Raw genomic sequence first — 922,500 nt, 5'->3', positions numbered from 1 at the left:
TGCTAAGATGTCCCTCAGTGTGTACCCGAACAGGCGCCGGACTGTGGCGACTAGGGGATTTTCACAATAACCTCATTGCTGTGCTAATGTAAACCTACTTGAGCCACCAATAAATAAACTTTTTAAAAAAACTTTTAATCCCAACTCGTGGCGCATAAAGAAAGATGTGATAGCGGCATCAGTTTAACGGGAGAACTTTACTGTGACGTAGTGCACTTTAACTGAGTCATAGAATCCGACAGCACAGAAGGTGGCCATTCAGCCCGTCAGGTCTGTGCCGACCACACTCCCCCGGGCCTATCCCCGTAACCCCATACATTTACCTCAGCTAGCCCCTCTGATGCCAAGGGGCAATTTAGGGGCACCTAGCCTGCGCATCTTGAGAATGGGAGGAAACCGGAGCAGACACGGGGAGAACGTGCAGACTCCACACACGCAGTGACTGGAGGCTGGGAATCGAACCCGGGTCCTTGGCGCTGTGAGGCAGCAGTGCTAACCACTGTGCCACCCTGCCGCGCAATGTTAGGCGGGTGGGTGCAGGCCCTTCCAGATGTGGCTGATGCTGGGCAAGGCGTTTGAGATTTTGACGGCTTAGGAACCTGTCGAGGGAGAAACTGTTGCTGAAAGTAACTTGTGCAAAATTGGTGTGTGGTGACCCAAGTTTATTCCTTTTTAATCTGCCGTGTGACAAATAAGCTGCATAAATAGTTTGGTTTAGGCCAGATCGCAGTGAATGGAGTCATTTATAGCTTAATCTACATTCCAGTGCGTTGCTTTTTTTTTTGTTGTCCCCCCCCTCCTCCCCCCAACACACACAGCCGTGTTTAGTGGTTGCTTTTAGTTATTTTTGCGATTAAGTGCCCAACAGGACCCATATGATACCTATTAAAGAATATTGTGATCACACAGAGTACCAATATTCCCCATTCTGTTTACCACAAGAAGTGCTCCATTATACTCTCGTCAATCAGGCAGTCGTATTCCTTGACAGTAATGATACAAAATGAGCACTACACTTGTCTGTCGACAACAGAACCAAACTCAGCGACTGACAAACGCGCTAAGCTGTCACAGAGCGCCGTTTTCCTTCCGGTGGACGGTAACGACACTGATAGACAAGTCATCCTGAGCACAAACACGTCTCGAGAGCCCGGGAGGAGTGAGGGGCTTTGACTTAGCTCTTGGTTTGCAGGCTGACGTTCCTTGGAGTGGGATGGCAGGTCTCTTAACTGACTCGAGAACAGCTTCTTCCCTGCTGCCGTCAGACTTTTGAATGGACTAACCCCACATTGAAGTTGATCTTTCTCTACACCCTCGCTATGACTGTGACACTACATTCTGCACTCTGTCTCCTTTTTCATAGAATCATAGAACCCTACAGTGCAGAAGGAGGCCCTTCGGCCCATCGAGTCTGCACCGAACACAATCCCACCCAGGCCCTACCCCCATATCCCTATGTATTATATCCACTAATCCCTCTAACCTACGCATCCTTGGACACCTAAGGGGCAATTTCTTAGCGTAGCCAATCAACCTAATCCTCACATCTTTGGACTGTGGGAGGAAACCGGAGTACCCGGAGGAAACCCACGCAGACATGAGGAGAATGTGCAAACTCCACACAGACAGTGACCCGAGCCGGGAATCGAACCCAGGTCCCTGGAGCTGTGGAGCAGCAGTGCTAACCACTGTGCTACCGTGCCACCCTTTTCCTTCTGAACAGTAGGCTTCATATCACACGCAGGAAACAATACTTTTTACTATCTCAATACATAGAACATAGAAAAACTACAGCACAAACAGGCCCTTCGGCCCACAAGTTGCACCAAACCTGTCCCTACCTACTAGGCTTACCTATAACCTTCTATCTTACTAAGTCCCATGTACTTATCCAAAAGTCTCTTAAAAAGACTCAAAGATGTGACTAAAACAGCACGGTGGCACAGCGGTTAGTATCGCTACCACACAGCAGTACCCAGGTTCGATTCCCAGTTTGGGTCACTGCCTGTGTGGAATCTGCACATTCTCCCCGTGCCTGCATGGGTTCCCTTCAGTTTCCTCCCACAGCCTGAAAGACGTGCTGTGAGGTACGTTGGCCGTGTTAAATTCTCCCTCCGTGTGCCTGAACAGAATGAGGCAACAAGGGGATTTTTTGCAGTAACTTCATTGCAGTATTAATGTAAGCCTACTTGTCACCCTAATAAATAAACTTTAAAATATTGGAGAGACTAAATCCGTTCGGACTATATTCATTGGAGTTTAGAAGATTGAAAGAGGATCTTATGGAAACTTATAAAATTCTAACAGGGCTTAGAAAGGGTAGATTCAGAAAGAATGTTCCCCGATGGTGGGAGAGTCCAGAACCAGGGGTCATGGTTTGAGAATAAGGGGCAAACCTTTTAGAACTGAGGTGAGGAGAAATTTCTTCACCCAGAGGGTGGTGAATGTGTGGAATTCACAACCACAGAATGGAGTTGAGGCCAAAACACTGTGTGAAGAAATTAGATATAATCTTAGGGCTGAAGGGATCAGGATGTTGAATTTGAAGATTGACCAAGATCAAAATGAATGACGGAGCAGATTTGAAGGGCTGAATGGCCTACTGCTTCTAGTTTCTATACCTGCTGTGAGTTTTTTGCAGTTTGTGACAATATTAAAACTCATCTGTTTAAATTTAATCTCTTTGGAACTCTTCCTACAGTGTTTTATTCTGCTTGTAAAGCAAGGAGGATGTTGAAGAATTTGAAGTTATGTTGATTTGCCCATTTTAATTGGTAACTGGGGTGACTTGCTCCTGAGCTCCACAGTGCTCCATGGCACAGTGATTAACACTGCTTCCTTGCAGCGCCAGGGATCCGGGTTTGATTCCTAGCCTGGGTCACTGTCTGTGGGGAACATAAGAACGTAAGAAATAGAACATAGAACATTACAGCGCGGAACAGGCCCTTCGGCCCACAATGTTGCGCCGACCAGTCTTATTTTTAAAAAAAACATTGACCCACTAATCTAAACCAATCCCTTTTCGTCCATAAACCTATCCACCAATCTCTTAAACGCCCCCAAACTAGGCGCATTTACAACTGCAGCAGGCAGGGCATTCCAGTCCCTCACCACCCTCTGGGTAAAGAACCTGCCCCTGACATCCGTCCTATAACTACCCCCCCTTAATTTAAAGCCATGCCCCCTCGTGCTAGCTTTCTCCATCCGAGGAAACAGGCTATCACCATCCACCCTATCTAAACCTCTAATCATCTTATATGTTTCTATAAGATCCCCTCTTAGCCGCCTTCTTTCCAGTGAAAACAACCCCAAATCCCTCAGCCTCTCCTCATAGGACCTCCCCTGCATACCAGGCAACATCCTGGTAAACCTCCTCTGCACCCTCTCCAAAGCCTCCACATCCTTCCTGTAATGTGGGGACCAGAACTGCACACAGTACTCCAAGTGCGGCTGCACCAGAGTTGTGTACAGTTGCAACATGACGCTGCGACTCCTAAATTCAATCCCCCTACCAATAAACGCCAAGACACCGTACGCCTTCTTAACAACCTTATCTACTTGATTCCCAACTTTCAGGGATCTATGTACAGGAGCAGGAGTAGGCCATCTAGCCCTTCGAGCCTGCCCCGCCATTCAATAAGATCATGGCTGATCTGTCGTGGCTCAGTTCCACATTCCCGCCCTCTCCCCATAACCCTTAATCCCCTCTCTTATCAAAAACCCATCAACCCGCTTCTTAAAAATATTGAGCAAGGGAATTTGCACGTTCTCCCTGTGGCTGGATGGGGTTCCTCCCACACTGCAAAGATGTGTAGCATTGGCCATGCTAAATTGACCCTAGTGTCCCGAGATGTTCTGGCTCGATGAATTAGCCATGGGAAATGTGTGGGGTTATGGGATGGGGCAGTGGGGAGGGTCTGGGTGGGATGCCCTTTTTGGAGTGTTGGTGCGGATTCGATGGGCCGAATGGCCTCTTTCTGCACTGTGGGGATTCGATGCATACAATGGCAGCACTTCATGGTGTTGAATTCCAAGCACTGCAATGTTTGAAGCTGGCGATGTTTCTGCCTTTGTTGCTCTTTTCCCCTCTTTCTGCCCCCGCTCCCCAGGTTGGAAGCTGCTGACTTGTGGTGAGGTATTTCTCCAAAAGATTGTCAGTTCTGCGACAGCTGGTACAAGTGACTGTCAGCTTGTGGGACAAATTTCAGTTGGGAGCCACAAGCTCTCTCCTGTCTTGCCAGTGGACTCACTGGATTGTCAATCGGCCTTTTTTTTTAAAAGAAAGCCTAGACCCCGTGAGTAAGCTCCCCCAAAACTCTGTTCGCACCAAGTCCCATTTACCCATAGACCAGATCCTGGTCAAGCATTACCTCAAGTTAAAATTCTCATCCTTATTTTCTAATCTCTCCAAGGCCTCAAGCTACTTTTGTAATCTCCTCCAACCCCGAGGTATCTCACTCCTCTAATAGAAACTAGAAGCAGGCTATTCAGCCCTTCAAGCCTGCTCTATCATTCATAACATCCTGGCAGATCCTCAATCCCAATGCCATATTCCTGCTTTTGCCCCATACCCCTTGATGAAATCTTTCAAAAACTATCTTTCTTGAATATACTCAGTGACCTAATCTCCACAGATTTGATTTTGATTTGATTTATTATTGTCCCATGTATTAGCATACAGTGAAGAGTATTGTTTCTTGCGTGCTATACAGACAAAGCACACCGTTCGTAGGGAAAGAAACGAGAGTGCAGAATGCAGTGTTACAGTCATAGCTAGGGTGTAGAGAAAGATCAACTTAATGCAAGGTAGGTCCATTCAAAAGTCTGACGGCAACAGGGAAGAAACTGTTCTTGAGTTGGTTGGTATGTGACCTCAAACTTTTGTATCTGTATCCAGACAGAAGAAGGTGGAAGAGAGAATTTCCAAGGTGCGTGGGGTCCTTAATTATGCTGGCTGTTTTACCGAGGCAGCAGGAAGTGTAGACAGAGTCAGTGGATGGGAGGCTGGTTTGTGTGATGGATTGGGCTACATTCACGACTTTTTGTAGTTCCTTTTCTTCTTGGACAGAGCAGGAGCCCATACCAAGCTGTGATACAACCAGAAAGAATGCTTTCTATGGTGCATCTGTAAAAGTTGGTGAGTGTCGTAGCGGACATGCCAAATTTCCTTAGTCTTCTGAGAAAGTTGAGGTGTTGGTGGGCTTTCTTAACTATAGCGTCGGCAGAGGGGAGACCAGGACAGGGTGTTGGTGATCTGGACACCTGAAAACTTGAAGCTCTCCAAGTGGCAGAGAATTCCATGGGTTCGCCACCCTCTAAGAGAAGACGTTTCTCCTCAACTCAGTAATAAATAATCTTCCCTGTGTGATGAGACTGTGTCCTCTGGTTCTAGAGAGCTCAGAAGAGATTTACAAGAATGTTGCCTGGACTGAGTTATAGAGAGAGATTGGACAGGCTGGGACTTTTTCCTTTGGCACGCAGGAGACTGAGAGGTGGTCTTATAGAGGGTGTTACAGACCATGAGAGGCATGGATAGGGTAAATGCACTCAGTCTTTCTCCCAGGGCTGGGGAATCGAGAGGGCATAGGTTTAAGCTAAGAGGGGAAAGAATTAATGGGAACCTGAGGAGCAACGTTTTCTACACAGAGGGTGGTATGTGTGTGGAGTGAGCTGCCGGAGGAAGTGGTGGAGGAAGGGACATTGACAACATTTAAAAGGCACTTGGACTGATGTATGGATAGGAAAGATTTAGAGAGAAATGGGCCAAATGCAGGCAAATGGGGTTAGCTTGGATGGGTATTTTGGTTGGCATGGAACAGTTTGGGCTGAGTGGCCTGTCTCCATGCCCTAGATTCTATGATTCCCAACCAGGGAAAGCAACATTTTCCCTGTTTACACAGCCCTTCAGATGCGGACTCACCAACACCCTACATGACTGTAGCAAAATATTCCTACTCTTACATTCCGTTCCCCTTGCACTGAACTATTTTCCTTCCTAATTACTCACTGTACCTGCAAATGAACTTTGTGGTTCATGCACCAGGACACCCAGATCCCTCTCCAGGGGAAAGCTGAGCAATCTCTCTCCGTTTAAATAATATGAGTTCTGAAGAGGGGTCATAGGGACACGAAACGATGGGTGAGATTTTCCACTCCTGTTTGAACTTTGGCCTCTTGAGCATTTCCAATATTATTTGTTCCCCAATAGTATCCGTGTCCTTGGTCACTGAGGACCCGTGCTCAGGAACGCTCTTCCCCTTGCTCCCTCTCTTTGCGCTTTTGATCACACTCTTGTCTTTTTCCTAGACAAGTGTTACGCCACCTTCCCTAATATCACATTAATAGCTCGGTGATTAAATTTGTTTTATAATTTTCCACTGAAGTGTCTTGGGACGTTAAAGGTGCTACACAGATGCAAGTTGTGATTGTTGTTGCTCGATGCTTGCCTGCACAGACTGGGTTTTTGACCCTTGGGCCTTTTCTAGTCTTTGTGACAAGGTTTCACACTTGCGCTGAATCACTGGGAGAAGCAGCGATGTGAAAAGTGTTACTTTATAAAACTTGGGAGGTGGCAAGATTCTCCTTATGGATATTGTGTCTGTTTGATTGGCTGGCTTTCCTGAGGCCTTTTAAAGGTAGGACTTAGGCAGGTAAATGAAGGGGAAGCACAGATCAGCCATGATCTAATTGGGTTAGCAGAGCAGGCTGAGGGGATGAATGGCCTGCTGTTTCTTGAAATGAAAAATGTGCGCAGGGTTATGAGGAGGGCCCGAGAGAATGGCACTGTGTGGCTTGTTTGAAGAATTGAATCACAATCTCTGTAGTGCAGAAGAACGCCATTCAGCCCATCGAGTCTGCATCGACGACAATCCCACCCAGGCCCTAACCCCGTAATCCCACCTATTTACCTTGCTAATCTCCCCGACAGTAAGGGCCAATTTAAATGCACCTAACCAGCATGTTTTTTGGACTGTGGGAGGAAACAGGAGGAAACCCACGCAGACACAGGGAGAATGTGCAGACTCCGCGCAGACAGTGACCCAAGCCAGGAATCGAACGTGGATCCCTAGTGCTGTGCGAACCACCGTGCCGCCCAAATTGGTGCCAGCATGATGGGCCAAATGGCCTCCTCCTGCCCTATAACAGTTCCACAAAGTGTAGATCATGTATAGATGTGTAACCTCGCTAATGTGCTTGTCCTGGTGGCTCTGACTTACCTCGGGAACTGATGCCGCTTTTATTAAATTACAACGGTGAAATCGCGGTGAGCCAAGCTTTGGGTGACACCGAAGTTCTGATTATGCTGAAGCCGTTATCCATTTCTGCAGGCAGAATAGCAAATCCCACATGGTGATGCCCGCGATGAGCTGATATTCCATGTTAGTAACTCGCCAGCCACACTTGACAAGTGACCGTGCCGACCTGTTAGAATGGAGTCTTGCCTCAGAAGAGTCTAAAATGATGACGGACTGAGCAAGCCACTATTTGACATCTGGATATCCCACCATGCAAGACCTCCTGTGTCGATCCAAATCTGTGAGGAATTTAAAAGTGTTGCCGATTTTGGGAAGGAAGTGAAGTTGGTACAACAGGTGAAATACTGGCGTGAGGGAAGAAGTGGACGTTGCTTAAAGTTTATTTATTAGTAGGCTTACATTAACACTGCAATGAAGTTACAGTGAAAATCCCCTAGTCGCCACACTCCGGCGCCCGTTTGGGTACACTGAGGGAGAATTTAGCATGGCCAAGACACCTAACTGGCATGTCTTTCAGACTGAGAGAGGAAACAGGAACACCCGGAGGAAACCCACGCAGACACGGGGAGAATGTGCAGACTCCACACAGACATGGTGCCACTTTTACAGATGCATCATAGAAAGCATTCTTTCTGGTTGTATCACAGCTTGGTACGGGCTCCTGCTCTGCCCAAGACCGCCAGGAACTACAAAACGTCATGAATGTAGCCCAATCCATCATGCAAACCAGCCTCCCATCCATTGACTCTGTCTACACTTCCTGCTGCCTCGGAAAAGCAGCCAGCATGATCAAGGAACTCATGCACCCCGGACATTCTCTCTTCCACCTTCTTCCTTCAGGAAAAAGATATAGAAGTCTGAGGTCACGTACCAACTGGCTGGAGAACCGCTTCTTCCCTGCTGCCGTCAGACTTTTGAACAGACTTAACTTGCATTACGTTGATCTTTCTCCATACCCTATCTATGACTGTAACACCACATTCTGCACACTCTCTTTCTCAATGAATGGTATGTTTGTTTGTGTCATGCACAAGAAACAATACTTTTCACTGTATGTTAATACACATGACAATAATAAATCAAATCAAATGGGGCGAAAATGCAGACTCTGCACAGACAATGACCCAAGTTGTGAATGGAATCCAGGTTCGTGGTGCTGTGAGGCAGCAGTGCTAACCACTGCGCTGCCCTTGATGAAGGAGTTACAGTGAAGGAATATTATCTCAGTGCTTAACTGTGCTGCACAGTATTATAGAATCGCAAGTTGTTGATGTGTTGTACGTGGATTTCCAGTGGGTGCTTGATAAAGTCCCAAATAATAGACTGGTCAGCAGTAATGAAGTCTCTGGAATAAAGTTGAAAGTTTATTTATTAGTGTCGCAAGTAACATAGAAACATAGAAGATAGGAGGAGACCATTTGGCCCTTCGAGCCTGCTCCGCCATTCATCACGATCATTGCTGATTGTCCAACTCAATAGCCTAATCCTGCTTTCTCCCCATAACCTTTGATCCCATTTGCCCCAAGTGCTAGATCCAGCTGCCTCTTGAATACATTCAATGTTTTGACATCCAACTACTTCCTGTGGTAATGAATTCCACAGGCTCACCACACTTTGGGTGAAGAAGTGTCTCCTCATCACCGTCCTAAATGGTCTACCCTGAATCCTCAGACTGTGACCCCTGATCCTGGACTCCCCCACCATTGGGAATCTCCTCCCTGCGTCTACCCTGTCTAGTCCTGTTAGAATTTTATAAGTCTCTATGAGATCCCCCTCATTCATCTGAACTCCAGTGAAAACAATCCTAACCTAGTCAATCTCTCCTCACACATCAGCCTCACCATCCCTGGAATCAGCCTGGTAAACCTTTGTTCTACTCCCTCGAGAGCAAGAACATCTTTCCTCAGAAAAGGAGACTAAAACTGCTCACAATATTCTAGGTGGGGCCTCACCAAGGCCCTGTATAATTGTAACAACACATTCCTGCTCCTGTAACTGAAACCTCCCACAATGAAGGCCAACATGCCATTTGCCTTCTTTACCGCCTGCTGCATGCTTACCTTCAGTGACTGGTGCACAAGGGCACCGAGGTCCCGCTGCACACTCCCCTCTCCCAATTTACAGCCATTCAGGCAGTAATCTGCCGCCTTGTTTTTGCTTCCAAGTTGAATAATCTCACATTTGTAAGTAGGCTGACATTTCCACATTGCAGTGTTAATCCCCCAGTTGTGCCACACCGGCGCCTGTTTGGGTACACTGAGGGAGAACTTAGCATGGCCCATTCACCTAACCAGCACTTCTTTCAGACTGTGGGAGGAAACTGGAGCACTCAGTCATGCATTGGGACGCAGTGAAAAGTATTAATACTTGTGCGTTATACAGACAAAACATACTGTTCGTAGAGTACACAGAGGAGAAGGAAAGGAGAAGGTGCAGAATGTACTGTTACAGTCACAGCTAGGGTGTAGAGAAAGATCAACTTCATGCGAAGTAGTTCCATTCAAAAGTCTTGACAGCAGCAGGGAAGAAACTGTTCTTGAGTCAGTTGGTACATGTCCTCAGACTTTTGTATCATTTTCCTGATGGAAGAAAGCAGAAGAGAGAATGTCCAGAGTACATGGGGTCCTTGATTACGCTGGCTGCTTTTCGCGAGGCTGCGGGAAGTATTGACAGTCAGGGAAGCTGGTTTGCGTGATGGATTGGGCTACATTTAAGATCTTTGTAGCTTCTTGCAGTCTTGGTCAGAGCAGGAGCCATACCAAGCTGTGATACAACCAGAAAGAATACTTTCTATGGTGCATCTGTAAAAGTTGATGAGAGTCGTAGCGGACGTTTCTTAGCAAAGGGGTCACGGAGAAAAGCAAATAAATCTCTTCCAGCGGATCCACAGGAAGGTAATTAGCATTTTGGTTTATTTCCGGGGAGTGTGGAATCATGTTGAACTTGTACAGAACCCTGGAAAAGTTACACCTGGAAGTACTTTGTGTAATTCTGGGCCCCTTACAATTAAAATAGGAAGAGGAACCTCTGGGAAAAGTGTCAAATAAAATTAACAATCATGGCACCAAAACCTGAGATTACAGCAATCCGGTTCATGCTTAATAGGTTGAAGCTTTTATCCTTTGGTAAAGAGAAGACTTTGGGGGTGACACTCTGGAGGTCAGAGCCGGTAGAGACACGATGGGTCAAATGGCCTCCTACATGTACCAATTCTGTGATCATTCCCATGGTCACTTGTGGGCGATTCCAAAATGCGAGGTTCAGAAGTTCTAGGTTGACACTAGCACAAGGAACTACAAATGAAACCCAGTCCATCACACAAACCATCCTCCCATCCCTTGACTCTGTCCTCACTTCCCATTGCCTCGGCAAAGCAGCCAGCATAATGAAGGACCCCATGCACCCTGGGCGTTCTGCTCCAACTTCCTCCATCGGAAAAAGATACAAAAATCCGAGGACACGTACCAACCGACTCAAGAACAGCTTCTTCCCTGCTGCCATCAGACTTTTGAATGGATCTACTTCACATGAAGTTGATCTTTCTCTATACCCTATCTGTGACTGTAACACTACATTCTGCACTCTCTCCTTTCCTTCCTTATGATATGTTTTGTCTGTATAGCGCACAAGAAACAATACTTTTCACTGTCTACTAATACATGTGAGAATATAAATCAAATCAAATTAAAGGCAGCATGGTGACTCAGTGGTTAGCATTGCTGCCTCTTAGTGCCAGGGAGCCGGGTTCGATTCCCAGCTTGGGTCGCTGTCTGTGTGGAGCACAGCCTCAAAATAAGGGGGGGGTCAGTTTAGAACAGAGTTGAGGAGGAACTTCTTCTCTCAGAGGGTAGTGAATCTCTGGAATTCTTTGCCCATTGAAGTGGTGGAGGCTACCTCGTTGAATATGTTTAAGTCACAGGTAGATTTCTGATCGATAAGGGAATTAAGTGTTATGGGGAGAAAGCGGGTAAGTGGAACTGATCCACTATCAGATCAGCCATGATCTTACTGAATGGCGGGGCAGGCTCGAAGGGCTAGATGGCCTACTCCTGCTCCTATTTCTTATGTTCTTATGAGTTTGCACGTTCTCCTTGTGTCTGTGTGGGTTTCTTCTTACAGTTGTGCGGGGTTAGGTGGATTGGCCATGCTAAGTTGCCCCTTAATGTCAGGAGGACTAGCTAAAGTAAATGCATAGGGTTATGTGGCTGGGTGGTCGATGCAGCCTCGATGGGCCGAATGGCCGCCTTGTGCACTGTAGGATTCTATGAAATGAGGGTAAATTCCCTTAACCCAGAATGTGGAACTTGCTGCCGTAGGAGAGTAATGATGCCGGTGCGTTCTAAAGGAACCAGGGAGATGACAGGAGGGGAAAGTGGGTGGAGAGGTGGGCAGAAAGAGTAGGAGAACTCTGTGGAATAGCCTGAATGCTGAGTCATTGGCCCAAATGGCTAGCATCTATTGGATTCTAAAAGATCGTAATTTTGCTGGTTCTACCTGGTACTGCCTGGACGGGAGGGTGAGACCTTCCCCAGAGTGTGGTCAGAGTATTGCCTGCTATTGGGGCATGTGTGGAGGTCTCGCTGCGTCTGTACCGTGCTCGCTGACATCCAGAATTGTGAGAATGTTTGTTTTTAAGACCTGCGAAATTTGTGTCTTTCTCTTGCTCTTTGGGCTTCACTTTTGAAATGGCCAATTTATAAACTTTTGCTCTCTTTGTGCCGCCTTTTGGGCTGAAACCGAGAGTTCTGAATGTCACAGCTGTGCTGCCCGCAGCTCCTTTTTGAAAGAGTGAGGTGGAATATTTGAATGAATCACACGCCTGGGGTCACACCAGTTACAAAGGGAGGGGGGGGGGGTGCGGTTCCTTTCCTTCTGGAGAACAGAACCGTGCACTTCCACTAATGCGATAACCTCGCCCCAGCCCTAAGCTATCGTTAATGCTTTTACCATTGTGCTGTTGTTGGACAGTGTGCAGTCCTGGGCGTCTGGGTCCAAAACTGATCGCTCCACCAAGGTGAAGTAACCTCCTTCCAGGGTGAGGAGCGACCGACAGTGGGGCGGCAGTGAACTGGAGGCGGTTTCTGGGGATCGGGCTTGGGGGGGGGGGGGAAACCATTGTTCCTGGGGTACTTTTCAGACTTTGGCAAGTGACTATTCTTCTTTGCTGTTGGGGTATTCTGGTGTGGACTGCCAGTCGATTTAAACGTGCTGTGCCAAATAACAATTAGTCAACATTTTCACACATTAAAACAGCACAAATTCAGAGATCTGTGGGTGGCACAGCGGTTAGCACTGCTGCTTCACAGCTCCAGGGTCCTGGGTTCGATTCCCAGCTCGGGGTCACTGTCTGTGTGGAGTTTGCACATTCTCCTCGTGTCTGCGTGGGTTTCCTCCGGGTGCTCTGGTTTCCTCCCACAGTCCAAAGATGTGCGGGTTAGGTTGATTGGCCATGCTAAGAAATTGCCCCTTAGTGTCTAGGGATGTGTAAGTTAGAGGGATTAGTGGATATAATATGTAGGGACATGCGGGTAGGGCCTGGGTGGGATTGTGGTCGGTGCAGACTCGATGGGCTGAAGGGCCTGTTTCTGCACTCTGATTCTTTCTTCTTCAACGGCACTCCCAGATCCCTTCCCGATTCCATTTGTTAAACAAAAAAGTTGTGTTACTACTGGCAGACATCTCTGTTACGGTGCAGTTAATGAAATGCTTTCTGAAGTGTATTCACTGTTCTAATGTAGGAAGCCTGATCATCAATTAGCTTTTCCCACTGAGGCTAGGGGAGAAAAATACCCAGAGGGCATGGATTAAGGGTGAAAGGAGAAAAGTTTAAAGGGAATATTGTGGGGGGGCTTCTTCACGCAGAGAGTGGTGGGAGTGTGGAGCAAGCTGCCGGATAAAGTGGTAAATGCGGGGTCACTTTTAACATTGAAGAAAAACTTGGACGGGTTCATGGATGAGAGGGGTGTGGAGGGATATGGTCCAAATGCAGGTCAGTGGGACTAGGCAGAAAAATGGTTCGGCACAGACAAGACGGGCCAAAAGGCCTGTTTCTGAGCTGTAATTTTCTCTGGTTTTCTAGTGCTTACCAGAATATTTATACACCTGCACCCCACTGTGGTAAACACCGATGTTCCGTTTTTGTGCTGTTGATTGGTGGACAATCCTTTGAAACGGGGCCCTGGGATCTTTCTAGTTAAGTAGGAGGATTTTGTTTAAAGTTTATTTATTAGTGTCACAATTCAGCTTACATTAGCACTGCAAGGAAGTTACTGTGAAAATCCCCTAGTTGCCACACTCCGGCGCCTGTTCAAGTACACTGAGGCGGCGCAGTGGTTAGCAGCGCTGCCTCTCAGCGCCAGGGACCCGGGTTCGATTCCCGACTTGGGTCGTTGTCTGCGCGCAAACTGCATATTCTCCCCATGTCGTCTGCGTGGGTTTCCTCTGGATGCTCTGGTTTCCTCCCACGTTCTAAAAGACGTGCGGGTTAGGTAGATTAGTCATGCAAAATTGCCCCTTTTTAGTGTAGGAGGGGATAGCGGTGTAAATATCATAGAATCCTGTAGTGCAGAACGAGGCCATTCAGCCCATTCAGTCTGCACCAACCACAATCCCACCCAGGCCTAACCCCATGCATTTACCCCAGCTAGTCCCCTAGACACTTAGGGGCACTTTAGCATGGCCAACATAACCCATACATCTTTGGCATGTGGGAGGAAACTGGAACACCTGAAGGAAACCCATGCAGACACGGGGAGAATGTGCAAACTCCACACAGACTGTGACCTAAGTCAGGAATCGAACCCGGGCCCTTGGCATTGAGAGACAGCAGTGCTAACCACTGTCACCCAAATATATGGGTTATGGGGATATGGCCTGGGGCGAGATGGTCGTCGGTGCAGGCTTGATGGGCCGAATAGACTCCTTCTGCACTGTAGGGATTCTAATGAGGGAGAATGCACCTAACCCGCACGTCATTTGGGCTGTGGGAGGAAACCGGAACACCCGGAGGAAACCCGTGCAGACTTGGGGAGAATGTGCAATCTCCACACAGGCAGTGACCCGAGCTGGGATTTGAACCCTCTGGGTCCCTGGCGCTGTGAGGCAGCAGTGCTATAACCGCTGTGCCACCTTGCCACCCATAGAAAGATTAAAAAATTCTAACCTGATTGAACTGGGTAGTTTGTTCTGGATGGTGGGGGAGTCCAGAACGAAGGGCCTGAGGATAAGAGACAGAGGTAAGGCACAACGTCTTCACCCAGAGGGTGGTGAATGTGTAGAATTTGCTGCCACAGAATGTAGTTGAGGCCAAAATGTTGCGTGATTTCAAGAAGAAATTAGATATAGCTCTTGGGGCTAAAAGGATCAAGAGATATGGGGGAAAGGGACGGGTGGTTCAGGATATTGAATTTAATGATTTTAGTTCTGATCAAAATGAATGGTGGAGCAGGTTCGAGGGGCCGAATGGCCTCCTCCTCTTTTCTATGTTAAGCGTCTCGCTCAGTAATCCTCCACTGCACCTCCCAAAAATGGAGCTTCCCGTTGGAGAGCCCACCCTGACGATTGTCCTGGGGTGAGATTTTAATCCTGAATCTCGTGATTGAGAGGAGAATGTACCCCCAACTGAGTCCTAACTGAATGCAGGCCTATATAATTCCCAGATTGGATAAAATCAAACAACCAATTAAACTAAATCAAATAAACTGAGGGGCAAATGAGACTTCCTGAAAGGGATACTGCCTGAAACACAAAACAAATCACAAATGCAACTTAAAATATCTTGCCAGCCTCTGCTCTGGCTTCCCCGCTAGCTAGCTCACTCCTCCATCCATGTTCCCTATACCATGAGATCTTTTTTGCTGTAACCTTTTGGCATTTGTTCATAGGATGTGGGCATCGCTGGCTGGGCTAGCGTTTATTGCCCATTGCCATTTCAGAGGGCATTTAAAAGTCAACAGGTTTAAGGTAAGAAGGGAGAGATACAAAAGGGTCCAGAGGGGCAATTTTTTCTCAGAGAAGGTGGCGAGTGTCTGGAGCAAGTTGCCAGAAGTGGTTGTAGAGACAATTTTGGCTTTTACATAAGAACATAAGAAATAGGAGCAGGAGTAGGCCATCTAGCCCTTCGAGCCTGCCCCGCCATTCAATAAGATCATGGCTGATCTGTCATGGCTCAGTTCCACTTTCCTGCTCTCTCCCCATAACCCTTAATCCCCTCTCTTATCAAGAACCCATCAACCCGCTTCTTAAAAATATTTAGCGAGGCAGCCTCCACCACTTCAACGGGCAGAGAATTCCAGAGATTCACCACCCTTTGAGTGAAGAAGTTCCTCCTGAACTCCGTTCTAAACCGCCCCCCCTTTATCTTGAGGCTGTGCCCCCTAGTCCTACTGTCTTTTTTGAGCGGGAAGAGTCTCTCCACCTCTATCCTATCCATCCCATTCATCATCTTATACGTCTCAATGAGATCTCCCCTCATTCTTCTAAACTCTAACGAGTACAAGCCTAGTTTATTCAGCCTCTCCTCATAGCTCAATCCCCTCAATTCCGGTATCAGCCTAGTAAACCTCCTCTGCACTCCCTCCAGGGCCAAAATATCCTTGCGCAGGTGCGGCGCCCAAAACTGCACACAGTACTCCAGCTGCGGCCTCACCAATGCCCTATACAGCTGCAGCAAGACCTCCCTACTTTTATATTCAATCCCCCTCGCTATGAAGGCCAGCATCCCATTCGCCTTCCTGACCACCTGCTGCACCTGCAAGCTGGGTTTTTGCGACTCATGCACAAGGACCCCGAGGTCCCTCTGCACCCTCGCCTGCTGCAGTTTTTCGCCACGTAAGTAATAGTCCTTCCTACCATTCTTCCTACCAAAGTGGACCACCTCACACTTGCCAACATTAAATTCCATTTGCCATTTCCTGGCCCATTCGCCCAGCCTATCTAGATCCTTCTGCAGACTCTCCACACCCTCCGCACAATTTGCCTTTCCCCCAATCTTGGTGTCATCAGCAAATTTCGACACCCTGCACTCGGTTCCCTCCTCCAGATCATCTATATAAATGGTAAATAGCTGAGGCCCCAGCACCGACCCCTGGGGCACCCCACTAGTCACCAACCGCCAATATGAATAGCACCCATTGACCCCCACTCTCTGCCTCCTATTTGACAACCAATCCTCTATTCACGCTAACACCCTACCCCCAACTCCATGTCCCCTGACCTTCTGCAATAACCTCTTGTGAGGTACCTTGTCAAACTTTTGTCAAAATGCTTTTTAAAAAGCATTTATTTAGTTACATGCGCTAGATGGGTATAGAGGGATATGGACCAAATGTGGGTAATTGGGACTAGCTTAGGGGTTTAAAAAAAAGGACAGCGTGGATACGTTGGGCCAAAGAGCTTGTTTCCATGCTGTAAATCTCAATGACTCTACAACAGCATTGCTGTGGATCTAGAGTTAAATGTAGGGCCAGCAGATTTCCTTCCCTAAAGAATATTGGTGAACCAATCAATCAGATTTTTGCCCAAATCCAAATTTGAGATCTCCTGCCATGATGGGATTCGAACCTGGGTCCCTGAAGCATTACCCTGAGTCTCTGGCTTATAATTCCAGTGACAATACCACTATGCCACGACCTTCCCGTGCCAAATGTATTCTGGGAGTCTAAGTACATTGCATCCACAGGTTACCCTTTATCCACATTGCTTGCTATTTCCTCAAAGAGCCCGAATAAATTAGTCAAACATAATTTCCCTTTCACAAAACCATGTTGACTCTGCCTGATTGCTTTGAGATTTTCTAATCGCCTTACTATAACCTCCTTACTAACAGAATCCAGCCTTTTCCATGTTGCAGATGTTAAACTAACTGGCCTGCGGTTTCCTGCTTTGACTCCTTTTTTGAACAGAGGAGTTATTTTTTGAGCGGCACTGTGGTTAGCACTGCTACCTTGTAGTGCTGGGGACCCGGGTTCGATTCCCACCTTGGGTCACTATCTGTGTGGAGTCTGCACCTTCTCCCCGTGTCCGTGTGGATTTTCTCCAGGTGCTCCGATTTCTTCCCACAATCTGAAAGGCGCTTTGGTAAGGTGCATTGGCCATGGTAAATTCTCCCTCATGTCCCTGAACAGAGTGTGGCGACTGGAGGATTTTCACAGCCACTTTATTGCAGTGTTAATGTCAGCCTACTTGTGACGCTAAGAAATAAACTCGAGAAACGTTTGCTGTTTTCCAATCTGATGGGACTTTCTCCAGAATCCAGGGAATTTTGGAAAATTACAATCGACTATCTCAGCAGCTATTTTGTTTTCGACCCTGAAGTGAAGTCCAGCAGGACCTGGGGACTTGTCAACATTTAGTTCAAATAATTTTCCTGGGGGTGCCCTTTTCCCCCATTGTAATTCCTTCAAGATCTTCCCTTCCTTTTGGTTTACAACAATTTCTGTAATGTTCTTTGTGCCGTCTACAGTGAACACAAAATACCTGTTCAATCCCTCTGCCATGCCCTTATTTTCCATGATTGTTGTATAACAAGATCAGAAACAGCTACTTTACTGGGTTTAGAATACATTTGCACTCACTAGGCCAGGCTCTGCATAACGATGAGGTATTAATTGAGTGTCTAACTGGGTCAGTTTAACAGATTTGCATTAAGAAGTGTGACGCGGTGTTTAAACTAGAAACTTAACTACACATCGTGGCAAAAATAGTTATTTTACACCCTTAATGTCACGCAAGTCCGCAGGAGATGTGTCTGAGGGGAATTGGCATTTAGTCACTGGGCTACATACCATTCTGTACCCATCAAAGGAACATTGTCTTCTTATAACATAAGCAAAATACTTCAGATACTTATTGTCAGTTTAAAAACCCATCTGGTTCACTAATTAAAACTTTAAAAAAAAAGTTTATTAGTGTCACAGGCAGGCTTACATTAACACTGCAGTGAAGTTACTGTGACAATTCCCCATTCCAGCTCCTGTTTGGGTACACTGAGAGAGAATTTAGCATGGCCAGTGCACCCAACCAGCACATCTTTTGGACTTATGGGAGGAAACCAACGCAGACACGGGGAGAACGTGCAGACTCCGCACAGGCAGTGACCCAAACTGGGAATCAAACCCGGGTCCCTAGCGCTGTGAGGCAGTAGTGCTAACCACTGTGCCAACCTTCAGGGAAGGAAATCTTCCAGAGCCACGGCAATGTACTTGGCACTTCCCTCTGCAAAAGCCCAGCAAACTGTTCAGTTGGAGGGCAATAATTGTGCTTTGCCAGCAAAACTTGCACCTCAAGAATAAATCCAAAAAACGCACGGTAATACGCCGAAGGAATTGTTACCATTCTGAGACTGGAAGCTCTGGCCCAATATCGGGCAGGAGTAGACCATACTGCCCCTACTCCCCCGTTCAATGTTTCTTTAAATTTATTTGTGGGATGGGGGTGACACTGATTCGGACAGCGTTTATTGCCCATCCCTTGGGAAGGTGTTGGTGAGCTGCCTTCTTGAAATGCTGCTGTCCCAGAGATGTAGGTGCACCCACCCACTGTGCTGTTAGGAAGGGAGTTCCAGGATTTTGACAATGAAGAGACGGCGATATATTTCCAAGTCAGGACGGTGAGCGGCTTGGAGGGGAACTTGCAGGTGGTGGTGTTCCCAGGTGTCGGCTGCCCTTGTCCTTCTAGATGGAAGCGGTCGTGGGTTTGGAAGGCTCTGTCTAAGGAACCTTGGTGAGTTCCTGCAAAGAACATAAGAACATAAGAAATAGGAGCAGGAGTAGGCCATCTAGCCCCTCGAGCCTGCCCTGCCATTCAATAAGATCATTGCTGATCTGTCGTGTCTCAGTTCCACATTCCCGCCCTCTCCCCATAACCCTTAATCCCCTCGCTTATCAAAAACCCATCAACCCGCGTCTTAAAAATATTTAGCGAGGTAGCCTCCACCACTTCAACGGGCAGAGAATTCCAGAGATTCACCACCCTTTGAGTGAAGAAGTTCTTCCTCAACTCCGTTCTAAACCGCCCCCCCTTTATCTTGAGGCTGTGCCCTCTAGTCCTAAGCATCTTGTAGATGGTACACACGGATGCTACTGAGCTTTGGCAATAGAGGGATTGACTAAAAACTAAGAGCAGGAGTAGGCTATTCAGCCCTTTGAGCCTATTCTACCATTCATTTTCATCATGCCCATCATCAAATACAATATTTCAATAACCGGGCGGCACGGTAGCACAGTGGGTTAGCACTGCTGCTTCACAGCTCCAGGGTCCTGGCTTCGATTCCCAGCTTGGGTCACTGTCTGTGTGGAGTTTGCACATTCTCCTCGTGTCTGCGTGAGTTTCCTCCGGGTGCTCCGGTTTCCTCCCACAGTCCAAAGATGTGCGGGTTAGGTTGATTGGCCATGCTAAGAAATTGCCCCTTAGTGTCCAGGGATGTGTAGGTTAGAGGGATCAGTGGGTATAATATGTAGAGATATGGGAGTAGAGCCTGGGTGGGATTGTGTTCAGTGCAGACTCGATGGGTCGAAGGGCCTCTTTCTGCACTGTAGGGTTCTATGATTCTAATATCCTGATTTTTTTTTTCCCCCATATCCCTTGATCCCTTTAGCCCCGAGAGCTATATCTAATTTCTTGAAATCAGACAACGCTTTGACCTCAGCTGTGTTCTGTGGTAATGAGTTCAAATGTTTGTGGAAGAAATAGCAATGAAGTGGGCTGCTTTGTCCTGGATGGTGTCGAGCTTCTTGAGTATTGTTGGAGCTGCACCCATCCAGACAAGTGGGGAGTATTCCTGACTTGCGTCTTGTAGATGTTGGATAGGCTTTGGGGGTTCGGGAAGTGAGTTACTCGCCGCAGTATTCCTAGCCTCTGACCTGCACTTTGTTTTTATGGCTAGTCCAGTTGAATTTCTGGCAAAGGTTACCACCCCCCAGGATGTTAATAGTGGGAAGGAGGGATGGGGAAGTTGGGAGAGCTCAGCGATGCGAATGCCAATACAATCTTGGGCTTCAATTCCATTTTCCTGCCAGTTCCCCATACCCCTTAATCCTCCCCCAAGAAATCCGCAATCAGTCTACTTCGGTCATGAATACATTCAACAGTGGAGTGCCCATGAGGGAATTCTAAAACCTCTGGGTACCCTGGTTTCCTCCCACAGTCCAAAGATGTGCGGGTTAGGTTGATTGGTCATGCTACGAAATTGCCCTTCAGTGTCCAGGGATGCGTAGGTTAGAGGGATTAGTGGGTATAATATGTAGGGATATGGGGGTAGGGCCTGGGTGGGATTGTGTTTGGTGCAGACTCGATGGGCTGAAGGGCCTCTTTCTGCACTGTAGGGTTCTAAGATTAACTTTCTTTTGTGTTAATTTTCTCCCATAGAACCATAGAAAATTTACAGCACAGAAACAGGCCTTTTGGCCCTTCTTGTCTGTGCCGAACCATTTTTTTACCTAGTCCCACTGACCTGCACTTGGACCATATCCCTCCACACTCCTCTCATCCATGAACCCGTCCAAGTTTTTCTTCAATGTTAAAAGTGACCCCGCACTTTATCCGTCAGCTCGTTCCACACTCCCACCATTCTCTGTATGAAGAAGCCCCCCTAATATTTCCTTTAAACTTTTCTCCTTTCACCCTTAATCCATGCCCTCTGGTTTTTTTTCCCGAGCCTCAGTGGAAAAAGCCTGCTTGCATTCACTTTATCTATACCCATCATAATCTTATACACCTCTATCAAATCTCCCCTCATTCTTCTACGCTCCAGGGAATAAAGTCCTAACCTAACAGCCAAAGGGTCTATTTCCCGTGCTGTGTTGTTCTTTGTTCTCTTTGTTCTTTATTCTATTCAATCTCCTTTCAGTCCTAAATGATTGTCCCCTTATCCTTGATTCCCTGACCCTCGGAGAGGACACCTCCCATCCTAGTCGAGGTAAAACCAAGCACCCCTTCCCATAGCTGGTTTCTTAGTTATTTGGAGTTGGACATTGTTGAGCATAATGGATGAGGTTCCACGTGTCCCACAACCGACCTTTTATATTTTATTAAAAAGGGTTTTATACTCGGGTGGATTTCACAAGCTCTGGAGGAAATGAAATACACCTCTCTGGTTGCGTGGTGAGCACTGTAAACTTGCAATAACCCCGAGCTCATGTTACTCTGCAACAAGGCGCTGGAGAAGGCAGCCCCCTGCATACCTGGAATACCTAGCAGAGACGTGTATGCAGCCAAACCTGAGGGACTGGGTTTGTTGCTGCAGCGCCGGTGCCACATTTTACTCCAGAAACACTTGCTGCCCTTCAATAATTGGGCCCTTCTGATAAGCTGTCACACGACTGTGCCACTCTGAAGTGGCATAGCTTTGAGCTGCCTGTTAACATTCCTGCACTGTTACGTCCTTGAGTCAACAGTGACGCCTTTCCTGGGCCAGGAATGCACATTGGGTGCAGTTTGTCGGTATTTCTGGCAGGTTCTTTTTTTTTTTGTTTTGCTCCTCTTAACCCTAACGTGCCCCCTGCCGCATTTCATAGCAGTGTGGAAAGAGGCCGTTCGACCCATCGAGTCTGCACCGACCACAATCCCACCCAGGCCCTATCCCCCGTAACCCCACATATTTACTCTGCTGGTTCCCCTGTCACCAAGGGGCAATCTAGCCTGGCCAATCCACCTAACCCGCACATCGAATCATACAATCCTACAGTGCGGAAGGAGGCCATTTGGCCCATCGAGTCTGCACTGAACACAATCACATCCAGGCCCTATCCCCATAACCCCATGCATTTACCCTAGCTAGTTCCCCTGACACGGGGCAATTTAGCACGGTCAATCCACCTAACCCGCACATCTTTTGGACTGTGGGAGGAAACCGGAGCACCCGAAGGAAACCCACGCAGACATGAGGAGAATGTGCGAACTCCGCACAGACAGTGACCTGAGGCTATTTAAAGTGAGCTCTTGTAAGAAGAGCTATGTTTGGAGTGAGTCAGTGTGATGTATTGTCAAGCTTGAAGAGGTGCTGAATGTGTTGGAATGAGAGGAATTATGCAGTTACCCGCTTTGTACTGTTGAAGGCGCTATTCCCATTCTCCCAACTGGGCGTTCTACGTGGTTTAATTTATTCATTTATGGGACGTGGGCATCGCTTGCTGGCGTGCATTTATTGCCCATCCCTAGTTGCCCGAGGGCAGTTGAGAGTCAACCACATTGTTGTGTGTTGCAGCGTTCTTTAGAGACAAGTTATTGCCAAGGCCAATACAAAGACTCACGAAAGCCAGTGTCTGGTTAAAGACATTTATTAATCAACGATCGATGGGAGAATGAGCATTGGGCAGTCCATTGCCTTACTACAAGAGAAGAGCATTCCAACACCACTCTGAGGTTACAATGATTGGACAGATCAATTATACAAGTTTACATTTCCCCCATTCCGTTGGTTGTGAACCAGTCATTTTTAATACAAACCAATCGCTGTCTTATACTTTAGCCATTTGTGTTTTACCCTTTGACCTCAGGATTTCATTGGTCTGTAGAATCTGGATGCTGCCTCCCCCTATTGCCTAGCACCCCTTGACGCCCGGCTATAAAGGTCAACATTAATGTTCCCATCGGCTCTTGCTTACATCAGTGGCCGTACCAGACAGGTGTGCATCCTTAGACCTGCCTTATCTGGATAGTGTAAGGAGCTCTCAGAACCTTATTGCTGGTAACTTCCATAGCTTAAAAATTGCACATTCTGTAGTTTCACTCTTCTAAATGTGGTTTGTCTCACTGTGCCTCATACCATTAGGCTTTGCAGTAACCTGCTTTTGGCTGAAGCTTCTGTGATCCTGGGTGATAAGAGGATCTAGTTTTTAAAAAATTATTAATGGCTAGTCCAGGCCAATGATCAAGGGGGAAAAAAATCCAATTGATTTCCTTCACTTTGACACCTATGCAATGGGAACTAGCTGTTTAAATATATAACAAGGGATACAAGTACAGAGTATCAGCTTTTTAAAATGGTGATTTGCATAATGTGAAAACCAGCCTGTAATTCAGTACTTACTGAACATGGAGTTATGCAAATTGGCTTCCTTTTACACTGTGCTTTTTCTCCCCCCAGCTGTTTGTGTGGAAAGGGATCGTGAAAGTGCATTCCCCGTGATGAGAGCAATCCGGCCTAGTTTCTCAGGCTTCTGCCTGGCCCTCTGCCATCTAACTGTAATCAGCCTCCTGTGAGGTGTAACTCCTTCCACTCAACATTGTCTTTCTCACTATCCCCTCGGTGGATGTTTGTTTCTTGACACTTAGAATTGCGGACTGATTTCCCATTCCTTTCTCATCTTCAAAGGGTTTTTTACCTGGGCTCACCGTGGTGTCTGGACTGACCCGGTCTCCTTGCCCGCTGCACCAAAGGTGTGAGGGAAAGGGTTTGAGTGAATCTGTTTAAATCGGGAGCCCATAACATTGGTCTTCCCATTCTACAACAGCACCTCTTTGCATTTATATAGCGCCTTCCAACAAAGCGGATTGTCCCATTGCGCTCCGCAGCTGCGACATTGAACTTGGAAGGGTTTAAACGAGAACTTTCAAATCAAGGTGCTGCTTAACTGGGGGTCAGTGTGGATCAGCGAGCGCAGGGGAAGCGATAGGTGAACAGGTCATGGCAATTACACCGAAAGATGTGCAGGTTAGATTGATTGGTCATGATAAATTGCTCCTTAGTGTTCTGGGATGTGTAGGTTGGAGGGATTAGTGGGGTAAATGTGAGGGCTTACAGGCACAGGGTCTGGTTGGGATTAGTGGGGTAAATGTGAGGGGTTACAGGGAGAGGGTCTGGTTGGGATTGTTGTCAGTGCAGATTTGAAGGGCTGAATGGCCTCCTGCACTGTAGGGATGCTATGATTCTATGAATTGATTCTTTGAAGAACTGGCTCAGCTTTGACTGCCAGAGTAATCGAATGCAAATAATTGCCAATGTGTTTCGTCTTTTCCCCCCTCTGCGAATGATGATTTAGTTTTAAAGTATATTTATTAGTGTCACAAGTAGGCTTATATTAACACTGCAATGAAGTTACTGTGAAAAATCCCTTGTCGCCATGCTTGTTTGGGTACACTGAGGGCGAATTTAGCATGGCCAATGCACCCAACTGGCACATCTTTTGGACTGTGGGAGGAAGCAGGAGCACCTGAAGGAAACCCACACAGACATGGTAAGAATGTGTAAACTCCATAGAGACAATGACCCAAACTGGGAATTGAACCCATGTCCCTGGCATTGTGAGGCAGCAGTGCCAACCACTGTGCCACTGATGGTAATAGGTTTTGGACATTATAGATGTTAATACCTCTTTGCCAGGGTGCTGTGGAGGGTACAATACCATGGGCACAAAGGGTATCAGGTGTTGCTCTGACATGGATGTTCCTGTTGTTGCCTCCATTGCCAATGGTGAGTTGGCAGCATGGTGGCAGCAGGCTGGCTTTCTGCATTGAGCACTGGCTCACGGCTATAATAAAGGCTGTGGATTAACTGACCTCTGACCTTACTAATTATGTCACTCAGTCTTACAGGAGAGCCAGCAGCTTTAGTGCAGTGTATTCCACTACGGAGTGTATTGGCATTTGATGAGTGGAGCAGGATGGGAGATCTGTTACTGGATACAGAGCACCGTACTGTGTGAAAGGTGGTCTTAGTGTGGCTCAGAACGAGAATTTCACACTGAAATCTTCCATTTACACAAACTACATTTGTCTCCACTACCTAATGCTTTAAACAGCTCTGATGGGAGGAATTTGGCAGCACACCAGATGAAGGAAGAGTTTCTGAAATAGGTCAGTGACCTTAAAACACAAACGCTCTTTCCGTTTGATGCTGCAGACCGGCTATTTTCTTGTTTTAATGCTAAATCTGGACTTGATTTCATTGAATCGTAGAATCCCTACAGTGCAGAAGGAGGCCATTTGGCCCATCGAGTCTGTACTAATCACATCCCACCCAGGTCCTATTCCCATAATCCCACACATTTACTCTGCTAACCCACCGTGACACTGGAGTCAATTTAGCATGGCCAATCAACCTAATCCACACACCTTTGGACTGTGGGAGGAAACCGGAGCACCTGGAGGAAACCCACTCAGACACGGGGAGAATGTGCAGTCTCCACACAGGCAGTGACCCGAGGCCCGAATTGAACCCGGGTCCCTAGCACTGTGAGGCAGCAGTGCTAACCACTGTGTCGCCGTACCGCCTGCCGTGATTTGGAAATTTCTGCAGTAAATCCTGTAACTCCATTGTTAAGGGTGGTGGGAAATGTGGAGTAGACATGCCAGCATCCACAGACATTATTGTCTTGGGGAAGAGCCGTGGGTGATTGCAGGTTGGGTCTGACCTGAGACAAGGGAGCTGAGGGGTTTTTTTTGAGGGGGGAAAGAGTGCAGACCACAGTCTGATCTGCTATATCTTCTAGCATGATGAACTGGCTCAAAGGGCCAAGTGGCCTCCCCCACAGAATCCTTACAGTGCAGAATGAGGCCATCCAGCCCATCGAATCTGCACTGACTCTCTCCAAAAGAGCAACTTCCCTCAGGATCATTAGGACATTACAGCAACCCATCTTCAGCTGCTTCACCAATGACCTTCCCTCCATCGTAAGGTCAGAAGTGGTGATGTGCAATCCTTGGCGAACAATGTTTAGACCATTCGCAACTCCTCAGATACTGAGGCTGTCCATGTTCAAATGCAACAAGATCTGGACAATATTCAGGCTTGGGCTGACAAGTGGCAAATAACATTTGCGACACGCAAATGCCAGGCAATGACCATCATCAATAAGAGACACTCTAACCACCGCCGCTTGACATTTAATGGTGTAACCATCACTGCATCCCCCATCGTCAACATCCTTGGGGTTACCATTACCAAAAACTCAACTGGATTCACCACATAAACACCGTCCAAGGACAAAGCAGCCCGCTTGATTTGCACCATATCTGCAAACATCCACTCCCTCGATCAGCAGCGCTCAGTAATAGCAGTCTGTACCATCTACAAAATGCACTGCAGCAATTCACCAAAGATCCTTAGACAGCACCTTCCAAACTCACCACCACTTCCATCTATGAAGGACAAGGACAGCAGATACATGGGAACACCCCCACCTGCAAGTCCCCCTCCAAACCACTCACTGTCCCGACTTGGAAATATATCGGCTGTTCCTTCACTGCCACTGGGGCAGAATCCTGGAATTCCGTCCTTAACAGCACTGTACCTACACCTTGGGGACCGCAATGGTTCAAGGAGGCAGCTCACTAACACCACAGTGAGTACGTTTAGTGATGGGTAATGAAATGGTGGTCTGGCCAGCGAAGGCCAGTCCCTGTTGGGATTGTTAATTGCCTTCTGAAACAGCCTACTGGGGCACCCAGTTCAGGGTCATTGGGAAGGGTAGCTGCTGCTGCTGGTCTTGCCAGGGTCGTCCACATCCCCTGATTAGAATTAAACTCTCAGCTGACTCCGAAAGCTCATGATACCAGATAAACCTGTTGGACTCTAACCTGGTGCTCTGAGACTTCTCACTGTGCTCATCCCAGTCCAACGCCGGCATCTCCACATCAGAATTAAACTAAACGGACTGCTGTTTACAGAGCATCTTCCAGCAGCGCAGGAAATCTCAACACCTGGGAGACACTCTGCGTTTTGGATTTCAGAAATGTGGCAGCTAATTTGTGTATTGCAAGTTCCTCCGACTGTGAGTGTGATAATGAGTTTCAGGAATGTTGATTCAGGTGATTCAATATTGACCGGGACTCTGGCAGCAACAGGACAGATCAAACTGCAGCCAGTGCAGCTCCTGACACTGAAATACATTCGCTATTCCCCTGCCTTCCCCCATCCTCATTCCCACTGCTGCCCTCGGCATCACATTCCATCCTCCGCTGCTGCCCCAGGCACTCACTCCCCCATCCCTCCCAACCTACAGTGCAGCGCTCCCTCAGCACTGTAGCGTCGGCACCGTGCTGGTGTATACAGTGCTGAGGGAGTGTAACGCTGTCAGCACCGTGCCGGTGCGTACAGTGTTGAGGGAGTGCCGCACTGTCAGTACCGCGCCAGTGGATGGAGTGCTGCACTGTCAGTACCGCGACGGTATGTATGGTCCTGAAGGAATGCTGCACTGTCAGTACTGCACCAGTGGGTGGAGTACTGTACCATCAGCACTGCAACAGTACGTACGGTGCTGAGGGAGTGCTGCGCTGTCAGCAGTACACCAGTATGTACAGCGATGAGGGAGTGCTGCACTGTCAGCACCGTGCTGGTGGGTACAGTGCTGAGGGAGTGCTGCACTGTGCCGGTGGGTACGGTCCTGAGGGAGTGCTGCACTGTCAGCACTGTGCCGATGGGTACGGTCCTGAGGGAGTGCTACGCTGTCAGCACTGTGCCGGTGGGTATGGTCCTGAGGGAGTGCTGCACTGTCGGCACTGTGCCGGTGGGTACGGTCCTGAGGGAGTGCTGCACTGTCGGCACCGTGCCGGTGGGTACAGTGCTGAGGGAGTGCTGCACTGTCGGCACTGTGCCGGTGGGTACGGTCCTGAGGGAGTGCTGCACTGTCAGCACCGTGCTGGTGGGTACGGTCCTGAGGGAGTGCTGCACTGTCGGCACTGTGCCGATGGGTACGGTCCTGAGGGAGTGCTACACTGTCAGCACTGTGCCGGTGGGTACGGTCCTGAGGGAGTGCTGCACTGTCGGCACCGTGCCGGTGGGTACAGTGCTGAGGGAGTGCTGCACTGTCGGCACCGTGCTGGTGGGTACAGTGCTGAGGGAGTGCTGCACTGTCGGCACTGTGCCGGTGGGTACGGTCCTGAGGGAGTGCTGCACTGTCGGCACCGTGCTGGTGGGTACAGTGCTGAGGGAGTGCTGCACTGTCGGCACCGTGCTGGTGGGTACAGTGCTGAGGGAGTGCTGCACTGTTGGCACCGTGCCGGTGGGTACAGTGCTGAGGGAGTGCTGCACTGTTGGCACCGTGCCGGTGGGTACAGTGCTGAGGGAGTGCTGCACTGTCGGCACCGTGCCGGTGGGTACAGTGCTGAGGGAGTGCTGCACTGTCGGCACCGTGCTGGTGGGTACAGTGCTGAGGGAGTGCTGCACTGTCGGCACCGTGCTGATGGGTACGGTCCTGAGGGAGTGCTGCACTGTCGGCACTGTGCCGGTGGGTACGGTCCTGAGGGAGTGCTGCACTGTCAGCACCGTGCTGGTGGGTACAGTGCTGAGGGAGTGCTGCACTGTCGGCACTGTGCCGGTGGGTACGGTCCTGAGGGAGTGCTGCACTGTCAGCACCGTGCCGGTGGGTATGGTCCTGAGGGAGTGCTGCACTGTCAGCACCGTGCCGGTGGGTATGGTCCTGAGGGAGTGCTGCACTGTCGGCACTGTGCCGGTGGGTACGGTCCTGAGGGAGTGCTGCACTGTCGGCACCGTGCCGGTGGGTACGGTCCTGAGGGAGTGCTGCACTGTCGGCACTGTGCCGGTGGGTACGGTCCTGAGGGAGTGCTGCACTGTCGGCACCGTGCCGGTGGGTATGGTCCTGAGGGAGTGCTGCACTGTCAGCACCGTGCCGGTGGGTATGGTCCTGAGGGAGTGCTGCACTGTCGGCACTGTGCCGGTGGGTACGGTCCTGAGGGAGTGCTGCACTGTCAGCACCGTGCCGGTGGGTATGGTCCTGAGGGAGTGCTGCACTGTCGGCACTGTGCCGGTGGGTACGGTCCTGAGGGAGTGCTGCACTGTCAGCACCGTGCCAGTGGGTATGGTCCTGAGGGAGTGCTGCACTGTCGGCACTGTGCCGGTGGGTACGGTCCTGAGGGAGTGCTGCACTGTCAGCACCGTGCCGGTGGGTATGGTCCTGAGGGAGTGCTGCACTGTCGGCACTGTGCCGGTGGGTACGGTCCTGAGGGAGTGCTGCACTGTCAGCACCGTGCCAGTGGGTATGGTCCTGAGGGAGTGCTGCACTGTCAGCACCGTGCTGGTGGGTACAGTGCTGAGGGAGTGCTGCACTGTCAGCACCGTGCCAGTGGGTATGGTCCTGAGGGAGTGCTGCACTGTCAGCACCGTGCTGGTGGGTACAGTGCTGAGGGAGTGCTGCACTGTCGGCACCGTGCCGGTGGGTACAGTGCTGAGGGAGTGCTGCACTGTCAGCACCGTGCCAGTGGGTATGGTCCTGAGGGAGTGCTGCACTGTCAGCACCGTGCTGGTGGGTACAGTGCTGAGGGAGTGCTGCACTGTCGGCACCGTGCCGGTGGGTATGGTCCTGAGGGAGTGCTGCACTGGCTGGGAAAGAACCCATGGTATTATTCACAGCAGTGTGGGGGAGTATGCCTGGGTGCTCCTGGGCAACATTTATCCCTCAGGCAACATTACTCACTATCTGCTCATTATCACATGGGAGCTTCCTGTGAGCCAATGGGCAGCTGCGCTTCCTACATGACAGCAGTGAATCCTCTTTGAAAGGATTTGATTGGTTGTGAGGCATTTGGTGACCCCCTGCGGTTGTGGAAAGTACCGTGTAAATGGAAGCCCTGCCTTTCCTCCGGAGCCACCCTTGTGGAGATGGGGGAGGGGGGATGGTGCTGGGCTGGGGACAAGGGCTGGGTGAGAGGGGATGTGGGGGGCGGGGTTGGTGGGTTGGGGGGGGTGCACATACCATCAGTGTAAGGTTGCAGTGTTGCCTGGAGACCGGTGTTATCTGTACGGCTCCATGGCTGCCTGTTATCTGAATCTAGCTGCTGTAAGTGGAGTATAAACAGGCCTGGACAGCTACATGCTGTGGTGCCCAGCTGTGCCAGAGGTTCTTCAGCTCCCCGCTGAGCGTAACCTGAAGAGAGACATGTCTCCCTCATTTAATTCAGAAATGTGGCTTTTCCTCGGAGCTCCTGGCCGGTATAAATGTGAGCGGGTTCCTTTTCAACCCCTGGCCTGGTAAAGACTCAGTGTCTGTTGGCTGTGAGACCATGCAGATCCTCTGGCCATGGGCTGTGATCCTCGATCCAGTGCAGGCCGGGGACTGGATTGGTGAATTGTGACCTCAGAAAGTAGATGGCACGAGGTAATATCCTCATGGTGCCACTAAATATGCCTCCTCACCACCCCTCCGCCTCTTCTGCCTCCTCGCCCCCCCGCCTCTTCTGCCTCCTTGCCTCTTCTGCCTCCTCGCCCCTCCCTCTGCCTCTTCTGCCTCCTAGCCGGAAAGCTGGGTCCCCTGGCGCTATGAGGCAGCAGTGCTGACCACTGTGCCACCATGTCTAGCTGTACTTATCCTGGTTGAGACAGGAACAACAACAGCCTGCATTGATGTAACCCCTTGAATGTGCTGAAAGATCCCATGGGGGCGCCTTGTCGACTTTGATCACACACAATTCGGCATCAGGAGATATTAGGGCAAAAGCTCGGTCAAAGGGGTGTTTGAAAGGCGGGGTGGGGGAGGGATTTCCAAAGCTGGGGGCTCGGGCAGCTGAGAGATCATTTGGGGGAACAGTGAAAATGGAGATCTGAATTGTGGAGTGCTGTGATCTGCGAATGTGTTTGGGCTGGAGAGATCGGGGTGGTGAACCCTGGGGTGGGAGCCGAGAACGGCCATGAGAGTTTTAAAAGCAGTTGCTGCAGTGCTGTGGGCCAGTGTGGGCTAGTAGGCACGGTGCCAATGAGTGAGTGGGACCTGGGCTGGGTTAGGATGTGCACACTGGAATTTACGGAGAATGCAAGATTGATTGATTGTTTCGTTTGTTTTTTTTCTTGGTAAACAGTGTCGCTGGCAAGTCCAGCTTTTTATTAATGTATTCATTAATTTAATTAAGTTCCACTAGTTGCAGTGGTTGGATTTGAACCCAGGATGCTAACCTGGGTCTCCGGTTTGCTAGTCTCCTCACCACCAACCTCCTCACCACCAACCTCCCCCCCCCCCCTCCCCCCCAACCACCACCCCTTTGCCCCAAGTTCAGGAATTCCTACCCTCCCATATCTCCCCTTAAAACCTTTCTAATTTGATTTATTATTGTCACATGTATTGGCATACAGTGAAAAGCATTGTTTCTTACACGCTATACAGACAAGGCATACTGTTCATAGAGAAGGAAAGGAGAGAGTGTGCAGAATGTAGTGTTACAGTCATAGCTAGGGTGCAGAGAAAGATCAGCTTAATGTAAGTCCATTCAAAAGTCTGACAGCAGCAGGGAAGAAGCTACTCTTGAGTCAGTGATACGTGACCTCCAGACTTTTGTATCTTTTTCCCAACGGAAGAAAGTGGAAAAGAGAATGTCTGGGGTGTGTGGTGTCCTTGATTATGCTGGCTGCTTTTCTGAGGCAGCTGGAAGTGTAGACAGAGTCAATGGATGAGAGGCTGGGTGGTGTGATGGACTGGGCTTAGCTCATGACCCTTTGTAGTTTCTTGCGGTCTTGGACATAGCAAAAGCCATACATCCAGAAAGAATGCTTTCTATGGTGCATCTGTAAAAGTTGGTGAGAGTCGTAGCTGACATGCCAAATTTCCTTAGTCTTCTGAGAAAGTAGAGGCGTTGATGGGCTTTCTTAACTATAGTGTTGGCATGGAGAGACCAGGACCGGGTTTTGGTGATCTCGACCATTTCTACTCTGTCCCCATTGATGTAGACAGGGGCATGCCGTCCAGTGTACAATATGTGATAACTTTTGGTCATCTTCCCTGATATATGGTACGGTGTCCAGTTTTATTTCTGTGGTGACTTACGGAGAGGAGGCAGGGTTGGGGGGGTGGGTGGGGGGGAGGTGGAAATTGAATTCGAGGTGTTGTGTTCACACAAAAACAAGACTCTGATATTGCTGGAAACCGGAAATAAAAAGCTCATCAGGCCGGCAACATTTGTGCAGAGAGAAACAAGAGTTGCCCTTTAATCAGAATGATGCATGTATATGAGTATCGCTGAAAAAAGACACATGCTGTTGAAGTTTTTCATCTTCAACTCATCAGAACAGATTTGCAAGAATATCAGGTCCTCAAAGAGAACAATAATTTATACTGCATGAGAAAATTATGCTGATAGGTATACACTTGCCAATCAATCAGCACTGTCTTATTGAGCTGTACAAGTTGTTTGTTCCCTTTTGTCTGTGTAGCATTTGCGCATTCTCCCAGTGTCAGCATGAGTTTCCTCCGGTTGCTCTTGTTTCCTCCCAAGAGTCTAAATATATGCAGGTTTGGTGGATTGGCCACACTAAATTGCCTCTTAGTGTCTCAAGATGTGCTGGTTAGGGGGATTACTCATGTTAAATTGTCCTTTAGTGTATCAAGATGTGTAGGTTAGGGGGACTAGCGGAGTGAATATGTGGGGTTAATGGGGATATAGCCTGGGTAAGATGCTCTTTTGGTGAGTTGGTGCTGACTCAATGGTTTGAATGGCCTCCTTCTGCCGTTTAGGGATTCTTGATTTGGTGTTCTTACAATTACATAGAAACATGGAAGATAGGAGCAAGAGGAGGCCATTTGGCCCCTCATGTCTGCTCTACCAATCAGCATGATCACAGCTGATCATCCATCTCAATAGCCTAATCCTGCTTTCTTCCTATAACTTTGATCTTGTTCACCCCAAGTGCTATATCCAGCTAATTCTTGAATACATTCAATATTTTGGCATCAGCTACTTGCTGTGGTAATGAACTCCACAGGCTCACAACTTTGGGTGAAGAAATGTCTCCTCACCTCCATTCTAAACGATCTAAGATGGCATTTATGTCCTGATGAGTCGAGATGAAAAGCTTTGACAGCACATGCTTTTTTGTTTTCAGCAATGCTTTCTGTCCCACCAGATGATTATTCATACCGGTGTGTGTTTTACTTTGGAACTCAGCAAACGGTCTTGTAACCAATCGAGAACTCTGCGAGAAGAAGACCTATCGCTGCCTCCTCAGGAAAGCTGTGGAGATTGGCGTGTTTGTGTGAGTGGTGGGGAGGGAGAGGGGGTCTGGAGGGCAGGTGGGAGTGAAAGTGGCTGCAACAGTGTTGCCCACGTCCCAGATTAACCATGTTTCTCTCGATGGTGGCTTAGCAGCAGTTGTCAGCGAGAGCTTTCATGAAAGAATACTTATGTCCTGGAGGACGTCTGTTACTGTACTCCGTCCTGCCAGTGTGGATGAGATCACTTGATGAATTGTGTGGCATTAATGGTTGGTGATGATGGCACTGTGTGATTATTGTGCCCTTTGGAACAGGGCAGGAAAGCAGCACTGTGCTCTCACTTTCATTAATGTGCCTAAGAGCTTCTCTCTCGCGCACGCACGCACGCACACACACACACACACACACACACACGCGCGCGCACACACACGCTGCCAAATGTCACGCCGCGCACTACCCTTTCTGAATGAGAACAATGCCAAACGATGAAAAGCCACAGCAAAGTGCTGTTCCCTTCCACAGCGCAGCTTGTTTTGCTTGACCCATTGCTGCCTGACAGCGCCAGGGACCCCGGGTTCGATTCCGGCCTTGGATCACCTGTCTGCGCAGAGTTTGCACATTCTCCCCATGTCTGCGTGGGTTTCCTCTGGTTTCCAAAATGGGCCAGTTAGGTGGATTGGCCGTGCTAAATTGCCCCTTGGTGTCCCAAGATGTGTTGGTTAGGTGGATTAGCGGGATAACTGAGTAGGGATACGGGGATTGGGCGGGGCTGAGTCAGGTTAAGATGCTGTGTTGGAGAGTCAGCGTGGACTCGATCGGCTGAATGGCTTCCTTCTGCTCTGTAGGGATTCTATGAAAAGTATTGAGGTGAGCACTTGAAACATCATAAAATACAAGGCTACGGCCTTAAGGCTGGAAAATGGGATTGGAATAGATTGGTGTTTGATAACTGGTGCAGACAGGATGGGCTGAAGGGTGTTGTGCTGTAAAACTCTGACTATAAAGCAACAATTGTATAATCTCCAGAATCCATTATTCTCTGCCTTAAAATATCTGTCTGTGGAGAGACGGTGAGGAACTGCAAACAGTTTTATCTGAAGTACTTTTATGGAAGGGTTTCTCTCGTCATGAAGAAACCAGAAGCAGGAGTAGGCCATTCGGCCCTTTTAAGCCTGCTCCGCCTTTCATTTAGATCATGGCTGATCATCGAATTCAGTATCCTGATTCCCACCCCCTTGATCCCTTTAGCCCCAAGAGCTATATCTAATTTCTTCTTGAAATCGCACAACGTTTTGGCCTCAACTACTTTCTGTGGTTGTGAATTCCACACATTCACCACCCTCTGGGTGAAGAAATTTCTCCTCACCTCAGTTCTAAAAGGTTTACCCCTTATCCTCAAACTATGACCACTAGATCTGGACTCCCCCCACCATTGGAGAACATTCTTTCTGAATCTACCCTGTCTAACCCTGTTAGAATTTTATAAGTTTCTATGAGATCCCCTCTCACTCTTCTAAACTCCAGTGAATATAATCCTAACTGATTTCATCTCTCCTCATATGACAGATGTGTCGTTTCAGGAATCAGCCTGGTAAACCTTTGCTGTACTCCCTGTATAGCAAGGACATCCTTCCTCAGATAAGGACACCAAAACTGAACACAATGTTCCAAGCGTGGCCTCACCAACACCCTTTATAGTTTCAGCAAAGCTATCCCTATATTTAAACTCAAATCCTCTCACTATGAAGGCCAATGTACCTTCTATAATGCCTGCTGTACCTGTGCTTACTTTCGGCGACTGATGCAGGAGGACTCCAAGGTCTCATTGAGTATCCACTTCGCTCAATTTGCACCCATTCAAGTGATAATCTGTTGTTTTATTGTTACCAAAGTGGATAACCTCACATTTATCCACATTGTAACTGCACCTGCCATGCTCGTGCCCACTCAGCCTGTCCAAATCACACTGAACCATCTCTGCGTCCTCCTCACCCTCCCACCCAACTTTGTATCATTTGCAAATTTGGAGATAATATGTCATGAAGAAACACTTGGCTTGAAGTCAGCCGAAGCAAAAAACCCGCAAATGCTGGAAACCTGAAATAAAATTGGAAAATGCTGGCAATGCTCAGCATAAGAACATAAGAAATAGGAGCAGGAGTAGGCCATCTAGCCCTTCGAGCCTGCCCCGCCATTCAATAAGATCATGGCTGATCTGTCGTGGCTCAGTTCCACATTCCCGCCCTTTCCCCATAACCCTTAATCCCCTCTCTCATCAAAAACCCATCAACCTGCGTCTTAAAAATATTTAGCGAGGCAGCCTCCACCGCTTCAACGGGCAGAGAATTCCAGAGATTGACCACCCTTTGAGTGAAGAAGTTCCTCCTCAACTCCGTTCTAAACCGCCCCCCCCTTTATCTTGAGGCTATGCCCCCTAGTCCTACTATCCTTTCTGAGCGGGAAGAGTCTCTCCACCTCTATCCTATTCATCCCATTCATCATCTTATACGTCTCAATGAGATCTCCCCTCATTCTTCTAAACTCTAACGAGACGTTATCTATGGAGAGTTGATGTTTTAGGTTGGTGAGCTTTGGTCAAGATGGAACACCTTCAGGGCATTGTAAGTTTGAACCAGTTGGTCAGTAGCACAGCACTTGTTGAAAAGAAAAGTGTACGGCTGAAGCTTTTTGTCCTGTACTCATCAGGACAAACACAAGAATACCAAATTTCAAACCATCACAACAATTTACTCTGCAAGAGCAGGTGCTGATTGGTCAGCAAGTTGACCCTGGCCGAAGTGTTGCCGTGGAAATAACAGCAAGGGGACAATAGGCTCCTGATTAATTCAAAAAAGGGTCAGATTCATGTGAACGTTTCTAGCAAGTATAAATTTTGATTTGATTTTGATTTATTGTCTCATGTATTAGTACATAGTGAAAAGTATTGTTTCTTGCATGCTCTGCAGACAAAGCATGCTGTTCATGGGAAATGGTAAGAAGTCTCACAACACCAGGTTAAAGTCATACAAGTTTATTTGGAATCACGAGCTTTCGGAGCACTGCTCCTTCATCCTCCACTCAGCTGATGAAGGAGCAGCGCTCCAAAAGCTCGTGATTCCAAATAACCTGTTGGACTTTAACCCGGTGTTGTGAGACTTCTTACTGTGCTTACCCCAGTCCAACGCCAGCATCTCCACATCATGGCATACATAGAGAAGGAAAGGAGAGAGTGCAGAATGTAGGGTTACAGTCATAGCTAGGATATAGACAAAGGTCAACTTAATGTGAGGTAGATCCATTTGAAAGTCTGATGGCAGTGGGGAAAAAGCTGTACTTGAGTCAGTTGGTAAGGGATCTCAGACTTTTGTATCTTCTTCCGGATGGAAGAAGGTGAGGAGAGAATGTCCGAGGGTGTACAGTCCTTAATTATGTGGGCTGCATAATTAAGAGATGAATTTTAAATCTCTCGTATGTTTAAAAAATTCTTTCGTGGGATGTGGATATCACTGGCAAGGCAAACATTTAACTGACTATCAGAAATAGGAACAGGAGTAGGCCATTCAGCCCTTTCAGCTGAGAATGGCTGATCTGACACTCACTAAGTCTGCTCTTCTGCCTTCTCTCCGTAACCTTGATTCCCCTCCTGATTAAAAACCAATCGATCTCAGCCTTGAAACTGTCCAAGGCCTCAGCCTCCGCAGCTTCCTGGAGTGAAGAATTCCAAAGATTCACTACTCTGTGAGCAAAATAATTCTTCCTCAAATCCATCTGAAATCAGCCCCGTCTTATTCTGCGACCCTGTTCCCATACATCCCCCGTGAGAGGGAACATCCTCCCAACATGTATCCCTGAGGGTCCCATCCCAACTTGTCAACGTTGCAACTCTAATTTGTATGCTGTTTGCCGTCTTGACAAATTTTAATTCTTGGAATTTCGCAAAATGCAAACAAGAGCTTTGAATTCTTAGAATAGAATCCCCACAGTGCAGAAGGAGGCCATTCGGCCCATTGAGTGCACTGACTACAATCCCACCCAGGCCCTATTCCGATAACCCCACATATTTATCCTCCTAATGTCCCGACATTAAGGGCCAATTTAGCATCAGCCAATCGACCTAACTTTCACATCTTTGGACTGTGGGAGGAGACTGGAGGACCTGGAAGAAACCCACGCAGACATGGGGAGAATGTGTAATTTCCACACAGACAGTGACCCGAGGCTGGAATTGAACCTGGGTCCCTGGTGCTGTGAGGCAGCAGTGCTGGCCACTGTGCCACCGTGCCGTCCAAAGTTGAGTATCTCAAGTTATGGAGACGAAGCCACTCTGGTGTTTTCATTTGGAGCTTTTGATTTGATTTATTATTGTCACGTGTTAGTATACAGTGAAAAGTATTGTTTCTTGCACGCTATATAGACAAAGCATACCATTCATAGAAAAGGAGAGAGTGCAGAATGGTTTCTTTCCCAAAACATTTTTAAAATCTCGACAAATACAGGTAGAAGATGGGAATAGAGAGATATGGTCCCTGGAAGGGTAGGGGGTTTTAGTTCGGTCGGGCAACACGGTCGATGCAGGCTTGGAGGGTCGAAGGGCCTGTTCCTGTGCTGTAATTTTATTTGTTCTTTAATTCCCCTGGAAGATGCTAAACAGTAAAAGCTAGCAAGACAGGACTGTGAACGCAAATACGATTGAGCTTTCGGGGTCAGAGAGAACCAGGGATTGATGGGAGGGTGGGGTGGGGGTGCAGCGTATAGTGGACTCTATGCTTCACTTGGAGCTGAGGGCCTATGAGATACAGCCTATTTGTACTCACGAGGTAGCTTGCTCTTTGTGAGATTTTGATTTGATTTATTATTGTCACATGAATTTGTGAATGTGTTGAACAGCCTACTCCTGTTCCTATTTCTTATAAGTTAAGTGTTGACCTGGCCAGTGACATTCACTGCACAGTGGTTAGCACTGCTGCTTCACAGCTGCAGGGACCTGGGCTCGATTCCTGGTTCAGCTCACTGTCTGTGTGGAGTCTGCACATTCTCTCTGTGTCTGCGTGGGTTTCCTCCAGGTGCTCTGGTTTCCTCCCACAGATGTGCGAGTTAGGTTCATTGGCCATGTTAAAAGTTGCCCTTAGTGTCCTGAGATGCATAGGTTAGAGGGATTAGTGGATAAAGGTGTAGGGATAGGGCCTGGGGGGGGGATTGTGATTGGTGCAGACACAATGGGCCGAATGGCCTCTTTCTGTACTGTAGGGTTTCTATTCTATGATCTATATATTAGTATACAGTGAAAAGTATTGTTCCTTGCGTGCTATACAGACAAAACATACTGTTCATAGAGAAGGAGAGGAGAGGGTGCAGAATGTAGTGTTACAGTCATAGTTAGGGTGTAGAGAAAGATCAACTTAATATGAGATAGGTCCCTTCAGAAGTCTGACAGCAGCAGGGAAGAAGCTGTTCTTGAGTCAGTTGGTACGTGCAAGTGGACGTCCCCCACCCCCAGTTCTATCTGTTATACCAGTGACCATGACAAAAGCAAAAGGTTTTTCATGTTGTTCCTCTAACACCAGGAAAAGGTGCTTCATGATGTTTAAAGTTTATTTATTAGTGTCACAAATAGGCTTACATTAACACTGCAATGAAGTTACTGTGAAAATCCCCTAGTCGCCACACTCCGGCACCTGTACACTGAGGGAGAATTTAGCACCTAACCAGCACGTCTTTCGGACTGTGGGAGGAAACCGGAGCACCCGGGGCAAATTTTAAAGGAGGTGTACGAGGCAGATTTCTTACTCAGAGTGGTGGGTGCCTGGAACTCGTTGCCAGGGAGGTAGTAGAAGTGGATACGGTAGTGACTTTTTAAGGGCTGTCTTGACAAGTACATGAATGAGATGGGAATAGAGGGATAGGGGCTTTTAGTTAAGTCAGGCTGATGGTCGGTGCAGGCTTGGAGGGCCGAAAGGCCTGTTCCTGTGCTGTAATTTTCTTTGTACTTTTGTTCGTTGTTCACTCGGAGGAAACCCACACAGACACGGGGAGAACGTCAAAATTTTACGTAGAGAGCAACCCAAGCTGGCAATTGAGCCTGGGTCCCTGGCACTGTGAGACAGCAGTGCTAACCACTGTGCCATTGTGCTGACTTAGTCTCTATTTATATGACAGACTTGCCATTCCAGATCGGGGAATGCCAGTCGCAAACCAAGAGCTAATCGAAGCCTCTCATTCTTCCTGGGCTTTAGAGACATTTGTTTGTGCTCAGGACAGCTTGCCTATCAGTGATTCTCAGTACAGTGTTGCATTGAGGTAGTCTCTTTAAGAAGCCTATCTCAACTCCTTTTATGACCAATGACGAGCTTGTTGAAGCGTAATAATGTTGGGAATGCAGCAACTGATTTGTATTCTGTATACTCCCGCAAACAGCAAGATGAAAATGAGGCAGATAATCTGTTTTTGTCATGTTGATTTGAGGGATAAATATTGGTCAGAACACTGGGGGCAGCGCTGATGCTCTTTGAAGTAGTTTCACGAAAGTTGCTGCCTAAGGAACCTTGGTGAGTTGCTGCAGTGCATCTTGTAGACGGTGCACTGGGCTGCTACTGTTCATCAGTGTCGTAGAATCGCCACAGGAGGCCGTTCAGCCCATCGAGTCTGCATCAACCACAATTCCATCCAGGCCCCATCCTACAACCCCACACATTTACCCTGCTAATCCCCCCCTGACGCTAGGGTCAATTTAGTGTGGCCAGTCAACCTAACCCGCGCATCTTTGGACTGTGGGAGGAAACCCATGCAGACATGGGGAGAACGTGCAGACTCCGCACAGACAGTGACCCAAGCTGGGAATCGAACCCAGCTCCCTGGCTCTTTGAGGTGGCAGTGCTAACCACTGTGCCACCACATGGTGGGTGGGGTGGGGTGGTGGGGTTAATGTTTGTGAAAGGGGTAGAAATTGAGCACGCTGCTTTGCCCTGGATGGTATCAAACTTCTTGACTGTTGTCAGAGCTGCACCTATCCAGGCATGTGAAGAATGTTCAATCACATCCTGACTTGTGGTTTGTAGATGGAGAACAGGCTTTGGGGAGTCAGGAAGTGCATTATTCCCCGCAGTATTCCCAGTCTCTGACCTGCTCTGGTAGCCACAGTATTTATATGGCTAGTACAGTTCAGTTTTTGACTCTGATAACTCAAAACATTGGCTCTGTTCTCTCTCTTTCTGCACAGATGCTGTCAGACCTGCTGAGTTTCTCCAGCATTTGCTGTTTTATTTTCAGCTTGTGGGCAGTAGTAAAGTTTAAAGTTTATTTATTAGTCATAAATAAGGCTTATATTAACACTGCAATGAAGATTACTGTAAAATTCCCCTAGTCACCACACTCCAGTGCCTGTTTGGGTCAGTGCATTTAACCAGCATGTCTTTCACGCTGTGGGGGGAAAGCGGAGCACCCGGAGGAAACCCACGCAGACACAAGGAGAATGTGCAGACTTTACTCAGACAGTGACCCAAGCCAGGAATCGAACTTGGATCCCTGGCGCTTTGAGGCAGCAATGCTAACCACTGTGCCACCATGCTACCCCAGTAATCCCCAGGATGTGGCTAGTGGGGGAGGGGTATTCAGTGATGGTAATGCCATTGAATGTCAAACGTGGGGAGAGACCTTGTCGGGAATGTGCCGAGGCAAAGAGGCGTGTTGGAGGGAGCGCCCGAATCTTGAAGCAGCGCGCCTTCCATCAAACACCACCTGCCTGGCCGATCGCACAGGGGATTTTATCCGCCACCTCGGAGGGCACCGGACTGGAGTGGAAGCAAGTCCTGCTGTGTCCACGGGGGGAGGAACGCTGGCAGGTTTACAGACTGGAATCATTAGCCTGAAAGCACACATCTTGCTGCCAGTGGGGCGGCAGGTCTGACGATTTCTGTTGTTGTTGGTGTGGCGGTGGGGGGGTGGGGTGCGCTGGGTAGGGTATCAAGTTACCGCACAGCCTGTCGTTGTCCTGTGCAGCTGCAGTTGGCTTCATGTTTGCAAGTGTTGCCCCTCTCCCCTGTGACTTCCTGAGCGATTTAATTGGGATGCGCTGTGAAACCACAGTGCAAGCCCGTGCAACGTCCCACATTAAACCCAGTGCCTTGTTTTCTTTGAACTGCGTCTCGCCTCTGTCTCCATCTCTGCGGAGCAGCCTGTCACTTTCTCCAATATCTGAGTGTTTGGGGGGAGGGGGCAGTGAGGCCACAGCTGGCTTTGAAAATGAGGTTAAGAATTTGAAATCTCCCCCAATTCTGGGCGTTTCTGCTTGTGGCTGACTTTCATTGCACTGCTGTTGCAGGTTAAAGTCAAGTTTATTTATTTAGAGTCACAAGTAGGCTTATGTTAACACTGCAATGAAGTTACTGTGAAAATCCCTTAGCAGCCACATTCCAGCGCCTGTTCGGGTGCACTGAGGGAGAATTGAGCATGGCCAATCAACCTAAACAGCCTGTCTCGGACTGTGGGAGGAAACCGGAGCACCCGGAGGACTGCGGAAATATTAATCACTGTGCCACCGTGCAAGGTTGTGCCTTCTGCTGCCTCCACCCACAGCTCCGGAGTTCCCTCCCGAATCTGCTGTTCTTTTAATACTTACATGAAATGTATTGAAATGATTTGATTTTGATTATTGTCGCATGTATTAGTATACAATGAAAAGTATTGTTTCTTGTGCGCTACACAGACATAGCATACCGTTCATAGAGTACGGACCGAGTAAGGGCAGAAGGTTTTATTTTAGTTTGGTTAGGGCATCATGATCGGCACAGGTTAGGAGGGCCGAAGGGCCTGTTCCTGTGCTGTACTTTTTTTTGTAGATGGGGGAGAAGGAAAGGAGAGAATGCAGAATATAGTGCTGCAGTCATAGCTAGGGTGTAGAGAAAGGTCAACTTAATATAAGGTAGGTCCTTTCAAAAGTCTGCCAGCAGCAGGGAAGAAGCTGTTCCTGATTTGGTCAGTACGTGACCCCAGACACGGTCTTTTCCCCGACGGAAGAAGGTGAAGAGAGAATGTCCAGGGTGCGTGGGGTCCTTGATTATGCTGGCTGCTTTTCCGAGGCAGCGGGAAGTGTAGACAGAGTCAATGGATGGGAAGCTGGTTTGCATGATGGATTGGGCTACACTCACGAACCTTTGTAGTTTCTTGCCATCTTGGGCAGTGCAGGAGCCATACCAAGTTGTGGTGCAACCAGGAAGAATGCTTTCTATGGTGCACCTGTAAAAGTTGGTGAGAGTTGTAGCTGACATGCCGAATTTCCTTCGTCTCTGAGAACGTAGAGATGTTGTGGGTTTTCTTGACTGTAGTGTCGACGTGGGGGGGACCAGGATAGGTTGTTGGTGATCTGGACATCTAAAAACTTGAAGGTTTTGAACATTTCCACTTCATCCCCCTTGATGTAGACAGGGGCATGTCCTGTACATACTTAATCAAAATTTCAGTCTCTTCACCTAATATAATGCCTTGGAATTCCTTTGTGTGAAATCTTGCTTGCTAATGCTCTTGTAGCATAGAAGCAGAGTTTCCCTACAGTGCAGAAGGAGGCCATTCAGCCCGTCACGTCTGTACTGACTCTCAAAGCAATTTATCCCGGTCCATCTCCATAACTCCCTGCATTTCCTAATCCTCCTAAAAACACATCTTTGGCCACTAAGGGGCAATTTAGCATGGCCAACCCACCTCAAACCTGCACACCTTTGGACTGTGGGAGGAAACCGGAGCACCCGGAGGAAACCCACGCAGGCACGGGGAGAACATGCAAACTCCACACAGACAGTGACCTGAGGCTGGAGTTGAACCTAGACCCCTGGTGCTGTGGGGCACAGTAAAAAGTCTGACAACACCAGGTTTCAGTCCAACCGATTTATTTGATAATAGACTCACAAGCTTTCGGGGTTAGCCCCTTCGTCAGGTGAATGGAGAGTTCTGGCCTCAGACAGAGCACATAAAGCACAGACTGCTGTGGGGCAGCAGTGCTAACCACTGTGCCACCGTGCCGTATGATGAGCTTTGGGACATTTTCACCTGGTTAGTGGTGCTATATGGGTTGGTCACACTGTGTTTGAGGGAGGTTACGTCTTGCTGGGGCGGGAGGGTGTAATGTTGAGACTTTCTTCGCTTGTACCCTGGCACGTGAGGGTGGGGAGGGGGCTCCCCAGATAACCTGCTGTGCTCTTTACGTAACATAGCATTAATCTGCATTAGAATTTGTTTGTTCTAAATCGATGAATCAATTGTTTAAGCTCACTGGAGGCTCTTTGCCCTCCTCCACCATCTGGCACTACCCTCTCTCTCTCTTTGTCTCTCTTGAACCTTAGTCAATCTGTACCTTAACAGAAGACCTACAGAGCGAGTGCGTGCTTTCATTTAGAGTTTCCAGTGTATTTTCCTGAGTTTTCCTAATTGTGAATAAAACTGTTTTATCCGGAGCTGCACTTGCAGAAGCGTTGCCCATTTTAACGGTGGAGATTTTGCTTTCTTCACTATGCCTTTCACACTGAGTGTCAGTGCTGGCTTGTACTGTCTGAACGCATCACTGCTGGCCAACGCCACACAGCCACATGTGGCTAATTGGGCATCCAGATGTGGCTAATTGCATTTCTGATTAGTACTGAAAAAAATGAGCCTTGGACTCTTGTGGAGCATATGCTCAGTCCCAGGAGTCGTTTGCTTGACATGTGTGTGCAAACTTTAACTCAGTGCATTTGTTAGTTAGAATAGTCACTTGGAAAGCTGTATGGCGTGTGTGAGCATACGAGTGTATTCAGTGGGTATAGCAGCACAGTGCTAATGTTATTGGACTCGAAGCCCAGAGGCCTGGACAGTTGTATATGAATTAGGAACAGGAGCAGACCACTCAGCCCTCGGGGACTATCCCCATCGATGGGAGACATGAGATCAAATCCCAGCAGAGCAGCTGCTACTTGAATAAAATCTGGAATAAAGTAAAAACTTAGTAAACAGCGGTACGATGGCACAGTGGTTAGCATTGCTGCTCCACAGCGCCAGGGACCCGGGTTCGATTCTGGCCTCGGGTCACTGCCTGTGTAGAGTTTGCACATTCTCCCTGTGTCTGTGTGAGTTTCCTCCCACACTCCAAAGATGTGCAGCTGGAGCTGTCCTTTAGTGTCTCAAGATGTGTAGATAGGGGGATTAGCAGGATAAATGTTTGGGGTTACAGGGTTAGGGCCTGGGCTCTTTTTCGAAGAGTCAGTGCAGACTCGATGGGCTCTTTCAGCACTGTCATGGTTCTATGATTTGATCAGGAAGGTGAGATGGAGCTGCCATATTGTTATACAAACCCGTTTAGCGTTCTCATGTCCTTGTTCGATCTTCCCCTTGCTCCTATGCTTGTTCAATAAAAACCAAGATTATTTGCTATCAATACCGAGATAGTACTATTAATGGGGCATGAGAAATTAACAGATGAGAGAGGGAATTGAGTTACTGGCATTTATTTCATAAAATCCCTACAGTCCAGAAGGAGGCCATTTGGCCTATCGAGCCTGTACCGACCACAATCCCACCCATTCCCATAACCTGCTAATCCCATGACATTAGGATCAATTTAGCATGACCAATCCATCTAACCTGCATATCTTTGGACTTGGGAGAAAACTGAGCACCTGGAGAAACCCACGGGGGGAATATGCAGACTCCACACAGGCAGTGACCTGAGTTGGGAATGGAACCCGGGTCCTTGGTGTTGTTGGGCACTGTGCTGCCCTTGGACATGCCTCCGGGTTTATATTATTTCATACGAATGGAGAATTTCACAGCCTGCAGGCTATTCAGCCCATCTTTCATCTGTTACCTCTCAAAAGGCTGTCCAATCAGCCTTGTTGATGGCATACATTCTCTGGATACTTTTGGACTAAGTGTACTTGTGCTTGGTGCATGAAATTATCTAAATCAGCATTGAAGCATACTGAGCGACTAGTGGAAGTGAATGTGAGGTTGTATTTAATTCATGCACTGTGCACTTTTTAAAAGCTATTTAAAATAAGTTTCTGAACCTAAGTAGGCCATTCAGCTCCTCGAGCCTGCTCAACCATTCAGTAAGATCGTGGCTGATCTGATTGTGGTCTCAACTCCGCAGGGGTGGCACAGTGGATAACACTGCTGCCTCACAGTGCCCAGGTTCGATTCCTGACTTGGGTCACTGTCTGTGCAGAGGCTGCACATTCTCCCTGTGTCTGCGTGGGTTTCCTCCGGGTGTTCCAGTTTCCTCCCACAGTCCAAAGATGTGATGGTTAGGTGCATTGGCCATGCTAAATTCTCCCTCTGTACCCAAACAGGCGCCGGAATGTGGCAACTAGGGGATTTTCACAGTAACTTCATTGTAATGTTAATGTAAGCCTACTTGTGACACTAATAAATAAACTTTAAAAATGGCCTTTGACCTTCTCATTAGTCAAGAATCTATCTATCTGTCCCTTTAAAAATATCCATTGACCCTGCCTCCATCACTCTGAGGAAGAGAGATTCAAAGACTCGCACCGTTCAGAGAGAAAAAAATCTTCTCATCTCCATCCTCGATGGGAACCCCCTTATTTTTAAACTGTGTCCCCTGGTTTTAATCTCTCCCAGAAGGGGGATTATCTTTCTCAGCGTCCACCCTGTCAAGTGCCCTCAGGGTCTTGCGTGCTTCAATAAGGTGGTGCCTGACAAACATTTAACTTGTGTTGTGTTAGTCAAGAGGATCGGAGGATCCAGTTACGTGAAAACATTAGAAAGAACAGTAACAGAAACTTTGGATTGAAAATCACAATAGGCCTGGTAGTTACCAAGGCAGCACAGGTTAAAGGTCATCCTCTTGAGCTGTGCAGACGGAAATATAAAATGGCCGCCCTGTTACTGTTCCCCTAAGTATGCAACTTTGAGCACCACAGTGGCTATAAAACACTTCGGGACACCCTTTGAGGTCCTGATAGACTTATATTCATATAGTTCTATCTTTTCTTTAGATATGCTTCCACGAAGAGTAAACAAAGGGCCATGCCCCTTGTCTCTGAGTCAAAAAGCGCTGTGTTCGTGAAGACGTCCCAATACTAAGGGAGCGCCAGATTCTCCAAAGGTGTTGGATTCGGCTGCAGAATAACATTTAAAACAAAGATTGTTGGCAGTGACAAAGTTTTACTCATTCGTGGGACATGGGCAGCACTGCCTGGCCAGCATTTAATGTCCATCCCTAGTTGCCAATTTCAGAGGGCAGTTGAGAGTCAACCATCTTTTTTATTCATTCGTGGGACATGGGCATCGCTGGCTGGCCAGTATTTATTACCCATTCCTGGTTGTCCTTGTTCAGTGGTCAGTTGAGAGTCAACCACATTGCTGTAGCTCTGGAGTCGCAGGTAGTCCAGACCGGATAAGGACGGCAGATTTCCTTCCCTAAAGGACATTAGTGAACCAGATGGGTTTTTCCGACAATGGCTTCATGGTCGTGTGAATTATATAACTTAGGTACCTGGCTTTTTACCTAATTTGTGTTTTGTAACCCGGGTTTGACACCTTGCCTTGAACACGGGCTGCAGAAACCCACGCTTCATTAAGAGACTACTGAAGGCAACTATCGTGCGCAACCTCTTCATACAGTTAAAGCTTTGCGGGGAAGGTGTGAAACAGAAAGTGCCTGCCTTCGCTTGCTATTGAGCTGTTGAGCCATCACCTCTGACTGTGACAGGCTAATCGTTTTCCAGATAAATTACCAAGGCAGGAGATTTGCATTGACCATGTTTTGTTTATGTAGTGGGACTTTGATTATCTACACTTCCCATGTCTGCACACTTGATTATCCACTGGAATGTTCCTGGGATTTAGGCTTTGGGATTGAGCTGAATGAATCGGTGGGGGTGGAGGATGTAGTCTGGAATTGTATTTAAAAAAAAGTCACAGTTAGTTAATTTGAAAAGTGATTTGGGGTTTCTGAGCCTTCTAGCGAGTAGTCTTATTCTTCTTTTTGGAGGTATTGTGACCAGGAGACTAGTGATGTTAGTTACACACCAGAATTATAGGGAGTGGGATAGCTTGATCTTGGGATTGGACATGGCTCGGCACAACATTGAGGGCCGAAGGGCCTGTACTGTTCTATGGATGTGTCCTTCTGGCTCGATGGATGTGATCCTATCCCTCACTTCCCGGTTGCTAAGCACCAAGAGCTGGAGCAGGCTATTCTGCTCCTCGAATCTTCTCCATTCAACATGATAGTAACTGTGCCTAACTGTCCCATCCCATATCCCTTTAATTCCCTTGGTGCCATAGATTCCCGGAGTGCAGAAAGAGGCCATTGAGCCCATCGAGTCTGCAGCATCCCACGCAGGTCCTTTACTCTGCCTTATCCCCATGCGTTTACAACGGCCAATCCACCTAACCTAATCTACCTATTCTTAGAACACTAATGGGCAATTTAGCATGGCCAGTCCACCTAACCTGCACATCCTTGGACACCTAAGGGGCAATTTGGCATAGCCAATCTACCTAACCTGCATGGCATGTATCAAAGTATCAACATCGAACCTAAAAAAATGCTCAAGAACTGAGCATCTGGAGTCCCTAGGGTACTGAAATCCAAAGATTCATGATCCTTTAGAGTGAAGAAGTTTCTCCTCATCTCAGCCCTGAATGGCTGTAACCACCACACCGCACCCCCCCCCTCGACCCCACCACCATTCTGAGGCTGTGACCCAGTGTACTACACTCCAAAGCCAAGCGAAACATTTTTTCGTATCTCCCCTGTCAGGACCCTCAGGAATTTTTATGTTTTAATCGCCTCTTATTCCCTCTCGGGAATGTCAGCCGAGTTTACTCATTCTCTCCGCATGAACCCCCAGTCAACCAAACAGAAAACTGCGTGCGCGCTTCTCCAGGTGTGACCTCGCCAATGCTGTGTGTAATATAGGAGACAAATTCCATGCTGTTGGATTCCAATCCCCTTGTAAGAAAAGCTCCTCTGGACTGAGTTTTGCTGAGCTAGCCTGTCTAGAACGAGGCTAGCAATTGTAGAAGGAAGAAGCTAGCTTCCCGTGCAGCCCACGAGATTAACTGTGACAGGAAGATTCTGAATTTCCTGCTTTCTTTTCCACAAGGAACTCCCAGGTTTCCTTCACTCTTGCTTGAACCTGCACTCAAGGAAACCAGGGCGAGGGCAGCACGGTGGTTAGCACTGCTGTCTCACAGCGCCAGGGATCCGAGCCCAATTCTAGCGTTGGGTCACTGTGCAGAATCTGCACGTTCTCCCCGTGTCTGTGTGGGTTTCCTTTGGGTGCTCCGATTTCCTCCCACAGTCTGAAAGACATGCTGGTTAGGTACATTGACCGTGCTAAATTCTCCCTTAGTGTACCTGGGCAGGTGCCGGAGTATGGCGACTCGGGGATTTTCACAGTAACTTCATTGCAGTGTTAATGTAAGCCTACTTGTGACTAATAAATAAATAAATCAGAATTAGTGGCTGCCAGGGATGGTAAGCCAGATTTCTAAGGCTATACTTAATCATGGCTCCCTTTGCTATTTTCTTATTTGTTAATGTGGGAGTTTATCAGGGGCACAGTGGTTAGCACTGCTGCCTCAGCGCCAGGGACCTGGGTTCAATTCCCAACTTGGGTCACTGTGGAATTTACACATTCTCCCTGTGTCTGCATGGGTTTCCTTTGGGTGCTCTGGTTTCCTCGCACAGTGCAAAGAGGGTTAGATTGATTTTGGCCATGTTAAATTGCCCCTTGGCGTCCAAAGATATGCAAGTTAGGTGGATTGACCATGCTAAATTGCCTCTTGGTGTCTAAAGATGTGCCATTTGGGTGGATTGGCCATGCTAACTTGTCCCTAGGTGTCCAAAGATGTGTAGGCTAGGGGGAATAGCAAGGTAAATACATTGGGTTACAGGGATAGAGCCTGGGTAAGATGCTGTTACCCTCTTCAGAGTATTGGTGTGAACTCGATGGGCTGAATGGCCTCCTTTGGCATTGGAGGATTTCTATGGAGCGTGTGTGCCACTATGCATTGGTGTTGGATGGAATACCAGTCAAGCGGGCAGCTTTGTTTTGGTGGCATTGAGTTTCTCGAGTGTTGTTGGAGTTGCGCACAGTTGGTGAAACATAACATAAGAAATAGGAGCAGGAGTAGGCCATCCAGCCCTTCGAGCCTGCCCCGCCATTCAATAAGATCATGGCTGATCTGTTGTGTTTCAGTTCCACTTTCCTGCCCTCTCCCCATAACCCTTAATCCCCTCGCTTATCAAAAACCCATCAACCCGCGTCTTAAAAATATTTAGCGAGGCAGCCTCCACCACTTCAACGGGCAGAGAATTCCAGAGATTCACCACCCTTTGAGTGAAGAAGTTCCTCCTCAACTCCGTTCTAAATCCCACCCCCCCACCCCCCCCCCTTTATCTTGAGACTGTGCCCCCTAGTCCTACTGTCCTTTCTGAGCGGGAAGAGCCTCTCCACCTCTATCCTATCCATCCCACTCATCATCTTATACGTCTCAATGAGATCTCCCCTCATTCTTCTAAACTCTAACGAGTACAAGCCTAGTTTATTCAGCCTCTCCTCATAGCTCAACCCCCTCAACTCCGGTATCAGCCTAGTAAACCTCCTCTGCACTCCCTCCAAGGCCAAAATATCCTTGTGTAAGTACGGCGACCAAAACTGCACACACTACTCCAGCTGCGGCCTCACCAATGCCCTATACAGCCGCAGCAAGACCTCCCTACTTTTATATTCAATCCCCCTCGCTATGAAGGCCAGCATCCCATTTGCCTTCCTGACCACCTGCTGCGCCTGCAGGCTGGGTTTTTGCGACTCATGCACAAGGACCCCGAGGTCCTGCTGCAGTTTTTCGCCCCGTAAGTAATAGTCCTTCCTACCATTATTCCTACCAAAGTGGACCACCTCGCACTTGCCAACATTAAATTCCATTTGCCATTTCCTGGCCCATTCGCCCAGCCTATCTAGATCCTTCTGCAGACTCTCCACACCCTCCACGCAATTTGCCGTTCCACCAATCTTGGTGTCATCAGCAAATTTCGACACCATACACTCGGTTCCCTCCTCCAGATCATCTATATGAATGGTAAATAGCTGAGGCCCCAGCACCGACCCCTGGGGCACTCCACTAGTCACCAACCGCCAATCCGAATAGCACCCATTAACCCCACTCTCTGCCTCCTATTTGACAACCAATCCTCTATCCACGCTAACACCCTACCCCCAACTCCATGCCCCCTGACCTTCTGCAATAACCTCTTGTGAGGTACCTTGTCAAATGCCTTCTGAAAATCAAGAAAGACCACATCCACCGGCTCTCCTCTATCCACCGCCCTAGACACATCCTCATAGAACTCCAATAAATTTGTCAGGCACGACTTCCCCTTAACGAAACCATGCTGCGTCTGCTCTATCAAGCAATTCCCCTCAAGATGCCTCGCTATTTCCTCCATGATCACGGATTCTAACATTTTACCTATAACAGACGTTAAACTAACCGGCCTATAATTCCCCGCCTTTTGCCTGGCACCCTTCTTAAACAATGGTGTAACATTAGCCGCTTTCCAATCATCCGGCAACAGTGTTTTTTGAATTTTGGAGGCACTCTGGATTGAGCAATGCATCCTGCCGCTTCTTGGTCCAGTGACCCTGGAGAAAGCATTCTTGGACCATTAGAGATAAACCCCCCCACCTCCTGCTTGATGTCTCCCAGATTCGGAGTTAGTTAGAATGATGCGCTCCATATAAATAATGTATTGGCGACTGCTCTCTTGCAGGGTTGCACGTGTGGCTTTTAAATCAAATTAATATTTTACCAGTGGAGCCCAAAGATCACTGGAAAACATTTGCTTGCCTGTTGCGTAACACGGCACCCTGCTGCAATGCTCACGTGCCGTGAAGCACAAACTACCCGAGGATATCTCTGTGCTGTTTGGAAATTTGAGACCTTTAATTGAAAATGGATTTTTATCAGTTTGTGCACTGCCAGCAGCTTTCCAGTGAACGGCCTCTCGCCTCCCTCTGTTTGTACAGCCATGGCCTAACATGGCGGAGGGAATTCATCTACATCAGAATGAGTTGTAGGAACAGGGGAATTAGGAGCAGAAGTAGGCAAATTCAGCCCTTTGAGCCTGCTGCGCCGTTCCATCAGATCAGGGCAGCACGGTGGCCCAGTGGGTTAGCACTGCTGCCTCTCAGCGCTAGGGCCGTGAGTTCAATTCTGGACTGTCTCTGTGGAGTTTGCGCGTTCTCTCTGTGTCTGCGTGGGTTTCCTCCAGGTGCTCCGGTTTTCTCCCACAGTCTAGAGATGTGCGGGTTAGGTCATGATGAATTGCCCCTTGGTGTCAGGGGCACTAGCTAGGGTAAATATGTGGGGTTATGTGGATGGGGCCTGAGCGGGATTGTGGTCGGCGCAGGCTTGATGGGTCAAATAGCCTCCTGCACCGTAGGGACTGTATGGCTGATCTCTCCCTAGTCTCAAATCCACCTCCTCACTGTTTCCCCACATCCCCCTTATCCCTTTTTTTAAGTTAGAAATATATCTATATCCTCTTGAAACCACTCAATGATTCAGATTCCACCGTGCTTAAGGGACAGCGAGTTCCAAAAATTCATCACCCTCCTGAGTAGTTCCTCCTCATCTACATTTTAAATCTCACAACCTATACCTGTGATTTCTTTGTTTGAGATTGAGAATTGAGATTATCAATCCCTTTTGAAATTTGTATATACCTCGATCAGATCCCCCCCCCCCCCATCCTACTAAACTCCAGCAAGGACCAGCAACACTGTTTAATCTCTCCTCAAACGTCCAATCTCTTCATTCCCGGAATCAGTCTGGTGAACGTCCTCGAAATTGGCCTTCAAACTTGGGAGTGTCGCGTTGAAAACTGTGGGGTTCAGCGGTACCTCAGGTTAGACTGCAAACTGTACCACTCCACAGGGATGTCACAGCCCGAGGCCCCTTGTCAAGACTCTCGCCTTCCTGCCTTGGAAATATATCGCCGTTCCTTCACTGTCGCTGGGTCAAAATCCTGGAACTCCTGCCCTGACAGCACTGTGGGTATACTTGCACCACATGGACTGCAGCGGTTCGATTCCCAGCTTGGATCACTGTCTGTGTGGGTTTCCTCTGGGTGCTGCGGTTTCCTCCCACAATCCAAAGTTGGCAGGAATTCTTTCAATCTACTTTGGGCCAATCCCCTTGGGACAACCAGCACTGGTCCCTCCACACCGACGCTATAGTTCAGCGAGCCCACCAATGTCTCTACTTCCTCAGCGTCTGATAGAGACAGGTTCAAGTGAAGCATTAGAGCAGCACAGTGGTTAGCACTGCTGCCTCACAGCACCAGAGACCCGGGTTCAATTCCCGGCTTGGGTCGCTGTGTGGAGTCTGTATGTTCTCCCCGTGTCTGCGTGGGTTTCCTCCCACAATCTGAAAGACTTGCTGGTTAGGTGCTGGCCATGCTAAATTCTCCCTCAGTGTACCCGAACAGGCGCTGGAGTGTGGTGACTAATGGGATTTTCACAGTAACTTCATTGCAGTGTTAATGTGCTCCCCTGTGTCTGCATGGGTTTCCTCCCACAGTCCAAAGATGCATAGTTTAGGAGGATTAGCTGTCCTAAATTGCCCTTGGTGTTTGGGGGAACCAGTAGAATAAATGTGTGATTACGGGGATAGGGCCTGGGTGGGATTGTTGTCGGTGCAGGCTCGATAGGCTGAATGACCTCCTTCTGCACTGTAGGATTCTATGATATTTGATGAGGGTGGGACACTCGTTGTTCCTTCCTTGTGGGTGTGCATTTGGTTTTGCCTTGGCCAGTGTTCTAGGTTGGTCAGATTTATTGCTATTTGTCGTGCTGAGTGGGATTTTCAGCTATTGTGCTATTTATTAAAAGAAATTACTACTCAATTATGATTAAGATATCATGAGATAAATTATAGTGCCCTGGAATTGCAAGACCTTTCTGGATTTCTGACAGCAATGTAGCACATGAACTACAAACCCAATACAAACACGAGGCACTGTTAATGAAGCTGTAATAACTAGCACATACCTGATGTAGAACTAGAAGAAAATTACAGCACAGAAACAGGCCCTTCGGCCCTCCAAGCCTGCAGTGACCATGCTGCCGGACTTAACTAAAATCCCCTGCCCTTCTGGGGACCATATCCCTCTATTCCCATCCTATTCATGTATTTGTCAAGACGCCCCTTAAAAGTCACTATTGTATCTGCTTCCACTACCTCCCCCAGCAATGAGTTCCAGGCATCCCCACTACGTGTTTAAAAAAAATCTGCCTCGTACATCTCCTTTAAACCTTGCCCCTCGCACTTTAAACCTGTGCCCCCTAGTAGGACTCTTCCACCCTGGGAAAATGTTTCTGACTATCCACTCTGGCCATGTCTCTCATAATCTTGTAGACTTCTATCAGATTTCCCCCCAACTTCCATCACTCCAGGGAAAACAAACCAAGTTTCTCCAACCTCTCCTATAGCTAATGCCCCCCATACCAGGCAGCATCCTGGTAAATCTTTTCTGTACCCTCTCCAAAACCTCCAAATCCTACTGCTAGTGTGGCAACCAGAATTGAACATTATATTCCAAGTGCGGCCTCACTAAGGTTCTATAAAGCTGCAATGTGACTTGTCAATTTTTGAACTCAGTGCCCCAGCCGATGAAGGCAAGCATGCTGTCTGCCTTGTTGACTATCTTCTCCACCTGCATTGCCACTTTCAGTGATCTGTGTACCTGTACACCCAGATCCCTTTGCCTATCAATACTCTTTAAGGGTTCTGCCATTTACTGTATATACTATGTACGGTTGGTAACTTGACTTGGTTCCAACTGAGGCTGCATCAGCTAACACAGTTCACTGGAGCAAGTTCATTTTCTTCCAACGTATTCAGATTTCAACTGTAAGCATCTCCACGGCAACTTGAAATTTGATTTTTGTTTTGATTTATTATTGTCACATGTATTAACATACAGTGAAAAGTATTGTTTCTTGCGCACTATACAAAGCATACCATTCATAGAGAAGGAAATAAGAGAGGTCTGAATGTAGCGTTACAGTCATAGCTAGGGTGTAGAGAAAGATCAACTTAATGCAAGGTAAGTCCATTCAAAAGTCTGGCAGCAGCAGGGAAGAAGCTGTTCTTGAGTTGGTTGGTATGTGAGCTCAGACTTTTGTATCTTTTTCCCGACGGAAGAAGGTGGATGAGAGAATGTCCCGGTGTGTGGGGTCCTTAATTATGCTGGCTGCTTTGCTGAGGCAGTGGGAAGTGTAGACAGAGTCAGTAGATGGAAGGCTGGTTTGTGTGATGGATTGGGCTACATTCACAACCTTTTGTAGTTTCTTTTGGTCTTGGGCAGAGCAGGAGCCATGCCAAACTGTGATACAACCAGAAAAAATGCTTTCTATCGTGCGTCTGTAAAAGTTGGTGAGAGTCATAGCGGAAATAACGAAGTTCCTTAGTCTTCTGAGAAAGTAGAAGCCTTGGTGGGCTTTCTTAACTATAGTGTTGGCATGGGGAGACCAGGATAGGTTGTTGGTGATCTGGACACCTAAAAACCTGAAGTTTTTGACCCTTTCTACTTTGTCCTCATTGATGTAGACAGGGGCATGTTCTCCTTTATGCTTCCTGAAGTCGATGACAATCTCCTTCATTTGTTGATATTGAGAGAGAGATTATCGTTGCCGCACCAGTTCACCAGATTCTCTATCTCATTCCTGTGCTCTGTCTTGTCATTGTATGAGATCTGACCCACTAGGGTGGTGTCGTCAGCAAACTTGAAAATCGAATTGGAGGGGAATTTGGCTGCACAGTCATAGGTGTATAAGGAGTATAGTAGGGCTGAGAACACAGTCATGTGGGGCACCGATGTTGAGGATGATCATGGAGGAGGTGTTGTTGCCTATCCATACAGATTGTGGTCTGTGAGTTAAAAAATTCAGGCTCCAGTCGCAGAGGGAGGTGCCAAGGCCTAGGCCACGGAGTTTGGGGATGAGTTTCGTGGGAATAATAGTGTTGAAGGCTGAGCTGTAGTCAATAAATGGGAATCGGATATAAATGTTGCTAAAGAACTGGAAAACTTTATGTAAGTTAACTTCGTAGCAGTTTCATAGAATCCCTAATGGTGCATTGGCCCATCAATCCCATCTAGATGCTATCCCCGTAACCCCACGTAATTACCCTGCCGATCCCCCTGACATTAAGGGGCAATTTAGCATGGCCAATCAACCTAACCAGCGCAGCTTCGGAGTGTGGGAGGAAACCCACACAGACACGGGGAGAATGCGCAAACTCTACACAGACAGTGACCCAAGCTGGGAATCGAACCCAGGTCCCTGGCGCTGTGAGGCAACAGTGCTAACCACTGTGCCACCATGGCACTCTAAGTGGTGGTGGTGAGGGGGGAGAGAGGAGGAACCAATGAGTTAATCTGTCACGTGTTCTAACCATTTACCCCAGCAGCTGCTTTTGCTTTCAAAGCAAGGATGGATAAATTTTTGAACAGTAAAGAAATTAAGGGTTATGGTGAGCGGGCAGGGAAGTGGAGCTGAGACCACGGAAAGATCAGCCATGATCTTATTGAATGGCGGAGCAGGCTCGAGGGGCCAGATGGCCTACTCCTGCTCCTAGTTCTTAAGTTTATGACGAGGCACTGCTGGATGAGTCTGAGTGAGAAGGGATGATGACAACAGAGTGCTGTTCCTCACGCTTGGGGGGAGAAATCCTGAATTGAAGGATGTTTGGGTCCAGTCAGAACCTCTTGGTGCCAGTGTTTGCAGAAGCTGCTTAGTAAGGCAAGAAGGCCACAAATCAGCTTGAAATGTAGATCTTGCGAGCGTGGCAATAAAACAGAGATTCCAAACGGATAGTAAAGATAACAGCCTGCTCACCCCCCTGGTAAGAGGATAGATTTATTTATCCAAGTGTGAAATGTGAGGAATCGAGCTTTATTTATCTACCCTTCAGTGAGAAGCACAGAACTGTTTATTATTGTAAGATCTGTAGCAAAGAAAATATTTCACTGTCTCCTAAGAATGTTTCTTTCTGATGGGAGATTTGTACTCACCCCGCCCTGGCATCCACACTCCAGTTCACGCTGAGATTAGCCTTACCTTTACAACCCGGTGATCTATCTACTTCTCATTACGGTGCTACCTTGTTTTGTTAGTGTTCCTCCTGCTCTAATAGTCAGGGGGTAAAGAGTATCTGCATAAATCTTTTCTTTAAATGATCATAAGGGGCGACACAGTGGCACAATGGTTAGCACTGCTGCCTCACAGCGCCAGGGACCCGGGTTCGATTCCTGGCTCGGGTCACTGTCTGAGTGGAGTCTGTACATTCTCCCCGTGTCTGCGTGGGTTTCCTGTAGGTGCTCCAGTTTCCTCCCACTGTCGAAAGATGTGCGCGTTAGGTTGATTGGTCTTGCTGAATTGGCCGTAGTGTCAGGAGGATTAGTAGCGTAAATACATGGGGTTATAAGGATGGGGACTGGATAGGATTGGGGTCGGTACAGGTTTGATGGGCCAAATGGCAGTATTGGGATTCTGTGGTCATTGCTGTCAATAGGTGTGTGCAGTGCTCTAGTTATTAATAATATTGTGTTTACGTTTCTGCTGCTATATTGGCCTCCACATAGGGGCAATGCCACCGTTCGAAGTGGAAAGGGGGAATTGAGAGGTGGAAGTTGATTTGAACTTTAATTGCAGCTGTCACCTACGTAACTGCAGAATCCCTACAGTGCAGAAAGAGGTCATTCAACCCATCAGGTCTGCACCAGCTCTCTGAAAGGACATCCCACCCAAGCCCTTCTCTCGACCCCACCCCGCAACCCTCCGTGTTCACCCAACCAACACATCTTGGGACACTAAGAGGCAATTTAGCATGGCCATTCCACTTAGCCTATACATCTTTGAATATTAATGGCAATTTGGTATGGCCGGCCTACCTAGCCTACACTTCAGGGCAGCACAGTGGTTAACACTGCTGCCTCACAGTGCCAGGGACCCGGGTTTGACCCCCTGTCTGTATGGAGTTTGCACGTTTTCCCCAATTTTCCTCCCACAGTCCAAAGATGTGCAGGTTAGGTGGATTGGCCTTGGTAAATTGCCCCTTAGTGTCAGGGGGTCTAGCTAAGGTAAATGCATGGGGTTATGGGGATAGGGCCTGGATGGGATTGTGGTCGGTGCAGACTCGATGGGCCGAATGGGATTCAATGATTTTTGGACATTAATGGTGAATTTAGCATGGCCAATGCACCCACCTGCACATCTTCAGATTATGGGGGGAAATCGGAGCACCTGAAGAAAACCCACGCAGACACGGGGAGAATGTGCAGACTCTGCTTGGACAGTGACCCGAGCCAGGAATTGAATCCAGGTCCCTGTTGCTGTGAGGCAGCAGTGCTAACCACTGCGCCACCATGCCTCCTACATGAAAGACCTTTCATTGCTTTTGACTTGTTTCAGTCCTCACACTGGCGAGATGTGCAGAGCTATCGACATGTGTCACTTGTGTGTGTGTGTGTGTGTGTGTGTGTGTGTGTTGCCAATCCAGACGTTAGCAAAGGGAAAGAATTAGACACTGGGGTGGGATTTTCAGGATCTTCTCACCAGCCGGACCTTGCAGTCCTGCCAAAGGCAACCCCTTCCTGTGGCTTGTTCCCCAGCCATGATGTGGGGGTACAGTAGGGAGATCATGCAGATGCTACGACAACGGATGGATGAACATCGCTCGACAATCACCAGGCAAGACTGTTCCCTTCCTGTTGGAGAACACTTCTGTGGTCATGGGCATTCAGTCTCTGATCTTCGGGTAAACGTTCTCCAAGGCGGCCTTCACGACGCATGACAGTGCAAAGTCGCTGAGCAGAGACTGATGGCCAAGTTCTGCACACGTGAGGACGGTCTCAATCGGGATCTTGGGTTCATGTCACACTTTTGTAACCCCCATGACTAGCCTAAACTTGCAAAATCTCACTGACTGTCCTGTCTGGAGACAATACACATTTATGCTTAATGCTATCTCCACTCAAATTGTCTGCGCCTTTAAGACTGTAATAGCAGGTTAGCTGTAAAGACTCGCATTCTAATCAGTATTCTGTAAACTATGTGTGCCTTTATATGCCCTGTTTGTGACCAGAATCTTCCACTCTCCTGACGAGGGAGTAGCATTCCGAGGGCTAGTGGCGTTTGCTGTCAGGTAAACTTGTTGGACTTTGGCCTGGTGTTGTGAGACTTCTTACTGTTGTTCCCCAGCAGCAGGGCTGGCAAGCCCTATAGACTTCAGTGGGACTGGAAGATTCCAGTGGCCAAGGGCAAGCTGCCACTGGAAAATGATCTGCAAGGGATGGGCTGGAAAATCAATGCATAGACATATATTTCAGAAAAACCATTCTTTATTCCAGCTGAAGTGTCAAGCCAGTTGGCATGCTGTTAATTCAAGCCTACTTGTGACACTAATAAATAAACTTCAACTTAAAACTGGGTCATTTTTCATCTGGAGCAGAGTTAGAATAATGTTTAGAATTATTCATTCCTTCACAGCAATATTTACATTTCTCTTTCACGTGATTAAAGCGTGCTGCCTCCTGGAGGATGAGGCACTGAGAGCCTTCTGTCCTGAGGAGTTTATGGCTGGATGGTTGCGAATTCCTGTCTCCGGAATACAAAGTGACAATCGGGCCAAAGCACTGCACTGGTTGTGGATCTGTGGAACTCAGTGCCCCAGAGTGCAGTGGAGGCAGAATCAATCACCAGATTCAAGGAAGGGATGGATATGTTTCTGATTCAGAACAGGATAAAGGGCTACGGGGAGCAGAACCGAAAGTGGAGTTGAGATCAGGATGAGATCAACCATGATCAGGTTCAATGACGGAGTGGTTCGATGGGCTAAACTGCCCACTCCTGGCCCTAATTCCTGTTAGTGTTCAGATTGACTCTATAGCTAACTCAGGGCAGGATCTCACTTGTAAAGTTTAAAGTTTATTTCTTAGTGTCACAAGTAAGGCTTACATTAACACTGCAATGAAGTTACTGTGAAAATCCCCTAGTTGCCACACTCCGGCACCTGTTCGGGTACACTGAGGGAGAATTTAGCAAGGCCAATGCAGTTAACCAGTACGTCTCTCAGACTGTGGGAGGAAACCGGAGCACCTGGAGCGAACCCACGCAGACATGGGGAGAATGTGCTGATTCCACACACTGACCCGAACCGGGAATTGAACCTGGGTCTCGGCGCTGTGAGGTAGCAGTGCTAATTGCTGTGTCACCATGCTGCCCATGAGAGCAGGTTTGATGGCCTATTCATCCTCTACCTTCTGATCTCCTGAAGCAAAAATTGGGGGACTACCTCAGCCTAGTGTGTATCTCAGAGTCCCTCCAGTGCAGAAGGAGGCCATTCGGCCCATCGAGTCTGCACTGACAACAATCTTACCCAGGCCCTATCTACATATTAACCCTGTTAGTCCCTTTGACACTAAGGGGCAACTTAGCATGGCCAATCCACCTAAATCACACATATTTGGACTGTGGGAGGAAACCGGAGCACCCAGAGGAAACCCACACAGACACAGGGAGAATGTGCAGACTCCATACAAACAGTGACCTGAGGCTGGAATTGAGCCCAGGTCCTTGGCACTGTGAGGCAACAGTGCTAACCACTGTTACCCACCACCTCAGTCTGGCTTCATTATTTGGCCACCTCGCCTTCCGATAATATTAAAGCTAAAGAGAACATTTCCATGTTTGCGCGTGCTTTCTCCAAGTCACTAAAGCACAGAGTTGATCACAGTGCTCCTATTATGACTGGGTTGTGTGTGAGAGTCACTAACGAGAAGCAATATGGTCTGCCTCACTGCGAGTTGCAGTGTCTGAGACTAACATCTGGAATTTAGCTATGATTGTGGATCCTGGTGGGTCTTTTGGTCTCCCTGGGTGATGAGATGTGTAAATATAAACTTTTCACCTTTCCAAGTCTGTCCAACCGGTTCCTCAGTGGGAGAAGGAAATCACTGTTCCTAACAGGAAGGATTCTATCGTCAAAGCCCGTTTTCCTGTTGGATTTAAAGAGGTGGCAATGATTTTGCCCACATTGCTCTGGCCCATTAGTCCCAAAGGAGAGGCAGCCAGGGAGAACGCAGGCAAGAAATTGAAACCTTGAGACACTAACTGGCGGCACAACGATTAGCACTGCTGCCTCTCAGCACCAGGGACCCAGGTTCAATTCCTGGCTTGGGTGGCTCGGCTTATCGATCCCACTCAGACCCTACCCCCTCCCCCATATTTACCCTGCAAATCCCCCTGACATTAAGGGGCGATTTGGCATAGCCAGTCCACCCAACCAGCACATCTTTGGACTGTGGGAGGAAACCGAAGCACCTGGAGTAAACCTGCGCAGACACAGGGAGACTGTGCAAACTCCACACAGACAGCGACCCGAGGTGGGAGTTGAACCCGGGTCCCTGGTGCTGCGAGGCAGCGGTGCTAACCATGTTGGTTGGTGTTCCCCAGCACCTTTTTGCCTTTGCCCTTCGAGGTGGTCGAGGTTACGAGCTGGGAAGGTGTTTTTCGAAGGGGATCTGAAGAAGTGTCGGACAGTTTCCGTAAAATCAAAGCAGATGACGCTGGGAGCACCCAGCGGGGCCCAGCAGCTCCAGTTTGACCCCACACAGTTGGTGACCCTGTGGCATTGTTGGAATGTACTCTCCTAGCTGTTTGTGGGATGGTGCTGTGTGGGAATTTGCCAAGTTTTCTGTACTAGTTCCTCTTCCTTTTTGTTTAGAAGCTCCCCGGACATGTTAAAATGTCCCAGGATTACTCCAGAGTCATCCAGACTCAACGTTGGCTCTATTCTCTCTCAATGTGGAGATGCTGGCGTTGGTTTGGGGTAAACACAATATGAAGTCTCACAGCACCAAGTTAAAGTCCAACTGATTTATTTGGTAGCAAAAGCCACTAGCTTTCGGAGCGCTGCCCCTTCATCAGGTGAGTGGGAGTTCTATTCACAAACAGGGCATATAAAGACACAAACTCAAATTACAAAATAATGATTGGAATGTGAGTCTTTACAGCTAATCAAGTCTTAAGGGTACAGACAATGTGAGTGGGGAGAGCGTTAAGCACAGGTTAAAGAGATTAATGCTTTCTCCACTCGCACTGTTTGTATCTTTAAGACTTGATTAGCTGTAAAGACTCACATTCCAATCATTACTTTGTAAATTGAGTTTGTATCTTTATATGCCCTGTTTGTGAACAGAACTCCCACTCACCTGATGAAGGGGCAGCACCCCGAAAGCTAGTGGCGTTTGCTACCAAATAAACCAGTTGGACTTTAACCTGGTGTTGTGAAACTTCTTACTCTATTCTTTCTCTACAGATGCTGACGGAGCTGCGGAGATTTTCCAGCACTTTCTGTTTTTTTTATTTCAGATTCCAGCATCCGCAGTACTTTTATTTTTTTCACTCAGTGGTTTCTTTTGGATCATTTTAAACTTGCACATCTACCTTCACAAACATTAGCATTGAAGACGCTTGTTCAAGCTAATTCTTGTGACCTATGAACTTGAGACTTGGACGGCATGGTGGCACCATAGTTAGCACTGCTGCCTTACAGCGCCAGGGATCCAGGTTCGATTCCCAGCTTGGTTCACTGTCTGTACAGAGTCTGCACATTCTCCCTGTGTTGGTGTGGGTTTCCTCAGGTTTCTTCCCTCAGATGTGTGGGGGTTTGGTTGATTAGCCATGCTAAATTGTCCCTTAGTGTCAGGGTGTTAGTAGGGTTGATATATGGGGTTACAGGAATAGGGCCTGGCTGGGATTGTGGTCGCTGCAGACCCGATGGGCTGAATGGCCTCCTTCTGGTTTCTATGAGACTTTTTCACTGTTGCGATTGCCGTCTGATTTTTGTCACTCCTTCCTTTGCCTCCTCCTTACAGGATGCACAGAATGATTAGTTACCTAGAATATTCTCAAAGCGCGAGTGCCTGGTTCTTGTGAGTCAGCATTTCATTTTGGTGATGCTTGTAAATTGGTTTAGAATTGATTGCCACAATTCAATTTCAATGGACTGTTGTGGGCCAGAAGAGATGTCATTTTATTACGCTCTCTCATCCGGCTCGCTGGTCCCTACCTACTGCACTCACAAGGATGGTCAAACCCAGTGTTGGCTTGTCATTGAAATACATCCTCAGTACTCCACAGGCCTTCCTTCACCAAGGTGCTACAATGATCAAGTGACAAGGTGGCATCAAATCCCACCGAGAAGAAAGGCTTCAACATAGAAAATAGGAGTAGGCCGTTCAGCCCTCCGAGTCTATTCCACCCATTCACCATGATCATGGATGACCCTCTATCTCATCCCTATATTCCTGCACTCTCCCCAAAACCCTTGACATCTTTTAAAGTCTAGAAATCTCTCTATTTCCTCCTTGAACATATTCAGTGATTTGACCTCCATGGCTTTCTGTGGCAGAGAATTCCATAGGCTCACCACAGAAATTAGAAGCAGGAGTAGGCCATTTGGCCCTTCGAGCCTGCTCCCCATTCATTATGATCATGGCTGATCATCGAATTCAATATCCTGATCTCCACCCCCATCCTTCCCCCCAATCACTTGATCCTTTTAGCCCCTAGAGCTATATCTAAAATGGGCAGCATGATGGCACAGTGGTTAGCAATGCTGCCTCACAGAGCCAGAAACCTGGGTTCGATTCCCGACTTGGGTCACTGTCTGTGTGGAGTCTGCATGTTCTCCCCATGCCTGCATGGGTTTCCTGTGGTTGCTCCGCTTTCCTCCCACAGTCCAATGATGTGCGGGTTAGGTGCATTGGCCATGCTAAATTGCCCCTCAGTGTCCCAGGATGTGAAGTTTAGAGGGATTAGCGGGGTAAATATGTGGGGTTACAGGAATAAGGCCTGGGTGGGATTGTTGTCAGTGCAGACTCGATGGGCTAAATGGCCGCCTTCTGCACTGTAAGGGTTTCTATTATTCTAATTTCTTCTTGAAATCACAATATTTTGGCCACTACTGCATTCTGTGGTAGTGAATTCCCACGTTTACCATCATCTGGGTGAAAACATTTCTCCTCATCTCAGTGCTAAATGTCCTACCCCATATCCTGAGACTGAGTTCCTTGTTCTAGAACCTGTCACCCTGCCCACCCCCACAACCAGAGGAAACAACATCGCTGCATCCAGTCTGCCCAGTCCTTTCAGAGTCTTATACGTTTGAATGGTGAATTCATAGAAATCATGGAATCCCTACAGTGCAGAAGGAGGCCATTTGGCCCATTGAGTCTGCACCGACCACAATCCCACCCAGGCCCTATCCTTGTTGCCCCATGTATCTACCCTGCTAATCTCCCTGACAAGGGTCAATTTAACATGGCCAATCAACCTGACTGGCACATCTTTGGACTGTGGGAGGAATCCGGAACACCCGGAGGAAACCCACGCAGACATGGGGAGAACATGCAGACTCCGCACAGACGGTGACCCAAGCTGGGAATCGAACCCAGGTCCCTGGTGCTGTGAGGCAGCAGCACTAGCCACTGTGCCACCGTACCGCTCGCAGAATTCACATACAGCTTTTCATGACACTCGGCGTGTGTGCCTGTACCCGGTGTGAGGGGCAGGGGTGTGATCTGTGTGCCCTATGCAAGAGGTGGGGGAGTGTGCGTGCCCTATTGCGGGGGACAGTGTGGTTTTGTGCCCTGTGTGGCACTGGGAGGGGGAGTGCTGCATGCTTTAGGCCAGGAAGTGGGGGAGGGTGAGGAGGAGAAGAAGGGGGGGGAGGTGTTCGCTCTGCCATTTTCAGGCTGTCTCGCCAGCTGCCGGTGTTCTAAACCCATGCCAAGTTGGCCTGACACGGTGACACTTCCTCGGCAGCTCACCCCCTTCTCTATCCAGCTGCTGCGCAAAATAAGACGAGGTGGTGACACGGTGGGCAGCACAGGGCGGGGAGTGGGGGGGGGGGGGGGGACAGGAGACAAAGGAAATACATGGGTATGGAATAAGTTATGCCACCCTGGATTGGCAGAGTGCTGAGTTAACCTTTTTTCTTTCTCTTACAGCTCTGCTACTACCACTTTCTCTCTTCCTCTTTCCTCTCCTCCCTCTCTCTCTCCCCCCTCTACTCCCTCTCTCCTTCCTCCTCTCTTTTTCTCCCTGCCTCTGCTACACTTCTCTCTCCAATGATCCCCTTCCCACCCCTGAGCTTGGATTTCCCCCTTGCCCTCGTTCCCTGCTGTCACTGAGTGTAAATGTGCAATATCCGACTCCGCATCCATCACAGTATACACTTCGCGGCGTGCGTCGCGTTCTCTGCCAGCTCCTATAAATAGCATCGTGTGTAAGTAAAGAGTATGGGTTTTTTTTTGAATAGGAGAAGGGTGGGTGGCGTCAGGAGAGGGAAAGCCCCTTTTGGTGTCCAATTGGCCGACTGCCAAGTGATTAAGTGTTAGAGCAGATGAGAGAGAGAGTGTGTGGCTGCTTCGACAATGAATGCTAACTGCTGTTAGAGAGCAAAAAAAAATAAATGAATAATTTGAAAAGGCATTTATCATTCTTTTACCCAATTAAACATATCAAAGACTTCAGTGCGGTAGTTTGGCACAGTGTCCCGCAGTTGAAATTAGGCCCTCTGATTCGCCGAGCCGACGGTAACACGAAATATTTCCCTTTTTTGTTGTTATTTTCACGCAAACACCAGAAATTTTTTTTTTCTCTCTCTGCAAAAGCCGACCGTTGATCCGCCGGGCGGTTTTATCCGTGACAGTAATTTAGTCGCGCCACTTACCTGCCCGGATTAAAATCGACTCCGGCGTGTTTGCCGCCGAGGAATTCTCGTCCGAGGGTCGGGGGAAATCAAACTCCTTCCGGGGGAAGAGGCAGAAGGGGAAAAATGTTCTCGATCTTTTACAGGTGCCGGAAACCTCCAGTGTGTTCTGATTTTTTATTTTTTTTTAAAAAAAAGAGATGTCGAAGATCTTGTCAGTGATTGGAAAGCGGGAGGACGGTTTTCATTTTGTGGTCTGTTCTCGCGGTGTGGATACCGTTGGCAAGGTGGCCATTTTGTTTCCCGTCACCTGGTTACCATGGGAAAGGTGGTGGATGTTGTCCGTCTTGATTTAGCGCCAGGGACCCGGCTTCGATTCCTGCCTTGAGTCGCCGAGTTCGTCCGCCCTCCCCGTGTCTGCGTGGGTTTCCTCCGGGTGCTCTGGTTTCCTCCCGCAGTGCAAAGATGTACGGGTTAGGTGCCATTGGCCGTGCTAAGTTCTCCCTCAGTGTAGCCGAACAAGCGTCGGAGTGTGACAACTAGGGAATTTTCATACTACATTGCAGTGTTAATGTAAGCCTATTTGTGACACTATATAGGCTTGTACTCATTAGAGTTTAGAAGAATGAGGGGAGATCTCATTGAGACGTATAAGATGATGAATGGGATGGATAGGATAGAGGTGGAGAGACTCTTCCCGCTCAAAAAAGACAGTAGGACTAGGGGGCACAGCCTCAAGATAAAGGGGAGGCGGTTTAGAACGGAGTTGAGGAGGAACTTCTTCACTCAAAGGGTGGTGAATCTCTGGAATTCTCTGCCCGTTGAAGTGGTGGAGGCTGCCTCGCTAAATATTTTTAAGAAGCGGGTTGATGGGTTCTTGATAAGAGAGGGGATTAAGGGTTATGGGGAGAGGGCGGGAAAGTGGAACTGAGCCACGACAGATCAGCCATGATCTTATTGAATGGCGGGGCAGGCTCGAAGGGCTAGATGGCCTACTCCTGCTCCTATTTCTTATGTTCTTATATATACAAACTTTAAGCTTTAGAATTCCTTGCTGGGTCACTTTGCAGAGGGAGAGCATTAGAGGATTGGTGGGGCGGGGGGGGGGAAGGTAATGGTGCAGTGATATTGTCACTGGACTATTAATCCACAGACTCAGGGTAATACTCATGCCAGATGGTGAAATTTGAATTCAATAAAAATCTAGGATTAAAAAAGTGTCTGCTGATGACCATGAAACCATTGTCAATTGTCATTAAAAACCCATCTGGTTTAGGGAAGGAAATCTGCCATCCTTATCCAGTCTGGCCTACATGTGACTCCAGAGCCATGTGGTTGACTCTCAACTAGCCTCTGAAATGGAGGGCAATAAATGCTGGCCAGCCAACGATGCCCGTGTCACATGAACAAGTGGGGTGTGATCATTAGCCATTACGAGTCTGCTGGGGGGATTGGAGTTACACAGGGTGATGAGGTGAGAAGACAGAGGGGTCTGGAGAGAATAGACGGGAAGAAATTTTTTCCACTCATTGACGGATAAAGAGCCAGTGCATGCTGACTTATAGTGATTGGCAGAAGAACTGATCCTGACCTGGCAATCCAAAGATTGGGCATGCTAAATTGTCCCTTAGTGCCCAGGGTGTGTAGGTTAATGAGGTAAATAACAGGTTATTGGGATAGGGCCTGAGTGGGATTGTTGTTGGTACAGACTCAGTAGGCTGAATGTCCTCCTTCTGTACTGTAGGGGTTCTATGATTCTATGGTTTTGCTTTTGCTAAGGCAGTGAGTAGTTGGGATCGACCAAGTGCTATCTGACTGCGTGGAGGAGGCATATTCAATTGTGAGTTTCAGAAGGGCACTGATCTCTTTTTCACAAGTTCACAGGATGTGGGCATTGCTACCAAGGCCAGCAGTTATTGCCCTTGTGAAGGTGGTGGTGAGCCAATAATTTGAACCGCTGCAGTCCCTGAAGTGTAGGTACCCCCAATATGCTGTTGGGGAGGGAGATCCAGGATTTTGACCCAACAACTGTGAAGGAACAGCGATATATTTCCAAGATATTTGGCATGTCAGCTACGACTTTCACCAACTTTTACAGATGCACCATAGAAAGCATTCTTTCTGGTTGTATCACAGCTTGGTATGGCTCCTGCTCTGCCCAAGACCGCAAGAAACTACAAAGGGTCGTGAACAAAGCCCAGTCCATCACACAAACCATCCTCACACCCATTGATACTGTCTACATTTCCTGCTGCCTCGGAAAAGCAGCCAACATAATTAAGGGCCCCATGTATCCCGGACATTCTCTCTCCCATCTTCTTCCGTCTGGAACAAGATACAAAAGTCTGAGGTCATGTTCCAGTCGACTCACGAACAACTCCTTCCCTGCTGTCATCAGACTTTTGAATGCACATACCTTATCTTAAGCTGATCTTTGTCTACGCCCTAGTTATGACTGTAACATTATATTCTGCACTCCCTCCTTTCCTTCTCTATGTACGGTATGTTGTCTGTAAAGCATGCAAGAAACAATATTTTTCGCTGTATACTAATACATGTGACAATAATAAATCAGATCAAAAGTCAGGATGGTGAGTTACTCGGAGGGGAGCCTCCAATTGGTGGTGTTCCTATGTGTCTGCTGCCCTTGTCCCTCAATCTGGATGGCCATAAAACATTAGATAGGGGTCGTGGGTGGAGAGGGGGACTGGTGGTGTTGAGATGGCGGCGCGGGCTCGTTGGGCCGAAGGGCCTGTTTCCCGGGCTGATTTTGTTCTTTGCTGAAGGAGGCTTGATGAATTGCTGCAAGGCATCTTGTAGATGATGCAGTTTGCTGCCGTTTTGTGTTGGTGATGGAGAGAGTGAATGTTTAAGACAGTGGATGTGGTGCCAATTGATTTTTGTCGTGGATGGTGTCGAGCTGCTTGAGTGTTGTTGGAGCTGCACCCATCCAGTCAAATGCGGAGTATTCCATCACGCTCCTGATTTGTGCCTTGTAGATGGTGGATAGGCTTTGGGGAATCAGGAGGTGAGTTACTCGCCGCAGAATTCCCAGCCTCTGACTTAATCCCCTAGCCACAGTACTTAAATGGCTAGTCCATTTCAGTTTCTGGTGAATGCTAGCCACCGTGACGTCAATAGTGAGGGATTTAGCAATGGTAATGTCACTGAATGTCAAGGAGCGATGGTTAGAACCTCTGGTTGGATATGGTCGTTGCCTGGTACTTGTGTGGGTATAAATGTTACTTGCCATTCATCAATCCAAGTCTGGATATTGTCCAGGTCTTGCTGCAGTTGGACATGAACTGCTTCAGTATCTGAGGAGTCGCGAATGGCGCTGAACATTGTGCAATCATTGGCAAACATCTCCACTTCTGACCTTTTGATGGAAGGGAAGGTCATTGATGAGGCAGCTGAAGCTGGTTACTGTAATGGCGTAACTATGTTACGGGTTGTGGGCTTTAAAAAGAAAGACAAAGCTGAGGTTTCCACAGGTAAATTCAAACAACAGGTTTATTCTGGAACTTCTTGTTCGTACGGAATACAAACTGAAACAGTAACCTTTGCAACACCCTAATCACATCACCATCAAATCATGCGACCTGCTCTTAATCAATCATGCAATGACTAAAACAATTGGGCATAAGACACTACCAAAGAACTCTGTCAGGCTCAAAGGGCCGAATGGCCTACTCCTGTGCCCTGGGACTATTGGGGTTGACCTCCAAAAACCACAACTATCTTCCTTTGTGCTGGTTATGATAATCTGAAGAGAGAGAATTTGATTTGATTTATTATTGTCACGTGTTAGTATACAGTGAGAAGTATTGTTTCTTGGGTGCTGTACAAAGTATACCATTCATAGAGAAGGAACATAGAACATTACAGCGCAGTACAGGCCCTTCAGCCCTTGATGTTGTGCCGACCAGTGGAACCTAAACTATTCCAATGTTATCCATATGCCTATCCTCTGACCATTTGAACTCCCTTAAAGTTGGTGAGTCCACAACTGCTGCAGGCAGGGCATTCCAAGCCCTTACTACCCTCTGAGTAAAGAACCTACCTCTGACATCCGTCCTATAATTACCACCCCTTAATTTAAAGCTATGTCCCCTCGTGTTAGCCATCGCCATCCGAGGAAAAAGGCTCTCACTCTCCAGCCTATCTGATCATCTTGTATGCCTCAATTAGGTCACCTCTTAACCTTCTTCTTTCTAACAAAAATAACCTCAAGTCCCTCAGCCTTTCCTTTCCCCATAAGAAAGGAGAGAGTGCAGAATGTAGTGTTCCAATCATAGCTAGGGTGTAGAGAAAGATCAACTTAATGTGAGGTAGGTCCATTCAAAAGTCAGATGATAACAGGGAAGAAACTGTTCTTGAGTTGGTTGGTACATGGCCTCAGACTTTAGCATCTTTTTCCTGACAGAAGAAGATGGAAGAGAGAATGTCTGGAGTGCTTGAGGTTCTTAATGATGCTTTGCCAGTGCAGCAGGAAATGCAGACAGTGTCAGTGGATGGGAGGCTGGTTTGCGTGATGGATTGGGCTTCATTCATGATCCCTTGTAGTTTCTTGGGGCTTTGGACAGAGCAGGAGCTATACCAAGCTGGCTGCTGTGGTGGGATTTGAGCCTATGTCTTCAGAGCAGTCTGGGCCTCTGGGTTGCTACTCCAGTAAGAAGTCTCACAACACCAGGTTAAAGTCCAACCAAATTATTTGACAGTAAACTCATAAGCTTTCGGGGTTTGCCCCATCGTCAGGTGAGTAGAGAACTCTCCACTCACCTGATGAAGGGGCAAATCCCGAAAGCTTGTGAGTTTACTATCAAATAAATTGGTTGGACTTTAACCTGGTGTTGTGAGACTTCTTACTGTGTTTACCCTAGTCCAATACCGGCATCTGTACATTAATGCTACTCCAGTGACGTTCCCACTGCACAACCTTCTCCACTAGTCACCAACCGCCAATCCGAATAGCACCCATTGACCCCCACTCTCAAATAGGAGGCAGAGAGTGGGGGTCAATGGGTGCTATTCGGATTGGCAGTTGGTGACTAGTGGAGTGCCCCAGGGGTCGGTGCTGGGGCCTCAGCTATTTACCATTTATATAGATGATCTGGAGGTGGGAACCGAGTGTAGGGTGTTGAAATTTGCTGATGACACCAAGATTGGGGGAACGGCAAATTGTGCGGAGGGTGTGGAGAGTCTGCAGAAGGATCTAGATAGGCTGGGCGAATGGGCCAGGAAATGGCAAATGGAATTTAATGTTGGCAAGTGTGAGGTGGTCCACTTTGGTAGGAATAATGGTAGGAAGGACTATTACTTATGTGGCGAAGAACTGCAGCAGGCGACGGTGCAGAGGGACCTCGGGGTCCTTGTGCATGAGTCGCAAAAACCCAGCTTGCAGGTGCAGCAGGTGGTCAGGAAGGCGAATGGGATGCTGGCCTTCATAGCGAGGGGGATTGAATATAAAAGTAGGGAGGTCTTGCTGCAGCTGTATAGGGCATTGGTGAGGCCGCAGCTGGAGTACTGTGTGCAGTTTTGGGCGTCGCACCTGCGCAAAGATATTTTGGCCTTGGAGGGAGTGCAGAGGAGGTTTACTAGGCTGATACCGGAGTTGAGGGGGTTGAGCTATGAGGAGAGGCTGAATAAACTAGGCTTGTACTCGTTAGAGTTTAGAAGAATGAGGGGAGATCTCATTGAGACGTATAAGATGATGAATGGGATGGATAGGATAGAGGTGGAGAGACTCTTCCCGCTCAAAAAAGACAGTAGGACTAGGGGGCACAGCCTCAAGATAAAGGGGGGGCGGTTTAGAACGGAGTTGAGGAGGAACTTCTTCACTCAAAGGGTGGTGAATCTCTGGAATTCTCTGCCCGTTGAAGTGGTGGAGGCTGCCTCGCTAAATGTTTTTAAGAAGCGGGTTGATGGGTTTTTGATGGGCAGGGGGATTAAGGGTTATGGGGAGAGGGCGGGAAAGTGGAACTGAGCCACGACAGATCAGCCATGATCTTATTGAATGGTGGGGCAGGCTCGAAGGGCTGGATGGCCAACTCCTGCTCCTATTTCTTATGTTCTTATGTTCTGTCCTGGTTGGTTCAGTGCTGCTGGATCCATTTTAACAATTTCTCGCTGATTCCGTCGTAGAAAAATGAATTTGATTTATTATTGTCGTGTTTATTTATTAGTCACAAGTAAGGCTTACATTAACACTGTAACACTTCAGAGGAGCAGTGGGTGGTGAGTGTCTGAAAGGACCTGCCAGAGGTAGTAGTAGAGGCGGGTACAATTTTTGTCTTTTAAAAAGCATTTAGAGAGTTACATGAGTAAGATGGGTATAGAGGGATATGGGCCAACTGGGACTAGCTTGGCGTTTGAAAAAAGGACAGCATGGGTAAGTTGGGCCGAAGGGCCTGTTGTAAACCTGTAAGACTTGATAACCCCCGAGCTTGGGAGTGGGCTCAGAGCTGCGGCTGACAGGGTCAGGGCAGCAGGAGCTTCACTACTGGTGCAGCTGGACGTTGTCCTGAGGATTGTCTGCATTTGTTGTTACTGCACCCTCCCACCCACTTGAATTTAGCTTCTTTAGTGAATTTAATCCTAACTGATTTAGTCTGTCCTCATGTGACAGACCTGCCACCCCAGGAATCAGCCTGGGAGAACTGCAATAATTCATCGTTCACCCTTGAGATATAGTCCATGAAATCTGCATTTTACACATTCCTTATCCACTGTAAATTAGTCAAACCTTTAACCTGGAGACTCCCCTCTCCTCGGTCCAAAGTACATTTCCCCTCAGGGAGAGTGATGGCCTAGTGGTAATATCGCTAGACTATTAATCCAGAAACTCAGCTAATGTTCTGGGGACCCGGATTCGAATGAAATCAATTTTAAAAATATCTGGAATTAAGTCTCTACTGACGACCATTAAGCCATTGTCGATTATCCGAAAAACCCATCTGATTCACTAATGTCCTTTAGGGAAGGAAATCTGCTGACCTTACCTGGTCTGGCCTACATGTGACTCTAGAGCCACAGCAGTGTGGTTGACTCACAGTTGCCCTAGGGACGGGCAAAAAATACTGGCCAGCCAGCGACACCCATGTCCCATGAATGAATTAAAATCAAGTGCAGGATTACCTTCAGATGAAAGATTGGGCCTACAGCTAAGATTCTGAGGGGAGGGTGGGAGCTTGATGGGACACATAGACTTCAATTCTGGCCTTGGGTCATTGTCTGTGCAGAGTCTGCACATTCTCCCCGTGTCTGCGTGGGTTTCCTCCCACACTCTGAACCATGTGCTGGTTAGGTGCATCGGCCATGCTAAATTCTCCCTTGGTGTATCCAAATAGGCGCCAAAGTGTGGCAACCAGGGGATTTTCATAGTAACTTCATTGCAGTGTTAATGTAAGCCTACTTGTGACACTGATAAATAAACTTAAACAAAGCACATTGTCCACAGCATACATAGGGGAGAAGGAAGGTAGAGAGTGCAGAATGTAGTGTTACAGTCAAAGCTAGGGTGTAGAGAAAGATCAACATAATATCAGGTAGTTCCATTCAAAAGCCTGACAGCAGCAGGGAAGAAGCTGTTCATGAGTCAGTAGGTACGTGACCTCTAACTTTTGTATTTTTTTTCCTGATGAAAGAAGATGGAAGAGAGAATGTCTGGGTTACGTGGGGTCCTTAATTATCTGGCTGCTTTTAAGAACATAAGAAATAGGAGCAGGAGTAGGCCATCTAGCCCCTCGAGCCTGCCCCGCCATTCGATAAGATCACGGCTGATCTGAAGAGGATCAGTTCCACTTTCCTGCTCTCTCCCTATAACCCTTAATTCCCCTATCTACCTGTGACTTAAATATATGCAGCGAGGTAGCCTCCAGCACTTCAACGGGCAGAGAATTCCAGAGATTCACCACTCTTGAGTGAAGAAGTTCCTCCTCAACTCTGATCTAAACTGCCCCCCCCTTATCTTGAGGCTGTGTCCTCTAGTCCTGCTATCCTTTCTAAGCGGGAAGAATCTCTCTACCTCTACCCTATCCATCCCCTTCATTATCTTATACGTCTCTATAAGATCCCCCCTCATCCTTCTAAACTCCAACGAGTACAGACCCAGTCTCTTTAGTCTCTCTTCATAGGCCAACCCCCTCATCTCCGGTATCAGCCTAATGAATCTCCTCTGCACTCCCTCCAAGGCCAATATATCCTTCCACAAGTGTGGCGACCAAAACTGCACACAGTACTCCAGCTGCGGCCTCACCAGTGCCCTGTACAGTTGCAGCAAGACCTCCCTACTTTTATATTCTATCCCCCTCGAGGGGGATATCCCCTTTTCCGAGGCAGTGGGAAGTGTGCACAGAGTCAGTGAATGGGAGGTTAGTTTGCGTGATGGATTGGGCTACATTCCCATCTTTTTGTAGTTCCTTGCGGTCTTGGGCAGAGCAGGAGCCATACCAAGCTGTGGTATACCCAGAAAGAATGCTTTCTATGATGCATCTGTAAAAGTTGGTGAAAGTCGTGGCTGACGTGCCAAATTTTCTTAGTCTTCTGAGAAAGTAGAGGCGTTGGTGGGCTTTCTTAACTATAGTGTTGGCATGGAGGGACCAGGACAGGTTGTTGGTGATCTGGACACCTAAAAGCTTGAAGCTCTCGATCCTTTCTACTTCATCCCTGTTGATGTAGACAGGGGCATGTCCTGTGGCTATTTAACCAAACTTTCAGTCTCCTCACCCAATATAATGTATTTGCATTCCTTTGTGTGAAATTCTGTTTGCTAATGCTCTTGTACCAAGGAACCAAAGAATCCTGACTGTGCAGGAGGTTGGTGAGAGTTATAGCAGACGTGCTGAATTGGCTGAAACCGGGAGGGTGATGCAATCTTCGGGTCGAGAGGAAACGGGCGCGGCAGACCGAGGGAGGGATGGACTGAGGTGGTGTGTAAATAGGCGGTGGGAGTGAGGAGGTGGAATTGTGCCGAGGATGTGCCCTCTGGAGTTAGCACTAGCGAGTTGAAGCGAGGCATGATGAGCACTTGGATAGTGTACACATTTGGTACTAGCCTCCTGTGGTTTTAATGTTTTCCATCTAGTCATTGTAACTGGATTATAGTAAAACTAATTGTTTGTTAGTCGACAACACGAGGTGTTTGTATTGCATTTGACTGTTTTGTATTTACTCAGTGTGTTGGCAGATTGTGGAGACTAATTAGCAGCTTGTTTGCAGAAGGCAGTGGTGAGTTAGAGTTTGTGGCATCTGATAGTCTGCCTCGCGCCGTCTGCTGGAACCACCAGTGAGTGAACACCACGTTAAATTCCATCTCGGTAAAGCCCACCAGATGGGAGAGTGAAATTTTTTATTTATTAGTGTCATAATACGGCTTATGTTAACACTGCAATGAAGTTACTGTGAAAATCCCCTAGTTGCCATACTCCGGTGCCTGTTCGGGTACACTGAGAGAGCATTTAGCATGGCCAGTCCACCTAACCAGCGTGTCTTTCGGACTGTGGGAGGAAACCAGAGCACCTGGAGGAAACCCACACAGATACAGGGAGAATATGCAGACTTCACACAGACAGTGACCTGAGCCGCCCAGGTCCTTGGTGCTGTGAGGCAGCAGTGCTAACCACTGTGCCGCTGCATAAAAGATGCAACAAAGAGCTGAGATTGAACGCCACTGTGAAAGATTTTGAATATGCAGCTTATGCTGGTTGCATCAAATTTAGGTAAGACATACGTGCAGGTCTAGTGGCATCTGTTTCTGCAAGAGTGACCCAAACTGGGGATCCAACCCTGATGCTGTGAGGCAGCGGTGCTAACTATTGTGCCACCTTGCTACCCCTAGCTAGAGTGACTCCCACACTCTACTATAGGGATGGTCTGAGGTGTGTTGCTGTGAATGTGACAGCATTGGACACGCTGACCAGGCCTCCTGCACTCGCCATCCTGATTCTGGATGTTTTTCAGAGTTCAAAGTGCTTGTATCTACACAATATGGACATCACAGTTAGCTGGAGTTTGGTGCTTGCTTTTGCAGCCTTGTGCTTGCAGGGGTTGTGCACCACTAGCCTCCTGATGCTGCATCTTTTGATTCGTTGCGTGGATACAATGACTCGGCCAAGCTGTGAGATTGCTGCTGTTCTGGCAGCGACAGAGAAAGTCCAGCCCTTGGCTAAACCAGTTCATTAACTGCCCATCCGTGTATATATAATACTGAGAAGCCTCTCTAAATCAGTGCTACTGGAGAAAGCAGCATCTCTGTGATAGAAGGGAATGACCCACTGACGGGTTCAATGGTCCGTGTCTCACATTTGAAGGAATGGACGTCTAAATGCTTTTTCACTGGTTTGGGTTGATGGAATGTTTGTATTCTTGTCTGTCTTGAATTGCAAAGAGTGCTATTTTTAAAACACCAAATGAATATTGGACCATGTCGGGGTAATCAACATTTTCTAATCAAATAGTTTGAATTTGATTTGATTTATTATTGTCACGTGTATTAACATAACAGTGAAAAATATTGTTTCTTGCATGCTATATAGACAAAATAACCTGTTCATAAAGAAGGAAAGGAGAGAATGCTGAACATAGTGTTACAGTCATAGCTAGGGTGTAGAGAAAGATCAACTTAGTGCGAGGTAGGCCCATTCAAATGTCTGATGGCAGCAGGGAAGAAGCTGTTCTTGAGTTCTTGTGAGAGGCAGTGGGATCATTGACCACATTGTCCATTTTGATTTTTAGTGACTATTCAGGGACAGTTTGACAAATACATGAATAGGATGGGAACAGAGGGATATAGAGGGAAGAATAGGGGGTTTTAGATCAGACAGATGGTCGATGCAGGCTTGGGCCGAAAGGCCTGTTCCTGTGCTATAATTTTCTTTGTTCTTGAGTCAGTTGGTACATAACCTCAAACTTTTGTATCTTTTTCCCGGCGGAAGAAGGTGGAAAGGAGACTGTCTGGGATGCTTGGGGTCGTTAATTATGCTGGCTGCTTTTCCGAAGTAGCAGGAAGTGTAGTCAGAGTCAGTGGATGGGAGGCTGGTTTGTGTGATGGATTGGGCTGCGATCACACCTTTTGTAGTTTCTTGCAGTCTTGGTCACAGCTGGAGCCGCACCAAGCTGTGATCCAGCACAGAAGGAAGCCATTCAGCTCATCATGGCCTTCTACCACAGGAACTCGGTTAGTCACATTCCCCAACCTTTTCCCTTTAGCCCAACTATTGCTGTCTGCTTAGATGATGATCCCTTTTGAAAACAGCAATTGTATCTGCCTCCAGCACCCCAGGCAGTAGCTCACTCCAGGTTGCAATCATTTGCTGTGCAAAGGGCATGTTCCTCATGCCCTCCTGCTCCCTCAGCCAGTTACTACAGATTGGGATGGTCTGCCTCTCAACACTTCACCAGTGGAAACCATCTTTCCCCCATCTACTCTGTCTGGGCTGCTAATTAGCATAATGTTGAATTTCCTACCACAGAAAGTGGTACTTACCTTGCACAAAGTTGATCTTTCTCTACACCCTAGCTATGACTATAACACAACATTCTGCACCCTCTCTTTTCCTTCTCTATGAACGGTATGCTTTGTCCGTATAGCGTGCAAGAAACAATACTTTTCACCGTATCCCAATGTGTGACAATAATAAATAAATCAAATCAAGTTTAGTTTATGTTATTAGTGTCACAGGTAGGCTTACATTAACACTGCAATGAAGTTACTGTGAAAATCCCTTACTCCCCACACTCTGGTCCCTATTCGGGTATACTGAGGGAGAATTTAGCATGGTCAATGTGCCTAACCAGCATGTCTTTTGGACTGTGGGAGGAAACTGAAGCACCTGGAGGAAACCCAGGCAGACATGGAGAGAACGTGCAGACTCCACAGAGACAGTGACCCAAGTGGGGAATCGAACCTGGGTCCCTGGCACTGTGAGGCAGTAGTGCTAACCACTGTACCACTGTGCTGTCCAGCCATCAAATGTGAAAGTTCAGAAGGAGACTGTTTGGCCTGGTGAGTCTGCACTGATTTTGCAACAGAGCATCTTACCAAGGCCCAATCCCCATAACCCCATAAAAATAGTTGAGGCCAAAATGTTGTATGATTTCAGGAAGAAATTAGATACAGCTGTGGGGGTTAAAGGGATCAAGGGATATGAAAGGAAGGCGAGGGGGATCAGGATATTGCATTTGATGATCAGCCCTGATCAAAATGAATGGTGGAGCAGGCTCGATGGGCCAAATGGCCTACTCCTGCTTCTAGTTTCTATACTGAAATTCTTCATTAATATTCATTGCTAAATTAAACATTGAGACCATTCAAAGTCATGGGTTTTTTAATCCATTTTGCCAAGATGATGATGGCTTGGTACTGTCTACCACCTATTGGTCACTCATCACAGGAGATTGCAGAGCCTCCAAAAAAAATTCAGGCTCATCTTAACTCAGGTCACGGTGTTGTGAACTCACTTCAACCAGTGATCCCAGCTTCTCTAATAACAGAAACATACCTCCTGAAGGCCTGTGTGTGGCAAGAGGTGATATCCGGCTGTGAAGGCTGGACCATCGGGAAGAATGACGAGGCTCCAATGAAAGGACTCAAGACAGACGTTACGTGTGTCAGAGGTGGCCAAGTTGGCAAATGAGTGTCTTCAAGAAAGCTGATGTAAAGAGGAGCTTGTGAAGATCATAGAATCCCAACAGTACAGAAGGAGGCTGTTTGGCCCATCGAGTCTGCACCCTGTCCCTGTAATCCCACATGTTTACCCCGCTAATTTCCCTAATCTACACATCTTGAAACACTAAGGGGCAATTTGCCATGGCAAATCCACATAGCCCGCACATCTTTAGGCCGAACTAGTCCCATTTGGGTGGAGAAATGGCAGATGGAATTTAATCTGAACAAATGCGAGATGATGCATTTTGATAGATCCAATTCAGGTGGAAGTTATAAAATAAATGGCAGAACTATCAGGAGCATAGACACAGAGAGATCTGGGAGTATAAGTCCACAGATCCTTAACAATGGCAGCACAGATGGAAAAGGTGGTGATGAAAGTATAATGGCATGTTTGCCTTCATTGGACGAGGCATCGAGTATGGGGTGGCACAGTGGTTAGCACTGCATGGGTTTCCTCTGGGTGCTCCGGTTTCCTCCCATATCCTGAAAGACGTGCTGGTTAGGGTGCATTGACCCGAACAGGTGCCAGACTGTGGTAACTAGGGGAATTTCACAGTAACTTCATTGCAGTGTTAATGTAACTTGTGACTAATAATTTTTTAAGAAAAAAGTTGGCAAGTTATGTTACAGATACTGCAAGGCTAAACCTCTGGAAAAAAGTGCACAGGGATGACCCAAGATGGGTAACGCCAGAAGGTGGACTGGGCCCCTCGCTGGGACGGGTCGTGGGGGAGACGGGGCGGTGGGAAAATGATTGTCCTGAGTGTGGCTAACCCTCGGAATGAGGACAGATGAAAGGCAGACCGATTTCTAAGCATTGATTGAAATGGTTTGTGCTGTGTGGTATTGGTGCTCTGTGTAATACTGGCCAGAGGTAGGAGCACTGCAAAGTTGGTAAGTGAGCAAAATTCCCCGTCACTTTGTCAACCTTTAATAACTCCCTTCTGCCAACTGACGGGCAAATTGATACTTCATATTAGCTTTGTGCCCATCTTCACCGAGACCTGGGAACTGTCGGAGATGAAGCAGAAGAGAATGGAAGAGAGTTGTTGCGAGACTCGTAACGGTTTACATCGCGGCCCCTGCGATCCTGTTTGGCCGCTGGGTTCGAACGTAGCCTCTTAAAGTGAGCTGATCCTGAGTCATTCGGAACTCGGCGTTCCTTTCGAGAAGAGGGACCTCCCGGAGGAAGGCTATTGTGGATGAATCCTTTGTCCTGCTCAGAGAGAGCCTCATTTTATATGGGCCGCAAGTTGCTTTCTCTTTGCCTCTCCCTCCCCCCACAACCCCGACTGTGGAGGAGGGGAAGAAAAATTCTCCCAGTGAACGCAAACGGTGAACGAGCCCATCACAACCGGCAATACTTTCTGTCAGCGACACTCATACTTTTAAACTCCCGGGTGTATGTTAATCTAGCTGAGGAGAGAGAGATTGCCAGACTGTAGGCCACTCTGCCACTTTGTCTCACAAGAATACGGTCAGGCCTCAATTAACTGAGTTGCCCCGTGAGACAGTTTTGGGGGGGTCAGTTATGCGAATCCCCTTGACATTTGTGTTTGTCTGGGACATCTGTGCAAATGGCTGCTTGTCGCTTGGGCCAGTCCCACAGTCCTTTTTATGCTAATTGAATACATTTGCATTCCTCCTTTTCTTTCTTCTCTGTCTATCTTGCTCCTCCTCAGGTCCTTGTCATTTTTACTCCATTGGGACATTGTTCCGTGCAAATCCCAAGTCTCTGAGGTAGTTTGAGATGGTAGCTGCCTCTCTGAAAGAAAGCATACATTAAGCTGATCTTTCTCTACACTCTAGCTGTGACTGTAACATTACATTCTGCACCCTCTCCTTTCCTTCTATCTTATGTACTCTATGCGTAGGTTTCCTCCGGATGCTCCAGTTTCCTCCCACAGTCCAAAGATGTGTGGGTTAGATGGATTGGCCGTGCTAAATTGGCCTTTAGTGCCAGGGAGACTAGCTAGGTAAATGCATGAGGTTATAGAATAGGTGGGATTGTGGTCAGTGCTGTCTCGATGGCCTCCTGCACTGTATGATTCTATGAATGCCATGCTTTGTTTTAAGTTTATTTATTAGTGTCACAAGTAGGTTTATATTAACACTGCAGTGGAGTTACTGTGAAAATCGTCTGGTCATTTACACTCCTGTTCAGTACACGGAGAATTTAGCATGGCCAATACGCCTAACCAGCACGTCTTTCAGACTGTGGGAGGAAACCGGAGCACCTGGAGGGAACCCATGCAGACATGGGGAGAACGTGCAAACTCCGCACAGACAGTGACCCAAGCTAGGTCCCTGGCGCTATGAGGCAGCAGTGCTAACCACTGTACCACCCCAGATTTCCCTACAAAAAAATCTGGGTGGCATCTTGCCCATTGCGATGTTTCACCACATTGAAGAGGCAACGGAAATGCAAGTTACTTGATTGACCGAAACGGAACATTCCACGTTCCGGGGCTAAAGGGGAACTGAATTCCCACCAATCCCTTTTGAGAACAGAATCAATGGCCTTCTGCTTAAAAGTGAAAAACAAGCTGAAATCCAGTGCGAGTGAATGTGTGAAAACTCAAGAGTTTGCCCTCTGTCATCAACCAGATTCTGGAGGTGGACTGGGAAAATATTTGCAGATGCCACACAGATTTTTAAAATACTCTTCATTTCACCGTGAACTCGTGGAATAACGAATTCCAGCGAGGAATGAGGAATGTTCTTTTTAAACTAACTTGTGTCTGCACTCATCTTGCGACGGGACTCCAAATTCCATTTCCCGGTCTCCTTTTCACGTCGCTGCTTTTAATATTCCCTTTTTATTGATCTCTTCGCAAAGAGTGGATTTAGACTGCCACGTCCCTCTGCCTGAGCGGGAGTGAGTTTTCTAACTTTCTTTCGTCCCTCTTTTAAATCATGTACCCTCCCCCCCCCCCACCCCCACCCCCATCCTCTTGTTACTAAGGAGCGAAAGGCGTTCGCTAGCGAGGAGGCTATTGATACAGAGTCTCCTCGTCTTCTTTCCCAGGCTGACATTTCCATGGAAGCTGTAGCCCCTCCCCAGCATTGTGGCCCATTCAATGCACACCATCTGCCCCTCCACTCTCCATTGTTCGTCAGCCCCCTTGGAAAAAAACAGTTCACCATCTGAGGTGGGTTGAGGGGGGAGGGGGGCGCTTTCTGAAGTGCCTTTTGCTCACAAGTAAATGACTGCCATGTCCATACGGATACGTTTAATAAAATTGTGACAGCGGCCAGCGTCCCCACCTGCCGTGAGAGATGGAGCATCATGGGATCTCTCTCTTGACCGATCGCAGACTGTTATTTTGCCAGTCACGAGGTGATCAAGGCAGCATATAGCATGCTTGCCTTCATCGGTCGGGGCACAGAGTATAAAAATAGGCAAACATTGAAACAGGAGTAGGCTGTTGGGCCCTTCGAACCTGCTCCGCCATTCATTTTGATCATGGCTGATCATCAAATTCAATATCCTGACTCCCCACCTTCTTCCCATTTCCCTTGATCCCTTTAGCCCCAAGAGCTATATCTAATTTCTTCTTGAAATCACACAATGTTTTGGCCTTAACTACTTTCTATGGTAGTGAATTCCACACATTCACCACCCTCTGGGTGAAGAGATATAAGAACATAAGAACTGGGAGCAGGAGTAGGCCATCTGGCCCCTCGAGCCTGCTCTGCCATTCAATAAGATCGTGGCTCTTCTTTCCGTGGACTTAGGATTTAGACTTTACCTCCAATTTCTCTGTACCTCCATTCTAAAAGGTTTACCCCTTATGCTCAAGCTATGACCTCTAGTTCTGGACTCCCCCACCATTGGGAACATTCTTTCTGAATCTATCCTGTCTAACCCTGTTAGAATTTTATAAGTTTCTGTGAGATCCCCTCTCACTCTTCTAAACTGCAGTGAATATAATCCTAACTGACTTAGTCTGTCCTCACATGACAGACCTGCCATCCCAGGAATCAGCCTGATAAACCTTCGCTGTACTCCCTCTATAACAAAGACATCCTTCCTTAGATAAGCACACTAAAACTGCACACAATACTCCAGGTGTGGCCTCACCAACGCCCTATACAATTGCAGCAAAACGTCCCTAACATGTCAATTCTAACAGGGTTAGGTAGGGTAGACTCAGAATGTTCCTGATAGTGGGGGAGTCCAAAACTAGGGCATCATAATTTGAAGATAAGGGGTAAACCTTTTGGAACTGAGTGGCGAGAAATTTCTTCACCCAGAGGGTGGTGAATGTGTGAAGTTCATGACCACAGAAAATAGTTGAGGCCAAAAGGTTGCGTGATTTCAAGAAGGAATTAGATATAGCTCTTGGGGCTAAAGGGACCAAGGGATATGGGGGAAGAGGAATCAGGATATTGAATTTCATAATCAACCATGATCAGAATGAATGGCGGAACAGGCCCAAAGGGCCGAATGGCCTACTGCTGCTTCTTGTTTCTATGTAGCAGTTGTAAAGAACATGTAGTTCGGCCACATTTGGAATACTGCGGTGTGTTCTGGTCGTGTGGAGGCTTTGGAGAGGAAGTGGTAGAAGCAGATACTATAGCAATGTTTAGGAGGCATCTTGACAGATACATGAATAGGTGGGGAATAGAGGGATACGGACTGCGTAGAGGCAAAAGATCTTTAGTTTAGCAAGGCACATGTGTCAGCACAGGCTTGGTGGGCTGAAGGGCCTGTTCTTTGTTCTTGGAGGAGTATTTGTATTTTGCAGCTCTTTGTGAAACTCTTTTGGTCTCCTCGCTCGTGGGATGTTGCACAAATCGGTGTTAGCGGAATCGTGCTGCTTTCGTGCGCTCCTTCAGATTACAGTTCAGTGCAAAGTTTGCATCAATCTTGCTAGAGTTTCTGGTGTGGGGATGGAAGGGAATATTCCAGACTGAAACTAGCTCAAGGGCAACACAGGAACAGACAGGCCATCTCTAGAAGTCTCCAGCATCTCCACGCTCTCTGATCCTGACCTCCTGCCTGTCTTCTGTTTTGATTCACTCCACCGTTGTCAAACATGCCTCTGGCTACCCAGGCCCCACACCCTGGAATGGTTTGATTTACTATTGCCACATGTATTAGTGCACAGTGAAAAGTATTTTTTCTTGTGATATACAGACAAAGCATACCGTTCATAGAGAAGGAAAGGAGAGGGTGCAGAATGTAGTATTACAGTCATAGCTAGGACGTAGAGAAAGATCAACTTAGTGTGAGTTAGGTCCTTTCAAAAGTCTGACAGCAGCTGGGAAGAAGCTGTTCTTGAGTCCATTGGTACGTGACCTCAGACTTTTGTATCTTTTTCCCGAAGGAAGAAGGTGGAAGAGGGAATGTCTGGGGTGCGTGAGGTCCTTAATTATGTTGGCTGTTTCTCCGAGGCAGCGGGAAGTGTAGACAGAGTCAGTGGATGGGAGGCTGGTTTGCATGATGGATTGGGCTATGTTCACAACCTTTTTGTATCTTTTTCCTGACAGAAGAAAGTGGAAGAGTGTATCTCTCTCTCTCTCTCTCTCTCCTTTCCCACTCCTTTTGCGTCTCTCTCCATCCTGTGTGCATATGCCTTTCCTTTCCTACTCTTTACCCCCCCCTCTCCCTCTGCCCTATCTGTGTGTACCTCTTTTTTTCCCTCTTTTTCTCTCTCTCTCTCTCTCTGTGCACACCTTGTCTACCTTCCTGTGGTAACTTCGGTGTCAGAATATGGTGCTAGCTAGCTCAGAGGTGAGCACGGGGTGGGGGGAGGGGGAGGCACCAGGGTGCAGATGGAAATGGTGGCGTAAATAAAAAAAAGTTGCTGAAGAGTAAACTGTGTTACAGCAAAATGACTTTAAGGGGATGAACTGCAGTGAGGACTTACTGGACTGTATCTAATCCTGACAAGCAGGGGCTGGAGCTTGGGTTTAAACACCTTAGCCAGGAGTTGGCACCTCTGGCAGTGCAGCACTCCCTCAATCCCACTTTGAAGTCTAGATAAAAAGAGAGGCTGCAAATACTATAAAAACCAAATGCAGAAGAGGCATTTTGATTTGATTTATTATTTCGCATGTACACAGTGAAAAGTATTGTTTTTTGCACGCTATACAGACAAAGCATACCGTTTGTTGAGAAGGAAAGGAGAGGGTGCAGAATGTAGTGTTACAGTGATAGCTAGGGTGTAGAGAAAGATCAACTTAGTGCAAGGTAATTCCATTCAAAAGTCTGACAGCAGCAGGGAAAAAGCTGTACTTGAATCGATTGGTACGTGACCTCAGACTTTTGTATCTTTTCCCAAAGGAAGAAGGTGGAAGAGGGAATGTCTGGGATGCATGGGGTCCTTAATTATGCTGGCTGCTTTGCCAAGGCAGCAGGAAGTGTAGACAGAGTCAGTGGATGGGAGAGTGGTGTTCATTCACGATCTTTTCACAATAACTTCCTTGCAGTGTTACTTGTGGCACTATTAAATATACTTTAAACATTAGGTTTACCAGGATGCTGCCTGGGTTAGAGGGTATGAGCTATAAGCAGAGGCTGGACGAACTAGGGTTGTTTTCTCTGGAGCGGCAGAGGCTGAAGGGAGACCTGATAGAAGTCTAAAATTATGAGAGGCGTTGATTGGATTGACGGTCAGAATCTTTTTCCTGAGTTGACATGCCTAATACTAGGGGCCACTTAAAGTGAGAGGGGGAAAGTTCAAAGGAGATGTGAGGAGCAAGTTTTTTACACAGGGAGTGGTAAGAGTCTGGAACATGCTGCCACAGGTGATGGTGGAAGCAGATACAATTGGAGTGTTTAAGGGGCTTTTAGATAAGCACATGGATATGCAAGGAATAGAAGGACCCAGGCCAAGGGCAGGCAGAAGGGCCTGTTCCTGTGCTGTACTGTTCTATGTTCAATGTTAGAAACAAAAGTAGCACCTGAGTGAGGGAAGCACCTCATTCATCAGAATGTTGGCACGTTGAATGCCTTTCCCACATCACTTTAGAAAGAGAATGACTTTCTCTGAATGCTTAAATTGTATTTCAAGTTACCCGACAGGAATATAGGGCAGCATGGTGGCGCAGTGGTTAGCACTGCTGCCTCACAGCGTCAGGGACCAGGTTCGATTCCCAGCTTGGGTCACTATCTGTGTGGAATCTGCACATTCTCCCCATGTCTGCTTGGGTTTCCTTCGGATGCTCCGATTTCCTCCCTCAGCGCAAAGAAGTGTGGGTTAGGTGGATTGGCCATGGTAAAATTACCCGTTAGCCCCCATGACACTATCAGGATAAATACAGGGATAGGGGGCTGGGTGAGATTGTGGTCAGTGTAGGCCCGATGGGCTGAATGGCCTCCTGCACTGTAGGGATTCTCTGATTCTATGAAAACGTTGCATCCTGATTCCTCTTGAAAACAACTAATTGGAGAAATTCTGCTTCTAAAAAGGACAGGAAACCTTGAGGGGAAAAAATGTGTTGAAGGGAAAGCTGATCTGTGGGGTTCTGGGAGTATCTCACCTTTGTGTTTTGTGCAAGGTTCTTAAAGACAAGGAGGAGTTTACGGCTCGATTTGCACTAATGTTCTGGCTGTGAGGCAAATGTGAAGCAGTGAATGGAATTTCCTCCTCTTTGGTGGCAGGGAGCTGTGGAGGGAATGGGTTAACTGAGGTCAAAGTTCAGATGCCAAACCCAGGGGTCTCCCAACAGGTCAAGCGGTGTGGTCCGGTTGTGAGGCAGGGTAGTGTTGCTTTGGATGCAGGAGGTGGGGGGGAGGGGGAGTCTTTGCTACGCTGTAAAGCACACTTTGCCAAGTGTGTAGCTCTCTAGCAGCCCCCAGTGGCCACACCTCAGTACTGTGACACAGCATTGTTGACCTATTGCCTTGTGCTCAGGACGAAGAGGGACACATGGCGAGCTTAACTCGAGAGTTCGCTTCCTCCTGAGCTCGGACGTTTTATGTCAGTTGGTAACAAAGTGCAAGCGAGTCACAAGGGCGGCACGGTGGCACTGTGGTTACACTGCTGCCTCACAGTGCCAGGATTCAATTCCAGCCTCCGGTGGCTGTCTGTTGCATGTTCCCCCCGTGTCGGCGAGCGTTTCCTCCGTGTGCTCTGGTTTCCTCCCACAGTCCAAAAGACGTGCGGGTTAGGTGCATTGGCCATGCTGAATTGTCCCTTAGTGTCAGGGGAATTTGCAGGGTAAATACATGGTGATAGGTCCTGGGAGAGACTGTTGTTGGTGCAGGTTCGATGGGCTAAATGGCCTCTTTCTGCACTGTGGGGATACAACGGTAATGATTCTATGATTTCTGAAGAAAGGATTGTTGCTTTTGAAGAAGTGAAGCCTCATACGGGGTTAAGGCAATAATCGGCCAGCTGTTGAATGCCAGAGCAAGCTCGATGGGCCGAATGGTCTACTCTTGCCCCTGTTTCTTAGGATTGTAAATTTATCATCTGTCACCTTTTTTTACTGTGTCATTAAATTTGTTTTGAAAAGTTTCTTGTTTGTTTTATTGAACAAGTTAGGCGCGTCCAAAAACAAAGGTAGTTTAAAAATGTTGAAGGAGTTGGGTTGATAAGTTGTAATAACTGCATTGTGGCTGACTTGTTACCATGAAATGTGAAGCCTGCATGTGTGCTTCAACATTTAGCAGCGTTTTCACACAATTAGAAAAAGCACTGACCAAGTGATGATAGAGATCGTGATCTTTTGCTTCCACTAAATCCAGTGTTTGTGTCTATGGTGCACTACTGCACAAGTGATAGACTAAAGACTGTGATGAGGTTACTGATGAGTTTTGGTACTCGGGCCTTGAACATCCTCCCAAAGGTTCGTTTTCCATTTGGGATAAGCAAAGCTTGACCAGAACTGTACACAGTATTCCAAATACACACAGAGATATTCACAGTGCCTCTGAAGTGTCCTCCCTGGAATGTTGGCCATTTGATAACAGGACCAGGCAGGGGAATTGGATTCAAGATAACTGGCAGAAAGTGTAAAGGGGACATGGGTTTCCCTCCTAGTCACTCACCATCCTGACTTGGAAATATATCGCTGTTCTTTTTTTGCAGTCGCTGGGTCAAAATTTACATAAATGCGAGTTGATGCACTTTGGTGGATTGAACCAGGGCAGGACTTAGTCAGTTAATGGTAGGGCATTGGGAAGCGTTATAGAACAAAGAGATCTAGGGGTACAGGTTCATAGCTCCTTGAAAGTGGAGTCACAGGTGGACAGAGTGGTGAAGAAGGCATTCAGAATACTTGATTTCATTGGTCAGAACATTGAATATAGAAGTTGGAATGTCTTGTTGAAGTCAGACAAGACATTGGTAAGGCCACACTTGGAATACTGTGTGCAATTCTGGTCACCCTATTACAGAAAGGTTATTACTAAATTAGGAAGAGTGCAGAAAAGATTTGCTTGGATGCTATTAGGACTTGATAATGGTTTGAGTTAAAAGGAGAGGCTAGATAGACTGGGACTTTTTTCCCTGAGCGTAGGAGGCTGAGGGATGATATTATAGAGGTCTATAAAATAATGAGGGGCATAGATCAGCTAGGTGTTCAATGCCTTTTCCCAAAGGTAAGGGAGTGTAAAACTAGACGATGTAGGTTTAAGGTGAGAATGGAGAGATACAAAAGGGTCCAGAGGGGTAGTTTTTTTTTCACACACAGGATGGCGAGTATCTGGAACGAGCTGCCAGAGGTAGTAGTAGAGGTGGGTACAATTTTGTCTTTTAAGCAGCATTTGGACAGTTATATGGGTAAAATGGGCAAATGTGGGCAATTGGGACTAGCTTAATGATAATAACACTGGGTAGCATGGACAAATTGGGCCGAAGGGCCTGTTAACATGCTGTAAATCTTTGAATAAAAAATCCTGGAACTCCCTCCCTAACAGCATGGTGGGTGTACCCACATCACATGGACTGCAGTGATTCAAGAAGGCAGCTCACCACCACCTTCACATGGACTACTAGGTATAAATGGTGGCCTAGCCAGCGCTGCCCACATCTGGTGAACAAATTAAAAACCAAGTTATTTGTCTGTAAAGCACTATTTAAATGCAAACCCCATTTTGCCTAAAACACAACATTGAGCAAGTTTTCAAAAGATAACTCCATCTGTTTGGGGCAGTTTGGAATGTTTTGAGAATTGCTGTAAGATTTTAAAGTGGGTGCTTTTTAATAAAACATTTCAAATCACATAAACCAATTAAATAAACACTGAGAGCAACAAGGAACAAATACCGAAAGGCCCAGGATGAAGTATGTGTTTGTGTAAGAGAGGAAGCCTGGTGAGAGAGAGTGTGTGTGAGAGGGGAGGGGAGGCCTGGTGAGGGTTGGGGGGGGCATGGTGTGGGGAGGGGAGGTCTGATGAGAGTGTGGGAGGGCTGGGCAGGTGAGGGTGTTGTGAGTGGAGGGAGGTAGAAAAGGGGGCTGCAGAGGGGGAAGGCCTGTTGTGGGGGAGGGGGGTGTGCTGGTGTGGGGAGGATGTCTGGTGTGGCTGGTGTCTGAGGGTCTGTGTATGTGTGCGGGGGAGGCCTGGTGTGTGGGGGTGGGGTAGGTAGGTGAGGGTGTGTGTGTGGGGGTAGGGCAAGGTGGGTGAGGGTGGGTAGTTGGGGGGTGGCGTGTGTGTGTGGAGGGTGGGGGAGGGGGTGGCGTGTGTGTGTGGAGGGTAGGGGAGGGGATGTGTGTGTGTCATGGTGGGTGGGGGGATTGGGGGGGTGGTGTGTGTGGGGAGGGTGGGGGAGGCAGTGTGTGTGTAGGGGGTGTGTGGGGAGGGTGGGGGAGGCAGTGTGTGTGTAGGGGGTGTGTGTGGGGGTGTGTGTAGAGGGTGGGGGAGGGGGTGAGTGTGTGTGTTGTGGGGGATTGGGGGGGGCGTGTGTGTTGTGGGGGATTGGGGGGGCGTGTGTGTTGTGGGGGATTGGGGGGGCGTGTGTGTTGTGGGGGATTGGGGGGGCGTGTGTGTTGTGGGGGATTGGGGGGGTGTGTGTGTTGTGGGGGATTGGGGGGGCGTGTGTGTTGTGGGGGATTGGGGGGGCGTGTGGTGTGTGTGTAGTGGTGGGTGGGGGTGTTTGAAGCAGGGTGCGATATATGGGTTGTAGCTGATGTTTTCGGTCAGATTTTTCCGGAGCCTTTCCCACAGGAGGCATTCCAGATGCAAACACTCAAACCCGGTGCAGGAATAGACCCTGCTCCTCTGACGTGGAGATGCCGGCGTTGGACTGGGGTGGACACAATAAGAAATCTCACAACACCAGGTTAAAATCCAACAGGTTTATTTGTAGCAAACGCCATCAGCTTTCGGAACTGGCTGCTGCTTCGTCAGGTGGAACAGCCAGTTAGGAAAAATAGTGGCGTTTGCTACAAATAAACCTGTTGGACTTTAACCTCGTGTTGTGAGACGACTTCTTCCTCTGACGTAGAGGTAGTCAGCTGGAGCCTTGAAAAGCTTTGCAAGAACCCAGTATAACAGCAGCTCCCTCACTCTCTGCCCACTGACAGCTATCAGCACCTAAACAGCATTGATTTGCTTTGAAAGCTCTTGTCCAATTTGGAATGTCACGTGGTATAATTTATCTGACGGAACTTCTGCTTTTTTTGAAAAAAGAAGTTCCGCTCGGAGTGGAATTCCAAGTTACTGATTAGATTTGTTGACTGACGTGTGCCAGAAAATTACATAAAAGCTGTCCTTCGGGAAGGAAGCAGAGTTAGGGCGCGGACCCGTGTCTCCCAGGGCCAGGGGAAGGACTTCCAGCAAAGTCTCAAAGCTAAGGGCTGTTCCCGAGGCAGGTATAGCGTCAGGCCAGGTACACCAACGCTGTTTACACACCTCGGAAGTTTGTACCTTCTCCCTGTGTCTGCATGGGTTTCCTCTGGGCACTCCAGTTTCCTTCCACACTCCAAAGATGTGCGGGTTAGGTGGATTGGCTGTACTAAATTGCCCCTTTAGTGTCAGGAGGATTAGTAGGATAAATATCTCGAGTTCAGGCCCTACTCAAGGCTGGCACTGCCTCAGTGCCTCACCATCTGAGCCGCAGATGCCACCTTTTCTGCCCCCCTCAACTGCTCCTGAAGGACGAACTTTGATCACTTTTCCAAAGTCAGGAGTTCGTCCCAGTGCCCTGGCTGACATTTATCCGTCGACTGATGTCTAAAGATGTGCGGGTTAGGTTAATTGGCCATGCCAAATTAACTTTAGTGCCAGGGACAATAGCATTGTAAATATGTGGGGTTACAGGAGTAGGGCCTGGGTGGGTTGTGGTCAGTGCAGACTCAATGGGCCGAACGGCCTCCTGCACTGTAAGGATTCTATACGATACTAACTGATATCAACAAGTTATCCGGTCAGTATTGAGTGGCTGTCTTCTGGAACCTCGCTGTGTTTCCAGTTAGCTCCTGTGTTTTGTGCATAGCAAGAGTGGCTACACTTGTGAGAAATACTTAATTGGCTGTAAAGCCCTTTTAATATGTTCGACAGTCGTGAAAACGCTACACAAATGCAGGTCTTTTTGTCTTGGAACACAGCTGCACTGTGACTCATAGAATCATAGATCCCTACACTGCAGAAGGAAGCCATTCGGCCCATCGAGTCTGCAGTGACAATAATCCCACACAGGCCCTATTTCCGTAACCTCACACGTTTATCCTAGCCAATCCCCTCTAACCCGCACGTGCTTCGCACTGTGGGAGGAAACTGGAGGAAACCCACGCAGACATGGGGAGAACGTGCAGACTCCACACAGACAGGGAATTGTATGTGGTACGTGCTGAGAGGCAGCAGTGCTAACCACTGTGCCACCATGCTGCCCTCGTTGGAATGAATGCTTTGAATTACTTTGAAAATTATGAGGCATTTCATAGAAACCCTACAGTACAGAAAGAGGCCATTGAATCCGCACCGCCCACAATCCCACCCACCTCCTACCCCCATATCCCTACATATTTACCTGCTAATCCCTCTAACCTATGCATCTCAGGACACCAAGGGCAATTTTTAGCATAGCCAAACAACCTAACCCGCGCATCTTTGGACTGTGGGAGGAAACTGGAGCACCCGGAGGAAACCCACGCAGACGCAAGGAGGATGTACAAACTCCACACAGACAGTGACCCAAGCCGGGAATCGAACCAGGTCCCCGAAGCTGTGAAGCAGTAGTGCTGACCACTGTGCCACCATTTATAGGGTCGATGGGAGAAATCTATTCCCCATGGCAGACGTGTCTAAGATTTGAGGGAATAAGTGGGGAGTAAGCTGTTTCGAGGGAATGTGAGGGAAAGTCTTTTTTTTAAACCTAGAGGGTGGTGGGAATATAGAATGTTCTGCCTGAGAGGGTGGTGGAGGTGGGCACTCTCACAACATCTGGGAGAGACCTTATATCACCAAGGCAGAGTAGGCTATGGAACAACTGCTGATTAGTGGGATTAGTGTACGTAGGTACTTTTGATTTGATTTATTAATGTCACATGTATTGGTATGCAGGGAAAGGTATTATTTCTTGCATGCCGTACAGACATTAATACTGTACATAGAGAAGGAAAGGAGAGAGTGCAGAATGTAGTGTACAGTCATAGCAAGGGTGAGAGAAAGATCGACTTAATGCGAGGTAGGTCCGTTCGAAAATCTGATGGCAACAGGGAAGAAGCTGTTCTTGATTCAGTTGGTACATGACCTCAGACTTTTGTATCTTTTTCCTGACGGAAGAAGGTGGAAGGAAGAATGTCCGGGGTGCGTGGGGTTTTTGATTATGCTGGCTGCTTTTGTAGACAGTAAGAAGTCTCTCAACACCAAATTAAAGTCCAACAAGTTTATTTGATAGTAAACCCACTAGCTTTCGGAATGCTGTTCCTTTGTCAGGTGAGTGGAGAGTTCTGATCACAAACAAGGCATTTAAAGGCACACACAGTTTACAGAATACTGATTAGAATGCGAGTTTTTACAGCAATTCAAGTCTTAAAGGTGCAGACAATGTGAGTGAAGATAGCATTAAGCATAGGTTAAAGAGATGTGTATTGTCTCCAGTAAGCGAGATGCTGCAAGTTCAGGCAAGTCATGGGGGTTACAGGTAGTGTGACATGAACCCAAGATCCCGGTTGAGGCCGTCCTTGTGTGCGGAACTTGGCTATCAGTCTCAGAGTCAATGGATAGGAGGCTGGTTTGAGTGAAGTCAGCAATCCAATCGGACGTCCTTATTAACCGACATTAATGAACAAATCCAGATTTCGGTGTGCTTTACGATTCTTAATTAGCCACGAATCACACTTGCGTTTGGACAGCTTTGAGATGACTGAGAGCCCAATAGCCAGCCTACAGGCTCCTTGTAAACAGTGACCCGCCTGAGGTGGTTCTCACTGCTCGGGCAATCGTGGCGGCCTCTGAAATTGCAGATAAAAAGAGGTGAACTGCTGAACGAGCCTCAGCCAGAATTTAATTAGCGCCGGAGTGATTCCCCATCCCCCTGCCTGTGGTCAGGCTGCTGAAGGTGCCCCTCGGTGGGACTTGCTTTCTCTGCCTGTGCGCGTTGCTTCGCCGCGCCGGCAATGTTGATTTATTTACGGACTCATGACGAAGTCTTGCGGAAAACCCGACTTGCTGTCCAGGCCCGGGTGACTGAGGCTGCCAAGAACAACACTTGTCAGAGCGGGCAGTGTGTGGGAGCAGGGTGCCAGTTAGCTTTGGCCTGTGTGGGTTGGCACGCGTTCAGGTAAACAAAGAGGGGCCTCTGTCTTGTAGCCAAAAGTGGTGGCAGCGAGAGGAGGCTGTCTGTGTTTATCCAGGCTTGCTCGGTGCAGTTAGCAGAGGGGCCCTGAGGAGTTTAATCATCTAGTTAATGAGGCTTCTGTATCGCGAGTCAGCAGCCCCGAGGAGGGAATGAAATAATATTTAGTGTGGAAGGTGTTGCAGCGAGCATTCCTCCGCTCAGTGCGTGCCTGACGAAGGGCAGTTTAATTAAATTGCTGTGGCGTCCAAGCACGTTTTGTGTTGCTGATAGTCTCTGCTTTGAGGCCTTTCTGAGTGTGCTGGAGTGGATTCTACACATGGCTGCAGTCCTCCCTCACCCCAGCTTTCCAATATCCCCATCATCACTGATAAAACATTCCGAATCACGGGATTTTCACAGTAACTTCATCGCAGTGTTAATGTAAGCTGACACTAATAAATAAACTTACTTATGACAGCGCAGGTGGAGGCCATTTGGCCCATTGCTATGGTTCCTGCTCTGCCCAAGACTGTAGGGTTATATAGAAACCCTACAGTGCAGAAAGAGGCTGTTTGGCCCATTGAGTCTGCACCCACAACAATCCCACCCAAGCCCTATCCCTACATATTTTACCCGCTAATCCCTCTAACCTACACATCCCGGGACAGTAAGAGGCAATTTTAGCTTGAATCAGCCTAACCCACGCATCTTTGGACTGTGGAAGGAAACCGGAGCACCCGGAGGAAACCCACACAGACACGGGGGAGAATGTGCAGATTCCACACAGACAGTGAGCCGAACCGGGAATCGAACCCAGGTCCCTGGAGCTGTGAAGCAGCAGTGCTAACCACTGTGCTACCGTGCCGCCCAGTGTTGTCAACATAGCCTAGTCCATCACGCAAACCAGCTTCCCATCCACTGACTCTGTCTACACTTCCCTGCATGGGGTCCAGAGCCAATGGTAAGGACTCTCGGGGTAACTGCTTCCCGGCTAGATACCACTGTGCCCACCACCTCTGCCGGGTCTGTGCTACCGGTGGGACAGAACATACCCTGAAATGGTGATGGTGGTATCTGCGACATAGCCACACTCACAAAATTGTACCTTTATAATCAATGTCTGTCGAAACTTTATTAGTCGCAAGTAGGCTCACATTAACATTGCAGTGAAGTTACTGTGAAAATCCCTTAGTCACCACACTCCGGCGCCTGTTTGGGTACGCTGAGGGAGAATTTAGCACGGCCGATATACCTAACCAGCATGTCTTTCAGACTGTGGGAGGAAACCCATGCAGACATGGGGAGAATGTGCAGACTCTACACAGTGACCCAAGCCGGGAATCGAACCCGGGTCCCTGGTGCGGTAAGGCAGCAGTGCTAACCATTGTGCCTCCATGCCACCCACAGTCTTGATTAGTCTCACCTGATTTTGACACAAGCCCCCAGATGTTCGTGCAGAGGACTTTGAAGGGTTGAGTGGGCTGGGTTTGCCATCTTGTTTCCGGTTCCTAACTTGACGCTGGGTGATTTGCCCAGTGTCTTTCCTTTTTGAAGGCTTCCTCGTGGTTTGCTATGACTGAGTGTCTTGCTCAACCGTTTCAGAGGGCAATTGAATCGACCACATTGCTGTGGCTCTGGAGTCAGTGCATGTAGGCTGGACTAATTAAGAATGGCGGATTCCTTTCCCTAAAGGGGCATTAGTGAATCAGGTGGGAGGGGTTTTATTCACCTTGGGACATGGGCACCGCCGGCTGGTCAGCATTTATTGCCCATCCCTAATTGCCCGAGGGAAGTTGAGAGTCAACCACATTGCTGTGGCTCTGGATTCACATGTAGGTCAGACCGGGTAAGGACAGCAGATTCCCTTCCCTAAAGGACATTAGTGAACCAGATGGGTTTTTTCCGACAATCGACAATGGTTTCATGGTAAACAGTAGATTCTTGATTCCAGATTTCTTTTAAATTAAATTCAAATTCCACCATCTGCAATGGTGGGATTCGAAGCCGGGCCCCCCAGAACATTAGCTGAGATTCTGGATTAAAAGTCCTGTGATAATACTGCTGGCCATTGCTTCCCCAATCCACAATAGTTTCATAGTCGCTGTTACTGAAATGAGCTCGTTTAATTCCGGAATTTGTAACTGAATTTAAATTCCACCAGTTGCTGTGGTGGGAATTGAACCCGTGTCCCCAGAACATTAGCCTGGGGTTATTAGTCAGGTGACCATTACCACTATACCATTGCCCCCCCCACCCCGTCTCCCCGCCACCTCGTTGCATTCTCTTTCTTGCAACAATGACTGTACTTCCGTAAAGAAATAGCAATGAATTGGCTGCAAAGTGCATGGGAGCGCTGAGAAAGAGTGCTGTGCATAATAGACAAGCCTTTCTAACAACACTCTTGTGCTCAGAATGCCGAGGGGAATGAAAGCGTCAGCCGTGGTGCCAGTGGAGATTGAAAAGACCATGGGGCGACTCTGGGGTGTGAAAGGCAGCTCTGTATGAGCTAATCTGTGCCCAGAAAAGCAGGCGCAATGAAGCATTGGCAGGGAGGTTTTACTAGTGCTGATAGAAGGCACTTCAGGTGGGATTTAGCGATGCTACCTGCTGTATATTTTTGAGTGAGTTGCTGCTTCAGTAACGGTGCTGTGTAGGAATGTATCGGAGCCGGTTAAAGTGGCAGCGGTTTTTGACCACGTTACAACATCTTTGTAACGTGGTCTTACCGCTGACATCAAGGCACTTGCTACAACCCCAATGCTTGGAGCAGTCAGTACCACGTTTCAGCATAGGGGAAGCGGGCTTCAGTGGGAATGGAGTGACACACCGCCAAGCTTGCCAAGGCGTTGTATGATTTGGATGGAATTTGCAGACTGACGTAATTGTTGGCAGGGCCCCCAGTCACCAGGATAAAGGGCATCGCTGCTCCCAGAATGAATGGCCCTGCTAATCAGCGCTGCTCGTGACCGGGTACCCCTCCTGCATTCCCCTTTCACAACCTCACATGCCTGAAAATATTTTAAAGCCAGTGGATTACCTTCATAGAAACATAGGAGTAGGAGGAGGCCATTCGGGCCTGCTCTGCCATTCATCATGATCGTGGCTGATCGTCCAACTCAATAGCTTAATCCTGCTTTCTCCCCATAACCTTTGATCCCATTCGCCCCAAGTGCTATATCCAGCCGCCTCTTGAATACATTCAGTGTTTTGGCATCACCTACTTCATGCATCGACCCATTCACTGTTGTAATGTAGGAAAGGCAGCAGCCAATTTGTGCATAGCAAGCTCCCACAAGCAGCACTAGGATTATAGAATATGTCCAGGGTGTGTGGGGTCCTTGATGATACTGGCTGCATTTCTGAGGCAGTGGGAAGTGTAGACAGAGTCAATGGATGTGATGTTTTTGTGACGGATTGGGGTACATTCACAATCCTTTGTAGTATCTTGTGCTCTTGTGAGGTGCCTGGTAATGGTTAAAATGTAATGAATACCTGAGAATGGACCTTCCTCTCTTTCTTTGGAAGGTAGGGTGATGGTGGCAGAGTGGTAACATCACTGGACTAGCATTGCAGAGGCCCAGGCTAATGCTCTGGGGACATGGGTTCAAACCAAATTTAAATTTGATTAATGAAATCTGGAATTGACAAGCTGGTGATGGTGACTTTGAAGCTATCGTCGGTTTATTATCCAAAATCCATCTGGATGGGTTTGGGGCAGCAGGGTGGCACAGTGGTTAGTACTGCTGTCTCACAGCGCCAGGGACCCACATTCAATTCCGACTTCAAGTCACTGTCTGTGTGGAGTTGGCACATTCTCCCCGTGTCTGCATGGGTTTCCTCCAGGTATTCCGGTTTCCCGGCTTGGGTCACTGTCTGTGCGGAGTTTGCACGTTCTCCCCATGTCCGCGTGGGTTTCCTCCCACAGTCCGCAAGACATGCCGGTTAGGTGGACTGGCCATGCTAAATTGACCCTTAGCATTGGGGGATTTGCAGAGTAAATACATGGGGCTCTGGGGATAGGGCCTGGGTGGGATTGTTAGCAGTGCACACTCGATGGGCCGCATGGCTTCCTTCTGCACTGTAGGAATTCGGCATATTTCAGGATGCTCTTTAGAGAAGGAAATCTGCTGTCTTTCCCCAGTCTTACTCCAGACCCCCAACAATGTTGACTCTTAACTGCCCTCTGAAATGGTCTCGCAAGCCACTCAGTTCAAGGGCATCAAATGCTGGCCTTGCCAGTAATGCCCACATCCCATGGCAGAACAGGTGGAATACTGTTGGCACATATGCAATGTGTGCGACAACTGATTTCAGTTGCATCTTCTGAAAGCCCATCTTACTGAGTACCCACCAGGGGTTAGATTGTTGGCCAGTGAAGGAGTGAGGATTATGAGAGGACGGACAGAGAAGTGGACCTGAGATTGCAAGTGGATTGGCAACAATCTTGTTGAATGATGGAGCAAGCTTGATGGACCAAATGGACTATTGGTCCTGCCCCTCTATACCTGAGCAGGCAGGTGGGGCCTTGTTTCACATCTCGTGACTGAAAGAAACTACAAAAGGTTGTGAATGTAGCCCAATGCATCACGCAAACCAGCCTCCCATCCATTAATTCTGTCTACACTTCCTGCTGCCTCGGCAAAGCAGCCAACAAAATTAAGGACCCCACGCTCCCTGGACTTTCTCCCTTCCACCTCCTTCCATCAGGAAAAAGGTACAAAAGTCTAAGGTCACGTAACAACCAACTCAAGAACAGCTTCTTCCCTGCTGCCATCAGGTTTCAGACAGTGCAGTGCTCCCTCAGCACGGCACCTCCCACAGTGCGGCGCTCCCTCGGCCCGGCATCTCCCACAGTGCGGCGCTCCCTCGGCCCGGCACCTCCCACAGTGCGGCGCTCCCTCGGCCCGGCATCTCCCACAGTGCGGCGCTCCCTCGGCCCGGCACCTCCCACAGTGCGGCGCTCCCTCGGCCCGGCACCTCCCACAGTGCGGCGCTCCCTCGGCCCGGCACCTCCCACAGTGCGGCGCTCCCTCGGCCCGGCACCTCCCACAGTGCGGCGCTCCCTCGGCCCGGCACCTCCCACAGTGCGGCGCTCCCTCGGCCCGGCACCTCCCACAGTGCGGCGCTCCCTCGGCCCGGCACCTCCCACAGTGCGGCGCTCCCTCGGCCCGGCACCTCCCACAGTGCGGCGCTCCCTCGGCCCGGCACCTCCCACAGTGCGGCGCTCCCTCGGCCCGGCACCTCCCACAGTGCGGCGCTCCCTCGGCCCGGCACCTCCCACAGTGCGGCGCTCCCTCGGCCCGGCACCTCCCACAGTGCGGCGCTCCCTCGGCCCGGCACCTCCCACAGTGCGGCGCTCCCTCGGCCCGGCACCTCCCACAGTGCGGCGCTCCCTCGGCCCGGCACCTCCCACAGTGCGGCGCTCCCTCGGCCCGGCACCTCCCACAGTGCGGCGCTCCCTCGGCCCGGCACCTCCCACAGTGCGGCGCTCCCTCGGCCCGGCACCTCCCACAGTGCGGCGCTCCCTCGGCCCGGCACCTCCCACAGTGCGGCGCTCCCTCGGCCCGGCACCTCCCACAGTGCGGCGCTCCCTCGGCCCGGCACCTCCCACAGTGCGGCGCTCCCTCGGCCCGGCACCTCCCACAGTGCGGCGCTCCCTCGGCCCGGCACCTCCCACAGTGCGGCGCTCCCTCGGCCCGGCACCTCCCACAGTGCGGCGCTCCCTCGGCCCGGCACCTCCCACAGTGCGGCGCTCCCTCGGCCCGGCACCTCCCACAGTGCGGCGCTCCCTCGGCCCGGCACCTCCCACAGTGCGGCGCTCCCTCGGCCCGGCACCTCCCACAGTGCGGCGCTCCCTAAATACACCACTAAAGTGTGTCGGTCTTTGTACTCGAGCCCCAGAGTTGCATTTCTGTAGGAGCTCTGTAAATAGTCTATTGGGTTGATGTTAATCAGGTGTGTGAGGTGGCCTGCCTTCTCTCTGTCTCTCGCTGGCTAATGGCAGCACAGTTACTGCTCTTGCTCTGATTGTGTGAGTTGGTTCCTTACAGGGTTGGACCTCGCCCTGTGTCACTCTGTCCAACACCGTGTGCACTCTTCATCAACCCAGGCCCTGCCGTGCCCACACCTCATTACTCAATGTGACTCGGAGGTTGAAACTTGTCATGTTGAAGCAGCTGGGATGTTGCGCCCTGAAAAATGGCTGCCAGCTGCTGTGGGGTTGCTTTGCTGTTGTTGGGGTGTGAAAGATACAGTCTGGAGCTGCTCAGGTACTCGTAGGGATGTGGGGCAGGAGCAAGTACTTGGCACTGCGGTCTGGTACTTAGTGAGAGGCACACTCACTTTCAACTCAGACCCCTCCCTCCCTCAGCCCTCCCTGCCTCATTCCCCCCTTCCCTCCCTGCCCCTGGCCCTCGCGCCTCCCTGCCCCTCGCCCTCGCGCCCTCCCTCCTCCCCAAGGCAAATCATCATCAGCGACCCACTGAACCCCACAACAGAATAAAATCATGTTCTCTCCAGACATGGAATTAGGATAGTGCACTGGTTAGCACTGCTGCCTCACAGCGCCAGGGACCCAGGTTCAATTCCCGACTTGGGTCACTGTGTGGAGTTTGCACATTCTCCCTGTGTCTGCGTGGGTTTCCTCCAGATGCTCCAGTTTCCTCCCACAGTCCAAAAGACATGCTGCTTAGGTGCAGTGGCCGTGCTGAATTCTCCCTCAGTGTACCCGAACAGGCGCCGGAGTGTGGCAACTCGGGGATTTTCACAGTAACTTTGTTGCAGTGTTAATGTAAGCCTACCTATGACACGAATAAACATTTCAGGTTTGAGGGCTGGAGTGGGTTTTTGTTTTAATAGGAAGTGGGCAGCATTGTTGATTGCCTTTGCGAACAGTGAGGTGTTTGATTAGTTGTACCATTCCACCCCGTGATGTCACCACGAGCGATGGAGATCAGAATCAAATCCCAAAAGGAAATGCAAGCCGCTTGATCAAACTAAGTCACCAAAACCTCGACACAAAGTTACCATGAGCCTCAAACTAGGCCCCTATTCCCCTCAATCTCCAACTCCAATCAGACTTGTCACAGCAGTTATACGCACAGCCTTCCTCATTCGGGGTTTAATTCTTCACTAATGCAGTCAGGAAGGAAAACGGAAGTTTTTCTAGCTCAAGGTTCCCCTCCTCTCTCTCTAACAGAAACAAAAGACGGGTTTTGCTAACGCTGTGTCTCCAACCAATGACGTCTTAGTCTGCTGCGAATGCGCGGTTAGGCATCGGTGGCCATCGTATGAGGTCACTTTGTGTTTAGCAGGAGCCGCAGTGATTGCTCTATTCTTAAAATCGTAGAATCCTATAGTGCAGAAGGAGGCCATTTGGCCCATCTAGTCTGCACCAACCACAATCCCACCCAGCCCCTATTTCCATAACCCCATGCATTACCCTAGCTAGTCCTCCAATTTAGCATGGCCAATCCACCGAGCCTGCAGTTCATTGGATTGTGGGAGGGAACCTGTGAAGACACGAGGAGAATGTGTCACAGACAGTGACCCAAGCCGGGAATCGAACCCTGGCGCTGTGAGGCAGCAGTACTAACTACCGTCCGCCATGTTGTGTTTCTAGTTTTTTTGACCCTGGCACAATATATATCATACACATATACCTGTACACACCTATTTTCACCTCTCTAACAATGGCACAGTGGTTAGCACTGCTGCCTCACAGCTCCAGGTACCCGGGTTCGATTCCGATCTTGGGTCACTGTCTGTGTGGAGTCTGCCATTGTGTAGCCCACCTGTCATGCTCCTGTGAGGCACCTTGTTAAAGGCTGTATAAAATGTGTAAGTTGTTGGTTGCAGGATGTCGAGCTTCTGGCACTGAGTGGTGTCTTTTTGCCCCCCTCTGGTATCTAGCATTCTGCTCGGTCTGAATGAAGTCCTGGATACACAGCTAATGGCCAGCAGCACTGCTTTTAGAAGCTGTGTCTGTGTAGTTTATTTTGAAAGAATGAGTAAGTAACATTGCCCCTCGTGCAACATCACAGGGTATCTTGCCGATACTCTGTGTCTCCAGTAACTGTCTCAGCATCACCAGTGTTGATGACTCCGAGGGATTGAAGCAACCTTGACACACGCACTGATCCCCACTAATCCCACAGTTGACTTGATTTATTATTGTCATATGTATTAGTATACAGTGAAAAGTATTGTTTTTTGGGTGCTATGTAGGCAAAGCATACCGTTCATAGAGTGCATCGGAGAGAAGGAATGGAGAGCATGCAGATTGTAGTGTCACAGTCATAGTTAGGGTGTAGAGAAAGATCAACTTAATGCGAGGTAGGTCCATTCAAAAGCCTGACAGCAGCGGGGAAGAAGCTGTTCTTGAGTCAGTTGGTACGTGACCTCAGACTTTTGTATCATTTTCCTGATGGAAGAAGGTGGAAGAGAGAATATCTGGGATGCGTGGGGTCCTTGATTATGCTGGCTGCTTTGCCGAAGCAGCAGGAAGTGTAGACAGAGTCAATGGGTGGGAGACTAGTTTCCATGATGGACTGGGCTACATTCACGAACCTTTGTAGTTTATTGCAGTCTTGGGCAGAACAGGAGCCATACCAAGCTGTGATACAACCAGAAAGAATGCTTTCTATGGTGCATCTGTAAAATTTGGTGAGAGTCATAGCTGACATGCCAAATTTCCTTAGTCTTCTGAGAAAGTAGAGGTGTTGGTGGGCTTTCTTAACTATAGTGTTGGCATGGAGGGACCAGGCCAGGTTGTTGGTGACCTGGACACCTAAAAACTTGAAGCTCTCGATCATTTCCACTTCATCCCTGTGATGTAGACAGGGGCATGGCAGTTGGCTTTACACGCGATAACTACTGCTCTTTTAAGGAGGGGGGGGGATGGCTGTCGGGAGGAGGTTTGAGTTGGCCCTCACGTGTTACTCTGAGAATCTGTGACAGGGAAGAGGAATTCCTTGAGAGCTTTGACCAGGTGCCCTCCCCTCAGCTCGCTCCACAAGCTGAAGGAACGCAGCAGGTTGGTGGCATGTCTCGTGTCAGGAGGTTTCTGGGTTCAGACCTTAGTTCAGGTACAAGAGCACGTAATCCCAGTGCAGTACTGAGGGAATGATGTATTGTTGCAGGTCCCATCTTCCTCTCGGGCCTTGCTGTCACCCAAAGCGAGGAAGAAAGAAGTTGCATTTATATAGCGCCTTTCATATGCACAGAATGTCCAAAGCACCTGACGGCTAACAGTTATTTTTTGAAATGTTGCGCACAGCACAACAAACAAGCAGCACAGTGCTGCCTCACAGCTCTGGGGACCCAGGTTCAATTCCGGCCTCGGGTCACTGCCTGCATGGAGTCTGCAAGCCCCCCCTCCCCCCGGCAGTCTGTATGGGTTTCCTCCAGGTGTTCTGGTTTCCTCCACGCTCCCAAAGGTGTGTGGGTTAGGTTGATTGGCCATGCTAAATTGCGCCTTTAGTGTCCCAAGATGTATTGTTCGGAGAGGGTAAATGTTTGGGATTATAGGGATGGGGTGCGGGGTGGACCTGGGTGAAATGCTCTGTTGGAGAGTTGGTGCTGACTCGATGGGCAGAATGGCCTCCTTCTGCATTGTCACGACTCTGTGATTCTAATTGCCTGTGACAACGCCGGTATTTCCAACATTTTTCTTTGATTCTCAGCATCACATCCAAGAAATTATTGTTTTGAAATGTTAAGTATAAGTAGCTGTCAGTTGGGTAGATGAAGGAAGTTGTAATTTAGAATCGATATTTGCAATGCTGCTGCAAGTGGTAAACAGAAGATATCTTACTTCAGCATTAACTTCAAGTCTACACAGAGTTTCATAGAATCCCTACAGTACAGAAGGAGGCCATTCAGTCCATTGAGCCTGCACTGATGGCCATTCCCACCCAAGCCCTATTCCCGTAACCACCCTGCTAATCTCTCTGACACTAAGGGTTGAACTAGAATGGTCAATCAACTGAACCTGCACATCTTTGGAGTGTGGGAGAAAACTGGAGCACCCGGAGGAAACCCACGCAGACATGGGGAGAATGTGCAAACGCCACACAGACAGTGACCCAAGGCTGGAATTGAACCCGGGTCCCTGGCACGGTGAGGCTGCAGTGCTAATCACTGTGCCACCTAAAGGCAACAACGGTTTATATTGCAGGATACAACACAGGGAAGAACTCCCTTGATGTCTCCTCTCATGCAACACAAATTGTCGTTCCCTTTGAGATCTGATATTCTTGTGACTCTGGCCTGATGAGTACAATTCAGAAAGCTTCGGTAACATCTTTTTAAGAAAGCTTTTCTTTTAAAACTTGAAATCTTTGTATGCTTGGCATTCAATGCAAGGGAGTTACTTTAGTTACAGAAGAATTGGTTACTTCAGAAAATCCAACCGCTGATTTGGGGTTATAGTCGCTACAGATGGAAGATGGCCTTTCATCCATTTGAGTCCATGCCAGCTCACTACAGAATAGTCAGTCCCATTCCCCTCGCTCCATCTGTCGGGGCTATGGCACCCCGCCCCCCACCATTGTGTCTCTGGTCCCCAACGCCTTAAATCTGTCCCTTGTTCTTGTATCTTCACATAAAGGGAGCACCTTTTCCTTGTTCACCTCATCTGAACTAGAATCCCTACAGTGCATAAGGAAGCCATTCAGCCCATCGAGTTTGCACTGATTCTCTGAGACCCCACCTACTTACCCTGCTAATCCACCTAACCTGCATACTTCAGGAGAATTTAGCATGACCAATGCACCTAAACCCGCACATCTTTGTGGAGTGTGGGAAGAAACCGGAGCAGCTGGAGGAAGCCCACCCAGACACAAGGAGAGCGTGCAGCCTTCACTTGCATCCCTCTTTCTCTCCCCCGTCAGTTTCCCTCGCTGCAGCTTCTCCAGCCCAACCTCTTTGCTAGAATATTCTCTATCATTGAAACCGTCCTGGTAAATCTCCTCTGTACCCTCTCCAAGGAAGTTACACTGAGTGGAGATTCGATTGTATTCTTACAGAGCACTTTTTTTTTTACAGTGACGATTTTCTTAGGTTCACAATCTGGCAGTTACTTTTGAAGTGAAGTGACTGTTTAAAATAACAAGTGTTAGGGTCCCAGAAGAGAACCCTGAGGTACATTTGGGGATTTTCACAGTAACTTCATTGCAGTGTCAATGCAAGTCTTGTGACACACTAATTAATCTAATATAATGCAGCCAGGCTGGACCCCAGCAATTTTTCTGTTTGGTACAAATGTGAGGAAAGGATCCTTTGGCATAGTGGTTAGCACTGCTGCCCCACAGCGCCAGCGACCCAGGTTCAATTCCGGCCTCAGGTCACTGTCTGTGTGGAGTTTGCACATTCTCCCCATGTCTGTGTGGGTTTCTTCCCACAGTCCAAAGATCTGCGGGTTTAGTTGATTGGCCATGCTCAATTGCCCCCTGAGTATCAGCGGGACTAGCAGGGTAAATCTGTGGAGTTACGGGAATAGGGCCTGGGTAGGATTGTGGTTGGTACATAGTCGATGAGCTGATTGGCGGCCTCCTGTACCATGGGATTCTATGAAAATAATTCCACTGATAAATTAGGGATATTTTGTCACAATAAGCTTTATTCGTATTACAGTTTAAGTGTGACTCTGATAAAATGAAGCAGTTTAACTCTTAACATTTGAACAATCTTTAAACATGAAAAGAAACAACTGTAATTTCTAACAACATAGTTGCAGTTCCAAATAAACAACATTCTTCTTGTCCTTAAAATCCACTTTAAATATAGTTAGCAATCACAAATATACTTACTGTAATGAGTGTAGGCAACTTTAGGGTTTTCAGAGAGATGTGAAGCTTTCAAAAGCCTGCAAAATCCTCCCCAGAGAAACTTCAGCCAAACTCCAAAAGCCTGTTTCTTTCTCTGCTGCTGATCCAGGACTATACATAACCCATATCACATGACCCTGTCAATCACACTAATCTGAAATCCCAAGAGAATTTAAAGTAAACAAAAATCCATTAACTCTACTTAACATTGCAAGTGGCAATGCTGATATGAGTAATTATCCTGCTCTGCCAGCATCTGAGCTATATTCCTTCTACACATACTGACCACCTGTAGAAAAGAACTGAACTTTAAAACATTCACCATGAAACATAAAACGATACAATATATGAAGTGGTTAGTGCTGAATTGCAAAGCTGGTGGGCTTGCAGATTGTTAATGGCTTACCTGAGCAAATGGGTGACACTGACCACTGGTGATGTTCGGTGATGGTATTCCTTTTTAATACCATTATACATCTGCATGCTGCAGATAACACACGTACTCGGGATGAGTACAGTGTTGTGAGTTCCATCAGTTTGTGTTGGAGTTGACCTCCAGGCAGGCAAGTATCCAGCTCAGTCCCCACGTCATTTTTGAATAGAATCTCTACAGTGCAGAAGGAGACCATTCTGCCCATCATTGTCTGCACCCGACCAGAATTCCATCCAAGCCCTATCCCCATAACTCCACATAGTTACCCTGCTATTCCCCTGACACTAAGGGGCAATTTGGCTTGGCGAATCAACCCAACCCCCATATCTTTCAGACTGTGGGAGGAAACCCATGCAGACCCGGGGAAGAACATGCAAACTCCGCACAGACAGTGACCGGAGGTTGGAATTGAACCCGGGTCCCTGCCGCCGTGAGGCAGCTGTGCTAACCACCGTGCCGCCCCTTAAAACCCCTCCTGCCTTCACTGTTATCTGCTGCCGTGATTCCTGCCTGGGCCGTACTCTGTACAGATTGGAATCAAAATGTTAATTCACTGAGAGCAAAGCAGCCAGGCTATCAATTAATGATCTTTAAGAGGTGCCTGTGCAGTAATTGCTTTTGTGAAGATGTCAATTGATTTATTCCATCCTGAGGATTAACCCTGGGAGAAACGGTAACTCTCCCCCACCCCTCACCCCCACCCCTGTTCACTCATGTCCATTGTGTTGAGTTTTTACTGCGAGTGATTTTTTTTTATCTGTTGGAGAGGTACGGTTATATTGCCTGCGCCCACAATGCACACTTCACCAGCAAGACTCCTGTCTGTTCTCACCTTTTTACAGATGCTAATCTGCCTTTTGTTCCTTTAATGTGCCGTCGGTGTAGCGCTTTATTTATTCACCAGTCTAATTGGTGAATGTCTTCACTAGGGCCTGCAGTCTCTTTTGTTGCCCAGTATAAAACCCCATTGGTATTTTGTTCACGAGTGCAAAGGCAGCAGTCGGAAACTTGAGTTCTTAACTCGAGCTGCACAAAGTGGGTGCTCGGAGCAGCAGAGTTCTGGTGACAGACTTGAGATTTGACTATCTCAGCTTGGAACTTTCTGCATTTTACTCCAGTAAAGTCAATAAAGTTTATTTATTGGTCACAAGTAGGCTTACATTAACGCTGCAATGAGGTTATTGTGAAAATCCCCTAGTCGTCATACTACGGCGCCTGTTCCGGTACACTGAGGGAGAATTTAGCACGGCCAGTGCTCCTAACCAGTGCAGTCTTTTGGACTGTTGGAGGAAACCCACGCAGACGCAGGGAGAGTCCACACACACTGACCCAAGCCAGGAATCGAACCCAGGTCCCTAGCGTTGTGAGGCAGCAGTGCTAACCACTGTGCCACCCTGGTCAGTCTGATCATCTAGTTCAAGAAGGCAACTCGCCACCAGCCCCTGGAAAGCAATTGATTTGATTTGATTTACTATTGTCACATGTATTGGGATACAGTGAAAAGTATTGTTTTGTGCGCACTATACAGACAAAGCATACCATTCATAGAGTACATAGGGGAGAAGGAACGGAGAGGGTGCAGAATGTGGCATCACATAAGAACATAAGAACATAAGAAATAGGAGCAGGAGTAGGCCATCCAGCCCCTCGAGCCTGCCCCGCCACTCAATAAGATCATGGCTGATCTGTCGCTGCTCAGTTCCACTTTCCCGCCCTCTCCCCATAACCCTTAATCCCCTCTCCTATCAAAAACCCATCAACCCGCGTCTTAAAAATATTTAGCGAGGCAGCCTCCACCACTTCAACGGGCAGAGAATTCCAGAGATTCACCACCCTTTGAGTGAAGAAGTTCCTCCTCAACTCCGTTCTAAACCGCCCCCCTTTTATCTTGAGGCTGTGCCCCCTAGTCCTATTGTCTTTTTTGAGCGGGAAGAGTCTTTCCACCTCTATCCTATCCATCCCATTCATCATCTTATACGTCTCAATGAGATCTCCTCTCATTCTTCTAAACTCTAACGAGTACAAGCCCAGTTTATTCAGCCTCTCCTCATAGCTCAACCCCCTCAACTCCGGTATCAGCTTAGTAAACCTCCTCTGCACTCCCTCCAAGGCCAAAATATCTTTGCGCAGGTGCGGCGCCCAAAAATGCACACAGTACTCCAGTTGCGGCCTCACCAATGCCCTATACAGCTGCAGCAAGACCTCCCTACTTTTATATTCAATCCCCCTCGCTATGAAGGCCAGCATCCCATTCGCCTTCCTGACCACCTGCTGCACCTGCAAGCTGGGTTTTTGCGACTCATGCACAAGGACCCCGAGGTCCCTCTGCACCGTCGCCTGCTGCAGTTTTTCGCCTCGTAAGTAATAGTCCTTCCTACCATTTTTCCTACCAAAGTGGACCACCTCACACTTGCCAACATTAAATTCCATTTGCCATTTCCTGGCCCATTCGCCCAGCCTATCTAGATCCTTCTGCAGACTCTCAACACCCTCCGCACAATTTGCCGTTCCCCCAATCTTGGTGTCATCAGCAAATTTCGACACTCTACACTCGGTTCCCTCCTCCAGATCATCTATATAAATGGTAAAAAGCTGAGGCCCCAGCACCGACCCCTGGGGCACTCCACTAGTCACCATCCGCCAATCCGAATAGCACCCGTTGACCCCCACTCTCTGCCTCCTATTTGACAACCAATCCTCTATCCACGCTAACACCCTACCCCCAACTCCATGTCCCTCGACCTTCTGCAATAACCCCTTGTGAGGCACTTTGTCAAACGCCTTCTGAAAATCTAGAAAGACCACATCCACCGGCTCTCCTCTATCCACCGCCCTAGACACATCCTCATAGAACTTCAGTAAATTTGTCAGACACGACTTCCCTTTAATGAAACCGTGCTGCGTCTGCTCTATCAAGCAATTCCCTTCAAGATGCTTTGCAATTTCCTCCTTAATGACAGATTCTAACATTTTACCTACCACAGACGTTAAACTAACCGGCCTATAATTCCCCGCCTTTTGCCTGGCACCCTTCTTAAACAACGGCGTAACATTAGCCGTTTTCCAATCATCCGGCACTTCCCCGGAATCCAGCGACGTTTGGAAAATAACCACCAAGGCATCCACTATCACCTCCGCCATTTCTTTCAGAACCCTCGGATGCATTCCATCCGGTCCTGGGGACTTGTCCACAATCAGCCCCTCCAGTCTGTCGAGCACCGCCTTTCTAGTAACAGTAATGTCATTAAGACCCTCCAGTCCTACCACCTTTCCATCGCTAACACCCGGCAAATTATTCATGTCCTCCTCCGTGAAGACAGAAACAAAAAAGTTATTCAAGACCTTAGCCATATCACAGTCATAGCTAGGGTGTAGAGAAAGAACAACTTAATATAAGTTAGGTCCATCAAAAGTCTGATGGCAGCGGGAAGAAGCTGTTCTTGAGTCAGTTGGTACGTGATTCAGACTTTTGTATCTTTCCCCCGACGGAAGAAGGTGGAAGAGAGAATGTCCGGGGCGTGTGGGGTCCTTGATTATGTTGGCTGCTTTCCCAAGCAGCGGGAAGGGTAGACAGGGTCAATGGATGGGAGGCTGGTTTGCGTGATGGATTGGGCTACATTCACGACCCTTTGTAATTTTTCACGGTCTTGGGCAGAGCAGGAGTCATACCAAGCTGTGATACAACCAGAAAGAATGCTTTCTATGGTGCATCTATGGTGCGAGTTATAGCTGACATGTCAAATTTCCTTAGCCTCCTCAGGAAGTAGAGTTAGTGGGCTTTCTTAACTATAGTGTCAGCATTGGGGGGCAGGTTGTTGGTGATCTGGACACCTAAAAACTTGAAGTTCTCGACCATTCGTACTTCTGTAGGGGATGAGCAATAAATGCAGGTCTAGCCAGAGATGCCCGAATCCTGTGAATAAAAGTCTCAAGTTCATTTATTAGTGCCACAAGTAGGCTTATATTAACACTGCAATGAAGTTACAGTGAAAATCCCCAAGTCACCATACCCCAGTGCCTGTTTGTGTGCACTTAGGGAGAATTTAGCATGGCCAATGCATCTAACCAGCACATCTTTCAGAAGAGGGGTGGCATGGTGGCTCAGTGGCTAGCACTGCTGCCTCACAGTGCCAGGCACTGATGTTCGATTCCCAGCTTGAGTCGTTGTATGTGAGGAGCCTGCATGTTCTCCTGTGTCTGTGTTTCCACCCACAGTCTGAAAGAGGTACTGGTTAGGTGTACTGGCCATGCCAAATTCTCCCTCAGTACTTGAACAGGCACCGGAGTGTGACGATCAGGGGATTTTCACAGTAACTTCATTGCAGTGTTAATGTAAGCCTACTTGTGACACAAATAAATAGACTTTAAACCTTAAATTGAAATCAATAAAGTCAAGCTGCTATTGTTTCAATAGGGGATGTTGGTTATGCCTCCTGCTTAAGTTACATTCAGTTGTTTAAGTTTGTTAGTGTTTCAGGTGATCTCCCTTTTGGTGGTGTTGCCATCCCAGGTTTGACTCCCTGTTGGGTGAGCTTCCTTCTGTGCCTCTCTTGGCATTCTTCAACAGGTTCAGAGAAGCACTTGGCGTCTTTTTGAATTTGTACCAACTCTGCAATCTTTAATTTCGGACTCAACAGTACCTTTCTGCTAACATCCATTATAACTCAGTGTTGCACTTTTGCGTCCTTGTAGAGTTACCAGATGTCGGTACAGGTTGTGTTAGAGGTTGCTCAATGTCCTTTAGGATGACGTGGTGCAGAGAGAGGGGGAGAATCAAGCAAGATCACTGGCCGTACCCAATAGCACTTACAGAATACCGAGAGCTCTAGATAGAGTGGATGTGTACACGATGTTTCCACACGTGGGAGAGACTAGAACTCGAGGGCACAACCTCAAGAGTGAAGGGACACTCCTTTAAAACCGAGAGGAGAGGAAATTCTTCAACCAGAGGGTGGTGAATCTGTGGAACTCATTGCCAAAGAGGGCTGTGGAAGCCAGGTCATTAAGTGTCTTTAAGATAGAGATAGATAGGTTCTTGATTAATAAGGGGATCAAAGGTTATGGGGAGAAGGCAGGAGAATGGGGATGAGAAAAATATCAGACATGATTGAATACTGGAGCAGACTTGAGGGGCTGAATGGCCTAATTGTGCTCCTATGGTTTTATGGATGAGGACTCAAGATTGGGCATGGCCATTGGTTGAGATTACAATGAATTACCAATGGCAGCACGTACACAATGTAAGAACTCAGAGCGAGTCGGCCACTCGGCCCATTGAGCTGCTTCACCATTCAGTGAGACCAAGACTGGACTGCTACATAACTCCACTCGCCTGGCCTCTCCCCACATCCCTCGATTTTCTTCATCCTGAGGTTTGTCAACATTGTTCTTCAATATAGTTGACAGCTGAGCATTCAGAGCCCTCCAGTGGAGAGTCCTACAGATTCACAACCCTCTGGGTGAAGAAATTTCTTCTCCTTTGGCTTTATAAATGGCCAACCCTTCATCCTTAGTCCAGCAGTCACTACCGTTCCTGAGACATAGAATCCCTACAGTGCAAAAGGAGGCCATTTGGCCCATCGAGTCTGCACTGATTCTCCAATAGAGCATCTTACCCAGCCCCACCCCATCCCTGTCACCCCACATATTTAGCCTTGCCTACCCATTTTTTGGACACTTAAGGGGCAATTCAGCACGGCTAATCCACCTAACCTGCAGAGAAGCAGTGACAGGAAAACATTATTCTCCCTGATTTAAACCATAACTAAATTCATTTTGTGAAGTTTTACTCTCAGTTTGAAAGATGGTTACTTTGTGAAACCATTTATGCGGAGAAGTGCACATCTGTCTGGCATCCTGCAATATAACCAATGACCCAAGCAGATTTTCTGATCGTTATTCCATTGCTGTGTGTGAGAGCTTGCTGTGTGTAAATCGGCTGTCACAGTTAAGATTTAAAGTTTATTTATTAGTGCCTCAAGTAGGCTTACAATAACACTGCAATGAAGTTACTGTGAAAATCCCCTTGTCGCCTGTTCGGGCACACTGAGGGAGAATTGAGCAGGCCAGTGCACTAACCAGCACGTCTTTTGGACTGTGGGAGGAAACCGGAGCACTGAGAGGAAACCCATGCAGACATGGGGAGAATGTGCAGACTCCACACAGACAGCGAGCCAAGCCTGGAATCGAAACCGTGTCCCTGTGGCTGTGAGGCAGCAGTGCTAACCACTGTGCCACCATGCTGCCCCATGTGCAGGTTGGGTGGATTGGCCAAGCTAAATTGCCCCTTAGTGCCAGGGGGACTAGCTGGATAAAAAACCGGGGCCTGGTTGGGATTGTTGTCTGTGCAGGTGTGATGGGCTGAATGGCCTCCTTTTGCAGTGTCGGGATTCTACGGTTCTGTGATAACTGCAGACACTGGAAACCTGGAAGGGAAATAAAGTGCTAGAGGCAGGGAAAGAGATTAACATCTCTAGTCGATGGCCTTTCATCAGAACTTAACAGAACCTATCATAACTCAACTCAGCAGCTTCCCAATAGCAAGCTTAGTCTTGTGAACTAAATAAAACCAGACAGAGAATGTGTGGAAAACAACCACAGTGATGAAGGGGGGAAAGAAATATCAGGGAAAGAAATCAGAAGGGTAAGAGTGTGTGACGTGTGTACATATCGAATCTTGGATATGGTCAGAGGCTGTCAGTTTAGCAATCCCTGTGCAGTGCTGCTATTGGGGAGGGCAGATCGATCATTCCTGCCTTATGGAGCCAAGCGTTTGACCTGATTTTTGTATTGGTGATGCTGGAGAGCAGGGGCTGCATTTTAATGACCATTGGGGTGAAAGATCAGTGAATTGAATACATTGGTTTAAAGTGGCTCTCGCTCCGTATCACTGGCCAGCTCCTGAACCTCTCCAGGCCCCATTCCATTAGTGTGCTTGTTAACCTGGAGTATTGACATTTGCTTAGGGGCTTGGTGGTGGTGAGGGAGGAAATGGGGGGGTGTGGGTGCGGTGTGTGTTGTGTGCGTGGGGGTGTGTGTGCGCGTGCGCACGTTGGGGGTGTGTGTGCGCGTGCGCACGTTGGGGGTGTGTGTGCGCGTGTGCGCGTTGGGGGGTGTGTGCGCGCTGGGGGGTGTGTTGGGTTGTGTGTGTGTGTGCGCGTGCGCACGTTGGGGGGTGTGTTGGGGTGCGTGCGCGCGTTGTGGGGGGTGTGCGCGCTGGGGGGTGTGTGCGCGCTGGGGGGTGTGTTGGGTTGTGTGTGTGTGTGTGTGCGCGCGTGCACACGTTGGGGGGTGTGTTGGGGTGCGTGCGTGCGTTGTGGGGGGTGTGCGCGCTGGGGGGTGTGTGCGCGCTGGGGGGTGTGTTGGGTTGTGTGTGTGTGTGTGTGCGCGCGTGCACACGTTGGGGGGTGTGTTGGGGTGCGTGCGTGCGTTGTGGGGGGTGTGCGCGCTGGGGGGTGTGTTGGGTTGTGTGTGCGTGCGCGCGCTGCGGGGTGGGTGCGTGCACGCGCTGCGGGGTGGGTGCGTGCACGCGCTGCGGGGTGGGTGTGTTGGGAGTGTGTGTTGGTGTGTGTGTGTGTGCATGCGTGTTGGGCTGTCGGGGGGAATAGGAGCTGGGGAGGGATGTTGAAGTTCGTAGTTAAACAGCAATCGTGCTGTCAGTACCAGGGTGGATATTGCAGCTTTCAGTTAGCGTAGGTGGGTACTGGCATTCAGAGAACGTGCAGACTCCAGTCAGTGACCTAAGCCGGGAATCGAACCCAGGTGCCTGGCGCTGCGAGGCAGCAATGCTATCCCGCTGTGCCCCCAGTTATTCCTGTAGAACAGTATGAGAGCTCCACGGCAGTGTTCCCCAACCCTCTCATTGTTACTTTTAAGCAATGTGGTCATTTCCAAAAAGGTTCACAACAGGGAATTGACAGAAGCAGCCTCAAAAATTAACCATTTATCCAACCAAGCTGGAGAGTTCCCCAGCGACTTATGAGAGCCACTGTGTAAAAGCCAGTTTATTTTTGTGTTCCTCTCTCTTCCTTTCCCCTTCTTGATCCTCCCTTTCCCCTTCTTGATCCTCCCTTTCCCCTTCTTGATCCTCCCTTTCCCCTTCTTGATCCTCCCTTTCCCCTTCTTGATCCTCCCTTTCCCCTTCTTGATTCTCCCTTTCCCCTTCTTGATTCTCCCTTTCCCCTTCTTGATTCTCCCTTTCCCCTTCTTGATTCTCCCTTTCCCCTTCTTGATCCTCCCTTTCCCCTTCTTGATCCTCCCTTTCCCCTTCTTGATCCTCCCTTTCCCCTTCTTGATTCTCCCTTTCCCCTTCTTGATTCTCCCTTTCCCCTTCTTGATTCTCCCTTTCCCCTCCTTTATTCTCCCTTTTCTTTCCTCTCTCCTGTCGGAAGGTTTTAGCATCTTGACTCCTCGTGGTGACGTGTGTGCTTTTCCAGGCAGTGTAACAGGAGCTCAGCATTCCTTGGGAAAGTGAGGGAAGGCCATTTAGTCATCTTTTACAAGCTGTCAGTTTATACAGAGGTTGCACGGTCCTTCAAGATTAGCAGCTTTCGTTTGACGAAGTTTGCTTTGCGACCTTATAAACACAGGCTTTGAAAAGGGAGCACCAACATACTTGGATCGTTTGTGTTTGACAAGATGTCCTTGGTGCTCTGTGGTTATTTTCCCGCTGGCAGCTTGGAGCTGACAGGCAGTGGGGTAGAGGCCGGCTTTTATGCACTTATCACCCGATCTCCGAATTCAAAAACCATTTTGGTGAGCTCCCCATTATAGCACAGCACGGTGGCACAGTGGTTAGCACTGCTGCCTCACGGTACCAGGGACCCGGATTCAATTCCGGCTTCGATTCTGGTCTCGGGTCACTGTCTGTGTGGAATGTGCACGTTCTCCCCGTGTCCGCGTGGGTTCCTCCAGGTGTTCCGGTTTCCTCCCACTCTCCAAAGATGTGATGGTTAGGGGATTGGCCATGCTAAATTCCCCTAGTGTCCCAAGATATGTAGGTTAGGGGGATTGGTCATGCTAAATTGCCCCTCAGTGTCCAAAGATACATTGCTTGGGGGAATTAGTGGGTAAATTGTGTGGGGTGTATGGGCAGGTGGTGGACCTGGGTAAAAATGCTCTATGCAGACCCGAAAGGCGGAATAGCCCTCTGCGCTGCAGGGAATTCTATGACTCCCGTAAGACGCAGAATTATGGAATTCTGAGACAAGTAGGTCGGAAAATTATCTGCGAGTTATTACTTACCTGGCTCCAGCTAGGATGGCAAGGAGAAACTGTAATTAGCCACTGTGGTGGGCTAATAAAGGGAAGATTACAAACCATATGTGCATCTGAACATGTGAATTCAGGCCATTCAGCCCTTCGAGCTTGCTGTGCCATTTGATCAGATCATAGCTGATCTGATTGCAATCTCAACTCTACTTTCCAGGTCTACTCCCAATAAACTTTGACGCCCTTGTCATTCAAGAATGTACCTTTAACTCAGCTTTATAAATTTTCAGTGACCCTGCCTGCACCACTCTATGGGGGCCTTTGCTCCAGAGACTCAGTGCCGTTGGAGAAAGAGTTTCTCCTCACCGCCATCTTGAATGGGAGACGCCTTGCTTTTTAAACATTTTAAACATTTTGCTTTTTAAACCTCATTCCAGTGTTTCCCACAAGGGGAAATCTCCTCTCAGCATCCACCTGTCAAGTCCCCTCAGGATCTTATAGGTTTCAGTAAGATCACCTCTTAATCTTTGAAGCCCAATGGATACAAGCCCTGCTGTCTCTTCGCAAGACAACCCCTTGTATCAGTCTTGTGAACCCTCTAGTTGGTAACTATCTAAAATTAAGGTGTTGCCTCACTTCCTTATCAAAAACTTCCTTATCAAAAAATCCCTTCCCTTCCTTATCAAAAACTTTCTTCCCTTCGTTATCAAAAAATCAGAAAATGCTGGAAAATCTCAGCAGGTTTGACATTACCTGTGGAGAGAGAATAGAACCAACGTTTCAAGTCTGGATGACCGTTTGCCAGAGCTTCCTAATGTCTGACCAGTGTGCCTTGTGTTTTGGTGAGTGTATGATGGTAACAAGCTCCAATATGCTCTTCCCTTCCCCCATCCCCTGACACCCTCCAATCGGGTGGCACAGTGGTTAGTACTACAGCCTCACAGCACCAGGAACCCGGATTCGATTCCTGGATTGGGTCACTGTCTCTGAAGAGTTGCATGTTCTCCCCGTATCTGCGTGGGTTTCCTCCGGGTGCTCTGATTTCCTCCCACAGTCTGAAAGACTTGTTGGTTAGGTGTATTGGCCATGCTAAATTCTCCCTCAGTGTACCCGAAGGGGGCCGGAGCGTGGCGACTGGGGGATTTTCACAGTAACTTCATTGCAGTGTTAATGGAAGCCTAATTGTGACAATAATAAATAAACTTTTAAGATGCCAAATGTAAAAAAAGACTTGCATTTATATAGTGAGCACTGGATTTCTCAAAGTGCTTTTGAATTTTAGTGACTGTTCTAATGTAGGAAATGCAGCAGCCAGTTTGTGTACAGCAAGTTCCCACTGTCATTGCTCAGTTGGGTATCAGTGACCATCCCGGCAAACCCGGGCTGCCCCTTGTACTATTCCCCCGCCCCCATGCCTCATTGCATTAACTGTCTCCATTTATTTTGACGGCGTTCTCCGATTTAGTGACATGTTGATTTAAAACTCTGACCAAACGGCAGTGTAACCTGCTCCTCTCGCCACCCGCTGAGTGGCAAAGATGAGGGAATGGGGTAAAGGGGTATTAGAGTTCCACTTTAACACTCACCCACAGAGCCGCTACTTTGAGTGGCACAGTGGTTAGCACTGCTGCCTCACAGCACCAGGGACGCAGGTTCAATTCCTTGGGTTACTGTCTGTGCGGAATCTGCACATTCTGCCCGTGTCTGCGTGAGTTTCCTCCGGGTGTTCTGGTTTCCTCCCAAAGATGTGTGGATTAGGTGGATTGGCCATGCTAAATTGCCCCTTAGTGTCACGGGGACTAGCTAGGGTAAATGCCTAGGGTTATGGGGCTAGAGCCTGGGTGGGATTGTGGTCAGTGCAGACACAATGGGCTGAATGACCTCTTTCTGTACTGTAGGATTCTATGATTCAGTCCTTTGAGGAAGGTGAATGTGAGGAAGGTTACAGTAATAGTGTTGGCAGCCCTGTTTATTATAGTAATGAGCCACTTAGCAGATCAGGACTGGGCTCGAAGCTCAATCCCTTTGAAGTTTGGCCAATGATGTTGCTATTAATAAATTTCCAGCATTTGATGCAGTTCTTCCGCCATCATTCTCCCGTTGCACTGAACTGAAAAAGCGGCTGCCGCTGAATGTGTTTCAGGTTGTAGAATAGAATTATTGGGTTTGATTTATTATTGTCACATGTATTAGTATACAGTAATAAATATTATTTCTTGCATGCTGTACAGACAAAGCATACCGTTCATAGAGGAGGAAAGGAGAGGGTACAGAATCTTTTTTATTTATTCGTGGGACATGGGCATTGCTGGCACGGCCACCATTTATTGCCCATCTCTAGTTGCCCAAGGGCAGTTAAGAGTCAGCCACATTGCTGTGGCTCTGGAGTCACATGTAGACCAGCCCAGGTAAGGATGGCAGATTTCCTTCCCTGAAGGACATTAGTGAACCAGATGGGCTTTTCTGATGATTGACAATGATTTCATGGTCATCAGTAGATTCTTAATTCCAGATTTTTTTCTTTATTGAATTCAAATTCCACCATCTGTCGTGGCGGGATTCGAACTTGGGTCCACAGGACATTAGCTGAGTTTCCTGATTAATAGTCTAGCGATAATACCACTAGGCCATCGCCTCCCCAACGTAATGTCACAGTCATAGCTAAGGTGTAGAGAAAGACCAACATAATGGGAGGTAGGTCCATTCAAAAGTCTGATGGCAGTAGGGAAGAAGCTGTTCCTGAGTCGGTTGGTATGTGACCTCAGACTTTTGTATTTTTCTTCAATGGAAGAAGTTGGAAGGGAGTATGTCTGGGCTGTGTAGGGTCCTTGATTATTCTGGCTGCTTTTCTGAGGCAGTGGAAAGTATAGACTGAGTCAATGGATGGGAGGCTGGTTTGCGTAATGGACTGGGCTTCGTTTACGACCCTTTGTAGTTCCTTGTGGTCTTGGTCAGAGCTGGAGCCCATACCAAGCTGTGGTACATCCAGAAAGAATGCTTCCTATGGTGCATCCGTAAAAGTTGGTGAGAGTCATAGTGGACGTACCAAATTTACTTGGCTTCCTGAGAAAGTAGAGGCATTATAATTATGGTTGCATTGTAATCATGGGATGGTTACAGTGCAAAAGGAGACCGTCGCATCTGCTGTGTCATTGACAGCTCCACTCCCACCACCACCACCACCGCCACCAACACTACTGTTTCAACCGTTTCCCTGTAACACCGGCAACATTTCTCTCTCTGAATAAATATCCATTCCCTTCTGCAAACTATGATATCGCCAACAACCTGTCCTGGCCCCTCCTTGTTGGCACTATAGTTAAGAAAGCCTACCAATGCCTCTACTTTCTCAAAAGACTAAGGAAATTTGGTATGTCCGCTATGATTCTCAGAAACTTTTATACATGCATCATAGTAAGTACTCTGTCCCATTATTATCACAGCTTGGTATGGCTCCTGCTCTGTCCATAACTGTAAAATACTACAAAAGGTCATGAATGTAACCCAATCCATCACACAAACCAGCCTCCCATCCATTGACTCTGTCTACACTTCCCAGTGCCTCGGCAAAGCAGCCAGCATAATTAAGGACCTCACACACCCTGGATATTCTCTCTTCCACTTCCTTCTGTCGGGAAATAGATATAAAATTCTAAGGACCCGGACCAACAACTCAAGAACAGCTTCTTCCCTGCTGCTATCAGACTTTTGGATAGACCTAACTCACATTAAGTTGATCTTTCTCTAAACCCTAGCTTTGGTTCTCTGGGTGCTCCAGTTTCCTCCCACAGTTCAAAGATGTTCAAATTAGGTTGATTGGCTATTGTATATTGACTCTTAGTGTCCCAGGATATGTAGGTTAGAGGGATTTGCTGGGTAAATATGTGGGATCACAGGAATAGGGCCTGGGTATGATGCTCAGTTGGAGAATTGGTACAGATTTGATGGGCCAAATGGTCTCCTGCACTGCAGGGATCCTGTTAGGATTCTATGATAAACTATCTTTCTTTTTGATTCTTTCATGGAATGTAGGGGTTGCTGGTAAGTCCAGCCTTTGTTGCCCTTTCTAACTACCCTTGACCTGAGTGGCTTACTCAGCCATTTCAGAGTCAACCATGTTGCTGTGGCTCTGAGGCCAGACTGGGTAAGGACGGCAGATTTCCTTCCCTGAAGGGCATTGAGCTGAGATCTCAAATCCGTCCTTCGTGAACCCTGTTTCATGATCACCGTTACTGAGACTAGCTTTTTATCATTCCAGTTTACAAACTGGATGATGGATTAAATTTAAATTTGTGGATTTATTAAATGGTGGAAAGACTTGTGTCCCCACAGTAGTAACCTGGGATTGTTAGTCTAGTGATATTACCACAACACCACTCTCTCTCTCTCTCTCTCTTTCCCTTTTAATTGAGCTTTTAGCCAAGCGTTATAAAAGGCCTTTCACACCATGTTGACTCAGAGTCTGGAGAATCTCTTAATTACAAGCCGGAGGGAATGTTTGGGGAAGTGTGTGCAACAAGTGGAAGCGAGTCACCAATAAACGGAATAAGGAATTCAGGAGAGGTTTGCTTCTCCGGAGAGTGGGGAGAATGTGGAGCCCGTTCATAGCGAGGGGGATTGAATATAAAAGTAGGGAGGTCTTGCTGCAGCTGTATAGGGCATTGGTGAGGCCGCAGCTGGAGTACTGTGTGCAGTTTTGGGCGCCGCACCTGCGCAAGGATATTTTGGCCCTGGAGGGAGTGCAGAGGAGGTTTACTAGGCTGATACCGGAGTTGAGGGGATTGAGCTATGAGGAGAGGCTGAATAAACTAGGCTTGTACTCGTTAGAGTTTAGAAGAATGAGGGGAGATCTCATTGAGACGTATAAGATGATGAATGGGATGGATAGGATAGAGGTGGAGAGACTCTTCCCGCTCAAAAAAGACAGTAGGACTAGGGGGCACAGCCTCAAGATAAAGGGGGGCGGTTTAGAACGGAGTTGAGGAGGAACTTCTTCACTCAAAGGGTGGTGAATCTCTGGAATTCTCTGCCCGTTGAAGTGGTGGAGGCTGCCTCGCTAAATATTTTTAAGAAGCGGGTTGATGGGTTTTTGATAAGAGAGGGGATTAAGGGTTATGGGGAGAGGGCGGGAAAGTGGAACTGAGCTACAACAGATCAGCCATGATCTTATTGAATGGCGGGGCAGGCTCGAAGGGCTAGATGGCCTACTCCTGCTCCTATTTCTTATGTTCTTATGTTCTTATGTTATCAATGGGAGAGGTCGAGGTGAATAGTGGAGGTGTATTGACAGGGATGTTAGATAAACCCAGGAGGGGAAAGGAAGCGGCAGGATAGGCCCTTTGAAGGGAGGAGCTATCAGGACAGCCTTGATGGACCGACTGACCTACTCCTGATCAGTGACTACAAAGTCATTCTGCACATGTGTAATTTCAAGAAGGTATTAGTAAGGAAATTTATTAGTGTGTAGATGGTCGGGGAGTCCAGAACCAGGGGTCACAGTCTGAGGATTCGGGGTGGACCATTTAGGGTGGAGATGAGGAGACATTTCTTCACCCAGAGTGGTGAGCCTGTGGAATTCATTACCACAGGAAGTAGCTGATGCCAAAACATTGAAAGTATTCAAGAGGTAGCTGGATATAGCACTTGGGGCGAGTGGGATCAAACGTTATGGGGAGAAAGCAGGATTAGGCTATTGAGTTGGACAATTAGCCAGGATCGTAATGAATGGTGGAGCAGGCTCGAAGGTCCGAATGGCCTCCTCCTAAGCTCCTCCTATGTTTCTATGGTACAAGTAGGTTTGCATTAACACTGCAATGAAGTTACAGTGAAAATCCCCTAGCCACCACACTCCAGCGCCTGTCCAGGTACATTGAGGGACAATTTAGCACGGCCAGTGCACCTAGCCAGCACCTCTTTCAGACTGAGAGGGAACTGGAGCACCCGGGGGAAACCCATGCAGACACGGGGAGAACATGCAAACTCCGTACAGACAGTGACCCAAGTCGGGAATCGAACCTGGGTCCCTGGTGTTGTGAGGCAGCAGTGCTAACCACTGTGCCACCGTGCTGCCCACAATGAAATAAAGCTCTTAGGGTTAAAGGGATTAAGGGATACGGGAGGAAGGGGGGGATCAGGACACTGAATTTGATGATCAGCCATGATTAAAATGAATGGCGGAGAAGGCTTGAAGGGCTGAATGGCCTACTCATCCTTTTTTATGTTTCTGTAACTGGGCTGAAGAACTGGGAGTTGCCTTGAGTGACTAGCTACTGACATTGACCGGAGAAGCATATTAGGGTGCATGGTTTTAAATGTGATAGCACGGGCCAGGTGGCTGTTCTCTGTGAATTTTATTAGAAAAGCATGGATATTAATGACACAATAAAGAAAGAGAAATAGAACAAGGCTCGGTATATATAGAACTAGCGGACACAGTTTAAAAATAAGGGATGGTTAAGGAGGAGATTTTTTTCTGAGTGTCATGAATCTTAGGAGTTCCAGGTTATTGAATCAGAATCATACAGCCAGAAGAGACCCTTCAGCCCATCGAGTCCACACAGGCACATTGGAAACACCTGAACTCCCACCTCATCCCATCTGCCAGCACATGGCCCGTAACCCTGAATGTTATCATGTTCCAAGTACTTATCCAAATACTTTACAAAGGGTGTGAGGCGTCCAGCCTCCACCACCCTCCCAGACAGCACATTCCAGACCCTCACCATCCTCTGGGTAAAAAGGTTTTTCCTCATATCCCCCCCTAAACGTCCTGCCCCTCACCTTGAACCCATGTCCCTGTGTGACTGACCCTTCAACTAAGGTGAACAGCTGCTCCTTATCCACTCTGTCCATGCCCCTCATAACCTTGTACACCTCGATCAAGTCGCCCTCAGTCTTCTCTGCTCCAGAGAAAGCAATCCAAGTCTATCCAACCTCTCTTCATAATTTAAATGCTCCATCCCGGGCAACATCCTGGTGAATCTCCTCTGCACCCCCTCCAGTGCAATCACATCCTTCCGATAATGTGACGACCAGAACTGCACCCAGCACTCTAACTGTGGCCTCACCAAAGTTCTACACAACTCCAACATTACTTGTCTGCTTTTGTAATCTGTGCCTCGATTGATGAAGGCAAGTGTCCCATATGCCTTTTTCACCATCCCACTAACATGCCCTTCCACTTTCAGAGATCTGTAGACAAGCACACCAAGGTCCCTTTGTTCCACAGAACTTCCTTGTGCCCTACTGTTCATTTGAGTATTTCCTTGCCAAATTACTCCTTCCAATTATGCCGGGCTTGTCATTTACCTGCCCATTTTACCATTCCATCAATATCTTCCTGTAGCCCAAGACGTTCCACCTCACTGTTAACCACCAGCCAATCTTTACGTCATCCACAAACTTACTAATCCTACCCCGCCCCCCACATAGTCATCAATGTCATTTAAATAAATGATAAATAATAGGGGGGCTAATACAGACCCTTGTGGTACACCACTGGACACTAGCTTCCAGTCATTAAAGCAGCCTTCTGCCATCACCCTCTGTCTCCTACAACTGAGCCAATTTTGAATTCACTTTATCAAATTACCCTGTATCCCATGTGAATTTACCTTCTTTACAAGTCTCCCATGTGGGACCTTGCCAAAGGCTTTGCTGAAATCCATATAAGCTGCATCGACTGCACTACCCTCATCTACACACCTGGTCACCCCTTCAAAAAATTCTATCAAATTTGTTGCGCCGAGCTATGTCCAAACCCAAGATCAAGCTATCCCACTCCCTATCATTCTGGTAAATGATGAGTGGAGGTAGATACTCCCATTCAGAAGTTTCTCCAATAGTTTCCCTACCACTGTCATGAGACTCGCTGGTCTGTAGTTCCGTGAAACCTTCTTAAATAGCTGTTCCCCACTCGTCTAGCACCACCCCCCTTGGCAAGTTATCAGTGGAGGCGATTTTAATGGATATTTTTAAGACGGGGATATGCTGATTCTTTAAGGGAATCAATGGGGGATAGACTGGAATGTGCCACAGTGTAATTGAATGGTGGAACAAGCTCGAGGGGCTGAATGGCCTCCTCCTGGTCTTGTTTGCCAGTATTGAAACTGTTAGAAACGCAATGGAGGGAGGGACAGAGCTGTGCGAGCGGGTGGGGAGTTTTGTCACAGATGTTTGCGATCCTTATTGTAACTTCATGGCCAAGCCCTGCTCCTCGCACCCTCCACTAGCCTCACACTCATAAAGTTATTTGGAGGTCAGGAGGGGGGGGGGGGGGTGGATGGGAAAACAAAACAAAGCCCAAAAAAATGTTGACTTTTACAGAAGCAAAGCACCGGAAATAAAAAAAAAACAAAAATGCTGACAGCGCTCAGCAGGTCAGGCAGCATCTGCGGAGAGGGCAGCAAGAGTTCATGTTTAGGGTCAAAGGTTACTGAGCTGAAGTATTAACCCCTGTGTGCTCCCCCTCATAGAATCATAGATCCCTGCAGTGCAGAAAGAGGCCCTTCGGCCCATCGAGTCTGCACCGAACACAATGCCAGCCAGGCCCTACCCCTATTTATTTTACCCACTGATCCCTCTAACCTACGCATTCCTGGACACTAAGGGGCAATTTCTTAGCATGGCCAATCAACCTAACCCGCACATATTTGGACTGTGGGAGGAAACCGGAGTACCCGGAGGAAACCCACGCAGACACGTGGAGAATGTGCAAACTCCACACAGACAGTGACCCCGAGCCGGGAATCGAACCCAGGACCCTGGAGCTGTGAAGCAGCAGTGCTAACCACTGTGCCACCATGCCGCTCACGCTCACCCTCTCATTCTCCCTCTCGCGTGCGCTCCCCTACCCTCCACCCACACAGTTGCTGCTGCCTTACACCACCCCCGCACCACCACCACCACCACCACCACCCCCCCTCCCTGCGCGCGCACGCACGCAGGCGCACACACACACACACACACACACACCTGTTTGTTTGTCAGTGTGAGTGTGCCCTCCTTGCTGTCACTAACGCTCCTGTTGCGTGACCTCCCACAGGACCCGGCCATGGAGAAGCAGAGACCAGAGAGTGCGCTTACTACAATGCAAACTGGGAGCTGGAGAAGACCAACAAGAGCGGTGTGGAGGAGTGCGAGGGCGAGAAGGACAAGCGTCTGCACTGCTACGCCTCCTGGCGCAACAACTCGGGCTCCATCGAGCTGGTCAAGAAAGGGTGCTGGTTGGATGATTTTAACTGCTACGACAGGTGAGATCTGAAGATACAGGGATCAGGTGCAAGCTCCCATACAACTGGCAACAAACAGCAACAACCTGCATTCACATAGCGCTTCTAATGCAGTGCCTCCCAAACATATTCTAGGTGTGAACCCATTTTACCGCCCCACACTCTGTGCCCACACAGAGAGAGCGTGGGATGTATGAAGGGTGGGGAAGGAGGGTCCCCCCAGCTGCTGAGTCAGAGTGAGTGAGTGAGATTCAGCATGGTGCTGGGAATTGTCTAAACTGTGGGGTTTTTTTTGTAAACCAAGCTTTTCACAGCCTCACAGCAAGAAGCATGATCTCTGTTAGTCCGGGGCCACGAGGCCAGTGTGAGGCCAGCAGTAGATGGAGTGATTTCACTCCATGTTGCTGCTTTGTGCGCAGAAACCAGGGTTAGGAGTGTGGATATCTCAGAGGCTTGAGATGGAGGAGATTATGGCGATAGGGAGGGGGGGGGAAGGCCATGGGGGGCTGGAGGAGATTGCAGAGATAGGAAGGGGCTAGGGGGGTGCGTGGAATGGAGGAGATGGCAGAGATAGGGATGGGGCAAAGCCATGGAGGGGTGGAGGAGATTGCAGAGATAGGGAGGGGGTGAGGTCATGGGGGGATGGAGGAGATTGCAGAGATAGGGAGGGGGTGAGGTCATGGGGGGATGGAGGAGATTGCAGAGATAGGGAGGGGGTGAGGTCATGGGGGGGATGGAGGAGATTGCAGAGATAGGGAGGGGGTGAGGTCATGGGGAGATGGAGGAGATTGCAGAGATAGGGAGGGGGTGAGGTCATGGGGGGATGGAGGAGATTGCAGAGATAGGGAGGAGGTGAGGCCATGGGTGGATGGAGGAGATTGCAGAGATAGGGAGGGGGGAAGGCCATGGGGGGTGCCGGAGGAGGTTACAGCAATAGGGAGGGGATGAGTCCATGGAGGGATGAAGTGGTGACAGCAATAGGGAGGGAAGGAAAAAAAGCACCTCCTCGTCCCGCTGCCTGAAGCAGCAGCTGCTTGATAACAGAGGGATGTCTTGAAATGAACAGAAAGTTTAATTTGCCCAGCGCATGCACAACTACTGGTGGGGGCCGGGGGGGTGGATTTATAGCGAGATAACTCAAGTTGAATGGAGACACAGGAATTGGACTCCTGAAGGGTTAACTTCCACTGAATCCAGGTTCACTCCTGAGTGCGTACTCATTGTGCAGAGTAATTAAACTATTCATCAGAATTCCCGCTCCAATGTGCTACAACATATATAACAGAGTTAATTGTCTAAGGAACCTTGCAGTGATCTGTGGTGTTTTTTTGATATGTTACTGACCGCAGTACCAGGTTCCACACCATCGGGGAGGGTGAGGTGAAGGGTCAGTGCAGTGTGTGACTGATGCATTCTCTCGTTCTGTTTGTTCTCCCCTTTAGAGTGGAGTGTATTGCCACCGAGGAGAACCCTCAGGTATTTTTCTGCTGCTGTGAGGGCAACTACTGTAACGACAGGTTTTTCCATTTCCCAGAGTCTGTGCCAGAAGGTGAGTGTGTGTGCCTGTGTGTGTGCCTGTGTGTGTGTGTGTGTGTGTGTGTGTGTGTGTGTGTGTGTGTGTGTGTGTGTGTGCGCCTGTGTGGTGTCTGGTTGTGTGTGTGTCTGTGTGTAAGTGTTTGTGTGTGGTGTCTGTGTGTGTCTGTGTTGTGTGTGTTGTCTGGTTGGGTGTGTGTCTGTGTGTGTCTGTGTCTGTGTGTGTCTGTGTTGTGTGTGTCTGTTGTCTGGTTGGGTGTGTGTCTGTGTGTGTTGGCAGACGTGTGTGTCGTGGGCAGATGTGAGAGTTGGTGGGCGTTTGTGTCAGTGTGTGTGAGTGTGGGTCGGTGCACACCTGTGTGGAACGTGCCTCTCCACTCGTGCATGCGTTGCACGCGCCTATCTCCTCATAATAGCCAGGAGAAATAAACACATCTCTTCCTCGACTCCTGTTTTCCTGTGCAGTGGTGTTTGAACCTCCGCCTCCAACTCCTTCACTGCTGAACATTCTGGTGTATGCGCTGCTTCCCATCACTGGCCTTTCAATGATCATCCTGCTGGCCTTTTGGATGTACCGCCATCGTAAACCTCCGTACGGTCACGTGGACATGAACGAGGTTAGTGACCCTCCCAGTGCCATCCGACCTGTCAGCAGCAAGACACCCTCTCACAGCCTCTCTCGCCTGCATGCACTCAATCACTCTCTTTCGCTCTCTTGCCTGTGTGCGCTCACTCACTCTTTCCCTCTCTCACCTGCGTGCACTCTCTCTCCCTCTCTCGCCTGCATGCGCTCACTCTTTCTCTTTCCCTCTTTCGCCTGCGTGCGCTCATTCTCTCTCTTTCCCTCTCTCACCTGTGTGCTCTCACTATCTCTTTCTCTTTCCATGGATAGGTTTATGGACGAAAAGGGATTGGTTTAGGTTAGAGGGTCATTGTTTTTTAACTGGTCGGCGCAACATCGTGGGCCGAAGGGCCTGTTCTGTGCTGTAGTGTTCTATGTTCTCTCTCTCACCTGCGTGCGCTCGCTCTCTCTCTTTCCCTCTCTCACCTGTGTGCTCTCACTCTCTCTTTCCCTCTCTCGCCTGCATGCGCTCACTCTCTCTTTCCCTCTCTCACCTGCATGCACTCTCTCTCTTTCTCTCTCTCACCTGTGTGCTCTCACTATCTCTTTCTCTCTCTCTCACCTGCATGCACTCGTTCTCTCTCTTTCCCTCTCTCACCTGTGTGCTCTCACTATCTCTTTCCCTCTCACCTGCGTGCGCTCACTCTCTTTCCCTCTCTCGCCTGCGTGCGCTCACTCTTTCCCTCTCTCGCCTGCGTGCGCTCACTCTTTCCCTCTCTCGCCTGCGTGCGCTCACTCTTTCCCTCTCTCGCCTGCGTGCGCTCACTCTTTCCCTCTCTCGCCTGCGTGCGCTCACTCTTTCCCTCTCTCGCCTGCGTGCGCTCACTCTTTCCCTCTCTCGCCTGCGTGCGCTCACTCTTTCCCTCTCTCGCCTGCGTGCGCTCACTCTTTCCCTCTCTCGCCTGCGTGCGCTCACTCTTTCCCTCTCTCGCCTGCGTGCGCTCACTCTTTCCCTCTCTCGCCTGCGTGCGCTCACTCTTTCCCTCTCTCGCCTGCGTGCGCTCACTCTTTCCCTCTCTCGCCTGCGTGCGCTCACTCTTTCCCTCTCTCGCCTGCGTGCGCTCACTCTTTCCCTCTCTCGCCTGCGTGCGCTCACTCTTTCCCTCTCTCGCCTGCGTGCGCTCACTCTTTCCCTCTCTCGCCTGCGTGCGCTCACTCTTTCCCTCTCTCGCCTGCGTGCGCTCACTCTTTCCCTCTCTCGCCTGCGTGCGCTCACTCTTTCCCTCTCTCGCCTGCGTGCGCTCACTCTTTCCCTCTCTCGCCTGCGTGCGCTCACTCTTTCCCTCTCTCGCCTGCGTGCGCTCACTCTTTCCCTCTCTCGCCTGCGTGCGCTCACTCTTTCCCTCTCTCGCCTGCGTGCGCTCACTCTTTCCCTCTCTCGCCTGCGTGCGCTCACTCTTTCCCTCTCTCGCCTGCGTGCGCTCACTCTTTCCCTCTCTCGCCTGCGTGCGCTCACTCTTTCCCTCTCTCGCCTGCGTGCGCTCACTCTTTCCCTCTCTCGCCTGCGTGCGCTCACTCTTTCCCTCTCTCGCCTGCGTGCGCTCACTCTTTCCCTCTCTCGCCTGCGTGCGCTCACTCTTTCCCTCTCTCGCCTGCGTGCGCTCACTCTTTCCCTCTCTCGCCTGCGTGCGCTCACTCTTTCCCTCTCTCGCCTGCGTGCGCTCACTCTTTCCCTCTCTCGCCTGCGTGCGCTCACTCTTTCCCTCTCTCGCCTGCGTGCGCTCACTCTTTCCCTCTCTCGCCTGCGTGCGCTCACTCTTTCCCTCTCTCGCCTGCGTGCGCTCACTCTTTCCCTCTCTCGCCTGCGTGCGCTCACTCTTTCCCTCTCTCGCCTGCGTGCGCTCACTCTTTCCCTCTCTCGCCTGCGTGCGCTCACTCTTTCCCTCTCTCGCCTGCGTGCGCTCACTCTCCCTCTCGTCTGCCTGCGCTCTCCCTCTCTCGTCCACTCTCTCTCTCTCTGTCACATCTGCGCGTTCACTGTCTCGTGCGCGCGTTCGCTCACTCTCTCTCATCTGCGTGTTTGCGCTCTCCCTCCTGTCTATTTGCACGTTCTCTGCCCGCTTCCTTTCCTTATTCCTCCTGGCTGATATCTCTTTCTGTGTATCTGCCTGTCTATATTCAATGGTGGATCTTGGGCAAGGAGCAGTGAAGAAGGTCATTCTAAAGAGTCTGAATTGCTTGCGAGATTTGGGAGCGCGGTGCAGAAATCTTTGAAGGTGCAGTCAAACTGGATATAAAAACAGCTGGGCTTTCGGGCTTTGAACGTAGAGGGGTTGAATTTGTTTAAGATGTTGGAAAGGCCAAATCTGATGTGACATGTGAAGCTCTGATCATCAATGCAGGAAGGAAGCTCAAACCATAGAGAGGAGCAGGGAAACGCAGCTGGAATTGGAGTAGAATCCAGAGGTGGTGAAATGCTCCAAAATGAGAGGGATTTTTCCTGGGATAAAAATCAGACCTTTACAATATTATGAAACGGTGTTCAGATAGGGCAAAAGGTGGAAGATTATTTTATACTGGTTGTCGGAAAGCCGGGGTTAGATTCCGGCTCTTTCCTCCCAGAAAATGTTTGCTGTGCTGTAGCGGCTGTGATACAGCATTGTTTAAAAATAAATTGAAAACTTATTTCCAGAGATGTGCTGTTTAGGTTGATTGGCTGTGCTAAATTGACCCTAGTTTCGGGGGAATTAGCAGGGTAAATATGTGAAATTACAGGGGCAGGGTGGGATTGTAGTCAGTGCAAGCTCGATGGGTTGAATGGCCTCCTTCTGTACTGTAGGGATTCTGTGAACAGGACGGGGGTGGTTTGGTGTGCAAGGGCAGCCAGTGTCATTAGATTTAACAACTCCAATGAAAGAGGCATCACTGTCGGGCAAGTTGAGTCATAGAGGTTTATAGCATGGAAACAGGCCCTTCAGCCCAATTTATCCATGCCACCCTTTTTTTAATCAATGGGCTAGTCCCAATTGCCTGCATTTAGCCCATATCCCTCTATACCCATCTTACCCACACAACTATCTAAATGCTTTTTAAAAGACAAAATTGTACCCACCTCTACTACTACCTCTGGCAGCTTGTTCCAGACACTCACCACCCTCTGCGTGAAAAAATTGTCCCTCTGAACCCTTTTGTATCTCTCCCCTCTCACCTTAAACCTATGCTCTCCAGTTTTAGATACCTTTTGCGTTTGGGAAAGGATATTGACTATCTAGCTGATCTGTGCCCCTCATTATTTTATAGACCTTTATAAAATCACCCCTCAGTCTCTACTCTCCAGAGAAAACAGTCCCAGTCTATCCAGCCTCTCCTTATAACTCAAACCATCAAGTCCCGGTGGCACCCTAGTAAATCTTTTCTGCACTCTTTCTAGTTTAATAATATCCTTCCTGTAATAGAGTGGAATGACAACTTCCTCAATGTAAAATAGAATTTGTTAGAATCATAGAATCAAAGAAGTCCTACAGTGCAGAAGGAGGCCATTTGGCCCATCAAGCCTGCACCGACCACATTCCCATCCAAGCCTTATCCCCATAACCCCATGCATTTATCCTAGTTAGCCCCCCAGACACTAAGGGACAATTTAGCATGGTCAATCAACCTAACCTGCACAGTTTTGGACTGTGGGAGAAAACCGGAGCACCCAGAGGAAACCCACGCAGACACTGGAAGAAGGTGCAGACTCCATACAGACAGTGACCCAAGCCAGGAATTGAACCCAGGTCCCTGACGCTCTGAGACAGCAGTGCTAACCATTGTATAGGTGGGTCAGTCAGCATCTAAAGAAAGAAGATCTGTTGGGATGTGCACCCTGTGATAGAACCAAGCTTCTTCATGAATGCTTAGTCCTATAACTGCTTTCCTTCCCTGCCTCTTTCTTCATCTTTTCTCTTTCTCTCTTAGTCCTGCAGATACCCGCTTCCACCTGTTTTCTGTCTCCAGCCCTCCCTGCTGTCTGTTCCCTAAATTTGTGATCTGTTAGAAACTCTCTGGTGTGTCATAATTTTAAGTTTCTTCTTGGAGTGTGTGCACCCGTGACCAGCCTCACGGTTAATTGTCATTTGTCCAGGACACGAGCCTGCCGTCTCCGTCACCCCTGGAAGGCCTGAAGCCTCTCCAGTTACTTGAGATCAAAGCCAGAGGGAGGTTCGGCTGTGTGTGGAAGGCCCGGCTAATGAATGACTACGTGGCCGTAAAAATCTTCCCTGTTCAGGTAGGAGATGACAGCATTTCGAGTTTGGCAAATCTTTCACACTGTGCTTTCCCTTTCATCGCGTAAGTTATAAAGTCAAAGGCTGTCACCATAGCCATCCACCCCCTTTAACTAATCAGTGTAGCTCAGTTGACTGGACGGCTGGTTAGGGGTGCAGAGCGATGCCAACAGTGTGGGTTCAATTCCCGGACCGGCTGAGGTTATTCACGAAGGCCGCTCCTTCTCAACTGGCCCCTTGCCTGAGGTGTGGTGATCCTCAGGTTAAGTCACCACCAGCTGGCTCTCCCCCTCAAAGGGTGGAACTGCCTATAGTCGTCTGGGACTATGACAACTTTACCTTTAACTTAATTGACCACCAGGTAAGTTATACTGAGATGATTTGGAGTCGGGGACCAAGTGTAGTGTGTCAAAGTTCGCGGGTGACACTAAGATGGTTGGTAGAGCAAAGTTTGCAGAGGATGCTGAAAGACTGCAAAGGGATATAGATAATCTGAGTGAATGGGTGAGGATCTGGAGTACCATGGTGGTAAATGTGAGATCATCCATTTTGGTAGGAACAACAGCAAAATGGACTGTTATTTAAATGGTAAAAAATTGCAGCATGCTGCTGTGCAGAGGTGTCCTTGTGCAGGAATCTCAAGAACATAAGAACATAAGAAATAGGAGCAGGAGTAGGCCATCTAGACTTTCGAGCCTGCCCCGCCATTCAATAAGATCATGGCTGATCTGTTGTGGCTCAGTTCCACATTCCCGCCCTCTCCCCATAACTCTTAATCCCCTCGCTTATCAAAAACCCATCAACCCGCGTCTTAAAAATATTTAGCGAGGCAGCCTCCACCACCTCAACGGGCAGAGAATTCCAGAGATTCACCACCCTTTGAGTGAAGAAGTTCCTCCTCAACTCCGTTCTAAACCGCCCCCCCTTTATCTTGAGGCTGTGCCCTCTAGTCCTACTGTCCTTCCTGAGCGGGAAGAGTCTCTCTACCTCTATCCTATCCATCCCATTCATCATCTTATACGTCTCAATGAGATCTCCCCTCATTCTTCTAAACTCTAACGGGTACAAGCCTAGTTTATTCAGCCTCTCCTCATAGCTCAACCCCCTCAACTCCGGCATCAGCCCAGTAAACCTCCTCTGCACTCCCTCCAAGGCCAAAATATCCTTGCGTAAGTACGGCGACCAAAACTGCACACACTACTCCAGCTGCGGCCTCACCAATGCCCTATACAGCCGCAGCAAGACCTCCCTACTTTTATATTCAATCCCCCTCGCTATGAAGGCCAGCATCCCATTTGCCTTCCTGACCACCTGCTGCACCTGCAGGCTGGGTTTTTGCGACTCATGCACAAGGACCCCGAGGTCCCTCTGCACCGTTGCCTGCTGCAGTTTTTCGCCACGTAAGTAATAGTCCTTCCTACCATTATTCCTACCAAAGTGGACCACCTCACACTTGCCAACATTAAATTCCATTTGCCAGTTCCTGGCCCATTCGCCCAGCCTATCTAGATCCTTCTGCAGACTCTCCACACCCTCCGCGCAATTTGCCGTTCCACCAATCTTGGTGTCATCAGCAAATTTTGACACCATACACTTGGTTCCCTCCTCCAGATCATCTATATAAATGGTAAATAGCTGAGGCCCCAGCACCGGCCCCTGGGGCACTCCACTAGTCACCAACCACCAATCCGCATAGCACCCATTAACCCCCACTCTCTGCCTCCTATTTGACAACCAATCCTCTATCCACGCTAACACCCTACCCCCAACTCCATGCCCCCTGACCTTCTGCAATAACCTCTTGTGAGGTACTTTGTCAAACGCCTTCTGAAAATCCAGAAAGACCACATCCACCGGCTCTCCTCTATCCACCGCCCTAGACACATCCTCATAGAACTCCAATAAATTTGTCAGACACGACTTCCCCTTAACGAAACCGTGCTGCGTCTGCTCTATCAAGCAATTCCCCTCAAGATGCCTCGCTATTTCCTGTTTGACGGATTCTAACATTTTACCTATAACAGACGTTAAACTAACCGGCCTATAATTCCCTGCTTTTTGCCTGCCACCCTTCTTAAACAACGGCGTAACATTAGCCGTTTTCCAATCTTCAGGCACTTCCCCGGAATCCAGCAACGGAATCTCAAGGAGTTGGTTTGCAGGTAATTAAGAAGGCAAATGGATTTTGTCCTTCATTGCTAGAGGGATGGAGTTTAAAAACAGCGAGGTTATGTTGCAGCTGTATAAGGTGCTGGTGAGGCCACACCTGGAGAACTGTGTATAGTTTTGGTCTCCTTACTTGAGAAAGGATATACTGGCACTGGAGGGGATGCAGAGGAGATTCACTAGGTTGATTCTGGAGTTGAGAGGGTTGGCTTATGAGGAGAGACTGAGTAGACTGGGGCTATACTCATTGGAATTCAGAAGAATGATGGAAGATCTTATAGAAACATATCGGAATATGAAGGAAATAGATAAGATAGAAGCAGGGAAGTTGTTTCCACTGGCAGGTCAAACTAGAATTAGGGGGCATGGCCTCAAAATAAGGGGGAGCAGATTTAGGACTGAGTTGAGGAGGGACTTCTTCACACAAAGGGTTGTGAATCTGTGGAATTCCCTGCCCAGTGAAGCAGGTGAGGCTACCTCATTGAATGTTTTTAAAGCAAGGATAGATAAATTTTTGAACAGTAAAGGAATTAAGGGTTATGGTGAGGGGGTGGGTAAGTGGAGCTGAGTCCACGTAAAGATCAGCCATGATCTTATTGAATGGCGGGGCAGGCTCGAGGGGCCAGATGGCCTACTCCTGCTCCTAGTTCTTTGCTCTTATACAGTTCAAAACCCCTTGTCAGAACCCACTTGAATACAATTGAACTTTCATTTCTGCTTCTTTTTATTCATTTGTGGGACATGGGCACCGCTGGCTGGCCAGCATTTATTGCCCATTTCTAGTTGCCCTCGGAGGGCAGTCGAGAGTCACAGGAACAGAGGAATTAAGAGCAAAGTAGGCAAGCTCAGCCCTTCGAGCCTTCTCCGCCATTCGATCTGATCTCTCCCTGGTCTCAAATCCACCTTCTCACCTGCTCCCTATATTCCTCCATCCTTTTTTAAAAAAAATCAAAATATATCTATCTCCTTCTTGAAACCATTCGATGATTCAGACTCCACTGCACTGTGGGGCAGCGAGTTCCACAAATTCACCACCCTCTGTGAGAAGTAATTCCTCCTCATCTCAGTGTTATATCCACTGCCTCTCAACCTATACCTCTTAAGTCAACCACATTGCTGTGGCTCTGGAGTCACATGTAGCCCAGACCAAGTAAAAACGGCAGATTTCCTTCCCTAAAGAGCATTAATGAACCAGATGGGTTTTTCAGACAATGGTTTCATGATCGTTAGTAGATTCATAATTCCAGAATTTTTTATTGAATTCAAATTCCACCATCTGTCAAGATGGGATTCGAGCATGGGTCTCCAGAACGTGAGCAGAGTTTCTGGATTAACAGTCTAACGATAATGCCACGAGGCCATCATTTCCCCATCGTCAAGTTATCTTTTGTCTTGATTATTCCAACACTGTCCTAGCTGCTGTCCCACATTCTCCGCTCTGGGGCACGGTGGTTAGCACTGTTGCCTCACAGGGTCAGGGACCCGGGTTCGATTCCCAACTTGGGTCACTATCTGTGTGGAGTCTGCATGTTCTCCCCGTGTCTGTGTGGGGTTTCTTCCGGGTACTGTGGTTTCCTCCCATAGTCTGAAAGTTAGGTGCGTTGGCCATGCTAAATTCTCCCTCAGTGTGCCCGCACAGGTGCTGGAGTGTGGCGACCAGGGGATTTTCACAGTAACTTCATTGCTGTATTAATGTAAGCTGACTTGTGACACTAATAAATAAACTTAACTGTAAACTTGAGGCAACTCTGCAGCCTGCGTCTTCACTTGCAATAAGACCCATTCCCCTGTCATTAATGTTCTGACTGATTGTATTGGCTCTCAGACAGTCAGAATTCTAAATTTTGGAATTCTCACCCTTGTTTTCCCGTCCCTCCTGTCACATGTTGCTTTCCCCCTCCATCCACTCAACGAGGCACGCAGTCCACCAGGAAGTTCAGGAATCACAGGTCTTCCCAAGCACGAGGACCTGGATAACATATTCCAGCGCTGCTTGAGGTCACACTGGCTCTTTTGCATCCTGCAATTGTGCAGCATTGACCGCCACAAAGCAGCAAAAGCCTAATAGTGTCCTCAAGCAACAAACCATTCCGTGAAAACCCAACGAGGCCATGAGAGAAAATGCTAGAAAATCTCAGCAGGCTTGGCACCATCTGTACGGAGAGAAAAGAGCTGATGTTTTGAGTCCGGATGACCCTTTATCAAAGAGGAGACCACGTTCTGTCTCCGATCTCTCGTGAAGCTCACTCGGAAACTCTGAACGTTATTGGTGCAAATTATAGAATCCCTACTGTGCAGAAGGAGGCCATTCAGCCCATCGAGTCTGCACCGACCACAACTCACCCAGGCCCTATCCCTGTAACCCCATGTATTTACCCTGCTCGTCCCCCTAACACCTAAGAGACAATTTAGCCCTCTCAGGTTTGCACCAAGTTGCAACTGTTTGGCCAGGTTTTTTTTATTCATTCGTTGGACGTGGGCGTCACTGGCCGGCCAGCATTTATTGCCCATCCCTAGTTGCCCGAAGGCAGTTGAGAATCAACCAGGTTGCTGTGGCTGTGGAGTCGCATGTAGGCCAGACCGGGTAAGGATGACAGATTTCCTTCCCTAAAGGATATCAGTGAACCAGGTGGGTTTTTCCAACAGTCGTTTCATGGTCATTAGTAGATTCTTAATTCCAGATATTTTTAATTGAATTCAAATATAAATATAAAATATAAAATATCAAATATAAAAGTAGGGAGGTCTTGCTGCAGCTGTATAGGGCATTGGTGAGGCCGCAGCTGGAGTACTGTGTGCAGTGTTGGTCGCTGTACTTACGCAAGGATATTTTGGCCTTGGAGGGAGTGCAGAGGAGGTTTACTAGGCTGATACCGGAGTTGAGGGGGTTGAGCTATGAGGAGAGGCTGAATAAACTAGGCTTGTACTCGTTAGAGTTTAGAAGAATGAGGGGAGATCTCATTGAGACGTATAAGATGATGAATGGGATGGATAGGATAGAGGTGGAGAGACTCTTCCCGCTCAAAAAAGACAGTAGGACTAGGGGGCACAGCCTCAAGATAAAGGGGAGGTGGTTTAGAACGGAGTTGAGGAGGAACTTCTTCACTCAAAGGGTGGTGAATATCTGGAATTCTCTGCCTGTTGAAGTGGTGGAGGCTGCCTCGCTAAATATTTTTAAGAAGCGGGTTGATGGGTTTTTGATAAGAGAGGGGATTAAGGGTTATGGGGAGAGGGCGGGAAAGTGGAACTGAGCCACGACAGATCAGCCATGATCTTATTGAATGGCGGGGCAGGCTCGAGGGGCCAGATGGCCTACTCCTGCTCCTATTTCTTATGTTCTTAAATTCCACCATCTACCATGGTGGGATTCAAATCCTGGTCCCCAGAACATTAGCCGAGTTTCTGGATTAATAGTCTAGCAATAATACCACTAGGCCATCGCCTCCCCTAATGCCAGAAGAGCAACCATGCACTGTGGAACTGCATCTCTGAAATAAAATGGACGTATCCGAAAGAGGAGGGGGCAGTGTGTATAGGAAAAAGACGCAGTTATTCGGGAAAGATGACAGACCCTGTGTCTTGTGTTCCCAGCTTGGTTGAGTACCAATAAAATTCCTATCACGAGAACGCTTTCATAGAATATAAAAGCAGGGAGGTCTTGCTGCAACTGTACAGGGTGCTGGTGAGGCCGCAGCTGGAGTACTGTGTGCAGTTTTGGTCGCCGCACCTGCGCAAGGATATTTTGGCCTTGGAGGGAGTGCAGAGGAGGTTCACTAGGCTGATACCGGCGATGAGGGGGTTCGACTATGAAGAGAGACTAAGTAGACTCGGTCTGTACTCGGAGTTTAGAAGGATGAGGGGGGATCTTATAGAGACGTATAAGATAATGAAAGGGATGGATAGGGTAGAGGTAGAGAGATTCTTCCCGCTTAGAAAGGACAGCAGGACTAGAGGACACAGCCTCAAGATAAAGGGGGGGCAGTTTAGAACGGAGTTGAGGAGGAACTTCTTCACTCAAAGGGTGGTGAATCTCTGGAATTTTGTGCCCGTTGAAGTGGTGGAGGCTGCCTCGCTAAATATATTTAAGATGCGGGTAGATAGGTTTTTGACAGACAAGGGAATTAAGGGTTATGGGGAGAAAGCGGGAAAGTGGAGCTGATCCACTTCAGATCAGCCATGATCTTATTGAATGGCGGGGCAACTCGAAGGGCTAGATGGCCTACTCCTGCTCCTATTTCTTATGTTCTTATGAGCGGAAGCCATGTTAATGTTTACTCTTCATGTTAACGTATGGCGGTGAATCAGTCCGATGTACAGACTGATTGTGAGTAAGGATCTCCTGTTCACCAGAGCAGCAAAGCAGTTGGCCCAAGAACGCCTGTGCTTCTGGTGTAACCGGTACCTCATTGGTTCTGATGCATTTCTGATGCGGCCCCAGGGTTGTGGTTCTGAAGCACTTTGGGGCATCCCGGAGTTGTGTAAGGCGCTACATAAATGCAGATTCTTTCTTTCAAAAGTGGCTGCCTCTCTTGCTGTAAGAAATTGCACAAACCAGCCTCCCATCCATTGACTCTGTGTACATTTCCCAATGCCTTGGAAAAGCAGTCAAGGACCCCACGTGCCCTGGACATACTCCCTTATATCTTCTTCTGTTGGGAAAATGATACAAAAGTCTGAGCTCACGTACCAACCAACTCGAGAACTGCTACTTCCCTGCTGCTGTCAGACTTTTGAATGGACTTACCTCGCATTAAGTTGATCTTTCTCTACCCCCTAGCTATGACTGTAACACTACATTCTGCATTCTCTCGTTTCCTTCTCTATGAACAGTATGTTTTGTCTGTATAGCGCACAAGAAACAATACTTTTCACTGTATGTTAATACATGTGACAATAATAAATCAAATCAAAGAATTCAGATTAGCACAGGGATTAGCAATTTGATATTCCTACTGGCCATTCAGTTGATAAATACAGAAAGGAAGATTCTTTCAGAGAGAGGAGGATTTAGTGGATTTTGTAACCAGCTTGTGTGGATTACTGGGTGGGAGGGTTTAAAATTTACCAACACGCTGTTGACTTTCCAGAAGGGTTGCTGTTCCAGCTGACCAGTGGATGGTTGTTGATTAAAAAGTGAAAATTGGGCTGAGTGGGCAGATTAATTTGGTCCGGAGTATTGTGAATGCGATTGAATTCCACTCAAATTGCTGAGAGATGGACAAATGGTGCCAGGTTCCGACATAACACCAATAAAGCAGTCAATCTCTAAACCTCCACACGGCTGCAAATTTAACAGATTGTTCAGCAGTTTGACAAATCCCGGAAAAAAAAATCCCAAAAAACCAAATGCTGTTTATACTGAACAAAGAAAATTACAGCACGGGAACAGGCCCTTTGGCCCTCCAAGCCCGCACCAACCATGCTGCTCGACTTAACTAAAACCGTACGCGCTTACAAGGTCCATATCCTTCCATTCCCTTTCCGTTCATTTACTCATACCTGCTCCCACCACGTTCCCAGGCAGCAAATTCCAGACATTCACCAAAAAAAACTTGCCTCACACATCTCCTCTAAACTTTTCCCCACGCACCTTAAACCTATGTCCCCAGTACCAAACTAGTACTGAAGTTTTTTTAAAGTTCATTTATTAGTGTCGTAAGTAGGCTGACATTAACACTGCAATGAAGCTACTGTGAAATTCCCGTAGTTGCCACACTGGATACACTGAGGGAGAATTTAACATGGGCAATGCATCTAACCAGCATGTCTTTTGGACTGTGGGTGGAAACTAGAGCACCTGGAGGAAACCCAGGCAGACACGAGGAGAACATGCAGACTTGACACAAACAGTGACCCAAGTTGGGAATCGAACCCGGGTCCCTGGCACTGTGAGGCAGCAGTGCTAACCACTGTATCACCCAGGATTTTTGGAGGGTCCTTTCCACTGTTCTGGTTCGACTGAGCTTCTTCAGGTTTCCTTTTCTCAGTGGTTAGGGGAACACTATGTACTTCAGCTCAGAAAGGTGTCCAGTGGAAGTAAATTAAATGTGATTTGCTTGATTGGAATTCAGTTCTGTATTACTAAGTACAATACTGCTGCTATCTACGAAAGCTCTGAAGCTTTAAGCCCCTGATTGATTTGGGTAAGCCACAATTTAGCAAACAAATGATACTGAAACTTGGGCTGTGTTGTCTTAATAACACAGCAGCTTTGTCCACATATTTCAGAGAGGATATACATGTATTGGAGGCAGTACAGCGAGGGGTCATTAAATTTGTCCCTGGGATGAGAAGTTTGTCCCATAATGGGGAGCTGGGTAAATTGCTCTTCAATTCGCTGGAATTTAGAGAAGTGAGAGGTGATTTCATTGAAGCCTATAAAGTTCTGAGGGGGTTGGATAGGATAATTGATTGAGAAATTGCTTCCTCTGATCATAGGAATAGAGATGGTTTACTGCAATTGTATAGGGTGTTGGTGAGGCCACACCTGGAATATTGGTGTCCTTACCTGAGGAGGGATGGCCTTGCAATAGAGGGAGTACAGCAAAGGTTTACCAGGCTAATTTCTGGGATGGCAGGTCTGTCATATGAGGAGAGACTAAGTTGGTTAGGATTATATTCACTGGAGTTTAGAAGAGTGAGAGAGGATCTCACAGAAACTTATAAAATTCTAACAGGGTTAGACAGGGTAGATTCAGAAAGAATCTTCCCGATGGTGGGGGAGTCCAGAACTAGGGGGTCATAGTTTGAGGATAAGGGGTAAACCTTTTAGAACCAAGATGAGGAGAAATTTCTTCACCAGAAGGTGGTGAATGTGTGGAATTCATTACCACAGAAAGTAATTGAAGCCAAAATGTTGCCTGATTTCAAGAAGAAATTAGATATAAATCTTGGGGCTAAAGGGATCAAGGATATTGGGGGGTGAGGTGGGGGGAGGGATCAGGATATTGAATTTGTTGATCGGCCATGATCAAAATGAATGGCGGAGCCGGCTCGAAGGGCTGAATGGCCTACTCCTGCTTCTAGTTTCAATATTTCTATGTCGAGGAAGGTGTGGTCAGGGAAATCTGCCTCTGCTGCAGGGGTCCAGCACCAAGAGAGGTAATGTTTAAGCTACAAGAGCCCGGTGGTTAGCACTGCTGCCTCTCAGTGCCATCGAGCCAGGCTCGATTCCGGCCTTGGGTGACTGTGTGGAGTTTGCGTGGAGTTTCCTCCGACTGCTCCGGTTTCCTCCCACACTGCAAAGATTTGCAGGTTAGGTGGATTGGCCATGCTAAATTGCCCTTTGGTGTCTCAAAAAATTGTGTAGGTTAGAGGGATTAGCCGTGGGAAATGTGCAGGGTTACGGGGATAGGGCGGGAGGTTAGGCCTGGGTATGATGCTCTGTTGTAGAGCTGGCGTAGATTCAGTGGGCCGAATGGCTGCCTCCTGCACTGTCGGGATTCTATGATGCTTTGTGGCGGGAATAGATTACTGACTAGTTTTATGTTCTGCGAAGCACTTATTGTTTTCTGTGCTTTATTTTGAAAGGACAAGCTATCCTGGCAGAATGAACGGGACATTTACACCACTCCCGGAATGAAACATGAGAACGTGCTTCGCTACATCGGATCGGAAAAGCGCGGATCCAACCTCGAGATGGAGCTCTGGCTCATCTCCTCCTTTCATGAGCGGGTAGGGGCATTGCGGGCATCAGACTGGGCGTGCTTCACCTCACCACCTCAGTGTCTGGCAGCACCTCGATTTTTAACGTTCTCATCCCAGTTTCCAAATGCCCTCCGGCCTTGCAGCTTCCCAGGATATCTGTGTTCCTTCCAACCTGGCCTCTTAGGCATAGAACAACATAGAAAAGTACAGCACAGGAACAGGCCCTTCGGCCCTCCAAGCCTGTGCCAATCATGCCTGCCTGAACTAAAACCGTACGCACTTACAGAGTCTATATCCTTCCATTGCCATCCTATTCTTGCATTTGTCTAGTTGCCCCTTAAATGTGCTATTGTACCTGCTCCCAACGCTTCCCCAGGCAGCGTGATCCAGACATTCACCCACATTCTGTGTAAAATAAAACTTGCCTCACACATCTCTAAACTTTTCCTGGGTTAAGTTAATTGGCCATGCTAAATTGACCCTAGTGTCGGGGCATTAGCAGGGTAAATATGTGGGCTTACGGGAATAGGGCTTGGGTGGGATTGTGGTCGGCGCAGATGCGATAGGCCGAATGGCCCCCTTCTGTACTGTGTGGATTCTATGATTCGTCTATAAAGCTGCAACTTGACTTGCCAATTGTGCCAAAAATAAATTCCCAAATAATTCAAAATTCAGGTAATTAGACTAAAACTAGTCTTCATTTATGGCTCTGTGGTTGGCACCTGATGAATTTTGGGCCACCCGTGTATGTGCCAGCTGGCAAAGAGTGGCACGTGCGCAGTTTAGATCTCTTTACGCTGGTCAGGCCCATCTGCACGACCAACGGGACTTCGAGATGAAGACAACAGGCCCTGTGCGCCCCCATGAAGAGCGAAAACTCAACAAAAATAAAGGGTGCACGAACCCTGGGCGAAAGTGAGGCAGACAGGGGGGAAGTTTAAAAATGAAGTTCCCAGTAAGGGAAGAAGCCAGTTGTGCCAAACAGGGAGCAGCCTCCGATCAGAGAAAGTGCCGGAAGGAGCAAACCTGAAGTGAAGTGGGCTCGGGGGGGAATGTCTTCGGCTAGAGGGCAGTTCAGAGAAACTAGGGGGTGCGCTTCGAGCTGTTTTTATAGTGTGGAGGTGTGCCCGTAACATGTAAACGCTTGGGAACCACTGGTCTAATGTATGGTGCTGCTGTCACTCTCACTATTGGGTATGTTATTAGTGTGTAGTCCTCTGCATTTATCGCCACTCCATTAAGACTTGCCGGGTGTCAGAGCCCTTGGGCCAAGTAAGTGCCATTTTACAGCTCTCCGATAGCCCTGATTGACGGTGTTGCGCTGAGGAGGCCCCAGCCTGACATCTTGTGCTTTGGACTCATCAGTATCACCGGGAAGGTATCGGTGAAGCAGAATGCTCAAAAGAGGGCACCCTGGACTTCAGATCTCTGAATGCAATTTGCAAATAACTTACAAATGGCTAATTTGCTCAAAACTCCTAATTAGACTTCATAATTTTGCGCACTCCAGTCAGTTCCCCCTCTTTCAGCCTTCTCTGCTCTGAGAACAAGTCCAGCCTAAGCAGTCTCTCTTCATAGTGAATCCCCTCTGCACCCTCTCTAGTATAATTCCCACCCCTCCTACAGTGTGGTGACCAGAACTGCACGTGCTGCGGTAACTGCGACTGAATGAACTTTTTGTGCAGCTCCATCGTCATCTCCCTACTCAATGCCTCAGTTAATAAAGGCAAGTTGGGGTGTCATGGTGGCGCAGTGGTTAGCGCCGCTGCCCCACAGTGCCAGGGACCCGGGTTCGATTCCCAGCTTGGGTCACTGTCACAGAATCCTACAGTGCAGAAGGAGGCCATTCAGCCCATCGGGTCTGCACTGACCACAATCCAATCCAGGCCCTATCCCCATGCATTTACCCCAGCTCGTCCCCCTGACACTAAGCGGCAATTTAGCACGGCCAATCCACCTAACCCGCACATCTGTGCGGGGTGTCTGCCTGTGTGGAGTTTGCGCGTTCTCCCTGTGTCTGCGTGGGCTTCCTCCAGGTGCTCCGGTTTCCTCCCACGCTCCAAAGATGTGCAGGTTAGGTGGATTGGCTAGACTAAATTGCGCCTTGTCCAAGATATATAGGTTCGGGGGATTAGCGGGGTAAATACTTGGGGTTACGGGGAACAGGTCTGGGTGGGATTGCCCCTTAGTGTCGGGGGGGTTATGTGGGGTTATAGGGATAGGGCATGGGTGGGATTGTTGTCGGTGCAGAGTTGATGGACCGAATGGCTGCCTTCTGCACTCCAGGGATTCTGTGAAGTATCCCGTGTGCCTTCTTAACCACCTTATCTACCTGTCCTGTTGCCTTCAGGGATCTATGAACATGCATCCTCAAGTCCCTCTGTACTTCCTAGCGTCCCACTGTTCATTGTGTATTCCCTTGCCAGAATGCATCACCTCACACTTTTCAGGGTTAAATTCCATTGGCCACTGTTCTGCCAATCTGACTAGCCCATCTATCTCGTCCTGTAATCTAAAGCTTTTCTCCTCACCCTTTACCACACCTGCAAGTTTCATGTCATGAGCTCATCAATTTGAACCTGGTTGATCATCTGAAAGTGGTGATTGCTAAAACCGGAGGTGTGCAGTTCACCTCGGGCAGCTGTGGGATTGGAGGAGGTTACCGGTATGGCGAATTGGGGCGATTTGAAAATGGGAGTGAAAATGTACAAATTGGTAGGTGTGAATCAAGGATCAACAAGGTCATCTATGTGCGGATCCACAAGAGATGGGTGAGATCCTAAATGAATATTTCTCATCAGTATTTACTGTTGAGAAAAGCATGGATGTTAGGGAACTTGGGGAATTAAATAGTGATGTCTTGAGGAGTGTACATATAACAGAGAAGGAGGTGCTGGAAGTCTTAAAGCGCGTCAAGGTAGATAAATCCCCGGGACCTGATGAAGTGTATCCCAGGACATTGTGGGAAGCTAGGTAGGAAATTGAGGGTCCCCTAACAGAGATATTTGAATCATCAATAGTCACGGGTGAGGTGCCTGAAGATTGGAGAGTGGCAAATGTTGTGCCTTTGTTTGAAAACGGCTGCAGGGAAAGCCTGGGAACTACAGGCCAGTGAGCCTGCACTGACAGAAATCCCACCCAGGCCCTATCCCTGTACCCCATATATTTACCTAACACTAAGGGGCAATTTAACATGGTCAATCCACCTAACCCAAACATCTTTGGACTGTGGGTGAAAACTGGAGCACCCACAGGAAACTGCACACAGTAGCCGGGAATCGAACCCAGCTCCCTGGTGCTGTGAGGCAGCAGTCCTAGCCACTGTGCCACCATGCTGCCCTTCTAGACTTGCTCTCTCCTCTTCTGCCATCTGCTGCCAACTATCTACTGATAACAAAAGTCATCAAACTACAACCAGAACTGCTACCTCACAGCGCCAGGAAGCCAGGTTCAATTCCACCCTTCTGTCACTATCTGTAGGGAGTTTGCACATTCTCCCCGTGTCTGCGTGGGTTTCCTCCGGGTGCTCTGGTTTCCTCCCACAGTCCGAAAGACGTGCTGGGTAGGTGGATTGGCTATGCTAAGTTCTCCCTCAGTGTACCCAAACAGGAGCCGGAGTGTGGCCACCAGGGGATTTTCACAGTCACTTCATTGCAGTGTTAATGTAAGCCTACTCGTGTCACCAATAAGTAAACTTAAAAACCTGAATCCTCTGACCTTGTCTTTTCTTTCAAACACAGGGCTCACTATCTGACTATCTGAAGGGGAATGTGATCAGCTGGAATGAACTCGGTCACATTGCGGAGACCATGTCTTGTGGATTGGCTTTTCTTCATGAAGACATTCCCCGGTGTAAAGGAGAAGGGCCAAAGCCAGCCATTGCCCACAGGTACTGAGTGAGGGACAGGTTGCCATTTTAACAATCCAGTTGTGGGCAGTGCTGCGAGTGAGTTCAACAAAAAGAAAGAGTCGCTTTTGCGTCTTCAAGTGCTTGAAGTACCTCTGAAGAGTAGTCATTGTTTTAATATGGGAACGCAGCAGCTAAATAGCACCCAGCCAGATCTCTCAAACAGTGACATGTTAAAGACCAAATCATTATGTTTTTATAGTGATATTAATTTAGGGATATTTCTGCCCAAAAGCCCTGTTCATCATTGAATTGGAATATTGTGTGCAGTTCTGCTCACCTCACTATAAGAAGTATGTGGAAGCATTGGAGAGAGTGCAGAGGAGATTTACCAGGATGCTGCCTGGTTTGGAGGGTTGGTCTTATGAGGAAAGATTGAGGGAGCTGGGGCTTTTCTCTGTAGAGCGGAGGAGGATGAGAGGCAACTTAATAGAAGTTTATAAGATGATGAGGAGGATAGATAGAGTGGACATTCAGAGACTATTTCCTTGGGTGGATGTAGCTGCTACTAAGGACATAACTATAAGGTTCATGGTAGAAACTATAGGAGGCATGTCCAAGGTAGATTCTTCACTCAGAGTGGTTGGGGTGTGGAATGGACTGCCTGCTGTGATAGTGGAGTCGGACACTTTAGGAACTTTCAGGCGGTTATTGTATAGGTACATGGAGCACACCAGAATGATAGGGCGTGGGATAGTGTAATCTTGGGTTTGGACATAGCTCAGCACAACACTGAGGGCTGAAGGGCCTGTACTGTGCTGTAATGTTCTACGTTTCTATGAATAGTGTCATGGGATCTTTTGTATTGAGGGAGGTGATGGCCTTGTGGTATTATCATTCGACGATTAATCCAGAAACTCAGCTAATGTTCTGGGGACCCGAGTTCAAATCCCGCCACGGCAGATGGAATTTGAATTCAATAGAATTATGAATCTGCTGATGACCATGAAACCATTGTCGTAAAAACCTATCTGGTTCACTAATGTCCTTCAGGGAAGGAAATCTGCTGTCCTTGCCTGGTCTGATCGACATGACTCCAGAGTCGCAGCAATATGATTGACCCTCAACTGTCTTGGGCAACTACAGATGGGCAATAAATGCTGGATTCTGTTCTAGCCCCCATCAACATAGAATTATAGAAAGAGGCCATCTCACCCATCGAGTCTGCACTGACCACAATCCCACCCAGGTCCTAACCTCATACCCCTACACATTTACCTGCTAATCCCTCTAATCTACACATCTCAGAACACTAAGGGGCAATTTAGCATGGCCACTCAACCTAACCCACAATCTTTGGGCTGTGGGAGGAAACCCACGCAGACACAAGGAGAATGTGCAAACTCCACACAGACAGTGACCCAGGCCGGGAATCAAACTCAGGTCCCTGGAGCTGTGAAGCAGCAGTGCTAACCACTATGCTACCGTGCCACAAATGTTCACCCTTCAGGAAACCAACAGAACTTTCAAAACAACAGGGAGAGAGGGAAAACACCTCTTCTTAGCTTGCTGTCCCTTCTAAAACTTAAAACCCAAACTTGCAGCTCCAAAGTGAAAGTGCAAATGAAAATCCCTGTCATTTGACCTGCCCACCTTCACCTGCCCACAGTTTTTTTTCCCCTCCCAGCAATAACATCATCTAAAGCTGTGAGTGTGACTATTTTAAAAAGCTCTTAAAGGTACACTAACATCACAGTGGTCATATAGCCATTCGGTTTGAACATGGCTGTTTCGTGTACATTTAGCTCCTTTGCTCCACACCTCCCCTCATGATCTTACCAATCAAGCTCCAATTGACCCCATCACGTTTCGGGGGAAATAATTCCAGATTTTTATCACCCTTGAGAATGCTGCCGAACTGATTGGATCAGTTGGTGATGAAGACAGATTTTGTGCAGCTGAGGATGATGGGAAGGCTGTGGTAGTCGGCAGGATGGTCAGTGACTGAAAGGGCGGGAGAATGATTCTTGATCTGCAAGCTCTTGGAACAGCTCGGGACACAGAGAGTCCTGGCTTAGCAGGGCTCTGGTCTGAGCCAATACCTTCACTTGCCGGAGCCTTCCTTCAGCAGCTTCACATCTGTTTGTTTCAAAGTTTGCCTTCCTGGCTGTCGTCTTCCAGCTGTCTCTGGTTGGCGACCTCCCACCCCTGCCTCCATTAGTCAGTGTCAGCCAGGGAGATTTGTCTCATCAGCTGGTCTTTGAAGCAGTTGTGAGGTGCACCTCAATCTCATTTACCCGAGGACAGTTACATTCGATAGTATGGTACTGACGACACAGGAACAGGCCCAGTTGGCCCAACTAGCCTATGCCACTGTCTATGCCCCACAAGAACCTGACCAAACTATCCTTCCACCCCTTTCTTCAACCCATATTTATTTAGCTTCCCCTTAAATACATCCAAACTATTCATCTTAACCAGTTGGAAAGATCCAGTTAGAGACCATTAATGTTTAATGAGAAATCTGGCAACTGAATTTTAACCACTGTCTTTAAACAAAAACAAACTTTATTGAGAATAAAAGACTGAAAAAAGACCTCAGCACTGTTAATTTAATAATGTGGTTTGTAAATACGTACACGTGTTATGCAATCAGCTTTACTTGTGTACTTTATAGGTGTAGTCCAAAAAAAGTTATATTCTTCAAAAAGTTATATTCCAAATAAATAATATTCTCAAAATTATAGTCCAAGTTATATTTTCAAAAATTTATATTCTGTTATATTGGCGGCATGGTAGCACAGTGGTTAGCACTGCTGCTTCACAGCTCCAGGGTCCTGGGTTCAATTCCCGGCTCGGGTCACTCTCTGTGTGGAGTTAGCACATTCTCCTCGTGTCTGTGTGGGTTTTCTCCGGGTACCCCGGTTTCCTCCCACAGTCCAAAGATGTGCGGGTTAGGTTGATTGGCCATGCTAAGAAATTGCCACTTAGTGTCCAGGGAAGTGTAGGTTAGAAGGATTAGTGGGTATAATATGTAGGGATATGGGGCTAGGGCCTGGGTGGGATTGTGTTTGGTGCAGACTCGATGGGCCGAAGGGCCTCTTTCTGCACTGTAGGGTTCTATGAAATAAATGATGTCCCAAATGAATTGTATTTTCAAATAAGTTATTTTCCAAATGAATCGTATTCTCAAATAAGATATATTACAAATAAATTGTATTACAAATAAGTTGCATTCCAAGTAAATTGTATTCTCAAAAATGTTATTTTCCAAATAAATTATATTCTAAATAAATTACGTCCCAAATAAATGGTATTCTCAAATAAATGGTATTCTCAAATAAATGGTATTCTCAAATAAATGGTATTCTCAAAAAAGTTGTATTCCAAATAAGTTGTACTCGCAGAAAATGTCATTATCAAAAAAAGTTATATTCTTTAAAAAAAAGCTGATATCCTAAAACACGTGAACCGAGAGCTAGATATTCTCAACACAGTGCTTGTGGATATCTCCATTCTTTTAATGGTAAGACACTCGTGAAGGTCATCTAAGTGAACTATTTTAAAATGCACAGTTTGTCTTAAGAAAAAACTCAGATGGTAAATCATTCTGTGAGAATCGGATGCGTAGGAACGTGAAACTGAGGAACTTTGAAGGAAGGGCTTTACGCCCAGTGACTGTGAGCAATTGAACTGTTGGAGGGGTGGGGGGCAGACCTGGCGTCTCCGATTTCACAGGGAGTTTGTTTTGCTGCATCAGTCTATTTTCTGCAAGACTCTCTTTCATGTTTCAGCTTGGCAGGAGGTTGGCAACAGGTTAAGATATCAGGTAACCTGTCGCAAACTGACACTGTGATCTAATAGTAACCTGTCACAGTCCTGAGATTTCCGACAGAGCTAGTTTGAAACACAAACCCTACAGTGCAGAAGGAGGACGTTCAATCCATCGAGTCTGCGCCGACCGCAATCCCACCCAGGCCCTATCTCTGAAACTCCACGTATTTACTCTGCTAATCCCTCTAACATACACATCCCGGGACACTAAGGTTGTATGAGGAATGGTTGACGACTCTGGGTCTGTACTCGTTGGAGTTTAGAAGGATGAGGGGGGGGATCTTATTGAAATTTACAGGACACTGTGAGGCCTGGATAGAGTGGACGTGGAGAGGATGTTTTCACCAAAAGGAAAAACTAGAACCAGAGGGCACAACCTCAGGCTAAAGGGACAATCCTTTAAAACAGAGATGAGAGGAATTTCTTCAGCCAGAGAGTGGTGAATCTGTGGAACTCTTTGTCGCAGAGGAGGCCAGGTCATTGAGTGTCTTTAAGACAGAGCTTGATTAATAAGAGGATCAGGGGTTATGGGGAAAAGGCAGGAGAATGGGGATGAGAAAAATATCAGCCATGATTGAATGGCAGAGCAGACTCGATGGGCCGAGTGGCCTAATTTTGCTCTGCCTTGTGGTCTTATGATCTAATTTAGCATGGCCAATCAACCTAACTTGGAACATCTTTTGGACTTGGGAAGAAACCAGAGCACCCGGAGGAAACCCACACAGACACAGGGAGAACATGCAGACTCCACAATGACCTGAGCTGGGAATCAAACTCAGGTCCCTGGAGCTGAGAGGCAGCAGTGCCAACTACAGTGTCACAGTTTGGAGGAAAGAAATTGTCAAGTAATTTGTACAAACTCCAGTATAGAAAATCAACATATTCTTGATGGGCTGATTGGCCTCCTGCTGTGGTGCAATGACTCTGAGTGGGATTTTCCAGCTGCTGCGATGTCCCACCTCCAGAACTGAAAGCAGGTGCCGAGGGCCACGCAGGCAGGTGCTGAGACCCTGAGCGACATTGTAACAGCAGCCAATTAAGAGGCAGTTGCCACTGGGACTACAGCCCAGCTGAGGACAGCGACACGTCTGCCAGACCCAGTCGGTGGGCCGACAGCTCAGCAGCGCCACCATTGGAAGTGGTCATTGCTGGCAGTGCAGGAAGAAGGGCCTCCATATTGAGGCCCTCTCAGAAGCCAGGCAGGTTTGACCTTCTGTACAGTGCTGTGGCCTAGCAGGCAGGCCCCAGCGATTGAAGAGGTACCGTGAGAGACAGTATGGGAACGGTGTCCTCTCGGGGTCATGGGGAGGCCATTGAAGAATTCCGCCCCCTCTCTCAGACTTACTGAGACACCACCCAAGGTTTACCTGGCAGTGCCCACACAAGGCCTGTCCCGACAGTGGCTAAAATATCAGCAGTGCCAGGACGTTACTGGTGATTGTCCAAATAATTGATTTAATTGGCCGCATACCTCCAATAGGGAGGGGGCTACGCCACTGGGATTTCTTTCGTTGGGTTGGGAATATCCTGTGATGTCGGAAAGATTCCTCCCAGCCTCTCTCCAAGAGGCTGAATAAATGCATCCGACAATTCTATGGCTTTCTTCTTGTTCATTCATGGGACATGGGTGTTGCTGACTGGCCAACATTTATTGCCCATCCCTAGTTGCTCGAGGACATTTGAGAGTCAACCACATTGCTGTGGCTCTGGGGTCACATGTAGGCCAGACCAGGTAAGGACGGCAGATTTCCTTCCCTAAAGGACATTAATGAACCAGATGGGTTTTCCTGACAACCAACAATGGTTTCACGGTCATCTGTAGATTCTTGATTCCAGATGTATTTATTTTTTTTAAATTCAAATTCCACTATCTGCTGTGGCGGGATTTGAACCCTGATTCCCCAGAACATTAGCTGGGTTTTTGGATTAATAGTCTAGCGATAATACCACTAGGCCGTCGCCTCCCCCTGAGCTGCATCCCACTAAAGAAGAACAGACTTCAACTATCGAATGCCTTCAGTGCTGGGGGGGTGGAGTGTGCTGGCTTTTAAATTTTTCTCCCCCCTTCTCCTTACCTTTCCCCCTCTCCCTTTTCTCAGTGACTGGTATTTTTTTCCCCTCCAATTCTGGATGTTTTCTGTCAGCAATGACTGGTTATCAGGGCCACTGCCACTTGTCTGACTGATATGACAGTTCTGTTTTTGTGACACTCGGTTGGGCTGGAGAAGGAATATTACACTTTTTGTCCAGTCCCAGAGCGTTGGGGAAGCCCAATTTGAGGATGATGTAACGAGGTGAGCTGGTGCATCTCGGAAAGAAATCATTTTGAGATCCCTAGCCTTTTACAGAACCACAGAATCCTACGATGCAGAAGGAGGCCATTCAGCCCATCGAGTCTGCACCAACAACAATCCCACCCAGGCCCTATACCTATAACTAACCCCATGCAGTTACCCTGCTAATCCCCCTGACAAAATATCAGCACCCCTGAGGGATGATCTTACAGAGGTCTATAAAATAATGAGGGCCATAGATCAGCTAGATAGTCAGTATCTTTTCCCAAAGATAGGGGAGTCTAAAACTAGAGGGCATAGGTTTAAGGTGAGAGGGGAGAGATACAAAAGGGTCCAGAGGGACAATTTTTCCACACAGAGGGTGGTGAGTGTCTGGAACAAGCTGCAAGAGGTAGTAGTAGAGGCGGGTACAATTTTGTCTTTTAAATAGCATTTAGACAGTTACATTGGTAAAATGGGTATAGAGGGATATGGGCTAAATGCGGGCAATTGGGATTAGCTTACAGGTTTTAAAAAATAAAAGGGCGGCATGGACAAATTCGGCGGAAGAGCCTGTTTCCATGCTGTAAACCTCTATGACTCTATGACATTAAGTGGCAATTTTAGCATGGTCAATTCCCCCCAGGGTGGCAAAGGGCAGGGACCCGAGTTCGATTCCTGGCTTGGGTCACTGTCTGTGTGGAGTTTGCATGTTCTCCCTATGTCTGCGTGGGTTTCCTCCGGGTGTTCCTGTTTTCCCCCCCCACTGTCCGAAAGATGTGCTGGTTAGGCACATCGACCATGCTAAATTCTCCCTCAGTGTACTCGAACAGACCCCGGAGTGTGGTATTTAGGGGATTTTCACAGTCACTTCATTGCAGTGTTAATATAAGCCTACTTGTGACACTAATAAAAAAACTTAGAGAAAATTTAATCTACAGATCTTTGGAATGTATATTTAGGGTCACTTTGTAAATTAGTAAAGTTGTTTTATTGTGGCTGGTACATTTGCGGGATTGCATTTTGCAATTTTTTTCCATATTTGTGCAAAAGCATGCAAAATGTTTTTGCTCGTTACATAAGGCAATAGATAAAAAGCAAGTTTTTTTTTGGACTGTGTAATGCCGCCTCCTGGAGATATTTTACTGTCATTGCAGGTGGCATCATGATCCTAAATTGCATTGGTGTTCAGTGGGGAGGTGGGGGGCTCTCTCCCTAAAACAACAGTCCCCTTGGATGTACACGCAGGTGGGACAGCCAACCCTGTCTTGGTTGTTAACACTACGTATCAACCTGTGGGCAGCATGGTGGCGTAGTGGTTAGCACTGCTGTCTCGCTGCGCCAGGGACCTGGGTTCAATTCCAGCCTCAGGCCGCTGTCTGTGTGGAGTTTGCACATTCTCCCCATGTCTGCGCGAGTTTCCTCCCAGAGCTACAGTTTCTTCCGACAGTCCGAAAGACTTGCTGGTTACTTTTGTGCAGGGGAAGGGATGGCGTAGTGGTATTGTCGCTAGGCTACTAATCCAGAAACTCAGCTAATGTTCCGGGGACCTGGGTTCAAATCCCATCACGGCAGATGGTGGAATGAGAATTTAATTTAAAAAACCTGGAATTAAGAATCTACTGATGACCATGAAACTATTGTCAGTTGTCAGAAAAACCCATCTGGTTCACTAATGTCCTTTAGTGAAGGAAATCTGCCGTCCTTACCCAGTCTGGCCTACATGTGACTCCAGAGGCACAGCAACTGCCCTCCAAGGCCAATTGGAGATGGACAATAAATGCTGGCCAGCCAGTGACGCCCATGTCCCACAAATGAATTAAAAAAAAGGTTGATTGGCCATACTAAATCGATCCGAGTGTCAGGGGGATTAGTGGGATAAATATGTGGGTTGCGAGGGCCTGGGTGGGATCGTCGTTGGTGCAGGCTTGATGGGCCAAATGGCCTCCTTCTGCACTGTAGGGATTCTGTGATTCTGCAGAGCTCTCCCTCTTGAGGTGCAGTCTGCACAAGACCTAACACAAATAATGCAAAATTAAGGAAGTATAAAACCAACGAACTGATACAATACCAAGAACTAATAATACAGACGGTCATTTACAAAAATAGAGTCCAAAATAAATAGCAATAGATTCCATTGTAAGTTATCTTGCAATATTCCAGGGGCTTCACCGTCCAGGGCTTTTGCCTTCAGGGTTACACCTCCCGGGATTGTAAATAGTTCATTAAATACCCCCGAGATCTGAGGTGCTAGGCGGTGTTCAGTGGGTAGAATTTGCCACTTCTAAGCCAGAAGGTTGAAGGTTCGATGCCTGCTTCATTGACTGGGGCACGTAATAAAGCTGGGCCTTGTGTGTTGACAGAATTTGCAGTAATGACTCACTGACAGGAGTGTGCTTGCGGGTGAGCTGGTAAACTGAAGCTCGATTTTCTTCGCGGCTGCAGTAGAGGCAGAGGTGATAAGAAGATCCCGTGGCACTATTTGAGGAGAGAGGGAGTTTCCCATGGTATCCCCTCAGGATAATAGAATCCCTACAGCGCAGAAGGAGGCCGTTCGGCCCATTGAGTTTGAACCGACCATAATCCCGCCTAGGCCCTATCCCCATAACCCCATGCATTTACCCTAGCTAGTTCCCCTGACGCTAAGGGGCAATTTAGCATGGCCAATCCACCCAACTCGCACATCTTTGGCGTGTGGGAGAAAACCAGAGCACCTGGTGGAAACCCACGCAGACAGAGAGAATGTGCAGACTCCACACAGACAGTCACCCAAGCTGGGAATTGAGCTCGGGTCCCTGGCACTGTGAGGGAGCAGTGCTAACTACTCTGCCACCCTATCAGTACAACTATTTTCAGTTGAGTTTGAGGAACGCTCGTGCATCTGTTGATTTGCCGCACTTGAGCCCAGAATCATGCTGACCTGTTTCTGACCTGCCGATACCCCCTTGGTGTCCAATGATTGGCAATGCCGTTCAAAAGCACTGCTTTAGCACCCCGGAAAAGACTCTGCGCTGTTCAGGGGCAGCCGTGGGCGATGTTTCTCCCTCAGCCAACATCACAAATCAGCTTGTCGGGTCATGATTATGTTACTGTTTGTGGGAGCTTGCTGTGCACCAAATTGGCTACTGCATTTCTTTGGTTTGATTTTTTTATTGTCACATGTATTAATATACAGTGAAAAGTATTGTTTCTTGCGCGCTATACAGGCAAAGCATTCCATTCATAGAGAAGGAAAGGAGAGAGTGCAGAATGTAGTCTTACAGTCATAACTAGGGTGTAGAGACAGATCAACTTAATGCAAGGTAGGTCCATTCAAAAGTCTGATGGCAGCAGGGAAGAACTGTTCTTGAGTCATTGATAAGACATTGGTATGGCCACATTTGGAATACTGTTTACAATTCTGCTCACCCTGTTATAGAAAGGATATTATTAAACCAGAAAGAGTGAAGAAAAGATTTGCTAGGGTGCTACTGGGACTCGATGGATTGAGTTATAAAGAGAGGCTGGATAGACTGGAACTTTTTTCTCTGGAGCGTAGGAGGCAGAGGGGTGATCTTATAGAGGTCTATAAAATAATGAGGGGCACAGATCAGCTAGATAGTCAATATCTTTCCCCAAAGAAAGGGGAGTCTAAAACTAGAGGGCCTAGGTTTAAGGTGAGAGGGGAGAGATACAAAAGTGTCCAGAGGGGCAATTTTTTTCACACAGAGGGTGGTGAGTGTCTGGAACGAGTTGCCAGAGGTAGTAGTAGAGGCAGGGACAATTTTGTCTTTTAAAAAGCAGTTAGATAGTTACATAGGTAAGATGGGTTTAGAGGGATATGGGCCAACAGCAGACAATTGGGATTTGCTTTAAAAAGGATGGCATGGACAAGTTGGACCGAAAGGCCTGTTTCCATGTTGTCAACCTCTGACTCTATTGAGTCGGTTGGTATGTCTTAGATTACAACAGCGACTGCATTTAATTGGCTTAAAGAGGCATTGTTAGTCGTGATGGGCACTAAATAAATGCAGTCTTCTTTACTGAATGGGAGGGGGCGGGCCTGGGGGACCAAATGGCCTCCCCCGATCCCCTCCCTCCCTCTATCTCAGGTTCCTGTATCGATGCTGCCGATTCATGTTGTGTGTGTTGTTGCGAGGAATGTGGAGCATTGCCTCTAACCCTGTCCCTTCCCCTCTCTTGTCTGCAGGGATTTTAAAAGCAAGAACGTGCTACTGAAGCTGGATCTGTCGGCGTGCATTGCCGATTTTGGGCTGGCTGTCAGGTTTGAACCCGGAAAACCGCCTGGGGACACACACGGACAGGTAAAGCCAACGCTGGGAGGGAGGCGCACCGAAAAGCACAGCCAGCCACCCTATTATAGGGCCAAGCAGCGTGCCCCTCGAGTCTTAGAAAACCCTGTACAATTATAACAAGACTTCTTGTAGTTCATTTGGAGATGCATTATGTAGTTACAATGGTCAATGGTGATATTCTTATTCATTCAAACTTTCTAAACATGGGACAGCACAGTGGCACAGTGGTTAGCGCTGCTGCCTCACAGCGCCAGGGACCCGGGTTCAATTCCTAGCTTTGGGTCATTGTCTGTGTGGCGTTTGCACATTCTCCCCATGTCTGCGTGGGTTTCGTCCGGGTGCTCCGGTTTCCTCCCACAGTCTGAAAGACGGCCTGGTTAGGTGCATTGACCTGAACAGGCGTCGTACTGTGGCGACTGGAGGAGTTTCACAGTAACTTCATTGCAGTGTTAATGTAAGCCTTACTTGTGACGCTAGCAGATAAACTTTAAAAACCTTAATTTAGAGAAAAAGCAGTTACTAACTAATTGTGTAGCCGATCGTAAGGACAGAAAGACAAAGAAATTAAGGCATTATGTCCTGGCGTGCAGTAATACCCTTCGAGTAACCATACAAAGATAGACAGACAGCGAATCATTGGGTGGGGGATTGCCCATTGCAATCAAACTCTTTAAATCTGAATAATTTCCCTCTTGTCCTTTGTGTCTCTGTTGACTCTGGCCGAATATCATTTTCCATCTACCATATGGTGGTCGCGCTAACTCCTCCCCCTCGCACCAAACTCATCATGTTGATGGTGGGTGATGGAATAGATGTATTGTTCCGGGCCCCCATTGTGAGGCTGGTGAATAGGTGCAGTGTCATTGTGATTAATACCTCGGCTGCTATATAATGGGAATCCAGGCGTCCCTGTAGTGCAGTGAGAAAGGCGCCTGTCTGTGCTCTGGAAGCAGTGATGAACACCCTTCGATCGGGCTACACAATCTCATCCATCTGCTTGGGAAAGATGAAAACACAAACTGTGGCTCTGAAAGGATGCCAGCCAGTCAGCCATGATGTATGTTGGAGGAGATGGGGGGGGGGGGTGGTGTAGGTGCCTGCCAGTGCCAGCAGCCCACTAACATGGTCTGTGTGGAAACGGCGATGGCGGGGTGGGAGGTTGCAGCGCTCCGTGCTTTACACAGCGAGGTGCTGCCCTGACTGATAGCCACTGACTGCAGCTTTTTACGAAGCGAGCCACTTCGCAGCTGATTCTGAAACCACATCCATTTTCTATCGGGTGGTTTTTGGTTGGAGCTGCAGAGTTGAAGCAATGTTGCAGGCTCTGCCTCTCTGTTCAGCGGCGTAGCAGAGGTTCCCGTGCAGTTTGCCTGAACGCTTTGCTGACAGCACTGCTGCTTCATGTGAAACAGGTGTGACGAGACCTGCATATAAATCTGATCTAAATTCGACACGTCCATCGTAAACTGCATGTTAAAGTTTATTTATTAGTCAGAAGTAAGGTTTACATTAACACTGCAGTGAAGTTACTGTGAAATTCCCCTAGTTCCCATGTTCAGGCGTTAAAGGAATCTTTCACCAGGGTGTTCAATCTAAGCTCCTTCTTGCCTTCTTTATGCACTAGTTTATGTTGCACTTAACAGTGGCACGGTGGCACAGTGGTTAGCACTGCTGTCTCACAGCGCCAGGGACCTGGGTTCAATTCCCAATTCAGGTCACTGTGCTGAGTCTGCATGTTCTCCCCATATCTGCGTGGGTTTCCTCTGGATGCTCTGGTTTTCTCCCACAGTCCAAAAGACGTGCTGGTTAGGTGCATTGGCCATGCTAAATACTCCCTCAGTGTACCTGAACAGGCGCCGCAGTGTGGCAAACAAGGGATTTCCACAGTAACTTAATTCCAGTTTTAGTGTAAGCCTACTTGTAACACGAATAAATAAACTTTAACTTTCAAAAGGTCAGAACCATCCAAAGTTAGTGATTTAAATTGACGGGGCGAGTTAGAGCTTCTGGACAATTGCTGGATAAACCTTTACAGGGGAACCTCTGAGAGGGATTCCCCAGTGTACCTTTGGGATGTATCCCCTCCTCCTAGTGTACATAAGAACATAAGAAATAGGAGCAGGACTAGGCCATCCAGCCCTTCGAGCCTGCCCCGCCATTCAATAAGATCATGGCTGATCTGTCGTGGCTCAGTTCCACTTTCCCGCCCTCTCCCCATAACCCTTAATCCCCCTGCCCATCAAAAACCCATCAACCCGCGTCTTAAAAATATTTAGCGAGGCAGCCTCCACCACTTCAACGGGCAGAGAATTCCAGAGATTCACCACCCTTTGAGTGAAGAAGTTCCTCCTCAACTCCGTTCTAAACTGTCCCCCCTTTATCTTGAGGCTGTGCCCTCTAGTCCTACTGTCTTTTTTGAGCGGGAAGAGTCTCTCCACCTCTATCCTATCCATCCCATTCATCATCTTATACGTCTCAATGAGATCTCCCCTCATTCTTCTAAACTCTAGCGAGTACAAGCCTAGTTTATTCAGCCTCTCCTCATAGCTCAACCCCCTCAACTCCGGTATCAGCCTAGTAAACCTCCTCTGCACTCCCTCCAGGGCCAAAATATCTTTGCGCAGGTGCGGCGCCCAAAACTGCACACAGTACTCCAGCTGCGGCCTCACCAATGCCCTATACAGCTGCAGCAAGACCTCCCTACTTTTATATTCAATCCCCCTCGCTATGAAGGCCAGCATCCCATTCGCCTTCCTGACCACCTGCTGCACCTGCAAGCTGGGTTTTTGCGACTCATGCACAAGGACGCTCAGGTCCCTCTGCACCGTCGCCTGCTGCAGTTTTTCGCCACGTAAGTAATAGTCCTTCCTACCATTCTTCCTACCAAAGTGGACCACCTCACACTTGGCAACATTAAATTCCATTTGCCATTTCCTGGCCCATTCGCCCAGCCTATCTAGATCCTTCTGCAGACTCTCCACACCCTCCGCACAATTTGCCGTTCCCCCAATCTTGGTGTCATCAGCAAATTTCGACACCTTACACTCGGTTCCCTCCTCCAGATCATCTGTATAAATGGTAAATAGCAGCACGCCATGATAGCAGAGAGCTGTGCGGTAAGTCAGAGAGTTTGGTGAGTGGAGAGGAAGACAGGTTTATAAGGCGCAGTGTTAGTTTGAGGCAGGGAGAGAACCACTGATAGAGGAGCTTGGAAGATATGCAGCTTCTGAGTAACTTTGCGGGGACACCCATCATTCATCGAGTCATTGAGGTTTACAGCATGGAAACAAGTCCTATGGCCCAACTTGTCCATGCCAGCCCATTTTACCACTAAGCTAGTCCCAATTGCCTGTGTTTGGTCCATATCCCTCTATACCCATCTTACTCACGTAACTGCCCAAATGCTTATAAAAAGACAAAATTGTGCTCGCCTCTACTGCCTGTAAATGAATATTTTTCATCAGTATTTACTGTTGAGAAAAACATGGATGTTAGGGAACTTGGGGAAATAAATAGTGATGTCTTGAGGAGTGTACATATTACAGAGAAGGAGGTGCTGGAAGTCTTAAAGCGCGTCAAGGTAGATAAATCCCTGAGACCTGATGAAGTGTATCCCAGGACATTGTGGAAGGCTAGGTAGGAAATTGCGGGTCCCCTAACAGAGATATTTGAATCATCGATAGTCACGGGTGAGGTGTCTGGAGATTGGAGAGAGGCAAATGTTGTGCCTCTTTTTAAAAAGGGCTGTAGGGAAAAGCCTGGGAACTACAGGCCAGTGAGCCTCACATCTGTGGTGGGTAAGTTGTTGGAAGGTATTTTGAGAGACAGGATCTACAGGCATTTAGAGACACAAGGACTGATTAGGGACAGTCAGCATGGCTTTGTGAGTGCAAAATCACGTCTCACAAAATTGGTTGAGCTGTTTTTCCCAGGGCTGAAATGGTCGCTACGAGAGGACACAGGTTTAAGGTGCTGGGGAGCAGGTACAGTGGAGATGTCAGGGGTAAGTTTTTCACTCAGAGGGTGGTGAGTGAGTGGAATCGGCTGCCGTCGATGGAGGCAAACTAGTAGGGGTCTTTTAAGAGACTTCTGGATGAGTACATGGGATTTAATGGGATTGAGGATTATAGATAGGCCTGGTAGGTAGGGATATGATCAGTGCAATTTGTGGGCCGAAGGGCCTGTTTGTGTTGTAGTTTTCTATGTTCTATGTTTGAAGGGGTAACCAAGAAGGTAGAGGAGGGCAGTGCAGCTGATATTGTCTACATGGACTTTAGCAAGGCCTTTGTCAAGGTACCGCATGGTAGGTTGTTGCATAAAATTAAATCACACAGGATTCAGGGTGAGGTATCTAAATGGATACAAAATTGACTTCTTAACAGAATAGGTGGTTGTAGAGAGTTGTTTTTCAAACTGGAGGCCTGTGACCAGCGGTGTGCCTCGGGGATCAGTGCTGGGCCCACTGTTATTTGTCATTTATATTAATGATTTGGATGAGAATATAGGGGGCATGGTTAGTAAGTTTGCAGATGACACCAAGCCTGGTGGCACAGTCTTTTAAAAAGCATTTGGATAGTTACACGGATACGATGGGTATAGAGGGATATGGGCCAAATGTGGGTAATTGGGATTAGTTTAGGGGTTTTAAAAAAAAAGGGTGGCATGGACAAGTTGGGCTGAAGGGCCTGTTTCCATGCTGTAAACCTCTATGACTCTGTACAAAAGGGTCCGGACAGCAATTTTTTCACTGAGGGTGATGAATGTCTGGAATGAGCTATAATAGGGTACCCTGCTAATCTTCAGGGGAACAAAATGAGCGAGTTTTCAACTCTGCTGACTATCGTCTTCGTTGAATTAGAGTCAGAGAGTACTACAGCATGGAAACAGGCCCTTCGGCCCAACCAAGCCATGTTGACCCTGGTGTCCTCCCAGAGATTTACAAGGATGTTGCCAGTCATGGAACAGGAAAGATTAGATGAGTTGGAGAAGTTTGTTTTGGAACAGAGGAGGCTGAGGGAAGTGGTCGAAAGATGTGCGGATTAAGTTGATTGGCCATGCTAAATTGACTCTAGTAGTATCAGTGGGATTGGCAGGGTAAAGATGTGGGGTTATGGGAGTAGGTGGGTGGGATTGTGCAGACTTGGTGGGCCGAATGGCCTCCTTCTGCATTATAGGGATCCAAGATTCATTTGAGGTGTGTAAAACGATGAGGGGCTCAGGTAGAGTGGATAAGAAAGGCTGATTTCCCTTAGCGGAGAGCATAGGTAGAAAGAAATTGGTGGGCGGGATTAAAGGGAGCCAAAAGAGAAAACGCTGGAAAATCTCAGTAGGTCTGGCAGCATCTGTAAGGAGAGAAAAGAGTCCAGATGACTTCTTATCAGCACTTTGTCAAAGGGTCGTCTGGACTCGAAACATCAGCTCTTTCCTCTATTTACAGATGCCCTGCTGAGATTTTCCAGCATTTTCTCTGTTGGTTTCAGATTCCAGCATCTGCAGTAAATTGCTTTTATCCAGGGAGTAAAGGGAAGTTGGATAAGCATTTTCACCCAGAAAGCGATGGGAGACTGGAACTCACTGCCTGAAAGAGTGATAGAGGCAGAGAACGCTTCTCACTGCGCGGTGCGCGTCTCGCTGAGCGGTGCGCGTCTCGCTGAGCGGTGCGCGTCTCACTGAGCGGTGCGCGTCTCGCTGAGCGGTGCGCGTCTCACTGAGCGGTGCGCGTCTCGCTGAGCGGTGCACGTGTCACTGAGCGGTGCGGTTCTCAATGAGCGGTGCGTGTCTCACTGAGCGGTGCGCGTCTCGCTGAGCGGTGCGCGTCTCGCTGAGCGGTGCACGTGTCACTGAGCGGTGCGCGTCTCACTGAGCGGTGCGCGTCTCACTGAGCGGTGCACGTGTCACTGAGCGGTGCGGTTCTCAATGAGCGGTGCGCGTCTCGCTGAGCGGTGCGCGTCTCACTGAGCGGTGCACGTGTCACTGAGCGGTGCGGTTCTCAATGAGCGGTGCGTGTCTCACTGAGCGGTGCGCGTCTCGCTGAGCGGTGCACGTGTCACTGAGCGGTGCGCGTCTCACTGAGCGGTGCGCGTCTCACTGAGCGGTGCACGTGTCACTGAGCGGTGCGGTTCTCAATGAGCGGTGCGCGTCTCACTGAGCGGTGCGCGTCTCACTGAGCGGTGCGCGTCTCACTGAGCGGTGCGCGTCTCACTGAGCGGTGCGCGTCTCGCTGAGCGGTGCGCGTCTCGCTGAGCGGTGCGCGTCTCGCTGAGCGGTGCACGTGTCACTGAGCGGTGCGGTTCTCAATGAGCGGTGCGCGTCTCGCTGAGCGGTGCGCGTCTCGCTGAGCGGTGCGCGTCTCGCTGAGCGGTGCGCGTCTCGCTGAGCGGTGCACGTCTCGCTGAGCGGTGCGGTTCTCACTGAGCGGTGCGCGTCTCACTGAGCGGTGCGCGTCTCGCTGAGCGGTGCGCGTCTCGCTGAGCGGTGCGGTTCTCGCTGAGCGGTGCGCGTCTCGCTGAGCGGTGCGCGTCTCGCTGAGCGGTGCGCGTCTCACTGAGCGGTGCGCTTCTCACTGAGCGGTGCGGTTCTCACTGAGCGGTGCGGTTCTCACTGAGCGGTGCACGTGTCACTGAGCGGTGCGGTTCTCACTGAGCGGTGCGCGTCTCACTGAGCGGTGCGGTTCTCACTGAGCGGTGCGCTTGTCACTGAGCGGTGCGGTTCTCACTGAGCGGTGCGCGTCTCGCTGAGCGGTGCGCTTGTCGCTGAGCGGTGCGCTTGTCGCTGAGCGGTGCGCTTGTCGCTGAGCGGTGCGCTTGTCGCTGAGCGGTGCGCGTCTCGCTGAGCGGTGCGCGTCTCGCTGAGCGGTGCGCTTGTCACTGAGCGGTGCGCGTCTCGCTGAGCGGTGCGCGTCTCACTGAGCGGTGCGCGTCTCACTGAGCGGTGCGCTTGTCGCTGAGCGGTGCGCTTGTCGCTGAGCGGTGCGCTTCTCACTGAGCGGTGCGCTTGTCACTGAGCGGTGCGCGTCTCGCTGAGCGGTGCGCTTGTCACTGAGCGGTGCGCTTGTCACTGAGCTGTGCGCGTCTCACTGAGCGGTGCGCATCTCACTGAGCGGTGCGCTTGTCACTGAGCAGTGCGCGTCTCACTGAGCGGTGCGCTTGTCACTGAGCGGTGCGCTTGTCACTGAGCGGTGCGCGTCTCACTGAGCGGTGCGCGTCTCACTGAGCGGTGCGCGTCTCACTGAGCGGTGCGCGTCTCACTGAGCGGTGCGCTTGTCACTGAGCTGTGCGCTTGTCGCTGAGCGGTGCGGTTCTCACTGAGCGGTGCGGTTCTCACTGAGCGGTGCGGTTCTCACTGAGCGGTGCGGTTCTCACTGAGCGGTGCGCTTGTCGCTGAGCGGTGCGGTTCTCACTGAGCGGTGCGCTTGTCACTGAGCGGTGCGCTTGTCACTGAGCGGTGCGCTTGTCACTGAGCGGTGCGGTTCTCACTGAGCGGTGCGCTTGTCACTGAGCGGTGCGCTTGTCACTGAGCGGTGCGCTTGTCACTGAGCGGTGCGCTTGTCACTGAGCGGTGCGCGTCTCACTGAGCGGTGCGCGTCTCACTGAGCGGTGCGGTTCTCACTGAGCGGTGCGCTTGTGCTGATGTAAGAACTGGATGGTGGGATTCAGCTGATTAATTCTTTTCCAACTACCTCAGGCTTGATGGGTAGAATGGCCTCCATCTGTACCATAAAATGTCTGTGTTCCCAAAATTGTCTAGATAAGCAATGTTTACAGTTTAGCAGTGTCACAAGTAGGCTGACATTAACACTGCAGTGAAGTTACTGTGAAAATCCCCTAGTCGCCACACTGCGGTGCCTGTTTGGGTACAATGAGGGAGAATTTAGCATGGCCAGTGCACCTAACCAGCACATCTTTCAGACTGTGGGAGGAAGCCGGAGCACCCGGAGGAAACCCATGCAGACACGGGGAGAACGTGCAGACTCCACAAAGACAGTGAACCAAGCCGGGAATCGAACCTGGGTTCCCGGCGCTGAGGGGCAGCTGTGCTAACCACTGTGCCACGATGTATTCAATGGTAGTTTGGACAAGAAGCTCGAGGAGTGTTTGGGAATGGTGGAGCTGCCCCAGCCACTGGTCATACCATCAGCTTTGGCACTGTTGTAGTGGCGCTGGGTGATACACTGGCACAAGGCAATCCACCAGCCACTTTGTAGAAAGGGAGTTTTGTGGCACCTTCACAAAGAGCGCACCTTGTTCAAGCAGGAAACGTTCTTTCTCTGCAGGTGGGGACGCGACGATACATGGCCCCCGAAGTCCTGGAGGGAGCAATTAACTTCCAGCGTGATGCCTTCCTCAGGATAGACATGTACGCCATGGGGCTGGTGCTGTGGGAGTTGATCATGAGGTGTACTGCAGCTGATGGCAAGTGTTATTTCATTACAACTATGTCCAGCCTTCAACTTATCTACTCACTTGACCTACCCAGGTTGGTAGTGCTCTCTCTTCTGAGTTGCAGAGGTCAATGGTTCAAGGCTCCCTCCAGAAACTTGAGCACGTGGACACCCCCAGTGCGGTACAGAGGGAGTGCTGCCCTGTCAGCGATGCCACCTTACCAAGGAGATGTTAAAACCAGGTCCCACCTGCCCCCTCAGGTTGACAGTAATGATTCTACAGCTCTGCTTTGAAAATGAGGGTGCCGACCCACCTTTATCCTTTAACGACAGTCGTTATCTGGCCATTATAACATTGCTGTTTGCGGGAGCTTGCTTTGCATAAATTGCCTGCATTCCAACAAAGACCATGTTTCCAATTAACTGTGCAGCTCTCTGGAATCTCCTGGGTTGGTGCTATATAAACGCAGTTCTGAACTCCAAAGAGCATGCCTCATTTACTCAAACAAGCCTGGCGTTGCACGAGGGGGTTTTAGTGAACCTTCACTGCACAGACCCCAATGCAAATCTACCCTGCCTTAAACAAAACTGCACCCAGTAATCCAGGTGCAATCCCTTCAAATCCCTCGACAATGGGAGTGAAGCCTCTTTATTCTTGCACTTTTATCCACTTACATAAAGACCAAGATGCCGTTTGCCCTCCTATGTAACCTGCACGCTAACTTCCCCCTCCCTCTTGTACGAGTATGCACAAACCTCTTCAAATATGAACGTTTACAAGTTTCACACTTTTTAAAGAAAGGACTCTGATTTTAGAGCCATAGAGGTTTACAGCATGGAAACAAGCCCTTTGGCCCAACTTGTCCATGCCACCCTTTACTGTTTACTACAAAGCTAGTCCCAATTGCTTACATTTGGCCCATATCCCTCTATACCCATCTTACCCATGTAACTGTCTAAATGCTTTTAAAATAAAAAATTTCACCTGTCTCTACTACTACCTCTGGCAGCTTGTTCCAGACACTCTGTGGAAAAAATTGCCCCCTGGACCCTTTTGTATCTCTCCCCTCTAACTATGCCCTCTTGTTTTAGACTCCTCTGGGAAAAGATCTTGACTATCTAACTGATCTGTGCCCCTCATTATTTTACAGACCTCTATAAGATCACCCCTCAGCCTCCTATGCGCCAGAGAAAACAGTCCCAGTCTATCCAGTCTCTCTTTATAACTCAATCCATCAAGTCCCAGTAGCATCCTAGTAAATCTTTTCTGCACTTTTTCTAGTTAAATACTATCCTTTCTATAATAGGGTGACCAGAATTGCCCACAGTATTCCAAGTGTGGCCTAACCAATGTCTTGTACAACTTCAACAAGATGTCCCAACTCCAGTATTCAATGTTCTGACCCATGAAACCAAGCATGCCGAATGCCTTCTTCACCACTCTTATGAGAGGCAAAGTGAATATTATGTAACTGAGAAGATCACTGTACTACTCAAGGCGAAGTCATGTTTCTTGCCCCTCTCTGTCTGTCCAGGGCCTGTTGACGAGTACATTTTGCCATTTGAGGAGGAGATTGGCCAACACCCGACACTGGAGGATCTGCAAGACGTGGTCGTCCACAAAAAGTTGAGGCCTGTCCTGAAAGAATGCTGGTATAAGCATCCGGTACGTATCGACAGCCCTTTGCTGCTTGATTGAATGGGATAATGGGGACAAGTGACCAAAAATGGGCCTGAAGTGCGAGGTGTTGAGGACTGTCCCTACAGAGGAGAGGTTGGTGCGGGAGGAAAGCTCGGGGCCTAAGCAGCCCTGAACTGGGGAGAGAAGGAAATCAGGGCGATGCAGAGTGCAGAATGTTTGGGTAACAGCCAGTAAATATCAAGGGGAGTCTAAATGTACAGCGTTAGATGTATGGGGCAGATTTTTCACACAGTGTGTGGTGGGTGCCTGGAACTCGTTGCCGGGGAAGGTAGTGGAAGCAGATAGTGACAAAATACATGAATAGGATGGGAATAGAGGGGTATGGTCCCCGGAAGGGTGGGGGGCTTTAGTTAAATTGGTCAGCATGGTTGGTGCAGGCTTGGAGGGCTGAAGGGCCTGTTCCTGTGCTGTAAATTTCTTTGTTCTTTAAAATTTGAGGGCGTAGGTTTAAGGTGAGAGGGGAGAGATACAGTAGGGTCCAGAGGGGCGGTTTTTTCACAGAGGGTGAATCAATCAAGAATCAAAGAACCCTACACTGCAGAAAAAGGCCCTTCGGCCCATCGAGTCTACACCAACCACAATCCCACCCAGGCCCTATCCCCATATCCCTACATATTATGCCCACTCATCCCGCTAACCTACACATCCCCGGACACTAAGGGGCAATTTCTTAGCATGGCCAATCAACCTAACCTGCACATCTTTGGCTGTGGGAGGAAACCGGAGCACCCGGAGGAAACCCACGCAGACACGAGGAGAATGTGCAAGGGTGGTGAGTGTCTGGAACAAGCTGCCTCGAGGCAGTGGTAGAGGCAGGTACAATTCTGGCCTTCCAAAAAGAATTTATACAGTTACACGGGTAAGATTGGTGTAGAGGGATATGGGCCAAACGCAGGCAATTGGGACTAGCTTAGTGGTTAAAAACTGGGCAGCATAGACAAATTGGGCTGAAGGGTCTGTGTCCATGCTGGAAACCTTGATCAGAATTTGGGATGCAGCTGTATGTTGGTGGGAAAATCCCACGTGCGGTGTCTGAGCGGGAGGAGAAGTGGGTTGAATGGTGATTTGAAAATTGGATCGCTACTTCAAGGGGGGGTTGGTAAAGGGGGATTGGGACTGACTGATCTTTCAACAGAGCTGGCAGTGGCAGGCCGGGCCTCTAATTCCTGACTTTTAACTTTCCCCGCAGGGTTTGGCGCTGTTTTGCGAGACGATCGAGGAATGCTGGGACCACGACGCCGAGGCCCGTCTCTCGGCGGGCTGTGTGGTCGAGCGCATCTCCCAGATCCGCAGACTTATCAATGGCACTACCTCTGACTGCCTGGTAACCATGGTCACTGCTGTCACAAACGTGGACCTGCCAGCCAAAGAGTCCAGCATCTGAGTGTCATTTTTGGAGAGAGAAAAAAAGAAACAATATATTGAGAAAACAAATCTGTGTCTTTACCCAGACTCGGTGGAAATCGAACCCACCAAAGCAACACAGCTGCTATTTTAACCTGACATTTTTTTTTTGTTGTTGTTGTTCTTACGGATTTGGAACAATTTACCAGCACATTTACTCTACTGTAATCAATGAACATCTCAGCATTGAAGCATTCAGGTGCCGACCAGTGAATGCAGCAAAAAAAAACCCCCCACAAAACAGGTGCAGGTACCTCAGACTCGAGCCCGTTATAACCGTGTGTGAGTTCCCTCTTCTCCACTCATTTTTGTGTAGCTGTCTTTGTCTTTCTCGGCAGCGTTGTCTGTGACGGGCTCCTTTTTTTTTCCCCCCGGAAACAGAAAACGCAGATACGAAACCTTGTCATCACCCTGCAAAAACTTTAACAAAAATGAAAACCTCCCCCGTTTCCCCCCCCCCCCCCAAACACACAAAAAGCGGGGGAGGGATGGGGAATTTAACAAGAGAAAAAAGTAAGATGCTGCAATTATAGGAGGAAACTTTTTAGACTGTTACACACGATTCACCTTCCTCAAGGGAACTACATTTTGACAGTGAGTGCTTAACGGTAAACATGTCTTTCGCGGATTGAACGGGTGTCACAGAACATGCACACGCAACACGCACACACAACGCAACACACACACACACACACGCGCGCGCGGAGGGAGGGAGAGAGAATTTGGCACGATCTCTTCAAGGGTTGGGTTTTTTTTCCCCGATGGGAAGAGAACGACGGAGGGAGGAGTTAACAAACTTTTAGCAGCATTTGGACAAAAACAAAAAAAAAATAACGTAGCTATGAAAGTATTTCTCAGGTAAATTGTTGGGGGGGGGTGGGGTAGGGTGCGGGGAGGGTTGTTTATTTGAGGCGGGGGTTGGTGGTGGGGGGGGGGGGGGTGCGGGGTGGTGGGTCATCATCCACAACCACACAAGATACAAAAGAAATTCTTTATTTTGTCTTAAAAAGGGGCGCGTATTTATGGCTGCGTGGGCGAATGCCGTAAGCAGTTTAGTGAGTGAATGGTCCCTCAACGCTGCTCTCTCGACAGGAGTTTTTAATTTTTGCATTGTGCTCGGCAAAGCGCAGCAGCGTCGGTGGGGGTGGGGGTGGGATGTTGTGGGTCGGGGGCGGGGGGTGTTAAGAAAATACAAACACATAAATACATGGCTTCCGAGGTTTTAACAAAAGAAAACGAAACAGATTTCACGACCATAGACCACCTCAAAAACCAGAAATACCTCAGATTTTTTCTACCTGTATGATTTTATTATGTATTTGTTAGTTGTGTTGGATGTAGTGCTATTTTAATGTAAGTTGGCTTCTATGACAAGGGAGTTTAATGAGTTCCAAATTCTTAGGAAGTGCTACCTGTTACCTTGCGGGCATCGTTGTAAATAACTGTATGCAGTTGTCAGATCTTGGCTATGATAAGGTACTTGGGCATTATCTGTCTCAGTTTATGTGCTAGCCTCTCCGCTTATTTCTTCCCACACTTCGATTTCATTTTTGTAACCCTGTGAGCTCTTGTGAATATGTCACTCTCGTGGTGGGACTTGTTGCCTCCCTTCTTTTTAAAAAAAGAAACAAATGGCTAGCGGCTAAATCTCACTGTGCAGCCTTCCAAACACAAAGGCGTGATTCTCCGGTCCCGCCGCGGTGAGATTCTCCGGTCCCGCCGCGGTGAGATTCTCCGGTCCCGCCGCGGTGAGATTCTCCGGTCCCGCCGCGGTGAGATTCTCCGGTCCCGCCGCGGTGAGATTCTCCGGTCCCGCCGCGGTGAGATTCTCCGGTCCCGCCGGCAGCCCTGCTCGCAGGTTTCCTGCCGGTGTGAGGTGATGTCTGTGGGAATTCCCATTGACAGTGGTGGGGCCAGAGAATCCCATCGCTGGCAAACAACACGCCACCTCTCGCCAGTGGAAAACAGCCGCTGGGAGGCTGGAGAATCCAGCCCAAAATATTTCTTTCCGAAAGCCCTTTAAGTCTCTCTCCTTTCCTTTTAATTTGTGCTCCCCCAGCCCCCAGGTGCCATATTGTTAACTAACAGGGCGATTAGCCAACGTGAGACTAGTGTGAGTTTTACTTTTTAAAAATTGGGTTCATGATCTCGTTGTGCTAAATAATGTTCACAAAAATGCCAACACTAGCTGTTCTCTTTTCTTTTTGCAAAACTGTTTCTCTGCTGAGGGGGGGGGGCCAGCACTGTTGAAACGATGGCGAAAACTGCAGCAAATGTTTCCCGTTCTATGCATGTATTTTCAGGTTCATCTTTTGCACAGTTTGCTTTCGAAAAACAAAAACCAGTTTGAAAATTGGCCTGTGCGGTTTGTAAATGTAGCCCCGGCGTTTGAACCAGGTTTAAAATCGGGAACACTTTCCTCCGCCTTTTCTCTGGCGGTGCGTCGATTGTGGCAGACAGGAGGTTGAACTCGACATTAAGTATTACGTTGCTGGTGTTTGCACCTCGCGTCCCTGACTGCTGTGTAGCTCAAAAGATTGTGTCGTCTCTTGTCTTTGTGTGCCAGGTAGTTTGGCCATCTCCAGATGTTCCCCCTGGCTTCTTGTGAAAGCCTTGCTCCTCTCTTTGGCGGGTACAGTTTGTGCTGCCCTCCTTCACCTGTTAACGCAGTGGGGCAAGTATTGTGGGCTGGGTTAGCTCAGCCCAGTGTGCTAGGATCAGTCTGGGGAGGCGACTTTCGTGTTCTGGTGCCTTTTGCGTCTCAGAAACCACCTGTCCGTTCTTATAGTTCCCAGCTTCCAGAGGCCATTGGCTCCAATGCGTTTCACCTTCCCCGCCGATGGCAAACTTGATCTGTTCTGTCCGATGATCACATTTCGTAGCAACACTGGGCCTTGTATTGGAAAACGTGATGTTCGATTTGTGCAGAGTCTTGCCGCAAGTTGTTGAGCTGATTCACTTGAGCCTATGTAAGAGTTTCTCTTAATTAAGTGCGACCACATTTCCCTGGAAGAGGGTGCGTTTTCAGTACACGAGGAAGTGCGCCCCTGAAGCGGGCTGGAGAATACAACACTGTATTCGTTTCCGTGAACGTGGTAGGATGATTTCAAATAGAAAAGAAGAAATAATCTTGCCTAAGAAAGATGCTAAAAAGATCTCAGAAGGAAATGCCTAGTACCAATGGCTTGCCTCGAACGTCCCTCGTAAGTCTGGGAGATTTGCAAACTTTTGCTGTTTTGTTCTTTCAAATTTTGTTTCCACTACAATTCAGCGAGCTCAATTTTCTGAAGTCGATTTTGTTTGGTTTTGGCATTCTGTGGGAGGCACAGTGGTTGGCACAGCTGCCTCACAGTGCCAGGAACCTGGGATAGATTCCTGGCTTGGGTCGCTGTTTGTGTGGAGTTTGCACATTCTCTCCATGTCTGCGTGGGTTTCCTGCACGTGCCCCGGTTTCCTCCCACAGTCCAAAGATGTGCTGGTGAGAGTGCATTGGGCATGCTAAATTCTCCCTCAGTGTACCCGAACAGGGACCTGAGTGTGGCAAGTAGGGGATTTTCACAGTAAAACTTCATTGCAGTGTTAATGTAAGCCCATTTGTGACACCAATAAATAAACTTTAAACAGCCAACTCTTCAAGGTGTGTCTCCAGACCAGTTGTTGGGTGGACCATCCAGACATTTGGACCTTGTGTGCCTTCTGCATGGCTTTGTGGGAATCTCTTTGGATTGAATGTTTTGGCAAAAGTTAGCAATCATGAGAAGGCTGGGATTTCTCTAATAGGTAAGTGCTATATTGCTGACAGGCTCAGTTGCTATATTGCCACACAGGCATTTCACTGGCTGTTTGCCATTGATGTGGAGTTGCCGGCGTTGGACTGGGTTGGGCACAGTATGTAGTCTCACAACACCAGGTTAACGTCCAACAGGTTTATTTGGTAGCACAAGCTTTCAGAGCGCTGCCCCTTCATCAGGTGAGATGAAGGAGCAGTGCTCCAAAAGCTCGTGCTACCAAATAAACTTGTTGGACGTTAACCTGGTGTTGTGACACTACTTACATTGGCTGTTTGAGAAATGGAGCCAGATCTGACGTAACTTGGAGAGTTGTGTTGGGGGGGCAGGGGGGGGCGGCGGCGGGTTGGCTGCGTAGCCTCGCTGAGGGAGGCCTCCTCGCGGGAAACCTGCGTTGTGTCTGTAAAACGAAAAGCCTCCCACTGGCGAGGAGGCGCTAGAGTCGGAACGTTCTGCCAAGCGGCCAACACCACACTGCTTCGCCAGCCAACTTCTGGTCCACATTAGCCATTGGCGTGATCACCAAGACAGCATTGTGTAAATCACTCAGGGCTTTTTGGGAGGCAGACGGGCAGGAGAGAGTGGGGGGAGTGAACCTGGCTAACTCTTGTAGGAGAAGCATTTGACCTCTTTGTGCAGAAGCTCTGCTGAGTTAAGTCCCACTTGTGCTTCCTTCTGTCTACAAACAAAAACAGGTGCTGCATCATCGTCCAAAGCTCATGTGATATTGAAATGGCGTTTACTTGCAAACCGCGCCTTTCAGAAATGTCACAAAAACCATACTCAGAATCAACGTTTTTACAACATATTTCTCAAACTCTCTGTGTTGTCCATTGGAATGTACCCACCGTATGATCCACGCCATCACAAGCCTCAGAGGATGTTCTGTTCATTTTTAATTATAGCTCTGTCCCTTTTCCGACATGAGGTGGTCCAACGGTTGCCTGGCATCTTGCTGGCTGGAGCTCCATTCTAGATTATTCTGTTCTTTTAAAAGATCTCCGCCTTTTAGTGCAACGCGGGCTCGTCAAAGACTGGCGAGGAAAAACTTGTTAGTCGTGTCTTGGGACCTCCTGGAGGGAATGGAAACAAGGCTTTTTTTAACCAGTCTGTCTGGAGCTTGTGGACATCTTGTGCTCTGTTGTCCTATTCTCTGTCACTGTATGGTACTGTAAATATTCATGGTCTTGTTTTTGCTATATTTAAAAGTAGAGAGAACCCAAGTGGCACGTGACAAGGTTTGGAGAGCCATACAATGGGCTGAAGCCTGTGTGGTTTCCTTTCTTTGTTGTTGTTGTAGGCCCCAAGCCTAAATTTAGGCCCAGGCCAGCAATAGCTGAGGAGCACACGGTCCACGGTTAACCTTGGGTAGGGGAATCGGAGGGGGTCTGAGTCATAAACTAGACACTATCGCGTTAAAGTTAACCCAGGTTGGGTTCTGTAATCTCAAATTCTCACCTCTGTGCTTGGGTTGCTGACGGAGAGTTGTGGCATTAACTCAACTCCTCCCAGTAACCCGGAATCACTAATAGTATTAACTCATGGAATACCTGCAAGGTGTTTGATTTAATGTCACTCGCTGTTTGAAGTTGAAGTAAATCAATTTTGTTCTAGTCTGATCTTGTAACGACAATTTTAATAAGGACCTCGGGAGCTAACGCCCAGAGCAGGCCAAGAAATGGGGCTGGAGTTTTTTATATTTTAACGTGTCAGTTCCTGTTGATCTCCTTTTGAGAAGGACTATGCTCCTTTTCAATTGGGGCGGGGAAGGGTTCAGCATTACGGAGCTGGAAGGACAAATTCTAGAGCATGTTCAGTGGCCTACTGGCTGCTTTGCCCACCCCCCTCCCTCTCCAAGTACCTGGTTAGCGTCTGCAGATTCTACCAAATCAATTCTAGGAAGTTCTAAGGCAGATTTGGACATGAAACCACAAGACTCACGCTTCCACCTTTTATCAAGTTGATTGTGGAGGAGAGGGCCAGAGCCACTCTGTAACAGTGCAGGAGGACAGGGTGTGTGTGTGTCTGTCCATTCAGCTGTGTTAGCCTAACCATCAACACGGAGCTGCCCGAGATGTCACTCCCCAGAACTGCCACTAGAGCCAGGGATCCATTCCGGCGCTTCTCTCCCAGTGGACTTTCCAAATCAAGGAGGGTGGGGGGAGATGCTAAAGGTCCGGGCAAGTGCCGAAGGTGTGAGGTGGTTGCTAATTTTGCTAGGGTTTTGGGGGCAACTAAGGCCCCTGGCCTAGTTTTGGGTGGTCACAAAAGCCCTTTAATTTATTCAGTTTGGATACAGAACGTACCAGTAAAACGAACAATAAGTGAATGTATATTAGAAAATGCGGGTGATTTCTCTTTCAGAGCTGAGGGTGAGTTGGAAGATCTGTTCTAATCGTAGACCTTACACATTCATCTCATAAGCTAAAAATTCCAGTTGGGCTGACAGCTCCCATCTCCAACTGGGCCAAAAGGTCCCAAAATATTTGAACTTCAGAGACTGCAGGTTTCAACACTCATTGGAGCCAATTTAATTGCCTTTAGTTTCATCAGGCCACGACCAGTATCTTAATCTGCTTTTGGAAAAAGAATGCGCATTATTGACCAGTGGTTGTATTAGACGGTCACGGGGCTAAGGTAGCTGCCCGCAGATAATGCTTCTCAGCTGGGCTTAGGTTTCACGAACAGCACAGGCCTCGTTGCCCATGGCCACTGCCCCGGGTCAGTGTTTGGGGCACGTATTCGCGCTGTCGGCACAGTGAAGCTGGTTTGTCTTGCGCCCCTCTTTCTGCTTTCAGAGCCCACGGCTGCGCGCCAACCTCAGGCGAGGGCTCGTTTCACAAGAACTGTCATCTAACTGTGCAACCACGACCCGAGGGGGTTGCATTAGTATTTTGAGCTGATCGAGCGAGCCCAGGGCAGGGGGGCTGATGCTAGTTGGTCACCACCCCCACTGGGTCATTACGCAGGTCCTATCCATTAGCACATCGTAGATGTTTAGATCCAAGTGGTGTGGCCTCTCTCGCAGAGTACGTTACACGAAGTGTTTGGGACTGATCTCTGCTCGGACTATAACCTTGAAAGAAAACACTCGCGACTGGGGTAATTTTAAGTTAGCATTCTGCGCATGCCAACACTTGGAAAGGTGAAGAGTGGGTCAGCAATTGTGCCTTTCCCTTATCTTGTGTGGCAAACAACTGCTGTGTGTCTTAGCTTGTGCTCTGTCTGAGCTGAAACCCAAGTATTTTGTTTCTTAAATTTAGTTTCTTTCCTTCTCCTCGTTGGCCAGCCATTATTAGATCTTTTTTTCGTTTTGTCTGGGTGTAGATCCAGGTAGTTCAGGAACCAATTACCTCAAACCTCATTAAACAGTGTTGCTAAGCTGGAACTCCTTAATACCGCAGATATAAAACAAAACAAGAACCTCTCTGGATATTCGCACGCGAAAGAGAAAAAAAAAACACTCCCCAGGGATTGAAAAATCTTTTCTCACCGGTCCAGCATCAAAAAAAAGACAAAGTACCAAAGAGCTTTGTGAAGCTCTGAAATGGCATTGTGTCGAAAGTGTTTTATTTTGAAGGCAATGATGGCAAAAAAATTTGTTTTCCTCCGACATATCGTTTCCGCTGGGTTTTTTTTTTGGAGGGGGGGATTGTTGTAGCCTTGTCTTATTGGTTAGAAAACGAACTCTGGGGAAACCACACAGCAGTAGGCTTGGGGTGGTCCTGTGGCATGGTGGTGAGCCCTGCTGCCTCTCAGCGCCAGGGACCTGGGTTCGATTCCCGGCTTGGGTCACTGTCTGTGCAGAGTCTGCGTGTTCTCCCCGTGTCTGCGTGGGTTTCCTCTGGCTGCTCCGGTTTCCTCCCACAGTCCAAAGATGTGCAGGTTAGGTTGATTGACTGTGCTAAAATTCTCTCAATATACCCGAACAGGTGCCAGAGTGTAACGACTAGGGGATTTTCACAGTGACTTCATTGCAGTGTTAATGTAAACCTACTTGTGACTTCGCTTTTAAAAAAAAAGTCTTATCTCTGCGGCACATTTAAACATAAAGTTAAAGTTTATTTATGGTCACAAGTGGGCTTACCTTCACACTGCAATGAATTTACTGTGAAAATCCCTTAGTTGTCACACTCCGGTGCCTGTTCGGGTACACTGAGGGAGAATTTAGCATGGCCAATGCACCTAACCATGTTTTTCAGACTGTGGGAGGAAACAAGAGCATCTGGAGGAAACCTATGCAGACACTGGGAGAATGTGCAGGCTCCACACAGTGACCCAAGTGTGATGACTAGGGGATTCCCTCATTGCAGTTTTAATGTAAGCCTACTTGTGACACAAATAAATAAACTTTAAAAACGTCAGTGGAGAGCTTAAGTCAGCCAGGACTGAGGCAAAAGGGCAGCATCCTGCGCTGACATAGCATCAGAAACCGATAACAGGAACATCGGCCTGAGGTATCACTCCTTTAGGCAAAAACACCACTGCAGAGTTTGGTCAGTCAGGCTCCAGTCTGAGAAACCCACAGAGTAGCTGAGCGAGAATTAGAGAATTATCTCTCGTTCCAGACCAACTCAACCCCCAGTTACTGGAGAAGGAACCCGGGATGGATCTTGAGGAATATCTCGGGCGAATCTCGGGTTGGGAAAATAATTGGTGCCACTTATTTCTGTGGGAGATGAGGGGGGTGGGGTGGCTGTATTCGCAAAGCATGTCGCCCAGTTTTGTCCGGTGGAGCCCAGTCATTGTCACTGGGATTTAAATTCGTCCGTGCGGGTTTTGTGAGGCAACTGAGTTGAAGTCATGATGACCCCCTCTGGACGGAACTCTGCGGGGGGAACTTGGACATTAGGCCCATGGGTAAATTAGCAGATCCGTTACGCAGTGATGCCAAAGGCAGAAAGTTTGTTTGAAGTGTGGCCCTTGTCGTTTGGAGTGGTGAGCAATGGAATTGCTGAGATCCAATTAGAGTATGATGAAACTATTGGGGTTCTGTAACTCCGAGACCAGCCCATCAGGACAGGATGTCACAGTGACTGTCTGCTGTATCTTGGAATAGTGATTGATTCTTCCTGCATTGCTGGGACCAGGAACAGCCTGCTCTCATTGTCAGAAAAACTTCTTCCCATGTTCCAGACTGTGACACTTCTTTAACATGTTAAATGTTTGGGAACTCACGTTTGTTTTTAAATTGATTGTATGTGCACGTGTGCTTGTGGCATGTGTGTGAATGTGGGAATGGGTGGCATGCATGTACATGTGTGCATGTGGGTACGTGAGATGTGAGTGTGCACACGTTCACATGGTGAGTGCATGCGTGTGGTGTGCGTCCTGTGGTGTGTGCCTGTGCATTTGTGCACGCACGCATTTATGGTGTGGCTGTATGAGTGCAGGTTTGCGGTGTGTGTGGGGGGGGGGGGGGGGGGGGGCGGTGTATGCATGTGTGTGAGTGCCTGTGATGTGCCCATTTGCAGTTTGTATGAGTGGCGTGCATGTATGTGCACATGCGTTTGCGTGATATACACGTTTGTATGGTGTGTGCCTGTGAGCGTGTTTACAGCATATGTGGTACATGTGTGCCTGTGTGTTTGCAGCGTGGGTGTGTGTGCACATTTGCAGTGTGTGTGTGCGCCGCTTGTGATGTTTGTAGCATGAGTGTGTTAAGAGATTCTGCTAGTGATTGAATGCAGTGGTACATGATTTGCTTCTTTTGAGCTGAATTAATCACGGCTGTCACCCCACAAGACTAAGTCGCCCAGTCCTTTTAGTGTCATTGTGCTTTTTATCTGTCTAGTGGCAGATATCAAATTCAGACAAACTCTGCTGTCAGTCCCCAGTCCGGGCTGCCTCGGAGCCCGTGTGCCACTGTAATGTCTGGATGGGGCCCAGCTGACCTCTGACCCTGGGCTTACCAGTAAAAGCCCAGGTTCTCTCCCTTAACTCGGTCAACCTAATTGGTGTTCAATAGGTCTTTTCCTTGCTACCCAAATGATGCTGCCTCATCTCACTGCCAGCACACAAAAAAATCTAAATTTAGTTTACAGTTTAAAAAAAAAGTTGGACTGAAGATTTTTGGAAAGTTTTAAATTTGCTATATCACCATTGTTAAGTTTCTGGAAACAAAAAGCAACAGAAGAAAACATGCCTATTGAATCATTCCCCATCCTTGCTGTCACTTGACCATGTCTTTTGAAAGAGTGCAGGGTGGCAGTGGTTAGCAGTGCTGCCTCACAGCGCCAGCGACCCGGGTTCAATTCCGGCCTCAGGTCACTGGCTGTGTGGCGTCTGCACGTTCTCCCCGTGTCTGCAGGGGTTTCCTCCCACAGTCCAAAGAAATGTGCAGGTTGGGTCAATTGGCAATGCTAAATTGACCCCAGTGTCAGGGGGATTAGCAGGCTAAATGTGGGTTACGGGAATAGGGGCTGGGTGGGGTTGTAGTCGGTATAGACTCGATGGGCTGAATGGCCTCCTCCTGTCCTGTTGGGATTCTACAAATCTGGAGGCAGCTTTGCCGCAAGCTTGACTGACGGATTTTACCTGCTGTGTGGTTTGCCAAGAGAGTGTCTCTGAAGTTGCTACCTGGAGAACCTTTCAGTATTTTGAGCAAGTGTCAACAGAGAGACGAAGGGTAAATGATTAGAAGTTTATGTTCAGCCAGTGTTCTGGGATAAAGCCTGAGTTGGCCTTGAGGGTTCTGTGCGGTAAGAACTCGACTGTTACATATAGTATTAGCTGTTCCAATTGGGGCAGGACTGATGCCAATAATCTTCTGTCTTTTTGGCCTTGGATTGCCTTGCAAAACAGACTTTTGAATGCTGTGATGTACAACTCTTTGGTATTTTTTGACTTATTCACTGGTGAACCTCTTCGAACCATTGCCACAATTCCACACAATGCCATTGTCAAAAATCGCTCAAGGAATAAGAACACCGTGGAGCTTTTTATTATTTTTGTTTTTGCATTTTAAAATTTGTTTTTGATTTTACGATATTTAAGTCTTGTTTTTAAGTAATTATTTATTTACCAGAGCAATGGTAAGATGACGGATGAACTTGGATTTTAAGTAAAAGAGAGTATATCGAAAGGAAAATGACTTGGGATGAAGGATTTAAGAAGTTGTCTTGCGATCTGAAGGAGGAATTTATTGCAACGCTCTTGAGGACTGATGCTGGGAGAGATTTTGGAAGGATTCTTGATCTTTGGGCCAAACTTCTAAAGTACTGTTTCTTTTACCAGGATGTGAGCTGTATAAAAAGAAATGTGTAGGTTATAATTGACTATTGTAGTTGAAATTGTAGGACAGTGATAGCTTGTACTACTGATTTAACAGAAATTATACTTTTAACAAAAAGAGAAAAAAACGACCTGTATAAAAAGATACAGAGGGTTAGGCTATTTGATGTAACCCCTTTGAATTGGAAAGGAAAATAAGTTGATTTTTTTTTTAAAGAAAACTATTAAATGCCCTGAAACTGTCCATCCATTGAATTGCAGTTCTGAAAGGACTACATTATAGGCAGAAGACTTAACTATCATTGTAACATATTTCATACAATTTGCAGTGATCTTTGTTCTTTATACTGTGGTAATTTTAGAAATGAGTATCAGAACTTTTGACTAGATGCTATGTTGGGGTGTTGCTGTTCCAGTTTCTGGACCGGGTGCCAGAATAAACCAATATGAATGTAGTATTACCCCCCACCCCCCCATCCTCTTCCCCCCACCCCCCACCCCCATGTAAAGCAGCAACACCACAATAGTAGGAACAGCTAGAAAGGATTATTTCAACTTTATCTTTTTGTATATGAAAATAAACAATAAAAAAAATTGAAATTGGGGACTTCTTAATGTTTTTTTTTCCACCGGATGGAAGTATCTGTTCGTAGAATCCTGACAGTGCAGAAGAAGGAGACCATTCAGCCCATCGAGCCTGCGCCGACAACAAGCCTGTCCTATCCCCATAACCCCATGTGTTTACCCTGTTAATCTCCCTGACACCGAGAGGCAGTTTAGCACAGTCAGTCAACCTAACCAGCACATCTTTGGGAGCATGGGAGGAAACCAGGGCACCCGGAGGATACCCACGCAGACGCTTTGAGAATGTGCAAACTCCACACAGACGTTGACCCGAGGCTGGAATTGCTGTTGCTGATTGGTGTTTTGAAATGGTTGAATGACTTCCTTGGGTTATATTCCCACACATGGGAAAGGCAGCATGGTAGTCGTGTTAGTGGGCTAGTATTCTGGAGCAATGCTCCAGAGATGCCGACTACTGAGCAGAGTGAGCCATTCAGCCCCTCGCATCTGCTCCACCTTCCAACAAAGTCATGGCTGATCTGATTGTAGTCTCAACTCCACATTCCTCCTATCACCGATATCCTCCAATACCATCCCCCCCCCCCATAACTACATAAACACATTGGCTACAAAAGCAGATCAGAGGCTAGAAATACTGCGGCGAGTAACTCACCACCTGACTCCCCAAAGCCTATCCAACTCCTACAAGGCACAAATCAGGAGCTGCTGGGTGCAGCTCCAGCAACACTCAAGAAGCTTGCTCCCCCAGAAAAAAGCAGCCCACTTGATTGGCACTGCATGCTCAAACATCCATTCCCTCCACCACCGACACTCAGTAGCAGTAGTGTGTACTATCTACTTGATGCACTGCAACAATTCACCAGAGAGCCTTAGACAGCACTTTCCAAACCCATGACCACTTCCATCTAGAAGGACAAGGACAGCAGATACACGGGAACACAACCACCTGCAAGTTCCCCCTCCAAGCCACTCACCATCCTGACTTGGAAAATAATCACCGTTCCTTCGCAGTCTCTGGGTCAAAATCCTGGAAGTCCTTCCCTAACAGCATTGTGGGTCAAACCACAGCACGTGGACTACAGTGATTCAAGAAGGCAGCTCACCGCCACTTTCTCAAGGGCAACTAGGGATGGGCAATAAATGCAACGCCCATATCCCATGACTGAATGAAGAAAAGACTCCCTTGTTTGTTAATCTACCTAATGCAGCCTTAAAAATATCCAATGACCCTGCCCCACCGTTCTCTGGAAAATTGAACTCCAAAGATTCACGAGAGAAGAAAATCTTACAGTCTATATCTACAATGAGAGATCCCTTATTTTTAAACTGTGTCCTCGCGTTTTGGTCTCTCCCACAAGGGGGAACATCCTTTCAGCATTCACCTTGTCAAGTCTCCTCAGGGTCATCATGGAAACCCTACAGTGCAGAAGGAGGCCATTCAATCCATCGGGTCTGCACTGACAACAATCCCACCTCAATCCAATCCCCGTAACCTCATGTATTCAACCCACCAATCCCTCTAACCTACATAGCCCAGGAAACTAGGGGCAATTTAGCGTAGCCAACACATCTTTGGACTGTGGGAGGCACCCGGAGGAAATCCACGCAGACACGGAGAACATGCAAACTCCACACAGTGACTCAAGCAGGGAATCGAACCCAGTCCTTGGAGCTGTGAAAAAGCAGTGCTAAACACTGTGCCACCATGATGGATCTTGAATGTCTCAATGAGGTCATCTGTCGAATCTTCAAATTTAGCCCAAGCTGTCCAACATTTCCTGATAAGATAACCCCCCCCCCCCCAACTTTTTCCATCCCAGTTATCATTCACACGAACCTTCTTGGAACTGCTTCCTAATACATTTATATCCCAGGGGCTGGGGTTCAAATCCCTCGATGGCAGTTGCTGGAATTTGAATTCAATAAAAAGTATCTGGAATTAAGAGTCTACTGATGACTATGAAACTATTGTTGATTGTCGGAAAAACCCATCTGGTTCATTAGTATCCTATAGGGAAGGAAATCTGCTTTCCTTACCCGGTCTGGCCTACATGTAACTCCAGAGCCATTGGTTGAGCAATGAGGTTGAGTCTCAGCTGCCCTCTGAAATAGCCTAGCAAGCCACTCAGTTCAAGGGCAACTAGGGATGGGCAATAAATGCTGGCGAGCCAGTGACAACCATGTCCCACCAATGAGAAAAAAACTCCAAATCCAAAGAGTTTGCCAGATATGGTCTCAGCAATGCCCTGTACAACTCTAGCAAAACATCTCTATTTCTATACTCCATTCCCCCTACAAAAAAATGACATTCCATTTCCCTTCCTGACCACTTTCTGTACCGTAAGAAGTCTCACAACACTAGGATAAAGTCCAACAGGTTTGTTTGGAATCAGAAGCTTTCGGAGCGCTACTCCTTCATTAGGTGAGCGGAGAGGTAGGTTCGGTGGTGGGATATATAGAGATATGTAGACAAAGATACAATTGCAAGATAATTACAGATTGGAATGTGAAGAATGGTTGGAATGTGAGTCTTTAGATATAAACAGTGTGTGTGGAGAGAGATAATCACAGGTGAATTGTAGGACAGTTAGTAGGATTTTGCAAACCCTGGCAGTATCTATACCTGCGTGCTACCTTTTTGTGATTTGTGTACCAGGATACCCAGATCCCTCTGTACTTCAAAGTTCTGCAATCTCCATTTCAGTAATATACTGCTTTTCTATTCTTAAATAGATATTTTGCCACATTCTACTCTGTCTGCCAAAATTTTTACCCCCATTTAATCTTTCTGTGTCTCTTTGTAGACTCATTTTGTCCTCTTTACAACTCATTTTCTGATTTGTTTGTGTGTCATCAGTAGATTTGTTCCACATTATTATCTAAATTATAAATAGTTGAGATCCCACCACTGATCCCTGTGGCACTCCACTCATCACATCTTACCAGTTGGAAAGAAACCCATTTATTCTTTCTCTTTGCTTCCCATTAGCTAACCAATCATCCACCAACCCCCACCCTGTGAATAAGTTAGTCCCTACGCCATTCTGCATAGTAACCTTCGCTAAATGTCTTAAGGTTTTTAAAAATTTATTATTGTCACAAGTAGGTTTACATTGCAAGGAAGTTACTGTGAAAATCCCCTAAACTCCACACTCCGGCACCTAATCGAGTAACTTTGAGGGAGAATTTAGCATGGCCAATGCACCTAACCAGCAGGGTATATTGGCACAGTGGTTAGTGCTGCTGCCTCACAGCGCCAGGGACCTGGGTTTGATTCCTAGCTTGGGTTACTGTCTGTGTGGAGTCTGCACATTCTCCTCGTGTCTGCATGGGTTTCCTCCGGGTGCTCTGGTTTCCTCCCACAGACCGAAAGACATACTGGTTGTGTGCATTGGTCATGCTAAATTCTCCCTCAGTGTTACCCGAATAGGCACCTGAGCATGGCAATTTGGGGATTCTCATAGTAACTTCATTGCAGTGTTAATGTAAGCCTAATTGTGACTAATAAATTAACTTTAAACTTTAATCTTATGGCGAGAAAACTGGGGCACCTGGAGGAAACATACGCAGGAACGGGGAGAACGTGTAAACTCTGCACAGACAGTGACCCAAGGCCAGGAATCGAACCTGGTTCCCTGGCGCTGTGAGGCAGCAATGCTAACCACTGTGCCACCTTCTGGAAATTTAACTACACCACATCCAAAGATTTTCCTTTATCTACGTGCTTTTTACTTGCTCAGTATACTCCAATAAATTAATCAACCATGATTTCCTTTTCACAAAACCATGTTGACTCTACCTGATTGTATTGAGTTTTCCTTGCGTAAGTACGGCGCCCAAAACTGCACACTGTACTCCAGCTGCGGCCTCACCAATGCCCTATACAGCCGCAGCAAGACCTCCCTACTTTTATATTCAATCCCCCTCGCTATGAAGGGCAGCATCCCATTCGCCTTCCTGACCACCTGCTGCACCTGCAAGCTGGGTTTTTGCGACTCACGCACAAGGACCCCGAGGTCCCTCTGCACCGTCGCCTGCTGCAGTTTTTCGCCACGTAAGTAATAGTCCTTCCTACCATTCTTCCTACCAAAGTGGACCACCTCACACTTGCCAACATTAAATTCCATTTGCCATTTCCTGGCCCATTCGCCCAGCCTATCTAGATCCTTCTGCAGACTCTCCACACCCTCCGCGCAATTTGCCATTCCACCAATCTTGGTGTCATCAGCAAATTTCGACACCATACACTCAGTTCCCTCCTCCAGATCATCGATATAAATGGTAAATAGCTGAGGCCCCAGCACCGACCCCTGGGGCACTCCACTAGTCACCAACCGCCAATCCGAATAGCACCCATTAACCCCCACTCTCTGCCTCCTATTTGACAACCAATCCTCTATCCACGCTAACACCCTACCCCCAACTCCATGCCCCTTTACCTTCTGCAATAACCTCTTGTGAGGTACCTTGTCAAACACCTTCTGAAAATCAAGAAAGACCACATCCACCGGCTCTCCTCTATCCACCAACTGGTGAAGGAAGAACCTAGAGCCAGCCTCTACTTGGAACATATTTATTTACAGAGTGGGCCATCGCAGGTATATATCACCTAATTCAACTCTACTCGTGTTGTTAAGTATCTCCTTGTACTCCCTTCCTGAGGAGGTGATCCCCTCGTGGTATTATCACTAGACTATTAATCCAGAAACTCGGCTAATTTTCTGTGGACCTGGGTTCGAATAACATGGGTAAGATTGGTATAGAGGTACAACAGGTAATTGGACTAGCTTAATGCTAAAAACTGGGCAGCATGGACGAGTTGGGCCAAAGGGCCTTGTTTCCATGCTGTAAACCTCTTAAGACTCTAATTAAACAAAAATAAGAGGGGGGGGGCGACCTCTCCTGGTGGGGCACTGTAACTAAATTAAAACGTCAAAGGAAATTTAACTAAACCAAAATATAAGATAAAAGCAAGCTACTGTGGATGCTGGAATTGGAAACCAAAAGGGAAAATGCTGGAAAATCTCAGCAGGTCTGGCAGCATCTGTAAGGAGGGAAAAGAGCTGACGTTTCGGGTCCAGATGACCCTGTGTCAAAGGGTTTAGCTTTGATAAAGGGTTATCTGGACTCGAAACGTCAGCTCGTTTCTCTCCTTACAGATGCTGCCAGACCTGCCGAGATTTTCCAGCATTTTCTCTCATGGAGATCAAAATATAATTTCTGGGGATGGTGATGCACCCCAGCCCTTGTGGTGCCTGTTGGTCACAGAAGCACCCCTTTATAAGTGTTCAATGAACCATCGATTCATTGGCCTCTATCTGCATGTGTAATCAGGAAGCCGATGGCCTAATGTTGTTATCGTTAGACTATCAATCCAGAAACTCAGCTAACGTTCTGGGGACCCAGGTTCAAATCCCACCCCAGCAGATAGTGGAATTTGAATTCAATAAAAATCTGGAATTAAAAGTCTAATGACTATGAGACCATTGCTATAAAAATGCATCAGGTTCACTAATGTTCTTTTAGAGAAAGAAATCTGCTGTCCTTACCTGGCCTGGCCTACATGTGACTCCAGAGCCACAGCAATGTGGTTGACTCTTTAAAATTTACTTATTAGTGTCACAACTAGGCTTACGTTAACACTGCAATGAAGTTACTGTGAAAATCTCCGAGTTGCCATACTCTAGTGCCTGTTCGGGCACGCTGAGGGAGAATTTAGTGCACCTAACCAGCTGGTCTTTCGGACCATGGGAGGAAACCGGAGCACCCGGAGGAAACCCATGCAGACACGGGGAGAGTGTGCAATCTCCACACAGTGACCCAAGCCAGGTATCGAACCCAGATTCCCTGGTGCTGTGAGGCTGCGGTGCTAACCACTGTGCTGTCCCCAGGGATGGGTAATAAATGCTGGCCCACCCACACGCCATGAACAAGCGGGGAAAAGAAAACAAAAGATTGTATAAAAATTATTGAAACTGTGGAAAGTATAAAAATGATTCAGTCAGATGACACAGGAGCTGAGAGGTTATACTAATCAGGAAACATCAAACGGACTGCGGCTCATTTCTCTAGATCAGAGAAGGTTGGGAGGTGACCTGATTAACGTTTACAAGCTCATGAAAAGGTTTGATAGGAGAGAGATGGAATGATGTTCTCACTTGCAGCGGAGACCAAAGCTAGGGTTATAAATAAAAGGTAATAAATCCAACAGGGAATTCAGCTCCTTCATCCAGAAAATAGTTAATGTGTTGACCTGTAGCTTGCTACAGGCAGCAGTTGGGACAAATATCAGTGAGGCAGTTAAGGGAAAAGTCAATGAAGAGGGGGGGAAAAGGGAATAGAAGGAAATGTTAATGGGGCTAATTGAAGAGATGTAGGAGGAGACTCAGCGCGATAGCACAGTGGTTAGCACTGCTGTCTCACAGTGCCAGGATTCGGGTTCCAATCCCGGCTCAGGTCACTGTCCGCGTGGAATTTGCACATTCTCCCCATATCTGCATGGGTTTTGTCCCACATTTTGAAAGATGTGCTGGTTAGATGCATTGACCGGAGTGTGGTGACTAGTGGAATTTCACAATAACTTCATTGCAGTGTTAATGTAAGCCTTACTTGTGACTAATAAATAAACTTTACTTTAGATTTGTGTGAAATATAAATATTGCATTGTCATATAGTGCATTTCACTGATTTATTATTGTCACATGTATTAGTATACAGTGAAAAGTATTGTTTCTTGCACGCTATACAGACAAAACATACTGTTCATAGAGCACGTAGGAGAGACGGAAAGGAGAGGGTTCGGAATATAGTGTTACAGTCATAGTTAGGTTGTAGAAAAAGATCAACTTAATATGACAGGTCCATTCAAAAGTCTAAAAGGGAAGGAGCTGTTTTTGAGTTGGCTGAAATGTATTCTCAGACTTCTGTATCTTTTTCCCGACAGAAGAATGTAGAAGAGAGAATGTCCGGGGTGCGTGGAGTCCTGGCTGCTTTTTTGAGGCAGCAAGAAGTGTAGACAGTGTCAATTGATGGGAGGCTGGTTTGCGTGATGAACTGGGCTTCATTCATGACTCTTTGTAGTTCCTTGTGGTCTTGGGCAGAGCAGGAGCCCATACCAAGCTGTGATACATCCAGAAAGGGTGCTTTGTATGGTGCATCTGTAAAAGTTGGTGAGAGTCGTAGCGGACACGCCAAATGTCCTTGGTCTACTGAGAAAGTAGAGGCTTTGGAAGGCTTTCTTAACTATGATGTGGAGATGCTGGTGTTGGACTGGGGTAAGCACAATAAGAAGTCTCACAACACCAGGTTAAAGTCCAACAGGTTTATTTGGCAGCACAAGCTTGAGACTTATTACTTTCTTAACTATAGCGTAGGGGTGGGGGGATCAGGACAGATTGTTGGTGATTTAAACACCTAGAAACTTGAAGCTCTCGACTACTTCTACTTCAGTGAGAAGTCTCACAACACCAGGTTAAAGTCCAACAGATTTATTTGGTAGCATGGGCTTTCAGTGCGCTGCTTCTTCGTCAGGTGAGTGGGAGTTGGGTTCACAACAGGCCACAGGGCTCGGATGGTGATGGCTAACACGAGGGGACATAGCTTTAAATTGAGGGGTGATAATTATAGGACGGATGTCAGAGGTAGGTTCTTTTCTCAGAGGGTAGTAAGGGCGTGGAATGCCCTGCCTGCAGCACTGGTGGACTCGCCAACTTTAAGTGCGTTCAAATGGTCATTGGATAGACACATGGATGATATTGGAATAGTTTAGGTTAGAGGGTCATTAGATTGGTTCCACTGGTCGGTGCAACATCAAGGGCCGAAGGGCCTGTACTGCGCTGTAATGTTCTATGTTCATATACACACAAACTCAATTGCAAGATAATGGTTGGAATGCAAGTCTTAACAGGTAATCAAGTCTTTACAGGTACAGACAATGTGAAAGGAGAGAGGGTTAAGTACTGGTTAAAAAGATGTGAATTGTCTCAAGCCAGGACAGTTAGAGATATTACAAGCCCAGGCACGTCATGGGGGGGGGGGGCGCGGGGGGCGGTTACAGATACTGTAACATGAACCCAAGATCCTGGTTGAGGCTATCTTCATGTGTGCGGAACTTGGCTACCAGTTTCCACTTGGTGATTCTGCAGAAGATCTGCACACACGAGGACAGCCTCAACTGGGACCTTGGGTTCATGTCACACTATCTGTAAACCCCCCATGAATGCCTGGGCTTGCAACATTTCACTAACTGTCCTAGTTTGAGACAATTCACATCTCTTTAACCAGTGCTTAACCCTTTCTTCACTTGCATTGTCTGTCCCTGTAAAGACTTGATTACCTGTTAAGACTCGCATTCCAACCATTATCTTGTACTTGAGTCTGTGTCTATAGATGTCGTGCTTGTGAACCCAACTCTCCACTCACCTGATGAAGGGGCAGTGCTCCGAAAGCTTGTGCTACCAAATAAATCAGTTGGACTTTAACCTCATGTTGTGAGACTTCTAACTGTGCCCACCCCAGTCCAATGCTGGCAACTCCACATAATCAGGGACCTAGGTTTGATTCCCGGCTTGGGTCACTGTCTGTGTGGAGTTTGCACATTCTCCTTGTGTCTGCGTGGGTTTCCTCCCACAGTCCAAAGATGTGCAGGTTAGATTGATTGGCCATGCTAAAACTGCCCCTTAGTGTCCTGAGATGCATACGTTAGAGGAATTAGCAGGTAAATATGTAGGAATATGGGATTGTGGTCGGTGTAGACTCGATGGGCCAAATGGCCTCTTTCTGCACTGTAGGGTTTCTATGATTCTTTGATCACTTCTACTTCGTCCACATTGATGTAGACAGGGGCATGGAGTGCATTGGAGGGAGGGTCTGCTGAGGAGCAGTGGAGGATCTTTAAGGAGATCTTTCTTGGTGCTCAGCAGAAATTTATTCCGATGGTCAAAAAGGACCGTAGGAGGAGAGGTAATAAGCCGTGGATAACGAAGGAGGTGAAGGAAAGTGTCAAATTAAAAGCGGAGGCGTTTAGAGTAGCTAAGAGTAGTAGGCGAGAAGAGGATTGGGAGAGGTTTAAATGTCAACAAAGATTGACAAAGAAGTTGATAAAGGAGCGTAGGAGAAACTATGAAGCTGGGCTAGCGCTTAATATAAAAAAGGATAGCAAGAGTTTTTATAAATATATAAAAAGGAAGAGGCTGGCTAGGGTGAACGTTGGTCCTTTAGAGGATGAGAAAGGGGACCTAGTGGTAGGGGATGGGGATATGGCTAAGGTATTGAATAACTTTTTTGTTTCTGTCTTCACGGAGGAGGACGTGAATAATTTGCCTGGTGTTAGCGATGGAAAGGTGGTAGGACTGGAGGGTCTTAATGACATTACTGTTACTAGAGAGGCGGTGCTCGACAGACTGGAGGGGCTGATTGTGGACAAGTCCCCAGGACCGGATGGAATGCATCCGAGGGTTCTGAAAGAAATGGCGGAGGTTATAGTGGATGCATTGGTGGTTATTTTCCAGACGTCGCTGGATTCCGGGGAAGTGCCGGAGGATTGGAAAACGGCTAATGTTACGCCGTTGTTTAAGAAGGGTGCCAGGCAAAAGGCAGGGAATTATAGGCCGGTTAGTTTAACGTCTGTGGTAGGTAAAATGTTAGAATCCGTCATTAAGGAGGAAATTGCGAGGCATCTTGAAGGCAATTGCTTGATAGAGCAGACGCAGCACGGTTTCATTAAAGGGAAGTCGTGTCTGACAAATTTACTGGAGTTCTATGAGGATGTGTCTAGGGCGGTCGATAGAGGAGAGCCGGTGGATGTGGTCTTTCTGGATTTTCAGAAGGCGTTTGACAAAGTACCTCACAAGAGGTTATTGCAGAAGGTCAGGGGACTTGGAGTTGGGGGTAGGGTGTTAGCGTGGATAGAGGATTGGTTGTCAATTAGGAGGCAGAGAGTGGGGGCCAATGGGTGCTATTCGGATTGGCGGATGGTGACTAGTGGAGTGCCCCAGGGGTCGGTGCTGGGGCCTCAGCTTTTTACCATTTATATTGATGATCTGGAGGAGGGAACCGAGTGTAGGGTGTCGAAATTTGCGGATGACACCAAGATTGGGGGAACGGCAAATTGTGCGGAGGGTGTGGAGAGTCTGCAGAAGGATCTAGATAGGCTGGGCGAATGGGCCAGGAAATGGCAAATGGAATTTAATGTTGGCAAGTGTGAGGTGGTCCACTTTGGTAGGAAGAATGGTAGGAAGGACTATTACTTACGGGGCGAAAAACTGCAGCAGGCGACGGTGCAGAGGGACCTCGGGGTCCTTGTGCATGAGTTGCAAAAACCCAGCTTGCAGGTGCAGCAGGTGGTCAGGAAGGCGAATGGGATGCTGGCCTTCATAGCGAAGGGGATTGAATATAAAAGTAGGGAGGTCTTGCTGCAGCTGTATAGGGCATTGGTGAGGCCGCAGCTGGAGTACTGTGTGCAGTTTTGGGCGCCGCACCTGCGCAAAGATATTTTGGCCTTGGAGGGAGTGCAGAGGAGGTTTACTAAGCTGATACCGGAGTTGAGGGGGTTGAGCTATGAGGAGAGGCTGAATAAACTAGGCTTGTACTCGTTGGAGTTTAGAAGAATGAGGGGAGATCTCATTGAGACGTATAAGATGATGAATGGGATGGATAGGATAGAGGTGGAGAGACTCTTCCCGCTCAAAAAAGACACTAGGACTAGGGGGCACAGCCTCAAGATAAAGGGGGGGCGTTTTAGAACGGAGTTGAGGAGGAACGTCTTCACTCAAAGGGTGGTGAATCTCTGGAATTCTCTACCCGTTGAAGTGGTGGAGGCTGCCTCGCTAAATATTTTTAAGACGCGGGTTGATGGGTTTTTGATAAGAGAGGGGATTAAGGGTTATGGGGAGAGGGCCGGAAAGTGGAACTGAGCCATGACAGATCAGGCATGATCTTATTGAATGGCGGGGCAGGCTCGAAGGGCCAGATGGCCTACTCCTGCTCCTATTTCTTATGTTCTCCTCCACACTTCCTGAAGTTGATGACAGTCTCCTTCATCTAACACTGAGAGAGAGATTATTGTCATTGCAGCAGTTCACCAGACGCTGTCTCAATGTCCTGGGGAGGGACTGTCAATACTATCTGAGCCACATTGACACATTCTCTGCATCAGCTGAGAGGACAGGGAAGCATCAGCTTCCTCAAAGGAGCCAAGATACCAGTTAAACTATAAACCACTGTGTAAATCATAGAAACCCTACAGTGCAGAAAGAGGCCCATCGAGTCTGCACTGACCACAATCCTGCCCAGGTCCTACCCCCATAACCCTACATATTTACCCACTAATCCCTCTAAACTACACACCTCAGGATATTAAGGGGCAATTTTGGCGTGGCCAATCAACCTAATCTGCACATCTTTGGACTGTGGGAAGAAACTGGAGCACCCGGAGGAAACCCACGCAGACACGAGGAGAATGTGCAAACTCCACACAGACAGTGACCTGAGCCGGGAATCGAACCCGGGTCTCTGGCGCTGTGAGGGGTCAGTGCTAATCACTGTGCCACCATGCCAGAGTTATTATGGAATCGTACAGCGCAGGAAAGACCCTTCAGCCCATCGACTGCCCAACTGCCAAAGTCAATCGTCTTTGCCCAGCTGAAGGGAGACACCGGAACAAGGGCAGGTCAAAGGAATTACTTCAAATATATCCTCAAGGTTTGTAATCTCGATAGTAGTGAAGATGCTGCTGAGGATTTCCAATAAAGCTCTCAGCTCATGTTGGGAGTTCACTGCATAAGCGCTGTTCATTCCTCCAGAGGCTGGGGGCGCACTAGAAGGAGGCAGCGCTCTCGAGGGCGGGTTTCGTTGCTCGGCTTGCGCAATCCGCTACGGCTATAGCGGTCCTCCCCCCGCTAGGGGGGACTGCGTTTGGAGGAGGAGGCGGCTGAAAGCAATGGGTGGGGGGGGTCTAGTCCTCCCACCGTCAGGTGGCACTGTGCTTGGAGAGGCGGCGGTCGAATGCAAGGGCAGGAGCTGCAGTCCGCCCACCGCCAGGTGGCACTGTGCTTGGAGGGTGAGGCGGCTGGGCGCAATATTGGGTGTAATCCTCCCACCGCTAGGAAGAGGAGGCGCCTGGGTGCAATGGATGGGAGGTCCTGTCCTCCCACCGTTAGGGGACACTGCGTTTGGAAGAGGAAGCGGCTGAGTGCAGGGGTAGGAGGTGCCGTCCTCCCACCCCTAGGTGGCGCATCACTGGGAGGCGTGACTGAGTGCCGGGGCCGTTGGTTGCCGGGCTACAATGGCGGGGAGACGCGGCCTGTGGACGTTGAGAGGCCTGAGGAAGCCTGGAGGAGGCGGCTTCGGTCGCAGCTTCGGCTCGGGCTTCGTGGCCGGGTCGCTGCTGGGCTCAGCCGGCTGTGCCTTGGCCTTGCACTGGTGGCAGGAGCAGGAGGAGCGGCAGCAAGGTGCGGGAGGAGCGCCCAGGCCCGGGGGAGAGACACTACCGACACAAACAGAACCAACCCAGGCACTGACAGACCAGACACAACATAGACACAGACTGATTAAACCCAGACAGTGACCGGCCCGGGCACGGAGTGACGGGTGCAATCCAGTACTGCTAAGAGTGGTCTTTTTTACCTTTAAACTTGGTGCTATTGGTTACAGCATTATGTTAGAACATTCTGGGCTTATGTTCCAGTCTGTAAACTTGGGACATTTAAAAAAAAATCTTGGCTAACTTGAGACAGTGCTGCCTTTTTGATGGGATAATAAACTGTCCCCTCAGGTGCTCATTGAAGACCCCATGGCACTATGAAGATTGCCGAAAGTGTGAATCCTGGTTTGCTGGCCAATATTTATCTTTCAATCAACACGCATTATTTACTGATTATAATATTGAAGGCACTGTTGCTAAATTTGCAGATGATACAAAGATATGTACAGCGACAGGTAGTATTGAGGAAGCAAGGGGGCGGTTCCTGGTTTGGAGAGCGGACAAAGAAGTGGTAGATGGGATACAATGTGGAAAAGTGTGAGGTTATGCACTTTGGAAGGAGGATTGGAGGCACAGACTATTTTCTAAGTGGGAAAATGCTTAGGAAATCAGAAACACAAAGGCAAGTGCCATGTTAGTATTCATGTCAAGAGGGCTAGAATACAAGAGCAGGGATGTACTTCTGCAGTTGTATAAGGTTCAGGTCAGACCTCATTTGGAGTATTGTGAGCAGTTTTGGTTCCCATGTCTAAGGAAGGATGTGCTGGCCTTGGAAAGGGTGCAGAGGAGGTTCACAGGAATGATCCCTGGAATGAAGAGCTTGTCATTATGAGGAACGGTTGAGGACTCTGGGTCTGTACTCTTTGGAATTTAGAAGGACGAAGAAGGATTTTATTGAAAATTATAGGATACTGCGAGGCTTGGGTCGAGTGGATGTGGAGAAGATGTTCCCACTCGTTGGAAAAACTAGAACCAGAGGGCACAACCTCAGGCTAAAGGGACGATCCTCTAAAATAGAGATGAGGAGGAATTTTCTTAGCCGGAGAGTGGTGAACCTGTGGAACTCTTTGCCACAAGAAGCTGTGGAGGCCAGGTCATTGAGTGTCTTTAAGATAGAGATAGATAGGTTCTTGATTAATAAGGGCATCGAAGGTTATGGGAAAAAGACAGAAAAATGGGAGTGAGAAAAAAATCAGCCATGATTGAATGGTGGAGCAGATTCGATGGGCCGAGTGGCCTAATTCTGCTCTTATGTCTTATGGTCTTATGTTGTGGGAGCTTGCTGTGTGTAAATTGGCTGCTGCGTTTCTTGTGTTAGAATTGTAGTGTCAATTTGGATGATCCTGAGGTTATGGAAAGTTCTCTCTCTCTCTCACACACGCATACACACACACACGTATTTTTTTTTTAACTTCAATCCAGACACTAACAACAACTGCTCACATTTACAAAGCACCCTTCAAGAAGACGTTAGATAAACAACTGAAGGAGGAGACAATTAAAGGATTTGTTGATGGTTTAGGTGAAGAGAGTTGGAGGGGACTGGCATAGTTCTGTTGGAAGTCTGACAACACCAGGATTTAGTCCAACCTATTTATTTGATAATATACTCACAAGCTTTCGGGGTTAGTCCCTTCGTCAGGTGAATGGAGAGTTCTGGCCTCAGACAGAGCATATAAAGCACAGACAGTTTAGAGATTACTGATTAGAATGCGAATCCTTACACCTAACCTGCTGTTCAAGACCTGAAGTGGCTGATAATGTGAGTGGAAGCAGGTTAGGTGTAAGGATTCGCATTCTAATCAGTAATCTCTAAACTGTCTGTGCTTTATATGCTCTGTCTGAGGCCAGAACTCTCCATTCACCTGACGAAGGGACTAACCCCGAAAGCTTGTGAGTATATTATCAAATAAATAGGTTGGACTAAAACCTATTTTAGGTTTTAGGTGTTGTCAGACTTTTTACTGTGTTTACGCCAGTCCAACGCCGGCATACCCACATCATAGTTCTGTTGGGCAGAATGGCCTGTTCCTGTGGTCTTAATACTTAGTAAGAAAATCCACTTCACAGGAGTAGTTTACAACAAAAAAGCCACGTAATGAGCCCTGGGACGTTCTGAGGTTGTGAAAAATGCTATATAAATGCAAATTCTTTCTTCAACTGTAAACAAATCCTATTAATCCAGCTTCGGAATGATTGTGTGGGAAGTAAGATCTCAGGGCATGCATTACAGATACCAAATTGCAAGCCATATCCATTGATGCTGCTGCCAGATTGATAGACCTGTTTTCCATACCTATCCCCTTTTGTCTCATCTGAGAGAGCACAGTCTGAGACAGTGCTACCTCAAAGAATATGTATGGCTCCCACACAGGAGCTGTCTGTGTGGAGTTTGCACATACTCCCTATGTCTGCGTGGGTTTCCTCTGGGTGCGCTGGTTTCCTCCCGCAGTCCAAAGATGTGCAAGTTAGGTTGATTGGCTATGCTAAATTGACCCTTAGTATCAGAGGAACTAGGAGGGTAAATACATGGGTTGTTGGGGATCGGGTCTGGGTGGGATTGTTGTTGATGCAGGGTTGATGGGCCAATTGGCTTCCTTCTGCATTGTAGGGATTCTAAGCACCCACCCATCCTGACTCATAACTATTGCTTTGTGGTTGCTGGGTCAAAAATGTGGAACTCCAACCCAACGGCATGACAGGTGTGCCTGAACCATATGGAGATGGTTCACCACCACTATCTCAAAGGCAGTTAGGAATGGAAAATAATTGCTGGCCTAGCCAACAATACCCATATCCTCTGAATGAAGCAATGTTAGATTTAGCACTTGGCTGAATTTTTTTGCAGTTAATGCGGCTGAAGGTGGGTTCATTCCACATCACAAATGTGGGCATCTTCACACTCCGGTCACACTGTGCTCTGTGCTGATACATAATTCGAAAAAGCTGTGTTATTAGTGCAAACAGTTCAGTATCAATACTGTATGACTGACACTGTCTCGTTTCCTTCCTGCGGGTGTCTCAGCAGTGCTAAAACCGCTGTAGCTGTTTTTCGATGAACCTGTGTCAAAAAGAATGTTGGGTGTTAATGCCTGCCTTGTTTCATTGCTCACAATTGATTGTACTTCTCTCCTTAGAGCACCCAAAGGACAGCCAACTGGAAAAATATGGTGTACCTGTGATTGGAACGGAGATTCACCATTGCACCAATCACATATCATCATACGATCAGGCCAAGAGGACTCCCAGATGGGTTCTTGAGCATATTACACAGGAAAAAGTGCAAGGTACAAACTGTAAAACCAAACCTCTTCACATCCTTGGTATGGTTTTTGATTTTATTTGATTTATTACTGTCACATGCATTTGTATACAGTAGAAAGTATTGTTTCTTGCACTATACAACATGCTGTATATAGAGAAGGAAAGGAGACGGTGCAGAATGTAGTGTTACAGTCATTGCTAGGGTGTAGAGAAAGGTCAACTTAATGCGAGGTCAGTTCATTCAGAAGTCAGAGTTATAGAGGTTTACAGCATGGAACCAGGCCCTTTGGCCCAACTTGTCCATGCCGCCCCTTTTTTTTAATCCTTAAGCTAGTCCCAATTGCCCGTGTTTGACCCATATCCCTGTATACCCATCTTACCCATGTAACTGTCTAAACGCTTTTTAAAAAACAAAATTGTACCTGCATCTACGACTACCTCTGGCAGCTAGTTCCAGGCACTCATCAACCTCTGTGTGAAACAGTTGCTCCTGTGGACCCTTTTATATCCCACCCCTCTCACCTTGAACTCACTAAAACTCACCCTCGAGTTTTAGACTCCCCTACCTTTGGGAAAAGATATTGACGAGCTGATTTACGCCTTTCATTGTTTTATAAATCTCTGCAAGATCACCCCTAAGCCTCCTACACCCCAGAGAAAAAAGTCCTAGTCTATCCAGCCTCTCCTTATAACTCATACCATCAAGTCCTGGTAGCATCCTAGTAAATCTTTTCTGCACTCTTTCCAGATTAATAATATCCTTTCTATAATAAGGTGACCAGAACTGTACACAGTATTCCAAGTGTGACCTTACCAATGTACAACTTCAACGAGATGCCCCAACTCCTGTGTTCAATATTCTGACCAATGAAACCAAGCATGCTGAATGTCTTCTTCACCACTCTGTCCACCTGTGATTCCACTTTCAAGGAGCTATGAACCTGTACCCCTAGATGTCTTTGTTCTCTATCTCTCCCCAGCACCTACCATTAACTGAATAAGTCCTGCCCTGCTTCGAGCGACCAAAATGCATCACTTTATCTAAATTAAACTCCATCTGTCATTCGTCAGTCCACTGGCCCAATTGATCAAGATCCCTTTGTAATCCTAGATAGCCTTCTTCACTGTCCACAATGCCAGCAATCTTGGTATCATCTGCAAACTTACTAACCATGCTTCTATATTCTTATCCGAATCATTAATATAAATGAAAATAACAGTGGACCCAGGACTGATCCCTGAAGCACACCGCTGGTTACAGGCCCCCTGTTTGAAATACAACTCTCTACAACCACTCTCTGTCTTCTGTAAGAAGCCAATTTTGTATCCATTTGGCTACTTCACCCTGGATCCCGCGAGATTTAACCTTATGCAACAACCTATCATGTGTGGTATCTTCTCAAAGGCTTTGCTAAAGACCATGTAGGCAACATCAACTGCACTGCCCTCATCTACTTTCTTGGTTACTCTTTCAAAAAACTCAATCAAATTTGTGAGACATGATTTTCCACTCACAAAGTCATGCTGACTGTCCCTAATCAGTCCTTGTGTCTCTTAATGCCTGTAGATCCTGTCTCTCAAAATACCTTCCAACAACTTACTCACTACAGATGTGAGGCTCACTGGCCTGTAGTTCCCAGGCTTTTCCCTACAGCCCTTTTTAAACAAAGGCACAACATTTGCCACTCTCCAATCTTCAGGCACCTCACCCGTGACTATCAATGATTCAAATATCTCGGCTAGAGGACCTGCAGTTTCCTCCCTAGACTCCCATAATGTCCTGGGATAACTTCATCGGGATTTATCTACCTTGATGCACTTTGACTTCCAGCACCACCTCCTCTGTAATATGTACACTCCTCAAGATATCACTATTTATTTCCCCAAGTTCCCTATCAATGTTTTCTCAACAGTAAATATTGATGAGAAATATTCATTTAGGATCTCACCCATCTCTCGTGGATCTGCACACAGATGACCTTGTTGATCCTTAAGAGGCCCTACTCTCTCCCTTGTTACTCTTTTGTTACTCTTTATGTATTTGTAGAAGCTCTTTGGATTCTCCTTTACCTTATCTGCCAAAACAATCTCGTGTCCCCTTTTTGTCCTCCTGATTCCTCTCTTAACTCCAATCCTACATTCCCTATACTCTTCAAGAGATCCACTTGATCCCAGCTGCCTATGCATGTCATATGCCTCCTTCTTCTTGATCAGGGCCTCAGTATCCCAAGTCATCCAGGGTTCCCTACTTCTAACAGCCTTGCTGTTCACTCTAAGAGGAATATGCTTAGCTTGCACCCTGGTTTACTCACTTTTGGAAGCCTCCCACTTACCAGATGTCCCTTTGCGTTCCCACAGACTCCCTCAGTTAAGTGTTGAAAGTTCTGATACCATTAAAATTGGCCTTGCCCCAATTTAAAATTTTAACTTATGGGCCAGTCCTAGCATTTTCCATAGCAATCTTAAAACTAATGGAACTATGGTCCCTCACTAACATTTTGTCACCTGCCCTTATTTCCCAAGAGGAGGTCAAATTTTGCCCCCTCTCTAGTCAGGCCATCCCCATACTGAATGAGAAATTGCTCCTGAATATACTCAAGCTGATGGGACAAAGTACAGGAATGGGATAGGGAATCTGGTGAACTGATGCAGCAACAATAATCTCTCCCTCAATGTCAACAAAACAAAGGAAATTGTCATTGACTTCAGGAAGTGTAAAGGAGAACATGCCTCTGTCTACATCAATGGAGACGAAGTAGAAAGGATCGAGAGCTTCAAGTTTTTAGGTGTCCAGATCACCAACAACCTGTCCTGCTTTAAGAAAGTCCACCAACGCCTCTACTTTCTCAGAACACTTAAGAAAATTTCGCGTGTCAGCTACGACTCTCACCAACTTTTACAGGTGCACCATAGAAGGCATTCTTTCTGGTTGCATCACAGCTTGGTAGGGCTTCTGCAGTGCCCAGGGCTGCAAGGAACTACAAAAGGTTGTAAATGTAGCCCAGTCCATCTCACAAACCAGCCTCCCATCCATTGACTTTGTCTACACTTCCTGTTGCCTCAATAAAGCAGCCAGCATAATTAAGGACCCCATGCATTCTCTCTTCCACCTTCGTTCGGGAAAAAGGTACATATGTCTGAGGTCATGTCCCAACTGACTGAAGAACATCATCTTCCCTGCTGTTATCCCACAAGATTTGCTTAGGCGCAGTCACTGCTACCAGAAGGTGGACCTCTGGAAGACACCTTCCCTTTTCGAGTGAAGGTAAGCGGCCAGGTGACAGCAGCAGAGTGGTGACACTGATTGGCTGTTGAAGGTAGTATTTGCATAGGTGCAGTCACTGCTACCAGAAGGTCGTTTGTGGAGGAGCTGTTGTAAAGGGACAGTTAAACCCCAAACACTGCTTTTGTGCTTCCCTACCTACTTCCTCTAACAAAAAAAAGTCACTGTAGTTTTGGACAGATCTGCAAAAATGTTTTCATTCCGCATTGTTTTGCTACTCGAAGCCCTGTACACTGTAATAGATTACTTGAGATTTTTATGAATAAAGTATATTTTTGGAAAAAAAAAATCTGTTCTTATCAATTTAATATCTGATAGTTCCCCGATCTGGGGACCAAATATTAACCTGATTTTTGGAACGGGGCGCTGGAAAAAAAAAGTCACTGGGAGGACCACAAACAAGGGAAGGGTGAGTTGAGATTCTTTTATCCTTTTACCTGTATAAGGACAGTATGAAAGTTAGGGCAGTGGTATGCTTCTCCTGCCAGATGTGGGCAATTAGGGAGCAATCTAATCTCCCTGACAACTTTGTCTGCAGGAACTTTTACTGCCAGTAAAACTTTGATTTGATTTGTTATTGTCACGTACTGGGATACAGTGAAAAGTATAATTTCTTGTGCATTTTACAGACAAAGCATACCATTCATAAAGAAGGGAAGCAAAGAATGCAGAATATAATGTTACAATCATAGTTAGGATGTAGAACAAGAGTAAAAGATAGAATTAGAAGACATGCTGGGCACAGCTTGCAAGAAGTCACCATGTTTTAACACCATCTTGATTAAAAAAAAGTGTGTTTTGAAATAGGGACGGCAGATCGGAAACGCTGCAAGTTTAAGCCGGATCCTAGCATTCCAGCACTCTTCAGCGCCATGAACGAAGACTACCTGGGCAGCGGGTGGAGTAGAGGGCACATGGCTCCAGCAGGAGACAACAAGTTCTCACTGGTATAGAGCAAAATGACTTGATATGTGTGTGTATGTCTCTGTCACTGTGTGTGCAAGGTGCCAATGAAATCCATCCAAAGTTTCCGTGACACCGGAGGGCACACTTCTCCACAGGCGGCTGTAGGCTGCACTTTGAACGTGGGATCTATTTACAGGCACCTTTCAGGAAAGGTGCCCATATCTGGACAGCCCATGGCATTGTCTTGCAGCTAGCTATAGGTGGGAGACATCTGATAGCCTGGCTGGGGGGGTTGATATTGACCTAAAGACAGCTGAAACCAAACTTGGAAATGTGGAGCAAGGTGAAAAAAACAGCCATTGACTTTAACATCAGCGATAACTCAGTGGGTCGCACTTTCACCTCTGCATAAGGAAGTCATAGGTTCAAGTCTCACTCCAGCACTTTGCATAGTCTAGTGTATTGCTAAGGGAGTGCTGAAGTATTGTAGGTGCCATCTTTCAGATCAGACACAAATTGAGCCTCTGTCTGTCCTTTCAGGGGCAAATAAATGATCCCCCAGCACTATTGCGAAAAGTTGAGTGTTCTTTGTCCTGGCCAATATTTATCCCTCAACTGGTATCACTTAAAAAAAAATCACCTTATCTGCCCAGTATTACATTGGTTTTTTTAAATTCATTTGTGGGACATGGGCATCACTGGCTGGCCAGTGTTTATTGCCTATCCTTAGTTGCCTTGAGAGGGCAGTTGAGGGTCAACTACATTGCTGTAGCCCTGGAGTCACATGTGAGTCAGACCAAGTAAGGATGGCAGCACACAACGTGAGCTGCTTTTCCGTAGAACATCCTTGGGAATGTGACCAGCTTCCATTCTGTGTACACACCCAAGCTATTAAAGTGGTTTTTGCTTGCTAAGTACTCGAATACTGGGCATATTTGTTTCATTGGTGACTTTATCTTTCCATTTAATACTGATGTTTATATTCTAAATAGCAGAAATGAAGTGTTTGAACCTTTGTTCTTGGTGTTTGTAGATCACTCAGACCTTTGCTGCCATACAGCAGCGTGCTGAGGATACAGGCCTTCTAGATAAGCCTCTCGGTCATCCGGGTCAGTTAGTCGGTGGCTCCCTTTCCAATGTGTGTGCTAAGCTGTTCGTGAAAGGATGGGTTGTCTGTCATCGTAGATCCAAGCTAGCAGAATCTGCAGTCTGCTTTCAGTGGTGTGGTGCTGAACGTGATTCCAGGTGGAGACACAACACACTGCTCCATAATGACACTGATGGTGAGGTGAACATGACACAGGAATAGGTCAGATGACCAGGAACCTTGGAGCAAGCCTTCTGTCTGAGCGATTAGTGCAGCATCACTGTCATACAGAAGAAACATAAGCACACAGGTACAGCAGGCTGTAAAGAAAGCAAATGGAATGTTGGCCTTAGTTGCGAGAGGATTTGAGCATTGAGATAGGATGTTTTGCTGCAATTGTGTAGGTTGTTGGGGAGGCCACACCTAGACCATTAGACATAGGAGCAGAATTAGACTCCGCAATTCAGTCATGGTTGATAGTTTTCTCATCCCCATTTCTTCCCTTTTCCCCATAACCCTGATCCCCTTATTAATCAAGAACCTATCTATCTCTGTCTTAAGACACTCAATGACCCGGCCTCCACAGCCTTCTGCGGCTAAGAGTTCCACAGATTACCTGGAGTACTGTGTGCACTTTTTGGTGTCCTTATCTGAGGAAAGATATCCTTGCTACAGAGGAAGTACAACGAAGGTTTACCAGGTTGATTCCTGGGATGGCAGATCTATCACATAAGGAGAGACAAAGTTGGTTAGGATTATATTCTCTGGAATTTAGAAAAGTGAGAGGGGATCTCATAGAAACTTATAAAATTCTAATAGGGTTAGACAGGGTAGATTCAGAAAGAATGTTCCCAATGATGAGGGAGCCCATAGTTAGGGATCGTAGTTTGAGGATAAGGGGTAAACCTTTTACAACTGAGGTGAGGAGAAATTTCTTCACCCAGAAAGTGGTGATTGTGTGGAATTCATTACCACAGAATGTAGTTGAGGCCAAAATGTCTGATTTCAAGAAGAAATTAGATCTAGCTCGTAACCTGGTGTTGTGAGACTTCTTAATGTGTCCACCCCATTCTTGACATCAGTGTTCTGTTGAGGGCGATATGAGGCTGTCATGTCAATGATCTGTCAGAAGATGGCGATGTTGGACAGTAAACCACCATTTGTAGTAAATATGTGAAAGGCTATACTACCCTGACAGGCAGGCATGCTTTACAGCTTTCTTTCTGAAACACTACACCACAGAGGGAAGTGAAATGGCCTGAGGAATTCATTGTTGTCCCTTCGTTAGGATTACACTGCCTGTTTAAAATTCTCAAACACGTTTTCAAATCGCTCTACAGCCTCGCCGCCCCCCACTTCCCCCTCCTCACCTCTGTAATCTCCACCAATCCTGTGATTCTGCGAGGTATTTGCTTATCTCTAATACTGGCCTCGAGCATCTCGGATTTTAGAACAAAGAACAACACAGCACGGGAAACAGGCCCTTCGGCCCAACGAGCCCGCGCCGCCGTCCCATTGTCTCAGTGACCTATTCATGATTTTAGTCTACGCCTAATGTGCGAGGATCAGGGAGGTCCAATATAGGGACAATTTGTTACCCAATCACTCAGCCTAAAAGCGCATCTTTGGGATGTGGGAGGAAACCGGAGCACCCGGAGGAAACCCACGCAACCACGGGGAGAACGCGCAAACTCCCACAGACACAGGCCCAAATCCATGTGTCCGCACAGCAACAGAGATAGTCTCTGAGCTGTCATGTTGCCCTCGAGATGGTCCAGTTTAAGCACACTAACGACATGAAGCAATAGGCAACTCCCGAAGCAACATCCAAGAGCAGCCCACTACAACCTGCCGCATGCATGCCCCTTGCTGGTCAACAAGGTGGACTTAAATGCCTGTGGAGACAAAAAATTCATTATTAAACAGGCAAAGACTGTAACATCCCTGAGGCAAAAACGGAATCCCAAGCCTACAATGTTTAGTAAGGCCTGCTATATCCCCCTATATGTAGACCGCTCATGTGGCTGTCTAAGTGACTCTTAAACAACCCTAGCGTGCCTGCTTCCACCACCTTACTCGGCAGTGCATTCCACACCCCCACTACCCTTTGCGTGAAAAACTGCCCTCTAATATTTGTCTTATACCTAGCCCCCCTCACCCTAAGCCCGTGACCCCTCGTTCTATCCATTTCTAATAGCGGAAAAAGCTTACCACCATTTACTCTATCTATCCCCTTCATAATCTTATAAACCTCTATTAGATCCCCCCTCAGCCGACGTCTCTCAAGGGAAAACAGCCCAAGTTTGTTCAATCTTTCCTCGTAAGACAGCCCTTCCATACCAGGCAGCATCCTGGTAAATCTCCTCTGCACTCTCTCCAGGATCTCTACATCCTTCCGGTAGTACGGCGACCAGAACTGGACGCAGTACTCCAAGTGAGGCCTAACCAACGTTCTATATTTTAATTGCTCCATTGCCTCTCAGTTGCTTTTAATGAATTTATTGGATTTCTATGAGGATGTGACTAGCACGGTAGACAGAGGGGAACCGGTGGATGTGGTGTTTTTAGATTTCCAAAAGGCATTTGGTAAGGTGCCTCACAAAAGGTTGCTGCACGGAGTTTGGGGTAAGGTGTTAGCGTGGATAGAGGATTGGTTGTCTAATAGGAAGCAGAGAGTTGGAATCAGTGGGTGCTATTCTGATTGGCAGTTGGTGACTAGTGGAGTGCCACAGGGATCGGTGCTGGGGCCTCAACTGTTTACCATATACATAGACGATCTGGAGGAGGGAGCTGAGTGTAGGGTAATTTGCTGATGACACGAAGATGAGTGGAAAAGCAAATTGCCTGGTGGGTGTGGAAAGTCTGCAGAGAGATCTGGATAGGCTGAGCAAATGGGCGAGGACCTGGCAGATGGAGTATAATGTTAGCAAGTGCGAGGTTATCCACTTTGGTAGAAATAATAGTAGGAGGGATTATTATTTAAAAGGCGAAAAGCTGCAGCATGCTATGGTGCAGAGGGACCTGGGGGTCCTTGTGCACGAATCGCAAAAACCCAGTCTGCAGGTGCAGCAGGTGATCAAGAAGGCGAATGGAATGTTGGCCTTTATAGCGAGGGGGATAGAATATAAAAGTAGGGAGGTCTTGCTGCAACTGTACAGGGTACTGGTGAGGCCGCTGCTGGAGTACTGTGTGCAGTTTTGGTCGCCGCACTTGCGGAAGGATATATTGCCCTTGGAGGGAGTACAGAGGAGGTTCACTAGGCTGATACCGGAGATGAGGGGGTTAGCCTATGAAGAGAGACGAAATAGACTGGGTCTGTACTCGTTAGAGTTTAGAAGGATGAGGGGGGATCTTATAGAGGTGTATAAGATAATGAAGGGGGTAGATAGGGTAGAGGTAGAGAGATTCTTCCCACTTAGAAAGGATAGCAGGACTAGAGGGCACAGCCTCAAGATAAGGGGGGTGCAGTTTAGATTGGAGTTGAGGAGGAACTTCTTCACTCAAAAGGGTGGTGAATCTCTGGAATTCTCCGCCCGTTGAAGTGGTGGAGGCTGCCTCGCTAAATATATTTAAGTCACGGGTAGATAGGTTTCTGATAGATAGGGGAATTAAGGATTATGGGGAGAAAGCGGGAAAGTGGAGCTGATCCACTTCAGATCAGCCATGATCTTCTTGAATGGTGGGGCAGGCTCGAAGGGCTAGATGGCCTACTCCTGCTCCCTTTTCTTATGTTCTTTTTCCCCGAAGCTGGAATACTCTCCAAAATCCCCACCATCTCCTTTATTTAATTCTTTCATGGGGCACGAACATCACTGGCAAGGCCACCATTTGTTGCCCATCCATAATTGCCCTTCAGCTGAGGGGCTGGCTCGGCCCCTCAGAGGGCAGTTAAGAGTCAACTGGCTTATTGTGGATTTGGGGTCACATGTAGACCAGACTGGGTAAGCACAGCAGATTTCCTTCCCTAAAGGACGCCAGTTTAAAGTTTATTTATTAGTGTCACAAGTAGGCTTACATTAACAGAAGTTACTGTGAAAATCCCCTAGTTGCTACACTCCAGTGCTTGTTCGGATACATTAAGAGAGAATTTAGCATGGCCAATGCACCTAACCAGCACGTCTTTCAGACTGTCGGAGGAAACCCACGCAGACATGGGTTATACTAACAGCACCGACCGGCCTCAGCACCAGGGACCTGGGTTAGATTCCCGACGCGGGCCACTGTGCAGAGTTTGCATGTTCTTCCCCATGTCTGCATGGTTTTCTCCGGGTGCTCTGGTTTCACCTCTTAGTCCAAAAGACTAGCTAATTAGGCGCATTGGCCATGCTAAATTCTCCCTCAGTGTACCCGAACTGACGCCAGAGTGTGGTGACTAGGGGATTTTCATAGTAACTTCATTGCAGTGTTAATGTAAACCTATCTGTGACATTAATAAATAAGATAAAAATAAATGAATGAGAGAGAATTTAGCATGGCTGATGCACTTAACCAACATGTCTTTCGGACTGTGGGAGGAAACTGGAGCACCCGGAGGAAACCCAAGCAAACACAGGGAGAATGTGCAAACTCCTCACAGACAGTGACCCAAGCTGGGAATTGAACCTGGGCTCCTGGTGCTGTGAGGCACAGTGCTAACTGCTGTGCCACCCATGGCTAGTAGCTAACATTACAAGATGAAGAATAGTCAAGAATAATCTTACATTAAAATTCATTAAGTTAGTCTGATCAACTCATATACCTTTCAAATAAATTTGCAAAAGCTTTGCCTACCTATTCCATGTAAGTTGATTGCAATCCTATGATTTTGTTCTACAGCAAGCCATGGCTGAAACATTCTATCTATCCAACATTGTTCCCCAGAATTATGAAAACAATGCTGGCTTCTGGAACAGGTGAGAGCTCAGATTTTCTGAATATAATCCCAATGCTGGTACCTTAATAAATTTCAGAGCAAATGGCTGCCAGTTTCTAAGACAGCCAGCTTTTACTTCCCAGCTCCTGGTGTTTGATTGTAGAATCATAAAATCCCTACAGTGCCAAAGGAGGCCAAACGTAACCCACACATCTTTGTAGTGTGGGAGGAAACTGGAGTGCCTGGAGGAAACCCATGCATATATGGGGAGAATATGAAAACTCCACACAACAGTGACCTGAGCCTGAATCGAACCTGGGTCCTTGGCAATGAGGCAGCAATGCTAACCACTGTGCCACTGTTCTGATATTTGCAGGCTTGTGATAGCAGTCCTGTTGGCCTCCTTTCTGCACCTTGGCACAGTGGGGTCCAGGCTTTGACTGTCAGCAGCCTCATTGACCCAGGAGGCTATCGTAATGGAGCCTGATGCTGTCCTCACCAAGGCTCTCACGTCCTGCTACTTTGGCAGGTGTCAGAAACCTTGTCTGCTGTCCACTGCTGTATCTCGAGCCGCGAAAGCTAATTGTGGCATCCCAACCTCACTGTGGATCTTGGTCCATAACTTGGCCCAGATGGTGACTGACTCCAGTGTCTTTGTGGTCAGTATGTCTCAGGGTTATGTTGTCTTTTGTATCTCCCTGCGTAGCTGTTGGTAGAGTGTAAAATCCCAATCTTTGTGACTGACAGTATAACGTGTTGGTTAATAGCCATTTTCAATATAAATGCACAGCACAGTGGTTAGCGCTGCTGCCTCACAGCACCAGGGACCCAGGTTCAATTCCCGGCTTGGGTCATTGTCTGTGTGAAGTTTGCACATTCTCCCTGTGTCTGCATGGGTTTCCTTCAGGTGCTTCAGTTTCCTCCCACAGTCCGAAAAACATGCTGGTTAGGTGCATTGGCTGTGCTAACTTCTCCCTCGGTTTACTCGAACAGGCACCAGAGTGTGGTGACTAGGAGATTTTCACAGTAACTTCATTACACTGTTAATGTAAGCCTACTTATGACACTCATAAATAAGTTTTAACTTTAAAATGTAAGCCTTTGAATGACTAATGGCTTGTTGGTAAGACCCCAGCGCATGGGATTAAAGGACGAATAACAGTATGACTCTGAAACTGGCTAAAGGGCAAAAAAGCAGCGTAGTGGTAAATGGCTGTTGTTTTTGACGGGTGGTGATAGGGTGCGGGGGTGGGGAGGTGCGGTATACTTTGTCATAGGTCAGTACAATAACCATTGCTCTGTCTGGCATATAGTAATGGCCTGGATTTGGCTATACATGACATCATTTCAGAGTTTGTAACTGAAACTACCACAGTATGATGGGCAGTATGGAGGCACAGTGGTTAGCAATGCTGCCTCTTAGTGCCAGGGTTCCGGATTCAGTTCTGGCCTTGGGTGACAATCTGCGACGGTTTCCTCTGGATGCTCCTGTTTCCCCCCACACTCCAAAGATATGCAGATTGGATTGATTGGCCGTGCTAAATTGCCGCTTAGTGTCCAGGGCCTAGCAGGGTAAATACTTGGGTTACAGGAATAGGGTCTGGGTGTAATTGCTGTCAGTGCAGGCATGATGGGCCAAATGGCCTCTTTATGCACTGTAGGGATTCTATGATGGGCTGAATGGTTTCCTGTGCTGTCTCTTTCTCTGAACTCTGTACCTGTGTGAGTCACTGAATGCGGGAATACCCTTAACAGAATCTGTATACTGAGCATTGGATAGTTATTTGGATGTGGTGTGAAGTTAATGAAATGATGGTTTAGTGGCAGTTTCAGATGTAATTATTCTATCTGTGTTCTTTGGACTGTATGGAGTATGCACTTCCCTATGAACTCTCATAGAGTCATAGAAGAGGCCTTTTGGCCCATGGAGTCTGTACTGATGCATGAAAGGTCCTGACCAGCAAATGTATAATTCACAATCTATTTAGTGCACTTTCTAGCACTGTGGAATAGACTCACTATATCTACAAGCATGAACAGTTCATGGTTTGAGAATACTTTCTCATTGTGTGAGAATACTAGTTTAAAACTCAATTATGGGGTGTGATTTATTGGTGTCACTGACATTCAGGAATGAATGATGAGTGTAAAGAAACAAATGAATGTAACTTTGAGCTCTTGCCTGTGGTGGAGTAGCAATAATCCAGTGACCCAGGGTAATGTTCTGGGGACGTGGAATCAATTCCCACCACGGCAGATTTGCATTCAAATAAAATCTGGAATTAAAAGTCTACCGATGACCATGAAGCCATTGTCGATTGTTGTAAAAACTCACCTGGTTCTGGGAAAGAAATGTGCTGTCCTTACCCGGTCTGGCCTACATATGACTGCAGAGCATCAGCGATGTGGTTATCTCTCAAATGGCCAAGCGAGGCACTCAATTCAAGGGCAGCTAGAGATGGACGATAAATACTGGCCAAGCCAGCAGCGCCCACGTCCCATGAATGAATAAAAACAAAAGATAAATAAGATAAGTTTGAGATCCTGCTAGCTGAATCCAAGAATGAATAATAGGAAAAATCTAATGAAGGTAAGTTTGAAATGTTGCGGGCTGGGTAGAAAGTCTCCTCAAAGCACTTCACCACAACTTAGCAAAACTGAGTACAAAATTCTGAGTGCATTGCCACATGATAGTCATTCCGCCATTTGGAGGCATCGAGCTTCAGCAGGGCTGTTTGCCTTTTTGTGGTCCATTCACAGGACTCAGTTACGTGCGGTGCGTATTCTTATGCCTGATCTCCAGGTTGTCACTTGCGTGGCCAACGTTGGAGTGAAGGAAATAATTGGAACCATGAACTCAGACATGGCATTTGCGTTGTGTTGTTTTTTGGCAGATTGGAAATGTACTGCCGTGAACTGACCCAGAGGTACGAAAACGTTTGGGTGGTTTCTGGGCCCTTGACTCTACCCACATCAGGAGCAGACGGGAAGAAAACGGTTACCTATCAGGTGAGATCGGGGTGGATACTAGATGTCTGTGCGTAACAGGCTTGTGAGTGTTTGCCTCCCATTTGGAAGGCAAATGGGTGAAGAAGAGAACATCAGCGTTAGAGAGAAACAGTTACAGGAAGGGAGAAATGCAAAGAGGCTAGCAGATCCCTGAGCATTGATTCAATTAGATCGAATCTACAGACACTCCTAAACTGCTCGACGTTGTCAGAGGAATTGAATTAAAATACATTAAAGTCACAGCCATTGATGTATTATCTTCTACTGTCCTCAGACCATTCTTTTTGCTTTTGTTCGTTTGTTATTGCCTCAAAGAATACGCTGAAGCTAATCGAGCAGGCTAGAAATCTGTGCCAGCAGCAGCTACCTGGATGCCCTATCATTTCATTCCTAATTACAAATTCTAAAATTTCCTCATCCACACATGTTGCGCTAACTGCTATGTAATTATCCACTTAACTATGTCTATTTGACAAAGGAGTTCTGCAGCAGGAAGTCTCCAGTCATCTGACATGTGAGCCCTACCAATTGCTGCTTTCAGAATGTAACTCGCTGGGCATTTTGTCTTTCATTAGCTTAAATTTAATTTCATCTTCATCCATTGATAATTTTGCTGACTTAATTTAACTTTCAAATTCACCTTCTCGAATCCATCTGTTTAGTTAAGATCATACATCTAATATTTTTGTCATTTTTAAAATCATTATCTACAAATTAATGATCTTAGAATCATAGAATGGTGACAATACATTTGGCTGGCCGTGTGCCTGCAGTCCTCTGTTAAGTGCTATTCAGCTGGTCCCACTGTCTTTTCCCCATAGCCCCATAATTTTTTTCTCTTCATATTTATTCAACTTCCCTTTGAAAGACATGATTGAATCTGTCACCACCACCTTCTTGGACAGAGAAACAGAAAGTATGGAGATATTCAGCAGTTCTGGCAGCAGTTGTGGAATGAGAGAAACAGTGTTAATGTTCCAAGTTGAATATGATTTCTTCAGGATTCTGCAGAAGAATAGTATTCGACACAAAACATTAGCTCTTTCTCTCACCCAACCTCCTGACCATTTTCAGCCCTATATTTTGTTACCCTCTCAGGTAATCTTGTCCTCTCAAACTTTTAGCAACAGTGGTTAGTACTGCTGCCTCACAGTGCCAGGGACCCGGGTTCGATTCCCGGCTTGGGTCACTGTCTGTGCGGAGTCTGCATGTTCTCCCCGTGTCTGCATAGAGTTCCTCCACCTGCTCTGGTTTCCTCCCACAGTCCGAAAGATGTATTGGTTAGGTGCAGTGCCCATGCCAGATTCTCCCTCTGTACCTGAACAGGTGCCATAGTATGGCGACTAGAGGATTTTCACAGTAACTTCATTGCGGTGTTAATGTAAGCCAACATGTGACTAATAAATAAACTAAAAATCAGGCGTGGCTCAGTATGAAATGTGTTATCAAGCTCCTTTGAAGCACTTTGGGTTGTTATTTGACATTAAGTGGCTATATCAATCCAGGTTTTTGAAGGCGATAATACCCAAGTTCTGAATCCTGTGCTACTTCTGTTTAACATGAAGGCAGCAATGGTAGTTGTTATTGACATTGAAGGAGATTGCTGGATATATTTACAATCTGATACATCCGGTCAATGTTAGTTTTGTGGGATAATGAAAGATTGACAATAACTGGGAAGGTAAGCAGTGCCATCTATACAACAGTGATACTTTACATTGATGTTTAGCACACACAATGTACACAGCAATCACTGTGACAATATTTGAAAATCAATATTATATCAGTGAGGTTTCAAATTAATTGTATCGTAGGAGTGTGAGTGATGCTGTGTCCAGGATGCTCCTAGTAATTGGGAGCCTGAATTCTGTTTTCCTAATGTACATATGAGTTGTGAAATCTGTGACTGGGGAAGGGTGTTTAAGGGATTTGAGACCAAGGTGGTTAAATGGAGTTAAGGTCAGTATTAGCATAATCTGATTGACATAGCAAACACAATGGGCTGAATGGGTCAACTCCTGTTCCCAAGTCAGTGTCAAGGCCTTTTTTAAAGGTCTCAGTTCCAGATGAATGCTGTGAATATGCTTGTGTTTCTTTCTGATTGTGAGACCAGAAAACACTGATGACATTTTCAGTGAATCTGCCTACTGAGGTTGCTGGGAGAAGCTGATTATACTTCTACGCTCTTTATTTATTTATTAGTGTCACAAGTAGCCTTCCATTAACACTGCGGTGAAGTTACTGCGAAAAGCCCCTAGTCGCCACACTCCGGCACCTGTTCGGGTACACTGAGGGAGAATTTAGCACGACCAGTGAATCTAACCAGCACGTCTTTCAGAATGCGGAAGGCACCCAGAGGAAACCCACACAGACACAGGGAGAAGGTGCAAACTCCACACAGTCAGTGACCCAAGCCGGGAATCAAACTTACAAGAGGAGAGGCTATACTCGATCTGGTATTGGGTAATGAACCTGGACAGGTGTCAGATCTCTCGGTGGGAGATCATTTTGGGGATAGTGATCATAACTGTATCTCCTTTACGCTAGCATTGAAAAGGTCAGGCGAGCTAGGAAGGTGTTTATCTGGAGTAAGGGGAAATACGAAGCCATCAGGCAGGAAATTAGAGATGTAAATTGGAAGGAGGTATTCTTGGGGAAATGTACTGAAGTAAGGTGGCAGATTTTCAAGGAATGTTTGGCTGGAGCTCTGCACGACAACGTTCTGATGAGACAGGGAGGTTATGGTAGGTTACAGGAACCGTGGTGCACGGAAGTTGTAAAGAATGTAGTCAAAAAGAAAAGAAAAGCGTACAAAAGTTTCAGGGAGCTAGGTAATGTTAGGGATCTAGAGGGGTATATGGCTTGTAGGATGGAACTTAAGAAGGAAATTAGGAGAGCAGAAGGGTCATGAGAAGGCCTTGGCAGGTAAGATTAAGGAAAACCCTAAGGCGTTCTACAAATATGTGAAGAGTAAAAGGATGAGATGTGAAGGAATAGGACCTATAAAAGGTGACGGTGGGAAAGTTTGTATAGAACCAGTAGAAATAGCAGAGGTGCTCAATGAATACTTTACTTTGATATTCACGACGGAAAAAGATCTTGGTGGTTGTAGTGCAGGCTTGCGGCGGGCTGTAAAGCTTGAGTGTGTGGACATTAACAAAGAGGATGTGTTGGAGCTTTTGAATAGCATCAAGATAGATAAGCCTTTAGCGTGGATAGAGGATTGGCTGTCAAATAGGAGGCAGAGAGTGGGGGTCAATGGGTGCTATTCGGTTTGGCGGTTGGTGACTAGTGGAGTGCCCCAGGGGTCGGTGCTGGGGCCTCAGCTACTTACCATTTATATAGATGATCTGGAGGAGGGAACCGAGTGTAGGGTGTCGAAATTTGCTGATGACACCAAGATTGGTGGAATGGCAAATTGCGCGGAGGGTGTGGAGGGTCTGCGGAAGGATCTAGATAGGCTGGGCGAATGGGCCAGGAACTGGCAAATGGAATTTAATGTTGGCAAGTGCGAGGTGGTCCACTTTGGTAGGAATGACTATTACTTACGTGGCGAAAAACTGCAGCAGGCGACGGTGCAGAGGGACCTCGGGGTCCTTGTGCATGAGTCGCAAAAACCCAGCCTGCAGGTGCAGCAGGTGGTCAGGAAAGCTAATGGGATGCTGGCCTTCATAGCGAGGGGGATTGAATATAAAAGTAGGGAGGTCTTGCTGCAGCTGTATAGGGCACTGGTGAGGCCGCAGCTGGAGTACTGTGCAGTTTTGGTCGCCGCACTTACGCAAGGATATTTTGGCCTTGGAGGGAGTGCAGAGGAGGTTTACTAGGCTGATTCCGGAGTTGAGGGGGTTGAGCTATGAGGAGAGGCTGAATAAACTAGGCTTGTACTCGTTAGAGTTTAGAAGAATGAGGGGAGATCTCATTGAGACATATAAGGTGATGAATGGGATGGATAGGATAGAGGTGGAGAGACTCTTCCCGCTCAGGACAGTAGGACTAGGGGGCACAGCCTCAAGATAAAGGGGGGGCGGTTTAGAACGGAGTTGAGGAGGAACGTCTTCACTCAAAGGGTGGTGAATCTCTGGAATTCTCTGCCCGTTGAAGTGGTGGAGGCTGCCTCGCTAAATATTTTTAAGACGCGGGTTGATGGGTTTTTGATAAGCGAGGGTATTAAGGGTTATGGGGAGAGAGCGGGAAAGTGGAACTGAGCCATGACAGATCAGCCATGATCTTATTGAATGGCGGGGCAGGCTCGAAGGGCTAGATGGCCTACTCCTGCTCCTATTTCTTATGTTCTTATGTAAGTCGTCGGGACCGGATGGGATGTACCCCAGGTTACTGTGGGAGGCGAGGGAAGAGATTGCAGAGCCTCTGGCGATGATCTTTGCTTCATCGATGGAGACAGGAGAGGTTCCGGAGGATTGCGGATGTGGTTCCTATATTCAAGGAAGGGAATAGAGGTAGCCCAGGAAATTATCGACCGGTGAGTATAACCTCAGTGGTTGGTACATTGATGGAAAAGTTCCTGAGAGACAGGATTTATGAACATTTAGAGAAGTATAGTACGATCAAAAGTAGTTAGCACGGCTTTGTTAAAGGCAGATCGTGTCTTACGAGCCTGGTTGAGTTTTTTGAAAATGTGACTAAACACATTGACGAAGGAAGAGCGGTGGATGTGATTTATATGGACTTCAGCAAGGCATTTGATAAGGTCCCCTATGCAAGACTTATTGAGAAAGTGAGGAAGCATGGGATCCAAGGGGACGTTGCTTTGTGAATCCAGAACTGGCTTGCCTGCAGAAGGCAAAGAGTGGTTGCAGATGGGTCTTTTTCTGCATGGAGGTCGGTTACCTGTGGAGTGCCCCAGGGATCTGTTCTGGGACCTTTGCAGTTTGTGATTTTTATAAATGACCTGGATGAGGAAGTGGAGGGTTGGATTGGTAAGTTTGCCGATGACACGAACGTCAGAGGTGTTGTGAATAGTTTGGAGGGATGTCAGAAGTTGCAGCGTGACATAGATAGGATGCAAGACTGGGCAGAGAAGTGGCAGGTGGATTTCAACTCGGATAAACGTGTGGTTGTTTATTTTGGCAGGTCAAATGGGATGAAGGAATATAATATTCAGGGTAAGACTCTTAGCAGTGTGGAAGGTCAGAAGGAGCTTGGGGTCCAGGTTCATAGGACTCTCAAATTGGCTTTGCAGGTAGAGGATGTGGTTAAGAAGGTGTATGGTGTACTGGCCTTCGTCAATCGAGGAATTGAGTTTAAGAGTCGGGAGATAATGCTGCAGCTGTATAAGACCCTGGTCAGACCCCACTTGGAGTACTGTGCTCAGTTCTGGTCGCCTTATTACAGGAAGGATGTGGAAGCCATTGAAAGGGTGCAGAAGAGATTTACAAGGATGTTGCCTGGATTGGGTGGCATGCTTTATGAGGATAGGTTGAGAGAGCGCGATCTTTTCTCCTCAGAGAGACAAAGGATGAGAGGGGACCTGATATAGGTGTATAAGATGATGAGAGGTGTTGATCAGGTGGACTCTCAGAGGCTTTTCCCTAGGACTGAAATGGCTGCCACAAGAGGACACAGGTTTAAGGTGTTGGGGAGTAGGTACAGAGGAGATGCCAGGAGTAAGTTTTTCCACTCGGAGGGTGTTGGGTGAGTGGAATCGGCTGCTGTTGGTGGTGGTGGAGGCAAATTTGATAGGGTCTTTTAAGAGACTTCTGGATGAGTACATGGGACTTAATAGGATTGAGGGTTATAGGTAAGCCTAGTAGGTAGATGAGATTGGCGCAACTTATGGGCTGAAGGGCCTGTTTGTGCTGTAGTTTTTCAGTGTTTCTATGATTCAAACACAGGTCCCTGGTGCTTGGGGCAGCAGAGCTGACCACTGTGCCATCATCCAAATCATCTCATACCAACTTGTACTCTTCATGCTACCTGGTTCAGCCTGGCTTCCTGAGTTAATGTTACAAAGTGAGGCTGTTCAAAACATAGTGTTTGGAACAACCAATTGAAAAGAAAAATAATCCTACCCAGATGGATTCTAAATGGTTACCAGTCCGCTATTATCAGAGCGGACTAAAGATGTGAGAGCATTTTGCATTGTGAGCTATCGACTGCCAGCCAGCCCTTGCTGCTTCTTATTTGTTGTCACTCTCCCTAGACAGTTTCGCATTAACGTTAATAATTGAATCAATAGGAATTAGCAATCTGGGTGAATGCCGGCAAGTTTTACCATGAAGCCTAGTGGCAGCAGCCATGTTTTACATTGACACAGTCTGAAAGACATGCTGGTTAGGTGCCTTGGCCATGCTAAATTCTCCCTCAGTGTACCTGAACAGGCACCGGCGTATGGCGTAACTTCATTGCAGTGTTAATGTAGGCCTACTTGTGACACTAAAAAATAAATAAACTTTAAACTTGAAACATTCTGGCCAATTAGAGTTGGCCACTGTTCACTGCAGGTTTTGTAGACTTGAACAAATAAAATTTGGAATTAGCTTGCTTTATCCTAACCCAGTTCTGCTGATTTTAGGATTTACCCTCCGATACTAAGAGTCGTCCTGACTTTCCTTTTAGCTTGGCTTGGCACTTTGCTCAATCTCAGACTGTCATTCCTTTGCATTTGTTCACTTATTCACCTTCTCTTTGTTTCTGTTGTGTTCTCATCCATTGTTTGTTATTATTTTCTTTATTTGTAGTAATCGCTGCTCCCTTTGTGTCTAAAGACAGCGCTAAGGATCCAGCACAGTTTGGGCCTTTAGATCACTAGTCCAATGACATCACCATGTCACCTAAATACAGCCATTTGATACGATGTGATTGCCATTTACAAAACAATCATTACATTCTTTTATTTGTTGGTAGTGAATCCAGAAGCCCTTTAAGGCTTGGATTTGTGTCACCTTCACTTGTTGGAACCTTGGCTTCAGGTGATGTGGGACTGAGACCAGGGACAGAGACAATAATGGGTCATGGATAACTAAATAATTTAAGATAACATTACAGGTGGTTCACATTTGGTCACAGTAAATTTGAAGAAAATAGGCTGAAATTTTCCAGCCATTCTCACCGGCAGGATCTTCCAGTCCAGCCGACAGAGAAGCCCCGCCGCATAGAACAGGAAACCCCATTGACAGTGGCAGGATCCCACTGCTGGTCAATAATGGGCAGCGGGAGATGTGGAAAATCCTGCCCATCATCTCAGTTTTGAGTTATATCGGCACCATAAAGAAGGCAAACTAATCATTTAGACTTAATTAATGATAGGAAACAATATTGGCACGAATAAACTTGCAATGGTTCCCTTGTTTTAGCTACAGAAATTAATCATGTTAGTGTTTTACATTTACTTTCTAAACATCTTAACTGTGTGTATTCCTGTTGCAACGTTGCTTTGTGTTTTGAACTAAGTAACATTTTTGGTATGTGGCGTTGAAGGAAACCATACAACCACATAAGCCCTGCAGTGCAGGAAGAGGCCATTCAGCCCATTGAGTCTGCACTAACTGTCCAAAAGAGCATCTTACCCAAAGCCACCACCCTCCCAGACATCTACCATGGCTAATCCACTTAACCTACACAATTTTAGTATGGCCAATCCACCTAACTTGCACATCTTTGGAGTGTGGGAGGTAACCAGAGCACCTGGAGGAAACCCACCCAGGTATGGGGAGAATGTGCAGATTCCATACAGACAGTTATCTGAGGCCGGAATTAGACCTGGGTCCCTGGCACTGCGAGGCAGCAACACTATCCGCTGTATCAAATTTGACAGCTCAGCAATTATTAATGCTGTAGTTGGTTTCTGTACCAGCAAAGCCAGACTCATCTGGAGGCTACCTGCTGTCATCTCCTGTTACGTAGTGTGAGTTGATATAAATTGAAATGCCATTTAACTGAATAATTAGACTGATGTAAAGACAAAATTACCAGCCATAAGCCTCCCCTCAATGCAGCGTAAGTAATCTGATTATCAAATCTATCTAGCTGTCATTAGGATCAGCTCAAATTGCACATGTAATAGCATCAGAAAGCAGTGTGCCTTGTCGCTGTCTAACTCACTCTGCTTCCTACTTGAAGTAAGAAATAGAAGTTTTCCTCTGGACAATTAAATAGTGATTGATGATTCTATGAACATAAGAATTAGGAGCAGGAGTAGGCCACTTGCCCCCTCAAGTCTGTTCCCCCATTCAATAAGATAATTGATCTCATTGTAACCTCAGGCTCACATTGCTGCCTACTCCTGAAAACCTTTCATCTCTTTGTTAATCAAGAATCTATCTAGCTCTGTCTTAACAATATTCAAAGAGTCTGCTTCCATTGCCTTTTGAGGAAGAAAGTTCCAGAGACTCTTGATCCTCTGAGAGAAAACAATTTTCCTACTCTCTGTCTTAAATGAGCACCCCCTTATTTTTAAACAGTGATCCTGGTTTCAGGATCTTAAAGGTTTCGATCAAGTCACCTCTTATTTTTCTAAACTCTAGTTCGTGCAAAACTAACCTGTCCAACTATTCCTGGTATTAGTCTAGTAACCATCTCTGAACTGCTTCTAAAGAAGGACAGATAGCATCGTTTAGCACAGACTGTCCAGCCACACTAATGAAGGGAAAACCTCTTCCTGCTCTGAATGTAGCATCATTTGATGATGCTACATCAGTTATTAATTTTAAAACAAATGGATTTTTTTTAATTAACCCTAGGTACTAAGAATGTGAGGCAACAAAAGGTATATGGAGTTAGATCAGCTACAATGTCATTGAATGGTGACATGGATTAAAGGAGTTAAATGCCCTACTCCTGTTTCTAATGTGAACATTAGACTGACCCGTTATGACACTGACTGGCAAGTCTCATCCCAGAAATTGGACACAGGACAGGACGTTCTCACTCATAAGCAAATGCACATAGAAACTAGTTTATGGGGGTTGGGAATTGAATGGTGGCTTCGTGGACCAGGTAGTAAGGGTTTACGGACCATACTTTGGCAACCTTCCTGTTTTAGATTCTCGCTTTTAAACTCCAGTTTTATAGCTATGATTCCATCCCTCCCCTTGGCAACAGTCTCAGATTACGCCAATCTCTTTGCAATCTTGGTGTCATCTGAGCTGAGCTTCTGACCTCATATTGACACCATCCCTCAGGCTGCCTACTTCTGTCTCTAACGTGGACCAACCTTATCCATCTAGGCTCATCCACTGTTGAAACCCTCATTCACACCTTATTACCCCCTGATGCGCACCTTATTACCCCCTGATGCGCACCTTATTACCCCCTGATGCGCACCTTATTACCCCCTGATGCGCACCTTATTACCCCCTGATGCGCACCTTCCTGCAGCTCGGCCATGACTTTCTCCAACCTGTACAAAGTTCTGGCATTCCGCACTTTCTGTCCGACAGTGTACCGAGTGAACTCCACAAAGTTCAGCAGCTTGCAGGTGTCTGCCTCACAGAGGTCGTGGCACTGTCTGCTTTTGTCCAAGGCCGGGAAGAAAGTGATTCCCGACATCTTCTCCAGGTCCTGGAGCTCCACTTGATATTCGGACAGCTGGTGGTCAAAGCCAATCGGCTTTGACGTCATTATTCCTGCGCACTGTTAGCTGATCTCCCTTGTAAACGTGAGGTCATTCAAACCTTTGCTGTTCATGTCTTGCACCAAATCCTGTTGCTGTATCACCCTGCTGCTCGTTGACCTTCACTCGCTCCCATTCAAAAAGCATCTCAAGTTTAAAATCCTAATCCTTGTTCGCAGATCTGTGCATGGCCTAGCTGCTCCCTAGCTCTCGAATCTCTTCCGGCTCCACAAGCCTCTGAGATTTCTGTGCTGCTCTAATTCCGGCCTCTTGTGAGTGTCTAGTTTAAATTGCTCCATCATTGATGGCTGTGCTTTCGTTTGTGTATACCTCAAGCTCTGGAATACCTTTCTAAACCTCTGCCTCTTTACCAAACGTTTTGTTTTTAAGATGCTCCTTAAAACCTAAAGTTTTGGTCATTTTTGAAGACTTCTTTCATGCAATGTGGCTGTTGCTGGCTAGGCCATCATTTGTTACTCATCTTCAATTGCTCTTGCAAAGATGGTGGTGATCCTAAAACTAGGAGCAGCAGTAGGCCATTCAGCCCCTTAAGCCTCCTCTGCCATTCAATACAATAATGGCAGATCTCAACTCAGTCTGATCTCCATCTTCCTCCCCTTCATCCCACTACTAAATAAGAACCTATCCATTTCCAGTGTCCACTGCACTCTGAAGTAGGAATTCCACAGATTCAATGCCCTTTGTGTGAAGCAATTCCTCCTCGTTTCTGTTTTCAACCCTCCACCCCTTTGCCTCAAACTTGAGTCTCGCACAATATTTCTTTCAGACTTTGGTTTTCACCAATTCAAAGTCATGGTTATGATGTTACTGTTTAAATGCTGTAGGTTGTGAGGTAAATTTTGTCTGGGACACTAGGAAGGATTTCTATGACCTTTGGATCAGTGCACTCGAGAGGGCAGAGACAGCCTTGATGTCATGTTTCACCCAAACAATAGTACCTGCTAAAGTGCACTGCTCACTCAGTTGTGTACTGAAGTCTCAGTGGGATTTGAACTTGCAACTCTTTGATTCGGGAGAAGGCTATCTCTGAGCTATTAAGTGGGTTCCTAAATGCGACATCAATGTGGATTGAAGTAAACAGGACAATGTACCACCCCAAGCAAAAACCACAGCCAGCATATCTAAATAAAAGCAAATTACTGTAGATGCTGGAACTTGAAACCAAAAGAGAAAATGCTGGAAAATCTTAGCAGGTCTGGCAGCATCTATAAGGAGAGAAAAGAGGTGATGTTTCGAATCCACATGACCTTTTGACAAAGCATTGATAAAGGGTCATCTTGACTCGAAATGTCAGCTCTTTTCTGTCCTGACAGATGCTGCCAGACCTGTTGAGATTTTCCAGCATTTTCTCTTTTGGTTTCAGCATGTCTAAAAGCCTTGGGGATGTCCCAGTTCAGCTGTCTGCACTGAGGTATGGTCTGTACCTTGTTACAAAGGATTGAAAATGGGGCAAATTAAAATAAAGAAATAATATTCCCTTTGTCTTTTTGTCCATGACATCTTTGTCCATTTCTTCCTTGCCTCCACCTATTGCTGGCCCTCTTCTGAGCCCCCATTGCTCTGCTCCACTCCACTCCCCAAACCTCCACCACAGTATAAATCTCATCCAGTTTCCAGTTCTCTTTAGCTCTAACATAGACTTGAGAAACTTTAGCTCTGTTCTCTGTCTACAAATGCTGTCAGGCCTGCTGAGATTTTCCAGCATTTGTTAAAGAAATTACTTGATGTCAAGTAATGAAAGGCAACAGTTTGATCAGCAGGGGAAAAAGAAGTGATTACCTTCTACAATGGCTTAACTGCTAACTTTACCTGTGATTTCTCTGTTATAGTTTTCCAGTATTTGGGTTTCCCTTTTATTTGTGGTGTCAGATTTTCCAACGATTGCTCAGATTTGGTCATTGTGTCTCGTGTTTCCCTCTGCATCCAGGTGATAGGGCAGAATGAAGTTGCTGTACCGACACATCTATACAAAGTCATTCTTGCTCAGAAGAGCAGTGCGCTGTCTGGATTGATGGCTTTGGGGGCTTTTGTTGTGCCCAACAGCCCGATTGGCTTTGACCACCAGCTGTCCGAATATCAAGTGGAGCTCCAGGACCTGGAGAAGATGTCGGGAATCACTTTCTTCCCGGCCTTGGACAAAAGCAGACAGTGCCACAACCTCTGTGAGGCAGACACCTGCAAGCTGCTGAACTTTGTGGAGTTCACTCGGTACACTGCCGGACAGAAAGTGCGGAATGCCAGAACTTTGCACAGGTTGGAGAAAGTCATGGCCGAGCTGCGGGAAAGTGGGATTGAGCCCGATGAGTACCTGCAGAGTCTGTATCAGCAGAGAAAGCAAGAAGTGGAAGTGAAGGCAGCAGGTGACAGCAAAGCAGCCAAGGGTGGTTAAAGCTTGTCACAATCCTTGGTGTATGCTGATACGAGATGCATTATGTTATACAGTATTCACCCTGCTTACATATTCATGTACATTACGTGCAGTTACGTATTGACATAAAGTACATGTGGGTATGTACTGATGTGTGTTATACACGGATCTCAGGTGCACACAAATATGTACTGAAATGATCTTCAGATATGCACTGTCACAGCAGATCTGACTGCTGACTGACTTTAATGTATACAAAATTATACAATGAAAAGACACAGATATATACTGATAAGGTACACGTAAATATGTACCAACATAAAATCTGTGTTAGATATTGGGGTGGCACAGTGGTTAGCACTGCTGCCTCACAACTCAGGGACCTGGGTTCAATTCCCAGCTTGGGTCACTGTCTATGCAAAGCCTGCATGTTCTCCCCCTGTCTGCGTAGGTTTCCTCATGGTGCTTGGGTTTCCTCCCACAATCTGAAAGATGTGTTGGTTAGGTGCATTGGCCATGCTAAATTCTCTCTCAGTATACCCGAACAGGCGCTGGAGTGTGGCAACTAGGGGATTTTCACAGTAACTTCATTGCAGTGTTAATGTAAGCCTATTTGTGACTAATACATTAACTTTTTAAATTTGGGCAGCGCGGAGTATTGTGTACAGTTTATGTGGATACAAATGATGAGGGATTTGTACCAGTACCTGCTAATATGTGATTAAGTACAATTTTAGTTCTGCATTGACATTAGATGTAGCTAGCTGCGGATTGACAACGTAAATCTTGTTTTGAATTTTATTTTTTACAGTTGTCTATTTTAGGCCACATGCATTTTTTAAAATATTCTCTTTGTTTCTCTGGACTATGTTCTGTTCCCTAGGTTATTAATGCTCTCCAAGCTAGAATTCCCATTCTCAACTGGGTGAAAACTGATTTTGGGTGAATATGCGTCTCAGTATTTCACAGTGCAGTACAGCAGCAAAGTGTGCTGCATCCTGCACAGACAAATCTTTTAAATCAAACAGCTTAACTTGCTATATTGCTATGTTGCACTAAGTATTCCCATAAGATTAAAAACTACGGTAATTCCAGGTTTCCTTGACACACCTCCCCACCAACACTGGACTAATGTCCAATTTGTCTACTGTTGTATTCGTGTCTTTTTAAAAGAAGTTTTTATTCAATTGTGGGATATGGGTGTCGCTGGCTGGCCAGCATTTATTCCCATCGCCAGCTGCCCTCGTTCAGAAAGCAGTTGAGAGTCAACCAGATTGCTGTGGCTCTGGAGTCACATGTAGGCTAGACCAGGTAAGCACGTCTGCGTTCCTTCCCTTCGGTACATTAGTGAACCGGTTGGCTTTTGCTATCACTATACAGCAGAGGAACAGGCCCGCCAAGCCTGTGCAAATTATGGTCAAACCCCATTGGAGTATTGTGAGCAGTTTTGGGCCCCATATTTAAGGAAGGATGCGCTGGCCTTGGAAAGGGTCCAGAGGAGGTTCACAAGAATAATCCCTGGAATGAAGAGCTTGTCGTATGAGGAACGGTATTGCAGGAATCTTTGCTTTGTACAATCTCCACAAGGATGGCACAGTGGTTAACACTGCTGCCTGCCAGTGCAAGGGACCTGGGTTCGATTCCAGCCTCAGATCACTGTCTGTGCAGAGTTTGCACATTCTCCCTGTGTCTGCATGGGATTCGTCCGGTCCCGTTTCCTCCTGCAGTCCAAAGATGTGTGGGTTAGATTGATTGGCCATGGCAAATTGACCCTGGTGTTGGGATAAGCAGAGTAAATAAGTGGGTTTATAGGAATAGGGCCTGGGTGGGGTTGTGGTCGGTGCAGACTCAATGGGCTGAATGGCCTCCTTTGCACTGTAGGATTTCTGTTCCATCAAAATACGGCTTTTGAGAATGAAAATGTCAAACATTTGCTAAACCAGTGTATGATGCTGCCTTTAAGTTCAGAAGGATCTTTGTACAAGGCTGTGCATTTCAGCTAGGAGGGCTTTTAGTTGACTTATTGTTTGAGAGATGCATCATTTGATGATCCGGACTTCTGAGTTTCTCCTTTATCGCTGATATGAGCCTGCAAGAAGAGCAAGATCTAAAATTGCCAATGTTGGATTCCTCATGACATTGGATACGAGTAATCAGGCTTAATTTTTAATCCCCTGGCTCCAGAATCTTTGGGCTGGTCCTGCGCTCGAATGAGCAACCTGTCTACATTGTACAACAGATGGTTGACAGAGGAGGACCTGTGAGCATTTCTTTCAGAGAAGCAATGCCCATTTAATACTCTACTGTGTGCGCATTGCTTATTGTATGTTGGTCATCACTTGGGTTACGCACCAGGAAGGTTGATTCAGGAATACGTGTAACCTGCCACTAGATTGTCACTGATGAGGAGCAAGCTCCTGTGCACTTCCAGTACCGCATCTGCAGACATGGCAACAAGTTCAAAAATGTTCTTAAACCACCTCCATTAAATTTGCAAAGCTTTAAGCTGCTTTCAGGGTTCGTGGTGTGATACTGATAGCCAAGTTCCGCACGTATAAGGATGGCCTCAACCGGGATCTTGGGTTCATGTCACACTACGTGTAACCCCCCCATCATTTGGCCTGGGGTTGCAAAATTCTATTAACTGTCCTGGCTTGACACATTCACAGCTCTTTAACCTGTGATTATTCCCCTCTCCACTTGCATTGTCTGTACCTGTAAAAACTTGATTTCCTGTAAAGACTCACATTCCAACCATTATCTTGCAACTGTGCCTTTGTCTATATATGCCATGTTTGTGAATCCACCTCTCCAGACACTTGATGAAGGAGCAGTGCTCCGAGAGCTCATGATTCCAAATAAATCTGTTGGATTTTAACCTGGTGTTGTGAGACTTATTACTGTGCCTGTCCCAGTCCAACACCGGCATCTCCACTTCAGGATCAAAAATAGCCCGGGTTTTGGGTTCGACTGATAAGTACATCGTCCGATGTCCCATGGAGCCTTCACAACTATGAAAGTTCCAGGAACAGAATCAGAAAATGCTGGAAAATCTCAGCCAATCTGACAGCATCTATGGGGACAGAATAGAGCCAATGTTTTGCGTCTGGATGATCCTTCGTCAGAGCTGAGAGCAAAGGGAATCAATGGAGTAGTTTTATACTGTGAGTGTGGGTGTTGGAATGGGACAAAGGGAATGTAAATGAGGACACAGAGGCAGAGAAGGTGCTAAAAGTGCCCATTAAGTGATCAGATGTGTGAACCTTGGAAGTATAGATGGTGAAGGGACTACCTGGGGATTATGGCAATTGCCCTGAAAGGGTGTGGTGGGGAAGGGGGCAAGAAGGAGAGCTGGAGATTTTCCAACACTTCCTGTTTGTGATTCAGATTCCAGCATCTGCAGTATTTTGCATCTATCTAAGAAAGTTCCAGGTTTTGGTACAGATTTACCAGAAGTTATATCACTGGACTAATAGTCCTCATAATGAGTTTATTTCCCACAACAGGCATTTGACATTTGAATTCAGTTTAAAGATATTTGGGATTAATTTGTTTGGTATCGGTGTAAAAAAAAGACTGATACTTCAGTGTGTTGTTGAAAATAAAAAATGTTTACTGACATCCTTCAGAGAAGGAAACCTGCCATCATTGCCCAGTTTATGGACGGCACAGTGATTGGCACTGTTGCCTCACAGTGCCAGGGACCTGGCTTCGATTCCCAGCTGTGTGGAGTTTGATGTGGCGATGATGAGGTTGGTCTAGGGTGGGTACAGTAAGAAGTCTCACAACACAAGGCTAAAGTCCATCAGGATAGCGTTATTTGATAGCACAAGCTTTCAGAGCGCTCCTCCTTCATCAGGTGAGTCATCAGTTCTCCAAAAGCTCATGCTACCAAATAAACTGGTGTTGACTTCTTACTGTGTGGAGTTTGCACTTTCTCCCTGTGTCTGTATGGGTTTCCTCCGGGTGCTCCTGTTTCGTCCCACAGTCTGAAAGGTATGCTGGTTAGGTGCATTGGCCGTGCTAAGTTCTCCCTTAGTGTACCCGAATGCGCACCAGAGTGTGGCAAATGGGGATTTTCACAGTAACTTCATTGCAGTGTTAATTAATGTAAGCCTACCTGTGACACTAATAAATAAACTTAAAACATATGTGACTCCAGTCAAGTCACACATCTATCAGGGCAACTAGAAGTTGGCAAAAGGAAAGCCTAGCCAGCAGTGTCCACTTTGCAAGAATGTTTTAGAAAAGGTTCCATCCTTTGGTCATGCCAAATTTGCTGATCACAACTGAGGATTTAGCTTTAACACCCTGAGCTAGGGAGTAAACATCAACTCAAGACTGCTTCACAACACTATCCACTGGTACCTACGGTGAAATATGTCCAAAGTTTCCTCAAGGCCAGAAACAGGCTGCCTTCTGAAGCCTCCCTCAGCCGAAATAGCCTCCAGTTTCTGCTGAGTAAGCTTATTCTTCTATGACCCCTGAAGAATGACCCAAGCAACTCGAAGATTGGAGACACCAATTCATCTACGCTCTGAAGGAACGCAGGACAAGGCTGAGAGAAATTTGTTTAAATGGCCAATTGTTGGTATACAGAACACACCACCAGAGGCTGTTAGGAGCAGAACTCTTGATAGTTTTCACAAGGGAAGTGGATAAGCATTTAAAAAATAAAAGCTAAGATGGCATGGGGAAAGAAGATGTGGATAGCTTTTTTGGAGTGAGTACGGTTTCAGAGCTGAGTAGCATACTACACGGGGTTCTCTGGAGGCTAGGTATCGCCAAAGCCAGTGTCTGGTTAAAGACATTTATTAACCAACGGTTGATGGGAGAATGAGCATTGGGCAGTCCAATGCCTTACTACAAGAGAAGACCTTGAGCATTCCAACACCACTCTGAGGTTACAATGATCGGACAGATCAATTATACATTTCTCAAGTTTAGATTACATTCCCACCTTCTGTTGGTTGTGAACAAGTCATTTTCAACACAAATCAATCACTGTTAATACCTGTCATATACTTTAACCAATTGCATTTTACCCTTTGGCCTCATGGGATTTCATTGGTCCATAGAGTACATTTGCTTCCTCGCTCTATTGCTTAGCAACCTCTTGGTACAAAGGTCAAAGTTAATGTTCCCACCAACTCTTCCTTATGTCAGTGGCTGGGCCAGACAGATGTACGTTCTTACATTCTGAAAATAGCTACCTTGTCTGGACAGTGTGAACAACTCTTTTCATAAAGAAAACCTACCTTATCTGGACAGTATAAACTACCCTCTCCATGAAGGGACTGAGAAGACCTTACTGCTCATAACTGTTGTTGATAAGAACTTGTACATTGTGTAGTTTCATTGTCCTAAAGAGTGTGGTCCATCTCAATATGCCTCTTATCCCAATAGGCTTTTCAATAACCTTTTGGCTAAAGGGTACAGGTTTCTTTAGCATACAGCTAAAATACATTTTTAAAGATCCAAAATACATGTTTTGGCTCAGTGGTTAGCACTGCTGCCTCACTCACCCAGGGACCCAGGTTCAATTCCTGGTTTGGGTCACTGTGCAGAGTCTGCACGTTCTCCCTGTGTCTGTGTGGGTTTCCTCCCGCAGTCCAAGAGATGTGCTGGTTAGGTGAATTGACCATGCTAAATTCTCCCTCAGTGTACCCGGACAGGTGCCAGAGTGCGGTGACTAGGGGATTTTCACAGTAACTTCATTGCAGTATTAATGTAAGCCGACTTGTGACTAATAAATAAATGAACTTAAATCAGAAATACTTGTTCAAATCTCATATTTCATTAAATCTCTTACTGTGTTTACATGTGTCTTCACGTAGACTCTGTTAGCTTGTAAGTTGATCCAAGGTCATTTCACTTATTGTTAGTGTCTTATTAGTGACTTCAATCCCTGATTATTTGAAATTTCTCTAACCTATTATGAATTTTCCCAACATATGCCTTAAGTGTCTAAGGGGTGAAGATATACGGCATCCATGTATTTTGGCCATCTTATGTCACTGTCGCACTTGGTACGAGAACCTGTCTAGTAGAAAATAGCAACAAACTAACATTCTTCTTGAACTATATAAAGAATGATGGATAGTTGTCCATGAGCTTAAGGTACAGTGCTGGTGTTCCTTGTTTGTGGTGTGACATTCCTGTCCTATTGAAGTTTCTAGACTACCCTGATGACATTACAAGCCCTGTGACTATTCACAGCCAGCTGAAGCCTTGTGTCTATCACTTCAAGCATTCATTCCCTGGGAAGCCAACGCCACATTCTACTGCCACCCATGGCCCTGGCCAGACCTTGAGATTTTGTGACCTCAGCATTGTAGGCATTATCGAGGACGAGGGGGGTTCCCCTCAGGCTGGTGTTAAAGCAGGTGTTTTGAAGGTCGGAAGCAATCCCTCCAACACATTGTTCATTTTTCACCCACATAGCAGGTGAATCCTGACAACCCCATATCTATCCCTTGATCTAAAACATCCTCTGCTGTTGAATATCGGGATTGGCTACTTTGCAGGAATCCTTTTTTAGGCCTACAAGACCATAAGACACAGGAACAGAATTAGGCCATTCGGCCCATCAAGTCTGGTCTGCCATTCAATCATGGCTGATATTTTTCTCATCCCCATTCTCCTGCTTTTTCCCCATAACCCCTGATCCCCTTGTTAATCAAGAACCTATCTATCTCTGTCTTAAATACACTCAATGACCTGGCCTCCACAGCCTTCTGCGGCAAAGAGTTCCACAGATCCATCACTTCCTGGCTGAAGAAATTCCTCCTCATCTCTGTTTTAAAGGATCGTCCCTTCAGCTTGAGGTTGTGCCCTCTGGTTCTAGTTTTTCCTACTAGTGGAAACATCCTCTCCATGGTCCACTGTATCCAGGTCTCGCAGTATCCTGTAAGTTTCAATAAGATCCCCCGTCATCCTTTGAAACTCCAATAAGGCCCCATTTCACTCAGTCCTTGATGAAAATAATGAAAATAGGGCAGCATGAAGGCACAATGGTTAGCACTGCTGCCTCACAGCGCCAGGGACCGGGTTCGATTCCTGGCTTGGGTCACTGTCTGTGTGGAGTCTGCACATTCTCCCTGTGTCTGTGTGGGTTTCCTCTGGGTGCTCCGGTTTCCTCCCACAGTCTGAACGATGTGCTGGTTAGGTGCGTTGACCATCATAAATTCTCCCTGACGTTAAGGGGCAATTGAGCATCTGTATTTGTATTCTGTGTTTGATTTGGAAGATCAGCAGTGGAAGCAGTAGGTCTCACTCCTGGTGATAAACAAATGCAAACATGTCACCTGATCTGGAGCAGACAGATATCACAATAATGTCAGAGGTGTGACCACAAGAATCCCAACACTCCATGAGACATAGAAGCAGAATTAGGCCATTCGGCCCATTGAGTCTGCTCTGCCATTCAATCATGGCTGATATTTTTCTCACCTCCATTCTCCTGCCTTTTCCCCATAACCCCTGATCCCCTTATTAAACAATAACCTATCCATCTCCATCACAAGTGAATGCTGTTTTTTTGCCCTAATCTCACTGACCTCAGTTAGGTGTGAAGTAAATGTTCCCTTGCCGCAGATGTAGTGGTACAACATGTACAACTTGCATTCAGTGGGTGGCACAGTGGTTAGCATTGCTGCCTCACAGGGACTCGTGTTCAATTCCAGCTTCGGTAACGGTGTGGAGTTTGCGCATTCTCCCCATGTCTGCGTGGGTTTCGTCTGGGTGTTCTGGTTTCCTGTCACGATCCAAAAGGTGTGCTGATTAGGGTGCATTGGCTGTACTAAACCCTCCCTCAGTGCACCTGAACAGGCACCACAGTGTGGCAAGTAGGAGATTTTCACAGCAACTTCATTGCAGTGTTAATGTAAGCTGACTTGTGACACTAATAAATAAACATTTTAAAGTGATGATTTCTTACAGCATAAAGTTACAGATCTGTGCATTTGAAAGGGTTAAACTGTTACAGCTTAAAGCGATTAATCTGAAATGAGAAGCTAGTAATTTCTTAAGTGCCTACCTCACCTGGAGTTGGACATTGGAGGAGGAGTCAGACATAAGAAATAGGAGTAGGAGTAGGCCATCTAGCCCTTTGAGCCTGCCCCGCCATTCAATAAGATCATGGCTGATCTGTTGTGGCTCAGTTCCACATTCCCGCCCTCTCCCCATAACCCTTAATCCCCTCTCTTATCAAAAACCCATCAACCCGCGTCTTAAAAATATTTAGCGAGGCAGCCTCCACCACTTCAACGGGCAGAGAATTCCAGAGATTCACCACCCTTTGAGTGAAGAAGTTCTTCCTCAACTCCGTTCTAAACCGCCTCCCCTTTATCTTGAGGCTGTGCCCCCTAGTCCTACTGTCCTTTCTGCTAATCATCAGGAGCTAGACGGACATCCGGAGAAACCAAGGCGGAGTCGGAATTGGGGTAGAGGAAGTCATTCACAGGGGTGAGTCGGACATCAGTGAGGTTTCAGAGACCAGATAAGATACTCCAAGCTACACTATCAAGTTAGCCTAGATCGCAACATTTTTTTGATTTTGGCTTTAGGATGAGTATAATGTGTTTTGCTCCAGATATGATTCGATTAGCCCATGAGAAAGTTTTTATTGGAAACGTTTTACTTCACAGTTAAAGTATAACAAAAAGAATTAACATATATTTTACCAATTGAAATACATAAGGTATAATTCTTAACAGTTTGCTACCTCCATAGTTTCAATGTAAGCAATATCCTCAAAGACATAAATCACTCTTCAGAATAAATTAGCAGAAAAAAATAGGCTCAGGTGGGTGCTAGATTTTCTGCCTTTTAATACTTATGGATAGACTAATTCCCATGCTGCAGCCTTGAGGGAAAGGAACTTATTTTCTGGCAGATCCCAGTCTCTAAATCCAGAAGTGAGATACTTCTGTCTAACAATTCCAAGCAGCAACTGACTTGATTTCTCAGTGCAAGCCTTATCTTGCCCAATCATATGATTTTTCCTGTCAATCAACCTAATCAAGCCCTACTCTGAAAAACCCTGGAGGAAAACACGAAAGTAACAAGCCTGCATTAGTCCAGATTAAAACAAATATTCTAGCAATTAGGACTAGTTATGCTTCTGCTGTATCAACAGGGGCTGCTGGTTACAGACTAAGCAGCACCGATGAATGGAATTTGCCTGCTACAAAAATTCCTGTCCAGAAACATGACACAAATGCATTTCTTAAAGGCACAGAATCGTCATGTGGGGGGGAGGTGGTGGTTGGACATGGCAGGGGTTTTGGGTGTCTTTCTTATTGGGCCAGTGGAGGGTCAGGTCTACTCGGGTTGGGTCGGTGGGGGGAGCCAGACCGGGGAGGGGGTGGTGGACCCTGCACGGGTGGGCATACCATAGGGGATAGATGCTTAGTTGTGCATGCATGTGTATGTGTGTGTGTATCATGGCACTCGTACAGCTCAGCTGTAATGATTATGTCAAAACAATCAGCCCCAACTCTTGGCTCTGGTCACATTGTAAAGGGAAATTTCTATTAGGACCTTGATAGAAGTCCTCACTGCCAACCCAAAAGATCTCCCTTCAGGAGGGCTTGAGTGCCAGGGTGGTTCGTAACTCTGACGTCTGGAGAAAGTAATTGGGAAAACTGAGTTGAGGAAAGCCAATGCAAATGGTATCCCCTGACTGGCACAGTGGTTAGCACTGCTGCCTCACAACGCCAGGGGCCCAGGTTCGATTCCCCGCTTGGGTCACTGACTGTGCGGAATCTGCATGTTCTCCCCGTGTCTGCATGGGTTTCCTCCGGGTGCTCCGGTTTCCTCCCACAGTCCGAAAGACATGCTGGTTAGGTGGATTGGCCATGCTAAATTCTCCCTCAGTGAACCCGAACAGGCACCGGAGTGTGGCAACTAGGGGATTTTCACAGTCACTTCATTGCGGTGTTGATGTAAGCCTACTTGTGACGCTAATAAATTTAGCGTTTAAGAAGTGGGCTCAGCATGGCTTCATTATGACCAGCATGCTCTGAGGCCAGAGGGATGAGTGATAAAACAAAATGAACATAGAACATAGAACATTACAGCGCAGTACAGGCTCTTCGGCCCTCGATGTTGCGCCGACCAGTGGAACCAATCTAATGACCCTCTAACCTAAACTGTTCCAATGTTATCCATATGCCGATCCAATGACCATTTGAACGCCCTTAAAGTTGGCGAGTCCACAACTGCTGCAGGCGGGGCATCCCACACCCTTACTACCCTCTGAGAAAAGAACCTACCTCTGACATCCGTCTTATAATTACTACCCCTTAATTTAAAGCTATGTCCCCTCGTGTTAGCCATCACCATCCGAGGTAAAAGGCTCTCACTGTCCACCCTATCTAACCCTCTGATCATCTTGTATGCCTCAAAATGGAGGCAGGTAAGGACGACAGCAGAATCAGTGACTGCAGCTACTGTTTGGAGATGTAGGGGAGGTGGCAGGGTGAACTGAAACGATCGAACTCGCTGCGTTCCTCGCGATGCAAGTGTCCGATCCCTGGGCTGTGCGGCTACGCGATGTAGAGACGCCGGCGTTGGACTGGGGTAAAGACAGTAAGAAGTCTCACACGCCTGACGAAAGGAACAGCGTTTCCGAAAGCTTGTGGGATGACTATCAAATAGACTGGTTGGACTTTAACCTGGTGTTGTGAGACTTCTTACTGTGCTGCTGCACCCAGCAGAGACACACTGTGAATCATGGACATGTTCCTCCGATTGTGTTCCGTCTCTGGGCTGCGGTCAAATTTTATCCCAGAAACACTTATCCTCGTTTTGAATCTCTCAAAGCCCGAAAGCTGTCTGGCTGCGGGGCACCAGGGAAATATCTATTACGTTGGCAAGGGCAGTGACTGCACAAGCACTGACTGGAAAGCTTCACTCACATTGATGCATTCCTTGCACATATTGACTGCCCTGTTCCCACAGAGAGACAACCGTCTCATCTCCCGAACATCGAGCAGCTCACGCGAGGCTGTAATTAATCACCTCCTGGTTATAATTTCAAACTGTAACCAGATAATCATTACAGTGATTACAAACCAGCCCTGATAATTGCCCAACCCGGGTATCATGCATAGTAGGGAGTATTAAACAAAGCCTGACAAAGCTCTCCAAGTCCCTCTTCAAACAGTAATTAAATAGGAAAAAAACATTCATCATCTGCTTTAACACAAGCTGATTAGATTTCAATAACATGCTGTTATATCTCAGCAACATCAGACTCACGAGTTCATATATTTCACCGCACCCAGTGCTTGGGACACAGCGACAAGTGTGATTTGCATCAATTTAAATCTGAGTTTTAATTCAGGACAACGGGTGGGAATTTCAGAGGAAACTATCCGGGCATGTTCCTGCTCCCTACCCCCCACCCCCCCCACACAGGCTGTACTTCCCGTGGCGCTCCCTGGCAGGATCCCCTAGATCCCCAGTGTTCGATTCCCAGCTTGGGTTACTGCCTGTGTGGAGTCTGTACATTCTCCCCGGATCTGTGTGGGTTTCCCCTCACAGTCCGAAAGACGTGCTGGTTAGGTGCATTGGCCGTGCTGGATTCTCCCTCAGTGTACCCAAACAGGTGCCAGAGCGTGGCGACTAGGGGATTTTCACAGTAACTTCATTGCAGCTTTAAAGTTTATTTATTTATTTATTAGTAAACTTACACTGCAATGAGGTTACTGCGAAATTCCCCTAGCCACTAACTCCGGCACCTGTTCGGGTCAATATACCTAACCAGCATGTATTTCAGACTGTGGGAGGAAACCAGAGCGCTGGAGGAAACCCACGCAGATATGGGGAGAATGTGTAGACTCCGCACAGACGGTGACCCAAGCTGGGAATCGAACCGTGTCCCTGTGAGGCAGCAGTGCTAACCACTGTGCCACCGTGCCACCATAATGTAAGCCTACTTGTGACACTAACAAAATAAACATTTAAAAATAAAGGTTTGGGTCACCTATTCTTCAGTACCTGAAACATTTACACTGGGTTAGCTCAGGAATGCATGTTTTATTTACTGACGCTCATCGGTGTATCAAACAATTAGCGACCATTAATGATTGGTCCTGGATACCACTTGAAAATGGACGCAAACCACAGACCCAATTGATAACCTAATCAAATTGTTCACTAATAGACTCTTGAGAATGGAAGTCACTAATAATCTATCTTATTAATTGTTGGTTCCATCTCTAACAACCCTCCTAACAAGGTGAGCAATCAGTTTCCGATGCAGGCCAGGTCAGTATGAATAATGCTTTGTGGATTAATTTAACATTCAGCGTACCTAGTGCAAACTCTAGCACGTTCTCAGTTCAGCCTTTGGATTTTTTTGGAGCTCTGTTGGAACCAGTTCTGGAACAGAGGCCTCAAACACCAGGATCTCTCTAGCTCCGAACTGCCCATCAAACAGGTACTTATAATTGTTATAAATTGGAGGTTGATTCCCCCCCTCTGAAAACTAACATGGAAACACCCAAAGAGGAATACCTCGATCTATAATCTGTAAAAAGTGTGTGAAGTGGTGTGACCTGCGCTTCAGCACCTTCTAATGGCTAAATACAAAATAAATCCCCGGCACACTCGAAAATCACCATGTAACAATTTATTTATCTAATTAACAGTGAGCAAATTTACTAAACTATTAACAAACCAAATAAATCCTTTTGAACTATTTACTATTCTCGAATAAAACAAGATTCTAATGAAATGCTGTTCCCGCTCATTATCAAAAATACAAGTTAGTCACTCTCTAAATTACAGCCAGGTTTTGTGTCTTGTGGAATATTCTGGGCTTTCTCTGTTGATCCTTCTGTCTGGAACTTCTTGCTTCTTGGTACGTTTGCTATTTAGATGGTGCTTTCTCTAAGGCATAGATGAAAATATGAAAGCCAGCGATTCTTTCTCTCTTGAAAGCTGTTATCTCTGGCTGGTAACTGTTGCTCTCCCTTCTTTGTTCCACTGCCTCCATGATGACATATCAATATTTCCCACAATGGGATTGGTCCTAGGTTGTCAAAACCATCAGATTTAAATTTAATAGGTTTTTGGTATCTAAGTCTGTGATTCAAACAGATTGGCTAAAAAGCCTGTTATCTTGGTAAAAACTGCTGCTTGGCCTTTTGATATAAATGTTTCAGTTTGGGCTCTCTGAGTACTTGCATTATTTTAACTCTCTAAGCACAGAAAAAGCATCAGGCAATGCCACCTAGTATTTTACAATTTTACCACTCTTACAAGGACCAAATTCCAAGATCCTACCTCCCAACCTACAATGACTCTACCCAATTTAGCAACATAATATAGGCACAAGTTACAGGGTAACCAATGTTGAGGCAGTAGAATGAGTGCTTTGCAAGATTATCAGTGTGATGAATGTATCTATAGGTTTGTTCTGTCTAGCCAGATGCCAACCCTGACCCTGGTATTGAGGATAGTATGCCCTGCTTCACTGTTAATGGGATGTGGGCATCTCTGGCTGGGCCAGCATTTGTTGCCCATCCCTATTTGCCCTTGAAGGGGCAGTTAAGAGTCAACCACATTGCTGTGGTTCTAGAGTCACATGTAGGCCAGACCACGTAATGAGGGCAGATTTCCTTCACCAAGCACACTGGTTAGCAATGCTACCTCATAGCCCCAGGGACCCGGATTTGGTTATGGACTTGGGTGACTGTGTGGAGTTTGCATGTTCTTCCTGTGTCTGTGTAGGTTTCCCCCGACTTCCTCCCACAGTCCAAAGATGTGGAGGTTCAGTGGGTTGGCCAAGCTCAATTGCCCCTTAGTGTCCTTAGATGTGTAGGTTAGGTGGATTGGTCATGTTAAGTGCTCAGGGGCTACAGGGATAGGGTGGAGGTAAGACAATCTTGGAGAGTTGGTGCAGACTTGATGGGCTGAACGGCCTCCCTCGACACTGTAGGGAATTTGTGGGATTCTATAATTCTGAAGGACATTCGTGAACCAGATGGGTTTTTACAACAATGGAGAATGGTTCCATGGTCATCATTAGACTAATAATTCTAGATTTTTATTGAATTCGAATCTGACCATCAACCCGGATCCCAGATCATTGCTCTGGATCTCTGGATTACCAGCCCGGTAGAACAGTGTCATGGGATGGAGAGAAGTGATTGTGGTTCAAGGATGTGGCATGATGGTGCATGATGCTCCCTCTGGGAGGTTTCACAGGACTTTTTTCCCTGGTTTGACAATACAACTTTCTTTTAAAGAAGAGAATCTGGCTGCTGCCAAAGGCTAGTAACACAGACAGTGACCCAAGCCGGGAATCGAACCCAGATCCCAGGTGCTGTGAGGCAGCAGTGCTAACCACTGTGCTACCGTGCTGGACCAAAACATTTAGCACCTACAACCCTTCAGGCAAACCTCACCCAGGGTGTGGTTAGCAACCTGGAACTTGTTGCTGCATGCAGTGGCTGAAGGGACTAAATATATATATCTGAAGGGAAGCGAGTTAAGTGCAAGGGCAGTGCGATCAAACAAACTTTAGTACCTGAGCCTCAGCGGGCGATTTGTGGACTGGAGGGGGATAAGGGAGGGTCATAAGCTTGGTCAGAAGAGGAACCGCATTGAAGGAGGCAAGAGGTGGGAGCAGTTCTAGAGTTTGACAGGAGAGGGTGCTGTTGGCTAACAGTTGTGAGGAGAACATTGTGCGTGCGGCCTCTGGGAGTGGCTGAACCTCTGTTCCTCATGGTATGTACACCAGCGCTGAGCTGCGGGCAGAAACAAAGCCTCAGATAAGCTTACAAAACAAATTCTACCCACTCGTTATTGCTCAACACTCATGGCGATCTCAGCACGTTCTGCCGTTTGTGCGTACGGTACTCACGAGCACACTTTGAGAGTGCTTCAGTGGCTGTAGAATGCGTTTGGACGCGTGACCCACGGCTACGCATCGACTCGGGTGAAACACACTTTGGTGCTGCGAGAATCTCGGTACCACGAGAGTGAAGTGTGGAGTGGGGACGGTGGTGGGGAGCTGGAGTGTTCCGTCATGTACCAGCTGTAGGGTAGTCCTGGGGCAAGGAGGAGGAGGAGGGTATGACTGGGGAGGTGGTGGCGCAGTGGTACTGTCACTGGGTCAGTAATCCAGTAGAATCAGGGTCATACTCCGGGGACCCTGGTTCGAATCCCGCCACAGCGGATTGTGAAATTTGAATTCAATAAAAATCTGGAATTAAAAGTCTATGATTGTCGAAAAACCCCACCTGGTTCACTGATGCCCTCTAGGGAAGGAAATCTGCCGTCCTTACCCGGTCTGGCCTACATGTGATTCCAGAGCCACAGCAACGTGGCTGAATTGCAACTGCCCTCAGGAATCGCAGAATCTCGACGACGCAGAAGGAGACCATTCAGCCCATCGAGCCTGCACAGAGTTTCTTGCCTGTCAACCCTTTCCCCCACCCTATCCCTGTAACCCCACATATTTACCTCGCTAACTCCCCAAACTTACACACCCTGGGGCAACAAGGGGCAACATAGCGTGGCCAATCCACTTAACCCACATGTCTTTGGGCAGTGGGAGGAAACTGGAGCACCTGAAGGAAACCCACGCAGACATGGGGAGAATGTGCAAACTCCGCACAGACAGTGACCCGAGGCCGGAATTGAACCCGGGTCCCTGGCGCTGTGAGGCAGTAATGCTAACCCACTGTGCCGCCCAATATTGAATTCCACTCGCTGTTTGTACTTGCGATGATCCCCCCATTATCCGCAGCCCCCTATATCCCGTCAATCTTAAGCTTGTGCGCCTCTGAAGCCATTCCTTAGTTCAGACAGTTCCATTCCTTCCCTGTGTCCAGGTCTCCGAAAAACTCCTCTAATTCAAACCCCCTCAGCCGTTACCCTCTCAGCTGCCAGCCTTCAGGTGGAATTCCATCCGGAAACCTGATTTAAGGAGTTGCTTGTTTAAGACAGAGATGAGGGGAATACGTTCCCCTCGGAGGGCGGTGAGTTTCTGGAACTTTCTCCCCCGAAAGGCAGCGGAAGCAGAGCCTGTGAGTCTTGCTACGGCAGAGTGAGATCGATTCCTGATCAACTAGGGGGCGAGGCCAGAATGTGAGCCTGAGGTCACTATCAGATCAGAGGGCACAGCCTCAAGATAAAGGGGGGGGGCTGCGGTTTAGATCAGAGTTGAGGAGGAACTTCTTCACTCAAAGGGTGGTGAATCTCTGGAATTCTCTGCCCGTTGAAGTGGTGGAGGCTACCTCGCTCAATATTTTTAAGACGCGGGTTGATGGGTTTTTGATAAGAGAGGGGATTAAGGGTTATGGGGAGAGGGCGGGAAAGTGGAACTGAGCCACGACAGATCAGCCATGATCTTATTGAATGGCGGGGCAGGCTCAAAGGGCTGGATGGCCTACTCCTGCTCCTATTTCTTATGTTCATCCCTGTAACCCCATGTATTTACCCTGCTAATTCCCCCCACACTAAGGGGCAATTTTAGCACGTCCAATCAACCTAACCCGCACATCTTTCAGACTGTGGGAGGAAACTGGAGCACCCGGGGGAAACCCACGCAGACACGGGGATGCAAACTCCACACAGTCACCCCAGGCTGAGATTGAACATGGCTCCCTGGCGCCGTGAGGCAGCAGTGCTCATCTCTGTGCCACCATATTGGCATGGTGACACAATGGTTAGCACTGCTGCCTCATAGCGCTAGGGACCCGGGTTCAATTCCCGGCTTGGGTCACTGCCTGTGTGGAATCTGCATGTTCTCCCTGTCTCTGAGTGGGTTTCCTCCGGGTGTTCCTGTTTACGCCCACAGTCTGAAAGACGTGCGGGTTAGGGTGCATTAGTCGTGCTAAACTCTCCCTCAGTGTACCCGAACAGGCACGAGGGGATTTTCACAGTAACTTCACTGCAGTGTTAATGTAAGCCGACTTGTAACACTAATACATAAACATATATATACCATTGAGAGAAGAAAGATTTTATCAGTCAGTGGGTGTTGGGGAGGGTTTTGGGAGGGAGGAGGGGAAGAGTGTCTCCCAGCTTTGTAGCTGTTCCTTTGAATGTATCCTGGGACTGAGGGAGGGCTGTGTGACCTGTGCCCATGTTTGGGAGCAGCATTCTAGTCTTCAGGATGAGTTAAAAATTCTCATGGGAAATATTTGGGCATCGGAGAAGATAAATTTCTTGGAAACGGGTTTGAGTAAATGAAAATGTTGAAGGTTGGCTTTACTTTTAGAAGGTCACTGAGACATTGGAGAGAGAGAGAGGGAGAGAGGTCAAGAAAAGTAAGGACCTTTCTGGGAGAGCGAGTGCTCCAAATCTATCGAGCGGGACTGACTGAATTCGATCTTTCTGGAGACACACAAAGATGGAGGTGATCCAGGTTGCTATGGTGCAGAGCATCATGGGATATAATGGTTAGATGGTAAGTGTTCAGCAAGGCCAGGGAAAAAGCACTTTCTTGATTTGATTTATTGTTGTCACATGCAATAACATGCCGTGAAAAGTATTGCTTTTTGCGTGCTATCCAGACAAAGCGTACCTCGTGTCTGACAAATTTACTGGAGTTCTATGAGGATGTGTCTAGGGCAGTGGATAGAGGAGAGCCAGTGGATGTGGTCTTTCTGGATTTTCAGAAGGCGTTTGACAAGGTACCTCACAAGAGGTTATTGCAGAAGGTCAGGGGACATGGAGTTGGGGGTAGGGTGTTAGCGTGGATAAAGGATTGGTTGTCAAATAGGAGGCAGAGAGTGGGGGTCAATGGGTGCTATTCGGATTGGCGGTTGGTGACTAGTGGGGTGCCCCAGGGGTCGGTGCTGGGGCCTCAGCTATTTACCATTTATATAGATGATCTGGAGGAGGGAACCGAGTGCAGGGTGTCGAAATTTGCTGATGACACCAAGATTGGGGGAAAGGCAAATTGTGCGGAGGGTGTGGAGAGTCTGCAGAAGGATCTAGATAGGCTGGGCGAATGGGCCAGGAAATGGCAAATGGAATTTAATGTTGGCAAGTGTGAGGTGGTCCACTTTGGTAGGAAGAATGGTAGGAAGGACTATTACTTACGTGGCGAAAAACTGCAGCAGGCGACGGTGCAGAGGGACCTCGGGGTCCTTGTGCATGAGTCGCAAAAACCCAGCTTGCAGGTGCAGCAGGTGGTCAGGAAGGCGAATGGGATGCTGGCCTTCATAGCGAGGGGGATTGAATATAAAAGTAGGGAGGTCTTGCTGCAGCTGTATAGGGCATTGGTGAGGCCGCAGCTGGAGTACTGTGTGCAGTTTTGGGCGCCGCATCTGCGCAAGGATATTTTGGCCTTGGAGGGAGTGCAGAGGAGGTTTACTAGGCTGATACCGGAGTTGAGGGGATTGAGCTATGAGGAGAGGCCGAATAAACTAGGCTTGTACTCGTTAGAGTTTAGAAGAATGAGGGGAGATCTCATTGAGACGTATAAGATGATGAATGGGATGGATAGGATAGAGGTGGAGAGACTCTTCCCGCTCAAAAAAGACAGTAGGACTAGGGGGCACAGCCTCAAGATAAAGGGGAGGCAGTTTAGAACGGAGTTGAGGAGGAACTTCTTCACTCAAAGGGTGGTGAATCTGTGGAATTCTCTGCCCGTTGAAGTGGTGGAGGCTGCCTCGCTAAATATTTTTAAGAAGCGGGTTGATGGGTTCTTGATAAGAGAGGGGATTAAGGGTTATGGGGAGAGGGCGGGAAAGTGGAACTGAGCCACGACAGATCAGCCATGATCTTATTGAATGGCGGGGCAGGCTCGAAGGGCTAGATGGCCTACTCCTGCTCCTATTTCTTATGTTCTTATGTTCATAGAGAAGGAAAGGAGAGAGTGCAGAATGTAGTGTTACAGTCATAGCTAGGGTGTAGAGAAAGATCAACTTAATATCATTTCACTCCAAAGATGTGCAGGCCAGGTGGATTGGCCATGCTAAATTGTCCCTCAGTGTCAGTGAGGAGTTGCATGGTAAATACATGGAGTTGCGGAGATGGGGCCTGGGTGGGATTGTTGTCAGTACAGACTTGATGGGCCTCCTTCAGTATTTCACTGATTCTATGATCTATGATTTCAGAGTCTGATGGCAGCAGGGAAGAAGCTGTTCTTGAGTCAGTTGGTACGTGACCACCGACTTTTGTATCTTTTTCCCCGACGGAAGAAGGTGGAAGAGGGAATGTCCAGGGTCCGTGGGGTCCTCGATAATGCTGGCTGCTTTTCTGAGGCAGCGGGAAGTGTAGACAGAGTCAATGGATGGGAGGCTGGTTTGCCGTGATGGACTGGGCTATGTTCACAAACCTTTGTAGTACCTTGTGATCTTGGGCAGAGCAGGAGCCCATACCAAGCTGTGATACAACCCAGGAAGAATGCTTTCTATGGTGCGGCTGTAAAAGTTGGTGAGAGTTGGAGCTGACACGCCGAATTTCCTTAGTCTCCTGAGAAAGTAACGTAGAAAGCACATTGTGGGCGTACCTACACTGCAGGGACTGTGGCGATTCAAGATGGCGGCTCATCACCGCCCTCTGTAGAACAATTAGAGATGGACAACAAGTGCTGGCCTAGCCAGAGACGCCCACATCCTGTGGAAGAAGAATAAAGAAAACCCAGGATGTTGGGAGTGGGAAGGGAGGGAGCAGAGGGGGAGAAGAAACGGTTGGGGGGGGGGGCAGAGGGGAACGGGGGAATGAGAAAATCGTAAAGAAAACGAAGGTTCCGTTGCTCCCAACAGCAGTGAATAGTTTTGTGGCGAAGGATAGCTTTCACTTGTCAGGAACACTTTGTACTGGTCTTGGGATCTTTACAACCAGTTGAAAATGTTCACTAGCTGTTCCGAAGGAGTCAGCCAAAATAATACATTGCACAGAAAGAGTAACTGAGAATAGAGTGGCCACTCGGCCCAACTGCTCCACACTGGTCCTTGTTCCCCACACTAACTTCCCTCTAACCGAGTTAAAAACTAATCTAATCCCACCCCCTTTACAGATATTGTGGATAAAGTCACAGAACGTCCTGGGCAGGATTTAGAATGGGACAGCGTGATCTCTGCAAGTCCCCAGCAGAGGGGGCTCTGTGCTCAGTGATACAAACCCGTTGTGTGCAGATTTGATTTGACTTATTATTGTCACGTGTATTAACATACAGTTAAAAAGTATTGCTTCTTGTGTGCTATACAGACCAAGCATACAGTTCATAGACTACACGGGGGAGAAGGAAAGGAGAGGGTGCAGAATGTAGTGTTACAGTCATAGCTAGGGGAGGGAGAAAGATCAGCTTAATGCGAGGTAGGTCCATTCAAAAGTCTAATGGCAGCAGGGAAGAAGCTGTTCTTGAGTCGGTGACCGCAGACTTTTATATCTTTTTCTCGAAGGAAGGAGGTGGAAGAGAGAATGTCCGGGGTGCGTGGGGTCCTTAATTTTGCTGGCTGTTTTTCCGAGGCAGTGGGAAGTGTAGACAGGGTCAATGGGTGGGAGGCTGGTTTGCCGTGATGGATTGGGCTACATTCACAACCTTTTGTAGTTCCTTGCGGTCTTGGTGAGAGCAGGAGCCCATACCAAGCTGCGATACAACCAGAAAGAAAGCTTTGAAAAGTGGCTTTTAAAACAGGATTAATAGTCCAGGGACCTGAATCTTAAATCTACCTCACATGTGGGGTACCTCAGGAGATATCAGGGCAGGGGACAAACAACAAGCTGGGGCCAAAGAGGGGACAGAATATAATCTCAGCCACTGCTAGTGCACTAAGATTGAGTACTCCCGACCCACTTCAGAGTCAATGTCGGGCAAAACACCTATACGAACATAAAATACTGCTGATTCCAGAAATCTGAATTGCTGGAAGTACTCAGGAGATGTGGCAGCATCAGTGGAAGGAAACATAGTCAACTGCCGGGCATCCCCAATACCCCATGCGGTGGGTTTTCTGTGATGGAGGTCATCATTGACTACCGCTGGGATCTTCCAGTCCCGCTGAATTCAATAGCCATGTGCAGGGCCCGCCTGTCCTGCTGCCAGGGTAACCCACGTCGGGGAGGGGGGGGTGGGGGGGGAGCGGGGTGAGGTGGGAGGGATGGTCAACTTTGGCAGGACTGGAAGACTCTGTTGGTGGGAGGGCCTGGAAAATCCCGTCCAAATTTGTGTGACCTTTCATGGGAACGCGGTGAACACGTGGATGCAGTGCCGTTTTAACTATGTCAAGTGGCCAGACTGTCAGGAACGGTTCCCAGGGGATGTTGTCGAGTTCTAGGCACGAGATAGTCAGTATGGACGTGATGGGCCAAATGGCCTCCTTCTGCATCGTGACAATTCTGTGAATGTATTCCCAGAATTTGTAACCAGGGCAGGTGAACTGATTAGAACGAAATTGTTCGAACAACAACATAGCAGCGAGTTAATTAACGAGCTTAAGGAAAAACTTAAGATTAACACTGCTGGCTCACAGCACCAGGGAGCCCGGTTCGATTCTGACCTTGGGAACTATTTGTGCGGAGTTCTCTCCGTGTCTGTGTGGGTTTCCTCCCCAAGCGCGAAAGATGTGCGCGATAGGTGGATTGGCCGTGGCTAAATTCTCCTTAGAGTCCCAAGATGTGTAGGTTGGGGGGGGGATTAGCGGGGTAATTATGTGGTGATAGCAGGGATAGGGGAGGGGGGTGGTCCTGGGCAAGACGTTTTTTTTCCAGAGTTGGTACAGACTCGATGGGCCGAGTGGCCTCCTTCCGCACTGTAGGGATTCAGTGATGATCCTAAGAACAAATATTTGCAGTGACGTGCCGTGCGCCTCTGGGGGATCTACCTAGCAGTGCAAAGCAACCAAGCTTCAGACTGACAGGGGCCACAGCTGTGATTCACACCCAGGGGAGACAGAGAGAGAGAGAGAGAGAGAGAAAAGCTCAGGGGACCCAACCAGAATTATTTAATCGTGGTCCACACCGCGTCACCATAGCAACCTCACGCGGTTAGCAACGATACCCCTGGGCCTCACTGGCAGTATGTCCAAGAGACCTCCCGAGGCTTTATTTCCTTAAAAAAAAAACAAAAAAAAAACCTCAGACGGCTCCCCACAAATGCAGCAAAGTGACGGTTGAAGGTGGGGCGGTGCGCGGAAAGCTGTTTCTTGACCCCGTCGATCCACGTGCCCCTTTTATAATCTCCCAGCCCACCGCAGTCTCAAGGGGCAGAGGGATTCTTGACCCCGGTAGGAAGGAACGTCCCTCATTGTGAAATTCTCTGCGACCTTCCCCGGTGCTGGATGGGGAAAATAAACAAGACTTGTTGTGCTTGGTTTTAATTCCTCCGGTGTGGCTCTCTGTGTCTCTCCCTGGGGGCAGGGGGCCTTTAATGAAGCAGGTAGATCGTCCTGTTTACCCAGCAAAATACCCTGGCCGCTGCCAACTAGGAGGGCAGAGCCGCATCGAGCTGCATTGACCTGACAGCACAGGGAGAGCACATTCCGCTCAGTGGGGTTCTCGCCGGCACTTCTCACCTTTCCAGACTGGCGACATCTAACCCCTCCGCCTCTCCCTCCCTTCCTCATAAGAGCACATTGCCGCGAATCTGAAACCAAAAGAGAAAATGCTGGAAAATCTCAGCAGGCCTGGCAGCATCTGTAAGGAGAGAGAGAAGAGCTGACGTTTTGAGTCCAGATGAACCCTTTGTCAAAGCTGGTCACCTGGACTCGAAATGTCAGGGATCCGGGTTCGATGACCGGCTTCGGGTCACTGCCTGTGTGTGCATTCTCCCAGTACCTGCGTGGGTTTCCTCTGGATGCTCTGCTTTCCACCCACAGTCCAAAGATGTGTGAGTTGAAGTTTACTTGTTGGTTTAAGTAAGTGGGCTTACATTGACGCTGCAATGAAGTTACTGTGAAAATCCCCTTGCTGCCACACTCCGGCGCCTGTTCGGGTACGCTAGAGGGAGAATTTAGCACGGCCGATGCGCCTAATCAGCACGCTGTTCGGACTGGGGGAGGAAACCCACGCAGACACGGGGAGAATGTGCAGACTCCGCACAGACAGTGACCCAAGGTGGGGATTGAACCTGGGCCCCTGGCGCTCTGAGGCAGCAATGCTAACCACCGTGCCATCAATGATTACAAGAAGATGATTACAATTTCCATGAGTGCAATGGGATGTGGAGTGGGTATGCGGCGGAATGCTAGGCGTGCCGTGTGTAAGTCAATCTATCGGGGGGTGCCAGGAGGGGGGATCCATACTTACAGGAGGGTTCACCCACCCACACCGTCAGAAACGATACGATGGCCGTACAGCCCGAGAGGAGCTGTTCCGGAAAGGTCTACAGCTGCTTCGCTGTAATGTGCCACAGTGCCGTCTGAGAGCAACCCTGACACCCCCCAGTCACAGCTGCTGCTGTACGTCCAGCACAGGGCCCGAGTAACGCCTGTCTGTCAGAGGAGTGTGAGGGGCAGGGCAGGGCCAGGGGCAAGGGCAGGGGGGGCGAGCAGGGCCGGGGGGCAGGGCCGGAGGGGGGACAGGGCTGGCGGGGGGCAGGGCCGGGGGGCAGGGCCGGGGGGCAGGGCCTAGGGGCAGGGCTGGGAGGCAGGGCCGGGAGGCAGGGGCAGGGCCGGGGGGACAGGGCCGGGGGGACAGGGCTGGGGGGACAGGGCTGGGGGGACAGGGCTGGGGGGACAGGGCCGGGGGGACAGGGCCGGGGGGCAGGGGCAGGGCCGGGGGGACAGGGCCGGGAGGCAGGGCCTAGGGGCAGGGCCTAGGGGCAGGGGCAGGGCCGGGGGGACAGGAGCCGGGGAGGGCGGGGGGAGGAGAATAAAACTGGACTGGAATGAAATCATTCAGCACAAGACCTCATGAATCACCCGTGCCGAAAGGAAAACAATTGTACACCTGCCTTCAGTGATCACTGCACGTCAGCGAGTCAGACTGAAGACAAAACACTTGTGGCAAAGTCTGAGCTTTTTCGATTTGTTGCTTTGGGACACGTTCCTCCCCAAAGCTGAATAAACAGCCAGAGCCTGTGCCAGTGCCAGAGCCAGAACCTGTGCCAATGCCAATGTCAGAGCCAAAGCCAGTTTCAGCGCCAGAGCCAGAGCCAATGTCAGAGCCAAAGGCAGAGCCAGTGACAGAGCCTGAGCCAGAACTAGCATCAGTCAGTGACAGAGCCAGTGTCAGAGCCAGTGACAGAGCCAGTGCAAGGTTTAATGTCAGTGCCAGAACCAGAGCCAGTGTCAGAGCCAGAGCTGGTGCCAGGGTCAAGGCCAGGGTCAGTACCGATGACTGAACCAGTTCCAGTCAGCATCAACCTGCTGCCGGAACCAAGAAAGTGCAGAGGGCCGTTCAGCCCCTCACAACCGGTCCAGCATTGCATTAGCTCAGGCCTAAGTCTGGGGGGAATACATGCCTCACTACTCCACTCACTCACCACATCCTCCCTCCTCACTCCAACTCCAGTCCCTCCCCGTTCCCTCACTCCAATTTCAGATGATCCTTCCCCTACGCTAACACAGGGCCTCTGTACTCTGCACCCTCGGCCTACCTCCTCCATACCCCGGACGTTTTCTCTTCACGTGATTGTGGATTGACTGAAAGGGAACAACTTGGCATCCTGATGTTGCTGAGACTCCCTCCTGGGCCAGAACCCCAAACAGCAGAACCCCCCCACCGCCCAGTCCGGCCCAGCCCGGCCCGGCCCAGCCCAGCCCGGCCCAGCCCAGCCCGGCCCAGCCCAGTCCGGCCCAGCCCAGTCCGGCCCAGCCCAGCCCGGCCCAGCCCAGTCCGGCCCAGCCCAGCCCAGCCCGGCCCAGCCCAGCCCGGCCCGGCCCAGCCCAGTCCGGCCCAGCCCAGCCCGGCCCAGCCCAGCCCAGTCCGGCCCAGCCCAGCCCGGCCCAGCCCAGCCCAGTCCGGCCCAGCCCAGTCCGGCCCAGCCCGGCCCAGCCTGCCTCACAAACCGGCCACACGGGCAGACAGATTGGGGCCACTGGCCTATCCCCCACCACCTGCCATCCGTGAAAAGTTAAAAGCTTTACCAGCTAATCCTCTTCACAAACAAAGCCCCAGTGAAGATTCCAAAAGCTTACAGACCAATTCTTAGTTTTACCAGAAGAATTGGACGGCGTAGATTGGAAATCTTTTAGAATTGGGATTGTGAAATGTTTTTTTCTGACTGAACTGGGTTGATTTTATCTCACCGTGTTGCTCTCTCTCCTCACCCCCTCTGCCATAAGCCTTTGGAGGCAGAAATCCCTTCACCAGAATCCTTGTTTTACAATTCCAGCGGTGGTACAGAGTGCTATCAGTCAGAGCCAGAGCCAGTGTCAGTGCCAGAGCCAGAGCCAGTGTCAATGTCAGAGCCAGTGTCAGTGCCAGAGCCAGAGCCAGAGCCAGAGCCAGTGTCAATGCCAGAGCCAGTATCAATGCCAGAGCCAGAGCCAGTATCAGTGCCAGAGCCAGAGCCAAAGCTAGTGTCAGTGCCAGAGCCAGAGCCAGAGCTAGTGTCAGTGCCCGAACCAGAGCCAGAGCCAGAGCCAGAGCCAGAGCCAGTATCAGTGCCAGAGCCAGAGCCAGAGCTAGTGTCAGTGCCAGAGCCAGAGCTAGTGTCAGTGCCCGAACCAGAGCCAGAGCCAGAGCCAGAGCCAGAGCCAGAGCCAGAGCCAGTATCAGTGCCAGAGCGAGAGGAACTGACACTCCCAGTTAAATACAAGGAAAAGACTCCCTGATTGCCTCATCAATTGACTCCTTCATCTGGGAGCTCATACTCGAATAGGCCAACCTCAATGACCTGATTGAAGTCATTACACCCTCATTCCCCCTTCTTTTATGTTGCCTCCCCGATACAGGTGTTACCACTGGATTGGTGATCCAGGGGAATGTTCAGGAACCCTAGTTCAAATCCAGATGATCTTATTTGAATTCAATTTTTTAGAAATATGGAATAACAATATTAACGATCTTCGTGAGATGATTGTTAATTATTTAAATTTATTTATTAGTGTTATAAATAGGCTTATATTGCACTGCAGTGAAGTGTCCAAAGATGTGTGGGGAAAGATGGATTGAGCATTCTGAGTTGCCCCTGAGTGTCAGGGGGATGAGCAGGATAAATATTTGGGGTTCCAGGGATAGGGGAAAGTGGGCTTGTTATCGGTGTAGGCTTGCACTGGAGGGATTCTATTCTATGGAAGTTACTATGAAAATCCCCCAGCCTCCATAGTCCGGCGCCTGTTTGGGTACACTGAGGGAGAATTTAGCACGGCCAACACACCTAACCAGCACGTTTCTCGGACTGTGGGAGGAAACCGGAGCACCCGGAGGAAACTCACGCAGACAAGGGGAGAACGTGCAGACTCCGCACAGAGAGTGACCCAAGCTGGGAATCGAACCCAGGTCCCTAGTACTGTGAGGCAGCCGTGCTAACCACTGTGCTGCCCTGTCGTAAAAACCCATCTAGTTCGTTAATGTCCTTTAGGGAAGGAAATCTGTCGTGCTTACCCGGCCTGGCCTACATGTGACTCCAGACCCACAGCAGTGTGGTTGACTCTTAAATAGCTGAGCAAGCTATTCAGTTCAAGGGCAATTAGGATTGGGCAACAGTTCAGGAATGAACACAAAAAAATGAGATAATGATGAGAAAATCTGTTTTCTTGTGGTGTTAGTGAGGGGTAAGTAATAGCCAGGACACTAGGAATAACCTCCCTGTCCTTCTTCAGATTGTTTCATATGACCATAAGAAATGGGAACAGAAGTAGGCCATTCAGCCCTTCAAGCCTGCTCTGCTATCCAATGAGATTTTCTACATCAACACAATATTCCTGCATTATCCCCACATTCCATCATGTTTTTAATAAAATCATAGAAACATAGAAACTAGAAGCAGGAGGAGGCCATTTGGCCCTTCGAACCTGCTCCGACATTCATTTTGATCATGGCTGACCATCGAATTCAATATCCTGACCCCACTTTCCCCAATATCCTTTGATCTCTTCAGTCCCAAGAGCTGGATCTAATTTCTTCTTGAAATCACACAACGTTTTGGCCCCAGCTACATTCTGTGGTAGTGAATTCCACACATTCACCACCCTCTGGGTGAAGACATTTCTCCTCACCTCAATCCTAAAATCTTCAAACTATGACCCTTAGTTCTGGACACCCCCACCATGAGGAACATTCTTTCTGTGGATACCTGTCGACTAAGCCATTCAGGACTGAAATGAGGAAGAACTTCTTCACTCGGAGAGTTGTGAGCCAGTGGAATTCTCTATCACAGAAAGCTGTTAGGATCAGTTGGTTAGATATGTTCAAGGGCTGGGTGTAGCCCTTGGGCCAAAGGGATCAAGGGATATGGAGAGAAAGTGAGAGCGGAATACTAAAAGTGCATGATCAGCCATGCTCACACTGAATGGTAGAGCAGGCACTCCGGGGCCCCACAAGGCTGTGTCCTCAGCTTCCTACTATACTCCTTATACACTATGACTGTGCAGCCAAATCCCCCTCCAATTCAAAGCTCAAAGCTCAAAGAACAAAAACAGCCCGGGAAACAGGCCCTTTGGCCCAACGAGCCCGCTTTGCCATTTTAACATTACCAGTCCCCCCCTCCACCCATGACCCTTATCTATTGTTTTATGGCCATCCACATTGAGGGAAACTAATTTAGGGACAATTTATTCCTGCCAATCAGCCTAACAGCACATCTTTGGGGTGTGGGAGGAAACCGGAGCACCCGGAGAAAACCCACGCAAGCACGGGGGGAATGCGCAAACTCCCGCAGACACCGGCCCAAATCCATGTGTCTGCACAGCAGCGCTCCGAAAGCTAGTGGCATTTCTTACCCAATAAACCTGTTGGACTTTAACCCAGTGTTGTGAGACTTCTTACCATAGCTGATGCGCAGAGAGACTCTTGTCGGTAAGTCTGAGGACTGGCCATTAGATGGCAGGCTTGCCATTTGGTCGCAGTCTTCAAACATTTGCCGTGTCCTCAGAATGACATGTCACTGGGTGTTAATCTACCACTGCTTAATATAGATTATAACTGAAGGCCGTGTTTCTATGTGGTCAGTAACATTTCTGACCTATCTGATATTCCGGAAATGGACAAAGAATGGATGCATTCCCGCCAGGCACTTGTCTCAAAGTGTCAACGCGGTGACACATGATGCAGCTTCGTTTTTGCAGCCTGATAATTAATGAGCTCCTTGTGCCTGTCCACCATCTATAAATCGGGATTGTGATGGAATACTCTCCACTTTCCCGGCTGAGGGCACCTCCCGCAGCACTCAGGAAGCGTGGCACCATCCAGGGCAAAGCAGCCGATTGGCACCCCTGCCCTTCACCTTCAACCATCACTGACGTCCAGTCACCGTGTGCACGCTATAAGGTGCACTGCAACAAGGCGCCTTCGACAACACTTTCCAAACCTGTGACCTCTTACCACCAAGAAGGACACGGTGTAGCGATGCCGGCGCTGGACTGGGGTGGACACAGTAAGGAGTTAGAGAGTTACATGGGTAAGATGGGTACAGAGGGACATGGGTCAAATGCGGGCAGTTGGGACTAGCTTACTGGTTATAAAAAAGGGCAGTACGGACAAGTTGGGCCAAAGGGCCTGTTTCATAGAATCCTACAATGCAGAAGGAGGCCGTTTGGCCCATCGAGCCTGCACCGAACACAACCCCACCCAGCCCCTATCCCCATAACATGACATATTTACCCTAGCACTGACACTAAGGGGCATGGCCAATCTACCTAACCTGCACATCTTTGGACTGTGGGAGAAAACTGGAGCGCCTGGAGGAAACCCACGCAGACACAGGGAGAATGTGCAGACTCCACAAAGACAGTGACCCGAGCCGGGAATCGAACCCGGGTCGCTGCTGCTGTGAGGCAGCAGTGTGAGCCACTGTCCTCCTGTGCTGCCTCTGTAAACCTCTAGTCTCACAGAGGGACAAGGGCAGCAAACGCACGGAAACAGTTCTGCCTGCGAGTCACTCACCATCCTGATTTGGAGTTCCTTCACTGTCGCTGGGTCAAAATCCCTCCCTGACTGCATTGTGGATGTATCTACACCACACGGGCTGCAGCGGCTGGAACCAGGCTGATTAAGGACAATAAACGCTAACCTTGTCAGCAATGCTCTTGTCCAATGAATAAATTTTAAAAATCCATCATATCTACGTTAAAAAAGAAATACTTGCATTTCTATAACAGGTTTCGTCATCATCAGATGCCTCCAAGTGCTTTACAAGGAATACTTTTGAAGTATTGTTACTGTTATAATAGGATGTATCACAGCTGGGTATGGGCTCCTGCTCTGACCAAGACCGCAAGACACTGCAAAGGATTGTGAATATAGCCCAATCCATCACACAAACCAGCCTCCCATCCATTGACTCTGTGTACACTTCCCGCTGCCTCGGCAAAGCAGCCAGCATAATTAAGGAACTCACGCACCCCGGACATTCTCTCTCCCGCCTCTTCCGTCAGGAAATAGATAGAAAAGTCTGAGAACGTCTACCAACTGGCACGAGAAGCTTCTTCCCTACTGCCATCAGAATTTTGAATGGACCTACATTATATTAAGTTGATCTTTCTGTTTGCATTCTTCACACATTTGCTATGTCCTCAGAATGACATGTCACTGGGTGTTAATCTACTGCTTAATATAGATTATAATGATGTGATCAGTAACATTTCTGACTTATCTGATATTCCGGAAATGGACAAATGTAACTACAACATTACATTCTGCACCCTCTCTTTTCCATCCCACCTATCTATGAACAGTATGTTTTGTTTGCATAACACGCAAAAAAACAATGCTTTTTTTTGGTCTATTTTTATTAGTGTCACAAGTTGGCTGACATTAACACTGCAATGAAGTTACTGTTAAAATCCCCTAACTGCCACACTTCGGCGCCTGTTCGGGTACACTGAGGGAAAATTTAGCATGGCCAATGCATGCAACCAGTAGTCCAAAGACGTGCGGGTTAGATGCATTGGTTATGTTAAATTGCCCCTTAGTGTCCCGGGATGCATAGATTAGAGGGATTGGTCGGGTGGAAGTGTAGGGTTACGGGGATAGGGCCTGGGTGGGATTGTTGTTGGTATAGACCCGATGGGCCGAATGGCCTCCATATGCACTGTAGGGATTCTCAGTTTCTATGGTCTTTCGGGCTGTGGGAGGAAACCGGATCATCCAGAGGAAACCCATGCAGACACAGGGAGAATGTGCAGACTCCACACAGACACTGACTCAAGCCGGGAATCGAACCCAGGTCCCTGGCACTGTGAGGCAGCAGTGCTAAGCACCATACCACCTCTACTAAACCACCGTGCCGCTCTATATCCTTTTCATTGTACCCAATTCGCGTGACAATAATACATTAAAAAAACATGGAAGCCAATTTGTGCACAGCAAGCTCCCACAACTACCAACGAGATCATTCCCAGGTAATCTCGTTGACTGATTTTCACTGAGGGATAAATATTGGCCAGGATACTGGCGAGAATTGCCCTGCCCTTCTTCCAAATGTAACTACAGGATGTTACACATCCACCTGAGAGGGCTCAGGTTTAATATCTCGCACCTCTGACAGTGCAGGGCTCCCTCAGAGTGTCAGCCCTACAAAAGATGCTCAGGTCTCAGGGGGCAAGATTTGAACACATGAGCTTCTCATCCATTGGTGAAAGTGCTCCCCCTCCCCAACCTCCTACCTCCTCCCCTTGTATCATCTTTCCTCGTTCTTCCCACCCCAGTGAATCACCTGTCCTGATACCCCCCTCCTCTCCCCCCCAACCCTCTTATTGTTTCATGCCAGCTTTTATTGATACCACGATTGCGAAGCTCCTTGGGGCTTTATTATTACATTCAAGGTGCAGGTTGTCAAACTCTCTGAGAAAAGCAATGCCTTCTATTCTGGGGAAAGCAGAGATAAGTCATCTGTGCAGCACAGCTGCTGAGCTCAAACTTGTTGGCTGCAACTGAAGCATGGAATTTATTAAATTAGCTATCCAAGGCAGAGATTTCCCCGACTAATGGCTTTCCTGTGATGATTCAGGGAATTTGGATTTGGTTTGGCTTGATTTACAGTTGTCACGTGTGTTAACATACAGTGAAAAGTATTTTTTATTGCGCACTATACAGACAAAGCATACCGTTCATAGAGAAGGAAAGGTGCAGAATGTAGTGTTACAGTTATAGCTAGGGTGTAGAGAAAGATCAACTTAATGCAATATAAGTCCATTCAAGAGTCTGACAGCAGCAGGGAAGAAGCTGTTCTTGAGCCGGTTGGTACGTGACCTCAGACTTTTGTCTCTTTTTCTCGACAGAAGAAGGTGGAAGGGAGAATGTCCGGGGTGAACTGAGCACTGTTCATGATAATGAAAGGAATAATAAGTGAATTGAGAGCGCTTCATGAGATTACGAGCAATTTATTCTCCCAGAGGGTGGTGATTGTGTGGGATTCACTACCACAGAAAGTGGCTGAGGCCAAAACAATGTGTGATTTGAAGGAGGAAATAGATATAGTTTTTGGGACTAAAGAGATCAGGGGATACTGTGGGGAGGGGGGTGCAGGGTGCAGGGAGATGGCATCAGGCTATTGAGTTGAATGATGGTAATGAATGGCGGAGCAGGCTCGAAGGGCCAAATGGCCTCCTCCTGCTCCTGTTGTCTATGTTTCCGATATGAATCATACATGGGCCCGTTTTCTTCCCTATCAGATTATAATTTGGCATTTTTAGGAATTTAGGACCAGGAGAAGGCCATTCAGCCCTTCAAATCTGTTCTACCATTCCATTGGCTCATGTCTGTTCTGCACCTTCACTCCACTTACCCACCCGTGCGAGCCTCACATCCCAGAACTTTGATGACACGACTGGACCAGCACGTCCAGATGGTGCAGAACAAAGAACAGTACAGCACAGGAAACAGGCCCTTCGGCCCTCCAAGCCTGTGCCGCTCATTGGTCCAACTAGACCATTTGTTTGTATCCCTCCATTCCCAGCCTGCTCATGTGACTATCCAGGTAAGGTCTTAAATGATGCCAGCATGTCTGCCTCCACCTCCCTACTTGGCAGCGCATTCCAGACCTCCACCACCCTCTGTGTAAAATACGTCCCTCTGATATCTGAGTTAAACCTCGCCCCCCTCACCTTGAACCTGTGACCCCTCGTGATCGTCACCTCTGACCTGGGAAAAAGCTTCCCACTGTTCACCCTATCTATACCCTTCATAATTTTATACACCTCTATTAGGTCTCCCCTCATTCTCTGTCTTTCCAGGGAGAGCAACCCCAGTTTACACAATCTCTCCTCATAGATAAGACCCTCCATACCAGGCAACATCCTGGTAAACCTCCTCTGCACTCTCTCTAAAGCCTCCTTGTCCTTCTGGAAGTGCGGCAAACAGAACTGGACGCAGTACTCCAAATGTGGCCTAACCAGCGTTCTATACAGCTGCAACATCAGACTCTAGCTCTTATACTCTATACCCCGTCCTATAAAGGCAAGCATACCATATGCCTTCTTCACCACCTTCTCCACCTGTGCTGCCACCTTCAGGGATTTGTGGACTTGCACACCCAGGTCCCTCTGTGTTTCTATACTCTTGATGGTTCTGCCATTTATTGTATAACTTCCCCCAACATTAGTTCTTCCAAAATGCATCACTTTGCATTTATCTGGATTAAATTCCATCTGCCATTCCTCTGCCCAATTTTCCAGCTTATCTATATATAGAAATGTTTTATCTATAGAAGGAGGACATTTAACTCACTGAGTCCATGATAGTATCTGGAGAGCAATCCAACTAATCTCAATTCCCCAGTCTGTCCCTGGAGCCCTGTCCAAGTGCCCAGCCAATTTCCTTTTGAAATCACCCACTTTGGTAGGAAGAATAGCGGTGTGAAACATTTTGTAAATGGGGAGAGACTTCGGAAATCTGAAGCACCAACGGACTTGTGAGTCCTGGTTCTCTTAAGGTTACCGTGCAGGTTCAGTTGGCAGTTAGGAAGGCAAATGCAATGTTGGCATTCATATCGAGAGGGCTGGAATACAAGAGCAGGGATGTACTTCTGAGGCTGGATAAGGATCTGGTCAGAGCCCATTTGGAATATTGTGAGCAGTTTTGGGCCCCGTATCTGAGGGAGGATGTGCCGGCCTTGGAAGGGGTGCAGAGAAGGTTCGCAAGAATGACCTCAGGAATGAAGGATTTGTCACACGAGGAGTGGTTGAGGAGTCTGTGTCTGTACTTGCTGGAGTTTAGCAGGATATGGGGAGGAACAAAGTAAAACTTACAGAATACAGCGAGGCCTAAATAGAGGGGACATGCAGAGGATGTTTCCAGTAGTAGAAGAAACTAGTACTCAGGGGCAGAACCTCAGAGTGAAAGGATGCTCCTTTAAAATTGAGATGAGGAATTTCTTCAGCCAGAGGGTGGTGAATGTATGGAACTCATTGCTACAGAGGGCTGTGGAGGCCGGGTCATTGAGTGTCTTTAAGACAGAGATAGGTAGGTTCTTGATCAATAAGGGGATCAATGGTTACCTGGAGAAGGCAGGAGAATGGAGATGAGAATCATATCAGCCATGAATGGCCTAATTCTGTTCCTATATCTTATGGTCTTCTGGCCGCGTCGTATTTGCTTCCATCTGCCTCATGGGCAGTGAGGTCCAGGTCATTACTATGTGCCATGTGCAAAGAATCTTCCCAGTGTAGTGGGTAAAATGGACAATGAAAGTGAAATTCATGGGCTGGGATTTCCTCCCACCCTGCTGCGTGTTTTGTGGCAGTGGGAGGCAGTACGCTGTTCACTGGCAGCGAGATCTCACAGCCATTGTCAACGGGGTTCCCCATTGAACACACCCCTCGCCGCCAGGAAACGCACGGGGAGGGCGCACCCTCAGCAGGACTGTAAGATCCCCCCAGGGTGAACTGCAACAAGGTCTTGCAGCACCAATCTGTGCATACACAGGCTGGAAACTGGTGACCAAAGCAGCCAGGGACCATCGAGAATCCTGGCAGACTCCTGTCTGATCTTCCCACAAGGCAGCGAATCCCAATCCAGGAGATCACATGGACTTTGCACTCGCTACAAAAATTCCTCCCGTCTAAATGACGCGATCTGAATCACGGGATCCTACGGTGCAGAAAGAAGCCATTCATCCCATCGAGCCTGTGCCAACCACAATCCCACCCAGGCCCTACCCCTGCAGCTCCACCCATTTACCCTGCTAATCCCCCTGACACTAAGGGGCAATTTGGCATGGCCAATCCAACTAACCTGCTCATATTCGAACTGTGGGAAGAAACTGGAGCACCCGGAGGAAACCCATGGGGAGAATGTGCAGACTCCACACAGACAGTGACCCAAGTTGGGAATTGAACCCAGGTCATTGGCGCTGTGAGGCAGCAGTGCTGAGCACTGTGCCCCCGTGCCTCCCTTCATCCTCCCGAGACCCTCTTCCAGCCGACCCTGGGGGTGAACACCCACTGTGTCAGCTAGCAATGTATTCCAGAATCACAGGCTGGGATTCAGAAAGCCACAAGGAGTGTGAGCTGTGGGGCAGAATTCACAGGAACCGCCTTCACTGAACCTGTCAATGGGGTTGACCAGTTTAAAAGGCATCTCGAGATGCCATTTAAACTGGGCAAGGACTTGGCACCATTTCCAATTGTCATTCCAGCTTGCCCCTAACAAAGAAAATCTTCCTACGGAATCATGAAATCTTTATAGTGCAAAAAGAGGCCATTCAGCCCATTGAGTCTGCACCGATAAGAACCCCACCCAGGCCCGATCCCCTCATATTTACCCTGCTGGACCCCTGACATTAAGGGGCACTTTTGCATGGCCTATCAACCATAAAAATTAGGGCAGCATGGTTAGGTTGGGCTGAAGGGCCAACTCTATGACTCTAAGCTCACCAGCATATCTTTGGACTGTGGGAGGAAACCCAGGCAGACACGGGGAGAACGTGCAAACTCCACACAGACAGTGACCCGAGGCCGGAATTGAATCCAGGTCCCCGGCACTGTGAGGCAGCAGTGCTAACCACCGCGCCACCGTGCCACAGAGGGTAGCAGAGGAAGTGTGCAGCGCTTGGTTGGTGGAGGGTGTGGGGGGGAAGGGGGTTGGCGGGGACAGAAAGAAACAAAAGAGAATAGATCATGCAGGATTTTCTCCAAATTCACAAGGCGGCACAGTAGCACGGTAGTCAGCACTGCTGCCTCACAATGCCAAGGACCCGGGCTCAATTCCAGCCTTGGGTGACTGTGTGGAGTTCGTACATTCTCCCCGTGTCTGCATGGGTTTCCTCCGGGTGCCCACAATCCAGAGATGCGTGGGTTAGGTGGATTGGCTGTGCTAAATTGCCCCTTAGTGTCAGGCGGACTAACTAAGGTAAATGCATGAGGCTCTGGGGATAGGGGCTGGGATGGATGGTGGTCGCTGCAGACTCAATGGGCTGAATGGCCTCCTTCTGCTCTGTAGGGATTCTATGATTCTGTTTAGCTGCATTCATAAGCCAAGTGTTCTGGTATTGTGGAATCTATCGAAGGTACAGGAGTTACTTCAAGTGGTCCTCACAAGGCTTTGCTATGTCTCTGCACTCCAACACAATCTGCGTAACTTTCTATTTGCGTGGCTTACCTCGCTTTGCTTTTTAATTCGGCTCATATTTTATCAGGAGCCAGCTGTGACCAGAGGATAATACATCTTTTACAATATCGTAAACTCAACTTTATAAGCCTGTTAGCTGCATTGGCCTCTTCACATATAAGTGATGGTGGAAGCATTTGACACCATCCCACCATCACTCAGTTCTGTTTGCAGACTTATAGCTCCATAACCTTTATTTGACTCCACTGAAATGTCTTTGGCTCCTCAGTAAAGCTCCTCACAGGAACGGTGATTGCTGCCATTTATGAGTTTGGGCCTTTCAACAACACCGTGTGATCAGATCATTCCAAGCAGGTGGGACTCATTGCCCTGGGTTGGCAGGGTATCTCAGTGAGGGTAAATCCTGGGATTAAACATTCAGCCCTGGGCTACATACTAATGTCTTCACCAAAGTAAAATTTCTTTATTAGTCACAAATAAGGCTCACCTTAACACTGCAATGAAATTACGGTGAAATTCCTCTAATCGCCACACTCCGGTGCCTGTTTGGGTACACTGAAGGAGAATTTTGCACGGCCAATGCATCTAACCAGCCCGACTTTTAGACTGTGGGAGGCAACTGGAGCACCTGAAGGAAACCCACGCAGACACGGGGAGAACGTGCAGTCTCCACACAGACAGTGACCCAAGCCGGGAATCGAACCCAGGTCCCTGGCGCTGTGAGGCAGCAGTGCTAACCACTGTGCCACTCCCACCAGCTGACAGTGTGGGCAAACATACAGTGCCAATGGGCTGGATGGCGATGTACAGAAGGGCAACTGAGCAGAACCCGAAGCCCAAACTCACAACCTGTATTCTTTCAACGGGTACACGAGAGGCACATTTTGCAGCACTAACCCGCGGAGGTATCACCTTCTCAAACATTAGCAGTCCCGTGAGCCTGCTCCACCACTCACCAAGATCATGGCTGGTCTGCTCGTAACCTCGATCCCATGCTCCACACACACAGGAATACGCTCATGTAATCCCAATCCTGGGTGGAATATGGGATTGTGTGAGAATGGGAAGCTTTCCTGCTGGCACTGGGAGAGTCCATTAGGGCCGATTTACTCACTCATACATCCCAACAAACCCGCCAGCCAGCCAGCGTCATTCATTTATTTATTACTGTCACAAATAGGCTTACATTAACACTGCAATGAAATTCCTGTGAAAATCCCCTAGTCGCCACAGTCCGGCACCTGTTCGGGTACACTGAGGGAGAATTTAGCACGGCCAGTGCACCCTAACCAGGACATCTTTCAGACTGTGGGAGGAAACTGGAGCACCCGGATGAAACCCATGCAGACACGGGGAGAATGTGCAAACTCCACACAGACAGTGACCGAAGCCAGGAATCGAACGCGGGCCCCGAGCGGTGTGAGGCAGCAGTGCTGACCACTGTGCCAGTCAGAAGATACCCTTTACACTGGCTTTCCTCAACCCAATTACTTTCTCACAGTGCTAACCACTGTGCCACCATCCCTCCTCAGCTGTTCAGAGCTCGGAGTGCCCATCTCAGCACTCGGAGACAGACCTTCATCCCCATAAAAAAAATTAAATGGTGATTTCCCCCTCCCCCAGTGACCAGGGGAGCACCAACCACGCCCCAGCAAAGAGCGACATAAGAACATAAGAACATAAGAAATAGGAGCAGGAGTAGGCCATCTAGCCCTTCGAGCCTGCCCCGCCATTCAATAAGATCATGGCTGATCTGTCGTGGCTCAGTTCCACTTTCCCGCCCTCTCCCCATAACCCTTAATCCCTTCTCTTATCAAAAACCCATCAACCCGCTTCTTAAAAATATTTAGCGAGGCAGCCTCCACCACTTCAACGGGCAGAGAATTCCAGAGATTCACCACCCTTTGAGTGAAGAAGTTCCTCCTCAACTCCGTTCTAAACCGCCTCCCCTTTATCTTGAGGCTGTGCCCCCTAGTCCTACTGTCTTTTTTGAGCGGGAAGAGTCTCTCCACCTCTATCCTATCCATCCCATTCATCATCTTATACGTCTCAATGAGATCTCCCCTCATTCTTCTAAACTCTAACGAGTACAAGCCTAGTTTATTCAGCCTCTCCTCATAGCTCAATCCCCTCAACTCCGGTATCAGCCTAGTAAACCTCCTCTGCACTCCCTCCAGGGCCAAAATATCCTTGCGCAGGTGCGGCGCCCAAAACTGCACACAGTACTCCAGCTGCGGCCTCACCAATGCCCTATACAGCTGCAGCAAGACCTCCCTACTTTTATATTCAATCCCCCTCGCTATGAAGGCCAGCATCCCATTCGCCTTCCTGACCACCTGCTGCACCTGCAAGCTGGGTTTTTCCTCCCCCTCCGACTCTGGTTACCCCTACCCCGCACCTCACATGCATGAGGGTGACCTACATCAAACCCCACTTAGACCCACTGCCCTTACACCCAACTCGGGAGCTGGGGCGTTGGGCAGTTGGCAGTGATGGCTGTGGGGGGGGGGGGGGCAGCTGGGAGGGGCTGTCGGGGGGATAGTCGGGCTAGTGGGCAGTCAGGGGGCTTGGGTAATCGGAGGGGTTGGCAGTGGAATGGGGGGGAGCAGTTGGGCGTGGGCAGTGGGATGGGGCAGTCGGAGATGGGTGGTTGGGGAGGGCAGTTGGGGGGTGGGCACTCGGAGGAAAGGTGGAGTGGGAACATCTTTGGACTGCAGGAGGAAACCAAAGCACCCAGAGAAAACCCACGCAGATATTGGGAGAATGTGCAGACCCAAGGCCAGTTTAGAACCTGGATGAGCATGCAGACCCTGTGCGGATCAGCTGGCGGGGTATTCACAGACCATTGAATACCAAAACATTGAATGTATTCAAGAGGCAGCTGGATATAGCAGTTGGGATGAGTGGGATCAAAGGTTATGGGGAGAAAGCAGGATTAGGCTATTGAGTTGGATGATCAGCCATGATCTTAATGAATGGTGGAGCAGGCTTGAAGGGCCAAATGGCCTCCTCCTGCTCCTATCTTCTATATTTCTATGTTTCCACACATTTCAACATCTCTTTACGACAATCTGAGGTTCCTACCTGCTTCAAGAAGACAACCATCACCCCTGAACTAAAGAAAAACCGAGCAGCGTGCCGTAACGACTACCGGCTGGTGGCTATAACACCCATCATTATAAAGTGCTTCGAAAGGTTAGTCATGGCACAAATCACTTCCAGCCTCCTGGACTAACGAGATCCACTGCAGTTTGCCTACTGCTGCAACAGGTCCACAGCAGACGCCATCTCCCTGGCCCTGCACTCAACCCTGGAACACCTACATAACAAGGACACCTATGTCAGACTCTTATTTATTGACTACAGCTCAGCCTTCAACACCATTATTCCCACAAAACTCATTTCCAAACTCCATGGCCTGGGTCTCGGCACCTCCTCTGCAACTGGACTCTAGACTCCCCGGTGCCACACAAGGCTGTGTTCTCAGCCCCTTACTATACTCCTTATACACCCATGACTGTGTGGACAAATTCCCCTCCAACTCGATTTTCAAGTTTGCTGATAACACCATCATGGGTCTCAAACAATGATGAGATGCAGTACAGGAAAGAGAGAGAATACCTGGTGAACTGGTGCAGCAACGATAATCTCTCTCTCAATGTCAATAAAACAGTCATCAAATTCAGGAAGCATAAAGGAGAATATGCCCTGTCTACAGCAATGGGGATGAAATGGAAATAATCGAGAGCTTTAACTTTCTAGGTGTCCAGATCACCAACAACCTGTCCTGGTCCCTCCATGCTGACACTATAGTTAAGAAAGCCCACCAACACCTTTACTTTCTCAGAAGACTAAGGAAATTTGGCATGTCCTCTAAGACTCTTACCAACTTTTACAGATGCATCATAAAAAGCATTCTTTCTGGTGGTATCACAGCTTGGTGTGACTCCTGCTCTGCCCAAGATTACAAGGAACTACAAAGGGTCATGAATGTAGCCCAATCCATTAAGTAAACCAGCCTCCCATCCATTGACTGTGTCTACACTTCTTGCTGTCTTGGAAAAGAAGCCAGCATAATCCAGGACCCCATGTACCCCGGACATACTGGCTGGAATTTTACCACCACCCACTACGGTAATTGGTATGGGCGAGGGGTGGAGCATGGAAAGATCCGTTGACCTTGGGCAGGATTTTACAGTTTTGGGAGGAGTGAGATCATAAAGTCTTGCCTGAGCTCTTCCACTTTTTTCCGTTAGGAGAAGGATACAAAAGGTCACGTACCAACCGACTCAAGGAGAGCTTCTTCCCTGCTGCCATCAGACCTTTGAATGGACTTACCTCGCATTAAGTTGATCTTTCTCTACACCCTAGCTATGACTGTAACATTACATTCTGCACCCTCTCCATTTATGAACAGTATGTTTTGCCTGTATAGTGCGCAAGAAACAATACAAAGAACAAAGAACAACACAGCACGGGAAACAGGCCCTTCGGCCCAACGAGCCCACGCCGCCATCTTAACAATGTATTTTTCCTACACCTCCCTTGACCCGTGTGTATGCGTATGGTACCCCCATTGGAAACCAGATTCAGGGGAGAATAATTTAGGGACAATTTGTTACACCAATCAGCCTGAGAGCACATCTTTGGGGTGTGGGAGGAAACCGGAGCACCCGGAGGAAACCCACGCAACCACAGGGAGAATGCGCAAACTCCCACAGACACCGGCCCAAATCCATGTATCTGCACAGCTAGCAGTGATAGTCACTGAGCTGTTGTGGTGCCCATCTGCTGGTCCAGTTTTAAGCACACACAAACGACGCGAAGCACTAGGCCACTCTTTCTACTATACACTAACCATGAGATGGCGATGCTGGCGTTGGACTGGGGTGGGCACAGTAAGCACTCTTACAACACCAGGTTAAAGTCCAACAGGTTTATTTGGAATCAAACTTTCAGAGCGCTCCCCCTTCATCGGGTGAGTTGAGGTTCACAAATGGCGTATATCGACAAATATGTGGGCAAATGCCATGGTTGTGAACCTCAACTCACCTGATGAAGGCACAGTGCTCCTAAAGCTCATGATTCCAAATAAACCTGTTGGACTTTAACCTGGTGTTGTGAGACTTCTTACTGTATACTACTACATGTGACAATAATAAATCAAATCAAATCAAATGAACCCGGGTCTCTGGCGGTGTAAGGCAGCAGTGCTAACCACTGGACCATTTTTGAATAGCTCATAACAATTTCCTTTCCCCTCCCTCCTGCATGACGGTGGAGGGGGGGGAGCCATACAGTGCAGCGCATAGCATGTAGGAAGCTGTGGTGCATCTCAACAAGTTCTAACACAAGGAATAAAGATTGAAGCTGAGGCAGGAGGGAGCTCAAACATCACACTTTTATTGAAGAACACACATGTTGTCAAACTCTAAATATTGTTTCCAGAAACACAAACAAGAAATCAAATTAAATCCCAGGAATGGGAAGAAGGGAAAGTTTTGGGAAGCTAGGATCACAGCAATTGGTTACTCACGAAGGAACGAGTTGAATATTTGACTGACATTACTTGTTAATCTCGAACGGTTCTTCTTTGCTCTGTGTGAACCCATTCAGGAGAGTTGGGCCTGAGGTAATTTGCTTAAAACGCCCCCCCAACCCCGGTCCCTTCTTAGAAAACTCCAATCCTTCACTCAGCAACATCTTAAAATGCCCAGTAACCAACTTCACCAATATTCAAAGGGGAAATGGCCCAGTTAAGGTCAACTTCATCAGGGGATGTTCGCAAGACTCCTCATAAACATTCTTCTCCAACAGCACTGGGGGTGGGGAGGGGTGCTGGGCCTAGTGAGGGAAGGGGTTTAACAAAAATTGAACATTCGCTAAGGAACTGACAGCATTGGATCATTGGCTTGGGTTACATCTAGTCCAATTAGTTGGTGGCACGCTTGCCTCAGGGCCAGAAGGTCATGGGTTCACACCCCATTCCAGAGACCTACACACACGAGCGATGCTGACCCCACAGTGGGGGAAGTCATGGAATCATAGAATCTCTACAGTGCAGAAGGAGGCCATTTGGTCCATCAAGTCTGCACCGACCGGAACCCCACATCGCCCTATTCGCATAACCCCACATATTTACCCTGCTAATCCCCCTGACACTATGTTTAATTTAGCATGGCCAATCAACCTAACTCGCATATCTTTGGACTATGGGAGGAAACCGGAGCAACCGGAGGAAACCCACGCAGACACGGGGAGAACATGCAAACTCCACACAGACAGTGACCTGGAATTGAACCTGGGTCCCTGGCGCTGTGAGGTGCGGTGCTTAACCACTGCGCTGCTGTGCTGCACTGTCTGAGGTGACATCTTCCAGACTGGATGCGAACGCAAGCCCTGTTTGCCTTCTCAAAGGTCGTGCGAGATTTCCCCCCCACCCCTCCCCCCCCCCATGGCCATGTGAGTGCAGAACATCCTCCTCAGTGTTCCAGTTAATAGTTACCCCCCCCACACCGAACAACATCACTTCGAGAAACAAGAAGGCCATCCTCGCACAGAGCTTGCTGCGCTCAAACTGGCTGTTGCGTGACTACACCTCAGGTGCGAGAGCACTTTTGGGGACATCCTGAGGATGGGAAAGGTGCTACAAAAATGCACGTCCTTTGTTTCTGCTCTGAGTGGCTTTGATCTACGGGCAATCTGATCCCCTCCTAGACGGGTCAATACAAATGACCCCGACCACCCCCTTCGCCCCGTGCCCCACGTCCCCTCGCCTACCCTCAGGGCAGCCGGCTTGGCGAGAGGCTGCCACAGAGCCAGCTGGCTGGGAAACCGTGGTCTGGGTCACTCTGCCAAGCTGAAGGAACGGGCTCAATCCTGTCGGAGGTAAAGAAGACAGGACCTCTCAAAATTTGACACATTCCTAAACGTGCTGGAAGATCCACCCAGATAGTACGTAGGGATTGCATAATAATGAATGAAACAGAAGGCGAGTGAGGCAATCGAACGAGTCTCTTCCAGGGCAGAGGAATGGGACAAAGAACCAAGAGACCAAGTTCTTGTTCTGTGACCCTTCTGGCCACAATGAATCACACTGTAGAATTCCTCAAAGCAGCATGTCAGTAAGTCTGCACTTCCCAACAAGCCAGTTGTTTCCAATCCACAGACAAAACAAAGAAGCACTCTTATGGAATAACTTAAAAATACTCGCATAACTACCGTTCTACCCTAGCGATACAAGTCAAATGTACTTTCCAAATATCTTTTTTGGTTAACTCTTCTTCAATGTAGCAGTCAGTGGGTGGAAGGGCCTTCCCACCCATCCTTGTATTTTCCCTCCCGTGTCATTCACTCTCTCCCGTCTTTCTTTCTCGCACCCCCACCATCCCCCCTGCCGCCAGTACACTGCCCCCCCTCACTCTGAACAGACCCCCCTCACTCTGAACAGAGCCCCCCTCACTCTGAACAGACCCCCCCACACTCTGAACAGACCCCCCCTCACTCTGAACTGATCCCCCCACTCTGAACTGACCCTCCTCACTCTGAACTGATCCCCCCCTCACTCTGAACTGATCCCCCCACTCTGAACTGACCCTCCTCACTCTGAACTGATCCCCCCACTCTGAATTGACCCCCCCTCACTCTGAACAGGCCCCCCCTCATTCTGAACTGACCCCCCCACACTCTGAACAGACCCCCCCTCACTCTGAACTGACCCCCCCACACTCTGAACAGACCCCCCCTCACTCTGAACAGACCCCCCCCTCACTCTGAACAGACCCCCCCCTCACTCTGAACAGACCCCCCCTCATTCTGAACAGAACCCCCCTCATTCTGAACTGATCCCCCCTCACTCTGAACAGACCCCCCCTCACTCTGAACAGACCCCCCCTCATTCTGAACTGACCCCCCCTCACTCTGAACAGAACCCCCCTCACTCTGAACAGACCCCCCACACTCTGAACTGACCCCCCCTCACTCTGAACAGACCCCCCCTCACTCTGAACAGATACCCTACCTCACTCTGAACTGACCCCCCTCACTCTGAACAGACCCCCCCTCACTCTGAACAGATACCCTACCTCACTCTGAACTGACCCCCCTCACTCTGAACAGACCCCCCCTCACTCTGAACAGACCCCCCCTCACTCTGAACTGACCCCCCCTCACTCTGAACAGACCCCCCCTCACTCTGAACAGACCCCCCTCACTCTGAACAGACCCCCCCTCACTCTGAACTGACCCCCCTCACTCTGAACAGACCCCCCCTCACTCTGAACAGATACCCTACCTCACTCTGAACTGACCCCCCTCACTCTGAACAGACCCCCCCTCACTCTGAACAGACCCCCCCTCACTCTGAACAGACCCACCCCTCACTCTGAACAGACACACCCCCCCCCTCACTCTGAACAGACACACCCCTCACTCTGAACAGACCCACCCCTCACTCTGAACAGACACACCCCCCCCCCCCACTCTGAACAGGCCCTCCTCACTCTGAACAGACCCCCCCTCACTCTGAACAGACACACCCCCCCCCACTCTGAACAGACCCCCCCCTCACTCTGAACAGACACACCCCCCCCCTCACTCTGAACAGATACCCTACCTCACTCTGAACAGACCCCCCCTCACTCTGAACAGACCCCCCCTCACTCTGAACAGACCCCCCCCTCACTCTGAACAGACCCCCCCTCACTCTGAACATTCCTCGGAAGGGTGGAATGAGGTCCGTGCTGTTATTACAACCGGAATTCACGACCCACCAATGTTGCCAGCGCGAATGGAGAATTTGGCGCTCAGCCGCTGGGCCGGAGGATCGTGGCTGCCTGCGAGCCCGGGGGATCCCAGCCCATGTCACCCTGCCTCCCTGCCTCACTCCCCTAGCTGGGGAGCCCCTGCCCTCGGCGGGGGGGCACAGCCGAGCCTTTGGCCTACGTGCTGCTCATGTGCGAAAACCCCAAATGGCCCGTGGTCCTTGGCGCAGGCGACACTGGGCACTGCTGCGAACGGCTTTGGTCGCTCGGGCCGAGACATGACGTACATCCAGGCAGCCCGGTGAACCAAGTTGGCGATTCAGTGGGCGACCTGAGGTGACTGGCGGCAGGAGGTTCACGGGTCCGCAGTTACATTAGATAATTACATGCTTGAATAGAAAAATATTAGATATAATAGTAAATTTATGAAAGACCCATAACATGTGAAATAAGTGTTACATTTTCCTACTGAAGTCGTGATAATTGTTAATGCGAGATCATATATAACCAGGAAGAGACACACCATTATAATGAACTTTCAAATAAATGCATACAATCAATCAGTATCGCATAATTGTGATTAATGATAATCCCGTAGCTTGATTTTTTTTGCTCCCAGCCTCCTATAGTATCAGTATTGTCAATGTTACTGGCACAGCTTTCTGCAGTCTCTTTAGTATAAAGCTTGAAGCTATAGCTGTCAGAACCACTGTCTAAGGTACAGTCATGTCGTGTGCTCTGAACCATTGCTGAAAAAGTGAAGCAAAAACAAGTCTTTTTCAGTTTCTTATCGTCTGAATCTAAAGGATTGACTTTGCATTTATTTTTTCTCGGTGTAAAGAAGACATCCTAAAAGTTCGTTTTTTTTTACACTAAGGACTCTCTATCTTTGTCAAGACCTCTCTTCGAGTCCAGTTGCCCGTCCGTTTCCAGGCCAACGAGTCTCACTTCGATACTTTCGCTCGCTGTCCCGGTGACGGTGTTGTAAGACGGAGGGGATGACAAGGAGGACATTGTCTCTGATCTCTCCAACTGGGGACCAAAATGCTCGTTGATCACCGTGGCGATGAGGCCTTCTTTCTCCGGGGCCTCTTCCACCACAATGTTTGTGTCACTGGCGCGGTGGCGATACATGAAGGAGGCGTGCTTCAAGGACCGGCGCAGCAAGTGCCTCCTGAAGGCCCGCTGGATGATGACGACGGATACGTCCTCCTGTTTCCGCCTCAGGGTGGTTGTGATGGGTTCGTAGGAGATCTTAGAGGGGTTGGCCGCCATGAACTTCTCCTCCATCTGCAGCTTGAGTGCGTCCATCTCCCCTGACTCCCCCAGCACCCGTTTGGTGAAGGCAAAGAGGATGTCTAAGCAGTGAATCCTGTCCCCGCTCACCATGGGCAGGTCCATCGCGATCAGCTTGATTTTGTTGGGCTTTGCTACGCGGAGGGGCTCCTTCAGAGCGTCCGCAAAGTCCGAGAGGGCCGAGTACTCGATGAACTGCGTTGCCTGGGGGTCAAACTTCTCCCACACCTCATAGAACATCTCAAAGTCGTCCTCGCTGAGAGGCTCCGAGCTTTCCTCGGTGGCCACGCTGAAGTTCTCCAGGATGATGGCGATGTACATGTTGACCACGATCAGAAACGAGATGATGATGTAACTGACAAAGAAGGCAATCCCCAGCGACTGGTTGCCGCAGTTCCCTTTGAAATTGGTGCCGGGATTTTCCTTCTTGGGGTCGCAGTCCGGGCTGTTGGAGTTGAGGATGGGACTGAGCAGGCCGTCCCAACCAGCCGAGGTGGTGATCTGGAACAGGCAGATCATGCTGTTGCCAAACGTCTGGAAGTTGAACATATCATCGATGCCATCTTCCTGCTTCACGTAGGCAAAGTTCGCCATCCCAAAAATGGCGTAGATAAACATGACCAGGAGCAAGAGGAGGCCAATGTTGAACAGGGCAGGAAGCGACATCATCAGGGCAAAGAGCAATGTCCTTATTCCCTTTGCCCCTCTTATCAGACGCAGTATCCTCCCAATGCGAGCTAGCCGAATGACTCGGAAGAGGGTGGGTGATACAAAGTATTTTTCAATGACGTCAGACAGCACAATGCCTGTAGAGGGAAAGGAAAATCCGAGTGTAAATACACAAATATCTTTAACGAGGTTATAGGACCTTAAGACATAGGAACAGAACTAGGCCATTCGGTCCATCGAGTCTGCTCCGCTATTTAATCATGGCTGATATTTCTCTCATCCCCATTCTCCTGCCTTTTCCCCATAACCCCTGATTAATCACGAACCTATCTATCTCTGTCCTATAGACACTCAATGACCTGGCCTCCATAGCCTTTTGCAGCAAAGAGTTCCACAGATTCACCACTCTCTGGTTGAAGAAATTCCTCCTCATCTCTGTCTTAAAGGATCGCCCCCCTTTAGCCTGAGGTTGTGCTAGTTTTTAGTACGAGTGGAAACATCCTCTCCACGTCCACTCTATCCTGACCTCTCAGTAGCCTGTGAGTTTCAATAAGATCCTCCATCATCCTTCTAAACTCCAACGAGTACAGACTCAGAGTCCTCAATTAAAGACAACATCTAACATTGAGAGTACTTACAAAGCACTCCAAGGCAATTCACAGGATTTTTAAAAATTCATTCATGGGATATGGGCATCGCTGTCTGGCCAACATTTATTGCCCATCCCTAGTTTCCATTGAAAATCAACCATATTGCTGTGGCTCTGGAGTCACATGTAGGCCAGACTGGGTAAGGGCAGCAGATTCCCTTCCTTAAAGGACATTAGTGAACCTGATGGATATATTGTGAGGTTGGCCAGGACCAATACTTTTCTCGATCTAGCTTCATGACTGAAGCTTGGGTGCCTAATTTCAAAATTTGCAGTGATGCGAGGAGAAGGCACTGGCATTATTTCTTTATGCAAGTACAGTCATTGTTGCGAAAAAGCGAATGCAACGAGGTGGTGGGGAGATGGAGGGGGGAGGCGGTATAGTGATAATGGGCACCTGATTAGTAATCCCTGGCTAATCCTCTGGGGACATGGGTTCAATTCCCATCATTGGAAGCTGATGGAATTTAAATTCAGTCACGAAATCTGGAATTAAACAAGCTCATTTCAATAACGGTGACCATGAAACCATTGCAGCCTGGGGAGGCAATGGCCTAGTGGTATTATGGCTGGACTATTGATCCAGAATCTCTGCTCATGTTCTGGGGACTGAGGTTCGAATCCCATCACGGTAGCTAGTGGAATTTGAATTCAATGAAAAGTATCTGGAGTTAAGAATCTACTGACGACCATGAAACCAATTGTTGGAAAAACCCATCTGCTTCACTAATATCCTTTAGGGAAGGAAATCTGCTGTCCTTAGCCAGTCTGGCCTACATGTGGCTACAGAGTCACAACAATGTGGTTGACTTGCAACTAGGGACGGGCAATAAATGCCGGCCAGTCAGGGATGTTCGTGTCCCATGAATGAATTAGATAAAAAGGACAGTGATAGATTCAAAACACCATAAAAAGACTGATGGAGAGAACAGGCTGGTGGCCTGAAATTTAATGTGGAGTTTTTTTTATTCATTCATGGGACATGGACATTGCTGGATGCTCAGCATTTATTGCTCATTTCTAGTTACCCTTGAACTAAGTGGCTTGCTGGGCCATTTCAGAGAGCAGTTGAGACCGCACAGACAGTGACCCAAGCTGGAATTGAACCCGGGTCCCTGACTCTGTGAGGCAGCAGCGCTAACCCTCAAATCAGACAAGCAAAGGGATTTTATGGCCTCCCTCGACCTGAGGCTGGAAAATCCCCTCTGAAGTCAGCGGATTCCCACTGTCCGCCCCTTGCCTGCTCCAATTCCTGTGGGGTGGGAGAATTCCAGTGAAGACTCGCCACTGAGTGAGATATTTGGACAGATGCTTGGTCAAAGAGCAGCTACTTACAGGATGAAAAGTGGCAGAAAGGAGGAGTGGTTTCGGTGGCATTAATGTCATCGGACTGTGCCAGAATCCGAATGACAACAGCCAACATCAAATGGGCCGAATGGCCTAATTCTATCCTATAATCTGACGGGCTTCTGGAATTCCAGAGGCCTGAGACAAGGCAGTGGAAACCAACGCTGGGGAAATTGGCATGAGCAAGACAAAGACCCCAAACTGTGCGTGTTTCCTCCATTTGAGTGTTTGCGATGAAGGAGAACCTCATCTCATCGACCTGGGCCGGACTCAAAGCAAACCCAGCTCTCAGAAGTATAATTAAAGTCGATTTCTCCAGAACCAAGTTCTACGTTGTCCAATATCTGTCATAGTCTCAGTTCCTGTATAATGAGGGACAGTTCCTGTATAATCAGACAGAGAGAGATATATTCATAAGTTCCAGTTATGATTTTTATTTGGTTTGTGATGGGATCAAAACAAGATGTCCTCAGATGTCAAAGCCCTTCATCTCAGTGGAATGCTCTGTACCTGTGGCCAGCACCCAGTGATTGTGTTTTTAAACTCTCTCCTCCGCACGATCCCTTTTATCTGCCAGTGTTTCGTTCCCCGGCGCTAAAAGGGTTCGGTGCCTTCAGCGTGCGATTGTTCTCCGTTGCTGCTTTGCTGTGAAGTTATGTTTGAAGTTTTGCCAAGAATGCTTTTTTTTTTATCTGACCAGTGTTAATCGTGATGATTTTCAGGTGCCCCTTGGTCCCTAAGTACGACACAGACAGGGGGAACCTTTCAAATTTACGGGGTCTGAAAGGCAGGCTTAATGTGTTTTTCTAAAAAAATAATTTAGATGGTGCAGAGATCAAGCAGCAATTAATCTTCTGCTAGCTAACATTCCTATTTGCCTGATCCAATCCATTAAACTGTGCGTGACACATCTCAGTGCCTGTGCTAACTCGGCTATATAGTTGTTTTTGATGAATCCTGTCTTTGTAAACCACCACTAAAATAGTAGTCCAAATGCTCCCTCACTGCTTGGTGGGGAGGGGTGTGTGTGCGTGTGTGTGTGTGTGTGTGTGTGTAGTGGTGGTGGTGGGGTTTGGAAATGGGCCTTAGATAGCACTAAGCAAGTTCGGAGAGAAATCCAATATAAAGTTTAACGTTTGTTTATTAGAACGTAGAAAACTACAGCACAAAACAGCCCCTTCGGCCCACAAGTTGCGCTGATCATATCCCTACCTACTAGGCCTATCTAAGTCACAAGTATTCTTACATTCGCACTGCAATGAAGTCACTGTGAAAATCCCCTAGTCGCCACACTCTGACGCCTGTTCGGGTACACTGAGGAAGAACTTAGCACGGCCAATGCACCCTAACCAGCACCTCTTTCACACTGTGGAAGGAAACCGGAGCACCCGGCGGAAATGCACGCAGATACGGGGAGAAGGTGTAAATACAGTGACCCAAGCCAGGAATTGGAACCAGGTCCCTGGCACAGTGAGGGGGCAGTGCTAACCACTGTGCCACTGTGCCGCCCCCGTGAGCCTGACACTTGGATCAGCCATGATCTAACATGCTAGTCAACGAGATGCAATGGGCAGAATGGTCTCCTCCAGTTCCTACATCCCTCACTGATGTAAATTGATCTCAAAGAACAAAGAAAAGTACAGCAACAGGCCTTTCCACCCTCCAAGCCTGTGCCGATCATGATGCCTAAAACTGTATTCACTTACGGAGTCCACATTCTACTATTCCCATTCTATTCATGTATTCATCTAATTGCCTCTTAAATGTCACTATCGTACCCGTTCCCACCACCTCCCCGGGCAGCGTGTTCCAAACATTCACCACCCTCTGTGTAAAAAAACTTGCCTCGCACATCTCCTCTAAACTTTTCCCCATGCACCTTAACTCTTTGTCCCCTAGTACTTGACTTTTCTACCCTGGGAAAGAGCTTCTGACTATCCACTCTGTCCATGCCACTCAGAATCTTGTAAACCTCTACCAGGTCGCTCCTCAACCTCCATCATTCCAGTGAGAACAAACTGAGTTTCTCTAACCTCTCCTCATAGATAATACCCTCCAGACCAGGCAACATCCTGGTAAACCTCTTCTGTACCCTCTCCAAAGCATCCACATCCTTCTGGTGGTGTGGCAACCTGAATAATACACAATATTCTAAATGAGGCCTAGCTGTACAACTGCAGCAAGACCTGACAATTTTTAAACTCAACGCCCTGACTGATGAAAGCGAGCATGCCGTATGCTTTCTTGACTACTTTTCCATCTATGTTGCCATTTCCAGTGATTGGTGGATGTGTACACCCAGATTTCTCTGCCTATCAATACTCCTAACAGTACTTCCATTTACTGTATAATTCCTACATGCATTGGACCTCCCAAAATCCACTACTTCACATTTATCCAGATTAAAATCCATTTGCCGTTTCTCCGCCCAAATCTCTAACCGGTCTATATTTTGCCGTATCCTCTGACAATTCTCTTCACTATCCGCAACTCCAGCAATTTTTGTGTCGTCTGTGAACTTACTAATCAGACTAGCTGCATTTTCCTCCAAATCATTCATATATATTACGAACAACAAAGCACTGATCTCTGTGCCAAAGCACTAGTTTACAGCCTTCCACTCAGGAAAGCACCCTTCTACTGCTATCCTCTGTCTTCTACGGCCAAGCCAGTTTTGCATCCATCTTGCCAACTCTCCTCTGATTCCGTGTGATGTCATCTTTCATACCAGTCTATCATGAATTACCTTGCCAAAGGCTTTAGTGAGGTCCCTATATACAACATCCACTGCCTTTCCCTCATCTAACATCTTCGTCACTTACTCACAGGTTTTAAGTCGGTCCGCCTTGTGTCCAACAAGGGGCATACACGCGATGGGTCGTACTTGGGCTGCTCTTGGTTGTTTGAGATTGGCCTAGTGCCTCATGTCGTTAGTGTGTGCCTAAACTGGACCAGATACTGGGCAAGACGACAGCTCAGTGACTATCACTGATTGCTGTGCAGACACATGGATTTGGGCCGGTGTCTGTGGGAGTTTGCACATTCTCCCCGTGCTTGCATGGGTTTTCTCCGGGTGCTCCGGTTTCCTCCCACACCCCAAAGATGTGCTGTTAGGCTGATTGGCAGGAATAAATTGTCCCTAAATCAGTTTCCCTCAATCTGGATGGCCATAAAACATTAGACAGGGGTCATGGGTGGAGGGGGGGACTGGTGGTGTTGAGATGGCGGCGCGGACTCATTGGGCCGAAGGGCCTGTTTCCCGGGCTGTTTTTGTTCTTTGTTCTTGAAAAATTCAATCAAGTTAGTGAGGCACAGCCTTCCCTTCACAAAACCATGCTGTCTATCATTATTAAGCCCATTTGTTTCCATGAGTAAATCCTGTCCCTAAGAAGCAATAATTTCCCTATCACTGACAATAAGGTTCTTCGGCCTTTAATTTCCTGGATTATCCCTGCTGCCCTTCTTAAACAATGGAACAACATTGGTTATTTTCCAATCCTCTGGAATTTCACCTATAGCCAATGAAGATACAAAGATTTCTGTCAAAGCCCCAGCAATTTCCACTCTTGCCTCCCTCAGTTTTCTGGGGTAGATCGCATCAGGCTTTGGGGACTTATCTACTTTAATGCTTTTTAAGATGCCTTATACCTCCTCCTTTTTGATATTGACATGGCCCAGAGTATCTACACACCCTACCCTAGGATCCTCATCCATCAAGTCCCTCTCTTTGGTGAATATTGATGCAAAGTATTCATTTAGTATCTTGCCCATTTCTTCTGGTTCCATACATAGGTTCCCTCCACTATCCTTTAGTGGACCAACTCTTACCCTGGCTCCCCTCTTGTTCTTTACATATGTATAAAATGCCCTAGTATTTTCTGTAATCATGTTTGCCAAAGGCTTTTCAAGACTCCTTTTAGCCCTCCTAACTCCTTCCTTAAGTTCCCTCTTAAGTTCTTTATATTCTTCAAGGGCTTCATCTCATAAGTTTTGAAGAAGCAGGTCAAATTTAAACAGCTTCATCTTGAGTGTAATTAAATGTTGGAAGCTGTCCCACAAGCACAGATCAGTGGAGAAAGCTTCATAACTGCTTTATGACCCACTTAGCTGTTTTTCTTTCTTTTATCTTTGAGTAGTTGAGTGTGCAGACAGGCACTTAAAGACATTTCGGTTTTATATAATAGAATAATATGAAAATAAACAGAGGGATGGGGGAAAGCTAAAGAGAAAACGCAGCATGGGACAATCAATATGTGAAAGTGGAAGATATGTTAACGGGATTGCTGGTTTGAAAGGAGAGGTATGTTCTGTACATGATGTCTGTCCCACAAAACAGCTGGATACCTGTGAGCTTTAGGTAGATGTGAGGTATAAGATACAATGGACCAATAAAGCTTCTCTCCTCTTCACCTTCTCTGAGAAGATCATAGAATCCCTACAGTGCAGAAGGGAGCCATTCGGCCCATCAAGCCTGCACCGACCACAATCCCACCCTGTAACAGCACATATTTACCCTGCTAATCTCCCTGTCACTAAGGGTCAATTTAGCATGGCCAATCAACCTAACTTGCTCATCTTTGGAGTGTGGGAGAATTCATTGCCACAGAAGGCTGTGGAGGCCAAGTCATTGAGGGTATTTAAGACAGAGATAGATAGGTTCACGATTGGTAAGGGGATCAAAGGTTATGGCGAAAAGGCGGGAGAATGGAGTTAAGAAACTTATCAACCTGGAACTGGCTGCCAGGGAAGGTAGTGGAGGCAAATACGATAGTGATTTTTAAGGGGTGTCTGGACAAATACATGAATAGGATGGGAATAGAGGGATATGGTCCCCGGAAGCACAGGGGGTTTTAGTTCAGTCAGGCAACATGGTCGGTGCAAGCTCGAAGGGCTGAAGGGCCTGTTCCTGTGCTGTAATTTTCTTTGTTCTTTGTTCTCTTTAGCCATGATTGAATGGCGGAGAAGATTTGATGGGCCGAATGGCCTAATTCTGCTCCTTTTTTTAAGATGTTAGGAGAAGACGTTTCCTCTCCTAGGAGAATCTAGAACTATTTGGAGCACCTGAGGGAAACCCCATGCAGACACGGGGAGAATGTGCAGACTCCGCACAGACATTGACCCAAGCCAGGAATCGAACCCTGCTGCTATTACGTCAGGAAGATAACCATAGCCAGGGCATTGTTGGACACTAACATGACAGATGTTATCCGTATGGAATTCCAGTCGGTATTTGATTAGGTTCTGAATCTGAGGTTTTTAGCAAAACTGGGAGTGTATGGGCGTGGGGGTAACTGAGTTATGAAGTAGGCGCTGGATAAGGGGTGGACCTTTTTATTTGTTTCAGCCTCGTTAACCTGTGTTCACAACAGACTGAACACTGGGATGAATCCTGGTGAAGCGGCTGGTTTGTGGCTCTGTTGTGACAATGTTGTTGCTTCTGTTTGACCTTCTGACTGTGCGCGTGCGCTAACACTCAGTACAACGAGAGTAGGAATGGTGAAGGAGTGCACCGGAATGAGGTGTAGCCATTGCCAGTTGTTCAGCTGAGAAAAGGGGAGCGAATTTACATGGAAACATAGAAACTAGAAGCAGGAGTAGGCCATTTGGCCCTTCGAGCCTGCTCCACCATTCATTCTGATCATCAAATTCAATATCCTGAACTCCCACCCTCCCATATCCCTCGATCCCCAAAGCCCCAAGAGCTAGATCTAATTTCTTCTTGAAATCAGACATTTTGGCCTCAACTCCATTCTGTGGGAGTGAATTCCACACATTCACCACCCTCTGGGTGAAGAAATTTCTCCTCACCTCAGTTCTAATTGATTTACACCTTACCCTCAAACTACGACAGTGAGTAAATTTGAGGAGTTAAGACAGATTTTTAATTGGTAATGGGTTGAAGGGTTATGGGGAGAAGGCAGGAAAATGGGGATGAGCCATGATCGGATGGTAGAGTGGACTCGATGGGCCGAATGGACTAATTCTGCTCTTATAGCTTATAAACCTATGAACATATGAACCCCTAGTTCTGGATTCTCCCACCATTGGGAACATCCTTTCTGAATCTACCCTGTTAGAATTTTATTTATTTGTTTAAAGGAATAATAAAGAGGAATGGCTAATTGTAAATAATTAGTTTAAAATGTTTGGCAATGTCGCAGCTACGTGCCCTTCCAATTCATTTCATCATGGCCCATTGAAAAGCCCATGATGAGAATGCTGGGAAATGTTCCTGCTCGAGATACAGGGAGAGAGTGACCACAGGTTCCTATCTCTCGCTCAGAGTGGGGAACCGGGAGCCCCGATCACACTTACCAATAATAGACAGGATCACCACCACAAAATCAAAGATGTTCCAACCAATCGTGAAGAAGTACTGGCGCAGGGCGATGATCTTGAGAGTGGATTCAGCTGTGAAGAGTACGATGAAGACCATGTTGATAATTAAGAGTATCCTTTTCGTTTTAGCGTCCATGTCATCGGTCTCCACCATCATCGTCACCATGTTGAGGCAAATCAGGATCATGATGAAAATGTCAAAGGCTTGCTTTGTAACCAGGTCAAAGATTAGTCCTTGAAATTTATTCTGGAAAGAGGAGGGGAAAGAAACAAGAGATGAAGCCTGGTCTCAAATTCTGTTTTCATGGAATCCCTTCAAGTGCAGAAGAAGGGCCATTCGGCCCATCAAGTCTGCTGCAACTCTCCGACAGAGCATCTCACTCAGGCCTATAACCCTACGTCTTTAGCATGGCCAATCCCCCTAACCTGCACATCTTGGTACACTAAGGGACAATTTAGCATGGCCAAATCCCCTAACCTGCACATCTTGGTACACTAAGGGACAATTTAGCATGGCCAATTCCCCTAACCCGCACATCTTGGTACACTAAGGGGCAATTTAGCATGCCCAATCTCCCTAACCTGCACATCTTGGTACACTAAGGGGCAATTTAGCATGGCCAAATCCCCTAACCTGCACATTTTGGTACACTGAGGGGCAATTTAGCATTGCCAATTCCCCTAACCTGCACATCTTGGTACACTAAGGGGCAATTTAGCGTGCCCAATCCACCTAACCTGCACATTTTGGTACACTGAGGGGCAATTTAGCATAGCCAGCCCCCTAAACTTTGACAAAGGGTCATCTGGACTCAAAATATCAGCTCTTTTCTCTCCTTACAGATGCTGCCAGACCTGCTGAGATTTTCCAGCATTTTCTCTTTTGGCAACTAACCTGCGCACCTTTGGAGTGTAGGAGGAAACTGGAGCACCCGGAGGAAACCCCACACAGACATGGGAAGAACATGCAAACTCCACACAGACAGGCACCCAAGACCCGAATTGAACCCTGGTCCCTGACGCTGTGAGGCAGCAGTGCTAACCACTGTGCCACGGTTCAGCACGTTTTGACAAAGAGGAAGGTGTATTGCAAAAACGTTTCCTCCAGTATTTCTTCCCATCCCCTCCCCTCCTGGACATAAGCCTCAGTCGGTGTATGGTGACCAGTTGTGGGCAGCACACTTTAGAAAGGGTGTGAAGGCCCTGGAGATAACACAGACGTAGTTTGCAAGGGTGAAACCAGTGTGATGAACGAGTTCAAAAAGGGACGGCACGATGGTTTGTACTGATGCCTCCCCTCACAGCGCCAGGGATCCGGTTTCAGTTCTGGCTTGGGTCACTGTGCAGAGTTTGCACATTCTCCCCGTGTCTGTGCGGGTTTCCTCTGGATGCTCTGGCTCCCTCCCACAGTCCAAAGATGTGTGGGTTAGGTTGATTGGCCATGCTAAATTGACCTTAGTGTCAGAGGGAGGAGCAGGGTAAATATTTGAGAATTATTATGGGAATAAGGCTTGGGTGAGATTGTGGTCAGTGCTGACTCAGTGGGCCGAATGGCCTCCTTCTGCGCTGTGTGAATTCTCTGACTCTATGAAAAGTGGAGTGACTCCCCCTCTCCATCTCAATATTATCGGTTATTTGATCTCAACTCCTGCAACAGGACATCACTTCAGGGTGGGAGAGGAATTTGGAGAGGGACAGGAAGGATCAGTTATTATGCTCCACAGGAATACCAAAAGGGGAGGTAGTGGCGTAACGGTATTGTCACTGGACTAGTAATCCAAAGTCCCAGGATACTGCTCCAGGAACCCGGGATCGAAACCCAGCACGTTTGAATGTGAAATTTGAATTCAGTAATAATCTGGAATCTACTGATGACCATGAAACCATTGTCGATTGTAGTAAAAACCCATCTGGTTCCTAATGTCTTCTAGGGAAGGAAATCTGCCATCCTTACCCGGTCTGGCCCACATTTAATTCCAGACCCGCAGCAATGTGGTTGATTGTTAAATGGGCCAAAAGTGCTGGGCCAGCCAGTTTCACCCCCATCCCACAAGTGAATTTGGATGGGGATAAGAAATAGTAAGAGACAGTCACTGTTGAGAGCAGTTGATACACCCCCCCACCCCATTAACATTTGCTACACTATACAACAGAGTAAAAAGAAAAAATGGGGAGAGATACTGAAATGATTGAGGATGATTTTACTGCTTGATGGATTGTTGGGAATTATTATGGGAATAGGTGGATTGGCCATGCTAAATTGTCCCTTAGTCTAAGGGGAACTAGCTAGGGTAAATACTTTGTTGGCTCAATCACCTACTATTACCTTGGTTAGTTTATGGAGATACCGCCACAAAGTTTATTTGTTAGTGTCACAACTAGACTTACTGTGGAAATCCCCCAGTCGCCACACTCCGGCGCCTGTTCGGGTACACTGAGGGAGAATTTAGCATGGTCAATGCACCCAACCATCACGTCTTTTGGACTGTGGGAGGAAACCGGAGCACCCGGGAGAAACCCACACAGACCAGGGGAGACTCCACACAGACAATGACCCAAGCTGGGAATCGAACCCAGGTCTCTGGCACTATGAGGCAGAAGCGCTAACCACTGTGCCACCGTGCCGCCCTATTATGGCACCTTTACTCCTGTGTTCTTACCAAAGGCCTCGGGATAGGTTTCTGAGGCTTCTTCGAACCCAGTTTCTTCATAGCATTGTAGTATTTCTTCTGTTCCTCCGTCATGAAGATATCCTGACCTCCGAGGTATAAGAGAAATGGCACCGTTATTTTTTTAAACAAAGTAGTGCCAAAATACGACCACAAGTTTTCAATTTCACCGTCTGCGGCACAAACTCAAATATTACATCCCGATTAACAATAAAACTGTTCAAAATTTACATTGCACCCCAACATTACTAGTTACACAGATATACTATATGACAGTTACTCAACATTGTTCGTGATAAATGGAAGAGAATTTAAGTTCTAAGAATTGCAACAGAACAGTTACTTAGTCAGATGATGAGCGAAAACGAAATAAAATTTAAAGTTTATTTATTATTGTCACAAGTAGACTTACATTAACACTGCAGTGAAGTTACTGTGAAAATCCCCTAGTCGCCACACTCGGGTACACTGAGGGAGGATTCAGCATGCCCAGTGCACATAACCAGCACATCTTTCGTACCAGAGCACCCGGAGGAAACCCAGGCAGACACGGGGAGAACATGCAGACTCCTCACAGAGACCCAAGCTGGGAATCGAACCCGGGTCCCTAGCACTGTGAGGCAGCAGTGCTAACTGCAATGTCAGCGTGCCGCCCTATTGACGCACATCATTCTGCACCTGGGTGTGAAGAGGTTTAAGCAGGAGGATAGTTTTTGCCAAGCTCGAGACATCCCGCCACCCAAACATTAATGAGCTTTGGAAGTGGTTTGATACTTATCTTTCTCTTCTGTTGGTTGAAGTTATCGATGATGACACCAATGAAGAGATTCAGGGTGAAGAAGGAGCCGAATATGATGAAGATAACGAAATACACATACATGTAGGTATTGATCTCATAATCAGGCTGATCCCCAATCTGGAAAGCAAAAAAAAAATCATAAACGTGTTCCAATGAAGCTAAACACAAGCTCGAGGAACGGAGCCACATCTCTTTATTTAAATTCCACACTTTACAGCCTCCGCGATGCAACACTGAATTATACTTCAGATCAGAAACACCGCTCCCATTTTCCCAGAAAGGAACTGCTCTTTCTATTTATGTCTCCTCTAACTCCATGTCGTGACACTTTCCCTGTTCCATTTCCACTTCCCCCCACCCGGCCTTGCACCGTCATCCGCTACGACTCTCACAGATGCGCCGTAGAAAGCATTCTTTCTGGATGTATCACAGCTCCTGCTCTGCCCAAGACCGCAAGGAACTACAAAAGGATGTGAATGTAGCCCAATCCATCATGCAAACCAGCCTCCCACCCATTGACCCTGTCTACACTTCCTGCTGCCTCAGCAAAGCAGCCAGCATCATTAAGGATGCATGGACCCAGGACATTCTCTCTTCCACCTTCTTCCATCAAGAAAAAGATACAAAAGTCTGAGACAACATAGCAACCAACTCAAGAACAGCTTCTTCCCTGCTGCCATTAGACTTTTGAATGAACCTACCTTGCATTAAGTTGATCTTTCTCTATACCCTCACTATAATTGTATCACTACATTCTGCACTCCTTTCATTCTCTATGAACGGTATGTTTTGTCTGTATAGCGTGCAAGAAACAATACTTTTTACTGTATACTAATACATGTGACAATAATAAATCAAATCAAATCCCTTTTGCCACTGAATCCTCCTGCCTCCACCCTGTCACACAGCCCAATCCCGTTTTGCCCTTTTCTCCTGTGGAAGAAGTGATGTGGATTCCCGGTGTATCCAGTCAGGGGGATGTCAGCTTCCGAGCTTCAGCAAGGTGGCTGCTGCTGGGGCAGGCAAGAGGCCTCGAGGCCCAGACAGGCAAGCGCTAAAAAACTCAGAGGGCCAAGGGTCAAATGGGAAAATCCCCTTTTGGGGCCAGAGGAACTCCTTTCCCACCCATTGTCAAGGAGCTGGTAAAATACCGGCCTGTCTCTCTGTCTGTCTGCCTGCTCCACCAAAACCTTTCGTAACTTTAAAGAATTCCATGAATGAACCCAGTACACTTCCGTATAACTGATTGCAAGGTGATTGAGATGTTTCTCAGCAATACAATCAGCTCCTTATAGAAGCAACGAGCCTACAAGGGTGATGGTGTCTCGGGGATTTGTAATATTCTTTAAACGCTTGGCTGGATTGCTCTGAAAGCATAAAGTGAATGGCAACAAAATGGCCTGACGCCCCTGTATTAGCGCTTCCGGACTCATTGGGTGAGATTCTCTGGCCTCCTTTCAGCCTGTTTCTCAGTGGTGGGAAGTAACATAGAACATAGGGGTAGAATTAGGCCATTCAGCCCTCCCAGCCTGTACCACCATTCAAGATGATCATGGCTGATCATGCACTTTCAGTATCCCACTCCTGCTTTCTCTCCGTACTCCTTGATCCCTTTAGCCACAAGGGCCACATCCAGTTCCCTCTTGAACATCACTAACAAACCGGTCCCGACAACTTTCTGTGGTAGAGAATTCCACAGGTTCACATAGAGTGAAGAAGTTATTCCTCATCTCAGTCCTGAATGGTTTGCCCCTTATTCTTAGACTGTGACCCCCTAGTTCTGCACTTCCCCAACATTGGGAACATTCTTCCCACATTTAGCCTGTCCAGTCCCATCAGGATTTAATATGTTTCCAATGAGGTCCCCTCTCCTTCTCCTAAATTCCAGTGAGTACAAGCCCAGTCGATCCAGTCTCTCTTCATACGGTGAACTGGTGGTGGGATCTTCTGATCCTGCCACTGTAAATGAGAATTCCCATTGGAGCCATTCCACCAGGAAGCCCATGTCTGGGGGTCTGGACTGGAAAAACCCGCCGGCATGAAGGGCCAGGGAATTCCAGCCATTGTGAGAGAGTCAAGGCCATATGCTGATAAATGGGGGTTAAGGTAGGCATTGCTTGCATGTCAATACAGTCTCGATGGGCCAAAGGGCCTCTTCTATACTGTATGATTTTACGTCCCTACATTGGCGACAGAACGACACAGGATCTCATGAAGGCCAATATTGTCACCGCAGTACTGAGAGAGTGAAACCTTGGTTACCTGCTCAAGTAACTAAACTTTCCAATGCACCCACCCAGTTAAGACTTTGTATGGGGCTGGGAAGGGTAGATAAGGACAACTCTCCCCCCTCCATTCTTAAACCACACCTACAGAATCTGAAACTGGAATCTAATAACGAGAAGATATTATTTTCTTACATTCCGTGAATCCACAGCAGCATACATTATGTTCATCCAACCTTTGAATGTCGCCTGGAAAAGAAACAGAAAAAAACATTTGAAGTGTCCACTTCCTGCTGCAGATTGACATGAACTGTTTCATTATTTGAGGATGTGTTTTAGTTTATTTATCAGTGCCACAAGTAGGCTTGCATTAACAATGCAATGAAGTTACTGTGAAAATACCCTAGTCGCCGCTAGGAAGTTCACTGAGGGAGAACTTAGCATGGCCAATGCACCTAGCCAACATGTCTTTCAGCACCCGGAGAAAACCCATGCAGACACGGGGAGAATGTGCAGTCTTTGCATAATAGTGATCCAAGCCTGGAATCGAACCCGGGTTCCTGGCACTGTGAGGAAGCAGTGCTAACCACTGTGTCATAGTGCTGCTGAACATTGTGCATCATTAATTAACATCTCCTCTTCTGACTTCCTGCTGGAGGGAAGGTCATTGAAGAAGCAGCTGATGACGTTTGGGCCTAGGACATGACCCTGGGGAACTCCTACAGTGATGCCCTGGGACTGAGGTGACTCACTTCCAACAACCATAATCTTCCCTTGTGCCAGGCATGATGCCAACCAGTGGAGCACTTTTCTCCTCAATTCCCATTGAATCCAGTTTTCCTGGGGCACCTTGATGCCACACTTGGTCAAATGCCTTGATGTCAAGGGCAGTCACTCTCACCTCACCTCTGGAGTCCTGCTCTTTTGTCTATTTCTGAATGAAGATTTGGAGCGGAATAGCCCTGACAGAACCCACATTGAGCACTGATGAGTAGACAATATAAATAGCACTTAACTGAACAGCCAATGACACCTTACATTACTGATTGAGAGTAGAAGATTGTTGTGCTGGTGACCAGTCAGATTGCATTTATCTTGCCTTTTATGGGCAGGGCATACCTGGCCAATTTTCCACATTGGCAGAGAGATCATTCATCATAGAATCCAACAGTGCAGAAGAAGGCCATTCAGCCCATCAAGTCTGCACTGACCACAATCCCACCCATTATCCCAAGCCGGCCTAGTGGTTAGCACTGATGCATCACTGCGCCAGGGACCCGGGTTTGATTCCCGTCTTGCGTCACTGCCTGTGCAGAGCCTGCACGTTCTCCCCGTGCCTGCGTGGGTTTCCTGCGGGTGCCCTGGTTTCTTCCCACAGTCTGAAAGATGTGCTGGCTAGGTGCGTTGGCCATGCGAGATTCCCCCTCAATGTACCTGAACAGGCGCCGGATTGTGGCAACTAGGGGATTTTCACAGTAGCTTCATTGCAGTGTTCATGTAAGCTTTACTTGTGACACTAAGAAATAAACTTTTACACTCGTACATCTCAACCAAGAGAACTCTGATTAGCTCCAATTTCCTGATTCGAAACCACAAAAACCACTGAACATGATTGACAATTGAAAAGCCTTTTAGTGATTCAGTTTATCTCTCAAAGCAGAATTAAAGGTGCACTGGTATAAGGAGGTTAGAGCGGAAATTACTATTCAGAGGTCACCTGAGGGCCGGCTTTACTTTCTAAGGCTTAGAATGAAAGCTCGTTTGCTCTCGTCTCATCAGTCAATGGGCTAACATTATAATTGCCCCTTAAAGTACTGGGGTGAGGTGGGGAGAAGGAGGAAAAGAATAATCCTTCTAATTGGCAGTGGCCCTCAATCAGGAGGCATTTCACCGGCGCTCATGAGATTGGACACATTTAGTTGTTGGGAGATTTCAGTGTTGCTAAGACAGACAGATGCTGGACTCCTGATCCCCTCATCTGTTTCCTTGCGTGTCTCATTATTGTTCCTTTTGCTCTGAAGCTATCATCCCTTTCCCCTTTTAATCTCTCCTGCTTTCCACCCCATCACATGCTTGCTTATGAACTGATGCACCAGGAGTTCCAATAAGCTCGCTGACCTGACCTGCTCCCCCTTCTCTTTATTCCAGACGGTCTGATCTGCTGGTTTTAGCTCAATCCTGATTTTAAGGCCGTACATTTTGTCATTACTTCAGAGTGCTTGGATTTTACGATAGAAGTAGAATCCCTACAGTGCAGAAGGAGGCCATTCAGCCCATCGAGCATGTTCTGACAACAATCCCACCCGGGTTCTATCCTTGTAACCCCACATAATCCCATCTGACACTAAGGGGCAATCCCAACCAGATCTGTTCCCAGTAACCCCAAGTATTTATCCCACTAATCCCTCTAACCTACACATCCAGGGGCACCAAGGGGCAATTTAGCCTGGCCGATCCACCTAACCCACACATCCTTGGAGCGTGGGAGGAGATCGGAGCACCCGGAGGATACCCACGCAGACACGGGGAGAACTTGGAAATGCCGCATGGACAGCCATCCAAGGGTGGAATTGAACCTGGGTCCCTGGCGCTATGAAGTAGCAGTGCTCTGAGGTAGCTGTGTTTTAAGGAAGACCTGTGCTCTGTCAGCACTCTCTAGAAAGGAATCGCTTCAAACAATGCATAATGTTGGTGCCACAAATGCATGGTTACAGCACACAGGGAGTCTATTCTGCCCTGTAAGACCAGAAGATATAGAAGCAGAATTAGGCCATTCGGCCCATCGAGTCTGCTTTCAGTATTCAATCATGGCTGATACGATTCTCATCCCCAGTCTCCTGCCTTCTCCCTGTAACCCTTGATCTCCTTATTGATCAAGAACCTGCCTTTCTCTGTCTTAAAGACACTCAATGACCTGGCCTCCACAGCCCGCTGTGAGAAAGAGTTCCACAGATTCACCGCCCTCTGGCTGAAGAAATACCTCCTCATCTTGGTTTTAAAGGAGTGTCCCTTCACTCTGAGGTTGTGCCCTCGAGTTCTAGTCTCCCCCATTGATGGAGACATCCTCTCCACATGGCACTCTATCCAGGCCATGTCTATACATCCATGTTGTCCCTCCAATTCAGCAACTCAGCTCCCTATCCCATCATTTCTCTGCAAATCTTGTCTCTTTAGCCAACTGTTCCTCGTCCCCTTTCGAAAGCTAGATTTGAACCTATCCTCATCACCCTCTCAGGCAGGTCATCCAACATTCTGACCACTCGCTGCATAAAACTAAATCTTCTTCACCTCGCCTCTGGTTGTTACAATGTCCTCCAGTTCGCCTCTGCTAATTTCTCCCCATCAACTCTACCCTGATGCCTCATGATTTCAGAAGCATCTTTCCATTCTCACAGCCTTCCCTTCCCCAGGGACCTTTGCCAAGTTACCTGGTCACTGAAGATGTACGAGGCAGGTTTTTTTTACATGGAGGGTGGTGGGTGACCGGAACTCGCTGTCGGGGAGGTAATGGAAGCAGATACAATAGTGACTTTGAAGGGGTGTCTTGACAAATACATGGATAGGATGGGAATAGAGGGGTACGGTCCCTGGAAGGGTAGAGGGTTTTACTCAGTCAGGCAGCAAGGTCAGTGCAGGCTTAGAGGGCCGAAGGGCCTGTTCCTGTGCTGTAATTTTCTTTGTTGTTTGTTCTTTGTTCTTTGAAGATCCCCCATCCCTGGACACAAGCCAACAGACCTCTGTGGCAGCACAGGAGCACTGTAAGTGAATCAGGTGGCCAATGTTTTTGAAGTGCATTGTATCCTTTACAAAAGACCAGAATATGGATCATAATTGTATCACTGTGGAGTTTAGCCCCAACTCCCACACAACAGAAATTTTGAGCATAAGCAAATAAGTCGCCTAATTCTGAGGGAGAAACTCAATATTCTTTACATTACAGAGAATTCATGCTAAAATCTCTTCAAATCTGTCAATGATTTCTGGCCTTCTCACACACGTGTGTGTGTGTGTGTGTGTGTGTGTGTGTGTGTGTGTGTGTGTGTGTGTGTGTGTGTGTGTGTGTGTGTGTGTGTGTGTGTGTGTGTGTGTGTGTCTGTGTGTGTGTGTGTGTGTGTGCAAGTGAACACAAGGTTAATGGGTGAACAGCAGTCTGCGCAAGCTGGGATGTGAATAGCAGACTTTAGGGTGAACTCAACTCGATTGAGGGTAAAACCGAAATGTTCTAAAATAATTAAAAATAATGTATCTGTGTGTGTGTGTGTGTGTGTATATGAGTGTGTGCGCATGTGTGTGTGTGTACGTGTGTGTGTGCGTGTCTGTGCGCGAGTGTGCATGTGTGTATATGTGTGAGTGAGTGTGTGTGTATGTGTGTGCCTGTGTGCGTGTGTATGTGTATGTATGCGTGTGTGTGCGCGCGTGTGTGTGTATATGCGTGTGTGTGCGCGCGTGAGTGTGCATGTGTGTATCTGTGTGTGTATGCATGTGTGTGTGTGTGTGTGTGTGTGTGTGTGTGCGTGTGTGTGGTCCCAGCAGAGGAGTGTTTATAAAGAAATTACTTTCCTCCAGTGATTCAGTGAATGTTTCCCCGGACTGGCTCTCATTCTGAAACCTCACAAGAAGGAAGCATCTATCCTGTATTCAGCTCAGGCACATTGGCGCAGTGGTTAACTCTGCTGCCTCACAGTGCCAGGGATCCAGGTTCGAATCCCCGTTTGGGTCACTGTTTGTGCGGACTCTACATGTCCTCCCCGTGTCTGCTTGGGTTTCCTCCGGGTGCTCCAGTTTCCTCCCACAGTCTGAAAGACGTGCTGGTTGGGGTGCATTGGGCATGTTAAGCTCTCCCTCAGTGTACCCAAACAGGCGCTGGAGTGTGGTAACTACGGGATTTCCGCAACAGTTTCATTACAGTGTTAATTGACCATGGCTGACTGGCCACGCTAATTTGACCCTTAGTGTCAGGGGGCTGAGCAGGGTAAATATGTGGGGTTGTGGGGATAGGGCCTGGGTCGGTGCAGGCTTGATGGGCCAAATGGCCTCCTTCTGCACGGTGGGGATTGTATGATTAATGTAAGCCTACTTGCGACACTAATAAACAAACTTTAGCAGACTGACATGGTCGAGTGAACACGAGGTTAATGGGTGAACAGCACTCTGCGCAAGCTGGGATATGAATAGCAGAGTTTAGGATGAACTCGACTCGATCGAGGGTAAAACCGAAACGTTCTAAAATAATTAAAAATAATGTCCATTTCAATTTGTAAGGATTAGTGGTGGAGTGGGCGCTTGGCTGTGTTGCATCCAAACAAAGGTCCCTGCATTAGAACAACAAAAGGAAATCCTATCAGAGCGCAGCATTTCTGTTTGTTCATGGCTCAATGGTGTTAATTTTAGCCTGCCTGTTACACCTGGGTGGTTGAACATTTCAAATGCAAATTAAGTGCTGCTGATTCTGTGCATTGCTGATTGGAACGGGGTGGGGGGGGTGGTGTGGGGGTGGGGGGGGAAGGGTGCTGGTGTGGAGCTGAAAGGGCAGTTACTCAGAGACACACGAAACTAACGAATCAAGGCAGCAGCGGCTCGGTGAGGCGAGGAGGGAGGTACCAGTGAATGCCCCACTGCTGGCTGATCGTGTGAAAAATAATCGACACCCACCAGCTAATTTGATCCCAGATACCGGAGGCACGCATGGGCAACAAACAAAGAACAGCGCAGTACAGGGATAGGCCCTTCGGCCCTCCCAGCCTGCACCGATCACGCTATCCTATCCAGACCAACCGCCTGTATCTCTCTATTCCCTGTCTGTTCACGTGTCTATCCGGATAAGTCGGAAATGTCGCTAATGTATCTGCCTCAACCACTTCATTTGGCAGTGCGTTCCAGGCCCCCACCATCCTCTGTGGAAAAAATTTCCCCCTCCACACCTTCACTGAACCTTTCCCCCCTTTTATTTTGAACCTGTGCCCTCTTGTAATTGTCATTCCTGCCCTGGTAAAAAGCTTCCAACTCTCCACCCCATCCATACTCGTAATCTTATAAACTTCTATCGGGTTGCCCCTCAGCCTCCTTCCTTCCAGGGGGAACAATCCCAATTTATTCCACCTCTCCTCGGAGCTAATACACTGATTCCAGTTCTGCCTTCATTGTGGTTTGGTTAGTGCTGTGCATGTAAATGTGATACAGGGCCATTCAGCCCACTTATGCCTCTGCTGTCACTTTGAAAATGTATTACACCACATCCGTATTCTAAACCTAAATGCAACGAGAAAAATCTCGACCTTGTGGCTCAGGTCAAGGGTGAGATTCTCTGGCCTCCCAGCCGTGTGTTTCCCTCCGGCGGGAGATGGTGTGTTGTTCGCGAGCAGCGGGATTCTCTGGTGGGAATTCCCATTGATGTCAGCCCACGCTGGTGGGGAACCCGTGGGTGGGAGTGTGCTGCCGGCAGGACCACCAGTGTGAACGGCTAGAGAATTCCGGACCAAGTGTCAGACCAAGTCCAATATCAGGTGCAATGTCTTTTCCTATCTGCTTGAGATCTTAGAACATAGAACATTACAGCACAGTACAGGCCCTTCGGCCCTCGATGTTGTGCCGAGCTATGTCCGAACCCAAGATCGAGCTATCCCACTCCCTATCATTCTGGTGTGCTCCATGTGCCTATCCAATAACTGCTTGAAAGTTCCTAAAGTGTCCGACTCCACTATCACAGCAGCCAGTCCATTCCACACCCCAACCACTCTCTGAGTAGAGAATCTACCTCGGACATCCCTCCTAAATCTCCCACCATGAACCTTATAGTTATGCCCCCGAGTAACAGCTACATCCACTTGTATCTCTCTTGTGGGGATCACAAATTGTGAAGTTAGTAAAGTAAAAGTAAAATTTATTTATTCATCACAAGTAGGCTGACATTAACACTGCAGTGAAGTTATTGTGAAAATCCCCTAGTCGCCACACTCCGGCATCTGTTCAGGTACACTGAGGGAGAATTTAGCACAGCCAATGCACTTAACCCCGACATCTTTTGGGCTGGGGGAGGAAACCAGAGCACCCAGAGGAAACCCATGCAGACATGGTGAGAACATGCAGACATCACACAGACAGTGACCTGAGCCAGGAATCGAACCCGGGTCCCTGGTGCTGAGAGGCAGCAGTGCTAACTACTGTGCCACTGCGCTGCCTGTGAATTGGATTGAATTTGAACTTGGATTGGAGAAAGCATGGAGATGGCTTAAGGGCTTACCCTGTCCACTCTCCACACTGGGCTTTGTAACATTGAGGAAGGAGTAAAATTAAAATTAAAGTTAAAATGTCATGTGGCTATGTCTTGTTTGCACTCTCTGGGCAAATACTTGTGCACCTTAGCTGCTGCTCTGAAGGCTGCAGGTGACAGCAAGCGAATGGAAAGCTTCTTAAGGCAAATTGAAACAATGCCTGTCCATTTTGTCGTGCGGTGTAACATATTCGGGTCAATCTGTCGACAGGTTTGTGCATTTTATCATCATCGAGAAAGGCATGCAAGTCATCCCATGGGGTAGTTATCATCTGACAGGGGCCAGACCCCATCCCATCCGTTCCCACTGTGAGGACGTGGTCAAGGCTTCCTGTCTGGAATGTCTCTGTTGTATCCAGAGGCTTCTGCAGAGTTATCCTGCACATTTGAGCAAACGCAGAGGTAAATACCAAACATATTGATACCCTTTAGCCGCCCGTAGATACGGCAAAGTGATGCCCACACTCAGCAGCAAGCTGGCATTGGCAGTTTTAAGTTTATTTATTAGCGTCACAAGTAAGTTGACATTAACACTGCAATGAAGATTCTTAGGGACAGGATGTACTCACAGCTGGAAGAGGACAGTCTTATTAGCGAAAGGCAGCATGGTTTTGTGAAGAGGAGGTTGCGTCTTGCAAACTTGATTGAGTTCTTTGAAGAAGTGACGAGAAAACCCAACCAGGGCAGGGCAGTGGATGTTATATACATGGACTTCAGTCAAGCTTTCGATAAGGCTGATACAGGAGGTGAACTCATATGGGACCCAGGTTGAGCTGGTAAGATGGCTTGGGCATAGAAAACAGACAGTAGCAATGGAAGGATACTTTTCTAACAGGAGGTCTGTGACACAGAGTGTTCCACAAGGATCAGTGCCGGGGCCTCTGTTGTTTCTTTAGGGGAAAACGTAGGTGCTAATCCCTCTGACACTAAAGGGCAATTTAGCACGGCCAATCAACCTAACCCACACATCTTTCAACTGCGGGAAGAAACTGGAGCACCTGGAGGAAACCCGCTCAGACCCGGGGAGAACATGCAGACTCCACACAGACAGTGGCCCATGCTGGGAATTGAACACGGGTCCCTGGCGCTGTGAGGAAGCAGTGCTAACCGCCGTGACACCGTGCTGGCCAATATTGTTGAACAAACTCAAACCCTTGTGATCTGATGCCAAAGAATGAGGAACATGGAATAATGTTTCAAGTTTGTGGGCGTACAGAAGGAGGCTATTTGGCCCAACATGTCATTACTGGCTCCCTATAGAGCAATCCAAGCTTGAGGATATGCACTTCTGGATAAATTCATGAGGGAAATCAATCAACAAAGAAAGGAAAGAAAGAAAGAAAATTACAGAACAGGAACAGGTCCTGTGGCCCTCCAAGCCTGCACCAACCATGCTGCCAGACTGAACTAAAACCGCTACCCTTCCGGGGATAATATCCCTCTATTCCCATCCTGTTCATGTATTTATCAAGACCCCCTTAAAAATCACTATCGTATTTGCCTCCACTACCTTCCCCAGCAGCGAGTTCCAGGCATCCACCACCCTCTGTGTAAAAAACCTCCTTCGTACATCTCCTTTAAACCTTACCCCGCGTACCTTAAACCTATGTGCCTCGTAATTGACCCTTCAACCCTGGGAAAAACTTCTCATGATATCCCAGACTGTGAGCTACTGGAAGACAAATTTCCAACCACCATTTTATTGAGTACTATGAAAAATTGTTGCTAGGCTAATATGTCAAATTGTAATCAAATGCTTTTTGATGTAATGTTCTTATACATTCTTTCCTTCTGGTGTCCAGGGCTAGCGGGCCAGAGCGGTTGGGAGGGGCTGACAGAGTGGGAGAAACCAGATAGTTCTTTTAAAGAGCCGAATGGGAAAAAGAGACAAAATCGCCTCCTTCTGTGTTTTATGATTTTATGGACAGCGCCTATACCAAGTAAACCCTGGGGGAGAGGTGGAATGGGGAAGTTGGGGACAAACGGGCGAAGAGTACCATAACGTCATCAAGACTTTTTTCTCAGCACTTACCACCTGCAACAGGGCAAGGTAGCCCATACCGACATTATCGAAGTTAACCTTTTCGTTGTGCCACCGGAAGTCAGTATTATTGAGTAATTCGCAGTCGCTCTTGTTGTTGACTATGCTGACAGGTAAGGACTCTCCGCTGGTCATATTCTTACACTTGTAGAATTTGCCTGCGAAGAGGTTGACCCCCATGATGCTAAAAATGAGCCAGAAGATGAGACAGACGAATAAAACATTCATGATGGATGGGATGGCACCAACGAGTGCGTTGACCACCACCTAAACCAGATCAATTGGGAAAAAAGATTAGAAGTCTGGAGACTAACAGCGTGCAGAGTGTACGGCACTGCATCCAATTACTAAGTCCCCCTTTGTCATCTGGCAGTGGGTCAAACCCTTTTAGAGTTTTCTCAGCTTCTCCTCTCTCCTCCAAAGAAATGAGAGAGGAAGAGGGAATTGTTGAGAGACAGGGCTTGCAGGGTAGGGAGACCCCAGGATCCTGTTTCATCCCATTGGCATTTATCCCGAGTGTAGCCTGGTGTCCGATCACACTGGTTCTCAAACCAGCAGTCGGACGTGCCGCCACTGTCTCAAAGGCAGTGTTAGTCCAAGACTCAGGAATTGGGCTCCATAAAGTATCACAGTTCCTGTTGTCCCACAGGCCGGCGGAACCAGTGCAGGACGATTCCATGTCTAATCTCTGACTGGGGCATTTCACGGACTGGTCCTCAAGCCCAGAATAACTGGAACTGAGCGCCTCTGATCCAGAGGACAAGCATTAGGCTTCCGCAAGAGGTTTTATCCATTGGATATCCCAAATGCTCCCAAAGTAAACTCCTATGGACCGAGCAGCGACATTGCTTCTGTACATTTCGGAAGCAGCCACCCAATTTTGTTGATTGCGTTTTTTTTAGTTCCCCAAATGTCCTATCTGCCAGCACAGAGGGGTACAATGTAATAAGAGAGCGGGCGACGGTGGACAGTAGCGTTATAGACCATAACGGTTCAGCTCAGGCAACCGAACCCATACAACTACGCGAGGGTGGATTTTTACATGCTCATTAACTGTTAGACAACGTGCAGTGAGGACGTTCCACAGCAGGCACATGCATTCACATATTGTTATTGCGTTTCCTCGATTCTTCACTGGAGAACAATCACTGGTTGAAAATCCAATTTAAAAGCTTTATGTCAAAAAAAAAAGACAAGGTTATCCAGGCATGGGGGGGAATGTCAGGGTGGTCAGCATCTGTTAACTGGGTATTTATTTTGGCATCTCAATCTCTGGCCGGCATTTTCCCGATTCCGGGGTGGGAGAGGATCGCAGAACGGAATTCTCCGTTGGCCTCGGGCGGGATTTTACGAGCCTCACCCAAACGAGGTCATTAAATCCTGACAATAACACGTCTCCTATCATTCAGTTGGGTGTTTTCAGATGTCCAACTTTCACTGGCAGTAACTGCAACGTGAAATATTAGAAACTGCATTTTCTATCATCCAGATCTTCCTTGTATTGAGGTAGCAAACAGTTTTAAGTTTATTCATTTGTCACAAATAGGCTTACGTTAACACTGCAATGAAGTTACTGTGAAAATCCCCCAGTTGCCACATTCTGGCACCTGTTTGGGTATAATGGGGGGGGAATTTAGCACGGCCAATTTGCCAAAACCAGCATGTCTTCTACACTGTAGGAAGAAACTGGAGCATCCGGCGGAAACCCATGCAGACTTGAGGAGGATGTACAAACTCCGCACAGACGGTGACCCAAACCGGGAATCAGGTCCCTGGCACCGTGAGGCAGCACCGCTAACCACTGTGCCACCGTGCCACCCTAGAATGGGATCTCAAAATTGCATAGCCCAGTTTCCAAGTGACCACCTCCTGAAACACTCCCACATGCGAGCCATTGCGTAAAAACACTACCATAAAAATCTACTATAAAAGTGAAGGCAATAACACACGACATACAGCACACACCCGTGTAAATGCTGACACTGGTACACGTACTGCACACCATCACACAGAAACTGCATGCCATCTTCTAACATCTACGGCTCATCGGGCTGAGACTGCACTGTGTGATCTTAGTAATGGAAGGAGGGGGCGGTTAACACGCTTATGTATGCGATTCCTCCGCCATCCAAATTAACCCATGCCTTTGTTACTAATATCAGACAGCGCAGTTCTAACCACCAGATGGCTTCTGTGCTGACCTGAGATGCCAGTCTATTGACTCCATCTCATCATCATTCCCAGATTGCCATCTCCTTCGCTCTGTTGTCCGTGCAGTCCGACTAGTTCACAACACACACACACACACACGTACAGAACTACGCAGTACCAGATGTGCAAACTGTCAGCTTTCAGCAACGGTGCGGCGTTATGTATCAATACACTATTGAGATGCACAGATTTGTATTCAGGTAATGACACCCAACCCATTTATAAGTCACATAGTATGAAGAAATGATGGCATTTGTAATAGTGTGTTATCATCTGCCTTCCACCAAGTCTGGCACAAGTATGTAACGTGAGGAAGCAGTTCTCCTTTGACTGTATTAAATTTCCGTGTAACCTGGCAGATCTCATTCATCCCTCCTCTCTCAACAGCTGACGAAATGCCCTTTCGGTTCCTTGCAATAAGTTACCCCTTCTCTTCATTCGCACAGAGCATGTACAACTTGCTTCAGAGTGTCACGGGAATGTGTTTTGCAATCTGCACGATTTGCTGCTATTGATCCCCCCCCCGGTGCCTGGGCCAGCCTCTGTTGTTTGTTATTTGCTACACTCCTGGCTACAGAAACCCTCTCTCCTCCACACAGCCAGTGGATGAAAATTTCAACAAAATCCCCACGGAGCCTGGACGAAATTTGCAGGGGACTACACCAACCAGTAAAATTAGGCCAGATGTGGTCGTCATTTTTGAAGATGGCCGTTGCTTGGAGGGGGCAAGGAAAATAAAGACATTTTCCTCTTAAAGTACCCATCTGTTTGGTCTCTAATTTGTACCTGGCCGTGTCAGTTTGCAGGGATTCAAGTTGTGTGTATTTTTTTTTACGTACGGTCAGGATTTAGTTTAATCTTGCCCTTGCTTTCTTTTAACTTGTCTGTTTCTTAAAAAAAAATAGATAGTCAGGCATTATCACAACATGCCTGGTTTGTACTTGGAAAATTCTGGCCATTATACTTTGTTAACTGTAAATGGGCTCATTGGGTCCAAAGGATTTGTCCTCACTTCCGAAAAATTAACAGGATGGATTTCCTGCTCCAGGGGCTGTTGGATCATCTGGATATAGGTTACCATCCCTCCAGAAAATGGCCTTGGAGTCTCGAGGAATTGGAGATAATCTCCAGGACACCCAAGTGATAAATCAGAGGGCAATAAGAAATTACAGTTTATAAATCTTTTATCTTTGATCGTAAGACCATAAGATATAGGAGCTGAATGAGGCCATTCAGCCCATCGAGTCCACTCCGCCATGCAATCATGCCTGATATTTTTCTCATCCCCATTCTCCTGTCTTTTCCCTGATCCCATTATTAATCAAGATCTATCTCTGTTTTAAAGACACCCAATGACCTGGCCTCCACAGCCTTCTGTGGCAAAGAGTTCCACGGATTCACCACTCTCTGGCTGAAGAAATTCCTCCTCAGCTCTGTTCTAATGGATCATTCCTTTAGCCTGAGGTTCTACCCTCTAGTTCTAGTTTTTCCTACTAGACGGAATATCCTCTCCATGTTCACTCTATCCAGGCTTTGCAGTATCCTGTAAGTTTCAATAAGATCCCCCCCTCATCCTTCTAAACTCCAACGAGTACAGACCCAGAGTCCTCAACCATTCCCCATTCCCGGGATCATTCTTGTGAACCTCCTCTGGACCCTTCGCAAGGCCAGCACATCCTTCCTTAGATAAAGGGCCCAAGACTGATAAAGTTATAATAGCATTGTGGGGAAAGAAAGGTGTTTCACTGACTGGCAGGAATTACCAATTGGCCGATATTTACTTTCACACTGGCTGTCAGAAGGCCAAGTGCCAGGAGCTTGGGTAAGTCAGCAGACCGATGGCGGGAGCGTGGGGGTGGTGCAGTTGGAGGTCACGTGGCGACTACTCCAGCTATTTGTGTTACAGGGAGCACGAAGAAAATAAGGTGGGGCATGTTCACCCGGGGATCTGCTAAACTTTCCTTCGATCTACTTTACCCCTCGGCCAGTGTGAGGTGGGAGACGGGGTTCCCATTGACTGCGTCTGTGAGTGGATATTCCAGATGTGGACGAGAGTATCAAGGAACCAGTGTTACCAGCCTCTCTATGTCTTGAGTAAGAAATATGGCTTCATTTACAAATCCATGCACAACTCAATAACATGCAACATCAGCCATTTTACCATTAGAGCCTCCATGGTAAAGAATGGACTCGGTGTCAGAGGCAGGCCATCAGGTTCAAAGCATCTAGATCAACGTGTCCTGTTCAATTCCTGTTTCCTTCCCTCCCTCCCCCAGCCCAGGATACACCCCGGGGCTTCGCAAGGACAAACATTTATTGAACGCTTTCTTTGCAAACATTCTGATCACAATAGCCTGCAATGCAGAATGATATGGTGGCCAATTGGGGAAGGTTCACTTTGCTGAATGTTTGCTTGGTTGTCAGAATTGTTCATGGGGTTGCCAACTTCCAGGACATTTTTTATATTCGTTCACGGGATGTGGACATTGCTGGCTGGGTCAGCATTTATTGCCCATGCCTAATTGCCCTTGAACCGAATGGCGTGCTAGGCCATTTCAGAGGGCAGTTGAGAGTCAACCACATTTCTGTGGCTCTGGAGTCACATTTAGGTCAGGAGGGAAGATTTCCTTCCCTAAAGGACATTGGTGAACCAGATGGATTTTTCTGACAATCGACAATGATTTCATGGTCATCAGTAGACGCTTAACTCCAGATTTTTTGTTGAATTCAAATTTCACCATCTGCCGTGGTGGGATTCGAACCCGGGTCCTCAGAGGTTCATCCTGGATTTCTGTTTTACTAGTCCAGTGACAATACCACTATGCCACTGCCTCTCCTGGAGTCTTCAGGAATCAAAGATTAATTAATCTCCTGGGAATTCCAGGAGCAAAATTCGTAGGGACATTGGAGAGAAAATGGTTTCTTTCTTTGCTTTGAATACTTGCCATTTAGCAGTTTTGAGTATCTTGGGAACGGCTGTTTGGTCGATATGCCAGTGCTTTCCATTGACATGACAAAATGGGACACCACAAAGAGGGAGGTGTCAGAGGACCACTGGCGGGGGAGGTGGAGGGGGTATGGTCGAGGCCAGGTGACCATGCGAGGGGAACTCTGGGAATGTTGGCAACCCTAATAAACAAGCCCAAACTAAGATGGCTGCCAGTTACCCATAATGCTTTGATCATCCAACCTGCCAGTGGACACAACAAGATGACTTATTATATATCCCATTTCAAGATGGCATCCAAAACCAAACCAGAACCATTAATTTTATCAAAATGTTCGAAGAAGGAAGAGAATATCAGCAAGATTCCAGAATTACCTGGCACTTGGTGCATTCAATGGGTATATAGTAAGTTGCTTTAACCTTTGATCAGAAATGCAGCATGCTTGATATTCTGGAATATCGCATGCGCTAAACGTGCTATAGAGTATGTTTTTCACTGAGGGAAGCGGGGGGGGCGGGATTGTTCTGACAAAATGGAAGACAATCTCAAGGTGTTAAAAACACGTGAAGACTTTCTCCTCACAATTTCTGGAGCACAATTGTGTGTGTGTGTGTGTGTTCTTTTTTCCTGTTTCTGAAAATGCTTTTCAGAAAGTTCAACAAAGAAAATAACCAAATGGACTGGTGTGGTGGTTCAGGTTTGCAATCCTGTTCGATTTGCACGCTCCAGAATTTACCTCTTCACAACTGACCTCAGTCCGGAAGTGCCGTGGATACCCGATGCTAGTTACTCCTTTCCGGTTATATAGAATACACGGCAGAGCAACAGGCCATTCGACCTGACCAGCCCACACTGAAGTTTACACTGCCCATGAATTAGCCCCTTTATCCTCTGTCTCAACTCTGGGATTATAATAGATAGGTGTTCGATGGCCGGTGCAGACACGGTGGGTGGAAGGGACTGTTTCTGTGCTGTAAAACTCGAGGGGTCCGCCTTTCAGCTTATCTTTCTAGTCCCTTTCTCTCTTGTGCGCTTGCAGAGTGAGGAGGCTTCTTGCAATCTGTGTCCCCCTACTTCTAATTCTATCTTTTACTCTCGTTCTTTGCTTCTAAAACTTCAATGCAACTCAACAACATATTCTGCACCCTCTCCTCTCCTTCTCCTCTATGTACTCACTGAACGATATATTTTTATCTATAACCTCTTGCAAGAAAGCAATACTTTTCACTGTATCCCAATATGTGTGACAATAATGAATGAATCATTCAGTTTCTTTCTGGAAGCATTGAAGCTACTTGTCTCAACCAGTTGCTTTGGTATTGAGTGCCACATTCTCACCATTTGCTCCCTCTTATTTTCCCATTGGATTTATTAGCAAGTATCTTGCATTCATGGACCCAAATGGAAACATTCACCAACAACACCCCCCCACCAATCTATTCATAATATTAAATTGTGTGATAAATGAATCATATTAAGATCCTCTTTTTGTTCTCTAGTAAGAACTACCCAAAAATGGTGCCCAATACCTTTCATATTTCAACATGACTTTAGCCAACTTTCTGCTTGCACTGGCTATTGTGTTACAAAAGGCAAAGAATAGCAGGTTAGCTGTAAAGACTTGCATTCTAATCAGTATTCTGTAAACTGTGTGTGTCTTTCTATGCCCTTCTCTGATCAGAACCTTCCACACACTTGACGAAGGGACACCGTATCCGAAAGCTTGTGAGATTATTATCAAATAAACTGGTTGGACTCTAACCTGGTGTTGTGAGACTTCTTACTGCGTCAAAGGATCAAACCCAGGGCATGGTCCAGTAACGCTGGGGTTAACCAACTGTGCAATAGAGTTGGGTCATGTCTCCCTTCACATCTTGGTGCTTTTAAACCCAAAGTTTAAATTTTAAACTTCAAGTTTTAAAGTTTTTTTTCAAAGTTTATCTAATAGTGTCACAAGTAGGCTTACATTAACACTGCAATGAAGTTAGTGTGAAAATCCCCTAGTCGCCACACTCCAGCGCCTGTTGGGGTACACTGAGGGAGAATTTAGCATGGCCAATGCACCTAACCAGCACCTCTTTTGGACTGCGGGAGGAAAGCGGACCTCATTCCTGTAATCCCATATATTTACCCTGCTAATCCCCCTGACACTAATGGACAATTTATCATGGCCAATCCACCGAACCCGCACATCTTTGCAGTGTGGGAGGAAACCGGAAGATTCTTGAAGTAACACGAATCTCTCCGTTTGAGGCTAAACATTTCAGTGAGAGAGAACTGGTCAGAAAGCATCTGCAGGTATCGTATCAAAATAAATAAATCTTGCGATGTTTCATCTATTAAGCAGCTGTGTTAACCGGTGGATGCGATTTTCCACACAGTGGCTAGAGAAATGCCTGTCCACATTTGAGATAATGGGACAAAATCAGGCATTAACTGGCAATTCTTTCAAGAGGCTGAATAGATGTTGCAGTTTGGAATTTGATAGTCAGAGCCATTACAGAGCAGCAAGTTCAAACATCCATCACGGTCAATGCTGTGAAAAGCTATTCTTAGGCTATGGTGACTACACTTGCCTCTTTAAATGATGCAGTAGATTCTGACTCACATTGCCACCCAATGATCATTGGTGGAAAATTAGAACATAGAACTATACAGCACAGAAACAGGCCCTTCGGCCCATGATGTTGTACTGAACATGGCGCCAAATTAAACTAATCCCTTCCGTCTGCCCTTGGTCCATATCCCTCAATTCCTTGCATGTTCATGCGCTTATTTAAATGCCCCTGGTGTATTTGCCTCCACCACCATCCCTGGCAGTGTGTTCCTGACACCTACCACTCTCTATGTAAAAAACCTTAAATCTCCTTTGAACTTTCACATTCTCACCTTAAGTCCCCCTTAGTATTAGACATTTCAACTCTGGGAAAAAAAAGTTCTGTCAACCCCATCAATGCCTCATAATTTTATAGACTTCTACCAGGTATCCCCTCAGTCTCCACTGCTCCAGAGAAAACGACCCTAGTTTGTCCAGCCTCTCCTTACAAGTCATATCCTCTAATCCAGGCAGCATCCTGGTAAACCTCTTCTACGCCCTCTCCAAAGCCTCCATATCCTTCCTGCAATGTGGCGACCAGAATTGAACACAATACTCTTAAGTGCAACCTAACCAAAGTCTTATAAAGTTGCAATGTGACATCCTGATTCTTGCACTCAATGCCCCGACCAATAAAGGCAAGCATGCCATACGCCTTCTTTACCACCCTATCTACTTGTGTGACCACTTTCAGGGAGCTACCGACTTGAACCCCAAGGTCCCTTATGTAGATCTGTATTTGCAGAGATATGGTGAAAAAGAATGGGGAGTGGTGCGGGGGTGGGTGGGGGGGGGGGGGGTGTAGGATTAATTGGATGGCTCTTTTCATAGAGCAAGCAAGGGCATGATGGGCCAAATGGCCTCTTTCTGTGCAATAGAGTTGTGACCAGCACTGTGCACCGTGGGATTCTCTGCCTCTGAAAGGGTGAAGCCTCACAACACCAGGTTAAAGTCCAACAGGCTTATTTGGTAGCAAACACCACTAGCTTTTGGGGCTCTGCCCCTTCGTCAGGTGAGTGGGGAGTTCTGATCACAAACAGGGCATATAAAGACACACACCTGAAAGCTAGTGGCGTTTGCGACCAAATAAACGTGTTGGTCTTTAACCTGGTGTTGTGAGACTTCTTATTGTGTTTACCCCAGTCCAACGCTGGCATCTCCACATCTGAAAGGGTGACCAGGTCCCTCGTGTGGGAAAGTAGCTGAGTATGGGTCAGGTCACTCAATCCTAGCACTCAGTGTAGCAGCAGTATTGTGGATAAATGCTCATTCTGATACTGAGCCCCAACAAATTCCATTGTTGTGCAGGGAGATGTGACAGCAATATCCTTGGTGGGTTTGTAAACCCACCGCCTTTACAAACAAAGTGTCCACCACTCACTCGATGCAGCTGCAAACATGGTATCTTTCGCCAGCTTGGAAGACCAGAAAGTGTAAACATAGACATGCAGGGGTTACCTGTCCGTCATCCTCCAGGAGAATGCCCAGCTTTGTAAAGGCAGAGGCAGGCAAACAGGGCCTCCACTGGACTGCCCCATTAGTCCTAAGGTGCACAGTCTATTCATCCATGGGATGTGGGTGTCACAGGCTGAGTCAGTATTTATTGTCCTTCCAGGGCATTTAAGAGTCAACCAGATTGCTGTAGGCCAGACCAGGTAAGGATGGCAGATTTCCATCCCTAAAGGGCATTAGTGAACCAAATGGGTTTTTACGACAATCATAATGGTCGCCTTTTAATTTTAAGCGCCTACCATCTCTTTTTGTGTCTTGGTGTCAATTATTGGTGGCAAACGCGGTAAGTTTTAATGCATTAAAGGCAAGTTTGTTGTCAGGGTTGCTGGCTCATGATCAAGCGGCAGCTGGATATAGTATTTAGGGTGAATGGGATGAAAGGTTATGGGGAGAAAGCAGGATTAGGCTATTGAGTTGGATGATCAGCCATGATCGTAATGTATGGTGGAGCAGGTTCCAAGAGCCAAATGGCCTCCTCCCGCTCCTATCTTCTATGTTTGTATGGGACCAGGAAGCACCCTCTTCCTAACCTAGTACTCACAATTGTACAATCACTACTAACTACTGACATTGGCTATACCAACTCTGTTTGCAGTCTAACCTGGCCCTTATCTGCTTTGCCTGCCTCAACTACCCAGGTGATAACATTAAATAAAATCCCCACAGTGCAGAAGGAGGCATTCAGCCCATCGAGTCTGCACTGACCACAATCTCATCCATCCCCGTAACCCCACGTATTTAAAGTTTATTTGTTAGTGTCACAAGTAGACTTACATTAACACTGCAATGAAGTTACTGTGAAATTTCCCTAGTCGCCACACTCTGGCACCTGTGTAGGTACACTGAGGGAAAAACTTAGCACGGCCAATGCATCTAACCAGTATGTTTTTCGGACTGCGGGAGGAAACCGGAGCACCCAGAGGAAACCCAAGCAGACACGGGGAGAATGTGCAGACTCCGCACAGACGGTGAACCAAGTCGAGAATTGAACCCGGGTCCCTGGCACTGCGAGGCAGCAGTGCTAACCACTGTGCCACCGCGCCACCCTCATCCTCCTGACACTGAGGAACAATTTAGCGCAGCCAATTAACTTAACCCGCACATTTCTGAAGCTATCGGAAGCCACTTCTTGGCACAGTGGTTAGCACTGCTGCCTCACAGCACCAGGGACCCGGATTTGTCTCCTGGCTCGGGACACTGTCTGTGCGGAATCTGCATGTTCTCCCCGTGTCTGCATGGGTTTCCTGCAGATGCTCCGGTTTCCTCCCACAGTCTGAAAGACGAGCTGGTAAGTTGTATGTTGGCCATGCTAAATTCTCCTCGGTGTACCCGAACAGGCGCTGGAGCATGGCGACTGGGGGGGGGGGGGGGTGTTTTCATTGCAACGTAAGCCTTACTTGCGACGAATAAATAAACTGGGGAGTCAATCTACAGAAAAACGTAGGCCTGAAGCTATCAACGTGGGAAAACTTTAACCTGTCCACATTTTGAAATATCACCAGCCATTCCTGAGAAGGTCAGCGAGGTAGCATGGTTCAGTGCGAGGAACAAAATGAGTTTGAGGTGTGCCAGATTGAGTTTGCAGAAGACAGCTAGTGAGGGATGACAGATTTCCTATAATCGGCAATGATAGAAAGTTCCAATGAGGTGAAGTGGAAAACCCGCCCGGTTAATGTCAAATTCAATTCAGCTTTGAGCTCTCTGCAACAGAGGAACAAGGATTAAGCTTAAACGCCAACACAAAAACCTGCTGTCTAATGGCGACGTTAGCTTTAAGCTGGGTGTTTCTTAGGGATCCAGGTACAAACTTATCCCCTCCCTCATTCCCAAATCTCAGCAGGATTATTTGGAGGGAGATCCATAATAAACACCCGCCTTTTTGTTACTGGCTGCCCAATACCATCACCCAGCAACAGAAAGGTCATTCTAAATCAATAGACAGACGGGGAGTTGGCGTGGGGGGGAAGGGGGAGGGTTATGTCAGAAACACCCTACCGCTACGAGGATATTGGGTTCTGGCATGAGGTGACCAAACCAGGCCCACTAAAGGGTTAAGCGACTCGACATACAATTGCATCCATTTTGTCGGAGGATGAATAATATGTAGGGGCACGGTTTTGCCCACCATGCAGCAACCACATGACACTGGGCCTTTCCATCTTACCCTCATCCCTTCAAATCGTGACAAGGCTCTTAATGGTCTCAAAGCTCTGAGTGTCCGAAGGGATTTTATTGCGGCTAGTTCAGCGTATCCCAAGGCATTAGCCGTTAGGCTGACTACAGAGACCTACGTAGAAACACAAAAAAAGACGAGAAGCCATTCCGTTATCAAACATCCTACCAGTCCGATAGGAGTGGAGAGCGGCTGTGTCCGCCTGTTGGGATGGCCACTTCCCACCTGAAAAGAAAGTTGGATTGGTTCCTGCTGAGAGAAAAGCATCAAGGTTTTTTTCCTCAAGTCTGGGTCAGTTGTTTGACTACCTGCAGAGAGAAAGTGCTGTTTTAACAATGGCGCCAATGAAATCCCAACCAAAGGTCTATACATGTTGTTCCAACTGGGTGAGAGCTTGAAACCTCTGATAATATGCAAATTCTTTTAATACTCTTTGAATTCTTCTCAAGGACAGCTAGGGATGTACATTTAATACTGGCCAGCCAGCGTCACCCAAATGAACATATTTCTTTTGATAGGCTAGATTTGGAGACTCAAGGCAAGATTCCCGGGCCTCCTCCCAGCATTTCTCTCATCAGTGTGTCGCCCCCGGAGGCAGGATCTTCTGGTCCCGCTGCTGTCGATGGGATTTCACATTACGCCACCCTGGAAAGTCACGGCAGGGGATAATGTGCCGGCAAGACCACAGAATCCCATCGGCGTGGATGGCCGGAGAATTCCAGCCTCTGTTCCCCTCTCTCCCTGTTCCCGAAGGAAGGTTCAGTAAAGAAAGGTCACAGGTTTAAGATAAATGGCAAAAAGAATGAGAGGGGAGATGAGTGCCACCATGTAGAGGGGTTCAGGTGAATCCAGACTCAGGGATCCTGGTGGAGCGGGAATGGGTTGAGGCGGGGGTCACGGGCAGATCTAAGTGGTCAGGGGGTGTGGATTAAATTGGGGGGGTGACTTTGGAGGTGGGGTGCGGCGGGGCAAAAGATGGGTGATTGGGTGCCTCTAATGGGCACAGGGGCACCTCCTTGCCTGACACTAGCCCATGCCGCCAAAGCTGCCAGGCTTCTCACATGATGTGGGTCTACTATACCTAGAGGTAAGGCACCCCTAGCAGCGGCAAGATAAGGTCCGTAATTGGCCATGCATTAGCTGGTTAGAGGCATCAGTAGGCCCAAAGGTGGACAGGGCACCCAATGCCTCCAGCTCCTTGTGACTGAGGCAATGTCTTGGCCTCATTGAGTAGCCCACTAAAACCTGGGACAGGTGGATTAATATTGAAAAGTCCTTCTGGCAAACCAAAATCAAAATCAAATTGAACTGTGTCAACATAAAGCAAGCTGCAAATCCATTAACTGGATATAAAAACACTCCTCTCCAGTAACTGGAAATTGCATTTGATAGATGCATCTATATAGAGTCGGGCCTAATTCAGTTACCACTTTTCAAAGGTCCTTTAGATCCTTACAGTGCAACATGTATCAGACAGAGGTTAGGACTCCATCTGGCTTTGAGCATGCGTGAAGCGACATATCTGAGCGGAAATATTCCCCCAAAAACTGTACAGATGAGAGGAAGACCACGTGAGTGCAGATGTGAATGTTTCTGTGCCTTCCACCAAGTGTTAGTATTTGTGCAGGCATTGCTGTTAGCATGGTGCCATAGCTACATAGACAGTTGCCCTTACCCTCATGCCTTCAAATCTGGACAAGGCTCGAAGTGGCCTCAGTGCCCTCAGCGTCCTGAGAGATTTCATGGCAACAAACTGGTCGTAACCAAGAGTCTTTGTCAAAAGGCAAAGAACAGAAATCTGTGCAGATTGAACGGAACGGAATTGAATGGTTATCTAGGTACAGCTCTTTCAAACTGTTAGGAAAAGGTGGAGTTATAATCAAGGACACATTGCAGCATTTAACAATCATCAGAGCTTCTGGGTTCATCGCTAAAGTAAAAACTATCTGTGCCTTGTGGATGGAGCCCTTCAAAAAACATACATTGGGTCACCTACCACGAAATGTTAAGGCCAGGTCATCTCAGTTAGTTGCCCACTTGTTCCTTACTTTGTCAAGAGCCACTTTACCAAATGGGCGCAGACACAAAGGCCTGATTTCCCCAATATGGTCTTGGTTCTCAAGCCATTCCTTCTCCCCTTTGAAAATCCGTTGCCTCCAGTGCCAGCCGGAGCTGGAATTCAGCCTCGTCCCAACTTGCTCTCCTCCGAGAGAAAGGAAGGACGTGGGGATGGGGCGTACCCTAGTGTTCGGATGTCAGAAGGGTTGAAGTGAAGGTCTCGTTGTTCGGGGTAACTCCTGACTCACCCTGACCCGGACCCTGTGATTTGGGATTGTTCCTTACTGTGGCCTCTTGATCGAGTCGTCACCGTGGTTCCGACCCTTGACAAAAAGTTGATAAGCGACACAGGCCAATCTCGACTGCCTAACTCCATCCTGAACCCAGTGATGACAATATTCCTTTCGCAGGGTAAGGAAACCTTGCATTGATGTATTTCGGGACATTCCAAAGTGCTTTACAGCCAATCAGTTGTTTCAGAAATATAGCTATTGTAACCGGAAACGTGGCTGCAAATTTGTGAACAGCAATGTGCCACAAACAGCCGTGAGATCCTGGGTGGAAAAGGCCCGTTTTTATTGACATTGGTTGAGGACACCAGGGAGAATATTCTGCATTTTCAAGGAGCGTTTCCATATCCACTTGGCAGGAAGAGAATGAAAGGGCCTGGATTTAATGACTTAATCAAGAGGGAGCATATCCAACCTCTCCCTCGACATCAGCCTAAATTCGATGGTCAAATCCATGGAACGGGGCTTAAAATGTGCAGACTTTATTGGCAACACACAAGTTGCATTGGCACTGAGCTTTTGGTCAAATGGTTTCCATTTTCATGTCCAGCTCAGCTGTGGTCAAACGAGATTTCTGTCTCCCTCTCAGGTTTCTGTTCCAACCAGGATACAGGTCATGATAGAGCCTCAAAATAAATCAAACACAGAATCGTAGAATCCCTACAGTGCAGAAGGAGGCCATTCAGCCCATCGAGTCTGCGTCGATCACAATCCCACCCAGGCCCTATCCCAGTAGCCCCACATATTTACCCTGTTAATGCCCTGACACTAGGGGCAATTTAGCATGGCCAACCCACCTAACCTGCACACCTTTGGAAGGAAACCGGAGCACCAGGAGGAAATCTACGTAGACACGGGGAGCACGTGCAAACTCCACAGATAGTGACCCGAGGCTGGAATTGAACCTGGGCCCCTAGTGCTGTGAGGCAGCAGTGTTAGCCACCGTGCCGCAATGCTGCCCTTGGATTTGTAAATGATAGAATCCTGCAGTGCAGAAGGAGGCCACTCAGCCCATCGACTCTGCACTGACCACAATCCCACCCAGACCCCATCCCCATAACCCCAAGCATTTACCCTAGCTAGTCCCCTTAACACTAAGGGTCAAATTAGCATGGCCAATCCACCTAATGCGCACATCTTCAGACTGTGGCAGGAAGCCGGAGCACCCGGAGGAAACCCACGCAGACATGGAGAGAATGTGCAAACTCCGCACAGACCAGTGACCCGGGGCTGGAATTGAACCCAGGACCCTGGCACCGTGAGGCAGCAGTGCTAACCACTGTGCCAGCGTGCTGCCCTTGGATTTATTGAACGAGACAACACTTTTAAGCAAAACTCAAAGTAAATTTGAAGTGTTTCCTTTGGTGTTTTTGGGTGGGATGGTTCTTTTGGGGTTGGATTCCTAACCCTGGCTGGCGGGATTAGCTGGCATATCGTCACTGGGTGAATTACTCGGGTGCCCGGTTAGGCTGCTAGGTGGAGCACTTGACCGCGATTGTCCACCCTCCTCAGTCGCTGCAGGCTGAACAACAGGTCTTCTGGGAGTGCCGCCTTTCCATTGTTGTCACAGTTAGTCACAGGTTTGTTGGATTCTGTAACTTAGCAACAGCAGTCGTCTGGGAATCAGAGATAATAACCTGAGCAGCGCGGTTTAAGAAGGCTCTGCTGATAGTGATGGGGAGAGCGGGGTGGCAGGGTGGGGTTGCTGGAGGAAACTCACTCACTCGGAAGGAAGAGCGTGCGCTGGGAGATGGAAAATGACCAGACAGAGGGACCAGGCCGAAGCCTGCTGGGTATAACATAGGTACAAGGGAGGGGCTGAGGCCAAAATTAAATCAAACCACTCAGGTCAGAGTTCAAATCATGCCAATTTACTCCTTCTAAAAAGGTTAAAGGTCAACACTGAGGCACAACTCATGCAGGCATGTCAAAACTTTACCCAGAACTCCATCATGCATTGGCAGTAATGTCAAAATGTGTACAATATTGGTGTGTATCTTCATTAAACTTGTAGTTGAGGCACAGTAGCGATGTGGTAACAGTCTTTATCAACTATTCTCAGTCAATTTAACTTTCACCCAACAGTCTGTTATCACAGAGGTTGCTGGGATACCATTTGCACAGAGCATTCGGCTAACTGGAGGCCGTCCATAATGCCCCATTCATGCTGGCCAATGACAACCACATCAACCTTTCCCAGACTGCTGGCAAGGGACCCTGGTTCGATTCCCGGCTCAGGTCACTGTCTGTGGGGAGTCTGCGTGTTCTCCGTGCGTCTGCGTGAGTTTCCTCCGGTTCCTCCCACAGCCCAAAGACACGTGGGTTAGATTGATTGGCCATGATAAATTGCCCCTTAGTATCCCAGGATGTGTGGATTAGGGGGATTAGCAGGGTTACGGGATAGGTGCTGGGAGGGATTGTTGTCGGTGCAGGCCGAATGGCCTCTTTCTGCACTGTTGGGATTCTATGTTTCTATGAATGACTGTGAGGTCTGGATGATCCATGTGTCGTTTTGTACCATGTCCATCTTAGTTGCTTTCTGATGCTTTGCAGCCTCACTTGGGGAGAATTTTCTCGAGGTTATGCTCGTTTGGTTACACTTCCATTTTCAGGTTTTAGTTTTATATGGTGAGGGTTTGTGACACAGTGGGTAGCATTCCTGTCTCTGAGCCAGAAGCTGAGGGTTCGAGTCCCACCCCAGGACTGGATGGCCAAGGAAGGTGCGTTCATAATGTGGTCAAACGGGTTGAGTGTCAAAAGTCTCAAGGCCAATAATAGGCAGTACAAGAGGGAGAGATTGCTAGTCAACCATGCAATGGGAAGAAAGTGGGGGCTCTCTCAAGAGCACAACCTGTGTGTAGAGATGTCTGTTGCCACAGCAACCAAGACAATTTGGAAGCCCACTTGGTTGGATGGCGGGTGTGAACAATATTGGTGGCCCCCTTACCATGTTAGAAATGCAGGACCCTTTAAGAGTGAATTGAAAACAAGTGATGCTCACTGAAGTTTGGACTTAGCAGTGAGGTTTTTCCTTAGTTGAGTTTCTCTTCTGGATGGGGCGGAACTCCAGAAGGAAAACCAATGTACGTACTAAGCTATAGCGGCCGGAATTCTCTGATCTCGCACACCTCGCCGCTGCTGCCAGCGAGAATGGAGAATGTGGCGCTCAGCCAAATCTCCATTCACGGCAGCGGGACTGGAGAATCCCAGCCACAGCCAGTTCGGAGAATTCATAGAATCATGGAAAAATCATAGAATCGCTACAGGGCAGAAGAGACCATTCAGCCCATCGAGTCTGCATTGACTCTCTGACAGAATATCTTACCCAGGTCTCTCCCCTGCCCTATCCCCATGACCCTGCTCACTTACAATGGCTAAACAATCTAACCTGCACATTTAGGGACACTAAGGGCAATTTTTACCATGGCCAATCCACCTGACACATCACTGGAGTATGGGAAGGGGGCAGAAGAGCATTCTGGGAGAAGTCGACGGTAACCATGATGGTACAGTGGGTAGCAGAAGAACCCCTTCAGTGGTAAACAGGAGGAAGATCATCCAGCAGAGACCGCAGAGGACCATCCTGGGAGAGGTTGACTCAAAAATTACAAACATTGAGAGAAGCAGAGACAAGATGGACAATCAGAGGCTTTTTCCCAGTGTGGAAGTGTCAATTACAAGGGGGCACCGGTTCAAGGTGAGGGGGGAAAGTTTAAGGGAAATGAGCGGGGTGAAGTTTTTCATGTAGGGAGTGGTGGGTGCCTGGAACCCACTGCCAGAGGGGGTGGTGGAAGCAGGCACATTAGCAACATTTAAGAGACACTTGGATGGGTACATGAATAGGGAGGGAATAGAGCGATATGGACCAAGTAAGGACAGAAGATTTTTTTGTGTGGTTTAGTTGGGGCATCATGATCAGCACAGGCTTGGAGGGCCGAAGGGCCTGTTCCTGGGCTGTACTTTTCTCTGTTCTTTGAAACCAGAGCTCCCGGAGGAAAACCACGTCACAATAAAAACAGTTGTGAATCTCGGCATGTCTCCTGCTGCCTATCTGGGTAAATGGATATCCACTTGTTTAACAGCCAGAGGAGAGGTCTCAATTGCCGTTCTGGCTGTGACGGGCACAGGAACTGTCTCCTTGAGGATTGCAATGCTGTGGACCTGCCTTGGGGTTGGGAACTGAAGGCAAAGAGGCCTACCTCTCCGGGATCTGGCACTCTGCTATTCCCTGCTGTCAGGCGCCAATGCCTAAGTGTTGCTAGTTTACCCAGCGCAGACAAAGCCGACCCAGCCTAAAGTTTAAAGTTTATTTATTAGTACCACAAGTCGGCTTACATTAACACTGCAATGAAGTTGCTGTGAAAATCCCCTAGTCGCCACACTCCAGTGCCTGTTTGGGTACACTGAGGGAGAATTTAGCATGGCCAATGCACCCTAACCGGCACGTCTTTTAGACTGTGGGAGGAAACTGGCGCACCCAAAGGAAACCCACACAGACACGGGGAGAATGTGCAGACTCCGTACAGACTGTAACCCAAGCCGGGAATCGAACCTGGGCACTGTGAGACCCACTTCTTATGGCAATAACTCTTTGCGGACAGACAGCATCACGGGATTTACAGTACAGTGAGCTGTCCTTGCGCTAATAAGGAAAAAGTGCCATCCTAATAATCAGGCCCATCTGTACATTGTATTCTGTACCTCACACCTCGGTGCGTTAAAATCAAGAGTTAATTATAGCCCCACTTCAGCGCTGTTCACAGCGATACAACCCTCTGTCTCTGCCTCTTGCCAATCTATCATATGGTTGTCTTGGGATCATGGAATTTGGTGAGAGCAGACATATGTAATCGCTGAGATGGAAAGGCGAGGAAATTCTGTCCGTTCAAAGCATTCCCTTTGGTGTCAACAACAGTTCTAAAAATATTTGTTTATGAAAGCGGACCTTGAAATCATCTCCCCTGGCATTTTGTACATGTGTCGCACTCACGTGGACTTCCCTGATTGGTGAAACTGCGAGGAAAGCGCAGAGCTCTGGGAAAAGAGGGATTAATTGGACATCTCCGTCCAATTATGGGGACAGTGGACCGAATATCCTCCTTCCGGGACCATGGAAGAGAATCCCTACTGAGCAGCAAGAGGCCTTTTGGCCCATCGAGCCTGCACCAACATCCCTATCCACCAAGCAAACCAGCCTCCCATCCATTGACTCTGTCTACACTTCCCGCTGTCTCAGCAAAGCAGCCAGCATAATCACGCATCCCGGACATTCTCTCTTCCACCTTCTTCCATCAGGAAAAAGATACAAAAGTCTGAAACCTCATCAACAGCCCCAAGAACAGCTTCTTCCCTGCTGCCATCAGACTTTTGAATGGGCCTACCTCACATTAAGCTGATCTTTCTCCACACCCTAGCTATGACTGTAACACTACATCCTGCACTATCTTATTTCCTTCTCTGTGAAGGGTACGCTTTGTCTGTACAGTGCGCAAAAGACAATACTTTTCACTGTACGTTAATACATATGACAATAATAAATCAAATCAAATCAAATCAAAATCCCTCCCTTCCTCCATATCCCCATAACCCTACACATTCACCTTGGCTAATCCCCCTAACCTACACATTGTTGGACACTAAATGGCAATTTAGCATGGCCAACTCAAGCCAGGAATTGAACCTGGGTCCCTGGCACTTTGAGACAGCAGTGCTAACCACCGGCATTGCTCCGGCAAATAAGGAAGTTCTAGATTACTGGCAAAATGCTGCAGATGCTGGAATCTGGAACAAAAACAGAAAATGCTGGAAAATCTCAGCAGCTCTGACAGCATCTGTGGAGAGAATATCTTTGGACTGTGTGATCCAGTTCTGATGAAGGGTCATCCTGACTTAAAACATTGGCTCTATTCTCTCTCGATGTGGAGATGCCGGCGTTGGACTGGGGTAAACACAGTAAAAAGTCTGACAACACCAGGTTTTAGTCCAACCAATTTATTTGATAGTAAACTCACTAGCTTTCGAGGGGATTCCTTCTTCTTCAGGTGAATGGAGACAGCATCCACAGATGCTGTCAGACCTGCTGAGATTTTCCAGCATTTTCTGTTTTTGTTCCAGATTCCAGCATCCGCAGTATTTTGCCGTTATTCTAGAACTTCCTTGTTTGCTGGAGCAATCCTGGTGGTTAGCACTGCTGTCTCAAAGCGCCAGGGACCCAGGTTCAGTTCCCGGCTTGGGTCACTGTCCGTGTGGAGTTTGCACGTTCTCCCCATGTCTGTGTGGGTTTCCTCCGGATGCTCTGGTTTCCTCCCACAGTTAGAAGATGTGTGTGTTAGGTGGATTGGCCATGCTAAATTACTCCTTAGTGTCCCAGGATGTGTAAGTTAGATGAATTAGCCAGCAGCAAAGCGGGGAGGGTTACGGAATTAGGGAAGGGTGTTTCGGTGGCACAGTGATTAGCACTGCAGCCTCACAGTGACCTGGGTTCAATTCCTGGCTTGGGTCACTATTTGTGTGGAGTTTGCACGTTCTCCTTGTGTCTGGGTGAGTTCCCTCCGGGTGATCCCGTTCCTTCCTACGACCTGAAAGACGCGCTGGTTGGGTGCATTGACCCGCCAGACTGCGGCGACTAGGGGAATTTCACAGTAACTTCATTGCAGTGTTAATATAAACCTGATTTGTGACTAACAAATAAACTTCAAAGTGTTTGGGCTGAGTTAGGGTCGTCTTTCGGAGGTTCGGTACAGACTCGATGGGCCGAATGTGCATCTCATCAAGTTCACAAAACAAAAGGGGAGAATATTGAAAGTCAAGTTGCCAGAACTATAGTGAGGGAAACAGCCAGAATAAATGTTTTGTCACTGGCATACATCACTGAATTGAGATGGTTCAGGTTAATCTTCTGAGTGTCGAATGTCTTTCAGAATTTTTATCTTTGTTAATCACCAAAAAATGATTGTTACTCCACTTTTGTTTTGTCGCTATACCTCAGACCATAGCCGAATGCTCTGTGCACCGTCCATACCCACTTGGTACAAACCCATAGCTTCAGATAGAAAATCAAAGAACGCAGCGCTTCCAGTTGAACGTGGTCTTTGAATATAATCTGATATAATTAAATAACAACGCTCCCGGAAGAGCCTTAATAAAAACAACTGTCAAACAACAATGGTACTTGGAGCAGCAGATCTGACAATTAAAGGGCTACGGCGGATATATCTGCTACAGTTACGTCAAACGCACTGGGGCCCATTCTCCCACATACTTACAGCCACAATCAGGAAATCCAGCCAGCACCAGGCATTGGTGAAATACTTCTTGAAACTGTACGCCACCCACTTGAGAAGCATCTCCAGAACGAACACGTAGGTGAACACCTTGTCCAGGTATTCCAGCACGACTTTTATCACCGGCCTTGTGTCGATATTAACGTCTTCAAACGTCTGCAGAGCACAAACAGCCAGCCAGCAATCAAACGGAGCATTGAGATTGGGCGGGGGGGAGCAGTGAGTTCATAAGTTCATAAGATGTAGGAGCAGAATTAGGCCACTCGGCCCATCGAATCCACCCCGCCATTTGATCATGGCTGATATGCTCCTCATTCCCGATTTCCTGCCTTCTCCCCATGACCCTTCAACCCATTACCAATTAAAAATCTGTCTAACTCCTCCTTAAAGTTACTCACCGTCCCAGCATCCATCGCACTTTGGGGCAGCGAATTTCACAGATTCACAACCTTTTGGAAGAAGCAGTTTCTCTTCAACTCTGTTTTAAATTTGCTGTCCCTTATCCTAAGACTATGACCTCTCGTCCCAGAATATCCCACAAGAGGAAGCATCCGCTCCACGTCTACTCTATCCATACTTTTTATCATCTTGTATACCTCAATCTGATCTTCCCTCATTCTTCTAAATTCCAGAGAGTAAACGCCTGAACTCGGTGTTGGGGGAAGAGCTGGGAGGGTTGGGGGGAGGGGAAGGGGGTAGGGGAGGGGGGATGTGTGGGGTGGTGGTGTTGGTGGGGGTAAAGGAGAAAGGCCAATAGAGCAGGACATCAGCACCCTGAATAACACATCACACGGGGAGTTGAGATTGAGCGCTGTGGCACTGTGCCCTGAGAGATTGTTAATGTTTGTGAATCCACATGCAGACACCGTATGGAGAGTGTACAGCACCGTAATATGCCACCCAGTTTCTCCATGAGCCTCCTCCTGCCTTCCTTCAAACTCACTCCATCACTCAAACCAGCCTCCCATCCACTGACTCTGTCTACACTTCCCGCTGCCTCAGCAAAGCAGCCAGTATAATTCAGGACCCCACGCACCCCGGACATTCTCTCTCCCACCTTCTTCCCTTGGGGAAAAGATACAAAAGTCTGAGGTCACGTACCAACCAACTCAAGAACAGCTTCTTCCCTGCTGCTGTCAGATTTTTGAATGGACCTATCTCCTATTAAGCTGACCTTTCCCTACATCCTAGCTATGTCCGTGACACTACATTCTGCACTCTCTCCTTTCCTTTTCAATGAACGGTATGCTTTGTCTGTATAGCACGCAAGAAGCAATACTTATCTCTGCATACTAATACATGTTGGCTTAGATAAGATAGATACTCAACATCTTTTCCCAAAGGTAGGGGAGTCTAATATTAGAGGGCATAGGTTTAAGGTGAGAGAGGAGAGACACAAAAGGGTCCAGAGGGAAAATCATTTCACTCAAAGGGTGGTGAGTGTTTGGAACAAGCTGCCAGAGGTAGTAGTTGAGGTGGGTACAATTTTGTCTTTTCAAAGGCAATTAGAGAATTACATGGGTAAGATGGGTATAGAGGGATATAGGCCAAACACAGGGCCAGTTTAGCGATAAAAATTGGGTGGCATGGAAAAGTTGGGCCAAAGGACCTGTTTCCAAGCTCTAAATTCTTCTATTCCTCTCTCCTTCATGAACCTATCTGCATTTCTTATAAATACATCTACACTCTTCATCCTGATTACTATTGTGGTAACTAGTTCCATATTCTCACCACTCTCTCAGCAAAGAAGTTTCTCCCAAATTCTTCTGTCTATGGTCTCTTGTCCCTGTATCACCCGCAAGTGGGAACATCTCTGCACCCATCACATCGCATCTCTTCATCATTTGAAGAGGGCGGCACGGTGGCACAGTGGTTAGCCTCACAGCACCAGGTGCCCGGATTCGATTCCCGGCTTGGATCACCGTCAGTGTGGAGTCTACACATTCTCCCCGTGTCTGCGTGGGTTTCCTCCGGGTGCTCTGGTTTCCTCCCACAGTCTGAAAGATGTGCTGATTAGGTGCAATGGCCACGCTAAATTCTCCCTCAGTGTAATCAAACAGGCTCCGGAGTATGGCAACTATGGGATTTTCACTGTAACATTATTGCAGTGTTAATGTAAGCCTACTTTCGACTAATAAATAAACTTATTAATTTCCAAAATCTCTGTCAGGTTGCCACCCATTCCCCGCCCACTGCCTCTCCTCCTCCCTCTCAATCCACCCTTCCCATCCCTAGAGAAAAGAACCCCAGACTGTTCGATCATTACTGACAGTCCCTGGTTGTGATTATCAAGTTGGTCAGTGACAGTATAGAGAGGTCCACTGTGCCTTGTTTGCATTGGATTACTGGCGTTAGTATCAACTGGTTCCCTCCCCCTGCTGGACAAACCCCTCCCCCCATGGAAAATTTCATGTCAACACAAACATTCAAGGGATATGTTATTGCAAGCCTCTGTCCCTGTCTCCTCAGCTCTGCTGGAAGGGATTGAGCCTTCCTTAGACACAAGCCAGAGAAAGTTCTCCATCCATAAACCGAGAATAAAATCAATCAGGATGTTACAACTTTTTGATACCATTCACTATCAGAGAATTATCAACTATTATGGCACAGAAGGAGGCCATTCGACCCATCAATTATGGGGCTGGCTCTTTCATGCAAGCATAGGAGAAGGCCACTTGGCCCTTCAAGCCTGCTCTGCTATTCAATAAGATCATGGCGAATCTGACTGTAACCTCCCATCTACCCCTAGTAACCTTTCACCCCCTTATTTATCAAGAATCTATCTCTCTCTGCCTTGAAAACATTCAAAGGCTCTGCTTCACTATCTTTTGAGAAAGAGAATTCCAAAGAATCACGGCCCTCAGAGAAAAAAAAGTCTTGATTTCATGGGATTGAGGGTTATAGATAGGCCTGGTAGGTATGGATATGATCAGTGCAACTTGTGGGCTGAAGGGCCTGTTTGTGCTGTAGAGTTCTATGTTCTATATGTTCTATGTTCTATATTTGGTTTGATTTATTGTTATCACATGTATTAGTATCCAGTGAAAATTGTTGTTCCTTGCACGCTATACAGACAAAGCATACCCTTCACAGAGAAGGAGAGGAGAGGGTGCAGAATGTAGTGTTACAGTCATAGCTAGGGTGTAGAGAAAGATCAACTTAATGTGAGGTAGGTCCATTTAAAAGTCTGATGGCAGCAGGCAGGGAAGAAGGTGTTCTTGAGCCTCCCCTATAATACGTTTTGATGAGGAATGTGCCCCTTGCAACTCACCAGAGCTCCGCTACTCAGCAGAATCATGAAGATGATGAAAGTCTCAAACCAGTTGTGTTCCACGATCTTGTAGCAGGTTTTCCTCAGGTTCCACCAAACCTTCCCGTACCCGCTGGTGATATCCACCTGGCAGCAGGCAAAGCGGCGAACACAAGCTGTAGGGAAGAGTAGCCAGATCAGGAGTGCAGAGCACTGACTGGTCCTCACATTGCCGCACTGCGGTGTAGGGTGCACCTAATGGGTGGGATTTTCTGTGCACCCTCCTATCCTGGCAACATGTTTTCCGACAGCTCGCCATTGGCTGCCGACTGGATCTTCCAGTCCTGTCGATGTCTACGGTGTTTTGTATGACCTGCCTGCTCTGCCCCTGGGGAACCTGCTTGGGGAGGGGGTGATGTTTAGTGAGGGGGAGGGGGTGGAGTCACCTTCGCACCTAACCAGCATGTCTTTCAGACTGTGGGAGGACACCGGAGGAAACCTACGCAGACACGGGGAGAATGTACAAAGTCTGCACAGTGACCCAAACTGGGAATTGAACCTGGGTCCCTGATGCTCCGGTTTCCTCCCACAGTGCAAAGATGTGCGGGTTGGGTTGATTGGCCATGCTGAATTGACCCTTAGTATCAGGGGGATTAACAGAGTAAATATGTGGTGTTACAGGGATAGGGCCTGGTTGCTGCTGGTGCAGACCCGATGGGCCAAATGGCCTCCTTCTATATTGTAGGGATTCTATGATTATATAAATCCAAGGGTGGCACTGTGGTTAGCACTGCTGCCCCACAGCGCCAGGGACCTTTGTTCAATTCCTGCCTTTGGTCACTGTCTGTGTGGAGTCTGCACATCATCTGAGTCCAAAGAATCGGTGGATTCGCATGGTAAGTTTGTGGGGATATGGGGTGAGCCTGATTATGAATCGGTGCAGACTCGATGGGCCGAATGACCTCCATCAGGCTTCTATGACCCTCTGATAGAAGCTCAGAGGCCTTCATCTCCACTGACAACAGCCGCTGGGACTTTAATATTCGTGTGAAAGATTCCTTAGGGTATGCAGACCCTGACTGGCAGCATTGCCCAGTTTCTGAATTTCAATTCTGTTCAGGGCTTACACGTAACCGACTCACTCATCAATCCCACAAGCCCCTCTGGACAGGGGTGGCACCTACCTTCTGTGAAGCAGTCGTCTGGTTCCACAGCCTCCTCCGTCTGCTCCGAGACATGCTCATCGTCATCTCCTTTGCTCCTTAAGTCCACAGTACTGGCTTCAGAGCAACTGGTGAGGTCGTCCATCTTCTACAGAGAGGGGAAAAGCACACATCACACTGAGCGGATCCATCGGCAAGGACTTTGGTTAGGCTGCAGTTAGAGAATGGCATTCAGTTCTGGTCACCTCATTACAGGGAGGATGCGGAGAGGGTGCAGAAGAGGTTTACCACAATGCTGCCAGCATTAGCGGGTGTGAGCTATAAGGAGAGGCTGGACAAACTGGGGTTGTTTTATCTGGAGTGGCGGAGGTTGAGGGGAGACCTGATAGTGGGCAGCAGTGTTTCACAAGCGCAGGGGATTTTCACTGTAACTTCACTGCAGTGTTAATGTAAGCCTGCTTGTGACACTAATAAATACAGTTAAAGTTTTCAAGACAGGTCCAACTTTTCAATCTTTTCCCGGTATGTAAACTCAGCTATTTCTGGTACCTTCCTCATAAATCATCTCTGCATCCTCTCCAATGCAGCTTGTTATAACATTGTGACCAGAACTGCACTAAGTGTGTTCTAACCAAGGTTTGATACAGGTTTAACATAATTCTCCCTTAATAGGAATAAAGCCAGCACTTGTTTTGTTTTTTTTATGACTTTACTAATGTGTGACATAGCTTTTAATGATTGTTTTCCATCCAGACTGTATAAGGGAAAGCGATGGCCTAGTGGTATTATCGCTAGACTATTAATTCAGAAACTCAGCTAATGTTCTGGGGACCCAGTGTTCGAATCCCACCACGACAGATGATGGAGTTTAAATTCAATAAAAAAATCTGGAATTAAGAATCTAATGATGACCATGAAACCATTGTCGATTGTCAGGAAAAACCCATCTGGTTCACTTTAGGGAAGGAAATCTGCCGTCCTTACCCAGTCTGGCCTACGTGTGACTCCAGAGCCACAGCAATTTAGTTGACTCTCAAATGCTTTCTGAATAAAGGCAAATAGGGATGGGCAATAAATGCCGGCAGCCAGCAATGCCCAAGTCTCTTGAATGAATAAAAAAAAATACATGCTGTTCCATTAGCATGGGGCAGAATGGTGGCACAGTGGTTCGCACTGCTGCCTCACAGTGCCAAGGACCTGGGCTCAATTCCCAGCCTGGGTCATTGTCTGTGTGGAGTTTGCACATTCTCCCCGTGTCTGTGTGGGTTCCCTCCAGTTTCCTCCCACAGTCCAAAGGTGTGCGGGTTAGGTTGACTGGCTATACTAAATTGTTCCTTAGCGTCAGGGGGATTAGCAGGGATGTGGGATTACGGAGGTAAGGCCTGGGTGGGACTTTGGTCAGTGCTAATTCGATGGGCTGAATGGCCTCCTTCTGCACTGTAGGGATTCTATGATTCTATGAATTAGGGACCCCGGACCACTCTCTTCACCTTCAATATGAAAACTCACCATTGAAACCTTTCAGATTCAGATAATGCAGCAAATTTCCAGATCATCCCTCAATCATCACACCAGCATCATTCTATCCCGGTCTGATGCTCTCTACACTCAACAAGCTTCCTCGTCAGATCAAGTTATGGATCAGCTCAATGGGTGCTGGTCCCTTTTAACCTCCAGCTGTATTCTAGCTAACTCTTTGTGGTCAATAAAAATGAACACAACATCACCTTCACGATCTGAAAGTTTGTTCTACATACTGACCACTATAATAAGATAAAATCTTCCAATCCTTGGAGGGCTAGTGTGAGGTTTATCTATTTTATACCTGATGCGGAGACACATGCGTTGGACTGGGGTGGGCTCAGTAAGAAGTCTCACAACTCCAGGTTAAAGTCCATCAGGTTTATTTGGTATCTCGAGCTTTTGGAGCGCTGCTCCTTCATTCTCACTCACCTGATTGAAGAGCGGCGCTCCAAAAGCTCGTGATTCCAAATAAACCTGATGGACTTTAACCTGGTGTTGTGAGACGTCTTACTGTTTGAGGGAGTAAGCTTTGTGTAAGTTGGTTGCCAAGTTACAGTCATGGTTACACTTTGAAAGTCCTTCATTGGCTTGGAGATGTGTTGTGGGGGGGGAGGTGGGTGGATTCTCCGGCCTCCCAGCTGCATCTTTCCTGGGCAGCGGGAGATGGCGTGCTGTTTGCTGGCAGCGGGATTCTCCGATCCTGTCGCTGTCAATGGGATTGATGTCACCCCACACCAGCGGGAAGGGGTATGCTGCCAGCGGGACTGGAGAATCCCGCCGGAGTGAAAGCCTGGAGAATTCCCCCCACCCCACCCACCCCCGTGGTCTGGGAAAGCTCGATATAATTGGAAGATTTAAAAGCTTGACTGTAAAGCACTTTGGATTGTCCTGAAGTTGTTAAACGCGCTTTAATAGATGCAAGTTTCTCTTTCTTTCTCTTCACTGAAGGGAGCCCTTCTCCTTAAACAAGTGACTGAATGAGATAATCAATTACTGACAACACTCAACATCTCATCTGTCAATGGAACTGGGGGAAGGATCGTGTGTGCGGAGGGTATGGCAGTCTCAGAAGCAGACAACAGGGGCACAAGTGCAGTGATTAGAGCGCTTCAGAACCTATTAACCATTAACTTCTCTCCCCACCATCCTCCGTTCATTCTCTTTACAGAAAAGTGCTGATTGGAGCTCACATGGGCAGTTAATTTTAACCAGTTGTCTATCATGTGACAGGTAACAATGCGACTGTTAAAAACCGAGTCCAGTATTTCCTTCGGGGGCACAGGTTCAAGGCGAGAGGGGGAAAGTGCGGGGTGAGGTTTTCCACACAGAGAGTGGTGGGTGCCTGGAACGTGCTGTCAGAGGTGGCGGTGGAAGCAGGCACATTGGCAACATTTAAGAAGCATCTGGATGGCTTCATGAATAGGGAGGGAATAGAGGGATACGGATTGAGTAAGGGCAGAAATGTTTTTTAGTTTACTTAGGGCACCATGATTGGCACAGGCTTGGAGAGCTGAAGGGCCTGTTCCTGTGCTGTACTTTTGCTTGTTCTTTGTCCTCAGTCCAGAAGCAGCAATGGACTCAGCCATTTTGTCTGACTCTTGCCAACACTCAAATCTCGCTCACCTCCTTATCCATTCCAGTCCCTGGCTAATCCCTGGGCACAGGCGCCTGACACATCGGCCCTCGGCATCTGTGTCCTGCCCTCGCCTGCCAGTTCCTGCTGTTCCCAGACCGTATAGGCAGAATTTTCCCATCCCACCTGCCTTGGGAATGGTCCATGAAAAGATCTGTTGACCTTGGATGGGATTTCATGGCTTTGGGGTGAATATGGCCTAAAAATCCCTCTCCCTATTTGTCTGCTGTGAGGTTGCACAGTGCTCCCTCCCTCCTCAAGGTGCAGTCCCAACAATGGCCTCTGCTCCTGGTGGCGCTGCTGAGGCTGGCGAGTGGCTGGTTCTTTTGGGGGGACAGCCATTGTTCCGAGCAAGGACTTAATTGGCTGCTCCCGGCGAAATGTGGCCCCAAATCCCACTGTCCATGGTCTAGTTTTCCAAAATGTTGCCCTTATTTTACGAACACTCCAACTTACCTGAGTAACATTCCTCAGGCAAATGAATTGGAATGCACCTTGTGAAGAATTACTGCTGGATCTCCACTTCCCTTTTGCAACACTATCCTTCACTTTATTTTTATTAATTCGTGGGACATGACCATCTCATTTATTGCTCTTGGAAGGCACCTAAGCGTCAACTGCATTGCTGTGGCTCTGGAGTCACATGTCGGCCAGACCAGGTAAGGATGGCAGATTTCCTTCCCTAAAGTTAGTGAGCCAGATGGCTTTGTCCAACAATTGACAATGGTTTCATGGTCACCAGTAGATTCTTAATTCCAGATTTTTAAAAATTGAATTCAAATTTCACCATCTGCCGTGGTGGGATTTGAACCCGGGTCCCCAGAACATTAGCTGAGTTTCTAGATTAATAGTCTAGCAATAATACCACTAGGCCATTGCCTCCCCATGAGCCATGTCTTGTGGGCCATGTGCTCTCTGAAAACCAGCAGCTCCCTCACTGTGGCCAAAACCTTCAGATTTCTGTATCTAATTTCCACCACCCTTCTGAATCACCTCACATTTCCTCCTTATTCTGCTCAGGAGTTATTTCTTCACTGTGTGAACATTTCTAAGATGCTCCTTTATATTGGGAGCTCTATCTCTGCTACACAAGTTGTCATTCCGAGGAAATGGCAAATGGAATTTAATGTTGGCAAGTGTGAGGTGGTCCACTTTGGTAGGAATAATGGTAGGAAGGACTATTACTTACGTGGCGAAAAACTGCAGCAGGCGACGGTGCAGAGGGACCTCGGGGTCCTTGTGCATGAGTCGCAAAAACCCAGCCTGCAGGTGCAGCAGGTGGTCAGGAAGGCTAATGGGATGCTGGCCTTCATAGCGAGGGGGATTGAATATAAAAGTAGGGAGGCCTTGCTGCAGCTGTATAGGGCATTGGTGAGGCCGCAGCTGGAGTACTGTGTGCAGTTTTGGTCGCCGTACTTACACAAGGATATTTTGGCCTTGGAGGGAGTGCAGAGGAGGTTTACTAGGCTGATACCGGAGTTGAGGGGGTTGAGCTATGAGGAGAGGCTGAATAAACTAGGCTTGTACTCGTTAGAGTTTAGAAGAATGAGGGGAGATCTTATTGAGACATATAAGATGATGAATGGGATGGATAGGATAGAGGTGGAGAGACTCTTCCCGCTCAGAAAGGACAGTAGGACTAGGGGGCACAGCCTCAAGATAAAGGGGGGGCGGTTTAGAATGGAGTTGAGGAGGAACTTCTTCACTCAAAGGGTGGTGAATCTCTGGAATTCTCTGCCCGTTGAAGTGGTGGAGGCTACCTCGCTAAATATTTTTAAGACGCGGGTTAATGGGTTTTTGATAGGCAAGGGGATTAAGGGTTATGGGGAGAGGGCGGGAATGTAGAACTGAGACACAACAGATCAGCCATGATCTTATTGAATGGCGGGGCAGGCTCGAAGGGCTAGATGGCCTACTCCTGCTCCTATTTCTTATGTTCTTATGATTAGCTTACAAAAGCAGGAAAGTCATGTTGGAGTTGTAGAGAACTTTGGTGAGGCCACAGCTAGAGTATTGTGTGCAGCTCTGGATGCCACATTATCGGAGGGATGTGAACACATTGGAGGCGATGCAGAGGAGATTCCCCAGGATGCTGCCTGGGATGGAACATTCATGAAGAGAGGTTGGGTAGGCTTGGGTTGTTTTCAGAGAAGACTGAGGGACGACCTGATTGAGGGTGTACAAGATTGTGCGGGGCATGGACAGAGTGGATAAGGAGCAGCTGTTCCCCTTAACTTAAGAGTCAGTCACGAGGGGACATAAGTTTAAAGTGAGGGGCAGGAGGTTTAGGGGGATGTGAGGAAAAGCTTTTTTACCCAGAGGGTGGTGATGGTCTGGAACGCGTTGCCTGGGAGGGTGATAGAGACGGGGGTTGCCTCACATCCTTTGAAAAGTGGATAAAAGCAAATTACTGCGGATGCTGGAATCTGAAACCAAAAGAGAAAATGCTGGAGAGTGGTGCAAGTGAAAGGCTGCTTAACCTGGAAAGGATGTTTCGAATCTTGGATGGTAAGCATGGAAGAGATAAAAGGGCAGGTATTAGACCTTCTACGATTGGATGGGAAAGCGCCAGGGGCGACGGGAGAGATATAAAGGAGGAGTGGACTGAGTTCTCCCAGAGGGAATGGTCTCTGCGGAATGCTGACAGAGGGAGTGAAGGGAAGGTGTGTTTGGCTTCACACTGGAGGTGGTGAAAATGGTGAAGGATTATGCTCTGCATGCGGAGGCATTTTCTCTTTTGGTCCCTTTAAAAAGTACTCGGATGAGCGATTTTAAAAAAAGTTTTAACGTTTTATTTATTAGTCACAAGTGGGCTTACATTAACATTGCAATGAAGTGACTGAAAATCCCCTAGGCATGTCATAATATGTGGCCAAGTGCTGGTAGATAGGATGAGGTGGGATTTTGGGTGTTTCTTGGGTACTCGATGCTCTATACGATTCTACTCAATGATCGGGACACTTCAAGGCTGATGAAAAGCACAAGGAAGGGGGAGAATTCTCTGGAAGACCGAGAGGCATTAAGGCTGTGATTACAGGTAGTCTATTTCACAGGAAGAGTAACCTTCCCTCGTGGGGAGGCTGGTAACGGTGAGGACATATTTCTCCGCCGTGGTAAGGGAGAACTGAAATAGACTGTTGTCCAAGGCTGCTCGCGTCGTGTCGATTAAATACTTTAAAAGCACGATTGGATAAATATGTGTGGCTCCAAGTGGGATTTGCGCAGGAAAAGTTGCGAAGATCAGGTTCTGGGCAGTCATCAGGAAGTATTTTGTTACACAGAGGGCACTCAGCAGCTGGAGCTTGTTGCTATGACAGCTGATTGAGGAGAGAGTGGGGGAGAGATTTAGAGAACAGTCAGGTGCTGTAACGAAAGACAGTTGTGGTTGGTATTCTCGAAAGGAGAGAACAAATGGGTGGACTGGATCTGCGCTTTGCTATATACAGGCACAGATGATTAAATACTCTGTGGAATGCGATAGCCAGTGTGGGTGCCAAGGCCATGCAACACAACAGGATAGGAGTGAGCAGCAGAGTGCGTGGAGTTTAAGGTTTCTCAATCGAGAATTGCTGCCTCGGGGGGAGTCAGGGAGAAATTCCACATTCTTCTGGTTTGTGGTTGGTAACTCCCTCGCTTTAGGATGCTGAGCGGGCCAGATGGGGTCACTGAGGGCAGATACTGTGTGCCCGTAGCTCCCTGTGCGTCTCTGTCACTCTTTCTGGCATTGTGTGGATAAAACGCGTGTGTCTGCGTGTGATTATTGTGACCACGTGTCTCCCGACCTGAGCTGTCTGATTGTCTGCGTGGGAGCACATCTTCTTGTAGGTTTAAAATGCGAGAGGCGAGGTTTAAAGGAGATGCGCCAGGCAAGTTTTTTTTTACGCAGACGGTGGCGAGTGCCTGGAACTCGCTGCCGGGGGAGGTAGTGGAAGCAGGTACAATAGTGGCTTTTGACAAATACATGACGAGGATGGGAACAACATGGTCTCCGGAAGAATCATAGAATCGCAACAGTGCAGAAAGAGGCCATTCGGCCCATTGAGTCTGCACCAACCATAATCCCAGCCAGGCCCTATTCCCGTAATCCCACATATTTACTCCGCTAATCCCCCTGACACTAGGGTCAATTTAGCATGGCCAGCCAACCTAACCTGCACATCTTCGGACTGTGGGAGGAAACCGGAGGAAACCCATGTAGACACAAGGAGAACGTGCAAATTCCACACAGGCAGTGACCCGAGGCTGGAATTGAACACGGGTCCCTGGCGCTGTGAGGCAGCAGAGCTAACCAGTGTGCCGTGTTAGGGGGTGTTAGTTCAGATGGATAGCAAGGTCAGTGCAGGCCCGGAGGGTCAAAGGGCCTGTTTCTGTGCTGTAATTTTCTTTGTTCTTATATGTGAATAATAGGGGAGTGGGATAGCTCGATCTTGATTTTGGACAAAGCTTGGCACAACATCGAGGGCTGAAGGGCCTGTACTGTGCTGTACTATTCTATATTCTATGAATCTTTGACATTCACGGGACTGTGTGTGGGTGCACACGATCATGGTTGTCTCTGTGCAAATGGTAAATATGTGTTTGATTACGTCTGTTTGTAGACTTTATGTTTCTGAGACTATCATGGAGAAGGTTATGAAAACAGAGAGGGAGATGTTGTCAAAAAGCTGGCAACACTCAGGGTGGATAAATCTCCTCGTCTGATGGCTTGCATTCCAGGAAGTGGGGGTGGTAACAGTAGAAGGGAGCTTCCCACGGTCTTTCCTGGATACTGGGGGAGGTGCTAGGGGATTGGGGCGTGGCAAATTGGGCACTCTGTTCAAGAAAGAATGTAAGAACAAGTACAGATCAGTTAGCTTAACATCAATAGAAGGGGGAATAATGGCAACAGGTACTTGGAGAGGTCTGAGACAATTAAGTTCAGTCCATACAGATTAATCAATGGCAGATCATGTCTGACTAATTGAATTTTGTTTATGATGCAACAGAGAAAGGAATGAAGGTGGGTATTGTCCAGAAAAATTTTAAGAAGTTCCCCTCCAAGCCTTTCGACTTGGAAATATGCCACCCTTACATCACTGTTGCTGGGTTAAATTCCTGAGACTCCCTCCCTAACAGCACTGAGGGTGTACCTACATCACGTGAACTGCACTGATCCAAGAAGGCAGCTCCCCACCACCTTCTCGAGGGGAAAATTTGGGATGGTCGATAAGTGCTGGCCTAGCCAGTTGACTCCCATTAAAAATGAATTTTTTAAAAAAAAATTTAAAAAGAAAGCATTTAAAAAGTTACCACACAAAAGGCTGGTTAATAAAATTGAGGCTACGGGAGGGTCAGTATCCTGGGATTAACACCCAGAAAGTTGTGGTTTCTGCCCACTGCTAATCTGGTCTTGCGTATAAGCAATCTCGACTGTGTGGGTGGATAAATGTTGCAGAGAACAGAATGACAGACAGGACATTATAGCAAGCAAGCGGAAGAATTCTTCTTACAAAAGCCAGTGGCCAGTTAGGATTATGAGACAATTTTAGAAATGTCAGTCTAGAAAAATACTTTGTACTGCTACATTGCTTTAAGAAATATCTAATCATCAGAAAAGCGTTCTAAGTTTTTGGAGATTGTATCCACCTTCACTCTAAGTGTGAGGATAGAGTGGCCACAACTGATGCAATTGCCATGGTAACATCTTGGGGTTTTTCCATTAAACTCTTGCTGTAATCGCACTTATTCGTCATCCTCCGGTGGAAAATGAATGAGTGCGCACTGGCCTCTTGCACCAATCCCAATTTTTCACTCAGACTGAATCATAGAATCCCTACAATGCAGAAGGAAGCCATTCGGCCCATTGAGACTACACCGACTACCATCCCACCCAGGCCCTACCCCCATAATCCTATGGATTTACCCTAGCTAGTCCCCCTGACATTAAGGGGCAATTTAGCATGGCCGATCCACCTAACCCTTTGGCCTTTATAGCGAGGGGGATAGAATATAAAAGCAAGGAGGTCTTGCTGCAACTGTACAGGGCACTGGTGAGGCCACAACTCGAGTATTGTGTGCAGTTTTGGTCACTGCATTTGCGAAAGGATATTTTGGCCTTGGAGGGAGTACAAAGAAGGTGCACTAGGCTGATACCGGAGATGAGGGGGTTAGCCTATGAGGAGAGATTGAATAGACTGGGTCTGTACTCGTTGGAGTTTAGAAGGATGAGGGGGGATCTTATAGACACATATAAGATAATGAAAGGGATGGATAGGGTAGAGGTAGAGAGATTCTTCCCGCTTAGAAAGGATAGCAGGACTAGAGGGCACAGCCTCAAGATAAGGGGGGGACAGTTTAGAACGGAGTTGAGGAGGAACTTCTTCACTCAAAGCGTGGTGAATCTCTGGAATTCTCTGCCAGTTGATGTGGTGGAGGCTACCTCGCTAAATATATTTAAGTCACAGGTAGATAGATTTCTGATAGGCAAGGGAATTAAGGGTTATGGGGAGAAAGCAGGAAAGTGGAACTGATCCACTTCAGATCAGCCATGATCTTATTGAATGGTGGGGCAGACTCGAAGGGCTAGATGGCCTACTCGTGCTCCTATTTCTTATGTTTCTTATATAACCCACACATCTTTGGATTGTGGAAGGAAATGGGAGCACCCGGAGGAAACCCACGCAGACATGGAGAGAATATGCAAACTCCACACAGAGAAGGTAGTTGGTGCATTATTGAGATCTGGGTGTGCAGGTCCACAGTTCCCCAAACGCAGGTGGCCAAGATGATTAAGAAGGCATATGGCATGCTTGCCTTCATCGGTCAGGGCACTGAGTACAGGAGTTGGGAAGTCATGTTGCAGCCATCTAAAACCTTGGTTACAACGTATTTGGAGTACTGCGTGCAGTTCTGGTCACCACACTACCGGAAGAATGTGGAAGCTTTGGAGAGAGTGCAAAGAAGGTTAACCAGGATGCTGCCTGGTCTCGAGGGTGTTGGCTATGAGAAGGGTTGAATAAACTAGGATTGTTTCCACTGGAAAGACGGAGGCTGAGGAGGGACCTGATAGAGGTCTACACATTGAGAGGCATATTCAGGGTGGATAGTCAGAGGTTTTTTCCCGGGGTGGAAGTGTCAATTAAAAGGGGGCACAGGTTCAAGGCGAGAGGGGGAAAGTTTGAGGGAGATGTGTGGGAGGTAGTTTTTCTCACAGAGAGTGGTGGGTACCTGGAACGCGCTGCCAGAGCGGGTGGTGGAAGCAGGTACATTAGCAACATTTAAGAGGCATCTGGATGGGTACATGAATAGGGAGGGAATAGAGGGATACAGACTAAGGGAGAAGGTTTCTTTTGAGTTTAGCTGGGGCATCATGATCGGTACAGGCTTGGAGGGCTGAAGGGCCTGTTCCTGTGCTGTACTTTTCTCTGTTCTTTGTTCAATCAATGTAACTTGCTGCAGAAACTCAACACTTGCAATTTCTTTCCCTTTACTGACTGTGAAAGTCTGCTGTTTATGTCACTAACCTCACCAGTGGACAGAATTACAATATTATTATGGGATGGGTGACGTTGCCGGCTGGGCCAGTGTTTATTGCCCATCCCTAGTTGCCCCATGAGAAGGTGGTGGTGAGCTGTCTTCTTGAACTGCTGCAGTCAGTGCTGTGAAGGTGCTCACACAGTGCTGTCCGAGGCACTCTGACCCAGCGACAGTGAAAGAACAGTGAGGACTGTGGGGGCTGGGTCACTAGGTACTCAAGGGCTGAGATAGATGGATTTTTAATCAGTAATGGAATTTAGGGTTATGGGGATAACGCGGGAAAGTGGAGTTGAGGATTATCAAATCAGACCAGTCAACATAGAATAGAATCCTTACAGTGTAGAAGTAGGCCATTCAGCCCATCGAGTCTGCATCAACAGAACATCCTACCCAGACCCTAATCCTGAATCCCCATGCCTTTACCCCATTAATCCCCTTAACCTGCACATCCTGGGACATTAATAGGCAAGTTACCATGACCAATCCACCTAACCAGCTTGTCTTCGGTACTGTGGGAGAAACCGGAGCACCCGGAGGACACCCACGCAGACACTGGAGAATGTGTACACTCCACATGGAAGGTCACCCAAGGCCGGAATTGAACCTGGGTCCCTGGCGCTGTGAGGCAGTAATGCTAACCACTGTGCCACTGTCATGGTCTCATTGAATGGCAGAGCAGGCTTGATGGGCTGAATGGCCCACTCCTGTTTCTGGTCTCATATGTTTTCAAGTAAGGGCGATGTGTTGTCTGGAGGGGGTAGTGGTGTTCCCATGCAACTGGTGTCTTAAACCTTCAAGATGGCAGTGGTTGTGGAAGATGCTGTTGGAGGATCCTTGGTGAGTTGCTGTGATGGTACACACTGCTGCCACTGTGGAGGAAGGAGTGAGTATTCTAGATGGTCTGTCGTCATGAAGCTGGTCTATAACTCGCTCTGCATTGGTGGCTGCAAGATACTACTGGGGTGGGGGCAGGGGAGGGGGGGAGGGGAGAAGTTGTGTTGGTGGTTCTCAGATTACCTTAGCTGTCACCGGTACAATCACCATTTTCTCCTTCTTTTCGAACACATCATACAGTCTAGCAACAACAAAACCTGAATTTTCCAGCCCTTCCCTCGAGTGGGATCTTCCAGACCCACTGTAAGTGAATCCCCATGGCAGGTTTCCCGACTGCAGGGCGAGCGAGCCATGACTAAGTGATATGGACTTTGGCGGGATTGGAAAATCCCGCTGGCAGCCAATGGCATGCCACCTTCACTACTGGAAGACATGCCACGGGGAGACTGGAAAATCCCATCCAATATTTACATAGCACCTTTAGCATAGTAAAATATCCCCAGAAGCAGTTTGAAAATTTGACCTAGAAGGAGATATTAGGAATATGAGGCAAGGTGACCATTAGCTTGGTCTCAGGGATAGGTTTTAAGGAGTATCTTAAACAAAAAGAGAGAGGTGGAAAGGTTTGCGGGGGAAATTCCAGAACTGCTCGGGGTCCAGGCAAGTGAAGGCATATCTGCCTTCACTTGCCTGGAGTGTAGAGAGGGAAATTTGGGGCATGCCCATGGGACCAGAATCAGACTAGCTCAGAGATCTTGGCAGGTTGTTGGAGTGGAGAGGGTTGCAGTTTGTGATGGTGGTGTTGGGGAGGCATGGAAGTGATTGCAAATAAGGATAAGCCTTATTAAATGCAATAACCCCAACTGGGACCCAGCCTCCTTTCATTTGTACTCTTCTATCAAAGTTGGTTAGCTCGGTTGATTGGACGGCTGGATTGAATATAAAAGTAGGGAGGTCTTGCTGCGGCTGTATAGGGCACTGGTGAGGCCGCAGCTGGAGTACTGTGTGCAGTTTTGGGCGCCGCACCTGCGCAAAGATATTTTGGCCTTGGAGGGAGTGCAGAGGAGGTTTACTAGGCTGATACCGGAGTTGAGGGGGTTGAGCTATGAGGAGAGGCTGAATAAACTGGGCTTGTACTCGTTAGAGTTTAGAAGAATGAGGGGAGATCTCATTGAGACATATAAGATGATGAATGGGATGGATAGGATAGAGGTGGAGAGACTCTTCCCGCTCAAAAAAGACAGTAGGACTAGGGGGCACAGCCTCAAGATAAAGGGGGGGGCGTTTTAGAACGGAGTTGAGGAGGAACTTCTTCACTCAAAGGGTGGTGAATCTCTGGAATTCTCTACCCGTTGAAGTGGTGGAGGCTGCCTCGCTAAATATTTTCAAGAAGCGGGTTGATGGGCTTTTGATAAGAGAGGGGATTAAGGGTTATGGGGAGAGGGCCGGAATGTGGAACTGAGCCACGACAGATCAGCCATGATCTTATTGAATGGCGGGGCAGGCTCGAAGGGCCAGATGGCCTACTCCTGCTCCTATTTCTTATGTTCTTATGTTCTTATGATGCAAAGTGATGCCAAAGGTGTGGGTTCAATTCCCAGACTGGCTGAGGTTATTCATGAAGGCCCCACCTTCTCAACCTTGCCCCTTGCCTGGGGTGTGGTAACCCTCTGGTTAAACCGGCACCAGTCAGCCTATGGTCATCTGGCGACTTTACCTTTATTCTTTTTTTACTTTCTGTTTATCGAGTCAAGGTTCTTTTTTAAAATTATTTTCTCGACCTCCAAACCTTTGCAAGCATTTGGCCCCCCCCCCGTTCCTGAATCCCCTTTAAATATTTACAATTTAATTAAGATTCCTGTCCTCATTCTTCCTACCAACTCTGACGAAGGGTCATCCAGACTCGAAACATTGGCTCTATTCTCTCTCCACAGATGGTGGGCAGCATGGTGGCACAATGGTTAGCACTGCTGCCTCACAGCGCCAGGTACCTGGGTTCAGTTCTGGCCTTGGGTGATTATCTACATGGAGTTTGCACGTTCTCTGTGTGGGTTTCCTCCCACAGTCCAAAGATGTGTGGGTGAGGTTGATTGGCCATGATAAATTGCCCCTTAGCGTGAGTAGATTAGGACTCTCAGTGTGTGGGGTTACAGAAGTGGGACTTGGATGGGATTGTTGTCGGTGCAGACTCGATGGGTCAAAAGGCCTCCTTCTGCACTGTTGATTCTATGCTGAAGTTTATTTATTATTTGCTTGTCACAATAAGGCTTACATTAACACTGCAATGAAGTTACTATGAAGTTCCCCTAGTTGCCACACTCCAGCGCCTGTTTGCGTCAATGCACCTAACCAACGCATCTTTCAGACTGTGGGAGGAAACTGGAGCACCCAGACACGGGGAGAATGTGTGTACTCCACACAGACAGTGACCCAAGCTGGGAATCGAACCTTGGAGCTGTGAGGCAGCAGTGCTAACCACTGTGCCACCTCTGACCGTGCTGTCAGACCGGCTGAGATTTTCCAGCATTTTCCGTTTTTGTTTCAGCATCTGCAGAATATTGCTCTTGTGATTTTGTCCTCATCTGCGTGAGATTGCATGTGTCATGCGTCTGCCCATCACGCTACCTCCAGCAATAGGTGAAAGCCTTGGGATGACGGAACAGGTTGGTCTCTTTACTTGGGCTATCTGCTTATTTCCTCCTGGTAGTCAGTGAACAGGAGACAGAGTATCACTGAGACCTCACAGAAAACTGCTGGTCTGGGGCATTAGACAGGGTAAAAAGTCTGACAACACCAGGTTTTAGTCCAACCTATTTATTTGATAATATACTCGCAAGCTTTCGGGGTTAGCCCCTTCGTCAGGTGAATTCACCTGACGAAGGGGCTAACCCGAAAGCTTGCGAGTATATTATCAAATAAATAGGTTGGACTAAAACCTGGTGTTGTCAGACTTTTTACTGTGTTTATGCCAGTCCAACGCCGGCATACCCACATCATGACTACTATCGGCATTAGACAGGAACAAGGTAGAGAGCAGAAACACTGAGGGCAAATTACCTGCACAACAGAAGTTGAAAGTAAACTATTTTCTCCGAAAGCAAGGAGTGCAGACAAGACAAATTTGTCTGTAAGCGCTGGGCAGACAATTAGGCTACACTGTAATTAAAATGTTCGGTGGCATTTTTCACCAGATACTTATCCCACTCATTGACAAAGATTGAATCGAACCACGTTGACCTTTGTATGAGAATTATATTTAGCATAAATACTGTTCAGCAAGGAGAACAAACCCAGTAATCTCGAGAGTGAAATCTTAAGCAGCTAAATGACGTCTCTTTTCATTTCACAGATTTGGGAACCCTGCTGTAGAGAGAGATGCACAACTTGGAAACAGGGCTGTGTGTAACACTACGCAGCTAATAACGTGACTCACAGCAACTCCCCACAGAAGGGGAGGTGGGTGGCCTGGTGGTGTTGTCATTGCACCACAGCCTCGGGAAATGCTCGGGAGGCCTAGGATCAAATCCCACCACGGGAGATGATGAAATATAAACTTTGGAATGAAAAGTCTAATCTCTTGTCTCATAAAAGGCAGTTACATAAGATAACTATTGAGGGAATATGGGCCAAACGTGGGCAATTGGGACTAGCTTAGTCGTCCAAAATAAAAAGGGCAGCATTGCCAAGTTGGCTGAAGGGGTTGTTTCCATGCTGTAAACCTCTGTGACTCTATGATGACAATGAGACTGTTATTGTAAAAATCCATCAGATTCACTAATGCTGTTTAGGGAAGGAAATCTTCTGCCTTCACTGGGGCATGTGACTCCAGACCACTGAAACATAGAAACTAGAAGCAGGAGTAGGCCCTTCGAGCCTGCTCCACCAGTCATTTTGATCATCGAATTCTATACCCTGATCCTGCCTCTCACCCATATCCCTTCAGCCCCAAGAGCGATATCTAATTTCTTCTTGAAATCACACAATGTTTTGGCCTCAACTACATTCTGTGATAGGGGATTCCACACATTCACCACCCTCTGATGTGCTGGTTCAGTGCATTGGCCATGCTGAATTCCCCCTTAACGGGCGCCGGTGTGTGGCACCTCGGGGATTTTCACAGTAGCTTCACTGCAGTGTTAAGGTAAGCCTACTTGTGACACGAATAAATAAACTTTAAACTCCCTAGGCGAAGAAATGGCCAATCTTCTCAAGGATAATTAGAGATGGGCAATAAATACTGGCCCAACCAACAATGCCCGCATCCAACGAACAAAAACAAAATGATATGAATGGCCATTTCATTTGTATAACGCGATGGAATCTCAATGTGTATTTTGAGACCCAGCCAGCATTTTTTGAAAAATTGCACTTCCAATAAAACACTGGTCGAGTTATCACTCTCGCTCACTTACACAATGGAGTGTAAGATACAGATGTGAACAGCTGACATGGCAAACTTTACCCTCTCATCTTTGCTCTTAAGTTACACTGCGTTTCCGTTAGCCTGAGGTTCCTTTGTGGATTGTTACCCTTTGAATCAATCACCCTTTGAAGGAACTCTCAGGAGACCCAGGTAGAATCATAGAATCCCTACACTGTAGACGGAGGCATCCGGCCCATCGTGCCTGCACCAACAACATTCCCATCCCCATAACCCCACGTATTTACCCTGCTAATCCCCCAGTCTACACTTCCCGCTGCCTCGGAAAAGCACTCAGCCTAACCAAGGACCCTACGCACCCCGGACAGTCTCTCTTCTACCTTCTTCTGTTAGGAAAAAGATACAAAAGTCTGAGGTCACATACCAACGACTCAAGAGCAGCTTCTTCCCTGCTGCCATCAGACTTTTGAATAGACTTACCTGTCTGTTACTAGGGGGCATAACTATAAGGTTCATGGTGGGAGATATAGGAGGGATGTCCGAGGTAGATTCTGCACTCAGAGGTTAGGGTGTGGAATAGACTGCCTGCTGTGATGATGGGGTCAGACACTTCAGGAACTTTCAAACGGTTATTGGATAGGCACATGGAGCACACCAGAATTAAAGGGAGGGGATAGCTTGATCTTGGGATTGAAAATAACTCGGCACAACACTGTGGGCCGAAGGGCCTGTACTGTGCTGTAATGTTCTATGTTTCTATATTACCTCTCATTAAGTTGATCTTTCTCTACACCCTAGCTATGACTGTAACACTACATTCTGCACTCTCTCCTTTCCTTCTCTATGAACGGCATGCCTTGCCTGTGTAGCGTGCAAGAAACAATACTTTTCGCTGCGTACGAATACATGTGACAATAATAAATCAAATCAAACCTGACACTAAGGGGCAATTTACCATGGTCAATCAAGATAAGCTGTACATCTTTGGAGTGTGGGAGGAAACCGGAGCATCCGGAGGAAACCCACGCAGACATGGGGAGAATGTGCAGACGCTGCACAGTCACCCGAGGCCGGAATTGAACCCGGTCCTTGGAGCTGTGAGGCAGCAGTGCTAACCACTGTGCCGCCGTGTCATTGGGTAATGTCAGTGGCAGTGTCAAGTGCTTGGAGCATTTTGAACAGCTTTTGTTTGTGATATGAAATCCTCACGTTTGGAAGTCAGTGCTGCAAGTCAGGGAGGCGACAATCTGACTTCATGGACACAGATATCTGACCAGCAAACGTTAAATGAGGGAAGATGATGAGGAGTCAAGGGGAGGGCAGGGGCAGGAAGGTGGCACATTACCACCGAAAGCCTCTTTTCATTTTGTGCGTCGCTTCGGCACAACTCATTGCTGCCAGGGTAGCTGCATTCACACTGTTCAATGAGTCACATTATCAAGCACAGCCTCTGCCAAGAAAAGCCCTTACGCTGAGCCAAAGGAGGTGCTGGCTCTTCCCAGGGTTATCAAAGGGAGAAAACCTTCCCTTTTACGGTTGCCCACCAGCCTCAGTGACGCGACATCAAGCGTTTGCTGGCGAGTGAGGCCATGTTACTAAAAATACGATGCTTTGTGCTTGTTTTTCATTTCAACTTTTGATCCCAGCGCTCGTGACTCAATCTTCACTAACATTCAGCCCCCGTCCTTATCACGGAACGCCTTGCCTCCTGACCCCGCTGAATGCCCAGGCATCCCACAAAAGCCTCTTTTGTTCTTTGAGAAAACCTTTTGCATTGAAATGAAGGTGACCGCATTCTTCTTCATTTTCCTTTACCTTAGAGATGATGGGTCTGCACTTCCCTTTTACGTAAAGCACAGAGCCAGTGTGATGAAGGGTTTAAGAAAGAGTTACTCATCTGTGTGGGACAACTACTTATCTACCACAAAGATGAAGAAGATTTCCTGTGATTTCTTTCTTTTTCTGTTAAGTGCTGTTACAAAACTCAAACTTACAGTTAATCACTACTTTTGGACTTATGTGTCATTTCTCACCCATTTATATCTTGGCCAAGTCCTGCACTAAAAATGTAAGAGATAGGAGCAAGAGTAGAGCATTGAGTCTATTCCATCGTTCAGTACCGTCATGGCTGATCTTGGGCCATCTTTCCGTCCCCTTCCCCATATCCCATGATTCCCTGAGAGGTGCCTGTCTCAGTCTTCAATGTAATCAGTGATGGAGCAGCCACAATCCTCTGAGGTGGAACATTCCAGAGATTCACCACCCAACCAGGGGAAACAATGATAAAATTCTCCGGATGCTGGAAACTCTGACAAAAGGTCCATCCAGACTGGAAACGTTGGCTGTATTCTCTCTCCGCAGATAGTGTCAGAGCTGCTCAGATTTTCCAGCATTTTTTGCTGTTCTTGCGTCTTAAGTTTTATTTACGTGGGGAAACAGTGAGCGGGATATTCCGGCCTCGCTCGCTCCAAAGCCGGAAAATCCCGCCCGAGGTCAACGGACCTGTCCATGGTTCACCCCTCACCCGCTACGATCCCCATGGTGGGTGGAACAAGAAAATTTGCTCCAATGTCTCAGTCAGGCCCCTTCAGAAGCTTGAATATTTCAATTAGATTGCCTCTCGTTCTTCCAAACTCCAGAGAATATAGACCAGTTTACTCAGCCTCTCAGCATAGGACAAGCCTTTAACCCAGGGACCAATAGACTGAACCTTCACTGTACCATCTCCATCACTTGCATATCCTTCCTTAAATATGGAGACCAAAAATATGGAGTCTAAAGATGTGCGGATTAGGTTGATGGGCCATGATAAATCGAGTGTCAGGAGGGTTAGCAGGGTAAATATATGGGGTTATAGGAATAGGTCCTGGGTGAGATTGTGTTCAGTGCAGACTCAATGGACTGAATTGCCTCCTTCTATACTGTGGGGATTCTATGAAAACTACACACAATATTGCAGGTGAGGTCTTGCAAAAGCCTTGTACAATTGTAGCAAGACTTTGTTCCACAGTGACACAGTGGTTAGCACTGCTGCCTCATAGCGTCAGGGACCCAGTTTCGATTCTGGCTTCGGGTCACTGTCTGTGTGGGATTCGAATTTAATTAAAAAATATCTGTAATTGGGAAGCCACTGATGACCATGAAACCATTGTCGGAAAAACCCATTTGGTTCGCTAATGCCCTTCAGGGAAGGAAACATAAGAACATAAGAACATAAGAAATAGGAGCAGGAGTAGGCCATCTGGCCCTTCGAGCCTGCCCCGCCATTCAATAAGATCATGGCTGATCTGTCGTGGCTCAGTTCCACATTCCCGCCCTCTCCCCATAACCCTTAATCCCCTCTCTTATCAAAAACCCATCAACCCGCGTCTTAAAAATATTTAGCGAGGCAGCCTCCACCACTTCAACGGGCAGAGAATTCCAGAGATTCACCATCCTTTGAGTGAAGAAGTTCCTCCTCAACTCCGTTCTAAACAGCCCCCCCTTTATCTTGAGGCTGTGCCCTCTAGTCCTACTATCCTTTCTGAGCGGGAAGAGCCTCTCCACCTCTATCCTATCCATCCCATTCATCATCTTATACGTCTCAATGAGATCTCCCCTCATTCTTCTAAACTCTAACGAGTACAAGCCTAGTTTATTCAGCCTCTGGTCCTGGGTGAGATTGTGTTCAGTGCAGACTCAATGGACTGAATTGCCTCCTTCTATACTGTGGGGATTCTATGAAAACTACACACAATACTGCAGGTGAGGACTCGCAAAAGCCTTGTACAATTGTAGCATGACTTTGTTCCACAGTGACACAGTGGTTAGCACTGCTGCCTCACCGTGTCAGGGACCCAGTTTCGATTCTGGCCTCAGGTCACTGTCTGTGTGGGATTTGAATTTAATTAAAAAATATCTGTAATTGGGAAGCCACTGATGACCATGAAACCATTGTCGGAAAAACCCATTTGGTTCGCTAATGCCCTTCAGGGAAGGAAATCTGCCATCCTTACCTGGTCTGGCCGACACGTGACTCCAGGGCCACAGCAATGTGATTGATTCTCAACTGCCCTCAGGCAAGTAGGGATGGGCAATAAATGCTGGCAATGCCCATGTCCCACGAATCAATAAAAAAGATCTTTCTAAAATCCACATGGTGAGCTGAATAGCCTCCTTCCGTGCCCTGTGATTGTATAACTCAGCTGCCACTGAGTTCAGGAAGTGGTGTCTAAGAGACAGCATTGTCCAACTTGAGATTCACGTTGCACGAACACGAACACCAAGGCAAGTGGGTCACCCGCTGAGCCACAGCCGACACTAATATGTGAATGACACAGCAATCGCCTATCACCTCTGTTTTGTTCGCTCTTTTCAGCGTCTCTGCTGAATTCCCAACAAAAGACTCATTAAAAAACAAACTCAAAACATTGGGATAAAGTTGGGCCAGTGCTGGGTAAAGAAAAGGTCAGGCCAGAGTGGTGCTTTGAAAAAAAAAACACAATATCTTACATAACTCGTTTCTTATCTGAACAGCCGGACAAATCACTGCGCTGAGCGGCCTGAGAGAAAAAAACAAATCATTTTCCATAGGAGAGAAAGCGGTTCGAGCAGCCGTTTACCAGCCGCCAGGCCTCTTCCACCTGCTCTCGCTCTCATTCATGTGAAGTGGAGCAGATGAAAGCATCTGTCACACCTTCAGTATCACACCTGCCGTGCGGCCCGAGTCTGTGTAAAGCGTCAGGTTGGACAATGCTGCCTCTTAGGCATCGCTTCCTGAACTCAGTGGCAGCTCTTTGCTAGAGAATCACACACTCATGGGGCACAGGAGGAGGCCGTTCAGCCCATCATGTCTGCACTGGGTCCTTGAAAGAACTATTCAATTAATCTGAGCACCCTGCACTTCCTTCTGTGTGGAGTTTGCGCGTTCTCCCCATGTTTGCGTGGGTTTCCTTTGGGTGCTCCTACGGTCTGAAAGATGTGCGGGTTAGGTGGATTGGCCGTGATAAATTGACCCTTGGTGTCAGGGGGATTAGCAAGGTAAATGCATAATGTTATGGGGAGAGGGCTTGGGTGGGACTGTGGTTGTCACAGACTCGATGGGCTGAATGGTCTCCTTCTGCACTGCTGAATTCTATGATTCATAATCAAGGAACCCCCACACACCCTGGACATTCTCTCTTTCACTTTCTCCCGCCGGGAATACGATACAAAAGTCTGAGATCACTTACCAACCGACTCAAGAACAGCTTCTCCCCTGCTGCCATCAGGCATTTGAATAGACCTACCCGATATTCCGCTGATCTTTCTCTAGCTATGACTGTAACACTGCATTCTGCATCCTAGTCTTTCCCTCTCCCCACGGTACTCTATGAACGGTATGCTTTATCTGTATAGCACGCAAGAGACAATACTTCTCACTGTATCCTATTACACGTGACAATAATAAATCAAATCAAATCAAATCGTAGAATGTGCAGTGCAGAAGGAGGCTATTCAGCCCATTGAGCCTATATCAACAACAAGGCCACCCTGGCCCCATCCCCGTAACCCCACGTATTTACCCTACTAATTCTGTTGATGTTAAGGAATAATTTAGCGCGGCGAATGAACCTAACCCGCACATCTTTTATTTATCAAGTATTTATTGAAGGTCATTTTGAATGTTATTATTGAATTCTCTCGGGCTGTGCGTTCTATACCATAACAACACCATAATTTTTCTGCATCTTTTCTCTGTTACTTCAATCCATGTGGCCTGATTATTGACACTGGAGGTAGTCTCTCCTCATTCAGTCTATTAAATCTCTCCAACGTTTTAAACCCCTCTATTCCATCACCTATGCCTTCAGGTAGCATTCACAATTATTTGAGGGTTGCCCACCCGCAGATTAAGTCATGGTTTTACATTGGAGTGGGGTGAGGAGGAAGGCCCCAAAGATTACCACAGCTGGCAGGAGAACATCGAATCCCATACAGGGTTGGGATAATTCTGAACCACACTCCTGCCATGTGGTCAATCGGGCAAACTGGAACCTCCATGCTCACCATGCTCCATTTGCCTCTTAACCCTCTCTGTTCTAAGAGGATGACTTGAGTACCTCAATATAACTGCAGTCATTTCTCTCTGGTGCCACTTTTGTAAACCTCCTCTGTAGCCTCTCCTTCCCAGAGTGGGGTTGAATTTAATGGTTGCAGCTGGAGAGCTCCAATAAGATTTAGTGACCCCCATCTCCACCTGACATTCAATGCATTGCCATCGCTGAATCCCATCTGGTTCACCAATGTCCTTTAGGGAAGGAAATCTGCTGTCCTTACCTGGTCTGATCTACATTGACTCCAGAGCCACAATAATGTGGTTGACTCTCAACTGCCCTCCTAGGGCAAGTAGGAATGGGCAATAAATGCTGGCAAGGCAGCGACACCCATGCCCCATGAATGAACTAAAAAAAGGTCCCTCACTATCAACATCCTGGGGGACCACCATTGATCAGGGATTAAACTGGGACTATCCAAATCAATACTGTGGCTTCTAGAGCAGGTCAGACGTTGGGGATCCTGAAGCAAGTAACTCACCTCAAATTCTGTCCCCATCTACAAGACTCAAGTCAGAAGTGTGAGGGAGTACTCCCCATTTGCCTGGATGAGTGCAGCTCCAACAACACTCAAGAAGCTCAGTAATACCCAGGACAAAGCAGCCCACTTGATAGGTTCCCCATCCACCATTTTAGCATTCGCTCCCTCCACTACTGATGCACAGTGGCGGCCGTGTGTACCATCTACAAGACGCACTTAAAGCTCAACAAGGCTCCTTCGACAGCACCTTCCAAACCCATGACCACTGCGACCCAGAAGTACAGTAGCAGCAGATACCTGAGAATACCAATCTCTGGAAGATTCCCTCCAAATCACTCACCATCCTGACTTGGAAATATATCGCTGTTCCTTCACTGCCACTGTATCAAAACCCTGGAACTCCCTCCCTAACGGCACTGTGGGTGCACCTACACCTCAGAAACTGCAGTGGCTCAAGAAGGCAGCTCACCACCACCTTCTGAAGGGCAATTAGGGATGAGTAATAATGGCTGGCCGATGCCTACGTCCCATGACTGAATAAAAGAAATAGAGAGATTCCGACAGTCCTTAACGGACTCACCTTGTCCAAAGATGTGGGGGTTAGGTTGATTGGCTATACTAAATTGTCCCTTAGTGTCAGGGGATGATCAGAGTGGACCTGTGGGGTTTTGGGGATAGGGCCTGGGTGGGATTGCTGTCGCTACAGGTTCGATGGGCCAGATGCCCTCCTTCTGCACCGTAGGGATTCTATGATTCTAACCATTTGAGACTGTAGTTTACATTTTTGTTTATTCACTTGTGAGACATGGACGTCGCTGGCTTTATTGCACATCCCTAGTTGGGCAATAAAAACCAAGATAAACCAATAAAGGGGGTAGCGAGTGTTGTGATGATTAATTCAGTCAAAACACCATGGCGCAGTCCAATTAATAACAAGGTCAATTACTTTCCAATGCCACGCAAATTGATAATAATCTCCCTTTAAAAATTAATCTCCACTTACACAAATGTTTAGATTGAGTGTAGGAGCGACTAACAATATATAATGTGTCATAGCTGTTTGTAATGTTGGCACCATTGTGCCTCCCTCATTGTCAAACACAGCTGCACACCTCCGTACAGCTGCTGGGGTGTGCCAATATTTGCCTGATGGTTACAGCCTGTCCTCCGTACAACGTTGATGCCTTTTGAAACTATTGTCTCCCCAGTCAACAAGCTGCTTGTCAGCTTCCGGTCCGTTTCTGGCATTGATCAGTCAGCTGTGGACTCTCCTTCCTGTTTCCTGGATGTTCGGATCAGCGATGGGAGCATGGGAAGGTAGATTGAAGGGGATATTGGGGCAGGAGAGTGCAGGGGCAGATTTGACTATTGCAGGCCTGATCTGCAATTAATATCCCATCTTAAACTGGCTTCTTTAATGAGAGTTAGGCAGTTGTAGTTTTTTGTATACTCATTCGTGGGACACGGGTTGTCGCTGGCTGGGCCAGCATTTATTGCCCATCCCTAGTTGCCCCTTGAGAAGGTGGTGGTGAGCTGCCTTCTTGAATCGCTGCGTCCACATGCTGTGTGTTGACCCTCAATGTTGTTAGGGAGGGAATCCTAGGATTTTGACACGCAACTGTGAACGAACAGTGATATGTTTCCAAGTCAGGATGGTGAGTTGCTTGGAGGGGAACTTGAAGGTGCTGGTGTTCCCATGTATCTGCCTTTGCCCTTCTAGATGGAAGTGGTCGTGGAAGGTGCTGTCTAAGGCTCTCTGGTGAATTGCTGCAGTGCATCTTGTAGATAGTACACACTGCTGCTACTGAGCGTCGGTGGTGGAGGGAGTGGATGTTTGTGGATGTGGTGCATGGATAGGAAAGGTTTAGAGGGATATGGGCTAAACACAGGCAAATGGGACTAATTCAGTTTTGGAAACTTGGTCGGCATGGATGAGTTGGGCTGAAGGGCCTGAGTCCGTGCCACGTACCTCTGTGCCGAGCTCTGCAGGAACTCACCAAGACTCCTTGGACAGCGTCTTCCAAACTTTTTACCACTCAGAAGGACAAGGGCAGTAGATACCTGGAAACACCACTACCTGGAGGTTCCCCTTCACATCACTCACCATCCTGACTTGGAAATATATCACCGTTCCTTTCACTGGGCCAAAATCCACGAATTAACAGCACTACGGGCGTACCTACACCACATGATGTGGAGATGCCAATGTTGGACTGGGGTGTAGGAGCTGAGGGGTCACATGATGCCAGGGTACAATCCGATAGGTTTATTTGAAATCACAAGCTTTGGGAGCGCCGCTCCTTCGTCAGGTGAAGTGGAGTGAGGCAGCATCCGAAGGCCTGTGATTTCAAATAAACCTGTTGGATGCGGTGTTGTGTGACCTTTGACCTTCTACACCATAAGGACTGCAGCGGTTTAAGAAGGCAGCTCACCACCACTGTCTAGTCAAGGACAGTTAGGGGATGGGTAAGAAATGCAGGCCTAGCCTGCAAGGCCCATGTCCCATGAAAGAATAAGTAAGTAAAAACTATAGTCAAACTCTGAACTTGTTGTGAGGGGATTTGAACTCATGTACTCTGGATTATTAGTGCAACCCTCAGTGATGTGATGTAACATAGGGGGTAGGAATTGTTAATTAGCACAAAAGTGAAGGCCTATTTAATTCACTTGCTGTGATTCTGATGGTTGTGGAAAGATGATAAAAGGTTTTGATCAATCAAAACAATGAATCTCTACAAATTAACAACCCTGACATGATAATCCTAGAATCCCTACAGTGCGGAAGGAGGCCATTCAGTCCATCACGTCTGTACCCATCCAGGCCCTATCCCTGTAACCCCACATATTTACACTGCTAATTCCCCTGACATTAGGGTCAATTTATTATGGCCAATCAACCTAACCCCACACGTATTTGGAGTGTGAGAGGAAACCTGAGCACCCGGAGGAAACCCACGCAGACACAGGGAGAACATGCACACTCTGCACAGACAGTGACCCGAGCCGGGAATCGAACCCGGCTCCCTGCCGCTGTGAGGCAGCAGTGCTAACCGCCGTGCCGTACAATGAGATGAAGCGAAACCACCCTGCTTCCCCCAAGAGGTGAAGAGTTTCCGGGACCATCAGCCCAAAGTCACCTTTCGCCTCCCCCGCAGCTGAAGAAACCAAGAATCCTCAGCGAGGATTTTCTTACCTCTTCACTCATGGCTACTTCCGTAAAGGTGCTCTGTTCCTCCTCTTCACAGAGCTCCAACTCTGGCTCGATAACTGCGATGGGAACATTCTCAGACAGTTTGGAGTTTTTGGTTGTGGACTCATTGTTAGGGCCCTTGGCCGTCCTGTTATTCTCAATGTCGCTGGCCGTGCCGTTCCCGTCCTTGTTCTCCGCCTCTTTTGCCGCCTCGGTGTCGGTGTGATTGCAGACATAGATCGGAAGCTCCACCATGTTCTTCCCCTCCGTCGAGGCGTCGGTGTCCCTGCAGAAGCTCAGGAAGAATTCCACAATGGACTTCTTCACAAACCTGATGAAACGATGGATCCTGGCAAAGGCTATCTGGAGATTGTTCATCTCCCCATCTTCATCAGGGGAGCTGAAGTTGTCCGCACTGAAGGAACTCAACAGCAAGGCCAGGAAGAGGTTGAGTACCTGGGGGGGAAATAAATGAGTGGATGTTATTTGCATTTCCTCTTACTCTCATTCCATTATTGGAAAGCCGCTGGAGAGATCACAAGGAATTTTCAGGACAATGACCATTGAACTATTGATAGTCCCAATGACCTCCCTCCACCCCCTACTTCATCACACTCTCCGGCCCTGATTTTACTGGCACACTGACCCCGAGGCTCGCAAAACGGCATCCCCTGTTGGCCTCGGGTGCTATCTCATGAGCCTTGGGAGTGGGTGCCGGTAAAATTCCTGCCTGCATATCCTTCTGTTCCCCTTCACGCATTTATCCAGCTTCCCTTTAAATGCACTCCACCATTCAGCTCAACTGCACCTTGTGGTAGCAAGCCTTTCCCACGTCCTCACCATTCTTTGGGTCAACATATTTTTCCTGAATCCTTAGGGTGGCACAGTGGCTAGCACAGCTTCTTCACAGTGCCAGGGGCCCAGGTTCGATTTCTGGCTTGAGTCGCTGTCTGTGCGGAGTCCGCACGTCTCTCCCCGTGTCTGCATGGGTTTCCTCCTGCACTCCAAAGATGTGCGGGTTCGGTGAACTGGCCGTGCTAAATTATTCCTAGTGTCAGGGGGATTAGCAGGGTAAATATGAGGGATTACGGGAATAGGGCCTGGGTAGGATTGTGATTGGTACGGACTCAATGGGCCAAATGGCCTCCTTCTGCACTGTAGGGATTCTTAATGGATTTATTAGAGATCACCTTATATTTATTTATTAATGGTTGTCATATATTTGTTTATGAGTGGCTATCTAATATTTATAGTTGGGACATGCCATTGAGCCAATGTTATCTCTAATATCTTTGGATTCTGAAGGAAATTCACTGGGCTGAGTTTAGTGTATGTAGCGTGGCTCTCAGTGGTGGCACTGGAAGTGTTTGCCCTTGCTACATGTTGGCACATCAGCCCCACACTCCTGATCTAGGCACCCAGTGCAGAGGGGTTTGATTTGATTTATTATTGTCACAATTATTAGCATACAGTGAAAGATATTTTTTTTGTGCGCTATACAGACAGAACAGGGACGGTGGGGGTCCTCCTCGTGAACCTTGGCTTGGCCAAACTATAAATAGGTCCAGACAGCAGGGGACTGAATGGGTCATCTGACCTGACTGTCTATCCCTCCAACCACAGCTATATTTGCAGCTGGGTGTTCCTGGTGAGAGAGCATGCGGTGTCCGAGGGCAATATTAAGGCCTTCCATGCCTGTTGGACACCGCAGGGGCTGGAGTGTATTATTGATCCCTTCTCATCACATTTTGCTTTGATGTTTTAAATTTCCTTTACATTTTCTTTGCTTTGGGTGGTTTTGCCCACCCTTTTTTTTAAGGGGTCGCTCTCCTTGCTTTCTCCCTTAGTTTGTTTGCGTTAGTTTAATCACTTTACCCAAAGGAAAGACTCCTATAACAGTCAATAAAGCACAGCTGACCACAACTTAACCCAATGGCACAAGGAACAGCTTCAGTGATCATATATCTCAGGTTTTATTTTCATTTAGAACTCTATCAAGACCACACCTGGAATACTGTGTACAGTTCTGGTCACCCTGTTGTAGAACGGATATTATTCAATTAGGAAGAGTGCAAAAAAGATTTACTAGGATGCTACCGGGACTTGATGGTTTAAGTTATAAGGAGAGACTGGATAGACTGGGACTTTTTTTCTCTGGAGCGTAGGAGGCTGAGGGGTGATCTTATAGAGGTCTATAAAATAATTAGGGGTACAGATAAGGGAGATAATCTGAAATGAGAGGGCATATGTTTAAGTTGTGAGGAGAGAGATACAAAAGGGTCCAGAGGAGCCATTATTTCACACAGAGGGTGGTGAGTGTCTGGAATGAGAGGCCAGACGCAGTAGTAGAGGTGAGTACAATTTTGTCTTTTAAGAAGTGTTTAAACAGTTGCATGGGTAAAATGGCTATAGAGGGATATTGGCCAAATGTGGGCAATTGGGACTAGTTTAGTGGTTAGAGGGCGGCATGGACAAGTTGGGCCGAAGGGCCTGTATCTATGCTGTAAACCTTTTACGACTCTATGCGGCTGCTTCCCTGCTCGATTTCTGGGTTTTGCATTTTCTCTGAGGGCGGGGTTGGGGATGGGGATGGGTGGGGGGGGCTGGGGTTAGGGTGAGTGCAGTGGAGGGAAAGTGTGGAGCAGGAGGGAAGCCCAATGCTGATTAGCCATGTCAAAGTGAAGGGCATCGACCAGAGGCTAATCCGTCAGTCAGTTCCCGCAAAGAAGCTGAGGCTTCTCAACAGTAACCACAGCAACGGAGAAACGCCAGGGAAAAGGATTTCCGCACAAAATTGTTCAGGGGATAAATGCCAATGAATAAATTTCTGGGCTGCATGTCAACTGGCGTAATAGGTGGGAGATTCCTTATCAGGGGAGTTTCCATCCGCTCTTCTTTAGATAAGTTACTGGAACGTGAGTGCTGGGGCTGGAGAGAGTTTGGAAGTCAATATGTGATGACTTCACCGAGGCCCATGAGGTAGGCCTCTTGGGGTATCGGCTCCCTGAAAGATATAGCTGATTGAGACCATAATTGCCTGCCCAATCACGGAGCCTCAGTTGTATGTAAATATTGAGGGTTACCAACGCTCCGGATTCTGACTTTGTACCTAAAGCACTCTTAGGAGTGGAGATAAGTTTGTAACTAAAGGGTATCTGCTGAAGGGACACCGGCCTCTGAGGAGTCATTTCACAATACACCAGTAAAACGGATGTGGAGGTTTTGGAGAGGGTACAGAAAAGATTTACTAGGATGTTGCCTGTTATGGAGGGCATCAACTGTGAGGAGAGGTTGGAGAGACTTGGCTTGTTCTCACTGGAATGATGGAGGTTGAGGGGGCGACCTGATAGAAGCCAACAAGATTATGAGGGGCATGGATAGAGTGGATAGTCAGGAGCTTTAGTCCAGGGTGGAAGGGTCAATTACTAGGGAGCACAGGTTTAAGGTGCGAGGGGCAAAGAAAATTACAGCATAGGAACAGGCCCTTCGGCCCTCCAAGCCTGCATCGACCATACTGCCCGACTGAACTAAAATCCTTCCAGGGACCATATCCCCTCTATTCCCATCCTATTCATACATTTGTCAAGACGCCCCTTCAAAGTTACTATTGTATCTGCTTCCACAACCTTCCCTGGCAGCAAGTTCCAGGCACCCACTACCCTCTGTGTAAAAAACTTGCCTCGTACATCTCCTTTAAACATTGCTTTAAACTTACGCCCCCTAGTAATTGACTCTTCCGCCCTGGGAAAAAGCTTCTGACTATCCACTCTGTCCATACATAATCTTGTAGGCTTCTATCAGATCGCCCCTCAACCTCTGTCATTCCAGTGAGAATAAGCCAAGTTTCTCCAACCTCTCCTCATAGCTAATGCCCTCCATACCAGGCAACATCGTGGTAAATCTTTTCTGTACCCTCTCCAAAGCCTCAACATCCCTCTGGGAGTGTGGCGATCGGAATTGAACACTATATTCCAAGTGTGGCCTAACTAAGGTTCAAAAGTTGTTGTAAGAGTCTCTGGACATAGCCGTGAATGCGAGGAGCTAACCTGAACCAATAAACTCTTTGCAGTTACATAGCATCTTTAACCTGGTTAAACCATCTCAACGCACCTCACAGGAGCATTGACGAAACCAAATTTGACACCAAGCCACGTCAGGAGATATTAGGATAGGGAAGTAGAAACTGGGGCAAAGTGCTAAGCTTGAGGTGCCGTTCAGAGGAGATTGAGAGGCATTGGGGCTCAAAAAGGGAATTCCGGAGCTTAGGGCCTAGTGAGGAAGCAGTGGCATAGTAGTATTGTCACTGGACTGGTGTTCTAGAGGTCTAGTGTCCCTGCTTTGAGGACTCAGGTTCAAATCTCATCATGGCAGATGGTGAAATCTGAATTCAATAAATAATCTGGAATTAAAAGTCTAACGATGACCATGAAACCATTGTCGATTGGTGTAAAAACCTATCTGACCCTTTAGGGAAACAAATCTGCCATCCCTACCTGGTCTGGCCTATATGAGACTCAAGAGCCATGACAATGTGGTTGAGTCTCAAATGCCCTCTGAAATGGTCCAGCAAACCACACATGTCAGGAGCAACTAGGGATGGGCAATTAATGCTGGCCCAGCCAGCGACATGCATATCCCGTGAACAAATAAGAGAACATTGCTGAAGGCAAGGCCACCCGGTGATGGAGTAATATAAATCAGGGAAGCTGAAGAGGCCTGAATTGGAGGAGAGCAGATATCTCAGTGAATGGTAGGGGTGGAGATGATTGCAGAGCTAGAGAGGGCAAATTTGAGAGGTGGGATTTGAACACAAGTACTTCATAACAATATCACTGCACAAAGAAGAGATGATGGCCTAGTGGTATTATCACTAGACTATGAATCCAGAAACACAGCTAATGTTCTGGGGACCCAGGTTCGAATCCCACCACAGCAGGTGAATTTTAAATTCAATAAATATCTGGAATTAAGAATCTAATGAAACCATTGTCGATTGTTGGGAAAACCCATCTGGTTCACTGATGTTCTTTAGGGAAGGAAATCTGCCGTCCTTACCCAGTCTGGCCTACATGTGACTCCAGAGCCACAGCAATATGGTTGACTCTCAACTGCCCTCGGGTGACTAGGGATGGGCAATAAATGCTGGCTGTGCCGGCAATGCCCATTTCCCACGAGTGAGGGGAAGAAAGTGGTGTGGAGCGATTGAAGCGTGTGGAAATGTGTGTGCGGGAATCCCCACACGTGCTCAGTGACACTGGTCTCATTCCATCGGGAAGTGGTCGCTCGGGGGTTTCCTTTCGCAACGACAGGAATAGAACCTGCCATTCTACAAGGAGGGCTCACTTGAAATCGACAATGAAAAGAAAGTATCAACGGGCCTTCCTGCGTTAATTTATCACTTGGTTGCTACGGAAACAGATTGCTCCATGTCGGTGTGAGCGAGTGGTCAGAGATTCGTTTCGTTTTCACTTGTGGTGGCACTAACGTAATTCGCCCAAGGCATGGTTCGTGTTGGTCTGGATACAGGCTGTGTTGAATTTTTGGAATATTCAGGTGATTTGTACAATGAATATACAGGATTATTCATGACGTATCTGATCCTAACTACCCCCCCCCTCTCCACTGTCAACATATAGAGCGAAGAGCCCAGCCAGAGTGTATGAGAACACAGGACTCACTGTAGGGAACACCTCAGGAGCCAAGTCGGTGAGTTAAGGACATGACTTTGGAATCCTCTAACCCGGGGGCCGTGGATGTTCAGACTTCAACATTTAACAACTGGAATAGGCCAATTCGGGCCTGCTTTTCCATTCTATGAGATAGAAACAGAGAAACCTAGAAATTCGAAGCAGGAGTAGGCCATTCGGCCCTCCGAGTCTGCTCCACCATTCATCTCGATCATGGCTGATCATCAAATTCAGTACCCTGATCCCCCCTTCCCCCACCCTCCCCACCCATATCCCTTGATCACTTCAGCCCCAAGAGCTATAGTTAAGAAAGACCATCAACGGCCCTACTTTCTCAGAAGGCTAAGGAAATTTGGCATGTCTGCTACGACTCTCACAACTTTTACAGATGCATTCTTTCTGGTTGTATCACAGCTTGGAATGGCTCCTGTTCTGCTCAAGACTGCAAGAAACTACAAAGGGTCAAGAATGCAGCCCAATCCATCACGCAAACTAGCATCCCATCCATTGACTCTGTCTACACTTCCCACTGCCTCAGAAAAGCAGCCAGCATAATTCGGGACTCAACTCATCCTGGACACTCTCTCTTCCACCTTTTTCTGTCAGGTAAAAGATACACAAGTCTGAGGTCAGGGGGACTAGCTAGGGTAAATGCATAGGACTATGGGGATAGGGCCTGGGTGGAATGAACATAAGAACATAAGAAAAGGGAGCAGGAGTAGGCCATCTAGCCCTTCGAGCCTGCCCCGCCATTCAATAAGATCATGGCTGATCTGAAGTGGATCAGTTCCACTTTCCTGCTTTCTCCCCATAACCCTTAATTCCCCTGTCTATCAGAAACCTATCCACCCGTGACTTAAATATATCCAGCGAGGCAGCCTCCACCACTTCAACGGGCAGAGAATTCCAGAGATTCACCACCCTTTGAGTGAAGAAGTTCCTCCTCAACTCACTAGTGATCAGTGCAGATTCGATAGGTGGAATGGCCTCCTTCTGCACTGTAGGATTCTATGATTCATAATTAAGGATCTCACGCACACCAGACATTCTCTCTTCCACCTTCTTCTGTCGGGGAAAAAGACACAAAAGTCTGAGGTCACGTACCAAGTGACTCAAGAGCAGCTTCTTCCCTGCTGCTGTCAGACTTTTGAATGGATTAAGTTGACCTTTCGCTACACCCTAGCTATGACTGTAACACTATCTTCTCCTTTCCTTCTCCCCTATGTACTCTATGAATGGTATGCTTTGTTGGTATAGCGCACCGGAAACAATACTTCTCACTGTCCACTAATACGTAAGAAAATACTAAATCAAATCAAATCAAAGAGCGAAGCTGTTCCATTCCCTGACACTGGCATCTTGTATTTCAGTGACAGAAAGCAACCTCATCTCAAAGCACAATCTTGAACAATCCTGTCTTCACATAGAAGCTTTGGGATCTGCCAACAATTCAATTTATGCAATGACCTCCCCTTTCGGAGGCCCAGAATCTAAAATGTTTCTCCCGTGACAGCTATTGTTTCTCTGAGTGTTGCTCTAATTGCAAACATTCAGTCACACTTAAGTCATAAAAATAGTCAACATTCCAATTTTTTTAAAGGACGATTTGCGACCGATGACAACACTCCTTCCCGCCGCGGGTGTGATAAGACGATCGGTCTGGGGGAACAGTCCGTTATGTGGAATGGCTGGCGAGGGCTCAGACTGAGGACTGAGTGATGCCAGCTCGATGGGACTGAGACCTATAGTTAGAACAGCAAGGAGAGTTTCAGACAGCTGCTCGGGCCCTTGTGTTAGTGAGTTGGTGCATCAATCTCAATCAATAAAAACAATGTCATTGAAATCTGGAAAGACAGGGAGTATTTCAGTCTGCACTGGGGAGACAATGCTTTCGTGGATGAGTGATCCAGAGGGCCAGGGGCTAAGAATGTTCTGGAACTTCCCCAAATCAGCAGCACAGGCGGGCACAGCATTCAGGGCAGGCGGCGATGGTTTAAGTGCGGGGCCAGTATTTTCTTGTTAAACATTGGGGTTTACGTGTCGGTCAGGATTCCAGGAAGGCGCAGTGTCCGGGACACTGGAGTGATTAGCCAGACATCCTTGCTGCTATAATGGGAGGAAGCCTCTGGCATTGGCATTCTGGAAGGATGGATGAGGTCAATTGGGATGAATGGCCTTTTCCATCTGTTCCGACCTCGTGTCGGGAGGTGGCAGGAAGTCAAAGTTCACCAGTTGGTCAGTTCTGATGAATAGAGACACGCACGCACGCGCACACACACGCACACATGCACACACACAGGCACACACACGCACACACACACGCACGCGCACACACACACACACACACACAAAAAACACCATCCCCTCTTTTCGTTCTCAGACCCAGCCTGAACAGCTGGAACTGTCCAACATTAAGCAGTTTATCCCAGTTCCCTCTTTCACATTGAAAATTCGGTCTGCACCCTTGTTTCTCAATTCTTCCGCCTCTGCACCCTTCCCTTCCCTTCCCTTTGTAGCCTCCTCCAGTCCTACAATCTTCCGAGGGATCTTCAGTCCTCTAACTGTAGTCTCTAACTCAGCCTGGATTTTCATCACTCCATGATTGGTGGCCATTCCTTAGATCCTCAGCTTGAAATTCCTTCCCTAAACCTCTTCACCCATTCACCTCTCCCTCCTGAGATTGACCAAGCTATTGGTCACCTTCTCTAATGTCTCTTTATTTGGTTTGATGCCAAATTTATTCCAGATGGTGTGGGAGCTGTCCCCAGCATACCCTCTAACTCCAGTTCAATGCTCTTTAAAGTTTAAAGTTTATTTATTGGTGTCACAAGTAATGAAGTTACTGTGAAAATCCCCTAGTCGCCACCCTCCAGCGCCTGTTCAGGTACGCTGAGGGAGAATTTAGCATGGCCAGTACACCTAATAAGCTTGTCTTTCCGACTGTGGGAGCACCCAGAGGAAACCCACGCAGACAAGGGGAGAAAGTCCGCACAGACAGAAATCAAACCTGGGTCCCAGGCGCCATGAGGCAGCAGCACTAACCACTGTGCCACCGCACAGCCCGAGAATGAGATCTCAAAATTGCATAGCCCAGTTCCTAACTGATCACTTTCCGAAACACTCCCACACGCGAGCCATTGCTAACAACTGTGCCACCCCTAACTGTACCCTAACTCTTCCCTCACAGTATCACTCACACTGTAACAGTATATTCTGTCCTCTCTCTTTTCTTTCTCTAAGTACGGTATGCTTTGTCTATATAGCGTGCAAGAAACAATACTTTTCAGTTTATCCCAATACATGTGACAATAATAAATCACATCAATTCAATTCTATTTTGCTTTTCTAAAGCACTGTGATGTTTTATGACACTGGGGTGAAATACAAGTCATTGTTTGCAAAGGATTGAACGCAGTTTATTCCTGCCTTTATTAGAAGCTACTTTTCAACAGCCTGTAACAAAACTCGACAGGGATTCTTCTTTCTGTGGGTTTTCCATCCGGAGGCCACACAGGCTACAGGAAGTTGTTTTGCAGTTGAACAAAGTGCAGATGCACATGGTCAAATCCTCCCTCTTCTCAGCCCATTGGGACAACCTGTGAGTTGTAAGTTACTAATCAAAATATTGAGGGGTCAGAAACTGATTGCCAGCCCATTAAAACTGCACAGGTTAGGATCCCACACCCAGGGTGTGGGTGGCACGGTGACACAGTGGTTAGCCCTGCTGCCTCACAGTGCCAGGAACCCGGGTTCGATTCCCAGCTTGGGTCACTGTCTGTGCGGAGACTGTGTGTTCTCCCCACGTCTGCATGGATTTCCTCCGGGTGCTCCAGTTTCATCCCACACTCTGAAAGATATGCTGGTTAGGTGCATTGGCCGTGCTAAATTCTCCCTCAGTGTACCTGAAAAGGTGCCGGAGTGTGGCGAGTAGAGGATTTTCACAGTAACTTTATTGCAGTGTTAATGGAAGCCTACTTGTGACACTAATAAATGAACTTTAACTGTAGGTGCCAGGAGCTGCCCCATTGCGATTTGTACCTGCCCGCAACAGGCAGTACAGACGCCTGCTGAAAATTAACAGGTTTTTTTTCCTCTCTTTGATCTTTCGTGGGATGCAGGCATCGTTGGCAAGGTCAGCATTGAGTTCCCACCCCAGTTGGCCTTGAACTGAGTGGCTGTGTCGGTGTACTTCTATCCCCTGATTTCATCATTTTGTCACTGTGATGTGGAGATGCTGGTGTTGGACTGGGGTGGGCTCAGTAAGAAGTTTCACAACACCAGGTAAAAGTCCAACAGGTTTATTTGGAATCATGAGCTTTCGGAGCGCTGCTCCTTCATCAGGGTGAGGTGAGGCACTTGTCTGGCTCTGAAAGCTCCTGATTCCAAATAAATCCATTGGATTTTAACCTGGTGTCACGAGACTTCTCGCTGTATCATTTTGTAATGTGTTCAATGTGGGAAGAATTAACAGTTAAAATGAAATTGGTATTCAAAGCAGGGTTAACAGGGTTAAAATATCAGGACATATTCTCGAGAGAGTGACGGGTTAAGATGTTAATTTGATTTGATTTATAGAAACATAGAAGAGTACGGCACAGTACAGGCCCTTCGGCCCTCAATGTTGTGCCGAGCTATGTCCAAACCCAAGATCAAGCTATCCCACTCCCTCTCATTCTGGTGTGCTCCGTGTGCCTATCCAATAACCGCCTGAAAGTTCCTAAAGTGTCCGACTTCACTATTGCAGCAGGCAGTGCGTTCCACACCCCAACCACTCTCTGAGTGCAGAATCTACCTCGGACATCCCTCCTATATCTCCCACCATGAACCTTATAGTTATGCCCCCTAGTAACAGCTACATCCACCCGAGGAAATAGTCTCTGAAAGTCAAATTTATTATTGTCACATGTATTAGTGTACAGTGAAAAGTATTGTTTCTTGCGCGCTACACAGACAAAGCATACTGTTCATAGAGAAGGAAAGGAGAGGGTGCAGAATGTAGTGTTACAGTTATAGCCAGGCTGTAGAGAAAGATCAACTTAGTGTGAGTTAGGTCCATTCAAAAGTCAGCAATTCAGTTAACTGCGTTGTTCCAATGATTAAAGGAGTTGATCAAGTGTATTTCCTCTGAAAAGAATCCAGAACTAAAGGGGAGGGGCAACCATTAAACGGTGGTAGTTCTGGATGATATCAAGAAGCATTTCTTCACACAAAGGCTAGTGGCAATCTGGAACTTCCCCTCCACAATGTGGGAGGCTGAGGAACAGAACACTTCCAATCTGAGACTGGTAGACTTCTGTTAGGCAAGGAATAGATGGTGTCAATGGCTAGCCCATCCCTAATTGCCCCTTGAAGAGGTGGTGTTGAGCTGCCTTCTTGAACTGCTGCAGTCCATGTGGTGAAGGCACACCCACAGTGCTGTTACGGAGGGAGTTACAGGATGTTGATCCAGCCACAGTGAGAGAACGGTGATATATTTCAAAGTCAGGGTGGTGGGTTTTCATAGAACCCTTACAATGCAGAAGGAGGCCATTCAGCCCATCGAGTCTGCACCGACTCACCAACATCTTCACCAAGTCTGCCCTGTGCCCTATCCCTGTAACCCATCCATTTACCCTGCCAAACCCCCAATCCTGCACCAACAACAATCCCACCCAGATCCTACCCCGTTAACCTTATGTACCTTTGGTCCCCCTGACACAAGGGGCAATTTAGCATGGTCAATTAACCTAACCTGCACATCTTTGGGCTGTGGGAGAAAACCGGGGCACCCGGAGGAAAGTCACGCAGACGTGGGGAGAATGCGCAGACTCCACACAGATAGTAACCTGAGGCCGGAATCGAACCTGGGTCCCTGGTGCTGTGAGGCAGCAGTGCTAACCACCGTGCCACCCCATAATTTGTTTGATTGATAGGTTGAGGGAGCTCGGTCTTTTCTCCCTGGAGAGGCGAAGGATGAGAGGTGACCTGATAGAGGTTTATAAAATGTTGAGAGGTATAGATCGGGTGGATTCTCGGAGGCTATTTCCCAGGGCTGAAATGGTTGCTACGAGAGGACACAGGTTTAAGGTGCTGGGGAGCGAGTACAGAAGAGATGTTAGGGGTAAGTTTTTCACTCAGAGGGTGGTGAGTGAGTGGAATTGGCTGCTGTCAGTGGTGGCGGAGGTGAACTCATTGGGGTCTTTTAAGAGACTTCTGGATGAGTACATGGGATTTAATGGGATTGAGGGTTATAGATAGGCCTGGGAGGTATGGATATGATCAACGCAACTTGTGGGCCGAAGGGCCTGTTTGTGCTGTAGTGTTCTATGTTCTATGATTTGGAGGGGAATGTCCAGGTGGTGGTTAAGTTACAGATCGGCTAGAGGCTTGAGGGCCTATTCCTATTCCCATCCCCGTGGAACGGCCTGGACTTGAACTTGAAATTTAATTTGGAGCCCCCTCCCCCCAGGTTAGATCAAGGTTAAAAGGAATCCGCAATGCTTACTGACAGCAAGAAAAGTGACGCTCTGTTATGAAACAAGCACAAAAGGGATCAATGTCAGGAGATGAGCTCAAATGATGGAAAAATGTTGTGACTTCTCGAACACTCGATTTCCGGGATTTGCAAATAGTTTTGTTTGACTGTCAGTCCACAAGATTCTCCAAATGGAGTGGGTGAAATTCAAGATCTGTCCTGGATCTGAGCCAAGCTTCTCCTCTGCCATATATTGAATGGAACAAGGGATTGCGAGCATAGCTGTACAGAGAGAAACCGCAACTGTCCCCTGTGTGGTGTATCAGCTGTGCCAACAATCTGTTAACATGCATCAGCATCATGCAGTTGTACTAAGATTATAATTGTACCATAATCAATGGGCAAATATTTCGACATCCTCGCGGGCTGGAATGTGTCATTGAAACCACGGGTCAGGCCAACTGGTGACCTTCAGTTACTTTGATGTCTTGCAATCACTCCTGCATCTGCAAGAATGGTCTTTGGTGGTCACTGCCTGTAAATCAGGAATTCCAGCTACCAAATCCTAACTCCGTTTGCCTATCACTCCAATCATTTCGGATCCGCATTGACTCCAGTTCAGCAACATCTCGATTTGAAAGTTCTCACTCCTTGTTTTCAAATCCTTCCACAGCCTCGACCCTTTCCCATCGCTGTACCTTGCTCCAACCCTACCACCGTCCGAGCTATCTCCCTTATTCCGATTCCCATCACTCCACCATTGGTTGGCATTCCTTCAGCTGCCTGAGTCCATTGTTTTGGAATTCACTCTCTGCCTTGCCACCTTTCTCTCCTTTTAGGCGCTCCTTGAAATGTAATGATGTGTCCTAGATTTTGGTCACCAGTCCTAGAAACATAGAAATGTAAAAAATAGGAGCAGGAGGAGGCCATTTGGCCCTTCAAGCCTGCTCTGCCATTCATTATGATCATGGCTGATCATCTAACTCAACAGCCCGATCCCGCCTTCCCCCCATTCCCTTGGATCCCTTTTTCTCAAGTGCTATATCTAACTGCTTCTTGAAAACATACAATGTTTTTGCCTCAACTACTTTCCGTGGTAATGAATTCCACAGGCTGACCACTCTCTGGGTGGAGAAATTTCTCCTTGTCTCTGTCCTGAAAGGTCTACTATATATCCTCGGGCTGTGAGGTTCTGAACACCCCAACCATCAGGAACATCCTTCGTGTATCTCTCTTGTCTAATCTGGTTAGAATATTATAGGTTTCTACGAGAATCCACCCTCCCCGCCCTCATTCTTCTGAACTCCAGCGACTACAATCCTAACCAACTCAATCTCTCCTCATACGCCAGTCCCGCCATCCCAGGAATCAGGCTGGGCCAATGCCAAACTTTTTTTGATAATGCTGTGAGTGATATGCCTTGTGATGCTTCAGTGCATTAAAGTTGCTATATAAATGCAGGCCCTGGTCCCTCTACTCTCCTGGTCTCTGAGCCATCTCGCACTTCCTGGGTCTGCTTAACCCCAGCATATCACTTCACCCATCACAATGGACAATTCTGATAGCCCACCTTCCTCCCTTGAAGCCTAAGGGATGTCTCCAAGAACATACTCGGAGCACAGCCAGGGAGGATCCTTATGGCTTCTCCTGGCAGTGGGATTTTCCAGTCCTGCTAAAGTCAATGAACCCGTGAAGGCCAACACATCGTAGCTGCCATTCAAATCCGCTCCCCTTCCCTTCAGAGGTCTGTTGAATCTCTCCAATCAGGCTCTACCTCTGCCATGCTCAAAGCCATGTTGTCATCCTTTGTGATAATGAACCTAGTTGTTGTTTGTCCCCCCTGAGCTTTCGACAGCCTTGGAAATCATCAACCTCATCATCCTTCTCCAGAAAACTCCTCAGAGGCACTGCCTGACTTGCTTCCATTCTTACATTCTCACCATCACCAGCCATGGTTTCACTCCACAGTCCTGCACAGTCACATCCACAATCTTTATCCCTTCCTTTCCTTCTTTATGTGTTCACCTATTATCTGCGGATAAAGAAGTTAACCTCCCTGTGTGCACACGCTATGTGGAGATGCCGGTGTTGGACTGGGGTAAGCACAGTATGAAGTCTCACAACACCAGGCGAAGGAACAGTGTTCTGAAAGCTTGTGGCGTTTACTATCAAATGAACCTGTTGGACTTTAACCTGGTGTTGTGAGAATTCTTACTGCGCTCACTGTACCCATCTCTGTCACTTCTCCCTCTCGATCTCTCCACTGATTAGAATAATGGGTGATTTGCCTTTGACTGGCATAGGTGTGATGGGCTGAAGGGCCTTTTTCTGTACTGTATATCTTTATGGCTTTAGGGGAGGGGATGGCCCAGTGGTATTGCCATGGCAGGATTCGAACCTTCTCTTCAGAGAAAAGAAGAGAAGGGTAGGGGGAGATTTGATATGGGCGTTGAAAGAAAGGTAATTTTCATTTGAGGAGGCGAACATTAGCTGAGTTTCTGGATCAATAGTCTAGCGATAGTACCATGAAGGCCATCGCCTCCCCAAGAAAATTACCTTTCTTTCAACGCCCATATCAAATCTCCCCCTCCCCTTCTCTTCTCTGAAGAGAACATTCCTGGTATCTCAATCTGAAAGATCTTATTCCTGGTTCGGTATCTCTGCATCCCCCCTAAAGTGTAGTGCCAAGAATTGAATAACGAAGCAGTGTTAAAGGTTTAGCATAACTTCCTTGCACTCTCTGCCCCTATTTATAAAGTCAAGGCTCCTGTGTGGCATTTTAAAAGCCTGCCAACTTCAAAGACTGTCCGTTCTTGCACTCCTTTTGAAATCACCCCATTTATTTTAAATTGCCTCGCCTCATTCTCCCGACCAAAATGTATCACTTCACAATTCCCCTGATGTCAGTTTCATCATCCACGTGTCTGCCCAATTCACCATGTAAAGCTCCGCCGAGATCTGCTACCTTCCTCTTCACCCTTTACAATATTTACCAGTCAGCTTTGAGTCTGGGAGTTGTGCCCTGTATATTCGAGTCCAACTCATTACCTGTCCATCTGAAGGAGTAGTTCATAAGATATAGGAGCAGAATTAGGCCATTCGGCCTATCCAGTCCGCTCCTCCATTCGATCGTGGCTGACATGCTCCTCATCCCCATTTTCCCGCCTTCAACCCATTACCAATTAAAAATCTGTCTAACTCCTCTTTAAAGTTACTCACTGTCCCAGCATACACTGCACTTTGGGGAAATGAATTCCACAGATTCACAACCCTTTGGGAGAAGTAGTTTCTCCTCAGCTCTGTTTTAAATTTATCCTCAGACTATGCCCTAGAATGCCCCACCAGCAGAAGATCCCATTGCACGTCCATCTTATCCATACCTTTTATCATCTTGTATACCTCAGTTTGATCTCCTCTCATTCTTCAAAGTTCCAGAGAATATCAGTCTAAACTGTTCAATCTCTCTTCATATGACAAACCCCTCATCTCTGGAATCAATCTAATGAACCTCCTCCGAACTGTCTGTTAATCCCCTGACACTAGGTTCAATTTTTAGCATGGCCAATCCACCTAACCCACACATCTTCGGAGTGTGGGAGGAAACCGGAGCACCTGGAGGAAACCCACACAGACATTGGGAGAACGTGCAAAGTCCACACAGACAGTGACCCAGCTGGGAATTGAACCCAGGTCCCTGGTGCTGTGAGGCATTAGTGCTAACCATTGAGCCACTGTACCACCCCATTTTTGGAGCGTGGGAGGGAGCCTGAGCATACAGAGGAAACCCACACAAACACAGGGAGAATGTGCAAACTCCACACAGTTCCAGATTCCCACCACCCTCTGGGTGAAAGGTTTTTCCTCGTATCCCCTTGAAATCTCCTGCAATTTACCTTAAGTCAATGCTCCCTGGTTATTGATAGAATCATAGCATCGCAATAGTGCAGAAGGAAGCCACTCAGCCCATCGAGTCTGCACCAACACAGCATTTAGGTGTCCAGATCCTGTCCTGCTCCCTCCACACTGACGCTATAGCTAAAGAAAGCCCACCAAAACCTTTACTTCCTCAGGAGACTAAGAAAATTTGGCATGTCAGCTACAACTCTCACCTAACCGCACCATAGAAAGCACTCTTTCTGGTTGTATCACAGCTTGGTTCTATTCAAGAACACAGGAGACTATAAAGGGTCGTGAATGAAGCCCAATCCATCACGCAAACCAGCCTCCCATCCATTGGCTCTGTCTACACTTCCCGCTGCCTCGGCAAAGCAGCCAGCACAATTAAGGACCCCACACACCCCAGACATTCTCTCTTCCGCCTTCCTCCTTCAGGAAAAAGATACAAAAATCTGAGTTCATGTACCAACCGACTCAAGAGCAGCTTTTTCCCTGCTGCCATCAGACTTTTGAATGGACTCGCCCTTGCATTAAGTTGATCTTTCCCTACGCCCTAGCTATGACTGTAACACTACATTCTTCACTCTCTCCTTTCCTACTCTACGAGTGGTATGCTTTGTCTGTACAGCTAATACATAGGCTAATGTCTGTACATATACATGTGACAATAATAAATCAAATCAAATAATTTCCTCCTCTGAAAGTTATTCAGAGTCATCAAATGTTGTTAAAGTTGCAGACAAAACCGAGAGATTGATTTCCAGCAAGTGATCCTCATCGCAGCGAGGTAGCCTACGTGCGAAGCCTCCAGTTATGTTTGCTTTTTGTTGTTGCCTCTGTCTCAGTCAAGCCTGGTCCACTTCCCCTGCTCACAATCCATTCATTTCACAGCTGTCAAAGCTTTGGGACAGGAGGTGCCAAGGCAGCACCTGACAACACTCCAGTGGCACCCTTCCCAGTGGAGAGAACGTTCTTTCGTGTTGCTGTCAATCACCTGGTGTGACGGCGGAACAGGAACTTGCTTCCTGGCCAGATCTGTTCCAGCTTTGGTGATGTTATTTCGTCCTGGCGGCCTCAATTCCTATTTGGGAATGAGCAGGAGAATTCTAGCTGCCCGACGCAATGTTTAATCCATTAATCAAACTATCTTTTTTTATGTTAATTCTTTGTGGTCACATAATGACCTGTATTGTGTCAAGGATTTTTTTTAAAAATAGCATGGGCTCCCAGATAATGCCAGATCTCTTCTGTAGAATCTTAGAATCCCAAAAGTGCAGAAGAAGGCCATTTGGAACATTGAGCCTGCACCGACAGCAATCCCACCCACGCCCTGTTCCTGTAACCCTATGTAATTACCCTGCTAATCCCCCTGATGCTAATGGGCAGTTTAGCATGGCCAATCCACCTAACCTGCACATCTTTGGAGTGTGGGAGGAAACCAGAGCACCTGGAAGAAAGTCAGGCAGACACAGGGAGAACATGCAAGCTCCACACAAAAGCATAGAAGCATAGAAGGTAGGAGCAGGAGGAGGCCATTTGGTTCTTCGAGCCTGCTCTGCATTTCATTATGATCATGGCTGATCGTCCAACTCGGTGACCTGAGGTCGGAATCGAACCTGGGTCCCTGGCACTGTGAGGCAACAATACTAATCACTGTGCCGCCCCTCTTGTTTACAGCACTGAAGGACAATGTCCTGTTTTTAGACCACAACAAAAGCTTTAGGGCACGATCTTACCAGCTGTTCACGCCACTCTCCCGCTGCAGTGAGGTCGGACCAAATCTCCGTTCACTGCAGCAGCATGGGAAAATCCCACCAGGCCGCAAATGACCATAATATTCCGGCCACAGGCTTTCCAGGAGAAATAATGGTCAGTTGATACTATCACTGGACCAATCGTCCGGAGGCCCAGAAGGTTTTCTTTTTGGTTTAGTTAAGGCACATGACCAGCACAGGCTTGGAAGGCTGAAGGGTCTGTTCCCGTGCTGTACTTTTCTTTGTTCTTTGAACACTGTGGGGAAATGGCAGCTGGAAGAATTTGAATTCAATCAGATTTTAAAGTCAACTGCTCAATCAAACCCTTGGAATCACAAACTTGGCTTCAATATTGGTAGCCATGAAGCTATCATCATAGAACTATAGAACCACAGAACATTACAGCTCAGAAACAGCCTTTTGGCCCTTCTTGTCTGTGCCGAACCATTTTTCTGCCTAGTCCCACTGACCTGCACCTGGACCATATCCCTCCACACCCCTCTCATCCATGTACCTGTCCAAGTTTTTCTTATATGTTAAAAGTGAGCCCGCATTCACCACTTCATCTGGCAGCTCATTCCACACTCCCACCACTCTGTATGAGTAATATTCCCTTTAAACTTTTCCCCCTTCACCCTTAACCCATGCCCTCTGTTTTTTTTGTCCCTTAGCCTCAGTGGAAAAAGCCTGCTTGCATTCACTCCATCTATACCATCATAGTTTTATACGCCTCTATCAAATCTCCCCTCATTCTTCTACGATCTAGGGAATAAAGTCCTAACCTACTCAACCTTTCTCTGTATCTCAGTTTCTCAAGTCCTGGCAACATCCTTGCAAACATTCTCTGCACTCTTTCAACCTTATTAATATCCTTCCTGTAGCTAGGTGACCAAAACTGCACACAATACTCTAAATTCAGCCTCACCAATGTCTTATACAACCTCATCATAACATTCCAACTCTTATGCTCAATACTTTGATGTATAAAGGCCAATGTGCCAAAAGCATTCTTTACGACCCTATCTACCTGTGACGCCACTTTTAGGGAATTATGTACCTGTATCGACTATTGAAAAAACCCATCTGATTCACGAAGGGGATTTTAACTTCATTGCAGTGTTCATAGAATACAATTCTATGGAGGCTATTCAATCCATTGAGTCTGGACTGACCTCAATTCCATATCAGGCACTATTCCCATGACCACACATAATTCTCTGCTAATCCCCTGGCACTAAGGGGCAATTTAGCACAGCCAATCCACCAAACCCTCACATCTTTGGACTGTGGGAGGAAACTGGAGTACCCGGAGGAAACCCACACAGACACGGGGAGAACGTGAAGACTCCACACAGACAGTGACCCAAGGCCGGAATTGAACCCGGGTCCCTGGTGCTGTGAGGCAGCAGTGCCACTGTGCCAGCCCCATTGTAAGCCTTAATGTAAGCCTAATTGTGACACTAATAAATAAATAAACTAATGTCCTTTAAGAAACCTGCCGCCTTACCCAGTCTGGCCTACATGTGACTCCAGAGCCACGGCAGTGTGGTTGATCTTAACTCTCTAAGTTCAATCAACCTAACCTGCAAATCTTTGGACTGTGGGAGGAAACTGGAGCATCCGGAGGAAACCCATGCATACAGGGGGAGAATGTGCAAACTCCACACAGACAGGGACCCAAGCTCTGTGGAGTCTGCACATTCTCCCCGTGTCTGCGTGGGTTTCCTCCGGGCGCTGCGGTTTCCTCTCATAATCTGAGAGGTGTGCTGGTTAGGTGCATTGACCCGAACAGGCGTGGCAACTAGGGGAATTTCACAGTAACTTCATTGCAGTGTTAATGTAAGCCTTGTGACTCATAAGTAAGCTTTAACTTTAACTGCCCCTGCCAAGCGTGCTGCTCAGTTTGAGGACAATTAAAGATGGGCAACAAATGCTGGCCCAGCCAGCGATGCCCACATCCCGTGAACCAATAAAAAAGGAAAGATCTGCATTTCCAGCTTGTTACATCACAAAGCGTTACATGTACAATTAATTACTTAGCTGTCAAATCCAAATGAAACACAAATTTTGTGCTATTGGGGATTTGTTAGACAAGGAGCCCCGATCTCTTCAAGAAAGTCCCAGTTTAAACAAGAAAACAAGAAGCCTGTATTTATATAGCGCCTTTCAAGACCTCACCGTGCCCCACAGTGCTTGCCAGCCAGGGGAAGGCCAGTGAGTTGGATTTTCGACCATGATCATAATAAATAGCGGCACAGGCTTAAAGGGCCGAATGGCCTTCTCCTGCTCCCACCTTCTTCCTATGTTTCTAATTAATGGTTTTTGCAGTCACAGTTGCAATGTGGGAAGCATGTCAGCCAATCTGCGCACAGCAAGCTGCCACAAACAGCAATGTGAATAATAATCAGATAAGTTACAAGAGGTTGGCTGTGGAGAAATAGAAGCCTACACCCGCAGGGGGGAATTTCCCTCTTTTTTCTTGAAATAAGCCCATTTAAAACCATCTGAGAGAGCAGACAAAGGGAGGGGGGGGGGAATGGAGAGGAGGGACTCAGGTTAACTTTTAATCTGAAAGGTGGCACCTCTGACAGTGCAGCACTCCCTTGGACTTTGGTATTGCGCTCAAGCTTCAGGGGTGAGTCTTGAACTCCATAGCCTTCCTGAAGTGGGAGCGCTATGGACCAAGCCAGCGCTGTCAGTTCAGCTGTGTAGAATCATACAACCCCTACAAGTGCAGAAGGAGGCCATTTGGGCCATTGAGTCTGCACTGGCATAAATGCCAGCCTGACCCTACCCCTCCAACCCCACGTATTTACCCTGCTACTATCCCTGACACTGGGGTCAATTTACCATGGCCAATCAACCTAATGCGCATCATCTTTGGATAGCAGGAGGAAATCGGAGGATGCTTCCTGTACCTCTCTGCGTGTATTATCTACTGGGAATGAAGGCGAGCAAACTCCTCTTTTCGCTTTCAATATAAAACTGAGGGGTCTTTAACATTCCAGTTAAAGGGAAAAGAACAGGACCTAGGTTTAACACCCTCCCTCGAGGAGAACAGTACAGCTCTCCCTCAGAATTGTATGGTCGTGTCAGCCCCGATTGCACACTCTAATCCAGGAACCTGCAAGTAGGTGACTCAGAGATTTAAGTGCTCCTGACTGAGTAGCCCCAACACCCCTCAGCCTGCTTTTTTTTGATGTGCATGTGGTGATTTTCTCTTTGTTAAACCATTTGAAAATGTCACTTCTCCCTGCCTGAAACACTTCTGCAGTGATTGGTGCAAGGTTAAATATAGGGCTCTGTAATGAGGGCAGCTGTCATCGCGAGCCATATATGTGGCTACAGAACTATTTAGTTTGACATCTCTCACTGTAGTAATTATCCGTGGCGGCCACCACCTCACCAACCTCGCAAACAAGGCTCAAACTGTGTTAAAGTGCTTTCTCCCTATAAATAAAACCTTTTAGAAAAAATATGCTTTGCCTAAAAATAGCCCGCGTTCGAATCGCTGCGGTATTACCAATCAACAAATTCTTACGGCTGTCATAGTTGTCAGTCAACTTCATATCTCTATCCACAAACATTCAGTCCCACCACCACCGGTGTCAGCTGCGTGCACCATCTCCGAGATGCGGCAACTCACCGAGGCTCCTTAGGAGACACTTTCCAAATTCACCGCCGGCACCATCCAGAAGGCCAAGGGCAGCAGATACTTGGGAAGACCACTGCTTGGGGCGGCACGCTGGCACAGCACCACCAGGGACCTGGGTTTAATTCCGGTCTCGGGTCACTGTCTCTGTGGAGATTGCACATTCTCCCCGTCCCTGCGTGGGTTTCCTCCGGGTGCTCCTGTTCCCTCCCACAGTCCAAAGACATACGGGTTAGGTTGATTGGCCATGCTGAATTGACCCTAGTATCAGGGGGGCCAGCAGGGTAAATACGTAGGGTTACGGAAATAGGGCCTGGTTAGGATTGCGGTCGATGCAGAGTCAATGGGCCGAACGACCTTCTTCTGCACTGTAGGAATTCTGTGATTCTATGAATAGTCCAGGCCACTGGATTGCTATTCCAGTAATATAACCCCAATTCTACCATTCTTGGTAAATAAGCACCAGTACAGATTGGTTGGGCCGAATGGCCTGTTTCTGAGCTGTCTGTTCTTTGCAGTGTAGTGAAATATATTGCTCCACTACTTAAATGCCAGTCAGACCGGCTGCCAAAATCGTCTTTGGAGAAGTGAAATGAAGGCCATATCTAATGGTTCGGTAAGTGTTAAAGACCTGAAGAGCAGGGAGCTCGCCTACGAAATCATCCAAAAAGAACACATTAACCGGTGCTTTATCTCACTGTGCAAATATCTACCTCACTGAACTTTAAAACTAATTAATCTGAGCTGCCACTAACATAAGGTGTTTCGCTGTTTTTTCACCCTTTCTCACAAATTACACTGGTGGTTAGATTTTGCCTCTCACTGCGTTCCTGTTGTACGCAATCTAATTGCAATTAGCACGGCCTGATACGGAATAAGGAATAAGTGCCGATACCAATTAACATCAGAACTCGATCCCAATGTCTCCATTCAATATTGAGGACTGAGGGAACTGAACACTGTTGCCAGTAGGTCCCCTGGTTAAACCATTGGCAATAGAATCCCTACAGTATAGGAGGAGGCCACTTGGTCTATCGAGCCTGCACTGACAACAATCCCACCAATGCCCAATCTCTGTAACCCCATATATTTACCCTGCTAGTCCCTCTGATACGAAGAAGCAATTTAGCACGGCCAATCCATCTAACCAGACTGTGGGAGGAAACCAGAGTACCTGAGGGAACCCGATATGGGAAGAACATACAAACTCAACACAGACATGACCCCAGGGCTGGATTCATAGAATCATAGCTTTAAATTAAGGGGTGGTAGTTATAGGACGGATGTCAGGGGTAGGTTCTTTACCCAGAGGGTGGTGAGGGATTGGAATGCCCTGCCTGCTGCAGTTGTAAATGCGCCTAGTTTGGGGGCGTTTAAGAGATCCGTGGATAGGTTTATGGATGGTAAGGGTTTGGTTTAGGTTAGAGGGTCATTGCTTTTTAACTGGTCGGTGCAACATCGTGGGCCGAAGGGCCTGTTCTGCGCTGTAATGTTCTATAGAATTCCTACAATGCAGAAGGAGGCCATTTGGCCCATTGAGCCTGCAGCGACCACAATTCCACGCAGGTCCTATCCCCCTAACCTGCAAATCCGAAGGGGCAATTTAGCATGGCCAATCAACCTAACCCACACGTCTTTGGAGCGTGGGAGGAAACCGGAGCACCTGGATGAAACCCACGCTGACACAGGGAGAATGTGCAAACTCTACACAGACAGTCACCCAGGGCCGGAATTGAACCTGTGTCCCCAGCACTGTGCGGCAACAGTGCTGACCACTGTGACACGGTGTCGCAAACAACTGCTGCTTGCAAATTGAGGATTTCCCTTCATTGGGAATGAATCAGAAGAAAATATCTGCTGTTTATGAGCCTAAAAGTAAGAACAGCACCCCCCCCAACCCCCTAAAATCAAGCTACCTAGCTCTGTCTGAAAAATATTCAACGAGCTCCCTCCCACCCACCAACGAATTAAACAAAAAACCCTGTCATAATTCTTTAGACCAGGTCAGGTCACCTCCATAGCCTGTCCCATGAAGCATTTTAAAGTGTAATTGCTGTATGGTAGAGAGAATGGGGATAAGTGGACTGTAGTCACTGAGCGCTCACAAAGGAGTCAAGGGTCAATCATCTCCTAGTGTGCTATAGATCTCTGTGATTCCACAGCTCCAATGGATGAGTGGGCTTGAGGTCAGCTGGGCGGGGGGGAGGGGGGGGGGGGGAGGGGGGGGGGTGGTGGTGGAATTGATTTAATGATTAGCTAGTGCTCCAGTTTGACAGTGTCATGACAGGTTTATAGTGGGGCTATGTGCTGGTCGATCAGAAAGACATGCAGACTATTGTAGATCCTGGCTAGTTTGACAGGGCAGCGCGGTGGTTAGCACTGCTGCCTCACAGCGCCAGGGACCCGGGTTCGATTCCCAGCTTGAGTCACTGTGTGGAGTGTGCACGTTCTCCCTGTGTCTGCGTGGGTTTCCTCCGGTTTCCCCCCACAGTCTGAAACATGCGCTGGTTAGGTGCATTGGCCGTGCGAAATTCTCCCTCAGTGTACCCGAACAGGCGTCGGAGTGTAGTGACAAGGGGATTTTCACAGTAACTTCATTGCAGTTAATGTCAGCTGACTGGTGACATTAATAAATAAATAAATCAAGCAGGGAATCCCTGAGATAGTTAACTCGGAGGGTGGTTAGAATGCAACCTGCTTGCACAGGGGGTGCTTGATGCAAATAGCACAGATGTATTAAGCAAATAAGCTTATGTAGATAAAGGAATAGAAAGCTATGTTAATAGGATGAGTGAACACAGGGAAGGAGCCTAACATGAAGCCTAACACCTAACAGAGTTGGATTAAGTGGGTTGCTCCTGTGCTATAATTTCAAGGTGATTTGATTTAAAGGTAAACTATTGCCAGAATTTTACCACCTCACCTGCCCAAGGCTCGTAAGCTCCCACCTGAGGCTAACAAAGAATGCCGTTCTGCGAACTTCGCCCACCCCGGAAATTCCGGCAATATGTTTGAGGGTGTGGGCTGGATTGTGGGAACAGTTGGTCATGCAGAGCCCCAGTAGAATAGCTCGAGAAAAACCCAGAAACATAGCTTGGGGTTACCAGAAACTCAACTGGATTCACTACATAAACACAATTGTTACAAAAGCAAGCCAGAGGCTAGGAATATTGTGGTGAGTAACTCACCTCCTGACTCCCCAAAGCCTTATCCACCATCTACAAGGCACAAGTCAGGAGTGTGATGGAATACTCCCCACTTGCCTGAGTGGGTGCAGCTCCAACAACACTCAAGCTCAACACCATCCAGGACAAAGCAGCCCACTTGATTTGCACCATATCTACAAACATTCAATCTCTCCACCACCGATGCTCAGTAGCTCCATGTACAAGATGCACTGCAGCAATTCACTAAAGATCCTTAGATCGCACCTTCCAAACACACGACCACTTCCATCTAGAAGGACAAGGACAGCAGGTACATGGGGAAACCCCCACCTGCAAGTCCCCCTCCAAGCCACTCACCGTCCCGACTTGGAAATATATCACTGTTCCATCACAATTACTGGGTCAAAATCCTGGAATTCCCTCCCTAACGGCATTGTGTGTCAACCCACAGCACGTGGACTGCAGCGATTCAAGAAGGCGGCTCCCCGCCACCTTCTCAAGGGCAACTAGGGGTGGACAATAAATGCTGGCCCAGCCGGCGACACCCATGTCCCACGAATGAATGAAAAAAAAACTTTGAGACTTACCACAAGGTTTCCGATCACCATGACCAGCATGAAGACAAGGATGCACAAGGGCTGCCCAGCCACCTCCATACAATCCCACATGGTTTCGATCCACTCGCCGCACAGAACCCGGAACACGATGAGGAAGGAATGGAAGAAGTCGGACATGTGCCAGCGTGGGAGCTGGCATTTGGGGGAGATTTTGCAAACAGACTTGCTGTAGCTTTTGCCAAACAGTTGCATCCCGACCACGGCAAAGATGAAGACAATGATGGCCAGGACAAGGGTCAGGTTGCCCAAAGCGCCCATCGAGTTACCGATGATCTTAATGAGTGTGTTGAGTGTGGGCCACGACTTTGCCAGTTTGAAAACTCTAAGCTGTGAAGTAAGATTGGGCAAAAAAAAAAATTACATCAGACAACAGACATTCAGGGAGTAATAAATAAGACCCAATAAATGAGTGAACAGGAAGGAAAGTTTAATGAATGTCTCCCAATGAATTGAAACTCAACAAGTCAACTGAGGCACATTATCTTCAAATCTGATTCTGCAGATAAACACATTAGGTTTTATTCATTGGATTGGGTAGTCCGAAGGGAAACACAGGGAATAAGGACTGGAGCACCCTCTGAAATAGCCTTGCAAGTCACTCAATTTAAGGACAATTAAGGGATTGGCAACAAATGCTGACCCGCCTGTGGGGGAAGGGAAGGGGAGGGGAGGGGGAGGGGGTGGGGGGTGGGGGGTGGGGGGAGGGTGGTGTGTAACATTCTGGCCCAGGCTGGGGAAGCTTCAGTTGTTCTCCTTGGAGTGAAGGAGTTGTGAGAGGTCTGTGTGGACTTTGCACATTCTCCCTGTGTCAGCGTGGGTTTCCTCTGGGTGAGCCAGTTTTTCTCCCACAGGGCACAGATGTGCAGGTAGGTTCATTGGCTGTGCTAAATTGTCCCTTAGTGTCCCAGGAAGCATAGGGTAGAGGGATTCTAGGGATAAATTTGTGGGATTACGGGGATAGGGCCTGGGTGGGATTGTTGTCGGTGCAGACTCAATGGGCTGAATGGCCTCCTTCTGCACTGCAGTGATTCTATGATTCAGGATCCGACAGAGGTGTACAAGATTTACAAACGAGGGACACAGAGAGACTGAATTTTTAAGAACGAGGGAATGCCAGTGAAAGGATTGCCCAGAAATATTGGAGGGATGTGAGGAAGAGCCTTTTATAACTCAGCAATAATCTGGAACTTGTTGCTGAGGAGGGTGGTGGAAGCAGAGGTGATCAAAGACTTCAAAAGTGAGTTGGATGGGCACTTGCAGGGCTAACTGGGATGCATGGCTGATCTGAATCTGTGCTGTGATGATTCCATATCTCAATCTCAACCGTGCCCTTTGCCTCCATAAGAATTCCTTTTTGTTCCCTCATTTGTTCCACCTTTTACATTTACTATTTACTATCTACATAACTGCACTGGTCTTTTGGGTGTGACATTAGTTCTAGATTCTCCCACAAGAGGAAACATCCTCTTCATATCCATCTTGTCAAGACCCCTCACAATCCCTCCCTCTTTGAATAATGGAGTTACAATTGCTATCTTCCAATCTAATGGGACCTACTTCAAAGCTTGGTGCTTTGAAAAATTAAAACCAGTGCATTGATGACCTCATTAATCGCTTATTTCAAGACCCCACGATGAAGCCCATCAGGTCCCAGCACTTGTCAGCCCACAGACTACCGCGAGGCCTGGATAGATTGGACGTGGAGAGGATGTTTCCATTAGTGAGACAGACTAGAAGGTACAGCCTCAGGGTGAAGGAACCCTCCTTTAAAATTGAGATAAAGAGGAATTTCTTCAGCCAGAGAGTGGTGAATCTGTGGAACTCTTTGCCACAGAGGGCTGTGGAGGCCAGGTCATTGAGTGTCTTTAGGACAGAGATAGATAGGTTCTTGATCAATAAGGGGATCAAGGGTTACAGGGAGAAGGCAGGAGAATGGGGATAAGAATCATATCAGTCATGATTGAATGATGGAGCAGAAGCAAGGGGCTAACTGGTCTAATTCTGCTCCTGCATCTTGTGGTCTTTTCCATTTTTTTCTCATTGTTGCTGGGCCATCTGCTAGAAATCCTTTTATTGATACTTCAATGGTTTAAACGGGGTTTTGTTTATTTTTACTCTGGGATCTTTTATGCCTTGCACTGTGAGGGGGAAGACTGACTGACAAATCAAAGTCAAGTGGTTCTGCCCCAGGTAAACATCTAAAGATTCATTTTCAGTTTTGGTTTAGAAGCGGGTGGACACCTGATTGAAAATAAGTGTTTCCCTCTCTTTCTCTCTCTCTTGCATTGGAAATTCTGCTGTTAGCTGGAAGTAAAGTTCCTGGCCTTCTTGGAGTGGAAACTCTGCTACTGGTGGTTGGCTCAATTAGAGTCTTTCCCTTCCTGGTGTTTTGGAAGCTGTTCTGACTTCAAGCTGTTCTGGGTGTCTCTCCAGAGGGCTTTCAAAACTGAGAAGTCAGAGTCTCAATTCTCCAACCAAAGGACTGTTCCAGCATCACTTGAACATTTATATTTGCCATGTTAACCCTGTGACAACTGTTTTGTTTGATTGGTACATTTCTTATATTCATTAAGGATTACATTATATGATGATTGTTTTTTTCTTGTTTGTAATTGGTAAAAGTTTTTGCTAATGCTCTTTTTATACATGTTAACTGTATACTTAAATAAATAGTGTTTGATAAAAGCTCATTTGAATTGTACCTGAGGTGACACACATCATGCTCACTTTAGCTAAATTCAAAGTGCAAAACTTATGATGCAGGCGGACTTCATAAACCACTTTGGAATTTCTGACCTGAATTCTAACATGGGTTTCCTTTCGTGCTATTCACTAATCGATTCTCAAGCACTCTCTTTATCTTGTTTATCCTTCTGTTCATCTGTCCTCCATGAATATCAATGTTCCTAAGGATGGCACGGTGGCACAGCTGCCTCACAGCGCTAGAGACCTGGGTTCAGTTCCCAGCTTGGGTCACCGTCCATGCGGAGAGTGCATGTTCTCACCGTGTCTGCACGGGTGTTCCTGTTTCCTCCCCAGTCCGAAAGATGTGCTGGGTAGATGCATTGGCCGTGCTAAATCCTCCCTCAGTGTACCCGAACAGGTGCCGGAGTGTGGCGAGAAGGGGATTTTCACACTGACTTCATTATGGTGTTAATTTCAGCCTACTTGTGACACTAATAGATAAACTAAAGCTTCTCTATCACTGGGTTAAAATTCTGGTACAGCACTGTGGGTGCACCTACACCATGCAGACCTCAGTGGTTCAAGGAAGTATCTCACCATCACTTTCTCAAGAGGGATGAGGGATGGACAATAATTGCTGCTTAGTTAGCAACACCCCTATCCCCAGAATAAATTAGTTTTTAAATGGTTCAAACATTGAGGGATAATATGTTAATATTAATTATTAGTTAGGCTTGGATATTCAAGGCTCAGATTGTGAGAGAAGTTATGGAGATGATTATTAAAATAATATTATTCCTCTATTGAAATGCTGTGAAAGCCTCGATGGCCATGAGCAGGTTCAAAGGGAACCCGCCTATTGATATGTTAGTTCCTATTTACAGCTGTTTAATGGTGTATTCCATAAACATAACAGGCAATGTTAAAAGGTGATGGAAACGTAGCCTTATATTACACAAATTGTACAAGACATTGGTAAGACCACACTTGGAATACAGTTCTGGTCGGTGCTGGGGCCTCAGCTATTTACCATTTATATAGATGATCTGGAGGAGGGAACCGAGTGTATGGTGTCAAAATTTGCTGATGACACCAAGATTGGTGGAACGGCAAATTGCGCGGAGGGTGTGGAGAGTCTGCAGAAGGATCTAGATAGGCTGGGCGAATGGGCCAGGAACTGGCAAATGGAATTTAATGTTGGCAAGTGCGAGGTGGTCCACTTTGGTAGGAATAATGGTAGGAAGGACTATTACTTACGTGGCGAAAAACTGTAGCGTGCGACGGTGCAGAGGGACCTCGGGGTCCTTGTGCATGAGTCGCAAAAACCCAGCCTGCAGGTGCAGCAGGTGGTCAGGAAGGCGAATGGGATGCTGGCCTTCATAGCGAGGGGGATTGAATATAAAAGTAGGGAGGTCTTGCTGCGGCTGTATAGGGCATTGGTGAGGCCGCAGCTGGAGTACTGTGTGCAGTTTTGGTCGCCGCATTTACGCAAGGATATTTTGGCCTTGGAGGGAGTGCAGAGGAGGTTTACTAGGCTGATACCGGAGTTGAGGGGGTTGAGCTATGAGGAGAGGCTGAATAAACTAGGCTTGTACTCATTAGAGTTTAGAAGAATGAGGGGAGATCTCATTGAGACGTATAAGATGATGAATGGGATGGATAGGATAGAGGTGGAGAGACTCTTCCCGCTCAGAAAGGGCAGTAGGACTAGGGGGCACAGCCTCAAGATAAAGGGGGGGCGGTTTAGAATGGAGTTGAGGAGGAACTTCTTCACTCAAAGGGTGGTGAATCTCTGGAATTCTCTGCCCGTTGAAGTGGTGGAGGCTGCCTCGCTAAATATTTTTAAGACGCGGGTTGATGGGTTTTTGATAAGAGAGGGGATTAAGGGTTATGGGGAGAGGGCGGGAATGTGGAACTGAGCCACGACAGATCAGCCATGATCTTATTGAATGGCGGGGCAGGCTCGAGGGGCTAGATGGCCTACTCCTGCTCCTATTTCTTATGTTTTTATGTCACCCTATTATAGAAAGGATAATATTAAACTAGAAAGAGTGCAGAAAAGGTTTACTAGGATGCTACCGGGACTTGATGGTTAGAGTTAGAAGGAGAGGCTGGATAGACTGGGTCATTTTCCCCTTTAGTGTAGGAGGCTTCAGTGTGACCTTATAGAGGTCTATAAAATAATGAGGAGCATAGATCAGCTAGACTGTCAGTATCTTTTCCAAAAGGTAGGAAAATCTAAAACTAGAGGGCGTAGGCTTGTGAGAGGGGAGAGATACAAAAGAGGGGCAATTTTTTCACACAGAGGGCGGTAAGTGTCTGGAATGAGCTACCAGAGGTAATAGTAGAGGCAGGTACAATTTTGTCTTTTAAAAAGCATTTAGAGAATTACATGGGTACAATGGGTACAGACGGATGTGGGCCAAACGTGGGCAATTGGGATTAGCTTAGGAGTTTAAAAAAAAGGGTGGTATGGACAAGTTGGGCCGAAGGGCCTGTTTCCTGTCAACCTCTATGATGCTATTATTATAATTGCATGAGGTCTTTGGGCCTCTAAAGTGTGCTGCGGATGTGAACTTGAGTGGCTAACACTGGTTAGTACATTTCCCTAAATACTGGGGAAAGACTGAGGTGTGGGCGGTGTTTCCTTTAAGATGAATTAGACATCTGGAGAAAGCATAGCTCCTGGCCCTAGCCCACCCCTCATCCATCTCCATTGGTCCTTGCAAATTGGCAGCAGGGTTAAGTATTGACAATCTTTTAAAATGGGGGAGTCACTGACTCAGGCGTCATTTGTTGCGTATTCCTACTTGCCTTCGAGAAAGGGGTGGTCAGCTGCCATTTTGAACCGCTGCAGTCTGTGTCGTGTAGGTCCTCCCCAGAAACAGGGGCCACTCAGCTCCTCGAATCAGTTCTACCAGACTGTTGAGGTCAGCTGACCTCAACCCCTTTAATTTGCCTTTATTTCATACTCCTTGGTACCCTTATCCAATGTGGGGGAAAGATTGCCCTTCTGTATGTGGGGTCTCGATAAGCATTGGGGTGGTTCTTAGTGTCCATGAGGGTCTCAGTATCCTTGGGGCGAGAGATTCCCATATCCATTTAGGGTCTCGATGTCCATGAGGGATGTGGGGGGCACATTGTTTCTCATGTCTGTGGGGGGTCTTGATGTCTGTGGGTGTGTAAGATTGGGCAGCAGGGGAGAGGAGAGGTTGTTCCCCAAGTCTGTGGGGATTTTTTATTTAAATGGGAGTTTGGGCGGTCTACTCTCAGGATTCCCAGCTGGTTTCCTAGGCCCGGCCCCTCCAGCTGGCTGTGTGAATCTCTGCTCCCCACTGAAATTGTACACAGTGTTGTTCAACATGGTGAGAAAATCCAACTGTGCAGCCTATGAGCTTCACACCAGGTTTCCTTGCCTGTGCCAACACACTGTACAATTTTGGAAGGTTTCCACTTCTGATATTTCAATAAGATCACCTCGCAATCTTCTGAACTCAATAAAAGTTATCTGGAATTAAGAATCCACTGATGACCATGAAACAACTGTCAATCGTTGGAAAAACCCATCTGGTTCACTAATGTCCTTTAGGGAAGGAAATCTGCCATCCTTACCTGGTCTGGCCTACATGTGACTCCAGAGCCTCAGCAATGTAGTTAACTCTTAACTGCCCTTGGGTAATGGGGGATGGGCAATAAATGCTGGCCAGCTCATGTCCCCCGAATGAATAAAAAAAAAGATAGTGTAAGCGGTGAGACGTGTGCTGGGGGTTAACGTAATCACTCAGGTGAACGGTTAAGAGTAGAAAGGAGGAGGACAATACCAGTCTGAAGGAACGCAACACTGACAGGCCGTCCACCCTGGCTAGGCCCAGCTCGATCAAGCTCAGGCAGACAATGATGCTGTCGAATATGTTCCAGCCCTGCTGGAAGTAGTGGTACGGGTCCAAGGCAATGATTTTTAAAACCATCTCGGCTGTGAAAATGGCTGTGAAGACCTGTGGAAGGCAGGAAGTTGTGTCAGAGCAGCGACAGGAAACCGCCCCCAGGCCCCATCCCCCCAGCTCCCCCCACCCAACACACTCGCTCGCCTTTCCTCCGGGGACAATTCCCAGCCCGACGTAACACTATTCTTAGATGGAAGGCAGGAGGTGCCATCCACGCACAACGTACTGCCTGCTGCTAAGCATCCACAGCTGGAGAAATTCCCACTTGTCTGTTGGAGGAGCCTCACGCCGCCTCCCTGCGTTTGATAACAATTATCTCCCCGCGCTGGGGAATGAAAACGTACCAAAGCTGAGCAGCCAGACTAAATATTTAATCACTCAAGCTGTGGTCACCCTGTCAATCGACTGTTTTCCAACGCCGCGAAGGATTAACTCTCCCGCCGCCGGGGCAAATGCTGCCGTTCGATCTGTGCTCAGCGGCGCCACCGAGGAGAGCAGGCCGGCGGTGTAAATACATCCCCCGGGACTGCAGAGGAGCCAGGCTACAGCTGAGTAATGCAGCTGGTGGTGGTGCAGGGAGCGGTGATGGAGCATTAGCAGCAGGGACACAGCGTTGTCTCTCAGTGGCACCTCCGTCCGCCCTCTGTTCAATCTCTTGACCAGGCGCTGAGTGCCTTTGATTGAGGTAACCCATCCCCCATCGTCATAGAGTCGTAGAGGTTTACAGCATGGAAACAGGCTCTTCGGCACAACCTGTCCATGCCGCTCTTTTTAAAGCCCTAACTAATCCCAATTGCCCACGTTTGGCCCATATCCCTCTATACCCATCTTACCCACGTAACTGTCTAAACACTTTTTAAAAGATAAAATTGTACCCGCCTCTACTACTACCTCTGGCAGCTTGTTCCAGACACTCACCACCCTCTGCATGTAAAAAGTGCCCCTCTGGATCCTTTTGTATCTCTCCCTTCTCACCTTAAGCCTTTAGTTTTAGACTGTTGTTGAGTTCACAAGCAATCCACATGGTTCACCAGTTGTGCTCGCTGCATAGCTCACCGACAGCTGGGTTAGGGCCAGTGGCAGCAGGATGAGGTGTTTCAGTGATCATTATTAGCCACGTAAGGGCTTTCATGTGTGTGGTTGTGTGTGTGTGTATGCGTGATTACGTGATTGAGTGCGTATGTGTGTGATTATGTGTGTGTGTGATTTGTACGTTTATGTGTGATTGTGTATATATGATTGCGTATGCATGTGTGATTGTGTGTGTCAGTATGTGCGCACGTGTGCATGAGTGATTGTGTGTATGTGTGTGTGTGTGTGTGTGTGTGTGTGTGTGCACATTGGTGGAGGGAGAGTTGCCCATGCATTCTCCAGCCCAGAACTTAATTTTGGTGCAATCATAGAATCCTACAGTGCAGAATGAGGCCATTTGGCCCATCGGGTCTACACTGACTACAATCTTACCCAGGCCCTATTCCCGTAATCCCATGTATTTACCCCGCTAATTCCCCTGATACTAGGGTCAATTTAGCAGGGCCGATCAACCTAACCCGCACATCTTTGGAGAATGGGAGGAAACCAGAGCACCCGGAGGAAACCCGCGCAGACACGGGGATAACATTGCAGACTCTGAACAGACATTGACCCGAGGCTGGAATTGAACCCGGATCCATGGTGCTGTGAGGCAGCAGTGCTAACCACTCTGCCACCGTGCTGTCCAGTGGGATTCAGAAACACCTCACCCTGCCTAATTACATACCACTCCCCCCAACCGCACCCCCACCCCCCACCCCACCCCACTCCAAGGTTACCATCAGCAAGAGCATCATCCTTATAAAATCACACACAATGACATACATGTACACAACCAAACACACACACACACACACACACACACAAACAATCACACACATGCTCACAATCACACACATGCACACAATTACACAATGACATGCATACACACAATCATACACACAGAACAGGCACAACAAACACACATGTACAAATGGACACGCATACACGGAAATTGAAAATCGTGGTTCTGAGCCACATTCTAAAGCAATGAGCCTCCAGCGCAGTGTCGAGAGAGTGTTCCAGAGTATAGCACGCGGGCATCAATGGTGGAGCAAAGGAAATACGGGGGAGCGGGGTGTGCAGAGTGGGGGGGAGAGGGGGTGGGATGCGGAAGTGACCAAAATTGCAGAGTTTAAACGAAAGTGAATGAAAAATGCTGAAAGTTCGCCCCCGCAGGCAACCCCATCATATAACCCAGCTAAGCAAAGAGCCACTGCAAACGAGTGGCCTGTACAGAGATGTCAACTCACACATGTGGTGGTGCTTGTTACTCTTATCTCAGTATGCTACACATTTTCGGGCCGGAGATTAGATTGCTTCAATAGCTTCGCGGCTAAGACCACTCACTTCACACAGAGACAGCTGAGTGTCTGTGTCCCAGTGCCTGACAGCTGTTGAAAGGAGGCTGATACTATTGAGAGCTCAGGCAGACTAAGCTGGCCTATTATTATTATTGCAGCAGCAATACACACAGCGAGACAAAGTCTCACACTTGATGTACCTTTGAGGAATGATTCTCTCTCTCTCTCTCTCAGAGGGTGGTTACTCTGTGGAATTCTCCTCCCAGAGCGCAGTGGACTGGGTCTTTGAATATCTGCAAGGTTGAGTTCGAATCTTCATTAACAGAGGAGTGGGGCGAAGATGGGAAACTGGGGTTGAGATCACGTTCAGATCAGCCATGTACTCATTGAATGGTGCAGCAGACTCGATGGGCCGAATGGCCCACTCCTGCTCCTCAATCCTATGTTGCTGGTGGACAGGGTTAGACTGTGGATGTGGCTGTACACAGCAGTTCATAGAATCCCCTCAGTACAGAAGGAGGCCATTCAGCCCATTGTGTCTGCACCGACTCAGAATCATACCCAGGCCCACATCCCCTGCTATCCCGAACCCTTGAGAAGGCGGTGAGCTGCCTTTTTGAGCAGCTGCAGTCCATGTGGTGTACGTGTACCCACAGTGCGGTTAGGGAGTAACAGTAAGGGGCAATTTAGCATGGCTAATCCACCTAACCAGGACTGTGGGAGGAAACCGGAGCGCTCAGAGGAAACCCACACAGATACGGGGAGGACGTGCAGATTCCGCACAGATAGTAACCCAAGCCGAGAATCGAACCCAGATCCTTGGGGCTGTGAAGCCACAGTGCGAACCACTGTGCCACCGTGCCACATATAAACACATATACATACTCCGACTACAAGAACGAGCCAAAGATTGGGATTACTGCAGCAACAGAACTCACCACTGGACTCCCTAAAGCCTGTCCACCATCTACAACACTTCCCTGGATGAGTGCAGCTCCAACAACACTCAAGAAGCTTGACACCATCCAGGGCAAAGTAACCCACTTGACTGGCACCACATCCAAGACTTGTAACATTCACATCCTCCAGTAACGCACAGTAGCAGCTGTGTGTGCCACCTACAAGATGCACTGCAGTAACTCACCAAGGCTCCTTCTACAGCGCCTTCCAGACCCACGATCACTAACACCTAGAAGGACAAGGGCAGCAGATATCTGGGAAGGCCACCACCTGGAGGTTCCACTCCAAGCCTCTCACCATCCTGTCTTTGAAATATATCACCGTTCCTTCACTGTGGCTGGATTAAAATCCTGGAACTCCCTCCCTAACACTGTGGTGTACCTACACCACATGGACTGCAGCGGCTCAAGAAGGCAGCTCACCACCACCTTCTGAGGGCAATTAGGGATGGGCAATAAATGCTGGTCTAGCCAGCAACGCCCACGTCCCATAAATGATGAAAAACAAGTTAGACAAAGTAAGGGTAGAAGTTAACAATCATAGAATCCCTGCAGTGCAGAAAGAGGCCATTGAGTCTGCATCAACCACAAACCAACCCAAGCCCTATCCCCACTCCAGGCATTTACCACAGCTAGACCTCCTCAGACTAAGGGGCAATTTAGCATGGCCAACGCACCTAACCCGCACATCTTTGGACTGTGGGGGGAAACTAGAGCACCCAGAGGAAACCCACACAGACATGGGGAGAGCATGCGAACTCCACACAGACAGTGACCCAAGGCGGGAATTGAACCCGGGTCCCTGGCGCTGTGAGGCAGGAGTGCTATCCACTGTGCCATGGTGCCGCCCCTTGGCTGATGTGTAAGATAAACATTGGCGTGGAGCTGTTGGGCTGAATGCTCTGTTTCAGTGTGGATATACTAGGCAATGTTATTGCAAGTAATTTTCTGCTGTCATGCAGAAGGCACTGTGGAGCGAGCATCATTTTCCCCATGGCCTATACTAAAGGCTGATCTCCATTCCCATTTCCCCCTCTCCAAAAGCAGGGAAGAATCTGAACAGAAAAGTTGTCAACACTTGAACAAACTGAGTGCGTCCGAGATATGAAACTCTCACAATCTTTTCAGTTCAAAGGGTTGAAATAGTTCAATTCTCCAGTGTACAGAGCAGCTGCTGAGTGTAGATGGTCACCCCAGTTGATGAGATTACAAGTATGAATCGCAACATCTCAAACCAATGTCCACAGCAGTCCAAACTCCCGCTAATCCCCTATATGTTTATGGAGATATATCTCTATACACATACCGCAACAAAACACCTATACATACAAACACACATATCAATAAAATCACACAAATAACTACACATTCATTCTGAAGCACTGTCACACATAAATGCACCCCCACATAGACACACATAGAACATAGAACATAGAACACTACAGCACAAACAGGCCCTTCGGCCCACGAGTTGCGCCGATCACATCAACACCTATCTATAACCCCCAATCCCATAAAACCCCATATACTCATCCAGAAGTCTTTTAAAAGACCCCAGCGAGTTCACCTCCACCACCACTGACGGCAGCCGATTCCATTCACTCACCACCCTCTGAGTGAAAAACTTACCCCTAACATCACTTCTGTACTTTCCTCCCCGCACCTTAAACCTGTGTCCTCTCGTAGCGACCATTTCAACCCGGGGAAATAGCCTCTGAGAATCCACCCGATCTATTCCTCTCAACATTTTATAAACCTCTATCAGGTCGCCTCTCAACCTACGTCTCTCCAGGGAAAAGAGACCCAGTTCCCTCAACCTAACATGATGCACCTCACACAAAATGCAGCCCTCCACATTAAAGTTTATTTATTTATTTGTCACAAGTTGTCAGTAACACGGCAATGAAGTTACTGTGAAAATCCCTTAGTCGCCACGCTCCGGCTCCTGTTTGGGTACACTGAGGGAGAATTTAGCATGGCCAATGCACCTAACCAGCGCGTCTTTCGGACTGTGGGGGGAAGCCGGAGCGCCCAGAGAAAACTCGTGCAGACTCGGGGAGAACGTGCAAGACTCGGCACAGACAGTGACCCAAGCCGGGAATCAAAGCCTGGTCCCTGGCGCTGTGAGGCAGCAGTGCTAACCACTGTGCCACCATGCCGCCCCACACACACACACACAAACACATGCACACATAGAAAAACACATACAACACACGCCCACCCACAAACATATTCACAGACACGTGCAGACATGCACACACATGTACATATGCATAGATGTACACACACACACACACACACACATACACACACACAGCCATACATAAACAGATACACACTCAAACAGGCATATAAACGTAGGTGCAGAATAATGCATCACAGAATTAAAAGTTACATTCTCAAAGTTACTCTAGGGTTTAACTTCATTTAAAACACAATCTGCTTCTTACCAAGTTCCCCACATAGAGCATATTTTCAAATTCTTTGGACATTGGTCGGTGCTCCATTGCCATGAAGAGGGTGTTCAGTACAATACAGATGGTGATCGCTAGGTCCAGGAAAGGATCCATCACAATATATTTCAATATTTTCTTCATTTTTATCCACAAAGAGCAGCAGTTCCAGATGAGAAATGTTTGGGTAAATTGATACCAGCAGCGGGAATATTTCAGGCGAGATTCTTCAAGTTCTAGGGGTGAAAGCAGACAGGAGGGTGAGCGTGAGGAGTTCAATTAAAACATAATCGTGGAACTCTCACCCTGGTTACAGTCCCTAAAAACATCGTGGTGTTTAGAGGTTGTGAAAGGCGCAACAGAAATGCAAGAGCTTGCTTGCTGTCTTACAAAGAAACTAGAAGCTGGAGTAGGCCATTTGGCCCTTCGAGCCTGCTCCAGCATTCATTATGATCATGGCTGATCATCAAATTTAATATCCTGATCCCCTCCTTGTCTTCCCATATCCCTTGATCCCTTTAGCCCCAAGAGCTATATCTAATTTCTTCTTGAAATCACACCTTGTAACCCAAACTGTGACATTCTGCACAACATCAAAGCCAATACTCAAGCAATTTGTTTTATTCATTCGTGGGCGATGGGCATCGCTGGCTGACCAGCACTTACTGCCCGTCCCCAGTTGCCTGAGGCTCTGGAGTCACATGTAAACCAGACCGGGTAAGGATGGTAGACGGGTGAACCAGATGGGTTTTCTGACGATTGACAATGGTTTTATGGTCATCAGTAGATTCTTAACTCCAGATTTCTTTTTATTAAATTCAAATTCCACCGTCTGCTGTGGTGGGATTTGAACCTGGGTCCCCAGCTGTGTTTCTGGATTAATAGTCCAGTGATAACATCACAAGGCTATCGTTTCTTTTATACATTTAATCATAGAATCCTTACAGTACAGAAGGAGGCCATTCGGCCCATTGAGTCTGTACTGACCTCATTCCACCCAGACCCTATTCCTGTAACCCCACACATTTACCCTGCTAATCCGCCTGACACTAGCGTCAATTTAGTATGGCCAATCCATTTGATTTGATTTGATTTATTATTGTATTAATATATAAGTGAAAAACATTGCTTCTTGCACGCTATACAGACAAAGCATACCATTCATAGAGAAGGAAACAAGAGAGAGTGCAGAATGTAGTGTTATAGTCATAGCTAGGGTGCAGAGAAAGATCAACTTAATGCAAGGTAGGTGCTTTCAAAAGTCTGATGGCAGCAGGGAAGAAGCTGTTCTTGAGACGGTTGGTACGTGACCTCAGACTTTTGTATTCATTTCCAATGGAGGAAGGTGGAAGAGAGAACGTTGGGGGTGCGTCGGATCCACAATTGGGTGAGTGGAATCGGCTGCCATCGGTGGTGGTGGAGGCAAATTCGTTAGGGTCTTTTAAGAGACTTCTGGATAAGTACATGGGACTTAATAGGATTGATGGCTATAGGTAAGTCCAGTAGGTAGAGATAAGATCGGTGCAACTTGTGGGCCGAAGGGCCTGTTTGTGCTGTAGTTTTTCTATGTGCTATGCTGGCTGCTTTTCCAAGGCAGCGGAAAGTGTGGGCTGAGTCAATGGATGGGAGGCTGGTTTCCACCTAACCTGCACGTCTTTCAGACTGTGGGAGGAAACTGGAGCACCTGGAGGCAGCCCACGCAGACATGGGGAGAATGTGCAAACTGCACACAGACAGGAGGCAGGAATCAAACGCAAGTCCCCAGCCCTGGGGGCAACAGTGCTAACCAACGTGCTACCCCAAAGCATATGGGGGTCGCTGGTTAGGGCCAGCATTAATTGCCCATCCTGAATTGCCCTGATGAGTGAACAGACAAATACTTAAAGGGACAGAAAATTGCAGTGATGATGAGGAAGAGCTGGGGAGTGAGACTAGTTAGATTGTGTTCCTAATGACCTAGTGCAGAGTCCATGGGCTCCTCCTGTGCTATTCTGTTTCCCACATTACAACAGCAACTGCTTAACTGACAGTTAAGATTGAGAATTCTTGACTTTATGACAGTTTCACAGCAGGTAATGAATACTGTTCGCAACAAGCATCAGGAAAACCCACATTGGTCCCACTTTTCCAATCTGATGGCCCTATTCCAATGGGGAATCTTCTACCAACAGGTTTACACTGAATGAGCGTTGCTTATCCTTTGGAAGACGCTTGCAGTAGGACCACGGTTAGGCAGAAAATCCTGAAAACACAGCTCCAGCAGTCCTGAGAGGGAGAGAGAGTGAGAGAGACAGACAGACAGTAGGAGAGAGAGGGGGATAGAGAGAGAGGGAGGTAAGGCAGAGGAAGAGAGAAGCAGAAGGAGACAGTAGAAAAAGGAAGAATGAAAGACAGGGTGGGAGAAAGGGGGAGAGAAAGAGAGAGAGGGAAGAGGGAGAGAGAGGAGGGGGAAACGGGGGCACAGGGGAGAGAGAGAGAGAGAAAGCAGAGGGGGAGAGGGGGACAGAGAGAGAGGGAAAGAGCAGATGAAGAGAGAGAGGGGGAAACAGGGAGAGAAAGAGAGGGAGACCCAGAGAGAGAGAGGAGTGAGAAAGGGAGAGGAGAGGGAGAGAGAAGGGGAGAGAGGGAGAGAGAAGGGGGAGAGAGGGAGAGAGAGAAGGGAGAGAGAGAAAAGGGAGAGATGGGGAGAGAAGGAGAGGAGTGAGAGAGGGAGGAGTGGGAGAAAGAGAGGAGAGGAAGAGAGAGAACATGGAGACAGGGAGAGAGCGGGAGAGAGGAGTGGGAGAGAGAGAAGAGAGGGGGAAAGAAAACAGGGAGAAAAGGGGGAGAGAGAAAGAGATAGAGAGTGAGAGAGGAGGGGGAGAGAGAAGGGGGAGACAAGGAGAGAGAGCCTTGATTTCTCTCTCCTTTCCTTCTCCCCTCTGTACTCTATGAACAGTATGCTTTGTCAGTATAGTGCACAAGAAACAATACTTTTCACTATATCCCAATACACGTGACAATAATAAATCAAATCAAACTTATCTAGATGCTTTTCTCATCGCCTGACCAAATAAGTCCCCTTTAAATCTAGCAGCATGTACTCCACACACTTGGCCATGTGTTTAATGGGGAACATCATGGGGTTACCCATGGCCATGAACGGACACCGTCACAGGCTTTGTCAGCCCAGTGCTGTTACTATTGGTTTTGCTGCTGGGGTTACACACGAGGCAACCTGTAAAGCGCACACCACTGTGTATCCTCACTGCATCGGTTCCTGAAATGTGAGCTGTACGTTACAGCAATGTCTTTATTTGCCAATAGCTCAGCTTAAAGGAGGCAGCTGAGGGAACATGAAAGCAAGGAATGATTGTATACAACTGAGTTAGAATGATTATCGTGTTTACACTTAAACATGCTGGAAGGACATTAGTTGGGGTTTAATTTAGCTTCAGATCACAGCTTCAACTCAACAAAAGAAATGCTTCAAAGCACAAGAGGGTTGTATTTGCTAATTTAGTTACAAAGCCGGTTTTCAATGACATTTGTTTGGTACTCTGTGACACTGAAGTACGTGGCACGCACATTGCAGAAACAGGCCATTCAGCCCAACTAGTCCTAAGGAAATACAACATCTCAGCGATGACTTTCACCAACCTTTACAGATGCACCATAGAAAGCATTCTTTCTGGTTGTATCACAGCTTGGTATGGGCTCCTGCTCTGCTCAAGGCCACAAGGAACTACAAAAGATCTTGAATGCAGCCCAGTCCATTACTTAAACCAGCCTCCCATCCATTGACCCTGTCTACACTTCTCGCTGCCTCATAAAGCAGCCAACATAATCAAGAACTCCACAAACCATGGACATTCTCTCTTCCATCTTCTTCCATCGGGAAAAAGATACAAAAATCTGAGATCGCGTACCAACCGACTCAAGAACAGCTTCTTCCTTGCTGCTGTTAGGCTTTTGAATGGACTTATCTTGCATTAAGTTGATCATTCTCTACACCCTATGATGTAACACTACATTCTTCATTCTTTCTTTCTCTTCTCTATGAACAGTATGTTTTGTCTGTATAGCACGCAAGAAACAACACTTTTCACTGCATAGCAATACATGTGACAATAATAAATAAATCAAATCAAAACCAAATCCACAGCAATGTTCAACACAAACCTCCTCCCACCTAATTATATTGTTAATCTAGAGTATTTAGGAATGTGAACTCGTGTCAGAAAGTTGCAGATCAGTTATTATCTCGTTCCGCAGTGGAACAGGCTCGGGTTCATCCTCAAAATGACTCGATGGCAGAAATGGGAAGTACGGTGGCACAGTGGTTAGCACTGTTGTTTCACAGCGCCAGGGACCCGGGTTCGATTCCAGTCTTAGGTCACTCTCTGTGTGGAGTTTGCATGTTCTCCCCATGTCTGCATGGGTGCTCCGGTTTCCTCCCACAGTCCAAAGATGTGTGAGTTAGGTGGATTGGCTGTGGTAAATTGCCCCCTCGTGTCTAGGGGATTAAGAGGGTAAATGCGTGGTGTTATGGGGATAGGGCATTGGTGGGACTGTTGTCGGTGCAGGCTCGATGGACCCAGTGACCTGTGTCTGCACTGTAAGGATTCTATGATTCTTAACACTGACCAATTGATGCCATTCATTCACGTAAACTGCATCAAAATGTAAAGAAGACAGTGGATGATGGAATCCATATCATGCTTTCTTCTCTTCCGATTAGTTCTCCTGTTTTTTTTAAAACTCGAGAGACATGGAACCATTGAAGGTGATAGAAATGAGGAGAGTCCGTTGTGCCTGCATAAGCTCTTCATTACAGTCACCCAGAATATTTTTCTCCCATCAGAGAGGCTGACGGTGGCATAGCGGTTAGCACTGCTGCCTCACACTGCCAGGGACCCGGGTTCGATTCCCGGCTTGGGTCCCTGTCTTGTGGAGTTTGCACATTCTCCCCATGGCTGCGTGGGTTTCCTCTGGGTGTTCTGGTTTCCTTCTACAATTAGGTGATATACTGTACCCAAACAGGCGCCAGGGTGTGGTGACTAGGGGATTTTCACAGTAACTTTATTGCAGTGTGAATGTAAGCCAGTGACTAGCGGTGTGCCTCAGGGGTCAGTGTTGGGACCACAACTTTTCACAATATACATTAATGATTTGGAGGAAGGAACTGAAGGCACTGTGGCTAAGTTTGCAGATGATACGAAGATATGTAGATGGACAGGTAGTATTGAGGAAGCGGGGGGTTGGCGGTGCTGCAGAAGGACTTGGACGGGTTAAGAGAGTGGGCAAAGAAGTGGAATACAATGGAAAAGTGTAAGGTTTTGCACTTTGGAAGGAGGAATGGAGGCATAGACTATTTTCTAAATGGGTAAATGCTTCGGAAATCAGAAACACAGAGGGACTTGGGAGTCATTGTTCAAGATTCTCTTAAGGTTAATGTGCAGGCTCAGTTGGCAGTTAGGAAGGCAAATGCAATGTTAGCATTCATGTTGAGAGGGCTGGAATACAAGAGCGGGGATGTACTTCTGAAGCTGTATAAGGCTCTGGTGAGACCCCTTTTGGAGCAGTTTTGGGCCCCATATCCAAGGAAGAATATGCTGGACTTGGAAAGGGTCCAGAGGAGGTGATCCTTGAAATGAAAAGCTTGTCATATGAGGTATGGTTGAGGACTCTGGGTCTGTATTCATTGGAGTTTAGAAGGATGAAGGGGGGGGGCGCGGGGCAGATCTTATTGAAACTTACAGGATACTGCAAGGCCTAGATAGAGTGGACATGGAGAGGATGTTTCCACTAGTAGGAAAAACTAGAACCAGAGGGCACAACCTCAGGCTAAAAGGGATGATCCTTTAAAACAGAGATGAGGAGGAATTTCTTCAGCCAGAGAGTGGTGAATCTGTGGAACTCTTTGCCACAGAGCACTGTGGTGGCCAGGTCATTGAGTGTATTTAAGACAGAGATAGATAGGTTCTTGATTAATAAGGGGATCAGGGGTTATGGAGAAAAGGAAGGTTAATGTAAAATTGTACTGACTGGGTTCCAAACAAGGACACTTGAGTCTCTTTCCCCACTTGGAGATTACTCCCTGGACAGGTACCCACTTTTCAACATCTGCATCAACATTGTGGCTGACAGACTTCCATTATAATACAGGTCAAAGCGGCTTTCAAAATCTTCATCTTCAAACAAAGACCATATGATATAGGAGCAGAATTAGGCCATTCAGCCCATCGAGTCTGCTCCACCATTCAATCATGGCTGATGTGTTTCTCAACCCCATTCTCCTGCCTTTTTCCTGATCCCCTTATTAATCAAGAACCTATCTATTTCTGTCTTAAAGACTCTCAATGGCCTGGCTTCTACAGCCTTCTGTGACAAAGAGTTCCACAGATTCACCATTCTCTAGCTGTAGAAATTCCTCCTCACCTTGGTTCTAAAGGGTCGCCCCTTTACTCTGAGGCTGTGCCCTCAGATCCCAGTCTCGCCTACTAAAGGAAACATCTTCTCCATGTCCATTCTATCCAGGCCTTTCAGTATTCTGTAAGTTTCAATGAGATCCCCCTCTCCTCCTTCTAAACTCCATCGAGTTCAGACCCAGACTCCTCAAATGTTCCTCATACGTCAAGCTTTTCATTCCCAAGATCGTTCTTGTGAACCTCGTCTGGACTATCTCCAGGGTCAGCTCATCCTTCCTTAGATATAGGGCCAAATATTGCTCACAATACTCCAAATGTGATCTGACCAGAGCCTTATACATCCTCAGCAGTACATCCTCACTTTTGTACTCTAGTCCTCTACAAAATGAATGCGAACATTGCACATTCCTTCCTAACTTTTGTTTTATTCATTCATGGGGCATGACACATCGCTGGCTGGCCAACATTTATTGCCCATCCCTAGTTGCCCGAGGGGAGTTGAGAGTCAGCCACATTGCTGCGGCTCTGGAGTCACATGTTGGCCAGACCGGGTAAGGACGGCAGATTTCCTTCGCTAAAGTTAGTGAACCAGGTGGGTTTTTCCAACAATCAACGATGGTTTCATGGTCATCAGTAGACACTTAATTCCAGATATTTTCTTTATTGAATTCAAATTCCACCATCTGCTGTGGCAGGATTTGAACCTGGTTCCTCAGAGCAATACTCCGGATTGCTGGGTCTAGCAATAATACCACTAGGCCATTGCCTCCCCAAGTCAACCTGAAAGTTAACCTTAAGAGAATTCTGAACCAGGATTCCTTGATTATATTTGAAATTCTTTCTCTGTTTCTGCCTTATCTGTTTCCTGATTGTTCCTCTGTGCACTGTTTCTCTCTTGTTCGTTATAAGCAGGGAATTCCCTTCCTTGCATCCTTTCTCCTCCTCCTCCTCCTCACTGTGTCAATATTTCATCATCTCCGACCTTTAACTCATTCTGTCATTGGAAATCTAAACCGTTTAATGTCTTACATACAAAGGACAGTAGAAGTTTGGAACTTTCTTCCACAAAGGACAATTAATGTTCGATCAAATGTAAATGTTAAAGTTGAGATTGACAGCTTCTTCTTATCCAAGTGTGAAATGATATAGGGCAAAAGCAGGTCAGCTTAGAGTTAGGTTGCAGATCAGCCATACTCTCACTGAATGGCAACAGAACTTGTTGGACTGGGACTAAGTGGCCAACTCCCAAATTCTTACCTACCCTTTCCACGGTGCATTCCACTCCACCTCACCTCTCGAATTTCTACCTCCTGCTGTCAAGAGATCTTAAAAAACCCAATGGATTCAGGTTCTTCCCTTTTCGAGATTGGTGGAGCTTGGGCTATGAACCTTGGACCCATGCCCAGTTCATGGGTGAAGATAAGGGTTATAAAAGAGAATAGAAGCCCGACAGTGCAGAAGGAGGCCATTCAGCCATTGAGACTGCACTGACCACAATCCCATCCAGGCTCTATCCCCATAACACCAAGTATTTACCCTGCTAATCCCCCTGACACCAAGGGGCAATTTAGCATGGCCAATGCATCTAACATGCTCAGCTTTGAACTGTGGGAGGAAACTGGAGCACCTGGAGGAAACCCACGCAGACTCAGGGAGAATGTGCAAACTCCGCACAGACAGTGACTCAAGCTGGGAATTGAATCTGGGTCCCTGGCGCTGTGAGGCAGCAGTGCTAACCACTGTGCCACCATGCCATAAGAACATAAGAACATAAGAAATAGGAGCAGGAGTAGGCCATCTAGCCCTTCGAGCCTGCCCCGCCATTCAATAAGATCATGGCTGATCTGTCGTGGCTCAGTTCCACATTCCTGCCCTCTCCCCATAACCCTTAATCCCCTCGCTTATCAAAAACTCATCAACCCGCGTCTTAAAAATATTTAGCGAGGTAGCCTCCACCACTTCAACGGGCAGAGAATTCCAGAGATTCACCACCCTTTGAGTGAAGAAGTTCCTCCTCAACTCCGTTCTAAACCACCCCCCTCTTTATCTTGAGGCTGTGCCCCCTAGTCCTACTGTCCTTTCTGAGCGGGAAGAGTCTCTCCACCTCTATCCTATCCATCCCATTCATCATCTTATACATCTCAATGAGATCTCCCCTCATTCTTCTAAACTCTAACGAGTACAAGCCTAGTTTATTCAGCCTCTCCTCATAGCTCAACCCCCTCAACTCCGGTATCAGCCTAGTAAACCTCCTCTGCACTCCCTCCAAGGCCAAAATATCCTTGCGTAAGTACGGCGACCAAAACTGCACACAGTACTCCAGCTGCGGCCTCACGAATGCCCTACACAGCCGCAGCAAGACCTCCCTACTTTTATATTCAATCCCCCTCGCTATGAAGGCCAGCATCCCATTCGCCTTCCTGACCACCTGCTGCACCTGCAAGCTGGGTTTTTGCGACTCATGCACAAGGACCCCGAGGTCCCTCTGCACTGTCGCCTGCTGCAGTTTGTCGCCACGTAAGTAATAGTCCTTCCTACCATTATTCCTACCAAAGTGGACCACCTCGCACTTGCCAACATTAAATTCCATTTGCCAGTTCCTGACCTATTCGCCCAGCCTATCTAGATCCTTCTGTAGACTCTCCACACCCTCTGCGCAATTTGCCGTTCCACCAATCTTGGTGTCATCAGCAAATTTCGACACCACACACTCGGTTCCCTCCTCCAGATCATCTATATAAATGGTAAATAGCTGAGGCCCCAGCACCGACCCCTGGGGCACTCCACTAGTCACCAACTGCCAATCCGAATAGCACCCATTGACCCCCACTCTCTGCCTCCTATTTGACAACCAATCCTCTATCCACGCTAACACCCTACCCCCAACTCCATGCCCCCTGACCTTCTGCAATAACCTCTTGTGAGGTACCTTGTCAAACGCCTTCTGAAAATCATCTCAGCTAAGAGAGAAAAAGCTACACTCATAGCACCCGTTGATTCTCTGGAGCAGATCCGAGGGGGTGAATTGTCCTCGGAATTTCTGCCAAAATGCTGGTGGAAATTTGGGCATGAACTCAGGGGGAGCCCTGAGACAAGTCCTGCCACCCCACCCTCCCACTATTTCAAAGTTAATTCCAATCCTTTGCATGAAGAACTCCCTGATGACAATATGAAATTTCCTGTGCACCAGTTAGAATATTTGCTTCCTGCTAATCTAGATTTACTTTTTCAGGAGAGAAAAGGGGCAAATGGGAGATAAAGACCAAGGGTCCATTAGACCCTGTGATTTCTTTCTGATAAATGAAGTGTTGAGTAATAATGTCATGACATGTGTTCCAATTAGACCTTTCAATATGCACTTAACATGCGTGCAGTTAAGGTACAAGGGGGAAAGTTCAAAGGAGTGTGAGGGACAAGTTTTTAGGTATCTGGAACACGCTGCCATGGGTGATGGTGCAGTCAGATACGATAGGGGTGTTTAAGGGGCTTTTAGATAAGAGCACACCATGGTGGCACAGTGGTTTAGCACTGCTGCCTCACAGCGCCAGTGATCCAGGTTCAATTCCCGGCTTGGGTCATTGTCTGTGCGGAGTTTGCACATTCTCCCAGTGTCTGCGTGGGTTTCCTCCGGGTGCTCTGGTTCCCTCCCATAGTCTGAAAGATGTGTAGGTTAGGTTGATTGGGCATGATAAATTGACCCTTAGTGTCAGGGGGGTTAGCAGGGTAAATTGGGGTGATGGGAATAGGGACTAGGTGGGATTGAGGTCGGTACAGTCTTGATGGACCAGATGGCTTCCTTCTGTACCATAGGGATTCTATGGTTCTATGAATATACAAGGAACAGAGGGATATGAACCAAGAGCAGGCAGAAGAGATTAGTTTAAGTTGGCGTCATGGGCTAAAGGGCTTGTTCCTGTACTGTGCTGTTCTATATCTCTGTAGATGCTCTTTGTAAATCGCCCATCTTTTATTCAATGTTTACTGTGTTCCATGCAGAAACCCAGCTCCAGTTGCGGGCTATGGCGCAGAGAGTGTCAGTAGATCCCAATATAGCTTGTACTTTGTTATCTCCCAAACTTTGTGCAAATCCTTTCAAAGCTGCTAACTCCTGGAGGTGTTTGCTTGACACCCAGACCCCTTAGTGGCAGCTGAACCGTTCAGTAATGATACATGGACCAGGATAAGCCTGAACGAAAGAACAAGTGGCAGCTCACTGTATCTTTAAAGGCCAGGCAAATACTTTCAGGACCATTAACTCTATTGACCTAAAAATTAATCAAATCTGTTGGACTGGCAGCAATGTCGCGAGCAGCGCTTGCTGGCAAGGCTTTGCTAAATTTTCAAATATATATAGTCGTGAATGAGTATCAGGAGCTGCCAATCAATCCCATCAGAACAAACTAACTCCACTGTCGTGGTGCAGAGTTCAGCAGTTTGACACTCCTCACTGGCTTATCAACACTTCTACTTGCTCAAAAGACTAAGGAAATTTGGCATGTCTCACCAATTTTTACCGATGCACCATAGAAAGCATTCTTTCTGGTTGTATCACAGCTTGGGATGGGCTCCTGCTCTGCCCAAGACCGCAAGAAACTACAAAAAGCCGTGAATGTAGCCCAATCCATCACACAAACCAGCCTCCCATGTATTGACTCTGTCTACACTTCCCGCTGCCTCGGCAAAGCAGCCAGCATAATCAAGGACTCCAGGCATCCTGGACATTCTCTCTCTCACCCTGTTCCGTCGGGAAAAAGGTACAAAAGCCTGAGGTCACGTAGCAACCGACTCAAGAACAGCTCCTTCCCTGCTGCCATCAGACTTTTGAATGGACCTACCTCGCATTAAGTTGATCTTTCTCTACACCCTAGCTATGACTGTAACACTACATTCTGCAGTCTCTTCTTTCCTCCTCTATGAATGGTATGTTTGTCTGTATAGGAAACAATACTTTTCACTGTATGTTAATACACATGACAATCATAAATCAAATCAAATCATCTGAATTGCCAGGCAAAAGCACCCTGAGTTCTCATCCAGTGCCTGCACTATTCCCACACCATTCAAAGGCACCCAGCTTCTTTTCAATAAGCTCTGCATCAGCACAGAACTGTAGCTAGATGGCTGTAGAGTCTAAAGAGAGAACTGCACCCACCCTTTCTTTAAAGTAAACACAGTTGTGAATAAGTTAGACACTGCTCTGATACATTTTTGCTGATTATCAATCAGTATCTTTTTAACTGTTTATGGCACCCAGTGTACTTCTCTGCCTTACTTTACACTTAATATTGGTGAATTATTCTGTGTGCAGTTCCAAAGGCTGACATGTATACCCTGACACCCCAGTCACTCTCCAGCAGGCTGTCTGAGCATGTGAGGGGTGATTCCAGTCGAGCCTAATGGTGCACAGAACCTCACCCACCTTCCAGGCACAGGTATGTTTCTGCTCCAGATAAGGACAAAGGCATGGATCATTTCAGCTGGAAATGATACACTCAGATTTTAGCACAAGGAAATCAGATTCAGATTTAGCTGTTCTGTAACCCCACGCAGGAACATGAGGTCTTCAACAAGGTTGGACTCTGAAATAGATGTGCTAATTTGAATTGAGACAATCTGTATTCTGACATATTGTACTGAGCTAATGCATACTATGCCAAACTGGGCCGAGTTGATCTAAGCTGTCAATCTGAATGGGGTCAGCCTGGACTGCGTCAGCCTGGACTGCGTCAGCCTGGACTGCGTCAGCCTGGACTGCGTCAGCCTGGACTGCGACAGTCTGAACTGCGACAGTCCGAACTGAGTCAAACTGAACTGCGACAGTCTGAACCGCGACAGTCTGAACTGCGACAGTCTGAACTGAATCAATCTGAACCGTGACAGTTTGAACTGTGACAGTCTGAATTGCGACAGTTTGAACTGCGACAGTCTGAACTGCGATAGTGAACTATGACAGTCTGAATAGCGTCAGTCTGAACTGCGTCAATCTGAACTGCGACAGTCTGAACTGCGACAGTGAACTACGACAGTCTGAACTGCGACAGTCTGAACTGCGACAGTCTGAACTGCGACAGTCTGAACTGCGACAGTGAACTACGACAGTCTGAACAGCGTCAGTCTGAACTGCGTCAATCTGAACTGCGTCAGTCTGAGCTGCATCAGTCTGAGCTGCATCAGTCTGAGCTGCATCAGTCTGAATTGTCTGGATTGATTCAATCTGAGTTCTGAAGCAGAACAGTGATTGAGTTTAGTGCCTGTCAGATTGCAAACTGAAGCAAAACTCAGAGCCTCTCATTATTCATTTCCTCCTAGCCTGAATTGAGTACGAGACAGGCGGAGTTGTATTTTTGCCATGAAACTGTTTGTAATTAGCAGCAAATAAAGGAACAGATTGAGTCCTTCCGCAGTAACACCACAGACCACCAGGGGGGCACAGGAGGAGGTGCACAATGTGTACATGGCTTGGCCATGGTGTACAAAGCCTAGTGCAGTGCACTGTGGGACCAATGCTGTAGCTTGAACTTGGGGTGGAATGTCTTCTCCATTGGGAAACTTAGCACATGGGAAGAGGACGTAAGTGTCATATCCTTTGTAAACCATCCTTCTAATTCCCCCTGGGTCTTGGGGAGTGCTTTGTGGTTGTGACTCTGGTCCTCTGTGTGAATCTTACCTTCCATGGTGTTGGTAAGTACACTGGCTGCGCTGACTGCCCGCTCTCTTTGATGTATCTCCTCCAGGTAGCCCAGAGAGGCTCGATGATCTGTCAGCAAATGTTTCTTACCGATTTCGGTCTCCGACTGGGAAGACTGCGCAGGGGGAGGAAAGAACAGAGTTAAGCCCGGAGGATAATATCACACAAAAACTTCCCTCTTTAACCCATGGGGAGGAGGATACTGCACAACTGCCTTTTTCCTGGAATAACTCCTCCATCGTCGATGCCATTAACCTTTCAGTCAATCATCAACTGGGAAGAATGTTTGCCCACATACATTGCTTATTAAACATCTCCAAACATGCTGTGCTTCTTTATGTTTGAGTATTTTAAGAATGTGGCGATGAGTCTCAGCATTCTGACAGGAATGTTCCCTTCATCATAGAATCCCTCCAGTGCAGAAGGAGGCCATTCAGCCCATCGAACCTGCACCCGACCACAATCCCACCCAGGTCCTAGCCCCATAATATCACGCACTCACCCTGGCTAGTCCCCCTGACACCAAAGGGCACGGGAATCCTAAGAGAGGGACAGAAAACTGGGGGGTCCACGCAAAGATTTCAGTTGACCTTGGAGAGAAATTTCCAGTCACGGCGCATCCCATCCAGAAAGAGGAAAGTTACACTCAATCGTTATAAAATACAGGTTTGGTCCAAGTTATATACATTCAAATTTAAGGACTCAGAGAGGGAGCAGAGGGAAACACATTACATGTGGTGCCAGAGATTAACTGATTGAGTTATGTGGAAACAGATGCCATTCCTCTCCCGAGAGCAGAGATTTAATCGGGTTCTTCCAAACTCACAAAGAGTTTCTCCTTATTTAGTTTATCAAAGCTGTTTATTGGCAGAGGGAAGCTTCAATCGGGGGGTTGGTGAGCGGACAGCAGAGCTTTAAGACAATTGGTAAAGCCACCAGAGATGGAATGATTTATTTTTCAACAGCACGTCCTGTGAGGGTGGAGGGAACAGATGGTTAGCACTGCTGCCTCACAGCACCAGGGACCCGGGTTCGATTCCCAGCTTGGGTCACTGTCCATGTGGAGTTCTCCCCGTGTCTGCATGCGTTTCCTCTGGGTGCTCCGGTTTCCTCCCACAGTCCAAAAGATGTGCATAGAAATCATAGACATCCTACAGCACAGAAAGAGGTCATCTGGCCCATCAGTTTGCACCCACCACAATCCCACCCAGGCCCTACTCCCCCATATCCCTACACATTTACCCGCTAATCCCTTTAATCTACACATCTCAGGACGCTAAGAGATAATTTTAGCGTGGCCAATCAACCTAACCCGCATATCTTTGGTCTATGGGAGGAAACCGGAGCACCCGGAGGAAACCCATGCAGACACGAGGAGAATGTGCAAACTCCACACAGACAGTAACCTGAGCTGGGAATCGAACCCAGGTCCCTGGAGCTGTGAAGCAACAGTGCTAACCACTGTGCTACCGTGCCGCCCCTAACGGCCATGCTAAGTTCTCCCTCAGTGTACCTGTACAGACACCGGAATGTGGCAACTGGGGGATTTTCAAGTAACTTCATAGATAAATTTTTGAACAATAAAGGAATTAAAGGAGAGCAGGCGGGTAAGTGGAGTTGAGTCCCCGAAATGATCAAGCATGGCCTTATTGAACAGCAGAGCAAGCTTGAGGGGCCAGATGGCCTACTCCTGGCGCTAGCTCTTACGTTTTTAATTGCAGCGTTAATATAAGCCTACTTGTGACTAATAAATAGACTTTACATTAACACTGCAATGAAGCTACTGTGAAAATCCCCTAGCCACCACACTCCAGCGCCTGCTTGGGTACGCTGAAATGAGCATGGCTAATGCAAATAACCAGTACATCTTTCAGGCTGTGGGAGGAAACCAGATCACAAAGTGTGAGAGTTAGGTTGATTGGCCATGCTAAATTGACTGTTGTGTCAGGGTGATTTGCAGGGTAAATATGCGGGGTTATGAGAATAGGGCCTGGTTGGGATTGTGGTCAGTGCAGACTCGATGGGCGAATGGCCTCCTTCTGCACTGTAGGGATTCTATGTCAGCACTGCGACTGCCTCACCCCATGGTGCAGCAAATCAAGTCAAACTCAGCAAACACAGCAGCACAGTGGTTAGCACTGCTGCCTCGCAACAGCACAATGAATAGCACTGCTGCCTCACAGCACCAGGGACCTGGGTTCGATTCCCGGCCTGGGTCACTGTCTGTGAGGAGCTTGCACAGTCTCCACACGTCTGCACGGGTTTCCTCCAGATGCTCCGGTTTCCTCCCGCGCCCCAAAGATGTGCGGGTTAGGTGGAGTAGCCATGTTAAATTGTCCCATAGCGTCAGGGGGATTAGCTGGGTAAATGCACGGTATTATGGGGATAGGACCTGGGTGGGATGGTGCAGACTTAATGGGCTGAATGGCCTCCTTCTGCACTGTAGGATTCTACGATTCTAACTGTTGCCCGAGTTGGCTGGGCAGGACACCAGATCAGAAGCATGTCTAAATCTCCTCTTGCTCCATTAAACGCACCAAGTTGGGAAGAATTAGTATATTTGCTGTTGAACTGGTCAGTCCCACGAGGGTGGAATACTGCTTGTATCTGGTATCACAGACATTCTTAATGAGCTGTTTAAGCAATGAATCAATATCCCTTTCTGCAGCCTGGAGTCGGAGAGCGAGTATTCCCACTGGTGGCTGGGCTTGGCTTAATGTCTGCACCGAAATCATGGAATTCTGAAGCACTGGGAAGGATGGCGCCAGGAAAAAGCAGGTTGATGCTCAGTATCCCCTTAAATCAATTACTGACTGAGCAAATAAAATGGAATTAGTCACTGCCAAATATACGTCCCTGGTAACAATGGGTACAGTGCAGTATGCAGTGGGCTGAATGGTCTCCTCATTCTATGACCTCCCGAGCTGTGCCCTGCAATGCAAGATGGGTTCTATCTTAAATAGAATCCCTACAGTACGAAGGAGACCATTCGGCCCACCGAGCCCCCACTGACAACATTCCAATCCAGGTCCTATCCCTGTAATTCCTGCTAATCCCCCCGATACAAAGAGTTAACATAGCCAATGCAAACCCGGGGGGTTTCCCAGATGTGTGGGTTAGGTGGATTAGCCATTCTGAATTGCCTCTTAGTGTCAGGGGGGCTAGCTAGGGCAATACTTAGGGCAAATGCATAGAGTTATGAGGATAGGGCTTGGGTGGCTTTGTGGTTGGCGCAGACTCAATGGGATGAATGGCCTCCTTCTGCACTGTATGATTCTGTGTATGAACCAGCACGTCTTTCAGACTGTGGGAGGAAACCAGATCACCTGGAGGAAACGCACACAGGGAGAACATGCAGACTCTGCACAGACAGTGACCCAAGCCGGGAATTGAACCCAGGTCCCTGGTGCTGTAAGGCAGCAGTGCTAACCACTCTGCCACCGTAGGCTACACCAGCCTGAACATTGCTACAGCATTAACTAAAATGTTGTCCGTATGCTGATGATATGAGAAGCAACAAATATTGTGAAGGGTTTTATTTTACTTCATTACTTTCCAGGTTTGTGGAGTTTTTGCACCAACTGTTCCTTGGCACAGCGGTTACCCTGGGTCTCTGGATTAATAGTCCAGTGATAATACTGTGACACCCTCACCTCCCCTGTGGTAATGGCATCATTTTGCAAGGATGATACCAGACTTACGATATGGTCATCGGGACAGATTGAGCAGAAGATAGCTCTTTCCTCTCGGAAATAGTGAGGAGTGACGTGACAAAGGGTTTCACAGAATCCTTACAGCGCTGAAGGAGGCCATTTGGCTCATTGGATCTGCACCGACTCTCTGACAGAGCATCTTAACCAGGCCCACCCTCTGCCCAATCCCCACAGCTCTACATGTTTACCCAGGGTGGCACGGTGACACAGTGTTTAGCACTGCTGCCTCACAGCGCCAGGGACCCAGGTTCGATTCCCGGCTCGGGTCACTGTCTGTGCGGAGTCTGCACGTTCCCCCCCCAACAGGGCCACGTTAAATTCTCCCTCAATGTACCTGAATAGGCACCGGAGTGTGACAACGAGTAACTTCATTGCAGTGTTAATGTAAGCCGACTTGTGACACTAATACATAAACTTTAAACTCCATCGGAAGATTAAACTAGTGGGGGATTCCCAGATTGTGCTCAGCTTGTGTTTGGGCCAAGAGACTGTTGTCTTCCCTTAATCGGAATTTTTCCACACTCTAAAAAAAAAGGTCGGATTTCCTTATCTGCCGCAAGCTCTACGGAGAATACAGAATGTTTCCAACACTCATGCAGACTAATTTGTTTTTATGTTACTGAAGCAACCCCTTGTCACAGAGCGTGGGGAGTGGTGGTGGTGGGTGGGGGGGGGGGGGGGATGGTGTGTAGGGGAGGGGGGTGGTAGGATGCAGTTTTTAGCTTCCTAATTCCCAGGCAGCAAGTTGTCAATCTCACCCAGAGTGGAGACGGGATTTCCTACTTGGGAGAATGTTTGTCTAGCCCAGACGAACGGGATATTTTAAACGGAACTAATTAGGATTAGTGCACTACTGAAGAGTCGATCTATGATAATCCTGGGATACAGAAAGACAGAGTCATAGAAACATAGGAACTAGGAGCAGGAGTAGGCCATTCAGCCCGTCAAACCTGCTCCGCCATTCATTTTGATCAGGGCTGATCATCTAAATCCAATATCCCAATTCCCTTGGCCCCAAATACTAATTTCTTAATGAAATCAGATAATGTTTTGGCCTCAACTGCATTCTGTGGGTGTGAACTCCACACGCTCACCACCCTCTGGGTGAAGAAATTTCTCCTCACCCTCAGTTTTAAAAGGTTTACCCTTTATCCTCAAACTAAACTCCCAGTTCTGGACTCCCCCACCATTGGGAACATCCTCCCTGAATCTACCCTGTCTAAACCCTGTTAGAATTTTCTAAGTTTCTATGAGACCCCCTCTCACTCTTCTAAACTCTAATTAATATAATCCTGACCGACTTAGTCTCTCCTCATATGACAGGCCATCTCAAGCAAAACCAGGCCATTCTGCCCATTGATGGCAATTCCAGCTCTTTGAAGGAGTGTTCCAATTAATTCCACTCTCTTGCTCTTTCCCTGAATGCAAAATTCCCTTTCCAAGTACTTATCCAATTCCTCTTTGGAAGTTACTATTGAATATTCTTCCAGCGACATTTTAGACAACATGTTCCAGAGCATAATTACTCATTGTGTAGGAAATAATTCTCCTTTATTTGCACCCAACATCACACCCCCAGCCATCTGGCAATGATCTGAAATGAATCTATTGTGAATGCACTTGCTATCTCCAGATTTGACCTGTCCAATGTTATTCCTGGGCACTCTCCATAAACACGAGCTCATAGAAGAACATAAGAATGTAAGAACTAGGAGCAGGAGTAGGCCATCTAGCCCCTCGAGCCTGCCCCGCCATTCAATAAGATCATGGCTGATCTGATAGTGGTTCAGTTCCACTTACCCGCCTGCTCCCGATAACCCTTAATTCCCTTATTGATCAAAAATCTATCTATCTGTGACTTAAACACACGTAGTGAGGTAGCCTCCACTGCTTCAATGGGCAGAGAATTCCCCTCAGCCTTCTCAACTCCAACGAGTGCAGGCCCAGTCCACTCAATCTCTCCTCATATGCTAACCCCCTCATCTCTGGCATCTCCCCCTCATCTCGTCCAAACCTCTGCTGACCTGATCCTGATTGGCAGCAACTCCGATTCACCCATCACCACTCTGACCCATGACGGTCCAAAGATGTGTGGGTTAGGTTGGTTGGCCACAGTAAATTGCCCCTCAGTGTCGGGGGGGCAGGCAGGGTGGATAAGTGGGGTTATGGGGATAGGTTGGTGAGATTGTGGTTGGTGCAGACTTGATGGGCAGAGTGTCCTCCTTCTGCACTGCAGGACTTCTATAATAAGTCTACAAGGTTCTGGGGGGCATGGACGGAGTGGATAGTCAGAAGCTTTTCCCCAGGGTGGAAGAGTCAATTACTAGAGGGCATTTAAGATGTGAGGGACAAGGTTTAAAGGAGATGTACGAGGCAAGTTTTTTACACAGAGGGTGGTGGGTACCTGGAACTCACTGCCGGAGGAGGTTGCGGAAGCGGATATAATAGTGACTTTGAAAGGGCGTCTTGTACATGAACAATATGGGAGTAAAGGGATACGATCCCCAGAAGGGTAGGGGGTTTAAGTTTAGATGGGCAGCATGGTCGGTGTAGGTTTGGAGGGCAGGAGGGCCTGTTTCTGTGCTGAAATCTTCTTAGTTCTAATACACTGTTTCCCCCACCTCCATCCCCCACTCTGTCCAGCAATGCTTTAATTTTAAAATTCCCATTCCTCTTTTCAGTTCCTTCCGTTACTTCGCCCCTCTCGATCTCATGTATTAATCTGTGTCTGATTGCAGGTGTGGAGAAGGAGAATGTGGACGGCCCAAGGGGATAAATATCCTATTCCTGTCTGTGTTGCCACACTACAAGAATTACTGCATTTGCATCAGCACTTCAGGAGCTGGCAAGCACTTTGAGACGTCCTGTGGTTTTAAAGATCACTTTTTAAAAGCAGATCTTTCTTTTCCATTGATCATTATTTATCCTTGGGACATGACAGGGTGGACCCTCGCTTCACACGAGCTGGACTGCTTCCCGTTGCAGGAGCCAGGGAATTATCTGAACTGCAGGTGGCGCCCTTTAGCTTCGCTGGGTTCGGAAGTGGGGCAGGGAGATGCAGATAGGGTAGACAGGGCGGATAGGGTAGACAGGGCGGATAGGGTAGACAGGGCGGATAGGGTAGACAGGGCGGATAGGGTAGACAGGGTGAATAGGGTAGACAGGGTGAATAGGGTAGACAGGGCGGATAGGGTAGACAGGGTGAATAGGGTAGACAGGGCGGATAGGGTAGACAGGGTGAATAGGGTAGACAGGGCGGATAGGGTAGACGGGGCGGATAGGGTAGACGGGGCGGATAGGGTAGACAGGGTGAATAGGGTAGACAGGGCGGATAGGGTAGACAGGGTGAATAGGGTAGACAGGGCGGATAGGGTAGACGGGGCGGATAGGGTAGACGGGGCGGATAGGGTAGACAGGGTGAATAGGGTAGACAGGGCGGATAGGGTAGACGGGGCGAATAGGGTAGACGGGGCGGATAGGGTAGACGGGGCGGATAGGGTAGACAGGGCGGATAGGGTAGACCGGGCCGATAGGGTAGACAGGGCAGATAGGGTAGACCGGGCAGATAGGGAAGACAGGGCGGATAGGGTAGACAGGGCGGATAGGGTAGACAGGATGGATAGGGTAGACAGGGCGGATAGGGTAGACAGGGCAGTTAGGGTAGACAGGACGGATAGGGTAGACAGGGCGGATAGGGTAGACAGGGCGGATAGGGTAGACAGGACGGATAGGGTAGACAGGTGGACAGGAAGGAACTCTTTCCATCAGTAGAGGGGTCAATAACCAAGGGGACAGAGATTTAAGGTGAGTGGTAGAGGCTAAGAGGGGAGTTGAGGAGAAACTTTTTCCACCCAGAAGGTGGTGGTGGGAGTCTCAAATTCACTATGTGAAAGGGTTCTGAGTCACAACTCTCATAACATCCAAGTAGTATTTAGATATCCTCTTCTGCTGCCATAACCTCCGGGGCTAAGGGCCAAGAGCTGGAAAATGTAGTCAGATCTTTGTTGACTGGTGTGGACACGATGGGCTGAATGGCCTTCTTCTGTGCTGTAAGCATCTATGAATCTAGACAAGCCTTGGCATCCAGGCCCACTCCAACCTTTATAAATAACGTTTGATTCCATTGCCCACATTCTGGAACAAAAGCTTGTGGGTGCTAGTCTTAAGCAGGGCTGGTCACATTATCCAAACCTTACACCACTAGTGACTCTTCCCCTTTTCATAGGGAATTCATTTCAATCTCATTGTGCTTGGAATGCATCCTGGGCCTGGTTTTCTTTCATTTTAAGTCTCACCACATAGCTGTTAGGTTTCCACCTGAGTGCCAATGTGCATTGATTTTAAACACAAATACAACTTGTTTCCTTTTCATCTTTCTTCATGCATGACCTGTGGTGGTTTTTCTTGTATCAACCTTCCATTACCTAGCAACCCGTTCATCTTTTGGACACCGGATCAGTCCAACAGCCTCAAACTTCCCGACACCGCACCCGCCTACCCCCGAATCTGTCCCAGACAGTGGAATATTCTACAGATGGCATCATGAAGTAATATTCCACCAGTGCTGCATTACCTAGACAACCAGTCCCAAATCCTGCACCTCCCAGCCCATCTATTTTCAGGGCTATTTAGTGTGTGAAGAAGTTTTATGGATTTTTAAAAGAAAAACGAAATAGGCTTGTTAAAAATTAGTTGGCTTCTATGACGTCCAAATAAATGTGTCATTTATGGGTGGCATGGTGGCACAGTGGTGAACACTGCTGTCTCACAGCGCCAGGGAATGAATGGCTGATCACATTAGGCACGCCAAAAAGAAAGGCAGCATAAATCAGAGTGAACTGGCAACCTAATTATCTCAAGAAGTCTCTTTGTCAATTTTGCTTCTGCACAAGGAGGGTGGTGAGTGTCTGGAATGAGCTGCCGGGGTGGTGGTAGAGACTGGTACAATTTTGTCTTTTGGATGGTTATATGAGTAGGATGGGTTCGGAAGGATGTGGGCTGGATGTGGGCAGTTGGGACTAGTTTAATGGTAAAGTCTGGGTGGCATGGACGGGTTGGGCCGGGGAGTTGTTTCCATGCTGTAAACCTCAATGACTCCATCTATGACTCTATGAACTGGGTTTGACTACAGCCTTGAGTGTCTGTATGGAGTCTGCACATTCTCCCCGTGTCTGTACGGCTTTTCTCTGGATACTCCAGTTTCCTACCGCAGTCTGAAAGATGTGCTGGTTATGCTAAATTCTTCCTCGGTGTACCTGAACAGGTGCTGGAGTGTGGCAACTAGGCAATTTTCACAGTAACTTCACTGCAGTGTTAATGCAAGCCTACTTGTGACACTAGTAAATAAACTTTTTAATGTGATGATTTCTTACAGCATAAAGTTACAGATCTGTGTATTTGGAAGGGGTAAATTGTTACAGCTTGAAGTGATTAATTTGAAATGAGAAGTTAGTCATTTCTGAAGTGCCTGTCTCGCCCGATGTTGCTGACTCAGGCCGGGTGAAAATCAAACTGTGAAGCTTGCTCAGCAGTAAAGTGTAGTGAGGGAGAACATGTCTCCTTTATATAGCTGCCAGAAAGCAGGTGGGTTTAGAGATCCCATTAAAAGTAACAGGCCAGGGAGAAGGTAAGTGTCTAAGATTAGCGAATAGGATGTGGGGTGGAGGGTTCAGACATCAGAGAGTGAGGGGGTGGGGAGGGAGCGGGAGGAGGGGGGGTGATGTGTGATCCTGACATCAGCAGTGCAATCCCATGTGCATTAACTTTATGTAGTGATCTATTATTCTGAAAGTCTAAATAAACTACATCCACTGGTTCTCCCTGCTCAACTCTACCAGTTACAACCTCAAAGAATTCCAGTAGATTGGTCAAGCACGATTTCTCTTTTGTAAATCAATGCTGACTTTGTTTGATTATTCCGCAGTCTTCCAAACATTGTTATGAAATCCTTGATAACAGACTCTAACAAATTCCCCAGTCCTGATGTTAAGCTCACTGGTTTATAGTTCACTGTTTTCACACCACCTCCCTTTTTGAATAGCGGGCTTACATTAATTACCCTCCAATCTCATTACAGGAAGGGTGTGGAAGCTATTGAAAGGGTGCAGAGGAGATTTACAAGGATGTTGCCTGGATTGGGTGGCATGCCTTATGAGGATAGGTTTAGGGAGCAAGGTCTCTTCTCCCTGGAGAGACGAAGGATGAGAGGTGACCTGATAGAGGTTTATAAAATGTTGAGAGGAATAGATAGGGTGGATTCTCGGAGGCTATTTCCCAGGGCTGAAATGGTTGCTACGAGAGGACACAGGTTTAAGGTGCTGGGGAGTAGGTACAGAGGTGATGTCAGGGGAAAGTTTTTCACTCAGAGGGTGGTGGGTGAGTGGAATCAGCTGTCGGTGGTGGTGGAGGCGAACTCGTTGGGGTCTTTTAAGAGACTTCTGGATGAGTACGTGGGATTTAATGGGATTGAGAGTTATAGATAGGCCTGGTAGGTATGGATATGATCAGTGCAACTTGTGGGCCGAAGGGCCTGTTTGTGCTGTAGTGTTCTATGTTCTACCTGTAGGAATCAGTCCAGTGTCCAAAGAATTTTGGGAAATAACCACCAATGGATCTATTATTTCCAGGACCACTTTGTTTAAGTACTCTGGGATGAAGATTTCAAACTCCAGTGAATGGATAGGTCACACCAATGTCCCATCAGCCCCTCATCCCAGGAACCAGCACACCCTCAGGGGCAAATATGTCCTTCTCAGGGAAGGAAATGAAAAATGCACCCAATACCCTACGTGTAGCTCCACCAATGGTTGGACTAAGACATCTTAACTCTTAGCATCCAATCTCCTTGTAACTATGCCATTTTCCTTCCTGACTGATTGCTGTTCTCAAGCTAAATGAAAATGGTTTCAAGCGATGTCTTACATTGTCCTCCATGATCGGCTTGCCCACCGTCACTTGCGGGAGAAGGAGGCTGCTTGGTGAGATGGGGGTTCCCCCAACCACACTCACCACGCCATTCTGGTCCACGGTACTGTGCAACTTCTTCCGCTTACTGAGTGGCACGTTAGCTGTGCCCAGCACCGACCGGTGGCTCCCGTGGCTCTGGTTGCTGTTGGTTCTGTACAGCTGAGGAAGGCACAAGGAGTCCCTGGCACTCTCGGTTTCGTCAAAGACGCTGACCTCGTCATCCGAGAATATGTTCTCCATGGCTGCGTCCGCGGAGTGAGTCCGGAAGCGGAATATGCTGTTCCGTCGGAGCGGATGGCGGTTCGAAAGTATTGGCGTCATGAGGGGCTGTGGAAAGAATCCAAATTGGTTAAAGGTTCACACGGATAGCAACACACTAAACTGATAGATGGCGGAGAAATGGGCAGGTGGAAGGGGTCGCATGGTGCCACAGATCAGAGCGCCTTGGAGGGCGAGGTTGGTGGACTTCCCATTTCCCCAAGTGGCACAGTGGTATCATAGAATCATAGAATTCCTGCAGAAGGAGGCCATTCAGCCCATTGAATCAGCACCCATCCCCGTAACCCTACATATTAATCCTGCTAATCCTCCTGACACAAACAGGCAATTTGTCATGGCCAATCCACCTAACCAGCACATCTATCACTGAACCAGGAATCCCGCCACAGCAGATGGTGAAATTTGAATTCAATAAACATCTGAAGTTCAGGCCGCGAGTCTCCCAAAAGTGCTGATTTGGCAGCAAAACCGTTCTAGCTTGTGCCAGTTCCGACAGTTCAGTTTCTCACCTGAACCTCTGCACTCTGTGCACACAAGAGGTCCTTGTCGTGAATCTCATTAAAAATCCCGCTGACCCTCCCTGGGGTCAGACCCCCCCTGGGAGGCAGCCCCACTCGGCAGACCACGCTCCTGCACCCCACCCCCCCCCCCCCCCCCAGCTCACCCCAATCACTGCCCTCCCTCCAATCCAGACTGATCCCAATACAGAGTGGCAGCAAGAACCCCACCCTCACCGACAGTTCCTGCCCACAATAGCCCCCGCCCCCTTGGCACTGCCCAATGCCTGATGGGCGGTGCCAAGGTGCTCCCTGGGCATGGGCACTTTGCCCACGGGCAGTGCCAGGGCCACTGGCTGGCACTGCCAGGGTGCCTATGCCCATCGCCTGACCCCCTGGGGGGGGGCCCCGATTATCCCCCTTTGTTTTTGGCAGGGAGCTGGCCTGAACCCCACGAAATGAAGTACTCCCAGCGATCTGATTTTCATATTTAAAATAGATTAAAAAAAGATTTAAATTACTTACCTGCCTTCCTGCTGGTTTCCAGCCTGGTCTGACTGGTGAGTGCTCGCCGGCTCTGGGAGATGTGCGTGCATTCCCCCTGCATGCACAAATCCCTGCTGAAGGCCGCAGAACCCCACCTCCCAGCCAGGCCCACCAGAAAAATGGCAGGCGTGGATGGGAGAATCGCGGCCTAACTATCTAATTGTCGGAAAAACCCATCTGGTTCACTATTGTCCTTTAGGGAAGGAAATCTACTATCCTTACCCGGTCTGGCCTCCATTTTGCTCCAGAACCACAGCAATGTGGGGGTTGGCTCTCAACTGCCCCCTGAAAAGGCTGCTCAGTTCAAGAATTCCAAACTCTAGCTACCCTCCAAGGGAGAATTAGTGGAGGTAGGGATCTTGGGGATTTCTGGGGCTGAAGAAGATTACAGAGATAAGGAGGGGCAATTGAGGGCACGGAAGGATTTGGGAACAGGGCTGAGAATTTTAAGATCAACATATTGCCTGACCCAGTGTAGGTCAGTGTGCGCAGTGCAGATCGGGGTTTCAGGCACAGCAGATGAACTGAGACAGGATCAAAGGCGGAATGTGTGGTCTAACTGATGATAAGTGTATGAGATTGGAAGCTACTCTGAGGTTGGGAGTAGGACTGAAGCCTACTCTCGTCTGAAGCAAATGCCTTTGTGCCGGTGTACCGGGCTCTCCAGTTACCGAGGACGGCGATGTTTTTTGGAGCCTCCTTCTACACGTAACATTTTTCATTCATGGGATTTGATTTGACTTGATTTATTATTGTCACATGTATTGGGATACAGTGAAAAGTGCCTGCTATTAGACAAAACATACCATTCATAGAGTACATAGGGGCAAAGGAAAGGAGAGAGTGCAAAGTGTAGTGTTACGGTCATAGCTAGGGTGTAGAGAAAGATCAGCTTAATGTATGATGGGCACAGCATTTATTGCCCTCTAAATGCCTTGTCCTTTGTACGGACATGCTGGGTATTTCAGAGGGCATTTAGGAGTTAACCACATTGCTGTGGATCTGGTCTGAAGTGGCATGTAGGCCAGATCAGGTAAGATAGCAGACAACTAGGTGGGTTTTTAGGACAATGATTTCTTGGTCATTTCTTTTTAATTCCAGGTTTTTATTGAATCCAAGTTTCACCAAATGCTATGGATTCTAACCCAGGGTCTCCATATCATTGCCCTGGATTTCTAGTTCAGTGACAACACTACAACACCATTGCTTCCCCTAGATTAATTCATGTAGAACTTGATGCAGCTCTACTGCAGAACATCGATGCATTTGGGGTTGCTCCTGGCATGCCCTCCTGCACTCTTCACTGAACTAGGGTTGATCCCCTGGCTTGATAGTAATCATAGAATCCCTGCAGTGTAGAAGAGGCCATTCAGCCCATCAGATCTGCATCGGCTTTCTGATCAAGAATCTTCCCAAGCACCTCTCCCTGGCCCTGTAACACATTTACCCTGGCTAATCCATGCAACCTTATACATCTTGGGACACGTAGGGGCAATTTAGCATGGCCAATCAACTTAGCCTGCATATCGTAGCACTGTGGGAGGAAACTGGAGCACCCAGAGGAAACCCACAGAGACATGGGAAGAATGTGCAAACTCCACACAGACAGTGATCCGAGGCCGGAATTGAACCTGCGTCCCTGGTGCTGTGAGGCAGCAACACTAACCACTGTGCTACCCTCATGGTAAAGTGAGGGATATGCCAGGCCGTGAGGTTACAGATTGTGCTGGAGTACGATTCTGCCCCTGCTGAATTGGCTCACAGCATCTCATGGATGTCCAGTTTTGGATTACTCGATCGGTTTGAAATCTATCACAGTGGCAGTGTCACACAATACAATGGAGGGTATCCTCAATTTGAAGAAGGGATTTTGTCTCGATACAGTCTGTGTGGCTATCACTCCTGCTGATACTGTCACGGACAGATGCGGCAGGCAGGTTGGTGAGGATAAGGTTAAGTAGGCTTTTCCCTTTTGCTGGTTCTCTCAACACCGACTGCAGTCCCAGTCTACCAGTTGTATCCTTTAGGGTTCGACCAACTCAGTCACGTCAACCAGGAAAGAAACATATTAAACAAGATCAAGGATGTCATTCCACGTGAGTGGATCAGTAAGTTTCCTTCTCTAGTCAGGATTGTGTAGCGGGCAATGGATAAATTACCTTCCGTGGTAAGCCGCTTTCTGATGCCGAGCGCAGTTCCTTTTCCTCATCTAACCCCTCTTCCAATTTTTCCAGCTCTTTTCCATTCCTGGCTCTGTGGCTCCTTTCCTTGGCGCTCCTGGCACTTGAATGCGATCTCTCAGAGGAACTTCTCGACAAGGTCTCATTGCCCAACCTGGCCAATTGCTGTGAAAATGCAGTCAGTAGATGATTGAGATGAAAGAGCGTGTTCCATTCATTGGCCTTGACCCTTTTTCTTTGAGAATAGTATTGGTGTTACCCACTGTAAAGCACACTTCTAAAATTTATTTTATTCGTCATAGAGTCATAGAGGTTTACAGCATGGAAACAGGCCCTTCGGCCCAACTTGTCCACACCACCCAGTTTTTAATCGCTAAGCTAGTCCCAATTGGCTGCATTTGGCCCACATCCCTCTATACCCATCTGAACCATAGTAAGAAGTCTCACAACACCAGGTTAAAGTCCAACAGGTTTATTTGGAGGTTTCTGAGCACTGCCCCTTCATCAGGTGAGTGAGCAGTGTCCCTTCATCACTCCTTCAAGTGGCTAGCAGCAGCGCTAACCACTTGCTCATGGCACGCTAACCACGCCACGAGCAAGTATTTCGACCACGTGGTCTAATCTCTTTTTATGTGGTCTAATGTTAAATTTGGTTTGATAATGTTCCGGTAAAGATTTGGCCGTTAGTACCAGGCGCTATGTGAATGCAACGTGCTGTCGACAGATACCTGTTCGGCCTGTTCCTGCTGCTTCCGCAGCTGCTCCATCATCTGCTGAAACTCTTTCTCTTTCTGAGCGTTTTCTGCAATGGTGGCTTGGTTCTGCTCATCGTACGCCATGGCGACAACAGCCAGGATCAGGTTGACGAGATAGAAGGATCCCAGGAAGATGACAACTACAAAGAAGAGCATGTACGCCTTTCCGGCGGTCCGCAGGATCTGCATGGTGGAAAGGAAGGGCAAAATGAAAGGCAAGGTCACAAAAGTGAAAACGGCAAGGAGAAAGGAGAGGTGAAGTTTGCTGGATTCATTAGAGGTGGATGTCGCCGGCAAGGCCAGCGTCGTGGGCTACACAATGACACAGTGGTTAGCACAGCTGCCTCACAGCGCCAGGGACCCGGGTTCAACTCCCGGCTCGGGTCACTGCCTGTGCGGGGTCTGCACGTTCTCCTCGTGTCTTCGTGGGTTTCCTCCGAATGCTCCGCTTTCCTCCCACACTCTGAAAGCCGTGCTAAATTATCTCTCAGTGTACCCGAACAGGAGTTTGGCAACTAGGGAATTTTCACGGTAGCTCCATTGCAGTATTAGTGTAGGCCTACGTGTGACACTAATAAATACATTTTAACCACCCTTTGAACTGAATGAGCAATTTCAGAGTCATCCATATTCCTGTGGAGTCACATGTTGGCCAGACCAGGTTAGGACAGCAAATTTTCTTCCCTGTAGGACATTAGTGAACCAGATGGGTTCATGACCATCATTAGGCCTTTAAATGATTTATTGAATTCAATTTTCCACCACCTGCGGTGGTTGGATTTGAACCCAAGTTTCTGGATTACTGGTCCAGTGACAAGATCACTATGCCATCTCCTCCCCTAAATCTGTCAGCTTGTTTCGGGATAGAGTCACCAATTTTGGTTAGACCCAGTCCTCAAGTGTTCATCGCACAACATCCTGCCTCTTCCCCACCTCCTGTCACCTGACATATTCACACTCCCAGTACACACCAACTAGAAAGGAAACAGGTTCCCGAACTGGACTGTCAATCAGAAAGACTTCTCATCTTGCTTCCACTAGTTTCTTTCTAAATAACAAATAAAATCAAGTGTTCGAAGAAAATGAGAATGGTTCAAGCCTCACCCGAGAGGCAAGACTGGTCGACATTCCAATATAATGCACAGGGAGTGTTATACTCTTGGAGATACTGGGCGTGATCTTACATGCTTAGCATGTCATGAATAAGTCTAGGAGATTATCGCCCTGGCTCACTGGCCTTAACCACCTTGCCAGTCAAGGTCCTCCCTGGCAAGAATGATGGATGGTCTTGTTGGAGGGGAGTGCAGGATTAGAGACCATTGAAGTTGTGTCCCACCCCCACCCCCATATCCGCAGCAACCCCCCCCCCCCCGAAGCAGGTGGTCAGGGGAACAGCTAGGCCAAGCGGTTCCATGAGGCAGTGCCCACCTGGCACCTTGGCACTGCCCACTGGACACCATAACTGTGCCGGGGGGATCCCTGCCAGGGTAGGAAGGAAGGAGGAGAATTCTGCCAGGGTGGAAAGGAAGGGGAGAACTTTACCGGGATAATCCTCTGGGGACCCAGCTTTGAATCCCACCACGGCAGATGGTGATATTTGAATTCAATGAAATATTGTGCGGAGGGTGTGGAGAGTCTGCAGAAGGATCTAGATAGGCTGGGCGAATGGGCCAGGAAATGGCAAATGGAATTTAATGTTGGCAAGTGTGAGGTGGTCCACTTTGGTAGGAAGAATGGTAGGAAGGACTATTACTTACGTGGCGAAAAACTGCAGCAGGCGTCGGTGCAGAGGGACCTCGGGGTCCTTGTGCATGAGTCGCAAAAACCCAGCTTGCAGGTGCAGCAGGTGGTCAGGAAGGCGAATGGGATGCTGGCCTTCATAGCGAGGGGGATTGAATATAAAAGTAGGGAGGTCTTGCTGCAGCTGTATAGGGCATTGGTGAGGCCGCAGCTGGAGTACTGTGTGCAGTTTTGGGCGCCGCACCTGCGCAAGGATATTTTGGCCCTGGAGGGAGTGCAGAGGAGGTTTACTAGGCTGATACCGGAGTTGAGGGGATTGAGCTATGAGGAGAGGCTGAATAAACTAGGCTTGTACTCGTTAGAGTTTAGAAGAATGAGGGGAGATCTCATTGAGACGTATAAGATGATGAATGGGATGGATAGGATAGAGGTGGAGAGACTCTTCCCGCTCAAAAAAGACAGTAGGACTAGGGGGCACAGCCTCAAGATAAAGGGGAGGCGGTTTAGAACGGAGTTGAGGAGGAACTTCTTCACTCAAAGGGTGGTGAATCTCTGGAATTCTCTGCCCGTTGAAGTGGTGGAGGCTGCCTCGCTAAATGTTTTTAAGACGCGGGTTGATGGGTTCTTGATAAGAGAGGGGATTAAGGGTTATGGGGAGAGGGCGGGAAAGTGGAACTGAGCCACAACAGATCAGCCATGATCTTATTGAATGGCGGGGCAGGCTCGAAGGGCTAGATGGCCTACTCCTGCTCCTATTTCTTATGTTCTTATGTTCTTATGTAAAAACCCACCAAGTTTACAAATGTCTTTTAGGGAAGGGAATCTGTTGTCCTTACGTGGTCTGGCCTACATGCGACTCCAGATACATGGCAATGTGGTTGGCCCTTAAATGCCCTCTGAAGTGGCTAAGGGCAATTAATGGATCAGCCAGCGATGCCCAGGTCTCCTGAACAAATATCAAAAAGAACTCTCAGCCCAACTTGAGCCAAACTGTGGAACGAAGTATGTTGCCACGCCACCCTCTCTGAAGAAGTAGAAATGATAGACTGATACAGGATTAAAATTATGTCCTCAGAAAGCAGTCAATTAAGCTACACATACCAGGGTTGCTGTGTAAAGCTTGTCTTCTGTGATTTGCTGCACTGATTGGTACTAACCTGGTGATACAGATTCTCCCAGTAGTCCTGTGTCATTAGGCGAAAGAGTGAGAGGAAGGCCCAGCCAAAGTTATCAAAACTTGTGTAGTTGTAATCAGGGTTCCTTCCAGCCTTCAGACACACAAACATAGGAGGGCACCTTCTGCGAAAGAGGGGGAAAAGAAACACATATACTCAGAAAAGCAATTTCCCTGGACTTTCCACCGAAAAAAACAAGCAAGTTTAAGCGGGAACAATGACACAAAGTTGGTTAAAGGAGTGGACCCTAGTGCAGTGGTGGAGGGAGTGAACATTTAAGGTGTTGGATGGGATGCCAATGAAGTGGGCTGCTTTGCCCTGGATGGTGTCGAGCTTCTTGAGTGTCGTTGGAGCTGCACCCATCCAGGCAAGTGGAGAGGATTCTATCACACTCCTGATTTGCAGATGGTGGACTGACTTACGTGGATGAGAAAGGTACCAGGAAAATATCAGCTTTCTTTCACATGAGGCTAACAATAAGACTGGGGAAGAGACAGAGCGATTTGAAAAAGAAAATGAGTTGTAGTTGAATGCATTGATGGTGAGTAAACCCGAGGGATCCGTTCTGGATGCAGTGTGATCCCATTGCAATTTAGATTTAGATTTACTTATTAGTATCTCATGTAGGCTTACATTAACACTGCAATGAAGTTACTGTGAAAATCCTCTAGTTGCTACGCCTGGGTACACTCGGGGGAATTTAGCATGGCCAATTGCATTCAACCAGCACGTCTTTCAGACTGTGGGAAGAAACCAGAGCACCCGGAGTAAACCCACGCAGACACAGGGAGAATGTGCAGACTCCGCACTGACAGTGACCCAAGCTGGGAATCGAACCCGGGTCCCTGGTGCTGTGAGGCAGCAGTGTTAACCACTGGGCCACCGTGCCACTGAACTTAGAGAGGGACAGTTATAACGAGTGGTTATGGGAAGGCAGTAAGATCCATTGAGTCCAGGAACATGAAGAAGCCTCTTTACACACTCAAACTTCAACATCTGCATGTCACAGTGAGAAGAAATGTATCTTTCAAACAACATCATAAGGATAGATAGTCTGATCATCTCCCTGCATCTGATTGCTGTCTCTGTGGGTTTACGGTGTGATAATTGGCTGTGACAGTTCTTACGTTACAACAGTAACCACACTTCAAAGTGATTTTCCACTTGACAGGGCTGTGGGATGTCCTGAGGTTGTGAACAGTGCTATGTAATTACTTTTCTTTAACTGGAAATTGTTGCTTGATTTTGCAATCTAACAGAATATCCTCATGCAGGATGGCACGGTGGCACAGTAATTAGCACTGTTTCCTCACAGCGCCAGGGACAGGGATTCAACTCCAGTCTCGGGTGACTGTGCGGAGCCTGCATGTTCTCCCCATGTCTGTGTGGGTTTCCTCTGGGAGCTCCGGTTCCCTCCCACACTCCAAAGATGTGAGGGTTAGGTGCATTGGCCATGCTAAATTGACCCTATATGTTAGGGAGACTTGCTAGGGTAAACAGGTAGGGTTATGGGGTGGGATTCATTAGAGTTTAGAAGGCTGGGGGGGGGGGGCGTATCTTATAGAGACTTACAAGATAATGAAGAAGCTAGATGGAGTAGAGGTAGAGAGATTCTTCCCGTTTAGAAAGGATAGCAGAACTAGAGGGCACAGCCTCAAAATAAGGGGGGGGGTTGCAGTTTAGAACGGAGTTGAGGAGGAAATTCTTCACTCAAAGGGTGGTGAATCTCTGGAATTCTCTGCCAGTTGAAGTGGTGGAGGCTGCCTCGCTGAATATATTTAAGTCACGGGTAGATAGGTTTCTGATAGACAAGGGAATTAAGGGTTATGGGGAGAAAGAGGGAAAGTGGAACTGATCCACTTCAGATCAGCCATGATCTTATTGAATGGCGGGGCAGGCTGGAAGGGCTAGATGGCCTACTCCTGCTCCTATTTCTTATGTTCTCATGTCCTTATTATGATTGTAGTCAGTGCAGACTCGATGGGCTGAGTGGCCTCCTTCTGCACAGTAGGGATTCTATGATGAAGTCGTTGCGCCCCATGATCTCCTTAACCCTGTTCCGTTTTCTTTGATGTGGATGTGCCGGCGTTGGACTGGGGTAAACACAGTAAAAAGTCTGACAACACCAGGTTTAAGTCCAACCGATTTATTTGATAGTAAACGCACAAGCTTTCGGGTTTGTCCCTTCGTCAGGAGAATGGAGAGTTCTGGCCTCAGACAGTAAACTGTCTGTGCTTTATCTGCTCTGTCTGAGGCCAGAGCTCTCCATTCACCTGACGAAGAGGGAAACCTGAAAGCTTGTGCGTTTACTATCAAATAAATCGGTTGGACTAAAACCTGGTGTTGTCAGACTTTTTACTGTGTTTTTTTTGCTCAGAATGTACACTCTGAGAACCTGTTTCATCCAGAGCCCATCCAGAGCTAATTTGTACTCTGATACCAGTAACTGCTTCCTCCTGGTGGAATTGTGAGTAGTCTTGGAAGGGGCACAGTGCTGGTTCAACCAGGTAAAAGGGTCAATTTATGGGGTTAAGTTGGGGTTAAGGGGTGATCACGCTGAGGGATTTGAACTGATAAAGGGATTCAACTGGCATTTCTCCCAGTGGGGAACCCCAGAACGAGAGGGCTGCAAATCACAAGCTTTGACTCGGGCCTTTAGAGGCTCTTTTTCCACACACAAGTAATTTTGAGAGTCTCCCCCACCACAACCACCAAAGGCTGTGGAGAGCTTTCAAGGCTGAGGGTGACAGATTTTTATTGGCATCAATGGAAGTTGGAGCTAAGGCAGCTTTAAAGTTTATTTATTGGTGCCACAAGCGGGCTTACATTAACACTGCAATGAAGTCACTGTGAAAATTCCCTAGTCGCCACACTCCGGCGTCTGTTCGGACACATTGAGGGAGAATTTAGCACGGCCAATGCACCTAACCAGCACATCTTTCAGACTGTGGGAGGAAACCGGAGCACCCGGAGGAAACCCATGCAGACACGAGGAGAATGTGCAGACTCGCACAGACAGTGAGCCAAGCCATGAATCGAGCCCGGGTTCCTGGCGCTGTGAGGTAGCAGCGCTTACCACTGGTAAATAGAGTTGAAATTCAAATCAGCTACGATCTAACTGAACGGCTGAGCAGGCTTACAATCAACTACTGCATTTAACAGATGGTTTCTATCCCAACTCCTTAAAAAGCAGCGAAAGTACCTGAGCAAAAATCAAAACTCCAGTAACTGAAAATCCTTTTCAACACAAAAAAAAAGCAAACTGAGGTGGCCCCGATAAGAATCTGTTTACTTTCTTCCATCTTTAAGCAGCTTAAAAGAATTGCAGGGATGAAAGTAGCTGCCATCACCATAGCAACGTTAGCTAAGGTGGCTGCTGTTTTGAAAATTGCTTGTGAACTCAACCCTTTCCCCGATCAGATAAACAGGTAGGTGACTTTCAGGAGAAAGGACTCCTACCGGGTGGAGGGAGGTAGAGAGAGGAGGGAGAGAGCAATACAGAATAATGAAAGGGCTGCAGCCAGAACCAATGCCTCAGTCAGTGTTTGGGATAAAGTCACATCAGCGAATTTTCTCCGTTTGATGTCTCGGTGCAGTGCTGGCCTTGCTTTATGACCACTCATGGCCAAGCAACAGGACTCAATGGGATTGTGAACCCATAGAAACAGGCCATCTAGAACAACTGGAGAACCTCGGGACAAGTCTGCATGTTGTCTTACCCATAAACGGATGAACATAACGTCTTGTTCGACTCACCCAGTGTCTGAGTTGTTTCCACAGAGTAAGGCATCCTTTTTACCCTCGACGTAATAGTGGTTTGCTAAATGTCAAGAAGATTAAGAGTGGTATTAGTCAACAATACTATTTGTGAGCAGAAAGTGTCAAATAAACCTTTGGTTTGTTTGTTGGCCTCATATTAGGGCTGATAACACACGGTGACGTACACACATACACACTCTCCCCAGAAATGGTGCTCAGGATTCTCTGGCCGTTCATGCCCAGCGGAATTCCCTGTTCCCGCCAGCAGCGCGCCCCGCCCACTGGTTCCTGGTGATGCGGGGTGCCTTCAGTGGGAATCTCCACCGGAGAGCAGTGAGGCCAGAGGATTCCACCGCCCGTGAACGGCACCTTACCTTTTGTCACTGAGAGATATGCGGCTGGAAGGGGAGAGAATCCCACTCATAAGAACATAAGAAATAGGAGCAGGAGTAGGCCATCTAGCCCTTCGAGCCTGCCCCGCCATTCAATAAGATCATGGCTGATCTGAAGTGGATCAGTTCCACGTTCCCGCTTTCTCCCCATAACCCTTAATCCCCTTGTCTATCAGAAACCTATCTACCTGTGACTTAAATTTATTCAGCGAGGCAGCCTCCACCACTTCAACGGGCAGAGAATTCCAGAGATTCACCACCCTTTGAGTGAAGAAGTTCCTCCTCAACTCCGATCTAAACTGCCCCCCCCCCCCTTATCTTGAGGCTGTGCCCTCTAGTCCTGCTATCCTTTCTAAACAGGAAGAATTTCTCTACTCTACCTTATCCTTCTCCTTCATTATCTTATACGTCTCTATCAGATCCCCCTCATTCTTCTAAACTCCAGTCTATTTAATCTCTCTTCATAGACCATCCCCTTCATCTCCAGTATCAGCCAAGTGAACCTCCTAATCACTCATTAACCACTCATTATCATAACCTCCTAACCACTCATTATCAGATAGGATGTGACACTGAGCCACACAAGCTTAATCAGATAGGTAAAAGTTTTACTGAGCATCTTAGAAAGAACAGAAGGGGATGAAGAGAAGGTGGAGGGTGGAAATTCCAGAGCTGTACAGCCCAGGCAACTGAAGGTTGTAGCCAGTCTGTGATTCCACTGTCATTCCCAGATCTTTTACAATCTACTCGATCGCAGACACTGCCCCACCTATTGAAGCTCCTGTGGGCAAATGCGGCCCTCAGGTCACCAAAAACACTCAAGCAGAGTTTCTCCAACCTGCTGCTTGGGGAGGTAGTGGAAGAGGATCTGATAGTAAATTTTAAGGGGCGTCTTGACAAATGGATGGGAATAGAGGGATATGGTCCCCGGAAGGGTAGGAGGTTCTAGTTCAGTCGGGCAGCATGGTCGGTCCAGGCTTGGAGGGCTACAGGCCCTGTTCCTGTGCTGTTATTTTGTTCTATCTCCAAATGAGACAATTATTCACCCCCTTACCCCAAAAGTATGTTGGTAAAAGGAGCTTGCCGATCCCTCACGGGCTAGAATTGAAGTGTTTCTACTAACCCGGACTTGGGGCATTCATTATTCCACTGTAGCAAATGAAAGGCGAACAGGAACTTGCTGGAATTGTAAAGACCCGCTGGTTCGCTAGCAGCAGCCTGTCCAACTCTTCCTTGCCCAGTCTGCATGTTACACCAGTCCCACCTCATGTAGTTAAATATCCACAGGATAGGCAGTAAACACTGCCCTGACAAGGGGCAAACCGTCAAAACACATCCGCCAAGTTGAGCTCCCTGGGTGTTAGAAGGCATCTGAATTTGCCTACTTCTGCTCCTAACTCTGACTTGCTATGTAACTTCAAATCTTTCCCACAATAGCTTCCCGGGTATTCGAGGAATTTCACTAACTTGCTACATAACTACAAGAGGGCCTAACGTGTGCTGTTTAACCTCAGTCCTATCCTCAGTTTTCCTTTCTCAGTCAGAACGATGTCTTTACAGGTTCAGTGTGCGTTGAACTGATACTCAACCACCTGTACTCTCCCCCCCAACATCTCAATAATGATAGGCTATCGCTGGAGGACTGGTTACGAAGGCCATAAGCAATGTGCCCTTGAACACAAAGGTTCTTATTAAGGAAAATCCTGATGGGATTGACAGTATTTGACAATATTGGGACAATCACAATATTGTGATATCTTTCCACATGAAGCATGTAAGACATGATCAGCTCTGGAAACAGATTAGAGGCATTTTGATAAAGCTCCAATTTAATCCATAATCCATTTGATTTATTATCCAGCTTTACTGATGGATGAGTTCGCATCATCTGCTGCCAGTCCAAATGGATCAGTGCATTTCATTTTATATTCTTATTAAAGTAGCATTCTGCAATTATTCAGCTGAAATCAATGGTGTTTGGCAAGGTGAACTGCTCCTCGCAAATTAAGAAGAAATCAGTGTGATGTAATTTGCTTTTTAATGATCTGTACATGGGAAGTTAGTTGCCTTGTTAGGATTTCCATATTTCCATTATTGATCTTGCTGGCCCTGAATCAACTACCTTTTTCCTTCACACGCGTACATTCACGAGTAGGCTTACATTAACACTGCAGTGAAGCTACTGTGAAAATCCCCGAGTCAACACACTCCGGCACCTGTTGGGGTACACTGAGGGAGAATTTAGCAGGGCCAATGCACCTAACCAGCACATTTTTCTGACTGTGGGAGGAAACCAGAGCAAACAGACAGAGGGGGGAACAGGCAGACTCTGCACATAGTGACCCAAGCCGGGAATCGAACCCGGGTCCTTGTCACTCTGAGTCAGGAGTGCTAACCACTGTGCCCCCAATCCTTTTGCTGAAAGGCTAGATGGAAATAACACAACAACTTCCAGCTAAGAGAGAAATAAGCTAAATGTTTCTGCAAACAAATCTCCTTTTTTCATTTTTGTTCACTTTTTACCCCTCTGGCCACTTCCACCCTTACATGTTGACTCATTTTCAAGCTACAATTTGATGGGTGATGATAATCTGGTTAAATGATCAAATCCTGTGTAGCAAGTTAAGACACCAATTACTGATGCCACTCATCATAGGAGGCCTATCAGAGTCAGCAACTCACCTGGAGTGGTCAGGAGATTAATCTTTCCTTCCTTGAGTAGCCTCAAGAAATTTTGTTTTTTATTCATTCAAGGAATGACAATTTATTGCCCATCCCTAATTGCTCTTGAGGGGCAGTGAAGAATCCATCACATTGCTGTGGCTCTGGAGGCACATGTAGGCCAGACCAGGTAAAGACAGCATACTTTCTTCCCTAAAGGACATTAGGGAACCAGGTGGGTTTTTTCTGCCAAAGATTTCATGGACATCAGTAGACTCTTAATTCCAGATTTTTACTGAAGTCAAATTTTACTATCTGTTGTAGTGGGATTCGAACCTCTGTCCCTGGAGCATTACCCTGGGTGTCTGGATTACTAGTCCAGTCTAGGAGGCTTCAGCGTGACATTATAGAGGTCTATAAAATAATGAGGAACATAGGTCGGCTAAACTATCAATATCTTTTCGCAAAGGTAGGGTAGTCTAAAACTAGAGGGCATAGATTTCAGGTGAGAAGGGAGAGATACAAAAGCTTCCAGAGGGGCAATTTTTTCACACAGAGTGTGTTGACTTCTGGAACAAGCTGCCAGAGATAGTAGTAGAAGCGGGTACAATTTTGTCTTTTAAAAAGCGTTTCGACAGTTACATGGGTAAGATGGGTATAGAGGGATATGGGCCAAATGCGGGCAATTGGGACTAGCTTAGTGGTTAAAGACAAATGGGCGGCATGGACAAGTTGGGCCAAAGGGCCTGTTTCCATGCTGTAAACCTCAATGACTCTATGACTACCTGCAAGTTCCCCTCCAAGCCACTCACTATCCTGACTTGGAGATATATCGCTGTTCCTTTGCAGTCACTGGATCAAGGTCCTGGATTTCCCTCCCTGGCCGCATTGTGGATCAACCCAAGCATGTGGACTGCAGTGATTCAAGAAGGCAGCTCACCACCTCCTTCTCAAGGGGCAACTAGGGATGGGCAATAAATGCTGGCCAGCCAGCGACGCCCATGTCCCATGATTGAATAAAAAATAATGCTCACTTAAGTGAGCCTCTCCAATTCTGTTTACGTATTTATTGTCACAAGTAGGCTTGCATTAACACTGCAATGAAGTTACTGTGAAAATTCCCTAGTCGCCACACTCGGATACAACTAGGGAGAATTTAGCATGGCCAATGCACTTAACCCCACATCTTTCGGGCTGTGGGAGGAAACTGGAGCACCCGGAGGAAACCCACGCAGACACGGGGAGGACGTACAGACTACACAGAGACAGTGACCCAAGGCAGGAATTGAACCCAGGACCCTGTGAGGCAGCAGTGCTAACCACTGTGCTGCCCCGAGATCTGACTCTAACAACATTCTTGCAACTCTCCTCTCAACTCCCTCCACAATCAATGGCTTTTTGAACGCACACAGGCCAACACTAAATAATCAGAAAACATCTAAGGGACAAGTAAATAAATCTACGATGGTCCATTAGAAGGACAAGTTCAATGGGCAGATGGCCTTTGCTTGTACTGTGATTCCTTGCACTCTTGTACTAGGAACAAGCATATGCATTTGAAAGATAAGGGGGGAGGGAACAGAGGGAAACAGAGTACAGAAAACATATGCCATTTATTGCAGCTTTATTACCTGCTGGTTGCTGCAAGAAAATCCTCTGCAAATATGAAATTTAATTTCAGTCAGGCATCCTGTTTGCTTTAGCAATATCAACATTTGGATGAAGTAACTGAGTAATCCATATGCTGTGAGCCCATTAGGAAGAGGTGGGCGAGGGGATGGGAGAGATAATCAGAATGTGGGAAATTCTTTTCTGCGCATTTATGGCAAGCATTGATCAGGAGTAATTCTGATGGCCTCAGTATTTAGCTTTACCTACTTGTAAACCCAGATACCCGTGACGTCCCCCAGTCGCTATGGTTTTACTTGCGTGGAGAGGACGGCACAGTGATTAGCACTGCAGCCTCACATTGCCAGGGACCTGGGCTCGATTTCTGGCTTGGGTCACTGTCTGCACGTTCTCTCCAGGTACTCCGGTTTCCTCCCACAGTCCAAAGATGTGCAGTTTAAGTGGATTGGCCATGCTAAGTTGCCCTCAGTGTCCCAAGATGTGTAGGTTAGATGGGATTTGCAGTGGTAAATGTGTGGAGTTACAGGGATAGAGTGGAGGAGTAAGATACTCTGTCAGAGAGTCAGTGCAGGCTCGATGGGCCGAAGGGCCTCTTTTGCACTGTCGGGACTCTATGAATTGGTGGATTTAGAGCTTAACAGGGGATTCCAGAGTCGACAATGGAAATTTCTGTTTAACAACTTGAGGGAAATTTGGCAAAACTCTCTCATCAACGCTACAGCTGGTAAGGGCCACAGTTCTGATATTCTGTGCCTATGTAATAGATTTTATGGGGATGATGCTGAGGCTTTTACAATGTGACATTTAAATGCCTTTGACAGAGCAGACGTCCAAAAGTGCTCCCCACAGGAGTGTTGTTAGGCGTAATTTCTGGAATTAAGTGTGTTGGTTTGGGCGTGGAGTTTGGAAACTATCATGTGACAATCATCTGGCAGAATTTTGATATCTGGAATTAAGAATCTACTGATGACTATTGTCGATTGTTGGAAAAGCCCACCTAGTTCACTCATGTCCTTTAGGGAAGGAAATCTGCCGTCTTTACCCAGTCTGGCCTACATGTGACTCCAGAGCCACAGCGATGTGGTTGACTCTCAACTGCCCTCAGGCATCTAGGGATGGGCAATAAATGCTGGCCAGCCAACGATGCCCGTCTCCCACGAATGAATAAATAAAAATTGACACTGAGTCATGTAAGGTAATATCAGAAATGGGTGATTAAAAAGTTGGGTTCAAGGGATAGGTTTTTGAGGAGTGCTTTAAAGGAGATAGGAGAGGTGGTGAGGCAGAGAGGGGGAGGCGTGAATTATGGAGTTTAGGGTTTACGTAGCTGAAGGTATGGAGGAATGCAGAGATCTCAGATGGTTGCAGAACTGGAGATCACAGAGGACAGGAAGGGACAGGTCAACAGAGACATTTGAAAACAACAATGAGAATTTTAAGTCTCCACCCACCCTGTATGAGACCCACCAATAGTGCACAATCTTACAGAAGTTACTCCATGAAAGCAACACAAATCATTTCAGAGCCATGATATCATTAGCACACCAGAAATCTATATTAACTGACTTGAAGGGCTGAATGGCCTACTGCTGCTTCTATTTTCTATGTTTAGTCCTGCTCAATATGAGAGGAACCGCAGGTTCAGACACTTGTGCCAGAATTTTACTGTCCCGGGAATCGGGTTGGACCATGGAAAGGTCTGCTGATCCCGGGTGGGATTTTCCGGTTTTGGGATGAGCGAGGTTGTAAAATCTCCCGCTGGGTGGCGTGAAGCTACTATTTGTACACCTCTAAGTCAGAATCCAGTCTAAAAGTGGAGTAGGCAGCTGAGGACTTGGAAGCAACAGCTCTGGACTGCAAACTGGAGGACGGCAGTAGTTTGAGAGGACAGAGGGAGTAGAAAGAACTTTTTCCTCAAATAATGATCCAGTATTTACAACAGCCTCGCAACGGGGGAAGGCAGTGCTGGAGCATAAGGAGCTGCGCACTATCTGAGGAAAATGGGATAGAGAGGAGGATGAGTAGCTGGAAGTTTATTGGTCTGGTAAACATGGGTAAGGCATAGTGCTAAATGGATTTAATTTAATTTTTCTCGGTAAGGAAGGATAAAAATTGTAGTTAGGTTCATGCTGAATGGTGTATGAATGTGTGGGGGTGTGTTTGGTTTGAACTGTCCTATTGTACTCAGAGGAGGCTATGGTGTGGGAAGTAAAGTAAAGTTTATTTCTTAGTTACAAGTAAGGCATATTACACCACTGTAATAAAGTTACTGTGAAATTCCCCTAGTCACACATCCCAGCACCTGTTGGAGACAGTACACCAAACCAGCATGTCTTTCAGACTGTGGGAGGAAACTGGACCACTCAGAGGAAACCCATGGGGAGAACGTGCAAACTCCACACAGACACCGACCCAAGCCAAGAATCGAACCTGGGTCCCTAGTGCTGTAAAGCAGCAGTGCTAACCACTATGCCACTGTGCCACCTGTAAATTAGCTATCAGGAGCATGTGAGCATTACTTAGAAACTAAAGCAGAAAGGCTTTTGAGTTTAGTCTCAGCTGAATTTGTTTGCAGTTGGAGATAACACACTGGTTGAGTGAACATCTCTCAATTCTGCCAGGAAAAGACTCTGTGGACAGGAGAAAGGAGGTTGCAAAAAGGCAGATTTCCCAAAAGAACCAAATACAGTCCAGATGTCCAAAGAAATAGGACAGAAAGAATGTCTCAGGAAGACTGAAGTTAAGAGAACAGCGATCAAGGTATTGTTCAGAACAATTCAAGAGAGAAGCAGATAAAGTGCTATGAGTCATAGTTATAGAGGTTTACAGCATGGAAACAGGCCCTTCAGCCCAACTTGTCCATACCACTCTTTTTTTAACCCCTAAGCGAGTCTTAACCTCTAAGCTAGTCAAAGAGTGAATGAGACTGCTGCAGTTAATAGGTTTAAAGTGGAAAAGCTGACTCCAGAGGTAAATCAAAAGTTTGATGCCAACGTCATATCATTTTGGAATCGATCATTAAAGCAATTGTGGGTAATTGGTGCAACAGATAAGACAAAGAAATCCTGAATGGGGAATTATAAAACCTGGATGCCGGATTCCTTGTTAAAAGTGGAGTTAAAAGTTTTGTTTGAAAGACTACTTTGGAAAACCTGGACTGGATTTTGGAATGCAAACCACTGATGGAATGCAATGGTGTGAAAGAAGATTTTTAGTGTGCGTTTATTTGGGAATGGAGTTTGGAAACTTTCATGTGACAAACATCTTGTGGGATTTTGAAGAACAATTCACAGACATTCATTTGGGTTCAGAGTGGAGAGTGTATCTGACCACAGCCAACTCGTGTTTCTAAAGGGACTTTGTGTTACAAAGACAATTGTAGCTTAAGATATACTTTGTAATCCATATTAGCCTTAAATTCTGTGTGTGTTTGTGAAGCTGAGAGGGAGTAAAGGAGTATTGTGTCATAATCCAACTTTTCAAGTGGAATAACTCTTCATCTTGCTGTTAAAACTAATTAGTGATGACTCAACTATTCCACATTTTTTAAAAAGGAAGTACATATTATGGGTTCCAACCTCATCAGCAGATGGGATTCTCCAGTCCCGCTGCAGTGTGGAGATTTGGCTGAGCGTCAAATTCTTCATTCTCACTGGCAGCGAGGTTGTGCAAGGCTGGAGAATTCCAGCCATGGCCTTTTGAGCCAAGGCCACATTCTGGGATCTTTCCCGCCCAGTTGTAACACCAACTGGGATCATAACACAGAAATGCCGGAGGATTTTTGAGTATAGATTAAGCAGTACACGATCTCAGGCTTACCTTCATCATTAATGAATTCTTCAAACGTACAATTCCAGGGCCAGGTCAAATTCCCTGTTTCGTTCAGCATGACATTGTCAACTATTCGCCAATCGCGTACACATTTCTGACGCAAGTTCCCCATGAATAGCTGAAGACCAATGAGGGCAAAGACACTTAAGCAGAACACAGTCAGAATCATGACGTCTGCTAGCTTCTTCACGGATTGTATCAATGCACCTACAATGGTTTTTAGGCCTGCAAAGAAATATTGGAACAATTAGCTTGTTAGGGACAGAACACTGTCAATGCCATGATATCAGGACATTTGCTAAAGGTAAATAATGATGCAGTGCTTCCATTGTTTGATCATCCAGAGCTTAAACTTTGAGAAAGACGTGACTGAACAATGTCTGTTTGATTTATGATAAATTTAGCGTTACTGAAACTGGACATTTAGCCCAAGTGGTCCACATTCAAAAACCTCCTCCAACTCTAACCCTATCAACCTCAACCCTATTCCTTTTTCCCTCATATGTTTATGTAGATTGTCCTTAACTGCATCGATGTCATTGCCTCATCCAATTCATGGGGTAGCGCATTCCACATTCCCAATACTGGGAATCCATATCGATTGTATAACTGTAGAAACTAGAAGCAGGAGTAGGCCATTTGGCCCTTCGAGCCTGCTCCACCATTCATTTTGATCATGGCTGATTATCAAATTCAATATCCTGACTCCCCTCCCTTCCCCGCTTAACCCTTGATCACTTTAGCCCCACAAGCTTTATCTAATTTTTTCTTGAAATAAAGAAATAGAAACTGGATTCTCTCTAAAGATGTTCATTAGGGGCAGGAAAGTGGCACAATGTTGGCACTGCTGATTCACAGCGCCCGTATCCAGGGTTCGATTCCTGGCTTGGGTCACTGTCTGTGTGGAGTCTGCACATTCTCCCCGTGTCTGCGTGGGTTTCCTCCGGGCGCTGCCATTTTCTTCCACAGTCCAAAGATGTGGGGGTTAGGTGGATTAGCCATGCTAAACTGCCCTTTAGTGTCAGGGGGATTAGCAGGGGTTATGGGGGGTTATGGGGATGGGACCTGGGTGGGATAGTTGCCGGTGCAGACTCAATGGGCTGAATGGCCTCCTTCTGCACTGTAAGGATTCTATGATTAATCTCTTAAAACCTTTACTGGAGTCAGAATCAAGTAAGCGATTGAATCCTTGGCTGGAATTTTACCGTTCCGCCCGTGACGGGAATCGGAGCGGGTGAGGGGCGGACTAGGGAAAGATCCTTTGATCCTGGGCGGGATTTTATGGTTTTGGGACGAGTGAGGTTGTAAAATCCCACCACTTGTTCCATCAACATTACCCATAAGATTCTAATGGTGGTCTTTGGTATGATTTATCCTTTTCCAGGTAATAGGACTAAGGAGGGTAATTTGGGAACCAAGGCCTTCCATTGCATTGTTCCATGGTTATTTTTGGCAAAGTGCTGCCATGGTTTCTCTTTGCCTTCTGCAGTGTGTCTGACCAGGAAACTGTCCCACTCTTACTGCCTACCATCAGCTACTTTGGAAAGATTGTCAGGCTGATAATCAACTGTCTGGCCATATTATGAACATCTGTTCTGTAACCATCCAGTTCTGGAGTGGAACTTGAACCCCGGAGGTAGGGACCGCTACTACGACTGCAACACGGGTCCTTCCCCTGTGGGTTATGCAGGCAGCATGGTTAGCACAGTGGTTAGCACCGCTGCTTCATAGCTCCAGGGACCTGGGTTCGATTCCCAGCTTGGGTCACTGTCTGTGTGGAGTTTGCACGTCCTCCTCGTGCCTGCGTGGGTTTCCTCCGGGTGCTCTGGTTTCCTCCCACAGTCCAAAGATGTGCGAGTTAGGTTGATTGGCCATGATAAGTTAACCCTTAGTGTCTTGAGATGCGTAGGTTAGAGGGATTAGTGGGTAAATATGTAGGAATATAGAGGTAGGGCCTGGGGGGGATTGTGGTCGGTGCAGACCCGATGGGCTGAATGGCCTCTTCCTGTACTGTAGGGATTCTATTCTATTATATTATACAGGAGTAAAACAATGGTTTGATATTCAATTATACACCAAGGATGCAGCTCGGTGATGTTCAACTAATATTTAGGTGGATTGGCCATACTAAATTGCCCTTTCATGTCCAAAGATATTTCGGTTATGGGATTAGCGGGGTAAATAGGTTGGGTTACGAGCGTAGGGTGGGCCTGGGTAAGGTGTTCTGTTGGAAAGTCAGTGCAGACTTGATGGTCCACATAGCCTTGTTCTGCACTGTAGGGATTCTAGGAAATCTCCACATGCCAGTCTCACAATGACAAGGAAATGTTCTATCAACAATCAATAAAAATGTATCCACCATTAATAGCAGCACACAGCTATGTTTTATATTACTTTACAATTACTTATGGTCTAATCTGTCTGCCGTTCCTTAGTCTAACTACTGAGTTGGCTCAGATCCTTTGGCAAGCTGCCAAATTCCCCCGCACTCAGGAGAGTGGACGTTTACCTGGAAGATAAGTATTACCTCCAAGAAATGGAGGAAGGAAGTTCTTGTGATAGGGGAGGAGGATGGTACAGTCCGTACAGAACCTCCTGGATAGTGTTTGAGAACTCTGGGTCTGTACTTGATGGAGTTGAGAAGGATGAGGGGAATCTGATTGAAACTTACAGAATACTGAAAGGCTTGGATAAAGCGGGCTTGGGGGAGGTGTTTCCATTAGTGGGAGATACAAAGATCCAAGGGCACAGCCCCAGAGTAAAGGGACGAACCTTTAGATCCAAGACGAGGAAGAATTTCTTCATCTGGAGGGTAGTGAATCTTTGGAATTCATTGCCACAAAAGGCTGTGAGGGCCAGGCCATTGAGTGTATTTAAGACAGAGGTAGGTAGGTTAGTGATTGGTAAGGGGATCAAAGGTTACAGGGAAAAGGCAGGAGAATGGGGTTGAGAAATTTATTAGCCATGATTGAATGGCAGAGCAGACATGATGGGCTGAATGGTTTAATTCTGCTCCTGTATCTTACAACTTTATTAAGGATAAATTCTATATCTGTGCAAAGGAAAACTAGATTCGGGTGCTGAAGTGTTACCCATAAGTGGTGATTGTCCCTTTAAGGACGATACAGCAGAGTAAGGATCACCTGGCTTGGGTGGCCAATCAGGGCTCAGGCAGCACGGTAGCACAGTGGTTAGCACTGCTGTTTCACAGCTCCAGGGACCTGGGTTCGATTCCCGGCTCGGGTCATTGTAAGGTGCCAATAGGGAAGCGATGGCCGAGTGGCATTATTGCTAGAATAATTCAGAAACTCAACTAATGCTCTGGGGACCTGGGTTCGAATCCCACCACCCACAGATGGTGGAATTTGAATGCAATAAAAAATATCCAGAATTAAGGATCTACTGATGACCATGAAACTGTTGTCGATTATTGGAAAAACCTATCTGGTTCATAGAAATCATAGAAACCCTACAGTACAGAAAGAGGCCATTCGGCCCATCGAGTCTGCACCGACCGCAATCCTACCCAGACCCTATCCCCATATCCCTACATATTTACCCACTAATCCCTCTAACCTACACATCTCAGAACATTAAGGGGAATTTAGCACGGCCAATCAATCTAACCCGCACATCTTTGGACTGTAGGAGGAAACTGGAGCACCTGGAGGAAACCCACGCAGACACGAGGAGAATGTGCAAACTCCACACAGACAGTGACCCAAGCCGGGAATTGAACCCCGGTCCCTGGAGCTGTGAAACAGCAGTGCCCACTACTGTGTTACCATGCTGCCCATTAAATGTTGCCCACTAAAGGTTCACTAATGTCCTTTCGGGAAGGAAATCTGCCATCCTTACCTGGTCTGGACAACATGTGATTCCAGAGCCACAGCAATGTGGCTGATCCCTTGCTGAACTAGGGATGGGCAATAAATGCTGACCAGCCAGCGATGCCCATGTTCCACAAATGAATAAAAAAAAGTGTTAAGGTAACCTGCGATCATGTCAGTTCCTATAGAAATGCAAATTCCTTCCTGAAGCAGGATTTCCTTACTCCGTTCCCCTGCCAGGTAATGATTAAAACCCAGGGCTAAGAATTTACCTTATTCAGAGAAAACAGTTGTAAAGGTAGGTGTGGACCCATTAAAAACCGAAGCAGGACAGGAACAGGAAGTCTGGCCAGAGGCTCGGATAAATTACCCTTTGCTTGGAAGGTGGGAACTGTTGCTCTTCAGGGGTTGATACTGGAGTCTTCATTTTATCTCATATATATCAATAACTTGAATGAATGGACGGAGAGTTGTACATCCAAGTTTGCGTTTGACATTAAAATAAGAGGCACAGAGAGTTGTTTGGGAGAAAAGGGATTTTACAATAGGGCATAGATGTTGCAATTGAGATGTCTGAATGCCACCCAGACCCCATCCCCAGTCACAATCCCACCCAGGCCCTATCCCCACAACCCCATGGATTTATCTTAGTTAGTCCCCTGACACTAAGGGGCAATTTAGTGCAGCCAATCCACCTAACCCGCCATCTTTGGACTGTGGGAGGAAACCAGAGCAGCCAAAGGAAACTCCCTCAGACATGGGGAGAATATGCAAACTCCACACAGAAAGGAATTGAACCTCGGTTCCTGGCGCTGTGAGGCAGCAGTGCTAACCATCGTGCCACTGTGCGCAGCGTCTGAGAAAGACAAATAAATGAGAATACTTTCCTAACAGCGAGAGGCTATTAACTGATAAGGAGCACAGGGATTTAGGTATTCTTGTCTATAATCACTAAAAGCTGGTGCAGAGTTCCAAAAAGTTATCAAAAAGACGAATGAAGTGTTGGCCTTTCTCATGAGGGGGTTAAACAACAAAGAAAAAAGAAAATTACAGCATAGAAACAGGACCTTCAGCCCTCCAAGCCTGCACCAACCATGCTGCCCTACCCTTCCAGGGCCCATATCCCTCTACTCCCATCCTATTCATGTATTTGTCAGACGCTCCTCAAAAGTTGCTATCGTAGCCACTTCCACTACCTCCCCCAGCAACGAGTTCCAGGCACCCACCATCCTCTGTGTAAAAACATTGCCTTGTACATCTCTTCTGAACTTTGCCCCACGCACCTTAAACCCATGCCCCCTGACTCTTCCACCCTGGGAAAAAGCTTCTGACTATCCACTCTGTCCATGCCCCTCATAATCTTGTAGGCTTCTATCGGGTCGCTCGTCAACCTCTGTCGTTCCAGTGAGAACAAACCAAGAGGTTGGAATACAAAAATGAGAAACAATGCGACAGTTGTACAGAATCGTGTTCAGATGCTAAAAACAGCTAGATGTTCAGTCGAGAATATCCTAATCAAGGTGACTAAAATATTTAGGGTAGATACAGAGAATGCATTTCCTCTGGTGGGAAATCCAGAACAAGGCTAATCTTAAAAATATAGCATCATAATTTAGACTTAAGCAGGCGAGGGGTGGAATCGGGAAGTGCTTTTTCACACAAAATATAGAGGAAATCTGGAACTCTTAAAAGGTTGCAAATACGGGGGTGGGGAGGGGGGGGTTAACTGATATTTTCACACCTAAAATCGAGTCAAGGGACATGAAACAAAGGCGGGGACGTTGAGCTAAGGTACAGGTCAGCTGCGATCTAACTGAGAGGGGAAATCTGCTCAGCAGGTGTAATAATCATATAGCATTTCCAACGCTGAATGCGGGAGTTGGATGGCCCTGAAGGTGGAAGGCACAAGAAGGAGAATTCAATCAGTGAGGCGCAACACCACAGAAATCTTCCCATTACTGTACGGGGTGAGGTGATGCCAGTCCCGATACTGGGCAATGCTCCATAGCAATACCTTTCTGCCCCTGTCATAGTGATACGACATATGGATATTTATGGATATGATCGGCGCAACTTGTGGGCCGAAGGGCCTGTTTGTGCTGTAGAGTTCTATGTTCTATAGTGCTGTGAGGCAACTTAGATACAAGTTGCAGGTTCAGAAACTGCTGCTGCAATTTGTTGATAGACAATAATTATGATGCTACTGGCCCTCACATCTCTCCCACATCATCTATCAGTACAAATTGAGAGATGAGCTGCCATTAATTTGTCTCGTGACTGGTTAGAGCGATTATTTATAAATTAAATCAGTGAGCACAAATTATTGATATATTCCAACAAGTCAGGAGGTCAACCTTCATTGTAGAGTTCAGCTATTGAGATGTGACTCAGGCTGATAAGACCTTCTGATCTCGAGCCAACAGTGCTACTGATGGAGAGAGGCAGCTGTGGTTATAGGCTGTTGTGCAAACCTAACTCTTAGAAATCATAGAATCCCTACAGTGCAGAAAGAGGCCATTCGGCCAACTGAATCTGCACCAGCAACAATCCTACCCCAAGCACTATTCCCACAAGCCAAAAATTTACCCTGCTAATCCCTCTAACCTATGCATGCCGGGACACTATGGACAATTTAGCATGGCCAATCAACCTAACCCGCACATCTTTGGACTGTGGGAGGAAACCCCCGCAGACACAGGGAGAATGTGCAAACTCCACACAGACAGTGACCCAAACTGGGAATCGAACCCAGGTCCCTGGAGCTGTGAAGGCAGCAGTGCTAACCACTGTGCTACCCTGCTGCCCACATTTTTGCACTTAATTTTCAAATCAAAAGATATGAGTTTTGGAAACAATCCATTCTGAATAAATCAGTGTTGTCCAGTGTGTACTGCACTCTCATTCTGACTTTCATTAGACTGAGTGTATTTACCTCAGTTGGTTTGCCAGCTATTAAACTGAGTGATAAGAATATAAGAACATAAGAAATAGGAGCAGGAGTAGGCCAACTAGCCCTTCGAGCCTGCCCCGCCATTCAATAAGATCATGGCTGATCTGTCGTGGCTCAGTTCCACATTCCCGCCCTCTCCCCATAACCCTTAATCCCCTCTCTTATCAAAAACCCATCAACCCGCGTCTTAAAAATATTTAGCGAGGCAGCCTCCACCACTTCAACGGGCAGAGAATTCCAGAGATTCACCACCCTTTGAGTGAAGAAGTTCCTCCTCAACTCCGTTCTAAACCGCCCCCCCTTTATCTTGAGGCTGTGCCCCCTAGTCCTACTGTCCTTTCTGAGCGGGAAGAGTCTCTCCACCTCTATCCTATCCATCTCATTCATCATCTTATACGTCTCAATGAGATCTCCCCTCATTCTTCTAAACTCTAACGAGTACAAGCCTAATTTATTCAGCCTCTCCTCATAGCTCAACCCCCTCAACTCCAGCATCAGCCTAGTAAACCTCCTCTGCACTCCCTCCAAGGCCAAAATATCCTTGCGTAAGTACGGCGCCCAAAACTGCACACACTACTCCAGCTGCGGCCTCACCAATGCCCTATACAGCCGCAGCAAGACCTCCCTACTTTTATATTCAATCCCCCTCGCTATGAAGGCCAGCATCCCATTCGCCTTCCTGACCACCTGCTGCACCTGCAAGCTGGGTTTTTGCGACTCATGCACAAGGACCCCGAGGTCCCTCTGCACCGTCGCCTGCTGCAGTTTTTCACCACGTAAGTAATAATCCTTCCTACCATTATTCCTACCAAAGTGGACCACCTTGCACTTGCCAACATTAAATTCTATTTGCCATTTCCTGGCCCATTCGCCCAGCCTATCTAGAACCTTCTGTAGACTCTCCCCACCCTCTGCACAATTTGCCGTTCCAGCAATCTTGGTGTTGTCAGCAAATTTCGACACCCTACACTCGGTTATCATCTTCAGCAAAAATAATGAATGTCAATATATCAATGTCAATTGCATCCTTTGGCAATTGCAATGTTAAACCCCTTGGAAGACTGTGTACAGTTCTGGTCACCCTATTATAGAAAGGATATTATTAAACTAGAAAGCCTGCAGAAAAGATTTGCTAGGATGTACTGGAACTTGATGGATTGAGTTATAAGGAAAGACTGGATAGGCTGGGATTTTCTTTCCTGGAGAGTAGGATGAACTTATAGAGGTCTATAAAATAATGAGGGGCATAGATGAGCTAGATGGTGAACATCTTATCCCAAAGATAGGGGAGTCTAAAACGATAGGGTATAGGTTTAAGATGAGAGGGGAGAGATACAAAAGTGTCCAGAGGGGCAATTTTTTCACAGAGGGTGGTGAGCGTCTGGAACAGGCTGCCAGAGATAGTAGTAGAGGTGGGTACAATTTTGTCTTTTAAAAAGCATTTAGACAGTTACATGGATACGACGGATATAGAGGGATAAGGGCCAAACGCGGGCAATTGGGGTTAGCTTCGGGGTTTAAAAAAAATGGCAGCGTGGACAAGTTGGGCCGAAGGGCCTGTTTCCACACTGTAACCCTCTATGATAGTATGTTAATTTTTGCTGAATGATTGTTTCTGAAAGCTATCCACCGCTGAGGTTGAACTGATTGACCTGTCACAGCTGAGTTGACCATTACACCCCTTTTTTGAACAAAGATATAACATTTCTAATACGCCACTGTATGTTTGTGTGCATATGAAATAAAGTCAGAACACCGCACTAAATTGTGACGTATGAATAACGAACGGGTCCCGGAGTCACGCAGCCCAGAAAAGGCCCTTCGGCCCATCGAGTCTGCACCAACAACAACTACCACTAAAGATGCGCTAAAATTTCCTGCGGTTGGACGTTACAATATTTCGAGTCCTCCCTGTGCTGTTTAAGGGAAAACAGTGGAGGCTGTCACCAACTTATTGTAATTGAGTTGATGCCATTGCTGGGTGGATTGGCCGTGCCAAATTTCCCCTTGGTGCCAGGGGGACTAGCCGGGGGAAATGCATGGGGTTATGGGGATAGGGCCTGGGTAGGATTGTGGTCGGTGCAGACTCGATGGGCCGAATGGCCTCCTTCTGCGCTGTAGGGATTCTATGGATCCTGTGATAGCGTCAGGGGCTAGTGCCCCTGACACTAAGGGGAAATTTGGCACGGCCAATCCACCTAACCCTTCGGACTGTGGGAGGAAACCGGAGCACCCAGAAGGAACCCACACAGACACGGGGAGAATGTGCAGACTCCACACAGACGGTGACCCGAGCCGGGAATCAAACACTGGCGCTGTGAGGCGGCAGTGCTAACCACTGTGCCACCACACTGCTGGCATATACCGCTGATATGACACTGGCATACAAAGGTTTAAAGTGTCCAGGGCAGCGGAGTTAAGTTCAAGTAACTTTATATATTTTTTTAATGAAGTGGCGAGGCTGTGCGAGCACAGGTTTATGTAAGGGTGAGAGACTCTGGGGCTGGATGTTGCTCTTTTCTAAAAAGGAATGAAAGCTTCTGTTTCTTATCGCTGTGAGTGATCAACCCACCAAATCCTGCCATTGAGAACTGTAAATCTGTAAGGTTTTGGTTTACAGGTTATTAATTCCAGACAAAAGCAGACAGTGACCTGTTTTGCTTTAATAGAAAAGCATTTTCGCCCCACGGGTAATTGCGAATGAGTCGGTGTATTTACAGCAATGGGAAGACACGTGTGGGTGAGGGGGCAGGACAGCAAGCAATTCACACTTGAGCACTATATACGTACATAGATATGAATGGGAATTACCAAGTTAATGACGAGTAAAAGCGGACAAGGTTAGTTCTTTAATAACAACAGAAAATGCTGCAAATTTTCACCAATTGGGAAACATTTGCAGAGAGGGAACATAAGAACATAAGAAATAGGAGCAGGAGTAGGCCATCTAGCCCTTCGAGCCTGCCCCGCCATTCAATAAGATCATGGCTGATCTGTTGTGGCTCAGTTCCACTTTCCCGCCCTCTCCCCATAACCCTTAATCCCCTCTCTTATCAAAAACCCATCAACCCGCTTCTTAAAAATATTTAGCGAGGCAGCCTCCACCACTTCAACGGGCAGAGAATTCCAGAGATTCACCACCCTTTGAGTGAAGAAGTTCCTCCTCAACTCCGTTCTAAACCGCCTCCCCTTTATCTTGAGGCTGTGCCCCCTAGTCCTACTGTCCTTTCTGAGCGGGAAGAGCCTCTCCACCTCTATCCTATCCATCCCATTCATCATCTTATATGTCTCAATGAGATCTCCCCTCATTCTTCTAAACTCTAACGAGTACAAGCCTAGTTTATTCAGCCTCTCCTCATAGCTCAACCCCCTCAACTCCGGTATCAGCCTAGTAAACCTCCTCTGCACTCCCTCCAAGGGCCAAAATATCCTTGCGCAGGTGCGGCGACCAAAACTGCACACAGTATGTCCGGAGCTTCATCACCCTGCTCACCACGGGGGAATCGGACAACACGAGGCATGGATGATGGGAAGGTCCGTTGGCCCCAGGCGGTTTGTGGACGAACGAGGCTGTAAAATCCCACCCGACATTTCAGCTTTTAATTGGAATCGAGGGAAGATAGAACTGTAATGGGTTACGGGCAAGGGGAGGGGACGGGGGTGGTGGAAGAACAAAAGGGAAGGTCTGTGCTGGGGTGGAGGGCAGTGGAGGTTAAAATGACAAAAGATTTCACGTCACAATACGAGGTGTTGCTCCCCGAGCTAGCATTGAGCTTCATTAGAAGCAGGCCGAAGACAAGGAAGGTCAGGGTGGGAGCAAAGTGGAGGATTAGAATGACGAGCAAAGGGAAGCTCGGGGTCACGCTTGCGGACATGCTTGAATGGAGGTGTTCCACAAACGGTCACCCTTGTGTGGGGCAATCGCGAACACGTGGTCGCAGGTATAGGTTGAGTGGATTTAAAACTGGGATGAGGAGGAACTTCTTCTCACGGAGGGAGGTGAATCTGTGGAACTTGCTGCCCCAGAACGCGGTGGAAACTGAATTGTTGAAGGGTCTCAAGAAGGACTTGGATACATTTCCAGTAAAAAGGGATATGGGAATGTGGGGGACAGGTAGGGAGATGGATTTGAGACCAGGGAGTGATCAGCCATGATCTGATGGAATGGCAGAGCAGGCTCGGAGGGTTGAACTGCCTCCGTTGCCTCCTAGTTCCTATCTCCCTAAGTATAGTCAGTTCAAAGCAATACAAATATGTCACTGCTTCAGAAGGAAGAGGAGTTTGGGATCTTTGATGGTGAGCAGGGAAAAAGGCGAAAGGACAGATACTGCGTCTCCTGGGCCTGCGCGGAAAGAGTCTATCAGGGTCTTGGAGTGACTGTGAAGAACAAAGTGAGGGACCAGACGCTTTGTAATGCTGAACGGGGAAAGGGAAGATGGCTTTGGTGGTGGAATTATGTTGGAGGAGGTGGAAAGACTCACAGAATTGTAAAGCACAGAGAAAACCCTTTGGCCCTTTGTGTCTCTATTGACAATGACTACCACTAAAGGAGGGTGAGTGTGTGTGAGAGAGGAGGGTGAGTGTGTGTGAGAGAGGAGGGTGAGTGTGTGTGAGAGAGGAGGGTGAGTGTGTGCGAGAGAGGAGGGTGAGTGTGTGTGAGAGAGGAGGGTGAGTGTGTGTGAGAGAGGAGGGTGAGTGTGTGTGAGAGAGGAGGGTGAGTGTGTGTGAGAGAGGAGGGTGAGTGTGTGTGAGAGAGGAGGGTGAGTGTGTGAGAGAGAGGAGGGTGAGTGTGTGAGAGAGAGGAGGGTGAGTGTGTGAGAGAGAGGAGGGTGAGTGTGTGAGAGAGAGGAGGGTGAGTGTGTGTGAGTGAGGAGGGTGAGTGTGTGTGAGAGAGGAGGGTGAGTGTGTGTGAGAGAGGAGGGTGAGTGTGTGAGAGAGAGGAGGGTGAGTGTGTGAGAGAGAGGAGGGTGAGTGTGTGCGAGAGAGGAGGGTGAGTGTGTGAGAGAGAGGAGGGTGAGTGTGTGAGAGAGGAGGGTGAGTGTGTGCGAGAGAGGAGGGTGAGTGTGTGAGAGAGGAGGGTGAGTGTGTGAGAGAGAGGAGGGTGAGTGTGTGAGAGAGGAGGGTGAGTGTGTGCGAGAGAGGAGGGTGAGTGTGTGCGAGAGAGGAGGGTGAGTGTGTGAGAGAGGAGGGTGAGTGTGTGAGAGAGAGGAGGGTGAGTGTGTGAGAGAGAGGAGGGTGAGTGTGTGCGAGAGAGGAGGGTGAGTGTGTGCGAGAGAGGAGGGTGAGTGTGTGCGAGAGAGGAGGGTGAGTGTGTGCGAGAGAGGAGGGTGAGTGTGTGAGAGAGAGGAGGGTGAGTGTGTGTGAGAGAGGAGGGTGAGTGTGTGTGAGAGAGGAGGGTGAGTGTGTGTGAGAGAGGAGGGTGAGTGTGTGTGAGAGAGGAGGGTGAGTGTGTGAGAGAGAGGAGGGTGAGTGTGTGAGAGAGAGGAGGGTGAGTGTGTGAGAGAGAGGAGGGTGAGTGTGTGAGAGAGAGGAGGGTGAGTGTGTGTGAGAGAGGAGGGTGAGTGTGTGAGAGAGAGGAGGGTGAGTGTGTGTGAGAGAGGAGGGTGAGTGTGTGAGAGAGAGGAGGGTGAGTGTGTGTGAGAGAGGAGGGTGAGTGTGTGTGAGAGAGGAGGGTGAGTGTGTGTGAGAGAGGAGGGTGAGTGTGTGAGAGAGAGGAGGGTGAGTGTGTGTGAGAGAGGAGGGTGAGTGTGTGTGAGAGAGAGGAGGGTGAGTGTGTGTGAGAGAGGAGGGTGAGTGTGTGTGAGAGAGGAGGGTGAGTGTGTGTGAGAGAGGAGGGTGAGTGTGTGTGAGAGAGGAGGGTGAGTGTGTGAGAGAGAGGAGGGTGAGTGTGTGTGAGAGAGGAGGGTGAGTGTGTGTGAGAGAGGAGGGTGAGTGTGTCAGAGAGGAGGGTGAGTGTGTCAGAGAGGAGGGTGAGTGTGTCAGAGAGAGGAGGGTGAGTGTGTGAGAGAGGAGGGTGAGTGTGTGTGAGAGAGGAGGATGACTGTGTGTGAGAGGAGGGTGAGTGTGTGTGAGAGAGGAGGGTGAGTGTGTGTGAGAGAGGAGGGTGTGTGTGAGAGAGGAGGGTGAGTGTGTGAGAGAGGAGGGTGAGTGTGTGAGAGAGGAGGGTGAGTGTGTGAGAAAGGAGGGTTAGTGTGTGTGTGAGAGGACAGTGAGTGTGTGAGAGAGGAGGGTGAGTGGGTGAGTGTGTGAGAGAGGAGGGTGTGAGAGAGGAGGGTGAGTGTGTGTGAGTGAGGAGGGTGACTGTGTGTGAGAGGAGGGTGAGTGTGTGCGAGAGAGGAGGGTGAGTGTGTGCGAGAGAGGAGGGTGAGTGTGTGCGAGAGAGGAGGGTGAGTGTGTGCGAGAGAGGAGGGTGAGTGTGTGCGAGAGAGGAGGGTGAGTGTGTGCGAGAGAGGAGGGTGAGTGTGTGCGAGAGAGGAGGGTGAGTGTGTGCGAGAGAGGAGGGTGAGTGTGTGCGAGAGAGGAGGGTGAGTGTGTGCGAGAGAGGAGGGTGAGTGTGTGCGAGAGAGGAGGGTGAGTGTGTGCGAGAGAGGAGGGTGAGTGTGTGTGAGAGAGGAGGGTGAGTGTGTGCGAGAGAGGAGGGTGAGTGTGTGCGAGAGAGGAGGGTGAGTGTGTGAGAGAGAGGAGGGTGAGTGTGTGTGAGAGAGGAGGGTGAGTGTGTGTGAGAGAGGAGGGTGAGTGTGTGTGAGAGAGGAGGGTGAGTGTGTCAGAGAGGAGGGTGAGTGTGTCAGAGAGGAGGGTGAGTGTGTCAGAGAGAGGAGGGTGAGTGTGTGTGAGAGAGGAGGGTGAGTGTGTGAGAGAGGAGGGTGAGTGTGTGTGAGAGAGGAGGGTGAGTGTGTGAGAGAGGAGGGTGAGTGTGTGTGAGAGAGGAGGGTGAGTGTGTGAGAGAGAGGAGGGTGAGTGTGTGAGAGAGGAGGGTGAGTGTGTGTGAGAGAGGAGGGTGAGTGTGTGAGAGAGGAGGGTGTGAGAGAGGAGGGTGAGTGTGTGTGAGTGAGGAGGGTGACTGTGTGTGAGAGGAGGGTGAGTGTGTGTGAGAGGAGGGTGAGTGTGTGTGAGAGAGGAGGGTGAGTGTGTGAGTGAGAGAGGAGGGTGAGTGTGTGAGTGAGAGTGGAGGGTGAGTGTGTGAGAGAGAGGAGGGTGAGTGTGTGTGAGAGAGGAGGGTGAGTGTGTGAGAGATAGGAGGGTGAGTGTGTGAGAGAGGAGGGTGAGTGTGTGAGAGAGGAGGGTGAGTGTGTGTGAGAGAGGAGGGTGAGTGTGTGAGTGAGAGAGGAGGGTGAGTGTGTGAGTGAGAGAGGAGGGTGAGTGTGTGAGTGAGAGAGGAGGGTGAGTGTGTGAGAGAGAGGAGGGTGAGTGTGTGTGAGAGAGGAGGGTGAGTGTGTGAGAGAGGAGGGTGAGTGTGTGAGAGAGGAGGGTGAGTGTGTGTGAGAGAGGAGGGTGAGTGTGTGAGAGAGAGGAGGGTGAGTGTGTGAGAGAGGAGGGTGAGTGTGTGAGAGAGGAGGGTGAGTGTGTGTGAGAGAGGAGGGTGAGTGTGTGAGAGAGGAGAGTGAATATTTGAGAGGGAGGAAGGGGTGTGTGTGAAAGGGGGGAGAGTGAGTTTGAAAGAGATGTTTGTGTGTGTGAGAGAGAGTAAGACAGAGAGAGATGGAAACGTGTGTGTGGGCGTTGTGCATCATTCCAGCATTGAGGAATCAACTCATTTGTGTGCTCAAACAACTAGGCCCATCGTGTCTAACTCTGTGGTGCATTGGAATATTCTTCAAGCACTTGCATAGTCCTCAAAAACCACTTAAAACCACAGGAAATTTTCAGTGACTGAGAATTAAGATGTGGATCCTTAACGAGATATTCAGCTCAGTATTGGAGGGGTCCAATCCATTTGTTTCTAACATTTGGAACATGCTCAGTCTTACTGAGTTATGTTACCGTCATCATAAACACCGGTTATTTCCTTATCATGGTAATAAACTCCGGACTAGACAAAGGAAAACGGCATTAAAAATGACAACAATCCTGTTTTGTTGTTGAGTAATCCGAGATTAGCAACATAAAATCATTAACAGCCTGAGAGAAAATCACTTCAATCCATTGCTTCATAAGTTTATGTTGAAACTATTATTCCAACAAGATGTCTTATTGCCCTCCACGTGCAATGATAGTTCTGACCATTTTAGATTTGCCAGCCTGGGTGTTTGATACCTCGCCTGGAAGGACAACGAGTTTTCAGCATTTGAAAGGACTTTAAATGTTCAACAAATTCAACCACGGCTCTGTGACAGGCAAATGGTACACGCTGGCAATCAGAGCATCCTCAACATCTGTGGCAGGAGCAGCAATGAGGAGACAGTCACGGACACCACCGATATAGAACATAGAACAGTACAGCACAAACAGGCCCTTCGGCCCACAAGTTGCGCTGATCATATCCATCCTACCAGGCCATAGAACTATCTATAACTCCCAATCCCATTAAATCCCATGTACTCATCCAGAAGTCTTTTCAAAGACCCCAGCGAGTTCGCCTCTACCACCGCTGATGGCAGCCGATTCCATTCACCCACCACCCTCTGAGTGAAAAACCTACCCCTAACATCTCCTCTGTACCGGCTCCCCAGCACCTTAAACCTGTGTCCTCTCGTAGCGACCATTTCAGCCCTGGGAAATAGCCTCCGAGAATCCACCCTATCTATTCCTCTCAACATTTTATAAACCTCTATCAGGTCGTCTCTCATCCTACATCTCTCCAGGGAGAAGAGACCGAGCTCCCTCAACCTATCTTCATAAGGCATGCCTCCCAATCCAGGCAACATCCTTGTAAATCTCCTCTGCACCCTCTCAATAGCTTCCACATCCTTCCTGTAGTGAGGCGACCAGAACTGCGCACAGTACTCCAATTGGGAGTACTGTGCGCAGTTCATACTTCACAGCTAACTCTGCAGAGATTCTTACCTGGGATGACCGAGATAGTTTTCAATGCTCTCAGTACCCTGAAAGTTCGAAGAGCTGAAACGTTGCCGAGGTGTATGAACTCTGTTACGTACCTGCAGAATCAGACCACAGTTATTTTAACTGGCTTCACAATTCACAACATTTTATTTCACCTTTTTTCCCCCCACACCAGTTTTACAGAGTATTTTCAGCACAAAAGCAGGTCATTCAGTCCAACAGATCAACGCTCTCCTTCTAACCCTCTTTATCCAACAACATAAAGTCATAGAATCCCTACCGTGCAGAAGGAGGCCATTCAGCCCATCAAGTCTGCACCAACTACAATCCCACTCAGGCCTATTCCCATAATCCCACATAACTCTTGCTAACCCTCTGACTTAGGGTTAATTGAGTATGGCCAATCAACCTAACCCGCACATCTTTGGCCTGTGGGAGGGAACACTCAGAGGAAACCCACGCAGACACAGGGAGAATGTGCAAACTCCACACAGATAGTGACCGAGGCCAGAATTGAACCCGGGTCCCTGGCTCTGTGAGGCAATAGTGCTAACCACTGTGCCACCGTGCCACCCCATGGTGCGTATTAGTGGGGATGGATCTGTCACTGTATAACACTGGGCTACAGTACTGGTGGGGATGGGTCTGCCACTGTATAACACGGCTACAGTACTGGAGGGGGCAGATCTGTTACTGTATAATACTGGGGTCTGTCACTGTATAACACTGGGGTACAGCACTGGTGGTGATGGATCTGCCACTGTATAACATGGGTACAGACCTGGAGGGGACAGGTCTGTTACTGTATAACACTGGGGTACAGTATTGCTGGTGATGTGTCTGTCACTGTATAACATCATCATATTCTGTCTCTTGATGCGTTTATCTAATTTCCCCTGAAATGCCAATATACCTCAACTGCTCCGTGTGGTTGGGAGTTCCACATTCTAACCAGTTCCCGATTAAATAAGTTTCTCCTGACTTTCCTCTTGGATTTATTAGTATCTATCTTATATCGATGGTTCTTGGTTCTCGTCTCACCCACGAGTGGAATGTCAGTCTTTCAAAGATGGTAATCCAGATGCCTACACTAATACTCTGGGAACACAGGTTCAAATCCCACCACGGCAGCTGGTGGAACTTAAATCTAATTCCCAAAATTTGGAATTGAAAGCTCGTCTCAGTAATGGTCACCACGGCAACAATTGCCAATTGTTGTAAAAACCCATCTAGTTAACTAATGTCCTTCAGGGAAGGAAATCTGCAGTTCTTACTTGGTCTGGTCTATGTGTGACTCCAGGCTCTCAGAAATTGGTTGCCACTTAATTGCCCTCTGAAATAGCCTCGTGAGCTACTCAGTTCAAGAGCAATTAGGGATGGGCAACAAATGACAGCATTGCCAGTTCTGCCCACGTCCCACAGAACTATTAATTCACCAAATGGCCAAACTAGACATTGGGCATCTTGGCATAGCTGAACACAGGAGTGCACTGTGGAAAAGGTCGTCCACTGACATCTTCCAGAATTATGTACAGTGATTGACAAAGCTGATAACTTGTTCAGTGATTGGAAAGGTTTAAACACCAGGAGATAGTAGTTACACAACCAGGGGTTAAGAATAAGAATTCAGGAACATGTTTTCACCAAGCAAGCCATAGAGTATCAGGGCAAGTTGTTCTTTTAAATAATGCAAATGAATCCAAGAGATAATTAGACCCACTTCTGGAAAGAGTTGGAATTGTGTGAATATTAAGGTTAACAGATAAGATTGAGCTATCAAAATTGGGTCAGGCTTGTTGGGCTTAATGATCTGTCACATTATTGAAGCTTCACGTCCTTTAAGAATCTGACAATTGTTAACAGAGTGTATATCTGTTATATGTTTAAGTGGTTGCAGGTTGCTTTAAGTGCTGATTACATGATTTGATGGTGATGTCATTAGGATATTGCAGAGGCTGCTGTTTTACTTTCAGCTACAGGGAAAATGCTCCTAGAATAAATCTGTTGTTGTTAGTTTGGATTGACATGTGCAAGCCACATCTTTTCTTGTTAAAATCTACAGTCCCTAACATAGTTAGAACATTGTAATGTCCCGACTAAAACTATGAAAATGAATCATTATGGTCAATACCTGTTAAAGTGAGAGATGGATGCTAAAACTTTATTGCAGCCCAAAAGAATGTTTTAAGGTCTGAAGCCTGTTGTGATTTATGCAAACAGACCTAGTTATATTGACCTATGTTGCAATTCATAGCGAGAGGATTTGAGTATTGGGTTAGGGATGTTTTGCTGCAATTGCATAGGGCGTTGGCGAGGCCACATTTGGAGCGTTGTGTGCAGTTTTGATGTCTTTATCTGAGGAAGGATATCCTTGCTACAGAGTACACCGAATGTTTACCAGGCTGATTCCTGGGATGGCAGGTCTGTCATATGAGGAGAGACTAAGTCAGTTAGGATCATATTTATTGGAGTTTAGAAGAATGAGAGGGGATCTCATTGAAACATATAAAATTCTAACAGGGTTAGACAGGGTAGATTCAGAAAGAATGTTCCCAATGGTGGGGGAGTCCAGAACTAGGGGTCATAGTTTGAGGATAAGGGGTAAACCTTTTAGAACTGAGGTGAGGAGAAATTTCTTCACCCAGAGGGTGGTGAAAGTATGGAATTCGCTATCACAAAATGTCGTTGAAGCCAAAATGTTGTCTGATATTAAAAAGAAATTAGATTAGATCTTGGGGCTAAAGGGATACGGGGGATTAGAACATTGAATTTAATGAACAGCCATGGTCAAAATGAATGGCAGAGCAGGCTCGAAAGGTCAAATGGCCTGCTCCTGCTTGTAGTTTCTACGTTTTTATAACAAATATTATGCATTAATGGGAAAAAAATAATGGAGTGCCTTAGTATAGGAAAGCACAATGAAAACAATGCAAAATCCCCAATCAGCTTTGACTAGCAAGGATTACCCTTTGTGCCACTGTGGATGACATGGTGGCACAGTGGTTAGCACTTCTGCCTCACAGCGCTAAGGATCCAGGTTCAATTCTGGCCTTGGGTGGTTCACCGTGTGGAGCTTTCATATTTTCCCCAGGTCAGCTCCGGTTTCCTCCAACACTCCAAAGATGTGGAGGTTAGGTGGATTGGCCATGCTAAATTGCCCCTTAATGTTCCAAGATGAGTAGGTTAGGTGGATTAGTTTTGAGAAGTAAATGGGGTTATGGAGAGATGGCAGGGAGAGGGCCTGAGTAAGTTACTATATCAGTGCAGACTCGATGGGCCAAATGGCCTCTTCTGTTCTATCGGGATTCTGTGATATTCTATAAACAATATCCTATCTATTTTGTACACCACAAACCATTTCAAAATTCCAACATCTCTCCATAGGTTAAAATCATAAATGATCTGCATTCTTCTCCGATTTTGCAGAAAGGTTTTTGACAGAGCTGGAGTGGTTTGCATGATCCTTACACCATCTCAATACTGGAATGACTCTGTTAGATCATGATTTCAAACAGCAACAAAGTTTTAACACTCTAGTGGATTATCAGTGAAGAAACACACCAACATGATTGAAAATGGCAGAGCGAAAAACTTGTTTTCGGAGGAGGGGTGACACAAGCTCAAAAATTACGCAAGAAAGACCAACAAGATGGAATAACAGACAGAGGGCATTGTTATATCATTAAATGCACCAGTTAATGAAACACATTCGAATGAGGGCTTAGAACACAGTACAAACAGGAAGAGTAAATTAATGGTCTTGACATATCGCCAGCTTGACTTCACACTTACGCCATTAAAACAACACTGAAATCCAACCAGTTCCATGGATCTCGAAGGAAGGTGAATCCATCAAGGCAGAATCCTCTTGCCAATATTTTTATCACTGATTCAAAAGTGTAAATTCCAGTGAAAGTGTACCTGGTGAAGTATTTGGAAATGAACAGCATTAGCGGGCGCTGTGAAGGGATCGCGGTGCGGTCACAACAGGCGCCACCTCGCATGGGACCCCAGGATGCAAGATGGCAAAGAGTGAGGCGGAGAAGCAGGTGAGATTGTCAGCCCTTACAATGGTTGCAAGCTTCAATACATATTCCCGATGAATTGGTGACCATCAGGTCAGGGATGAACAACATTTGACAAGTCATTTCATACCAACGAGAGTATCTCTTCTGGCAAGTCAATGAAAAGGAATGAGAATATGAAGCATTCAGTGTCACCCTAACTGACATTCGAGTGATTGTACACCATACCTCTCAACCATCTAAGATGAGGCCTACTTTCCAATCATTCTCATTATCCTTAGATTTTGGTTCAGAAATTGATACACACAATATTACAATTAAAAAAAATCCAATCTGTACATCAGAAATAGGAAATAGGAGCAGGAGTAGGCCATCTAGCCCTTCGAGCCTGCCCCGCCATTCAATAAGATCATGGCTGATCTGTCGTGGCTCAGTTCCACATTCCCGCCCTCTCCCCATAACCCTTAATCCCCTCGCTTATCAAAAACCCATCAACCCGCGTCTTAAAAATATTTAGCGAGGCAGCCTCCACCACTTCAACGGGCAGAGAATTCCAGAGATTCACCAGCCTTTGAGTGAAGATGTTCCTCCTCAACTCCGTTCTAAACCGCCCCCCCTTTATCTTGAGGCTGTGCCCCCTAGTCCTAGTGTCTTTTTTGAGCGGGAAGAGTCTCTCCACCTCTATCCTATCCATCCCATTCATCATCTTATACGTCTCAATGAGATCTCCCCTCATTCTTCTAAACTCTAACGAGTACAAGCCCAGTTTATTCAGCCTCTCCTCATAGCTCAACCCCCTCAACTCTGGTATCAGCCTAGTAAACCTCCTCTGCACAAATCTAATGCCCCATGTAATCTAACATGCCCCAGATAAAAACACTGGAGCTTTGATGAACATGCAGAGATGATTATACCCTATAAGCCCCTCCATTTTTAATAGATCAACCTCATTTCCATGAATAGCCACAGTGCCACAGTGGTTAGCACGACTGCCTCACAGTGCCAGCGATCTGGGTTCAATTCCAGGCTTGGGTCACTATCTGTGTGGAATTTGCATGTTCTCCCCATGTCTGCTTGGGTTTCCTCTACCGGTTTCTTCTCACGGTCCGAAAGATGCGCTGGCTAGGTGCATTGGCCATGCTAATTTCTCTCTGTGTACCTGTTCAGGTGCCAGTGTGTGGCAACTAGGGGATTTCACAGTAACTTCATCAATGTGAGCCTTACTTGTGACTAATAAATAAACTTTATTTTCCTAAGGGTCACCCTTTACTGATTAAGTCTTGGGCTCTTTCTTATTCAGCTTAACAAGTCAGAGTTCTTGCAAGAAAATCATAATCATTGTCTCAGGCACCTTCATAAGGGCGGAGAGCTAAGTCTGTCTATCTCAAAAGGTGAATCAAAATTACCTAGATGGGGGGAGTTTGGGTCAAGCCTCCAGGGAGGCTTTGGCCTAGTTAAGTCGAGCAGCATGGTCGGTGTAGGCTTGAAGGGCTGAAGGGCCTGTTCCTGTGCTGTAATTTTCTTTGTTCATTGTTATTTGTGCTGATGACTATGAAACCATTGTTGATTGTTGGAAAAACCCATCTGGTTCACTAATGTTCTTTAGGGAACCTGGTCTGGCCTACATGTGACTCCAGAGCCAATGACAATGCGGTTGACACTCAATCGCCCTCCAAGGGCAACTAAAGATGGGCAATAAATGCTGGCCAGCCAGCTACACCATGTCCAGCAAATGAATAAAAAAAAATCTTGAATTGGCTCCCCTTGGATGCCTCTGATCGTATCTCCATTCTTTGCTAGCCTGTGTGTACCAAATTCTGAATGTCTGAAGCTGAGAGGTATGTACGAGGATTTGTATCAGGATGGGAAATGACTCCCAGGGTTCATTTCATGCTAAAATATCAATGAACCCCCGCTTTTTGGAGAAAAATCATTTTTCAGCAGCCCTTTGGTTGCGAGTAATTACATAATTCTTCATTAAAGGAAGAAATGATGATTTGCAACGTTTGAACTTTCAGTGTTAGATCCAAAAGCCATTTTAATAATACAATAATCACCATGTTGTTCTTATCAAAGTGGAATTTATAGAGATTCTCGAGCTGTCACGCTAATCAAGTGGCAATTAAAATGAACAACAACTGTGTGACGTTGCATTATATTTACCGAAAGCTTCTGTCCCACCTGTAACTATGAAAATTGAAGCACTTCTTGTTTTATTCCTTTAATGAAAAGTCAGGAAGAGAGCAAACCATCTCTGATAATGAAGTAAAACTTTGGTTGCATCATGATTTCGATTGGATGCAGCATGAACGGATGTGGGTAGCAAATCATGAATCGGTTAGACTTAAAAATATTAACTTACTTGCTAACTGGGGCTCACGGGGCAAGAGAGACCTGGCAAAGCAGTTAATCGGGACAGATAAGGGCACAGTTCAAAGGTCAACATTTGTTTCAGGAATTTGGGCAGTAGCAAAAGAGTAAAGGTTCAATCACAGAAAGCATTGCAATAAGACATCCGAAAGCAGTGCGGTTTGATACTCACTCAACATTCTTTGTCCATGGGTCAGGGTCGGACATGGTCATGAATACACAATTGGTCAAAATAGTGCACATAATGAACATATTGAACAATGTGAAGTAAGAGTTAAGGAGATATTTTGGGACAAGCTGACTGTTTTTCAACACATTATGCTTTTAAATCAAAAAGTCGAGAGATTCATTATAATTTTTCACCGACTTAATTGGCTAATTAGCGAGCGTTTTTCCATCCGGAGAGCTAAGGCTTGAGGAGTCGTATCATTAATTTTGGATCTCTCCCATCAGTTGGACATCCATCCCATTGGTATGTGACGCTATGGCCTCCCCCCCACACCTCCCACTGCTCTCTCTCCACCTCCCATGTCACTGAGAAACAGTCATAGTTTTAACAGCAGTCATATGGAATTGAAGGCAGACATGGAGCAGCACGGTGGCATAATGGTTAGCACTGCTGCCTCACGGCACCAGGGACCCAGGTTCAGTTCCGGCCTTGGGTCACTGTCTGTGTGGAGTCTGCATGTTCTCCCTGTGTCTGCATGGGTTTTCTCCAGGTGCTCCGGTTTCCTCCCACAGTCCTGAAAGACATGCAGGTTAGGTGGATTGGCCTGGCTTAATTGCCCCTTAGTGTAAGTTAGGAGGATTGGCCATGATAAATAACTGGGAATAGAGATAGGGTGGGAATGAGGGGCAAGTTAAAACACTCTGACAGAGAGTCAGTGCATGGGCTGAAAGGCCTCTTCTGCACTGTAGGGATTCTATGAACTGTCCTCGAATAATATCAACCAACAAGGGGGATTTTAAATGATGATAAAAACCAACTCCATGGATATTTATGAATATATCCTGGGGTAAATAATACGGGGGCCTCACAATATGAAGCTTCTCTTGGCAGGAATATTAAGTTTAGGGAATGAATTGTAGTGATTACTATATCCTGTGTACCAGGGAGACACGAATGCTGCAATTTTCCACTCCCACCTCTCACAGAAGTGATTGGAAATTCACAAACGCATTCATAAACGACTGTTCCTCAGAATGTCAAAATCAGAATGTGACTGAGATCAGAGTGTGATGAAGATCAGACCACACGTCAGCTCCTGACCTCTTGCTGTTCCACTGGTTTAGCAATTCCGAATGTCACCTCAAAGCGCTGCGCCTGTTCCCTGGCTCTCAGAGACACCATTGATTTGATTAGCGTCCTCTTTAGGTGACATGGAAACTCATGACAGCGACAATGTGAAATGTGATGCAGGGAAGTCATGAAGATATCAAACCTGGCATCAAGCCCACCCACAGACTGCAGCAGAACTGCTGCAAAGGCCTCTTTAAACCCAGAGGAGATGCTGGTTAACAGGTCACCTAGAGCTGGCCTCTCTCCTCTCTCCCCATTCCCTCTCTTTCTCCCTATTCCCCACTGTCCTCTCTCCCCATTCCCACTCATCCATCTCTCCCTTTTCCCACTGTCCTCTCTCCCCATTCCCATTGTCCTTTCCATCCCCATTTCCACTCACCTCTCTCTCCCCATTCCCACTGTCCTCTCTCCCCCGATTCCCACTGTCCTCTCTCCCCATTCCCACTCATCCATCTCTCCCTTTTCCCACTGTCCTCTCTCCCCCGATTCCCATTGTCCTCTCTCCCCATTCCCACTCATCCATCTCTCCCTTTTCCCACTGTCCTCTCTCTCCCCATTCCCACTGTCCTCTCTCCCCCCATTCCCACTGTCCTCTCTTCCCATTCCTACTGTCTTCTCTCCCCATTCCTATTATCCTCTCTCCGAATTCCCACTCAACTCTCTCCCTACTCCCATTATCCTATCTCTCCCCATTCCCACTGTCCCATCTTCCCATTCCCACTTTCTTCTCTCTCCCCATTCCCACTGTCCCCTCTCCCCATTCCCACTCCTCTCTCTTTCCCCATTCCCACTCTCCTCTCTCTCCCCATTCCCACTCTCCTCTCTCTCCCCATTCCCACTATCCCCTCCCCCACCATTTCCTCTGACCTCTGTCCCCATTCCCACTATCCTCTCTCCCCCTATTCCCGCTGCCCTCTCTCCTCATTCCCAATGACCTCTCTCCCCATTCCCAATGACCTACCTCACACCATTCAGTAATTAATGGAAGCAATTACTCAAAAATCCAAACCCTTCTGAAACCCGTTTGAAATTTTGAACACTAACTTCTGAGTTCTTTAAGTACTTTGTTGCCAGTGAACTTGGAACTGGCTTTCTAAGGAATAAGCATGCAATCCTATTCATCGTCTGATGGAGGCTTTCTTTGCTGCCTGAACTGCAGCATTTAATGATCCTGAACGACTCTATCTCTTTACCCCATTGAGCATCTTGCCATGTAGTTTATCACCAGCTAATTGTCAATTTATACTGCACCTAGGCCAGACCATTAACATGTCTCTTTCTCCAATCCATCTGACATATCTCCACCAGAACACTGTGGGTGCAAGAGAGTGGGTTTTAATGGATTAGCCTCATTTGCTTCAACATTAACTTGGTAAAAAGGATATGAATGTACTAAAATTTTAATAGCTATCCTTCTAACAGTGTGAAAAGGAGTAAGTAGGTACAACGCAGGTGTGGCACTAAAACGGAAGATGGTCTTCCCTCTGTTGATTACTATAAAGGTCTGAAAGACATAGACATAAGTAAATGACAGTATAATTAGCACAGTACATACAGAATTCAACACAACAGTAAGTTCTGCAAACTTAACTGGCTATCTCATGGTGTGATAGTCAGTGACAGCATGTCACTGGAAAACTGTGTGACATTGATATCATGTGATGCCGTGTAGCATTGTGACATTGTGCTGTTACTGAGTGGAACTGTCTTCATGGAATTATAGAACCGTTAAAGCACAGAGAGAGAGAGGGGCCTATTAGCCCATCAAATCTGTGCTGGCTCACGGCAAGAATAATTTATATTAACGTTATATTCAGCTTACCAAAAAACCTCAGGAAATCAGAGCCGTGCTAAGCGCACAAGGGCAGATTATTCCAAGTTTTCAGACTGCGTTGTGTCTGGAGTCACGATTCTAATTCAAAACCAAGTCACGTATAGCACCAAGAAAATAGAAGTTGACCTGATAGAAGTCTACAAGTTTATGAAGGAGCATGGACAGAGTGGATAGTCAGAAGCTTTATCCCTGGGTGGAAGAGTCAATTACTATGGGGCACAGATTTAAGATGTGAGGGGCAAGGTTTAAAGGAGATGTACGAGGCAGGGTTTTTACACACAGAGTACAGGGTGCCTGGAACTCACTGCCGGGGAGGTAATGGAAGCAGATACAGTAGTGACTTTTAAGGGGCATCTTGACAAATACATGAATAGGATGGGAATGGAGGAATGTGGTCCCTGGATGAGTAGGGGGTTTTAGTTCAGCATGTCAACGAGGAATAGAGGGATATAAACAGTTGGTCTAGATAGGACAATGTGATCAGCGTAGGCCTGAGGGGCCAAAGGGTCTATTCCTGCATTGCAATCTTCTTTGTTCTTTGTTCAATGTAACACTCATTGTTATGTCCCACAGTGTGCCTACACTCAAACCCCAGGACAGCACAGTTTATCTACCTGTCTCCAACAGAATTTGATACTCTTTCTGGGTTCCAATTTGTACCAATACTTTTGGGCAATTTTGTGATGTTGCTTTTGCTGTTAAGGGAAAAACTCATTCCTCATCACACATCATTTACAGGCACCAGTGAAAGAAGCCCTTCACTCTATCACTCTGAGTGGGCTAGGCATTTTACTGGGGTAGTAATCCAGAGTTTTGGGCTAATGATACAAAGCGTGTGAATTTAAATTGCACCATGACAGCTTGAGAAATTGAACTCACTGTAAAGAGGTCTGAAGATAGGAAGTTAGTATCAGTGCACAGGAAGCTGTCGGAATGTCATCAATAAACCCAACTATTTTATCAAGCCTGCCACCCTTACCAATACCAGCCTTTAAGTAATTCCAGTCACATGGTTGGCACTTAAATGCCCTCTGAGGTATCTGACTCTGCTGCATCAAAATGGGGCTAATACCACCTTCTCTGGTCAACTAAGGATGGGCAATAAATGCTGGCATCACCTGTACCACGCAACATTCCACGAATGAATTAAAAAAAACACTAATTCCAGAGATGAGGAAGCAGGGAGATACATCCTATTAAATCTGGAACACAAATATCCTATTAAATCCAGAATTCAAACATCCTATCAAATCTGAAACACATATCCTATTAAATCTACAATCCATACATCCAATTAAATCTGGAATCCATATATCCGATTAAATCTGGAATCCATATATCTGAATAAATCTGGAATCCATATATCCGATTAAATCTAGAATCCACACATCCAATTAAATCTAGAATCCATACATCCTATTAAATCTGGAATCCATACATCCTATTAAATCTGGAATCCATATATCCTATTAAATCTGGAATCCACACATCCAATTAAATCTAGAATCCATACATCCAATTAAATCTGGAATCCATACATCCAATTAAATCTGGAATCCATATATCCTATTAAATCTGGAATCCACACATCCAATTAAATCTGGAATCCATACATCCAATTAAATCTGGAATCCATATATCCTATTAAATCTGGAATCCACACATCCAATTAAATCTAGAATCCATACATCCAATTAAATCTAGAATCCATACATCCTATTAAATCTGGAATCCATATATCCTATTAAATCTGGAATCCACACATCCAATTAAATCTGGAATCCATACATCCAATTAAATCTAGAATCCATACATCCTATTAAATCTGGAATCCATATATCCGATTAAATCTGGAATCCATACATCCAATTAAATCTGGAATCCATACATCCAATTAAATCTGGAATCCATATATCCGATTAAATCTGGAATCCATATATCCGATTAAATCTGGAATCCATATATCCTATCAAATTTGGAATATATAAATACTATTAAATCTGAAAACCATATATTCTATCAAACCTGGAACACATATCTACTATTAAATTTGGAACACATATATCCTGTTAAATCTGGAACCCGTATATCTTATTAGATCCAGAATCCATATACCCTTTTAAATCCAGATCCATTTATCTCATTGAATCCAGGTTCCATTTATCCAACTGAACCCAGATTCTAAATCTGTTTTATTTTGTGGGTGAAGGAAGGAGCTGGATTGAGCAGACGTAGTGTCACTTGCTGTTTCTGGGTGTGTGGAACAATAATTCCATCACTTGAGAACAATGAGAGGAAGGCATTTTCCACTGCAGTCTTTGAAAAGGGGTTGATGTGTGATAGGACAGGACTTTACAAGATCTCACCAAAGTATGTTTCTTATCAATTTGGGTGAGAGCAGTAAAGCATTTTGAAATACTTGGCAGCGCAAAGAGCCATTGATTCAGAGAGGGAGGGAGAGAATAGTCTTTCTGAGCCTGTGGCTGAGAAGTGTCAGTCATGTATAGGGAAAGGGATGTTACGCTGCTATTGTATAGGGCGTTAGTGAGTGACACTAGGAGTAGTGTGTGCAGTTTTGGTGTCCTTATCTGAGGAAGGATGTCCTTGCTATAGAGGGAGTACAGCGAAGGTTTACCAGGCCGATCCTTGAGATGGCAGGTCTGTCAAATGAGGAGAGAGTAAGTCAGATAGGATTATATTCACTGGAGGTTAGAAGAGTGAGAGGGAATCTCACAGAAACTTATAAAATTCTAGCAGGGTTAGAGAGGGTAGATTCAGAAAGAATGTTCCTGATGGTGGGGGAGTCCAGAACTAGGGTTCAGAGTTTGAGAACCTTTTAGAACTGAGGTGAGAAATTTTTTCACCAGAGGGTGGTCAACATGTGGAATTTGCTACCACAGAAAGTAGTTTTGGCCTCAGCTACTCTCTGTGATGGTAAATTCCACATGTTCACCAGCCTCTGGGTAAAGAAATTTCTCCTCACTTCAGTTCTAAAAGGTTTACCCCTTATCCTCAAACTATGGACTAACCAGGTCATACATTACTGATGTTCACCACATTGTTTTTGTGGGCTCCGGCTGGTGACACTGCAAATCTATGCAGAGTGGAGATGGTCGGTTGGATCATTTCCCTGTCAATCACACCTGAAGACCACATTGCTGCATGTAACTGGAATTGATTAGAAGTACATTATCTGCATTATATAACTGTCCCCTACCCACTGCATTTTTCTAGATAAATGCTCCATACGTATTGTGCAACTATCTTCCACTCACTGTTTTCCGGAGAAATAATCAGTTAGTATTATGTTACCATCGTCCGCTCACTGCATTCTGATGCAGACCTTCTTGTGCTTTGTTGATGGTGGTTAATTGAACCTCTGTTTCATTGGACTCTAGTTATTGAGTAAATGAACTCTGCCGTAACACTGGCTGGGATTTTATAGTCCTGCCCACTATGGGACTGGAAACTCCTGCCCAAAGTCAATGGGACTTTTACTGGACTAATGAATTTCCCACCCTGCCCGGGACAACTCCCTTGGTGGGTGTATTGGAAAATCCAATCCATGGACTCTACTTGCTGTAAAATAGACTTTGGGGGGTACTTTCCAGTCCCGCCACCATCAGAACTATAGCAGGCGAGATGTGGAACATTCAAAGGTCTGTTGATCTTGGGTGGGATTTTCTGGTCTTAGGGCAAGCAGCTGGAAAATCCTGCCCTCTATTTGCTTAAGTCCCTTTGGCTATGTAACGACTTTAATCAGGCAATTGAGGGTGGCCTATTAGAATTTGAACTCCCTGATTAAGGGCCAGTCCCATGCCTCTGATCTGCGGGCACATTGTGTGGAGGGGGTGTGGGGAAGGAGGAGGACTTCCTCATGAACCACTCCTGGGCTTGGCAAAGTGTGCCATCTACAGGTCCAGGCAGCGGGCAATTGAGGGTGTCGTCCAACCCTACTGTCTGTCTCTCTACCGCAGCTACATTCGTGGCTGGGTGTCCCTGGAAAGGGAGCATGCGGTGTCCAAGGGCACTGTTGATGCCTTCCATGCCTGCTGAGCACCTCAGGGATGGGGGTGCATTATTGACCCCTTTAATCACATTTTAATTTGATGTTTTAAGTTTCCTTTCCACTTTGTCTTTCGTTTCGGGCAGTTCCCCCTCCTTTTAGGGAGCCGTCCCTTCTTGAGTTGTCCCTAAGTTAATTTGATTTTGTTAATTTGGTTGGGGAAAGGTAAAAATAGAGTTCCCTGATTAAGGGCCAGATTGATGGGCCCAGCAGGGAGCCTCTTGTTTTGTAGTTAACCAGGAGTTCCTCTGGGACTCCAAGTGTAGACCGTTAACTGAAAGCATTCTGTTGTCAGACTCGTGAATAAAGGGATATTGGTGAAGGGACTTCTGCCTCTGGGGATTTATTACAGGATGACACAGTGGGCCAAATTCTCCCATCCCTCCCGTCATGGGAATCGTAGCAGGTAGGATACGGACCATGTAAAGCTTTGTTGATCTTGGGTGGGATTTTCGTGCCTTGGGGCGAGCACGGCCCGAAAACTCCACTCTGTGTTGTTAACACTTTTTGTGATCAAGAAGGCGAATGGGATGCTGGCCTTTATAGCGAGGGGGATAGAATATAAAAGCAGGGAGGTCTTGCTGGAACTGTACTGGGCACTGGTGAGGCTGCAACTGGAGTACTGTGTGCAGTTTTGGTCGCCGCACTTGCGGAAGGATATTTTGGCCTTGGAGGGAGCGCAGAGGAGGTTCACTAGGCTGATACCGGAGATGAAGGGGTTGGACTATGAAGAGAGACTAAATAGACTGGGTCTGTACTCATTGGAATTTAGAAGGATGAGGGGAGATCTTATAGAGACATATAAGATAATGAAGGGGATGGATAGGGTAGAGTAGAGAGATTCTTCCCGCTTAGAAAGGATAGCAGGACTAGAGGACACAGCCTCAAGATAAAGGGGGGGCAGTTTAGAACGGAGTTGAGGAGGAACTTCTTCACTCAAAGGGTGGTGAATCTCTGGAATTTTGTGCCCGTTGAAGTGGTGAAGGCTGCCTCGCTAAATATATTTAAGTCACGGGTAGATAGGTTTTTGACAGACAAGGGAATTAAGGGTTATGGGGAGAAAGCGGGAAAGTGGAGCTGATCCACTTCAGATCAGCCATGATCTTATTGAATGGCGGGGCAGGCTCGAAGGGCTAGATGGCCTACTCCTGCTTCTATTTCTTATGTTCTTATGTTTTGCTTTCCAGTGCTTACCTTCTTGTTATTGTAGAAGGAATCGAGATCCTCCAATGGCTGTCCAATGAGCTGTGATGGCACATCGCCGTAAATGAGCGGCAACTGTTTCCCTGCTTCCAGGTCACTGTGAGGTGTGGGTTTTTCCTCCTCACTTTCTTCCTTGTGAGCTTTCCTAGCGCTAACTGCCTGTTCCTCAGCGATCCGCCTCTCAATAGCAGCCAGGGATTCGCGAGTGAACCGACGTAAGCAGTGGGGTCCTGACGGTACAAACAGGAGTGCCATATTTTCATCCTGTAACTCCTCGACTAGTCTTTACTCCCGAGTAGTGGAAATGATTAACTGCATCAAACAAAAGCAGGAGAGAGAGTGTCAGTAAATAGGTAACACACGGCCATCCGACAACAAACACAAGTCCAATTCGAGAACCGGATCGTTGGCCGCATTAAGTTTGCACCATCCTTAGGTAAAACTTTGCCCCCAAGTTGGCAGAGGGTGGGTGCACAAATTAGTTGGCATGCCAGTTTGCCAGCACGGCCTACGGACCAAATGCTGGAAAACGGGATGAGAATAGATAGGTGATTGATGGCTGGCACAGGCATAATGGGCTGAAGGGCCTCTCCCTGTGCTGTAGAATTCTATGACCATCTCACCCTGGGATGGGATCGGGTGGAAGGATGCAAGTGACAACTGATGTAAACTGACAGACCATTGAGAGCCAATGACGTGAGTCTGACAGGGACTTTGCCCTGTAGCTCCACCACCCCCCACCCCCCCCCAACACCACTGGAAACAGGATGGGTCACTGGGAACCTGACTTTCTCACCTCTCCGGCTCCGGCTATGGTCACAGGCCCAGCCTGCAAAGTGGGTTTCCCCTTCGCAGTGGCAGCCCGACTGCTGCGGCTATTTTTAAACTGGATTGCTTTAAAAGTTGCTGCTGAGAGAGGGTGCCTCAGTGTGGAGGAAGCCTTCCTCACCCTCTGACTGGAATAGGCAGGAGGCAGCTCCTCACCCAGCTGGAGGGGCTCCTATTCGCCATCCAGTTTCGGGGGGGGGGGGGGGGGGCCTGCACGCCGTCTGTAAATGGGCAGCAAACACAATCCACCCCCCCCCCCTGCCCTCTCCCCTGCCCTCTCCCCCCACTCTAGCTGCTTCATGGCCAATTCAGGGAAAATCAGTGCTGGGACATTGAGGGTTTGTGGCTCGGCGGGTTAGCGTCCCTGCCAGAAGCGCTGGGTTCGAGCCCCACCCCAGGACCTGATGGCTAAGGATGGTGCATTCGTAACACCGCCAAACAGATTAAATAAAAACCTTCAATGGCAATGACCTGTTCGGGGGGGGGGGGGCGGGAAAGAAATCGCTATGGCAACAGGTAAAAGTCTGCCTTGTGCACCACTGGGTTCGAAACAGTGCTTCCCATACAGTACAGGTGTAGGACCTCCACCAGACCCTCGACCAGGGAGGGTCTGTAACCCAAGATACATCTCTCACACGCTCACTCACACTCCACCCATCAATCCATTCCTTTAAAATGTACAAAGCACCTTCTCATATTTGCCTGTTTGAAAAGAAAACACTCAAGCTTCACTGATAATGTCCTCCTTTGACATCCACCATCAATAATAACCCAGTTTGTCTTAAAAATGCCAAGAGATTCTGAATCAACCAGCTGGCCTGAGCCATATCTTAAATCTGGCCAACCACCTTGAATTTGCTACCGCAGCACAGCGCTGTTTGTCCAAGTTAAAAACCTTGTTCACTTTGCCCTTATCTGGAGCTTTCATTGCTCTGAAGGCCCACTTATTCTTGCCCTCAGCTTTTCTTTCATTCAGAGAGAGTGACGCTGGTCAAAAAACAGGAAGGTGCCGGACACGCTGTGTAATGATCTCCCCGTGTAAACGGTGCGTTGCCTTTCTCAGCTGTAACCCCACCTCAAACAAATCGGTGGAAGCCAGCCAAGCCAAACGGTTATCCCTGAAGACCTTGTGATTATTTTTTGCTGAGGCAGAGGTGCTTTTGGCGGGGGGGGAGGGGGAAGGGGTGGGAAGGAGGGTGTTTGGGTCATTGGAGGGGGGAGGGTTGGAAAGGGAGGGGGGGATTTCGTATTGTTGCGTGTCAGGCTGTTCTTCCCCCAGTGCTGTCAACTGATGCACCGACAATAATCTCTCCCTCAATGTCAACAAAATGAAAGAGATTGCCATCGACTTCAGGAAGTGTACTGGAGGACATACCCCCAAAGTGGAAATGATTGACAGCCTCAAGTTTCTAGGTGTCAGATCACCAATAAACTGTCCTGGTCCTCCCCGCCATGCCGACGTTATAGTTAGGAAAGCCCACCAATGCCTCTACTTTCTCAAGAGGCTAAGGAAATTTGGCATGCCAAATTTCATATTGTTGCGTGTCAGGCTGTCCCTCGCCCAATGCTGTCAACTGATGCACCAGCAATAATCTCTCCCTCAATGTCAACAAAAGGGAGGAGATTGAAGGAAATTGTCATCGACTTTAGGAAGCGTACTGGAGGACATACCCCCATAGTGGAAATGGGTGAGAGCCTCAAGTTTCTACGGGTCCAGATCACCAACAACCTGTCCTGGTCCCCCCAATGCCGACACTATAGATAAGAAAGCCCACCAATGCCTCTACTTTCTCAGGAGGCTAAGGAAATTTGGTATGTCAGTTCTGACTCTCACCAACCTTTATAGATGCACTGCAGAAAGCATTCTTTCTGGTTGCATCACAGCTTGGTATGGCTTCTGCTCTGTCCAAGACCTCAAAAATCTACAAAGGGTCATGAACGAAGCCTAGTCCATCTCTCAAACCAGCCTCCCATCCATTGATTGTGTCTACACTTCCCGATGTCTCGGCAAGGCAGCCAATATAATTAAGTATCCCACGCACCCCGGACATTCTCTCTTCCATCTTCGGGAAAATGATACAAAAGTCTGAGGTCACGTACCAACTGACTCAAGAACAGCTTCTTCCCTGCTGCTGTCAGACTTTTGAATGGACCTACCTCGCATTAAGTGGATCTTTCTTCACACCCTAGCTACAACTGTAACACTACATTCTGCACTCCCTCCCTTCCTTCTCCATGAACGGTATGCTTTGTCTGTGTAGTGTGCAAGAAACAATACTTTTCACTGTATTCTAATACCTGTGACAATAATAAATCAAATCAAGATCAAAGCGAGTTTCCTGGAACAGGGTGAGCCCCCATGGGAATGAGCGATCTGCTCCATGAAGGATTTGGGGCAAGGCGGTGTGTGCGGGGCATCAGCTATTTAAGGCCCTATGCAGAGGCCAGCTTCAGAATCAGTCAGCATTGTCCTGACTTCTGGTCAGCTCCCCGCTGTTGCTAACAGCAATGCAGAGGTGACCTCCCGGAGGGTCAACACTGCATCTTCTCACTGGCTCAGAGAATGAGCCACAAGTATGAATAGCTGAATGCATAGTCAAAGAAGTTATTGTGGAGAGGGTCTCTCCTGTAAAGTGGTGGCCCTCACAACCGTGCACCTTCTTGAACTTCAAATTTGCAGTAGGTTTCTCGAGAGGCAGCCTCACATTCACCTATCTTTTGTAGCAGCCACGCACCCCTCCCTTCCCCCGACACCATGTGTCCCCTGCCTACCCTACTGAGGCAGGAGATTTTTGACCAACATGCTGGTCTGAAAGACGTGCTGGTTAGATTCATTGGCCAAGCTAAATTCTTCCTCTGTGTACCCAAACAGGCGCCAGAGTGTGGTAATTAGGGAATTTTCAAAGCAACTTCATTGCAGTGTTAATGTATTAGTAATAATAAAATAAGCTTTACAAACTCTGCCTGGATACCTTTTGCCTTATCCTGCAGGCCTCTTTGGGAACCCCACCTGCCCACCACCCTTAATGGGATGGCAAATGTGGAAGAGGCAAATTAGGAGGCCACCTCATGTAAAGTTACCTTGGCAACAAGTGCAGGCCCAGGAGCTACGTGTGGTCCTGATGCCTGTGAGAAAATTCCACCTTTATCTTTTCAACCATGACTTCCAGTTACAGAATATCCAACATTTCAAACAGCACCGCAGGAAGTCTTACAGAGGGTGATGAGGAGGATTAAAAAGAAACAGAAAGAAAGGTGTTGGCTAGGTTTTGAAAGGAGGGATTGAGGCAGCTTGCTATGGCTTCTGCTTTGCCCAAGATGACAAGAAACTACAAAGAGTCGTGAATGTTGCCCAATCCATCATGCAAACCAGCCTCCCATCCATTGACTCTGTCTACACTTCCTGCTGCCTCGGCAAAACAGCCAGCATAATTAAGGACCTCATGCACCTCGACATTCTCTCTTCCCTCAGGAAAATGATACAAAAACTTGAGGGCGCATATCAATGGACTCAAGAACAGCTTCTTCCCTGATGCTGTCAGGCTTTTGATTGGACCTACCTCGCATTAAGTTGATCTTTCTCTACACCCTAGCTATGACTGTAACACTGCATTCTGCACCCTCTCCTTTCCTTCTCTATGAATGGTATACTATAGTGCATAAGAAATAATTCTTTTCACTGTATATCAACACATGTGACAAGAATAAATCAAATCAAACCAAAGCAAAGTGTGCTTTGGGGACACTTCCTAAGTTTTGTGACTGAAAGGTCAGTCTCACTGGACTGAGTGTGGACCAGCAGCATTAAGGAGGTGAAGAGAGCCATAATGGCGAGAGAAGATCCTTGAGGTATCATGGTGCATTTATATAGCACCTCTCACAACCTCAGGACATCTCCTGCAACCAATGAAGTACATTGGAAGTGTAGCCACTGCTCAATACAGGAAATGCGGCAGCCAGTGTTAGCACAGCAGGATCCCGCAAACCTTAACGCGGTAATGACCAGATAACCTGTAATTGGTTGAGTGTTAGATATTGGCTGAGACGCCAGGGAGAAGGGCACAGCTTTTCTTTGATATCACATATAGGGTGGAGTTTTTCCAAAAAGAAAGTAAGGGTAGGATTCTCTGGCTCTGCGCGTTCCCAAGACCGGAAATTTCCACCCTGGCTCGCCGGACCTTTGAATGGTCCGCTGGACTTTTCCGTTCTGTCCGCTATGATTCCGGCAGCGGGCGAGATGAGGGAATTTCAGCGGCGAGAATACCCGAATGATCCGCGCCCGTCTCTCAGGCATTTTCCAGGCTGCGATCGGAGTGCTGTTTCGCAATGGAGCTCTGATCTCAGGCCGCACTGGGAAAGCCCCTCCCCCCCCCCCCCACCCCCCCAGAACTCCACGTCCGCAGCCTGTTCCCCATCCCCTCCCTGACACCAGACCCAAGCATCGGGGCCCTCCCCTCATGCCCCCACCCCCATCGTGACCCCCAACATCATTCACCCCTGCATAAACCCTCGCCCAAACCACCTGCCCCCCCACCCCCACCCGCTACCCCCCCCCCACCCCCTCCACCACCCCCCCCCCCCCCCCCCCCCAGCCGCATGACCAGCCCTGCATTGCATTCTCCTCATTGCCCCCACTCAGCCCCCACCCCCCTGGCCCCTGGTATTCTGACAGTGCCCAACTAGCACAGCTTGGCTGCCTGGCTAGAATTGCCAGGTGGGCAAAGCTCGATGGCCACCATCAGGCCCTGCCCAACACCCCCCCCCCGCCCCCCCACCCCAGACTACCCAAGGGTTTCATCACCCCCCCACCCCAAAGTGTGGCCACCATGCCTGCTCTCTGCCGGAGGAGACCAGGAATGATACTCGCCACCCTTGCGCCGAATCGGAATGTCGGAATGTTCCATCTGGCGGGGGTCGAACGGGCAACGCAGCTACTTTAATGGCGCTAACTGACCTCACGCCCTCTCCGGCACGATCTGGGGGGTGTGCGCCTTGGCAAGGTCACCGGGATGACGGCAAACTATTCACCCCAGGCGCGAAGCTGATTTTTTTAGGCCCCTTTGCCATTTTCCGAGATTGGTACGATCTGCGCCGGGCATGGTGAGTCGGAAAATCGCCCCCACGATCTGTCAGATCCACCTGACAGGACGGGGGAGGCCTTCATTTCAAGTCTCATCCAAAAAAAACGGCACCTCCAAAGAAAGTAGGATCAGGAGCAGGCCATTCGGCCCTTCGAACCTGCTCCGCCATTCATTTTGATCATGGCTGATCATCAAATTCAATATCCTGATCACCCCTCCCTCCCGCCAAGCATATCCCTTGATCCCTTTGGCTCCAAGAGCTATATCTAATTTCTTCTTGATGTGGAGATGCCAGCATTGGACTGGGCACAGTAAGAAGTCCCACAACACCACAGGTTTATTTGGAGTTGCGAGCTTTCGGAGTGCTGCTCCTTCATCAGGTGAGTGGGACTTCTTAATATCTCCTTGAAAGTGTCGCATTCCACAGAGCAGCATTCCCTAAGCAGTGCGCTGTGAACATTTACCAAGAGAATCAAGTGTCTGGAGTGGGAAGCCAGGCCTGTACATCTCTGACCCACCAACAGATAGTGGCAGGGCAAAGAGTGCAGAGGATGCTGAAAGTCTGCAAAGGGATATAGATAGTGTAAGTGAGTGGGTGAGGGTCTGGCGGATAGAGTACGATGTTGGTAAATGTGAGATCATCCACTTTGGTAGGAATAACAGCAAAATGCACTATTATTTAAAGGGTAAAATATTGCAGCATGCTGCTGTGCAGAGGGACCTGGGTGTCCTTGTGCAGGAATCTCAAGGAGTTGGTTTGCAAGTACAGCAGGTAATTAAAGAGGCAAATGGAATTTTGTCCTTCATTGCTAGAGGGATGGAGTTTAAAAACAGCGAGGTTATGTTGCAGCTGTATAAGGTGCTGGTGAGGCCACACCTGGTGTACTGGGTACAGTTTTGGTCTCCTTACTTGAGAAAGGATATACTGGCACTGGAGGGGGTGCAGAGGAGATTCACGAGGTTGATTCCAGAGTTGAGAGGGTTGGCTTATGAGGAGAGACTGAGTAGGCTGAGGCTATACTCATTGGAATTCAGAAAAATGAGGGGAGATCTTATAGAAACATATAAGATTATGAAGAGAATAGATAAGATAGAAGAAGGGAAATTCTTTCCACTGGCGGGTGAAACTAGAATTAGGGGGAATAGCCTCAAAATAAGGGGGAGCAGATTTAGGACTGAGTTGAGGAGGAACTTCTTCACACAAAGGGTTGTGAATCTGTGGAATTCCCTGCCCAGTGAAGCAGGTGAGGCTCCCTCATTGAATGTTTTTAAGGCAAGGATAGATAAATTTTTGAACAGTAAAGAAATTAAGGGTTATGGTGAGGGGGTGGGTAAGTGGAGCTGAGTCCACAAAAAGATCAGCCATGATCTTATTGAACGGCGGAGCAGGCTCGAGAGGCCAAATGGCCTACTCCTGCTCTGAGTTCTTATGTTCTTATGATCAATCCTTGCACCTAATGGGCAAGATTTCCAGACCTTCAGCTCTGGGATTGGAAATTCCTGTCTGAGGTCAACGAATCTTTCAATTGTCCGTCAAATTGTCCATTTTACCCATCGCAATTCCCATGACAGGCAGAACCAAAACATTTCTCTCAATATCTTCTTTAATTGAAAAATATATGAAAAAAATTCATGAAATCAAAAAAAAAAATCAAATTGTTATATTGTGGTGTGAGATTGGCACGTTTCCTGCTGGCATTGGCAGTGAGATCTGGAATGCCATCTTGGGCCACTTGGAAATTTCCCCCACTTCCACCCCCATGTGAAAATCATGTGTCTCACACGGCCCACCACACAAGGATCAGCAGGGCAATCCAGCCCTCCGCAGCGCCCTCACTCTCACGCAAGCCAGGTAGATGGCAGCGAGGAAACCAGCTCCGGGACTTTCAGAGCGGGGCGCTAAAGCAATGCCATGGAGGAGAGGTGGGCTATGATCTACACGCAGACTGGCAAGGCCACCTCCACCAAGTCACCAGTGCAGCCTGGGAGGAGGTGGCAGCTGTAGTCAGTGCCAGCAGCCTGATGAAGTGTGGGGCAGGGGGGGGGGGGAGAGGGGGAAGGGGGTTCAATGTTGCAAAATCCACAATCTGCCGGGGTAAATGTCTCCCTGTCTCCCCCTGGCATTCCACCCTTCTGTCACCTCTGGAATGTCACATGAATCCACATGGTGTCACCTCACAGGTTCCCATTGCCCGCCCTCCCAGCATTGTCCTCAAATCACTCCCTCACCCCCCCCCGGGACTGTTCATCAGAACCTTCTTCCTGGCTTGGCACAATGCCCACACATGCCAGTTGAACTCAAACTCCAACCCACCGCGCGTCTGGTTAACGTTATTCTCCTTAGCATCCCTGCAGGAGAAGCTCGCCCCCAACTGCCAAAGAGAGACAGAAAACGGGCAGTGGGATGCCCGGGCTGAGGATCCTGACTCCCACTGAGGGGGAGCTTGTGCAGAGAGTGAGGTGGGTCTGAGAGTGAGGTGGGTCTGTGCTGAGAGTGAGGTGGGTCTATGCAGAGAGTGAGGTGGGTCTGAGAGTGTGGAGGGTCTGTGCTGAGAGTGAGGTGGGTCTGAGAGTGAGGTGGGTCTGTGCAGAGAGTGAGGTGGGTCTGAGAGTGTGGAGGGTCTGTGCTGAGAGTGAGGTGGGTCTGAGAGTGAGGTGGGTCTGAGAGTGAGGTGGGTCTGTGCTGAGAGTGAGGTGGGTCTGAGAGTGAGGAGGGTCTGTGCTGAGAGTGAGGTGGGTCTGAGAGTGAGGTGGGTCTGTGCTGAGAGTGAGGTGGGTCTGTGCTGAGAGTGAGGTGGGTCTGAGAGTGAGGAGGGTCTGTGCTGAGAGTGAGGTGGGTCTGAGAGTGAGGTGGGTCTGTGCTGAGAGTGAGGTGGGTCTGAGAGTGAGGAGGGTCTGTGCTGAGAGTGAGGTGGGTCTGAGAGTGAGGAGGGTCTGTGCTGAGAGTGAGGTGGGTCTGAGAGTGAGGTGGGTCTGTGCTAAGAGTGAGGTGGGTCTGAGAATGAGGCGGGTCTGTGCTGAGAGTGAGGTGGGTCTGAGAGTGAGGTGGGTCTGAGAGTGAGGTGGGTCTGAGAATGAGATGGGTCTGTGCTGAGAGTGAGGTGGGTCTGAGAGTGAGGTGGGTCTGTGCTGAGAGTGAGGTGGGTCTGAGAGTGAGGTGAGTCTGTGCTGAGAGTGAGGTGGGTCTGAGAGTGAGGTGGGCCTGAGAGTGAGGTGGGTCTGTGCTGAGAGTGAGGTGGGCCTGAGAGTGAGGTGGGTCTGAGAGTGAGGTGGGCCTGAGAGTGAGGTGGGTCTGTGCTGAGAGTGAGGTGGGTCTGTGCTGAGAGTGAGGTGGGCGTGAGTCTGAGAGAAACGTGAGGATTCACTGTACCTTTATCAGATGTCCAGTCTCAGGTACGTCCTTCCCAGAGCCCTGATCAATCCATTTCCTGGGACAATGTGCCTTGCCTTGCAGAAACATGAACCAATGAACCTCAGCCATTAACAAGCAGGACACCCCCATTCTCCGCCCTCGACAGGACCTCGGAGGAGATCTCTAAGGAGGGCAGTGAAGAAATGTCTCAGCTTTCATCTGCACCATTCACTATTGCAGAGACACAAATCTCGGTGGGTGATCTTAGCAGGCAGGTATCTGCTGAGTGCCTCAGGAGCCCACCAAGTGGAGACAGGAACGTCCCAGGATTTGGGCAGTTGGAGAAGGCCTGTTGGATCCAAGGACTCAGCTGTGCCCCAGCCAATTGCCGTGTCTCTGGACATGTTCATCCCTCACCTGCTTGAGCTGCAAAGGCAGGAACACCAGGAGAGGTCGTCAGCGATATTCCTGTGACTGCGAATCCAGATGGAGGAGCCCAGGAGCCTTCAGTCACAGGACATGGTGTTGGTGTTCCGTGGCACCCAGGACGACACTGCCAGGCTGCAGTGGAAAGCTTGGTACAAGATGCCAGAGCCACGATTGGTGAATTCCATTGCTTGGCTCAGTCTCTGAGAACCATGGCTGAGGGCCTTCAGAGCATGGTGCAGACACAGAGGACCATGGCTGAGGGGTCTGATATCAAGGCACAGACACTAACGTGTCTCCAAGACTGGCAATGCCAGGTGAGACCGAGGCTTCTGAAGCTCACTCTGGCTATCCCTCCATCCCATGGAGTAACCCAGGGGTCTCCAAACACCCTGAAGGAGAAGGAAGGGCTGGAGGCCATCCTGAGGTCCTCCCCCCCAGGAGACTCTGGCTTTGACCAGCTATAATGATTTGAAAATGGAATTGAGGTGGGCTTCCTTGAAAATAAACTCCCTGATTAAGGGCCAAATTGATGGCCCAATCAGGGAGCCCCACGCTGTGTAGTTGAACAGGAGTGTCAGTTCCTCTGGCACTCCGGATGTAGACTGTATACCGAGAGCACTCTGTATGTTGCTGTGGGATCTTGTAAATGAAGGAACTCTGGTGAAGGGACTTCCACCTTCGAGGGCTTATTACACCAACCCTTCTGAATGCCCCCTTCTTGATGCTGGATCTTCTCAGTGCTACTGGGCAGAACAAGGTGAGGCGCCAACATCAGGGTCGGCTGTGTTCGTTCAGATCCAGGCACTCCAGAAGATTCCCACCAAGGGCATCTGAAGAAAGAGAGTATAGAAGGCAGCAGGGCACCCCCTTCCACCTCTGGTGTGTGTTCTGGGAACACACGCAGATGCACTGGAAGAGCTTGCAAAATTAAGGAGTTTTGGGGGCACAGAGTAGGTGTGGGCGACATTAGGCAGCTGTCGTGAGGGTTCAACATAATTTGTCACGATCGCAAGTCACCTTATGATGGATCCTGTGAATGTTTAGCTTGGTTTGCTGTATTTGTGCAAGGACTTAATTTGAAGATATTTCTGCTTGTGCAATTACGTTTAAACGCTAAGCTTTTGAAGTTAACTTGACCACATTTTAAACTCAGCAGGCACACTGGGATTTGCTGGAAAAACAATGACAGCAAAAAATCTTTAAAATTACAATGCTAGCAGAAATAAGCTTTCTCAAAAGCCAAAACAAAGCTTTTCATGGCTGCAAATTGTTTATGAAAGTTAGAGACAGCGTGTACCAAACAATCTCAATGCGAGCTGACGAAAATGTTATAATTCTGCAATCAGCCCTATGTTTTCAGCTAGTGTTGAGACCAGTGCAATACTAGCTTTTGCCAGTATGTCTCTCTCTCCCAGTTCTTTTGCTGTCTATAATGTGTTAATTTTAAATTATGCTCAGTAAAAGAAATTCAATGAACCAGTGCTGTCTCCGTCTATTCTGAGGAATTAAAAGCAACTGATGTCATGACCTTAACTCCACACTGTCTTTGCCCCTTCTCCCACAGTGACAGTTGCTCACCTCCCCGGGATACCACATGCTGCAATACTTAATCGCACCCAAATAGCCTTGAAGGAATCAGCCACTAAACAGTAAATTCTAGATCCAGCCCATTTACCCTCTCTCCGGCTACAAAACGAAACAATGGACCCAACCCACACATCAACATGAGCCACTGGGTGCAATTTTCCTGTCCTGCCCGCAGGAATCGTAGCGGTTAGAACACAAACCATGCAAAGGCTCATTGGCCTCGGGGGGTGGGGGGGGGGGGGGCGGATTTTCTAACCTTGCCGCGAGTGTGGCTGGAAAATTCTACCCTTGGAGTGAATGTGCAGTCAGACAGACAGACAGGGGTCAGTGTGCAAACAGACAGACAGGGGTCAGTGTGCAAACAGACAGACAGGAGTCAGTGTGCAGGCAGACAGACAGACAGGAGTCAGTGTGCAGGCAGACAGACAGACAGGGGTCAGTGTGCAGTCAGACAGACAGGGGTCAGTGTGCAGTCAGACAGACAGACAGGGGTCAGTGTGCAGTCAGACAGACAGGGGTCAGTGTGCAGTCAGACAGACAGACAGGGGTCAGTGTGCAGTCAGACAGACAGACAGGGGTCAGTGTGCAGTCAGACAGACAGGGGTCAGTGTGCAGTCAGACAGACAGACAGGGGTCAGTGTGCAGTCAGACAGACAGGGGTCAGTGTGCAGTCAGACAGACAGACAGGGGTCAGTGTGCAGTCAGACAGACAGACAGGGGTCAGTGTGCAGTCAGACAGACAGACAGGGGTCAGTGTGCAGGCAGACAGACAGACAGGGGTCAGTGTGCAAACAGACAGACAGGGGTCAGTGTGCAAACAGACAGACAGGAGTCAGTGTGCAAACAGACAGACAGGGGTCAGTGTGCAGACAGACAGGGGTCAGTGTGCAGACAGACAGGGGTCAGTGCGCAGACAGACAGACAGACAGGGGTCAGTGTGCAGGCAGACAGACAGGGGTCAGTGTGCAGACAGACAGACAGACAGGGGTCAGTGTGCAGGCAGACAGACAGGGGTCAGTGTGCAGACAGACAGGGGTCAGTGTGCAGACAGACAGACAGACAGGAGTCAGTGTGCAAACAGACAGACAGGGGTCAGTGTGCAGTCAGACAGACAGACAGGGGTCAGTGTGCAGACAGACAGGGGTCAGTGTGCAGACAGACAGACAGGGGTCAGTGTGCAGGCAGACAGACAGGGGTCAGTGTGCAGACAGACAGACAGACAGGGGTCAGTGTGCAGGCAGACAGACAGGGGTCAGTGTGCAGACAGACAGACAGGGGTCAGTGTGCAGACAGACAGACAGACAGGAGTCAGTGTGCAAACAGACAGACAGGGGTCAGTGTGCAGACAGACAGACAGGGGTCAGTGTGCAGACAGACAGGGGTCAGTGTGCAGACAGACAGACAGGGGTCAGTGTGCAGGCAGACAGACAGGAGTCAGTGTGCAAACAGACAGACAGGGGTCAGTGTGCAGACAGACAGACAGGGGTCAGTGTGCAGGCAGGCAGACAGACAGGAGTCAGTGTGCAAACAGACAGACAGGGGTCAGTGTGCAGGCAGACAGACAGGGGTCAGTGTGCAGGCAGACAGACAGGCAGGGGTCAGTATGCAGACAGACAGGGGTCAGTGTGCAGGCAGGCAGACAGACAGGAGTCAGTGTGCAGACAGACAGACAGGGGTCAGTGCGCAAACAGACAGACAGACAGACAGGGGCCAGTGTGCAAACAGACAGACAGGAGTCAGTGCGCAAACAGACAGACAGGGGTCAGTGTGCAGACAGACAGATAGGAATCTAAAGAACATTAGTGGACCAGATGGGGTTTTTCCGACAATCGACAGTGGTTTCATAGTCATCAGTAGGTTCTAATTCCAGGCTTTTATTGAATTCAAATTTCACTGTCCGCTGTGGTGGGATTTGAACTTGGATCCCCAGAGCATTACCCAGAATCTCTGGAAGTCCAGTGACAATATCACTATGGCACTGCTTCCGTCTTCAGGAGGCAGATAGACCACCTCAATCACAGAGCAGGTGGCACTGTGAACATCATTGTACCGCCATCCTGCCTTGGACTGAGGCATTGCCAGTCAAGACCTCAGAGGGTATCTCTCAAACCCAACCATCCATCCAGGCAGCCTGGGGTGGCCCTCAAAAATCCTTGGGATTTTCAAGCGTTCAAGGACATAACTCACGCACTCTCTCTGGAAAGCGTGCGCACTCGTGCCCGATGTTCATGCGGTGGTCCCACACCAACTTCACGTTTAGCACGTGGAACCCCTTTCTTAAACAAGGTGCACAGACACTCATGAGTCCTATGGATGATTCCCTGGACCTGTGGCAGTGCAGCAAATGCAGGCCACAAATCCCACAGCCATCTCCACCCGACTGTCCCAGTCAACATTGAAGTTTATGTCATCCAAGGCCTCAGGAGAGCATACATCCATCACCTTGTGGGGAGGTGGTGGCGTAGTGGTATGGTTGCTATTGACTAGCCGTCCAGTAACCCAAAATAATGCTCTGGGGACCTGGGTTCAAATCCCACCATAGCACACAGTGAAATTTGAATTCAGTAAAAATCTGGGATTACAAGCCTAATGATGACCATGAAACCATTGTCATAAAAAACCTATCTGGTTCACTAATTTCCTTTCAGGAAGGAAATCTGCTATCCTTCCCTGGTCTGGCCTATATGTGACTCCAGACCCACAGCAAAATGGTCCTGGCAAGCCACTCAGTTTTTTTTAAATTCATTTGTGGGACCTGAACCTCACTGGCTGGCCAACACTTACTGCCCATCCCTAGTTGCCTGAGGGCAGTTGAGAGTCAACCACATCGCTGTGGCTCTGAAGTCACATGTAGACCAGACCAGATAAGGATGGCAGATTTCTTTCCCTAAAGGACATTAGTGAACCAAATGAGGTTTCTCCAACAATCGACAATGGTTTCACGGTCATCAATAGATTCTTAATTCCAGATATTTTTATTGAATTCAAATTCCACCATCTGCCGTGACGGGATTCGAACTCAGGTCCCCAGAACGTTAGCTAAGTTTCTGGATTAATAGCCTAGCGATAATTGCCAGTGCCTAGTTCAATCATTATATGGAAAACATGAAGAAATGATATTGGGTGGGCCATCCGGCATTGGTCCAGGTACTGGAAACAACAACAATAAACCCAGCCTTGTCAGGCCTGCAAAGTCCTCTTCACTAACATAATTGTTAACATAAAAGTGATAGCCTGACATAGTCATACTCGCAGTAGTACACCTCACAGATGGGGGGCATTTTTCCCTTCCCGTCCACCACGGGAATCATACTGGGCTGGGGCTGAGACGGACCATGTTTCTGTTTCCTTCGGGCGGGATTTTCCGGTTTTGGGACAAGCGGGGTCGCAATATCCCACCCGTAATGTCCCAGACCCCACCATCACCATTCCTGGGTCCATCCTTTCTCACCAGCAAGTCAGATCCAGCAGAGATGGTGGGCAGTACAGTGGTGTGCAGTCAGGGGGGAGTTGTCCTGGGAATCCTCAACATTGACTCTGGCCCCATGAAGTCTCATGGCACCAGGTCAAACATGAATAAATTGCCACATACCATCCCCCCCATCCCCCATCACTCAGCTGATGATTGAGCATCCCTCCTTGTTGAGCTCCACTTGGAGGAAATACTGATGGTGGCATGGACGCAGAATGTAGTCTGGGTGGGAAACATCAATGGCCATCACTAAGAGAGGCTCAGTAGTACCATCTCAGACTGAGTTGGCAGCAGATGCATTTGTCCATCACAGTATCGATAGGAGTGACCTCCGCACAGTCCTCATAGAGACAAAGTCTTGTCTTCACATGAAAGGTACCCTCCCATTGTGCTGTGTGGCATTATCACCATGCTACATGGAATAGGTTTAAAATAAATCTAGCAGCTCAAAACTAGGCCAGCAATAGCAGCAGGATTCTACATGACCACAACCTATAACATAAGAACATGAGAACATAAGAAATGGGAGCAGGAGTAGGCCATCTAGCCCTTCGAGCCTGCCCCGCCATTCAATAAGATCATGGCTGATCTGAAGTGGATCAGTTCCACTTTCCCGCTGTCTCCCCATAACCCTTAATTCCCCTGTCTATCAGAAATCTATCTACCAGTGTCTTAAATATATTTAGCGAGGTAGCCTCCACCACTTCAACGGGCAGAGAATTCCATAGATTCACCACCTCATGGCCCGGCATATCCCCCACTCTACCATTACCACCAAGTCAGCGGAACAACCCTGGTTCAATGTAGAGAGCAGGAGGGCATGCCAGGAGCATCACCAGACATATCTAAGAATGAGGTGTCAACCTGATTAAGCTACAACACAGGACTACTTGCATGCCAAACAGTATAAACAGCACGTGATGGACAGAGTTCAGTGATCCCATAACTAACAGATTAGATCAAAGCTCTGCAATCCTTCCACATCCAGTCGTGAATGGTGGTGGACAATTAAACAACTCACTGGGGGAGGAGGCTCCACAAATATCCCCGTCCTCAATGATGGAGGAGCCCAGCACATCCGGGCAAAAGATAAGGCTGAAGTATTCGCAACAATCTTCAGCCAGAAGTGCCCAGTGGATGATCCATCTCAGCCTCCTTCAGAAATCCCCAGCATTTAGATTTCAGTCTTCAGCCAATTCAATTCACTTGATATGATATGGAGAAATGGCTGAAGGCACTGGATACTGCCAAGGCAATGGATCCCAATAACATTCCAGCAATAGTACTGAAGACTTGTGCTCCAGAATTTGCAGTGCCCTTAGCCAAGCTCTTCCAGTACAGATACTACAGTGGCATTTACCCAGCAATGTGGAAAATTGCCCAAGAAACAGGACAAATCCAACCTGGACAATTACCACCCATCATCAGTAAAGTGATGGAAGGGATCATCAATAGTGTTATCAAGCGTCACTTACTCAGCAATTCCCTGCTCTGTGATACCCAGTTTGGGTTTCGCCAGAGTCAGCTCCTGACCTCATTACAGCCTTGGTTCAAACATGGACCAAAGAGTTGAGTACCAGAGGTGAGAGTGACTGCCCTTGACATCAACGCTGCATTTGACTGAGTGTGGCACCAAGGAGCTCTGGCGAAACTGGGAATCAGAGGGGAATCCCTCCACTTGTTGGGGTCATACATGGTACAAAGAGAGACGGCTGTGGTTTTGGAAGGTCAGTCATCTCAGCTCCAGGACGTCACTGCAGGAGTTCCTCAGGGTCATCTCCTAGCCCCAACCATCTCTCACTGCTTCATCAATGATCTTTCCTCTTTCATAAGGTCAGAAATGGGGATGTTCGCCAATGATTGTACAATGTTCAGCACCATTCGTGACTCCTCAGATACTGAAACAGTCCATGTTCAAATACAACAAGATCTGAACAATATCCAGGCTCGGGTTGACAAATAGCGAGTAACATTTATGCCACTGGAGTGCCAGGCAATGAGTATCTCCAACAAGAGAGGATTTAACCATTGCCTCTTGGCATTCAATGGCAGTTGTATCGCTGAGTCTCCTATCAGCATTCTGGAGGTTACCATTGTCCAGAAATTGAACTGGACTAGCCGTGTAAATAATGTAGCTTCCAGAGCAAGATTGAGGCTAGGAATCTTACAGCGAATAACTCACCTCCTGACTCCCCAAAGCCTGTCCACCATCTACAAGGCACAGGTCAGGAGTGTGATGGAATTCTCCCCACTTACCTGGATGGCTGCAGCTCCAACAACACTCAAGAAGCTTGACACCATCCAGGACAAAGCAGCCCAATGGATTGTTATCACTTCCACAAACACTCAATTCTTCCACCACTGATGAACAGTGGCATCAGTATGTCCCATGTATCCTAATACAAGATCATTGCAGGAACTCATCAAGGTTCCTTATGCAGCACCTTCCAAACCCAGGAGTGCTATCATCCTGGAGGTTCCCCTCCAAGCCACTGGCGGCACGGTGGCACAGTGGTTAGCACTCCTGCCTGACAGCACCAGGAACCCAGGTTCGATTCCAGCCTTGGGTCACTGTTTGTGTGGAGTTTGCATGTCCTTCCTGTGTCTGCGTGGGTTTCCTCTGAATGCTCCGGTTTCTTCCGACAATCCAAAGATGTGCTAGTTAGGTGGATTGGCCATGCTTAAATTGCCCCTTAGTATCAGAAAGTAAAAATAGGGGATAGGTGGGATTGTTATCGATGCAGGCATAGTGGGCCGAATGGCTTCCTTCTGCACTGTAGGGATTCTATGGTCCTGTCTTGGAAATGTATCGCTGTTCCTTCGCAGTCACTGGGTCAAAATTCTGGAATTCCATTCCTAACAGCACTGCGGGTACACCTACACCACAGGGACCGCAGTGGCTTGAGAAAGCAGCTCACCACCACCTTCTCAAGGGGCAATTTTGAGATGGGCAATAAATGTCGGTCTAGCGAGCGACGCCATAAATGAGAAAAAAGTATGCAGATGACTGAGATCCTCCAAGGCCACTGGAACAATCTGCTTGCATGAGGGTTCAGGGCTGCCGTGACCTTCATGGGCACAGACAGTGAGTGCCCTCCTCCTCCACATGGCGCGTGTCCAAAAGAAGATGGCACAGGTGTTTGCACTGTCTCCCCCTGCGAGCGGAGTCTCCATTGACATGTGTTGTTCACCAGCTCCATGAGGGATACCCGGGTCGTCGTCTACACCCTCCGTCTCCTTCCTTTCCACCTTCCAGCCCCCTCTTCAGCCCGATGGGCTGCCGGCCCTTGATCCTACCCAGCGGCCTCTTGCCCTCCTGGCGCTGGGGCCTTCCCTCGGTGTAGCCTCGCTTAACGGCTGGAGTCTGGGGTCTTCCAATGCCGGGTAATTGGAATGATCACCAGCCACACTGTCGCCATCCTGATATAGCTCAGAACTCTGTGAGGGATGAGACAGAGAGAGACACACACAGTCAGGTTGGTTTTTCACCCCATTATTTTTCACACCCTCCCAACACCCCTTGTCCTCTCGCTCCTGGAAACAGTCAAACCTGAACCCTCTCAGTTGTCCTGTGCTCACCCACACATCAGTAACTGTCACACCTCATTAATTAACTGGCCCCAATCAGTATCCTTGATCATTCAGAGACACCCATGGCCTCCCGGCTGGAAGGTCGCTCCATTAATATCAAAACCCCAGGGGTTTTCAGCAGGCTGTTTGAGAGGCTGACCATCCCTCATGTGCAGGGTCAACCGGGCAACTATGTTTTGTGGACTGTCTAAGGCAGGCAGTGTGTTGTGACTGCAAGGGTAGATCTCTTGATGCCCTGCGCTCAACTTTTATCCTTCGATACGTGAGTTTCCACACTGCCACCTTGACTTTGAGACTGACACTGTGACACTGACACTTGGCTTAATTCATGATGGCATAGGAGCAGGGCTCTCAGGAGTGTTAGAGGGCAGAATCACTCAATGAGGCAGGGATACAGTCTCCATTCATGCTTGGGCAGCACGGTGGCGCAGTGGTTCGCACAGCTGCCTCACAGAGCCAGGATCCCAGTTCAATTCCGCTGTGGGTGACTGTCTGTGTGGAGTCTGCACATTCTCCCCGTGTCTGCATGGGTTTTGTCCGGATGCTCTGGTTTCCTCCCACAGTCCAAAGATAGGCGGATTGGCCATGTTAAATTGTCCCTTAGTGTCAGGGGGATTAGCAGGGTAAATAATTGGGAATACAGGGGTATGCTCTGGGGGGGATCATTGCTGGTCCCAATGGCCTCCTTCTGCACTGTGGGGATTCTATGCTCAACTTTTGTAATCTCTATATCTAAATGCCGTCATGCCTTCAGACGTCAGACTCCTGGACAGCAACAGTATTTTCTCTAAACTGCCCAACACTGCGACACAACCAGCCCCCCACATCCCTCCTGGCTGGCACTCCTTCAGTGTCATCACTCCACCTTTTGAGCCCTGGTCCCCCAGACGTCCCATACCCCCAGGTCACTGACAGCTTCAGACTGTGCGCTCACTGCTTTGGCACTTGGTCAGAAGAACCATTCACGATTTAAAAGTAGAAAACCATTTTGTGGATTCACTCAAGGCTGTGAACAGCTGTGAGAATAGAAAGCCTGGACATTCATTCTGGCACGTGAAGGCTTTTCAAAGATGGACAAACTGCAGAAGAGAATCATAGAATCCTACATTGCAGAAATAGGCCATTCGGTCCATCGAGCGCACACTGACCACAATCCCACCCAGGCCCTAACCCCAAAACCCCATGCATTTACCCCAACTAGTCCCACTGACACTGAGGGGCAATTTAGCATGACCAATCAACCTAACACCGCACATCTTTGGACGATGGGAGAAAACCAGAGCACCCGGAGGAAACCCACGCAGACACGGGGAGAACATGCAAGCTCCACACAGACAGTGACCCAAGCTGGGAGCGGAATCCGGATCCCTGGCGCTGTGAGGCTGCAGTCTAACCATTGTGCCACCGTGCCACACTAGGCTGTTTTGACAGACAGGGTGAAGGCTTCAGTACAACACACAGCGCCCGCAACCCCCATCCCAGGAGAGAGGCTCCCCAAGAACCTCACCAACCCCCTCACCCCCAATCCCACCCACCCTCTCCGTCCACCACCAACACTCTTGAACTTCCCTCCTAATGTAGCTGGCCAAAGGATACTGTCTCCCCGTACATCCTGGTACGAGGTGGGGACGGGTACTCACTTCCTCCCTCTCAGACGCCACAGCACCAGGTTCCCATTTTTAAAAAGCAGTGGCAATTCATGGCATCGTGCTGGTGGGCAGGAACATTCAACGAGGTCTGAACATTCGACTTTAACCTGGCTAATGACACAAATGCATTCAAGTTAATTCAAAGCAAATCCTTGCCCTTTTCTGGGCATGAACCGGATTTCATCAGCGGGGAAGGCCCAGGAACATTGCAAACTGAAATCTGGTTTTTGGCCTCTCGTGAGAGATAGTGACCATAATGGGATTGCCCCTGCAGAGAATGGAGCCACAGAGTCTCTTCCCAAGGGCTACAAGCAATGAGACTCTCTCCTTAAATAGAATTGGAAATGACTATTGTAGAGAAGATCATAGACTCATAGAATCCCTACAGTGTAGAAGGAGGCCATTCGGCCCATCAAACCTGCAGTGACAACAATCCCCCCTGGACCCTATCCCTATAACCCCATGCATTTACCTTAGTTAGTCCCCCTGACATTAAGGGACAATTCAGAATAGCCAACCCACCTAACACCCACATCTTTGGAGTGGGGGAGGAAACCCACACAGATATGAGAAGAATGTGCAGACTCTACACAGGCAGTGACCCGAGGCTGGTATCGAACCCAGGGTCCCTGAGGTGGCAGCGCTAACTACTGTGCCACAGTGCTGCCCACTGTGAATTACTAAGTCCTTGTTAAGTGAAATGTTGAACTGGCTCCTTCAGGTGAGCAGTTGGGGAAATAGCAGATTGCCATTTAGCAAGTGGCAAGGAATCGAGAGCAGGGATTCCCTGAGCTGTGGACAATCTGCCAGTGCTTTGAAGTGCTAACAAATTGGGCTTTGCAAATGTAAGGAAGGAGATAAGATTGTGACAAACCCTGCCTGCGACTGGCACAACGTGAGATATTGTGGACCACTTCTTTGGCAGTTCAGCTTCCATATTGGCCAAGCTACCACAATGAGTAGAGAGTCACTGGCCATTTCTCTAAAAGTAGGAGAAAGCATGAAGGAGTGGGGGAGGCGGGAGGTAAGGGGTGGCAGGGAATCATAGAATCCTTCATTGCAGAAGGAAGCCATTCAGCCCATCGACTCTGCACCGACCACAGTCCCACCTAGGTCCTACCCCCATAACCCCATTACATTTATTCTAGCTAATCCCCCTGTCAATCCACCTAACCTGCACGTCTTTGGACTGTGAGAGGAAATCCGGAGGAACTCCATGCAGACACAGGGAGAATAAGAAATAGGAGGTGGAGTAGGCCATTCAGCCTCTCAAGCCTGGCTGCTCCAATGTGGTCTTAACTCAACCTACTTCCCTATCCCTCATAAACTTTGGCTGTCTTGTCAACCAAAATTCTGTCTCACTTGGGCGTGGAGATATTCAATGACCCAGCCTCGATTTCCCTCTGGGGAAGAGAATTTCAAACATTCTCTGCGAGAAGAAATTCATCCTCATAGAACCGTAGAACATTACAGCTCAGAAACAGGCCCTTTGGCCATTCTTGTCTGTGCCGAACCATTCTTCTGCCTAGTCCCACTGACCTGCACCTGGGCCATATCCCTCCACACCCCTCTCATCCATGATCCCATCCAAGTTTTTCTCAAATGTTAAAACTGAGCCCACATTTCTCATCCTGGATGAAACCCGTGCAGACACGGGGAGAATGTGCAAACGCCACACAGGCAGTGACCCAAGCTGGGAATTGAACCTGGGTCCCTGGTGCTGTGAGGCAGCAGTGCTAACCACTGTGCCACCGTGACAACCGCCCACAAATCTCCCGGCGGCTTCAGCAGTCCAGGAGTGTTTTAAAAGGCAGAGGGTTCACTTTCACCACCCTTTGTCCCAGAAAAAGGATGAATAAATTGATCACGTATACACGTTAGCCTGGGTTGATAGAGTCATAGAGGTTTACAGCAAGGAAACAGGCCCTTCAGCCCAACTTGTCCATGCTACCCTTTTTTTAACTACTAAGCTAGTTCCAATTGCCTGCGTTTGGCCCATGTCCCTCTATGCCCATCCTAGACATTTAACTAAATGCTTTTTAAAAGACACTTTTAAAATTTTTAAAATTGTACCCGCTGTACTACTGCCTCTGGCAGCTCGTTCCAGACACTCACCACCTGCTGAGTGAAAACATTGCTCATCAAGAGGCTTTTGTATCTCTCCTCTCTCATCTTAGACCTAGTCATAGAGTGTCAGAGAGATATACAGCAGGGAAACAGGCCCTTCAGCCCAACTTGTCCACGCTGAATATGTTTCCTAAACTGAACTAGTTCCATTTGCGTGCATTTGGCCCACATCCCCCTAAACCTTTCCTACCCCTATACCTGTCCAAATGTCCTTTAAATGTTGTAATTGTACCTGCCTCTACCACCCCCTCTGGCAGCTCATTCCACATACACACCACCCTCTGTGTGAAAAAGTTGCCCCTCAGGTCCCTTTGAAATCTTTCCCCTCTCACCTTAAACCTAGGCCCTGTAATTTTGGGCTCCCCTACCCTGGGGAAAAGATCTTGGCTATTCACCTTATCTACGCCCCTCAATGATTTCATAAACCTCTGTAAGGTCACACCCTCATCCTCCTACGCTCGAGGGGAAAAATGTCCCAGCCCAGCTACCTCACCTTCTAATTCAAACCTTCCAGTCCCGGTAACATTCGTTACCCCCACGTTATCTTGGAAAAGGCATACACTTCCGAAAACAATATAATTCACCTCACTCAGTGAACAAAGAGCAAAGAAAATTACAGCGCGGGAACAGGGCCTCCGGCCCTTCAAGCCTGCACCGACCATGCTACCCAACTAAACTTAGTGCTTAAAAAAACCTCAGGTCAGTAAGTGTGACCAAACGGGCTCACCAACAGGAACAGGGTCTGGCCAGACCGTCAGGACAGGAGCATGTTCTCAGCCGTTGCGGCGCTCTGGACTCAGTTTGTACACTGAACGCTCCAGGATTCTGCAAATGGTGTTAGGGTGGAGTTTGCGGCTCTGGTAGTTTGTGCTGCAGATACGGGCGCGAGGTTAAAACAGTTAAATATCGACATTACAAACACATCTCAGCTTGAGTAGACCTGTCGGAGGCAAGATAGACAGATGGAGCTTTATGTATCAATGCTAAGATCTGTCTGCCAGTTAAAGCACTGGTTTAATTATTCATATCACTGAATTGCGAAGCTGGTCCGAGAACTTTTATAATGTTTAGCTTCACATCGGTTGCGGTTGTGGCGAAATTTGATGCACTATTAACTCAATGCAGTGTAAGCATTGTTTAATTTCTTTTCCTCTAACCTTGGGAGATTGAATACCACTCGTGTTAGGTGCCACGATCAAACATTTAAAACTTCCCAAGGTGGTTAGACCATTCGTCCGTAGGATATAGGAGCAGAGTTAGGCCATTCAGCCCATCGAGTCTGCTCCGCCATTCAATCTGATAATCCTGGTTGTTGAGGGGGAGAGAGAGGAACCACAAAGAGAAATAATTGTCAGAAGCTGAATCCGGGAGAGCAGCCAAGGGAAGTGGGGAGAGATGGTGGAGGCGGCACAATGGTTAGCACTGCTGCCTTGCAGTGCCAGGGACCCGGGTTCGATTCCCGGCTTGGGTCACTGCCTGTGTGGAGTCTGCACGTTCTCCCTGTGTCTGCTTGGGTATCCTCTGGTGTGCACCCACACTCCAAAAATGTATAGGTTAAGTGGATTGGCCATGTTAAATTGTCCCTGTGTAGGTTAAGGGAATTAGCTGGGTAAATATGTGGAATTAAGGAGACAGGGTCTGAATAAGATGCTGTGTTGGAGAGTCAATGCAGGCTTGATGGGCTCCAGTATAGGGATTCTATGATTCTGTGTGTGAAATTGGGCAGGTGAAGAAATTCACCACTGGCTTCACACTGCTTGTTCTCCCTCTCAGGATACATCCAGCCCTACCTCAGGATCTTACATCTTTCAATAAGATCACCTCTCCGTCTAAACTCCAATGGGTATAGGCCTAACATTTATTCAAAAGGCCAAACCTACAGCCCTCCCACCCTGCTGGATGGACGAGGTCAGTAGGTGCATGGGCAAACCATCACCTCCGAGCCACACTCCATCCCAACGTGCGAACAGATATCTCTCTTTCTTCATCATCACTGGGTCAGGAGTCTGAAAAAACCCTCCACATTGGGCAGAACTTCATCACAAGGACTGCAGAAGGCTGCCACTGTAGTAGCTCTTGATGTGGCAAGTAACAAATTAAAGGAGTCATCGATTGAGAAGGACTACGTACAGCAAAACATTCGAAAGCGCAACAATAGACATCTGAAATTTCCACTGGGGCAAATGGAATCAAAGGTTATGGGGAGAAAGAAGGATTAGCTATTGAGTTGGATGATCAGCCATGATCGTAATGAATGGCGGAGCAGGTTTGAAGGGCTAAATGGCCTCCTCCCGCTCCTATCTTCTATGTTTCTATGTTACTCCTAACAATGCCCTGGCTCCAACTGCAGTCTCAGAGCCCCAGGCATACGCATCCTCAGTCCCAGTGGGTCCAGGTTCATGGGCTCACGTTCCATTAGTTCTGGCCCAGTCATGTGGCCTATGAAGGATTGTCCATTAAAGCCATCTTCTCAAGGCCAATTAGAAGTGGGCAGTAAATGCCTTCACAGTTTGCTTCATTTGTTTTTAATGTTCTTGATTAATTAGAAGGAAGAGTCAGAGAGAGAGAGGGAGAGAAGGAGAAAGTTCCTCTCATTTCTGCTCGGTTCAATCTGTGAGACTGAATCAATAGTTTAAAATAGTTCCAAATCAATAAACTGTCAACCAGTGAGTCCTTAAAATGTCCTTCCTTTCTCAAGGTTAAGATATTCTTCATAACTCCCATTTCCCTTAAGACTGACCTACACCAGTTAACATACTCTGATATGCTGCAGAGTGTGACATACAGCTGGGTTAAATATTGCCAGTGAGAAATACATCAATGACTTACAGCCAAAAACACACGTGAGCAAGTTTGTGACCTCACAACAAGATTTCAACCAAGTGATTCTGGTTCTGCACCTCTTTCCCAGAAGAAGACTTGTTAACAAACACTTTCCTTCAACACGTCTTCCACATGGTATGTGTAGTTTCTGATGGTACCATTGGGAGATCTGTAACAGTTACTGTCTATCTGCTACGGCAGTACAATGATGAAGCTGCCTTCTCCCAGAAATGCGCGATCAGTGGCAACCCAATTAATTCTCTGGAATTTAGAAGAATGAGGGGAGATCAGATTGAGGTATACAAGGTGATAAGAGGTCTGGATAAAGTAGACGTGGAGTGGATGCTTCCTCTTGTGGGGCATTCTAGGGTGAAAGGTCATAGTCTTAGGATAAGGGGTAGCAAATTTAAAATAGATTTGAGGAGAAACTACTTCTCCCAAAGGGTTGTGAATTTTTGGAATTTGCTACCCCAAAGTGCAGTGGATGCTGGGAGAGTGAGTGAATTTAAGGAGGAGTTAGATTTTTAATTGGTAATGGGTTGAAGGGTTATGGGGAGAAGGCAGGAAAATGGGGATAGAATATAGGAACATAGAAAAACTACAGCACAAACAGGCCCTTCGGCCCACAAGTTGCGCTGATCATATCCCTACTTACCAGGCCTATCTATAACCCTCAGTCCCATTAAATTCCACGTACTCATCCAGAAGTCTCTTAAAAGACCCCAACGAGTTCACCTCCACCACCACCGATGGCAGCCGGTTCCACTCACTCACCACCCTCTGAGTGAAAAACTTACCCCGACATCTCCTCTGTACCTATGCCCAAGCACCCTAAACTGTCTCCTCTTGTAGCAATGAGGAGCATATCAGCCATGATCGAATGGCGGAGCAGACTCGATGGGCCGAATGGCCTAATTCAGTCCCCATATCTTATGAACTTACGAACTTATGAATAAATGGAAACTAGGAGTTGGATTTGGCTATTCAGCCCTTTGAGTCTGTTCTGCCACTCAATATGATCATGGCTGATTCCACATATCACTGCTATATCCTTGCTTTCTCCTCCATACGCCTTGATGCCATTTGAAATAACTCCTCAGAGACCGGTATCCCTTCACCAAATTCCCTTTATTTACAAACTTAGCTCCACTCCTAAGAGTGCTTCCGATATAAAGTCAGAATCTGGAGTGTCAGTAGCCCTAATGCTCCTCATATTATATATACAGGTGAGACTCCCTGCCTGGACAGGCAAACAATACCTCAATCAGGGAGCTCATACTCCAAGAGGCCTACCTCATGGGCCTCGTTGAACTCATTACACCATTAGAATCTAACAAACTGTTCTCCCAATCTGCTGCGCTGCTCGATTAGCATAGCAGGCCAGGAGGCATCAACTGGGGGCCTTCTGAGAGATTTGTGATGGGCAGCCAGCCAGTCATGTGTCTCCAAGGCTACGACTGTGACACTACATTCTTTTTGATCTAATTTATTATTGTCACATGTATTGGGGTACAATGAAAAATATTGTTTCTTGCGTGCTATACAGATAAAGCATACCATTCACAGAGAAGGAAAGGGATACAGAATGTAGTGTTACAGTCATAGCTAAGGTGTAGAGAAAGATCAACTCAGTGAGAGGTAGGTCCACTCAAAAGTCTGACAGCAGCAGGGAAGAAGATGTTTTTGAGTCGGTTGGTACGTGACCTCAGACTTTTACATCTTTTCCCCAACAGAAGGCGGTGGAAGAGAGAATGTCAGGGGTGTATGAGATGCTGGCTGCTTTTGCAAGACAGTGGGAAGTGCAGACGATGTCAGTTGGTGAAAGGCTGGTTTGAGTTATGGACTGGACTTTGTTCTTGATCCTTTGTAGTTTCTTGCAGTTTTGGACAGAGCAGGAACCTTACCAAGCTGTGATACAACCAGAAAGAATGCTTTTCTATGGTGCATCTGTAAAACCTGGTGAGAGTCGTAGCTGACATGCCAAATTTTCTTAATCTCCTGAGAAAGTAGAGGCATTGGTGGGCTTTCTTAACTATACTATCAGCATGGGGGACCAGGACAGATTGTTGGTGATCTGGACGCGTGAAAACGTGAAACTCTCGATCCTTTCTACTTTGTCCCATTGATGTAGACAGGGACATGCCCTCTACAATGCTCCCTGAAGTCGATGACTATCTCCTTTGTTTCGTTGATACTGAGGAAGAGGTTATTGTCATCACATCAGTTCACTAGATTCTCTCTTTCCTGTACTGTGTCTTGTCATTGTTTGAGATCTGACCCATACCGGTGGTGTCATCAGCAAACTTGAAAATTTGACTACGCAGTTATCGCTGTATAATGAGTATAGTAGGTGCTGAGGACACAGCCTTGTGGAGCTCCGCTGTTGAGGATGATCATGGAGGAGGTGTTGCCTATCCTTACTGACTGTAGCCTGTGGGTTCAGAAGTCTAGGATCCAGTAACAGAGGGAGGAGCCGAGCCTCAGGCCATGAAGTTTGGAGATGAGTCTCATAGGAATAAAGGCTGAGCTGTGGTCAATAAATAGGAGTCTGACATAGGTGTCTTTGTTATCTCGGTGTTTCAGGGTTGAATGTAAGGTCAAGGAGATGGTCTCTGTTGTGGACCTGTTGCGGCGGTAAACGAACTATAGTGGATCCAAGTAGTCTGGAAGGCAGGAGTTGATTTGTGCCATGACTAACCTTTGAAAGAACTTCATTATGAGGATGTTAGAACCACCAGATGATAGTTATTGAGGCACGCTGCTTGGCTTTTCTTTGGTACTGAGATGATGATTGTCCTCTGGAGGCAGATAGGGACCTCAGGTTGTTGTAAAGAGAGATAGAAGATGTCTGCAAATACCCACGCCAGATGATTCACGCAGGACCTGAGTGCTTGTCCGGATATCCCATAGGGGCCAGTCACTTCCCGTGGGTTGACCTTCCGGAAGGCTGCTCTGAGTCGGCAATGGTGACCTCGGATACAGCTTCTCCGAGGCTTCTGGGATACAGGGTGTGCTCTCGCTGACCTCTTGCTCAAAACGGACATAGAATGCATTGAGCTCATCAGGGAGGGGTGTGTTGGAGCCAGCAATTTTACATGCCGTCATCTTATAGCCTGTTAGGTCTTGTAGAACTTGCCATAGTCGGCAGGGATCCGTGTGGCTAGCCTGGGATTCTAGCTTGGTTCGATGCTATCTTTTGGCATCTCTGATGGATCTCCATAGACAATATCCAGCTTGCTTTAGGGGTCACATATATTCTGCACCCTCTCCGTTCCTTCTCCCCTATGTATTCTATGAACGGTATGTTCTGCCTGTATAGCATGCAAGAAACAATACTTTTCACCGTATCCCAATAATGTGACAATAATAAATGAAATCAAAATGAAGTATTTACTCAGTCCCGATCTCCAATACTTGGAACATTTCTATCAAATCAGCAAAGAATTAGATAAACGGTTGTTTTCCAAAAGTAAGGCTGCTTGAGGGTTAAGTATTGGTTTGCTTCCGAACAGAGCATCTGTTTTGGAATTCACCCTCTTCCGAATTATTTACATTCAGACAAAATCTTTGGCACTTAACCTTGACACAGAGTCCTAAAACAGAGATTGATTTATGTATCAAAGATTCCAGGCAATGTAAGAAAAGATATTGGACACGTCACAATTCTTTAGAGTCAAAAGTTGTCTTCCAGCTTGAGAACTTGGAAATAAATGTAATTTCTGTCCGGGCATTGATTATCTATTATGCGTCGTGTACTATTAATAATGCATTGTAAAAGATGACTGCTCAGAGTTTTAACAAAGCAATGAATACTGTTACAACCATGAATCATCGATACTATTAGCACTCTTAAAAGGGCAGGTGAAGTGAGCACATACCTGAAGTGATTACGTCTGCAGTGCTCTAATTTGGAAAGAGTGATGAGAGAGAGAACGAATAAGAGGTTTACCATTGCACATCGGCACGAGGATAAGTTCGTGCACGCTTACACCCTTCTCTTTAGAACATACAATAGTACAGCACAGTACAGGCCCTTCGGCCCTCGATGTTGTGCCGGGCTATGACCAAACCCAAGATCAAGCTATCTCACTCCCTATCATTCTGGTGTGCTCCGTGTGCCTATCCAATAACTGCTTGAAAGTTCCTAAAGTATCTGACTCCATTATCACGGCAGGCAGTCCATTCCACACCCCAACCACTCTCTGAGTGAAGAATATGCCTCAGACATCCCTCCTATATCTCCCATCATGAACCTTATAGTTACGCCCCCTAGTAACAGCTACATCCACCCGAGGAAATAATCTCTGCACGTCCACTCTACCTATCCCCCTCATCATCTTATAAGCCTCTATTAAGTCGCCTCTCATCCTCCTCCGCTCTAAAGAGAAAAGTCCCCAGCTCCCTCAACCTTTCCTCATAAGACCGACCCTCCAAACCAGGCAGCATCCTGGTAAGTCTCCTCTGCACTCTCTCCAATGCTTCCACATGAGGTGACCAGAACTGAGCATAATATTCCAAATATATGGTCTCACCAAAGTCCTGTACAGTTGCAGCATAACCCCATGGCTCATAAACTCAAACCCCCTGTTGATAAATGCTAACACACTATAAGCCTTCTTCACGGCTCTACCCACTTGAGTGGCAACCTTCAGAGATCTGTGGATATGAACCCCAAGATCTCTCTGTCCCTCCACATTCCTCAGAACCCTACTGTTGAACCTGTAATCCGCATTCAAATTTGTCCTACCAAAATGAATCTCTTCATTACAATTCACTCCAAATCTGAGAATGTGGCACAAAAGACATGGAATTGTCAGCACAAATTACATTCAACGCAAATCCAGGGTTGGGTTTTTAATGCAGGGAAGTGAGCAAGTCACCAGTATGGCTCCAGGGGTCCTGACTCTGTACAGGATCATTATTTCAATGCAAATGAGCTACAGGACTAGGTGTCAGAGGTGCCAAATGCTTCCAGGAAACAACCAGTGAGGTCCCTGTCATATGTTAATGTCAAGGAAATTAGCAGGATAAATACGTGGGGTCACTGAGATGGGGCTTGGATGGGTTCAGATAGAGTGCAGAAGGAGGCTATTTGGCCCATTGAGTCTGCACCGATCACAATCCCCCCCAGCCCCTATCGCCACAACCTCATGCATCTATCCTAGCTAGCTCCCCCTGACACTAAGGGGCAATTTAGCATGGTTAATCCATCCAACCCGCACATCTTTGAACTGTGGGAGGAAACCGGAGCACCTGGAGGAAACCCATGCAGACATGGGGAGAACGTGCAGACTCCACACAGACAGTGACCCAAGCCAGGAATCGAACTCAGGTCCCTAGCACTGTGAGGAAGCAGTGCTAACCACTGTGCCACCGTGCCGCCCTTGAGGAAAGAATGTACAGGGAGAACTTCCAGATTCTCTTCAAGTGGAATCCTTCATTCCCAACTGACCAGGAGGATGCGTCCCCAGATCAGTATCTTTTGTAAATGAATACGGAGATGACCAATGAATTTCAAGCATGAGGTAGTGGGAGGAAGAAAGAGGATATAAAGTCCTTGGAAAGTGACAGTCTCGATAGGATCGAAAGGCATTGATACATCACACAACAGTTAGCCATAACCCCCACTGCAAACAAAGCACCAGGGTTCATTACAACAGAGATAGTTTTGAAAGGTAAAAGTTATGATAACGATGTATACAATCTTATTTCAGTCCAATATAGAATCCTGTCTATATTGTGTAAGATATAAAAGTGTTGCAGAAAGTACAAAAAAAGGATGATGCCAGAAGGAGGAGTGTGCAAATGTGAAGAATGATTGGTCAGGATAAGACATTTCCCTGTAGAAAAGAGAGGCATAAAAGGTGTCTTGACCCTTAAGATTACAGTGTGGTTTGAAAAGTTAGACGAAAAAGAGGATGGGTGGGATTTTCTGCCCACCAAAGGTGACCCCATGTGGCAGAATCCCTGGCAATGCAACGGGCAAGCCATAGACATTGTGGCAACCAATGGTGATCTGCCTCCACTGCTGGAGGAGTTGGGGCTTAGGGGCAGTGGGGGCTTTGTGTGGAAAATCAAACCCTATACTTGTGAGGCACACAAAACTAGGGCCCAGGATTATTCGACAGTCTGTTAGAATCCAACAGAGAATTCCGGAGATACCCTCAGATCCCCACCTTCCACTGAAGCTTCTAAAGAACTGAACAGATGACGTGATCAATTAAAGTTCCAGTTTTGTTCCCAGTGGATGAGAAAGATCCCATTTTTTTGCAAGAGGTGTTCTCCCAAACTGAACATCACCAAACTTAGTTTTTATTTCTTCAGTTATTGAGACATGGAAGTCACTGGCTGTCCAGCATTTATTGTCCATCCCTTGTTGCCCTTGGAGGGCAGTTGAGAGTCAACCACGTTGCTGTGGCTCTGGAGTCACATGTAGGCCGCAGCAGGTAAGGATGGCAGATTTCCTACCCTAAAGGACATTAGTGAACCAGATGGTTTTTTCCGACAATTGACAACAGTTTCATGGTCCTCAGTAGATTCTTAATTCTAGCTAATTTTTATTGAATTCAAATTCCACCATCTACCATGGCAGGATTTGAACCCGGGCCCCCGGAACATTAGTTAATTTTGTGGATTAATAGTCTACTGACAATACCACTCGGCCATCACCTCCCCTAGTTTGCTCCAACTGGTGGAATGTTTCTGGGTACGTATTGGCTACTATGTTGTTCAGAATAATAAAAAAGCACCATCAATCCCACTGCAATCAATGAATACAAAATGCTTTAGAGTGCAAAAGGTGTTGGGGGGTACTCCCATCCTGTCTGCCACGCGAATCGGAGAGAGCGGGACAGGACCATGCAAAGGCCCGTTGATCTTGGGTGGGATATTCCAGTTCTGGGGCGAGTGTAGCTGGAAAGCCCCACCCATTATATATGTGCATCCCTTTTCTTTGAAGAGACGGATTCTCAAGCTGATAACCTGGCAACCAAGTTGAACCAGGCATCTAAACTTCAAAGCAGTGTGATTAAACCAGCAGTTAATGTAGAAATGATCCCGATTAGAAAACAACATTCACCTTGTTGCTGAAGGTTGCATCATCCCATTGACAGCAGCTACCTGCAACAAGCAGGTCGACAGACCCCCTGGACAATATTCATGATAAACCAACTGTCTTGACACATCATTGGAACTGGAAAGAAGCAGATATATCATTGGAGGCTGCGATTGTTTCCATAAATCCTAACAACTGCTCAGTCTATTATATATAAAGATGAAAGGCTGGGTGCTATTCGGAGAAGAGTACAGAATTTCTCTCATTAAGTTTCTTCTTATCCTTCCCATGTGCAATTGTCATTCTAATCTGACCTGCAGATGATAAAAAGTGGGTTGGGAGGGTGAGCTGTGAGGAGGATGCAGAGATACTTCAGTGTGAGTTGGACAGGCTCAGTGAGTGGGCATACGTATGGCTGTTGCAGTATTAGGTGGATAAATGTAAGGTTGTCCACTTTGATAGCAATAATAGGAAGACAGCTTATTATTTGAATGGGTATAAATTGAGAGAGGTAGATTCTTAGTGAGACTTTGGTGTCCGTGTGCATTGGATGCTGAAAGTAAGTGCGCAGGTACAGCAAGCAGTAAAGAAGGCAAATGGTATGTTGGTCTTCATAGCAAGAGGATTTAAGTGTTGGGATAGGGATATTTTGCTGTAATTGTATAGGATGTTGGTGAGGCCACACCTGGAGTATTGTGTGCAGTTTTGGTGTCCTTATCTGAGGAAGGATGTCCTTACTATAGAGTACAGTGTAGGTTTACCAGGCTGATTCCTGGGATGGCAGGTCTGTCATATGAGAAGAGACTAAGTCAGTTAGGATTATATTCACTGGAGTTTAGAAGAGTGAGACAGGATCTCAAAGAAATTTCTAAAATTCCAACAGGGTTAGACAGGATAGATTCAGAAACAATGTTCCGAATGATCAGGGAGGCCAATTCTAGGGGTCATAGTTTCAGGATAAGGAGTAAACCTTTTAGAACTGAGGTGAGGAGAAACTTCTTCACCCAGAGGGTGGTGAATGTGTGGAATTCACAACCACAGAATGTAGTTGAGGCCAAAACGTTGTGTGATTTCAAGAAGAAATTAGATCTAGCTCCTGGGGCTAAAGGAATCAAGGGATATGGGGGAAGGTGGGATCAGGATATTGAATTTGATGATCAGCCATGATCATAATGAATGGTGGAACAGGCTCGAAGGGCCAAATGGCCTAATTCTGCTCTGGTTTCTATGTTGCTATAATGAGTGGTAGAGCAGGCTTAAAGGGCTGAAGGGCTCTTAGTTTCTATGTTCCCATAAGCACCGAGCACTAGAATGAAACCACCAAGCATTAGAATGAAACAGTGAACAGTTCTGGGAACTTTTGGCTCTCAATGCTGGAATCAATTCAACCTTCGACTCAATCCCCAGTGTCTGAAAGTTACTGCCTGACACACAGGCCCAGCCTGGTTGTCTTATTTAAATTGAAAGCGAAAAGGCACATTCAACTGTTTTTTAATCTGTAGAAATGTGCATTTGGGTTGAGATGGAATTGGCTGTAAGTAAGTGAATGGTTTTACCGCGATTGTACATCTCAAACATGAAAATATCACATCGCACCAAACACAAGACTGCATCACAAAGTCACTGCACCTTGCATACTGATGTAATTTAGTGGTATGTTGGATGTTATACATTAGAGCAAATGACACAAGAGACAAGGCGATTTCTATTCCAACATGTGGCATTTTCTCTTCACATGAGCACTGTGCTGTGTTTTAGTTGCTCTCTTTTGTTCTAGGCGTCTTTCTCAGGTTATCCCCTCACTCACCATCAGGTACAGGATACAAGTCAATGGCTTTGATTCAGCCGAGCGGGTATTTTCTTCAAGAGCATCACCAAAACCAGACAGGCAGGATTTAGTAGGATCAAGCTTGTAGGGTTTTGCAAGCTCAGGCCGAATGGTGGGGGTTGAATCTTGCTAACTATCCTGGCTTGAGACAATTCACATCTCTTAAACCTGTGACTGTCCCTCTCTCCAATAGCACTGTCTGTACCTGTAAAGTCTTAATTATCTGAAAAGACTCACATTCCAACCATCAGAAATAGAACACACCGCACACTGAAACAGAACTAAGATCAGTACAGGACAGGAACAGGGCCTTCGGCCCTCCAAGCCTGCACCAATCATGTTTACCTATCTAGACTAACCACTTACATCTCTCTATTTCCCATTTGTTATATGCCTATCGAGATTAGTCTTAAATGTGTCTAACACAACTGCCTCAACCGCCTCACTTGGCAGTTCATTCCAGGCCCCCACCACCCTCTGTGTAAAAAACCTCCCCGCACACCTGCACTGAACCTTTCTCCCCTTCTCTTGAATTTGTGCTCCCTTCCAAATGTCATTTCTTTCCTGGGAAAAAGCTTCCAACTGTTCACCCTATCTGTCCCTGTCGTAATTTTATAAACTTCTATCAGGTCACCCTTCAGCCTTCGTCTTTCCAGGGAGAACACTCCTGGATTATTCAATCTCTCCTCAAAACTAATACACTCCATACCAGGCAACATCCTGGTAAACTTTTTCTGGTACTCTCCCCAAAGCCTCCATGTCCTTCTGGTAGTGCAGTGACCAGAATTGGACACAGTATTCCAAATGTGGCCTAACCAACATTTTATATAACTGTAATATAACTTGTCAGCTTTTACAATCGATGCCCTGGCCAATAAAGGCAAGGATGTCATAAGATTTCTTCACCATCTTTTCCAGATTTATTATTGTCACGTATATTAGTATACAGTGAAAAGTATCGTTTCTTGTGTGTTATACAGACAAAGCACACTGTTCATAGAGAAGGAAATGAGAGAGTACAGAATAAAGTGTTACAGTCATGGCTAGGTGTAAAGAAAGATCAACTAAATGCAAGGTAGGTCCATTCAAAAGTCTGACAGCAGCGGGGAAGAAGCTGTTCTTGAGTAGATTTGTACGTATCTTCAGGCTTTTGTATCTTTTTCCCGATGGAACAAGTTGGAAGAGAGAATGTCCGGGGTGCGTGGGGTCCTTAATTCTGCTGGCTGCTTTGCCAAGGCAGTGGGCAGTGTAGACAGAGTCAATGGATGGGAGGCTGGTTTGTGTGATGGATTGGGCTACATTCAGGACCTGTTTGTGAACACAACCCCTCATTAAGAAGGAGTGACACTCTATAACTTGTACTACCAAACAAACCTGTTGGACTTTAACCTGGCGGTGTGAGACTTCTTATTGATGTAGACAGGGGCATGTTCTCCACTATGCTTCCTGAAGCCGATGACAATCTCCTTTAGTTTGTTGACATTGAGGGAGAGATTATTTTTATTGCACCAGTACACCAGATTCTCCATTTCATTCCTGTACTCTGTCTCGTCATTGTTTGAGATTTGACCCGCTTCGGTGGTGTCATCAGCAAACTTGAAAATCGAATTGGAGGGGAATTTGGCCATACAGTCATAGGTGTGTAAGGAGTATAGTAGGGGGCTGAGAACACAGCCTTGTGGGGCACCGATGTTAAGGATGATCGTGGAGGAGGTGTTGTTGCCTATCTTTACTGACTGTGGTCTGTGAGTTAGTAAGTTCAGGATCCAGTCAGAGAGGGAGGAGCCGAGACGCAGGCCATGAAGTTTGGAGTTGTTTCATGGGAATAGTAGTGTTGAAGGCTGAGCTGTAGTCAATAATAGGAGTCTGACATAGGTGTGTTTGTTATCCAGGGTTAAGTTCAGGGCCAGGGAGATGCCTTCTGCTGCAGACCTGTTGCAGCAGTAGCCAAACTGTAATGGATCCAGGTAGTCCGTGAGGCTGGAATTGATTTGTGCCATGACTAACCTTTCAAAGCACTTTATAATGATGGGAGGCAGAGCCACTGACCGATAGTCATTAAGGCACGCTGCTTTGGTTTTTTTCTTAGGTACCGGGATGATGGTCGTCTTCTTGAAGCAGATAGGGACCTCAGATTGTTGTAAAGAGAGGTTGAAGATGTCTGTGAATACCCCCGCCAGCTGATCCGAGTGCATGTCTGGGTACCCCATCTGGGCCAGTCACACTCCATGGGTTGACATTTGAGAAAGCTGCTCTAACATCTGTAATGGTGACCCCCAGATACAGGTTCATCCAGGGCTTCCATGGTCAAGGGTGTGCTGACCTCTTATTCAAAACGGCGTAGAATGCATTGAGCTCATCAGGGAGGGGTGTGTTGGAGCCAGCAATTTTACATAACTTCATCTTGTAGCCTGTTATATCTTGCAGACCTTGCCATAGTCGGTGGGGGTGGGTGTGGCTAGCCTGGAACTCTAGCTTGGTCCGATATTGTCTTTTGGCATCCTTGATGGATCTCCTAAGATCGTATCTGGCTTTCTTGTATAGGTCACTTGACTTGAACGCCTCAGACCCGGACTTCAGCAAGCAGTGGATATCCCCGTTCATCCGTGGTTTCTGGTTGGGAAAGTTCTTTGTCACACAGTCTTCTACACACTTACTGATGAAGTCAGTTACTGTAGTGGCGGACTCGTTCAGGCTGGACACAGAGATTTACTGACCAATCCACTGACTCCAACAGCCCCATAGGAGATCATCCAATTCCTCAGACCAACATTGCACAACTCTCTTTACGGATTCTCCTGCTTTAGTTTTTGCTTATAAGCCGGGAACAGGAGCACAGCCTTGTGGTCTGATTTGCCAAAGTGTGGGTGGGCGATAGAGCAGTAGGCATGTTTGATACTTGTGTAGCAGTGGTCTAGGATGTTTAGGCCTCTGGTGGAATATGGAATGTTGGTGGTAACTTGGTAGTACTCTCCTGAGCTTGGCCTGATTGAAGTCCCCAGCCATGATGAACAAGGCCTTGGAATGTTTTGTCTCAAAACTATTCGTAGTGGTGCATACCTTGTCCAGCGCGATCTTCACGTTCAGATGGGGTGGGATGTAAACTGCCATCAGGATAACGGAGGTGAACTCCCACGGAAGATAGTAGGGGCAGCATTTTAGCATCAGGTATTCTAGGTCTTCGGAGCAGAAAGTTGCCAGTGCTGCTGTGTCTAGGCACCATGAGGTGTTGATTAAGAAGTAGACCCCACCTCCCCCAGTCTTGCCCAAGGCCGCTGTATGGTACATTCCATGTTGGTAGTAAATTGTGCTGCCTCTTTTAAGGGTCAGAGGATCTGCACTCCCAGATCTCTCTGTGTGTCTATGCTCCTCATGGTTCTGCCATTTACTTTATAGCTCCCACCCGAATTAGATCTACCAAAATGCATCACCTCGCATTTGTCCGGATTAAATTCCATACACTATTTCTCCGCACAAATTTTCCAGCCTATCAATATCCTGCTGTATTCTCCGACAATCTTCATCTCTATCTGCAACTCCACCAATCTTACTCTGAAACGGAAAAACTGAAATGCAACCCACACTCCGACATGCAACCAAAACTCCGAAACGGGACCAGCATTCCCCCAAGGTTAGTCATGGCATGAACGAATTCCACCCTCCCAGACTACCTGGATCCACTACAGTTTGCCTACCGCCGCAACAGGTCCACAGCAGACGCCATGTCCCTGGTCCTGCACTCAAGCCTGGAACACCTAGATAACAAGGACACCTATGTCAGGTTTCGATTTGTTGACTACAGCTCAGCCTTCAACACCATTATTCCCACAAAACTCATTTCTAAACTCCATGGCCAGAGCTTGGCTCCACCTTCTGATCCCGAGTTTTCTAACTAACAATCAGTAAGGATAGGCAACAACACCTCCTCCACGATTATCCTCAACATCGGTGCCCCACAAGACTGTGTCCTCAGCCCCCTACTATACTCCTTATACACCTATGACTGTGTGGCCAAATTCTCCTCCGATTCGATTTTCAAGTTTGCTGACGATACCACCGTAGTGGGTCGGATCTCAAATAATGACGAGACATACTACAGGAATGAGATAGAGAATCTGGTGATCTGGTGTGGCAACAATAATCTCTCTCTCAATATCAACAAAATTGTAATCGATTTCAGGAAGCGTAAAGGAGAACATGCTCCTGTCTACATCAATGGGGATGAAGTAGAAAGGGTCGAGAGCTTCAAGTTTTTAGATGTCCAGATCACCAACAGCCTGTCCTGGTCCCCCCATGCCGACGCTATAACTAAGAAAGCCCACCAATGTCTCTACTTTCTCAGAAGACTAAGGAAATTTGGCATGTCAGCTACGACTCTCACCAACTTTTACAGATGCACCATAGAAAGCATTCTTTCTGGTTGTATCACAACTTGGTATGGCTCCTGCTCTGCCCAAGACCGCAAGGAACTACAAAAGGTCATGAATATAACCCAATCCATCATGCAAACCAGTCTCCATCTATTGACTCTGTCTACACTTCCTGCTGCCTTGACAAAGCAGCCACTATAATTAAGGATCCCATGCACCCCGGACATTCTCTCTTCCACCTTCTTCCTCTGGGAAAAAGATACATAAGTCTGAGGTCACGTACCAACTGACTCAAGCTCAGCTTCATTTCTGCTGCTGTCAGACTTTTGAATAGACTTACCTTGCATTAAGTTGATCTTTCGCTACACCCTAGCTATGACTGTAACAGCACATTCTGCATTCTATTGTTTCCTTCTCTATGAATGGCATGCTTTTCCTGTATAGCGTGCAAGAAACAAAACTTTTCACTGTATATTAATACATGGGACAATAATAAATCAAATCAAATTCGAAATGGGACCCACAATCTGAAATGGGATCCATACTCTGATGTGGAATGTACAATCTGAAATTGCAGTAGAACCCGCTCTTTGAAACGGAGCCCACTCTCCGAAATAGAACAAACACGTTGAATTGGAATACACACGTCGAAATAGAAGCGACACACCAAACTGGAACACACACTCCGAAGTGGAACCTACGCTACAAACTGGAACCCACACTCCAATATGGAATGCGCACTCAAATAGAACAAACATTCTGATTTGGAACCCACACTCTGAAACAGAACCCGTGCTATGAAATGAGACCTGCACCACAAAATAGAACCTGTGCTACAAAACAGAACCCGTGCTACAAAACAGAACCCACACCATGAACCAGAACGTGTACTATGAAATGGAACCCGTGCTACGAAACAGAAACCATGCTATGAATCAGAGACCGTGCTATGAAATGGAACCCGCTCTATGAAATGGAACCTGTACTCCGAAACCGAATCTACACTCTGAAGTGGAAACCATGCTCTGAAATGGAAACCATGCTCTGGAACAGAAACCGCATTCCTGCATGAAATCCGTGTGTAATAACTCCACAGAGACAAAAGTCCCGTCACCAAGCTACTTTTAATTACATCATACATGTGTACACGGCCAGCTCTCCAGTTGCTCCCTGCTGAATACAGGCTGGGAGTCTGACATACCTGCTTTAAATAGGGAGCATGAGGTTCCCTGATTTAACCATCAATTAAGACTCAGAACCCCTGATATTTCTTTCAGATACCAACAAAATAAACTAAATCAAATTAACTTAGGGGCAAACTGAAAGGGGCAGCTCCACAAAAGGAGGGGTTCCCGTCTGAACAAAAAGCAAAATCGAAAGAAAACTTAAAATATCAAATTAAAAAGTGGTTGTCGGGGTTGATAATACACCCCAGCCCCAAGGCTCATCAGGCAGTTTGTACTCCAGCAAGGCAACCTCATTAGCTTAGCTGAACTCACGCTCCTCTCTCCCAAAGTCCGAGGAATCCCCTTGGTTTGCTGCCCTCAGGGATCTTTTCCTTCGCTTGAGCGCCGGGTCAGGATCCTCCAACTCGGCCTCTGGTGTTGGCAGTGTGTTGCTTGGGCGCCCGTCTCTTCCGCTGCGAACACCGGAGGTCTGGTTCCTCATCCACTTCAAGTGATAGGGAAATTGCTGCAGCTTCTTCTCCTGCGTCCATTTCAGACTCTGAGGTCCCTTTCAAGGATGCAGGGGAGGCAGTACTGGCTTGTCGAGCTGGACTCTGCTCACCCCTAGGGTAGTAAGAAGTCTCACAACACCAGGTTAAAGTCCACTGGGGTTTATTTAGTTGTAAAATCCACTGGCTTTTGGAGCTCATCTCCATTGGACTTCAAGCTGGTGTTGTGAGACTTCTTACTGTGTATTTCCCAGTCCAACGCTGGCATCCCCACATCATGACATCCCTAGGGCTGCAGGGTGGACTCGGCTCCAGAATGGGTGGAGAGCTTGAGGCTCGGATTTGGTCCAAGTGTTTCCTTACCACTGCCTCGCCTACATGTACTCGGTAGGATACCGGCCCTGTCCTGGACCTGACTGTTCATGTTACCCAGGCGGGTCTATTTGCACAATTTCTGACCCAAACTCTCTCCCCCGCTTCAAAGTGCCTCTCTCGGTGAGTATTGTTATGGCCCCTGCATTGTGCTTCCTGGTGTCTTTCCACCTTTCCTCTCAGATTTGGCAACAACAGGTTCAGGCTGGTGTGGGGCCATCTGCCCATCAGTAACTTTGCTGGCGCAGGTCTCGTGGTGACTTGTGGCGTGGTCCTACAGTCAAATACCTTGAAAGTTTTATCTCTAATGAGGCTGCTGGCTGTTTTTTCAACTAAGTCTTTAGCATCTGGACTGCTGTCTCCACTAGCCCATTTGACACCGGGCGGTAAGGTGCCGTCGTAATGTACCAGGTTCCATTTGACTTATAAATTTTGTGAACACTAGGCTGGTGAACACTGAACCGTTATCGGAAACTAATACCTCTGAGATCTCGTGTGTTGTGAACGAGGTGCGCAGTTTCTCATTGATTGTCATTATGTTTGCTGAGTCTAGTTTATAGACGTCTAATCACTTGGAATGGACATCTATTATCACCAGAAACATGGACCCCACCATCGGGCTTGCAACATCGATATGGAGTCACGCCCATGGTCTATCTGGCCATTGCCATGGGTGCAGCAGGGCTGCATGTGGTGCCTTCTGCCCCTGTTGGCACTTCTGGCACTGTCCTACTACTTCCACTATGTCTGTGTCCTGACCTGACTGCACCAACTCCGTATGGGGACACATCACAGGTGAGTACCAGTTCCCTCCTGAGGTCATAATGTACCAGTACGTTTTCGGATGAGAGTTGCTGTCTAATTTTCTTGAAGGCCTTGTCCTGGTGGGCCGACCATTCCCAAATTTGTCCCTTTTTTAGCGACTTGCGGAGGGGATTCAGAATGCAGGCTTTATTCTGTATGAATTTCCCATAGTATGTTACCAGTCCTAATAATGACTGTAGCTCCTGGAAGGTTTTGGGAGCCGGGGCATCTTTTATTGCTCGCACCCCATCCTCCAGAGGATGTAGGCCCGGCTTATCCACTTTGTACCCGAGGTAGGTTACTTGTGGTGCTAAGAAGATGCATTTCTCCCTTTTCAAACGTACTCCCACTGCAGCAAATCTCCTAAGATCTTCCTCTAGGTTCTGCAGACATTCGGCCCTTGTTTTACTCATAATGAGAACATCGTCTAGGTAAATGGCAACCTGTGGTAACCCCTATAGGATGCTCTCCACGGTCCTTTGGAATATGGCACAAACCCCAAAGGGCAAGCTTTTATACTGGAAGAGGCCTTTCAGCATATTTATTGTGGCGAATTTTTGCAAATCCTCATCCAGCCGTAGTTACAGGTATGCGTGGCTCATGTCCAGTTTTGTGAATAGGAGTCCTCCTGCCAACTTTGCGTACAGGCGCTCAATCCTGGGAATTGGGTATTTGTCGAGCTGAGAGTAATGAATTATCGCTTGTTTGAAATGGCAGCAAAGGCTCGCTGAGCCATCCGGCTTTAAGATATCAACCATCGGTGCCGCCCATTTCAATAAACTGGACTGTTCTTATTATTCCTTCATGCAGTAATCTTTTAATTTCCGCGTCAACCTTTTTCCATCAGGACTAAGGGGCACAGCCTCAAAATAAGGGGGGGCAGTTTAGATCAGAGTTGGGGAGGAACTTCTTCACTCAAAGGGTGGTGAATCTCTGGAATTCTCTGCCCATTGACGTGGGGGAGGCTGCCTCGCTGGATATATTTAAGTCACGGGTAGATAGATTTCTGATAGACAGGGGAATTAAGGGTTATGGGGACAGAGCGGGAAAGTGGAACTGATCCTCTTCAGATCAGCCATGATCTTATTGAATGGCGGGGCAGGCTCGAAGGGCTAGATGGCCTACTCCTGCTCCTATTTCTTATGTTCTTTAACACAAAAGGTACCAGTTGGGCTTTGTAGAACTTTGGGACCGCCTCCAGGTTGACAATTTTGCCTTGGCTTCTTTGATTGTCTCTCGGCCTTCCCAGAAAATGTCCAGATATTTGCTCAGGGCCTCAGTCAGGCGGCCATTTTCCAGCTGGGAGATATTTGTCCAATCTAGCTGGATCTCTTTTAGCCAATTTCACGCTAATAGGCTCGGTCCCGAACCTTCCACTAACTGATCGTTTCCCGTAAGCAACTGACACAAGTTGTACCCATCACTTTCAGTGGATCCCCCGTATAGGTCCTCAGCCTTGCCGAAGTTTTGGTCAGGGCTAAGGGTTGGAGTCCAGTGCGTATCTGGTTAAACACTGTCTCCCCTATGACCAATACGGCTACACCTGTGTCAACCTCCACTTAGTCTCACTGACAATTTAATGGGTTTTAATTTTGTCATCGCTACGCACAGTAGCTGTTCCTCGTCAGAGGTAGGGGAACTTCCAGGATGTGCAATTTCCTGTTCCTCGGCCTGCGTATTCTTTTCAGTCATGTTGGCTTAGGAGGCTTGTTTTTCCTCTGTGCAACCTGAAACTGTCAACCACAGCAACGTTGTGTCGGGCAGGGCTCTACAGGACCTGCTGTTGCTCTCGGCTCAACCTGACCTTGTCTAGGTACGGTTCTGTAGGCAGGCTTGGGCTCTCTCATATCCGAATCCTTCTGGAGGGCTGTTATGTAGTGTCCTGCCCTGTAGTGGCAGCCCCCTAACTCAGTCTCCCTGGTGTTGGCCTCTACCTCCATCAGGATACCTTGGAGCTCATGTGCTCTGCTTGCAGCTTTTTCTAATGACAAGGCCAGGTGTAATGCCTGTTTACAGTCCAGCTGGGCTCCGCCAACAAGCATTTCTGTATTGTCATATCGTTAATTCCGCACACCAAGCGGTCTCGGAGCATCTCATTTAGTGTTCCCCTGAATTTGCAAGCCTCCGCCAGACATATTACACATGTTAGAAAACTGGTGATTGACTCCCCCGCTTCTCTAAATGTGGAGTAAAAACGATACATCTGCAGGATCGGGGTGGCTTAGGATGACAATATTCTTCAACTAAGTTTGACAACTCTTGGAAGAACTTCACGTCTGGGGCCTCCGGGAAAGTTAAACAGCGTATAATCGAAAAAATTGCTGGTCCACACCCAGTCAGCAAGATAACCCTTTGCTTCTCATCTGAGGTTACGTCATTTGCCCTGAAGAAATGCTTCATCCTTTCCACATATTGGGCCCAGCCCTCCAGTGCGGGGTCTAAAGAGTCCCATTTTCTAAACGGCGGCATGTTTCCTCAACAGTGGCTTACTTTCAATATGTGCAGTGATACAGTGAGTTCCTTCAGGTTACTCCTTTTTCCTCATCGCCACTGTAATAACTCCACAGAGGCAAAAGTCCCATCACCAAGTTACTTTATTTACACTATACATATGTACACCAAGTGCTCCAGTTGCTCCCTGCTGAATGCAGGCTGGGTGTCTGACGTACCTGCTTTAAATAGGGAGGATGAGGTTCCTTGATTTAACCATCAATTATCAGATAGCTCTAGCAAGCCAACCTCATTAACCTGGCTGAAGTCATCACACTGTGCTCCAAAACGGAACACACGTGCCAATATGGCACGCACACTCAAATATGGAGCACACACTCAAATATGGAGCACACACTCAAATATGGAACGCACACTCAAATATGGAACGCACACTCAAATATGGAGCACACACTCAAATATAGAATGCACACTCAAATATGGAACGCACACTCAAATATGGAACGCACACTCAAATATGGAACGCACACTCAAATATGGAGCACACACTCAAATATGGAACGCACACTCAAATATGGAACGCACACTCAAATATGGAGCACACACTCAAATATAGAATGCACACTCAAATATGGAACGCACACTCAAATATGGAACGCACACTCAAATATGGAACGCACACTCAAATATGGAACGCACACTCAAATATGGAGCACACACTCAAATATGGAGCACACACTCAAGTATGGAGCACACACTCAAATATAGAACGCACATTCAAATATGGAACGCACATTCAAATATGGGACGCACACTCAAATGTGGTATGCACATGCAAATGTGAGATGCACACTCAAATGTGGGACGCACACTCTAATAAGTAAACTACACACCGAAATGGAATGCACACTCCAATATGTAACACACACTCAAATATGGAAAGGACACTCAAATATGGAACCATGTTCTGAAATGGAACTCATGCTCTGAAATTGAACTCTTACTCCGAAATTGAACCCACACGCCGAAATTGAACCCACACTCCGAAATAGAAGCCACACTACAGATTGGAACTCACATTCCAATATGGAATGCACACTCTGAAATGGAACCCACATTCCTAAACGGAACCCACGCTCCTAAACGGAACCCACGCTCCTAAACGGAACCCACACTCCTAAACGGAACCCACGCTCCAAAACGGAACCCACGCTCCTAAACGGAACCCACGCTCCTAAACGGAACCCACGCTCCAAAACGGAACCCACGCTCCAAAACGGAACCCACGCTCCAAAACGGAACCCACGCTCCTAAACGGAACCCACGCTCCTAAACGGAACCCACGCTCCAAAACGGAACCCACGCTCCTAAACGGAACCCACGCTCCAAAATGGAACCCACGCTCCTAAATGGAACCCACGCTCCTAAATGGAACCCACGCTCCTAAATGGAACCCACACTCCTAAACGGAGCCCGTGCTCCGAAATGGAACCCACACTCCTAAACGGAACCCACACTCCTAAATGGAACCCACACTCCTAAATGGAACCCACACTCCTAAACGGAGCCCGTGCTCCGAAATGGAACCCGCGCTCCGAAACAGAACCCACGCTCCTAAATGGAACCGACGCACCGAAATGAAAACCACGCTCTGAAACGGAAGCTGCCTTCCAAAGTGGAACCTGCCCCTCTGAAAAGGAACCCGCGTTCCGAAATGGAACCTGTGCTCCGAGACGGAATCCGACTTCCAAAACAGAACAGATACTCACAAGCGGTACTCAGACTCCACAATTGAATAGATGGTCTGAAATGGAATCCATGCTCCGAAATGGAACACTAATAAGCTTTACGACACCAGGTTAGTGTCCAATAAGTTTATTTGGTATCTCGAGTTTTTGGAGCACTGCTCCTTAATCAGGTGAGTTGGATTTTAACCTGGTGTTGTGAGACTTCTTACTGTGCCCACTCCTGTCCAATGCTGGCATCTACACATCATGAATATCATCTGAAATGGAACCCACCCACCAGAATGGAACCCACACTACGAAGTGCTCCGAAACAGATCCCGTGCTCCGAAACAGATCCCGTGCTCCGAAACAGATCCCGTGCTCCGAAACAGAACCCGTGCTCCGAAACAGATCCCGTGCTCCGAAACAGATCCCGTGCTCCGAAACAGAACCCGTGCTCCGAAACAGATCCCGTGCTCCGAAACAGATCCCGTGCTCCGAAACAGAATCCGTGCTCCGAAACAGAATCCGTGCTCCGAAACAGATCCCGTGTTCCGAAACAGATCCCGTGCTCCGAAACAGAATCTGTGCTCCGAAACAGATCCCGTGCTCCGAAACAGATCCCGTGCTCCAAAACAGATCCCGCGCTCCGAAACAGATCCCGTGCTCCGATACAGGTCCCTTGCTCCGAAACAGATCCCGTGCTCCGAAACAGATCCCGTGCTCCGAAACAGAACTCGTGCCCGAAGAAAGAACCTGCACTCCAAAACAGGGCATGCGCTCCAAAACGGAACCCGCCTCTGAAACAGTACCCGCGCTCCGAAATGGAACACACGCTCCAAAACAGGACCCGTGCTCCAAAACAGGATCCGCACTCCAAAATTGGGCACACGCTCCGAAACGGAACCTGCCTCCGAAACAGAACCCATGTTCCAGAACAGAACTCACGCTCCAAAACAGGGCACATGCTCTGAAACAGAACCCGCAGTCTGAAACGGAACTCGTGCTCCAAAACAGGACCCGCGCTCCAAAACAGAACCCGCGCTCCAAAACAGGACCCGCGCTCCAAAACAGGACCCGTGCTCCAAAACAGGACCCGCGCTCCAAAAGAGAACCCGCGTTCCAAAACAGGACCTGCGTTCCAAAACAGGACCCGCGCTCCAAAACAGGACCCGTGCTCCAAAACAGGACCCGCGCTCCAAAAGAGAACCCGCGCTCCAAAAGAGAACCCACGCTCCAAAACAGGACCCGCGCTCCAAAACAGGACCCGCACTCCAAAAGAGAACCCACGCTCCAAAACGACCCGCGCTCCAAAAGAGAACCCACGCTCCAAAACAGGACCCGCGCTCCAAAAGAGAACCCGCGTTCCAAAACAGGACCCGTGTTCCAAAACAGGACCCGCACTCCAAAACAGGACCCGCGCTCCAAAACAGGACCCGCGCTCCAAAACAGGACCCGCACTCCAAAACAGGACCCGCACTCCAAAAGAGAACCCGCGTTCCAAAACAGGACCCGCGCTCCAAAACAGGACCCGCGTTCCAAAACAGGACCCGCGCTCCAAAACAGGACCCGCGCTCCAAAACAGAACCCGCGCTCCAAAACAGAACCCGCACTCCAAAACAGGACCCGCGCTCCAAAACAGGACCCGCGCTCCAAAACAGGACCCGCGCTCCAAAACAGGACCCGCGCTCCAAAACAGGACCCGCGCTCCAAAAGAGAACCCACGCTCCAAAACAGGACCCGCGCTCCAAAAGAGAACCCGCGTTCCAAAACAGGACCCGCGCTCCAAAACAGGACCCGCGCTCCAAAAGAGAACCCGCGTTCCAAAACAGGACCCGCGCTCCAAAACAGGACCCGCGCTCCAAAACAGGACCCGCGCTCCAAAAGAGAACCCGCGCTCCAAAACAGGACCCGCGCTCCAAAACAGGACCCGCGCTCCAAAACAGGACCCGTGTTCCAAAACAGGACCCGCGTTCCAAAACAGGACCCGCGTTCCAAAACAGGACCTGCGCTCCAAAACAGGACCCGCGTTCCAAAACAGAACCCGCGCTCCAAAACAGGACCCGCGCTCCAAAACAGGACCCGCGCTCCAAAACAGGACCCGCGCTCCAAAACAGGACCCGCGCTCCGATACAGAACACACACACACAGAAATGGGAACTGTGCTCCAAAATGAAACACACATTCCGAAATGGAACCCAGACTCCTCAACAGAACAGGCACTCCAAAACGGAACCCGCGCACCAAAATATAACAGGTGCTCCGAAATACAAACCACACTCCGATATGGAACAAACATATCAAAATGGAACACACGCTCGGAAATGAAAAGTCGAATATGGAACCTGCACTCCGAAATACAATCCATGCTCCAAAGTGGAACCCGCGCTCTGAAAGGGAACCTGTGCTCTGGTACAGAACCTGTGCTCTGATACAGAACACACACACACACACACACACACACACACACACACACACACACACACACACACACACACACACACACACACACACAGAGAAAGATGAGCTGCACTCTGAAATAGAACACGCGTTCCGGAACGGAACTCAGACTCCACAATAGAACAGACGTTCCGAAATGGAATCCACCCTCCAAAACGGAACCCACGCATCACGACGGAACGTGTGCCCAAAACGGAACCCACATTCCGATACAGAATACACACACGGAAACAGGAGCTGCGCTCCAAAATGGAACTGGTGCTCTGAAACGGAACCTGCACTCCGAAATGGAAGAGGTTAAAATACAAGAGATTTATTTGACATCTCGAAATTACAGTGTGCTGCTCCTTAGTCAGGTGAGTTGGACATTAACCTGGAGTTGTGAGACTTCTTCTGGTGCCCACCCTAGTCCAACACTGGCATCTCCACATCATGGCTACCATCTGAAACGGAACCCGCCCTCCGAAACGGAACAAGTGCTCCGAGACGGAATCCACACTCCAAAATTGAATCCGCACTCCAAAGCAGAACCTACGCTCTGAAATGGAGCTCACGTTCCGAAACAGACCCCATGCTCCAAATGGAACCCACGCTATGAAATGGAACAGGCGCACCGCAGTGGAACCCCTGCTCCGAAACAGAACCCACACTCATAAAGGGAACCAAGATTCCAAAAGGAAACCCAGACTCCGTAATATGACAGATGTTCCGAAATGGAAACTGCGCTCCAGAATGGAATCCACGCTGTGAAATGGAAACCGCGCTTTGAAACGGAACCTGTGCTCCGAAATGGAACAGACACTCTGGAACGGAACCCACCCTCCGAAACAAAACCTGCACTCCGAAATGGAACGTGCACCCCGAAGTAGAAGCCCACGGTCTGAATGGGAACCTGTGTTATGAAATGGAACTCTGAAATGGAAACCACATTCCAAAATAGAATGGTAAGAATGCTAACGACACCAGGTTAAAGTCCAATAGGTCTCTATTAGAAATAGAACATGTACTGAAACTCAACACACACTGAAACGGAACACACTCTCAAACGGAACACACTCTCAAACGGAACACACTCTCAAATAGCAAGGCCGCTCAAAGGGAACACCCGCTCAAAGGGAACAACCTGTCAAAGGGAACAAACTCCCAAATGGAACACTGTCTCAAACGGAACAAACTCTCAAATAGAACACCCCTTCAAGGGGAACACCCTCTCAAGGGGAACACACTCGCAAAATGAACACACTTCCAAAGGGAACACAGACGCAAGTGGAACACACTCCCAAACGGAAAACACACTGAAATGCAACACACACTAAAATAGAATACACACGGAGGTAAAACACACTGAAATAGAAAACGCACTCTGACAGAACACACAGTGAAATAGAACACACAATGAGATAGAATATACACAGAAAGAACACACGCTCAGGTAGAACACACACTAAAACAGAACACAATCTGAAACAGAACAGCGAAATTGAACATGTACTGAAACGCAACACACACTGAAATAAAACACACAATAAAATAGAACACATAATAAAATAGAACACGCAATAAAGTAGAACACACAATTAGATAGAACACACACTAAAATGGAATACACAAGAAAACAAAACACACAATGAAATAGAACACACACGAAAATAAAACACACTCTAAAATAGAACACACACCAAAATAGAAAACACACTGAAATAGAACACACACTAAAATAGAAAACACACTGAAATAGAACACGCACTGAAATAGAAAACACACTGAAATAGAACACACACTAAAATAGAAAACACACTGAAGTAGAACACGCACTGAAATAGAACACGCACTGAAATAGAACACGCACTGAAATAGAACACACACTACAATTGAAAACACACGGAGATAGAACACACACTGAGATAGAACGCACACTGAGGTAGAACGCAAACTGAGATAGAACACACACGAAGACAGAATACACGCTCAAATAGAACACACAATAAAACAAAACACACACTGAAATAGAACACAATAAAACAAAACACACACTGAAATAGAATACACACTGAAATAGAATACACGCGGAAAAAGAACACACACTGAAATAGAACACACACTGAGGTAGAACACACTGAAATAGAACACACACTGAGACAGAATACACACTCAATTAGAACACAAACTAAAACAAATCACACACTGAAACAGAACACACTAAAACAAAACACACACGGAAATAGAACACATAATAAAATACAACACACACTGAAAGGGAACACACACTGAAAGGGAACACACACTGAAATCGAACACACACTGAAATAGAACACGCACTGAAATAGAACACGCACGGAAATAGAACACACATTGAAATAGAACACACACGAAGACAGAATACACACTCAAACAGAACACACAATAAAACAAAACACACACTGAAATAGAATACACACTGAAATAGAATACACGCTGAAAGAAAACACACACTGAAAAAGAACACACTCTGAAATAGAACACGCACTGAAATAGAACACGCACTGAAATAGAACACACACTACAATTGAAAACACACGGAGATAGAACACACACTGAGATAGAACGCAAACTGAGATAGAACGCACACTAAAATAGAACACACACTGAAATAGAACACAATAAAACAAAACACACACTGAAATAGAATACACACTGAAATAGAATACACGCGGAAAAAGAACACACACTGAGGTAGAACACACACTGAAATAGAGCACACACTGAGACAGAATACACACTCAATTAGAACACAAACTAAAACAACACACACACTGAAACAGAACACACTAAAACAAAACACACACAGAAATAGAACACAAAATAAAATACAACACACACTGAAAGGGAACACACACTGAAATCGAACACACACTGAAATAGAACACACACTGAAATAGAACACGCACTGAAACAGGACACGCACTGAAATAGAACACACACTGAAATAGAACACACATTGAAATAGACCACACATTGAGATAGAACACACACTGAAACAGAACACACACTGAGACAGAATACACACTCAAAATGAACACAAACTAAAACAAAACACACATTGAAATAGAACACACTAAAACAAAACACACACGGAAATAGAACACAAAATAAAATACAACACACACTGAAAGGGAACACACACTGAAATCGAACACACACTGAAATAGAACACACACTGAAATAGAACACACACTGAAATAGAACACACACTGAAATACAACACACACAGAAATAGAACACACACAGAAATAGAACACACACTGAAATAGAACACACACTGAAATAGAACATGCACGGAAATAGAACACACACTGAGATAGAACACACACTGAAATAGATCACACACTGAAATAGAACATGCACGGAAATAGAACACACACTGAGATAGAACACACACTGAAATAGAACACACACTGAAATAGAACATGCACGGAAATAGAACACACACTGAGATAGAACACACAATGAAATAGAACACACACTGAAATAGATCACACACTGAAATAGAACACGCACTGAAATAGAAAACACACTAAAATAGAACACGCACTGAAATAGAAAACACACTGAAATAGAACACACACTGAAATAGAACACACACTGAATTAGAACACACACTGAAATAGAACACACACTGAAATAGAACACACTCTGAAATAGAACACACACTGAAATAGAACACGCACTGAAATACAACACGCACGGAAATAGAACACACTCTGAAATAGAACACACTCTGAAATAGAACACACACTGAAATAGAACACGCACTGAAATAGAACACGCACGGAAATAGAACACGCACGGAAATAGAACACACTCTGAAATATAACACACACTGAAATAGAACACACACTGAAATACAACACACACTGAAATACAACACACACTGAAATAGAACACACACTGAATTACAACACACACTGAAATAGAACACACAGTGAAATAGAACACGCACTAAAATAGAACACACACTGAAATAGAACACGCACTGAAATAGAACACGCACTGAAATAGAACACGCACGGAAATAGAACACACTCTGAAATAGAACACACACTCAAATAGAACACACAATAAAACAAAACACACACTGAAATAGAATACACACTGAAATAGAATACACGCTGAAAGAAAACACACACTGAAAAAGAACACACTCTGAGATAGAACACACACTGAAATAGAACACACACTGAAACAGAACACACGCTGAAATAGAACACACAACAAAATAGAACACACACTGAAATAGAACACACACCAAAATAGAACACACGCTGAAATAGAACACACACTGAGATAGAACAAACACCAAAATAGAACACACGCTGAAATAGAACACACACTGAAATAGTGCACACTCTGAAATAGAACACACACTGAAATAGAACACACACTGAGATAGAACACACGCTGAAACAGAACACATGCTGAAATAGAACACACAACAAAATAGAACATACACTGAAATAGAACACACACTGAAGTAGAACACACACTGAAATAGAACACACACTGAAATAGAACACACACTGAAATAGAACACACACTGAAATAGAACACACGCTGAAATAGAACACACACCAAAATAGAACACACGCTGAAATAGAACACACACCAAAATAGAACACACACTGAAATAGAACAAACACTGAGATAGAACACACGCTGAAACAGAACACACGCTGAAATAGAACACACAACAAAATAGAACACACGCTGAAATAGAACACACACGGAAATAGAACAGGCACTGAGATAGAACACACACTGAGATAGAACACAAAGTAAAATGCAACACACAGTGAAATGCAATACACACTGAAATGGATCACACACTGTATTAGAACACACACTAAAATAGAACACACACTAAAATAGAACACGCACTGAAATAGAATACACACTGAAATAGAACATACACTAAAATTGAAAACACCCTCAACTGGAACACACACTAAATTGGAACACACACTGAGACACAACACACACTGAAATAGAACACACACTGAATTGGAACACACACTGAATTGGAACACACACTGAATTGGAACACACACTGAATTGGAAGACACACTGAGACAGAACACAAACTGAAATAGAAAATACACTGAAATAGAACACAAACTGAATTGGAACACACACTGAATTGGAACACACACTGAATTGGAACACACACTGAATAGGAACACACACTGAAAGAGAACACACACTGAAATAGAACACAAACCGAGATAGAACACAAACTGAGATAGAACACACATGGAGATAGGACCCACGCTGAGACAGAACACACACTGAAATAGAACACACACTGAAATAGAACACACACTGAAATAGAACACACGCTGAAATAGAACACACACCAAAATAGAACACACGCTGAAATAGAACACACACCAAAATAGAACACACACTGAAATAGAACACACACTGAAATAGAACAAACACTGAGATAGAACACACGCTGAAACAGAACACACGCTGAAATAGAACACACAACAAAATAGAACACACGCTGAAATAGAACACACACGGAAATAGAACAGGCACTGAGATAGAACACACACTGAGATAGAACACAAAGTAAAATGCAACACACAGTGAAATGCAATACACACTGAAATGGATCACACACTGTATTAGAACACACACTAAAATAGAACACACACTAAAATAGAACACGCACTGAAATAGAATACACACTGAAATAGAACATACACTAAAATTGAAAACACCCTCAACTGGAACACACACTAAATTGGAACACACACTGAGACACAACACACACTGAAATAGAACACACACTGAATTGGAACACACACTGAATTGGAACACACACTGAATTGGAACACACACTGAATTGGAACACACACTGAATTGGAAGACACACTGAGACAGAACACAAACTGAAATAGAAAATACACTGAAATAGAACACAAACTGAATTGGAACACACACTGAATTGGAACACACACTGAATTGGAACACACACTGAATAGGAACACACACTGAAAGAGAACACACACTGAAATAGAACACAAACCGAGATAGAACACAAACTGAGATAGAACACACATGGAGATAGGACCCACGCTGAGACAGAACACACACTGAAATAGAACACACACTGAAATAGAACACAAACCGAGATAGAACACAAACTGAGATAGAACACACATGGAGATAGGACCCACGCTGAGATAGAACACACACTGAAATAGAACACACTAAAAAAAATACACTGAAACAGAGCACACACTAAAGTAGAACACGCACTGAAATAGAACACACACTGAAATAGAACATACACTCAAATAGAACACACACTAAAACAAAACACAAACAGAAATAAAACACATAATAAAATACAACACACACTGAAATGGAACACACACTGAAATAGAACACACGCTGAAATAGAACACACACTGAGATAGAACACACGCTGAAACAGAACACATGCAGAAACAGAACACACGCTGAAATAGAACACACTATAAAATAGAACACACAATGAAATAGAACACACGCTGAAATAGATCACACACCAAAATAGAACACACGCTGAAATAGAACACACACTGAAATAGAACAAACACCAAAATAGAACACACGCTGAAATAGAACACACAGTGAAATAGAACACACACTGAGATAGAACACACAGTGAAATAGAACACACACTGAGATAGAACACACAGTGAAATAGAACACACACTGAGATAGAACACACAGTGAAATAGAACACACACTGAGATAGAACACACACTGAGATAGAACACACAGTGAAATAGAACACACACTGAGATAGAACACACAGTGAAATAGAACACACACTGAGATAGAACACACACTGAAATAGAACACACACTGAAATAGAACACACAGTGAAATAGAACACACACTGAGATAGAACACACAGTGAAATAGAACACACACTAAGATAGAACACACACTGAGATAGAACACACAGTGAAATAGAACACACACTGAGATAGAACACACAGTGATATAGAACACACACTGAGATAGAACACACACTGAGATAGAACACACAGTGAAATAGAACACACACTGAGATAGAACACACAGTGAAATAGAACACACACTGAGATAGAACACACACTCAAATAGAACACACACTAAAATAGAACACACACTGAAATAGAACACACGCTGAAATAGAACACACACTGAGATAGAACACACACTGAAATACAACACACACTGAAATAGAACACACACTGAAATAGAACACACACTGAAATAGAACACGCACTGAAATGGAACATGGGCGGAAATAGAACACACACTGAGATAGAACACACACTGAAATAGAACACACACTGAAATAGAACACACACTGAATTAGAACAGACACTGAAATAGAACACACACTGAAATAGAACACACACTGAATTTGAACAGACACTGAAATAGAACACGCACTGAAATAGAACACGCACTAAAATAGAACACGCACTGAAATAGAAAACACACTGAAATAGAACACGCACTGAAATAGAACACACACTGAACTACAACACACACTGAAATCGAACACACAGTGAAATAGAACACGCACTAAAATAGAACACGCACTGAAATAGAACACCCACGGAAATAGAACACACACGAAGACAGAATACAAACTCAAATAGAACACACAATAAAACAAAACACACTGAAATAGAATACACGCTGAAAGAAAACACACACTGAAAAAGAACACACTCTGAAATAGAACACACACTGAAATAGAACACACTCTGAAATAGAACACACTCTGAAATAGAACACACTAAAACAAAACACACAGTGAAACAGAACGCACACTAAAATAGAACACACACTGAAATAGAATACACGCTGAAAGAAAACACACACTGAAAAAGAACACACTCTGAAATAGAACACACACTGAAATAGAACACACTCTGAAATAGAACACACACTGAAATAGAACACACTCTGAAATAGAACACACTCTGAAATAGAACACACTAAAACAAAACACACAGTGAAACAAAACGCACACTAAAATAGAACACACACTGAAATAGAACACACACTGAAATAGAACACACACTGAGATAGAACACACACCAAAATAGAACACACGCTGAAATAGAACGCACACTGAAATAGAACATACACTGAAATAGAACACACACTGAAACAGAACACACGCTGAAACAGAACACACACCAAAATAGAACACACGCTGAAATAGAACACACACTGAAATAGAACTGGCACTGAGATAGAACACACACTGAGATAGAACACACAGTGAAATGCAACACACACTGACATGGATCACACACTGTAGTAGAACACACACTAAAATAGAACACACACTAAAATAGAACACGCACTGAAATAGAACACACACTGAAATAGAACATACAATGAAATAGAACACACAATGGAATAGAACACGCACTGAAATAGAACACGCACTGAATTAGAACACACACTGAAATAGAACACACACTGAGATAGAACACACACCAAAATAGAACACACGCTGAAATAGAACGCACACTGAAATAGAACATACACTGAAATAGAACACACACTGAAACAGAACACACGCTGAAACAGAACACACACCAAAATAGAACACACGCTGAAATAGAACACACACTGAAATAGAACAGGCACTGAGATAGAACACACACTGAGATAGAACACACAGTGAAATGCAACACACACTGACATGGATCACACACTGTAGTAGAACACACACTAAAATAGAACACACACTAAAATAGAACACGCACTGAAATAGAACACACACTGAAATAGAACATACACTAAAATTGAAAACACCCTCAATTGGAACACACACTAAATTGGAACACACACTGAGATACAACACACACTGAAATAGAGCACACACTGAAATAGAACACACACTGAAATAGAACACACACTGAATTGGAACACACACTGAATTGGAACACACACTGAATTGGAACACACACTGAGACAGAACACAAACTGAAATAGAAAATACACTGAAATAGAACACAAACTGAATTGGAACACACACTGAATTGGAACACACACTGAATGGAACACACACTGAATAGGAACACACACTGAAAGAGAACACACACTGAAATAGAACACAAACCGAGAGAGAACACAAACTGAGATAGAACACACACTGAGATAGGACCCACGCTGTGATAGAACACACACTGAAATAGAACACACACTGAGATAGAACACACACTGAAATAGAACACACACTGAGATAGAACACACACTGAAATAGAACACACACTGAGATGGAACACACACTGAAATAGATCACAGACTGAAATAGAACACACACTGAAACAAAACACACACTGAAACAGAACGCACATTAAAATAGAACACACACTGAAATAGAACACACTCTGAAATAGAACACACTCTGAAATAGAACACACTCTGAAACAGAACACACTCTGAAATAGAACACGCACTGAAATAAAACACACAGTGAAATAGAACACACTCTGAAATAGAACACACACTGAAATAGAACACACACTGAAATAGAACACACTAAAACAAAACACACAGTGAAACAGAACGCACACTAAAATAGAACACACACTGAAATAGAACACACAGTGAAATAGAACACACTAAAACAAAACACACAGTGAAACAGAACGCACACTAAAATAGAACACACACTGAAATAGAACACACTCTGAAATAGAACACACTCTGAAATAGAACACACTCTGAAACAGAACACACTCTGAAATAGAACACGCACTGAAATAAAACACACAGTGAAATAGAACACACTCTGAAATAGAACACACACTGAAATAGAACACACACTGAAATAGAACACACTAAAACAAAACACACAGTGAAACAGAACGCACACTAAAATAGAACACACACTGAAATAGAACACACAGTGAAATAGAACACACTAAAACAAAACACACAGTGAAACAGAACGCACACTAAAATAGAACACACACTGAAATAGAACACACACTGAAATAGAACACACTAAAACAAAACACACAGTGAAACAGAACGCACACTAAAATAGAACACACACTGAAATAGAACACACACTGAAATAGAACACACTAAAACAAAACACACAGTGAAACAGAACGCACACTAAAATAGAACACACACTGAAATAGAACACACACTGAAATAGAACACACTAAAACAAAACACACAGTGAAACAGAACGCACACTAAAATAGAACATACACTGAAATAGAACACACACTGAAATAGAACACACTCTGAAATAGAACACACTCTGAAATAGAACACGCACTGAAATAAAACACACAGTGAAATAGAACACACACTGAAATAGAACACACACTGAAATAGAACACACTCTGAAACAGAACACGCACTGAAATAAAACACACAGTGAAATAGAACACACACTGAAATAGAACACACACTGAAATAGAACACACTCTGAAATAGAACACACTCTGAAATAGAACACACAGTGAAATAGAACACACTCTGAAATAGAACACACTCTGAAATAGAACACACACTGACATAGAAGACACACTGAATTGGAACACACACTGAAAGAGAAACACACTGAAATAGAACACAAACCGAGATAGAACACAAACTGAGATAGAACAAACACTGAGATAGGACCCACGCTGTGATAGAACACACACTGAAATAGAACACACACTGAGATAGAACACATACTGAGATAGAACACACACTGAAATAGAACACACACTGAGATGGAACACACACTGAAATAGATCACAGACTGAAATAGAACACACACTGAAACAAAACACACACTGAAACAGAACACACACTGAAACAGAACACACACTGAAATAGAACAAACACTGAAATAGAACACACACTGAAATAGAACATGCACTGAAATAAAACACACAATGAAATGGAACACACACTGAAATAGAACACACACTGCAATAGAACACACACTGAAATAGAACACACACTGAAATAGAACACACACTGCAATAGAACACACACTGAAATAGAACACGCACTGAAATAGAACACACACTGAAATAGAACACACACTGCAATAGAACACACACTGAAATAGAACACACACTGAAATAGAATACACACTGAGATAGAACACACACTGAGATAGAACACACACTGAGATAGAACACACACTGAAATAGAACACACACAAAGACAGAATACACACTCAAATAGAACACACAATAAAACAAAACACACACTGAAATAGAATACACACTGAAATAGAACACACACTGAGATAGAACACACACTGAAATAGAACACACACAAAGACAGAATACACACTCAAATAGAACACACAATAAAACAAAACACACACTGAAATAGAATACACACTGAAATAGAACACACTCTGAAATAGAACACACACTGAAATAGAACACACACTGAAATAGAACACACTCTGAAATAGAACACACACTGAGATGGAACACACACTGAGATAGAACACACACAAAGACAGAATACACACTCAAATAGAACACACAATAAAACAAAACACACACTGAAATAGAATACACACTGAAATAGAATACACGCTGAAATAGAACACACTCTGAAATAGAACACACACTGACATAGAACACACAAAAACAAAACACACAGTGAAACAGAACACGCACTAAAATAGAACACACACTGAAATAGAACACACACTGAAATAGAACATACAATGAAATAGAACACACACTGAAATAGAACACACGCTGAAATAGAACACACACTGAGATAGAACACACACCGAGATAGAACACGCACTGAGATAGAACACACACTGAGATAGAAAACACGCTGAAACAGAACACACGCTGAAACAGAACACACGCTGAAATAGAACACACAATAAAATAGAACACACGCTGAAATAGAACACACACCAAAATAGAACACACACTGAAATAGAGCAAACACCAAAATAGAACACACGCTGAAATACAACACACACTGAAATAGAACACACACTGAAATAGAACAAACACCAAAATAGAACACACGCTGAAATAGAACACACACTGAAATAGAACAGGCACTGAGATAGAATACACACTGAGATTGAACACACAGTGAAATGCAACACACAGTTAAATGCAACACACACTGACATGGATCACACACTGTAGTAGAACACACACTAAAATAGAACACACACTAAAATAGAACATGCACTGAAATAGAATACACACTGAAATAGAACATATACTAAAATTGAAAACACCCTCAATTGGAACACACACTAAATTGGAACACACACTGAGATACAACAGACACTGAAATAGAGCACACACTGAAATAGAACACACACTGAATTGGAACACACACTGAATTGGAACACACACTGAGACAGAACACAAACTGAAATACAAAATACACTGAAACAGAACACAAACTGAATTGGAACACACACTGAATTGGAACACACACTGAATTGGAACACACACTGAATTGGAACACACACTGAAAGAGAACACACACTGAAAGAGAACACACACTGAAATAGAACACACACTGAAATAGAACACACACTGAAATAGATCACAAACCGAGATAGAACACAAACTGAGATAGAACACACACTGAGATACGACACACGCTGAGAGAGAACACCCACTGAGATAGGACCCACGCTGAGATAGAACACACACTGAAATAGAACACACAGTGAGATAGAGCACACACTGAAATAGAACACACACTGAAATAGAACACACACTGAAATAGAACACACACTGAGATGGAACACACACTGAGATGGAACACACACTGAGATGGAACACACACTGAGATGGAACACACACTGAGATGGAACACACACTGAAATAGAACACACTCTGAAATACACCACACTAAAACAAAACACACAGTGAAACAGAACGCAAACTGAAATAGAACACACACTGATAGAGAACACACACTGAAATAGAACACACTAAAAAAAACATACACTGAAACAGAGCACACACTAAAGTAGAACACGCACTGAAATAGAACACACACTGAAATAGAACACACACACAAATAGAACACACACTGAAATAGAACACACACTGAAATAGAACACACACTGAAATAGAACACGCACTGAAATAGAACACACACTGAAATAGAACACACACTGAAATAGAACACACACTAAAACAAAACACACACAGAAATAAAACACATAATAAAATACAACACACACTGAAATGGAACACACACTGAAATAGAACATACACTGAAATAGAACACACACTGAAATAGAACACACGCTGAAATAGAACACACACTGAGATAGAACACACGCTGAAACAGAACATACACTGAGATAGAACACACAACAAAATAGAACACACGCTGAAATGGAACACACACTGAAATAGAACACACACTGAAATAGAACACACACTGAGATAGAACACACGCTGAAACAGAACACACGCTGAAATAGAACACACACCAAAATAGAACACACGCTGAAATAGATCACACACCAAAATAGAACACACGCTGAAATAGAACACACACTGAAATAGAACAAACACCAAAATAGAACACACGCTGAAATAGAACACACACTGAAATAGAACAAACACCAAAATAGAACACACGCTGAAATAGAACACACACTGAAATAGAACACACACTGAAATAGAACACACGCTGAAATAGAACACACACTGAGATAGAACACACGCTGAAACAGAACACACACTGAGATAGAACACACAACAAAATAGAACACACGCTGAAATAGAACACACAATGAAATAGAACACACACCAAAATAGAACACACGCTGAAATAGAACACACACGGAAATAGAACAGGCACTGAGATAGAACACACACTGAGATAGAACACACAGTGAAGTGCAACACACAGTAAAATGCAACACACACTGAAATGGATCACACACTGTAGTAGAACACACACTAAAATAGAACACACACTAAAATAGAACACACACTAAAATAGAACACACACTAAAATAGAACACGCACTGAAATAGAATACACACTGAAATAGAACATACACTAAAATTGAAAACACCCTCAATTGGAACACACACTGAATTGGAACACACACTGAGACAGAACACAAACTGAAATAGAAAATACACTGAAATAGAACACAAACTGAATTGGAACACACACTCAATTGGAACACACACTGAATGGAACACACACTGAATAGGAACACACACTGAAAGAGAACACACACTGAAATAGAACACACACTGAAATAGGACACACACTGAAATAGAACACACACTGAAATAGGACACACACTGAAATAGAACACACACTGAAATAGAACACACACTGAAATAGAACACACGCTGAGATAGAACACACACTGAGATAGAACACACAGTGAAATAGAATACACACTGAAATGGAACAGGCACTGAGAAAGAACACACACTGAAATAGAACACACACTGAAATAGAACACACACTAAAATAGAACACACACTAAAATAGAACACGCACTGAAATAGAACACGCACTGAAATAGAACACACACTGAGATAGAACACACACTAAAATAGAACACGCACTGAGATAGATCACACACTGAGATAGAACACACACCGAAACAGAACACACACCGAGATAGAACACACTCTGAAATAGAACACACACTGAGATAGAACACACACTGAGATAGAACACACACTGAAATAGAACACACACAAAGACAGAATACACACTCAAATAGAACACACAATAAAACAAAACACACACTGAAATAGAATACACACTGAAATAGAATACACGCTGAAATAGAACACACTCTGAAATAGAACACACACTGACATAGAACACACTAAAACAAAACACACAGTGAAACAGAACACGCACTAAAATAGAACACACACTGAAATAGAACACACACTGAAATAGAACATACACTGAAATAGAACACACACTGCAATAGAACACACACTGAAATAGAACACGCACTGAAATAGAACACACACTGAAATAGAACACACACTGCAATAGAACACACACTGAAATAGAACACACACTGAAATAGAATACACACTGAGATAGAACACACACTGAGATAGAACACACACTGAGATAGAACACACACAAAGACAGAATACACACTCAAATAGAACACACAATAAAACAAAACACACACTGAAATAGAATACACACTGAAATAGAACACACACTGAGATAGAACACACACTGAAATAGAACACACACAAAGACAGAATACACACTCAAATAGAACACACAATAAAACAAAACACACACTGAAATAGAATACACACTGAAATAGAACACACTCTGAAATAGAACACACACTGAAATAGAACACACACTGAAATAGAACACACTCTGAAATAGAACACACACTGAGATGGAACACACACTGAGATAGAACACACACAAAGACAGAATACACACTCAAATAGAACACACAATAAAACAAAACACACACTGAAATAGAATACACACTGAAATAGAATACACGCTGAAATAGAACACACTCTGAAATAGAACACACACTGACATAGAACACACAAAAACAAAACACACAGTGAAACAGAACACGCACTAAAATAGAACACACACTGAAATAGAACACTCACTGAAATAGAACATACAATGAAATAGAACACACACTGAAATAGAACACACGCTGAAATAGAACACACACTGAGATAGAACACACACCGAGATAGAACACGCACTGAGATAGAACACACACTGAGATAGAAAACACGCTGAAACAGAACACACGCTGAAACAGAACACACGCTGAAATAGAACACACAATAAAATAGAACACACGCTGAAATAGAACACACACCAAAATAGAACACACACTGAAATAGAGCAAACACCAAAATAGAACACACGCTGAAATACAACACACACTGAAATAGAACACACACTGAAATAGAACAAACACCAAAATAGAACACACGCTGAAATAGAACACACACTGAAATAGAACAGGCACTGAGATAGAATACACACTGAGATTGAACACACAGTGAAATGCAACACACAGTTAAATGCAACACACACTGACATGGATCACACACTGCAGTAGAACACACACTAAAATAGAACACACACTAAAATAGAACATGCACTGAAATAGAATACACACTGAAATAGAACATATACTAAAATTGAAAACACCCTCAATTGGAACACACACTAAATTGGAACACACACTGAGATACAACAGACACTGAAATAGAGCACACACTGAAATAGAACACACACTGAATTGGAACACACACTGAATTGGAACACACACTGAGACAGAACACAAACTGAAATACAAAATACACTGAAACAGAACACAAACTGAATTGGAACACACACTGAATTGGAACACACACTGAATTGGAACACACACTGAATTGGAACACACACTGAAAGAGAACACACACTGAAAGAGAACACACACTGAAATAGAACACACACTGAAATAGAACACACACTGAAATAGATCACAAACCGAGATAGAACACAAACTGAGATAGAACACACACTGAGATACGACACACGCTGAGAGAGAACACCCACTGAGATAGGACCCACGCTGAGATAGAACACACACTGAAATAGAACACACAGTGAGATAGAGCACACACTGAAATAGAACACACACTGAAATAGAACACACACTGAGATGGAACACACACTGAGATGGAACACACACTGAGATGGAACACACACTGAGATGGAACACACACTGAGATGGAACACACACTGAAATAGAACACACTCTGAAATACACCACACTAAAACAAAACACACAGTGAAACAGAACGCAAACTGAAATAGAACACACACTGATAGAGAACACACACTGAAATAGAACACACTAAAAAAAACATACACTGAAACAGAGCACACACTAAAGTAGAACACGCACTGAAATAGAACACACACTGAAATAGAACACACACACAAATAGAACACACACTGAAATAGAACACACACTGAAATAGAACACACACTGAAATAGAACACGCACTGAAATAGAACACACACTGAAATAGAACACACACTGAAATAGAACACACACTGAAATAGAACACGCACTGAAATAGAACACACACTGAAATAGAACACACACTAAAACAAAACACACACAGAAATAAAACACATAATAAAATACAACACACACTGAAATGGAACACACACTGAAATAGAACATACACTGAAATAGAACACACACTGAAATAGAACACACGCTGAAATAGAACACACACTGAGATAGAACACACGCTGAAACAGAACATACACTGAGATAGAACACACAACAAAATAGAACACACGCTGAAATGGAACACACACTGAAATAGAACACACACTGAAATAGAACACACACTGAGATAGAACACACGCTGAAACAGAACACACGCTGAAATAGAACACACACCAAAATAGAACACACGCTGAAATAGATCACACACCAAAATAGAACACACGCTGAAATAGAACACACACTGAAATAGAACAAACACCAAAATAGAACACACGCTGAAATAGAACACACACTGAAATAGAACAAACACCAAAATAGAACACACGCTGAAATAGAACACACACTGAAATAGAACACACACTGAAATAGAACACACGCTGAAATAGAACACACACTGAGATAGAACACACGCTGAAACAGAACACACACTGAGATAGAACACACAACAAAATAGAACACACGCTGAAATAGAACACACAATGAAATAGAACACACACCAAAATAGAACACACGCTGAAATAGAACACACACGGAAATAGAACAGGCACTGAGATAGAACACACACTGAGATAGAACACACAGTGAAGTGCAACACACAGTAAAATGCAACACACACTGAAATGGATCACACACTGTAGTAGAACACACACTAAAATAGAACACACACTAAAATAGAACACACACTAAAATAGAACACACACTAAAATAGAACACGCACTGAAATAGAATACACACTGAAATAGAACATACACTAAAATTGAAAACACCCTCAATTGGAACACACACTGAATTGGAACACACACTGAGACAGAACACAAACTGAAATAGAAAATACACTGAAATAGAACACAAACTGAATTGGAACACACACTCAATTGGAACACACACTGAATGGAACACACACTGAATAGGAACACACACTGAAAGAGAACACACACTGAAATAGGACACACACTGAAATAGAACACACACTGAAATAGGACACACACTGAAATAGAACACACACTGAAATAGAACACACACTGAAATAGAACACACGCTGAGATAGAACACACACTGAGATAGAACACACAGTGAAATAGAATACACACTGAAATGGAACAGGCACTGAGAAAGAACACACACTGAAATAGAACACACACTGAAATAGAACACACACTAAAATAGAACACACACTAAAATAGAACACGCACTGAAATAGAACACGCACTGAAATAGAACACACACTGAGATAGAACACACACTAAAATAGAACACGCACTGAGATAGATCACACACTGAGATAGAACACACACCGAAACAGAACACACACCGAGATAGAACACACTCTGAAATAGAACACACACTGAGATAGAACACACACTGAGATAGAACACACACTGAAATAGAACACACACAAAGACAGAATACACACTCAAATAGAACACACAATAAAACAAAACACACACTGAAATAGAATACACACTGAAATAGAATACACGCTGAAATAGAACACACTCTGAAATAGAACACACACTGACATAGAACACACTAAAACAAAACACACAGTGAAACAGAACACGCACTAAAATAGAACACACACTGAAATAGAACACACACTGAAATAGAACATACACTGAAATAGAACACACTCTGAAATAGAACACACACTGACATAGAACACACTAAAACAAAACACACAGTGAAACAGAACACGCACTAAAATAGAACACACACTGAAATAGAACATACACTGAAATAGAACACACACTGAAATAGAACACACACTGAGATAGAACACACACTGAGATAGAACACACACTGAGATAGAACACGCACTGAGATAGAACACACACTGAGATAGAACACACGCTGAAACAGAACACACGCTGAAATAGAACACACTATAAAATAGAACACACGTTGAAATAGAACACACACCAAAATAGAACACACACTGAAATAGAGCAAACACCAAAATAGAACACACGCTGAAATAGAACACACACTGAAATAGAACACACACTGAAATAGAACAAACACCAAAATAGAACACACGCTGAAATAGAACACACACTGAAATAGAACACACTCTGAAACAGAACACACGCTGAGATAGAACACACACTGAAATAGAACAAACACCAAAATAGAACACACGCTGAAATACAACACACACTGAAATAGAACACACACTGAAATAGAACAAACACCAAAATAGAACACACGCTGAAATAGAACACACACTGAAATAGAACAGGCACTGAGATAGAATACACACTGAGATTGAACACACAGTGAAATGCAACACACAGTTAAATGCAACACACACTGACATGGATCACACACTGTAGTAGAACACACACTAAAATAGAACACACACTAAAATAGAACATGCACTGAAATAGAATACACACTGAAATAGAACATATACTAAAATTGAAAACACCCTCAATTGGAACACACACTAAATTGGAACACACACTGAGATACAACACACACTGAAATAGAGCACACACTGAAATAGAACACACACTGAATTGGAACACACACTGAATTGGAACACACACTGAGACAGAACACAAACTGAAATACAAAATACACTGAAACAGAACACAAACTGAATTGGAACACACACTGAATTGGAACACACACTGAATTGGAACACACACTGAAAGAGAACACACACTGAAAGAGAACACACACTGAAAGAGAACACACACTGAAATAGAACACACACTGAAATAGAACACACACTGAAATAGATCACAAACCGAGATAGAACACAAACTGAGATAGAACACACACTGAGATACGACACACGCTGAGAGAGAACACCCACTGAGATAGGACCCACGCTGAGATAGAACACACACTGAAATAGAACACACAGTGAGATAGAGCACACACTGAAATAGAACACACACTGAAATAGAACACACACTGAGATAGAACACATACTGAGATGGAACACACACTGAGATGGAACACACACTGAGATGGAACACACACTGAAATAGAACACACTCTGAAATACACCACACTAAAACAAAACACACAGTGAAACAGAACGCAAACTGAAATAGAACACACACTGATAGAGAACACACACTGAAATAGAACACACTAAAAAAAACATACACTGAAACAGAGCACACACTAAAGTAGAACACGCACTGAAATAGAACACACACTGAAATAGAACACACACACAAATAGAACACACACTGAAATAGAACACACACTGAAATAGAACACACACTGAAATAGAACACACACTGAAATAGAACACGCACTGAAATAGAACACACACTGAAATAGAACACACACTGAAATAGAACACACACTAAAACAAAACACACACAGAAATAAAACACATAATAAAATACAACACACACTGAAATGTAACACACACTGAAATAGAACATACACTGAAATAGAACACACACTGAAATAGAACACACGCTGAAATATAACACACACTGAGATAGAACACACGCTGAAACAGAACACACACTGAGATAGAACACACAACAAAATAGAACACACGCTGAAATGGAACACACACTGAAATAGAACACACACTGAAATAGAACACAAACTGAGATAGAACACACACTGAGATACGACACACGCTGAGAGAGAACACCCACTGAGATAGGACCCACGCTGAGATAGAACACACACTGAAATAGAACACACAGTGAGATAGAGCACACACTGAAATAGAACACACACTGAGATAGAACACACACTGAGATGGAACACACACTGAGATGGAACACACACTGAGATGGAACACACACTGAAATAGAACACACTCTGAAATACACCACACTAAAACAAAACACACAGTGAAACAGAACGCAAACTGAAATAGAACACACACTGATAGAGAACACACACTGAAATAGAACACACTAAAAAAAACATACACTGAAACAGAGCACACACTAAAGTAGAACACACACTGAAATAGAACACACACTGAAATAGAACACACACACAAATAGAACACACACTGAAATAGAACACACACACAAATAGAACACACACTGAAATAGAACACGCACTGAAATAGAACACACACTGAAATAGAACACACACTGAAATAGAACACACACTAAAACAAAACACACACAGAAATAAAACACATAATAAAATACAACACACACTGAAATGTAACACACACTGAAATAGAACATACACTGAAATAGAACACACACTGAAATAGAACACACGCTGAAATAGAACACACACTGAGATAGAACACACGCTGAAACAGAACACACACTGAGATAGAACACACAACAAAATAGAACACACGCTGAAATGGAACACACACTGAAATAGAACACACACTGAAATAGAACACACACTGAGATAGAACACACGCTGAAACAGAACACACGCTGAAATAGAACACACACCAAAATAGAACACACGCTGAAATAGATCACACACCAAAATAGAACACACGCTGAAATAGAACACACACTGAAATAGAACAAACACCAAAATAGAACACACGCTGAAATAGAACACACACTGAAATAGAACAAACACCAAAATAGAACACACGCTGAAATAGAACACACACTGAAATAGAACACACACTGAAATAGAACACACACTGAGATAGAACACACAACAAAATAGAACACACGCTGAAATAGAACACACAATGAAATAGAACACACACCAAAATAGAACACACGCTGAAATAGAACACACACGGAAATAGAACAGGCACTGAGATAGAACACACAGTGAAGTGCAACCCACAGTAAAATGCAACACACACTGAAATGGATCACACACTGTAGTAGAACACACACTAAAATAGAGCACACACTAAAATAGAACACACACTAAAATAGAACACGCACTGAAATAGAATACACACTGAAATAGAATACACGCTGAAATAGAGCACACACTGAAATAGAACACACACTGAATTGGAACACACACTGAATTGGAACACACACTGAATTGGAACACACACTGAGACAGAACACAAACTGAAATAGAAAATACACTGAAATAGAACACAAACTGAATTGGAACACACACTCAATTGGAACACACACTGAATGGAACACACACTGAATAGGAACACACACTGAAAGAGAACACACACTGAAATAGAACACACACTGAAATAGGACACACACTGAAATAGGACACACACTGAAATAGAACACACACTGAAAGAGAACACACACTGAAATAGAACACACGCTGAGATAGAACACACAGTGAAATAGAATACACACTGAAATGGAACAGGCACTGAGAAAGAACACACACTGAAATAGAACACACACTGAAATAGAACACACACTAAAATAGAACACACACTAAAATAGAACACGCACTGAAATAGAACACGCACTGAAATAGAACACACACTGAGATAGAACACACACTAAAATAGAACACGCACTGAGATAGATCACACACTGAGATAGAACACACACCGAAATAGAACACACACCGAGATAGAACACACTCTGAAATAGAACACACACTGAGATAGAACACACACTGAGATAGAACACACACTGAAATAGAACACACACAAAGACAGAATACACACTCAAATAGAACACACAATAAAACAAAACACACACTGAAATAGAATACACACTGAAATAGAATACACGCTGAAATAGAACACACTCTGAAATAGAACACACACTGACATAGAACACACTAAAACAAAACACACAGTGAAACAGAACACGCACTAAAATAGAACACACACTGAAATAGAACACACACTGAAATAGAACATACACTGAAATAGAACACACACTGAAATAGAACACACACTGAGATAGAACACACACTGAGATAGAACACACACCGAGATAGAACACGCACTGAGATAGAACACACACTGAGATAGAACACACGCTGAAACAGAACACACGCTGAAACAGAACACACGCTGAAATAGAACACACACCAAAATAGAACACACACTGAAATAGAGCAAACACCAAAATAGAACACACGCTGAAATAGAACACACACTGAAATAGAACACACACTGAAATAGAACAAACACCAAAATAGAACACACGCTGAAATAGAACACACACTGAAATAGAACACACTCTGAAACAGAACACACGCTGAGATAGAACACACACTGAAATAGAACAAACACCAAAATAGAACACACGCTGAAATAGAACACACACGGAAATAGAACAGGCACTGAGATAGAATACACACTGAGATTGAACACACAGTGAAATGCAACACACAGTTAAATGCAACACACACTGACATGGATCACACACTGTAGTAGAACAAACACTAAAATAGAACACACACTAAAATAGAACACGCACTGAAATAGAACACGCACTGAAATAGAATACACACTGAAATAGAACATATACTAAAATTGAAAACACCCTCAATTGGAACACACACTAAATTGGAACACACACTGAGATACAACACACACTGAAATAGAGCACACACTGAAATAGAACACACACTGAATTGGAACACACACTGAATTGGAACACACACTGAGACAGAACACAAACTGAAATACAAAATACACTGAAACAGAACACAAACTGAATTGGAACACACACTGAATTGGAACACACACTGAATTGGAACACACACTGAATTGGAACACACACTGAAAGAGAACACACACTGAAATAGAACACACACTGAAATAGAACACACACTGAAATAGAACACACACTGAAATAGATCACAAACCGAGATAGAACACAAACTGAGATAGAACACACACTGAGATACGACACACGCTGAGAGAGAACACCCACTGAGATAGGACCCACGCTGAGATAGAACACACACTGAAATAGAACACACAGTGAGATAGAGCACACACTGAGATGGAACACACACTGAAATAGAACACACACTGAGATGGAACACACACTGAAATAGGACACACACTGAAATAGAACACACACTGAAAGAGAACACACACTGAAATAGAACACACGCTGAGATAGAACACACACTGAGATAGAACACACAGTGAAATAGAATACACACTGAAATGGAACAGGCACTGAGAAAGAACACACACTGAAATAGAACACACACTGAAATAGAACACACACTAAAATAGAACACGCACTGAAATAGAACACGCACTGAAATAGAACACGCACTGAAATAGAACACACACTGAGATAGAACACACACTAAAATAGAACACGCACTGAGATAGATCACACACTGAGATAGAACACACACCGAAATAGAACACACACCGAGATAGAACACACTCTGAAATAGAACACACACAAAGACAGAATACACACTCAAATAGAACACACAATAAAACAAAACACACACTGAAATAGAATACACACTGAAATAGAATACACGCTGAAATAGAACACACTCTGAAATAGAACACACACTGACATAGAACACACTAAAACAAAACACACAGTGAAACAGAACACACACTAAAATAGAACACACACTGAAATAGAACACACACTGAAATAGAACACACACGGAAATAGAACATACACTGAAATAGAACACACACTGAAATAGAACACACGCTGAAATAGAACACACACTGAGATAGAACACACACTGAGATAGAACACACACCGAGATAGAACACGCACTGAGATAGAACACACACTGAGATAGAACACACGCTGAAACAGAACACACGCTGAAACAGAACACACGCTGAAATAGAACACACTATAAAATAGAACACACGTTGAAATAGAACACACACCAAAATAGAACACACACTGAAATAGAGCAAACACCAAAATAGAACACACGCTGAAATAGAACACACACTGAAATAGAACAAACACCAAAATAGAACACACGCTGAAATAGAACACACAATGAAAAAGAACACACTCTGAAACAGAACACACGCTGAGATAGAACACACACTGAAATAGAACAAACACCAAAATAGAACACACGCTGAAATAGAACACACACGGAAATAGAACAGGCACTGAGATAGAATACACACTGAGATTGAACACACAGTGAAATGCAACACACAGTTAAATGCAACACACACTGACATGGATCACACAATGTAGTAGAACACACACTAAAATAGAACACACACTAAAATAGAACACGCACTGAAATAGAACACGCACTGAAATAGAATACACACTGAAATAGAACATATACTAAAATTGAAAACACCCTCAATTGGAACACACACTAAATTGGAACACACACTGAGATACAACACACACTGAAATAGAGCACACACTGAAATAGAACACACACTGAATTGGAACACACACTGAATTGGAACACACACTGAATTGGAACACACACTGAGACAGAACACAAACTGAAATACAAAATACACTGAAACAGAACACAAACTGAATTGGAACACACACTGAATTGGAACACACACTGAAAGAGAACACACACTGAAAGAGAACACACACTGAAATAGAACACACACTGAAATAGATCACAAACCGAGATAGAACACAAACTGAGATAGAACACACACTGAGATACGACACACGCTGAGAGAGAACACCCACTGAGATAGGACCCACGCTGAGATAGAACACACACTGAAATAGAACACACAGTGAGATAGAGCACACACTGAAATAGAACACACACTGAAATAGAACACACACTGAGATGGAACACACACTGAGATGGAACACACACTGAGATGGAACACACACTGAGATGGAACACACAATGAAATAGAACACACTGTGAAATACACCACACTAAAACAAAACACACAGTGAAACAGAACGCAAACTGAAATAGAACACACACTGATAGAGAACACACACTGAAATAGAACACACACCAAAATAGAACACACGCTGAAATAGAACACACACGGAAATAGAACAGGCACTGAGATAGAACACACACTGAGATAGAACACACAGTGAAGTGCAACACACAGTAAAATGCAACACACACTGAAATGGATCACACACTGTAGTAGAACACACACTAAAATAGAACACACACTAAAATAGAACACACACTAAAATAGAACACGCACTGAAATAGAACACACGCTGAAATAGAACATACACTAAAATTGAAAACACCCTCAATTGGAACACACACTAAATTGGAACACACACTGAGATACAACACACACTGAAATAGAGCACACACTGAAATAGAACACACACTGAATTGGAACACACACTGAATTGGAACACACACTGAATTGGAACACACACTGAGACAGAACACAAACTGAAATAGAAAATACACTGAAATAGAACACAAACTGAATTGGAACACACACTCAATTGGAACACACACTGAATGGAACACACAATGAATAGGAACACACACTGAAAGAGAACACACACTGAAATAGAACACACACTGAAATAGGACACACACTGAAATAGAACACACACTGAAATAGAACACACACTGAAAGAGAACACTCACTGAAATAGAACACACGCTGAGATAGAACACACACTGAGATAGAACACACAGTGAAATAGAAGACACACTGAAATGGAACAGGCACTGAGAAAGAACACACACTGAAATAGAACACACACTGAAATAGAACACACACTAAAATAGAACACGCACTGAAATAGAACACACACTGAAATAGAACACGCACTAAAATAGAACACACACTGAGATAGAACACACACTAAAATAGAACACGCACTGAGATAGATCACACACTGAGATAGAACACACACCGAAATAGAACACACACCGAGATAGAACACACTCTGAAATAGAACACACACTGAGATAGAACACACACTGAAATAGAACATACAATGAAACAGAACACACACTGAAATAGAACACACGCTGAAATAGAACACACACTGAGATAGAACACACACCGAGATATAACACGCACTGAGATAGAACACACACTGAGATAGAACACACACTGAGATAGAACACACGCTGAAACAGAACACACGCTGAAACAGAACACACGCTGAAATAGAACACACAATAAAATAGAACACACGCTGAAATAGAACACACACCAAAATAGAACACACACTGAAATAGAGCAAACACCAAAATAGAACACACGCTGAAATAGAACACATACTGAAATAGAACACACACTGAAATAGAACACACACTGAAATAGAACACACACTGAGATGGAACACACACTGAGATAGAACACACACAGAGATGGAACACACACTGAGATGGAACACACACTGAGATGGAACACACACTGAAATAGAACACACTCTGAAATACACCACACTAAAACAAAACACACAGTGAAACAGAACGCAAACTGAAATAGAACACACACTGATAGAGAACACACACTGAAATAGAACACACTAAAAAAAAATACACTGAAACAGAGCACACACTAAAGTAGAACACGCACTGAAATAGAACACACACTGAAATAGAACACACACTGAAATAGAACACGCACTGAAATAGAACACGCACTGAAATAGAACACGCACTGAAATAGAACACACACTGAAATAGAACACACACTGAAATAGAACACACACTCAAATAGAACACGCACTGAAATAGAACACGCACTGAAATAGAACACGCACTGAAATAGAACACACACTGAAATAGAACACACACTGAAATATAACACGCACTGAAATAGAACACACACTGAAATAGAACACACACTCAAATAGAACACACACTGAAATAGAACACACACTGAGATAGAACACACGCTGAAACAGAACACACGCTGAAATAGAACACACACCAAAATAGAACACACGCTCTAATAGATCACACACCAAAATAGAACACACGCTGAAATAGAACACACACTGAAATAGAACAAACACCAAAATAGAACACACGCTGAAATAGAACACACGCTGAAATAGAACAAACACCAAAATAGAACACACGCTGAAATAGAACACACACTGAAATAGAACAGGCACTGAGATAGAACACACACTCAAATAGAACACACACTAAAATAGAACACACACTGAAATAGAACACACACTGAAATAGAACACACACTGAAATAGAACACACACTCAAATAGAACACACACTAAAACAAAACACACACAGAAATAAAACACATAATAAAATACAACACACACTGAAATGGAACACACACTGAAATAGAACATACACTGAAATAGAACACACACTGAAATAGAACACACGCTGAAATAGAACACACACTGAGATAGAACACACACTGAGATAGAACACACAACAAAATAGAACACACGCTGAAATAGAACACACACTGAAATAGAACACACACTGAAATAGAACACACACTGAGATAGAACACACGCTGAAACAGAACACACGCTGAAATAGAACACACACCAAAATAGAACACACGCTGAAATAGATCACACACCAAAATAGAACACACGCTGAAATAGAACACACACTGAAATAGAACAAACACCAAAATAGAACACATGCTGAAATAGAACACACACTGAAATAGAACAAACACTGAAATAGAACACACGCTGAAATAGAACACACACTGAGATAGAACACACGCTGAAACAGAACACACACTGAGATAGAACACACAACAAAATAGAACACACGCTGAAATAGAACACACACTGAAATAGAACACATACCAAAATAGAACACACGCTGAAATAGAACACACACGGAAATAGAACAGGCACTGAGATAGAACACACACTGAGATAGAACACACAGTGAAGTGCAACACACAGTAAAATGCAACACACACTGAAATGGATCACACACTGTAGTAGAACACACACTAAAATAGAACACACACTAAAATAGAACACACACTAAAATAGAACACGCACTGAAATAGAATACACACTGCAATAGAACATACACTAAAATTGAAAACACCCTCAATTGGAACACACACTAAATTGGAACACACACTGAGATACAACACAAACTGAAATAGAGCACACACTGAAATAGAACACACACTGAATTGGAACACACACTGAATTGGAACACACACTGAATTGGAACACACACTGAGACAGAACACAAACTGAAATAGAAAATACACTGAAATAGAACACAAACTGAATTGGAACACACACTCAATTGGAACACACACTGAATGGAACACACACTGAATAGGAACACACAATGAAAGAGAACACACACTGAAATAGAACACACACTGAAATAGGACACACACTGAAATAGAACACACACTGAAATAGGACACACACTGAAATAGAACACACACTGAAAGAGAACACACACTGAAATAGAACACACACTGAGATAGAACACACACTGAGATAGAACACACAGTGAAATAGAATACACACTGAAATGGAACAGGCACTGAGAAAGAACACACACTGAAATAGAACACACACTGAAATAGAACACACACTAAAATAGAACACGCACTGAAATAGAACACACACTGAAATAGAACACACACTGAAATAGAACACGCACTAAAATAGAACACGCACTGAAATAGAACACACACTGAGATAGAACACACACTGAGATAGAACACACACTAAAATAGAACACGCACTGAGATAGATCACACACTGAGATAGAACACACACCGAAATAGAACACACACCGAGATAGAACACACTCTGAAATAGAACACACACTGAGATAGAACACACACTGCGATAGAACACACACTGAAATAGAACACACACAAAGACAGAATACACACTCAAATAGAACACACAATAAAACAAAACACACACTGAAATAGAATACACACTGAAATAGAATACACGCTGAAATAGAACACACTCTGAAATAGAACACACACTGACATAGAACACACTAAAACAAAACACACAGTGAAACAGAACATGCACTAAAATAGAACACACACTGAAATAGAACACACACTGAAATAGAACATACAATGAAATAGAACACACACTGAAATAGAACACACGCTGAAATAGAACACACACTGAGATAGAACACACACTGAGATAGAACACACACCGAGATAGAACACGCACTGAGATAGAACACACACTGAGATAGAACACACGCTGAAACAGAACACACGCTGAAACAGAACACACGCTGAAATAGAACACACAATAAAATAGAACACACGCTGAAATAGAACACACACCAAAATAGAACACACACTGAAATAGAGCAAACACCAAAATAGAACACACGCTGAAATAGAACACACACTGAAATAGAACAAACACCAAAATAGAACACACGCTGAAATAGAACACACACTGAAATAGAACAGGCACTGAGATAGAATACACACTGAGATTGAACACACAGTGAAATGCAACACACAGTTAAATGCAACACACACTGACATGGATCACACACTGTAGTAGAACACACACTAAAATAGAACACACAATAAAATAGAACACGCAATGAAATAGAATACACACTGAAATAGAACATATACTAAAATTGAAAACACCCTCAATTGGAACACACACTAAATTGGAACACACACTGAGATACAACACACACTGAAATAGAGCACACACTGAAATAGAACACACACTGAATTGGAACACACACTGAATTGGAACACACACTGAGACAGAACACCAACTGAAATACAAAATACACTGAAACAGAACACAAACTGAATTGGAACACACACTGAATTGGAACACACACTGAATTGGAACACACACTGAAAGAGAACACACACTGAAATAGAACACACACTGAAATAGAACACACACTGAAATAGATCACAAACCGAGATAGAACACAAACTGAGATAGAACACACACTGAGATACGACACACGCTGAGAGAGAACACCCACTGAGATAGGACCCACGCTGAAATAGAACACACACTGAAATAGAACACACAGTGAGATAGAGCACACACTGAAATAGAACACACACTGATATAGAACACACACTGAGATGGAACACACACTGAGATAGAACACACACTGAGATGGAACACACACTGAGATGGAACACACACTGAGATGGAACACACACTGAAATAGAACACACTCTGAAATACACCACACTAAAACAAAACACACAGTGAAACAGAACGCAAACTGAAATAGAACACACACTGATAGAGAACACACACTGAAATAGAACACACTAAAAAAAACATACACTGAAACAGAGCACACAGTAAAGTAGAACACGCACTGAAATAGAACACACACTGAAATAGAACACACACACAAATAGAACACACACACAAATAGAACACACACTGAAATAGAACACACACTGAAATAGAACACACACTGAAATAGAAGACACACTGAAATAGAACACACACTGAAATAGAACACACACTGAAATAGAACACGCACTGAAATAGAACACACACTGAAATAGAACACACACTCAAATAGAACACGCACTGAAATAGAACACACACTCAAATAGAACACACACTGAAATAGAACACACACTGAGATAGAACACACGCTGAAACAGAACACACGCTGAAATAGAACACACACCAAAATAGAACACACGCTGAAATAGATCACACACCAAAATAGAACACACGCTGAAATAGAACACACACTGAAATAGAACAAACACCAAAATAGAACACACGCTGAAATAGAACACACACTGAAATAGAACAGGCACTGAGATAGAACACACACTCAAATAGAACACACACTAAAATAGAACACACACTGAAATAGAACACACACTGAAATAGAACACACACTCAAATAGAACACACACTAAAACAAAACACACACAGAAATAAAACACATAATAAAATACAACACACAGTGAAATGGAACACACACTGAAATAGAACATACACTGAAATAGAACATACACTGAAATAGAACACACACTGAAATAGAACACACGCTGAAATAGAACACACACTGAGATAGAACACACACTGAAATAGAACACACGCTGAAATAGAACACACGCTGAAATAGAACACACACCGAGATAGAACACACAACAAAATAGAACACACGCTGAAATAGAACACACACTGAAATAGAACACACACTGAGATAGAACACACGCTGAAACAGAACACACACTGAGATAGAACACACACCAAAATAGAACACACGCTGAAATAGATCACACACCAAAATAGAACACACGCTGAAATAGAACACACACTGAAATAGAACAAACACCAAAATAGAACACACGCTGAAATAGAACACACACTGAAATAGAACAAACACCAAAATAGAACACACGCTGAAATAGAACACACACTGAAATAGAACACACACTGAAATAGAACACACGCTGAAATAGAACACACACTGAGATAGAACACACACTGAAATAGAACACACACTGAGATAGAACACACACTGAAATAGAACACACACTGAGATAGAACACACGCTGAAATAGAACACACACTGAGATAGAACACACGCTGAAACAGAACACACACTGAGATAGAACACACAACAAAATAGAACACACGCTGAAATAGAACACACACTGAAATAGAACACACACCAAAATAGAACACACGCTGAAATAGAACACACACGGAAATAGAACAGGCACTGAGATAGAACACACACTGAGATAGAACACACAGTGAAGTGCAACACACAGTAAAATGCAACACACACTGGAATGGATCACACACTGTAGTAGAACACACACTAAAATAGAACACACACTAAAATAGAACACACACTAAAATAGAACACGCACTGAAATAGAATACACACTGAAATAGAACATACACTAAAATTGAAAACACCCTCAATTGGAACACACACTAAATTGGAACACACACTGAGATACAACACACACTGAAATAGAGCACACACTGAAATAGAACACACACTGAATTGGAACACACACTGAATTGGAACACACACTGAATTGGAACACACACTGAGACAGAACACAAACTGAAATAGAAAATACACTGAAATAGAACACAAACTGAATTGGAACACACACTCAATTGGAACACACACTGAATGGAACACACACTGAATAGGAACACACACTGAAATAGGACACACACTGAAATAGAACACACACTGAAATAGAACACACACTGAAATAGAACACACACTGAAATAGAACACACGCTGAAATAGAACACACGCTGAGATAGAACACACACTGAGATAGAACACACAGTGAAATAGAATACACACTGAAATGGAACAGGCACTGAGAAAGAACACACACTGAAATAGAACACACACTGAAATAGAACACACACTAAAATAGAACACGCACTGAAATAGAACACACACTGAAATAGAACACGCACTAAAATAGAACACGCACTGAAATAGAACACACACTGAGATAGAACACACACTAAAATAGAACACGCACTGAGATAGATCACACACTGAGATAGAACACACACCGAAATAGAACACACACCGAGATAGAACACACACCGAGATAGATCACACACCGAGATAGAACACACACTGAGATAGAACACACACTGAAATAGAACACACACTGAGATAGAACACACACTGAGATAGAACACACACTGTGATAGAACACACACGAAGACAGGATACACACTCAAATAGAACACACAATAAAACAAAACACACACTGAAATAGAATACACACTGAAATAGAATACACGCTGAAAGAAAACACACACTGAAAAAGAACACACTCTGAAATAGAACACACACTGAAATAGAACACACTCTGAAATAGAACACACACTGAAAGAGAACACACACTGAAATAGAACACATTAAAAAAAACATACACTGAAACAGAGCACACACTAAAGTAGAACACGCACTGAAATAGAACACACACTGAGATAGAACACACACTCAAATAGAACACACACTAAAACAAAACACACACAGAAATAAAACACATAATAAAATACAACACACACTGAAATGGAACACACACTGAAATAGAACACACGCTGAAATAGAACACACACTGAGATAGAACACACGCTGAAACAGAACACACGCTGAAACAGAACACACGCTGAAATAGAACACACGCTGAAATAGAACACACACCGAAATAGAACAGGCACTGAGATAGAACACACACTGAAATAGAACAGGCACTGAGATAGAACACACACTGAGATAGAACACACAGTGAAATAGAGCACACACTGAAATAGAACACACACTGAATTGGAACACACACTGAGACAGAACACAAACTGAAATAGAAAATACACTGAAATAGAACACAAGCTGAATTGGAACACACACTGAATTGGAACACACACTGAATTGGAACCCACACTGAGATAGAACACACACTGAAATAGAACATAGAACATTACAGCGCAGAACAGGCCCTTCGGCCCACGATGTTGCGCCGACCCGCACTGAAATAGAACACACACTGAAATAGAACACACACTGAAATAGAACACACACTGAAATAGAACACGCACTAAAATAGAACACACACTGAAATAGAACACGCACTAAAATAGAACACACACTGAAATAGAACACACACTGAAATAGAACACACTGAAATAGAACACACACTGAAATAGAACACGCACTAAAATAGAACACACACTAAAATAGAACACGCACTAAAATAGAACACGTGCTAAAATAGAGCACGCACTGAAATTGAACACACACCGAAATAGAACACGCACTAAAATAGAAAACGCACTGAAATAGAACACACACTAAAATAGAAGACACACTGAAATAGAACACACTCTGATAAAGAACACACAGTGAAATAGAACACACACTGAAATAGAACACACACTAAAAGTGTACTCACCCTAGACGTGAACTCACACTAAAAGCGAACTCACACTAAAATAGAACAGATACTGAAATAGAACACAATCTGAAATAGAACACACACCAAAATAGAACACACAACGAAATAGAACAGACACTGAAATAGAACAGACACTGAAATAGAACACAGATTGAAATAGAACACAGACTGAAATAGAACACGCACGGAAATACAACACGCAATGAACACACACTAAAATAGAACACAGACTGAAATAGAACACAGACTGAAATGGAACACACACTGAAATGGAACACACACTGAAATGGAACACCCACTGAAATAGAACAGGCACTGAGATAGAACACACACTAAAATAGAACAGATGCTAGAGTAGAACACACAATGAACTAGAACACACACAAAAATAGAACACGCACTAAAACAGAACACAGTTAAATTGAACACACACTAAAATAGAACACACACTAGAAGTGAACACACACTAGAATAGAACAGATGCTAAAATAGAACTCACACTGAAACAGAACACAAACTAAAATGGAACACAGAATGAAATAGAATAGAAACTTAAATAGAAAACACACTTAAATAGAACACACACTAAAATAGAACACACACTGAAACAGAACACACACTGAAACAGAACACACACTGAAACAGAACACACACTGAAATAGAAACTGCAATAGAGCACACACTGAAACAAAACACACACTCAGATAGAACACATACAAAAATAGTACACACACTGAAATAGAACACAAACTGAGATAGAACACAAACTGAGATAGAACACAAACTGAGATAGAACACACACTGAGATAGAACACACACTGAGATAGAACACACACTGAGATAGAACACACTCTGAAATAGAACACACACTGAAATAGAACACACACTGAGATAGAACACACACTGAGATAGAACACACTCTGAAATAGAACACACACTGAAATAGAACACACACTGAGATAGAACACACACTGAAACAGAACACACACTGAAATAGAGCACACACTGAAATAGAACACACACTCAGATAGAACACATACAAAAATAGTACACACAGTGAAGTAGAACACACATTGAAATAGAACACATACTGAAGTAGAACTCTCACTAAAATAGAACACAAGCCAAAATAGAACACACACTGAAATAGAACACAAACTGAAATAGAACACACACTGAAATAGAACACACACTGAAATAGAACACATACTGAAGTAGAACTCTCACTAAAATAGAACACACACTGAAATAGAACACACACTGAAATAGAACACACACTGAAATAGAACACACGCTGAAGTAGAACACACTCTGAAATAGAACACACACTGAAATAGAACACAAACGGAAATAGAACACAAACTGAAATAGAACACACACTGAAATAGAACACACACTGAAATAGAACACACACTGAAATAGAACACACTCTGAAATAGAACACGCACTGAAATAGAACACACACTGAATTAGAACACACACTGAAATAGAACACGCTGAAATAGAACACACACTGAAATAGGAAACACTGAAATAGTACAAAGTGAAATAGAACACAGTGAAATAGAACACACACTGAATTAGAACACACACTGAAATAGAACACACACTGAATTAGAACACACACTGAATTAGAACACACACTGAATTAGAACACACACTGAAATAGAACACACACTGAATTAGAACACACACTGAATTAGAACACACACTGAATTAGAACACACACTGAATTAGAAAACACTCTGAAATAGTACAAAGTGAAATAGAACACAGTGAAATAGAACACACACTTCGAAATAGAACACACGCTGAGATAGAACACACCCTGAGTTCGAACACAGACTGAAATAGAACACACCCTGAAATGGAACACGCATGAAATGGAACACGCATGAAATGGAACACGCATGAAATGGAACCTAGTTGAAGGTGTAGAATGGTTAATAGATTTGCAGATGACACTAAAGTCGATGGAGTTGTGAACAGTGTGGAAGGATATTGCAGGTTACAGAGAGACATAGATAAGCTACAAAGCTGGGCTGAGAGGTGGCAAATAGAGTTTAATGCAGAAAAGTGTGAATTGATTCACTTTGGAAGGAGTAACAAGATTAGAGTATTGGGCTAATGGAGAGACTCTTTGTCGTGCGGATGAGCAGAGAGATCTCGGTGTACATGTGCACTGATCCCTGAATGTTGGTACCCAGGTTGATAAGTTTGTTAAGAAGGCATACGGTGTATTAGCTTTTATTGGTAGAGGGATTGAATTTCGGAGCCGTGAGATCATGTTGCAGCTGTACAAAACTCTGGTGCGGCCGCACTTGGAGTACTGCATACGGTTCTGGTTGACGCATTATAGGAAAGATGTGGAAGCATTGGAAAGGGTGCAGAGGAGATTTACCAGGATGTTGCCTGGTATGGTGGGAAGGACTTATGAGGAAAGGCTGAGGGACTTGAGGTTGTTTTCTTTAGAGGAAGAAGTTTAAGAGGTGACTTAATTGAGGCATACAAGACGATCAGAGGATTAGACAGGATGGACAGTGAGTGCCATTTTCCTCGGATGGTGATGGCTAACGCGAGGGGACATAGCTTTAAATGAGGGGTGATAAATATAGGATGATGTCAGAGGTAGGCTCTTTACTCAGAGAGTAGTAAGGGTGTGGGATGCCCCGCCTACAGCAGTTGTGGACTCGCCAACTTTAAGGGCGTTCAAATGGTCATTGGATAGACGTATGGATAACATTGGAATAGTTTAGGTTAGAGGGTCATTCCATTGGTTCCACTGGTCGGTGCAAAATCGAGGGCCGAAGGGCCTGTACTGCGCTGTAATGTTCTATGCTCTATGTAGAACACACACTGACATCGAACACACACTGAGATAGAACATAGAACATAGAACACTACAGCACAAACAAACCCTTCGGCCCACAAGTTGCGCCGATCATATCCATACCTACCAGGCCATAGAACTATCTGTAACTTCCAATGCCATTAAATCCCATGTACTCATCCAGAAGTCTTTTAAAAGACCCCAGTGAGTTCGCCTCTACCCCCACTGACGGCAGCCGATTCCATTCACTCACCACCCTCTGAGTGAAAAACTTTCCCCTAACATCTCCTCTGTACTTGCTCCCCAGCACCTTAAACTTGTGTCCTCACGTAGCGACCATTTCAGACCTGGGAAATAGCCTCTGAGAATCCACCCTATCTATTCCTCTCAACATTTTATAAACCTCTATCAGGTCGCCTCTCAACCTTCATCTCTCCAGGGAGAAGAGACCGAGCCCCCTCAACCTATCTTCATAAGGCATGCCTCCCAATCCAGGCAACATCCTTGTAAATCTCCTCTGCACCCTCTCAATAGCTTCCACATCCTTCCTGTAGTGAGACGACCAGAACTGTGCACAGTACTCCAAATGGGGTCTGACAAGGGTCTTATAAAGTTGCAGCATTACCTCCCGACTTCTAAACTCAATCCCTCGATTAATGAAGGCTTGTACACCATACGCCTTCTTGACCACATCTCCACCTGTGAGGCCAATTTAAGAGTCCTATGGACTCAGTCCCCAAGGTCCTTCTGCTCCTCAACACTTCTAAGACTCCTCCCCTTGATATTGTACTCCTTCATCCCGTTGGTCCTGCCAAAATGGACCATGACACATTTATCCGCGTTGAAGTCCATCTGCCACTTCTCCGCCCAGTCTTGCATCCTATCTATGTCACGCTGCAACTTCTGTCATCCCTCCAGACTATCCACAACACCACCAACCTTCGTGTCGTCGGCAAACTTACTAACCCATCCCTCCACTCCCTCATCGAGGCCATTTATGAAAATGACAAACAGCAAGGGTCCTAGAACAGATCCTTGGGGCACTCCACTGGTGCCCGACCTCCATGCAAAAAAAACCCATCCACAACCACTCTCTGCCTTCTGAGGGAAAGCCAGTTCTGGATCCACAAGGCCAAAGCCCCTTGGTCCCCATGCCCTCTCACCTTCTCAAGGTAGAACACACACTGAGATAGAACACACGCTGAGATAGAACACACACTGAAACAGAACACACGCTGAAATAGAACACACGCTGAAATGGAACACACACTGAAACGGATCATACATTGAAATAGAACACACACTGAAATAGATTACACACTGAAATAGAACACACAGTAAAACAGAACACACACTGAGACGGAACACACACTGAAATAGAACACACACTGAGATAGAAAACACGCTGAAATAGAACTTAAGTATAAAACACAAAGAAAGAGAACACAGACTGAAATAGAACACACACTTAAAAAGAAAATACAGTGAAACAGAACACATAGTAAAATAGAACACACATTGAAATGGAACACACAATGGAACAGATACACATTGAAAAAGAACACACACTGAGATAGAACACACAGTGAAATGGAACACATTTTGAAATAGAACACACACTGAGATTGAACACAAACTGAAATAAACACACACTAAAATAGAATAATTAATGAAAGAGAACACACACTAACATAGAAAAAACACTAAAATAGAAAACAGACTGAAATACAACACACACTGAAATAGAACACACACTGAAATAGAACACGCACTGAAAAAGAACAGGCACTGAAATAGAAAACAGACTGAAATACAACACACACTGAGATAGAACACACAGTGAAATAGAACACACGCTGAAAAAGAACACACACTGAGATTGAACACAAACTGAAATAAACACACACTGAAATAGAATAATTAATGAAAGAGAACACACACTAACGTAGAAAAAACACTAAAATAGAAAACAGACTGAAATACAACACACACTGAAATAGAACAGGCACTGAAATAGAACACACACTGAAATAGAACACACTGAAAAAGAACACACACTGAAGTAGAACACACACTGAAATGGAACACATTTTGAAATAGAACACACACTGAGACTGAACACAAACTGAAATAAACACACACTAAAATAGAATAATTAATGAAAGAGAACACACACTAACATAGAAAAAACACTAAAATAGAAAACATACTGAAATACAACACACACTGAAATAGAACACACACTGAAATAGAACACAAACTGAAATAGAACACGCACTGAAAAAGAACAGGCACTGAAATAGAACAGGCACTGAAATAGAACACACACTGAAATAGATCACACACTGAAATAGAACACACACTGAATTAGAAAGCACACTGAAATACAACACACACTGAAATACAACACACACTGAAATACAACACACACTGAAATAGAACACGCACTGAAATAGAACACGCACTGAAATAGAACACACACTGAAATAGAACACACACTGAAATAGAACACGCACTGAAAAAGAACAGGCACTGAAATAGAACACGCACTGAAATAGAACACGCACTGAAATAGAACACGCACTGAAAAAGAACAGGCACTGAAATAGAACACACACTGAAATAGATCACACACTGAAATAGAACACACACTGAATTAGAAAGCACACTGAAATAGAACACACACTGAAATACAACACACACTGAAATACAACACACACTGAAATAGAACACGCACTGAAATAGAACACGCACTGAAAAAGAACAGGCACTGAAATAGAACACGCACTGAAAAAGAACAGGCACTGAAATAGAACACGCACTGAAATAGAACACGCACTGAAAAAGAACAGGCACTGAAATAGAACAGGCACTGAAATAGAACACACACTGAAATAGAACACACACTGAAATACAACACGCACTGAAATAGAACACGCACTGAAAAAGAACACACAGTGAAATAGAACACACGCTGAAATAGAACACACAGTGAAATAGAACACACACTGAAATAGAACACACACTGAAATACAACACACACTGAAATAGAACACGCACTGAAAAAGAACAGGCACTGAAATAGAACACACACTGAAATAGAACACGCACTGAAAAAGAACAGGCACTGAAATAGAACACACACTGAAAAAGAACACACACTGAAAAAGAACACACAGTGAAATAGAACACACACTGAAATAGAACACGCACTGAAAAAGAACTCGCACTGAAATAGAACACGCACCGAAATAGAACACGCACTGAAATACAACACGCACTGAAATAGAACACGCACTGAAAAAGAACAGGCACTGAAAAAGAACACACACTGAAATAGAACACACACTGAAATAGAACACACACTGAAAAAGAACACACAGTGAAATAGAACACACACTGAAATAGAACACGCACTGAAAAAGAACACGCACTGAAATAGAACACGCACCGAAATAGAACACGCACCGAAATAGAACACGCGCTGAAATAGAAGACACGCTGAGATAGAACACACACTGAGATAGAACACACACCAAAATAGAACACACACTGAAATAGAACACACATCGAGATTGATCACACACCAAAATAGAACACACACTGAGATAGATCACACACACTGAGATAGATCACACACACTGACAGAGAACACACACTGAGATAGATCACACACTGAGATAGATCACACACTGAGATAGATCACACACACTGAAATAAAACACACACTGACAGAGAACACACACAGAGAGAACACAGACTGAGATAGAACAAACACTGAGATAGAACACACACCAAAGTAGAACACACGCTGAAATAGAACACACACTGAGATAGAACACACACTGACAGAGAACACACACTGACAGAGAACACACACTCAGATGGAACACACAGTGAGATAGAACACACACCAAAATACAACACACACTGGGATCGATCACACACACTGAAAGAGAACAAACACTGAGATAGAACACGCACAGAAATAGAACATGCACTGAAATAGAACACACTCTGAAATAGAAGACACACTAATTAGAACACACGCTGAAATAGAAGTCACACTGAAGTAGATAAACACTGAGATAGATCACACACGCTGCAATAGAACACACACTGCAGTAGAACACACACTGACAGAGAACACACACTGACAGAGAACACACACTGACAGAGAACACACATGACAGAGAACATACACTCAGATAGAACACACAGTGAGATAGAACACACACCAAAATACAACACACACTGAGATCGATCACACACACTGAAATAGAACACACACTGAATGAGAACACACACTGAAATAGAACACGCACTGAAATAGAACATGCACTGAAATAGAACACGCACTGAAATAGAACACGCACTGACATAGAACACACACTGAAATAGAAGACACACTGAATTAGAACAAACACTGAGATAGATCACACACACTGCAATAGAACACACACTGAGATAGATCACACACCGAAATAGAACACACACTGAAATAGAACACACACTGAGATAGATCACACACACTGAAATAGAACACACACTGAAATAGAACACACACTGAGATAGAACACACACTGAAATAGAACACACACTCAAATAGAACACACACTGAGATAGATCACACACACTGAAATAGAACACACACTGAAATAGAACACACACTGAGATAGAACGCATACCGAAATAGAACACACACCGAAATAGAACACACATCAAAATAGAACACACCCTGAAATTGAACACGCACTGAAATAGAACACAATCTGAGATAGAACACACCCCGAAATTAGAACACACACCAAAATAGAACACAAACTCAAAGAAACACACAGTGAAATAGAACACACAGTGAAATAGAAACATGCCTTAAAACAACACACACCGAAGTAGAACTTAGAATGCAATAGAACACACACCGAAATAGAACCCACGCTGAAATACAATCCACACTGAGATCAAATGCATACTCAAACAGAATACGCGCTAAAATAGAACACGCTCTAAAATAGAACACACACTGAAACAGAACACACACTGAAGTAGTACACACACTGAAGTAGTACACACACTGAAGTGGAACACACGCGAAGAGAGAACACAAACTATAATTTGTTCTAAGTTCTAAAATTGTACCTGCATCTACTATTACCTCTGGCAGCTTATTCCAGACACTCACCATTCTCTGTGTGAAAAAATTGCCCCTCTGGACACTTTTGTACCTCTCCCCTCTCAACTTAAATCTATGCCCTCTAGTGTAGACTCCCCTACCTTTGGGAAATACTTTCCACTTGCCTTGATGAGACCACAAATGAATAGTGACAGCAGTATATTCCATCAATAACATGCACTGCAGAACTCACTGAGGAGTCTTAAGCAGCACTTTCAAACCCATGACCATTGCCATCTGGAAGGACAAGAGAAGCAGACACCTGAGAAAACCAACAGCTGGAGGGTCCCCTCCGAGTCACTCACCATCCTGACTTGAAATGTATCGCCATTCCTTCACTGTTGCTGGGTTAAAATCCAGGAACTCCATCTTAACAGCCCCATGGGCGTATCTACACCTCGGGAACTGCGCCGGATTAAAAAGGCAGCTCACCATCACCTCCTCAGTGGAAACAAAGGGTGAGCAGTACATGCTGGTCTAGCCAGCGACTCCAAAATCCTGTAAATGAATAAAATAAAACACATTGAAATGGAGCCAGGCTGGGCACAAACAGTCAAATACAGCACCCACACTGAAAAACAGCACAGGCATTGCTGTGGATCACAAAAATGGAGCAACTAGGACGCAAGCTCTGAAATAGAACACACGCTTCGTACCGAAACATAAACTGAAATGGAACACGCACCGAAGTGGAAAGCGCACTGAACGAGAAGACACACTGCATTACAACGCATAAGAACGTAAGAAATAGGAGCAGGAGTAGGCCATCTAGCCCTTCGAGCCTGCCCCGCCATTCAATAAGATCATGGCTGATCTGAAGTGGATCAGTTCCACTTTCCCGCTTTCTCCCCATAACCCTTAATTCCCTTGCCTACCAAAAACCTATCTACCAGTGTCTTAAATATATTTAGCGAGGTAGCCTCCACCACTTCAACAGGCAGAGAATTCCAGAGATTCACCACCCTTTGAGTGAAGAAGTTCCTCCTCAACTCCATTCTAAACTGCCCCCCACCTTATCTTGAGGCTGTGCCCTCTAGTCCTGCTGTTCTTTCTGAGTGGGAAGAATCTCTCTACCTCTACCCTATCCATCCCTTTCATTATCTGATACGTCTCTATAAGATCCCCCCTCATCCTTCTAAACTCTAATGAGTACAAGCCCAGTCTATTCAGCCTCTCTTCATAGCTCAACCCCCTCATCTCCGGTATCAGCCTAGTGAACCTCCTCTGCACTCCTTCCAAGGCCAAAATATCCTTACGCAAGTGCAGCGACCAAAACTGCACACAGTACTCCAGCTGCGGCCTCACCAGTGCCCTGTACAGTTGCAGCAAGACCTCTCTACTTTTATATTCTATCCCCCTCGCTATGAAGGCCAGCATTCCATTCGCCTTCTTGATCACCTGCTGCACCTGCAGACTGGGCTTTTGCAACTCATGCACAAGGGCCCCCAGGTCCCTCTGCACCGTAGCATGTTGCAGCTTTTCACCCTTTAAATAGTAATCCCTCCTACTATTATTCCTGCCAAAGTGGATAACCTCACACTTGCTAACATTTACTCCATCTGCCAGTTCCTCGCCCATTTGCCCAGCCTATCTAGATCCCTCTGCAGACTTTCCACACCCTCCGCACAATTTGCTTTTCCACTTATCTTTGTGTCATCAGCAAATTTTGACACCCTACACTCAGCCCCCTCCTCCAGATCATCTATATAAATGGTAAATAGCTGAGGCCCCAGCACCGATCCCTGGGGCACTCCACTAGTCACCAACCGCCAACCAGAATAGCACCCATTGATACCATTGATACGTGGGTTCGATTCCTGGCTTGGGTCACTGTCTGTGTGGAATTTGCACATTCTCCTCATGTCTGCGTGGGTTTCTTCCGGGTACTCCAGTTTCATCCCACAGTCCAAAGATGTGTGGGTTAGGTTGATGGCCATGCTAAAAATTACCCCTTAGACTCCTGAGATGCGTAGAATAGAGGGATTAGCCGGTAAATATGTAGGGATATGGGGGTAGGGCCTGGGTGGGGTTGTGGTTGGTGCAGACTCGATGGGCCAAATGGCCTCCTTCTGCACTGTAGGATTCTATGATAAGAGGCCAGAGTTAGAGGAACACAGATGTTTTGGAGGATTGTGGAGATGGAGAAGAGTTATTAGAGAGGAGCAAGATCATGGAGGGATTTGAAAACAAGGATGAGAATTTCAAAATCAAGATGCAAGTTTATTTATTAGTGTCCCAAGTAGGCTTACATTCACACTGCAATGAAGTTATTGTGAAAATCCCCTATCAGTGCCTGTTCAGGTACACTAAGAGAGAATTTAGCACCACCAATGCACCCAACCAGCAGGCCTTTTGGGAGCGTGGGAGGAAGCCAGAGCACCCAGAGGAAACCCATGCAGACACGGGGAGAATGTGCAGACTCCGCACAACTGGTCACCCAAGCCAGGAATTGAACCTGGGTCCCTAGCTCTGTGAGGCAGCAGTGCTAATCACTGTGCCACCCCTTTGCGGTGATTGTCATGTTAAGAGCAACACAGCAGAAGCGAGTCACCTGCTTGGGGAAACCAATTGGAACTGAGTGTGGGTAATCACTCCAGGGGTGGGGAACTCTCTTGGCCAGAAGACAGCTAGAGGACATGGAGGGACTGGGGCAACCAGTGGGCTGCCGGCCTCTGTAGAGTTTTTCCTTGTTAGTAAATATCAACTTCTCCTGAAGTCTTTCTTAGGAGGGGGTGCAGCGCAGTTACAGCAGAATGATATGGGCAGAGCACCTCAACTTTGGCAACCTCGGCACTGAGCCCGGGCCGGCTTTCAGAACTTGATGGTTTTCAGGGAAAAAAAATTGGAACCACCACCCCCCCCCGCCCTCTTAATTCAGAGAATAGAGGACACAGGAAAACCAAATGATACGATTGCAAAGCACTTCAGGTTAATGGCCCCATCACTGCTGATATTGATTCACTTTCATGCATTGGATTTAATTAATCTTTCATGCCTTCCTCAGTTTTATTTATTAGTGTCACTTGTTGGCTTACATTAACACTGCAATGAAGTTACTATGAAAATCCCCTAGCTGCCACATTCTGGCACCTGTTCGGGTACACTGAGCGGCAATTTAGCACAGCCAATCCACATAACCAGCACATCCTTCAGACTGTGGGAAGAAACTGGAGCACCCAGAGGAAATGCGCACAGTCACAGGGAGAATATGCAGACTCCACTCAGACAGTGACCCAAGCTGGGATTCGAACCCAGGTCCATAGAGCTGTGAGGCAGCAGTGCTAACCAGTTTGCCACCGTGCTGATGCTTTGGAAGTGCTTCATCATCTATCATGTGCCTTGAGACAAACTGTGGGTGTTATGAAAGGTATTTCACGAATGCAAGTCTTTCTGTCCTGACCCAACTCCGACTGGGTGAGGAGATTTGAAGCCCGTTCCCCTGGGGGATGTGTAGCTCGGTGATTCCGTTTCTCGGGAACACAAGTGGACCGAATTGTTGCTAATCCCCCTTCCTGTTCCGAAAATCCTTTCTTCCAGGAAGTGGTTCAGAAATAGACGGTGGGGACGAAGATAAGGAAATTGCATCGAAAGCGGTGGCGTTTGTTATCAGAAGTTCTCGAAAGGGTGTCGTCTCACTCTGTGCGGATGTTGCCAATCTCCTGAAGATCAAGTGGCGGTAAGTGTCAGCAACAGCAGGTAGATTGTAACACATCAGGGCAAATTTTAATATCAAAAAAACAGGTAAATGGGGCTCGGTCAGATGTTAAATTGTGAAACTCACACACTGCCATATTTCATGGAGATGAGACAAAGAGTTGGCCAGGCAGCCTGCTCCCGGGAGATGGGTATTGATTTGATTTGATTTATTATCGTCATGTGTTGCGATACAGTGAAAAGTATTGTTTTTTGCCCTCAATACAGAAAAAACATACCCTTCATAGAGAAGGAAAGGAGAGAGTGCAGAGTGTAGTGTTACAGTCATAGCTGGGTGGAGAGAAAGATCAATTTAATGCGAGATAAGTCCATTCAAAAGTCTGATGGCATCAGGAAAGAAGCTGTTCTTGAGTCGGTTGGTACATGACCTCAGACTTTTGTATCTTTTTCCCAATGGAAGAAGGTGGAAGAGAGAATGTCCGGGGTACGTGGGGTCCTTGATTATGCTGGCAGCTTTTCCAAGGCAGGCGGTAATGTAGACAGAGTCAATGGATGGAAGGCTGGTTTGCATAACGGACTGGGCTACATTCATGGCCCTTTATAGTTCCTTGTGGTCTTGGGCAGAGCAGGAGCCCATACCAAGCTGTGATACAACCAGAAAGAATGCTTTCTATGGTGCATCTGTAAAAATTGGTGAGAGTCTGGGGCAGCATACCAGGAATACAAGGTGGCACAGGGGAAACTACCTGCATTGCTGTAGGTTGACCCACAATGCCATTAGGGAGGGGATTCTAAGGTTTTGACCCAGAAACTGTGAAGGAACAGCGATACGTTTCTAAGTCAGGATGGTGAGTGGTTTGGAGGGGAATTTGAAGGTGATGGTGTTCCCGTGTATCTGCTATCCTTGCCCTTCTAGATGGAAGTGGTTGTGAGTTTGGAAGGTGCTGTCTAAGGATCTTTGGTGAAGTGCTGCAGTGCATCGTGTAGGTCGTACACACTGCTGCAACTGAGCGTTGGTGGTGGAGGGAGTGGATGTTTGTGGATGTGGTGCCAATCTAGCAGGCTGCTTTGTTCTGGATGGTGTCGAGCTTCTTGAGTGTTGTTGGAGCTCCACCCATCCAAACAAGTGGGGAGAATTCCATCACACTCCTGACTTGTGCCTTGAAGATAGTGGACAGGCTTTGGGGAGTCAGGAGGTGAGTTACTTGCCACAGTATTCCCAGCCTCTGACCTGCTGTTGTGGCCACTGTGTTTATGTGGCGAGCCCGGTTGAGTTTCTGGTCAATGGTAACCCCAAAAATGTTGACAGTGGGGGATTCAGTGGTGGTTACACCATTGAATGTCAAGGGATAGTGGTTAGAGTGTCTCTTATTGGTGATGGTCATTGCCTGGCATTCGTGTGGCACAAATGTTACCTGCCAGCTGTCAGCCCAAGTCTGGATATTCATAGAATCATAGAAACCCTGCAGTGCAGAAGGAGGCCATTCGGCCCATCGAGTCTGCACTGACCACAATCCCACCCAGGCCCTATCCCTGTCACCCCACGCATTTGCCCTACTAGTCCCTTTAACCTACGCATCCCGGGACACTAAGGGGCAATTTTAGCATGGCCAATCAACCTAACCTGCACATATTTGGACTGTGGGAGGATACCGGAGCACCTGGAGGAAACCTCTGTCTCGATCGCATTGCATTTGAACAAGGACTGCTTCAGCCTGTGATGAGGGCAATGCCAGGGGGTTGTCTCACTTTGACTCCCCTGGTGGTGGGGGGGGGATCTTCTCAACAAGTTCACGTTGGGTGAACCTTGTTATAGACTGTGCTGACGTGACGTGACGTCAGTGAGGTTTGAAGAGATGCCTGGGGGAATATATGGTGTATATATGGTGTATAATTACAATGCATGTTAGAATCAGGTCTGATTACATCGCCAGCAAGATTCACGATTTCCTCGTTTCGCCAGATCTCATGTCCCTGGCGCCATTCCTGCACAAGGACACAGTGGGCTCAAGATCCCACCCAATCACCCCAAATGATTTCCTTCCACAGAGTTTAGAGAGACCAAAGACTTTGTAGGATTGTTGAACAGCCTTAAGGATCCCTCAGGATCGCAGGATGAAGGTTTCAGACACTTTACAGCTTCATCCAAACCTCTGCAACTGAAGCTATGAAAATGTGTGAATACCAGCTGGGGGTCAGACCTTGAAAACAGGACACCACGTTCAAGATTAATACATCCAGCTCTCCTGTCCAGATTAAGGAAACCTGGTATCCAGTTCTCAAAACATTTAGCTGGGAGCTCACCCTCAGCTCCTTCTGGTGAGCCGGTCCCACAGACACTTCTCTGGCCCTCCCTCTCCAGCTCAATCAGGGATAGCTGATTTTCCAAGGATTGAAAGGGGGACTCAACTCAATTGAACCAGAAGTGCTGAGAGCAGCATGTTTTAGTGAGGAGCTGGAGGAAGTCAGCATTACTGGAGAAGTGGTTTTGGGGAAATTGATGGTATTGAAGGTGGAAAAATCCCCAGGTCCTGATAATCTTTATCCCAGAGTACTTAAGGAAATGTCCCGAGAAATAGTAGTGTTATTAGAGTTTCTTTTCCAAAGTTCTTTGGACTCTGGACTGATTCCTACAGATTGGAAGGTAGCTAATGTAAGCCTGCTATTTAAAAAGAGAGGTAGAGAGAAAACAGGGACCTATGGACCAGTGAGCCTAACATCAGTGCAGGGGAAGTTACTCCAGTTCATAACTCAGCACTTGGAAGGCAATGGTATAATCAGACAAAGTCAACATGGATTCACAAAAGGGAAATCGTGCTTGATGAATCTACTGGAATTTTTTGAGGCTGTAATTAGTAGGGTTGACCGATGAGAACCAGTGGATGTGGTTTCTTTGGATTTTCAGAAGGTTTTTGACAAGGTCTCGCATAATTACTATGTAAAGTTAAAGCAGATGGGATTGCAGATGGATAGAAAGCTGGTTGGGGGATCGGAAGCGAAGAGTTGGCATAAATAAGTGTTTTTCTGATTGGCAGTCAGTGATAGTGGAGTTCTGCAAGGATCTGTGCCAGGACCCCAACTGTTCACATTATATAATAATGATTTGAGTAGCACCAGAGCTAACGGACACACAGCCACTCCTGCTCTCACATCATGGCCCCCGTCCCCCCGTTCCCCCCTCCCCAGATATTGCTACCTTGTTTGCGCGAGCAATATTTTCTCTTTGAGCTGTCAGTGTGTATGTGAAAATAAGGTTGTTGCTGTGTAAGGGCAGAATTCTCTGTTGTTGCATTGACCCAGTTATTGAAGGTAATGATTGTAGCCACACCTGCTAATCAATCACAGATCCCACATTACTTTCTTTAAGCCAGTTCACCCGATGATGCTGTGATCCTTGAGAGGCTTTTTACATTAATTTTTCATACCATCCTCCTCCCAATGAACAAAGATTGAACAAAGTGAAGTACAGTACAGGAACAGGCCTTCGGCCCTCCAAGGCTGTGTCGATCATGATGCCCTAACTAGAAACAAACACCTTCTTGGCCCTTACTTGGACTGTACGCCTCTGTGTTCCCTTCCTGTTCATGTTCCCATCCAGATGCCTCTTAAATGTTACTAATGTGCCTGCTTCCACCACCCCCTCTGGCAGTGGGTTCCAAGCACCCACCACCCTCCCCTGCACATCTCTCTTAAACTTTCCGCCTCTCACCTTGAACCTGTGCCTCTTTGTAATTGACACTTTCACCCTGGGAAAATGCCTCTGAATATCCACCCTGTCTAGATCTCCCATAATTTTATCAGGCCTCTCCTCAGCCTCCATCTTTCCGAATTTATTCAACCTCTCCTCAAAGCCAACACCCTTGAGACCAGGTAACATCCTGGTGAACCTTCTCTGCACTCTTTCCCCGACCCTCCTCCCGAGTTGTTATTGACTTTTCTCCCCCCCCCCCCCAGCCCTGGGCTACAGTTGCACTAACAGTAGTTATTCCCTGGTGTCCCAAGTGACTATTTTTCACCTTTGAACTTTGACAGCAGGTATTGCGAAAGGTGCTGCTCAGCAGAGGTCACAGTGAAAACGCTTCAGATTTGTATGTGGACAGCAATCAGGTGTGTCAGGGTTAATCTAACCCTGACCCTTCCCAAACAGGGATACTGAGTCCTACTGTGCCAATCGGTGCAGCCTGGATCAGTGTACAGATGTGGGGCTTTAACAGGATATCTGACTTGCACAGTTTACATCAGTCTCTCATCAACAACAATGGCAACAACTTTACCCTGCTAAACAGCTCACAGTAGCTTTATAAAACAAAGTACAAGATCGAACTGTGTAGTAGTTCAGATGGTCGTAAGCTTTGTCAAAGAGGTGACATATTAGCACAGTGGTTCGCACTGCTGCTTCACAGCTCCAGGGACATAAGAACATAAGAAATAGGAGCAGGAGTAGGCCATCTGGCCCTTCGAGCCTGCCCCGCCATTCAATAAGATCATGGCTGATCTGAAGTGGATCAGTTCCACTTTCCCGCCCTCTCCCCAAAACCCTGAATTCCCTTGCCTACCAAAAATCTATCTACCAGTGTTTTAAATATATTCAGCGAGGCAGCCTCCACCGCTTCAATGGGCAGAGAATTCCAGAGATTCACCACCCTTTGAGTGAAGAAGCTCCTCCTCAACTCCGTTCTAAACTGACCCCCCCCACCCCCGGTCACTCTGCACAGTAGCATGCTGCAACTTTTCACCCTTTAAATAATATTCCTCCCTACTGTTATATCTACCAAAATGGATAGCCTCACATTTGCTGACATTATACACGACACTCAGCCCCCTCCTCCAGATCATCTATGTTAAAGGTAAACAGTTGAAGACCCAGCACCGATCCCAGCGGCACTCCACCAGTCACAAACTGCCAGCCAGAAAAGCACCCACTGATTCCAACTCTCTGCTTCCTGTGAGATAACCAATCCTTCATCAACGCTAACACTTTACCCCCAATTCCATACAGAACCAGGAAAAGCATAGAACTAGAACAGACACTAACATAGAACACACAGTGAAATAGAACACAAACTGACATAGATCAGATACTCACACAGAACAGACTGAAATAGAACACACGCAGAAACAGAACACACACTGAAAGAGAACACACACTGAAATAGAACACACTCTGAAATAGAACACGCTCTGAAATAGAACACGCTCTGAAATAGAACACGCTCTGAAATAGAACACACTCTGAAATAGAACACGCTCTGAAATAGAACACACTCTGAAATAGAACACGCTCTGAAATAGAACACACACTGAAATAGAAAACACTCTGAAATAGAACACGCTCTGAAATAGAACACGCTCTGAAATAGAACACGCTCTGAAATAGAACACACACTGAAATAGAACACACACTGAAATAGAACACGCTCTGAAATAGAACACACACTGAAATAGAACACACGCTGAAATAGAACACGCTCTGAAATAGAACACGCTCTGAAATAGAACACACACTGAAATAGAACACACACTGAAATAGAACACGCTTTGAAATAGAACACGCTTTGAAATAGAACACACACTGAAATAGAACACGCTCTGAAATAGAACACGCTCTGAAACAGAACACACAGTGAAATAGAACACGCTCTGAAATAGAACACGCTCTGAAATAGAACACACACTGAAATAGAACACACACTGAAATAGAACACACACTGAAATAGAACACACACTGAAATAGAACACACACTGAAATAGAACACACACTGAAATAGAACAGACTGAAATAGAACACAAACTGAAATAGAACACACACTGAAATAGAACAGACTGAATTAGAACACAAACTGAAATAGAACACACACTGAAATAGAACACACACTGAAATAGAACACACACTGAAATAGAACAAACTCTGAAATAGAACACACATTGAAATAGAACACACACTGAGATAGAACAGACTGAATTAGAACACAAACTGAAATACAACACACACTGACATAGAACACACACTGAAATAGAACACACACTGAAATAGAACACACACTGAAATAGAACACACACTGAAATAGAACACACACTGAAATAGAACAGACTGAAATAGAACACAAACTGAAATAGAACACACTCTGAAATAGAACACACACTGAAATAGAACAGACTGAAATAGAACACAAACTGAAATAGAACACACTCTGAAATAGAACAGACTGAAATAGAACACAAACTGAAATAGAACACACACTGAAATAGAACAGACTGAATTAGAACACAAACTGAAATAGAACACACACTGAAATAGAACAAACTCTGAAATAGAACACACATTGAAATAGAACACACACTGAGATAGAACAGACTGAATTAGAACACAAACTGAAATACAACACACACTGACATAGAACACACACTGAAATAGAACACACACTGAAATAGAACAGACTGAAATAGAACACAAACTGAAATAGAACACACACTGAAATAGAACACATACTGAAATAGAACACATACTGACATAGAACACACACTGAAATAGAACACACACTGAAATAGAACACACACTGAAATAGAACACACACTGAAATAGAACACACACTGAAATAGATCACACACTGAAATAGAACACACACTGAAATAGAACACACACTGAAATAGAACACACACTGAAATAGATCACACACTGAAATAGAACACACACTGAAATAGAACACACACTGAAATAGAACACACACTGAAATAGATCACACACTGAAATAGAACACACACTGAAATAGAACACACACTGAAATAGATCACACACTGAAATAGAACACACACTGAGATAGAACAGACTGAATTAGAACACAAACTGAAATAGAACACACACTGACATAGAACACACACTGAGATAGAACACACACTGAAATAGATCACACACTGAAATAGAACACACACTGAAATAGAACACACACTGAAATAGAACACACACTGAAATAGAACAGACTGAAATAGAACACAAACTGAAATAGAACACACACTGACATAGAACACACACTGAAATAGAACACACACTGAAATAGAAGACACAGTGACACAGAACACACACTGAAATAGAACAGACTGAAATAGATCACACACTGAAATAGAACACACACTGAAATAGATCACACACTGAAATAGAACACACACTGAGATAGAACAGACTGAATTAGAACACAAACTGAAATAGAACACACACTGACATAGAACACACACTGAAATAGAACACACACTGAAATAGAACACACACTGAAATAGAACACACACTGAAATAGAACACACTCTGAAATAGAACACACACTGAAATAGAACACACACTGAAATAGAACAGACTGAAATAGATCACACACTGAAATAGAACACACACTGAAATAGATCACACACTGAAATAGAACACACACTGAGATAGAACAGACTGAATTAGAACACAAACTGAAATAGAACACACACTGACATAGAACACACACTGAAATAGAACACACACTGAAATAGATCACACACTGAAATAGAACACACTCTGAAATAGAACACACTCTGAAATAGAACAGACTGAAATAGAACACAAACTGAAATAGAACACACACTGACATAGAACACACACTGAAATAGAACACACACTGAAATAGAAGACACAGTGACACAGAACACACACTGAAATAGAACAGACTGAAATAGATCACACACTGAAATAGAACACACACTGAAATAGATCACACACTGAAATAGAACACACACTGAGATAGAACAGACTGAATTAGAACACAAACTGAAATAGAACACACACTGACATAGAACACACACTGAAATAGAACACACACTGAAATAGAACACACACTGAAATAGAACACACACTGAAATAGATCACACACTGAAATAGAACACACACTGAAATAGAACACACACTGAAATAGAACAGACTGAAATAGAACACAAACTGAAATAGAACAGACTGAAATAGATCACACACTGAAATAGAACACACACTGAAATAGAACACACACTGAAATAGAACACACACTGAAATAGAACAGACTGAAATAGATCACACACTGAAATAGAACACACACTGAAATAGATCACACACTGAAATAGAACACACACTGAAATAGAACAGACTGAAATAGAACACAAACTGAAATAGAACACACACTGAAATAGAACACACACTGAAATAGAACACACACTGAAATAGAACAGACACTGAAATAGAACACACACTGAAATAGAACACACACTGAAATAGAACAGACTGAAATAGAACACAAACTGAAATAGAACACACTCTGAAATAGAACACACACTGAAATAGAACACACACTGAAATAGAACACACTCTGAAATAGAACAGACTGAAATAGAACACAAACTGAAATAGAACAGACTGAAATAGAACACACACTGACATATAACACAAACTGAAATAGAACACACACTGAAATAGAACAGACTGAAATAGAACACACACTGAAATAGAACACACTCTGAAATAGAACAGACTGAAATAGAACACAAACTGAAATAGAACAGACTGAAATAGAACACACACTGAAATAGAACACAAACTGAAATAGAACACACACTGAAATAGAACAGACTGAAATAGATCACACACTGAAATAGAACACACACTGAAATAGAACAGACTGAAATAGAACACAAACTGAAATAGAACACACACTGAAATAGAACACACACTGAAATAGAACACACACTGAAATAGAACAGACTGAAATAGAACACAAACTGAAATAGAACAGACTGAAATAGAACACACACTGAAATAGAACACACTCTGAAATAGAACAGACTGAAATAGAACACAAACTGAAATAGAACAGACTGAAATAGAACACACACTGACATATAACACAAACTGAAATAGAACACACACTGAAATAGAACAGACTGAAATAGATCACACACTGAAATAGAACACACACTGAAATAGAACAGACTGAAATAGAACACAAACTGAAATAGAACACACACTGAAATAGAACACACACTGAAATAGAACACACACTGAAATAGAACACACGCTGAAATAGAACACACACTGAAATAGAACAGACTGAAATAGAACACAAACTGAAATAGAACACACACTGAAATAGAACACACACTGAAATAGAACACACACTGAAATAGAACAGACTGAAATAGAACACAAACTGAAATAGAACAGACTGAAATAGAACACACACTGAAATAGAACACACTCTGAAATAGAACAGACTGAAATAGAACACAAACTGAAATAGAACAGACTGAAATAGAACACACTCTGAAATAGAACACACACTGAAATAGAACACAAACTGAAATAGAACACACACTGAAATAGAACAGACTGAAATAGAACACAAACTGAAATAGAACAGACTGAAATAGAACACACACTGAAATAGAACACACTCTGAAATAGAACAGACTGAAATAGAACACAAACTGAAATAGAACAGACTGAAATAGAACACACACTGACATATAACACAAACTGAAATAGAACACACACTGAAATAGAACAGACTGAAATAGATCACACACTGAAATAGAACACACACTGAAATAGAACAGACTGAAATAGAACACAAACTGAAATAGAACACACACTGACATATAACACACACTGAAATAGAACACACACTGAAATAGAACACACACTGAGATAGAACAGACTGAATTAGAACACAAACTGAAATAGAACACACACTGACATAGAACACACACTGAAATAGAACACACACTGAAATAGATCACACACTGAAATAGAACACACACTGAAATAGAACAGACTGAAATAGAACACAAACTGAAATAGAACACACACTGAAATAGAACAGACTGAAATAGATCACACACTGAAATAGAACACACACTGAAATAGAACAGACTGAAATAGAACACAAACTGAAATAGAACACACACTGACATAGAACACACACTGACATAGAACACACACTGAAATAGATCACACACTGAAATAGAACGCTCACTGAAATAGAACACACACTGAAATAGAACACACACTGAAATAGAACAGACTGAAATAGAACACACTCTGAAATAGAACACACACTGAAATAGAACAGACTGAAATAGAACACAAACTGAAATAGAACACACTCTGAAATAGAACACACTCTGAAATAGAACACACACTGAAATAGAACAGACTGAAATAGAACACAAACTGAAATAGAACACACTCTGAAATAGAACACACACTGAAATAGATCACACACTGAAATAGAACACAAACTGAAATAGAACACACTCTGAAATAGAACACACACTGAAATAGAACACAAACTGAAATAGAACACACTCTGAAATAGAACACACACTGAAATAGATCACACACTGAAATAGAACACACACTGAAATAGAACACACACTGAAATAGAACACAAACTGAAATAGAACACACTCTGAAATAGAACACACACTGAAATAGAACAGACTGAAATAGAACACAAACTGAAATAGAACACACTCTGAAATAGAACACACACTGAAATAGATCACACACTGAAATAGAACGCTCACTGAAATAGAACACACACTGAAATAGATCACACACTGAAATAGAACACACACTGAAATAGATCACACACTGAAATAGAACACACTCTGAAATAGAACACACACTGAAATAGAACAGACTGAAATAGAACACAAACTGAAATAGAACACACTCTGAAATAGAACACACACTGAAATAGAACAGACTGAAATAGAACACAAACTGAAATAGAACACACTCTGAAATAGAACACACACTGAAATAGATCACACACTGAAATAGAACACACACTGAAATAGAACACACACTGAAATAGAACACACACTGAAATAGAACGCTCACTGAAATAGAACACACACTGAAATAGAACACAAACTGAAATAGAACACACTCTGAAATAGAACACACACTGAAATAGAACAGACTGAAATAGAACACAAACTGAAATAGAACACACTCTGAAATAGAACACACACTGAAATAGATCACACACTGAAATAGAACACACACTGAAATAGAACACACACTGAAATAGAACACAAACTGAAATAGAACACACTCTGAAATAGAACACACACTGAAATAGAACAGACTGAAATAGAACACAAACTGAAATAGAACACACTCTGAAATAGAACACACACTGAAATAGATCACACACTGAAATAGAACGCTCACTGAAATAGAACACACACTGAAATAGATCACACACTGAAATAGAACACACTCTGAAATAGAACACACACTGAAATAGAACAGACTGAAATAGAACACAAACTGAAATAGAACACACTCTGAAATAGAACACACACTGAAATAGAACACACTCTGAAATAGAACACACTCTGAAATAGAACACACACTGAAATAGAACAGACTGAAATAGAACACAAACTGAAATAGAACACACTCTGAAATAGAACACACACTGAAATAGATCACACACTGAAATAGAACACACACTGAAATAGAACACACACTGAAATAGAACACAAACTGAAATAGAACACACTCTGAAATAGAACACACACTGAAATAGAACAGACTGAAATAGAACACAAACTGAAATAGAACACACTCTGAAATAGAACACACACTGAAATAGATCACACACTGAAATAGAACGCTCACTGAAATAGAACACACACTGAAATAGATCACACACTGAAATAGATCACGCACTGAAATAGATCACACACTGAAATAGAACGCTCACTGAAATAGAACACACACTGAAATAGATCACACACTGAAATAGAACACACACTGAAATAGAACAGACTGAAATAGAACACAAACTGAAATAGAACACACTCTGAAATAGAACACACACTGACATAGAACACACTCTGAAATAGAACACACAATGACATAGAACACGCTCTGAAATAGAACACACTCTGAAATAGAACACACACTGACATAGAACACACACTGAAATAGATCACACACTGAAATAGAACGCTCACTGAAATAGATCACACACTGAAATAGAACGCTCACTGAAATAGATCACACACTGAAATAGATCACGCACTGAAATAGAACGCTCACTGAAATAGAACACACACTGAAATAGATCACACACTGAAATAGATCACACACTGAAATAGATCACACACTGAAATAGAACGCTCACTGAAATAGAACAGACTGAAATAGAACACAAACTGAAATAAGAACATAAGAAATAGGAGCAGGAGTAGGCCATCTAGCCCTTCGAGCCTGCCCCGCCATTCAATAAGATCATGGCTGATCTGTTGTGGCTCAGTTCCACTTTCCCGCCCTCTCCCCATAACCCTTAATCTCCTCTCTTATCAAGAACCCATCAACCCGCTTCTTAAAAATATTTAGCGAGGCAGCCTCCACCACTTCAACGGGCAGAGAATTCCAGAGATTCACCACCCTTTGAGTGAAGAAGTTCCTCCTCAACTCCGTTCTAAACCGCCTCCCCTTTATCTTGAGGCTGTGCCCCCTAGTCCTACTGTCTTTTTTGAGCGGGAAGAGTCTCTCCACCTCTATCCTATCCATCCCATTCATCATCTTATACGTCTCAATGAGATCTCCCCTCATTCTTCTAAACTCTAACGAGTACAAGCCTAGTTTATTCAGCCTCTCCTCATAGCTCAATCCCCTCAACTCCGGTATCAGCCTAGTAAACCTCCTCTGCACTCCCTCCAGGGCCAAAATATCCTTGCGCAGGTGCGGCGCCCAAAACTGCACACAGTACTCCAGCTGCGGCCTCACCAATGCCCTATACAGCTGCAGCAAGACCTCCCTACTTTTATATTCAATCCCCCTCGCTATGAAGGCCAGCATCCCATTCGCCTTCCTGACCACCTGCTGCACCTGCAAGCTGGGTTTTTGCGACTCATGCACAAGGACCCCGAGGTCCCTCTGCACCGTCGCCTGCTGCAGTTTTTCGCCACGTAAGTAATAGAACACACACTGACATAGAACACACTCTGAAATAGAACACACACTGAAATAGATCACACACTGAAATAGATCACACACTGAAATAGAACACACAGTAAAACAGAACACACACTGAGACGGAACACACACTGAAATAGAACACACGCTGAAATCGAACAGACGCTGAAATCGAACACACGCTGAAAGAGAACACACGCTGAAATATAACACACGCTGAGATAGAACACACGCTGAGATAGGACACACGCTGAGATAGGACACACGCTGAGATAGAACACACGCTGAGATAGAACACACGCTGAAATAGAGCACACACTGAAATAGAACACACACTGAGATAGAAACTCACACGGAAATAGAACACACACGGAAATAGGACACACACTGACATAGGACACACACTGACATAGGACACACACTGACATAGAAAACACACTGAAATGGAACACACACTGCAATAGAAAACACACTGACATGGAATACACACTGACATGGAACACACACTGACATGGAACACACACTGAGATAGAACACATTGAATTTGAACACACACTCGGAAACGGAACACATGCCTGGAAATGCTACACGAGCTCGGAAATGGAAAACACCCTGAGGCAGCACACATTCTGAAACAGGACACGCTCTGAAAGAAACAGGCACTGAAATGGAACACATAATGAACTAGAACAGTCACAGAAGTAGAGCACATTCAAACAGTGCATGGACTGAAATAGAAAATGCACAAAAGTCGAGCAGGCATACTGAAATAGAAGACAATGGTAGGACCATTGCTGTGTTCCTCCACTCTCAACATCCTGGGGGTTACCATTGACCAGGAACTGAACTAGACTAGCCATAGAAATACTGTCGCTAGAAATCCTGTGACTAGTAATTCAACTCAAATCTTCCCAAAGCATGTTCACTATTTACAAGGCACAGGTCACGAGTATGATGGAATAATTTCCACTTGCATTGATGAACCACCAACAAATAGTGACAGTAGAATAAACCATCGATAATATGCATTACAGGAACTCACTAAGGCTCCTATAGCAGCACTTTCAACACCATGACCCCTGCTATCTAGAAGGACAAGGGAAGCAGACGCCTGAGAACACCAACAGCTGGAGGGTCCCCTCCGAGTCACTCACCATCCTGACTTGAAATATATCACCATTCCTTCACTATCACTGGGTTAAAATCCAGGAACTCCATCTTAACAGCACCGTGGGTGTATCTACACCTCGGGAACTGTGCCGGATTAAAAAGGCAGCTCACCATCACCTTCTCAGTGGCAACAAAGGGTGAGCAGTAAATGCTGGTCGAGGCAGTGACTCCGAAATCCTGTAAATGAATACAATAAAACATATTGAAATGGAGCCAGGCTGGGTACAAACAATCAAATACAGCACCCACACTGAACAAGAGCACAGGCATTATTATGGATCACAGAAATGGAGCAACAAGGACGCAAGCTCTGAACTAGGGTGCACGCTCTGAAATAGAACACACCCTGAAATAGAACACACACACGCTGAAATAAAACACACACTGTGAAATGGAACACACACACGCTGAAATAGAACACACACACACGCTGAAATAGAACACACACACACGCTGAAATAGAACACACACACACACTGAAATAGAACACACACACGCCGAAATAGAACACACACACGCTGAAATAGAACACACACACACTGAAATAGAACACACACACGCTGAAATAGAACACACACACGCTGAAATAGAACAGACACTGAAATAGAACACAGGGGGCGATTCTCCCATTGTGACACCTACGTTTTTTTGGCGGTTTGGGTCAGGAGATTCCCATGTTGGCCATTTCGCGGGTTCCTCGTGAGCATTTTTGATCGGCATGCATCTCCCAACTGGAAAATAATGGCACCACTGGGACCGCGCCAAAAGCTGACGTGCTGCTGATTTACATCACTTACCATAGTTTAGCATGCCAATATCAGGATCGACATGGCAATCACCACCTACGTTTGCTTCTCCCACCTCTTTGGTATGATGTCACTTTAGGGCGAATCAGACTAAATATATGAAAGTTTCAAGCTGGCGTCACACGCTAGAGGAGATGAGTGCTGTGAGTAGAGAGTGGGGGACGTTGCAGACAGACCCTGGAGATGCTGGGTGGGCTTCCTCCTGTTATCTTCAGGTTCAGGCCCATGGACCGGTGATATCTGGGGTTGTGGGGAAGAGGGGCTTCTATTTTCTCAGAGCTCTGTGGGTGAGGGTCCATGAAGGAGTCCTGCTCAGCCTTCCCAGGGTGCTGCACAGTGGCATTGTCTTGCCGCGGGGTGTGGTCAGTCAGTGCACCGAGTGCTGGTGTTCTGGGGTGGGGAAGGAGTGTACCACGTGCTGTCTGAGACCTAACCAGATGAAGCAGCTGGTGCTCCAGGCCCGAGTGCAGAGGTTCAGACATGGACTGCATGGAATCTACTGTCAATGTGCACACATCTGGTGATGCTTGCTGTCTGTCCCTACCCTGTGACACAGGCCAACAACACATGCCAGTAACGAATGCTGCAGTTGCACACATAGCAATATCTCAAGAATGCGCAGCGCCACAGCTGCACACAGACCTGCATGATCTGTGCCAGCATTTATCATGATGGGAATCTCACAACTTAATCGGGTCACGCGTGGCACCATAGATTGTGTGGTGCTGTCAGCACTCACAAGTGGGTGTCCTGGGCCAGGTGAGGAATTGGGGTTTGATTTAATTTTGATTTGATTTATTATTGTCACATGTATTAACAAAGGGTGAAAAGTATTATTTCTTATGCGTTACACAGGCAAAACATACCGTTCATAGAGAAGGAAAGGAGAGAGTGCAGAATGTAGTCTTACAGTCATAGCTAGAGTGTAGAGAAAGATCAACTTAGTGTGAGGGAGGTCCATTCAAAAGTCTGAAGGAGAAGCTGTTCTTGAGTTGGTTGGTACGTGATCTCAGACTTTTATATCTTTTTCCCGATGGAAGACAGAATGTCCAGGATGTGTGGGGTCCTTAATTATGCTGGTTGCTTTGCCAAGGCAGTGAGAATTGTAGACAGAGTCAATGGATGGGAGGCTGGTTTGTGTGATGGTGGTGCTGGGTTTATGGAGCCAATGATAATAATCTGTCGTTCTTTGCTCTTTCCAAGCCCTACTGTGCAGATGGATCTCGGACTGACGGATTTGGGGCTGATCATTGTGGTGGCGGCAGAGGAGGAGGGGGAGGAGACGGCGGCTGAGGAGGTGGCGGATGTGCAGAGGCCATCGAAGGAGCAGCCACTACCAGTCCCTCAGGAAGGAGGGCAGAGGGCTGCCACTGAGAGCCAGGAGGTGGGTGAGCAGGCTCCCAAGAGGGTGCACAGAGGGTGGAGGGTGCCAAGGCCAAGGAGGCCCTGCAATTCATTCGAGGCCTTCTCGGAAGAGATGTGCCATTGCCAGCTACTCTTTCCAAGAGTACGATGTGGCACCTTTGTGAGGTGCTTGCACACCTGGCACCTCAGGGAGGTGCAGCCACTCCCTGTTAACGTGAAGGTTACAGCTGCCCTGAGTTTTCTCACTTCCGGCTCATTCAGGCACTCAGAGGTGATCTAGCTGCGATCTCCTGGGCCTCCGTACACAGATGTGTGCGGCAGGTCACAGATGCCCTGTATGTCCGGATAGAGTAGTACATAAACTTTGATGCACAGCAGGAGGCCAGGGCTATAGGCGGGTCCCACGAGGAAGGGGAAGGAGCAGGAAGGGGTTCCACTCACTGAATGTTCAAATTGTCTGTGACCATCTCATGCAGGTCAACGCATGCCATCCACGGAGTGTCCATGACAGCTTTGTCCTCCCGGCAGTTGGAAATCCCTGGGCTCTTTGAAGACCAGCCCAGGCTCCTGGGATGGCTACTGGGCAACAAAGGTTACTCGCTAAGGTCATGGCTGATGATGCCTTTGCGGAGGCCCCAGACTGAGGTGGAGACCTGCTACAACGAGGCCCATGCAACTACCTGGTCCATCGTAGAGTAGTGCATCGGCCTACTTAAAATACGGTCCCGCTGCTTGGACCACTCTGGAGGGGCCCTCCAATATTGTCTTGTGGGTGCTTCACGCGTCATTATTGTTTGCTGCGCTCTTCACAACATTGCCGCAGCAGCGGGGAGACCAGCTGGAGCAGGAGGAGGAGGAGGAGGAGTGGCGAGGGGGTGAGGTGGACATTCTGCCATATGAGGAGCCAGACAAAAGAGGGTGGGCAACGAAGGCAGGTGTCCAGCAGGGAAGGGCAGTGAGGGATGCCTCAAGCGCAGCCCACTTCACTGAGCTGGTGCTGTGCAGTGACCACACATCCACCACACCGCAGGAACAAGTGCAGCCACTATTCCCCCTCCAAACCAACCTGGACCCTCAAACCGTCACGTCACCCTTTCCCAGCCTCTCTCTCATCCCACCATCCTGTCCCAAAGAAACATCCAAACGTGCCTGGGCTGGCAATGGTTGCGAGTCTTGGTTGAAGGATGATGATGACTTGCTTTTGTGCACCCTGAGATCCTGCTCCTTGTGCCATTCAAGTTTGACTCCTACCTGTACTCTGAATGCACGCTGCCACCCTGGCCCATATAGCAGTCAGGGTTGGGGACACATATCTGTGGGGCAATCGGAGGGGAGGGGGGGGGGGGGAGGAGGGCGTGCTCAAAGGGTCCAGTAGATGCTGGGGAAGGTAGGACAGATACTCTGTAAGATGCGGCTGAGTCTCACAAGGTGCGACACCAGCACCTCTATGCATGGGAATCGAGACCACTGAACTCTGTAAGGGGGGGGAGGACGCGGTGGGGAATTAGAGATACATTAGTCACAGCCGTGAGGTGCAAATACAAGTTCATTGTGCCCTTAATATTAAGGCCAAAGAAACTCTGAGTAAAACTGACCTTCACCCATGCCCTGTTAGTGGACTACAACTTTCTTTCTTTGTGTGGTCCACTGCTCCTTCCAGGTGTGACCTCAGGATGCACATCAGGGATGGAGGTGTCCAGCTGTGATGCACACCCCATTATCTGTGATGCCTTTGGCGGACGTCCCCCGGGTGGCCAGGACCCGGAAGGTCCCGGCTGACTTGCAGATGGCACTGTTTCAGTGCCACCCTAGCTGGCCCTGAAATGCCCCGGTGTATGGAAGGGTGGGGAAAATAGGAAGATCTCGGGATGTCCAGGATCTCCTGGGTGGGAGCCCTTCCTCCTCCCTTGGGGTGCTTAGAGGCCCTGGAGACTCCATGAGATGGCAGGGTAGCTGGACTGAGCTCCAGAAGCTCTGGTGTCACCTGGATATTCCAGTCTTGAAAGCCCACTTGCATCTGCCCCATGGTCTGTGCTCCCTCAGCCCTAGCCCTCTGAGACTGGGTCAAGCTCTGGAGCCCCTTCGCCACAGCACTCTGTGTGTGAGCAAGGCTCTGGAGCCTCTCAGCAGTAGCCCTCTGAGCCCAGGCTAAGTTGTCCAGGCTCACAGCCATGGCCTGCTGTGTCTCCCACATGCCCCCAACACCCATGGCCATGGAACGATGAGCCTCCTGGATGCTGGAACACCCTCGCTCATGGCCTGTTGTGTCTCCAGATGGCCTGGACCCTGTCACCCATGAGGACAGACCCCTGAGCCAGACTTTCCACTGTGGTCACCACCCTTGCGGTGTTGGCCTGGGTCTCACGCTGTGTCGGCACCGTCACCTGCAGCAGCACTCTGTTTGACTCTCCTAACCAGCCTTGCAGTCACAGTTTGGTGGCTGACAGCCCATCCACCACTCCCTGGGTTTCCAATGCATCTCCACCAGCCTTGGGATGAACGAACCCCGAGGTCTGGCATCTGGCTTGGGGACGGTTGAATCCTCATTTTCGGCAGACCTCCGTGTGCCCGAGTCCTCGGATGTGCCCACCTCCGCCCAATGTGCATCAGTGTCTGTGATGTGCTCACCAGTAAGTGACCCAGAAGGTGCAACACTAAAGGTACCCACCATGGTGATAGTCTCTGTTTTGGTGGGCTGTGTGGTAGATGTGCTGCTTCAGTGGTGCTGCCCTCGGAGAATTCCTCAGTGCCTCCCTCCGAGGTCTCATCCAGGGGATCGTGGGCAGTTCACTCCAGAACAGTGGTGGGGGGCGGAGGTGTGTGTGTGTGCTGCCAACACCCAAAAGGCTGGGTTCCTCTGGGTCCAGAGCTACGGTGAAGACCACACATTAGAGGAAGGGAGACAAAGCATTCTATGCGGCATCGCACTTACTTCGAGGGGGAACCTAGCTTGAGGGCCACGCTTCTGCTCACTCACACGCTGGACACAGACCTGACCGGTCGCTGACCATTCGGACTAACCCCTCTCCCCCTGCCAGTTCCACAGCACGTTCTTCAACCCTGGTCAGCTGCCGTGGGTCAGGCACACCACCACCACCAGTCTGTGCAATCTCACACAAGTTGCGAATGTTCTCCCTCCCGTGGCAACAGAAGGCGGATAAGCAAAGATGAGTATATTGCAGTGTACGGTGTGCAATGCGCGTCTCGGACGTTATGCCGACAGTTTCAGGGAGAGCGGTCACCACTGAAGGGTGCTGGTTGGGGGGGGGGGTGAGGGGAAGGGGTTAGATTCCGTTCCTGGGGGAAGGGGGCCTTGTTGCATGCCCTCCCAGTGCCAGAGCATGGTTTGAGATCTGTGCCAACCATGTGAGGGGGGGGTTGAAAAAATGTTTATTTATTAGTCACAAGTAGGCTTGTATTAACACTGCAATGAAGTTACTGTGCTCACTCGCCCTTGCTAATTGAAGAAGGTCGGACAGATTTTTGCGGCACTGCCCGCCAGAGCGTGGTGTCAGGCCCCTGGCATTCTCCGCTTCTGCCACCTCCTCCCACAACGCCATGGCGGATGCACCCATTGGGTGAGGGCCCTGGCTGGGGAAGGTCCGCTCACGCCTCTCCCCCACGGCATCAAGCAGGCGCTCCTGGTCGGCCTCAGGGAATCTCCGTGCTGCTTTCCTCAAAGACATCTTCACGGTGTCACCGGCTGTGTGCCCATTCCTGCAGCTCACATACGGTCCTGGTTTATTGCAGGTGCAGTGAGTGAGGCCAGTCAAGGGCCAGTTGGCAACAATTCCTTGTCAGAAATTTTGAAGGCTGCTTTCGATTGAGTATCACGCATGCCTCGGGGTGTTGATTGGCTGCCATTCGATAAGCTGCAGTGTCCAGTGGGGGTGTAATACTCAGGGCTCCTAATCGATAACTGCTGTGTCTGGGATGGGGTGCAGTACTCAGAGCTCCTAATCAATAGGCTGCAGCGTTCAGTGGGGGTGTAATACTCAGGGCTCCTGATCGACAAGGTGCTGTGTCCAGGGAGGGGTCCTCTACTCATGGTTCCGAATTGATAACTGCTGTGTCCGGGGGAGGGGGGTTGTGGGGGGGTGGGTCCTATACTCAGGGCTCCCATTCAAGAGAGGGAATGATCGCAAACTGCATGTCAGCACAACGCAAGTTCTCCAGGGCAGCAGAGAGGACGGCATGTTCCAGGGATGGAGGGATAGCATACCTGACTTACCCGGATCCATGGGGGCAAGAGGTGAGCGGGCAGCCATGTCTGTGTGGTACGCGGGGTGGAGGGGCAGCGATGGCTGTATGGGGGAGGGGGGGGGGGAGCGATGTCTGTATGGGGGAGGTAGCGATTTCTGTATTGGGGGATCAGCAATGTCTGTATGGAGGGGTGGTGGGGCACAGCAATGAGGCAGCGATGTCTGTGAGGGGCTGGAGATGGCCAGCGATGTCTGTATGGGGGGGTGGGGGTGTCAGCTATGAGGCGAGCAATGTCTGTGGCTGTTGAAGGGCAGTGATCTGGACGCTGGAAGATTTTTCAGCGATCTCTCAGAGACGTGCTACACGCGGGTTCACACTCGTCCCGCCGATTTCAGCCTCTTTGACGTGGATAGGCCCTGCCTCTGAGCATTTAATGATATTTATGATTGTGACCTCTGCAGTGCATAGAGCATGGGAGTTTCCAGTCTAGAGTTGCACTGAGAAAACAATTGTGATTCGCAACAGTTCTCTCACCAATTCAGCACTTTAGGGAGAATCACCCTCACACACACTGAAACAGGAAACCCACACAATGAAACAGGAAACCCACACACTGAAACAGGAAACCCACACACTGAAACAGGAAACCCACACACTGAAACAGGAAACCCACACACTGAAACAGGAAACCCACACACTGAAACAGGAAACCCACACACTGAAACAGGACACCCACACACTGAAACAGGAAACCCACACACTGAAACAGGAAACCCACACACTGAAACAGGAAACCCACACACTGAAACAGGAAACCCACACACTGAAACAGGAAACCCACACACTGAAACAGGAAACCCACACACTGAAACAGGAAACCCACACACTGAAACAGGAAACCCACACACTGAAACAGGACACCCACACACTGAAACAGGAAGCCCACACAATGAAACAGGAAGCCCACACACTGAAACAGGAAGCCCACACACTGAAACAGGAAACCCACACACTGAAACAGGACACCCACACACTGAAACAGGAAACCCACACACTGAAACAGGAAGCCCACACAATGAAACAGGAAACCCACACACTGAAACAGGAAACCCACACACTGAAACAGGAAACCCACACACTGAAACAGGAAGCCCACACAATGAAACAGGAAGCCCACACACTGAAACAGGAAGCCCACACAATGAAACAGGAAGCCCACACAATGAAACAAGAAACCCACAGAATGAAACAGGAAACCCACAGAATGAAACAGGAAACCCACACACTGAAACAGGAAGCCCACACACTGAAACAGGATGGTCACATACTGAAACAGGAAACCCACACAATGAAACAGGAAACCCACACAATGAAACAGGAAACCCACACACTGAAACAGGAAACCCACACACTGAAACAGGAAGCCCACACACTGAAACAGGAAACCCACACAATGAAACAGGAAACCCACAGAATGAAACAGGAAACCCACACAATGAAACAGGAAACCCACACAATGAAACAGGAAGCCCACACAATGAAACAGGATGGTCGCATACTGAAACAGGACACTCATGCACTGAAGTAGAGCATACACACCCAAATAGAACACACATACTCTGTTCTAAAAGGTTTACCCTTATCCTCAAACTATGACCCCGAATTCTGGACTCCCCACCATTGGGAGCATTCTTTCTGAATCTATCCTGTCGAACCCTGTTCGAATTTGATAAGTTGTTATGAGACCCCACCTCTCTCTTCTAAACAAGTGAATATAATCCTAACTGATTTAATCTCTCCTCATATGATAGACCTGCATCCCAGGATTCAGCCTCAAAAACCTTCGCTGCTCTCCCTCTGTAACGAGGACATCAAAACTGCACACAGTACTCCAGGCGCGGCTTTACCAAATCCCTGTACAATTGCAGTAAAAAATCCCTATTCCTATATTCAAATCCTCTTGCACGCTTACTTTCAGTGACTGATGCACAACGACATCAAGGTCTTGCTGAGTATCCACCTCTCTCAATTTACACCCATTCAAGAAATAATCTGTCTTCCTATTATTGCTACCAAAGTGGATACCTTCACATTTATCCACATTATACTGCATCTGGTATGCAGATGCTGACACACTCAGCTTGTTCAAATTACGCTGAAGAACCTCCGCACCCTCCTCATAGCTCACCCTTCAATCCAACTTTGATTCATCTGCAAGTTTGGAGATAATGCATTCAGTTCCTTCATCCAAATCATTAATACATAATGTGAACAGTTACAGTCCGAGCACAGAACCCTGTGGAACCCGGCTAGTCACTGCCTGCCAACTAACTCTTTGTTTCCTATGTGCTAAGCAGCTTTATATCCGTACATGCCAAAAAGCTTTGGCAATCACATGGGAATACCCGGATATGTCCTGCAGGGTAACTCAGCTTTCAGAGGGGATTACCCCCAGGGATTATCAGGCAACCTTGGTGTTGCATAGCACTTGCTGTATCAAGCATTGATTGGTTGAGATTGTCCTTTGTTCCAGGCACTAAAAGCAGACCAAAAGTATTGCATCAGATGCTGTTATCCATCTGAGGATGTAGACGGGAAACCTCGTGAAGGTGCTTGAGGGCACCTTCCATGGTGGAACTTCCTGGACTTGAGATGGAGAGCACATTTAGCTACAGACCTGTTAGCTTTCAACCAGTGGTAAGCAAAATGTGGAATCTACAATGTCCAACATTATAAATAGACAATTAGACAAGCACAAGTGTTTGCAAGGATTCATGAATGGGAAATCATGTTTGATGAACAGGTTGGAATTTATTGAACAAGTCACTAACAAAATTTGACAAAGGAGAGTTGAGGGATATCGTATAGTTGGACTATCAGAAGGCTCTTGATATCATCCAACATAGGAGGTTAATTAGGAAAATAAAAACACATGGGATAGGAAACAACATACTGTCATGGATTGAAGACTGGCTGACAGGCAGAAAACAGAAATTGGGAATAAACGGGCTGTTCTCATGTTGGCAGACGTAACTAGTGGGGTTCCGCAAGGATCTGAACTTGGATGTTCTCAAAATATATTATATACTTAGAATACACGCTGAAATGGAACACCCACTGAAATAGATAGAACACGCACTGAGATCGAACACGCACTGAGATCGAACATGCTCTGAAATCGAACACGCTCTGAAATTGAACAAGCTCTGAAATTGAACACACACTGAAATAGAACACACACTGAAATAGAACACACACTGAAATAGAAGACACACTGAAATAGAACACACACTGAAATAGAACAGACACTGAAATAGAACAGACACTGAAATAGAACACACACTGAAATAGAACACACACTGAAATAGAACAGACACTGAAATAGAACAGACACTGAAATAGAACACACACTGAAATAGAACACACACTGAAATAGAACACACACTGAAATTGAACACACACTGAAATAGAACACACACTGAAATAGAACACACACTGAAATAGAACACACACTGAAATAGAACACACTCTGAAATTGAACACACACTGAAATAGAACACACACTGAAATAGAACACACTCTGAAATAGAACACACACTGAAATAGAACACACACTGAAATAGAACACACACTGAAATTGAACACACACTGAAATAGAACACACACTGAAATAGAACACACTCTGAAATAGAACACACACTGAAATAGAACACACACTGAAATAGAACACACACTGAAATTGAACACACACTGAAATAGAACACACACTGAAATTGAACACACACTGAAATAGAACACACACTGAAATAGAACACACACTGCAATAGAACACACTCTGAAATAGAACACACACTGCAATAGAACACACTCTGAAATAGAACACACACTGAAATTGAACACACACTGAAATAGAACACACACTGAAATTGAACACACACTGAAATAGAACACACACTGAAATAGAACACACACTGAAATAGAACACACACTGAAATAGAACACACACTGCAATAGAACACACTCTGAAATAGAACACACACTGAAATAGAACACACACTGAAATAGAACAGACACTGAAATAGAACACACACTGCAATAGAACACACTCTGAAATAGAACAGACACTGAAATAGAACACACACTGCAATAGAACACACACTGAAATAGAACACACACTGAAATAGAACACACACTGAAATAGAACACACACTGAAATAGAACAGACACTGAAATAGAACACACACTGCAATAGAACACACTCTGAAATAGAACAGACACTGAAATAGAACACACACTGCAATAGAACACACTCTGAAATAGAACAGACACTGAAATAGAACACACACTGCAATAGAACATACACTGAAATAGAACACACACTGAAATAGAACACACTCTGAAATAGAACAGACACTGAAATAGAACAGACACTGAAATAGAACACACACCGAAATAGAACACACACCGAAATAGAACACACACTGAAATAGAACACACACTGAAATAGAACACACTCTGAAATAGAACACACACTGAAATTGAACACACACTGAAATAGAACACACACTGAAATAGAACACACACTGAAATAGAACACACTCTGAAATAGAACAGACGCTGAAATAGAACAGACGCTGAAATAGAACACACACCGAAATAGAACACACACTGAAATAGAACACACACTGAAATAGAACACACTCTGAAATAGAACAGACACTGAAATAGAACACACACTGAAATAGAACACACACTGAAATAGAACACAGACTGAAATAGAACACACACTGAAATAGAACACACACTGAAGTAGAACACACACTGAAATAGAACAGACACTGAAATAGAACACACACTGAAATAGAACAGACACTGAAATAGAACAGACACTGAAATAGAACACACACTGAAATAGAACAGACACTGAAATAGAACACACACTGAAATAGAACACACACTGAAATAGAACAGACACTGAAATAGAACACACTCTGAAATAGAACACACACTGAAGTAGAACACACACTGAAGTAGAACACACACTGAAATAGAACACACTCTGAAATAGAACACACACTGAAGTAGAACACACACTGAAATAGAACACACTCTGAAATAGAACACACACTGAAGTAGAACACACACTGAAATAGAACACACTCTGAAGTAGAACACACACTGAAGTAGAACACACACTGAAATAGAACACACTCTGAAATAGAACACACACTGAAGTAGAACACACTCTGAAATAGAACAGACTCTGAAATAGAACACACACTGAAGTAGAACACACACTGAAATAGAACACACTCTGAAATAGAACACACACTGAAGTAGAACACACACTGAAGTAGAACACACACTGAAGTAGAACACACTCTGAAATAGAACACACACTGAAGTAGAACACACACTGAAATAGAACACACTCTGAAATAGAACACACACTGAAGTAGAACACACACTGAAGTAGAACACACTCTGAAATAGAACACACTCTGAAATAGAACACACTCTGAAATAGAACAGACACTGAAATAGAACAGACACTGAAATAGAACACACTCTGAAATAGAACAGACACTGAAATAGAACACACACTGCAATAGAACATACACTGAAATAGAACACACACTGAAATAGAACACACTCTGAAATAGAACAGACACTGAAATAGAACAGACACTGAAATAGAACACACACCGAAATAGAACACACACCGAAATAGAACACACACTGAAATAGAACACACACTGAAATAGAACACACTCTGAAATAGAACACACACTGAAATTGAACACACACTGAAATAGAACACACACTGAAATAGAACACACACTGAAATAGAACACACTCTGAAATAGAACAGACGCTGAAATAGAACAGACGCTGAAATAGAACACACACCGAAATAGAACACACACTGAAATAGAACACACACTGAAATAGAACACACTCTGAAATAGAACAGACACTGAAATAGAACACACACTGAAATAGAACACACACTGAAATAGAACACAGACTGAAATAGAACACACACTGAAATAGAACACACACTGAAGTAGAACACACACTGAAATAGAACAGACACTGAAATAGAACACACACTGAAATAGAACAGACACTGAAATAGAACAGACACTGAAATAGAACACACACTGAAATAGAACAGACACTGAAATAGAACACACACTGAAATAGAACACACACTGAAATAGAACAGACACTGAAATAGAACACACTCTGAAATAGAACACACACTGAAGTAGAACACACACTGAAGTAGAACACACACTGAAATAGAACACACTCTGAAATAGAACACACACTGAAGTAGAACACACACTGAAATAGAACACACTCTGAAATAGAACACACACTGAAGTAGAACACACACTGAAATAGAACACACTCTGAAGTAGAACACACACTGAAGTAGAACACACACTGAAATAGAACACACTCTGAAATAGAACACACACTGAAGTAGAACACACTCTGAAATAGAACAGACTCTGAAATAGAACACACACTGAAGTAGAACACACACTGAAATAGAACACACTCTGAAATAGAACACACACTGAAGTAGAACACACACTGAAGTAGAACACACACTGAAGTAGAACACACTCTGAAATAGAACACACACTGAAGTAGAACACACACTGAAATAGAACACACTCTGAAATAGAACACACACTGAAGTAGAACACACACTGAAGTAGAACACACTCTGAAATAGAACACACTCTGAAATAGAACACACTCTGAAATAGAACAGACACTGAAATAGAACAGACACTGAAATAGAACACACTCTGAAATAGAACACACACTGAAATAGAACACACACTGAAATAGAACACACTCTGAAGTAGAACACACTCTGAAGTAGAACACACACTGAAGTAGAACACACACTGAAATAGAACACACTCTGAAATAGAACACACACTGAAATAGAACACACACTGAAATAGAACACACACTGAAATAGAACACACACTGAAATAGAACACACACTGAAATAGAACACACACTGAAGTAGAACACACACTGAAATAGAACACACACTGAAATACAGGACACACATATTCGAAATTAGATTTCGATTTCACACAATAAAATACAACATACACTGATTCGCAAGTAGAACTCACGCAATCAAAATAGAAATCGAGAACATGCACTTAAATTGAGCATCCTGCATCCACTGATAGGGAACACCCACTGACAGAATGACACATTGCAGAAGAGTTCCTTCTGCCTGTCGATCCACACTGTCATGTGGACCTACCCACCTAACCCCATTAACCAGCGCTTGGCCCATGGTCTTGAATGTTATGACTTGCCAAGTGCGCATCCGGGTATATTTTAAAGGATGTGAGGCATCCCAGTTCCACCACCCTACCAGGCAACGCATTCCATAACATCGCCATTCGCTGGGTAAAAAAGGTTTTCCTCACATCCCCCTCCACGTTCACCTTGAACTTGTGTCCCCTTGTGACTGCCCTTTTAACTAAAGGAGGAAAAGATGCTCCCGATGCATTCTGTCCATGCCCCTCATAATCTTGTACACTTTGATCAGGTCACACCTCAATTTTGTTTGCTCCAATGAAAACAAGCCAAGCCTATCCAGGCTCACTTCACAAGTGTTACATCCCAGGCAACATCCTGGTGAGTCCCCTTTGTACCCCTCCAATGCAATCATATCCTCCCTATAATGTGGACAACAATGAAGTCTATCATGCACACCAAAATAGAACACGTACCAAAAAAAAACACAGAATGAAATGTAACTGAAAAAGAACAAAGAATAGTCTAAACTACTGATATGGGCAACACAGTGGCAGAGTGGTTCACTGTGCTGCCTCACATCCAGTATTCCAGGTTAGACTCCAGCCACGCACGACCCTCTGTGTGGAGTTTGCACATTCTCCCCGTGTCTGCGCACGATCTTATCCGAGTGCTCCGGTTTCCTCCCACAGTCCAAAGATGTGCCGGTTGGGTGGATTAGCCATGACAAATGGTTATACAATTACAGGGATGCGGGGGGTTGGGGGAGTGGTTTGGTGTGGAATGTAGCTTGGGTAAGATGCTCTTTCGGAGAGTCTGTGCACACCTGATGGGCCAAATGGCCTCCTTCTTAATTGTCAGGATGTTAAGCTAAAAGACACACACGGAAATAGGGCACAATCAGAGAAGCAGTGGCATCATGGTACTCTTGATGGGCTAGAAATCCAGGGTCCCAGGGACATTGTTATGGCGACGTGGGTTCAAATCTAACCATGGCAGAAGGTGAAATTTGAATTCAATAAAAATCTGGAATTAACAGCCAAACGATGGTCATGAAATAATTGTTGAATCTCATCAAAAACCCATCGGGTTCACTTGTACCCTTTCGGGAAAGAAATTGGTCATCCTTACCTGGTGAGGCTTGCATATGACTCCAGGTCCATAGCACCATGGTTGATTCTTAATACCCGTGGGAATTAGCAATAAATGTGGGCCTACCCAACGATGCCCACATCCCTCGAATGAAAAAAAAACACTGAAATAAAACACACAGAGATAAAACAGATATGGAAATCAAGCACACATACACTGAAGCACAGCACACACTGAAACAGAGGGCATACTGAAACAGAACAGCACTGAAATAGGACACGCGCTGAAATGGGACACACGCTGAGATAGAACACGCACTGAGATAGAACACGCACTGAAATTGAACACGCACTGAGATAGAACACGCACCGAAATAGAACACACACCGAAATAGAACACACACTGAGATAGAACACACACCGAAATAGAACACACACTGAAATAGAACACACACTGAAATAGAACACACACCGAGATAGAACACACACCGAGATAGATCACACACCGAGATAGAACACACACTGAAATAGAACACACACCGAGATAGAACACACACTGAGATAGAACACACACAGAAATAGAACAAAACTAAATGAGAACTCACACACTTAAGTAGTACAAGACTGAAATAGAGCACACACCATTCATGTTTAGATGTCTTTTATTGAAGACTAAGAAAGGACTACGAATGAGGTCAGTAATAATAAAGTAATGGAACAGTTTATTACACAGTCTTTCTCCTCGCACTGTCAGCACCAGACTGCCCATTCAATTTCCACCCAAGTTGGGGCTTGATGTCCCAGATCACCTGACCCATTTTTTTAAAGGGGCATGCACCAAAATACATAACACTCCATCTCTCCGACTTCGAACCCCCACATATAACACATGTACATTTTAACACACTTATATAAATACAGAATTCAACTGTATATAAAACATAAAAATGTGAAAAGCAATGTGAACGTCAATTACAAGGTTGTCTATCTTGAGGACAATGCTTCCTGGATGATCATCTCGTTGCCATCTGGCTCTCTGGTGTTCTTCCCCACATTTCTGAAGCTCTCTCTCTCAATCTTTCTCTCTAATTTGGTTACTGTCATCAGTGGCTTCTGCCGATGTTTCCTGTCTGGTCAGAGCTCCCTCAGTTTCAAGGACACACAATCAGTTCCCCAGCCTCCTCTTGCAACAATCCCGTGTCAGGGAGGACAGAAAGTTTTTCCTTCCATTCCCGTAAACATCCTGCTTTATTGAGGAACAACCACCAGCTGACCTACGTGTATTCCCCAGACCCATTTTTCCTGCATCTGAACAGTGTATGACACCTGTCCTGCTTGGGCCGCAACTGTGCAGGAACCCATTCTCCCCCCACTATGATCCCATTCTCCCCCGACTCGCCAGCATAATTTCTTCGTCTCTGAACTTCCTTGTCTTTCCCTCTTTTCGGGCCATCTGCCCTTCTTGATTCCTTGTTGCCACATCTCATGTCTGCTCTGAATGCATCAAGTCAGAGGTGGTCCTCAATCTTTGGACAAACGTTAATGACACTTGGGAAACTGAGGTCTTTGCATGAGATGTGTTGTGATATGCGCTTAAGAATTGATACACTCACCTTCCAGGGCCCCCTCCCCTTGGGAAAACCTCAGAGCCTGTTTTAAGGTCTGGACAAGCGTTTTGGCCTGGCCGTTTGTACAGGGTAGTTTGCAACTTTTCTGCAACTCCCATTTGAAGGTAGTCTTGAGATAAATCCATCTTTGAAAATTTCTTCCCTCCTGCCAATCCACTAAATAGTTCCTTGATCAAGGAAGTGGGTACAAGTCTGCACACAGTGCTGGGTTTACAGTTACCTTAAAAACCCCACAGATTCTCGCTATGTCGTCAGTCTTCAAAACTGGCACAATTGGCGTGGCCCATGCTCTGGTTGAGAATGCTCCCAGTACCCCATGCTCAACAGATGTTCCAGTTCAGCCTCCACCTTCAGCCTAGTCAAGTATGGCAATGGGTGTGCCTTCAAGCTCCTTGGATGAGCTCCTGACTTAAGATGAATCAACCTGATAGGAGTCTACAAGATTATGAGGGGCATGAACAGAGTGGATAGTCAGAAGCTTTTTCCCAGGATGGAAGAGTCAATTTCTAGGAGACATAGGTTTAAAGTGCAAGGGGCAGGGTTTAAAGGAGATGTATGAGGCACGTTTTTTTACACAGAAGATGGTGGGTGCCTGGAACTCGCTGCCAAGGGACCTAGTGGAAACCAATACAATGGTGAATTTTCAGAGGAGTCTTGACAAAAAAATGAGTGAGTTGGGAATACAGAGATATGTTCCCAAGAAGGGAAGGGGGGTTAAGTTCAGTCAGGCATGATGATCAGTGCAGGCTTGGAGTCCAAAGGGCCTGTTCTTGTGCTGTAATTTTCTTTCTCCTTTCTTCTTTGTTTTCATGTTTGTTCTAATACATTGTGTGTTCTATTGCAGTGCGTGTTCTATTGCAGTGCGTGTTCTATCTCAGTGTGTGTTCTATTGCATTGTGTGTTCTATTGCAGTGTGTGTTCTATTGCAGTGTGTGTTCTATTTCAGTGTGTGTTCTATCTCAGTGTGTGTTCTATTTCAGTGTCTGTTCTATTTCAGTGTCTGTTCTATCTCAGTGTCTGTTCTATTTCAGTGTCTGTTCTATTTCAGTGTGGGTTCTATTGCAGTGTGTGTTCTATTGCATTGTGTGTTCTATTGCAGTGTGTATTCTATTTCAGTGTGTGTTCTATCTCGGTGTGTGCTCTATTTCAGTGTGTGTTCTATTTCAGTGTGTGTCCTATTTCAGCGTGTGTTCTATCTCAGCGTGTGTTCTATCTCAGTGTGTGTTCTATTTCAGCGTGTGTTCTATCTCAGCGTGTGTTCTATCTCAGTGTGTGTTCCATTGCAGTGTGTGTTCTATTTCAGTGCGTGTTCTATTTCAGTGTGTGTTCTATTTCAGTGTGTGTTCTATTTCAGTGTGTGTTCTATTTCAGTGTGTGTTCTATTTCAGTGTGCTTTCTAATTCAGCGTGTGTTCTATTTCACTGCACGTAATATTTTAGCGTGCGTTCCAATTCATTACGTGTTATATTACAGTGTGTGTTCTATCTCAGTGTGTGTTCTATTTCAATATGTGTTTTAGAACATAGAGCATAGAATGCTACAGCATAAACAGGCCCTTCGGCCCACAAGTTGCGCCGATCACATCTATACCTACCAGGCCACAGAACTATCTGTAACTTCCAATGCCATTAGATCCCATATAGTCAGCCAGAAGTCTTTTAAAAGACCCCAGCGAGTTCGCCTCTACCACCACCGATGGCAGCCGATTCCACTCACTCACCACCCTCTGAGTGAAAAACTTTCCCCTAACATCTCTGTACTTGCTTTCCAGCACCTTGAACCTGTGTCCTCTCGTAGCGACCATTTCAACCCGGGGAAATAGCCTCTGAGAATCCACCCTATCTATTCCTCTCAACATCTTATAAACCTCTATCAGGTCGCCTCTCAACCTTCGTCTCTCCAGGGAGAAGCGACCTAGCTCCCTCAACCTATCTTCACAAGGCATGCCTCCCAATCCAGGCAACATCCTTGTAAATCTCCTCTGCACCCTCTCAATAGCTTCCACATCCTTCCTGTAGTGAGGCGACCAGAACTGTGCACAGTACTCCAAGTGGGGTCTGACAAGGGTCTTATAAAGTTGCAGCATTACCTCCTGACTCCTAAACTCAGTCCCTCCATTAATGAAGGCTTGTACGCCATACACCTTCTCGACCACATCCTCCACCCGCGAGGCCGATTTAAGAATCCTATGGACCTGGACCCCCAGATCCTTCTGCTCTTCAACCCAACTAAGACTCCTACCCTTGATATTGTACTCCTGCATCCCGTTGGTCCTGCCAAAATGGACCACTACACATTTATCCGCGTTGAAGTCCATCTGCCACTTCTCCGCCCAGACTTGCATCCTATCTATGTCACACTGCAACTTCTGACATCCCTCCAGACTATCCACAACACCACCAACCTTCATACTGTCGGCGAACTTACTAACCCATCCCTCCACTTCCCCATCCAGGTCATTTATGAAACTGACAAACAGCAAGGGTCCTAGAACAGATCCCTGGGGCACTCCACTGGTGACCGACCTCCATGCAGAAAAAGACCCATCCACAACCACTCTCTGCCTTCTGCAGGCAAGCCAGTTCGGGATCCACAAGGCAACAGCCCCTTGGAACACACGCCCTCTCACCTTCTCAAGAAGTCTTGCATGGGGGACCTTATCAAAAACCTTGCTGAAGTCACGTAAACCACGTCCACTGCTCTTCCTTCGTCAATGTGTTCAGTGTGTGTATTTTATTTCAGTGTGTGTTCTATTTCACTGCGTGTAATATTTCAGTGTGTGTTCTACTTCAGTGTGTGTTCTATTACAGTGTGTGTTCTATTTCAATGTATGTTCTAATTCACTGTGTGCTCTGGTTTAGTGTGTGTTCAATTCCACTGCGTGTTCAATTTCAGTGCGTGTTCTATTTCAATGCGTGTTCTATCTCAGTGTGTGTTCTATCTCAGTGTGTGTTCTATCTCAGTGTGTGTTCTATCTCAGCGTGTGTTCTATTTCAGCGCGTGTTCTATTTCAGTGTGTGTTCTGTGTCACTGTGTCTTCTATTTCAGTGTGTGTTCTATTTCAGTGTGTGTTCTATTTCAGTGTGTGTTCTGTGTCACTGTGTCTTCTATTTCAGAGTGTGTTCTATTTCAGCGTGTGTTCTATTTCAGTGTGTGTTCTATTTCAGTGTGTGTTCTATTTCAGCGTGTGTTCTGTGTCACTGTGTCTTCTGTTTCAGTGTGTGTTCTATTTCAGTGTGTGTTCTATTTCAGCGTGTGTTCTATTTCAGTGTGTGTTCTATTTCAGCGCGTGTTCTATTTCAGTGTGTGTTCTGTGTCACTGTGTCTTCTATTTCAGTGTGTGTTCTATTTCAGTGTGTGTTCTATTTCAGTGTGTGTTCTATTTCAGTGTGTGTTCTGTATCACTGTGTCTTCTATTTCAGAGTGTGTTCTATTTCAGCGTGTGTTCTATTTCAGCGTGTGTTCTATTTCAGCGTGTGTTCTATTTCAGCGTGTGTTCTATTTCAGTGTGTGTTCTATTTCAGTGTGTGTTCTATTTCAGAGTGTGTTCTATTTCAGTGTGTGTTCTATTTCAGAGTGTGTTCTATTTCAGTGTGTGTTCTATTTCAGTGTGTGTTCTATTTCAGTGTGTGTTCTATTTCAGAGTGTGTTCTATTTCAGTGTGTGTTCTATTTCAGTGTGTGTTCTATTTCAGTGTGTGTTCTATTTCAGTGTGTGTTCTATTTCAGTGTGTGTTCTATTTCAGAGTGTGTTCTATTTCAGTGTGTGTTCTATTTCAGAGTGTGTTCTATTTCAGTGTGTGTTCTATTTCAGAGTGTGTTCTATTTCAGAGTGTGTTCTATTTCAGTGTGTGTTCTATCTCAGTGTGTGTTCTATTTCAGTGTGTGTTCTATTTCAATGTGTGTTCTATTTCAGCGTGTGTTCTATTTCAGCGTGTGTTCTATTTCAGTGCGTGTTCTATTTCAGTGCATGTTCTATTTCAGTGCGTGTTCTATTTCAGCGCGTGTTCTATTTCAGTGCGTGTTCTATTTCAGTGCGTGTTCTATTTCAGTGTGTGTTCTATTTCAGAGTGTGTTCTATTTCAGTGTGTGTTCTATTTCAGTGTGTGTTCTGTCTCAGCGTGTGTTCTATTTCAGCGTGTGTTCTATTTCAGCGTGTGTTCTATTTCAGCGTGTGTTCTATTTCAGCGTGTGTTCTACTTCAGCGTGTGTTCTGTCTCAGCGTGTGTTCTATTTCAGCGTGTGTTCTATTTCAGCGTGTGTTCTATTTCAGCGTGTGTTCTACTTCAGCGTGTGTTCTACTTCAGCGTGTGTTCTATTTCAGCGTGTGTTCTATTTCAGCGTGTGTTCTACTTCAGCGTGTGTTCTGTCTCAGCGTGTGTTCTATTTCAGCGTGTGTTCTATTTCAGCGTGTGTTCTATTTCAGCGTGTGTTCTACTTCAGCGTGTGTTCTACTTCAGCGTGTGTTCTATTTCAGCGTGTGTTCTATTTCAGCGTGTGTTCTATTTCAGTGCGTGTTCTATTTCAGTGCATGTTCTATTTCAGCGCGTGTTCTATTTCAGTGCGTGTTCTATTTCAGTGCGTGTTCTATTTCAGTGTGTGTTCTATTTCAGAGTGTGTTCTATTTCAGTGCGTGTTCTATTTCAGTGCGTGTTCTATTTCAGCGTGTGTTCTATTTCAGCGTGTGTTCTACTTCAGCGTGTGTTCTGTCTCAGCGTGTGTTCTATTTCAGCGTGTGTTCTATTTCAGCGTGTGTTCTACTTCAGCGTGTGTTCTACTTCAGCGTGTGTTCTACTTCAGCGTGTGTTCTGTCTCAGCGTGTGTTCTATTTCAGCGTGTGTTCTATTTCAGCGTGTGTTCTATTTCAGCGTGTGTTCTACTTCAGCGTGTGTTCTACTTCAGCGTGTGTTCTATTTCAGCGTGTGTTCTATTTCAGCGTGTGTTCTATTTCAGTGCGTGTTCTATTTCAGTGCATGTTCTATTTCAGTGCGTGTTCTATTTCAGCGCGTGTTCTATTTCAGTGCGTGTTCTATTTCAGTGCGTGTTCTATTTCAGTGTGTGTTCTATTTCAGAGTGTGTTCTATTTCAGTGCGTGTTCTATTTCAGTGCGTGTTCTATTTCAGTGCGTGTTCTATTTCAGTGCGTGTTCTGTGTCACTGTGTCTTCTATTTCAGCGTGTGTTCAATTTCTGTGTGTTCTATTTCAGTGCGTGTAATATTTCACTATGTGTTCTAATCATTGTGTCAATATCATTGACATTAACATTGTGTCATTAATAATAATAAGACTGTCTCTTCTGTTCTTCCCATTGCTTTTCGTCCAAGACCCTTCACAGCCACTTCCCACCCAATGGTCTTGGTGCTCTCGGTGTAGAGATACATCTCCTATACCTGGTCTCTTGACTGTCGCTTGAGTCCCCAGGCGACCACTGCCTTCAGCCTTTCCGGTCAGTACCTCTCCGGTGTTGAATGCGGTCCACGTGACAACCTCAGCACCTCAATGATTCCCCTCATGTTCAGAGCCCAGAATGGCAATATCAATGTACCTCCATTTCCTAAAATTTGACGGTGATATGCCATCTGTAGGCTGTGGCTTCACCCAGTCACCAATTTTTATGTTTAGAGGTCTGATTTTGTTTTAATTCAAAGAACAAAGAAACGTATAGCACAGGAACAGGCCCTTTGATGGGATGTGGGCAACGCTGGCCAGCCAGCATTTATTCCCTTTGCCTGAGGGCATTTAAGAGTCAACCACATTGCTGTGGCTCTGGAGCCACATGTAGGTCAGACCAGGCTAAGGAACGCAGATTTCCTTCCCGAAAGGACATGAGTGAACCAGATGGGTTTTTGCAAAAATTGAGAATGATTTCACAGTTATCATTGTTTCTTTGGAAGGAACTCTTCAAAATGCAGCTCATGAAAATCCAACAAAACTTATCCAACTTGTAAATCAAAGAAAGGGTTTAATAAAGAAATATCTCTGCTCCAAATTTGGTGCCTTGCCTTGGGCCACTCCAAGCTCACCACAATTCTACATAGTTCCTCATTTATCATGAATCAGCTGGTCAGTTGATTATTACATCACTCTGTGATTGGTTCCACGTTTTACTGGGTCAGCTGACCCTTACATATTGTTCCCATTGGTCACATTACATCCAATACAAAATTGTCACTGGTTACATTCTAACAATTATTAGGCTTTTAATTCCAGGTTGTTTGAATTCATATTTCAGCATCTGCTATGGTGGGATTTGATCCCAAATCCCAAACTATTGCCCAGGGCCTCTGGATTACTAGTCCAGCGACAATAGCACTATGATGATACTGTGCCTTTAAGAAATATATTTTAATCATGTTTCTTTGTTGGGTTTTTAAGCAGCTCCTATCATGTTATTGGCACTGAGATGTCGGTAGCTGGCGTCCTTTCATTGCATTATGATGGATATCATGTTTATTTTTAATCTGGACTAATACAGGCATTTTTAATGATCTCTGGGATTGCTGAGTGGAACTTGATTGACAGTTAGAGTCATGTGGCTCAGGACACCAATGCTCCAGAGAAAAGTCCAGCTTTTATTTTCGCATTTCAGTGGTAGCCTGAAGTGAAGAGAAACAACAATGCTTTTCTGCTTACTCTGGAGTTGGAGTTTTAATTTTGTTTTAGTTTCTGCCAGGACCTGGTGGAAGAAGGCAGTCTGTTTCTGTTTGTCTCTTTCCAGAGGCTTTTGGCAAAGTTCCAAGACATGGAAACCTCAGAGGTTTTATTCAACAGTCAAAGGACCAAATCACAGGTGTTTAAAAAGCTGCAAAACCCAGCATCACATGAGCATATATGTTTTTGTGCCAAGACTGAAGAGGGTAGCCTCTAGGATGGTTCTTGACTTGGAACAACATAGATAGCTACCTGTTAATGTTTATACTGTATTATATTTGAATCTTCCATTTGGCAAAGGTTATGCCAAAGCTTTTTATTAAATTTTAACTGTGTTCTTAAATAAATTTTGTTTGATAAAAGCTTCCCAGTGGATTACTTGAGTCATATCTGGATTCATTCCATGAATAGGATGGGAATAGAGGGATATGGTCCCCAGAAGGGTAGGGGGTTTTAGTTCAGACAGGCAGTATGATCGGTGCAGGCTTGGAGGGCCAAAGGGCCTGTTACTGTGCTGTCATTTTCTTTGTTCTTTGGAAAACCTGATCATACTAAAATCAAACTTAGGATCTACGCTAACTTTAAGTTTCTGACCTGGGTCACAACACCACCGACTACTAATGACCATGAGGTCAGTAATAATTAATTAACGGAACAGTTTATTACATCTTTCTCCTAGCACAGTCAGCACCAGACTACCCAGGGAAATTCCACCCAAGGTCATGCTTGACTCTTGGGTCAACTGACCCATTCTCTTCAAGAATGTCTACATACATAACAATGCTGAAATGGATCACAATCTAAAATAGAACATAATTGTGAAATAGAACACCCTCATTGAAATAGAACACAGATTAATGTAGCCCAAAATTAGATTAGAACACACACAATTAAATAGAGCACACACACACTGAGATGGAATTCACCATGAAACAGTGAATAGGATAGGCACTAAAATAGATCAAAAAAAGAATAAAAAATTTAAATAGCACTGCAATCTAAAAAAGGTGAACACAAAACCATATGGACCGAAATTGAACACACACACTCAGGAATAGAGCGCACACTCCACTTGGGAATAGAACGCCCATTCCAAAATAGGAGCGTGCTCTCCGAAATAGATCACACATTCACTCCACCTCTCACTCATATTTCCTGCCCCACTATGCTGCTCGACTGGCACAGTGCGGTGGAGAATGCCCACCCAGTAAGTTCTGAAAATTTGTGCTTTCAGGTTTTGCATTTGGTTGGTTTAAATAGGGAATGCATTGTGGAATGATGGTTCTTTCAGTGGCTAAAGTTTTCCTGGGTGTGGAAGAAGTCCCTTGGGATGATTTCCAGGAGGTGGTTTACAGGAGATCACCTTTGCAAGATCTACTTTGCCTTTACTACCTGGAGATACTAAAGATAGTTTACTTCAGGTGAAAAGTTTATTTATTTATTTATTAGTCACAAGTAAGCTTACAGTAACACCGTAATGAAGTTACTGTGAAATTCCCCTAGCGGCCACACTCCTGCACCTGTTCGGGTACACTGGGGGACAATTTAGCATGGCCAATGCACATAACCAGCACGTCTTTCAGACAGAGAGAAAACTGGAGCACCCAGAGGAAACCCATGCAGACACAGGGAGAACGTGCAGATTCCACACAGGCAGTGACCCAAGCTGGGAATCGAACCTGGGTTCCTAGAGCTGTGAAGCAGAATGCTAACTACTATGCCATCGTGCCACCCTTATGCCACTGTGCGACCCTAGAGATAGCTAGCTGTTAAGAATAATACTTTGTCATGTTTAAGTATTTTAATTGGTTAAAGTTAAGCTAATTGCTATTGTTATATTCTTAGTGTGTTCTTAAATAACAATCACTTTTTAAAAATTTAGCAGTATCCCCTCATAGACATAAATCCCTTCTCTAGAACTGGTTAGCAGAGAAAACAAAAGGTGCTGACGTGGGTACTAAATTTCTCGCCTTTAAACACCACTGGAGTGTGATCCAGACAGACACTTGTCTTCAAATGCAAAAACTTCCAGAGAAAGAGACTTATTTTGTGGCAGATTCCAGTCTCCCCTTTAAACAGAGCAAGAGATAGAGAGAAAACAACCTCTCTCTAAAGATCTCAAAAATCAAATGCCTTGAGTTCTCTGTGAAAGCCTAGTTGGACCCAACCATATGACTTTACACTTCAATTGAACTAATCAAAGCCTAATCCGAGATGGAGCACGCGCCCCGAGATGGAGCACGCGCTCTCAGGTAGAACACTCATTGAATTAGAAAGAACTGTGACAATATCTGCATGCACTGGACTGGAGCACATGCACTGGAATACAACATGGACTGAAATACAGCACTCACACTGACTAGCGCGCATACTGAAATAGGACACACTGTGATGACACTGCTCCTTTAGGAAATGCATTTGTGTCATGTTTCTTGTGCTGGATTTGTTTTTGCAGTTAGTTCTATTATTGTTGCCAATTTGTTTATTACCGGCAGCCTGCATGTTGATTCTGCAGAAGCATAACTGATCGTAATTGCTGGAATGTTTGTTTTAACCTGTGATAACGCAGTTTAATTATTCTAGTGTTTTGTCCTGAGTTTTTTTTCAGAGTAGGGCTTGATTCAGTTGTTTGACAGGAAAAATCTTATGATTGGGTGGGACTAGGCTTACACAGAGAAATAAGCTCAGTCGCTGCTTGGAAAATCTTCAGAGAGAAGAATCTCTCTGTATGCCTCTGTCCCTTTCTTGTTTTGGAGACTGGAATCTGTCACAAAATGAGTCTCCGTCTATGAAGTTCTGCTGTTTGGGGATGGATCTTTCTCTGGAGGCTGCTGTATGGGGGGCAGAAGACAGATGCCTTTCTGTACCTTTTCTGAGGGGTTAAAAAGCTGGAAACATAAGCAACCCTGTTTTTTGCGCCAATGGAATCTGAAGAAGGAAGTACGTTTGTGGGAATTCTGGTAACATTTGACCTGCAAAGAGCTAGTTGTCAAGAATTACACCTTGTCATGTTTAAACATTTCAATTTGTAAAAGTTATGCTGATAACTTCAGTTGTATTTTAACTGTGTTGTTAAATAAAGTTTATTTAATAAAACCTTCCTTGTGGATCAATCAAATCACACCTGGAGTGAAATTCCTCATGCTGACCTAATGCCAAAATCAAAAAAAAGTTGTGTTCAACACTAACTCTATAACATACAGTGGAGTTTCTAATCTGCTCCCTAACAACACACACTAAAACAGAGCAATACAATGAAATTGGAATGTGTGCACTGAAATAGAACTCAAAAAACTTTAAAGAACTTTAAAGGAGCATGCACTGAGACAGAACTCAGGTAGGGCACACACAAATGCCAGGTAATGAACATCACCAATAAGAGACACTCTAACCACTGCCCCTTTACATTCAATGGTGTTGCCATCACTGAATTCCTCACTGTCATTGTCCCTGGGGTTACCATTGACCAGACACACAACTGGACTCACCACTTAAACATAGTGGCTACAACAGGTCAGAGACTAGGAATACTGCAGCAAATAATTTTACCTCCTGATTCCCCAAACTCCACCATCTACAAGGCACAAATCAGGAGTGTGATGGAATGCTCTCCACTTGTCTGGATGGGTCCAGCTACGACAACACTCAAGAAGTTTGACACCATCCAGGACATAGCAGCCCACTTTGTTGGTATCACATCTTCAAACATTCAGGGTTCATGAAGGGCAGGTTGTGTTTGATTAATTTGGTGGAATTCTTTGAGAACATTACATGTGCATTGGACAATGGGGCACCTGTGGATGTGGTGTATGTGGATTTCTAGAAGGCATTTGACAAGGTGCCGCACCGAAGACTGCTGCATAAGATAATGGTGCACAATGTTACAGGTAATGTATTAGCAAGGATACAGGATTGGTTAACTAACAGAAAACAAAGAGTGGAGGTAAATGGGTGTTTTTCTGGTTGGTGATCAGTGACTCGTGATGTGCCTCAGGGATCAGTGTTGGGACCGCAATTGTATACGATTTATATAGGCGATTTGGAGTTGGGGACCAAGTGTAGTGTGTAAAAATTCACTGATGACACTAAGATGAGTGGCAGAGCAAAGTGTGCAGAAGATGCAGAAAGTCTGCAAAAGATAAAGATAGTCTAAGTGAGTGGCCGAGGGTCTGGAGTACAATGTTAGTAAATGTGAGGTCATCCATTCTGGTAGGAATAACAGCAAAATGGACTATTATTTAAATGGTAAAAAATTGCAGCATGCTGCTGTGCAGAGGGACCTGGGTGTCCTTGTGCAAGAATCACAAGGAGTTGTTTCGCAGGTACAGCAGGTAATGAAGAAGGCAAATGGAATTTTGTCCTTCATTGCTAGAGGAATGGAGGTTAAAAACAGCGAGGTTATGTTGCAGCTGTATAAGGTGCTGTGAGACCACACCTGGAGTACTGTGTACAGTTTTGGTCTCCTTACTTGAGAAAGGGATATACTGGCACTGGAGGGGGTGCAGAGGAGATTCACTAGGTTGATTCCAGAGTTGAGATGGTTGGCTTATGAGGAGAAACTGAGTAGACTGGGGCTATACTCATTGGAATTCAGAAGAATGAGGGGAGATCTTATGGAAACATATAAGATTATGAAAGAAATAGATAAGATAGAAGCAGGGAAGTTGTTTCCATTGGTGGGTGAAATTAGAAATAGGGGGTGTAGCCTCAAAATAAGGGGAAGTAGATTTAGGACTGAGTTGAGGAACTTCTTCACACAAAGGGTTGTGAATCCGTGGAATTCCCTGCCCAATGAAGCAGTTGAGGCTACCTCATTGAATGTTTTTAAGGCAAGGATAGATCAATTTCCGAACAGTAAAGGAATTAAGGGTTATGGTGAGTGGGCGGATAAGTGGAGCTGAGTTCACGAAAGGATCAGTCATGATCTTATTGAATGGCACAGCAGGCTTGAGGGGCTAAATGGCCTACTCCTGCTCCTAGTTCTTATGTTCTAATTTCCACCACTGACATCAGTTGCACCAGTGTGTACTATCTACAAGATGCACTGCAGAAATTCACCAAAGATTCTTAGACAGCATCTTCCAAACACACATCCACTTCCATCTAGAAGGACAAGGACAGCAGATACATGGGAACACCACCACTTGCAAGATCCCCTCCAAGCCACTCACCATCCTGACTTGGAAACATATCGCCGTTCCTTCACAGTCACTGGATCAACGCATGATATTGTGGATCAACCCACAGCACGTGGACTGCAGTGATTCAAGAAGGCAGCTCACCCCCACCTTCTCAAGGGCAACGAGGAATGGGCTTTTAATACCGGCTAACCAGTGATGCCCATGTCTCATGATTGAATAAAAGACATGCAAATAGAGCACACACACTCAACACTGAGAACAAAGAGGGCCTTTGTGTGCATCTACGCTGGTCATTTAAGGTAGTAGGAGAGTTGGATAAAGTGGTTAAGAAGACATATGGTATACTTGCTTTAATTAGCCAAGGCCAAAAGTTTAAGAGCTGGGAGGTTACGCTGGGACAATTTAAAACTAGAGCTAGAGCATTGCAGTTTTGGAACCCACAGTATGGGAAAGATGTGATAGCATTGGAAAGAGTTTGTGGGAGATTTATCAGGATGTTGCCTAGGCTAGAGAGTTTTAGTTATGAAGAGAGATTTGATTGGACTGGTGTTGTTTTCATTGGAGCAGAGGAGTCTTGGGGGGGGGGGGGGGGGGGATATGATTGAGACGTATAAAATTATGAGGGACATGGATGGAGTAGACAGGAAGAAACTTTCCCCCTTGGTGGAGGGATCAATGACCACGGGGCGTAGATTTCAGGACAGGAGGGTGGGGGGCGAAAAAGCTTTTTGCCCAGTGGGTGTTGGGAGTATGGAACTCACTGCCTGAAAGGGTGATAGAGGCAGAGACCCTCATAACATTTAAAACATTTTACATGTGCACTTGCAATGCCAATGCATACAAGACTATGGGATAAGTGCTGGAAAATGGGAGTAGAATAGTTAAGTAGTTTGTTTTTGACTGGCACAGACTCGGTGGGTTGAAGAGTCTTTTTCTGCACTGTAGATCTCTATAACTCATAAACAAAAGGAACACACATGCAAATAAAAGCACACGCACACACTGAAACAGAGCACACAGCAACATAGAGGAGGCGCACTCAAATAGAGGACACGCACTCTGCAAAAGGGCACAACCACGAAAGGCACTGAATTTGAACACACATTAAAGTTGAAAACACAATTAAATACAGCTCACACACTTGAATAGAGGTGCAACTGCAGAGATTAACTTCTCTGCTTGAGATTTTGTGAGGAATATCCATTGATTACCAGGACTTTTCTTTTTGATTTTTAATGATTCCTTTTCAATTCTGACACAGCTGTCTGGTCACATTACCTGCTGTCCCTGTGTTGGGCCTTGTTTAAAGCCATCCCTTTTTACATGGAGACGATAGCACTTTTCTCAAAATAACTGTGTCTACAATTAGATATTTTAACTTGGAATCTATAAATATGACATTTGTGTTCATTGTAAATAAATATCCCAAAATGTGTTTCCAAAAGGTAACTCCCAGCCACTTGGCAATAAGTAACTCATTGGGAATGTGTCTCACACCTGAATCCACTATTGAAAAAATAATTACCAGCAACTAGCTCATGACAGCATTCTTTTGGTCTTGTTTTGCTAATTTCAAGCTTCTTTCCCCATGATACTGCTGTGTAAAGTGAGTGATGAGAAAGGCATCAAGGGATATTGAGTGTTTAATTACTTAAAAGGTCCATGAGTGCAAAATAAGGAATTCTCAAATTAACCCTATAGCATCTAGTGGATCATCTGATTAAGTATGGTTTAACTCATAAATGATTCTCAGTGCAGTGATCCATCAAATGATATGTTGGACCTCACTGCAAGAGGTTTGGAGTACAGGAGCAGGGATGTGTTGTTGCAATTATACAGGACCTTGCTGAGGCCACACCTAGAGTATAGTGTGTAGTTCAAGTACAGTGAAGGTTTACCAGGCTGATTCTAGGGATGGTGGGACTGATGTATGAAGAGAGATTGACTAGGTTAGGATTGTTATCACTGGAGTTCAGATGAATGATGGGGGGATCTCATTGAGACTTATAAAATTCTAACAGGACAAGACAGGGTAGACGCAGGGAGGATGTTCCCAGTGGTGGGGGATTCCAGAACCAGGGTCAAAGTCTGAGGATTCTGGGTGGACCATTTAGGACAGTGATGAAGAGACATTTTTTCACAGTGGTGAGCCTGTAGAATTCATTACTGCAGGAAGTAGTTGATGTTAAAGCATTGAACGTATTCAAGAGGCAGCTGGATATAGCACTTGGAGCGAATGGGATCAAAGGTTATGGGAAGAAAGCAGGATTAGGCTATTGAGTTGGACAATCAGCCATGATTGTAATGATGGCAGAGCACACTGGAAGGGCCAAATGCCCTCCTCCTGCTCTTATCTTCTATGTTTCTTTTTATCCCCACCTCTCTGAGGCCAGTGGGCGGATGGGGTTTAATTTAGACAAATCCAAGATGATGTATTTTGGCAGATTGAATCAGGGCAGGACTTACTCAATTAATGGTAGGGCATTGGGGAGCATTACAGAACAAAGAGATCTAGGGGTACATGTTCATAGCTCCTTGAAAGTGGAGTCACAGGTGGGCAGAGTGGTGAAAAAGGCATTCAGCATGCTTGGTTTCATTGGTCAGAACGTTGAACACAGGAGTTGGGACGTCCTGTTGAAGTTGTACAAGACATTGGTAAGGCCACATTTGGAATACTGTGTGCAATTCTGGTCACCTTATTATAGAAAGAGTGCAGAAAATATTTCCTAGGATGCTATCGGGACTTGATGGATTGAGTTATAAGGAGAGGCTGAACAGACTGAGACTTTTCTCTGGAGCATAGGAGGCTGAGGGATGATCTTATAGAAATCTATAAAATAATGAGGGGCATAGACAAGGTAGAAAGTCAATATATATTTTTCCCAAAGGTAGGGGAGTCTAAAACTAGAGGGCATAAGTTTAAGGTGAGAAGAGAGAGATACAGAAGTGTCCAGAGGGGCATCTTTTTCACACAGAGGGTGGTGAGTGTCTGGAATAAGCTGCCAGAGGTAGTGGTGCAGGCAGGTGCAATTTTCTCTTTTAAAAAGCATTTAGATAGTTACATGGGTATACTGGATATAGAGGGATATGGGTCAAATGCGGACAATTGGGATTAGTTTAGGGGTTTTAAAAAAATAAGGGTGGCATGGACAAGTTGGGGAGAAGGACCTGTTTTCATGCTATAAACCTCTATCGTGCACCTCCTCAGATGATCACCGCTGCTTTAATGAGGCATGGCTGTAACCTTTTAGCACAGAAGATTAACGATGCATTAAAGGCAGACACTGCTTTATAGAGTTAGTTAACTCATTGACCACCAACACCCAATGCCGTACTTTTTCAATCGACTTTGAAAGTATGTGCACAATCATGGAAAAAATCAGTGATATTCCGGCTGTTTGAAATATCTTTGATACATTTTCCCAGATGAAACCATAATTGTGTAACTTACACTTAAAGTTGACAAACAATTCTTTGTATTCAAAAATGAATTTTTATTTCAAAATCAAAGGCACAGCTAAAGATCAGAGATTTGCCTCAGTAGTGGAAAAATCATACACTTAGCAGAGTGGGAAGACAGTGTATTTAAAAAAGTGTCCCAGGCTCAGGTGTGTTGTTACAGGTATCTGGATGACAAATGGGGTATTTGAACTCACAGAGAAGCAGAATGAGAAGTATTCATTACTCAGTATTTATCACCCCTCCATTAGGCTGAAAGCCATAAGAGAATAAGATTCATATAACAGCATCATAGAATTCCTACAGTGCAGAAGGAGCCCATTCAGCCCATAGAGTTTTGCACCGACCATAATCATATATTTACCTTGCTAATTGTCCTGATGCTAAGGAACAATTTAGCATGGCCAATCCACCTAACCTGCACATCTTTGGACTGTGGGAGGAAACCGGAGCACCTGGAGCAAACCCACGCAGACACAGGGAGAAACTGCAGATTCCACACAGACAGTGACCCAAGCTGGGAATCGAACCTGGGTCTCTGGCGCTGTGAGACAGCAGTTCTAAACGCTGTGCCAGCGTGCCATGAGAGGATTACTTTACCAGGCCCATAACATGTAAATTGACACAAAACAACAATGGGAGGAAGTGAGCAATGAAAGTTTTTCTTTTAAAAATAGCTGACCCACAAACTTCGAGACACAAAAGGCCATCCCTGAACAGGCTTCTGTGGACTATGAGGTCACTTCTGATGCATTTTTATCTGCACAAAACCAGATGATTTCATCCAGTCATTTACTACCCTTAATACTGCGTGAAGAAGAGGGGATGAAAAAACATTCCTCAGACATATCAAGTCAAATTTATTAAGAGAATCAGTAAAAACACCATTGCAAAGTAGACCAACTGCCAGGTCATCAATAAATTACTACACACTGCAAGATGAAACAACAAACACACTAATCAATTGATAATAATGTGGAACAGTTACAAAAGGATGCTAATGCAATGAAACAATATAAAAAGAGATAAAGAAAATTCTAGGCAATATATTTATTTGGATGAAGGCTGAAATTCAAAGTGTGAACTCAAATTTGGAATGTGGACATAAATTCAAGATCTGCGCTCTAATTCAGGGTGTGGACTCTGATTGAGGGTGTGGGCTCTGATTCAGAGTGGGAGCTCGAATTCAGAGTGTGGGCTCTGATTTAGAGTTGGGGCTTTAATTCAGTGCGTGATTAATAGAGTGATCAATCTGAGTTAGAGCACTCACTCAGAATTAATTCCCATATTCTGAATTTGAGCTCAAACTCTGAATCAGAGCGCACACTCTCGATCGGAGCCCACGCTCTCGATCGGTGCCCACGCTCTCGATCGGTGCCCGCGCTCTCGATCGGAGCCCGTGCCCTCGATCGGAGCCCGCGCCCTCGATCGGAGCCCGCGCTCTCGATCGGAGCCCGCACTCTCAGTCAGAGCCCGCACTCTGAATCAGAACTATAAGTGGAACCCCTAATGGGGTGGTACGATTTTTAAATGAGTAGACATTAAGGCACTGACATAACTAGCAGCATTCAGTTAAATGACTTGTAAAATAAGTTTATGACCTAACAAAATCAATTAACACATGTGAGATGCATTAAATGATTCAACAAGTGATTTTGATTGTAAAACACATCGCTGATATTTTGAATGTATTATTGACTTCAAGAAACATTGACTTTAAGGAACATTGTTCACTTCAGTCAGAAAGCATTGTACTGCAAGGCATCATCGTAAAAGTCATGAGGGCACAGCCATATGTTGAGAGACTATTTGGGCATTGGAAATATGCAAGTTTATCAGTAAAGTTTCAGATGTAAGGAACATACAGAAAATCATATTTCGTAAATAGGGTTTATTCAGCGTCCAGACAAGATGGACTGGTGCCCAGACATGGTGTCACGAGGTAGTCTGGTTAGAAAGTCACCTTTATCGGAACCTGTGAGAACGTTTATTTGAACTCTGGGCTGACTGTCTTAGGTTACTAGGTGACCAGGTTATGGAGGCAGCCAAGACAGGAATCAACTTCTGGATTTCATGGACTAGTAAAATACCATTACGTTGAGGGGTGGAATATGATTGGCTAAAGTATTATTTGAAAAGTATTATTGTCGATTTATGTATCCTGAAGATGATTGATTTAAAGTTACTGAAAGGTGGAAATGATTGGTAAGAAAAAAACTATAATTGATCTGCTTTTGACTGGAGAGGTTAGATTCATTGGAGAGGTTTTGCTGCTTTATGACAGAGCTACTTAACCCTTTGATGAACTCCTGGCAGCCACTGGTTTAAATAATGTTACAGAGACACTGGCTTCCTGAGTCTCGGCTTGTCTGAAGTTTAGGCAGTAGCGGTCACCTCGGGTCCCCCACCAACAACAGCCCACAATCTGGATCAGAGCATGCAGTCTGAATAAGCACCCATGACTTGGACAGGCTGAGTGTGTGGGCAGACGCAAGGCAAATGCAGTATAATGTGGATAAGTGTGATGTGAAGACAGGTTATTACTTGAATGGGTGTAAATTGAGAGTGGTGGATACTCAGTGAGATCTTGGCATCCTCATGCATCAGTTGCTGAAAGTAAGTGCACAGGCACAGCAGGCACTAAGGAAGTCAAATGGTTTGTTGGCCTTCATTGCAAGTGGATTTGAGTATAGGAATGGAGATGTTTTACTGCAATTGTATAGGGCACTGGTGAGATCACATCTGGAGCATTTTGTTCAGTTTTGGTGCCCTTATCTGAGGAAGGATGCCCTTGCTATAGAGGGAGTACAGCGAAGGTTTACCAAGCAGATACCTGGGATGGCAGATTTGTCATATGAGGGGAGGCTACATCGGTTAGGGTTATATTCACTGGAGTTTAGAAGAGTGAGAGAGGATCTCATAGAAACTTCTAAAATTCCAACAGGGTTAGACAGGGTAGATTCAGAAAGAATCTTCCCGATAGTGGGGGAGTCCAGAACTAGGGTCACAGTTTGAGGATAAGGGATAAACCTTTTAGAACGGAGATGAGGAGAAATTTCTTCACCCAGAGAGTGGTAAATGTGTGAAATTCACTACCAATGAATGTAATGAAACTTTGATTTCAGGAAGAAATTAGATATAACTCTAGGGTCTAAAGGGAGGGAAGGATATGGAGGGGAAGGGGGGATCAGGATGTTGAATTTGATTATCAACCATGATCAAAATGAATGACAGAGCAGGCTCAAAGGGTCAAATGGCCTACTCCTGCTTCTGTTTCTGTTTCACACTCAATTGAAACTGGTGCTCTTAATTAAACTCACACACAGTATTAGATGTTCACTATGAGACAGCGTTTACTCACAAAGTTAGAGCTCACACTGTGAATAGGAGCCCGCACTCTGAACCAGAGCCCGCACTCTGAACCAGAGCCCGCACTCTGAACCAGAGCCCGCACTCTGAATCGAAGATCGCAGTCTGAACAAGCACCCAACAATCAATCAAAGCGTTGCCCTGAACAAAAGTTAGGTACAGAATTAGACACTCAGCCTTAAATATTGTTTCCTTGTAGAGTTAGTGTCCACACTCTAGATCACAGCCCGCACTCTGAACCAGAGCTCACATTGTGAATCAGAGCCCACACTCTCACTCAGAGCCTGCGCTCCTGTAGTGTACAGACTGGTAGTTGGTGTGTGCACTGAACTGGAGTTCACACTCAAAGCAAGAGCACACACTCTGAACAATAAACCACAGAAATAGTTATGTGTTTGTCTATTTTTTCAATCAAGGGACATGGGCGTCGCTGGCTGGGCCAGCATTTATTGCCCATCCCTAGTTGCCTGAGGGCAGTTGAGAATCAACCACATTGTTGTGGCTCTGGAGTCACATGTAGGCCAGACCAGGTAAAGACAGCAGATTTCCTTCCCTAAAGAACATCAGTGAGCCAGATGAGATTTTCCAACAATCGACAATCCCGTGGCGGGATTCAAACCTGGGTCCCCAGAACATGAGCTCAGTTTCTGGATTAATAGCCCAGCAATAATACCAGTAGGCCATCGCCTCCATGAAACAAAATCTGCCGTCTGCGCCTGGTCTAATCTCCAGGTGACATCAGACCAACAACATGATGTTCAGGTTCAACTGTGCTCCGACAGGGCAATTAGAGGTGCAAAACAACTGTAGCTTTGCTAGCGGTGCCCACATGATTTAAAAGAATAAATAATGAAACTGAATAAATTACAGCACACCCTGTACTCTGAATTACATCACACACTGAATCAGAGCCCGCACTCTCAATCCGAGCCCACACTCTCAATCCGAGCCCACACTCTCAATCCGAGCCCACATTCTCAATCTGAGCCCACACTCTCAATCCGAGCCCGCATTCTCAATCCGAGCCCGCACTCTCAATCCGAGCCCGCATTCTCAATCCGAGCCCGCATTCTCAATCTGAGCCCGCATTCTCAATCCGAGCCTGCATTCTCAATCTGAGCCCGCATTCTCAATCCGAGCCTGCATTCTCAATCCGAGCCCGCATTCTCAATCTGAGCCCGCATTCTCAATCCGAGCCTGCATTCTCAATCCGAGCCCGCATTCTCAATCCGAGCCCGCACTCTCAATCCGAGCCTGCATTCTCAATCTGAGCCCGCATTCTCAATCCGAGCCCGCATTCTCAATCCGAGCCTGCACTCTCAATCCGAGCCTGCATTCTCAATCCGAGCCTGCATTCTCAATCCGAGCCCACACACTCAATCAGAGCCCGCACACTCAATCAGAGCCCGCACTCTCAATCCGAGCCTGCATTCTCAATCTGAGCCTGCATTCTCAATCCGAGCCCGCACACTCAATCAGAGCCCGCACACTCAATCAGAGCCCGCACACTCAATCCGAGCCCGCATTCTCAATCCGAGCCCGCATTCTCAATCCGAGCCCGCATTCTCAATCCGAGCCCGCATTCTCAATCCGAGCCTGCACACTCAATCAGAGCCCGCACACTCAATCCGAGCCCGCATTCTCAATCCGAGCCCGCATTCTCAATCCGAGCCCGCATTCTCAATCCGAGCCCGCACACTCAATCCGAGCTCGCATTCTCAATCCGAGCCCGCATTCTCAATCCGAGCCTGCACACTCAATCAGAGCCCGCACACTCAATCAGAGCCCGCACACTCAATCCGAGCCCGCATTCTCAATCCGAGCTCGCATTCTCAATCCGAGCCCGCACTCTCAATCCGAGCCCGCACACTCAATCCGAGCCCGCATTCTCAATCCGAGCCCGCACTCTCAATCCGAGCCCGCATTCTCAATCCGAGCCCGCATTCTCAATCCGAGCCCGCATTCTCAATCAGAGCCCGCACACTCAATCCGAGCCCGCATTCTCAATCCGAGCCCGCATTCTCAATCCGAGCCCGCATTCTCAATCCGAGCCCGCATTCTCAATCCGAGCCCGCATTCTCAATCCGAGCCCGCATTCTCAATCCAAGCCCGCACACTCAATCAGAGCCCGCACACTCAATCCGAGCCCGCATTCTCAATCCAAGCCCGCACACTCAATCCGAGCCCACACACTCAATCCGAGCCCGCATTCTCAATCCGAGCCCACACACTCAATCAGAGCCCGCACACTCAATCCGAGCCCGCATTCTCAATCCGAGCCTGCACACTCAATCAGAGCCCACGCGCTCAATCAGAGCCCCCACAGCCTCAATCAGAGCCCCCACAGCCTCAACCAGAGGCCCCACACCCTCAACCCTCGCACCCTGTACTCTGAATTACATCACACACTGAATCCGAGCCCACACTCTCAATCCGAGCCCGCATTCTCAATCCGAGCCCGCATTCTCAATCCGAGCCCGCACACTCAATCCGAGCCCACACTCTCAATCCGAGCCCACACTCTCAATCCGAGCCCGCACTCTCAATCCGAGCCCGCACTCTCAATCAGAGCCCGCATTCTCAATCAGAGCCCGCACACTCAATCAGAGCCCGCACACTCAATCAGAGCCCGCACTCTCAATCAGAGCCCGCACACTCAATCAGAGCCCGCACACTCAATCCGAGCCCGCATTCTCAATCCGAGCCTGCATTCTCAATCCGAGCCTGCACACTCAATCAGAGCCCGCACACTCAATCCGAGCCCGCATTCTCAATCCGAGCCTGCACACTCAATCAGAGCCTGCACACTCAATCAGAGCCCGCACTCTCAATCAGAGCCCGCACACTCAATCAGAGCCCGCACACTCAATCAGAGCCCGCACACTCAATCCGAGCCCGCATTCTCAATCCGAGCCTGCATTCTCAATCCGAGCCTGCACACTCAATCAGAGCCCGCACACTCAATCCGAGCCCGCATTCTCAATCCGAGCCTGCACACTCAATCAGAGCCTGCACACTCAATCAGAGCCCGCACACTCAATCCGAGCCCGCATTCTCAATCCGAGCCTGCATTCTCAATCCGAGCCTGCACACTCAATCAGAGCCCGCACACTCAATCCGAGCCCGCATTCTCAATCCGAGCCCGCATTCTCAATCCGAGCCCGCATTCTCAATCCGAGCCCGCATTCTCAATCCAAGCCCGCACACTCAATCAGAGCCCGCATTCTCAATCCAAGCCCGCACACTCAATCCGAGCCCACACACTCAATCAGAGCCCACACAGCCTCAATCAGAGGCCCCACACCCTCAACCCTCGCACCCTGTACTCTGAATTATATTACACACGCTGAATTACATCACAGTCTGAATCCAAGCTCATACTCTCAATCAGAGCCCGTGCTCTCGATCAGAGCCCGTGCTCTCGATCGGAGCCCGCGCTTTCGATCAGAGCCCGCGCTCTCGATCGGAGCCCGCGCTCTCAATCGGAGCCCGCGCTCTCGATCAAAGCCCGCGCTCTCGATCAAAGCCCGCGCTCTCGATCAAAGCCCGCGCTCTCGATCGGAGCCCGCGCTCTCGATCAAAGCCCGCGCTCTCGATCGGAGCCCGCGCTCTCGATCAAAGCCCGCGCTCTCGATCAAAGCCCGCGCTCTCGATCGGAGCCCGCGCTCTCGATCGGAGCCCGCGCTCTCGATCGGAGCCCGCGCTCTCGATCGGAGCCCGCGCTCTCGATCGGAGCCCGCGCTCTCCATCAGGGCCCACGCTCTCCATCAGGGCCCGCGCTCTCCAACAGGGCCCGCGCTCTCCATCAGGGCCCGCGCTCTCAATCAGGGCCCACACTCTGATTCAGAATGCACATTCTGAATCAGTGCCCACACTCTCAATCAGAGCCCACACTCTGAGTCAGAACGCACATTCTGAATCAGTGCCCGCAGTCTTAATCAGAGCCCACACTCTGTACTCGAGACCACAGTTGTGAATTTGAGTTTAGAAAGATGACGGAATGTTTGTAAAGATGTAAAGTACGAGAGGAGAAACAACAGTACGTGGTCCCTTTAAAAGGTGGTTTTATGGCAGTCCCTTTAAAAGCTGGTTTTGTTCAATGCTGAGGTGTTTAAAATGCAGTGTGCACACAGACGCTAAGTTGCAACATTTGTTTCAGAGACCAAAAGCATCAGGGTTGCCTTGGTAATCGGCTCTGTGAGTTTTTACATTTTGTTAGCCTATGAGTTTAAAGAAAACACTCAGCTAAAAGGTACCTAGCAGGTTTGAATTTTGCAGTTGTTGTCAACCTCAGGCTATTCAGAGTGCAGGAATTTGATAGGCCATAAGGGTGATAAAAGAGGAACTCAACTGCCTTGAGTTCAGTTCCACCACGGGTTGATCCAGGAGTTCAACCAGAAGCAGGGTTCGATCACCTGAAGCAGTTAAAGACAGTTAGACCAACTGGAGAAGTTAATTCTTAACTCTGCCAGCTTCAGACAGACCTTAAGATAAATCACCCTCTCACCAGCGAGAAGTATCTAATCAGATAGCGCTTACCGACAGCAGACAACTACCAAAGACTCCAAATCTTTTCCAAACAATCAAACCTGGTTGTACATAGTTTTTTTGAGAGCGACTAAGATTCTATTATTACTATATTAATACTGAATGATCCTTGTCTTTATTTGAACTGCACTTCAGTCGAACCATCCTTTAATTAAAATGCTACTAATTTAGTTAAAGTTCCTGGTTGGTTGAATAAAATAATTTGTTAATTATTCACTCAAAGCAGTGTCAGCTCTTTATGTTAAAGAACATGTAAATGTTCAGGTAAAACAGTTAACATCTTCCCAAACACTTTAACAGATATGAAGCGATGTAAAAGGGGATTAACCTCTACATCGTAACACCACACTCTGAATCAGGGCCCGCGCTCTCGATCAGAGCCCGCGTTCTCACTCAGAGCCCACTCTCTGAATTAGGGTACACACACTGAATCTGAGCGCACACTCTTAATTTAGAGCACTCACTCCAGTAGCACACTGACCGGTAGTTGGCATGCTCATTCTCAATTAGAATTCACACTTTCTGTGAGCGCAAACACTCTGGACAATAGACAACAGAAATAATAACATATTTGTCATTTTGCAATCAAAATCTGCCGGCTATTTATGTCTGATCTACAGATTGCTTCAGACCCACAACATGATGTTTGTGTTTAACTGTGCTCTGACGTGGCCCAGGGAAGCAACTGACAATTACGGCTGGACAACAAATGTATGCTTCGCCAGTGATGCCCACACCACATGAAAGAATAAGTAATGGAAATGAATGAATTACAGCACACTCTGAATTTGACCACACATTGAGAATTAGAGCCCACACTCTGAATCACAGCCCACAATCTGAATCAGTGCTGACACTCTCAATCTAAGAGCATGCTGTCATTCAGAAACTGGTCTCAATGAGAGTTCCTGCTCTCAATCAGAGTGCACATCCTGTGTTAAAGAGCAAACAATGAAATTTGGCATGCACTGACTGAATTTGTTCAGCTTCTCTGAACGACAGCACAGACTCGAAGGTCAGATACACTCTGAAATGGTTATTTTTATTTGTTCATGGGGTATCTTCATTTCCAGCTTGGCCACTGTTTGTTTCCTTTCCCTAATTGCCCTTGATATGGTGACGGTAGGCTGCGTTCCTGATCTATTGGGTTCCATGCCTCGGAGGAAAACCCACAGAGCTGTCCAGAGAGGATTCAGGATTCTGACACATCCACAGGAAGAAAGGGCGACATAGATCCAGTCACGATGATGTGTGGCTTGGTGAGGCATTTGGTGGTTTCTTTTCTCACTCTTCTGCTGCCGTTGTCTTCCATGGCGTTGAGTTTGCAGGTTTGTTTGGTGCTTTCAAAGGGATGGTGGTGCTGTCAAAGGAAAACACTGAATTAGAGAACACACATATGGAGTGCACACTCTGACATGGAAGACATGTCTAACCAATCTGAAATTGCTTTCAGCCTCAGAAGCAAGTCTGTTCTGAAATAGGTTTCAGTCTTTGAACATGTAATCTGAAATATATTTCACAATCTGAACTAAATCTACTTTAAATAGATTTCACAATCTAAATCAACTCTAATGTAAAATATCTTTCACATTGTGAACTAAATCTAATCTGAGATATATTTCTCAATCTGAGCAAAAATTATCTTAAATAGATTGCACAAACTAAATCAAATGTAAGCCTAAATGCATTCACAAAGTGAATGAAATCTAATCTGAAACATATTTCACAATCTAAATCAAATTTAATCTGAAATAGATTTCAGTCTGATCTAAATCTAATCTGAAGTATTTTTCATGATCTGAGCTGAACCAAATCTGAAACAGGTTTTAGCCTCTGAACCAAATCTAACCTGAAATACATCATACTGATGCGCACATTCAGAATTAGAGCACACATAGTGAGATAGAGAGTACACAATGAATTAGTGTAAGAAATATTAAACTAAAGCACACACAGCATTTTCATGCGCAGACTCTGAAATAGACAGCACATTCAGATCTGGAGCAGAAACAATGAAAAGGATCAGACACTCATAATGAGAGCACAGACTGAATTATGAAGTGGAGCACACGTTCTGAAATAGAGGGGCATGTACTAAATTGGAGCAGAGGCAATGAATTCACGCACACAATCTGAATCAGTGTGGGGACACTGATGTGCTCCACGCTCACAGAATTTCAGTTCATGCACTACTCTAGAACATCTAAATGAATACTTTGCCTCAGTATTCAACAAAAGGAAGGACTTGGTGGATGGGGAGTCTGGGGTAGGGTGTGTAGATATTCTGGGTCATGTCAATATGAAAGAAGAGGATATGTTGGGCGTCTTAAAAAACATTAAAGTAGATAAGTCCCCAGGGCTTTTGTTGTTCGTAGTATACATAAATGATTTGGAGGAAAATGTAACTGGTCTGATTAGTAAGCTCACAGACGCCACAAAAATTGGTGGAGTTGAGGATAGTGAAGAGGATTGTCAGAGGATACGGCAAGATATAAACCGGTTGGAGACTTGGTCGGAGAAACGGCAGATGAAGCTTAATCTAGACAAATGTGAGGTAATGTATTTTGGAAGGTCAAGTGCATGTAGGTATTATACAGCAAATGGTAGAACACTTAGAGAGATCTGGAGATACATATCCAACAATCACTGAAAGTGGCAATACAGGTGTATAAGGTAGTCAGGAAGACATTCAGCATGCTTGCCTTCATCGGTGCGGACATTGAGTATAAAAATTGGCAGGTCTTGCTGCAGCTGTACAGAACCTTAGTTGGGCCTCATTTAGAATATTGTGTACGAATATGGTCGCCACACTACCAGAAGGATGTGGATACTTGGGAGAGGATGCAGAAGAGGTTTTCCAAGATGTTGCCTGGTCTGGAGGGTATGAGCTATAAGGAGAGATTGGATAAACTCAGTTTGTTCTCACTGGAATAACAGACATTGAGGGGTGACCTGATAGATGTTTACAAGATTATAAGTGGCGTGGACAGAATGGAAGTCAGATGTTCTTTCCTAGGGGAGAACAGTCACGTATTAGGGAACGTAGGTCTAAGATTTGTGCAGAAAAGTTTAGCGGAGATATGCAAGGCAAGATTTTTACATGGAAGGTGGCGAAAGTCTGGCATGCACTGCTCGGAGAAGTGGTGAGAACAGGTACGATAATGGATAAGGGTCATTTAGATAAATACATGAACAGGATGGGAATGGAAGCATACAGACTACATAAGTGCATACGGTTTAAATCAGGCAGGCCAAAGAGCCTGTTCCTGTGCTGTATTATTCTTTGTTCTTTGTTTATTCAGCTAGATTAGGGGTCAAAAGCCGAATTCATGAATACAAGCAGAAATAATGCACGATGAATCAGGGCCAAACAGTGAACCAGAGCAGGCACTCTGAACCAGACCCCGTGCTCTCAACCGGAGTCCGCGCTCTCAATCCGAGCCCGCGCTCTCACTGGAGCCGGCGCTCTCAACCAGAGCCCGCGCTCTCAATCAGAGCCCGCGCTCTCACTGGAGCCGGCGCTCTCAACCGGAGTCCGCGCTCTCACTGGAGCCCGTGCTCTCAATCCGAGCCCGCGCTCTCAGTCGGAGCCCACGCTCTCAATCGGAGCCCGCACTCTCAATCGGAGCCCGCACCCTCAGTCAGAGCCCACGCTCTCAATCGGAGCCCGCACTCTCAATCGGAGCCCGCACCCTCAGTCAGAGCCCGCACTCTCAGTCAGAGCCCGCGCTCTCAATCGGAGCCCGCGCTCTCAATCGGAGCCCGCACTCTCAATCGGAGCCCGCACCCTCAGTCAGAGCCCGCACCCTCAGTCAGAGCCCGCACCCTCAGTCAGAGCCCGCACCCTCAGTCACAGCCCGCACCCTCAGTCACAGCCCGCACTCTCAGTCAGAGCCCGCACTCTCAATCGGAGCCCGCGCTCTCAACCAGAGCCCACACTCTGAATTGGAACACACAGCCTAAAACAGGCCCCACACTCTCAACTAAATCAGTCTGAAATATAGATCACAATCTGCAGCAAAATCAAATCTGAATAACATTTCTCAATTTGACCTGAACCAAATCTGAAATAGATTTCAAGGTCTCAACTAAACCAATCTGAACTAGCTTTCACAATTGGATCCAAATCAAATCTGAAATAGATTTCACACCACAACAAAATATAAGCTGAAATACATTGTAACTTAAAAGTCAAATGCTGAATTCAGGTAAAAAATGTCAAAATAATGCATGCTGAATGAGGGTCTGCACTCTCACTCGGAGCCCGCGCTCCCAATCAGAGCCCGCGCTCCCAATCAGAGCCCGCGCTCCCAATCAGAGCCCGCGCTCCCAATCAGAGCCCGCGCTCTCAATCAGAGCCCGCGCTCTCACTCGGAGCCCGCGCTCTCACTCGGAGCCCGCGCTCTCAATCGAAACTCGCGCTCTCAATCGAAACTCACGCTCTCAATCAAAACTCACGCTCTCAATCGGAGCCCACACTCTGATTTAGGGCCCATACTTTCAACTAACTCAATCTGAAATATATCGCACACACTCAGAATTAGAGTGCACACAGTGAGATAGAGAGCCCAGAATGAATTAATGTAAGAAATAAGCGCACACACTGCATCTTCACGCACAGACTCTGAAATAGACACCACACTTGGGTATGGAGCAGAAACAATCACACCTGATCAGTCTCATAATTAGAGTACAGACTGAATAATGGAGGGCAAACTGAGATGGACAATCTGAAATAGAGGGGCACGCACTAAATTTGAGTAGATGAATTCATGTACAGAACCTGAATCAGTGTGGAGATACTGATGTGCTCCACACTCTCAGAATTTCAGTGCATGGACTGATCTTGAACATTGTATTATGAAGCAGTGATTGATCCTCCGTCTGAAAACTGACACCAAAACACCCAAGTAGGATTACCTGCTTCTCATCTGCGAAAAAATTGTCTGTGAAGTGGTGCGACCTGTTCTTCAGCAACTCCTAGTAGTTAAATACAAAATAAACCCTGACATTCACTCTAAAATCAGCATGCAACAAAATATTTATCTAACTAACAATGAGCAAGTTAACTAAACTGTTAACAAACTAAATAAATCCCTTCCAACTATCAATTATTCCCGAATAAAACAAAATTCTAATGGCCTGCTGTATCAATAAATACAACTCCCACTCATTAGCAAAAAAACAGAATTTATTCACTCGCTAAATTGCAACCAGGTTTTGTGTTCTCTGGAATATTCTGGGCCTTCTCTGTTGATTCTTCTGTCTGGAGCTTCTTTCTTCTTTCTTCTCCGGTACCTTTGCTGTCTGGATGGTGCTTTGAGCTAACAGCTGTGTCTGGTGGCAGTTGCTCTCTCCTTTTTGTCCCGCTGTCCCTCCTCTTTTATACCTGTGATGACCTGTCTATATTTCCCACAATAGGATTGCTCCTAGGTTGTCAAAACCATCAGATTTAAATTTAATAGCTTCAAAGAACAAACATAGAGCAAAGAAAATTACAGCACAGAAACAGGCCCTCCAAACCTGCATCAACCATGCTGCCCAACTGAAGTAAAACCTCCTACCCTTCCAGGGACCATATCCTTCTATTCCCATCCTATTCATGTACTTGTCCAAATGCCTCTTAAAACTCACTATCGTATCTGCTTCCACTACCTCCCCCGGCAGCGAATTCCAGGCACCCACCACCCTCTGTGTAAAAAACTTGCCTCGTGCATCTCCTTTAAACCTTGCCCCTCACACCTTAAACCTATGCCCCCGAATAGTTGACTCTTCCACCCTGGGAATAAGTTTCTGACTATCCACTCTGCCCATGCCCCTCATTATCTTGGAGACTTCTATCAGGTTGCCCCTCAATCCCCGTCATTCTAGTGAGAACAAACCAAGTTTCTCCAACCCCTCCTTATAGCTAATGCCCTCCATACCAAGCAACATCCTAGTAAATATTTTCTGTACCCTCTCCCAAGCCTCCACATCTTTCTGATAGAGTGGCGACCAGAATTGAACACTATATTCTAACTGCAGCCTAATGAAAGTTCTATAAAGCTGCAACATTACTAAACTTCTTGGTATCTAAGTGCCTCCTTCAAATTGATTGACTGAATTCAAACAATTCAAAAGTCTTTTGTCTTGCTAACACTGCTTCTTGGCCTTCCAACACAAATGTTTCAGTTTGTGGCTCAATATGTGCTTGCATTTTTTTCACTTAAGCACAGAAAAAGCACCACCTTTTAAAGGGACTGTGAAATGCTTTCTCTCCCTCGCATTTTACAGCTTTACAAACAACAATCTACAATTACTCTACCGAACTTTGTAACATCATCCCCTTAAGAAAAAATGAACCATCATCATGAAAAGGTGGCTTTTTTTTTAAAACCTTAACTTCATTGCATTACTAGATCCATAGTTCATTAATCTAGAGTTTCACATTTTATGTAAATTCTACTTATGTATAACATTGAACACTACCATTTCTATCTTACATAAACATTTTTATTTTAAATTCACGATAAAGCATCCGCGATATTTTCACAAGCTGCAACATGCACAATCTCTAAAAGAAATGCTTGTTATAAGACTCCAATAAAATAATTTGGTGTTCTTATCCTTAAATCCTTCCGATATACATAATCGTCCCTAATACATTGTTTGCAACGTAAACATTAAAATGTTGTAAGGCCGTTACCAAACTCAATAACTCTTTTTCAATGGTTGAATATTTTTTTCTGGTGGATATTGAGATTTTTTGAAAACTAACCAATCGACCTTTCAATTCCACAATCATCCTCTTGTAAACAACACAGCTCCAACACCTACATCGCTTGTGTCAATGGCGACTTTGAAGGGTTTCAAAAAATTTGGCATGTCTAAAACGGGTATGGTGGTTAACACTGCTTTTGCATTCTCAAATGCCTCCTGGCATTGTTCTGTCCACTGAAATTTCATGTTCTTTCTTAACAAATCTGTCAACAGTGCCATGATGCTACTCAAGTTTGGTACAAATTTCCTGTAGAATCCGCTCAACCCCAAAAATCACAGCACTTCCTTCTTCGAGGGTAGTCTTGGAAATTCCTTGATGACCATTGTCTTCACGTTTCTCAGTGACATCCAATGTTGTGCCTTTAAAATGTCACTTCCACCTTCACAAATTCTGTTTTTGCCAAGTTCATGATTAACTTTGCTTTCTGTAGTCTTTTGAAGAGCTCTGTGAAATGCTCCATGTGGTCCTTTCATGAATGGCTAAAGATTACTAAGTCGTCTCTGTAGACAGCACAGTTAGTCAATCCTGCAACAACTCTGTTCGTAAGCTTTTGAAAAGTGGCTGGTGTGTTTTTCATCCCAAAGGGATTTACTTTAAAATGATATAGCCCATTTGGGGTTACAAAAGCAGAAACTTCTTTTGCCCTCTCCAACTAAGGTACTTGTCAATAACCGCGAAAATGCAACTTTGTTATGCAAGTGGCTTGTCCTACTTTTTCCATACGATCCTCCAGCCCTGGAATTGGATATGAGTCAGATTTAGTCACAGCATTGACCTTCCGATAACCTACGCTGAATCATTGAGTATCACCAGATTTGGGAACCAACACAATTGGCAAACTCCACTAGCTTTGACTCTATGATGCCTTCTTGTAGCACTGCATCCACTTCCTTCCGAACCTGTGCTGCTTTGAGAGGATTAAGCCAGTATGGGGTGTTGTTTTATTGGAACAGCATTCCTTAATTAATCTCATGTGCTATGGCATTAATCCTCCTCATTCTATTTCTACATAGGTCCTCATAGCACTGTAACATGTGTTTCAATTCAGTTCTCTATTCTTGAGACAGATAGCTCACTATCCTATTCCATTCCTTAAGAACTTCTTCATGATTCAATTTATTCTGAGGCACATCAAAATCTAAATCACCTGGATTTGAATCTACATTCTGAGTGACGGTAATTAATACCTGTTTCTCCAATTCCTTTTTCCTGTCACTGTACTGTTTCAGCATGTTCACATGACATATCCAATAATTTTTTTTCATATCTGACATCTTTACCAGATAATTCACCTGACTTAACTTCTTCTCAATCTGATAGGGATCATTAAACCTTGCTTTGAAGGGTTCTCCTTCCACTCGCAACAATACTTTATCTCCACAGGCAAACACACAATTTTAGATTTCTCATCTGCTTCTTGCTTCACTAGTTTCTGTGCCACCTTCAAATGTTGTCCAGCTAATTCATCTACTCTGTTTAGCCTTTCTCTCACTTCAGATACATAATCCGACTGTGAGATTTCTGACTTCGGACCGACCAACTTTTCCTTGATTAATTTTAAAGGTTACTCTTACTTTATGTCTAAATATCAACTCAAATGGAATAAACTGCGTCAATCCATTTGGAGCATCTCTAATAGCAAATAATATAAAGGAGATACCTTATCCCATTCAGTTGGGTAATCCTGGCACTGAGCCCTCAACATGGTGTTTAGGGTCTGATGCCACCTTTCCAATGCTCCCTGGGATTCAGGATGGTATGTACTCAATGTAAAATGTCTGATACCTAAACTATCCATGACCTCCTTAAATAATTTGGCAGTAAAGCTGGAAGCTTTGTCTAACTGAATCTCCCTGGGTAATCCATAACAGGTAAAGAAAGCAAGCAGCTCCTCCACAACCTTTTTTGCCTTGACATTCCGTAAAGGAATTGCCTCAGGAAACCCGGTAGATACCTCCACATGGTTAATAGTGGTTCCCAGTGGTTTTAGGGAGGGGACCCACACAATCAATTATAACCTGTGCAAAAGGTTCTTTAAATGCAGGAATTGGCATCAAAGGTGCTGGTTTTATCACTGCTTGTGGCTTCCCTACCATCTGACTCCTATGACAGGTAAGGCAAAATTCAACCACAGCTCTATGTAATCCAGGCCAATAAAACTGCTTCTGTATCTTAGTCTGAGTCTTCCTCATTCCTACAGGTAGTTCGTATGCTACCCGCAATACTTCCTGTTTGTATTCTACTGGCAACACAATCTACTGAACATCCGTCCATTTCTCACCTTCACTAACCTGCCAAGGTCTCTAATTCTGCCTTAAGATTTTATCCTTCAGATAATAGCACTCTGATTCCTTTTCTGAGTAGGCTTTATGATATTTCTGCTGTAAACACCTCTGCCTGATCCTCTAGCTGCTTAGGTTTTTCCTTTACCATCTCATCAAACAGTGTCAGCTAACTGGACCTCAACTCCTTCATCTTTCTCTTTTGTTCTCCCTTCCTGTTTTAACTTATGGCTATGGGATCTTATCACCATAGAGTTTGGAAAAATTCCAGGGTATTTTTCTTTTAACTCCTCAGTTCCCTGGTTCTTTTTTGGCTTGTCCACTACAATAGGCATCACTCCTACCTGTGATCCAGCTATATTGTTTCCAAAAATAAACTGTATTCCTGGAATAGTCAAGTTTTCCATCACTCCCACTATCACTTCCCCAGTCCTGATTGGACTTTCTAGCCTTCTCTTACACAGGGGAACACTTCTCCTCTCTCCATTTATTCCAAAGATTATTACTCTCTCGGGAAATATTTCAGAAGGAGTGCAAATATTTTCATCTCTTACTATTAGAGACAGACTAGTTCCCATATCTCTCAATATTTTAACTTCTTTAATTAGTCCCCCTGTTTTATCTGAGTAAATCTTACCCATATAGGTGAAGTCTTTGAAAAGATCAGACTCTATCTCATTATCCAGCCCATGCCTAAGCTGCCCAATCTCCTTCAGTTTCATGACTTCTCTCAGGATTTCCTTCACTACCTCAACTAATCCCACTGGTTGAGCCTCTTTTACCACATGCTTTCTCCCAGTGCCTTTCTTAAGCCACTACCACTGTCACTTTGTGTGTCCCATCTTACTACAGTGAAAACACCTGAGGTCTTTCACGTCTTTTCCACTCGCTTGGGTTTATTTTTTCACAAATGGTAAACTGTTCCCAGTGTGATCTATTTTTTGTTTTTCATTGAAGGATCTCCTTCTTTCTCAACTTCTCTCTCTTCCAGAATTAAATTGCTGTAAGAAGCTAGATTTCAATTTATGCACTAATATATATTCATCTGCCATCTCTGCAGCTCTTCTCATTGTTTGAACCTCCTGTTCCTCAACATAAGTTCTTATCATTTCTAGAAATGAGTTATAAACTCCTCTAGCAGAATAACATTTCGAAGAGCGTCAAATGACTTTTCTATCTTTAATGCTCTCCCCCGTCTATCTGTTTAATTCTTTCAAACTCAATTAAAGTCTGACCTGGTTCCTTTCTTACATTTCTGAACTGTTGTCTATGTGCGTCTGGTACCAATTCATAGGCAATCAAAATATCCCTTTTTACCTTTTCATATTTCATAAGAACATAAGAAATAGGAGCAGGAGTAGGCCATCCAGCCCTTCGAGCCTGCCCCGCCATTCAATAAGATCATGGCTGATCTGTCGCTGCTCAGTTCCACTTTCCCGCCCTCTCCCCATAACCCTTAATCCCCTCTCCTATCAAAAACCCATCAACCCGCGTCTTAAAAATATTTAGCGAGGCAGCCTCCACCACTTCAACGGGCAGAGAATTCCAGAGATTCACCACCCTTTGAGTGAAGAAGTTCCTCCTCAACTCCGTTCTAAACCGCCCCCCTTTTATCTTGAGGCTGTGCCCCCTAGTCCGATTGTCTTTTTTGAGCGGGAAGAGTCTTTCCACCTCTATCCTATCCATCCCATTCATCATCTTATACGTCTCAATGAGATCTCCTCTCATTCTTCTAAACTCTAACGAGTACAAGCCCAGTTTATTCAGCCTCTCCTCATAGCTCAACCCCCTCAACTCCGGTATCAGCCTAGTAAACCTCCTCTGCACTCCCTCCAAGGCCAAAATATCTTTGCGCAGGTGCGGCGCCCAAAAATGCACACAGTACTCCAGTTGCGGCCTCACCAATGCCCTATACAGCTGCAGCAAGACCTCCCTACTTTTATATTCAATCCCCTTCGCTATGAAGGCCAGCATCCCATTCGCCTTCCTGACCACCTGTTGCACCTGCAAGCTGGGTTTTTGCAACTCATGCACAAGGACCCCGAGGTCCCTCTGCACCGTCGCCTGCTGCAGTTTTTCGCCCCGTAAGTAATAGTCCTTCCTACCATTCTTCCTACCAAAGTGGACCACCTCACACTTGCCAACATTAAATTCCATTTGCCATTTCCTGGCCCATTCGCCCAGCCTATCTAGATCCTTCTGCAGACTCTCCACACCCTCCGCACAATTTGCCGTTCCCCCAATCTTGGTGTCATCAGCAAATTTCGACACTCTACACTCGGTTCCCTCCTCCAGATCATCTATATAAATGGTAAAAAGCTGAGGCCCCAGCACCGACCCCTGGGGCACTCCACTAGTCACCATCCGCCAATCCGAATAGCACCCGTTGATCCCCACTCTCTGCCTCCTATTTGACAACCAATCCTCTATCCACGCTAACACCCTACCCCCAACTCCATGTCCCTCGACCTTCTGCAATAACCTCTTGTGAGGCACTTTGTCAAACGCCTTCTGAAAATCTAGAAAGACCACATCCACCGGCTCTCCTCTATCCACCGCCCTAGACACATCCTCATAGAACTCCAGTAAATTTGTCAGACACGACTTCCCTTTAATGAAACCGTGCTGCGTCTGCTCTATCAAGCAATTCCCTTCAAGATGCCTCGCAATTTCCTCCTTAATGGCAGATTCTAACATTTTACCTACCACAGACATTAAACTAACCGGCCTATAATTCCCCGCCTTTTGCCTGGCACCCTTCTTAAACAACGGCGTAACATTAGCCGCTTTCCAATCATCCGGCACTTCCCCGGAATCCAGCGACGTTTGGAAAATAACCACCAAGGCATCCACTATCACCTCCGCCATTTCTTTCAGAACCCTCGGATGCATTCCATCCGGTCCTGGGGACTTGTCCACAATCAGCCCCTCCAGTCTGTCGAGCACCGCCTTTCTAGTAACAGTAATGTCATTAAGACCCTCCAGTCCTACCACCTTTCCATCACTAACACCCGGCAAATTATTCACGTCCTCCTCCGTGAAGACAGAAACAAAAAAGTTATGCAATACCTTAGCCATATCCCCATCCCCTACCACTAGGTCCCCTTTCTCATCCTCTAAAGGACCAACATTCACCCTAGTCAGCCTCTTCCTTTTTATATATTTATAAAAACTCTTGCTATCCTTTTTTATATTAAGCGCTAGCCCAGCTTCATAGTTTCTCCTACCCTTCCTTATCAACTTCTTTGTCAATCTTTGTTGACATTTAAACCTCTCCCAATCCTCTTCTCGCCCACTACTCTTAGGTACTCTAAATTCCTCCGCTTTTAGTTTAACACTTTCCTTCACCTCCTTCGTTATCCACGGCTTATTACCTCTCCTCCTACTATCCTTTTTGACCATCGGAATAAATTTCCGTTGAGCACCAAGAAAGATCTCCTTAAAGATCCTCCACTGCTCCTCAACAGACCCTCCCTCCAACGCGCTCCCCCAGTCCACATTCGCCAATTCTTCTCTCATCCTACCGTACTCCCCTCTATTCAAACAAAGGACGCGTGTCCGGGAACCCACTTTCTCCTCCTCCATCTGCACCAGAAACTCCACCATACAATGATCACTCTCCCCAAGAGGATCCTTCACCACAAGGTCCCTAATTCTACCCGCTTCATTACATAGCACCAGATCCAAGATAGCTCGCTCCCTCGTCGGCTCCAACACACACTGTTCAAGGAAATTATCCCGGCAGCGTTCCAAGAACTCCTCCTCGAGCCCACCTCGTCCAACATGGGTCGACCAATCAATATGCAGATTGAAATCCCCCATAACTACGGCCGTCCCATTCCTGCACGCCGCACTTATTTGCGCATTAACAGCCCACCCCATCTCCAGATCATTATTCGGGGGCCTATAGACGACACCCACCAGCGTCTTCCTCCCTTTGCTGTTCCTAATCTCCACCCACAACGATTCCACCCTCTGCTCCTTGGCTCCAATATCATCCCTTGCTACCACCGTGATGCTATCCTTAATCAGCAGAGCTACGCCCCCCCCTTTTCCCTCCTGCCTATCCTTCCTAAACACTTGATAGCCCTGTACATTCAGCTCCCAGTCCCTGTCACCCTGCAGCCACGTCTCTGTAATGGCCACCAGATCGTATCCATTTGTGTCGATCTGCGCCATCAGCTCATCCACTTTATTCCGAATGCTTCGTGCATTCAGATAAAGTGCTTTCATAGAACATAGAACATAGAACATTACAGCGCGGAACAGGCCCTTCGGCCCACAATGTTGCGCCGACCAGTCTTATTTTTAAAAAAAAAACATTGACCCACTAATCTAAACCAATCCCTTTTCGTCCATAAACCTATCCACCAATCTCTTAAACGCCCCCAAACTAGGCGCATTTACAACTGCAGCAGGCAGGGCATTCCAGTCCCTCACCACCCTCTGGGTAAAGAACCTGCCCCTGACATCCGTCCTATAACTACCCCCCCTTAATTTAAAGCCATGCCCCCTCGTGCTAGCTTTCTCCATCCGAGGAAACAGGCTATCACCATCCACCCTATCTAAACCTCTAATCATCTTATATGTTTCTATAAGATCCCCTCTTAGCCGCCTTATTTCTTAGCCGCCTTCATCCCAGCCTTCACCTGGACCCTATATGCCGCAACGCCATCAACTATACTCACGCCCCCTACTCCCTCTATTATTGGGACATCCTCGGCCTCTTCCCTTACATGTACACTCTCCTTAACTTTAGACCTCGTAAGGTCACCTACCCTCGCACCCTCCCCCCCTCTAATTAGTTTAAAGCCCTGTCTACAGTCCTCTTTACTCGATTCGCCAGCACTCTGGTCCCAGCACGGTTCAGACCAACCCCATCCTGCCCGAACAGGTCCCACCTACCCCAATACTGGTGCCAATGCCCCATAAATTCAAACCCATTCCTCCCACACCAATCCCTGAGCCACCCATTCACTTCCTTAATCCTGTCAACCCTATGCCCATCTGCACACGGTTCAGGCAGTAGCCCAGAGATAACCACCTTGTCGGTTCTACTTTTTAATTCCATTCCCAGCTTTTCATACTCCCTCCCCAGATCCTCAGTCTGCATTTTGCTTACGTCGCCAGCACCCACATGAACCACAACGACCGGATTCTCACCCTCCCACTCCAGGTTCCTCTGCAGCCCAGCTGCGACATCCCGTACCCGAGCACCAGGCAGACAACACACCCTTCCTGACACCTCCTCTGACAGCAGTGCAAACACTTCAGTATCCCTGCCTATCAACTTGATCTGAATTAACATTACCCAAAACTCCTCTGGCTAGTTAACCTGTGTAGCCAATTTCTCAAAGGAAATGAAAAAGGCTTTTGCAACTTTTTCATCAAATTTAGGTAATGTTTGGACATATTTATATATATCCCTACCAGGCAGTTGGCTATGATGAGTTTGCCCATCGTCACTTCTACCCTACACTATTACTTCCTTCATTTTAAGTCATTTTGCTTCAAGTTCCGACTTCATCTTTTGCAACTCAAACAATCTTCCCTTTTCTTTATCTTCTGCTGGGGCCTTCCACTCTCTTTCCTCTCTTTTTTACTCTCTTTTTGCTACTCGGGCCTTCTTCTCTCACTACTCTCTTTCTTTTTCCCTCTCTTTCTTTGGCGAGGGCCTTTCTCTCCTTTCCTCTTTCTTCTAAATCCAGTCTTTGAAGTTCACTTTCTAACTCCAATTATCCTATTTGCAATTTAATTTTTTCCACTGCACTTGCCTATTTCTCTGATATACCTAAATGCTTGGCTATCTCCGTTACAATTTCAGCTTTCTTATTATCCCTGGTTAAACCCAATTTTAGCCTGTTTGCTAATTCTACAACTGAAACCTTATTCTGTCTTTTTAAACTTTCTTGGCAAATCTGGAAAGCATCTTCGACCCCCGGAACTTCTTTAGCAACGCTCAGAGCCATTTCTCACTTTTGATTTAACCGACAAGCCACCAAAATTAAACACATCTTCCTCTTAAGAACATAAGAAATAGGAGCAGGAGTAGGCCATCTAGCCCCTCGAGCCTGCCCCGTCATTCAATAAGATCATGGCTGATCTGAAGTGGATCAGTTCCACTTTCCCACTCTCTCCCCATAACCCTTAATTCCCTTGCCTGTCAGAAACCTATCTACCCGTGACTTAAATATATTTAGCGAGGTAGCCTCGACCACTTCAACCAGCAAAGAATTCCAGAGATTCACCACCCTTTGAGTGAAGAAGTTCCTCCTCAACTCTGATCTAAACTGCTCCCCCCTTATCTTGAGGCTGTGTCCTCTAGTCCTTCTCACATAGTCCTTCTCTAGTCCTTCTCACTTCTCATATAAGGTTTATTTAAAGATCTAGGACTGTTCAAACCCCGGACCAGAGCCCTCAATCAGTTATAAAGTGGAGGTTGATCTCCCCCTGTAACAACTAAAACCGAAACACCCAAGCAGGAGTACCTCATCTTATAATCTGTAAAAGGTGTGCGTGAAGTGGTGTGACCTGCTCTTCAGTGACTCCTGCTGGTTAAATACAAAATCCCTGACACTGTCTCTAAAATCAACACATAACAATTTATTTATCTAACCAACAGTGAACAAATTTATTAAAGTATGAACAAACCAAATATATCCCTTGTAACAATTAACTATTCCTGAATAAAACAGAATTCCAGTGGAATGCTGTTCATATAAATACATTTCCCACTCATTAACAAAGAAATGGAATTTAGTTACTCTCTAAATTGCAATGACGATTTGCATCCTCCAGATTATTTTGGGCTCTCTCTGTTTATTCTTCTATCTGGAACTTTTTTCTCTTTCTTCTTTCTTCTGTCTCCTTTGGTATTGTTACTATCTAGATAGTGCTTTGAGCTTAGAGCTGTGAGCTGTGGCTGGTGGAAGTTGCTGTTCCCTTTTTTGTCCCACTGCCCCCTTCTTTTATACCTGTGCTGACATATCAATATTTCCCACAATAGCTTGCACTCAAGTTGTCAAAACCATGAAATTTAAATTTGATAGGTTCTTGGTATCTAAGTGCCAATTCAAATTGATTGGCTGAATTCAAAACGTTCAAAAGCCTGTTGTCTTGGTAACATTAGTGCTTGGCCTTTCAATATAAATGTTTTAGTTTGGGGCTCAACATGTGCTTACAAGTTCATTAACTCTCTAAGAACAGAAAGCACATCACCTTTTAAAGGGACCACATAATGCTTTCTCCCTTGTATTTTACAATTTTACCAACAATCTACAATTACTGTGCTCAACTTCACAACAATTCAGCCTAAATAATATGGCAAATGCTGAATGCATGAATTACATGCAAAAATAATACACTCTCAATCACAGCCAGCGTTCTCAATCGGAGCGTGCACTCTCAATCAAAGCCCACGCCCTCAATCAGAGCCCGTGCTCTCAGTTGGAGCCCACAATCTCAATCAGAAGCCACGCTCTCAATCAGGACCCTCGCTCCCAATCAGAGCCCGTGCTCCCAATCAGGAGCCCGTGCTCCCAATCAGGAGCCCACGCTCTCAATCGGAGCCCGCGCTCCCAATCGGAGCCCGCGCTCCCAATCGGAGCCCGCGCTCCCAATCGGAGCCCGCGCTCTCAATCGGAGCCCGCGCTCCCAATCGGAGCCCGCGCTCCCAATCGGAGCCCGCGCTCCCAATCGGAGCCTGCGCTCCCAATCGGAGCCCGCGCTCTCAATCGGAGCCCGCGCTCCCAATCGGAGCCCGCGCTCCCAATCGGAGCCCGTGTTCTCAATCAGAGCCCAGATGCTTAATTAAGCTGATCAGGAACAAATTTCACACTCTGAAACAAATCAAATCTAGAATACATAGTATTGATGAGCACACTCAGAATTAAAGAGTACACAGTGAGATAGAGAGCACACAACGAATTAGTGTAAGAAACATTTAACAAAAGCAAATGCAACATCTTCATGCCTAGACGCTGAAATAGACACCATACTCGGATCTGGAGCAGAAACAATGGGGGTGAGTTTACCAACACATTGCACCCATTTTAGGGCACAATGTGGTGGTAAAGTTGGGCGTAAATCGCTTCGCGCAATCGGTGTCAGTTTATGCGACCGCCTTCATTTTTCGAGCGCCAGATTTTTGACGGGGTCAGCCTTTCACTGGAAATGTCCGGGAGGCAGATTAATGCGCGAAAGTTTATTATAATACTGTTTTACATCTACTTAGCGAGCCTGGTGCACAATCATCCGTCCAACCAATGCCCCCCTACCCCCCACCCCACCCTCCAGCCACCCCCCACCACCCCCCCCCCCCCCCCCCCCCCCACCCCCACAATGCCGCACTTTATGTCCTGCAGGGAAAGGTTGCCACCAGCAAGTATTAGACATGATCCCCATGAACTGGGAGCAGTTGACTTGGCCTCGCCGATCAAACTAAAGGCCAAGCATCAGAGGCCTGCACATGCGCACTAACTCCCTCTGCAGGGTTTCGGTCACGTTACGCCTGCCCACAGGCTTCTACAGCGAGCAACAGGGTTGCTATTATTTTTGCAGGCAGAGTGCATATGGGGGGGAGAAGCTGGGGGGCCTAAAAACAGGCCTGAGAGTCGGATCTGAAACTCTCCCAGTTTCAAGGTTGCTCAGCACTTAGAAGAAAAAGGTAAATTTTCCCTCCAGTGAACAGATCAGACTCCTGATTAGAGCACAGACTGAATTATGGAGTGCAAATTGAGGTGGAGCGCACATTCTGAAATAGAGGGGCACGCACAAAATTGGAGCGGTGGTAATGAATTTATGTGCACAACCTGAATCAGTGTGGAGACACAGATTTGTTCCACACTCACAGAATTTCAGTCCATGCCCTAATCTGGAACATTCAGCCTATATTGGAGGGCACATGCTGAATTCATGAATACATGCAGAAATAATGCACATTGAATCAGGGCCCAAGGTTCGAAACAGGGTCACACACTGAATCAAAGCCCGCACATTCACTCAGAGCCCGCACACTCACTCAGAGCCCGCACACTCACTCAGAGCCCGCACACTCACTCACAGCCCGCACACTCACTCAGAGCCCGCACACTCACACAGAGCCCGCACACTCACTCGCAGCCCGCACACTCACTCGCAGCCCGCACACTCACTCAGAGCCCGCACACTCACACAGAGCCCGCACACTCACTCGCAGCCCGCACACTCACTCGCAGCCCGCACACTCACTCAGAGCCCGCGCTCTCACTCAGAGCCCGCGCTCTCACTCAGAGCCCGCACACTCACTCAGAGCCCGCACACTCACTCACAGCCCGCGCTCTCACTCAGAGCCCGCACACTCACTCAGAGCCCGCGCTCTCACTCACAGCCCGCGCTCTCACTCACAGCCCGCGCTCTCACTCACAGCCCGCGCTCTCACTCACAGCCCGCGCTCTCAATCAGGACCCCACGCTCTCACTCGGAGCCCGCGCTCTCAATCACAGCCCGCGCTCTCAATCACAGCCCGCGCTCTCAATCACAGCCCGCGCTCTCAATCACAGCCCGCGCTCTCAATCACAGCCCGCGCTCTCAATCACAGCCCGCGCTCTCAATCACAGCCCGCGCTCTCAATCACAGCCCACACAGGTCAGGTGCCTGTGAATGGGTTTTTCCTACAGATATGACAAAGTTTTAGTTTTGGTTTAGTTGCTATGAGAAGCTGCTGGAAGCAGGCAGTACTTCTGTTTCTCTTTCTTCAGAGGCAAAATTTCAGAGCTGGGAAGCCTCAGGCATTTGTCCCGACATTCGAAGGACCAATTCACAGCAGGTGTTAACAAGCTGAAGATCCAGCATCACCAGAGTATACTTGTTTGGTTTGAAATTATTGGACTCAAAGACAGTGAGTGGTGAGTATATTCGTGTTTTCTTTTCAGGTGTTGAGCTCAGTTTAACTCGGGAGTGCCTTGTGGAATAATGACTGTTTCAGTGGCCAAAGTTTTCCTGGGGCTGGAAGAAGTCACTCGATGTGTTTTAAAATTACACCAGTGTGACTAAAACAATTTGGAATTGGCAAAAATGTTGCAGTTGACATCACCTGTATATGAACGATTATGAATTAGTTCATAAATCAAAGTTCGGTTTCCGACATCAGTTTCAGCCTGCGGGGGATAGAGACTGGGGAAAAGAGAAATCCTCAGGTGGTAAAGGTAAAGGAAATCTTGTGGGAGATAATAAAGACAGTGTACCTGAGATTAAAAAGGAAATACAGGAGGGTAGAAGAGAAATGAAAAGCCTTGGATGTTTTCACTGATAAGGTGCAGAATCTCTTTAAAGAATTTCCTTGTGTGGGTAAAGTTTACTCATGTGTACCAGGAGGAGTAGGTAAAGGAGTTAAAATTTTAAGAGCTACAGGGGCAAGTCCGTCTTTCGGTGGTGACAGATGAGGAGTTATGTAGTTTGGAAGGGGTATTGCCAGAAAAGGGGTAATATCAGGAATTCAGGGTGTGAAAAGTAGTATATAAGGTGAGGTTGGAGAGTCCAGTGAAGAGTGGTGAAGTGGTAGTAGGAATAATAGAGAAATTACCTTGTCCAGGAATACAGTTTATCTTAGGAAATGATATAGCTGGATCACATGTGGGACTGATGCCTACTGTGGTCGAAAAGCCAACAGAAAAGCAAACAACTGAATTGTTAAAGGACATGTATCCTGTGTTTTTTTTCTGGTTGTGAAGTAACAAGGTCACAAAGTCACATGTTAAGACACGAGGAGACATCAGAGAGTGAAGATAAAGAAGTTGAAGTACAATTATCAGAAACTATTCCTGATCAGATCATTGGAAAATAACAAGAACAGGTGGAGGATGAAGTAGATATTTTTAGTTCAGGAAAGTTGGCAGGGTTACAATAAGACGTTAGAGAGATAAAACAGATGTATTGGAAAGTATACACTGAAGAAGAATCTGAGTGTATACCGGAATATTATTACCTTAAAAATGTTGTCTTAATGAGGAAATGGAGAAATTTACATATTCAGCCAGATGAAAAATGGGTGCAAATTCATTAAGTGGTATTACTGGTAGGGTATAGAAAGGAGGTGTTGTGGGAGCACATGAGGTATCAGGAGGAAGTCATTGGGAGTAAGGAAAACTCAAGCTAAATTACAGAAATATTGTTATTGGGCAGGACTGCATAAAGACGTGGTTGAATTTTGCTGGTCATGTCACACATTTCAGCTAATAGGGAAAACTCAAGTGGCAATAAAACAGCACCCTTAATACCCATTCCAACATTTGAAGAAACTTTTAGAAGGGTCTTAATTGGTTGCATAGGATGCCACCCAAAAACAAAAAGTGGGAATCAATACCTATTGATTATAATGGATGGGTCTATTAGGTTTCCAGAGGCCATTCCAATATTGCAGCTAAAAGTGGGTAGTCCATAGCATGTAAAACAAAATTAATTAACTCCTCTACAGGAGTTACTAATTTTTTTTACATGCTATGGATTATTCACAGAATTACAATCAGATCAATTATCAAAATTTATACCAAGGAGTTTATGGATATCTTGGATAAAATAGTTCAAATCAACTGCTTACCATCCAGAATCGCAGGAAGCGTTAGAACGGGGGCATCAAACTTTAAGGGTAATACTGAGGGCTTATTGTCAAGATTATCCAGAGGATTGGGATAAAGGAATTCTATTTATACATTTTGCAATTAGGGGTGCACCTAATGAATCAATCCATTTGAATTAACTTTTGTTCATGAGGTAAGAGGATCACTTCAGTTGGTTAAAGAAAATTGTTGAGTCAGCAATCTGAGACTACCGGCACAATTTTCCCAAAATAAATCCAAATGCTCAAGACAATAGGTTTTTTAGGCTTGCAGACTTCTGATAATTTACAGCACTTCGTGCAATCCAAATAAAGGCCTCTCTATTCCTACACTCAATCTTCTCACTATGAAAGCCAACATACTATTTGCCACCTTTACTGCCTGCAGAGCCCGCACTCTGAACCCGAGCCCGCACTCTGAACCCGAGCCCGCACTCTGAGTTTGAGAGAGCAATCTGAATTAGAGCTGCCAATTTGATCAGAGCAGACTATCTGAATTTGAACGTCATCTTTGAATTAAAACGTACATTTGTCAAGGGGTACAGGCATAGAGCAGAAGTGTGGTCTTGAAATTGAGGATTAGTCATGTTCATATTGAACAGCAGTTCTCTGATCTCCAAATAAGCTTTATCCAATCAAGATAGGTTTTAAATTTAACTAGGCCCCCTAACAATTATTCACATGGCAGGCAAGGATAATGTCCTGCCTCATGTCCTATTCAGGGTATAAAATGGCATTGCTCCTGCCAGCTGTGTGTTTGCTGTTCCAGTGTGAATGAGACAATGACTACATACCTTTTAACTTCTTGCTTTTGTTTTGCAAGACGATGCAAAAAAAACTGAAATAGACTTCATGTACTTCCCCAGGGAACGAAAGATGTTGGTTGCCTATAACATGAAAACAAGTCTGACCATATGTTCAAAACTTTACTCTTTTGCATTTTATAAAAAGCATCTTCCTTCGAACCACAAAAGATGGCTGCTAAAAGTCACAAGACCACAGGGTTGGCCATTTCACTGAGCACTTCTACCAGGTATCATAAGGAAAAATAATTATTTTCTCAACTGATAGAATCTCACTCATTGAACAGAACACTTGTAATCACAAAACCAGGAGGGTTGCAAATTGAAACTTATTACTGGCTGTAGAACTACTAACAAACTCAACTCTTATATAGGAATGTCGATCTCCATTTCAAAAAGGAACCAAAGGGATATCAGCTGCATCTGATAGTTTGTGCTTCTAGTGGAGTCAGTTCTATGGGGTAAATCCTTCAACAACTAATAGCTGGGACCTTGTTTCCGCTGAAAACCACACTAATTCCTGACACAGAAACCTTCAGAAACATTGAAACTAGAAGCAGGAGTAGGCCATTTAGCCCTTCGAGCCTGCTCTGCCATTCATTTTGATCATGACTGATCATGAGTTCTATATCCTGATCCCCCCTTACTCCCATATCCCTTGATCCCTTTAGCTCCAAGAGCTATATCTAGTTTCTTCTTAAAATCAGCCAACGTTTTGGCCTCAACTACCTTCAGCGGTACTGAATTCCACAGATTCACCATCTTCACCTCACCTCAGTTCTAAAAGGTTTACCCCTTATTCTCAAACCATGACCCCTAGTTCTGGACCCCCCCACCATTGGGAACATTCTTTCTGAATCTATCCTATCCAACCCTATTAGAATTTTATAAGTTTCTATAAGATTCCCTCTCACTCTTCTGAACTCCAGACTTAGTCTCTCCTCATATGACAGACCTGTCATCCCAGGAATAAACTTGGTAAACCTTTGATGTACTCCCTCTATAGAAGGATATCCTTCCTCAGATAGGAACACCAAAACGGCACTCAATACTCCAGTTGTGTCCTTACCAATGCTGTATGCAATTTCAGAAAAACACCCCTATCCCTATACTCAAATCATCTCGCTATCAAGGCCAACATAACATTTTCCTTTTATACTGCCTGCTGTACTTGCGTGCTTATTTTCAGCGATTGATGTACGAGGGCTCCAAGGTCCCTTTCTCAATTTACACCCATCCAGGTAATAATCTATCTTCCTATTATTGCTACCACAGTGGATAAATTCACACTCATCCACGTTATACTCCATCTGCCATGTAGGTGCCCATACACTCAACCTGTCCAAATCACACTGAAGCATCTCTGCATCTTCCTCACAGCCCACCCTCCCACCCAGATTTGTACCATATGCAAATTTGGAGATAATACCTTCAGTTCCCTATTCCAAATCATTAATATGTAATGTGAACAGGGATCCTAGCACAGATCCCTGCGGAATCCCGCTCGTCATTTACTGCCAGTCAGAAAAAGACCTATTTACGCCAACTCTTTGTTTCCTATCTGCTAACCAGCTTCTTATCTAACTCAAGACATTGCCTGCAATCCCATGAGCTTTAACTTTACACAGCAGTCTGTTATGTGGGACATCGTCAAAAGCCTTCTGGAAGTCTAAATAAGCCACATCTACTGGTTCGCCTCAACTCTATTAGTTATACTTTGTTCCTCCCACGAGGATTGAATGTGAAATAAATGAACCCCCTGAGTTAATTATAACATATATATTTTCTATGGGTTATTAGTAAATTGGATCACAGAAAATTGAGGGTGGGGAAAACATGCTACAGCATAGTTTAACATTATTTCAAACCACCTTCTGCTACCAGATAGGTGGCGAGAGGAAATATGTAGAGTTTACCTGTGTCTCTGTTGTCCATTGCAGCAATGGGAGCTTAAAGATGGCTGAGGGTGGAGAGAGTGCGGTGAGAACTTAATGAGACTTGACAGAGCAGAAGACATGATAAGGCCATTCGATGGATCGAAAACTCTCTGAAAAGAAGAACAAAATCTGACATCAAACAAAAGCAGTTCAGTTATTGATCAGTGAGTACATCGCTTGCATTTCTTTGACAAATAGAATCACTTAGTACAAATCACAAGTTTAAAAATATAAGGCCAATTCTGAAATAGGAAACAGACTCACAAATAAAGAACAAATTTGGAATTAGAATGCACTATAAAACACAGCTCACACAACAAATTAAAGCACACACTCTGAATCAGGGCCCACATTCTCAACCAGAGCCCACGCCCTCAATCAGAGCCCGCGCTCTCAATCAGAGCCCGCGCTCTCAATCAGAGCCCACGCTCTCAATCAGAGCCCACGCTCTCAATCAGAGCCCACGCTCTCAATCAGAGCCCGCACTCTCAATCAGAGCCCACGCTCTCAATCAGAGCCCGCACTCTCAATCAGAGCCTACGCTCTCAATCAGAGCCCGCGCTCTCAATCAGAGCCCGCACTCTCAATCAGAGCCTACGCTCTCAATCAGAGCCCGCGCTCTCAATCAGAGCCCGCACTCTCAATCAGAGCCTACGCTCTCAATCAGAGCCCACGCTCTCAATCAGAGCCCGCACTCTCAATCAGAGCCTACGCTCTCAATCAGAGCCCGCGCTCTCAATCAGAGCCCGCACTCTCAATCAGAGCCTACGCTCTCAATCAGAGCCCGCGCTCGCAGTCACAGCCCGCGCTCTCAATCAGAGCCCACGCTCTCAATCAGAGCCCACGCTCTCAATCAGAGCCCACGCTCTCAATCAGAGCCCACGCTCTCAATCAGAGCCTACGCTCTCAATCAGAGCCCGCGCTCGCAGTCACAGCCCGCACTCTCAATCAGAGCCCACGCTCTCAATCAGAGCCCGCGCTCGCAGTCACAGCCCGCGCTCTCAATCAGAGCCCACACTCTCAATCAGAGCCCACACTCTCAATCAGAGCCCACACTCTCAATCAGAGCCCGCACTCTCAATCAGAGCCTACGCTCTCAATCAGAGCCCGCGCTCTCAATCAGAGCCCACGCTCTCAATCAGAGCCCACGCTCTCAATCAGAGCCCGCACTCTCAATCAGAGCCCGCACTCTCAATCAGAGCCCACGCTCTCAATCAGAGCCCGCACTCTCAATCAGAGCCCACACTCTCAATCAGAGCCCACACTCTCAATCAGAGCCCGCACTCTCAATCAGAGCCTACGCTCTCAATCAGAGCCCACACTCTCAATCAGAGCCCACACTCTCAATCAGAGCCCACACTCTCAATCAGAGCCCGCACTCTCAATCAGAGCCTACGCTCTCAATCAGAGCCCGCGCTCTCAATCAGAGCCCACGCTCTCAATCAGAGCCCACGCTCTCAATCAGAGCCCACGCTCTCAATCAGAGCCCGCGCTCTCAATCAGAGCCCACGCTCTCAATCAGAGCCCGCACTCTCAATCAGAGCCTACGCTCTCAATCAGAGCCCACACTCTCAATCAGAGCCCGCACACTCAATCAGAGCCCACACTCTCAATCAGAGCCTACGCTCTCAATCAGAGCGCACACTCTCAATCAGAGCCCACGCTCTCGGTCAGAGCCCGCACTCGCAATCAGAGCCCGCACTCGCAATCAGAGCCCGCACTCACAGTCAGAGCCCGCACTCGCAGTCAGAGCCCGCACTCTCAGTCAGAGCCCGCACTCGCAGTCAGAGCCCGCACTCGCAATCAGAGCCCGCACTCGCAATCAGAGCCCGCACTCACAGTCAGAGCCCGCACTCGCAGTCAGAGCCCGCACTCGCAGTCAGAGCCCGCACTCGCAGTCAGAGCCCGCACTCGCAGTCAGAGCCCGCACTCGCAGTCAGAGCCCGCACTCTCAGTCAGAGCCCGCACTCGCAGTCAGAGCCCGCACTCTCAGTCAGAGCCCGCACTCGCAGTCAGAGCCCGCACTCTCAGTCAGAGCCCGCACTCGCAGTCAGAGCCCGCACTCTCAGTCAGAGCCCGCACTCGCAGTCAGAGCCCGCACTCTCAGTCAGAGCCCGCACTCTCAGTCAGAGCCCGCACTCGCAGTCAGAGCCCGCACTCACAGTCAGAGCCCGCACTCTCAGTCAGAGCCCGCACTCGCAGTCAGAGCCCGCACTCTCAGTCAGAGCCCGCACTCGCAGTCAGAGCCCGCACTCACAGTCAGAGCCCGCACTCGCAGTCAGAGCCCGCACTCACAGTCTGAGCCCGCACTCGCAGTCAGAGCCCGCACTCTCAGTCAGAGCCCGCACTCTCAGTCAGAGCCCGCACTCGCAGTCAGAGCCCGCACTCTCAGTCAGAGCCCGCACTCTCAGTCAGAGCCCGCACTCACAGTCAGAGCCCGCACTCGCAGTCTGAGCCCGCACTCGCAGTCTGAGCCCGCACTCGCAGTCTGAGCCCGCACTCGCAGTCTGAGCCCGCACTCTCAGTCAGAGCCCGCACTCGCAGTCAGAGCCCGCACTCGCAATCAGAGCCCGCACTCGCAGTCAGAGCCCGCACTCGCAGTCTGAGCCCGCACTCGCAATCAGAGCCCGCACTCGCAGTCAGAGCCCGCACTCGCAGTCTGAGCCCGCACTCTCGGCCAGAGCCCGCACTCGCAGTCTGAGCCGCACTCGCAATCAGAGCCCGCACTCGCAGTCAGAGCCCGCACTCGCAGTCTGAGCCCCGCACTCGCAGTCTGAGCCCGCACTCGCAGTCAGAGCCCGCACTCGCAGTCTGAGCCCGCACTCGCAGTCTGAGCCCGCACTCTCAGTCAGAGCCCGCACTCTCGGTCAGAGCCCGCACTCGCAGTCTGAGCCCGCACTCGCAGTCTGAGCCCGCACTCTCAGTCAGAGCCCGCACTCTCAGTCTGAGCCCGCACTCTCAGTCTGAGCCCGCACTCGCAGTCTGAGCCCGCACTCGCAGTCTGAGCCCGCACTCTCAGTCTGAGCCCGCACTCTCAGTCTGAGCCCGCACTCTCAGTCTGAGCCCGCACTCGCAGTCTGAGCCCGCACTCTCAGTCTGAGCCCGCACTCTCGGTCAGAGCCCGCACTCGCAGTCTGAGCCCGCACTCGCAGTCTGAGCCCGCACTCTCAGTCTGAGCCCGCACTCGCAGTCTGAGCCCGCACTCTCGGTCAGAGCCCGCACTCGCAGTCTGAGCCCGCACTCGCAGTCTGAGCCCGCACTCGCAGTCTGAGCCCGCACTCTCAGTCTGAGCCCGCACTCGCAGTCTGAGCCCGCACTCTCGGTCAGAGCCCGCACTCGCAGTCTGAGCCCGCACTCGCAGTCTGAGCCCGCACTCTCAGTCAGAGCCCGCACTCGCAGTCTGAGCCCGCACTCGCAATCAGAGCCCGCACTCGCAGTCAGAGCCCGCACTCGCAATCAGAGCCCGCAATCGCAGTCAGAGCCCGCACTCTCAGTCAGAGCCCACACTCTCAGTCAGAGCCCGCACTCGCAATCAGAGCCCGCAATCGCAATCAGAGCCCGCACTCGCAATCAGAGCCCGCACTCTCAGTCAGAGCCCGCACTCGCAGTCAGAGCCCGCACTCGCAGTCAGAGCCCGCACTCGCAGTCAGAGCCCGCACTCGCAGTCAGAGCCCGCACTCGCAGTCAGAGCCCGCACTCGCAGTCAGAGCCCGCACTCGCAGTCAGAGCCTGCACTCGCAATCAGAGCCCGCACTCGCAGTCAGAGCCCGCACTCGCAGTCTGAGCCCGCACTCTCAGTCAGAGCCTGCACTCGCAGTCAGAGCCCGCACTCGCAGTCAGAGCCCGCACTCGCAGTCTGAGCCCGCACTCGCAATCAGAGCCCGCACTCGCAGTCTGAGCCCGCACTCACAGTCTGAGCCCGCACTCACAGTCTGAGCCCGCACTCGCAATCAGAGCCCGCACTCGCAGTCTGAGCCCGCACTCGCAATCAGAGCCCGCACTCGCAGTCAGAGCCCGCACTCGCAATCAGAGCCCGCACTCGCAGTCTGAGCCCACACTCGCAATCAGAGCCCGCACTCGCAGTCAGAGCCCGCACTCGCAATCAGAGCCCGCACTCGCAATCAGAGCCCGCACTCGCAGTCAGAGCCCGCCACTCGCAATCAGAGCCCGCACTCGCAGTCAGAGCCCGCACTCGCAGTCTGAGCCCGCACTCGCAGTCTGAGCCCGCACTCGCAATCAGAGCCCGCACTCGCAGTCAGAGCCCGCACTCGCAGTCAGAGCCCGCACTCGCAATCAGAGCCGCACTCGCAGTCAGAGCCCGCACTCGCAGTCAGAGCCCGCACTCGCAATCAGAGCCCGCACTCGCAGTCAGAGCCCGCACTCGCAATCAGAGCCCGCACTCTCAGTCAGAGCCCGCACTCTCAGTCAGAGCCCGCACTCGCAGTCAGAGCCCGCACTCGCAGTCAGAGCCCGCACTCGCAATCAGAGCCCGCACTCGCAATCAGAGCCCGCACTCGCAGTCAGAGCCCGCACTCGCAGTCAGAGCCCGCACTCGCAATCAGAGCCCGCACTCGCAATCAGAGCCCGCACTCGCAGTCAGAGCCCGCACTCGCAGTCAGAGCCCGCACTCTCAGTCAGAGCCCGCCACTCGCAGTCTGAGCCCGCACTCGCAGTCAGAGCCGCACTCGCAGTCAGAGCCCGCACTCTCAGTCAGAGCCCGCACTCTCAGTCAGAGCCCGCACTCGCAGTCAGAGCCCGCACTCTCAGTCAGAGCCCGCACTCGCAGTCAGAGCCCGCACTCGCAGTCAGAGCCCGCACTCGCAGTCAGAGCCCGCACTCGCAGTCAGAGCCGCACTCTCAGTCAGAGCCCGCACTCTCAGTCAGAGCCCGCACTCACAGTCAGAGCCCGCACTCTCAGTCTGAGCCCGCACTCGCAGTCAGAGCCCGCACTCGCAGTCAGAGCCCGCACTCGCAGTCAGAGCCCGCACTCGCAATCAGAGCCCGCACTCGCAGTCTGAGCCCGCACTCGCAGTCAGAGCCCGCACTCGCAATCAGAGCCCGCACTCGCAGTCAGAGCCCGCACTCGCAGTCAGAGCCCGCACATCGCAGTCAGAGCCCGCACTCGCAGTCTGAGCCCGCACTCGCAGTCTGAGCCCGCACTCGCAGTCTGAGCCCGCACTCAGCCAGAAAGTAATGTAAATGTGCTAACTAGGTTAGCGTTGTGGCTTTTAAACAAAAGGAAAAAAGAAGTGGTTTGCACATGTGGATTCAAATAACAACAACCAATTTATTGTCGAGTTATCACCTGTACAGAGTAAAATTGAAACTAAACAGGAACCTGTGAAACACCTCTTTGACATCAACATCAATTCATATGATTATTTTTTAAATAGTGTGCAGGAAGGATCAGTGGCCATTTTGCAATCGGCTATCACCTAAGTATACCTTTCGATATGTCAAAAGGTATGCCTTTTGATGTATGATCAGTCAATAATGTGAAAAGATGACCACATAAATAATGATGAAACCTTTGAACACCAAAAATTACACTCAATGTTTCCTTTTTCTGGCTGAGCATAGTTAAATTCAGCATTCGTCAGAGTAAGCAAAGCAAAAGCTTTTGGTCTTTCTTCTCCTGGTGTATAATATGTGAAACTATTGCTCCTACTCCAAAAGGAGACGCGTCGCAGGCAACCAGTAATGGCAACTTCAATTCAAAATAAATCAATACTTCAGACTTCTGCAAAGCATCTTTGACATCCTTATATGCTTTCTCACATTGTTGCCCAGTCCCATGACTGTATCACACATAGTGTATTATATAATGGTTTCAATAATGCAGCTAAGTTAGGAACTAATTTGCCATTATAATTTACTAATGCTAGAAAGAACCTTAATTGCAGATGTGGAGCTTCTAAAATAGTGTCCATCTTTTTAGGTGCTTTTTGTCAGCTTTTATTGTCAGTAACATGACCCAAATATCGGACTGATGTGTCAAATTTGTCACAATTTTCTTTCTTGATACATAGACCATGCACTTGAAGACATTCCACTCTTGTTTCTAAATCACTCAAGTGCTCTTGTTCATTGACCCTATTAGAACACCATCCAAGCAACATTGTACACCAGAGAGACCACTTGAAGTCTGATCCATCAATCATTGAAATCGTGCTAGTGTGGGTGTTATTCCAATAAGTAATCTTTTATTATGCAAAAGACCTTTGTAAGTCACGATGGTAAGCAATGGTTGTGATTCAGCAGCTACATTCATCTGTAAGTGTGTTGTGAAAGATCAATCTCACTGAATTTATGCCCCATCTGATAATGTAGCAAACAAATCTTAAATTGAAGGAAGTGAATATTGATCAGCACACAACACTGGATTTGTGGTGATTTTAAAATCACCACAAATACAAACTGAACCATCTGGTTTCATGACAGGTACGATAGGAGTAGCCCAATCACTCATTGTAACTGGTGCTAATACACCAGTGTTAATAAATCACTGTAATTCTTCTTCAAACTTGCGACAAATTGCATTTGGCACTGCCATATGTTTCTGTGTTTCACTCAACTCGACGTTGACCATGATGTAACCTTTTAGCAGTACAATCTCTTCTGTGTATGTCTTAAAATCACAATAGCTGGTTGTACAGAAAGAGGCTACAATTTTTATCAGAGAATCAGAGAATCTCTGCAGTTTAAAAGGAGGCCATGTGGCTCATTGAACTTGCACCAATAATCTCACCCAGGCCCATCCCTGTGACCCACATAATTTGAAAGGCTGGATAAAATGGGACGTATTTCCTTAGAAAGTAGGAGGCTTAGGACTGATCTTATAGAGGTCTACAAAATAATGAGAGATATAGATAAGCTAGATAGTCAACATCTTTTCCCAAAGGTGAAGGTGTCTAAACTAGAGGGCATAGGTTTAAGATGAAAGTGGAGAGATATCAAAAGAGCCGGATGGACAATTTTTTTCCCGCAGAGGGTGGTGAGTGTCTGGAACAAACTGCCAGAGGCAGTAGTAGAGGTGGGGTACCATTTTGTTTTTTAAAAAGCATTTAGATACTCATGAGTAACACATGAGTAAGATTGGTATAGAAGAATATGAACCAAACTAAATTCTGAATCAGAGCCCGCACTCTCAATCAGAGCCCGCACTCTCAATCAGAGCCCGCACTCCGGATTAGGGCCTATACTCCAAATTAGGGCTGACACTCCGAATTAGAGCCACACTCTCAATGAGGGCTCACACTCAAGATGAAGCACACACTACAAGATGAAGGCATGTAAAATCTCCAGCTCCAACACACCCCTCCCTAATGAGTTCAATGCAGTCTTTGCCCATTTTGAGCAAGACATCAGCAACAGCATATCCCCCATCCTGGTATCTGGGGTCACCATTACAGATGTCCAAACAACTTTCTGAAAAGTCGACCCACGAAAGCCACCGGCCAGGATGAAGTACCCGCACATACACTCAGATCCTGCGCGGATCAGCTGGCGGGGGTACTTGCAGACACTTTCAACCTCTCTTTACAACAATCTGAAGCTCCTACCTGCTTCAAAAAGATGACCATCATCCCAATACTAAAGAAAAGCCAAGCAGCGTGCTTTAATAACTATTGACTAATGGCTTTGAAATCCATCATTATGAAGTGCTTCAAAGGGTTAGTCATGGCATGAATCAATTCCAGCCTCACAGACTGCCTGGATCCACTACAGTTCATCTACTGTCGCAATAGGTCCACAGCAGACTGACCCTAAGCTCAACCCTGGAACACCTAGATAACAAAGACACTTATATCAAACTCCTATTTATTGACTACAGCTTAGCCTTCAACACCATTATCCCTGCGAAACTCATCTCCAAACTCCGTGGCCTGAGGCTCAGCTCCTCCTCTACACTGGATCCTGAACTTCCTAACTCACAGATCACAATCAGTAACGATAGGCAACAACACCTCCTCCACAATCACCCTCAACACCGGTGCCCCACAAGGCTGTGTTCTCAGCCCTCTACTATATACTCCTTATACATCTATGACTGTGTGGCTAATTCCCTTCCGACTCAATTTTCAAGTTTGCTGACGACTGGGTCATATCTCAAAAAATGACGAGACAGAGTACAGGAATGAGGTAGAGAATGTGGTGGATTATCTCCCTCAATGTCAACAAAATGAAGGAGATTGTCATCGGCTTCAGGAAGCGTAAAGGAGAACATCCCCCTATCTAAATCAATGGGGATGAAGTAGAGATGGTCAAGAGCTTCAAGTTTTTCTGTGTCCAGATCACCAACAACCTGTCCTGGTTCCCCCACGCTGACACAATAGTTAAAAAAAACCCACCAATGCCTCTACTTTCTCAGAAGACTAAGCAAATTTGGCATGTCAGCTACAACTCTCACCAACTTTTACTCATGCACCATAGAAGGGTTGTATCACAGCTTGATATGGCTCCTGCTCAGGAGTCGTAGCGTTATGTTGCAACTGTACACAACTCTGGTGCGGCCGCACTTGGAGTATTGTGTGCAGTTCTGGTCCCCACATTACAGGAAGGATGTGGAGGCTTTGGAGAGGGTGCAGAGGAGGTTTACCAGGATGTTGCCTGGTATGGAGGGGAGGTCCTATGAGGAGAGGCTGAGGGATTTGGGGTTGTTTTCGCTGGAAAGAAGGCGGCTAAGAGGGGATCTTATTGAAACATATAAGATGATTAGAGGTTTAGATAGGGTGGATAGTGATAGCCTTTTTCCTCTGATGGAAAAATCTAGCACGAGGGGGCATGGCTTTAAACTAAGGGGGGGTAGTTATAGGACAGATGTCAGGGGTAGGTTCTTTACCCAGAGGGTGGTGAGGGATTGAAATGCCCTGCCTGCTGCAGTTGTAAACGCGCCTAGTTTGGGGGCGTTTAAGAGGTCTGTGGACAGGTTTATGGACGAAAAGGGATTGGTTTAGGTTAGTGGGTCATTGTTGTTTTTTTTAACTGGTCGGCGCAACATCGTGGGCCGAAGGGCCTGTTCTGCGCTGTAATGTTCTATGTTCTAAAACCGCAAGGAACTACGAAGATCATGAATGTAGCCCAGTCCATCACACAAACCAGCCTCCCATCCATTGACTCTGTCTACGCCTCCCACTGCCTCGGTAAAGCAGCCAGCATAATTAAAGACCTCACGCACTCCGGACATTCTCTCTTCCACCTTCTTCCGTCTGGAAAAAGATACAAAAGTCTGAGGTCACGTACCAACCGACTCAAGAACAGCTTCTTCCCTGCTGCTGTCTGACTTTTGAAAAGATCTGTCTTGCATTAAGCTGATCTTTCTCTATACCCTAGCTATGACTGCAACACTATAATCTGCATTCTCCCGTTTCCTTCTTTATGAATGGTATGCTTTGTCTGTGTAGCGTACAAGAAACACAATTTTTCACTGTATACCAATACGTGACAATAATAAATCAAATCAAACTCTCAATCAGAGCCCACACTCTCCGTCAGAGCCCGCACTTTGGTGGGAGCTTTTCCATCTGGGATGCCATGGGAATCATGACAGGCGGTCAGGGAGCCATGCAAATATTCATTGATTTGGGTGGGACCTTCCGCTATTGGCCACGCACTTCTGAAGCCACCTGCCCTTTGAGTAAGAGCCCGGACACTCAATTAAGGCACGCATTCTGAATTTCAGAGCCCACACACGGAACCAAGGACCATGCTTGGAATCTGGGCCCGCACTCCCAGTCCAGGCCCGCGCTCCCAATCTGGCCCGCGCTCCCAATCTGGGCCCACACTCCCAATCGGTGCCCAATTTCCAAATCAGAGCCCGCACTCCGAATCCGAGCCCGAACTCCAAATCCAAGCCCGCGCGCTGAAGTCATAATCACATGCTGAATTAGTGCACACACTCTGATTGCAGCCCACACTCAGAATTAGTGCATATACTAAATTAGAGCCCACACACTCTCAATCAGAGTTTACACGCTCAATCAGAGCCCACACTCTGAATTAGAGTGCACACTGGAGACACATTCTGAATTAGAGCACACACTCCGGCTGGAGTTTTTCAGCAGGTGGGGTGTGGCATTCTCCTTTGGCCTCGGGCATTACTTTACGAGCCTCCAACAGGGGTGTTGGTAAAATTCTGGCATCTGAATTAAAATCCACAGGCTGAATCCAAGTCCACACCCTGAATCCGAGCCCACACCCTGAATTCGCAATAATGTACTGAATTAGAGCCCACAGGGGTGATTCTCCCATCCTGACATGGCAATATTTTGGCGGATCGGGCCGGGAGATTCGTGTGGTGGCCATTTCGTGGGATCCCAGTGAGCAATTACGACCCTTGCACATCTCCCAACCTGAAAACACTGGCGCTGTTGGGATCGCGCTGGAAACCGGCATGCCATTATCAGGATCGACACGGCAATCGCCGCCCACATTAGCATCTCCCACCTCATTAGTATGGTGTCCCTTTGGCGTGAATCGGAGTAGGTGTATTAAGGTCTCAGCCTGGCGTGGCAGTGTTGAGCTGGCGTGAGGAGGTGTGTGCTGTGGACCTGAAGCGAGTGGAGCGCGGGGGATGTTGCAGGCAGGCCTTGGAAATGCTTGTTGTGGGCTTCCTCCTGGTTGTCTTCAGGTGCTGGCCCGTGGACTGGTGATATCTGGGGTGATATCTTTTCTCAGAGCTCTGTGGGGGAGGAGCCCTGAAGGAGTGCAGCTCAGCCTCCCTGTCCAGGAGCACTGTGCATTGGCACTGTCTTGCCCTGGGGTATGGTCAGGGACCGCACTAAGTGCTGGGTTTCTACAGGGGACATGGTGTGGGGGGAGGGATGGGGGGGGGGTTGCGGTGGTGGCGTTGGGGATGAGTGCCCCACGTGCTAACTGAGGCCTAACCACACCAGGCAGCAGGTGCTCCAGGCCGGGATGCCGAGGTTCAGACACGGACTGCGTGTAATCTGCTGTCACTGTGCACCCGGCTGGTGACGGCTAGCAGCCTGATCATTTGGAGCTAGCCATTATGGTGGTGAATAAGGAGGAGGAGGAGGAAGTGCTCAGGAGGTAGAGGGCCCGGGGATACCAACGCAGGAACAGCCAATGCCAGTCCCTCAGGAAGGAAGGCTGCAGCTGAGGGTCAGGGGGTGGGGGAGCAGGCTGCTGAAAAGGGTGCACAGGAGGCTGAGGGTGCCGAGGGCAAGGAGATACAGGCCCCAGAATTCCTTTGAGGGCCTCTTGGATGTGATGTGCTGTCGCCAGCAGCGGTTCTCCAAGAGCATGTTGTGGCACCTATGTGAGGTGCTCACAGACCTAGCACCTCGGGGGGGGGGGGGGGGGAGGGGGGGGGGGAGTCATCAGCTCCCTGTGGAAGTTATGCTGACGGCTGCCCTTAATTTTTATGGAACTGGGTCATTTCAGGCACCTAGTGGTGACCTCAGTGGGATCTCCCAGACCTCCGTTTCCAGATGGGCGTGGCAGGTCACAGATACCCGATACGCCCAGGCAGGACAGTACGTGAACATTGATGTGGGCTGTGCATGGCAGGAGTCGTGGGCTCTCGCCTTCGCTGCTATTACAGGGATGCCGAATGTTTCAGGGAACAGTGGACAGGACACATGTCGCGTTGCGGGCCCCACACGGAGCACCACAGTCCTTCGTGAACAGAAAAGGGTTCCACCCCCTGAATGTGCCGATCGTGTGTGACCACCTCACACAGATCATGCAGATCCACATGAGATGGGGCGGCACAGTGGCACAGTGGTGAGCATTGCTGCCTCACGGCGCCAGAGACCCGGGTTCAATTCCCGGCTTGGGTCACTTTCTGTGAGAAGTCTACACTTTCTCCCCGCGTCTGGGTGGGTTTCCTTCGGGTGCTCCAGTTTCCTCACACTGTGCGGGTTAGTGTCCATGCGAAATTGCCCCTTTGTGTCAGGGGGACTAGCCGGGGTAAACGCATGGGCTTATGGAGATAGGGCCTGGGTGGAGTTGTGGTCGATGTAGACGCGACGGGCCGAATGGCCTCCTTCTGCACTGTGGGATTCTATGATTTTATGATTCCAGGTCAATGCATGCCGTCCAGTGAGTGTCCATAACAGCTTTGCCCTGAGGCAGTCGAGCATCCCTGGCCTCTTTGAAGACCAGACCAGGCAGCCGGGATGGCTCATAGAACATAGAACTTTACAGCGCAGAACAGGCCCTTCGGCCCACGATGTTGCGCCGACCAGACTTTTTAAAAAAAAACACTGACCCACTAATCTAAACCAATCCCTTTTCGTCCATAAACCTATCCACAGATCTCTTAAACGCCCCCAAACTAGGCGCATTTACAACCGCAGCAGGCAGGGCATTCCAATCCCTCACCACCCTCTGGGTAAAGAACCTACCCCTGACATCCGTCCTATAACTACCCCCCCTTAATTTAAAGCCATGCCCCCTCGTGCTAGCTTTCTCCATCCGAGGAAAAAGGCTATCACCGTCCACCCTATCTAAACCTCTAATCATCTTATATGTTTCAATAAGATCCCCTCTTAGCCTCCTTCTTTCCAGCGGAAACAACCCCAAATCCCTCAGTCTCTCCTCATAGGCTCAGGAGTTACCCACTAAGGTCATGGGTGATGACGCCTGTGCAGGGGTCCGAGACCGAAACAGAGACCCGCTACAATGAAGCCCACGCTGCCACCCAGTCCGTAGTAGAGCGGTGCATCAGCTTGCTTAAAATGCGGTCCCGCTGCTTGGACCGCTCTGGAGGGTCCATCCTGTCTGACCCTGTGCATGCTTCATGCATAATAGTAACTTGCCGCATCCTGCACAAAATCGCCCAGCGGCAGAGAGACCAGGTGGAACTGGAGGAGGGGGAGCAAGAGCAGCGAGGGGCGAGGGGGATGTCCTACTGTATGAGGATGCAGAAGAAGGAGGGCGGGCTGCGATGGCAGGTGTCTGGCAGGGTAGGGGCAAGGAGGGACACCTTGATTGCAACCTGCTTCACTTAGCTGGTCTGTGCAGTGAGGGGGTGCAACGCCACACAGCCACTGCGCCCCAGGAACAAGTGCAGCCTTCCAAACTGACTTGGGCCCCCAAACCACCACGTCACTCTTTCCCAGCCTCTCCCATCCCACCATCCTGTCCCCCAGAAACATCCAGACCTGTTCATGGGCCTGGGCTGGCAACTGTTGCAAGTCTTGGTTGAAGCTGGAGGATGATGGTGGCTCGCTGTTGTGCCTGGTGCCTCTCAAGTCTGACTCCTATCCGTACTCCGAATGCACGCTGCCACCCTGGCCCACGTAGCAGTCAGGGCTGGGGACACATTGTTTGGGGGGCAATCAGTGAGGGGGGGGCACTTGCACCAAGAGTCCGGTGAATGTTGGGGAGGGTAGGACAGGCACACTGCGCTGTTGCATGTGGCTGAGTCTCACAAGGCACAACAGATAGCACTCTGTGCATGGGAAGGGGGAGCACTCAGCTCTGTAGGAGGGATGGGGGTGGGTGAGGAGGGAGAATCAGAGACACATTCATCACAGCTCTGACGTGCAAATAAAAGTTTACTGGGCTCTTAGCATTAAGGCTGAAGAAATCCTGACAACTGGTGACCTTCACCCATGCCCTCTTAGTGAGCTACAACTTTTTAACTTTGTGTGGCCTACTGCTTCTTCTAGGTGCTACCCCGGGATGCACATCGGAGATGGAGTGTCCAACTGTGATTCACGCCCTGTTGCCTGTGATGCCTTGGCGGACATTCCCTGGGTGGCCAGGACCTGGGAGGCCCCGGTTGACTTGCGGATGACACTGTTTCTGTGCCACTCTGTTCATCTAGCTAGCCCAGGGTGAGGAAGGGGGAAAATCGGAAGGTTTCGGGATGTCTAGGATGTCCTGGCTGGAAGATCCCCAACATGGGCTCAAGGCCTTCCTCCTCCCTTGGGATGCCCAGAAGCCCCGGGGGCAGAGTAGCTGGATTGAGCTCCAGAAGCTCCAGTGTCACCTGGCTCCACCAGTCTTGAAGGCCCACTTGCATCTGCCCCATGGTTTGTGATACAGTCATAGAGTCATAGAGGTTTACAGCATGGAAACAGGCCCTTTAGCCCAACTTGTCCACGCCCTTTTAAATTTTAATACCCTAAATTAATCCCAATTGTCCTCATTTGGCCCATATCCCTCTATACCCATCCTACCCATGTAACTATCTAAATGCTTTTTAAAATACAAAATTGTACCCGCCTCTAATACTACCTCTGGCAGCTTGTTCCAGACAATCACCACCCTCTGTGTCAAAAAATTGCCTCTCTGGACACTTTTGTATCTTTCCCCTCTCACCTTAAACCTATGCCCTCTAGTTTTAGACTCCCCTACCTTTGGGAAAAGGGACTATCTATCTGATCTATGCCCTTCATTATTTTATAGACCTCTATAAGATCACCTCTCAGCCTCCTATGCTCCAGAGAAAAAAGTCCCACTCTATCTAACCTCCCCTTATAACTCAATCCATCAAGTCCTGCTAGCATCTTAGTAAATCTTTTCTGCATTCTTACTAGTTTAATAATATCCTTTCTATAATAGGGTGACCAGAATTGCACACAGTACTCCAAGTGTGGTCTTATACAACTTCAATAATATATTCCAATTCCTATGTTCAGTGTTTTGACTGATGAAACCAAGCATGCCAAGTGCCTTCTTCACCACTCTGTCAACCTGTGACTCCACTTTTAACGAGTATGAACATGTACCCCTAGATGTACTCCTGTGATCCCTCAGCCTTGGCCCTCTGAGACTGGGTCAAGCTCTGGAGTCCCTCCGCCACAGCATTCGGCGTGTGGGCAAGGCTCTGGAGACCCTCAGCAGTAGCCCTCTGAGCCTAGGCTAAGTTGTCAAGGCTCAAAGCCACAGCCTACTGTTTCTCCAGAATGCCAGCGAGAGTCCCAGCCATGACCAACAGTGTCTCCCACATGCCTCCATCATCCATGGCCATCGAACACCGTGCCTCCAGGATGTCGGGAACACACTTGCCCGTGGCCCGCTGTGTCTTCAGGATGGCCTGGACTCTTCCGCCCATGAGGACAGGCTCCTGAGCCAGACTTTCCACTGCGGTTGCCACCCTTGCAGTGTTGGCCTGGGTCTCACACTGTGTTGGCAACACCTCCTGCAGCAGCACTCTGTTTGACTCTTCTAACCAGCCTTGCAGTCGCAGCATAGCTGCTGACAGCCCATCCACCACTCCCTGGATTTGCTGATGCACCTCCACCAGCCTTGGGACGATCGAACCCCGAGGCCCAGCATCTGGCTTGGGGGACAGCTGAATCCTGGCCTCCGGCAGACCTCCGTGTGCCCAAGCCCTTGGGTATGCCCGCCTCCACCCAATGTGCATCTGTGTCAGTGATGTGCTCACCAGGTCATGATCCAGAAGCCCCAACACTAGAAGTACGCACCATGGTGATAGTCTCTGTGTTGGTGGGTTGTGTGGTTAATGCCTATGCTGCTTCACTGGTGCTGTCCTCGGAGGATTCTTCACGGCCTCCCTCCGAAGTGTAGTCCAGGGTTTCCTGGGGAATTTGCTGACCAGCATCGGGGGAGGGCGCCAGCACCTGAAGGGCCAGGTTCCTCTGGGTCCAGAGCTGCAATAAAGAACACACATTTGGGGAAGGGAGGTAAATCATTCTACGCAGCATCGCACTTACTACAAGGAGGACTTAGGCTGATACTCACTTGCATGCTGGACGTCCACCTGGCTGTCCGCCAACATTCTGCACGCCCCATCACCCCCTGCTAGCTCCATGGCACACTGTTCAAAGCTGGTCAGCTGCTGCAGGACAGGCACCTCACCTATCTGTACCCTCTCTCGCTGGCTGTGCACGCTTTCCTCCTGTGGGTACATAAGGTGGACAGCAAGCATCACTATACCGAAGTGCATGGTGTGCAATGTGTAACTGTGCCCCGGACGCTGTGTGGGCAGTTTCAGGGAAAGGGGTCACCACTGAGGGGTGCTCACTGAGGGATGAGGGGAAGGGGTTAGATGTTGTTCCTGCGAGAAGGGGGCTTTGTTGCATACCCTTCAGGAGTCTAAGCATGGTTTGAGATCTGTGCCGACCATGTGCGGGTTTCAAAGTGGGATGCTCACCCACTCGCTGCCCAAAGGAGGTAGTACAGTTTCTTTTTGCTACTGTCCAGACCAAGGTGCCAGGCTCTTGGCTATTAGTGCGTCTGCCACCTCTTCCCACAATGCCATGGCAGCTGCACCCCTTGGGTGAGGGCCCTGATTGGGGAAGAGTCACTGGTGCCTCTTCTCTACAGTATCAAGCAGATGGGCCTGGTCAGCCTCAGTGAATCTCAACACTGGTTTCTTTGTTGACATCTTCATGGCGTGACTGGCTGTGTGTCCATTCCTGCACCTTATGTACAGCTCTGGCATATTAGGGGAGTGCAGGTGCAGAGAGTGAGGCCAGTCAAGGGTCAGTTGGCAACAATTCCTTGTAAGAAATTTTGAAGGCTGCTTTCAGTTGAGTATCATGCATCCCTCGGGGTGTTGATTGACTCCCATTCGATAATTTGCAGTGTCCAGGGTGGCTGTAATACTTAGAGCTCCCAATCAATAAGCTGCAGTGTCCATTGGGGGTGTAATACTCAGGGATCCCATTCAATAAACTGCATTGTTCGGGGAGGCTGTAATACTCAGGGCTCCCATTCGATAAGCTGCAGTGTTCGGGGGGGGCTGTTATACTCAGAGCTCCTATTCAACAGGGGGAATGCTCGCAAGCTGGGGTTGTGCATGGCAGTACAGCGCGAGTTCTGTTCATGAGAGCAATAAGGTTAGTATGTTCATGAGGAGGAGAAATGGGATACCTGCGGTTTCCAGCTCAATGGGGGAATGGGGTGAGTGGGCAGCCATGTACGTATGGAGGGGGAGTGGAGTGAGGTCCAGCGATGAGGGCCAGCAATGTCTATATGGGGGGGTAGGGAGCAGCGATAATTATATGGGGGAGGGTTCAGCAATGTGTATATGAGGGGAGCAGTGACATCTATACGGGGGCGGTAGGGGTGGCAACAATGTCTGTATGGAGGTGGTCCAGTGATATCTGTTTGCGGGTGGGGGGGGGGGGGGGTGGTGAGGGTCTAGCGACGATGCCAGCAATATCTGTGAGGGTTTGAGAGCAGTAATCTCAAGGCTGGGAGGTCTTTTCAACAATCTCCCAGGGATGTGCTCGTGCAGGGGTTCCCACTCACCCCGCCAATTTCAGTTTCTTTAGCGTGAATAGCTCCGCCCCCGCCGAGCATTTAATTATGTTCACGATTGTGACCTTTGCATTGCACAGGGTGTGGGAGAGTCAAGCCTGAACACCCACTGAAAAAACAATCGTAACTTACACCAATTTTCCTGCAAGTTCAGCGCTTAGAACATTTTTGGGGGAATTGTCCCCCGCATTCTGAATTAAAGAACATTCAGAATTAGAGCACACATCCTGAATTTGAGCGCAAACCATAAATTAGACCCAACACTCTCAATCAGAGCTCACACTCTGAATTAGAGTGCACATTCTGAATTAGAGCACGTACTCTGAACTAGAGCCATGATGTGGATTTGCCAGTGTTGGACTGGGTGGGCACAGTAAGAAGTCTCACAACACCAGGTTAAAGTCCATCAGGTTTACTTGGAGCCACGTTCTGAACTAGAGCACACATTATATTAGAGCACACGCTCTGAATTAGAGCCCGCACTCTGAACCAGAGCCCGCACTCTGAACCAGAGCCCGCACTCCGAACCAGGGCCCGCACTCCGAACCAGGGCCCGCACTCCGAACTAGAGCCCGCACTCCGAACCAGAGCCCGCACTCCGAACCAGAGCCCGCACTCCGAACCAGAGCCCGCACTCTGAATTAGAGCCCATATGCTGAATTTGTAATCATGCACTGAATTAGAGCCCACATTCTGAATTAAAGCACATCCAGAATTAGAGCACACACTTTGAATTAGAACACTGTGATGACTTATCAGGCAATTGAGGTTGGCAGGTTTCAGTATGAACTCCCTAATTGAGAGCAATTGATGGCCCAATCAGGGAGCCCCATGTCTTGTATATAAACAGGAGTGTTACTCCTTCTGTGCACTGGATGCAGATAGCACATGGTGAGCACTCTGTATAGCATGGTGGGATCTTGTAAATAAAGGAACTTTGATGATGGGACTTCTGCTTCCATGGACTTATTACAAGCATGCACTCTGAATCAGAGCCCACACTCTGAATGCAAGTCCACACCTTGAATCAGAGCACAACTGGAACCACATTCTGAATTAAAGACAGATCCTGAATTAGAGTCCACGTGCTAAAGTAGAGCCTACACTTTCAATTCAAGCACAGAGGCTGAATTAGGGAACATAGTCTGAATTTCACCACACAGTCTGACTTCAGGGCCACATTCCGAATCAGAGCGCACATTCTGAATTAGAGCACATGTTCTGAATTAATGCCCACACACAGAATTAGAGCGCACATTCTCAGTTATTGCTCACACTCTGAATTGGAGCACAGGTTGTGAACTAGAGTGCACATTGTGAAATAGAGCCAACAGTCTGAATTTTAGCTCACACTGGGAATTACAGCCCACACTCGAAATTAGATGCACATTCAGAATTAGAGCGCACACCATGAATTGGAATCAACATTCTGAATAAGAGCCCACATGCAGAATTAGAGTCTACACTTGGAATTAGAGCCCACAGTCGGAATTAGAGTCTACATGCTAAATTCATAATCGTGCGCTGAATTAGAGAGGACACTCTGAATATAGCCCACACTCAGAATTGGAGCGCACATTCTGAACTGGATCCCAAACTCTGAATTAGGGCCCATATTTTGAATTAAAACACATTCAGAATTAGAGCACACACTCTGAATTCAAGCACACACTCTGAATCAGGGCCTATATTCTGAATTAGAGTGCACACTCTGAATTGGAGCACACACCATGAACTAGAGCCATGATGTAGAGATGTCGGCGTTAGACTGGGGTGGGCACAGTAAGAAGTCTCACAACACCAGGTTAAAGTCCAACAGGTTTATTTGGAGCCACATTCTGAATTAGAGCACACACTAAATTACAGCACATACTCAGAATTAGAACCCACACCTGAATTTGAGCATACATTGACTTAGAGTCCACACACTGAATTAGAACCCACACTCTGAATTGGAATATGCATTCCGAATAGATTCCATATTCTGAATTAGAGCACACATTCTGAACAGGAGAGCACATTCTGAATTACGGCACATTTTCTGAATTAAAGGACACAATCTGAATTAGAGCACACACTTTGAATTAGAGTGTACACTCTGAATTAGAGCCCACAATCTGAAATAGAGCCACTTTCTGAACTAGAGTGCACATTCTGAATTACAGTGCACACTCTAAATTAGAACCCACATTCTGAACTAAAGTTCATTCAGAATTAGGGTACAAATCCTGAATTAAAGCACATCCAGAATTAGAGCACAAATTCTGAATTAATGCACATTCAGAATTATATCTACACACTGAATTCGTAATCATGCACTAAATTAGAGAAAACACTCTGAATATAGCTCACACTCAAAACTGGAGCGCACATTCTGAACTGGAGCCCAAACTCTGAATTAGAACTCATAGTCTGAATTAGAGGCCGTATTTTGAATTAAAACACATTCAGAATTAGAGCACATGCTCTGAATTTGAGACCGCACTCTGAATCAGAGCCCACACTCTGAATAAGAGCGCACATTCTGAATTAGAGCACACAGTCTGAACTAGAGCCATGGTGTAGAGATGCTGGCATTGGACTGGGTGAGCACAGTAAGAAATCTCATAACACCAACAGGTTAATGTCCAACAGGATTATATGGAACCATGTTCTGAATTAGGGCACATACTAAATTAGAGCAGACACTAAATTAGAGCGCATGTTGAATTAAAGCACACACTGAATTAAAGCACACACTTGAATTAGAGCCCACACGCTGAATAGATTCCACATTCTGAGCAGGAGAACACATTCTGAATTACGGCACACATTCTGAATTAGAGCGCAAACTTTGAATTAGAGCACACACTATGAAGTAGAGCCCCCATTTTGAATTAGAGCCCAAATTCTGAATTAAAGCCAACAAAGCAAATTCAGAACTAGAGCACAGGTCCTGAATTAAGGCACATTCAGAATTAGGGCAGAAATTCTGAATTAAAGCATATTCAGATTTGAGCACAAATTCTGAATTAAAGCACATTCTGAATTCATGAGCACACTGTGAATTATGCCAACATCCTTAATTATAACCCACATGTCTCAATCAGAGCTCACAATCCGCACATTCTGAGTTAGAGCCCAAATGATCAGGATTAGAGCCCACACGCTGAATTCATAATCATGCACTCAATTAGAGCACACACTCTGAATACAGCTCACACATTGAATTAGAGTGGACAATCTGAATTAGATTGCACATTCTGAATTAGAGCCCAAACTCTGAATTAGAGCCCACATTCTGAAATAAAGCACATTCAGAATTAGAGCACACACTCTGAATTGGAGCACATGTTCTGAATTAGTGCCCACACTGGAATCCACACTCTGATATAGGGTGCGCTTTCTGAATTAGAGTGCACATATGGAATTAGAGAGCAAATTCTAATTTAGAGCGCACACTCTGAATTGGAGCACAGGTCCTGAATTAGAGTGCACATTCTGAATTAGAGCACATGTTCTGAAGTAGAGCTCAAATTCTGAATTAAAACACATTCAGAATTAGAGCAGACATTCTGAATTCAAACCCACACTCTGAATTAGAACTCACGCTCTCAATCAGAGCTCACACTCTCAATCAGACCACACGTTCTAAATTAGAGTCCACACTCAAATTAGAGCCCACGCTCGGAATTAAAGCCCATACTTGGAATTAGAGCCTACATTCTGAATTGAAGCACATCTGAATCAGAGCCCAAACTCTGAATGCAAGCACACAGTCTCAATTAGAGCCCATGCTCTGAATTGGTGCACATGTTCTGAATTAGACCCACATTGGAGCCAACACTCTTAATTAGAGCGCACGCTCTGTATTACAGCCCACACGCAGAATTATAGTGCATATTCTAAATTAAAGTGCTCACTCTGGATTGGAGCACAGACCCTGAATTAGAATCCTCATTCCGAATTAGAACCCACATTTGGGATGAGTGCCCACACTAGGAATTAGAGTCCGCACATTGAATTAGAGCCCAACCTCTGAATTAAAGCCCGCTCTAGTGCCCACACTCTGACTTACAGCAGGTGTTCTGAATTAGAGCACGCAGACTGAATTGAAGTGCACATTCTGAATTAGAGCACAGATTCTGAATTAGAGTCCACATACTAAAATAGAGCCCACCACTCTGAATTCGAGCATACAGGCTGTATTTGACCTCAAATGTTGGCAAGTTGATGGCAAGTTAATGTTGGCAAGTGTGAGGTTGTCCACTTTGGTACGAATAATGGTAGGAAGGACTATTACTTACGTGGCGAAAAACTGCAGCAGGCGACGGTGCAGAGGGACCTCAGGGTCCTTGTGCATGAGTGGCAAAAACCCAGCCTGCAGGTGCAGCAGGTGGTCAGGAAGGCGAATGGGATGCTGGCCTTCATAGTGAGGGGGATTGAATATAAAAGTAGGGAGGTCTTGCTGCAGCCGTATAGGGCACTGGTGAGGCCGCAGCTGGAGTACTGTGTGCAGTTCTGGTCGCCGCACTTACGCAGGGATATTTTGGCCTTGGAGGGAGTGCACAGGAGGTTTACTAGGCTGATTCCGGAGTTGAGGGGGTTGAACTATGAGGAGAGGCTGAACAAACTAGGCTTGTACTCGTTAGAGTTTAGAAGAATGAGGGGAGATCTCATTGAGACATATAAGATGTTGAATGGGATGGATAGGATAGAGGTGGAGAGGCTCTTCCCACTCAGAAAGGACAGTAGGACTAGAGGGCACAGCCGCAAGATAAAGGGGGGGGCGGTTTAGAACGGAGTTGAGGAGGAACTTCTTCACTCAAAGGGTGGTGAATCTCTGGAATTCTCTGCCTGTTGAAGTGGTGGAGGCTGCCTCGCTCAATATTTTTAAGACGTGGGTTGATAGGTTTTTGATAGGCAAGGGGATTAAGGGTTATGGGGAGAGGGCGAGAATATGGAACGGAGCCACGACAGATCAGCCATGATCTTATTGAATGGCGGGGCAGGCTCGAGGGGCTAGATGGCCTACTCCTGCTCCTATTTATGTTCTTATGTTCTTATGTTCAAACTCTGAATTAGGGAACACACTTTGAATTACAGCACACACTCTCAGTTAGAGCTCCCATTCTGAATTAGAGACTACAGTCTGAATTCGTGCACACACTGATTTGGAGCACAGGTTCTGAATTAGAGCACACATTCTGAACTAAAGCACATACTCTGAATTAGAGACCTCATTCTGAATTAGGGACCACATTCAAAATTAGTGTGCATGTTCTGAATTGAAGCACAGATTCTAAATTAGAGCCCACATTCTGAATTAGAGCTCACACTCTGAATTAGAACGCACAGAATGTATTAGAGCACACACACTGAATTAGAGTGTACATTCTAAATTAGAGCACACACTCTGTATTGGAGCACAAATTCTGAGTTACAGCCCACAATCTGAATTAAAGCACATTCAAAATTAGAGCATATATTCTGAATTTGAGCGCACACCCTGAATTAGAGCCAACATTCTGAATTAGAGCCCACACTCTGAATTAGAGCCCACATTCTGAATTAGAGCCCACACACTGAATTTGCAATGTTTGTATATTTTAAATTAGAGCACACAGGCTGAGTTAGACCACACACCCTGAATTAGGGAACACATTCTGAATTATAGCACGCACTCTGAATTAGGGCCCACATTCTAAATCAGAGTACACACTCTGAATTAGAGGCCACATTCTGAATTAGAGCGCGCACTCTCAATCTGAGCCCATGTTCTGAATTAGAGCGCACACGCTAATTTAAAGTGCACATTCTAAGTCAAAGCTCACACTCTGAATTGGACCGTAAGTTCGGAATTAGAGCCCACTTTCTGAATTAGAACGTAAGAACATAAGAAATAGGAGCAGGAGTAGGCCATCTAGCCCTTCGAGCCTGCCCCGCCATTCAATAAGATCATGGCTGATCTGTCGTGGCTCTGTTCCACTTTCCGGCCCTCTCCCCATAACCCTTAATCTCCTCTCTTATCAAAAACCCATCAACCCGCTTCTTGAAAATATTTAGCAAGGCAGCCTCCACCACTTCAACGGGTAGAGAATTCCACAGATTCACCACCCTTTGAGTGAAGAAGTTCCTCCTCAACTCCGTTCTAAAACGCCCCCCCTTTATCTTGAGGCTGTGCCCCCTAGTCCTACTGTCTTTTTTGAGCGGGAAGAGTCTCTCCACCTCTATCCTATCCATCCCATTCATCATCTTATACGTCTCAATGAGATCTCCCCTCATTCTTCTAAACTCCAACGAGTACAAGCCTATTAGAGCACATTCAGAATTAGAACAAAAATTCTGAATTAAAGCACATTCAGAATTAGAGTGCACATTCTGAATGTGAGCATATACTATGAATAGAGCCAACAGTCTGAATTAGAGCTCACATTCGGAACTAGAGCCAACATACTGAATTCGTAATCATGCACTGAATTGGAGCACATGCGTTAATTTCGAGCATACACTCTGAATACAGCCCACACTCTGAATTAGAGTGCATAATCTGAATTAGAGTACACACTTTGAATTCAAAAGCATATTCTGAATTAGAGCACAAATTCTGAATCCAAACACATTCAGAATTAGAGCACACATTCTGAATTTGAGCGCACATGAATTAGAGCCCATACTCGGAATTAGAGCGCTCATTCTGAATCAGAGCACACGCACTGAATTAAAGTGCATATTCTAAATTAGAATGCACACTCTGGATTGGAGCACAGATTCTGAATTAGAGCCCACACTCGGAATTATAGCCAACACCTGGAATTAGGCTCCACATTCTGTATTAGGAGGAGGAGATAAAGAAACTAAAAGAAAAGCAGCAGGAGAAGATAGAACAATTAAAAGCAGAAAAGGACAGAGAGGTAGATGAATTAAAAAGAACAAACCAGGCAAATTTATTATATCTGGGCAATTTTCAGTCCTAGTATGAGAGAGCCTACCAAGACGCTCAGCGCGCTGTCTTGGCCAATGATGAAAACGTGTGGATGGTAGCACGAATAGAAGCTAAGTGGACCGATCTGCAGACGGCAATAAAAGCGCTACATCAAGCCAGTAAGGAACAGAGACAGGCAGCCACTGACCACTCCAAATGCCAGCGAGGAATTTCACAGCTGGAATTCCTATTATTGGTTCAAAGCAGATTTATGTGTACCTTCAGGACAGCAGAGGAAGAGAAGATAGAGGATGCAGATTGAGGAGGGTTAAAAGAGAACGCTAAACTGTACGTTATGTGAACCGAGGATTGAGGTCTACCACCATCTTTCCCAAGGAAAGTCATACCCACCACGCCCCAGGTTCATCTCCGATGCACCCAGTGACAACTGAATGTTGGGTAGGAGGCGCTCAGGGCCTAGCCGTTACGTACCCGTTGAAGTGGTGGAGGCTGCCTCGCTAAATATTTTTAAGAAGCGGGTTGATGGGTTTTTGATAAGAGAGGGGATTAAGGGTTATGGGGAGAGGGCGGGAAAGTGGAACTGAGCCACGACAGATCAGCCATGATCTTATTGAATGGCGGGGCAGGCTCGAAGGGCCAGATGGCCTACTCCTGCTCCTATTTCTTATGTTCTTATGTTCTTATGTACACGACCCCATTTATGCTGGCACAAGTGGCCTAAATCACAAATAAGATCTCAACTTTTGAGCCATCGGCTGATCCACACAGTTTCTTTGAGGAGGTTAGGCGGTACAAGATAATGCATAGGCTAGATAAAAAGGAGGATGCAAAGTTGATGTGCTTATGCAATTCAGTCCATTCTGCCCTGCCAGCCCATCAAAACCTTAAACGAGATCAAGGAAGTGATGTTGACTGCAGTAGGGTTTGATAAAGGGAATCCTGTTGATGGGTTAAATAAATGTAAACAGAGGAAAGGGGAACACCCAAAAGCCTTTGCCAGTTGTTTATGGATCCACTTCATGGGGATATGTGGGGAATTAGATCGGGTTAGATTAAATGAAACCAATTCATCCAAATGGGCTAGGACATTAGTGTCACACACCACAGAGGAAGGAAGAAAGCTGGCACTAATTTTGACTCTGCATTGAGCTCTGTTGACCTCTGTTTACATTTATGACTTCCCTTGGGAAAGATCTAATACAGATAGGAAATATACAGTAAATGGCAGAACTGTTAAGAGTATTGACAAGCAAAGGGATCTGGGTATACAGGTACACAGGTCACTGAAAGTGGCAATGCAGCTGGAGAAGGTAGTCAAGAAGTCTTCGTTGGCTGGGGTACTGAGTTTAAAAATTGGCAAGTCATGTTGCAGCTTTATAGAACCTTAATTAGGCCACACTTGGAATACAGTGTTCAATTCTGGTCGCCACACTACCTGAAGGATGTGGAGGCTTTGGACAGGGTACAGAAAAGATTTATCAGGATGTTGCCTGGTGTGGAGGGCATTAGCTATGAGGAGAGGTTGGAGAAACTTGGTTTGTTCTCACTGGAGCGACGCAGGTTGAGAGGAGACCTAATAGAAGTCTATAAAATTATGAGAGGTATGGACAGAGTGGATAGTCAGAAGCTTTTTCCCAGGGTGGAAGAGTCAATTACTGGGGGACATAGGTTTAAGGTGCAAGGGGCAAGGTTTAAAAGAGATGTACGTGGCAGATTTTTTACACAGAGAGTGATGGGTGCCTGGAACTCGTTGCCGGGGAGGTAGTGGAAGCAGATACAGTAGTGACTTTTAAGGGGCGCCTTGACAAGTACACGAATGAGATAGGGATAGAGGGATATGGTCCCCGGAAGGGTAAGGGATTTTAGTTCAGTCGGGCAGCATGGTCGGTGCAGGCTTGGATGGCCGAAGGGCCTGTTCCTGTGCTGTAATTTTCTTCGTTCTTTGTTCTATTACAGCTCCTGTACAGGTCCCCCGAGGCAACGTAGTGTTTGACTATCCAGTGGTGCTATTTGGCCTTCCCCCACATGCTGAACACATTCTTGGGTCCGATTGCATGAACAAATGGAATCTTTCATTCATTCACCTAATCGATGCAATTCACAGATGGCTACGATTAGCAGAGCACCATCAATCATTCCAGTCGGGACACATGCTCATCGGGTTAGCAAAACGGGGGAATTCTGGTTTGATTCCTTAACAATTAGCAGTGATCCAGCCATAAGGGAGGTGCTTCAAAGAAACAATGGAGTGTTTGCACAACACAAGCATGATTGTGGCCAGATACGTGGGGAGGTGTTAACTGAAGGGCCAGACCCGAATCCGCAGAGACAATACGGTTTCCGCAGACAGGCAGAGGGGGAGGTGGCCAAAGTAATTGCTAGTCTATTACAGCAGGGGTTGTTGAGATGGGTGTCATCAACAAACAATGCACCGATATGGACTGTAAAGAAAGCAGGAGGATCATGGAGGTTAACGATTGATTATCGGGAATTAAATAAGGTTACTCCACTCATAGCCCCCACCGTAGCTACAAGCCTCATCACCATGGTGAGACAGGAAGTTCCAAGCAAAGTTTTTCTTGGTACTGGATATCAGTAATGGTTTCTGATCCATCCCTTTAAATCAGTCCTGCCAGTATCAGTTTGCCTTTACCTTCCAGGGACAGCAATACACTTGGTCTTGCCTACTGCAGGGTTTCCATAATTCCCCGTGCATCTTCCACAGAGGACTAGCTACCAGACTAGGAAAGTTTTCCAGACCTGAGTCCTGGTCTAATATGTAGACAATTTATTGTTACAGACTGACACCAAAGAGGAGCATGTAACATTGCTGGATGAATTGCTGGCTCTGCTCCACTCATTAGGCTGCAAAGTCAACCTGAAAAAGACCCAAATTTTGCAACGCAAGGTCATACACCTCGGTACATAGACCTACCCGTGGGAAGAGGGAGATCGAACTGAAAAGGATAGACTCCACAGTGCACCTCCCACTGCCCCGAGATATGAGTGTCTTCCGATCTTTCCTAAGTCTAGTAGGGTGCTGTCGGAACCATATAGATGGCATCGGCATCAAAGCATACCCCACTACCCGAATTGTTAAAGAAAACTGTGACCTGGGAGAAGATTGCACAGCACACAGCTGCAGTAACTGATCTAAAGCGCACCCTCGCCACAGCACCAGCCTTACTCGCCCCCTACCCAGATCTACCATACGCCTTAGAGGTTGCAGCCACCGACCACACACTTTCAGCCGTATTATTACAAGAAAGACATGGTAGGCTAGGCCCAGTAGTCTATGCCTCACGAATATTAGACCCAGTCAGATAGGGCTTCTCCGGGTGCGAACGAAACCTGCTCGCAATATTTTGGGCTGCGCACCATTTTGCATATATTGACTGAGCACACCCCAACCCAGCTTCTGCTAGACAGCCACCTTAAAGATGGCCCAGTAAGTCAGAGCTGCACTGCCCATTGGACATTATTACTACAGAGTAGGGTTATCATGTAAAGCGAACCAATGTACCCACATTCTTGGCAGATAATTTAAACTATGGGGAAGATTATTGCCACAAAGGACCCCACAGCTCCGTTTATCCCGAAACAACAGGAGGCACGGTCAAGGATAAAACAGACAGCCATCCAACAGACAGACTCATCCATGGGAATTTATGTAGATGGTTCATCCCCCATAGCGGATGGGACCAGGATCACTGGATGTGACGTTTATGTGGAAAATAAACAGGGACGAGCTACTAATAGAACTCGTTCTCAAACTACCCAGTCATTTGAGTGCTCAAGCTGCCAAACTAGCAGCAGTCACATACGTAGTGAGTCACCCAGATTTATTTCCAACTCCCACCAACATACATTCCAATAGCGTGTACGTGTGTAACAGCCTGACTGAGTTCCTACCATTATGGGAAGCCGGAGATTTCGTCTCTGAGGACGGAGAGCCTCTATCATCAGCCCCCTTATTAAAATACGTTCTGCAGGCCACCGAAGGACGTACCTATGGAATTGTCAAAGATAGAAGCCACCACAGGAGCTCCCCACCTGGTAACTGTAAGGCTGATGCATTAGCCAAGGCCAGTGCCTGTACGGGACAATTCTGGCAGCCACCCATAGGAGAGCAAGTAATCACCGTTGCTATCTGCCAAACTAATATAGCCAAACTGGTCCAGGCACAGCACACTGACGAATCCCAAAAACAAATCTTAGAAGGAACCATCCAGTGCCATATGAGAAATGGAAGGATCAAATGTACATTCGGGGTGTTTAATTTTAAAGAAAGGCATGTAAGCAGCCCCTAACCAAGACAGAAATCAGTTCATCTGCCAATACCATGACAGACATGGACATCAGGGCATAGAGACAATAACTGAGCGATTGAAAGAACGATGTTGCTGGCCTGAACTACACGATGATGTCACCCATTATATCGAAAATTATTTAATTTGTGTTCAAAAGAACTCCAATAGGTACACCAGGAAAGCAGAGCTAAAACACACATGCCCAGTAGAAGGACCCTGGACAAGTAGGAACGGATTTAAGTATGTCCTGATAATAATAGGCACTTTCGCCAAATGGGTTGAGGCAATCCCCACTAGATCCAACACAGTTAAGGCCACCACAAAAATATTAGCCCAACAGGTGTTTACACAATGGGGTCTTCCCCGCAGCATAGAGTGCAGCAAAGGTACACATTTCACCTGGCAGGTGATGCAGAACGTTACGGCTATGTTTGACATCAAACAGAAATTCCTCATCTCCGAGCATTCATAATCCAGTGGAATTGTTGAGCGTATGAACCAAATGCTAAAGGGGATCATTAGCAAACCTGCAGCAAAACAGCACAACTTGAGATACAGTGCTTCCCTTTGCCCACAAGATAGTACGCAACACCATTTCCAGCTCTACTAGATTCACTTTCCACATATTAATGACTGGCTGATCTATGAGTGAAGCTGAATATTTATTGGGATTTGATTTAACTGAGCCTCCTATTACAGTGCTCATCCATGGGAAAGCCAAGGAGCAAATAATTGAAAACATTAAAGCAGCCCAGTTAGCTGCAACTGCCCAGCTAGAAGTTAAAAAGAATCAGAGCAAGATATATTTTGATAAAAGGGTGCACCTCCAAAGAATAAACAGTTGACCATGCTTTCCCTCTACAATCCCAGTTCTTTCTTGTCCTACTCAGTTAATGGTAGGGCACTGAAGAGAGTTACAGAACAAAGAGATCTAGAACCACAGGTTCATAGCACCTTGAAAGTGGAGTCACAGGTGGACAGAGTGGTGAAGAAGGCATTCAGCCTGCTTGGTTTCATTGGGCAGAACATTGAATACAGGAGTTGGGACGTCTTGTTGAAGTTGTACAAGATATTGGTAAGGCCACACTTGGAATACTGTGAACAGTTCTGGTCACCCTATTATTAACCTAGAAAGAGTGCAGAAAAGATTTACTAAGATGCTACCGGGACTTTATGGTTTGAATTATAAGGAGAGGCTGGATAGACTGGAACTTTTTTCTCTGAAGCGTAAAAGGCTGAAGGGTGATCTTATAAAGGTCTATAAAATAATGAAGGGCCTGGATCAGCTAGATAGTCAATATCTTTTCCCAAAGATAAGGGAGCCTAAAGCTAGAGGGCAAGGGTTTCAGGTGAGAGGGGAGAGATACAAAAAGGTCCAGAGGGGCAACTTTTTTCACACAGAGGGTGGCGAGTATCTGGAACAAGTGGCCAGAGGTAGTAGTAAAGGCGGGTACAATTTTGTCATTTAAAAGGCGTTTAGACAGTTACATGGGTAAGATGGGTATAGAGGGATATGGGCCAAATGCGGGTAGTTGGGATTAGTTTAGGGGTTTAAAAAAAAGGCGTGAACAAGTTGGGCCAAAGGGCCTGTTTCCATGCTATAAACCTCTATAACTCTATGACTCTTGCCCCCAAGACATGCAGGCCCACACACAATCACCGACAAAATAAGCCCCTCAGTGTATGTCTTGATTCTAACGAGAAAACTGGGTGGTTCCACATAAATCAACAAAAAGCTTACAGCACTCAGAATAATCACTTCCACCATCTCACATTAGGGGCAGGGGAAGATGACACCCTGCATTGGCCTCACCCAGTAAACGTATTTCTCATCCACTTCCAGGTTCAAACCAGACCATTACCCCATCACACCATAACCCAGAGCCTCTTCCACACCTGAAGTGCCCCCAGGGGTACTGATCAACTTGGATACAACAAGAGGCTTGCGCACCTACAGGACTGACGTGACTCACTAGATATCGGTCCTTGCAGCATTATGAATTCTCCTATAAGCATAAGTCTTACTGGCCCCAGATCCAACAGTGAGGCCCTGACTAAACGACACCAGGTTATTTTGATGAGTGCACCCGACGCCACATCCCCCACCTGGGTAAGGGACCAGGCACAGAGACTGATTAGAATGGAAGATGAGGATAGAGGACCCCCAAACTCAGAACCAAGCACAGACCCCACAGAGCAGTCCAATGAACAGACATGGGTATGGAGGCCAGGTGAGGATGTGACGATAGAGCCCCATGAGACAAATGATTCAGAGGATGAGTCTCTGTTGAGCAATTTTGTTAATGGAAATGCTGAATGAAGAAATCTAAGGTGCTCCAGCTGATAAGATTCAGCCTACAAAGCAGACTAATGCAAGGTACAAGAATCTCTGATGGAAACTTACAAATCCCTCAGCTGCAGCTTCACCACGACCAACCTACATCAAAATGTCCATAGTTAAATGCAACCAATTCATCCCCATGCCATCCATATAAGATTAACCAGGTTACCTATACGCAGTCTGTTCTTTGGCCATCTTCCTCTACTTAAGACAAGACTTCCAGCCATGACACTAAAGTCATCGAGGTGACTGTGCTAAATTTCAAGATCATCGAGGCGATAGCGCTAAATTTAAAATTCATCCAGGCAATTTTTGATCGATGTCTAGGTGTTCTGTTTCTTTATTTCTCATGACTTGCGGTTCTGCCTTCAAACCTGCAAGTTATTCATGGAACGGACACCTTATCTAACCCACGTCCCGTAAGCTTTTAACTTCCGCAGGTCATGCCAGGCCAACTCCAATCCTATCTTGAATCCCTAGGACCAATGGTGACTGCTGCTAAAATAAGACAGGCTGCCTTGATTTTGCTGGCCGGTTTAAAAAAGCTCTTTTCCAACCACTCCACGACTCGTACGCTTCTCAATCTGAACAGAAATTTTGCTCAGCAGTGGCTCCCAATTGGAAGAAAAAATACAATAAACGCAAGTGAAAATCGATAGCCCTGGGTCCTCCTGACCACACCACTGTCAATACTGCTCAAAGAAAAGCGGGAGGAGGGCCGTGGACAGTTTAAACATGTGTATAGAGACATCAAATATTAGACGCGATAACAGCAGAAATTACGCTGATCTCCTCAGGACAACGACGGACAACAACAAAGATGCAACTTAGGATCTATCTCATCAGGGATAAACACGCAGGACACCGCCTCACTACAGGAGGGATGTGGAAGCTATTGAGAGGGTGCAGAGGAGATTTACAAGGATGTTGCCTGGATTGGGAGGCATGCCTTATGAAGATAGGTTGAGGGAGCTAGGTCTCTTCTCCCTGGAGAGACGAAGGTTGAGAGGCAACCTAAAATGTTGAGAGGAATAGATAGGGTGGATTCTCGGAGGCTATTTCCCCGGGCTGAAATGGTCGCTACGGGAGGACACAGGTTTAAGGTGCTGGGAAGCAAGTACAGAGGAGATGTTAGGGGAAAGGTTTTCACTCAGAGGGTGGTGGGTGAGTGGAATCGGCTGCCATCGGTGGTGGTAGAGGCAAACTCGCTGGGGTCTTTTAAGAGACTTCTGGATGAGTATATGGGATCTAATGGGATTGGGAGTTACAGATAGTTCTATGGCTTGGTCAGTATAGATGTGATCGGCGCAACTTGTGGGCCGAAGGGCCTGTTTGTGCTGTAGTGTTCTATGTTCTATGTTCTATAAGATGAACTTATTGTATCCCGGCTATTTATGGTTTGCCCCACCTGACGTGGGGGAATGTGAGGGTGGTGTGTTATGGGTCTCATTAAGATAATAATGTTTAGGTATAACAACTAGCGGTTGATGTACAAAAAAGCCAAAGGGCAGTTCAGCTGACTGTTATCTGCATGTTAGCGTAGCAGGGGTGGGGATTTTCAAATAATGGGTGCCCCAAAATTGGATGTCTGGCTAAAATGATTAGAACTAGGACAGCGGTGCCCCGGGACACGTAGAAAGGGGAATTTTGCCTTGCATGAAATAAGAAATGAGCCAAAGCCAACCCCAAAATCGTCCCACTCTATTTGTCCTGAAACCACCCCCGGACCACAGAACGAACTGTTACTAAAACACACAGAGAAATCCTATATGCTAACATCCACCGCGAATTGGTACCTGTGGTGGTGGATATAGCTGGGATCCAACTGCCAGAGTGGTGCTCTCCCCAATTTCAGAGATTATACCTCACTTAACTCGCAGGCTGTTAGGATGGAAGACAGGAATGGACGAAAAACAGGAAAGATCCAAGAGAGCATTAGTTAGTGGAATGGCCACAGCGTTCAGGGCAGGAGTAGCAACGAGCAGTGCCCTTAACTTAGCCAACCTGGACAATAAACGTAGGATTCTGACCCAACAGGTTAAACAGACACTAAATTCCATTAATAAAGGCAATCAGCAAGATGTTAAAGGGGAATCGATTAGGAACGCAGCCAGCAGCCACATGGTCACTGTATTAGAAGGACATGCCAAGACAATCAACCAAATTATTAGGGAAAAATTGGAGGATAATGACCAACAACATAACCAGACTTTATGTAGTGAATAATAGAGCAGCTGAGGCAAAACCTACAGAGCAGGTACACAACGGACAGATTCCATCTTTGATTACTGACAAGCAGATGGAACATTTATTCACGGGTAAGAAACACCCAAAGTGATCTGGTTGCCAGATGTGATAGTTGACCAAAGTCTAGTTCAGTGATGACTGTAAAGGGAGCTCAGAGAAAGCCCTGGGAATGTTATTAGGGCTCCCCATAATCACTGAAGATTGGACTGGATGGAGGGTTTTAGAAGTAGAAAATATAGGGACTATCCATGAGGATATCTGGATAGCATACAACAGCACTTTACCATATGTAGTGGAGAAAGAAGGGAGACTCATAGGCATCACTCTGGACAGATGTCAGCAAACTGACAAAATAATCACATGCCTGTACCCAGTTTACTTAAAGGAGTATGCACTACATGGCTTCAAAACAAACAGTAGCCTAAATTGCTCAGTAGATGTTCGTAGCCTGGATGCAGGCATAACTCGCAAGGAGATACTGTCTCACCACCTCCCTGAAACAGTATCAGTGTGGTGCGACACATTGTGACATTACTAGGGAGAGGGTGGATTTAAACACCACTGACGAGCTCCGAGAAACTCTAGAGGAGTGCTATGAGAAATACGACACAAGCCTAAAACCCCTACCAGAGGAATTAAACCAGATTTGGATAAAATTGGCTACAGCCCACAGAAGCTTCACCAAAGTAACATAGCAGACCCAAGAGGTGAAAAGGGAAATTAAAGAAATTAAGGCCACCATGTGGTGGAAAGATTTTTGGAACTGCGGCTCACACATCCAAATCCACCCATTTGTTCACATAACGTCACACCTGGCGGTATTACTGATCTTGTTCACCCTGGTATATCCCATCATCCTCTCAGTCCAATTCAGCTGATGGAAAAAGAGGATCACCCGGAGGCAGGACGTAGGGTTCGCTCTCGAATCACGATTGCCTCAAATTCAGTAGAGCAATGTTTATAGGAAACCTGCTGGATTGCTATTTGCACTAATGGACAGTTGAAAATCTTAATATTGGAATGTACCCCAGATTTGTGAATACTTTATTGTAATCCTTGTTTGAAAATTTTGGTTTATTGTAATGACAGTTTTGTCATTGTCTGTTGTTTGTGACTGTAAAATGTTTGCGGTCTGTAGCTCCTGAAATGTAAATGTGTTGTAGAGATTTGTTATTACTTTGCATGCCAATGCCTTGGCTTTGCTTGACTGTTGATTGACTGGGGGATTCCTGACAGATATTGCTCCTGAGTTTGTGATTCATCACACCTCGCATTCAGGATCTAAAGGAGGGACTGTGGCCAAACGGCCCACCAAAGATGGTGGTTTGTAAGAGCACGCTGTTGGACAGAGATAAACAGGCTGCAGCTGCAAATGTTGGAATACACAAGGAATAGGTCATCTCAAGGACAAAGGACACGTTCTGGTCAAACTTGGTGTTTACCAGACACAGGGGCACCTTAACCTCTTATTTGGGATGGAGCTATGTGACCAATATGCCCTCCAGCACCTACAGGCATGGCCATTGGGCACACACGATGTGGAGATGCGGCATTGGATTGGAGTAAACACAGTAAGAAGTCTCACAACACCAGGTTAAAGTCCAACAGATTTATTTGGTAGCAAAAGCCACTAGTTTTCGGAGCGCTGCTCCTTCTCAGGTGAATGGGACCCAGAGATTGGTGTGGCAGCACCTGATGAGAATTTATCGATCAGGGTGATCAAATCCTGATCGGTTAATTGGCAATGGCCAAAAAGGGCGCAAAACCAATGAGGTAGGAAGGGTGCTGTGCAACAAAAGAATGTTTCTCTCTCTCTCTCTCTGTCCCAACGAACAAACCACAATAACAGTGACCAGCACCAACAGGAAGAGAGCCACCACACCCAAGAAGGAAGAAAGACCGGAGCCAGAGTATCAGGTCAGACCAAAGGACCAGACTACGCAGAGGACTACAGAGACCAACACATGGATAAAGACTAATATCTGCCTGGGTACTTGCCAGTCATGCAAAAGTTAGAACATAGAACACTACAGCACAAACAGGCCCTTCGGCCCACGAGTTGCGCCGATCACATAAACACCTACCAATCTATAGACCTATCTATAACCCCCAATCCCATTAAACCCCACATACTCATCCAGAAGTCTTTTAAAAGACCCCAGCGAGTTCGCCTCCACCACCACTGACAGCAGCCTATTCCATTCACTCACCACCCTCTGAGTGAAAAACTTACCCCTAACATCACTTCTGTACTTTCCTCCCCGCACCTTAAATCTGTGTCCTCTCGTAGCAACCATTTCAACCCGGGGAAATAGCCTCTGAGAATCCACCCTATCTATTCCTCTCAACATTTTATAAACTTCTATCAGGTCGCCTCTCAACCTTCGTCTCTCCAGGGAGAAGAGTCCCAGCTCCCTCAACCTAACTTCATAAGGCATGCCTCCCAGTCCAGGCAACATCCTTGTAAATCTCCTCTGTACCCTTTCAATAGCTTCTACATCTTTCCTATAGTGAGGCGACCAGAACTGCGCACAGTACTCCAAATGAGGCCTGACAAGGGTCTTATAAAGTTGCAGCATTACCTCCCGATTCCTAAACTCAATCCCTCGATTAATGAAGGCCAGTACACTATACGCCTTCTTGACCACATCCTCCACCTGCGAGGCCGATTTAAGAGTCCTGTGGACCCGGACCCCAAGATCCTTCTGCTCTTCAACACTACTAAGACTCCTGCCCTTGATAGTGTACTCGTTCATCCCGTTGGTTCTGCCAAAATGGACGACTAGACATTTATCCGCGTTGAAGTCCATCTGCCACTTCTCCGCCCAGTCCTGCATCCTATTTATGTCCTGCTGCAACTTTTGACATCCTTCCAGACCATCCACAACACCACCGACCTTCGTGTCATCAGCGAACTTACTTACCCATCCCTCCACTTCCTCATCCAGGTCATTTATGAAAATGACAAACAGCAAGGGTCCTAGAACAGATCCCTGGGGCACTCCAGTTAGGTCAAAAGTTAGGTCAAAGTCCAGTATTGGACTTGAACTTTAGTATTCTGTAAGATAATTTATTATTGATTGGGTGGGTGAGTGATTAATAATTTTGTGTGAATAAATATTATTGTGTTAACAAGAAGTCTACTGGCAATTCTTTGTCCACCGTATAAGGGTTAAAACAGACTGTGTGGCAGGTGCAGCCCATACTCTGAATTAGAGTGCACAATCTGAATTAGAACACACATTCGGAATTAGAGCCAACATTCTGAATTAGAGCACACACTCTGAATTAGAACCCACAATCTCAATCAGAGCCCACACTCTACACATTCTGAATTCGAACCCACACTTGGAATTAGAGCCCATGCCCTGAATTAGAGCCCACAGTCTCAATTAGAGCCCACAATCTCAATTAGAGTCCACACTCCGCACATTCTGGGGGTTTAGAGCCCACACTTAGAATTATAGCCTTTACACTGAATTCTTTATCATGCGCTGCACTACAGCACATGCGCCGAATTAGAGCACACACTCTGAATACAGTCCACACTCTGAATTAAAGCGCACAGTCTGAATTAAAGAGCAAATTCTGAATTAGAGCTCCCACTCTGAATTGGAGCCCACTCTCTGAATTAGAGCCCAAACTCTGAATTATAGCCCAGAGTCTGAATTAGAGCCAACATTCTGAATTAAAGTACATTCAGAACCAGAGCAACGCTCTGAATTAGAGTGCATGTTCAGACTGATTTGAAGTGCACATTCTGAATTAGAATACAGATTCTGAATTAGAGTCCACATACTAAAATAGGGCCCATACTATGAATTCCAGCACACAAGCTAAATTTGACCTCAAACTCTGAATTAGGGAACACACTGAATTACAGCCCACATTCTGAATTAAAGTGCACATTGTGAATTAGAGGCCAAATTCTGGATGAGAGCACACGTCCTTAATAAGTGCGTATGCTCCGAATGAAAGTGCACATTTTAAATTAGAGCACGCACTCTGAACTGAGCACAGGTTCTGAATTAGAGCCTACATTCAGAATGAGAGCCCACACTCTGAATTTGAGCGCACACACTGAAATAGAGGGCACATTCTAAATCAGAGTGCACAGATTGAATTGGAGTACACATTCCAAATGAGAGCACAGATTCTGAATTAGAGTCCACATACTAAAGGAAAGGCTCTGAATTCAAGCATACAGGCGGAATTTGACCACAAACTCTGAAATAGGGAACACACTCTGAATTATAGCACCCTCTCAATTCAAGTCTACACTCTGAATTAGAGCGCACACTGTGACTTCGCGCACACATCCTGATTCAGAGTCCGCAATAGAGCACAAAGTCTGACTTAGAGCCCAATGAAGCACACGTTCAGAATCAGAGCCCGCACTCTTGATCAGAGCCCGCGCTCTCAATCCGAGCCCACGCTCTCAATCCGAGCCCGCGCTCTCAATCCGAGCCCGCGCTCTCAATCCGAGCCCGCGCTCTCAATCCGAGCCCGTGCTCTCAATCCGAGCCCGCGCTCTCAATCCGAGCCTGCTCTCTCAATCGGAGCCCGCACCCTCAATCGGAGCCCGCACCCTCAATAAGTGCTGTCATTCTCAATAAGGGCCCGCATTTTGGATCAAAGCCCACACTCTCTCACAGAGCCCACTTAGGATGGAATTTTACCGGAATGCCAGCCCTGATTCCAGGGGCGGGTACGGCTCGGAGAACAGCATTCTCCTTTGGCCTTGGGTGGGATCATGCAAAACTTGGATGGACGAGCAGTAAAATTCCACCCTTCGAATCTGAGCCCACATTCTGAATTAGAGCACACACTCTGCATTAGAGTGCGCATTCTGAATTGGAGACCACACAGCAGCACAGATTTAGATTTGGAGGACACACTTGGAATTAGAGCCCACACCCTGAATCAGAGCACGCACTCTGAATTAGAGCACAAATTCTCAAAAAGGGCACACATTCTGAATTAGAGCACACACTCTGACTTAGAGCGCACACTGGAACACACAGATGGATTTAGAGGATACAGTCAGAATTAGAGCGCACATTCTGAATCAAAAGCTCACGCTCTGAATCAGAGCCCCACTCTAAATTAGAGCCCACATCTTGAATTAGAGCGCACATTGTGAATCAGAGCCCACACTCACAATCAGAACCCAAACACTATCAGAGATGACACTCTCGACCGGAGCCCGCACTCTCGACCGGAGCCCGCACTCTCGACCGGAGCCCGCATTCTCGGTCAGAGCCCGCACCCTCACTCGGAGCCCGCACCCTCACTCGGAGCCCGCACCCTCACTCGGAGCCCGCACCCTCACTCGGAGCCCGCACTCTCAATCGCTATGAAGCAGAGGCCACATTCTGAATTACAATGTATGTTCTGAATTAGAGCACACACTGAAGCAACCAAATGTGACTTAAAGCACACAATCTGAATTAGAGCACACAAAGGCGCGCACATTCTGAGTTTGAGCCCATACTCTGAATTTAGGCACACTCTGTGAATCAGAGCAGACAGTCTGAGTCAGAGCACACACACTCCGAATTAGAGCCCATCTCTGAATTAGGGAACATATTCTGAACTAGAGCCCACATTCTGAATTAGAGATCGCATTCTGAATTAGAGATCACATTCTGAATTAAAGTGCACATTCTGAATCAGAGCACACAGTCTGGATTATAGAGTATACACTGGAGTATAAATTCTGACTTAGAGTGATCAAATGAGCGATTTAGTGTGCACATTCTGAATTAGAGCAGACATGGTGAATTAGAGACCACACTGGTGCTCACACGCGGAATTAGAGGCCACAACCTCAATCAGATGGCACACTCTGAATGACAGCGCATGTTCTAAATTGGAGCACACATTCTGAATTAGAGCACATGTTCTAAATTAGAGCCCACATTCTGAATTAGAGTGCAAATTCTGATTTAGACTGCACAATCTGAATTAGAGCACACAGCCTGAATTGTAGGATACACAGTGGAGCACAAACTCTGACTTAGAGCACACAAAGAGCATCAATTAATCAGGGCCCACACTCTGTATCCGAGCCCGTGCTCTCAATCAGAGCCCACGCTCTCAATCAGAGCCCACGCTCTAAATTCGAGGCAACGTTATGAATTAGAGGCCACATTCTGAATTAGTGCACACACTGGAGAACAAACTCTGACTCAAAGCACACACTCTGAATTAGAGCACACAAAGTAGCACACATTCTGAATTTGAGCCCATACTCTGAATTCAGGTGCACTCTCTGAATCAGAGCACACAGTCTGAGTCAGAGCACACACACTCTGAATTAGAGCACACAAAGTAGCACACATTCTGAATTTGAGCCCATACTCTGAATTCAGGTGCACTCTCTGAATCAGAGCACACAGTCTGAGTCAGAGCACACACACTCTGAATTAGAGCCCACTCTCTGAATTGGGGAACATATTCTGCATTAGAGCCCATGTTCTGAATTAGGCATGCATTTTGAATTAGAATGCATGTTCTGAATTAGAGTCCAAATTCTGATTTAGACTGCACAATCTGAATTAGAGGATACAGTCTGAATTATACAGTACACACTGGAAAACTCTGTCTTAGAACATACAAACAGCATGCGTGTCCAGTTAGTGAACAGATTCTGAATTACAGTCCACACTGGAATACAGACGTGGAATTGGAGGCCACATCCTCAATGAGACAGCAAACTTTGAATTAAAGTGCACATTCTAAATTACAGCACAGGTTCTGAATTAGAGCACACACTCTTAATCAGAGCCCACACTTGGAATCAAGGTCTGCCCTCGGAATCAGAGCCCGCACTTTAAATCAGACCCCACAGGCTGAATCAGAACCCACACTCTGATTCACAGCCCACACTCTGGATCACAGCACACACTGGAGCACAAACTCTGAGTTAGAGCACCCATTCTGAGTTAGAGCACACATTCTGAATGAGAGCACACATTCTAAATTTGAACACGTCCCCTCAATTCAGGCGCACTTTCTGAATCAGAATTCACACTCTGAATCAGAGTCCGCGCTCCCACTCAGAGCCTGTGCTCTCAATCGGAGCCTGCGCTCCCAATCGGAGCCCGCGCTCTCAATCAGAACCCGCGCTCTCAATCAGAGTCCGCATTCTCAATCAGAGCCCGTGCTCCCAATCAGAGCCTGCGCTCTCAATCGGAGCCCGCGCTCCCAATCAGAGCCTGCGCTCTCAATCGGAGCCCGCGCTCTCAATCGGAACCTGTACTCTCAATCAGAGCACACACTCTCAATCAGAGTGCACATTCTGAATTAGACTTCACATTCTGAATTACAGCGCATTTATTAAATTGGAGCCTACACTGAAGTACACATCTGAATTAGAGCACACAAAGAGTGCACATTCTGTATTAGAGTGCACACTCTGAACTAGAACCCACACTGGAGGACAAATGCAGCACTCTCTGAATTAGAGCGGACACTCTGAAATAAAGCACATAATCTGATTCTGAGCCCGTGCTCTGATTGAAGCCAACACTCCGAATTAGAACCCACACTGGAGCACATACACAGAATTAGAGGCCACATTCTGAATTAGAGCCGCCATCCTGAAACAGACAGCACACTCTGAATTAGAGCACACATGCTGATTTAGACCCCACACTCTGAATTAGAGCTCAAACTCTGAATTAGAGTCCACATTCTGAATTGGACACTGCATTCTGAACTAGAGCACACACTCTAAATCAGAGCACACATTCTGAACCGGAGCACACACTCTGAATCAAAGTCCACACTATGAATTGGAACCCTCATTCCGAATCAGAGCACACACTCTGAATCAGACGGTATACTCTCCGAATTATACGGCACATTCTGAATTAGGGCTGACATTCTGCACTCAGTCACACATCCTGAATTAGAGCCCACACTCTGACTCAGAGACCACATTCTGAATTAGAGTGCATACTCTGAATCAGAACCCACACTAGAGCACACACGCAGAATTACACCTTCTGAATTAGAGCGGTCATCCATAATTAGAGCCCACATTCTGGAATGGAGCACACACTGGAGCACAAACTCTGACTTGGAGCACACAAAGAGCGTACATTTAAATTAGAGCGCACATTCTGAACTAGAGCCCACACTGGAGCACACACGTGGCACTCTCTGAATTAGTGTGGACACTCGGAAATAAAGCACATGTCCTGATTCAGAGCCCACATTCTGAATTAGAGCGTACGTACCAAATTAGAGCCTGCACTGAAGCACACATTCTGAATTAGAACCCACACTGGAGCACAAGCGTGGAATAAGAGGCCACATTCTAAATTAGAGCCATCATCCTAAATCAGACAGCACACTCTGAATTAGAGTGCACATTCTGAAATAGGGCACACATTCTGAATTGGGCTCCACATTCTGAATTTGAGCACACGCTTGCAATCAGAGCACACGCTCTAAACCAGGGCACACGCTCTGAATTAGAGCTCACACTCTGAATTAGAGCCCACATTCTGAATCAGAGCACCAATTCTGAATTAGAGCACACAGTCTGATCTAAATTATAGGGCACATTCTGATTTAGAACACATATTCTTAATTAGAGCCTACAATTTGAATCAGAGTACGCACTCTGAATCAGAGCCTACACTCTAAATTAGAGCCCACATTCTCAATTAGAGCACACAATCTGAATTAGAGCCCACACTGGAGTACACGCTCTGACTTAGAACATAGAACATTACAGTGCAGTACAGGTCCTTCGGCCCTCAATGTCGCGCCGACCAGTGGAACCAATCTAATGACCCTCTAACCTAAACTATTCCAGTGTTATCCATATGTCTATCCAATGACCATTTGAACATCCTTAAAGTTGGCAAGTCCACAACTGCTGCAGGCAGGGTATTCCATGCCCTTAGTACCCTCTGAGTAAAGAGCCTACCTCTGACATCCGTCCTATAATTACCACCCCTTAATTTAAAGCTATGTCCCCTCGTGTTAGCCATCACCATCTGAGGTAAAAGGCTCTCACTGTCCACCCTATCCAATCCTTTGATCATCTTGTATGCCTCAATTAGGTCACCTCGTAAGCTTCTTCTCTCCAATGAAAATAACCTCAAGTCCCTCAGCCTTTCCTCATAACATCTTCCCACCATACCAGGCAACATCCTGGTAACATAAGAACATAAGAAATAGGAGCAGGAGTAGGCCATCTAGCCCCTCGAGCCTGCCCCGCCATTCAATAAGATCATGGCTGATCTGTCGTGGCTCAGTCCACATTCCCACCCTCTCCCCATAACCCTTAATCCCCTTGCCTATCAAAAACCTATCAACTCACGTCTTAAAAATATTTAGCGAGGTAGCCTCCACCACTTCAACGGGCAGAGAATTCCAGAGATTCACCACCCTTTGAGTGAAGAAGTTCCTCCTCAACTCCGTTCTAAACCGCCACCCCCCCTTTATCTTGAGGCTATGCCCTCTAGTCCTACTGTCCTTTCTGAGCGGGAAGAGCCTCTCCACCTCTATCCTATCCATCCCATTCATCATCTTATATGTCTCAATGAGATCTCCCCTCATTCTTCTAAACTCTAACGAGTACAAGCCTAGTTTATTCAGCCTCTCCTCATAGTTCAACCCCCTCAACTCCGGTATCAGCCCAGTAAACCTCCTCTGCACTCCCTCCAAGGCCAAAATATCCTTGCATAAGTGTGGCGACCAAAACTGCACACAGTACTCCAGCTGCGGCCTCACCAATGCCCTATACAGCTGCAGCAAGACCTCCCTACTTTTATATTCAATCCCCCTCGCTATGAAGGCCAGCATCTCATTTGCCTTCCTGACCACCTGCTGCACCTGCAGGTTGGGTTTTTGCGACTCATGCACAAGGACCCCGAGGTCCCTCTGCACCGTCGCATGCTGCAGTTTTTCACCATGTAAGTAATAGTCCTTCCTACCATTATTCCTACCAAAGTGGACAACCTCACATTTGCCAACATTAAATTCCATTTGCCAGTTCCTGTCCCATTTGCCCAGCCTATCTAGATCCTTCTGCAGACTCTCCACACCCTCCGCACAATTTGCCATTCCACCAATCTTGGTGTCATCAGCAAATTTCGACACCATACACTTGGTTCCCTCCTCCAGATCATCTATATAAATGGTAAATAGCTGAGGCCCCAGCACCGACCCCTGGGGCACTCCACTAGTCACCAACCGCCAATCCGAATAGCACCCATTGACTCCCACTCTCTGCCTCCTATTTGACAGCCAATCCTCTATCCACGCTAACACCCTACCCCCAACTCCATGCCCTCTGACCTTCTGTAATAACCTCTTGTGAGGCACCTTGTCAAACGCCTTCTGAAAATCCAGGAAGACCACATCCACCGGCTCTCCTCTATCCACCGCCCTGGACACATCCTCATAGAACTCCAATAAATTTGTCAGACACGACTTCCCCTTAACGAAACTGTGCTGCGTCTGCTCTACCAAACAATTCTCCTCAAGATGCCTCGCTATTTTCTCCTTGATCACGGATTCTAACATTTTTCCTACAACAGACGTTAAACTAACCAGCCTGTAATTCCCCGCCTTTTGCCTGCCACCCTTCTTAAACAACGGCCGTTTTCCAATCTTCCGGCACTTCCCCGGAATCCAGTGACATTTGGAAAATAATCACCAATAAACCTCCTCTGCACCCTTTCCAATGCCTCCACATCTTGTGGGTGGCACAGTAGCACAGTGGTTAGCACTGATTCTTCACAGCTCCAGGGACCTGGGTTCAATTCCTGGCTTGGGTCACTGTCTTTGTGGAGTTTGCACATTGTCTGTGTGGGTTTCCTCCGGATGCTCTGGTTTCCTACCACAGTCCAAAGATGTGTGGGTTAAGTTGATTTAGAGCACTTAGAGCACGCAAAGGAGCATTCATTCTAAATTAGAGTGCACATTCTGAATTAGTGCCCACACCCTGAATTGGAGCACACACACTGAATCAGAGCCCACACTCTCAATCGGAGCCCGCGCTCTCAGTCAGAGCCCTCGCTCCCAATCAGAGCCCGCACTCTCAATCGGAGCCCGCGCTCTCAATCGGAGCCCTCGCTCCCAATCGGAGCCCGGGCTCTCAATCGGAGCCCACGCTCCCAATCGGAGCCCGGGCTCTCAATCGGAGCCCGCGCTCTCAATCGGAGCCCGCGCTCTCAATTGGAGCCCGCGCTCTCAATCGGAGCCCGCGCTCTCAATCGGAGCCCGCGCTCTCAATTGGAGCCCGCGCTCTCAATCGGAGCCCGCGCTCTCAATCGGAGCCCGCGCTCTCAATCAGAGCCTGCACTCTGAATTGGAACATACGTACTAAATTAGAGACTGCGCTGAAGTGCACATTTTACATTATAGCCCACACTCTGAATTAGAGCCCATACTGGAGCACATATGTGACACTCTGTGAATTAGCGCGGACACTCTGAAATAAAGCACATGTCCTGATTCAGAGACCGTGCTCTAATTAGAGCCCACACTCTGAATCAGAATGCATACTCTGAAGAAGAGTGCACATTCTGAGTTAGAATCCACATTCTGAATTAGAGCCCACACTCACAATCAGAGGCCACACTCTGAATTAGAGTCCACACCGGAGCTCATGTGCGAAATGAGAGGACACATTCTGAATTAAAACCGTCACCCTGAAACAGACAACACACTCTGAATCAGAGCGCACATTTTGAAATAGAGCCCGCACTTTGAATTGCACAACAGATTCTGAATTAGAGCGCACACTCACAATTGGAGCACACGCGTGGAATTAAAAGCCACACTCTGAATTAGAACCATCATCCTGAATCAGACTGCACACTCTGAATTAGAGCCCACGCTCCCAATCAGAACCCGCACTCTCATTCAGAGCCACACTCTCATTCAGAGCCACACTCTCAATCAGAGCCCGTGCTCTCATTCAGAGCCACACTCTCAATCAGAGCCACACTCTCAATCAGAGCCACACTCTCATTCAGAGCCACACTCTCAATCAGAGCCCGTGCTCTCATTCAGAGCCACACTCTCAATCAGAGCCCGCGCTCTCAATCAGAGCCACACTCTCAATCAGAGCCACACTCTCATTCAGAGCCACACTCTCATTCAGAGCCACACTCTCAATCAGAGCCCGCGCTCTCATTCAGAGCCACACTCTCAATCAGAGCCACACTCTCAATCAGAGCCCGCGCTCTCATTCAGAGCCACACTCTCAATCAGAGCCACACTCTCATTCAGAGCCACACTCTCATTCAGAGCCCACGCTCTCAATCAGAGCCCACAGTCTGAATCAGAGTGCGCACGTTCTGAATTAGAACCCGCACTAGAGCACACACGTGGTATCAGGGCCCACACTCTGAATTACAGCCGTCAACGTAAATCAGACAGCACGCTCTGAATTACAGCCCACACCCGAATCTGAGACCACACTATGAATTTGTGGCCACACTCTGAATTATAGCCCACACTCTGAATAATAGAGCTCATTCTGATATAGAGCGCACATTCTGAATTCAGGCACATACTCTGATTCTAACCATTCATTCTGAATTAGAGCCCATACTTGGAATTGAAGCCCACATTCTGAAATAGAGCACACACTGGAGCACAAACTGACTTAGAGCACACAATTAGCGTACTTTTTGAATTGGAGCGCACATTTAGAATTAGAGCCCACACTGAAGCACACATGCGGCACTCTGTGAATTAGAGTGAACACCTGGCAATAGAGTGCACGTACTAAATTAGAGACTGCACATTCTGGATTCGAGCAGAGAAAGGAGTGCACATTCTGAATTAGAGTGCACACTCTGTGTTAGAGCCCACACTGGAGCACGTGCGCTGAATTAGAGGCCACATTCTAAATTAGAGCCATCATCCTGAATCAGACGGCACACTCTGAATTAGAGTGCATATTCAGAAATAGAGCACACACTCTGATTCAAAGCCCACACTGTGAACTGTACTCCACATTCTGAATTAGAGCACACATCGTAATCAGAGCATACACTCTGAATTAGAACCCATACTCTGAACTATAGGGCGCATTCTGATTTAGAACGCATATTCTTAATTAGAGCCCATAATACGAATCAAAGCGCGCACTCTGAATCAAAGCCTACACTCTGAATCAGAGCCAGCATTCTGAATTAGAGCGCACATTCTGAATTAGTGCCCACATTCTGAATTAGTGCTCACACCCTGAATTAGAGCCCGCACCCTGAATTAGAGCCCACATCCTGAATTAGAGCCCACATCCTGAATTCGAGCCCGCACCCTGAATTAGAGTACGTATTCTGAATCAGAGCCCATAGTCAGAAATAGACCCCACATTCTGAATCAGAGCCCATAGTTGGAAATACCGTGCACACTGGAGCACAAACTCAGATTGAGAGCACATGTTCGGAATTAGAGCACACAAAGGAGTGTACATTCCGAATTATAGCGCATATTCTAAATTTGAGCCCACACTCTGATTCAGACCCCACATTCTGAATTAGAGCCCACATTTGGAATTGGAGCCCACATTCTGAATGACAGCACACACTGGAGCGCAAACTCTGACTTAGAGCACACATTCTGAATTAGAGACACACTGGAGCACACAAGCGGCATTCTCTGAATTAGAGCGGACATCTGAAATAAAGCACACATTCTGATTCAGAACCCACACTCTGAATTCAAGCTCACATCTGAATTAGACCATACATGCTAAATTAGAGCTGTATTGATGCGCACGTTCTGAATTACAGCAGGGACAGGAGTGTACACTCTCGATCAGAGCCCGCGCTCGCGATCAGGGCCCGCGCTCGCGATCAGGGCCCGCGCTCTCGATCAGGGCCCGCGCTCTCGATCAGGGCCCGCGCTCTCGATCAGGGCCCGCACTCTCGATCAGAGCGCGCACTCTCGATCAGGGCCCGCACTCTCGATCAGAGCGTGCACTCTCGATCAGAGCCCGCACTCTCGATTAGAGCGCGCACTCTCGATTAGAGCACGCACTCTTGATTGGAGCGCGCACTCTCGATCAGGGCCCGCACTCTCGATCAGAGCGCGCACTCTCAATCAGAGCCCGCACTCTCGATTGGAGCGCGCACTCTCGATCAGAGCCCGCACTCTCAATCAGAGCCCGCACTCTCGATCAGAGCCCGCACTCTCGATCAGAGCCCGCACTCTCGGTTAGAGCTCGCACTCTCGATCAGAGCGCGCACTCTCAATCAGAGCCCGCACTCTCGATTGGAGCGCGCACTCTCGATCAGAGCCCGCACTCTCGGTTAGAGCTCGCACTCTCGATCAGAGCGCGCACTCTCAATCAGAGCCCGCACTCTCGATTGGAGCGCGCACTCTCGATCAGAGCCCGCACTCTCGATCAGAGCCCGCACTCTCGATCAGAGCGTGCACTCTCGATCAGAGCCCGCACTCTCGATCAGAGCCCGCACTCTCGGTTAGAGCTCGCACTCTCGATCAGAGCGCGCACCCTCGATCAGAGTGCGCACCCTCGATCAGAGCCCGCACCCTGAAGCGGAGCCCACACTCTGAATTGGAGCTCTCAATCTGAATTAGAGCCCACATTCTGAATCAGAGTACACACTCTGAATTATGCCGCGCATTCTGAATTCAGGTGCACATCCTGAATTAGAGCCCATACACTGACTCAGAGACTACATTTGAATTAGAGCGCATACTCTGAATTAGAGCCTGCACTCTGAATTAGAGTTCGCATTCTGAATTAGAGCCTGCACTCTGAATTAGAGCTTGCATTCTGAATTAGAGCCTGCACTCTGAATTATGCAGCACATTCTGAATTCAGGTACGCATCCTGAATTACAGCCCACATTCAGGGCCTGGTTTTACCATTTTCATTCTAACTGCTGAATCTGGGTGCAATTCAGGTCAGACTTGGAAATCTGCTCTCAGGTGCCCTCATTAGCACTTAGCTTGAAAAAAAAATTGCGGGCCTGAGTTGTGCTGTGGGTGGGGGCTTATCGCTCCCAGAATGATCAGAGCTCTGAACTGCGCATGTGCAGTGAGAAAGAAAATTTTAAAGAGCACACCCGTGTCAGATTGCTCCCGGGCCTCAAAAAGCAAAGAAAGCACCTCGGGAGCGAACAGAGGGAGCAGTGGCCCCCACAGACATCAACCCCACCCCCACAACATAACTGTCGCCCTTATCCACCCACCCCCCCCCCACCCAGACCAATCACGACCTCCTGCACCTCCCCCCCCCCGCCTCCCCCCACCGATTGCCCACAGAATAACAGCGGACCCTCCCCTGCACCCCACATCCCCACCACCAGAGATCCATCTGGCCTCCCCCCCAGCCCTCCACCCCACCAGAGATACATCTGACCTGCCTTCCTCTTCCCCCCCCCCCCACACCACCCCCCCCACACCCCCCCCCACCCCACCTCCAATCCAGAGAACGATCTGGCCGCACGCCTGCCCTGCCAGAAAATGATCTGGCCTCAACCTCCACCCCACCCCCCTCCCCCCACCCCCCTCCACGCAGAGATACATCTGACCCGTCTCCTCCTCCCTCCCCGCCCCCTCACCAGAGAATGATCTGGCCCACCTTCCACCCCACCCCCCTCCAACCAGACAATGATCAGACCTCCCTCCTACCTCCCTGGAGCACCCGAAAAAGACTTTTATTCGGCGTGTCCATTTCGGCCCGATTCCGGGTTGGTGAACGTGGTGGCAAAGGGGGAAATGCTGGTAAGGTTGGGCGGGCAGTTCATTAACTCAATTCAAATGCATTTAAATCACCGTTGCGCCCGTTTTGGCACGAATCGGATCGCGGCTATCCCCAGCCCTCGGTGAAGTGGGCATATGCACGGATGCAGATTGCGTTAACGGCCTCACGCCCAACATTACCACATTTTTGTGTCCAAAAACGGGTGTGACGCAATGGTAAAATCAGGCCCTCTCACTCAAACATTCTGAATTACAGCCCACATTAGAGCACGTATGTGGAATTAGAGGCCACATTCTGAATTTGAATGCATATTTCCAATCAGAGCCCGCACTCTCAATCAGAGCCCATAGTCGGAAATAGACTGCACACAGAAGCACACGTTCTGAATTAAAACGCACAAAGGAGTGTACATTCTGAATTATAGCACTCATTCTAAAATTGAGCCCACACTCTGAATTCAGGCACACACTCTGATTCAGATCCCACATTCTGAATTAGAGCCCACACTCTGAATTAGAGTCCTGAATCTGAATCAGAGCCCGCACTTTGAATCACAGCCCCGATTCTGAATCAGAGCCCACACTCTGAACGATGCGGCTCATTCTGAATTACAGTTGGCATTCTGAACTCAGGCGCACACCGTGAATTAGAGCCGCTCTGCAGCACACACGCAGAATTAGAGGCCATATTCGAAATATGAACACCTATTCTGAATGGGAGCCCCACGCTCTGAATTTGAGTGCATATTCTGAATTAGTGCCCACATTTTCAATCAGAGCACAGACTCTGAAACAGTGCACACATTCTGAATTTGAGCCCGCACTCTCAATCGGAGCCCGCTCTCTCTATCAGAGCACACACTGAATCAGACAGCACACTCTCTGAATTATAGGGCACACATTCTGAATTAGAGCCAACATTCTGAGTTCAGGTGCACATCCTGAATTACAGCCCACATTACAGCACACTGCGGAATTAGAGGCCACATTTTGAATTACAGCTGTCATCCTGAAACGGACGATACACTCTGAATTAGAGCGCATACCCAAATTTGAACCCACACTCTGAATTTGTGCCCACACTCTGAATTTGAGCACACACTCTGAATAATAGGGCTCATTCTGACATAGAGCGCACATTCTGAATTCAGGCACACACTTTGATTCTAACCACTCATTCTGAATTAGAGCTCGGAATTAGAGCCCATGCTCTGAATTAGAGTCCACACTGGACTACACATGCGGTACTATCTGAATTAGATCGGACATTCGGAAATAAAGCACAAATTCTGATTCAGAGCTTGCATTCTGAATCACAGCCCACATTCTGAATTAGAGCACATGTATTAAATTAGAGCCTGCATTGAAGCGCACATTCCCAATTAGAGCACAGAAAGGAGAGTACATTCTGAATTAGAGGTCACACTCTGAGTTAGAGCCCACAGTGGGGCACACACACAGAATTAGAGGCCACATTCTAAATTACAGCTATCACCCTGAATCAGATGCATGCTCTGAATTAGAGTGCACATTCTGAAATAGCGCACACACTCTCAATGAGAGCCCGCACTCTTGATTGGAGCCCACACTCTGAAAAAGAGCCCACATTCTGAATCAAAGTCCACACGCACTAAATTAGAGCCTGCACCGACATATACATTCCGAATTAGAGCACACAGTCTGAATTATAGGGCACATTCTGATTTAGAGCACATATTCTTACTTAGAGCCCACAATATGAATCACAGCATGCGCTCTGAATGACAGCCTACACTCTGAATTAGAGCCCACATTCTCAATTAGAGCCCACACTGGCGCACAAGCTCTTACTTAGAGCACGTAAAGATGCGTACATTCTGAATTAGAGCCCACATTCTGAATTAGAGCCTGCACTGAAGTGCACATTCTGAATTGGAGCTCATATTCTGATTTAGGGCACACATTCTGAATTATCAAGCACACTCTGAATCAGAATGCACACTCTAAATTAGAGTCCACAGTCTGAATTAGAGCCCACACTGCAGCACAAACTCTGACTTAGAGCACACAAAGGAGCGTACATTCTGAATTAGAATGCACACTCTGAATTAGAGCGCACATTCTGAATGGGAGCCCGCACTCTGAATTAGAGCCCGCACTCTGAATTAGAGTCCACACTCTGAATTAGAGTCCACACTCTGAATTAGAGCCCATATTTGAAATTTGAGCCCATTTTCTCTATTAGAGTCTTCACTGGAGTATGCAAGTGAGCACACATCCTGAATTAGAGCACACACTGGAGTAAATATGTGGAATTAGGGACCACACTCTGAATTAGAGCTCACACACTGAACCAGAGTGCACACTCAGAATTAGAGACTGCACTCGAGCACATTTGTAGAATTAAAGGCGACACTGCACTGGAGCACGTACACAGAATTACAGCTCAAACTCTGACTTAGAGCACACAAAGGAGCATACATTGTATGTTGTGAATTAGAGTGCACACTCTGAATTAGAGCCCACACATAGGCACACACACGCAATTAGAGGCCACATTCTGAATTGGAGCCCACACTGGAGCACAATCTCTGACCTGGAGCACACAAAGGAGCATACATTCTGAATTAGAACATGCACTCTGAATTCGAGCCCACGCTCTGTATCAGAGCACGCATTCTGAACTGTATGGCACATTCTGATTTAGAGCACACATCCTAAATTCAGATGCACACCCCGATTCAGATTCCACGTTCTAATTCGAACCTAAATTCTGAATTAGAGCCCGTGCTCTGAATTATAGGGCACATTCTGAATTCAGGTGCACACTCTGATTCAGACCCCACATTTTGAATTAGAGACCACTTCTTTTTTAAAAGTTTTTTTTGTCACGAGTAAGACTTACATTAACACTACAATGAAGTTACGGTGAAATTCACCTAGTTGGCACACTCTAATGCCTGTTCAGGTCAATGTACCTGATCAGCACGTCTTTCAGACTGTGGGTGGAAACCAGAGCACTGGAGAAAACCCAAGCAAACGTGAGGAGAACATACAAACTCCGCACAGACAGTGGCACAAGCTGGGATTCAAACCGGGGTCCCTGGCGTTATGAAGAAGCAGTGTTAACCACTGTGCCATTGTGCCAGCCACATTCTGAATTAGAGCCCAAATTCTGAATCAGAGCACATACTCTGAATTAGAGCCCATAGTTGGAATTGTAGCCCACATCGGAGCATAAAGTCTGACTGAGAGCGCACGTTCGGAATTGGAGCACACAAAGGAGCAGACACTCTGGATTAGAGCACACATTCAGAATCAAATCCCACATTCTGAATCAGAGCTTACACTCTGAATCAGAGCCTGCACTCTCAATCAGAGCGCACAGCCCACACTCTCAATCAAAGCCCGCACTCTCACTCGGAGCCCGCGCTCTCACTCGGAGCCCGCGCTCTCACTCGGAGCCCGCGCTCTCACTCGGAGCCCGCGCTCTCTCTCGGAGCCCGCGCTCTCACTCGGAGCCCGCGCTCTCACTCGGAGCCCGCGCTCTCACTCGGAGATGTGGATATGCCGGCGTTGGACTGGGGTGAACACAGTAAGAAGTCTGACAACACCAGGTTTAAGTCCAACTGATTTATTTGATAGTAAACTCACAAAGTTTCGGGGTTTGCCCCTTCTTCAGGTGAATGGAGAGTTCTGGCCTCAGACAGAGCATATAACAGCACAGTTTACAGATTACTGATTAGAATGCGAGTCTTTACAACTGACCTGCTATTCAAGTCTTAAAGAGGCTGACAATGTGAGTGGAAGGAGCACTGATCACAGGTTAAAGAGATGTGTATTGTCTCCAGACAGTACAGTAAGTGAGGTTTTGCAAACCCAGGCAAGTCATGGGGGTTACAGATAGTGTGACATGAACCCAAGATCCCTGTTGAGACCGTCCTCGTGTGTGTGGAACTTGGCTATCAGTCTCTGCTCAGCGACTCTGCGCTGTCGTGTGTTGTGAAGGCCGCCTTGGAGAATGCTTACCCGAAGGCCGGAGGCCGAATGCCCATGACCACTGAAGTGTTCACCAACAGGAAGGGAACAGTCTTGCCTGGTGATTGTCGAGCGATGTTCATTCATCCGTTGTCGTAGCGTCTGCATGGTCTCCCCAATGTACCATGCTTTGGGACATCATTTCCTGCAGCGTGTCAGGTAGACAACGTTGGCCGAGTTGCAAGAGTATGTACCGTGTACCTGGTGGATGGTATTCTCACGTGTGATGATGTCATTCATGTCAATGATCCGGCATATCTTGCAGAGGTTGCTGTGGCAGGGTTGTGTGGTATTGTGGTCACTGTTCTCCTGAAGGCTGGGTAGTTTGCTGCGAACAATGGTCTGTTTGAGGTTGTGCGGGTGTCTGAAGGCAAGAAGTGGGGGTGTGGGGATGGCCCTGGCGAGATGTCCATCTTCATCAATGATATGTTGAAGACTCCGGAGAAGATGTCGTAGCTTCTCCGCAGCAAACTACCATCGTTCGCAGCACACTACCCAGCCCTCAGGAGAACAGTGACCACAATACCACACAACCCTGCCACAGCAACCTCTGCAAGACGTGTCGGATCATTGACATGAATGACATCATCACCCATGAGAACACCATCCACCAGGTACACGGTAAATACTCTTGCAACTGGGCCAACATTATCTACCTAATACGCTGCAGGAAAGGATGTCCCGAAGCATGGTACTCTGGGGAGACCATGCAGACGCTACGACAATGGATGAATGAACATCGCTCGATAATCACCAGGAAAGACTGTTCCCTTCCTGTTGGCGAACACTTCAGCGGTCATGGCCTTTGGGTAAGCATTCTCCAAGGTGGCCTTCATGACACACGACAGCGCAGAGTCGCTGAGCAGAGACTGATAGCCAAGTTCCGCACACATGAGGACGGCCTCAACAGGGATCTTGGGTTCATATCGCACTATCTGTAACACCCATGACTTGTCTGGGTTTGCAAAACCTTACTTACTGTTCTGTCTGGAGACAATACACATCTCTTTAACCTGTGCTTAATGCTCCTTCCACTCACATTGTCAGCCTCTTTAAGACTTGAACAGCAGGTCAGTTGTAAAGATTCACATTCTAATCAGTAATCTGTAAACTGTGCCGTTATATGCTCTGTCTGAGGCCAGGACTCTCCATTCACCTGAAGAAGGGGCAAACCCCGAAAGCTTGTGAGTTTACTATCAAATAAATCGGTTGCCCTTAAACCTGGTGTTGTCAGACTTCTTACTACTCTCAGTCAGAGCCCATACTGGATCCTCCCACTCCCTTATGTGAATCGAGTGAACCCATCACCCCAGCAATGATCAATCTGGAGGTAAGTGAGATGTCATCACCACCACTGGAGTCAGACTTCAGGTTGTTTCTGCACAGCGAAACATCATTATCACCCCCAGCTTTGTGATGAGATGCCCTAGCCCTGCCAACCCAGACCCATCAGCTTGGTGCGATGCCACACTGACCCTTGGGGGAGGGGAGTGAGAGGAATATTGTTGGGCAGGGGGTATATTCAACTGAAGGATTGGGGGAGGGTGAATGAGAAGGGGACCAGTATGATGGAAAGGGGGAATAAATCACTGGCCAAGGCAGGATATGAGCATCAGGGTGGGGAGTGGGGTTTGATCTTCCAGACTGTGAAGCTCTGGCACCTTGAATCTGGGAGCAATGAGTGCCTCCCTTGTCCAATGTCCCAGTCAGACCTTGGTCGCCAGATGTCAGCTCCTTTGGCATCCTCCTTGTCTTCCCCTACCTCCACCCTGTCCTCATCCTCCTCTTCCTCTGACAAGGATGCGAGTTCCTCCTTCTACTCCTCCACCATGTGGCCCCACTGCTTTGTGAGGTTGTGGCGCACAGAACAAGCGACCTCTATCCATGCCACCCTCCGGGGGGGGGTTATATTACAGCACCCCGCCAGGACCGTATCTCGAGGAGGCCTGTGCCCGACTCAATGATGCTCCTGCTGGCTGGGTAGGCCTCAGTGTCGAGGGTTTCCCCTTCACTCTGAAACCTCTGCACGGGTGTTATCAGCCATGACCTTACTGAGTAGCCCTTGCCCCTCACTCGCCATCCCCTCAGCCAAGGGTGATCTTCCAACATGTCAGGTATCTCTGAGTGTCCCAGGTTGCTTCCAGGATAGAGTAGACAGGCATGCATAATGCTTAGGAGGTGATCACACACCAGGTAAATGTTCATGAACTGGTGTCCCTTCTTGTTAATGAAGGGCACATCAGGTCGAGACAGAGCTCAAAGGGTGACATTGGTGCCATGTACTGACCCCTGGACCTGGGACAGCCTGGTAATGGCAGAGAATCCTTCAGCATGGGCATTCTGTTGGACCTGGTCCAGGTGGAAGCTGTTGTAATCAGATGCCCAGCTATCTTTACAGATGCACTTCTGCACGAAGGATTGAGAAATACCGTTCAGGTCCCCGCTCCAGCTTTGGAACAATCCAGATCCCATAATGTTCAAGGCAGCCGTGATCTTCATGGCCACCGGAAACTGGTGTCCTCCTCCTCCTCTAGGTGCCAGGGAAGTTAAAACCTGGCAGAGATGCTGCACTATCTCCCGAAGAAGGCACAGGCTTTGGTGGCACATGCTGTCCGACAACGCAGTGCATGACCAATGACTCCTGTAAAGCCAAGGCCTACAGGAGAGCTGTCTTTGTATCCCCGCCGCTTCCTGATGGGCAGATGGCATTGGGGCATCTGTGCTGGTCCCCTGATTTCAGGGTCTGGCTCTTGTGGTGCTGGATCAGGCATGGAATGGCCCTGGCACTGTTGCCAACGCCAATCTACCTTGGCAACAGACAATACCATGAGGGCTAACTGGCCAGGCTTCAAGCCAAACCTCATCTTTTCTCTGTGGGGAGGATGGAGAAGGGGAGGGAGAGAGCGACAGAGAGAGACACTCAGCATCGTCAAGTACTCTGTTGCCTTCCAGTCCTCCTATACCCCTGAGTCATGTTGCCTTTGAAGACCATGAATCCTCTCCATTGTAGCTGACTACCGCAGCTTGCAGGAGCTGCTTCCTCCAAGAATGAGAAAGGGTCACAGACACTGTCCCCTTGCTCCCCCAGACCTGACTGTGGCTTCTGAATCAGCTGGTCCCTAACTTCACTGGGTGTGCAGTGTGGCAACACAAGGAACAATAAATGTTTCCACTCATGCCTCGATGGGCCGAATGGCCTAATTCTACTACTATATCTTATGAACTTATGAACCAACACTGGTGCAGTGGTCAAGATAGTTTTTAAGTATCTCAATGCTGGTTTACAGTCTTCTAACCATTTAAAGGGTTTGTCCCTTTTCAGCAGTTCAGTCAGTAGATGTACAACGTTGCTGAAATTTGGCACATGTCTGTGATAAAATCCACTGATTCCTAAGAGCCTCAGAATCTCCTTGCTTGAGGCAGATTTGGGGAAATTCCTTTGCATCACATGGTGTCATTTCCCCATGTGCCACAATATTGGTGGAAATTTTTCATCCTGACCGCCTCAGGGATTGCAGTGGGCGGCGGGACACAGACCGTGCAGAGGTCGGTTGACCTCGGGCAGAATTTTCCGGTCATGGGGCGAACGCAGCCGGTTATTCCCCACGTGTAAAGCACGGGGACTACCACACACTCCCACTCACAAATTCAAGTCATGGATCAAAAACCAGTTAGGAACTGCAGTTCACTGGTGGTGATGAGTTACAGCGTCGACCTCTCCCCATTGCCCCCCTCCCCCCCTCCCTCCCCACCCAGAGCTGCCGCCATCGCCGACCCTCCCCCTCCCCCCTCTTGGACAATCCCTGTAGTTGCTCTGCAAGGTCAAAGATATTCCCACTGCGCACTTGTTGTGTGACTTTTAAGGTGAAATCTGGAACACTCTAAAGGTTTACTCTTTCCCTTACCCCCCTCTCCTTTCAAATAAAACCCAAAACATTCAATCCACTGTACTCTAAGACTCCTGAACAAACTTCAAGTGACACTTCCTTTAATATATTAACATGTTCTGATATGTTGTGTTTTAACAAACCTATTCATGTTACCGAATTGCAAAACTTGCATGTCAGTTAAATCTGGCAGATTAATAATTATCTGATGGGCAAATGGACCGACAGAAACTACAAAGGGTCGTGAACAAAGCGCAGTCCATGACTCAAACCAGCCTCCCATCCATTGACTTTGTCTACACTTACCTCGGAAAAGCAGCCAGCATAATCAAGGACCCCACACACCCAGGACATGCTCTCTTCCACCGAGAAAAAGATGCAAAAGTCTGAGGATGCATCCAACTGACTCAAGAATAGCTTCTTCCCTGCTGTCATCAGACTTTTGAATGGTCCTATCACATTTTAAGCTAATCTTTCTCTACATCCTATCTGTAACTGCAGCACTATATTCTGCAGCCTCTCCTTTCCTTCTCCCCTAAGTGCTCTATGAACGATAGGTTTTCACTGTGTAACACACAAGAAACAATTTTACTTTATCCCAATACATGTGACAACAATAAATCAAACCAAATCAAAACTTCCCACGTTGCTCAATTGTTTGCCAATACATTCATTAGCACTGTAAGGTGTTATTTTTTTCAGACCTAATGTTATAATGCTGATAGCCCCTTTTATACAGCAGTGTCCCCCTCTCAACTGACAAACTGTTATAAAAGAAAAGTGATTTGATACCACATCAGTGACAGCATGGTGGCACAGTGATGAGCACTGCTGCCTCACAGCTCCAGAGACCAGGCTTCGATTCCCGGCTTGGGTCACTGTCTGTGTGGAGACTGCACGTTCTCCCCATGTCTGTGTGGGTTTCCACTGGTGACTCTGGTTTCCTCCCACATTCCAAAGATGTGAAGGCCATGCTAAATTATACCTCAGTGTCCCAGGATGCGTAGGTCAGTGGGATTATTGGGTGAATATGTGGGGTTACAGGGATAGGGCCTGGGTGGGACTGTTATCAGTGCAGACTTTATGGGCCAAATGACTTCCTTCTGCACTAAAGGGATTCTCCCAACCCCCTTTAACACCCCCCCAACCCAATTTGTGTAACTCCCAAGAACAACCTTGTAAATTTTAAAAAAGGATAAATATTCACTATTCAGCACTCAACACACACAAACTCATACACACACGACGCATACACACACACACACACACTCTCAGCAAATTTATTTCACATCAAGCTTACTGTTCACCTTTATCTGCATATTCGGACTCTCGCTCAGTTCACCTCACCCATTCCCCCAGTTGACATTAATTGGACTCACGTTGAACTGGTCTTTATGGCTGTTACCATGTAAATTTATGGGAGCAATTCATTTATATCCACTAACCATTATTTTATGTACTTGTGCAAATACTTGCCCTGTGTTGAAATCATATGCAAAGTTACTTTTAATATAAAACTCCTTAATAATGATTCATGTTTGGAGGATATAACTGCAGGATCACTGGCATCCAGGTGTGTAAGTGTTGATTACAAGGAAATCTTACAGCTCTTCTGACGCACTGGTTCTGAGTGAATGAGATTTAAAAAAGCATGGTGTGCAGGATTACAGACCTTTGCATTTATTTTTAGATTTAAGCAGGCCATTTTTGTGACTAAAAAATGAAATTAGAATCTTCTAAGGTTTTAGCTGAAAGGTGCTGTGTTCCTCCAAATTCTAAAGACTGATTAAGTTTAGACAGTGGTGAGCAGGTTTACCGGAAACCATTTGCTGTTTGCTCCCCCGCTAAGACCAGCATGGATTTTGGCAGTTTAAAAAAAAAATAACTGAACAGTTCAGGTCAATTTCAGAACCTATCAGAATCTTTTTCTCATGGTGGCACAGTGGTTAGCACTGCTGCCTCAAGTGACAGGGGCCCGGGTTTGATTCCCAGCTTGGGTCACTGTCTGCACATTCTCCCCGTGTCTGCATGGGTTTCTGAAAGACAAGCTGACTAGATGCATTGGCCATGCTAAATTCTCCCTCAGATGCCAGAGTGTGGCGACTGCAGGATTTTCACAGTAACTTCATTGCTGTGTTAATGTAAGCCGACTTGTGACGTGAATAAATAGACTTCAAAAAATTTTTGAACGCAATAATTTTTGTTGATTTTATTTGCGAGTTATGGTTTATTATATTTCCTCTCTCTCTTCCCAACCATGCCCTTGTTTAATTCAATTATTCTAAACTTAAGACAAGCATTTTTTAAAAATATATGAACAAAAACAATTTGAGATTTGTTGCTGGTTGTGATACTGCCTTTCCAAATCTTTATTTTTGAATGTCCTGAAATAGCGAGTATCCATGCAGAACCTGCCAAAATGTAGCAGGCATTAATAATCCATCACCATCGAGGTGGGGCATTGGGTGGTCCCATCCCTTGTATGTGATTGACTACTGTCAGTTCGCTACTTCATTGTGGGGCGTTTAAGAGCAATTAATTCAGCTGAAAAAAAGGTGGGTGCACTGTGGAATTGCTTGTCGCATTGAAGTGCACCATGTTACTGAAATGTTTGGGTGCCATTGGTATATAGAATAGGCATTAGAAATATAGAAGAGGTGAAATCAAAATGGAGAGAGAACTTTGCACCTTTACTCTGAAAGCCTGGCCCAAGGTGTTACTAAAATAGCGTAAGGGGAAGGACAATATAGTCACAGCAGGATAGGTGAGCACAGCAGGAGCAAAGCAGCTATCATCATAGCCACATACAGCTGGAGAAAGCAGGCTCTACTGAAAACAAGCTAGGCTAAAAACTGCTGTAGAGGTGTGATTCCTGGAGTTTCTGTGGTAAGGTTTCCTGGACCAATACATTGAGGAACTATCTAGATAACAGGCTATCCTAGACTGGGTATTGTGTAATGAGAAAGGAATAATTGACAATCTAGTTGCACCAGACCCCTTGGGGATGAGTGACCATAACATGATAAATTTCTTCATCAAGATGGGGAGTGACGTTTATGGTTCTGAGACTAGAGTCCTGAATCTTAATAAAGGAAACTCTGATGGTATGAGGCGCGAATTGGCTATGATGGATTAGGAAATGTTATTTAAAGGGATGACAGTGAATCGGCAATGACAAACATTCAGTGAATTGCAATAATTGTTTATTCCTGTTTGGCACAAAAGTAAAATGGGAAAGATGGCCAAACTGTGGCTTATAAGGGAAATTAGAAATAGAATTAGATGCAAGGAAGAGGTATACAAATTGGCCAAAAAAAAACAGACCTGAGGATTGGACGCAGTTTAGAATTCAACAAAGGAGGACCAAATGATTGATTAAGAGGGGGAAAATAGAGTATGGCAGGAACATAAAAACTGACTGAAAGTTGCTGGAGATATGTGAAGGTAAACAGATTGGTATAGACAATAGTAGGTCCCTTACAGAAAGAGAAAGGGGAATGTATAGTGGGGAACTAAGAAATGGCTGACGAACTAAACACGTATTTTGGTTCTATCTTCACAAAGGAGGACACAAGAAACATATCAGAAATGTTGGGGAACAGAGGGTTTGGTGAGAGGGAAGAACTAAAGGCAACCTGTATTTGTAGAGAAATTGTGTTGGAGAAATTAATAGGAACAAAGCCTGATAATAATCCACAGGGCTTAATAATCTACAACCTAGAGTACTTAAGGAAGTGGATGCATTAGTGTCATCTTCCAAAATTCCATAGACCCCATAACAGTTCCTACAGATTGAAGGGTAGCTAACATAACCCTACTATTTAAAGAGATGTAGAAAGAAAAGAGGGCAACATAAACCAGTCTTCCTTAAGTACTCTGGAACCAAAATTAACTGTCCTCCAATTCTCTGGTACCTCCGCTGTGGCCAGACAGGAATTAAAAATTTGGGTCAGAGCTCCTGTAATTTACTCCCTTGCGTCCCACAGAAGCCTGGGACTCAACTCACCCAGACCTGGGGATTTGTCCACTTTTAATCCTGCCAACCTCTAATACCTCTTCACTCCCCGTATCAAAATGTCCAAGAACCTCACTGTCCCTCTCCCTGAATTCTATACCTACATCCTCATTCTCCCGAGAGAAGACAGATGTGAAGTCCTCATTTAACACCTTACCAATGTCCTCCGGCAGGACAGATTGCAGGACCCATTATGGACCCACAGTCCGTAATGGGTCCTACCTTTTCCCTGGTTATCTACTTCCCCTTAAAATATCTACAGAATATCTTTGGATTCTCCCCAATCTTATGCACCAGTGCTTTTTTATGCCCCCTCTATGCTGTCCGAATTGTGTTCTTAAAATCCCCCCCGCACTTTCCATAGTACTGAAAGGCCTCCACTAATTTGTTCCCTTTGTACCTGCTAAAAGTGTCTCTTTTCTTTCTTGTCCAGTCCAGAACATTCCTAGACATCAGGATTCTCTGGGCTTGTTGCTCCCACATTTCAGCCTAAAGGGACCATGTTGGGTATGTGCTCTGCCCATTTCCTTTTTGAATGCCACCCACTGCTCTGCTGTAGATTTTCCCACAAGGAGCTGTTCCCAGTCCACTTTGACCAGATCCTGCATTATTTTAATAAAATCTGCCTTCTCCCAATCCAAAACCATTTTTTGCAGAGAATTTTTTTTTCCTTTTCTACAACAAACTTAAATCGTACTGTGTTGTGGTCGCTATCACTAGAATGTTCCCCCACCGCCTATTCAAACACCTGACTGTTTCTCTTGGACTGCCTGGTGGTCACCTTCTTTCCTCCAGTCCCTTGAGCTGTGGTTGTGACCACCTCTCTAGAAGTACTATCCACATAACGCAGCTTCCCATTGCGCTAGTGTCTCCAGCCCCCACTAGTTTCTCCAGTTGGGAGCACTCCTGTAAATGCGATCATCTGGATGCCAGTAGAGACCATGACATCCATTACAGGATGTCATTTTGTATTCAGAATATTCTTATAAGCCTTTTTTCAGAAGAAGTTGCATTATTGATGTCTGCTGTGGGTTCTGAGCAGGTTTTCAGGGATTTTTTGGTCTGCAAGATAGTGTTCCGCAAGCAAGACCTGTTCGACTAGTTACTCTTGTTTGCATAGTTATTGCTGATATTATTATTCTGCAGAGCTACTGTTATTGTTCAACTTTGTTACTTATTTAAATAAACAAGTTCCTTCTTTTTAACAATACACTCAGCTACATTTATTGTGGTCTCAAGTTACCACAACTTCCCACATGTGACAGGTTACACATTCCACTCGGCTGATCTTACCTAATAGGTCTTAAACTTTTAAAATCACAAAATTTTAAAAGATACTCCTCATAACACTCAGCAAACTCTGATTTAGAAAACGTACTCTGAATTAGAGTGGTTGCTTTTAAAGTGTGTGCAGGTTCTGCATTTAAGCGCACATTCTGAAATACAGCCCACACTCTAGATCAGAGCCTGCTCTTCAGATCACAGCCCATTCTCTGAATCAGAGCTCGCAGTTGGGATCAGGGCCCGCACTCCGGATCAGAGCCCGTAGTCCAGATCGGAGCCTGCAGTCTGGATCAGGGCCCGCAGTCCGGATCCGGGCCCGCAGTCTGGATCAAGGCCCGCAATCCGGATCAAGGAACGCACTTTCTTTATTACAGTACACACTTTGAATTAGCACGTAAACTCTGAAATAGCACACATTCCAAATTAAAGCACAGACTCTGAATTAGAGGTCACACACTGAATTAGAGCACACACACTCTGAATTAGAGCACACACACTCTGAATTAGAGCACTCACACTCTGAATTAGAGCACTCACACCCTGAATTAGAGCACATACTCTGAATCTCAGCACATGCTCTGGGTTACAGCACACATTCAGTCCATCAGTTTTATTTCAAATACTAAGTTTATTTAGATTCCAAACCATTAGTTTTGCCCCGTTGTATCCTTGTAGCTGAAGACTTAACTGCTGATTTACCCTTAGCTTCATACCCTCTGCCCCTTCCTGCCATGGTATGTTTATCATTTCCCATATCTGTACCTGTGATTACTCTTTGGTAATACCACATCTATCCAGATTCTACTCTCCCCAGTTCTGGTGCCAGGGCCCCATGAACTGGAACCACTTTTCGTCCATCAGTCACTCAAACATTTCCCTAATCTTATTTAGCTGATGCCAATATCTAAATTGCTTGGGCAATAATCGGGAAATGATTAACTTTGTGGTTCTGCTTCCTCTCCAGCCCAGAGTTGATGCCCTGAACTGATGGCACTGAGGAGACAACACAGCCATCTTGACTCTCACTCATTGCTGCAGCATATAGCGTCAATGTCCCTACCAACACTGTCCACTATCAGTGCTATAATCTTATATGATTTCCTCCACTTAAATGTAACACACTGAAATGGTCAGTCAACTCATCCACCTCGCAGCCCCCACTCCCATCCAATCAAACTGAATGATCCATGATCCTCAAAGCTGTTGGACAATTGCAAGCAATTCCAGACGCTTCTGAACTCCTGCCCTGTGAGTGCCCTTACATGCCTCAGTTGCAATTGCACCCTCCTGCTCATGACAGATTTACAAACCAAAAGACCTTCTCCTAAAGGGTGTGACTGCATCCAGGTAACTCTCACCCCACCTGATGGGTCACAGTGTCTGCAGCTCAGACTCCACCTCAAGGACTCTGAACTGAAGTTCCTCAAGCCGCACATACTTACTGCAGACATGCTTGCCCTGGATCACACTGGAGCCCCCCACATGATGCAACCCTGATACATCACCCATTCCCACCATACTGATGAGCTTTAATTAATAACTTTATTATTTTATTCAATTACTTATTTTGTTTCGGATATTAATTAATCGTAATAAAAATTCTGGTACAACTTTAAAAATTTGTATAATACATCTTGATCACTTACCAGATATTCAACATGTTCACACACCAACAATTCACTTCCTCTGCTGTGGGAGAGCAGAAACCAATTCCTACAGGGTGAAAAAGTTAGAAAAAGCACAAAAAAGTTAGAAAAAACGCAGTTCTGATGCTGGTTTCAGGTGCACTTTTTTTGGTTCAAACAAAACCACAACTGGCCTAAGAAATAAACATAGAAACAAAGAAAATAGTATCAGGAGTAGGCCATTTGGCCTTTTGAGCATGCTCCATCATTCATTATGATCGTGAGATCATCAAATTCAGTAACCTGTTCACACTTTCCCCCTTTGAACTGTTTCGCCCCAACAGCTATATCTAATTGAGTGGCAGGGTGGCACAGTGGTTAGCACTGCTGCCTCACAGCGCCAGGGACCCGGGTTCGATTCCTGGCTTGGGTCACTGTCTGTGTGGAGTCTGCACATTCTCCCTGTGTCTGCGTGGGTTTCCTCCGGGTGCTCCGGTTTCCTCCCACAGCCCAAAAAACGTGCTGGTTAGGTGCATTAGCCATGCTAAATTCTCCCTCAGTGTACCTGAACAGGCACCTGAGTGTGGCGACGAGGGGATTTTTACAGTAACTTTATTGCAGTGTTAATATAAGTCTACTTCTGACGATAATAAAAAAAATAAACTTGCATAAATAATGAACTATTTCCTTCTTGATAACATACAATGCTTTGACCTCAGAAATGCTTTCTGTGGTGGACAATTCCACAGATTCAAACCCTCTCGGTGAATACATTTCTCATCATCTCCATTCTGAAAGGTTTACCTCGTATCCTCAGACTATGACCCCTTGTTTTGGACTCTCCTGCCATCAAGAACATCTTTACTGCATCTACCCTGTCTAGATTTGTTAGAATTTGAGAGGTTTCTGTGGGATTCCTCCCTCATTCTCTGAAATTCCAGTGACTATAATCCTAACTGACTCAACCTCTCTTCATAAGTCAGTCCCAATATCCCAGGAATTATCCTCTCTGCACGCTTCCTACAGCAAGAACATCCTTCCTCAGATAAAAGAGATCAAAACCGCACACACTATTCCAGATATGCTTACCATGGCCCTGTATAATTGCAGCAAGACATCCCTGTTCCTGTACTCAAACCCTTTTGCTATGAAAGCCAACATACTATTTGCCTTCTTCACTGCTTGCTGCATCTACATGCTTACTTCCAGCGACTTGTGCACAAGGACACCCAGGCTTCATTGCCCATTCCCTTCTCAATCCATAGCCATTCAGATAATAATCTGCCTTCCTGATTTTGTTACCAAAGTGGAAACCCCTGGATATACATTTCCCATCCCGAGTCAACTTTCAGTCCTGTCTCCATAATCCCATCTATATTGTACAAACTTCTGTGAGAAGTTCTATAAGAACAGCCTGTTTTTATGTACTCCACAGGCTTATTCTCATGCTCTACCATTCTTAATCAATTGCTTTGTTCTCCTTTACTGATTTCCAAACTGCTCCCAATCCTCAGGTCTGTTGTTTTTTTCTGCTCAAATGTATACCTCTTACTTACTATTTCTAATTTCCCCTAATATATCATGATTTGGCCACCTTTCCAGTTTTACTTTAGTGCCAGACAGGAATGAACAATTGTTGCTGCTCACCCATGTGCCCTTTGCTTGCCATTGCCTAACAAACGTCATCCCTTTATGTAACCTTCCCCAGTCCATCATAGCCAACATGCACCTCATATTTTCATAGTTTCCTTTAATTAGATTCAGGACCCTAGTCTCAGAATCAACGATGTCACTCTCTATCTTGATAAAGAACTCTATCACATTATGGTCACTCATCCTCAAGGGGTCTCACACAACGAGATTGCCAATCATTTCCTTCTCTATTCACAATACCTTGTCTAGAGTGGCCTGTTCTCTAGTTGGTTCCTCATCACATCAGTCCTAAACAAACCATGTGTATACAAATACAGGAATTCCTCCTCTACGATATTGTACCTAATTTGATTTGCCCAGTCTATACGCAGATTAAAGTCACCCATAATTCCAGATGTTCCTTTATTGCATGTGTCTCTAATTGCCTGTATAATGCCACCCCCAATGTCACCATTCTTGTTTTGGGGGAGGGGGGCATCTAGATACAATCGCCATTAAAGTTTTTTGCCTCTTGGTGTTTCCCAGCTCTACCGATGCAGATCCACATCATCTGGGCTAATATTCTTCCTCATTATTGGCTACATTTCCTCTTTAAGCAGCAATTCAGCTCCACTGCCTTTTCTTTATTGTCTATCCTTCCTCAATACTGAATACTCCTGGATATTCATTTCCCATCCCTAGTCACCTTCCAGCCACGTCCCAATAATTCCTCTATAAGCCCCCCCAGTACCACGGAAGGAAATAGTACCCACTGCAGGGAAGTCCTCTGTCAACTTGTTGGACTATACCCTTCAACCAGACGAAATTGAAGTTCTCAGCTGAGGCTTAATTTCTACCCCACCACCAAAATGGAGCAGCAACCAAAGAGGAAAGAGGCGAATTGGACCCCTCCAGAAGGCCACTGCCCTAGACTCGATATGTACGCTCAAGCCATCAGGAGATGCGTGAATGGCAGGTTCATCAGCCTCACTCACAAGACATCCCTGAACAAGCACAATGCAACGCTCTCAAGACAACCATAACACTGTCATCAAACCAGCAGACAAAGGAGGGGCCATCATCATACTGAACGGAATGGATTACTGCAAAGAAGTGTATCAACAATTGAACAACCAAGAACACTACAGTTAGCCGCAGATCCAACCAAAGAACACACCCACCAACTCAACAGACTGATTTAGACCTTTGATCCAGACCTTCAAAGCACCCTGCGTGCTCTCATCCCATATACTCCCCACGTTGGAGATCTCTACTGCCTCCCAAAGATACAAGGCCAACACAGCCAGCTGTCCCATTGTATAGGGCAATGGGAGTCTGCATGACAACCTCTCTGGCTACATCAAGGGCATCCTGAAACCTATCATACAAGGACCCCAAGCTTTTGTCGCGACACTATAGACATCTTACAGGAACTCAGCACCCATGGAGCAGTTGAACCAGGAACACTCCTCGTCACAATGGACATCTCGGCACTCTACACCAGAATCCCCCATGATGATGGCATTGCTGCGACAGCCTCAGTATTCAACATCAACAACTGCCAATCTCCAGACGCAATTTTACAACTCTTCCACTTTGCCCTGGACCACAACGTCTTCACCTTCGACAACCAGTTCTTCATCTAGAGCAGCCGTGGGGACCAAATTCTTACCTCAATACACCAACATCTTCATGCACGAATTTGAACAAGGCCTCTTCACCGCACAGGACATTCAACCGACACTATACACTAAATACATCAATGACATTTTCTTCCTTTGGACTCATGACAAAGGATCACTGAAACAACTACATGATGACATCAACAAGTTCCATCCCACCATCAGACTCACCACGGACTACTCTCCAGAATTGGCTGAATTCTTGGAGACATGCATCTCCATTAAATGCAATTTGATCACCTCATCGCCTCACTGTACCGCAAGCCCACCAATAATCTCATGATGCTCCACTTCCCAGCTTCATCCTAAACATGTTAAAGAAGCCATTCCCCACAGAAAGCTCTCCATATACGCAGGATCTGCTCAGATGAGGAGGAATGCAACAGACACCTATAGATGCTGAAAGATGCCCTCATAAGAATGGGATATGGCACTCGATTCATCGATCGACAGTTACGACACGCCATAGTGAAAAACGCACTGACCTCCTCAAAAAGCAAACATGGGACATATTGGACAGAATACCCTTCATCGTCCAGTACTTCCCCGGAGTGGAGAAACTATGACATCTTCTTCAGAGCCTTCAACATCTTGCCAAGGCCACCCCCACACCCTCACTACTTGCCTTCAAACAACAGCGCAACTTCAAGCAGACGATTGTCCGCAGCAAACTACCCAGCCTTCAGGAGAACAGTGACCATGACACCTCACAACCCTGCCACCGCAATCTCTGCAAGACATGCCGGATCATCGACATGGATGACATCATCTCACGTGAGAACACCACCCACCAGGTACACGGTACATACTCTTGTGACTCGGCCAATGTTGTCTACCTGATACACTGCAGGAAAGGATGTCCCGAGGCATGGTACATCGGCGAGGCCATGCAAGCTACGACAACAGATGAACATTCACCACGCGACAATCACCAGGCAGAAGTGTTCCATTCGTGTCGGGGAACACTTCAGCAGTCAAGGGCATTCAGCCTCTGATCACTGAGTAAGCGTTTTCCAAAGCGGCCTTTAAGACACACGACAATGCAGAATCGCCCAGCAAAAACTGACAGCCAAGCTCCGCACGCATGAGGACAGCCACAACCAGGGTCTTGGGTTCATGTCACACTATGTGTAATGCCCACCATTTGGCCTGGGCTTGCAAAATCCTACTAACTGTCTTGGTTCGAGACAATTCCCACCTTTTTAACCTGTGATTATCCCTCTCTCCACTCACATTGTCTGTGCTTATTTGATTATCTGTTAAGGTTCTCATTCCAACCGTTATCTTGCAATAGAGTCGCTGCTTACATATGCCCTGTCTGTGAACCTAATCCTCCATGATGATGAAGGAGCAGCGCTCCGAAAGCTCATGATACCAGATAAACATTTTGGCCTTTAACCTGGTGTTTCGAAACTTCTTAATGTGCCCATAATCCCAACTACATCATCCCTGTTTATATCTATTTCTGCAATTAATTCATCCACTTTATTGCGAATCTTCTGCATGTTCAGACACAAAGTGTTAAAGCTTGTCTTTTTAACATTCCTTGTCCCATTCCCATTATTTCCCACTGTGATCCTGTTTTGATAATGGCCCTTGATTTCTTTGCCTATCAATTTCCTGTGTTTTCTTCTTACCCCTGATTCTGCTTCCTCTGACAGCTTGAAGAGGTTCCCATCCCCTAGCAGTTTAGTTGAAACTAAAAAAAAACACCTGAGCAAAAACTCCCCATAGGACATCAATCCCAGTCCTGCCCAAGTATAACCTGTCCACGATACATTGCTGCCACCTCCCTCAGAATGGGTCCCCATGTCCAAGGAATCTGAAACTCTCACATCATCTCTTCAACCACGCATTCATCCAATATGTCTTGCTATTTCTAAACCGACTAGCAAATGGCACAGGTAGTAATCCTAAGATCGCTACGTTTGAGGTCCTACTTTTCAACTTGTTTCCTAATTTCCAATATTCCACTTTTAGGACCTCTTCCCTTTGTACCTATCTCAGTTGCACCAATGTGTACCATGACCACTGGTTGTAAACCAACCCTCCCTTCCAATCCCCCAGCACCCCCCCCCCACCCCAGCCCCCCTCCCCCCCCCCCAATCTCAGGATGTCCTGCAGTCACTCTGAGACCTCCTTGAGCCTAGCACCAGGGAGGCAACATATCATCCTGGAGTCTTGTTTGCAGCCAAAGAAACACCTATCTATTCCCGTCAAAATTTAATCTCCTATAACCATCGTATCCTCACATTTTTTATTCCTCTTCTGTGAAGCAGAGCCAACTGCAATGTAACAAATTGGGCTGCTGCTGTTATTCCTGAGAGGCCATTCCTTTCAACAATATTCAAACCAACATATCTGTTTTGCAAGTGAATGCCCACAGTGACTCCTGCACTGCCTGCCTAGTCCTCTTGCTCTGTTTGGTGATCACCCATTCCTTTCCTGCCTGCGGTGTGACTACGTCTCTATACGTGCTATCCATGATATTTTCCGCCTTGTGGATGCTCCACAATGTCCCCAACCATCACTTCTGTGCCAAAACCTGGGCATCCAGAAGCTGTATTTACATATTGGCACTGGGCATTGGAAGTGTGCCCAGCTTCCCACATAGAGCAGGAGGAGCATATTGCGACTTTGAGCATTCCTGCCATGACATAGAACATAGAACATAGAACATAGAACATAGAACATTACAGCGCGGAACAGGCCCTTCGGCCCACAATGTTGCGCCGACCAGTCTTATTTTTAAAAAAAAAACATTGACCCACTAATCTAAACCACTCCTTTTTCGTCCATAAACCTATCCACCAATCTCTTAAACGCCCCCAAACTAGGCGCATTTACAACTGCAGCAGGCAGGGCATTCCAGTCCCTCACTACCCTCTGGGTAAAGAACCTGCCCCTGACATCCGTCCTATAACTACCCCCCCTTAATTTAAAGCCATGCCCCCTCGTGCTAGATTTCTCCATCCGAGGAAACAGGCTATCACCATCCACCCTATCTAAACCTCTAATCATCTTATATGTTTCTATAAGATCCCCTCTTAGCCGCCTTCTTTCCAGTGAAAACAACCCCAAATCCCTCAGTCTCTCCTCATAGGACCTCCCCTGCATACCAGGCAACATCCTGGTAAACCTCCTCTGCACCCTCTCCAAAGCCTCCATATCCTTCCTGTAATGTGGGGACCAGAACTGCACACAGTACTCCAAGTGCGGCCGCACCAGAGTTGTGTACAGTTGCAACATGACGCTGCGACTCCTAAATTCAATCCCCCTACCAATAAACGCCAAGACACCGTATGCCTTCTTAACAACCTTATCTACTTGATTCCCAACTTTCAGGGATCTATGTACACATACACCTAGATCCCTCTGCTCCTCCACTCTATTCAAAGTCCTCCCGTTAGCCCTATACTCAACACATCTGTTATTCCTACCGAAATGGATTACCTCACACTTCTCCGCATTAAACTCCATCCGCCACCTCGCGGCCCAGCTCTGCAACCTGTCCAAGTCACCCTGCAAACTTCGACACCCTTCCTCACAATCTACCACACCTCCGACTTTGGTGTCATCAGCAAACTTACTAATCCACCCAACTATACCCTCATCCAGATCATTAATAAAGATTACGAACAGCAGTGGCCCCAAAACAGATCCCTGAGGCACACCCCTTTAAATTGAAAGACAATTAAAATCAAATAATATCAACTACTCTGGGGCCTTTCTCCCCTGGTTCTCATTACTACAGAACCTTTACCTTACAAACTATAAAGATCAAGACCTTAAAAACTACAAGTGATAACAATAGTTAATACTAACCCATCCATATTCACCCAGTCAGCTGCTTCCACTTACCCTGCATCACTTTTGAATCCTGAAGTCACCTTGAGAGCTCCAAACTCCAAGCTTTCTCTCTGCATTCTTGCGTTGTTTTCACTCTCCTCTCTCACTCTTCTCTTGGTCCTGCTGACTGTCTGTTCCGATGTCCCGGGGTCCTCCACTTCCACTCTCCTCTAAGCGTTGCTAAAGGTTGCAATTAGAGCACACACTGTAAATTAGGGTGTGCATACTGAATCCGAGTCCGCATTCTGGGTTTTTTCATAGTATAAACACCTCATCCCACGTATTTGTTGAGTGCACGTTCTCCAAACAGTTTCTAACACAATTATGTCCATTTTTCAAATAAGGAGACCAAAGCTGTACAAGGCCTTGTATAGTTGCGATAAAGCTTCTCTACTTTTAAATTTCATATCCCTCGTAATAAACAAAAACATTCCATTTGCCTTCCTCATTACTTGCTGTATGTACATACTCACCTTTTGTGATTCATGCGCAAGGGTGACCATATCCCTGTCGACCACTCTCTCTCTATTTAAATATTATATTATTTTTCTATTCTCCCTGCCAATGTGGACAAGTGCACGTTTTTCCACATGATACTCCAACTGCCAAATATTTGCCCACTGCCAGGAAAGCAGAGGCTGTTTTAGATGAGCTATATTTTTATTGCCAATGATTAGAAATGAGCATAAAGAGAAAACCTTTTAGAACAGAGGTGAGGAGAAATTTCTTCACCTAAACAATGGTGAATGTGTGGAATTCACTACCACAGAAAATAGCTAAGACCAAACATTTAGGTATAGCTATTGGGGCTAAAGGCATAAAGGGATATGGGAGGAAGGGAAGGGAATCAAGGTATTGAATTCGATGACCAGCCATGATCAAGATGAATGGTGAAAAGGGCTTGAAGGGCTGAATGGCCTACTCTTACTTATAGTTTCTATGTTTCTATGTGTTCTGAGAATCTAAATACTCCACATCCACAGGTTCCCCTTTATCCACTTTATCTGTTATTTCCTCAAATACTCAAATAAATTTGTTAAACATGATTTCCGTTCACAAAACATGTGGATTCTTTCTGATCAAATTATGATTTTGCAAATATTGCTACAACCTCCTAGACAATAGATCCTAGCAATTTCCCTGTGATTGATGTTAGACTAACTGGCCTGCTTTCTGCCTCCCTCTTTTCTTGAATAAAGATTCTACATTCACTATTTTCCAATCCACAGGGATGCTTCCAGGCTATGAGGAACTTTGGAAGATTATAACCATTGCCTCTACCAAATCTACACCCACTTCTTTTAAGACCCTGGTGAAACGATACAAACTGCTATGAGAGAAACCAAGGCCTAGTTACAAGGGAGGAAACCGTGGAATATAGGCTAATTTATTTAACAAAGGCCCTTAATCTGAGAGAATTCATTAAATCAGACATCGGGACATGGGAAAGATAATTGGTACGTATAAACCCAGACAGAAGCTGGGATATCAAGGATAACTTGGTTGGTTTGCTTGGTTTCATTGGTCAGAACATTGAATACAGGAGTTGGAATGTCGTGTTAAAGTTGTACAAGACATTGATAAGGCTACACTTGGAATACTGTGTGCAATTCTGGTCACCCTATTATAGAAAGGATATTATTAAACTAAAAAGAGTGCAGAAAAGATTTACTAGGATGTTACCGGGATTTGATGGATTGAGTTATAAGGAGAGGCTGGATAGACAGGGATTTTTTTTCTCTGGAGCGTATGAGGCTAAGGGGTGATCTTATAGAGATCTATAAAATTATGAAGGGCACAGTTCAGCTAGATAGTCAACATATTTTCCCAAAGGTAGGGGAGTCTAAAACTAGAGGGTATAGGTTTAAGGTGAGAGGGGACAGATAGAAAAGTGTCCAGAGGGACAATTTTTTCACACAGAAGGTGGTGAGTATCTGGAACAAGCTGCCAGAGATAGTAGTAGAAGCGGGTACAATTTTCTCTTTTAAAAAGCATTTAGATAGTTACATGGGTACAATGGGTATAGAGGGATATGGGTCAAATGCAAGCAATTGGGATTAGTTTCGGGGTTTTAAAAAGAAAGAGTGGCATGGACAAGTTGGGCCCAAGGGCCTGTTTCCATGCTGCAAACCTCTATGACTCTATAACTTATATCTATGGTCAGCTAACATGATCAAAAATTTACACTAATTGGATTTTATAATTAAGCATGGATGCAACAGTTGTGATCGGTTTTAATATTTGTATCTTGTGTATGAAGTAACCCTAATCAATAGTTGTGAGTGTATGGCGATTACTCCTATCCCTTGATTGGCAGATGTTAATTATCTGTAATCAAATCTAAAACTATATCTGCTTGTGTATGATTATACTCTGAACTCTGGCCGGCAGCAGCTAACATTCCAGAGTCCTCACTATGTAGCTCAATTAAACAACTGTTGTAAAAGCTCCATGACTTGATCTGGCTTCTTTAAAGGGAACAAAGTGATAATAAATTAAAGGGCTGAACACCAAAAGGCACTGCAACACCCAGGATGCAAGTCACCTAACCCTGGGGACTTGTCAGCCTTTTGGTCTATTAGCTTGCCTAGCACCTTTTCCCTGATGATGGTGATCATTTTATGTTCTTCTTTCCTACTCTTTTCCTGTTTAAATAACACTTTTATATTACTGGTTCTTTTTCATTTGTATGCTTTTTTAAGTTATTTTGTGCTGGTTCTTAGAGTTTCACCAATCTTCTGTCCTACCACTAATCTTTGCAGACTTGTACAATCTTTCTTCCAATTTGATACTATCCTTTGCTTCCTTATTCAGCCATGGATGACACATCCCTTCTTAAAGAGCATTTTGTTCTCTCTGAGAGTTATTTGATATCCCATTAAAAGTCTGTGCCACTGCATCTCCTCTGTATTATCTTTTAATCTAGTTTCCTGATTCACTCCAGCTAGATCAGCTTTCATGTCTTTGCAATTAACTTTATTATTGAGTTTTAAAACACTAGTCTTAGACTCAGTTCTCCCTTCTAACCGAACATGAAACATGTTATGAACACTGTCACTTAGGAGCTCCTTTACTATAAGGTATTTATTCATCCTACTTCATTAATCATTACCACGTTCAGAAAAGCCTGCTCCTTGGTTAACTCTTGAACGTACTGTCTCAAAGACATTTTCCCAAACGCTTTCTGTGAACTCTTGCTCCGAGCTACCTTTGCCAACTTGATTCACCCAATCCACATGTGGAATAAAGTCACTTGTGATTATTGTATTTCTACCCAATTATCTCTTCCTGTATATCCTGTCCAACAGTGAAGCTACTGTTAATGGCCTAGAAACTACTCAGTAGGTGACTATTCCTTACTGTTTCATATCTCCACCTGGAGTACTTCTATTTCTTTATTCGATTCAATTTTAATTTATCCTTTATTTAGCTCTTTCAAGCCAACTGCATTTGATTGCTAATTGCAACCTTAATTAATAAAGCTACCCCACTTTTCCTTGCTTCCTATTTTTCTGAAATGTCAAATATCCTTCAATATTCAAGTCCCAGACTTGGTCACCCTGCAGTCTGTGATGGTGGTTAGGTCACACATTTCCATCTGTGTTAACGATTAATTCACCTTGGTACCAATGCTGCATGCATTCAGATAGAGACATTAACTTGGTCCTTTTTACAAATTTTGTACTCTCCAATCTTATCGGCTGGTGTCCTCTTAAGTCCGTACTCTCTCCCACTTCCTAGTTGTCATTATTCAAATCATTACTCTGCCCTATGATCTCGTTATCTCCCTTTGACTTACCACATCTCCTCTCACATGATCTCTTCTTATTATTACTTTAAAACCCTCCCTCCAACTCGAGTTAAACCAAAATACTGGACCCGACATAATTCACTGTCCTCTGAAATAGTCCTAGTAAACCATTTAATTCAAAGACAGTGAAGATTGGGCAATAAATTCCTACTGAGGCCTGCATCATCTGACAGATTAAATAAAGACACCCTCCTTTATCTGACCACTGATCAAATCAGTAGACCCAGTTTAAAGGGTGTGACAATATTCTGGAATATTGATGTGTCACAGTGTCTGCAGCTCAGCCTCTAGCTCAATGACTGAACTGAAGTTCTTCACACCACATATACACGCACACACGCTCCTACTGTGAATGTGTTTCTCCTGGATCACACAGACATCAAAGGAATTCCCACATTCCACAGTTACAGCACATCAGCTGTCCTGCACTCATTGTTGTGTGCTAATTAACTTTCTAAATTAACTAGAAATTAGTTGCTCCTAATACCGACAACAAGTTTTATTATTTCAAGTAAAGAGCCTGAATACAGATGAAACCTTACAATAACTAATGACTTACATTCAAGCAAAACAAGCAAAATAGCAACACAAACACCAACCAGTCACTTACCAGTTTTTCTGTGATGCTAAGCTCTCATTTTTTTCAGCGCTGGGTGTGTGTACAGACTCGCCATGATTGGTTCCTTCTCGCTCTGCTTTAAGTTGTCACAGCTCCAGATCTCTATCTTCCTTGCAACACCATTGAAAAATCTTGCCACTCGCTCAGTGTGAGCCCTCTGGTGCTGCTTTAAGTCCTTGAAGCTCTTGCCCTCTTTCTCCTGTGTCGAACAGCTAATTGTTCTGACCGCTCTAGAGCCAAATAGAGAGTAAAGCCTGAATTAGAGAAGAAGCTGAATGAGACCACAAAAATCAGAATTAGGCGCATGCAATGAATTAGAGCAGCTCTCCGAAACAAAGCACATATTCTGAATTACAGATCGTACACTACCTGAGAGTGCAAACAATGAACTAGAGCACACAAAGGACACTCGAGCAGGTGACCAGATTTGAGAGTACACTCTGAATTAGAGCGCAAACTTTAAATTAGAACCAAAACCTCCTTTTGCTCCGGTTTCCTCCCATAATCCAAAGATGTGTGGCTTAGATGGATTGGCCATGCTAAGTTGCTCCTTAGTGCCAGGGGGACTATCTAGGGTAAATGCATGGGGTTATGGGGACAGGGTCTGGGTGGGATTGTGGTTGGTGCAGACTCGATGGGCCGAACGGTCTCCTTCTGCACTGTAGGGATTCTGAATCTAGTGCGACTCCAGAGCCACAGCAACGTGGTTGATTCTGAACTCCCCTCTGAACAAGTGCAACAAGGGATGGGCGATAAATGCTGGCCCAGTCAACAATGCCCCTGTCCTAAGAATGAATAAAAAAAAGGCTGAGTGAGAGGACAAATGCATGCAGATAAATGGATATGTGCATGATTATCCACTTTGGTAGCAAAAACAGGAAGGCAGATGATTATCTGAATGGATATAAGTTAAGAGAGGAAAATGTGCAATAAGACCTGAGTGTGCTAGTACACCAGTCTGAAAGTAAGCATACAGGTGCAGCAGACAGTAAAGAAGGCAAATGGTATATTGGCTTTCATAGTGAGAGGATTCTGTACAAGAACAGAGATATCTTGCTGCAATTATACAGAGCCTTGGGCAGTCACAACTGGAATATTGTGTGCAGTTTTGATCTTCTTATCTGAGGAAGAATCTTCATGGGATGGAAAGAGTGCAGAGGAGGTTTCATAGAATCATAGAAGCCCTATAGTGCAGACGGAGGCCATTCAGCCCATCGAGTTGACACCGACAACAATCCCACCCTGGCTCCTTTGCCCACAACTTCACACATTTACCCTGCTATTCCCTCTAACCTACACATCCCAGAACACTAAGGGCAACTTAGCATGGCCAATCAACCTAACTCACACATCTTTGGACTGTGGGGTGAAACCGGAGCACCCAGGCGAAACCCACACAGACTCGGGGAGAATGTGCAAACTCCACACAGACAGCAACCTAAGCCAGGAATTGGACCTGAGTCCCTGGAGCTGTGAGGCAGCAATGCTAACTGCTGTGCCACCCATTTACCAGGCCAATTCCTGAGATGGAAGGACGGACATATAAAGTGAGTTGAATCGTTTAGGATTATATTCACCGGTGTTTAGTCAAATGTGGGGAGAATCTCATAGAAACCTATAAAATTCTAACAGGATAAGTCAGGGTAGATGCAGGAAGGATGTCCCCAGTGGTGGGGTCGCCCAGAACCTGGGTGATAGTCCAATGAAAAGAGATAAACCTTTTAGGACTGAGAAATGAGGAGAGTGGCAAACCTGTGGATTTTGCTACAACAAAAAGCAGTTGAGGCCAAAACACATGTTTTCAATGAGTTAGATATAGCTCTTGGGGACTAAAGGGATCAGGAAAAATTTGGGGGGAGGGACAGAATCAGGATGTTGAATTTGATGATCAGCCATAATCATAGTGAATGCTGGAACAGGCTCGAGGGGCCAAATACCTACTCCTGGGCTTATTTTCTATGTTTCTATGTTATATCTTTATGTAGCCAAGACCAATAGAAATTCTGAAAATTCTTGAGATTTCCTAATCCCTAAATGCCCAGCCATTGGGACTTCATGAACCATTCTTAACATTTCATTCTGGTACCCGGACGGTATCACTATATGATGCACTGTTGATCACTTCCAACGGCCAGGGCATGGGATGGTCTTCATTTCATCATTAACACTTTGTCTTCAGTCTAATATTATTCTGGAATGAATTCTGCCTCTGCTTCATAGAGTCATCCAGTCATAGAGATATACAGCATGGAACAGACCCTTTAGCCCACTTGTCCATGCCGACCAGTTTCCTAAACTGAACTAGTCCAATTTGCCTGCGTTTGGGCCAATATCCCTCTAAACCTTTCCTATCCATCTACCTGTCCAAATGCCTTTCAAATGTAGTAATTGTGCCCATCTCTACCACTTCCTCTGACAGCTCATTCCATATATGCACCACCCTCTGTGTGAAAAGGTTGCCCCTCAGGTCCCTTTTAAATCTTTCCCCTCTCACCTTAAACCTATGCCCTTTAGTTTTGGACTCCCCTATCCTGGGGAAAAGATCTTGACTATTCACCTTATCTATACCCCTCATGATTTTATAAGCCTCTATAAGATCACCCTTCAGCCTCCTACGCGCCAGGGGAAAAAATGTCCCAGTCTATCCAGCCTCTCCTTCTAATTCAAACCATCCAATCCTGGTAACATCCTTGTAAATCTTTTTTTGCACCCTTTCCAGTTCAGTAATACACTTCCTACTGCAGGACAACCAGAATTGTACGTACTTGAAATACTGTGTACAGTTCTGGTCACCCTATTATCGAGAAGATATTATTAAACTAGAAAGAGTGCAGAAAAAATTTACGAGAATGCCACTGGGCCTTGAAGGTTTGTGTTATGAGGAGAGGCTGGATAGACTGGGACTTTTTTCTCTGGAGAGTAGGAATAATGAGGGGCATAGATCAGCTGGTCAGTCAACAACTTTTCCCAAATGTAGGGGAGTCTAAAATTAGAGGGCATAGGTTTAAGGTGAGAGGGAAGAGATACATAAGTGTGCGGAGGGGCAATTTTTTAACTCAGAGGGTGGTGAGTGTCTGGAATGAGTTGTCAGAGGCAGTAGTAAAGTGGGCACAATTTAAGAAGCATTTAGATGTATACATGGGTAAGATGGGTATAGAGGGATAAGGGCCAAATGCCAGCAATTGGGACTAGCTTAGTGGTAAAAACTGGGCAGCATGGACAAGTTGGGCCATAGGGCCTGTTTCCATGCTGTGAACCTCTTTGACTCCACTCCAAATGTGGCCTTACCAATGTCTTGTAGTTTGTAACATAATGTTATAACAGAATAAGCTGTCTGTTAATAACTGCTTTCAGTCTGGATTCTGCTGTTGTAACTCCACCTCAGCCTCTTTCTCTCTAACTTTTGTTTCCTGAGTAGCCTTTATAAAGATAAATCCTGTCAATCCAGTTCAGCATCCTCCCCCTGCCTTCTCGATTCTTCCTCTTCCTGTTTAAATATGTGTGTCTGTGATTTCATCACCACACAACCTGGAAACAATCGAGGGCGCTCCCTCTGTAAAACTCTGGTTGATTGTGTCTCAATAGGCTGCTCTACTGCATTAGGCATCGTCAATATTTGCAATCCAGCCTAGAACATTCCCCAGAACAAACTGAATTCCTGCAATGGGCAATTACTGTATCATCCCCAACAATCAGTTCCCCTGTTTCTGAATTAGTTTTAAAATTTATTTTGTATAATAAAATGGACTGAATCACCTACTCCTCCCCCGCCCCTCCACTCCCCTTCCCCAACCTTTCCTGCAGATTCCACTAACACTTTATCCTGCAATAACCTTTCTTGACAGCAGATGGCACAATCCCATAACATCAGTGACTGTCACCATTAATAACATTGTCTTTTTAGATTTTAAAAGTTTTGCTTGCTCTTCCTGACAAACAACGATGTACTTTTAGCTTCAAACATCTCCGTAACCTGACCTCCAGAGCACATCCCAACCTTTCTGACGAATTTATTTTTCACCTCTACAAAGGCCAGTGTCCTGACTCAGGTCTCAGAGCCCACAACATTGCTGCTGACAGGACTCTATCATTGCAACTGGTCCCCCCATTTAACCTCCAACTATTTGATCTTGTATGTCCAGCCTTGTTACAGTAGAAATAGATCACTTTTCTTCCTTCATCTCTGCCTTCCATCTTTCCATCTTTAGTAAAGGGTGGCGCGGTGGCACAGTTGTTAGCACTGCTGCCTCATAGTGCCAGGGACCCGCATTCAAATCCTGACTTGGGTCACTCTCTGTGTGGAGTCTGCACATTCTCCCCATGACTGCATGGGTTTCCTCCAGGTACTCTGGTTTCCTCCCACAGTCTAAAAGATGTGCTCACTGGAGTGTGGTGACTAGGGGATTTTCACAATAACTTCATTATAGTGTAAATTTAAGCTTACTCATGACACTAAGGAACAAATAAACTCATGTCCTTCTGCATCCTCCTCATTACTAATACTTTTACCATCACTAGATTTTCTGTACCTCCAATTTCCTTTCTGATTTCCATTTGCCCCATTTCCTACTCTCAACTGTGAAAAATATCATATTGTATCTGCTAAAACAGCAGCTTCCCTGATCTTTTTACTTTGCCTTTCATTCAAATACGTCTAGCTGTTTACAGGATTGACTTTTCTGAATTAATCCATAATGGTAGCATCTTTTACATTTGCAAAAGTTTTTTCTAACTTCAATGCCCTAAGCCATTGATCCCACAGTACAAGCTTTTCTCTTGCAAACTTCACAAAACTTTATTAGGTCTCTTTCTCGTGGGCTTAAACTTCAACTGATAACTTTCATGGACAAGCCCATAAGCCTTTAATATTGCCTTTTTTTACTACCTCACATTCAGCAGGTTGTTCTTCTGATAACATATTCATTCTGTCCATGACAAAACACGCTGTAACACCGTGATCCAAACATCTCTTGGCCAGTTCAATTTCACAGCTATCTTTTCAAACGAAGGGGAATACCTTTCAACTTCATCATCCGTAATATCAGGTAATAACCGAAGGTGCTTAGTTACGTCAAATTCATCAAAGGGATCAGTGTCACCCTCCAGAACACCACCTCAGGTGAATGTGGGACAGCAGTTGCCATTGCTACCTCACAGCAATAGGGACCCGGATTCAACTCTTGGCTTGGGTCACTGTCTGTGCGAAGTCTGCAGAACGTAACTGCTAGTATCTGTGAGTAGAGCAGTTTGTCTTTTACCTTCAGCAAGTTTATTCTGCATCCAACTGGGCAGAGATACAAAGTCCATATAATTCCCCAGCAGCTGTGTCCATTTATATTCTTTGGATTTTGAGCCAATAAGCATTGCCTGCCTTTAGTAAAGCGATTAGTTAAATTATATAACTGCCAAAGCATGCACTTGCTGACATATCACGCACTGACACTGCCACTTTAAGTCCCCAACAGCACTAGTGAAAACCCCTGTGAGTATATTGGTCCCGGTACTGCTGGGGTACAACCCTCTCAGCTTGCACAGGTCCCCTTACCCCAGTATCAGTCCCAATGTCTCAGGAATGTGAGCCCCTCCTCCCATGCCATCTATGCAGCCACCAATTCAGTTGGTCAATTCTCTTATTCCTGCTTTCATTAGCATGTGATCCTGCTATCACTATCTGTGAGGTATTAGCTCCCTATATCTGGCATTCAAGATCTCATCCCTCTTCTTACCCTTGCCGTTTTGCTGATGTGGACCACAACCTCTGGCTGCTTACCCTCCCGCTTCTGGATGTCTTTCAACTGCTCAGTGAAATCCTTGAGCTTAGCACTAGGGCGGCACGGTGGCACAATGGTTAGCATTGCTGCCTCAAAGTGGCAAGGACCCGGGTTCAATTCCAGGCTTGGGTCACTATCTACAGGGAGTCTGCACATTCTCCCTGTGTCTACATGGGTTTCCTCTGGGTGCCCTGGTTTCCTCCCACAGTCTGAAAGACATGCTGGTTCGGTACATTAGCCATGCTAAATTCTCCCTCAGTGTACCCAAACAGGCGCTGTAGTGTGGCAACTAGGGAATTTTCACAGTAACTTCATTACAGTGTCAATGTAAGCCTACTTGTGATACTAAAATATAAAGTTAACTTCCTCTAGTTTAGTATATATTAAGGACAGTAGAAATATTCATCAGATCCGACTTACCCAGGCGGACACTCTTCTCTCTGAGGGAATACAGGGATGGAAGGATCACCACATTCCCTCCTCAACAAACTCCTTCCATCACATTCTACTGCAGTCCAAAGGCGAACTCCAGTGCCGCCAAGGTCAGCCCTTCAAGATATCCAGCTTTTATTTCTTTTAAACAGCTTTCTAGAAGGTACATAAAAACACACAGTTTGTGAAAGGAACACAGCAGACTTTCAACACTAGAGGAGGCAATGGCTTAATGGTATTATCGTTAAACTACTAACCCAGAAACTCTGCTGATGTTGTGGAGACCTGGGTTCAAATCCTGCCATGGCAGCTGGTGGAATTTGAATTCAATAGAAAAAAACCTGAAATTAAGAAGCTACTGATGGCCATGAAACCATTGTTGATTGTCGTAAAAACCTATCTGGTTCACTAATGTCTTTTAGGGAAGGAAATCTGCCATCCTTGCCTGGTCCAGCCTACATATGACCCCAGAACCACAGTTGACTCTCAACTACTCTCAGGCAACTAAGGATGGGCAATAAATGCTGGCCAACCAATGACGCCCATATCACACAAATAAATAAAAAAATAATAATTTCACACAGTTCACAAAACAAATGAGAAAAAAAAATTGACAAATGGGAAATTTTAGACAAATTACTCCTGCTAAGTGTCAACTCAAGAAGCTGAATCAGGGGCCACACTTTGAATCAGAACCCACGCTCTCAGTCCAAACCCATACTTTGAATCAGAGCACATACTCTCAATCAAAGCCAAGGAGAAAAGTCACAAACTCTCCAATCTATCCTCCTGAGGTTTCTCATCCCTGGAACCATTCTTGTAAACTGCTTTTGCGCTCTCGCCTATGTGTTCACATCCTCCCTATAGCATGGCCCCCAGAACTGTAAACAATGTTCTAGCTGAGTTCTAACTCATCTTGCATAAGGGACTGTATAACCTCCTTGCTCTTGTACTCTATGCTCCCATTAATAAAGCCCAGTATACTACATACTGTGTTCACAACTCTCTCCACCTGTCCTGCCACCTACAATGATCTATATACATATACACCCAGCTCTCTCTGCACCTTTGCCCATTACTGTCTCTTCATGTTCTTCCTACCAATATGATCACCTCACACTTCTCTGCATTGAACTCCATCTGCCACACATCTGCCCACTGCAATAACTTGTCTGTGCCACCTGCACTGTCCTCTTGAAAGTTTACATTAATTACAAGTTTTGTATCACCAACAAATTTTGAAATTATCCCCTGCACATCAAGAACTGGGTCATTTCTATTAGGAAAGGCAAGGGTCCCAATTCAGACTTTGAGCAAGTCCTGCTAAGTCCCATAACAGTTTATAGTATTACAGAGTTACAGAAACCCCTCAGGTCCATGAACAGGAGCTGCACCTTGTAGTTCATGCCATGTACATAGTGGAAGTAACAGTTGGGCCTTTTTGTCGACCTCCTCGTGTACTCCTGACAGAAGACACAGTTGTGAGTCTTGCCCATGTCCCACCATAACAAAAAGGAGGGGGGCACCTCCCTCCCCACCCCCCCCCCGCCCAAATCCTCTACCCCCCCGCTTCCTTCTCCAGACAGCCCAGGAATGGTGGAATGAGTCCAGGAACCATCCGTCCTCCCCCAGGAATCCAGGGTTGGAGAAAGAGTTGCTTGATCTGGAATCACGTCTCAGTCAGCCCAGTGAGGGCTCGGCCCTGCGGTCGATGTATCGAACTGAGAAGGACCTGCTAAGGTCTAGACCGCCACTTCCACTCGCAGGCAAAAAGGAAAGGGGTCTGTCAGCAGACTCCTGTGTTGCTGACCAACGGCAGATCCCTTGCCTCGGTTCCAGAGGGCATCTGGACCCACGCCCGAGATTTTTATTCAGCCCTTTTTCCTCCAGAGAACAGATCCGGAATCAGGATGCTTTTGTGAGAGGATCTTCTGCAGGTTGGCTTGGGGGAAGCCAGGGGGCTTGATGCCCGTGTCAGTGTGGGCAGCTGATTGGCGCTCTCCAATATATGGATATGATCAGCGCAACTTGTGGGCCGAAGGGCCTGTTTGTGCTGTAGTTTTCTATATTCTATCCCTGGCACTGTGAGCAGCTGTGCTAGCCACTGTGCCACCCGTGCTGCCCCTGGGATTGTGAGTTGCGAGGAGGATATAAAGAAGATTCAAGGGGATTTGGTCAGGCTAAACAAATGGGTTACAACATGGCAGATGGAATATAACATGAATAAGTGTGAAGTTATCCACTTTGGAGAAAAAAAACAGCATAGTATTTCTTAAATGGGGACAGGCTGGGAAGTATTGACGTCCAAAGGGACTTGGGTGTCCTTGTTCACGAGTCAGTAAAAGCTACTATACAAGCAAACAATTAGGAAAGCAAATGGTATGTTGGCTGTCGTCCCTTTTTTCATTAGTGTCATAAGTAGGCCTACATTAACACTGCAATGAAGTTACTGTGAAAATCCCCAAGTTGCCACAGTCCTGCGCCTGTTCAGGCACACAGAGGGAGAATTTAGCACAGCCAATGCATCTAACTATCGGACTGTGGGAGGAAACCAGAGCACCTGAAGGAAACCCACACAAACACGGGGACAACATGCAAACTCCACACGGACAGTGACCCAAGCCAGGAATCAAACCCGGGTCCTGGCATTATGAGGCAACAGTGCTAACCACTGAGCCACCGTGTCACCCATTCCAACTGTTTGGCTAGATTCACAGCCCACTGCCCCTAAAGAGGAAACACATAGAGTCCACTGGCACAAGCGAGACCTTCCATACCCAATGGCACCGTGGGGACTGAGATGCCTTATCAACTCCCTGAATCACATTTTGGTTCAATGTTTTAAGTTTTATTTGTGATTTGCTTTTTATTTAAGGCAGTGTCCATTTAAAGGGACTGTCCCTTTTCATTTGTCCCTCAGTTTGTTTGATTTATTTTAATCGATTATTTTTGCCACAATTTTCGTTTATCCTGAGGGGATTTGAGTAAAGATACCTTGCTGTATAGAGCCTTGGTGAGAGCACATTTGGAGCAGTGTGTAAAATTTTGGTCTCTTTATTTAAGAAGGTTATTCTTGGCACAGTGGGAGTGTAACAGAGGTTCACCAGACTAATCCATGGGATGGCAGGTTTGTCTTATAAGGAGAGATGACAGCACCACAGGATAGATTTGAATAAGATGTTTCCCTTGACTGGTGAGCCTAGAACCAGGGGACAAAGTCTCAGAATAAAGGGGCAGACCATTTAAGACTGAGCCGAGGAGGAATTTCTTCACTCAAGTGGGTGGTGAATCTTCTCTAACCCAGTGGAAACTTGGTTATTTAGTATGTTCAAACCAGAAATCAATACATTTCTGGATACTAATGACAGCTGGGGAAATGGAGATCGAGGAGAAAATGGCATTGAGGAAAATGATGTCAATCAGGGGTGCGTTGAATGGCGGAGTGGGTTGGACAGGCTAAATAGCCTACCTCTGCTCCTATGGGCTAATTAAGAATGCCCTGCTGCCTCATAGTCTGGCCTGGGAGCAGCTGAAGCCGCCTAGGTGAAGATTGAACTTTTAATCTCACAAGCTCTTTGGGAGAAGGGTGTGGCTAGGGCTGTCCAGCTGTGCCAGGTGAAGACACTTCCTTCCCATCTCCGGGAAAAAGAAAAGGAACAACCACCTACAATTGCGGAAAACATCCATAGCATCTGTGAGCTCCCTCCCACTTTGCTTTGTCTCCTTCTCCCTCCTATTTTTACTGTAAAGACCTCATCACTTCCATCTTTAACCTTCTCAATGTCATTGCCATTCAATCAACCCAAGAGCAAAGGATTGGTTTGGCTCTTGGATCTCAGTGGTCACACCGCCTTGGTCAGCAGCAGGGCCTTGCAGAAGTAGCAGTTATTTTCACTCCTGCTGCTTCTGTGGCCCTCATACCATTCAAACTAATCAGAAAAAACCTTGACATAAAGAGCTACGCCCACGCCAACATGCATATAGAAGCTTGCATTAAGGCTATGGCTAGCCCCTCAGCCATTGCTGCATCCTTTGGGGGTCACCATTGCTGCCAATGGGCCCAGTGGAGTTGAGTGTTGAACACAAGGGGGCCACTTACCATGACTCCTGGACGTTATCGGAACGATGAGCAATGTTCTGCCTGCAAAGAAATGAGGAACGTGAGGAAAAAAAATGTCCTGGTCACCAAAATAAGCAAGTGTTGCAAATGGTACCTCCGCATCCCATTCTCTCCACCCCCATCCCAAACACCACAAACTAACTTAACACAAGTAACAAACACCATCTCACCTACCAGTCTGGTCAAGGGAGAACATCTGCATGCAGGGAAGGTGTAAGACTAAAAGCATTCAGGTGTGCCCCCAGAACAGGTCTCCCCAGCATCCTAAGTCCATGTGTTGTCCCTGAGCCTGCCCTCACATCTAAATCTGGCCCTGAGTTTGCTATCATGACCGTGTATGAACCCAAACCCATTATATTGTCCAAGTGTGACCCCAAAGCTTCCATCATGTCCAAATGTGATCCCAAGACCACCATAGTGCCCGAGCATGACCCTGATCCTGTCATCATTTCCGAGGATGACCCTAAACCCACCATCCTGTCTCTGCATAACCTCAAGTCCCTCTTTGTGTCTGAGCCTGACCTCAGTACTGCCATCATGTCCAAGTGTGATCTTAGGCCCAGCATTGTGTCTGAGTGTGACCTTGAGCCTTACATAGTATCCAAGCATGACTACAAACCCACCATCGGAAGTTTAAGCCCATTTATTAGTGTCACAAGTAGGCTTATATTAACACTGCAATGAAGTTACTGTGAAAATTCCCTAATCGCCACACTCTGGCGCCTGTTTGGGTACATTGAGGGAGAATTTAGCATGGCCAATGCACCTAACCAGCACATCTTTCAGACTGTGGGAGGAAACAGGAGCACTCGGAGGAAACCCACACAGATATGGAGAGAACGCACAGTGACCAAAGCCAGGTCTGAGAGTGACCCCAAGCCCACCATTATACCCAAATGTGACCTCAAGCTCTCCACTGTCCCTGAGTGTGACCCCAAGCCAGCCATTATGTCCAAATGTGACCCCCCTACCCTGCTATCGTGTCTGGGTGTGACCCCAAGACCGCTATTGGGTCCAAATGTCATCGCAACACTGTCATGGCGTCCGTGCATGGCCCAAGCCTAACAACATGTCTTGGTGTGACCCTAAGCCCATGCTCACATCTGAATGTGACCCTTGGCCCATCATCATGACTGAATGTGGCTCTGAGGCCAATGTGATGCCCAAAAGTGATTCTAGGCCACCAAAACGTCCAAATGAGTCCCCAAATCCACTATCATGTCTGAGTGTGATCACAGCCCTGCTGTCATGTCCAAGTGTGACCCCAAGATCACGGCTAAATCCGAGTGTGATCCCAGCCCTGCCATTGTGTCCAGGTGTGATCCCAGCCCTGCCATTGTGTCCGGGTGTGATCCCAGCCCTACCACTGTGTCCGAGTCTGATTCCAGCCCTGCCATCGTGTCCGAGACTGATCCCAGTCCTGTCACTGTGTCCGGGTGTGATCCCAGCCCTGCCATTGTGTCTGGGTGTGATCCCAGTCCTGTCACTGTGTCCGGGTGTGATCCCAGCCCTGTCATTGTGTCCGGGTGTGATCCCAGTCCTGTCACTGTGTCCGGGTGTGATCCCAGTCCTGTCATTGTGTCTGGGTGTGATCCCAGTCCTGTCATTGTGTCCGGGTGTGATCCAGTCCTGTCACTGTGTCCGGGTGTGATCCAGTCCTGTCACTGTGTCCGAGTGTGATCCAGTCCTGTCACTGTGTCCGGGTGTGATCCAGTCCTGTCACTGTGTCCGGGTGTGATCCCAGCCCTGCCATTGTGTCCGGGTGTGATCCCAGCCCTGTCACTGTGTCCGGGTGTGATCCAGTCCTGTCATTGTGTCCGGGTGTGATCCCAGCCCTGCCATTGTGTCCGGGTGTGATCCAGTCCTGTCACTGTGTCCGGGTGTGATCCCAGCCCTGCCATTGTGTCCGGGTGTGATCCCAGCCCTGCCATTGTGTCCGGGTGTGATCCCAGCCCTGTCACTGTGTCCGAGTGTGATCCAGTCCTGTCACTGTGTCCGGGTGTGATCCCAGTCCTGTCACTGTGTCCGGGTATGATCCCAGCCCTGCCATTGTGTCCGGGTGTGATCCCAGCCCTGCCATTGTGTCCGGGTGTGATCCCAGCCCTGTCATTGTGTCCGGGTGTGATCCCAGCCCTGTCATTGTGTCCGGGTGTGATCCCAGCCCTGCCATTGTGTCCGGGTGTGATCCCAGCCCTGTCATTGTGTCCGGGTGTGATCCCAGCCCTGTCATTGTGTCCAGGTGTGATCCCAGCCCTGTCACTGTGTCCGGGTGTGATCCCAGCCCTGTCACTGTGTCTGGGTGTGATCCCAGCCCTGCCATTGTGTCCGGCTGTGATCCAGTCCTGTCATTGTGTCCGGGTGTGATCCCAGCCCTGTCACTGTGTCCGGGTGTGATCCAGTCCTGCCATTGTGTCCGGGTGTGATCCCAGCCCTGTCACTGTGTCCGGGTGTGATCCCAGCCCTGTCACTGTGTCCGGGTGTGATCCCAGCCCTGCCATTGTGTCCGGGTGTGATCCAGTCCTGCCATTGTGTCCGGGTGTGATCCCAGCCCTGTCATTGTGTCCGGGTGTGATCCCAGCCCTGTCATTGTGTCCGGGTGTGATCCCAGCCCTGTCACTGTGTCCGGGTGTGATCCCAGCCCTGTCACTGTGTCTGGGTGTGATCCCAGCCCTGCCATTGTGTCCGGGTGTGATCCAGTCCTGTCACTGTGTCCGGGTGTGATCCCAGCCCTGTCACTGTGTCCGGGTGTGATCCAGTCCTGCCATTGTGTCCGGGTGTGATCCCAGCCCTGTCACTGTGTCCGGGTGTGATCCCAGCCCTGTCACTGTGTCCGGGTGTGATCCAGACCTGTCATTGTGTCTAGTTGCAACCCCAAGACTGTTATTATGTCCAAGTGTGATCCCTAGACCATCATTGAGTCTAAGTGTGATGTCAACCCTGCAATCTTGTCTTGGTGTGACCACTGAGCCCACCATCTTCTCCAAATGTGACCCTGAGTCCACCCTCTCGTCCTTGTGTGACATCATGTGCACCATATCCAAGTGCAAACCTGAACTCACCATCATCTCCAAATGTGACTTTGAGCTTTCCGCTTTGTCCAAGTGTATCCTCGAGCTCACCATCGTTTCCAAATGTGAAAATGAACTTGCCATCCTGTCCAAGTATGATCTTGAGTGCACCATCATGTCCGTGCATGGCCCGAACCCATCGACATGACCTTAAGTGACCACAAGACCATTATCATATTCAAATGTGACCCCAGCCCATCATCACATCTGAACGTGACCCTGAGGCCACTGTCATGTCCAGATGTGATCACAATCTAATTGTCATGTCCCAGTGTGATCCCAAAATGACTGTGTCTTGAGTGTGACTCCGAAACCATCATCATATCCGAGCATAACCCCGAAACCACTGTGTCCAAGTGTGACCCCGAGCCCATCGTGTCCGAGTGTGAAACCGAGCCCACCATCGTGTCCAAGTGTGATCCTGAGACCACCATCATGTCCAAGTGAGGCCCCCAAGCCCACCATGTCCAAGTGTGACCCCAAGCCCACCATGTCCCAGTATGACCCCCGCCAATCATTGTGTCCGAGTGTGACCCCAGCCCATCATCGTGTCCGAGTGTGACCCCAAGCCCACCACGTCCAAATGTATCCTCGAGCCCACCATCATGTCCAAGTGTGACCCCAGCCCATCATCGTACCCGAATGTGACCCCGAGCCCATCATGTCCGAGTATAACCCCAACCCACCATCGCATCCGAGTGTGACTCCAAACCCCCCATCATGTCCTAGTGTGACCTCAAGCCCATCGTATCCGAGTATAATCGTGAGCCCACCATCGTGTCCGAGTGTGTCCCCGAGCCCACCATCGTGTCCGAGTGTGACCCGAGCCCACCATCGTGTCCAAATGTGACTCCGAGCCCATCGTGTCCAAGTGCGACCCTGAGACCACCATTATATCCGAGCATGACCCGAGTCCACCATCGTGTCCAAATGTGACTCCGAGCCCACCATCGTGTCTGAGTGTGACCCGAGCCCACCATCGTGTCCGAGTGTGACTCCGAGCCCATCGTGTCCAAGTGCGACCCTGAGACCACCATTATATCCGAGTGTGACGCTGAGAACTCCATCATACCCATGTGACCCCGAGACCATCATCATGTCTGAGTGAAACACCAAGTCCATCATCTTCCCATTGACTATGAAACTGCCAATGCACCCTAGTGATCTTGAGAACGTCAGTAGCCAAGTGTGGCCTCGAGACTGCCACTGTGTCCGTGTGACCTTGAAATCATTATTGCGTCCGTGTGACCTTCAGACCATCATTGTACCCGTGTGACCTCGAGAGCACCACTGCATCCAAGCCAGAAACCAACATAAAGTCCAAAAGTGACCTCAATCCTGACATCATTTACAAACATCATATCCAACCCGCCATCTTGTTGAAACATGATCCCCAAACTCACATCATATCTGCGAGTGACCCTGAGACCACCATGTTGTGGTGTGACCCCAAGCCTATTGTGTCTGAGTGTGACCCCGAACCCACCATCGTGTCCAAGTGTGACCCCAAGCCCACCATCATGTCTGAGTGTGACCCCAAGCCCCCCATCACGCCCAAGTGTGACCCCGAGCCCAACACCATGTCTTGAATGTGAGCCCAAGCCCACCATGTCTTGAATGTGATCCCGAGCCCACCATGTCCAAAAGTGACCTTGAGGTCACACCATTGCTGTGGCCCCAAGCCCACACTCGTGCCTGAGTGTGACAAGACAGCGAATGTGTCTAAGTATGACACCAAGGACACCATTTTCTCCTTTGTGACTCTGAACCCACCATGGTGTCCAAGTCACCTCGAGACCGCCATAGTGTGCAAGTGACCTCCAGACCGCCATAGTGTGCAAGTGACCTCCAGACCGCCATAGTGTCCACGTGACCTCCAGACCGCCATAGTGTCCACGTGACCTCCAGACCGCCATAGTGTGCAAGTGACCTCCAGACCGCCATAGTGTCCACGTGACCTCCAGATCGCCAGTGTCCACGTGACCTCCAGATCGCCATAGTGTCCACGTGACCTCCAGATCGCCATAGTGTCCACGTGACCTCCAGACCACCACAGTGTCCAAGTGACCTTCAGACCACCATAGTGCCATGTGACCTCAAGAACACCATAGTGTTCAAGCGACCTTCAAACCGCCACAGTCTCCAAGTGACCTTCAGACCATCATACTTCCAAGTGACCTTCAGACTGCCACAGTGTCCAAGTGACCTCCACAGTGCCATAGTGGGGTGGCACGGTAGCACAGTGGTTAGCACTGCTGTTTCACAGCTCCAGGGACCTGGTTTCAATTCCCGGCTTGTGTCACTGTGTGGAGTTTGTACGTTCCCCTCACGTCTGCGTGGGTTTCCTCCGGGTACTCCAGTTTTCCATCCCACAGTCCAAAGATGTGCGGGTTAGGTTGATTGGCCATGCTAAAATTGCCCCTTAGTGCCCCTGAATGTGTAGGTTAAAGGGATTAGGGGTGAAGTATGTGGGGGTGGGGCCTGGGTGGGATTGTGGTCGGTGCAGACTCGATGGGCCAAAGGGCCTCCTTCTGTACTGGGGGGGTTCCTATGATTTCTAGGAAGTGACCTTCAGACCGCCATAGTGTCCACGTGTCCTCAGACCATCAAGGGATTAGCGGTGAAGTATGTGGGGGTGGGGCCTGGGTGGGATTGTGGTTGGTGCAGACTCGATGGGCCAAAGGGCCTCCTTCTGTACTGGGGGGGTTCCTATGATTTCTAGGAAGTAACCTTCAGACCACCACAGTGTCCAAGTGACTTCATGAACACCATAGTGTCCAAGCAACCTCAAGAATGCCATAGTGTCCAAGTGACCTTCAGAAAACCATAGTGTCCAAGTGACTTCAAGAATGCCATAGTGTCCAAGTGACCTTCAGACCATAGTGTCCAAATGACCTTCAGATCATCATAGTGTCCAAGTGACCTTCAGACCGCCATAGCATCCAAGTGACCTTCAGACTGCCATAGTGTCCAAGTGACCTTCAGACCATCAGTGTCCAAATGACCTCCAGACCACCATAGTGTCCAAGTGACCTCCACAGTGCCATAGTGTCCAAGTGGCCTCAAGAACGCCATACTGTCCAAGTGACCTTCAGACCACCATAGTGTCCAAATGGCCTTCAGACCATCATAGTGTTCAAGTGATCTCCAGACCACCATGGTGTCCAAGTGACCTCCAGATCGCCATAGTGTCCAAGTGACCTCCAGACCACCATAGTGTCCAAGTGACCTCCAGATTGCCGTAGTGTCCAAGTGACCTTCAGACCACCATAGTGTCCAAGTGACCTCCAGACCGCCAAACTGTCCAAGTGACCTCAAGAATGCCATAGTCCAAGTGACCTTCAGACCATCATAGCGTCCAAGTGACCTTCAGACCATCATAGCATCCAAGTGACCTACAGACTGCCATAGTGTCCAAGTGACCTTCAGACCATCATAGTGTTCAAGTGGCCTCAGGACTGCCATTGTGTGCAAGTGACCTTGAGACTGCCTTAGTGTCCAAGTGACCTTCAGACCATCATAGCGTCCAAGTGACCTTCAGACCATCATAGCATCCAAGTGACCTACAGACTGCCATAGTGTCCAAGTGACCTTCAGACCATCATAGTGTTCAAGTAACCTCCAGACTGCCATAGTGTCCAAGTGACCATCAGACCATCATAGTGTTCAAGTGACCTCCAGACTGCCATAGTGTCCAAATGACCTTCAGACCATCATAGTGTCCAAGTGATCTTTCGACAGCCATAGTGTCCAAGTGACCTTCAGACATAGCGTCCAAGTGACCTTCAGGCTGCCACAGTGCCCAAGTGACCTTCAGACCATCATAGTGTCCAAGTGACCTCCAGACCGCCATAGTGTCCAAGTGATCTTCAGGCTGCCACAGTTCTAAGTGACCTCCAGACTACCAATGTTCAAGTGACCTTCAGACCACCATAGTGTCCAAGTGACCTCAAGACTGCCAAGGTGTCCAAGTGACCTTCAGGCCACCATAGTGTCCAAGTGACCTTCAGGTTGCCATAGTGTCCAAGTGACCTCCAGACTGCCGTAGTGTCCAAGTGGCTTCCAGATTGCCATAGTGTCCAAGTGATCTTCAGGCTGCCATTGTTCTAAATGACCTCCAGACTGCCAATGTTCAAGTGACCTTCAGACCACCATAGTGTCCAAGTGACCTCCAGACCACCATGGTGTCCAAGTGACCTCAAGGCTGCCATACTGTCCAAGTGACCTCATAACCACCATTGTGTCCAGGTCAGAATCCAACATAAAGTCCACAAACGACCTAAATCCTGACATTGTGTCCAAATATGTTCCCTAAGCCCACCATCGTGTCCATGTGTAACCCCAAGCCCACCATCATGTTCCAAGTGTGACCCAAGACCACCATCGTGCCCAAGTGTGATCCTGAGCCCACCGTGTCATGTATGACCCCTGAGCCCACATCATCTCTGGGTTTGACCCCCAATCCCACTAATGTGTCTGAGTGTGACCTGAGACCGTGGTGTCCGAGCGTGATCCCGAGCCCATCATCATGTCCGAGTATGACCCCTAGACCACCATCATATTCAAGTGTGACCCCGAGCCCACCATTGTGTTCAAGTGTCACCCCGAGACCACCATCATGTCCGAGTGTGACCCTGAGCCCACCATCATATTCAAGTGTGACCCCGAGCCCACCATCATATCCAAGTGTGATCCCGAGACCACCATCGTGTCCGAGTGTGACCCCGAGACCATCATATTCAAGTGTGACCCCGAGCCCACCATCATGTCCGAGTGTGGCCCCAAGACCACCACCGTGTCCGAGTGTGACCCCGAGACCACCATCATATTCAAGTGTGACACTGAGCCCACCATCGTGTCCAAGTGTGATCCTAAGCCCACCATCATATTCAAGTGTGACCCTGAGCCCACCGTGTCCAAGTGTGACCCCAAGCCCACCATCGTGTCCGAGTGTGACCCCGAGCCCACCATCGTGTCTGAGTGTGACCCCGAGACCACCATCATATTCAAGTGTGACCCTGAGCCCACCATCGTGTCCGAGTGTGACCCCGAGACCACCATCATATTCAAGTGTGACACTGAGCCCACCATCGTGTCCGAGTGTGATCCTGAGCCCACCATCATATTCAAGTGTGACCCTGAGCCCACCATCATGTCCGAGTGTGACCCCGAGACCACCATCATATTCAAGTGTGACCCTGAGCCCACCATCGTGTCCGAGTGTGACCCCGAGCCCACCATCGTGTCTGAGTGTGACCCCGAGCCCACCGTGTCGGAGTGTGACCCCGAGCCCATCATCATGTCCGAGTGTCACCCCGAGCCCACCATCGTGTCCGACTGTGACCCCGAGCCCACCATCGTGTCCGACTGTGACCCCAAGCCCACCACCGTGTCCGAGTGTGACCCCGAGCCCACCATCATGTCAGAATGTGACCCCACATTCAAACTGTGGGTACCCCAGTCCATCACTGTGCAATAAGACAATGTCATCATGAGCCTGGGCAGGAGGCATCCAAAGAAATGGAGATCTCTCTGCATCACACCAAGAAATGATAGAGTGCTCACCACTGCTTTCTTGTGCAGCAAGGGACAAAGACTGATCAGTGGGAAGTGACAGCACAGGGGAGCACCCCAACTCCACTCCACACCCAGCCCTTCCCATGCCTTGAGGGGTGGGGGGGGGGGGGAAGGCTATGGGGGTTGAGTCATTTGGTGGGGGAGGTGTATGGGGGTGGTGCTGGGGAGGTTTGGTGGAGAGGGAGGTATGGAGGAGGTGGAGGTGTGGGGACAGGCGAGGTGTGACCTAGGGCCGTGATTTGGTGTGGGGGTGAGGAGGGAGGGGGGAGGTGGAAGGAAGGGGGAGGTGTGGGGTCCGGGATGGTGTAGAGGAAGGGAGGTGTGAAGAAGGAAGGTGGTTTGATGGAGGGGGGTGCTTCTTTGGATGGGGGAGATCTGGGGGGATGAGGAGGTGGAGATGTGCCTGCAGGGGTTTTGGAATGGTGCACAGACTTCCTGGGGAAAGTCGACATTGATCAGGGGGAGGCTTTCGAAAGGGTGGACCACAAACTTCTGCTGGGGACTGAGTGAATATTTGTCTTTGGGATACATTTTGTCCAGATCTGACTTCTGTTTGCCACTACACAGAGTTTACTGAAGATTAACAGATCCCTGATGGCACAGCATTTCTTCAGGGGAGGAGTGGGTCAGGGCTGGCCTGTGGCTGGCCAATTATTCCTCATTGTGCCAAGACTTCCCTGTGCCTCGCGCAGAGAAGGTTGCTGAGATTGGCCTGGTTTGAGGATTGATCTCTGGGTTTACACCGATGAGGTGGGCCAGTCACAGACCCAACTGACCTGCAGAAGATGTGTAAGTGTCAATAAATCTCTTCGGTGACATCCTCCACCAGGAACAACTCAGAAAAGTGTTCCAGACTTTTGTCAGTCAATGGTGAGTAGAGTCCCTGCCAAGACAGCTCAGGCCTTACGTCTGGAGCACCACCCACCTGCTTTGCCCGGCGGTCTCTCTCTTAGTCCTGCTGAGGGGTCTGGCCAGTAAATTAGCTCGAGTTGGAGGCCAAAGTCACCACTTGCTCCAAATGCTATCCCACCGAGGCCTGGCACCCATCATAAACCAACTGATCACCACAATATCATTATCCCAGCTTAACCTTATCCCCGGGGCTTTTTCACAAAATTACCAAAGAACCTCGACAACCTCTTCTGGGACAAAAGACAGCCCCGGGTCGCTGCTGAGGTTCGGAATCTCCCACTTAGGCTGGGCGGTCAGGCGCTAATTCTGCCTTCTGACCCTGCAGCAATATCTTTATGCCGAATCCCTTCCTAGGTGGTGTGCCCTGTCCAAATACTACTTCCACCCGGTGCACAGCCTGAACTGTAACGTGCAACTCGTGGTCATAGACCTGAGGAATCTCCGTAACTCCTTACAGGAGTTGCTCATTTTCACCAGGAACTGCTCTGAGTGGGTACAGTAGGATTTGAGGTGCCTTAATGACCCCTTCAATCATATTTTGGTTTGACATCTTCCCATTTTCTGTGGCTACATTGATGGGGAGGTCCCCCCACACCCCCCTTCACTACTGGGGACCTGGGCAGAGAGTGTCTCATGTAACGTCCCTTGCAATTATAGGATGTATCAGCTCATGGACTCCAAAGATGCCTGTGTATTCTGCAGCCTGGACCACTTGGACATAAGTCGCCTTTTTCCATTCATTCATGGGACATGGGCATCGCTGGCTGGCCATTCCAAGTTTCCCTTATACAGACAACAGTTGAGAGTCAACATTGCTGCGGCTCTAGCATCAGATGTAGGCCAGACCAGGTAAAGATGGCAGATTTCCTTCCCTAAAGGGCATTAGTGAACCTGATGGGTTTTTCTGTCAATCGAAAATGGTTCTTAATTCCAGTTTTTTTTAATTGAATTCAAATTTCACCATCTACCGTGGCGGGATTCGAACCCACGTCCCCAGAATATTGGATAAAAAGCAAATTACTGCAGATGCTGAGTCTGAAACTAAAACTGAAAACATTGGAAAATCTCAGCAGATCTGGCAGCATCTGTAAGGAGAGAAAAGAGCTGACGTTTCGAGTCCAGATGACTCTTTGTCAAAGTGGTCAAAGCAATAGTTTAATCAAGCAGAGTTAACATGGCATCGTGAAGAGGAAATCATGTCTGACAAACCTATTACTAGTGGACTGTAATGTGGAGATGCCGGCGTTGGACTGGTGTAAACACAGGGTAAAGACTCACATTCCAACCATTATTTTGTAAATTGAGTTTGTGTCTTTATGTGCCCTGCTTGTGAACTGAAATCCCACTCACCAGATGAAGGGGCAGCGCTCTTAAAGCTAGTTGCTTTTGCTACCAGATAAACCTGTTTGACTTTAACCTGGTGTTGTGAGACTTCTTACTAGTGGAGTGTCACAGGGATCATTACTTGGGCCTCAATTATTTACAATATATATTAAGGACTTAGATGAGGGAAGTGAATGAAATTCCCTCATCCAAGCTCAAAAGTAGGTGGGAAGGAACGTGTTGAGGATGGCACAAAGTGGAAATTTTGCCATCTTGCCTGCCACAGGAATCATAGCGGGCAGGGGGCAAACCATGCAAAGGTTTGTTAACCTCAGGCAGGATTTTTCAGTTTTGGGGCAAAGAGTCTACAGAGCGATAACAACAGGTTAAGTGGGTGAGTGAAAACTTGGCAGACGAAATATAGTATAGGAAAACGTGAAGTTATGCACTTTGGTACGAGGAATAAAAGAATTGAATATTCTATAAATGGAGAAAGACTGCAGAAAGCTGCAGAATTGAGGGATTTGGGAGCCCTCGTATATAAATCACAAAAATCCAGCATGCCAGTTTGGCAGGTAATAGGGAAGGCAAGTGAAACATTAGCCTTTATTTCAAAGAGAATTGAGTATAAAAATAGGGAAGTCTTGCTAAAACTGTACAAGGCACTAGTTAGACCACACCTAGAATACTGTGAACAGTTTTGGTCACCTGATCGAAGGAAAGATATACTGGCATTGGACACAGCCCAGAGAAGGTTCAGTACATTTATCCTGGGTACGGAGGGATTTTCTTATGAGCAGAGGTTGAGTAAGTTGGGCCTGTAGTCTTTGGAATTCAGAAGAATGAGGCGACCTTTTGAATTTTCAGAGGACTTGACAGGGTAGATGTAGAGTGGACGTTTCCCCTTGATGAACATTCTAGAATGAGAGGCCATTGTTTAAGGCTAAAGGATGGCAGATTTAAAACAGAAATGAAGAGGAATTACTTCACTCAAAGGGCCGTGAGTCTGTGGAATTCTCTACCACAGAGTGCAGTGGACGCCGGGACACAAAATAAATTTACAGCCCCCCAAGCCACTGATTGTTTGCCTCCCTGCATGGAGAGGAGAGGGCAGGTTGGAGGAAGTGTTTGTAAGCCTCCTCTCAGCCTGGCCAAGGGTGCAGTCCACAGGTATCTGCTGCTCTAGATGATAGTGGTCGTGGATTTGGAAGGTGCTAAGGAGTCTTGGTGAGTTCCCGCAGTGCATCGTGTAGATGGGACGCATGGCTGCTACTGTTTGTCGGTGATGGAGAGAGTGAATATTTGTGGATGGGGTAGCAATCAAGTGGGCTGTTTGGCCCTGAGTGGTGTCAGTCTTCTTGAATGTTGTTGGAGCTTCACTCATCCAGACAAGTGGAGAGTATTCTATTACACATCTGACTTGTAGATGGTTTACTAGGCTGATCCTTGGCATGGAGGGATTTTCTTATGAACAGAGATTGCGTAGGTTGGCCCTGTAGTCAATGGAGAATACAGTAGTCATTGAAGAATGAGAGGCGGAGTCAGGAGGTGAGATACTCTCAACAGGATTCCTAGACTTTGACCTGCTCTTATAGGCAAAATATTTATATGGCTAGTCCAGTTCAGTTTCTGGTCAATGGTAACCCCCAAGACATTGAAAGTAGGAGGTTCAGCAATGGTAATGCCATTGAATGTCAACGAACAATGGTTAGATCCACTCTTGTTGGAAAAGTTCATTGCCCGGCACTTGTGTTATATGATATCTGGGGCGTTCCCTGTGTAAATGGGGTGGGCTCCTTGTGTCCGTTTTGTAACCTGATTCATTGTGTGTGTATGTGTGGGGGTGGGCAAGGGGATTGTCTGTGTTCGTGGAGAAAGGAGCTCCCCATGGGGATTTCTGTGTTAGCTTTTAGTGTTGGAGATCAGGGCACCCCTGGAGTGCACATGCTCTGAACTGGAGCACGCACACACACACACACACACACACACACACACAATGAATCAAGTCACAAAATAGACCAGTGTATGGACTCTGACCCGGGGCATGTAGTTAGTGTCACTCATCCACATCTTGTGCTGTTCAGCTCATTATGTCTGCATCTGCGAGGATCTCACTCAATGGCAAGTGAGGGTAGGGTAGCACCAACCCTGTCATTACCTCATTGGGCGCTATCTGCAAAGTGCTCTCAGACAGTAGTTCACTGACGGCAAGCCAGGAGCATCAGCCAGGCCGTCTTTCAAGATTTTAACAATGAGAATTTCCCAGAACAAACAGCATGCGGCACCACAGTTCAGTAAAGTGTCCTATGGATTCTGCAAGGGGGCAGTTTTCCCAGGATAGAAGCCAGAGGCCCTTACGTCTGGCAACAGTGGCCTGAAGAGTGGTCACATTGGAGATAAGCACTGGGGAGAGGCACAGAACCACCCAGCAGCATAGAATCCTACAGTGCAGAAGGAGGTTGTCCAGTCCATCGAGTCTGCAACGGCCACAATCCCATCCAGGCCCTATCCCTATAACCCCATGCATTTACCCTAGCTAGCCCCCCCCTACGCTTAAGGCATAATTTAGCAAGACCAATACACATAATCTGCACATCTTTTGGACCGTGGAAGGAAATTGGAGCGTCTGAAGGAAACCCACGCAGACACGGTGAGAACGTGCAGACTCCCCACAGACGGTGATCCAAGCCGGTAATCAAACCCGGGTCCCTGGCACTGTGAGGGAGCAGTGCTAACCACTGTGCTACCATGCCGCCCCATCTCCTCAGGCTAACTGCACCCTCTACTCACTGCAAGCTAACAGTCATAAGGGCATCAGCCCTCTGAGTGTGCGAGTGCACAGGTTTGGGTTGCAATACTCACCAGCAGACGGGACATCTTCACTGAATGTGTGGCAGCCTCGATGCGCTCTCAACCTCCTATCAGTTACAGGACATCCCGCTTGTTAATCACTTACTGGCAAGGGCACAGCAGCTGACATTGGCACACGTGGTCCTAAATCGCTCATGCGCCCACTGGGATGGCAATAAATCCTTTCGTCCTTCAACAATCATGTGTGAAATAAGAGGGAGTGCTCCCAAGACCATTCTGGATTTCAGAGGCTGCCCTCTTGTGAGGGGCAGGGTGGTGGGACAGCTGGGAAGTAGCAGGGAAGTGGAAAGGAGTGGGGAGATGGAAGCGTTGGGAAGGAACAGGCCGGTGAGTGTGCTGAAGGGGAGATAGAAATCTGCCATGAAGCCAGTGAGGATGTCTCCAATCTGCAATTGTCAGCCTAGCCCAGGGACTGTTACACTGTTTTCGTTAAATAGCCCACTTAAGCATCTGCTAAATCTTAACTGTCTCCATTCCAAGTACCAGCAAGAAAAGAGCACAGCCCACTTTGGAGACCAGCTGCAGCTCCATCTCCAACTCTCCCTCTGAGGAGGATGTTTTGAAAGCCTCAGAGGATACACTGTCATAGAGTTCACCTGCACCCTCCACCAGCACAGAGACATTCATTGGGTGCACGTTCTGGTGTAGGCTCGGGTTCAAAATCTAGAGCACACATGACAGACACGGTTCTACAGCTGGTGCAGGGAGTAACAGCTGAGGTCTCTCACTCAAAGGACTGATGGAGACCAGACCAGACCCACGCTTGGCCACACACAGATGATGAACCTCTGGGCTCAACCCTAAGAGACCTGTTGGAGTTGCAGAGGCAGGCAGGGGAACATAAGGCAGAGAGGCCAAAGGCCACGCAGTGTCCATCCATTTATTGTCTGGGTCTGCCACGCAAGTGCTTGGCTGCCTCCACAGAAAGAGTGGCGGATGCCTTGGAGATCCAGATCCAACAGATAGAACAGTGGCTGCCAGATATGCTTTCGGACCTGCACTCCATCACTCTTATCACGGGTGCAGTGCAGCAGCAGCTAGACAAGAGGGAGGCAGGGTACCTGGACCTCCCTCCAGGTGCCCCTTCTTCTGAAGGACTCATGTAGATGCCATCAGCCACGCACAGAGGAGGAATGCCAGCCAGGGACCTCCAGCTTCATCCCAAGGCATTACACAGGTGCCCTGCCACTTCACCTACCCTCTGCTGGTGATTCAATCGGCTCCAGTATCATAAAATCCCTACAGTACAGAAGGAGGCCATTTGGCCCATCAAGTCTGTACTAACCACAGGTCTTATACCCACAACCCCCTGCATTTACACTGCTAGTCCCCCTGACACTAGGGACAATTTAACATGGTCAATTAACCTAACCCGCGCATCTTTGGACCGTGGGAGGAAACCGGAGCACCCGGAGGAAACCCACGCAGACACGGGGAGAATGTGCAAACTCCACACAAACAGTGGCCCAACGCCGGAATTGAACCCCGGCCCCCCTGGCACTGTGAGGCAGCAGTGCTAACCACTGTGCTACCATACCAACCCACAGGCTGAACCAAGTAGGTCAGACTAAGGAAGGTGCACCTAAATCTGAACAGGAGACCCTTAACAGGCCAAGTAGTTGAGACCTTGGCCCACCAAAGTCACCACAGTCAACAGGGCATCGCAGTCTGCAGCTGCTTCTGCATTGATGTGGACCTCAGGACTGCACCTTGATGTAGTAATAGAAAAGTAAAGATACTGGGTGGAACTTTTCGGTCTTTCTTTCAGGCTCTCTCTGAAAACCAGCATGTTGCTGTCCAGCTGCACAGCCGAGTTTCTAATCCAGACCTTGAGTCTCTCTTTGAAAGAAGTAGGCGTGGTTTACTGTGACAAAGCCTTGCTGGCTCCACAGAGTTAATAACGGCACCCTAACCAGACCAGAAAGAAACCTCTCCCCCCAACCAGAAGGTCTACCCCCTGGCACTGCCCTGGCACTGCCAGCCTGACAGTGCCAATCTGTGCCATGGAGTAGTGCCAGGGGGCACTGGCTGGGCATGTCCCTCTCCCCACTCCCCTCCCCTCCTTCCCCGGGGGTAACATTTACCTTTGCACACCTGGGCAGGGCAGGGGGGGAATGGTGTTCCACTCATAGAAACAAAGAAATTAGGAGCAGGAGTAAGCTATTCGGCCCTTCGACTGTGCTCTGCCGTTCATTTTGGTCGATCATCAAATACAATATCCAGATCCCCCCTTCCTTTCCATAACCCTTGATCCCTTTAGCCCCAAGAGCTATATCTAATTTATTCTTGAAATCACACAATGTTTTGGCCTCAACTACATCCTGTGGTAGTGAATTCCACAGATTCATTGCCCTCTGGGTGAAGAAATTTCTCCTCACCTCAGTTCATTCGACTGATTCACGTGTTTAAAAAGCTGCTATGTGAATATTCAGTGACGGGGATCGCCAGATCAGGGAGCTCACTAATTCTATTAAAAAATTCATTGAAATCCATTAAAATGGGTTCCTCATACTTGGTGGAACCTTGCAACCTCTCCGGCGAGGAAATTAGGGAAATGAAATCTCGCCAACCCAAAGCTTATCGCCTGATTCTCATGAGATTTTGCATTGCTGTTCCCCTGATGGTGAACAGTGGTGCAAAATTCTCCACCCACCGCACCCCCCCCCCCTCCCCACCTCCACCTCCCAAAGGCACACAGATGCCGTGGGTGTACAACCATTGCATATACTTCTGGCATTTGTAAATATCTGTTCACTTGTGCTTTTTGGAAGCATCCTGGATTCCATCTTGCCATTAGTAGGTTCAATTCAGGCTTTTCAGAATGTGGAATTTGGGACCCCATCAGTGTTTGACAATGAACTCCTATAGATTCGAGCCTCTCACATTACCAACATAGTGATTACTCAATAATCCCACTGGCACATGACTAACAGCTGGATATGACATTTGAGTGTGTGGCCTGCACATGTATCATGTAAGCCATACTTGCCGCTCACCATGTTCTAAGGCCTGAAAATGTCTTCAACAAGGTCACTGCATCTCCTGCAGCTGTTGTCCAGATGTGAGATGTGGTTGGATGCAAGGGGTACTCAATGCAAGTTATAAATGCTACGATAGTGGCAAGGAATGCTGTAAATGTAGTTTCAGGGTTGAAAGAGTAAAGCTCCACACGATCTTACTAATAGTGAACCAGAGGCTTCCCTACATGTTTGGAGAAAGGCGTAGGGATTGTTAATGATCTTCCTTGTTGATTTGTCGCTTTGAGCTAACATGCAGGTGAAAGCGGCAAGTAAGGAGGCAAAGAGCAAGTTGGCCTTGACTGCTCGAGAGATTGCATGTCAAATTTAAGAGGTGTGTGTGCCGTTGATTGAAGCTTTTGTCAAACCTCATATGGGGATTTGTTTGGCCTGCTTGCCTCCCATATCAGGGGTTGCAGGAACACAATCTTCCCTGATCGATCTGCATGGGAGACACATCTCGCGGGACCCAATGATGTTCTCTTGCTGCTCCTCCCTGTGTGAACAATCTGTGTGGTTCGGCCTGAAAGAGCTCTGCCAGGCCTGCCTCCATTGGGAGCAGGTGTCAGGGTGATGAGTGCATCCCTGCCGAGGTAAGATTTATGTTGTTTCCAAGTTGCCATGCACACGCTCGTTGTGAGGGCACAAGAGAGCAGAGTGCTTTGCAGGGTCTAAGGTGCACATCTTGCACCGGGATTCCGTGTATTGTCAGCAGTTTGGTGCGTGCAAAAGATCAAACCAGCAGCAGGAGTAACATTAAGTAATGCAATTTAACCCAGCTATCATGAGTCAAGCTACGGTAAAGAGAAATACTTTCTGCAACAAAAATGATGCTGAGGCCTTCCAGGCAGCAGAAGAAAACCAAAAAGTTCAACAGATGTGTCGTCAGCTTACCCTGCCTGGAATCTGGTAGTGATCAGATTGACACAGGTCTGTCTGCTATACCGTGCCATTGCTGTGGCCCCTGTACGTGGCTCTGTGTCATTCTGACCGTTGTCAGCTACATCCCCTTCGCTTCCCTTATCGTCTGTAGAGACATTAGTCTTACATGCCTTTCCCCGCTGAGACATCCCTCCTTGTTCGCAGCATGAGGTTGTCCGGGGTGTAATTGAGTAATCACTATGCTGATAATGTGAGAGGCTCGAATCTGTAGGAGTTCATTATCAAACTCTGATGGGGTCCCAAATTCCACAATCTGAAAAGCCTGAACTGAAGGTACTAACAGCAAGATGGAATCCAGAGTGCTTCCAAACAGCACGAGTGGACGGATATTTACAAATGCATAAAGCATATGCACTAGCTGTACACCCATGGCATCTGTGTGCCTTTAAAACTTTTTTATCTTTCTTTGCCTACTGCTGCATCTAGTTGCAGTCCTGACATCTGCAGCTCCGGGGGAGATGGTGGTACAGTGCTATTGTCACTGGACTAGTATTCCAGAGACCCAGGCTAATGCTCTGGGGAAACAAGTTCAAACCCCACCCCCTGGCAGCTGCTGGAGTTTATATTCAGCTCACAAAATCTGGAATTGAAAGCTGTCTCAGTAATAGTGACTACAACTGTCAGAAAAAAAAACACCTTGTTCATTCCTTTTTCAGGAATGAAATCTGCTGTCCTTATCAGGTCTGGCCCACATGTGACTCCAGAATCACAGTAACACGGTTGACTCTTAATTGAAATGGCCTAGCAAATCACTCAGCTCAAGGGCAATTAGGGATGGGCAACAAACGCTGGATTTGCCAGTGATATCCACTTTCTACAAAATAATAATGTAAAAAAATATTGGAGCCTGTGGATTGCAGCCTCTGAGACACCCTCCTTAGAGATGGATTTGGGGAAGGGGCTGTGGCCGGCTGGGGGGAATGCTGTCGTCACTTCTTGCTGGTATCTGGAATGGAGAAAATAAAGATTTAGTGATTGAATCAATTGGCTCATAAATGAAATATATCGATGGGCCAAACAGCCTAATTCTGCTCCTACATCTTATGGTCTATATCTCTGGCACAGCTGGCGACTGTACACTGGAAGTAGCCTCACTGGCATTTTGGGGGAGTCCTATCTCACCCCCCCCGACACCTCCCCCATAACGAGCACTGTCCTACTCCTCCCCACTTTATTCTCATACAGGGTGAGGACTTAATCCAGCATTCTGCCTCTGGTCTGTGAACACTCCCTCTCGTTGTGGGCATTTTTATCCTGCAGAATGACAGAGAGATTGACTGTCAAACCAATGGATGTGTGAGCAGTTCAGGAGCGTGCATCGCAACGGCAGCTGCTGTGCCCCCCTGGGAAAGAGACTAAGAATCAGGACATCCTGCATCTAATACGAAATTGAGAGCACGAAGTGGCTGTCGCACAATTGGTTCACGTGTGCCATCTGCTGGTGAGTGCTGCAGTCCAATCTCCTGTCTGACGATATGCTTGAGCGCTCACACATGTAATCAGTTTGATGCCTTTGGTGTTGTGATGTTGTGAGACTTCTTACTGTGCTTATCCCAGTCCAAAGCCGGTATCTCCACATGATGCCTTTCGGCCAGTGTCATGTTTCAGTGAGTGGGTGGTACACTTACCGTGGTGGAGCTCAACACGTCATAGACATCCTCTTCCTACACTGCTGGGAATCCGTGCGCTGGGCACAACAGGCATGAACCCCCACCGCAACCTCTGTCCAGATTCGGTGGTCAGATGGGAGGGGCTCCCATTTTAGTCGCCCTGCTATAGGAAGGATGTTATTAAACTGGAAAGGGTGCAAAGAAAGATTTAGAAGGATGTTACTGGGACTGGAAGGTTTGAATTGGAAGGAGAGACTGGATAGGCTGGGACCTTTTTTCCCTGGAACGTGGGGGACTTAGGGGTGATCTTACAGAGGTTTATAAAATCATGAGGGGTATGGATAAAGTGAATAGTCACAGTCTTTTTCCCAGGGTAGGAATGTCCAAAGCTAGAGGGTATAGGTTTAAGGTGAGAGGGGAAAGATTTAAAAGGGACCTGAGGGGCAACCTTTTCACACACAGGATACATGGAATGAGTTGCCAAAGGAGGTGGTAGAGGTGACTACAATTACAACAACATTTAAAATACATTTGGACAGGTACACAGATGGGAAACGTTCAGAGGGATAGGGACCCAATGGAGGCAAATGGGACTAGTTCAGTTAAGGAAATCTGGTTGGCATGGACAAATTGGACTGAAGGGCCCGTTTCTGTGCATTTATATCTGTGACTCTGGCTGCCATCCTGGGAAAACTGCACCTCCCAGCATTCATACAAACGTATTAATTTGGAGAAGTAGGCCATTTGGCCTGTCAAACTTGCTCCACCATTCAATGATCTCATTGTGGACTCAAAGAGGGCAGGGGGGAGAATGGTAAAAATGCAAAATTAATAGTGACTTTTCACTTAAATACACATAATATTTGGCACAAAATAAATGAATGGATCTAATCTTATATCCATTACAATGACGTGGTTATGTGACTCTTCATAAGGACAGGTGGGAAGGAAAGGGTGGTGGAGTAGCTTTGTTAATGCAAGATGGAACAAATATGATAGCAAGAAATGATCTTGGATCAAAAGATGGTAGAATCCAAATCGGTGGAAGTAAGAAATAACAAGAAGAATACATTGGTGGGAGCAGTCTACAGGTCCCCTAACAGTAGCTATGTTGTAGGACAGAGAATAATTCAAGAGGTAATGAGGGCATGTAAAAATGGCAATGCATTAATCACAGGTGACTTTAATCTTCACGTGGATCAAAAAATCAAATTGGCAGAGGTAGGCGTGAAGAAGAATTCACAGAATGTATCCAGGACAATTTACCAAAACAATATGTTGTGGATCCAACTAGGGATCAGGCTGTTTTGGATCTGGTAATGTTCAATGAAGCTTAATGAACATCTCAGAAAGAAGATCCCCGAAGAAACAGCGACCATAACGTGGTAGAATTCAACATTCAGTTTGAGAGTGAGAAACGTGGGTCAGAAACAACTGTGCTACACATATATAAGGGAAATTACAAAGGAACGAGGGCAGAGTTGGCCAGAGTGGAGTCGGAAAGGAGTTTATTTCAACAATGGCGGACATTAATGAAAAGAGTTAATGACTCACAACAAAGTATATATTCTAGGGAGTGAGAAGAGTTCTAGGAAGGGGGTAAATCAACTATGGTTAAACAAGGAAGTTAATTAAACTGAAAGAAAAAAAACAAGGATGAGTGGTAAGACAGAGGATTGGGAAAGTTTTAAAAACTGACAAAAGCTGACCAAAGGAATAATAAAGAGGGAGGAGATAGACTGAGGGTAAATTAGCAAGTAATATAAAAATGGGACAGTAAGAGTTTCTTCAAATATATAAAAAAGGGAGAGGCCAAAGTGAACATAGGCCCTTAAAGAATGAGAATGGGAAAATAATAATGGGGAAGCAGGAAATGTTAATGGGGTTAAACAAGTACTTTGTGTCAGTCTTCATAGTAGACGACACTAATAATAATAATAATAATAATAATAATAATAATAATAATAATAATAATAGAGTTCCTGCCCATCATAGGTAATGTACTGAACAGTGCCCTATTGCAACTGTAACTGAAGATAGACTTCAGAGTGGAAGATTGCAACCATTGGACAGAATTTTCCCAAAAATAGGCAGATTTGGGCAGGAAAAGGGTGAGGAAGCTACCAGCCCCAAAGGGGCGGGTGGTCTCTGAGCGAGCAAACCCCACTGGCAGCGTTAAAAAAATCTGTTTCAAATAGATGTCCCAAGAGAAGAAATTAGAAATAGAAACAGCCCCCACCAACACAACAACCTCCACCTAACCCCCCCCCCGCTAGAATAAATCACCCCCAACACACCACCAACCAAAACCCCCTCCCATCCCACTACAGATCGGCCATGCATGCAACGTCCCATCCCAACATGGAACAGCACCCCCCCCACAGCAACCTACCCACATAGTGAACGCAATGAACCCCCACCCACACAATCTCACCCTTTCAACAGGATCCCCACCCATGCACCAACTCCGATCTCCAACCATGGATCCCTCACCCTCTCCCCACCACAGAACTGCCTCCCAACCCCCACAGAACACCCCTCTCCCCCCACAAAACCCCCACCCACACAACACCAGCACCCCCGCCCCCCAACAGAACACCCACCTGTGTAATGACACCCTCCCCCCAAAAAGTTCTAACCCACAGAAAATACCAGACAGAACATGACACCACCATCAGAACATCCCCCATGCAACACGCCCTACCCGCCCCCCCCCCCCCCCGGAAAAGCCATCCTCTCCCCCCCACCTCCCCCAAGGAACAGGGCCCTCAGGAAATGCCCAGTACAATGAGCAGTGCCTGGGAGCTATTCCTGAGCCAGCACCCTCTTCCCCCCGCCAAGCGATGCACTCACCTGAACTCCTCTGGTGGATCCTGCTCGCCAGGTTGGTTGCCCCAGGAGACCTGATGTTGACACTGAAAAAGGCAATGCATTCTGCTCTTCAGCCCCCTCTTGGAGCTGGAGCTGGAGCGCCAACTCTGAGCCGGGACTCACTGTCCCAGCCGGTGTCCCAAACCAGAGTCTGAGCCCATGCTCTGACTGGGAGCCCACCCTCCGCCTGCTGGCCCTCCCTCCGCCTGGGGCCCCACCCTCCACCGACACGCCCACCCTTCGCCTGGGGCCCCACCCTCCACCGGCACGCCCACCCTTCGCCTGGGGCCCCACCCTCCGCCTGTGGGGCACCGTCCGTCAGTGTGCCCACCCTTCGCCTGGGGCCCCACCCTCCACCGGCGTGCCCACCCTCCGCCAGCGTACCCCATCCTCCGCTGGCACACCCACCCTCTACCAGCATGCCCCATCCTCCGCCGGTGTGCCCACTCTCCACGTGCTCACCCACCCTCCACATGCGCAGCCATTCTCCGCTTGCGCACCCACCCTCCGCTGGCGCACCCACCCTCCGCGTGATAGCCCTCCCTGCGCACAGGATCCCTCTCACAAGCCTGGGAACCCCTTCTCCGCATGGGAGACTTCTCTCAAGCATAGGAACCCCCTCTGTTCGTGGGAACCCTCTCTGCGCATGGGAGCCCTCTCTCAATTGTCAGAGCCCTCTCTGTGTGGGATCCCTCTCTGAAACATAGGAGCCCTCTCTCCACATGGGAATCTCTCTACGAGTGGGAACCTACCCTCCGCATGGGAGCCCATTCTCTGCCTGGGAGCAATGGGAGCCCACCTGTGAATGGGGGCCCAACTTCTGTATCGGAACCCAGCTCTGCATGGAGCCCACCCTCGTGAACTATGGTGCACAGAGCGTACACTCTCGGTTAGAGTGTACGCTCTGAGTTAGAGCGTGCATGCTGAGTTAGAGAGTACATTCTCAGTTAGGGCGTACATGCTAAATTAGAGCCTACACACTGAGTTAGAGCGTGCTTGCTGAAATACAGTGTACACACTGAGTTACGGCATATACGCTGAGATACAGCAATGTTCTGAGATAGAGTGTATACACACTGAGTTAGAGCATATATGCTGAGTTGGAGCACACATGCTAAGTTATACACTGCTAACGTATACACTGAGATACAGCGCACACACTGAGTTAGAGTGTATATGCTGAGGTAGCATGCACGCTGGGTTAGAGCGTGCACGCTGGGTTAGAGCATATGCGCTGAGATCCACTGTATATGCTGAGTTAGAGCATGCACGCTGAGATACAGCGTATACACTGAGTTAGAGTGTACACACTGAGTTAAAGCCTGTACGCTGACTTAGAGCGTACAAGCTGAGCTACAGCGCACACACTGAGTTAGAGCATACAAGCTAAATTTGAGTGTACACGCTGAGATACTGAGTTAAAGCGTGCACGCTGAGTTAAAGCGTACATGCTAAATTAGAGCATACACACTGAATTAGAGCCTGCACGTTGAATTAGAGAGCACATGCTGAGTTAGAACATGCACTTGAATTAAAACGTACGCGCTGAGTTAGAGCGTACGCGCCGAGTTAGAGCGTACGCGCCGAGTTAGAGCGTACGCGCCGAGTTAGAGCGTACGCGCCGAGTTAGAGCGTACGCGCCGAGTTAGAGCGCACGCGCCGAGTTAGAGCGCACGCGCCGAGTTAGAGCGCACGCGCCGAGTTAGAGCGCACGCGCTGAGTTAGAGCGCATGCGCTGAGTTAGAGCATACATGCTGAGTTAGAGCGAATGCACTGCGTTAGAGCGCATATGCTGAATTAGAGCATGCACACTGTGTTAGAGCGTACACGCCGAGTTAGAACGCATATGCTGAATTGGAGCGTATACGCTGAGTTAGAATGTACATGCTGAGTTAGAGCGTACATGCTGAGTTACAGCGCATTTGCTGAATTAGAGCGTACACGCTGAGTTACAGCGCATTTGCTGAATTAGAGCGTACACGCTGAGTTGCAGCGCATATGCTGAGTTAGAGCATACACGCTGAGTTAGAGCGTACACGCGGAGTTAGAGCATACACGCTGAGTTACAGCGCATATGCTAAATTAGTGCGTGCACGCTGGGATACAGTGCACATGCTGAGATGGAGCATAAACACTGAGATACAGCGTACACGCTAAGTTTGAGCCTACACACTAAGTTAGAGTGTACACGCTGAGTTAGAACGTTCACGCAACTACATTCTGAATCAGAGCATACAGACAGACTTCAAGTGCGCACTCTCAGTTAGAGCACGCATTTGCTCGCACTCCAAATCCGAGCCCGCACTTTAAAAATGCAGGAATGTTTACAGCACAAAAAGAGAGGCCAGTCTGGCACTCACCAAAGTGAATCACTTTTCTACATTTGGTCCTGAGCCCTGCAGGTTACAGCACTAGCGGTGCAAATCCAGATGCATTTTAAATGGATTGAGAGTTTCTGCCTCTCCTACCCTTTCAGCCAGTGAGTTCCAGGCCCCCTCACAACACCCCCTGGGTGGAAGATTATTCTCCTCATCTCCCTTCTAACCTTTTTACCGTCACTTTAAATCCGTGCCCCCTGGCCACTGATCTCTCTGCTAATGTAAATAAGTCCATTCCATCTTTCTATCAAGGCCTCTCACAACCTTGTACATCTCAATCAAACCTCCCCACAGCCGCCTCTGCTCCAAGGAGAACAACCCCAGGCTAATCAAACATTCCTCTCAGCTATAATTTATCAGCCTTGGCAACATCCTGGTGAATCTCCCTCTCCTCTGTATCCTCTTGAGAGCAGTTACATCCTATCTATAATGAGATAACTAGAACTGTGCACATGATTCAAGTTGTGACTTGACTAATGTTGGACATAAATGTATATAATATATTAACACCACTAATAAATGAAAGCATTCCATGCAACTTCCTAACCACCTTATCGATCTGTCCTGCAATCTTCAGGGATCTGGACACATTCACTCCAAGGTCCGGCATTTTCCTTACATCTGCCTCTGGGCCAATTTTGTCTCCAGCTTGCTTCATTCCCCTGGATCCCATAGCCTTTTACTGTGTGGCACATTGTCAAAAGCCCCTGTTAAAATCCACCTGGACCACAGCAACTACCCTCCCCTCAATCCTCCTTCTTTACAGTCTCCAATCCTCCAGCGCCACCTGCATCCAGTGAGAATTGGAAAACAATGGTCAGCTGAGGTTTCATTTAACCACCCGAGCTACACTTCATCCAGCCCTGGTGATTCAACTTTGTTTATTAGTGTTATAAGTAGGCTTACATTAACACTGCAATGAAGTCACTGTGAAAATCCCCCGGTCGCCTGTTCGGGTACACTGAAGTTGAATTTAGCACGGCCAAAGCACCAAACCAGCACCAAACCAATCTTTCAGATTGTGGGAGGAAACTGGGGCACCCAGAGGAAAACCACGCAGACACGAGGAGAATGTGCAGACTCCACACAGACGGTCATTCAAGCCGGGAATCGAACCTGGGTCCCGAGCTCAGTCCCTGGCGCTGTGAGGCAGCTATGCTAACACTGTGCCACGATGCCACCCACTTATCCAATTTCAAGGATGCTAATCCTCTTAATATTTCATCTCTCCCTCTGTTGGTCACATTCAATATTTCACACTCCTTCTCCGTAACTACAATATCTGCATTGCCTCCTTTGTTGAGAAGATTAACACAAAGTATTTATTAAAAACCAGGCTCCTATCTTCCACCTCCAAACATAGGTTACCTTTTTTGGTCCTTTATGAATCTTGCTCTTTTCTTAGTTATCTTTTTACTCTTACTGCATTGATAAGAAATCTTTGGGCTCTCTTTGACTTTGCTTGCCAACATTCTTTCATGAGTTCTCTTTGCTTTCCGAGATTCCTTTTTGATTTCACCCCTCCACTTTGTCTGCTCTTGTCTGCTTTCCTTACCATTGAGTTCTCAGTGCTGGCCATTAGCTTTCCATCTCTGCCTTATCTCAGCCTATAAGCTCCCTAACATCTTGGGGGCTCCAGATTTGGCCATCCACCTTTTTTGGTTTGTGGGATCATATTTACTCTGAATCCCTTGGACCTCCCATTTGAATGTCTTCCACTGCTCCGATACTGATTTACCTTCAAGAAGCTGTTTCCAGTCCACTTTGCTAAATCACTCCTCAACTTCTTAAAATTAGTCTTCCCCCAGTGTAGAACTTTAATCTGTTTCAGCCCTTTTTCTAGTATTATGTTAAAACTTTGTTGAATCATGATCACTACCACTGCACCATAAACAACTTCTCAGATACTGAACGAGTCTTTGTCCAAATGCAGCAAGGCCAGAGGAATATCCGGGCTTGGGCCATCAAGTGGTAAGTGGCATTCATGCCAGACAAGTGCCAGGCAATACCATCACCAACAAGATTGGATCTAACCATCTGCCCTTGTCATTCAGTAGCATTACATCACTGAACCAACCCCCCACTCCTAATATCCTGGGGGTTGCCATTGACCAGAAATGAAACTGGACAAGCCATATAAATACTACGGCTACAAAAACAGGTCAGAGATTGGGAATTCTGCAGCAAGCAACTCACCTTCTGATTCCATTTGGGAATCATATGATGCTATGAATTAGGAACAGGCCATCCGGAGGCACTGATTTCTCCTTAAAATCTGCCGTGGCACCTGTACCAATTTATTCCCTAACCTGATTAGTTTATGCACTTCAGCCAGCTCTGCCTTCATGCCGGAAGAATTACCCTTACTTAAGTTTAATGCACTAATCTTGAATCCATTCCGCTCGCCCTCAAACTATGTGGGAAATTCAATCTTATTATGAACACTGCCACCTTGAGGTTACTTCTCCACAAGATCATTAATTCATCCTGTCTCATTGCAGATTGCCAGATCCAGTGTAGTCGGCACTCTGGTTGGTGCCAGGATCTGCTGCACTGAGAAACTGTCCTGAAAACACTCTGTGAACTCATCATCGAGGCTACCTTTGCCAACCTGATTCATCCAATCTGTATGTAGATCAAAATTACCAGGACAATGACCATACCTTTCTCACAGGTCTCCATTATTTCTTCCCGTGCTTCAGTGTGGTTATTGTTAGGGGACCTAAAATCACTCCCATAAATGATTTCTCACTTTTACTATTTCTCATCTCTACCCAAACTGATTCTAAGGGAGCGATTTTCTGGACACACTCACCCCAAGACTGGAAAATCCCACCTGAGGTCAAGGAACCTTTGCATGGTCCAATTTCACCTGCTACGATTCCCGTGGTGGGCGAGAGGGGAATATTCCAGCCAACATCGTTACCTCCAGAACTAAGGGTCCTCCATCTGCAAGCTAGGAGAGTAATGGAATACTCTCCAATTGCCTGATTGAGTTCAACACTCAAGAAGATCAACACCATGCGGGACAAAGCAGTGCACTTGAATAGCATCCTGTTCACCACCGTAAGCATCCTCTCCCTCCACCGATCATGCACAGTGACAACCATGTGTACCATCAACAAGATGCAATTCACTGAGGCTCTTTTGACAGCATCTTCCAAATCTGCAGCCTCTACCACTTCAAAGAGAAGGACAGAGGATGCATGGGAACACCTCCATCTACAAGATCCTCTCCAAGCAGCACACCATTCCTTCACTGGCCCTGGATCAATATCCTGGAACCTCTCCCGAACAGCACCGTGGGTGTACATTACATGGTTGAATGCAGCTCTCGTCTATAGTTCATCATCAACTAATTAAGGGCAATTAGGGACGTGCAAGAAATGCTGGCCTAGCTAGTGATCCCCATATCCTGTGAAGAATAAATAAACAAAATCAGAGCCCGCATTCTGAACCGGAGCTCACGTTCCGAGCCGGAGCCCGCATTCCGAGCCGGAGCCCGCATTCCGAGCCGGAGCCCGCATTCCGAGCCGGAGCCCGCATTCCGAGCCGGAGCCCGCATTCCGAGCCGGAGCCCGCATTCCGAGCCGGAGCCTATGTTCCAAACCAAAGCCTGCATTACGAACCAAAGCCTGCATTACGAACCAAAGCCCACGTTCTGAGTCAGAGCCTACATTCCGAACCGGAGCCTGCACTCTGAATATAAAACATTAACTGAAAAATAACTCGACTAAAAGTATTTTTGAAATCTTTAACTTTTCTGCTGCTTCACATCTATGAAATCCTCCATTAGTCTCTTAAACCCAGAGGAACTTTCCAAAGCAGATTGGCAGCAATGCAAAGAGTAATGTGATTGAATCACTAAACAAGCCTGGAAAGAATGGAAATACCACTGTCAGGTCAATAGCAGGCACATCCTTTTCACTGCTGAGTGCTCCAGGCCAATATAAAAATCTTTTAAATGCCACAGTCTTGGCAATTAAATCTGTCTATACATAGCAAGGCCATTAAATGCCCAAAGACTATTGTTATTTACAACAACCTACCCGCCTTGCTCTACAAAAGTCCCTGAGATGACTGGAGCACACTATTAAACAGTGGTAATACCTAACGCTACACTAGGCTGATTTCTGAAACAATATTCCTTCCAGCTACGATACGATATGTTGGTGAACACAGGTTAGATTCTGGAGCAGGTGAGGGAGCAGCTCTTGTGAGTCAGACTGTATAGTTGGTGCTCAGTGGCATTTTAGTTTCCGATCATATGTGTAATAGGTATCTTTAGGTCGGGACGTTGAAACCAAGGCTCCAGTTGCCCCTCTCAAGTGAGCAGAGGTGCTTGCTCTGCACCACTTGGAAGAAAAGTAGGCACATTCTCCACAACACTCAACCCAATAGTGACTTCACAACCAACGTCATTGATGAAATGGTGGTTGCTGTTTGTGGGACCTTGCTTGTACAAAATGGCTTCTAACACTGCAACAGTGATACAGACTAATCAAAGATCAACTAAATCGACTGCAAAGTGCTTGTGGTCATGAAACAGGCTGCTGCAAGATTTTCTTCCATTTCTTTAGCTTCAGGAGCTGCCTTCTGAAACTAAGTACTGTCTGCTACAGTTCAATGTATTGTCACATACACTGATTAAATTCTGGAAAAGTGAGGGGACCATATTCATGGATTGTACTGTGAAACTAATGGAACTTGGCGATGTTTCAGCTTCTGAACCAGTGCTTAAGTATCCCTACAATTACAGGGGAATTATTTGGTGTGGAAAGTTCATTTTGTCAGCTGCAGTAATACCCCAAAGGTCCCCATGCTTTGCAAAGGTTTTTTTTCAGGTTTGAACAAAAATGGGTATTGAGAGTCCTGCAGAAAATCCTGCCCGTGAGTGGAAGAATTGAAGGAAGCTAAAATTCAGAAAGGAAGATCTTCACCCAAAGAGTGGTGAGAATGTGGAACTCACTACCACACGGAGTGAGTGAAGAAACAATATGAGTATGTTTAAGAGGAAGCTAGAGACTTAGAATCCCTACAGTGCCGAAAGAGGCCATTCGGCCCATCAAGGCTGCACCAACAACGATCCCACCAGGAAGGACTCTTTTCCCATTTACCCTGCTAATCCCCCTGACACTAAGGGGCAATTTAACATGGCCAATCCACCGACCCTTGTCACCCCATATATTAACCCTGCTAAAGTCCCTGACACTAATGGACAATTTATCTATCGGCCCACAATCCACCTAACTCGCACATCTTTGGACTGTGGGAGAAAACCGGAGCACCCAGAGGAAGCCCATGCAGAAATGGGGGAGAACTCACAAACTCCACAAAAACAGTGACCCAAGCCAGGAATCAAGCCTGGGTCCCTGGCGTTGTGAGGCAGCAGTGCAAACCACTGTGCCACCGTGCTGCCTGATGAGGGAGATGGGATGAGAGAGTTACGATGACAAGACTGTGATGCAGAAAGTTGGGAGGGAGCTCGAGAGGAACAGAAAATGCAGCATGTAGCGAGTGGGCTAAATGGTTTGTTTCTGCAGAGTCTATCCTACACACAGACGAGGTGGAATGGCTCGGAGAGTGGCTTGTATTGCAAGGTTGTTTTGGTCGCTCACTGAGAAGTCTGGAGGCTAAGTAGTTGATCATAAACTGTTCATTATTAAGAAACAACTATGCATGTCCAAACTTTAGCCCTAACCAGCTGCTAACTTCATGTTGACTTCCCTTAGGCTCTTTCTACACACAATCTACCATCATGTGACTCTGTACATCATAGTGTGGCTGGTACTATTTCACCAGTCCCACATTAACCCTTACTAACCTGAACACCCTTACACTACAATCTGCACTCCTACAGCACAGATGAAGGATATGGGTTAAAATTGGCTTGCTCCTAAGGCTCCCGAGGGGGAGGAAGATTGGGCCTGTCTTGGCCTGATGCTGCTGGGCTGGGGTCGGCAGGAATAATTCACCACCATTCAATACCAAACTGCATTCTCAGGTCATGAAAGAGATTGGAGGAGGGTGGAGCAGCTCTGAACCTGAAGGTATTTCTTCTTGCGTTAGATTAGATTTATGGCTTCCTCACTCACAACTGCTGTTAGTTCATAAATTCAAGATATATCTGCAGTTGATTTTTCCCCTCGTCCTCAGGAAATGTGCATTGTTAAGACCGTGACTCAATTGGCAGAGTGCTCCAACCTGAGTCAGATGGTTCAAGGGTCGTGCTCTACCGCAGAGCCTTGAGCACAAACATCTTGACTGACATTCCATTGCACCATGGAGAGTGCTGCACTGTTGAAAGTGCCACCTTTCCAATGATGTGCTAAACTAAGGCCCACCTGCCCTATCAGGTGGCCACAAGAGATCCCGTTGACATTATTTCAAAAGAAGAGCAGGGACGTTCTCCTGGCCTGCGCTTATCCTGCAATCAACTTCACAGAAGACAGATGATCTGATCATCATCCCATGGCTGTTTGTGGGAGCTTGCTATGCACAAATTGGTCACCAACTTGCCTACAGCTTTTGTCAACACTTCAGAGGTATGACATTGGATGCAAAATGATTTGGAACATCACGTGGTTGCGAAAGGTACTACACAAATGCATGTCTTTCTTTGTTTTCATTTGCCAACATTGGTATCGGATGGGTTCCACCAGTGTCCTACTCCAACAACATCGCTGGAACAGAATATTAGGTGGGGTTGGGGGTGTTGGTTAACAAGTGGCCCAGGCGGTCAGGCATGTGCCCCACCTGTTTGATGCTTAAGGCCCCCAACATGAAGCCTTAAAATCTGTCTCCTCCTTCACCAAATCCATCCCACTGCCATTAGTGAGCCAGATGGGTTTTTCCGACAATCGACAATGGTTTCATGGTCATCAATAGATTTTTAATTCCAGATTTTTTTTTATTCAATTCAAATTCCACTATCTTCCATGCGGGATTCGTACCTGGGTTCCCCAGAACATTAGCTGAGTTTCTGGATTAATAGTCTAACAATTATACCACCAGGCCATCTGATTTAATGAGATACCCTATTTTTAGCATTCATATTTTTTGGCAGCGGCTTCCAGTCAGAAAAGCATTGTTGTAAAGGAACAGGAGGAGGCCATTCAACCCCTTGAGGTTGATCGATTAGATCACGGCTGACCTGACCCTGAACAGTTTTCACATTAATCCTTCCATATTCCCTTGAAATACTTACCCAACACCAGTCCATCAATTTCAGTTCTGGAGATGTCAATTAACCCACAACTCACAGCCTTCCAGCAGAGGCAGTTCAGGACTTCCACAGGGACTTGTCCAAAAAGCATTTTCTAATTTCACTCTTAAATGAAATGGGGCAGCACCCTGGCACAGTGGTTAGCATTGCTGCCTCACATCACCAGGGTCCTGGGCTCAATTCCAGCCTTGGGTGACTGCAGGTTTTGCACATTCTCCCTGCGTCTGCGTAGGTTTTCCCCTGGCTGTTCCGATTTCCTCCCACAGTCCAAAGATGTGCTGGTGAGATTGATTGGCCATGCTCAATTAACCCTTAGTGTCAGCGGTACTGGTAGGGTAAATGTGAGGGGGTGCGGGGATAGGGTCTGGGTGGGGTTGTTGTCGGTGCAGGTTCGATGGGCCAAATGACCCCCTTCTGCACTATATGATTCTAAATGGCAAAGCCTTAAGTCTACAGCTCCTTCTTCTTGGATTGCACCTCTCTCCATCGCCAGAAGAAATGGCTTGTCTGTTCTAAATCCTTTAATCATTTCAAAGCCTTTGATCAGATCACCCCTCTCCAACCTAAACTCGAAAAGCAGTTTGACGCCTCATAATTTAGCCTCTTAAGCGCTGCTCAGTTAGTCTCTGTGGATCTGAGTGAACATTATCGCCTGCAGCCCAGTGTCCTGGTTTCACAGTAACACCAGTCACTCCTGGATACAGCATTCTTGTAACTCCAGTGGCTAGCGCATGAAAATGGAACGCTGCAGGCTAGTCAGAGTCAGACTGAGAACATCTCCGAGGGATACTCTTAAGACGTGACTGACAAGGTGTTAACCGATCGACTCTCTGTGTGTCACCAGGGGAGGGTTACACTCTGCGGCTGTGCTGGCCAATCTCACAGCTGACTCTTTCAGAGAGTGGGAACAGAGGAAGAAAAAACAAAACGGTAACTCTGGACTTTCTAATCGGGTCATCTGCAAAGAACCAAGCTCTGCACTGCTGCAACCTGGTTAGTAAGAAATCTCACAACACCAGGTTGAAATCCAACAGGTTTATTTGGTAGCTACCAAATAAATCAACCTCAAGTTTATTTGGTAGCTACCAAATAAACCTCTTGGACTTTAATCTGGTGTTGTGAGACTTCTTATTGTGTTTACCCCAGTACAACACCGGCATCTCCACATCATGGCAACCTGCTTTCTGAGCCCTGCACTGCTGAAGCCTCCTCACTCAGCCCTGCATTACTGCAACCTGTTATCTGAACCCTGCACTGCTGTAACCAGCTTACTGAACCCTGTACTGCTGCAAACTGCTTACTGAACCCCAAACTGTTGCAACCTGCTTACTGAGCCCTGCATTGCTGCAACCTGCTTACTGAACCTTGCACTGCTGCAACCTGTTATCTGAACCCTGCACTGCTGCAACCTGCTTACTGAACCCCAAACTGTTGCAACCTGCTTACTGAACCCCAAACTGTTGCAACCTGCTTACTGAACCCTGCATTGCTGCAACCATCTTACTGAGCCCTGCACTGCTGCGACCTATCTGAACCCTGCACTGCTGCAAACTGCTTACTGAGCCCTGCACTGCTGCAACCTCCTCATTCAGCGCTGCACTTCTGCAGCCTGTTTACCAAGCCCTGCATTTCTGCATTCCCCTTACTGAGTCAAGAACTGCTGCGACCTGTTGAGATCCTTGTGTTGTTCCAACTCTGGTCTGTTTTCAGTTTCTTAGCCCCTAAACTCTGGATTTTGCACTCTAAACCTCTCTGCCTCTCCCTCTTTAAGAGGATCTTTAAAAGCAATCTCTTCTACCAGTTTTAATGTCACCTGTCCTGTGGCTTGGGGAACTAGCTTTATTTGAATGTGCTTCCATAAGCAGGTTTGGGATGTTTTTCCAATGTTAGCTCGCTGTACAAATGCAAGTAATTGTTAGCATTGGTGCTGAATTTAACAAAGAAAGCTGCCTTTATCATTTGGTGGAGATGCTAGATCCGCAGGGTAGATTTTCTGGCTCTCCCACTGGCAGGATCAGAAGATCCTGCCCTAATCAATGGCGTTTTGTATGGCTTACTCGCCTTGCCATCGGGGAACCCACCACATGGTTGGGTGGGGAGGCCGCCTCGGCAGGACAAGTTCCTACTGACAGGCAGGGCCCTCTGGATCTCACTTCTCCTGATGTGGGTATGCTGGCGTTGGACTGGCGTAAACACAGTAAAAAGTCTGACAACACCAGGTTTTAGTCCAACCTATTTGATAATATACTCACAAGCTTTCGAGGGACACCCTCTTCGTCAGGTGAATGGAGAGTTCTCCATTCACCTGACGAAGAGGGTGTCCCTCGAAAGCTTGTGAGTATATTATCAAATAGGTTGGACTAAAACCTGGTGTTGTCAGACTTTTTACTGTGTCTCACTTCTCCAGCACAAGATAAAGGCGGCTTTCTTTGTTAAAGCCAGCACCAACGCTAACAATTACTTACATTTGTATAGCGAGTTAATATTGGAAAACATCCCAAAGTTGCGCACGGGCGCACATTCAAATAAAACTTCCCCCGCGACACATAAAGCGATATTAGCACAGGTGACATTAAAATGTAGTTGAAGAGGTTACTTTTAAAGAGCCTGTTAAAGAGAGAGAGAGGAAAGCTCTTCCAGTTCCACCAAGGGTGCCCCCTGCCTCCCCTCCCCCCCCCGGTTTTGGGTTCCCCGATGACAGGGCAGACGAGCCATACAAAACGCCATAGACTTTGGCAGGACTAGAAGATCGTGCTGCCTCAACGAGCAGTAAAGGAGGTGCCGGAAATCCCCAGCCACAGCTTCTTTAATCACTAGCCTCTCGGAAGAGATACAGTGATGCAGTGGTAATGTCACTGGGGAAGGGTTCAAATCCACCCATTTAAATTCAATGTATCATTTGGAATTTATAAAGCTAGTTTTGGTAATGGTGACCATGAAACCATTGTTGTAAAAACCCATCTGGCTCACTAATGCCCTTTGGAAGAGGAAATCTGCTGTCCTTACCCATTGTGACTCCAGGCCCACAGCACTGTTTGACTCTGAAATAGCGAGGCAAGCCGCTCAGTTCAAGGGTAATTAGGGAAGGGCAACAAATGCCAGCCTTGCCTGCGACACCCACATCCCATGAAAGAATAAAGAAATTAAACTTTCACTGTTAATAATAATAATAACGTAATCCAGTAGTAATCTCAGAATAATAGATAGACAGGTCCAAACGATGAAAGATTCCTTTGTAGAGTAAGAACAGAAATAGTCTAACACCACCCCATTGAGATTGGCAAGTATTTATTCAACGAACCCAACACATTCCAAGATTCAGGGAAGGAGGTCCACCCAAGCATTTGCACATAATATTAGATAAAATGGTCATCAAATGGCAAAAGGCTGAAAAGGAGGATTTGTGAACCATTGAATGTGCTTGAAAAGCAGTTTGTATTCAGGCAAATCAAATATAATCAATCTAAATTGGAGGGTGAATCAAGGTCAGTTCTGGATTAAGTGGTGGTTCTGGTCATGCTATCTCATAGTGGGTCTTTGGACTGACTCCCATAGAAGATTGTTCAGTATCAGTGGGCATTTTTATAAGACACTGAATTGACATCTGCTGATTAGGCTCATTGAGGATTATGGAGCTGTGAACAGCAGTTCTTGATTTTACTGCAGGGGAGTTAGAGCCATAGGGGCAAATTTTCCCATTCCACCTACCACAGCAATCGGAGACAGTGAGGGGCAGACCATGGAAAGGTCCCTTGACCTCGGACAGGACTTTCTGGTTTTAGGGCGAGCGTGGCCGGACAACCCACCGATAGGTCTCGATGACATTACTGTTACTAGAGAGGCGGTGCTCGACAGACTGGAGGGGCTGATTGTGGACAAGTCCCCAGGACCGGATGGAATGCATCTGGGGGTTCTGAAAGAAATGGCAGAGGTGATAGTGGATGCCTTGGTGGTTATTTTCCAGACGTCGCTGGATTCCGGGGAAGTGCCGGAAGATTGGAAAGCGGCTAATGTTACGTCGTTGTTTAAGAAGGGTGGCAGGCAAAAGGCGGGGAATTATAGGCCGGTTAGTTTAACGTCTGTTGTAGGTAAAATGTTAGAATCCGTCATCAAGGAGGAAATAGCGAGGCATCTTGAGGGGAATTGCTTGATAGAGCAGACGCAGCACGGTTTCGTTAAGGGGAAGTCGTGTCTGACGAATTTACTGGAGTTCTATGAGGATGTGTCTAGGGCAGTGGATAGAGGAGAGCCGGTGGATGTGGTCTTTCTTGATTTTCAGAAGGCGTTTGACAAGGTACCTCACAAGAGGTTATTGCAGAAGGTCAGGGGACATGGAGTTGGGGGTAGGGTGTTAGTGTGGATAGAGGACTGGTTGTCAAATAGGAGGCAGAGAGTGGGGGTCAATGGGTGCTATTCGGATTGGCGGTTGGTGACTAGTGGAGTGCCTCAGGGGTCGGTGCTGGGGCCTCAGCTATTTACCATTTATATAGATGATCTGGAGGAGGGAACCAAGTGTATGGTGTCGAAATTTGCTGATGACACCAAGATTGGTGGAACGGCAAATTGTGCGGAGGGTGTGGAGAGTCTGCAGAAGGATCTAGATAGGCTGGGCGAATGGGTCAGGAACTGGCAAATGGAATTTAATGTTGGCAAGTGCGAGGTGGTCCGCTTTGGTAGGAATAATGGTAGGAAGGACTATTACTTACGTGGAGAAAAACTGCAGCAGGCGACGGTACAGAGGGACCTCGGGGTCCTTGTGCATGAGTCGCAAAAACCCAGCTTGCAGGTGCAGCAGGTGGTCAGGAAGGCGAATGGGATGCTGGCCTTCATAGCGAGGGGGATTGAATATAGAAGTAGGGAGGTCTTGCTGCGGCTGTATAGGGCATTGGTGAGGCCGCAGCTGGAGTACTGTGTGCAGTTTTGGGCGCCGTACTTACACAAGGATATTTTGGCCTTGGAGGGAGTGCAGAGGAGGTTTACTAGGCTGATGCCAGAGTTGAGGGGGTTGAGCTACGAGGAGGGGCTGAATAAACTAGGCTTGTGCTTGTTAGAGTTTAGAAGAATGAGGGGAGATCTCATTGAGACGTATAAGATGATGAATGGGATGGATAGGACAGAGGTGGAGAGGCTCTTCCCGCACAGAAAGGACAGTAGGACTAGAGGGCACAGCCTCAAGATAAAGGGGGGGGCGGTTTAGAACGGAGTTGAGGAAGAACTTCTTCACTCAAAGGGTGGTGAATCTCTGGAATTCTCTGCCCATTGAAGTGGTGGAGGCTACCTCGCTAAATATTTTTAAGACGCGGGTTGAAGGGTTTTTGATAAGAGAGGGGATTAAGGGTTATGGGGAAAGGGCGGGAATGTGGAACTGAGCCACGACAGATCAGCCATGATCTTATTGAATGGCGGGGCAGACTCGAAGGGCCGGATGGCCTACTCCTGCTCCTATTTCTTATGTTCTTATGTTCTTATGAAAAGGCCCTTCAGCCCATAGAGGCTGCACTGACAATTGGGAAAGAAATTTATCATGTTTGGACTAGAGGATGGACAGCACATATTACAAGAGACAGTCCATTCTACACAGACTCTGGACGGGACATCTTTGATAGACTGAATGGCCCTTTCTAACTCAGGTTTTCTTTTGTGCTGTAATGGATTATTTTTTGGTGGCGATCTGTCCAATGTTTTCTGTTACCCATTCCAGTAATAACGCTCCCACAACAGGCACTCAACTGCACGTCAACAAGTCATGGATCGACTCATGCATCATCTGTTATGACAATGCCCAGTTTCCAGGAATTGCTGCCCATCATTTCAGCACACGGTTCATGCTTTGCATAATTCTAATAGCAAGATCTTTAAGCCAGATTGATTTCTTTTATTTTGCAGTGCTGCCAGCCTGTCCCAGTTGCTGGTCGGGATTGGGTATTAAACTTACTGCGTACTATGACTCATTCTGCTATTGTTCCTGAATTGTTGGTGCAATGGTCACGCATGCGGTATTCTGGCCTTTGCTTTCAGTGGGCCGCAGCCTGGACTCTCATGAGAGTTCAAGTGGTCATTATCCTCCCTCATGTTGTTCTGTCACAACACTTGTGGTTGGCACCCAGCTCTGCAACAATCTATCAATGTTTCCATTCTGGCATCCACCAGCTCTCTGGAAACGAAACCGATAGCTTCCTACAGTTCTTAATCCAGTGCATTCTAATCCCTTCTGCATCTTTAAAATTTCTGGCGGAGAAATGCACGCTGTGTTATTCTCAAACTGTTGCCACCGACAAAATAATTATTCATCCTAGAATCAGACAGGGCAGGAGACCAATCTGTCCATTGAGCCTGCACCACTTCTTAGAATCCCTGAAAGAGGCCATTCAACCCACCAAGCCCGAACTGACAACAATCCCACCCGGTCCTATCCTCATAACCTCACATATTTACCCTGCTGGACTCCCTGACACAAAGGATCAATTTAGCATGGCCAATCAACCTAACCTGTTCATCTTTGGACTGTGGGAAAAAACCGGAGCACCCAGAGGAAACTCACACAGACACGGGGAGATGAGAAAGTCTAGCATTTATTGCAGCATCTTTCAAGATGTCAGGAGCTTAAGAGCCAATCAAAGAGTTCATCAAATAGTCCCACTTCCCTCACAGTTCTGCATGCTTTTGCTTAAGTAGTTTATTTTCTTCTAAAGTCAGTGTTAAATCTCCTTCCAAGGTATTTTCAAACAGTACATTCCAGATCATAACAATTGCATAAAACAAAACTCCTCATCTGCCCAACACCTCTCTTGACCAGCCCCCCTCCCACACCCTGCACAACACACCCACCCCGCACCCCCCCACAACACCCTGCATCACCTCATTCCCTCGCCCCTGTCCCCATACTGCAGATGCTGGAAATCTGAAAATGCTGGAAAGACTCAGCGAGTCTGGTAGCATCTATGGAGAGAAAAACGAAGTTAACATTTTGAGTCCATTGAGCCTTCTACAGAACCCTGTAGAAGAGTCATGCGAACTCAAAACATTAACTCAATTTCTCGCTCCACAGATGCTGCCAGACCTGCTGAGTTAATCCAACATTTTCTGTTTTGATTCCTGATTCTGAAGGGATTTGACTGGGTGGATGCTGAGATTGTTCCCTCTGGCTGGGGAACCCAGAAACTGGGGTGCAACCTCAGAAGGGGAGGTTGATCATTGAGGACTGAGGTGAGGAGATATGTCTTCACTCCGAAGGTTGGAAAATCTTGGAATTGTCTCCTCCAGAGGGATGTGGATCTTCCATCATTGAGTCAATCGAAGATTGAGATTGAGACTTTTGATTTCTTGGGGAATCAAGACATATGGAGCAGGAAAATGGGAGTCAAAATAGAAGGTCAGCCATGATTGGATTGCAGTAGGCTCAACAGAGCTAATCCATGTGTCTACCTCTACTGATATTTCATAAGTTCTTCAATCAGCAACCAGTTGCCCCTGTATAATCTGTTCCTTCTTTGATTAAGTTGATTAGAACTTTGGCCGAATGACTGAAGAATATCTCAGATCTTGTATCTTCACCCAACATTATACTCAATCGACAGTAAGTGATGATCACTTCTCGATACTTCAACATCAGCAGAGAAGCTTTGCATTCTGCCATACCAACTGTCATCTTTAAAAATAAATCAGATTTTGCTGCATTATGTTCTTCCCACAGGTATAATAGATAGGCTTTTATTTTGATGATCACTGGAATATTGTATAAAAGCAACAGAAAATAATAAAGAATAAATCATACTGCAAGTACCATTGAGTACAATGTTAGGTAGGAGGATTGAATTTACAAGATCGGAGGTATTTTTCAATCGTGCAGCCAAAGTTCTAATCAACTCAAAGGAGGAAATGTTTATACAGGGGTATCTGATTGCTGATTGAAGAACGCATCTTCCTCTGAAAAATAAACTTCTGTTCTTTCTTTTAAGAAGAAGAGGGTTTTGCTGTGGGCCTATTAAGTCGGGGGGGGGCGTGGAATAAAGGGGAAATAATTCTGAGAAACTGGGATTGATTGCTTTTGAAAAGGGAAGGTTAAAGGGGAGATTTAACAGCAGTGTCAAAATTAGTCAGGGTTTTAGTCGGGTAAATAATTGTCTTGAGTTGCTGATGACCAGAGGATACAGATTTAAGATCATTGGCTAAAGAGCGAGAGGGAAGTTGAGGAGTATTGGTTTTTGCACAACAAGCATATGGGACACGCGCTTTTATCAATCGAGGCATAGATTCCAAAAGCAGGGAAGTCATGTTGAGGTTGTATAGAACTTTGGTGAGGCCACAGGTAGAATACTGTGTGCAGTTCTGGTCACCACATTATAGGAAGGATTTGATTGCACTGGAGAGGTTGCAGAGGAGGCTCCCAGGGTTCTGCCTGGGATGGAACATTTAAGTTATGAAGAGAGGTTGGGTGGGCTTGGGTTGTTTTCATTGGAGCAGAGAAGTCTGAGGGGCGACCTGATCGAGGTGTACAAGATTACAAGGTTTACAAGGCACAGTAGTTAACGCTGCTGCTCATAGCGCCAGGGACTCGGGTTTGATTCCCAGCTTGTGTCACTATCTGCGCAGAATCTGCACCTTCTCCTCCTGTCTGCATGGGTTTCCTCAGGTGCTCTGGTTTCCTCCACTGTCCAAAGATGTATGGGTTAGGTTGACTGGCCATGCTAAATTGACCCGAGTGTCAGGGGGATTAGCAGGGTAAATATGTGGGGTTACAGGGATAGGGTGGGATTGTTGTTGGTGCAGCCTTAATGGGCCAAATGGCCTCCTTCTGTACTGTAGGGGTTCTATGATTCTATAGTTCTATGATTATGAGGGGAATGGACAGAGTGGATAAGGAGCAGCTTCCCCTTAGTTGAATGGTGAGTCACAGGGGGACATAGGTTCAAGGTGAGGGGCAGGAAGTTTAGGGCAGATGTGAGGAGAAACTTTTTTATCCAGAAGGTGGTGACAATCTGGAATGAGCTGCCTGGGAGGGAGGTGGAGACGGATTGCATCACATCCTTTAAAAAGAAGCTGGATGAACACTTGGCACATCACAACATTCAGGGCTATGGGCCAAGTGCTAGCAGATGGGATTAGGTGGGAGCTCAGGTGTTTCTAATGTGTCGATGCGGACTCGATGAGCTGAAGGGCCTCTTCTGCACTGTACGATTCTATGATTCTAAGTTGTGATCTGGGGCGCATTGTCTCAAGGGGCAGTGAAAGAGGAAGCAAATTTAACACCAACTTTTTAAAGGGAATTGGATGAATAATTGAACAGTAAAGTATTTGCAGGGATCCAAGAGAAGATGCGACAACGGATAGCCCCCTTTCAAAGGGCTGGCACAAACATGTTGGGCTGAATGGTCTCCACGTTTCCATCAATTGTGCAGTAAATTACTCAAAGCTGAGAGTGCAGAAGCCACCTTGGCCTGAATTCTGCCGCTTCACAGAAATGAAGTAACTTAGGCTGAGTTAATGCGGTGAAAGGACACAGAGAGACATCAGCTACTTTGTGTAAACAGGGGAGAGTTAGATGCTATGGAACTTGGAGCTCAGCCCATTGTAGAAAGCACTGATCCAAACAGCAATACCAAGTTGGCAATGTCATCCCTGTACTGTGGTGAATTACAAATGGTCTTCGTTCAGGGGACTGGTTAGTCCACCGATACATAAATACTGCTTTCCTTTGGGAAAGTTGTCATTCCTGTACCAAGTTCTCACTTGCTTGGAATCCTTTCCAATCCTATTGTGAAACAAAATATGCACCGCTCAATCCAGAACTATGAAATGAAGTCATTACAATTCAATTTAATTTAATCTTCTTATTAAACTCTCAGAAAGTAACAATTGCTCCCTGTTCCCTCAATTCTTAAGAACAGATTAAAATTGGCAAAACAAGGCTCCTGTTTACAGAGCCTCTGCACTCCATTAGAATTCTTGCCCTATCAATTTCAAGACTTCAACTTTATTTATGTACATTCAATTTCCAGTGTGCGGACTAAAGCATTCCATCGTGTAGAATAAACTCACTCCTGGGCAAGGCTATTGAACTGGTTCTCACGATAGGTTATCTTAATCCATATTTTCCATTTCCAGAAAGACTCTGTTCATTCAGTCCGAGCATACCCATGCATGAAAGTAAAGTTGGTATTCACATGGTACTTTTTCAATCTCCAAAAGGCATCCCAAATCGCTCATGCATGCTTTTTGTTACATCTTTGGCACCAACACCAATGAAATGAATGCTCAGTCAATGCCTTTCAGTGCTGTTTTTCCAATGGATAACTATTGATCAGAGTCCCAGGAATCCTTTAGCTTTGTCAACCTATACCATCCACCTGAACAGGCTTAACTTCGATGTCTCATTTAAAGAGTACAGTCTAATGTTACTTCATGCTGAACTAGCTCTGTACTGTGGAGGCCAGTCTGTTGAAAAGAAAGACTTGCATTTATATAGCACCTTTCATGACATTTCAAAGTCCGTCAAAGCCAGTGAAGTACTTTCCAAATGTAATCATTGTTGGAACGTAGGGAACCTTGAAGTCAATTCATGCACAGCAAGCTCCCACAAAGAACAAGGTGACCAGACAATCTATCTTGGTGCTGTTGGCTAAGGGATAAATCCTGGCCAAGGAAACCTCTCAAGTTCTTTTTTTTGAAATAACGTTATGGGATTTTTCACAACCACCTAAAGAGACTTCAGTTTAACATCACGGGTGAGATTTTCTGACTTTGCTTGCCCCAAAACCGGAAAATCCCACCCAAGGTCAATGGATCTTTCTTTCCATGGTCTGCCCCTCGCCCACTCCGATTCTCTGGTGGGCGGGAAGGTAAAATTCATCCCTCATCTGAGATAGAGTTCCTCCGAAAGTGCAACACCCCCTCAGTGTTGCAGTGGGAGTAGCAATAAGATTTTGTCTCTGGATTGGGAGTCAAACTCACAACCTTCTGATTCAGGGTGGGGATGCCTCCCAACTGAGCTACAGCTGACACTTGTAAATTTAGACCACTCTCCAACAGAGAGAGTGAGAGAGGGCGGAAGGGAACTTTTGTTCTATCGAGGTTAACTGTATCCAGAATCAGGAGTCAGGGCTGGTGTTGCAGGATGCTAAGTGACTGAATCTAGCAACCATTTGCCACTATCACCTTCCAAAAGCACTCCAGGGCAGGATCCCTTCCACATACCAATAACAGTTTTTGTTCATTGATGGCGTTAAACACTTAACCATAACATATCATTCAGCCTGTCTCAATCACATTCTCATTGAATTAAATCCAATCAGAACTCCTTTCAAATCCCACTTCAGTTTGACAATCAGAGCCAGAGATGTGGAAACTGAAAGATTCTTTCTATCAAAACCTCCTTTGAAATGAAAGGTACAAACAATTATGATTGCTTGTGGCATCCTTCTTATATTTTGTTCTGCCTCTTCTCCTTGTCACTTCATGTTTCCAGGTAACGTGGTCAGTGGAAAGTGAGTCATTAGGGGCCGGAGATGTTCAGCATCAGCTGCACATTCAGCATGAAACTCCTGGTACAGCTCAGCCTTATTAATACTTTCAGACAGATCTCAAGGCGATGCTATCAACACTCACTGTTTACGTAAAAAGCTCTTTAAAAAAGTTGGCCAAAATGCAAAAGCATTTAGTATTGGTCATAAGCACTTCATAGAATCCCTACAGTGCAGAAGGAGGCCATTCGACCCATTGAGTCTGCACACTCCCACTTGCAGCAGGCTGTTCTAAATGCAGATTCCTGATGTTGAAAATCACACTTGTGCATTTTATAATGCAAAGTTGTTTAAAAAAAGGAATAGTCCAAGGTGGCTTTCACGGAAGCACGTTGACTCTTACATCCATGATCAGTATCGAAGTGATACTCAATCCATAATCGGCTGAATCAAAGAAGCTGGTGTTTTTCACAACTCCTGCAGATCCCAACCCAACTGAGGACTTTTTTGGAATGCAGACACCGTTGTAATGTAGGAAGCACTGGGGCCTGTTTGTCCATAGCAAGCTCCCAAAAACTGCAATGTGATAGTGAACAAGTACTGTTTCTTCAGTTCTGTTGGATGAGAGGAAAATATTGACCAGGCTGCCAGAGGGAACTCGGCTGCATTTCTTTGAATGAATGCCAAGGGACCTTATAAGCCCTTTCCTATTCTCAATTAACCCATTTTCAATTGTGCAAGACAGCCCAGGGAAAAAAATGAACTCATCAAGGTCAGGGTCGTACAGCGCAGAAAAGACCCTCTAGCTCATCTGCACTGACAATAATTACCACTAAAAGTGCTCTAATCCCATTTTCTTGCAGTTGTCCCATATTCTTGAATGTTGTAACAAAAAAGTGCTCACCCAAAATACTTCTCAAAGGTTGTAAGCTTTCCTGCCTCCACTACCTTCTCAGGCAGTGCATTCCAGATCCCCTCCACCCTCTGAGTGAAAAGCTTTCTTCTCAAATATCCTCTGAATCTCCCGGGTCGGGATTTTCTGGCCCTTCCTATAGGTGAGATCTTATGGGGGTGCCCCCCGCCCCCCACCCCCCCCCCCCCCCCACCTCCCCGGCAGGTTCCCCAGTGGCGCAACTGGCAAGCAATGCGGACGGCCACAACACAAATTTGATTGAGTTTTTTTGAAGGGGTAATCAAGAAGGTAGATGAGGGCAGTTCAGCTGATATTGTCTACATGGACTTTAGCAAGGCCTTTGACAAGGTACCGCATGGTAGGTTGTTGCATAAGGTTAAATCTCACAGGATCCAGGATGAAGTATCTAAATGGATGCAAAATTTTCTTCTTGACAGAAGCCAGAGAGTGGTTGTAAAGAGTTGTTTTTCAAACTGGAGGCCTGTGACCAGCGGTGTGCCTCAGGGATCTGGTGCTGGATCCACTGTTATTTGTCATTTACATTAATGATTTGGATGAGAATATACAAGGCATGGTTAGTAAGTTTGCAGATGACATTAAGAATGGTGGCATAGTGGACAGTGAAGAAAATTATCTCCAATTGCAACAGGATCTTGATCAATTGGGCCAGTGGGCTGACGAATGGCAGATGGAATTTAATTTAGACAAATGTGAAGTGATGCATTTTGGTAGATTTTGGTGAAGAAGGCATTCGGCATGCTTGGTTTCATCAGTCAAAACATTGAGTAAAGGAGTTGGAATGTCTTGTTAAAGTTGTACAAGATATTGGTAAGGCCACACTTAGAATACTGTGTGCAATTCTGATCGCCCTACTGCAGAAAAGATATTATTAAACTGGAAAGAGTGCAGAAAAGACTTACTAGGATGTTACTGGGACTTGATAGATTGAGTTATAAGGAGAGGCTGGATAGACTGGGACTTTTTTCTGTGGAGTGTAGAGGGCTGAGGGGTGATCTTATAGAGGTCTATAAAGTAATGAGGGGCATAGATCAGCTAGATAGTCAATATCTTTTCCCAAAGGTAGGGGAGTCTAAAACTAGTGAGCATAGGTTTAAGGTGAGAGGGGAGAGATACAAAAGTGTCCAAAGGGGCAATTTTTTTCACACAGAGGATGGTGATTGTCTGGGACAAGCTGCCAGAGGTAGTAGTAGAGGCAGGTACAGTTTTGTCTATTAAAAAGCATTTAGATAATTACATGGTACAATGGATATAGAGGGATATGGGTCAAATGTGGGCAATTGGGATTAGCTTAGGGGTTTCATAAAAAAGGGCAGCATGGACAAGTTGGGCTGAAGGGCTTGTTTCCATAGAGTCATAGAGGTTTACAACATGCTGTAAACCTCTATGACTCTATGACATGCGGCTGCCAATGGTAAGCCACCTGTACCATGAGAGGGTCGGAAAATCCCGGTCAAGGGTTCAAACCAGGTACCTTTCATTCCTGTGTGACATAGTGCCATAAAACACATCAACCTCTTGTCATTAGCACAATCCTGAAAAGAACATTGTCATCTAGAAAAAAAACAAATTGTTCTCTCTCTTTCTTTCTCATAACTAGCAACAAGCAGGAAGAAATGATTCAATCTTTGGGCCATTTTGACATTCATAAATCACTCAAGCACTTGACGTCACCAAGCCCACTGAATTAAATTACAGGCCTGTAATTCACTTTTAGATACCCATTACTCCTGGTGCGATTTTGTGCGGAATACAGCAAACATGTCAATCAAATTTCAGCAACCTTTAACAACTGGAGTTCTTCAGGAACGAAACAAGAGTAACACAGAGAATCTTTGTAAACCCTGGCTGGCTCCTTCCTTCCTCAATGAAGAAACCTAACTGAGGTACATAACCTAACGTCAAAGTGAAGAGGAGGGGAGAAGATAAGGCAAATCAAGAAGCAGCCACTTGATAATGGGTTTTAGAAGACTTCAACATGCCGCCAAGGGAGGCAAACTGCAGTGCTGAAAAGAGAATGAGTTTGGAATGGAGCCAGGGAAAGCTTGAGTTCAAATTTCAAATTCAAATAACAATAACTTACATTTATATAGCCCCCTTCAGCATGGCAAAATGTCCCAAAGCATTTCACAGGAGCAGGTTCAGACAAAAATTGACACCGTACCCCATAAGGAGACATTCAAGTAGATGGCCAAATGCTTGGTCAAAAAAGGCAAAATTCTAAAGGGAGCAGAGAGAGAGAGAAAGAGAGAGAGGAGGCAAAGGAAAAAGAGAAAAAGAGAGAGAGGGGGAGTGAGAGGAGAGAGGGGGAGTGAGAGAGAGAGAGAGGGAGTGAGAGAGAGAGAGAGGGAGTGAGAGAGAGAGAGAGAGGGAGTGAGAGAGAGAGAGAGGGAGTGAGAGAGAGAGAGAGGGAGTGAGAGAGAGAGAGAGGGAGTGAGAGAGAGAGAGAGGGAGTGAGAGAGAGAGAGAGGGAGTGAGAAAGAGAGAGAGGGAGTGAGAAAGAGAGAGAGGGAGTGAGAAAGAGAGAGAGGGGGTGAGAGAGAGAGAGGGGGAGTGAGAGAGAGAGAGAGGGAGACGGGGGGGGAGAGAGAGAGAGAAAGGGAGAGAGAGATGAAAAGAGAGAAAGATGGAGTTAGAGACAGAGAAGTAAAGAGATGAGTATGGGAAGGGAATTCCAAAGCTTAGGGTCTAGACAGCTGAGGACATAGCTACTACTGCTAGAAAGGGGAGTACACAAGGGCCCAGAATTGGAGAAGCTCAGACATCAAAGGGCTTTTGGGCTGAAGGAGGCTACATAGGTGGAAGGGCTGACAGAAGGGTTTCAGCACAAGAATAAGAAGGAAGGGATAAATTCATCAATTGTACCCCATCCGCATGGAGACATTGGGCAAGATTTTCCAATCCCCCCAGCAAAAGAGGTGGCTCACCATTGGCTATTGGCAGTATCTTCTGGTCCCACTGCCGTCCACGGAGTTTTGTGTGACTCACCTGTTCCAGGCAGGAGTCAGGGGCTGGAAAACCCCACCCATTGTCTAAGGGAGTGTGGAGTGGAATCAGGGTTGCAAGTTGTTCTCTCACTGAGTATGGCTGCAAGGTGGGGAATGCTCCCTGGTGTTACATGGGATGGCTTCCACTTTTAGCACATTGCCCGTTTATGAGTTGTACTCAACGTATTAACTGTGACAAGAGACCACAGTGGTACGTTTAGAGAATTGCGTGTGGGAACGATAGTGTAGCGGCAAAACATCAAGTTTCAGCAACACGTTGGCACCACTTATATTAAGGTATCGTGTTTTGCAACATCTCGTGCTCTTTAACATGACTTCAGTGAGAGTGCTGGCCTGCAACGGGTCTGACTTAACCACCATTCCACGTCTTAGAACTGGCGTGGCTTTATTTTGAATGATACACAAATCGACTGATTCCTGGGATGAGTGGGATGTCCTATGTCGAGGGGTTGAGCAGCATGGGGCTCTATTCTCTGGAGCTTAGACAAACGAGAAGTGATTTCATCACTTTTTTTTAAGAGGATTTGGCAGGATAGATTCTGTGAAGATATTCCCCCTGGCTGGAGTGGGCAGAACAAGGACTTTAAAGACAAGATTTTAAACTAAGAAGAAGAGTAGTTTCTTCACTTAGAAGATTCTCTACCACAGAAATTATGGATGCTTGGTCATTGAAAATATTTATGACTGTGACCAATAGACTTTTGGATACTAAGGGAGTAAAAAGGTGGCACAGTGGTTAGCACTGCTGCCTCACACTGCCAGGGACCCGGGTTCAATTCCGGCCTTGGGCGATTGTGTGGAGTCTGCACGTTCCTCTCGTGTCTGTGTGGGTTTCCTCTGGGTGCTCCAATTTCCTCCCGCAGTTAAAAGATGTGCGGGTTAGGTTGATTGGCTGTGATAAATTGACCTTTGGTGTCAGGGAGATTAACAGGGCAAATACGTGGGGTTACAGGGATAGGACCTGGGTAGGATTGTTGTTGGCGCAGGCTTGATGGGCCGAATGGCCTCCTTCTGCAATCTAGGGATTCTATGAGTCTATGAAAGAATAAGGCAATTGGGTGGACAGAATTTTGGATAATAAGGGAATAAAGAGCAAGGCAACCGCATGGAGCAAAGGAGTTGAGGTAAAAGATCAGCCATGATTTTGGTGAATAAAGAATCAAGGCTTGGGTGGCAGGGTGGGTGGTGTGTATGAGCTACTCTAACTCCAATAATGTTCTTCATGTTATCAGACTGCAATGAACTATGACGCATTTCTCCATCACTGCTTGAATCGCCAAAGTAACAAGGCTACAAACAACAGGACGGCCAATCTCTCTCACGTGCACACTTGTACCACATCCATGCAACAGGCTATTGACAAAATAATGTCAATAAATCAGAGGGAAAGAGGTTTCTGACTATGATCCCTCACTCAATCTGCCACCTGCCCCACAACCCTGGCAGCTGACATTGTGCAGAAACACCAGCACACCAGATTACGTTAATCAATGACCTGACACTTCGCTTCCATGTCACCTTCAATTATTTTACCAATCAGTGTAACTCTTCCACCCATGGGAACAAATTCTCTCTACCTACTCTCTCTTGACCCCTTCAATCATTTTGTCAAAAAAATCTTACAGTTGACAACTTGCATCCCCAACAACTCATCTAATTTTAGAGATTTCCTTTCTATCCAACATCTGTTTCAAGCCAACAAGATCAATCCTTAATCTTTTCACACCCGACCTTCTCATAGAGTGGTCATTAACCCACAATGAACAACTGTACACAGAACATTCAGGGCCATGTGATCTTCAGCATACCAGTTAAGGAAGCTAGAAGCAGGAGTAGGCCATTCGTCCCCTCGAGCCTGTCAGTTTACTTCATAACGGGAAACGACAACAAAGGCTGATTCTGACAACGGTAACAGTCACTTGGATCTGTGTGCATTAATTCAGGGCAAATGCTGTTCAACTAACATGCTTGAGTCTTTTTGGAAAGCTGACAAAGAGGATTGACATCAGTAATGTGGTTTCTCTGTAATTTCCCTAAAGATTTGCTCCTCTATATCAATCCCTCTAGTGGCTTAATTCCAGTAGTGTAGTCTCATATAGTAGTGCAGTGTCATGTAGTAGTGTAGTAGAGAGTCAATGACCCAATGGTATTATCGCTAGATTATTAATCCGGAAACTCAGTTTTGGGGAACTAGGTTCGAGTCCTGCATTGGCAGGGAATGGGATTTGAATTCAATAAAAAATACCTGGAATTAAGAATCTACTGATGACCGCAAAATCATTGTCAATCAAATTGTCTGAAAAACACATCTGGTTCACTAATCTGCCATCCTTACCTGGTCTGGCCTACATGCAACTCCAGAGCCACAGCAATGTGGTTTACTCTCTACTGCTCTCCAAGGGCAACTGGGGATGGACAATAAATGCTGGCCAGCCAGCAACACCCATGTCTCACAAACAAATAAGAATAAAGATGTCATATAGTGTCATAGAATCATGGGGTGGAATTTTACTGCCCCACCCACCACAGTGGTAGTAGTGTCATGTCCTGTGGCATACTAGTGAGGGAAGAGGTGCCTTTGGACCCATGCTTCCCAAAGGTCAGCACCACTGCAGGGGTTTTCCGCTTGGTAATTCTGAATCTGTTGTAGACTATTTAACAGGAGAAACAATGATTAAGTCCTGTGCGCAATTCTGATCATCTCACTACAGAAAGGATGTAATCGCATTAGTGAGGGTACAGCGGAGATTTATGAGCCTGCTGCTGGGACAGGAAAATTGCAGCTATGAAGAAAGTTTGTACAGCCTGAGATTGTTCTCCTTGGAGTAGAGGAGGCTGAAGGGAGATTAGATTGAGATCTACAAAATTGAGGGGGGCCTGGGTCGAGCTGGTGGGAAGGGCCTGTTTACTTTAGCGTGGAGGTCAGTGGCTTGGGAGCACAGATTTAAACTGATTGACAGAAAGGTTAGAGGAATGAGGAATGTTTTTCATCCAGAGGGTTGCGGGGCGAGGGGAGTGGTGTCTGAAACTCACTGACTCAAAGTGTAGAAGAAGCAGAAACCTTCAACTCAAGGTGTCTGGATTTGCATCTCGAGTGCAGTAACCTGCAGGGATATGGACCGAATGCTGTAAAGTGGGATCACACCGGGCAGCTTGTTTTTCAGTCAGGACAGAGACAATGAGCCCAAGTGGCCTTTTTCTGTGCCGTAAACGTTCTGCGATTCTACGATGAGTCAACAATTCCCTTATCATTGTATCATACCAGATGGCACAGGGCAAACAATCTTATTCTGTTTTTCTTTAGTGTTTTGTACGCTTCTAAAATGGATCTTATGAATGGCAGAAACTGCTGTAACATTCTATCATTCCAAAACAACAAATATGTGACACAAACAAAACAGCCCTGAGGGATATTGCCTGGTGTTTTGTGTGTCTTCTTGCTCAGCATCAATCCCTACCTCCAACATCGATATTTCTGTTTATTCTAGCACCCAATGTATTTGATGAGAGATTTGGGCCTGTGTCTGTGGGAGTTTGCGCATTCTCCCTGTGGTTGCGTGGGTTTCCTCCGGGCGCTCCGGTTTCCTCCCACACCCCAAAGATGTGCTCTTAGGCTAATCGGTTTTTACCAAATTGACACTATTTCTTCCCTGAATCTGACTGAGTAGGGTTCCATTCGTAGACATGCAGGGTAGAATAGGTGTAGGGTGATGCGGCGGCGCGGGCTCGTTGGGCCGAAGGGCCTGTTTCCCGTGCTGGGTTGTTCTTTGTTCACAGATAACACGGCTTAATATTCCCGGCTCATCCAAACTCAAACAGCTTTAAAATTCTCTATGCCACAGCCAGGTTTTGAAATAGGGGAGGGGACGTGTGACGGGGGAGGGGACGTGTGACGGGGGAGGGGACGTGTGACGGGGGAGGGGACGTGTGACGGGGGAGGGGACGTGTGACGGGGGAGGGGACGTGTGACGGGGGAGGGGACGTGTGACGGGGGAGGGGACGTGTGACGGGGGAGGGGACGTGTGACGGGGGAGGGGACGTGTGACGGGGGAGGGGACGTGTGACGGGGGAGGGGACGTGTGACGGGGGAGGGGACGTGTGACGGGGGAGGATGTGCGTAATGGGAGATATGTGTAATAAGGAGGCTATGTGTGATAGGAATGATGCGTGTGATGGGGAGAATATGTGTAATGGGGATGTATGTAATGGGGAGGATATGTGTGACAAGGAAGGACTTGTCTAATACGGGAGGTACATGCGCGGCAGGGAGGTACATGCGCGGCAGGGAGGTACATGTGCGGCAGGGAGGTACATGCGTGGCAGGGAATGCTAAGTGAGCAATACAGAAACAATAAGATCATAAAAAAAATTGTACAGAAAGAATATTTTCACAGGATTTGAAAATACTGCAGGTGAACGAAGGAGAACCTTCGGGAAGAACCAATGTAAGATACAGATGCTGTTTTCATTTCATCCCAGGTAGTATAGCAGCCAGAGGCATCTGCGATGAAGACAGATGCCAAGCTTAACACTGGTGCCAGACATGAGCAGATAGAGACTGGGGGGAAATTGCACTGGGGAATGAGTGAGTCAGAGATTTTTAACAGAGTGACACACAGGCACCAGCATAATGTGGTTTAAAAGCTGACTGTTATCTTGGCACGTGAACCACCCCATACAATGAGCAGTTCACCAGGTGATGTCAGTCTTTGGAAGCAGTTACACAGATTGGGCAAGCAGTACAGATTTGTTCTCTGCATTTTTTTAAAAGCAAATGCAGAATAGTAGCACCGTTGAAACTTGAGATGAACAAACAGACTGCATTGTTTCCTGAATTGAAACAGTCACTTCACAAAATCTAATATAGCGCACTACATGCCTCACCAGCTGTGAGGCACTTTAGGATGTTCTGATGTTGTGAAAGGTGCTAGAGAAGTTCTTCAGAAAACTACTTTCTTGAAAATTAACCAGGGGCTCAGCTTGCTTATGTGGCCACAGCGTCACTTTCGCCCTTTGGGGAAGGATATTTGCTATCCCTCACCTAGTCTGGCCTCCATGTGATTCGAGGTTCACAGCAATGCGGTTGACTCTTAAATGCCCTCTGAAATGACCTAGCAAGCCACTCAGTTCAAGGGCAATTATGGATGGGCAATAAATGCTGACCCAGCCAACAGCACCCGCATCCCATGAATGAATTAAAAAAAACCTTATCCCTGACTAACCCCTACCCCTCCAATTTTGGCAAGTTAATTCAAGTAGAGTACAGCACTGGGATATAATCCAGAGACAAGTTACCAGGGAAAGGTGTTTGAAAGTCATTCGCACCTCTGAATTTCACCTCACTCTTTTTTTTAATCTACATCATCCAATTTGTTGTGACCATGAACGACCCTTGAGAATTTTCCACCAGGTTTCAGCAACAGAGTTTAAAACTCACAGCACACTTGGTGGTTGATGAAAGCATCGTGGCATTTCGCTGAAACATTTCAAATATTTTACCCGCAGCTGTTATCATTTTGTAAGAAAACATAGCAGTCAGTCTGCACCACCGACACCCCAAACACAGTGCCAACGTTTCGAGTCTAGATGACCCTTTGTCAGAGCGTTGACGAAGGATCATCCAGACTCGAAATGCTGGCTCTATTCTCTCTCCATAGATGTTGTCAGACCTGCTGAGATTTTCCAGCATTTTCTGGGGGTTTTTTTTGGATTCCAGCATCTGCAGTATTTTGCTTTGACACCAAAAACAGTAACGAGACCAACAACCGAAGTAAACCTCATTACTGGTGAGGTTGTTTGATGAAGAGCATGTTAGTTCAAAGAATTCCATCCATATTTCTACATAGCTAGCACTGTGGGATATTAAACAATCCTGGCTGAACAGGTAAAGTTTAAAGTTTATTGCTTAGTGTCACAGGTAGACTTACTTTAACATTGCAGTGAAGTTGCTGTGAAAATCCCCTAGTCGCCACACTCCGGCGCCTGTCCGGGTACACTGAGGGAGAATTTAGCAAGGCCAATGCACCTAACCAGCTCATTTTTCGTACTGTGGAAGAAAACCAGAGCACCCCGAGGAAACCCACGCAGACACGGGGAGAACGTGCAGACTCCGCACAGATAGTGACCCAAGCTAGGAATCAAACCCAGGTCCCTGGCACTGTGAGGCAGCAGTGCTAACCACTGGTAAAACAGGACTTGTTTAATCCCTTAGCTACACAAAGGAACAGGAGTAGATCAGTCAGCTCCTGAAGGACCGAGAACCCCCGATAATTTAGCACGACAAGCACCACTGCTTAGGCAGAGTCAGGTTAGATAATGTGTTCAGTTCCTCGAGTGGGATCAAACACAAAGGGGTAGATTTAATCTTTCACCGCCAACCATGTAACTAGCAGCAGTGGATTGGTCGCCTATTGTACAATTATTTTTAAAACGCTACATAAATGGATCATGATACACAGATAGCTGTGAAGGCAGCTGATTTGTATGGAGTCATACAATGAGGCACTGACAACCTAATTTTCCCCAGCCAATTTCACTGACGGAAAGCAAAGGAAGATTTGTATTTATTTAGCACTGCTCATGGCCTCCAGATGTCCCAATGAAGTGTTTTTTTGAAACATACTCCCTGTTGTATTGTTGGAGATGCAGCAGCCAATTGTGCACAGCAAGCTTCCACAAACTAGCAATGAGGTCATGCCCAGATAATCTGCTTTTGTCTTTATTTATTCACTCGGGGGATGTGGACATCACTGACTGGGCCAACATTTGTTGCCCATCCCTAATTACTCTTGAACTAAGGGCATTTAAGAGTCAACCACGTTGTTGTGGCTCTGGAGTCACATGCAGGCCAGACCAGGTAAGGACAGCGATTTCCTTCCCTAAAGGACATTAGTGAACCAGATGGGTTTTTCCAACAATCAACAATGATTTCATGGTCATCAGTAGATTCTTAATTCTGTATTTTTTTTTATTGAATTCAAATTTCACCAGCTGCCATGGTGGGATTCGATCCCAGATTCCCAGAGTATTATCCTGGAGTCCCCGGGTTACTAGTCTAGCAACAATAGTATGACACCACCGCCTCCCCCACGATACTGTTTTGAGGAATACATGTTGGTCAGGACACCAAGGAGAGCCCCACTGCTCTTCTTCAAAACAGTGCTGTGGAATCTTTAGCATCCACCTGAGAGGGCAGGTGGCACCTTGACTGAACGTGGCGTGTGAAAGATACTGCAGCACTCCCTCAGCACTGCACTGGGAGTATCAACTGGGATTACATTCTCAAATCCCTGGACATGAACCCATCACCTTCTAACTCAGAGGTTAGAATGCTCCCCTCCAACAGCACTTGGTGGGGGTGGGGCGCGGGGGTATATCTGCACCACGTGGACTGCAACTGTTCAGGGGCCGGCTCCCTACCTCCTCCTAAAAGACAGTTAGGGACAGGCAGTTAAATATTGGTCGATCCGGCGAGGTCCACACTTCAAGCACAGATTTTAAAGAGTGGAGTGGTTGTTTACTCCCAGTTTACTGCTCACCCGTGCAAGTTAAAAATCCTCTTGAGACTGACAGCAAAATCAAATGAGGCAAGCTGACATCAAACAACAACTTTGCATTTGACACGGTGAAAATGTCCCAAGGCATTGACAGAAAGCTAATCAAATAATATTGACACCAAACCACAGGGTGACATTGAGCCAAGTGAGCAAAAGCCTGGTCAGAGAGGTGGGTCGTAGAGAGCACGCCGAAGGAGGAGAGAGATCTGGAGATGGGTGGAGGGGAATTTTAGTCAGGGAATTCCAGAACTTAAAGCCTAAAGCCGCTGATGGAATGGTGGGCGGAGCAAAGGAAATGAAGGATGCTCAGGAGGCCGGAGTTAGCTAGAGTGCAGAGACCCGGGAGAGTAATTACAATTGGGAACAAAACAAAAATAAACGACTCTCTTTAAAGTTTCTGCTGAATTTTCCGGCCTTTCCGCCAGTGGGATCATCCAGTCCTGCCAATGGCGATTCCCCCCGCGGCTGGCTCCAGGCAGCACAGCCTGTCCTGCCATTCAATTAGATCATTTGCTGATCTGCAACGTTCTTGCCTTTGTAACTCTCAGCACCTTTGCCTCATGATATCCATCAATCTCAATGTCGAAATCCAATCTCAACACCTTTCTTGGGAAGGATGAACCTGGATGTCCGCTTTTTAATTTTTTTTCTCTCTGTGAACACCTGTCCACAAGTGTTTCCTGTCAAGCAGCCTAACTCTAATTTTAAGGCTATAGCCCATCGCTCAAACAGACTAAAATGGGATGTTTAGATTCTGTCGAGAACGTGGGGAGGATAAGAGACAGAATAAGCTGAACTCATTGGAAGCAGTGGGCGGTGTGATACACAGGTGCGCTGGGATCGCGAAAAGGGCATTCCTTGTCTTTATGTACTTTGTGATGATGAAGGGCTATTTATTCCCCACTGGCCTGCCCACGGCATTTTTACTTCTGAATCTGAGCATCAGTGGATTTCTTTATGCCTCCTCCGTTCGGCCATCGATCGAACAGATACACAAGTACGCACACAAGGAAATAATGTTTAAAAGGAAAACTACCCCTGTTGAATGAGAGAGCTTGTTAGCAGATTGGCCCACTTGGCTGGCATTTTCATCATCAGCTTGTTTGTTACAGTAATCAGAGATTTGAGTCTGAAAGTGGAATCAGTAAAGGCAGCAAGCAGCTCACTCGAGGTATTTCCCTGAGGGGAAGGTGGTGCAGAGTGGAGGTGGGAACCTTCAATCCTGAACCAAAAATCTTCCAGAGATCGGGGTTCAAACATCTTCCAGACCCGCTGAGATTATCCAGCATTTTCTCTTTTGGCTTTAAACATCTCTCTCTCTCTGCTTTGTGAGAATTGAGAGCATTAAACAACAGTTATGCATGATGTTGCAGTCTATGTGGCAAGTGTCAAAAATAACCAGGACCTGTTGTTAAACCTAACCTGGGATGGCACAGTGGTTAGCACTACTGCCTCACAGCACCAGGAACCCGGGTTCGACTCCCAGCTTGGGTCATTGTCTGTGTGGAGTCTGCATGTTCTCCCCAAGTCTGCATGGGTTTCCTCCGAGTACTCTGGTTTCCTCCCACAGTCCAAAGACCTGTTGGTTAGGTGCAGTGTGGCGACTAGGGAATTTCACAACAACTTTATTGCAATGTTAATGTAAGCCTACCTGTGACTAATAAAATAAACTTTACTTCAAATAAATCTTTGATTCTTCCTACATCCAATTCTGATCACGTTAGCAAGCCTGATTTTAATCATGCCTTCAGCTGCCTGGTCTCAGAGCTCTGGAAATCTCTCTAAACTTCTCCACCTCTCTGCATCTCTCTCCTCATTTAAAGAACTACTCAAAGACTACGGCCAGAATCTTATTACCATTCATGTCAGCGGGATTTTCCCGTCACGCTGCAGTGAGTGGATATTTGGCTGGCCGCCAAATTCTCCGAAATCGCTGTCGCAGGAGCGTGACATGAACAGTTCGCACCCTTCCTTTTTGACTATCTGCCCCCTCCCTCCACTCCCCCCCTCCCCCCACAGCGGGCATGTTTTGCAGTAACGGAGGCAGCAGAGGTGTCCCGCCATTAGCCAGTGGCAAGTTCTTCCAGTCCAGTCATTGCCAATTGGGTTTCCCACTTGTCGTTCGCAGCTGGGGAAGCTGCCATGGAGTGGGTCACCATCGGAAGATCCTGCTGGCGGGAATGACTAGAAAATCCCGCCCTCGGCATCCAATTCTGTTTGATTCTATTCCTGTGAAGTGCTTTTGGATGTTTCTATCAAATTAGAGGTGTTTTGTCAACACAGGCTGTTTCTGTGGATGCTTAGCTCACCCCAGCTGTTATTATTGCCATTCAACTCTTCAAATCTTAATATAGAAAAATAACTTCAAAAACTCAGTTGCAAACCCATGAAGAGATGACATGAAGTTGGCAAACAAGTAGTGATGCAAAGCTGACAGTCATTGATGCCATGCTGTTACGGTTATTCAGGAATGCAGACAATTGCCTGGCAGTACAGAACTTGAGTATTGCTGAAATAATCTATCCAACTTTTCCAAGTGTGTTTGACTTAAAGCTGTACCTGTCTTCATTTCCACAAGCAAACAAACGTTTATACGGGATGTGATTGGACAGATCGGTAGTAGGGTCACTCAATTATGCCGTGCCACGCTCTGCACTTGGTCTGAAATGTGTAAATTTCTTACATTTTTCCACTTATGCAGTTACCCTGCCTCAATAGATGACCACAGCATAAACAATCTCCCTTTGAAACACCACCCTCGCAGTAAGCAGAAGCAATTTGGCAGTGCAATTCATGACACCGCCAAAAAAAGTAGTAAATTTCTCTGACCACAAACTGTCTGAAAGTAAGGGGCTTGTTCTTGCACATTGTTTTAGTTCTGGTGGGCCTTCATCCCAACTCAAACAGGAATAAGTACTTGCTGGTTCAAACCCCTCGACTTCCAGCTTCCCTCCACAATCTAGCGTCCAGTGAAGACACTGAGGGTGGAATTTTACCGTTCCGCCCACCATAAGGATCGTAGTGGGCGGGGGTGGACCATGCTGAGATCCATTGTCCTCGAGGACGATTTTCCAGAGCGGCTGGAAAATCCCACCTTGAATCTTTGAAAGTCTGATCTAGTGCACACGTACAGCAATTAAGAACATAAGAACATAAGAAATAGGAGCAGGAGTAGGCCGTCTAGCCCTTCGAGCCTGCCCCGCCATTCAATAAGATCATGGCTGATCTGTCGTGGCTCAGTTCCACTTTCCGGCCCTCTCCCCATAACCCTTAATCCCCTCTCTTATCAAAAACCCATCAACCCGCTTCTTGAAAATATTTAGCAAGGCAGCCTCCACCACTTCAACGGGTAGAGAATTCCAGAGATTCACCACCCTTTGAGTGAAGAAGTTCCTCCTCAACTCCGTTCTAAAACGCCCCCCCTTTATCTTGAGGCTGTGCCCCCTAGTCCTACTGTCTTTTTTGAGCGGGAAGAGTCTCTCCACCTCTATCCTATCCATCCCATTCATCATCTTATACGTCTCAATGAGATCTCCCCTCATTCTTCTAAACTCCAACGAGTACAAGCCTAGTTTATTCAGCCTCTCCTCATAGCTCAACCCCCTCAACTCCGGTATCAGCCTAGTAAACCTCCTCTGCATTTAATTAACCCAACCACTTGGCTGATTTTCACATGCAGCATGAATGTTTGATAACATTGCAATGCTTCAAGGCCAACTCAGACTTACATCTGTGAACTCGATAAAGGGAGTAGAATAGTCATCCTTAACAAATGCAACTGAATTGACAAAATGCATGCCAATCTTAATGATGGGTCCAAATTTATATCTATTGGACCCATCAGTAAGCATGACCCCTGTTTGAAAGCAAGTTTTAAAATCACTTGTTGAATTAGCATTTATTGCCCATCCCTAATTTGAGAATGTTGTGGCGAGCTGCCTTCTTGAATCACTGTAGCCCATGTAATGTAGGTACACCCACAGTGCTGTTAGGGAGATAATTCCAGGATTTTGACCCAACAACAGGGAAGTAAGTGGGAATATTTCCAAGTCAGGCCTCCTTCGGCACTGTATGATTCTATAAAAAAAGGATGGTGTGTGGCTTGGAAGGGAGCTTGCAGTTGATTTAGGTGGTAGAAATTGCAAGGTTGGGAGGTGCTAGCCAAGGTTCTTTGATGAGTTGCTGCAGTGCGTCTTGTAGACGGTACACACTGCTGCCACTGTGCATCAGTAGTGGAGGGAGTGAAGGTTCATGAATGGGGTGCCATTCAAGTGGACTGTTTTGTCCTGGATGGTGTAGAGCTTCTCGAGTGTTGTTGGAACTTTTGTGCCTTGAGGTTCTAGGGCATCAAAGTCACAGAATTGTAACAGAAGAAGACCACTCGATCCATCGTGGATCTCCAAACGAGCATCATGACTTAGTACCATTCCCCTGCCTTTTCCCCACAGCCCTGTACATTGCTTCTATTCAAATAATCATCTATTGTCCTCCTGAATGCCTCAATTGAACCTATCTCCACCACACTTCCAGGCAGTGCATTCCAGACTTGAACCACTTGGTGCGTGTAAGAGGTTTTTCTCACATCACATTTGCTTCTTTTACAGATCACTTTAAATCTGTGCCCTCTCGATCATGATAGTTCAGAAGCAGGAACAGTTTTCCCTTTCAACTCTGTCCAGCCCCTCAAGATTTTGAATATCTTTATCAAATCTCTACTTAGCTTCCTTTTCTCCAAGTACAAGAGTCCCAATCTCTCCAATCTAGTCTATTACTGAAGTCTCTAATCCCTGGAACCACTTTTGTAAACCTCTTCTGCATTTTCTCCAATGTGTTCATATCCTTCCAATAGTGTGGTGCCCAGAGCTGTACGCAATATTTCTGCTGAACTTTATAATTACTATCTTGTGTAAGTTCAGTACAAATAACCTCCATGCTCCTGTAGTCTATGCCCCTATTATTAAAACCCAGGATACTATATTCTCTATTAACCAATCTCTCCAACGATCCTGTTCATTATCAATACACCCAGTTCCCTGTGCTCCTGCACTCTCTTAAGAAGTGTACCCCTTATTTTCTTTTGTCTCCCCATGTGCTTCCCACTAAAGTGCATCACCTCATATTTCTGCGCATTAAACTTCATCCGCCACCTTTCTACCCACTCCACCAATTTCTGTATTTGTTTTTAATTTCTACACTGTTTTCTTCATAGTTTACAATACTTCTTAAAGTTTATTTCAGCAATGGTAATGCCATTAAATATCAAGGGGAGATCATTGGATTCCCCATTGTTGGAGATGGTCATTGCTTGGTACTTGTGTGACATGAATGTTCACTTGCCATTTATCAGCCCAAGCCTGAATGTTGTCCAAATCTTTCTACATATGAACATAGGCTATTATGGGGTTCTCCTTCATGATTCATTATGTTTGCAGATGTATGGTCTGTCATATCTGATCATATAAATTCAGAGCTTGAGTAGGCCACTCAGCCCCTCAATCCTGATTCACCATTCAATAAGACCATGGCTGATCTGATTGTAACCTCCCACCTACCTCCAATAATCTTTAACTTCCTTGTTTATTAAGAATCTATCTTCCTCTGCCTTAAAAATATTCAAAGCCTGTTTCTACTGAGCGACATGGTGCAACAGTGGTTAGCATTGCTGCCTCACAGTGCCAGGGACCCGTGTTTGATTCCCAGCTTGGGTGACTGTCTGCGTGGAGTCTGCACATTAACCCGTGTCTGCGTGGGTTTCCTCCGGGCACTCCAGTTTCTTCCCACAGTCCAAAAGATTTGTTGTTAGTTGCATTGGCCATGCTAAATTCTCCCTTTGTGTACCCAAATAGGCGCCAGTGTGCGGTGACTAGGGGATTTTCACAGTAACTTCATTGCAGTTTTAATGTAAGCCTACTTGTGACACTAATAAATAAACTTAAAATGTTTTGAGGAATAGAGTGACTACCCCCAGAGAAAAAAAATCCTAACCTCTGTCTTAAATGAGCAAACCCTTATTTTGAAACATTGACCTCTAGTTCTACATTCTCCCACAAGAAGAAACATCCTCTCCACATCCACCCAGCCGATACCCCTCAGGACCTTAAAGGTTTCAATCAAGTTCCTCTTCTGAACTTCAGCGGATACAAGCCTAGCCTGTCCAACATTTCCTCATAAGACAACACATCCATTCTAGATATCAGTCTAGCAAAGCTTCGCTGAACAGCTTCTGACATATTTACATCCTTCCTTATATAAGGTACTGTACACAATACTCCTGACGTGGTCTCATCAGTGTCCTGTAAAACTGAAGCATTAACTTCTTACTTTTATATTCAAACTTTCTAGCAATAAACAGTAACAATCTGTTAGCTTTGCTAGTCACTCGTTGTACCTGCATACCAACCTTTTGTGAGACATGCACTAGGACACCCAGATCCCTCTGCACCTCAAAGCTCTACAGCCTCTCACCATTTAGACAGTATGCTTTTTTTTATTCTTCCTGCCAAAATAGACGATTTCACATTTTCCCACATTATACTTCACTTGATAGGTCCTTGCCAACTCACCTATTTACATACCTTTGTAGGCTCCTTTTGTCCTCTTCACAACTTACCTTCCTACCTTCTGGAAAAGTGATGTCCCTGCATATCCTATTGTATTTATGACTGGTTGACCAGCTGGTTGAGTAAGTTGCTACAACCAGTTCTGAGGAGGTTTTCCACTTTCACAGTGAAGGATTCCTTCATCTTTGTAAAAACCATACAGGATTTGCCTAATGATAGCAATGTTGTGTCCATTCAACATTGCTAGCCTATTTATGCAAACATATATATTAGGAGCAAGAGTAGGCCATTGGCCCCTCGAGCCTCCTCTGCCATTCAATAAGATCACGACTGATCTGCTTGTAACTTCAATTTCACATCCCTCCCTACCCTCAAAATATTCACCAATGTACTTGCAGCGAGTGAGAAATGTTGGCAATGCATGAACCAATATTTTAGTGAACTTATGAACTCAATAACTGGCACAGATGAGTTCAGTTTTAATGACACCATTTATGCCCAAATAAATGGTGTTGCCATAGGATCCCTCTAGCCCAGTTCTCACGATCATTGTTGAGTTTCCATGAGAAATGCATCTTCAATGGAATGATGCTTAACATGTTTCCGAAATGTAGATTATCTGTTACTATTTTTGCAGTTAAGAACTTCCTCACGCACCTTAATCCTGCACTCAAATTCGCTTTTGAAATAAATTTCCTCGATGCACCCATTGAGAAATCTGCCAATAGATTCTCTACAAGTGTCTATTTGCAGGTTGACCTTCACAGGTCAAAATACATGTTGGGATTCCTGCAGTACCATGCACTAAAAGGTTAGCCTTCTCAGCAAACTCAAACAGTTGCAAGCTGCTCACCGTGCAGGATTAGTGCTGAAACAAGATGCATCATAGCCATCCTGCAGGATAATGACTATGCTGATTAGATCATTGCTCACTGTATACCTCACAAACTCATGAATGGACACGTCCCGTCAACTTTTCACAACTGGCCAAGTACTGACCATTCTCAACCTGCCTGTGTTCGCAAAGCTCAGAACATAGTTGTCCAACATTAGATGTGATTCTGTAGCTGGACACTTACTAAACAACCTTGAATGCGTTAGAAATTACACAGGAAAACAATTTTGTATTATCAGTTATACTCACAGTGTGGGTCACTTACGTTTGCTTGAAACCACACACACACACACACACACACACACACACACACACACACACAGTTCTGTCCTTTGCAGATAGAAAGAGCATGTCCACACATTGCACTCTTTTCAACTAAACAAAAGCTTGGGAAACAGCCATTCCCAGATTCACTCCCATGATAGTGCCTTGACCAGAGATGACCTGCCTGTTGGAATTTAAACAAAAGCTTGGTAGTTAAATGTTTCTTGGTGAATTTCCATGGCAACGCCTCAAAAAATCAGAGTTCTGTTACCAACCAATCAGCACCCTCTTCTCACGCAGTATAAATTGTTGTTACCGTTAGACTTGGTATTCTTGCATATCTGTCCTGATAAGTGCCGGACAGAAAGTTTCAACATCATGCCTTTATTTCAGAATTATTCATTACAATACAACAACGTGTAATCGTACAGTGACTTTATATTATCAAACATTACACTCTTCCAAGGTTGAGATGAGCGCGCAGTCATTTATTTTTCTTTTCAAGGTAAGAACAGAACACTGGCCTACCAATATACCAATAAAGCACAATCCAGCATACAACGGATCTGCCCATTCCTTCTGACAGTTCACATCGAATTCAACTATGGACCATCACTGCCAGCATGAATGAGAGGATCACAACTCCAGTGAAACTTCTTAGCCAGTTCTCAGCGTTAGGATTCAGGGAGTCCTTCCGTGAGTTTTACTGGTCATTCCACCTGGCTCACAAGCCCAAGTTCTTTAGATAGAAACGAGGGAATATTCCAGCAAGTTCTGAATACCACGTGTTTGAAACGTTGTTTTCAAAAATCTATTCATCAATCCCGGCAAGGTCAGTTTTGTGAAACTGAGAAGAGAACGGCGGGTTCGCGTGCTGTTATGTGAGGATAGGCTTTCACTGTAACCATTGTGACCATGCCGGATGCTGACAGAATTCCCTCCCTGAGACCACTCACAGAGGACTACTGTGGCACTTTCCACTGAGAGACTAAACCAGCCATGTACAAGATTCGAACATCCAATAACACAAACTTGCTGGAATAAGTGGTAGTTGGGTGATCAATTTGCACAGCAGAGAAAGGATGGATCTGCATTCGTACAGAATTATAGAATCGTACAACTCACAAAGTGGCCATTCTGACCATCAAATATACATTTGCATTTTAAATGAGCAGTCCAGTTAGTCCCACTCTCCCACTCTTTCACTATCTCCCAGCAATTCTCCTCCTTCAAATATTTATCTATTGTTTTTTGAATGTTAATATTGAACCTATCAGGCAATGAATTCCAAATCCTAATGATTCATTGCCTTGAAACACTCTTACCCCACGTGTCGCCTCTGGTTCTTTTGCCAATGACCTTAAATCAACGTTCTCTTATACTGTGCCTTCAACCACTGGAAACAGTTTCTCCTCAGCTGACATATCTAAACCCTTCATGGTTTCAGACATGTCATCCTAATCTCCGAGGAGAGCGGCCGAGCTTCTCTTGTCTATCTACGTAACTGTAATCCTTCATCCCTGGTACCAGTGTAGCAAATCTCTTTCAGAACATCTACAAAACCTTTGCATTCTGCCTCACATCTGGTGCCCAGAATTAGACACAGCTAGGGTCAAACTCATGCTTTCTACAGAATCAGAATTGATAAATAACTTCCTGCCTTTTGTACTCTATTGATAAAGACCACTTTCCACCCGTGCTTTGCTATCTGCTTTGCTAAACTGCCCTGCCATCATCAGTGTTATATGCACAGACATCCCAGGTCTCTCTCTAATTGCTCCTCTTTTAAGACTGACTTTCACACCCAAAGTCTTTAACAGCCAGTGAAATATGGGGTTACGGTATAATATATGCAGCAACCAAAATTTTGCACACCCGGTTTCAGCAAACAATGTGATGGCCACCAGGAAATCTGGTTAACTGGGGGATAGATGGAGGCCGGGCCACTGGGGAGCACTCACTTGTTCTTCTTTGGCATAATGGGATCAGATCCCTTGCACCCACCCAAGGGAAAAGCAGTGGGGCGCTCGATTTAATGCCTCACCCAAAATCACTATCACTATGTAAGGTGCAAACAAGCACAGATTTCAGACTGAACACCACCTCCCATAGGGAATCTTGCCTCCTGGAAACAGAAACTCACTGTTCTGTTGGGCGTTGTAAATTCTTACTGTGTTCGTCACCCCAACCCACCTCCCCACATCACCAGCCCTCACCTTTCGGCCTGTGCCCTTCTGTTTTTTTTTGCCTCTTTCAGTACCTTGGACAGATAAAGAATGTATGTGTGTATCTTGTCTGTGTCCCTTCCCACCACCTCTCCCACTAAAAATAGCGTGGTTTAGACTGAAGAGATAAAGTTACTAATCCAAATATTTAAAGCCTGCGTAGCAATTGAATAGGAGTCCTTTAAACCACCATCAGTGCATCAGAACCACTCCTCCATCAGATTCTGGGTATGCGTCACCTAGCCACTTTCTATGTATCAGGATGACGAAAAGAGACTGGAACAATTTGATTTTCTTCCACTTTTACCCCACACTGTGCCTGTAGCACGCACTCAGACTGAAATCTCACATAATATGTCCACAGGCCCTTGAGGCTGTGGGAGTTATTGCACTCAATTCCCATCGAAGCTGGGTTTCGGAGCTTGTATCTTGGATTTTCTTATGTCGAGGGGATAACGTATGATTTGGTTTTCCATTTCCTGCCTCAATGTGTGCCTCTCCTTTCTCCCGTGCTCCAGCGGAACTCACCTGTCCCTACCTCAGGGATTTTTTTCCTCTGTCATTGATAATTGGTTGACAAGTCGCTATCACGGTTTTTGTTTTAAAAAATGGGATGTGCCCCGATGAAAAGGGAATTTTTATTTTGGTTTTCACAGCTCTCTAGAGAACAGTTGCTTTTTTTTTAATAACCAAAAGGGATTAAATTGGAGGGTTTTTGGTTAATGAAGTAAAAAAGTGGCAAAGCTAGCCGAGGACTAAAACTGTCCACCTCATACCAAACCTTTAATACCATAATTCCTTCCTGGCAGTGTTCACACTTGGTCTTTTATTTAATTTTTTTGTCACCCACATCCTCTTCCATCCAACTGCCCATCCCCTTTAATACCACACACACACAGCTCAGCTATAGTGCTCTCATCAGTACTGACCTGACCCCTGAGCCCTGCAAAGTGGCGAGCTGCACAAGCCTCTCCAGTAGGGTTAAGCCTCTGAGGCACTCGCCGGCTGAAGTAAAACTCCCTCCCAAAGCGCAAAGCCACAATTCTATTTTTTTACTGAAAAAGTGCAGCGGCAGACCCATTTGGCTTTTCTGGACACCTGATGAACTTAAATGTTAAAGAGAAAGCAGGTGCTTACGTAAAGAAGATGCCACATGGGGCTCGGGCGCAATACAGCATTTAAAAAAACAACATAAACTGAATAACACATGATGATATGTCCTGTAAATTTGCTCAACGCTGAACTCATGGTACCAGGAATCCACATCCAAACAAAGGAAACTCAAATCAGTGACAATTACATATCCCATTTCATATATCGCAGATCCCTCTGGTGATTTTCTAGTGTTTGGGGCACTAAAGTCATTTGCCTTAAATCATCATATATAGATTTCAGGCTTTCATTGTCATTTTGTACATTGAAGGCTGCAAGATAAAACATGGGCACTCTTGATGGAACTAATAGGGAGGAATTGATTCTACTGGCTGCAGCGTTGATAACAAGAAGTACAAGCTTAAGTTAATTGGCAAAAGAACCTGAAGAGAAACCAGGAGGTTTTATCTTTTTTGCAATGCTCTGTGTTGTTAAGAGTTAGAATGTACTGCCTCCATAGAGCGGTGGGTTCAGATTCATCAGGAACTTTCAAAAGACAAACTGGAGGTGAATTTTTAAAAAAGGGCAGGAGGAGAGAGAAATAAACTGCAGGTTGACAGAGAATGAGCACGAGGGGGAGTAAGATGGATTGGAGAGCTCTTTCTCTCTCTCTCTCTCTCGCTCTGAGAGCCAGAAACAATGAGCAGAATGTTCTGCTGCCCACTGCAGATTCAGAGGGCAAAAGACCGTTCGGGGTGGTCCGAGGTAGAACAGGCAGCTCAACCAGGGGCTCACACACCTTGTGGAGGCCATAGCAAATTACATAACAACTCCTCCTGGCCCCTTGCTGCTTTAAGCAAACAACACAGCCCCCAAGCCCAACCCTGATGTTAAAGAGCAGCAAAAAGACAGAACCCAGGCAGGTTATTTTCACAGCTGCCGGGCTGTTTCCAAATCCTTCCCTTCTGCTTCTCTGTGTTTGTGACATTGCTGTAACATTAAGCACTTTATATATATATTGTGTGTGCTTTCAACATCGACATTTTGTACAGGGGGTGGGGGGGGGGGGGGAAATTTTTCTGAGCCTGGAACCCTTTCAGATTTGGACTGGGGAGGATTTACCTCAGAATTAAGAGAAAAACACACATTTATACAAACGAAAACAGAGGTCCAACAACCAGCAATGGGGGAAAAAATACACTTAACAGCCAACAATAATGAAATCCTCAGCACTGGTAGGGTGGGAGGGGGGTAGAAAATACACATCCAAAAATACATATCCAACAACCAGCAACAACAATGACATTTTCACCATTAGAGGGATAAAAAAAACACATTATAAACCAGCAAGAATAATGACAAGAAAACCAAATGTCCACTTACCACTTTTAACTTTCTTTCTTCCGTGCAAAGCGCACCAGCTTCCAAACAAACACTTGAAAGTCTTCGCAGGTGTCAGTAAATCCAACAGTTCTCATCTTGAATACCTTTTGTTTTTTTTGGGGGGGGGGGGTGGTATCATCCGTTGAAGAATTCGATCCTTTCCATCTTTCCCGATGATTTTTTTTTCCTTTTCCCCCCCCCCCCCTCTCTCCTGGGTTGCTGCAAGTTTATAGTTTTCTCACTTTTTTTTTCCTTTCCTTCCCTCTCTCCACACACACGCACACACAGAGAGAGAAACAATTCTTGATGTGGAAATGTTTGACTTCTTCCTCCCCTCGTATTTATTTTTCTTTCTGTCTCACTCTGTGTAGAGAAACGAAATGAGGGTTTATTTTGTTGAAGAGGGGGGTGGAGGTGGTGGCGGGGACAGTGGGGGGGGGTGGTGGGTGGTGGGTGTGCTGAAGTCAATGCAGCCAGGAGCGCAGGGCTGCTGTTTGCTGTGGGGAGATGCTGAGGGAAGTGGGCTGTCTGATGGACTGTGACAGATGGCAGCCCCGGGGAGGGAGGGAGGAGGGAGGGGGGGGGGCGCGTGCTGGGAGAGGCGGCGCGAGCACTGGATCCCTCCCACCTCCAGCATCCAGCCCGCTCCCACTGCCTGTGTCCCCACAGCCGGGGGCGGGGGAGCTGATTGGAAACCACGCCCCCCCCCCCGCCCCCCTCCACCTCTCCCCAAACAACAAATCCAACAAAGTAGCGGTGTGCCCCTTGTTCTAAAACTCTCCGCGGCTCGAGGATAGACAGAGGTATGACAAGAAAAAAGATACATAGACGAGTGGAATATAGGAAAGAGAAGGGGAAATATTTTGACAGACAGGCGAAGCGTGGACAGGCAGATGGAACAAACAGTTCGGACCATTATTCTTATTTCCCCCTTTTACCGGCGTTGCATTTTAAAGATTGTAAGACCAGTTCAGACCAGCACTCTTATCGATGGACTGACACATGCAGACAGTGAGATAGCGACAGACAGATCGATACATACATACAGATAGCTAGAGATAGATAGATAGATAGATAAACACACACATACATACATACATACATACATAGAGACATAAATATCAATACATGCATACAGACAGTTAGATATGGACAGTTAGATGAATAGACAGATATATACAGTATAGATAGAGACAGATATCGATGCATGCAAACAGATAGATAGTTAGAAATAGAGAGATGGGCAGATAGATAAATGCACACATACAGTTAGATAGAGACAGTTAGAGATAGATAGCTCGATACATGCATACAGTCAGATAGATATAGACAGTTGCTAGATGATAGATGGACAGATACTCAGAGTTAGATGGAGACAGATATCGATACATGCACACAGACAAATAGCTTGATATAGATAGATGTACAGATAGATAGGTAGATAGATACATATATACATTCACACATCCAGACAGTTAGATAGAGACAGACAGATAGATAGATCGATACATGCATAGAGGCAGATGGTTAGATATAGACAGATGATAGATGGACAGATACACACAGTTAGAGACAAACAGATATTGATACATGCATACAGACAGATAGTTAGATATAGATAGATAGATGGATAGACAGATAGATAGATAGAGGCAAGTACATACATACAGATGGTTAGATGGTGACAGACAGATCGACTGATCAATACATGAATACGTACAGACAGTGAGATAGAGACAGACAGATAGATAGATATAGATAGATATATACATACAGACAGAGATATATACATACAGAGACTGACAGAGAGATTGAGTGATACATGCACACAGATAGATAGTTAGATAGAGATAGACAGACAGATGGACAGATACATACACACAGACAGGCAGATAGGTTGATCGATACATGCACACAGACAGATAGTTAGAGATATACAGATGGATGGACAGACAGACGTACAGATAAATAGATAGATTGATAGAGACAGACTATAGTTAGACACAGATAGGCAGATAGATAGATAGATAGATAGAAAAATAGATAGATAGATGGATGGATGGATATGTTAATTATTCATTAATATGTATAAATTATGCAAGTCATGATCTCCTATTAATTTTAATTACTATTTTTCAAACTGATTGTTATAAAAGGATTTAAAGATTTTGCTGGGTTATCTGGATTGGATTGGATTGGATTGGATAGGATTGGGATCAGTGCCTCCTGTTCTCTCAGTGAATATCACTGTCCTTCTCATCCTCCAGTCACCTTTTTGTTTTGTTTTAATATCCGGAATAAACAGATGGTTATAGGATATATTTGACTAAGAGGGAGAGCAACAAATGTTCAGTGGGCTGCTTCCTGGGGATGAAGGTACAGCAGGAGAGGTTAAGTGGACTCAGTCTAGATTGCCTAGAGTTTGGAAGAATAAGTGGTTCCTTTATTGAAATATAAAATTCTTTAGAGGGCTGTCAGCTAAGATGCCACGAGGATTTCTCCTCTCTGTGGGATCTAGAACTAGGGGACAAGTACCTTGGAATAAGGGGTCAGTCATTTAGAACTGCAATTAGGAGAAATGTCTTAAATCAAAGGACTATGACTCTTTGGAATTCTCTATCCCAGAGAGAGCCATGGATACTCTGTCACTGAGAATATTCAAGTACGAGGTGGTTACAATTTTGAACAGTGAGGGAATTTAAGAGATATGGGGAGAGGGCAGGAAGGTGGAGCTGAGATAGGAGATCAGCCATGATCTTATTGAATGGCAGAGAGGGCTCAAAGTGCTGGATGGCTAATTCAGGCCTACCTGTGATCAGTGGTCCCTTTTTATCTCTATGTGTTTCTAACATTCAGAAACAAAATTGATTTTAAAAAAATGTTCTGTTACCAACACACAGCTTATACCTTTTTTATATATTCATTTCTGTGACATGGGTTCCGCTGGCTGGCCAGCATTTATTGCCCATCCCTTGGGTGGCATGGTGGCACAGTGGTTAGCACTGCTGCTTCACAGTGCCAGGGACCTGGGTTTGATTCCCAGCTTGGGTCACTGTCTGTGTGGCGTTTGCCCATTCTCCCTGTGCCTGCTTGGGTTTCCTCCGGGTGCTCCAGTTTCCTCCCACATTCTGAAAGACGTGCTGGTTAGGTGCATTAACCCGAACAGGCACTGAAGTGGGGCAACTAGGGGAATGTCATAGTAACTTCATTGCAGTATTAATGTAAGCCTTACTTGTGACTAATAAATAAATGTTAATTTGTTTTCCAAGGGTAGTTGAGTGTCAACCACATTGCTGCAGCTTTGGAGTCATAAGTAGGCCAGTGCGGGTAAGGATAGTAGATTTCCTTCCCTAAAAGACATTAGTGAACCAGCTGGCTTTTTCCGACAATGGTTTCATGGTCATCAGTAGATTCCTAATTCCAGATATTTTTACTGAATTCAAATTCCAGCATCAGCTGTGACAGGATTCGAAACTGGGTCCCCAGAACATTAGCTGAGTTTCTGGATTACTAACCCAGCAATAATACCACTAAACCATCACCTCCCCGGACCAGGGACCAGGGTCCGCCAGACATGGACTGATTGACCTGCCATGGGTTACAAGCTGCTTGGGATTAATCCAACACTCAAATATCCCATAAAAATTTACAATCCACCTTTTCCCACTCTCATCCCCAACCCATCCTCACTCGAACAACACATTGCTGAGAGCAGTCTTGACCTTATCTTCTAATATAATGGGTTGAAAGCAATACAAGGAGCTAAACCGAGAAGGGGAGAAAACTAGAGAGGGAATGGGGGAGAAGAGCATGAAGGGGTTTGGAATTCCAATCACCCCAGCTCTTCAGGAATGTACAATCCATTTGATTGTTTGTTCTTGCATGTTTTTTTAGAAAACGTATATTTTTCTATTGTTAGTGTGTGCCCCTCAGTCAGATCTGAAATTGCAGAGTTTTACTTGTGGCTTGTGTAAGAAGCCCTTCTTCTGAACATTAACACTAACGAAAGCGTGCCTACTGCTCTCTCCTTTCCCAGTTTAAGCTAAACAGTTAGCTGTCAACGTACCACTTGCTAGTTAAAGAGTTTGATGCCCCTTCAAACTATATTAAAAGGGGGAGAAAAATAAACAGTACAGTACACTAAGGGGTCGTCATTAAATCCCCGTCGAAGATTCACTGCCTGATGTATAGTTCTCTGTTTATTTCTTGTTTAAATATCACCTACAGACTAATCTGCACCGACACCCATTTGGAGTTGCTGCCCTACCCGCTACTGTGTGTCTGCTGAATATCTTAGTCAAGGGCTCCCTCTATCTGTGATCTGGGATATTTTCCCCAGTTGTGATGTAACCGCATGATTCAGTTACTATGACAGGAATGTTATGTGAGCCTTTCCTTGTAATGCACGCACTTAGGCTGAAACTTCACCACATACTCCAACAGACCTGCAGTCACCACGAGACCAGCTTTATTACCCAAAGTCGAGATGCACAGTCACCTATGTAATGAGATGTAATCCTTGGCTTTAGTCCATCCTCCGGAGACTTGAGTCTATAATCTAGACTGACACTCCCTGTGCAGTATTAGAGGCGCTGCAGTCTCTGATATGATATTAAACTGAGCTCCTCTCTCTCCCCTCAGCTGAATGAGGAAGATCCCGTGGTATTTTTCTTTGGAGAAGTTATTCCAGGCCCCTGACCAATAATCATCCCTCACATTATCTGATCAATAGCGCAAATCTCTTTGTGGGAGCTTGCTCTGCACAAAGTGGAAGCTGTGATTCCTTCATCACTGCAATGCTTACAGTTCAGGAAGTACTTCGCTGGTTGTAAAGTGATTTGAGATGTCCTGAGATTGTGAATGTCTCCATTTAATAGTTTCATAGAATCCCTACAGTGTAGAAGGAGGCCATTTGGCCCATCAGCTGCACTGACTCTCTGACACAGCACAGCACTCAGGCAGTATCCCAGTCGCCCCCACATTTACCCCACTCATCCCACCAACCCACACATGTTGGATTCTAAGGGGTTATTTAGCATGGCCAATCCACCTCACCTGCACATCTTTGGACTCACATGATGAAGGAGCAGCGTTCTGAAAACTCATGATACCAAATAAACTTGTTGGACTTTAACCTGGTGCTGTGAGACTTCTTTGGACTGTGGAAAGAAACTGGGGCACCCAGAGGAAACCCACAGAGACACGGGGAGAACGTGCAGATTCCACATAGACAGTCACCCAAGACTGGAATCGAACCTGGGTCTCTGGAACAGTGTTGACCACTGTGCCCCTGTGCCACGCAAATTGTATGTGTGTGTGGAATAACAGTTTGATTTGTTGCATGTGGGATTCATGCAATGGATTCTAATTTTCTCTTTTCACACCCTTGCAACATAATAACTTAGCTGTGAAGGGCTAGGCAGATGAGCATGGAAATCTGGATAGCACAGTGTGTTAGATACAAAACCAGAAAATGCTGGAAAATCTCAGCAGGTCTGACAGCAAACTTCTTTCCGTGGAGAGAGAATAGAGCCAACATTTTGAGTCTAGATGACCCTTTGTCAGAGCTGTGTGTTAGATACTTAAGTTTCTGGCACCTGACTTCAATCCATCTCAGACTAAATGGATTGAAATTCCGCACTAAGAATCCCACGTGAATTAAGTTCCACCAACATTATTCCAGTTTGTCATTCTGCATGAAGGACAAATGACAACATTTCCGATCCCCCTCTCCCAGTTCAGCGCTAATTTTCCTTAATGAGGCCAAATGGCATGGGAAATGGAAAATGTTTCCATAGCACAGTGGAGACACCCTCGCGTAACAGGATCTGTTAATCCTCCTTCAATATGGGTGTGGTGCCAGAGGAATGGAGAGTTGCAAAACATTTACCATCCAGGAAGAAGAACAAACACAGCAACAACTTATTGATGGAGGTGGGAAAATATCTAGAGATGTTAATACAGGATAAAATTAATTGTTGCCTGAAAACAGTGCCTGTTCATAGATTCATAGAATCCTACTGCAGAAAGAGGCCGTTCAGCCCATCGAGTCTGCACTGAACACAATCCCATGCAGGCCCCATCCCCGTAACTCCATCCATTTACCCTAGCTAGTCCCTCTGGCATTAAGGGATAATTTAACATGGTCAATCCACCTAACCAACACATCCTTGAACTGTGGGAGGAAACCGGAGCACTCGGAGGAAACACACGCAGACACGGGGAGAGCATGCAAGCTCCACACAGACAGTGACCCGAGCCAGGATTCGAACCCCGGTCCTTGGCACTCTGCCGTTCATAAATGATAGCCAGCCTGGATTTATTTAAAAGGCAAATTGAGTTGAGTTCTTTGAAGAAGTAGTGGAGAGAAGTAGTGGAAGGGAGTTAGTGGTGTTGTCATTAGACTAGTTATCCAGAGAACCAGGGTCATACTCTGGGGACTTGTGTTCGAATCCCACCATGGCAGATGGTGAAATTTTGAATTCAATAAAAATCTCGAATTAAAAGTCTAATGATGACCACGAAACCATTGTCGATTGTCACAAAAACCCCTCTGGTTCGCTAACGTCCTTGGGGGAAGGAAATCTGCCACCTTTGCCTGGTATGGCCTACATGTGACTCCAGACCAACAGCACTGTGGTTGGCTCTCAAACGCTCACATCCCGTGAACAAATAAAAAAATGGTAGTTTGGGTAGTACTCCTCTTGCTTCTAAATCAGAAGGTTGTTGGTTTAAGTTTTATTTCAGTCCAGTGTAGCACTGAGGGAATGCTGCATTATCAGAGGGGCTCCTCTGCCCACTCAGGTGGATGTATCATATCCTATGGCACTATTTCAGACGAGAGCAGGGAGTTATCCGCAGTATCCAGGTCAATATTCATACCTGGAACAATATGATAAAAAATAGTGGCCAGGATTCTCCGACCTTGTCCGCGGTCGGGATTCTCCAGTCCTGCTGCTGTGAATGGAGAATTGGTGGAACGCCAAAATTCTCTGTTCTCATTGGCAGCGGTGGTGGGTCATACAACATCAGAGAATTCCAGCCAGTATCTAGCCATCATTACATTGCTGTTTGGGAGTGTTTGCTCTTTGCGAGTTGGCTGCTGTGTTTCCTACATTACAACAGTAACCCACACTTCATTGGCTGTAAATCACTTTGGGACTTCCATTGGTCATGAGAAATGCTACATAAATACAAGTCTTTTTGTTACAATAGGGTGATGCGGCGGCACGGGCTCGTTGGGCCGAAGGGCCTGTTTCCCATGCTGGTTTGTTCTTTGTTCTTTGTAATAAAGTGCTACATAATGGATTTGTTAGCAAAACTGAAACCCCATGGGATTTAAACATCAGTGGAAGCAATCTGAGAGAAAATTGAATAAGAGACAGGAAACAGAGAACAGTGGTGAACTCTAGTATTTCAGTCTGAAAGTATAGAGCGGTGTTGTCCAGGGTTCGTTATGATACAAAACTTGCAAATGTGGCACCGGTGTGTAGGACACAGGCAGAGAGGTGGAATAGGAAACAGCGGGGACAAATGGAAATTTAGCACTGGGAAGTGTGAAATGACAAACTTTGAGACATAGAATCATAGCGGTTTGTTATGAACATGTTGTGCTGAAAGGCTGGTGAAAACATGTCCAATAGTTACTTTCAAAAGGGTTCAGAGAACGGGTTTGGCACAGGCATCGAGGACCGAGGGGCCTCTTTTCTTTGTTCTTTAAATCTTGAGAAGGAAGATAATTAAGGGAGTTTGATAAAAGAGCATGGAGTGTAGGACTAACCGAATAGCTTCTCAAAGAACTGGCAGGCACGATGGAATGAATGGTCTCCTTTAAGGACAGTTCAAAGATTCTACACAATTGGCAGGCATTTAATCGCTAACTTTTCAACTTTGTTGATAGGATAGTCACAAGCTTTCTCTCAGGGTGGAAGGATCAATTACTAGGGGATATAGGTTTAATGTGCGAGGGGCAAAGTTTAAAGGGGATGTACGAGGCAAGATTTTTTACACAGAGGATGGCGGGTGCCTGTGGAACTTGTTGCTGGGGGAGGTAGTGAAAGCGGATATGATAGTGACTTTTAAAGGGTGTCTGGACAAATACATGAATAGGACGGGAATGGATATGGTCTCTGGAAGGGTAGGCAGTTTTAGTTCTGTCGGGCAGCATGGTCGGTGCAGGTTTGGAAGGTCAAAGGGCTGTAATTTTCTTTGTTCTTTGTTTTATCATGGCTATAACAGCCTATTAGCGTACATCCTGACATTGCTCTATCTTTTCTCATTCACAAATTGATGAATATTTCCAGAATCTTCTATTGAATTTATCTTCAGATTTGAGGTTTTGAATTTTTGAGGATTTGAGTTGTACTGACGCACCAAAGGTCCCTCCACCAGAACCAAGGACAGGTCCCAAGCCCGTGCAGGTAAATAGCAGGAACACAGAGGGGATTTGACCAGCTGTGGCCAGTTAAGAGGCCAGCATTGGGAACACTATCCAATTAAGGTAGAGTCCTGTATCTCTGAGGGCTGGCGTCCCGATAGTACCATTAGTATGAGGTGGCTGCTGCTGAGGCTGCAGGAAGAAAGACGGTTGTCTCCATGTTGAACAGCCCTGGAAATGTGTGTAAGAAACAATCAAACCCAGCAGTGAGGTTGGGGGGCTGCTATGAGCTCTGTATGATATGAAATCCCCAGAACCGAAGGTTCCCCCACCTAAGGAAGCTGCTGTGGGGTCACCTCGATGTACCTGGAGGTTTCTCCACACAGTGAGAAGCCATTCCGATGGCAGTAAAATGCCAGCAAGGGACAAATTCACGTTTATCCACATTATACCACATCTGCCATGCATTTGCCCACTCACTCAACTTGGCTAAATCACCCTGAAGCCTCTTAACACCCTCCTCACCACTCATAAGTTTCATGTCATCAGCAAACTTGGAAATATTACATTTGGTTCCCTTATCACAATCACTGATATGTATTGTGGGGTCCAAGCGCTAATACCTGCGGACTGTACTAGTCACTGCCTGCCACTCCAAAAAAGATCTATTTATTCCTACTACCTGTTAACCAATTCTCAATCTGAGCCAATATATTACTCCCAGTCCCATGTGCTTTAGTTGTGCACGTTGACATCTTATGAGGGACTTTATCAAAAGCTTTCAGGAAATCCAAATGCAACACATCCACTGGTTCACCCTTTATCTGTTCTAGTTACATCCTCAAAAAACTCCAGTCGATTTGTCAAACATGATTTCCCTTTCATGTTGATTTCCTCTAATCCCATTAATATTTTCAAAGTGTCCTATTATCACAGCCTTTTTAAATAGGGACTGTTCCTAAATCTACAGAATTTTGGAAGATAATAACCAATGCATCCATTATTTCCATGGCCACCTCCTGAGATGCAGATTCTCAGGCCTCGGGATTATCAGCTTTCAGTCCCAATAATTTCATGTGCATCATTTTTATAATAAGACTAATTTCCTTTGGTTCCTCCTTCTCACTAGTACCCTTGATTGCTTCACGTTTCTCGGAAGGTATTTGTGCCTTCCTCTGTGAAGACAGAACTAAAATTATTGTTTAATTGCTCTATCATTTCTTTATAAGTTCTCCTGTTTCAGGCTGTAAGGGATCGACATTTGCCTTCACTATTTTTTTTTCTTTTTACTGACTGCACCACCTCTCTGAAAGAACATCTCACCCAAGCCCACCCACTCTCCCACTCTACCCTCGTAACTCTACACATTTACCATAGCGGCTCCATATAACCTGTACATACGCCATATATAAAACCTTGATTCAATGAAGTGAGACTGAATTACTCATGGTGGGTGGCATTGTGGCACAGTGGTTAGCACTGCTGTTCCACAGCATCAGGAACCCCGGTTCAATTCTGGCTTGGGTCACTGTCTGTGTGGAGTCTGCACATTCTTCCTGTGTCTGTGAGGGTTTCCTCCCAGCGTTCCGATTTACCCCCACAGGTGTGAGGGATAGGTGGATTGGTCATGCTAAATTGCTCCTTAGTGTCAGGGGGACTAGCTAGGGTAAATGTATGGTGTTATGGGGATAGGGGCTGGATGGAACTGTGGCCACTGCAGACTCAATGGGCCAAATGGCCTCCTTCTGCGCTATACGATTCTATTCTATACTTACAGGTCTTTCCATTAAAGTATACACCACATCATTCACCCAGTCAGTATGGTGCTCCATGGAGGCAATATAAGGATCTTGCACCTGCTTTATCATTAAATATGATCATGGAGATCTGTTCCACTTTCCAGTGTTAAGTGTCAAGATCTGAAGTTAGTTGAATCCCCAGTCCTTTAAACATGAAAAACCAAACGACAGCTGTCACTTAGAGGGGAGAAAACAAGCATGGGTTGCTGCAGTGCATTGAATGGAGTCCATTGAGTGTAGCCGAGAAAAAAAACTATCTGTTTTTGCAGTTTCAATAGACTTCATTGGTTACATTTCCTAAGGGCAGTTGTTATAGAGTAATGCTTGGCAGAGTTTGAAAAGATTAGATTAAGCATCTGCTTCAAGAAGACGACCATCATCCTGGTATCAATGAAAAGTCAGGCAGCATGCCTTCATGACTATGGTGGCTCTGACATCCATCATTATGAAGTACTTCAAAAGGTTACTCATGGCGCAAGTCAATTCCGTCCTCCCAGATTGCCTGGATCCACTACAATTCACCTGCCACCACAACAAGCCCACAGCAGATGCCATCTCCCTGGCCCTGCACTCAACCCTGGTGCACCTAGATAACAAGGACACCTATATCAGACTCCTATTTATTGATTAAGTTCAGCCTTCAACACCATTATTCCTACAAAACCCATTTCAAAACTCCATGGCCTGGGGCTTAGTTCCTCCTCCTGCAATTGGATCCTGAACTCCCTATTAGTAAGGATAGGCAAGAAAACATCCTACACAATCATCCTCAACACCAGTGCCCCACAAGGCTGTGTTCTCAGCCCCCTACTATACTCCTTATACACCTAAATCTGTGTGGCCAAATTCCCCTCCAGCTCGATTTTCAAGTTTGCTAATGACACCACCACAGTGGTCGGGTCTCAAACAACATTGAGACTGAGTACAGGAAAGAAATAGTGAATCTGGTGAACTGGTGTGGCAACAATAATCTCTCCCTCAATGTCAACAAAATAAAGGAGAATGTCATCAAGTTCAGGAAGCATAGTGGAGAATGTACCCCTGTCTACATCAATAGGGATGAAGTAGAAATGGCAAGAGCTTCAAGTTATTAGGTGTCCAAATCACCAACCTGTCCTGATCCCTCCATGCCAACGCTACAATTAAGAAAGCCCACCAATGTCTCTACTTTTTCAGAAGTAAATTTGGCATGTCCGCCACAACTCTCAACAACGTTTACAGATGCATCATAGAAACCATTCCTGGTATGGCTCCTGCTCAGTCCAAGACTGCAAGAATCTACAAAGGGTCATGAACAAAGCCCAATCCATCACTCAAGTCAGTCTCTTACCCTTTGACGCTGTCTACACTTCCCGCTGCCTTGGAAAAGCAGCCAGCATGATTAAGGGCTCCATGCACCCCGGATATACGCCCTTCTGCCATCTTTCATCAGGAAAAAGATACAAAAGTCTGAGGACACATACCAACCGACTCAAGAACAGCTTCTTCCCTGCCTGCTGCCATCAGACTTTTGAATGGACCTACCTCACATTAAGTTGATCTTTCTCTACATCCTAGCTATGACTGTAACATTACATTCTGCCTCTCTCCTTTCCTTCTCTATGAAAGGTATGCTTTGTCTTTATAGCACTGAAGAAACAATACTTTTCACTGTATCCCAATGCTTGTGACAATAGTAAACCAAATCAAGAGAAGCTGAGTTCACATTATGATTGACAATTTTAAGAGGACATTAAAGGATTAGCTGAGTAAATTCAAAGCATTTATTTATAAAGCTACTTCTTCATGAGACTCATTACTGCATGGCAACTTGCACCCAATTTTCCTGGCCCACAAGGTAGCCCACATTCGGGCAATCTGAAATACTCTCTTGAGTCATTAGGTCAAGGTTTCAAATCTTGCTCACAGTGACTTGAGCACAAATCCCAGCCAATGCTCCAGTGCAGTTCAGAGCAAGTTTTGTGGAATCAGAGCTGCCTTTGCACTCTTAATGGACATAAAGGACTCTATCCCACTATTTTGAAGAAAAGTAGGGACAAGCAAGCAGTGGGGTCTTGGTCAACAGTTACCCCTTAACTGTTTGTTCTCTCCCTTTTTTGAATAACAGTCACTGGTAAATGTCAGCCCTGACTGAGTTGATCTGAGTCAACAGGTTCTCGGTTCAAGTCCCAATCCAGGACACGAGCACAACACTCAAGGCTGACCGTCCGATTGGATTGAGGGGGTGCTGAACTGTTGAAGGTACTGTCTTTCAAAAGAGACAGTAAAAGATTCCACAAAGTTATTTCATAGGACAACAGGGATGTTATCTCCAGTTACAGAGCCAATATTTATTCCTCAATCAACATCACAAAAACAGGTTACTTGGTCATTATCAATGTTGTTTGAGGATATTTTTTGTGTGCATTCCCAATGTTAAAATAGTAAAAGTCTCACAACACCAGGTTAAAGTCCAACAAGTGTATTTGGTATCACAAGCTTTCGGAACGCTGCTCCTTTATCAGGCAAGTGGAGGATTGAGTTCAGAAACAGGGCATATATAGACACAGACTTAATTACAAGACAATGGTTGGACTGCAAGTCTGAACAGATAATCAGGTCTTTACAGGTGCAGACAGTATGAGTGGAAGAGGATTAAGCACAGGTTAAGGAGGTGTGAATTGTCTCCAGCCAGGTCAGTTAGTGAGATTTTACAAGCCCAGGCAAATTGTGGGGGTTCCAGTTAGTGTGACATGAACCCAAGATCCTGATTGAGGCCATCCTCATGTGTGTGGAACTTGGCTATCAGTCTCTGCTCAGCGATTCTGCATTATCATGTGTTACGAAGACTGCCTTAGAGAATGCTTACCCAAAGATCAGAGGCCGAACGCCCATGACCGCTGAAGTGTTCCCCAACTGGAAGGGAACACACCTGCCTGGTGATTGTCGAGTGATGTTCACTTATCCATTGTCGTAGCGTCTGCATGGTCTCCCCAGTGTCCCAATGTAAGAATGGGACATTCTTTCCTGCAGCATATCAGGTAGACAACATTGGCCGAGTTGCAAGAGTATGTACCGTGCACCGTGATGGCCTGTGTTGATGATCCGGCATGTCTTGCAGAGATTGCTGTGGCAGGGTTGTGTGATGTCGAGGTCACTATTCTCCTGAAGGCTGGGTAGTTGGCTGCGTACAATAGTCTGTTTGATGTTGTGCAGTTGTTTGAAGGCATGTAGTGGGAGTATGGGGATGGCCTTGGCAAGATGTTCGTTTTCATCGATGACACGTGGAAGGCTCCGGAGAAGATGTCGTAGCTTCTCCGTTCTGGGAAAGTACTGGACGACGAAGGGTAATCTGTCTGCCATGTCCCATGTTTGCCTTCTGAGGAGGTTGATGTGGTTTTCGCTGTGGCATATTGGATCTGTCAATTGATGAGTCAAGTGCCATATCCTGTTCTTATGAGGGCACCTTTCAGCATCTGGAGGTGTCTGTTGCGATCCTCCTTATCTAAGCAGATTTTGAGTATACGAAGGGCTTGTCCATAGGGGATGGCTTTTTTAATGTGTTTAGGGTAGAAGCTGGAGAAGTGGAGCATCATGAAAGTATCTATAGGTTTGCAGTACAATGAAGTGCTGAGGTGGCTGCCCTTGATGGAGATGCGTGTGTCCAAGAATGCAGCGGATTCTGGAGAATAGTCCATGGTGAGTCTGATAGTAGGATGGAATTTGTTGATGTCATCATGTAGTTGTTTCAGTGATTGTTCACCGTGAGTCCAAAGGAAGAAAATGTCATTGATGTAACATCGATGTATCAACGTACAGCATCGGTTGAAGGTCCTGTATGGTGAAGAGGCCTTGTTCGAACCTATGCATGAAGATGTTGGCATATTGAGGTGTGAATTTGGTCCCTATCATTGTTGTGTGTGTCTGGATGAAGAATTGGTAGTTGAAGGTGAAGACGTTGTGGTTCAGGATGAAGCGGACGAGTTGTAGAATTGTATCTGAAGATTGGCAGCTGTCGGTGTTGAGTCCTGAGGCAGTTGCAGCAATGCTGTCATTGTGGGGGATGCTGGTGTAGAGTGCTGAGACATCCATTGTGACAAGGGGTGTTCCTTTGTTCAACAGCTCTCCGCGGGTGCTGAGTTTCTGTAAGAAGTCCGTAGTGTCGTGACAGAAGTTGGGGTTCCTCGTACGATGGGTTTCAGGATGCCCTTGACGTAGCTGAAGAGGTTTTCACACAGGGTCCCATTGCCTGATACGATGGGACAGCTGGGTGTGTTAGCCTTGTGTATCTTCAGGAGGCAGTAGAGATCTCCAAGATGGGGAGCCTGTGGGATGAGAGCACGGAGGGTGCTCTGAAGGTCCGGATTTGGTAGCTGTAAAAGCTCATCCTGTCAAATAAACCTGTTGGACTTTAACCTGGTGCTGTCAGACTTTTTACAACGCCCACCCCAGCCCAACACCAGCGTTATGTTAAAATAATTACTTCACTTCAAAAGTACTTCATCAGCTGTAAAGCTCTTTGAGATTCATCGATTCATAGGTGCTTACAGCATAGAAGGAGGCCATTTGGCCCATCATGTCCACACTAGGCAACAAAAATCTGACTACACTAATCCCATTTTCCAATGCTTGGCCCATAGCTTTGGAGGTTATGGCAGTGCAAGTGAAAATCTAAATGCTTCTTAAATGTTATGCAAGTTCCTGACACAGCCGCCCTTTCAGGCAGCGAGTTCCAGTCTCTCACCATCCTCTGGGTGAAAATTCTTCTCCTCAATTCTCCTCTTATTCTTTACCTCTTACCCTAAATCTATATCCCCTGGTTATTGATCTTTCTACTAATGGACAAGGTACCTTCCTATCCACACTATATATACCTCTTATCATCCTATACACATCTATCAGCTCCCATTTCAACCTTCATTGCTCCAAAGAAAACAGCCCCAGCCTATCCAACCTTTCCTCTTAGCTCAGACCCTCCAGCCCAGGTCTTGATAAATATCCTCTGCACCCTCTCCAGTAATGTCCAGTGGTAGTGAGAGGCAAAATCTAGATACAATATTTCTTTCTTTCTTTGTCATATTGCTGTTTGTGGGATCTTTCTGGGTACAAACTGGCCTCTGGGTTTCCTACATTACAACAGTGACTGCATTTCGAAAGGACATCATGGACTACAAAACACCCACGATTGCAGAAGGTGTGTCTTTCTTTTGTCTTTCACTTTATATGGAGCAAAGTACCAGAAAACTAAATGGTACTGGCACTTCAGACTGCTGACTTTCCCTTCAGTACTATCGGGATGCATTTGGGTCTCCTCTCCTTGTGCAAATAGTTTTAAGTGTATTTATTAGTATCACAAGTAGGCTTACATTAATACTGCAATGAAGTTACTATGAAAATCCTCTAGTAAGCGCCTGTTTGGGGACACGGGGGGAGAATATAACACGGCTAATGCACCTAACCAGCATGCCTTTTGGACTGTGGGAGGAAACCGGAGCACCCAGAGGAAACCCATGCAGACACAGGGAGAACTGCAGAGTCTACACAGACAGAACTGAGCCTGGGTCCCTGGCGCTGTGAGGCAGCAGTGCTGACCACTGCACCCACCATGCCACCCCATGGGCAAAAGCAAGGTGCAGTCTTCCCCTTTCCTACAGTCTTAAATGTCACTGAGAAAAGTCAGCAGGCCAGATGTTTTAAATTTGTTATCAATTTTCTCCTTCACATTTGCAGCTGGAGGAAATATTAACCTGAAAATATTGACTCATATATACCCAAGCAAGTGAGAACACAATCATTATTCAGTCAAATAGCCGCCTAATGGCAGCTCACTGCCCTCTGAAACATTCTCATATGTTCTGGTAGGTAGAGAGAAAGAAATGGGTCAACAGGCAAATAAATATAGAATGCGAGGCGATGGCCTCATGGTTTTATCACTGGACTATTAATCTAGAAACTCAGCTAATGTTCTGGGGACCCGGGTTTGAATCCTGGCATGCAAATGGTGGATATTTATTTATTTTATCTTTATTTATTAGTCACAAGTAAGGCTTACATTAACCCTGCAATGAAGTTACTGTGAAATTCCCCTAGTCGCCACACTCCGCCACCTGTTCGGGTCAATGCACCTAACTTACGTTAGGTGTTGAATTTGTCATTTGTTGAATTTGAATTCAATAAAAAAAAATTTCTGGAATTAAGAATCTACTGATGACCATGAAACCATTGTCGAATGTCGGAAAAGCCCGCTGGCTCAGTAATGTCCTTTAGGGAAGGAAATCTGCTGTCCTTACCTGGACTGATCTACATGTGACTCCAGAGCCACAGCAATGTGGTTGACTCTCAACTGCCCTCTGAAATGGCCTGGCTAAGGGCAACTAGGGATGGGCAGTATAGGTTGGCCAGCAAGCAACCCCCATGTCCCATGAATGAATTAAAAATTTGCCCCGTGCTCTCTCAAGCAGATGTAAATTATTCCAATTCCAAGGCACATTTTGAAGAAGGAGGGAGATCAATACTTATCCCTCAATGAGTAGATGCTGGAGGGATGTTTCCCTGGCTGCAAGGGGGTCTAGAACAAAGGGACACAGTCTCAGAATACAAAGCAGGCCGTTTGGGACAGAGAGAAATTTCCTCACTTATGGATAATGATAATAGGAGGCATGGTGGCGTAGTGGTTAGCACTGCTTCTTCACAGCGCCAGGGACCCGGGTTCGATTCCTGGCTTGGGTCACTATCTGTGTGGAGTTTGCACGTTCTCCCCATGTCTGCATGGGTTCCTTCCAGGTGCTCCGGTTTCCTCCCACAGTCTGAAAGACATGCTGGTTCGGTGACCCGAACATGTGCAGAACTGTGGAGACTAGGGGGATTTAACAGTAACTTAATTGCAGTGTTAATGTAAGCCATACTTGTGACTAATAAATAAAGTTTAACTTTAATGAAGGGCTGGAGTGGCTTAGTTGTTGAGTATGTTTAACATTGAGATTGACAATTTTACAGATTGAAAACATTAAGGGAGACAGGGAAGGTGCAAGAAAATGATGTTGAAATTGAAGATCAGCCATAATCTCATTGAATAATGGGGCAGTCTCGAATAACTTTCTCCTGTTTCTGTTTCTTATTAACCAATATCACCAAAAAATATTATCTGGTCATCATCACATGAGGTCAGCACGGTGGCAAAGTGGTTAACACTGCTGCCCCACAGCGCCAGGGACCCAGCTTCAATTCCGGCCTCGGATCACTGTCGGTGTGAAGTTTGCACATTCCCCCCGTGTCGGCGTGGGTTTCCTCTGAATGCTCCAGTTTTCTCCCACAGTCCAAAGGTGTGCAGGTTCATTGGCCATGCTAAATTGCCCCTTAACGTGAGGGGGATTTATAGGGTAAATACGTGATGTTATGGGGATACGGCCTGGATGGGATGCTCTGTTAGAGAATCAGTGCAGACTTGATGGGCCGAATGGCCTCCTTCTGCACTGTGGGGATTTTATGGAATTCTATGAGAGCTTGCTGTACACGTACCAGCTGTTGCATTACCTACATTGCAACAACAACTACTTTGGGATGTAACCATCTTTAGCACGGTCAGCACTTCGTGCTCTTGAACTGAGTGGTCCACTGGATCATTTCAGAGGACAATTAACATTGGGTCCAATTAAGTCTGGAGTCACAGGCAGACCAGACTGCCGGACAGCAGATATTCTCCCCTGAGGGGAATCATGAATCAGACAGATTTGAATGACAATCAATTATTATTATTAATGAGATTAGTGTTTTGTTCCAACATATTAATTGAATTTAAATCCCATCCATTGTCATGGTTATATACTCATGTCTCCTGCCATTACTCCAGGTTTCTGGGTTATTATAAGATGCACTGCAGCAACTTACCAAAGCTCCTTCGACAGCACTTACCAAACCCAAAACTTCTGCCACCTAGAAGGACCAAAGGCAGCAGATGCATGGGAACATCACCACCTGCAAGTTGCCCTCCAAGCCACTCTCCATCCTGACATAGAAATATCTCACTGTTCCTTCAGCTGTCGCTGGGTCAAGAATCGTGGAACTTCCTCCCTAATGACATTGTGGGTGCACCTACACCACATGGACTGCAGGTCCGAGAAGATGACACGGTGGCGCAGTGGTTAGCACTGCTGCCTCACAGTGCCAGGGAGCCAGGTTTGATTCCTTGCCCGGGTCACTGTCTGTACGTTCTCCCTGTGTCTGCATGGGTTTCCTCCAATGCTCTGGTTTCCTCCCATGGTCCAAAAGACATGCTGGTTAGGTGCATTGGCCGTGCTAAGTTCTCCCTTAGTGTACCCGAACAGGTGCTGGACTGTGGCGACTAGGGGATTTTCACAGTAGCTTCACTGCAGTGTTAATGTAGGCCTACTTATGACATTTATAAACAAAATACAAAAGTAAAGTTTATTTATTAGCCACAAGTACGACTTACATTAAGACTGCAATGAAGTTACCATAAAATTCCCCTAGTCACCACACTCTGGTGCCTATTTGGGTCAAAGCACCTAACCAGCCCAGCTTTCAGAATGGGGGAGGAAACCCATGCTGACATGGGGAGAACATGCAGACTCCGCAAAGGCAGTAACCCAAGCTGGGAATTGAACCCGTGTCCCTAGCCCTCATGCCCTAGTGCTGCAAAAATAATAAAGGCCACCTTCTCAAGGGCAACTTGGGATGGGCAATAAATGATGGCCTGGCCAACAACACCCACATCCCATGAAAGAATAAAATTTTAAAAAACTACTCTCCAGTAATTTCACCGATATGCTACCCAATTCTGAAAGTGCTCTTGAAATCCTGGGAGACTATGAGAGGCACTAGGTTATTGAAAATCTTTCTTTTACAACATTTTGATTATTTTCCAGTCACTAACTAGCCACTTAGTGGGCATAAATGTGGGAAAAAAACATTAAGCCAGCTCTACACAATATTGGGTGGCAGCTCAAAGAGTTGAGAAAATACATTTGTCAATAAAAACAATAACAATAAGCTATAAAGATCAGAGCAAAACAACAGGAGGAGACCATTCATGCCCTTGAGCCCATTCCTCCATCTAATTAGATAAAGTTCATTTATTTATTAGTCACAAATAGGCTTACATTAGCCCTGAAATGAAGTTACTGCGAAATTTCCCTAGTCATCACACTCCAGCACACATTCGGATCAATGAGGGAGAATTTAGCATGGCTAATGCACCTAACCAGCACGTCTTTCAGACTATGGGAGGAAACCGGAGCACTTGGAGGAAACCCAAGCAGACACGGGGGGGAACATGCGGACTCAGCACAGACAGTGACCCAAGCCGGGAATCAAACCCAGGTTCCTGGTGTTGGATCGTGGTTCATCTGCATCTTAACTACCTTCCATTATCCTTAATACTACTTAACGAAGAAAAATCTCTGTCCCAAAAGTTATGTTTGGCTGCCAGCTTCAACCACTTTTTTGGGGACAGTGTTCTACATTTTCACTACGTTTTGTGTGTAGAAATGTTCCTTGACACCAGCCCTGAAATGGCCTCTAGTTTTAGAACATAGAACATAGAACATTACAGCGCAGAACAGGCCCTTCGGCCCATGATGTTGCGCCGACCAGTTAAAAAACAATGACCCACTAACCTAAACCAAACCCTTTCCATCCATAAACCTATCCACGGATCTCTTAAATGCCCCCAAACTAGGCGCATTTACAACTGCAGCAGGCAGGGCATTCCAATCCCTCACCACCCTCTAGGTAAAGAACCTACCCCTGACATCCGTCCTATAACTACCACCCCTTAATTTAAAGCTATGCCCCCTCGTGCTAGCTTTCTCCATCCGAGGAAAAAGGCTATCACTGTCCACCCTATCTAAACCTCTAATCATCTTATATGTTTCAATAAGGTCCCCTCTTAGCCGCCTTCTTTCTAACGAAAACAATTTAGCATGGCCAATCCATCTAATCAGCACATCTTTGGAGTGTGGGAGAAAACCGGACCATCCAAAGGAAACCCATGCAGACATAGGGAGAAGGTGCAAACTCCACACAGGCAGTGACCCGAGGCTGGAATTGAACCTGGATCCTGGTGCTGTGAGGCAGCAGTGCTAACCATTGTGCCACTGTGCTGACCATATCATTTAATGATCCTAAACACCTCAATTAAATTACCCCTTTTTCTTCTATACTCAGGGAAATGCAGACCTTGCATATAATCTATTCTCACCATTTACCCCTTTAGACTTGTATCTGAAGGTAAAGAAAGCAGTTGTCAATGATATGACAATAGTTTATATTTATTAAGTGCCTTTCATGTAATAAAGTGTCCCAAGGTGCTACACAAAAGCATTATAAAACAAGGTATGACACCGAGCCACAAAAGGGGAAGTGATGGCCTGGAGGTATTATCACTAGATTATTAATCCAGAAACTCATGTCCTGGGGATTAGGTTTCGAATCCCACCACGGCAGATGGCAGAATTTGAATTTAATAAAAAATATCTGGAATTAAGAATCTACATGGCACCATTGCCAGAAAACCCATTTGGTTCACTAATGTCCTTTAGGGAAGGAAATCTGCCGTCCTTACCCGGTCTGGCCTACATGTGACTCCAGAGCCACAGCAATGTGGTTGACTCTCAACTGCCCTCAGGCAACTAGGGATGGGCAATAAATGCTGGCCAGCCTGCGACGTCCATGTCTCACGAATGAATTAAAAAAAAGGAAGTATTAGGGCAGTTAGTCAAAGAGGTACATTTTAAGGAATGTCTTAAAAGAGGAAAGGAAGGCAAAGGAGCAAAGGAATGTGGGGAAGGAGTTCCAAATCTTGGAGTTTGGGCAACTGATGGCACAGCAACCAGTGGTGAAGTGATAGTGATTACCAACGCACAAAAGGCCTAATTCCCTGATGCTAAAGACAAGCTTAATCAGCTTGTCTTTCAGACTGTGAGAAGAAACCAGACCACCAGAGGAAACCCACGCAGACATGGGGAGAGCATGCAGACTCCGCACAGCCGGGAATCGAATCCCGGGTCCCTGGTGCTGTGAGGCAGCAGTGCTAACCACTGTGCCTCAGGGTAAAGGAACCAGGTGTGACTTGATGCATCAAAAAACACTTATAGAGAGAATTGTTAACAGCGATCATTGAAGCTCACAGGCAGAAGCCCCAAAACTGTGTTTTATCTCTCAAGTTCTGGGACCCTCTCTTCATTGAATGCACCAGATTCGACACTGACCTGCACTGTCAAGCTCCCTCCTCACAATGACTTGGCAGCCATGAGTTTACCAATACCAGCCTGCAGCAGGACGTTGACAAACTAAAACAAGCTTATTACTCACTTTTAGCTAATGTTTGCTAATCCATTTCCACGGATGTACAAATCCTCAGATCAGCAATTAACACAGACCAATGAGCCATTAGTGGTTTCAGCTGAAATCGTCTGACGAACCCAAGTTTACTTTATGATTTCAAAAGCAACAGGAGAAATCGTAGCTCTTCACATTTTTAAGCTGTGGCGTGACAAAAAAATGCAATTTTCAACTTTATTCTTCAATGGTTCTGCAGCGTAACAACCGCCTTTAGCAAGGGTAATCGAACACTGTTTCCCCCCCCAAAACTTCCCGCGGTTCACAGCTACCCAACTGTCACGTTTGGGACGTGATTATCTAGATTGTTTCACAATCCCTGCATAGTGATGTTGTCCTGACAATAAGCTTTCAAGTCATTTGCCGGCGCAAGATTGTTGATTTGCAGTAAATGGTAGGTTGGAAACTGGCTCCATTAAGAATACTGACACCCCTGACCTCACCAGGGCCTTCAGACTCCTTCCCTCCAGTATTATCCTTATCTCTGTCGATATATCTCTCCACAGACATGTCCATTACGCTCAGGCCACAAATGATAACATGTCCGCTGTTGCAGTAAAACTATGTTACACTATGTTTCCTGTAAAGTATACACTACTTATGATGGTAAATGCTGTCAATCAACAGTAAACTAAATCTACAATAATGGATACTTGGGAGTGATTGCAAAGCTATAATCCAATCAAAGGAGCACGATGATCTCATAAACCAATAAAGCAACACTCAAGTGATTAATAATTGTCTAAATATCCGGCTGATTTTACAATCTTCAACTAATCCTCTGGTCATCATTTATTCTGATTTTTCTTGACATTGCAAAGATTTACTGTGAAGTGGGATTGGAATGACATGGAATGATTGAACTTGGGCTTACAGATGGGACCCAGTCTCTATTTTAAAGTAATTTATTCTGTCTGTATTTTTACAGAATACTTTTATTCCGTGTTATCTATGTTAGGAAATTGGGTACATCTGCTACAACTCTCATCAAGTTTTACAGATGCACCAAAGAAAGTAGCCTTTCCATGTGCCAAAAGGCCATAAGACATAGGAGCAGAATTAGGCCACTCGGCCCATCAAAACTGCTGCACCATTCAATCATGGCTGATATTTTTCTCATCCCCATTCTCCTGCCTTTTCCCCTTAACCCCTGATCCCCTTATTAAACAAGAACCTATCACCTCTGTCTTAAAGACACTCAATGACCTGCCCTCCACAGCCTTCTGCAGCAAAGAGTTCCACAGATTCACAACTCTCTGGCTGATGAAATTCCTCCTCATCCCTGTTTTAAAGGATCGTTCTTTAGCCTGAGGTTGTGCCCTCTGGTTCTAGATTTTCCTACTAATGGGAACATCCTCTCCATCCACTCTATCCAGGTCTCACAGTATTCTATAAGGTTCAATAACATCCCCCTCACCCTTCTAAACTCCAACAAGTACAGACCCAGTGTCTTCAACCGTTCCTCATACAACAAGCCCTTCATTCCAGGAATCATTCTTGTGAACCTCCTCTAGACCTTTTCCAATGCCAGCACATCCTTTCTTAGGTATGGAGCCCAAAACTGTTCACAATACTTCAAGTGGAGTCTGACCAGAGCCTTATACAGCCTCAGAAGAACGTCCCTGCTCTTGTATTGTAGACCTCTCATCATGAATGCTAACATTGCATTTGCTTTCTAACTGCCAACTGAACCTACACGTTAACCTTAAGAGAATCTTGAACAATGACTCCCAAGTCCCTTTGTGTTTCTGATTTCCTAAGCATTTTCCCATTTAGAAAATAGTCTTTGCCTCCATTTGTCCCCCCAAAGTGCATAACTTCACACTTTTCCACATTGTATTCCATCTGTAATTCTTTGTCCGCTCTCCTAATCTGTCTAAATTCTTCTCAACCCCCTGCTTCCTCAATACTCTGTTTCCCTCTACATATCTCCGTATCATCTGCAAACTAAGCAACAGTGCCTTCAGTTCCTTCCTCCAAATCGTTATTGCATATTGTGAAAAGTGTGGTCCCAGCACTGACCCCCCAAGGCACACTACTAGTCACCAGGCATCACAGCTTGGTATGGCTCCTGCTCTGACCAAGACCGTAAGAAACTACAAAGGGTTCTGAACGTAGCTCAGTCCATCACACAAAACAGCCTCCTATCCATTGACTCCGTCAACACTTCCCGCTGGACATTCTCTTTTCCACCTTCTTCTGGCAGGAAAAAGGTACAAAAGGTCACGTGCCAACCGACTCAAGAACAGCTTCTTCCCTGCTGCCAACAGACTTTTGAGTGGACCAAACTTATGAAACCATTAAACACCTATAGTACAGAAGGAGGCCGTTCAGCCATCGAGTCCGTACTGACTACAATCCCACATTCCCGTAACTCCACATATTTACCCTAGCTAGTCCCCCTGACACTCAGAGGCAGTTTAGCATGGCCAATTCACCTAACCTGCACACCATTGGAGTGTGGGAAGAAGCCAGAGCACCGGCTGAAACCCACACAGACACAGGAGAATGTGCAAACTCCACACAGACAGTGACCCGAGGCCAGGTCCCCGGTGTTGTGAAGCAGCAGTGCTAACCACTGTGCCACCATGCCACCCCTCCAAACTTCCAACCTAAGGTTTTGTAATGGCAAAAGCTGGCATTACCAAAAATAATGAGTTGTTGTCAACAAATGAACACATGCATAAGATTTGTAACCTAATGCAGATATTATTTTCACAGGGAAAATGAGGGAAAAGCAATATATGCTGGTCTTGCCACTGTGAAGGAATCCATGATTTCAACGTTGTATTTTTATGAGGTGCATCCAAACTGGAAAAGGAAGCTAAGACAGGAAAATGACCCTCCCAGTTCCTATGGAAATGAAGATTGAAAGCCAAACTTCTGGGGGAACTACAATTCATTAGAAATCATTGAAACCCCACAGTACAGAAAGAGGCCATTTAGCCCATCGAGTCTGCACCGACCACAGTCCCACCCAGCCCCTGCTCCCCATATCCCTACATATTTACCCACTAATCCCTCTAACCTATGCATCTCAGGCCACTAAGGGCAATTTTTAGCATGGCCAATCAACCCACCCCACACATCTTTGGACTGTGGGAGGAAACCCATGCAGACATAAGAACATAAGAAATAGGAGCAGGAGTAGGCCATCCAGCCCTTCGAGCCTGCCCCGCCATTCAATAAGATCATGGCTGATCTGTCGCTGCTCAGTTCCACTTTCCCGCCCTCTCCCTATAACCCTTAATCCCCTCTCCTATCAAAAACCCATCAACCCGCGTCTTAAAAATATTTAGCGAGGCAGCCTCCACCACTTCAACGGGCAGAGATTCACCACCCTTTGAGTGAAGAAGTTCCTCCTCAACTCCGTTCTAAACCGCCCCCCTTTTATCTTGAGGCTGTGCCCCCTAGTCCTACTGTCTTTTTTGAGCGGGAAGAGTCTTTCCACCTCTATCCTATCCATCCCATTCATCATCTTATATGTCTCAATGAGATCTCCCCTCATTCTTCTAAACTCTAACGAGTACAAGCCCAGTTTATTCAGCCTCTCCTCATAGCTCAACCCCCTCAACTCCGGTATCAGCCTAGTAAACCTCCTCTGCACTCCCTCCAAGGCCAAAATATCTTTGCGCAGGTGCGGCGCCCAAAACTGCACACAGTACTCCAGCTGCAGCCTCACCAATGCCCTATACAGCTGCAGCAAGACCTCCCTACTTTTATATTCAATCCCCCTCGCTATGAAGGCCAGCATCCCATTCGCCTTCCTGACCACCTGCTGCACCTGCAAGCTGGGTTTTTGCGACTCACGCACAAGGACCCCGAGGTCCCTCTGCACCGTCGTCTGCTGCAGTTTTTCGCCCCGTAAGTAATAGTCCTTCCTACCATTCTTCCTACCAAAGTGGACCACCTCACACTTGCCAACATTAAATTCCATTTGCCATTTCCTGGCCCATTCGCCCAGCCTATCTAGATCCTTCTGCAGACTCTCCACACCCTCCGCACAATTTGCCGTTCCCCCAATCTTGGTGTCATCAGCAAATTTCGACACCCTGCACTCGGTTCCCTCCTCCAGATCATCTATATAAATGGTAAAAAGCTGAGGCCCCAGCACCGACCCCTGGGGCACTCCACTAGTCACCATCCGCCAATCCGAATAGCACCTGTTGACCCCCACTCTCTGCCTCCTATTTGACAACCAATCCTCTATCCACGCTAACACTCTACCCCCAACTCCATGTCCCTCGACCTTCTGCAATAACCTCTTGTGAGGTACTTTGTCAAACGCCTTCTGAAAATCTAGAAAGACCACATCCACCGGCTCTCCTCTATCCACCGCCCACAGACACGAGGAGAATGTGCAAACTCCACACAGATAGTGCCCCAAGCCCGGAATCGAACCCAGGTCCTTAGAGCTGCAAAGCAGCAGCGCTAACCATTGTGCTAACGTGCTACCTACTGTTACTATGCTGTCCGTTGAGTGCCTAGAGTCATCGGAGCTGAGCAATGATAATTCCAATGGTGCAGGTTGAAGACAGAAGCTGTGTCCAGAAGCATGAAAGATACAGGCTGAAATTGTCCCGTCTCGCCCGCCACCAGAATCGTAGCAGGCAAGACAGCAAATTCGGCAGACCGTTTAAAGGTCTATTGAGCTCAGGCAGGAATTTCCGGTCTTGAGATGCAACTGCACCATTCAAACAGAGTCTTTGTTTACATTGATGATAAGTTAACTTGCTCTTTTTAAAATAAAAACACATTTTAGTGAAAGACTTTGTTGTAAGCAGAGCCGGGGAGGGTCTGCAGATACATGCCACATCTGGTGGAGACCAAAAGGCAATGCCTGTGGTAACATAAGGCCACAATAAAGGCAGTCGAACGCATTGTTTAAAAGAAGGACTTTCTTCATATCATAAAACAGCAAAGTTTAACACTCACCGTAACTCAGCGGAACAGTAACAACTATGAAAACAGGAGAAACAAGTACACTGGTCTCGTTTGCAGAATACTGTCTTGCAGACTAAAATTCTGCACGTGCTCAACAGAAACTGGTAATATAAATGCATAGGAGAAAAGACTAGACTTCAAATGACACTCTGTAACAATGCTTTTGGAACTCAGGTTAGTTGGGAGTTTGGGCTAAATCCTAGAAGAACCGGTACTAAGGAAGGTAGTTTTGAAGGGCTTTGTGACTGAGGTTGATGATTTAAGCCGAGTAGACAGATGAGCCAATTTACGTTTAACCCATGTTGATTCTGGGTTTTAGAATATAGGTCATTGCACAAGATAGTGTTAGTTTTTTTTTGACTCTTGTATAGTAAATATTCCTCTGTTTTAATTCTTGGGGTCTGATAGCGTAATTCTTCCAATAAATAACTGGCATGTCAGATTTATTCCCTTTTTTCCAAGTAAAAGGTTACTGGTCTCAGCCAAAATTAGAACAACAGCAGCGCTCACATCGCATAGACAATTAAAAAATATTGGGGGAACTGCCCCATCGTGTCTGCCACGGGGATCATGGCAGATTGGGTGGGGTGGGGGGAGTGAGTGGCGAACCATGCAGAAGTCCATTGACCACAGGCAGGATTCTTCGGTTTTGGGGCAAGCACGGTCGGAGAATCCCACTCATTGTATCTAGGGTTTTTTATTTTCCTCTTCTAGTTTGTGCCGCCAGTACATTGTTGGCTAACTCTGAAGTGTGGTGTTATTCTCTCATGATTGTTCTCCACCTACCACAGAGCCAGCCCAGTAGGAGTACGGCTAATTTGCTACCTCAGTTCCACTTTCTCACCCTCTCCCCAGATGCGTTGATTCCCCTATTGTCCAAAATTCTATTAATCTCTGTTTTGAACACACTGAACTACTAAACATCCAGCAATCCCTGATGCAGGAAATTCCAAAGTTCCTTCACCTTCCGAGTAAAGACATTTCTCCTCATCTCTGTCCTAAATGGCTCACCCATTATTCTGAAACTATGGCCCTTAGTTCAAGATAGGTAGCCTCCGGCATCCATCCTGTTAAGACCTCTATGAATTTTATGCAATTCAATAAGATTATTGGTCAAAATGCCAGTAAATATAGACACATTCTACTCAATATCTCTTCATGTTCCGACCCCCTCATTACAGGAATCAGTCTAGTGAACATTCATTGCATCCTGTCTAAGGCAAGCATATCCTTCCTTAGGCACAAGGACCATAAGACCATAAGATATAGGAGCAGAATTAGGCTATTCAGCCCATCGAGTCTGTTCCACCATTCAATCGAGGCCGATATAATTCTCGTCCATTCTCCTGCACTCTCTTGTTTCATTCTCTATGAGCGGTATGCTTTGTCTGTGTTGCACGCAAGAAACAATATTTTTCACTGCGTGCTAATACACGTGACAATAATAAATCAAATCAAATCAAGCCTTCTCCCCACAACCCTTGGTCCCCTTACTGATCAAGAACCTATCTATCCCTATCTTAAAGACACTCAATGACCTGGCCTCCACAGCCCTCTTTGCCAATGAGTTCCACAGATTCACCACTCTCTGACTGAAGAAATTCCTCTCATCTCAGTTTTAAAGGAGTGCCCCTTCACTCTGAGGTTGTGCCCTCAAGTTCTAGTCTCTTCCACTCGTGGAAACATCCTCTCCACATTCACTGTATCTAGGCCACTCAGTACTCTGTAAGTTTCAATTAGATTCTGCCCCCCCTCCCCCACTGCATCTACCTATCTCACCTACACTGAGTAGAGTCCCAGGCTCCTTGACTGCTCCTCCTATGACGAACCCTTCATTCCTGGGATCAACATCCACTGTGCTAATGACACTATAAAGTTTAAAGTTTATTTATTTATTAGTCACAAGTAAGGCTTACATTAACACTGCAATGAAGTCACTGTGAAATACCCCTAGTCACCACACTCCAGCACCTGTTTAGGTCAATGACCTAACTATCAAATCAAATCAAGCGGCACGGTAGTACAGTGGTTAGCACTGCTGCTTCACAGCTCCAGGGTCCTGGGTTCGATTCCTGGCTCACGTCACTGTTTGTGAACATAAGAAATAGGAGCAGGAGTAGGCCATCTAGCCTGCCCTGCCATTCAATAAGATTATGGCTGATCTGTCGTGGCTCAGTTCCACATTCCCGCCCTCTCCCCATAACCCTTAATCCCCTCGCTTATCAAAAACCCATCAACCCGCGTCTTAAAAATATTTAGCGAGGCAGCCTCCACCACTTCAACGGGCAGAGAATTCCAGAGATTCACCACCCTTTGAGTGAAGAAGTTCCTCCTCAACTCCGTTCTAAACTGCACCCCCTTTATCTTGAGGCTGTGCCCCCTAGTCCTACTGTCCTTTCTGAGCGGGAAGAGTCTCTCCACCTCTATCCTATCCATCCCATTCATCATCTTATATGTCTCAATGAGATCTCCCCTCATTCTTCTAAACTCTAACGAGTACAAGCCTAGTTTATTCAGCCTCTCCTCATAGCTCAACCCCCTCAACTCCGGCATCAGCCTAGTAAACCTCCTCTGCAAGGCCAAAATATCCTTGCGTAAGTGCGGCGACCAAAACTGCACACAGTACTCCAGCTGCGGCCTCACCAATGCCCTATACAGCTGCAGCAAGACCTCCCTACTTTTATATTCAATCCCCCTCGCGATGAAGGCCAGCATCCCATTCACCTTCCTGACCACCTGCTGCACCTGCAGGCTGGGTTTTTGCGACTCATGCACAAGGACCCCGAGGTCCCTCTGCACCGTCGCCTGCTGCAGTTTTTCGCCACGTAAGTAATAGTCCTTCCTACCATTATTCCTACCAAAGTGGACCACCTCGCACTTGCCAACATTAAATTCCATTTGCCAGTTCCTGGCCCATTCGCCCAGCCTATCTAGATCCTTCTGCAGACTCTCCACACCCTGTGAAGTTTGCACATTCTCCTCGTGTCTGCATGGGTTTCCTCTGGATACTCTGGTTTCCTCCCACTGTCCAAAGATGTGCGGATTAGATTGATTGTCCATGCTAAGAAATTGCCGCTTAGTGTCCAAGGATGCATGGGTTAGAGAGATTAGTGGGTATAATATGTAGGGAAATGGGGGTAGGGCCTGTGTGGGATTGTGTTCGGTGTAGACTCGATGGGCCAAAGGGCCTCTTTCTGCAATGTAGAGTTCGATGATTCTATGATATCACATCTTTCAGATTGTGGGAGGAAACTGGAGCACTGGAGGAAAACCACGCAGACAGGGGGAGAACATGCAAACTCCACACAGACAGCAACCCAAGCTGGGAATCAAACCCGGGTCCCTGTAGCTGTGAGGCAACAGTGCTAACCACTGTGCCACCGTGTCACCCTGTAGAAATGAAGAAGACTTGCAAAAATGAATTGAAGCAGTCATAAAGAGAAGTGGTAGATTTGATTTCACACTCAACTTGCACTGTGGTAATGACAAAGAAAAAGAGACATTCCAGTGTGCAATATCACAGCAAATGGAAACAAGTTAACACATATTCCTGGCTTGGGTCACTGACTGTGTGGAGTTTGCACATTCTCCTTGTGTCTGCATGGGTTTTCTCCGAGTGCTCCGGTTTCCTACCACAGAACAAAGATGTGCAGGTTAGGTTGATTGGCCATGTTAAAGATTGCCCCTTAGAGCCCTGAGATGCATAGGTTAGAGGGATTAGCAGGTAAATACGTATGGCTTGGGCGGGATTGTGGTTGGTACAGAGTTGATGGGCTGAATGGCCTCCTTCTGCACTGTACAGTTTCTATGATTCTATGATATCAATTGAACTATCTCGGAAGCTACAGTAACATCTGGTGTCAAAAGCAGCACTGAAATTCAGTGAAGTATTAGACGCTTATACAAAATTAAACAACATTTGAGGAAAGGTCAGCCAGGGTCTTCAGACAAGAATCCATGTCTGGTCAGTAATGAATTATGAATGTGAAGATAGAGAAAGAGGAAGGAAAGAAAACTAACATCTATGAAAGCAGCTTTAAGAAGGATCATACAATTAAGCAGAGTGGGGAAAAGAACAAAGGAATATTGAATGAGGCTGGAAGAATACTAGAACACTTAAATAATGTCAAAATAGACAAAGGGAATTTTTCAGATATGTCACCACTGGAAAGAGAAATGGAAGAAGAGGAGGCAATGGCTACTGGTATTTTCGCTAGACAATTAATCCAGAAACTCAGCTAATGTTCTGGGAACACTGGTTCGAACCCTGCCACGGCAGATGGTTGGTTTTGAATTCAATAAAAAAAATCTGGAATTAAGAATTTACTATTGGTCATGAAACCACTGTCAATTGGTGGAAAAGTGCATCTGATTCACTAATGTCCTTCAGGGAAGGAAATCTGTCGTCCTTACCTGGTCTGGTCTACACGTGACTCCAGAGCCACAGCAATGTGGTTGGCTCTCAATTGCCCTGCAAGGGCAACTACAGATAGGCAATAAATGTTGATCAACTAACGATGCCCATGTTCCATGAATGAATAAATATAAAAAGAAGAGCAAGGGACGGATAGCAAAGCTAGCAGCCAGACAACATTGAACGCTGATTTAACCAGAACTCCAACAAAAGAGTGGCACAGTGGTTAGCAGGGTACCCATCAGGTACCCCGGTTCAATTTTGACCTTGGGTGGCGTTTGTGGAGTTTGCATGCTCTCCCCATGTCTGCGTGGGTTTCCTCCCAGTGCTCCAGTTTTCTCCCACAATCCAAAGACGTGCAGGTTAGGTGGATTGGCCATGCTAAATTGCCCCTTAAGATTAGGTTGGTTGGATTAGTGGGATAAATATGTGGGGTTACAGGGCAAGTCTGGGTAAGAGTCAGTACAGACTAGATGTGCTGAATGGCCTCCTTCTACTTTCTAAGTGTAAAATAAAGTTATCTACTATTGCTGCCATCAGAAACTTTGAAAGATCATGAGCGCCAACACTCCTGATGAGAAACTCCCATTTTTACAACAGTGAAATTGGTGGCAACGTTCCAGAATTGTCACACGAGCAGGTAAGTATGGAAATCCAGATGTTGTTGTCAGTGGTGTTCTGCTGCCCAATTGAGTGCCCTGTTACATTCCCTACGGCATTTTGGGATGGATCACTTGACTTGGGGGCAACTTCCATTTTTATTCAAACAATCTCACTGTAAAACCCCTTTTTAAAGTTACCCTTTGCTGAATGAAGTGTTATTGGGTTTTTAATCAGCATAATCTAATCCATTGTTACTGTTAATAAGAACATAAGAAATAGGAGCAGGAGTAGGCCATCTAGCCCTTCGAGCCTGCCCTGCCATTCAATAAGATCATGGCTGATCTGAAGTGGATCAGTTCCACTTTCCTGCTCTCTCCCCATAACCCTTAATTCCCTTGCCTACCAAAAACCTATCTACCCGTGACTTAAATATATTTAGTGAGGTAGCCTCCACCACTTCAACGGGCAGAGAATTCCAGAGATTCACCACCCTTTGAGTGAAGAAGTTCTTCCTCAACTCTGGTCTAACCCCCACCCCCCCTTATCTTGAGGCTGTGCCCTCTAGTCCTGCTATCCTTTCTAAGCGGGAAGAATCTCTCCACCTCTACCCTATCCATCCCCTTCATTATCTTATACATCTCTATAAGATCCCCCCTCATCCTTCTAAACTCCAACGAGTACAGACCCAGTCTATTTAGTCTCTCTTCATAGTCCAACCCCCTCATCTCCGGTATCAGCCTAGTGAACCTCCTCTGCACTCCCTCCAAGGACAATATATCCTTGCGCAAGTGTGGCGACTAAAACTGCACACAGTACTCCAGCTGCGGCCTCACCAGTACCCTGTACAGTTGCAGCAAGACCTCCCTGCTTTTATATTCTATCCCCCTCGCTATAAAGGCCAGCATCCCATTCGCCTTCTTGATCACCTGCAGACTAGGTTTTTGCAACTCGTGCACAAGGACCCCCAGGTCCCTCTCTGGCTCTGAAAAACTAACTTCACAATTGTATAATGGCTGGAATTCTCCGACCTCGCCCACGGCTGGGTTTATCCAGTCTCACTGCTGTGAATGAAGATTTGGCTGAGTGCCAAATTCTCTGTTCTTGCTGGCAGTGACATTGGGGCAAACAAAATCAGTGAATTCTGGCCAATATCAAATTCCTCAATTTTGATATTTTTAAAAAGCCTTTTATTTTTAAATAAAGTATTTCCAAAGGTATATGTGTGATGTTTGGTAACGAATCTGTCCTGATCTGTATTTTGTTCCTTACAAAATGATTCTGAAGTGAAAGATAATCAGTAACATTTCACTCCTGGTTTTCTGGCTGTGAGAATTCTCTAGTGTGATTGGCTGTTTAGTCTGAATACTGACATTGCTGTGGCTGCGCTCCAGAGAGGTTCCTGGGCAGGTGTCGCAATGCAACTAATGTTTTGAAGTGTGACATTCACACCACAGAGATGGTTCGATCTGGGCCATAGCTTTCTCTTATTGTGCCTGAATTAAGCAGTCACCCAGTCTGCGTTTGGTCTCTCCAATGTACACTAGACTGCAGTGGGAGCAGTGAATGTAATAGGCCAGATTAAAGGAGGCGCTGCTTCAGCTAGAAGAGTGCTTGGGCCCTGGGGATGGTGAGCAGGGAGGAGGTAAAGGGGCAGGTGTTGTTCCTTCTGCAATTGCACGGGAAGGTGCTAAGGGCAGGGGGGGGGTAAGGTGTTGGGAGAGACTGGGTGACTGCTTTGCTGAACACCTTCGATCCATCCGCAAGCAGGACACAGACTTGCCATTTCAATGCACCACCCTGCTCCCCTGTCCACAAGTCCCCCCTTTTGCAGTGTTCCAGTGAACCCCATCTTAACCTTAAGGGGCAATTTAGCATGGCTAATCCACCTAATCTGCACATCTTTGGATTGTGGGAGGAAACCAGAGCACCCGGAGGAAACCCACGCAGATGTGGGAAGAGCATGCAAACGCAAACTGGAGGAACAGCACTTCACCGTCGAACTGGGCACTTTACAGCCTTACAGGCTGAACACTGAGTTCAACAACTTCAGAGCACACAACCTTCACCCCGTTTCCATTCATTTTATCTCATTTCTCCTTTTCATCTCATTTACCCATTTTTATCACTTCATATTCTTATTTTTATTTTTCCACTTCTGAAATCTCATTCCCCATCTTCAAACCTCCTCCCCACCCCATCCATCCTACCCCACACACACACACACACACACACACAAGGCCACAATCCTCAGTTCATCTCTCTACAACCTGTACCTCTGCCATTCACACAATCTGATCACTTAATGGACGCTTTTAGCACCTTTCCCAACCTTAATCCTCACCATTTACATTCTCCTTGTTCAATTACAGCCTCTCCAAACCACCCCTCTCCCACCCTCCCAGTATAAATCCCTTGTCCGAATTTCTTTTCCTTCAGCTCTGACAAAGCATCATCCTGATCCAAAAGATTGGCCAGAATTTTACCACCTTACCCTCCCACCTCCCTCCCTCACCCCCCCCCCCCACACACACACACACAAACACACACACACCTTATCGTGCCTCACAAACCTTATCGAGTTTTTTGAAAAGGTGACAAAGAGGTGGATAAGGGTAAGGCAGTTGACGTGGTCTATATGGATTTTAGCAAAGCGTTTGATAAGGTTCCCCATGGTAGGCTACCGCAGAAAATGCAGATGCATGGGATTGAGGGTGATTTAGCAGTTTGGATCAGGAATTGGCTAACTGATAGAAGACAGAGGGTGGTGGTTGCTGGGAAATATTCAACCTGGAGTGCAGTTACAAGTGGTGTACCTCGAGGATCTGTTTTGGGGCCACTGCTGTTTGTCATTTTTATAAATGACCTAGATGAGGGTTTAGAAGGATGGATTAGTAAATTTGCTGATGACACCAAAGTCGGAGGAGTTGTAGACAGTGAGGATGGATGTTACAGTTTGCAGAGGGACATAGATAAGCTGCAGAGCTGGGCCGAGAGGTGGCAGATGGAGTTTAATACGGAAAAGTGTGAGGTGATTCACTTGGGTAAGAATAATAGGAGTACAGAATATAGGGCTAATGGAAGGACTCTTAGTAGTGTTGATGAGCAGAGAGATCTCGGGGTACATGTGCATAGCTCCCTGAAAGTTGGCACCCAGGTTGATAAGGTTGTTAAGAAGGCGTACGGTGTGTTAGCTTTTATTGGTAGAGGGATTGAATTTCGGAGCCGTGAGGACATGTTACAACTGTACAAAACTCTGGTGCGGCTGCACTTGGAGTATTGCGTACAGTTCTGGTTGCCGCATTATAAGAAGGATGTGGAGACATTGGAAAGGGTGCAGAGGAGGTTTACCAGGATGTTGCCTGGTATGGTGGGAAGGTCTTATGAGGAAAGGCTGAGGGACTTGAGGTTATTTTCATTGGAGAGAAGAAGGTTACGAGGTGACCTGATTGAGGCATACAAGATGATCAAAGGATTGGATAGGGTGGACAGTGAGAGCGTTTTACCTCAGATGGTGATGGCTAACACAAGGGGACATACCTTTAAATTAAGGGGTGGTAATTATAGGACAGATGTCAGAGGTAGGGTCTTTACTCAGAGGGTAGTAAGGTCGTGGAATACCCTGCCTGCAGCAGTTGTGGACTCGCCAACTTTAAGGACATTCAAATGGTCAGTGGATAGGCATATGGATAACACTGGAATAGTTTAGGTTAGAGGGTCATTGGATTGGCTCCACTGGTTGGCGCAACATTGAGGGCCGAAGGGCCTGTACTGCGCTGTAATGTTCTATGTTCTACCTCCACCCCCCCACCCATTCCAGGGCAGGAGAAGCTCACAGAATGAAAATCTCTGTTTGCCCAAGCAAGGTCATAAAATCCCCACCATTAGCTCTATTCTCTCTCCACAGGTGCTGCGATATATTAAACAGCTGAAGGCAGGGTTTCCAGAGTCCCCTCCCGAGAAAGTCCCGCCTCAGAGAGCTGTCAGCCAATCTGACCAGCCAAAAGCTCCATACCCCAACCAGCGCCACAGCGAGCGGTGGCCACTGCGGGTATTAAATGTAGTCTTCAGACACCAGGTGGGTGTAGGACTGTGGGTGCAGTGGGAGGAGGGTGGTAGAAAGTGGGTCACATTGCAGGGACTGGGATGGAAGACCCTGAGGGTGGGGGAGGTCCGTGAAGGAGGTCTCCTCTCACAACCTGCCTGAGGCCTGAGCAGTTTAAACAGCCTGCTTCCCTGTTTCCCTCCTTGAACTCCTCCCACCAGCTAGAGTGCCAATCTCAGAATTGTGGGCGTGCAGGAATTGGTCTTTAAGTGGCCATTAATCAACTAGTTTACAAACGTGAGGTAATGCACTTGGGAAGATCTAATAAAGTTAGGAAATATACAGTAAATGGCAGAACCCTTTAGAGTATTGATAGGCAGAGGGATCTGGGTGTACAGGTACACAGGTCACTAGAAGTGGCAACACTGACGGAGAAAGTAGTCAAAAAGGCATACGGCATGCTTGCCTTCTTGGCCAGAACATTAAGTTTAAAAATTGGCAGCTTTATAGAACCTGAGTTAGGCCACACTTGGAATATAGTGTCCAATTCTGGTTGCCACACTACCAGAAGAACGTGGAGACTTTGGAGAGGTTACAGAAAAGATTTACCAGCTTGATGCCTGGTATGGAGGGCATTAGCAATGAGGAGAGATTAGAGAAACTTGGTTTGTTCTCACTGGAATGATGGAGGTTGGGGGGAGCGACCTGATAGAATTCTGCAAGATTATGAGGGACATGGACAGAGTGGATAGTCAGAAGCTTTTTCCCAGGGTGGAAGAGTCAATTACTAGGGGCACACATTTAAAGGAGATGTACAAGGCAAGTTTATATACAGTAGATGGTGGATGCCTGGAACTCGCTGCCGGGCGAGGTGGTGGAAGCAGATACGATAGTGAGTTTTAAGGGGCGTGTGGACAAATACATGAATAGGGTGGGAATAGAGTGATATAGTCCCCAGAAGGGTAGGGGGGTTTTAGCTCAGTCATGCAGCATGGTCGGTGCAGGCTTGGAAGGCCAAACGGCCTGTTCCTGTGCTGTAATTTTCTTTGTTCTTTGCTCTTAGTTAAGGACTTTACTTGTGACGAGAACGGGTGGATGTCCAGGCCTCATCTGCCTCACGTAAAATTACAGCCAACTCGAGGGTGGGCAGGCAGGTGACAGGGAGGTCACCTTGGGAATTTAACCCATCTATAAACTCTGTGGTGCAGCATGCACAATCCTGTCCATAGGACTCAAAAATGAGTGTTGACAACTAGCTATTCAGCTCACCTACTCCCTTTGCTTGGCTATCCAGATAATACAAAGGCTGCATCCTTGTTTGAATGGTTGTGTTGTGAAGCCAAAGTGACGCACGGTTTCGGTAGCTGGAGTCTGGAGCCGGGAGTTAAAATCTGGAGCAGATTTTGCACAACTCGTCGCTCATCTATGCTAGTTAAAGCCAGCCTGCCCCTCTTAAAGGTGGGAAGGGGCATTTTGGCCTGGGGAGCTGCCGAAAGTCATTCCATGAGTGAGTTTGACCCGAGAAAACGCGGCAGGAGCAAGCTTTCTGATTTCCTGATGGAATATTGGAGGCCTTGCTGGTGGAAAAGAAGGGAAAAAACTCTCAAACTGAGCACAATTTTACAATTCTCTCCCTTGGTTTCAATTCCCTGAATTGTCCTCCCCCTCCCTATCTCTGCGACCCCCTCCAGCACCAAAATCCTTGGGAGCCCTGCACCCTCCAATTCTGGCCTCTTGTGCGATCCCCCTATCTCCTCACTCCACCACTGGCAGCCGTCCCCTCAGTCTTCCAGACACCGAGACTCTTTCTGAAAAGTATCTCTTATTTCAGACACTTCTGCTGATTATTCCCTTTTTTTTGACTCGGAGTCAATTACTGAACAAAGAACCAAGAAAATCACAGCAGGGGAACAGGTCCTTCTGCTTCCCAGGCCTGCACCGACCATGCTGCCCGACTGAATGAAAACCCCTGATCCACCTGGGAAACATATCCCTCTATTTCCACCCTATTCATGTATTTGTCAAGATGCCCTTTAAAAGTAACCATCGTATGTGCTTCCACTGCCTTCCCCAGCAGCGAGCTTTAGGCACCCACCATCCTCTGTATAAAAAACTTGCCTCGTACATCTCCTTTAAACCTTGTCCCTCACACCTTAAACCTGTGCCCCCTAGTAACTGACTCTTCCCACCCTGGGAAAAAGCTCCTGACTATCCAATTGTTTGGTAATCATTTGCATAAAGCGCCTTGGGATATTTTGCTATGTAAAAGGCACAACATAAATGCAATTTGTTGCTGTCGGATTGTGAATTAGTAATCAAATGAAGTTGTTCTGATATTGTCATAAATCAAATCAAATGTGCATTAATGAACTGTGAGAGTGAAGACCTGGGAGAGAGATCCCATCAATATTATTATGAGCGCTGAGAACACAACTTAAGGTAATTGGCAAAAAAGCCAGAAGGGAGATGTTGTGAATTGTTGTACACCCAGTTTGTTATGATCTAGAGTGCACTGCTGAAAGAAGGACTGGGAGCAGATTTGATTTAATTTGATTTGATTTATTATTGTCACATGTATTAGTGTACAATTAAAGGTTACTTGCACGCTGTATGGACAAGGCATATCGTACATAGAGAAGGAAAGGAGAGAGTGCAGAATACACTGTTACACTCATAGCTAGGATATAGAGAAAGTTCAATTTAGTGTGAGGTAAGTTCATTCAAAAGACTGATGGTAGCAGGGAAGAAGCTCTTCTTGAGTCAGTTGGTACGTGATCTCTTTGTATCCCTTTCCTGACGGAACAGGGTGGAAGAGAGTAGATTTTGCCAGCACGCTCACCCCAATTTCCATTGGCTCAGGAGCGATGCCACGAACCTCAGGTGGGCGTGCCGGTAAAATCCCAGCCTATGCCTGGGGTGTGGGATCTTTGAATATGCTGGTTACTTTTCTAAGGCAGTGGGAAGTATAGACAGAGTCAATGGATGGGAGGCTGGTTTGAGTGATGGTCTGGGCTTCGTTCAAGACCTTTTGTGGTCTTGGACAGAGCAGGAGACATACCAAGCTGTCAAACAACCAGAAAGAACGCTTTCTGTGGTGCACCTGTAGAGGTTGGTGAGAGTCGTAGCTGTTGTGCCAAATTTCTTTACTCTCCTGAGAAAGTAGAGGTGTTGGTGGGCTTTCTTAACTATAGTATCGGCGGGGGGGTCTAGGGAGGTTGTTGGTGTTTTGGACACCTAAAACCTAAATACGAGCATGCGAATTAGGAGCAGGTGTAGGCCACTCAGCCCCTCAAGCCTGCTCCACCATTCAATAAGATCATGCCTGATCAAATTTTAACTGTATGCCCACATTCCTGCCTACCCCTGATAACCAGTCACCCCTTGCTCATCAAGAATCTATCTACTTCTGCCTTAAGGATATTCAAAGACTGCCACCTTTTGAGTAAGTGTGTTTCAAAGTCTGATAAATCTCTTAGAAGAGATAAAGTCTTCTTCTCTGTCTTTAATCCTTAAACAGTGACACCTAGTTCTGGATTCTTTCACAAGAGGAAACATCTTTTCCACATCCATCCTTTAAAGTCCCCTCAGGATGTTATATGTTTAAATCAAGTCAAGTCACCTCTTACTCTTCTAAATTCCAGTGAATAAAAACCTAGCCTCTTCTCTCCTTCTTAATAAGTCGACCTGTCCATTCCAGGTATCAGTCTCGTAAATCTTCTCTGAACCTGCTTCCAATGCATTTCCATCTTTCCTTAAATAAGGAGATCAATACTGTGCACAAAACTCCATCTGTGGTTTCACCTATGCCCTGCATAAGTGAAGCATAACCTCTCTACTCTTGAATTCAATTTTCCTTGCAATGAACAATACTTTCTATTAGGTTTCCAAAGTACTAGCTGCAGCTGGATATTAGCCTTTTGCGACTCATGCATGAGGACACCCAGGTCCCTCTAAAAATCTCTCACCATTTAGATAATTTTTTTTATTCTTCCTGCCAAAATGGACAATTTCACATTTTCCCACCTTATATTCCACTTGTCCACTCGCCTAATCTTTCAAGTACAGGAACAGGGATGTGTTATTGCAATTATACAGGGCCTTGGTGAGGCAACAACTAGAATATTGTGTGTAATTTTGGTCACCTTTTCTGAGGAAGGATGTTCTCGCTCTTGAGATAGTGCAGCAAAGGTTTACCAGGCTGATTCTGGGGATGGCGGGACTGAAGAGAGATTGTGTAGGTTAGGATTGTTTTCACTGGAGTTCAGATGAATGAGGGGGGATATCATAGAGGGTTATTAAATTCTAACAGGACTAGACAGGGTAGATGCAGAAGGGTGTTCCAGATGGTGGGAGAGTCCAGAACCAGGGTTCACAGTCTGAGGACCCAGGATAGGCCATTTAGGACAGAGATGAGGAGACATTGCTTCATCCAAAGAGTGGTGAGCCTGTGGAATTCATTTCAATTCACAGAAAGTAGTTGATGCCAAAACACTGAATCTATTCAAGAGGCAGCTGGATATAGCACTTGGCGTGAACGGGATCAAAAGCTATGGGGAGAAAGCAGGATTAAGCTATTGAAATGGACGAACAGCCATGATCGTAATGAATGACGGGACAGGCTCGAAGGCCAAATGGCCTCTTCTTGCTCCTATTTTCTATGTTTATATATCCATCTGTACCCTCCTTATGTCCTCTTCATGACTTGCTCTCCTACCTATCTTTGTACTATCTGCAAATCTAGCAAGAATAGGATTTGTCCCTTCATCAAAATCATTTCTACATATTGTAAAGAGTTGAGACCCTAGCACTAATCCCTGTAGCATACTACACATTTCAAATTGCCAACCAGAAAATGAACCACTTACGCTTATTCTACTTCCTGTGAGCTAGGCAATCTTCTATCTGTGACAATATGTTACCTTCTACCCCATGAGTTTTTATTTTACATAATCACTTTTTATGAGGCACTCCATGAGACGCCTTTTGGAAATCTAAGTTCAGTACATCCACTGGTTCCCCTTTATCCACAGCATCTGTAACTTATTCAAAGAATTACACTAAATTCATTAAATATGATCACCATTTGACTCTGTCTGATTATTGTGAATTGATCTAAGTGCTCTGCCATTACTTATTTAATAGCAGTTTTTAACATTTTCCCTGTGAGGGATGATAGGGTCCGTAGTTTTCTGTTTTCTGTCTCCATCCCCTTTTGAATTTAGAATAAATGAGTTAAATTAGCTATCTTCCAATCTAATGGCACCTCCCCAAATCTAGATAGTTCTGTAAAATTAAAACCAATTAAATTCAACTCTTTTGAGACCTTAGGATGAAATCTATCAGGTCCCAGAGACTTGTCAACCACAGCTCCAACAATTTATTCTATACCACTTCCCAGGTGATTGTAATTTTCTTGAGTTCCTCCCTCCCTTTTATTTCCAGGTTCTATAGGACCTATGCTCAATTTGCTAACTCTAGGGTGGCACAGTGGCACAATGGTTAGTACTGCAGCCTCATAGCACCAGGGACCTGGGTTCAATTCCCAGCTTGGGTCACTGTCTGTGCGGAGTTTGCACATTCTCCCTGTGGCTGCATGGGTTTCCTCCGGGTGCTCTAGTTTCTTCCCACAGTCTGAAGGTTGGTTTGGTGGATTGACCATGCTAAATTCTCCCTCAGTGTACCCGGACAGGTGCCAGAGTGTGGCAATTAAGGGATTTTCACAATAACTTCACTGCAGTGTTAATGTAAACCTACTTATGACTAATAAATTAACTTTAAGAATTTAAAATATCTATAGAATTTTTTAAAATTGATTCTTTTGTGGGACATGGCTGTCGCAGACTGGCCAGCATTTATTGCCCATCCCTAGTTACCTGAGGGCAGTTGAGAGTCAACTACATTGCTGTAGCTCTGGAGTCACATGCAGGCCAGACTGGGTAAGGATGGCAGATTTCCTTCCCTAAAGGACATTAGTGAACCAGATGGGTTTTTCTCAACAATCAACAATGATTTCATGGTCATCAGTAGATTCTAATCCAAGGTATTTTTTAATGGATTCAAATTCCACCATCTGCTGTGGCGGGATTCCAACCTGAGTCTCCAGAATATTAGCTGAGATTGTGGATTAACGAGCTAGTGATAGTACAACGTCGGGATTAGCTTCAGGCCATTTTCAGGGAGAGGGATGGGGATAATGGTCAGGGAATAGTGTTTGAGGCAGGGACCAAAGACAATGGCCGGACTTTTCTGGGATTCTCTGGTCCTGCTGCAGTGAACGGAGATCTGGCTGAGCGCCAAATTCTCCATCCTCATTTGGATTGTCGATGGGGGTGTGAATGGCTGGAAAATTCCAACCAATGTCTCTGATTTTTCCAACACTTAGTTCAAGGAGATTTCTATTGATCCGATACTTGGATTTGGGACAGTCAGTGTGACCCTCACCATGGGAGCTAATCAATAACTGAACTTCATTAGTAGTAAAGCATTTTAGAAGGTCCTGGGTTCGTGACAGGTGCTATATAAATGCATATCCTTTTATTTCAATCCAGGGGGTCTGAACTAATAAAACAGAAGATGAGAATTGAAATCCCAACAGATTCTGAATGTGTGGGTTTCCTCTGGACGCTTCAATTTCCTCCCACGCTCCAAAGAGGTGCAGATTAGGTGGATTGGTCATGGTAAATTGCCCTTTAGTGTCCCAAGAAGTATAGGTTAGATGAATTAGCTAAGGCAAATGTGTAGGTTTCCAGTGATTGAGTAGGGGAGTGGGCCTGTGTCAGGTACTCTATCAGAGTGTCACTGCAGACTCAATGGGCCAAGTGTTGGGATTCTATGATCCCTCAGTGGTGGCATGCTCACCTCTCAATTATCAAGTTATACATTCAAATCCAACTCCAAAGAAACGTACACAATATCTAAAACAACCTCAGTGCAAAACTGCATCACTACATATAAAGCTTTGCAGGTCAAGCATTAAACTGAGGCCCTATCTAACTTCTCCTGCTTATCCCTGCTCTGAGTTCTTATGTTCTCAAGAAGATGGTAAGCATCCCTTGGTGCCCATTTCAAATCAGAAAGGGGGAGTTCTGGTCAATGTTGCTCTCTCAATTAATGTCACTCAAACTGTTGAAATGGCCATCATCACTTTGCTCTTTGTGGGAGCTTGCTGTGCATAAATTGGCTGCCATATTTCCTCCATGGCAGCAGCAACCACACTTCAACAGTACATTGTTAGGTGTGGCCTGCTTTGGGATGTTAGAAAGGTGTTGGATAAATGAAAGGTCCTTCTTATTTCTCTTGATTTATCTGTTCTCCGCAACCTTGGGCTCTCAAACAATGATGGACAATTTAACATGCCGCAGAGGTATCATAGAACCCTCGAACTCTTACAGCACTGAAGGAGGCCATTTGGCCCATTGAGTCTGTACCAAGCACAATCTCACTCAGGCCTTATTCCCGTAACCTTCATTTATCCTGCTAGTCCTCCTGACACTAAGGGGCAATTTTAGCATGGCCAATCAACCTAATCCGCACATCTTTGGACTGTGGGAGGAAACCGGAGCACCCAGAGGAAACCCAAACAAACGCAGGGAGAAAGCACAAACTCCACACAGACGGGAATCGAACCCGGGTCCCTCGTGCTGTGAGGCAGCAGTGCTAACCACTGTGCCACCCTATCAACCAACAGAGATACACGGCCTTTCTTGCCATCAAAGCTGTTGCTTTCTCACACTTCCAGCACCAAGGTGATGAAGAAAACTTTTTTTTTAAGAAAGTGGCCTCAGTAACTTAGAAAAGAAAAATATTAGGATTTCCAGTCCGGTGCATTGGGAAAACAAACCCTCATCTCAAATATTGCCACTTCATTGGAATTGATTCTTTGAAATGCTTTTGGGGATTGACCTTCATTTGCCCTACTTAACTCGATTAGTTTCCAATTAGAATTGCCCGTGTCAGTTCAAGTGGCATCGCCCTGCAACTTAATCTAATTGTTTCTCACTTGAATGGCCATGTAACATTGTAAGTGCTGCTCACCGTAGATTGTTGAATAGTCACAGTCCTGCCCCATTTACCCTACTGCACCTTTCTTCAGGGTGTTTAAGATTGGCACTACTTTGGAAATAAATGGTGGCACTGCGGTGTCTTCTAGCTGAGAAGGTGCTGTCCCGGTAAGTATTCCATGACCGATCCTGGACTACATTGAGTTAGCTGCTTTCAGTTGGGACAGCTAGATGGAGGGTGGAGCTGGATGCCATGAAGTGAGGGAAATGTAATAAATCCCCGGAGGCAGAAGTCCTTTCACCAAAATCCCTTTACTTACAAGTCTGACAGCAGCATACAGGATGCTTTTAGTTAACAGTCTACGCTCGGAGTCTCAGAGGAACAGACACTCCTGGTTAAATACAAAACAAGAGGTTCCCAGATTGTCTATTAATTTTGCCCTTAATCACGGAGTTCATATCCTAACAGGCTCCTCTCAATGGCCTGATTAAAGTCATTACAGGAGAAAGCAGCAAGGACTAATCCAGGGCTCGTGACTGGCAGTGTGGCTGGAGCCGAGGGCAGCTTGAAGCCCAGGAGGGTGGCTAAAAATCCGGGAAAGGAATTGGAAATCTCGTCAAACTGACTGGCTGCTCTCCAGAATGAGAAGCCTCAGCAGAGAGATAGAGAGAGAGAGCACAGAATTCTGACCAGGACCTGAACAGCCTGGTGAGTGGTTGCATTGAGGAGCCTTGGCCCTGAATGGAACAAAGATAGAATCACAGAATCCTACAGTGCTGGAGGAGGCCATTCAGTCCATCAAGTCTGCACCAACCACAATCCCACCTAGGCCCTAACACCATGCATTTACTCTAGCTAGTCCCCCGACACTAAGGGACAAAATCAGAGCACCCGGAGGGATCCCACGCAGACCCGGGGAGAATGTGCAAACTCCACAAGGCTGGAACTGAACCCAGGTTCCTGGTGCAGTGCAGCAGCAGTGCTCACCACTGTGCCACCCACAGTGGAGCATCAACACTGAATATCCCTTTGTCAATAGTTCGTTTCTTGGAATTATGATTTCCCTGGAGGGTTGACATTGCTTTGATGCGAGTGAAATAAACAAATCTTGTTTAGATCCTTCTGTGCAGTCCATGTACTTAAATCGCGTGTTATGCAATGCTGTGAAAAGCAAACTCCACTCACATGTCCAGGTCATGGGGGGATAAAATGTTTTAGGTAAACCCCCGTAACCCCTTATCCTTAACCCCACTGCAACTAGGGAATGCATCATCGATGAACTGTGGCTCTCACCATTTTGGAGCAGATAATTTAGCTGGCAGCAGCAATGAAATAATGGCAAAGGAAACAGAATAGGAGCAAGTTTTGGCTCATTCCACAAGGTCACGGCCGACCTTCCACCTCTCTATTTATCCCCATTTCCCTGAACTTCCCCAGTATCCAAAAATCCATCAGCTTTTAGGAACTCCAAACATTGAGGCAGGGCATATCAATACGTGTCCCATCTGTTTGTACATGTTTAGATTTTCTCAGTTGATGCAGCGAGTTTACCAGAATGATACCTGGACTCTAATGGTTAGGTTTTAAGTTTATTTATTATTGTCACAAGTAGGCTTACATTAACACTGCAATAAAGTTACTGTGAAAACCCTCTAGTCGCCACACTCCTGTGCGGGTACACTGAGGGAGAATTTAGTATAGCCAATGCACCTAACCAGAACACCTTTCAGACTGTGGCAGGAAACAGGAAACCCACACAGACACAGGGAGAATGCGCAAACTCCACACAGACAGTGACCCAAGCCAGGAGTTGAACCCTGGCACTGTGAGGCAGCAGTGCTAACCACTGTGCCACTGTGCTGCCCACCATTATTTAATTTCAACTAAATAACAGAGGAGAGGTCACACAAAGCTGTATTCCTTGGAATTTAGTTGATTAGAGGGTAATTTGAACAAAGTTTTCAGGTTATTTAAAGGGAGCAGATCAGAAACTACCTCATGGAGAATCTTGACCTCAGGAACAAAGCCTAAAAATGATAGGCAGACCTTTCAGAAGTGAAATTAGGAAACCCTTCTGTACATAAAGGGCAGTAGGATTTTGAACCCTCTTCTTTGAATGGCAAATGGATCATAGAAACCCTACAGTGCAGAAGGAAGCCATTCGGGCCATCAAGCCTGCACCGACTCACTAACAGACCATCTTACCAAAGCCCTCTCCCTCACCCACCCCACACATTCACCTTGGCTAATCCATCTAACCTACACATCTTTGGACCCTAAGGGGCAATTTAGCATGGCCAACGTACCTAACCTACACATCTTTGGACTGTGGGAGGAAACCAGAGCCCCTGGAGGAAACCCACACAGACACAGGGAGAGTGTGCAAACTCTGCACAGACAGTGAGCCAAACCGGGAATCAAACCCGGGTCCCTGACCCTGTGAGGCAGCAGTGCCAACCACTGTGCCACCCTTAATTGATGAAAGGTCAATTCTTAATCCAAATCTGAAATTGGTAGATGTTTGTTTAGCAGAAATACTGAGGGATAGGAGGCATAATTTGGTACAGGGGAGTTAGGTCAGAGTTCAGCCATGATTTCATTGTATCTGAACAAACCCAAGGGGCTGAATGTCCTATTCCTGTTCCTGTATTCCTGTATGTAGGAAAAGACATATAGGATCTTGGGAAACAACACATCCAACAGTGTAACACTTTCTCCAATGGGATTTAAGGATTGAAAAATCAACAGAGTGAATTTAAGTGGGTGAAATCAATATCAAATCAGGTACAGGAAGAGAAATAAAGAGGGAAGGAAAGATTATGAAAAAGAAGAGAAGCAAAGGGAAGGTAAGAAAAAAAAAATAACATTTTATATTTTTAAATTCTTGAACAATTCACAATCTAAAAGAATAACATTCCACACATACAATTGCTTATTTTCTAATCCAGAGATATTGATTAGCAGTAACTAGTAATGCAGTGAGGAAGAGATATCCTGTGACCTGTAAATTGACATAAGTTTTTTTTAGTTTATTTATTAATGTCACAAATAGGCTTACATTAACACTGCAATGAAGTTACTGTGAAAATCCCCCAGTCACCACACTCCAGCACCTGTTCGGCTACATTGAGGGAGAATTTAGCATGGCCAATGCACATAACCAGCATGTCTTTCGCACTGTGGGAGGAAACCCACGTAGACATGAGGAGAATGTACAAACTCCACACAGATAGTGACCCCAGCCGGGAATCAAACCTGGGTCCTTGACACTGTGAGGCAGCTGTGCTAACCACTGTCCTACTGCGCAGCTCCACTTTCCATATGCAAAAGCAGAATCTCGTGCTTTATTATTATGACTGGTCCCCAGGTGAGGACTCTCACCAATTTTTGCAGCTGCACCATAGAAAGCATCCTTTCTGGTTGTATCACAGCTTGGTACGACTCCAGTTCTGTCCAAGACTGCAAGAAACTACAAAGGGTTGTAAACAAAGCTCAGTCCATCACACAAACCAGCCTCCTATCCATTGACTCTGTCTACAGTTTCTGCTGCCTCAGCAAAGCAGCCAGCATAATCAAGGACTCCACACACCCTGGGCATATTCCCTTTCCAACTTCTTCCTTTGTGAAAAAGATACAAAAGTCTGAGAACACGTACCAAACAACTCAAGAACAGCTTCTTCCCTGCTGTCATCAGACCTTTGAATGGACCTACATTATATTAAGCTGATCTTTCTCTGCACCCTAACTATGAATGTAACACTACATTCTGCACTCTCTCCTTTCCTTTTCCCCTATGTACTCTATAAACAGTATGTTTTGCCTGTATAGCACGCAAGAAACAATTCTTTTCACTGTATCCCAATACGTATGACAATCATAAATCAAATCAAATTTCCAACAACATGCATTTATATAGCACCTTTAACCTAGTACAATGTGAGTCATGGAGCGCATCATGAAACAAAATCTATTACCATGCCACATAAAGGACTATTAGAGCAGACAGCTAAATGCTTTGTTAAAGGGTAGGTTTAAGGAGCATCCGAAAGGTGGAAGGCTACAGGGACTGAGAGATTTAGAGAGGAAAGTTCAGACTGTAGGGCATACACCACTAAATGCATGGCCACCAATGGTGGAACAATTAAAATCATGGATGCTCAAGAGGCCGGAATTAGAGGAGAGCTGGTAGCTCAGAGAACTGTAGAGATGAAGAGGATTCCAGAGGTAGGGAGGGGCAAGACCAAGGAGAAATTTGGAAACTAGGAGGTGAATTTTAAAATTAAACCAATACTTAAACGGAAGTATCATGAACTGAGGGGAGAATAGTGTCCAACTTCAAAGGGGCATAGACAAGTGATGAGATGGGCAGAACAGTGGCAATGGAGTTCAATACAGAGCAATGTGAAGTCATTCATTTTGTTAGGAAGAACATGGAGAGACAATACAAAACAAAGGGTACAACTCTAAAGGGGGTACAGGAGCATAGGGACCTGGGTGAATATGTAAATAAATTATTGAAGATGGCAGGACAGGTTGAGAGAACAGTGAATAAAGCATGCAGAATTTGAGGCTTTATTAATAGGGCATTGAGTACAAGAGCAAGAGTGTGATGCTGAACTTATATAAGACATTAGTTAGATCTCAGCTGGAATATTGGGTCAATTCCTGGACACTGCACTTCAGGAAGAGCTTGAGGGCATTAGAGAGAGTGCAGAAAAGATTCACAAGAATCTTTAGTGTTTCCTTAAAACGGAATCACAGGATTGTTACAGTGCAGTAGGAGACCATTGGGTGTAGGTTTCCGGAATGAGGAACTTCAGTCATGAAGATAGAACGGAGAAGTTGGGACCATTTCCCTTGGAGAAGAGAAAGCTGAGAGGAGATTTGAAATCATCCGGATGAGGTAAATTGGGAGAAACTGTCTGGTGAAATGATTGAGAAGAGGGAAAAATTTAAAATAATTGGCTAAAGCAATAAGAGGAAAACTTTGTTATGTGGCGAGTGGTTAGGGTCACGGAATACATCAGATAGTGTGGCGGAGGCAATGGAAGCATTCAAAATGGGCCTCATCCATGAATTGAAAAGGAAGAATGTGCGGGGTTACGGGGAAAGGGCAGCAGTATGGCACTCGGTGGAGTGCTCATTCAGAGAGCCAGTGCAGACAAGGTGGGCCGAATGGCCTCCTGCTGCACTGTAACAATTCTGTGATTTGGTTTTAAGGAAACAGTGAAAGGAGGAGTGTGGGACAGAGAGAAACAGAGGGTGGGATTTTCCAAACACACTCGCCCCAAAACCGGAAAATCCCACCCGAGATCTGTTTACTTTTACTTATTTATTTATTAATCACAGATAGGCTTACCTTAACACTGCAGTGAAGTTACTGTGAAAATCCCCTAGCCGCCCCTAGCGCCTGTTCGGATACACTGAGGGAGAATCTAGCCTGGCCAATTCACCTAACCAGCACACCTTTGGGCTGTGGGAGGAAACCAGAGCACCCGGAGGAGGAAATCCTCGGAAAATGTGCAAACTCCACACAGATAGTGACCTAACCCAGGAATTGAACTAGGGTCCCTGGCACTGTGAGGCGGCAGTGCTAACCACAGTGCGGGTCTTTGCACGGTCCATCCCCCACCTCCCCTCTCCACCCCTCCCCTCCTCCCCGGTCCACTATGATTCCCCTGGCACATGGGAGGGGAAAATTTTCCCATCACTGAGATTTAGGGAGGGAATTCCAGGCCTACAAGGAGTTCAATACAGAGCAATGTGAAGTCCTTCATTTTGGTAGGAAGAACATGGAGAGACAATATAAAATAAAGGGTACAACTCTAAAGGGGGTACAGGAGCAGAGGGACCTGGGTGAATATGTGAATAAATTATTGAAGATGGCAGGGCAGATTGAGAGGTTGTTTATTCATTTCAAGAAAGATGTGGAAGCCATTGAAAGGGTGAAGAGGAGATTGACAAGAATGTTGCCTGGATTGGGTGGCATGCCTTATGAGGATAGGTTGTGGAAGATAGGTCTCTTCTCCCTGGAGAGACGAAGGATGAGAGGTGACCTGATAGAGGTTTATAAGATGTTGAGAGGTATAGATCGGGTGGAGTCTCGGAGGCTATTTCCCAGGGCTGAAATGTCGCTATGAGAGGACACAGGTTTAAGGTGCTGGGGAGCCGGTACAGAGGAGATGTCAGGGGTAAGTTTTTCACTCAGAGGGTGGTGGGTGAGTGGAATTGGCTGTTGTCGGTGGTGGTGGAGGCGAACTCGCTGTGGTCTTTTAAGAGACTTCTGGATGAGTACATGGAATTTAATGGGATTGAGGGTTATAGATAGACCTGGTAGGTAGGGATATGATCAGTACAACTTGTGGGCCGAAGGGCCTGTTTGTGCTGTAGTTTTCTATGTTCTATGTTCTAAGGCGAGATGGCTGAAGGCAGGAACAGCCTGGTTTCAATTTGGAATTGTGCCACACTGATCTCACATTACAGAATTGTAAAGAACGGGTAGTAAGGAAATCGATTGAAATCAGGCTCAGAGGCTAAAGTTATGAGTAAGGAAGATAATAAAATGCTGCTTGCCAATTTGCTATGCAGTGTCTGAAAAGTGAAAAATCAAACAGTAGCATTGATTCTGGGTTCAGAATTGCTGTTGATATAAAGGCTTAACTGGTACAAATTTCCAAGACATGCCCCGTTTCTCGAGATTAAGATTCAGCTTCTCAGCAAGATGTGCTTAATCCTGACTTCGCAAATGAGATTGGTATTCTCACTCTGTGGAAAGAGATAATACATTTTGCAGTTCTCCCCATTGTTTCTCCTCCTGGTTTCCACCTTCCCATGGAAAGTGATGTGATAAGAAAGAGTTTGCATTTTGTAAGTTCTGCGAATGGTCCAGGAGGATTCTTGGGAATTATCCGGGGGCGGCACAGTGGTTAGCACTGCTGCCTCACAAACCCAGGGACCTGAGTTCGATTCCCGGCTTGGGTGACTGTGTGGAGTCTGCATGTTCTCCCCATGTCTGCGTGGGTTTCCTCCGGGTGCTCTGGAGCAGACCCACGCAGATACAGGGAGAACGTGCAGACTCCACACAGGTAGTGATCCAAGCCAGGAATCAAACCTGGGTCCCTGACACTGTGAGGCAGCAGTGCTAACCGCTGTGCCGCTGTGCCACCGTCCTGCCCACTGTGCCACCGTGCCGCCCACAATGGTTTCATGGTAGGGATCAGAGGTCAAAATGCTGACAGGTAGGTCAGTAAGGATTCTAGGAGTTGAGGTGTTTGGGGAAAGGGAACCAGCACTGGCGGTATGGCAGAAAGATCAGGCTGTCCAGCAGGTCATCTATATCTTCCTGCCAACATCTGTCTGCCTCTGCAGAGAGAGGGAACAAGCTTCATATTGACCAAGAATCAAAAGAGTTCAATACACACAGAGGTTTCAATGACCAGCTATGGGAAAGAAAGGTTCAATAATGTCCTTTAGGGAAGGAAATTTGCTATCCTTATCTGGTCTGGCTCCTGTGACTCCAGAGCCACAACAATGTGTTTGACTCCTCACTGCCCTCTGAAATGGCCAAGCAAATGAATCAGTTCAAGGGAAATTGGGTAGAGCAATAAATGCTGGCCCAGCCAGTGATGTTCACATCCAGTGTATGAAAAAAGGTCATTAGCAACACATGGAGGGAGGGTCAAACTGAAGGAACAGTCCAGGTATTATAGATGGAGGTGGCACTCTGCACTTCTGCATTCTTCCCCTTGCCACATGATAATCCTAGGAGCAGTTTAATAAACTGACTAGGCTAATAGAGACATGGAGGTGACAGTCACACATTCGAACGATGCAGTTTAAGTAGGTTATTGTACATCTGTAACCACCTGACTGTAGTTTAGAAGAACAGCTTTTGCATTTATATCATTTCGTTCATGACTTCAGAACATCACAAAGTACTTCACAAGCAATTCAGTACTTTGGAATTGTAGCCACTGTTAAAAAACCGAACATCAGCAGGATGTTGCCTGGGACGGAGCATTTGAGCTCTAAGGAGAGACTGGATTGTTTTCTTTAGAGCAGAGAAGGCTGAGGGGGGAACATTACTGAGGTGTATAGGATTATGAGGGGTACGGACAGGGTGAGTAGAAAGCAGCTGTTCCCGTTGGTTGAAGGGTCAGTCAGAAGGGGGTATAGTTTTAGGCTGAGGGCAGGCGATTCAGAGAGGACTTGAGATAAATCTTTCTCACTCAGAGGGTGGTGGGAATGTGGAATGTCACTGCCTGGGAAGGTAGTGGAAGCCAGAAACCTTACAACATTTAAAAAATATTTGGATGAGAACTTGAAATATCATAACATTCAAGGATATTGGAGAAGTGCAGGAAAATGGGATTAGTGTGACTTGAGGGTTAATTATTGTCAGTGCAGACTAGATGGGCCAAAAGGCCTTTTTTGCACCTTCTTGCTCATTGGGCAGGATTTTTCCGGCCACACTCGCCCCACCACTGGAAAATCCCACCCAAGGTCAATGGACCTTTGCATGGTCAGTTTCCCGTCTGCTATGATTCCCATGGCACGCAGGACATGAGGATTCCACCCTATGTCTCTATCACCTTGAGCCCAATAGAAATGTGGCAGCACGATCCTCTTCAAACCCCCTTACCAAAGAGGCTCATTTTCACAGTAAGTGTCTGACATGTCTTTCAATATTTCATAGAATCATCACGGAATCTTCCAGTGCAGAAGGAGGCCATTCGGCCTATCGAGTCTGTGGGTTAGGTTGATTGGCTACGCTAAGAAATTACCCCTTAGTGTCCTGGGATGTGTAGGTTAGAGGGAATAGTGGGTATAATATGTAGGGATATAGAGGTGGGGCCTGGGTGGGATTGTGTTTGGTGCAGACTCGATGGGCCGAAGGGCCTCTTTCTGCACTGTAGGGTTCTATGATTCTATGATTCTAAACCACAATCCCAGCCAGGCCCTATCCCCAGAACCCCATGTATTTACCCTGGCGAGTCCCCCTAACAGTGAGGATGAATTTAGCATGGCCAATCCATCTAACCCCACATCTGTGAACTGTGGGAGAAAATCCACGCAGATATGGAGAGAATGTGCAACTCCGCATAGACAGTGGCTGACCCCGGGAATCGAACCCGGTTCCCTGGCACCTCCGTGGTGCTAACCACTGTGCCACTATGCCACCCAGATTGTGATTCCTCCCTCCAGCTACTCACACCTGGGATTGCTGTTATGAACAGAATTTCTAGGATGGCCACCCAGCCCCATCGGCAAAAAAGGTTGATGGGAAAATGACAGCTGACGGCTGTTCCTTGACCACCGAATGAGGAGCATTCATTAGCTGGTGGGGAGACAAACCTGGGAAGGAAGCCCCGCCTCAAAGAAATACAGCAAACCTGACTGGCCAGCAACTTGCTAGTCCTAGCAGTGCCACCAAAAGCAGTGACCACTCTTGGGACTACGTCCAGTCTCAACAAAGGAGAACCAGGATCCAGCCAGAAGGTAAGCATTGGGGGTCCTTTGGAGGGGCAAGGGCAGGTGGCTCCAATCCGGCAATGGGTGATGGTGGGGACGGGGGCAGGGATAGGGGCCGGGTTCCAAAGGCCAGACTAGGAGGGCTCCCTGCTTGTGAAAGGGGACCTGTGAGGAGGCTGTCCCCAAATTTTCCACCCAAAGCCCAAACGTTCTTCCCTGGCCTATAAAGTGCAGTTGGGCAGGCAGTGACCCTTAATGGCCATTAATTGCCCACTTAAAGGGCTTCAATGGGGCGAGGACAGGTCAGCTGCTGAAGACTTTGCCCTCCCCCGTAAAATCGCTGCCAGGCTAGGGACAGAGGTGTAGGAAGGACACTGACAGAATCTTACTGTTCTCCCACCAGCAAACCCAGTGGTAGGGGATTGTAAAATTCAGCCCTAAATGGCACTAAGTAGAGGATTTCCACTCCACCAGATTTATCCTTAACTGTTTTGTTGCAAACACCAGCCACACAAACTGGAATCCATCCCAAATTCTGGCCTTTCTCCCATAGATAAAAGAAGCTCTGAATTCTGAAGTAAAAGATATAGAAGGAGCAATGGGAAATGGGGAATGAGGACTGAATACTCTACGGGTTCCAGTTATGACAATAGGACACAAGGCTAAATCATAGGTCTGTCAATTATTAGTTGCGTAAGTTACAGTGAAATGTATACAGGTGGGGTCACTCATTAGGTAATTATTTGTGCACATTTAAAGAGATACGCCTCTTTTGTGGTTATGTTCACACCCATGCGTCCCCGGAGGAGGGAGCACGTGGTGTCCCCAGTAAACATGAGGCTTTCCAGGGTTAGTGAGCACTGCAGGGGCTGAATTGTATCGTCAAACCTTGGAACCCACATTTTAATTTAATTTATTAATGTGATAATCCCAAGGACTCGTATAGGGAAATCACTGATTGACCTCCCTGTACTTCTTTTTGGGTACCAACTAATTAAACAAAATTAAATTAGTTCAGGGACAAATCAAAAAGGGCAGCTCCCTAAAAGGAAGGAGAGACTGACCTTCCTATAGGACTTATAGAAACAAGTTCCTTGGGGATTTAGGCGGAGCTCCTAAACCGAGTGCTATATAAAGCAGGCCCCTGAGTGGGTCCATTAATCCACTGCCCTGCCTAGGACCTGTTATGTTCCTTACAGGCTTCTGGTTTTTGCTTTACTTTATTTTTGCAATAAAGTACTGTTGCTTTACAATCAATCCCTGGAGTTACTATAATTAAATTTCCTTTTAAAGGTCTATCTTTTTGTCACAATGCCACTTTAGACGCTTTCAATCAGTTTATGTGCTAATTTGATTATTATTTTTGTTTTCAAAAAGAGCACACATAAGGAGATTTACCTCTTTTATACTAATGACCATGGGTGACCCTGGAGAAGAAAATACACAGTGGTCACTGGTATGCTCGAGTCTGCCCACAACCAATGGACACATTTGGTAATTTGGTGCCTTTTTTGCTTTGTTACAGTGCCCCTTTTAGGGATTGATCATTTTAATTGGCTAATTGTACTTCAAAGGGCTAGAAAGAGACACCAGTGGTGGATTGTAGAGCTGGAAATTCGTGATTTGAACAGATGGAAATCTTAGTAAAGTTTGCTTACTGGAAGCCAACATTTACTCAGTATTAGATTGATTTATAATGGGAGACATTACAAATGTGGCCCAGTGGTTAGCACGGCTACCTCACAGCGCCAGAGATCTGGGTTCCATTCCTGGCTTGGGTCACTGTGTGGAGTTTGCACGTTCTTCCCCATGTCTGCATGGGTTTCCTCTGGATGCTCCGGTTTCCTCCCACAGTCCAAAAGCCGTGTTCCTGAGGTATGTTGGCCTTGCTAAATTCTCCCTCAGTGTAACCGAAAAGGAGTGTGGCAACTAGAGGATTTTCACAGTAACTTCATTACAGTGTTAATGTAAGCTGACTTGCGATACTAACAAATAAACTCTAAAGATCACACGGATGGCCAATGGGGAGCTGCGTCTGCTGCTGGAAAACAAGCCACAGTGGGGGTGCAAAATCCCATCCCATCTGCTTCAGCTTGTGAACATAAGAACATAAGAACTAGGAGCAGAGTAGGCCATCTAGCCCTTCGAGCCTGGCCCACCATTCAATAAGATCATGGCTGATCTGTAGTGAATCAGATCCACTTTCCCGCCTGCTCCCCATAACCCTTTATTCCCTTATTGATCAGAAACCTATCTATCCGTGACTTAAACATATTCAACGAGGCAGCCTCCACCACTTCAATGGGCAGAGAATTCCAGAGATTCACCACCCTTTGAGTGAAGAAGTTCCTCCTCAACTCCATTCTAAACTGCCCCCTCCCCCTTATTTTGAGGCTGTGCCCCCTAGTTCTGGTTTCCTTTCCAAGCAGAAATTGGTAATGGTCCCATGTCATCTATCCAAATAAGAACAGGGAGCTTTTTGTGATAGCTTGCTGATTATTGCTCACTCCTCAAAACCAATCAGTCACCTCACCTCTGCTGTGGGGTCTGGCAGAGTCCAAACTGGTTGCCACTGTTTTCTCTGTGACAGCAGTTGCTCCGCATCAGAGTAATTTATTGTGTGTGAGGTCAGAGCATACGGTGTTCCTCAGAATTTTGATCAGATGCAATATATGTGCAAATGTCTCTTTTATATTAAGTAGTGAGTCACCGAGATTTCTAGATATCTCTGAACTTCCCCTTAGCTACTTAAACAGTACTTATAAGGTACTTCATTTTCTTTCCTCCCACCCGCAGCACTGTGCACTCAGAGTTTCATCTGTTGCGTACCAAAAGCAATAAAATCTTATGAGATAACAGCGGAAAGAATCTGAATGGCAATAAATGATGTTGGGAATGCATTGGCGAGTATCAAAAATGTGAAAGCGGAAAAAGGTCATTTGCCTTGAGAATATTTGAATTAAAGATAACCATCGTCTCCTTGACAGACACAGCAATCCACTGAAATATTGCGGGAGTATAAAGTTATTAGTGAGCCAATCATGATAAAAGGCTTGGGTGGGCCGCAGGGTGCATCAGTCTGGGTGAAGTGCTGCCATTTTCTTTCATAAGTTTATTGTCAAATCCTCCATGTGTCAGGATGGCTGGAAAGCCTGTGGTCACCACGAAAGCATTTTAGATTTCAATGCACCCAAGTATCGTGAAATTTCAACCCAATTAAGCATAATCTTGAGTGCCCAAGTGCCGACCAAGGAAGTCATACAGATCAAGATAAGTCATTTAAGTAATTACGCAGAGAATTTGATCAAAACACCATTAGTTTGCCTTTCCTCTGGATTTTGTCTAATGCAACACTTAAACAAATGGCCGCTTTTCAAATTGTATTATGCGTTTGTGTGGTAAATAAATACTTGACCCTCCAATCATTTGCTCCACAACTTAATAATTTTAAATGTTAAGTTCTGGAAATGAGACTTTGAGAAGGAATAACTGGAAGTTGAAGGAAACAAGATCTAATGTTTGCTGTAGATTATTTTCATTATCGGGAAGTGGGGACACAGAAGCTAGAAGCAAGAGTAGGCTATTCAGCTCTTCAAGCCTGATCCACCTATTCATTATGATTGCAGTGGGGAATAAGTTAATGAACTTTGTAACACTTGAGAGAATGAGAAAAAATATCCAGTAGTCTAGGTGCAGCCTGTTTTCATATATTTCAGGTAAATGTAACTTTGTTTTCGTGTGCCCAGACAGCAGCTGCTCTTGCTATTATACACAAGTTTATGATAAGCCCGCTCAGAAATGTAGCTGACCCAGCTTGTAGTTAAGTTGTGTCTTTAATTTCGTGGACTTTCTCCTAATATAGTGAAGGCTGCACGTCCTAAATATATTTCATTTATATATATTCATTATGTACTGCTTATGTGTTATCTACCAACATATTATACGTATGTTATACAACTTGTAAGCATAGGTTGTTATACCGGCTCGTTAAGTTTAACTTGTCTTGTTGGCCTGTACGTTAGCTAAGGGCTAATCACACAGGGTCAATCACGGCCTTGAGATAACCATGAAGAAATGCCAAGGCAGCCATGTTCCCACGATGGAGGACAACCCACAGCCTGGGAACCTGCTGAGAATGGGAAGATGTGTACGTGACGGCGGCAGGGGGAGGTGGGGAGGGTGGGGTGGGCGCGGGGGGTGGGGGAGGCGATGGTTATAAATATATGCTCTTAACGTGTTCGGGGAGACGCCTGGGGAACCGCTGTTAGGTGACAGGTGTGTCTCCCAAAAACTTTTGAATAAACTGCTGTACTTTGACTCACAATTAGTCTCAGAGGTATCTTTACCTCCAACATTGGGAAGTGGGGAGTTTGACACAGAAGCTAGAAGCAAGAGTAGGCTATTCAGCTCTTCAAGCCTGCTCCACCCATTCATTATGATCATAGCTGATCATCAAATTCAATATCCTGAACCCCCTGCCCCCTTCTCCCCCCTTCCCCCCATGTCAATGGGGACAAAGTAGAAATGGTTCAAGTTTTTAGGTGCCCACATCACCAACAGCTTGTCGTGGTCCTCCCCCATGCCGACACTATAGTTAAGAAAGCCCACCAACGCCTCTACTTTTTCAGAAGACTAAAGAAATTTGGTATGTCAGCTACGACTCTCACCAACTTTTACAGATGCACCATAGAAAGCATTCTTTCAGCTTGGTATGGCTCCTGCTCTGCCCAAGACCGCAATAAACTACAAAGGGTCATGAATGAAACCCAGTCCATCACACAAATCATCCTCCCATCCATTGGCTCTGTCTACACTTCCCGCTGCCTTGGAAAAGCAGCCAGCACAATCAAGGACCTCACACACCCCGACATGCTCTCTTCCACCTTCTTCCACCATGAAAAAGATACAAAAGCTGCCATCAAACTTTTGATTGGACCTCCCTTGCATTAAATTGATTTTTCTCTGCTGTAACACTACATTCTGCATTCTGTCATTTCTTTCTCTATGAACAGTATGCTTTGTCTGTATAGCGCATAAAAAAAACAATACTTTTCACTGAAACCCAATATATGTAACAATAATAAATCAAACCAAATCATATCGCTTGATCCTTTTAGCCCTTTGATTCAGTGAAAAATAACAGTTGTAATGTTTGTAGGGCATGTTTAATTTGCTATTTCAAATACACGCAGTGTTCCTTCTTTGTTTTAACTCCCTCCCATTAGTTAGATCACTGATTTTTCTTCAATTGCACGCAGTTAACTTGCACCTGTGCAACCCACTAGTCATATAACACAAAGCTTAAAAACTCCTAGGCATCAAAAAGTTTAAGTATTATGTTTATTTACTAGTGTCACAAGTAGGCTCACATGCACACTGAAGTTACAGTGAAAATCCCCGAGTCACCACACTCTGGCACCTGTTCAGGTACACTGAGGGAGAATTGAGCATGACCAGTGTACCTAACCAGCACATCTTTCAGAGTTGGAAGTTCCATCCAATTCACTCTCTACCATCTAATTACAGATGAAAATGATCTTTAGCAGAGCAGGCTCAGAGGGCTGAATGGTCTACTAATGCTCCAATGTTCCAACCATCTTAACAAAACAGCCTATAACCTGCTTTCCACAAAGAATAATATCCAGTATTTCTAAAAATATTCCCAGGATTTCACCTCCATGATCTGGAATGACCATTTTGTTTGGTATTAAAGGTAAAGACACCGTGGCCCCAGATGATCATTGGCTGTTTTTACAGTTTTGAGTTTATTTATTAATGTCACAAGTAGGTTTACGTTAACGCTGCAGTAAGGTTACTGTGCAAATCTCCTGCTTGTGACACTCCAGCGCCTGTTCGGGTACACTGAGGGTGAATTTAGCATGGCCGTCTTTTGGACTGCAAGAGAAAACCCATGCAGACACGGAGAGAACATGCAGACTCTGCACAGACAGTGTCCCAGGCCAGGAACTGAACTCGAGTCCCTGGTGCTGTAAGGCAGCAGTGCTAACCACTGTGCCACGCCTTTGAAGGGGAGAGGTGGCTGGTGGTGATTTAACCTGAGGATCACCACACCCCAGGTGAGGGCAAAGTTGAGAAGGTGGGTCCTTATGGATATCCTCAGCCGGTCCGGGAATTGAACCCACACTGTTGGTGTGGCTCTGCATCACAAACCAGCTGAACAGCCAACTGAGCTAAGCCAACCCCCTTGTTTCTATAGCGCTCTTTATAAGCACAAAGACATTGGGACTTTAGTTTGGAATACAGTTTGGTCTTTATTTTGGATACAAAGCAGGCTAGTTTGTGTTGTATTAGACATTAGTCAATACTTATTTGAGGGTACTACATTTAGTTTGGGGAACATAAGGGAGGATATATCAGCTTTAGAGAGGGGGGAGGAGGGGTGTGTGCAATTAGTCTTAAAATAGAAGTTACGCTGTAGAGCTTTGCAAGCCTTATTAATCATCTCTTCAGTGAATTGAAAGACCTGAAGTCTCAGGGTATTACATGTTCTTGGAATGGACTATTATTACACTACCTTCTAGTAGTTGAGATCAACCTGTAAAACAGGTTTACAAGACCTGAAAAGGGTGGGAAACATTGTGTAATAAAAACAGAAAATGCTAGAAAAACTCAGCAGGTCTGACAGCATCTGTGGAGACAGAATAGAACGAACATTTCGAGTCAGCCGGACTCAAAACATTGGCTCTATTCTCTCTCCACAGATGAACAAAGAACAATATGGCACAGGAAAAAGGCCCTTCGGCCCTCCAAGCCTGCGCCGTTCATTCTTCCAACTGGACAATTTGTTTGTATCCCTCCATTCCCAGCCTGTTCATGTGGCTATCCGGATAAGTCTTAAATGATGCCAGCGTGTCCATCTCCACCACCCTGCTTGGCAGTGCATTTCAGGCCCCCACCCCCCTCTGTGTAAAATACATCCCTCTGACACCTGTGTTAACAGATGCTCTCTGACCTGCTGAGTTTTTCCAGCATTTTCTATTTTTGTTTCCGATTCCAGCATCCGCAGTGTTTTGCCTTTTACGCAAGGTGTAATGTTGAGTCAATTATGCAAATTCTTTCAAATGGAAGAACTTGACGAGCTGCAGTGGCACTTTGGAATCTGGTACATGAACGCCACAGGCTGATCTCTGTACAGCAGCAATGGAAGAGTTCTGACACTACAGTCATGGAGATTTATAGCATGGAAACAGGCCCTTCCGTCCAACTTGTCCATGCCACCCCTTTTTAACTACTGAGCTCATCCCATTTGCCTGTGTTTGGTCCATAACCCTCGATACCCATCTTACCCATGTAACTGTCTAAATGTTTTTTTAGAAGAAAAAATTGTACTCCCCTCTACTACTGTCTCTGGCAGCTCATTCCAGTCAGTCACTACCCTCTGTGTGAAACAATTGCCCCTCTGGACCCTTTTGTATCTCTCCGTTCTCACCTTTAGCCTACACCCTCTAGTTTTAGACCCCCCTACCTTTAGGAAAAGATGTTAACTATCTGTCTTATCTATACCCCTCATTATTTTATAGACCTCTAAGGCCACCCTCTAAGCCTCCTACTAGTGGCAATGGCCAGGTGAATGTCTTCTTCCTGTGGTAACTTTCATACAAGCACGTGCCCTGAGTTACTAGTCTCTGTGGGGTGGCATGGTAGCACAGTGGTTAGCACTGCTGTTTCACAGATCCAGGAACCTGGGTTCCATTCCCAGCTTGGGTCACTGTCTGTGTGGCGTTTGCACATTCTCCTCATGTCTGCATGGGTTTCCTGTGGGTACTCCGGTTTCCTCCCACGGTCCAAAGTGTCCAGGGATGTGTAGGTTAGAGGGATTAGAACATAGAACATTACAGCGCAGTACAGGCTACTAAGGGGCAATTACTTGGCACAGCCAATCAACCTAACCCGCACATCTTTGGACTGTGGGAGGAAACCAGAGTATCCGAGGAAACCCACACAGACACGAGGAGAATGTGCAAACTCCACTCAGACAGACCTGAGCCGGGAATCGAACCCAGGACCCAATTTTGTAGACCTCTATCAGGCTCTTCTCAGCCTCTGTGTTTCCAGTGAAAACAATCTTAGTTTATTCAATCTCTCCTCATAGCCAACAACCCCGAGACCAGGCAACATCCTGGTGAATCTTCTTTGCACTCTCTCCAAAGCTTCCATGTCCTTCTGATAGTGTGGTGACCAGAACCGCACGCAGTACTCCAAATGCGGCCTAACCAAGGTTTTATATCGCTGTAACATGATTCCCCAACTCCTGTACTCAGTGCCCCAGCTGATGAAGGCAAGCATGACGTATGCCTTCTTCATCACCTTGGCCACCTGCATTGCCACTTCTGGGAAAGTGTGGACCTGCACGCCCAGATCCCTCTGTATTTTAATAATCAGTGGGCAATGGAGAGCCAACATCAAGAATTATGTATTGCTTTAGTTTAAGGAATTCCCTATAATTTGGAATTTATTTTTTAGATTAGAACTTGTTTTTAGAATCAACAGTCCAGAAGGAGACCACTTGGCCCATTGAACCTGCATCGGCAACAATCCCACTAAAGTCCTGTCCTATCCCCGTAACCCCACATATTTATCTCCTGATCCCCCCTGATATTAAGGGTCAATTTAACAATCAGCCAAACCTGCACATCTTTGAACTGTGGGAGGAAACTGGAGCACCCAGACACAGCCCATGCAGTCATGGAGAGAAAGTGCAAACTCCACACAGACAGTCATCCAAGGCCAGAATTGAACCTGGGTCCCTGACGCCGTGAGGCAGCAGTGCTAACCACTGTGCCACCATGCCGCCCATTATTTTTCATGGCTCTTTTGAGAAAGGAGACACTTTTGTTGGGTTTAATATGTAGGGATATGGGGGTAGAGACTGGGTGGGATTGTGTTCGGTGCAGACTCGATGGGCTGAAGGGCCTCTTTCTGTACTGTAGGGTTCTATGGTTGTAAAATTATGAGAGACACAGGCATGGTGGATAGTCAGAGGCTTTTTTGCAGGGTGGAAGTGTCAATTACAAGGGGACACAGGTTCAAGGTGAGAGGGGAAAAGTTTGAGGGAGATGTGCAGAGGAAGTTTTTCGAGCAGAATGATGGGTGCCTGGATCACGCTGCCAGTGGAGGTGGTGGAAGCACCAGGTTCCTTGGCACTGAAGTGTAGCTTTAGGAACAGGCCTGTAGGTTTGTGGAAATGGACACAACCAAGCCAGGAAAATTCCAGGCCTTTTGTGAGTGTGAACCTATTTGTCAGAAGGACTCCATGCAACACGATCCAACCCGGGGAGGCAATGACATAGTGGTATAGACAAAAGGTATTGCCCTGGGGATTTGGGTTCGAATCCCACCACAGCAGATGGTGAAATTTGAACTGAATTAAAAAATCTGGAATTAAAAGTTTAATGGTGACCCATTGTTAATTGTTGGAAAAAAAACAATTTGTTCACTGATGTTCTTTAGGGAAGGAAATCTGCCATCCTGATCTGGCCTACAGACCCACAACGAAGTGGTTGACTCTTAAATATCCTCGGAAATGGCCCAGCATGCCACAGTTCAAAGCAATTAGGGATGGACAACAAATGCTAACCAGTCAGCGGCATCCACGTCCCGTGGATGAATTCAAAATAGGTGCCCAATTGAACAGATAAGGACTGCCACATGGAGGACCCCTACCTCAGTCTGCCACAACTCTCACCAACTTTTACAGATGTACCATAGAAAGCATCCTTTCTGGATGTATCACAGCTTGGTATGGCTCCTGCTCTGACCAAGACCACAAGAAGCTACAAAGGGTTGCCCAGTCCACACACAAATCAGCCTCCCATCGTTGACTCTGTCTACACTTCCCACTGCCTCAGCAAAGCAGCCAGCATAATTAAGGACCCCACGCACCCCAGATATTCTCTCTCTCACCTTCTTCCATCTGGAAAAAGATACAAAATCTGAGGTCATGTACCACTCAAGAACAGCTCCTTCACTACTGCTGTCAGACTCTTGAATGGACCTACCTCGCATTAAGTTGATCTTTCTCTACACCTTAGCTATGACTGTAACACTATACTTTGCACTCTCTCCTTTCCTACTCCCCTATGTACTCCATGGAGTTTAGAAGGATGAGGGGAGATCTCATTGAGACGTATAAGATGATGAATGGGATGGATAGGATAGAGGTGGAGAGACTCTTCCCGCTCAGAAAGGACAGAAGGACTAGAGGCACAGCCTCAAGATAAGGGGGGGGGGGGCAGTTTAGAACGGAGTTGAGGAGGAACTTCTTCACTCAAAGGGTGGTGAATCTCTGGAATTCTCTGCCCGTTGAAGTGGTGGAGGCTACCTCGCTTAATATATTTAAGACGCGGGTAGATAGGTTTTTGATAGGCAAGGGGATTAAGGGTTATGGGGAGAAAGTGGGAAAGTGGAACTGAGCCACTTCAGATCAGCCATGATCTTATTGAATGGCGGGGCAGGCTCGAAGGGCTAGATGGCCTACTCCTGCTCCTATTTCTTATGTTCTTATGTTCTTATGAATGGGATGCTTTGTCAGTATAGCATGCAAGAAACAATACTTTTCACGGTATCCCAATATATGTAATAAATCAAATAAAATTAAATGAAGTGGCAAAATAGATTGCTGGTGCTGGAATAAGGGACAAAAGTTAGATTATTATGTTAATAGACAGAATTGTATTTTAATCAGGTTGAGGGTCATTTTCCTCATGAGAAAGGCACTGGAATGTCCTTCAGGATTGGCAGATGGAAAATGATGGACTATTGATTGGTTGATAGGCTCAGAATGAAGCTTTATCCCCAAGGTAGTACCTGATCCCTGAGCTCATACCATTGGCAGCAACTGTCCACAAAAACAAAACAATACATAGAATTGTAGAGTATCACAGCACAAATGGGGATTATTTGGCCAGTGATGCTTAACCAAGCTTCTCAATTTAGTGGGTTGCCCTGTCGTTTCTCCCCATAACCAGTAACAAATTGACCCTTTCTAAGGGCACCTTTCGTCAGTTCCGATGGAATCTGCTTTCAGCACTCTTTTAGGGAGCAGGGTCCTGACCTTAAAAAAAAATCCCTGTGTGAAATATAAAACAACAGCAAAGTAGGACATGGCAGGACAATGCCACGATAATTTAATGACAACACTTCTACATATATATTACTAGTATAAGCCATCGTAAGCATTCCACAATCTGTACTGTGTGCACTTTTAGCCCTGAATACTGCAGATTCTGCAGTCTGGCCACAACAGGAAGCAATGCTATTTGCCTTCCACTTACAGTGGGTTATATTACGGAAAGTAGTGGGCAGCAGGAAGTGAGTAAAAGGATTAGATGCTGCTTGAACTTCATCTTTATGGATTGACAATCTCATGAAATATTCACAGCGTAATAATGCAGTCACTGCCTTTACCCCTCACGTGCATGTTTCAGCTTCTCATTAGGCACATTTTTATCTTAATTCAATAATCTAGCTGGGATTTTTACACACTGTCTACTGACCCCAAATGATTTGCTGCCTTTGAGTGCCCTCGTATGGTAACAGAGGTAAACCTGTCCTTCTGTTGGACTGACAAAGTCCAGGTTAGTCATTCCTGATATCCTATTGAAGCTCAGCCGAATCTCCATTCACAATAGCTGGACCAGAGAACTACCACTGCGGGCAAGGTCAGAGAATTCCGTCCATAACTCCTTCTTCATATTTTACCAACAGTTTAGTTTCAGGTATAAGTTTATTTATTAGTGTCACAAATGGATTTACATTAACACTGTAATGAAGTTACTGTGAAAATCCCCCTAGTCGCCGCACTCCAACCTGTTTGGGTACACTGAGGGAGAATTTAGCATGGCCAATGCACCCGACCAGTGCGTCTTTCGGACTGTGGGAGGAAACCGGAGCACCCGGAGGAAACCCATGCTGACATGGAAAGAATGTACAAACTCCACACAGACAGTGACCCGAGCCGGGAATCGAACCCAGGTCCCTGGTATTGTGAGGCAGCAGTACTAACCACTGTGCCACCGTACCGCCCCTATATATTGATATACTTGGTCCTTGGCATTTGTGGGGGGCGAGTTGTTTCCAATGTTGCCTCTTTTCTCAAACCAAACATGCCTCACCCTTGTTTAATTCTCAAATCTGCCCTTGAATATTTCCCTAAATATCTGAAAAAGTTCTTTCGGTATTTCTCCTGTACTAATAAACAGGGTATAGGGTAACCTCCCTGCCACTCTAACTATTAGCTTTTAGCCTCTCTGGTTCACTCAGTTATAATCTTCCTCCACTCTCCTCATTTTACTGAAACCATGAAATTCGTGCCTTTCTCAACTTTCACCTTTTGTTCTGAGCTCCAGGGATTCACTCACCCTTGTTTTCAACCCCTCTGTGTGATCCATAGCCTGTGTGATCTTTGTACTCTCCTGGTATCTCCATGTCCTGTTTTGTTCACTCCACCTTATTGGCCATGCCTCAGTCAAATAAGCTCAAACTCTGCAATTTCTTCCCTAAACTCTACATTTCAAACTCCCCTTTTCCCCTTTAAGACATTCTTTAAACCATCTGTGTGACCTTGATCCCACTTTCACCTACATGTACTTCAAAGAAAATGCATTATCTGTAGAACACTTCCGGACATCTAAAGGATATGATGAAGAAACCTTGTCTTAACCCCCACCTTTTACAACCACCAGACTGTCCCACTCTCACCCTCACTCTCTCCAGTTCTCTCTCAGACTCTCACTCCCCTCTCTATCTCTCCATTCTGTCCTTCACTCTTTCCAATCCTCTCTCAGACTCTCACTATCTCTGTTTCCCATTCCCTCCATCACTCTCTCCCCACTTTCAGTTTCTCATTCCCCTCTCCATTCTCTCCCTCACTCTCTCTCTTCTCTCAGACTCTCACTCCCCCCTCCATTCTCAGTCTCACCCTCTCTCTACTCTCTCAGACTCTCACTCGCCTCTCCATTCCCACCTCACTCTCTCCAATCCTCTCTCAGACTCTCACTCCCCTCTCCATTCTGTCTCACCCTCTCTCTACTCTCTCAGAATCTCACTCCCCTCTCCATTTTCAGTCTCATCCTCTCTGTACTCTCTCAGAATCTCACTCCCCTCTCCATTCCCACCTCACTCTCTCCAATCCTCTCTCAGACTCTCACACCCTCTCCATTCCCTTCCCCATTATCGCTCCACTCTCAGGCTCTAACTCTCTTATCTAATCCCTCCCTCACTGTCTCTGTCCTCTCTCGTACTCTGCCTCACATCACTCCATTCTGGCTATGGTGCCTTCTCTCTTCATAAGTGATATTAACATAGTACAGAAATTGCTTCATTAATTGCAAAGGTTAACGGATTAAATGTCACCCATAAAATAAGTAGATGAAAACGTGTAAACCAGAAACACAAAGGGAGAGGGAGTAGCTGCAAGTATGTAGTTAAGCAAACAGGAATCAAATCTCAGGAACACTTGCATTTATAACTCAATTCAAGATGTCCCTAAGCACTGCATTAGCTAATGAATTACTTTTCAATTGCACTGTGGTAATACTGCAACCAATTGGCACCACATCTATAAACATCCACTCCCTCCATCATCGATGCTCAGTAGCAGCAGTGTGCACTATCTACAAGATGCACTGCAGCAATGCACCAAAGATCCTCAGACAGCACCTTCCGAACCCACGACCACTTCCATCTAGAAGGACAAGAACAGCAGATACATGGGAACACCAGCACCTGCAAGTTCCCCTCCAAACCACTCACCATCCCGATTTGGAAATATATCGCTGTTCCTTCGCAGTCGCTGGGTCAAAATCCTGGAATTCCTTCCATAATGGCATTGTGGGTCAACCCACAGCACATAGACTGCAGCGATTCAAGAAAGCAGCTCACCCCCCGCCTTCTCAAGGGCAATTAGGGATGGCCAGCCAGAAATGCCCATATCCCACAAATGAATTTTAACAAATTGCACACAAGCCTCAAAACATCATTGAATTAAATGACCAGATGCTCTCTTTGTTGAGGGATAAACACTGGTTAAAATACCGGAGACAGCTCGCCTTCTCTTCATCAAACTCATGCCATGGGATATTTTACATCCACCTTTGACCAAATCTCACAATTGAAGTTTTGCATCTCTGACAATACAGCACTCCCTCAACCTTATCCCAGGAGAGATAAATAAATTGTGTGCATGAGTCACAGGGGTGCGGTTTGACCCCCACAACCTTTGAAGTCAGACTCAGAAATGATACCAACCAATGCCTTAAAATTGGAGTGATAAACTAAATGAATTAATCAAAACAAAGGCTTGATGTAAACTTCCTCTCACCACCTCAACAATTCTACTTGAACCCAGACCTGAGGTGACATTCCTGTTTCTCATTCTCACCATTACTTTCAGTTTTTTCCATTAAGTGCTGTATGTCATAAATTTCACAAATGACCCATGGAACTGGTCTTCACTTGCTCCTGTCTTGGGATGTTGGCAACTCACGTATTTACTGCCCAGCCTCAGTTTGATGCAATTGAATGTCTAAAGCAAGGGAGGGAAAACTACAGGCCACAGGTAACACGGTGACATGGGTGGCACGGTGGCACAGTGGTTAGAACTGCTGCCTCACAGTGCCAGGGACCTGGGTTCAATTCCCAGCATTGGGTCACTGTCTGTGTGGAGTTTGCACATTCTCCTTGTGTCTGCGTGGGTTTCCTCCAGGTGCTCCGGTTTCCTCCCACAGTCTAAAGATATACAGGTTAGATGCATTGGCCATGATAAACTGCCCCTTAGTGTCAGGGGGCCTAACTAGGATGAATGTACAGGGATATGGGGATAGGACCTGGGTGGGATTCTGGTTGGGTGAAGGCTTAATGGGCTGAATGGCCTCCTTCTGCACTGTAGGATTCTATGATTCTATGACCCCCCAGTCCTCGGGACTCCTGCTCTGGCCCATGGCCCACCCTAGGCCTTCCATCAGAAAGTAGTTGAAGATACTTTGTTTCTGTCATTTCTGGAGCTCTGTGGCTGCCATGTTAGAAAAGGCAAGCGTACATTATGGAGCACTGAGAGCCGCGTGCAGCAGGCGTGCATTCAAAATGACTCACGAGATCACTGCAGCTTTGATTCACATTGTGGTTTTCCAAATAGATTTGCTGGAATCTCAAAGCATCTACATATTTTTCACTCCCGTGTTAAAACACTTTTTTTTTAAAGTCATTGCCTCTGTACTTTTCTCATTTGCTTTCCTGAACGTGTTGATTCTTGCTGAGGTGTGGCGTCATGCCTGCTGGCAATTCTGCAGCATCTGTCAGAACAGCCACCCCACACGTGGAGGCTCACACAGTGAAATAAATACTGCCGATGCTGGAATCCGAAACAAAGACAGAAAATGCTGGAAAATCTCAGCAGGCCTGACGGCATTTGTGGAGAGAGGATAGAAGCAACATTTCGAGCCTGGAGAAGGGTCATCCCGACTCAGAATGTTGGCTCCATTCTCTCTCTACAGATGCTGTCAGACCTGCTGAGATTTTCCAGCATTTTCTGTTTTTATCCCACCCAGTGAATGTTGGCGGGCTGTTTGACATTGTAACCAGCCCACACTTTTTAAAAGACAAAATTGTGCCTGTCTTTACTACTACCTCTGGCAGCTTGTTCCAGACACCCATCACACTCTGTGTGAAAAAAATACCTCTCTGGACACTTTTGTATCTCTCTCTTCTCACCTTAAACCTCTTCAGTTTTAGATGCCCCTACATGTGGATATTGACCATCATTTGATCTATGCCCTTTGTTACTTTGCAGACCTCTATAACATCATCCCTAAGCCTCCTATGTTCCAGGGAGAAAAGTCTCAGTCTATCCAGCCTCTTCTTATAACTCCTTATATCCTCATCACAGCAGATGATGAAATTTAAATTCAGAAGAAATCTGGAATTAACAGATGACCATGAAACCATTGTTGTAAAAACCCATCTGGTTCACTGATGTCCTTTAGGGAAGGAAATCTGTCACCCTTGCCTGGTTTTGCTCAGGGCCACAGCAATGTGGTTGGCTCATGGGTGCCCTCAGGGATGCTGTCTCAGACAGCGATGCCCACATCCCATGAAAAAATTAAACTTTTTAAATTTATAATTTTTCAGCATTCTGTCACTTATACAGCAAATGGCAGAACCCTTAAGAGTATTGATAGGCAGAGGGATCTGGGTGTACAGGTACATAGGTCACTGAAAGTGGCAACACAGGTGGAGAAGGTAGTCAAGAAGGCATACGGCATGCTTGCCTTCATTGACCAGGGCATTGAGTAAAAATTGGCAAGTCATGTTGCAGTTTTATAGAACCTTAGTTAGGCCGTATTTAGAATATGATGTTCAATTCTGGTTGCCACACTACCAGAAGGATGTGGAGGCTTTGGAGAGGGTACAGAAAAGATTTACCAGGATGTTGCCTGGTTATGGAGGGCATTAGCTATAAGGAGAGGTTGGAGAAACTTGGTTTGTTCTCACTGGAACAATGGAGATTGAGGGGCGACCTGATAGAAGTCTACAAGATATTGAGAGGCATGGACAAAGTGGATAGTCAGAAGCTTTGTCCCAGGGTGGAAGAGTCAATTACTAGGGGGCAAAAGTTTAAGGTGCGAGGGGCAAGATTTAAAGGAAATGTACAATGCAGATTTTTTACACAAAGGGTGGTGGGTGTCTGGAACTCGTTGCTGGGGGAAGTAGTGGAAACAGATACCATAGTGACTTTTATGAGGCTTCTTGACAAATATATGAATAGAATGGGAATAGAAAGATAAGGTCCCTGGAAGGGTAGGGGGTTTTAGTTCAGTCGGGCAGCATGGTTGGTTTGGAGGGCCAAAGGGCCTGTTCCTGTGCTGTAATTTCCTTTATAGTGTTAACAATGGTCAGGAGATTCAGTTCAATGGGGAAATGAAAGGGACTGTATTCTTTTTCTTTGACCATAGAACCACAGAATCCTTACACTGCCATTTGGCCCATCGAGTCTGCATCGACCACAATCCCACCCAGGCCCTATCTCCTTAACCCCATTTATTTATCCTGCCAATTTTAATAGTATCAGGCAGGAACTTTCAAAAGTTAATTGGAGGAGTCTGTGGGAAGGCAAAGGGACGTCTGGTAAGTGGCAAGCTTTCAAAAGTGTGTTAACCAGGGTTCAGGGTAAACACACTCCTCTTAGAGTGAAGGGCAAGGCCGGCAGAAGTAGGGAACCCTGGATGACTCAGTATATTGAGGCCCTGGTCAAGAAGAAGAAGGAGGCACATGACATGCATAGGCAGCTAGGATGAAGTGAATCCCTTGAAGGGTATAGGGGGGTGTAGGAGTAGAGTTAAGAGAAAAATTAGCAGGGCTAAAAGGGGACACGAGATTGTTTTGGCAGATTAGGCAAAGGAGAATCCAAAGAGCTTCTACAAATACATAAAGGGCAAAAGAGTAACAAGGGAGAGAGTAGAGCCTCTTAAGGATCAACAAGGTCATCTATGTGTGGATCCACAAGAGATGGGTGAGATCCTAAATGAATATTTCTCATCAATATTTACTGTTGAGAAAAGCATAGACGTTAGGGAACTTGGGGAAATAAATAGTGATGTCTTGAGGAGTGTACATATTACAGAGAAGGAGGTGCTGGAAGCCTTAAAGTGCATCAAGGTAGATAAATCCCTGGGATTGGATAAAGTGTATCCCAGGACATTGTGGGAGGCTAGGGAGGAAATTGCAGGTCCCCTAGCCAAAATATTTGAATCATCGATAGTCACGGGTGAGGTGCCTGAAGATTGGAGAGTGACAAATGTTGTGCCTTTGTTTAAAAAGGGCTGTAGGGAAAAGCCTGAGAACTACAGGCCAGTGAGCCTCACATCTGTGGTGGGTAAGTTGTTGGAAGGTATTTTGAGAGACAGGATCTACAGGCATTTAGAGACACAAGGACTGATTAGAGACAGTCAGCATGGCTTTGTGAGTGGAAAATCATGTCTCACAAAATTGAAGGGGTAACCAAGAAGGTAAATGAGGGCAATTGATGTTACCTACATGGACTTTAGCAAGGCCTTTGACAAGGTACCGCATGATAGGTTGTTGCATAAGGTTAAATTTCACAGGATCCAGGGTGAGGTATCTAAATGGATATAAAATTGGCTTCTTGACAGAAGCCAAAGGGTGGTTGTAGAGAGTTGTTTTTCAAACTGGAGACCTGTGACCAGCGGTGTGCCTCAGGGATCAGTGCTGGGTCCACTGTTATTTGTCATTTATATTAATGATTTGGGTGAAAATATAGGAGACATGGTTAGTTAATTTGCAGATGACGCTAAGATTGTGGCATAGTGGACAGTGAAGGAAGTTATGTCAGAATGCAATGGGATCTTGATCAATTGGGCCAGTGGGCTGACAAATAGTCGATGGAGTTTAATTTAGACAAATGCAAGGTGATGTATTTTAGTAGATTGAACCAGGGCAGGACTTATTCAGTTAATGGTGGGGCGTTGGGGAGAGTTACAGATCAAAGAGATCTAGGGGTACATGTTCATAGCTCCTTGAAAGTGGAGTCACAGGTGAACAGAGTGATGAAGAAGGCATTCAACGTACTTGGTTTCATCAGTCAGAACATTGAATACAGGAGCTGGAATGTCTTGTTGAAGTTGCATAAGACATTGGTAAGGCCGCATTTGGAATACTGTGTGCAATTCTGGTCACCCTATTATAGAAAGGGTATTATTAAACTAGAAAAAGTGCAGAAAAGATTTACTGGGATGCTACCGGGACTTGATGGTTTGAGTTATAAGGACAGGCTGGAAAGACTGGGACTTTTTTCTCTGAAGTGTAGAAGGCTGATCTTATAGAGGTCTATAAAATAATGAGGGGCACAGATCAACTAGAGAGCATAGGTTTAAGGTGAGAGGAGAGAGAAACAAAAGTGTCCAGAGGGACAATTTTTTCACAAGAGGGTGGAGAGTGTCTGGAACAAGCTGCCAGAGGTAGTAGTAGAGGTGGGTACAATTTTGTCTTTTAAAAAGCATTTAGATAGTTACATGGGTACGATGGGTATAGAGGGATATGGGTCAAATGCGGGCAATTGGGATTAGCTTAGGAGTTTGTTAAAAAAAGGGCAGCATCAACAAGCTGGGCCAAAGGATCTGTTTCCATGCTGTAAACCTCTATGACTCTATGCTAGTCCCCTGACACTAAGGATTAACATGGGCAATCATACAAGTTTAATACAACAGCGAATAATATTGAGCTGCATCTGAACTCTCAGGAGACACTGTTGAAACTGCTCATCAACTTCAGTTAATGCAATGCTGCAGAGGAGATAAATCGCTACGAAGAGTGCTCCTCTGCTCCTAGTTCTCATGTTTTTAACGGACTTTCTCCCCTTTCCCCTTCTCCCAGAAGGTCCTGACCACTGGTTTGCAAACCCATACATCTTTAGACTGTGGGACGAAACCAAAGCACCTGGAGGAAACCCACGCAAACACGGAGGGAACGTGCAAACCCCACACAGACAGTGACCCAAGCTGGGAATCGAACCCAGGTTCCTGGAGCTGTGAGGCAGCAGTGCTAACCACTGTGCCATCGTGCTGCCCCATGTCCATAGAATTTCAAGGAGTTGATAGCACAGAGGCAGGCTATTTGATATGACTGATCTGTGCTATATTCCGCATGCACCTCCTGCTTATCCCATCAACATATCCTTCTACCCCTCCTTCCATCATGTGCTTATCTGGTTTCTTTTTAACTCTATCCATGTAATTTCCTCCAATCCTGTGCTGGTGAGTGTCACGTACTTATTATTGCGCTGTCTGGGTGAAGAGCTGACACTCAGTACTGTTAATACAATACCACACAGACACTACATGGAATTTCATCAGACTCTTCATGCAATGACAGCCGGTGATGTGATAGCCAAAATGAAGTTTTAGTGTCTTTTAAATTGAGAAGCCCAAATGAAGGCTCACAAAGATAGTGTGGGTATTTATGCCCTTGCTCATCCCGAAACAGTAAAATCCCACTTGAGGCTAACGGACTTTCCCATGGTCAGCCCTGTTCCCCTTCCAATTCTTGTAGCAGGCAGGACGGTAGAATTCTGATATTGATGGAATAAGTAACTTATATCAGCAATATTTCCTTTGATTTGATTTATTATTGTCACATGTATTAGTATACAGTGAAAAGTATTGTTTCTTGTGCACTATACAATGCATACCGCTCATAGAGAAGGAAAGGAGAGGGTGCAGAATGTAGTGTTACAGTCATAGCTAGGGTGTAGAGAAAGATCAACTTAGTGCAAGGTAGATCCACTCAAAAGTCTGATGGTAGCAGAAAAGAAGCTGTTGTGGAGTGGGTTGGTACATGTCCTCAGTGTTTCATATCTTTTTCCTGATGGAAGAAGGTGGAAGGGAGAGTGTCCAGAGTGCGTGGGGTCCTTGATTATGCTGGCTGCTTTTCTGAGGCAGCGGGAAATGTAGACAAGGTCAATGGATGGGAGACTGGTTTGCGTGATGGATTGGGCTTTGCTTGCAACCCTTTGTAGTTTTTTGCGATCTTGGACAGGGCAGAAGACATATCAAGCTGTGATACAGCCTTCCTTACTTTCAGAGGAAGGTTGCACAAAATATCAAATTCCTGGGATTGTGGCCAATGTAATCCAAATGTCAGAAAGTGGCTAATTTCCTCGGAAGCACTCTCCATAGCGATTTATCTCCTCTGCAGCATTGCATTAACTGGAGATGATGAGCAGTTTCAACAGTGTCTCCTGAGAGTTCAGATGCAGCTCAATGTCATTCGCTGTTGTATTAAACTTGCAGCGGTCAGTTAATGGAAACATTGCACTATTTGCTGGTATCTGTTTCTGTTGAAACCTCCTGTGATTTCAACCTGGGAGGGATTTTATGTTTCTCTTCAGCAGGAGGTGCCTTTTGGTTCAAGGGAAACAGGGATGTTTCCACTGGTGGGTGAAACTGGAACTAGGGGGCATAGCCTCAAAATAAGGGGGAGCAGATTTAGGACTGAGTTGAGGAGGGACTTCTTCACACGAAGGGTTGTGAATCTGTGGAATTCCCTGCCCAGTGGAGCAGTTGAGGCTATCTCATTGAATGTTTTTAAGGCTAGGATGGATAAATTTTTGAACAGTAAAGGAATTAAGGGTTATGGTGAGCGAGCCGGTAGGTGGAGCTCAGTCCATGAAAAGATCAGCCATGATCTTATTGAATGGTGGGGCAGGCTCGAGGGGCCAGATGGCCTACTCCTGCTCCTATTTCTTATGTTTTTAACGGACTTTCTCCCATTTCCCCTTTCCCTGAAGGTCCTGACCATTGGCTTGCACCAGCATTGGCTTCCCGTCTATTTTAATAGCGAACAGCCTTTGTGAATGGAAGTAGAATTTGGACACTTGAGGAAAAACTGTCAGGGTTGAGCTTGATTCTGTCCCAACCCAAGATGGCGCTGGAGCATGGTGACTTCCTGCAAGCTGTGCCCAGCATACCCTCTCATTCTATCTTTCCCTCTCATTCGGTGCTTTTAATACTCTAACTCTTTTAAACTCTGCAGCATTGCTTTAATTCAATCTTTACTTTTGAATGGACCTACCTCACATTAAACTGATCTTTCACCCTAGCTATGACTGTAACACTGCATTCTGCACCCTCTCCTTTCCTTCTCCCCTACACACTCTATGAACGGTATGCTCTGTTTGTATAGCACATAAGAAATAACAGTTTTCACTGTATACTAATACAGGTGACAATAGTAAATCAAATCAAAAAAACTCAAGCAGTGCCAGTGGAGTTGTATCTTAATGAAAGTCAGGCTGTTGGAGAGAATGGACCTAAGTTGATCTTTCTCTACACCCTAGCTATGACTGTAACACTACATTCTGCACTCCCTTGTTTCCTTCTCTATGAACAGTAAGCTTTGTCTGTAAGAAACAGTACTTTTCTCTGTATGCTATACATGTGACAGTAATAAATCAAATCAAATAAACTCAGCACACACACTCAACCGTTTCACAGAACATACAAGTTAACATCAGCAATAGGCCATTTGGCCTCTCAAGGCTTCTCTGCCATCCTCTAGGATCATGGTTAATTTGATTGTGATGTCAACTCCACATTACCATCTACCCCTGATAGCCTTTCAAAACAAACAAAGAACAAAAACAGCCCGGGAAACAGGCCCTTCGGCCCAATGAGCCCGCGCCGCCATTTTAACATTACCAGTCCCCCCTCCACCCATGACCCTTATCTATTGTTTTATGGCCATCCACGCTGAGGGAAACTAATTTAGGGACAATTTATTACCTCCAATCAGCCTAATAGCACATCTTTGGGGTGTGGGAGGAAACCGGAGCACCCGGAGAAAACCCACGCAAGCACGGGGAGAATGCGCAAACTCCCACAGACACCGGCCCAAATCCATGTGTCTGCACAGCAATCAGTGATAGTCACTGAGCTGTCGTGTTGCCCAGCATCTGGTCCAGTTTAAGCACACACTAACGACGTGAAGCACTAGGCTATTCTCGAACATCCAAGAGCAGCCCCAGTACGACCCATCGCGTGTATGCCCCTCGTTGGACCACAAGGGGGACCGACTTAAAACCTGTGAATTCACCCTCTTGTTAATCAGGAATCTATCTGTCTCTGCCTTAAAAATATTCAAAGACTCTGCCTCCATTGCCTTTCGAGGAACAGAATTCCAAAGACTCACGAGCAGCTCAGGGCAAAAATTTCTCCTCCACCCTCCCTTTAATGGACGACCCCTTATTTCTAAACAGTGACCCCTCCAGCATCAGATTCTCCCACAAAAGGAAACATCGGCCGCGATTCTCCCATCGCGACCCGCAACTTTTCTGGCAGGTCACAGTGGGTGATACGCGTCGCCAGCCTCGTTCCGGGATTGTGCATGAGCCGGGAACACACGCACATCTCCCAGAGCTGGAGAACAGAGTCAGTCAGACCACACTGGAAACCTGCGGAAAGGCAGGTATTTCATTTGAATCTGTTTTAAATGTATTTTAAATATGTTTCGAAGCTAATTATCGGGAACTTTCTGGTCCTGATTAAATCTCTCATCCTGCCAGGAGTACTTCCTTCCAGCAGGGTTTAGACTAGCTCCCCATGTTCGGGGAACTAGCAGGAGACCTTGCCAGAATGAAGAGGGGGCAATCGAGGACCCCAGGGGGTCGGGCGGCAGGGGGTGGGTGTTGTGGCCCCTGGGCATGGGCACCCTGGTGGTGCCAGCCTGGCTACCCTGGCGTGGGCTGAAGGGCAAAGTGCCCAAACCTAGGGGGTACTGCCCATTGGGGCCTATTGTGGGTGGGGCATAGGGGGCTTTCAGTGGGGGAGGGTGGGGGCTCCCGCTGCCACTTTGCAGACAGGATCGGCCTGGGATGGAGAGAGGGCAGTGTGATTGGGGCAGGCTGTGGGGGAAGGGGGGGTTGCCTCTGGGAAGTGTCCGATCCAAGGTGAGGGGTGTGGGGGAATTGCCACCGCTGGGGGCTGGGTGAGCTGTACATCGGGGCGCTCTGGGCCGGGGGTGGTGGGGTCAGGGCTCACCCGGAATCATTGGGGAAGTAGCGATCAATCCATGGGGAGGGGCTGGAGGGTCAGCACTGCGGGGGTCTCGGGTTGGCCAGTGATTGAGCTGGCCAGCAAACGGAGAGTGTAACAGATCAGGAGCAATGCAGAGTTCCAGAACTGTCCATCTCCAGTGTGAATAGGTCCCTCCCCCGTGAGTTTTTAATGATATTCACCACTGGGACCTCTGCAACACGCAGAGTTTGGCGATGAGAAGCTGAACTGACAAAACGGTTGTGATCTAGAACAGCAATTCCGCATTTTTGTGAGAATCGCGGCCATTGTTTCCCCATTCACTCTGCCAAGACCTTTAGAATCTTGTATGTCTCAATCCAAAGTCCTACCATTCTAAACTCCAGCAGAAACAACCTTTCCTCATATGACAGCCCGCAAATTCCCGGTATTAATCCAGCAAACCTTCTCTGAACTACTTCCAACACATTTCCATCCTTCCTTAACTAAGGAGGCCAACACTATACACAGTACTCCAGATGTGGCCTCACCAATGCCCTGTATAACAGAAGCATAACCTGCCTATTTTCATATTTAATGTCCCTCGCAATAGACGATAACATTCTACTAAATTTCTACATTACTTGCTGAACCTGAATACTAGGCTTTTGAGATTCATACACTAGGACACCCAGATCCCTCTGCATCTTAAAGCTCTGCAATCTCTCATTATTTAGATAAAATGCCTCTCCTTTATTCTTGCTGCCAAATGGACAATGTCACATTTTCTCACATTATATTCCATTTGCCATATATATGCCCACATATATATACTTTTTGGTAGTTTTCTTATGTTCTCTTCGCCATTTAATGTTCCTATATATCTTTGTGGCAACCATCCCATCCATCCCTTTAGCCAAGTCATTTATATAAATCATAAATTGAGACTTCAGCGCTGATCCCTGTGGCACACCACTTGTTAGGGGAGACAATGGCCTACTGGTATTATTGCTAGACTATTAATCCAGAAACTCAGCTAATGATCTGAGGACCTGGGTTCGAATCCCGCTACAGCAGATGGTGGACTTTGAATTCACTTAAAAATATTGAAATTAAGAATCTGCTGATGACCATGATCCCACTGTCGATTGTCAAAAAAACCCATCTGATTCACTAATGTCCTTTAGGGAAGGAAATCTGCCGTCCTTATGTGGTTGCCACACTTCAGTGCCTATTGGGGTACACTGAGGGAGAATTTAGCATGGCTGATGCATCTAATCAGCACATCTTTCAGACTGTGGGAGGCAATCGGGGCACCCAGAGGAAACCCACGCAGACATGGGGAGAGCGTACAGTCTCCGCACGGGCAGTAATCCAAGCCTGGAATCGAACCCAGGTCCCTGGCATTGGGAGGCAACAGTGCTAACCACTGTGCCACTGTCCACCTCTTGCACTTCTCCTGATGTTGGCCTTCAGCTGTCTGGATCTTAAGCTCTGGAACTCCTTCCCTAACCTTCCCTGCTTCCTTGCCTCTTTCCTTCAAGATGCTCCTTAAAGAATACCTCTGAGTCTCCCGCCCTAAAATATCCTTATATGGCTTGGTATTAGATTTTGTTCCATAACCCTCCTGTGAGCTTCCTTACGCTGCCTTTATTGCGTTAAGGATACAATATAAATACAAATTGTAGTCGTTCATCTGTTACCCCTTGATTGTCCAGGCTGAACCATGTAGACTGGTGACTTGGGCAAGGTGTTGGCAGCTGGCACTCATAGGTTGGCACCAACAGCCGGCACAGCGAATAAAGGGACCAAAGAACGGAGAAGACTGGGAGGAATACAATCTGTTATATCAACACTGAATTCCTTTGCCTGTCGCCTCTGTCGGCTGTGAAGCAGAATTGACAAAGAAAGAACATTTTTGTTGCATTGGTGCATTGCAGCACAGACGGTAGATCTCAGCACATTCGGGAAGTAGACTAAGTGAATGATATGTCTGAAGGTCCTTAATGCCACAGGCAAAGGGGCAATGCCTTCAGGAGAGAAGCCGGTTTTCAAAAGACAAAAACTGTGTGACATTTCCATCGATTCTTAAAACCACTTCTGTCAACTTCAGGACAATTTTGCCCACAGGCGAAGTCTAACTAAACCCTTAACACCTACGACTCCTACAGGCAAGAAAGAGAGTTTCATCCGTCTGGGTCACACCTAAAGTCATTTTTGCCAGAGGGGAAAGGCTTGCTGAGAAGGATCTGCACCACCCAATAACCTACGATCTAGTTATTTATCAAAGAAAATGCTTGTCATCAGACAGGTAATTACAATTTCACTTTAACATCCAACCTATCCCTGTTTCCTTCACCTCTATCTCACTGTCCCTCTCTCTCCCACCAGTGCTTCCTTTCCTATTGCCCTTTATTGTACTGACGCAATTCATAAATCATAGAATCCCTCCAGTGCAGAAGTAGGCCATTTGGCCCATCAAGCCTGCACTGACAACAATCCTACTCCTGCCCTATTTCCATAATCCCATGTCTTTACCCTGCTAGTCCCTCTGATACTAAGGGGCAATTTAGCATGGCTATCCCACCTAACCCACACATCGTTGGACTGTGGGAGGAAACCAGAGCATCCGGAGGAAACACACACAGACACAGCAATTCCACATAGTCAGCTGAGGCCGAATTGAACCCGGGTCCCTGCAGCAGTGCCATCCACTCTGCCACCCAAAGCATTAGCAATTGCATCCAACTTTCCTTGCTTGCTTCTTCAGATAAATATGTCACTTTCTCTGCCATTCCCTGCCCCTTTAATTAGAAAAAAAATCAAGATTCCTTGTTCCTTCATGGGATGTGGGTGTTGCTGGCTGGGCCGACAGTTTATTGCCCATCCCCAACGGCATTTAAGAGTCAACCGCATTGCTGTGGGTCTGGAGACATATGTAGACCAGACCGGGTAAGGATAATAGATTCCATTCTCTAAAGGACATGAGTGAACAAGATGAGGTTTTATGACAATCAACACTGGGTTCATGGTCATCAGGAGATTCTTAATTCTAGATTTTTATTCAATTCAAATTTCACCACCCACTGGGGTGGGATTTGAACCCGGGTCCCTGGAGCAGTACTGTGGGTCTCTGAATTACTAGTCTGGCAACAATACCACCACGCCATTGCCTCCCTTACCACTGCCTCCCCTACTTTGCTCATTCCTCCCCAGGATGAGGGCTCCTTACTTCCACGCCCAACCTGTCCTTCCTCCTCGGACAATCAACAAATTCTCAAAACTCAGGATGCCTCCGACTCATTCTCGCACTTCCTGAGTGGCCTCGCCTTCTCACCAAGGAGTTCCAGCCTGGCTGACGCCCTGTAGTTTGGTCTTTAGTTTCTCTATAGTGGGATGTCTTTTGAAGCGGTGATCACCATGACAGGCTGGGGACCACTCAGACTAGTTTGGTCAAAGTTCTTTAAATCCAGTAGGAGGACTGGCCCTTTCCCAAGCTGGGTTGGAAAGAGACTCAGAAACACTGCTGGTGAAAAACCTGCGCACAAACTATTTGCACCACCCAAATTCTTCCATCGAGTGTACTTGTTAAAGATTGGGCCACACAGTGTGGCAATGGTGTTGCTGAAATGTAAAATCAACTCTGTTTTCGGATACCCTCGTCAGATAAGTTTCATGAGAAAAGCATCAACACAGCAATGAACAAAAATACTTGGCATTACCTTCAGAAAATATAAGCTTCTCTCTCCATTTTCCCGAATGCTTTTACACTGTGTGTGATGTACTCTCTATCACGTCACGTCAAGACGGTTTAAGTTGTAATAATTAATTGTTCCTTGTTACTGCTTACAATGATCTCCTCGCCCAAGGGTAGATGGGAGGTATGACACATGACAGGAAACAATGTAAATTTTAATCCAGATCTAAACTGCGGTGTCATCTGGTATTTCTGCTGGCTTAATGCACTGCTGCTTTCATTTGGCAACAGGCATGCTCGAGCCTTGTTGAGTTATGTGTTTACTTTGCACTGGCAAATAGCAAGGGTGTTCCCTGCATATGACCAAAAGCCTTTGTGTCTTATTTCTATTGAAGGCATACCCATAACTGGACATTGCCTGGCCCATGATGTATCCATGTTGAAAATTGTACGTCATTTCTATTAGACAGAGTCAATGGAGGGGAGGCAGGTTTACGTGATGGGCTGGGCTACGTTCACAATCCTCTGTAGCTAATTCATCACTAACACAAGATGGAACACTTTGCATCTAGCTGGTCTTTATTTAGAAAGTGCGTGTGCACGAGAACTTGATTTGATTTGATTTATTATTGGGATACAGCGAAATGTAATGCTTCTTGCGTTCTATACAGACAAAGCATACCGTTCATAGAGTACATAGGGGAGAAGGAAAGGATAGGATGCAGAGTATAGGGTTGCAGTTTTAGGTAGGGTGAAGAGAAAGATCAGTTTAATATATAATAAGTCCATTCAAAAGTCTGATGGCAACAGGGAAGAAATGTGAGTCAATTGGTACGTGATCTCAGACTATTGTATCTTTTTCCCGGTGGAAGAAGGTACAAGAAAGTAGGTCCAGGTGCATGGGCTCCTTAATTCTGCTGGCTGCTTTTCTGAGGCAGCGGGAAGTGGGGAAGTGTGGACGGAGTCAATGGATGGGAGATTGGTTTACATGATGGACTGGGCTACGTTCACAACCCTGGTTTCTTGCTATACAGTTGTTAAAGCCATTATTATCATGCACGGGAAGACCCCAGGTTTGATGGCAGGGCTAGTGATAAAATTAAGGAAAGTTCTGGTCCCCACATTACAGGAAGGATGTGGAGGCTTTGGAGAGGGTGCAGAGGAGGTTTACCAGGATGTTGCCTGGTATGGAGGGGAGGTCCTATGAGGAGAGACTGAGGGATTTGAGGTTGTTTTCATTAGAAACAAGGCGGCTAAGAGGGGACCTTATTGAAACATATAAGATGATTAGAGGTTTAGATAGGGTGGATAGTGATAGCCTTTTTCCTCGGATGGAGAAAGCTAGCACGAGGGGGCATAGCTTTAAATTAAGGGGGGGTAGTTATAGGACGGATGTCAGGGGTAGGTTCTTTACCCAGAGGGTGGTGAGGGATTGAAATGCCCTGCCTGCTGCAGTTGTAAATGCGCCTAGTTTGGGGGCGTTTAAGAGATCCGTGGATAGGTTTATGGATGGAAAGGGTTTGGTTTAGGTTAGAGGGTCATTGCTTTTTAACTGGTCGGCGCAACATCGTGGGCCGAAGGGCCTGTTCTGCGCTGTAATGTTCTATGTTTTATGTTCTATGATGTTGGCCCAGATCCTACCCTGCCCTTTTGAAATATTACAATACTTGGAATTTTTATCACATGGAGAAGTCTTCTTCTAGAAAATAAAATTGAAGGGGTGCAAATCTAGTTCAATACATGGGGAGATGGTGGCTTGATGGTAACATCACTGGACTAGAAAGCCAAAGGCCTAAGACTACTGATCTGGAAACACGGGTTCAAATCCCACCACGGAAGGTGGAATTTGAAGTCAATTAATAAAAATCTGGCAGCCATCTCAGGATTGATAATCTGTTGTCGATTTCCACAAAACCCACCTGATTCACTAATGTTCTTTAGGGAAGGAAATCTGCCATCCTTACCAGGTCTGGTCTGCATGTGACTCCAGAGCCAAAGCAATATGGTTGCCTCTTAACTGTGAAATGGCCTAGCAAGCCACACGGTTCAAAGACAATTGTGGGTCACCTCAGCATGTGGATTGCAGTGTTTTAAGAAGGCAGCTCACCACCACCTTCTCAAGGTCAACTAGGGATGGGTAACAAATGTTGGCTTCTGCAGCGACATCCACATCCAATGCGAGAATAAATAACAATAACTTGCTGACGCTCAGGTAAAACACGAGTTTCATTTAGACAGTTCAAGAAAAAAATTGACCAAGATTTTCCCTTGGCTCCTTCTTCTCACCTCTGACCCTCAATCATGATACATTCGAAGGATATCATGTCCCTCAATGCAACATCTCTCAGGACTGCGCTGAACTACAAAATTACATGCCCGGTCGCTAGAGTGAACCTTGAACCCATTCAACTTTGAACTTGGAGAAAAGAGCACTCAGCAACTGAGCCAATTGCTGGATTGGCATGGCAGCTTTTACAGTTTTTCTTTTGGTGGGGGAGGCATTCTGGAGGGGTATCATCTCTCCATAATCCTAACATAAGTTAAATATCTTTGAGATGTCAAAACTGTTTATACATGGGCCAAGGCAAAAGAGCTGAATACAACATACAATCTGATCACCTTCCTTGGAAAATAATCCCAAATATTGGCCCCTTGACCTTCCATTCTTTAGGGTGATACAGTGGTTAGCACTGCTGCCTCACAGCGCCAGGGACCTGGGTTCGATTCCTGACTTGGGTCACTGCCTGTGTGGAGTTTGCACATTCTCCCCATGTCTGTGTGGGTTTCCTCCAGGTGCTCTGGTTCCCTTGCGCAGCCTGAAAGGTGTGCTGGTTAGGCGCATTGGCCATGCTAAATTCTCCCTCAGTGCACCCGAACAGGCGACGGAGTGTGGTGACAAGGGGATTTTCACAGTAACTTCATTGCAGGTTGATGTAAAGACAGCGGAGATGTCGGGGTAAGTTTTTCACTCAGAGGGTGGTGAGTGAGTGGAATCGGCTGCCTTCGGTGGTGGTGGAGGCGAACTCATTGGGGTCTTTTAAGAGACTTCTAGATGAGTACATGGGATTTAATGGGATTGAGGGTTATAGGTAGGCCTAGTAGGTATGGATATGATCAGCACAACTTGTGGGCTGAAGGGCCTGTTTGTGCTGTAGCTTTCTATGTTCTATGTAAGCCTATTGTGACAAATAAATAAGCTTTTTACTTTTAAGATGGCCAGCCCCGATCGCTGGCTTCCCTCCCGTTGTCATAGATCCCAGTGCAGAGTGGCAGTGGCATCCCCCACCCCCACCAATCACCCTCTAGAGGCCCTGCCCCCATCAGGCTCCACCCCCATTAGGCCCTGCGGAGCTTCGACACCGGAAATCCGGAGCTGGGAGAATCCGGGAGGCCGTGACACCCAGGAGGAAGCCCACAAAACAGCCTCCGCTCGAATCTCCTGGCCCACTGGACGATAAAAGCTGTGCAGCAGGAGGGGAGAATCGCCCCTTTTTTAATGTTATCACAGCTTTGTTATGATATACGGCTAATTCCATTAAAAAGTGCCTTTGTGTCTAACAGAGTGGATTTGAAGTGTCTGTAATAAGTTTCAGCAAAAGTTCATTTGGTTTTCGCTATGTATTTTGAACAGTGTTGTATATCCCAATTCTAAGAATCTCCCCGATACAGTGGTGCTTCTTAGAAACCTCTTAAGATATAGAGTGAAATGAGCTCCATGTTTACAGTAGGAAATATGCAACTTGGCTATTTCAAACACTTTAGGAAAGTGTAATCCTTATGATGACATATACAAGCCTTCTGTAAGCTGGTATGAATTATCTATCTGATATGTATTGCAGAATCTAGTGCAGATTGAAAATCTGGAGTCATGTTCCACCACCACTGGAATGTCACATTTTTAGCTTGGCTTCTTAGAATCACTGGAATTCTTTTGAGGCTTCGACTTAGGGACAGGTATCATGAGAGATGATTCAGGCTACATGTAAACTGTACAATTAATATATCCAAATCCACTCATCCCCTTCCCTCTCCTCTACTTCCCACCGTCTTTTCCCCTCCGTTCCCCTCCCCTTCTCCCCTGTCCCCTCCCCTCCTTTCCCCTCCTCTCCAATTCCCTCCTCTCCTACTCCCTCCCTTCCTTATATCCCTTCCTCCATGCATCCCTTACCTCCTTGTTCATAGCAAGGCAATAAAACCATGCATTAAAGTGAAAAGAATATATTTTATTCTAAGAACTTTGGAAAAGATAAGGTAGTTAAACAAAATGTCACACTGCAGCAACCAGAATTAAATATTTAGTTAAATGTTAACATGGTGCCAAGGTTTTGTACTTGTAACATTATTTTTGTTCATAAAATTTTTCCATTAAACTTTACAAAATTCTACAATGTTTTATTGAAACATCAAAACACAACATATAAATACGAGATCATTATAAATGACATAATTGAAATAAACAATGTTAGAACGTAACCAATGATAACACTCGATCCGTCGTGGTGTGACCAATGGTAACATGCTGTAAGGGTCAGCTGACCGTGTAAACTATGTAACCAATGACAAAATGATGTGGTGGTCAGCTGCCTCAGTATAAATAGGAAGTTGCTGGGGTTTGTGGAATCTTGGAATGGTGCAAGGTGAGGCCTCAAGTGTTGGAGTAATGAAGTTTCTGTCTTAAACCTTTTATCTTTGATTTATAAATTGGAGTAAGTCTTGTTTTATTTTATTGCCTGCAACTGAAGAGTTCCTTCTGGTGGATCAACAAACAAAGCAGAAGAATACTTGTGATTAAAAACACAAAGCTGGCACAATGGGTAGCACTGATGTCTCACAGTGCCAGGGATCACGGTTCAATTCCCAGCTTGGTCACTCTGTGCAGAGCCTGCACGCTCTCCCATATCTGTGTGGGTTTCCTCCGGGCGCTCCGGTTTCCTCCCATGTCCGAAAGACGGGCTGGCTAGGTCCACTGGCCGTGACAAATTCTCCCTCAGTGTACCCAAACAGGCGCCGGAGTGTGGTGACAAAGGGATTCTCACAGTAACTTCATTGCAGTGTTACTGTAAGCCTACTTGTGATACCAGTAAATAAACTTTGAAACATGCCCAAAATGTGAACACTCCTTGACTCAACCTCATGCAATACGGTACCCATTTTACTGTCTGCGAAGATCTGACCTCTCTTCTACCCAATTATATTTTCAGTTTCCATATTCTGAATTAAAACATACAAACACTTTAAAGCATGCCACATGTCAAGTTATATAACATAATGCAGCTTTAAATAGTAGTTTCACAGATATAAAACAATTCACAAAACCTATGTTCACGCTGGGGCCTGCAAAGATTGTCTCGACACAGGCCGAAGATGTTAGATCAGATTTTTGAATGCAGCCCATGGTTTATGATGGGAGTTCTGCGGTGTTTGGGACTGGAATCTGAGGAAGCAGGAATCTGAGCAATTGTTACATGGGCGGGGCTGAAAGTGGCAGAGCGCAGCTGTAAATCCCAGCCATTGGCAACAGGATCCTAGCCGTTTAACCTCCTCTACCCCAGCCCTCTGCCTCCTCACTGCCCACCCCCTCACACACACACACACACACACACACACACACATTTCCCTTCCTTCACCCTATCCTCGTTCACTCACACCCATCCTTCTTCCCTCACCCCATCCCCAATCCCTCAGGATTGGGAGGCAATGGCCTAATGGTTTTATTGCCAGACTACTCATCCAGAAACTCAGCTAATGTTCTGGGGACTCAGGTTTGAATCAAGTCATGGCGGATGGTGCAATTTGAATTCAATAAAATAAATATCTGGAATTAAGAATCTACTGTGAAACTATTGTCAATTGTTGGAAAAACCCATCTGGTTCACTAATGTCCTTTAGGGAAGGAAATACGTGTGACTCCAGAGTCACAGCAATGTGGCTGACTCTCACCTTATTCAATTGATAATATGGCAGGAAAAAGATAGTTAAGTGTGCAGGCAAGTATTTCTTTCTGACTCAACATACTGGGAAATATTGGATGTAATCAATAGCAGTGCTCCTGAGATTTTATCCAAATTTCTTTTGATTTGATTTTAATTTGATTTATTATTGTCACATGTATTAGCATACAGTGAAAAGCATTGTGTCTTGCATGCTATACTGACAAAGCATACCATACATAGAGAAAGAAAGGAGAGAGTGCAGAATGTAGTGTTACAGTCATAGCTAGGGAGTAGAGAAAGATCAACTTATTGCGAGGTAGGTCCATTCAAAAGTCTGACGGCAGCAGGGAAGAAGCTGTTCTTGAGCCAATGGAGGAACCATAGAATTTCACAGCACAGCACATGCTGAGTCAGAAAGGAAATACTTGCCTGCACACATAACCATCTTCTTCGTGCCTTATTATCAGTTGAATAAGATAACACATTCTAACCTCTGACCAATTATCATAGTTTAATAAAATATATAGTTCAATTTATGTATTGTGGTTAAGCTCCAAATAAGATAAATGAAATAGTTGACAAAGCATTCGGGTCTGAAAAAAAACCCTATATTCTTAAAGAATTTGGATTTACATGATCCAAGTCTTGATCCTTATAAAAACTATTTGGCCCATTATTGTCACTGCACATCACTCTGCGTTTTTCTATTTCCCATATTTCTCTGGTTTCGAAAGATTTCAGAGATAAAGCATATGATGGAGACCATTCCTGCCACTGTTTTTGGTGGGAACATTCCATGTCCTAACAACCCCTCAATTCATATCAATAGTCGCCATATCACACATTTCATTTGGTTGAGAATATCCTTGCTACAGACAACTTGACATACCTGGTACAAGAATGGGCTCAATTTACAGGTATAAAGAAAGATTTCAACTCAAAACGTTAGCTCCGTCCTCTCTCCACAGATGCTGTCAGACCTGCTGAGATTTTCCAGCATTTTCTGGTTTGTTTCAGATTCCAGCATCTGCTGTATTGTGGTTTTATTTCAAAAATGGAGATTGGGGTGTACTGCTTGATGGGAATAAGTTACAGAGAAGAAAAATAAAGTTAGTTCCATAAGTAGTCAGGAAGCAGTAAAACAAGTGTAAAACATTGGCCAGATTGCGTGTTTAGATATCAGACACAGCAGAAGTTAACTAAAGCCACAATTGAATGCCAAAATTGCATTGAAAACAGTCAACTGATCAGATGACATTCCCATTTATAAGTTCAGTTAGTGGCCCAAAAAGCAACACAGGTCCTTTGAAAGATTTAGCCTGGTGATTAGGATTACATGGCTGAAATGTAAATTAATTTGTTTTGTGCTCATTTTCGCAATTGAAAATTAGGCAATTGTAGGCACGAATGCTTTAGATACTGACTCCTCGAATATAAATGTATAAACGGCCTTAGCTTCGTTTGGGGCACTGAAGATTTAATCAGGTTGCTACAACTGATAACATTTAACCTCAAATACTGGAGAAAATCAGAGCCATTCATTTCGCTGACTAATAGATCTTTGAGACCTGGAATAACTTAAATTGAGCGAAGAAAGAATTTGGTGGATGAATGCTTGTGCCTATGTGTGCCAAGCCCCATTCATTAATACTGAGATAGGAACACAGGCCATTCAGCCCTTTGACCTTGTTCTGCCATTATAGCTGATCTCCATCCTAACTTTATTTATCCGTTCTGTTCCACATCCTGCAAGTAGCACTTTCTGTTATTCATGTTGTTAATGAGTTTGAATTACATAATTAGACTGTTGAATAATTAATTCCAAGATGTGCTAAATACTAATGATTCATTGTTCGAAGTAAAATACCAACTGGCGAAGATCATTTTCATTTAAAAAGCATAGTTTTACTGATGTTTGGGGACTCAAAATTATTAACACTTAGGAAAAGAATATTAGAGAATACCAAGAATTTATGAGGTCAAATGATAAGGCCAAGACATTTTCTTACAGATCCTGCAGCGCAAAATGTCCTTTGACGGTGAGCGAGGAGGAGAGTGAGTGTGAGGAAGGAGTGGGGGTAGGAAGAGTTTGTGTGAGAGGTAAGGGAGTAGAGAGGGTGTGGGCAAGGGGTGGGGGTAGAGAGAGAGTGTGAGTGAAGGGTGGGAGCAGAGGGAGTGCGCGCAAGGGGTGAGGTTAGGGAGAGTATGTGCAAGGGATCAGGGTAGAGAGAGTGTGTGTGAAGGGTGAGGGTAGTGAGAGGGTGTTCGAGGGGAGGGGGAAAGAAAGTGTGTGTGTGAGGGGTGTGTCTGAAGTGTTGGGGGTGGGGGGGGGGGGCGGTGGGTGGTTCCCCAAAAATGAAGATGAGCACAGGGCCCCACAAAGTGTAAATCCGCCCCCGTCTGAATTGTGTGATCTTAAATGAAGCAGCAGAGGTGATTGGCAGCAAAAGGTTTGAATGGGCCTGAATGAATTAATGAGCGTGTGTACTCCCACAAACTCGTTCTGTCACATGGAGTGACATAGTTCCGGTCAGCTGTGAATAACTCCTATTTCAAAATCTTTCCTCAGTAATGCATGGCATGTCATTGTGTCGATCCCAGATCAGACCCACACATATTAAATGTGATGCAATAGCAAAATGATTGTGTTTTGTAAAGGTATTGTGGTAATAAGCCACAAGCTGCTATTTGAACAGAGAGCAGAAAACAAACAACAAGGTTGAAACCATTAAAATGAAGGACATGCTTACAGCTTTAAATTGAGGGGTGATAAATATAGGACGGATGTCAGAGGTAGGTTCTTTACTCAGAGGGTAGTGAGGGCGTGGAATGCCCTGCCTGCAGCAGTTGTGGACTTGCCAACTCCAAGGGCGTTCAAATGGTCATTGGATAACATTGGAATAGTTTAGGTTAGAGAGTCAAAGAACAAAGAACAGCACAACATGGGAAACAGGCCCTTCGGCCCAACGAGCCTGCGCCATCATCTTAACAACGTGTTTTTCCTCCTCCACCCTTGGCCCATGTCTTTGCTTATGGTACCCCCATTGGAAACCAGATTCAGGGGAGAATAATTTAGGGACAATTTGTTACACCAATCAGCCTAAGAGCACATCTTTGGGGTGTGGGAGGAAACCGGAGCACCCGGAGGAAACCCACGCAACCACGGGGAGAATGCGCAAACTCCCACAGACACCGGCCCAAATCCATGTATCCGTCTGCTGGTCCAGTTTTAAGTGTATTAGATTGGTTCCACTGGTCGGCGCAACATCGAGGGCTGAAGGGCCTGTACTGCGCTGTAATGTTCTATGTTCTATGCTCAGGAGAAAAACCCAAGCTGGGTACAGTACGTAGAGAAGACAGGCAGCTGGAAACAAATCAAGCACAGCACTAAAAGAAGTTTTTAAGTTTTATTTATTAGTCACAAGTAGGCTTACATTAACACTGCAATGAAGTTACTGTGAAAATCTCCTAGTGGCTACATTCAGGTGCCTGTTCGGGTACATTGAGGGAGAATTTAGCGTGGCCAATGCACCTAACCTGCACATCTTTCGGACTGTAAGAGGAAACTGGAGCACCCAGAGGAAACCTACACAGACACGGGGAGAACGTACAGACTCTGCACAGACAGTGACCCAAGCCGGGAATCGAACCCAGGTCTTTGGTGCTGTGAGGCAGCAGTGCTAACCACTGCACCACCATGCAGAGTTTTAATTTATATGTCAGTTTCAAATAATTTTCTTCTGATAATATATCATGTGATGAAAATAAAGATATATGATTAAACAAGTAAAGCTTCAAAAATTCCGATTGCATGAAGTCTCCCTATTGGGTCTGGTAGTAGTGATCGATCCAAAACCTTCTTCTTCTTCTTGCCATTATTTGTAAGTCCATCCTCTCAAACATTCTGACCTTCATTCAAGTACAACTCCATTGGGACTGCTTGACTATTTTTGATTTGATTTATTATCTGGAGAGCCGTTGGCCTGGTGGTATTATCGCTAGACTATTAATCCAGAAACTCAGCTGATGTTCTGGAGACCTGCATTTGAATCCAGCCACTTCAGATGGTGGAATTTGAATCCAATTTTAAAAAAACCTGGAATTAAGAATCTACTGATGACCATGAAACCATTATTAATTGTTTAAAAAAGCCATCTAGTTCACTAATGTCCTTTAGGGAAAGAAATCTGCCATCCTTAACTTGTCTGGCCAACATGTGACTCCAGAGACACAGCAATGTGGTTGACTCTCAACTGCCCTCCAAGGGCAACTAGGGATGGGCAATAAATGCTGGCCCAGTGATGCCTGTGTCCCACAAATGAATATTAAAAAAATTATTGTCACATGTATTAGTATGCAGTGAAAAGTATTGTTTCTTGCGTGCTGTACAGACAAAGCATTCCATTCATAGAGTACATAGGAGAGAAGGAAAGGAAAGGGTTCAGAATGTAGTGTTGCAGTCATAGCTAGGGTGTAGAATGGACCTACCTTAATACAAGGTAGGTCCATTCATAAGTCTGATGATAGCAGGGAAGAATCTGTTCTTGAGCAGATTAATACGTCCATTTTTATCAGCGATCTTGATCTTATGGACTCTGCTGTTACTGTGCATGGATTCTGGTCTCCATATTACAAAACGTACACAGCAGCATTGAAAAAGTGCAAAAAAAGACTCACAAGGACAAAAGATTGCATCTGGGAAAGAGACGGTTCAGGAATGAGCTGAGAGAGTTGTTTAAAATTACAAAAGAGTCTGACAGGACAAGGACAGTAAGAAGTCTCACAATACCAGGTTAAAATCCAACAGGTTTATTTGGCAACACAAGCTTTCGGAGCACTGCCCCTTCATCAGCTGAGTGAGAACTTGTGTTCACAAACAGGCCATATGTAGACACAAACTCAACTTACAAGATAATGGTTGGAATGTGAGTCTTTACAGGTAATCAAGTCTTAAAGGTACAGACAGGTTGAGTGGAGAGAGGGCCAAGTACAGATAATGAGATGTGTATTGTCTCCAGACAGTACAGTCAGTGAGGTTTTGCAAGCCCAGGCAAGTTGTGGGGGTTACAGATAGTGCGACATGAACCCAAGATCCCAGTTGAGGCCATCCTCATGTGTGCGGAACTTGGCTATCAGTCTCTGCTCAGCAACTCTGTGTTGTTGTGTGTCGTGAAGGCCACCTCTAACAAAACTGCTAAATCTATTCTAATCCCAATTCCCAGTGCTTGGCTCATAGTCTTGAATGTTATGATATTCCAAGTATTCATGTATTTTTAGAGGTTGGGAGGTTTCCCACCTCTACTACCCCCCCCAGACTGTGGCCGGAATGTTACCACCCCAACCGCCACGGGAATCGGAGAGGGTGAGGGGCGGACCATGGAAAGGTCCGTTGACCTCAGGGAGGATTTTATGGTTTCGGGATGAACGAAGCTGTAAAATGCCACGCAGTGTGTTCCAGACACTCACCACCCTCTGGGTGAAAAACATATTCCTCAAATCCCCTCCAAGTCCCCTGCCCCTCACCTTAAAACCATGGCACCACATTACTGACCCTTCAACTGAAGGGCACAGCTGCTTCCTGTCCGCCCTGTCTGTGCCCCTCAAAATCGTATACACCTCAATCAGGTTCCCCCTCCCCTCAGCCTTCTCTGCTCGGAAGAAAGCAACTCCAGCCTACCCCGTGTCTCTTCAGAGTTCAGACGCTCCATTCCAGGCAGCGTGCTGGTGAATCCCCTCTGCAACCCCCTCCAGTGCAACCACCTCCTTCCAACAGTGAGGAGACCAGAACTGCACACAATGGCCGCAATTCTCCCATGACAATCTCACGGCAGCCAATTCATGGGTTTGCGCCCTGGTTGCATCCCCCAGCTCCGGATTTCTGGCAGCGTCTGCTCCCTGCTGGAAATCCATGAGGAGATGCACAGACCATTTAAGTGGTCATTTCAATGTGATTAGCAGGCCCAGGACTGAAGCCTCTGGGCCCACTAACATTTCCCATCCCAAAAGTACGTCACTTTCCACACTCCCCACTTTCGCCGAGCGAGTGGCCCGACGCCGCTGGACTGAAGGGGAGGCAATCGGGCACCCCCCCCTCAGGGGGTCGGGCGGTGAGGGGGGTGTTGTCCCCAGGCACTAGCACCATGGCAGTGCCTGTGCTCCCGAGGGGTAAAGTGCCAATGCCCAGGGTGCATCTTGGCATTGCCCTTCGGGCATGGGGCAGTGCCAAAAGGGTGGGGCCAATGGGGCTGGCATCCAGAGGGTGGTGCCTAGGGGTGGGGAGGACCCACTGTCACTCCGCAGTCGGGATTGGTGGTGGAAAGAAGGAGGCCAATGATCAGGGTGAGCTGAGGGGATGAGGTCAGCTTGTTTGGAGGGAGTCAGCATGCGGGGGTGGGGGGGGAGTGGTTAGGACTGTGAGGGGGGGAGGTTACTGTCAGGGGGTGCAGTGGGGGGCTGGAGATCAGGGTGGGCCAAGGAGAGGGGTGGTTTGGGGTTGACCCAGGAATAGTCGGGTGCCAGCGATTGGGCTATGAGAGGGGCGGAGGGACAGCGTTAGAGGGGTCATGGAGCTGGCCAGCATTTGGGAGGCCGTCAGTGTGAGGCCACTGCCCGTGCGCCAATCTCCACACTGACAGATCGGCACATGTACAGTAGCCCACTAGGCTGCCGGCCCCTCCGGTGGGGAAAGGCCCTGCCCCCTGAACTTTAATGATATTCACACTTCTGCAGTACACAGAGTGTGGGAGATTCGAGTGTGAACTCCCACTGAAAAAAACCAGCGTAAATTACTCCAGTTTCATGGGAATTTGACACTTTGAATTTTTGGGGGAGAATTCCACCCAAGCTGTTGTCGAACCCAGGTTTGACATAGCTCCAACATAACCTCCCTGCTCTTATAACCTATGCTACGAGTGATAAAGACAAGTGTCACGTGTCCTCGCTTCACCATCCCGTTTACCTATGCTGCCTGAAGCATAGGTAAGCACCAGCATGGGCCAGCCCCGAGCTGAATGGTCTGTTTAAATGCTGTAAATTCTACATTGTCAGATGACCAAGTTACCCATCAGTCCCTGACCAATATATGCACATACATGTTATCCTGCAGGTGTCAGTATCAAAGGGGGAAAAACCCAAACTTATTTCTGCCTCCCATCTCCCTGTTCCCCAACCCCACACGTCGCCGAGAACAATTTCTACTACACCGGCTCAGCAAAGCCGGGGTTGCTGCTTTAACTTGGTTCCATTCGAATAAATCTGACAAGGATTTGTCTTACACTTTACATAATGTAAATTTGAAGCGATGTGCCAAATGACATGCCAGTGGTATATCCACCCAGTTTCACACAATGGTGAGATTGCACCATCAGGTAATACAGGTTTCGTGACATGGTTAGGAGCTGACAAACAAGCGCAACAACTTGAGGGGGAAACCTTGCGAAGCGCTCCTGACAGCAAGAGGCAGAGACCAACGGAGGGAGGCGTCACAGAAAGAGGAAATGGTAGCTCAGGAAAAGGTTGATTTTGAGGGGTGGCGGATCGAACCGGGGAAAATAAAATGGACAACAATATTCATAGAATCCCTACAGTGCAGAAGCAGGCCATTCCCTGAACACGTTCTATGTACCTCAATTATTGATATAGTTACAATTATAGATATAAGGGAGGCCCATCAAGTCTGCACCGACTGCAATCCCACACAAGTCCTATCCCCATAACCCCACAGATTTACCCTGCTTGTCCCCCTAAACTTAGGGACAGTTTAGCAATCAACCTAACCTAATTGGGGTGGCACGGTAACACAGTGGTTAGCACTGCTGCTTCACAGTTCCAGGGTCCTGGGTTCGATTCCCAGCTCGGGTCACTGTCTGTGTGGAGTTTGCACATTCTCCTCGTGTCTGCGTGGGTTTCCTCCGGGTGCTCCGGTTTCCTCCCACAGTCCAAAGATGTGCGGGTTAGGTTGATTGGCCATGCTAAGAAATTGCCCCTTAGTGTCCAGGGATGTGTAGGTTAGAGGGATTAGTGGGTTTGATATGGGGGTAGGGCCTGGGTGGGATTGTGTTCGGTGCAGACTCGACGGGCCGAAGGGCCTCTTTCTGCACTGTACGGTTCTAACCCACACAACTTTGGGAGGAAACTCACGCGAACATGCAAGCTCCACGCTAGACAGTTACCCAAGGCCAGAATCGAACCCAGGTCCCGGGCGCTGTGAGGCAGCAGGGCTAACCATTGGTTGATGCCATTGAAAATACACCTGTATGGAGCAGGAGGAATCAAGCTCCTGGTGAATGGTGCTCGGCCGGTGATGCTCGGGTACAAAGACAAAAAGCATCTGAGAGACTTGGTTTGTGGTCAGCAACCAGAATTATTTATCACTGACCCAAAAAGCCTGCAGTGACCATAAACTTTTACAAAAAATCACTGAGGATAAGCACCAAGGGCCTGCCTCCAAGTTTGAAAAGGAGTCCCCAAAGCTCTAAAGATGTTTACAAGGTCATGTTGAGGGAGGATGCTCAACCCATTTGCCTGTTACAAAAGGTTCCCCCTCACTCATCGAGCAAGTGAAGCAGCAGCTGGATAAGGTGACAGATGCAGTGGGGGTGGGGGTCATCTCTGCAAACACACTACCAACTGTGTGCTGTTCCAGAACGGCCCCTGTACCAAAACCAAACAGGTCCACCTTCATCTTCATCTTCACCCACAGCCCTCGGAGTGGTCCTACTCCAGGATCTGGATGGATGTCACTGATCACTGTTCTACACTTGCAGGAGTGTGTCAGATAGGGATTAGGCATGCCACCAACAAAAAGGAAGGCCACTTGGACGAGCAAGAAATTTTCACTACATCACTGGACTAAAGGTCACAATTGGACAGAGCATAAGGGACTGGTCTCATTCCTGGACAAGAAAGAATGGCAAAGATACCTCCTAGAATCCAAAGATTTTTGTCTACACCATATGAGGTTCACCTACGAAATGGTATACATCCAGAGCAAAACTGAAGGAGATAGTCATCGACTTCAGGAAGCGTTGTGGAGGGCACTGCCCCTTTCTACATCAATGGGGATGAAGTGGAAATGGTTGAGAGCTTCAGGTTTCTAGGTGTCCAGATCACCAACAACCCATCCCGGTCCCTCCACACCAACGCTATAGCTAAGAAAGCCCACCAACACCTCTACAGCATCATGTACACTATGACTCTCAACATTTTTTATAGCTACACCATAGAAAGCATCCTTTCCGGATGTATCATGGCTTGGTATGGCTCCTGTTCTGTCCAAGAACACAAGAAACTACAAAGAGTCTTGAACAAAGCCCAGTCCATCACACAAACCAACCTCCCATCCATTGACGCTGTCTACACTTCCCACTGCCTCAGGAAAGCAGCCAGCATGATCGGGGACGCCATATACTCGAGATACATTCTCTTCCACCATTTTCTTTGTGAAAAAGATACAAAAGCCTGAGAATACGTACCAACCGACTCAAAGAACAGCTTCTTCCCTGCTGCCATCAGACTTTTTAATGGACCTACCTTATATTAAACTGATCTTTCTCTACATCCTAGCTATGAATATAACACTACATTCTGCACCCTCTCCTTTCCTTCTCCCCATGTCCTCTACAAACAGTATGTTTTGTCTATATAACATGCAACAAATAATACGTTTCATTGCGTCCCATTACCTGTGACAATAACAGACCAAATTAAATAACCAAACAAAGGCTGGCACACTTTCCGAGACCATATTGGACATCCCAACAAAACTGGATGTCAATCTGACCAAGGAGTTTGAAGCACAATCCCAGTTGACAAGGAGACACCTGCTGGTGGCTGCAGGTACTGCTACTACCAACAAGGGTAGCCAACGCAGACACTAAACCTTGGCAACAAGAACCACTTGGTTTGAACAACAAAAAAGGGTTACAGTTGTCCATGGTCTTTTGGTCTACAATGAGCGGCTGCTCATCCCGGTTTCCACTTGGCCAAAGATCCTCCAAAAAATCTGTCCTGGCCACCTGGACATCACCGAGTGCAGGGCACAGGCCCAATCCACAGTCCGATAGCTAGGCACTTCCAGGACAATTGAGGACACGATGGTGAACTGTGTGTGCCGCACAGACAGGGCCAAAAAGATAAAATCAAAGTACTGCAGATGCTGGAATCTGAAACAAAAAAAGAAACAGAAACAGGAACAAAAACAGAAACAGAAAATTCTGGAAAATCTCAGCAGGTCTGACAGTATCTGTGCGGAGAAAATCGAGCCAATGTTTAGAGTCTGGATGACACTTCGTCTCTAATGTCTTTGACAAAGGCTCTCCCAGACTCGAAACGTTGGCTTTATTCCGTCCCCACAGATGTTGTCAGAGCTGCTGAGAGTTTCCAGCATTTTCTGTTTCTGTTTCAGGACCGAAAAGAACCCTTCATTCCCACACAGTTACTGACCCAGTCCTGGGAGATGCAGGGCATCGATCCATTTGTCTTCAGCAGCAAATTGTTTCTTATTGGGGTTGGATTATTTTTAAAGATGAGCTGCGATGCAGCAATTGTACATGACAACCACAGATGCAGTAATTAAAGCACTGCAGGCCCACAATTTTCAAATCTGTACTTCATCCAACTTGCCATCGCATCTGGATTCTATCAGCAGGCCAGCTCTGCAAGATACATTCAAACAGAGAGGCAGAAAGAGGGCTCTGCACTATAAACACCCTCCTAAAACAGAACAATGACTTCCAAACAGTTCAGTTAACCTACAGATTCGCCCCGGTACAATGCGGAACAGGACCTTGGTTCGATTCCTGGCTTGGGTCACTATGTGGAGTCTGCATGTTCTCCCCATCTCTGCCTCACAGCACCAGGGACCGGAGTTCGATTCCCGGCTTGGGTCACCGTGTGGAGTCTGCGTGTTCTCCCCATGTCTGCCTCACAGCACCAGGGACCGGAGTTCGATTCCCGGCTTGGGTCACTGTGTGGAGTCTGCATGTACTCCCCATGTCTGCGTGGGTTTCCTCCGTGTGCTCCAGTTTCCTCCCACAATGCAAAGATGTACTATACTGTCCCTTAGTGTCAGGGGGACTAGCTAGGGTAAATGGGGATAGGGCCTGGGAGGGATTGTGGTCAAACGGCCTGCCTTCTGCACAGTGGGATTTTGTAATTCTATGATTCTATAAGCCCCATCTGTACTCCTGATGGGCAGAAATCTCTGCACCCAATTTCTAATTCAGCCAAAGAAACTGATCGCAGGGTTGATAGCCAAGGATCACCAGGGCACCCAAGACAGAGAGCAGTCGGACAGCCAGAAATAGGTGCTGCTGACAACAAAAGCTATTGCACCAGTTGAGAGAGAGGGGGCGCTATCATCTGGAAAGACAGTGACTAACCTTGGTCACTCTAATTGGAGAGTATGGTCGGGAGAAACAGGAGGAGTTCCTCCTCATCCATCGAAAGATCGCTCCCATTTTACAATGGAGAGAAATTGAGGAAGACACCCAGAGACCAGAACAACTTCCCGTTCTACAAAGTTGTACTGCAGCGATGGAGCCTACTGCTCTTCCCACAGTTGTGAGAACAAGCTATGGCAGGTGTGGTAACATAGCCCCTTTAAGGGAGCGATCCTTTAAGGACCACGTGATTGGGCTGGACATGATGGTGAATCCACACGGAAAGCCGAGCCTATCGGGAGCAAGGGCACATGTGTGGCGTCCTCTTTCTGCCTCCCTGTCTGTGTGGACTTTGCACATTCTCCTCGTGTCTGTGGGTGTTTCCTCTGGGTGCTCCGGTTTCCTCCCACAGTCCAAAGATGTGTGGGTTAGGTTGATTGGCCATGCTAAAAAAAAATTGCCCTTAGTGCCCTGGGATGTGTAGGTTAAAGGGATTATTGGGTAAAATATGTAGGGATCTGAGGGTAGGGCCTGGGTGGGATTGTGTTCAGTGCAGACTTGATGGGCCGAAGGGCCTCCTTCTGCACTGTAGGGTTCTATGATTCTATGTGAGGAAGTGATAAAGATGATTGATGAGGGTAGGGCAGTGGATGTTGTCTACATGGACTTCAGTCAGACCTTTGACAAGGTCCCTCATGGCAGACTGGTGAAGTCAGATGGGATCAGAGGTGAGCTGGCAAGGTGGGTACAAAACTGACCCGGTCAAAGAAGACAGAGGGTAGAATGGAAGGGTGCGTTTCTGAATGGAGGGCTGTGACAAGTGGCATTCCTCAGTGATCAGCGCTGGGACCTTTGCTGTTTGTAATATATAAATGGTTGAGAGGAAAATATAATTGGTTTGATTAGCAAGTTTGTGGACAACACAAAGATTGGTGCATTTGCGGATAGCGATGAAAGCCATCAGAGGATACAGCAGGATACAGATCAGTTGGAGACTTGGGCGGAGAGATGGCAGATGGAGTTTAATCCGGACAAATGTGAGGTGATGAATTTTGGAAGGTCTAATACAGATAGGAAATATACAGTAAATGGCAGAACCCTTAAGAATATTGATAGGCAAAGGGATCTGTGTGTTCAAGTACACAGTTCACTGAAAGTGGCAACCCAGGTAGAGAAGGTAGTCAAGAAGGCATATGGCATGCTTGCCTTCATCAGCCAGGGCACTGAGTTTAAAAAATAGCAAGTCATGTTGCAGCTTTATAGAACCTTAGTTAGGCCACACTTAGAATATAGTGTTCAGTTCTGGTTGCCACACTACCAGAAGGATGTGGAGGCTTTGGAGAGGGTACAGAAAAGATTTACCAGGATATTGCCTGGTATGGGAGGGCATTAGCTATGAGGAGAGGTTGGAGAAACTTGGGTTTGTTTTCATTGGAATGACGGAGGTTGAGGGGCAACCTGATAGAAGTCTACAAGATTATGAGAGGCATGGGCAGAGTGGACAGTCAGAAGCCTTTTCCCAGGGTGGAAGAGTCAATTACTAGGGGGCACAGGTTTAAGATGTGAGGGGCAAGGTTTAAAGGAGATGTATGAGGTAGCTTTTTTATACAGAGGGTGGCGGGTGCCTGGTACTCACTGCCAGGGGAGGTAGTGATGGCAGATACAATAGTGACTTTTAAGGGGCAAATACATGAATAGGATGGGAATGGAGGGATATGGTTCCCAGAATGGTAAGGGGTTTTAGTTCAATCGGGCAGCATGATCGGTGCAGGCTTGGAGGGCCGAAGGGCCAGTTGTTGTGCTGTAATTTTCTTTGTTCTCTGTGTTGGGCTGGGGAGAAACTGAGTTGGAGCTAGAGAAGAGAGTAGACGTCTATTGCAGCTCTGTCAGACCCTTCATTATGTATATATTGTTAATAAATCAACTATTGCTTGAAGCCATAACCGGTCAATGTTACTACAGTTATGAGGCCTCCACACCACTTGAACCTAGAAACTCTGACACTTGAGGAGGGATAGTTGCAATAAAGTAAGTACATGGGGTAAACTGCACCAATTTAGTAAATATGCTAGATGAAGACTTAGGGGATGAGACGGGGTTTGCAGTATAAGAGTCTGCCACATTTGAAACAAGGCACAAAAAGTGGCAGTTTAAAAAGAGAGCAGGAAGTCTTCCATTTGAAAAAGAGACATGGGCAGCTAGCCAGTCTGAGGAACAACCCAGTCCTGAGAAAAGTCAAAGTCTCATGTCACAGGGAAAGTGATTGGCTGGTGAGTACTTTTGTCATTTATCTCTCAAATCTCAGGAAACATATTATAATTTCAATGTTTACAACATTTATAAGTAAAGGTTATTATGATTAGTAAGGTGCACTAAATATTGGTAGGATTCTTCAATATTGCTAAGATTTATTAATAGTAGTAAGTTTTATTAGCATTAGTTAAGTTTTATTAATAACGGTAAGGTGTATTACTAGCATTAAGGTTTAATCTCAGTCACAAGGTTGTTAGTTAATAAAGAAATGGTTCCAATCTGAAGGGTGCTCTTACTGTGTTATGTGGGAACTTCAGGATGTTTCCCGTGTCTTAGATAACATTTGCGCAGGAGGTGTTGGTCTCTATGGTGCTACAACTGACATGGGGCAGCACGGTGTCAAGTGGTTAGCACTGCTGCCTCACAGCACCAGGGACCCAGGTTCAAAACCCGGCTTGGGTGATTGTCTGTGTGGAGTTTACACTTTTTCCCCATGTCTGTGTGGGTTTCCTCCAGGTGTTCCGGTTTCCTCCCACAGTCCAAAAATGTGCGGGTTTGGTTGATTGGCCAAGCTAAATTGCTCCTTAGTGTTAGGGGGAAGTCAGGGGGATTAGTAGGGTAAATATGTGGAGATATGAGGATAGGACCTGGGTGGGATTGTTGCGGTACAGGCTTGATGGGCCGAATAGCCTCCTATTGCACTGTAGGTATTCTATGATGTGGTTGTACTTGAGTAGCAGCTGGCATCTTGCATCTATAAGCTTGAGAGTTACATGGAAAGCGCGTGGTCACTACACAGTTTAAGAATAAGCAGGGAGGGAGCAAAGGGGTGACAATCGGACAGTCATGAAGGAACGGGTATGGAGACCAGCAATCACAGAATCATATAATCATAGAAAGAGGCCCCTTGCCCATCGAGTTTGTGCCGATGTATTAAAAACACCTGAACTCCCACCTAATCTCACTTACCAGCACTTGGCCCATTGCTCTGAATGTTACGATATGCCAAGTGCTCATCCAGGTACTTTTTAAAGAATGTGAGGCAACCTGTCTCTACCACCCTCCCAGGCAGCCCATTCCAGCCTGTCACCACCTTCTGGATAAAAAAACTTTTCCTCACATTCCCCCTAAACCTCCTACCTCTCACCTATGTCCCCTCATGACTGACCCCTCAACTAAGGTGAACAGCTGCTCCTTATCCCCTCTGTCCATGCCCCTCATAACCTTGTACACCTCGATCAGGTCGCCCCTCGGTCTTCTCTGCTCCAACAAAAACAACCCAAGTCTATCCAACCTCTCTTCATAATTGAAATGCTCCATCCTGGGCAACATCCTGGTGAACCTCCTCTGTACCCCCTGCACTGCGATCACATCCTTCCAAAAATGTGGCAAACAGAACCAGCTATGGCCTCACCAAAGTTCTCTCCAACTCCGACATGACTTCCCTGCTTTTGTAATCCATGACTGATAAAGGCAAGTGCTTTTTTCACCTTCCTGCTAACATGCCCTTCTATCTTCAGAGGTCTGTGGACAAACACACCAAGGTCCTTTTGTTCCATGGAACTCCCTAGTGTCCTGCCACTCATTGAATATTTCCTTGTCAAATTACTCCTTCTAAAGTGTGTCACCTCACACTTTTCAGGGTTAAATTCCATCTGCCACTTATCTGCCCATTTGACCATTCTGTCTGTATCCTCTTGTAGCCCAAGACACTCCATCTCACTGTTAACCACCCAGCCAATCTTTGTGTCATCCACAAACTTACTAATCCTACCCAACCCCTCCTCCCCATCGCCCCCCTGAATAGTCATCAGTGTCATTTATATAAATGATGAATAATAGGAGGTACTGGCTTCCAGTCACTAAAGTAGCTTTTTGTCATCACCCTCTGTCTCCTACAACTGAGCCAATTTCGAGTCCACTTTATCAAATTACCCTGTATCCCACGTGAATTTACCTTCTTTATAAGTCTGTGAGCTAGAGGCAAGATTTTCTGGTTCTCCCCACTGGCGAGATCTCTCTGTACTGTCGAAGGTGACTCCTCCTGCCTTTGACAAGATCCTTTATTAAAAGCTTGTCAAAGTCCCATAAATGCAGCCCATTCTCCAACCAGTATTCAGTTTGAATAGAGATGAGAGTGATGGTTCAGCTGGTGCAGGGGTGGGAGTGGGGTGTTAGCTGGGAAGGTGTTAACTGTTCTTCATTAGCGATTAGAGGTTCATTAATAGAAATACTCACCAATTGGGATCTTTACCTAAACAAATAATGTTCCAATTAAAGTAGGATACCATTAGAATGCTATTCAAATAAATAAGGGTCCATTCATTACCAAAAAAAACTCTCAAAAAAATATACAACCAGATGTCTTGGCTTTGAAAAAATCTTTGGAGTTCTCCTGTCAATTCCACTGTCTGTAAGCCCTTTCTGGTTTTGGTACCCTTTGTTAGATAGATGGAGATTTCTCTTAAGAGATATTTCAAGCTGGCAGGGAGCCGCTCTTTCCCTCTCTAAGTGTTAAGGGTGGCAGCTCTTCAGTTGAACAATAGGCAGTTGAGTTCCTCTTTATAACTCTGATGATCTATCAATTTTCCTACACCAGGATTGGTCTGATGTTGTGAACAGCAGCAAATTCAAATTTGACAGGTTCCCGATGGCTCAGTGTCTTCTTTAAACAGATAGGTTGTCAAAATTCACAAGCCTGCAAAGCCTGTTACCAAGGCAATCCTGATGCTATGTTCTTGTGACAAATGTTGCAATCTGCGTACACTCTGTATCTGCATTTTCAACATCCAAGCACTGACACAAAACCAGCTTTTAAAGGGACCACACTTCACAAACACAACTTCACAACAGGATAGAGAGGTGTTTCTGTGGCCAGAGACTTGAATCCAGGATGGTGAGTTGCCAGAGTCAAGGATATCACTAAACAGCTGCAGAGCATCCTGAAGGAGGGAGGTGGGGGTGGAGTAGTGGGGTTGGTGGTGATGTGAACAGCCAGCAGTCATGGTCTACATCAGTACCAATGATATAGGTAGAAAGATGGGATGTGATTCTGCAATCTGAACTTAGGAAGCTAGGGGACCCAGGTTCAATTCTGGCCTTGATCATTTTCTTTGTGCAATCTGTACGTTCTCCCTGTGTCTGAGTGGGTTTCCTCCAGGTGCTCCGGTTTCTTCCCACAGTCAAAAGATTTGTGGGTTAGGTGGTTGGCTATGCTAAAATTGAGCCTGGTGTCAGTGGGATTAGCAGGGCAAATGTGTGGGGTTACGGGAATAGGGCCTGGGTAGGATTGTGGTCAGTACAGACTCAATGGGCTGAATGGCTTCCTTCCGCAAAGATTTTAGATAGAAGATTAGCAAGTTGGATCTCCATAATCACCTCTGGATTATTCCAAATGCCCAATGAGCATAAAAATAGGAAGATAAGTCAGGTGAACATATGGCTGAAAAGATGGTGCAGGAGGGAGTCTTCAGATGCTTTGGGTGTTGAGACCAGCTTTGGGGGAAATGAAAGCTGCAGAGGCCGGACTGGTTGCACCTGAACAGAGCCAGAACACACTTCTTTGAGAGTCATTTTGCTAGTACTGTTGGCGAAGGTTTATCTTAACTCAGAAGGTGTATGGAAAGTAGAGAGAATTAACAAGGGGTACAGAATGCTTGGGGAGTTAGCCAGCACTAGATCAGTAAATAATAGGTTAAACAGTGGTGTCAGAATAAAGGAGACAGTAACAGAGTCTAAATCGGGGTTACTGTGTAGGTATGTGAATGTATGGAGTGTGGTAACTAAGCTTGGTGGAAATACAACATTGTGGCAATAATAGAGAGCCGGGGAGGATATTCCAGCCTTCCCGCAGCGGGCTTTCCAACTGCAGAGACGGCTCATAATTGGCTGCCAAGGGGATCTTCCAATGCCACCGATGCCTATGGCTCTTTGAGAGCCTCGCTTGTCCTGCTGCCAGGGAACCCATTGTGGTGGTGGTGGTGGTGGTGGTGGGTGGGGAGGGTCACCTTTGACCGTACCGAGTGATCTCACCAGCAGGAAGAGCCAGAAAATCTTGCCCCTGGCTCAGAGAGGGGCAGGTCTGGGTGTTAAATATCTCTGAATTCAAGGTGTTGAGAAAAGATAGGTTCGGAAGAAAAGTGGGAGGGGTGGCAGTATTGATGAAAGAGAACATTGCAGTGACAGAGAAAAGGGATATCCCAGTGGGGTCAAGGACATTTGGCTAGAACTCAGGAATGAAGACAGTGTAATTATATTGCTCAGTATCACCATCAACTTGGGAGAAGTATGCAGAGGAACAAATTTGCAAAGAAATTGCCAAAAGGTGCAAAAGTTCCAGAGTACTATTATAGCTGACTATAATTATCCAAATATAGTTTGAGATAATATTAGTGTAAAGGGCAAAGAGGGGAAAGAATGCTTTGAGTATGTTCAGGAAAAATCCTCTTCAGCAATATGTTTCCAGTCCAATTAGGAATGAGACACTGCTCGATTTGCTTCTTGGAAATGAGGTGGGCCAAGCAAGTCAAATGTCAATAGGAGAACATTTAGAGAAGTGTGACCATTGTATTGTATGAGGACAGTTAGAGAGGGAAGGTTAATGGGAGGAAATCCAACTTCAATAGAGTAAGAATAGATTTGGGCTGAATAAATTGGAGGAAAAACAGTCAGATAAAGAAGAAAAGGTGTGCTTATGACTGATGCTAGGTAGGATGTGGATGTTTTGGAGAGGGTACAGAAGAGGTTTACCAGGATGTTGCCTGGTCAGGAGAGTGTTATCTATGAGGAGAGGTTGGATAAACTTTGTTTGGCCTCACTGGGTACCAGAGGTTGAGGGATGACCTGATAGAGGTTCACAAGATTATGAGTGGCGTGGACAGAGTGGATAGTTAGATGCTATTTTCTAGGGTAGAAAAGTCAAGTAACGGGGACATAGGTTTAAGGTATGTGGGGAAAAGTAGAGGAGATGTGCGAGGCAAGTTTTTTTACACAGAGGGTGGTGAATGACTAGAATGCATTGCCTGGGGAGGTGATGGGAGCAGGTACGAGAGTGGCATTTAAGGGGAATCAAATGAATAAGAACATAAGAACATAAGAAATAGGAGCAGGAGTAGGCCATCTAGCCCTTTGAGCCTGCCCCGCCATTCAATAAGATCATGGCTGATCTGTCGTGGCTCAGTTCCACTTTCCCGCTTTCTCCCCATAACCCTTAATTCCCCTGTCTATCAAAAACCTATCTACCCATGACTTAAATTTATTTAGCGAGGTAGCCTCCACCACTTCAACGGGCAGAGAATTCCAGAGATTCACCACCCTTTGAGTGAAGAAGTTCCTCCTCAACTCCGATCTAAAGTATCTTATCTTGAGGCTGTGCCCTCTAGTCCTGCTATCTTTTCTAAACAGGAAGAATCTCTCTACCTCTACCCTATCCATCCCTTTCATCATCTTACACGTCTCTATAAGATCCCGCCTCATCCTTCTAAACTCCAACGAATACAGACCCAGTCTATTTAGTCTCTCTTCATAGTCCAACCCCCTCATCTCCGGTATCAGCCTAGTGAACCTCCTCTGCACTCCCTCCAAGGCCAATATATCCTTGCACAAGTGCGGCGACCAAAACTGCACACAGTACTCCAGTTGCGGCCTCACCAGTGCCCTGTACAGTTGCAGCAAGACCTCCCTGCTTTTATATTCTATCCCCCTCGCTATAAAGGCCAACATTCCATTCGCCTTCTTGATCACCTGCTGCACCTGCAGACTGGGCTTTTGCAATTCATGCACAAGGACCCCCAGGTCCCTCTGCACCGTAGCATGCTGCAGCTTTTCACCTTTTAAATAGTAATCCCTCCTACTATTATTCCTGCCAAAGTGGATAACCTCACACTTGCTAACATTATACTCCATCTGCCTATGAATGCATGCGTAAGATGGGAATGGAAGGATACGGGCTGCATAAGTGCATACAGTTTTAGTTTAGACAGGCATCATGATCGGCGCAGACTTGAAGGGCCGAAGGGCCTAACATAAGAACATAAGAAATAGGAGCAGGAGTAGGCCATCTAGCCCTTCAAGCCTGCCCCACCATTCAATAAGATCATGGCTGATCTGTCGTGGCTCAGTTCCACCTTCCTGCCCTCTCCCCATAACCCTTAATCCCCTCGCTTATCAAAAACCCATCAACCCGCGTCTTAAAAATATTTAGCGAGGCAGCCTCCACCACTTCAACGGGCAGAGAATTCCAGAGATTCACCACCCTTTGAGTGAAGAAGTTCCTCCTCAACTCCGTTCTAAACCGCCCCCCCCTTTATCTTGAGGCTGTGCCCCCTAGTCCTACTGTCTTTTTTGAGCGGGAAGAGTCTCTCCACCTCTATCCTATCCATCCCATTCATCATCTTATACGTCTCAATGAGATCTCCCCTCATTCTTCTAAACTCTAACGAGTACAAGCCTAGTTTATTCAGCCTCTCCTCATAGCTCAACCCCCTCAACTCCGGTATCAGCCTAGTAAACCTCCTCTGCACTCCCTCCAAGGCCAAAATATCTTTGCGCAGGTGCGGCGCCCAAAACTGCACACAGTACTCCAGCTGCAGGCTCACCAATGCCCTATACAGCTGCAGCAAGACCTCCCTACTTTTATATTCAATCCCCCTCGCTATGAAGGCCAGCATCCCATTCGCCTTCCTGACCACCTGCTGCACCTGCAAGCTGGGTTTTTGCGACTCATGCACAAGGCCTGTTCCTGTGTTGTACTGTTCTTCGTAGAAAATGCAATTAAGAGCCAGATTGATTACGGAAGGTTCAAAGGGGAGATGAAAAAGCAAATAAGGAAACAAAGAGGGAATATGAAAAGAGACTGGCAGCTAACATAGAGAGAATCCAAAAAGAGTGGTAAAATGACGATCAGAGGCAATTAGGGACCAAAATACATCAAGGCTAAGGGTATAAATAAATACTTTGCATTTGTCTTTACCAGGCTATGATAAAAGACAAGATAATTCTTGATGGATTTAAAATTGAAAAGAAGGAGGCGTTGTCTAGGGTATCTGTTTTTAAAGTTGATAAAGCAGTGGGGCAGGATGACTGCATCCAAGGATACTAAGGGAAGTGAGTGTGGAAGTTGCAGAAGCAGTGGGCGTAATTTTCAGTTTCTGCAGAGCCAGGACTATCCCAAGAGGACTGGAGAACTGTAAACATTGCACCATTCAAAGAAAGGTTAAGCCCCACAACTACAGGCCAGTCCGTTTAACTTCGATGGTGGGAGAAACATCTAGAAACAAAATTGAAGAGTCATCTAGACAAATGTGGGTTAATTATGGAGAGCTAGCATGGCTTTCTAAAAGGAAAATCATGTTTGATAAACATGTCGGAGGTTTGAGAGGAGATAACTGAGGGTTGGTGTGGGTAACACTATTGATGTACTATACAAAGGCATGTGACATAGCGCTACATAACAAAGGCGTCAGCAAAGTTCTAGCTAATGGAAGTGAAGAGTCAGTGACAACACGGATAGAGAAATAAAAACAGAAAATGCTGGGGAAATGCAGCCGGTCTGGCAGCATTTATACAGAAAGAAAATAGAGTTAATATTTCAGGTGTGTATGACTCTTCTTCAGAGCTAATGAGAGGGAGAAATGTGACGGATTTCATGTTGTTTAAGGGAGGTGGAGCAGTGTAGGTGGTCAATGATGGAAAAGAGCTTGCACAGACTGCAAGAAAAATGAGTAGAGCACAAGGCAAGGGAAGTATTAGTGGCAGTGTAAGGCCTATAGAGTATGCTGATAGTGGCATAAAGATAGCAGAATGTGTCATTGAGAGGGAATGTGAGACAGTGTGTGCTGTGTATGTGAGAGAGTGTGTGTTGTGTAAGTGACCATACTCTGTACGAGAGAGTGTGCTGTGTATGTGAGAGAGTCTGTGCTGTATATGTGAGAGTGTGTGTGCAGTGTGTTTGAGAGAATATGTGCTGTGTGTGTGAGAGAGGGTGTGCTGTGGGTATGAGAGTGGGTGTGCTGTGTGCGTGAGTGACTGTGTACTGTGTGTGTGAGACAGTGTGTACAGTGTAGGTGAGAGAGTATGTGCTGTGTACGTGAGAGTGTATGCTGTGTGTGTGGGAGAAAGTATGTGCTGTGTATGTGAGAGAGTGTGTGTTGTGTGTGTGGGAGTGTGCGCTGTGTATGTGAGAGAGATGTGCTCTGTGTGTGTGTGCAGTGTATGTGAGATAGTGTGCCGTGTGTGTGAGACAGTGTAATTGTACTCTGTGCGAGAGTGCTGGGTGAGTGTGTTCAATGTGCTGTGTGGTCTGGGTGAGTCTACTCTATGTGCTGTGTGTTCTGGGTGAGCATGCTCTATGTGTTGTATGTATTCTGGGTGAGTGTGCTCTATGTGCTGTATGTGTGGTCTGGGTCAGTGTGCACTATGTGTTGTGTGTACTGTATGTATTCTGGGTGAGTGTGCGCTATGAGCTGTGTGTTCTGGGTCAGTGTGCTATCTTTATGCTGTGTGTGTTCTGGGTGAGTGTGCTCTATGTGTTGTGTGTATTCTGGGTGAGTGTGCTCTATGTGTTGTATGTTCTGGGTGAGTATGCTCTATGTGTTGTATGTTCTGGGTGAGTATGCTCTATGTGCTGTGTATTCTGGGTGAGTGTACTCTTTGTATTCCAGGTGTGTGTGCTTCATGTCTATGGGTATTCTATGTGTTTCTGCTCTATGTGCTGTGTGTTGTGGGTGAGTGTACTGTATGTGCTGTGTGTGTTCTGGATGAGTGTGCACTATGAGCTGTGTGTTCTGGGTGAGTGTACTCTATGTGCTTGTGTTGTGGGTGAGTATGCTCTATATGCTGTATGTATATATGTATGTACGTGCACTGTACATGCTGTGGATACTCTGTGTGTTGTACACTCTATGCTGTGTCTGGTGTGTCCTCAGGTGAGCTGCTCCAGGTGTCCACCTGCTGGCTCCTCCCCCACACCCTCTCCCTCTCTTCAATTGGTCTGTTCCCTTGGGCCCCGCCCACCCACATCCGTTTCCGCCACACCGGAGGTGACATCACGTTGTCAACATGCAAAATGGCGGCGCATCATCGGCAGAACACCGCGGCGCGGAGGAAAGTGCAGGTAAGGCCCGGGGCCCAGGCCGGCTTGGTGGACCCCCCGCCCGGCTCCCTGCTCCAGATCCCCTCCTGCAGCCTCCACCCTCCTCACTCCGCCCGGCCGGCCCAGGCCCTGCCTCCCGCGGCCTCTCCCGCTCTCTGCAGCCTCTTCAAATCCAGCGCCTGTAGCCGCTGCCTGAAGCAGGGGGAGGCCAGACTGGACTGCAGTTTATATCTTAGTTCAATAAACCGGTCCATTTAAATAAATACATCTGCACCGTTAATTCCCCTGTAGTCTCTCTCTATGGAACCTGCTGTCTACTTGTTTCAGCTCAACCATCATCTGCTAAGTGTTTGCCCCAGTCAATTCATTTCTACAGTCTGAAACAGCAGAGGTGCAGTTGTCTCCTTGTGATTTGTGCAGCATGAATTATCCTTGCGCGTTTTATCAGCAGGATTTACCCAGTGTTGTGGATGAATTGATGTAGGGAGAGGAGCATAGGCACTGTGGCGAGGGCCAAGTGACCTGTTTCTGTATTGCTGAAGTCTGTGCACTTGCTGTGTGTGTGAGGGATGCTTGTCATATGCTGCCTCCAATTGCTTGCCTCAGTAATCCCCACCAGCAATTTGTTATTCCTCTTTGGTGTTCTGAGAAGGTGGGAGCGTGGTAACTTGCTGACTCAGAAATCAAATTGCCACCTCCTGCACTGTAAAAATTGTGATTCTGTGGAAAGTATCCATCAGAACACAACTTCAGTTGTATACTTTCAGGATAAGCGACCATGCTATGCAGTTTTCACATGCCCAATGTTATGCTCCACTGCTATCCAAATAACATCTTCCATTTGACGTACTTTGAAAACGTGTTTCCAAACATCTAACACCCACTCAGGAAAAACAGAAAGTGGAGTGTATTGTCACAAGTATTGGCTAAAGCAGAGACTGTTTAAGAGAAGTTTGTACAAATCTTTGAAGATGAGTAAGATGCACAGAACTGGGGACGGGATAGTATACTGATGGAGTTTAAGTTGCTATCTTAGAGTGAGTACAGACTTCAGGGGTTGTAGGGCCTTCTGTGTTAGTACCTATACAGCCACAAGGTAGAAAGTTTTGTAAAGTCTGCAATGGATGACTGGTCTGTGGCTAACCATGTTAAGCCTGGTGTTGGGATTAACAGATGGTTTACTTTTCTATACATTTAACCAAAGATGCAAAAGTAATAATTCTTGCACTGAGTTTTAGACTACATGCAATCCTCTGGGTTCCAGTGATGCTCACAAATCCTTAAAACTCTTGTCAAGAGATTTGTGAATTTATCTATAACCACAAAGTTTTGTTTTTTGTTAGAATCCCACAAGTTCTTTCGCTAGTCATTGCTCCAGATTCGGAGGATATTTACCGAGTGCAAGATCAAGGAAATCGCACACCTTTAGAAATCGCTAGTTTGCCCTCAGTTGACTGTTCTTCTGGACAATTCTGGGCACGACACTTTAAGGGGATGAGAAAGATTTACAAGGATGTTACCAAGGACGTGAATTACATGAAGTGATTGAAGAAGCTGATAAAACCAGAAACTGTTGGAAATACTCAGCAGCTCTGGAGTCCTCTGTAGGAAGAGTTACGGAATTGTTATAAGAACATAAGAAATAGGAGCAGGAGTAGGCCATCTAGCCCTTCGAGCCTGCCCCGCCATTCAATAAGATCATGGCTGATCTGTTGTGGCTCAGTTCCACTTTCCCGCCCTCTCCCCATAACCCTTAATCCCCTCTCTTATCAAGAACCCATCAACCCGCTTCTTAAAAATATTTAGCGAGGCAGCCTCCACCACTTCAACGGGCAGAGAATTCCAGAGATTCACCACCCTTTGAGTGAAGAAGTTCCTCCTCAACTCCGTTCTAAACCGCCTCCCCTTTATCTTGAGGCTGTGCCCCCTAGTCCTACTGTCTTTTTTGAGCAGGAAGAGTCTCTCCACCTCTATCCTATCCATCCCATTCATCATCTTATACGTCTCAATGAGATCTCCCCTCATTCTTCTAAACTCTAACGAGTACAAGCCTAGTTTATTCAGCCTCTCCTCATAGCTCAATCCCCTCAACTCCGGTATCAGCCTAGTAAACCTCCTCTGCACTCCCTCCAGGGCCAAAATATCCTTGCGCAGGTGCGGCGCCCAAAACTGCACACAGTACTCCAGCTGCGGCCTCACCAATGCCCTATACAGCTGCAGCAAGACCTCCCTACTTTTATATTCAATCCCCCTCGCTATGAAGGCCAGCATCCCATTCGCCTTCCTGACCACCTGCTGCACCTGCAAGCTGGGTTTTTGCGACTCATGCACAAGGACCCCGAGGTCCCTCTGCACCGTCGCCTGCTGCAGTTTTTCGCCACGTAAGTAATAGTCCTTCCTACCATTCTTCCTACCAAAGTGGACCACCTCACACTTGCCAACATTAAATTCCATTTGCCATTTCCTGGCCCAGACGCAGAAGGAGGCCATTCAGCCAATCATGTCTGTATTGGCTCTTCAAATGAGCATTTGACTAAATACATTCTCCTGCCTTTTTCCCTGCGCGTTGTTTCTATTCAGATAAACAGCTAATGTCTTCTGGAATGCTTCGGTTGAACCTACCTGACCAGGAGAGGCAATGGCTGAGTGGTATTATCACTAGAATACTAACCCAGTAACTCAGCTAATGTTCTGGGGACCCGGATTTGAATCCCGCCACGGCAGATGGTGGAATTTGATTTCAATATAAAAAAAATCTGGAATTAAGAATCTACTGATGACCATTGTCGGTAAAACCCACCAGGCTTGTAGTCAGTGCATTCCAGACCTGAGCCATTCGTTGCGTGAACAAGTTTTTTCTCACTTGTATTTGCTTTTTTGCACGTCACTATTTAAATTTCTGCCCTTGCGTTCTTGATCCTTTTACGAGCCGGAACAATTGTCTGTCCAGCCTACTCGTGATTGTGAATGTTTCTATTAAATATCCTCTTAGCCTTCCTCTCTCCAAGGAGAACAGTCCAAACTTCTCTTATCTATGTAACTGCAGTTGCTTGTCCGTCAAGTTGATGTTTGATGCCGTTGATTCTTACAAACTGCTGAAGGGTATTCAACTTGAAACGTTAACTCTCGCTTCACAAAGATTGCCAGACCTGCTAAATCTTGCCAATATTTTGTTTTTAATGCAGATTTCCAGCAACTGCAGTATTTTACCTTTTAATTAACCTGTGATTATTTGCAGAGCAGAGGCAGTTAATAAAGCTACTCAAGATTATAAAGGGTTTTGATCGAACAAGTGGAACCTCTTTCCTCAGGTAGATGGATGGGCAACTATAAGCAGAGAGTTAAAATAACTAACAAAAGAGGGGAAATGGGAAAATATATTTCATGTATGGCTGTAAAAATCTGAAAGCCACTGTTTGATAGGACAATGGAATCAGATTCCATAGCTACTTTTGAAAGGCGATCAGATGTGCCTAATTTTCAGAAGAATGACTGATTTGTGGAACTAAAGTAGACAGTTTTGGGCATGATGAGCCAAATGACCACCACCTGTGCTGTAGGATTCTATGCTCTGTCTCCACTGCATTTTTCATACAAACTATTGTCATTATATACTTGTTTGTGGCACAGTGCTTTCTTAGTTCTGTTCTTTATGTTTTAATATGTCAAGATACTGTTGTAATGTGTCAAAGTACTATCACAATTGAAATTCCTCAAGTCTGAAATAGTTTGTGGTAGCAATCGCTTCATCAACTGTCAGTGACAAATGCTGTATATCACTGCAGTACCCTAGATCCTGTGACATTGTATCACCTTGTGTTGTCAGTGTGCTGATTGCTCTAGCCAGAATGCAGCACTCCTAATCCAGCACACTATCAAGCTTGCAGCTTAAGAATGTGTTAACTGCGTCTTTGCAGTATCTGCCTGAACTTGGAGGCTGCAACTTTATCCAAAAATAAAATTGCCGTCTTCATATTAATTTCACACTGACCATTTCAACACTTTGCTCCTCAAGAAAGCTAACGTTTGATACAAGGTGAACGGAGACTAATTTAAAAATGCTCAGGGCACAGAGGTGCACCTTGGAAAGATTTGACACAATACTGAAGATTAGACAACTGGAAGAACAATTTAATCAGTATGCCCCAAGAATTTGAGGTGTATTAGTACTTTTTGTCTTTCTGAGGTGAAGTATTGACTTTCCTTATTTAATTGTTAACGGTCAGACTTTGAATGTAAAGCTAGGCTAGTTAGATAGATGTGGTACCTTTTTGGAAAATGTGATTAATTGTGATTCAGTGGTTAGTTCTGTTGCAGAATGGAAATTGAGGTTATGTAGATTCGTTTGTTTGATCATGAATTTGGGTCCAAAATGAGCAATTGGATGCATGGCAAGGTGGTTAGCACTGCTGCCTCACAGCGTCAGGGACCCAGGTTTGATTCCCGGCTTGGGTCACTGTCTACACAGAGTCTGCATGTTCTCCCTCTGTTGGCATGGGTTTCCTCCAGATGCTCCGGTTTCCTCCCACAGTCATAAGATGTGCTGGTTAGGTGCATTGGCCATGCTAAATTCTCCCTCAGTATACCCGAACAGGCGCCGGAGTGTGGCGACTAAAGGATTTTCACAGTAACTTCATTGCGGTATTAATGTGAGCCTACTTATGACACTAATAAATAAACTAAAAAGCTGTTGTTTTAAGCAGCAAGAGTAATGTAAATCAGCAATACGGTGTAATGTGTCTAAAAGGGATGGTTACACGTGATGTAGCTTTTTATTTTGCAGGGTCTGAAGCTGTGAAAATTTATAGGGGGAAATGATATATACTTGATTTATTATTGTCACATGTACTGGTATGCAGTGAAAAGTATTGTTTCTTGTGTGCTATACAGACAAAGCATACCATTTCCTCGATTACATAGGGGAGAAGGAAAGGAAAGGGCGCAGATTATAGTGTTACATCATAGTTAGGGTGTAGAGAAAGATCAGTTTAATATGAGGTAGGTCCATTCAAAAGTCTACAGAAATTTGAACGTATCTGCAACATTTGTCAGGACGTAATCCCTACCGAGTGCAACTGGAATTTCAAGCCGAGCAAACAAAAAGCATTTGGGATGAAATGAGCTGAAAATGTAATTGTAAGAAAAGACAGGGTAAGGCTTGTACTCGTTAGAGTTTAGAAGAATGAGGGGAGATCTCATTGAGACATATAAGATGATGAATGGGATGGATAGGATAGAGGCGGAGAGACTCTTCCTGCTCAAAAAAGACAGTAGGACTAGGGGGCACAGCCTCAAGATAAAGGGGAGGCGGTTTAGAACGGAGTTGAGGAGGAACTTCTTCACTCAAAGGGCGGTGAACCTCTGGAATTCTCTGCCCGTTGAAGTGGTGGAGGCTGCCTCGCTAAATATTTTTAAGAAGCGGGTTGATGGGTTCTTGATAAGAGAGGGGATTAAGGGTTATGGGGAGAGGGCAGGAAAGTGGAACTGAGCCACGACAGATCAGCCATGATCTTATTGAATGGCGGGGCAGGCTCGAAGGGCTAGATGGCCTACTCCTGCTCCTATTTCTTATGTTCTTATGTTCTTAAGGTTGACAGTTGTGATTCTTTTCTGCTGTTCGCATTTGATATTTTTCCCCTCCTTTTAAATTATTTGCAACACTTCATTGAAAAGTTATTGATTGGGACATTGTGCCTAATGTTTCAGTTTTGATGCACAAACATGTTTTATTTGCTTGGTCCTAAATAGTTCTAAAATACTGCACTCAAAATAGTGGTAGTGTGGGCCCCAAGGTTTAGCTACAGGAAGACTGGGCATCAGGCAGATGGTTTGACAACAAAAAATACAGTGGAGTTTGCACATTCTCCCTGTGTCTGCGTGGGTTTCCTCCGGGTGCTAGAGTTTCCTCCCACACTCCAAAGATGTGAGTTAGATTAATTGGTCATGTTAAATTGCCTCTTAGCGTTGGGGACTAGCAGGGTAAATACATGGGGTTACTGAGAAAGGACCTGGGTGAGATTGTTGTCAGTGCAGATTCAATGGACTGAATGGCCTCCATCTGCACTGTAGGGATTCTGTGAGTCAGTGGATAGGTCAAGTGAGGTGGTGGAATGGTAGAGATGAGTGTTAGTAGCAAATGTCCGGAAGCGGAGCCTCACTGATTTGGCCAAAAGGCGACATTTGGATAGAAAGATTAAGGATGAATGGTTGGCAGAAACTACAGGTGGTTGCCTAGGGAGAGAAGCCATTGCTGGAGATGGCTTAGCTGTGGTGGGGAAGTTCAGAATGGCAGTATGCAAGGGCAATTCAATGGATGTGGACAATGGAGGAAAAGTGTTGGATAAAGTTCATGATCAGCTGTATCAAAAATTGTGAAGAAATGAAGCTGAGAATTGATGCATCATCGCACTCGTTTGTGACTTTGGTTAGGGCAATTTTGGTCCATTGTGATGGGGTGGGGAGGGTGTGATAGTGAGTTGCTTAATTGGAGGCATTCACCCTGGGGTGGGCATGGAACTGGAAGGGACCAACGTGTTTGAAGACCTCGGAGAGTAAAGAGGTAAATCCATATGAGGGAGTGGTTAGTGAGAACAGGAGTTAAAAATAAAACAGGGGCAGATGTCAATTTTGACTGGGAGATAATGCCTGAAGAGACAACTGTTGGCAGTCATTCCAAAAGTAAGGGGCCAAAGGAAATGTAGGTGATAGGGAGGTGTTAGTGAGAATGGGCTTCAGGGAATAGGAGGTGGGTTTCCTGAAGGGAATATGTACAAGAGATTGAACCCCATTGTTCAGATTTGCTTATGCCCCTGTCTTCTCTGCCTCAAACCCACATCTTAATCTCACTTTTTCCTCATAAAATCTCACCTTGACCATCAGACTAACTGCCTGCTCTCTTGACCTTTTCCTATTAAACTGATGGCTCAGATGCCAGCAAACATTGTAAATTATTTCCTCTCCTCAAGTACTATCAACTTCCCTTTCATAACCAATATTTGTCTTAAGGAAGCTGTCCTAGACCTTTACTGCCCATTTAAGTTCTTTAACACGTCATCCCTCAAATCTGCGTCTCACTTTTTCTTTTCAATTTTGTGGGTGTCCTGCACCAAGTGCTTTGGCCTTTTGCTTTGCTTTCAGTTTTCAAAGATAGCATGATTTTGAATCAAAAGTGCCACCACTATATTGGTTATTTTCTTTGTAAAAATGTGACTTCCGTAATGTGGGAAGAAATGGAACATTGTAAATGCCATGTTGATCTGTACGTTATCCAAATTTTGCTGTGTGTGATCAAATAGTCCTTTGTAATCTATAAGTAGCTCACTACCAAGGTACTTAAACTTGCAGTAGCTCCATCATCAATGACAATAGTGGGTCTGTCTAATCTTGATTTTGCAAACGATGCACATTATCACAATGAAGCAATGATGTTTGGTCTTGGACGGCTTGAGATAAATTGAGCTAATGTGTAATATCACAGTGGCTCTCAGCATTTGGGATAAACATGCAACCTATAGCCATTTGCTGCAGACAACCATTTAAAACCAATATTTGAAAGAGTCCTACAAAATTGAGACACATATTCAGGGTGGATAGTCAGAGGTTTTTTCCCAGAGTGAAGTGTCAATTACAAAGGGCACAGGTTCAAGGTAAGAGGGGGAAAGTTTAAGGAAGATATACAGGGGAAGTTTTTCACTCAGACTGGTGGATGCCTGGAACGTGCTGCCAGAGGATGTGGTGAAAGCAGGCATGTTAGCAACAGTTAAGAGACATCTGGAATCGATATAGAGGAGTACAGACTGAGTAAGGGCAGAAGGTTTTTTTAGTTTAGTTAGGGCATTATGATCAGCATGGGCTTGGAGGGACAAAGGGTCTGTTCCTATGCTGTACTTTTCTTTGTTCTTAATTCTTTTGAGTGTGCAGGCAAGACGGAGCAAAGATTATGCCCAATTAAACATTGGAATGTCCAGAATTTTACTCTGACATTAAAAGGCTAAACTGGTCTATTAGATAATGAAAAGTTTACATGTAGTCAAACAGTTTACCTGGCAGTTGTTCAGACTTCATGATCTTTGAAGTTTGAAGCAGTGTGCTTCACAAAAGGTTTGAAATGTAACTGCAACAGATTGATGTCAGAATAGCGCAAGGCTATCTTTATGAAGTCTCGGCAATTCTGATCAGTCAATTCACACTGATTTTTAAGAATGTGTTTATAGAATCCCTACAGTGCCGAAACAGGCCATCAAGTCTGCACCAATTCTCCGACACAATATCTCACCTAGGTCCTCTCCCTCACCCTATTCCTGTAACCCCACACACTTACCATGGCCAGTCCACTGAACCTGCACATCTTTGGACTGTGGGAGCACACCAGAGCACCCGAAGGAAACCCACACAAACATGGGGAGAGTGTACAAACTCCGCACAGTCACCCAAGACCAGAATTGAACCAGGGTCCCTGGCACTGAGAGGCAGCAGTGCTAACTACTGTGCTGCCCTTTTTTCATGTCAAGTGAGCATTGTAACAAAGCCAGCATTTGTTGCTTTTCCCTAATTATCCTCAAGAAAATAGAGCGAGCTGCCCCCTTGAACCAGTCCATATAGCTAGGGACATCTGCAATGCTGTTAAGAAGGGAAGTTCCCTGCAGTGTATTTGTAGATGATATAAATTGTTGCTATTGTGCATTGGTGGTGGAGAGAATCAATGTTTAAGATGGTCGATGCCAATCTAGCGGGCTGCTTTATCCTGGATGGTATCAAACTTCTTGACTGTTGTTGAAGCTGTGCTCGTCCAGGTAAATAGATATTATGCCATCATACTCCTGACTTGTGCCTTATAGATAGTGGGCAGGCTTTGGGGAGTTCACTAAATTGTTACACTACAGGCCCTTTGGTCCCTGTCAGCTCTCTGAAAGAACAATTCGCTGAAGGCCTTTGCTCAATCCTCTTCCTGTAACATTGCACATTCTTCCTTTTTGGATAATCCAATTGCCTCTTGAATGTCTCAATTGAACCTCCAACAGACCTGCAAGCAGTGCATTCCAGATCTTAATCATGATAAAGTGCCTCCTCATTTGCTTCTTTTGCCTCAGAGTTCTGAGTTTCTGATCTGCTCTTGTAACTTCAATATTTATGTGGCTGGTTCAGTTCATTTTCTGATCAATGGTTATACCCCCAGGATATGATTCGTGGGGGATTGTCAAGGTTAGATTCTCTAACTTGTGTGCGGGGAATGTAATTTGCCACTTATTAGCCCAAGCTTGAACATTGTCCAGGACTTGCTACACATGGACTTAGACTGCTTCAATATCTGAGGAGATGTGAATGTAATGTGCAAAGTCATGGATGTTACAAGTGTCCTGGATGACCGTATGTCCAGGAAGTGCTTCAGCTGCAGAAACTTGAGCTCTGGATTTTAGAGCACGAGCGCCAGCTGGAATCACTGTGGCACATCTGTGAGGCTGAGACAACATGTTCGGAGAGATGGTCACAGCTTAAGGGCCTAGAGGCTGAAAGGGAATGAGTGACCACCAAGCAGTCCAAGAGAACTAGGCAGGTAGTGCAAGAGGCCTCCGGAGTTGCACTCCGAAATTTATTTTCTGTTTTGGCAACTTGCATGAGTGCTCGTTCCTCAGAGAAGTGCAGTCAGAGCCAGGTTTGTGGCACCACAAGCGTCTTAACTGTACAGGAGGGGAGGAAGAAGGGGGGATCAACAGTGAAAGGGGATCCATTAGTTATGGGAACAGTCAGTTGGGGCATTTCTTTGGCCGTAGATGTGACTGTAGGATGTATGTTGCTTTCCTGGAGCCAGAGTCAAGGATGTTGCAGGACAGTTTTCTGTGTGAAGGCAAACAGCCAGAGGTTTTGTTCTGCATTGGTACCAATGACATCAGTAGGAAAGGGGACAGGGTCTTTTAGTCAGAATTCAGGGACATGAGTAAAAAAGTAACAAGCAAATGCACTAAGCTCCAGATCACTCCCAGTGCCACGTTCAAGTGATCACAAGATGTTTCTGTCTTCACGGAGGAGGACGTGAATAATTTGCCGGGTGTTAGCGATGGAAAGGTGGTAGGAATGGAGGGTCTTAATGACATTACTGTTACTAGAGAGGTGGTGCTCGACAGACTGGAGGGGCTGATTGTGGACAAGTCCCCAGGACCGGATGGAATGCATCCGAGGGTTCTGAAAGAAATGGCGGAGGTTATAGTGGATGCCTTGGTGGTTATTTTCCAGACGTCGCTGGATTCCGGGGAAGTGCCGGAAGATTGGAAAACGGCTAATGTTACGCCGTTGTTTAAGAACGGTGCCAGGCAAAAGGCGGGGAATTATAGGCCGGTTAGTTTAACGTCTGTGGTAGGTAAAATGTTAGAATCCGTCATTAAGGAGGAAATTGCGAGGCATCTTGAAGGGAATTGCTTGATAGGGCGGACGCAACACGGTTTCATTAAAGGGAAGTCATGTCTGACAAATTTACTGTAGTTCTGTGAGGATGTGTCTAGGGCAGTGGATAGAGGAGAGCCGGTGGATGTGGTCTTTCTGGATTTTCAGAAGGCGTTTGACAAGGTACCTCACAAGAGGTTATTGCAGAAGGTCAGGGGACATGGAGTTGGGGGTAGGGTGTTAGCGTGGATAGAGGATTGGTTGTCAAATAGGAGGCAGAGAGTGGGGGTCAATGGGTGCTATTCGGATTGGCGGTTGGTGACTAGTGGGGTGCCCCAGGGGTCGGTGCTGGGGCCTCAGCTATTTACCATCTATATAGATGATCTGGAGGAGGGAACCGAGTGCAGGGTGTCGAAATTTGCTGATGACACCAAGATTGGGGGAAAGGCAAATTGTGCGGAGGGTGTGGAGAGTCTGCAGAAGGATCTAGATAGGCTGGGCGAATGGGCCAGGAAATGGCAAATGGAATTTAATGTTGGCAAGTGTGAGGTGGTCCACTTTGGTAGGAAGAATGGTAGGAAGGACTATTACTTACGTGGCGAAAAACTGCAGCAGGCGACGGTACAGAGGGACCTCGGGGTCCTTGTGCATGAGTCGCAAAAACCCAGCTTGCAGGTGGTCAGGAAGGCGAATGGGATGCTGGCCTTCATAGTGAGGGGGATTGAATATAAAAGTAGGGAGGTCTTGCTGCAGCTGTATAGGGCATTGGTGAGGCCGCAGCTGGAGTACTGTGTGCAGTTTTGGGCACCGCACCTGCGCAAGGATATTTTGGCCCTGGAGGGAGTGCAGAGGAGGTTTACTAGGCTGATACCGGAGTTGAGGGGATTGAGCTATGAGGAGAGGCTGAATAAACTAGGCTTGTACTCGTTAGAGTTTAGAAGAATGAGGGGAGATCTCATTGAGACGTATAAGATGATGAATGCGATGGATAGGATAGAGGTGGAGAGACTCTTCCCGCTCAAAAAAGACAGTAGGACTAGGGGGCATAGCCTCAAGATAAAGGGGAGGCGGTTTAGAACGGAGTTGAGGAGGAACTTCTTCACTCAAAGGGTGGTGAATCTCTGGAATTCTCTGCCTGTTGAAGTGGTGGAGGCTGCCTCGCTCAATATTTTTAAGACGCGGGTTGATGGGTTTTTGATAGGAGAGGGGATTAAGGGTTATGGGGAGAGGGCGGGAAAGTGGAACTGAGCCACAACAGATCAGCCATGATCTTATTGAATGGCGGGGCAGGCTCGAAGGGCTAGATGGCCTACTCCTGCTCCTATTTCTTATGTTCTTATGTTCTTAAGATAGTGGGATGAGGCAAATGAATGTGTTGCTGGAAAGATGGTGCAGGAGGGAGGATTTAGATTCCTGGGATACTGGGACTGGTCCTGGGGAAGATGGCACCTGTTCAAGCTGGACAGATTGCACCAGAACAGAGCTGGGACTGGGTTCCTTATGGGGCATTTTGCTAGTGCTATTAGGGGGGCTTTAAATTAACTCGGCAAAAGGCAAACCAGAATGCACAAAGTACTGGGAGGGACAGATATAACTAGTATGGAGAATAGTAAGTTAATAGGTGAAGCCGGAATAAGCAATAATGTCTAAATCAGTATTTCTGTGTATGTCTCCTCCTCTTCGGTGATCACTCATTAACTGGCCATGGGTTCTGTGGGTCTTTGCTTGGCTGATGAGCCCTATCCAGAGCTGCATCAGTCTTGACTGTTCCCCTAACTAATGGATCCCCTTTCACTATTGATTTTCCCTTTTTCTTCCTCCCCTTCAGTACAGTGCCAAGCACACTTGGCAAGTCTTTCTGGGAGGTGGGCTCGGTCCTTGAAATCTAGATTGCTGAGATTCCTTTCTCAGGCTCCTTTTTTGGGCCGCCTCTTGCCATCGGATGTGCTCAAGGAATTGTGTCACTTCACTCAGGAAGTTCCTCCAAGTTGGAATCTTCTGATAAAGGGTCTCCTAGGCATTAATGTCTATGTTGCATTTCTTGAGGTAAGCGTTTAGGGTGTCTTAGAAGCTCTTCCTTTGTCCTGCTCTTGTTTGGGAGCCAAAGAATCATAGAATAGAATCCTGACAGTATAGAAGGAGGCCATTCGGCCCATCGAGCCTGCAGGACTCCTCAGCAAATGGTCAGCACAGTGGAATTGGTTTTGGATGATCATGGCCTTGGTGCTGGTGCCTTGATTCCTTCAAAGACGCTAATGTGAGTATGCCTGTCCTCTCAACTGATGCGAAGAATCTGTCTCAAGGCAGTGTGGTTGATACCTCCACAAGGCCTTGAGGTGACATTTGTGAGTTATGTATGAGAGGTGGGAGTACACAAGGATCTTGTCATCAGTACAAATTTCACGGTCATTACAGTGGGCATCCGAAGGCAGTGCTTGCAGATTGGATGTTGGATCTCTGCATTGATGTCAATGAGAGTTGGCTCCCCAAGCAGGGAAACCTTCCATATTTGGGAGGGGGTCTCCATTGAATTTGATGGAGGGAGCGATGATCCTGCCCTGGAGTGGGCTGGTAAAGGAATTGAGTCTTCTAGTGATTGAGGCCGAGACCGATTCTTCAATATGCTCCCACAAAGATGCCCAGCGTGGCTTGGAGATACTCTTCTGAGTGTGTGGAGTTGGCAATGCTATCCATGTACTGAAGTTCCGTGAGTGATGTCGGTGTCATTTTCTTCTTGGATTCAAACCGATTGAGGTTGAAAACCTCCCTGCCCATCCTATAGACAGCATTCACTCCACTGGGAGGCTAGTTTCTGACAAGGTGAAGGATGGTGGTGATGAGGGTGGAGAAAAGGATGGGCAATCCCTGCTTGACTCCAGTCTTTAAAGTTTATTAGTGTCACAAGTAGGCTCACATTAACACTGCAATGAAGTTGCTGTGAAAATTCCCTAGTCGCCACGCTCCGGCGCTTGTTCAGGTTCGCTGAGGGAGAGTTTAGCACAGCCAGTACATCTCACCAGCATGTCTTTTGGATTGGCCGCGAAAGTTTCTCTGTTATTTCCATCAGTGAGGACTGTTGCTGACATCTTGTCCTGGAGGAGTAGAAGGATGTTGATGAATTTCCCTGGCATTTGAGAGGGTCTTCCCTGACAATTCGTGATTGACTGGAGTCAGAAGCCTTGGTCAGATCAACGAAGGCCATGTAGAGTGGTTGATGTTACTCCTGACATTTCTCTTGAGGTTGCAGTGAAAACCATGTCCTGTGTTCCACGATTTGGTTGGAAGACACACTGGCTTTCCAGAAGGATTACTTCAGAGTCTGGAAGAAGGTGGCTTGTGAGGATTTGGGTGATGATCTTCCAAGCCATGAAGAGTAGGGGGATTCCTCAATAGTTCCCATGGTCCACTTTGTCTTCCTTTGGGAAGACGGTGCAATGACGGCAGTCCTAAGGTCGGCAGTAATTCCTTCTCTGTCCCAGACTTTCAGGAACAGCTGATGGAAATGACTGATCTCTTTTCCTCCAAGTTTGAAAATCTCCATTGGAATCCCATCCATTTCTACAGCTTTTCCATTCTTCATGTGTTTAGTGCCGTGTTCAACTCTGTCAGCGTTTGGTGGGAGTCCAAGATCACTTTTGAAGGGGAATTGGGGAATTTCCTCAAACACGTCCTCATTTATTTGAATGCACAAAGTGTAATAAATAAGATTGGGAAGTTACAGGCACAGATTGCATTGTGGAAGTATGATGTGCTGATGATCTCACTCAAGGGAGGGCAGGACTGGGTGCTAAATTTTCTTGGGTATAAGGTGTTCAGAACAGATAGGAAAGGAGGAGGGGGTGACAGTATTGATCAAGGAGAGTGCAGTGCTGGGGAAAGAAGATATAGTAAAAAGTCTGACAACACCAGGTTTTAGTCCAACCTATTTATTTGATAATATACTCGCAAGCTTTCGAGGGGTTACCCTCTTCGTCAGGTGAACCCTCGAAAGCTTGCGAGTATATTATCAAATAAATAGGTTGGACTAAAACCTGGTGTTGTCAGACTTTTTACTGTGTTTACGCCAGTCCAACGCCGGCATACCCACATCATGAAAGAAGATATCCCAGAGGGTTCAAGGACAGAATGACTTTAGCTGGAGTTGGGGAACAAATACGATGTGGTTATGTTACTGATTGTAGTCTATAGACTATCATCTGGCAGGAAGGATATAGAAGAACAACTCTGTAGGAAAATTACAGAGGGGAAAACATTAGAGAGTGCCTATATAGGCTCTTAAATTACCCAAATGTAGATTGGGACAGTGGAATGGTGGAGAGGGATAAAAGTTCCTTGATTGTGTTCAGGAAAATATTCTACAGCAGTATGTCCAGTCCACCAAGAAAGGAAGCACTATTGGACCTGGTTCTTAGAAATGAGGTCGGCCAAGTAGATCAAGTGTCAGCAGGGGAACATCAAGGAGACAGTGATCATCATATTTTAGGATAATGATAGAAAAGGTTAATAGGCAATCCAAAGTAAAAATAATTAACTGAGGGAGGGCCAACTTCGCTGATTTGATTTATTATTGTCACATAAATTAGTATACAGTGAAAAGTATTATTTCTTGTGTGCTATACAAAGTATACGTTTATAGAAAAGGAAAGGACAGGGGTGCAGAATGTAGTGTTACAGTCATAGCTAGGATTTGGAGAAAAATCAACTTACTATGAGGTAGGTCCATTCAAAAGTCTAATGGCAGCAGGGGAGGAGCTGTTCTTGAATTGGTTGGCGTGTAACTTCAGACTTTTGTATCGTTTGTATCAATGGGGCAAAATGGAGCCGGGCTAATTACACTGGAACAAAAGGTTCACGGGAAAAACTGTGGCTGAGCAATTGGGTACCTTCAAAACAGAAATGGTCCAGACACGGTCAAGTTATATTCATGTGTAGGGGAACGTTAGTCAAATCCAGAGCTTGCTGGATGAAAAAGGAGATAGAAATTATGATAAGGAAGAAAATGTTTGCTTATTGCATAGAATCATAGAATCCCACAATGTGGAAAGTTACCATTCACCTCATTGAGTCTGCACTGATAACAATCCCTATCCCCGTAACCCCATGTATTTACCTTGCTAGCCTCCTGACACCAACGGTCAATTTAGTATGGCCAGTCAATCTAACCCGCACATCTTTGGACTGTGGGAGGAAACCGGAGCACCCGGAAGACATGCAAACTCCACACAGACAGTCACCCAAGGCCAGAATTGAACCCGGGTGCCAGGTAGAAAATACAGTTGAGAACCAAGTATAATACAGAAGGTTAGAAGGGAGGTGAAAAAGCATGTTGAAGAAACAAAGAAGGATTATGAGAAAAGACTGGCAACCAACATAAAGTGGAATCCTAAAGTCCTAAAGGAATACAGATTTGTGTGATTCCCCCCCTTTAGCAGCACGGTGGTACAATGGTTAACACTGCTGCATCATAGGCCATAGGGACTCGTGTTTGATTCCTGGCTTGAGTCTCTGTGTGGAGTTTGCACGTTCTCCCTGTGTTTGTATGGGTTTCCTCCCACATTCCAAAGATGTGCGGGTTAGGTGGATTGGCCATGCTAAATTCTCCCTTAGTGCAACCGACCAGGTGCTGGAGTGTGGTGACTAAGGGATTTTCACAATAACCTCATTGCAGTGTTAATGTAAACCCACTCATGACAAATAAGTAGACTTTTTTTTACTTAAGTCTTCTCAAGGCATATAAATAAAGGGTGAGTAGGGCAAATTAGGGACCCAAGAGGAGATTTACACATGGAGACTGGGGGCATGACTGAGCTATTAAATAAATTCTTTGCATCTGTTTTTATCAAGAAGATTGTTACTACCCGAACCATGGTGACAGGCAAGGAAACTCTGTCTCTAGAAAGATTCAGAATTGACGTGGAGAAAGTGCTAAATAGTCTATAAATACTGAAAGTTGACAAGGAAGTGGGACCAGATGAGATGCATCCGATTTTGAAGGAACAGAATATAAATTGTAGGAGCTCTGATCATAATCTTCCATTCTTCTCTCGACTCAGCAGAGGTGCCAGAGGACTAGTGAATTGAAAATGGTACTACCTTGTTCAGAAAAGATCGCTCCAGCAATTACAGAAGTCAGTTCTACATTAGTAGTGGGAAAACTTCTAGAAACAATTATTTAGGATAGAACTAAAAATCACATGAAAAATACAGCTTTATTGTGAAGAGGCACCATGGATTTCTAAACAGGAAATAATGTTTATAACTAACTTGGTAGGTTTTTTTGAGGAGGTAACAAGGTCAATAAGATGCTGTTGATGTGATGTACATGGACTTTCAGAAGGCATTCAATACAATTCCACGCACTGACTTAAGAAAAGTTATAGGGAATAAAAGGAACAGTAGCAACGCGGATGCAAAATTGGCTAAATAATAGGAAGCAGAGAGTAATGGTCACTGGACATTTTTTGGGCTGGAAGAATATGTCCATGGAGTTCCCCAGGGGTCAGTATTGGGACTTTTGCTTTTCCTAATGTATTTAGTGATCTGGAACTTGGTGCACAGGGAGCAATTTCAAAGTTTGCCGATGACTCAACTTGTAAGTATTGTAAACTGTGAAGAGGACAGTGTAAAACTTCAAAAAGACATAGACACGTTATTGGAGTGGGCAGACAGGTAGCAGATGAAATTCAGTGCAGAGAGGTGTGAAGTGATGCATTTTGGTAGTAAGAACATGGCGAGGCAATAAAGGGTAAAATTCTTAAAGGGGTGCAGGAACAGAGGGAGCTAGGTGTGTATGCACATAGATCATTGAAGGTGTCAGGACAGATAGAGCAGTTAATTAAATATACAGTATTCTGGACTTTATTGATCGGGGCAAAGTGTACAAGAGCAAGGAGATTATGCTGAATTTATACAAGATACCAGTTAGACCTCAGCTGGAGTATTGTGTACAGTTCTGGACACCAGCTATATGAAGGATGTTAACCCATAGAGAATGCAGAAGAGGTTTACAAGAATGGTTCCAGTGATGAGAAATGTATAGATTGGAGAGATTGGAACTGTTTTCCCAGAGAGAATAAGGCTAAAGGGAGCTTTGATAGAGGTTTTCAAAATCAAGAGAGGGCTGGGCACAGATAGGGAGAAATGTTTCTGCTCATGAGATCAAGAACAAGCAAATGTGATATGAGAAACTTTTTTCACAGTCGTTGGGGTCTGGAATGCACTGCCTGGAAGTGTGGTGGAGGCGGGTTCAATTCAGTCATTCAGGAGGGCATTAGATGATTATTTGAATATAAACAATATACAGGAGTACAGGCAGGGGAATGGCACTAAGTCACAAAACTCGTTTGGAGATCCGGTGATGGGGCCACATGGCCTCCTGGATCGTAACAATTCTGTGAATATGGTGCAATCATCCACGAACATCCCCACTTCTGATCTTATGATGAGGGGAAGGCCACTGATCAAGATGCTGAACATGGCCAGATTTAGGACACTATCCTGAGGTATTCCTGCAGTGATGTTCTGGGACTGAGATGATTGACTTCCAACAACCACAACCATCTTCCTTTGTGCTAGGTGTGACTCCAATCAGTTGGGGGTTTTCCCCCCTAATTCTCATTGACTCCAGTTTTGCCAGGACTCCAAGCTATCACGTTTGGTCAACTGCTGCCTTGAAGTTTAGGACAATCACTTAATCAATGTTCACTGAAATTGTTTTAATAGTGCCGAGTATTAGAATGTGGAACCCGATACTCCTTGAAATGGCTGAGATACACAGCAGTGATGTGTTTAAAGAGAAACTAAATAAGTGCATGAGGGCGAATGGATTAGAATGATGTCTTACTAAGGTGAGATGAAAACCTATTTCTGCCTGTCAAAGTTCATGTATTGTAAATATAAAAATAACTTAATTTTGCTTGCTCCTGTACAAACATTTCTTGCTAATGTGTAAATGTGTTCAGTAGTTTGCTGTAATACTGTGGAGATCAAAATATTTTGAGTCCTGGGCGAACAAGTTGCCATTTTCAAGGCTTCTTGGAGTGCAAAAATACTTTTGATGCTTGGAATGGTAAAATGATTCAAGAAATCAGTGGTGCTTTTCAATTACTGAAGTGACTGATTTACATCCTATCAAAATATAGAATGCAACCCATTAATAAAAATAAGCATGAGTGATTACTGAAGATGGTAATTCCTAAGCGTGATGGCAGATGAATTGTGTTTGTCCCAACGCAGTATGTTTTTGCATCATGTAATTGGGTCCTATGCTGTGTATAATCAATATCGCATTAATTGATTCACATATATGTGTGTGTGTGTGTGTATGTATATATACGTTAGGATGGCTTGCAATTTTCTCTCCGTGGCAAGAGAACGAGTACAGTTGTCAACGGAGCTTTTGTGTGCTCATCAACGGAGATCTCTAGTGCCTGCCTGCCACAGAGCATCTGTGGTACATGTGAATAGGAGACAACATCGAGGCTCTTCAATTAATTATATTGCAGTATCCTCACAGACACGCAGAGACTAAAACAGGAAGTTTTCTAAAAACAAAAGGAAATGTAAGTGACATAAATCATGTATAGAGAGTGAAATAAAGATTGGGAAATGTAATTGTGATTAAAAGAGAAAAATGAATAAAGTTAAAACTTCAATGTAATAATTTTCTTAAGGGAATCAGATTCCACTTGTAAAATTAACTTTTCAGGGCCAAATAGGTTGATCGGCAGTAATTGTCACTTATTGTACTATTTAAAAACTCACTCCTGAATGTACCAATCCTGACATTTTTGACCAGCTTTTTAAAATTAATCTGTGGGACGTGTGTCACTGGCTGGTCAGTATTTGTTACCCATCTCTAGTTGCCCTTTAACTGACTGGCTTGTAGACAGTGGTTTCATGGTCAATAGATTATTAATTCCAGATATTTTTTATTGAATTCAAACTGCACCATCTGCTATGGCAAGATTCAAACCTGGGTCCCCCTAACATTAGCTTCTGGATTAGTAGTCCAGCGATAATACCACTAGGCCATCACCTCCCCTACTGAATAAGTACCCAACAATACAGTGGTTTCAATAACAAATGTCTTGGCAAGGGCCACAACTGAGGAAGGATTGGGAATCTTTGCAGCAGCTTCTGGATTTCATACTTTACGTGTGAAGACAGCAAAAGCTCCTATCAGATGTTCTCTGATAAAAGCGAGTGCTTATATCTCTGCCGTTGTTATTACAGCAAGATTCAGGGCCATTATGTTATCTTCTGTGGATATTTACCCCGTTGAAAACAGTTAAGTGCTCCATTAATGTGAAGTGTTTTCTGATGCATGCTTGGATAGCTCGTTGTAAAGTGGAAAATATAACGATGCCTTTTAAGAAGTGAACGATTTATTGAAGATTAAATCATTGTAACTCATTTAAAAGCAAACAGTGGGAGACAAAAGGATTCGGAGGCTGCTTTGAAGAGCTAAAATGTCAGTTTTTGAAACAATCCACAAATTAATTTTCACTTCAAATATTTTAATTTTAGGACTTGTACTTGTTCTATTAATTACATTATGCCACTAACTGTTAATGTATTGGTATCAGAATGCTACGATTCTAATCTAATTTGTTTTCATTTATTTATAGGATATGGGCATTGCCAGTTAGGCCAGAATTTATTGCCCATCCTAATTGCCCCTGGAAAGAGGTATTGAGCTGCCTTCTTGAGCCACTACAGTCCATGTGGTGTAGACACCTGACAAAGGGGCAAAGCCCCTAAAGCTAGTAGTGTTTGCTACCAAATAAACCTGTTGGACTTGAACCTGGTGTTGTGAGACTTCTTACTATGTAGTACATCCACAGAGCTGTTAGGAAGGGAGCTCCAGGGTTTTGACAGTGAAGGAATGCCAATTATATTTCCACATCAGGATGCTGTTTCAGTTGGAGGGTTGCTTGCAGCTGGTGGCATTCCCATGTATCTGCTGTTCTTCTAAGAAGTGTAAAGGTCATGGTTGGGAAGGTGCTTTCCAATACACCTTGATTTGCTGCAGTGCATCGATGGTGCACACTGATGCCACTGCGTTGGTGGTGGAGGAAGTGCCAGTCGAGCAGGCTGCATTGTGTTGAGTGATGTCAAATTTCTTGAGTGTTGTTGGGGCTGCACTCATCCAGGCAAATGGAAAGGCGAATCTCTTCACACTCCAAACTTGCGCCTTGTAGATAGTGAACATATTTTGGGGAGTCAGGTGGTGAGTTATTCTGTGCAGAATTCCCAGCCTTTGACTTGCCCTTTCAACCATTATATTTACATAGCTGGTCCAGTTCAGTTTCTGGTCATTGGTAACCCCAGGATATTGATAGAAGGGGATTCAGTGATGGCAATGTCATTGAATGTCAAAGGGATATGGTTAGCTTCTCTCTTGTTGGAGGTGATTATTGCCTGGTACTTGCATGGCCCAAATGTTACTTGCCACTTGTCGGCCCAAATCTGGATATTGTCCCGGTCTTGCTGTATTTGGAGATGGGCTACTTCAGTATCTGAAGAAATATGAATTGTGCTGAGTATTGTTCAGCAGTGAGCATCCTTACTTCTGTGATGGAAGGGAGGTCATTGAAGAGGCTAAATGTCATTGCAATTGGGACACTAGCCTGAGGAACTCTTGCAATGATATCCCAGAACTGAGATGATTGACCACCAACCACTTTCCTTTGTGCCAGATATGACTCCAGCCAGTGGACAGTTTTCCTGTTGATTTTCCATTGACTCCAGTTTTGCTAGAGCTCCTTGTTGTCACACTTGGTCATATGCTGCCTCAGTATCAAGGGCTGACACTCTCGCCTCACTTCTGGAGTTTAGCTCTTTTGTCCATGCTCAAACCAAGGCTATAATGAGGTCTGGACCTGAGTGACCCTGTAAGGTTAAAGTCCAACAGGTTTATTTGGTAGCAAATGCCACTGGCTTTCGGAGTGCTGCTCCTTCGTCAGGTGAGTGGGAAATCTGTTCACAAACAGGGCATATAAAGACACAAACTCAATTTACTCAATAATGATTGGAATGCGAGTCTTTACAGCTAATCAAGTCTTAAAGGTACAGACAGTGTGAGTAGAGAGAGCATTAAGCACAAGTTAAAGAGATGTGTATTGTCCCCAGACAGGACAGTCATTGAGATTTTGCAAGTCCAGGCAAGTTGTGGGGGTTGCAGATAGTGTGACATGAGCCCAAGATCCCAGTTGAGGCCATCCTCACGTGTGCAGAACTTGGCTATCAGTCTCTGCTCAGCAACTCTGCGCTGTCGTGTGTCATGAAAGCCACCTTGGAGAACGCTTACCTGAAAATCAGAGGCCAAGTGCCTGTGACTGCTGAACTGTTCCCCAAAAGGAAGAGAACAGTCTCGCCTGTTGATCGTCGAGCGGTGTTCATTCATCCGTAGTCGTAGCGTCTGCATGGTTTCCCCAATGTACCATACCTCGGGACATCCTTTCTTGCAACGTATCAGGTAGACAACATTGGCCGAGTTGCAAGAGTATGTACCATGTACCTGGTGGATGTTGTTCTCACGTGAGATGATGGCATTCATGTTGATAATCCAGCATGTCTTGCAGCGGTTGCTGTGGCAGGGTTGTGTGGTGTTGTGGTCACTGTTTTCCTGAAGGCTGGGTAGTTTGCTGCGGACAGTGGTCTGTTTGAGGTTGTGTGGTTGTTTGAAGGCAACAAGGGGGGATGGCCTTGGCAAGATGTTCGTCTTCATCAATGACATGTTGAAGGCTCCAGGGGAGATATCGTTGCTCCTCCGCTCCAGAGAAGTACTGGATGACGAAGGGTACTCTGTCCACTGTGTCCCGTGTTTGACTTCTGAGGAGGTCAGTGCGGTTTTTCGGCGTGGTGTGTTGGAACTGTCAACCAATGAGTCAAGCGCCAGATCCTATTCTTATGAGGGCATCTTTCAGCGTCTGGAGGTGTCTGTTGCCTTCAACAAGTCATTGATGAAGACAAGCATCTCACCAAGGACTGTTGGACTTTAACCTTGTGTTGTGAGACTTCTTACTGTGTTTACCCCAGTCCAACGCCAGCATCTCCACATCCTGAGTGACCCTGGCAGAACCCAAACTGAATGAGTAAGTTATTGCTGAGTTAGTGCTACTTGATAGCACTTTCTGGCACTTTGTGGATGATCAAGAGTGGACAGTAATTGGCTGGGTTGGATTTGTCTTGCTTTCTGTGAATGTAACATACCTGGGTAATTTTTCACAATTATGGATCAATGCCAGTTTTGTGACTGTATTGGAGCAGCTTGGATAGTGGCACAGCAAGTTCTAGAGCACAAACAATCTATACTCTAGTTCCTTCAGCCATTTGTCCGTATCATAAAGAGTGGATCAAATTGGCTGAATGCTGATATCTGTGATGCTCGCGACCTAATTTTTAGTAGCAGTAATGGGATGAATGAGGGAAAATATTAATTTTATAGCTGGAGGTAAGGGAGAAGAGAAGCATCTTCTTTACAATATTTGGCCCTAATTAGTTGGATAGTTAAAAACGTTTTTGGGATCTTAAGTTTTTTAAATTGTGATTTTGCTTGATTGTCTCAATTTAATATTGTGCAGTGCTTTGAATTCTTCAGCTCGACCTGCCATCACCATTAGTAGTAAACCAAATACCCGAAATATCCTGTTCCGAAGGGTATAATTTGCAGCCCATCCTACATTCTATTTATCATACTTGCAACCAAAGGAGATTTCACAAGCCCATCGCTACATTTTACAGAAATCAAAGTAACAACATTGGGAGATTTAGAAGCAAAAAATTTCTCCTCTTGTCTGCAAGTTGCCTTAGTGATCAGCAGCTGAAGATATGCCATACTTTGTGCCAGTAGCTGGCATTTGCCTCTTAAGCAGAAGGCTTGGTTGCTAAACAACTTGCTTTCTTTCACTCTAGCTAAAAGCTTGTGTTCTATTGTCAACTTTTAAGATAAACACATCTGCAGAGCAAGGTGCGTTCTTGTGTCACAAAGGTGTCATTTAGTTTAAAAGATCAAGCCCTTCTACCAGCCCCCACCCGCTTGTTTTCTCCCTCACGCTTTCCCTTTCTCTCAAGTTTATGTTCATGCCAACAACTTGAAAATACTTCTCATAAATTTGTAGCAAAGTTTCAACTTCAAATAAACACAGGTGACAACAAAGTTACATTTTCAGTTCCAATATAGTGCTTGGCTCTGATGGGTGTTTTTTTAAATTCGTGGGACATGGGTGTCGCTAGCTGTGATGTGGGAATGCCGGCTTTGGACTGGCGTAAACACAGTAAAAAGTCTGACAACACCAGGTTTTAGTCCAACCGATTTATTTGATAATACTCACAAGCTTTCGAGGGGACTGCCTCTTCGTCAGGTGAATGGAGACTGACGAAGAGGCAGTCCCCGCGAAAGCTTGTGAGTATTATCAAATAAATCGGTTGGACTAAAACCTGGTGTTGTCAGACTTTTTACTGTGTCGCTAGCTGGCCAGCATTTAGAACAAAGAAAATTGCAGCCCTTCGGCCCTCCAAGCCTGCACCGTTCATGCTACCTCACATAACTAAAACCCTCTACACTTCCGGGGATCGTATCCCTCTATTCTCATCCTATTCATGTATTTGACAAGACACCCCTTAAAAGTCATTATCATATCTGCTTCCACTACCTCCCCCGGCAACGAGTTCCAGGCACCCACCACTCTGTATAAAAAAGCTACCTCGTACATCGCCTTTAAACCTTGTCCCTCGCACCTTAAACCTGTGCCCCCTTGTAACTGACTTTTTGACCCTGGGAAAAAGCTTCTGACTATCCACTCTGTCCATGCCTCTCATAATCTTGTAGACTTCTATCAACTCACTCCTCAACCTCCGTCGCTCCAGTGAGAACAAACCACTGCAATCCAACCTCTCCACATAGCTAATGCTCTCCATACCAGGCAACATCCTGGTAAATGTTTTCTGTACCCTTTCAAAAGCCTCCACGCCCTTCTGGTAGTGTGACGACCAGAATTGACGACCATATTCCAAATATGGCCTAACAAGGTTCTATAAAGATGCAACATGACTTGCCAATTTTTAAACTCAGTGCTCCGACCAATGAAGGCAAGCATGCTGTATGCCTTCTCCATCTGCGTTGCTACTTTCAGTGACCTGTGTACCTGTACACACAGGTCCCTTTTGTCTATCAATAATCTTTTTTTAAAGATTCTGCCATTTACTGTATATTTCCTGTTTATATTAGACCTCTCATTACTCCATATTTGTCCGGATTAAACTCAATCTGCCACCTCTCTGCCCAAGTCTCCAACTGATCTATGTCCTGTTGTATCCTCTGATGGTCTTCATCTCTGTCTGCAAATCCACCAACCTTCATGTCGTCCGTAAACTTACTCATCAATCCAGTTACATTTTCCTCCAAGTCATTTATACGTATTTCAAACAGCAAAGGTCCCAGCACTGATCCCTGAGGGATGCATTGCTCATCCCTAGTTGTCCGAGGGCAGTTGAGAGTCAACCACATGGCCATGGCTCTGGAGTCACGTGTAGCTCAGACCAGGTAAGGATGGCAGACTTCTTTCCCTAAAGGACATTGGTGAACCAGATTGGTTTTTCCGACAATCGACAATGGCTTCATGGTCATCAGTAGATTCTTAATTCCAGATTTTTTTACTATTGAATTCAAATTCCACCATCTGCCATGGCAGGGTTTGAACCCCGGCCCCCAGCAATAATCCCCACTGTACCACCGAAGATTCCTTAAAACGTGCTGCATGCTATCCTCTTGCACAGGCTGTTTTAATTTAACTGGTACAAATTGCCTATGTCACTTCATATCTTCACAACATAAACCTCGCCTGACAACTGATGGCCCTGCAAAAGGGATTGTGATAAATATTTCTGTAGAGAATATATATTTATCTGCAGTTAAAACTGTTTACATAATTTTAAGATTGCCTGGCACATGCACCATGAAGCACTTTCACCCGCTCTGTACTTGCACATTTAAACAGTGCTTAGAAACAAAGCTTCATGGGGCCCACACAGCTAAGGACCAAAAACTGTTAAAGCACTTGGCTAGTGAGCAATCTGGTGGCAGAGTTGACGGGCTTCAGTGAAGAAAGTCCAGCTTCTGTTTCCATAATGTCTTACATCTCGGGACATCCCAACGCACTTTGCAGCCAATTTGCAGTGTGGTCACTGTTCTAATAGGAAACTGGGCAGCATGGCAAATTACACCCAGCATTGTCCCATAAACAGTAATGTAATGATGTTGTTTAAGAGGTAATTACAGCCAGGTTACCAGGACAAATTCCCCAGCTATCCTTCTAAGTAGTGCTGTAGGATTGTTTCAGTCATCTGGGTAACCAGGATGTCCCATCTGCAAGACAGCACCTTCAGAAGTGCAGCACTCATTCAGTACTGAGCTGGAGTGCAAGCCTAGATTTTCTGGTCTAGTCACTGTACCTTCTGACTTGAGGTGAGCTAAAACTGTAAAATATTAACATTTAGTTACAACCCAAATCATTAGCATGAAATTCAAGGACATGAAGGCAGAATGTTTGTGGTGCCAAAGAAGCTGTTTTTTAATTTTGCCACTCAGTGCAGGTATTGTTACTCCTGATTGTATTTAGGCTGCTTGCTAGCTTCACTGAGTTAGAGCAAAAGCTTGTTTCCAGCCATGTGCCTCAATTTCAGGAAAGTTCTCTGCAAACTAACTGCTATTTCCCATTCTTGTACCAGTTCACCAATGGCCTTGTGTGAATGATATTGGGACAGGTTTGCACTGTAGTGTAGGAGTCCATAGGAACTTGGTCTAAAGCTGTCAAGGGCAAGAGAGGAGGTTTCATAGTTGTCTTCGGTGGAGTTACACCCAGATTCTCAGAAGCAGTTCTAAATCATGGCATCTCCCCAGCCCCTTTCTGTAGAATCTGTTACTGACAATATAAAGAGGTGTGGCACACAGAAGTGTAATGGCACAATGATTAGTTCTGCTGTCTCAGTACCAGGGTTGCGGGTTCGATTCCTGGCTTGGATCATTATGTGGAGTTTGCACATTTTCCCTGTGTCTGCATGGGTTTCCTCCGAGTGCTCCGATTTCCTCCCACAGTCTGAAAGGTGTCCTGGTTAGTTGCATTGACCTCAACAGACACCAGAATGTGGCAACTAGGGGGAGTTCACAGTAACTTCATTGCAGCATTAATGTAAGCCTTACTGATAACTAATAAATAAAACTTTAAAACTTTAACTTTGCCCAGACCACATATCAAATCATCCTGTGCCCCTGCCATTAGCTTTGAAATATCACATGCAGAGTGGTAGGAAAATGCAGTTTGAGTTTTTGAACAATTACTGTTTTCAAGTCATGCAGTTGAATCAGTGAGAAGTTGCATTTTAGCATATCCTCTTTCACCCCTTCTGACCTAAATAACATGATCACCTTTCCTTCCATTCATAATTTCAAAAGAAAATTGGATGATTTGAGGGAAATAAACTTAGACCTACAAGGATAAACCGAGGCAATGGGACTAATTGGATTGTTCTACCGATAGCTGGCGTGGTCTTGATGGGCCGAATGGGCTGCTACTATAATGAGTCTATAGCCCTAACTCTAAACTGTGTGAGTGATATTTATGTGAAGGAATTGCTGTCACTAACTGTCAAAATGCCCAAGTGGCCAAGAAATGCAAACTTAACAATGTGAATCCATCAGACTTGGCATCAATAGTGTGGCATGGCTAGAATACATTTTAGTTTTATAATGTTGGATTTGAAACTTCAGCTACTTTAAATACTTTATAATCTGTCACTGCTATGAAATTTTATATACAGTAAGTACTTTGTGTGAGTCAGTGCTTCATTTTACTGACAAAATACTTCACTGTTTAATAATAGTCTAGATTAATAGAGTTCAGATTTAACAACTATTTCCTGACATCAGTATTCTCATTTCTATTATTTTCAAATTTAGAAGTCATTTTTAAACATTTTATCCCATGTTAGGTTTCCTGTTTATCTCCCCTCCATTCCTTTGCACCCACAGTTGCATGAGTGCCCAGCTGAGCAGACAGCTAAGCAACTTACTCCCCGGGCTCTGTGGTGCAATAGCTTGTTTACTTCTCCATCTGTTGCCATGTAACCGCCAGAAACAGTAGAAATGGGAGGTCGTAATTCCCAGTTGGAAAACATGTTATCATTTAAGACCTGCTATCATTGAAGCAAGGGAGATCCAAACACAGAATCTGAGTCTATTCGGCGCAGAAGGAGCCACCTGACCCACTATGTCTGCACTGGCTCTTCGAATGAGCAACTCCCCTAATTCCATTCTGTTTCAATTCTGTTCTCCTTTCTTCTGTCCATGACCTTGCATATCTTCTTTTTCAGATAACAGTCCAGGTATGTTTTGAATGCATTGATTGAACCTGCCTCCACCAAAAACTTAGGCAGAACGTAAGTGCAGAAGTAGGCCATTCAGCCCTGCGAACCTGCCCCATCATTCAATATGATCGAGGCTGATTATCCAATTCAATGCCATTTTCCCGTACTCCTTTCTGTCTTTGATATTTAGAAATCTGTTAATCCCTACTGGAAGCATAGTCAGTGATTGAGTTTCCACAGCCTCCCGGGGTGGAGATTCGCAAAGATTCACAGCTTCAGGAGGAGGCAAATGTGCCAGACAGTGTTAAAGATGGATGTGTGGTCGAGGCAGTTTTCTTGAAGCCATTTCTAATTTAAGTTGTAAGGGCCAGTACCTGCTCACTTATGCTGCAGTCTTTGTGGAAACTAATTCAAACCCTGTTGGACCTCCTTTAGTTCTGAAACCTCAAAAGGAATAAGGCTGATATCTTCTGTGTTGCTGAAGGTGTTGTCTTAGTTCACCCCAGGTGTTTCATTGGGTGTTTTAGTCCGAGAGGCTGATGATGATCCAGATTTGGACTTCCCCAGAGTCCAATGTCTGTAACATCCTATCTAAAAGCTGTCAATTCCAACAATGCAGCATTCCCTCTGAAATGCACTAGAAGCATCAGTTTTTTTTTGTGCTGAAGCCAAGAGTTGGGCTTGAACCTATAACATTCTGATTCAGAGACTCTGTGGCAACTCAACAATCCTACTTCAGGAGCACTTTCCAAATCTGTGGTCTCTGCCATCACAGATGCCTGGGAACAACACCATCTGCAAGTTTCTCCCCAAGTCACACCATCCTGACTTGGGACTCTCTCTAATTGCCCCTTTGCTGTCACTGGGTCAAAATCCTGTAGTTCCTTTATCTTTAGCACAGCAAGTGCACATGCACCACAGTCATTCAAGAAAGTTGCTCGCCACCGTGCGCGCACTCTCGAGTACACAATTAAGGATGGTCAAGACGAATAAGAAATAACTTGGCACGCAAGTTTTTTAAAAAGCATGCAAGTCTATTGCCAAATGTCATTAGATGTCCCACTGCACCAAATAATGACCCCGTGGTTTTCCAAACCACACCTCTATGCTTTATGGTTACAATTCCAACAAACTGATTTTCTCACATTTGCCAGAATTCTACAGCCCCGCCTGCCACGGAAATCAGAGTGGAAGAAGGGTGGACAATGGGAAGGTGCATTGACCTCATGGTGTTTTCAGGTCTCAGGTCAAGCAAGACTGGAAAATCCTGCCATTGTCTGCAACACTGCATCTCCCTTTAAGTACCTGCTACCCAATGTGTAATATGAAAGACTTTTGCTTTGTGTACAAATGAGTTGCTCATTGTTCAATTTTATCAGGCACTTGAAAATTGTTTTTGAAAATTAAATTCTAATTTAAGCACAGCGGAAATAATCTGGGCAATGTAGTTTGATTGGATAATTAGTTTGGAATCATTTCCATTCTGTAGAAACATTTGTGTTTAATTAATCTGTTTACAGTTGCAAGAACAAATCTTTTGATTTGTTTTTGATGTTTTTGACACATTTATTTCTAAAATAGTGGAACTTGCACATAACTGAAGAAGCTGAAATTATCTGTTAAAAATTGAAGGATTATTAGTTATGCATTGCTACTTTTTCCTAATAAGTTGACTTTTTTGTTATTACAACTTAAAATAACAACCTGTAGGATATTTGGGGGCGGGGGGGGTGGGTGTGACATGGTCATACAGTGGTGCCACACTTAACCAAGCCTCCATAAAGGAATGAACGTTTTTTTTGTATAAGCATCTTGGCACACTTTGGACAAAAACACATTTTATAGCACAGTTATTATTATCGAATAAATAAGTTTATTTTGCCGGAGATTTGCACAGATTCACAGCTTCAGGAGGCAAATGTGCCAAACAGTGTTGTAGGTGGCTGTAAGGCCGAAACGGTTTTTCTGAAAGCCATTTTTAATGTAGACGGTAAGGGCCAATGCCTGTTCACCTGCGCTGTGGTCTTTGTGGAAGCCAATTCACTTTTGCTGCAAACATTTCTCAAAATTGACCGCTGTATCTGTGCATGGATGCTAAGCTTGCTGTATGCTGATTGTAGAAGCTGGTAAGTTTTTCCTGGGCATTGCATACTTGAGTTTTCATATTGTCTTTTGCCAATCCTTTGTTAGAACTCCTTGCACTTCATCAGTGAGTCAAGTCTGCATCAGGAAGAATGCATATACAACATACTTTACAAACAAAATATCTACCTACATGATTTGCACAGTAGGTTGCTTTTGGTTTAGGTATGTTTGAATTTTCATTCTGGATGCACGCTGATTGTTCAAAAGCAAAGTGTTACCTGCCTGTACTGAACTAAGCTAAAATGCTGAATCTGTAAAGGCCCAGGATCTGGCTGGACTCCACCTCCAGCAGTGATATTTAAGTTACTGTTGGGTGGGTCAATGCTGCCACTGCAGTAACTCACAAAAAGCTGGTACCAAAGTGGAAAAATTACATTTATTTAGCACTTTTAACAGCATAAAGATATCCCAAACTGTTTCAGTTAGAGACTTTGGAAGCATGGTTACTGTTGTAATGTAGGAAAACAAGGCAATTAGTTTTACACAGCTGGTTTCCACAAACAGCAGTAAGAAGAATAACCAGGTCATCTAAGGTGAGTGGCACAGCAAAGTGTGCAGAGATCGCTGAAAGTCTGCAAAGATATAGATAGTCTAAGTGAGTGGGCAAAGGTCTGGCAGATGGAGTACAATGTTGGTAAATGTGACGTCGTCCATTTAGGTAGGAATAATAGCAAAATGGTCTATTAAATGGTAAAAAAAAAATTGCTGCAGGCTGCTGTGCAGAGGGACCTAGGTGTCCTTGTGCATGAATCACAAAAAATTGGTTTGCAGATGCACAGATAATTGAGAAGACAAATGGAATTTTGTCATTCATAGCTAGAGGAATGGAATTTAAAAACAGCGAGGTAATGTTGCAGCTGTATAAGGTGCTGGTAAGGTCACACCACGAGTAATGTGTACAATTTTGGTCTCCTTACTTGAGAAGGGATATACTGGCACTGGAGGGGATGAAGAGGAGATTCACTAGGTTGATTCCGGAGTTGAGAGGATTGGCTTATCTCGCCTCTTCAGTTTTTTTCCCCTGTGATGCGGTCAAGGTTTGAGTGCTTTTTTGATCCACGATCTGTTATTGGGTTTTGTTTTGCTCAAATGGATTTTACAACCTATAACAGTCTGTCCTAGAACTATAAAAGTTTAAATAAAATGAAAATATTTAAACAGTACAGCATTCATGATCCAGTGTAGAGTAAGTGCCGTGAATACTACTTGGAATAAGTTCCATCCTGTGTCATCAGTCTACTTTGTGCTGTTGTAGCTTGAATATTTTATTTTCTAGCAGATCATCTTTGCTCACTAAAAAGAATAAAAAAATGTGGCGGCACAATGTTAGCACTGCTGCCTCACAGTACCAGGGACCTGGGTTCAACTCCTGGCTTGGATGACAGTCTGTGCGGAGTTTGCACATACTCCTGGTGCCTTCGTAAGTTTCTCCCGGGTGTTCCGGTTTCCTCCCACAATCTGAAAAGACGTGCAGGTTCGGTGCATTGACCATGCTAAATTCTCCCTCAGTGTACCTGAACAGGCGCCGGAGTGCGGCGGCTAGGGGATTTTCACCGTAATTCCATTGCAGTGTTAAGGTAAGCCTACTTGTGACGCTAACAAATAAACCTAAACTGAATTCAGGAGAGCTGTCTCTTGTCAGAGAGTGGTTACAAGTAGAACTCATTACAAGGATTGTTTGAGTGTAACAGCATGAACGCATTTAAGGGAAAGCTCCAAAGATGTGGTGTTTAGGTTGATTGACCATGCAAAATTGAGTGTCAGGGAGATTAGTAGGTAAATACATGCGGCTATGGCCTATGTGGGATTGTTGTCAGCACAGGCTCAATGGGCCAAATGGCCTCCTGCACTGTAGGGATTCTATAATTCTAAAAAGATTTTTGTTTTTTACAAAATACCCTGGTTCTTGCAGTTGCTGGCATGAAATATCACTCAAATGCCAGCAGCTAACTTTAAAATTAAAGTTTATTAGTCACAAGTAGAATTACATTAACACTGCAATGAAGTTACTGTGAAAATCCCCTAGTTGCCACACTCCGGTGCCTGTTCAGGTACACTGAGGGAGAATTTAGCATGGCCAATCCACCTTAAGCAGCATATCTTCCAGAGGAAACAGGAGTACCCAGAGGAAACCAGTGCAGACTCCGCACAGGCAGTGACCCAAGCCAGGAATCGAACCTGGGTTCCTGGCGCTGTGAGGCAACAATGCTAACCACTGTGAAACAGTGGGAAAAGCAGATTTGCAAAGTTTACATTTTCTAATCAAATCAGTGTAAGTGAGTAGTGGAGAATTATCAGCCTTTGTAAGCCAGCATTTTGGAAATAAGCATGTATGACAAACTTTTATCGTCCTTTTGAAATCTGAAGACATTCTAGTGAGTCCTTTGGTGTGAATATACAAATTATCTTTGAGCTGTGTGAATCCTACTTGTGCCTATTTGTAGACTGGCTCCAGTGCCTGATTTGGTTTGACAGCAACTGACAAAGGGACTGGACTGACTTTGCTCAAAACTTAATATCACTTAACAAACAATGAGAATGGAAGGGCATTCTTACAAGTAACCCCCTTTTAGTTGTAATGTGGAGAAATTTTTTAAAAAGCATGGTTGTTGCAGCTTAAATTTGATTTATTACTGTCACATGTATACAGAGAAAAGTATTGTTTTGTGCTATACAGACAAAGCAAACTGTACATAGAGACAGAAAGGAAAGGATGTGGAATATAGTTTTATAGTCATAGTTAGGGTGTAGAAAAAGATCAACTTTATGCAGGGTAGGTCCATTCAAAAGCCTGGTGGCAGCAAGGAAGAAGCTGTTCTTGAGTTGGTTCTCAGACTTCTGCATCATTTTCCCAATGGAAAAAGGTGGAAGAGAGTATGACCGAGGTGCGTGGCATCCTTGATTATGTTACCACACACTATTATACTTGTTCCTATAAATCACTATACACTTCAGCCTGTATAACGGATTTCTTCTATTTCTATTCTCTTATGTTGCGACGTGATTCCTGTGGCAATGTTATTAATGGCTGGTTCGTTTTTTCTCACTTCAGGTATCTTACGTTATTCGAGATGAAGTAGAGAAATATAATCGGAATGGCGTTAATGCACTTCAGCTTGATCCCACATTAAACAGACTGTTTACAGCTGGCCGAGATTCCATCATCAGGATATGGAGCGTCAACCAGCACAAGGTGAGAAACTTGTTCCTCGATATCTTTGGCTCCGCATGCAGAGTATTAAAATCTGCAAACTCAATATTTATTTCAGAATTGGCAGCTAGGGAGTGTTAGAGACTCATTCAGTAATGCAAATTTCACATCAGATATAAATGGAGTGCTCACCCTTCTGTGCAAGAATGCAACGCACCTGAAGATGTTTCCCTGAAATTATAGGACAAAGAACAGTATAGCACAAAAACAGGTCCATTGGCCCTCCAAGCCTGCGCCGATCATGATGCCTGCCTAAACTAAAACCATATGCACTTGCGGAGTTCGCATCCTTCCATTCCCATCCTATAAGCAGCCCCTTAAATGCTGCTATTGTACCTGTTCCTACCACCTCCCAGGCAGCACATTCCAGATATTCACCATCCTTTGTGTAAAAAAAAACTTGCCTTACACACCTCCTCTGAATTTTTCCCTGCGCAACTTAAACCTGTGTCCCATAGTACTTGACTTTCCTACCCTAGGAAAGAGTATCTGACTATCCACTATGTCCATGCCATTCATAATCTTGTGAACCTCTATCAAGTCACCCCTCAACCTCCATCGTTCCAGTGAGAACAAACGGAGTGTATCCAACCTCTCCTCGTAGCTAATACCCTCCAGACCAGGCAACATCCTGGTAAACCTCTTCTATACCCTCTCCAAAGCATCCACATCCTTCTGGTAGTGTGGCAACCTGAATAATACACAATATTCCAAATGAGGCCTAAGTAAGCTTCTGTGCAGCTGCAGCATGACCTGCCAATTTTTAAGCTCAATGCCCTGACCGATGAAGGCAAGTATGCCGTGTGCCTTCTTGACTACCTTATCCACCTGCATTGCCACTTTATGATTCATGGACGTGTATGCCCAGACCCCTCTGCCTGTCAATGCTCCTAAAGGGTCTACTATTTACAGTATAATTCCTACATGCATTGGTCCTTCCAAAATGCATTACCTCTCGTTTGTCTGGATTAAACTCCATCTGCCATTTCTCTGCATAATCTCCAAACGGTCTATATCTTGATGTATCCTCTGACAATCCTTTCCTCTTTCCGCAACGCCAAGCCTTCAACTTCTTGGGATCTGTATTAGCTCGATCTAGACCTCAAAGGATTGTGAAAAATTCATTATACTGCTATTCAACATCATGAACTATTGTATCTTTCCAAAGCCATTTAAATATTTCTGATTATTGAAGGTTAATGAAACATCAAAGTAATTTCAGGATCTTTGTGATAGAGACAGAAATGTAGTTTTTTTTGTCCTGGATAAACAATCTTTCAGTCAAAGTCCACATATTTATTTATGGGTTAGTGGAAAAGAGAATCCATTGAACAGAAAGGCAGTCAGATTCCAAAGCAAAACTACTACAGATGCTGGAAACCAAAAATATGAGAAAATGCTGGAAAGACTCAGCAGGTCGGGCAATTTACCTGGAGAAAGAAATGGAGTTAATGATTCAGGTCGATGACTTTTTGTCAGAACAGCTGTCAAATTATGCAAACCTTCACACAAACCTCCTTCGTCTAAGTCCATCAACATATCCCTCCGTTATTTTCTTCTTCGTGCTTATCCAGCTTTCCCTTAAATGCACCTCTGCTGTTATCCTACAATCCGTGTAGTGAGTTCTGCTTATGACCATTCTCTAGCTAAAGACACTGTATTCACTTTTAGATTTATTAGTGACCATCTCATATTTACGGCCCATAGTTCTGATTCACCTGAAAATGGAAAACTCTTCTCTATTTTTACCTGGTCAAACTCTTTCATAATCCTAAAGGCCCCTATCATGCGCTTCTTTGTCTTTTGAAGAGAGAAGAGGACCCCAGTTTATTAACCTTTCCTGATAGCAGATCAGAGAGGTTATAACTATCATTCCAGTAAAATTATTTTGCACCTTTTGCCTTAATATCCTTTTTGTAATACGGAGACCAGAATGTTAAACAGATCCTGGGAAGTCTGATGTGAATGGGATTCCTTATAGTTTAATATAACTTTTCTGCTTTTAATTCCATTCATTCAGAAATGAATCTGTGTTTCTTGTGTGTTTTAATGGCCCTATTAACCAATATCAGTATTTCTCAGAGACGCTATGGGTGGCACGGTGACAGTGATTAGCACTGCTGCTTCACAGCACCAGGGTTCGAATGTGGTCTTAGGTAATTGTTTGTGTGGAGTTTGCACGTTCCCCCTGTGGGTTTCGTCTGGGTGTTCTGGTTTCCTCCTACAGTCCAAAGCTGTGCAGGTTATGTTGATTGGCCACGATAAATTGTCCCTTAGTGCCCCAAGATATATAAGTTAGCGGGATAAATACATGGGGTTGCGGGGTAGACCCAATGGACCGAATGGCCTCCTTCTGCATAATGTAGAGATGCCAGCATTGGACTGGGGTAAACACAGTAAGAAGTCTCTCAACGCCAGGTTAAAGTCCAACCAGTTTATTTGATAGTAATTACTATCAAATAAACTGGTTGGACTTCAACCTGGTGTTGAGAGACTTCTTACTCCTTCTGCACTACAGGGATCCTATGGGATGTAAGTTAGGTGTACATGTAGTCCCAGATCCACTTACTCCTGCACCCCATTTAGGGCCTTCACTGCGAAAAACTACGTGGGCTTCTTATTCTTCCTACCAAAATGTACTATCTCACACTTAACTGTATTGAAGTTCATTAATGCACTTCTCCACATGAAGTTTCATTAGCCTGTACAAATAACCAGAACAAACTGTCACTAATACATATGAATAATAGCATAGAAATTGAATTTCTCTTTATTGCACATGGCCTGTGCTATTCATGGTTTTCCCTTAGACTGGAGAGAGCACAACTGATCTTTCTAAAAAGAAATAATGTTTTTCTTCCTCCTCCACCCCCTCAGCAATGTTTGTTCCAGGCTAGTGAGCCCTGTCATTGATAATAGACTTGGAAATGTCAAAAGATCTTGAAGAATAAGTACTGAGAATTATAAAGATTTATTAATGCAAAAAATGCTGTTGTGAAGTTACCAAAAGCATTCAGGATGATAATGGGTCATTTGGTCCATGAAACCCACTCATCCCATAATCTATTCATGACAATATCAATCATCAACCAATTTCATCCACAAGGACTTGTGTATTCCTCTCCAACCTCCATATGATCTATATATTAATATTGTATTGTATCAGGCTGGCATTAAAAATACTGAAGAATTAGATGATTTAATCTTACTGCACAGAAAGAGGTCATTTAACATGCTGTGCCTGTGCCTGGGGAAGAAGCTGTGCAATTTAGACCTCACCCTGTCCATCTGACTTTTGGAAGTCCAATAGTCTGTGCAGTGTTTGGGGGGTGGGGGGTGGGGGGGGAGGGGAGTGGTAGGAGAGAGAGAGCGATCTCCTTCTCCATTTCTCCATTTCTTCGGTCAAGTAATTTCAATGCAGTCCTCAAGTTGTTGACAAATCTGCCTGAGGTATAAATTCTCCCTTTGCCTTTTAGCTTGACAAAGGGCCATCTGACTCAAAACTTCCGCTCTTTTCTCTCCCTATAGATGCTGCCAGATCTGCTGAGATTTTCCAGCATTCTCTCTTTCAGTTTATAATTTCTCCCTCCTTGCTCTAACAAAATCCCTCTAATTTTGAATATATCTATTCGGACTCCTAGCTCTCTCCACCCGCACCCTTAATCACCTCTGTTCTAAGGAGCACAAGCATCCAATCCCTCTTCGTTCGTGACGTTCCACTCCAAGGCTTTCACAGTCTCCTTAAAGAGCATTCCCTGAACTTTACACCATACTCCAGCTGAGACCTAACCAGAAATTTATAAAAGGTTTGGTGAGATTGACCCGGTTTTGTGTTCGGTATCCATCCCTACTTAGAAAACCAAGCATCCCATGGGATTTTTTCACCATCTAGGCAAGTTGCCTTGCCATCTTCAAAGATTGTGGGTGACAGCACAGTGGTTAGTACTGCTGCCTCAAAGCGCCAGGGACCCGGGTTTGGTTTGGCCCTGGGTGACAGTCTTTGTGGGTTTCCTTCGGGTGCTTTGGTTTTGTCCCACAATCCACAGATGTATGTGTTAGGCCGTTATAAATTGCCCCGAGGGTCAGGGAAATTAGCGAGGTAAATACGTGGTTATGAGGACAGGGCCTGGGTAGGAATGTGGTTGGTGCACTGTGGGTGTTCTGACTTATGAATGTACACCCTCTGGTCCCTATACTCTGTTTCCCACTTACATTATACAGCCTTCCTCTGTTTTTCTCGCAAAGTGCATCATGATACAGCTTTAGTCTCTGCGCCAAGGGAAAAGGTTAGCTTGGAGGGGGTGTAGCAAAAGTTCAAAAGATTGATTTCTGCGTAGAAGGACTTGTCATATAAGAGATCGAGTAGAATGGGCTTTTATTCTCCAGTTTGAAAAAATAAGGGGTGATCTAATTGAAATGTGTGATATCCTGAGAGGTTTTGACAGGTGATGAGAGGCTCTTTCCCCTGACTGGCAAGTCTCGAACCAAGAGGCATTGTCTCAGGATAAAGAATCAACTATTTAGGACTTAAGATGGGGAGAAGTTTCTTCACTCAGTAAGTTGAGAATCTTTGGAATCCTCTGCCCAAAGGACTATGAATGCTCAGTTGTTGAGTATGAAGGGAACCTAAGGAGTGAAAGTGGAGCCGAGTTGCAATTCGGTCATAATTTTATTAAATGGTAGAGCAGATCCAGGGGGCCATATGGTCTTCTCCTTAGTCCCATGATTTAATCTTCTTATTTCCATGTTACATTGTGTTGACCTCCATTCTACTTGCCACCCTAGTGTCTCCTAAGTTGCACTGGCCAGTTTTCAAATTGTGCTGAAGACTGTTATTGCACAGCTCACTTTCTTGTGGTACTAAGTTTTGTTTCATTTGCAAACTTCAAAATTGAACTCTGTATCTGAGTCCAGGTCATACACACATAAATTAATGGTCCCTATACTGACCCCTGCTGGGCCCCACTGCATTCTTCCATTTTGGTCAGAAAAGCATCCATCATCACTATTTTCTGCCTCCTGTTCCTTGGCCAAATATCAAGTTTACTACAGTTCCTTTACAGTTCCTCACACTGATCAGGGTTAAACTCCATCTGCCACTTTTCGGCCCAGCTCTGCATCCTATCATGTAGATAGATTGCTGATCGATAAGGGAATTAAGGGTTATGGGGAGCAAGCGGGTAAGTGGAATTGATCCACTTCAGATCAGCCATGATCTTATTGAATGGCGGGGCAGGCTCGAGGGGCTAGAAGGCCTACTCCTGCTCCTATTTCTTATGTTCTTATTAGTGTCTCTTTGCAGCCTACAAGGGCCCTCCATTTCATCCATTACTCCACCAATCTTGGTGTCATCAGCAAATTTACTAACCCACCCTTCAGCCCCCTCTTCCAAGTCATTGATAAAAATCACAAATAGCAGAGGACCCAGCACTGACCCCTGTGGTACTCAGCTGGTAACTGGCCTCCAATCTGAAAATTTTCCCTCTTCCACCACCACTCTGTCTTCTATGAGACAGCCAGTTACTTATCGGCCAAATTTCCTTCTATCCCACACCACCTCACTTTCTTCATCAGCCTACCATGGGGAACCTTATCAAACGCCTTACTAAAATCCATGTATACGACATCAACTACTCTACCTTCATCTACACACTTAGTTACCTCCTCAAAGAATTCAGTCAAATTTGTGAGGCAGGATTTACCCCTCACGAAACCGTGCTGACTATCCCTGATTAAACTGCATCTTTCCAAATGATCATAAATCCTATCTCTCAGGACCCTTTCCATTAACTTACCAACCACCGAAGTAAGACTAACTGGCCTATAATTACCAGGGTCATTTCTATTTCCTTTACTTCTTTTAAGCTTTAGAGAATATCAGAGGTGATCTAATTGAAATGTGTGATATTCTGAGAGGTTTTGACAGGTGATGAGAGGCTCTTTCCCCTGACTGGCAAGTCTAGAACCAAGAGGCATTGTCTCAGGATAAGGAATTAACCATTTAGGACTTAAGATGGGGACAGATTTTAACCCAACTTTGAGATTGTGCTGCCACTTTTGTGTCAGTCCAATGATTCCTCTTTTTCCCTTTTTCAGCAAGATCCTTATATTGCCTCCATGGAGCACCATACTGACTGGGTGAATGATGTGGTGCTATGCTGCAATGGAAAGACCTGTGAGTAATTCAGCCTCACTTCATTGAATCAGGGTTTTATATGCAGAGAATGTGTAGGTTAGGTGGATTAGCTAAGGTAAATGTGCAGGGACTACAGGGATAGAGCAGGCTGGGTAAGATGCCCTTTCAGAGAGTCAGTGCAGACTCAATGGGCCGACTGCCCCCTCTCTGCACTGTGGGGATTTTATGGTAACAGTAAAATTGACTTCTCACCCTTTGATTCTCTTTGACCCTTTATGTCCAAGGGGCAGAACAGCATGTTACTAATGCTTTATAGCATAGGATTATTGTTTAAAGCAGCTTACTCAAGACTAGTATTGGCTACTTGCGGTGCTCACTGTTGGCGGTGACTGATCCAAAAGCTCTTTAATTAATTAGCCCATTGTTGGATGGACCTTCCGGCAATATTGTCACTTCTTTTTCCTCCTGCATTGATGCAGAATCATGAAATCTTTGCAATATAGAAGGAGTCCGTTCAGCCCATTGAGTCTGCCCTGGCTTTCTGAAAGAGCATTCTACTTAGTCACACCTAAAAAGATGGATGCATTTGCAGAAATGCCACACCCAACAGTTGCGGTCCTTTCTAAGATTAGTAAATAATTATGACAAATTTTTACTAACTTAGCTGTGTTACTGAGGTCACTGTATAATTCACTGTGTGAGAAACTGGCATGAGAC

The 922,500-nt window shown here is 46.3% G+C and overlaps 5 protein-coding genes across 6 annotated transcripts in view; 3 read left to right on the top strand and 2 right to left on the bottom strand.

Annotated features, from left to right (window-relative positions):
- Positions 1 to 165,716, top strand: part of acvr2ba (activin A receptor type 2Ba) — a 175,316-nt gene extending 9,600 nt beyond the window's left edge. The window contains exons 2-11 of the mRNA XM_080217611.1: positions 122,771 to 122,978; positions 124,400 to 124,506; positions 124,956 to 125,107; positions 129,179 to 129,322; positions 139,017 to 139,160; positions 142,874 to 143,022; positions 153,277 to 153,391; positions 161,655 to 161,793; positions 163,298 to 163,428; positions 164,654 to 165,716. Coding sequence (XP_080073737.1) covers positions 122,771 to 122,978; positions 124,400 to 124,506; positions 124,956 to 125,107; positions 129,179 to 129,322; positions 139,017 to 139,160; positions 142,874 to 143,022; positions 153,277 to 153,391; positions 161,655 to 161,793; positions 163,298 to 163,428; positions 164,654 to 164,848 — 1,484 coding nt within the window. The 3' untranslated portion in view covers positions 164,849 to 165,716. The remainder of the gene's footprint in view (positions 1 to 122,770; positions 122,979 to 124,399; positions 124,507 to 124,955; positions 125,108 to 129,178; positions 129,323 to 139,016; positions 139,161 to 142,873; positions 143,023 to 153,276; positions 153,392 to 161,654; positions 161,794 to 163,297; positions 163,429 to 164,653) is intronic.
- Positions 165,717 to 188,757: 23,041 nt separating this feature from the next.
- exog (exo/endonuclease G) lies at positions 188,758 to 220,427 on the top strand. Its single transcript, XM_080213334.1, has 6 exons — positions 188,758 to 188,923; positions 192,093 to 192,242; positions 196,310 to 196,449; positions 202,311 to 202,387; positions 205,242 to 205,356; positions 216,876 to 220,427. Exons 1-6 carry the CDS (start codon positions 188,758 to 188,760, stop codon positions 217,335 to 217,337), a joined length of 1,110 nt encoding a protein of 369 aa, XP_080069460.1. The 3' UTR covers positions 217,338 to 220,427.
- A 41,180-nt stretch (positions 220,428 to 261,607) lies between these two features.
- LOC145358968 (sodium channel protein type 1 subunit alpha-like) lies at positions 261,608 to 773,780 on the bottom strand. The gene is made up of 33 exons (XM_080213322.1): positions 773,665 to 773,780; positions 620,991 to 621,121; positions 619,066 to 619,158; positions 572,882 to 573,005; positions 558,056 to 558,248; positions 540,577 to 540,769; positions 481,548 to 481,661; positions 449,522 to 449,842; positions 443,814 to 443,931; positions 441,300 to 441,390; positions 438,525 to 438,653; positions 434,736 to 434,827; positions 418,941 to 419,177; positions 410,437 to 410,500; positions 406,663 to 406,804; positions 403,726 to 403,948; positions 402,990 to 403,177; positions 399,464 to 399,835; positions 388,809 to 388,944; positions 375,729 to 375,967; positions 369,822 to 369,995; positions 363,286 to 363,642; positions 338,091 to 338,543; positions 312,477 to 312,603; positions 311,314 to 311,468; positions 308,025 to 308,198; positions 298,403 to 298,525; positions 286,963 to 287,238; positions 277,856 to 277,909; positions 275,415 to 275,552; positions 274,628 to 274,732; positions 271,944 to 272,214; positions 261,608 to 263,769 (listed from the first exon to the last, which is right to left on the bottom strand). Exons 8-33 carry the CDS (start codon positions 449,783 to 449,785, stop codon positions 262,535 to 262,537), a joined length of 5,937 nt encoding a protein of 1,978 aa, XP_080069448.1. The 5' UTR covers positions 449,786 to 449,842; positions 481,548 to 481,661; positions 540,577 to 540,769; positions 558,056 to 558,248; positions 572,882 to 573,005; positions 619,066 to 619,158; positions 620,991 to 621,121; positions 773,665 to 773,780; the 3' UTR covers positions 261,608 to 262,534.
- LOC145358957 (uncharacterized) lies at positions 636,426 to 696,399 on the bottom strand. The gene is made up of 5 exons (XM_080213310.1): positions 696,166 to 696,399; positions 691,757 to 691,924; positions 684,603 to 684,669; positions 636,693 to 636,849; positions 636,426 to 636,601 (listed from the first exon to the last, which is right to left on the bottom strand). The coding sequence occupies exons 2-5, from the start codon at positions 691,819 to 691,821 to the stop codon at positions 636,495 to 636,497; spliced, it is 396 nt and encodes a 131-aa protein (XP_080069436.1). The 5' UTR covers positions 691,822 to 691,924; positions 696,166 to 696,399; the 3' UTR covers positions 636,426 to 636,494.
- A 108,706-nt stretch (positions 773,781 to 882,486) lies between the features above and the next one.
- Positions 882,487 to 922,500, top strand: part of wdr48a (WD repeat domain 48a) — a 139,976-nt gene continuing 99,962 nt past the window's right edge. Inside the window, exons 1-3 of one of the 2 annotated variants that reach the window (XM_080213307.1) lie at positions 882,487 to 882,568; positions 915,489 to 915,629; positions 921,744 to 921,822. In XM_080213307.1, the coding sequence (XP_080069433.1) occupies positions 882,521 to 882,568; positions 915,489 to 915,629; positions 921,744 to 921,822 (268 nt within the window). In that variant the 5' untranslated portion in view covers positions 882,487 to 882,520. Of the gene's footprint in view, positions 882,569 to 885,793; positions 885,859 to 915,488; positions 915,630 to 921,743; positions 921,823 to 922,500 lie in introns of those variants that run through there. The other variant, XM_080213308.1, reaches the window with a different exon arrangement.

This window comes from Carcharhinus amblyrhynchos, chromosome 2, assembly GCF_965287045.1.
Source record: "Carcharhinus amblyrhynchos chromosome 2, sCarAmb.v2.hapA, whole genome shotgun sequence".
Taxonomy (NCBI): domain Eukaryota; kingdom Metazoa; phylum Chordata; class Chondrichthyes; order Carcharhiniformes; family Carcharhinidae; genus Carcharhinus; species Carcharhinus amblyrhynchos.
The sequence above is the reverse complement of the archived record's forward strand: the minus strand, read 5'-3'. Positions and strand labels throughout refer to the sequence as shown.

Excerpts from the sequence above, each read along its gene's own strand:
- exog (XM_080213334.1), top strand. The coding sequence starts at position 188,758 with ATGGCGGGGAGACGCGGCCTGTGGACGTTGAGAGGCCTGAGGAAGCCT. Across the intron at positions 188,924-192,092 it reads GCAGGAGGAGCGGCAGCAAG|AGCACCCAAAGGACAGCCAA; the intron begins GTGCGGGAGGAG and ends TTCTCTCCTTAG. Across the intron at positions 192,243-196,309 it reads TACACAGGAAAAAGTGCAAG|GGACGGCAGATCGGAAACGC; the intron begins GTACAAACTGTA and ends GTTTTGAAATAG.
- LOC145358968 (XM_080213322.1), bottom strand. The coding sequence starts at position 449,785 with ATGGCACTCCTGTTTGTACCGTCAGGACCCCACTGCTTACGTCGGTTC. Across the intron at positions 338,544-363,285 it reads TGGTGATCGGAAACCTTGTG|GTACTCAACCTCTTCCTGGC; the intron begins GTAAGTCTCAAA and ends TTTCCCCCCCAG. Across the intron at positions 311,469-312,476 it reads AGACGACTGCTTCACAGAAG|CTTGTGTTCGCCGCTTTGCC; the intron begins GTAGGTGCCACC and ends TCTTCCCTACAG.
- LOC145358957 (XM_080213310.1), bottom strand. The coding sequence starts at position 691,821 with ATGCAGAGAGAAAGCTTGGAGTTTGGAGCTCTCAAGGTGACTTCAGGA. Across the intron at positions 636,850-684,602 it reads GTGAACATGTTGAATATCTG|GAGGAAAGCGTGCACAGCCA; the intron begins GTAAGTGATCAA and ends ATGTACCCACAG. Across the intron at positions 636,602-636,692 it reads GGTGGACGTCCAGCATGCAA|CTCTGGACCCAGAGGAACCT; the intron begins GTGAGTATCAGC and ends TCTTTATTGCAG.